Source organism: Drosophila yakuba, chromosome 3R, assembly GCF_016746365.2.
Source record: "Drosophila yakuba strain Tai18E2 chromosome 3R, Prin_Dyak_Tai18E2_2.1, whole genome shotgun sequence".
Taxonomy (NCBI): domain Eukaryota; kingdom Metazoa; phylum Arthropoda; class Insecta; order Diptera; family Drosophilidae; genus Drosophila; species Drosophila yakuba.
This window is the reverse complement of record NC_052530.2, coordinates 7,007,201-8,070,221: the sequence shown is the minus strand read 5'-3', so window position 1 is coordinate 8,070,221 and position 1,063,021 is coordinate 7,007,201. Positions and strand designations below refer to the sequence as shown.

The window sequence follows — 1,063,021 nt, the reverse complement described above, 5'->3', positions numbered from 1 at the left end:
GATGCGAATACGAAATTTCTTAATCCGCTTTGGGTGTTTGGTTGTTTGGATGTTTGGGTGACACAATGCTCCTGGCCGCCGTCGGCCGTCTGTCTCTTTCTGGCCGGATATATCTTCCTGTTCCGGTGAAGTCGGGCGGCGAGAGGTTGTCAAAACAGTGACAAGCAAATGAATAAATTCACGCGCACACACCTCCGGCCCATTGATATTATAATCGCCTCAGGGAGTGTGCGTGTGTTCGGGCCAAGATGCGTATAATTGAAACAGAAATCGAGAAATCCATGCATGACCGGTCATTTGGGCCCGGATTGACTGCGCCTGCCGCTGACATCGGAACCCAAACGCAAACAGAGCGCGTGGATCCGAGAAAAGCCGTTTATATCTATTACCACCGGACTCACTCTGTTTTTTGAGCGGGTGCATTCGGAATTATTTCGGTTTTATGTCGCCGCGTTCTTTCATTTTCGCCTAAATAATTTATTAACAATTTTTGCTTTTACATTTGTTTAAAGCTTTGCTTAAGTACTTTGCAATTAGTCGCCCAAATCCTGTTTGCACCGCACGCCCACACATGAACGTATCCTTCGCAAGGACGCGCGTGTGTTGGTGTGCGGTAATTTCTGTAAATGTAAGTCGCTAAATTATTCAGCTGCAGACATGTGAGCAAATTGAAACAGCAGCAAGGGGGCAGGGTGGAAGTTGTTTAATTTGCATAAAATTAATGCTTATTTTAGTTGCACACACTTCATCCCGAAAACTTTTAGCGGAGGGCAGAGCGAAATGGGGACACGAATGCAGTGCGCACTAGCATTCTCTTGGGTTTTCTAGAGCAACAATCAAATCTGCAGCCCATAATTTACTCTATATCCTCATATCCCAATGGATACTTAATCCATAAAGTTAATTAATGAGTTTTATTAGTCATTAAAATAGTGGAAGATTGCAAATCGGAATTATATCTCATATAAAATGGTTTCTAATTACCGCTTAGCAAAACGAAAAACAGTAGAGAAAGCCAACAAAAAAAGGCAGCGTAATCAGTATTTATACCGAACTAGAATCACAACGAAGGTATTTTAATTTTTTCGACTAGTCCTACGGCAGCTACATAACTGGGTATACTACGTTCGTTAAAAAATATGTTACGATAGAAGGAAGCGTAACATGTTCGGCTGTCCGTTTGACTGTTTGTCCGTATGAACGGAGTGAGTTTGCGAATGGAGGAAAACATACAGTTGTATGTATCCGTTACTCATAATGTTATATGGTATACTAGATTGGTTGAAAACTATGTTACGGCAAGAGAAAGCGTAACAGGTCCGCCTGTCCGTTTGACTGTCTCTCCGTATGAACGGAGCGAGTTCGCGATCCATAAAGGCTAGATATTTAAGATGTTGTGAAAGTTGGTTGCAGAACGTATCCACACCCACTTTTTAAATATGTTTAAATATTTTTCGTTTTATTATTTGGGTTGCCAATTCCTTTTAAAAAGCTAATAACAAATTGGACACGCCTACACAAACGACCTCAGCTTTGAACGCTTTAAGATAAGATAGATATTTGACACTGCTGCTATAAGCAGATAAAATACCGATGTAACACTTGCACAAAAAAATTCCAATCTAGAAACAAATCATTTTGTTTGAGTAAAACATAAACAATCAAAGCTCTTTTAGTTTACAAAAACTCCGCAGCATTTGAAATTGGATAAATTGAGTTGCAGAATATACAACAAAAATGATTTCTCATTTCTGTTTCACACGAGTAATTGGTAAGGGAATGCACATTCAAAAAATATTTTTCTTTGACATTAATTAATTGTTAAAATATTATTATATTAATTAAGAACAAAATTCTTGTTTCTTTAAAGCTTCAGCGAATTTCGGTACGTAAACTGAGTTAAATAAAATACTATTAAAATAATTATATGCTTTCCATTCAAATTCGTTCGCCATCCAGATCTCCACAAATAATTCAACTTAGTTTGTGGGAAATAAGAAATTACTTTAAACAGAGCTTCCTAAGCTCTAATACGATTTGAAATTTATACGCTGGGGGTGTAAATTAGGCCTGACAAAAATGCCTCGCAAATCAGTGAAACGATAAATTAACGCCGGGTCGGCTGGCGTTAAGCTACCCTTAACGAGGCCCAAATGCCTGCAAACGCAAATCCAAGACAATTGCTTTTCAATCCGGAGTCCGGAGTACGGAGTCCGGAGTTTCGCAGCTAGCGGAAGGAAGTTGTGGAACTTTCGGTGTCACTCTCCGAAGATTTTCCGCAGAATCAAAACACGACACTCACACAATTAAGTCGTTTTCCCCGCCCGCCCATTTCCCGTTAATCCGCCGAGCTGAGTTTTCCGTGAATTTGAGCTTGAATTCGATTTTGATTTCGCGCAGTGTTTTGTGGGCCGAGCTGAGAGTTTCGAGTTGAGTTCAGTTCCTTTTTTGTTCACGCGTTTCAGAAGGGCCTTCTTATGCGCCTGAATTGCTGCAGATTACGCATACATCACATCCTCGTCCTCCAAGTGAGTATGTGCCCAAGTTGCGATGGTGTGAGCAGCGTTTAATCTGCCCCATTGACTTCTCTTCTCTGGAGAAAACCCACTGCTCCTCGCTGCCGCGGACAAACCATCCCCTTAGCTGGTTGGTTGGGTGCTAGTAAATTTTATGCGAATATTTAGTTTGCCCTCTTTATCGGCGCGGCTTTATCGAAACTTATTGTGTTTGTTTAATTGAATTTAGATTGCTGCGACAATTTCGCGACTGAGTGCGCTCCAAAAACTCTGCCGAAGCGTAGATAAATAGGGATCCGGGAAACTACTCCTCCGCCGAGTCTCCCTGTCTAATTGGGAGTGGTAGATAAAGTTGCGACTTAGTTTAGTTCATTTAGTCCGCTATTCGCTGGCGCGTCCATCTGTTTCTCTAGCTGCAATTAAAATTTAATAAGTGCGCCACGCCCCAAACACCCCCTACTCACTATGTATGTATACATATGCGGCTCATATAAATTATGGCCTGAAGTTGACATAAACGAGCTCCCAAGAGTCCTTTTGCCGAAGTTATATGACAGATTTGTGCAGAGCGTTTTGATGAAGCTCGAGTCGGAAGGTTGGAAGGTCGGACTGGAGTCCTTACGAAGGGACGGAAACGCTAAAGTGTCACCAGGGAGCGGACGGGTGGGTGGCTGGGCGGTCGGCTGGCACATGTGTCTTCGCTCACAACCGCCAGGGGGTGGGTTCCGCTGAGCCCTTTGTTGTTTTCCGGGCGAATCACATTTTGATGATTGTCAATGTGACTTTAATGCCATCTCTCAGCTTCAGGGCGCCGCAGCCCCGACCTCTTTTCCCAAGGCACGTGCAAAAGGGCTGGCCCAGAGACACTGATCGTAATGCTGACATCTGTGGATTAAATTGCAATTTGTGCTCATGTAATATTGAGGAGCAGTGCTCTGCTGTAAGTGTAACGCGTTTTTTCCCATTGTTTGCGCGAACTTAACTGGTTCGGTTTGTGTTCCCCATTTTGCCGGGCTATTAATATTTGAAATTGCGCATGGGCAATAAAACTGTAAAAAACCGCCTTTGTGCTGAAAGTTATTCTCGATGTTATTATGGTCGATTAGGGGAGGGGGTTGGAAATAGGCAAGTCCTATATGCGAGTATAAACGTTGCAACTATTCAAAGCCGGAGACTTATGGAAATACTTCTTTCGTCCAGTATTTTTATTCGAGTTCAGCTGAAAAATAATTCCACTCTTGAAGATTGCGAAATATACAAATATTTCACACATATTTCATTACATATACGCATTAAGCATTCGAACATTAAAATGCCTAAGGGCTGGTCCACAAAGTAAACTGCTTACTATATTTGTGTCCAGTGGCAAATGCGCCACTTTACAAATGCAGAGTCCCATCTATGTACTATACATATTTATGTTTTAAAATCAGTCCCTGATGTCTAACATCTAATCATTACTCCTTTGAGTGGCGTTCGAATAGATACTTCGTACAAGGCTTATTAAGGATTTGTAAATGTGGATATCCCATAGATAAGATCGAATGCCGATTCCCACATTTCCGCTGGCCAATTGAGTGGCCAACTGATTGGCATTTAGGCGTCGCACGCGCCGCCAGTTCATCATCGTCCCGATCAGGCTCACCTGTCAGCCGGGATGATGGCTGCGTTCCACTCTGAAGGGCGTCGCGAATCCAGCCAAATTGAACGTGTGCCCGCCCAGCCTGGCCCGTCTGCCCGAATAATTCGCAGTTAATTTCCCGGCAAAGCGTGGCGAAATGAGGCACAAAGCCCGGCAATTCCGAGACTCCACTACGGGCCTTTTCGCCGATTTTATTTGGTGAGAAAACATTTACGCACTAATTTCTGGGCATTGACTGGGCCACCGGTCCTCCTCCCTCTTCTACTCCTCCTCCGCATCCTGGTCCCTTGCCCATTAGCCCTGTGACCAGAAACCAGTTGCATGCCAATTGGTTTGCAATTTGCCGCGCTTAGCAGGGGGCGGGGTGGGTGGTGCATGGTGCCTGGTGGCCGGGGTAGTGCGCACTAGTGGGTGGCTTGGGTGGCAGTGGGTGGCAGCGGCCTTGGCGGGGTTGGCCGCAAATAGCGCACGCGTAGCTGCCCGACGCGTGGCTCAATTACGCGGTTAAATGCATTCAAATTGAGTTGTTTATACTGCGGGCGTGTGTTCGGGCGCGGTCATCTGGGGATCGCTCTGCTCCGGAGTCGGAACTGCCCAATTGGCTTTTTTTAGCCAGACCTAACAACAATCTTGAATCAGTATCAGTCACTTCATAAAAGCTTTTTGTTGTGTTGTTTTTTTGCATAGTAACGCAGATGGGACAATTTAGTTACTTGTTACGCATTACATTTTAGTTTGGGATAAACACTCTTGATAAGTACTTACCAATCGATATGATTTAGACTGTTGATAGGATTAGGTATTTTGGCAACTGTGTTTTATAAGAACAAAACCTTTGCAAATTATTACAAATAAATAAGAGTCCCTTTCTGGAAGTGCTTTGATCTAGCTATTTCTGGTACCTCATCTTTGGTACAAAGCTGTTGCTCTGCATACTTATGTGGACGCCGCTGGCGAATCAGTTCCAGTTACAGTTGTTGCCATTGTTTGAGCCCGCAAAGCGCCACGCGGCCGGAGAGCATTGTTCACGGGTTTTGGGCAAGTGTCGGGCAGGGCCACCCTTTATCCCACCAGTGGCGGAGGCAAACATAAAACTATCAGCATTCCGAGTGGCCAGAAGTTGCCACCAGCTGGTTGATTATTTATGTCATTGCTACCCTTTAGCCGGGCTTTCTGGCGAAATCCGCTTAAGTGTGACATTACAGGCGAAAGCAAACAAAGCCGGCACATAATTAAAGGAGCTGCCGCCAACTTTGCGGGCAAAGGACTTGCCCATGTTCATAGGAACTCCAACAGAAGAAACACTGTAGAGAAAGTTTGTTGAAAGGTGTGGATGTTGTATACAATGCGTTTTATGCTTTCAGCTTCCGACTAAAATTGTATGTTCGAAAAGCCGGTACTTCTCTTTCAATAGTATTTTAATTGCTGTTCTAAAAAAAGTTGGAGAATGTATTAAAAAATTAAAAAAATTTTATCAAATATTCAAGAATTTTAAATTCAACTGAATAAGTAATATCATATACATATTCTTACGGATTTGAATTTCGATGGTAAATGCCATTAAGCGCAAGCTTTGTTAAATTGATTTTTATTACCAGCTACCAAGTATTTTTCCAAATTCCAATTTAGACAACTAAAATGGTTTAAACCCCCCATTTCAAGTTTTCTTTCTGTGCACTGGAAGACGGAAGGAAGGAATGAATGGAACCTCCTGGCAGACAACAAACTACAGCAATTATAATACGCGAATTGCGGCGGAACTAAGCAGCCACAAAGGAGCGGAAAGTATCTTTTGATGTTGCGCTTACAAGGATTAATTTATTTGCATTTGCCCTGAACAAGTGTCCCTGTCATCCCGTTTGACTTCCAAGCACTCCTGGGCCCCACCAGGCTGCCCAATATCTCCATCAATTTATTTAATTTATTCGTTATATCCGACTGACTACGGCTAAGGCCATGGAACTCAATTACAGGGCCACCTCTCGGATTGCTGGTAATTCACCTTTTCTGCCAAGTTGGGTTTCATTTGTTGCGCTAGATTTTTCTCAATCACATACGAACGGAGCGAACGAAGTCCCCGGAGACTCGCAAGGGGAAACTAGTCCAGACACATCTGCGGTGGCTCGGGCTCCCAAATAAACTTGGCTAACAAAGAGGACATTTGCAAATGGCTTTGGTTTGCTGCCTTGCCGGCCGTAATGAGCAGATTTGTTTTAATAAGAAGGACTGCAAACTAAGCGCCCGGCCTGGCCTCACTTGGCAGTTTTAAAATGAGCAGCCCGACCGGCAACTAATTGCGAGTGGGATCCGCATCTGCATCCGCATCCGGATCCGTATCCGAATCTGGATAGAGCACTCAACCCCCTTTAAGCTATTCATCCCATTTTTACCAACGGACGAGGCGAGCTTAACAAATCGCTAGTCCGCAAAATGAATGGATCTTCGCAGGGGATGCTGCTAATGTGCTCGTTAAAGTTTTCCGCTGGCAGGAAGTGAGCAAAAAGATGCGACACCTGCAGAATACTCGCATCTGGTCGTTATGACAATGCATCGCATCAACTGGATGTGCCAAAATTGTCAAATAATTATCGCAGCCACTGCTGTTGGATGGTGATGCCAGTTCAGCAGTTTTTAATCTGGCTATTTTGCTCACAATTTTTACTACTTATTGGTTGAAAAACGGAATCTTTTGAAATACAAAATATTCTCACATGTACATGCTATAAAGGATGGTAAGTTATGTATGTTTAAAACGTAAGTCGGATGATTTATCCGTGCTTATAACTTGACTCAGACTTTCAGGTAGTCTAACATAGATTTTAAAGCCTTTGAAATAGATTTTACAATTAAATAATTTATGTAAAAAATATTTTCATTTTATAATTTGCTTTTTAATATATATTTTCGGAACAGCTATAACCAATGGAAAAGGTTACAGGATGAAAAGTAACGCTATTTACCAATTTGTTTTTTATTTCAACATTGCATTTAGCTACAATAATTCGGAAGACCTCACTGCACAACACTGCTAAAACACGCTGATCCTGATCCCGGTTTTCGCTGGTTGCCAATAGCGTTGCTAATTAGCGGATGGCCCGACCTTAGGTCGTTATATCTATTGGTTTTCCCCCATCTATTTGCTGTCCATTGTTCGGGCGTTCGATTTTCGGGCATCAGCGTGAAAATGGGATTGCTGGAAAATGTGGCCCGGAAAAGGGACCGGGCCGAGAAAGAAAACTAACCCTTTGGACAAGTAGAAGTTCTTTCGGATGAGCGCACGCAATTCAATTCTAAACTAACAACTTAATCCTTTATTCAATTTGAAACCCATTAAAAGGACATTGCTTATCCTTTTAAGTGAATGCAAACAGCTTTTAATGTAAATAGGAAAACGAGATTGATGCCAGAGAGTTTGCCAATCTCCCTAGCTGAATCTGCATTCGGTCTGAGGAAGCGGAAGTGGAAAATTAAAATGCAATCGGTAACCGGTTCGATTTTGGCCGAACGGCCAATTGACATTTGCAACCGCACTTAAGAGTCAGGCGCTCCACTCCGGATTGAGCACCGTATCCGCACCCACACCCGCATCCGCATCCGAACCCGAATCCGAATCCTTGTACCGGAATCTGGAATCGCACTCGAGAACAAATCGAGAAGTGTTGGCTGGTCGAGACGAGGCGAGGCGAGGCGACTGAATTCCATTTGAATATTTCATGCTGTTGTGGTGGCAAAAATTTTAAATCGACTCAAGTCAAGTGTGTGGGGCTGCCGAAATCAATCTCGATTTGTGTGGCAAGCGAATTAACATAGGATCTGGAGGCAATGTAAGTGTAAGCCACTTGCCGCAGAGTCGGTTGCATTTGCTGCTTAGTGTCGCCCCAGTCAGCTCCTCCTCCTCCGCCTTCTCCACTTCCAGCCACTTATCCATGTCTCCCTGATTCTGATTCCGATTGCGATTCCGATTTTCATGGTTTTGTTTGAGCTATGCATTTGGCTCTTAATACCTTCAAGTTTACTTTTTTAAATGTATTTTATATTTGATTCCGGCAACGCACCATCAACACCACCAACATCGCCAACATCGCCACCATCCCCACATTTTCCACTTCCCCTGATGAGGAAATCGGCCCAAAACCAGGGCCACTAAGTAGAGTTTGGGAAATTCACCATGTGCACTCACGTAGTATAATTTACCCTCCTCGGCACAATAAAAAGTAAAAACTTAACTGCAAGTGTTTCGTTTTCTCCTGTTTCCTTTTCTTTTTTTTTATTTTAAGCAGTGCGCCTTTTTTGATTGCCTTTTGTTTTGCCTGCCGCCCATTGTTGTTGCTCGTAATGGGTGATGCTGGGTTTTCCTGGAAAAGCCTTCGGGATGGGACCAAAAAGAACTTTCCTGTAGCCAAGTGCTTTGGAACATTGTAGCATTTCGTGTGGGCTACATTTTTCGAAGGAAACTTGACCCAGAGGGGCGTATCACACAAAGCTGGTATCAAGGATATGGAAAAGTAAAGGTGTAAACACTTGGAGAAATATCTAAGGTAAAGTACATATATCTAACCGAACCAGGCGGTCGAGTAACTCTTTTTCAATTAGTACTTATCACTCAACAAGTTAACAGTCGTTAATAAGGATACTTCCCTATGTCTACTCCATCACACGATTGAAAACAATATCCTGTAGTTTCCCAATTGGATTGTCCTTCTCCTTGCACTTCTCCAAAGTGGACCTACCCCTCTTAGGCTGCAAACTGTCCTCGACCAGGCTGAACAAACAACAATATTTGGACACGCGACTCGTTGGCCACTTGAGCTGAGTTCCGAATGGGAAGTTGACAGATTTTGGCAGGAGACAACAAAAGGAGAGGCAAACAAACATCGCAGGGATATAAATGTCAGATATAAATGTCAGCGAGTCAATGCTGAACAAACAAATAAATGTAAATAAAGTGAAATTACAGAAATATTAAATGTTACCCCGAAGGGATGGCCCTCACCCACCTGTCGCAAATCCCAGTAGAAATCTCGGGAAAATGTGGTGCAAGATGAGCCAATCCTCTGCAGGCTTATGGCCACTTATTCCTGTAGCAGCTCAAGTGGGGACACAGTTGGCAGGACACTAATAAGCAGCCAGTCAATCGGGTCAACTGGCGGAGCTTGGGCTAACTTCTTATCTATAAATGGCCATAAGCCACGAAACGAAATGCGTGTCCTTTTTGTGCTTTTTGTGTCCTTTTTCGGACACTTACTTTATTCTGGGATTTTTTTTCCGGTTAGCTGCCACTTGGTCTATCATTAAGACCCGAATTTCAACACATTTGTGCGCATAATCCCTTAAGGCTCTTTAAACTTTACACACTTTTCAGATGTCCACCTTCCCCGAAAAAGGACACAATTTGCGCTATGCTGTAACAGAAAAAAATCCAAGTAAATCCTTTTTCCCGCAGACTGTTGAAATAAAAAATTCCAGCGGAAAAGGTTAAAAACATCAAGACTAAAAGGCATTATGATGGGTCTTGAGTTTTAATTGAGTGTGTGAGCGGGGAAAGGGCGAGGCGAGGGTCATCCTGGCCAAAGGATGGCCCAAACTGTGCTAAAACAATTTGCAACGTGTATGTGTGTGTTTTGTGCCCAATTAGAGTTGCTGCAGCGGTCACTTGAAGGACAGGCGAAAGTTTCACGGGACGGCCCGAAACTTTTCCATTCACGCCTCAAGTATGAGTAATTGAATCCCACTCCATGGCCAGATTTCCTCTCGGACTCTGTTCCAGAATATGCTAATTATCGGCTTAGGCGCATTTTTCAATTAGGACTGCCAAAGTTTTTCCACAGCAACAAATTAATTTAATTACTAAGTAAAACAATTACCCTCCAAGGACGCTGGAGAGGATGTCATTCTGCACAGAAAATATATTGATTTGCGTTCTCGACCAATTGAAATGCACATATAATTATGTTGTTATCACATAAGATATTCATATATATTTGCAACATGAATTCGTTACCTAGACACAAATAATATTATAATTCGTAAAACCCCAGAACTGTTTTGGAAATTCTTCTACAAAGTTTGCGCCCATTTGTTTGTAATAGGATCTGTGTATTTAGAATCGTGACTAATCGCAAGGTAGGTTGTAAAAGGTTGTAAACGGAAGCGCACCAAATTCGATGATGAAAGAGATGCCGAATGTGTGACATAATTGCGCCATAGCGCCATTTGCCACGCCATCCCGACGCATCCTGCCATGTCATCCTGTCATATCCTGGCACATCCCGGAACGCTCTGGCGCTCCGTAATAGGAGCCGTAATTCACGCCGCAGCATGCCTAATTATAAAATTAGTTATGGCCCGGCGGCCAAACGATGCTCGCAAGTCAATTAAACAAATAACTGGCGACGATTCCCCCCGAGGCACTGTAATTCGCCATCCACCCTGCCAGCACCGCCAGCAATTGATTTATCAGTCGACAATTTGGCATGCAAACAACGCGGAGACCCGTAAAATGATCCATCTATCCGCCGGAGGCCTCCGCTTATATTGTTGACAGCTCGTCAGCTAATTACACGCCACAATAACTTTAATAACTTTGCAGCCGACTCGTCTTCGGCTTTGGCTTGCTCCCTCTATATATGTATGTTTATACTTTTGTCATCAACACTTCGACGGGCTAAACATTTTAATTAACTGGAGGCGTCCTCCAGTTGCGTCTCCTTTCTTTTCCCTGCAAGTTTATGACTACTTAACCGCTGCTCATTTCACACTTGCCCCGGCGTATAGCCAGGCTCTCCCATCATCCCCCCTAATCGATTTCGGCTTTCATCGCAAAGTGGCAAACAATGTTTCATAATTTTAACGCTCTGCCGGCGGCAGTGCTTCCTGTTTCGAAACGGAGTCCTCCGTCTGCCCCGTCTCCCCCGTTTGCTCCTTGGCCCAAGTCCATCGTTATTTCCTGCAATTTATGACGCATAAATAAACTGAATTTCAAACTAAAGGCGTCATCTATGCGACTAACAGCAGCAGGGCAAACAGCAAAAAAAGTGCTCAAACTCATTAATTTAAACGAGATTTGACGTGCGCTTTGATAAAGCCGCAATTTATATTCGCCAACGTGGCCCAAAGAGCTGGCCAAAAGGGTAGCGCCGGATTTGGGTAGCAGTCTGCGATTGCTGGGTTTAGTTTACGAGAACAATGGCCGGTTTAGTGACATGGCGGGCCCGAAAAAATATGATTCTATATGCAAAGCTCAATTACTGCACTGCAGGAATTGGATAGAACTCTGCGTACAGTATTTGGGGTGAATGGGAAAAAACTAAGCTCATTAAGCCACTTTAAACATTAAAATTGAAACGTTGATAAATAGAATACATCTTGGTTTAAAATAGCCTTAAATGCCTTAAATACCTAAATCGCCTCCTGTGTGTTTCAGTGCACACACTAAAAAGAAAACGAAACGCTCTCCACTTATAGCCACAACAAAAGGGCAAGCAGCCAACTATGTGTGGACTGTGGACTGTGGACTACTAGCTGGTCAGCGCCATTTTGGCAGCGAACTCCATTTGCAAAAGCAATTAATATGCTTTTTGTTCTTGCTCCTTGGCTTCAGGACTGCCCAATGGCACATAAATTTCAACAAAGTTGTCGTGGCCCTGTTAGCATCTCGTAATCGAGTCAAGGCACACGGATACATCCTCGAACGGGGAGTTGCAGGCTGAGATGGGCCGGGAAACTGGGGGACTGGCAGAAACGGGGGGAGCTAGGTAAGCCAACAATTTGCATGCATTTAAATGATGGGCGACAGTGCGGTGGCCCAAAACGCAACTAAACTGGTTGTGGTGGTTTGGCCAGAACTAAATAAATATTTACGCACATGTGGCCAAAAAATGTGAAATAGACACTGCAGCAACATCAGCAGCAGCAGCTTGCAAAGCAACAGCAACATCGGAAAATGCCAATTTCCAAAGCAAACAAACCAAAGCCAAAAGCAATCAGAGCGACCCGAGTCGAGCGGGTAAAAGTGGAAATCAATTTGTCAAATCGAACAATTGAAATGGGCACGAAAGGATTACACATGCGACCTGGAGGACTGGCATTTCGAGAGCGTGTCTATATAAATCAAAATATTCCAGAACGCAGCGTAAACAAATTTGTTTCAAGAGCCCGCCTCTCGTCAAAGGGTTTTCCGTTTCCGTTTTCGATCCTACGTCCTACTCTTTTGTTGGTGATTTGCTTTACAATTCGCTGCACTCGCCATTAGTTGCGCCAATTAGAATAGTTGAGAAATTTGAATTCTGCCACATCATTTATTTTTAAATATTTTATCGAGATCCGGCGGGGTGTGGAAATTTTTAAATTATTGCGCTGCATCGCCGGCGGCTCGACACGTCATTTATTGCAGTGCCAACCCCACAAAGGAAATCACCCGTTTCAACCAACCCATCCAGAATCTATCCAGAACCCATCCACAACCCATCCATAACCCATCCAAAAACATCCCATTCGATCCCATGTGATGCGATCCGTGTAACACGCGAATTTAAATAATCTTTTGTTGCTGCCTTGCAGCCAAATGATAAATTATTAAATTAGCTGTGCCAGCAGTTTTGCATGTACGAGTATCACCATCGCCCGGTGGTGGTTCCCCCACCAGGAGGAACGAGGACTCGACTCCGGCAGTGATTTGTGAGTGCCTGCACTTAGGGAGCGGAGGCCTTTCGCCTTTGGGTAGTTAAATTGAATCGTCTGGGGACAAGTTTCTAATAGAGAGAAAGGCAGTTGAGAATTGTTCGGATCGTTGTTGCCGCCCCAGAACATTTTATTTTAAATTGCCGGGCTGGTTTTTGCTAATTTGCCTTTTACATTGCAGCATGCGACCCAAACTACACTGAGCCGAATGACAAAAGGAGTACTTTGTTTGCATACCTAAGTGGGTGCTTCAGGGCGATGCACTGAGCAAATTAAGTACTCACCAAATGGATCGCTTAAGAATTGCTACTGCTACCACCTTATAACCTCCTTTGGAATGAGCTTTTGTACAACTTTATATTTGTAGCTAATGAAATTAATTGTACATTTAAAAATAAAAAATGTTTCCACACTGTAATTATTTAACACAAATGTGTGACATTACTTACATACCTGATCGAAAACAGAACTTAATCTTTTATGAATTTCAATAGAATGCCTCAGCTTTCCAGAACTTTCTCTCCCTTCCTCTCTTTTTTTTGAGTGTGTGCTTTTTTTGGGTCCTTGCACACTTGTTCCCATTTACCACGCCGGCAGGACAATTTACAATGTGTTTTGTTCATTATAGAACTATTCCCGTTGACCTCCACGGCCCGTCCTAAAACAGCTCAAGGCGCATATCAACGCACTTGAGTGTGTCCGCCTGTCGCCTCCGGGTTTTGTCCCTTTTGCAGCTCCTGTTTTTGGCCGCACGAAGTTTTAGGGAACAGGGGTTGCAAGGATGCCTTGTACTGTGGCTTCTGCGTTGTCGAACCTTTTTGTGCCGAGTTCCGAGTTCCGAGTGGCGAGCGCCCCTGGGGGTTGGCTAATGAATAGTTCCTGTTACCGGAATCGGAGTCGAGCAATTTTCAAACACATTTGTTGTAAATTACGTTGTTTGCGCGAGTGTCGACTTGGTTCAGTTTAATTGATGTCAATATGCAGGGATTTTTCCTACCCTTCGTGCTGCCGGCGGAGAAGGGGTGAACAATTTGTGGATTGCATTTTGGTTGTTTACAAATATTTACACTTTTTACGGCTGCTCGCAATCATACATTTATCTAAGGGCACATGGCGCATTTTTGAAAGCCCTTGAGCTGCCAGTGCCCCTGTGTCTGCCGCATATGCAAAAGTATTTGCGCATATTAAAAACTAATTTCAAAAGTCAACATGCCGATAAAAACAACAGCCTCCTGCCAGGAGGGTGGCTCCATCCGCACTGGCAGGTACTCAAGACGCACCCCTTTTGGTGGCAGCCAACGGCGCTGACAATCCTGTGGGTGGGTGGGTGTGCCCACAAATTAAGCAAAAGGCACTCGATGCCACCAGCTACCAGCTTACAGCTACTCCCCCAATCTGCCGTTCCTGGCAGCAATAATTTAGAAAATATGCTTAGGCGAGTACTAAGGGTTGCTCCGATCCTGGACCAACCAAAATGCGGGCGTCCCTTGGAGGATGCTGGGATTTCGAGCTGCCGAAATGCCGCAATGCTGGGGTGCGCCTGTGGGCTGGCTGCTCAAACAAAAGCCAAAAGTTATGCCGAAAATGATATTTTTCATTATTAAACACAATAATGTGGTTATTATTTTTATGATTGCGGCTGCCCGCTCCTTTAGCTTCTTTCGCTCCTTTCGCTGCTCGCTCCTCTTACCACACCGGGAATTCCTTGGGGAAGGAGCTGCATTCATTCGGTTAGTTTGTTTATGTTGGGCTTGTGGTCTTTGGGGATTTGGGCACGCTTAATTTTAAGTGCCCCGTCGAAGGGCCGGAGAAGCTGAAAAGCGCAGCGTGTAATGAAATATTATTGCTTGACCAGGGGCTTTTGCTCTCCTGTTTGCCCGCCGCTCGGGCATGGGCGAAACAAAGAAAAACATTTGCGCCAAATGGTTTTCTGGTAATTAAAGAGGGGCCCTGCGATTCAGAACGGAACGAACACTGTTCTATTTAAAACGATGTGCCCCGCCGAAGAATGTCCCAGCACGCTCCCGAGAATTATGATCCGTGGCAGCAGCCGGATTTGGTTTCTCACGCATAAGCCAACGGCTCTAATAAGGCAATTAATCAATATAATTACCAGCGATTAATCATAAGTCACCCAGCCACGGCACGATGACAGTTTTCCGCCAGTTTTCCGTTTGGCCCAAACTTTAAAAAACTAAATTGGGAATCGGAGGCAAATAAATCAAAGCGCCGAACGCTATGCTCACTGAACTGCTCAGGAGACGGGAAAACCCATCAATCCCCCGAAATGTCAAAGCCGCAAACGAACATCCTACAAATTCCCGTAAGTCCTTGCCGAGTGACTCTATTTGAGAGCTGTTTCATCTGGGTGGCTGCTTAAAAATTAAACAATCTTTGAAGGTTGCTGCGTCGACACCCTTTCAGTAGCTGTCATACGCTGATATGCTTAGCATCTCATTGACCCGTGGCAGCCGCAGCAGGAGAAAGCATCTACGAGTGTCGGCTAATCAGTTTAAAACGCTGTCATCCCGAACTCGCCCATCTTGGCTCTGATTCCCGTGGAAATGGGTCCCCGAAAGTGTGTGTGTGTGTGGGTTGCCGCACATTTTAATTTGTAATACGAGTCGAAATTGGGTGTAACTTAGATGCGCCGCCATGAGATTCGGGTGTGGATTACACCCAGCTAGCCCCCGGCTGATTTCGAGCGTAGAAGGTGCCACCTGGAGTCGGAGTCCCAGTCAAAATCCGGGTATGGAGCTGGGGAAGATGTGCGGCGGATAAAACCGCAGACATGTGTGTGAAAGTGTGACTAAGTAGCAGCCTGAGAAAATGTGACAAGAGGTCCAGCTTCAATTTGAGTGCATTTTTCATCCACTTCGAGACTGTGTGCCTAGGTAACAAAAGGTTGGCACATTTACTAAAATTTATGTCGCGATCGTAAAACTGTGTGTTTTGCCTCCTTTCCAAATAAAAAGCATCTTTTGACAGACATGCTATAGTAACCTGTTCCGCATCATGACCACTGCTAACAGAAATATTTCTTCCACTGCTGCAGTTCCAATAAATTTATCCGATTTCCTTTTGGTTTCATTAGGAACTGCAAAAGGAAATCAAATCGAACATCCGCAAATTGCTTCCCATGGCATGAGTTGGTAATCTCTCGATTATGCCATTGCCAAATCCAGCGACTTTAATGACAAACCCAATTTACCAGCGACAGGACAATAAATCACTGGCAAAATGACGCTGTCAAAGACCGAGTGACAAGGATGAAAACAGAGCAGAAAAAACAGTGAACCAGCAAACAGGACGATAAAAACAATGCCACAAAACAATTTCGCAAGGAGTTGGCAGCTGGGAGATGGGATGTGGAGATGTGGGGATGTGTGGAAGTGGCCGGGTGCGAGGTAAAGCTCATCCGCATGCTGACCAACATGTCGGTGGCGTCAACGTAATACGAGCACTCCCCATTGGGGGACCCCCAAGGAAATCGCCCCACACATTGATAAAGGTGTGGAAACGTGCGATTTTGTAATTGATACTAAAAAGCCCTTAATTGGCACCTTAACGCTGCTGATGCTCTGACAAATTTCCCCCAAGGACCAGTGACGAGGGCCGTTCCTGGCGTTGACATGCGTGGGTTGTCCAAGGACACAGCTCCATGGCGAACGGGGGTGGACTTGCGAATGGGGTGGAGGGCGTGGACGTGGGGCGGAGGTAATCGGATACCTTTTAGGAAATGGAGATGCCGCAATCAAAGGCGTCGAAAATCGGTGCCACATTATGCCGCATAATCATGGTCGGCACTCATCGCTGTCATGTGACCATGTGGAATATCCAATCCCGGCGCAGCCAAAACAAATGGCTCTAATCCATAATTGTCTGGTCGCTGGTCAAGTGGGACTTGAGCCAATAAATCTCATCGAACTAATTCGATACGTTGGCCGTTGGGCGTTTGGTGGCCAGGACGTGCAGGATATCCAGGGCGGAAGTCCTCGAGGAACAGCCACCCTTGTGGTTTTCGCTACTTGTTTGCCAGCCTGTTGTCATTTGTTAACATTTCATTACATTTATTTCACCGGACACAATTGCAAAGTGGATGAATGGATTTGCCGTTTGATGTCGCCTCGAGGATGAGTCCTCGCCATCCAGACCACCACCCACTGGCGAATTTATCTGCTTGTGTGAGTACTTATTTGCTCTCAAACCAATTTGTTTTATAATTGAATTTGAAATTGAAGATGACATTCGGTTTCCGATTGTTTGGCGTGTGGTGCTATATATCTATAGCTATAGCTATGGCCACAGGCCACGCCCTGCTCTGCCCCGCCCCCTGCAGCCGGCCCTCGCTGACCTGACCTCAGCTGTCTATGTGTTTAGGTTTTGATAATTGTATGCAGAGATTCTCGGCGCGTGTGTGTGTGTGTTTGTGTGTGTGAGTGCTTGACCAGAAATTCAATTATGTATAAAATTTCACAACCATTTTCGGGATGACTTTCCGAAAAACTCAATTTTCTATTTAATTTGCTTTGAAGTGGCATGGCGGTTTCTGGTCTGGCCATGGTCGTAGGCTAGGTCTACATACATAGGTCATAGGCCAAAGTGCCAACCATCACACACAGCATATGTCGGTGTGTGTATGCGTGCACTTTGACCTCGAGGTGATTCGCATCTGCAAATATTGTTTGGCACGCCGAGCGGTTTTGGATTTTATTCACGCATCATTTGAGTTTGCGGCTATTTCGATTGATTTATTCGAATTACCATCGAAGTGCTCTATAAATTTTGCATTTTCCCGCTGTTGAAGTGGGATGCAATTATTTTAATCGGTTTAACGTTCGGCGCGGGTTAAGGTGCAATCATATCAATTAGGGCGAGAAAATTGTGGTTTTGTTCATTCATCCAATGGGGAAGCTATTTTTGTGTCCTGAATTTATTTCCAACATCTTAGCTGCATAATAATCGGAAATGAAGCCTTATTTGATCGTAATCTTTTTCCCCAAAACAATCTTATCATACGTAATAGAGTATACTCGTACACTCACGCTTTAATAAAATCGATTAAAATGTCTTCCCATTTTTAACCGTACTTCCTATCACTAACTTTGTTGTCCTCCTTATTGTATTTCCTCATAATGCTATTCGCATAGTTACTTATTATTGCACAATATATCTGGAGTATCTTTATGGCCAATTTTATTTGCAGTAACTTCCAAATGAATTCTCACAATACAAGTTCATGTGGACAAGCATGTGGCTCAATCGAAAATTAAAGGACCATCAAGTGCATCGAGGTACAAGACCAAGTGCACTGGACCCCAGATTGAATGACCCAGCCCGAGCCAGACACCAAATTAGCATACATACCATAAAGTAAATTTGATTTCTATCACGGACCACCCAAAATCCGGTCCACAGAGCGGAGGCGAGGCACTCAGCTGTGCGCCAAGCACTTAACCCGCTTTTAGCAATAAAATTAACTTTCCATAGAGGATTGGGATGCAGGGATGTGCTGGCAGCACGTACAAGTCGAACGTATAGGAAATTAATGGTTTAAGGCAAAAGTGTTTAACGAAATTGGCCGGGGCATGGGGATGGGAGTTATAAGGCAGCACACATGCACACCGAATACCATGTAGCCTACTCCAGCAGGCAGTAAATCCTCCGACTATCTCCGCATTTCACTTTATTGGCGCATAAAAACCGAGTCAAACCGAAACGAATACGAAGGAGGAGAATCAGCAAAGGCAAGGCAGCCCAGATCAGTCTCCGTCCGTTGGCAGTGGCTGTCCACCCATCCACCCATTCACCCAGTCGCCCATCCGACTATCCGACCGTGGAAGCCGGATGCCTGATGCCGGACGGGTCTGGTGGCGTTGGTTCAATTTGAAAGGGAAGCTGTGCTTAAGAAGGCGTGTAATTGAAACATTCAAAAGACAATTTCCAAGTCTTAGCACAGACACACTTAATGGACGCAAAAGACATGGACAAAGTTAAGAAGTGAATGCGAAAGAAAAATGCCATGGATTCGGGAGGCAGTGCATCTTTGGCTCGGCGGGGTGGGTGCGGGTCAATCAGGCGTAACTGGGGGTCAAACGGATTGGCATGAAATATAGCAAGTTACTTACCACCCAGCTGACACCCACAACCACTCCTTGTTCTCTTATTCCCATTCCCATTTCATTCCCCTTTCCATTTCCATTTCCATAGGTAGTCAATGCGTACGTTAATTAAACAAACAGCCAACAAGATTGATGGCACTTTGATTGAAAAACAATTGATGCAACTGTGCGTACACATTAGCATGATATTGGACGAAGCTTCCTGGTCATCAGAGGAGCAGCAGCATCCTTGTCCGCATCAGCGTGTGGCTCTTATCAGCTGGCGGGCCAAAAGTTCCCGAGGAGTTGGTCCAAAGTTCGCATAAATAAGTCCAATATCAATAGAGACACACTTGTGTATGTGTATGTGTAAGCTGATTGACAGCATTTCGGGGTCCGTTTCCGTGGTGTTTTAATGGATTTTTGATTTCCACTTGGCAGGGGGGTTGGTGCCCGGCTGCCATTTTTTGCTTCCTTGTTTATCGCTTATGTAAACAAGCCACAAGCCACATCTAGCAACGGGACACCACTTGACACTGACGTGCTGCGTTTTTGATAGGATGGCGAGACCAATGCGATTCCCATTAACCATGGTTTCCATTGGTTTGTTGTTAGCCCACAAAATCGCATTTTAAGCATTGAAACACGTATGTATTTTACATTTTCGGTGGCGCATAGTAACACTTGTATTACGTTTACATAAAGTATTCCTTTATTTACATACATATACACTACAGAGACTAATATCGAACGTATCCCAACCAAAACGTTATGAGTACCTATATATATATATATATATATATATAGTTCTTCCAATATTCGTTGACTTTGCTCACATACAATTGCCTAGTTTAATATGATGTTTTGGTTTTTTAGCCACAAAATGTGTTGTTTTCCTATAAGTGTAGCGTGTAAAAAAGTTGACAGCCGCCAAGTCTTCTGTTTTGTCTTCTCGTGGTTTTGTGTTTTATGTTTACCAGCATACGTATAACTGTTTCATAAGCCAACTGCTGAAGTTGTACTAACCCTAAAACTAAACTGTCGGTTAAAGCTGAATGCTAAAAGCAGTGCAAGCATATTATAGGACAATAGGTTGCAGTTCTATTAATGAAATACCATCACTCACCAAAAATGGCTTTAAAGTCTTACCCATTGGTAAGTAAAATTAAAACCAATCAACCATTCATGATCATAATAAATAACATAATTTGTATAATCAAAAATATTATTTAAATAAAATAGAATCTCATTGTTTAAAATATTGTTAATATTCAATAAATTATATCTCTTCAAACGGTCACTTTGCCCATCTCCTCTTTAAATATGCTGTTTATCCTTGTTGTCCATTACAATACACCCAAACTTTTTTTAGATTGCTCAAAAATGTATAACTCACTACATCGTGGTGCTATAACAATCACAAATACGGTGTATATCATCTATATTATTAGAACCACAAAAACGTTACAATTTAATCTTTGCTTTATGCCTAATATGACATCAATGGAAGTGCCTCGAACAACAAATAGAACAACTTTCGTTTGTGGCATTCTATTTCGAAAATAAATATATCACTTGCACGCATTTATTCAAAAGTGTGCAGCTTCCGTTATTGCTCGCCTATTGGCCTTCTTACAGGGCTATTAACTTGGTTTTGCACTTCTCGACTTCCCATAGCTCCAGCAAGTGATCCCGTGAGCTTGGGCCGCGCTCTGGTGGAGAATTCTCGGCTGAGAGGCTGGTAGGTGAGAGGACTCCGGTCTGCAAAATCCGGGATGCTTTAATAAATATATAAAAATAATCAAAGTATTATACCTTGGTGACTATCTTTCGGGGATCCAAGTTCAAGCCAATGTTCTTGGCTAGCTTTGAGAGCGGACTGGTAAGCTGCTTCAGCTTATTGGCTTCTGGGTGTGTGGGCAAACCAGGAAGGCTTAGATCTCTGGCCGACGTACTGAAAACGCGTTACAGTACAAACACGGCTTAGCTTTAACTAAATATATTTATTTTCAGCGATTTCTGGCCAGAAACAGGCTGAGTGTATGTGGTATGGAGCAGGCACTGATATTTCTTTTTTGTACAATAATACATGCTAGTCTTAGGTATTTATTGTAAAGATTAAAAACATTGAACGTATAGAAGGATAGTAATACTTTGAGCTTGAACGAATAAAACTGACCAAAAGTTTACAAAAACACATTTACAATATCTACTATAAATAGTTCGGCTACTTAACAACATAAGACAAAACACAAAGTTCTAAACGAAATGTTCTCTACAACCAAAGATCAATCGTAGAATACAGACCTTGACACAGGCTTCACCCCCTCTTCCCCGTCCTCGTATGCTTCTTGAGCTTCAACACAGATCAACGGATTCGGTGTAATCGGTCGAATGGGCGGAGCATTTTCCAGAAGGCCTGTGGGCAAACCAACGTGGTCCGTCACGGAGGTAATGGAAATGGTTAGCACATCCTCTGTGGTTTTGGACATGCTATCCTTCTGCTCCAATTGTCGAATTTCATCGGAGGAGCTAGGCGAGCCCTCTTTCTGATTACCCATTACAATACCAACCGAGGGCAGAAAGGCGTTCTCGTTGTAGTTGGACTTGTCCATGGCTATCTCCACATCCGAGTCCACCTCGGGCTCGTACAAACTGTTATCGTGCTCATCGGTATCGGTGCTGCTGGCGCTGTTGGAATTTCGCTGTTTGCGACCCAGGGCGAAAACTGCCTTTTCCGCTTCTTGGCCAGATTCTATTTCGATATCTCTCTGACGTATTCCTTGAGAATTCATAGTAGTTGCCAAGCTACTGGAATGAGCTTGAGGCTTTTTGAAGGTCTGTCCCAATTTCGAGAACTGTCCCGCTACATTTGAAAGTGCCTTGGAGCTGAACTGTACCAGCTGAGACTCGGAAAGGTTGCGCGGCATGCCTCTTGGAACATCCAGAGTGGGTAACTTGCTCTTTCTTCGCTGCAACACACCACCCGTGATGTAGCGGACTTCTGTATTTCCTGCGTTATCCAGGGCAATGCGAAACATCTCGACAATGGAAGTCATAGACTCGGCTAGCTCCTCCTGCGTCTTAATCACGTAGGTCATGTTGTTAAAAAATCTTAGATTGGCCGAGCGAAACATGTGGAAGTAGCCTTCTTGCTCGTCTACGCTGTAGTTGAGACGCAGGCAAAGATGCGTGGGAGCGGATCCCTGAAAAATTTTCGTCTGCTGATGCATTCCCAACTCAATGAGACGCACCTGCGTCAGTTGCACCTTCTCGAAGCGCACAATCTTGTCCAGATGCGAGTCGTATTCGGCTACAATATAGCAATCGTCTGTGAGCAGCAATATGGTATCTACCTCCGTTTCGTTGATATCGCCGGAGCTGCCGAATAAAATTTGCATGTTTATAAATATTAAAGAAATGCGATGTATGTTGTCCTAACTAACCTTGGGTCAGCATCTATTAGACCCCAAGCTCCAACGGGATACTGAGCAGTTCCCAGCAACAGGCGTCGACAATCTTCCACTAGCAACTTGGCTTGCTCGGCGTTTTCTGTTCCATCATTTTCATCTGGGCCGGCTTGTCCGCCCAAAGCACTGAGTGATTCCGAGGAGACCTGGTTGCCTAGCATCAAATCTATGGTGGCCTGTCGATACGAGTCCTTAAAACGCGCCAAGTAATAACTGAAAGTTCCACAAAACTTATTAAATAAAACTAAATTTATCACCGGTTAAAAAATAAGCGGATGTGCAAATGATAGGAAAGGATAAGAATAATGTGAGAATAGTACCTTTTGTGATAAAATAATCATAGGATATAAACAATTGAAGAAACATAAACTGACTGTCAGGACTCGATTTCATGGCCATCTACTTCAGCTTGGCATCGTCTGCGAGCTGCGCACCTGGTCGTAACGATGGATTCGAGGAGTTGTAGCTCGGGACCCAGCACACCGGGCTTATAATAGCCCCGAAGCGGAGGCCGTGTTTCAGGAGTAAGGATCTGAAGAATGGTGTCTAGGACCTCGTCCTCCTGCAAGTCTTCTGCCCGCAACAACTGGCCCTGCATCAGATCGATGATGCATTGGCGAAACGAGTCCGCAAAGTTTTGTATGAAAAAGCTACGAAGAAGTTGGGCACGGCATTAGCTACGGGTCAGTGCATTGGAATAGTATTATGGTGTTAGAAAGATAACCCTTTGCTTAACTTTGGGTTTGAATTCTAGACGAACATGTAAACTTGTTCTCATTAGATTTGTTTGAGTATGCAGAAACAGGCATGCAGCGTTAGTAAAGCATATGAGGACTATTTAAAAACGGCTTTAAAAATATAAACGCATGACATGGCTATTGAACTTGAAGTTTTGATTGATTGGACGCCCAATTACCAGTAATTAGCAGAATGACCGAGAGTCTATTATAATTTTAATAACAAAAAGGAAATTATTATTGACAAGGGGATTAATGAAGATAAAGAAAATGGAACAAATGAAAGGCAGCAACAAATACAATAATGTTGGGTACATAGAATTTGTATACGAACCGATTGGCGGAGTTCATGCCGTCTTTCATCATACCGCTGATTTTGCGTTCACCGGTGCGAGTATAGTCTCCCTGAATTAAATCAAACCAATTTAAATTTAGTGGACAATTCGATTAATTTGTTGTTTATCTACTTACCTTTAAGGCATTGGTGCCAGCATACTGCCTACTGATTATGTCACCGTTGTTTGCCCATAGCACCATAAATGGAGATTTCAGTTGTTCCGGAATGGGAGTGTATGGCGGAGAGAGGCCTAGTTTTACTAGCTGAGATTCGAGCACAGCCTTTCCAATAGCCGTTTGCACCACGTTCGTTCTATCTAGGCAGTCCATGCAATTTACCCTAAACACGGATTTCTGGTTACATATCATTCCACGTTGATCGCGCCAGTGGAAACCCATTGCACCTGCCTCAGGACCCACTGCGTCTATTAGAGCCGACACATTCTCGAAGCGCATGCCGCGGCTGAACAGGTAGATTTACAAGTATTTTTCATTAGATGATCAGATGAAATTTAACTATTTGCAAATTACCAGTAATCGTGAAAGTCAAAGGTCACATATATCAATCGATCGTTGTTGTATTTGATCACGTGATCTGCAAAAGCATCTCCAATGGTCTTCTCCTTTCCGCTCTGCTCGACCAAATTGACGATGCACACCCGTCCATAGTTCTCCATTTCCTTGGTAAAGTGCAGTTCAAAGGCCTGTTGGGTCTCTGCAACCCCACGATCGAGGCGTGGCGGTGGGCGGTACTTGTAACCGGGCTGGCTCCAGTAGATAGGCACGGATCCACGCACTTGGGTGAAGGAAAGCTGGTGATGGCGGAATGAGAGTATTTGTTCCGTCTCTACATAATTGGCGCAGTTTCCCTTTTCGTCTACTCCCCGTCGCTTATAGCTGAATGAATAATATTTATTACAACGACGGAAACGAGTAAGTAAAAGTATAATACCGTGTTCCCGCACGATGACGTGATCTCCGCGAAACTAAGGCCAAGGTGAAGCACTCGTTGCCTATAACACAATTTTCAACTTGCATAAATCCCTGAATGATGGGCAGTATCCATGTTTTGTCCTGCGATAAAAACGACTTAGTATTGTAAAACAGTGACGAAAACTTCCGGAACACACACATTCAAGTTAAGCAAATCCCGTATCATATGCATGTTCCAAAAGAATCTCTCATCCGGCTGCGACTGACTCTCCTCCGATTTGGCCTCATGGCGCTGCAGATTGTTTGTAATATCGCAGTCGAAGCTAAAATAAAAGCTGTCCGTCTCGTCGAATATCTTGTGTAATTCCTCCGTTATGCGCCGTTCAATATGCCTGGGCTCCCGAATGCCCACTGATGACTTAACCTGCTTGGTGGCCAAGTTCGCAGCTTGCTGGGTCGTATTCTTAATTGTGTTTCCCGCGCTTTTTACGGCGCCCCACGTCTTGTTCATCCCCTCGAACAGTTTGGTGCTCTTTGAGGAGCCTCCGGCGCTCGATGGAACGCTGGCATTGTTGTTGTTGGAGGTGGAGACGCTGTGCGTGGGTGTGGACTGGTTGCTCCTAGTTAGAAACATAAATGAATTACTAGGGAACACACGTAAGCTATTGTATAAACTTACTTGGTATGCTTGCTGCAATTGGGCAAATCGGTGTCCGGCTCGTCGGCACTCAGTATGCATATGGACTTGATCTTATACACCAAGTGTGGTGGATAAAGAACACCCACTGCGGTTGCCTCCTTTACCACTATTAAATGGGGTTCATAGACGTTGGGCAGTGAGATCACACCCACAATTCCATGTGTCACTCCAATGCACTCTATGTCGTCCACAGAACTGAGATCCCATCCTGGAAGTAGAACGTAAACAGGTTAATTCATTAGCAATAAAATTAAACCTTTTATTACTGGAACTATAGAATGATGCTATTCGACTAGAATTCAATTTTTAACTTTTTAAATTGGGATTATAGAGTACTTAAGTAAGACATTTTTAAATAGGAACATGTGTTATTGATATTGATGAGAAGGTAGTGATCGAAATCGTACTCAGTCTCTTAAGTTCGAATACAGAAAAGTCGGAATAAATTGTCCGACAAGTTAATGAATGATTTGTAGGTATGTCTTCTCCCTAATGACCATGTTCGTGCTCGTTGGGCTTTATTGGGATTTGATTAGCGTACGCCCCCAGAATGAAACAATCTTTCAGAATAAACAACTGGTAAAGCTAGTCCAAATAACTAGAACATTGCTTGATAGGCGAGGACGAATAATGACCGCCGACTAATGAGGACTGCCCTTAAGTGACAAAGCCTGTAATTTCAGGTCACATATTTGCATCTGGGGCGTTGCGTGTGGAATGATTTCCCCTTTGGGTTTACAACCGCTCATTACTGTGCAGCGAATCTGAAAGCCACCCACATTGCCCACCACTGCAGCTAAAAGCAGCAATGTGCAATATCACTTTGCGTGCCGGCTACGTGCATCCTTGGGATTCTTTTCAATGTGGCACGTTTAAAAGTTGTACAAGCACATTAAAGCGACCTGTTCTAATCTTATCTACCAGCCAAGTTTGTCTGGTTGTTCCCAAACGAGATAACACCGGATACTGTCTGGAATCCTTAGCTTAGGCCTTCTACTGCTGGCCATAAACATCGATATGAAAATGTGGCCCTTATAAATTAGATCAAGTTGATATGGGTGGCAAGCCACTTTTCATCGTGGGGCACCCGGTTTTTAGCAAACAATGAAATTTGACGGGCGAAGCATCTGCGGTGACCTGGGCAAAGATTTATGGGCTGCGTATGGGTCAGGGGTCACAGGGCGGATGAGTCATGTTAAACAAAAAGTGGCCATCCCCAAGGACTTGGAATCGGAGGAGACGGGATACAGTCCAATTCCGTTTACAGGCGGGTTGCGTGTCGCCAAATTGATCCAAATGTAATTGCTGCGCAATGAACACGCCATTAGCGGTTGCAGACGCATTGTCGACTGTTGATTGTAATTTATTTGACTTAATGATACGAACAGCAGGATGACAACTCGGCTGTATACGAAACGAAGTTTACATATACATAGTTCTAGTTGATGGAATGGCATGCAATGAATCTTTTAAGCTCCTAAATTATTAAACTGTCACCCAGGTCCTGGTAAATCATTGCGCACTTGGAGACTGAACTGAACTAGTATTTTGATAAGATGGGGTTCTGGAGAAAACCGCATTCCGGGATTATTCACGACTCAAAAATCTTTTAAGGCTTGCGCCCTTGAAATATCTAAAATCGTCGCAGAGTGTTGTGACACATACACACTGAACCCAAACGACACTTTTTCAGGAAGTCGCAATTGCGCATTTTTAGCATATGATACATCACTTGTCTGAATGAACTTTGTAACAATATTGACCTCCGATTATTAAACAAACAATGAACACTGCGCGACCCACAAAAATACCGCACGACTCATTCGATTCGACAGTTTCGAGACCTGTAATATACCTGCTTTTATCGAGAACTCTGACGTCCTTCGGTGCCACCACAAACTCTTGTCCCGCTTCACGAAGATATAGTGCGAGTCGGTCTGGAATACCTCCATGGCTGGCTTTTCTACTCTATTTGCGACATTACCCAACTAGCAGACTAAGTCAGAGAAAACTATTACGAGCAATTTCGCGACTCTTTTGTTTACGAAATTTGTGACATGACCGGTGTGACCAGACTGTGGATGGAACAAAAGGCCATTTGATACTATCGATAACGGCTGCGACGATAATTTCCGGCAAGCATCGATTACTTTCACTTAAAATTTCTCGAAACGGATAAGAGTTATATGTATTTTAGTAATAAAAAATACTGTTAAAAAAGGAATTCTTTTATTTATTTATCAGTTTTTGATACTACTACCATTAAAACAAACTTTCTGAACGTATATAAACTTATTAGCTCCTGAAGCTCTATAGACTTTTAGAGATCTTGATCTGGAATACATATACTTATAGACCAAACTTTTATTCAATAATAGAATAAAACGCAGTAGATCTCAGGCCAAAATTTTATGAACTGAGATAGTCTTTAACTTGTTTTGCCACCTATTTACATTATAAAGTATTAACTTTTCATAAAAGAAATATTTTCCATTTCACAATTTAAAAATAACGTTTCTGCGCAATCGCCGGTATTTTTCTGTATTTCCGCAGCGCTGCCATTTTGAACTCTACAAATTTGGGAGTTGCCATCCAATTTCTACACAAACCAAAACTGCCTGGGCAATTCATGTATAGTGGCTCCATCTTTACGGTCTATTACCGAACTAATTTTCTTTAAGCGGCCAACTTTATTTTCCGATGGCGCCACTCTGTATATTTTTACCCGTTACTCGTACAGTAAAAGGGTATACATGATTCTTTGAACAGTATGTAACAGGTTCAAGTAAGGTGTTCTCAATTAGGATCACTAGCCGAGTTGTTCTGACCATGTCCTACTATTCGTCCGTGTGCCCGTCAATAGATCTCAGGAACTATAAAAGCTAGAAAGTAAGGATCAGCTCTGCAGAGATGTTGACGCAGTGCAAGCTTGTTTCCTTATGTACATATGTATATATATATGTATATGTATATATTTTCTATCAATATGCCAGACAAATTATAATGTTTCTCGTTTGCTCTTCCACAAGCTGTGTAACGGGTGTCTAATAGTCGGAGAATTCGACTATAGCGTTTTGCTATTGTTTATTAGTTTTTTAAGAGATGAAAATATTTGATACTCTTTATACAAATAAATCCCTTTATAGTTAATAACTTATAGGAAAATAAGATTAAGAAAATAAGACTCAAGATAATATTTAAATAAACTTTTTTAAGCTTTCAGAGGATAGTGGTCAAACTAGAAGGAGAAGCTCTTTCTGTAGTCTACAAACCACTTTAAACTACTTTATTTAAATCCTATATTTTTTGAAAACGGAGGCAATATTATTTTAGACGAATACAATAAATAACCATTATCATACAGGCAAATTTCATTTGTATTCAAAAAGCATTAACAAAAAATTCTCTTTTTTAACAGATCTAACAGATTTACATTTAAAAAAAATATAAAGAATAATTAAAAATTGGAGCCAAGGTGATTCCTTTTGTACTATAGTACTATAGTCTATCTATATAATCTATATAAAATATATATTATTTTATATTGCGAGCATAAAAATAACTAATTATATTTATTCACTATGCGCTGACATGACTTCTGCTATATGGTTTAGGAACTATGGCGGAAATAGCCCAGCTGATTCCGAGAAAGTACACATATAAATTGACCTGTAACATGTGCGAGAATGTTTTTAATGTAAATATCATATAATCGTATTTTTCTAACTTTACATACACATACTAAATACATATGTACATTCCAATCGTTCTAGTATACTTTTAATTATATATGTATTTACTGTCGTAGAGCTGTGGGCGACCCTAAAGATTCGAAAAAATGGCTCCAAGTCACTAGCTATAATAACGATGCTATCGTTTATTTACGAATTTGGGTCATTATCATCAATCAATGCTTTCCCGTCAGTCTGCGGCTGGGTGCGATTATGGCAGCCGTTAAAACGGGTTGAAGTCCCCAGTTTGGGGATTGGGAGTGAAAAATCGATTTGGAAAAGTCTTGTTTCAAGATGTGCTGCAAAAACCATATTTCTTTCCCCTTCCCCGCCGCGAGCTGTTTTCTGGAAAAACAAATGTTTTAATAAAGCGCAGGACATTGAAAGAGCACAAATCAATTTGAGCAACATGCAGATCCGGGTGCTCATCTTGTAAATGGCCCAATCAAATTACTATGGGGACGGGGCCAGCGTTGCGCATTTATGAAACATTTGTCATGCGCGCCTTGATGAGAAAACAATGTAGGCACGTTTTTATGCCACTCCTGGTCCTTTGAGCTGGCTTCGTTCCGACGGGGATGAAGGCACAGGACACGCCGATGAGGTTACGACTGAGGATGCTGAGGAGCTGACGAACGGCGCTCAGCATCTCGCAGTTAATTACCGTAAGTGGCACGGCGATAGTTGCTAGTTGGACGTTGAATGCCGAGTGTTGGTGGCTGGATGCACCTGCCACCCGGAACACGGCAGTCTGACACGGAAACGGACAGTCGCAACTGGCGGATCAGGCAAATCAAACGCCCTGCCATCCGGCTAAGCCGGCTCATCATTCACGGAATCCATTCATAAAAAAGATATATGACACAGTCACGCAGAAACACGGGAAGTGCTGTGCTTCAAATTGAATTGCAAACGAGCTAATCGATCCTCGGGGAGGGGAGGGAGGGAGGTAGGCAGGGACCAGGACACGCGCTCGAGGTCCTTTTGCCTGGTGCTTGGGGAATATGAATTTATATCTTTTAATCTGCGACAGCGGCAATGACTGCCTCTGTCCTCTTCTGCCCTCTGCCACTGCACACAAATAGAAGTGAATTTAAGGACGCAGGACATATTTCAGCAGAACGGCTGCACTCTGGCTCTGTTAATTGTCACTGTCAAGTGGGCCTTCGGGGTGTAAAGTGTGGTGGATTGGGCGGGTTGTGCGGAGTGGGTAGAGTGGGCGGTTCGGGGTGGAAGCGCACTGACTGACGTCCTTGTAATTGCATTAAAATGCAATTCGAATTGCCGGTCGACCGCCGATTCCGACTTTTCCCAGGCCACTGTCAGTTGCGGATCTCCAGTTGCCCGTCCGTCGGGTCGTTGAGTGCCATCGAGTGTAGGTGTCATCGACATCCTACCTGGCTCCCTATCTCCCAGGACTGCGTAAACTGTATTGATAGCTGCCTTCAACGCGTTTCCCACTTTCTTGCGACTGCGATTTGACAGTGGAAAGGACACCAGGACATTTGAAGAGACATTTGTGCGCAGCATGGGGACCTTTGCAATTGCCTCTTGTTCATTATTGCTCATTAAGTCGAGTTATAATTAGCTCTGGTTAAAAATACTTATTTAAAGTAGCCTGGTTGAATACTAATTTAGATACAGCAACTTACTTTGAATCTTAGCCCAAAGTTACAGATAAGTAAGAAGTGCGCTGATGTCCGCATCCCTTTTTTGATTATCTTTGAACAATAAGTACTGTTAACAGCCTTTAGTAGCTTATAAATAGTAAATTTCCGAAAGGAGTAGGCTTTTAAATTTACGTAATTTCTCATGCAAGGGATATGAATGAGCTGGCTAGATGTTGAAGTGAATTTTATAACTAGGAGGGAAGACTCGTTTTCGCAAAACGAACCAACTCTATGAATTTTGTTACAAGCCAGAAACTTAAGTTAAATATTTTAAGCGAAATTTTTCTATATTCCTACCCTAAGGATAAAACACTCCTGTTAATCTTTTTCCCATGAATTTGTATCAAACTTCGCGTTTATGTGAGTAGCATCTGCTACCAGCGATCACTACTGGGGATCAAGTGTTATCTCCTGAGAAAGTCTCGACACTTGACTGAACCAAACTACATTCCCAACCCCCTTTGGCCGGTCAAACTCAACTCAACGCCGATACAAGCGGATAACAATTATATTAAACAGCAGGCAAAACAACATCGACGCAGGATTTGTAACAGGATACGCGTGTAACCACGAAACGGAGAGTCGGCAATCGCAGCATCGCCAACATCGCCAGCAACGACAAAACACCCTTTCAATTAAATATTTGAAAACAACATTTGGCAATTATACAATTGACACCAAGGGCCGAGAGTGGGGTGGTGGATGTGGATGTGAATGGATGTAGATGTTCATGTTCCGAACACGACTTCATCAATTTGAAATGTTGCCAAACGCGTGACTCGAAGGCACGCGCGTCATTTTCTGGCGGGCTCATCCGGGGATCGGATCTCCCCAGGCCGCAGGGATTTGAATAAGGATAGACCGAAAAGCCAGTCAGCCAGCCAGCCCGCTCATAAACAACATCAACAACATCAACAACAAGGACAAGTTGTGCGCGCTTAACATTAGTCAACGACGAGAACCTGCCACCCCTCCGCCCACAAAAACGCCCTTGCCTTTTCATAGCAGCTCTTTTATTGCCTCCCCATTCGTTTGTCGTTTACTTTTACGGCCCAACATTTATTTGGCCTGAGAAATCAGTGGTTATACCCGGCGTACCCGGGTTAGACATTTTAATATGCATTTGGGAGAAATTTGTCCGGTAGCTTCTTTTTCTCTTTGTTTCAATTTGCCAGCGAATTCGGCCCACAAATGCGTGAAAATTTGAGGAGCAGCAGTCAGTCTGCCGAGTTGATTGCCCAAATCCTGTCCAGCTTTCTTTGAATTATTCACGTGGCAGCTACGAGTTTTGACTGGCTCCGGACAGGCGAAAGAAAAATTACGCAGAAATCAAAACTTCCCCCGAAGACCACTTACAGGAGGTCCGAGTGCGAGTCCAAACAGAATGAATCCAAGAAAAAAGGTCGGATCCTGTTGTGCGGCAAATAAAAGATGCAAATGCCTCGTCCGTGAAATGGACAACAGGGAACTTGGAACTGGGCCCAAAACAAGGAGGTATCTAAGGAAAGTCGGACAGTAAATGAAATGAGAGTCAAGTTATGGAAGAGCCGAGCCTCGGCAATTTAAATACCTGAGATGGCGACCTTTTAAACGGACACTGGAGACCAGGATGCGGAATATTTTGAGCCGTCTTGATTGACTTTTTCTGAACATCCGTGTCCTGCCAACAAGCGAACTGACACTTCCTGCGAGCCCGTAATTAATGTTCGCCATTGATTTCCGGCCAGCAACGAACGACAAGCAGGGCAGTTTTCACGCCATAACTCTAATGGAATTCAACATAAATTTTCCAGACTTTTCAATATTTTATTAGCCTTTTTGGACGGAGCGTGGCTATAAAATTGAAATGTTTTCGGGCAGACTCCAGCTCTGGCAGCACGTCAAAGTCAGTGGGGGTTTTTTATGGCGTTTCATTGGTTGGTCGGTTATAAATTTGTGTGTTCGGCAATAAATACCAGAATAATTCTATCACAGCCATTCGCACGTGGAAGGTCGACCATCCTGTTGACACTTGTGGGTTGGGCTGCGGAGTGCTGTAAAAAAGATCGAACCACCCCGAAACCAATTTAGAGTTCAATACTGACCATTGAGTGGAGAGCTCGGTCCTGGCACACAATTTTACACAGTTTTTATCAGCTGGTGATGTGATTTTGCACTCAATTGGAAACAAACTCGATTAAATTTTCATGTCAAATTGCATGGGAAAATCAGTTACATGACTTGCCACTCCTCGCACGTGGGCAGGGCTGTTTATTGAAAACTTGAAGTGCGGATGATCTCTTATTGTCATCGCATTGAGTTTGACTGGTTTCAAGATTCACAGTTAAAGTTGACCTCAAGCCGTTTGCAGCTTATTATCTCACATGGTTAATAATGTAGAGCTATCATACTAAAACGTGTGCCAAGTTTTTAATGAGGCTAAAGTCACAATCAAAAAGTAAGTCTTGTTGCTAATAATACGTAAATTATTTTAGCTTTTTCGTACCAACAACATTTGTGCTCTTTTCAAATCTTTCTTGATTGTGAAACTGTGTAAATCTTTGCTACTTTTCGCCCCTTTTCCAGTGTCACACCGCGCTAATGTGTCCTTTGATAAGGGTAAGGTCCTTTTTTTCACGACTGCTAACAGAAGTTGCTTGTTTATTAGACGTGGACCCATAATAATTGCAGATATCTGCTTTGTTTGACTCAAAAAGCCTTTTAAAGAAATCTATTTCCCAAAATGCGCACTAAAGCGAGATAGCATCTAAATCGGGACTCCCCCGAGAACAAAAACTAAAGCTAACAAATAGCGGACAGTCTAATGACAAGTTTAATCATTAGTTTTCAGCACAAATGAGCGGGGCGGCCATTAGAGTGCTGTTAGTTGTGGGTCCGATATACATATACCTACACACATACACCACACAGGGGTTAGTGTATGAAGTGTATGAAGCGGGGAGGAGGGGGTGATTAGCGCACTCCATTTACTTCATTTTTAAGCCCATTTGGTGCCCCGTTTTTAACGACGTCCATGCGGAGGAAGGGAGACGGCTAATGACAGTTGGCCGCGACCGCTTTTGTTTGCCAGAAGACCAGAACAATGGCGGCCCTGTTTCGTTTTTACAACCGCACTCATATTGCGGCGAAACAAGCGATACAAGCGAAACAAGCTCGCAGCTCGTACGTTAGGTGAAATGGTTTTCTTTATGACGTTTTTACGACTAGCTGGCCCGTTCCGACAGGGGGTCGCCATAATTAGATAGCCCCCGTAGCAGCCATATGTACACACTCACCTCTACTTACCTGCGTGCACCGTGCAGCGCGCAGCGATAGGAACTCATATTTAATTTAAATGTCCCCCGATGCCCGATAATCAGTCGCTGTCACAGACCCCAGTAAGCAGTGCATCCGCGGAGCGGCTGAGTGGAAACCCAGCAGGCTGAGTGACAGACTGCAAACTGTCCAACTCCTCTTGTTGTCAACTCTTTTGTGGCCTTAGCTAAAATGATGAAAAACTAATTTGAAAATGTGCTCAGCTTTGTGGCTCTGGCTGGCTATGCTCCAGATACAGTTACAGATACAGATACAGATCCGGACCTAGATCCAGATCCATAATGTCTGCCACCAAGCGACCGCCATCCGTGAGCTTAAATCCTTTTCAATCTTGCCATAATCCAAATTGACACGTACATGGGCAGCTGGACGTGCGAAGAGTCCTGGCTCCGGCGATCCGGATCCGTAGTACATATCTGTATCTACGTCTGTATCTGTATCTGTTTCCGTATCCTGTCTTGTTGACCAACCGCATTCTGTTCGGGCTGTTCGTTTGTATTTTTCATACTCGCATCCACTTTTTTGACTGACACACGCCCATCGGCCCCCTGGTCACTTCCAATTTGGCTTTTCCTTTTCGGGGGATTTCCGTTCGCAAGGCCAGCAACTTTGGAGCACTCCGACCACTGTCCAGTCGTTATGATGGTTATCCTGTTATCGAGGACTCGACCCACTTCCGCTCGGCGTCCAAGTCGCTTCATGTTGTATTACACTAAGTGGACACAAATAGATTGGAGTTCGGCCTGTCCGCAAGTTTGCTCAATAATCAATCAAACCTGGGACTTGAAAGCCCAAATCGGGATCCCGGGGCAGCAGAAACAGCAGCAGCATCAACGGTAGCCAATTAGGGGCAACCCACATGCAATGCCACACACTCGATTGGACCGAGGATTCAAACGAATCGGGATGCCAATGCCATCCTCATTACATACAAAATTTGATTTCTTCGCTGGCCGCTGGCCGCCGGCCACAAGAAAATAAAGCAAAGATTGTCCAATTAAACGCAATTTATGCGGATTTCCAAGTAGCCCTGTTTGTGCATCATATCGAGAGCTTGCACTCAAAGAAAATAAATATATTGCTAAAACCTATTAATTGGTACTTAGAAAGTTTGGAAAGCGTAATAGGTTTATTTTCTATATTTAAAACAAAAGTTCATAAATACCTAGAGTGCTGATTAAATTTTCGTAATAAATATCCATATATATCCATAAATAAAATATCCATATATTGTTGTATATTACTAAATATATTGCTAAAACGTATTAATTGGTACTTAGAAAGTCTGGAAAGCGTAATAGGTTTATTTTCTATATTTATATTTTTATATATCTGCTTAAAACAAAAGTTCATAAATACCTAGAGTGCTGATTAAATTTCCGTAATAAATATCCATATATATCGATAAATAAAATATCCATATATTGTTGTATGGATATATACGTTAAACGATAAACAAATTTATATTAAATGATGTAGATTAAGGCACCCATTTTTGCTTTTTGCAGTGCATTCCCATCCACAAGCCCGGCAGCGGCAAATGCCAAATTAAAAAGGTGTCTCTGCTGAAGCCCCAATAAACAGCATTTGATCGGCCGTCGTCTGCAACTTTGTGAGTTTGGGGCGCCGTCTTTCAACTCCCGGGACCCTAAAATCGTTTACTTCCGCACAGGCGGCCAACGACCACCGGCCAACTTGTAGGAGTCGAGGTCCGATTTGGACCGAGCTCAGCGCTAATGTGACAGCGGCAACACTTTGGAGGCGGAGGACTCTAGGGCTGGAGAAGATGGCTCTAAGTATAGGGCTACCTGTCCGGCGGCGCCTGTTTGTTTTGCTTTCAGCGCAAAAACACGTAATATTCTTATAATGAATGGGCTTGGCATATTCGCCGCTAATTGTTGTTGGTTTTTCAGGCCGAGCATATGGCTGATTTTTTTTATGGGCATCCCAGTCATTAGCACGTCGAAAGGTATCCGGTTAAGGCAGGTTCCTATCAAAAGTGGTCTATGGATCGAAACACCAAGTCCTGTCAATAAGCGTCTATAAATCATCTTCAATGGATTGTTTGTACTAGTTAAGGGTTGGAACAGTGCCGATTAACTGCCGAACTGAAGAAACCATCCCCTGACTTCTGATTCTGTTTGTTTTGGTGGAGGTTAATATCAATTGCTACTTATTTGGTTTCCAAACAAACAAGCTGAATTTTATGTGGTGAGACAACAAAACAATCAAAAGAAACCTATTGTCCAGAAACGAAGGATCCTGTTTTACGACGTATTCAAAATTGCGAATTTGTATTTATGTTGAATCTTGTACAACTTTTTTTGATATGGTTATACAATAAGAAAAAGCTCCGTTGTTTGATTCAATAATGTGTTTATTTTCATTGCTCATCCTGTCTACTTTTCAATAATCGTACATGTATTTAGGGTTCATAATTTATAATACTAGGTAATGCCATTCGCTTAAGCCTAGAGACAGATGTTACAATTACAATACATTACAATTACAATCTGTATATAATTTTGTATATTAAATATGCTATTACTAGGCGTGGCTTCCAAGCTCACTGCGACGTTTTGAGATGCGGTTTGCTTCTGCTGAACTGTCGAACAATAACTAAGATCCTAAATGCACCACTACGAAACGCAAAACGAAAATTCGAGATTCTACACAAACTTAAAGCGCAGGTCCAGGCCACCATCGCAAATCCTCGTCATTTTAGAATCCATTAGGTAAGCGTCACTACAGAGTAAAGCTAGGTATTTACAGTGGGGCCTCGAGGCGCCGCCCCTCTCCTATGTACAGTGCCAACTGTCCGTTCATCCGAACTATGTATGTATGTACAAAGCGAAGTGTATCACAAATAAACCAGCTCCCGCCAAACTTCGTCCACCGATGGCGATGCGATTAGCAGCCCGCCGCATGCGACGCCTCTGCCCACGGCTGTAGTCCGTGCAGAGCAGCCAGGGGCGCCCCGTTCACGCCCCCCTGGGAGCCCAGAGGCGCCGAAGGAGGCGCGAAGCCCTTGCTGATGGCCTCCGCCTGGAGGGACAGCATTAGCCTGTTCGCCGCCTGCCGCTCCGCCTCCCGCTCCTCGGCCGTCTGTCGTCTGAAATGGGAAAAGGGAAGGTATTGATGTAGAGCTACGGATATTGAGTTTGGTGTAAAATGTGAATACACCAAGAAACAATTCATATTTTATTGAATTATTCCTTGAAGCCTAATGTGGTGGCTGTCTAATGTTCCGTGATGTTCATATTTGCTTGTCAAATTTTATGACTTTTCTGAAACTTAAATTCTTGAAAGAAAATTTAAGTTGTAACGGATGTTGTAAAACATAAAAAATAGACGAAATTGGGAAGCACTCATAATTATTTTCTTTGATTTACATTTAAGTTCCGGCAATTGTTTATGAGAAATATAGGACAGGGGCTTAGGGCTTAATTTATTTAACATAATTTAAAGCTGCGACTTATGTCACGCCCCAATCGATATGCATGATGACCGTGCACATTGAACCTTATCTGGCAAATAGTATCGCCTAATGTACATATTCATTATGGAAAACCAATTTGCCGCAAGCCCATTTCAGTGGCTCACACCTGTCCAATTGGGGCCGAATCAGGGGCTCATCAAGTCATTATGTGGGCGGCCTATAAAGACCATTTAAAACTAATCAAATCAAATATGCTGACTGCTGACTGCTGTACAGGCACACTGCTCCATCGATTGTGCTTGCTTCTGCGGAAAATGGAAAATTAATTTCGTGCCGAGTTGGAGCTGCGTAAATTGCATTTTGAATGCTCCCAGCTTAAAGGGATTAGCCCCACTCCCCAACTTGTGCCCTGCCAGCTGATAAATAATTCAGGACTGAGTTGCACTGCAGATGCAGCGGCTCGGGCCCGCGTTTGCGCAGCATGCTGCTCTAATTGTGGCCATGGACCTGCACCACCACCACCAGCACCACTGCCTCTACAACTCCAGCACTCCACCACCGATGCTCCATCCACAGGAACATCCACCCCCGCAGAACTGGGGGTTGTTTTGCGCCATCTTGAATATTTCATGAGCTAATGAAGTTCTTATGTTTCGTCTAAAGAGGGGAGGGGGGAAGGGGTTGCTCGAATTATAACCACAACTAGGAGAGGCTAGCAGCACATGGCAGACATATATCATAATTATTGTTTAATATGCTTTCATTACGGTTTTCAGGCTTTCATCAGCAATGTCATCGTTCAAACTACGGTTTCGTAACTCGCAAGTGGGATTCATTAAAAATACATTAGCCTGGGCGTTTAGTGCAAACTTTCGGCCCACAAATTGGATAACTAGCTCGTGTCTTCATGGCTGACTAGTGGTTCAGCCAAGGGAGCACTTCCACTCAAATGCGTGGAAATGTGCCTAGTTTTGGGGACCAGGGACCAGAAAAACTTGTTCATCAGTTATTATCTTAGTTTTAGAAATTCCAAAAGAACTTTATGCGGGAGTGGTATCTCTTTTAAACTGGCACCAGAAACGCTCTACTTTTCTTACACCCCAACAATTCAATTGTTGGCACAACAATTCAATTGTCGTTTTCGCGATGGAAGTGAGTTATTAGGCAGCAAGCAGTTCGCTTTTACTTGTTCACCTTTTCGCCTTCAAGCTGCCTTTATCGGGCAGCATTTTCACCAGCTACCGCATGAAAAATTCAACGAAAATTGATTAAAAACTCCAAAAAGGCCAGGCCAACGAAAGCACCTCTGTGAGATTCGTATGAGTGCGGGCTTAATTCGCTCTTGGGGTTGAGACAGAGACACGATTGTAATTTATCTTCGGGCACGGAGCTGGGAAATGTAACAAACGCTTTACAAATGTTAAATGTTGGTCTCTTGGCGCCATCGCGTTGATGTGGAAACTTTCTGTTGCCATCCGCGATAAGTAATGGCCCGACATTAGCCTAAAATGTTTATTAAAGCTCGGCCCATAAATCTCCGGAGCTCCCCCGCTCTGAAGCCCCAATTGTCGCCAACGGAGGCAGCTGCTGTTTAAGACTTTTCCGGCCATGTCTTGGTAATTAAAATCATTTCACACATTGCACGCGAACGACGTCGGCAAGTTGAGAGGGAGATAGCGGTCCCAAAAAGGTCCTGTGGTAATTATCCCCCAAGACATAACAATTTAGCCAGACCATCAATTGGCTGCCCAAGACGTCCAAGAAGCAACCAGGCCGAGATCCCGAGGGAATGGCCCACCGCAAACTTGAAGATTCTACGCAGGACACGTGCCGACGGGCGAAACAGGATTCCGAGTTAATTTACAAATGGATCTCGCCATTGTAATTAATTTTATTTGATTTTTCGGCTCTGTCCGCAAAAACTTTGCTTTCAGTCAAATTGATTTTTGTTCTGCGGTCAAAGTTGCTTTCTGGCATGTGTGTAAATTTTTAATTAGCCAGCTTTCAGCAGCAAAACTTTCGCACATGCCAGGCAATTACTGTGAAGTACCAGCTAAGCTGAGCTTAGATTTTCCAAGAATATTTTTGAGTGGGATGAAAATGCTTTGGGATGATAAACGAGCGTGTAATTAAAAAGGGTTTAGCGGCAGCTTGATTTATGGCTGTGCAACTAATTGAGTTATAGACCCGGTGAAGAGGGATAAGGTCCCAGACCAAAGTGTGTTTGTTTCGGAGCCACATGGATAAAACGCCCGGAAGTGTGCTTTACTTTTTCTTTCCCCTGCTTGGTATCCGTATCCGTATCTGTATCTGTATCTGCGTTGTGTCTGAATCTGCTTTGGCAGACTGCCTCTCGTCTTTTTTCTTGCCTTCTTGCTAAACACATTGTCAGACAGTGACGGGCAACAGGAGTTCATTCATTTGGCCGCGCAATTTCTTATTAATAATTGATGGCAAGTTGTTGCTGTTCTTGTTGAATCGAATCGTATCGAATCACTCAATATACAGACAATACTTGTAATGAGGCACTCACCTTGTCGCAAACGAGTTGCTATTTATTAGGAATTTGGCAAGAGACAACAACTTCGCAATCTTTATTCGTTGTCTAATGGGCACACGGCACATAGCACATGGCACATGGCACATAGCACATACGCCACGTTGGACAGGGCTAATTATTCAAATTACTGGCAAATGCAGCGCAGTGTGCATTAAGGCAATTATGCGAGCACATTACACATACCCTGGATATTTACGAGTAGTGCCTCGTAATCATGGCAACTATAATGTGCCATTGCCATTTCACTTAACCGCAAACGAGCCGTGGCCGTTGCCGCTGTCGCTGCCGTTAACAAAATTGCGTTTTACATCATTAATTTTTACGAGCTGGAATAGGCCCAAAATGGCTGATAAGCCAGGAGGACAGGGCTCTAAAAACGTCTGAAAACGACTGAAACGCCTGAAAAGGCCGCCTGCTAAGCGGCAATTAACGCGACTTAAGCGCCGTCCCGCCCGCTTTCCCGCCTTCCTACTTTCCCGCCTTCTCGCATCCCGCTTTTCCTGCTCCCTTTCCTGGGAAAGTGGGAAACTTCGGCCATTTAGCCGCCATTTGCCATCGTCTTTATGACGGCCCCTAATCGCATATGAGTGCAAGACTATCCGAACTCATCCGCTCAAAAAATTTCATATTCAAATACTTTTAGTTGACGGTAATAAAAAAGAAAACAATTAGTCGCACGCAATATCACGCATCAATACCCCGCCAAATTGGGCACATTTTTGTCTGACTAATTTCGGTTTCAAATAAATAGTCATTTGCATGTTGAATGTGAGTACATGAGTTTTTCTAGCAGGGGCCACATAAATCAGAAATTCCTTCGCCATCTGACACCTAGCTTGTGTGCACCCAATTATTTGAAAGAAACCCACTATAAAGTAAGGTTAATACCATACAAAGAAATTTGCCTACTCGAAATAGATAATTAAATAGTAAATTGTCATATTTTTAAAGAGTGCGCTGGTAAGAGAACGTACAAACGTTTTATTGAAGTATAAAAATGTTAATTGACTAAACTGCCCAAGTAATTATTATATTCACAAAATGTATATGAATTTGAATGGAAATATTAGATGCCGCGGCTAGACATACTCGTAAGTCTACCTCAATGCGACTTTGAGCCATATAGTTAGCCAGGCATTGCGACTGGCATAAAAAACTTGGCAATTAGCTTGTTAAACAAGAGCGCTCTTTGTGGCTACAAAAAGCAGCCATCCCTCCACAAGCCTCGTAAATATGCTCCCCTTTTCCTTGGGGCTGGGTGCTGTTCATTTAATGTGCCCATGCATATTGTATGAGCTATTTGCTCGCCGTTTATGCGCGTCGGGCTTTGATGCCCTATGGTCTAGTTGGGTTATACGGGACTAGGCATTAGCCTGGTGAGAAGGTTAATAATACTCTAGCTTTAGTAAGAGTGAACTGAAGATTATTTTTATAACTGAATAGATTGCTTCGGAAAGATAGAGTTACAAGAAATCCCAGGGTTAGTCCTACAACCTAAGCCACCATTTCCAGGGCATTTCCAAGTCGGCTATCTTCTGGACTTGCTCTTTTTAACAAAAGCCTTTGTGCATATTGTAGTTTAAAACGGCACGAAAAAACAGAAAAGAGGGTAAGTGTCAAGCTGTCAGCACTTCCGAGCCCGGAAAACGGTAGCTGCGCATGGGGATGGGTATTGATTTTTGCCTCTAGCCCAGCGGGAATGCCCTTTGAAGGGGAAAGGGGCGGAGAGGGGAAATGGGATAACTCACCTCCACTTGGTGCGTCGGTTCTGGAACCACGTCTTCACCTGGGCATCGGTCATCTTCAGTCCGCGGGCCAGCGCCGCCCGCTCCGCGGATGCCAGATACTTCTGCTTGTGGAACCGCTTCTCCAACTCGGCCACCTGGATGCGCGTGAAGGATGTGCGTGGCTTTTTCCTCTTCGGCGGCGTGCGATTCTGGTAGGGATGTCCGATCCGTCGGGCGATGGGAAAGGCAGCTGTAACGAGAGGAGTGTGTGAGTACTCAATAAGGCTCAATTGGATTTAGAGTCTCCTTATTCTTTCTTCGTACACCTGTAGCCCAGGAATTAACTGGAGGTATGATCTCCAGAAATAAGTAATATAGTAACATTTTCCCTAATGGTTTATTCCCTAAGCTTTAATGAGCTTTCCAGTTTCAATTTGTAAAGTAGCAATGAGCATTAGGAACCGATAGGCTTCTTATATTGATAAAATAAAACTTTAAGTAAGGACACCCTCTCAAATTTAGATGCGACTCCTGCGATTGCATCTGTATCCGTCTCCCCCTGCGTGTGGTGAGTGTCCTGGCGGGCAATTAGCAAACAATAAATTCCTAGATAACTGGCCATTTCCGAGCGCCGCTTCCGGAGTTGAGCGGCGGCACCTGTGCGCCTCCGAGTACTTAGCGCTGCTAGCTACTCGATACCTGTTACCTGTTAGCTCTTCGCTGTTACCTGGCTGCCTAAATGGCTAAGTGGCTAAATACGACCCCTCCCGCTGGGAAATCAATTTGGAGGCCTGCCCTGCTGCCTCGCTGCCTAATTGCCAAGGATTGAGGTTTCAGGCGGCGGTCTAGCAGGAGCTCTTATCGCCGCCTCTTGTAGACAAAGCACGCGACATCCATTTCCATTCGGATTGAGGTTGAGTCATAAAGTCGCGCTCGTAGGACGCATAAGTGACCCAGTGTCCGAGTCTGGATCTTGGATTTCTGTGTTTTTGGATTTCTCGATTTCTGGATTTGTGGATTCCGGCGCGGAACGGTGGCTGAGCCTGTGCTGGCGCTGAACCTTTTAAAATTCCTGCCAGTCGTCGTTGTGTGTGCTTTGTTGTTTATTGGGTGCGATAAGGCAGGCACAGTGCGCGCCGAAATCGTAAGGCGGTCGGCCAGTCGCTGACAACAACGCAACACAAGCGACAATTAGGAAACCGGATTACCAACTGACTGATCCGCAGATGAGGTAAAGTGAGAAGTTGGAGGGAAATGTGCTGCCCAGCAATTGTGAAATGTGATGGCCAATCACCGCCACCACAGCCAATACAACAATTTAAACAAAGCCAAGGCAGCAGCAACTGTTGCCTTATAGTATTGACAGATTTTTAGCAATGATTAAATCAAAACCTAATTTATAATGCCCCAAAACTATTCAAATTAATCAACTGCCACTCAATACTTTTAGTGTAATTAAAACCCAGACAACTAACATGTTTCAAAGAAATCGTAATAAATTAATGCAAAATACAAAAAGCAGTGAAAGTGAAGACTCACAAGCATTCTTAAATTTTCTAACGAATTTCACAAGGACTCCAGCAATACATATCATTGTAATGATAAATATTCAATATATGTATCTGAAGCATACCCAACTCGTAAATGGTGCGTGGGGGGCATTTCCCAATCCCATTATCTTGGAATAAATTCTAAAGTATGAACCCCTTAAAATGTGAATATAACTTTCCCATTTCAATAATAACAATCCAACCAGTGCCATTGAAACTGAGTTGTGTTTATGGGTGTCCAAGCTGGCGTAGGAAAATGGCTGGACTGTCAAAAGCCATCAAATGCCGACGAACGAATGGCGGGTGTTAAGCTGACAAATCATGCTTCTTATTGCGACTTTTCCCGGTAACCCTTTTTCAGGGCTTTTCCCGCACATGGGATAAACTTTCGAGCTGGTTGCATAAGTAATCCAAAGGTTTTTGGGTCGGAGGTCGTGTGGGCTGCCGATCATTTGAATATTTCAAGCAATATCAATTTCAATAAAAAGCCATTTATCGCACCACATAAGCAGCAGCCTCGGGATTTTCCCTCTACCGCAGCTCAGATGTGTGTATCCTTTAAGGATGTAACATAGCTGCTTAGAGGGAGGATACGGCGCATAAGCATAATTTTATAGCTTTCCAACGCTCCACCGTGCTCCACCGAGCTTATTTATGATGTTTCGCACAAGCCACCACAAGTATCTTAAAGATACAGATGGCGGTGAGTGTGTGGATGCGGCCGAGAAGTCTCACCAGAAATACCTAAAATAATGCAAAAAGCTTTTAGCATGCATTATTGATGGCGGCCTGTGGCTCGTCTTCCTCGGTTTCCTCCCACTCTGCTATTTTGGTCTTTTTCGGAAAGTGCTGCACTCTGACCTTTGCTAGTGATTTGGATTATTTAGACACTATTATCTCAAGACTTGCCCGTAACCAATCAAAACTTATGCACAAAGGAACTCTTAAGCTCACTTAGTTTATTATTACTTTTCAAAACTAAAATGTAAATTACTGTAAGAAATAAATGTATTCGATTTTATAGATCCTACTCCGCCATTCATTGGTAACATTCGTGTGGACAAGTGTCGTGACAAAAGCCCAACTCCCATTCGGGCTATTACGGCTGTTATGAAACTGCATTAGGGCGTTCATGGCCGAAAAGTAATTGGCGCCTGCTGCGACGTAGTTTCCCAAAAAATAACGAGAATTAACATGCGATGGTTATTAATCATATGGCGCTAAGAGCCCTGGCGGAAGGTAGAGGTGCACTTTGGTCGCGGGAAGGGATCGGATCGGATCCGCACCCTGGACGCTCGTTTGTCTTGTTAATGAAAAAAGCCAAGGCGCCAGCTTATCAGCCACAAGGCAAGCGACACAATAAACACAAAAAGACACAGACGTTGGCCAAGACCAAGACCAAGATCAAGACGAAGCCAAAGGCGAAGACGAAGACGAAGATGTTGACAAAACGAAACCAAGCGGGAGAGACTTGGATCACCCGGTGGCCTCATAAGTGTGCCCCTCAGGTGGAATAGTCGACTCGAAGTGACTGATCCGATCCCATTCTATACGATCCATCCGATCGAATGCCCCTTCTCCGCGGATATACGCACAAGTATGGATATGGATATGCAGCCCTCGAATCGCCAGCATTCGACTGGCTAATTAAAAGCTGACCATGTCAGTTGGACTCAAATGTGAAGTGCGGTATGCGGCGATAAATAAGCCGGCGAGGACAGAAAACTCACTCGCTGAGCACTGCGACCGCCCAATGCGTAATTAATTCCTTTTCGGGCGCAGCGCGAAATTAAAAAGTCATGTAAACCAGCTCATTAAAATAACTAAAATAAAGAAAAAGGGCAAACAGCTAACCAGCATCAGAACCACTAGGCGGATGTCGGCCATAAAAGCCCATCAGATTGCCGAACGGCGCAGCTCCTAAGCAGCTTTTCCACATCACATGGCCGAAAAAGGCCCGAATGTTATGAGTTATAGGATTCGAGTCCTATCGGGAACCCATTCCCTTGCAGATCCCTCGACTGCCGAGGCGTAATAAAATCAACGCCGTCTCATTATTTCAAAGGGCTCGCGCTGTGCCCATCGCTTGTAGCTACAAGTGAAGCTCATAATGTAAACAAATTAACAAAAGGCAGCCAGAGGACCCAGCTGCACATGGAGATGCAGCTTCAGATGGAATACAGATACAGATACAGATACAGATACAGATACGGTTACGGATTCAGAGGCCCAGCGACAGATACAGATACAAATACAGCTGCGCATGCGCATGCAAATAAGAGGGCGCATCTCATTCCTGCGTCGCTTCTGGGCGGCGGCTCAGCGTTAAGTTTTTAACTTAAGCTGCGATTGTGCATTTGAAGGCAAACATGTTTTTATACTTTAGCATCCCAAGCTCCCGTGAGTGAGTGTGCACTGAGGGAAACTTCTTATTGTCAGCTCTCTGATAATGTCTAGTCTTCTTCTAGTCTGCTTCTTTCCCACTGAAAGGACAGCCGCAACATCGGAATTTTTTTACTCAGAAGATTCTAAAATATCTTTTTTTTCTGAACTGAAAACCGGAGCTATGCAAGCATTGGTATGTAAGACCATTTATACCATTGAACAACGTTTTTCGCACCTTATTGACATGATTTAAAAGGAGTCGAATAATATATAAAAATATGCATCGACATTAAATAGTTTTTTTTTAAGTTTCAAATTCTGTCCCTATACTCTTGTTAAGTGAACTAAGTGCATCTGATTATACGCTATATAGGCATATACAAGGCTTTCTTATACAAGTGCCACATTTTCTCTCGGTGCACGAATGTGTTGGCCAACAATGACATGCCGATAGGCATGTTGCCTTAAAAGTCTTCTCTGATCGTGCTTATTTGGGGAACAGTAGCAATTGCCACCGCGGGTCACTGGAGGATCGCTCCCCCGAGAGATCTGGGCGAACATGGGCCATCCCGACATGGGGGCCCCGAATGGGTTGGATTTTGCCTCTCTCGCTCTTGGCTCTCAACTTCACTGCTCTTCACTCACCTGCCAGACGATCCTTGACCGCCTGATGGGCCAGCGCCGCGTGATGCAGTGGCGGTAGTGCCCAGGTGAGCGGCGTTCGCTGGGGCGGCACACGCAGCACATGACCGCCGGCCGCCGAGGGATATAGATGCGGATAGGAGTAGAGGGCTGCGGCGCTTCCGTACGTCGAGTTGGCGATGCTGGTGGCCAGTTTATAGGCGGCCAGATCGTGGTCCTCCTGCTGCAGTAGCTCCTTCTCCTCGCCCTTTTCGCCGCTGTTGTTGTTGTTGCTGCTGGAGCCGGGACTGCTGCTGAGCAGGTGGTTGTTGTTGTGGTGGTGGTGACTCGTCTCGAAGGGCTTGGATAGCAGGCGTGATATGCTGAAGGGCAGATTCTCACTGGACGAGGAGCGCGTCTGCTCCGACTGCAGGGACTCGCTGGGGAAGAAAGCGGAGAAAAGACATCAGAATCGAAGGTAAGGAAGCCCTAAAGAGGTGCGGGCTCATTAAAATGTGTCGCCTGATAAGCGGGAAAACCCGAGAACATTGACCATAATTAAGTCTGCTGCAGTACGGTGCCAGTCGCGAAACCACTAACCAAAAGCCCACGCGAGCGAATAAGCCGATCTGACGACATGACATGCAGAACCCGTGTGGCCACCACTGCGTATACGCAATGCGGCTGGAAATGAAGTAATTATGCAAATGCTGACGGCCGTTAGAGGCATTTAATACGCGCCCATAAATCATCGAATGCCATCAACTGACGCACCGAAAACAAGTCACGCACGGCATTTAATTTATAAATCCAAAAAGTAAAAACCCATTTGGAACAGGAATGGAATTGTATCTTGTATGGAGACAATGATCTCACAGACACTTTCCAATATCAAAAGTTATGAGCAAACACATATTATTTTGCTGGCCAAAACTTGCTGCTATCTGGTGCTCTACATTCGCTGGAACGCGGCTTTTATAGCCTTTTTATGACGATCTCTATTAAAATGTTAATCCGACAAACGATTTCGTCTTTGTCCAGCATTCAAGCCGCAGATCCAACTCCAGATTGAACCCCAAATGGACCCAAAACTCATATCACAGCGCGTTTTTGGCGCCTTACTAATGTGCGTTTTATCGTCGCCGTCTATTGGAAACCCAGTCCAGCCGTGCACTATGTAAATTCAGGGAGTTTCTTTGGCACTTTATGGGACATTTCGACTTGATTCTTTTGGTGGCATTGTGGTCAATTCATTAGCGTTTAAGAGGTTTGTTCACACCGTTCTCCTAAGCGCATAAGCGCACAAGCGCACAAGCGCTTCAATGGCAGCTTGTTATCCCCTTTTGTCGGTGGAAAATGGGGCCCTTTGTAGAACCGAACAATGAGCTTACAGATCTGAGCATTTCAATGGCGCTCAACGCCACGATTCGAAAAATTTGACTTGTGAGCATTATGAGTGAAAATACCGAAGATCGTAAAACAGTGGGAGTTATGAGCTCATAATAACAGATGCAAATAGCTTTTCTCTGCCACAATACTTGTTTGACTTTTATCGGGCAATAAAATGAGACTGCAGGCCAACTTCTATAACTATTGTTTTCAAATCTGTTCCTCGCAGTAAGTCAGTAAATCACTCTAGTGACTTATGCGAATCTCTAACAAATCATGTGGAATAATGTAAATGCACATACATAACTTCCTACGTATTCATAAATATACAAGATGATCACACCCATTTTTAAAACGGAACGGAACACTGGGCATTTACTTTAATATTTTTTGGGGATTTTCCGTAATTAATTGTATCAGACCAATGATTTTGTTGGGTACAATGTACAATTATTATTATTATTATCATTATTATTTTAAATAGAGACACAATCACTGTTAAATATGCTACATTATTTACGATACCAGTAAATCAAAAATAGTTTTGATTGTCTGGTTCAATGGACTTTCAGTGTTTTATCCTCTTCAATTTTAGACGAATAGAATATTTTAAAAAGGCCTCTTCAAATCTATGTAAATAGTACGGAATCTAGTTAAAAACATTACACTTAGTATCTTATAGCATCGCTATTAACTTGGTTTCTATTTGGCAAATTTAAACGGGAATAGAAGTGCTATTGAAATTGGAAGATCTGTTTAAATTCGTAGTTATGATATATTGAGAAAATGTATGTCTATATCGGGTACTTGCAAAGACATTCTGCCAACTTTCCGCCTATTCAAAATCCCTCCTCACCTCAATGGCGTTTCGGACTCATCGTAGCAACTGCCGCCGTCCATATCCACATCGGATCCGCTGCCACATGACATCCGCGAGTCCGAGTCCACGTCCACATGGATCTCCTGCTCCTCCACCTCCTCGCCGTGCTCGTTCTCGTGCTCGTGGTCATCCTCCTCGTGGCTGGACATTTTGGCAACTAGTGGCGCCAATTCGGAGCTCGCTCACTGCACTTTCCAAATCTTATTGGGCACTCTTTTCTCTTTATAGTTAGCAGTAGAGTGTTTAAACCCTGAAGCACACACTAAACGTTTGATTGATTTCAGTTCAGATTCCGCGTTTAAGCACTACCCGTTGATGTAAGTTTCAACTGCGAACCGCTGTGGGTTCACGGACTACGGATCACGGTCTACGGATAAACGATTACAGATTACGGATTACGGATGGCGGATGGCGGATGGCGGATGGCGAATTGCGAGCTGGGAGCGGACGCGTGCTGGCGGCCGAAAACGCTTTTCATAAATGCAATCAAATTGTGCCGACGGCCGCTGCTCTGCCTGTCCTCTGCCGCAGAGGCTGCCTCTGCCTCTGCCGATTGCTGGTGGTTTCGGGCGGTTGGAGTGAGCCGGAAAGAAGTCAAACCAGTTGCCCGACGTCGACGCCGCTGCCGATTTCCTTCCTATTTCGGTTAAGAGCCAGTTTGCCACCTTGTTTGAACCTAACCTACCATAATACCATAATACCATACAATACCAGCAACCTGCCTCTTCTGGTTGGTCCACCCTTGCGACTTCCGTCCCGCTCTGGCCGCACATGCGCCTCGCTACCTCTCGCTCGTGGAAACAGGTTTCGCTCTGCCCGCCGATGGGCAGCACTGGTCGGTAATTGAGGCACGGGGCGTGGCCTCGGCGAACCGCCATTGGCCGCCGGCCGCTGGCTGCTGGCCGGAGTTGCCCCGCACACTTGCCACGCGAGTCCCGCTTGCAGCAGCTGGCAGTTGCGACGACATTTTAAATGGAAAACGTTTTGCTTTTGGGGTTTTTTATTAGACGAGCGCATGAAGAGAATGTATTTTTATTTCAATTGTTTCTATTTTCAGGTTAGCCAAGCGTTTCCACTCTGCCACACTCTGTCCCACTCGCTCGCCCGCAAATTACCCCTGCAGAACGAGGCAGCCAGCTGGCGAGCGAGAGCGAAAGAGATAGCATCCACCCGCCGACTCTTTTCCGGGAAAGTGCAAATGTGGCAGATTAATAGCACAATTGGAAATAGCGTTCTGTCAGCTTGAGTTCACAAAGCAGCGGATTTGGCCAGGAGGGCAGCCCTGCACCACCATCTCTGCCACTGCCCCTTCTACCTCCTCTCTCTCTGCTGACTACTGAGATCTTTATTAGCGCCAAGAGTTCTACGCGCTATCGCCTGGCATTTGGCAGGCGGCGATTGCGATAAGCAGACTCGAGCTGAAGCCTCAGGAATCCAATCCATTTGCCCCAGCCATGCGAATGCAAATTGCGCGGCATGCAGCCAATGCAGCAGATGCAGCCAATGCAGCGGATGCAGCAGCTCTGGCATTTTCCACAAGTTCACCCCACGGGTTAATTGACAGTTTTCCTTGGGCACGAGCCGTGTTGCTGCTCACCGCTGGCCGGGATCTCTGGCTCAGTCAGTATCAGGTGTTGTTCCAGCCGGCCTGGCATCCAAATGCGAGTGCCTGGGATGCGTGTGTGTGGCCAGAAGCGATTGCGTACTCCGTTTTCATTATCCGCCATGCCGTCGAGATGTGGAATGCGCGGTGAGCTAAACTTCTCAACCACTCCACAAGGATATGGTATGAAATCCCAAATAATGCCGTAATATGACCTTACACTATCTATCTTACATAAAATAATATCTGCATTGCACCAAAGTAAGCTTACTTTCCCTCTACTTTCACGGCTTGTTTAGCAGTCACACGAATTTGTTTTGTTTCTTACAAATACTATTCTGAGATTAAAGGAAGAGAACTGTACAGCCGATCACTCACTTATCAAACTGCAGAAACCCATCTGTATTTAATATGGCTCGATATACATCTTTTTTTGAAATTTAATTATTATTTCCCACATTCTGATAACCAAACAACTAAAGGATAAAATGCTTGAGGGCGGGCCGTAGTGCCACACCGTTCACTTACCATTTAAACAGAGTCCAATGCTAGAAGTAACGGCTGTAAATATTCATTTCTGCACTTAACTGGCCATGTTTCTGTGTCAGACACGAGCAACAAATCACGGCCAAAAATGAAGAAAGCCAATTACTGCATATTCCATTGCCAAGGCACACACAGCACACACAGCACACACAGCACACGCACACCACCTCCCAGTGGAAAGGACTCTGGAAAAAGTCACGAGGCGAACTCCATTTCTCCTCGTACCGCCTCGCAATGTCATTGTTGCTGTTCCTGCTGCTGTTGGTAGTCGTTGGTAGGCCTTGTAGTTGGCTAATTGGATTTCATTTGGGCAGAAACAACGCAGAAACAATTGCCGTAATAAAAGCAACAAAGACGCCAACAACAGCGCCCCTTCCACAACGTAGGCAATTGTAATGCAATTTTAATGCAAAACGAGAGGCGGCCAACATTTTTATTGCATTTTTACTTTTATTTCACTTAATAGCAGGCAACAACAATAACTGCAGCGGCAGCAACGACGAGGAATTGGTGCTTGGTATGAATACGAAATGATGAGGCCCAGACCACCACATCGCACTCATGCAGGGGCCGGAGAAGGAGACTGAGATTCTGGTGCTGCTGGTGCTGGTGCTGGTGGTGGTGGTTCTGATCCCAAGATGAGAGCGAGATTACGGTGGGCGATGGGCGGTGGGCGGTAACAGGGCGGTAACAGGGCGGTGGAAAATTAGTATGCAGCAGGGCACTGCAGTCGGGTGGCAGACAAAACAGCAACAACCAGAACAGAACTTAGCCTAAGTGTATCTACACAATCACTGGGAGGATAAGTTGTGTCTTTCTGATAATGGGTGAAATTCAATTGATTTCTTGATTTCAACAAGTTGTTCCAGAACTCAATAAAAAGTGTTATTAACTACCTCTTAATATACTTAGTTGAAGTGCCCGCTTTTTAGCATTTGCTTTAGCTAAATCCAAACAACTCCAATCTAGACCTCCTTTATAGGAAAAGGTTACAGGTACCACCAACCCCGGGAAATTGTTGTTCTTGCTGTCGCACCAGGCGATTGATTTCCTTACAGCTCTTTGGGAACGGTACGTTTCTGAGCTGTAAAAACCGAGAAAAAATGTTAATGAATTTTTCACGTGGTAAAAGCATCTTCTCTCAGTGTATGCACTGTAACTGGTGCAGCCTGAGGTTCAGTTGTTGCCACTTGACTTTATTGGCAACTTCATGGAATATTCAGCAGCAAAGTTTGCGCAAGTGCCTCCGAATAATACCGCCCCAGGAGTCGCTCATGCCCCTCGAAGTCCTGGCAGAGCTGCTGCCTCATTTGGTATGCATTTTTATTCGGCTCATATACAAATGGCGGAGCCCGGCGCGACTTTGGTTCGCTGGCGGGGCGGGGCGGGGCGGGTCGGGGGGATGTGATCCAGATTGGTGTGACAGCGTGGGGAAGCGGGGAAAGGGGGGAGGCGGGAAGGCGGGGCTTCCGGGGGACGGCGTACTCCGCAGACCAAGTGTCACTTAAAATGCCAATACTGATTATGGCCATATCTTGCGCTCCCTCTCTCACTTGAGTCCGCTGTCTCGCTTTCTCTCAGGATGGCGCAGCAAGGACTTTATGTGCGGTCAGGGCTGGGCTATTATTGGTGACAGTTTTACCTTTATGCGAATCTAAAATGCACACATGCTCGGGAATACTTTGTATGAATACCGAAGATACCGCCATATGCGGGTAGAGATGGTCCACTATCTATTCAATCAGGAGGGCATAAAAACGAACACCAACACCTTTCTTTCCCTAACTCCTAAAAAACGTGGCTACTTGGGAACTTTCGGGTTTTTCAATCATATTTACAATAGCTTACCCTGCATTCTTAGCAATGCTCACTAATATTACCTTGCCATCAGTGCTGTTAGTATCCCGGTACGTCGGTTGGTTCATTTTGGTGATTTCCCTCAACGCCAGGACCAACCAAGGGTGCTTCCCTTGGTGAAATCAAACCTAAGTTCCATTCTAGAGCAAGGCCGTCGTGATTGCTTTTCGAAACTCGATCCGTCTGTCCACACTTGACTTCGATTAGGCCAGGCTGCCCAAAATGCTCTGAAATGGCTCGGATGAGCTCAATGCGTGTGTTTTTGTTTTAGCCAATTGGCCACACAATTTGCCAACCAATAAATTAACGCATCAATAATTGATCAGACTTGTGGCCTAAAGTGGGTGTGGTATTGTGTGTGTGTGGTGTATATACTTTGTCCAATTTCATGGAGAACGGGGAGAAGAGAACGGCGCCCCATGTCTCTGGTAATTTGGCTCAAACGAGCGCCTAAAATCGGCAACTGTGGTTTCTTTCTTTGTTCTTCACGGCCCGAAGAGACTTTGTTGGAGAAGATTTGAAAGCAAATCTAGTGTTGAATGTAATGGCTGTTTACCAGCACCCCCAATTATTTGTAGAGTGAAGTGGTGTACTGTTTCTAGACCCGCTAAATGCCGTATGTTCATCATCAGGATCACTAGCCTTCTGTCCGCATGAACATCGAGATTTTGGGAGTTTAGAGACCTAGATGGTTGATGTTGTTTTGACCTAGCAACACTAACTATTCGTATAAACTTGCTTTTAAATAGGAAAAGATTAAACAATTCCCAAAATCTGTCCCAACTTTAAACAAACCAGCTTGTTGATGAGGTCACCAGAGCAGCTCAATTAAACGCGGCTCCTGATGTAAAATGTTCGCTTCGTAAGTTTGACATCAAGAAACGGTTTGAGAGTTCCAAAGTCCCTTATTTCGCTATGACCATAAGGGTGCTTCTAATTAATTTCGCACCCACTCCAATCACCTCGATTGCCCAGAAGGAGCTACTGATTTTATGCAGCGCACCCTGCCACTTACACTTATGTACGCTGATGTAAGCATATACAAATACATGAGCTCATGTTTGTTGCATGTATATGGGCATTTTTAATAAGTAACTGATTTCCTTCACGCATTTCTCAGTGGCGCACAAAAGACTTCTCTTCTCCGTTCACCCCGGGGCTTTCCCCTTTCACCCACGCGCCTCTTGGAATTCTGGCCCATTTGGTGGGTGCCGTTTCAGTCGTTTTAGCCGTTTTAGTCGCTTTAGTCGTTTTATAAATTAAATATGCCCGCGCGCAGTTCCAGTCAAGGATTTGGGCCGCAAACGCAAATTTGGCACAGTTTTCGGGGCCGTGTTAAATGGGTTTTCTGCGGGGAAACTGTGGGTAATTGTGGGGGAGTTCTGATTGCGATTGTCTGGATGGGCGACACACCGTTAAGCAGTTCATTTGTAGGCAATTTTCGTGTGATTACGAACAATTCCCACACTCTCCTGCGATTAGCTCCCGAATTTATGGATACTTTGCAATGGGGAGCCATGATTTTTATTATTTCAAGTGGGGTTGGTTTTGCAGGGGGTGAATGATATGTGGGTCATAAATTCGCCGAGTGCGTATCTCGTTTTATGCCAAAAATTAATTAGCTAACAGCACGGTGTTTGGTATACACTTAAATTTGTTTCCATAACAAGTAGAAACTCTCTATATATAAGTCCACTGAACTAATTTTAATAACAGCTCTCCTAGCTTTATATGGAGGAAAATATTCAAGTTTTACTATCGTTTCGCCGCATAAAAATAATTAAATAAGACACGCTCGTAAAAGCCGAGCAAAACAGCACCACGGCAACTCGAAGCCTTCGTTTAGGCCATTTTAGACTCAGGCCTCCATAAAGTCACTAGACAAATGCCTGTGCACCGACGGCACAGAGGACGGACAGCCATTAGACATTTTGAAAGCAAATTATAACATTTAAGTGCCATTCAAATGCGGATCGAAAAGTGTCTCTCCACGTCTTTCCCTACTCTGAGTTTGAATCAAAGTGCCTGCAACCCGTTTCCCTGTGATTTGCATATACAAATTGGCTAAATGCACTTAATCGTCGCGATCGGGTCACAAATACTATTAAGCGGACACCTTCCTACATAGCACGGTTATCTCAACTACCCCAGTTAATTGCTTAATTTGTTGAGACACACTGCTCAGGCCCTCAGGGCATTAGACCGGGCATTGGGAATGTTTACGATTCCTATTCCGATTCCAATTCCGATTCCGATTTTGATTCCGATTCCAATTTCCCAGCGACCTTTCTACCTGCCCTCGTGCCGAAGTGCATATGTATATATGTATATATGGGCATGAGTCATATTGGATCTTTCTGGGATGCAATTTGCTTATCGACACTCCGAAAACGACTCAAAAATGCGTCTCCTGTCTCCTGGCGGTGGCTTCAATAATTTTATTGCTACGAGGGCCTCGTCGACGGCGACGTCGCTGCAATCAATTAGCATTGTGACCTGTTTCTCTACCGCTCTTCCTCCGCTCCCTGCCCCTCGCCCCGCGCATTCTTATCACTTTGACGCGCTTGTTAATGAACGAGCTGGGGCTGAGATCGAAACCGCACTGCGAGAAATGTTCGTTTGCTACAAAGCATACAAAACAGAGCTCGGAAATCCTCGTAGATATTATGATTATCATGAGATAGGAGACGGGAAAATGTTTCGAAGAACCCTCATCGACTCCTTTCGTAGTTCTTCAAGCAATATAACCTTTAAAACCCGTATTAACTTCACTTATTACAGGCGAAATGTGGAGATAAGCTTACTAAAATTCTCTAAGTGCACCAACTTGAGGAGCTCGGGGTCGAGATCCCCCTGGAGTGGCATTTCGTTCTTTGCCCCCCACCGCTCATATTTTGATGCATCGATCTGTGAGCGACTTTGTTTTGTGCTTTTGTTATGATTATTGTTATGGCGCCGATTTCTTAAAAGCTTTTTGCTTAAAACGCATTTTAAATGTTAATTAAAATGTGTTTATTTCTTCAAGCAAATCATTAACAAGTTTCTGGCCGAGGTGTTTAATATTTAATTTGGGAACTCCGGCTCAGTATTCGATTCGATTCGCCTGGGACAGCGCTGAAAAATGAGTGGATGAGAAATTATAAAAAGCTCGCAACTAACAATGAAACAAAAATCAAAAATCATTTTTCAAATGGCTGTGCGGATGCAAATTAGCATTTTCCATTTATTTTTCTACGTTTCTACGCTATTCTTGGCCCGTTCCGGGTATAACAAATGAAAAATTTCATCCTAGCTGGCCGTCTGTTCCCAAAACAATTAAAAATGGCAAAAAGGATGCCTGGATGGGCGGGATAGCCGGGATTCATGGGATTGGGTCGTTCATCATGTGAAATGCACTTCGGTGAAAATGGAAAAGCTCCGCCGGAAGAGAGAAAGTGGAAGGCGGAGAGGGCCGTGAATCAGAGTTCATTAATTTCAAATGGCCTCAGCCTCAGAGAAGCCTCGTCCAGGTGTTGGGAAATGCATCCAGCATCCAGCATCTAGCGGTCTGCTGCCAGAGAACCAGAGATCCGCCCTGGCCAACTGACAAATGAAACTTGTTTGCTCCTCCGCCGAGTCCCAGAGCTCCGCCAAGTGGGAGTTGCACGACTGTGGCGAGTGGGACTGCAGTCCGCGGTTAATGGTGATAGAACCACCTCGGAGTTGCCAGCCTCTGGCTGTTGAATATTTCAAAATGGCCGTCCTGCCATTAGCAGAAGAATGATGAACTTTGAGTCAGAGGGTTTCCAAATGGGTATAGGCTCATTTCTGAACCCACTCAATATTACGTATATACGTAAATTTATTGAAATTGTGTTCTTACTTGACATTAAAACAGTTGAAATCGAGTTTTTGAAACATCTTACGATTTTATACTGCACTCAAAAATGTCTCAATTGTTTTGCCGTCTCCACTCTTTTGATCAATACAAAGTTCAGAAGATTTTGAATAAAGAAGCTAGCTTACAAATTTTTCTGTGCAAATCTAGAAAGCGGCTTTTGAAATGTTTGCACAATTAGTATACATTTTTGTTTATTTCAAATACCAATCGAAATGCCATTGGAAGTCTGTTGTAAAACTATTGTATATAACTTTTCGGGGTTCCCAAAGTCAGTGAATCCATTCATTGTTAATTGTTAATTTAAATATTTATGTTTACAATTCAAAAGGGCTTTCAAATGTTGAACATATTTGCAAGCCATTACGGGCAGACTTAAGCTGCCATTTGGACCAATATCTTTGTGCAACCTCGACGGCCGAGTGACAAAGCCTGATGAATGTCTGTGCAGGCGTAAGATGTCGTCGAACCCCCTCCATCAAAAATAGCCCCTTCAGACACCTCATATACCATTTTCCGTTGCCGAGACACTGCGATTGGCCAGCTTCCATTACACCCACACTCCATCCAAATCCGGCGTCGCCGTCCTCCAATTGCCCACTTAATGGATCGCGAGCGCAGTTAATAACTCTCCAAGAGAAGGCAGTAAAACTGTGCCAGCTTGGTAACTCCAAATCGGATTCTCGAGCCGAGCACGGGGGCAATTAAAGACTCAACCGCAAAACCGTTGTTAATGACAACCGGAGGATGGGGACTGGATCCTGTCCGGTCCGAAGCTGACCACGTGTGACAAATTGACGCTTTTTAATTTCGCCTGCACCCACACCACCATCACCAAACGAAAAGTGCCACACGAATCCTGCTCCGCCCTCCGCCCTTCGCCATCCAGCATCCGCCGCCCGGAGTTCCAAGTTTTTAGCTGATTGATGACATCGTTGTGGTTGTTCTTGTTGCTCCATGTGCCGCTGATGCTGATGCTGATGTCTTTAAAAAGGTGTTTTCATTTTGCATGCGAAAACAGCGTCCTGATTAATTGCCTCGCACAATCGAAAGGGGTAAGAGGAATCCACCTGGACGGTGACTCTGCACTGGAAACTTTACAAGGAGTTTGCACACAAGGAGTTTGATGATACAACACAACATTATAAAACACGATTAAATAATCTTTTAAACGCTGGATTTGACTTAATATTAGCTTGTAGTTCTGAAATGATTACCTTTAAATGAAAAAATGGCTACTTCACTTCATATTACATTGCTCATATTAGATTCATTAACATGCACTTTTATTGCGATCCCTTGGTTAAAATAACAAATACCATATACCATGTAGCCTTTTCCGCTCTGTGCATTTGCTTAACAAACGATGTGCATGTCTGGTGTGGCGATAAGTAGCCAGCGAAATGCAGTCGGGCTCATAATAGAGTTGAAGTGGCGCTGGGACTGCGAGCCGACCCAATCAAAATGTTAATGACACTCTCAATACAGTTATCACGGCAAGGCTCCAGCTCCAGGAGGAGATTGGGTGTCGTCGGAGACACAGGCGGAGGATGAGGCGGAGGCGGAGTTGGATGCCTGGCCACTTGACCGAGCCTTTTAACATTTTTGCCATACCAATCGGCGTCGTGGCTGTTAAGTTGTCATTTCCATTATGACCATGTCGCTTTAGCATTTAACAAATAGTTGAGACATTTACATGCGGCGATAAGCGGGCACACGGAGCGTATACGCATCGTTTCTGGACGGGAACTGGAGCGGGAACGGCAACGGCAACGGGAACGGGAACGGAAACGGGAATGGACATGGGCACTCCAAATGCTCGGCGATTTGTGTTAATGTATTTATGCCCGAGAGCTAATTGATGTCGCCTTTATGCGGCGGGGCAGCGAATTTAGTATTCATTTGGCCAGCGTCTCCACGCCTGTCACGCATTAATCAAAGACAGCGGCCATAAAGCCTCGTAAATATGTAAGCATGTAATTCGTGGCCCACACAAAGTCCAGTCCATACAATTATGGACTGGCGCTTTTGACAAGCAAACACGATAATATGACAAGAGCAGTCAACGGCTCATCAGCAAAGTTATCATTGGGGCAGCGAAGACACAAAGAACGGCGTACCGGATGTGGATGATGCGCTTGGATGATCGGCTGTGGCCACGCTTACTACGGACCCCCGGTCTCCAAGTAATGTGTGCTGACAAGCCACTAGGCCACCAAGCTCACTGAATGAAAGCCCAGAAAAATTGTAAAGCGATAAAGCCAGGCAACACACACAAAGCCAGAAAGCCAGGTCGTGAGTCAAACAAAGAAACCTATCGAGAACATAAATATGCATATCGAAAATGGCTTAGACAATATCAATTTGTCAGGAGATATGATAGGAGTCGGGGATTGGGAGACCCGCAACCTCGTTGGTGGGCGTTTCCATTGTCTCACCAAATGGCCAGCGGGCAATTTGAAATCGATTTGTCATTGAGAAGGAATTGAGCCAAACCTGCCTTATGGCCTGCACTGAAAAACATTATTGTTACTGTTTGTAGCTCTTGAGTTCTGGGACTACTGATGTACGCTTTGGGGTAGTACCTCTTGGAACTGAAAACTCCAAACTACAGAAGTCATTAATGCAAGTAGTTAGCTTGTTAAGCGAGGACTTGAGAATTTCTTAGAATGTGAGTCCCTCTTTTAACCTGTTAATTCTTGAATAAATCAATGTCTAGGCTGTGCGCTTCTCTGAGTGCCAGCGCCTCGTCTGCTCTTCATTATAAATCATTTCCAGCGATCATTTCCGTGAAGCGACTTGGACCTTTTTAGGCAGTGCCAATGCCAATGCCAATCAGCGAAAACACTTCCGATGAGATCGGCTGCGATTGCCGACCACTTACTGCAGTTCTCTGGAGAGAAAGAGATAGTTTAGCAGCACGTCCGACGTACACCTTTGCGTAATTCCCACAAAACGTTTTGTTTGAAATTGAAATTGGTTTTGTTTCGCAAGACAATTTAACCGCAAATCGAGTAAAACGATGGGCCCAGCCCCTTTGGGCCGACCGTTTATGGAGCCCAGGTTCAAAGTGAAACTCCGAGAACGCATTTGAAATTCGAGCGCGATTTAGCATACCCTACAAAAGAACGAACTACAAAATTGGACTCGGCGCGTCAGGCAGGCACGTTTCGTATTAAGAAAATCGCCGGGGCCGTAAAGACTCCAGGACCGGGTTACAACCTGCAATTGGCTTGGACTCGGCCATGATGGACTCGGCTATGAAGTGGCCATGTCTTGGACTGGCCATCGCATTCACAGCGAATCAATTTCAAACAGCCTTCCATCATCCATCGCTTGGATCATCAACAAGTCAACGTCATCATCGCCGGGCCAGGGAATTGCTGATTGCCGCAAAATCATTTTTGCATTTCGAGCGGCAACAAAAACTCTTTGAGCTGATGCTGATGAAAACGATTTTAAATTATTTTATTGCAATTGCAAAATGGTACTGCCATTGCCCGACTGGCTGGCTGAGTTTGGCTCACGGCTCACAGCTCACAGCTCACGGCTCACGGCTTATGGCCATGCCGCATGGCTATATCAATTTTTTGCGCTTTTTCTGTTTTATTGCTACTCCATTAAAATTGAATTGACTTTTTGTTGTTGCTGCTTGCCGTTTCTGCAGCTGTTGTTGCTGTTGTTACTGTGGACCAGGTTGTTGTTGAAAACATAATAATGGTTATTACGTTGAAACGATTGTGCGATTGTTGTTAAATTAAAAATTATTGATTATGTAGCATACAGCAACAGAAAAATTTTCGTAGATAACTATGGACATGAACATACTGCATAAAACAAATCTTAAATGCCGCCAAAAATTAAAATAATTAAAGTAAATAAATGAAAAACTTTTTACTAGGGCCAATGCCGAAATATTTGGCAATGCTTAAAACACCTTGCCTGCAGATTCTTGTCTTATAGTGGAGATGTTGTTGGCCAGCACAAATTTAGTTTATGGTTAACCATATTCAAATTTGAATTATTTTCAATGGTCTTCCAAATTTCTATCATTATGCTAAAAACCTTTTGGACCACGCCCACTCCAACAGAGAAAAGGGTATCTACCCACAATTAAAATTTGATGTTTTAAGGTTTTTTAGTATTTGTCTTGCCAATTCTATCTATCGATATGCAAAACAAATTGTTTAATATCTTCAAAGCACTCAAAATAGAAGGCTAATGGGTAGCTGACACTCGTGGAAATAGATATTTTTTAAATTTTAAATGTCACCAGGGTGCGTGGTATCCGCCGAGTGCAGGTTTCCCCAGATTTAATCTCTACATGCTCCAGCTAGATAGTGCTAGCTGAGCTTCATATGTCATTCAATCTAGCTTATCACTATCTAAGTAAAGGGTATCTAATAGTCGCCCCACTCAGCAGCATTATAGTATAGCTATAATGAAATAATATGCCGGATATTGCCTTTTTCAATTCATATTTTAAAATTTAGTAATGAACAAGCAATTACCTACGTGGGTTTACTGTCTGATTTAATTTAACTTCAAGTACGACTTATAACTTCTAACGACAATCTAATATTGTGCGCCATCTGGCGGGCTGTTCGTTCCCACGTTACAAATAAGAAGGCGGCGTATTTTTTATAATAGGAGGACATCCGGAGTACAGCGCCATCTAGTGAACCATTCGAATAGCAATATATATGTATAGTCTGGCAACACTACACAAGGAATAATTTCGTAGTGGACGACTTCAGTGTTACCAGAATTTGGTGTTCTAAAAAGTGTTGGGAAGCACTTTGTCATATGTATTGACATTTAAATCTTGTGCAGAAATATCGATTCACCTTTTAGGCGCTCATTTTAAAAAGGTTTTGTGACATTTATTTTCGCGTTTTGGAAATATAACATATTTATCAATATACCTTTATTGTTTGAGCAGAAGTTAATTAATATATATATAAAATAATAATATAATGAATGTGTAAAATATAAACATATGTATGTATATGTACATATATATAATTAAGATTAACTTAAGGTAATTCGTACTTCTTTTAAGAGCGGCTTACTGATAAGGTAATCAAAGGTTTAAAGATTTATATAAGTCAACCTGCCTCTAAAAAAAGTGCTTGTTTTAAAATGATTTACAATTCAGTTACCCAAAGAAAAAGTTATAAATTAAAATGTGGTAAAAAAGTATTCTGTATTTGCTAATCAAAATAGGTAGAAGAAAGGGTTTCCGACCCAAAGAGTATTTTAATTCTTGAACTATTGTGCCGTTTCTGGACATGCAAACTATTTAGAGTATGCACCCATTATAGTTTTTATCTGCCAACGGAACCAGACAAGTAAATAAGGATAGCAATCAGAAAAAAAGCACTTTACCATAAATATTTTCAGTAATTTGTTATTATGTTCACCTAAAATAAATTAAGCTAGTTAAATTAGGGTTCTTGCTTGCGGTAAAACTATAAATCTTTTCTTAAGTAACAGCAATCAATTGGACTTCTAAAAATATGTATCACGTATAGACATAAATTTACAAGATTAAAGTAACATTTTTATCAAACGAAATAAAATTGGAACATCTTAACAAATCACAAATAATTTAATGGACACGGCGCTCTTAATCAACTAAAATAACATCATCTTCATCGCTTGAAGTGCTCATGGTTTGCAATCGTCGTCGTTTATTAGCCGGAGCCGGAGGCGCTTTGCCTAGTCGACGCTGCTTTCGTCGCTCCTTCAGAATGCGTTCGGCTTTCTCAAGAGGGCATTCGGAGACATCATGCCCTCGTTCAATCGTGGAGCTTTCATCATCAACGATAAATGAGCATTGCATGTACTGCGAAGAATCGTCTTCCACTGGTTGAGAAAATATATGGGACTCGTCGCGAAAAACTCGTGGAGGGGGCATCTTGAAGGCACCTGGCCGTTGAATGGGACTCCTAAAAATGAGATTTCATTTAAATAGACAGTTTTGGCATTCACTATCGACTTACTTCATTGCACGGAGGTAAATAGCATGAGTGTTTGTGTCGTTATGGTCCTCATCATCGCTTGAAGCGATCATAGAGTCCTTCAGATATGTGCCAATCGTAGTTTCTCCTTCTTCCTCATGATCTGATCCGCTTTTATCGGCCTCATCCAAAATAAAGGAATTAAATTTACTACGTTTGTGTCGAGGTCTCGTTGGAGTCGTAGGCGTATCGGGCTGGAAAATATATATATTAGTCGTATAGATAAAATACTAAACTGCATGTAAGGACATACCATTTGCGTGTTAGGAATTTGCTCGTATTCATCGGAATCGCAATCCCCTTGGGTTTCCGGAACCTGTGGCTTTTGTTCCTCTTCCTCATCGGAACTAATAACAATCTTGCGTTTGCTTGGACGCCGCGCAATAGGTGAATCCTCTTCGTCTTTAGCCGGTGGGATTGTGGTATTGGTTGAAGTTATACGGTGCAGATTCTCCGCAGCTTTAGCCAGACGACCACGTCCCCGCATTCGATTTAAGTATAGATCAAAGATGCTTGGGGACTTATCCTGGATCACGGAATTCGTTCGTTTCCGGTTCTCCGGCGAATTAAGACCTACTGCACTCGGCGGTGGGCCAGGCAAAGCCTTTGCTGCAGTCTTGGCTGCCAATTTGGCGGCCAGACTTCTTCCTTGTGGCTTCAAGGGCGACATGGATTCAGAGCCAAAGATATCTGGCGAAACGGTTCGCGAGTAGTCCTCAGGTGCGATCACGGGACATGAGTATTTATTTGTTTCTGTACTTAAACGCAATGTATTTTTCTTCTGCTGGCTCATTAGCTCTAACTCTTCTGCCATTGGCTCTAGAAAGTCCGTAAAGTCATCTGTCTTTTGTTGACTTATCAATTCTACTTCCTCTGCCATCGGCTCTAAAAATTCTTTCAAGTCTTCGGCCGTTAGATCAAGTGCATCATTGTGCGTTGCTTCTTTCTGCAGGCAGTTTTTCTCCACTTTCTCCGTCTGGTTATCTAGGAAGTTTTCTTGTGCCTTCCCCTTTGTCTGAGAGGTTAATTCGAGTTCCTCGTCCATTGGCTCTAGAAAAGCATCCAAGTCGATATCCAAATCATCAGCATTGGATTCCACCTGCATTTGCATGATTGGAGAGGACTTAACTTCTACTTTCGTGTCGTCTATGCTCATTGGATATATCTCACTTCCTTCATCAACAGGACAGTGATTTGATTCACCTGAAGATTCTGCAATGGGAATGGGAGTTGATCTTTGACTTTCTTCTACGGCAGGATAGCGACTTGTCTCAATTGTAGACTCTTGGATAGGAATGGGTGTCGACCTTTCAGTTGGTTCAATCTTTAAAATCGATTCACTAGCGCTCATCAGGGAATTTAAGCGACCCAAGTTGTCCACTAATTCGCTGGCTTCCATTTCGGATTGATACTCCTCTTCAAATTTGCCCTGCAGGGTCTCAAACTTAAATCTTCTCAAGGGCTTCACCCTCAGCGGCGTTGAGCTATGGGGGACAACATCCGCGGCTGACAATTTCAATTGCTGGCTTAGGTACACGGACTCGCATCTCACGTCTTCCTCCTGTTGCTCCCACTTCTCATCTGACCAGGAAGCTTCATTGCCACCGAGTTGCTCATTTACTGTGGTTTCCAGACTTCGAAGATCGAGTTTTTCCAAAAGATCTTGCTTCAGTTTAAAATTGTCCGAGTTCAGGCCATGCTCTTTCAGACCCTCGAAAATCTTATCACAAATCGTTTCGAACTTCTTCGGACTCTGATTATAAATAGGATTCTTTTCATCCCTGAAGCTAATCTCTGCTCCGTTATCATCGTCTTGGAGAAGCTCCGTCATTTGGTCCATTCCATCGCAAATGTCCAGCAGCAGTTGATAATTATTTCTAGTACGTCGCTGTCTACTATTCAGGCGATCATCAGCTATATTCAACTCGCTCTGGACTTGCATCTTTGAATGTGTTTCCCTCAGAAATTCGGGATTGCTTTTCAGTAAGTAGAGCTTTATTTGCCTGGGTAAGTGATCGTCCTGCAAATGGCTTATAAGATCCTTGGAGTCCGACACCAATGGTTTGTTTGACTGCAGAAGGCGAGTGAGTTTTCGGAGGCGTTGCACATCTTCCTGACTTTTGGTTAATGTCGAGCTGCCTTGAGATTCCCCGAAGAAATTCTTCAGATTTACGCTGCGTTTTAGGACTTGCTGCATTACCATTTGCTGGGACGCTTCGCTCATTTGGTACGGCTTTATTCCCTGCAATATTTCGTGCTGACTCTCCGTTGGTGTGCTTGCTTTAAAGTATTTCTGTAGGCTACCCGTTTTTGCAATTGGTTGCTTCCGCTTTTTGAGTTCTTTCATCTTGGCTAATGACTTTGGCATGGGTTTCTCCTCAACCGCTGGCTCCATGTGTTTCTCTTCGCACTTCGGTTGAAACTGTGATGGCACCATTCGAGGATTTTGCTCATAAAGCGATAATTTAACAACGGATGAATTTAATAGCTTCTTGTTAATCTGATCCTTGTTGGCCAGAACTTCCTTAAGCACCTGCTGTTCGCGTCCCTCGGTCACTAGCATAACAACCTCTCCATTCTTCTTCCTTCCAGTCCGCCCAATCCGCTGAACGAATCTAGTAGGATTAGAGCTGGAAATGTCGAAGCACACAATCATCTCCACTTCGCCCACATCTATACCCTCCTCTCCGATCGACGTGGCCACTAGAACGTTGCTAGTGCCGGATCGAAAGTCGGACATTATCTGCAGCTGCTGTTTCTGGGTGAGAGCATAGCTTGCTCCAACTGTGCTGCCCTGGCCAACAAAGCAGCGAGGTCGGAGCACCGGCCTGTGTTGCAGGAGTAGACGGTGAATCAGCATCACGGACTCACGGTACTCGCAGAAAACAATGGCGCGCGAATCGGCGTTTGCCTATTAATGAAAGTAATTGTATTGTAGCTTCATGGTAATGTTACTCGCAACATGCTGATGTTTTCCCTACCTGAAAGTGTTGGACCAACACCTCTCGCAACTTCTCGTATTTCGCATGTCCAAAGTCTAAATCAGAAGGCAAAGGCGGCACTTCACCATTCGTCATGGCATGGGTGGTGTAATCTAGGGGGTTGGCGCCGAGTTCTTGGCGGACCTGCTCTACCAAATTCCTTAGATCACTATCTTTGGCCAGTACAAATTTCTCTCGTCCGTCCTCGGCTGCATCAAAATTGTTGACGAAAACGCGAAGACCGTGCCGCTCCATTAGTTCCAGCGAGTGGTACATGCTGATGCACATGGCAAAGTTGCCCATTATGATGTTGTGATCCGGATGCCGCTGGCCTTGCGCCGATCGTTCGATGAAGCTTTTCTGCTCAAAGAGCAAACTGTTTTTGCTCACGTTTCCCTTGTTGCCCTTAAAAATGTCCGATTCCAAAAGCTGACGTAGGTATGGTTCGATGATCTGCAGCAATCGTTCCCTCGACTCCTTGATTCGCTCCTTCAAGGAGACCACTATGGTTCGAATAGTCCGCCTGTGTATGTAGGGTTGCACGTCGATCGAGGTGTCCCAGCGCACTTGCAGATTGGAAATGTACAGGTTTTGGCAGACAGCGGCCACATCCTCCATAGTTCTTCCCGGTGTAGCGGACAGAGCCAGCATACGGAAGTTCCTGTTACGCGCCATCAGGCAGTCGACCACTTGGGTGTAGGCATAGCGACCTTTGGCCCGGTGCGCCTCATCCACCACTATCAACTTGATGGACTCAAAGGGGAAGGTGGATCCGCCATCAGTTTCCAGCATGTCTGAGTGCACCACCTGTGGCGTGGCAAAGAAGACCCTCTTGGAGCCCCACAGCTCAGCTCGTTTGGGTCGTGGAAGTTGGCCTGTAAGAAAATGGGATGGGAACTGATTGTTTGTGTTCGAGGTTTGTTCCTTATTTGAACTGACCTGTTAGTTGCACCGTATCCGCAGATGGGAAGGGCATAATCTTCTGGGATGCGTGGATCTGCTGCGAGACCAGCGGCCTTGTGGGTGCCATGAACACGATCTTTCCCTTTGGATACCACCTGTAGAAGTTGAACATCAGCACTGCCGCAATGAATGTTTTTCCCAATCCCGTGGGAAGCACCACCAGGGTGTTTTTAAACAGCGCCGACTGCACGATGGTTTGTTGATAGGATCGCAGGGGCAAGTTGTTTGGATATATCCAGTTGTGACCAGTGGCCACATCGAAGCCATCACAGGATTCGTCGGAGAGTTCCGGCCGTGGGTGCCCGTCTGCTCCATCGGCTTCCTGAAGTTCCAAACAGTGGGAAACTCCTTGCTTGCACGATTATTTGAGTAAATACCTCGGTCTTCTGCTCTTCGTGCATCGCCAAGGCCGCCACTAGGTCTTCGTCGTCGTCGATCCAATTCACATCCATGATAACAGCAATCTTTTTATAACAACTGGTCGAAGACGATCTACATTTTGATTTGAAAGTGTTTACATTGCATTACATAGTGTTTACAACATAACATTCAGTTAGTGATGAGCTAATCGTTTCAGGTGGCGCTGATAGTGAGACATGCGATATCGATCATACAAGTCGTGACACGAAATCTAATTTCTGTCTGTAAATTCCTGTACCAACATTTTTGTTTAGAATATTTGAATAGAATAAATAGATTGTATTATTCCCATAACATTTTTGTTAGCCATCCAAGCAAACCGCGCGGTTTCTGCGAGCCATTAAACAGTGCTCTAAAATGGCGGCAGATACTAAAGTGGCAGCACTCGTCCAGATGGCGCCACTGCTGCTTACCTTGGGCAAACACTTTATTCAAATAAAAGTGCGCCAGTTTCAAACAGTGAAAGGTTGATTTTAGTGAATAAACAAAAAAACTAAGTGGCTGCGTGATCGGATGGCAATGGTGGATTCAAATTAAAAGAGCTCTTTTAGCGTTTAAAGTAAACAGTATCAACACCCATGACGTGAATCATTTATATCCAAAGTAAAAAGTAAAATGACGAAATCCTTACCAAAACGCAGACCTCACAATTTGCCCGGAAATGTCAAGCCCCATTTAATGTCGCCAGTTCGTAATTGGGCGAATACACTGCGTGCTTACAGATTGCCCGAGTACTTTTCGCGATATTTCTGTCGTAGATGTTCTGATTGTCTTAAATTAGGCGCTACCGACGAATCCTCGTACAAGCTTTAATTTCCCCCATAAAAAGACTTGACATTAAAAGAAAAGCATTAATGAAGGACAGAAGTAAATCATCCAATCTTAGAATCCAATCACTATTGAACTTTGGTAAACCTAATATAAAAGCCGAATAAAATTATTGAAATTATATACTTTCTATACTTAACTAACCCTTAAGCTGAAGCCATTCCACAAATGCTTGCCATGCTGCTGATGAGGGAAAATGATAATTAGCGAGCACATACACTTGGCCAAGTTAGACGGAAAAACATACGTAAATAGTCGCAATCTCATTTCAAAATCTCCACGTAATGAGCATTGACCCTGAGTGGGGCAATCTGAGTCCGGGTGGTGGATGTCATGGCCCACTCCCGCGGAAAAGCGCGAGCACCGGAGAACGCTCCGAAATGTAATTACATCGCATTATTTGTCATTCCGAGCAAATGAATTGAAACAAATTTAGTGTGACAAATGAATTGTTCACTTATGTACGTAAGTTCGTGTGTCTGTTTGTAGCGGGGGGCTGGGACTGGGGGCGGGGCACCCCATTCGCCAGCCACCGTGAGCTGGGACAGAAATACACGGGTACACGGGTACACGGGAACACGGGACACACTCAATTTGCTGGCTCTCTAGTCAATTTCATTTCATTTGCATGAAGTTCTCCCTCTCTTCGGGGCTCCCTCCTCATATAGACAATATACGAGTACATACGTATGAATGTAGTTTTGTGTGCGTGCTATCTGTGGGTATCTGTGGGCCATGGGCACTACGCCTTTTGCCTAATTCGGCTTTATGAGCCATGTCTAATTACCAAATGAATTGTGCAATTATTTATTTTTGTTTATTAATTGGCTGCCGCTTTAATGAAACTAATGACCAGATATCTGAACGTAGATTCGAGTGTCCTATGGGCACATGTGATGAGTCACAGGTTATTGCGATGCCCTGCCCGACATAAATGTCATGACTTATGCGAAGTGCTGCGATGCGATGCGGTTGCCATACCCTTCTCCACTCATCGACTCATGTATCTCTGACGACGCCAAGTCGCCAAGTTACGAGTATTTGCGGTTGCCATCATAACGAGCACTCTCCATACAAAGTTGCCCAAGCGGAAGCATCCACCACGGAAAAGCAGGCCAAAAAGGTCCCAGACCCATTTATGCAAAGTGCTTTTAAGCGGGGCTAGGGTAATCCGAAGGGTCTTTACTACAGTTCGAAGAGCCACTCGAAAAAAAGTGTTAAGAAAGCCTCGTACTAATATCGCTTGAGAAGACTATCATATGGGCCAACAAGAAAATAGTGATTTAGTTAGTTGTAGTTTATCATTATATTACGTTTACTTCTTATTAAATTACAATTTATTTATTTATAATTTATATTTTTACTAACTTTCGAAGGCTTGTGGGGTATTCCCCATTCTGAGCCTCTTGCAGAATGCATCTTCAGCTCGCCAGTGCGCAGTACCTCTGCGGCTTGGGCAACTCATTAGCACTTATTAAAACTAAGTGCTGGGACCTCGGGCGGAAATGGACCTGGATTTGCGGTGCCAGTTACAATGGCCTGGCGACAGCTGCGCCAGTTGGTAATCAACGTTTCAGCGATTGTCTACCTCAATTGCAGTGCCATCGAGTTGCAGTTGCGTCGATTATGGAGCTGCAGTGGCATTTCGTCGGTTGCAAGCTCCCAGCACTGAGAATGCAGCGGCGCGTGTCGCCAGCAGACGGACAAACAAACAAATGGAAAGACAAACTAAGCCAAATGCAACTCAAAATGGCTGCCAATTATCTGGGCTGCCATATTTGTTTCCCCGGTTGTTGCCGGGCAATAAAACATTTCGTTTATTAGCCACCACCCGAAGTTATTCGATGTGCAAGTATACCTTGGGCAGCACTGAAAAAATATATCTTGATAAGTATTATGAATCCAGCAAAGCAAGTGCTGCAGCCAGCGGTAATTGAGTACTTCCAATAGGTTTCTAATAGTCAAAACTAAAGAATTTTTTGTAAGTATCACTTGCACACCAATATATTTTTTAGCATTCTTTTCAATGAATAGCATATCTACGAGAAAGGAATCTAAATATGAGAAAGTAATGTCTCAGAAATTCACAAAAATGTATATTCCAGTTTGTTAATATTATTTAAAAAGCAAGCGCATTTCTATGAATATATCGAAAATAAGGATTTCTTATATAATAGTATACAAATTTATATTTATATTTTTAGTATTCCTTTATAATTTAATTTATAAAAACTGTTTATAGCTGAAATTTTTACTATATTTGTTAAATCCTTTTAATTGGTGTTTTAAAATGATTTTCCTCCGAAGACTTTTAAAGGGATGTCACTGTTATTAACAATGAGTTATTATTTTGAGCATTGAAACAATGTGGTAAATATAAAATTCGACAGATCGATTAATAATATGTTTAAGGCAATTAATTAGAGAAACGTTTTGCATTAAAAGTTTTGACAAAAGTTATACTATTTTTAGCAACGGATTGTCATTGCGAGGTTGCAAGTAATACTTTTCCGTGTGCAAAGATTAGGAATTTTCATTAGCTGAAATTGCCAAAAATTGCAGCCCAACTTTTGGTTAGCTCGTGGCTGCCGGCAGTAAGGCGAGCTTATGTGAACAGCACCTGCAGGATCAGATACACCGCAGTGCGGAATCATCAGGACACGCCCATGCCAAGCTACGAACACTTCACACTTTCACAGGACGGAACAAAAAGATGCGCCGTTGTGAGCCAACGGAATAAAATAACAAATTGGTCAACACGATTTCATTATAAAGACAATAGCCGTCTCCATCTCCGCCAGGAACCCATCAACCCTTCATCAGATTATGGCGCAGCTGCAGGCGCCGCTGCCCAGGCGATGCTCGAATCGATTAACCCCAGCCCGGCCAAACCGTTTGCATACATACGTGCCGCACCTGTTGTCATGGGTTAATCGGGCAGCTCTTCTAAGTGCTGACTGCCATGCGATCTGATCAGATCGAATCGGGTTGGGAAGGGGTATGGGGTTGGTGATAGGGATGGGGATGGGTATCGGGATGGGGTTGGGCATGCGGATGGGGATGGGATCGCCATCGCTTGATGGCTATCGACTCTAATGGCGTCCAGGGCATTAAATCGGCCGACAGAGCATTAATGGGCCCAGAAAGGAAAGTCCTTCGGCATTGGACACGGCCTACAGGATATGCTTATGCGAGGAGAGCACGCATCCTCGATCCGGATCGGTGGCTGGTAGGTGTGAACTTCCAAGACTGTGGCGTTGCATAATTATATGCAATTTGTAGCGACCAGGGGTCCTTCGAGGCCTTCCCAGAAGGCCCGGCTACCGAGTTACCTGCTGGGCTTCGCTCTTCTCGCCCGGAGTGATCAATGAATGGAAGCCGACTATTTGCTCGCCTAATGTCCGTGGGTGTGTCCGAGCTGGCAGCTGTCCAAGTACCTTAAGAACTAGCCACGATGCACGTGTTAGAAGTGCATTTACTTTCCAAAGTATGTTACAAGAACGCATTCATAAAATAACAAATGAACCTGACTAAAGTGGTGCAAGAGCAAACAGTATATTCAGTTAATACAACGCCATCCTCATTAGCATTTAAAAAACATCAGCATATGAATGCAGTGATTCTTAAATCAAGCTCGTGCTTAAGCGCCACTAACTTGGCAATAACTTACTTAATTAGAAGTCAATATCACGCACTTCATATCGTCCAATTAATTTAGCATATTACTACGGCTAACTATGAGCTACAATTTGCCGTGTGGCAATTACCTGGCTCGCAACATCGTTGCTTCGCAGCTGACGGCTTCGTTTGTTGCAGCAGCGCCAAGTCAGTTCGGCTGGGGCCGACATGCAAATCAGAAATCACCATATTGCATGTTGTCATACTCCATACTCCATACTCCGTACTCCCCCGAAGTCCCCCTCCTTTCGCTTTCCCCGATCCCCGCTGCCTAATGATAGGGCTGACGGGCGGTGCAGTAGACGTCAAAACGTCAAGCGTCTATTAGCTCGATTTTTGCATGCGTCGGAGCTCCCGTCTCCGTCCCTCCCACCCTAGATCGGTCTTTTGGCCCTTTAGTCAAGTAAATTGGCTGCGGGCCTTACCGTTTCATAATCCTAGACTCGTATGTAAATAATGCAGTGCACTTTAAAAGTACGTTATGTAATTTCGTATTATACTTCAAAAAAAACAAGTATCTAGTAACATTCATTTGGGTGAAGTTAAGTTAATCAAATCTTTCGATTTTGTTGCCCCAAAGATTAACTTTTTTAAATAGGCTAAGACAATATAAGCTTGTTTAGTATTATTAAAAAGTAAGATTTTCTGATAGACAGTTTTCTGCAGTGCACGTTCCTTGCATGTTAGGTGCCTTTTTGAATCGGCTAACGAAACCCCGATCGGCAGCCCCACCCCCGTCTAGCTCCCAGCATCGACTTTGTTTGTTCGTTAACATTCTGACTTAAATGCCACAGTTGGGGGGAGGTGCATGCCGGGCGCTTACAATGTTGTCGTAGTTACAATATTTAGTAAATTTAGGCGTTTTTCTGCTTTGTCAGGGTGTCTCCCGAATTCGTGTCATGCGCCCGTGCAATTTAGCGTTTAATGAGAAGGCGTTCGTTGGCCATTAAACTGCAGCCCCTCGAATCGCCAGCAGTTAGGCACGTAATTGTGACTTGGCTCTTTTTTCCTGAGTTCTCGTATAGCCGCTTATTAATGCCGCCGCTCTAAGCAGCTCGTAAAGCCACTTGCACTTGCGTGACACTCCAATGCTCCGGTTTGTCCACGAAGTGCAGGCAGCCGTAATTGCGGGTTGCTCTTAGTCGCTTCTAAGTAGCCTCAAATTTTGAATACATTCAGCGCAAACAAGCATGTCGATAAGTCTGCTTTGGCCATCAAAGTCATCGCCGTAAGGGCCTGGTTGGGTCACATGCCTTTGCCGCAAAGTAGCACCAGCTTGAAGTTCTCTGAGGCATCTTAGCGTAAATACAAACCATTTACTTTAATTTTCCAAATTTAAAAATGGGATTTTCATTTTCAAACACATAGTCGAACACACAAAGCGGAAAATATCACCCATCAGCACAGGATTAAACATTGTTTTACAGTACATGTTGGTTTTTAAAGCTTTTTTTTACTGACTTTTGTAACTTAGTTCCCATAGCATGTGGTGAGTGATACAGCCAAAAATGGTTACCTTGCTAACACCTTAGAACCGTAAAGTCCTTTACCTTCTTGTTGGAGGTAGCTTTAAATATTTTCGTATTTGATATAAAAGCCTGCGAAACCATTCTATAATATTTTGTTCACCCCTTTTTTTCATACTTACAATTAACGTTTGTTACAGGTCCCAACAATCACATATGAGCACCCAACCAAATAATTGCCATTCCCATAATTTAGTCATTAGAACCAAAAAAATGGGATCTATTTACTTGCCCGAGCATCCACCTTCCCATTTCAAACGATCACCATCATTTGCCCAACGATCTTCTGATAATTTCGATTATTTGGTGCTGAGAATTGCATTGCAAAACGCGAGACTGTTGGCCAATGGCACTTCGAAAATCACATAAATAATAGCAGCAATTAATTTTCATGCAAAATACCAGAGTGCCGAATGCAGAGCCATGTGAAATGCAATTAATTCAAGAGCGCTAAAGCCACAAAGGCCGTGCCAACACCCACAGCCACAATGGAGGGGCAACAAAGTGGTAACAACAATAAAAGATAAATATAATGACGGCGTTGACGTTGCCGCCATATTTGAAACTGTGCCAGCAAATGTTGCCGGTGGTGTATCTCGATGTTGCAGTTGTATTCGCATTAATTATATACTCGGCAAGTCACAAAAGTATCTCATTTTCCAAATTACACACGCTAAACAAAAAGCCAGCTCCATTCCCATTCCCGCACCCGTTCCCTTTCCCGTTGCCCGTGTCATTTCCATCCCCCGGTTTCCATTCCATTCCGATTCCATTTTCATTTCCAATTCAGACCCAACTGCCATTTAAGTTAAATATTTTGTCTGCTTGCTGCATTTAAATTGGCGCATTAGTTGGCTAAATGTATTTCTTGGCTATGGCTTGCAACTTGAACGAGACGAACCACCATGACGGATGGCAGTCACTGCGAGAAAAACCACGTATGTAATACTCTATCTACAGATTTGCAGAGTCACTTGAGCAGAGCACAAGGTTGGATATATGCTTAAACAGGTTTCTTTGGCTAATCCAGACTGATCATGATCTGGCCACCTTATCCAGATCAGGCCATAATGAACTGAATAAATATTTATAAGATCACTTTCGCCTTTTCGAGGGGCTTGTCTGTGATTTTTGCTCACTATGTCGCATGGTAGTTCATTGTCATACAAAATAATACATTTTATTATTATTATGTACATTCTCAATAAGTAGGTATGCAATATATTGTTTTAACACAACCATTTACCTAAAGAACTCGTGTAAGATGAACTTTGTCAATTATTTGGTATTCCTAGTATCCCATTTCGGTAAGGTTTTTTTTTTTCTCAGTGCATTGGTCTCCCACTGCAGGTACTCTTGGCCCAAACTGGGACTGTGGGCATGGGCATGCAGATGTGGTTGCCACGCCCACCTGGGGCCATTTCGCTGCCTGGTCGCCTGGTTATTTGTAATTCATAAGCTCGACGGCGGCTTTTTGATGTTTCGTCCGTTTTGGCGCATGCATTTGTCATTTGGCGGCAAAAGTTTTCCTCCAATTACACGTTACAACGATATAATAATGACATAATGTGCCAGGCCACGAAAGACGACCGCTGTGCTCGTATGCAAATGGCTACCCAGAAACGCCAGAAACGACAGAAACACCAGGCCCATTTCAGCACGAACACAAACATCACTCAGAAATCCTGCCCAGGCCGCAGTTCTCGAATCGCAGTTCCAGTTCGCAATCTCCCACTGCAGCGCGACTGCAGTGCAGATATCCAGCCAGTTGGCCAAGTGCAGAGGTAAACTGGAAACTGGCCGCTTTGATTGGCCGGCCAGCTGGGCAGGCGGCCATTGCCATTGACTTGGCTTGAAAGCGCGGCCTGAAAGGCTCAGCTGGAAATTTGTTTATTGCCCCTTGCACTGGCCGCCATGTTGAAAGGCCACTGTGCTAGTAAATGTGGCAAGACGGAGGTTAATGTTAAATTACACTTTTAAAAACATATACAAACATTAAATTGTTTTCAGATTGATTGTTAAGTTTAAGCCAAAATACCATTACAAAACCCCAATCTTGTCAATTTATAATTAGCTATTACGCAATTTAAATGCAATGAAATAATAAAGTTTGAAACTGGTTTAAGTAAACACAATCTGTAGGTCTTAAGCAAACATAAACCAAGATGTTCAATTAGATAAAAGCTTAAATTAGCATATATCAAGGTCGTTATCTGGCCAAAGTTCCGATTTCCCCTATCAGCGGAATATCTACACCTAGCACATTTTCTCAAAGTGTACCATTAGGCTAACTACGAACGCCGGAGGCTCCGTTCTCGACTTGATTGTCTTAATTGCATTCGCTTCGTTCTGCAGCCATGTTAACGTAAAGCGAACCTAAATCAAAGTGCTAATTCGATCATGTGCGTATGGCTACGTAAATGGGCCTGGCCAAGTCACATTTATCAAGTGGCTTTGTCATGTGCCGGCTGCGTTTGTCCGCTTTCTGTTCTCAAGTTCCCGATCCCGATCCTAGGGCATGCCGTAATGCTCGTGATCATGTCCGGACTCCGGAGGGGAACTGAAAGTTGAGTCAGCTGCCCGATGGGAGGGGAAACGACCATTTTGTTGGGAAAGACAAACACTGAAATAAATCAATTAGATCGACTTTGTTTGGACGTGGCTACTTCGTGAACCAGCTTTGGGTGTTAGCCTAATGGCTGTCTGGCTAATTAGTCGGCGACTATTTCTGTGGCGACTGTGTAAATTAATTTGCTTAAAGTTTCACCAATTAGCACATTTTGTTTATGGTAATTTCGTTATCGTCGCCGATATATCGTGTTTGCATTAGTATTAATAGTCCAAATAGACCAAAGGCATCGGCAAGCCGAGAACCGCCGTATATGACTTCAATTGGCACATTTCAAAAATATCCCGTCGCCGTGGCCACAAAAAGCTGCTAATCAAAATTAGTTAAAACCCACTTGAACCCATTTTAGCGTTGCGCAAATCACGCCCCAATCAGGCGAAGTCTCGAATCTCGGCTTTATACACCCAATATAGATATATACCATTATAGCAATATAGCAGACCGGGGCCTGTGACAGCATTCATCAGAGACTCAGTTAGAGGGCCCCCCAAACTCGGACTCACTTGTTTTTATGCTCTCATATGAGTTTCATTAGCGACACTGCCATAATCAAGCTAAACAATTAAGCCGAGACAATAGTCATACTGGAGCCATGGCAACAGACTGAATAAAGCCAGGAAAACAGTCTGTCAACGGCTGCCAATTAGCGTTAATATTCATCAAACAATATTTGAGGTAACTAGAAATCATAACCCACTGCACTGACTTGCGATTTGCTGTCGGCGCCAACTGTACCCAGTTTCTGGCAGTTATTTATTCGAGTTTTATTCAAATAATTGATGACTGCTTAATAAAACCCAACGTCTCGTATAATTCCCAAGAATTCGGCACTGGTGCGTGCAATGAGCAGACTTTTTCCGCAGACGGGGGCGTGACTTCCACAGGCTTTCTGCTTGGCTGGGGGCCTGGGAATCGCATTCGGATTTGGATTCGTAATCGGATGTGGACTCGGAATCGCCCGGGATGGGCACTCATCTGCGATCGGTGATCCGATCTCGCCGGCACTTAAAACTCATGAATAAGTGTCCGCTCCTCCGCTGCTGTGGGCTGCAATTTGTGACATCCGGCCCAGATATGGAAATGGATATACGAACCCATATGGGCGATGGGGCCCCAAATATGAGACTCTGCTAATTGGACTGTCAGTTTGGAGCTGCTTTTGTTTGCCGCATTTAGCTGGCATAAATTTAACATTGGTTAGCGCTGCCCAAATGCGAGAAAAAGCCGATCGAGAGCTCGTGAGCGGTACGAAGTGCTACCGAATTACACTGCCAGAAACTGGGAGTCAACTAGAAGATTCCAGTTACTTTGGAACTTCCCCAGAACAATAGATCCGAAGCCCGTGGACTTTATGGAGAGGTGTTTGGGTTGTTCATAAATTACGCTAATTAGACGAGTTACAGGTCAATAATCATATCAATTATCATATTATATTAGGGGAGAATGGGCAATAATTATACAATCATTCAATCTATACTTATCTTTTCTCCAGAAAAGCGCATTTTATTAATTTGCAGCACCCTTTAAAAAGACATTTTTGTTTGATCTTTACAGCAATACTCCCTAGTAATTTTCTAGTTTCCTTGAGTAAAGCATCTAGAATGCATGGTGCTTAGATCCGAAAAAAAGCTCGGCCACACGCCTCAGTGCTGCGGCACAGTTGTTAATTAAGTGCCATTAACTGAAGGATATAAACGCAATTAGCGCCGAATGCATCTCAAGCAAATCGGTAAGCAGTATGTGTGCATATGCTCATGTATCTGGCAGATACAGATACTTTTGCGATGCTCGCACACCCCCGAAAACACGGGCGGCGCTGCTGCTGATGTGGCATGGCCGCCGATCTCCGAGTGCCGTCTGCTTAATTAGTCTGCAGCCCCAAGAAATAAATGCAGCCCCAAAGCCCCCGTGTACCCTTATGTCCCAACTCATTTGAGTCGCATTTAATAAAATCAAAATCCATTATGCGTAATTTTGATTAAAACATTGCCCTGCCGGGCTGCAACAGAGTGCTCATTAAATTGTCACGCATGTTCTGCGTTCATCCCGCCGCAAGGGGAGTCCTTTTGGACCAGGGGCGGCCGGCTGGGGCGGGGGGGACGTGGCCGGGGCGGTGGCACTTTGAAGTGACACTTTCCTGACATGCCGCTTGACAGTTTGCATGGCGGCATGACACTCTTCACACGTTCCCTGCTTTTTCCACACACAATATTACGACGCACCCAAAACACCTCCCCCTACCCCTCCCCCTTCCACCCGCCCGCGCGTTCTGATTGGTTTGTATTTCGCTGGCAGCGTCACTTCAATCTATTTCCAACATCTGCAGGCTTGGAAGCGAGGGGGTGTCCGGGGGAGGCAGGGCAGGGCCTTCGGAAAAGCGATTTAATTTAATTTTTATTGTTGACATAAACGTAATTGTCAGACCATTTATCCGCATTAAGTGTTTTGATGCGTAAGGATAACAACAGCGCCCAACGGCCACACCAACAATGACTGTGGCAATAATAAGAGGGCAACAACAAAGCCAACATGGCGCCGAGGCGGTTACAGTGGGCAAATCGGGCACAATTGTGGACAGAAATTTAGGTGGCTCGCTAGGGCCTTTAGATATGTACTCAGCTAGTCTGGCAGCTAACGACATACTCACAGATTTCAGACCCATAATTGAAAGTGGTTTTATATATAAGAAAATCTCAATAAGCAAACAAAGAAGTGCAGGCCATAAACCCCAGGTTAAATAAAATTAATTATAAACAGTTTTAATAAAACTTGTAACTTTGTTTATACATTGTTCAGTAAAAAAGGCTTATTGAGACCACTGTGCTGACTTCGGCTACGGGTAGCATCCCTTGACGGCAGCCCAACCACTGGACACGTTAGCAGCGGGAACGTAAATATTTACAATTTCGCACACCGTAAAATGAGTTTAACTTTATCTGTCTTTGTGGTTGCTCTTCACCAGATGTGGGATCCGAAAATGTTGGATGTTGGTTTGCTTTCGCTGGTTATTTATATGCAAGTCAGGACCTGGTCGAACGTAATGGCGTCAGGAGCGATTTCCGGACCCATCATCCCATCAATCGCCTGGCTGGTCACTAATGGAAAATCCGGCGAGCCACCCTCGTTTTACTACTATTACGACTATTGGATGGACTGGTGGATGATTTAACAGTCGGCTGGAAAAATGGCTTAAAGCGGCTTAAAGCGAGCGTCACATATGCCGGGTCATACACCCTACTTGCGCCATATTGCCATTCTGATCGGATCGAACACAACCCAATCGAATCATTAAATTGGTTCGTTGTTCGTTCGCCGCCAACTTATTTGTTTTAATTTGCAATTTGCGGGCTGCCACATGCGGAGTTTCGAATTTCCGCTGGGAGCGGCACGTGGCTTTGTTTCGATCCGGTGGAATGGGACTGACTCACGTTACACACACATAGCCACGTGGGGAGCCACATATTCCTAAACGATTGCCCCGCGTAATTGCTGGCATGCAAAGTTTTCTTGGCCTCTAATGATGATGTAATCGCATAGGCAACTCATTATGTAAAGATCATTCACCAGTGCCTTGGCTATATTAAAATCCAATTAAACGCAAATCGCTTTCGTTTGTCTAGGCCCAACACACAGGCACATAGTTATGCCTTCGGTAAAACCGCAAATAATGGTTTTAATGAAGCCTTTTGGGGCTCAAATAGGGCTCTTTGGATGGGGCAGTCAGAGCCCGGGGTTGCATGCCGCATTTCTTTATTATTACAATTGGGTTACAAGGAAATGTAATACGTGAATCGGATATATTTCGGTATTCGAAATAAAATTGATGATTTAATATTAGAAATGTTTAACTCGTCTCTGCTAAAATGCAAAGCTTAATACAACGTTATCACCAATGATAATGTGAATGTTTCGAAAAACTTAAGTATCTAAGGCACTTTAAATGCTTATACCAGCTTTCTTAAGTTCTGAAATTAAGTAATATCCCGTTTAAAGAAGGGAAATGAGCTTAATTCGCCAGAGAATATCAATGGTGAGCTATTTGTTCTGCACAAACTTGAATTGCCCAATCGACCCACTTGAGTACCCTCGAGGTGCCATGGAAAACATAAAGAAACAGCAAGTAAGAACTAGCCGAAACAAAATGGAAGCCAAATGAGGCCTGAACGCGTTCTGTGTGGTCGCCCTTTTTGTTTGTAGGGCGTTGCTGTAAGTTCGGCACAACATGGCGTATAATTAATAAATTGTACACGCGCTGCGAGCAAATGCTTTTCTCTATAAGTCCATATTTCACTGCTTTCGGGTGCTGGCGTTAATTGCACAAATTCGTTTTTGAGCAGTCCATTGGCGGACTTTCTCAGGTCATCAGCCCACCAATTTGTTGGTTTTTTTTATCGGGGAGAGCGCGCGCGTCAAAAGCGGAAATTTGTTTATAATCGTTCTTGGCGTGTGGTAGGGCCGAAAACCAGCACCCAAAAACGGCTATGGCTATATTTAACCAAAGCCATATCAATTTCCTAAATGATTCCGTTGCGAGCCCTAAGCGCACCAATCAAGCCCGAATCCAAATTGATACATTTCCCCGCGAGAGTCTATATTTCAATTTCTGGGACTGGGGCTGGGTTGGTTTGGGTTTTCTTCATCGAGAGCTGGTCGGTTTTTGTTTCTTTTTCCCTGGGATGGATGGAACTTACTTCTGGGTGTTCCATCGCCATATGACATGCCACTTTCTTCGCTTCATTGTACGGCAGTGTTTTTAATTTGTGCGTTTCGTAATTTTCCCTGCCTTTCTTTAATAAATTTTTTATTGTTTGTTTGAGTGCCAGTGTCTGATGGCCATTGAGCACGCTCCGCTGGCATTGTAAAATGTATCTATTAGGCATTGTATCTATTAGTGCGCCCTTCCCATCCTCCTTTCTTTCCATCTACTTTTTTGGCTTTGGGGCACCAAGGAAACCCTTTGTTGCTTTGTTGCCTATCCATTGTTTTGATAAAGGATTTCATTGGTCTAATTGCCCGTGGCCGTTGCCGGGTAAATTGCCCCTTAAAACCGCAACCAAAATGAACGCTCGGCATATGAGCGTCATTAGAAAATTGTTTTGCCAAATGGTTTTTAAATTGTTTATGCTCCTAATGCAGCCGCTTTCTATTTGGCCAACTGTTGTCCGTTGCCGTGCTAACCGCTCGGAATGAGTTAATCTCCGAGTTGTGGTTCCATCCCCGACCAATTTCGGGCTAGTGCCAGTGCCAGTCGATCCACCAACTGTCGGATGAATCTTATGGATCGGATGTCGTGGCGTCTTTGATTGGCGTCAATTAGGAGGGCCTGAAGTCCGGCAATTACCTATGTTTAGATCGACTGGTACCAGTTGAAGGATGTGCTAATCCAAAGCGATGCGGGCCAACTTAGCCAACTTAGCCAAGACCAAAAGTCCATAGCGTTCGTCACAGGTGCTAATCAATTTCTGCTTATATTCGGTTGAAATATCTGCCTGCGGGCCATAAATATTTGTGAAATATTGTAAATCGAAAGCTGGCCCCAAGCAGCGTTTCTTACTCATCAATCCGCCATAAACACGGACTTTTTAAAAGTAATTCAATTAACCGAAAAAGCCGTCATTAAGGCCCAAAGTGCCTACTGTAAGTAGCGCTTTGGATACCCCATAAAAACCGCACAACAAAGTTACAGTCACACCTCAAGGCGGTGAGATAAATCGGCAGAGGGATTCGATTCCACTGGTTCGCCTAGAGATGTGTGCGTGACGGGTTAACTTGGGAGGTGGTCTTTATTATATATACACTTATTTGGTTTGGCATTTCGTTTTGCAGAGCTGCAAATGTATAGAAAAACGGCTAGTATTTCAAAACACAAATTCTAATTTCTACACGGTCAATTGTAAAAATTGGTGAATGCTGATGTCATTGAATTGGTTTTATAATGTTAGGATTTTACAAATATTTAAATATAATTTGTTTAGTGACTCACGGCCCCATATATAACTACGGCTATGTATGACGGCCACTTCGGTCGAAGTTCGCGGGCGGCCCATTTTAATTACCAAAATTATGACTAAGTTGTTTACGACATTTTAACGTGAGTTTGGGGAACGCACTCTCCGAAAAAATTTGTCTGTAAATTTATTGGTTTTTAAGAGTCTCTGACAGAGTTTCGGCAATTTATGCGCATGCAGATCCGCTTAGGCATTGTGCCCATCAATAAACGGCATTTTTGAGCCATAAACGCGGAGCGGAAAACAAAAAGCGCTAAACTGTTGAGGCTGCCGTGGTTTTCGATTGGCTTTTCGGCTTTTGGACTCCTTGGTGGCCGCCGGCTACTGTTTGGTGGGCTCTATGCCCCCAGTATTCGTAATTTTCATAATCTGGAGACGAAGCCCCGATTCTGAGCCACGAATCCATGATTCGGGAACAAACGAAAGATCATGATCGAGTTGCGGCTACATAAAATCGATTTAATCCTTGCCAGCCAGCCATCCGCGCACGCTCACCCAGATTAATTGCCCACAAGCAGATGAGGTATGGTATGGGATCGGATGGGATGGGTTCGCTGGGTATGGCTATGGGAATGCGTCTGGGTATGAGCATGGGTATGGGTATGGGTATGGGTATGGATACGGGAATGTGCTTGGGCAGGGAGTTAAGAACCAGGGTGAACAAGAAATGGAGACCTACAGCAGCGCATCGAAGCATGCAGCATGTGAGGCATGCCGAGGTATGCGCGTCTGGAGCCTGGAGAATCCAATAAAGCCGAAATTATCAATTTATTTCACGCCTCGAAATCACAACAACCATCAAGGATGGGGGCGGGGGCCAAAGGGCTGGGGACAGGATTGGGTAGGATTGGTTAGGATTGGACTGGGCTTCGGATTGGCAATCAAAGGCAACGGCTTAATTACGATTGTGGGAGTTTCCGACGTACTGTGTGGCAGGCAGTGAGATCGGTAGGAACTCGATGAGGGTAATGAGTAATGCACAAGGAGAAGGAGTTTTCGAGATGCGGTATTCAGATGGCCAATATAATGTTTACTGAACGCAAAATGGGTTCATTGATGCCTTTAGCTAATTATTTATTAACAGACTTTACTGTTAAAATTAAGCAATAAATGTAGATACTCTACATAATTGTTAATAGCAATCTTTGACAATGACTTTGCTAAATACAAATGTTTTAAGGTTTTTTTAATTGTTCAATTCAATTGATTCATTCATCCATTTGATTAAGCCTTAGAGAAATAGAAGGAAACCCTAATTCCCTTTGATCCGTTTTTGGTCAACTTATCCGGCCCAGTAATTTCTATCAGTGGCATCAGTGGAATGCTTTCTTGACATAGTGGTCTTTAAATTCGCCGCTGCACAAGACAATCAATATACCTGGTAGGTGTTAAGAAGGTGTTATCCTTTAGCGCCTTCGCTTTATCACTGACAAAGGCCACAAAGACCCAGGATCGCCTCTTCCCTGTGCGGAAAACGCTCAGATAATTGCGACTCGGGTCCGGGTCCCGTAAACATAAAGGCGAATTTACAATGCCTGCAAGGATACAAAACGGCAAGAACGAGGGCCTCCAGGGCCATTGTTGGCATGGCCAAAGTGCCTCTTTGTGGCCCCATAATGAATGAATTCCATTAAAGATTTATGCCAGTTTGATGATGCCGCACAAGGATCGGCGAACAACGCCCCGACTTTGGATCGCTCTGGTGTGTGGTGTGGTGCGGGGTGGGAAGTGCGATTGTCTTGATTGAAGGTTGATTTGTTGCATTTAGTGGCTCGGACTGGAGCTGGGCTGCCTTGTGGTACCTGGTGGTCGGTTGTTTTGATGAGATTAGCACACGTGTTGAACACGCACGCCGTTGTGGCACATTGTCCATCCAGCAGATCGCATTCGGATTCGGATATATCCGCTCCGACTCGATCTGGGTGCGGTTTTAGTTGGCCCTCGGGGGCGTTTCGGCGGCGGCTTGAAAGGCCGTTAAATTTATTTTGACAAATGACATTTCAATCGCAGTTGACTGCCTAGCATGTGGCCATCGTATCGTAGTTCAAAAATTGAAACGGCGCAATTCATTTGGCCAAATCAAACAAATCGTAAAAGGCAAGCAGTGCGCGAAAAAGCAGCACCAAATCGTGATTGGAGCCACCTCAAGCTGACGCCAGCAGGGCGGCACTCCCCCTTCCGACTCCCTGACCCATCCCCGTTGGAGCCACCAATCCGCAGCCACCTTGTGGTCTCCTGCTCGACCAGTGGTGCCCGCTGCTCACAGATTTTAAAAGAAGTTTTCCATGGTGAAAAATTATTTAAGTGTCTTACATCTTAGTTGAGTATATTCATTATTCATTTATTTGGGACTTTGATTTATTTATAATTAAATTCAATTAAACAAAATAAAATTAATAAATTATAATATATATTTAAGAAAGTTAAATCCATTTGTAGTCACGCAACAAATTTAGATCAATCTAATAATTTCCAAAATATTCTTATTTGAAAACCTTTTGCCTGCATTTAATCTAAAAATATGCCTTTAACTATTATATCGAGACCTATTGTGACCAACTAAAAAAGACAGATTAACTGAAAATCTCTAAATTGTAGACCCAAAAAAAAGCCAGAAAAAGGCTAACGCATCAGCACTGATGTCCACCGCCGGCCTACCAAGTTGTGTGGCCACAAAGTGATTTGATCTTTGCACCAAAGTGGTAATCCGCATCTAATAATGTGAAACGCTGCATTCGGCGCACGATCTCCACCAGGATGGAAACGGAGTTGCTCCGGGGCAGAGAAGAGACCTCCCAGTCTGGCGGATCCCGGTGCCAGCAACACCGTGTGCAGCCTGAAAGTTGATTGGAGTCAACGATGGAGTTATTTGTACGATTGCCATGGCCCCGGATACCCGACTCCCCGGATCCCCCAGATCGCCCAGATCGCCCTGATGCCCCATCCCCAATCCCGATCCCAGTTCTCTGGACCTGCTCTCTGGACTCTGGGCCATCTGCTCGCCGCTATCTGCTGCTTTGTTGGCTGCGATCGATGCGCACGTTGACTGTGTGGCGCGAATAACAACAAATTATATGCGTTGCGCATAATTGGGAAATATTGAGACATTAGGCCAAAAAGAAGGAACGGTGCGGGGAGGGGGGGTGAGCAGTGGGGAGGTGTGGCAGCAATTACCGACAAATCTTGTCTCTGTTTCTAATTGCAACAAAGTTTGTTGTCTCTTCGCTACACCAACTTAGCTCTTTGCCATAGAAAACACAAGCCACTGACTGCACTGCAAAAAAATAAAGTGCACATTGTTGGTCTTATGTTTTTTGTTAAATATAATAATGATTATTTAACTAACTATATTATTCTCTTTATAAGTGTTTTAAGTATTCTAAACTGTTTATCATACATTTTTGTAAGATCTACAACAAGTTCAATTGCAGAATACTAGCTCTTCATCCCAAAACTTGTTTTTAAAACTCGAGAACAATTCTCAATAATTCCTCCAAGTGTAGGAGCGAAAAATCAACAGAACGGTGATTTTGTTTCACAGATAAATCGCTTACATTATGGCGCAGGGAGATCGACATCGAATCATTGCCCCAGAGCGACCTACAGCAGCGATTGAGCCGCTCTGAATCGATATCGATGCAGCATCAATCAGCGATTGAGTGAAAGAGAGTGTGTCAGGGCAGGGGTAAGGAAACTGAGAAAGTCTGTCAAGCATTTTCACGTGTATAAACACGACAATGCCCTGCCATTTAGTGGAATTAAAAGCTGGGCCACACCCACACGACCATCGGAGCAAAAGGGGATGGGCGCAGAGCGAGATTGACAAATTGAAATGAATGTGTCCATTCACTTGGAAATGTTCATTAAGCGACACTTCCTTCTGGGGGCGGTGGGCGGTGGTCGGTGTGCCTCATAAAACGGAGCGGAACTCAGGACTCAGAACGCAGGAGCCACATTATGACGCCTCACCTCAAATGACAGGCACATGATGGCCTAACTGGCAACGCGCACTTGACGAGAAACTCATCCGCTGGCCGACCAACCCAGTCCCAGCCCCAGAACCATCCTCTTGAAATTGAAAATTCCTCGTAGTCATCAAAGCCATGACGATGTGACATCGTGGGGCAAGTTAATGCGCTCCCCGCTTCCTGTGCTGGCACAAAAAGCGTGACGTACTTCCGCTTCCATTTGCACCTGCATTCATTATCCTGCGGTGGTGGGCATGCGTATCTAAACTTCAGCAGTTGTAAGTTTTTAGGTCCTCCGGAGGGGAGGATTGTCTGCCACATCGAATGTTGCGAGGGCTGAAGTCCGGAATCCGGATTCAGCGTACAAGTGCGCGTGGCCAATGCGATTTAATGCAGTCAAGTGACTTTATTTTTATTAGCACAACTTAATGAACCTGAAATTTTCAACATTTATTACCATGTACGTACATTCTTCTTCGTCTGATTCGGGAAAATTAGAAAGTCAAGTGATTTATGAACGTTCCTCCACTGAAATTCGAGTGGATCAAGCAGACAAAGACGGAATGGTATATGTATGTATGTATTCTATGGCTAAGAAGAAAATTTTAAAGTGCCTCTGTAATTTTGCCAAAACAGAGCAAACATAGTGGAATGTTTTAAGTAAGTGCCTTGGGTTTATTGATAAAAAAACGAGTATTTTAGGAATAAATGTTTCGTTAAATACAAGTTAATCATAGTTTTTTCATTGCTCTTTCTTATTCTCCACTAGATCTTTTTAATTGTCATATTTACTACCAATTAATTAGAGCCAACGCCGCATAATACGGCAAAGCAATCAGTAGACAAAATAGCGAGAAAGTTTAATTGCCGGCTTTTGGCTTGGAAAATAAGAGTCTTAGTACTCCATAATTATAGGCCGAGGAAAAGGGGAACTTCCTTTGGGGGACGAAAGAGTGCGGAGTGCATGACGCATGCGCGTAATTGCACTGCACACGAAGAATCGCCGAATGCAAGAGCTGGAACGCAGGGCCTCCGTGGTCCTATTCTAATGCCCAGCACTGTGACCGGGAAATGGCAAACGTGTTCCCGTTATGGAAAAGTATATCCCATTTATTAAACTAACTGCAGAGTTTATTATGTAAAACATCAAAAATATTAGTCAATTGCAAGCAATGATTAGTAGATTCTTACATAGAGATTAACACAAATTTTACGGAAAAATAAATAAATATAATTGTGGTTTACTTTCCGAATACGTTTAAAGTAGTCTGATTTGCTTGTTGATTGAATTTTCCACTAAGTTGCATAATTATATTATACGTATAGGTAGTAACCAATTAGTTACTTTACATATTTTTTGTAAACTTAAAGTAATGCCTTGGCATGTGGAAACTGAGATTGTGAGATAAAAAAATCGAAATATGTGGGTAACATTATTTGTCTGAGGTCTTGTGTCCATGGATACCTCTTTCGCTGCGTGCCAGCAAGCTTCAGCTCTCAGCTCTGTTCCAATCCGGGTCCCCATTAACGTCAGCCTCGCGTTAAAAATCGATAGATGGATTGGGCACCAGCACTACCGACCGTCGTCATCGTCGTGGTCGTCACTGTGGTCTCAGCGACTTCCCTGGAGATCGACTGGTGGACTTGGACTTGCCTTGGCCGCGGCGGAAGATCAAAGCCCGCGAAAAACCACCATCATCTTCCTAAAGGTGGTAATTATGCCTCACTTCGGACGTATTTGGTCGCCTCGATGCGATGCGATCCGAGATGCGTTCAGAACAGAGCTTTGGCGGTGGAAGGAGACCGCGAGTTTGAGTTCGAGTTCTCCTCTTCGGCCTCTCGTTGGCAAGGAAACTGGCCTTGTTGGGCATCTCGTTGTGCCGGTGAAAGCTTCGCAGCGAATTTATACGCACTTCCCTGGCAAAACATGGCCGCCGGCTGCAGACTCGTCGCCAAGCCCCAAATTTGGCTTTAAGTAGCCCGATGTCGAAGACTAAACTAAACTGAACTGAGCTGAACTGAGTGAAAAAGGGCCCTTGATCATAACTCAGTTGTCAGCTGCATGTCACTTCTGCGGCTACCGATCGATGTTCGATCGGCTCGGCAGCACTTTGAAATTGTAGACGCAATTAGTTTGAAATATTATTATCGACACGTACTCTCCAGATCGCCAGATCGGCGAAGGTATAAGATGTTAATGGGGTCGGGGGGAGGGGGAGCTTGTGGTCGCTCTACAATTACCCTTAATTGAGGAATTTCATTCGTGTTAAACTCTTTGACCGCATCTCTTTCTCTGCGGCAGTCGGATTTCACCCAAAACCGAAACCAGAACAGAAGGCCCCAATCCGAAAGCCGGAGGAGCGACTACTACACGCTCAATTGAAAAGCTGCTGACAAAAGCTGTCATTGATGATGTTGGCCGCAGCCCAGCCGCTATTTAAAAATCAAATTGCGCCATTAACTGGTGGCAATTAGTGGCCGAATGGGCATCTCGTCTATAGACCCGGCTCTGTCAAACGGTAGTGCAACGTTACTTTTTCAATTATGAACGCAGAATGATTGTTTGTGCGGAGCCAAGTGACTAATGTGCTGCACTTAACCAAGGTTGCTGGCGTTGGAGGAATCCACTCAATATTCTTACACCGTTTGCCACATGAAATCATGGTAATTATATCAGCATCAAACTAAACTTACATTTAAATTTCCACTGAGTGGCAAAAAAATGTAAGATTAAATAAATTTCAGGTTGTCCCCCTTATTTAAGTTTACGTTAGGTTTTACCTTTATCGTTGGGCGCCACATGACTTAGCTCACACTTAAACCAAATAATAATCCGTTTATAAATTCAATGGCAATTGTATATTATATTAACTAGATGTAATTTGCATAATATTATTACCTAACTATTATAATGAAAGAAAAAACGAAAGCTATTTTGTCACTGCAGGCCAAATGACTTCAAAAACCCGAAAGGCCCTGCATGAAACTTGTGGATTACAATGGCAATGTACTCGTTCCCTGTCGGTGTTAATTAATTTGCGACTGGCCGAGAGTCGGGCTAATTAATTAGACAATGGGCCTCGAATGGGGCCTCTCCACACAGCGCATGATGGATTTGCTCGATCAGCTAAAAGCTGAAAGCCAAATGCGCCATTATCGTTAATAATATGACATTATAAGCTGGGTGAATTTATGTCTGGGCTACAGGTAATTTTACCCTGCCAAATTATACGTTTGCTTCAGACTCCACTCAGTGGTATTGATATTGAAATGAGGAAACGGCGACGAAATGTCACAATGTTATTCGTCTCCCATGTGAACTCACTTCATTAATTTATTTATGAGTCGACTGGCACATGGCAAACAACACAAATTGCACTGAAATTATAGTCACATTTATTTTAAAATTGAATTGCGCCCAATTACGAACGAAATGAAATGCAGATGGCATCGAGATAGCGTTCTTATTCGGCGCAATGGCCGTCAGAATTTTGGCATTGGGTTTCTGGCTTCGGGATCGGGATTGGAGTGGAATGGAACTGTAAGACGATGTGGAGGCGGTAGTGGCCACAAAAAAGGAGCGAGGCGCGAAGGAAATCCAATTACGCGTATGCGAAGTGGTGGATGGGCGGTGGTCGACGTAAGTTATTATCCTACAATTAATTTGGCTAAATGTTCGCTGCCGCTCTGTGTATCCACTGCTTCGTGTGCGCCGACTCCGTTTCGTCGGCTCTGATTGGCTGGGTGCCTCAATGACGTCACTGTTGCAAGTGGCATGTAAGACACGCCTGCAACGCTTGGAAGCAACACAAAAGAGGGAGAGGAGGTCAGCAAGAGAGAGTGGCCGCTCTCTTGCAACACGTTCGATGCTCGAAGGTTGTGGGAGTCTGCTTATGGGCAGGACTAACTTTACCTCATTTTGTATATATTTATTACGTAGTCTGCATTTAAACATAATAAGTAATTGTTGAATGATTGAATAAAGTGAAAGCTCTTCGATTTAGGAATTATGTTTTTTACTCAAAAGAAAGCACATCTACCTATGTAAATACAATTAATATTGTAATAGCCGATATATATTGTAAGAATTTTAAGCCAGGATTATTGACAAACAATTAAGAAAGTTTTCTTTCTTTTGTTTATAGTTTTTTTCTAAAGATTAAAGTTTTTTTATATGCATTTTTTTATTTATCTGCGGTCTCTGAGGGCAAAACTGGGAAGGCAAACAAACAAGAAGAGCACGGGAATTAAGTATATCCTTGCAGTATAAAAATATAATCAAAATGGGTCAATAAATGTTCAAATGTTTAAGATCTGCTCCAAGTTCATGTTGAAAAAAACGAATCTATGCTCTTCTTTCTTTTATTTTTAGTAAATTGGTAAGTGATATAGTAGTCCAATTTATACCGATGTATACCGAACTATATCATTTTATTAAGCAACGTCCTATATGTATATATGAAATATTATTTCACTGCAGTCCGGTTGTATTTATATGATGCCTGAAATAGAAAAAAGGCCTTTCTAAAAAGAATTTCAGGAAATAATACTGTAATTATATAATTAACAAAATATAACCTAAAGCTAAACTCACAACCTAAAGCCTTTAAAATCAAATTGATTCTATAATGAGCCATAACTTAATTGTTGATAGGCTAAATAAGGACTTGAACTATTTTGTCCAAGTAGCTTGCGCCATTCCAAGCCTCCAATCCTCCAAGCCTTTCACCGTTTCCCAAGGGCCAAGTTCAAATTAATTTGAACAAAGGCCTAATTGGAAATCAAAGCCCGCAGTCATTTAGTTATCTGAACTAGTAGCTGGCCGAAGTAGTGCCCACATGAATCCGATCCTATCCGATCCGATTCGAATCAAGTGGATCGCCACACGCATTTTGGGGAAGCATCGACCAAATTAATTTTCGGATTGGTCGCCCATCACGCTTATCGAAAATGGCCGAAAGTGGAAACCTTTTAGGCGGGTTCTCCACTTGCCGCCGTGTCTTCTTGGGTGGCAAATTAAAATTCGATTTTTCAAAACATCAACCTCGGATGCACAAGCTGAATGCGAGTCCACTTAATTCGATTTAGTTTAATTTACTTTTTCTCCCCAGCCAGTGTTCTTTTTGTTGTTTCATCGATGTGTTGATGTTACAAATGGAATAATCCTGGCATGGGGATTTTAGGTGTGAGGCTGCATTGTCTGGAGGTGCGTAGCCAATGTCCTGGACAAAGGGGTCGAAATTGGCACAGGTTTGCCAGCAGGTCTGGGTTTTCGGACTTCGGTGCAGGGAAACTCATTACGAAGCGTGTGATAATCCGCAGCCGTGCACAAAGGACTCGCATTAGGTACACGTAGTTAGCGCAAGGACTCGAGCAGTCCTTCTTCGTCCTCGGCGTTGGTGGCTAATGGACTGCCGCACCAAGCACTTTAGTTTTGGTCAATGCCTTTCACACCTACGATCCGCCGAGCGTGGAGAATCGCAAACGATGTAGCGAGTGGGAGAGAGAGATTCGTCCTTTTGATCCTTTATCTTTGATCTGTGCCGACTCACACAGGTGCCTCTTAGCCCGCTTAGAGCCCGGCCACAATTAGGCATTAATACGCCGGAGAGAGATTTATAATTGTGTTAAAATCCCGCACTCGAATTTCATGAGAACGGGATCGATATCGATCGAATCCCAAGCCCCTTTCCCTTCCCATTTCAGTTTCCATTCCCATTTCCATTTCCATTCGAGGGCGTTGTTGTATTTGCTGTTAAAATTTAAGGCTAATTTACACATTTCCCAACAGCAATCGCGGAGCGGAGCGTAAAATGTGGCGTCACTGTGTTAATTGCTGCCCTTGTCCAGTCATTGCACTCAGATCTATCGGCATCTGCCTCCCGAAATCACGCCCCAAAAATTAATCTCCATTAGCCGGGATGGGGAGCCCGAAGAAGTGCCAAAGAGTCCTGATCCCGAAAAAACAAAATCATTCAACAGCTTTCGTCGCGGAAGCAATAAAATCTCAAATTACATTTCGTTTACATCCTGTGCGGGATTTTCTCACTCCATCTCACTCCCCCCGATGCCCCCGCCCGAAAATGTTAAATCTTAATGATAGCAATTAATTTTCCAACACCCACGCAATGGCAACAATGGGGGCTGGCTTTGGTCAAAGAGAAACAAATCGGAAAACATATTTTTATTGCCGCCTCGCAAAAATGCCGCTGGGTGCTATTAATTACCGAAATCCCCGAATGGAGTGTGGCGAATCGCCATCCCTTTTCAATTTCAGCCAACTTTTCCCTGTATATCAATATCAGTCTGTTGCGTCTACACAGAAGTGTCGCTGTGATTTATTGCCCGGGCAGTAATAAATTTCTTCACTCCAGGTGATAACACATAAATCAATCCATTAGATTTTGCCCACTCACATGTATCATCGACTTCGATCTGTTGACTCTGGACTTTTGTTTACTCGCGGGGTTACTTTGGGGTGGCTGGGCCAAGTTTGGGGGTTTGCTGGATTCGTTGCGCAGCTTTCTGGCTTCGCCGAGGGAGTGACAATAAATTATTGGCATGATTAGTCTGAATTTGGCCCAAATGCGGAAACAGCGGGTTCCCACAGCCCAGCAGCACTGGATGGATGAAATGAAGCTAAACTTTCCCAAGATTTGCCAAATGCCTTTCCCAGGCCGAAATTGAAAGAAGTCAAGACACAGAGCGGGCACGGGAGCGGGAGTGGGAACTGTAGTGGAGATATTAGCAAACTTTGAGGTGACAAAGTGATGGGGCACAACGGCGTGGAACGCCTCAAGGTATGCAGCAATTGAGCGGCCACTCAACCCCAGAGCTCAGACGACCGACCACAACACAACACAGGTGGCAATGTGGCCATTATGGCTAATGGGCAAAAGGCCCGCCGGCCAAATGAGTTAAGCCAACAAGAACAACCACCGAGGCCCCAGAGCAATGCGTTAAAGTAAGCCATAAAAAAGACAAAGCCGTCATTTTTCTAATGAACCAGCAAGCAGCAGAGGAGAACGCTGGATGCTGCACGTTGGAGTTGGATGGACTGGGTGCTGGAACCTAAACGACTTTGGCCAATCACGCAGCCGCGCCGAACTTCAAAGCCAGACGGAAGATATGAGCCGCTTAACGCATCCAATGGATACCGTGCGAGCGAGAGCTCTTGGCCAGCTTTGATAAATGGCCAGACAGGCGTACAAAGTGGAGAATAACGAGCGAAAACAGGCCGAGACGCAAGGTAACGAGCTTCGCAGTGCCCCTGTGTGTGTGGAAGTATATGTACATGCATTCGAACGGGTGTGTGTCTCGTATCTCGTAGATATCTGTGTATCTGTGGCTTAATCACATTGCCTGGCCATTGGCCAGTCGGCGGCAGAAGATCAAAGATCAAAGCCGGCATTGCCTGTTAGAAGCGGCTAGCTTGGTGGTCGCTCTGGGCTTTGCCGCCCCAGTCCCCCAGTCCTCCAGCCATCCAGCCATTCAACCATCCAGTCCTCCTCGGCTAGAATAATTGGCAGGTAGCCGTGCGGCGGCATCCGACCAAATGACATGCCAATGCCAATGCCAACGCCAATGCCACCAACAAACAAATAAAAACCAACAAAAAGCCCTCTTCCTGCGGCGGAGGCACAAACACCATGCCACCGAATGTGATATTTTCACATTCCCATGACATTCTGCAAGATCGCTCAGCTCAGCAAAACGCCAGCGGAAGTGGCAATATGAGTGGCGTTTCAAGACGCCGGCACGATTTGGGTGAATCGGTTATATTTCGCTGGCGAAATGCTAAATGCCAAATGCGACAAAAGTGACATGCAAGACTCTGTCAAATTAAAGTCAGTCATTCGGGGCATTGGCTCCGAATCCGGGGACCCCCGGGTGTCATTAGCATAACTGTCACAATCCTCCAGCAGAGGGGCCACATCAAAGGCCTCTGTTTCTCGGACACGCACCACTGCCAACCAGACAAATGTCAGCAAAATGAATTCGCGGTAAGCAGAAAAACGAGCGGCGATCAGTATGTGAAAAATTTGGGGAATATTGGAACATGTCCCTTGCTTTATACCATGGAACTCCAGATTTATTATTCCCATAAAACTTAGGATTTGTCAAACAGACTATAACATTTCTCAGATCTCAAAAGAATATTTATTATTATTCCACCATAAGATACACTGAGATACCAAGCACTATTGTTAAAAATCAGTTCTCTAGCACTTCCTTGTGTAATTGTATTTATCTTTAAGAAACCAGTATTAGTCATTAGTTTATGTATATATCATTTTAATACCTAGCTTCACGATCTTCATTTTTGTAAGCCCAAAAGAATGTTATGCCATAAAGATATAAAACAAAAAAGTTTAAAAACACCTTTAGGGTACTGAAGGGTACGCATTGTGACAGTGACTTCCAAAGGAAATCCTTAAATTGATGAGCACTTTTAAGTGATACTAAGTATCGCAGAGTGATGGGGAAACCGGAGTCCCATTTCCCATGTTGCACTTCCTGGCTTAAAACGCCGCCGCCGAGTGGCAAAAATGAGGAACATCCTGGCTGCTGCCGGACAAGCAAGTGCCACCAAGGAAGCGTGGAAAATTCGACGGCAATTAAAGAAACACCATGTTGAACAATCAAAACACACTTGCAACGCCCTCGAGAGGCCTAAAACAACAAATAAAGCAATCAAAGGCGATCCAGCGAACGGACACATGTGCGTTCTCACAGCGGAAACCTTTCTCCATCAGCATTACGTCAGAGGGACGCAAGCGAACAACAAATTGTGGGATATTTATAAACGTCAAAATAGGCAAAAGTCAAGATCCCTTGAGATATTTTATGGCCACAAGAACGAACACTTCCCACCGCCTTGGAGGAGCTCCTTGGCCAGGTCGAGGGAAACATACGAGTTTTCGGGACTGGGCACTTGTCAAAGCCGTGTGAATAGAATAGTCAAACAGAACTAGGAGATGTCGAGATGGGATATAGATGTAGCCGGGAGAGAGATCACAGAATCAAAGGGATTCTCCATTGGATTCGGAATCGTAAAAACGCCGACGATTTCACACTCACCTCTGTGGAGCGTAATAAAAATTAAACGGTAGCTAGTTAGGAGGCATTCTTGGATCCGTATGGGATTGTTTGCATTGATTTCGGCATCGGCGGCATCGACTTTATGCGTTTTATGTGCCACATTTTCATTAACAAACCCGTGTTTTCGTGGAAACGCAACGGACGGCACTTTTGAAGCTCATTCTGACCTGGTAGTGGCCCTTCCCAGAAAGCGGATTGGTAGCACACCCGAGGACCCGGGTACGAGACCTGGTTCTGGAACGGAGTTCCAAGTTCCAAGGCTTCTGCTAATTAAAGCACACGAAAATGTTAATTTCCGAATTTGTTCCGGGGCAGGCGTTGATGGGCATCAATAGCTGTGCCACACACGGGCGAAAAGCTGCCACATCACGATCACGGATTGCCCATCGCAACCATTGCTCAGATAATCGATATGAACTGGCCCCTTGATTGATGGCCCTCTGTGCTGCAGCTGCTCGAAAAGAAACTGGGCCGCACATCACGATCAAGTCGGATGTGAGTCCGGCAAATAAATTACGGGCTAATCACCAAAAATTAATCGCAAGAGGCAAACTTGGCTGTAAATTAAAATGTTTACGCGGATAAGTTATTGCGTTGATGGCAATGAATATTCATGATGCGGTCGGGAACAGCATTTTAAATTAAATAAAAATAAATTAAGGCATCTTGCCTCTCACTAATCAAATTAATTAATTATTTAGCTTTGAAACACACCGAAACGCGGCCATAATAAATTCAAAACAGCGGTAGAAACTAGTGGCATCAAACCAATGGCTGGCCATATGGAACTAATCATAGTTTATTAGCTCTGCCAAATGGACTACAAATTTGCATGAGGTTTTGCGCTGACAACAAATAAATCTGCAGTAAAACTACAAAAATGTGTAATAATCAATAATCTGATTGAAATATATAAAATTTTTTGAATACAGTAATCTTTAAAGGGACTTCTTTGTATGGCAAGACTTATGTAAGCTAAAGATAATTTAAAATGTATTTTTAAACTTGGGGAAATATTTGCATAAATATAGATTCGATACTGATCCCCTTTAAGCATATTATTGAAAATATTTATTCATTGGTACCTTAAAATGGTTAAACATGTTTTTTTATCCCTAATATTAACAAATAGTGCTTGTAAATTTTCCCTTAAATATTATATTTTTTTTTTTTAAGCCCACACACTAACCCAATGCCAAAAATGCAATTTTACTCATATTTAATTGACCGAACTAGGCGAATGGCACCAAATAAAAACGAAGATGAGATTTATGCTGCAATTTGCGAAAAATTATGTTAATTGCTGCACGGTGGATGAATTGGACGATGGTTCGGTGGTGGACGGCGAAGCAGTGGTGCAATGTTGGTGGTTCACCTACGGCAATGCCACTTCAGGATTTTCATGCACTTGAGCGCGAAAACATCGTTGATTTAAGTGAATGGAAATGTCAGGCAATTAATAAATGCAAAGACCATGGAAACTGCATCCGACTAGGCGAAAATTTATTCAGTATGTATTTTTATATGGATGGGGGACTCGGTTTTTGCGTGTTTTACGATGGGGAAATCGCCGAACCGACATTATGAGATGAGAAAACTTAAAATGAAGATGTGGTATAATTTAACGAAAATCAAGAAAGTGGACTGTCTTCGGAACTGTAATAAAGTGTTTCTATTTATAAATTAAATTCGCGCTCTTGTTATTTCTATTTCGAATACAATTTTCTTACTAATTTTTTCCATTAAGCGATAAAAACTTGTATGTGTATATGTCGATGTGATGTGGTGATGCGGAACTGCAGTTTCGGTGCAATGTATTATTTGTTAATTCATTAGAATTCTCCATCCTCATTCTGTGTTTTGGACACGGTGCCAATCAATTAATGGAAGGTCCTTCAATTGGCAATTGGCATAGAAGTTTTTCCTACCCTCTGTAAAGTACTCATGAATTTAATAGAGTCATAAATATGAACTGCGAATTTCCATCGCCCAGCTGCATTTGCTAGCGATTTCACGCTGGCAATCAGTTTGCCTTTTGATTTCCAGGCACATTTTCTCCTTCATATTTTTGGTTCCTGCCCGCAGAGCCCTCGAGGCTCTAATGAGTTTTCAATTAAGTGTGACATGGGCATTGTCAGTGCCGAGCATTACGAAGGGGATGAGATGAACCACCCCGAGTCTGAATATCACGTATACGCCGCATTCGTCACGTCGAAGTGTTGGCAGACCCTTTTTGGCCATTCCACTCGAGTGCAGGGACTTAATTTGTTTGAATTAAAATGCCATAAATCCCAGCACAGCCCCAAAAATTGCCCACTCATTTCGCATGCGCCAAGTGGCAACATCGAGAACCAGACTCAAAAAGAACCCTTTCCTACTAAATACGATTTGTTAGTCAGCAGCCCCTTTTGCAATGGCACTCGCCATTTTCACACTCATGCAGCTAATGAGCAATAGAATTAAATGAAAATGCCACAAGAGGAAAAGCCAACAAGAAAAGGCAGCGACAGCGACGAAGCGGCCAAGAAATCGATTTGGTCAATTTGTTATTGTTGCACTCACCTTCTGCTGGTTGCCTTGCACTCTTCTTAAAGCGGCACTGACAAAAACTGTTGTAAGTAAAACTTAATTTAATTCTACTTAATGAATTTCTCACGAAATAAGAGCATGTTTAATACATTATTTCCCTAAAAAGAGATTAAATTTACTACTTACAAATTGATATAAATAAAGATTGTTATAGCGAACAAGTTGCATTTACTTTGTTTGCTTTCGGTGTACGTTGCCACAACCTTTTTGCAACCGAGAACGAAGCGCGCAAATCTGGAGTCGCCGCAGCTTTAGCGGCTAACTTGAAACGCGTCGGGGTCCTTTGATCAGTTCATATTATAAAATACTATGGTCACGCCTTAAAGGCATTAAACGAGATGGCGCTCTGCTCCACACACACACTCATGCGCCGATGCACCCATACAGAGGCAGAAGAAGCTGCACAGAGTGGGGCAATAGATTCCCGCATCCAGGTTCTTTGTTGCCAGTGCAACTTCTTCTCGGCCAGAACCAGAACCAACTCATCGTGATGAGGCCAAAACCTGAAGCGACTTCGGATCGGCCAAGGGAACTGGAATCGGAATTGCTGCTTCCACATATGGGCTCGCAAAAAGAGAAAAGAAACAGAGGGAGGGGAGCCAAATAAAGAAAAACCCTTCCTCGCTTCCTGCCAACGTCTCCCGACTGAGTTGGTGGCTCGAAGCCGATCTCGGGGCAGCGTCGCAAATGCAACATCATCTTGAGAGGCGCACGGCAATCAAGCAATGTGGTCTGACCCCGCAGCCCCCTAAACCCTCTGAACCCCTTCTTCTTGGCCAGGTCTTAATGCTCTTGGGGCGTTCTGGACCACCAAACGAGCGAGTGCAGCTGAGAGGTGTTTGAAATGCGCTTTTTAGCTGCAATGTAGTTGATTTGATATTCATACGTGCGTCTTTCCGGCCCTTTCCGCGTTCCAGCTTTCGAAGTAATTGTGCCGCTCTGTCGGCCTTTTTAGCAACAAAAGCTGGGACTTTAGGTGGGAAGTCGACGGAATACCCTTTTAGTTACCCGCGTCATTATGAGCAAATGACATAACTAATACTAATTACAATAAATAGCTCAACTGACTTCACGAATATAGTACCTATTTAACCTGCGAATCCGGCTTAAAGGCCTTTAAGGACCAGGCGAGTTGATAGTCCAAGCTGCTTGGAAACTTAAAATACCCTGCGTGAAAGTACAGCAATGGTCAGTCGCAGCCATGTAATTACTTTGTTTTTGTATGCAAATGTTAATTGCAGTTGCCCCCCAAAAGGAGAGAAGAGCGACGAGCAGCGCAAAATAAAACATTGTTTCCTCTTGTAAGCCGGTGAGTCAGTCCCTCGATGTGGAAGTCGATCTTGGGGCTACTGTAATTTCCACTCGCATTAATTATGTTAAACACAAGTCTCAATATTTAAACAAGCGATTCCCCAAAAAAGTGCAGTCCAAATGAACCACTGAACCGTTTGTTTGAGCACGGCCAACGCAAAGTCAAAGACAAAGGCGCCGCCACCGCTGATGCCACTTTTTTTTGTTGTTTTCCCTGGCCTTTGTGGACCAGTCGGTAGCATCTACTTCGACAGCCTCATCAAAGCCGCCGTGGCTGGGGCAGCGCTGTAATTATCACACGTCGGTCAAAATCAACGCCGGCCACGCGCACTCTCGTCCAAGTCTATTAACTCAATTAAGAGGCCAACGAACAAATATTTGTGCGCGCCATTCAGTCGAAAAAGTATCTAAACAGTGTTCTCTGTTGCATGCAAATACGATGGTTCCCCGGGCACTAGAACACACATGTGGGTTCTTGGGGGCTCAATGGGGCGAGTATTGACACACCTTCGCTCGATGCGTATACCCCGTGTGGCACGTATCTCAGGTGAGATCCGAGAAGGGAGTACAGCACAGGAAAAATATTTCTATTCAGAAGTTTAGTCTTTAGCTAAAAATATATTAAATATTTTTATTTAGAAGCCCAAACTATATATGTAATTCATGGTAATGGAATATCTGTACTACTTGTACTATATCTATATTTGATAGGATATAGCGTTGATAATCAGAACAAGTTTTAAATGTATTATTATTACATATTTATATTCCTGACCTGGAAATATTCGAAGCTGATGAGGTGCATTGCTATGAGCTTCGGTAGCTACGGCATGAAGATTCAGATGTAAATCAGTTCAGTTTCTCATTTGCCCATATATGTACATTTATTCTAATTTCGAGTACCCTCCTTAGCATAGAAACCAAAGTTATTCTTTGCAGTGTAGAGCTGCTGGCCCAGATCGAACTGCTCTGCTGCGGATCGCTTCTCTCTCTCGCACGGACGGGATAAAAGAAGCAATATATGGAGTCGAAAGCACAGACCCCGAAAATAGAAACCGAGATGAAAAAGTTAAACATTTCAATTTGAGCATCGCTTTAATTAGCATGCGCTTGTTCATTGTTTTCCGTTTTTGTGCTTTCCATAGAGCGTTTGATTTGTGACTCGCATTTACTTTCTGGTGTTCGGTATGTGGCTTTTAGCTTTTAGCTCTAAGCCATCCCGTCTTGATTAGCGTGCCCAACGGAGGCTGCCCAACTTGGCCCGAAAGCCAGGTCTTTTCGCCTGGTCTTTGACTTCGAGTCCAAAACACACTTTGTGGGTGGCCCCTAAACGGCTTACTTCGCTCTGCTACTCTTTCCTCTGGGCCACATTTTGTTCGGCCAGGGCTTTCTTGGCCATGCCGATGATTACTGTGAAATTGGCAATGTTTAATGGCCGCTCCAGCTCAAGTGTCTTTTGTGTCTAACTACTTTCCTCTTTGATGAGTTTTCTTTTCAGCCGTTTTTCTTAATTCGGCACAAAACGCTTGAACTGAAGGACTTTCTCTTTGATTCTCGACTCAAGCCAAACAATATAGTAATGACTTCAACTTGGGTAATCAAGATTTAAGCCAGAAATATGGCCAAATGATTGCTCAATTTGTCGCAAGCGCTTGGCTGTCATGGGAATATTGGAAAAACTTTGCTTTTTATTTTTTTCCTCAAGCTACATTAAAATTACGATACAATTTAATGTGAGTTTAAATAATTGTAAATAAGACTAGACAACGGTAATCCACTGTAACTTCCAAGCTTTTTGAATCATTTTGGGTCAATCAAACACACCCAAGTGTAGCGGACAAAGTAAAGGCGGCATAAATGCATACTTATTGTCTAGCTATCGGTAGTAACACAATTTTCGACATGCTACCAAACTCGATTCCAATCTCTTGCATTTTTATCTGCCGCACAGCCGCAACATCAGCAACTGCAAGTGGCAGTGACGGGCATGTGTCAATGCTGCGTGGGTCGCTGTGGAGCTGCAAACCGGAACCGAAAGCCACTCCGTGGCATATGCAAATCGCTCAGGGCAACTAAACACACAAAAAAACATCGAATATAAATTTGTTTATGGAAGCTGTGACTTCAGGCTGTGGCTGCCGTTGAAAGCTTGCTAATTGACAATTACGGACAAGTCGTTGTTTTGGTAGTTGGGGCATTATGACAACGGTAATACACTTGCTGAGATAGATAAATATAGCCAGCTTGAGCAAAGTGAAGTGAAGGGACTAAATTATCTCATTAAATCGCAGGAGATACCTAAATATACAATTTTGAACTATTCGATTTGGTAGGTGGCAGATAGTATGGGCCTTTAAAATAACATATAAGTTCTCTACCAAATCGTTGACATAGTTGTTTAGTTTTGGCCATTGAAAGTGTGTCGTTAAATACGCTATAATGTTGAGTAGAAAAAATCGTTCATAAATATTTCTTTATTTATTTCATGCTAACTACCATGATGTAATAGATGATGAATTGAATATATTATTATTTAAAGTAAAGCACTCTTTTAAGTTAATGGCCATTGGTCATACCGCACATTTTGCTAGTTGATACCAAGCTTATGCAGTCGTCCACCTAGTACTTACGGGGCATTTAGATATCTGACGATAGGAGCGACGATCTAAATTATAGAAAATCTATCGTTTCCGGCGGAATCGACTGATTCAGCTGCTCCGGCTGTATGCTCCACCATTAAGCAGCAGCTGGAGCTGAGCCGATAAATCAAAGAAATCGTCGCCCTGCTTTTAAATTTGAATATTAATGAACCCTTTCCCTATCCCCACTTTCACTGCAGGAGTTTATCATCGTGTGAATGGAGCCACACACAGTGGGAAATTTAGAGAGGAAGCACAGGTGTAAATTGACCTTCCCCGCGAAGGAGTCATCGACTCAAGGACCTGGCATAATTAACACGGCGGCTTTTCCCACGCAGCCCCCGTTCGTGTGCCTGTGTGTATGTGTGGGTTAGTATCTAATAGATACACTAATAGCCGCCGAGAACAAAGGTGAAATGGACAGCCGAATTTAGAATTATAAAAATACAGAAGCGCTAAACGCGGGAAATCAAACGCGCCGCTCGCGGCGAGCCTCAATCACAAGCGGAATGCTCAAATATTTGTGTGATTAGTCCTTATCAACAGTCGCTCTCCGGGAGCATCAGGTAGTACACCACGGCTTTGGGAAAGGGTCCGGATAAGGTCAGAGCCCAAAGACCCACTGCGGCTAAAGCCGGGCGCTGAGCCTGCGGTGGTCGCCGGCGATTCCTTTCGTTTAGCATCCTGCTGCGGCGGCAATTGGTTTCGATTTTGGATTTTCGACTTTTCGTTAATAGACCTCTGGCCCTTTGTTTTCAGACGCCCTGACGCCTTTGTGCTGCCGCTGCTGCTACTATTTGCTCCTTTGTTCTCCGCTGTTTGTTGCTGCAACTCGCATTTGTTTCAATTAAAGGGATTTGGCGTTGTTTGTTGGCCCGAAGGTGTCAGCAATTGCTTTCAAGTTCGCTAAGACGTGTGGACAATTGCAAATTGGCAGGCAAATAAGTGCAGCTCGAAATCGGACGACAGGGATTATGGGCACTTGAAATTGTAATAGTTCTTACTTTTGCAATGTCGATATTTGGTATTTTAGAAATCATAGAGAGGCACATTTTAGTCTTACTAGTTTGAGTAATTAAATTCTACTAAAAAAAGCACTCAAAATCTATTTGAACAGATTTATTTTCCGTTCAACAGTATTCCGATTCAAAATGGAAACAAATAAAACTGTTAGATCTAATAAACTGTTAAATCTCGCCATTTGTAATTTAGTATAATTCACAAGTTCAATTTCGACTTAAAAAATGTATGGTATACCGTAAAGATATTTTACGAACTCAATACATTTATCTTATTAAAAATATTATTTGTAAATTAAATAATGGAATCGCGGTTTTGATTAATTCAATACAAGAAGTATTATTTCTGAAATATTAATATAATACTAAAATCATAATTTTAATTTCCGTGAAAAGCCGTCGGTAGTGAAAACAAGTAAGTTATCAAAACCGAATTAATAGATAGGGGTGAAATAGGTAGTCCGAGCAATTAGTATCAATTAAACAAAGTGACTCCTGACCAAAGTTGGCTAAAAATATGGAATATTCCTTTTCATTCATTCGAAACTGGCCTCATTTCCATTTTTAGACTCCAATTAATTTCCAAATGTCTTCAAATTTATGCGCATTTTTATTTCCCCGCTGTTTTCTATTTTTTGTTTTTTGTTTTCCTCCAAATTAATTGTTCCTTTTTTTTACGGCAAATTAATTGCAAACGCTTGACAATTAAACGCGGGCTGCCTTCGGGGGTCATCGTCATTAATGCTAACTGTGAGGGGGTTACGAGCTGCTGTACATAAAGTGGCGAGGGGGTTCCTAGCCCCTCTGCCCTGCCGCTGCCTGCGGCGCAGTCGACGCATTCGGAGTTGTGAAAACTTTGCAGCGACTAAAATACTAAATACAGTCTCGTTACAATCTGAGGAGCGCCCATCTCGCTCGCACCCGCCGTCTGCCATCCCTTTTGCACACCAGTCTCATGATGAACGCCATAATTACCGTTACGTATACGCCACCATTGCTATTTTTTGTTGCTGTAGCCGATTGGTGCTGAGAGCCGAGCAGAGCGAGATGGCAGTAACGTATGGCTGTCTCGCTTCACCGCAGAACGGGTTTTTCTCTCTCGCGAGCGAGAGCAGCAGCAGCGGCAGTGGGCAGCGGCAGCGGCAGCGGCAGCGGCAGCAAAAGAACTGAAGAAATATCGACGTGTCTAGTTAGCAAACCAATCTTCAATCTAGTTTCGAACAGTTGACTGCGAAGCGTCGAGTTGAGAGGTCCTACGCCATTGGATCAGCGTCGTCGTGTCGAAGCATCAGTGTAAACTAATCAAACAAATCAGAGAAAATATAGCAAGATTTGAGTGTACAAGGCTTGCCAGTATTGTCCGTACCCACTTGGTGTATGGTGTAGTGTAGTGACAAAGCCGTCTTGAAAAACAGTTAAGTGCTAACCCAAACGAAACGGAGCGCAACTCTCGGAAAAGAAACCAAGTGCTGAAGCGAACCTAAATGCTCTGCCCTCCAACCATGCGTCCGGCCAGTCCCGCCGAATCCGAAATCTCCGTGGGCGGAGCCCCCAGCCCCCTGCCCACGCAGCACCATACGCATCCGCACTCGCATCCACATCCGCTGCAGCATCCGCGGGCCAGCACCATCGATCTGCTGCAGCAGCAGCAGCTGTTGATGCAGCACCACGCCGCAGCAGCCGCAGCAGCAGCTGCAGCCGCCTCCGGACTCACCCGGAGTGCCGTCGGCAATCTGCCGGAGGACTACTTCCATCCGCTAAAGCGCCTGCGCATGTCCTCGTCCTCCTCGGAGCCTCGGGAGCACACGCCCAGTCCGCCGTCAGCAATTCCGGAGCCCCAGAGCAACCAGACCACCAAGTCTGCCATCGAGGGGGTCAAAAGCTTCTCCATCGCGGATATCCTAGGTCACTCGGAAAAGCAGCGCGAGGAGTCCGTTTCCCCGCCCCCAAATGCGAGTCTCCTGGCTCCACCTGCCTCCAGGCCCATTGCCCCGCCGGGCGGACTACTGCAGCCACGCACAGAACCTCTGGATGTCCACCCGGCTGCCGCTGCTGCCATGCTCCTGCCAAGCGGCCAGATTGTCCGCCCGTGGGATCACCTCCTGGGTCCGACCATGCCCGTCCGCCCCTTCATCCCCTCCGCCCTGCTGCACTACGAGCAGCGTCTGGCCCTGGACTACCATCGCCAGCTGCAGGAGCACTTCAACGCCCAGGCCCAGCTGCTCCGCCACATGGGCATGAATCCCGCCATCATCGCCTCCGAGGACGGCAGCTCGGAGCGTTCCCAGCGATCGAGCAGCAGCAATGGCAGCACCGAGTGTTGCAGCCCACGGCAGGCGGAAAAACTTGAAAAACTAACCACCCAAGATGCTAGTGAGGATGCTCAAAAGAAGAAGTCGGAGGAGCACCCAACGGGGTCTGGAAAATCGAACGGAGACACTCCTCTGGATGCCCTCTTCCAGATGACCACCAAGGACTTTGACGAGTCACAAGGTAAGCATACCCTTTCCAGACTTACCAGCAGGGTATTTGGTCAATAGGATATATCCTTGTTTTCTGTTAATTTTATAGAGTATATTACCCTTTCCTTCTTATTGGGATATATTGGTGATTTGAATGTGATTCTCACTGGGAGTCTTAACTTAGCTAAATCATGCACTTTCCTTTATTACATTTAATCAACATCTAAATTGTGGATTTCTTAGTAGGCCAATTGATTTCATTAGGAAACGTCTCAATTCCCGTAATAAATCAGCGGGATTTCTTAATTAGAATAAAAGCTTATAATTTGTTATCGTTTTGAAATTAGGGAATCGCAAACGCAGAAGCTGAATATTTAGCTTATTATGACGTTTTCCATTTATCAATCAGCAAATTCGAAATGCGTTTAATTGAAACAAATGGTACCACTCTCCCGCGACCCTCCGTTTGATATCTTTTGTTATGTAAATTCCTTAACCGATTCGATTTCGGGCTTTTAATTAATTGGCAGCATGCGCCAGCGGCCGACAGAAACAAAATATATCGCATTCTGCGGCGTTTTTTGTTCTTCAACTTTGGTATACAGGCATAAACTCATCCGAAGGCATTTAGTGGGCGTTCGAGTACTCCCTGCACTCCACCCCCGACCCCAAAGTGATTTCATGGCAATTAATGGTTAATAGTCCGCACTATCCGCATTAGTATATTGGTGTAGTCGTGTCGATTCTGCAGCGATTAGCAACAATTAGCTGGCTGGTGCATTGCCTAATCGAGTTTTGTTGCGGCGAACGAACAATTAACATGCCGTTTCCATTTGTTGCTACTCAAAACTAATAGCTGACAAACTCTAGCCCAACTGTACAGTGAATATAGTGGCTACAGCTCCAGTCGTAAACATGTTTTAAAATACCCCCAACGAGCGATTAGCGTTGTATAATGCCGTATCTCCCCGAGTATTAAGTTGACAAAATACACATACGAGTATTACTGTTTATCATGGGTCGTATGTTGTATAAGCCGCGCTCGAAATATTTACGACGGATCTCCTCGGTTTTGCGACTGGGATGCGTCGTTTGTCTATCATCAATTCGATGGAGGAAGTCTGTGCAGGGCGATAGGCAGATAGGCAGATAGGAAGTTGGGGGGCCATGGAAGTCTCCTAATTTATGACGAGGGCCCATTAATATCACTCACACTAGACGGAGATATTTACACATTGGGAATTGGAAAGCAAGGAGTATTTGTTCTTGAGCTCATTTGCACTCTCTTCCCAGTGGACTGAATGCTAGACGTGGTGTCGCCTTTGCTGGCCAAATAATAATTGCGATTCTCGGTACTGCGACACTCGCGCCAAATTAAAACATAAAAACTCCCTGTGGCCAACTGTTGCTCCGCAGGTTCCTCGAAAATCGATCGGGTTTCCTCCTGGGTTCCCAACTAACATTCGACATGAAGGCCTGACAAATGCGACCAAAACAAAACTCCCCCAGTAAGAGCCATATTTATGCCTGTAAGTGGACACCTGAGTGGGTAAAAGGATACCCAAGTGGCCCGCTTGACTCCCTTTCTCCGTTTCTCCCTTTCTCCAGAGATAAGTCATGGAAATTACTTAATGAGGGCCGATAAAAACAAATACAATAGCTGCGGAGGAGAGGGAGAAAGGCTCGGAGAAAGCAAAGAGAGGCGTGCAGTCAAGTGCCTAATGGGTTTTGGGTTACAAAACGTGCTCGAGATAACAAATGACCAAATTATGCATTCCGAATATGTGTATGTAAAACGGGTATACCCACAGACAAGCTCTAGAGACTTCGTTTGCATTCGGTTGGAGGGCATTTAATTAGTTTTTAATGTCGATCTAGTTTGTTTGACAAGCAATCGAAATGGGTGTGAATCCATCGTCCGGGGAACCGGTTTGCCAATATTCAATAGATAAATATTTATGCTGATGATCGCCGATCGGCTCCAATCGCTTTGACTGGCACCGCGCCTCGGAATTTCGTCAATAATTTGCACCAGGAAACGTTATGCAAGCTCAATCAGCGCCTTAAGTACGGGTCAGTGGCTCATTAATCAAGCCGTGGCTACGTGTACCACTTAATACTGATTTGTAGGTGTCAATAATTATTATAAATCACACTACAAACGAGGCAAATGAGCAGCTGTCTTGCATAAGTCGGGGCTCTGGGAAAGCTGCGATCGTCATTAGACCCACAAAGCCAACGAACGCCCACAATTCGCGCAATCAATCAACTCGAAATTATACTCTTCAAGTGGCGAACTGAGGTCGCGAATCCGAGATCTGAGATCTCAGATCTGAGAACTGCAACTGCAACAGCAACTGAAACTTGAACTGCAGTTGCATTCATGAAATGTATCAATCACGGCATTTAAATCAACCCGCGCCCAGTTCGGCGAGTCAATTAAAATCAAAGCCAAAGTCGCTCGTTAGTAACCGGTTCGCCGAATGCCATGCATCGGGAAATTCAGTGGCCAGTGGCCACACTTGGAGTGACTGACTCCAATTAATATGAGCTATTCGGGAAAATGATCTTCCTATTATTATAACAACATATATTATTATGTCGGGCGGTAAAGGGCTTAGCATGCGTTCAAGTACCTGTGAATGCATTGCTTTTAAATAATGATATGATAGTTTAATTAACTATAGATAATCAAATGCATTACTTAACTAACCCATCATTATATCCACTCTCATTTTAGATAAATCCCACTTGGACATCTTCTCGAACAGGCCGCAGCCAAAGAAGAAACGCAAGTCCCGCACCGCCTTCACCAACCACCAGATCTTCGAGCTGGAGAAGCGGTTCCTCTACCAGAAGTACCTGTCGCCAGCCGACCGCGATGAGATCGCCGCCTCACTGGGACTGTCCAACGCCCAGGTGATCACCTGGTTCCAGAACCGCCGGGCCAAGCAGAAGCGGGACATCGAGGAGCTGAAGAAGGACTTCGATAGCGTCAAGGTCTTCTCCGCCCACAAGTCCTTCCTGGAGAACGTCAACGACCTGAGCATCCTGAAGAAGAAGCCCATGCATGAGTCCGACATGGTGGGCCTGGCCGCTGCGGCAGCCGCTGCCGGAATGGTGGTTCCTGTGCCGGGATCCGTGCCTATGGGCGGCGCTCCGCCCAAATGAGGGCGTGGCCAGGTGCGCACCGAACCGCCAAAGCATTCTGATGATTGGTACAGAAAGTGAGCAACGAGGAGTCGAGTATTTTGTTTAATTTTGAGCTGAGTGCCGGGAAAGTTGGGAGGCTTCTTTTCGCCCAACGCATTTCCCCCAGGCATTCGACGGCCAAGGAAGATGCAGGACATCCTGAACAGCTTCCGAGGCCACAACGCAGAGGGCAAGGGCAACATTTACCGCCAAGCCCAGATGGAGACTAACCAGCCAGGACCAAGGCCCCTTTGTGGGCCGTGTAATCAAGCCAGAACAATCATAGCCGGAAACGGAAGTGGAAATGGAACCAGCCAGAACTTGGATTCGGCTCTACAGCCAGGATCACATCGATTAAAATCGGCTCTTTTGAGAGCCACCAAGGGTGAACGAAGAGGCTTTTAAATTTTCATCAAAAGTTAAAATACATTATAGTATATTAAACTTAAGCGGCTTACGAAATAGTTTTCAAGGTGAAGATGTTTTGTATAATAGCAATTTTGCAATATAGTTGTAGTTGTATAGGGTCAAAGTATTAATTTTTATGGAGATATTAACTTATAATTATCAATTTCAGTTTTTCATAACCCTCAATATTCTGTCTGTATTTCCCCAACCATTTAGCTTTGAAAAAGAGAAATATGTTTCACTCCAATTAATAATTCGATGCGAACAAAGGGAGATATAAAAGACCGCAAATTGTTGTCAATAAATTTAAGCATATTTAAGCAAACAATGCCCAAGTCCCAGCGAGAACTTCCATTCGGCCAGTTTCGGTGAGTTCAATTCGATTTTGTGTATCTATATCTGTCTCTGTATCTGTATCTGGAAGCCAGCAGTTCTAATTTGAATATTCTGCTGCTGCTGCTGCTTCTGCGCGATCGATGTTAATGATGTTGCTACGGATTTTGAGGCTGTGCTGAGTGGCGCAGTCTTAAAGTAAAAGAAATCTTTTTTAATTTTTATTAATGATTATTTACAACCGTTATTCATAAATTCAAACTAATTAATTATTAATTTAATCACTTGGCACGATCGAAAACGAGTTAGGCAAAAACTCGGAGCCGAAACACAACACTTTTAAGTGTGCAAAGCCGGGCGATGATGTGACTGGCTTTTTGTGGATTTGTGCACGGCGCCAATTTGCATACGAAATTTACTCGAAATTATTTCGATATTTATTAATTTTCGAAGCGATTATTTTCATAAATTTCCAAGCCAAAGTCTGCTGCTCTCTGGCTACCGTTTGCGGCTAAGTTCAAAGGTGGCCCATCATCGCCAGCGGCGCACACATTTTTCAATAGCAACCTGAAGAGCTGAGGAGCCGAAAATATGACCTGCGATCTCTCCGCGACTGAAGTGCGCCATCAATCTCGGTCTCGATTTGGTCCCACTCAAGCGAACCCAGCGAACTTGGCCAGCAGCCGATCGTTTGTTAATCATTTGAATAATCAAGCTATCAATTCCGCTGCTAATGATGCCCGATACCAATGCGATCCGATCGGATCGGATCTCATCCGACCAACTGGTTCATTCGAAGCCCACTCCCAGTGTCTCACAGTTCGTAAACTAGACGGGAAAAGCCTCGTGCATATGGATGAGATGCAGATCGACTATCTCAAAACTCGGCCCAAAGCAATTTATTTTCATTTTCGGATGTGTGACAATGCAACGCATGCGCCGCGATAAAAACTTTTAGTGGGCCCAAAGAGCTTCTGATTACCCGGTCTTGGGTGTTATAAATTCGCTTGGCCGGCGAAAGTATCTCCGCAGAGCATTTAATTAAAATAGAGTTGTAGTACAAATTACAGCAACCATTACCGGTGGCATTTGTTTTATTGGCTGAGAAAATTTGCCACGCAAATCGAGGTAAACGTAGCCGGACTCTAATTATGGGAAAATCTCTCCGACCACTTCCGTGAAAACAAACAGAAATGCGTAAACGTGGAAACCCATTAATCGAATCAACTAAAAATGTCTAATGAACCTACCGCACAGTAAGTGCCTCATGAGCCTTTCAGTCCGGTTTAATGGGCCCAGATGCGAGAAAATCGCAGTGGCCATGATTGCGGCACTCAGTAGGTTGGGAAATCGTTACCCTGTTAATAGAATTAATAGTTGAACACGGTTGTTCTCATAATATCCATGGGAAATGGAAGAAACATACCCCTAACTAATTTGTGCAGCTTATGAAAAGCAATTGACACTAGAAATTGAAAATCTGCTGTGGTTGTTCCATGTAAATATATTCATATAAACATTACCCTATTCAAAGTAATATATATTCAATCATTAACCCGTAATGAATTCTTGTGTTTTCGGCTGGGTTGCCAATATTTCCCTCACAATAGGACTAAAAAATAAATCGTCCTTATTCTGCACACTTAACAAAATCGGTCTGTATTTAAAATCTCTGAGAACGGAACTAATAATAACGTCAAGCAGTTACCCAAACCATTAAAACTTTGGTAGTTTTTGGGGAACCCGTCTTAGCTTCGCCTGTCCGATCCTTGACTTATCGCGTCGTCTTCCCTGCTCAGCCATATTGTCAGCAATTACTCAACGTTTCCCCTGTCAGGTGATCAAGTGCCGGCACACAGATACTGACAAACCATGCCGACGAGCGACCTACATCAAGTGCCAGTCTGGGACGCAGATGCATCTGCATCTGCATCTCGAACTCGGACTTCCAGTTTAACTGGCGCCGCGTTGCCAAAAGATGAAAAAGTACCCTCGCGGCGGTTACAACGACTGGAGTGCTGATTATGATAAATGTAAACAATTCAGCTTGGCACACAAATGCAATCAAAGGACTGCAATTACAACTAAGTTGTGAGAGAGCGGGCCCAGAACCAGTTTGGAGAAGCCAAACAGCCGACCGAGCAATGGAACCGAGGAACCCCCAAGAGGCCAAGTTTCCAAGATTCCGAAACACCAAGTGCAACTTGGTCGTGGTCAACATCCGCATCTCTCTTCCTACCGAGTGTGTGAGTATCTATGTGCCGCTCGTTGAGCTTGTGTGCGTGTGCGATAGAGATATAAAAGCTAAATTGGTAACTCATACTTAATTTGTTGGCGGCACCTTTGAACACGCTTCCAATTAGCTTACAGCCGACACCTCGGGCCGGCGACTTGGCCACGTTTTGGGCCACAGGATAATGCCGCATGGGGCATGGAAATGATGCAGCACAAAAGGGGGGACTGAGTACCGACTGATGGCAATTTGTTTCTGCTTTCTGCGTTTCTGATTTCTGTTTCAGTTACTGGATTCATTCATACGCCGGAATCTTGATCATGATGCGGCATGTTTCGATTCAAGAATCTAAAACATAGGGGAAAAACAACAATGTAACAACAATATTACCTGATTCATGAATGAAACTTTATGATTCGTCGTTACAAAGCGCTAATGAAGTTGTAAACTGTGGAAAGCAACATTAACATTTTCCCCAAACAATGTGAAAGATATCATTTGTCTTGCACGCGGCCTAAAGGGTTAAAATAATATTCTTTAAAAAGTAAGATTCGGAAACATGTTCCTAGCAGAAGGATTTAAATTTGTGGTACCATCTTATGTTATAATGTTTTATGAACACTTGATTTAACCTATTATTAATCACCCGGACTGAAAATCATTGAGTTGCATTTAGGCCACACTTGTTGGTTCCCCACGCTGGTAGCGACTAATTTATATCACGATAAGATCATACGCTCGAAGCCGCCATACCCAATCACATCCCATCTTGATCGGACCCCCGATCCCGATCCCCCTCCCACCACAAAAGCCATCAAAGTCAGCCACTTAGCCCATCTCGCAGGGAACACACACGTAGGCGCCTGCAGCAGGTTCTTCGGTGTCCGTCACCGGAGCTCGGAATTCGCCGGACACGTTCGCGGACAAAGATCGATGCTATGGGGCCCACTTAATACGTTTGATGGCAATGAGTTGACGCCAGCCTCCGCAGTTGTACCGCTACATCGCCGATAAGGCGGCGGACGGCGATTAGGGAAATCAAAAGATTCACAGCTCCTACGAACAGAGGGAAGTGTTAATGGATGTCACTTTAGTTGGACCCCCCTCCACACTTTCCTGGCCCCTCTTGTTTGCCTCGATCCACCTCTGGATGACATTAAGCTTCATCAGACATTCAACCCGATGCTGAATTAGCATACAAATTACACACGAGCACTAGCACTCAAATACGCTCTCCGATATACGGTCTTGGAGTTTGGGGTTTTTGGATTTTCGGCTTTCGGATTTCTGACCACAACAAAAAGCCGACAAATTTCGCCCCAAACGCTTCCAAGTGGCAAACGGCTACCGATTTTATTATTGATAATGTTTTGATTTATCACAAAGATATACAAATTGCCACTGCCCCAAACTTCGGTTGAGCTCCATTCTGTACCGTGCCGCAGGGCGCGGCACTTTTGTGTGTATCTTGTGGATAAACGCTGGGGCATATTATTCCAGACCGTAAATTTTATGCGGTAGCCTGAAAGTCGGTTGTTGGTGTCACTTCGTGCTAAGTTTCATCGTATATGCACAGAGAGAAATTGTGCAAATGACAATTTCAGGTTATATGATTCATTGAAAAATAGGTTTGTAATGTTTTTTCTCTGTGTGGTCTTGCGGCTTTGCCGAAATAACTAAAGTTGAGGAATCTCCGGTGCTGGTCTTAATAGACGGATCCGATCCGCATTGACAAATGTTGTTCGTCGCGTTCAGTAAATTGTTTTCGACATTTTCGTGTCGCATTTGTGGTCGAAATCTGCATAATGAGTTGGCAAAACGCTGACAGCTGTCCCAAGTGTCGAAGATTACTCGATGATAAGGCGAGCATCGCTTGGCCATAAGCGCATTCGTCACAGATTCTCCTTCACTCTTCGGGCGCAGCTGAAAGGTTGAGGTTGGGTTGAGGATAGCTGCGAGCTGGCTATAATTGCCATGCAGTTTTGGGAGCGCTGAGTGGTGAGCTCTGATTGTTGACAACTGGCTGGCACAACTTCATCATCGTCAGCCAAAGGAAGGGAACTCGATCTCGAGCTCTGGTGAGGATCGACTTGGATCGGATCGAATCGGATCGGCAAAACAAAGGACGACATTAATGCACTGCCAGCAGCACTCTCGAAGTCGCCGAAGGGGCGTGACGAATTGGACACAACGGCAATGACTTTATTAGCAACTGACTCCTGCTCCGACATCCCCGATCGACCCGGCAGAAGCCCCGGCTCAAACCCCTGTCCATCCCCGCTCCTGGACGCCCCTGGCAAAATGACAATATGACAATGTACACAAATACGTGGACCGGGGTGAAGAGAGCCCTCCGGGGATTTGGGCTTGCCAGATGCGACAATAAACACTTTGGCTATTTATGAGGTTTAAATGAACACGGGTCCGCCATCTTGGGTCGCCTAATGAAAGGATATAGAGCCAATACGTTTGGCTTATGAATTTGCAGAATTAGAGGCGTGTCGGATCGGATCGGTTGAGGGGCCATGGATCTGAGGGCCGGCTCGAGCGGTTCGCTTACTAGGGGCGATGGCTAATTGTGATTGACAGGGCGTGTCGCGTCTATTGAGGCGCCCAATTAAGAGTCGTTCTATAATTGATTTTGAATACGCAGGCGATAGCGATTGCAAATGTTCGTTTACAAGCCCCTTCAATTTCCAATTTCCCACTTCTAAGGCAAGCAGAAGGAGAGGAAGCCGAAGCCTTGGTTCCGCAACTGCAGTCAGTCAAGTGCAGGCATTAATCAAACACCGCGGCCATCTTGCAACCAAAATAGGGGCAGGCAAGGGGATGGGAGAAGGGCCCTTATGCAAATGCAGCGTCATAAATGGCGAGGTGGAAATACATTAAAAATACACCCTTTTTCAGGGGTCTGCATAAGCTGGATTTTATAGTTAATATGCTTTTCTCGTCACTTTGTCAGCTGGTAGCTGGCTGTACTACTTTTGCTGGAACTAATACCTCCATTCGGAACATATTATTATATTGTAATTTGTCCAAACTACCTAGTGTAATTTGATTTAATCCACAGATAAAACCAATAATCATAGAAAAATTTTGCCCCGCACTTTAATAAACAGATACAAACACAACTTTGTTTAAATTGCTAGATTTCGTTTCCCATCTCGAAGTAATCAATTATACCCCGTTTTCAAAGGGCAGTGTGGGCCGAGGTAGAACCCATTATCGATTACGGCTCGCCAGTTACATCATTTCACTTAGCCGACTCTTCAGTCACATTCCCACCGGCAAAGGGCGCATTGCAGTTAAATAGACATTTGCATGCAAAGTGCAAGGAAAAGCGAGAAATAAAAAGAAAACCAGGACAAACAGCGGAGCGAAATTGAATAAAAAACTGACACTGACAAACAAACAAAGCGGGCCGAGGCGCATACAGGGCGCATAAGTGATACAACGAGCGGACCGAAGTTGCAATCAATTTGGAAGTGCATTGAGTTGAGCTGGGGTGTGGGAAGCGAGGGAAGCGGGGGAAGTGGCAAGACCAACGAATGTGTGCCGGCATAGTGCACTAAAACAAATGGAAATATGATTAAATGGAAATATAATTAAATGGAAATGGAATCATACATTTTTTGTAGCGAAACTAACGCCAAGATGCAATAACCTCAAATTTCGTATTAATACCTAATATTGATCTAAAAATGTTCTAAAAAAAATACATCACATATTGGATATAACAACAATCTCAAGCCAACAAATAACAACAATCCCTACTTAAGAAATATTAAATTCCAAGAGCTATGTTACTCTATATGTTTGTCCTATTGCGGTCGACATGTCATGTGCTTATTAAGAAATAAAAAAAAATTATCAAAGAAGTAGCTCTTTTCGATAAATGAACTTATGTTGTAAACTCGTGTTTATTGAACGAAACACGGTCAGATCCGGAAACTTTGTTTTCCCAGTGCACCAGAGGTCTCGAAACACGGATTCAAAAAGGCTTGTTTTTCCAGTGGAAAATAGATGAGGAGCCGAAGCCAACGGTACAACGAGACATCATTATTGATGACAATTGAGTGGGCCAAAAGAGAGCTGCGAAAAGCGGGTGAGCCAACAATTACGATAATTAACGCAGTCAGCCGCCTGGAAAGCGAAGGGAAAGAGAAGGAAACAGTGTCGTCAGGGAGAAAGCGGGAGAATGAGAGAGAGGGAAAGAGAGCGCATGTCAAATTGTACAAATTAATGACGTTCGCACGTTGACAGCGACTTTTGGGATGGCGAGGGGGGCTGTAATGCCCTCGCCCATCTGCTATTGGTCCCCTGGTTTGTTCTCCCTCTGTCCGTCTCTCTCTTTTCGGTTGGCACGCCCCTTTGGCGAGAGCGAGGCGGCGTTTCCAATTAGACAAGCTGCGCAGCTGCGCGAGTCCGTGACGTCATGGGTGCCAACCAGTTTGGAGGCCCCAGAAACCAGTTGAGAGAGCTTGGCCAAGAAAGAGAGGCAGAGAGCCGAGCAGCATTAGCATCGCATTCTGGCCACGAGCCATTTTCGTTGTTGGTGTTTGTGTTGCACGTTGTGCCAACGTTTTTCGTGTGACAGCCGCGCGTTTTGCCGACGCGTTTTTAATCGCCCAGTTGAAAAGAGTTTGGAGCTAAGCCGTAAGGATACAGCCAGGATGTGCTGAGTGGCCAAAAGAAGATACACCTAGAGATGCCGCAAAGAACTCCCAGTCCCGCTAATTCGGATGTTTCCGTGGGCTCCCCCAGTCCGCCGCCCATGAGATCGTTAAATATGAAACGATTGCGGCTTTTGAGGAGTCCTGTTAGCCTGCAAAACGACCGCCAAAAGTCATCACCCGTCAGGGTCAAGAGCTTTTCCATAGCCGATATCCTGGGGCGAGGGCATGAAGGGGATCGTGTGGAGAAGAAGCCGGAGCGAAATGCAGTTCCCAATGCTGCACCAGGAGAACCTGCTCCCCTTGTGCTGATCAACGAAAGATTGCAAGTGCCCGTGGTGCCAAACTGTCCTCCACCGGCTGCCCTACATACATTTTTGTCGCCCGCGCTGCTCCACAGCTATGAGCAGCGACTGGCCTGGGACTACCAGCGCCAGCTGCAGGAGCACTTCCAGGCACAGGCGCAACTCCTCCGCCACATGACCCTGAATCCCGCGATCATCGCCTCCGAGGACGGCAGTTCCGAGCGTTCCCAGCGATCGAGCAGCAGCAATGGCAGCACCGACTGTTGCAGCCCACGGCAGGCGGAAAAACTTGAAAAGCGATCCCAAGGCGACAGTAAAGATGTCCCACAGAAGTCGCCGGAGGAACAGCCAAGGGGGGTGAGCAAATCAAGTGGAGACACTCCCTTGGACGCCCTCTTCCAGCTGTCCACCAAGAACTTTGACGAGGAGCAGGGTGAGTAATTTTTAAATGAGCATACCGTGCACTCAATTGCTGTGGAAAACTATAAATTTTCTAACCCAACCTTATAGTTGGGAAATGAATGTAAATTGGTAACTGTTATTTTCGGTCTTCACTCGTATGAGTGGAATGTCATGCACCTAAAAATACCCATAATCTTTCAGAATTACTTACTCTGCGTTCGGCGGCACGAATTATCTCGCATTTTGCTCTGTGTGCACAACCGCAATCAAACTACATTTTAATATAAACTGATTTCCCAACGAGACCCATCATAACCATTAGCCCGGCCAGCGATTGATCAATTGTTGTCATTACGTCTTGATGAGATTCTGCTTAAGGCGTAAAAACAGTAGTGAGGTCAGCTTGCTCAGCCGAGGTGGCTAAATCAATTTCTGACCGGCTGGCTGGCAGCTCGCTCGGCATTGCCTTTGATGGCAATTGCCTTTCCCAGCTCCAGACCCAGACCCAGTCCCAGTCCCAGTCCCATGCCCAGACTAACTCGAAGGCCCCATCCCAGTGATATGATGCTGCTCCAACTGCGAAATGCTGCTCCAACTCGAACTCAGACTCCAGCTGGTGGCTGATGTCTGATGTCTGATGGCTCTGGCGCATGCGTATCGTTCGGCATAATTAGCTTAGCGGCGTTGATTTCTCGTTAAGTCGCAGACGCGAACCGATTTATCCCACACTCGGAACAAAAAATGCCGAGAGCCAGTGAGAAAATCATCTAGTCGATTGACTTCCACTATTTACTTCTTTAGGCAAAAACATCAAGTAAAATCACTTCAACTTCCTACAAATTACAAATAGACAATTTAAGCCAGATTTTTTAAAACAGAACTTAAATATTTCTAGGATGAAAATCCATATGTATAAGCCATAACAAGAGGTGCTATGAATGGCTTTTAAAATACATTGCTAGCTGTAGTTCCCCTATTTTTTGCGAGTGCACTGACCACCAATCCATCAGCGAACCCATAGTCTGCGCTTTGTTCATCAGCTACTGAAATTGAATTTACGCGGCGCACGTACATCAGCCAATTGGTTCGTGCTCCACTCTAGATTGCCGCATTGCCGGATTGGCGGATTGCTCGGTTGCTGGGTTGCTGTGTTGCCACAGAGCCATCTTATCAGCACCAGTTGATTTGATCGCTTGATCGGTTGATCAACTGCTACTGGCATTGAGTGCCGCCCGGGATGATTATGATTATCGCCGAGCTGCACTTAAGCGGCGCAGTTTGCGAGAATTGTATTGCATTTTCCCAAGACAGCATCCGGTGTGGAAGTGGCCATGGACTGAACCCTTTCTACGGCTGCCTCCTGCAATTTACCCTGCTGATCAAAAGCCGTAACCGTCCAGTTGAGGAAAAGATCTGAGGCACTTCCGCCTGGTAATTAGGAGCAGCGACAACTTCCATTGCAACGCCATCGTAGCCCCACTTGGGCCTGCTCACCGCTCATGACGATTGCCGGCAGATAAAGCATAAAGAGGCCCATACAGCACATACAAAATAATTACAATGAAAATGGCTGAAAAGTTGCAGCTATTTGAACAATGGACCTGTCGTTAGGTCTTGTCAATTAGGCGTACACACTATACCGAATAATGGGTACCCTTTCGCACGTTTAAGCGAAGATGAACAGTGCCAGAGGGGTTAGAAGATGTTTTACTGTAATGTTTACTTTCTTTTAATTTGTATTTTCACTTGCCTTGTGCATAGTTTCATATTTTTCCAAATTAAGCACGTTGTAAATAATATTTTATGGCTTGGTTAACATTCCCCCAATCGAAAATGGAAAGTGGCTAATTATAGAGGGAACTACCCCCTTATAGGCCATGCCCGCAAACGCACTGGTCCAAAGGGGTGGAGACTTGGGCACAAAGAAAGCCCGCTCTTGGGGCAATCAGCACGGGTTGACGGTGGCTGCCGCTGAAATGTGGGCTTCATGAAGAGCCAAGACAATTGGCACAGACAGCCGCGTTATTGAACGCACAAACGGCCAGAGCGGCGGATGCATCCCTAATTACAATTTAATTACTAAAACTTTCCCACTTGACAAAAGGCGGCGGCCATGGCAGAACACCAGAGCACCAGAAGACTACGAACGCTACGAAGACTGCGACGCACCCGAGCATGAACCACAAAACGCACCGCAACCAGATACATTGACAGGCTCTAGACCAGACGCACACAAGCGCACGGGAAGCGAAGTAAAACAAACTCGCCGAGACTCACACAGATACTCCGGCCACAATGATGATGGCTCTTCGGGTTGACAGTTGATTTGACAGATAGCAGTGTAAACATTTTACAACATGCGGGCTGATGGCGCGGGGAGGGACTGTGCGGGGCGGGGCGGGGCCAAGTAACAATAGTAAAACGTGGCCGGGTGTGAGTTGTGGTGCTGCCCAAAGAGTCGAAGCTAATTAGTTCAACTAGACGTATACTTAATTTCGAATGGGAGCAAAGTCGAAAATGTAAATAAGTGGCGGATTGAGCATAAATTATAGTTATAATTGGAAATCCGCACGGAGAGTGGGCCGGGCTGTGCGCTAACTACCATGCAAATGGATCTCAGTCAGAGCTGTTAGAGGGCAATTTTCAGTCACGTCAAATCAAACGATCCATAACCGGTCCACGTCCAAAAAGTACTCCCATGTCCCACGTCCCATCGGTGCTAATGGGTGGGGTAATGGCTTTTCGAGATTCTACTTTCCGAACAACGTGACACTCAAAATGGCATGCCTTGGCTTAGAACGCCCCCTACATTGGTATTATATGTTTATCTGCTGTGCCAGATAGATTTCCATCTTTCGCATTAGTGGCCACTTGCCCCGTAATTGCTGTTCAAATATTTGCCTCCAAATTGACGGGTATTAAAAATCTAGTTCCTGATAAAAAGAATTAGTGCTGCGTGCATCGAAACCCATACAAAATTTAGCAAAACACCTATTTGGTGGACAACAAAAACCTATCTGTTCCGTTATTTTAATGTGCCTAAAATTCCTTGGAAGCTAGGCGCAAATCTACTGCACATTCTTTCGATTAATGCGCGAATGCGCAAATTGATCAATTGCACCTGCAATTTCATTCAATTTAAATGTTTCCCAAGAAAACCCATTCAATAGGCGAAAACCTTTGGCAAAAGTCAACCAGCTTTGAGTTCACACTACACATAAATCAAGCAAACAAAAAGAAATCCCGCTGAAGTGTAAAAATAAAATTCATTTCAAATGATTAATAGCTGCACAGCGTTTCAACGAAATTCGTTCGTTAATGACATTAAAACACCGAGCGAATACTATAAAAAAATGTGATTCGCATATGTGCTTATTGAATGCTAGAAGGCGAGACTCGTTTGCCTCAATAAAATCGAGAAAAATGACTGCGGGCGCAAACTGTTCGTTCTAACGTCGCATAAAATATACATGAGAAATTGCGAAAAGCCTCCGAGCAGCCGAAACAAGTTGACAAGCCGGCGCTCGGCATAAATTCTCTAATTAACGGTTGCGCCTCAAATATTTTATTAAAAATTATAATTCGCCAGTTGTAAAAGTGGCGGAGAAATATGAGTTTGCGTGTCGGCTTACCATAAAGCATTTGCATTAAAACGAGCTAGCGATAACTACAAAAAACTAGCCGGGCTAACTTGGTGGCCCCTCAAAATTGGTTAACTGCCTGATTTGCTTTCACTAGCCCTCGACCCTCAGGGATAGACACCTCAACCCTGAGCCACGGTATTCCGGGCTATACCATTTGAAGCGGTACCACTCGGGTGGTCCGTCATCATGGGGCGCCCCTCAAGCAAATTGCATACCTCGCTCGGTCCGGTTAGAGTCAAAGTCGGAGCAGCAGATACTCGCACACTGGGACACTCAGATACTTAGATAGCCAGGTACACAGATACTCACCAGCTGAGAAGGTGTGCGAAAGCGACGCACTGAAGGTGTTGCCTGCACGCTTTTGATGAGCACTAATTGAGCTCAAGTTGCATTTTTCTTCTCTGCCCATTACCCGCGATCCGATCGGGCGGAAAGGGGTCCAATTCAGTGCTGTTCAGTTCAGTTGAGTCCCGTCCAGTCCATTTCATCCTCCACTGTCCATCGGCGTCAAGATCAAAGCCGGCAGGCCGATCATAAAGACAAGCGAAAATCAAGCATCGACAGTTGCACAAGAGACAGCAAATGAGAGAATTAGCCTGCCGGAGACCAGTTCTCGAACTCGGACTGAGAATGAAACTGAATTGGAGTGCAAGTGGATGTGGAAGTGGCAAAGGCAAAGACAAAGGCAGTGGCAGTGGCAGCAGAGCGATAGAGGTGCGAACGAGAGTTGGCCAAGGAGCTGTACATTTGGTAATAACTCCATCAGAGCAGGGCCATATGGAAGGCCGAAGCCAACTGTTACGAAATGCACAGAGTGTTGGCTACACGAAGAGAAATCTGGGTGTTTCAGATTTATTGGGAACTACATAATTAATCTACCCTTAGTCAGGGCAGTTCTTAACGATTCGCGGTATATAATAAACTACTTTTGCATATTTTGGGAAATTTAAAAAAAAAGTGTATATTTAAACATGTGCAAGTACAAACTACTAATGCATTTTTGCCCTCCATACCAGTATTAAGATTGTACCTGAATTGCCTGTAGAATGTAAAATAGCATAAAGCTACCAAAAAATATGTAAAATTCTACTAAATTTATAAAATGAAATGTAGAAGCTCTACATTGTTTTCCGTGTACCAGATGTGCCCAGAAAGGGGGCTGGAATGCGGCATTCAAGTCAGGACCTTGTCAAAGTTCTTAAAAACGCATTCGCATTCCCGTTCCCACTGCGATTCGCATTCGCATTCGTATTCGCGTTTTTGCCAAACATTAATCACTGGCCGGAGTGAAGAGATGGGACCGCCCGAGCTGTGAATTTTCGGCATGTGTCGAACATCAAAAGCCCGCGCCACGCATAAAAACCATTTAAAAACGCATTTTCTGCCTGGCCCATGGCCCCACAGCAACACTCCTCCTTGCTGACCCCGCGGCCCAAGGCGTATAGCCCACTCCGCATTTAGCCAGCAGTCTTGGCCAACAGGGTCTTGGCCAGGAAACGCAGAGCGCGAGATTGATGCGTTCACGGACAGCCCAGCCAACTACTGCAGCCGGGTGACTAGGTGGCTCAAAGGCTCGGAGGGGAAAACGCATTTCCTCGCGGCTTTTCCAGCTGCACATTATGTGGGTCAATTGGCGCCTGGTCGGGCAAAACCAGTTCTTCATCCTAGCGCTTGCCATTGTGCAGATCTCAGTACTCACTGCAAGAAATATGGTCCGAAACAAAGAAGAATAATTTTTTTATTTGAGAAAAGAATAACTAGTTTTTTGTAAGGATGACAAACTAATTAAATAATTAAGTTAGCTTCTAAGTTATTTAATTTAACTTGGTAAATTAAGTAAATTATTTCCCTCCTATAGGAGGGAATGGTTTCCAATCCCATGGTCGTTCTGATTATGGATATGTGCCAAGCCAACTGTAGCACCGAGGAACAAGGAGACAAATCATATTTACATGCCCAGGCCTTTGATGATAAATGTGGAAAAGCCAGCATAAATTAAACCATTCAAATCATTAGCAGCGATGCCGAACAAACGAGCGGCAATCGATGGTCAGAGGGGAGGAATCAGCCGAGCGGATGGGGAAATTATTCACAGCTACGGATCAGGCGACATTAATGCGAAGAAACATAGTTGCAGATGCCCGGGGTGGACCTCCACTTCCTCCCCAGGAACTCCAGGGTTCCAGTTCCACGGCCTGCAAGGTGTTGCCCATCTTCGGTTTTCGTCCATTCGCTGCGCCGACAGGTGCAGTCATCTACTCCACTTTTGACGAGCCCCGAGTATCGTTTGATACATTGTAATATAACAGGATTCGTCAGGGTTCATAATCAGGCCGCTCCGTCATAGGATCATCCAGGAACGCTAAATTGTATAGCGTGGCGGATTCTTAATGTCTTTCGATAAAAACATGAAGTGCAGGAGATCGTGCGCTTGATAAGATGGTTAAATGGGGTTAAACTATATAGTATATTAAATATCAAAGGGGACTTTTCAAAGCACATTCCAAGCCCCGTTGGACCTTATGTAGAAACAAAGGTTAAAGTGAGAACTTGTTCACAATCATTTATTGTTAAGTCTTACATTAGTTCCTAAACGCATTTATTAGTCCGAGTAAATTCGTTAATCATCACCTGTAATTTCTTCAATTCCCCAACCTCCCACTACAGTCGGATGCACAAAATCATTTCCTTCCCGACGATTGACTTCCCTAATCAGTCCATTAAGTCATTTTCACGCCTTCCCCCGCATTGTCAATACATCAAAGAAGGCATTCTGCCCTTCGCCGGAACATATTCGAGACTTCACTTTAATTCAAATTCAGGGGACGAAGGGCATAACGAATTCGGGAGTGAATAGAGAACTCAGTGATTTGGAAAAACAAGCACAAGTTGGTGTTATTGTCTGGATGTGGATGTTGATGTTGCTATTTACACGCAACACGGCTGAGAACCAACCACCAACCACCAACAATCACCGCAATAAAGCAGACCGAGAACGACAAACTTCACGGTAAAATCGAAGGAATCTGTGGAAAATGTTTTCTTCCCCCGAATCGCTTCCTCAGATCGGTATATATATAGTTCTATATGCTGGGCTGCCACTGTGGGCTATGTCAACAAAGCATTTAACACCTTCAGCGGCACAACAGCAACCCCATGTGCTGGTGGCTATTTGTGTAATCGTTTATTAAAGTGTGAAGTAAATTAATTTGACTATTCGAGATGTTTGCCGCTGTTTCCATGGCAAATGACTTGCAATCGCTGACAAGATTAATTAATCCCCTTGCACAGCTGCGGAGAAATCGAAATGAAAACTAAATGTTTGCCTTAATTGATTTTCACTCCATGGCATTTCTTTTCGATTTCGTTTGCATTCCGTTTTGCAGTGCAGAATGTTATGACACGTCTCGTTATGCCAACGAAAGGCTTTGTATTTCATGTTTTGGCCATATGCAGAACAGCATTGGTTGAGTGCAGTGCAAAAATAGTAGATAAAATATTATCTATTCTAAGAATTGCAAAACATTCATAAATTGCAGCCCTGAAGGTTATGGAATTTACCATTGCATTGTAACCAGGAAATCAATACATAGATTTATAGCCGAAATACGTAAAAACATAAGACAGTAAGTAGTTGATTAAATGTAAGTGACAATCTGAAAACTATTTGATATTGTATCATTCACTTCACTTCACTTTAGGCTTGGCACTTTTAAATTATTTATTCCCTTGCATACATGCCGATTGATTTGATTTTTCTGCGTGTAAATACTCGCCTGGTTGTTTGGGGCTGTTTCATGTCCGCCGACATTGCAACGCCCCCGCCCCTTCTGCTTCCCCTTCCCTCTTTCGGGCTTTAACTTAACTCGGGCTCGTGTGCGCACTTTTGACAAGTAATTTAATAAAGCCAGCGACATGACGCGCTGTTGTTGCCAAAAGGTGTTGCAGTTGCTGCTTAAACATGAATAAGCCACGTTAAGAGCGGGGAGCTGAGAAAGGGGGAACTGCCGCCGTTGGCTCGAGTGCAAGTCAGTTAGTCACTCAGTGGAGGAGCCGAAGCAAAGCAACCTTTAGTTTATTTTCGTAGCCGTTTGATTGCAGCTTGTAATCACAATTAAAGTGTTAAACATAAATGCCAGGGGCCAGTGGGCAACTAACGAATGTAAAAGAGACAGTCAACGAAAAAAACATAAAACATGAAATAAAGGCAAGGAGGCGCACAAGGGTTGCTCACTGGCTTATTGCTCAAGTGGCAAAATGACTGGGGATCGGCCGACGCGACGGATTTCTGGGCTTGGAGTTTATCATTTCACGGACATGTCTACGGGCTGACAGCTTTGGAATTTCGGCAGTTTTTCGATTAATTAATTGACTGTCTGCCAACAGCCAGCCAGTCAAGTTCGAATGCATTTAAGTGCTAAGTTTCATTTGCCATAACAGCGGAACGAGTGAGCAGAGCTAATCAAATGGGGCTGTTTTCTAAAAACATAAGCAGTGCTAACTTAAAATGGTGCTGATTTTCACGTCAATCCTATTGAGCCGTTGGAATTGATACACAGCAGAAAATTTTGTAGATTTAATAAAGAAAAAACAACCTCTTCTGATTGATTTTTCACTTGATTTTATTACTTTATTAATGCACTATATTATTTTTACTTATCGCTTTATTATTTTTGTGCCGAATGATAGTCTTGGGAGGCAATTCCTTTAGATTCTTCTCCACTTTTCGACTGATAAAATATGATCGTTAAGATCGAACTTTGTGTAGCTTCGATAGAAATGGTATTTAATTACACAATAAAACTTGCACATAATCGGTTTAATTATTAACTTGCTTAAGTACTAGTACTCGTATTGGCTTCAACTAACACATTGAGATTATTTTCAAACACACTGTTAAGTAATTCTTAATAATTCATTACACATATAATATATATTAAACAATACCTTATAATCGACTTTAATTATAGCCCCACAATGAATTATTCTATCAGTGTAAAAACATTTACAATGCAAATCTTGAAGCTAAATGCTTAGCCGACAGATCGCGTCGGGCCAACACCTTTACAAGTTACAAATTACAAGTCAGCATTTAAATGGCCGTAAAGTTTATGACTGGCGATCGGACAAATCGGACTCATTAAGATGCCAACCGAAGATCTGTGCCACTTTTCGAGTTGGGCGACCAGAAACCCAGATCTGCGTCCATCAGAGTCGGGCCAGTTAATTGATTTTTATGTGCCAATATCCTGACTGGGTCGTCGGACACGAAACATGTGCTCCCGAAGTGGATCGCCACTTTTCATTAATCGGTTTGGTGTTAATTTATGGCGTATCTTTATGGCCCCGACTCGGAATCAATTGCTTCCGTCTTGTGTCGTCTGTCGGCCATCATGGGGAACAATCGACCACAATCCACCCGGCAGACGTCACTTCAGAATGCACTTGAGTCTCCTTCCAGCTCCCAGTTCTCGCTAATTATGGCAATTAAAAACCACTAAATGTAAGAAAGAAACAAAATTTTCTATGGCCGATCTTCGTCGTCGCCGTCAAGTGTTCCCCCAGCCAGCCAGCCCGCCAGCCAGTTCAAGTGGCTCGGATTCCCGATGGCCGATTCCCAGGTTCCGATTCCAGTAATGAAAATTGCATCTTAATAAAGCATAATCACCGCTCCCCAAATGGAAGGCCCGAGTGTTTTGTCAAGTAGGAGAGAGCTGCCGTCGGCGGTATCCTTTGGTGCGCAGGATATTGCTCAGATACAGCCGCTGATTAGCTGATTAGCCGATCAGCCGATTAGCCAAGTGGATGGTGTAGGACAGACCGCTCCATTAGCAGGCGCAGTTGCATTACACATTACACATTATTGAGCATGAGCTACGGCAGGCAGCAACTGCAAGTCATAAACAATTTCAATTGCCGTTGCACATTCGCAACACTCAATTAACGCTTTTCAACAAAGGCCCAGCCAGCAATACACAATGTACACTATACACTATCCACTATACTACATACACTGTACCATACAACGGCAGCCACAATAACAATAATAATAATGCATTCATCACTTTATGACGGCCCCACATACAAACTTGGCCTAGACAATAGTGTCAACCATAAAGAGATTGCAGAGCCCGAGCCGCGTATCTATTAAATTATGCTTAACTATGTGCCTTTGTTTGGCCACTCAGTGGTTGTGGTTGTGGATGTGAATGTGGCTGTTGTTGGGGCCACTTAAGAATGCGGAGGCCCAAGGCTAAGAGCAGCTGCTGGACAACAAAGGAGCTCGCCATTCTCCCGACTCTTCTTCAGCACTACCACTTTCCAGGGCAAGAACTTGTAAAAATATAGCCCTAAAATATAACTCTTCTTAAATAACCCACTCTTACTATTGATTTCGCTAGCAAAATCAGCAGCCAGATATCAAGTGGATGTTGTTCCTCTCGTATAATTTGGCCAAAAGTAGACAACCCACGTAACGCGTTTTGGCAGGCACAAAAGCAACAGATTTATGTTCGAGTGTATCAAATCGTTTGTGCGAGCTCAGATGTGAAATACTTAGGAAATAAAACGAATTTTTCATAAACTCTGCTTTTGCAAGAGAGCGGGAGACTATTGAATACGGGAATGCAGTAAACATCTCTAAAATACCCTGTGATATCTAAAAATTACACACAACAGTTTAAGTTCAGAATAGATGAATAGGTTATATGTCAATATTTTAATTGAATTGCAGTATTTCACTTTATTTTTAGGAATTTCGAAGAACTCATTTATACTAACTTTTGATTATTATGAATAAATTAAATTGTCCCTTCAAGGAGATCAAATACCAAATTAGTCAAAAATTGAAATCGATTAAAATTTGTTAAATTTAGAAAAATATTCCTTATATAATTTTCCTTACAGAGAGTGAAGTACTTTTTAACTTTTACCTGCTCCTTGTACTTTAATCCGTGTTAAAACTACATCAACTTGGACTCTTTTCAAGTTGTGGGTCTCTACCCACCATCCTACTCAGAAACCAAATTGACTGTCTTTTTATGTCAGTTCAACTGACGCTGACCGCTGTATTTCGCCTTGGGCATCACGCACATTTGTGAACGCCAACGAAATTGTCATTGGGCATGTTTCCAGCCGCGCTTGCCTGCAACACGGTGCGTATACGTAATGGCAGCCTGACTGCAGCGACTGCAACTGCAACTTCACCTGCGGCCGCCGCTGAGCAAATGCATAAAGTGCTGAATTTATGCGCATTTGGCCGATTGGAGGGGCTAAGAGCCAGCCAAGTGGCTGCCAACGGGGCGTAGATTTAATTAAATAAATTCCAAGAGCGACGTCGCCTTTTCTGCATTTTTGTGCGTAAATTTGTATTATAACAGTGCTGATGTGTGCGTGCATGTGCGGCACCTGCAATTAAATAAATCTGCGCATTGTTTGCAGTGCCGTTAAAGCGGCAACCATAAATGGGACAGTAGTACATACATATATGCAACAGCAGGCGGTATACTATGTACTATCCCCAGGGGATTTTATAATGGTTTTTCCCAGATATCTTCTGCATAAAACAAATACAATTTTTGATGACCATATTCCCAGTCACGTTGTTTCAAACACGCAATTTATTTAAAGATAATGCTAAGAAAATTGTTTAAAGTCCTTGAGCTTTTTAGTAATCATAAAGGAATTAGTACCTAGTAACAATATAACAAATTTTTATTAGACCGAAGCTAAATATGTAATTTATTTAAAAATACTTACAGCTTGTATAAGTATTCCTTCGCGTGTCTCTAAAACAAATATACTTATTTTGCAGTGCACACAATGATGTGTGCAAAAAGTGCATTTGCACAATATTTAATATTAATTTATTTGGCATGTCATCCGGCGAGCCTCGCAATTACGAAGGCTGAATGTGTGCCACGCCCCCCGCAGCTCGAGTGCCGTGTCTGCCACACAAAAAAACGCACTTGCAGAATCAGGCCTACATACTTACATCTAAACCAGACATATATCAACGGCTTAACAATTGGCTCAGACGTGTCGTCAGGTGGCCATTGCCGCTTTTCCGCCGCCGATCTCCTCGTCGTCCTGCCAATCTCCACTTCCAAGCCCGTTCTTGACGCCTCGCGTGTGCCACTCCCCCGTCTCTCCTTCCACCCATCCGCCCATACGCCCACCGCCCCGCCCCTCCCTTCCTCACGCATTCTGATACTGTAATTTACGGTCTCGCTCGCAGTTTATTTGTCATGCCAACATGCTGTCGCCGTAATTATACACATAACCGTAACTAGTTTTTTGTGTTTTCGGTGCAACATGCAAAACACTTTTTACGGCCCTCGCAACACGAACGCACATCAAAAGCGCCATGCAAATGGTCGCTTGTTATGGCTAATGGCTTGGATCGGCCGTAAACGGAACCGAACCCGTTCTGAAGACCAGTCAATAGAGGACGCAGAAACAGTTAACGTGGCTATTTCGGACCAAATAGATACGAAATCGGCTGGGTAATAAGTGTATTTTGCACTTGATTGGAATCTCTTTATCTCGACGATTTCACGTTGACAGACATTTAAGAAGAGGTTATCATATATACATTCTTGGTGTTAATTAAATTTATGAATAGAGAGAAATGTAAATTATGTAAAAATGTGAATGTATGGTAAGTATATTGTTGATTTGCAACTTAAAACTTTAGCTTTATGTTGCAACAACCATAACTTAGATTGAAGAAAACACCAAGTATTGTCAGAGAAACTCGGCCTACGATACCACTTGAATTTAATAATTTTAAATAAGTTCATCTTTTTATGCCGACTTTATTTGAGTCAAATGGCTTTTGGTGCCTCTCAGCTGGTAGCCAAGTGGCATTTTTCCACCTTCCCGAGCCACGGCCATCGGCAGTGAACTTTCATTTTATGGCACTCACTAAACACAAAACCTACGAGCGCGGCCCACTGCTCTTGCTTAAAGCCGCTTATCTGGCCGGCTATATCGATAAACATAAATTATGCGATATTGTCGTTGTCGCCCCAAACCGGCGACTACAAGCTGAAAACTGCCAACTGCAAACTGCAAACTGCCAAGTGGCAACTGCCGACTGAAAACGGCAAGCGGGCCGACGCCTTTTCGAAAACGGGCAGTCAACATGCAGGCGCACATAAAAACTCACCATAATGATAACGATAATGATAACGATGCGCAGCGGTTTGTTGTTTTACAGGAAAATTATGTGTTATTAGCGCGCAGACGCACATGCACTGCGATGAGAGATGCACTTGCTCTTCGTCCTGCTGGGCGATCGCAGTGTTATAAAGATGCCTGCTTTATCACTCGGCTATCGGGATCGGCGGGATCAGCGGGATCCACGGGATCGGCTGGATTGGCGGATCGAAGATCAAGCAGATCAGGGGTCTTTTCAGGTGGTAGGCATAGTTGGTATAGATTCCAGCGCCAAATTAACTTGTTCCTGAGTTGCGAGTTCTGCTCGTGCCGCAGCCTGCGCCCCAGTCGCATGGGTACTAACGGAAATTTATCATAAATTCCAATACCTTACGACTAATGGGCGTTGATTAGCTAATTTGCTGCGCTCGTTTCATTTTCCACTCATGCCTGGCAAGTCATTTCAAATACTTAATGCTCGTTGGCTGTTTTTCGTCGTCATAGCCGTTCGATCAAAACGCTCGCCAGCACATTTGCCATCACTGCACTGAGAAAAAACTGAGCCTCAGTCTTAAGCAGCAAATAATCCAATTGATCATAAAGCGCCTTAAGTCAGAGGAAGAACTTTGAATACTTTGAAATATTGTCAAATATACATATATATTTTTGTTTAAGAAATAGAGAGACAATATAACACTCTAGAAATATAAAATGTACTTTATTCTTAAAACAGCTTATTAATGTATTAATAAAAATGTGTAAAAGTTCAGAATAATAACTTTTTTCCCAAGTGCACGGCCAGTTCATCTTCTGTTTGCCGTCGGCCCGTACGCTTTGATCTCCGCTTAGGAGCTACAAATTCATTGCTCGCCCCGAAATAATGAATGAAATCGAATCGGAGCCAAATACCGGGCTAAAACCAAATTAAATGCCGTTTTGCCTTTGTGCGTTAACAGAGTCTGGTTAGGCAACCAACAACGACGGATTAGCATAGCGTGTTGTTACTGTATCATTTTTGGCACGCATGTGCATCGGCCCCCCTTCCCGTCCTGCTATAACTGGACCTGCTATCCCGCTCTCTCTCTCTCTCTCTCTCTATCTTTCTGGGCCCAACAATGAGAAGATTAATTTATGTTATTAAGTCGGCACGGCAGCCTTTGATCTTCGCTTCTGCGAGGTGTAAGGTAGGCCAGTCAATGGCGGTGGCAATGCCGGCACCTGAAGAAACCCAAACCCCCGCCAAGAACACAGAACCCCGAACCACAAAGACTCAGAACCACAGAGCCACGAACAATCGATGCGCATTGGGATCGAGCCCCAGATCGAGATCTACACCATCCGATCCGATCCGATCAGATCCGATCTCATCGCATCGCATCCGATCCAGCCTGCGATCGATCGGTCGCACGACCCTGACCACAGAATCCCCGGCTACCTGCAGAGAGTTAGATTGCCCCTGGTCCTGGTCCTGGTCGATGGGAAATTGGTCCCAAGTTGAGGAAGTCATTCGGAGACTCCGGTTCCGACTCCTAACTTCCACTCTGGCTGCGCATCATTACATTAATTTGTAACTTATGACAGCTTGTCATAATATCAACGATGCAATCAGGTGGTGCACCAAACATAATTTGGACTATAAATCAAAGATGTATTTTATATTATAATTATATTATATATATAGTATCTAATATACCATATAGAAATATGGTAACTGAAACTGTGCTTTTATTATAAATTAAATGAAAATATTAAAAATATGAAATAAATCGGAATGAATAGCTTCTTGTTTATGTTGCATAAATGACCGCCATTATTTACGATTTCTGAGGGCGCTAGCCCTAATTTCAGTAGCCTATTTTTTTGAGTGCAGCCAACTCCCTGCCGAAAGGCATTCACATTTAATCAAATTTAAAATTGATTCCCAACCAACCTATGGTTTTTGTTGGCGAGCGCTCATTAATAAGCACTCGATGTGTTTTCTTCTTGTTCGCCGCCGCTTTGGTTTCGCTGAGTTGTCAAAACTATCGTACAATGTCTCTGGGGCAAGTTTAGCGGCTCGACGATCGCGATGGTTATGGTTATGGCTATGGTGATCATCATCAGCAGGGATCCATTCATCTAGTGGCTGCTTGGGGCATTGTTGGCTTTACATGCCGTTGTCAACGCTCTTTGTTGTGCCACCAATAGAGCGGCGGCGCCTTTGATCCGGCGGCCAGTTCAAAGCCCCCGACGAACTTCTAACTCAATTAGTGTGTAGTTTTTTAAACGGTTTTGATTACAGCGCATATTTCTTGCCCTTCTTGCCCACAGACCCCATAGACATTCTACTTATAAAGACATTAAGCCAGCAAGCCCATTCCGCGCGATGGGCTGGCCCACATTGGAGTCGTGTGTGCGCGGAGGATGATCCAGGAGTCGGAGCTGGGGAAGGTCACTCAATCAGGGCGCAGGATCCCATCCCATCCAGTTCCCATCCTCTCGGATCTCAGAGCCGCTGCCTGCCCTTTGATCGCATTTTAATGATGATGACCATTGTTAGCTGATGTTAGCGATTGCAAGCCCAGATTTTCACTTAACATCAGCCGCCAAATACCGCCGCCCCAGATCGGGAGGGCTTAAAGAGCATGCAAACATAAAAATGATGTAGTGGGGCCCATCCACCACCGAAAGTGGCAGTGATTCGGGTCCAGAGGGGGATTGGGCCAGCATGGGCTGCTCAGCGCCCAAATTGCAATGCTACGTAATTTTTATTGTCTCGCACCGCACAAGCGAAGCTCACACAGTGGTACAAATTGTGCTACAGTTGGCCCTAAGGTTGCCATCATGGGCATGTATTTCCAATACCTTTAACTACAAATGGTGATTTCTTACCACCGCAGTTTAAACAGGTTTATAATTGAACAAAGTAGGCAAACAAAATTTATTTGGGCTTTAAAATTGATGCAACTGCAGCGAATTCTTCAGGTTTAAGACATCGTTAGCTCTTCAACGTAGTAATACATTGATCGGCACTAGGCAACTTTGCTCTTATGTGACGAACAGTCGTCAAAAGAACATTTATATACGAATTTGGTGATACGCTGATTAGTAACATGTTTTGGGGGGTTATAGGTACTAACTGGTAAATTACTTCTAAAATGTTCTATATGTTTCGTCTTTATGTCCGTTAGGACTTACATTCATTGTAATTAAATGTGCCTACGAAAATGTTCCTAATTAACTCTTAAATCTCTACTCCCATGCACATTACCTTTCAACGCTGTCAGTACTGCAGGTACTGGTTTTTATCGACAGCTTTATGATTTTGACCCACTGTCGCTGCAACTTCATACCACTGCGCCTCGGGAGGCGTCGAAACATGGTTCTTGCAGACATCGCCTGGGATCCAGAGACTGGCTCCAAGCCCCTCCATCTGCACCTCCCTCCCCCGCCCCTTGTATCCGACCCAACTTCCAGTCTGCAGCTTCGTGTTCCACCGAGCCTTACACTGACTGACTTCATTGCTCTTTACGTTACGTTAAGTTTAAGTATACGTTTGCCCACTGCCCGAGCGCCATCTCGTTTAATCTGCCTTTTAGAGGGCGGGGCCATAGTATTTTATACGTGTTGATCAAAGGGAGCCGACACTTTGTCTCGGAGCCGACGCGTTGTCCCCTCCCCCCCTCCCGTTGCCCATCCAAAACTTTGCGTAGCGCATGCGCAACGGTCCGATCGTGAATCATGTGGCGGATGTTGGATGCCAAGGATGGGGATCGGGATCGGAACGGTCGGATGGTCGGGTGGCTGGATGGTCGGGTGGTTAGATGATTGAATGGATGGATGGACGGGTGTCCCGCGGAGGAGGTGTGTGGTGTGTGTGTGTGTGGCCGCGTCTCTTCCCGTCTGAGACCTACGTATACATTATTGAATTAAGGATGACCACGTTTTCGGCGCTTTGTTTCGCTGCGTCGGAATTGCAATTGATTTGCCAGCCATTAAAATCAATCAAACATAATGTCGGGGGTGGTCCACAGAGTTCACTGGCAATCACTAGTGAAAGCCGCTAGTCCAGTGTCAATTAATGATTACATCTTCAAGTGCTCTTTAGTAATTAAGAGAATGCATGTTTCTTCTTTGATATGGGTCATGTACTTTATGCTCTGGAGTCCAGACTTGAGGCTTACTTTTCCATAAGCTCGATATTGATCATATATTTTTATATTTGATCATATATTAACATAAAATTACGAGCATTGTTGTTTCTCATTTGATATAGGTCATGTACTTTATCCTCTGGAGTCCAGATTTGAGGCTTACTTTTCCATAAACTCGATTTTGATCATATATTTATACCCGTTACTCGAGGAGTAAAAGGGTATGCTAGATTCGTTGAAAAGTATGTAACAGGCAGAAGGAAGCGTTTCCGACCATATAAAGTATATATATTCTTGATCAGGATCAATAGCCGAGTCGATTTGGCCATGTCCGTCTGTCCGTCCGTCTGTCTGTCCGTATGAACGTCGAGATCTCAGGAACTACAAAAGCTAGAAAGTTGAGATTAAGAATACAGACTCCAGGGACATAGACGCAGCGCAAGTTTGTCATGCTGCCACGCCCACTCTAACGCCCACAAACCGCACAAAACTGCCACGCCCACACTTTTGAAAAATGTTTAAATATTTTTTCATTTCTGTATTGGTCTTGTAAATTTCTATCGATTTATTAAAAACTTTTTATTAAAAACTAACGCCCACAAACCGCCCAAAGCTGCCACGCCCACACTTTTGAAAAATGTTTTGATATTTTTTCGTTTTTGTATTAGTCTTGTAAATTTCTATCGACTTGCAAGAAAACTTTTTGCCACGCCCACTCTAACGCCCACAAACCGCCAAAAACTGTGTTTAAGACTCTCCTTCTCCCTTCCACTATCTGAATGACGAGTATCAGATAGTCGGGGAACTCGACTATAGCGTTCTCTCTTGTTTTATATTTGATCATATATTAACATAAAATTACGAGCATTGTTGTTTCTCATTTGATATAGGTCAGTACTTTATGCTCTGGAGTCCAGATTTGAGGCTTACTTTTCCATAAACTCAATTTTGATCATATATTTTCTGCACCAGCTCCATTTTGGGGCAGTGCAGAGTGAGTGCACATCGCCTGCAAACGATTTGTGGGTTTACCCTTTTGTGTTTATATTGGAGAACAAGTCCCCGGGACGTTGGAAAGAAAGTGTCCCACTATCCGATCGCTCGATGCATGTATGAAGAAATTAGCCATCGAATACATCTGATTACTGCCCCCAGGTACCGTTGACATGTTCTTCCACTCGCCAAATTGCCGGGGCACTCCGCAATTATTGGCCATGTTAATGTTTACAAGATGTAATATCGCAATCAAAATAGCTGCGGGCCAACATGAACATGAATACTTTACGCTCTGCCTTGACGTACGAAAATTTCAATTAAAGTGAAGGGGCAGAAAAGACCCAGAGAAAGTCCCTTATGCCGACAGCTAAACAGTAATTTCGATGGCCTAAAGGTGTCATGCAGAGAGCTCATACACATAAAAGTGTTCTATCCTGGTATAAAAATACTCAGTGATCTTGGGTTAATGTCTGTTTTATTAGCCATCCATTCATTCATAGTTTTAAAGGATTTCGAATTTTATTTCGATTTTTTTTTTCGGATTTGATTACTACAAGGAAGATTTGAGTATTTAATTTGTTTTCTCTACACAGTACAAATTCAAAAACCTTTACTAAAAGTGGAAGGTAATCACTTAACTCAGTTTTAAAAAGGTACTTTCTTGTCAGTGCCATTGCCATTGCCATTGTGAGGTATCAGACATCAGAATATAAGATTTGCCAGTCCAGAGGCTGGTCTATTAACCAGATCAATAGCGTCCATTTTTGGCTTAAATGAGAGCACTGGTGATAAACCAGGGACAGTTCCCAGATCTCCGGGGCGGTACAAATGACAACAAAATACAAAACGTTATGGGGCGCATTACGAGCGTGTAAACAAGCGGCCAACGATGACAGTCTTTCGGTTCGAAGGAAAGACCCCACCAGTCGAAAAGTCGCCAGCTCGAATATCTGGAAAGGAAAATACCAAAATTTATAACTTTCTCGTTATGGAGCCGCACCCCGCGCTCCACTTCGATCCGTAATGATAATGGGAATGGGAATGGGAATCTCCGTGGCCAGCTCACTTTGTCGGCGGCTAAATTTGTCTCATCTTCTTATATTAATTTGTGTTATTGTGTTTCGGCCTTTCGTAGGTCCAGCAACAGCAACAGCAATAATAATAATAAAAGAGCCAGCAACAAAGGTAGCCAAAAGGTATCGGGTTTTATAACCTGCTCGAACTCATCAATTTCATTGCTAACAACACGCAGACACGCCAAAGTGAGAAAAATATGCAGGGCCCGCCAGCGACTTTGATCCGGTCTGAATCATCGCGGGGATCTCGGATTCCAGATACCATACACCATATACCAGATCCCGAGATTTCAGAACCCAAATTGGGCACTCTTATATTCATATTCATTTTCGGGAGCGGGAATGGAAATTCGAGCGAGAAGGAGAGTCGCCGGCAACGTCATAAGTGAACTTATCGTGTTGTTTCGGGGTTTTCAAAAGACCATTTAGAATAATTTAACCGGGACCTACCGCTAAAAAGATCTCTGATCCGATCGGCTCACAAAGCGGCTCTCCGCAACTTCGCTTTCATTCTGTGCCTCTGAGCCCCAAACCCCAAACCCCAAGCACCAAACCCCAAGCCCCAAACAGGATTAAAATTAGTTTTTGATTACACTTTCGAGCTTCTGGACAACGCAATTTGTGGTCTGCCGCTGGTGATGCTGCCGCTGCTGCTTCTCCTTCTCTTTTAGCCATAATTAGCGCTTTTAGCCAAACTCTTTTGCATCCGAAGGTCGCCTTTGTCCTTTGCCGGCTCGAGTTGGAGTTTCGAGTTTGTAGTTTTGAGTTTCGAGTTTGTCATAACTCTGTGGTGGCGGCGATCTTATAAAGCTATTGGCAGGTATTTAGGCATCCCAGAGACCTGGGAATGTGAAATTCCTTGCGGTCGTAAATCCCCCGAAACCCGAAAAGCCCAAGCTCCTAATTGAGTCTTCCGCTGGCAGCCCGATTTCACATTCCACATGTCATGCTTTTGGCCTGCTTTCCTCCAGCCAAATCCGAGCCTCGCCACCAAACCTGCCTGCCTTTTGGCCTACCTACTCGCCTTTCAAAGGGTCCGCTGCGATCCGAAGCATTTGAAGAGCGTGTGAACAGCAGGCACCTTGTGGCAAACAATTCGAGAGTTCCCGTTCCCTGGGCATTAGCATTAGCATTAGCCTTATCCGAGCGATGCGATACGCATCTTGGTAGCACCCGAGTATCTCGACGTTGTGATCTCCACTGCCTTTTATTATGATGTTCGCTTTATGCATCCCCGTGCATCCCCGGAGATTACCATTACCACTACCACGTCTACTGCCACCACTGCCACTTTTTCGGCCGCTGGCTGATCTCGACTGATTGATTTGGAGCTGGCTTTAATTGAATCGTTCGGACTTAATCAACATAATTGCTCCGGCACTTTGAGCCTCACTCTGGTTTCAGCCTGAGCCAGAGCTCATTTTCCCAAACAATCTCGATGGATGCGAAGGAGCGGAAGAGCGAGCCGGTCGTGATCCGGCATTAACCAGCGAGCGTTTAATTAATTGCTGTTAATTTATGTGCCTCCCAGTAGCAGAGTCCAGCTAATTTGCCTAATTACCAGCCACACCATTAGCCATGCGCACCAGGAATGGGCTTCAGATTGGCCGTTGATAAGGCACGCCATCTCAAGTCGCGTTGCGCCCATGCACTCGGAGAAAAATCGGTGCACTAGTAATATCACATCAGTTAGGGATTAGTACGGCCGGCGCTGGTATCCCCTATTTACATAAAAATTAGGTTCTCCTATAGCTGTTATAATACAGTAGCAGTTATAAAATAAATATAGTAATATTAGTAGTTTACTATTATTGCCATTATTAAGTCAAGTCGTCCAAATCAGTTACCACATTTTGTACATTTATAGAATGTATAATCTTTCGGAGGAAGAATATCCAGATTTGCTGATTTGTCTTTAAATGTATTACACTGAGTGTGTTTCCGGCTGAGGAACATATTAATCCCAAATGATTTGCAACCCAACTTGACTTTTGTAGAGTGTACGCTTCCCCGTATTAGAAGCAGACCCAACCCACAAACCAACGCACAAGGACAATGCGTCATTTTGTTTGTGTCTCAATTAGCAACGCTGCCAGAAGGCAGAAGGCATAAGTTATGCATACTTCCATACTTTCAGACAACAGGAGCAGCTCCTTGGACCCATTGTGCTGGATGTCGCCGGGTGGTTAGGTGTCACCGGTAACTCTCCGCCGCCTGCCACAATGATTAGTTATGCTGATGACATTGTTTGTTTGTTGGCCACGACTCGAGGTGTAGGTGTTGACCAGGTGACCGACCAGGTCGTAATTCTTTTGCCAAACACTTTGGCTTTGCACTTCAGCTCCGTCTGGGCTGTTGTAAGTGCCGCAACTGACACACGCACTCCATGTGGTTTAAGCCATTAACCAGCCTCCGTCTTGGTCCAGCCCCCGAAGTGCAGTTTTCTTAATTAATAAAGCTCCACAAATGGCCGAAAAAACTCCCACCATGGCGAGCACCGACCAGTTTTTGGCCAACAGCAGGCTTGGCACGGCTTTTAATTAGAGGCGTGGCTAGGACGTGGTATTGATGGCTAGTGGGCCACATTACACTGGATAATTAACTAAATTGAATCGAATTCGGCTTATGCCTGTAACGGTTAATTTAAGAAAATGGCAATTGAGGCTCGAACTATCCACAGGCTTAATGTTTAAAAAGTACATTTTGTGTATCTAGTACAAGCCAATCTCGCTTCTCCCAAAAATCTAGCGAAATATTTTCCGTATCCGGCATAGATTTCAATAGAAGACCAATGTGTTTAGCCAAAGAAATTATCTGCACAAAAGATGTTTTCCTAGTCATGCAGTAGAGTAGTTAAAAAGTTTAGCTTGGTTTTTTTTGAAAAGATAGTTAATTTTATTTAACATTAGCAAAAACCCACCGAATGGTACTACTCACACACATTTTAAGTGTCCTGAGGGCATTCCTAGCATTTACCTTTAATTAACTCTTCATGTTTCTGCTCATGTTAATGGAAAACACGTTTATGTGTGCTTCCTACCGCCAAGAATGCCTTCAACCCTCTATTATTGGTGGCAAAGGGCGTTCCCCAAACAGTAGATTATCTAGCCTCACAATAAACACATCAGGATAGTGTCAAAATGGCTTTGGACCCGAATTTCGACTTTAACCGCAAGGCCACTGCGAACAGGGGAATAGGGAATAAATCAACCCCATCATCCTTGCACATTTCAAGGACCACATTCGGGTGTCTTAATTGTTATTCGTCGGACATGTTTGGCAACAACAGTGTTGCCCGCCAGGGTTTCCAGTGCGCAGCTGCCATCTTCTACCGTCGTCGGACTTCCTGGGACCTTATATGTAGATCCCCAAAATTCAACCCCAAAAACGAAGGAAACGAACGACGCAACAGCCATTTCCGTTGATACTTTTGCTGAGTACTCACGCTCATTCGAGGCGATCATTCCGTGGGCATATAAACATCGGACATTAATAAACACTCAAGCGAAAGGCGCAGAAATTGAATTGCTCGCGATAAATAAACAATTCCTAATGGGGTTGGGCTGGCTGGATGGATGCCAATCCACTGGGTTCAACCGGGTTGAAAGCCGTTTCCGCCGCGAAATACTTTCGAAAAAAAACGGACGGTAAAAACATCAATCAGCCGCCGTATTACCTTTAAACATGCCAAAAACAAATACCGGCAATCAAAATCCAAATCAAATCAAATCCCAATCCCCATCGAATCGCTTAAGAAAACAACACAGGGGAAATCATTCAACACGGCGAGGCCCATAAATGCGATGGTATGGGGATACACGAAGAAGCTAGAGAATCCCCTGCCCGCTGTCTTTATGGCCACCGATTTGGGGATGTCGATTGTCTATTATGAATTCCATCGAATTGTGTGTTTAAAATTGCCCTAACCACGAACTTTACAGTGATTGAATTGAGAGTGCCGGTGAGTGCGTAGAGATCGGCCGTAAAAGCGACCATTAAGGCATCCTCGCAATGATCTCCGGAGCCAAAAGCCCCATAAACCCCACCGGTTTACGATCATCCGTGTGAAGCATATAAAAGTGACTGATCGCTGAATAATTTACGATGCCATCACACCTTTCCGAATCGATTCCGCCGCCGATATAAATTTTAATGTTCACCTTTTGCATTGCAGATCCCGCAACGTTGAACATATTTGCCACGCGCTCCAATCCCAAGAAGAAACGCAAGTCCCGCACTGCATTTACCAATCAGCAGATCTTCGAGCTGGAAAAGCGCTTCCTCTACCAAAAGTATCTATCGCCAGCGGATCGCGACGAAATCGCCAGCGGCTTGGGCCTCTCCAATGCACAGGTGAGTATGGGAATGTCTGTAGGTGCTGGTCAAGGAGGGAAATGCGATTGAAAGTCAAGAGTGCCCTATTACCTTTGTGGGACGGAAAACTTATACGATTAACTGTTCTTTCCCATTCTAACCGCATTTGTAGTATTGTTATAACTTCATCTCTTTCATAGGGAAAATAGTGCAAAGGTCAAGGCAATTTTATTAGAATTAAATCAAGCGATTGCTTGCAAATATTAAAATGTGAATACTTAAAACACACCATCTTAATTTTGAAACGTATTCCCCACTTTGAGTAACAGTGAAGAACAACTACTTACTGTTTCTTTCATAATAGGTCATCACTTGGTTCCAAAATCGAAGGGCCAAACTTAAGCGTGACATGGAAGAGCTGAAAAAGGACGTGCAGTGCGAGAAAATGTCAGCGAACCAAAGCTTTTTAAAGAACGTTAATGACTTGACTATTTTAAAGACCCGACCAGTCAGCAGATCCCAATCGCTCGCACCACCACCACCCACATCACCATCACCCACACATGCAGATCATAGGATCGGATAGGGACAAGGATACGAGTCGGGAGAAGGACAAGGACAAGGATAAGGATAAAGAGGAGCTGCGCATGCTGAAGCTAATGACCCTGATGCGCTATTCCGATGGCAAGTTGCTATGTCAGCAACCACCGGCATTGTATTTGCCCATTTCCCTAAGGCAAAACACTGAGTAGCCTAATTTGTAAACTATTGAAAATAACGCTTTTATCTGCATCGATTTTGCCAAAAAAAATAAATAAAACCGCTTAGTTTAAAAGGAAATGGCCATGTTCTGTTGGCTTGATTAATTCAAGTATTACACTTTCTATGTATAAAATGCACTGCACAACCACCTATGAAATACAATTTTTAACGTGCTAAGCTTAATTCTAATATTCTCAACGGTTTTTAATGTGAAGCGCAAAGTCCAAGATGATAATTCGATTGTGTCTATTTCATTTGTCTTTGTTTAATTATAAAAATAAAATATTTTGGTCTCTGATTTTAAAAGTACTATCATAACAAGTACTGATCGCAAACAATTTAGTTCCATGTTCAGTACATGTAACAACTAAAAAATCGTTTTTAGCTTTATTATGTTGAATAAAATATTTGAATACATCTCGTTAATATTAATACGGAGTAAGCTTTAATAAAAGTAAAATGAATAATTGCTCTCAGATATTCACTATATCGCCAACAATTTCCAAGCATATGTCCCTTTCAAGCTTAACTCCAGATTTTTCGAATGCAGAAAACAAAATGACAGCCTTGTGACGTCCCGGAGTTAGAGGCACTGCGTAATTAATTAATATTTTCAGGATATAGGGTTCCAGGACTAGGACGGTCTAAATAGCCGAAACAAAACCATTAAAACCTCGAATTTGCATTAGTTTATCCTTACTTCTGGAGTTGTAATGCATTTGTCCTTAATTTGCTGCTTGTTGATTACGTGTTTGGTCGAGTAGGGATAATAAATAGTGTTCTTCTCAAAAAAGGAATTGCAGAAGTCAGTATCACCCCCCTTGAAAACAGTTGGCTTCCAAGTTCCTCCTTCAAACTTGTGTACGCTCACTTCAACCTGCAATGTGATTGATTGTAGTCAGCCCAGTAAGGATGTAAGATTTTATAATGCTCACCGCGACGCGATTTAAATGTTCAACATCCCATTTCATGGTAATGTTTCCCGATATATTCACTGCACCATCTACATCTTTTTTAAGACTCAATAGGGAAAGATCCGCCATCTTATCCACGAAAGAAACTCCTGGCTTGTTGGGGCACTCACTAAACAGCTCATCGCTTTCAGGAATAAAAAAGTGATTCAATGCGAATGAAAGGCTTATAAGGTGCAATGATAAGGATATAAGGATCTGTAGCAGAGTAACTTGTTGCCGTTCCATGTTTCACTTTTTTTGGAATGCGAATTGAATTGAGCCCCTGCTGGTTTAATAGACAAGCTACGGCTATTTCATAATCTGATATATCGGAAATTGAGTGTTTCCTTGCTAATGATATACATCTTTACACGATCCATTCAAATTTAAAGTTGTATGAGATTACAATCTGGTTTATCAGAAATTTCGCGTGTTTCTAGAATATTTATTTATTATTAGGCCACCTATCTGTTTTGTGTTTCAGATTAGAAGAATTACACGAAACAAGGTCTTGTAGCTGTTTTCATCAGATCTATTAATGCATAGGTATTATGACGGTTTCATGAAAAAAATTATTATTTTTCGCAAAGTCAGGTCATGGCCAAAATGTTTTTCCCGCATAAAAATATGTGAAAACATTTTTGTAAAGTGTGGGCAATGCAGTTTTGGGCGGTTTGTGGTCGTCGAGTGGGCGTGGCAACATTTGGAAACAAAGTTGCGCTTCAAGGTGGAAGATGGAGGATGATGATGAATATATATACCTTATACGGTCAGAAACGTTTCCTTCTGCCTGTTACCTACTTTTCAACGTATCTAGTATACCCTTTTACTCTAAAATCAAATTATAAAACAAGAGAGAACGCTATAGTCGAGTTCCCCGACTATCTGATACCCGTTACTTAGCTAGTGTAAGTGCGAAAGACTGTTTTTGGCGGTTTGTGGGCGTTAGAGTGGGCGTGGCAAAAAGTTTTTTGGCAAATATATAGAAATTTACAAGACTAATAAAAAAATGAAAAATATCAAAACATTTTTCAAAAATGTGGGCGTGGCAGTTTTGGGCGGTTTGTGGGCGTTAGAGTGGGCGTGGCAACCTGAATCGACAAACTTGCGCTGCGTCTATGTCCCTGGAGTCTGTATACTTAATCTCTCCTTTCTAGCTTTTGTAGTTCCTGAGATCTAGACGTTCATACGGACAGACGGACAGACAGACGGACGGACAGACGGACATGCCCAGATCGACTCGGCTATTAATCCTGATCAAGAATATATATACTTTATATGGTCGGAAACGCTTCCTTCTGCCTGTTACATACTTTTCAACGAATCTAGTATACCCTTTTACTCTACTAGTAACGGGTATAATTAAAGAAAAATTAAAAAACGGCGTTTATACAGACAGACAGATGGTCATAGCAACATCGAGTCGACAACCCGTCCCTATCACGAATATATTTATATACTTTAAAGGGTCAAATGCTCCCTTCTGTCCGTTAGAAGCTTTTCAACGAATGTAGGTTACCATTTCCCTTTACGCGTAACGGGTATCACGAGAGGGATTATCAGATACCCGGTAAGTGCGAGGGAAATATGCAAGCAGTGAATCGACTGCTTCGGCAAGCAGCAAGAAAACTGCTTTAGAGATCGCACTCGAGCACCACCTAGCGGGGATGCCATTACTTACAGATTTCTTTTTATTTACAAGTTTTAAATGAACAATGAACTAAGATTCAATAACGTTCCGTTCCGATAAAGTATATTTTTTCTGAACCTTAAACAACCTTTTCCTGCAAAAGGCTTTTAGATTCAGCAAAATGGGGCATTTTTAAAGATTTTCTTTTAAGTAATTTAGATATTTATATAATCACATTGCAATACCTAAATAAATTGGTATTTCTTTTAATTGTTGTTTATTAATAATTATTGAAGATATATCATTGCTGTGGCAAGTACAATATTGTCGCAGAAAAATATCCCTTTATCCAAAATCTTCGTTGAGAAACAATTAAATCCTTATCATTACTATGATTAAACAAATTCAAAGCAAACTATCAGCAGAACAAGCCTATGTAAGCAGTGGCATTCCTTGTATCATCCTTGATTTTGAATCTCGCTTATCCGGGTCTTTTTTATAGGACAAAAATTTATAAGACATACATCGTAAAGAAAACCCAAATGCAAATAATATATATTTGACACGCGTATGATTTAAATCTACATGGAGATATGGGTTTTATAATAATCTAGTAATCTACTTGGGCTTACAATTAGCCTTTAAATTTATAGTTCAAAATATAATATTTATCTCAGCTCTTATAATGTCGGCACGTGTCCAATTATTAATATATAATTATAAATGCACTTTCCACTAATTTTATTTACATGTCAATTTCAGGATCCGCTAGTGGGATGAGTTCCGAATTACATCTCTTTATTGCTTTCAAAAAGGAAACATTAAATCCTTTTCAAAATAAGATAATAATTTAAAAATCCTTGTTCCGGCTTAAAATATCCCATTAAACATATGAGCGCTTATTAAAGTTGTTACACGTTGATATTCAAATGTATTTATCTATACCATTATATACAGAATGCCATGAAATGTGGTCACACTTCAACGTAGAATGTTATTCATACTCTACATTTATTTTACTGCCAATATCTTAAGCTAATTTCCACACCGGCTCATTCGATTGTTGTCGATAATAAAATATTTAGTTATATTATCGATACACGCAGATAGAAAAAATACCGGAGATTGGCGCGCAACTTTATTTTCAAAACACGATGAAGAAAATAAAAAAACGCAGTCATGCACAGTTGCGAAGCGTTATTTCTAAATATCTTTATCTCCATAAACACACAGACTCATTTGAATGAGAACTCAACTATTCTAACAATTAATAAATAGCACCACTGATTGTTTTTTGATCAAAGGGGTTTTCCTCAATGTTTTATAAGATCTTTATTGAAAACATATCCTGACTTTCGGATTCCAAGTGATGAAAATCAAGACAGAAACCCTTATGTGCCTTGACTTTATTATTAAAGATCGTTTGGTCTAAAATTAACAAACAACACCAATATCAATTGTAATTACAAATTATAATATAAATTAAATACCAATTGATAATCACAAATGAAATCTTCAACAGAAGTTACATGATGTAAGCCACAAAGGCCTCGATGGTTTTTGAGATTTCAGGCCTGACTTCGGAGGTCTCGCATATCTTAAGCAACTTGCACGAGAAAGTCTTGCAGTCATCCGCATAGATAAAGAGCGTCTCCTGCAGCCTTCCCAGAACCCACTGGAACCAGTAGTGCTCCTCTGTTCCCTCGTCTGCCACCGGAGCACCAGATAGGGTCTTCACAAAACGCTGAACTATGCTCAACAGGATGCCTTTGACTATAGGATCGGACGCACTTGGATCATCGACATCCACGACCTCAATCGCATGCTGGACACGCTTTTGGTGGCGCACAGTGGAGTGAAGAAGCTCCCACACGTACATCTTCGTGAGCTCCTGGCGCATCATAGGGTCGAAGATCCAGTTCACAACGCTATTGGGATCAATGATCTCCATCTTGACCAGCTTTTCAGACACCACAAATTTATACTGATCGCTGGCGACCCACACATCGAAGATTCCGTTCAAGATCGCGAGCTGCTTCTCCGGATCTCCTGCAGCCAAATCCTAAAATCGAAATGGAACCGTAAGGGATAAAAATCCGGATTGAATTAGGATGACACTATAATTACTCGTTTCGGTTGATTAGAATTAGAGATTTCAATAAATTGACCTTTTAAAAATACGATTGCAAATCAACGTATCATTTATAGGCAAATATTAAGAGTCAACGAGATAGAAAACTATCTTCAGCTGGCTACAACAGTTGATGCTACGTACTGGATATGGAATCCAAATCTCACCTTGAAGACAGAGTGGTATTTGCTGAGAATTGCGAAAGTGTGGCTAAATGATTTGGATCCCAAATGAAGGCAGTTCTGGGTGAACACGTTGATCTTGAGCAGCGGACCGATTCCAGTGGTGGCACTAATAATCTCGGAGATCATTTCTGGGCATGATTGCTTGCTGCGCATCGCCTCTAGCAGACTCTTGGACAAAATGGCACCAGGAAGTTTTTCATCGACAAACTTAAAGTGCGGAAGCGTAGGCGGCGGAAGAAAACCGGCCAGGGTATCCGGCACCATCTCTGCAATTCGTTGCTGGTACGACAATCTAGTTTTTGGAGCACAAAGCACGTATTTCAGATAATTTTACAACTAGTTTCGTAAAACAAACAATTGGGAATAAACCTATCATTTAATGTTACGCACCTGAGGCACTTCTTGATCAACTCCCTAAGGAAAACCACCTTTGGCTGCAGATTGCTGGCACTCGGATCGATTGGCGATGGAAGGCTTTGAGCCCATTTACTCCACTGGCAGATAAACCCAAAGTTGCTAATGTGATGCGACACCCAGTTGACCAGCCGGTCGAAGCAGGCCACGCTCATGGAGCCCAGCCGATTGAAGAGGATGTCCATGGCCTGGACCACCACCTGGGGCACCTTGTCTGGTTGGCCCTTGCACAGCTGCACCAGAAGGGCTCCGTAGTTAATGTTGATCCACTGGGCTGTGGGCAGCTGCAGCATCTCGCCCAAGATCACCTCCACGATGCAGTGATAGACCGGCAACTGGGGCTTGGAGGCGGCGTAGCCCAAGAGGCTGTCGGCACAGATTCTTCTTTCTTTGTGAAAGGAGTGCAGCATATCCTGGATTTGGGCCTCCAGCAGATGCCTTTCGATGCGCACCGGCGAGGGCAAATGATGGATCTCGCCGACGGAGTCGTAGGAGAAGATGCGAAAGCACACTCGAGGCGGGGGATAGCGACAACCCTGCTCATGGGGGGCCAACTGAAAATCCCTTATGTAGTGCATCTGGCCGTGGCTCAAGGTCTCATCGAAGGCCATATAGAGTCGGGGGATCAGCTGGTGCTCCGGTTCGGCCCAATGCTCCTGCCTCAATCCGTCCACCTGCTGCCATAGCAGCTCCAGATAGTCCCTCTGCTTGAGATCTCGCCAAACACTCAGCATGGTGGTGTGCATAGCGCACCGCTTCTTGATGTAGATCTGCAGTGAGACCATCAGCTTCTCGAATGCCGCCTCCCCCTCCAGATCTTTACCAATAAGGGGCATGGCGGATAGCACACAGTAAGCAAGCCAATCGCGACGTGTCTGCGGAGCCGCTACCACCACATCGTCCGGATCCCTCAGAGCCTCGCACTCCTTTAGGAAGACTGCGAGGAGGTTCAGCAGGGAGGACGACGGAATCACTTGGCAGTTGTACAGGTCCACCAGGAAGTGGACTACTCCCCGGCACTTGGACCAATCGCGAGTGTGCATCGACTCGTAAGCCTTCTGCAACATGAACGACAGGCACTCGGAGACGAAATCAAAGTCTCCGACATTCAGTAGGCCCACAAACGTGGCATAGACACTGGCCTGTCCGGGATGACTGCCCACACAGGTTATCAGCAGGCTCATAATGTGCTTCTTCAGCTCGCCGCTAATTCCCTTGCTGAGCAGGAACGCCAGGTACGACAGGTTCGCCAGCCTCAGCTCAAGCGAAGTTCCGTCCTGCAAACCTAGGCCCCTCATCAGCCTCTCCACGGTCGCCGCCTTCGTCTCGGCAGTCCTCTTCAGGCGAAGATCGGCCTCCTCCTCCCCGTCAGCAGAGTCCTGGCGCTTACGGCGGCCCGAGGTCTTCGTCTCCATTCTGAGTCCAAGGAAGCGAAATTTCACTGCTTACCAAGTTCTAAAGCGGCTTCGGAATGAGCTAATTTGAGAGAGTTTAAGAAAAAAGCAAGCCGAATAAATGTTAGGGGTATAAAAGGAATTAGTCAGGTGCACTTTTATAGGTAATTCACATCAGCATTTTGCACATATTTGCTAGAATTTTTCATATAATACTAATTCAAAGAATAGGATGATAGCTTTGCAACGCCGAAGCTTACATACATACTCTTACAGTAGCTATAAAGTTAACCACTATTGTCCGACTATAAACTACATAAAGTAAAAAGAATAGAGAGACTAGCTTGCGTAAAAACAAATGGACGGATCGAATCGACTGATCAGGAATATATATGCATTTTATCGTCGAAAATATCTCTCTTACTGCTTGCAAATGGTAGAAAAAGAACGGTTTCGATATTCACCTTAATATTTAATCGCTTTTTAATAAAACTGTAGCACTGCGTCGTTTTCACTGCTGACTTAAATGGACTTGACAAATTATTTGCGATAAAAATATTTGAATTAATACGATAAGTTGAACCTCTTGGCTTGAGTGAAAGGGAATTAATGGACAATTAAGTGCTGTGAAAGTGACGTTTTAGCAATGACATTTCAAAGCCTGCTTAATCCAGATATTTGTACTACAAATCTAATTTCCAACTTCTCTACTTTACTCTACCTAATTTCGTAATCTTAGAATAAAAATTCAGTTTATAAACTAAAAAACTTATTGAACATAATGATATTGAATGACCTTACCGTTTGCCACCCTTTTTATTGTTTCTTGATCTTTTTATCAACAAACACAACATTTAAATTGGATCGCTGTTGAAGATTACACTGTCGTGAAGTGGCAAGTTTGGGGCCACATCTCCGAGGTCAACAAACTACCAAAAAGCAGCCATCACAGCTCCATCTCCAATGTACCAATGCAGTCCAATGAGTTGAGTACTTGAGCACCCGACTGGAGTGGCTCCACCCTTTCCCAGGGGCAGATAACGCTTCATCAAGGCGCAATTATGTCAAATAATTTGGCGGCCACTTCAGTTGTACCATAGCTGTCCCAGGGCCCTCCATTCCGACACTTGCAAGTGGCCGCCCCGCTGGCAATCAATTCAATTATGACTCAATTTATTCCCACAGGGACTAGAGTCACCCACCGCATCCTGCTGCATCCGGAGCGCACAATGCTCCGATTAGTTCCACTCGAGCAACTCCGAAGAGCTGCTGATGATTAGCACACCACCGCCACCACCATCACCATCACCAGCACCATCACCACCCCATCCCTGCACCAGTAACAGTACCAGTAGCACACATCACATCCAGCGACTGCACAAAATCCAAAGACCCAAGCCCCAATCCCCAAGTCCCAAGCCCCAAGGTGGGACCACCCACATGGCCGTCTGTGCTTTTATTGCTCACAAAGTAGCATAAACAAATTGCGCTTCTAACGGCGGAGGCCGTGGAACATCCACATCCATAAAGCCAACGCCACCACACACCTGATGGCCCTGATAGTCGGATAGATGGATAGATGGATGGATGGGTGGGTGGATGGATGGATAGCTCATATGGTGGACTGGCTGGATGGATGGTTGGAGAGGAATGGGAATGGATAAATGCAGCCGAGTCGAGTTGAGCCAAGGAGTTGCTCTAGTTCATTAACTGCATTGCCCCAGCATTAAATGAACTAGTGGAGTGGTGGGATACACGGCCAAAAATTGTCTCTGTTATATAAACAACAAATAGAGATCGAGGCATATTTAGAAAGAGTCCCAAACCTGAAAAAGTACGTTTATTTTATGTATAGAAATCAGTTCAGTTAGTTAATGGGAAATGGTAAATTTTATTACAATATCCCTAGTTGCACCAGCTTCCAAGAAGAAAATATATACAATTTATATAAATTTTATTAAATCCGGTTCCTGTGAGACTAACGTCACAAATAGTTTCTAAAAAATTCTAGTTTCATTGGGAACAGCACACATTTGTTAATTTCCATCGAGATCTCCTTTCCGTGTGGAATTGTTTGTTGTTGCATCGCGCTTTGCTTATTTGGAGTACGGTTTTGGGTTATTTGCGTCTGTTGTGTGGTCCGACCCTCCGGTCTCCCGACTTGGCGCTTCCCTTCCATCCATTTGCTTGCAAACAGTGGTTAACTAATGTGTCCCAAATGTCCCGCGGCGACAACCAAAACAAGCCACTTGTCGCAGGACCTCCGCAGAACAGCTGTCTAGACGGATGTCGAGTGGAGATCCCAATTAGGCACCTTGACCAAGCCATCCCAGCCCAACTAGCCACTTGAGGGACCGGAGGATGCGCAGCACGCAGGATCTGCGCTCGGAGTTCACACATATTTCACCCTCCTGCCGACATCCTCAAGTGTGTCCTGTCTGGTCGGGAGCGTCGCGCGACAAGGCGTGATTTGTAAACAATGCCACACGCATGATTACATGATCATGGAGCCACTGCATCGCCACGTGGGCGGGGAAGCCACATAAACTGACTGGCGGCCCCGGTGGTTTCCAATTGCATATTAGCGTCGCCGCAAAGCGAAAGGGCGACTTCACACTGAGGGAAAGCGTAGTGGGTTTCATAATAAATATTTTAGTGCATAAATTAAATGCATATTTTATATTTATCCTTGGTAAAGGCTCAAATAGTCCAAATAATACTAATATTTTTTAATTTTGAGTTGGCCCGTTAACCATTAGCAGTGCCTCAATTAGAGAACTAGTATTTTGTTGTGCAGATACACAGATATATTCACAATAGCACACAGATTCAAAATCGGTACTCGGATGCAGTGCCTCCATGCGCACTTTTAAGCTCTTAAGTACGGACGATTCACTTCGGCCAAATGTGCGCTTTTCAATTCCATTTCTGTTTCGATTGCCACATTGGAAATAGCCGATTTTTCAATTACCAATGGGTAATGGGTCGGCCGAGGACAAGTACGCGTATTATTAATGTAATAGCGGCTAATTACGCATTCGCTGCAAAGGCAAATTAGAACGCAAGCGAAACACTTCAGGCAGCGGCTTAAAAGCTTTGATTTTGATGGAACACTTGGGCATCCGACGCGGAATTCATTGCCTTCATAGCATTTGGCCGTTGAGATCATTGCAGTGATTGCCAGCGATGGGGCATTATCCCGCGATTAGAGAATTTGCAATAACTTCGTCCACTTGAGCCCCATTCCAAGCACACATGACCGACCAAGGTTTATGGCCAGGTCGCAATCGCATCGCATCAAGCACCCGCCAACGCCAAATTTACCGCAGAAAAGCCGTTGCATTTATTTGGCCTGGCCGAGATAATAAACAAAGTATCACTGCTGGCATGCAGCAACAAATAGAGGCAATCTAAATACGAGTAGAATGCGAATGCGGCCCGCAGAACAATAAAAACACATTGGCAAAATATGACAAAGTAAACAATAATATAAGTCCGCAGCGAATGGCTGCCAAATTGAATGATCGACCGATGCGTCGCTGATCTGAGTCCCAGTACGATTGCAATAGGAATCGGAATCAATATCAATATACGCACAAAAGTTCACACCGAACGTCATCATAGCATCAACCGAAATTCCAGTTCAAACTCAACATTTAATTGCCTGCAATTGGCGCGTTGAGTTTTATGGCAACTTAACCATTTCGATTTGCACATATGGGTATTTGGGAAAGTTTACAAAAAAGTTTAGCACCATAATTTACCACACTATACAACTGGCTGGCAACCGGGAAGCAAATATTTAACTTAGTCTAATGCCCCTGATTTATGCGCTGTTTCCCATCGTTTAACTTGATCGCTTTGGGAAGTACAATATAAATTGGGGTAGGAAAGTCTTGAGTCTATGGTACACTTTTGATCAAATCGAGGAATTATAAAAATATCGCTTTTTGTTGCGGAAAACGTAAATATTTTTTTTCACATTAACATATACAGAATTTGCATTAATTTAAATTAATGTTGATCGCCGTTCAAAACCCGGAGATTATGATGAAAATGTGTAAACAATCTTTGATTTTATCAAGTTCATTCGGCTGCTGCTTATCTCGAAAAATAGTCTTTACCAACTGATAGGTGACTTGAATGAACTCTTATCACCGAAAACAACATCTACCTACAAAGAAATATTGCCTTAACTTGGCAACAATATAGTGACGATCGCACCTTAACTTAATGTTAATATGTGACCAAATCAATTACATTGTTAAAGTATTAAACAATAGCACCCCCCGTGATTGGTCTAAGCCCCATTTAGATCGATCCATCGTATTATCTTCCTCTCTCTATCAGTGCTATACTATGCACTACATAGAATGGCGTCACTGATATCCTTTATTGCTATAGGTATGTGGTCTGCCACTGAAGAAAGATAAGAGAACATATAAAACCACTGGTAAGATTGCTTCCAGTTCAGTGTATTGTTCTTAATTGAATGGTTTGTTTCGCGTTCAAAGATATATAATTAACCTGAATTATATTAAATAATACTTAACTTATTCATTAAGATGGCCTTATCTATTTTGAAGGCGCAGATTCCCTTCATCAAGTTGCTCCTGTTATTCCTTCTGGGGATTGGAGATGGAGCCCGAATTCTGGCACCCTTCTTCCTGCCTGTAAAGAGCCACTTCATGATGACGGATGCCATAATAAGGGAATTAGTGAAACGTGGACACGAGGTCACCTTCATTACCCCGCTGTCGTTGGCTAAGGAGAACTTGGGACCAAAGTACAGGGAAATTCTTTTGCCCAAGTACGACACCTGGGCCGACAGTAAGTGAGTTCATTATTTATTCAGTAAAAATTTAATGGCCCAATTCCACAGTATCTGCGATAATGAAAATCCAATCGGCTTTGGACATGATTGACATGACAAAGCTAACACACATGCGACTGGCCCAACACATTGGCATTAAGTCAACGGACTTTGCTCTAGCCCACCCGGAAGTTCAGGAGTTGATCCACGCCAAGGATAAGGAGGGCAAATTCGATCTCCTCCTGGTGGAACAGTTCTACAATGAGGGAGCTCTAATGCTGGGTTATCTTTACGAAATACCCGTAATTACCATAGCAACTTTCGCCTACGCCAATTATTTTAGTCAAGTCTTCGGCTTTGTAAACCCATTGGCCTACGTTCCCAATGTTTTTATGGCCAGTACGGATAGAATGTCATTGTGGGAGCGATTGGAAAATGTACTGCTTAGCACTGCTGAGGATGTTGTTCGGGAAGTATCCTACTATCCGCAACAAGATGCTGTTATCAGGAAGCATTTTGGCCTCATATTGCCCCAGGTACCGACGGTTAAGCAATTGGAACAGAACATCTCGGTTATTCTTTTAAATAGCTACCTGCCGCTGACTTCACCAAGACCCATGACACAAAACATGATTTCAGTGGGTGGACTGCACATCCTGCCAACCAAATCCCTACCAGAACATATTGGGAGCTATCTGGATAACGCTGAGCACGGAGCGATCTACTTTAGTTTGGGTGAGTTTATGCGAAATATTTGTGGAAATTTAATCTTGACAGAACCTAATCTAAAAAATTTTTAATATTTACACACGTAATTTTTATACCCGTTACTGGTAGAGTAAAAGGGTATACTAGATTCGTTGAAAAGTATGTAACAGGCAGAAGGAAGCGTTTCCGACCATATAAAGTATATATATTCTTGATCAGGATCAATAGCCGAGTCGATCTGGCCATGTCCGTATGTCCGTCCGTCTGTCCGTCCGTCTATCCGTCCGTCTGTCCGTCCGTCTGTCCGTCCGTCTGTCCGTCCGTATGAACGTCGAGATCTCAGGAACTACAAAAGCTAGAAAGGTGAGATTAAGCATACAGACTCCAGAGACATAGAAGCAGCGCAAGTTTGTCGATTCATGTTGCCACGCCCACTCTAACGCCCACAAACCGCCCAAAACTGACACGCCCACACTTTTGAAAAATGTTTTGATATTTTTTCATTTTTGTATTAGTCTTGTAAATTTCTATCAATTTGCCTAAAAAAAATTTTGCCACGCCCACTCCAACGCCCACAAAGCGCCAAAAACTGTCAGAGTTGATGACACTCCTTCGCATTTGAGTAACGGGTATCAGATAGTCGGGGAACTCGACTATAGCGTTCTCTCTTGTTATACATGTACTATTGATTCGAATCTAAGTAAATTAAACCTCTGCACATTTCAGGATCCCAAGTGCGCAGTGCTGACATGCCACCGGAAAAGCTTCGAATTTTCCTTGAAGTCTTCGCCAGCTTGAAGCAAAGGGTCCTCTGGAAATTCGAGGATGATCAGTTGCCCAATCTGCCGGAAAACGTAAGGGTAGAAAAGTGGTTACCCCAGGCGGACATACTGGCTCACCCGAATGTGAAGGTTTTCATCGCCCATGGAGGACTCTTTGGAATGCAGGAGGCAGTCTACCATGCGGTGCCGGTGCTCGGATTGCCATTCTACTTTGATCAGGGCATAAACATTAAGGCGGGCCAAGCAGCTGGCTATGCCATCGAATTGGACTATCGCACCATTTCGAAGGATCTGCTGAGCTCTGCGCTTCATGAGCTGCTGACGAATCCGAAATATCAAGCCAATATGGACAACGCATCGCGAATTTTCCGGGATCGGCCACTCGGCGCCATGGACACCGCTATGTACTGGATTAACTACGTCATGGAACATCGGGGGGCACCACATTTGGTGGCAGCGGGAGTACATCTGCTCTGGTACCAGTTTTATCTCCTGGATGTCACAGCAATTATACTGACTATTATTCTTTTACCACTATTGGCATTTTATGCTGTTAGTCGAAAGATTAAATCCATGCGAGGTATTCGAGCGCTGGAGAAAGAGGCGAAATATGAATGAAAAGTAAAAATGTTCAGAGTGCTATTTACTTATAAAACTATCAAGGGTAACGAAGTCCAAACAGTTTGCATGAAAGGTAAAAATAATATAGTAATCAAGAATTATGCAAAAAAAATGTGTATGTCGAAAATTTCTAACAAAAGTCAACACCAAATGGAGATTTCTATAAAGTTCTTTATAAATACTTGATCTGCACTTTGTTCTTTTTACATATTTTTGCAATTATAGCCCGAACACTTAAGCCGTGGCACTTGAGCTTCTACTTAAGTATTTAATGAATCCAAATTGGTTGGTTCTACTTAAGGCGCCTGAGTGCCGAGCCAAGTGTTCTTCACGAATTAAGCAAAAATGCAAAAGTCTTCGGAAGAATACCATAAAGTCCCTTCACCGTAGATTTAATGGGATTTCAACATCATCATAATGTTTCATTGGGGCTTGGGCAGCCCAATTGATGATGCAGGTCAGCTAAAGTGTGTTCTTACCAAATCATCAAGAGCCAATTAACTCCGAGGGAAAGATAGATGGATATCCGTGTCACTTTTCCAGACTGCAGATCAAGAACCCCTTAAATATAAATGTACACATAAAAATGATTACACTTCCGAGGTATACACTGTATACACCCATATACTTGAATACCAAAGTACACATGTGAAGATCCCAGCAATGTTCATTATTTTCCTTCCTATTTTAAATTTCGCATAAACAAGTTGACCCCAAAGACAGTTGCTTCCTGCAATGGCTGCGCCAACTGGAGCGCCATTTGGACATTTGCACGAAAATGGGATGTTTACGCGACTCCAGGCCCAGACCCAGACCGGGAGACTGGATCTCCGGCAAAGTGCACTTGAGGACGGATTGCGGAGACACGATTGTGGACGTGGAGCTCTGGGGCTCATTATGCATTCACGAACTGACATTGAAGTGGGTGCGACGCCCATGCTGGATGCTTCTATGGCTACAGCTATAGGGTTACCATGGCCCAGAGGCTTTATTATTGGTATTTGTAACACATGATTACGCTTTATTGTAAACAAAAGCGCCGATAAACAGCCAAACACACACGCACGCACTAATGATATGTTAATGCAGATGGCGCACAGGGCGTATGAGTGCTGTTTTTGAGTATGAGCAGCGGAAAGGGGTGAACCGAAGCTGTTTGTCTGTCAACGGCTTGGGCAAATAAACTTAAAATCATCCCTCGGCACTGGAATGTGCTTATGCGATGGCGATGCGATTGCCTCGCGAATGATGAGGACAGGTTAACGAGGAAAGGCCGCAGAAGAAATGGTTAATTGACCGGCAATTTGGATGGCCACCTTTGAATGGAGCCCAATCAAAGTTGGGCAACAGTTGGCTGGGAACTAAACTGGAACCGAAGTCGCAATGCACTTAACTTTGAAGAGGAAACAAGAAACGATATAACTAAGGAGCACAAATAATATAATGCTAGTCAAGATACCCTATTTCAGCCATATCTTTGCTTTAAAAAATACAGTATAAATATAGTATATAAATATAGTATACCTCGTTAGTTACAAACCTCGCATCCACACTAAGCTACCTTCAGCAAGGTCACAGAAGGCTGACCTCCCAGGGAAGCTGAAGCTTTTCGACACGCCGCAGCGTTTAAGTGTAATTTTCTCCTTATTCTATTGAAGCATGTCCTTTGCCGGCAGGATACCTCACTAACTCACTGCAACGCACTGGGAGCTCCTTGGCTCGTCTTCGCCCCGTTCCACCGCCAGCTCGTTAAAAATTCACTTCAGCCCTCGCTTTCACTTCGGATAAACATAATGGCCGTTCATTTGCGCCCGTCTGGGCTCTACTCTCGACTCTACTCCACTCAGCACAGCACAGCCACCCAGGAGAAATTGCAAGAAAATGTTCTTTTCGAATCGAAGTCAAGCGCTCAGGACAATAGCGTACGTGTGCGCCAGGACTTCTGGCTTCAAAAGGGGGGAAATCCACCTAAAATAAAGAAAAAAAGAAAAAAGAAATGCGAGCAAAGAAAGGCGAGCAAAAGAAAAGCGAATGTCTCAAGTTGTGCGCCATGTAATTTGCTCTCTTGCCATGTGCTTCATCAGAAAGGAAATTGAAAATTGCTGCTAATAGCTGGCGACGTTGGAGTGGGTGTGGCCGATAGGCGTTTGGGTGGCAGGACGAGGGAATTTCTCCGTATACTGATTATGAAAAAATAAAATACCCCAAAAGAGGAAAGATAAAGAGATGCCACTAGGAGGAAGAAGGAGGTGGAATTCGTTTGAAACCGAAATTGCTCAGCTTAGTGACGAAAGCTAACGAGGCGTTAAACTGCTCTTCTTCGGCAATTTGATGTTGATTTATGCATTGCAGAAAACTCACAGTAATTTCAATGCAGACAACCCAACATCAGGGTTTTTTAACAATAAACTACATTTTTAAGCTGGATTCTAGGCTGTAAATTATAAAAATCAAATAGAATCTATGTTTTGTTTGTCTGTTGTTTTCTTTTTGTACCAGATCTAGTATGTTTTTGTTCTTGGACTTGATTTAAGTATTTCAAAGAACGCATAGGCAATTGTTAAATCCCAGAAGCAGCTACACCCTTTTGTGACTCAGTCAATAGAAAAACTGTTTACACTAAGCAATGAGCACTTAAACGGGCTTTAAGCGCTTTTATGTTGTTCGAAATAAATAAAAGAAAACAACGATTAACGACCAAGTAAGTTGCAGGTGCTCAGCCAAAAGATTCCGATCCGAAAACTTTTCCACCCAGGAAACTGATTCATTGAAGTGTTTACCATATAGACGACACCATTCAGCTTGTTTTCCCATCTCGTCTCGATCTATCTAAACACTTTTCGATGCCAAATGCTCCGTGGAGAAAAACAGATCCCACCAGCTCACATACCAAGTGACTGTTTATCAATAGATCTTCAAGTGTTTTCCGCCTGGTAGCCTATTAGTAGCGCTCAGCCAGCTGATAAGGTCCATTGGGCAACACTACTATGTACTGTATACATGGAAGATCGCATCTCACCCACTCAGTTTTTGGCCCCGGGGCCCATCTAACACGTGAATCGACTGGCGGCCCAACCAAATGTCTATTGCGACTTTAATTGTCGGGCATTACGAGTCGGCAGGTCCATTAAAAACGCTAATGAAGTTGCCCGAATGGAACTTGGACACATGTGTGCCCATCTCGTATCTCTTTTGCAGTCCGCAACACCACAACATTTTCATCTAAACAGCTCGCGAAAAAATACATCATTCATCTAGTGCTAGTTGGACTCAACTCAATATCTGCCGATTTGAATGGCTGTCTATAAAACGCGATAAGTTAAAAAAAAAGGCGACCGAACACCAAAAGCGTTTTATGCATGCGGTGAAAATTGGAATTTTTTACCCGAAATTGAACAATAAACAAAATCACAAAAGCCAAAACATTTATCATTCAATCTCATGGCACCATGCTCTACGGCTAAGGCCGTCGTTCTCGAAATCATTTAAATGATTTTTTATTTGAAGCCAAATAAGCAGAGGAGTGGCCACCGAAAGCGGCGTGGTTGGATCGAATCGGATTTGGATTTGGATATGGATTTGGCATTACGCAAAGATTACTTCAACAGCTGCCGGACGGAAGATTGAGTTGGAAATTGAATTTCAAATTGAAATTGAAATAGAAATTGAAATTGAGGTGGGTGGCCATTTTGTCGGACGGGCGGGCTGGCCAACAACTTGCGCAAATAGCACCATCATCAACAATTGGTGTGCGAGTATAATATGATCCGAATGCTCGGGCCTGTGGGCTGGATTCCCGGGAATTCTCGGGACCGCACACAGTCACCGCTCGGTTTGGTTGGCTAATGAAAAGCTGGAAAACAATTAACTATAAATTAAACGCACAATTTTCAAAACAAAATAAACATAAATAGGCCGGGGCATCATTTGTACTCTGCTTCCGAGCTTTGTTTACTCAGCAATCGTGTTCCGTGGGTGTGAGTGGGTTAATCGCTCCGGAAAGGCAACGATTCATTTACCTACCCAGAAGCACGACCCAGTCCATCCCAGTGGCCAACTCCATCGCCCGCCCGGCAGCAAAGCAATTAGGCAATGTCGCTGGCTCCGACTCCAGTTCCTTTCGGGAGCTGGGACTCGCCCTCTTAGGACCAGGTCCATCCTCCCATAAAACAAAGAGCACTGCTCCAATAACAAATCAGGTTGGATGCTCACTCATGCGGCACTGAAATGCTCTACGAATCTACGCACATAAAATTGGGCAACTGTATTTCATTTAAAAGATTGCAATTTTGATGCAAATATGGTCGTTCTTTAGTCAGTTTAGATATTAATATGCGCTTAGGTATATACTACTTAATTTCCCTTATTTTCTACTCTTACTTACTACTTTCTTCCCTGGTATTAAACTAAGCAGTTTCGACTATAGACCCTACATTTTCCATGGACCCAACCAGCGCAAGAGTATCGCGCTGCGGAGTTTAGAGTTTAGTTGATGAATTTGTTGTGAAGTTATTCCTACCAAGAACTGTTAGTAGCAGGGATGTTGCATAAACAAACGCGTCGGCCGAGCCACACGTGCAACAACAACAACAATAGCAGTGGCAAATCGAAGTGTCAGTCTCAGTGGCAGTGGCAGTCGAAGTCGCAGTCGAAAATCCCATCTCCTCAGCCTCCTTTTATGGCACACATGTGTGCAGCAGACGATCGGCCATCCAGAGATGGATCCAGAGATCTAGGGACACGGCTGTGGAAGGGGTCGCTTTCGGTTTCGGATTGGGATTGGTATTGGGAATGGGATTGGGATTCGTGGCGGAGGGGCATAGTGAACGGGAGCATGGGAAGACAACGACGAAGCGCTGCGGCAAAGTGCATCGAGATGGGCCAAAACAAGAATGCAGTGCATTTTATAATAAGTGAACGGGTCGGGCGTTTTGTTTACACTTTAAGCTGTCCGGCCAACGATTTTGGCGTTTTCTTTTGAATTTCGCGTTCCGCCATTAAATGCACTCTCTGCTTAAGAATGCAGGCCTCCCCGAAATGTTTAAGCAAATAGCGAATATAGCCAAAATTGTTTACCAGACGTCCTCGACCGGTGACAGGCGACGACTAATTGCAGTTCAAAGATTGCGCATACGCCACTTGGTCCCCAAACCCAAAGCCCAAATCCAACACCGACCACGAACCCGGCAAATGACTAATTTCCATATTAATTACAAGCCAAATAAGCCAAAGATCGGGCGGCCCGGTTTAAAAGGATTCCCGTCAAGTAGCTGACATCTCGTAGCACCCCGGCATGTGTGTCATAAAAAGGTTGCATAAACAAATCCGGAGGCGGCGCAGTATAAACAAATTAGTAGCCGAGCCGCCGGCAGCAGGACGACTTCAATTCGCTCCACGACCACATGCAGCGTGTGTCTTCGTCTTCAACCCTTCGAAATCCGAAGCGTGCTATAAAACTAAAACCGAAACTCAAAGTCAAAGAGTCCACGAATTATCGGGGTTATTGCTAGCCGAGAGTGCGGAATGGGGCGGGTCTCGAAAAACTCACTCATAATTCAAAAACACTCAATCTGGTCTACCTCAATTGAAGGAAATTTCATTATATACCTCAGTAAAAGGTTCGATTTTCTAGGCAAATCATAAGCACAATATCATGTTTTAAACAATTTTGATTGATTTAGGTCTTTAACAGACATTTTTTAAATTTATCCCATCTCAAGAATTAACAGAGATTATTTAGGCACCTACGTCTTAACTACTGTCTAGGTACATTGCGAATCTGAAAGTGGAAATTACCATACTAATTTTAGAGCAACCTCTCATTTATGTTTTGAAACACAAAATAATAACTTAAATAAATTCAAAAATCTATCAGAAATATGAAAAATGACAAGAATTTGGGAGCTCAATGGCAAAAAGATACATCCCCAAACTGCTGGAGCTCCTATTTACCCAAGTAATTACATCTGTCAATCGATTTTAGTGTCCCAAATTTGTCAAATGCCTGCGTGCTTTTAGTCTAAGAATGCGTCCAAGAGCTACATGCATACATAAATGTACTTAGCAACCTCCTCATACCCATTGTTTTTTCAGTTGGCAGTCGCCAGAGCAGCACGTTCAATGCCCCACTTTCCAAAAATTTAACACTTTCGAAAAATCTCTATAAACTGAGAGTTTTAATACGTTTGGCGCCGTTTCGAATGAAAATGTAATGAAAGGGTTTGTTTATCCTTCTAATAGATTTCAGAGATTGAAAGGAAAATATGTAATAATATTTATATATTTTCCCAAAAATTGTTCTTAGTAAAGAAAGAGGTGAATGTCTTTAAGGGAAGTTAACAAATGCTTGGAAATCCGAGCAACACTGTTTCTAAACGCATTCATCTTTCTGAAGAGGATGTTTCGCACTGATCATTTCCCACTGTGCACATGTCCTTTTTCTCATCCTGGTGATCTCGTGATCAGTTGGTGATTCTATTGGTTTGTTTGTTTATAAACATCGCCTGGTCGCCCGGCCGTTAGAATTGTCGCCGCCGGGCACTTGAGTCATGTCCTTGTGTCGTCAGCCACCAACTGTGCTGCTAAGGACATGTCTATGTTCCCGATCCCGTTCCCACTCCTCCTCCTCCTCCTCCTCCTCCTCCTCCGCCTCCTACTCCCTCCCGCGATGATCTTGTGCAAAAGCGCCCGGGTCCGGCGTATGTAAGTCAGTGGTTTGTGGGTCGCAGACGTCCGGCCCGACCCTTCTGACACATTGAAGCACTTCTATGTCGTCAATGAGTGGGCTCGTCATAGTCGGTCGGTCATCATCAGCGGCTTTCGACTTTCGCAAGGCTCCGACTCCGACCACACGCATTCCACTTCAGCGGAGCGCATCTCGAGGCCCTCATCCGCCAGATCGCTGTCATTCTGAAGGGTCTGAGCAGCCTCCCGCTCTACCGCTTTTCCGTTTTCCCGCTTTCCCGCCCGATGATGCAAATTGAGGTCATGTGGTAACAATTTATGTAACAATCATTTGGGACAAAGCGCCTTTTGTTGCATTCTTCTCAGCAAACGGCTTTCGTCTACTAAAATAAGTAGGTTTTAAAAGCCTACTGAGAAACAACTATAATCCGATTATTTGCTCACTTGCCAACTTTTTGGATCGGCCATTTATATTTCATATTAAATTATTTACAGATTAGAGAAGACTTAGTAAATTAGCCAATTTACCAACTTTTTTAATTTAAGGGTTATAAAAGTTCTTTAACAAAAAAAAGATTTTTCAAGTTCAAAATAAAAGAATTGTATGGAATTATGCGTCAGCAACTAAATCGGAATAATTTAATGTTAAAAGATAAAGATTTAAATATAAAGATATTTACTAAGCCTCTAGTTTAGTAAATATAAAGATATTTACTAAACTAGAGGCTTGAATGGTAAAGAAAATAGTAAGAAGTCCCAATGTGTTCTTAATATATTTTCACTCACTTTAAAACTTTAAGCTTCTGCCAGGAGAAATGTTTCACAGCTTGTTTCACAAATTGTTTGAACTTCATGTTTTAAGTTAAAGCGCAACTTAGTAGAAGTGGATCAATAAAGTGGGTCGATTATTCTAGCAATTCATTCGGCGCAATAAAGTAAAGCTCTCGGCTTAAAAATGTGCAAATATTTGTTGTAGAAAATAAAATTCTAACCACACAATTTTCTTTCAATTTATAATTTTATTTAGCTCTCGGGTAGATACGACTAAAACTTAAGGCTACTAAAGCTATGGGACATCTATTGGTTACACATAGAGACTAAAACACAATTTCTACGGCTATCACAAAAACGTAACCCACCTTCCCAACTTCGAGATGTGGTCACTCAAAGGTGGTGAACCTAGTCGATCTCCACATTCTCGTCGACGTCCTCCGCCGCCGAGTGAACACTCTCTGCTCCGCTCTCGACGCTCATCATCTGGCCATTGGGGCTGGGACACGGGGTTCGCTGTGGACGCTCTGCGCCCGGGATGGGGATGGGGATGGGGATGGGGTTGGGAACTGGCGATGAGGACGCCGAAGATGCAGTCACAAAACTGGAGCTCTGGGGGGTGGGTGGTGGTATGGGCTGCGGCACCTTGTGTTGCGGGTAGAAGTACGGGAATGGCATCTGCATCTGCGGCAGCGGAAGACCGCCGTAGGCCAGCTGCAGCTGATGGCGGTAGATGTTGATCAGGGCGGGATCCAGGCCAGCGTGTCCAGCGCCTGGAGCTGCCATGTGGGCGTAGGTGGTGCTGCCATCCTCGCGCACCAAGACCTGGACGGGAACCCTCTTGCTGGCACCCAAAAGGGCGGCCTCGTGCTGCTGGATCTGCTTGCGCTTGGTCTTGTAGCGGCGGTTTTGGAACCAGATCTTCACCTGGGTCTCCGTCAGCCGCAAGCTCTTGGCCATCTCGCTGCGTTCCGGACCGGACAAGTAGCGCTGTTGGGCAAAGCGGCGCTCCAGTTCGAAGACCTGGGCGTGGCTGAAGGCGGCACGCGACCGCTTCTTGCGGCTCAATCCACTGCCGTCGTGGGAAAGCGGCGATTCCGAGGGCGAACTGCTCAGTGGCGGCGGTGAGTCGCAGTCTGCAAAGGGAAAATTACGGAAAGTTAGCGCATGCATCCTATACAAAAGACCATTCAAAAGGTTGCGTTCTTTTTCAAGTCCATTAGAGCCTGAATGGCGCTAATTTGTGGTATTCGTCGGTAACTTACCGGAATCGTTGCTGGTGCAGCGTCTCATGTCCAATGGAGCGGCGAGGGTGGACCCAAAATAGGCCAATTTGCGCTGCATGTAGTCCGCGGCACTGGAGTTCGAAGTGCCTGTTGCCTGGTGATGGTGGTTGTTGTTATCCATAGCCGCCGCATAATACTGCAGATAGTTGCTGGGTTGCCTGGCACTCGGCTGGATCTCCTTGGGCTGGGCCAGCTTGTAGAGGCCGAGATCTCGGCAGCAGAGCGGCGGCGACTTGGAGGCCGATCTCTCGCGATCGGAGGAGGGCTTTAGCTTGTCCGGTTCCGGTTCGGAGTCCACGCTGGACATGCGACGTGTTTCCGGGTTGCTGCGCGTTAGGATGTCGTTGATGGAGAAGGGCGTGGTGAGCGATTTGCTCAGACCCGCCATCGCAGCACTCACACTCGCGCTTTCCATATTCAGCATTTTTCGAAATTCCTAAATACTTCAAATATTTCGAATATTTCGGATATTTCGAGTTTTTTAAAATGTTTTAATATTGGGAATTGAGAATATCTTTGGCCTTTTCGACACTTGTTCACTCCGGATATTCTCTTGGTTTTCCGATATTCACGACTCGAGGGCTGCGCAGCGAATGTGCTTCCACTGAGCGCTCCGGGCTGTCTTTAAATAGTGGCCGAGGTCCAGGGCAGAATCACTCGGTTTGCCGGAGTGGAAATGTGCGCCGTACTCAAGTGGCTCGTCGGCATCTGTGGTGGTGGTGGAAACTGGCATTCGACTCCTGCCATTGGTGGATCCGAAACCTGGCTGGAGAGCCTTTGAGTTTCCTCTCAAGTGCGTAAACAAAATTTGTCGTAAATGGCTACGGCTGCTTCTACGTACTTCTATGGTGCGCCTTACTTTTCGGGGAGTGCATGCATCCTGTTTATTGTTTATAGCCCGCTAACTGCTCCTCCGTTTTGGGTACGCGTACAGTCCTCCGAATGGGATTACATACTATGCCCACTCCAGGAGATCGATTTGTTTGGAATTTAAATCACTTGGATGCAACCATAAACCCAGAGACAACCGTAAACTGCAACTTTTTAAAGTAAGTAGGTTAGTTGGGTCATGTAATTGTTTGGAATTGTAAGCCGAAACCAAACAATATTCAAATGGATGTGACGAAAAATATTTCTCGGTAGCTTCTAATTGTAATTTAATTATATTAATTATAATGAATTATATTATATTATGACCATACGCACCCTGTCCACATCTTCACTAATTGCAGGCGGCCTAGAGAAGAAATGGTCTTTATCCTAGAATTTTATACCATACATTACTATAGTGAAGGATATTTCGCTTAATCGATTCTTAAATGCAGTCAGTTAGTGGAAATGTAAGCAGCTATCGAAACCCATTTACTTAGCATAAGTAAATATTAATGCTTACTATTATATTCAAGCCACAGATAGTTTACTGCGAAACTTGCGTAAAATCCTTCGGTTGTAAAATGGATACAAAATGCACCGACTCATTGTGAAGATTTCCTGTTTACAGAGCGTAGAACGTATTAACTAAACAACTAAAACCAAAAGAATAGTACTTCCTACATCAACAAACCCAAATCGAGCCTGCTGAATAAATTCCAATTTCTTGACCCAGCAAAAAAGTAAGCCTTTAGACTAGGGCATCATACGATAATAACCCAACGAAGAAGAAACTATAGACAGATTATAAGCAACTGGTTATGCAGAAACCTTATTCCCGAGATCACTCAAAGAGTACTCAAAGAAAGCTCCCCTTATTGGCTGTCGTGGAGCCCAGAGAGCGCTGATTGGATGCCCGGAGGCTGTGGCAACATGGCTGCCCACTCAGTGCGAAAGGCACTCATCCGCCTTACTCGAGTCGAGTGGGTGTGGATGTGAGTGTAGATGTGAATGTGGGATGCTGGTGCTTGGAACAGGTCCGTGCGAATCGAGCACGCGTTCCCATCGCCTCTCCGTTGGGGTGGCTTTAGTGGCTTGTGCGCGGTGATTCCGGATCTCGGTGCGATTCCTGCTCTCCACTGCACTTCACACCTTCGGGCTATAATCTTTTTATTGCCAATTCAGTGGCTCTTGATGCCGCGGGCGCCGCAAAGTCAAGCCAACAATGGATGATGGCCAGCGCGGAAGTGAGAGGGGTGATTGGGCGAGGGTTCCGTGTTTTGCGGTCAGATTTGAGTAACCAAGTGCGGGACCAAGTGCGGTGTGCGAGTGGAATGGATCGGGCAGGAACTGCTACTCGTTATACCATTTCGACTGAATGGGTTTCGATAATACTCGAGTAATTAGAATATAATGATGCTTGTGGCAGGCGCACGCGCCCAAAGGACTCGCCCCTCCGATTGAGTTGTGAGTTGTCGCTAATTTTGCGATTTTGTTAGCTTCTTTTGCTGATGCGATTACCCTTGAATGGAGCAGGTATTCAATTACATAAAAGTGGAGGGGGAGGATATCCATCCCTCCCCTATGATGCTATGATGAATTGGCATTTTCAATTAAATTCGACAGTTTCTTGTTTGATTTCCGAATGCCCATCGCCTTCGCCATCGCCCCAAAGTCTTGCAGGCTTTTTGTCCTTGTGGTATTGAGTTTTATTTAATGGTTTATCAAAAGCCACTTCAAATGTTTGCCTTTCCCTGCTTTACATTACCATTCATGGATCTGGCTGGGAAACCCGATCTCCTTGTGCCACTTTAATGTTCAATGGGGACAAGTGTTTTCCCTCCTCAAGTTTGCGTTGATTTGGTCTAACCGAACTGAAATTAATTCAAAATCAAAAGTATTGTTTGCTTGCACTGGGTCATTCCATTTTAAAAACTAACATCAATATTAGTAGCATAGTCGTAGTACTTTAGTAAATATTAAAGTAATCTCGAATCTATTGGTTTTTTAAAAGTATTTGTTAATAATGTCAATTAACAATGGATTATCTACCTGTGTTGTTGGCCCCATAGCTTTGGAATTCTTGGACGTGGAGAGCAGGGGTAATAAAGTTTTTATCAGCGTTTAATATATCTTTAAACAATATTTTATTTGGCCTATCAACCATTATAAAACTATGTTGTGTTTATAACTGAAGCCCACCACACGCTATTGCAATTTGTCAGAAATTGTTGATTTTTTATAAATGAGCTGCGAATTTACCTTGGATGACTTCGACCTATTTATTTGCATTAGAGCAAGTATGGAAGCCCCTTCAAAAGGACTGGACTTTTGTGGATCATTGCCAATATTTATTTAGATCGGAAAATATAAATAATATACAAATAAAAATAATGTAAACAAAATATAAGTCCTAAAATCTGGTATAAAAGTAAAATTTGTTCAAAATACTCCTTAAAAAACGGAAGAGTTTCTACCAGTTTCTCAATCGATGTCATATTCCTTTTTTCTACTTCGATTTGTTCATCGAGCCTGTCTCTCAGAATACTTTGCGTTATCTTGAGTGGGGGAACTGGCCAATTAGAGGTCCGACTGCATAACCCTTTAAGTCTCTAAAATCAAGTTATCCTTGCAAAAGGCAAAAACGGTATCGACACATTTCCAAAAAAACACGAAATTAAAAATATTGCTTAAATTTATTTTCACGAATCGGATTACGTTATTCTTACGTTCTCAGTGTGACCAGATGATATGAAAAACTGTCGGATTCTACACAACATCTTCTTTACATCTGTAGAACTTAGCGATGTATGTACATGTACATGTACTTTTCAGCGGTTTAGGGCTTTGCTAAAACTACTCATTTCTCTTTAATTTTTTGAAATGTGCGCTCTTCTCTTAAAGATTTGTTTTGATGATTTTAACAGCTGATTTACATACGTAATAATTTACATAATCATGTACATTAAGTATTTTAAAGTATAAATATGGGAAAACAAGAATTAAGGAACAAAAAATGTTTAAATATTTTAAAAGCGTGGTCGTGGCAACATTCGTCTATGTCTCTGGAATATACATGCTTAATCTCAATTTTTCAGGTGATGGGTATAAAAATATATCAATAATTCAAATAAAATGTCTATTATACCCTTATCGTTCTACCCTTCCTTTCAGCTGTCAAGTATTTGTGGTTACAAATGTGGTAAAGTTTAGAGAGCTGTCACGGCAATTAGCGGACGGTGAGTTTGTCAAATAGATCACGTGATCAGAAAGCTCCAAAACTCCGACATAGGACTCTAGAAGCGGCGACCACGTAAGCGGCGCACTCTGGACCACAGATCCCGATCATGATGGGGACAACCTACTTCGAATATCCTTCTATGCCCCGTTGTCAGCGGTGACAGGCTATCGCCGTTCAGAAGTCCACTGGTGGTGGACTTACCACACCACCACCACCACCGGGCACCGACACCTTTGAGACGCCAGGACTCCGACTAGAGGAAGACGACGGTCCGATTTGGAGTCACCGTCTGGGAACAGTGTAAACCAGTTTGGGAATATCCGGCCCCAGTGCAAGATGGCGGGAGCGGTCACACCATAAAAGGTGAGATTTTCCAAAGGTAAGAATATTAAAATATTTGTATGTAAAGAGAATTATAGCGCCGTATTTATTTATACGTTTATATTAATGCAGCATTCGAATCCGCGAAAAATCGAGCCATGGTTGCGTTTTCTTTGCCAACAGTGTGCCGCTGTTCCTAGCCTTTACGGCCAGGAAAGGACTTATGCCATATATACTACTCCCCCTGTTTTACAACTGAACGTTTTTTGTTTGAGATATTGCAAAAACAATTCGTTTTAAATTACACGGGCACCAACAACATCGATGTCGCGCAGTTGCGAAAGCCAATAGCAAGTCTTTAGCGAGCAGGCCATGCTGTTTAAGGACCTCTCGTACCGGTCTATCCAGGAGTTGAAGGACATACGAGGCACCAATTCGTCTTTTAGATCGCACCAATGGCTTACTCTATACCTAAATCAAGATCCTAATCGCTGATGAGAAATAAGGTGCGTGGAAGTACTTCCTTCAAGCGGCTGTGGTGCACAGTAAAACTGACCTCACTTCCGAGCACTTAGCATACTTAAGCCTGCGGCAGGAACCACCTAAACGATTGGTTCCTATAGTAGCAAATGACGTACTAGTGCGAAGTGCAGCCTGCAGGAACTGTGTGGACATAATAAATTTTTATATGTTTATTCGGTTCGGTTAAAGTTATAAACAAGTTAATGTAGAATCGAGTAAATGGAATCATTGATATTGTAATGTAATGTAATATGGTTAATGTTATGTGCTTTGACTAATTATACCCGTTACTCGTAGAGTAAAAGGGTATACTAGATTCGTTGAAAAGTATGTAACAGGCAGAAGAAAGCGTTTCCGACCATATAAAGTATATATATTCTTGATCAGGATCAATAGCCGAGTCGATCTGGCCATGCCCGTCTGTCCGTCCGTCTGTCCGTCCGTCTGTCTGTCCGTCCGTATGAACGCTGTGATCTCAGGAACTACAAAAGCTAGAAAGTTGAGATTAAGCATACAGACTCCAGAGACATAGACGCAGCGCAAGTTTGTCGATTCATGTTGCCACGCACACTCTAACGCCCACAAACCGCCCAAAACTGCCACGCCCACACTTATGAAAAATGTTTTGATATTTTTTCATTTTTGTATTGGTCTTGTTTTTAAATTAATTAACATCTTTATTTAATATTATTCAGGAACAGGTCAATTAAAGCCTTTAACCTAAATGTTGTCTTAAGTAAATAATCTCTTAATTATAAATATAATTTGTTTTCATCTTAATATATAGAAATAGGTCAAATTTCGAGTAGTGAGTTTCAGGTAAATAATATATTCATACTATCATCTTAGAAGCAGCCCAAAATGTCTTCTTTTGAGCCTGCGAATTGGGATAGCCCCTGTAATCTCCGGGCGAGACGATTACGGTGGGCAGTTAGTCGATCGTTGTATCTGCTTGAGAAGAACGAGATTTGGTCTTCAACAAGGCTCAGGTTTAAATCATTGTGAAGCGTTTGGCCGCTAACGAACCAGTCACAGCCAGTGATTTGTCTTAATGTTTTGTTCTGGACGGTTTGGAATCGTTTTCGGTGGGACGCAGCCGCCACTCCCCAAATTTGGATGCCGTATCTCCAAGTAGGTGCGATAATTTGCTGATAAATCTGACGCTTGCATCTTAAAGGTAGTTTGCTTTTCTTATTTAGCATCCAGAATAGTTGGTTACGCTTTAGGTTGCACATTTTGACGACTCTGGCAATATGATCTCGGAAGGTTAGGCGTTTGTCCAGTGTGAGGCCTAGGTATTTCGCCTTAGTTGCTTGCTCTATGTCCACATTATTAATGTGTACCGCAGGAGTTGTTTTACGGCGTAACGTAAAGCAAACGTTTACGCATTTGCTTTCGTTAATTTTGATGTTGTTCGCCATGGCCCATTTCTCGAATTCGTTGAGATAAGTTTGCAGCATTTGTGACGACTCGGTCTCACTGTTCGAGGAGCTGAGAAAGCAGACGTCGTCAGCGAAGCTGGCCAGCAGCATTTTGCTGTTGTCATTGGTCATTTCATAATAGCTTGGCGTGGCAAAAAGTTTTTTGGCAAATCGATAGAAATTTACAAGACCAATACAAAAATGAAAAAATTTCAAAACATTTTTCAAAAGTGTGGGCGTAGCAGCTTTTGGCGGTTTGTGGGCGTTAGAGTGGGCGTGGCAACATGAATCGACAAACTTGCGCTGCGTCTATGTCTCTGGAGTCTGTATGCTTAATCTCAACTTTGTAGCTTTTGTAGTTCCTGAGATCACAGCGTTCATACGGACGGACAGACAGACGGACAGACGGACAGACGGACAGACGGACATGGTCATATCGACTCGGCTATTGGTCCTGATCAAGAATATATATACTTTATATGGTCGGAAACCCTTCCTTCTGCCTGTTATATACTTTTCAACGAATCTAGTATACCCTTTTACTCTACGAGTAACGGGTATAATTAAAAACAAGAGAGAACGCTATAGTCGAGTTCCCGACTATATGATACCCGTTACTCAGCTTGTGGAAGTGCGAAGGAGGTCTTCAACACTGACAGTTTTTGGCGGTTTGTGGGCGTGAGTGGGCGTGGCAAAAGTTGTTGGCAAATCGATAGAAATTTACAACACAATACAGAAATGAAAAAATATTAAAACATTTTTCAAAGTGTGGGCGTGGCAGCTTTGGCGGTTTGTGGCGTTAGAGTGGCGTGGCAAAAGTTTTTTGACAAGTCGATACAAATTTACAGCACCAATACAGAAATGAAAAATATTAAAACATTTTTCAAAAGTGTGGGCGTGGCAGCTTTGGCGGTTTGTGGCGTTAGAGTGGCGTGGCAAAAGTTTTTTGACAATCGATACAAATTTACAACCAATACAGAATGAAAAAATATTAAAACATTTTCAAAAGTGTGGGCGTGGCAGTTTTGGGCGGTTTGTGGGCGTTAGAGTGGGCGTGGCAGCATGATTCGACAAACTTGCGCTGCGTCTATGTCCTGGAGTCTGTATGCTTAGTCTCAACTTTCTAGCTTTTGTAGTTCCTGAGATCTCGACGTTCATACGGACAGACAGACGGACGGACAGACGGACAGACGGACAGACGGACGGACAGACGGACATGGCCAAATCGACTCGGCTATTGATCCTGATCAAGAATATATATACTTTATATGGTCGGAAACGCTTCCTTCTGCCTGTTACATACTTTTCAACGAATCTAGTATACCCTTTTACTCTACGAGTAACGGGTATAAATATCAAATTATTTTTCAAAAGTATGGGCGTGGCAGTTTTTGGCGTTTGTGGCGTTAGAGTGGCGTGGCACATGATCGACAACTGCGCTGCGTCTATGTCCTGGAGTCTGTATTCTTAATTCAATTTCTAGCGTTTGTAGTTCTGAGATCTCGACGTTCATACGGACAGACAGACGGACAGACGGACATGGCAAATCGACTCGGCTATTGGTCCTGATCAAGAATATATATACTTTATATGGTCGGAAACGCTTCCTTCTGCCTGTTACATACTTTTCAACAAATCTAGTATACCCTTTAACTCTACGAGTAACGGGTATAAAAATGTCTTAGATTGTTTACAGGAATCGAAAGTAGATTAGGATGCTGAACTGAATTACCGGCGGAAGACCCTCGAATTTCGTTGCCAAGGGGCGTCTTTCATTGGAGCGAATTGAATGCGACATCAACGCCATTGGATTATTGGCTTACTTGGATTTAATTTTTGAGTGCCAGTTTCCACACGCCATAAATCAAACGCTCCAAACTGCTGCCGCTCGGATTCCGAATGCAATTACTCAATTAATTTGAATATAATTGTCACAATTTCCCACTTGAAACCACACAAAGCCATGAACCGATGGATATAAAACAGAGACACCCAAAACTTGGGCGCGTTGGCGGGGAAAATGTAAAACGAGATCGCAATTTTAAGCGCACATCAAATAAAAATGTAGACTGCGCCCCAATGGATTTTCCGATAAAATGTCAAAGGCTTTTATGGAGGAACTGTGCCGCAGTCACTCCGCCATCCACTTGACAGCATGGATCTGGATCCGTGGCAGTGACAGCAAGAGTGAAAGGCGAAAAGGCTGAGTAAAAAGGCACAGAATGTGAAGAGTCGACACGAAGTTACCTCTGAAATCGAGACATCAGCGTGGATCTAACGAATGTGTGCTAAATTTTCTTACTGTGCAATAGATTTGCGGCGGGTAGTTGTTTTTATGTTTCGGACAAACTATTATATTATTAATTATATATGTTCCCTTTTGGGGCTCTCACTTCTAAAGCTATCTGCATGCAATTTTCCAGAAGTCAAATTTCTATTGCAGGTAGTATATAAGTTGAAACAGACTTAGTTATCACATGGCTGCAATAGGAATAAACAAAAAATACATGAAATAAAAATGTATCTTCCTGCTTTTGAGCATAGGGTATTTTTATTCGGTACACGCACGTTTTTTATACTTACTTGTTTTTTAATGTTATAAAAATATGTCTACTAATTTGCATGAATCTGTTTATGTTTTTTAAAAGATAAAATTGATAAAATCTAATTAAACTTTTTGTTTTAATTTTAATGGATTAATAAACATATTTTGAAATTGACACTGCATTATAGAATTATATTATATATTCAATATGAGTGAGAAACGTAAGGGATAGACACTAGCGCCCTATACTCACTACTTCCGTAACTTACAACTTGCATAAATATTTAGTATCAGCTCAGGATAAAATTACGCAATTGATCTGGCGGCATTATTCAAAGACTGCGGGAAATGGGAAACTGTTTTGGGCCCAAGCCACCGATGGAGCTGCTGCTATTGTTGCGTTTTCATACTGTTTATTTATTGTTGTTAATAAATCTTAATTTGCTTACCTTACGCCTGCTTTGGCGGCCTGACATTGAGGAAATGCAAACGAGAGCAGTGAAAGCAATCGGGAGAAAGGCGAAGTACGTAATGGGGCGGGGCTGTGCTGAAGGGTGTGACAAGGGAGGTGAGGGGGAAAGGGGGGATAGGGGTGCAGCTGCGACAGCGGCGCTTGAACCTTTGATCCTCTGACGGAACATGAATTAAACGGCGCTTCAGAGCGAACTCTATCCTGGCTTATCGCCAACTCCCCGATCCTTCGTGTGATATATGGGAATGACAAATTCTCCACTTGAGAGTTGCGCCGGTCTAGACTCCAGACCGGGGACCCAGATCCTCGACGGAGGAGCGCTCGTCGCCGCAACATTGCCGCCGACATTGAAAGACGAGACCGTAATTGTTTATGGCTATGGATCGCATATTCATATTCCGCCTTCCCGACGGGGCGTGGCTGGTCAGTGTGGTCCATTAGGTCGTGTTTAGTGCCACTTGACATGCATTATCCTCCGCCTGCGAGGGCGTTTTGTTGGTAACTCCACGGACTCCTCCTTGGGACGCTGGGAGTTTAGAGAAATAGCGACCTTCAGGAGAAGGAGTATCGCCAGCCAAGGTAATTTCCTTACAAATAATGCATATATAGAAAAAATTTAAATTTAGAATAGGGCTTTTCTAACCAATTAATACATTTTTAATCCACATTAATTGCTTCGACCTATGTTTACATATTGTTAGTGCTTGAGAGCCGTTTCTGTCTCAACTCTAATAAACTAGGAGTAACGCTACAGTCGAGTTCCTTGGCTGTCCGATACACTCTAATTATTGAGATATTTATACGGACAGACTAACGGACAAAAGCCAGTTCGACTACGCAAGTCATAATGATCTGGAATACGTATAGCTAAGAAGGGTCGGAAGCGCTTCCTTCGACATTTTGTATTTATATTAACCATTTTTATGGTTGCTCGTGAATTTTCAGTAAAATTTCTCAGTTGAGAGAGCGAAAGTTATAAGGAGCCTTCGTTTTCAGATTTTAAAATAAAGTTTGCAAACTAAAACTTAAATTCCAGCTACGCTACAGATGATCAGTATCGTTGTAGTTTGGAAGATATTTTCATTGAGTGCAGCTGAGCTAATCCGTGATCCCCGTGATTGACACTTAACCCAAGGCAACAAAATCTGAGTATTTAGCCGACGGCTAACCCCAGAAGCTCCGGCTGTCAGAAATGAGGAAACTCAAACGGAAAGTGTGATCAGCTGCACTTGTTGGTCTGTGGCCGCAACCCCCCGTTCACCCGATGACCCCTGGCATATGTTTGCGGAGTAATTGATATGCCACTGCCACAACACCACCGACACCACCGACACCAGTGATCCACCACCAGACTCAGCCCCCAATGAAATATTAGCCTTTGCCCCGATGGCTGTCATAAAATGCCCTGCTTCTCATATCTGAAGGAGGGTATCTGTATCTGGGGAGGCAGGAAAACATTTTACAGTTGCATTGCTGCCACTTAAACGTTTCATAAATGCAACCTTTGTAATGTCTGCCGCCAACGCACTTCCCCCGTTCCCCTTCCCCAGGAATCCCTGCGAAAAGTAGAAAAGGGAAAACATTTCCATTTTCACTAAAGCGGAAATTGTGGTGTTTTCATTCGCCTTCGAATTGGTTTTTCATAAAACTGATCGCCCGCTCCGATAAAATTGATTTATGCGGCGATCGGCGGCAATTATACGCAGATGCGGTGCCTAATGGATCGGTGGCCGATCGAAAGCTGTTCATGAAGATATAAATACGAGTGCGGCAGAACAAGGAGTCATGGGATACTGTGGTCCAAGTTTGCATGACAGGCCAAGCTGAAATTCTGATTGATCCTCCACTAAAATCAGTTGTATTGAGCTGACTTTCAAAATACAGAAGGATACAAACCGAAAATTGTTCAATATGTAAAAAGTTCCATTAAAGTATTCCCTGATTTAAAGTCGAAATATATTCCTACCAGTTTAAAGAATGAAACATTACCTTTCTAATCCAAGAATCACTGGAATATAATGTAACATTACTTGTTAATCAAGGAAATGTCAACCATCTCCTTATCCTGACATTTTATTGCCAACTTACAAATCTAATCAGAAAGTCCTCCCATCTAAAATGAAATATATTCCCTGAAATGTTGGTCTTAAGCTTTATTTATTGTCCAATATATACATACATAAAACAAAGTACTAGAGCTATGAGGCGTTTTCCTTACACTACAACTTGTATTCTGCTTGAAACTGCAATAAATTAGAGACTCGAATCCATCGTCCTGCGAGGTGCCCACTACATGTGCTGGATCTGCTGCTGCTGTGCATGATGCTGCTGCTGCTGCTGCTGGGATTGCTGCATGGTTGGGGGCCACATCACGTGGTTGGGAATCGTTGGGATCGGCGGGGGCAGAGATGTGGGCGAGTGGAGTGGCTCGGTCTTCAACTTCAGGTGCTTGGCGATGCCCTCGCAGTCGATGTCGCCACGCTTTGATTTGTAGCGGCGATTCTGGAACCAAATCTTCACCTGGGTGGCCGACAGGTTGAGCTTCTGGGCGATTATCTCGCGCTCCGCACCCGTCAGATACTTTTTCAGCCGAAAGCGACATTCCAGCTCCAGTACCTGTGCCTGGGAGAACAGCACCCGAGGCTTTCGCTTCATCCTTGGCTTCGAGGAACCACTGTTGCTCCCTGGGTTGCTGTTCCCACTGATGCTGTTTTTTCGCAGCTCGGAACGCGAGGAGGTCACCTGGCTGTTATCCTCTGGAAGATGAGATATGTCGAATATTTAGTGTGTTAGGATAATGTTCAAGCGATGGTTTACTTTACGATCCATTGGCATAGGGCTTTATAAAAAAAATGTCATTAAAGTGTTCAATCACATAACTTTATAGTGCTGCGTTTTAAAACTTTTCTATTTACTTGACGTTTTTATTTTCGAAATGCAACAATTATTGGGCATTCGCTGTATGTATGGGTTTGCCTTAACTTTTCGTAATTTTTAATTACCATCAACTTTAAAAGACTCTTATGTTTAAAAGAGGTGTGCAACACATTTTATAAACCCACAGCTTCTTCCTTTCTATTCCACAAATCTCGCTAGTTGTTAACTTATTTCCGCCAATGCACTTTTTGTAGACCCACCCCTCTCCTTTGAGTAATTGTGCCCTGCAGATACTCACTCTTTTTGCCGCCTTCATCTGCACTGTAGATGCTCCTCAGGGAGGACGAGTTGCTAGCGGTCTCCATGAGCCGCTGCGTCAGGGGATTGCCGCACAGCTTCTGCGTCGGAGCTTGCAGGCTGTCCACCTCGGCGGAGCTGTTGAGGTCCAGGGTGGGCGAGGGCGTCACGTAGGGCGTGGGTATGTACTCGCTTTTGATGCCCACCGCCGAGGGCGTGGCTCCGCCGTAGACTTCTCCGGATCCGGCGTAGTTGTAGTTGTATGAGGCGGGAGTCTGGTAGGCCGTGGCCGAGGCCGAGGCCGTGCCTCCGGCGTAGAACTGCGAGGCGGACATGTTGTAGGCCGAGGCCGAGTGCTGGAAGCTCTGGTGGGGATGTCCGTGGTGGTGCTGGAACATGTGGGCGGGCATTCCGTAGTCCTGGTATCCGCCGTACAGCTGGTGGGGCGGGGGTGGCAAGAGCGGCGATAGGGACGACGACATGGTGGTGCCATCGTCCAAGTGCTGGTGATGCAGTTGCTGCTGCGGTATCGGCAGCTCGGTTTGCTGATGCTGCTGATGGTTGAGGTACTGGTGGGAATGCTGGTACTCGCCGGCGCCGAAAATCGCCGAGGCAGTCACCGCGCTGCGGGAAAGCAGGATAAAGGAAAAGCGCAAGGTTAGAAACGGGCAGCACACATATATGGCCGCCATGTGTTGCATCTCGCCGGACACAGCAGCTCCAGGGGCCGAGGACTTTTGCCCACTTCCTGCTGGCGCGACAGGATCCATGGTGGCATGGTGACATCATTTCATGGCTCATCAGGCAATTAAGGACGCCCCTGCGCGGCGGCCACACATGCGAATCACACATGTTGGCCAGCCCAGAAGGGATCGGGCGAAGCAGCGATCGTCCTGACTCCCGACTGCCTGCCTCGGACCTTGTTGTTCTTATTGTTAACACTGTGTCTCCCAGTCTTTGTCTTCGGCCTCTTGAACAAACAACGATGATTTGTCAAAGCCTCGAACCTGTAACTTCGAACCTCGAGCTCGACGCTCAGCTCAGTCCCAGATCCTATTTGCAATTCATGCTTTCTATGTGTTTTCATAGGATTTCTTCTGCTGCGTCTCGGCGGAAGGTTATCAAAATATTATCTTTCTTTGGAAAATTGGTAGAAATTAATTTTCCTATGGAGCCCTATTAAATAAAAATAAATAAAGGCGATTGGGAAGGGCAGGGGCGCTGTCTTCGGGAAGAAGTCACTGACAGGTAGAAGTGGTGGAAATAGCCATACATACCAGTTGATATGTAAAAAATGGAATAACTAACAGTTGGTCAGGGGTTAAAGACTGTCAGAACTGCACACTTAACTATAAAAACTGATTTTAGGAAATCATACTTTCAATGTACGACGAGTAGCTAGTGTATAATAGTATTTTTGTTTGGGTACTCTGATACGATTTTGCTCAGTAGAACATGCTGATTGATAACACATAGAGTCTTTGGGACTACAGTACTCTCCCCGTAGTATTCTGATCTATAGGCTTATAATTGCCGTTGGCCCTTTATGTATAATTGCTTCTAAACTGGCAATCTTACCCATCGAGATGTCCGTAGGAGCCTTCGTAGGCCTCCGTTTGATTGACCATGTTCAGGATATCCTTGACCGAAAAGGGAGTGGTATTCAGGGCATCCGCGTTTGTCAGGCTCCCCGGACTGGGCGACTGATTGTAGTGATCGTAGTAGCCACCCGATTGAGCCTGCTGCTGGTGGTGCTGCAACATCCTCGCAATGCAATCACTTGGCCACTTGAAAAACACTTCGGTTTATATAAGTCCAACAATTTGCTTTGGCCAATTCGCACTTGAACTTGCGACACTTGAATGGGTATCTCGCTAGTCAGCTAGTCGGGTAGACGGGTAGACGGGCAATCGAAAAATCGGGCGCACACCCCACGCATCCGTTAGCGCAACTGTAAGTGAGTCGCAACCCCGTAGTCCGCTAGTTCGCAAATCCGCAATTCCTTAAACCGTAAACCGTAACGCGTGAGCCGTAAAGCGCCGTTCCGATGCGCACTCGACCGTGTCTGCAATTTGTCAGCTCGACTTTGGTACTGAACGCGTACTACTTTCACCCCAGACCGCCACATACCGATGTGTTCATGTGTGCGTGTCAGTGTGTGCACAGTGCGCACACGAGCAAAATGGCCGCCATGGAGCCAATCACAGCACAGCATCGGAATGCGGCATCTCGCTCTTCGCTTGTTTACGAGTATGATTGTGTTATTCCTGTTATCCCTGAATTTATTCATTATAATTAATATATCGCTCGCCACAAGGGCCAATGTCGAAATTAACAGATACCTAACAAAATAATTAAATCCATTCGTTAATTCAATAATCAAATGGATGTTAGAGACGTATATATATGCTATCCAGACTATACGTGAACTCTGCTCATCACTAAATCCGAACATGTTTGCTTGTCTGCTTAAATGCAAGTATGAAAGTATCTTTGCACAATCGAACACATTGTACCTGACTATCAGATTCAATATCCGACTCCTACAACTGCGCTGCCTGATCCCCGTTCTTATTGGTTGTTTGTTCGCAGCCACTTTATGCAGATTTGGTTTCGCTACTTGAGCTTAAGTATCTGTATTTATTATCGCAAAGTCCTTAAGTTTTACAGTCCCCATGTATTTACGTTTGTCCGCGCGTTTTGTGTATACAGCGGTTGTCAAGTGGCGCTCAAGTGTAGATTTTCGCACACTTGATTTTAAGAGTGTACTAAGCTAACAAATAATATAATAGTGGGGAATATGTTTGCTTTTAATGTTACGCTCTCATACATCCTTGTAATTTCACTTAAAACTGTTATGATATAATAAGAATGATCAACATGGATAAATGTACTATAGCAGTCCGTCTACCAGCAAAAATACAGCAGTATTTTAATAAAATCTGTCTTTTTATGGTTAGTTAAACTTCGAATTGAAACTATTTTTGATTTTAACTGACTTTTTTCAATTTTTTTCAATTAGCTATTAACTTTTAGTCCGTGTGTACCAATTTTAGTATTGTAGAGTAGTTATTTAAACAGTTCGATATAAGAAACGTTAGTTCTACTGCTTAAGATACAAATTTGATAATACGGGAAATAAATTCCCTATGGCTATAGCCTCTGATCCTGATATATGTATAATATTATGTCAAAAAAAAAACACTAAATCCTGGTAGATTTCTCAAAAACGGCTCTTACGATTTCTATTTTCTTAAAAAACTGCGCAACATTTGTAAAATATTTATTACGTAAGTAGTTTTCTCCAAGTCGTGAACATTTGTAAAACATTTTTTCATATGGAAGTAGTTATCTCTAAGTCGTGAATTTGACTATAGCGATTATATATTATTCTCGAATTAAATTTTTTCAAAAAATATCATAACGCATCAACTATTAATACTCATAAAAATATAACGATATCAATATTTTGAACTATCGATATATTGAAACTTTTATACTGTGCCATCGCCAGTAATCTTGCCGCCTGGTAACACTTTTAATTTTCACGTCGAAGAAATCGGACGCGTTCTGCGCGTTGCCCGCGCGAGAATAAAATAATTTCAATTCTGGCTTTAGATAGTTATTTTATTGGAAAAATATTTAATCAAGAGGTGAGTAACAGCGTTTCAAGTGAATATACACAGCAGTTTGCAGTCAATCAGTAAAATAATGCAATTTTACATACGTACGCACACAAACACACACGCATACAGACGCGTGAAATTTCCCAGTTTTTTTTTTGTCTGCGGTGCATTTTATTTTGTGTGTGATATTGCCATTTTTCGGCACTCTCTCCTGGCTGTTGTAAACAACGTTGTAGTTAGTTGCAACATTGATTATTAATCGCGCATTGCACTTTTTCGCCTGCAGCCAGCAAACGCATAGATACAGAAAAGTATTGATTTTCGTCCAAGATGGCGGACGACGAGCAATTCAGCTTGTGCTGGAACAACTTTAACACGAATTTGTCGGCCGGCTTTCACGAGTCGCTATGCCGCGGCGACCTGGTGGACGTTTCCCTGGCCGCCGAGGGCCAAATAGTGAAGGCCCATCGTTTGGTGTTATCCGTCTGCTCGCCCTTCTTCCGCAAGATGTTCACTCAGATGCCGTCGAACACCCACGCTATCGGTGAGTTTGCCCCTCTGATATCTAACTCTATGTGATGGCGGCCTTTTCTGACCCTTCATTCTCTTCGCATTTCTTGCAGTATTCCTGAACAACGTCAGCCACTCGGCGCTTAAGGACCTCATCCAATTCATGTACTGCGGCGAGGTCAACGTGAAGCAGGACGCCCTGCCCGCGTTTATAAGCACCGCGGAATCGCTGCAAATCAAGGGGCTAACGGATGTAAGTATATGTGTGCTTATATGTGACATACTGGGATACTGGTAAATCGAATCGGGGGAACAGCAAAGCCAAACAACAACAACGCAACCAGCACATCGCCGTTCGCGCCCAATACATACACACGCGCTGGCGTCTGTATAAGAGCATGGTTTGACTGTACCGAGAAATTTCTCGCAAACGAAATGCCAAGAGGCACGCGTGCCAGATAGAGACAACTGTATTGGCTATGCGCCCAGCATTTGTCCCGCTCTGACTCGCACGGCAGCGGCCAATTGAGTGGTTGTTTTTGTTTCGCAGCGAATTCGATACCAAAGCATAAACATTAATTTGTAGCGGATATAAAAAAGCAACTATTGCTATTCAAGTCTTTTGGCGATTTCCTTTTTACTTTACCATTAACACTTTAATTGGTATATACTTTTTATGTTCCCGACTAAAATGAATATATTTGCTATATTTGTTTTATAATTAATTTTAGTGCATCTGTACTAAATGAAAAGGGGAATTAGAACTAGAATATGTATTTATTTGTCCAATAATTAATTATTAAAAATATTTAAACGAAGTCATTCGCTAAGAAGCTTCACCAGATTTCTATTTAGTTAGGAGAAATGTGTGTATATTTTATCAATTTTGAATTCCCTGAATATTTCCATTAAAAAAATATGCAATAATTTTTTATAGAACGATCCTGCGCCTCAGCCGCCGCAGGAATCTAGCCCGCCGCCAGCAGCACCTCATGTACAACAACAGCAAATACCGGCTCAGCGGGTGCAGCGCCAGCAGCCGCGCGCCTCCGCCCGCTATAAGATCGAGACCGTGGACGACGGCCTGGGCGACGACAACAAGGGCACCACCCAGATCGTCATCCAGACCACGGCCGCACCCCAAGCCACCATTGTACAACAGCCGCAGCAACAGCAGGCGGCGCAGCAGATCCAAACGCAGGCGCTGCAGACGGGAACCACGACGACGGCAACGCTGGTGTCGACAAACAAACGCTCCGCCCAGCGCTCCTCACTGACGTCCGCCTCCTCGAGCGGCGGCGTGAAGCGCTCTAAGACAAGCACCTCCGCAAATGTGATGGACCCTCTCGACTCGACCACGGAAACTGGAACCACGACAACTACCCAACTTGTGCCGCAACAGATCACCGTGCAAACCTCTGTGGTCTCTGCGGCAGAAACAAAGCTCCACCAGCAATCGCCGCAGCAGGTTCGTCAACAGCAGGAGGAAGCCGAATACATTGATCTCCCCATGGAATTGCCCACGAAATCTGAACCTGACTACTCTGAGGACCATGGCGATGCCGCCGGTGATGGAGAGGGCACCTATGTGGAGGACGATACCTACGGAGACATGCGCTACGACGACAGTTACTTCACGGAGAACGAGGATGCGGGCAACCAGACTGCGGCAAATACGAGCGGTGGCGGAGTTACGGCGACAACTTCCAAGGCAGTGGTTAAGCAACAATCGCAGAACTACAGTGAATCATCGTTTGTCGACACCAGCGCGGATCAGGGCAACACAGAGGCTCAAGGTTGGTTGAATTTCCCAGCATACATGGCCAAAGGCCAATAGATATAAGAAATATTCAAGGTCATGGAGTCCGCTTGCGAAATGCAAACACGTTAAAAAAGATTCCTAATTCAAGGGTCACATTTTCATTTTAACCTTGATCACATTCCAAATCTATTAGCTTCGCAAACGGATCATGTCCTTTTAAAGTCCGGTAAAGTGCGCTTAATTTTGTTTTAAACAAAGTTCAGCTATACTTCACCGACTCGTAGTAAATAAGCAGTTTACCAGCCTGTGTTCTATTTGAAATCGATAAAGAGCACTAGGCAGATCTTTGCTGTCCGATGCATATTTGCTAAATGCTGGACGCAGATCGCGCGTTCTTACATTCATTCAGTTAAAAGGTAAGTAGAGTGCTGACATTTTATGAACCTGCTAGGACGGATCCGATGTCATACCATGAAGCTGAACCCGTGAAAAACTGCAACTACTTAAGGTAATACCAGCACACTTAAACCACCTTCCCATATATTTTTCTAAATTTTTCAGTATTTGCAATTTGAAATTGAAGTAAGCTATCTTAAATGATCAAAGGGTTATTATTTGAACATGCGCACTTCTGTTTCAATAACGATGCTCTGGTGATGCTAAGGTTACTGGGGTTCGTTGTTATGGTAGTTATCCCAATTGTACCTAAAGATGTTGTCTGGATTTGTTCAAGCAACGTAAAAGCTTGCTGATGCAAATCCAGCAACGGCATTCATTGCCGAGTCTTCAAAGTTTATTCGTACATATAATTTGTTCTCAATCTCCATCGATTAAAAATTAATAGTGGACAAGTTAAATAGAAAAAGGGCTGCTATGCATGCTCGTATGTATATGTAGACATCCATTTTTATTCGCTCGTGCACCATCGACCCTGTTAATATTTATGGGCTGTTTTTACATTTCAAGAAGTAACTGAAATCATAATCGTTCATATTTCATTTGGTGGAAAAATGTATTGGACTGCCTGCTATTTTTGTTTTGTTGAATTTCTGTATACTAGATATTTCTATGAACAAATTTAAGTAATGCCAAGTTCCCATAATCGTCTGGCGATTTCAAACCTTTTTGGTAGATCGGATTTATTTTACTAATTTAATCGTGCATAAGCGAAAAAGAACAAGTTGCGGTAATTTAACTTTTCTGTATAAACTCTGGATAGTAATATGTCCTAAATAATTGCTGAATATTTGTATTATAGTATAGAGAAATAAAGAATAAAATTTGATATGTAGCGTTGCCATTTGCGGGAGATTGAGGGCGGCGTTGCCACTTACGGCAACCCTTATTGCATGTGCATCCCTGGCTCTTCAGTACAGTGGCAACGCCGTGCAAAATCATAAAATAATGCAGGCAAATTTGTTTTGTTATTTGATTGCATGCGTTTTGCAAGGCCTATTCGTCTACAAATTAATTATTTCCTGCTTGTGGCAGCGTGCGTGGTGTGGTGCTTGCTAAAAAAGTGGTGGGGTTGGTAACTGGCAATGCCTCTGTGTTCTTCTGATAATCTGTGATAATGCTCATTAAAAACTCAAACGATGCTAATTTGGAAGGAAATGCTACCGTAAGTTGTAAAGTGCAATGCCGCTGAAATTTGGTAAGTGTTAAACCACAGTAACGCCGCGTTCTTTAGTTCACTGAGTGCAAATAAACTGCTTAAAGCCAAAGTATAAACTAAAGTTGTTTTATTCCGCCGATCCTAACTTAGCACTTAAGCCTTATACATGCATATGTACGATTGTTTACTAGAATAGGTACTAGACATTGGCTCTACTCATATATTATGCCCACTAAACCAACTTCACCGCCTTCTTGTCGCCCCTTTGCTTTCGGTTTCCCTCGGGCTCTTGCAGACACGGAGATCAGTTTCATTCGCAGCCAGAAGAAGAACGCCCAGCTAGTGTTCCGGAACTACATCTACAACAAGAAGCTTACCCAGGCCAATGGACAGACGACCTGGCGCTGTGCGGATGTGCTTAAGCTCCGCTGCAAGGCGGTGGTCATCACCCGCGACGGCCACTTCATCGACGCCCGGCGGCAGCACAATCACGAGTCCCACGCGTCGAGGATTGGCCAGCGACAACTGTATAAGGTGGAGCAGGAACTGGAGGAGTACATCGAGATCTGCACGTCGAACCCCAAGATCTCACAGTACCTGGGCAGCAGTAACATCATTGTGACCGCCAAAGACGGCAAGGACTGCAAATTGTTTCTGCCGGCAGCCGAGGCCACAGAGATCGAGATGCAGGCCCTTGTAGACGCCGCTGAAGAGGAGATGGATGCGGAGGAGCAGCTTGCCGCGGAGCGAGACCGTGGACGGCAACGGGTGGGCAGGTGGCGGACAGAGGAAGCCAAGCATCGATCCCTGCTGAAGGCAGACCACCCCTAAGAATTATCAGCCAGCACCTAAGCTAATTATTCGTCTCGAACTTCGGAAGGCGTCGATTTCTCTTGGGAGTTTTTAAACAACTAAAGTCAATCAGTTGGATGGTCTTTGTAAGGATAAGAAAAGTTATAGCTGGCATCGTGTTGGCTTATTCTTTATAAATAACGCGCAATCGACATTCTAGGTTACCAAGGAAACCAAAGCCTTCCAGTTCCCTAATAAATTAATTATACATTTTTATCACATTTTATACATCTTAATGACAAAATATAACTTAGTCAAGCAACCATTCACAATTCCACATTTTGTCCAAAGAAATCGACCCGACTCCTCGAAAATAGTTTAAGAAACATTACTGACTTCTGTAAACGTATTTCATATATAGCTCCTAATAAACTGAGACCAAAACAAAGTATGGTGCTCATTGTGGACTGGATTGCCCGCCCCATTGTTATTAAATTGATATCTCTAATATTGACTACTTGACTAACCCTACAAACTTCTTCTTTTCAGATGATGAGCTAGTTTTCATAGAGAGCCCCTGGTCGACACCGTGCCTGGTGTTAAATGGATACATGTACAACTGCCACAGCCGCAAGAGCAACAAACAGTATTGGCGCTGCCATAACTACTCAAAAAAAGTGCACGAAATGCGCTGTCGATCTCGCTGCGTCCTGGAAAACGGACGTCTTAAGAGTGTAACCGGTGGACTTCATAACCACCAGCCGCACACGGAGAAGATTGACAAGATCATTCAGAGAAACAAAATGGCAGCGGTCAGCACCGGAAGAAAGCTCTCCAGAACGCACAGCTTCACACAGCTGCAGCTTCAGGAGCAGAAACAGGAGTTTATTGATGAACACCAGTTGACTACCGATGCGGCCACATTGCAACTGACAGATCAAGATCTGATGCACGCCTCCATGATGCTTATGCACGAATAGTTTGACCATCGGTCAACTCTATTCAACTGGTCCTGGCAGTGCAATGTAGTTACTAAGTAACAGCTATAGAAAGTACATATCTAGGGAGTGGACTATGTACACTTATTTCGGTATTTTCATCCTAGTTACCCGGATGTGCATTTTGAATTGTCGCAAACTAGTGAATCGAGTATAATTTGAAGTACAATGAATGAGATTGTGAATATAGCTGTAAGCCCCTAAATTTCGATTAGCCAATGAAGGTGTTTTTAAGTACATATATTCTTTGCAAACCCAATTGCACCATTCCCTTGACGGCTATGTGCTCATGTGAAATAAAGATCTGAACTCCTGAAAGTAACCGTGCCTCGTTCTGATCTGATTAGGAGGCGAAGTATTGAAGAATATGCGTAGTTCCCGTCTTCATTGACTAATTTAATCCTTTTCTTTCAGTTCTTACCTACGACGATAGAGGAAAACTAGTCCATGAGGGATTCACTTTCAGCTGTTACTCTAGGAATGCCGAGAAATATGTCGCCTTCTGGCGATGCTCCATGTACAAAAAGTTAAACTGCACTGCGGCGCTGACCACCCACATAAAGTCAATAAAATCAATCCGAGGATTTCACAATCACAAGCCACCAGAACGGCTAAAGACATTTGTCCCCAGAGTGGTCGATTGCCTATCTCAGCCTTATAAAAAGGATTGTTAGATCTTAAGAACTAAATGAGATCTACAAAATTAGTTCACTATATTATTTTAATCGGAAAGATTTCTATATGTCAATTTAAATGTGACATTAGTTCAGTTAGGAAAACATACGGTTTAAATGTGTAAAATTAAATTGTAACTTTGTATAAATTTCCCAATTTGTATATTTCATTTGCTTAATTTCACTTTAAGTATAATTTATAAATGAACAAAAAACTGTACAAATTAGTGAAGACCAAAAACTAATTATATTATTTAAGCAAAATTTTTATTTAAACTTTTATTCGTATACCCCTTATATTTAAAATAAAATCATTACCATTTTATACATATTTCCTCCTCTTATTTTACAGGTTTGATAACTAAAGCTGTACAAAAAGTGCGGCTGGTGCGGGATGAAAAAATACTAAGCACAGTCATAAAACTGGAGCCCGCTGGAAGGCTAAACCTGAAAAATCCGGACAACATAATCCGCACATCGTCCAACCAGCACCACTTTGTGCATGTGGGATTGCCCCGTATGAAGGGGAAATGCGTGAATTGCCTCAAAAAGAACAGGACGGGTCTGAGGAGGATCAACACACTGTGCAACACATGTCCCGGAAGCAACTGGATGTGTGAGCCCTGTTTCGAGGAACTTCACTCTTCAAAGAATTGAGTAAAGGAGATTTTACCCACAAAATGCGATCGACTAAGACAAGGTGTAAGTTCAAATTTGATGGCCCAGATTAAAAAGGATCTTTATTATTTTGATTTATGCCAATTTGGCTTTGGTTGTCCCAAATGGAAAATTTTACTTTTATTTTGTATTTTACAGTAGGAAACTTAAGCATGAAAAATAAAATGTTTTATTGGAAAACTAAAATCTTGGCGCCCTCGTTATGCTGAATTATTTTATTAAATTTTGATCATGTAAGTTATTATTCCTTGCATATTTTGAGATAGGAAGATCATAAAGGCGTTCTTGTAAATTAAGAATGCCAAATCAAACTTTGAGCATGGTCAATGGAGAGGATTAAGGTTACATTCATCAGATTAGCCCCCAACCCAAGGCAGATTCATGATAGTGAATTGGTTGGCAGCGCCTCAGAATGTTTGTTTATGGCGGTTCAATGATGATTAGAAGACCATATGGTTTCCAGTCAAGCGATTTTAAGGGAAGCTTTAAGTGTTCAGTATCAGTACTATCAATGACTTCCAATTTAATCTATACCTATTTTGAAATTGACTGAAAAAGATTAGCATAGTAAGGGAAAACCTCCCTGTTTGAAGTTGGCCATAGTGAGTCACACTCCCAATCACTTTTTGGATCTCAAGCTTTGACGAATTCGACCGCGATCCTTCTTCTGCGGTGGAAGGTCGTGATTGTGGGACGCATGCAGTACTTCCAGGCGGTTGTTTTTTGTGGTGCGGATGCGAGCACGGCACTTTGTGGTGGAGCGGGTGGCACAGATCCACTTGGTGCCGCGGCCATTCTCCATAAACTTTACGTAACTATGACCATTGTAGTTGAGTTTCACAGACTCGCGCTGACCCTTGGTGAAGTAGAACTGGGGAACGTCACCTTAAAAGATAATAAATATGTGACCCGATGCGTTAGTAAATAGTTATTTCGCTAGAAGTAGTTATCTCAAGAGGGATGTGAAGAAGGTTCGAAGGTTCTACAACGATTCAATTGCATTGTTTGGGGCTTACTTTTATTAAATGTACACATAATAAATTGTTTATAAGCTGAATCATAAGTGCTAGCTTGTCCGTCTCCTAAAACGCAGTTTTGTATTATTAATTATGGAAGTAAGCTAAGTCAATTTTGTTTAAATAAAGGCATAACAGAAGGAACAGAATGTAATCTAGAAGTGTCAAAAATGTCATAAGAAATCATGACGCATTTATAAAATTTGACAAATAAAGGAAGGAAACCTTGGAATATGTTTCTTCACACTTAGTAAAATGGTTTAAATATATGTTCTTAAATTATAATAAAAATGTTAATATTGGCTAGTAGTTGTATTTAGCCTTTTTAAATTCATCAAAACTGTCTGGCTTTTGGGTTTCGACGTGGCAAGTTCAAAAATGAAAACTCAAAGCATGAGTTTTGATAAAGAAGGAAAATGACCCTGCGATATTTCGTCAGAAAAAAAACAATCTTCACTTCCTGCGGCTGACCACTCGCGTGGCTCCCACAATGCCCGTGACATCCGCTACGATTTCTTCGTATTTCAGGTGCATCCCCAGCTCGCTGACATCGATTGTAGCTGGGGATTCGTCGTCCAGTATTGCTCCAGCAATTGCATCGCTGGTCATATGAATCTCTTGTTGTTGCTGGGTTGGCTGTTGCGGCTGCGGTTGCCTCGGGGTTGTAGCAACCACCTTGGCAATCGTCTCCACCGGTGGCACGCGGCGCACTCGCTTCTTTCGGCGCACAATCTCCTCGTGCGTGTGGAATCGGTTAAGCGGACAGACAACATCGTTGATGGTAAAGACACGGGACCGACACTTTTGGTTCCACCATTGGTTGCAGCGCCAGAAGCGCTTCTCCTCTCCCGAAGACAGTTTTAGGGTCTTCTCGAAGATGAATGGCTGTCCTCCGTAAATCAGTTGCATTCTTCCCCGGGAAGTTGCCGAGTAGATCGCCACGCTGCTTTCTGTGGATGGAGAGTGTACAATTGTGATTAGTAACTAGTCAACTGCTGGGCTATTCGCTATAAATACAGATTCATAGTCAGTGCAAGTCATTTTGCCAAATCATGGCTTTTTTATATTTCTCTCATCTTAAAATATAATTATTCTGATTATAGGTGACGCTTTTTCGGAGGATGATTGTGCTCCGGCTGGGTCAGATATACTTTATAGCGCCCGTTCCTGAGCTTCTTGGTTGAAAACCGAGCTTTGCATGCAGGATTTCCATTGCGACGGCTACGACAGTGCCAGTAAGTCGTGGCTTCGTGATTGTTGCTCTTAGAGTAGGCATACTTTTTAAACATCAGCTTTATGGTCTTCCGCTGACTTCGGATGACTCGAATGTTGGGGATAAAGTCCATCTGTTTACCGTCCGCATCAAATATGGCCTCCACTGGGAGATGGCGCAATGTCCAAAGATGTCCTGTAAAAGAAACGGTCTAGAATTAGTTATGAAAACCGAAGTAAAGTGCAACAATAAAACAACTTAAAGAAATATGTCTAATATAAATAAATAAATTTACTTAAATGTTTTTAAAGTATTTTTGAAGTATTTTTTTAATACATTTTAATACTAAAATTCGTTCGAGAAAAATATCCTTTGGTTTGGATATGTAATTGAGGCTGGCACATTAGGTTCAAAACTAGCTTTTGGCAGTGATACTCATGCATAACTCATAAAACTGTTCACCAATGTGTTATTTCATTTGCAGATCATGCTAATCCTAACCAGTCAGGCTCTACATTTTGATCGATCGTGTGTTAACGCAGAGTGGATTCCTCTCGAGGCACAGTTTCTGGTCATCCACGCGTGTGTCAATTTTCTGCGTGGTGTACATTGTGGGGTGTGTATGCAGGTTGCTGGTCACGTGAATAATATCCCCTCCACCGGTGATGCGAGTAACCAGCCGTGCCCGGCACTTGGCCTTGTGGTACATTGAGCACTTCCAGTCCCGACTCTTTTGTCCCTCCCTCAGCTTTTCATTGGGTGTGTATGTGTTTCCTTCGTGGTAAACAAGATCGGTTCCTCGGTTGGAGCGCACATACTGGGCTAGCTTCGAGTTATCTGCAAAAGATTTTCGAATTTAGTTAGATCCCGGTCAGTCTTTCAATTTATATGTGAGGATGTAAGGTTATTATGGTTATTTTGTTGGTAGTGGTAGTGAAAAGCAGTCAAACATTTTTTAACGGAAACATCATGTTTATTCCTGTAGACAGCTTGGTACCTGCTACTTCTTAGAGCTACGTCCGCTCACCGCATCCTTACGGCTGTGATTGTGGCCCTCATGCCTCATCCGCACTTTGTTCGTGTCCCTATTTATTATGGCCCGGGCCCGGCAGTTGCTGCGAAAGTTGGCGCACTTCAAATAGGTGCGACGCAGATTTGTAGTGCCGATCACGAAGCGGTAGCCATCGATTATCGTAAATCCGTTCTGTCGGCAAACAATACGGTGCCGAAAATCTGTTGAGAGATTTGCATCGTAAGTCATAAATTGTATGGATATTAACTACAATATAAAATTAGCATAAGTTTATGGGTAACATGCTGGTAAGTATTATTTAAGCGATTCGGATATGTGAAAGTCCTAGACCAAATGAACAGTGCTTCCATTTCACCAAAATGTAACAATTTGACATCGATGAGAATACATTTATAATTAATACATTTAAATTTAGTGTAACTAACAATTTAGCAAATCCTGGTTCGAAAGCTGCATGCTTTGCTGAAAGTCGCCTGGAACATGGTTACTTGCTGTTGCGATTCCCGTGACGCTTTCGACAGCGCTTGTGTGGCTTAAAGGAATCCGCCGGGTGATTGTGGCGACGGTGGCTCAGCTTGATGCCGTTAACACTTTCCCGATTTGTGACGCACCTCGCCGGGCAGCGGAGCACGCTGTTGCTGTTCTTGGAACACACCCAGTTGATGCTATTTCGGTACTTACGTTCCACGGAGTACATGTGCCCCTGGAAGATGAGGTTCTTCCCACCGCGGCGATTGGGCACCAGTTGGTAGCATGCTGCAAGAATTGAAAAGGATTAGTCAGAAGACCTCCTCAGTTGCGTAAGAACACTACAAACTATCCACAACGACAGGAGAGGCGGAAGATATAAACTTGTTCAATGTAAGCACCTTTATTAGACTAATGAGATGGCACAGGTAGTTCGTAACTTAGGGATGGTTGTGGAGCCCGCGCAGTGCCGAGATCCGATTGGATTTGGTCACCACGCGGGCGGAGCACTTGATGTACTTGCAGCGCAGTTTGACGCACTCCCAGTAGCAGACATCCTTGATCCGGCGATTGAGGGTGAAGGGTTTCCCATCGATGGTCAGCAGGTTGTTACCGCGGTTGCTTCTGGTGAAGCTCACCTCCAGGTGGTCAAAGTTCTGCTTGCGTGAGCCACCGGGAGTCTTCTTTTTCCTTGCCACCAGGAGCGGCAGGTGCACCTTGTAGTCATCTTCCTGTTCTGCAAGACACAAGTTGGAATGGGAGGAACGGGTATTGATTAGAGCGCTCTGACTGATTGATTGCCCAAGATGATCCGCCAAGTAATATATGCCTGCTCCTACACTGTAGTTTCTATACTTTATTAACATTGCGCGCATTGCGTCGCTTTGAAATCTTGTTTTAACATTTGTACACAATTGCTTGAAATTCGAGGCGTCGTCGGCATTTATTCATCTTCATTACTCGGCATGGGCTCCCTTCTTAGGAAAGCGGGCTTTTCATTCACAGCTGGGTCTCCACCAACACAATTCACTTTTTCCGGGCCATTACAAATTTTAATTTCACCTTTTGTTTAGTAAATTAACAACCATTTTCAGAATTCACTTTATTTTTTCACAACTGTAGGCGACATTTTTATAGAGTTGCCAGATCAAGCGTATGCACTCAGGGCTGCAATGTTTGGGAGTACAGTAGCTACAGGAATAAGCAAAAATACTGAACAAATTTATGAACAAATGGAAAAAGGAAACCTCTTTATTTTACTAATAACCTTTATGGGATATTCTATTATTACCAGCTCTGGCCGAATATTCAAATTTTTCTATAATTTAGTAAACATATGAAGGGGTACGTGGGCCTTGTGAGTTTATTTATTTATTAGCCTTTGGCTTACCGAGGACTCACTGTGCGTCGAGTGCAGCCCTGGCCTGGTTGCTGCCATTTCCTTGTCTTTCTGTGACTCGCGTGGACTTAATTTTAATAAATAATTTGTGTTTTATTATGTGAAATTGGGCAATGAATGTAAAATATAATGGGAAAGCTGCTTTGGATCCTTGCACTCCAGAACTGCTCTGAAAGTGTATGCGACTGTTTCTTAATCAAAATGAAATAAAGGCTCCGTATAACGAAAACCGCATTATCCGTGTTTTATTTTGTTTACGTTTTCTTTTGACCTCACAAGACAAAGTGTTATAATCGGCTTTGCACCCATGTGCCGTTCCAGATGGCCTAAAAAAGGACACCGCCATCCCGAAGCCCACGGAGCATCCAAGGAAACCAGCAACAGATAGCGTGCAGAAGTCCCCTAAAGATGCTGATGCTATCCCTTTATTCGATGGCAGTCGGGTCTTTGTGTCCAAGGTGGCGCTTGCTAAGGCATATATCCCCATGCCGATGATATATACGTGCCGGGTAATGGATCTGGTGATTGGTAAAGATAAGCTGGTGCGCATCGCCCATCACGAGGAGGGCGCGGACGAGGACCTGCTCCTAGACATCATAAGTACATAATGAAGGCTACGTCCCTTGCACGAAGAGTATTACTAACCTGTGTTTTATCCCATCTTTCCAGCCCATGTGTGCAAAGTTTTTGCCTTGCGCGGAAACCAGCTGACCCCATCCGCAGTACAGGAGTTCATTGACCACAAGCTGTCTACGCTTAAACTTATGGTGGTCAAGGAGGGGAACTAGTTTAAATTGATTTTTGCATTCGTAAACCGAAATAAATGCCTGTAATAGAACTTCCCACTAAACCTCTTGTGCAGTAGCTAGTGGTCTCACCTAGAGCTCCTAAAATAACCTAAAACTCCTAAAACTAATGTCTGTGAACCGCCTTTATCCCCTTTCCAGGTGTCATCCAGTCGCTAAAGGCGCTCTTCGATGGCAAAACCACCAGCGCCAGCATCCATTACACCACGACTCAGCGAGGCAGGGTAATGCTGGTCTACGAGGGCTACCGGTATGTCGTGAATCGCCAAAGTCTGAAGAACGTCTTCTGGCGGTGCTCACGCTACGTGAAACACAGCTGCCGAGCCACCTTGGTGACCTCCAAAGTGCAAGATGTCACCCTGCGCATCGCTGGCGCTCCGCACACTCATGGTCCGGAAGTCAACTCGATGGATCTCACGACTGACTTGCTGGACGAATTCCCGGAGCTGCAGTAGGCTCTGATCAACCAGCAGTTAATATAATTTACTCATAGATTTCAGCTCTACCTTAACCTAAATAAATTTAATGAAATGTGCACACAATATGTAGTTATGCGTGTTCTCGTTCTGTGCCTACTATAGTTTGCTAGCCTACTGAAATCCCAACTAATCTGTTAATATTTTCATTTTGCAGTTAAGATCAAAATGGAGCCTTCACCGACGCCTGGACAGTCAACGGATGCTGCTGTGGCCGCCTTGGCTGTCACCTATTTAAGCGACGAGGAATCGTTCCGAAAACCCTTTACCCTGCCCAAGATATTGGACGGTAAGTTCTACAAGAACATCCAGCCCAACCAGAAGACGCCAGGAGCTATCCAGGCCACCTGCACAACATGTCACGGACTAATCTCCGGTACCACCAAGTCCACGGGGAACTTTCTCAGCCATATCAAGAGGCGGCACAAGGAGCTGCTGCCCCTGTGTCAACTTTACTGCCAGGCCAAGGCCAACGGCACTGTGCCTGCGGTTAAAAATTCACCGCCCAACCCTAATCCTGTGGTCACCTCGGCGACGTCCATTCCTGCGATGGAGATGATGACCCAAGTCTCGCAGATGCCTCCGACAACATACGCCACAGCTCCCACCCACCTCGGCATGCCGGTGACGGTACCTGTGCCCGTCTCCATGTCATTGGCGATGCCCCTCTCCCTGCCCCACGTGCAGACGCCGCAGATGATGGCACTGATGCAACAGCACCAGGCCCACGGTGCCGTCTTTATCAGCAAAGATTACTAGCCCCGTCGGGTGTGGGCTCACTAAATTCTGTGGTTTAAATAATCTGTTGAACTAATGTCGATGTAGAGTGTACCTAAGGTGAGCGATTTTTAGTGGGCAAGAGTCTGCAGAATTTTAAGGACATAATATACCTTGTTTGTATAACGTAGTAGGAATAATGACGGGTGTCATATGGTTTTAACTTCCGAAATATTGAATAACATCACGGTTGAGTTGGAAGCTACTAGAAAGTCCTTAAAATATTCCAAAAATTGCATACTGCAAATCGACCCACCTAAACCTAAGCTAAGTGCAAAATTTTATAGGTCCTGATTAGCTTAAGCAATTTACAAACCAAAATAAAGATAATAGAAACATTTACTCTACTATACTGTTTTAGCTATTTACACTAGCTACACAATAGATTTCTGCACATTATCAAGACAATTTTCTGACTTAATGTTTTTTGTTTCAGATCGCAGGCGTTATTCAAAAAAGCTGTTGCATTTTGACGGGCCTGCGGAGTTTAATCTTGCTGCTCATAGACGGCCGAGGCTAATCATTGCTAATGAGCACTTTATCGTCCACCGCATTTTGGGCAAGGACAACCTAATCGGATCGTGGCGCTGTATGTATCATCACAAGGGTTGCAAGGCCCGAGCCTCCACATTCATGGTGGACTCCGAGGTGAAATACCGCAGCACGTGCTCATCGCACAACCATAAAAATGTCAGGGCTAAGCTAGAAAATCTAAAAATGCCTTGGGTCACTACAGATTAGGACTAAACGTAGTCCTGTTCTCAATATCAAGAACATTCCAACTCTAGCAATGCACAGGTTATATACAAGGCTTCATAATTTATCGTAAATATTTACCAGCTACACGAGAAAATCGTAAGTTGTCAGAAATACACCAAAATTAGCATATAGTTTATATGGATTTCTCGAAAAAGCCAGACAGTTTCTAAATTAAAACATTAAAAATTAATAACTTAAGGCAAAGTGAAATATCAAAGTAGTCGTGCATAGCTCAACTCTAAATTAGATTTCAGCACGGACCCACGAAAATGGATTGATTTGTAAATCTTGCAAAAAAAATGGGATTAGATCTCTTAAGCGCACAAAATAAACACAAACTATTTAGTATGTAGTGAACCACTTTGAAAGTTTGTCTAATTAGAGATTCAGCCAGGAATCTCACGTATCTTTTGACGAGATCATATAATTGCATTTCGTTTAGATGTTCATCTGATTTTATTAAAAGTTCATATTTTGTACGGAACACAAGCCATTTTTTAAGTCAGTGCCGTGGTCAAAAGCGTCTAGGCAATGAGAACAGAATAAATAATATTACCCGGGACTTTAAGAATTACAAAAATGATATTTTGAGATCCCAGATGAACAGGCTACTTACCCATTCTAACTAGGCTCGGGACACTCAGTCTAAATCAATGATATACTTTCAAGAACAATAGTAGAATACATTAGCTTAGCCCTAACAGAACTTGGACGTTGGGTTGGGAATGTCTAGGAACCGGTTAAATCTTGGGCAGCTGGTCTAGGTTGCCCTCGGTATCCATTTTCCAGGAACCCTGGATTTTATCAGCGGCTGTGAGGGAACTGAGCTTCTTGTGGATTAGCATCCCAGCGGCCTTAGCCGCCTCAATACGCTTGTTGTCGCCCATATGATTGTGCACATCTGAATATGGAAAGAAGTCATTATGTGGTATAAGGCCTTTGCTTGCACTTTACGAACCATTGGTTACATAGAGATCATCTCCGATGGTCTTTAATCGGCTGCGGCATTTAACCGATCGGTTTTGAACGCACTCCCAGTACAGGATATTATTGCTTTTGCCGAAAAACTTGAGATTGGAGCGGTATACAAAGTTGTTAATGGTCAAAAGAGTGCCGCCCTTGCGGCTGATCAGGAACATCTGTGGACCACAGTTGCGGACGTGTTGAGTAACTGAAAGGCAGAAAAAGTGTGTTACTTATCATTTAAAAACGGTTTTGAGTACAGTTACGTATTAAGTTAGAGCTTACTAGCTAGTGAAATGGTTTAAGGTCTGATTTATTGACATCGTTTTATTACGAAAAACTTAATTATTTAGAATATTATGGGTATTTAAAACCCGATTGAATATAGAAAGTATAAAGTCAAGCTCTTAGGCAGATCTGATATTGTACTGTTGGGCTTTTTGAGCCTTCTTGATCATAGTTAAGTTAATATAGTAAAAAGTATAATTTGAAGTTCTAAGGCATATTCTGTGTCACTTCTTCTTGTTCTGCAGTGCCTTTTGAAGTCGTCGCTTGATTTTTTCACGGAAATCATTGGGGTCCACTTCTTCCTCCTTGGCGGGAGTCTTCTCCGGTTCGTCCAATTCAATCTCGTCGATCTCCTGAATCTCAAACTCCTCAAAATCTTCATCCTCCTTGTCGCCGGCATCCTCGAGCTTGGTGGTGTTTTTGATTAGCAGCTCCACCTTGGTGTCCTTGCTGGGCGACAGCGAGGATATGACACCCGATTCGCCCGGCATAAACTGGGAGGGCAGGCAGCTTTTGTCGCTGGCCTGCATAAAGTGCACGTGCTCGCCCTCGTAAGGAAATACCCTTTTTTGGTCGCATACCACCCGCACCTTGCACTCCTCTCCATGCTCACGGTAGCAGCACTGAAACACGGAGTAGTCCGCTTTGCGGAATGAGAACTTGAACAGGTGGCCATTGAAGATTAGCTTGACACCGCCTGCGAATGGAGCGTGGAAATAGCTTGGTTATCTGTGGGCAGGATTCTAGCCAGGTTTCGGACTCACCTTTCGTTGTGGAGGCGTACACTGCAGGTTCGCTTGCCTCCTCATTCAGGGTCGCCGCCTGTAATTTTTCCAGGAGCTTTGGCTTGGGCGTCTGATCCTCAACCTTGGTTTTCGGTCTGCCGCGTTTACGTGGTGGAATCTTAGTTGCAGATGAGGATGTGGCGGCTGTCAATTGGAGAATCAAACGCAACAGGTTAAAGCATCTGTGTAAGATTGGGCTTTTCGGACGAAAAATTAAAATAAAACAACTGAGAAGGGTCTTTAGCTGGTTCTTGTGTATTTTATTGGTTTTCAAGCTGGGAGTAATGTACAAATATATAGAATACAATTTTTAATGCACGAAAAACACGGTTTAAAGAAGAAGAGCACTGTACTTTAGAGCTGGGATAAGTTCTTACTATGTTATCGATGGTTGGCACCTAACACTATCGTTTACTGATTTACTATTTGGCTAGTGCAGTTGAATAAATCACCTGTATTTATTTATTAATCAGTCAAAGAGTTTAGCTGAAAAAAAACCTGAAAGGGATCCCTTTAAATATGAAAGGTTATTCTTACAATAGTAGCGTTAGAGCGTTAGATGGATGCCTGGATATCATCGATTATAAGGCTGTAAGCTAACATTAAAATATTTTCTTAACAGCATTAACTTAGCATTGTTTATATCTGAAAAGTTCTGTTATATAAAATATAAAGAAACCCCTCTGAAAGAATGAAAAAATAGCAAGAATATCAGTGAAATAAAATAAAAACATTGCTAAGCTCCTTGTACATCAAAAATCTAAAAAAAAAAAACCGTTATGATTTAAATACAGTTAACAGCCGATAACCGATTGCTTCTGCTAACAGCACTGATTCTGCTGCTGTTGACACGCCATTTTTGTTGTAGTTGTTATTTTTTCGCCGTGTTGTGTTCGCTCCGTTTTTGTTTTTTGACAAACAAATTGGTATTTTAGAGTTAGTAAATGGTGAACAGGATTAAATGTGGCTAAGTGCAGCATGGTAATAAATGTCCGGAAATGGTGGACTGTGAATTGTCCTGCAAAAATGCAGCGAGTGAGTGATTGTTCTATGCGCGTCTGTGTGTGTGCAGCGATTGTCATCTTTGTTGTTGTTGGTGTCTCAAAAAGGAATACCTCCAAAAAAAAGTGCCAAATGGATGTTATATTTGAATATAAGGTGAACTAGTAACTTGGGGAAGCAAGGTGGTTTTTCTCCGCTGTCCAGGTGAGTCCCCAGGTGAGCCCACCTTGCTGCTATGGAACCCTCCTTGTCCACGAAAAGGATCTGTAGCGAAATACTAGAATAGTAGACTATAAATCGACTTGTAAGTAGCTACAAACTCCCACAAGTGATATAAATAAGCGGCTATAAATAGTAGAGTGTACCGGGAATTGCCTGCAATAAATAGTTTACTCAGCACCCCAAACTTTCATGTGTTTTTCTGTGGGCTATACATTTAATTTTCAAGCCACCCGGGTAATAAAGCCAGTTTCCTATGAACCTCCATTACAGGTCAGTTCATCGGGGATATTCCGCGTGGCCAGTGGATCGATAAACATGAGTATTTCTTCCTGAAAAACCAGAAACAGGGCTTTAACCTGGTATTCAATGGATACATGTACAAGAAGGAGGCCAGTTTCCGGGCTACGGTCAATTGGATCTGTTCTGACGGAAACGGCAAGCGTCTAAATGAGAACAAGTGCTCCGCGAGGGCCATAACCAAGTTCGATGGAGGGATCAAGCTGGGGAAGAATGCCCACAACCATCCGCCTCGGTTTTTGGGTGGCAAGGTGCCCGCTAAACTAATGCCTAAGGATGCCTTTTACCCCCAATATTAAATGAATTTACACAAACCCGAAGCAATGTAATTTTCACATAAAAATATACACACTTGCATGCGATAGCTACATTAAGCACTCATGTGGCAACCGTCATTTCATCATCGTACCTTCATCTTCTCCAGCAAAAGACCAGAACAAGGGCGTCCGCTTGAAACGCACCGCCCAGGGCGAATTCCTGATGGTCGGCAGGAAATCCTACAAGAAAACCCGCGCCATGCAGTACCGAACCTACTTCCATTGCTTGACCAGGAACTGCCCGTCCTACTATGTCCTCGTGGAGCTGAGCCGACGACCTCGACTCACCAGGCATCATGAGCACGCCCAGCACTGTCTGCAGTGCTTGTAGGATGTAGGATGTGTATGTAGTCATAGGCCGAACCCACGATGTACAATATACCGAAATCCATTAAAGCAATCCCAAGTGTTTTATTTCCTCTTCTCAACTAAAATGTCCCTAATCCAATCAGCACGCATTACTAACGCGGAAAACTCTTCTTGTTGTAGCCAAATTCGACTACCAGATCAGCGTGGATGTGGGCGAGGCCACCATGCAGTTGGCCAACGCCTCGTCCGCTGGAGTGGTCAACAGCAACTCCCCCTTCTTCATTGTCAGCAAGTACGGCACCAAGCAGATCATGCTCAAGCAGCACACCTTTAATCGTCACATCTGCCGGGACGACGTCACGTATTGGCGCTGCAGCCAGGTAAGTGTATGATCTGAGATATACATTCGTAAAATACGTTTCAGGCGTCCTAGTATTTAGCTTTAAATTCTTCTATATAATGCCCAAAACAGAAAATTATAGATATAATTACTAGAGAAAAAACTAGGTACTAGTTGGTCGCGATTAACATTAGTGAAGCCTACTTTTCCGAGTAATAATTCTGAGTAATAATTCTACTTATTCTGAGCAACTCTAATAAGTTGTTAGTTATTTTCGCACAGCCTTCTTTTTTAGAAGCTTTATTGTATATAAAGGGTGTTTTTTTAGGAGGTTTATGTTTTTAAAGTGAAAAAGAAAATGTACAGGTGGATGTAGAGAGCAGATTTTTTTTATTTATTTGATAAAGATAATTCGATGGCATTAATGGTGGAATATAACTTCGTAGTTTTAGAAACTGCATTCTGGAAGTCTAATTCTTGACAACTTTTTCAAGCATCTGGTGCCCTATGTCGGCAATAGCTCGTACAATATCTTCTTCAGTGCGTACTCTGCGAAGTCTAGTCGGTGGCCGGAGGTCCAAAAGAGTGAACTGGATGCGAAATTTCTCGATAGTATTGCGCACAGTCTGAATTGATGGCCGATTATGGGGACCATAAAACGGGCGAAGCAAAGGGTGCACTTTCATAAACGACCTATCATTTTCGAAATTAAATTTAACGATTTAGTATCGCTGATCAGCTGTTAAACCATTCATCATGAATTGCCAAACCAAACTGAACATAAAGCACGCGACAGATGTCAGCTGATATCAAAGATGGCCAAACTGAACCCTATTGATTAAATATAATATAATCTTTCACAAATAAACTGCATTCCTACATTTAAGCCAAATCTACATCAGTCAATATATTCATTGTGGTTCTCCCTTTAGTTTGCAGTGTTGCGATGTCGTGCGCGGCTTAAAACCAAATTGGATACACTCACCATCCTGAACAGCGAGCACAACCACGAAGTTATCACCAAGGCGCGAAAGTACGGCTCTCTAAAGCGTCAGCGGGCGGAAGCAGAGGCGGCGGCCCGGGCGGAGCGTCGTCAGGACCCTCTTGAAACACCCGCCACTCCAGCACCGCCAACAACGACATAGCGCTCTAGTCTTAAGTCCAAGTGTAAAATATTGCATCACCTCAACACTCGTCTGACTCAATAAAGTTAAAGTTAGCTAAGTTTCTGGTGTCCCAAGCGTCTCTTTGCCCTTTAGATTTAGATCTGAGTCCTACTTCTCCACTCGTTTGTACTAACCATGTGTGTCTACTTTTTATTCTCAGATTCCGTTGCGTACTACTCGTACATCACCGGGTTTCGCGGGAGCCGAAAACTGAAGATCGGAGAGTTCACCTTCACTCGAAACAAGACCTCGGGATTAAAAACTTATTGGTCTTGCGCTCGAGCGGGTGCTCACAAATGCAAGGCCCGCGTGGTCACCGGGCAAGACCACGATGTGACCATAAAATGCGGCCAACATAACCATCCGCCCTATTAAGGAAACATATAAAAACCGGCCAACTTAGGCTCATTGTATAGAATCAATTTATAGCCTATTTATTATAGAATATAAATCTGGAAAATCAAACCCGTATTTTATAGAATTCACACTTCAACAGTCTCCATAATTGTAGTCTTTGCATTTAAGCTTACTTAAAGGTAATTTGTTATCTTACAGTATTCGACGATCTCGATGACATGAAGGGCGCCATCAAGCATAGCCTACTCACCTTTATTCGGGGACAGCGCGGTTGCAAACTGTTGGCTTTTAATGGTCATAACTACGTGCGAAATCGTCGCAGTAACCTGAAGACCTACTGGATATGCTCAAAAAAGGTAAGACAAAATTGATGTAACCTTTAGGATAACCACACAAAAAACTTATTGCTAAGTTGCTAAGTTGTACTTGCTATTTAGTTATGGCTTTTATGACAGTTTCAGACAGAAATCAGCTTGTTTTATTTCATATCTTTATTCCAGGGCAGCACGAAGTGCAATGCTCGAGTGGTCACCAATGTGGTTGAAGGTGTGCACAAAATAGTCCTGGAATCCTGCCATCACACCTGCCTGAACACGGAGCGAAAAAAACGGCTTTCGGTGGCAAACGTCATGGGAAAACAGCGAAACAAGTCGGGAAAGGCTGTATCCACTGGCTTCATAAAGGAGGAGGGTGACGAGGATCTAACACTAGAGCTAAGGACACTCAACTTAAGCATCGAGGACCTTAACAACCTGTAATGAATCGAGACTCAAAATCTAGCCATACCTTGCGATCTAGGAGTAGACTATTTATATGCGAATCTAAAATAAACTGTTTGTCTTATGTGTTTAAGCGAAGTGTACTATATAATTTGAAAAAAAATATCTGTATGTATATGTTTGATTGCGTAGCTTTTTACTAATTCTGCCTATTTTTCTTTGTTTTAGTGACATTCGATGTAATAACTGTTCCGCTCGTAAAATCCGATCAACACCCGCTGATGAAGCGCGTTCGTTTGTCCAAATCTATGGAGGACGTGCACTATGTTCGTACTCCGGCCGGAAATGGAGTTTTACATTGTGGAGAGCATCGTTACCTACGGAACGCCGCCTACAAGGACAAGGTCTACTGGAAGTGCAGCAAGTGGCGCAAACAATGCCGGTCCCGCGTCATCACTCACATCTTGCCGAATGGCCAATCCCGCTACGCCGTCAGCGGGGTACACAATCATTCTTAGATAAAGAGCATTCAGCGGGCTGAATCGGGCCACATACATAGCTATAGCAATAAAGCACCCATATGTATAGAAAAGAATAGTGAACTAAATTTTAGTTTTTTGCAATAACATCATTCAATTTGTCAGTTTAAGGATTATATTGCAGATGATAGTCTTTAGTAAGCTCAGGTGAGTGTTCCAATGAATTTGCTTAAAACTGAACTTATATATGTGAATGTATGGCAAATTGAGGTGTCTTGTTTTATTTTACTTTATTTAAATATATATCTCTGTATAAATTCGTATTCCGCATTGCGGTGTTGTTTTTCTTTTAAACTTAGAATATATATCTTGTTGCGTTCACACCTTAACATGGTTTTTCTTTTCAGGTTTGGGTGAGCTTGATCCGAGAAACCTGGCTGACTTTGGAAACGAAAGCTTCTTACCCAAAACTCATGGTACACGGCCACAAAATGTTCGCTGTGGACTGGCATCCGAACAGAAGTGCGTCCGCACCCTGGACGACTGGGATCGCATTCGGTACGATAGGACCAAGAGCGGCGATGTTCTGCTCTACGACGGATATCGCTATGATCGACGGGCCAACTACAACGACATCATATATTGGTGGTGCGCCAAAAAGCGATTAAACTGCAACGTTTACATGATTACTCACAAAACCAAGCCCACTTATGTAGCTATTTCAGGCGTGCACAACCATTTGTAGACATGTTCACATTACTATATTTCCAATAAACATACACTTCTTCGTTTGAAAGCTAGATTAGTAGTTACTTACACATGCCTTTTAAAAAACATTTCCAAGTTTTTGGTTTTTCGCAATGTCTAATTATCTTTTTCAATCCTTTTAGAACTGGCTGTCTTTGGCACTGGACAGCGGGGAAGAACCGTGCTGCTCTTTCAGAATGAGAAGTTTGTTAAGAACCGATGTTCCGCCTCTCGTACCTACTGGATATGCTCGAAAAAGGTAAGTTTAGCTATGAGCATTTGCTGAAATCATGGAATATAGGTTTTTTTTTACCAGAAAGCACTTAGAGTTTGCTCAACATTTTTTATGATTTAATGTCTTTGCAAAGAATATTAAAATTTTTTCTATGAAAAATATATTTCAAATGCATAGTTAAAGAAACAAGAGTTTATAACTGATAGATTTTAAAGAAAGGGAATTTGAGAAAGCACAGAAATTTTTATACCCGTTACTCGTAGAGTAAAAGGGTATACTAGATTCGTTGAAATGTATGTAACAGGCAGAAGGAAGCGTTTCCGACCATATAAAGTATGTAGATATGTATATTCTTGATCAGGACTAATGGCCAAGTCGATATGACCATGTCCGTCTGTCCGTCTGTCTGTCCGTCCGTATGAACGCTGTGATCTCAGGAACTACAAAAGCTAGAAAGTTGAGATTAAGCATACAGACTCCAGAGACATAGACGCAGCGCAAGTTTGTCGATTCATGTTGCCACGCCCACTCTAACGCCCACAAACCGCCCAAAACTGCCACGCCCACACTTTTGAAAAATGTTTTGATATTTGTTCATTTTTGTATTAGTCTTGTAAATTTCTATCGATTTACCAAAAAACTTTTTGCCACGCCCACTCTAACGCCCACAAACCGCCCAACGCTGCTACGCCCACACTTTTGAAAAATGTTTTGAAATTTTTTCATTTTTGTATTGGTCTTGTAAATTTCTATCGATTTGCAAAAAACTTTCTGCTACGCCTACTCTAACGCCTACAAACCGCCAAAAACGGTGTTTAAGACTCTCCTTCTCCCTTCCCTAGCTGAGTAACGGGTATCAGATAGTCGGGGAACTCGACTATAGCGTTCTCTCTTGTTTGCTCTATACTTACTGCTTTGTATTAATACTATTATTTTAAAGATTCTTATACCCGTTATTCGTAGAGCAAATAGGTATACTAGAATCGTTGAAAAGAATGTTACATACAGAAGGAAGCGTTTCCGACCATATATATTCCGATCGTATATACATTCTTGATCAGCATTAACTGCCAAGTCAATCTGGCCATGTCCGTCTGTCCGTCCGTCGAGATCTTCAGAACTATAAAAGCTAGAATGTTGAGATTAAGTATGTTGAGACTCCAAAGACATAGATGCAGCGCAAGTTTGTTGACTTATTCAGTTCAGCTTTCACATTTTTTTTAGTCTTGTAAATTGCTCTCGATTTTCAAAAAATCTTTTTAACACACCCACTCTAACGCCCCCAAACCGCCAAAAACTGTCAGTGGTGAAATTTATCCTTCGCACTTCCACTAGCTATGTAACGGGTATCAGATAGTCGGAGAACTCGACTATAGCGTTCTCTCTTGTTTAAATTAGAGTGGAGAAGTAACCACATATTCCCTTGTACCACCAACAGGATGTGACGGTCTGCAGAGCTCGTGTCGTGACTGCGGTTGACAAAAACGCACAAGAGCGAATCATCAAATGCACCTACGAGCATGATCACAGCCGGAAATTTCCTAGCAACAACCTGAATCTGCCTGTTCTCATAAGAAGGGAGAAGAAGGCGTTATCACTGGATTCGTCCAAGGCTTACATTTAAGTGCACACTGTCAAAACCGCTAGACATTTAACAATTCACTCTTAAATAAATGACTGCTTTACACTTTAAACCACATTTAAGACGAACTACATATTTTTCCATAAGGATATACCTACGCCTTTGACGTAGCGCTTGTACACAAATTCTTAAACTAATCCAAAGTTTCTGTTTCATCCACAGCCTTTCACATTGACTTCGCGGACTCCAAGAAGAACGGTGGCAAGTTGCTGGTGATCAATGGCTTCCGCTTCTTTCGAAACAAAAAGCGTGGTCATCTGCAGTACTGGAAATGCCGGAACTATTACAAGGAGCGTTGTCCTGCCATCGCCATCCATGACGAGTCCACCCTCATCCTACGACTGTGTCACCAGCACCAGCACACGGAAAGCAACGACATTGAGATCAAGCCACTGCCTGGCTCAGAATCAAAGTTATTGGGAACCGCTGAAGACGAGGCACAAGCGGAACCAGAGGCTGAGATGGAAGCTGATCCGGATCCGGAGCTTGAAACTCGTGGACCTCCTCCTCTTACTCGCGAGCCGCCGCCACTCCTTGAAATAAAATCGAAACAAAGAAACCGAGACTTCTAGCCGCGATACTGCTTAGCACCTAGTCCATAAGCCTGTGAAATATGTGTATTAAAGCGAAGCCATGTCAAATGTTTTTTAATACCTTTATGTATCAGTCTAAGCCAATTTAACTAAGTTTAAGAATTTAGAACAAGTTACTAAAGTACTTCTTCTGCATTCGGTGTTCTTCCAGAATTTGACTACGGACATGGACAGTACCGCGGCAACAATCCGCTGATCCAGTTTTCCGTGTCCAAGCGTGGCGGGCAGCTTCTCTGGCTCGATGGGATGAAGTTCTTCCGCAACAATATAAACCGCACCAATCTGTACTGGCGCTGTCATTGGTATTATCGCCATACCAAGTGCCCAGTACTTATTTGCATGAGCAAGACAAACAGCAACGATTTCCGGCAGATCCATGACCACTGCCACATGCGACCGAAGCGCAAAGAAAAACCTGGCACGGGAGTAGGGCCCAGAATAAAGACTCCTGTGGTGTCCAACGTGAGGAGTCTTCCGCAGAGCATGGCGCACATGTTCGATGTGTAATTTAAGAGTCTTTCTCAAAAACATGTTAATAAAACGAGACGAAACCTATGAGACACCTACATAATTGTCCAATTTCTTGAATGTATTGTTGTATTAGCCAGCATTTTCGATCTTACCTAATCTTTTCTTCCTTTATTGCAGTGGTTCTGGCCAACGACGAGGTCCCCAATCCAGAAGATGTGCTGGTTTTCTTTACGCAATCGCTGCGCGGTCGCCCTGCCATTATGGCAAATGGCATTCGTTTTCTGATCATGAGCGAGAACAAAAAGAAGATCCTGTGGCGCTGCAGCTCGATGGCCACCAAGAAGCTGAAGTGTCCTGCACGCATCACCATGTTAAAGGAGACGCCGCCCAAGTTCATAATCAACAAGGCGGAGCACCTGCACGCGGAGCTCAAACGGAACAAGTACAGCTCTAGCAAGGCGCAGACGCTTCGGGAACCGCACCAAATTGCCACCAAATTGGACTGCGAGATGGAGGGAGCTGGCGGCGTCAGCTTCGATCTCCACGAGGAGGAGCTCAATGACCTTACTCACGACGTCTAGGGAGACTGTAGTTGGCATTAGGTGTACTTTAGAGACAAGCAAAAGTGGATCATTCATTCATAATAAATGGAAAGAAAATACTTTGCTTGACCAAACTTCTTTATTAGCTCCTCATCTCCAATTGTTCAAGTCTACACTAGGTAACCCATTCTAACCTTTAACGTTTCGTTTCTTTATAGAAAACACATTGGAGTACGTTGTCAGTCAGAAGGGTCACGTCCTGCTGATGCACAAAATGTTCTGCTACGTCCGAGAGAAGTGCATAAAGGGGAAAACCTACTGGCGCTGCACCCAGTACACAACCCAAAGCAAGTGCCATGGTCGGCTCCATGTGCTAAATGAAGAAATAGTGCACTCCAGAAGACACAATCATTCACCAACTGGCCAGGAACGAAGGCAGCACATGAAGCTGTTATTGAATAATGTGTGAATAACTATATATTTTATCATTGTGAATTCCAAACAATATTGATTTTGTCGTGCTGATATACCCTAATTTAAACCTATAGCTTAAAGCTGTGCCGTGCATTCCTTATTCGTAGTTCTGACAAAAACGTATTCGTTTACTCGTTTATGGACCTTTATGGACCTAAGAAAACACCTTGATAGTTACCGCTGTCATTAAAATGAAAGAAACGATATTAAATCATTTTATAGACTTATATACCATAAACGTACACCTAAGAAATTAATTTAAAAACGGACTATATAAATTTAATAGCCACATTCGACATTTATACGAAAGAAACTTTTTATTACGTTTCATATACTCGATTAAAACCCTAAAAATACCCTGAAAATATGTGTAATAATTTCGTCATATATAATTATTAAGATGAAGACATGTAAAAATTAAACATAATCCAAGCCTCCTTTAGATGATTCAATATTTTTATTTCTCGCTTTACATTGTGTCTGTATATAACTAACACTGTATGCTTTCCTTTTCAGGCACGGCACATTTGGCCAGCTTTAGTTGCACGCGGAAGAAAAAGCGTAAGCTGGTAATCGACAGACATGAGTTTGTCATGGATCGGAAACTGAAGAGCAGCATCAACTGGCGTTGTGCCAGATATCGAAGTTCGAACTGCAAGGTCAGGGCCACCACCCACGTGCTGAAGAATGGCCAGGAGGTGTACCGACTGAAATATGCGAAGCACTCACATCTGTGACCTAAAAAAATGCACATACCTGTTGAATAAATTTTAAAGCATTTTATAAAATAAATTATTATTTAATCAAGTTAAACCTTAGGAGATACCGTTCAAAATGGCAATGGAATGTTCCTTTTAGTAGTTTGGGCTCTGGATATATTCTCTTAATTGAATTTAAAATATTAAATTAATTAAGTAAAAGCAAAAAAAAGAAAGAAATAAATGAAAGTGCGCGTACCATTTAATACCATTAAATAAGTGACCTAAACTAACCCTCGTGTGATCTTTTACTTACAGATATAATACGCAAGCGAGGGATAATGATAGTAAAGGGCACAAAAGGAAAGCCCAAACTGCTGATGGGCGGCTACGAGTAAGTCTTTCGTATTGTTAATTTAATAAGAATAATTCCATTAACTGCTTGTAAAATTTTTTTTATATTGAAGGTATTATCGCAACAATTCGCGGGGTTCTAAAACTTATTGGCTTTGTGCTCGAAATCGTTATATGCGCTGCGCTGCTCGAATTATAACTTGCTCTGTGACTGGGGAGCTGATCATCAAGAACCAGCAACACAACCACGACACACTCAACCAACCCAAAGCTGATATAAAGGAGAAACCACTGTCTTCAAGCCCCAAGACTAAGGATCCCGAGCATTAGGCAATAAATCTCGTACCATTTCGATTCAAAAACAGTTTAATGTACCCATCTAGATGTATTCATTATTTATAGCCTATTTATGAAGGTTAACAATTTTGAGTTAACTTTTATATACTATTATGCCAATACAGTAGGTGTATAAGTTTTGCGTTTATAAGAGACGTACCTCCAAAGTTATCAAGAGCACCTCTTACACATTTTAGGTTTAACAGGATATAGGTATTATAAAATAAAAAAATAAGCTATGAATTTATATCATACACTTATTTTTATGTCATGGGTGTACAATTTATCCAGTAGAGAGACCAAGCAACATTATTATTTTAAAAATTATTATTATTATAATTATTATTATTTATTATTATTTTAAAAATGTTCAACACTGAATATGTATCTCGGAGTTGTAAAGTACAGTTATACCAGTTACTCGTAGAGTAAATGCAGAAGGAAGGAAACCTTTCCGACCATAAAAGGTAAATATATTCTTAATCAGGAGTATGTGGCAAGTAGAAGAAACCATGTTCAACCATGAAAAGGATATACATCTACAACGTGGAAGTTTGTTTTAGATCGTTGCCACGTCCACTGAAACGTCCACAACCCGCTAAAACATTTACGCCCACAATTCTTAAAAATGTATTGATTTTTTGTTCGTTTTAATTTTTGTCTGACCAATTTTTACTGATATGCTCATACGCAAATGGCAAATAATATTTTAAATTTAGATTCTATTAGTAAAAATTAATACAATTTTTTTAGAATTCTAATAATTTAGCAAAATTAAGCTGTGCAAGTCAATACTACCAAAAAAAATAATAAAATGTCTTGTTCGAATGGATTTAAGTCTTTGTAAAAAGCTTGTGAAGTGATTGTGTATTGGCATTGTAGTTTTACATGGCCACGAAAAACCGTTTTTGTAAACATATACTTTCGTTATTGGTTCAAAAACCCTTTGTTGCATTGCCAGTTCTCAAATTGATACCGCACACAATGGCGGGCCTGCTAATTTCTTAAGTAAACTTTGTGGGTCTTGTTTATACAAATCGGGTTCCAAGAGGAGAGGAAATGTGCCTCTAAGTGAGGCATATTAATCTGCTATTGATATAACGCATTTGTTTTCTTCAGACTGTGACTACAAAAAGTTGGCTGTTTCTTAAGAAAAATAAATGAAACGACGTGCAACTTTTGCGGCGCCATATTTCGCCTTTGCAATATGACACTAGTGCCATACAGTGAATTTTGTATAATACATATGTATATAAAAAATCGGAAAAGATTAATTCGTTTTACTTGTTTGGTCTGTTTACGTTTGAGCTTATAATATATGTTAAAGCGTTTTGAGTATTTTCATAAGAAAATAAAAAATAATATCACAATATTATAAATATCAAGGATTTATATACCTGGTGAAAATTGCAGAATGTTGTTTGAAATTAATTTAATGCGCCAAACGCCATCGTTATGCTGATGAGGAGAATGGTTTGAGTCCCTGCTACACATCTGTGAAATTGCAGCAGAGCTGCGCTGTGGTGCGGTCACACTGTAGCGGTGAGATACAATCCCTCGAAGGCGAACCGTACCCGTACCGTATCGAAAAAGATATATTCTCTCTCGAAAACCCGAAGCGAGCGGACGTGCAGCGCGTGCCGCGTAGATACACAGCCCATAGATACAATTTCCCTGGCTCGTTTCGTAGGTGGTGTGTATTGCAGCAGAAGCAGCAGCAAACGAGCCAAGCGTCTCTGCTTGTGAGAGCGTCTCGGTGAAAATTCAATATAACAAAGAGCCAAGTGAAAATCGGTTCAAATCGCCAATTGCCCAGCGATTTCAAGAGGAATATTAAAGGGATAGGAATAGGCAGAAGGAAAAAGTGTGTGTTGTTTGGGGTACTGCAGATTGAAAAACCGCTGTGCGCGTGTGCTTTGTGTGAGTGTGATTTGCCCGAAGCGTTTTGCTAAATATCAATAAGTGCAAAAATACAACTTTGTCTGCTAGAAAAGTATCTAAACCCAATTATTCGCCGAAGAGCATTCGTTTTAATTCGATTGACACAGCGAGTGGGCCAGAGGAAGAGGGGGCGACTTGAGCAAAGGCTCAGAGAGTAAGAGAGAGAGAGAGAGACTGGGAGAGAGATCCCCATCGACCAGAGATAATATAACTGTGCAAATGATGGTGGAGCAGTGAGCAGCAGCAGCAACAACAACAAGGGCCATGCAAATGTAGCGCCGCCGCTCAGATCTCTTCGCCGCTTTGCTTTTGCGCAGAGAACCTCGGCGAATTGCTTCGAATTCGCCGCAGCTGTGTGTTTGGAAACACCTTGCTCCAATATTTTAACACCCCCCGCCCGCCGCGCCATCGACGGAAATATCCGATTTTGCACGACCATCGCAGTTTCAGTCTCAGTTTCGGTTCGCTTCGTGCGCTTTCTGCTGCCCTGCAGCGGAAAATTTAACGAAAAATTACTGGACAGCTTGCAGAAACTCCCAAAAAAAGTAAACGGAGGAGAAACAAAAAAAGAAAACCGAAAACGGGCTGCGATTTTTGCAGTTACCAATGCTGGTTGGCTGCGTTCCGCACGCGATTTCCTCTGTTGCTGCATTTTCATCCAAATTAAATCCCAAGACAACGACAACAAGAAGAACGGGTAAAACCAGGAGAACGGCAAGAAGAAGAGCCCCAGCACAAGGTGAAGAAGAAGAGCCAGCTCCAACATTGTCGCTGCGACGTCAGCGTCGCTGCAGCGTCGCAGCTTCATCAGCTAGCCATGAACTACAACTACAACAACAGCTACAACTACATCTGCAGCACCACCAGCGCCAGCAACAACAACAATCACAGAAACAGAAACAACGAAGGCAGAGAACAGGTTTGTACACAGCGAAAATTTGGTTTTTTCTAATTCGTTATTCGCTTTTCCAACTGGACCAAAGTTCTAAGCGGTACTTAACGGTTCTTTTTGAAATGTATCTATTATGTGGGATAAATCAATCGGCCGTATTTTAATTTAATACTTAGGAATTTAGTCCTTTCTCAGCTTAGTCCAAGAAAATATTCGTTTAATTTTACTTGAAGGCTGTAAGTCTAATTTGACATAAAATTACCCTTACAGTTTTCTTTAGAAGGTAAAATAGTATGTTAGTTCTTGATTTCCGGAGCATTTCATAAAAGTTTGTACAACATCCTACTTCTTAAATAGTTCAATTACTGCCTTTTATAGTAATCAATATTAATCAAAACTATTTTCAAAATAACTTTGCACATTGATACACAACTGGAGTTAGGATTTTATTGAATTTAAGATCATATCTGCAAATAAAGTGTATGAACCCTTATGATTGGGTTTTTCTCAGTGCAAGTCGGGGCCGTCGTTGCTCTCCACTCGCTCGCTCGCTTATTCATAACTTTTTTGGTTATAGATTTTTGTCACCCCAACCCCTAACATTGGCGACCCAACCTCATCCGAGACCCTCTCCGCTCTTCCCCTCCGGCACACCCCCCACGTAGCGCCACCATCCTTCAGTTGCTCACATGCTCGACTGTTTCAGTTTTTCAATTATTAATGGTGGCCATTAGTGCGCGCGCCGTTCGACCGCCCCGCCCCCTTCGGCTGGCCGCCCCTTTGCGGGTGTCGTGTAGACGCTTTTTTTCCTTATCGGACAAATTGTGTTTGTCTGAAAAGTTCAATGAGGTGCGCACTGCAATTGCACTAGCCACACACCCAAGCACCTTTTTCCTGACCAGCCGTCATATTTATGCTATCGACACATAGATAAAAATCATGTTGGTACCGATGTACATACGTTGCATGGCTTTTCCAGATATCAGATACCAGAATGCCGATTGAGCACCCGCAGCACGGCGGAAATGTATTGCATTAGGGGAATTACTCCGGGACGGGACGCAACTCCGGAGTTGTTGATTAATTCAGCTCGAGGTGCGTGTGGGTTTGGGATGGGTAGCTGGGTAGTTGGGAAGTTGGCTTGTTTGCCTGTGGTGTTGTTTGTCGTATGTGAAAATTCTCTATTTATATTTATTGCTCAGTTCGTTGCTCTGGGGCGAGATAAGAAATGCCTCTGAGTCATTCGAGTGAATAAGGATTTACGTATTTTACAGGAAGCTTTGTGCGAAAGTTAACAAACGCACGATAAGTTGTGAAAGGTAGCCGTTGAGTTTGCGACAAAGCAGATGTGTCACTTAAACAGGGGTAAGGCAACGATAAAATTGTCATAAATATACTCTGACTTACTACCAACCTATGTGGACACTTTGCTCCAATTAACTTGGGTAGGAAATGGGCATTTTCATACTTTGATCATCGAGATAAAATGGGGCGAGCAAGTAGAATGTCTTTTCTAATCTCCTTTTACTATATTATAACTAAGATAAACGCATGGGGTTCGTAAAATCAGAACACTATTCCATTAGTCAAGAGTGCAATCATTATTAGCTGTGTAAATAGAGTTGAAATTACACAGAAACAAATAGAGCCTGTTGTAATCTGTTTTCCGTCCTCACTGACTGACTCGAATGAAAAGGTCCTTTTAAGTTATAAATAGGGGAATTGACTGATTTGTATGATTAACATTAGGTTATTTCTAATAATTAATGGCAGTATAGGAACGAAACCTAATTAAATAGACTACTGGTGACTGGTTTATTTCCCTAAAGAGTAGTTCAATAAGAACTCTACTATTATCGATCAATTAGAGCAAAGTGTGTTCTGCTTATAGAAACCCATGTGGGGTTAGGAATATGCCTGTGTTATTATCCCATCTAAACCGCACTTAACTCCCCCAAACGCCCACCCTTGGAAGCCCGGGACACATGTGTCTATAATAGACCGTGGCATGAGGCAAGGCCATCATTTACCCAGGGCCAGACGACCAGACCACCTGAAAAACCAATAAAGTCATTTCACACACATTAACCTAACCGAAAAGGAGACAGCATCACGCAACCGCGAAGGGTACAGAGTCCATTTGATAATTGCAAGGAGGTGTTCCTTCTGGTTTGGACTGTGCGCATCTTTCAGACTCTTTGTCAAGCTCCGCAATGAACTCCCTGCCAAAATCCACCCCATCCCAGACCATTCGCACCCGGCAAACACATGCGAAACGCTGCTCGGTCACATATGTTGCACAAAGTGATTATTTTCACTAAAAATAAACGAAATTAATGATTGATGAAGTGAGACAAGGGAGCGAACGCATCCATTCCATTCACATTCGCAATCGCACTCGCCCCTTCAGAAAACTTTGAACGACCGTCAACACCAGCAGGCAGCCCCAGTCGCCTTTTTCCAATTTCAATTCCGATTCGGATGCGGATTCGGGTTCGGGTTCGGCATCGCCCGGCATCCTAGAACCCGTTTCCAATGAGAACAAAAAAAAAAAAAACAAAGAGCATGGCGAACGTAATGAGAAATAAGCCGTCACATAAAAGAAAAGTGTCTTTTAATTGAAACCAGGTGAAGGAGATGGCTTGGACCATCGCAATCGCAATTGCGATCGGAATCGGCTTCAGAATCAGAATTGGGCCGGCTTGTGTGCCTCGAAGTCTCTTTGTGCCCATGCCGCTGTCGCAACCAGACGGAAATCATAAAAATTTTGCATAAAAATATTTTTTATGTGTGTTGCTGCTGCTTCGGCTGCTTCTGCTGCTATAGCGTCTGCGTCTTTTGGCCTGGTGAAAATAATAATAAAATGGGAATAAAATAAAGCAAGTAGAGGCGGAACGGAACGAAACGGACCCGGCCGGGTGCCGTGCCACACATTTCGTTTATATTTACTTGACAAGTTTTTGCACTGCGTCGAGACGTCTCCGTCTTCTGCTGTCTTTGTGTCTGTGCCAGCTGTACACTCGGAAAAATAAGCCATTTTTATCACAGTACGTTCCTTATTTGAACATAATGCTTTTGCCACTTATTTAAATTCAAATACAAGTTATTACACTCGCTGGAAAACTTTGATTCCGTATTTTGGTCCCCGTTTTTGAAGGAGAATTCTATGTGCTGTATGATATATACATTCTATCCCGTATATGAATCAAGCTCCCATTTCGAGTGTCTTGTTTCTTCGAGTGTGAAGCTCCTGCTTTCTGGTCGGGACCAGTGTCTTGGGTTGCCCGATTGCCATTTTCGGCGGAGCTATGCACTCGCTAGGCGCTCCACGTCATCAACAACATCATCAGTGTGTTTCGGGGACTGGAACTGGGACTGGGGCTTGGGCTTGGGCTTCAACTGTGTGGCCGGGGCTGGCCTGTTTTATAGTCCAAACGTGATAGCGAAATGTGCCCGTCTTCTGGCTCCTCCCGATGCCTTCTGCCCGCGGGAGCACCCTCCTGCTGTGCATTTTCGTGCAATTCGAGGCTGGAGCTGTGGAGCTGTCTTGGCAGTTTTCTTGGGAGGGGTGCGCCTCGGAAAAATAAATTAATGGAAAACATGCAAACATAAATTCTCTTTAGCTGTCAGGTGTTTCACATTTTAAACGTAAATTATAAATAAGCAAAGTAAAATTATAATTCCGCCTAAATGTTTTATTTGCCACCGTCTGCTGTCATTCGGCCCCCGTTATTTTCCGTTTTGGACATATTTTTCTTCTTGTGGCACATTTCTTTTGTGGCATTTTCATTTTGTGTGTGTTTGGGAGAATTAGGAATTTTATTCAAATTAATGACGTAGCTTATAATTGGCCCCGTTTTTTGGTCTCAGGTCTCTTCATTTTTAAATAAAGACACTTCACTCTGTGGATGGCAACATAGTCATCCCCGGCAACAGCTCCTCCTCCTCCTCCATCTCCACCTCCGTTTCCCTCATCATCGTCATCTTCATATCCAGCATCTCTGGAGGAAGGGGATGCTTTGGCTTTTTAAGAGCATTTGACATGACTTGGGCTTCATTTTCCATTCGATGCGCCGCCGCCTCCACTTTGATTATGACGTGAAGTTGGCCAAGTGCAAATACTTTGCTGGTACTTTTTAATTAACTTAATTAGCATAGATGATGGGCTAAGAGCAGCGCTTACACAACATCAAAATTGCATTATGCCTCACAAGCTGGTCCGCTGGCTTGTGCTCGTTCCGGGGAATCCCGCCCATTTTGATTTAGATTCTTTCGAGCATGCTGAATTTCTAAAAACATTCATGACATAATAAATGACACATGGCCTGGAGACTTCATGAGGTAGTTGGAAAAAGCTTTTCATTCCTCCAGCCTGCTTCAGAAATGAATGTAACTTTCTTGAGGTAAGAAAGCAAGGTGTACTCTCTTATAATCGATTTTGTAAGGTAAAATCGGTAAAATCCCACACGTCAGGAAGGAATATACTTCATACCATTAAAGAAATCACATTGGTGGTTTTAGGCAGTTTTTAAAATCCATATAAGCATTAACAGTAAAAATATTAAAGCTTTTCAAGTTATATTGGATTTAATAACTCCCAAGTTCCTTTCTTATGAAAACAAACCACGCTAAACGAACTTTGAAATTCCCAATAAAATTGATGGATTGACATTCATCATCTAAAATTTGTCAAAGCTCTGTTTAGAACTAGACATTCTCAATAACAATTTCTGACCATCTTTCTGAACCATGAAAGTGACCAATTAAGTTTCCCTCAAATGGAAAAAAACCGAAGTATGTGTGTAGCTAGCAAAGCATTCATGCGATATGGGGATTACAGTACCGAACTGGTGGTATCCACGCACATGCCAAGAATCCGAAAATCCAAACCTCTTCAAGTGGTTTTTATTTAGTAGAGTTTCCCCTAGCCGGAGGCGCTAAATGCAGGAAAAGATTATAACGGAGGAAATGCTGGCAATGGCGATGCGACGGGGGCGATGCAGACGTTCTTGGGAACACACATAAATCGATGCGTATAAATTGGGGCCTAATTTTTTTATAGCGCGTGATTTTTGATTTACGCATCGTTGGAAGTTTTATTTCGATTGGAGTGGAGTGGAGTGGAGTGTCGGTTTCCCAGCGCCCATATTTATTTTTATTGCTTTTTAATGCGCCGCCGAGGAAGTTTTATTTATATGTATACGAGCAACTGTTTTGGTGCGCGTTGGAAGGCCGAACAATGAATCTTGTGGGATTATTTGTATACGCCAGTGCTGGGCTGTAGCTTTCTTTTAAATTCAAATTCGCCACCACCTTATATCATATTTACTTGGCTCAGCCAGCTTGTTTGTGCTTTATAATAATAAAATATTCCACTCTTGTCTCTGTCCCCACAGGACACGCAGCAACAGCAGCATCCAATGCAGGCGGCACTGAGGACGGCGAGCTTTAGCTCCAGCTCCAGCTCCAGCGCCACCGCCAGCAGCTCCACGTCCACATCCAAGACGAGAGCAGGAATAACGTCGTTAATCTATTTACCGCCTTTCTGCTATCCATGTAAGCATGTGCCTGCGGCCGGTACCACGAATCGGAGTCGAAGCCAGACTTTGGGCCATGGCAGCGAGAGTTGCCAGGGAAGCTGCTGTTGTCCGCCCGGCTGGGAACATAAAAATTATGATAAACATGCTTCAGCGGCGACGTTGACACCAGCAACGGCAGCAGAAGGAGCAGCAGGAACAACAACTGCAACGGCAAGCATCATCACCACTGCAGGACCTGCAGCGGCAACAATGTCCTCCTCTTGGTCTGGTGAATTCCTGCTGCCGGGTATTCGGTTACCCGTGGCCACAGCGGGGCATAGCTGCACCGATCTCCGGCAGACGTCGCAATTAGTTATGCCCACTGTTGCTAGCGGGGATGTGGTGGCAGTGGGAGCAGTTGGAGCAGAAGGCGCCGTCTTGGAATGCGGCAAGCGATGCTGGCGACGTGAGCGAATGCGGCGCGAAGGACCAAGTCATGCGTCTGCGGCGTCGCTGGCCCAGGTAAATCCAATCAGCACAGGCATAAGCACCAGCAACAGCACCAACGCCAGCACTAGACCAGCAACAATAGATGAAGCATCGGGAGCAGGAGCGGTGGCTACGACAGCCGCTCACAATTCGCAAACAACGACAAAAACAACGGCAAGGGGCACAACTGGTGCAGCATTGCCGCATGATGAAGAGAATGAGAATGGGAATGAGAATGATGAATGTAGGTGCTTTAACTATAACGGTGATATTAGTCTGGATCGGCGGGGCGAGACCGCGGAACTTTCCGGCATTACGTGGCTGATGTTCTTGTGGCAGCATCTGCTGCCCGGCAACGGAAACAACGACCCCATACTCATCCGCACCCACACCCACATCCACGAATCCAGCTACCCAGCGGGGACGACAACGAAAGCAAGGAGCAGGAGCAGGAACTGCGCCATGACGTCGACAAAAAGTTGGCTGGGACCGCTGCTAATGCTGCTCCTGGCCACGTCCGTCAGCGGCTGGGGCGGTCGGCAAGATGGTGAGTAGCGAGCCCCCGTCGATAAGTAGCGCTATGATAAGAATTTATAATTTCACTTGGAGCGCCAAGAAAGTGCCGCAGCAACTTTGGGACCCAGAATGTCAGCTCCAGCATCCCCAGTATCCTTCCCCCAACCCCAATTTCATTTAATTTTTGTGGCATAATTTGTACTCGCAACAGAGCGACAGCTGGCGGCTCATCCCCCTCTCCCCTTCTGCCAATCGAGTTGCCCCATCCACACCCAGGGCCACCCCCTCTTTTGGTCATGCTCAATTGAATCCATAAGTAGTTTGTGACCGCAGATCTGCGTTTGCGTTGGTATAATGCGTTTCAACTGTTTCTCCGTGAACGAATTCACCCAGAAAAACAAAAACAACAGCATAAACAACAAAACCAGCACAGAACAGAACAGAGCAGAAAAACGATGAAAACAACAAGCAACAGCCGCTCCGGCAACAGCAACATGCAATGGCAAATTGTACGGAAATTGCCCGAAACAAACAGCCAGCAACCGCCGACCAACGACCACCGACCGACCGCTGACCATAATTCACTCAAGTTAGACAAAAGCATTTTGGTTGCCCCGCCCCTAAGCCTCCACCTCCCCCGCCGCACCCGCCACCTCCTCGAAATCCGCCATCACAGCTGTCCCTCTGCATAGCGAAAGTCCAACATCCAGAACCCGGCCCAAAACGCAAATGAGTCTCGCAGGCGTCATGCTCTTTGAGCTCGACATAGCCGAGCTGGAATAAGTGTTTGTCTGTTCGCTAGGGGTGCGTACTGCCATTCAATAGGGGTGGTCCAGTAATATGCCGGGCTCCCTTGAATGGGCTCCCAGCTGGTCTATCCCACCGACTACTTCTTCCCAAGCGCCTAACGAACGAGCTCTTCAAAGTGCGCACACCCATAAGTGTGGGCCACATAATTGGGTTAAGGAGTTGTTAGCGCATTGAAGTTGTCATTATAGATCATCGTGCATAAGATAAGTGCACGTTGCTGCGATAGGAAATTGCTTGTCATAACAGGAACCACAAATGACGGAGTAGTGCATAATTAATATCGTGTTAAATATTCCCGCTGTCAATCTTAATTGAATACTAGAGAAGAATAATGACCTATAATTTCAATCATTTGGAAGTGTGCTCTTGATTCGGAATTATTACATCAAAAGGTACCAGATGTAAAACAACCGCCGTTTTAGCAATTGTAGACATTCGAAAACATAAGACAGTTGAAATGGAATGAATACATATATGTATATTGTAAAATCAACACCATACACCCTTTTATCCCAAGCAAATCAAATTAAATTTTAAGGATAGTCACTGCCACTGAAAGATTGTGGTTCCGTAACGCTTTTCTAAGTTCCTACATCTTGTTTAGCACATGTACATATACATATGTATATGTGTCTGAAAAGTCGCCTCAGTTACCTTCTTTCTCGCAGATGTCGCAGATCCCCGAGATTTATTTTGATTAATGCACCTGATTACTGTCGGTTTATGGGGATCCATTGTGAGGAGCAACTCTTTGAGCATATGTATTTTACTTTATTTCGTGCTTCCCCCATTTCGCTTTGCCGTTGCCTAAGCTTCGTCATTCCTCCCACCATCATACCATCTGTATGCTTGCTGAGCCACTCTAATCCAAACGAAAAACACACCGAAAATATATCTGAAAAGCCCCGTGCCCGCTTTTCGCGTCCGTCATTTCAACTGTCTATACGCATTTGTACGCTTGTCTGTCAGTCGGTCGTGGTCTATGTCGTATTATTGCTTTCAGCTTGTATTTACTTAAGCTTGTCCTGCAGCATATTTTTCAGGGGTAGCGAATTAAGGACGAAGGGCAACGTGCGACGCTTGTGCTACGCCAGCAACAATGCCCTGCTCGCTGCGGCACTCAGGCAAAAGTATTGAATCATGTTGGAAAATTATTCACGGTACTTGAAATTGGCGAAACAATTATTCGTCGGCGGGGGGTGGTTTTCGGGCTTCGGGTTTCGTATTTTTGGGTTTTCGGGACCACGTTCCGGGTTCGCTCCCGGTTCCGGAGCCCCTGACTCCAGACTTTCGTTCGGGGCGGTGGCTGCCCGGCAAAGTATGCTACACTTTTTGCACAACAGGCCGCCCGCTGTGCGTATGGGCCGCATTATGACAGCCAGGCGAATGCGAGTGCGGCCCGTAAAAAGCACAAGTCATTGGACAGCACACACACACACGCATATATTGTGTAAGTGTATAGCTCTGGCTATAGCCAGATATATATGTTCGTTCGACTTTAGTCAGAGCTCTGAGCAGCGGCTCAGTTGGGGCTCAGAGTTCAGAGGGCTGCGCTGATCCTGCGCATGAGTACCTTTTGTTTGCCGCAAATGTAAAAACAAAAAACAGAAAAGCTGAAAAAGTGGAATCAACAAGGAACAAGTAGAATAAAAGAAAGGAAAGGAATAATAAAATAAAATGTGTATCGCTGTGAGTACGGACTGCGAGTGTGAGTGTGGCACCGTGTTGCCCTGTCGCTGTAGTTCTTGCTGTTACTGCACTGAAAGAAATGGACTTATGGCAAATGTGCATACTTTCACATTCAATGATGATTGATTTATTCTTTTATTAATAAATGCCTTGACAAGGATGGGAAAAATTAATAAAATAAATCAATGCTGGATGAAAAATTGCAAGTTAAATCAATTGGTCATTCAAATTTGAATAAATTTCAAATAGTTGGATCCAGTTGGAACAATCGCAATCCGAGGATCTTTCTTATTAGAATCCTAGGCAAATAGATGGTATAAAATTTCGACTCAAGGATTCTTTAGTGTGAATTGTTTTGTCTGCACATCGACTCTGTGCCTTGGGTTGTGTTTCTGTTTCTGTTTCTGGCTCGGGTGCGCACATTCGTCTCTCCTTGCGGGTTTTCTGTATTTGAATGCGTAGCCCGAACTCGGACCGTCCTCCATCTCCATCTCCATCTGCGACTTGCCAGTTCCGAGTGCTCCTTACCCACCGCCCGCCCATCGGCATCAGGACTGGCCTCTCCATCTTCATCTCCGCTACCGCCATTGCCACCATCTCCGCTCCTGTTCTTGTTCCCGTTCTCTGTCCTGGCCACCACCCTTATCCCAACTTGCAGCTCCCTGCCTCTGCTGCCGCTGCCAATCGTGCCCAAACATTAAGCTATATGTGTGGCTCAGAGGGTGGTTTTACCATTTTCTATATGTATCCGTGTGCGGGTCTATACCCATTGTATGGGATATAGTACTTATTTTCTGAGTGTGCGAGTGCGGCATGCCGTTAGCTAACTTTCCGTTAACGTTTCTTTCTCTATACTTTGGCTTCGCCTTTCCCATTTCTCTCTACCGTTCAGTTCAGTTCCTTTTTTTTTTTTAATATTCACAATTGCCATTTCGGTAGTTTTGCTGCCATTGTGCGAGTGTATGTGTGCGTATCTGTGTGTGACATTATTATTATTACGAGCTGTTTTTGGTTGCCTCGCTTGTTCAACTTATTTATGCGCCTGGCCACCCCTAAAACGCCCAAATACCCTACCCTTACCGAGTTCCCAAGTATCCGAATATCGCACTCCTGGCAGCGGGTCGTAAATTTGAGGCCCTTATGCGCACGCACTTAAATACAATCATAATAATAATTGAAACAATTTACAAATTAAAAAGCCACAAATCTTGGCACCCGAAACTTGACAATACAATTAGAAGAGCAGTAGCAGTCGAAGAAAGTGGCCAAGCGAATATTCTAAATTTATCAATAAGCAAGTGCCTTTTGTATGGTGACTCGTAAATAAATATGCCTGCAAACGCACTTCAGTGGGAAAGATTGCGGTTGCTCTTTTATACGGCTCTTAAATGAACAATGAACGCAATTGAGGCCACATCAACCATCCGACCATATATGTACGTACATTTGTATGTACTATACATAGCTGCAGTCCACGGGGAGGCAATTGGAATATAATATCTTTATGCATTAATGGTTAAGTCGTTTATTAATAAATTATTACTGTTATTTTGGCTTGCAGCGCCCACAAATTGCACATTTCCGGCAAGATGGGAGGGCTCCTGGTTCCTGTCCGGCTATCAGCAATCTATACACATCAAGGGCTCCCAGTTCAGCTATCGCGGCAGGTGTGCGGCCTCCGATGGTAACAAATATCTGATTGTCGACGAGTAAGTACCAATTCTCCGTCCGGGATAATCCAAAATCCCCCCCTCGGGGGCCTTTGGCGTCCCGCTTCGCCCCGCTAACAATACGCTAACATCTCAACCCGATACTCGGTCCATTGGCTGGCGAAATATAGGGAATATTCTGATTTTTGGCACAGGCCGAGGAAAACGAGATGTTCTGGTTTACTTTCCCCCACATATGTACATTTGCCCATATGTGTTTTTTGTGTTGGTCCCTTTGTCGAGGAGCGCCTATAATTGAATAAGTTTTCATTTCTGACGGCGAAGGTGTGTGCGCTCGGTAAAATGTGTTAAGGTAAGGCTGAGGACCCTCCGCACGGGTGGGAAAATACCGAACTAACGTCATTAAAAAGAAGCCAGTCAGCACATCGGAGTGAGTGGAGTGAGTGTAGTGAGTGGAGTGCCGGCCAAAGACAACAGTAAGGGGTGAGCGACATCGGCATTGACAGCGGCAAGGAGGCGTCTTAAACTGAGGTGCACCGAGAGAAAACGTCAGTTCAGTAGGAGCATCTATAATACTGAACTTGAAATTGATTATTTCAGGCGCCTGTATAGTATTGCCACCACTTAATACAGTTATAGTTGTTTGAAATATTATTTTAACTAAAATTCACCTATAAGATAATTATTTGTATCCGCCATTTCGCTATTATGAATAGTGCAAGGATAAATTTTATCGATACACATTTTTACACTGTATTGCGTGTTCTCATTGAATACTAAAAGACACATTCGTATTTATCCCAGGAATAGGAAGAACATAATTCGCAGTACTTTTCCTCAGTGTACCTCCTCACACACACTGTCGCAGGGAAACCTGTCGTCAACGTTATCGCTAACGTTGTCGTTGCCGCTGTTGTTGATGTTGCCGCTGCCGCTGCTTGCCAGCTGCTGCTCTTAACTTTTGCCTTTGAAACGGGTTTGAGTCGAGCCGAGTTTGTCTGCACACCATGGAGCACCATGCCACACGATGCCGCACCATGTCCTCCGCAATCCATCCGCACTCCATCTGCTCCGTGTGCAGGGCACTTTCTTGGAGGCAGCGCGCTGCTCGTAATTCGGATGTTTGACAAGAGGCAGTCATGTACCAAGACAAAAACCACCCGAAACCCCCCAATTCTCAGAGTCTCCCCATACGTGCATACATATGTATATCGCCAGCGCCCGATAGATATAGAGATCCGATCCGTGCCTGTGTTTGTGTACCCACTCGTGTTGTAAATGCTACTGAGCAAGCTAAAAACTAAATCAAAATTTTTTACGTGCCCCCGTATTGTGTTTTTAATTTAGAGAACTGCCTTTTGACTACTCTGTATTTGTATCTGTGTTACTCAAGCATTTCTCCTACTTAGCAGCTCTTTTTGTAGCTGCCCGTTTTTCGATGCCTTTTTATTTAAACGATACGAAACGAAAACCAAAGACATTTAAGGAAAATTGCTTTTTGTCCTGCGAATTTCCATGCCATTCCTTTCGCTTTGGTCTGGAATTCCTCTTTTGTTTTCTTTCGTACGAATGTTTTTTAGCCGTAAAGAGCAATGTGAAAGACAATTAAAACCCTTTTAAGCTACTTCCTTAATGGAGAAAAAATCAGAAGTACCAAAAAAGTAAAAACAAAGAAAATGCAAAACATTAAGTTTCCCAAGTGGAGTTTATTTTGAATTTTCTGTTTTGCCATGTTTATGCTTATGAATACTTAATAAACATATGAATAATCTTACCTTTAAGCTAAGTTTTTCCGTTGTAGCTGAAATGTGAAAATGTTTTTTGATTTTTACGCTGCCTTACTTTTACTCTTTAAATAGTATTGGCCTTTTTGCTGTGCTGCTGGAGGCGAGGGCAGGGGTTATATTCATATTTAATTCATTTTTGCCACGCCCTCTCCTCTGGCTCTCCATTCCGTTCATTTTGCTCTGTACAAGTTTTTGTCGTATACCAATAAATATCGTAAACATAAAACCAAACCGAGCCCCATTTACTGTATTTTACGAACTAGGAATCCAACAAAACCCCTACACTCAGCCCTACCACAATCAAGAATCAAACAAAACCAAGATGAAACTTTTTATTTTGATACGTTATCTGATTATCAGTACGAATAAATATGTATTCAGAATATTTTTACATCACTTTTCAACAACACATATTTTGTGAGTTTCTTGCGTTATTCAGTGTACGTCCTTTGAGTTCCTTTCGATGATCATTTCATTACTTATCGAAATATAACAGCAACTTAGTAATCGCTATTCAGTCGATTGAAACCAACAATGGAGTGAGCGAAGTCGAAACAAATCAAGATAGATGTAACTTCTTTAAAATACAGAAAGGGCTGTTCTAGTTTCGACTTTGGGACTCACTTCCGGGATCATAACATATTTGTGTTGTACCAGTTTGGCGACAGAAAATAAAACAACATTCGAATGTAGGTAGAGGGGATCGCTGTGACACCATCAGTGTGTCTATCCTTGTTTTGCACACAGTGTATGCCCAAACATAAGAACCTTCATATCCGATACCTTCCATTCACACACACTCACGGAGCGACTTTCCGGTCAAAGTCTTAGCCCTAGTTACCTACCACTTTATTTGTCGATTGCGCCAAGAACCCGAAAACAAGCCAACACATCCCGCACCACCGAGTACCGAACCAAAGAAATACTAATACCAATACTAATACTAATACCCAAGATACGAGAAACAATAACTTGAGTATTTTAAACTTCACACCCATAATAGCATATACACAAGCAATACCATTTACTGAATACAAAACAAAATACAATCTACAATATACAATATACCATATAGAATATAGAATATACGTTAAACAATGAACCATATATACCAACTACCGATACCGAATACAAAACTTTTCGTTGCAACCAAAAACTCTTTTAGGAAAGGATGTCATCGTTGCCTGGTTATCTATGAGAAGCATAAAAATGTGCTCCAATATAAAGAAAGTGAGTGCGAAGGTGATAGTATGTATATGCATCAGTCGAACCCATCTGCACTGGCGATGCGTAGCTCTAATAAACAAAGTGATCATAGGGGGGGAGCTCATCCCAATACGAACGGGCATTCAAGACTATCTTCATCGGATCAGTACATAATGAGATCCAATGACGATATGAATGATTGTAAGCATTAACTTTATATTTTTCTATATATCTCTATCTCTCTCTCTAAAATAAGTTATAAGCAAAGCAAGCATACTAAATGAAATACAAAGACTCTATCTCCTAACTCGCTATCTCAAAATACCAGTTATCTGTTATCATTTAACCTATTATTACATATTTCGATATTTCGAAATGCTCCCTTAGTTAACCAACATGACTAACCTAACCTTATCATTTAAGCGCTATTTTCATTTCACTCAAAACGAGAATACAAAAGTTTTTCGTTCTCTCCAAAGACCAACTGAAAAGCAACCAAAAACAAAAATCGAAAATATGAAAACACGTTCTCAATTTTTTTTTTACTGTTTAAAAACACACACAAAACAAACGCAGGATTTTTAATAATCATTTCGGTATTTCCGATGAGTTTCTTTTTCTTTCGTTCGAATTTACTTTAGTTTTGGTTTCAGTTCTCGTATGAGTTTTAATGCAACTTTTTGTTACTTATACAAAACAAAACCAAAAAAAAAAACCAAACCAAACCAAACTTGTAAATAGTCTCAAACAACAATTACTCTGCATACCAAATGAATAAAAATAACTCAACTTTGTTTACTTTTGTCATGGCAAGGGTCCTCTCTCTACCTCTCTCTCTGTAAATCTCGAACTCACCTCACTTTAATCAAGCAATCAATCAACAACGAATAACCACTCAATGTATCAATCAACAAGAAGTACATATCTAACCACAAAAATATATATATAACCACCTAGAAAACCGATAACAAAACCAAAATCAATTGTATATTTTCCTCAGCATACACACGTTGCAATTTATCCCGAAAGCTACCACTATAAATATTAACCAATACCCAATGTTAGTGTCAATCCAATTAAGCTACTTAGTTGCGATTTGCAAGCGTATTAGCGGATTAGCAGATTAACCCCTCCCAACAGAGCAACCAATTAAAGCCAAACTGAAACTGAAACTGAATCCGATCCAGTATCAAAAGCAGAACCAGAACCAGAACCTGAAGCCGAGACCCAAGACAACGACTAGGCTTACTCTACTTCACTCAGTAGATTCAAAATACGAAAACTACCTAGACAAAAGAAAGCAGTGCGGCAGTATTGAATCCAATTGAATCGGAACCAAAAGGCAGAACCCCATTCTAATCAAAAGCAGGGAAAAAGCAAAGCAGGAAACTATAACCAGTTTTAGTTAAGAACCTTTGTTTCTCTCTTTTCCGTTCAGTTTATATTTTCGGTTTGTGCTCTTTTAGTTCCAACTTACTGTAAATAATTCCCAAATACAAGCGAAAAAATGTTGTAAATATATAAAAGTAAAAACAAATACGAAACATGAGACTGAAAAATGAACTTGTTTGTTCCATAACCATTTTTTATTACCAAACATATACCTAAATATATACCCATATATATTTGCAAACTCTATTCAATATTTATATGATATGTATATTTTTCTTACTTCAACATTTCAAACCACTCCAATAACAGATCTCTCGAAAACCTAAACCAAAAATAAAACCAAAACCGAAACTAAAACCCAAGCCAAAACTACAACTACAAATCAATTTGGAGCAATTCAAAGTTAAAACACGTGTGCAAGAGAGTGTGCCGTGCCAGTGTGTATTTGATTCAAATATCGAGAGATGAATAATAACAAACTGAGGTGTGCACACACACGAGAAATTTGATTGGATTTTGGTTTTGAAATTTGCATATTTAAAGTTTTGTACATTTTTACCAGCCGCAGCTAAGTTTTTGTACAGTTCGTTCTGTATAGTTCTGTATAGCAAACAAAGCAATCCGAACCCCAAATGAGCACCCACACATCTGTATTTACAAAACAAAGTTGTATTTAGTTGCGACCCAGAGATGCGACTCATCTACTCATCTGTAAATAAATCTCACCTCCAATCATGACAAAGACCAAAGACCCAAGACCAGCACACCGGACACGAATACGAACACGAATACGACGATCCTACAGAACCAATACGGAGTATTGAAGTCTTGAACCAGTTTCCCAAAAACAAACTCATTCAATTCTCTGACGGTTGAGCGTATTGAATTTCCAATAAGTTCCAGTACTTTGGCGAGCTGTCGAAGAATTATTGCCTAAGTTTGTTTATCCTATTTTTTTCGCTTTATCTGGCATCACATTCACAACCCACTTTCTTAACTTTACTCGCCCGCCCATGATTTATTTATAGGTCTAAAATGGAAATTGGAAACTTGACACCGAGTGTCAAAGTGTTTTCACTTCATTCCGACGGGATTCGGAGTACTCGCAGCAATTACCCATGCCAAAAGTATCCATCTGAATACTTCCATCCATCCATCCGACCAGCTGCAAACATTTTATTCGCATCCATAACTCGTTGTTAGTTGCTGTAATTCCCTTGGTTCTAAACCAGGTAGCGAGTTCTAGTGCACCTAATTACCGGGGAAAATAGAAAATAGAGAGGGCATAAAAGTATCTCATTGGCACATAATGCAGGTTGCACCGCCGCCGCTCGACCTTCTTACATGCTCACTTAACCTCTCCCTTAGCCGGATCCAGATGCAGATTCAAACTCAAAACGAGATTCAGCTTCAGATCCAGATCCGTCATGGCAACGCCGCAATCCACCCGGACACGCATAGAAATGTAAATTCATTATTTATTATTTGTTTGCCTCAATAGAAATCAAATTAGTTTAAGTGGCGAGCTCTTGGCCCAGAGCAGAGCGCAGTCAGACAGTTGGCTTCGCATTTGAAAAACGCCCACCCAGCGCCACGCCCATCGCCACCAAGCCGCCCATCGCCACCCCCCACATTTTGATATTTTCCACTTGATATTTCCGAGCTGGAGCTCCAGTAGTCCGACTGAATGACTGTCTGACTGTTTGACTGTTTGACTGCCTGACTGGCAGTCTTGGCTGCCTGCCTTCCTTTTTTCCTTGATTTGATTTTGTTTAAATATTAAACGAGAGTTTTAGGTCTCATTTATAATTCAGGGGATCCCACCGCCCGCCCGCCACCCGTCCACTCGATTGAGGGGGCGGGGTCAAGTTGGTTTTGATTAGCAGACCGTAAAACAATGGTATCAATAGTACAATGGAATTGCGTGCGTGTGTGCCTGTGTGCTGTGCTTTATTAAATCATTATTTGTTTAGATTGTCACACAAGCGCGCACACAAACACGAGATTAAATTTCAGCTTTGGATAAAAGAGCAAGCCCTTCGGCAAACTGAGTACTGAGAACGGAAAACTGAAAACTTAAAACTGAAAACACAGCAAGGACTCATCCTCATGCATTTTGCTAGTTTAAGGCCTTTAAATTGAGACTTTCAGCAACGGCATAATAAAGTTGCTTTCAATTACGACAGTTTCAGTCATTTTTATGGCACACACATGGAAACAATGTATCTGCATCTGGCTTGGCAGACTGTAATTGGGCTTAGACAGTCGACAGTTTCAATTACTGAAAACTTGTACATACGGGATTAGGAGGGAAAAGCCTTGTTAATTGCTATAAGGCTAATGTAGTGTCGTTTTCACTCGTGTCGGGCATCAAAGTATATGGAAGCTATTCCTCACTCCCACGCACACACCGGCGAATCTACACTCTCGGTCGAAATAATAGCTTCGCATAGGGCTTTGTTTGAGGAGGTATATGCATTAAATGTTGAAGCCTAGTTAAGCTTAAATTATTTAATAACTTGAAGTGTCTTTCATTTAAATATCAATTGAATGTACTCATAGATTGCCGTCCCAGAAGAAAAACAAACATAATTAAAAACAAATCCATGTCAAGGCGGTAGCCCTATTATTTCGACCGTGGGTGTGCCAGAGAGGCAAAGTGCGTTTAAGCGAGCTGCCAATCAAATGAACAAGTCTGCTGCCCGACTCCTGAATCCTTCGATTCATTGGCATCAATGATAATCCAATGCGAGCCATCAAAAGCAATTGCATACTTCGGGGCGTTTGCTAACTGCCATTTAAATTGCATTTTCGAGTACAAACTACACACGATAGTATGAGTATCACTAGCCACTCGACCCGCACGCCCCTGCAACCCCCTGCAACCCGCCACCCAATCTTCCCCAATCTCCACTGCCCCCCTTAATTATGTTTACCGCTTTTTTGCGAGCGCTTTTAGTCAGACATTTTGTGTAGCTGGTGACGAGCTGCCAGGCAGCATTTGCATACCAATTTACCACCCACCCACCTGCCTCTTTTTCCAATTCCACCTGCACTCCCCCTGCCTCCTCCTCCACTCCGCCTGCAAAAAGCGGAAAAACCCTGGGAATAAAAAATGAAGCCTAGGCCGGGGTGATGGGCACTCAATGAAGGCCAGGCCGCAGCGTTTTAATTGCAGCACAGAAGCGTAGGCGGATATGAAAATAATTAAAATAATTAAGCAAAACTACGGCATCCGAGCACTCGGCGCTGTGAGGAGGTGGCCCTCTACTTGAGTTTTCGTTTTCACATTTTTTCCGCCAAAATATTCAACAATCATCTCTTTTCGCCGCATCCGCCGCCAGTTTCTTTTGGGCGTTTTATTATGAGTTTATCTTTTTGGGCGTTCAGCGCAGACTCGCATTCCTTGGGCCCTCATAATTTGTATTATGTTATTTGGTGTTACAACATAACAGGACATGCTTTCGCCAATTTCGGTGCAAGAATATTTAAATTTAATCAAATGTCGGTAAAAATGTTTGCCATGCCTTTTGTGCCCGCTTCGACAAAAGTAAAAAAGCAAACGTGGGGAGGCAAAGCCATCAACAATAACAACACGCATACGTAACAGGGCATTGCCATTCCGTTTGGGGGTGGATGTGTGTGCAAGTGGGTGTGTGGGTGTGCGTGGGGTTGTGGGTGTGGGGATTTTCACCTGGACGTTGACTGGGTAATTTGTTAGTGTGGCCAGGAGGAGCAGGCAACCCAACTCAACCCCGATCTTAGTCCGACACCGAGTTTTATTTTATTTTATTTTATATAGTTTTTGGCATTTTCATGTGCCCACTTTTCCTTCGTGTTCCGCCTTTTTTCTGGGGCCCTGCGTGAGTTGGTACAGTTTTCGCCACATATATACATATGTATGTATATATACATATAAAGCGCGAATACCGAATACCGAGCATAAAAACTTATTTACCTAGGGACACCCGGGAACAGAGCCGGATTCCGGATTCCGATTTCGGGGCGATTCAGTGGCGTCAGGCGCCCGGGGTGTCAACCAATTTCGAGTGTTTTCCCCGGGTCCTGGCCCCCAACATGAAAGGGGGAGTGGGGGAAAAAGAAAATCTCTCAACGCTCCTGGCCAAACACACACCGTGTTGCCAATTGTTGTTTTTGTCGGTTCCCGGCATGGACACACACACACAGCCATGACCCACACATGCGTATATATTCACATTGCCATTTTCATTTCAATTCATTTCATTTATTTATGCAATATTTTATGTGCTCATTCATTTTTGCCCGTTTCGCTGTCGTCGGTGTGCCCGATTGTTCTATTAATTTGTTGTCGCTCCACTCGGGCTCCTCGTGGTCCCCTTACCATCCAGACCATCCTGGTCGGTGCCGCTTTGGCCCGGTTATTTGCCATCCGCCACGGTTCGGTTCCATTGTCAATTTGGTGGATACACGTCTATTTGTACCTAGTATTGTATGCGCATAAAATTCGTGCCATAAACCCCATTCGTCTTAATTTGTATGCCTTGTTTTGTTACTGTTACGGTTACGGCTACGGTTAGGTTCTGTGTTTTGTGTTTTGTTGATACTTATTTATTATTTTTATGCCCGGCTCACTTATCTTTGCGTGTCTAGCCTCCGTGGTCCCTTGCCGAATATTTTGGGAAATTGGGGAGTGTAGAGGAGGGCTGCATACCATAAACTAGCCTCGTGCATTAAAGCCAAATTCGACAGAACTGCAAACAATAAATTCGCGTAGCCACGTAAAATAGTCATCATCAGCAGAGGCAGAATTCGAATCGGAATGATAATCTGATTTAGAAGCAGAAGTAGAAGCCGAACAAGAGGCGATAACCTCACCGCAAACGACAGTCGTAGAAATGTGAATATGAACAATGACAATAACAATAACAATTACACACAACGCTGTAAATAAAGGTCCAAATTCCATATATTCTCTTGTACAGATATTTAATTGTGTTTGTTTGTTGGTACATACATACTTACATACATATTTACTACTGATTGATTTGATTTTCAGTTACTTTTGAGATACTGTTCGTTGTCACCAATTGAGACGCTTTGTTTTTGTTTTTTGAATATTATATATAACTCTTTGTATTTGTAAATGATTATGATTATTAATGTTTATATTAATCCACTGCTAACAAAAATCATCATCAACTTTGTACAGTAAAACCATAAGCGAGTTAAAGTAAAACAAAAGAAGATTAACCCAAATCTGGAGCTTCGGCGTGCGACGAAGTTGAATGTAGGATTTCCAAGATTGGTAGCGGTGCATGAAGAGATGTACATAAACACACTTGTAATATAACTCCATACCTCTAAGTTCACCAATGTTTTCTCTCTAAGCTTCTAATTTGATTGTGATCCGAGCGAACGGTTTGTAAATCTCCTTATTATGCCTAATAATGTTTTTGGAAATAATTCTTGCCTTGTTTTTTTTTTTTTAATCTAATCAGATCGAGTCTGCCAAGCTCTTGGAAATCGTACAACCCAAATGCCCATTCCATTTCAAAAAGAATGCCTTTCGAATTTCGTTTACCGGTTTGTTAAGTTTCCTTCAGTTGTCCGATCCCCAAAATGCACCCGACCGCACCCGAAAAATCCACCACAATCCCTCACAACTCCCGCTTTTGAGTTCTGTTTTCGCTTTAATAAAAAAAAAGGATTAAAACAGGAAAATTCACTGGTTTCCATAGAGCCTACGAAAGCGATTTCGAGACACATCTGTATAGAAAGCTCATTACTTTACCTACTCTCTGTCATACTTTGTTTTCTAATTCAATTTTGTGGATTTCAACAAGAAAGGATTTCAGCTAAATTTTGTGCTCCTTTGCACATGCCTCTGAGAAAAAATGAGAAGAAGAAAGATAACGAAGCACAGCAAAGTGATATGTATCTAGCCACGAATATACATATATCGAGTACATCTTTGTATGATGATATGATGATGAAATGTTGGGATGGGCTGCCCGGTGACCGCTAGTATAATTGTCTCATTTATCAATTACTTATTGTACTTTCTTCTTACTACATTCTACCTAACCTAACAACCTACTACTACTTTACCTTACTACTACCCTACTACTACTACTACTATTCGTACTACTATTTGCTCTATGGGTTCACCATTCTGTGTTGTTCTTTCCTTTCTGTGTGTCCGTGTTTGTGTCCTTTTCAGTTCCCAGCTTTGGTTGTTTCGATTTTTTGGTTTCCTCAGTTGCTTTGTTGTTGTTTAATTAGTTTCCATTCAGCTCGGTTTTGTTCTGTTCAGTTCGGTTCAGTTCAGTTCAGTGCAGTCGGTACTCCCTACGTTCTGTACATACATGTGTGTAATTTAATTAATGTAATTTTAACATGAAACTCAACAATTTCTGCTCTCGGTTACTCATAAGTTACAATTGTGTCGTTTGTTCGTTCGTTAGTTCGTTGGTTGGTTCAATCCTTTGTTGTTCCTACTCCTAGCTGTGTGTGTCTCTTCTCGTTTATCATTGTTGTTCGTGTTGTGCGTGTGTGTGCGTTAGAATGTTTTTGGGCCACTATACTCTGCTGTATACTGCAATTTAGCCCGGCTATCTAATATATGTAACTCTGCGCTTAACGGTCCGTCTGACCGCTATACAAAAACAAAAAATCTAAAAAAAAAGACCAAAAATCGTAAAGAGAATACCGAAAACCAACTGCAAAAGTATTATAATTTATTTTACATTTTTTTCTTACGTTTTTCCATGTCTGTGATGTCGTTTTTTGCCTTGTCATGATATACTCCCATATATATGCTACAAACGCTTTTCCGTAGTATTTGAACATTACACGCACACATACACACACACACACACGTACTATACCTCCAAAAAAATGAATATGAATAACATCCGATGCCCACACCCACTCTCACACACACATAAAACATGACACACGACACCCATACAATGCCACACCCACTCTACACCTTTCTTTTGTGCCTTGTATAACTCATAAAGTGTAGTTGCTACTTAATTACAATCATTACTCAAAAACGCCACAAGGCCGGTCCTGAAAACCAGCAAACCTGAAATCCCATCCATCCATCTCTCCAATTCAGTCGATTACACCCGAGTGTATCCTGCATATTCTGGCTCTATACACCACACATATTACATACATACGTAATTGGTACTTTTTCCATAATTATTTTACTCTATTTGCGACTATGCGTGTGCCTGTTTTTAAGTTCCTTGCCGTAGCCTGTGTAATGCTAAAGAAACCAACTGAAACATTTCAATTTGCTGAAAGAAAAGTTGAATAAAAACCAAATACGAATACAAAACCCGTTTGTTGTGTGTCTTTTTAGATGTAAACATTTTGTACTGTTGAGAACAATGCCTGAATGTGTTTATGTATATATTATGCCCATATCTGTATCTGTATCTGTTGGTGTATACTTACACGAAACGGATTTTAGTTACAATTAACTTTACACCCACAACTCAACAACTCTTACCAGTAAAAAGAAAACGAAAAAAGAGAGGACCCTTTACCACAAGAGCATATATATGCCACATATATCTCTCGCGTTTGCCATCAAAGAAACCATAAACCACCGATTACCCAATTTATTCATCATGAGTAAATGTTTGTTATTATTATTTAGTTGATTCAAATGTTATGCTTGCTCTAGCAACAACTACCTTATATACGGCCTTACCAGGCACTAACATTATTTTACGACCTGAATTTCTGTTTCCCCGCCCAGCTCCACCTTCCCCTACCCAATTCCAATTCCAATCCCCATCCCAATCTCAATCCCAATCCAAAACCCATCCAGATCCCGTGCTTTTGGTTTGAAAGCCGGAAGAACAAGATGAACCAAGTGTGTGTTTTTGCTTTTCGGTTATTTTTTTGAACGTGTCGTGCCCTTCAGTTGAGTTTACAATACAAAAGTTGGGCAGTGCAGTTTCACAGCCCAAGGAAGTTCCACAGCCGCTGAAAATGAAAAACTCTTGTCTTTAAGTTATTTCTGTGAACGTCATAAGTCTTTGGTTTGTTGTTCCTTACCGCCTTTGGTTTGTTTGCCTCTTTCTTTGTTGTCTCCTATATATTTTTGTTGTATTTTTCTGGAACTTACATACTTATCTTACTTATGTATTGTACTTACCGCTGCTTTTTACACATTTCCACAGAAATTGTTGTTGTTTCTCCACTCGGTGCCGCACTGGAAGCTCCAAGCTGGGCGCATGACCGCGGTGGCAAGTTGCCTTTGCCTTTGCCTTTCCAAACAGCCAAAGCAGCTCGCAACTCGCAACGCTCGACTTGCGACATTTTTGCTGATTTAGAGCTCCATTTCGTCATTTATTTGCGCAATTTTCTCCCGGACCATCAGCATCAGCGGCCACTTAATTAAACAAATTTCTGTGCAATTTAAATGGCATGCTTGGCGATGGCCCCGCATGAGAAATCCCAACATCCCAACGTCCCAAGAGTCCAACATCCCAACAGCCCAGCAGCAGGGCAGCTTCCAGTGCGGCACTAAACAAAAAGTTGAAAAAAAAAATCAAAACCAAAAAATAAATATATATATAAAACATAATTTTCACATCCCTAGCCCTTTGTAGACTTGACTTCCTTTCAACAACCCTGCCCTTACCTTAATGTTTTGCTATTACTTAGTACAGTTTACTACTTACCAACTCTGCTCCCACTAAAAACCTTACTGCTTTCTACTACTAATACTGCTACTACTACCACCACCACTCTATAACTACTACTACTACTATTTTTTCCTACTTCTGTGTGTTCTGTGTTCAACGACCATCTAATTTGCGATTTGCATTAATTGAATTTTTATTTGTGCTTTTAAAATAATCATGTCCCCCAGACTTTTGCAAGGGCCGTGAGACTTTACAGAATCTCTGCGACCAGATTCCGGGCGATGCCCTGCTTTACTCGCTGTTCCGGGAGAGCGCCGAGCCGGTCAAGTGTCCGCTCAAGGGTGAGTAGGCCACCCAAGCCCCGCCAGGAACTTGGGGCACTTCAGGGACTTTGCCAAGGGGGATCTACAACCCTCTACAATCTTTCGCAGGGCCCTTCATCTTCACGTACAATCGCGGGCACGGGGAGTGCAAGTCGCCGGTGTCCAATATTGAGAGCTGCACGGAGGAGAGCCGCCTCCTGTTGAGCTTCCAGGCCTGTCCCGATGTCCAGGGAACCGAGAGTACGGGTAAGAACCGCCTCCTCCGCAGGCGCCAATGACTCATCGCCTTTCTGTGCCTGGCCGGAGCTCAAGACGAACATCCTTCCTTCCTTCTTGCTTCCTTTCTTTTCGGTGGTGCTCCTGCAGTCGAGGAGCTGACTTGCCTGGCAACCTGGAAGGACGGCAACTCACGCTACTTGGTCGGTCTCGTCTCGCACCATCACGCCATTTCGAATGAGGAGCGCTATCGCTGCTTTGTCTACGAGAAAATCTCCTCGCTGATGGGTAAGCGGCTTCCCATCCAGCCCCCGGGCAAACAGGATGAACTTTTGTTTGGGCCCTAATACCCGTACACTTGTACCCTTTGCAGGCGGACCCAGTATGCTCAGCTCCAAGGATGCCGAATATAAGCTGGCCCAATCCGGCGACGCCACTTGCAATGGCTTAGACAGTGCCGAGGTAAGCATTTTCCACACCCCGTCCAGATCTCACTCCCACCCCGAAAGTGCCACACCCTGTTCTCCTGCCATTTTACTCCAGCTGCACTCGAAAAAAAACTTACTTGTTCGCATAGTTTTTATAGCCATGGATAGCTTTTAGCATAATTTTTCGCTAAGCGTTTCTTTATAAACCAACACCCTTTGATGTATGTTTTTAATTTTGTTCGCGGCCTATTAGGGAGCTAGAAATCTTTCTTTTAACATTGAAATGAGATCATTATAAGCAACACTATTGTTTTGAGTGTTGAAAGACCACGCCCAGTTGCTAATCCAACCAACTGCCGCCCACAGGTTGGCTCACGTATCATGTCGCTGCGAAAACCTCCCATCGCCGAGCGATGCGACTTCCCGGCCTGGTTCAAGGGACCCCGCCACTGGCATGCCCTCATGGGCAATGCCGTCTACAATTATCATTCCAAGTGAGTAGCAATCAGGCCTGCGGCCAAGTTGTCATCCAAATTCGAAAACGTAACCGATCCCGAACTCGAACATCCACTTTGCAGCGACGGGTCCGTGCACATTATTAAGCCCAACGGCTATATGGAGACACGTGCGCTGTGCGAGCAAATAAATAAACAGACTCCGACCGAAATGATGGCCGTGGTGCACTACACCACCGGGTGGTAAGTGGTCCCAAATTGAAAATACCCAGCCTCCGATTTCAATGTCCACCCTCTCTCTTGTCCGCCGGTAGCCAATCGGGATTCATGTGCATGATGTTCTACCGACGGGACACGTTCGTCATCGAGATACAGACCGGCAAGCCTGCCATTCGCCTGGAGGACGCCTGTGCACCGGATCACTTTGACATCAATAAGATGGCCTACATTACCTTGCTGGGTAAGTTGCACTGACTTGCCTGCCGCCGCCTCTGCGAGCCTTCTCAAACGTTTGCTCATGTCGTTCCTTAGCAAGCAATCCGGACCTGGCCATTTGTCCGATGGAGGGCATCTACTCGCTACGTGGCGCCATCGGACCGCCGTACCTGGCCACGCGCCACAAGCGCAATCACAACGGAAAATCGCATCTGGGCCACGGACATCACCACCACGAGGGCGCTGACTCTGGAAATTTCGGACATAAAGGGTATGTTCTCTGTGTGGCGCCTTGCCACCTCTGCCTTTTATTAATCTATTTCGATGGTCACAGACACAGTTCGTTGAGTTTCCGAAACGCGGAGCGCATTGAGCGCGGCTCCTGGCATGCCAATACCCGAGGCCTGCCCGTTCGCAGTCGCCGCAACGCACCCAAGGATCCGCAGGAGCATCTGCAGCAGCAGCAGCAGCAGGAGGCGTTGGTCCTGGAAAAGGTCAACAGCAGCGATACAAGCGTGGGCTTCGTGGCCACGCGGAATCGACGGGATGTTCCCGGTTGTGTGCCCAACTACAATGCCCAGCGGCAGCTTTGGGTGGGCTGTACGGCGGAGAACTTGATAGACGTTAGTCCGCTGTGCAGTGTGGATGGTGAAGAGGGTGAGTAGATGTCACATTGCTACGGGAGTAATCTGTATTGACACTTTGTCGATGTAGCATTTGATAAATTCCTTACTGTCACGATTTGGCTAAAGCTTAGTATTTTAATTTTTCACTTAGTGCTAAATATCTTTCAATGATTTTAATTAAGGCCGCTCAATCAGTTGTCTACAATGATTTGATTAGTTTGTAAAGTTTTGGCAGACAGTTAACACATATTTAAGAAGTGAACACTGCTCAAAATCTTACTCCGTGATTTAGGGGCACCAAGATATTTGGAATTATTTACCTGTGGTGTTTCTTCAATATAAGTTCTTTGACTGCAGAACTAATTGATTTTACATCATTGCATTAAAGTAATATTAATGATAATAAAATGTAAATCATATCTCCCTGCCTATGTCCAGAGTACTCCTGTCACGGATCCTGGAGCGAGAACAGCACCTTCTACATCATAGCGCGCCACAAGGGCAGCAAGCACGGAGTCTGTCTGACATATCGACCCACGGAGGGCACAGCTGCCAAGTTGGTAGTGGGCGATGCCTGCTATCGCGGCACACAGAAGCCACCCGATCACCATTTGGAGGCCAACCTGTCAGTTTTGGGTGAGAAATTGTTCGAAATACGTGAAATACAGAAACATAAAGCTTCGAGTCTCCAACCCGCAGGTAAATGTGGCGAAACGGGCGCCAGTGCCGCGCAAGCTCACCTGGCCAATTGGCTGCTCCTGGTGGTTATGGCGATGGCGTCATGGCTTCAACTGCACAGCTGAGGGACAACAAGTGGCAGGAACTATAACTAGACGTACATATGTAGGCACCTAAGCGTGACAAGCCAAAGCGCTACGTATACATCACCAATTCCCCGAAACCAAATCCCATTATGATCGACATGTAAACAAGACACATCTAAGACTTATTGTATATTTCGTGTAGCATGTGTAAGGCGAAATCAAACCACTTCGCGCTGGTTTGGCTGTATATAATATATTGTTTTTTCTTTAGTAATGATACACACTTTTGTTTAGTTCTAAGTGCTTTAAATAAACAAGATTTCGATAGTTAAGACACACAGGAGCACACAATATGGAAAATGGTTTGCAATACAGCCTTAGGTCAGCGCTATTTTGATTAGGCCTAGTAAAACGCGTCTATTATTAAAAGTAGCGCCACTATGAACGCAAGTATGCTGCGAATGCTATTTATTTATAGTACGATTACCCGTTAAGCGTTTAGAACATAAAACCAACCAGAGAAAAGACATCAGAACTATACGAACACAAGCTAAAAGCTTCTTCGTTTCGTTTTTTTGAAATCATCTTGTAGTGTGTTGTATGAAATGTATTTTTTTATATCATTTCCGAAATGTTTCCTATAACAAAGTACATAAGAGAAACAGGATGAAGGCAGAACATTTTTAACTATACAATATAAATGTGAAAATCCGATTTCGCGATGCTTTCAAAATGTACAAACAAGCAAATGGCCAATCGTTGGCCATTCCATGATTATAACGCTGCCTGCAGCTCAGCATTAATACATATGGCATAAATAAACAATATATTTTTATGTACAAAACGCAAAATCGTGCATACATACATACATACGAGTATATATAATGAATAACGTTTTGCATAGGATCGCATTGGTTTCATAATACATAATTAATACCTTGCAAAGTACGCATATATTGTATGATTCATTGTAATAGTTATATATACTGGCAAGCATACGTACATACGTAGGTATGTAAGAAAAAGTGAGAGATTCGAGCAACTTTAATAAGTAGAGGCACACCACTTTCATAATCAATCAACGTACTTTGTAAGATACAAAACAAGAAAACAACACAACAACAAAGATGAGCTCACGACTCAACCAAACGAATGAAAGACAAATGGTGTCAGGTCGGTAGCAAAGGATGCTAAAATAATTAGAGTGTTTAAGACAATTAAGCGGTGATATAGGTCTAGAATAAAGAACTGTGTAAACTCTGATAGAAGCACAAAAGCGGACTGCATTTGCAGAAAAACCGGAAGAAACAGAACAAACAGAACAAAAGGACAACATCTGCTAGGGTTTGAGCGAGGAATTAATGATGATCAAGTGTATCCAAAGGATTTCAAAAACTAGCATTTTTCTCTCGATGTAGTAAGCAATCATTTTGCCCAAATTCCAAAACGAAAACCTTAGCGAACTAATACGCGAGTATCGAGTAACCATTAAGGAGTAGCCAGGACATAAGCAGAGAGAAGAGACCCCTTCAAGGCAACTAGTCAAAATTTATGAAGCGTAACTTTGAGTTCCATGTAAATATCGAATGTAATGCGAATTGACCCCGGTACGCGGTACGGTGTGTGTATACATATGTAACTAATTCCTAGTTAGCTAAAGGACGAAAGGATTGTGGCTAGGGAACCGACAACTTGCCGTGCACTGTGGCGTACGGATGAGTAAGATATGGGTTACTTTCTAAATACTATGTATACATTCAGCAACACTTATATAGAAATACGAAGATAATGAATTATAAACTCGAACAGCAGACCGACACCTAATGGGAAATACCGAAACGGAACCTGAACCGGAAGCAGGAAGGCAGAAGATGCAGCACACCATATCGTTGTGGCCAGACAAATCAGTAGTCGAGATGAGATGTACAAAAATGTACAATGATGATCGGACGAAGTGGCAGACGCTGTGCTTGAACGTTTTTTTTAAGTGTACCTCTCTTTAAATAGGTATTTCCATTTGTTGTCAGCTTTTAAAACGTACATACGAATACGAGCATATAAAATAATGATAAAAGCATTTTAAAGAACAAAACCGAAGACACATGAATCAAACGAAATATCGAGTAACACTTGAAGTCAAGGGAGAGCTTTAAAGCCCATCCTCCATCACCAGGACTCCAACCAGGAAATTCCACTTGGTAGCCGCTTTTCTGCTTTATTTTGCAATTGTTAAACACAAAACACTTTACTGCCCCCTCAACATCCCAACCCTTCCCGTCTTCAAATTCTGAATCGGCTTCAGGATGCAGCCTAAGTTCTCAACTTGTATCATTGTCAGAACCTTAGTGTGTTATTGATGTTCCAAACGGTCTCCACAAATGTATTCGAACGTTTCTAAAAACTGCTACTTAATTAAACGGCAAACCAAACATAAATCCAAACCAAGCAAAAACGTGCAAACATATTTTTGTAAATAGACAAAGCAACGCTTGAATTTTTATCCAGTTTTTGTGTATGGCCTATTGCAGTCGACTTATGTGTGATGGGCGGCGGCTTCAGCTTGTGGGCGTGGCTGCTCCATTTGAGTGTGAACGCTAAGCATTAGAGATAAGTGATTTTTATATTCAATGCGATTTTATAAATCATTTTAATTGTCTATTTTAATGGGTGCAGCAAGCAGAAAGGAAATGAATGTAATTATGCCGTCGATTTAGTTCATGTGTGTGAAGAAATATGTATGCAATTTTCGTCAATAATTGAATGTTTTGAATACTGTGTTCTTACCTTGTTTGGATTTGTTTTTTAAGCTAATATAAATACAAATAAAAACTAATTAAAAATAAATATTTATTGTGTTTTAATCTGGGTATGGCCACTTGGATTTCAAACAGAGGATTTAAAATTTACATACATTCACTCGCATAAGTCCATGTACACCCCCTAAAAGTGAAGTGAGAAAGTGTTTTCTAATACGGCCACGGTCAAAGCGGCCATAAAGTGTTGCAGCCCTCTCCACGTCCAGGAACGGGCCTACCTGCCGATGCGCGGCATAGCATATGCCAGGGTGAAGGGTGTGCATATTTATAGCTGCTACGCCCCGCCTAGCGACAGCACTGACCAATTCGAGGAGATGCTGGACACTCTTGTCAATCATGCGAGAGGGCGCTGTCCGACAATTATTGCTGGGGACTTTAATGCCTGGGCAGTCGAATGGGGCAGCAGGGTATCCAATCCCAGAGGCAGAGCGGTGATAGATGCTATGATGATGCTGACCTGACCTTGCTGAACGACGGCCGCGTGCCCACGTTTAATAATGACAGGGGAACCTCATTTATTGACGTCACTTTTGTCAGCAGAGGCCTAGTGGCTAACTCAAGCTGGACGGTACTGGACGTGGTAATGCTGAGCGATCACGCTCTGATCACCTTTAGCGTCTCTTTGACTGGCACAACCAGAAGTCAACCGAGAAGATCACTGGGGCAAGCATGGGATACCAGGAAGTTCGATAAGGATATGCTGCAATATCAGATCGACACCCTACTAATCCCAACGGGTGACGCAGAGACAATGGCGGCGGAGCTTATGAAAATACTCGTAGCAATGTGCGATGCGACAATGCCTCGCAAAAAAAAGGTGCAGCGTAAGCCCCCCGTATACTGGTGGAGCCCCGTCCTTCAACAGATGCGATCGGAATGCCTCAAGGCTAGGAGGAGAGCACAACGAGCTAGAGGTAGCCCTCATCAAACGGAGCTGCTGGAAGCTTTTAAAGCCAAGCGAACCGCGTTCAAGCACGGAATCTCGGCGGCCAAGGCACAGGCCTACAAGAATCTGCTCGAAAGCGTAGACGACGATACCTGGGGTCTGGCCTATAAGCTGGTAAGCAACAAACTGCGGAAGAGAGATGTCCCCCCTTCGGACCCTGATGTTCTGGCCAACATCGTTGCGGAGCTTTTTCCGATGCAGTCGACCACATGGCAGCCATTAGCCGCAGCTCCAGTGTCCGACTTCCCGAGCATCACTGCACAGGAGGTTGTGGAGGCAGCAAGGCGCATCAAGGCTAACAAAGCCCCTGGACTTGATGGCATTCCGGGAGTAGTCGTCAAAGCAGTGGCGTTGTCTAGACCGGACATCTTCAGGGACACTTTTCAGCAGTGCCTTCTGGACGGAGTCTTTCCGGCAAGGTGGAAAAGCCAGAAGCTGGTACTTTTACCTAAAGGGAAAGGTCCAGCACAAGCTGCAGTCAGCTACCGCCCACTATGCCTTCTGGACATAGTAGGAAAGCTATTTGAGCGCATCCTATATGCCCGAATAGAGGCGGTAGCCGAGAGCACACACGGTCTAAGCAGCCACCAATATGGCTTTCGAAAGGGAAAGAGTACCCTCAACGCACTCACGGCAGTGAGAAACATTGCCAAGAACGCGCTCGAGGGCGACAGATGGCTAGGTGGCAATAAAGAATACTGTGCGATTGTCACGCTGGACGTTAAAAACGCATTTAATACGGCAAGATGGCCTCTAATCCTCGATGCTATGTACACGATGGGTATCCCGGAGTACCTCAGGATCGCTGTAGGCAGCTATTTTAGAAATCGTATCCTCTGGTATGATACGGAAAATGGACCAAAAAGCTACCGAGTCTCAGCTGGTGTTCCACAAGGATCTGTACTTGGACCGATCCTGTGGAACATCATGTACGATGGTTTACTGGCAATCAGGAAGCCCTCAGGAGCTGAGCTGCACTGCTTCGCAGATGACGTGGCTATAACTGCAGTCGCAAAAACGATCATGGAAACCCAGGAGAAGTGTAACTCAACAATTCGAGCGGCCATCGACTGGTTTGAGAAAGCTGGACTAGCAATAGCGGCACATAAAACTGAAGCTGTCCTATTAAGCAGCAGAAAAAAAGGTGGAGAGCATGCAAGTCTCAGTCAGCGGAACCCAGGTGTCTTCAGCTGAGTCCTTGAAGTACCTCGGAGTCCTCATAGACCACAGGCTATCCTTTAAGGACCATGCTAAATACGCTAGCAGAAAGGCAGCCATCACATCGGCAGCCTTATCTCGACCAACGTCGGAGGCCAACGTGGGAGGCCCCAGAGACCCAGCCAGGAGGCTATTGGTAACCGTAGCAAAGGCAACGCTTTTATACGCTGCGACAATTTGGAGTGACGCCACAAAGAAAGGCTCATACTTAAATGGAGCGCGGATGGTGATAAGGTCGATGGCCCTTAGGCTAATAAGAGGCTTTAGAACGATATCTCAGGATGCAGCATTAGTTCTAGCAGGCATGCCACCAGCCGATCTGGAGATCAAGGCTCTTGTTCTCATCAGCAATGGTGCTACACGGGACGAGGCCTACGAACAGGTTGTTGGAGAGTGGCAGACGAGATGGCAAATTTCGCAACGGGGAAGGTGGACCTACAAACTCATCCCGGAGATAGACGCATGGACGCAGTGCAGCCATAAAACCTTGGACTACCACATGTCCCAATTCCTCACGGACCATGGCTGCTTCCGGGCCTACCTACATCGTTTCCGCCATGTAGAATCAGCCCAATGCCTATACTGCATTGATGCGGTGGAAACCGCGGAACATGTGCTATTGCACTGATCTAGGTTCTCGGCGGAGAGGGAACAGCTTAAAGCGTTATCTGGAGACCCGCTTAGTCCAAATGGATTGATCACGGCGATGACAGCGAATGTAAATAAATGGGAGCTGGGACACCGCATCATCATAAATATGATGAAAAGAGTCCGTGCCGACGAGACGGCCAACAGAGCTGGCAATTAAAACACAGAAGGAGTGTTCCTGTGAGGTGGCGGGATAAGAATACTACCTCAGCGTTCCCGGCTTGTCGTAAAAGGCGACTAAAGGGTGGAAAGGAGGAGCGCTACATGGCCAATGCTTCAGGAAGGGAGAGCGACCTGGCTTCACATCCTGCTCATCGAAGTCTTACCTTGACTGGCAGTTCCGGTGAGCGTTTATAGGACAGAGGAGCCTACGGAGGTTTTTGTTTTAGTACGTAGGCATAATCCCACCAGGGGTTATGAATCGTGCATGCCACCTATGGACGGTAGGTGGTATCTTTAGAAGATTTTAATTTTCCTACCGTAAGGCGATATTGAAGAGCGAAAAATTATAATAACATTTTTCTGAGATGGAAAATCGTATAGGGAAATTTGTGCCATAGGTCGAAGGGCCCACTCCTCTATCCAAAAAGGTATAAATAATCCGTCCGCCTTTGCTATCATTCGCGAACAGAAAGACTATTATTAATTTTATTCAACTAATTAACCGATAGCTTACCATTATTTTGACGGTTTCTGATTCTTTAAACTAAAAAACTGGAAACTCGATTGTCCCTAGGCGATGAGAATCATGGTCAAAGATGAAATGGAAACTAACCTCCTGAAAAACACTGTAACTATTGGTGTAACCCGAAAGACAGACGAAATAAAGTGTTGGAACGGTGCAGCTGGAGCTTGAGATTTCTTCTACGATCGGACGAATTTCTTAGTAGCGGGGGTATAAATGCTTGATTGTTCTCGAAACGGGTCAGATATTTACACATATTTAAAAATTATTTTAAGTTCATTATTTGTCTTTCCAATATATATCGACATGTCAAAAGTAGTTACGCCCACAGTTTTAAAAACTGTGCATTTTTTATTTGTGTCTTTTCAATTTGTATCGATATGCCGAAAACAAGCACACTTTATCGGTCTAAAATTGCTAAATTCTGTAGAGACATCGTGAAAAACTCGCTTAAATACTTACATAGCTCAATTTTCATCGAACCCCCTTTAGCCAAGTAGAGGGCACATGATATTCAAATAACTTTATTTTTTTCGCATTTGGAGGTTTTGAAACATTTTATTTATATACCGATCAACGGTGATATCTTGGCTACAAAGCTAAATCATTCCAAATTCTTTCCACACATTCCTTCACATCAAGTACCTTGATAAGCCATCTCACTGATATCCTATTTTGTAGTATTCTTTTATGTATTTTTAAGTACAATAAACGTGTATTTTATTTTATTAAAAAATAATAATTTATAATTTTTATTAAAATTTTTTTTTTAAGGGAGTTAGGAATCCAGGGTTTGCAGAAGCTAGCGTTAACATATTAGGGCGTAGTTATAGCATCCTTCATCAATATCCTTTTTGTAGCACTGGGCTCATCCTTCCTTCGCGGTTTTGTGTTGCGGTTTTGTGTTGCCATTGTCATTGAAAAAATAATGACTGACATGTTTTTATATTGAAATTTTTATCTCTCTGTTCATACTTTTGGTGGGTGAGGTTTTTTGATTTGGTATTCATAGTACCAACATAGGGACTAGTTGTTAGGAAAAACTTAAGAGACAAAGCATCAGAAACCTCACCCGAAAACCTGATGCTTTTTTTGTACGCACGTAAAGTAAATGAATTTTTTTAAGACTTTGGGGGTTGCGGTTTCCTTTTGTACACACCATGAATTATAGATTCCGAAAAACTACCACCAGAGTTGGTTTTGGGCAAAACATTTAGAGAAAAACATGTAAACAGGAAAAAGGTAAGGAATACATTCGTGCTATAAAATATCAAAGTAATGCGACTAAAATCCACATCCATTCAATACCAAAAGTAAAACAAAAAGAGAAAATACGAGTACGATAACGGTGGGATATAAAAAACCATAAAATTCAAGGAGTCTTTCAATTTGATATATGAATAATTGTTTGATGTTAAAATAAACAAAATTTTTTTAAATCCATTTATACCATTCTAATTTCATGTTAGGGCTTAGATGTCGTTTAAAAACAATTTTATTTTGACCAATTTTGGTAAGTATATTTAAAAAGCCAATAACTTTTTTTTCTTAGTAAGGGAAACGATTTTTGATTAATGCGCTGCTAATACATAAGAACATCTGTACATTTTTAGATCCATAGTTGTAATGACGTAATATGCAATTCAAATCCACTTATTTATTGGCGAGCTATTTAAAACACTTTGGTTTGAATTTCACTTCATTCGTTTTAGAATGTGCCGTTTGAATTGAATGAACTGAAGTCGGCACGGGTTGCCGACTTCACTTCGTTCATTTGCAAACGCGCCGAATTCACTTCGTTCGTTTCAACACGAATGTCTCATTTGCCGGTTTGAATGGTGTTATGCAGAACTATAGTTTGAAAGCACACTTTTGCAGTAGTAAAGTACACAAAATTGTTAAAGATGAGTATGCATGAGTATATATTCGTGGAAGAGGTTAGAAATAAGGGCATTTCTAGTTCTCCAGAATGTTGGTTCTGTTCGTTGTGTTTATTTGTCTTGGCCAATTTAATGGTGCGGTTAAGGAGTCAAATTTCTTAATTTATTTGTCGAATAATACAGAATATTATCAAATTGGTTTATTTTATTTCGCGTAGTTTTGGTATGTATAGAATCCAACGGAAAACCAAAGTGGCTGTGAGTGTAAAGTGAAGCACAAGATGCAAAGTAAAATTGGTAAGGTGTGAAAATTTCGAACATAAGTATACGAAAGTGTAAGCATTGGAAAAAATGGCCAAAAATAACCAATATTGCTATTAAGGTTTTATATGGCTAATACTGTTTGTTAAATTTGTTTGTTTGTTGTCTACAAGTAGTTTTGGTATGTATAGAATCCAACGGAAAACCAAAGTGGCTGTGAGTGTAAAGTGAAGCACAAGATGCAAAGTAAAATTGGTAAGGTGTGAAAATTTCGAACATAAGTATACGAAAGTGTAAGCATTGGAAAAAATGGCCAAAAATAACCAATATTGCTATTAAGGTTTTATATGGCTAATACTGTTTGTTAAATTTGTTTGTTTGTTGTCTACAAAGGTCCATAATATGTTTATTTGGTTAGAACACCAAACATAAACATTAACATTCATACTTGTTTAACTTTTCAAAGTGCATTCTTAGGAGACAAGATTTTATTGTTTTGAAAATAAATTCGACCTCCGATAATTAAAAAGCAAGTTTCCCATTTGCATTTTAATAAGAAATTAAAAGAAAAAATGTTCTTAGGTAGCTTCCAAAATAAACTTCATAGGCTTCATAGACTTTTCAAATCAGACCAAATCCGGAAATCATTGTATTTGTTCATGAACGAAACGAATTTGAGGAAGTATGTACCATAAACCAAAAATCAAACAACATTTAAACCAAATTTAAGTTCTTTTTTTAACGTTCTTTTTTTAACGTTTTTTTTTTTTAGAAATCGTCTAAATTTGAATAATGTTTGCATTCACAGAGAAAGGTTAGTTAAGAAGTGTTAAAATTGGTTTATATATGTATCTCAGGTTGTATGTGTGTATTTTTCAAAATTTTTTTTAAAGTGAATTTTGTTAATAAAATAAAATAGAAGAATTTAATCCAACATTGTATAATAGCTAAGCACTTCATTTTCAGCTGATTTAATGCTTTAGGATAATGTAGTCAAAGATGTTTTAGAGGTTTTCTTATTAATCATTTTAAAAAGTTTGTTAGGCAGTGTACGAACTTGTAGTATTCATTAAATCTTTTCATTAATTTTTCTTTTTTCTGAAGTTATTTGAAAAGTGATATCTAATCTATTTTTATATTTAATGCAAGTAATCGTTACGTAATTTCCGTGGTATTTTTTCAAAAATTTAAATGATTTTTTGTGTGTTTATTTACACCCGTTACTTGTCCAATAAAAGGGTATACCCGTTTTGGTGGAAAGGTATGTAACAGGCACACACCACCCACACACCACCCAGAAACCGCCCAAAACTGCCACGCCCACAATTTTCAAAAATGTTTTGATATTTTTTCTTTTATTCAAGTTTTTTTATCTTTTTGTTTTATATAAAACGCGATCGTGAATGGGAACCGTTTCATATCACATCCTACCTATATGGATTTTACAATTTTAAGTTGATTTTACCAAAAGGGTAAGCCTTTTCGGATGATTATTAAAGGGTTCATATTATTGTGGTTCATCTTGTATTAGCTAAAGTATATAATATTAAAGATAACGTATCTTTAATGTCCTATTTATGCTTTATAAACCCTATCTTTCTAGTTGTTGTATCTTTTTGTATTATATAAAACGCTATCGTGAAGGAGAACAGTTTAATATCACACCCTTCCTATATGGATTTTACAATTTTGAGTTAATTTTACCAAAAGGCTAAGCCTTTTCGACTGATTTTGTTTTGGGTAATCGAGTTAAATCATACCTACTATCGAAGGTGTAGTAGTTGCTAAGTAAGTTGCTGGTAAAGGCTATGGTAATAGACCAAGATAATGCCATAAAAGAAGGCAAAGAGCTAAAATTACGAAGCAGATTATGCTGTATAAAGCGCGAAAGGATCTCGCGGAGTTGAAAGCGAAGGTTGCCGCCTTGGAAGGCAATTTGCTGGAATGCAAGCCCATAGTTGGGATCAGAGACCTTGAGGCTAGTTTACGGAAATTTTCGGGAGATGAAAACATGTCCATGCACACGAGCTGGCTGCAGCCATGCACGGACTAGACAGCTCTCACCGTCGATCGGCTCGCTCACACATTATGCTCGAAAAACCAGCTTTATGGAAGAAGCTAAGCGAGAGTGTGCGAAACACTTTTGGATTCCAAATGACAAATAACCAGTTGGCAAAGCAGTTGCAGAGCCGTTTTATTTGTGTGAATGAATCGCTGCTGCAATATTTTATTGCGATGCCGAGCGATAGGGCACTTCAACAGTCAATGTAAGAAGCCAAAGCGCCCGGAAGGAGCGTATTTTCATTGCTTCGAGATTGGGCACCAATATCGCCAGTGCCCGATGCGTTTGCGAACGCCTGCCCTCAGCCATGATGATGGGCAAGACAAGAAGGAGGACGACGACAATTGAGTTGGTGGAAATTCATATATTTAATTAATACCAGAAGCCCATTGAGTTTTAACAATAGGGAATTTCTGATCAGTGTCCGATTTCGTCAAGAGCTGTTGTACCTTCTCAACCTAGTGACCCTTGTGGTCCTGTTCAACCCGGTGTTTCTTTTGGACCTTGTGGTCTTACTGCACCTTGTATAACTACTGAATCTTGTGACTTAGTGTACTTTGTAGGCAGTGTGACAATGTGAACCTTGTAGACAGTAGACTTTCTGAACCCCGTGGAATTAAGAGACCTTCTCAACCTAGGAAATGTGAAGTATCTTGTAATCCTAAGAAACGTGTTAAATCCGTTAGGTTTTCCCCGCAGGTTAAGTATATTGTTGGAATTGTAGGTGCGTCCCATTATTATAATGATTTACAGTTGCAAACCGAACAAATAAAGGGATCCACGAGGCTGCTATTCTTTAACCATGTTTAAAAGTGTGTTATAAGACTATAGGACCGTGGGTATGATCGAGGTCGATCAAATGTTGCCCGAATGTTAACATCCCATTTTTGTATGGCGCGCCTTAGTGTAAACCAGTTATATATTGCTATTAATATGCGATTAAATTAAGAAGATTTTAAAAGAAAGAAAAGCACTTGGATATTGGCGAAAAAACGATCGAAACGGAAATAAAAGAGCGGAACAAAAGTCATTAAAAATGAAAGCGACCCTACATTTAAACATTGAAATAAGACCTGGAGTACTAAACTTTCATGTGTACTAATGTACTATTGTAGTAGATTATAAAACGCGAACGTGAAAGGGATCAGACTAATATCACACCCTACTTATATGGATTTTACAATTTTGAGTTCATTTTACCCAGAGGATAACCCTATCCGACTGATAATGTTTGGGGTAATCGCATTAAATTATACCTTTTATTGAAGGGTTCATATTATTATACCCGTTACTCGTAGAGTAAAAGGGTATACTAGATTCGTTGAAAAGTATGTAACAGGCAGAAGGAAGCGTTTCCGACCATATAAAGTATATATATTCTTGATCAGGATCAATAGCCGAGTCGATTTGGCCATGTCCGTCTGTCCGTCCGTCTGTCCGTCTGTCTGTCCGTATGAACGTCGAGATCTCAGGAACTACAAAAGCTAGAAAGTTGAGATTAGGAATACAGACTCCAGGGACATAGACGCAGCGCAAGTTTGTCGAATCATGCTGCCACGCCCACTCTAACGCCCACAAACCGCCCAAAACTGCCACGCCCACACTTTTGAAAAATGTTTTAATATTTTTTCATTTTTGTATTTGTCTTGTAAATTTCTATCGATTTGCAAAAAAACTTTTTGCCACGCCCACTCTAACGCCCACAAACCGCCCAAAGCTGCCAGGCCCACACTTTTGAAAAATTTTTTGATATTTTTTCATTTTTGTATTAGTCTTGTAAATTTCTATCTATTTGCCAAAAAACTTTTGGCCACGCCCACTCTAACGCCCACAAACCAAAAACTGTGCTTCGCACTTACACTAGTAACGGGTATCAGATAGTCGGGGAACTCGACTATAGCGTTCTCTCTTGTTGTGGTTTATGTTGTAGTTGCCGAGGTATACCATATAAAAAACGGCGTAAGTTCAATTCCTACCTATTAAGTCAATTAGTATGCTTTATAAATCCTACCATTCAAGATTTTTTTTATTTTGTAGTTGATTATGAAACGCGATCGTGAATGGAAAAAGTTTAATATCACACCCTACCTATATGGATTTTAAAATTTTGAGTTGATTTTACCAAGAGGCTAAGACTTTTCGACTTATAATGTTTGGGGTAATAGAGATAAATCATACCTAATATTGAAGGGTTCATATTATTGTGGCTCATGTTGTAGTTGCCGAAGTATATCATATAAAAAACGGCGTAAGTTCAATTCCTACCTATTAAGTCAATTAGAATTCTTTATAAATCCTACCTTTAAAGTTTTTCTTATTTTGTAGTTGATTATGAAACGCGATCATGTATGGGAACAGTTTAATATCACACCCTACCTATATGGATTTTACAATTTTGAGTTGATTTTACCAAGAGGCTAAGCCTTTTCGACTGATAATGTTTGGGGTAATAGAGATAAATCATACCTATTATTGAAGGGTTCATATTATTGTGGCTTATGTTGTACTTGCTGAAGTATCGTGAATGGGAACAGTTAAATATCACATCCAACCTATATGGATTTTACAATTTTGAGTTGATTTTACCAAGAGGCTAAGCCTTTTCTACTGATAATGTTTGGGGTAATAGAGATATAACATACCTAATATTGAAGGGTTCATATTATTGTGGCTTATGTTGTAGTTGCCGACGTATACCATTTAAAAAACAGCGTAAGTTCAATTTCTACCTAATAAGTCAATTAGAATTCTTTATAAATCCTACCTTTCAAGTTTTTCTTATTTTGTAGTTGATTATGAAACGCGATCATGTATGGGAACAGTTAAATATCACATCCAACCTATATGGATTTTACAATTTTAAGTTGATTTTACCAAGAGGCTAAGGCTTTTCGACTGATTATGTTTGGGATAATCGAGTTAAATTATACCTATTATTGTGGCTTATGTTGTAGTTGCCGAAGTATATCATATAAAAAACGGCGTAAGTTCAATTCCTACCTATTAAGTCAATTAGAATTCTTTATTGTGGCTTATGTTGTAGTTGCCGACGTATACCATATAAAAAACAGCGTAAGTTCAATTCCTACCTATTAAGTCAATTAGAATTTTTTATAAATCCTACCTTTCAAGTTTTTCTTATTTTGTAGTTTATTATGAAACGCGATCATGTATGGGAACAGTTAAATATCACATCCAACCTATATGGATTTTACAATTTTGAGTTGATTTTACCGAGATGATAAGCCCTTTCGACTGATTATTACTGGGGTAATAGAGATAAATCATACCTATTATTGAAGGGTTCATATTATTGCGGTTTATGTTGTAGTTGCTGAAGTATCGTGAATGGGAACAGTTTAGTATCACCCCTACCTATTTGGATTTTACAATTTTGAGTTGATTTTCCCAAGAGGCTAAGCCTTTTTCGACTGATAGTGTTTGGGGTAATAGAGATAAATCATACCTAATATTGAAGGGATCATAATTTTGTGGCTTATGTTGTAGTTGTCAAAGTATATCAGATAAAAAACGGCGTATTTTAAATTCCTACCTATTCCTGCTATTAAGTCAATTAGAATTCTTTAAAAATCCTACCTTTCAAGTTTTTCTTATTTTGTAATTGATTATGAAATGCGATCGAGTATGGGAACAGACTAATATCACATCCTATCTATATGGATTTTACAATTTTGAGTTGATATCACCAAGAGGCTAAGCCTTTTCGACTGATAGTGTTTGGGGTAATAGAGATAAATCATACCTAATATTGAAGGGATCATAATTTTGTGGCTTATGTTGTAGTTGCCAAAGTATATCAGATAAAAAACGGCGTATGTTCAATTCCTACCTATCAAGTCAATTAGAATTCTTTAAAAATCCTACCTTTCAAGTTTTTCTTATTTTGTAATTGATTATGAACTGCGATCGAGTATGGGAACAGACTAATATCACATCCTATCTATATGGATTTTACAATTTTGAGTTGATATCACCAAGAGGCTAAGGCTTTTCGACTGATTATGTTTGGGATAATCGAGTTAAATTATACCTATTATTGTGGCTTATGTTGTAGTTGCCGACGTATACCATATCAAAAACAGCGTAAGTTCAATTCCTACCTAATAAGTCAATTAGAATTATTTATAAGTCCTACCTTTTAGGTTTTTCTTATTTTGTAGTTGATTATGAAACGCGATCATGTATGGGAACAGTTAAATATCACATCCAACCTATATGGATTTTACAATTTTAAGTTAATTTTACCAAGAGGCTAAGCCTTTTCGACTGATAATGTTTGGGGTAATAGAGATAAATCATACCTAATATTGAAGGGTTCATATTATTGTGGCTTATGTTGTAGTTGCCGACGTATACCATTTAAAAAACAGCGTAAGTTCAATTCCTACCTATTAAGTCAATTAGAATTCTTCATAAATCCTACCTTTCAAGTTTTTCTTATTTTGTAGTTTATTATGAAACGCGATCATGTATGGGAACAGTTAAATATCACATCCAACCTATATGGATTTTACAATTTTGAGTTGATTTTACCAAGAGGCTAAGCATTTTCGACTGATAATGTTTGGGGTAATAGAGATAAATCATACCTATTATTGAAGGGTTCATATTATTGCGGTTTATGTTGCAGTTCCTGAAGTATCGTGAAAGGGAACAGTTCAATATCACCCCTACCTATATGGATTTTACAATTTTGAGTTGATTTTACCGAGATGATAAGCCCTTTCGACTGATTATTACTGGGGTAATAGAGATAAATTATACCTATTATTGAAGGGTTCATATTTTTGTTGCTTATGTTGTAGTTGCTAAAATATCGTGAACGGGAACAGTTTAGTATCACCCCTACCTATTTGGATTTTACAATTTTGAGTTGATTTTCCCAAGAGGCTAAGCCTTTTCGACTGATAGTGTTTGGGGTAATAGAGATAAATCATACCTAATTTTGAAGGGATCATAATTTTGTGGCTTATGTTGTAGTTGTCAAAGTATATCAGATAAAAAACGGCGTATTTTAAATTCCTACCTATTAAGTCAATTAGAATTCTTTAAAAATCCTACCTTTCAAGTTTTTCTTATTTTGTAATTGATTATGAAATGCGATCGAGTATGGGAACAGACTAATATCACATCCTATCTATATGGATTTTACAATTTTGAGTTGATATCACCAAGAGGCTAAGCCTTTTCGACTGATAGTGTTTGGGGTAATAGAGATAAATCATACCTAATATTGAAGGGATCATAATTTTGTGGCTTATGTTGTAGTTGCCAAAGTATATCAGATAAAAAACGGCGTATGTTCAATTCCTACCTATTAAGTCAATTAGAATTCTTTAAAAATCCTACCTTTCAAGTTTTTCTTATTTTGTAATTGATTATGAAATGCGATCGAGTATGGGAACAGACTAATATCACATCCTATCTATATGGATTTTACAATTTTGAGTTGATATCACCAAGAGGCTAAGCCTTTTCGACTGATAATGTTTGGGGTAATAGAGATAAATCATACCTAATATTGAAGGGTTCATATTATTGTGGCTTATGTTGTAGTTGCCGACGTATACCATTTAAAAAACAGCGTAAGTTCAATTCCTACCTATTAAGTCAATTAGAATTCTTCATAAAACCTACCTTTCAAGTTTTTCTTATTTTGTAGTTTATTATGAAACGCGATCATGTATGGGAACAGTTAAATATCACATCCAACCTATATGGATTTTACAATTTTAAGTTGATTTTACCAAGAGGCTAAGGCTTTTCGACTGATTATGTTTGGGATAATCGAGTTAAATTATACCTATTATTGTGGCTTATGTTGTAGTTGCCGAAGTATATCATATAAAAAACGGCGTAAGTTCAATTCCTACCTATTAAGTCAATTAGAATTCTTTATTGTGGCTTATGTTGTAGTTGCCGACGTATACCATATAAAAAACAGCGTAAGTTCAATTCCTACCTATTAAGTCAATTAGAATTTTTTATAAATCCTACCTTTCAAGTTTTTCTTATTTTGTAGTTTATTATGAAACGCGATCATGTATGGGAACAGTTAAATATCACATCCAACCTATATGGATTTTACAATTTTGAGTTGATTTTACCGAGATGATAAGCCCTTTCGACTGATTATTACTGGGGTAATAGAGATAAATCATACCTATTATTGAAGGGTTCATATTATTGCGGTTTATGTTGTAGTTGCTGAAGTATCGTGAATGGGAACAGTTCAATAGCACCCCTACCTATTTGGATTTTACAATTTTGAGTTGATTTTCCCAAGAGGCTAAGCCTTTTCGACTGATAGTGTTTGGGGTAATAGAGATAAATCATTCCTAATATTGAAGGGATCATAATTTTGTGGCTTATGTTGTAGTTGTCAAAGTATATCAGATAAAAAACGGCGTATGTTCAATTCCTACCTATTAAGTCAATTAGAATTCTTTAAAAATCCTACCTTTCAAGTTTTTCTTATTTTGTAATTGATTATGAAATGCGATCGAGTATGGGAACAGACTAATATCACATCCTATCTATATGGATTTTACAATTTTGAGTTGATATCATCAAGAGGCTAAGCCTTTTCGACTGATAATGTTTGGGGTAATAGAGGTAAATCATACCTATTATTGAAGGGTTCATATTATTGCGGTTTATGTTGTAGTTGCTGAAGTATCGTGAATGGGAACAGTTCAATGGCACCCCTACCTATATGGATTTTACAATTTTGAGTTGATATCACCAAGAGGCTAAGCCTTTTCGACTGATAGTGTTCGGGGTAATAGAGATAAATCATACCTAATATTGAAGGGATCATAATTTTGTGGCTTATGTTGTAGTTGCCAAAGTATATCAGATAAAAAACGGCGTATGTTCAATTCCTACCTATTAAGTCAATTAGAATTCTTTAAAAATCCTACCTTTCAAGTTTTTCTTATTTTGTAATTGATTATGAAATGCGATCGAGTATGGGAACAGACTAATATCACATCCCATCTATATGGATTTTACAATTTTGAGTTGATATCACCAAGAGGCTAAGCCTTTTCGACTGATAGTGTTTGGGGTAATAGAGATAAATCATACCTAATATTGAAGGGATCATAGTTTTGTGGCTTGTGTTGTAGTTGCCAAAGTATATCAGATAAAAAACGGCGTATGTTCAATTCCTACCTATTAAGTCAATTAGAATTCTTTAAAAATCCTACCTTTCAAGTTTTTCTTATTTTGTAATTGATTATGAAATGCGATCGAGTATGGGAACAGACTAATATCACATCCTATCTATATGGATTTTACAATTTTGAGTTGATATCACCAAGAGGCTAAGCCTTTTCGACTGATAGTGTTTGGGGTAATAGAGATAAATCATACCTAATATTGAAGGGATCATAATTTTGTGGCTTATGTTGTAGTTGCCAAAGTATATCAGATAAAAAACGGCGTATGTTCAATTCCTACCTATTAAGTCAATTAGAATTCCTTAAAAATCCTACCTTTCAAGTTTTTCTTATTTTGTAATTGATTATGAAATGCGATCGTGTATGGGAACAGACTAATATCACATCCTATCTATATGGATTTTACAATTTTGAGTTGATATCACCAAGAGGCTAAGCCTTTTCGACTGATAATGTTTGGGGTAATAGAGGTAAATCATACCTATTATTGAAGGGTTCATATTATTGCGGCTTATGTTGTAGTTGCTGAAGTATCGTGAATGGGAACAGTTCAATAGCACCCCTACCTATATGGATTTTACAAATTTGAGTTGATTTTACCAAGAGGCTTAGCCTTTTCGACTGATAATGTTTGGGATAACAGAGATAAATCTTACCTATTATTGAAGGGTTCATATTATTGTGGCTTATGTTGTAGTTGCCGACGTATACCATATAAAAAACAGCGTAAGTTCAATTCCTACATAATAAGTCAATTAGAATTCTTTATAAATCCTACCTTTCAAGTTTTTCTTATTTTGTAGTTGATTATGAAACGCGATCGTGAATGGGAACAGTTTAATATCACACCCTATTTATATAGATTTTACAATTTAAAGTTGATTTAACGAAAAGGCTAAGACTTTTCGACTGATAATGTTTGGGGTAATAGAGATAAATTATATCTATTATTGAAGGGTTCATATTTTTGTGGTTTATGTTGTAGTTGATGAAGTATCGTGAATGGGAACGGTTTAACATCACCTTTACCTATATGGATTTTACAATTTTGAGTTGATTTTACGGAGATGATAAGCCCTTTCTACTGATTATTACTGGGGTAATAGAGATAAATCATACCTATTATTAAAGGGATCATAATATTGTGGTTTATGCTGTAGTTGCCGACGTATACCATATAAAAAAACAGCGTAAGTTCAATTCCTACCTATTAAGTCAATTAGAACTCTTCATAAATCCTACCTTTCAAGTTTTTCTTATTTTGTAGTTGATTATGAAACGCGATCATGTATGGGAACAGTTAAATATCACATCCAACCTAAATGGATTTTACAATTTTAAGTTGATTTTACCAAGAGGCTAAGCCTTTTCGACGGATAATGTTTGGTGTAATAAAGATAAATCATACCTAATATTGAAGGGTTCATATTATTGTGGCTTTTGTTGTAGTTGCCGACGTATACCATATAAAAAACAGCGTAAGTTCAATTCCTACCTATTAATTCAATTAGAATTCTTCATAAATCCTACCTTTCAAGTTTTTCTTATTTTGTAGTTGATAATGAAACGCGATCGTTTATGGGAACAGTTTAATATCACATCCTACCTATATGGATTTTACAATTTTGAGTTGATTTTACCAAGAGGCTAAGCTTTTCGACTGATAATGTTTGGGGTAATAGAGATAAATCATTCCTAATATTGAAGGGTTCATATTATTGTGACTTTTGTTGTAGTTGCCGACGTATTCCATATAAAAAACAGCGTAAGTTCAATTCCTACCTATTAATTCAATAAGAATTCTTCATAAATCCTACCTTTCAAGTTTTTCTTATTTTGTAGTTGATAATGAAACGCGATCGTTTATGGGAACAGTTTAATATCACATCCTACCTATATGGATTTTACAATTTTGAGTTGATTTTACCAAGAGGCTAAGCTTTTCGACTGATAATGTTTGGGGTAATAGAGATAAATCATTCCTAATATTGAAGGGTTAATATTATTGTGGCTTTTGTTGTAGTTGCCGACGTATACCATATAAAAAACAGCGTAAGTTCAATTCCTACCTATTAATTCAATTAGAATTCTTCATAAATCCTACCTTTCAAGTTTTTCTTATTTTGTAGTTGATAATGAAACGCGATCGTTTATGGGAACAGTTTAATATCACATCCTACCTATATGGATTTTACAATTTTGAGTTGATTTTACCAAGAGGCTAAGCCTTTTCGACGGATAATGTTTGGGGTAATAAAGATAAATCATACCTAATATTGAAGGGTTCATATTATTGTGGCTTTTGTTGTAGTTGCCGACGTATTCCATATAAAAAATAGCGTAAGTTCAATTCCTACCTATTAATTCAATTAGAATTCTTCATAAATCCTACCTTTCAAGTTTTTCTTATTTTGTAGTTGATAATGAAACGCGATCGTTTATGGGAACAGTTTAATATCACATCCTACCTATATGGATTTTACAATTTTGAGTTGATTTTACCAAGAGGCTAAGCTTTTCGACTGATAATGTTTGGGGTAATAGAGATAAATCATTCCTAATATTGAAGGGTTCATATTATTGTGGCTTTTGTTGTAGTTGCCGACGTATACCATATAAAAAACAGCGTAAGTTCAATTCCTACCTATTAATTCAATTAGAATTCTTCATAAATCCTACCTTTCAAGTTTTTCTTATTTTGTAGTTGATAATGAAACGCGATCGTTTATGGGAACAGTTTAATATCACATCCTACCTATATGGATTTTACAATTTTGAGTTGATTTTACCAAGAGGCTAAGCTTTTCGACTGATAATGTTTGGGGTAATAGAGATAAATCATTCCTAATATTGAAGAGTTCATATTATTGTGGCTTTTGTTGTAGTTGCCGACGTATTCCATATAAAAAACAGCGTAAGTTCAATTCCTACCTATTAATTCAATTAGAATTCTTCATAAATCCTACCTTTCAAGTTTTTCTTATTTTGTAGTTGATAATGAAACGCGATCGTTTATGGGAACAGTTTAATATCACATCCTACCTATATGGATTTTACAATTTTGAGTTGATTTTACCAAGAGGCTAAGCTTTTCGACTGATAATGTTTGGGGTAATAGAGATAAATCATTCCTAATATTGAAGGGTTAATATTATTGTGGCTTTTGTTGTAGTTGCCGACGTATACCATATAAAAAACAGCGTAAGTTCAATTCCTACCTATTAATTCAATTAGAATTCTTCATAAATCCTACCTTTCAAGTTTTTCTTATTTTGTAGTTGATAATGAAACGCGATCGTTTATGGGAACAGTTTAATACCACATCCTACCTATATGGATTTTACAATTTTAAGTTGATTTTACCAAGAGGCTAAGCCTTTTCGACTGATAATGTTTGGGGTAATAGAGATAAATCATACCTAATATTGAAGGGTTCATATTATTGTGGCTTATGTTGTAGTTGCCGACGTATACCATATAAAAAACGCGTAAGTTCAATTTCTACCTATTAAGTCAATTAGAATTCTTCATAAATCCTACCTTTCAAGTTTTTCGTATTTTGTAGTTGTTTATGAAACGCGATCATGTATGGGAACAGTTAAATATCACATCCAACCTATATGGATTTTACAATTTTAAGTTGATTTTACCAAGAGGCTAAGCCTTTTCGACTGATAATGTTTGGGGTAATAGAGATAAATCATACCTAATATTGAAGGGTTCATATTATTGTGGCTTATGTTGTAGTTGCCGACGTATACCATATAAGAAACAGCGTAAGTTCAATTCCTACCTATTAAGTCAATTAGAATTCTTCATAAAACCTACCTTTCAAGTTTTTCGTATTTTGTAGTTGTTTATGAAACGCGATCATGTATGGGAACAGTTAAATATCACATCCAACCTATATGGATTTTACAATTTTAAGTTGATTTTACCAAGAGGCTAAGCCTTTTCGACTGATAATGTTTGGATTTTACAATTTTTGAGTTGATTTTACCAAGAGGCAAAGGCTTTTTGACTGATTATGTTTGGGGTAATCGAGTTAAATTATACCTATTATTGAAGGGTTCATATTTTTGTGGTTTATGTTGTAGTTGCTGAAGTATCGTGAATGGGGACGGTTTAATATCACCTCTACCTATATGGATTTTACAATTTTAAGTTGATTTTACCGAGATGATATGCCCTTTTGACTGATTATTACTGGGGTAATAGAGATAAATCATACCTAATATTGAAGGGTTCATATTATTGTGGCTTATGTTGTAGTTGCCGACGTATACCATATAAAAAACAGCGTAAGTTCAATTCCTACCTATTAAGTCAATTAGAATTCTTCATAAAACCTACCTTTCAAGTTTTTCGTATTTTGTAGTTGTTTATGAAACGCGATCATGTATGGGAACAGTTAAATATCACATCCAACCTATATGGATTTTACAATTTTAAGTTGATTTTACCAAGAGGCTAAGCCTTTTCGACTGATAATGTTTGTATTGTGTATAATGTATTATTGTGGCTTATGTTGTAGTTGCCGACGTATACCATATAAAAAACGCGTAAGTTCAATTTCTACCTATTAAGTCAATTAGAATTCTTTAAAAATCCTACCTTTCAAGTTTTTCTTATTTTGTAATTGATTATGAAATGCGATCGTGTATGGGAACAGACTAACATCACATCCTATCTATATGGATTTTACAACTTTGAGTTGATATCACCAAGAGGCTAAGCCTTTTCGACTGATATTGTTTGGGGTAATAGAGATAAATCATACATATTATTATTAAGCCTTTTCGACTGATAATGTTTGGGGTAATAGAGATAAATCATACCTATTATTGAAGGGTTTATATTATTGCGGCTTATGTTGTAGTTGCTGAAGTATCGTGAATGGAAACAGTTCAATATCACCCCTACCTATATGGATTTTACAAATTTGAGTTGATTTTACCAAGAGGCTAAGCCTTTTCGACTTATAATGTTTGGGGTAATCGAATTAAATTATACCTGTTATTGAAGGGTTCATATTTTTGTCGTTTATGTTGTAGTTGCTGAAGTATCGTGAATGGGGCGGTTTAATATCACCTCTACCTATATGGATTTTACAATTTTAAGTTGATTTTACCGAGATGATATGCCCTTTTGACTGATTATTACTGGGGTAATAGAGATAAATCATACCTAATATTGAAGGGTTCATATTATTGTGGCTTATGTTGTAGTTGCCGACGTATACCATATAAAAAACAGCGTAAGTTCAATTCCTACCTATTAAGTCAATTAGAATTCTTCATAAATCCTACCTTTCAAGTTTTTCGTATTTTGTAGTTGATTATGAAACGCGATCATGTATGGGAACAGTTAAATATCACATCCAACCTATATGGATTTTACAATTTTAAGTTGATTTTACCAAGAGGCTAAGCCTTTTCGACTGATAATGTTTGGGGTAATAGAGATAAATCATACCAAATATTGAAGGGTTCATATTATTGTGGCTTATGTTGTAGTTGCCGACGTATACCATATAAAAAACAGCGTAAGTTCAATTCCTACCTAATAAGTCAATTAGAATTCTTTATAAATCCTACCTTTCAAGTTTTTCTTATTTTGTAGTTGATTATGAATCGCGATCGTGAATGGGAACAGTTTAATATCACACCCTATTTATATGGATTTTACAATTTAAAGTTGATTTAACGAAAAGGCTAAGACTTTTCGACTGATAATGTTTGGGGTAATAGCGATAAATTAGACCTATTATTGAAGGGTTCATATTTTTGTGGTTTATGTTGTAGTTGCTGAAGTATCGTGAATGGGAACGGTTTAACATCGCCTTTACCTATATGGATTTTACAATTTTGAGTTGATTTTACCGAGATGATAAGCCCTTTCGACTGATTATTACTGGGGTAATAGAGATAAATCATACCTATTATTAAAGGGATCATAATATTGTGGTTTATGTTGTAGTTGCCGACGTATACCATATAAAAAAACAGCGTAAGTTCAATTCCTACCTATTAAGTCAATTAGAACTCTTCATAAATCCTACCTTTCAAGTTTTTCTTATTTTGTAGTTGATTATGAAACGCGATCATGTATGGGAACAGTTAAATATCACATCCAACCTATATGGATTTTACAATTTTGAGTTGATTTTACCAAGAGGCTAAGCTTTTCGACTGATTATGTTTGGGGTAATAGAGATAAATCATTCCTAAAATTGAAGGGTTCATATTATTGTGGCTTTTGTTGTAGTTGCCGACGTATACCATATAAAAAACAGCGTAAGTTCAATTCCTACCTATTAATTCAATTAGAACTCTTCATAAATCCTACCTTTCAAGTTTTTCTTATTTTGTAGTTGATAATGAAACGCGATCGTTTATGGGAACAGTTTAATATCACATCCTACCTATATGGATTTTACAATTTTGAGTTGATTTTACCAAGAGGCTAAGGCTTTTTGACTGATTATGTTTGGGGTAATCGAGTTAAATTATACCTATTATTGAAGGGTTCATATTTTTGTGGTTTATGTTGTAGTTGCTGAAGTATCGTGAATGGGGACGGTTTAATATCACCTCTACCTATATGGATTTTACAATTTTAAGTTGATTTTACCGAGATGATATGCCCTTTTGACTGATTATTACTGGGGTAATAGAGATAAATCATACCTAATATTGAAGGGTTCATATTATTGTGGCTTATGTTGTAGTTGCCGACGTATACCATATAAAAAACAGCGTAAGTTCAATTCCTACCTAATAAGTCAATTAGAATTCTTTATAAATCCTACCTTTCAAGTTTTTCTTATTTTGTAGTTGATTATGAAACGCGATCGTGAATGGGAACAGTTTAATATCACACCCTATTTATATGGATTTTACAATTTAAAGTTGACTTAACGAAAAGGCTAAGACTTTTCGACTGATAATGTTTGGGGTAATAGCGATAAATTATACCTATTATTTTACAATTTTGAGTTGATTTTACCGAGATGATAAGCCCTTTCGACTGATTATTACTGGGGTAATAGAGATAAATCATACCTATTATTAAAGGGATCATAATATTGTGGTTTATGTTGTAGTTGCCGACGTATACCATATAAAAAAACAGCGTAAGTTCAATTCCTACCTATTAAGTCAATTAGAACTCTTCATAAATCCTACCTTTCAAGTTTTTCTTATTTTGTAGTTGATTATGAAACGCGATCATGTATGGGAACAGTTAAATATCACATCCAACCTAAATGGATTTTACAATTTTAAGTTGATTTTACCAAGAGGCTAAGCCTTTTCGACGGATAATGTTTGGGGTAATCGAGTTAAATTATACCTATTATTGAAGGGTTCATATTTTTGTCGTTTATGTTGTAGTTGCTGAAGTATCGTGAATGGGAACGGTTTAACATCACCTCTACCTATATGGATTTTACAATTTTGAGTTGATTTTACCGAGATGATAAGCCCTTTCGACTGATTATTACTGGGGTAATAGAGATAAATCATACCTATTATTAAAGGGATCATAATATTGTGGTTTATGTTGTAGTTGCCGACGTATACCATATAAAAAAACAGCGTAAGTTCAATTCCTACCTATTAAGTCAATTAGAACTCTTCATAAATCCTACCTTTCAAGTTTTTCTTATTTTGTAGTTGATTATGAAACGCGATCATGTATGGGAACAGTTAAATATCACATCCAACCTAAATGGATTTTACAATTTTAAGTTGATTTTACCAAGAGGCTAAGCCTTTTCGACGGATAATGTTTGGGGTAATAGAGATAAATCATACCTAATATTGAAGGGTTCATATTATTGTGGCTTATGTTGTAGTTGCCGACGTATACCATATAAAAAACAGCGTAAGTTCAATTCCTACCTATTAAATCAATAAGAATTCTTCAAGATCCTACCTTTCAAGTTTTTCTTATTTTGTAGTTGATAATGAAACGCGATCGTTTATGGGAACAGTGTAATATCACATCCTACCTATATGGATTTTACAATTTTGAGTTGATTTTACCAAGAGGCTAAGCTTTTCGACTGATAATGTTTGGGGTAATAGAGATAAATCATTCCTAAAATTGAAGGGTTCATATTATTGTGGCTTTTGTTGTAGTTGCCGACGTATACCATATAAAAAACAGCGTAAGTTCAATTCCTACCTATTAATTCAATTAGAATTCTTCATAAATCCTACCTTTCAAGTTTTTCTTATTTTGTAGTTGATTATGAAACGCGATCATGTATGGGAACAGTTAAATATCACATCCAACCTATATGGATTTTACAATTTTAAGTTGATTTTACCAAGAGGCAAAGGCTTTTTGACTGATTATGTTTGGGGTAATCGAGTTAAATTATACTTATTATTGAAGGGTTCATATTTTTGTCGTTTATGTTGTAGTTGCTGAAGTATCGTGAATGGGAACGGTTTAACATCACCTCTACCTATATGGATTTTACAATTTTGGGTTGATTTTACCGAGATGATAAGCCCTTTCGACTGATTATTACTGGGGTAATAGAGATAAATCATACCTATTATTAAAGGGATCATAATATTGTGGTTTATGTTGTAGTTGCCGACGTATACCATATAAAAAACAGCGTAAGTTCAATTTCTACCTATTAAGTCAATTAGAATTCTTCATAAATCCTACCTTTGAAGATTTTCTTATTTTGTAGTTGATTATGAAACGCGATCATGTATGGGAACAGTTAAATATCACATCCAACCTATATGGATTTTACAATTTTAAGTTGATTTTACCAAGAGGCTAAGCCTTTTCGACGGATAATGTTTGGGGTAATAGAGATAAATCATACCTAATATTGAAGGGTTCATATTATTGTGGCTTATGTTGTAGTTGCTGAAGTATCGGGAATGGGAACGGTTTAATATCACCTCTACCTATATGGATTTTACAATTTTAAGTTGATTTTACCAAGAGGCTAAGCCTTTTCGACTGATAATGTTTGGGGTAATAGAGATAAATCATACCTAATATTGAAGGGTTCATATTATTGTGGCTTATGTTGTAGTTGCCGACGTATACCATATAAAAAACAGCGTAAGTTCAATTCCTACCTATTAAGTCAATTAGAATTCTTCATAAATCCTACCTTTCAAGTTTTTCTTATTTTGTAGTTGATTATGAAACGAGATCGTGAATGGGAACAGATTAATATCACACCCTACCTATATGGATTTTACAATTTTCAGTTGATTTTACCTTAAGATCTATACCTACCTATTAAGTTGACCTTTAGGTCCGACCTTGCAAGATCTTTTAGAGTTTCAAAATAACTCGATTTTTGGAAGACAGTTATATGTATGTATATCGTACACTACCTATGTAAATAAATTATTGTATATAAATTTTAGTTTACTTGACCATTAGGCTAAGCGGTTCCGAAAGATAATATATGGGCTTTTTGAATTTTTCATGTTACTGTGGTATAAAAAGTATTATACCTTGTAATGAATACAATTTTTCATTGCAGATTTAAATGATCAAAGATCAGAATGGTTTATTGAAAGTACACCGTTTAGATCCTTAAATTTTCTATTTGTTATGCTATATCTATATAGTTATTTCTGCAGTTCTCTTAATGTAACACGAGTCGCCTGTATAATTTGCTTTGGTACATTAATTGAGTACATCGAATCATTTAGAACGTATATGTTTATTTGTCAATCAAAACATAATTTTATCTTGTGCGCAAGAATAAGTGTAACGGTGTACGTCATTGGCGAACTCCAAACAAAAGAACTTCCGTTGACTTGTCCAATAAATATAGTTTTGAAGTCCTATAAATGTGGAGAAAAATAAAGCGGAATATTTATACGTACTTTTCAGCTGATTTTAAACCTTCAATCTCGTTCCAATACAAACTTTTAGCGCCCAAATGAGATCAATAGCCCTTTCCTCAATTGTAGACACTAGAACGTCTGAGTAATTTGTGTATGAGACGAACGCTATTGGCATCTTGATAAGGGCCCTTCCTCCGAGGGACTAGGAGTATTCTTTCAACGCTACATTTAAGCTAGATGGTACAACTGAAATCGGATCTTTTCTTGAAATAAAAATATCACGAGCAAATGTTTCGAGATTTATTTGTTGAATTTTGGAATTTTTTATTTACTTCTTCTGTGGCTTTTCTAGTATAGAGCTCTTTTGTTAATAATTTTTCATTTTTTCTATTTTTGTTGTGCTTCAATAGGTACACTTACATCAGTACAGTTAATTCTTAATTTGTGAAGTGTATAAGAACAAAAATTTAAACAGTTTCAGGTATTTAAGAACATAAGTGACACATGGTTGGTGTGGAAATGTATTCCGTATTGATTTTACAACTGAACAAAAGAACAAAATTAATATTTACAACCAACTGGCAGGGTATATTCGTGCTCGTTGGTTCAATTACTAATCCAGAGACGATGTGTCATTGAACGGAATGTGCTGCCACGTTTACGTATGTCTGCCCGTTACGGAACTTGTTCGGTGATAGTAAGCGACAGAAGGCCTTTTCGGGAGGGTATCCTTCACCCATAGTGGAGCAGAGAAGTCGATACACCAGTGTTCCTATAACACAATCCGCACAATCAATCTGACCGAATTGAGCACCCTGGCTGGCCTACGACCCCGGACATTAGATATATATACGCATATGATCTCAGTCACGGTCGCAGACTCAGCTTTTGAATAACGCTGCAATCTGGATCGGGCCGAGTGCACTTTCAGCACCCATATGCCGCCCCATGCTTGCGCAGGGTATCGACTTTTCACGGATCGATATCGATATCAACTTTCAACGCCCAACTATAAAGTTTAGAGAAAGAAATACATATTGCTTGGTTAAGTGGTATGGCAGGTAGCATATAGAGATGGTTACAAATAAGATTAACAGCTAGATAAATGTTAAGTCGACTAGGATCTATGTAGATTAAATAGCCAAAAGAAGCGACAGAGACGTGATGGGACAAAGTCAGGCTGCCGACATTTCCGCTGAAAAACACCTTATACATACATACATACATATATAAGTATCGGGAAGCAAAACTGAGGAAAGGCAAGTAAAGAGGTCGGTGCGCAGCTACCGTTGTACACTTTAAGTGTATATATATATATATAAATATATATATAAAATGTGTATACCCGAATGGTAGAGAGGCGATTGTAAACGGGGCGTATGAGTACGCTGTTTATAAAGAGAGCGAGGCAGTTGGTGGCCGTTCGATCCGGGGGGGTTGCGGACGAGAATAGTTCGAGCATTTTCGACTTGAATACAGATATACACATACAATGTAAAATAGTAGGGAAACATTTACAATTCGCGATTACGCAACATGATGAAATTGCAAAGGCTTCAGAATAAATGGCTTTGATGCGACGTTTAAAAACGTATTTCGCTACATTCGGTTATAGACTACGTCTTAAACATAGGTTGGGCTTACGAATTAAGAATATCGAACACGCTGCATTCGTTGCTGTGTATGTATACCTGGCTTCCTATCGTAAGCTTTCAAAATCCGCAGGTCAGGGCCATCGCCATTCGACACAGAGTACTGCACGTCCTGACATCCTGGATAACTGCCTCAGACTGCCTAGTGTATCACTTTCTAGCCAAATTCAAGAAAACTGTTTCCCGCATTGCGAAATTCCCCGACGCTGACCAGCAAAATTGATGACTAATCACATTTTTCCAGTGGGTTTGCAGTCTGACTTCTTTGTTTCCAACTCGAGAGCCAATAATGCCCGACGTGGAAAAATACTACGTGGGCCCTTGCCCTTGCATTTTGCAATAATCGCACTGCTGCTCGTCTGCTGGGACACAATTTTTACACATTTCCATTTTCGGATACAGCTACTGCTTGCAGATCGCAAGAGAGAAAATTTCTTTGTACTATTTTTAACTGGTTGTTGGTTTTTCTTTCAGCTTCACTCTGACTGCACTTGAACACTTTTCCATTGAGAGTGACGTGCCCCATGTGAGGCAGCTCTATTTATACCAATCCGCTGGCTTCGTGAAACATCTGCCTGTCTCTCGGGTCTGCGGCATTGGGGTTGGAACGAGTACACTATAGGTATATGTACATATATCGGATTCGTGCCTGCCCGGTTTCTCACGAGTGTCTACATCACTGTGCTACAAATCTACCCTTATTTCATGGGAAAGGTTGGTAAGCCGGTTAGACACACACATTTGGATTGTTCTCTTGTGTTTCAGAAACTACTGCACAGACTAACCGATTTTTGATAGGCATACATACATACAATGGTTAAGAACTTCCTGTTTCAGCAATACTTCAGTGACATTATAAACATAATTGATTACATACATTATTTTTCACAAAAGCACTTTCAAATAATTCCCTTAACAGCTATTCCTAAAATATTACATATAATAATATTAAATATTATAAGGAACAATGTTTGTTGATTAGTGTAAAATGGAAATATCTAGAAGGAGACAAATAATCGTCAGTTTTCGAGAGAGGCCACTAGGTTATACTGATTTATAGGGCTGTCTCTTTTCAGATCGAATTTTATGAAGGAATCCCGATTAGTTTAGTCAATGATAAATAAATAAAAATGAATTTTGTTATATTTTATAAAAAGATCTTTCTCATTTAAATACATACTCGAGTAGTTACAAACATTTCTAACACGTAGGTTTTTTAATGTAATATACATGTATAACACTGTCAAACCAGAAGTACCAAAAACGAACACAGTTGTAGATGTAAGTAAGGGCGCTGTATTCAATGTAAAACAAAATACCGATGCCTATCGATAGTTTGTGAGTCACAGGTATTTAATAATAAATCATATTACATACAATTAAAATAAATATAATTAGCTGAAAGAATTTAAATTTGGAAAAATCTAGCAAATTTATAATACGTTATGAAACAAATTTAAAAAGATTGTCTTGTTTTTATAAAATGGTCATAAACTAACATTATATTGAGATTTTTCATCCTAATTATGTGTTTCTTAATTAGGTACATAGCTTTTCAAAGTAATTCTCGGTATATGTTCGGATGCCTAAGTTAATTTCCAGACCTATCCTAATCCGGTTCTACCTACTCGCGCATATCCCTCATTGTAACATTCTTCTTTGGACAGAATAATACTTTTGGGTAAGACCACCCAGCAATACGTTCAGTGTAGCTTGGTGAGTGGCCAAATGTTTGCGAGTGCTGAACCAAACACAAGGTTTTTGAACCTTTGGCCGCTGGCTGAGCAGGAAAGCCAGCTGTTGCAAACGCACGCGCATCCTGCGCTCAATCGACCTCGGGGTGGGTAGATACTTACTCCCTCCGAAAGAGAGAGGTGGGTGGGTAAATGAGTGAGTGGCACTATGAGTGAGTGCTGCACATCCTTGAGCAACAGAGTGCTTAGTTTCGAGCGCTAACTAAACTCTAACGAGCTGAGCACCGAAACTTGAAAACTGCCATTAAAACTTCAAACAAAAAGTATGCAAAGTTTGGATTATTTTATATCGGTGGACTGAGATTTAATTGCCAACCCAGCTTAAGCAATGTCCGGAATGAGGCGGAAGCATCTTCATGTCCCGCCATTAAGCCAAGTTGCACGGGCAACAATTGCAAGGAAAAGACACATAATCATAAACAAGCGGACGGACAAAAGCAATTGACACGAGCAACAAAAGCGGCAGCATAATGGAGGCAGCACGGAAATTGCGTAAACGCCGCGTGCCCCTCTTGTTGCTCTCGGTTTGGCTTGGCTTGGTTCGGTGCGGTCCGTTTCGGTTTGTTTTGTTTCCTGCCGCAGGCTGACACACGCAACAAACAATGGCCAGAAGTCAAATGGCATAATAAACGTATTTATGATGGAGGACCCGAAATGAGCATATGACGATGACAAATCCCACACCCAACTGGAGGTGTGTGTTCGAGATGGTAAAAGGTGGGGGTCGAGGAAACGCAGCCTCCCACTCGGTCGCCCTGACATTTCAAGAATCCAACCTTGGATATTGCCAAATGTGGTCCTTCAGTTTTAAGCCTACAAAGTTGTGCGCTAAGCCTGCGAAAAGTACGGAACGGGAACGGTAGAGAACTACGGGCATAAACATATAGGAGAGCTCTGTCATTGCATTTGAGGGCCGTTGGTTCAGCGCTCACCGAGTGGAGTACATAGGCGACAAGGACGACCGACCGACCGAGCGAGCGAGCGAACGCCCGAGTGGGTGGCACTGGAACAAGCGCAGACCCACTCCTTCCGGAGGTCCGAGTCGAAGAGCCGAAGTGAAAGGCAGTGGCTGCCACAGGCGGGCGCGGTTTGGCAACAAGGACCTACATTCAGTCGGATCCTGTCCTTCGGCTCTTATCGGCCCGATTTGGCCTAAAAAACGAGCTGCCGCGGCCGCAGTGTCAGCAGTCCTCATTCAGACGCGAATCCGTTGACAACGCGGTCGCCCCAGGGGCGGATGACTATATCCACGGCCCACGACCCACGATATCGCACCACGGAAACGACCACGCGTAGTGTTAACCTTTCGAGCGTCCATGTCCTGAAGCTGATTTATCCGGGGGAGTGTTTGTTTGTGCTTGCCCTGGCCCATCTGCACCTGCAGGTGTGGGACTTCCCTACTTTTCCGCGGTTCGTCCTTAAGGAATTGCATCTGCTCTTGCAGCTTCGCGTTGTTCCAGCCCCCAGTTTAATTAGTTTGCCCGATTTGTCTCGGTGTTGACACTTGGTCTTACGCCCCATTGCGCCTTGGGGCCACGTTAAGGACCATATCGGCATTGGCATCGCCTCCGACTTGGCCAGCAGGCATGTAAGCTCAATTAGGTCCCGAGCACTTTCACGCTCGAAAAAGGTCCCAATCCAATTTCGAAAGGAACGCCAGTTGCGGAGCTACACGGAAAAAGTTCACTTTCAACTTAGTATCCTTAGTAAAACCTTTCAAACTGATTGCACTTTTATCTTTCAACTTGGAAAGTATACTATGGAAATGCACTATTCTGCTTTAATAATTTTCTTGATGTATTGCAAGCAAAGATATTTTAAAACTTTAGTTTTTATCAGAACTGTGTTGATCATACAATTTTGAGATTAGGAATCCCTCTGTTTGAAAATGAAAAGGTGTGTTTGAAAGCCTTTTATTTATTGTACGATACACGTTATTTAGTATTGTAAATGCATTATTTTTGTTTGCTGTGCGTGGTCAGTTTGAATTGTGTGCCAAGGGGTCCTTAGTCGCCAGTTTGTCTGATGTGGACACTCCCATGGAACCGCACAAAAGAATGTCGCACTGGCTTCGTTTGTTACCAATTGTTTCAATGCTTACTGGCAATTTTTTGGCACTCAATCGAAGAGTGCTGCGTGCGCTTGGCAGTTGTGCTTAATGGAATTTTTATGCGCTGCTATTGAGTAGCTCAATTGCTCGTTGGTTCGATGGTTGTGTGTCGATTTTTTGAGGTCAAAGGGCACGCTCCCTGGCTTTTCAATTTCCCCCAATACAGCAGCCATACAATGGCAGAACGGGCATTAAAATTAATTAGCGACGCGCATGTGTTGCAACGGCGGCGGTGACCATGTCCCTGAGCCGATGCTCTTGGCTCCTATGCCCGATGCCCAATCCCCTCCAGCTGCATTTATCCAGGCAGCCAGCATCTGGCCTTATCTGAAATATGCACACGAGGCCTTGGGCCGCCGACTTTTTCGTAATGTCAGCCAAGGCAACGTCAACCAGCTGACGAACGACACAGCCATTGCATTCCGCATTCGGATTCGCATCCGAAACGGCAACAAACTGTTGTAGGTGATATCAACCCAAAAAGCAAAAAATAAAAAACACGAAAGGGTCCTTGGGCGCTTTTCTAGCGAGTTTCTAGAAAACTGCATTTATTGTGCGACTTTATGGCAAACGCAGCACAATCCCCGGATAAACGAGATGTTGTGCGGACATGAGTGCTAATTAAAAACTGTTCTCTAATCCAAAAGCCACTCAACTTCCTGCATATCCTACACAAGCCAACGAAATGCCAAGTGACGATGCCATTTTTATAGACCTTTTCTAAAATAACCGAGATTCGAGATACGACTACAGATAGTGATAGCGAAAGCGAGGCGCCAGTGAAAGTGCCATCCGCCCAATCAAGACGGCCGAATGATTTGATGATGGCAGCCAGCGGGCGGATTCGCAAGCGAAAGCATAAAAGCCATACAAGTGGCGACGTTCCCACTACAACGACTAGTGTACCCATGCCCATTTCGACCACGGCGCCTGGAAAAACGGTCGCGGAGACAATGGAGGAAGCCGCCCTCGCCGGGGATTACAATAATTTCACGCATAATTTCGTCGATTTTCAGAACCTCTTGAGTTTCAACGAATTGAATGGCACTAGTAGCAGCGGTGGTGGAGGTGGTGTAGGTGGTAGCAGTGCTATCAGCTCGTTGAGCGCATCGAGTGCCATTAAGCTGAATAACGGCGCCATTACGGACACTCTGCTTGGCACGGTTCTCACTACGGCAACGGCCACGGTGGCTCCGGCGGCCAGTTCGCTTCTAGCCACCTTGGCGGCCACCACAACAGCATCGGCGAGAGGATCGCTGGCGGGCAAGTCCTTGGCTATTGCTGACGCCACTTCATCCACCTATTACTCCAACTTGCTGAACCTATCGCCGGCCACCACCAGCTTGATCTCGGCGGCTGCGGCCACCAAGTCGTACAACGACAGTGCCCTCCGGTGGGAGCAGCTGGACGGAAACGTGGACTTCGGGTTCGACCCACTCTACCGCCACTCGCTGGCCATGTCCATGGTTTACTGCGTGGCCTACATCGTCGTCTTCCTGGTTGGACTCATCGGGAATAGCTTCGTGATCGCCGTCGTCCTGCGGGCTCCTCGCATGCGGACGGTGACGAACTACTTCATTGTGAATCTGGTGGGTGGAACCCGTAAATCTCGTGGACGAACCCCATTAATTTGAAATAAAATTTACATTCCCCCTCTTCAACGAAAGGCCATTGCGGACATCCTGGTCATTGTCTTCTGCCTGCCAGCCACTCTGATTGGCAACATCTTTGTGCGTAAGTATCTCCTTAATTCCGCAAGATGCCGACGAGATTTATTTGCCACTGGGGGGCACATTAGCTGCTAGGGAGAAGCCGAAGTGTTTTTGTTTGTTCTGCATATTAGCCCGATTTATGTACTGCAATTAATCGCCGCTTAGATAAAGCCCTGCCAAATGGCGATGACGAAATTTGTTGCTCCTGCGTGCTTACGCTGCGTATGCGTAATGTGTCCGATATGTTTGGGCAATGTAATGGACCCTCATTAGACCTAATGTCGGCATAAATGTCCGAACAAAAGTGCTCATACTTCTGCTAAAAACAAAAATGATGGGACTTTATTACTCAGTTATATTTACTTTCAACAGACATAGACTGGGTTTCCGTTTACTTGCAAACTGCATTTTATGTGCCAGACTCCTTGGCTTTTTCCGAATTTTTAGTACATGCACAAAAAAAAAATAGCAATGGCGCATCTGGAAAGTGCCAAGCGTTAGTATCAATATTTAATAGCTTTCAGTAATGGTTGACCAGCATAAACTTTATAACTTTTAAAATAGACTGCCAAGACAAAAACCAGTTATTCATTTAATCAAGGGAGTAAATCGCACTCAGTACGAAAGCCAGCAAGATAAATTTATTCAGTGTACTTCACCAGAAATGTGGCAGATTTTCGTAGCATCGGATGCTCGCACTCAATTAAATAAATTTGTACTTTTTCCTTGGGAGCCAGGGCCAAAGAACAAGTGTCTATTTAATTAGAGGGCAATTCCACCAAATCCCAGAGACGACCCACAAACGACCCGATAAACGAGGCTACGCATAATTGTATGCTTTAATTTAAATAAATTTCCCTGACATGCCTATCCATCCGTCCATCTATCCATCTATCTGTCCCTCTCTGCCGTCTTGCACCCCCAGTCGGTTTCCCTCCCGCGACTTCCCCGCTTGCATTCGTAACGAACTTAGAGGACTGACATCCAAATTGATAGTCGTAGACCTGGGCGACAAGGTGAGCAGGTTGGCAAATGTCTATGCAAATCGCCGTCGACATGGAAAAATTATCGAAATCCTTGGTAAATCAAATTCCGATTGTGGAGCACGCCATGCAAGCTCCATCCTTCACTGCAATTTGCCTTCGATGGCTACCCCAATCCCAGTCCCAAGTCCCTAGACCCAAATCCCAATGCCAGGTCGTAGGCTCGCAGGTTGTGCCAAGTGTTGCCAATTAAGTGGCTCCGCCCTGTGAGAACTCTCCCTTTCTTTTTGCTATACAGCGATACACTGGCAAAATTTCAATTTCATTTTAAATGTTGGAGTACAAGAAACATTAATTGTGCAGCTACAATTCTTCAATACAAGATTATGAAATCAGGCTAGCTATAATAATGATAATTTTATAACACTTCTCCAATGTCAGCATTGCTTATTTACTACTATTCCAAATTTTTTAATTTTATTTTATTTATTTAAAAGTTCTTTCCTAACTCTGCAAGAGCTTTCCAATTTATATATAAATACATTTGTAGTAAACAATTCTCAGTTAAAACTAATCTCAATTTAATTTATGTAAATACTCGTTCCTATCTGCTGATTATTTGTTAACCTGAATATTAATGTTACATACCAGTAACAAATGTATTAAATGTATTTTCAGTGCAGCTCGGCACTGCACTTGATCCCAACCCATACCTCCCCCAGAGACGCCCACTTTGGGGCAAATGTAGTAGACGAAGGCTGCCGAGTGAGAATCGCCAGAAACGAATGAAGCGAGTGGCGAAAAGTGAATGAGTTTACCTCCGCCTGCATTGTGTATCTGTATCTGTATCAGTGTCCGTGTCCGTGTCTCCGTATTTGTGTCCATGTCACTGCGCACTCTCTCCGCTTTCTCTCGCCCGCTCTCACTCCCGTGAGTGTGTGCTCGCTGCTGTGCATGTGTTGGTGCATTGGTGGCTGCTTTTCGGGGTGGCCCAAAGGATCATCGACACAAAACTGACCTAATTTCACAAATTCAAGCTGGGCGCAGGGCCGACAGCTCTTACTGGGTCACTGGGGGTGGTGGGTGGTGGGTGTTGGTTGGTAGTTGGTAGGGCTAGATGGTTGAATGGTTGTTTGGATGGAGCACCCTTTTGGCCGCCCACTCAGAAGTTTTCGTTGGGCATGTCTTAGTTTCAGCTGAGCCGCCGATGCCTAGCAAAAACGGCAGTCACAACAAATTGCAGCCCTCCTGCTGGCATTGGAGCCTTTGGGGTGGCAAATGCTCGCCCCTTCAACTCTGAACCCCACTCACATTCCTATTCACTTTCGACAACCTGCTGAAGCTAAAACGAAGGCAACGAGTTCCCAGCGACAGCGGTGAAATAGCACTAATGCAGCGGAAGAAACATGGGTTGCCAACTATTCTCATGTGTATCACAATATTTACAAACGAAAGTTTCACGCATTATTTTCTTTCATGATTAAAGAAAATACATTTTTTGGATTTAAATTAAATTGTTCTTTTATTTTGTCAGTTAATGATTCGCCAGAAAAGATTATAACTCTTCCAAACACTCTTCATAATCATTACCAGTGTAAATTCTGTGGTTCTTCTTCTTCACGACTGTCCTCTAGGCTGTCCTAGGCTGTCCTCTAATACACATTTTCTCCTTGTGTAGCATAGTGCGTGGGAGCTTGAAAGTTTGGCATACTTGCACATCGAGCATTTCACATTGCTGTCGGATAGTTCCCACTACTCGCGCTAAGCGAGCGGCAAAGTGGGCGGGATGTGGAATGGTCGCCGTGTTTTGCTACCGAAATGAATTATATGAAATCAAATTCGAGCCGTCAAAGACGACGTCGCCGTCGCAGTCGCAGCTGGCAGCGACGCCCACGGTGGCCATCGCCGCTGGCAGCGCCATTATCTAAGCACACCTTCAAGCCTCAGAATTGCAATGGAAGGTTGTTTGCATTCAAGGCTCTTTGCGGCTGGATGAATTGACCTAAATATTTCGCTTGGCAAACCTAATAGTCAGGGTTATACACACACACACTTGCGAGTGTGCCAGTGTGTGTGGGTGTGTGTGCGTGGGGTGGAGTGGGCTGGGGGCACCTGTATTGGGGTGGGCCTGTAGTCTTTGTAGGTGGTGGGAGGTGGTTGGAATGTGGCGCTGGCCCTTATTTATGTGTGTGCTTCGAAATCCAATAAAATGCGAAATGAATTGATTTCCCAGCAACGATGCCGCCTTGAGACGAAGGATATCCTTGCAACAGAAACAAAAACAGCCACAGCCACAGCAACGGGAACACAGGCAACGGCAATTGTCTGAGATGGGGCTTTATGGCCATTGTTGTTCTATTTTATCAATGGGAAATCGTTATCATTACGGCCCTTTTTAGATCCGCATCTCCCGTTGGCTAAATCTTGCAGTCACGTTGCCAGTTTGATCATTAAGGGGCCACGTGATTTGTGCTGGGCGAACGCGGCATATGCGTAACTTGGTGGCAGACTCTCCCGCATTTCTGTTTCCCTAGCCCAGATGAAGTCATTTTTTAGCTCGCCAATTGTATTTTAATTTAGTCTCTACGTGCCGTCGGCAAATGGCATCTAACCTCTGCCCCCTCCACCTAAAATCTGCAGCCTCTTGGCTCCCTCAATCCCATATCTCACCTCGAGGTTCCTCGATTCAGATTCCTATTTCTGTTTCCACCCCGAGACCCACGCGCATTTTTCTGCGAACTGGCTGTGGTATTCAATTGTCCCGAAGAGCTGCCACAGAAGTCGCCGCAGGACGTGACGCCGCGGCGATAATCATAACAATAACGCATTTGCCAGAAGTGTTATGTTATGCTTATTCCATGGCCACTCCACTCCACTTCACTCCCACTCCCGATTCCAAACCTGCGGATTTGTCACGCCTGATTATTTCATTAACTTTACGATCCAACTCCGTGTCTGGCATTCCCGCCACTGGAACGAATCCGCAATGCCCGGAATAATCCAATCCACTTCGCCTACTCAGAGGACACAATCACAGATTGGGAGATAGAAATATAACGAAACTTTGTTGGACATACTTAAGACTCAGATGAAATTATTCCTTGAACATAATGTTTTTTATTTTAAATTTTATTAACATTTTTTAAAAATCATGCAACACCCACACCACCAATATTTTTGTCTGTGTCACAAGCGAAAAACAAAAGTTCTGTCTGAAAGGAGGGTAAGAGGCTAATAAATAAAAGGCTTAAGGCGCACTTGACATTTCTTAAGGGCTGATGGGGCGCCATCACCCCACTACCCACAACCCACAATCGAAGGCTGCCGATAAGTCTGAGTATCGATTGGTATTATCTCCTGCAGTTGATCAATATTGAGCACCAGCCTTCTCGTATAAATGGAGGCGTCTGTTTGCCATATGTTGCCATGTCAAACACACTCCAAGTCGGATCAAACCCCCATCTCATTCGCACCTTGGCGCGATGGCGGGATGACTGGATGTTTGCAGAGCAAACCGTGGAGGGTTTGGCTTCACTTGAGGCCTCAAACGGGTAATGCCACAAGAAGTTTCTGGTTTGCCCCGTCACGCAAGGCAATTAGGGTTATTTTGGTACCTACAATTATGTTTGTGCAACACATTAATGTAGCCTAAAGGTTGGGGTTATTAAAAGATTGGTTTCGTATGATTGGGTATTCTTAGAAAAAAAACATATATTATCTGAGCTTGTGGTATTTAAAAATAGCTGCCGGCATAATTGTAAGCCCTTGAACTATAGATTTAATTGTTTTATATAAAATACGGGATTTGCGGTTCCATAAATATTTATTATTCCTTTTTAGTCGTTTTAAGTAAACAAAAAACCCATTTTAAATGTCAACGTTTCTCGTTAGTTGGAATTCTCCAAGTCAGTGAGCTGGACAATATAATAAGTTGAACAGTGTTGAACGCTTTAGCCTGTCAAAATACCTTCCATATTTAGTAAAAAGCCATTGTTTGTTTGGGATTATCGAGAAGTCACTTCACTGCGCTAAGCTAACCAAAATTTTAACTTGGTTAAGACACTTGACTGCCAGAGTGCACTGATGCTAACTTTTATCCCAGACAAACCGTCCGAGTCACGTTTGCCTGTCCTAATAGAATTGCATACACAATTAGATAGTTTATTTGTCTAAGGGAAGTTGGGTGAACATGTATTTTTGAAAAAGTTCACCCTGTGGCACTGCTAATCCGGTGGCCCGCAAGTGATGGAGCATTTCAGAACCGAATTTGAATTTAAATTGTTTTCAAGCTACTTGAAAGCCAAAGTTTGCCGAGTCAAGAGCTCCCGCAGACAGCCATATATCAAAGTTCACCCTTATCAGCATAATATCAAGTGAGTGGCCAAATACACTCCCATTAATAGCCTTGGATCCAGTCTGTTGCACATGCAGGTCTGCCCAAAAGCCATTTCAAATCGGAGGAATAAAACCGAAAAACCCATTGGGGCTGCTGTCCTGAGTACACACTGTTGATTGTTTGCCATTGGGGAGAATGTGGATGTCTTCCCTGCACACCCTGCATACCCTACAGACACACATGATCCTGTCCAGAACCTGTCCACAGCCACAGAGTTCACTTGCACAAAGCGCCACAGCGTCAATAATATTTATATTTTTATGTGCCAAATCACATTAAAGTTAGCTTTTATTGGACTGCCTCGGCGGCCCACGGTGCGTATGCATAATAAAAAGCGACAACAAATCGAGATAAGACAGGCGAACGAGACAGGAAATTAGGAGCCCCATGACGCAGGAGGCGTCTCCCTGTCGAGCATTGAACTGCGTGAACTCTTTGTGCCAAATTGCCAAACAGCCAACAGCTAACTGCTAACTGCTAATGATGTGTGGGCCGCACTTGCACTTGTTTAATTGCCATTCAATATGTCATGAACCAAGCGCCTTACTCCGCCCGCCTGTCATCAACCTTGGGAAGTTCCCCTCCTTTTCAACGCCCATGTATGCTTTATAACCTTTTGTGTCTGAGTGAGTTATGCCTCTTAGCATAAAAGTCATAACGCTCAACTATGCGCAAGTAGGGCCCGTGTATTCCATTTACCATCTCCTGCCACAAAATGGAGTAAAAGGAATACAAATTAAGTTAGGCAGTCCTGCGGTCGGTCCACTGCGGTCTGGGTCTGGGTCTAGGCAAACAATGCTCTGCCCCCAGGACCCCACATTCTGCCCCACCCACTCCGATGGCTGGCCGCAATCTGAGACTTGTCACCAAATTATGAATGATATGCAGCACATAAATCTCAGTCAGCAAACAACGACGGGAACGTGGGCGGCGGCAATGACAAGAAGAATTGAACGCTAACCAGAACTCGAACCCAACTGTCCGTGACTACCACTACCACCACCACCACCATAAGGATAACCACTAGCAGTGCACTCGGGGAAAATCAGTGGCTATAAAGAAGTCCATAAGCTTGTATAAATTTGATTATCTCCCAGCTGTAAACTATAGGTACTCAATATTAAATGTAAGATATTGAATATATTCAGCCATTAAAATTCAGGTTCGATATATTCCTTATTCGTATCCTTAGCAATATTAGTTTTAGTTTGATAATATTTTCATTATTTTGTAGGCTAAGCAGTTAAGATAAATGGTCTGACTTATGGCTTATGATTATAGAAATACGCCCTTTACTAATTGGAATATGGCCCAAAAGAACTAAAAGAATCTTATGGTAGGTTAGCCACATTAAGTTGCTACTCGTGGTTAGGACGCGAAGTGTCTTTGGGGGATTTTAATAAAGCCAAAACTCATTTTAGTTTTCATAGGCCCTCAGGTTTTCTTCAGTGTATTGCTAGGCCACCGGCAAGGACAATGCGACCGAAAGTTACTCGGCCAAATTTGTGCATTGTTTATAGCCAATATACTAATATACTCACCTCCCACTCTCTTTTCCCCTTTCCCCATCCAATTCGCGAACCGCTGGAACTCGCAGCCTGGATGCTCGGATGGCTGATGTGCAAGTTTGTGCCCTACATACAAGGTGTCTCCGTGGCAGCCTCTGTCTACAGCCTGATTGCCGTTTCCCTGGACAGGTAAGTTAAAAACACTCTCTCCAATACGTGGCTATAAACTTTTATTGTGGGATCGTGGTTGTGGGGTTCAGGGAGGCATTGGGTCTGGTAGGGATCGGGATCGGGAGCGGGAAAGGAAAAGGGATTGAAACTGGACCGTATTCACTGCAGTTAATGATGCACGACGACAGCGGGGGCGGCATGATGCACTGGAACCAGGGGAACCACCGGCCTGACGGCATGCACCGCCACCACGGGCTTGTGAACGACGGGGGTGATGACCTTGACGGCTGCCGGATGATGAACAACATGGCTGGGAGGAAGAGAGGGAGGGGAGAAAAGAAATGACTGAGTGGTCCGGTGGTGCGATAAGCAGATTGGAAATGAATGGCCTTACGAGTGCACCGAGTGGGCTCCATGATGGATGATGGGCGTGTGGACCACCGCCGGGTGCGCCACCACGGGTGCCACGGCCACCACTCCGGGATGCGCGTTAGCCTGGGAGGCGGCGAAGGCGGCGAGAACGAACAGCTGCGGCGGATCAGAGTTCACGGATTAGCCTGATTAGTGGTATTAGACGGAGCAGCAGGTGGCTGCCACTCGGCAATGCATTTGGTTAGATGTGGCAGACTTTAAAGCACATATAATTCGTTCTGGGTAAGATAAAACCGATCCTAACAACTGACTAGCTGACTAATACAGCTTTAATGTGTTTAAATATAGACTTGAAATAAAAACAAGAGAGAACGCTATAGTCGAGTTCCCCGACTATCTAATACCCGTTACTCAGCTAGTGAAAGTGCGAAGGAGAGTCTTCAACACCGACAGTTTTTGGCGATTTGTGGGCGTTAGAGTGGGCGTGGCAACATGAATCGAGAAACTTGCGCTGCTTCTATGTCTCTGAAGTCTGTATTCTCAACTTTCTAGCTTTTGTAGTTCCTGAGATCTCGACGTTCATACGGACGGACAGACGGACGGACGAACGGACAGACGGACATGGCCAGATCGACTCGGCTATTGATCCTGATCAAGAATATATATACTTTATATGGTCGGAAACGCTTCCTCCTGCCTGTTACATACTTTTCAACGAATCTAGTATACCATTTTACTCTACGAGTAACGGGTATAATTAATCAAATTAAAGTTAATATTTTTTCAATGCCTTGGATTTTTGTAGCAACTATTTCTTTTGTAACATGCGATAGAGCAAAACAATTTAGTATTCACATCATAAGTATTCGATGCTTGCATTTAGACTTTTAACAACATCTCCTGCACACTGATACTCACAACTTTGAACATTTTGAGGCGGTGTTTTTGGCGGGATAACTAAAGTTGGGAAGGTAGCTAGGCTAATGACTTCTAATTGTCGACTGGTGACAACTTGAGCTCCGAGTGCGGCTTTTATAGGTGGCTTGCACCAGGCGACCGTTCCGAAAGTGAGCGCCACTCAATGCAATCGGCTGCGGGGAAAACTGGTCAGTATGGCAGTTAGGCAGTTGGGCGGTTAGGCAGCTAGGCAGTTATGTAGGAGAGTCAGTGGAGCAGTCGTCTCAAGATCAAGTTCATCATATGCTTCTATGGCTCACCTTGTCCGTATTAGGCGCTGCTTACAATCAATTTCATGTTTCTCGTTTTTTGTGCATTTTCAATTGCCTTAGAATGTTGTTAGCCGCGTTACCGATATTATTTATACCATTGGTGGTTGGCCGCCAGGAATCAAAGTGCCAGCCCTGCGTTTCCTGGCTCATAAAGAAAATAAAAAAGCGATAAATTCGGCAAATGTCGCGGTCAACTGATTTATCAAGTGATGCTGAAGTCCCTCGACGTGTGCCAGTCATAGCCCCAAGGACAATAAGCAATAAGACTTGCCAGTCGCCCGTCGCTTTATGTGCACTTCCATTTATATCAATTTCTGACCACAATCGGAGGAGGAGTTGTGGCCAGAGGCTTCTGTTTCTGCCACTGTCATTTTTCAGCCAGCGGGACAAAGGCATAGCGCATCACTTCATCGTTTGGTCACCCACAGGCCCGCATATCAGCCACCGCCCACGCTTAATGCCAACCCATCCAAGTCCAAGTCCAAGTCCAAATCCACATCCTCATCCACTTCCAAGTCCCAGTCGAAGCCCGAGTCCAGCGCCATCGATGTCCGTTTATCCAGTTGTTTTGCTGGGGTTTTCTCCTTTTACGAGCCATCGTAAACTGAATCGAAATTTAAGATTTATTATCTGTAACATGAAACTTAAATCTCCCCACAGACTTTGGGATCCTGGGCCCATAATGCCCCTTCGACTTAGCTTATCACTTGCTTATACTTGTATTTATACTTATGCCACTGTCATTTAATTAGGGTATTTTCTTGTCTGAATACGTATGCGTATATAACTGGATGGCGTATAATCATAAAGTCTATAAGACAGCTTACTCGCTTATAAACATAGTTGTGTCTTTACGGCGCTGGCATTGCGGCTTTTGTGTCTTCGTCGCAAATGTCAACAGTGCGTATGGGTAACCGCAGTAGGAAGCGAAATAAGAGCCATAAAGCCACGTGGATCTAGACAGAAACACGGGATAATGTGGAAATTATTAAATTAATACACTTGCTTCTTATTATGCGCTTTAAAATCGCGAATATACAGCAATTGGTTTTAGTTGTACTCGGAAGAAAGCTTTGTAGTCTTGTATTTAAGAAGGAATTTGTCATTTAAACCTTGTGGCTTTATAAGTATGGTAACCATTCTGAACTCAAGTCCTTAGAGATGGTACTCAGGGGAATTGACAACTACCGTGGTTACCAAAATAATAATGGTAATTTCATTTTTAGCCAGCAGTCTTTCCAAAGTACATACAAATGTAGCTTAATCTGTAAGGCTATTTCATTTATGAATAATCATAAAATAAAATTTAAACGCATATGGCGAAATGTTGGTTTTTAAGCTCAGAAAAATGTTGACACCATCAAAAGTGTAATCAATATGATTTAACCAAGTTTCCACATCAAATTAGAGGTTTAGTTTCTATTAGAGTGAACCAACGAAAACTGCTGATTACTTTTTCCGAGTGCGTTGTTTTCCCAAAAGAACTCAATTAAGCTCTCGCCTGATTTATGGCCGTAGAAGTCGCATGGGCAAATTATGCAAATGCAATTGGATTGCTCTCCTATAAATAAACGTTATGACAATTTGATTATTGGCTTTGCGGACAGCTTTGTTTGGTCCCCAGGCCGCCCACCTTTTTCGTTGAGATGAGGGTCTCGGCCACATTGTTTAGTTTGCTATTTTTAGTCCGGAGCCGGAGGACTTGGATTCTGGGGTAGTGGCCTGGCCGCCCTCTAATGGAATTACCGCTGTGTTATCTGCCAAATGTTTTGGCGGACAGAAGCAGGCGACGACCCAAAGTCCAAGTCAAATTTACCAGCACAATGCACGTAATTACATGGTTCGGGCCAGGAGCAGACACCCAGTTGGTCCGAGACAAGTCTTGTCTATGACCACTGAGCCGACTGCACTAAGCTAAATGAAAAATGCTGAACTTGTTGTTGGCCCCATACCGACTCGTCTCGCTACCTCGCAGCTCTTATTCAAATTACAATTCATTATGGCAAGCAGAATAAAAAATGGCACCCCTGCTCCAAGATTCCCATCACGCTATGTGTAGCAAAGGAGCAGAAGCAGCCGGCGGGTTCAATAGTCGAGATTGGAAAGCGAACACTCAGCAGAAAAAGGCTTAAGGATGGCTGCTGGTATCCTGCGTGTGCGAATTAATCAGCGGAGATATTTGCATGCTTCTCCTAGTTGAAACGGTGTCGTCATCGTCATCGTCGCCTCGACTCGACAGCTTGATGATTGCCATTATCCTTGACGGCTCAGAGCCGTCAACGGCATCTGGAGCTTCTGCTCCCGATCCCGCTCCCGCTCCTGCTCCTAAGAAGACTCCTTCTTTGAGTACTATATTTGGTAAAAATCCCCTTTGTTGCGACTCCCCTCTTGCAGGTTCATTGCCATCTGGTGGCCCCTGAAGCAGATGACAAAGCGACGTGCTCGCATCATGATAATCGGCATATGGGTAATCGCGCTGGTGACCACCATCCCTTGGCTGCTCTTCTTCGACCTGGTGCCCGCCGAGGAGGTCTTCTCCGACGCCCTGGTCTCGGCCTACTCGCAGCCGCAGTTTCTCTGCCAGGAAGTTTGGCCTCCGGGCACGGATGGGAACCTGTACTTCCTGCTAGCCAACCTGGTGGCCTGCTACCTGCTGCCCATGTCCCTCATCACACTCTGCTACGTGCTCATCTGGATCAAGGTCTCCACGAGGTCCATCCCTGGCGAGTCCAAGGACGCCCAAATGGACCGCATGCAGCAAAAGAGCAAGGTGAAGGTCATCAAGATGCTGGTGGCCGTGGTGATCCTGTTTGTTTTGTCCTGGCTGCCGCTCTACGTCATCTTCGCGCGTATCAAGTTCGGCTCGGACATCTCGCAGGAGGAGTTCGAGATCCTCAAGAAGGTGATGCCGGTGGCCCAGTGGCTGGGCTCCTCGAACAGCTGCATCAATCCCATCCTCTACTCGGTGAACAAGAAGTACCGACGCGGATTCGCGGCCATCATAAAGTCGCGCAGCTGCTGCGGACGCCTCAGGTTAGTTAATTTCTAAATATATTGACCTAATATATACAGATACAATATTTATAGACCTAAAACATTAATGTCAAATTTAATTTTCGAGCCTTAACCTTTTTTCCAACCTAACCACCTAGGTACTACGACAACGTGGCCATCGCCTCCAGCACCACCAGCACACGAAAGTCATCGCACTACCACCAGAACAGCTCGAGAAAGAGTCCGAGCAGCAAGGGCAACGCGGTGTCATACATCTACGAGCATAACTCGCTGCGGCGCCACAACATGATGCTCAAGCAGGACAGTAACCTGTCGCAGCAAATGCTGCTCAAGCAGGACTCTCACGGATCTCGTCAGTTCCTCATCAAGCAGGAGAGCTCCTGCAGCGATGCCTCCGGGATCAGGCGACCCCTCTGCCAGCAGGACAGCAATGGCTCCAAGGTGTCACTGTCCAAGCAGGACTCAATTGTGTCATACATGGAGGCTCGACGGGCGGCGGGACACGGTCTAAACGACACTCTGGTGGACAGGGATAGTGTCTCGATGGACGTTGGCCGGCGACAGGGCGCCACACCGAGCTCCCTGCTCGATAAGCGGCAGAAATTTGTGAAGCAGGACTCGGTGATCTCGTTTGTTGACCAGCGACCAGAGCAAAGGCGCCATCAGCTGGTCAAGCAGGACTCGGTCATCTCCTTCGCAGACCAGCGACGCGGACTGCTCCACAAACAGGATTCGCTCATGGCCAACCGGACGGGTGATGCACCCACCCACCACGTTTCCATTCTGAAGAAGACCGACTCGCAGATCAGCTACGGCAGTTCTACTTCTCCTCGCAGAAATGCGGATTTCTACGAGCAGGCAACATTGGGTTGAAGGAGCTCCTAACTCTGGTAGATAGATACCAACCACCATATGCGTGGGTCGGTTTCAGTTAAACAAGTGTGATGAACTACATTAGGGGCTTATGTAATGCAGAAATTTCAAAGCATAATTAAGATGGTTTACCTTCGTTAAACAGATGTGCTCTAATAAGTTCTTGAATCACACAAACCCCTAGGATTTATTGCTTAACAAATCGACCCAACCTAACATACAAAATAAAGCAACGATACCAAAAACTTACCGAACCACAAAGGAAATCTTAGCAGATTTCTATAGCAGATAGACTCAGACAGGGTCGAATGGAAGTCGAGTGATAGGCCTACGATTGTGATACAAGTCGGCGCGCTGGTGGGTTCAGAATTAGTAACTAGGCAGTGCCGCACGCATCCGTCCCGTCATCGTCGTTGGGATAGGGTTAGGTTAGTGGACGGGATGGAGTGCCAGTGGGGACGGACATCGGGATGGACCAATAGTGGGTGGGTATATCTAATCAGAGATCGCTTAGCTAAGAACAGATATGCCACACGGGGTTCGAGCAACAGGACTTCTCCACACACAGACACCACAGAATGCAGAAAACAGAATATAGAATACACTAAAGACACTGAAGACACTCCCCACAGATCTAATAGGTAATAGATGTTTTATACGTGTTTCAGAGGTACTACGCAAGATAGGAACTACTCCTTGGCTATGGCTATATAATACCTATATGTACCGTTACGCAGTTTTAAGATGGTTTGTACTCGCAATTTGCAATATCGAAAAGTTTGGTTAAGAGTGGGCGGAACAACGTGGGAATCGAAGGGGTTAAAATAGCTTAGCTAAACTTTTTGTACGACGGCGAACGTGAGTGAAACGGGCAAGTCCAGTATCATAGTTGAGAAACGAAAACAAAACAAAATGAGATAACACCGAGGTCTAAAGTAACGTACCTACTAAATTTTTGTATGGAAATTCTTACAATTTATACATATATATTTATATTGATTTTGGAATAAGCAATATGCAATACAAGCGTATGTCTGCGCGTACGCCGTGTATCTATCAAACAACAATAATCAATTTTATTAGAATTTTACACAACTGAGTCGCGGCAGCGGAAATGGCACAGCAGCGGAAATGGGTTAGAAGACGCAATGCACCGGAAGGCGAGTGAAAACGAAAACGATTGGCGCACCATACAAGCTTTGTTATTGTCCAATCGCCGATTATTTCGATATTTCGATGTTTCGGTGTTTCGGTAACCATGGGCAGAGGCAGCAGAGTTAGTTAAGGCATCAAACGCGCACAAAGTAACACTTGACCATGCTGGGACAGAGTAGATTAGGGGGAATGGAGTAGTCTAGGGATTAGGGCTAGATTAGGATTAGAGCTGGACGAAGGAGTAGGTTGTCCGCTAAGTGAGCACAAAGCAGTCAAAGATTTCGCACTAAACGTATCACTACAAACTAACAAAGAAGCAAACAATAATCGAACTCAAATTCGTTAAACACTAAACACCAATAAACTTTAAACTATACGAAATAAAATTTTAACGGATATCGCAAGGGGGCAAAATCAATGGTAAAACTATGAAACTAAACGTAACGATTAACTATGCAATTTTATTGTTAGCCAAAATTTTATAACTGTCAAGTAACGAACAAGTAAATATTTATATGTATACAGAATATATCAAGCATAAAGCATACGTTATATATCTTTATATACTTCGATTGCATTAGGCGCGGATCGGTAGAGTTTTGGTTGGCTTTGGTGTAACCGAGAATGATTTGATCAGAGATTTAGATTAGTCGAACCTATCGTTCTCTGTTTAGACATGGAAGGCTAAGACCCCGATCCAAAAATGGAAAAAGTAGAACACATGCACAGCCCGTTCAAAACTCCAGCGCTTAGTGTAAGGCAAGAATCTACAATGAGGAATATCAATAATATATTTCAAATATACAAACATATATTTATATAGGCCTAGCGATTCATATGTTAGCAGTATGTGGCAAGCATTCACAAGAGCGAACAACATCGTCTAGTAAACAAGAGATTACATTTATATAAATACATACATATTATATGCTGCAAATACGAAGGGCGCGCAATAGAATGTTCTTTCCCGCTTTTGATTCCACTTAAAAAAGAAAGAATTAACCCGGAAGTTGCGAGCAGGCTGATTTAAGCAAAGTAATATTTATCGAATACCCCAATTTGAACTTTAGGTTTTAAAGTTTTAAAACGTAGAGCATACCCATACTCACATGCATGTGCATTATGTTCGTTATTTACCGATGCGGAATACAAAATAACATAAAATATTTAAAAAGTGATCGCGCGTTAACCAGTTAAACCGAAAGAATGGCATTAAAGGCAACACAATATTATATATGTAAATATATGTGTTAATGAATACATATATATGTATATTTATCGCATAGAACTAACACCAAAGATACATGCATGTTAGCAGAAATAATAAATAAAAATACAAACTAAACTTCAGTGGTAATAACTTAATTGGAGGATCATTTACGTTATGCTTTCGATTTCGACTACAAATTTTAATTAGTATTCTTAGTTTGATGGAATAATAAATAACACCAGAAATGTAGAATACTTTTTGGCAAAATGTATTTAAAAGCTAAACGAAATAACACTGGAGAATGTTCTTGATGGGTATAATCCATAAATCCATAGATAACGATCATACGTGGTGATGGTGCCGCTATCTTGAAATAAAATAAATTCCACTTGAGAATTTGAGCTCAGCTCTTCAGCTCTTGATAACCCCATCCAACTAGATTTATTGAAGCTATCTGTGCTTAAACTTTTCACCAAAAAGCTCTGCCTATTAATAAGCGATTTACATCTATGTATGGTATAAAGTAGTAGAGATCGAACCTAGTCTTTTATTGAAAATCAAATCGAACAGACTTGCCATGAACCGCTGGTTGAATCGCGTTGCCGTTGTAACTGGTGCCAGCGCCGGAATCGGAGAGGCCTGCTGCCGGGATCTGGTGGCCAAGGGAATGGTAGTGGTGGGCCTGGCCAGGAGGGAGAAGGTTCTGCAGGACATTAGGTCCTCCCTGCCCGCCGATCAGGCTGCTCGCTTCCACACCCGTCCCTGTGATGTCAGCAACGAGCAGCAGGTCATCGATACCTTCGCTTGGATCGATCGCACTCTGGGTGGTGCCGATGTGCTTGTCAATAATGCCGGGATCATACGTCAAATGAACATTACGGACCCGGAAAATTCCGCTGATGTGCGGGCCGTTCTGGACGTAAATGTGTTGGGAGTAACCTGGTGCACCCGCCAATGGTTCCTATCGCTGCAGCGCCGCAAGGTGAACGACGGTCATGTGGTGGTCATCAACAGTGTGGTGGGTCACTCAGTTCCGGCTGTGGAGGGCTTTAGCTTGAACATGTACGCGCCCTCCAAGCACGCGATCACAGCCTTGACCGAAATCCTGCGCCAGGAGTTTATCAAGAAGGGCACACAAACTAAGATTACGGCAAGTTAAACCCGCTCGTCAAGCTCGCATAAGTGCTTTTAATGATGTATCTATATACACGTGTCCGATTTTAGAGCATTAGCCCGGGAGTAGTGGCCACCGAAATTTTTGAAGTCGGCTCTTGGGAGCAACCCACTGGCATGCCCATGCTGCGATCGGAGGATATAGCCGATGCTGTGTCCTATTGCATCCAGACGCCCCCAACCGTTCAGATAAAGGAGCTGATTATCAAGCCGGTTGGTGAACCCTTTTGAAGTGTCCACTTTGATACGAACGTTAAGTTTGCTCAAGTGCTCAAAGTGCTGAGCATATAGTACAATTGTGCTGAGCGTTTCAATAGTAGTGCAAACAAATAATAATCGAAAAATTTAATTAAAAGAAAAATACGCCCAAGGTCGCTATTTAATCTAAACTTAGAAACAGTTGTAAACTGGTTTTTGGTTACCCCAAACTTTGAACTGCCTTTCTAGTAAACCTGTTTGTTCATCAGGAATATGAATAATCAGTTATTAATCTTAATCTAGCGATTTTGAATAACAATAATTGATGTTAGCAAAACTTACCTAGACAACCACCCGCACGATTATCTCTCGATCAGAGGATTAGGGGCCAACATGGATAGGAAATTATTATTCAGAAATAAATAATGATTTCTTCAAATCAAAAATAAAATCAAATTAATTACAATAACGACATTTAAAATTAACAGTATTGGAAATTATCTATTAAGTGGTCAATCCACCCCAGACATGATTATGTTTATAATTTCAACAATTTCCCCAAAAGATAAACAACGTGGACATATACTTTTGTTAAAGTCTTGCAAAAAACTTATCGAACTGCCAAGAGACAGGTGTCTAAATAAAGTCACTGAACTTCGGTTAACAGCTGATAGAGACAGTAATTTATCCAGATCTCTCGCCATGATTCATAGTTGCATCGGGTTGCCGTCGTCCAGTGACGGAATTGGAGAAGCTGCTGTCGGGAGCTGATAGCCAAGGAAGTGATGGTGGTAGGACAGGAATTTGGGTGGTGCCTACGGGCTCATCAAAAAGTCGGGGATCTGATGAATGATCGAATGATCTGTGGGTCGCTCTAAATACCCGGTATAAATTGTATATTATATTGATTTCCCAGTTTAAAGCATCTGACGCCCATTGAAGATACGAATACACTCAGTGGGTTGGAACACCGGCAAGTCGAAGCAAAGAGCAGGGTATTGAGCCAGTGCAATTTCAAATGGCATGCAAGCTATAAAACTTGAGTTCACTGTCAAGCTCGTCCGCGAGCTTGTATAAACCTTTGTTTCTTGATAAGAAATGACATGGGCTTTGTGTGGGCCAACTAAAACAACAAATATTTGTACTTGAATACAATGGATCGTTGTAGCAGTTGAATAAACTTGCTGGTGTTTGAAAATAATATAATAAAAAGTAGTTAGCATGGTAATAGTGGAGGGCGGTATGTGTGTGTGGGCATGTTATAAAGCAATGAAAAAAAACAAGAAAACAAGAGAGAACGCTATAGTCGAGTTCCCCGACTATCTGATACCCGTTACTCAGCTAGTGTAAGTGCGAAGGACAGTTTTTGGCGGTTTGTGGGCGTTGTGGGCGTGGCAAAAAGTTTTTTGGCATATCGATAGAAATTTACAAGACCAATATAAAAATGAAAAAATATCAAAACATTTTTCAAAAGTGTGGGCGTGGCAGCTTTGGGCGTTAGAGTGGGCGTGACAAAAAGTTTTTTTGCAAATCGATAGAAATTTACAAGATCAATGCAAAAATGAAAAAATATTAAAACATTTTTCAAAAATGTGGGCGTGGCAGTTTTGGGCGGTTTGTGGGCGTTAGAGTGGGCGTGGCAACCTGAATCGACAAATTTGCGCTGCGTCTATGTCCCTGGAGTCTGTATACTTAATCTCAACTTTCTAGCTTTTGTAGTTCCTGAGATCTCGACGTTCATACGGACGGACAGACGGACAGACGGACGGACAGACGGACGGACAGACGGACAGACGGACAGACGGACGGACAGACGGACATGGCCAGATCGACTCGGCTACTGATCCTGATCAAGAATATATATACTTTATATGGTCGGAAACGCTTCCTTCTGCCTGTTACATACTTTTCAACGAATCTAGTATACCCTTTTACTCTACGAGTAACGGGTATAACTATGACTATTTGCAGCTGGCAACTTACCCGACTTCTGGAGTGGCATTCTGTATTTATCAATTATTTGTCCTTAGCGGCTACCATTTATGTTCTAAGTTCTATTAAATTAATAAAATAAAACAAGAGAGAACGCTATAGTCGAGTTCTTCGACTATCTGATACCCGTTACTCAGCTAGTGTAAGTGCGAAGGACAGTTTTTGGCGGTTTGTGGGCGTTAAAGTGGGCGTGGCCAAAATTTTTTTGGCGAATAGATAGAAATTTACAAGACTAATAGAAAAATGAAAAAATATCAAAACATTTTTCAAAAGTGTGGGCGTGGCAGCTTTGGGCGGTTTGTGGGCGTTAAAGTGGGCGTGGCAAAAAGTTTTTTTGCAAATCGATAGAAATTTACAAGACCAATACAAAAATGAAAAAATATTACAACATTTTTCAAATGTGTGGGCGTGGCAGTTTTGGGCGGTTTGTGGGCGTTAGAGTGGGCGTGGCAAAAAGTTTTTTTGGCAAATCGATAGAAATTTACAAGACCAATACATAAATGAAAAAATATTAAAACAATTTTCAAAAGTGTGGGCGTCGCAGTTTTGGGCGGTTTGTGGGCGTTAGAGTGGGCGTGGCAACATGAATCGACAAACTTGCGCTGCGTCTATGTCCCTGGAGTCTGTATGCCTAATCTCAACTTTCTAGCTTTTGTAGTTCCTGAGATCTCGACGTTCATACGGACGGACAGACAGACGGACAGACGGTCATATCGACTCGGCTATTGGTCCTGATCAAGAATATATATACTTTATATGGTCGGAAACCCTTCCTTCCTCCTGTTACATACTTTTCAACGAATCTAGTATACCCTTTTACTCTACGAGTAACGGGTATAAATATTCATTTTGAATAATTGGGCAGTAGTTCATTAGATCATGTTCGATTTTAATAACCATTTAAATTCAAACACGATATAATTTGGTGTTGGGTATCGATTCCAACTATCGATTGCAAGCAAAGTGAAGTACCTTTACTGACCTGTGCTAAGAACGTTGTTCAACTCTAGCCAGCAGTTGTAGTTCGTGTCGGGATTGTTTTTTAGATTAAAATTCCATTACTTTTAGACCATTAATTGCCGAATTGGTCAACTCTTCCAAATTGTAAAAAATTCAGTAGAGCCCCTTTTCACGGCTTTCACCGCCGTTGCGTTTCCTTGCCCTCCAAAGACAAGCTAATTGAATTACCCACGCACACAGTCGCAGCCCAGCAATCCATCGCCTGCGTCATAAGCTATTTTCGTCGATAATAGGGCCAAGAATCCGATCCAGAACATGGACCCCAATCAACAGACGCCCCAGGAGACGGTGGTGGCCCCCGTTGCCCCGCTGCTGGAGGATCAGCTGGAGCTGGACATGAAGCACTGCTTTGAGAACCTGATCGTCATCGACGTGGGTGCGAATTTGACCAACAAAAAGTATAGCCGTGATCTCGATTCCGTGGTGCAAAGAGCCAGAGACGCAGGTTTGTGTGTGAGATACGGATACTGCATATGCAGGAATATTCAATTAAAAAGGACCGGGCAGTGTCTTTGTTTTGGGGCGAGGCTGCGAAAACACCCAGGCAGCCAGAAGGTCGGGCTATTGGCGAGCAACAAGTGGGCCTATGTTTTAATATACGTATGTGCTCTTGCAGAAGGCATTACGAACTTAATGGGAAGTGGGAAGGTAGCTTGAGACCCAGAAATATACTTCAGATTTTCAACAGAACTTTATAAATATGTATACTTAAAAGATTAATGCTAAATGAATATAAATAACACTTTATTAGGTTTGTTTTTCACCAAAAAATTCATTGAACGCATTAACTCAAAAGGAAACAGTCCAAACCTGATAAGAGTATCTGATCTTTAACTAGCAGAAGTCACATATTTTCTCTTTCTACATAAGTCTGTAGCCCAGTGCAGGTTGCACTAACTTTCTCCCGCCTTTCCTTTTTCAGGTGTTCAGAAACTAATGGTTCACGGCACTTCGGTCAAATCGAGCAAGGAAGCGCTGCGCCTTTCGCGCATCTATCCCGACATAATCTACTCAACTGCTGGCATTCACCCGCACGACTCAAAGTCCATCGTGGAAGAGCCGGCCACGTGGTTCGACCTGGAGCACATCGCCCAGGCGCAGGAGTGCGTGGCGATTGGTCCATGTGGCTTGGACTACCAGCGGGACTTCTCCGAACCGGACGCCCAAAAGCAGATCTTCGCCAAGCAGCTGCAGCTGGCCATCCGGCTAAATAAACCTCTGCTGATTCACGAGCGGTCGGCTCAGCTCGATTTACTCGAAATACTTGACAAGTAAGAGCCATAGATCTGGATTACAAAACATTTAACTTTCAACCCTACGCAGATTCGAGAATCTGCCGCCTGTGATCATCAGAGGTTTTATGGGCACCGCCGAGGAGGCGCTTAAGTACCTAGAGCGCAGGTTCTACATCAGCCTGACGGGCTACCTGTGCAAGGACAAATCCGATACTGGCGTCCGCCGCTTGCTGGAGGACGGCACTTTGCCGCTGGACAGACTATTGGTGGAGACGGATGCTCCGTTCATGTACCCAAACACAAGGGCTTCCAAGCTGCCGCAACACGTAAAGACTGGCATCACCGAACGTTCATTGTTGTACTTACATAGGTCCGGGACGTACCATATTCTATAATAGGTACATTTTCTAATTGTTCAAAGTACTTTCCAGATATTGTACCTTCCAACGCAACGAGCCGTGCAGTTTGCCCGCCATTGTGGAGATGATAGCTGCCTTCATGAAGAAATCCCCGGACGAGGTGGCTTTGGCCACCGCCTTCAATGCCCTGAAACTGTTTGGCTTGTCCTAGAAAACGGAAACGGAGCCGCATGGAACTGAACGACAAAGTGTGCCAACCAGCAGCTTTAAACCCCTAACTCTATAGATTGAACGAGCCTGAGATTCACGATAGACTCATACCAATGTGCCTTAACCACTATTCGAATTCAGGATAAAGCGCTTATCCTGATCCCCACACATACACACATCCACACATACGACCCCCATTGCATGCGAAAAGTACGTAGACGTTTATAACTATATATTCAACCCCCTGCCGTAAAGGTGCAATCTATCACTCGAAGTTTGCAGGGTCTAGCTGTAAGTTGTTGGAATTTCCGAGCAATTGCTTTATTTACTCGAGTACCCATAGAAACGGTGCCAAGGTGGTGCCTCGTGAACGTCGACTCCGGATTCGCACGGGGTCAGCACTTCACGCCTCGAAGCGCGCTTCGAACTCGCTCCCGAAGCGATAGATTTAAATGTTAAGTGCTGCAGCTTGTCTTTTGTTTGTTTTTTCTGTATTTAGGCTAGAATCAATACTTTTAGTTTGTGTCTCTGTTAGCCTGTAGTCGTACTTTTGTACATATTTATTCTTGTTGCGACGATAACGATGATGATTATGAGAAACGTAATGTGATCATTTTAAAAGCTAAATATTTATATGATATTCAACATACAAACACATTAGTTAGGCTATGAAACATATTGAATATCTTGCGCCTATACAAACTATATATTAATATATTTACATATACAAAGCGTTGTACTGAACTGATCGACCCGCGGAGGTTGCATAAAATCCGCTTTGTGCCCATTGTCCGCACACAGACACACACTATTTTCCATTTGAATAAAGCGAATTTAAAAACCCAAACGAACAAAAGGCCGCTTTGAGACGTCATTACGTGTATTTTTGGTTGGTTAGCACACTTAAAAGCGTTGAATATTACTTAAGTCCTCAAATTGCTCCAGCTGGTGCAAATTATCCCACCAGAGTTTCAATCGATGCTGTAGAATCAGAGAGAACCAGGGTGTCAGCGGGGCACTAAACTTGGCCACCGCCTCGTCGATTTTATCGCGCCGCAAGTAGCGCACCTCACTGACCTCGTTGCTATTTGGACGAAGCGTCACGTCTTTCTGCAGGAACAGGATATAGTCTATCTCGTGCTCGCCCCACACGCCGTCGCCTGTGTCTGCGTAGTGGATGCGGGTCAGGTAGCGAAAGTCCTGAGGCTGCAGTTCTTCCGTAGGAATGCCCAGTTCGTAGTTGAGTCGCCGCTGGGCAGCAACACGAATGCCCAGGGCGTTACTCTCCTGGCGCTCCTGCTCAATCTCGTATAGCGGATGGCTGCAGCACGCGTTGGTGTATGTGTTGGGAAAGGTTATCTACGGATACAGTTAATTATGGGTTTTATGAAAAACAGATTCCTTAAGATTTCACCTTATGAGCCGATCGCTTTTGCACTAGCATCTCCCCCTGAGAATTAAAGAGGAAAACACTGAAGGCTCGATGGAGCTTAACATCTTTCGTCTCTGGATGCACCCGGTGGCAGTCTGCCTTTGAGGCGGCCCCAATGGTCTGGTCATTTGCGTCCACCAGGATGCACTGCTCCTTGAGTGCGTGAGCTTGCAGAGGGTCGTGTACGGAAAACTCCGTTGGCATCTGTCGCTGCTTTTGCTGGCCCACCAATCTCGTAGAGCAACCTCGCAGCCAGGATAAGCGTGGCAACAGGAGATTCAAACGAGAGACCAACATTTTTGGTTAATGACTAGTTTCGAGTGGGGCCAAAACAAATATGTGTGAAAGTGAAACTTCGTAATATAGCGCGCGCGGCTGCCAACTCGTTTGCTTTCTTCACGACCAGCTTGCAACACTGTCAAGGAAACAGCTGTTCCGGAACAGTAGTCGTAGCCCTGGTCCCAGTGATACACAATTTGCTCATAATCAGTTTTTCGCCCCCGTTGTCGAAATAAAAAAAAGTTGTAAATAGCCAAGGAACGGGCTAACAAATTTCTTCAAAAATGGTGAGCAATTAGCCAGCTTTTAGCTTAGACCCCCATTTGACTCTCCATTCGCCCAGATTCGATTCATACTTATACAAAACCGAGCTGGAAAAACTCGCCTGGCCAAGTGGTACATGAACTTCGATGACGACGAGAAACAGAAACTTATTGAGGAGGTGCATGCCGTGGTCACAGTGCGCGATGCGAAGCACACCAACTTTGTAGAGGTAGGATCGAGTCTGTATATCCTGTTGATGAACCGCTTCACCACATTTTTCCTTCGTAGTTCCGCAATTTCAAGATCGTCTACCGACGCTATGCGGGTCTGTATTTCTGCATCTGCGTGGATGTGAACGACAACAACCTGTGCTATCTGGAGGCCATCCACAACTTCGTGGAGGTGCTGAACGAATACTTCCATAACGTGTGTGAGCTGGATCTTGTGTTCAACTTCTACAAGGTGTACAGTGTGGTGGATGAGATGTTCCTGGCGGGCGAGATCCGGGAGACTTCACAGACGAAGGTGCTCAAGCAGCTGCTCACGCTTAATTCGCTGGAGTAGCGGCCCAAGTCATATATCGGATCTGCCAGATGCATTCCCCCAGGCGCTATACCCGCTTATCGAATCTTCTTTCATATACTATTACGCGTATTATTATTATTATCTTTAATGTGTTCTCTATGCAAACACTCAAATGTTAAAAGCCGTGTTTAGAAACAAATGATGTACCATAAGAGATTGTATGCAAAAGTTATGAGTTTTGGTTTTTTATGGGGTGTGATAGGGGTCAAATGGCGATAATTATATATTTTCTTTTCTGGTTCCGCCCACTCACCTCCGGTGGCAAGAGAGTGTGCGGCCCTGGTTGAAAGAGGGCCACACGCGCTTTCCAACACTGCCCCTAATGCCACTTCGTCATTTTTTCAGTCGCCATTGTTCTCGTTCTCGGCCGTCGAATTTGTGGAAATAAACGTATTTCCCATTTAAATTCGCTGCAATAATCACAATAGCGAACTGCAAAACACAACACAAGCCGAGTGCGTGTCGATTTCCAGTAATTCGGAGCGCGCAAGTCGAATAAACACGCTCTAAACATCAGCCAATACAGGGCCAGAAATCGAATATTTGTTCGTGGCAAATATATAATCTTGTGAAAAAGCCAGAAAATGTCATCTGTGAATCCGGAATAGTAAGTCGTCACACGCAATTATGCGCAGTTATCTGGAGTTAAAACGGTTTACAGCTCTTCCACTTCCTTTCGAATGTGGTTTCTTTTATTTTTTCTGCGACGTCATTTCTGCTACGTTTCATTCCCATTCATTATCGAGCAGCCCCACTCCACTCCCTTTTGCCCTCGTTGGCAACTCCAAAAAACAGACCATTTGCTGAAAACAAAAAACACACTCAAACCTAACAACCGCCCCAATCAAGAACCCAAACCCCAAAGTGTGTGTTTCAACTGGATTTTAATAAAATGACTACGGGCGAGGCGAAGTAAAGCGCGTTCAAAAGATTGCTCTCTTCGGAATCTGCATATGTATACAGTCCATACATATATGTGGGCAGATCCCAGTTGACGGGCCAACTCGCTGGGCGGATGAGTCACCTGCGTGGAAAGCGTTTCCCACCCCCAGCGCAGTGCTACGTAATCAAATGCCATTCCAGTTTCACTTAATTGCTGCTCTCACTTCGAAGCAATTAAATCTCAACCGATCTTGGCTCGCACTCTCTAGAAAGCCTCCTCCAATCGTCAGCATACATATGTGCGGAGGATTGAAACACCGTCGCACATCACTCAGCAATTGGGGGTTGATGTTGGACATAGCACGATAAGATAAAGTCTAAACCAAACCGGTTCTATGCATACACATATTAGTATCTGAACCGACTAAACTATTCCCTTGAAAAACCTCTCCTAATTTTTTGCATAAAGCAATGCATGTTTATTAAAAAACCACCTTATGCCATCCAATTAATTATCATCTCCGATGTTAAACTTTGTGTCTTGTACATCACTTTCTTAAATATGTCAGTCAGTTTTCTAAGTTTTATTAAGCTTTCTATGAAACTCACTGAAGTATACAGCATAGTATCAGAACTATCTCTTCACAGCAGCTTAATTAATGATATAAAACATTAAATAACTATATCTCAATCCACAGCGACTATCTCTTTAAGTTGCTGCTCATTGGAGACTCGGGCGTTGGAAAGTCCTGTCTTCTGCTGCGATTTGCCGATGACACATATACAGAAAGCTATATCAGCACAATTGGAGTGGATTTCGTAAGCCACCCAGAAAGTTGTGAAAACTCTTTATGTCTGACTCATAAACCTTTATATTGCAGAAAATCAGGACCATCGAACTCGACGGAAAGACCATTAAACTACAAATCGTAAGCATAAAGACGCCTGAGGCAATCCAGTCCATAGCTAATTAGTCTGTTTGTAGTGGGATACTGCTGGCCAGGAGCGCTTCCGCACCATCACGTCTTCATATTATAGAGGAGCCCATGGCATCATTGTCGTATACGATTGCACGGACCAAGAGTCTTTTAACAATGTAAAGCAGTGGCTGGAGGAGATCGAGCGGTATGCCTGTGAGAATGTCAACAAGTTGCTGGTGGGCAACAAGAGCGACTTGACCACCAAGAAGGTAGTCGACCACACCACAGCTGCGGTGCGTATATTGCTGGTTTTATCGGGGGAATCATAGGTGCATATATTTACTAAACTGGCCTTTTGTTTCCGAAACTGCAGGAGTACGCCGCCCAGTTAGGCATTCCATTCCTTGAAACATCGGCCAAGAGCGCCACCAACGTGGAGCAGGCCTTCATGACGATGGCGGCCGAGATCAAGAATCGCGTCGGGCCGCCATCCAGCGCCACCGACAACGCTAGCAAAGTGAAAATCGATCAAGGACGTCCAGTGGAAAACACCAAATCCGGTTGCTGCTGAATAACTCTGATTGTGAATCATTATTTTATTATACAATTAAACAAAATTTAAATATAATAAATTAAAACGGAAACCACACAATAATAATAAAACAAGCGAAACCGATGGCGGATCCACGAAATCGTAATTATAATAACTAATTCTGTAATAACAATAATGGTGAGAAATGACGAGTAGTGCGTTTGTATGATCCTAACCGTAATCCAATTCGATAAACAATTTAAGCAAATATCTTATAGGTACGTAGCCAACCAGATCCAAATTCAGACTTCAGACATCCCCAACCAAAACAGAAACAACAAAGGCATCGATCCTAATACTAACCGTCACTCTGATTTCCGCAGTTCTGTTCATAAGTAGTGCAAAGCAAGCTAATTCGGTGTAGCAATAACCTAATATTACTTTAACCTATAGTAAGAAGTTACCTATCACAGCAGCGCGAAACAATACCGAAACTAATATGTACTATTAACTACAGATTAATTGAGCGCAGGCGACGGCAGGAGCAATTATACTTGCCCTGTGTCAGCTACTACTTACCACTATGTATACATATGTATGTGTTTAAATTACAAATTCAATTTTCTAAACATATTATCTCTAGCGAACGTGATCGCCAATTGTCTCAGTCATCTTGAAATTTTATGTAAATCGAACCCAAAACCGAACGAACATTTTTAGAATTAACGTCGAATGATTTTGTGTTTGAATTTTCGTGTGACACAAGGGATTTGTTAAGGCACATAATTAGTGTAATAATGACGACAGCGATAAAGTTTAATAAAAATGATTGCGTGTGCGTTTATAAATTGAAAGGTTTGGGATCAAGGAGACACTTTAGTTTCGGTTTTAACCGTCGCCCGAATTTGGATCTTAACTTCACTTAAGTCTAATAAAATCGATCTGTACCGATGCCTATAAACGACTTGTTTTATTCCTTGACTTTAGAAAGATTCCAAAAACTTAAGTGAAGCCAGAACAGATGCGCACACACCTTATCACTTGGCAAACACTTCTAGAAGTGTGAGCCGATTTGTGTAGTACTTTTAAAATTTCAAAAATTGGTTTTAATAATTGGCTGAAACTGGAAAACACTTGTTTAGACATCAAGCAAAAGTTCAGACTTTGAATATGTCCTAGAACCTGGGAGTATTTCTGACTTAACTTTGTAAAATTTTACGTTAGTATCAGACATATTTTAAAATTTGCATCATGGCATTGAATTAGTATTTAATCAATGCATCATTAGGGATTTGCATAATATTTAAATGTTTAAAAATCTAATGTCTGCGATACTTTACAAACTATGTTTATTATATTATGCATATATTTGGAAGGAAATTTTTGTTATAATAATGTACTCTACCTTTATGTATTGCCTTGTATACATACAGGATTTTATGAAGTGACTCATTATTTTCTACAAAAAAAAAATTGTAAAGAAAATAGTTCTTATTTGATATACAAAACATTCCTTCTAACATGAGATACAATCATCTGAATGATGTAGACCTTTTATTTAACTTGCTCAGCTTAAATCACCGCCGACAGATTTGGAAATATAGTATATAATTTGTCGCTTTAAAGATTGAAATTAATCGTACACCCAAAGCGGATAAAAGTATTGAGAATCTATCTGGATACAAATATACCTTCAAATTGACAAACACAAATAAAGCTATTGTGAGATAAGAACGATTTTTTAAGAAAGGGCAAAGATTTAGCATAGGGCCCTTTAAACAAAGCGTTTACTTCCAACCTCTTGAATCGTCCAACTATATCATTTGAATCACCTGGACATCCTTGAGAGCTTTCTGAGTTCATGTTTGTTTAGCATATCTTAAGTGAAAGGTTTCATTCATGGTGAATGCTTGCTTAGTGCAAACCCAAATGTTCTCACCCTAATTCCAATTAAATCTCAAGAGATTCTATAAAATGATTGCATAAAAACATAATACTCGTTTCTGTTCTAAAAATTATTTTAAAGCTCATTTATCCACAAAGCTTGCAAACCTAAATTTGTCAAGGCCCGAAGAAAATTAGTTTCAATTTTCAAAAACATTTTCTCTGCGTTTATTGACTTCTTCTGAGGTACTTCAGTCTTTACAACAAAATTTTTCTAAACCTATGACTATTTGATGTTGGAATTCAACTAAATACTTTAACGGTTGCTGGCAGTGGGCATGGATTCGAAGGATGCATTTTCAGGATGGGATTTAGATCTTGCTGGCACGTCGCTCCTGCAGACAGGCAGTGGTAACGGTGGCTGCCGTTGTTCCGATAATAGCAGCTCCCAGAATGCCCCGCTCCCGTTCGCTCAGACCGGAAACGGACAGGCTGTTGCTGCGCCACGCTGAAGATGATGTGGTGCGTTCGGTGCCCGAGGAGGTGGATATGGAGTTTATTAAGAAGGTGGCCTCACGGCGGAGAGTGCGACGTGGATGCCTGGCACTGGTCGTTCCCGCCAGCGCGGCTCCTTCCTCAGCATCCTGTTTCTGTCGCCTGGATGCGTTGCGCCCACTTCCGCCCGCCGCCGGATGCTGCCTCTGATGGTAGTGGTGGCTACGATGGTGATGTGGCCGCTGGCCCAGACAAGTGAGCAGCAGCCGCCAGAAGCCGCTGCGAAACTTGGAGGACATCAGGTTGTACAGGATCGGGTTCATGGCCGAGTTCAGGTAGAGCATGAAGCGCGAGAAGTACAGCAGGTTGTAGTAGCCGGCAATGCCCAGACTCTCCACATCATTGGCGCTGGCCAGGATCACCCAAAGGGTGAAAGCCCGGAAAGGCAGAAGGCAAATAAAAAAGCTGGACACCACGGCCACCAGCATGAAGATCACCTGCTTGCGGTGCTTCCTCATGCCGTTGCTCTGTTGATGACTGTTGCCTTTGGTGCTAGGCACCTGCAATGAACCACTGGTAGCTCCGCCAACCGGCTGCTGCGGCTGCGGGGAGGTTGGTCTGTGGAAGGCGTTGTTGGGACGCAGCAGCTTGTACGCGATGGCCGCGTAAAGAAGGACCAGGATGCCGAAGGGCAGGAAGAAGAACAGCGTGATGCAGCCCACGAAATAGAAGATAGACCAGAACCCATCCGCGGCGGTGGTGCATACGGGAGCATCGGTTCCGTCTCCGTAGGGCTCTACACTGTAGCTGGATATGGCGATGATGGGACTGCAAGAATCATATATTCAGTTTTAGTGGGGACTAGTGACTAGTTCAGTGTTGTCTGCAAAGTTTTAACGCGCTGCGGGCAGGAAACAAACAAATATTTAAAAGCTACTCAACGGCTAACTACTGGAAAAGTTTCGAGGGCGAAGCACTCAACTTAATCACACAGCGGAAACGGAAACGGCAACGTCTGCTCATACTCATCATACTCGCAGAATGGTGGGGATTCCAGTTACTTATTACTTTTTACTCTACAAAACGAGGCAGTCTACGTCATAAGGCTACGAAAACAAATTAAAAAGCTACGCGTATGGTACGAATACGTATATATACAGAGGACGGACATTTGTCCGATTTCCTTAGAATTATATAAATTACAGATTCCGATTGGGAGGGGTAATGTGGGAAAAACCCGCCATGACTTGTCATAAAAAATTTATTTACTTACAAACTCTCGTGTGTGTGTGTGCGTGTGGTTCCTTGTATTTATAAGCAGAGTATGTATGTATGTATGTATGTATATTAATATGTTCGGACAAATATATATATATATTAATATTTGGCTATGTGTACGTGTGAGTGTATGGTGTATATACAGCTGTGTTACATGTGGACATTGTGTGCATATTGAGCTAAGCTTTTTATCTGAGCCGCCGCCAAGTAGGCAACAGTTTTTCGACTTCCGGTGATGGCCGCCCGTGTAATAGCGGCCATTTTGTCCGGTCCGGCTTACGGAAACTATTTCAATGCACCTAAATCATGTTTATACGCCGACCTGATGGTTCGCCCAAACTCATATTAAGCCATTTCCATTTGCCTTCCATTGCTCCTCGAAGGCCGCCTAATGGCTTACCCCTTAGTGCCAGTCCCTATCTGGACTCCTAACCCTGACCAGTAGTGGTAGTTGTAGTGCTGTTCGGCTGTCGTTGCTGTTATTTATCTTTGGCACATTCATTCGAGTTTAATAGCCCGAAAAATTGATTGTTTTTGGTACGGAAATGTCCAAGGCGGCAGCCCAGCTTTGATTCGGGATTCTCGGCAGCTGTCAGCGGGTGACTGAAATCGATTATGCCTGCCAAAAGCGTTCAGGAAGCGATTTGTGTTTACCAGGAACGGGAATAGAAATCGGGATCAGCATCATCGGCACATTCCGGCCAAGTGAAGCGAGTGTGTAAACGGGTTAGTGGCGATTTTTCACGCCCATCTCGCTTAGAGGAGATTTTCGGGAAGATTTACTATTTCTCCTGGTATTTTGGGGAGATTTTTCCGACCCTTTGGTGGGATTTTCCCTTCGCTAAGTTTATCCTCCTGCAGTTCCTCCTCATCGAAACTTTTTTGCGGCTTGTGGCGTCGTAGCTGATGGTTTCTCACAGGCAGGAGCCGGCTGTCACTCACTCTCCTGGCCATTCCCTTGCCCAAGGTTGAATGCTGCAGCATGGCCATGGCCTCCAGATCACAGCCACATGGAATCTGCATCTCGATTTTAAGGCGGGTGCGACTTATATCCTCGCTACACCTGCGATTGGAGCTTCTCGACAGAATGCTGGAACTCGTGGCCGCCATGGCATTTGAGGAGCTGGTATTCGTGTTCGTATTAGTGCCCATGCCCAGCGACAAGGTGCCTCTGCGTCCGCGAGAGGAGTTCTCCTTCCTGCTTCCCAACGTGACCAGCTCCAGCAGTAATCGCCCAGCGTCTTGGCAAAGCCGCTTGAAGCCCCTTCGAAACTTGGTCGACATCAGGTTGTATAGAATCGGGTTCATGGCTGAGTTGAGGTACAGCATAATTCTACAGAAGTAGAGCAGGCTGTAGTAGCGCACCAATCCCAGATCGTGTAGCGTTTGGTCCGTGCTGAGGATGATCCACAGGGTGAGCACGCGGAAGGGCAGCAGGCAGACGAAGAAGGACAGCACCACGGCGCCGAGCATTAGGACCACCTGCTTGCGTGCCTTTAGACTAAGTTCAGGCTTCGTGGGGCGGGCGCGCAACATGGCCGCCCGGTTGGAGACCAGATTTCGGGCGATAATACCGTACAGCACCACCAGGGTCACGAACGGCACCACGAAGAACACTGAGATGGTCATCAGGAAGAAGGCCAGCGTCCAGTCGGTGATGGCCTGGGTCAGGCACACGGCAACCGACGATCCATCAATGTACTCGGCCAGCTTGTACTCGGCCACCCACAGAATGGGGCTGTTCGGGGAAAATCGAAGATTGGGGAGAGAAAGCAAACAAGAAACGTAATCAGGTGGCGGGGTCACCGGGGGCGTGGATAATGGATACGGTTGGATTTTGGAGGAGAAGGCAAAGAGTGGCGGGTGAATGAGGAGGATTCAGAAGACAGGAAGAGAAGCAGTTTATGACGATGAACGAATGGCGATGGACGAAAGGTGGATCCAGTTTGGGATGAAGTTCAAGTCTTGGACAATTTTTCTGGCCCCATTGTTTTGATGGGTTTTTTATTTCTTGGAGTCAGCGTTAAAAAAAAATATGTTGAAGCACAGATAATATAGTACTATGCCATTAAAAATCATTGGTAGTTAATTAGAAAAACTATCATTCGATATCATATAAATCGAAACAAAAAATAACGCTATAGTTAAGTTAATCGACTTTCAAATACCGGTTATTAAGCTAAAAGCAGTGGGAGGAAGAGGTAAATATGCAATTAGGAAAGCTGACTTGAAATATTTTTGTTTATAAAAATCGTCTACCGTGTCTCTTCAGAGTTTTGTAATGTAAGTGGTCGTTAGATATATTTTTATTATTAGGGCATTACAAATTATAATAATATCAAAAATTAAAAAAAATGCAAGCGGTTATTACAATTAAAGTATCTATCTGATATCTATTACTATGCATTGCTGATTTATATCTAAAAATATATTCAAGTAAAGCTCAACATGTTCTTATTCATATTATGGTGATTACATTCTACTTACAATGGGATAAGTGAGTAGTTCTAGAATTTCTGGTGGGATATGCTCTGTTGACTTTGTAAATACATCTAGCAGACAAGTTTAAATATTTGATTATTTTGAGTAATCCGAGCCGCTGATTAAACACTTTCCCAGCCCAAATCCTAACTGGCTAGACCGATAAACGAAATGCCACGACAGTCAACAGGCAGTGGCCGTATTTTTTTCCACCAAGGATAATATGGGCGCTTTGTACGTGCGTCAGCGATTTGACACGCCCACTTTTGCGCCTATGGGCATCGTGTGGCGCCCACACATTCTGTTTGAATGTGTTTTTAAAATGTTTGCGCTTCTTTAGGCCCCCGACTTCTTGTGTGGCGTAATTAATGGGTCTCGGCCTAGAGGCGGGTGTCCTGTGGATGACCCCATGGCTCCCGGAGTGCCGAGAGGTGGGTGGGCAGCTCGACAATGTGCTGTTTATTTCATTGTTATGGACGCGGCAAGATTTGCAAAATTAAAAAGGGTCGCCGCTCGTCCTTGGACAGGGCGCACAATAATAAAGTGTCAATGAAATGAAATCCATGATAGCGGACATCGGTGCTTATTAAAGATGACAGGGCGCTGATAACGGCACGCTCCCGGATCTTGGACAAAGGCCGTCCGGAACTTGAGGCGAAGGATGTCAATGGGAATGATGGTGCAAGTGGAGCAGGAGAGGTGGCAGGACAGGAGTAGAAATGGAATAGATAGGCGAGAGTCGCAGTTTAGCATGTAAATAGACGCGCCACCGTAGATGGCGCACAAAAGGGGCCAATACCACGACCAGAAACTCCACGTCATAATGGAAAATAAACAAAACGGGAAAAAAAGTGCAAAACCCAATAACAAAACACAAATCATTTAAATGATGGCGATTGACACTTATAATTAATGAGCGAGAAACTGAATGCTTGACTGAGCGAAATGAATAAACGGAAAGAGGCCATAAACTAAGTATATCTAAACAGGATAATACCATGTGTATACACATAGTATACATATACACATGTATAGGACCACCAACACCAAAAAGCATGCAGTGAAAAGCGACTAAACTAATTAATATATTAAAAGTATAATGCTAGCATAATGCCAATATAATTTAAGAAGTAATTTAAGAAGTACGAGTGCGTGTCACTGCCTGTAGGCCCTAATCGCTTACCTCGTAAAGAGTGCAGCAATGCCCCAGGCCAGGACGCAGATGAGGATGGCCCGCCCCTTGGTGCAGACGTAGCCGGCCTTTAATGGCTCGCAGATTGCGTAATAGCGTTCAAACGAGATGGCCAGGATGGTCAGCACACTGGCGTGGGCCACTGTGAGCTCCACGAACGGCACAGCCTTGCCTGGATAGAACAGCAGTTAATTAGGCTGGGGAGAATAAATAGACCAGGAGCACTGGAGCTGGAGCCACTCACACATCTCGTGGCCGAGTACCCAGGTCTCTGGGCGAGTGTTGACCTCCACGAGGACGGTGGGTGTGCAGACCAACAGCACCAGAAGGTCCGCGATGCTCAGGTTGGTGAGGAAGATGTTCGTCGAGTTGCGCATGTCCTTCGTCTTCACAATCACGATGGGCACCTGCAACCGAGTGGATTTGGGATTAGACAATCTTAAGCAGCTCGGAAGGCATAAATTTGTATTTGTATTGTGTTGATATATCAATGATTATGTACTCAATATCTAAACGTTCATACGGACAGACGGACACACAAACGGACGGACAGGCACCAGCATAGGCGGATGGACAGAGGAACTTGGTTAGTACACCTGATCAAGAATATTCAGACAATAGGATCGGTAATCCTTGTTTCCTCCTGATACATATGAGTGTCTTTAGTGGTCTTAGGCTGAACATTTGGCCTACGTAAAAAATATTTGTATACATTATTTTCATTTTTAATTTACAATTACCAAGTGAATTGTAAATAAGATTCCTTAAAATTGTGTTTTCACGTAATAAAGTGTTTATCAACCATTAAAAGGGTGAATCACCCTGCGCGCCCACGAGGCAGTTTCCAAATGAATTAATTTCAATTACAAAAGCTTTCGCCCATTTTTCTTTAAAAGGAGGCAGGACTCACCATCACATTGCCCACCACGCCCAGCAGCATGATGACTATGCAGAAGAACATGGCGGTTGTGCGGATATACGACGGAATCTGTGGCAGCATCTGCTCAGCATCGCCATCGTCCTTGGAACTTGGTGTTGAAGTGGCTGCGGTTTCAACATCGGATGTTGCTGCTGCTGCTGCTGCTGCGGTTGTTGCGGTGGAGTTGTCCTGGTGGTCAAGTCCTGTGGCTGGAAAACGATTAGGTGTGTGGTGTGGGCCATGGTCGCCACTAGGAGAGCCACGGGATACCCCAGCCTGCTGCGGCGGTGTGGTTTCTGTTGCGCTGGATGTTGCTGCTGCTGCATCTTGGGCCTGGAGTAGAAGCAGAGCCAGGAGCAGGAGCCACAGGCAGTTCCTCGGGCCTACGCAAGTGCTGGTCAGCCTTGGAAGCTGCCCAGTCCAGGCCACAGCGACGCCGTGGCTGCCCCTCAGCAATGTCCTGCGTGTCCTCGTCGTCCTCGTCCTGCGGCACTCGGAGAGTAAGTCCCGCAATGGGAATCACAGGGACATCATCGGGGCTCGTCGGATTTCGGGATGGGCCGTCGCCGCCACCGCCCGCTGTTCAATTAAGTGAGTTACGAGAGGGTGTCCTGGCCAAATCCGATGTAATTGCCCGCCCGGCAAGTTTATGCTCACACTTAAATACGCGCTAATGAAATTAAGTTGTCCAAGGGATTCACGGATACTCCGCTATCGCCGGATCCGGGCGCATTAAACAAATCAATCAGTGGGGCTTTGCGGTTGTCGTTCGCGCTCTCAAGTGGCTGAAACGGCAATGGGATTAGCATTTAAGTGTCCTGGCCAGGATCAGGAAATAACCAGCCATTGACCAGGCCGGCTAACTAACGATAATGAATGAAAAGTTCATTAGGCGCTGTCATTTACATAACATTAGAGCATCCGGCCCCCAGCAGAGAATCATCTCCGCTTCGCCATGAACAAGCTCATCGTACGCCTTGGAAGGACACTCTTGACCAAACGGCAGTGGACCGAAACCAAAGCCAAGGGGACAGAGGCCTGGGCTAAGTTGCTAACCGGGTGTTCATATTAAAAGATTCCAATATTTATAATCAACATTATTTGTATTTTTCATCGTCGCTTTTCAAAAGTGTTCACTCACTTTTAAAATTTCATATCTTTTATTAAAACAAAGGGTGTGTCTAGAAGTTAAAATATTCCATAATGTTGATAATGAGAAATGCTTAAAAGGGGACCTAATATTTCAGTTTTACAAAAACCTCAAGTCGATCATAATGAAATAGTTAAATATTAAATATATTCTTAGCTAAACCCCGAACGCCGCTCCTGGAGTTAATGCTTGCTTCCAATCTCGGATGACAGGGTCGCCCAGCAGACGACGATTATCGCCGATGGCGTCTGCTGACCATCTCCATCCTCATCAGGCGAATGAGGAGCATGAGGATGGCTGTTGGTTGTCAGCCAAATGGCTTTATTAAATCCCCATCTTTGCGGCGCGCAACCCGCTTAATTATATTATGCTCATACAGGGCCTTGAACAGACATTCGACGATGTGGACGAGAGTGTCTATGGACACCGGGACGCATAAACACAGGCTTCCGGTGTTTGTTTGCTGTTTAGTGGGGGTGGGTTGTAGGATGGGGATAAGGGTGTGGGATCACCCCGAGTAGCGTCATTTTGATTAATTTGATAAATTCATTATGCGCACACCATATTGGCCAGTTCCTAGGGTTTGTTCCTGTCCGGATGCTCCTGACTAGGGGTCTGCATCTCGTTCTTTTTCCAACTGAGCCAAGCTGTGCACACTGTTTGTTGCGGCCAGGATTCCGGGCGGCATGGGGAATGGCCTGTGGGTTCAATGTCCCCCGAATGACATAACAAGGCAGTTTGTGTCACATTTGGCTTGAAAATGCGACTTTAACGATGCCGAGCGAAGGATTATCCCTGGATGGACTCTGTTTCCATTGGCCATTTTGCTGGGCGTAATTGTTTCGCAAGTTTCGAGTTGGTCATGTAGAAAGACAAATGAATCGTTTCAAACTTTTCCCTCCGAGCTGTGACCATGCCCATCAATATCAATATGGCCCACATGGCTGGGTAAACGGACAACACCAAAAACCAACAAAATATATATATGTATATATATATATGTATGTATATGTATATATATATATATATATATGTATATATATATGTATATATATATGTATACTTAGGAAGCCAACAACTGCCGCCACAACCACGCGAGTTCTGCATGTAAATCTGAAAACAGTTTATGGTTTCGCCCCAAATCCCAAGTTCTCGAGTGTTGAGCGGCCATTTGATAGACAACTTGCGGTCTTTGAGTGGAAGTGAGCAAAAACTCAGAACTCGGGATAAAATTGCACACAATAGAAAATTTTGAATATTTGAGTATGCTAATAGCAGGGGTGCCGAAAAGTGTGCAATAAAATATTTTATTTGGGGCATTCCATTTGAAATGTAGTGTATTTTTAGTGATTTGTATCCTTTCGTTTGAAAACATACATAGTATTCACCACAGGTTTTGGAGGACTAAGTGATTTAGGGACATTTTTGCACAAGTGGACATACTATAGTTGATATAATGACGTTTCCCTGTGTGTACACCATCTTGGCATCATTTTTGGCTGTGATTTAAATAATGTTCGAGGAGGCTGGCGATAATGGCAATTGAGCGTATTGGCCTGCATTCCGGAGGGTGTGTGCTTGTGTGCGGGGGGCCGAGTGGATTTTCTTGTACAAGGACTCCCAATTGTGAGTGTGTGTATGAGCATGTGGCAGTGTAGCGCTTTTTATGGTATTTAAGATTGAACGAAATTTATTGCTGACACCCTAATAAAATTAACATTGAAATGGCAATTTGAGGCGGCAATAAGAATCAGCCGCCGAAGTATCAGTTTCAGAATCGACAGAGGGAAAGTCTGAGAAAGTTGTCACACCCACGCACACACGCATATCTAATCAATTTATCGTTCAATAATAGTCAAGCCAGTGGATACATGGGATGATTATGGGAGTAGGTGCCCTAGCAGCCACTTTGACAAATCGCTAAGCGTACAAAAAGAGGCGAAAAAATGAAAGCCCGGCCGTCAAAGTGATTTCGAACTTTCTAGCAAGGAATCAGCTACTTTAGTCTCTGAAATATCCTGCGGAAAGCGGTCTGGAAAACATTTATTTCCCCCAAAGCAACCGCATCCTATCAGCGTGGCTCTTTGTATATTCTCGCCGAGGGTGTCGCACGCTAAATAAATTGAAATGACTTCGTAATTGTATTTGTGACTCTGGCTAAATTAATCTAACTAGTTCGCATGCCGGATCGTCGCTCGTGTGGAACCAATTTCTGAATGCCTGAAACAAGGACCTCGTCGCCCACCGCCAAAAAAAGAGAAGGGCGAACAAAGCGCCGTAAAACCAAAAGCTTGTTTTTCAATTGAACCCACCCAAAGTGGCCAACGTGGATGTTTTGGCTACGGGATCCGGCGGGGTGGCCAATTGGCTTTGTGTGAAACCCCTCGAATCCGAAATTGACATGTCGATGGTCATGTCCCACAGTCATGTCCCTTTAATTGACCATTGAATGGCAATTAAGGCAGGGGCTATTTTTGGGTCAGCGCTAGTGCGGCTGCATTAACGTCGCCTTCTTTTCCCCACCGAATTAGCCACATTAGTATGGGCTAAAGCTTCTTAAATATGTTTGGGCTATTGCAGGGTTGAAGAAAGTACAAAACTTTCTACACAGGGCTAGATTGGGCAGTACATATACAAAGCTAAGCTGGAGAGATCGCTTTAGTGCTCGACTATCAGATACCTACACTGAGATAGTGAGCAACAATTTGAACAGTTTGTTGGAAAAGCAATATAAATAATTAAGGAAAATAGGAATGTTAAAGGAATGAGCATACGGACATGGCCAGACCAAATCGACAAGAGATTCCGATCAAGATTCTTGCCACCTGTTACATACTTTAATAGTTTTATTGGAGTGGAAAGAAATAGGCGAAAAGGATTGTGTATATTTTTACATTATACCTAAAATGCATTTAATGTTATTAGGTTACTCATATAATTTTCTTTTTATACATGTATTTCACATATTTGTTCAATAAAAATGCACAATTTGTATCAAAACTTTTTGGGTACCATACAAAATTAGACTATAGTATGTTCCTTTAAATTCAGCTTTAAAAATTTCCTACATTTCGGTCAGCTGTTCCTAAACAAAGTACACTTTTTCACTCAGTAAATAGTTGCAGAGACAGCTTGGGCAGTCAGGAATTTAAATGGAAATGGCTGACTGATTCGGCACGCTATTAGGAATTACATTTTCATGTCGCGGATTCCAAAGTCGGCCAGTTCCTCGGCGAGTTTGGACCTGATTGCTCCTTGTGAACTTTGCTGCACGGAGTCAAGGATGTTGGCTCTGCCACCCAGCTTTAACTCCTTTGTCCGTACTGTCCGATTTCACTTATTTATGCGACTGCGACGGGAAATCGCTCCTTTTCGCATCCCAACTGTTTGCCTCCAACTGGATACTGGATACTCGTTACTGTAACTGCCACCGTTTGTCTGTCCCTTCTGTTAGTTCGTCTTCTGTTTGTTTGTCTGTTTGTTGGTTTGTTCGTCCGCAGTAAGTAAGCTAAACGTTCAAACAATGGCCAGAAAACGGGGCTTACAGTAATGGCACAAAAAATAGTGTGTGCTTTTGATGAAGATTGAGGACTAAATGGCATGTAATGAAGGATTTGTAAAACAACAAATAATAATTAATCTGGAACCGGAAAAGCATTTAAGATACAATTTGTGTATAATCGAAACCATTTCTTTTACTCAGGCACTTAAATTGCGGGACTAAACTGTAAGTTTATGTGTGTATAAATGTACACAGTGGCGTATGGGTCGGTCGTTCAACTAATGTTTTTCTAAAGCTAGAATTCTTTATCTGGCGGGAGAATGTGCTTGCTGTTTTGAAGCCGTTCAAGTTGCTCATTCGCCCTGTCAGCCGATCCCCCACCCCCTGCTCCTTCTCGTCAGACGAATGTAATTTTATAGTGGAGCTTGTTGCTGCAAGAATTCACCCAAGACCCGGCATTGATAAGCCATTGGCCGGAGCAGGCGTTTTATCGGCGGACTCCGCACTTAGGGGCTAAAGATGCGACTACCCACGGACTTTGCTATCGACGTGGCCAACGCCATCACCATCACCATCGCCATTGCCATCGCCGCGGGCCGGGAAACTCTGCATCTGGTCTGCCAACACCCCCCGTATTGGCCATACCTTCTGGGACTTGTTTGTCTATTTGCCCGCTATGGGAATTCATACAGCACACATTCTGCACAGACCGATGGGCGGACAGGCTCAGTCGGTGGGTCATATAGCGCAGATAGCACTAGCTATTGTTTTACGATTTCGTGTATATTGTAAATAGAGCAGAAGAAAGAACTGGCACTGGCTCAACTAGAAAATACCGCGGGATTTTCAATGCATAATAAATATTGTAACATTCAGCAGAAGGGATTTCCTAAAGTGAAGAATAAGTCGACCTTAACCACTTGTCATGTTAGTTTGCAATAAACTTAATATGATTAGTTAACATGAATAGGGATTTCGTTTTTAAAAATGGGCATACAGCTATTGCTATATTTTCCCATTAAAACTAAAGCTGATCCTATATTCCCGACCATACTCTGGGGAAACTCCAACATGCTCCGAGCTAAAGACACTTTAATTGCTTCCATTCACTGAGTGTTTGTATCTTTGTGTGCTTAGCGTATCATGTGGCATTTGAATATGGACCACTAATGCGTATTTAACATTTGGCCAACCTTGAAAGTTATCGCATTTCGCAGTGCCAAATGGGAATTGCTCCCAGTTCGATCCCATACGTTCACTTGAAGAATGCAATAAGCTGGCATGTGTGCTATTTGAGTCCTTTTGCTGGAATGAGCTGCACTCCGTGTTCTTCTGGCTTCGGTCGACTTCGACCCCGTCATTTCCGTTGCGCATATTGAAAAATGGCGCTTGCCGCACTTCCGCCGCAGAATTATTGAGCGGTGCGTGGCCCCGCATCGTTAACTTGGCCCTAACTCGCATCCTGCCGCCAACTGAAGTGGCTGTTAAGCAAACTTGGGCGTTCCCCAGTCCGCCTTTGACATTCCCATGCCTTTGGCTGCACTCTCCTTTGCTGTTTCACTTAATTTGTCATCGTGACACTGACGCCCACCGCTGGCTTGGGGGCGTGGCTCGGCTGCTGACGTCAGCCGAAGGACAGAAGGGTAATTCACCCGGAGTCCTCGAAGAGTGACGAATGGGGGAGCAACCTACGACCTGTCAACGTCTAATGAGTGGAACTTAAAACTGCATTAAGCTGAGCCACCGATGAGACCGCCGATAATTCCGCAGACAAGTGCCAAGTGTCAAGTGCTTGGACTTGGACTTAGCAATTGTCGCCTTTTATTGGCTGAATTTTTTATGGGCTGCCTGCATAGTTAACCGCTGGCTGACTTTCATATTTGCCCTGCCAAATGTTTTACGAGTTCAGCGACCCTTGGCCGCCAGCACCAACACGCCATCCGGTGGCTTAATATGCAAACACAACATTATAATGACCGCAGGACACAAATGGAAATGGACGCGAACACGGCTGCTGGCTTTCTTTGGCTGGCTATGTTTTTACGACTTTGCCGACCACGGCCACGAGTTTGCCAAGTGCGTAATGAAAAATGTATTTATTGTAGAATAAAAATATTTATCAGTAAATTAAACGCCCTGTCAGTCGTCTGGATCTATCCGGAGTGTCGTCTTCACTGCAGATTGCATGATGAAATTCGGGGGCGGTCGGAATCACCCAAGAAGGCCGATGCCAGCTGGCCAGGCCACTAAATATAGAATTCGCGAGCCATCGACAAAAGTGCGAAAGTGTGAGGACTGAGTTCCAGCTCTCAGCGGGAATGACTCCGTTCCCGCGCCTTTACAGCCTAAACTTAACGATTATGGCTGATGAAATACGCCGATCCTTAATGGGTTGGGACCCCAGTTCTGGCCAAATAAATCGACGGTTGTCCAGGAATGATTGCATCAAAACAATCGACTCCCAGTGAGCGGACCATATGGGGTTATTCACTTCCGCTTTTATTTATCAATGAGAAAACTGGAATAACATGTTAATGCGATAAAGGCGATACATATAATTTACATAATAATAATTATGAACTGCAGATCGAGCAGCAACAATCAAAAAACAAATCACAACGATACAAAATAAAGTTAATAGAGTTTACTTGTTTAATTATGGAATTAGGAACATTGCAATAATCTCGTAAAGTGAAGCACACTGCCTACACTTCCTCTTATAAGAGAGTCCCGAATCTTTTCGACCGGTTTTTATTTGGCTTTCAATTAAGGCGACTCTGCAGGCAATTAGAATTGCAAATGAAACTGCCCGAGAAGAGCCAAAAATACAATCCAGAACAACCAGAGCAGCGACATCAGCTGCTGAGCATCTGAGCAACTGAGCTGCTCAAAAATAAATGTGAAGGGGACCCGATCCAATCCGGACTCGATGAATCCGGAAATGGCACCAAACTGCGGAACAAGTGGTCGGCGTTTCTGGGGAGGGAATCGTTTCATCGGTTCACCCCATCCTCAGCTCACCAGGATTGCGTGGGTGCTCACAGTTTTTCAATTTTGATGCGCCCAGAAACAATTCGAGAGTAATGACGAAGAAAGTTGTTACTCGGCGTGTGGCTCATTTGTCAGGGATTGGGATTAGGACGCACTTGGAATTCCTGGAGCGCGCGGGCGGAGCGGGTTATAATCTAAACGGTTCTTGGAAAATAGGCATGCATAAATTTATATGCGCAGGAATGGCGTGAAAAATGGTCTGGCAGTTTATTCAAAGAGGCTTGCCTTTGGGTTTTCACCAGCTACTGTTGTTTCTTCGCTTTTCTGTTGCTCTTAGTAGTGCTTCGATTGATTTTTGATAGAAGCAAACGCAGATGCCTCATCGCTTTAATTGCCCAAATCCAAATCAATATACACGAAGCAAACGGCTATAAATATGCGTGTGCTTTCGGGTGCAGGTGTATGTGGAAATCAGGTAGTGATCACAGAACAACCAAAACAATTGCGTTTAATTGGCCAATTGACTGGCAACATGTGCCATTAGGCAAAAATAAAGGAGTAACTTCCCGAGTGAAGGCGGTGCTAATTGTTTAGTTAAGCGTGGCTGCATATAAATAGAACTTAATGAGGGAGCATATTTCCGAGTGGCCATATGGCCGCACTTTGCATGACAAATGAGGTGTTCTCAACGATTGGGGCTCGCTCCACGATTGCCGTCATTTCTCAGGGGGCAAAGGTCGTGGAACGGGTTGACAATGGTGCCGGAAAAGCTGGTCGGATGTTAACTTCGCTCCATCATTTCACTGCGTACCATACAAACTTTTCCCATTCAGCGCTTCCCGGTATCATTTATCTGGAGGGCGCACAGACTTAATAACCCATTTGTTGGCTGATCTCGGAGTCATGACCCCGCAGGCATACAAATGGCCAATAAGACCTATCATAAACACCAGTCCACAAGGCGAGACATGTGCCACCGTGCGGTAAAGTAAAAAAAAACAAAAAGAACTGAATGCAAAAAGCCAGGAAACGACCTTGCCGAGTGGCAAACATTTGGCTTCTAATTAAGCCGCGAAGCTCCGAGGGCAGGAGCAATGATTAAGAGGCCACGTACGGAGCACTACGGGGAACTCCGGAGGAGGTGGTGGCCTTCGCCCCGTATTCGCGTGCTAATCAAATTGGGTCTAGTCCCCGTCTGCGAAGTGTATCTCTTGGGCCCAGGAGCGCCTTGTTTATCAGTAGTCTGCGCCTAATGTGTAAGTGTGCCAAAACTGATTGCATAATTATGCAAATGCCCCGGCACAATATACGTCTAATGAATTACTCAGACTTCCCGCCAAAGGCCAAAAGTGATAGCCATGGTTCTTAGTCAGCACTCAAGAGGCTGAAAAGTAAACAGGCAGTTGGGCTAAAATGGCCAAATGTGGAAAGTGTGTGGCAGATTTTCCCCTCGAGAAGTTTTTTCTCGTCGATAATGATGAAACAATTATTTGTTATTGTGGCTATGGCTTTGTTTCCCGGGCATTGGTAATTACGCTTGACATTGGGAGTCGCAAGGGAAGTGTTACGGATTAATCGAATTAGGCCCAAATCTGTGACAACAAGCAGGATAATTAACAGCCGTCGATTCCTCAGCGCCACGTGCAGGATTCGCTTATAATGACTGTGAGAAAGAATTCATTTATAAATCAATAAGCAACTCCCATGAAAACGAGCAGCTTTAATTCCAAACCTCCCTAATTGAACTGAAATATTAATACATTTTCTTGCAATTAATTTACTTTATATTAATAGCAATAATCAATAAATCTCTGAGTATTACAAATTTAAGCAATTCGAAATTCTTATATACATAATTTTCTTCCGTGCAGTAATAGTGACTGCGTTGACAGTAAATTAAACACGCATTACTGAAATACTGAATTACTGAAATCCCCGCTAGAACCCCAACTCTGCACGTGCCCTTTCAACAATTCATAATCGTTAAACTTAATTGCTGAGCTCATTTTGGCAGTGCCGCTTGTTTGTTTTTCCAAACATAAAGAAACCCACTAGCCAAAGTTCAATCAAGAATTCGACCATAAAAAAGAATTAGCGCACACCGAAAGTAAAAGTAAAAAATTTTAACAAAATAAATACGGGGCGGGCACCAAAACTATATAGACTGATAAATCATCAATAGTGTCGATTTGGGTTAAGCAAACGCTGCACTGGAAATGCCGCCCAGCCCATCGAAACACCACCCCCTTTTTGATGGGTGGAGACCCACCTCTTATTTGCATTGCGGGTGACAGTTGAGTAATTTTAAAAAGAAAGAAATTCACGCCGAGAATGGCGTGGCTGCTGTTTATTATGGCTGAGCTAGAGAGTTAGTGAGTCAGTGAGTCCGTGTGCGGCCAAAACGGCGGGCATTTCTTATTCAGACGGCGTCCCTGCGATTGCAAACGCGATCGCGATTGCTCCAAAAAAATACAAGGCAAAATAAAGAAAACAGAAATTCAAACCGAAGTCAAAAAATCGAAAGGCGCCACACACGCGTCTGGCAAATCAAATGGACAAGCGACTGACTTAATTTTCCCCTCATCTTCAGGCTTTTTAGTGGACAGCTCCGACGTGGACGTGTTTGACCGCATACTTTTCCTTTTCGCTTGTTTTCCTACTCTGATTTCTTTGGCTTTTCTCATTTCCAGCAGTACGTAATTAGGCAAAAAAAAGACAGCCGGCCAGATAGAAAATCGCAACACGAAAGACGGGCGCATAAATCACAATTCATACTCGCATAAATAAAGACATTTGATTTGGAACTGGGCCTCGAGATGATGGGTCTGTCCGTCTGCCCATTGACCAAAATAGCAAAGCCCAATCAACTTATGATGCAGCCGAAAAATTCTCAAAAGATATGCCGGCCTCGCTGGCGTATACGCAATAAATTTTCATATTTCTTATGCCGCTTGCTCTCTCTTTTATCCGATTTGCCCCAAGCTCGCTGGGCTGTGAGCGATATAATGGGTCGGATTTGGTTGCTACTTCTGGGGCTGTGCCACGCCCACGCATGACTTTTCGATGGGGCGAAATTTATAAACAAGCTCCACTGAGCCGGGCTAAGTCGACCTGGTGCGTATTAAATATGTTTGGCATTAAGTTGGGCGGCAATGCGAATGGTAAACAAAAGGCCAAAAACGCGCCAACAGATGTTGCATTTATTTAATGAGCCGCCGATGGGTGCGCGTTGGGCGGGTGCTGGTATCAATGGGGTGTTGGAAATGTGTTCTTAAGCAAATAAAACCCCATATTTATACAACTTATTCGCCTATTTCTGGACCAGCAGCACTCGACGAGGATGGGAACGTGAGGCTCCTACGTGTGTTCAAAAATTCTGCGACATCGCTGGGGCTTTCGAGTGGGGCTCAAGGTCGCTGCGCGGGAAGTTCGCGGTGAGAACTTCAAGAAGCTCAGTTCGCCACACTTTTCGAGTGCGGTTTCAAGAGCCCACTCAAAATTATCTCGATCTTGATCGTCGAAACCAAAGCGATGAGCAAGCTGAGGACGAACATGACTTGGCGGTTGCGTACGCTCAATAGTGGCATTAATTTGTCAATGTTTATATTTTGAAATCAATATTATCAGCAAAATAAACACTATTAATAACGATGCTTGAGCCACGGTTCAACGCATAGTCGGGGCTATTGAGAAAATCGTACAGAACCATGGAAACGCGTATGCAAATGCTGGCAAATCGTTGCTTTCCATTTATTCGATCAAAAAGTTAATGTGGCAGTCTATATTAACGCAGAGGTGGGATTCTAAAGATTCTAACTCTCATAATTCGAGAGTAGGTGCAAAAGTAAAACAAATACTCAAAACATCTGTTTTGGGAAGAAGAAATCTTCCTTAGGGGCACGGCCTTTTCAGGCGATATTTGAGGCAGATAACCGGTTATCAGCATTGCATATTGGCCCAATTTACTTTTCAAATTATCCAGAGCATATGACTTTCATTCAATATCATCATCATAAAAACCATCACTTTGTTGACACACCACAGGTGGAAAAACTTACCACTGGCGGGAACTCAAGATCTGCATTGAATGTAGATCGGAGATTGTGGAACTGGTGCGTCGACCCCCGCGAAATGCCGGCGGTGGCAAGTGCATTAATTTCCGATGTCAAACTTCACGGCAACACTTAACGAAATACTTTTTTATGTTTTGCTTGTAATTAAAAGCATTAACACGACGCCGCCGACAACCGCAGCCAGCTGACATCGGTGCTGACATTAATGGCAGCAGAAAAGTGCAGTCCGCTCGCTTGGAGAACCAGAGGCATCACCCACAAAGACGATAATATATTATATGTATATGCCGAGATGCACCTGTCACCCCAGACGCGTGAATTCTATTTTTCCAAAATTTCGAATCCGAAACTTTCTTTCGCCGCGCAAAAGGGCAAATGATCCGGCCAACCGCTCGACGTCAGGTTTTCCAAAAGACTAACAGCGCGGTTTTCTAGCAAACAATTTTCATACGCTGTGTTTGCCGGCATGGCCAAAACAACTGCCAAAAGCTCTTGGCCGGAATCGGAAAAGCTCACATCTCCCATCTCAAGCTAACCGAGAGCTTTTCCGCCCGGCTTTCCCTCCGCCAATTTGTCATTTTGGCGCGAAAAGCACTCTACGGGGCTTTAGTGAATGGAGCACCAAAGCGCCCTGGTGATTGGACATTGTTTGGATCGGGGGAGTGTGTAGATCCACGGGGTAATCACTACCGAGGTCTATGACGCAACCTGAATGAAGTGCCGGCGTGCAATCACAAGCAACACAGGGTGGTGCTGGTTAGACTACTATTTTATATATGTATTTTAAGCCATTTATTCGCAACTTATTCACTTATCATACCTCGTAACTTGGGTAAAACTATCCAGGAAAGGCGCATTTATTATTAATTGTAAGGTACATAAATACATATGGCTTACAATTAATAATAAATGCGCCTTTCCTGGATAGTTTTACCCAAGTTACGAGGTATGATAAGTGAATAAGTTGCGAATCAATGGCTTAAAATATACAGTAGCTTTACAAATAATTTAAATATATATATTAGTATAGATTAAAGCAAAAATTGCATGAAGTAATAAACAAGGGAAATAAAGCTGTACGATTTCCATTGTAGCACACCACTAACTATGTATGTGAAATTATAATGCGCCGTTAGCCAAATTTATCGATAACGCGCACCGTTGGTTGATAACTATCGGTAGGGCAAGCACCAAGGATCCAACAAGTGGAGAAGAAGCGACCGAGTAGAGGATTGTTGGCAATCAGGATTCTAGATCGGTGATCATACGTTGACGGGACAAATTGGATTAATGTTTGCCCTTAGAATGATTCAATGCCTTGTGAGCTGATCGGTAGGTACCCAATGGGTACTACCCATCAATCTCATCGCAACAGGCCAACTCAAATCAAAAGTCAGACAGTGTCCAACTTGAATTGGGCATGCACAGTATACATACATAAATACGAGCCCCAACCACTATTAATTCGAACAGCATGTGATTTTTTCAGTGTGCAATGTTCAACACACGATAGTTTCGATACTATTACAGATAGCGTATGTCAATGTATTTTTTCTTAAAGAGAATTTTGTTCTCTTTACGATGATAAAAAAATATTTCTTGTATTTACAACAACAACAAAAATATGAGTACTTTATTCAAAACGTAGACTTAAGAGATAAGAAAAAATTGACCACTATTAATTCGAACGCTGCGCAAGCTTACCGTTATCTCAAAAGAAGAACAAAACAAAAGCAACCAATCTAACGGAATCACTATCTAGTTAAAATCTGCAAATAATAACACAATGCAGAATGCAAAAAAATTTAAATTACTGCAGATCAGTCAAAGTTTAGCAACGATGGCACGTGGTAAACCTATTTGCACCGAAATCAGAATATTGATTAGGGATTATTATAAATCTGGGAAGACAATCACAGATATAAGCAAACAACTTAACTTGTCTAAGTCGTCGGTCCATGGGGTTATTCAATTGTTCAAGAAAACTGGGAACATTGAAAGTAATATCGCAAAAAGAGGCCGAACATCAGCAATAACACCCCGTGACAAAAGGGAACTGGCCAAAATTGTCAAGTCTGATCGTCGCCAATCTTTAAGAAATTTGGCTTCAGAGTGGTCGCAGAAAATTGGAAAAACTGTGAAACGAGAATGGACGCGACAGCAGTTGGATATGGATTCTATAAAGTATGTTTTATTATACTTTTTATATCATAACCAATAACTTATCTGACTCGTAGGCCAAGGAAAAACCCTTGCTTACGCTTCGTCAAAAAAAAAGCGTTTGCAATGGGCTCGTGAAAGGATGTCTTGGACTCAAAGACAATGGGACACCATCATATTTAGCGATGAAGCTAAATTTGATGTAAGTGTCGGCGATACAAGAAAACGAGTAATCCGTACAAAGGGAGAAGCATATCATAAAGACTGCCTTAAAAGGACAGTAAAGTTTCCTGCAAGCCTTATGGTATGGGGATGTATGTCTGCCAAAGGGTTAGGAAAACTACATTTTATTGAAGGAACGGTTAACGCTGCAAAATATATTAATATTTTGGAAGATAGTTTGCTGCCATCAATACCAAAACTGGCAGACTGTGGTGAATTCACCTTTCAGCAGGACGGAGCATCATCGCACACAGCCAAAACAACAAAAAATTGGCTTCAATATAAACAAATGGAGGTTTTAGATTGGCCAGCAAATAGTCCTGATCTAAGCCCCATTGAAAATATTTGGTGGCTGATGAAAAGAAAGCTTCGCAATGAGCCACAAAGGAACATTTCTGACCTTAAAATAAAATTGCAAGAGATGTGGGACTCGATTTCTCGAGAACATTGCCAAAATTTGTTGAAATCAATGCCAAAACGTATTAAATGTGTAATACAGGCCAAAGGTGACGTTACACAATTTTAATTTATATTAATTTGTTATATTAAGCAGCGTTCGAATTAATAGTGGTCAATTTTTTCTTATCTCTTAAGTCTACGTTTTGAATAAAGTACTCATATTTTTGTTGTTGTTGTAAATACAAGAAATATTTTTTTATCATCGTAAAGAGAACCAAATTCTCTTTAAGAAAAAATACATTGACATACGCTATCTGTAATAGTATCGAAACTATCGTGTGTTGAACATTGCACACTGCAAAAATCACATGCTGTTCGAATTAATAGTGGTTGGGGCTCGTACATATGTACATACATAATTACATTCCGAAATTAGTGAAGCTATAAAACATATTTTCTGAAGGTAAAAGAAGCAAATGGTGTTATATGTTGCAACTACTATCTGTATGTACAACAAACTTGTCTACGCTGCAGAGAGTAACGTTATCCTTACCTTTCCTAATCCCTTTTTACACACTATCCCTAATTAAAAGCGCTTACAAAGCTCTCAATTAAGGTGCTACCATAATTTAGGACTTAAAGAACAATTTTTTTAATAGTAAGTGGTTTTAAGTACCACAAATAATCGCAGCTATTTACCAACAATAAATCACTAGTCTTATCATGTTAAAGCGATACACTTATGTTTTATTTCTTCGACCTAAAGTAGAAGTCTATAAACAAATTGGTAAATAATTTAGTTTCTTATGTGAGTAAAAGAGTCTTCGAATTTGAACTAATCGTCTTAAATGCTGAGTCACTGATCATTTTTAAATCAACACGCACATATAAAATGTACCAATCTAGTTGATTGAGATAAACTAATAATTTTAAGGCTTGAAAGTGTTGATTTGTCTGTTTATGACCTTCCGCACGTGCTTGTTAATGTTAATCTGACTAAAAAAGTGTTACTTTGAACATTTGGTCAAAAAAAAGTTTTCTATCTAATCAAATGGTCTGTCGTTTCACGAAAACAATAAACGGAATTTCCTTCTTTCTGCTGTTGAGCCGACTCAACATTAATTGGCGAAATGATCGACTGGCTTTTATCAGGGCAATAAGCCACCAAATGAGCAATCAAAATATTATTGCTTGCCTGGATTTCCCGAACCCCAGACACTTCATACTTCAGTTTTTAAAATTCAATCAGATATGCAAGAGGCCTTTTAACTCTGGCTGCCGATAACCGAGCACTTCGGCTAACCTCTTCGTCTTTATTAATTCAAGTGAAAATTGGTAATCGCAATTTATTAGTATAAATAGCTATCATTTAAGTTCAGTTAAAACCCACTCAAACGCGCCGAGGCTTCGTGAGTCACGTACTGATCAACTGACAAGGAGTCTTCATGCTCTTAATACGTGTTTGCAGAAAATTAGCAGTTCCTTTGGTTCCTTTTATGGATTGGGTACAACAATAACTAATATCTATTTTCTGGAGTTCAAATTAGGCTATTATCTGCGGGAAACAGGTTAATATATCGAAGGTAGATCATTAGATAGACTAGGTAGATCAATTCACACCGATCCCCAAACTTTAGACAAATGATCTTAGGCATTAATAATATTTTTATAACACCACAGTTGAGGTCAGGCTTCTTTTGATGGCCAGTAAACAAAACAAGCTTTTTAATTGAAAAAATATTTTTCATTGTATTTTTAATACTACGAGTACATGTAAATATAAATAATCTTCTATATTAGTTTCTATCCGTTAGATATTCCTAAGAAGTTTCGTTTCCTTCGATAGCCTGCAGTTGAGTCTTGCTGTCCAGTGGAGGAGCAGATGCCACTGCGCCGTCACTTGCGGCTGCACTCGATTCTGGAGCCTGCTTCTCTGGGTCGACAGGTGATGGGATGATCTCTGGAGATGTCTCAGCAGCCTGCACTTTTGGCTGGGGAGCTGGTCTTCGGTTCGGCAGGATCAGACTCTCCAGTCCGCCGCAGGGGGCTTCGATCAAAATGTACATGACATAAGCGAGGAGGACCGAAAACCCAAAGTCTTGCCAGAAGCGCAGCATCTGTTAAGAAAAAAGAACCACTGCAGCTGATAACTTTAAGGCATAGCCAGATAAAACTTACAATATCGTAGTTTGAGAAGTAGGTGTTAACTCTCGTGCGCCCACCATTAAGGTTTTGGATCAACAAATGTCCCATATAGACGCAGAAAGAAAGCTTCGACAGAGGCTGCCACAATGGCGATGTGAGGAAGGAGTTGGCCAATCCGCCATATCCTTGCACGCAGGCAAAGACCACCCAACTCAGACCCAAGGGCCAGGCGATCCGGGAGAGCGACACGTAGAAGGCTTCACTAACGGAGGAAAGCGTGTTGGTCTTGCCAATGCCATAAGGATACATCGCGAAAATGCAGGTAAATAGTAGGGCCAGACATGTGATCCAGCCTACCCAGACAGCAGGTCGACTTAGCTTGATCGTCTTTCCACGGATCGTGTGCAGGAAGTAACCGAACAAAAAGCCCACCAGCCATCCGGAAGCCCGATTGTGGGTATAGTGTTCGAGGTCCTCGGAATAATCATCTGGTCCGCCACCACCTCCACCGCCAACCCTAATTTTTTGTAGTAAAGGTAGGAGAATTTGGTTATACTGCACATAGCCTAAGCTAATCGCGAATACTTACAAAGAGTAATTGTTGATCACTATAATGCTAAATAAGTAGGCAGCAAGTCCCAACAATAGGAGCAGAACAGCTGCTGCACCTTTTTTACCCCACTTGTACACAACAATCAGCAGGATGGGCGCAATGATATACAGTTGCATATCGATGGCCAGATACCACGTGTGAGCCAGACACTGATAGAAAGAAAAGTTATCATAGTGCGCCCATGAAGCGAATGCAGACATACCTCAGAATCGGTGGCGTAGTTCTGAATGTAGAGCAGGGTCCAATACCAGTTACCTTCACACCTATCGTAGCTATCAAAGTTCCAATTGCCATACAGCGGACCGTCACCCAAATAGGGCAGTATCTTCCAGTAGAGCAGTATTGATATTGCCACGATGGGCGTCAGGCGAAGATAGCGATGGAGGTACATTAGTGGAATATTCAGCTTTCCCTTGGCCCTATAAATATGATAGACTGTGGAAAGGACGGGGATAGGTGAGAAAGGCGACTTACTTTTCCATGGAACGCAAGGCCACCATCGCAACCAGCAGTCCGCTAATGAAGAAAAATGAATCCACAGCAAAGACGCCCTCCTTAATTACGTCCATAAAAGGTGTCTTAGCCCACTGAGGAATGATTAATGTAAGCAATCAAATCGCGTTAAAAAGCCTTTCTCGCTACCCACAGTGTACACTTCGTAGAGATTGATGTTGGGAGATGTGATGCCAATAATGTAGTCGTGACCGAAGCACACCCAGATCAAGGACATTCCACGCAATCCATGCAGACACTCAATCATGTTGGGGTTGGGTTTGGTGGTGATGCGAAAAAGTGATCGTGAGTTTGCACGTGCAGAGAACACCTTCAGAAGAGCAGGCAGTTTTTCTACAAGTATGTTAAAAAGTTACCAACTGATTGTGCCTTAAAATAAGGTCTATTTACTTTGATCCTCACACACAAAGTAGTCGTAAAGTGTGGAAAGAAGCACTGCGCCTCCGAACACGGATAGAATAACGCTGTAAATTGGGATTGCAGCTTAATAATAAGTAAGACAAAGTTTATATTAAACTTACATTGCGGCAATGGTCCCTCCATCGTAGGCCTCGCGCTCGGAAGTCTTGCAGGAGTTTTCGCTGACCAAATTCTGATTTGCATTTAGTTCCAAGCCAACCAGTTGCTTCAGGACTCGTCGCAGAAGCGTGTCCATATTGGTGGCCGAGCAGGAGGAGGGAAAACAAACCGCCGTCTGGACATTCAGCATCCTGCCAGCGTTTCCCAGCAGCTGTTGCAGAGGCAAACTGGCCAGGCAGTACTTTCCCAACAGAGTCGAGCCCGACGCCATGGACTGTTCGATGTCAATGCACTCGTCGTAGTGACCAAGGTCCTTGAGATGACCCTTCAGGATGCCAGAGGGTATGGATCCCCAGGAGTCAATCACTGAACGGGAAGTCCTTAATAAATTTGTTCACAGCAGCACATTGTCTCTCACTTACTTCTGTAGGCCCACAGGCTGCCAGTGGTCAGTCCAGCGGTCAGCTGAGCAAAGTCCGCGTAGCACTGTAGATCCGAGACTGTGGGAAGTCGACCTTGGGGCACCAGGTCGTCCAAAGTTACATTTTTGTAGTGACTGAAAAACTGCTCTGACAAGTGACGAACTTTGTTCAGGCGCTGGTAGTCCTGTGCATCTAGTTCGATGCCTTGATTCAGTTCTGGACCGAAGTCGAGGGCTCTGGTTACGACCAGGCCAAAAATAAGTATTACTACTGAGACTTTCGCCATCTCTGTAGACGTTCAACTACCGAATAATTCGCATCCGGACCAAAGCAACCCTTTTTATAAGCGATGTCTGGTGCTGGTCTGCGTCTGCGATAAGGATTAGTAATATATGAACACTTTTGATTAACCGATTTTTGTACTTGAACATGACTGTGCAACATCGGAAATGGCTTCAATTATAATCAGGTATTTTATAATTTTTTGTTTTTGCATATTATGGGGGTCGAAGTGCGATTATCTTATCGATCTGCATACATTTAAAATAAACAGTAAACTTATCATTCCAAACGCACATTTATAATTAAAGATTATAATACGAATATTATATATACGAGTAATATTAGATACATATTGTGATAACGGGTACTGAGTGGCTTCACGGCCTTGTCCTTGTCCTTGGTAAATCAGATTTGAAGAGATCTGACATAAAAAAACACTGCAACCCACTTTCTTATCAAGCAATGTCCGGTAATTTAAACACGCTAGATTGGTCGCTAGATTTTAAGGTGACATTTATTGCTTTTTGATTAAGTAGGTGAGATCAGTTCGAAAAGTTTTTTGGGATTTTATCCAAAATATCCTTTTAGATAACTGGTTAATTACCATTTCATGGAATTCGATGGACTTCATCAGCTAAGGTGGCTGCAACATGTGCAACATATCCCAAAAGAACATAGCCAAGTACCAAGTACAAAAAGTGGAACCACTGTAGATGCATTTTGGGAAGTGAATATTTTGTATGTATGTCCAATATCAGCTTTTCTTGGAGTTGTAGTTGATGTATAAGTGTCTCCGGCCATAATGCGTAATGAGTTATGAGCAAAGAATGTAGTAAATGAAGCTCATTGCCCTAGCGGGGAGAGCGATAAGGTATCTCATAGTCGAGGCACTCGATTTGTACTTTACATTTAAATTTAGCATGTCTGTAGCATGGATTCCTTAAAATAGCGCCTCATAGCTGGCACACTGGTTCTTGATCCGTACATTTTTAAGCCATCGTCTTACAATCTCTATGTGCATCGCCACATTGTGTTGCATCCTGTCTGGGAATAGTTTAATGCCTTGGTTTAGTTCCGGGCACTGACCAGGCCAAAGATACCGAAGTACTAAGACTTTGTCCATATCTATCCACCAATGAACAAATTTTTTTATTAGCGATTTCCAGGCCGATGTCTAACACTTACATGTATAAAATATGTATACCCGTTACTCGTAATGGGTATACTAGAATCGTTGAAAAGTACGTAACAGGTAGAAGGAAGCGTTTCCGATCATACTAAAGTAAAAATATAAAGTAAATATATTCTTGATTAGGATCAATAGCCGAGTCGAGCTGTACACCCGTATGAAATCTCAGGCATGCAGATTCCAGAGACATAGACGCAGCAAAGGTTTGTTAATTATTATCATCATTATTATTATTAGTTGGGCGGAAACGCTTCTATTGCCTGGTGCATACTTTTTAACGAATCTAATATACCTTTGCCCCTCAAGTAACGGCGATGGAAGTATTGTAAATCACTTTCTTATCTACCGATGTCTGGTAATTCAAACACGCCTTAGACTGTTGAATCGGTTCTCAGGTGCTTTTTATAACTTTTTGATTAAGTAGATGCAATCAGCCAGGAAAGTTGATAGCGAGTATATCTTAATAATCCAATCTTTCCAATTAGTTAATTAACATAAGTCGGGTTTTGAGTAAAACTTGATAGACTTGTATAGTGATCAGCTGGTGTGGCTGCAACTTGTCACCATTAATATATGGTCAGGTCATTCAGGCATTCATCTTTAATGGTAGTGTAATTAATCTCATAATTCATATTTAACACATTTTTATACCCGTTACTCGTAGATTAAAAATTATGTAACAGATGTTTCTATTAAGTATGTATATACTTAACTATGTATATTCTTGACTATCATCTTGTATATCTTTGTTATTTTTTTATAACTAGCCGAGTCGATCTGGCCATGTCCGTCCGTCTTTCTGTCTTTAAGAACATTCAGATCTCGGGGACTGTAATCGTTAGAAAGTTAAGCACTATATAGATGTCTTTTTTACAATTTTATGCCCCAAATTCTATCGATTATGTCGGGAATCCTCCCGTTTAGAGATTCTGGTCAAGAATATAAATATATGTTTTATCACTAGGAAGCGCTTTCTGTCACCAGCCTGTCACCTACCTTTCACCGAATTTAGTATGCCCTATTACTCTACGAATAACTGGTTTAATTGCTAAATACGAAATTTATAACGTAGTTGCTTTTCGCTTATGCACAGCTAGATATATTTTACGATTTAGATATTTTTAGCTTATTTTATTTTATTTTTAAACACTATCAATAGAATAATGGGCCAAAGAGGCTGTAAAAGTCATTGAACTGAACCTCGCAAGCTGCATTGTGAGTATATAACCGATTTCATTTGACTAATCTATTTCTAATTCAATTTAAAAGCCTTTTTTGGGTGCTGTTAGCTTCACTTGCTTAACAAATACCAATTAAAATGGGCTATGACACAGGTAATAATCTTAGAAATATTGCTGGGCTTTAAAGTTTTCAGGTGTTTTTGAGCTCATAAATAAACTTGATTATTTCTTACAATCGCCTTATTTACATTTTGCGACATTTGCAAATTAGCATCTAACATGACCAGTGGCCCGTCTCCGCCACCACGCCTATCCATTAAGATCACTATCCGGTGATACAAATATATGGCTGGATCAAGTGGTTTAGGCCTGCAGCTCTAATGATTGTTAATCGGCCGCATAATTCAATTAGAATTGGACCAGCTGCCGAGCTGATGGAAGTGCTCCACACTTCCGTAAGTGCAGGACCAGATTCTTTGCAATTAATCGCAAGGTACTCCACACGTTTGCGATTAAGATGGTTATGATTTCATACGTTTGATACGCCTGTTGACAAAAAGCGTCGTTGTCATGTCCAACGCGACGTATGCGTAACAAAGCGGACCTAATCTGAAAAGGCCAAGTCACAGTCGCGGATCACAACAACATCAAAAGAATCGATCAGCCAAATGCGAAAGCCGTCGAATTGTTCGATTCGATAGCCGCCGGCTGTTCTTAACAGTAAATTGTCTCGCGTCGAGTTGTTTAGGGAAATACTTGTCGTGGCGAAATCAAGTTCGACTGCCTCCGTAAATGTGCACAGAAAGAAAGTTCAATTTTAAATTTAATATATTGTTATACCTGTTGTACGTATAAGTATGTAAAATTTCTTCTTCAGTAAGTTGAGTTGAGATGAAGCAGGCAAATTCTAGTAACTAGTAGTCACTATATTTAAAAAAAACTGACTATTCATAAATAGCTAAGTTTGATGGAGCTCTAGTGTTAATAATTAGGACATTGGGGCCTTGATCGGTGAGTAAGTAAAGGAGTTATTAATGCTAATGATCCTATAATTATCTACGTTTTTATACATTTTTGTTGCTACTTTTTAATCGGTTAGCCTTTCGTAATTTGCGGACCAAATTAATTCTTCATATGCAAACAATCACTCAAAAGCAATCGGGTTTCTGGGATTTTTTGCTGTGCAACACTGCGTCACAAGTGTGCCTTAAAAAGCAAATCGACAAAAACAAATGAGAACATTGTTGCCGACAAGCAATGCGATTCGTAGAATCGGTCAACTGACATCGCGGATGCGTCACACTTTCTTTTTGGGGAAGTCCGGATGCGGGAGATCGGTCGAATCAACTTAGGTCAGCCGACTACTAGCCGGTTCCAAAGATGCCTCCTCACGGCCGCTGACGTTTCGGTCTGGAAACGTGACTCGGGTGCGAAGTGAGCACGGCTCAGATATGAATCTTTGCATCTACCAGATACAAACGGACGCAGATGCAAATGGGAGAGCAGCGGGTTAATTTAAATGGGCTGGGACACACCTTCTTTTTGGCTTGCTTTTATGGAAATCAATTATCTTTTGATAGTCGGTTAATTACGGGTTCTGGTAGATCCCTTTATCAGCAGCAGACGAATGACATAACACTTCGGCAGTGAATCACTTAAAAACTGATTTCAATCCAGAGTAGGGTTGTGGCCCAGTTCTCGTGTGAATCCTTTTTATTTCCGTCCACCAAAAAGTCCCCCAAATGCATTCATTATGCTTAGCACGCTGTGCAGTCGCTTAAAATGCAGAATGCCAAATTAGCAGAGCAGTTGAACGAAGGAAGTGAGTACTTTTTATTGAACGCTTAGAATAGGAAAATCCGCGTTTTTTATGGGCATTCAACAGTGAATGCAACAAGCGTTGAAGTTGTTCAATCGCCGATAATTATTTTTATGAAAGCGACTTATTTTATAAGCGCTATTAAAGGTGTACTTGCTCGAATAAAAATAAAAATAAATTGATTACAAATCTCTTGATATTATTACATTAATCCATGTAATAGTATTTTTTATTATTTACAATTGAAATGATAAATCCGCTCATTATTCTTGAACTCACAAAGTAATTGCACAAATAACCAGCTGTCATAAATTCTTCTATTAAAATCAAGTTAATACGAATGCAAATGGGACCACATTGAGTGGTAATGATGGTAATCGACAGCTCCAAATTGTTAGCCCGCATCGCAATTTGGATTTACTGACGTTGATTCTTGCACGGATCACTCATGATTCGCTAATTAATAGTCGATTAATTGGATCCACATTATTCGGAGCCAGGGCTTTCTTTAAGTATTCGATCAATCAACTGATTAACCTTGGCACTGCAAACAATGATCAACTTCAGACTTTCCTACAAAGTAGTTATGAAGTCCAATTGATTCCAACTGTGCACCGGGTACAACTGCATTTGTAAGCAGTAGCTATGCATTGAGTAATGATTGCACTAAAAGTCAGGGGACAGGCGCCTCAACTGCAAATTTTCACACTGACTTCGTAATGGGAAGCACAACATGACGGCTGGCATACGTTAGAAAAAGGCAATCCCTCTCACAAACCCACTGACAGCTACAGAATCGATGTACAAATTGCAGCGACCGCGATTATCGGTCTATTTGAAATTCCATTTCTAATGCGATTCTACTTTCGCACGATACATTGTACTAGCAATAGCGAAGTAAAAGCCATAATCGCCGATACTCTTGGTCTTAAACTCGACCAATCTTAAGCAATCAGAGGCTTTAGTAGTTGAAACTCTATAAAGCCAGTTAGTTTTAGTTAGTGCCAGATCTGAATAGTACGGAAAGATTATAGGCAGTGTACTCAACTTCGATATCTGAGTCAGAATGTTTGCTATTTATGTACCTTTCAATACTATTGAACAAAATGTATAATATATATTTCTGTATTTACTTGGATTTAGTGTATTCAAATTAAGGGGTTGGTGCTACACACTCCTACACTTCCAATAAAATAGTTCTTAAGACCATCAACTTTAAGCTAACATCAGTCAATTATCATTGTTAGTTATCATTGTTGTTATATACCTCACAAAATCCATTCTTCTATCCGAATCAAGGACTTATTTAAACTAGCTTTCCACCTGCGCGTAACCAGTGGCCATCTAACTTTCCTCAATCCGCTCTGAGCTGTGTGTCACACGAGGGATTTCCAAAAGGTCTGGTGCGCTGAAGAATAATATTCAAACTGTGCGATTCGCCTGCCAATTAATGAGTGCGGGGACGGCGGGATTTTCATTTCATTTCCTACGTCACCGCTCGGCGGTCCGCTGAAAATGGCGACCAATCTGGCGTCCACACACTGGCGCCCGCATATGGGTATGTGTGGTATGCTGCGAGCAGTAATTGCAGGGGCTGTAAGAGCAGGAACTGGTTTTTTTCTGTCATTCTTTGCCACCCGACTGCGACTGCGACTGCGCAGCCGACGGCGACTGAGACAGCAGCGAATCGGTCGGATATATAAGATAGTCGGGGGCTGGGATTCTGATTAGTCTGCGAGCGCCGTTTACAAGTACATAGCACGTTGAGTTTCCCGAGTGCGTTGCAAGTTTTTTGGGTGTCCCCCGAAATCAAAGTGAAACGCTAGTGAAGTGACCAGAAACGGAAGTTTTTAAACTGGTAGACTCACCACTCTCATACTTTATACTTGAAAATAAAGAAGAACAATCAAATTTAAGAATAACGTGCTCAGTGTGAAACGGCCACAGATAAACATTTGAAAAAGGAAAATTTAAAACCTGTTCAAAATATCAAGTGTCAGAATTTGCCCTTACCCACGGTACGTATACGTGATTATCAAGTATGTATTTAGATTCGGCAAACTCGATTTCCCGAAATTAATGTGCAAATTAACTTCACATGCATGCTGAGAAGCAGTTAACAAAATAATTCTCGCGTAATTTTATGGCCGAAATAAGTTCCTCCGTGCATTACAAACTTACTTCACATCCGACAAACATTGCATAAAATTCATTAAGCTGAGAATATTACAAAAAAAAAAAGAACGACGAAAAAATGCAATTAGTTTCAACCATAAATTAATGGATTGAACAAAGTGTTTTCACCTCGCTTCACTCGACGGAGACATTTTTGTGGGCTAAGGTTTTTGCTGTCAAAATTGCCATTCTATTACGACTTAAAGGAAAAACATAATATATGTACCTTTTTGGATTTGAAAGGCACGAGTAGAAGACCTGTTTTTCTATTGAAATCATTTACAGTTTGAGGAAGTTCTAAACGAGTTCTAAACACAAGAAGGAAACTGGATTCCCATAACGGCTCGTTCCTTGAGAATGCACTGTGAAATGCACTGAAATTCAAAAGGCAAACAGAATTCGAGGCGGGGCGGGGTCAGAAAAGGCATTACAGGGGTTTCAGTGATTAACGAGGCTCTTAAACTCCGATTTAAGCCCTTCTTTTTCAGAATCCCCAGTTGTTTTCTCAGCGTTTAGCACCTGATACTTTTGCCAACTACTCGGCTTTTAAGGCAAGCCATCGACATACTTATTGCCAGCATAAGTATCCCGCAAATGACATTTAATTTGTCTTGGCGCGCTTAGCAAATCGCTTGTTATTAAGAGCAGTAGCCAGCAGTGATGGATTTATAATTGCAATTGAGTCATTGGCCAAAGCGATCGGCTATTAATTATGTTAAGTATGTGCTAAACGAGTGTCGCATATCGTTTACAAGTGTTTTTTATGGTGCACAATTTGCATTCGACGACTTAAACTTGGCTCGTTAATGAGCAACGCGAACTGATTCCCCCATTGACGTAAGACTCTTGGTCGAGATCGTTAGTTTTGCCCGTTTTCTGTTCTTGAACGCGGTTTGGTTCACTTCCACATACAATACGAGCTTGTCATCCAATTGACTCACAATCGGAAATACTGCGGAAAACGACAGCGGCGGTGGGGAAAACTGAAAACAGAAAATAAAAAACCCACTCAGACAAAAACAGATCACACTCACCGGGACGACCCCCAAAGCCGTGCAGATGCAGTGGAGGTCCCCAGCACGGCTTAAATTAGACGCTTTTTACTCAATTAGGCAAATCAGTCACGGCAGAAAAAAGACATAATAATACATTCAATAAATGAACAGAAGTGGACTTCAGCGTAGAGCACTGTTGTGTTTTGATTCGGCCGCCTCCCACGACGGGTCGACAAATTAATTAGCCACACTCTTCGGAATTGCCACCAGCGGAAACGTTTGCGATACCAGATAAGCCCCGCGACCTTAGGCAATGTTGTTGATCCGCCAAGTGCAACAGCCACCGCGCTGCCAACGGTCTTTCAACCCGGCCAATAATTATGTAAATTACAGATTACATGGCAGGCTGATAATTATGGAACGATTTTCCAAAAGCGCCAGAACCTCCAACTGAGCCTCCAACTGAAAACGATCTAACGCAAATGCAACCTTGGTCGGAAAATTATAAGCAGCACTCGTCGAACTGCGGCGGTCTTAAATGCTTTTCGACCGAGCTGCTACTAGTTTTTAATGCTGCTTAGTTTGTTTTTGGTTGATTTAATGGCAACAGGGGCAAAAGTAATAACTTTAAAGCAGCCACATGGATTTCACCTCATCAACAGAAGCAGCGAAGGTGAACAGAAGTCGCTGGATGCATTTAATCGATGATGTGAAATGCCAAGAACCATAGGGGCTCAAGAATGCACTCGAGTGGCGGGACCAAAACAATGGACTTCATCAGCATTGTATGCAGATAGTATACTACGAGCTTACATACATATACATATTCTCGAGTATATGTACATGTAGTATATATAGTGGGCAAACATAGTGCAGGCTGTGTGTGCAAGTGAACAAACTAATTGGACTCACACGGCGCATACGTAATGGGCGCTTGGGAAATGATTTCAGCCTAGCCTTGAATTCGTTACGTATACGCCCCGTAAACCGTTGTAAATTACTTGGCTGCCAAAAAATGTATGCCAGTCGAGAATCAGAAGCAAGCAAGTCCGAAAACCAGACCCAGAAGCCAGGCGGTGAATTTTCAGCTCTAGAGTTGCGCAATTGAAGTATAACTTGTTTCGAGCTCCCCAGCCGCGATGGTTACAACAAGCTACCACCTCCACCCTTCACTTCCACTTCCACTCCATTTCCTCCTCGGCTGGAGAAGAAGCGGAAGCAACTAAATAATTCATTGCCCACTGCCCCAAGAAGCTTCCTAGCCACCTTGCCTTTCCCAGCGGAATCGCCTGCTCCATTGCTCCACTTCCCCGATCGCAGTCATTTGACGAGGCCTCAAATCTAATGAAATCTAATTTTTAAACCAAATCAGAGACTAACATTTGCTAAGGCCACGGGTACGGCACAGGTAATTGCCGTTCTTGGGCCTCCAGACGGCAGCTTGTCCTCATGTTTTGGTTTTGGATTAGAGCGCTTGACATTGGAGCCCGGCAGAATCAGATACAGGTAGTAGATACTACAGTCTCGGACACCAGAAGTGGTCGGCGCAATGACATTTTAGCTGGCTTTTATGACATGCCGATGGAACTTAACGAGCATGGGCATAAGGTTGGCGTAGCTCAATGACCTCCACCAATCTTCGCCTGCGTGCTCTGCCGGCTCGTAAAATGGAACAGCACTGGTGTCTCCGGCAATTGGCTGGCTCCACACAATTAACAAGTTAGCATGCCGCATTCCGAGCGGTTGAATTTGGGCTTTTGGCCAAGTCCAACGACTGAGGTACAACGTTTAAGCCAGGCTAACTTTTTTAACTAGGAAATCATCTACTCAAAACTCCAACATTCAATTATTAAGGCACATTATTTAGCAAAAATAGTTGGCGATATAAACGTGGATTTTCAAAGCCGGAACACATCTCAATTTATAGTATAAGCCCACATAGATTAAGCTGGACTTAATTAGTATCGACAAACAGGTGGCTATGCTAATGCGTTAAGTTGTACTTACCTAGGTGAAGGAGATCTCTAGTCGCCTATTAAACAAACCTGTAATGAAAGTATGAGTGATAGGTTAGGGAAAAATATGGTGCTAAGCGGGTAGATAAAAATGTCGCCATAATTTAAAATTACATGGGCCCCCGTTGCCAAGCATTTAGTCGCAAAGTTGAAGAAATCAAAATCAGAAGAAACTATTACTAGAAGAAAAAAAAACTTATAAATAATAATCTTTATACCTATAACAAAGAAATAAGAAATTCCAATTCTTCGTGTAAGGCTATTCGTAAGTACTGATGTGTATAAATGGATTGCATTTTTATAAATAAAATCATTAATAAAACCTTATTACCCTGAAACCCATAATCAACAAGTCATTAAGATGGAAAATCGAATTCCATTTTAGTTGTACCTACAATATCTGCATCTTAAGCTGCAGACTGTAATTTAATTGAATAAATAAAGCTCACCAGAAGCCATCCGTTTAAGGCTGGTCCAATATTCATACTCATTCATTATAATAGTTTATTGTGCGAGCGCTCCATTAACACGAAGTGTTATAAATATGCATGTATGAATGAATTTATTTGCTACCGCAAGGCAGTAAGGCATTAACCAGCATTGCAATGGAAAATGAAAGCTGGGAAAGATGATGTAACTTAGAGCTTCTCCGGTTGATATGCTAATACTGCCCTGATAATTTGAGCAATTTCAAGTAAAGGATTTTTCTTAATTCTCCCCACAGATAATACAACATTAAGATGGGTTCGCTGCCACAATTATCGATCGTCAAGGGTCTGCAGCAAGACTTTGTGCCGAGAGCTCTGCACCGCATCTTCGAGGAGCAGCAGCTGCGGCACGCCGACAAGGTGGCTCTTATCTATCAGCCCAGCACCTCGGGGCAGGGAATGGCGCCCAGTCAGAGCAGCTATCGCCAGATGAACGAGCGGGCGAACCGGGCAGCCCGTCTCCTGGTGGCCGAGACCCACGGCCGCTTCCTGCAGCCGAACAGCGATGGTGACTTCATCGTGGCTGTGTGCATGCAGCCGTCGGAGGGACTGGTCACCACACTACTGGCCATCTGGAAGGCAGGCGGCGCGTACCTGCCCATCGATCCCAGCTTCCCGGCGAACCGCATCCACCACATCCTGCTGGAGGCCAAGCCCACTTTGGTGATTCGCGACGACGACATAGACGCCGGCCGTTTCCAGGGAACTCCCACGCTATCCACCACCGAACTCTATGCCAAATCCCTCCAGCTGGCTGGCTCCAATCTGCTCTCAGAGGAGATGCTGCGCGGTGGAAACGACCACATCGCCATCGTACTCTACACCTCGGGCAGTACGGGGGTCCCCAAGGGAGTTCGATTGCCCCACGAGAGCATCCTCAATCGCCTCCAGTGGCAGTGGGCCACCTTTCCGTATACCACCAACGAGACGGTGAGCGTTTTCAAGACGGCCCTAACCTTTGTGGACTCGATCGCCGAGCTCTGGAGTCCGTTGATGTGTGGCCTGGCCATTCTAGTGGTGCCCAAGGCAGTGACCAAAGATCCCCAGCGATTGGTGGCCCTGCTAGAGCGATACAAAATCAGGCGTCTTGTGCTGGTGCCCACTCTCCTGCGCTCGCTGCTCATGTATCTGAAGATGGAGGGAGGCGGAGCTGCCCAGAAACTGCTGTATAACCTGCAGATTTGGGTCTGCTCCGGAGAACCCCTATCCGTTTCCCTGGCAAGCAGCTTCTTCGACTATTTCGACGAAGGTGTACACCGGCTATACAACTTTTACGGATCCACAGAGGTATTGGGCGATGTCACCTACTTTGCCTGTGAAAGCAAGAAGCAACTAAGCTTGTACGACAATGTGCCTATAGGTGAGATTTAGCCCGTGTTCCTAATTTGCCATGTTGTGCATAATCCGTGATCTCTCATCCTGAAGGCATTCCACTGTCGAACACCGTTGTCTATTTGCTGGATGCCGACTATCGTCCAGTGAAGAACGGCGAGATCGGGGAGATCTTTGCTTCGGGACTCAACTTGGCGGCTGGCTATGTCAACGGACGCGATCCGGAGAGGTTCTTGGAGAATCCTCTGGCTGTGGAGAAAAGTAAGTAATTCATCTTATATCTTGTATACATTTCAAAATACATTCAAGCTAGTTGATTTATATCCTTAAATATCCTTAAATATTATTATTACTTAATACGACCTTGCCTCTCCAGAATATGCCCGTTTGTATCGCACAGGGGACTACGGATCCCTGAAGAACGGCAGCATTATGTACGAGGGACGCACCGACTCCCAGGTTAAGATCCGTGGACATCGCGTCGATCTCTCCGAGGTGGAGAAGAACGTGGCGGAGCTGCCGCTGGTGGAGAAGGCCATTGTCCTGTGCTACCATGCTGGTCAGGTGGATCAGGCGATCCTGGCCTTCGTCAAGCTGCGCGATGATGCACCCATGGTTACCGAGCTGCAGATGGAGGGGCGTCTCAAGGACAAACTGGCTGACTACATGACACCGCAGGTGGTCATCCTGGAGCATGTACCATTGCTGGTCAACGGCAAGGTGGATCGCCAGGCGCTGCTTAAGACCTATGAGACGGCCAACAACAACGAAGGCGACTCCAGCATTGTCCTGGACTTTGACTACTCGCAGGTTCCTGAGGATCTAAAGCTCACGGCTCGGGATCTCTTCGAGACAGTGGGTGGGGTTATTGGACGCTCCACCAGAGCAACCCTGGCTCCGCACAGTAACTTCTACGAGCTGGGCGGCAACTCGCTGAACTCCATTTTCACGGTCACCTTGCTGCGCGAGAAGGGCTACAACATCGGCATTTCCGAGTTCATAGCGGCCAAGAATCTGGGCGAGATCATCGAGAAGATGGCGGCCAACCAAGATGCAGTGCAGCTGGAGGAGGAATCCCTGAATGCTTGTCCGCATCTTAAGATGGAGGCGGTGCCGCTACGCCTGGAGCACCGTCAGGAAGTCATCGAGTTAGTACTTATTAGCCCGAGCTTGACCGGAAGTGAAGTTACTAATCGTGTAACACCCGTTTCAGCATTATTGTTGCTAGCTTCTATAACAAGGCCGACCTGGAGCAGTGGCTCAAGCCCGGAGTTTTGAGAACCGATTACAGCGACATCCTGAACGTGAGTAACTAAAGCTTACTACATATTTTATGTAGCCACATTTCCTTAATTTTAACTTGGCAGGATATCTGGAATGTGTTGGTGGAGCGGGACCTAAGTTTCGTGGTATACGATACCAACACGGATCGCATCATTGGCACAGCGTTGAACTTTGATGCGCGAAACGAGCCCGAGGTGGACATCAAGTCCAAGCTGCTCATTGTCTTCGAGTTCCTGGAGTTTTGCGAGGGTCCGATCAGGTAAGATGTCAAGCCTTCCTCCTTCCTTGAACCATGTGCTCACTCGGAATATTTAACAGGGACAACTACCTGCCCAAGGGGCTGAACCAAATTCTGCACTCCTTTATGATGGGCACCGCCGAGGAGCTGAATCCCCGCGAGAACATCGCCTGCATGCACTTCATGGAGCACGAGGTGCTGCGGGTGGCTCGCGAGAAGCAGTTCGCCGGCATTTTCACCACCAACACCAGTCCGCTGACGCAGCAGCTGGCGGACGTGTACCACTACAAGACGCTTCTCAACTTCCAGGTGAACGAGTACGTGCACTCCGACGGCAGCCGACCATTCGGCGATGCACCGGACGAGCAACGCGCAATCGTCCACTGGAAGGAGGTGGGCAAGTAGGACAACCCGGTGAACGCGTCACCAAACCAGATCTGCAGCGAATTTATCCCGCACCACGTATTATATTTAACTAGCATAGCCTACCACCTAGTATTAGCCCTAGACTAGTGTAACTTAGCGAGAAGTTTCGTAAGTTTGTGTTGACTAGTTGTAAGCCTTTGATTTCAAGACAATTAAATACACAACAATTAATAATTAGCTACAAAGTGGTTTGATTGCACTGGCACTCTCTTGACTTTCCAAAATTCCAACCCAGCGTGATTTCAAATCGCAGCTTATTTAGTAAGAATGCACAATCTTATACATACATATGTACATTGTATAAGAAAAGTTATTTCCCAAGTGGTTATTGGCAGTACAGGCACTGCTCTTACATGCAATTCAAAACCCAATCACATACCAATCCAATAGGTCTTTGAAATTCCAGTTGGGCACAGACCACTTGATAATCGAATTGATCAATTGATCGAGGGTTTGAATATCTGAATAGACGTTTGCATGACCCACATTTTCCGCACTCAAATATAACACCAGTGGTTTTAACATTTAAGCCATAAATACATATGCTAGTTTTATTGTTTGTCTATTACACAATTCAAGATTTAAGTTAATTTTGCTGTGGTTGCTGCGACTCATACATACATATATATCAATAACTATATATTTTCATTGGATTTCTAATGAATACGAGCGCCGATCAGCGTCTCTAAATTTTATGCTGCTTGGTAAGATAATTACAACTTTTTACTCGACAGCAATTACATAAGCTAGGTATATATATGCAGATTTAAAATGCATGAGTGTGGGCATGTGTTGTGTGTGCCTATGTGATCCGTCCAAACGCTCACTTCTGGCCCATCCGCCTTTCAAACTGCTCTCCAGTGAAGCGTTCAGCCAGAGGTGATTATGCCTGTGTGCTTGGATGAATGGGTGTTTTTATGGATGTATGAAGGGGCTTGTTTACTATATGTTTAAGCGCTAGCCTTTACTACATACTAAACAACTGTACAGCTAATTTACCTTAATTATAAAATAGTTTCATTATATCCAGCATTTCTAAGGGCGTTTTGCTGACTGCGGGAGGGTGGGGGAAGGAGAGAGAGGGAATTTATAATAGCCTAATTGGGGGCGGCAACGAAGCAGCCCGTGCAGAACGGATGACAAATCAAAATCTATACTCCACAATCCATATACGCACAATCCATATCCAGCTTCAGCCTGCCTGTCCGTGCTCACTTGGTGCTGCGAACTATGCGTATGACCCTTGTGGACTATGAGGCGGCACTCTGGTCCTGTAGCCTGTAGTTTTGGAATGTCTTCCACTCACCGGTGTTGTAGTCCAGCCGGATGTGTGACTCAACCAGGCACAGCGCTGTGTTGCCGTTGTCCTGTTGTACTTTTTCCTGTAACAATTAAACATATATGTTTTAGTGCAATCTAAAACAACTTAAATCCCATTAACAAATAAGAAACTTAAAAATAATATGTAGAGCATGTGGTAAATTCAGTTACTTGTACATTTTGTTAACTAAAACTAATAGCAAAACCACAAACAAACTTTTATGCGTTTTTCTGTCTTTTGTTTTAAAGGATCTTTTAGTAAAAGTCAAATATCCTTACCTCTGTTTCGCCCAACTTAATGACCAGCACATTTTCGTTATTTGGGCGCGGGTTTTCCCGCAGACCCGCCATAAATCCAAGGATAAGGGCTTTGTCAGGTCGCGAGACGCGATTTGCCTTGCGGAACATTTCATGCGCCTTGTGTACGTGTTCGTTCTAAAAGAAAAGAAGCCACAGGTTTGAAATCAAATTTGAATGAAATATGTAAATGTATCTTACCGATAAAGAGAGTCCACGTCGCTGTGGAGCCTGCTGCTGCGATTGCTGTTGCGTAGCTTGCTGTGGTTGCTGCTGCTGAGCTTGCACCTGTACCTGGACGGTGCGCGCTATCCCCGCATTCGGATTTCCCTGCTGTCCCTGGCCACCGCTGGTGGTGGAGGTGACCAATCGCTGCTGCAGAGTCGGAGCCGGCTTGTGTTGGACCAGAATTTGTTGCTGCTGCTGGCGCGGCTGCTGTTGCGACGCCGCCGCCGCCGTGTTTGATTGGGTAATAATCGTGCGCTGCGTGCTGCCCGGCGCCGCCTGCACCTGCACCAGCTGCGGCTGCTGGCCCGGCCGTTGTATTAGCGTCAGGCCCTGCGGCAGCGTGGTCAAGCCTCCGCCCACATTGGTCATCACGGGCCGAATTATGGTCTGCTGTTGGGACTGATAGATATACGTGTGGTTAGTTTTTACTTATTACAATATTGTGCCCGTGGGGGAAGAGGATTCACAATGTCTTTTGCAAAGAATGTTTGAGAAAACCTTTGCGAAACCTAATTTTTACACTTACATTGCCAATGACGTTAGTGGGTTGCTGTTGCTGTACTATTACGTGCTGACCACCAAGTGAACTGGTTGGTATAAGGGTGGGCAGGATCTGCTTTCCAGGCTGTTGCTGCTGCAACTGCATACCAGTCGAGGGTGTTGTCTTCACCAGACTCGGCGGCCCAGCTGTGGTGGTCATCAGCGTGGTGCCTCCGAGTCCCTGCATGTTGTTTACATTGCTGATGGGTATTTGCTGGTACATGTCGCCGCCAATGTTGCGCAGTATAACGCCCTTCTGGGTGAGTATGATAGTCTTGTTCTTCCCGGACGTAGGGGATACGTTCAGAGCGGAGACGCCACCAGTGCCAACTGCTGATGTTGGCTGCATAAGAACCTGAGACAACTTGGGCTGCTGCGTAGCCGTCGTATTGGCCACGATCGTGTGCTGTGGATGCGGTTGTTGCTGCTGCAACTGGGCCTGCATATGCTGCTGCTGAGCGGCTTGGGAGGCTGGTTGGATGGTCACTGGTCGATTGGGTAGCTGCACGTTTTGAATGTTCAGGGTTGTCTGCCCGGGGGAAACTACTGCCGCCGAAGTTGCCACCAAAGGCGGAGGATTCGACGACACCACAGCGGTTGCCTGTTGCGGCTGCGCTTGGCGCAGAGGCGTCATCACCACGCTGGAAGTGCCCGAGGTCTTCAGCAAAATCTTGGTGGGCGTCTGACCGCTTGCGCCGGGTGTGGACGCTTGGTAAAGTGTCGTGGTCTGCGGCATAGGACGACTGTGTGAGAACGAGGTAAGCGTTGGCAACATGGGCTGTTGCTGTTGTTGCTGCTGAATCTGTTGCGGTTGCTGCTGGGGTGTGGCTAGAATGTACTGCGTCTGTTGCTGCTGCGGGTGCTGTGGTAACTGTGTCTGCTGTTGGGTCTGCTGCTGGATTTGCTGGTGTAACAATTGCTGCTGCGACTGTTGCTGTTGCTGCTGTTGGGAAGCGGCTGCTGCACTGGAGGTTCCAGCCTGTTGTTGGGCTCGCTTCGCCGGCTGTATAATAGTCTGCGATATGATCACTGGTCCGCTGTTGGTTGCCGTTTTTAGCTGGCTCAGTGGCATCGTCTTTATGGCTTGCGACGGTATCGTCGTGGTAGTGGTGGCGGCGGTACTGCTACTAGGCAAAGCCAAAGCCTTCTGAAACCAGATAAGTAAGTAAATTAGCAAAGAAAGACTAAGCTCCATTATAGAACGCGATAGTACGTTTAATATTTATCAAGGAAATTTCAACAAATCCCTAACTAGAGGTTCGTCAATAAACCTACGCGTAATTTTATTCTTACCGCTCTTTGAGCGCTGGGCGAGGACGCCAAGATCACGGGTGTGGAGCTGTTAATCAAAAGCGGGGGATGCGTCTGCTGTGGCGTCTGCTGAACCTGCACAGTTTGCGGCTGCTGAGGCTGAGACTGGCTGCCACTGGAGGTTGCAGCTGCTGCAGCTGCCGCTTTTGCCTTGGTAGAGGTTATCTTCACAGAGATGTTGTTGGGCAGATTGGCCAACGGATTGGCCGCCTGACGCAGTTGCTGCGGGGTGAGGAGTGTAGTCGTAGTGCCCGCACTCGTCGAAGGGGAGACGCCGGTGGCTCGTAGCATTGGCTTGATGTCCAGCTTCTCCATCTTGATGGTGGTATTGCCAACGGTGGTAGTAGTGGTTCCTGCGCTCGTGGTTGCCCCGTTGTTCTGTCGCTTTGTCGGCGAACTGCGAATAAGCAGGTGCGGGGTGCGCTGTACCAAACTAGGCGGCTGTTGCTGGATAATGACGCGTTGGGAAGACGGTGAAGTCTCGATCTTTTCCAGCTTGATGCTGGCGGGTACTATGATCTCCTCGCTCTTGATCTCTATTTCTTGTTTGATTCGTTTTGGGGTGTGATTGAAGCTATTGTTGTTGTTGTTCAGTTTTGCTGAGGATTTTGGTGTTCGCGGCGTCTTTAGCTTTGTTTCTACTGGTGGTTTTCCGGGTTGACCATCTGCCACGGACGTTGAAGAGGCCTGGGCAAAGTCCAGGGTGGCTGTGGCGTACTCCGGCGTCTCGATATCGCATTCCATATTCGCTTTGCCAGACATCTCGTCGTCTTGCGGCTCTTCCAGGCTTCCAGCGCTCTGGTTGAGAACCTGCGGTTCCATTTTGATTTCAAAACTGTTGTTCGCTGACGTGGGCGTGACGGGTGTTTCGCCTCCACTAGCCGTTGCCGCGTCCGTTGGCGAGCTGTCACCAGCATTGTTAGCTGCTGCTGTGGCCGCCGCAGCTGCCGCTGCAGCCGCCTGTTGCTGTTTCTGCTCCTGCTTCTTTTGCTGCTCCTCCAGCTGCTGCTCGCGCTTACGCTTCTTAGCTGCCGCATAGCCCAAAGGCTGTTCGGTGAATTCGATCAGTTTTATGCCGCCGTCTTTGCGTCCAGCAGGCGTGCGACTGAGATTGGGGCGTTGGGCGGCATTTCCCGGCACGGTGGCCGATCGGAATCCGGTGGTGGGCATGCGCGAGGGAATTCCCTTCAGCGGGGTAGTGTCTGTCATCTTACGGGGCATGCCTCGCGATCGCAGCGGAATTGTGGGCGCCGAAGCCTTCTTCAGCGAGGACTGCGCATCGGCGGACTTGTGTAACAATTCGGTGCGCAGTTGGGCGCTCTTCGGCTTGCGCTTCAGCGTAAAATGCTTGACGGGAGCGGGCTGCTGGCCCACCTGAATTCAGAAAGAGGATTAGTTCAGATCAGGTAGGATTTAGGAAATTTCTATACCCACCACTGAGATCAGTGCGTTCTTGTTTAGGTACTGGCACTCGAGGGGCAGCATGCCCAGGTCCGAATGCTTGGTGACCAACTTGCGCAGGTCGTTGACCATGTCTATAAAGATGGGACGCGTGTCCTCGTAATCGGAGATCTCTGTGTTCAGCGAACTGGTCGCCGGAAAGGTCTTCATCGTTTCCGCCAGCATGGAAACCCATAGCTCTGAGTCCAGGCCGGCCACCTCGATCACCTCCTCGAGTTCCGCTTTCCACTGAAAATTGCATTCAAATTAACAATGAGTTGGATTAGGCAGTTAAATTTGACAAGCCGATGCTATAAGACACTTCCACGTAATTTATACAATAACTATACCAGTTCTGGTAGTCCCAGTATGTTTAGTTTAATCCAGTTAAAGGATTCAGTCAATCGATTTCAATCACAATATCACCGCACGTTTTAAATGAAATTCGAAAAAAATCGTATAAGCATACATAATTAATAAAAAAAATATGGTTGTATTATTTTTAGTTAGTTGCTTACTTGATCTGCAAGCTCAACAAGAAATAAGTCGATGGAGATATGTATTTTTAAACTGCGATCACAAACGCCAGATAAAACTCAAAATGCTCTCTGGGAAAGGGTACCACAAAACAAATGAATCCGCGGCCGCCCACAACAGCCCACTTACACATAAACACACCGAGGCACACGGGAGAGAAATACAGGCACAAGTGTCAAAGAGAGAGAAATGTGTACACAAAAGTAGAAGTGGCGGGAAACGTTGCTAATATTTATTTTCACCAACCAGCTAAGTCACCAGCTGGCGAAACTGTTAAAAGCAAAGAAATGTTCTTTAGGGTCCTTCAGGTAATGAGATTTATGAAATTTTCCGAGTATTTATAAATTGTTCGCACTTTTTGTTTCAACAACGGCAAGTGTACTCCGTGTACATACGTGTGCGCGCGTGTCGCAGTATGCGTGCGTGTGCACTGGTGTACTTTTTCCATACACCAACGCCATTTCAATTCATGGGATTTCATTTACCTCCTCCACCAGACGGCGCGGGATGTGAAGGAAGCTGAGCAGGAGCTTCAGCTTGACCTGCGTTTGCAGATCGGGGAAGCACTCCTTGATGTTGCGCAGCACCTCCTTGTTCAGCTGGGAGCAGATGGAGCCGTTTATCCACGAGTCGTTCGAGGTGCCCAGTTTATTATGCAGCCACAGTGATGTGTCGCTGTCCCTTACGTTCGCCATTTTTACGAATTACGCCTGTCCGCACGCGGGGCACACACTGCAATTTATGCCAAACGATGACCCGCCCTTTTGCACGGCACTGTTTGATGGCGTTTTTCACTTTCTGCCGCGCTGCACGTCAACAAAACACACGGAAAATCCTTCGTAAAAATTGTAATAGGAAGCGCACGCACACATCAAACGCACGAAAAAAGTGTTGCCACATGTCAAACAGTGTGGACGGTGCAGTGTTGCAAAACGCCGTCGGTAACAGCGCCCCGTGCAATGTGAACGTATGACGACTTCTTGACCAGGGCTGCCAACTATCGATAAACAATCGCCTAATTCCTTAGCATAGTAAACATGAACTTCTGATAAATAAAATGGAACTCCTGAACGAAGATGCACTGAACCCGGTTGCCAAGACGGCAAAGAGTGGGATGTCCACTGGCGGAAAGATCCTGATAGCGGCAACCGGCGGAGTAGGCATCGGCCTGTCGATTGTTTGCGCTTCCTTTGTCGCGCCGGCATTCCGAAGGATTTGTTTGCCGTATGTGCCAGCGACGACCGAGCAAATACAGAATGTTCTAAGCTTCCTGCCCAAGAGTTCGACCGGAAAATTGCTGGACATTGGCTCCGGAGACGGACGAATCGTAGTGGGTAAGTACGCTTCATCTAGTCATTTCAGAAATATCACAGAAAACTTATGTAATCTTTTCCAGCTGCGGCACAGCACAACAGGGCACTACGGACAGACGGTGTGGAGCTGAACCCATGGCTGGTCTACTACTCACGCCTGGCTGCATTGCGACACGGGGTTTCCACTCAGACGAGGTTTTTCCGGCGAGATCTCTGGAAGTTCGAAATAAAAGACTACAACTTCGTGGTCATTTTTGGGGTTGAGCAGATGATGCGGGATCTAGAACACAAACTCATCGCCGAGTGTCCACACAACACCAAGATTATAGCCTGTCGCTTTCCACTCCCCAGCCTGGAGCACGTGAAGATTATAGAGGACGGTGTAAACACCGTCTGGTTCTACGACCTCAGCAAAAGCTAGCAAGTGTTTATTAAATTGGTATTTTTATTGTTTTTCTCAGTAAGAAAACAATGCTTAAGATAAATTTTCGAAGGGTTGGTCAGTAATACAAACTTTAAACCTTAAGGGAATAGAAAAACGACGAGGACATGACATGATTGGCTAGCGCTGCTAGCCGGAATACCAAAGATGAAGGAACATTAAAAGTGGAGGCAGTGAAGCTGGCATCCAGAAACGCTAAAAACGGCGACCCATGTAAATACACTTGGTGGCCTCCTCGCGATAGACATCTACGAAACCGATTCTCGAATAATAGTTCACCTGGGCGATATCCTGCTGGGGAACACGTACGTGAGCTCCAAAGCAGCCATTTGCTCGCAGGGCGGCCAAGAGTACGGTGAGCATCCGCTTGGTTATTCCCGAGTCCCGCTCCTCCGCCTCCCGCAGAGTTCCGGAGATCAACACAGCAGGGAAGGACCCGCTCACCTCTACGGGACACTGGTCCACAGCCCCGTTAACGCTGCTGTCATGATAATTGTCCACAAAGGAGGTGACGAGCTGGGTCACCTCGCCGTCCTCCTGTGAACAAACGTCCCTAGAGTACTTCTCGCGTAGTTCCGTATACCAGCAGAGTTCCAGGTTGCGTCGAAATATGTTGACATCCAGAGCGGCGCAAGAATATCCAATGATACTGTTATTCTCGTCGTAGGCCACAATGCACAGTTGCGGACTGAGGGTGATATGTCCACCAATCAGCCCATCCGCCACTATGTTTGCCACATTCGCCGGCAGCGGGAACGGAATGTGGGTGCCTCCGTCCAGCTCTCCCTGCCACTGCAAGTAGAGGCGAGTGCACAAATCGTTGACCTGCTGTTCATCCGAATTACAGTAGGGTCTCAAGAGATAGTAGTTGGCCGTGGGCTGTTCCGGAAGCTTGTACACAAACAGGTCGTTGCCCGAGTCCACAGGCATAAGGCGTTGAAGGTCTGCAATAAGACCGCCTCTGAAGACCCAGGGCTCCTGATCACCAGACATGAACGCCTCCTTCCAGCCCTTGCTAAACCCTGAAATGTTTTAGGGATATTAGAGTACTCCACACTAAAGTATCGATCGGTTTACTTACATGTGTAGCTGCCCTCTGTGTAGGAAGACGTGTTTTGCGGGAAATGCCCGAGAGCTAGCCACTTTACATAGCAATTGAGCAGAGACAAGGCGCCAGAAATGTCCCACACATACGAGTACAGCTCGTGACAGATCTCCTTGTTCTGGCAGTTAGCAATTTTAATCAGCAGCTCTACAACGGCGCTGCACAGGTGGTCGAACTGCTCACGGCGCTGGTGCCACTCGCTGACCTCCGGCTTGGCTGCTTTAATTGCATCGCCACCGCCGGCGGCAGTTCGGTCCTGCAGTATCACATTAGCGTTGATCTTAAGCCAATTGAATTCCACAAGCAGCTTGTGGCCGCGGCTGCCATGTTCGAAGGGCAGGTAGAACAGGTCGCAGAGGAGAACCAAATCGTCAACGGTTATTCCTTCGCCTTCTATGGTACTGAGATGGAAAATCTTTAAAAACTGCTCCTCCACATCGGTGAATTCAAAATATATACTTATTATCGTTAGTCCTATCAGACTGAGCTTCATTTTCCTCGCGCATTTCCGCATTTGAGATCGGCGACGAAGTCCCACTCTCCACATGCATACTCTTGAACATGAAACGTATTAGATGTAATGGATGCACTGTAATCAGATGCACTATCATACTTACATGCACATCGTTAACGGACTCCATTAGAACATCGTCGGCCACCACTTTAATAGCCTCCTCCTCCCTTGGAGAGACCTGGGATGCAATACTGCTGCTGCACTCCATTGGCTCATTGACTACGCCACTTAGAGGACTAAGACTGTCATCGTCCAGCATTGTGTCCACACTGAGATTGGCCACCAGTTCCTGCTTTCCCTCTATGTCCACCTCCAGCTCTAGCCGCTCCTTCACGGAATCGCTATTTGGCTCAATTCCATTGTCATCGAACACCGCATTGTCCAAAGCCAGTTCCACGGAAGCCCCCACACTCTTTGTCTCCATAATGGGCACTGGGACAACGGAGATCGGTATTTTCTTGGGCAGCTCAATGTTGCTGGCCGCTGTGGTAGGAATGGGATTGATGATGTCATCGTTTGTGATCACTTTTGTGGGTGAGACCAGGGAGTTCATTACTGGATTGGAGATAGGAGTCAGCGAGGAGGTCACAACGCTATAACGAAAAATTTATGAAAACTAAAAAGCAGTTTATATTTAATTGTATACTCTTCTTACCAAACATCAGCCAGAGCCTGAAGTTGGGTGGTGTTGACCGTGGGTGGAACCGTCCTCGAGCTCGTTGAGGTGGTTGTTGAGGTGGTGAGACTCATGCAGGTGTTAATGGAGGGTATGATAGGAATAATGGGCATCACCATTTGGACTTGAGGCTGGGGCTTTGTAATGGGTCCCCAGGCCTCCTTTTTCATGAAGAATTCCGGTAGCCACTCCGTAATAGCGTTTCTTTAAATGATTTCGATTGGTCAGCTTTGCTCGAGTAATGCAGTCAGTTTTACTCACTTGAGAGCCACACGTGGGTGGTAAACATTCTTTGAGAGAAACTCCGCCGGGAGGTCATCATCGTTTTCAGTCTCCAGCTTAATGTCTGCACTTAGCGAGCTGTTCACTTTGGAGTCCAGGCTGCACCGCGACCAGAAGGCCAACGAATGGATAGCAACGAAATTGCCGTAGAATTCGCAGTTCGGATTGGTCATAACACCTCGCAGGTGGGGAATAAGCTCCGGCGATCGACCGCTGTACGGCCCCATGAAGACTCTCTTCTGGTCGTAGTCGTTAGCATGAAGATTATCCCAGATGCACGGCGGCCGGCGCAGCACCTCGGTAATCTCCTGAATCGACTCAAGAGATATTGTCTTGGAGATGACCTTATCCCCCGTCCACAAAATATCAATCTCGTTGTTCAGCTTGGAGCCCAGGGTATTTAGGTACTCCGATTCTTGGACCGTGGGCACCGCTCGCGAGGCACAGTATTGGGTAGGGCAGAAGAGGAACCTGGGGCTGTCCAAGTGCGTGTATATCTCGTTGGTGACAGACACGTGGGCGTTTGCAAACGTCTGAAAAACCTCCTTGTCCGCCTTCGATAGCTCTGATTCGATGTCGTCAAAGAGCAAAGCGTATGCTTCGCAACCGAACTGCGCAACCTGGTCCAGCTTGCGCTTCAGCGTTGCGATCTCCTTGGGGCTGCTGTAGGTCATGTCCAGTCCAGGTGATAGAGCGTAGTAAAAGGTGATGCCCGCCTCCTTGGCTGCTGCAATCAGACCTGCAAGAAAGCCACTTAACCAAAGGACTTGCAGAGTTCAAAGGTTAGTTACTGGACAGGTGATCCGCCTCCTCAACGGTGTACAACTCACGCCAGTAAGCGCGGTGCTTGTAGTCGTCCTTTGGCGCATACATGTATGAAGGACTGGATCCCATGCCCATAGATTTCAGTTTGCGGAACAGGTCTTTACGCTGCTCCGTCGTCCACGGTCGGCCGTAGAATCCCTCGATCACGCCGCAGATAAACTGCCGCTTGCCATCGGCTTGGGTGCCCGCTTCATGTGCCATTTCTAATAGGCCGAAGGTTCGGATGTGGCAATGTGCGAGGACCAAATAAGTCTTTTTTTTTCTTCTCTCCTCAGGATTTGTATATCGTAAGCCTCGGACAATTGCACCGTATGCTATCGACAATCGATAGATGCGTGGATAGATAGCCATGTCGAATCTATTATCGATATAAATTTAGTTTTATAAATAAACAAGGTGCACCCTGAAACAAGAAGAGCCTTTGAAATACTTTTAAAAAGTAACCCCTAACCTGCTCAATCAGTGGATTGACTTAAGTTTTTTAGATCTGTGAAGAAACTAATGGAATGAGTTATAACTTTCTACCCAATTAATTGATTTTAGGCCGGACGGAAAATGTATTGAATAGGCCGGTTTTTCAAATGTTTATAGTAAAACTTACTTACCGGTTAAAATACCATAGTATTTTAAATTCTTGCTTGAGAGTAAGGTCACATTGCTCTACACGTGCAATTGGATTGGCCAAAACAAACCCAAACAGCCGAGTAAACAATGAATAACTTCGAAATTCGGGAGTTGCCCGGCAAGGTAAGTCAAGTCCATACTCTACCCACACCTTATTATATATGTATATCTATATATATTTCCTCAGGGTCGCGCCATGATCGCGCTGAAAAACTTCACGACAGATGAGGTGATCTTCGAGGAGGAACCGTTCGTGTCCCGGCAGTTCTCGTGGAACGTGGCCTACGGCTACGCGGCGTGTGACCACTGCATGCGGCCGCTGGAGACGGTGTTGGAGAATGTGCGCCGCCTGGCCAGTGATCCCCAAGTTGAGGTTCCCCTGCTTCAACACGACCCCACCGCCCAGTGGGTGGCCCAGTTCACCCAGTGCCCACGATGCAAGGTGCGCTACTGCTCCGAGGACTGCCTGATGGAGGCACAGAAGCGCTACCACCGCGTGGCTTGCATGGGCGCCTTCCGCTCCGACGACACACATCCCATCAATGTGCTGAACGAGACTTGGAAAAAGATGCACTATCCGCCCGAGACGGGCAGCATCATGCTGATTGTCCGCCTAATGGCACTCTACCAGCAGAGCACCAAGAAGGCCGAGTTCCTCGAGCAATTGCAGTCCTTCCAATCGCTGATTGTGAATCGTGAGCAGAAGATCTATCACAAAATGCTGGGCGAGAACTTCGAGCAGCAGATGGAGCAGTTGTATCTTGCGTTCTGCAATGCTTTTTCGGGGGAGGAGTTCTCCATGGTATGCATATCCTCCCAGGTTGCGTTGAAATGTGAATACATTGTTTATTTTTCAGTTCAAAACGCCGGATGCCTTCAAGACATTGATGGCCATCCTAGGAACCAACAGCCAGGGCATCGCAACCAGCGTGCTCTCCCAGTGGGTTGTCAAGGTGTCCGATCTGCCACTTTCGGATTCGGAAAAGGCACAGCTCGACACGGTCATCGACGGACTCTACGCCAAAGTCGGAGAATGTAGCTATTCATTAAAGCACCTTGTAGGAAAATTATGCATATAAAAATCTCCCCGACAGTTGCTGGCGAATTCCTGAACAACGAGGGCTCTGGGCTATACCTGCTCCAGAGCAAAATCAACCACAGTTGCGTGCCAAATGCCTGCTCCACTTTTCCCTATTCCAATGACATTATTGTGCTGAAGGCCTTGGCTCCCATTCAACAAGGCGACGAGATCTGCATCTCCTATCTGGACGAATGCATGCTGGAGCGTAGTCGCCACTCGAGGCACAAGGTCTTGCGCGAGAACTACGTATTCATCTGCCAGTGCCCCAAGTGCCGCGCCCAGGCGTCCGATCCCGACGAGACCAGTGATGAAAGCGAGGACGACGACGAAATGGACGACTACGACGATAATGACGACATGAACTAGACTAAGCCACTATTATTCTTCATAGATCGAAAAATGTTTATTCGATTATTAGTTCTTATGTACGCAAAGATTGTAGAATATATGTTAAAGATTTTGAAGAAGTGTGGAAATAAGTTTGAACATTATTAAGTTGGTGGACATTTATATAGGTAGATGTGGGTCGCCCTTTTTCAATTTGCTATTGCAAACAATGAATTGTTGCTCTTTCCAAACCGCACATGCAAATGCATAGATTAGATAGTCATACCATGACCACCGTCCTGCCCTCCACAACGTTACCCAACACTTGCTGTCTTTGTGAGCTTTATAGCGATTTATAGTAGATGTACATACATACATATGTGCAGCGGTTGTTGCAATACGCATGCAGAAAGTTAACTCGGATTTCACCAGCCATGGAGCGCACATTAATGTTCCTGGTACTGCTTCTTGGAACCCTGCACCACATTTGCGGGCTGTACTTCACAATGAGAGAAACGGTTCAAAAGTGCTTCATCCAGACTACGCCCGATGAAACGGATGTGCTGGGTACAGTGAGAAACCTATCTTCAAGTCTTGGGCCACCGTGACTGCTCCACTTAACTCTTTTCAGTTCACTACGCCTTTGAGGTGGAAGATTCAAGCTCAGGCGGCTTTATGCCCGCGCCGCCTGGCCTTGGAATACATGTGGAAGTGAGGGATAGTACGAACAAGGTTGTCCTTTCCCGCGTCTACAAGTCGGAGGCTCGTCTCAAGTTCACAACCCACTGGCCTGGTGACCACCGCATCTGCCTGCAATCCAACAGTTCTGCGTGGTTTGAAGGCGCTCTTTTACGTGTCCACCTGGACATTGAGACCGGCGAGCGGACTGTGGACTACGATAACGTTCGGCGGGTGTACAACCTGGACTACATGCAGTTGCGAATTCTACAGCTGATGAATCAGGCAAAGGATATCTCCAGGAATCAGAACTACCAGCGTTTTGAAGAGAAACTCTATCGAAGGACATGCGATAGCATATACTTCAATATAGTAAGTTTCTCCGTCGCTCAGGTCGTAATCCTGCTACTCCTATGGGCCATCCAGTATCATCTGCTTTTTAGGAAACCTTCCTTGTACCTTGCGTACTGCCAAGTCTTTTGCGAGAGCGAATTGTCCAGGGTAAATACATATACGAAAGGTCCTAGTTTACTAACCGAATTATAAGCTCATTTAACCAAATAGTTGAGGACACCAGAGGCGTTTAGAGCACTAATCTCCATCGTGGGTACCAGCGTTCAAGGTCTAACCTCCGAGGCCTTCACACAATGGATCAGGCAGTTTGAGGATCCGTATTCAACGTATGAGCAGCTTCTTATGTCCGATGAGGTCAAAGCCAAAGTAGAAGAATGTAAGTGGATGCCTTACTTAAAAGTTAGTAGATAACAGAACACACTACCCACACAGTTGTTGGAAAATTCCTCTGCAAGCCAGCTCCGCAGGTTCCGGAAAATTTTCAAGGCAGCTTGTACGCCTCCAATGTCCAATTGGCGAAGCTTCTGTCCAGCGCACAACAAAATTGCAGTGTACACTTGAAAGATGACCACACCCTGCTGGTCTGCGAGTGTGTAGATTGCAAGGCGGAGAAATCGAACACAGCTGATACGCAATCTTGAATTGTTTTGTTTATGTTACTTTACCAAAACATCGCATCTAAATATAAATTTAATTTATAAATGGCTAACAAATCTCATTAGGAGCTGGCTTCCTCGCCGCCGGCGGAGATGGGAGTCAGGTTAATCAGGTTGTTGCTGCTCTCGGCCAGCTCAGCGATCGAGACGCGTCCGCGTTGTTTTATAAACTTGGCAACGGCAGAGAGCTCCTCCTCGGAAACGTAGATGAACTTGCCGCGGTCGTCGATCACGCCTGTGAGGGTGCCATCGGCCTGCAGCTCCTGGATGCGGTCAATGACCTGCTGCGTCTTTAGTTTAAAGGCCACGGCCAGATCCTCTAGAACAACTACCTTGTTATCCCTGATGTACTGTATGAAGTCGGCCAGGAGGCTGTCCTGCTCGTCGGCGTCGCCCTCCTCGAAGCCCTCTTCCTCCACACTGAAGGCGGCCTTCATCTTCAGGTACTCCTCGTGCTCCTTGCGCTCCCGCTCCTCCTTGGCCAGGCGCTCGGCCTCCACCCGCTTGCGCTCAACCTCAGCCTCAAGGTCTTCCTGATGCTTGCGTTCCGCCTCCTCTTTTGCCTCCTTCACCTTGCGCTGTTCGCGGTCGTGCAGCTCCTGCTCCCGCTGCAGCCGTTTTTGTTCCTTGGCCTCCATTTTGGCGCGCTTCTTGGCGCCCATTTTCTCATCCAGCACCGCTCCCTGGGGCACACGGGCATCATCGTCATCGACTTGACCCTCATTCTCGTGGTCAGAGTCGCCGGGGGCCGCAGGAGGACCAGCTGCCGGAGCAACCTGACCCGCGGGAGCCGCTGGAGCATTCTGGCGCAGCCTGTTGCGCTGATTTCGAGCTATTTGGGCCCGACGCGGCACACCCTCCTGGACGCGCTGTGGGACGCCACGTTGAAGGGCTGCAGCTGGCTTTGTTTCTGTTTTGGGGTTAACGTTTTAATCGCCAGTTGGCTCATCCAACTCTGCATCCGACTTACCTGGGGCGGCGTTTTTCTTTTGCAGCAGGTACAGCGTAATGATCACTACCAAAAGAGCTGTGGCGATCCCCACGAGAATGATCAGCTCCATTGTGAATATGTTTGGAAGCCTACCAGCCTGGTGCGCAAAAAGTAAACGTCAACAAAATCACCATATGACTGCGGGTCAAGATAGCGACTATGAGTTGAAGCAGTACAAACAATTTAGCCATTTTGTAGCCAGATAAGAATATATAATAAATTTATATATGTATATCTAATATTGTTATCTATATATATATTAAATAAATATATTTTAAAAACTAATCTATTGCTTTACTACGTTGATACTTCGGACGGAAATAAATATATATCCCCTTCATTGACACCTCACCTGTTGAAATCCGATGAAAAAATTGCGACAATTTAGTCGGTAAGCTTGTTTAGCGGGAAAAAAGATTAACTTTGCCCGTTACGAAGTGATAAAAAGTTAATATTTATTTTCTGAAAGTAAATTAGGGAAAGTAAACTCTGTCCTGTCTTTCTCCTTCTCCAATAACTCAACACAATTTAAAAGGACTAATTAAATTTTTCGAATTTAAGAGTAATTGGGGACAACTCAATTTTAACTTTCCTAATACCCTATTCCGGATAAAAGCTCCGCCACAGCCCCATATTAAACACAATTAATGACTTGTACTGTACTATTATTTAATAATCAATTACATCGTTTAAAATTTAAAGACATTCTAATGTAATTTGTTGTTTTGTTTTCGTTTCTTGTGTGTATATATCAACATCTTGTTAACAGCTTATGTTTTTTTGCTTTGCTTTTAGTTGCTTGTTGTAAAATACATAATATTTCATAATTGTAATAATATATCCTTAACAACTATTAATATTCAATATAATGTTCTCTGCTTTATCATTAATGTTGTGTTTTGGGGTTCTTAGTTCTTGTTTAGCAATTGTTTTGTTTTTTTCTTGTATCTGTAGCAGCTGTATCTCTTTAGCATGTGTTTAAATTAAGGTTAGGGTGTAGGTTTAGGTTTATTCACTAACCAACGCCATTTCTCGCGCCGCGGGCGTCAGTGACTGGCCCAAGGCGGAGGCAGCGGAGACGGCGCTGCTCAGCCCATCGTCCTCGTCGTCGTCCATCGATGCCTTCTTACGCTCAATCTCCGCTAGCGCTGGCTGGTCATCATCATCACAATTGCTGCGCTCGACCTGGTCGGCGGTTTCTTCTTCTTCGTGCGCCTCATCGGCAAAGGACACTTCTACGGGGCTGTTGTTGCTATCACCATTAGCTGTCGCAGCCGTCGTCATCTGGTCGTGCTGGTTGTTGTTGGCCTTATCCTCACTGGCGGACTTGTTGTTATCACTGTCGGCATCGTCGCTCCTCGCCGGCGCCGGCTCCTCCTCAGGTATGTCCTCGATCAAGCTGCGATTGCCGGATCCGGCTGATGGGCTACGAGGCGGGGGCGTCGTCGTCGACGCTGCGGCTGTCGCTGGTATTTCCACCTCAGCCACTTTGCGCAGCAGAACAGGATCGGAGGCGCGCAACGAGCTCTCTGATCCACCGACGCCTTCGCCGCTAGGTCGCAAAACAAGGTAGAGCAGGATGTCGGACAGCGAGATGATGCCGATTACTTTGCGGTACTCGTCGACGACCACCAGTCGATGTACTTCGGCGCGGACGATGCGCTCCATGATCGTGTACAGGGACTCGTCCAGATTGCACTTCTGCACGCCCTCGAACCACTCGTTTCGGTGCTCGTTGGCCTTGCGCAGCGAAACATCGAGATCGTTGTAGGTTTTCTCGGCGGCGAGATTCTGAATGAAAAGAATATTTTTATTATTATTAACTATTATTATTACTTAATAACTTATTATTATTAACGTATATTTCATATTTAATCCACCTTACATATTCACGTATGGGTAATCTATATCATTTTTTTTAACAACAATACAACATTTGTTGCTTTACACTCGAATGTCCAGACTTGTACGTTGAGTTTATGGATTTACATTGGTTTGGCATAACGAGGTCAATTTTTTTTTGATTGATTCTTTTTTTTATACTTTTAAGAACAAATCTGAAATTCCTGAACTATTTGAATCTGTCTTACTACACATAGCATCTTGAAAAAGCAAATACATTTGTAAAATAGGCAAAAGAACTTTGTTTTTTATAACACGTGCTAATTTTCCATCTAATCCCATACATATCATCTGATCTATCTGTGAGCGCTCAGAGGTATACTTACAATCACATCAAACTTTGCATAGATGTCAACGAGGCGACCGTCGGAATCCACCAGTGGCAGGGCTGAGACCCGTCGCTCCACAAACTTCTTGAGGGCCGTGATGATGCTTGTCGTCTCGTCGGCGGTCTCGATGTTGTTGTAGGTGCCAATCTTCAGTTCGCGCAAACTCTTTTGCATGTACGCGGGCTTTGGTAATTCATTAATCTGCGCACAGAAAAAATCATATTACTATTATGCTATTGGGCAACAAATGCAAATCCCAGAAACTCACGTATAGGAAGAGGAACCTAAGTATGCGTTTATGTGTCAGGATGTAGAGGACATTGCCGGTAGCCGGGTCGATGACGGGCAGGCGATGTATGCGGCTGTGGATGAGAATTTTGATGGCATCGTAGAGGGACGCATCCGGTCCAATGCTGACCAACGGCATCACCTGATTGTGCAGCACACCTAGCAGAGGATACAATTTAGTTGGAATCACCGTATGCCAATGTGTGTGTTCACTTACTTCGCCACGTGTCCAGTTTGTGCTCTTCCAGCTGCTCCATGGACGCATTTGGCGATTTGTAATACATTTGCAGGATCTTGATAAAGTCCGTGATAGTTAGCATGCCCACGAACTGTTGCTTCTCCGAATCCCAGAGCGGTGCCGCTCTCACACCGTTGTAGACCAGGGCGTAGAAGGCCTTCTTTACAAGGAGCTGGGTGTCGAAGACAACCAACTTGGCGGAGGTGGGTATCAGATCATAGCACTTGTGAAAACGAAAGAACTTCACGAAGATCTGTGAGTCGTCCTCCTCTGCAGAAACAAAAAGAAACGTCGGTTAAATGATGGAAGAAGCACGATATGGGCTGAAATTTTGGGGTCTGGGATGTCCACCTTTCTTTAGCAACTCGGCTAGCAGGCGCTTCCAGGCCTCAGAAATCTGCTCGAACTCTTTGATGCTCTCCAACGGATAGCAAAGGACGTCGGCCGGGCGACCGTTGCCACCTCCGAGTACCAGACGACCCGCATGATTCGAGTAGAAGTGCAACTGTAACATGCGTTCTGGGTTCCCACTCTGCTCCAATTGGACTCTTCACTCTTTTTGGGGTGCTTTTTGTTTATACCGAAGTTCAGTGTCGCATTACGCTAGACTCATCCGATCCGATCTGATCTGGTCTTCTGTTTGAGGTCTGTGGGCGCTAGCAATTAACTGGGCTACTCGATTTGCTCCGCTAATTGATTTGCCTAATTGATCGACCGACTAGCTAACAGACCGCTAACAGTCCGCTAACAGAGCAGCGCCGCTCTACGCACTTCTCACTGTGGTAAGCTAAGGCAGTTAAACCATAGCCGAACCCAGAAATAGAACAACCGTTGCCAATAAATTTTAGGGCGCACGCGTTTCGTTAGATTAAATTAAGACATTTTTAATTAAAATAAATTTAGCGTACGACAAAAGCAACCGAAGCAGCCACAGCTAAGGCAAACACATCCAAATAGAATAGATTCGCCAAATTGTACGACAATAAATATTATTTTAATTTCCATTCAGACAAAGAGAAACCAAGTGAGAGGGACATAATGTAGACGGCTATGGCACAATGTAAACAAATAAATATTGAGGCGGGGCAAAAGGTGTTAATCAAAAACTATATAAAATCACAGGGGCTGCAGATCGTTCTTGTCAGGGGTCTGATAAATGCAAGCCAAACATTCACCGATTCAGCATTTGTCGGAGCCATTATAGCGACACACAACAGATATTGGGACAGGCAGTTGTGCCAAGAAATTAATTAACCGCAGCATAAGACCTCAACACTGAAATTTCGAGTGTTTGCAGGGATTATTGCGCTTCTTTTACACAAAATGTATCGGAAATCTGTTTTAGAAATAATTAACTTGATTTCAAGTGCAAAAATTATTTTCGTTCAATTTACAAATTGGCAGGTTAATTTTTGCCCAGGAGGTTTGGTCTGAGGTTTTATTTGGCACGAACTCACATCAAAGTAAATTTATGATTTATCGATTTAGAAACAAATGCTGAATGGTATACATTAATAAGCGGAAAAAATTTTAAGGAAATGAACTATACACAAAGCCTGCCATCCAAGAGTATGAGATTAGCGTAAATTTTGAATGCCACTGGTAAAAGTATTTCCAACAAATTATCCGGGTGATATCCACCACAATATAAGCAAACAGACAAGCGGAAAGTTTAAAAACGACCAAATATAATATATAAAAAAACGAAGGCCAGATACTGCGGAAAGAAAATATATACATCGAAATAAATTGTAAAATATTTGGAGCTATATGCAAGCGGCAAGAGATTTTCCCGACTGAGCTGTGTAAACATTTAAATGTTGTTTAATAAATGGAATTTACTGCGGTTGCCGGGCGGCGAACCGTTTGCACAGATAAAGAAAGTCAAGGGAAATCGAGCTAAAAAAGCTTGTCGATATCGGTGAAGATCTCTTCAATCTTTTTCGTACTTTGTTGCTGTTTTGATTGGTTTTTTAATGCATATATTCAGTGGCAAAGACAAATGTAAATATGGTTTATCGTTTTCGATTCAGACCCCTTCTACGTTTTGCGTCGCTTTTGACAGGGACCACGGGCCACACGAGTTAATTGAAATGCACCTTGGCGTTGTGGCTTTGTTGAGTATTGTGCTATTTCTTTTTTGCCGTGCGGGATCAAAACAATTGAAAACCCATTTTCGCAATGGGTGGCGATTGTGGGGAGTGGGAGGCGGCGAAGCGGCGAGGGTGGTTGCGATGGTTAAGTTGCTTTTGGCGTCGCGGCGCTATTCGAAAATTCTTAACGAATGACTAAGAGAGAAGCGAAGACCTTCGATGGGTCGTCTTTGCTTGCAGTTGGTCGGTTGGATTCGATTGCTGGGTTGGTAGGTAAATTCTACGGCCTGGGCAGTATCCATAGACGCACTTGGCTGGCACATATAGATACGTATAGATCGCGAATGGTTCCTGCTGCCAATAATTCCGCACGGAAAGCACAAGGAATGGAAAATAGCCGAACTTTTGTCGTCTGCCCGTCTTTCGTTGGCGACGTTCTAAACCATTCGAAATTTTATCATAAACTGATCTGCAGTCTGTTTTGGTTTCCATCTCCTCCTCCGCTCGCTGGCTCTCTGTGGCGGAAAAGTTTTTCGTCAGGGAAAAGCGCACAAACAAACAAATTATAGACTGAAATAATAGTGGAAACGCTCTGAGCTTCTGCTCGCTACTAAATCGAAAAGTTCTCAGAGCGTTTAATAAATTGAATATAATCTTTGCTGAGAGATCGTTTGGATCGGATCGGATCGGATCGGCTGGGGATTGACGTTAATGAGGATCATGAAATGTCTGAAATTGCCAACCAATTACCTGCACTGTTTTCCCTCCTCTCGGCTCTCATTGTGCCCTCGCCACAGTTGCGTATTTTTCACCGAGTGGTCTCCGGCGTACTTGGAACTTATAATTAGCTTTGGTAAAGAAGAAAAGCTAATATACATTTTTGGGGGTGTGTTCGGTTCTGATTAGAAACATAAAGAACAGAAGTCTCCACTTGTTTTCTCGGGAATGAAAAAACTATATGTGAGTTCCTATTCCCTAGCGATTTTATTGGATGTCGCATTTTAGACAGCCCACGCCAATATTCAAATAGGATGCTAACATAATCCCCGTTAATTACGACTGATCTTCTTCAACTTCAACTTATCTTCTTCTTCGCCTTTATACATAGTACATATTATATTTTGGTATATCAGATTATATTATATTCTGGCGATGCCGTCGTGTGCCCAACAAATATCCTCAGAGGCCGACTTTTTGCTAATTTGTTTAAACTTATCATTTTTGTTTGGCGCACAGACTGTTGTTGCGGAAAAGTTGACATGGGAGTGGATTGAGAGGGTGGTTTGAAAACTTACCCAGGTCTGATAGATTTACTTTCTCTAGGAACGGATCAGCGACGGGCAACTGTAATCAAAAGCAAAAATGATTGGTTGGAATTTAGTAAAGTAATGTGTTAAATGTAATGTTAATATATTTTTTAAAGATATAAATATTATAAATATCAGCATGGACAGTATTAGTTTTGTTATATTAAAGATAAATATATTGTTTTGAAAGTCTAACGGCAAGTTTAATTAATTTACTTGCCTCGTTTATCAACTTTCAAAATGGTAAACCAAATTTATAGCTGTTAAGTACATAAGGCAGTGCAAAGTAAACTATCATTAACTTGAAAAGTCGTAAAATGTGCATATGTACATACAAATATTTATACGTTCGTTAATCGTTATGCACGGTATTTCAGGCGTAGTGGAACTTACACCTCGCTTTGCAAGTTCAAGTACGATTCCTTAGCACTTCCTCTTTCCTTACAACCTGATATAGATCGGTGTAGCCCTGTTTTATTCGTCAATCAGATATTATATGTGGGTAACAATGATTGGCGCATTTCAGGTATAAAAGTAAACAATAAGGGATCGCTACGTAAAAAGCAATATAAACTGCGCTGATATACTTCCCCTACACGTTATCTGCTAATCAGAACGCGAAATCGCAGATAGAACCCAGAGAAACAACAATTCAAGCCCCAATGAAATATTTGTAGGTAAGGTGAAGAGGAGTGTGGAGGGGTGAGCTGAATGCTCATTCGGTCGAGTAGCTTTGAATTAACATTGAAATGTGCAATTGAGGAATTATGACACATTAGCAAGGGAAGGGGTGGAGAGGGGAGGGACATGGAAACGAGGCAATGGGACAAGTACCCCATATCAGATACGGCAATTGAAAAATTACGCTCGCACACAGGTGCAGGCCAATTTTGGTTAAGCCTAAACGTTACCAACGCTATCCGCAACCATTCTCTTCCTCTCTCGCAGTGCTCTTTTGTAGCTAGAAATGGGGTCAAGAAAAGTGTGCACTGAAAAATAAATAATTGCCGATGTAATCGATGTAAAAAAAAAACCGTCAATTATTTATTTTATACTTAGTTTGAAAGTCTTGGCAGATTGACCTCGGTTAATAATTTTAATAACTTTAACACTACTTAAAAGTGAGGAGATTAAGAATTGAATTCATTTGTACCAATGACTTAACTATAATGTTCTTTCTCATTTTATTTTATGTTAATTTAATATAGTTTATTATGTTGATTTTTCTATGTGCATTGTAAGGCTGACCCTCATTTTGTCTAAATATATAAGCAACGAACGCAGCCGACCGAAGTCAATCGTATTAAAGAGCTTTCCCTCAAAGCTTTGCTACTGGCACACACTCGATGGCTTTTCCTTTGTTTTCCTCTGAATGCATTTTCAAACAAAAAGAAAAGCGTTCCGATTAAAGTATTTTGAAACACGTACATACTACGCCTTCAACAGCTAGTACATCTGTCAGTAAAAACAACAGAACAAATCCCACTGGTGTTAAATAATTATATAATGTTATATAATAATAAATGTATTTCGTAAAGCGAAAGTTATTTTTCGAAAAAGTTTGAGAATTTAACATATTATTTTAAGTCCCACAGCATCTAACCAAAGCCCGTTTTCTCCCAGTGCACTTACGCTTATCTTGCGTCCGGATCGCGGCAACAATTGTTGTTGGCGCTTCCATTGCTCGATCTGCTCGACACTGTAGTCGCTGCGCCGTCGCATCAGCATGCACTGGTGCACTGGGGAGTGATGCCTGGAGGAGGGCGAGGGGGAGGAGTGGGCGCTGCTGACGCGCCGCCGCTCGTAGACGAGAGTCTGCTGCACTGCAGCAGCGGCGGCGGCAGCGGAGGGTGAATGACCCAGCGAATGGCGGGCAGCATTTGCAATTGTCTTGCTGTTGTTGCTCCTCAGTTGCTGCAACTGCTGCTGCTGCTGCTGGAGCTCTTGTTCTCGCTGTTGCTGTTGCAGTTTCTGCTGCTGACTGTGATTGCTGTGCGCCTTGCGTCGCAGCAGCGACGATGACATGGCCGCCGTTAAAGTTGCCTTCAGCTTCTTGCCTTCTTTCGCCTTGTTTTTGCCGTTTGGCAGGCTTAGGATGCTTTGATTGCTTTTGTTGCTTTGGTTGCTTGGGCTAATGTGGCTAATATGGCCAATGTGACTTGGGCTTTCGCTATGACTGTGGCTTTGGTTGTCATCGCGCCTGCTTACGTGATGCGAGTGACGTTGGCCGTCGACGAGATCTCGAAGATTCGCACTGTTTAGCAGCTGGTAGTTGCTGCTGGCCGTCGGCCCGTTATTCGACATCAGCGCCGGCAGATGGCTATACCGCTTTTTGCGGTGATACAGTGGCGAATTGCTCAGCGAACGCGCCTTACGGCCGACGCATTTAGCATTTGCATTTTCGCTGCCGGCGAGATTGTTGTTGCTATCGTTGTCTTTTGGCAAATTGGGGTCAAAGTGTACGCTCAACTTGGGCGGCGTTTTCGTGGCGGCAGTGTCGGCGGGGGGATTGCCATATTGTGGGGGCGGAGAGGGTAGCACTCCCACGCGGGGCGTGCTCGACTCGAAGGCGGAATAGCGGCGGCGATACATGAAAACCGCGCACTCGAAAAGAAGCAACAGACAGTGGCCGACGGATTTTTTGAGAGTCGCAAAAGTGACGACACTACTTTTCTGTTTGATATCTGATTATACGGCCGTGTTCCGTTCCGTTTCGTTCTGTTTCACTTATCTTCCGTTCGCTTTCCGGACACGTCTGCGCTCACGCAAATGTAAACTTAAACTGGTTAAAAAAGCCACTGGTTAAGAGTTTAGCGAGCGCCAGCCGGACCCCACACATGATCGCCCCACGGCAAAGAGCAGTGAAGAAAGAGAGCGAGAGGATTTGCCTAGAAGAGCGCCAAAAGTGCGCGAGAGTGCTAGAGTATGAGCAAATACAAGAACACACACGGCACACAATGTAAATATAATTGTAATTGTCACGAAGCTACAAGACCCTAGAATGCCCTCCACACTCCACAAAATAATCGTAATAAATCACACATGCTGATGATATTGCAAGTTTATCATCAGTGAATGAAACAAACAATGGCATTAGGTTGACTTTCTATATTTAATTTTCCGCATTTAAAAATTAATTGATTAGATGTCGTCATCCTAATTGTTACTAATTTTATACAAATGTTTTACTTTTCTTCCAATACAAAATTTCTGAAAATAATGAAATTATTGATACGAGGTCAGTAAAAAATCTGGGTTGACTGCTTCAAAAATAAACTCTTGGTTTCTCCAACGGTTCACTTCTTACACATCGTTTGCTTCGCTTATCTTTCAGCAGGCTCCCTACCGTGGGGTGTTTTCTTCTTCTCCGTGAGAGGGGTCGCAAACCGAGTGAATATTTTGAATACCCCATGGAAAAGGGTATCAGAGAATGGGGCTCGTTTCTTTCTTTTTCGACTTTATCGTTATATCGTTAAAGCAAACAAGAGAGGACACAACGAGCGAGACCAACTTGCACCCACATGCGAAAAGCTCAAGAAGGCCCCCGCAGGCGGAACAAGAGGAAGAAGAACTAGCAGGGGTACTCCACTCAACAGATGAAACCACTCAATTCAAGAGTCAAGTGACTCTGTTTAAATACGCATCCAAGAAGCAAAGAGCTTATGTGTACACTTGTTGTTTTCTTTGAGCGATAAGTTAGGCAAACGGTACTGCAAGATTGAGGCCTTGCTAAAGAGAAATTAGAAATAATGAGAGGGAGAGGGAGCAAAGAACAAAGCCTGACATGTGAAAAGTAGTTGGGTAATTAATCATCATCGTTAGCGGGAACATACCAACCACAAGGCATTACCATAAAGAATTTAATGGTGAAAGCCCAATCCGCTGACGTAAGAATACAAACAAGAAATCCCAAGAATGTGCATTGCCAAACAACAAACACTTGACACATGATTCAATTCTATCGATATAAACCAGTTTCCATGGGTGACCGACCACGTTTTTAAGTGCGAAATAAACAATAACAGACTGTAACAATACAATAACTGTTTATAATGGCCATTACGTCGATTATAAGACCTTGGGTTTTACATATGTATATGTAGGTGTGGGCGAAAAGCCTAGTGAAAGGTAATTCTGCAACTAATTTAAAGTTGAAATCAAAGCCACCGGATAAATCAATTAGCTATCAGCATGACTTCTTGTTTTTAATATAAAGTGGCTCACTTGTTTGAATTTATTTCACCAATGTCGCTTGAATTTCATACATAAGTAGTATCCCTTGGATTTAATCGAATATGATTTAATAGGTACGTCATAAGTACTTTTAATTCGCCGCGTAGTACTCTACATGTAGTCTACATTACGTGTAAAGAGCGAAAACCTCTAAGTATGCAATATAAAAGAAACTAGGGTGAGGGATGCAATGGAGTTCTTGAAAATTGGCATATTTCATAAAACTATTAACATTCAACAGGTGCTAATAGAAGAAGAGGGAGAGCAACGTAGACAGAACACGACCTTGAAGGTATTATGCAACCAACTGGAAAAACGCATTTCTCAACGGTGTAGCGAACCGAACGAAGTAAACAAAAATGGGGAGGAGTCAACCCGAGTAAGCGGGAAAAGGGGATTCATAGAAGTGTATTTTTAAGCTATTAATAGTTTTGAAGCGAGCAGATTGCTTTTTAAAGTGATAAGAAAAGGCAAATGAGAAGGTGGAAGGGAGAATACTTGCGAGATGGCATATGCCAGATCATAAATTATTACATCTAGTTGGAAAGATAATTGTATAAAAAGTTAAGGCGTAGATTATTATAATGGATTGTTATGCGTAACAAGGAAGATAATTTTGCCAAAGCCAAGAAAGAGTTGCCTTTGTATTTATATACTCATTCCTTATTAAAGTTTCTAAATATTTGTCAAACAAAAAAAATGATCAAGGAATTATGATCGGCATCACCGAATAATTTATAAGCTAGCAAGTTTTAAACTTACCCCTCGTGAGTCTCTGAAGAGGATGGCTGCATGGTGTGGATCCAAGGTACCATCGCCTCGCAGACCTCGACCGGCGGCGCCAACTGAGGCACGTCGTTTCTCCAAATCCGCGGAGGCGCGACGCATGTGAGCACCTGAAAGAGAATACCAAATTGCCATAAGTACAGGTGTCTAAATGCCGAATTTCCAAAGCAAAACTAGACCTAATCCAACAGCAAGTACCAATTGAAAGTAACCGGAAACCCGAAACCCTTTACCTTCTTTAACTATGCGATCGTAGATCTTGTAGGTGGCCCCGCAGTCATCCAGAATGCGGTTGGGGCGGCTGAGCGTGTTCACATCCAAACTCTTGGATCTGGTGCGGAAGTTCTCCTGCGGATCGTTCTGTGGCGAGGTGCAAACGCTCTGGGCGTCATGGTGCTTCCTCGGCCACAGGTGCATCTTTTTGCCAAAGTGCTTTACTAGTTCGTGGATCGAATGGTGGTGGTGGCTATGATGATGATGGTGCTTTCCGTGTTTGCTGTGTCCTTCCTTATGAGGCGAGTGCTGTGGATCCTGCTCGTCGATGCTGAGACTCTTGGCGAATGACGAGTTGTCAAAACGTTGGCGATTGAAGGGTCCGCTGCTAACCCCGCTGTCTGTACTATTCATGGACTGGCGCGATGCATCCCCGGGCAAGCTGTAGTCATCTAGCGATGTGTGGGCAGCGCTCACTCGATGGAAGATCGAGATAGCTGTGGGTCGCTGCTGCTGAGGACCGCTGGCACCCGTGTGGGTGAAATACTGATGGTCCGCCTGGCTTTCGTAGATGTCGTCGAGATCGTGTGGAAAGTAACCTCCTCCACCTATGGGTGCGGTGGGCGGTGGAGAGCCGAAGTCTGGACCTGCACTGCGACGCATGCTCTAAAAGTTTTTAATAGCATTAACTACATTTTTTAAAGATATACGATTAAGGAGTGCAAACCGATTATAATAGTTCAATCTACTAAACCATAAAATTATACATTATATAAAAATGCGTTTAATTTTGTTTAACAAAGTCAGTCCCCAATTCTATTAATTCTATTAGGCACTTTCTCGGCTTTCCTGATCGGTTTGCATCCTTGTCTCGCCCACTCTACTCACGCCATATATAGCCGGACTGTGAGATCGTTCCAGGAAGCTGCGCTTCGAGGAGGGTGTCCGCTTGAGACTGCTGCTAGTGGGCTGCTGGTAGTGGGCTTGGTGCGTGGGCGAGTTGCGGTAGTGGTGGTTGGCCAGCGACCTAGGGGCATCGGGAACTGCCTGCGGCAGAGAGTGGCGGTCGCTCTGCCACTGGGCGTATGCGCTGCCGGTGACTCCTCCCAGACTCTCACCACCTGCAGTCCCGCTTCCTCCACCTCCAGAGTTGTTGGAATTGGAGCTGGAGCTGCTGGAGGAGTCGACGCTGTAGAGACGACTGCCCTGCGAGGAGGCATCGGCACTGCTGCCGTAGCTCGGGTAAATTTGGCGGGACCAGCTCTCGCCACCGCTCAGCTGTTTTTCCACGGCATGCTGGCGGTACAGGTGTGTGATTCCATGCATTGCTGGGCCGTTCTTCTTTTTCCGTTGTGTTGTCAATTGTTGTTAATTTTGTTTTGGTTTAGTTCTTGTTGTTGTTACACTTTTGTAACGCAGTGTAAAACAGTTGTTATTGTTGCACTTGTCAATTTGGTGGTTAAAGTAAGCACTGCGATCCGTTGTCGCTGTCTCTGTCTCGCCTTGTAAAAGTCACATAATAATCCTTCAACTGTAAATAAAAACACAACACATCACTCTCTCGCTCTCGTTCTCGCCCACTATCGATGCACTTGCTCGAGAGCTTTTGCTCTGCATCTCTCTCTATATCTATCCGTCTCGGTTGCTCCTAGGTTGAACGCACTGAAATTAAGTCAAAGCTGCACACATAGCCGCGTTATATTTGTTCTTTCTGTCGCGTTTCGCTTTCCACGACGCTATTGTATATTTTCAAAATTGTTAACACTTTTTGTATTAGCTATATTGGCCGTAATCGACAGTATAAAAAAAGAGCAACAGCAGCCGATAGCAACAAATATCAAATGATAAATGCACTGGTCAAGTTCACCACACCGTCCACAATGGCAAAACAACGAGGCAGTGTCAATGCGCGCAAAGCTTTATTCTCATTTATTTCAATTCATTTAATTCCCTGCCTTCTTGTCGCTGCGAAGCCATTGCAAAATGTAGCGGGTAAATAAATAAAGGCCTAATCGATCGGGAAGATTACCACAAAGATCGTTTGCGACGCTCGCGTCGCCTGTACGCATGCAACCTGCGCTCAGGGTCACTTTTCTAGGCGGGTTTAGCGACCCAGGCGACAACATTTGCAAAGTTCAATGCCACGAGAGCGCAATAAAAATAAATATACTCGACATTTTTTATTTGCACAAACTTAAACTCTATTTAATGTGTTTAACCCTTGGAAATATATTGGAGTCCGGAAATTTTTGGAAATTTCTGTGATAATAAAGTTGTAGACGAAATCAAAAAAAAATAATTTACAATACAATAGTATACGATTATATGGCAATAAGTATTTTGTTTGTGCTGTCCCTAATCAAGTCCCAAATTATTTCGATTATTATTTCGATTTAATTTTTGGTAGGATTTTATCAGAATATAAGCGACATATTTGTCGCCTGGCCAGCTTTCTAGGCCTGTCGCACTTGCGGTTGTTGTGTGGCTGTCGGATGTCCCAGCCTCTTGGGTAATTAAATTATTATACCCGTTACTCGTAGAGTAAAAGGGTATACTAGATTCGTTGAAAAGTATGTAACAGGCAGAAGGAAGCGTTTCCGACCATATAAAGTATATATATTCTTGATCAGGATCAATAGCCGAGTCGATTTGGCCATGTCCGTCTGTCCGTCCGTCTGTCCGTCTGTCCGTCCGTATGAACGTCGAGATCTCAGGAACTACAAAAGCTAGAAAGTTGAGACTAACCACACAGACTCCAGAGACATAGACGCAGCGCAAGTTTGTCGATTCATGTTGCCACGCCCACTCTAACGCCCACAAACCGCCCAAAACTGCGACGCCCACACTTTTGAAAAATGTTTTAATATTTTTTCATTTTTGTGTTGGTCTTGAAAATTTCTATCGATTTGCAAAAAATCTTTTTGCCACGCCCACTCTAACGCCCACAAACCGCCCAAAGCTGCCACGCCCACACTTTTGAAAAATGTTTTGTTATTTTTTCATTTTTGTATTAGTCTTGTCAATTTCTATCTATTCGCCAAAAAACTTTTTGTCCACGCCCACTCTAACGCCCACAAACCGCCAAAAACTGTCCTTCGCACTTACACTAGCTGAGTAACGGGTATCAGATAGTCGGGGGACTCGACTATAGCGTTCTCTCTTGGTTTATAATGCAATAAATACGAGTTGCATCTGTTCGAGAAAAGCTACATTTACACATTTATATGTATGTATCAGAATCTTTCACTCTTCGGGATCAACTCACATGAGCACTCAAATCGCACGCTTGATTTAAATAAACGGCCTTTATCTTTATCGCTGTGTGTAAAAACAAACAAACGCAGCGGGGGGAGTGGGAGTCGGGCGGAGCGGGGCCGCCGCATTTGAGAGGCGAGCCAAAGCAAAGCACAGAAAAATAAAGTTAAGTTCTATTTTTATTATCAAAGCAACAATAACAACACGGCAAGCGATTTCAAATGAAGAAAGAGCCGAAGGGGCACTGATAAAAACAAATGGGAAAGATGGAAAATATGAACGTAAAGAGGCAGAACACTGAGGAATATTGATTAGCTTTCAAGTGGCTTTCAGGGGGATATTTCACAACTTTGATTAAATTTAATGCAATTTACATTGCGAGTCGTAGAACAAAGTGAGCGAAGAGAGCAGCGGGTTCAATTGAGGTTAAGTTGCTAACTTATTTACCAGTAATCAAATGTGTTTAATAATGCGAAATTCTATATACATATACACACATGCATAATAAAATACGACCGGCCGCCTACGCACGTACACACACGAACACTGATACGCACACAACCGCTCGGCTTAAAATCCCAAAGAAGAATGAGAATGAAAAGAACAAATGGTGCACGTGCTGTCGAACAAGTGCCAAAGAGAGAGAGTGAACGACTGAGAGGGCAAGCTAACAGCGCTGTTACCGCTAACAGTGGGGGCGCGGGGCGTCCTTGAAATCTAAGTACATATGCAAGTGAGTTCAGAAAGCGAGAGTAAAAGCATGAATTGAACCATTTCCCCCCATTCAGTGCAACCAACACTTGACCATGTGTAATCCATTAGCAGCTGCGGTGGATTAGCATTCGAATTAGTTGAGGGGCATCTCAAGGGCACCCACATAGCTCGCCCCTAAATCGCACAAAAGTGAAAAGATTTTCTGGGCGTGTATAGGGAAAATCATCTTGGTTTTTTTAAGTGCGAAAAAACCAATGAACAGCGCAATTTTGCCATAAGGACCAGAATGCCCGTCTAAGTATGCAATATTTTGAAACGTGACACGCCAAAAATATAAAAGAGAAACACGATTGTCTGAGGTCAACTTCCTTTCCGACTTTCCACTTTAGGCCCCCATTTATGGCGCATGCGTGTGAAGAAAGTGAAAGTATATGTAATATGTAATACTATACTATATATGCGTATACGTCACTGGTGTATTTTAGGGGTTCGGTGATTGACCTCCTCTCAAGAAACTCTCAATTTATTCCTTTTCAAACAATAGTTGTTGTCTTTTTAATGAAAAGCTTAATAAGCTATTAAAAATGTTTAATCTTTTGGTCTTTTACCCTATTAAAGAAATATTATTTACTATATAGATTTTCAGTTATGTACTACCCAGTTTGCTCCAAAAGTCTATAGGTCCCAAGAATTGCGCATTTAGGTCAAGTGTGTACGCAAGAGAACTTTGATTAGGGAGTGCAAAGATTTTAAATTGCTGCATTATCAGGCAGACCCCCACTAGACAAGCCCCGGCGATAAGGAAATACTATGCTACGGTAACGTTTTGGGCTGATAAGAGCCGTGTTTGTTTGCGTTGGGCCTATCGCGAATTAGATTTGATTGACAGGGAGCCATAAATAAAGGCCAAAAGGTGCAAACAATTTGTTTAACCGCCCATGGGGCGTATGCTTAATTTATCTTTGGTAGCCCACTACGCCGAGTAACTGTAAACAATATGGGTTTGAAGTTATTTCTGGGCTCTGCATCGCAGTTTAGTTTGTGCGAAATTCGGCCAGCATTTACCTTGAACGTGATTGGATATTGGATATGTGTAAATAAGTGCCAAGCACTCCCCGATCCCCCCCTATATTCACATATCGCCATGCACTGGTCATGTGGGGAGCATTCTGACGGCATTCTGCATTCTGCTAAGGTGTGCGATTTAAGTAGCTTCTTCTTTGCTGCTTCTTGTTTTAAGACTCCTCCAATTTCGCACTTGGCTTTAACTCCGGCTTGTTTTGTGCTGACTTTTGTTTGCCTCTGTGCGCTGAAAGCATATAACCCGATGATTCAGCTCCAAAATTCAGGAGGATGGGGAGGGGCGAAAATCTCGCTAACCGACAATATTTGAACTTGCCCGCGGATTAAAGGGGGGAGAAGAGGTTGGGGGCCTGGCATTCCGAATACGAGCTGTTGGATGATATAACTATTTTAAGGGCAACGTTCTCGATCTTCGTACGGCTGGCTTCAAATTGAATGTGTAGTTTCCATATAGACCAATATTTTGAAGTAATTTCGAGTAGGGATCTTATGGTTTGTTTCAAATATCAAGTGCCTTAAGGTAAACACATACATATTTACTCAAGGTATATACTTGTGTGGCAATATTTTATATATATGTATGTATGTATAACCAACAGGTTAATGTAGATAATATAGGGGGTGTAACGTAGGCCATCGTTAAGTAGTGCCATTATTAAAATGGTTTATAATTACTAGTAAATTATGGTTCTTTCATTCACTTCAGAGCCTCATTTCACTCGACTATCTAAGTGAAATGCCACTCAGCTAACCGACAATTGCCAACCTAATCGATTGGGTTTTTGCTTTTATATCGGACCGTTGTCACCCAACAAAGAATAGAACCGGGACACGCAGCGACCTTCTTAGAAGTCGCTGAACTCACTGACTTTGTGGTTTTTCTTTCACATTCGCCTAGAACACAAATAGAACCTTTGCCATAATGCACAGCGGTCGCGACCTTGTAACTTTGTGTGCCGGGGTCAAAATTTGACTCAGCTGTAAGCTCTTACAATTCAAATGTCCTTGCAATTGCAGACAGCTCACTTATTTCCAAGAACAAACCCATAAAACTGTCACTAATTTCCACTTGCGAATTACTTGTGCGCACGTTGTGATGCGATGCGTACGTCCAAGTTTTAGTGGGAAATGTGCACCCCCTACCCCTTCTTTTCCCGCCATTTTTTGTTGCTGTTTCCGCATCATTAGAGCCGTGCAATTAAACAAATGCAGTGTGAGTATGTTTGCAACTGCAACCGGAAGCGCAGTCATTGGCAACCGCACGTTTAACAAAATACTGCACTGTACGCCGCTGCCATCCGCTAATTGTTTTCTGGCTTTGGTTTTCGGGTTGGGGTTTCCGAAAATAAAACAATAAAAGAAACGGAAAGGAACGGAACCGCAGATCGGAAAATAGCCCTGGGTGAGGCGGATTTTCCGAGTAGAATAGATAGTGTCCTCCAATTACATGTATTTCATTCTTGGCTAATGCGATTTGGCATCGCTCATTTATAGTTTGGATGTCCTACTCAGTTTGCAATTCGTTGACAGAAGGGTCAAAAAATGACCAAGTTTTACTAAAACAACAAATGTGTCTACACTAAGACATTGCCCTACAATACGAGTATATTAAACCTTTCAAAGTTAAATGACTGCTATGCAAAATTTATTTGTACATTAAAGTAACTTTGAACACTCACACAAAACCACAAGAAGAGTTGTATTAAATCTTGGATAATGCTTACTAAATTGTCAAATTAACATGATATTTAAAATGCCGTAAAATGAGTTATCTACTATTCAAAGAATTCAGTGAAACAAGAATACTTGCGGATTCCAAAAACACTTTAACGAGAAGCTAATAGTTTATGAGAATTATTATACATATCATTAAGAACAGCATACAAATCGGTGACTCGTATGCCATTGAATTTATTGTCTACCATTCCGCAATAGTCAAAAAAAGAAGCAAAGTGCATAAATTAAAGTCAGCTCACATTCTGAACCACATTCCGTGAGTCATTCCACTGAGTTCCACCAGCACTTTAGCATAAGAAGTTCTACATATCTGACTACAATATATATAGTATAATGGTATAATATACGAGTGTGTGGTGAAAAGGGCATAGAACAAACATCGCCGAGCAAAGAAGACCTTTAACGCCCTCTGGGGATGACTCGGCTTTCAGTGGCGACTCAGCGTAGACTCGACTCACGCGTTTGGCTTACATAACACCTGGGCACACACAGCACACACTGAATGGACGTGGCGTGGACGCGGACGTGGATGTGGTCATATGGATAGGTGTGCTCATGGAACTTAGCTTCCCTGGTGGCCAGTGTTTGCCGTGTGCAATCGGTCGCAGCCGGTGAAATTTGCAATTGAAATGAGCCGGCAGCCGAGTCAAGATTTCCTCGCAGCAACAAGTGCAGTTCACTCACAAGGGCACACACGCCTACTCAGACACTAAGAGAAATCACTGTAAGCTAATATATGTATTACCGGCTAAGAACAGCAAGAAAGCTAAGAAAATCAAGAACGCAGAACCCAAGGAGTTCTAAAAGTAGAAAAAGTAAAATGTCTGTAAAATGTGTTTTAAATCAGTGCTTAATTTCCGCATGCCACGTTTCAAATTGCGCAGGTAACTTTTTACCAGTGTTGCCTCAGTATGACTTGAATTCAATTAATGAGTGCACCGCTGTTGTTTTTAAGCTAGCTGGCGACTCAACTTTCTGTTTACGGTTCTAATGGAGTCGGACATCTGATTCACATTTCAGCTCTTTGCATAACCAACCGGTGAAGTGGCCCCCTCAGCAGGCGGAAAGTGGAAGGTGGCAAGTGGAAAGGGAAAAGCGGCAGGGGCTCGACTCGGGTTTTCCGCGCATTTGAATCCGTATTATCAGGCGATCTTTAACCCCAACGCTGGCACTGACTGTTGCCCTACGAGTGTGTATGTAGACTTCTTGCTGACCATTTTATATATATTACCTCGTTATCTTTGCTGTACTTTCTTTTGCTTTTTTTTGGCTTTCAAGGACCATAACAAATGAGACTCACGCGCCGCGAAGTTTACTTCTTTGGGCTTACGTCACTAGAAGGCGATTTATCAAAACACGCCATGAAACTGAGGGGAAAAAGATGTGGATAGGAAAAATAACTAATAATATGTTGCCTATGTCTATGTGCAACACTCATTACAACACCAGTAATTTACGATTAAACAAATTGGGTTTTTCCATTTTCTTTATTTTGCACACCAAAAAGTTGGAATATTTACAATTATACGAATCGTTACTGCATTGTGCAAAGAAACATATTCAAAGACCTTTCTGTGGGATATGGTGTCACGGGTTATATCTAAAACTTGTTTGACATCTGATATTGTTTTACCCTTTGGCCACAATGTACAAGTTCGCGTACCACTAGGCAATTATTGCTAAGCAAACTAATGGGAATGTCAAGTTGTAAGGTTGTTATCTTTTAGATACTTTCAGACCAGTCCCGCTTCCGCACTTCTCCGTCCTGGACGATGGTTTTTTATTACCTCCCATTTGCTGACGTCAATGGAAATGGAAATGGGATGTGGGTTTGGCAAATCATGCCAACGAGCAAACTCGGGATCTCGGGATCGAAATTTGGCAGGTTGTGCGGCGGTGCTAATTGGGTTTTATGAGCTTGTGTTGTGGCTATTGAAACTTAGCATTTGGCATCTGGCCAAGATGCGGCACAAAGATTGCAGAGGCCGAGAAAACAAGCAAGATTACAGCACACTCTTTGTTTTCAAGCCAAGGACAATGGCAAGAATAATAAGTGCAGAATACAGACAGTTGTAGGGAGGACAGTGAATGGAAAATGGAATGGAAATGTCAAGCTTAATGAAAAAGCCTGCCTGGCTGGCAGGAAAATGCCAACCGCGCACGCAACTGAAATGAATAGCATAAGTAAATGGCGGCTTTTGTGTATCCTGCCTGATATGTGCTAAAAACAGCATAATAGCCCATGCTCACAGCGCTTAGTATATCCCATATGGATTCAACTATATATGAGATAATATGCAATAGTCCCACTGTTTTGATCACTCCTGGCAAACTCGTTGAACCTTGATTTTGCAAATAAAACAGTATAAAAACTTCCGCATGTGAAAACATAAAAATCACAATTAGCTAAATTAACAATTGTCACCCTCTCTCACCCGCACAGCCTCCTCTCCTCGGAAAACATTATTAATTGCTCACAGGTTCTCAACAGAACTTACAGCGAATTAATTTGTTGACTGTAGGAAAGTACACTTGGATATGGTACGTGTGTACTATTGCCTCCATATATATACGATTGTGTGTATATGCACGAGTATATCCAATCGAGTGTGTGCATATCTAGCGGTGCAAACGATGAACAAACAAGTGAATTGTTATTCTTGTTTTGTTATCAACGGGTGAAGCAAAGTCTTGGCTGCACATCGGACGTACGATATGAGTACAAAAAGTGTACCTAGTGTGTGCACTTGGTAAATATAAACTATATTGCAACTGCAGATATATTCGCTGTGCGCATATGTAGATACATTTGGGGGAGGACTGCAAGTTGTTTACCCACTCAAGGCGACTCAACGCGAATTTGAGCATTTGCTGTTGACCAACTGATGTTTCTGTCGCGATGTCAATCGAAAGCTGTTTGATTAGTCACCTCCCCCAGGAGGGTCGGCCAAGGTCAGCCCTTATCCAGATCTGATCTTGTCGAGGGATTCAGCGAGATATAGCGGGATATAGTGGGATATAGTGGGGTTGTAGTGGGCGAACGAAACGGTCGGTCAATTGTTCATGCCAATTATCAGCTTTTAAAGTGGGTGTGTTTGACTTTTAGCCACACTCATATTTGATTTATATATATGTATGTTTATATTCTCACACATCTGTGTTCGATTCTATATAAACCCCTCATATAAATCACCATAAAGAGCTGCGTGCTAAAAACCGTAAATTGCAGTGGAAATTTGTATTTTAAATTAGCAGCTCGCAAACGGCAAACGAAGAAAAGGAGCAAAAAACCAGAATAAGTCACGTTTTAGGGCCATATATTGAATTTAAGTATGGGAGACCTATTATCATTTGTTATTTAGTTGTTTGTGCCTTTTCATTTTTAAGATTTTATAGTATTGTGTGCTGTGTGTAAATTATTCAAATAAAGTATTTATCGTATAATTTTCCAGAGCGAACTAATCACTACTGATCAGAACCTAGCCTATTTTCGACTGCATTTGGTTTATTTCATCTGAGAAAGTCACGTTTCATCGTTTACGTTTCCTTTTACGATATTTTGATTAATTAATTAGTTTCAGTTACTATTCAAATGTAAGCTGTCCTTCTTGGCCAGTTTTCACTGTACGCCTCACTAGCTGCACATTCAGCTGGTTCACTTGATAATGGGGCGATTCCCTGGTCCAAAGCTACGCAGATGCTTTTATTGTCCATATGATACAGGATTAAGTGACAGAAACCAGTTCAAGGACAATCGCCGTCGAGTGTGTGAGTTGGAATATACTCGAGAATATATGTACTATACTATACGTATATATGTTTTCTCATGGGCGTGGTCTGGAGCTGACGTGCGACATTCACATCCACATCCAACCGAGTGGCAGAGGTCGTTCCGCGGGACTTAACAAGCTGGCCAGGGAAACGGCAATGAGTCCGAGCCAAGACGACGACTAAGAGGAGACCGCCTGGGGATCTCATTAAGTTCGCTGGCGTGAACTCAATTAACGGAGAGAAATGTCCTCGAATTACCGAGAATATTCAGTCGCCGTAATGGTGAAATAGGAGCGACTTTGAACAATTAGAAGGAAAAGTTAAGTGCACAAAATCTGCGTTTTCTTTGTGGTGACATAATGGGCAGGTCTATAATACAGTAGTTCAACTATCTTGAGGATGCCCAACAGAAGTTTCCAGAACTTACACAGAAACGCTTTCGATATCAAGCTGTGAAATATGGTTAATTGTTTCTACTTCAAGTTCGTTATCAGGCATTATCTGGAATTCTGGAACACCCTGTAAGCTAAGTGCACTATAAAATTTATGCGGCAACAACAAGAGCAGACAACTGCAATCGCAACGTGTTGTAATTAAGGCAACACAGCATGAACAACAATAAGACAAAGGCGATCATCAGACGGGGAGGCGATATGAAATATTTATGTTGTTGCGGGCTGAGATTATAGTTAAACAGCTTGGGAGAAACAACAGCAAATCGAAATAAACAGAAATTTAATTGCCGTTTAAAGTAAGTTCCTCGTCTTGACCTAATTCTCAGGCGACCCCTTTGTAATATGGCAAGCAACAAACATCCGAAACAAGCTTTTAAGTTGAGGTCCAATCTACAGAGATCGGTGTTACGAAATGGAAAATGTATTGATTGATGAACTCAAAACATGCCATTGAAAATACCCGAAATATGCATCTTAAATACATTTAGATAAGCGTGAGTGTTTGGAACTTTCCAGCAGTTCACTGAACTAGTCATCGCCAAATAAACAGCCAACTAATTTCATAACAGTTTAGTTTGTTTTTAAAAACAGGTTATGAAATGATATTTAGTTTACTCATGACGATAATTACCATTTTTGTTGCATTCTACGCAGTGGAAAAATATTTAAATCTTGTTTGCTTTTGGAAATTTCGTATTCGTATTTACTTTTATTTGCAAATGTGCATTTTGAATGAAGCCCAACCTGGGCATTGTTTAAGATCGTTCGATAGAAGCATATTTCCTTGTATTACTTATGGATACAATTAGTATTATATTTATTACTTCAGTATGTATATTATAGAAAAAATTAGGTACTTGGTGCGAAGCAGTCAGAAATTGGGAATTGCTTAAATTAAAGCGAGATATTCTTAGTCTGAAAAAGCCTGATTCAAGGTTCTTTATTAAGAAGGATTAAGGATTAACACCCCCATTCTAATTGTGAGTTTATGGGCAGTTTTAACCGTATTACATGATCGTAAAACGCATACAAGCCACTGAGTGCGTATCTATGGATCCGTAGATATTAGGGTATAGAACTGTATAGAAATGTATATTGAAGTTTGCCGAGGGTTGTCTTGATTCGGAGGCTTTTGCGCCGCACGCAAAATCCGAAAAAATTCTCTTCTCTTTTTTCTCTGAGAGCGCGAAGTGTTCTCTTTTCTCAAGTGGTGGTTGTCCAAAAACAAAATACCAGGGCAAAAAAAAAAGCAAAAATAAAGCGCAGCAGAATATTTTTACTGCGCAATTTCTTCTTTGCCGTGTTTTCATTTCTTCGCTTTTCGACGCTCTTGAAATTCTCCCCTTTTTTTACAGAAATCCGAGTGGAAAGAGTAGCTTCCCACATGCTGTTTTGTTGTTGTTTATCTTGTTTTGAGCCGGCTGCCCCGAAATTTAATTTCATTTAATGGCCTACACGTAAACAACGACCACAGCAGTTGCGAAACATTTGAAGGCGGACATGAATTTAATTGAATTAGCTGCAAAACATATTCATATCATCCACATTCATTCAGAGCCTTTCAGGTTGACTCTGTTTACCCCACGCACAAACTACAATGTATCTTGGCGAACGGATTGTTTGTTCTTCATAAATGGATTGCGAAGGAAACCGAATCCGAAACTGACCTATTCCAAGCGGATTTCAATTGCCGATTATGGTGGTGGTGGAAAGCTGTGATTCTCAACGAGGTTATCAGTGCCAACTATAATAATATTATGTGTAAATATATGTACATTTATATTACATTTACATTTTAAATTTATATATTTATATTTATTGATAAATCGCAGATGTGCTGTAGTTATTTTTATGAAATTATTTATTTGTTAGTCTTGCATTCGGTTTTGATTGCTTGTTATTATCTGGGGTTATTTATAAACGCAAGTAACGAGAAGCCAGGCGCAAAAGAAATTCGAGGGAAGGGAGTACAGATTGGGCAAAAAACACCTGCAGAGCCCGTTTCCAGATCAATTTTAATCGTGGTTTATTATGCAAAACAAAACCCACAAAATCACAAAGTGCCGCACAGAAACAGTCACAAAACCGTATATTCTTTCCGGCTTATTAAAATATCATCCTCCGCTTACGTCAAAAAATCAGCGACGGCGAAACAGCAGCCGATTGGCGCCTCTTGGCCATAAATCAAATCCCATCATTCCCTCTTTTTAGTTATTTAAATAAACTTTAGTGAGGAGCAAAGAACCGAAATGTTGTGCGACCAGAAAACAAAATCCTAAATCAAATCATTCCGCGAGAATCTGCAAATATTTCGCCGGTAAGCGAACAGTTCACTAGACAAGTTTTCTAGTAACATGTAGGTTTTGAATTCACTTTCCCAAAGTCAACAAAATGCAAATAAAATGTATTTCTTCTCAGGAATGTCGTCACACTTTTCTCACTCACGGTTCCTGTGTGTTTAAATGTATTTTATTTATAAAACTCAGTCACATGGTCCATTTTCCCTGCCGCTTTGGGCGGCTGAAATTATTTATCTGTTTAATTTTTATGGCAATTACACGTCCTTGGTTACGCGCTCAAATTAAACTTTAACTTATGCAAATGATCCTCTGGCACTCGTGTTTTTTTTTAAGTCGTTTAATTATATTGTTAATTAGCGAGACGGTTTCTCAACTTGTTTATTTGGACTTCAAGTTAGTCTGGATTGCTTACAGCATCTTAAAAACACAAATCACTTGTATTAACGGTTGGTATAAATATTCGATTGATTTTTATCGAACTTTTATCCCATTTTCCAATGTTAACTTATAAGAATCGAAAAGGCTTTCCACGCACATTCAGCTGACTTCGCGGTGATTTTATTGTTTGATTTTGACCATAAATTGCCCGCTCATGCATATTTATAGCCAGATAGCTCGGAAATATTTTCGTGTGCTGTCCGAAAATCCAGTTTTCTTTGTCTTTTGTTTGAAACTAATTATGTTTCGCGTCTTAAAAATTACTAATTATTCCCCCTTGGCTGCCAACCGTTTAAATATTATTTCACTCTTCTCGACGCACGACTCTTCGAGATATTCGCTTTTTTGGATAAACGTATTAATTAGTGAGTGCACACAGTACACAAGTCACAATTCGACTGTTCACTGTTCACTAACTGATCGAAATTCAAAACACACGTGGCTGAGCATCCGACTCTGCCGGCAGTTGGAATCGTACTGAAATCGGTCGGTCGGTCCGCCCATGTGCTCCGAAGTGCGGTCAATATCTGTAGCTGTATCTGCATCTATATACTCCCGTATCTGTGTGTAATGCCGGCGAGGCGGTACGAGGGTGTGTGCGTGAGAGCGCGCCTCTCTGTTTTATATACCCAGCGCGGCGAGAAAAAGGTGAGCACAACAAAAAATCAAGCGAGCAAAGCAAAACGCAGAGGTGGCCTAATCGGCAAAGAAAAAACATAATAATACCAAAAAAACCTGAATAGATAAGCAACTTCGAGTTGGTTAGGGCCTGCCTAGGGCGTTGTGGGGCGTGGCACGCAGTCAGCTGACCGCCTCGGGCAACAAAAAACCACTTTCTGTTTTCTGATCCATTTCTGGAACTCTCTTCGCCGCTCTCGTGAATATGGCATTTTCAAAACAGGCACATTTCTATAACTTAAACCATTACACTTGTGAAATATCTTTAACTTTCAAATATACATTTGCTGGCGATGATAATTTGATGACTGAAGAGATCAATTGGCAGCTCCATCATCTATTGAAATTTAATAACTACTTTTATACTTTTATACTGATTTGGATTTGGCTTTGGATTTCGAGATATTAGGATATTTATGTACATACATACATACATATGTATGTACACTAATTTACAAATTGAAAAGCCATCTAAAAACTCACTGGATTCGAAATAGCAACCACTCCTACAAGGCAATTTTATTTTAATTTTTAACTTCATAAGAGAACATTAAATAAATTGAGATTTCATTTTTCGGGGGAATACTCAACATTTTTGGGCCATAGGTTCTGGTATGTGTTTTTAACCACCTTAAAAAGAGTCGAAGCGTCAATATCATAAGATGAGATGTGAATATTTATGGGCGCAGAACTTGTAACATGGATGGGCTCCACTGTAGCTGCCTTACTTGGCATTAACATTTACATTGCTGTTATTGTGATTACTTTGTTTTTTTTCGCTCGGTTCTTCGTTCATCGATTCTAATGCTCCGTCTGCAGATTCTCGGTGTGCGTGCCGTAACGCACGTAGGCCAAATAGACCAACAATAGTCAAAATATTTCGCCCTTAGCATGGGAGCTGGTGGGGTGCCCCCTTCACACACCCCTCTTTCTCTCTCTCTTTTTGTGTCCATCCCGCTCTGTCTGCATACACCGAGTCTGTTCTAGTTTCTCGCTGCGCAGTCTATGTTTTTATGCTTTTATTGACTCGATGAAAAAACCTAATAAAAAATGAAAAAAATAATATAAAACGAGCCCACACATATCCACACTGTCTCGCCTGCCTTCAACATCAATGCCGCTTGAGATTTGTTTGTGGGCTGAACGAAATCTCCAAGCTGTGTGCTTTCTAAGCCTCTCTCTCTCTCTCACACACGCTTTTGTATTACGTCATGGCAGCAAAAAACATGACAAACAAAAGACCTGAAAAAAGCGACACAAAACTGCATCGAAGAGGGAGAGAGGCAGTGATGTCAACAGCGCTTCCGAAATATCTCTAAACTCTAAACTCGATCTTACGAAAATCTTGCTTAAAGAAACTAGGAATTCACTTTAATAGAGCCAGACGTCTAAGTTTTAAAAATCCTTTTTGAGCTGGATAATTTAAAAAAATTATATGGGAACAGTGGGATGTAGGCCGAGCTGTTGGACCCTATAAATACAAACCCTATAATATAAAAAAAATTAGTACTTCCACACTTCATATTACAGTTTGCAGTCGAAATTTTCTCAAAATTCACAATGATTAACTGGATTTAGCTAAATTTTTTGTACAAGCGTTAAAAGAGATCACCGCATCTACTACAAAACAGCTAAAGTGGCAGCACTGGAGAGCCTGTTTGCTTGTTCGTTCTTTCTTTTGCGTTTCGCCTGACATTGAAACTGCAGCTGAGCATAAGGAACACAACAGCAACAAAAAGTGCAGCCTGTACGCGAAAACTTTCAAGGTCAACCGAAGGGTAAGCACATCCCAGCAACAGTTAGTTCAGCTCTCTCGCTCGCACACTGCACTGGAGCAAAGGTCCGGGTCTCTCCGCTCGCTCCGTCCCGCTCTCTCAGCCGCCACGATTACGATTTTCGGTCTTTTATTCTAGTTTACTAATTGAAAGCACTATTTTTGGGGATCTGTAACGGTGACCGCATTCTCACATTTTGTTTTCGTCTGTCTATTCGTAGACGATAGCTGTTTTTTTGTGGTGCGAAATGAGAAAATTGCTTTTGCTGCGCATTCTTCGGTTCTATTTGTTCAGTTGCTTTTCCCGGTATTTCGCAACTCAGATGTAACAATTACAAACGACACAATTTTCCACTCTTAAGAACAATATCTAAGTATGCAACCTAAGTACTTACATATGTATATTTACAGTTGGAAAGTTAAAGCTTAAATTTAACTTATGGAAACTTTTTTACTTTTCTTTACAGTTAAGCAATATTCAAATGCCTTTCCATTAATGAAAATAAATCCAAATACAAATGATTCAAGATAATTACTCAATTTAAAAGTATCTTTGTACATAGGACGTACTTTATACAGACTGCGATACGCGTTCTGTATGCGAAGTTACTTTTAAAACTGAGATGAGTAGAACTAAAAGGAAACTAAATCCTAAAAATTCTGATAAATTAAATTCATTAAATTAAATATCTCCTATAATTCACAAATTGATCGAATTAGTCAACCGATTAGCGATATGAAACCACTCGATTTAGGTTGTCAATGAAACCAAAAATATTCCACAGCGACAGATGTTCCCACACCCACGCAATTGAATTAAGCGTTTTCCGGCGTCTTGTTTATTTGTTTATATGTTTATTTGCGAACTTATTTGTCCGAACTTCTGCGTTGGATCTCGGTGTCGTCGATCAGGGGATAGATAAATAAATTGGATAAAAGTGTTAAGTAATTCTGGCTTTTGGCATTTACATATGTAAAACACTCAAACTTGGCTTTCGGTGCTGAATTTTATTCGCTCGTTCGTTTGTTTTGTTTTTTGCTTTCGCGGCGGTTTTCGGTTTTCAAAGTCAAGGTTAATTTGACTTTGCTGAGCTGTGGACGCTTAAATGAAGTTGGGTTTATGGGCTCTGTAAATTGTTATTTTCTATGTTTTCTACCTGGTACTTGCTGTTGTGATAATATTCTAGAATAAATTGCAACTCTATTTCGTACTTACTTTGCACAGCCAACTGTTGTTGATGCGCCGCCGCACGCTGTAAATAGAAGAAATAAATAAATAAGTTTAATTTATTCTCATTCGAAATATAGATACGTAGTTTTAGGAGTGCATTACAATGATACCTGTACACCAGTATCGCTGGTAGTAGTTGAATTGTTTATGCTTAATTATCGTATTATCGTATTATAAGGTTTCTAGTCTAGCTTATGTCATTCAATCAGCTGCAATGCTTACATTGTTGACCATCATGGCGCGAATTCCTGGAAGGGATTGCACATCGAGGGAGTGGCTGCGCCCCCGACGCGTTTTATTGGTAGGCGAGACGGGCGGCGTGGCAGAGCTGCTCGAGTGAGTGTGCCGATATATCCAGCGCTTCACCGCCGACATTTTGTCGCAGTTTTATGTATTGATTTATTGTTGCTATTTATATTATCACCTGATGTGAGTCATATTTACCGAAGTTCACTTTTGGTAATATATTTTTAATAAATTGATAAAATGTTTATCTACACATGAAATCCAATTGAAATTCAAATTTAAATTCAGCAGTCGACTGCTTGATTACCCGCGACCACTGCTTGCCGTTCGACTGCTTGCAACATTTGCTTTCGCTACTCAACACAAGGTGCGCTTTATTGTGCCGTGTTACGGCATTTATTTTTTCTGATTTTTTGTTTACCCATAATAAATAAAATACAATTTAATAAGTGCATATAGGGGATTTGCCAGTGCCACCCATAAACTATGTAAATTTCCCTGCCTTCGCAGCGGGAGAATGCCAATTTATGTATATTTTTTAATTACCTGGCAAGAATTTTCGCCGAGTTTTTGTGTTTAAGGAAAATAAGTGAAATACTGACAATGTCGCAGAATATCATTGGAGCAGCCAGCTATAATTATTTCCAGCGGTCCGGTCCGCGTCTTATCACCTTTCCCCGTCACCCCGCAAATTAATCATTGACCCCGAACTCTTTTAATTAACAAATAAGCACAAAGCAAGATCATTCTGAAGAAGTAACTGGTGACGCATTAAGTTGATTGAACGCAGCCGTAAAGTTCAGTGGATTTGAGAGGAGGCGTGTTGTTTTCTTGGTTGATTGCCTGCTGTCGTGTGTCCGTCCAATTGAAATTGACAAAAACTTTGATTGAAAGGTGCACCCAATAAAGAACAGAAGGCACGAGACACGAGACCAGAAGAAAGCGATTCCATACAATGAAACGGGGATTTCGACGCGGAAATATTCTAGTTGTGGCAATGGGTCAAGAGCAGAAAAGTACGCCAGCAGTGAAGGTTTTTGAAAAAGGCGATTTAAGAAACTCAGCTTTGCCGGCTCTACATACCAAAATTTCCACACTCATAATGGTCGAGGGCCAAAACCGCATATTGACACGATGTAAGGGGTTTACAGATAGATACCTATATAAACAATCGACTAAATGTGCTGCCACAGACTGATGCAAATTTATAAAGCCCCACAAAATGTTACCCAATCTTATTTAATTCTCAGACTTTCATACTTAGCACCTGACAAGGTCCCAAGGAATTGATAATTTTCTAGCCGAGTTCCGCGGGGCGTATACTTAATATTGTCAGCCTGCGCTTCTGCGCTCTTATCGTATTTTGATTGTTTTGTTTACTTCGGCACTGTAACTTGTTTTCAGCACGACAATCAGGCAGCAAATATGCATCAAAGACGTAAATAATACAAGTAAAATTAGCCATTGAAAACTGGCGAATTCGCAGATACAATCGTATGTAGTTAGCTTTATTTCTAATATGTATATTCCTCGCTGTGAGCGCCAATATTTGAGAGGGAAATGCGCGGAAAACTAATAAGTAAATAATATTCTAGCAAAACAGACTCCGCGACCAGACAACCAAACGCAAACAGAATGTAAGTCATTAACGTTAATTAGTTGCTCGCGCGAAGGCAAATAATAAATACAAATAATAAACATAAGCAAAAGGAAGCAGTATTGGTCGAAAGGGTTTTAGTTTTAGCCAGCAAACTGAGCCAACTCTTAGTATCTGGCCCAAATCAATTCGCCTCAGTTCCATTTAGCATTCCGCGTCTGGTTGGACTTCTGCCAGTTCCTCCATCGATTGAAAGACTTCCAGTCCAGAATTAACATGGCCGCTAATTAACATTGCGTTAACAGCGGCATGTTAATTTCCAATTGGCATGTGACCAAGCGCGTAAAAGATTTCCGACAAGCGAAAGAGCAGCCCATTGTGCAATAATAATTTATTTACTAGCAGATCTGTCCTGTTTGTAAAAACATGCGACCATTAAACCAATTGTAAAAATCCGTTAAAATAATATGTGTTTGCTTCGGAATTCATTTGTTATATTTTCAGCATATAAAAAGATACATATTTCCTTTTTCCTTTTTGTCTGTATAATATTCCCCAATATTCTCTGCTCAAAACCACTTTGGAAGCAAGCGAAGTTCCTGGCGATTGCGACTCCATATATAAAACCAAGTGAATATATTTTTACACATTCCTAATCAAGCTTTCTAGCCATAAACAAACTTCCACATCAGCAATAAGCTGCGTCGCCTGGCTGTGGTTGACCTCTAAGCAAGTGAGATAAAGATCAAAATAAATATAAGCAGTAGGCTTGCAAAATTAAATAAGTAGTGGGAACAGAGAAGAGTTCTCACTTTGACAAGTGATTGATTAACGAGCAGGGCCCAAAAAAGCGAGGCGAACTCAGGCGAAATGCATAAATAGAAATAATTAAATAAGTGGGCACAGAACCAGAGAATCAGAATGTCTGTTTGAAACAATTCACTTTCTATTCACTTCCTCGTGGAACATAAAAAGCGAGCGAAATCCCAAGTGGGCATGTGCCATAAAGTGCCATATAGGGAAAGCTGATTGCGATCGGACTGATATGTGGAGGTTTGCTTGCTGATTAGCAATCCGTTTCTTTTCCTGATTTGTATCTCCGATCTGGGGAGTTATCAGCTGCAATTATATATTTGGTTTATGCCCAAGTTATCTGCTAAATTTCATTCTATTTCTATTTCTACTTTATTTGGCCGCCCTAGCCTGCATTTATCTTATCTACTCGCCTGCCTTCCGTTGTATATTCTAAATTAATTTCCAGACGCTCGCGCTTCCCTAACTGAATCTTCCTTCTTGTTGACTTTGAGGCCAGCGCCGATAGGTTTCTTCCTCGTTTTCATTTGGCTAATAACACTTGGGCGCTTATCGCCCAGTTAAGTAATCGCGTGAGCGGGAAAAGGGCCAGCGAAAACAGTGATATCATACATTGAGATGCCATAAAATAGTCAAGCGTCAGTCCGTGATAATGACCAACAAATCACCCGAAAACTGAAAATGCTTAGGCGTGGAAAATCCCCTATTATTAACAACAGCTGTGTGTCCTCACGGAAAACGTCAAACTATTGGGACAGATTTCAATGGAATAATTAAGCAGATGATTGAGTTCGGGTAAATGGCATTTCAAGTATAAAGTGAGGAGCCATGTTAACACTCCTCAGCACTTTTCTTGCCACAAAAGTTGGACACCCCACAAATTAGCGACTAAGATATTGGCCTAAAGGCTTTGAAAACAAGCAACAAGAAAAGCTAGCACAACCGCACCATCACCTATTATTTAGCGTATTTTGTGAGCATTAGCACCAAACACCGATCACATGCTGGCCATTTATTATGTCGGCTTTTTCGTGCTCTTGCCCTATAGCATATTCAAATATGCTCATTTCCATGCCTTAGAAATCTCAATAAATTTAATTAAACAAAAAGAGTTCTTGCACAAAGAACAAATGTGTGCAAAAATATGAATGTGCGCGTGAGTTTCGTCAATGAACTTGAAAATTATGAGCTCAAATTGTCCGCCAAAAAGGAGGAAATTTACGGTGTGTTTTAAATTAAATTAATTGTCGCGGCACATTAGAACTTAAATGGCATCAGAAATAAAACGCCATAGATTTGTTTGATTTAAAAATAATTGTTTTGGGCAAACGTGTATGGTTTGTTTTCACGCCACGGAATATAAATATAAATATTTCTTTATTTATTCAGTGGTTGTGCCAGAACTTTTGAGTCGCTATTTTGTTGTTACACTTTGGCGATCCCCAGCACTCAAATTTCAAATAGTTCGTAGTTGTGATTATTTTTTTATATATTTCCACTATAAATTTGTTTGTTTTATTTATTCATGGGCTTTTAGGAACACTTTACTGATAAACTATTTAAAATAGCACTCCAGACACACATTTCAGTTTCTTCCAGGCCGTTCCATCAGTTTTCTTGCCAAGAAAAACAATAAATAAACGGAAACGTTCGATGTCAACACACGGACGCCCGCGATGGCCGTATTTATGTTTAATTCGAGCAACGCACAAATGGAATGAATATATCCCGATTCCAATTCAAAATCGGGCCACAATCCGAAGGATCAGGAGCGAAAACCACGAACTACGCGTACAACTGCCGCTTGGCTAGCTGAATTGGAAATGCAAGTGAAAATAACAACACATCCGCTCGATCGGCGGCCAAACAAAAAATGTTCAAGTGACAATGGCGGCGACGCTGGCGTATACGTAATATACTTGCGAGTGTGCAAAAGTCCAAAAACAGCCAGAGAAGCGAGAGAAAAGCGGAGAAAGACGGACAACTGCGGAGACAGGGAAAGAGGGAGAAAGACGGCAGTGGGAGAGTGAAAACAGCTGAGCCGATCACCTGTTCTTGAAGCTTTCGCTGTAAAGGACTTTTCCGTTCTATACACTTGGAAAAATATTTAAATTGTCCGCTTTGAAAATGTTGAGTGATTATTTGACAAACAAGTTCTATAAACGTTTAATGTATTATATTAGGCAAACAATCAATCACATACTTGCCACAAAATAATGACATATATATTTTTATAGATTTCTGTGCTTGAAAATTTCTAAAGCTTTCAGTTCTTCAGCCTCTCTTACTATAAACGATACATAATAATCAGAAACGAGGCTTATCAATCAAATCGATCGAGGCCTATCGAGTTGAAATCAATAATGGCGCATAATTATTTATAGATGATTGTTAATGACGATTCTTGCCGCCGATAAGCCCTCAAGTGGACTTTTCGAGACAACATGGCATTTGGCAGTGAAATGCTGGTAATCACTTAATCATACTGCTCTGAATTTTATGGGACGAGATAAGCAATATTCATGAACAAAATAACCATTAATCTCGTTGTTTTCTATTAATTCCATTAAATTCGTTGTTCGATTTTTGATACTTTCCATGTAAACTCAGATGCTTATTTGTTCAAGCTTAAATGGTAAGCTATTGTCTGGCCCAAGATGCAATGTTTTACATACTAAGCTATTAACAATTACAACAATTTGCTATTGAATTATACAAAAATACAAAAACAAAGCCGCTGATTTTAAAAGTTAATAGCGGGGACACTTTATTCAGCGGTGAACTGTGAGCGGAGACTCAAACCTCAGCAGCAGTTTTAGCTACAGCTCGACAGGTGGCGCTGTAGTACATCCGCAGATTGCAACCGATAGTTCAGAACATCGACAAAGTTATCGACTATTTTTTTTAGGTAATCGTTTGATTCCAAATTTTGGCGGTTTATCATTTAACCAATAATGAAAAATATGCAAACATAGCAAACGTCATATGAAAAAAATAAAGTAAGAAAATATAACTGGTTCAAGGTCAAAGTAAAAGTAAATTAAAATAGCCTTAAGGGAATTAAATTATTCATTCATTTCTAGAGCTTTATATGAATAGATAAATAGGTAAATTGTTAATGTATAGGGTAATGGTATTTTCTTAACTAATTGCATCTATTTTAAAGGCGGTAGCCCCTAAGTACCACTAATTGAATACTGTGATGCAAGCACTTGGAGTAACTTAGAAATTAAATCAAGCTGAAGTCTTACAAAGGAAGAACTTTCCACTTACCGCTTTGCGTTTGTCGGCTTCGCTGACCACCGAGCTGGATCGATGCCGGAACAGATCCATGACCTTGGTCATCGGGGACCGCTGGGAAGAGTTTGGACGCACCGCCGTCACCGTGTGGTAATACTGTCCGAGGAGATAAGTTGGATCAGTTATCGTGGAATAATGCAAGAATGCGGCAGCCGGGACTCACCTGCGCGTCGCTGCCTTGATGCGGATGGGCACTGCCGTCTTTGTACTTGCTCTTTGCCGTGGATTGAGTCCCGTCGGCGCTCGTTATCGTCACGGCGGGATGCTGGCGATGGCTGAAGTTCTGCATGGCCACCTTCATGGAGTTCATAAGGCCACCGGCTCCTCCCGCTCCGCCCGACGCCGCTGCGCCCGCTCCTCCTGCTGCTCCGGCTGCTGCGGAGCTCGAGGCCGGACCTGTGCCCCCGGAAACGGAGTAGGTGCTGCTGGTGGCGCTGCTGTCGGCGGAGGAGGGATCCAGCAGGTGTTTTTCCTTCTGCCGTTTCGCATCGGATTTCGCACGTGGTCGGAAGACGTCGAAGATCGTGGGCCTTCGGTTGGGTGACGCTATGCCGTGCACCGTCGACTGATTGAGCACGGGCGAGTCCTCGCCACTTCGCCTCCGCTCCAGCGAACCGGACCGCGAGCCCACTCCCGCCATGGCCATCCGCTCCGTGCTGCGTGAGATCTTCTCGCTGTGCCTGTTGATCTTCTCCAGCTTGGCCGCCTCGCGTTCGATCCGCCTCGCCGTCTCGCGCTCCAGCTTGCGGGCCTCCTTCTCCCGTCGCGACTGCTCCTTCTCCTGGCGACTGTGGCGTAGGAAAATGAATTTATTAGTACAAATGACATTTAATTGGGCACCAGCCATGTTGCTATAGCTCTGGAACGAGTATTGTTCCCAGTTCCAGCTCCATAATATGGCTGGGTTTAATAGAAACAACAAAAAACGTCTCAGATTTGGATTATACGTTCCTTGCTACAGTTTAAAGCAAGTAAATAATCCCTTTTCAGCAAATTTACACTGTGCAGTTGTTTTCTATTCCGAATTTGGAATAACTCTCTACTATTTTGGTTAGCGACTCACCGCTGCTCCTTCTCCATCTTCTTGTAGGCCTTCTTGGCCGCCTTGGCATTTGGCTCTGCGGGGGCGCTGGAGGGTCGGGATCCTGGCATCCGGCCGGCTCCTCCGAGGCTGCCATCCTGCTCCTGGAAGCGAACATGCCGTTTTTGGGAATTAGTTTGTGGCTGGCTTGGATGGGGAATGTGGGGGGGATTGGAGTTGGCATCCAGTGGGCTAGCGACTTCGACGGCGAGAGTACTTTGCATGTTTCTGGCGCCGCTGGCCAAGACGAACTAAAACGAACTAAGGACCTGATGGGACAAACCAGCCGAACGGCATTATACATTATCCGCCGTATCCTTTCACCTCTGACCCTTGTTTGTACTATCCCCAGTACTGTCCGTCCCTCTTCAGCAGCTGCAATTATTGCCGAATTGTCTACAAATACAATTTATTCGCCACAATACACAATGGATTCGGTGGCGTAACCCGGGGTGACGCCAATTGGAGGAGCAGGCGACACACGATGCGTCCTTTAATTGGAATAACACCATGACGGAGGCGACAGGAAGACCTATGTATCCGTATCCCGCCTGTTGCTCGCCAATCGAACGTAGTCAATTAATTTATGATTACGCAAAATTGCAATTGAATGTGTGGCCCAGGACAGCCGTTGTCAAGGAAGCTATAGTTCGACGGTTCTAGGAATTCTACCCGAAACTCAGGGAACTCCAACTATTTCCTTGTACATCACACTTTAAGGGGCATCCCCTTAAAGACAAAATGCTAATGAGCAGCTAATTATGACAGATGATCAATGGGAGAGAACGAACTAATTATCCACTTCATCGTTGTTTGTTTTTTCTGAGTTGAATTTTTTACTCGAACTAAGTATCGTTTTCTGTAGTCTAGCGATCTACCTATTTTTTTATTATTATTTGGAGACCAGTTTATAGCAATACTCGTAGTTATCTACGAAGCTGAATCAGAATGTTTTGTTTCGATATAGACAAACTACCAAATTTTCCAGGAATGTTAACAACTTAACTGATTGTTAAATCACATATACAAATTTCCACTTGGACTTGGACCTTTTCCACGCAACACTGGCCAAAAATCTTGATCGGAGACGGCAAACACCGGTCTTTGAATTATTTATAGCGAAACTACAAAGAGATCGAAGCGGCTTTCTTCACGGCTAAGGGGTTTCATGTGCGAAAAGCCGAGTCACGTGCCCCGAGGGTCGCAGACGACCGCGATGAGTTAACGACAAAGGCGGTCTCAAATTATTGGGTCAGCACTCAGAGAAACCAGACGAAAAGCTGGTGCTTAGAAATATATGGGTGCCATTGGGGTAGCTGCAGCTGAGTATCAACTGTTTGACACGGTCTAGTTCAATATTTAAGCAGTTATGAAACACGCTAGACGACTGCAAAAGGGAAGACCTTCCTCCTAAGTTTGTTTTAGGGCGTGGCGGAACTGTAACTGGAGAAAACTGACGTCATTGTTTGCCAACACAAGGTAAATACCTATCTGACTATCTGCCCATCTATATAGGGAGATATATATGGAAATTTTATACTGGCATTCATACGTACATATGCGATATGCCCGCGTTCCGTCAAAACAAATAAGAAGCGGCGATGGGCTCCAGCGGGAAATGTTGACAAACTGTGTCATGATAAGCGGAGAGCCAACAGATATAGAGAAACACCCGACTATACTGACTATATTACTATATATAGCCACCACATGTGTGGCACGATAAAAACAAGCCCAAAAGGCTGATTTTTCGCAGTGTTTGGTTTACCTTTCGGTCGAAAGCTCGAAAACTGGAAAACTCGAAAAGCCGAAGAGGAAGCGAAGACTGAAGAATTGGAATAATTCGTGTACCTCTTGCTCTTTTCGAGCTATAAATAGACAACTTAATGGATATCATAAAAACAACAAACAGCAAGCGAATTATTAATATTGAGCAAACAAAGTGTAAGATTCCACCACAAGTGCAGGTCAAGTGGCGGCCCTTTAGCCGTATTCCTATTCCTCTCAAGAAGTAGTACACAAAATATATATTTCTGGGAATGGCGATCGAAGGAGTATTCAGAAATAACCCTGGAGCACAAGCCCCTGAATGTAACGAACTAAAAATACACTTTACAAATGATGTATGGGAGCTGTTCTTATGACATCATCATCGACTCGGTGCCCATCCCAGTTTCGCTCCCCAGATCTTTCATTGCCCAATTTGTACATGTTAAATTATTTGAAAATGATAAAGGCACATATCTCGAATGACGTCAGTCGGATCTGTGAATATAAAGATTACACAAACCCATTTAGCCTCAATTAACTGTGTGCTTTAGGTTTTATGGCTTTAAGTTTCTTGTGTAGATATAGAACTTTTTAGTGAGCATAATTTCATCGATTTGATTAGTTGTCTGCGTATGTAAATATATTTCCATAGCACAACTGTGATTAACCACCAAAATCAAAGTAGCTAGGTACTACAAATGTACTAATCCCATCCTTCATAAACCAGATACTTCTCCCAGATAGACGTGTTCTATGTTTTTGACTGTTCCCTGCACTTTAGCGTAGTTTTAGAGTGCTTTCTGAACTGAACCCTTCACTTACATCATCGGAAACAGAAACGGAGACGGATCCCGAGTTGGTGAGCTGGCGGGATGGACTGGTGGTGGAGGCACTGCTCTCGCTCCTCAGCAAACGGGGCATGGTGGACGCTCCTCCCAGGGAGACGGGTCTCTGCTGCAGTTGCTGTTGCTGTTGCATTGAAGGAGCACCTGATGCAGCAGTGGCACTCAATCCACCGTCCTGCCGCCGTATCCAGATCTCGTCCAGCTCCCGTTCGCTGGGCGTGCGCGGCTTGTTGGCTAAACTATTTGTATCACAAGTGAGGCTTTGGTGATTGCTGTTGGCCAGCCCAGTCGTATTCAGCGCCACGTTGCTCTGGGCCGGCGTGCGAATCTCCACCAGCGATGGCTCGAAGAACTGCTTGGACAGATGGGGAGCGGCGGTGGGAAACCGATTGGAGCCATATCGCTGCGAGAACAAGCCCTGCACCGACGAGTAGCCCCCGAAGCTGGAGGGGAAGCTGATGGTGTGCGCATTGGAGCTGGCCTTCAGTTTGCTCAGCTTCTGGGCCTCGACTCGCAGTTCGGGTGTCTCCTGGGCAAGTGTGACCTTAAACTTGCCCTTGATGATCAGCGGGGGCTCCGTGGGCAGGGGCAGTGGGGAAACGGGCTCCGGGGTTGCAGGAACCGGCGGTTCCAGTGCCACCATAACGCTGGATGTGGGTGCAGGACTCGGTGGACTGACTGGAGGAGGACGGGAAGGGGGCGCAACTGGTTCCTGGGTGTGCAGTAACGCCTTCAGGGCCTTTGGTAGAATCGTCGCTGGTATGGGGGGCGGCGGAGGAGGTGGGGGCGGCGGTGCTCCACTCTCCTCGATATTTCGCGTATTGATGCGATCGATCTTGTGCATGAACTGCTGCCTCAGCCGCTCCAGATCCTTGAACTTCTCCTTGGAGGCCTCATCCTGCGGCGTGGGTGGCCGTGGGGGCGCCTTCGAGGCTTTTTCGGATTTGGTTGACTCTCCGGTGGAAGATCCTCCGCCCAGCTGGCTCCTATCGCCGCCCTCGTCCTCGTCATCCTCCTCCTTGCACTGCGACAGTCGGCGTCGTTCGATGTAGGGAGGTAGCAGATAGCCGGGTCTCTGGTGACCCGAGTAGAGATCGACCTTGACAAACTTCCCGCTGAGGCTGAGTCCCAGGCTGTGGTGGACTTCATCATCGTCGTCGTCCGGATCGTCCTCGTCATCCGAGCTGCTGCCACTGCTGCTGTGGAAGTCGAAGGAGTTCGATCGCGGCAGGCACTTGAGCATCTCGGAATCGATGTGCTGGCCATGTAGTGGACCCGGCAAGCCCCTCAATCGCTCCTCCCGCTGCTGCACCATTTGGCCCAGGCTGCCGGAGGAGGCGGAGTCGGTGATCTGGTCATTGGCACTTGCCTCCGAGTCCGATTCGTAGCCATCCAGGACACCCTGTTCCAGGTCATCCATGGTGGACTCGAAGGCGCATTCGAAGCTATCCTCGCCAGCGAACTGCTGGTACGGATTGCCGCCAGCTGGCTGCTTCGCCGGCTCATCCTGCAACTCCTTGGGCTCCTGCGTCTTGTCCTCCTGCTGGACGCCCATGACTGCTGCATTGGCCAACGGCTGCTGCTTCACTTGCTGCTCTATGAAGTCGCAGTTCGTGGCCATTTGGTTGGTTTGCGTTCTATCTTTGGACTTTTGCTATGGATCTTCTGCTGTTCTGTCTATCGATGGGGTTTCTCACTCTGCGCTATGCAAAATATTTTCTTTTGTACGACATTGATATGCCGTCTTCTTTGGGAATCTGTGAAAAGATTATTGTATATCAATCGACTGACCACAACTCAGCGCCTCAGCCTTTCATCGTTCCTTTGTGTTGATATGAGCTGTTTGACACCTTTTTCTTACCCATTTAAGTCAGTTCAACAGTTCACTGAACAGAAGTCGGCAAACATTCTTGGGGAGGCGAAGGTCGTACGATTTTCCCCTTTCCTTCCCTTTCCTTCTCTTTCCCACGTCTTCCACAAACAAAAAAATCGAGCAAAACAAAAGCTAATTTCATTATTTACGCTTCGTCATCGGCGTGGTTTTGCTTGGAGCAAGAACAAAAGTCGAATGCGAAATTCAACAAATGGAAAATGGAATAAATGAAAAACATACGGCAGCTTATATAATGATTGAGCAGAAATCCACCAAACATATATATCAATACAAAACACACAGTAGAATTGCGAAGTTGAAATGGAAAATAGGCATTTTGGAAATAATATTAGTTTGCGCAAGTCTAAAACCAAGTTAATTGATAGCGATAGAACAGCGTGGATTTCTGAGAAAGACTGACAACAAATAGTTACATGTGCACTGAACAAATTTAAAAACATTTTGCCAAGAACAAAGCAGGAATCACCAAAGATACGCAAATTGTTTCCAAGCAACAAGTGTGAGATTCGTGGCTAAAGCCGAGTGGCCCAACCCAAACCGCGAGTTGTGTAATGGAGCATATGGCGTACGCATCTAATAGATACCAACCGCAATTAATGGCAATTAGATACAAATGTATCTGGTATCCGTGCATATGCTAATGTCAGCGATGTCTGACGGAGATGGTGACGCACTTTTGCTGGTGAGTCAACCTTTAAAGTTGAACCTTTGATTTTGCCAGTAGTGAGCCGAAGATGCCTCGATACTTTTCACGCTCGTTTCGCTGGAATTTCGCTTGGCTAGAAAATTCGCATTAATTACCGGGCACGTTATTTCCTCTGACTGTGACTCAATCCAGAAACACGACCGACTGCAATGTATCTGTATCCAATGGATACTAGCATGCAATTAAACGACCCCCAAAGCTCCGCCCTGCACTTAATTGCATAACTGATTCAATTGCAGTCAGCTGATCGCTCGGCAATGTATCTATTAATTATCAGCCATAGCCAGCGTTTGACCCGCGGGCAGTTTTATCTTTGTATCTATGTATCTCTGCCCACTGTATCTGAGTATCTTTGCATCTGCGGCCGACTTTGGCAGACAAACTGGCGTTTCTGCCTTGTGACTTTTAGTGGTTAATTTTATTTAGTCGTGCGTTGGAACCGAATCAAACAATATTTCCTTCTAGAACTAAAGCTTTGAAAGATTTGAAGCGATTTGAAAGCGAATACGTGACTCTCCTTCCCTCATTTCTGCTCATTTCCATTTCGAATTTCTAACGCATTTTATGCACTTTGTTCGCAAACAGCGAAGGCATATCGCACTCAAGCATTGAACTCTCGTCACGTAATCGATATTATTGTTTAATGGAAGAAACCGCACTGCCAAACCAACTGGTTGATTTTGCGATACAAAACAGCAGTTAAAAGGCAACCGCGAAAATATCGCAAGCTAACTTTTAGCAACAAAGAAAAGTCGGCGCCGACGACAATAATTAAACGAAAAACAAACGCAAAATTGGCATTCAAACAATTTTCTGTGTCATTTAGGCATCTGAATATCCCCCGAGCAGCAAATAAAGTGTAAATGCATTTTTACTAGGTATAGCTGTATAGCTGGTGGAGGGGTCACCCAGTTCTGAATGACATAAGTTGCGCGATTACAAGCCGGCTTTCTATAGTTTACAGCTGTGTTTTCAATAAAATATTATGAATATACTGAGTACTGTGGTTCAAGAGTTATATTATCCTACTTTTACTTATTGGCATACACTAACATCTCCAACTGCTTCCTAAACTTAGTCGTTTTGCATACCATATCAGGCATTTCTCTGAAATACACGGTAGCAGTGAATAAATGCATTTGAATATGCCAAGTGCCTTGCCGTGCTGACTTTGGCACTTGAAATTAGGTTGGTGCACAAGCAATCGAGCGAATATACAAGTATATAGTGCCGAGTGCCGCACAATGAGTGGGCTGTAATTGCTGGTAAATGATGTAGGATGCCAGGTGCTCGAGGCACCTCCACTTCCACAGGTGATTGAATGATCGTCACTCGGTTCTTTGGAGGCTTATGCAATTAATCCACTAATAAAACAGTCTCACGTGATCCCTGTTCCCCAGAACATGATTCACATCACTCGTCTGATAGTACAAATGTCACTTGCTTTCCATCGACTTCGAGCGATTCATTAAAGGCTGTCAGGCGGCGCATAACTGATATTGCAATCGTCGTGACGAGTGGAGAGTGATAACCAAGTGGGCTGGACGTTTAGAAAGGGAATCCCACCAGGTTAAAGCCACTTCCGCCCCAAGACAAGAACTCCAACTCCAAACAATGAGCTCTGTGGCAAGTGCCAACAAATTAGCATTGCGAAGCCAGTGGGATGGGGGATTCAAGTGGGTGGAGGATCGTGGGATCTTGCAGCTTCCTGCTAATTGCGAGCTTTCCACTTTTAAGATGCCGCCAATTAGAGCTCGTTTGCGGAGCCATAAACTTAGGGAGTTTGCCATGTGTGTGGGAGGGCACTTTCATGGCACATTGGAATGCTTCAAGAATTTTTTCTGTTAGTAAGTTCTCAGATTAAATGGTTATCATAATTAAATAGTCTTCTTTTTTGCCTATCAATCTTGTTCTCAACAATTAAGGCAGTTTTAAATACAAACATGTATGTTTAGCTTGTACTTCATAGATTTGTAATCCTTAAACAACCATCTATTTTGTAGAGAGTTGTTAAACTAAATTAGAATCATAATCAAATTATTACGTTACTGCCCATTAAAGTTGTTTTCAACGATTAAGGCAGTTTTCCATGAGAACAACATTTTTGCACAGCTTGACAGTTTAGTATCATTATTAATCAAGCAACGACATCAGTTAAGTCAACTTATTTTCAGACAACAATTTAAGGTTACGTACTTAAGACAAACTGCATTGCTGTAAACCGTATTGCAACTTTTGAGATAAGATCATCGCGCTGTCGAAATATTTAAAGACTTCATCAAAAAAACCCATAAAAAGTAACTAGACAATTTCAATATTTTTAGCTACACTCAACCAAATCAATAAGAATCAATTACTGAATAAGGTAAAAGCAATGGTAGCGGGATTGAAAATTATGAAAACACGTATGTTTCCTTGATTTGGTTTCTTTGATACGTTCTGTATTTTGAAGACAAGACCCAGTTGACTACACTCTTAACCCCTTGAGCACTTCGGCGATTCGAAAACTATTTGGGGCAACAATCGGCAATTGGCAGCAATCGAAATTGAGAATTTCCTCTTTCGCATCGAGCTCAAACGTAATCAAGTAGTTAGCTGCTCTGGCACTTTATTTTCCATTGCAATTTCTATTTGCTCAGCAGAAAATCGCAGAAACCTGGGGACATATGTACTTTGCGTATCTGAAGTATCTGAATCTGAACGATCGGCTGCCGTTGTCAAGCGCGCTTCAGCTTACGTTTTCCACTCTCGTCTCGACTCGTTTTTCTCTGTCATTTTCGACTGGCGAGCTGGAGAGGCCCTGTCTGTCCTACATATCTACATACATACATATGTATATGTATGTATGTTTCTCGACTCGACTCAATTCCACTCGACGGCAGAGTCACGTGTTTGGGTTTTGCCATTGTTCAAGCTGTTTCTCTGTTTTTGATTTCTTGTTGCTTTCAGTTTTTGTTTTCGTTTTATGCCACTGTTATGCATTATGTTTTGCACTCGGTTTCAGTTTCGATTTCTGTTTGTGTCAACAAACAGCTAACTGAAGGGGCGTGGCCGTGCCCAGTTACCCGGTCAAGGTGGCAGAGCATCTAACTCAAAGAGACTTATTGGCCTATTAAAATCCCGCACAAATATTCAGAAGATTAAGAAGGCGACGAATATTTCAGAATAGCGTGATCCCTCCAAGATATTTAAACTACGCTCAAAAAACTGTATTCATAATCAGTTATTTGAAGGAAGAGGTTTAAGTAGCATAAAGAACATTATCAAGAGTGTCACTGTATTTTTCAAAACTCAACTGATACTTTTTTTTAGAATTGGTCGACCTAACCAACAAATAATTTGTTGTAATTTATATAATATAGAATCATAGTATTTGTCCTTTTCACCCAAGTTCCATTCAATCCTTGAGAGTCTGGCTCACTCCTTTCTTGAATATCCATTAACACTTGCATTCGTTCGTCATGAAATTGGAAAATGTAATTGCCGCAATTACGGAAAGAATTTTCCAAGGAAACGCAACAAGACCTAATAATGGAATATAGGCCAGGTGTCGCATAAGTCATAAGTCATTTGGGAAATTCAATTACAATAGTATAGAAATAAGTTCTCCAAGTCCAAGTGCATAACGTTTAGGTAGGTGATAGTTGCCATTTTAGGGTAGCTAAAGCTTATTTATCAGTTGATTTCGGATTACGATGTGTGCTATTATCAATTCCAAAGACCAAATTACAATTCGCTTACGACTTATAGCAAAACCAAGACCTTTAAGGATCTTCACTTAACTCCCCCTAAAGAAAGCAAATGAAATGATTTCGTTAATATTCTTAGGCCATCAAAAGCTTAAGTGCTTAAAACGATCCTGACCAGAATGGACCGCTTAGATCGTTCAACCGAATCCGATTTTGGGCTATGCGAGCAATTAAGTCAGATTGCCACAGGTGCATGATCAACCGACTTTATGACCAGGGTCCAGAACAAAAGCCAGTTAAACCGCATTCGTGCGTCCGACTATGGCCGAATCTGCGTAGAGCGTAGAGCGTAGAGTAGAAACAATTTATAATACTCAAATACATGCAATTATTGATTTTATAAGTAATGCCGTGTTATCTGATTGTTTTGCCATCCGGCCTGCCGCCTCCTCAACCGCAAAGTTGCCATGGGTGAGTTGTGAGCGAAAAATATTCGCACGTTCCGTCCAATTTGAGGAGGGGATTCCGGACTCCAGAGTCGCGGCGATTCAGTTGCGTCGCGACTGTGAAAGCCTCAGGTCTTCAGCTCGAAGGAGGCAATCGGATTGAAAGGATTTCGTCAAATAGAAAATAAGAGAAAGAAAGGAACCATAGCCCAGAGATGCAAGTACCTCGGGTGAAGCTGCTCATGGGCTCGGGAGCCATGTTCGTCTTTGCCATAATCTACGGCTGGGTTATCTTTCCGAAGATTCTCAAGTTTATGATTTCAAAGGTGGGATCGAAAAAGAAGTAATCCCCGGGTTTAATCTAACAGTGGCTCTCCCCAAATAGCAAGTAACCCTAAAGCCGGGATCGGATGTTCGGGAACTCTGGTCCAACACTCCATTCCCACTGCATTTCTACTTCTATGTCTTCAACGTTACCAATCCGGATGAGGTATCCGAAGGCGCCAAGCCACGTCTACAGGAAGTGGGTCCCTTCGTATTCGAGTGGGTTGCTAACATATATTAGATTGTGCGGGATAGCACGTAACTAACCCTGTTTTTCCCTGCTTTGAGTGAGTGGAAGGACAAGTACGATTTGGAGGATGACGTCGTCGAGGACACGGTCAGCTTCACCATGAGGAACACCTTCATATTTAACGCGAAGGAGACGCTGCCACTCACGGGCGAGGAGGAGATTATCCTTCCGCATCCCATAATGCAGGTAATTGTGAAACAAACTGAAACCTTTTAAACGAGCAGCTGCATGGTAGGAATATAATAAATAATTAAGACTGCTCACATTTATTGGTATTTTATTGCTATATATTTTCAGTAATCATATTTTTCCATAGTTTCATTTAAAATCAAATCCTATTTGCTATCCATTACTACAATCTTATTGTTAATCTAAAATTAGCATTCGCTGCATCAGCGACTTTATAGCATTTTGAGATTCTGGTCAGAGCTATGGAAAACTGCACCAAAGGCGCCAGCTAATGACCACGTGGCCCATTGTTAGCCAAGTGAATTATGCAAATTGCATTCCCAGCCCCAAAATAGCAGCCACGAAATTAACCCATTAAGAGGGATAGAAATGGATTTCAGAATGGCGTATTTTGTGTTTTGTAATTCAAAGCTCAAATTACTCTGAAATTTTTTTTCCCTACAATTTGTTTACAGCCTGGCGGCATTTCGGTTCAAAGGGAGAAGGCTGCCATGATGGAGCTGGTTTCCAAGGGATTAAGCATAGTGTTTCCAGATGCCAAAGCCTTTCTGAAAGCCAAGTTCATGGATTTGTTTTTCCGGGGCATCAACGTAGACTGCTCCTCGGAAGAATTCGCCGCAAAGGCCCTCTGCACGGTGTTTTACACGGGAGAGGTTAAGCAGGCCAAACAAGTAAACCAGACGCACTTTTTGTTCTCGTTTATGGGTCAGGTGAGCAAATGATATTGCTAATAGTCCTTCTTAAGCCCCTGAAGTTCCACTAAATCATATCGAATAACAGGCGAATCACTCGGATGCCGGGAGGTTTACAGTCTGTCGCGGAGTGAAGAATAACAAGAAGCTGGGAAAGGTTGTGAAGTTCGCCGACGAACCGGAGCAAGACATTTGGCCAGATGGCGAGTGCAACACCTTCGTGGGCACTGATTCCACGGTTTTTGCACCCGGCTTGAAGAAGGAGGATGGCCTCTGGGCATTCACACCGGATTTGTGTAGATCCCTGGGAGCCTATTACCAGCACAAGTCGTCCTACCACGGCATGCCGTCGATGAGATACACCCTGGACTTGGGGGATATACGTGCTGATGAGAGGCTTCACTGCTTCTGCGAAGATCCCGAAGATCTGGACACGTGTCCGCCCAAGGGAACTATGAATCTGGCGGCCTGTGTTGGAGGTCCGTTGATGGCATCAATGCCTCATTTCTATCTGGGCGACCCAAAGCTGATTGCAGATGTGGATGGTCTTAATCCGAATGAAAAGGATCATGCTGTCTACATAGACTTTGAACTCGTAAGCCACTCGGAGCCACTTAGATTCGTGCATACTCACGTATATTTTCTACTTGTCCTCTCCTCAGATGTCTGGAACACCTTTTCAGGCTGCGAAGCGATTGCAGTTTAACCTGGACATGGAGCCAGTGGAGGGCATCGAACCCATGAGGAATCTGCCCAAATTGATACTGCCCATGTTTTGGGTGGAGGAGGGCGTACATCTCAACAAGACCTACACGAACTTAGTAAAATACACACTTTTTCTGTGAGTTTGGAATCTACAATACTTAGAGAAATTGTATAACTTGTATTACTTTCATTTCAGGGGCCTCAAAATCAACTCTGTCTTGCGCTGGTCCCTAATAACTTTCTCCCTGGTTGGCCTCATGTTTTCCGCCTACCTTTTCTACCACAAGTCCGACAGTTTGGACATAACCAGTATCCTCAAGGAGAACAACAAGGTAGACGATGTGGCCAGCACAAAGGAGCCCTTGCCTCCAGCGAATCCAAAGCAATCTACTACTGCGCACCCTGTTCAGGTGCCCAATACTCTAATTCCCGGCACGAATCCCGCCACCCATCCAGCTCCCCATCTCAAAATGGAGCACCGGGAGCGCTACTAATCCCTCAAATGACGATCTCCAGCGATCTCTGCACCATAGTCGTAGTCCACTGCACCTGTGTAGTCCAACATGAGCTAATAAATTGAGACAGATATAAGCACCTTCGTCTGGGAAACTGGTCGGTGGCCAATCGAGTGATCGCTAATCGATGATCGCTGACCGCTGATCATAGATCGCAGATCGCAGATGACAAGATCTGTGCGCTCCACTGACACCAATTAAAAAACGCTAAACCAGCTATTGAAGTTCGAGATCAGCGATCACAAGTGTTTGTGAATTGACAAATCGGTTTTAAACAATGGTTGCAATGCCTGTAAACCGAAAACAATTGCAAAGACAGGCGTAAAAGTTAAAGCAAAAATATCTCTTTTTGTAAGGCGCTGATTAATGATTTGTAAACAGTATGCAGAATTTACACTTTTTAATTAATTTTAATGAAGATGAATTATGAGTACTTGTTCTATTGTCCCTTAAGTAGTGGCAAGTGGTTGTAGTTGTATGAAAATATAAGTCAAACAAAGAAATGGCAAATTGAACCATTTTCCTTTTTATAAAAGATTTACGCAGTTATATACTTTTTTCATAATTAACTGCGCATTTAAAACTATTTTCCCTTGAAAACCTTAAACTCTATGACATTCCACATCTCATTGGCCCCCGAGGATCTCCAACTAGTCGATCTTCCAAGATGGCTGTATCCTTGGGCAGTTCGAACTCCAACAGATCCGCCAACTGACCGCAGTTAAGTTCCGATTCCTCAACAAAGAAGTCCTCGTCCAGATCCTTAATAAAGATCTCCCTTCCCTCTTCGTGGCTGATCTCCAAATAGTTGAGATCCTTCAGATGCGGCAGCATCTCCATGTGATCCGAAGTCAAGTTGTCGTAGGTAAAGCTCAATCTTTCCAATCCCTTGGCTGAGGTAATTTTTGGCAAGTCCGCAAGATTTACAATGCCCGTTACATCCAAGTCAACTAGTTTAGTGGCCTTCGACAGGAAGTCAAGTTTGTACAGAGTAGAGATGCTCGAGATCCTGGGGCTGGGAAATCTTCAACTCATTCAGATTCAGGTTAGTCTCCAGTTGGACACCAACCACCCGTCCATCCAACTTCACTGATTCGAGACCACAATTGGTGGCCTCCAGCTCATTGATTTCAGCTGATAGATGAAGACTTCTGAGTTGGCGATTGAATGAGAGCGAGAGATGAGCAATCTTACTAAACATATTAAAAGGAATCCGCTCGAGTTGATTGTTTCTGGCTGAAAAATCTGACAAATGTTTTCGCTGATCTCTGAAAAGTTCGTCAGGCAGTTCACTCAACTGATTACTGTCCAGATTTATGGAATTAAGAGATCCTAGTTGTGAGAAGATGTACTGGGATATAGTCATCAACCGATTGTTAGATAAGTTGATCCTTTGAAGGTTCTTTAGGGGCCGAAATATGGTGGTGGGCAGATCCTCTATTTGATTGTCTGATAAGTTGAGTTCCTCCAGTTGGGTGGCCAATTCAAAAGTGTTGCTATCCAGAACTCGGAGGGCATTTCCCCCCAAAATTCAATCTTCTCAAGTTTTTGGCACCCTCAAAACATTCTCGATCAACTTGTTGAAGCTCGCACTCCAATACATGGAATGCCACAAGTTGAGGAAGTTTTAGAAAGAGTTTTCTCGGCAAATTGGCCAAATGGGAACTATGAAGAATGAGAGATTCGTAGTTCCTCAAATGTTTAGTCACTTTTTCTGAGAAGTAGGCCACTTCTGCAGCCAAAGGGTATTTCAAATTCGTGCACGTATTTTCGCGGCAATCCAAACTCTCAATTGCAATTTCCTCAAGCTTTTGTCGCGAAACCTCACAGGTCGCGAAACCAATCACTGCGATACAAATATAGTTCAGATAGTTTAGCATCCGCATCTTGGCTTAAGAAGACTGAGCCTAAAGCTAGCTTGGGGGGCACTTTAATACAAAACCAGAACGCGGCCTTCAAGAACCACCCCAAAAAAGCCGAAACAGGTCTTTAGGTGTTCGTTTGTTTGCTTGCCTGTTTGTTTTTGTGCCGACCCACTCCACAATCTGGTTCGATTTGTGGTCAATAAAATTTTATTGTTCCCCTCAATGAATATATTTGCATTGTTGTTGCTTCTGCGCTCCGGTGGAGAACATTATCACGGTTTTGGCATAATACCCGCCGATAAGCACGATCTCTCGATCCGCACTTCATAACACGGCTCTCTCGGCGGATTGCGAGGCTATATAGTATATACTTATACTCGTAGTTATAGTTTATGGCCCAGTTGTGCCAGCTGCTATGGTTGATATGGCATGGGTGCTGTCTGTGGACGGAGCACTCCCATTGCAAGAGTATGCCAAGTCTGGCTACGTTTGGTCTGGCCGGTCGCTGATAATCATAGGAGTTGTCTACAAGCATTTAGCAGTTAGCTCGGACTGTCATCTTCTGATGGGAGAAGGTTTAGATGTGGTGCATATGGTGTTGATTTGAAGGGGTCATCTTTCACTATCTTAGGTTGCAATCTATATTTTCTGAATCAGATACCTTATCTTCAAAGCGTATAATGTACTTCCCCGTATGCTGCATTTAATTAAGCAATAAATAGAATCATGAAAGCGGATTACAATTCATCTGCCGACTGACTTGTTTCACAGCCTAAATAGGTAATATAACAAGAGAGAACGCTATAGTCGAGTTCCCCGACTATCTGATACCCGTTACTCAGCTAGTGTAAGTGCGAAGGACAGTTTTTGGCGGTTTGTGGGCGTTAGAGTGGGCGTGGCCAAAAGTTTTTTGGCAAATAGATAGAAATTTTCAAGACCAATACAAAAATGAAAAAAAATTAAAACATTTTTCAAAAGTGTGGGCGTGGCAGCTTTGGGCGGTTTGTGGGCGTTAAAGTGGGCGTGGCAAAAAGTTTTTTTGCAAATCGATAGAAATTTTCAAGACCAATACAAAAATGAAGAAATATTAAAACATTTTTCAAAAGTGTGGGCGTGACAGTTTTGGGCGGTTTGTGGGCGTTAGAGTGGGCGTGGCAAAAAGTTTTTTTGCAAATCGATAGAAATTTACAAGACCAATACAAAAATGAAAAAAAATTAAAACATTTTTCAAAAGTGTGGGCGTCGCAGTTTTGGGCGGTTTGTGGGCGTTAGAGTGGGCGTGGCAACCTGAATCGACAAACTTGCGCTGCGTCTATGTCCCTGGAGTCTGTATACTTGATCTCAACTTTCTAGCTTTTGTAGTTCCTGAGATCTCGACGTTCATACGGACAGACGGACAGACGGACAGACGGACAGACGGACGGACAGACGGACATGGCCAAATCGACTCGGCTATTGATCCTGATCAAGAATATATATACTTTATATGGTCGGAAACGCTTCCTTCTGCCTGTTACATACTTTTCAACGAATCTAGTATACCCTTTTACTCTACGAGTAACGGGTATAAAAATATCCTCATTTTTTTGAACTGCATATTACTAAAGCTCTAGTAATTTAAAGCATTTCCGCCTTAAAACAAATACAAAAAGACCACTTGGAAGTAAGCTCGCCTGTTGTAAAGGCAGTTAGCTCATTTTCCAGTTATATCATTACCGATTTCGTCATCGGTGCAGTCAGATGGGTGGAACAACCTTTGCATATCCTGAACATTTAGTGTTCGAATGACCAATAAACCTAATGAAATAAATCAAGTGCCATAAACCGAAGGCGCCATATAAAATCACCCACAATAGAGGCAAAAAGTGCGGCTGTACGAGTATGCTGATTTATATATTTCTGTATCGCATTTGTTTACACTGCTAAACTATTGGGGGAATTTGATTTGAATGAAGTACAGACGGCGGGGCAAAGTCTCTTGGCGGCAGAAAAGCTGAACAAATTCTGCTGGTAATTCTCACTCTTGCGGCTTGTATGCAAAGTAATTGCGGCAAATTGAATTCAACAAAGGGGGCACAGACGAAAAAGTGTATCGCTAAACGAAGTCATGCCGTTTCAATTGAGCTACAATAGATATATGTAGATATGGCTATAGCAAATGCCCTGGAAAGAACAAAAGCAGTCTCGAGTCGCGTAATTTAGAAACCATTGGCTCATAATAAGCGCAGTGCAAATAGGCGGCTCAATTGTAATACGTAAAGTGGAAAAATTGGACATCGATATTCAAATTGTTTGCCAGGCCAAAGCCCAGCAAATCCCACCAAAATCGAATGGAAAATTCGTTTTTTACATTTCAACAAGCGAATAAATTTGTTTGCATACAAATTAATAAGGCTTTGCCTGTCACAATCTTTTTGTTTTCGCCCGCTAAGCTGCAACTGGCTAATTGAGCGACTGAAAGCAGGTTGAACGTGTTCTCAACCCGCTCGCACGTCGATATATTGGCTAAATATTTTACACATTTTTCCACTGACATGTCACCACTTCGCAGTCGCTGCGGCAGGCAGGCGAAAGTTCTGGGTTGGATAATTTATGGATGTTTTCGTGCAAGGGTGGCATCCATTCTTGCTGCTCATCGCTGAACCCATGCCAAACGATTGCCAAAGCAAATGATTGCTTAAAAACAACAAAAAATTATAAAAAAAAAAAGAATAAAAACGACAAGCAGTTAACGGAAGCTCGGGTGCTCTTATCGAGCCGAAACTCAAATGCCCTCCACTAAATAGTTTGCTTGATAAATATTGAGTCATTCGCGCAATAATCAGCAAAAATATTCAGCGCAAGGCAGTCAAATGTTAGATGGGTGATGTGTAAGTTGCACGTATTTTAAGAATCACTTCGCCCAATTTCGATGGTAAAAGCCATTTAGGCCCGTGAAAATACCCTTACATAAGGGTGTTTTCGATATGGCCAGCACTGGGCGAGTGTCTCATGTCCACTATCAGCAGCCAAGAGATTTCCACCTTTTGTTCAGCAAATCGCCGAGTAAACACTTCATGATAAGGCAACACAGGGAACTGCTGGTTGGAACTGCTCCGCAGATATTGTACAATGTTTTGTTCGAACTTAGTGAGTCTCGCCGGGATTTCGAATGGAAGCAACAGAGCGAGAACTCCATGGGGCAGCAGAAATAATGAATAATAAATGGAGAGCACAAACAAGTGTCAAAATAATGGTGACTACAAAACCAACCCGATTTTCCTATCTCACATACAGCAATAGACGTTATTTTCCTTTCAATAGATATTTCTAATATTTTAGCTCTCTAACGAATAATTCTAATTAAGTCTGTTACGTAGTCAGCAGTATCGCATTTACAGCGATTTTTAAAGCTCTATATTTCTTGAAAATTCTTGAATTACCAACAAATTACATGTTTGCTCTTGGTTTCCACTGATCAGAATTTAAAAAGTAAGCCATATTTCTAACCATTTGAGAAATTCGTTGCCATTTCGATTGCCTAAAATTCTCTGACTTACACTTTCGAAACGAACTGTACTCGCCTCAGATGAACCATATTTTTTTCGCAAAATCAAAACACCATGAATAGAATGGGCTGGAAATTATATAGAACTGATGATCGTTATTTGAGCATTATAGCAGGGCTTATCTGGCCAGGCGTTTGGCGGTCATCGTTTGGAATCAGTTTCAGGTCGAACGTGAATCGTGGAGCACGCCAAATGTACGTCCGGAATTGTCTGCCGTTCCTCTGGAGCTGTTTGCTGATCTCATTGACGGCCACAACTGGTGCTGAGGAGAACGCGGATACAGATGTGGAGAATCTATCTAGAATCGTGCTGGTTTCCAGCTTGGAAGGTCATTGTCAAACGGAGGGCAAGGTAACCAGCTGCAGGGGTTTTGAGTTTGCGGGAGAGGACGAGAAGGCCACCTTTGATCTGCCAACGGAGGTGCGGATTGCTGAGGATGGCACCACCTACGAAGTCGGCGATGAGGAGCAGTCGCGAACCCTGATCTTCGAGAACTGCACCTTCACAAACTTTCCCCTGCGATTATTTTACACTCTGGAGGTCAGTGAGCTGGACATGCGAGGCTGTGGCATCCGCTTCATTTACTGGGAGAACTTTTCCATTGGCGCGGATAAGCTAGTGATCCTTCTGCTGAGCGATAATCTTATCGAAGTGCTGCCCACGAAAACCTTCAGGGGAGCCGGAAACTTGGAGTTTCTCTTCCTGAATCGCAACAAACTGGGCAAACTGCAAGCGGGTGCGTTTGATAATCTCGCAAACTTGCAGTACCTGGATCTCACTGAGAATCGCCTGGAGGATTTACCCGAGGGTGTATTTGCCGACCTGAAGAGTCTGCGGCACGTGGGCCTGGCCGATAACCAACTGACCACCATTGAAAGCGATTTATTTGTTCACAATCCGGGCATCTTGTCGGTCGCCATGCAGAAAAACCGACTGCGGGAGGTGGGCGAGTACGCCTTTCGATCCCGGGGACCACATCACCAGATGCAGTACGTGGATCTATCGCATAACCCCGAGCTGGTTGTGCTTCTACTGAACATTAATGCCACCAATCTGACCGTTCGCAATTGCTCGCTGGACCGTGTCAATTTGTACGGATCGGTGACGAATGTCGATCTGAGCGACAATCGCGTGCGGGAGCTGTACTTCCCCGCCTCGGAGGCCCTGGAGCACTTGGTGCTGCGCAACAACTCGCTGATTCAGCTGGCGTCGTTGAGCCGGGTGCCCAGACTCCGGCACCTGGATGTGGCGGACAATCCGAGGCTGGGTCAGTTGCCCGAGGGCTGGCGGACGCCACACCTGCAGATGCTGGTGCTGCGGAATACGGGCCAGGTGGAGCTGCCGCTGGAAGCTCTGCAGGGTATGCAAAATCTGCAAAAGCTGGACATTTCCGGTAATAATCTGACGGAAATCGATCCCTCCGCGTTCCCTACACTCACGCAACTAACTCACTTCTACATTCATGGCAATAATTGGAACTGCTTCAACCTGAGAAACATTATGGATGTCCTCATCCGTGCCAATGGCATTGCCTACACAGTGGACAACTACGATCCGGATTTCCCGGGGGAATACTTTCACGGAATAGCCTGCATGTATCGCTTACCCGAAAAGGAGGGTGTGGATTTTTCCTCCTCGGAAATCTCTGCCAGTGTGGAGTCCTCCCCAACAACAAGTAATTCTGACTCAAGTGAGGTGGACAAACTGCGTGAGGAACTCAAAGCGGTGGTGCAGCACTTTGAGTCCAAGTTTGATTTGATGTCCAGTAAACTCTCCCAATTGAATGATCAGATTCAGGCCCTTGAAGTGCTCAACAAAACAGTTTGGAGTCAGGTGACCTTGTCCGTCTAAAGCTCCCCACATTTTTGGTTCCAAACGATGTAATACATTGTCTATTTTATGTGATCACATTTTAAAAGCTTTACAATTATATACACATATAAATGAGGAATTTTCTAAACCTTCTCAGCATTAAACATACAATTTTCCAGTCTAATAAAGAAATCATTTTTCACTCGTCCTTCAAAAGTACCTAACAGGTAGGAGGAAGCAGTTCCAACCCTGTATACCATATATATATTTTTGATCATGATCACTAGCCGAGCCGATTTGGCCATGACCATCTGTCCATCAGTCTGTCCGTCCGTATGAACGTCCGTATGAACAACGAAATCTCAGGAACTACAACAACTTGAAAATTGAGCTAGACATGCAGATTCCAGAGACAACCAACTACCGCAAGTTTGTTTCCCAATTTTGCCACGCCCACTACTCCCACAGGCTGAGTAACGGGTATCTGATAGTCGAGGATCTTGACTTTGGTTCCCTAGTCTCCAAACCAAATCTGCTGCCCATACTCTTTTTCTCTGCTGAGGTTGCATTCCCAGCCCCCAAAATCAATGCAATTTTCAAAATGACCACATTTAGTAAATATTTGTTGGTCGCTGTGTCGTATACGTACAATAATATTTAAACAAAAATATTGTTTTTCGAGCACAGCAATGGCGGTGCTTTGTGTTCCCTTGCTAAAAGATATTGAAAGAGGTTCGTTCAACTCGGGCTGGCAAACAAAAAAGATAAACAAGGGGACAGCTGGTGGCCAAAGAGAAGATTGAGGGGCTCGAAGAACTTGAGCAATTGGACAAAGTCAAGTCAATTACAGAACCAATATTTTCGGAAACTAAACAACAATATGGAATTCGATCGAATAGCTTAAGACTTCAGATATAAATTGCCATCTGCTAATGCCAGCAGTTTTGATTATTTACGCTCTGTTCCTACGATTCGCTTGCTCACACATTTATTGGTAACTAATTGCTAAGATAAACAAACAGTTTCGGTTTCAGTGCAGCCACTTCGAAAGGAAGGGCAGAAAAAACCAATCCAATCCCACGGAACTCGACGATCCGATCACTGGCCAATCTGCTGATCCGGAGTATCGTGTGCATGTGATTAGGAATAATCTACAGATATTCCATTATACATATATCCATTCGTACACGAATTTCGAATACGGTTTGTGTATATTGGCAGTGCAATTTATTATTGTTTTGAGGTAATTGGCACGCAAATCGTGCCAGCTGTAAGTGCGAACATTCAGTATTACCATAGAGTGTGAATATCTGTGAGTTCTATTAGTTGTATCGCAGATCAAAGTTCGAAGCTAGCTGATTGGAAACTTCAGTAGCTATCTTCCCCAATTTCTGAGAATTCAGTTGAAGTGTGTTTGCTTAATTAGTCAATGTCTAAGAGGTAGTAGGTATTGTGATAATAAGAAAGGCACTCATGGTTTTATAGCTTATAACTTAAATAAGTTTTAAAACATCCAACAAAACTTGAGTTTCTCGAAGAATGTCCCAAATCGTGTTTTTACGACCAATCAAATTGTATAAAGAATTCAAGTAAGACCTCAAAATATGTTATGTTGATAAATTTCTAAGGTTCTTGATTTTGTTTTAAAGTTCTGTGTAATATTATTATCACAATGTCGCTATCGACTTACGATTTTAATTTCAAAAACTAAATTGGTTGAAGAAAAATTTCCCAAAACAACATACTAAGCTTTGGAAAGATACATATATTATTATTCTTTTTATTCCACCAAACATAAAAATGTAAATTAAATTGTTCTAAAATACCTGAACGCTCGAAATACAAAAACAACATCTAAGTTTCAAAAATCTAACTATGAAATCCAAAGTGTCCGCGATTTTGGGTATTTTCCAGCGTCGCCGCGAACTGGGGAATTTCCCACCCACTCAACTTAGTCACCGACACAAAAGGCAGATGGAAAAGATTTGGGGAAAATCAAACGTCAAACGCGCTCATATCAACACAAAAAGAAATTAAGGCACTGAAATAAATCATGTTTTTGATAATTATAGAAAGAACTGGCACCCACCTTTTGTGTTTATTAATCAGTATCAGTAATTGGATGTGTTTTTGATTCGATTGCAGATTGCAGAATCACAATCGTCGAATTTCGGTTAAAAATTAATTTGACAGGCTCACAGACACAGGAGCACATACACATCCGCACTCACGTACACATTTACACATTTCCACAATTACACATTTACACTTTACACATTCACGTTCACCTGAACGGGTGGAAAACAGAACTTTTGTAAACAATTTTGCGATTAGGCATTTAGCTGCGCTAAAATATTATTGTAAATAAGAAGAGACGTAACGAATTAGCTGGTTGTGTTGGCGCATTATATGTACATATGTATATATGTACACGTATTCAGAGATTAGGGCGAAATTATAATGACTACTTTTCACTGGATGTCCAAACACTTTCGAGGTGTTGAATTTTTAGATTAGATTACACCACTCATTTCACTCGGCTAATTATCAGCCATTTTGTTCAACACCAAATAAATCACAAGCACGAAAACAACAGCAACAACAACCGAATCGATCTTAATAAAAGAAAAGAATGCGAGCCATAAAAAATAAAAAGGAAAATTTATTCGGGCGCGCGCTTCCACTTTGTACTCGACTTTCCAATTGGAACACGCACCGAAGCTGATCGGACAATGGAAGGGGCAAGAAGAGGAGCAAAAGAGCAGGACGTATTTGCAACTTTTTATTAAGAATCAATTTCATTACTGCGCGAGGCACAGACAGAAACTGGCACAAAACAAGGAAATAGCGAATCTGGGCAAATAAAAGTATTTGTCCGTGGAAAATTTCCAAAACGTTTTGGTTGCTCTTTCCAGCAGCAGCAGGCGACGCCATGTGTTTGTTTGTATGCGTAACAGCTGATCGCCGATTATTGATTTTTTATATGGATGTACAGATGAACATGTAGATGTACATATTTATGCATGGGAAGGAACAGCGATTAGAGCTATTGTTTTGTGAAACAAGGAAGAAGTTTCACAATTCATTTGCGCATTCAAAAGAACAAAGATCGATTGTGCGTCGTTGCTGTTGTCAATGCAATTTCTGCATTCCATTCGCGCACAATTAAAAGCTGTTCACGCAGCTTATCACAAAAAAATAATATTGCCGAGCCACTTACTGGTGTGGATACGCTATCCTGACACCACACTCGAAATTACTCTCAATCAATTTATTTATAATAAATTAGTGATTAGTTATTAACATTTAATTTTGATTGTTTTTCACTGCACTGCCGTTTTTTAACGCGAATCAAAAAGTTTTTTCCAACCTCGTAATCCGCTGCGTTTTCACCAAGCAGAGTTCGCAACCAAACTCACGATTATTGTCATCGTCATCGGGGGAGAAATCCCGCAGAAAAGGTCTTACTCTGTGCCTATCGTTATCGCTACAGATCTTTTCCCAATGTTGTTGGAATGGGAGTGCGGTTTATAGAAGTAGATTTAGTATTTTCGATAACTGGATATTTGTAAAATGATTGAAATTATTGCAACTGATTTACGATTTACATTCCAACCCGTATTACGAGCCAAAAATTCACTCTAATATAAACCAATAGTTAAAGAGAAGTTATTTTAAATGAAATACGCTTTGCACTTTCCGGCTACGGTCATACTGATGAACCAACACGTTGCCAGATCGGAGCGTGTGGTTTGTAACAAGCAGCTTGGGTCATGTACCACCAATTTGGGCGCCAAAAAGGCGCAGAGCTTGAATTGCGAAAACTACTACGCTCTTTGGTGTGACCAAAAATTGAAAATGTGAACAGTTTACTATAAAAAATATAGCTTTATCTAGCCTAACCCAACAAAATCATCGAACCCTAATTAGCATATTCCTATTTCCATCATAATGCTAGAATTCGAATTTATGTCCCATAAATAATCCGAAATATCCGAATTAGTTGCCTTGACTTGCCTTTTACACTTGCGGAGCCAACCCAAACTCTTCGAAACTTCGGCCAAGCCAACAAAAATCAATAAAAATGGCGCAATGCACTGAGGCCACCTAGAAGCACAAAATGACGCCACCAGAAACAGCAAAGTACTCGAAATCGGAGTCGCTGAAGTTCCGCACATTCACGAACTTCACTTGGTCCATTTAAAATAGGGCCAGGGACGCAACAAATACACTTTAAATGCTCTCAAAAATAGGTTTTCTCGATGAAAACACCATAGCTGCTGTTTGATCAATCCATATTAGCCACTCACCTGCTCAATGTCGAAGTCCCACTCGGGCGATGGAGAACGCGCTGTTCGGCTGCCCGGCGGAGGAGTTCCCAATGCGGGGGAGCCGGCTTGGGGCTCTTCGGGAATCACGGCGAAGCGACCCCGCTGGAGGATTGGCGAAATGGCGCCATAATTAGCTGCAATGGAGAAAGAAGGGGTCAGTATTCTGCACTAGACATTTTTCAGCACTAGACATGTAGCTGTAATGACTAATAACCCAAATTAGAGCCAAGTAAAGCGAAGAGTTTTAGATAAACCTATTAAGTATGTATAAACTCCTAATTTAAAGGCAAACGAACTAAAGCAACTTACATGTGGGCATGAGACGGAAGCGGCCGAGCGTCGTTTCGGGCGGACCCTGTGGCGTGGAGGAGGTTACTCGGAAGCGGCCTCGCCGAGCGGCGGCTACGTCCTCGTAGTTGCTCCCCCCCGACGCTCCGCCGGCACTGCTCTGCATCCTGTAGCTGATGCTTCCTCGTCGGCCTCGGCAGGAGCTGCAATGAAGTGTGAGAAAATGAAATCAATAATGCGCACAGGTGGTCTAATTGTATTGTACTTTTGACAAAAAAAACTTAAACTCACTGAAATTAAAGTCATTAGAGAATGAGATTATATTAATCCCTGTGGGGGGTATATAAAAAAAAATTTTCCTGAGTTCTTAAAAATACATGGGCAAAAATTAGATAAAAAGAGGATTTCTCGAATACAACCAGAAAAATACCCTAACATATGCCATTAAGGGGGTAAGTTATTAATATAATATATGATGCATCTGATGTATCGTAAAAAATTGTATATGGACTTTACATGAACGAATTTAAATGAATGAAGTTGGTTCGTAACCAACTGAGCTACAGCTCATGTTCATTACTAATTACTAATACGCCACGTTGGTTATTGGGAGGGCTTTGGATTAGGTATTTCAACACCATCTCAATGCACGAGTTAGTTATCTAGCTGTTGGTTTATTTTACTTGGCAATCTGAGTTCAGCCCACTGTGCAGTGGTCAGAGGCAGTCGAAAAGTTGACTTTGCCAGCTCATTGCACGCGAGTTTACTTTAACATAGCTTTCTTGGCGCCTCTAAGCAGACTGCATAATGTGCAAAGTGGCTACGCTCTTTCTCTCTCTCTTTGCGGAAATCATAATTGAAAATCTCGAAAAGTGCATGAACGAATTCCTGAAAAGTGTGCCACACAAGTCATTCAACTGCAGAAATATATAGGAAAAGCGGTGGGGGTGAACAGCTGACTCAGCGCCACGCGGCAACGTGGCGTATGTGTGATATATTTGGTTGATTGCCTGGCTGCGCAGAATTAAAAACGGCAGCCAAGCATTTAATATTTCTTTTATCTTTTGTTTATATTTCCTTAATTGAACCTGTTTGGCATTTCCAAAATGTCGCAAAAAACGAAATTGTTTACTCAGATGAGACATCATCTATGTGACTAATTTCCGAGCATCAAGAGGAATTTTTGATTGCCGCCAATGCTAGGCACAACAATAAAAAGCTCGACAGCTTCATTTGACGGTAAGTTGCATATATCATTTATTGAACTGCGACTAAAGTCAGCGGCCTACACAAAAGTAAACAATATTTAAGTAATTTACGAAAAATCTCCTACTTTGTTATATACTCTGAGCACAATTACGTTTTTCAATTAACTTATTTCAACCCTTGGATTTTGGGATATTTACGTTAACAAAGATAAAGATCAGGATTTTACATTTACCTTAGTAATGTTTATATAAATTGCTTTGCCTCAGCAGTTTAGATAGAAATAGTGAATTATAAACACTTTCACTTTAAGTAGAACCATTACGATGTAAGTATTTATTTAATTTAGTATTTATTGTATTATGTATCGTTTTGTTGTATTATGTTAACTTGATTTTTCAGCTGCTTTGCCGAAAAACGTTTGCATAACACGCACAACCAAACATGCGATATACATATATTGCTCATACGCCACTTGTACAGATGGTCAGTGGGAATTGACAAACTCGTGACTTTGCGTGTTTCGAAATGTTTTATAATATTTTATTGATTTTCTGCACCTCTTTTTATGCCCGACAAATTAACACCGAAACACTAAAACAGCACCAATAAAAAATAGCATTTAGAACGCGCTGCTAACACATCTCGACTGAGCACTTGGAACAAAATAATAAAAACAAAGAGACGCGAAGAGAGCGGCAGACTAAGAGAATCAGAGCGGCCGACCTGCTGCGGAATTTATTTCTCGTTTGTTTCACTTTATGCAACTGCCAAAAGCGAAATTGGCAAAACAACAACAAGAGGACCCGAAAGCTAAAACGAAACGCGGCCAAAACGAATGCAGCACCAAAATAAACCGAATCCGAAGTCAGAATTCAGAAGTCAGCGAGAAGAAGTGGCTGAAACGAGTGGCCACCACCACCACCACTGCAACCAAATGCAGTGAGAGAGTGTGAGAGAGCAAAAGCGGCCGTGCAATAAGTAGCATCGGAGATAAGGAGAGCGAGAGAGCTCTGCAGTATATTTAATTCATAAAATTGCAGATAAAATGAAAGTCCCAACTACACTTTTCCCTCTTTGGGCATCAGTGTTTGCAAATGAAATTTTCTGGACATTTTAAAAGACATTTAATACGTTTATAGAATTAGATTTATATATCTCTGTGGGTATTGTTTGTAAACAAAACCCATGTGGGAGCAAGAAAATACATGTCCCTAAAAGTACCGGATAAATGGAGAGAAGGATAGGCCTGCATAATAAAGAGAACAAGAGCGGTGCTCCTAGAAAGTGCCAGAAATCGCGTACACGACACCAGAGAAAGCTCCGCCATCAGCTGTTGGCGACACGTGAGCGCACCGCCCCCCATTGGAGGGGGGAGGGGCATGTGGTGCATGTCTGCTAATTGAAAGCAGATGGACAATTGTGGGCGGAGGATTTTGACAATTGGGAGGATGAAAAAACAAAAGTCCAATGGAATCATCTAGCGACTCAGTCGCACATTGTGTCAAAGTGATGAAATAGGACTTAATCTGACTTCTGTCGTGGAATTGCACAAGAATGTGATGAATTGATAAAAACAAAACAGATATGCAAATGGATGGGATGACCTAATAAATGGTAATCAAGAGTTCATATTCAATAAAGTGATATTGAAAAGCCCCCAAGTCATAAAGGGAATTTATTCCTTATAAAGTACTTTATATATGTATGTACATACATATGTACCTCCTTATCTCAATAGCTTTTTCTTGTACGCATGAAAACCACAATGGTGAATCTAATGATGGTAAATTGATAGAGTTCCATTTCACATGCATATGGTATTCAACCATCATCATGAAGGAATGAATATAGCTGCAGCAGCCCAATATAGTTAGGATTTACCCCAAAATTGAATTCAGCAGGAAGTAGGAATGATCAAAAGTTTAAGCTTTCATGATGTTCCCTAACTTATTTATAATTTTTATGCATTAATTCGCACTATGCCAAAGGCAATAAAGAGGTTCTTTGTTCTCCGATTAGGTAAAACGCCAATCTCAAATCAATGCCAATTAAAATTGATTTGAAACTCAACCAGCGGAAAAATTAAAAGCAAACAGTAAACAGAACTTTATTGCACTGTCAATGAAATTAAAAACATTATTAACAAAGTGCCAACTTACTGTTGTAGTGCTCCTATAAAGCATACACTGAGAAAAGTATATGGGAAGGAGTTTTAAACTTATTTATGTCAATCTGCGACTACTTGATCAATTTAAACAATTAATTGTTACTCACTATGCAACGTGGATTATTTGTTGTGAAAATATTATAAGACAATTTTTTCTCAGTGCATAAACACCTACTCACAGTCCGTCCGTCTATCGTTATTTTCAACAGCACATATCCTAACAATTTTTACGTTTTGCTTGGCGAAGAACTTTACGCGATTTGCGTCTAAAGAGAAGAAATAGCTAAGCTTTTCCTCACTACAAAGGAAATGTTCTTAATTTTCGTTATTTCGCCTTTCGTTTGGGCGCACATCCAAATCGAAACATGTGACTCGATGGCCCGCAGTGAATGACATCATGGATGGTGGGTGGTTGATGGGTGAATTGGTGAGCGATGTTCCTGGGGCAGACATTTGGGCACACACGAACTCAACAAATGAATTAAGAAAAGCAGACAGGAAAGGGTGTTTATAAATACTGTCCAAAGGATTGATTCTCTAACTATTGCCCGCTAAATTTGCTTTGCTTTTATTCTCGAATATGTCCGGAGCGTTTATTGGCCTCAGGTGAGCCGTTACGATTGAGAGGCCAGAAAAGTAAGAGTGATTATGTCTGTAGGGGTCAAAGGGAAAATATGCTGAATCTTTGTAGGAGGTCATTGGCTTCTCAAGGTTTTATTTAGCTGTGGAATATCAAAGAATAGTGGAATTGTTCCATGGGTAGTCCCCAATACAGATTCAAATGTGCAATTATTAAAATAACCTACATACATATGCATGTAAGATTAACGTTGTACCAAAGTAGTTAATGGTAGTAGTAAAATTTACGTAATAAAAATGTGTCATATAAACTACATATGTTTTCTTAGATGATAAGGTTGTCCCACTTATTTACGCAAAATACATGTACATACGTAGTAATAGTAGCAATACCACTTTGCTTAAGAACATCTGACTGTAAAAGATACATATGTAACTTTTCAAACATGAATACTACTATTACTATCATCAAATAATGAAACACACGTGATGTTCAGTGTTCATTACCACCATGTCAAACAATCATTTTCAGATAGCACGGAATGATTTGTAATTGTTCTCCTCCCCCAGCACTCGTACTGTCCGACGTCACGTTATCAGTGTGAATGTCGCATCTGAATTGCAATGTGTGTGTTTGTTTTTGCCCAGTGGCCTGCCTGTATTATTTATGCATGTGCTCTTTGTTTTGCCCGACAGTCATTATTTTATTGTTGAACTGGTGCGGGCGATAAGAGGGGCTGGAGGCGCTTAATTTCGCTATCTGCAGAAGAGCGAGACAGCGAATCGCAAGCATAAATCACTTTTTCACAATTATTCCGTCTGACGACACGCTGATAAGTGGGAGTATGACATTAAATTGGGGCACAAGTTAAAACTTTACATAATGCATTTTGCCGGCTTCTATTTAACCGTTATTTCAAGAGGGAGAGAGAGGAAACAACAACCGGCGAACGGTACATATGACCAGCCACTTCCACGCCACAGGGGGAAAAGAGATAGTAAGACCGCAATTTGGGGTTGTTTGTTGTGCTTTCACTCCCACTTCAACATGTTAGCATGAGAGCACATTTACATTGAACAATTTTGAAATTACACCTTACATATCTCGATTATAAATACACAATTCACTTACTTTGCCGCCTTTGTCTTCGCTTTTATTCGCGTCGCTGCGACCCACACTCACTTTCAATCGAATTTAGTTGCTAAAATTAAGCCAAAGCTAAAAGACACTCACACACACACGCGCACGGACGTCACCAGGGCAAAAACAAATACACAGTGAAACAGCTGGCAGCGGCAGCAGCAACAACAACTAGAGTGCGACTCATCCAATAAGAAAATATTTTATTTGATTTATGCAAACGAGCAAATTTTGTTATTCTTTTTAATCACACGTCACAGTGCACTCGTTCAATAAAAATTCACAATTTTTGCATTTCTATTGCTTTTCTTTGCAATTTTTATTGCATTTTCCCGCTACTTCAGGGCATATCCTTTTTGCAACTTTCGGTTAATTGCGCGATTGCGTTTCCTTCCGTTCCGAAACTCAAAGCTCGCGTTTTTTTTATTTTTCGCCAATTTTTGATCCGTTTACTTTATTGTATAATAAGCATGGCGCACGCTGGATTTATATATTTAAAAAACATTCTGAAAATTTCGACCGTATCTGCAACGGCTACGGCAATAAACTAGAGTTGCCAGGGCCGACTAAGTGCTTCTATCGATTGTTGCCAATTGGTTCCTTGAGGTATCGATACAACAATATTGTGTACTTTTTTATTTATTGCATTTATGTTCATATAGTAGCTAACTAAATTTGTAGTTTTATTTGACCATAACGGCAAATTAATATTTAATCTATTAATTTGAGTTTTATAGCGTTTCGCTTTTGTCTGGAAACATAATAGTTCAGATTTTGTGTAAGGTGGCAACTTTGATGTAAGCGCTCGAAATTTAAGTAAGAGGCATTAGAAATATTTATAAAAAAAAAACCAGGACATAAACTGCCTTTGTCAGAACAACACATTCTATACTTTATACCCGGTTTCAAATAAATAAAAACAAACCTTTAATAAAAGAGCACGTTTTAATTATAAATTGTAGCATTACATGATTGAATGATCCTGTAAGTTAGAGACCATCAGGTCTGGTGTAAATTTTTGCACAATATTTGTTCCTTTTCTAATAGATATCAATAATTTAATTACCTAAAACGACTGTTAATGGGTTGCAGATCAAGTATCGAATGCTGTGTTCGCTATAGATAGAATTCTTTGTACGATAAGCAGTTCTAGGAAATGGGGAAACTTCGGCGCTGCAGCCGCTCGAGCCTAAAGCTTTGTCTTCTAAATATGTGTATGTGCATATGTATGTACATAAGGCTATGCAATCATCTATTAAATTCTACGAAGTCAGCTTCTTATTCTCCTCGGATAGCTTTCCCTCAACTGGAGGCTTTTTGGCCGAAGCCAGTGGTGCCTTCTTGCCGTACAGCATGTCCACAAAAAGGGCAGCGAATACCAGGACAGCTCCAAGCCACTGGCGGGCAATCAGGACGTTTCCGAACAGCAGAACAGAGCACAGGACGGTAAAGAACTTTCGCGTTGTCGTAACCACGGAGCAGGCCAGCGGTCCAAAGCAGGCCACCATTAGAAAGATGAAGAACTGACCGAGCACGCCGCAAACAGCTATCAGCGACAAATGGGTCCACGCCTCGGGATGGCGGATGGTGAAGTACAAGAACTCCTTGGCCTCACCTGAAAAAGGGGAACCATAATTTGTAATGCTCTCTATGACATTTGTAAAAACTTAATATTCGTATATGTAAGTTTGATAAAGAAGCTTACAGTGAAAGTCTAAGGCAAAATATTTAACTTATGTATATAATACAGTATAAAACAGTATTTTTAACACTCACCTGTAAATACCATGGCAACGCCTAACATCAGGGTGCTCCAGAAATTCATGGCCCTCATCATCTGCTGACCCGAGGGCGCACTGGCCGCTCGGATGCGCTCCTGAACAGCTCCAGTCAATCCGTCCATTGAGAGGCTGAGGAAGAGCAGCACCTCGCCGAGTAGCGTGGTCTCAGCCGGCAAATTGGACACCTTGCCTTCCTTGTACATAAACAGGATAACGCCCAGGACAATGGTAAGTACGCAGGCGTAGCGCGTCAAGCTGTAGGATTTACGACCAATCAGCACGCCCAGGATCAAAACGGGGATGGGTTTGGCGGATTTACCCACTACAGCAGTGGGATAGGGAACCCAGCGCATGGCCATATTGGTGGAAACCATGGCCAGCAGATACGTCAGCGAGCAGGCCACGTAGGATCCCGCATTGGTAGTGTCTTCCTTTTGCGGCCTAATGGTTAGGAGCACTAGAAGACCACAGATCAGAAGTGATTCGTTGGCAGTCCACGTAATCCTTACCCTTGGCAAACACATAGTTGCAGAGGCACTGCACCCAAACAAGGGCCAAGGCGTAGGTAAAGCGTTCGCCCACGGATCCGTCTGTCTGGACCTCCTCACCGTAGCGGCCCCGAGTCAACTTCTCCTGGACAATTCCGTACAAGAAGTAGCATACGAAGATGCCGACGGCGTAGATCACAAAGCGGCTGCGTTCCGGCAGATTCATGGCGGGCAGATGGCGGTTTTGGGAAGCGTGTGACTTGCGGTTCGGTTGGGTCGGACTTTATGCACGATCCTAAACAGTTGGCATTCTCCTTAGTTGCGGCTGCAGTGCCGTGATTTGGCGTTGACTATCAAATAATCCAATCAAATACGTGGTCGGTGCTGCCGATTTAGCTGTCTACTAGCCAGATTTGACTATATGATTGCAGGAACCTACAACTACCTGTTTTTTGGTAATTTGTAAGTGGTTATCTCTTTTAAATAGGTTTTAATTCTAATTATTTACCATTTTGGAAAATAAGTATATGTAATATATAACAATAATATAAAGACATCTTATTAAAATGTTAAATCAACTAGTCATTTATTAAAAGCTAGAGTTAACAACACTACATTTGGTAAATGGCGGGGGCGCTATCCAGTGTGGCCGTCAATCTAAAATAAATATATTTTCTTATCGGATATCGCCGATTTAAATTTTCAGCGCGAAAACTAGTTAAATTTAATATTTCTTTGCAATGGTAAAATAATAGGAATTATATAATTTACGTTAAAGAATTAGCTAAAAATCATATTAACATGTACAATCAACGCTCTTCAAATTTGCTTACTGAAAATTTTTACATTATGAAGTGAGTGCTTAAATATTGTATCAGAAATTTAATTTCGTTTATTTGGTTTAAAAATATAATTGCAAAATACAATAAACTATAGTCCCACATACACAAGCGTATATGCGATCTTCTCTTTGTTACACTGGTAATGCACTTGAAGTTCTCGGTTTTAGTGAATGCAGCCCGTACCCATTGAAAATACGCCCCATGCGTAATACTTTCCAGCGGCCTAAGAGCCTAGACAACAACAAACAAGCGATTATCCTCTTAAATAGCAGCTAACAGTTAAGCGGTAATTTGTAAATGATAAAAGGTGGCGACTAGACCTTAAAAGCTTTAAAATGAGAGAAAACAACAAACAATTGAAACGAAGAAGCAAAACCGAATCAAAACAGTGCGAAGCGTCTACAGTGACACCTGCATAGGAGGCAGCCAGGTGTAGAAGAGAATGTAGGCAGCGCTGGAAACAACGTTCGAGGAGTCCAGCGCTGAGACGACCTGATCGTCGAACTTGAACCACTTTCCGTAGTTGGCGCTCTTGCAAAAGGCCGTATAGTGGCCGCCTTCCATAGTGCCGTAGTGGTTGGACACGGCGTACAACTGGTAGGTCTTGGGCGTAACCGCCCGCGATTCCGCCCGTGCTATGTAGGGATTCATGTCCAGGTTCTCCAGCGGGAAGCGCAGGTAATTTTGCTTTTTCATGTAGGCGCCGGAATTACTGGGGTCCGCATAGAACCTATGTGGGATTAAACAGAATATTAACAAGCGCAGGATAGTTGGGCGGTTAGCATCACTTACCGCTTCAGATGAACCACCATCACAGGTGGCAGTTTAGATATATCCAGCTTCTTAATGGCATCTCTTTTGGTTTTACAATTAGGACAATTCCAGCCATGGATCCGTTCTCCACTAAAGTACATGTCCATGCACTGGTTCAGCTGGCAGACATTCGAGTTGGGCGGCAGCTCCAAACTGAGATTAGAAAAGCTCTCGTACGTGGCCGACTCCTTATGACAGACCACACACTTGACAGTGCTCTTCATTTGGCCGTAGAATAAATGCAGAATCATGCTCTCCTTTGCCTTGGTAAATTCCAGCCAAGCCTTCTCCGACGCACTGATCATCTCACGCTGACGGGGCACATGTAGGGTTTGGAGATCCGAGTGCAGCCAGTCCATCAGGATGGTGAGGAATTCGTGTGAATCCTGCTGGTCAACGCCGCGAAAGATCTTCTGGTACTGGCCCACAACATACTGTAATGAAATATCTCTAGTTTACAAATATACTTAAGTGTTATTTTTGTCAGCTACGTACTCTCAAGTCTCGGCTAGCCACACACTTGTACTGTCCATTCCAAAGCTCTTTGATGAGTGCAGCCACCTCCTCGATCACTTGCCCATTGGTCTTATTGCTTCTGCTGATGTAATTCTTGTATTTGTCCGAGATGCAGTACTCCGTCAACTGAGGCGTGTTGCTCAGGCACTGGAGTATGCTGTTCATATAGCAGGTATTGCCCAGATTCTTCAAACCAGTCAGGCCACGACCCTGCAATGTTATCCGAAAATTAATGTAGGTTACGGTTCTGAGATAGAGTAAAAAATAATATAAATAGCTTTTACTCGTCTCAGCGGGAAGATGGAGCTATAAATGCTGTAGGTGGGAGGAACTGTTGGCAGCTGGAGCTTCACGCCCGCCACACAAATCATTCGCGGAATCCTGTATAGTGCTATTCCTGCTCAACAGTATGGCAATTGTACGTTTCTTTGGTTTAAACATGCTTTGAGTGCGGACGGCGAGCGACTAAAAGTGGGGGCAGCGCAAAAAGCACGGCCCGCGTCTGGGCGGGTGTCTTCAAAACGTGACCCGCTGGCTATTGATTTGACTCGTGGCGCGGCTATATTTGTGTGGCCAGTGAATCAACCACCACCCATGCAATACTTACCACATTCTGACCAATGACGGGCGAGAAATCACGAACGCGTTGCGATGTCCTCTCCACGTTCCTCGGGTGCGGTTTCATCGCCCTATCGAATGTAGGCCTTTCCACCTTGTTTGGCGCAAGTGTCGGATCCTCGCCGGTTAACTGCAGCAGGGATTCTAGGCTGTCTGACACGACCTGTAAATCCTCCAAGTTCCTGCCCGGCGATGGCGGACCCGAAGGTGTTGGTGATTTGTAATGTTTTTTTGTCTCGCGAGCGATCGCCAAAAGTCGCTCCCGCTCCTGACGTTCAAGTTCATGCTGCTCGTCCAAGCGTTGTCGTTCGCGTATCTTGGACTCTATATTCCTCGTTGCCTCGACCTCCTTTTGCGACAACTGCTGTGTAACATTGTGTAGCTCTTGTATGCGAGTTAGTTCTTCTCGCAGTCGATTGTTTTCAACTATCTGCGGGACACACGGACAATTATATGTGAATTATAAAGTAATTTATTGATCTTACATAGTCTTGAGCCTTGCTCTCCAACTGTAGGATCCTGAAGTGCAGCTCCTGGTCCTCGGTAGCAGTCAATCCATCGCCCTCTGCTGCTTGACGCTTCCACATTTTTGAGGCCCTCTCCAACTGCTCATCGTTTTGCTCCGCCCGCTGTAAAAACTCAGCCTGATCACGCATGATCTCAGCGATAGGTTTAGCCGGCGGAGAAGAACGGGAAATTCCCTGGTCATAAGTGCGATTGGCCGCGGGCTTGTTTGCCCGATTTATGTCTGGTCTTGGTCTGAAGTCCTTCGCACTAATATCCTCCTTCATGGTGATGTCGTGAATTGAGGGATACTCAATGTCATCGATGGTTTCAATATCATTGTTGTTCTGCTGCGGCGCCTGTACACTGGGATTAGTGGAATGAGTTGGGTACATCATAATGAAGTACTCGTAACCGCCCTCGACAATCTGAATGGGAGCGCGGTAAGTCACATCCGGATCCCACTACCAGAAAATGGTGATTATTGGTGATCTGTGGGTGGATTACATTCATACTCACGTTCTTTAGAATGTCAAGAAGGGTTGAAATGGCTGTGTTGGCCGCCGGTTGGGCATCCTTGGTATTCCAGTCCATAAGAACCACCGAATCCTTGACGGAACGCGATGCCCACGATGCCTTACCACTGCTGCTGAGACGAGCCTGCAATCTGCCAGCCGACATTCTGTGCAAGTTAAAAAGTTAGTAGCCAGATAGCGAGAGAATTAGAATGGACAACTCACCCTGCCGTTATTAACTCCTCAGGCACATTAAATGCACAGTAGTAAGTGAGGTGGGAGGCCTCGTAGTCGGCGCTTGGGCGACAGTCCATAACTAGAACCGATTTCTCTTGCATTCGCCGATACAGATCCTGACAGGTGATCAGTCCAAGTCGGGCGTACTGTATTGGCGGTGTTATCGGCGAGTCCAGACTTAGACGCCCATTGCTAACCAGGTCGGGAGCAATTGGTTCTGGCTCCTGGCGCTGCTGAGCATATCGATGCCGCAGGGAGTTGATAATCACCTCCAGCGTGTCCATAATGCGGCGATTCGACTCGGTGTCGCCCAGCATCTGGCGCACCGTCGCCTTGTGGCTGGCGTAATCGGATTTTTTGTGAATAGCGGTCAGCATATTAAAGTACTTCATGTAGGTGATGTAGGCCAGCTCCTCGTCGCCATCCAGTCTGTACTCCTCGGCGGTCATGTACAGTTTGCGGGCGGTGTTCAGCAGGCTGGGAAGAATCAACCAGGTAAATCAAAACAGCCGCATCAGCATTAACTCGCGGTGTCCACTTACATTTTCATGCCCTTGCTGCGCAGATCCGGAATGATAGACATCTTCTCCAGGTCCTCCAGGTTGGAGCTCATGTGCAGCTTCTTCAACTTGGCCATTGTTTGTCTTTTCTCGTCGGGGCGGGTGAGGAGCTACGTTAAATTTGGGACTTGGGATGTCGCCGATTCTCCTGTTTTCATAGCAGGAATATCTCAATCTGCGGGCTGGGCTGCGACAACACAATCACTTGTTATTTTGCATGAAATGTATCGATAACAATGAAATCGGATAGAGCTGTCGCAAGAGAACGATGTTTTCAGCTTGGACAAATCTAGCCATTGAGCTATTTATATTAAAAATCAACAAGGAAATATATTTCTGTTATGCTTGGTATATTTCAAACAACCAAATAAGAATATAATCCGTATTACATTTTAAATTTGAGAAACAAATAAAACGATTTTTTTTAATTGGTTCGGTTCAGATAAATTCTATTTCGTCCATCGGAATTTCTATTTTATCTTTTTCTACCACAATATGATAAATATTTTTGATCTGAAAATGTATTTATACTTTGTACTGTTTTGCAATCCAGGAAACTGACAAATTTGGCGGGAAAACCGCTAAGACTAAAGCAACACTGTGGAGCTCGTTTTACAGCTGATCACCTTTTGTTTATTATTTTAAAACCAAATTTTTTAAATGGGCAGGACTTCGAAGGATAAGCGAGACATATTCTACCGACTGGCCAAGGAGCAGGGATGGCGTGCACGCAGTGCTTTTAAACTGCTCCAGGCGGAGGAGACGTTTCAGTTGCTGGACGGTAGTTTTCCAACCTCGTGTTTTTCGGTCCGATTCAAATTGGCTACTTATTTCAGGTCTAACTCGAGCCGTGGACCTATGTGCCGCTCCTGGCAGCTGGTCACAGGTGCTGGCCAAGCGAATGTACGAGCCGCTGCCGCCGGAGGAGCGGGAAAGGGTGAAAATCATTGCCGTAGACCTGCAGGGAATGGCTTCAATTGAAGGAGTCACGCAACTCCGGGCGGACATCAGCAAGGAGTCGACGGCCGAGGCCATAATCGAGTTCTTTGGCGGCGAGAAGGCGCAGATTGTTGTTAGTGATGGCGCTCCCGATTCCACTGGAATGCACGACTTTGACTCCTATGTTCAGGGCGAACTACTTCTCTCTGCCCTCAGCATTTCCACCTTTATACTAGAAGAGGGAGGCTCCTTCGTGTCGAAAATCTACCGTGCAGATAAGACCAGTCGGTTGTACACCCAGCTCAAACGGTTCTTCAAGGACGTATGCGTTTTCAAGCCCTCCGCCTCGCGAAACTCCAGCATTGAAGCTTTTGTGGTGGCTCAAAAGTTTTGTCTACCCGAGGGCTACAAGCCCTGCAACCTGATTACCGAATGGCACGATAATCCCGAATTCTGGGTGGGCAGAAAGAAGGAGAGTCCGCCCGTTGTTCAAGTTCCTTTTGTTGCCTACAAAGGCGATCTGGACTCGGACCGCACATACGATTTGGTAGGTTTTAATATTTTCAATTGGTTAAATCCACTAAAATGTGTTGTTTTAGGGCGAGAACTATGTTTACAAAGAGCCAGTGCAGCAACCCCTGACTGCTGCCTACCAGGATATCTTGCAGAAAACGAGTCAAGTGAATATAAAATATGAAGGCATTCGCGTTATACACGATGAGGAAATTCTGAAGAAATGGCTATTTAATAATAAAAATATCAAGTCTGAGAAGTTAGAGGCCTGAGTAACACTTAATAAAAGCTTTAAAGATGATTAGATATGAATATGAATATCGAAGATCTTTGGAAGTGTAAATTGTGGTGCATCTAAAAGCGAATCAAAACGTTCTTGTACACGCAACAAAGCGTTTAGTATTTATTATTGTTATCGCAATACGCCGGTTAACCCCTCTATGGGGATCACTTTTTGGTGTTGGAACAGCTAGTATCAACAACCATAATAAAAATCCTAAGATTAGGTATTTAAGATACAAGCAAGCAGAGTGCGGTTATTACAACGTCATAATCTTCTCCAGCTGTATCTTTTCTTCGTTGGCAGCTGTTTTCTTGCGAGCCCGGGCTCTTTTCTTTTGACCCGCCTTATGTCGTCGTCGAAGTTCTCTAGATTGAGTTTCGCTCCACTTTTTTAAAGATTGTCGTCTCACTGGAGCTTGTCTAGAGGGCTCTGGTCTAGGCACCACTACCTTTCGACGTTGGACAGAGCGACCGTTTGCTTTTGCTGGAAAAGCGCAGGGCAGCAGCTGGAGTTCCTCGTGCAGGCGGCCACATAGTGTAGGTGAGATCGGAAGGTAACTGCTTTGTGTAAGGAAGGCTTGGTCGCTGGGAGAGGATTCCGTAAGGAGCTTATGCAGTTCAAAACTCTGGGGCGTGGTCTCCTTTGTGACAATGCACAGTAGGAACTTGTCCTTGTATTTGGGTGAGTATCGCAGTAGGTAATCTCCAGCGGGTACAGTGTCCAGTAGCTTTAGAAACTCGCACAAATTGGATAGTAGCTGCGGCATACTAGTGTTGTAATAGTCATGAAGCTGCTGCTCCAGTGACATTAACGTCAGCTTCTCCTCCAGCATGGGCTCAAAATCTCGGAGCGAGATGCGTGTGCAGTGTCCCATCTCGACCCGCAGTAGCTTTAACTGCAGCCAGGCACTTATCAACTCGTATTTGGACATTATTTCGCATCCGCAATCTGGCTTGTTCTCCAGCTTTATGAAGTGGCATCCAAGTGGATCCTTGACGTTGGAGTCCGTAACTGCTGGTATCGATAATGTGCTAAAGATTTGAAAATCGTTGCACTCCTCCCCTTCGCCTTTACTTCTCAGTGTCCAACTAACCAAGGCGTTATTGCAGTTTCCATCTAGCACGTCAGATGATTGCTGATCGATAGCTTGGGGCTTGTAGACCATGTGCAGATCTATAGATGACTTATCACAGGCAGGCTCATTGGGCACTTCCTGGACTGCTCCATTTATGTTGTAATCAAGCCACTCGGCTTGCCCAGGCTGTGAAATGTAGGCCCCATAAGCCAGCTTCAAGATTAAACTGTTTGTATGCCAGCCACAGTTGCGGGCGGGGAATGGCGACTGGAATTCCATGCATTTGTGCCTACTGCTTGGCGATTCTCTTAGGCTGACAAACATTTCGGTCGGCAGGTCTATATAAGATCCGGTTGTGAGGAGCATTAACAGGGAGTCTAGGGGCAGCACGAACACGTTGCCAGCTTCAAGCTCCAGTTCCTTGTCTTCCTTCCGCAAAAGCTGTACTGGCTCCCTTGCTTTCCTCGTCGCGTAGCGATCCAAGCGCAGTCGTAAAGTTCGCATGGCTTCATGGCGGACCTTCACCTCTCGCCAGAGTCTTACCCGACCCACAGTCCTCTCCAGCTCCACCTGCTCTATGCTAGCGGTTTGGGAATTGAGGCTTTTGCACTGGGGCAACTGTGGCAGTCCGGAGAAGGTCATGTATGAGTCGTTGGGGTAGGCTTGTATAAGCTTCCTAACACCCAGTTCGTACCACTTCCTGTAGACCGCCACCAGGCTCTTCATGGGGGCATAAATGACTTCTTTGCTACCGTTTTCGTGGTCGTGTATGTGTTTCTGCACACGCTGTTGCTCGTTGCATCGCTTCTTTTCCGTGGCCTGCCACACCACAAAGTCCTGTTCATCGACGGGTTGCCTGCGTTGCCAGGCGAGGAGCACTCGCATGCAAGCGGCCTGCTGCGTAAGATTCAGCTCCGAGTGACGCTCTAGGGGATTGGGAAAACTGTAGAGGGAAGTGACGGTGGAAAGGTCGCGAATCGGTCTCTCTGGGACCTCGTTGTTGCGAGGATCCCTCAAAGCGGAGTTGCGATTGAACGATTTGAAGACATCGGAGGTTTCCTTGAGTTCCATTCGCAGTACCTCTGGGTCCACCTCGTTCAGCAGTGTGTATAGCGCATCGTCCACGTGCTCGAAGGATTTATTGAAGACCTTGTACGATGGTTGGTTCCGGAATACAGCATTTCCCCCGTATAGCGCCGCATCCTTTTCCATGTCGAAACGGTGCTTTAAAATTATCCGAGATTTAAGTTTTCTAAATATATGTTTTTGGCCAAAAATACTTACTGGGGGAACTTTTGTTGTCAGGGAAGGCTGCTCATTGGTTGGTATACTGCAAATCTGGGTTGTATGTAAATAAAATATATAAGAAAACGTTTATTTAGGAACCTGTTGGGGCTGCTTACACTTCGATACCATTTAAATGATAATATCACGAAAAGTTAGTACTTTTTAGCCTACAACCAGCTGGGCACACTGCGCTTACCGGCGAAACGAAGTTCTTTTTAAATAAAAAAAACGATGCGACATTAGAATTTTTTCATTTATTATGTTGCTCTCTCCATTCTATCGTTATGCCAAAACATGTTGAAATTTTCCATTTGCCCGTCCACTAGCTGAGTAACGGATATCTGACAGTGGGAAAACTCCACTGTTAAGTTTCAACTTTAAGCTTTAAGTAGAGGCCCTCATAAAGGAAGTTTCTGAATAACATAATATTCCACAAAACGATACAAATTGGTTTTAGCAGAACTTTAGTTCTGTCTCTTTTGTGCAGATCATTTCAATTAATTTCACAGCATTAGGCGAGCTAGTTATGCAACATTAACTTTTTAATTAAAGTTAATTAAAATGTGGCCTTAAAACTCACGTTCGTTTCGCATTCAGTACCAGTTTAATTATACATTTTAAGCGCAACATGTATATGTATAATCTACTTTTAGTTCTAATAGTTTTTACCTCCTGTACAACATCCTTCAACTATACAAGCTGCGATCACGCAAAGCAGCCAAAGTTTGTATGGAAATTCGAAATTAAAACGAATTCTAAATAAAAACTACGACTTAATATTTGGCAGCTGAGCTCATGCTGCGATGTTCAGAAAAACGACATGGCCATCAAATCGTGCCGTAAGTCCTTGCTGAGCAATAATTCCACCAATTTGAATGGGGAAGTAAGCAATCTAAAGTCGGATAAAGTGGCTTTGCATGTGGTTAGTATCGCTCCAAAACATGAATTAATTCTAAAATATGTTATACTCTCGGGATACGTATAATCCTTAGTGCATTGCGGAGTGTTCCTTCAGGATCAATGGCTTTCTGCTGAGCAATGGAAGTGTTAATACCCAGGCAATACAGAAGAGTTACCAGCAACGCTACAAAAACGATTCGAACATGTCTCAACTGGTGGTAAGGAGCCTCAATAGTTGCACGGACTACGGTGGGTGAGCGAATGTTTTATCTACTTAATAATGGCTAAACTTAAGTAGCTAGGAACCGGGTTCAGCAGTTCCAATGGATGCCCAAAAAGGGCAACTGCGACTATTATCCTGCTACCTTGCTGGCCTGCATCATGGAACAGGTGTACATCAACTGCCCGATTAGCAAATGGAAAAACACTAGCGATTGCACAGCGATGCGGAAATATTTGGTTGCCTGTGATGATGTGGATAGAAAGAAATAACCATTGAATATATCCGAATGGAGCATCCAAATGAAATAGTGGTTCAGTCCAAATGTTGCTACTTTTTGTATTTATTCAGCCTCTACTTGGAAGGTCAATTTAGCAAGATCGGCCATTCCGCACTCAATCACATCGCCTGCCTTGAACGCATCCGAACCATTGGGCGTTCCGGTCAGGATCAGGTCGTTTGGTTCCAGGGTCATGTACTTGGACACGTAGGAGATGATGTCGGGCACCTTGAATATTAGATCTGCGGTGCACCCCTTTTGCTTGACGGCTCCATTGACGGTGAGCCACAGCTGCAAGTTGTGTGGATCATTCACTTTTTCGAGTGGTATGAAATGAGACACGGGCGTAGAAGTGTCAAATCCCTTGCCCAATGTCCACGGATGTCCGGTCGCCCGAGCTGCTCCCTGATATTATTAAATTTAATTATTAGTCACAATGGCTCATGACTGTAAGCATCAATTGCCTTACCAAATTGCATTGGGCTGTAAGATCCAAAGCCAGGCAGTATCCTGCCACATAACTCATGGCATCTGTCTTGGATACGTTCTTGCAGGGCTTACCAATCACCACGCCTAGTTCCACTTCATATGCTACCTTGGTAAAGACTTTGGGCAACTGCGGGGAATACGAAGATTAAATTGTGAAATGTTCAAAGCCTTAAGCAGAGATTTCTTCTTGAGTGGGTATATCGTAATATCATAACCGATACAAGAAGGGATTTTAACTTCCACTTATGTAATTTTATGTTGACCCACACATAACTAGATATTGTTATTTGAATTCATAAATGGCCCATAAATGTTATCTTTTTATAAGAGTCCAAGGTTTTCCAAGGTCCAAAGAGTCAAATATATGGTCTTTTGCTGTCTTGTTTCCATCTCGATGCTATCTTAAATGAGACTACAGGCCTTGTTCTCTCTAGAACTCACCACAATGGGCTGTCCCTCCTGGAGGTACGAAGATGTGGGTTTGAGGAAGACGAGCGGCTCCTGGGGTACGGGAACATTCCTGGCCTTCACAACGTCCCTGCGGCGTAAAAAGGGATTCGGTGATTATCCATGCAGACCTAAGATTACTATAGCATTAAGTTACATGTAATTGAGAGCCACCCCCACAATCTTTTTGCCATCGTGCAAGAAGTTGGCGGCATTCTGGTTTGGGCACGCCATCCTTAGGATTTGGGTTAGCTGGACCACTGTAAATTTTGAAAAATATGTTAGTTAGATTCTGAAGCTGAATGTTAAACGAAATGATTAGAATTGGAACAGCTCTGCGGTCGAATGAAAGTGAGCGTTTGACGAGCTGGACGGCACTTACTTGCGCAATGTTTATTAATTCGAAAGTGGGGGGTTATCTGGAGAGTGGCCCCCCGCAACAAGTTTATCAATTAAATAACAACAGAAAACGAAGAGAGCGATCAAGAAATCAGCTGATGCCTGGAGTTGCCAGAGCTGGCAAAGTGTGTTGGGTAGTCGTATACTGATTACAGTTCATAATTCTGAAAGTAAAATAACTTAAAAGCAATTCAAAAATAGTCGTAATTGCAACTACCTGTTTGAAAAATTAGTGCAGAACCGACGAAATTGTATGCACTTGGTGTATTTTGCAACACTATCCCTGGGCAGCGTGACCGTTCGTCCCTCGCACAGATATCGATAACGATAGTGCAAACTCATCTTCTTTGGCTTTGTGGTTAGCAGCCCGTAATTAGGCGGAAACTGGTAAAAAAAACAAAATCCTTCGTGTGAAAAGTGAATAACCAGTGGTTAGCGTCAACTGTAAATTAAAAACAAACTGCGTACAAGCCGTCAGGAGCGGTAAAAATAATGACTTGCCAACGAGATTCGCTCAATTGGTGAGGGGACCTCGGCGAGTTGAGTTTGCCATCGCGTTCGCCGCGCCGTTTTCGCGCATTCCGCCTGCGGTCCTACTAAAACCGAGACGAGCAAATTGTAATTTTCTTTCGAGTTAAAAATTATATGAAATTGCTGGCGAAAAGCAATTTGCAAGTCGTGTTACCAAAAAATCTGCAAAAAGCGCTACGTGGTGCGAGTGCGACGGAAAACTCTTGCAGCGAGCGAGTGAGAGAGAAGCAAAATACGAGCCAGCAAACTCTACAAACACACAAACAACATAATGATGAAAATGGAGACTGACAAAATAATGGACGAAACCAACTCCAATGCACAGGCCGTGAGTTTTCGCTAAGTTACTTGCTTTAAGCGGGATTTCTGCCCTTCTATATTCCTAATACACACCGATTTAAGTACAAAATGCCCAAGGTGTCGCCTCAATAGACTCACACACACACACGGGCACGCACACTTGCGCCACCTATGCGTGTCACACTGGTGTGCGTGCGCTAGTGCTTTATTTTCGTATATACTACAGATTTTGCACTCGTGCACTCTATTAAATTCGGACACTGTGGCATATAGGCATCCCATGGGCTATAACCTTAAACTTTTGTGGATATTAGGCATTAGCCTACTTATTCATCAGCCAGAATCATCATTATCGCCATCAACATCATCACCCCCTTTGTCCAATCATCCGTTCATATATATATCCCCAATTTCCGATTTCTGAGTCTTAAGATTTCGTTAATTGGCCTCGAGTTTGTGTACACAATTAATAACAAACGCCGTGCACAAAGTACGGCCGTGTACATTTCAATCAGTACTTATTTTATTGTGCGCCTATGGTTATGGAGTTAAATGTGATAGGCGGCTTACTGAAGGTCAGTTCCCGCAAAACCATTAAGCAATGGGCCCAAAAATCGGTTTTATATTTTGTAATTTTTTTTTGCTCGGTTTCTCTTAAGTCATCTGGGCTTTAATTTTGCTGTATTCAAGGTGAATCAGGGTAATAATGCAGATTTCTTCTTGGTAATTGCTCCGAAACACAGACGAGATATTATTAATGGCATATAACAATAGAAGATTCAGTATATAGCTAAAGTAGCATCCTTCAGTTACCAGGCAAAGGCAAACAACTAAAGCTTACAAAAAACCATAATATGGCAATTAAATTAAGGCAACCGACCCCAATACAACTTATGTACATACATATATACAACATTTACTATACTCGCAAGGTTTTCGCATTGCTGGCATTGCAGTTAACTTAATTACTCAAATCACTCACACTCGAATCGTCCAATTTGTTTACTTCACGCTGCTAAAATTGTTTGCGGAGATCTTTAGCATTTAATTGATGACGCTTGATTTAATTGGGGCCCATCAATGGGAACGTATATATATAGAATGCGCATAATGAGGATGTAAGACCAAATAAACATCGATACAATTATTATTTATAAACTGCCGCGTGAATGATCTGTTTCTACCGCTGCCAGTCGGTTTTTTTTTTTTTGCCAGTTTTTCATTCTTCAGAAATCCGCTTTGCAAACTCTTTCGCCGCCAAATAAAAACAAAACGAGAAAATTACGAGAAGAAAGAAACTCGCAGCGGAGTCGAAGCTAATTGCCTAATTGTAAGCCCCCAGTTTGGGTCGTCAGTAGTAGCCTAAACTAAAGAAAAGTTGCACAACCAGCAGCTACCTACTTTTCGAGTTTTAACGATCGCCCCTTGACATCCAAACACAAGCACCCCAACACAACAGTTCACATCATCGCCCCAAACCATATGAAAACGCAAACGGAACCAATGCAATCTCATAATTAATTTGCTTCTTTATGCCACTTTTCACCCGTACAGTTCACAACCACTATGCTGTACGACCCGGTGCGCAAGAAAGACTCATCGCCCACCTACCAAACGGAGCGGGAACTCTGTTTTCAGTACTTCACTCAGTGGAGCGAGTCGGGACAGGTGGACTTCGTGGAGCACCTGCTGTCGCGCATGTGCCACTATCAGCACGGACAGATCAATGCCTATCTCAAGCCGATGCTCCAGCGGGACTTTATCACATTGCTGCCAAGTGAGTGACTATAAATTGTGTATTGCTACCTGATAACCCGTCGAGGCCTAAAACAAATCGATTTGAACTTCACCATTCTCAGGGAATAAAAAGGAAAATGTGAATAAAGGATAACCTTAGGTTGTCTATCATTATTATCCGCTTAAAATTTCATAAGTTCTTGTTAACTTTGGTTTCTCTGACTCTATATGGTGTATTAATACACCCATAGCTTAAGACACAGTGTATATAATAGCATTCTAGAGCCTTTGCAAAAATTGAGAAGAACATGGACCTAAAGAACATTGAACCAACCGCAGATAAATGTGTGTCGGTTGTTTAATTACGATCTTCCAAGAAATACTCGAACTAACTGACGCAGTTTAGGTTTTTTTTTTATTCAGTCAGCCCCAACAATGTCGGCATTAAAAAACCCTTGATTCCAAACTAGATTAAATGTTAGAATTGACAATAAACTTATTAATACTGATTTATTCACCATTTATTCAAGTTAAACATTTATCCGTGTTGTTACTTTCGTTTACGATTCCGTTTATTGTTGTGATATAACGTTCACAATAAAGTATAAGTCGTAAAACGTTAGGCAGTCAACTTTGAAAATATGAACGCTAAAAATGCAGTTCTGGTTGAGAAATCAATTTATTGCATAGTTGCACCCTAGGTTATTTATTCTATAAGTGGAGAAATGATAGAGTGGTATTACTTGTTCAATTAATTATTACACCCTTTAAAGGCATAATAATATGTCACATATTATTTAAATTCAAAACTTGACAAATTTGTTAAGTTGTGAAATCTACCTTCAAATCAACATATTACCAAATATTATCTGATCTAGTGAACGGATAAGCTGGCAGATTGGTTAATTATTCCAAGCCTATTCGAATAAAGTCAGTCAAGCGTCACCTTAGGATTGTGATTTATCACCCTGTCGTTATCAACGCCACCCTGTGTGGGAGGTCAGTAATCCCAGTTGACCAATCCAATTGCCGCAGCTGATAAGAAGGCAATAACAGCTGCCAGCTTCTACGACCGAAGAGCGCGAGTTTTCCTCCCAAAATAAAACTCAAAATTACTCATCCACCATTAGAATCTTAGGCAAGACTATCAGTACAAAGCTGTGTTTAAGCCCTCGGCACGCAATAGCTAAAACAATAACAAACGGCAGGTACAAAGTTGAACAACATGAAAGGCAAGTCCCGCTCTGAACCCCGGTAGACACCTTTCCTCCTCCGGATTGTTGCCGGGCATGTTTTTAACTGGAGGATTGGAGTGGAGTGAAGAGGAGAGGAGAGGATTGGAGAGGAAAGGAGGAGGAGCCAGTGGGTGGGCTTAAGGTTGCTGGTTGTTGGCTGTTGACTGAAAGGTCGTTGCTTCCATTAAACGCGCTTTACCGGAACAAAAACAGAACGAAAGCGGGAACAAACCTTGTACATTATTCATAAGAAAATGTGAATCGATTTATTTATGCCATTGACTGTCGTCCAACAGATGTTAAGTAATAACAAAACTATTGATATGATTGGTATGGGAAAACAGGTTAGCAATGAGTCGGCTTCAGTGAATAAGCGATCACTTCGCTTATCAATGCATCAATACGTGAGCGTACCGATGACTCAAACAGTCAACAAGAGCTGTGCGTGCAATTCTAGCCTTTGCTAGGGCATCCATACAGAAAATGTATATTTACTTTCGGTTCGTTCGTTCAGATATTCGCTGCAATGCCATTGGGTGCATGCATGTATACCTGTACTATTATGTACTATATGGCGAAGACTGTCTCTTTAATTTGCAAGCCTTTTCTTCCTTAAGCCACCAGTCGGGAATTAGTTTTTTTTGAGGAAGTTGTTTGACGCTTCCGTTGGTTTAATCCGCGGTGATGACGGTTTGGTTTTTCTTCCGGTCAGATCTGAATTATATTGCCTAAAAGGTATTGAGTATAGTCAGTGCTAATTAAAAACATACCGAGCTATTAAGATTTGAATTAATTCCTTATCATAATTATTAATGTAGAGATAGATAAATGTATTACAAAATGTAATGTGAAATCAAACTAATGATATACTTTTCTTATTAAGCATTCGATCAGTTATTCTCCAATTAATTGATTAACTTAAAGAACTACTTTTAAAATAAAGTCGAATGGTAATATACTTTTGCATAACTTCTGCTTAGTTGGCATCACAGTGTGTTCTGGAAATGAAAGAGTTGAAAGTAGGCAACATTGTCCCCTCCATTTACATTGTAATGCACTTCAAAGGCAGCTAACCGGGGGGACAGCCGGGCGGACAGAGCGACTGAACTGGACGGACGGATTCACAGACGGATAGACACTCTTAAGACCGTTAGTCGCCGGCGACGGCAAACAACTTGAGCGAAATCGCTGCTGCCCGCCAAACAGCCTGCCATTCCGAGTTATGCACATTTTTAATTGTGTTGGGCAAATGCTGCGAACAACGAGCAGGGAAGGCACTGAATGTGAATGCGAATGCTCGCATGCACTCCAGACTCGACTTCTCGGCTGGCCCATCAGCCGGTTTGTCAATACAGATGAAGATGTGGATGTGAATGTGCATGTGGATGTGGCTATCCCCTCCTCATCCTCGGAAACTCAACCACTCCTATCCGTGACACATGTAAATATGCCAGCCGAAAGGTTGAGCCTCCTCCACAGCCACTCCCACACACTCCCTTCCACACCCACTTGCACTTACTGGGCTAAGTGCATTTTAATGCCGTTAGGTGCATCATTTTGCCTCTAGTTTGTCGCCCAATTAAAGCTGGCTGATGTGGTTGTATTGCATGGATTTGTTTTGGTTGGGTTGGGTTGCGTAGGTGTCTGCCAAGAGCGGTAGCGGCCACAATTGCTCCACCTCGTATCTGATGGCAAATCGGTTAAGTGTCACATCAAAGATAGCTGGGAGCCAAATATTTAGCTGTTTTAGTCTGAAACTTTGTCAATAGAGATGTGCTTGCCAAGTTAATTAGATTATATGGTATCTGTGTCTTAATTATATTTAAACTTCTCCATTTGCAGTCAAGGGTCTGGATCACATCGCAGAAAACATTTTGTCGTACTTGGATGCCGAGTCGCTCAAATCGGCCGAGCTGGTCTGCAAGGAATGGCTGCGCGTCATTTCCGAGGGCATGCTCTGGAAGAAGCTCATCGAACGCAAGGTGCGCACAGATTCCTTGTGGCGCGGACTGGCCGAGCGGCGTAATTGGATGCAGTACCTCTTCAAGCCCAGACCGGGTCAGACTCAACGGCCACACTCATTCCATCGCGAGTTGTTCCCCAAGATAATGAATGTGAGTTGTCATCGGAGTGTGCCGAATGCAATCAGTTTATTCAACCACTCATTCTATGATTTCAGGACATAGACAGCATAGAGAACAACTGGCGGACTGGCCGCCACATGCTGCGCCGCATCAACTGCCGGTCCGAGAACTCAAAGGGTGTCTATTGCCTGCAGTACGATGACGGTAAAATTGTCTCCGGCCTAAGGGACAACACCATCAAGATCTGGGATCGCACGGATTTGCAGTGCGTTAAGGTAGGTTTCAGCCTGAAATAATAGTAATATAAATACCTCAGGAATTAAAATGTTTTAATACTATCAATATACTCGACTCCAAAATTCCAGACCCTAATTGGCCACACTGGATCGGTGTTGTGCCTGCAGTATGACGACAAGGTTATCATCAGTGGCTCTAGCGACTCCACAGTCCGTGTGTGGGACGTCAACACCGGCGAGATGGTCAACACCCTCATCCACCACTGCGAGGCGGTGCTGCACTTGCGCTTTAACAACGGCATGATGGTGACCTGCTCCAAGGATCGCTCCATCGCCGTCTGGGACATGACCTCACCCAGCGAGATCACGCTGCGGCGCGTCCTTGTCGGTCACCGGGCTGCTGTCAATGTGGTGGACTTTGACGAGAAGTACATCGTGTCCGCCAGCGGGGATCGTACCATCAAGGTCTGGTCCACGTCAAGCTGTGAATTCGTGCGCACCTTGAATGGCCACAAGCGTGGCATAGCCTGCCTACAGTATAGAGATCGCCTAGTTGTCAGCGGCAGCTCAGACAATTCCATAAGGTGAGGCGTGCGAATTTAACCGACTCTTTGGCACTAATGATTTGTGATAGACAATCTTTTCCTGGATGTTCCGATTAGTAGTGGAATAAGTGCTTTAATTCATGTTTATTTCTGTTGTTTTTTATTAGTATCTGAGAGTTAAGATCTATTTTAAATATTATATGAGCTTACAACATATTAAGTTGACCTATAATTATCCGCTGCATAAGGAGATAATTGGCTCTTCCTATACTTTCCTATGTTCCCAGGACCCAACCTGACGTAGCTAATCTAATTTTCCAATCTACTTTAACTTTTTTCAGACTTTGGGACATTGAGTGCGGTGCCTGCTTACGTGTCCTGGAGGGTCACGAGGAATTGGTTCGCTGCATCCGTTTCGATACAAAACGAATCGTCAGCGGCGCCTACGATGGCAAGATCAAGGTTTGGGATTTGGTCGCCGCCCTTGATCCAAGGGCAGCCTCCAATACTCTCTGTCTGAATACCCTTGTGGTGAGTGATTCGGTCCGTTTTATACGCTTTTATTTAATCTCGGTGGTGAACTCTATTAGGAACATACTGGTCGCGTCTTTCGTTTGCAATTTGACGAGTTCCAGATTGTTAGCAGCTCGCATGATGATACAATTTTGATTTGGGACTTTCTAAATTTCACACCCAATGAGAACAAGACCGGACGCACACCGTCACGTAAGAGAAGCCAACTTTCACCTCATTGATCTCTTGAATTATGCATAACGATTTCGTTTTGTTTTCTCAATTTCCATTGTGGTTGTTGCTGCTGGCGTTATAGCGGCCCTGATGGAACATTAACATTTTGTGCAACGGCAGCTGCGCGAGTTACATCTACAATCCTCGAGCGAAGGAGAGGAAGACGACGATGAGGACGAGGACGATGAAGATGATTTTGAGGAGGAGGAATCTAGAAATGATGCTGGCGCGTTTATGGGGGGATATGTTAGGCACCGGGATGGTGGTGGTTCAGACTCCGTCACCGGTTCCGGTTCGGATCCCGAATCGGATGACCTGGATTTTGATGTAGATGTAGAGAATATAAATGATTATGATGAATAATGAGTGAATGGTCGTAAACCAGCATATACACACAGCATGCGACTCGTCTATTCAGAAAACTATATTGAACCCAAGATACAGCGATCTCTAAGCGTCTATTTTACAACCGCACACCACACTACACACTACATCCACACACACACATACATCCACACGGAACACACACATAATATGAATTAAATGAAGTTATAAAAGCAAAAAAAAAACAAATGCAGAAGGAATATACTAAATATGCAGATATTTTCGCAAAACTGGCTGTTAGGTTTGTCATGTACGAATGAAACAAAAATGAAGCAAAAAGAGAAGAAAAGTAAAATTATGTATAAGTTACCTAGGCGCTGTAACACTAATCCGAGGGTCAGTCTTTGAAATGCACTTGGGATCGGTTGACCGAGCGGGCGTTACTTTAAGTGTTTCTTTAGCTCAAATACACAAGTTCGCGTTTAGGCAGCTGCCGCCTTAAGAGAAAATTGTGAAATGGCTTGGAACATTATCGCAGCAGGAATCTGCAACGCGGCCAGAGGAATCAGTCTGTAGCATAAATGTTAGTTAGAGTTGCATCATTGAAATTGGCAGAGCATCAATGCGGTTAGCCGTTTTGCACATTTGTAACCTACTTTACACGCCTTTTGCCTAATGTTTGTGTTAATTGTAAAGTAAAATTAAGCCTAGTATCTTATTGGCAATTGTAATCTAAGTTACCCGAAATACAAATAATTTAAATGAAAAGTTAACTGAGTGAATTGCAGTGTCTGCAATTGGAAGTTACACATCTTTAGAGTAAAGATGAATTGAAAATGAATCCATTGTTTTGCAATATATAACCGATTCTTTGATTGATCTATGCTAACTGTAGATTCTAGATATACCGATGTATGTAGAAAATAGCGAATTCCCAGGCAGTTTCAACAATATAATTATATGTATACCGTTCGTTGATTGTGATCGATGGATATTTTACTATATGTATTGCTATTTGTAAGTTAAGATCCAATGGTATACTTAATCTGGATCACGATCGCCGCTTCCGCGTTAACTAATGTATGTACATAACGTTTTACTTTAACAAAAGTTGATCAAATATGAACACATACTCCGGATTATGTAAAACTGTTAGAGGAAAGAATGCAGCTTGTTAAACGATGGCCGAGCAACTGCTAGTGCGCGAATGGGCTTAGTATATGTAACATAACTAGAAATAATAATAAATTGTGTATAAATCCTAACAATGTGTGTATTTTATTACCCAATCAATTAAGTTAAGTGAAGTGATTCTGGCTTATTAAAAGTTTTACTTAACAACTTGAGTAGTATGAGCCATGTGCCCATTTCTATGTAGGAAGGATTATTAGGCGGTTTTAAGCTTTTTGGATATTGATTTTCGATTCGTATTTCAATGGATAAACAAAATTCCTTCAAAAGTATGTAACAAGAAGAAAGCGTCAAGACCCTAAAAAGTATGCACTCTTGATAAATATAAACGTCGGTTTAGAATAGTGTTCTCAGAAAATATATATAACAGAAGGTTGAGGCAAGGCACGGTATTGAGGGTATCAGATAGTCGACCAGCTCGTGTTTTCAAAGAGATACATAGTGTGCGCACTACATTTTTAAGCTAGTGAGAACAAAGTATTTTTTACTAGAATTATTCGCGATAGACACATCTAAGGTCAGAATTTTTACGGGTTTCTGGTCACACCCCCAAATCATAAAGTTTGTTTACTGATAAATATCGGAGACTTCTTATTTGCGAAATCCCCATAATGGACTGGTACGTGGGCACAGAGTGGGAGGACAAGAACCGTGGTCTGGCGAAGAAGGTAATAAGCCTCCAGTTCACCGACATGGACAAGCCAACGACAATAAGTACGGTGGAATTCAGTGTCAACAAGAAAGCCGCCAACTTGGGAGGACGCCCTAGCAAATATTTGGCCAGCGATGAGTCTGCGACGTATCCTCAGAAGCACATCCTAGAAATGGGCACCAGTCTGACCGCAGTAGACTGCTACTTAGAGCTGCTGCTGCAGCAATTTGTGCCTGGTGAAACGGCAGCGTGTAGCATTAGGGCCAAAACCGGCGAACGGATTGAATTTGAGCTGAAGCTAGAGAAGATTGTAAAGAACACTCAAGTAGAGAAGCTAAGCGCTGCAGAGATCTATGAGGTGGCACTGCGTCTTAAGGAGAGCGGCGTGGGCACCTTTAAGACGTTCCCGAAATTCGCCTTTGATTACTTTGTGCGAGCCGCAAAGTTGCTGATCACCTACAAACCCTTCGATAAACTGACCAAAAAGACCAATGGCATCAACGGTCAGGCGGTGGAGGTGCTCTTCATCCAGATACAGACCAACCTGGCCGCCTGTTTGCTGCAGCAGAAACGCTATGAGCACGTAATCTACCACACGCAGTTTGTGGAGACGGAGGAGAGCCCCAGCGAGAAGAGCATCTACCGGCGAGCACTAGCCTACTATCACCTGAAGGAGTTCGCCAAGGCACAGGCCACCATCGAGCGGTTGCCCAATTACGAGGAGAAGCGAGAGTTCAGCAAGCTGCGCGACAATATCGCTAGCAGCTGGAAGGATAGCAATGCCCATTACAAGGAGGTGGTGCAGCGTATGTTTAGTTAGTTTCAATTGATAACATCTCGATGTCAGGCTAGCCAACGGTCTTTATAAAATAGCTTATTTTAAATGTACTACTTTGATTTTCTACTTTTTTTGTGGTCAAACTTGGCGCGCTTGTTTTTGGGATCGAACTTGGCTCTCCTGTTCTTGGGGTCGAACTTTTCCTTCTTGTCCTTACGATCGAACTTGTCCTTGGGATCGTACTTCTCCTTGCGGTCAGGTTTCTCCTTCGTGTCCTTGGTATCCAGCTTAGCCCGCTTGTTCTTGTATTTCATTCCGCCTCCCAGACTAGGCCGCTTTCGGGAGGACTTTGCTTCCATTTTGAAGAGTTCTGCAAGATTTCATATTCATATTTATAGTTCATATTCTCCACGGAGTGTTGCACCACTCACCTTCGTCTGGTTCCTCGCCGACCTCCTCCTTGTAGTACTCCGCATCATCCTCAGGGTCGCTATCAGTTCGTCCCTCCGCCGCCCTCTTGGCAGCCCACTTTTCATCCTTTTTAAGTTTCAGGTTACGAGCCCGGTTCTCTGCCTGCTGCTTCTTGCGCTGCTCCTTCTGCTTTCGCTTCTTTTCGACCAACTTGCGCAGGGTTTCCTTTTCGTCCTCTGTCTTGACCACATGGTCGTGATAAAGAACTTCGCCTGTCAGAAGTCCCTCTTCTATTTTGATGAGCTGCATGGTTAGACGAGGTCCGATCTCGTGTAGCTTAATAGAGCTCTTGTTGTCCTCCAAATTGCCCTTGCTCTTAAGAGTTTGTGCCAGGACCACGTGTGACTGTTCATCATCTTCGGCCTCTGATTCAGAAGCATAGCCGTCCCTGAAAATTAAAATGATGATTAATTGATGAAATCTGAATAAATAAGCATTTCCTACTTGGTCACAAAATCCACGACTTCGTTGCACTTGCCCAGATTGGGCACCGTTCCCTTTACGATCTTCTGTACCGCTCGCTTTAAGCCCACGGGCACCACCTGCACGGAGTAGTGTCGCATCTCCACCAGCTTCGTTTCCGGATTGTAGGAGAACAGGACGCAGCGACGAATGGTGCCAATATTGACCTGGGCCAAGTTGATGGAGGGAAACATGTTCTGGAACGTGGTGGCCATCAGCTTGAGGTGCTTGCCATCGCCGCTGAAGTTGTTCATGATGACCAGCGGAGCATGTTTAAAGTGATCGTTGTCAATCATCTGCTTTTTGCTTAGCGAGATCACATCTCTGGCAAGAGTGAACTGGTGAACCTGCCAAAGGATAACTCCGGTGTCAAAAATCTAGTGGGATTAATCGAAAAACAAACAAACCTTAAAAGTCAGGGACGGACCGCGCGGCAGGCGGATCACTTTGAAAGATAGCTGCGTGGAGGCCTTGTTGAAGATGCCCATGTGCGAGACGTGGAAGAAGCTGCTCAGGCTGACAAAATCCTTGATACGGTTCATCCGCTTCTCCCGCAGATTGCTGGCCGTGAAGGGCTCCATGATGCGGCGGAAGTCCAGGGTGAGGTCAGTAATGTATGGACAGGCGAGGCCGCGATGGATGACAAAGGAGTGCGGCGCCTCCACGATCTCGCTCGGCTCGCTGGCCTTGAAGGCCGCCGTGCGCGTCTTGGGATGCACTTTCTTTTTACCGCCCATGTTTCAATGTTTTTGTCCACTTTTCTCCCGCACGTGTTGGGATCAGTGTGGCTGCTTGCGCGGAAAATACCGAGCGCCCACGATGAAGCCCTCCCTTGGTCACACTAATTTAATTTAAATTTTCATTTTCCTACAACTGAAAACATCAACTGACTTCTTTTTTATACCCGTTACTCGTAGAGTAAAAGGGTATACTAGATTCGTTGAAAAGTATGTATATATATTCTTGATCAGGATCAATAGCCGAGTCGATTTGGCCATGTCCGTCCGTCTGTCTGTCCGTATGAACGTCGAGATCTCAGGAACTACAAAAGCTAGAAAGTTGAGACTAAGCACACAGACTCCAGAGACATAGACGCAGCGCAAGTTTGTCGATTCATGTTGCCACGCCCACAAACCGCCCAAAACTGCGACGCCCACACTTTTGAAAAATGTTTTGATATTTTTTCATTTTTGTATTGGTATGGTAAATTTCTATCGATTTGCAAAAAAACTTTTTGCCACGCCCACTCTAACGCCCACAAACCGCCCAAAACTGCCACGCCCACACTTTTAAAAAATGTTTTAATATTTTTTCATTTTGGTATTGGTCTTGAAAATTTCTATCGACTTGCAAAAAATCTTTTTGCCACGCCCACTCTTACGCCCACAAACCGCCCAAAGCTGCCACGCCCACATTTTTGAAAAATGTTTTGATATTTTTTCATTTTTGTATTAGTCTTGTAAATTTCTATCTTTTCGCCAAAAAACTTTTTGCCACGCCCACTCTAACGCCCACAAACCGCCAAAAACTGTCCTTCGCACTTACACTAGCTGAGTAACGGGTATCAGATAGTCGGGGAACTCGACTATAGCGTTCTCTCTTGTTTTTTATTTAAATTATATTTATTTAATCACACTTAACATAGCAAACACAAATGATGTTATTTCGTTTCATTTATGCATTTAAAGTTTTACAACTGTTCTTGTTTGATTTTTCTTTATCAGCTAGTTTTTACCAAGTGGCCAATCGTTTAAAATGTTGTGAAAACCGAAGAAGAAAGTCCGAGCTGCAGTGCTGTGGTAATGAATTGGCATTTGCATTTTAGTTGAAGGTTCCCGTTTGTTTGTTGTTGTTCTTCTCGCGAAATTTCAACTATATATTTATGTTGCGAAAAATTAATAATATTAATATTTTTAATATTAGCATATATGTATATTTATATAAATTATAGTTCTACAGCTTAAACTGAATTTGGAGTGTTTAGTTTTGCTTGCTTTCTTTCCGCGGCGGTTGATTTATGCGCTTGATTTATACTCATTAAATCTGTATTTATAAAACTTCAGTTTAAACCGCAGTTAACTACAGCCGGATGTTGTTGCTTTCGATTCTGTTGCTGCTGCTGATGGTGGTGGTGTTGGTGGTGGAGTGGCGGCTTTGTTTTGATTTGACTTATCAATTTATGCACAAATGACAAACTGTGCCTGAAAAACACAAAGACCTCCAGTGCGGTCCAGGGCCATCGGGTATTCGCTGTTCCTGATCTTGATGTTGTAGTTCTGGCTGCTGCTGCTCTTCTTGTAGTCGTAGTTGTAATTGTTGTTGCTTCTGTTTATGTTGCTGTTCTGGCGGTTGCGGGGAATAGCGAAAATTGCTTGGGGCGGTCACTGACAGCACTGTTTGCGCACATCGGCGGTGACAGTCGGCTTCACATCGATGGGCTCCACGTTCGACGGGCGGATGACGTCGCCTTCCGGCGGATCTCTGATCTGTTTCTGCGACACAATGCGATAGATCTCTGAAAGGGGATTTCAAGAGTCCATTAGTCTTGCTTCACTATTATTTATCTTGACTTTCAGTGGAGCATTAATTATTACTGTCGCTGTCCTTCTGGATTTAAGATTTGTCAAGGAGTCTATTCTTCTAATAACTTTTATATAAATTGAGAGCGAATGTATAGCAATACTTAGGTTACTCTGAGTAGAATATATTTAAAGTCACGATTAGTCATTGTTTTTTTTTGGGAAATATGACTGATATTGTAGCTCAAAGATTGAGAAAGTACTGTTTTAGAACATGAATAACGTTAACATAAATACATTAATAGGATACGCCAATCTACGCCTTGAGGAGGAAGATTGAACAACCTGGTGGTGTTGATTGGAATATACAGATGTGTCTTAAATGTATAATTTACCCATTAGTTGTGCAATTCAAGTATTTCATACTCTTAAACGAGAGTGGCGATCAATAGTTTAAGTGAAGGCTAAGTTATCATGACCGACTCACCTGTGAGTATGTTCTGGAATGCCGTTTCAACGTTCGTCGAGTCAAGGGCCGAGGTTTCGATGAAACTCAAGCCGTTCCGCTCGGCAAACAGCTTCGCCTCGTCCGTGGGCACGGAGCGCAAGTGCCGCAAGTCGGACTTGTTGCCCACTAGCATGATGACGATGTTCTGGTCGGCGTGGTCGCGCAGCTCCCGCAGCCACCGCTCCACGTTCTCGTAGGTCAGATGCTTGGCAATGTCATAGACGAGCAGGGCCCCCACGGCACCGCGGTAGTAGGCAGAGGTGATGGCGCGATAACGCTCCTGGCCGGCCGTATCCCAGATTTGCGCTTTAATTGTTTTGCCATCGACCTGTGATGGATGGGCAAGGAGGACGAAACAAAGGACAGCATTAGAATAGTGACAGTAATTGGCAATTTCGCCACGATATGCCTGCGGCGCATTCGTTTTGAAAATTTATATTTAAACTAATATTATAAATGGGCTCATCGGGTCCTCAAACCTTAATATAATTTAGGGATAACTTTTAACTATAGTGAAAGTACCCAGTTCGTAGAATGTTCTTACCGCAGTTAAAAAAACGTAGATAGTGTAGTTAACTCAATAGAAACCATTCGATATAATGAATATTAAGCTGACCTACAAAGAGTTCTTTGAACAAGTACTATTGTACACTAATAAATATATACATATGTACATTATATTTAATAGTTATTAATCAGCTTTTTCTTCAACTTTTTGCCTAATCCCGCAGGATTGCTTTTTGAATTATACAAGAAGTCCATTTTGTAATGCTTTATTTAGTGAAATTCTTGGCACTGAAATTGAAAACTTTACCCCCCAGTATTTTAGACGCCTCAACTACGTGTCCTCCCACCGAAACGCACACGCAAGTTCACTCGTGACTCCGCAGAGTAGGTGCGGTGGATGATGGGGGTGGAGCTTAATTGGCCACTCCACCCTCGAGTTCTTGGCCCCCGTACTCACCTCTATGCTGCGCGTTGCAAACTCAACGCCAATCGTCGACTTGGACTCCAAATTGAATTCATTGCGCGTGAAACGTGAGAGCAAATTACTTTTGCCAACACCGGAGTCACCGATAAGGACAACTGCAAGGGATTAGAGAGAATTAGTGACACCGACATTGGCATTGGATAATCGAAGCCCCTAGTTGCATAAATTATGTGGGTGTGTGTTGTGTTTACGGCCGGACAGAATGCTTGCAGGTGGCCCGGCTAGGTCATGTCCTCCTATAGCCGCTGGCACGGCGCACCAAGGTCAGCGAGTACATAAAACCGCCATGCTCGGGGGATTTCAGGCCATGGAAAGAAAAGTTTTATGATTGGGGCAGTAAGCGTTAGGGAGTTCGTGTTATTGTGCTTCATTGCCGATAGCAAACATTTCTTTGATAATTGAGTGGAGGATATTAGACCGAGCAAACAAGCATCCCAAGTTGATACGCTATCCAATAATAACTATCCACTGACCTTTTTAGAAATAAATATTAAAACTAATATTTCTTAAAAAATAACTTCTAGAAGAATTTCGTCTTTAGTCTTTAACATTTTTATATGCGGCTATAGTTGTTGGCTAAAATATATAAACTGATGTCTTGGTACTATGTTTACAGACTGTCTATTAGTTTTCATTTTTGGCACCCTTTTCGGACATTGTTGATTCAACATGTTTGCTTATCCATTGAGAAAACAACAACTAAAACTCATCAAACACCTTTTTGCTATATCTGCACGGTAAAAAGTAAAATAAATATGGTATTATGGGAAGACTAATTGTGAACCTGAAATGTGAAAGGCACTTAAGAGCTAAAGCTTTAAAAAAAATTGACCACCTTTTCATTCAATATAGCTAGCGAAGAGGAACAGAGTTTTCTTGCAGTGTGGACAGCTGGGACAAGCGTGGTTACAGTTATCAGCGAGAGAGCTGAGTCACTTTGTTTTCTACTCTCTTTCTCAGCGTTTATACCGATCTTCAAAGAGAAATTGCACTTAGTTAAGCGGATGCGACGAGAAACTTAAAGGGGGATGAGTGGTAATCATCGGTCATTACTTAGTAGTGGGAATGGTTCGAATCACCCGAACACGGCCCACTTTTGGTTATGTGATTATGCGCTTATCGTTGAGTGGAATGCTTCAACAGTTTGTTGCAGTGAGTCATGCCCGTTTAATATTGTTTCATGTGTGAAATTTGAGGCCTCATCATGCATACCTCACACTGACGCATTATTATTTTTTTGTATTTTTTGATAGCTTGGCCCAAAAAAGTTAAAGATAAAGTTTTAAATATTTGAGAAAATATGTGCCAAAGTAATTTTCATTAATGACATTCAACAGTTGCTCAGCTGTGATAGCAGAGATTTACAAGCGCAATTGGAATTTATGGCGTAGTAGCAAACGAAGGGAACAAAGAGCTGAGAATTTATGACCTCTGCCATATGTACAGAAACGGGAGAAGATGCGGGATAAAGGTCTTGTTTTCTACCTGCAAACACCTCGTTTTGCTCTACTGTGCTCCAAACTTTCGATTGAGAGCGGGTGGAAAAGAGAGCGCGAGAGGGAGAGAGCGAGCTACTAAACGAAGTTACAAGAAACCATTGCAAAAGCCAGCTGTACAGAAAGCATAATACCCACACTCTCGATCCATTTACTGGAGATATCTAATCAACTTAGCAATTTGAGTAGGTGGGCAAGCCTATAAACTATTTTACAAAGCGATTATAAATACGATCTGCTTGGCTTTTGTATGCAACGTGGCGAGACCAACGGCACTGTAATGACAAAACAGGCAGTTAACGGCAAAGTACGCGTACTCCAATCCGAAAGAGAACCCCAAAGAAATGGAGATAGGCGGAGTGAGAGCGAGGGAGCCACCAAAGGGCATCCAACTGCAGCAACAGCAGCAACAACAACAAACTCGGGAGGGGGCGTACTTCTTATTTTGGGAATTAATGACACTCATGCAAACAAACACACCACATACCATCACATGAACTTTGGGCTCTTTGAGTGCACTTTTTGTTATTCTCCAATTAGTTTCAATTAGTGCCATTGAACCACTGGCTTTCACGGGAGGGGAGAAGAGAGCGCCGGGAAGTGCAGCTCCTCCTTTCCTGCTCCTCATTCCGCGATCTTCGCCCAGCGGCTGAATCATGTTTATAATTACCTTTGAACAGATAATCGTACTCGTCTTCTCTTGCACCCATTTTGCTTAATTTGTTTTGCTATCGCTCGCTCGATTTTATATCCTTTGGAAATCCAGTTCCGTCCTTTTTGTTTTGTGTGTGCGGGTGCTAAACGAAATCCAATAATCCCTGCGCGCCGCTGATTTCTTTAATGTGTTTGTCGTTGGCTCACACACTTTACACTTTTATTTGTAGTTGTAGTTGTAAAGAAAGAGAAAAGTGTATATATCAGTATTTCAGTGGCGAAATCGGTTGCTCTTTCGGCTCAACTGAGTTCGAATATGGTGGCAGGACTTGTCCGGCAATTGGAGCAGTATTAATTGGACATTTGCATCTGCTTGCAGCGCATTTATTTGCAATTTTCTCTTACACGAAAACTTAGTCACTCCCAATAACGTCACGTTATATTTCCAACGAGACTAGAGATGTTAAAAAACATCGGTACATCGAGCATCGAATTATTTTGGCGATGGTTATCGATTTCTTAAAATAGCGATAGGGCCATAGTACGATGTTGTAAAAAAACTCGAGTTGAAAAATTCAATTTATTTTTAATTTATAATTTTTAAATTGTTAATATAAACATGTCATACTTAAAACTTATTTAATAAACTAATTAAAGAGGTTACCTTGACTAAACATATTTCTAGCAAATTTATGAAAACAAATCCAATCATTTTTTCTTCTACCTAAGTGATTTATATTATTATAAAGCAGCAACATAATTATGTATTTCATTATCGATGTTTTCACATAGCTTGCATCACTAAATTAACGAGATGTCTGATTTGGAGTTACCAGATGGCAGGACGAATTTTGGATAAAATGCTCTTAATCCTGATTCTATATTGCATTTAAAAAAAGCTGAACGCCTTTTAAAGGGCTTTTTAACTTGCTACTTGCTATTTATTTACATATTTATATTTATTATCCAATATTTATAAAGTCTCTCAGAAGCAGTAACTGTTTCTGATACAATACTTAATTAAAAAAATAAATGATGATAGAAAACATTACAATCCCGAAGCAAAGAACCCCTGTATACAAATCGGAGTAAAATGTGTTTATTTAAATATAAAATACTTGTATAAAACAATAAATTAAGTATAATGTGCAGCTAATACTTGCGTTGATATCTAGTGTGATTTATAAACTTTGTTCTTATTGCACTTAAATGCGAGCGCGTTGCAAGGCCACGGCTGGATAAATGAGCAGAAGTCCGCCGGCTATATAGGTGATCTTTGAGCCCACACACCAGAACGCTATGAAGGGTTTACCAGATTAGAAAAGGTATTATCATAGGACAACTTAGCAGCTTACCAATGCACCCCACAACGGGACCCAGAGCACGAGCCAAAGCTCCCAGGGAGCGGAATATGCCCAATACTGAACCCTTCTGGTCATCGTTTCCGTACTTGGATACGAGGGTGGTCAGACACGTGACAGCGAAGGCTGTTGAAATTGCAAATAGAGTCATGCCGGCGTAAAGCATGCGACTGCCCTCCGCCAGGCCCACAATTACGAAGGCGGGTACAATGAGGTACAGACTGAAGATGGCATAGCCCTTGATCTTCGCCTCGGGCAATCGTCGGACCACTGATCCCTGCAGCAAAGTCATTATTACACCTATCAAAAAACGCAAATGTAATTTGGAATATAGATTATCAACTGAGTTCCGCACCTGTTGTCAGAAACATCTTCGCCTGATCCATCGAAGTGTAACCGAATTTGTGGTACATCAGAAATGTGACGGTGAACTCCAAGCCGGAATACAGAAAGAGGTAGAGAAAATATATCAGGCCAATGGATCGCAGTGCCGCAATGTCTTTCTTGGGCACATTTTTGATGGCAGCAAATCTGGCAGTAGAAGATTTCGTTTGAAATATAATTATACAACTCAGACATAATCATTGGTACTAATCTTCAAGCTAACTTGACTCCCTTCTCTGTAACTACAAGAAATTTAACAACTGATAAGGCAATCAAACAAACGTGTCCGAGAACCCAGCATGATAATAATGTCTATCAAACCAGTTAGACAAGTCCGGGTGGCTTTCAGTTCTCGCCGACTGACGATTTCGATTGATCACACGACAGGTTTTCATGACATGCTAATTAAAACAATGAATTACCTAAATATGGCCGAAAAGTTGAGCAACTGCAGGCCATACGACAGGGCAGAAGATATCTCCTTCACACGTTTCTCCTGCGAAAATGTCACACAATTAATTGTGTTGGCCCTATTTACTTTAGCCAACCAAACGCACCTTGGGCAAAGTTTCCCGCAGACAACACGCCAGGACCAAAAGATCTCCAACCGCCAGGCCAAACGCCAGGAGAGAGGGCAACACAAACCAAGTGCTTCCACTTTTATCGGAGAAAATGGCGAACAGGGCTCCAATCATGGGCCCCACAATAAAGCCCAGTGAGAAGGCCACGCCCACAAGGGCCATTCCGCGTCCACGCGTCTTTACGCTGGACACATCCGTAATGACGGACATGCACAGTGATATGTTGCCCTTGCTTATGCCGCCCACGAAGCGGGCCAAAACGAACAGGGCAAAGTTGCTAGAGCAGGCCCAGAGGAGATAGGATAACGCGATGCCAGTCTGGAGATGAGAGATGAAATAGATTAAATATTGCGATATGTGCAACATTCCAATAGGAAAGGTTCGAGTTAATAATTATTTTAATTTGAACTTCCCAAGTCTTTTGCTTTGGGACTGGGGGTTGCATGAATTTCGGACCAAGCCAAAATAAAAATAATAAAGCAGCACCTACCGCACAAGCCAGCAGGATTGGTTTTCTTCCGTAGTAATCCGAGAGTCCTCCGACAATCGGACTGGCCACGAACTGCAGGAAGCTAAACATGGAGCCGAGAAAGCCCCCAAATAGCACGGATATGTAGCGCTCCGGGGCACCAAGGAGCTGCTGGAACCAGCGCACTCGATCCGTGAGCACCGCATACAGGCCGGAACTGTCGTTCTGGCGATAGTGCTCCAACAGCGAGGGCAGCAGTGGCAGAATGATGGTGAAGGCCAGCAAGTCGAAGAGCAGCGACACGAAGATTATGTATATCATGGGGTCACTCTTCTCCGGCTTTTCATTCGCGGATGCTTCCTTATCCAGCCCTTCATTGTTGTTGTGGCGGCTTCCGGTTTGGACTTGGTTTTGCTTCTCGACAGCAACGGTTCCATTGTGGCGACTCCGTAGGTCGGCCATCTTTGCTGACTTCGGGTGTTAGCTTGTGCCGTGATTGCGTGCGTGTACGGGTGTTACTGCAACATAACTGTATCAACGGAACCGCAACTCCACCGACAACTCTTGGCCCTCTCAAGAAGCGGCCAGCCAAAGCGAAGTCAAAGTGAAAGTTGAACAGCAACAGCTGTTCCAAGGTGGCCTACAACGAACAGACTGCGCCCCAACCTGTTGCTTGCTGGAGGAATCTGAAAAGTGGGCGCCAAACTGAGTTATTCAAACCACTGTATGTAAGAGCAGTCAACAGTCCGATTCAGTCATCGCCGTTTAATTGTTCTTAAACAAAAGAAATACGAAATAGGCGAACCCAACTAATACTTAGTGTAAAGCTGTAAACTTTAAAATAAACATTAACAAACTTTTACTACTTTAAAAAAGATTAAAAACCAGATGCGATTGGCATTGGACATTTTCATCGTTAGGCGCTGTTTATAATCGATGATTTGATGAGAGTAGCTTTATGCTTATGCTTTTTTGTTTTATTTATTTAGCTTATACCATCCTTGGATTAATTACTTTTTCCTTAAGATATATTACGTTGGATTGGGAACAAATTATTCTGTGCAACCATTTTCCTATATAAATTAAAACATACCGGCTCGCTATCCATAGTATCGAAAGTCAAGCCTCGATAACATTTAGCAAGTTCTCGATATACCATACCGATAACTCGACGAAAAAATTGTTCATTAAGTTTTGCCAAAAGTTTGTTTAAAAGAGGCAAAATACTGTCATAAGATGTCCAAGGTGACCGTGCAAGATATTGAGGCGGTGGACGACTATTGGGGACCGACATTCCGTTCGATCCTCGAAGGTGACTGTAAATAGAAACAATTTGCTGCATTGCTTACGCCCATTTTCCTTTTTCCCTCACAGGCAACAACAACAAGCAGATTGGGGACCAATTGGAACAGCGGATTCGTAGCCATGACAAGGAGATCGAGCGGATATGCAACCTTTACTATCAGGGCTTCATTGACTCAATTCAGGAGCTGCTCCAGGTGCGCACGCAGGCACAACAGCTGCACAACGAGGTGCATTCCCTGGACACGTCTCTTCGCCAGATTAGTGCCTCGCTGATTCAGCAGGGCAATGATCTAGTGCGAGCCCGTCAGATCGAATCCAACCTGGCCAGCGCCATCGAGGCACTTAAATCCTGTCTGCCAGCATTGGAATGCTACATAAAGTTCACCCAGCAGGCCAAGAATAAGCAGTACTACCAGGCGCTGAGAACTCTGGAGACCCTGGAGACAGAGCACTTAACGCGTTTAAAGACACACAACTACCGCTTCGCCACCCAAATGCAGATACAGATTCCCATAATCAAGGAAAATATCCGTCGCTCTTCCGCCTCAGATTTTAGAGAGTTCCTCGAGAACATCCGCAAATTTTCGCCCCGCATCGGAGAGTTGGCTATCACACACACCAAAAAGCTCCAAAAGCGGGATATCAACGCCATCATTGCCGAGCACATGCAGCAGGTGAATGGAGGCGAAGCCTGTGGAGCAGGTGCTGGTGGGGATGATGATGGCGCCAACATTAGTGCCCAAGACCTCATTGACTTCTCCCCCATTTATCGTTGCCTACATATCTACATGGTGCTGGGTCAGCGGGAGTACTTTGAGAAGGACTACCGTCAGCAGCGAAGGGATCAAGCGAAACTGGTGCTTCAACCGCCGCCCAACATGCACGACAATTTGGAGGCCTACAAGACTTACATCTGTGCCATCGTTGGCTTCTTTGTGGTTGAGGATCACGTTAAGAACACGGCGGGCGATGTCGTGACCAGCAGTTATTTGGAGGATCTGTGGTCCAGCTCGCTAACCAAGTTTGTCAACGAAATCAGCATGAGTTCTTCGTCCTGCACCGATCCTAATATTCTGCTGCGCATTAAAAACCTCATAATGCTTTCCATCAACACCTTTAAGTGCTACGGTTACACCGTGAACATCCTCTGGGAACTACTGCACAACATGCGGGATCATTATAATGAAGTGAGCTTTGAGATATACTAAGATATATGTAAAACTTGCAAGAATCTCGGTATGCGTGACATGTGTTAATGCTTCCTCTGTTTTTTTATTTCTAGGTGTTACTGCAACGCTGGGTGCATGTATTCCGCGAAATTCTCGACAAGGAACAGTTCCTACCTATGGTTGTGCAAAGCACGGAAGAGTATGAATGCATAATCGAACGTTTCCCCTTCCACTCGGAACAGCTTGAGAATGCTCCGTTTCCAAAGAAATTCCCCTTTTCGAGAATGGTGCCAGAGGTATATCACCAGGCCAAAGAATTCATGTACGCCTGCATGAAGTTTGCTGAGGAGCTCACCCTATCGCCCAACGAGGTGGCCGCCATGGTGCGAAAGGCGGCCAACCTTCTGCTCACGCGAAGTTTCAGTGGATGTCTATCTGTGGTATTCCGCCAACCAAGCATTACGCTGACGCAGCTCATCCAGATCATAATTGACACGCAGTACTTGGAGAAGGCAGGACCGTTTTTGGACGAGTTCGTGTGTCATATGACCAACACAGAGAGGAGTGTATCTCAGACACCATCAGCCATGTTCCATGTGGCTCGGCAAGATGCCGAGAAGCAGGTTGGCCTACGTATTTGCTCGAAGATCGACGAGTTCTTCGAACTAAGCGCCTATGACTGGTTACTGGTAGAACCGCCAGGAATAGCCTCAGCCTTTATTACGGATATGATTTCTTACCTTAAGAGCACCTTTGACAACTTTGCCTTCAAGCTGCCCCACATTGCCCAGGCGGCCTGCCGACGCACCTTCGAACACATTGCAGAAAAGATTTATTCGATCATGTATGACGAGGATGTGAAACAGATTTCCACCGGAGCACTCACACAAATCAACCTGGATCTAATGCAGTGCGAGTTTTTCGCGGCTTCGGAACCTGTGCCTGGTCTGAAGGAAGGAGAACTGAGCAAGTACTTCCTGCGTAACCGTCAGCTGTTAGATCTGCTCATCCTAGAGGAATGGAGCACGTATTTCCATGACTATGGAAAGCAAGAGAACCGATACCACTTGGTGCAACCTCAGTCCATTATTGTGATACTGGAAAAGATCCGTGAGGCGGACAAGAAGCCCATTTTCTCGCTGGTGCGAAAGAACGACAAGAAGAAACTTTTAGAGACAGTGCTCAAGCAGCTAAAGCACATCGCCGATAGACAGAATTAGAAATTTTAGGCTGTTACTATTGCTTTACTCAAGCTGTTCCATTGTTGTACCCGTGTAATCATTATCTGTAGATTTTAATCTTTATTATTTAGGCTAATTTGAATTCTCACATGAAAAAGAATTTAGTTCTCATTACTTTTGATTCGATTTGTTTTTATAAAAGACAAATTTCAATTGAAAAGTCTCGACCCGTTGAACGTGTAAAATTGTATTTTGAATTTTTTGATTCGTATGTACAAAAAGCCGAGAACTTCAGCGGTTGCCTACGTACGGATTGTTGATAAATACAAAAAGAAAACGACATAAATGAAAAGAAACGGAGAGGAACGTCTAAATAACAAATTGTATATAATTATTAGATGTATGTAGCGTACGTGTATTGTGTAGGTATATTCCGCAAATCGTAATAAACTAACTTCTAAGTTACGTATATGCGTTGTTGGTGTTGCTTTTGTCAACTCTTCGTCTCGAGATGCTTGGGCGCATCCGCATACGTGAACTTCAGGCGGAATGCCTCGGCGAGCAGAACGTTGATTTGGCGATCGGACCAGTTGTGTGTTGGCAGATTTTGTAGCAGCAACATGAGACCCTGCCTCCGCCGAGAAATATCAATGATCAGTAGACGTTTCAGGAAGTAAATCCTATGAGGAACTCACCTGGAAATCGTTTTGTTGCATCAGCTGTTCTTTCCAGTGCAAAAGGAATGCCGCGCACACGTACAAGTGGAACAGGGCGAAGCCGTCGGACTCTGCAAGATATGTGTCCCACAACCGGATGGTGCAGTGCAGCGGCAGCTCGCGTGTCAGCAGATTGTTCATCCAGCGAAATGAGAATTGCAAGTAGTCGACGCCATGCGCCTGTAGATGACGGTGTAAGTTCACTGAAAACAGAAATTACACTTTATTATCATCACTTGGGAATTGTAGGTTGCTTGCCAACTTTGCTTATCTAGTAGTATCGTGTCAATGCATATTGACCAAAAGCTATCCTACTACACCATATAAGCTTAATCTTATTTTTCTTAAAAACCTGTTAAATTTGTAAATTGTAAAGCATCTTCATTATCTTTGACAGGGTGTATCAAAAATGCTTGACGTTGATGGGGCTATTATTTGCTTACACAAGCCAAATTCTCCCCAGTTATCTAATCACAAGAGCATTAACATATCTCCATCTATATTTGATCACCTCCATTGCAAAGTAATCTTCATGTGGCGTTTTTCTACTGCCAAAGGTAAAGAGTTGCCACTCACCGTCAATGCGCTGAATTAGATCCTTGAGTTGGTTAACCTTTTCCTGTATGCCCAGCTGGGCAAAGATGTAGTTATCCTGAATGCAGTCGAGAAACTTAGATAAGCACCAAAACGAGTCCGCCTCGATAATATTTCGAGTCTCCTCGGGCAGCGTGGACATGTCGTACTTCTCGAGATCCGTATTCGGCGTCAACGCCTCCTGAAGAAAGACGATAAAGAAGGGCGTAACCAGGTCATTGATGCCCTGCACGTAGCCAGAGGCAGGATGGCGAATGGCCCAGATAAAGAGAATTCGCTCGAACATTTCCTGGACAAGCTGTTGCTGGAAGAGCGGAATCTGGGGATTCATTCGTGGCACATCGATGTGGATCTGGCGGTATGTGTCCTGCTGCGTTTCATCCTGGCTATCCACCCGGAAGTAGTTGTGCCTGAGGTCTTGGTAGCCCTGCCGCTTGCTCTCCAACACCGCCATCCTGCGCTCACTTGAAGGCGGAAGATACTTTGAAAGGAGTCGCCAGCTGACAGCGCGCATCTAGAGTGCGGTTTATTAAAATTGCACAACAATTAATAACTTGATCCTCACCTTCCGAGGCACGCCAGACCAACTTATCTTCTTGAGAGCCACCAAGTCAAGTTGAGGCGAGTCTAGCACCACTTGAAATTTTTCAATTTTCGTTTCGTACTCGCTGTCCTGGCAATTCGAGCTGATCTTCTGCAATTGTGGTCTTCCCGGGTAGTTCCTTAATCTAGATCTGAAATGGCAATCTCTCTTAGTAACTGTTAAAGTCTTTATTGCTTTTGGTCTTGGTTCCGCGTTTTCCGACATTGCTCGGGGGGGAAGTGCTGGGAGTGGCTATCAGTTAAGAAAGTGAAATGCTTCAGGAGCGGTTGCCAAGCATGTTGGTTTACACTTGTTAAAACATGGGGAATGGCAATGATAAATTGGGAGCGCCTAACAGCTACGAACCTAATTAATTTTAACCTTATTACATTATTATGGTTTTCGTGATTTATCTTAGTTAACTGTAACTTAATATATTAAGCAACATCAAGCACACGATTAAAACTGTTGAAAAATTTACATTTTAAATTAATTTAAGTGGTCGTACTTTAAAAGTATCGTTTAAATATGTGAAATTCTATTATATATATTTAAACTCCTATACGAACTAAATTCTTTGGTTCCATTTCTTAAGTTTGAACTTTGATAATAAAAAAATAATTTAAAACCTTAAACATTTTTAAATATTTACTGTCTTATAACATCTGGAAATGAGTTCAGAAAGCGGGTTTAAACCGCTACACCCCTGACTTGTTTGCACAACTGCAGGCGTTGGGTTAAACTTTCTTTTTGACTTCCCAGTAGAGTTGGCGCCGCTCACCTGTTTTCGTTACTGTCCGTCAGAGATCTGCGGTCTTCCTTGCAATCGTCCGTCGAGCTACTGCTGACTGGCACCGAATCAGCTCCACTTTCGTTTGCTGACCGGGATGTATTATGGTTCTGATTGCTTCGAGAGTGCGTCTCAATCACGTTGAGAGCCACCGTCTGCGACACTTGCCGGGAAAAACGAGCAGCATCTGTTGGGGGATCAAAACGGAATCATACGTTGCGAAAAACCTTCGTGGTCGCGGAACCATTACCACCGCCAGCTCCAACGGCCGCCGCTGCAGCCTCCGTACTACTGATGATGCAGAACTCATCGTCACCCATGTCCCAGGCATCGCTCACCGACTTCTGGTACTCGGTGAAGGTGGACACCATGCCACTTCCGGGGGCAGCGCCGCGACCGATCGCTACCCCAACTGCCGCCGCCTTCTCGAGCTCCCGCTTGGGACTCGGACGTCCGGGCACTCGACGTCCGCTGTTTTTCCAAAAGGTCGAGGAGTTTGCGCCGGGCGTTGGTCCCGCTCCACTTGCTCCGGATACTGGTGCTTCTCTTGCTCCTGGTGTTCCTGTTGCTGCTGCTGTGGAATCGGCTTTTTCTGTTTGGCTCTTCGCTGCTAATTGCTCTACATTATTATCCATTATACGTCCCCTAGGTCCGATTCTATGTCAGCGTCATTATTTTATTTTGCATCAAAACAGTGTGACCATGGCAGCTATTTATGGCTTTCACAGCACGACTTTCTTAGAAGTGATGCGAATATGCGAATATATGTGATCAAGTGACTGGGTCAATAAAAATGTATAAAAAAATCGTAATTTTTCAAGTCATATTTTATGCCTAAGTACAAGAGCTTTATTAAGGATATATAAAGATGCATGTGATATATGATGGATGTGTAAAATTAAAAGCCTAAGCCAAAAAGTTTCCTGTCTATAATTTATGGCTAGCATGACAACATTTTTTTTGCTCAATATTTTTAATTATTTTACGATAATTATATTACTTATTAGTTACGGATAAAAAGTTGACCGTTATATGTTTCGGTCCGTGACCTTGTCGCTTACCTGGCAACTCTGGCGAATGCGCTTCGGATTTCGATTGCGAACGTGCACGGCCACTCAATGCAAAACAAGTGTATTTCGGCGTGATAAGAACCAGAAACCGCAATCGACGATTTCATTATTCGGTGGAACAATTGCAAGCTCCAAAACTATGCCATAAGGACCATCGCTATTCAAGCAGTGTGGAACCAGCAAGATGCAGAAACAAGAGGAGGTGTTGTCGCGCCTGCGAATGATATTCGACATATTTTTGCGCGAGAACTTTTCCACTACCAACAATGTTTACTTTGAGAAGCTCCTCACACATTTGCAGGCCAAGGGTGAGTTTACCATCGGAGTCGCCCTGCTATCTGCCATCCAATCCTCAACTGAATCATATCTGCCCATAGAGAACGCCTTTGTGCTTCAGGCCCCATTTGTGGTGGAGTGGGTGGATAGGTGCATCACATCGGTGACCGAGGACTTTAACAAGATCCACCCGAAAGTGATATCCTTTATGCTGAATCTGACCAGTTTTCTGGCGAGCAACGAGTGGATAATTGTGCGCCTAAGAGAGCTAGATATAGTAAACAGGTAAGTGGCAGGATTGAAAACTTTGCTCTAATCTCTTAAAACTGAACCACTACCATTTTAGAGCAGTAAAACTCCTACAGAGGGAATATAACTTCAGCCCATCGATAAAGCTAGGCGGAATACGTCTGATGAAAGCCATCACCGTGTATAGCATTGTTGTGGCCTTTCTGCGGATGCACCGCATCTGGACGCTGCTTATCCAGTATTCCAATAACGATCACACGCTGTACGTTGTGCGGGAGGCCCGTCAAGTGCTCTACAACATGCTGTACAAGTCCTGCGACAAGCTGCACGACAAGGCTGTTACCCTTGAGATTTTGTCTGAGATTATGCAGCCGATTCACGACAATCTGTATAAGAACACCGAAGGAGTGGAGCGCATTCACATTAAGGTGGACGACAACGAGTTGTTGCACAAGATCTCGGCGACACTGGATCTGTTGTCCCACATACTACAGCAGACGCTAATGCTCGAGGAGCGCACTACTCTGATTACCCTGCTCAAGGAGTATCACGATTTCGAGATTACCATTTGGAAGCTGATCGATATGACTCACAACCCGTACTTCACTGAGAAGATCTTTACAACGCTGAGCAGCTACAACTTTGCCCTGCTGTTGCATGAGAAGTTGCTAAATCCGGACGCCACTGAGCCCCCGGAAGAGTTTACCGAGTTCGGGTTGGCATTTTTTAATCTCATGAAATTTTGTATTACCCGCAAGGATGGCGTGAGCTTTGTGAAGTTGGCGGAGCTTAATCATGTACTTTGGAAAAAACTGGGAACACGTGCGCCCAAGGAAATTGTCATCCAACAAGAACGCGTTACGTTTGAAAACCAGCTTATCTGCTTTCATATGCTGCCGTTGCTCTTCTCCATGAAGTATGCGCAGAAGATCGCCAACGAAGAGAGTAAGGTAGAGCTTTTCGATGCGTATATTGTGAAGTTGCTGGAGATCTCCTGCGAACAGACCTTGCGGCTCTGCTACACAATGCGGGACAATTTCTTTTCTGCAGACGGCATGGCTGTTGGTTTGGTGACGGCCGGTCTGGCAAACAAATGCATACACAGCCTTTTGGCACTGGAAAACGTTCTTGATCGGGAGCAGGCGATTACTGTGTGCCAGGCCTTGCTATATGTGCTCCGCGAGGCAGTGGCCATGAGTGTTATTACGAACAGTGCACAAGATGACTGTCACAGCGTGAGCAGTGCGGGCAGCTCTTATCTGGAACTGTATCCCCGGGGCACCGAGCAGGTCGTCAACGATCCACAGGTTTTGCATTCCGTCATGGTGGGTTTGCGCACCTTGATCGAACGCTTTAAGATCACGTGGAAGGAATCGGTAGAGACCATTGGCCTTGTCAATTGCCTGGCTTTTGTTCTGGAGAACACAAACATGGATGTCAGGGTGAGCAAAACAAACTGTCATTCCTAGCGGGCAACGGTTTCCGTTACATTTTTGTTCTATATTTGCAGTGCACTGTCCAGGCGCTGAAGCTCGTTCAGTTGGCTGTAGAGCACTTCCTTTCACCGAACATGGCTCTTTTGGTGGATAACTTACAGGGCTCCGCACTGGTCTGCCTGGGTCCCATTATCGTGAAGCGAATGCACGACACAATGTGGGAGGTGCGTGACACAACGCTGGAGCTCACCACCTCCATTGCCAGTATCTCTCGCATGAGTAAGCTTGTGATTATCTTAAGGTATTGCCTAACTTTAATGATACATTGCTCCTCTAGAGTTTCCCGCCTTTCAACGATTTCTAATCGACTCAAAGATACCACCGATAGTTTACGAAATGGCCAAGAATGACTCGGAAGTTTATGTGCGAGCTTCTGCTTTCAAGTGTCTTTCCCAAATGGTCTCCATAAACCTTTTGTGGGAGAATGGTCTAAGCCAACTCGATCTTGTGGTGAGTTCATCTAGTTATATGCTCAAAAAATCATGAGGTAAACTCATTAATATCCTAACAGGACCATCTTCTGTTTGTAATGTATCGAGAGAACAACGATATTGTGAAAGCCGAGGCCGTGATTACGCTAATGAAGATCTACGAGCACCGTAAGATTCACGAAAAGTACAAGAACACGCTCTTCTCAACCCTAAACTATTGTATAATCGGGGATCATCACACAGAGGTGAAGCTGAATGCGCTGAATTTTTGGCGTCGGGAGTTCTACCGCCAGTTTAGCAATCAGGGCATGATAGATGGTTCTTTTCCCACAGTGACCTTCTCTAAGGAGCAGAAGAAGATTGTCACGCTGACGGAGAAAGAAATCCAAACCAGCATTGCCAAAGTATTTGGTGGAGTACAGCAGTACGGATATTTTGGCATCCTGCTCAAGTGCCTGCGCGAGGAGACTTCTATGGAGGTTCTAGAACTCGTTATAAAGGGGGCCAAGATCATGATAGAAAAGTTTGAGCGATACGAGGGTATAATGGAGGAGATTGAAATGAGATCTCCGCTCTCGGACAGAGAGCGGCCAACATTCGACTTCCCTTCCCAGGCGCAGCCAACTCCGATTCCGCAGCAGCCACCAGTCAATCCCACCGAGGCGGACGAGGTCATCGAGTCCATACTAAACTCGCAGGATGTCCAACTCCTGGAAAAGGCGTTTGAGACCCAGATGCAGATAAACGCGGAAGGGGAAAAAACAGAGAAGCGGCACATCGAGGAATTCTACTATAAGCAGTTCGTGGTGCCATTGCGGCAGTTCTTTAAGGAGTTAAAGGCCATTGACCTGGACCAGTTGGTCAAGCATCACCAGGAGTGGTTCGAGTGTAAGGAGAACTTTACCTCCTTGCTGGATGACATCCTCGGCGCGCTGAAGCGCGACGATGAAAACATGATTTCGGACTGTTACTAATCCCGTGCTAAGCCGTTTTTCGGTCCAAACCCATCTGTGAAGTATGCTAAAAGTGTTATTCCGTGAAATAGAAAATATTTTTACTAACTAAGTTTTGAACTCAAAGTGAGACTTTATTTCGCCGACGCAGATAAAATAAATAAATAAATACAGTAACGAGATAATGTTCTAAATAAGTTAACTTTAAAAAAAAAAAGAAAAAAAAACACATTTGGAATTAAGACGACCTATTTTTAAACGATTTTAATCCATTTCTAAATCATTAGTAGGCTGGTCACGCTGTCGCGTCGTGTTTGTTTTGGTTCTCCGTTGGTGGTGACACTGTTTTAAAACGATGTGAAACGAGTTATTATCGATACATGCATGGAACAACTATCTCCCAAATTTTACAGCAATGTTGTATTAGGTTGATTGTAAATTTGGAAAACATAAAGCGGAAATAGAGCACAATTTCGATATTGTTCATTTCGCCGATACCATCGGGTAGTGTGCGCAATCGATAGTTCCGGCACCAATCCTTTCCACTATCGACAAGCTTATCGACTGTGGCACATCTTCAGCGCATAGATGCAGCGAAAAGCGGAAGGTCTCGCGTTCGAATTTGTACGCACTGCAGCATAAATATTAAAAAAGCGCTGTGAACATGCAGTTGCACAAACGGAGAGCCAAGCAAAAATATGGCCAGTGAATTGTATCATAAATGTGAAAGTGTTACAAGTTGCACTGCAGCGGCAGCCAGAACAACAACAACAACAACAACAGTAGCAGCAGCAATAGCAACATAAACTGCACGCATGTGAAAAGGAGTGTGAGTGTGTAGAAAAAATCAATTGAGAAAAAAATTGCATATTCGCTGTCGCGGCTGAAACGAAAATAAGTGAAAGAAAATAATATATATATAAAGTGCGTTCGGGGTGTGTGCGTGCTTGCGAGTGTTTGTGTGTGCAAGAAAAGGAGCAAGAAGCAGCACCAGCAGCAGTAGAAATAGCAAAAGGAGGCAGCCACAACAACAAGCTAGAGAAAACCGCCAGCAGCAACAACCAACAGCAGCCCCCTAATAAAGAGCAGAGAAAAAAATGAGTTCAAGTTGTGAAAGGTGTGTGCCGTTACACTAGAAACTACAACACTACCATCAGCGGCAGCAAAGAAATACAACAAAAAATACGGCAATCTCCAGACAACGCGAATGTCGAAATTGTGTATACAATTTATTAAGAAAGCAAGAGCAGCAACGACAATGACCAACTGCAGATGCTTTTGTTGAATAAATCGCAGTCTTGGCTGCAGAAAATTTCCATGCAGTGCGAGTGGGTGGGTTGTAAAAGGAGATGGTAGGCGTGGACGTGCTTGAGTGAAAAGAGGAGAGGAAAAGGAAAAGAGTGCGGAAGGAGCCGTATTTGCCTGCCAGAGTGTGTGCGTGCGTGAGAATGCGTGTGTGGGTGGCAACTCTTCCTCCCTGCGTGTCTCTCTCTCCCCTTCTCCCTCACTCTTTCTTGTCGCGTACATTTTCCTTTACCTTGATTAAATTCCTGGTTTATGCACTTTTTGGGTCTTTTTGTGGCCCGAGGCGCCTGCAAAATCGATTTTCTGGCAAGGCGCGGCAACAAGCGTCGTCCGCCAAATGTGCCAAATGGAGAGAGCCAGAGAGAGTACTACTAGCACTTACACCCTCTTTCGCTCACCTCACCCACTCTCTCCCAACTCCCATTCTCGGCCAAGCGAGTGTTAGTGTGAGTGTGAGTGTGTCAGGACTGCAATTTTCAAATAAGGAAAAACCGGATAATGCTCGACTAAATATGTTTGTCGGCGGCATACAGAAAATACCAATTGAATGGGGGAAAAACCGGCACACACACAAGCACACACGCACCCAGATGCGTATCATCAATGCCGATTTTGGTCAACTTTTTGGTATCTCCTATTAATTTGCCTCAATGAATGCCCTGAAATATTGAATGAAACATTTGTTTGCTGGCAGATTTGGCCGTTGTTGATTTTTGCTGCCGCTTCTGAGGGCGTTTTTCACCAAGCTTCGAATCTCGAACAACTTGACTGCGGCTGGCATTCCTAAGATACATTTTTCGGCCGCTCGAAAATAGAAGCATCGCATTTTATGTCTTATTTATGTGTATTTCTCGCCTTCTCCGGATCTCCGTTCCCCATCTTCTTGTTTGCTTTGGACCAGCAGAATAGAATGGGTAGAAATCATCGAGCCTCGCACCAAGGAGCACATGTACGCCAATCTCACCACTGGCGAGTGTGTTTGGGATCCACCAGAAGTAAGTACAAGTCTCTTAAGTTGTATATCTATATGTATCAGCAAAGAATTGCTCTAAAATCAAGTTTCCAACGGAAGCTATCTGTGACTCCTACAACATTTTAAAATGTAATTAGGGCATTGTTGAGTTAAGGTCTCACTTATTCGGCCTTAGCATCATTCATTACAGTTCTATAACGAATATTCCATTTTTGTTATATGTTTCACTTCAAAAACTTCAAACCAAATGAGTCTACACCACTATATTTGTAAAAACATCCTCATGCTGTTCATAGAAGAATTAAGCAAACATCATGACTGGAATCTAAGTATTATTCGTTGGTTAAAGCTTATAGTTATGTATGAAAAGTCAACAGTTTCCATGTCTTATCTTACGCAGCACAAGATGTTTCTATGTTTACGCGGTTCAGTGACCACGCTCACTTCATTGATTAGATGAGTAACTTGTTGTGGGGCTGGTTGTTTAATTACTACTCGGGGTCAGTTGATTGCGCAATTTTTTTTTGCTTGTGTTTGGCTTGCAAATTTTTTGTAACCCACTTCGCCAAGTGGCGTGACCAAGGTTAATTATATTAAAATAACTGTCGAATGATGCGCGCATCATCATAACCGTTCTGATATAACAGCTGGGTAAAAGGAGGAAATGCTGCAGTCTTTCATGCTTCAGTGCAAATATTTTCCGTCTCTGAAGGCAAAACTTTTCCTTTTCAGACGGGAACGAAAGAAAAACCATTAGCTGTCTGTTTGCTGAAATGCATGGTTTTTTTGCTGCATTTTTTATGCTGTTTGGCTAATGCTGCAACGCCAAAAGGTGTTGCGGACTAATAACTTTGGTCTCGCCTGCAGGACGAAGCCGAAAGGCAAACATCGGCCAGACGAACAAACCAGGCCACCTTTCTTTCAATACCCCTTGCCTTCCTCTTTTTACTTCCTCCCAAAGGAAGTAGGAAAAATTTCATTGATTTTGTTTTTGCCCTGCAATGTCCTCGTTTCGCTCGTGATTGCATCAGTTGGGCAGGAGTTTTCCGAAGGTATTGGTGTGCAGAGGAGTGTTTGGCCTGCATCCATAATGGAAAGGCTTACGTGAGGAGCTACACGAAAAAAATATTGGGACAAAATAAACGAAAACGTAATCTTAAAACGTATGTACATATATGAATACAAATGCATTTTTAAGATACGTTAACTGAAGGATCATTTTGTTTATATCGGGTAATTTTAGTGTTGCAGCATCTAAAAATACTAATCTTAATAAAAAATAAAAAAATATTAACGCCATATACGCAATGTATATCCTGAAAGGTAATTTTCTACAAAAAACACACCCATAATAAACAGCTAGAACAAAAAGGTTTCTTGTGGACAACTTTCAGATAATTTTTTGTGTGTAAGAGAGCGTAAGGTCCGCTTGGAAGCCATGATTTATTGCTCGTCCTACGGTCCTGCTTCCGCTTTCCCTTCCCCCTTCTCTTACCATCAAGGCATTGCAGCAAAGTCACCAGGCTCTCTCTCTCTTTCATTTGGCCTCTTCGAATGCTTATTTATGTGCATTTCATTTCGGTTTTTGTCACTCTCACTCTCTGTTTGACTCATCGACTACATCATCCGCATTCTGAGTACACCCCCTCCAAGCCCCCACAAACATGGCTTTTTATAATACTTATGTTTAAAGTATGAATGGACTTGTTTATAATAGCTTCATTGCTGAAATAATTTATCTTTACTCGAATGAAACAATATACAAAACAATTATTACGGTATATTATGGTAATATAATTGTAATCATTTGTTTTTATTAGTTTTGTATGTTTATGTAAATCACTTTACTTATATTATAGTAAGTAATAATTTATTTTAATGTATAAATAATTAAAGCATTCTAGTTTGATATCTTCTGTTGTGAAACTTAACCTGTTATATTCAGGGGCTCTATTGTGAATTTGGCAGCGTAAAGTCGACACTTCCGACTCCATTCTGCCCCTTCCGAAGTACTAGATAAAGGCTATAAAGACCTGCCCCCGATTCCGTATCTGATTGCAGCTACTGCAATTGTTGCTGCTTCCCCTCGTGGCGATGAGGAAGTGAATCCTTTTCACTGCGCCATATAATCCGCACAATTTATGCAGGGCGGCGTGAAAATGGCATTATTAAAGAATAAAGGGTGACTGCACCACCTTGCCGGGCACCCTTTGCGTACTCATTGTTCCACCCTCGCTCTTTTCTAACTCGCTTTAAATTAGTAACATTCTGTTCTCGAATTTTTTGCAGCTGCTTGTTGGCCAACTTGCAGCGCTTTGTTTTAGCCGGGCTCCCTTTGGTGACACCAAAAACAACAACAACTGCAAGAAAACGACAACTCTCGCTGCTGCGTTCATTGTACGTGATTTGAAATTTATTCACAATTGCTGGGACACCGTCTACTTTTTTCTCCCCTTTCTTTTTTTTTATTATAACTCGAAATTACCGCCCTCCCTGCCTCTCGACGCTTTGTCAACTTTTTCATACTGTTTTGTGTCGCTTTTTTTGCCCATTTGGTTTTGTAAAACTTCCGGTTGGCAGGGAGAAACAGTAAAGAAAAGAAAAGTTGCCCACAAGTTGCACGTCCATTGCTCGTTTCATGTTTCACATTACGAAACCCGCCTCAAAACCTCAAGACAGTCGCACCAGAATCATTGGATGTTCACGTGCATCCGCCGGCGTCATCCAAGTACTCCAACTGCTCCCGCGACCTCAATCCCAATCCCCTTCAGAAAGAGGTGGTGCAACCAAATGCGATCTGGGCCTCCCTCTTCGCTTCAGTGAAGGCTCTTGGGCTACGCAATCGCCAAAATATTTCAATTGTCAGTGAGGTCTCTGTGTACCTATTCTACTTCGGGTATATTAGACCCAAGGCAATTTCACTCAATCGCAGGAGATCTTGAAGAAGTTTGATTTGTAAAATTGCCTTCGTTATTGAGATCAGAATAGGGTGGTGTGTTGTGTTCGGAGTTAGACTTTTTGTGGAAATTATAATAATTTATTTCGTATGAGAATTGGTATCGCTATTCCAGAATTTATAGATAAATTGGATTTCCTAAAACGAAATACTAATGCCAGTACCGACATAATACTAGGTATTGTAAGTCAGAAGAAGCTTGATTCAATGAATTCAATTTTCGTTTACCAACTTACTGAATATGCATGTCATGCATTATCTATGATTCCAGACTTGAGGTATTCCTTGCCACCCGGTCTTCTTCCTAGTCGGTTGGCTATCGCCCATTGCCTTCTTGGGCCAAGTCTAGTTTCCTGTCTTTGCGACCAAAGTGTGGTTTTCGGATCCACACAGGCCCAGCTGAATACAGACTTCTTCCGCTTTGCTTGGCACAATTTGAAAGCAATTACGAAGTCAATTAAATGTGCATAAATATTGCTAATGAATTTCGTCGTTCGGAGCTTCTTGCTGGGGAATTTACATTATAATTTTCGCAATCCCCTAGAGGCGAAATTGTCTGATTTTAAGCAACTTCAATAACTTCGGAGTTTATTTTGTGCTTAATATGGCTTAGTCATGTTTTTTTTTTGAAAAATGCATGAGTTTTTAGAACTTATAACTTATAGATTACATCCATCATAAAAGGGAATCACTCGCATTTATTCGTAAGTATGTGCAGTTGGTTGATGATCACTTTCGATCCCAGATCCCTGCCCAATGAATTAATTTCTTGTGTTGCTGAACTATGGTCGAGCTATTTAGTAGCATCATATCGTAAATAAGCGAAGGACTAGGCTCTTTTGTTGCTCACGGATCTATAAATAAGTATTTGATTTGGACTTCTTTGCGATCTGCATTCCATTTCACTGGCGAGAATGTGAAACATGTGCCCAACTCAATGATAACTGCATTGCCTTAATCTATAAATCGAATATTTAATTGTTATTGCTTTCGTCTGGAAAAAGTTATTGGGGATTGTTGTTTTTATGAGACGAGAAAACTTTAAATTGAAGTCAGATCTGCACATATTGCTTAGGTTCAACCGCAATTCGATTCTATTCATTGATTTCGAATTTTGGCGGCACATTCCATTCGAATTTCATAAGACGACGTTATCGCCTCCATGCGTTCTATTTTGGGATCTACGCTGGACTTCAAAATTTGCTCTGTTGATGACCTAATTTTTCGGAGGGGCAACCGAAAGCTCTGCGTTGACTTTCTGTTTGTTTTTAACGCAGTCTGTTGGTGTGTCTCATTTAATATCATTTGCTTGTTTTTCCGATGCATGATTCACAGATGAGCAAATGAAAGGAAGAGTGGCTGGGTCCGAAACTGACCTCGGCCATAGTCTTCTGTATACGAGGAACTCCAGAACTCCAGCCGATTAGAAATCTTGTGCGTGCCTCGCTTCTTTTTTCGCCTCGATCGACCCACTTGCCGCTGATTAAAAGTTGTAATTGTTTTTCAATAAGCGCCAGACGCACATGCCACATGCCATACTTTACTCCATGGTTGGCAAATTGAATGGCAGATAACGAAGTGGAATGCATTACTCGAGGGATCTATATGTAACGCTTGGCTCAATTAAAGGAATTAATGGGGTCGCAATTAAATCATGTCAATCTAATAACTCTGTTATAATAAGTCGTTTTGTACGACGTTCTTTCTAGACTGTTGTAGTAGGAATCAAATTTATTTATTAGTATATCTCGCAGCGCATATAGGTCTTTCATCTCCTATCTCACAGGGCGTATGAGTAATCATTCTTATAATACGTCATGCAGAGGCGAATCATTCCGACACTTTAATCCATGAGGAATGGGATTTTTTTGTAAAAATAAATTCAATAATTTCTATATGGCGAAGCACAATGCCTCTTGTATTAGTAAAACTCTGGACATCTCAGTTTAAAAGGGAATAAAAAACTATACTAATTCGTATCAATAATGTTCAAGGAAATATTAAAAAGCTAATTTTATTTAGTCAGCAATTCAAAATAGCGCCAGGATTTGTTTTTAAATTAATTAAATGCGGTTCTTGTATATTGCAAATGAAACGATAACTAAAGACACTCAAAAAGTCACTGTTTAAATATTTGAAGTAATTGGTTACACCCCAACTTCCAACAAACACAATGGTCAAATTCAAGCTGACCGTTTTGTGACTAAGATGTAGGGCATTGTTGTTCATATTCCACAATTATGAAAAGTTAGGTAAGAATTTTGTAGCAGGCCAAAAATGAGGTCAAGTCGCTTGATGTTTCTTATTATAGTTCATCTTGAATCGAGGCAGCGGGGAATCGGATCATTGGCGACGTGGAGGGAGGACTATCTGACTGACTAACTGCTGAGTGACGACTGACGACCGAGTAAGCTACCCAACAATGCGAAAAGCGTAGCGAGGCGACGTGGCATCTAAGTGGGTGGCCTTGCTCCCAGCCCATCCCCCTCCCAATAGTTGTCTGGCCGCGCCCACAAATTATGCAACATGCAACGCAATAGGGGCGCCGCTTCGAAATGGAAATGAAAACCAGAAATGAAAAGCAGCCAAGCCGAAAGCTTTCCATTTGCAGCGGGGTGCGATGGGCAATGGGTGGTGGGCATTGAACGGTGGGCGGGGCTGGCATTGATATTGTTGCTATCTGTGGCCAGTTGCAACCACAAAAGCACGAGCAGCAGAACGCCAGCAGGCAGCTGAACTAAAAGAGGGCGTGGGTCAGGGACCAACCACCTCCCACCGCCCAACTGGCCTGGACAAGTGCAGCTGAAGCTGGGTCTCCCAGTAGTCTGAAGTGAACGCATCTGCAGCGCAAAAGTTCAAGGCCAACGCTGCTGCTGCTGTTGCTGCTGGTGCTCTTACTGCGTGCATTTTGCAGAAATAACCCTGACTTCTGGGTTGGACAGGGATGGGGAGTGCGGAAAGAGCGAGATGGAGCGGATTAAGCACACGCGCCTCGCCATCAAGGCCAGATATTAAAGGGAGAATAAAATCAGAGATGTGTACTTCAACGTATTACCAAAGTTTACGTTTAACAAGCTGTATGAAAATGTAATTAATTATTCGTGATTACGGCACTATACATATATGTACCTGCTCTTAAGACAATCGATAAGAATTACTCTATTTTATTAAGAGGATTCAAGCTATTTATTTTTTTTTAATTTATTGCCTGCGTAAAATCACGGCGTGTGTCATCAACCATCATTCGTTAGTATCAATGTTCTTAGATCCTAGGTACGTGCATAATGCAATGTGCCTCAAATCTTGTACACAATCTTGTACCCATCACTGATGCGGCACAAGGCTCATGCGAACGACTGCAGTCGGGACAGTATCGAGAATTCCTGTTTGGCAAGCACTTGTTGTATTTGTATTTACTCGGCTGATAAAACCCCTCAGACTGAGATTATAAACACACACAGAGGCACACCCACTCGCACTCTTTGTGCGCTCGAGTTTGCTGATTAAGCCCCAAGAAAAGCTCTTGAGCTGAGATACCAAAATAGATCTGCTTTTGTGTAATTGCTGGATAATTCAAGAGGAGGGATAAAAGCCAGCGCCATGCAACACCAAGAGCAATAGCAACGGCAACAATGGAGCCTCCCAAGCTTTAGCAGAATGGAACTCATCATTGCCACCACTAGAGCTGAGTGTAATTGGGTCCGGTGTCACTTCTGATGAAACTACGTTTGTGTGTCAGATGTTGAAACGTGCAGAAATTGCAATGCTTTTTAGCGAATCCAATCTATCAGTAGAAATATGATTGCAGTAATAAGAACTTGACATTGGAATAATTTTTAAATTTAATTTTAATTTCAAAGACAAAGAAACTGAATAGAGTTTATTAAAAAAAAGATATTCATAGGTAAAAATATAATTTTATTATATTATATTATATATATATGTTGATATAATATATAATATATATATGTTTGATATAATTTTTACGAGAAAGTAACCATTAGTTAAATTTCTTGTTGATCTGCATTGAGAGTAGAAACATTTTTAAGTAAGGAACTATGAATCGATTAGTGTTGGCTTCACCTCTCAGCATACTTTTGTTTGTGAGTGTTTATCTAATAAACGCCCGTTGACCTCCCGGCCCACGTGTTGCCCCCTTCTCGATACCTATCCCAAATTCCACGACCAACGATCCGATACGAACTGCACCACTCTCGGTCTGATGACAACGATCCAAACTAATTTTGCCACGCGTACCGCGTTCCGTTCTCGTTCCCAGTCTTAGTCCGAAACTCATTCCCGTTCCGTTCTCGCTTTACAGGATGTGCCAATTAAGCGGACCGACTCATCGCAGTGGTGGGAACTGTTTGATACTAATACCCAGCGGTTCTACTACTACAATGCGGCCACGCAGAAGACCGTGTGGCACCGGCCGAGTAAGTGCGACATCATTCCGCTGGCGAAGCTGCAGACGCTCAAGCAGAACACCGATCCCAGCGAGCGTCGCGAGCAGACAACGCCCCAAAAACAGCAGCAGGTGCAGGTTCAGCACTCTTCCCAGCAGCAACAACAACCCTCTCCCATGTCGGGACCGAACAAGAAAGGACGTGGCCAGCAGCGGATCAGCGGTGGTAATGGTACGGTGGCGAGCTCGGAGGAGAAGCTAACCAGCAACGAAGTGATCTCTAGTCCACGTGGTCGTCAAAGCTTTCGGTGAGTGGGCTTGCCTTGAATTGAGCCACCCCATTTGGGGCCTGCTCCTACATTGTTTACACTCACATATGTTTACATTTCATTCTGGGCCACTTTGCAGCGTTGGCACTGGTGACTCATCCCGCTCGATGGACATGCAGCAGCAGCATCCGCAGGGCTACGCCTCCAGGCGTTCGCAAGGTGAGTGCTCTGATCAACCCCAACATCCTGGTGACTCATCATCATTCTTTCAACCGGACAGACTCATGCAATCAGTATAAGGAATCGGGCAAGTCGAGCGACTCTAGTCTGTCCAGTGCGCATGGCTACAGGCGCTTCAATGACAGCGGCGTTCCGGGGTCGGGACATCCGGATAAACTGCGTCTTGGGTCCCTGCAGAAGCAGCAGCGTGGCGGTGGCAAGGACAATGGAGCGTAAGTACTTGAGGTTTGGCATCCATCACTTCATCGGCTTTAAATCGCTTCTGTACCCACATCTCCATCTCTGCTTGCGCTTGGGTTACGGATTGCCTTTCAGTTTCGAGATGCTGCAAGAGAGCACCAGTTCGCATAATTTACCGCATGGCAGCACCTCCACATCTTCATCCTACGCCGGTGGCAGTGGCTATGGGGACAAGTATTTTGATCATCAGCTGCTGCCCAACCACCTGCAGGGCTATTCCTCCAAGTCGTCGGATATTGCTTCACCCACGCACTCCATTCACACGCCCCAGTCACAGAAGAAGAAGATGTCGCCGGATACAGCGCCCGCTGCACAATTCAACTACGCACAACAGCAGCATCAGCAGAGAAACGCACAACGCAGTGGTGGAGGCGCTGGTGGCACCGGAGCCCCAGCGAGCAAGTCCTATGGAGGCGGTACGAATTGCGATCCATGCTGTAAACCTCAGTTGGCTGCTTGAATTATACATGCATAAGCTATTAAGAAGTTCGGAAATTTTGCTAATAAGCTAGATGAGAAAACATTGACGGAAGGATGATGAATTTCCATATAAATTGAGTTTCTCTTAATTTATATAACCGGTTTTGCTCTAAGTCGTTACCTTAGTATGGATATGTAGTAGGAGTGAACTTAAATTTTAATGCAGCCAAACGATGTTTATAGCACTACAAAACGATTTATCTTCATGTTAAATATTCTCAACCTTTTTAGATCGCGAATACAAAGTGTCGTTGGCCCGGTCTGGCAGTTTCATGTCCTCTTCAATCAATCCCGCCGCCGCGGGCCACCACAGCAAATCCTACCGTAAGAGCAGCGCGGAAGCGGCGAATGGAGGAGCTGCCAGCGATGACTCCATGCACGAGAAGTACTTTAAGTCAGTGGAAAACACACCGCTCTCGCGGCGCCGTCACACCACCAATGCAACCAAGAGCGGAGGTGGGGCCAGTGGCAGCAACACGGCCACCAGCACGGCGGGCAGCGGCAGCAGTAGCCACAAAAAGCACTCGAGCGACTCTAGTCCGCAGAGTCCGATCAGTCCCCAGACAAAGAGTTCGCGGCAGGCTAAGACGAGTGCCACCAGTACTGTGCCCCAGATGCAGCATTCACCGCGCCTGCAGGAGCCGAGCCACAGCATAGATTTGTTGAGTCTGGAAAGGATTTCGTTGGGAAAATCGGGGCCTATTTCACCAGGAGGTGGGACAGAGAACCTGGGCCTGCTGACGCACTCGTCGCGCGGCTCCAACGACTCTGCCCGCCAGCGCCAAAAGTCCAATAACTCCTCGGCGAACCGTTCGCAGTCGACACATTATCCCGGACAGAGCTCCTTGCGACATAGCGCCAGTTCTAGTCTGGACAAACGAGGCTACCATGTGGGAGGAGGGAGTGGCGATGGAAGGACAGGAACAGGCGGTGAAAAGCGGCGCTCAAAGCAGCATCACTATCATCAGCAAGCTGACAACAGCGACGTGGAGTACGACAATGGAAACACCTCACCCTTGTACACCAATTGGGACCAGGAAATGCCCCACCTGCTGCCTCTCAAGCACTATATCATTGAGCAGGCAAAGTTGTCGGGTCGCTATGAATACCGTGGTGGCGATGGCGGGGACTCGGACTCGTACCACTCGGATAGCCAGTCGGAGCACTCACTCTCAGGACACGAACCGGACAACGAGGACTCGGATGGAGGATCGGACACGCATGGCGGTTATCTGGAACACAACTACGGCATGATCGACGATTACGCCAATATGGGTGACAGCGTTTCCTACTACGCGTACATGTATCCGCCGCACGATCCCGCCGGAAGGGAGGATATGTTAGTATAGACTCAATTTCTTCCTTCTCCAGCATTTTTAACTTTTGTATTGTATACTTTAGCTCAGAAAACGTGGAGGCTGTGCTGGAGGGAATTGGTGGCAATACGACAGAACCTTCGGCTCTAACCGCCACCGCCCCCAAGCCAAAGCCTCGTTACCAGATCTCATACTACGACACCGTATCACACAGTCCCTCAGCAGGAAGCGGCTATCACGGTCAGCAGCTTTACTCCAATACTCCGCCGTATTCTGGGCATGGTCATGGCCATCACGTTCCACCGCCGTCAGTGCCCCACCAGCAGCAGCTGAACCTAGATCCAAGCGACGCCAAGCAGAAGCAGTCGCAGACCCTCCCCTCCCCTAACAGGCAGATTTCGCGCCTAGCTGGCGCCGGTCACCAAGGATCGGGACCAGCTGCATCATCCAAAGAAGAGACCGGCCACAATACTGTTGCCGGTCAACAGCAGGCAACCGTGGGTACAGTGACGCCAGCTAGTCTTTCCCGACCTGGTCACAAGATGGCTCCTCCCTCGCTAAAGCCCACCATCCAGCAAATCTTTCCACCCAGCGAACGGGCGCCAGGAATGGGAGGCTTAGGATTGGGTGGACCTACGTTAGCCTGCATGAAAGAATGTGATATAGAGAAATTCGCTGCCGACAATCTGAATTTGCACTCGAAGGGAATCTTCCGGAAAAAGGCATCTGTGCGAGACATGCTAAGTTGGACGGCGGAAGCGATTAGCAGACCCATGTTGGCATTGTCCCGAGACAAGGCGGACAAGAAAACGGCCATTGAACTATTTAAACTGGTGCAGATCTACATGGCTGATCGCAAGGCGCGAATAGGAATGACTTTAAATTCAGTGGCCATAGAAATAATTGGTGCATCCCTACCACAGCAACAGTGAGTTAATAACCTTAATAGAATATACATATGTAAAAACAATAAATTAATATGTATTTCTTTTTCACAGATTAAGAGACGAGCTTTACGTCCAGTTGTGTCGGCAAACGACTGAGAATCCCAAGAGAGACTCGCTCATCCGCGGGTGGGAGTTGATGGCCATCTGTCTGTCCTACGTACCCCCTTCGCCCACTTTTCAACCGACGCTGCTCAAGTCAGTAATTTAAATTATAAATTCAAATATAAATTTTTTTATTTTATGTTTCGTATTGCAGTTATGTCAATCGGCATCGCGATCCATCGTTTGCCACGGGTTTCTTGGAGGTTAGCAAATGGCCTATCCATGTGCAAATTTCACACTACGCAACTGTGTGCTGTCGCCGCTTGGATCGCATAGGTAGCAGTGGACGCCGAATGGCCAAAAAACCAACTGTAGACGAGGTGGAGCAAGCGCGGGTAACGAATCATACTCCAAAATGTTAAAAACAATTATAATATCTGCTCGATCCTGAACTTTTAGCAACAAATCTTAAGGAACAGCATGTTTGGGAACACGCTTTCTGAAGTGATGGATCTTCAAAAAGAAAAATTTCCGTTCCGCAAGCTGCCCTGGATACAGACCACACTATCAGAGCACGTATGTTATTGTGTGCCTAGCTGTAATGCGCGTTAAACCTTTATGTAAATAAAATTGTTTCTTTCTTTCAGGTACTCCTGCTCAATGGCAAGCAGACTGAAGGAATCTTTCGAGTCTCCGCGGATGTGGATGAAGTAGGTTGCATGAAGAACCGCCTGGATCGGTGGGATGTTCCTGATTACAAAAACACATTGGGTAAGAGATTAATTTCACAACTGATTTATAAGAACTACTAAATGAAGTTTAATATTCAATTCCATTTCTTAGTTGATGCACACACGCCAGCCAGTCTGCTTAAGCTGTGGTATCGAGAATTGTACGATCCACTTATACCGGATGCCTACTACGAAGATTGCGTAAACACAGAGGATCCCGACAAAGCCAAAGAAATAGTTAATAAGTTGCCCGAAATAAATCAGCTGGTAAGATATAGAATTATTAAAAAAAACTATTGGAGCTATTAATTTATAAATTATCTATGCTTTCAGGTTCTAACGTATCTAATACATTTCCTGCAACAGTTTGCCATACCCGAGGTGGTCAGTTGCACCAAGATGGACTCCTCGAATCTGGCCATGGTTTTTGCGCCCAACTGCCTGCGCTGTACATCGGAGGATCCCAAAGTGATTCTGGAGAACGCTCGGAAAGAGATGTCCTTTATGCGCACTTTAATTCAGCACATGGACACGACGCACGTGGCCAATCTGGTCTAATGGGCTGTTGGCCCAAACGGGCCAAAAACGGCAAACGACCTACCTACCAACCTACCAATATGCAAACTTTATGAACCTATCCTAACTTACTACCTACCAAATCTAACTTTAACTCAATTTGTATTTATACAAAGGACGATGATGAAGCTTAATCTTAACTCCTACTTTAACTTTAACTCGTTTGCTACTCGAATCTTCTCACTTATTGCTACCAAGACCAAAAGTCTATGGATTTAATTTTATTTCGTAATGACTAGGATGCTTGTTTAGAACAATGGCAACAACCCAAATACTCGACGATCTTGTAACCCGTAGTGCTTTTTAAAACCAAAAATAACTGAAAGAAGTATCCAAAACTAAAAACTCAATGCGTGCATGCCTAGTTATGTCTCAAATTGTAGTTGAATTAATTTATTTTGCATTTTAACTGTTGTTTTTCTTTAAATGGAATTTAAATCAAAGCAAGCAAGCAAATACTCAAAGAAACTCTTAACTCTCAACAGTGCGAAGCAAAGCAAACCTTAAAGAACTTCTTGCGAAGCCTATAAATAGTTATAAAATAAAGCTAACGATAACTTAAATTAAATACTATATATATTATGATGTACACTATATGAAAAGGAGGATCAAGAAGGAGAGCTGAGAGAGAGATAAGTGAATCAAACGCAATAAGAGATCAATGATGAAACTGCTTATAAATTACTTGCAGCCAACGTAGTGCTATATACAAAATATTTATTCATTTGCATAAATAAAAAAATGAAAATAAATAAATATGATAAAGTTTGAATCAATCGCAATTTCATGGAGAACAAGTCAAGAGAAAATATATAAATATGTATGGAAACCTACAGTTTTCGAGGTGATCGAATAAAGTTATAAATGTAAAATATAGTTGGGAGAAATGTCGAAAACTTGTCATCGGAGCACATGCCCATTGTGGAATTAAAAAACTCAGCCGGTTCTTCCTTTACTGTTATTAATGCGTGCCACAATTATTTATGCCCAATTTGGAAGTCATTTCAAACCGTTTGTCTTCTGATAATTGCTAATAATTTAGCCTCACTTGACGAGCATAAGCCCCCCAGGCCATGGCACCTTATCGACCAGTAGACCTCGTCAATGTCTCGAATTGGTCGCATTTACTTATCGCATACCTTCGAAAAACGCTTCTGTTAAAAAAAATAACGTGGCCTGTATTTTTATCACCATTCATTATTTATTATGAAGTTTTCATCTTCTTGTAAAGCACAAAAAACTTTTTGAATGGTCATTACTTACCATTGAAAGCTCTCTTCAGACCACTCGCTCCCCAAATACGCTGTTCGAACCATTCATATTGATAAATTTGAATACTCACCTTGTGATATGTCACAAAATGGCCGTCAGTTGACTTTTTCGGGTGCAAAATGTTGTATCGATGGGATTTTGTCGGGGATCACACAACTGACTATCTGATAGCAGACGAACAAGTGTCCGCTGATATTGAAGCGTCGAAGTGAAATATCCGGGGATTACAGGTGCACTCGGGAGCATGGGGTTCCTTTCCCCATATCTTGGAAAGCAGGCTTTGCATAAATTAGTGTTCTAAATGTTTTAATCTCTCCTTCAGTCTATGGGTTTTTAACAAAAATTAATTGGGTATATCGGTTATTATTCGAAAAGGGATTTACTATTTAACGGATAAAATTTAAAATATGTTTTACTGCAAAGTATACATTTTACTTATCTTCCATGTCATTTTTTTTTAAATTTGGGAGTCATAAAATCTAATCACCAATCGATTGCCTGTAGTTTACTGCCCTTTTCAACGAAGAATGCCCGAGAACTCTACTTGCAATTTATTAAATCACTTTTCAGCGAACCGTATCAAAAGAAATGGCTTTATAGCCTAATATCACATGGAATTGAGTCATTGAATAGTGAAGTCATACAGTTTCTACTGAAGTCCACCAAATTGGAAATAGTCACCATTTAACCACTCTCAAAACATAAAAAACTTCAAACAATTTACTCTATACTCTCCGTGCGAAATGAACGCATGACATCCTTTCCTCAAGTGGAAACTAAAGATTTTCACTGTTCCGGAAACTCGTCGGGGCCCAAAACTTATCTCGAAGGTACCGATTTTCGGGGCGACCTGAAAAAGAACATCAAAGGGGTATCTATCGGGCAATGTTGTGGAATCAGCAACTATAACAACAACAATTGGAGGCATTTATGGCTGTGCGTTTTCCATTTTATCACCATTATCACCAGCCCAAGCCGAAATCAGAAGTAATCCATCATCTAGGAGGCTTTACGAGGAGCCCGAGTACAACTGATAAGACACCCCGAAACACCTATCCACACCCCAGATACACAGACGCATATATTGTTTCCAAAGAGCAGAGGCAGACCATGGCACCATGGCCGAAATCATAACCCAAACTCGATTACTCAATCAAAGCGATGTCTTTCATGAGGGGGGACTGGGATCCAAGGGGGTGGGGGGTGAGCGAGAGATTGGTAATTTTAATTTGTTTACAACAACAATCAACTGAGTAAAATAGCTAACAGTAGCAGAGAGCCGAAACCAGGTAACGATACCGACACCGATAAGGGGTGATTAACAATTACTCGATCAAACGCACCGACCCGCCGAGTGGGAGGCGTTTTGAGAGGGTGGTTGGGTGGTTCGGTGGGTTGGTCGGTTGGCAGTTCAATAAGCGGGCGAGCAGGACCGTGATTTATACGACGATCGCCGATTGGATGTCCAACCGGGTACCGATGTCGAGCTGTCGCCGCCTGCAATTGGAAATTGGGTATTGGGTATTGGGAATAGGAATAAGAATCGAGTGTAGTGGAGTGGTGTGGAGTGCCATCGAGCCACTGGAGCGCCTAACCAACCACCACTCGCTTATCAATCGATGGCCGGTAGCTCGGCACTATCTTCCATGCGCGGCATATCTACATACCGCTCTATTATTGTTAATATTGATATCTACCCATTAGCACAACATTATAGGTACAATCTATTATATTCTGTGAAATCAGATTTGGTACAATTTATAGCGCCCATCGGCTCTGCGGCGACTTCTACAGCTGGTGGCCATTAGTTCATCGCCTGCGGCCGACGCAGTCGCTTCGATCGCTCCGGGCCAAATCAATCGCTAGTAGTACGATAGACGTGCTACTCTGAGAACCCCAATATGGATATCGCCACCAAGTCAAGCAAAGCCGCTTTCTCCATCGAGAATATCCTGGAGCAGAAGACCTCATCGCATCGATCTCAGTCGCGCAGGGGGTCCTCTCAAAGTCCCGTGACGGGAACAGCCGGAATACCTTCTCCACCTGCACTGGCCATGCCCAAGGCATCCTTGGCCACTGGTTCGTCCTCTGCTGGGCCCACTCCCTCTCCCTCGTCCACCACCAACATCTTCGATCTATCCCGCGAGGCGGCTGCCGCCGAGTATGCCATGAAGAGTATGGAATCCAGTGCCGTGCTGGCGCCCACCTCGCTGCGCTTCAACCCCATCTACCCGGACCCCGCCTCTCTGTTCTACCAGCAGGTGCTCCAGCTCCAGAAGAATCCCTCGCTCTTCATGCCCCACTTCCAGGCAGCCGCAGTGGCTGCCGCAGCAGTCGCCGTCCAGCCCACAGCCTATTGTGATCAATACAGTCCTTTCACCATGGACTGCGAAGGTGAGTAGTTCTGCCTACGTTGTGGGGCTTACATGGCGTTCGGTTTGGTATTATATATAGTATCATAGGATACAGATACATTTTCAAAAAGCTAATCGAAAAATTGACAATCAGATAGATCTTTTAGTTACTTTTGATATATACATATTTCGATAAAAAAAAAAGAGAAGAGTTTTGGAATTAGTACAGAGTTGGAGAAAAAGTTTTTTAATGAAATATTAAATGACTATATATGCAATCTAATCTCAGTACATTCAAAACTTTGTTTAGCGATTATAAGTACAGGAATAACCATGTATTAAAAAGACTTTGCTATTGACTTGGTCATATAGTAATTAGTGTAATATATTAATTAATACTGTTTTGAAAACCTTCTCGGTTGAGGATGTATATCAGCAGGGTATATTTCGCAACCACACTTTGATCGTTTGACCTCATTAGCATTTCATCATTATACTATGAAGTGACCGGAAATGAGTCACAGTTGTTATGAATGAATAAGCGCTTCAATTATCAATTAAACACCAAAATGCAGATAATGGCCATAGTACTCATAAAGTATGATATGATAAATCCTGGATCTTAAAGATAGATAAAGAACCTATAGTTTCTATTCGACTTTCTCACAGTTTTCGGCAGAGACTAGGACTGCGAAGGCGCCCCTTTCGAGTTCCAAGTTCAAGTCATTGAACCTCCCCATGCTGACATCTTAATCTCGCCCATCAAATTGACACATGGAAATTGATCGCCATGAGAAAGGTGGTAGCTGAAATCCTCATTTTAATGCAATGTAGTCCAACTAGCCTAAGTCCGAAGTGCCTGGACCACCGAGTATTAGGGATCCCACGCAAAATGGGCCATAAACATGATTAATGTGTGTGTGCAGTTGGGTGTTTGTCAAAGTCAAGTGTTGGCGCCAATGCCACTCGAAATATCACTTTCCCCGCCCCAAAACTGCATTTCCCGGTTTGTTTTCTGTGCAGTGTAACGGTAGATTAACCCAGCCATGCCGATAAGGTCAAAGTCCCGAAATCCACCCCCCAGAAACTTACACCCCATTCAGATCGGAGAACCCACGAAATATTTTGGGGGCTTATCGGAGGTGACAAATATTTGAAATTGAGGTGCAGGTATTGAAAGGCTGTGGAAATTCAAGTAACAGTGTCTTCCCATTTCAGGGGAAAGCTGTTCAGTAGGAAAAATCGGTCTGCTAATATTCATCCATGCAAATAATCAGTGGCACTGTGGGAAATCAAACTCGTTTAATCTTTTTCATATCACAACTTATTTGTACACAAATACCCCAGACTATAACTCATTCGGGGGATATGAAATAGGAATTAATATAGTATTGAAATGTAATGGAATATCTTCTGTTTGCAATCTTCAAATCAAGTCAAATTGACTTGGGCTCAACAACTCCGCTTAACAAGAAAATTGGCTAGCTTGTTCTGTGCCATTGATCACACAATGCAGATAGGAGTATGGGCTTGTATAGCCCACTTCAACTGTACTGCTATCCCGATTTCCGATTTGTTTGGCTTATCTAAACAAAAATGCTATTAGAGGCGATTAATAGGCGCTGTCCATCATCTTATAGCCACGATTGCCATTTGATTACGATAAGCTCGTCCGTTCTCGACACTCGTTCTTCCTGGACGAGGGGTGGTAAGTGGGGCTGGGGAAGTGGAAGTGGTTGAAGCGACAAGTACCTGATATGATTTTGTTCCTTCAATCGGACACGCACTATATAAAATAATAACAAATCCAATTTTCAGCGATCAAATGCCGTTGGGAAGAAGATAAGGGGGCTCTGCGGCCTTATCAATGGGTACGCCACTTAATAAAAATAAACGTTAATAAGTCTATTTGTAACGATTTAAATTATGGCATCTGCAATCAGGCGTTGTTCGGCAATTCCCAATGGTCCTCGGCCAGATCGGTTTCCTTATGAGGTAACTGGCTCCCGAAATATCAGCTTAGTAGGTGAGGCGCATTCCAAATATGCGTATTCCAAGTGCGAATTTCCGTTACCTCCACTGAAAGAGCTGCTTTCTTATCACATTCGAGTAGGAGTACAGGTGCAGATAGGTTCGCAATCTGATTGCCAGTCGGGTGCCAATCGAGTTCGCTCAATTGCCCCGGAATCTCGGCGTACAGTCGATCTCGCAATCCGCAATGGCCACCAAGTCGTCACCCAGTTACAAGTGGGCGTTGACATATCTCCGATACGACGGCACTGTGTACTGGTATATTCCCGAACACTCATACACTTGTACCACTCGGAATTGTTGTGTCCGATTAGTTTGATAAGAGCTGGTGGGCGGAGATAGGGAAAGCGGGCCACAGGAGCCACCAATCAAAATCCAATGATTGTGCCACTTTATATCGGGCAAATAGTTCGAAATTGTTATTCAAAGAAATCGATTGTCCTCGACTTTTCCATGGCAGCCTTTGAAAACTTTGCCGGGGGATCAAGTTGTTACAAATGAATTTGATAAATGGAATGGTGGTCAATAGTGCCAATAATTACAAATACTTTACATCTCAATCAAATTTTTAGAACTGATATCTTTGAAGCCATGCCTTTGTAGCCTCTTCATTGATTCATAGATTCATTGATCCTTACCAATGTGTCGTCCTTTTTGCCCCGTAGGATTCCCCAACCCGGCCTCCGCTGCAGCCGCTCTCTACTGCAACGCCTATCCGGCGGCCAGTTTCTACATGTCCAACTTCGGCGTGAAGCGAAAAGGTGGTCAGATCAGATTCACCTCCCAGCAGACCAAAAATCTCGAGGCCCGCTTCGCGAGCTCCAAGTACTTGTCGCCGGAGGAACGGCGCCACCTGGCCCTCCAACTGAAACTGACCGACCGACAGGTGAAGACCTGGTTTCAGAACCGGCGGGCTAAGTGGCGACGGGCCAACCTCAGCAAGCGCAGTGCATCCGCCCAAGGAGTAGCAGCCGCTGCCGTGGGATCCCCCTCCTCCGCTGCGAGCAGCAGTGTTCCCGGGTTGAGTCTCGGCAGCGGGAGCAGGAGTGGCCAGCAGAGCGATGAGGAGGATCGGATGTACCTATCCGAGGACGATGAAGACGACGACGACGAAGATGAAGGGGAGGCGGATGCGGATGCAGAGGCGGAGGAGACTCCCAAGTGAAGCTAGGGGAATGATTGCCCACCGACTCAACTCATAAGATAGTTCAGCTTGTAGTTAGGTTAAATAAATTTATTGCATTAAAGTTATAGTTGACGAGTTATAATAGTATAGTACTTGATGGGTGGGCTCCTAGTGGAACTGGTAGCTGTCCAGACAGGCGCAGTTGGGCAAGGTGCATCGGGGCGCCAGGTTGGAGAGGTGGCCCATGGTCACCGGAAAGGAAAGCGGCACAAACCACTTGGGATACGCACAAATGGCCGCTGCCGCCGCCGATGCACTGCTTCCGAAGACCGGCGGCTTCAGCTCGACCACCGATTTGCTCTGGTACTGAAAGGTAAGATTTTGTATATTTAAAAGATATCCCATTAGGGACTTCTTACTTATATGGACCAGCAACACAGATTGTTCTACTTCAACGGTCTGTATAGTCTCTTCAACTCTTTGCATTCTACCTAGGACCAAATCGCATTGGTGAACAACCAAAATTGAATGTGATGCGGTACCATTATTTAAGTGATTTGCTTAAAGATTTTTAATTTTATTTTATTTTAATTTGGTAGATATTATCTGGTGATAATAATATCCTTGGATATTATCAGCACAAACAAAAAAAAACGGAAATCTTAAAAATAAAAGTGGAAGAGGAAATACAGACCGTTGAACTTTAGTAAATATACTGAACTCGTGTTAACAAGTTCCTCGTCAGTGTATTATATTAAACAAAACAAAAAAAAAACAAAGGGACAAATGTTTTTACGACTAAACATCAAAAGAACCCACATTGCAATCTTATGATAAATCGTTTTGTTCCAAATTTTTTTTTTCACTCAAAAAAACGTTATAATCGCAAAAAACGATTAAAAAACATTATACACAAGTCACTAATAATTTGTTCTATGCCTTGGTATAAAAACAACAAAGGTTAAAAAATTTTAATTTTTACAATCGTTAATGAGCTTTTGAGTTTGTTGCTAATGCTTCACTTTTTTAATATATGAATTATATCAAGGAATACATTTATATTCTGACAATTAAATGTTTTTAATGTACACTCTTTTTTTCAAAATTAGTTTATAGACCATTTACTCATAGACCGTTACTCAACTAGAACAAGAACTAAGAAAATGGGTATATGTTTCCCAGATTGACCATTAATTTATTAAACACTAATCACATAAAAGTGATTCGGTCTGTTTTTGGTGTTTCGCTAAAAGTATACTATATAGGATACAAAAATATTAACTTTCAAGGAGGTTCGATAAGTTAATAAAAACTGGCATGTAAACTATTCAGGAAACTGGCACAGAGTAAGCCCAACTCTCTACCTCTGATGGTTCCCATGATTCCCCAGATGATCAAGAATATTTTCTTTATAGATCTGCTATACGCATCTGGTATACTCTTTCACTCCACAAGTATGGGGTATAATTACTTGCTGCACAAAGCAGAAGTGTCCGCGATATAAAAAGGATATGAAATGTGAATGGGATAACTTGAATTGCGATATCTAAATCCTGAAAGGTACACTGTACATATTGGGAATGAAAGTGAGGTCGCTTGCCTGATCTGTTATCACAGGCCTGAAGGCGCTGCTCCTGGGGGGCGTGGGCTGTGGCACAGCGGGCAGCATGCCCGACTCCTGGCTGGGCACCTGGTGGGTAGTGACGTCCACTGGCGAGGACTTGCCGGTGGGCGAGACATTCTCGATGGCCCGGATCAGGTCGAGATCGCAGCGCTTGAGCACCAGCTCCAGGACAGATCGCTTGCGCTGGGGAAAGAGCTGGACCAGCATGTCAATGGCCGTTTGGGAGACGTTATCCCGTCGGGGAGCACTGAGGTCCTGGGCCACCGCCGGCGATCCGCAGTACTCCTCCTTCTCCTCCTTCTGCTTCAGCTGCTGCTGCTGCTGCTCCTCTGACAGAGGCTTCTCCGCGTGGTCATCCTCCCGCTTGGAGCGCGGTGAGCTGGGTTGCGTCACGGTCAGACCGAATATGTTGCCTGGCGGCAGTGCATCGATGGAACGACCCGTTTTGTTGGCCACCAGCCGCATGGCAATCGCATCCTCCACCGCCTGCTGACGCTTCAGGGCAACCTGAAAGACGAAAGACCACAAATGGAAATTAATATGCGACAAGTGAACATCCCAGTCCGCAGTCCGTCTGCTGCTGTTTAACTTGTCCGCAAACAGAGGCCACAGCAATTCCTTGGGGTATCCCCACATCCTAGCACATCGTAGTACTTCCTAGCTCATTCTAGCCCATTGACGCCGATCTAATGAAATGCGAGACGGAGCCACACTTGTGCAAACAGTTTCGGTAAGCGGATATTTTGGTCGATTTGTTCCTACGCCTTGACAACTTTCCATCACCATCATCTGAGGGGAGGGAATCCAGGACCCAGGACCGGTTGTCCTTGTGCTGGCTGGACTTGCTCCCCGTGTTCCGTTTCATTGGCTGTTTGACTTGGCGGCATTGGAGTGGGGTGTGTCCGTCGGCTATTTGTGTTTCGAATTGAGAACTTGGCAGCGCTTAATCTAAACACAATATAAATGCCATTGCTAACTATTTTCCAAGAAAGCTGGCAATTGAATTCAGTTACACAGATTGATTGAATCCGGATGGGGTGGCTTACACATTTTGTCCTGGATGCCGAGGAAACTATTTACCTCCTATGTTAAATTATGCTTGAATTGAGCTGACTCCAAAATTATCTTCTGAAATCAGTCCACGAATACAATCTACATTCCAATCTACTCATTCTATATAGAGTCATAACATTGAAAACCTTCTACGAATACTCGACACAAAATTAAACAAATTATTTCTTTGTTTGTTTGCCTTTGTTTTATAGTTTTTGTTTCAAAACATTTTTGAAAACTGCTAGCTTAACGGAAAATTGGCTAAACAAGCTAGATTTTGAAAGGTATGTTCGATTTCCAATGACGGTTTTTGACATCATTTGTTTAAACGTTTAACGCTCTTGATTTTCCCCCTGGTTTAGTTACAGCACTATAAGTTTAGCATAAGTCGAAAATTGGTAAATTACTTGTGGTAAATTTGTTATAAATTCATTAATTTTGAAATATTTTATATTCTTGAACCGTATATTTTAGAACATTGAAATCTTCAATTCATAGTCTAAACAACTACACGTGTAAAACGAGTTTAATTGAAGTATGGAATAAAATTAAATGGGTCCATGGAACTAAATTCATTATATTTATTTTAGTTAATTTTTAGTTAGGAATTCACTTCTAGTTAAGAATTAATTCACAAAAGCCATTGAGCCATTCAATTATATTATTACAGTCTTCTTAATTTTATTGTTTGAATTTCTATGTATATACTTCTATTACATATGTATATACAAATAGCCTTCATTTGAAAATACGTTGTTGCATAATACATACTTTCAATATAATTAGGAAATCTGGTCTATTTTGCAACTGATCACAAAACTATCAGAGTTGAAAAATGAAAATGCTGTAGGTAAAGAAAAGGTTTTTCAGTTGACTAACTGACCAGTAAATTTTCAGCAATCTTATGCATCGAATGGTAAATGCTTCTGTTTAGAATAGGGAATGAACAACTTGTACACTCTTTCATAAGAGAGCAAAGAAAGATGCTTAATGTACAATTTGCTATGATACTACAAGGTAAATACCCTTCCCCTCTTTGAGTGCAAATAAAGCATTTTAATCTTCACTCACCTGCGCGGCCATGATGCGTTGCCTCTCAAAGATCAGGACACACTTGGCGCACTTGCAGTTCTTGTAGGTGCAGAGCTTCTTGTGACCCCGTAGCTCTGAAATGATCCCATGGTTTCGGCAGCGGGCGCACTTGGGCACCCGGTTGGCGACCGGGCGACTGGGCGGTGGGGGCTCAACTATTTTGGGGGCCTTGGGGTTGCCCACCAGACGAGGACGCTTATTAGCCACTTCATCAGCAGGTTCTCCACTTGAACTGGCCATCGCAACGCAGTCGAGAAATGGATTCAGTGAAATTATCCGATTAAGAAGTGGCTGCCTTGGAGCACAATTTTGCGACTTATTTGGGGAGCAGCGAAAAGAAACTAAATTTTGGACACACGCTCCAAAGGATCTGGAATTGTTTCAAAGAATGGCGGAAACGTTGTTGACTTACGCAGGCGCTTCTGCTTTGATTTTGCACTTTGAGCTTAGAGCACTGCAATTGGTGGTTGGAAACTGACTAGACTCCTCCCTTGAAGTTTCGGTCAGGGGTTTGTGGGTGGAGCCAAACTTTCAGAGGATTAGTGCTAAGTGCTAAGAATACGCAATGCAAAATGCTGCATATTATCACCATCTCATATTCAAAGGTCGAAATTCCCTTTTCACATTTAAAGCATAACGAAAGCTCACAATTTTGTATATATTACGTACTTACCATAAATCTAGTATTCCATCGCATGTGTGGTAGCTTAATATGCTTTTTAGTTACCTGCTCTCTAACTGATAACTGACGCACAAGAGTTTAAAGCAAATGTTGATCAAAACTACGAAACTGATATATATTTTCAGCATTTACTTTCATTTGAAATTCGATAAGTTTCTGCGGCCTAGCGAAGTTAACCACCCAGGCAGTGAAGCCAGAGTGCGTGCCTTAATTAGGGAGTATCAAGTACGCCCTAACGCCAGCGGACACGGTCACACTGGCAGCATGTTTAAAAAGCGTAAGACTCCCAATTGGACGGTTCTTATTGGAGCCGAGCTAGCACGTGTCCGGAGATTTGAGATCGAGAATTGCCACCATGGTTGCCCAGAACTCCGACAAAATGCGGGCCCTGGCCCTGAAGCTCTTCGAGATCAATGCCTTCAAGTTCGGCGACTTCAAGATGAAGGTGGGCATAAATTCGCCGGTCTACTTCGACCTCCGAGTGATCGTCAGTTATCCGGATGTGATGGTTAGTATTTGCGATTAGGGGTCCATGTCCAAGGCAGTAGCTAACTCGTCTTCCGCAGCAAACCGTGTCCGACCTTCTGGTGGAGCACATCAAGGACAAGCAGCTTACCGCCAAGCACGTGTGCGGAGTTCCCTACACGGCGCTCCCGCTGGCCACCATTGTGTCAGTGCAGCAGGGAACGCCCATGCTGGTGCGGCGCAAGGAGGCCAAGGCCTACGGCACCAAGAAGCTGGTCGAGGGCATCTTTAATGCCGGCGACACCTGTTTGATTGTCGAGGACGTAGTCACCTCCGGCTCCAGCATTCTGGACACGGTGCGGGATCTGCAGAGCGAGGGCATTGTGGTCACCGACGCCGTGGTCGTCGTGGACCGGGAGCAGGGCGGAGTGGCCAACATTGCCAAGCACGGAGTGCGAATGCACTCGCTCTTCACGCTCTCCTTTCTGCTGAACACCCTCCACGAGGCCGGGCGCATCGAGAAGTCCACCGTGGAGGCGGTGGCCAAGTACATTGCCGCGGTCCAAATCAACAGCGATGGAACCTTCGTCGGCGGCGATAAGGCCGACGTTGTCGGAGGTGCGTATGCTCCAGATCCCCCTGATATCTGCCAGATATCATCCATACATGGATGGATAGATAGATAATAAGTGCATGACACCCGGCCAGCACATGGCCTCGACCAAATTCAATTAGGGGAGCGCTTCAGTCGCGCTACTATAAAGTTATACAACCGCCATAAACGGCGGTAGGCCGATCTGGATTCCACTATCGGACCGGATCAGTCCGGGGAATGCGGCACGTGATTCTGATTCAGGGCAGTGTCCGGTCCGCACCCAATTATGCCTCCACGCTTATCAGGCCACTCGAGAGCCGGTCTGTTTCCCATCTTCCATCTTCTATGAATAATCACAGTTCATTTTTGGGCTTTGATGAGGTGTATGCAAACCGGTTTGCTTCGGGTTTCCACCTGTAAAGTGACGGAATTCTAATTTGATAATAAAACTCACGTTTGCCTTCGGTCAGTAAGGAGTTCTAATACCGTGTAGGTCTTTCTCGATATCTAAAGTCCTAAGATAAAGTCTTACTTTAAGTTTTAAGATATCTGTATTCTCCATTCATAAAATCCCTTCATAGTTAAACCACCGGCATAAAGTTTAAAATCTGTAATATGATACTGTACAAACCGCCAAAAGCAGTTTTCAGATGAAAATAGTTCAATGTATTTATGCGTTATGAAGCTATTTACTATAGCGATAAGAAAAGCGATAAGATAGGTCTCCGTGCACGTTTCAACTCAAGTGTTAACCAATCTCCCCCACTTTCCCGCAGCCAACGACTTGCAGCGCACCAAACTGACCTACGAGAGTCGCGCCAATCTGGCCAAGAGCTCGGTGGCCAAGCGCCTCTTCAACCTAATAGCCAGCAAGCAGACGAACCTCTGCCTGGCCGCCGACCTGACCCGTGCCGATGAGGTCCTGGACGTGGCCGACAAGTGCGGTCCGTACATCTGCCTGCTGAAGACGCACGTGGACATTGTGGAGGACTTCAGTGAAAAGTTCATCGCTGCCCTGCAAGCTCTGGCCCAGCGGCACAATTTCTTGCTGATGGAGGATCGGAAGTTCGCAGACATAGGCAACACGGTGTCCCTGCAGTACGGCAAGGGCATCTATAAGATTTCCAGTTGGGCGGACCTGGTCACGGCCCACACATTACCTGGACGCAGTATTCTGCAGGGCCTGAAGGCGGGCCTTGGCGAAGGAGGAGCCGGAAAGGAACGCGGCGTCTTCCTGCTGGCGGAGATGTCGGCCAGCGGCAACCTGATCGACGCCAAGTACAAGGAGAACAGCAACAAGATCGCCACCGAGGGCGCCGATGTGGACTTCGTGGCCGGTGTAGTATGCCAATCCTCCGATGCCTTTGCCTTTCCCGGCCTCCTGCAGCTGACGCCCGGAGTCAAGATAGACGAGGGCGTGGACCAGTTGGGCCAGCAGTACCAGAGCCCGGAGCATGTGGTAAAGGAGCGGGGAGCCGACATCGGAGTGGTGGGCAGGGGCATCCTAAAGGCCACCAGTCCGGAGCAGGCGGCCCAGACGTACCGCGACCGCCTTTGGGCAGCCTACCAGGATCGAGTCGCCAAGTAGAAGGCACAACCAGCATTCCCCTTTAACAAATATTCCCCAATACCCATTCCCCCTTGGTTTCGGTTACCCTAGATAAGTGAAAAACTTTAAAACTCTTTACCACGATTTTACAGTGCATTTATGAAGTGAACATAGGCTATGAATCTTCCACAGAACAGTTGGCAATCGAGGCTTGCCTTAAAATAAGAGTTACAACAATTAGAATGGTTAACAATCGATGTGAAGTGCCTCGTCCACGAGGAAATCCTTAGTAGGAGGCCAGGCACTGCAGAACGTAGCTGTAGTCTCCGGAGAGGTCGTCCTGGAAAGGAGATCAGTGGATGGTGAATGTGACCCAGCTTTGCCGTTGAGTGTAAGCCAACTTTATTAGTTAATACAAGCACAAACTATGCAATTTACAATAAAAAGACATGTATACAAAATAAAAGTACGTAAAAGTGTTAAATAATCGTTGAACGTCAGACGTTATTGCACAGAGGGAAATACTAAGCGTTTCGTAGATTGGATTTCAGAACACCACACAATTCCATTTGTTTCTCGCTTTTGTTATAATTTTTTGGGGAAATGCAACGTGTTTGCTTATTTTTGGCATTTTCTACTTGAACAGCGGAGTATTGCTCATAGACATTCGCACATTCCGGCTGCATTCGTCTACCAAGCCGTAAGAGTGACCAGGACGTATCCAATATCGGTCTCGGCATCCTCCTGTAGTTGGTGGTTGGTTCGAAGGGGTAGAGGAAAGGCGTGAAAAGAGCAGAGGGTCAGAGCATTAAACGCGTTTTACTTTGTATACATGGCTTATGGATTGGTTAATTCCCTGAAGCTACTTCTTTGAGTAGTAAGTATGTGGTTAAGATCTTCTATCATTGACCAACAACTATATGTGTTCCTGATCAGCATAGGGTATGTGAATGTCTATATGTTCGATTTCAACATTCCACTTAAGGTTCTACATCTTGACAATGTTTATACATCTTATTTACATTTAATTTACATTTATTCAAAGCACACTGCTTGCTTCGAGTAGATGGAGGTTTCATTTAAAGTGAACTATATTTATATAGCATTTACACTTGCTGATCAAGTTTATATAGTCAGTTAAAAGGGCTATATGGTCCCATTGAAGCGATTTAAATTGTTAATGCGTATTTAACCCACGCCATTTTTAAGCTTAATGTTTTGATGTTAGCGACCCAATGTAGCGCTGTTATTTACATGACAAGCAGTGCAGAGACCTCTGCTGAGGGTAACAGAAACTCAATTTTAATTTTGTATTTCACATTTTTCGTATTTTTTATTTATGTATTTTTAAGTTAAAATATCTTGCAAATGAGACTCAAAACAAAACTGAAAGTACAACTACATAGCTACATAGCAATGCATATAGCCTGAGGTGTTGAAATTATAGAGATACAAATATGTGCATGTGGCGTGCATAGTCATAATAATAAAAGTCACAATGCTTATAATAATCAACAGGATGCGAGACTGGGGTTCTGATTCTACGACTTTAAATGCACTGCGTCTTCGTTAAAACGTGTTCCAATTCAAAAACTACTCGATATATGAATTTCGTTTGTACATTCGGTTTGCATATAGTTAGAGCGTGGAACAGACGAAAGTGACAAGTTATTGTTGGATGGGGTTCTTTTCTTTTTAGAAGCCAACAATAGCCAATAGGGCACGCTTATAATCGCCGGATGTATCGCCCTAAAAATATAGAATATGCCAAGTTTTAATGTTTTATGCACACAAATGAAGCAATCGGGCTGGGAGGGATAGTGGCTTCGGAAATCGGCAAGAAACAACTACAGGAGAAGCCAGCTTGGATGAACGATTAAGCGTTGGACGATTAGAAATTTGATGGAACTTTGATGGAACCGCGATTAATGGCAATTTTTGCAAGGAGTTTATGCAGTCGAATGCGAGTTAGTGGCACATTGAGATAGATTGGGTGCAAAGTAGAAATTTCTGGCAAGCACACACAAATACGAATGCGAATTGAAATCGGTATTTACCTTGATCCAGGACTCCAAGCTCTTGCCGTACTTGTTCTGGAATGCCTCCTTGATGTCACCCAGATCGATCTCCGACCGGCTGACGATGATGCGGATCAGCGTCTTGTCCTTGGTGCCCATGCCGGCCATGGAGTCGTGCAGGCGCTCCGAAAAGTAGTCGATCTTGGACTTGCAGCATTTGACTGGAGAGCAATGCATCGGTTAAAAGAGATACTATTCAATGGAGTTGGAATATATTGGAACCTACCGATGGCCAGGAAACCCTTTTCCACGGAGCCGCTGAACTCCCGCTTGATGGCCTTCTCGATGTCGTTGCCCGACAGGTTCTCGTATTCCAGGAAGATCTGGCGCAGCTGCTGGTAGGAACGGGTAATCAGGATCGAGTTGAAGGTGGACTCATCTGTGCCCCACTGTCCCTCGCCGGCATCGTGCAGAGCCTGGGCATCGGCGATGGCCGCTGCCTCGTCCACGCCCTGGTTCTCATCCCGGTTGCCCTGGACGAGGGAGACGCACAGCCGCTTGAAGTGGCCACTGGTGTCGCCCTTAAGGTCGGACTCTAGGGACTTGCCGAAGCTCTGCTCGTAGAACTGGGCAATGGTCTTGATGCCGTAGTTGGACAGCGTGCAGAGGATCTCGATGATGGCCTCCTCGTCGGTTCCCAGACCCGAGATGGCGTCGTGCAGCTCCTGGGCATAGAACTGGGGCAGCGGCGTCATCAGAGCCAGGATAACATCCTCGAACTTGCCGCCCAGCTCGGACTTTAGGTCCGAGATCAGGTCCTTGCCGTACGAGGTCTTGAACGCCTCAGCGATCTCCAAACGCTGGACGATGCCACGCCTGGCCAGGATCTCGATTATGGCCTTCTCGTCGGTGCCGAAGCCCTTCATCGCCTTGCGCAGAATAGCCGCATCCTCGACGGGATCGAAGGGATCCGCCGGGTAGACGGTGGGTGTGCACTGCGAATCAGATACAGCCAATCGGCAAGTGAGTAACAACGATGAACAATTGGGTGTATTTTAATGCTGAGCACGTAATCCCAATCCCAAAGAGGTGACTCAACATTACTCAGCGGCGTTTGCTCTCTATACAAATACGTTATCGTTCTCTCCATGCATTATCTCTTCTTCAATAAAGTTCGCTATTCAAATGTGCTTTTATTTTTGCGCTGACTCTTATCTATGAAACTCCTATCACTCTCGTATCAGTCGGTACTTGTTTGTCAACAATTGTTTAGTATACACCACTTACGATCATCTAAAAGCCTAATTAAAGGTAATTTCTTGCCATCTGGTTGCACTATTTTTTATTCGCTTTGAGAAAAATCTTGCTTCCCTGGCAACAACAAGCATTCAAACAGAAACAATATGAGGCTTGTGTGTATATGTATTTATAAGATCCAATCTAAAAGGCTTTAGTAAGAACAGCTCTCATTTATCTGCTGAATCTGGTTTGATTTGATCTGATTTTTTCATTAACTGCCTTAGTCACATGAAGTAATGGAATCTGATGCAGTTACAGTTCTTCTCAGATTCATGGAACACAGTCCATCGTAAACTCACCTTGAATGGGTAGTACTCAGCGGAACTCATTTTGATTTGGGTTGTTGTGTAAAATCTGTAAGTAGGAAGTGAGAAAACATAATGAGTTATGGCTAAGCCAAAATCGTGATGGAAAATGAACCCCCAGCAAGGTCGGCTACATTATGCTTCCCAGGCCCAGTTGACCCGGCCTTTAGTTAATTCATGCCCTGCCTGGTGACATCATCCACTCGTAAAAGCCTCGCATTACGCATACGCCCCGTAGCCAGCATGGCGCTGGGCTAAAGCACTTTTTCCCATTGATTTTTGTTCCTAGTTTTTTTAGTTTTCCCCACCAACTGCTGCCCAAATCGAAGTTCAACGTACCACCGGCGAAAGTGAAAGTTTCCACTTTTCAGTAGACAGGTTGCTTGCTTGGAACTTGGGTGCGTCTGATAGCCAAATGGCATGGCGTTTAAGTTTCGTGATAGGCCAGACCAAGCCCACACGAATTGGCCTTCTATGGATGATATACGGATGAGCTCATTGCGTTCTGGCTTGGAAAACATCGGGCACGGCTCGTTTGTGGCCAAGAGAAAGCTCCAGGGAAATGGCTGCCTCTTCCTCTGCCTCTCCACCCTTTCCTTTTCGTTCTAGGTCTACCACTCCACTTCAGTTGTCAAGTGGAACACTATCTTTGGGGACTCTAGCCACATAATCCCGAAAATCAATAGGGCCAACTACCCAACGATAAGTAATGATAAATTGATTGAGATTTTTGATCGCTGGCGAATTGGTAACCACAAAATAGGCTGCCGCCAAAGTAGAAAGTCAACAAAAGACAGCCGAAAAAAGCATTATAAAAGACTTGACGTGGCGACGCCAAGCCACAAGAAAATAAAACGAATAAAAAGAAACAACTACAAACGCCTCTGCAGTCGAGCTATAAACAAACAAAATGTTTTGGCCAACGTTGGAACCGGTTCTATACTAGTGCGTATGGCGTACAACCAAACTAAAAATTCTGGTGTTTTTCGAGCTCTTGAGTATATACAGGATTTTCCCTTAATAAATTATAAACGCAAGTTGGGAATAATGAAGAAAAATCATTTGTTGGACTTTTTAAATATCGATTGGAGTTCTCCGGGATAGTCCGACCTCAATGTTTCTTCATTTCTAGTGGGACATCTGTGTTTGGAAACAACCTAATTGTACTTCTTTTGTTCCATGGAAGTGGTTGGGGGGACTGGAAATACGATAGATAGAAGATAGATGCGTATCTGGTCATGATGTTCTTGAAATAGCCATCTCACAGTCATGCCTGGTGATACATTGAGGTTACAGCGCTCAGTGATTCATTAGATTTGTGACGTCAATTGGAAGCTCTGAGCACGACTTGAAAGCAGAGATATTAGAAATTAGACTGCAAAAACTGGAATAGCTCGTGACGAAGTGTGAACAACTTCATAAACAAAAGCTTTGGTAGTTGAACCCTCTTGTGGAGACCTCGATGGACTGTACCTCGAAATTCAGCAATGTTTTACAAGTGCAATGAGCACGTTACTCGGTAATAAACCTTGATGACACACCTATTGTAGTATAATTGCCCGGCCCCGAGTACTAGATACAATACTACGAATGTATATCTTATGGACGGTGGAATGTGGCCACATCCGATTTCGGTGAGTAATGCTGGCGCTCATACTTGCGCCTTACTGTAGTTTGAAGCCCCTGTCGGCCAATTGAAGTTGATTGAATTACTAAATTAAGCAGGGAACCGGGGGATACAGAAATTTCGCGGCATTCCGCTATCGCTCATTCCCAAGTAAAATGGGAAAATAGAGAATAGAAAAGAACAACAGTTTACTTAGACTTAGTCGGAGATGAGAAAAGTCAAAGTCACACGCGTCGCGAGAGAAAACGGCGAACGAAAAAAGCTTGGGCTTTTGAGTTTGATGATGTCATCTTTGGATTCTGAATGTTTCTCCCACCCGACGCTTTTATTATTGAAATCGCTGGTAGAACTTCAAAGTAAATAGAGAAGCAAGATTCTGAATTAATGGAGAATTCTCGCGATGCCGCACCCAGAATTCTACAAAATTCTACAAATGGCACTGGTGAAAATTGCCTTGGAGTGCTGTGCACACACTTTCTTTTCTCACTTTTCCGACTGAATTTCCGCTTGACTTTGCGATTTCTGACACAGCAAGAGTAAACAATGGGTTCTATCTACAAATTCCTTTCGATTTACCAATGATATTCGATTTTCAACGTACAAGTCTGACGATGCGAACTGCAAGCGATGCGATGCGAATGCGATGTGAATAAATACTATAGCTATTTGAGCTCCGCGTTTGGCTTTTATACTCGCGCTCTCTCAGCTCTCGCGCTCTCAAATCGGCGATTGGGATCAAAAGAGCTGGTTCCACTCGAAAATACCGTAGCCCTAAGTTGGCCGCAAGTTTTAGACAACATTGGGGGATAGCGGAGTTACGAGATGCATGAATCATAGCCGTTGGAAGCTGCTGAGACATAAACTATGACGAAAGCACGATATTTGCAGATACATATGTATATGCGTTGTGATAATGACGACATTGGGAAAATTAAATAAGTTCTGATTACGCTTTAAATTTTGAAACGTAACCTTTGATTTCAATAATCAGACGTGGAGGTTATGAATGTGCAATACGATACAGTCAACTAAATTTCCAATTACTTCTAAAATCGGCGCATTAATAATTTTTAATGGCCAGTCATTAGGTCATTAAAACTAGTTTTATGGATTTCGGTGTAGGTTCGAGTACATTATTGTAAGTCTTGATGCGATACTTAACCAGTATATAAAACAAAATATTAAAGTATTTGTTTCACTTCGTAAATCTGAATACCCAATAAACTATCGATATATCGATGTTAAGATTGTGCTCATCATTAACGTATTAAACAAAAACAACCTTCATAAATATTATCGGAGTATTCGGACAAAATTACATCCACACAAAAATGCATAATCTATTTATGATAAATGTTATGCTTAAAAAAATTTGATGTGGCGCCACTTAGTATCACATCAAATAGCTTCTGTCGGAGTATTCACGGCTGCCCATTGACCACATATTAGTACTGCAAAATGTATCGGTGGATCGACTTGTCAAATGAAATTAAAAACCGCGTTTATAAATTTAATCATTTAAATGTGGCGCCACTAAAATCGCATCAATTACCTTTTGTCAAGCTCCTTCAGCAGCACAACAATGTATCGGCTTTTCGAAGTTTATCGATGCGTCCATTGTATCGAATGTAATTTAGTTCAGTTAGTTTCCCGTTTGTTGGTCTCTTTATGAATCAATTGTTTAACCCTTCTCCTCCCAGAAATTTGTAGACATCACTTGCGGCGACAGATCAGCAGTTCCTCTTGCAGTTGGAGTTAGTCATCGGGATGTGAGTATATATATGCACCAAGACTGCCAGAGCCATCTTGTTCCCGATCCGGCTTCGTCGGCCCCTCCCTTCTTCGGTGTTTGGTGTCTGGTTATCTGGGCCACGAATCGGAAGCGGAGCCCCTGCAACTGAAAACCTGCCCCGACTACTCACACTCGTCTTGGTGTTTATCTATGTACCCAGCAGATAAGGATAAGCGAGTAGCTAGCGACCAGAAACCGGTAAGCAGAATGTGGAAGGCAAGTGCCGGTCACCAGATTCAGGCCACCAGTGCCGCCTCCGCGGAGGACGACGACTGGGAGACGGATCCGGACTTCGTGAACGATGTCAGCGAGCAGGAGCAGCGCTGGGGATCAAAGACTATCGACGGCAGCGGACGCACAGCAGGCACCATCGAGTGAGTCATCCAAAACTCTCGAGAAACTGGGTATCGGGTTCATTGTTCGCTTTCTTTTAGCATGGACAAGCTGCGCGAGGAGACGGAGCAGGCCGATCTGGACAAGAAGAAGCAGCTGCTGAAGGATCAGAACGCCGGATACGGATACGGCGGAAAGTTTGGCGTTGAGAAGGACCGTATGGACAAGTCGGCTGTGGGTCATGACTACCAGGGCAAGGTGGGCAAGCACGCCTCGCAGAAGGACTACAGCGATGGATTTGGGGGAAAGTTCGGTGTGCAGGAGGATCGCAAGGACAAGTCTGCCGTGGGCTGGGACCACGTCGAGAAGGTCGAGAAGCACGCCTCCCAGAAGGACTACGCCACCGGCTTCGGAGGCAAGTTCGGAGTGCAGTCTGATCGGGTAGACAAATCGGCCGTGGGCTGGGATCACATCGAAAAGGTGGAGAAGCACGAGTCCCAGAAGGGTATGTCAACTAACCAAGCTGCTTAAAATACAATTTTTAAGTTGATTACAGAGTTCTTTCTAGACTCTAGTATGAGTGTCTGATTACTTTATTTATTTATTCTCGTTACATCAGATTACTCCAAGGGCTTTGGCGGAAAGTTTGGAGTTCAGGAAGACCGAAAGGACAAGTCCGCAGTGGGATGGGACCACAAAGAGGCGCCGCAGAAGCACGCTAGCCAGGTGGACCACAAGGTCAAGCCTGTCATCGAAGGGGCCAAGCCTTCCAATTTGCGCGCCAAGTTCGAGAATCTGGCCAAAAACTCCGAGGAGGAGTCTCGGAAGCGGGCCGAGGAGCAGAAGCGTCTGCGTGAAGCCAAGGACAAGCGGGATCGGGAGGAGGCGGCGAAGAAGACTGTGGCCGAAAACACCCCTCGTTCCTCGACGGAAGTAACGCCTCCAAAGGGCAGCAGGGCGGCCATCCAGACAGGTCGTACCGGCGGCATTGGCAATGCCATCAGTGCATTCAACCAGATGCAATCGCCTGTTTCGGAAACTCCTCCTGCACGAAAGGAACCCATTGTCATTCCCAAGGCTCAGCCTGTTAAAGTAGAAGCAAAGGAGGAGCCAACGGCAGCTGCAACACCAGCTGTGGCTGCTCCTGCTCCGGAAGTTGTCCCCGCTCGTGAGCCGGAGACTCCGCCAGTGGCGAAGGCTGCAGCTCCCCCACCAGATGTGGTGCCCCAGATTGAGGTGGAAACCGTGGCCACGCCGCCCGGCAGTGAGCCACAATCACCAGTGAACGTGCCGACTCCTCAACCCGAAGTGCAAGCCCAAGTCCAACCTGAGCCGCAACCTCAAGCCGATCCAGAGCCAGTAGTTGAAGAAGAACCACTTTACCAAAACCAGGCGGAAATTAAGGCTGTCTCACCCTTGCCCCCAACGAATGGTTCCGCTTCAGAGGCAGTCGCTCCGAGTAGCGGAGCAACCGTACCCGAGGAGGCAATCTACGCGAACTCAGACAATTTGGCCGACTACCTGGAGGACACCGGAATCCACGCCATTGCCCTGTACGACTACCAGGCGGCGGATGACGACGAGATATCTTTTGATCCAGATGACGTGATCACCCACATTGAGAAAATCGATGATGGGTGGTGGCGGGGATTGTGCAAGAACCGCTACGGACTCTTTCCAGCCAACTACGTGCAGGTGGTGGGACAGAACTCATAAAGGCTTCCAATTGAAATTCACGATAGAACAAAATCAAATTGTATTTACATACTAACGAAAACGATAATACTGATGTTGGATTATAAACCATGTAAATCAATTCGCAACTAACCCAGCCCATTTCCCATCCATTGTTTCCCCTTTTATCCCTCCAAATTATGTGCAACGAACTGCTAGAGATTGAATTATTATTGTAATTTGTTATGCTAGCACTTAAAGTAATCGAGGAATTCCATTTTTAATATATGTACCATTTATTGCATTTCACATTCTTTGTATTTAACACATATATTTTACCAAGAAAATATGCCAAGCTATTTTAGATATCGCTCATTTCATATTTAAAACATTAGTGATGATATTTGTGTCAAGTAACGATTTTTGTCTTTTTGAATTGTATAAAGTCTACGAGAGTTTCCCGTGTCGGATGGTCTGATCCAATGTTAAGGACGGATCCTATGTTGAAGACAGTCACTACAAAAAGTCTGCTCTTTTGATAAAGAACACATAATTAATAAAGTTAATTAATAACGAGTTTTCTTTATATTTGTGGTACTAGTGGTTTCGTGTGATTTTTTCGTAGTCGGAAATGTCTGTTATCTTAATTTAAAAGTCTTAACGAAACATATGAAATCATTTTAGTTTGTGGATATTAAGGAAATGACAAATTTCTATATGGCAAGAAAGAGCAAATTGCTGGCTTTGGTAGCTTGAGGTAGGACTGTCTAGGCCTTTCTTGAATGCATTGGGTTTCTTATCTTCCCTTTCCGAAAGCATCGTAATCTGGACAAGTAGAAAATGTTACATGAACCGCGTATTGGCATGATTCATGGTATGGCGCATGTGAGTGCCTATGGGGGCTCAACAAAGAAAGAGAACTTTGCATTGTGCTGCTGATTAATTAGTTAAAGAACATAAGCCGTAAGTACGTACGGCCATGTTGTAAATTTAAGCGACTATCCCGAAGAAGCGGCGACTTGACTTGATAAGATTTATCGCAATTATTGGCGACGGATCGTAATCGGAAAAAGTGTCAGACGAAATCAAAGTTTTGACTGATAAAGTTGATGTATAAATTAAACTTAGCGCAGCGGGTATTACGATAAAGTGTGCGTGTTGGCAATAACGTAGAGAATATTAACTTATGATTGTCCGTTAATGGATATGCAACTACATGGTAACATATCGCATAACCTATCTAACGGTAGCCTGTGGTGGTCGATGACGCGCAAACCGGTATTTCAAATGCACGTTTAAATCTTAGGCGGTATTCAAGATTCCGAATCTCAAGCCTTATCACAAATACTGCCTTCAAAAAAACCAATAGTCTTTCTCTCAGTCTTCTCACGCTCTCACGCTCTCTTACTCGCCGCTTATCAGCACGCGAGAGACATATTTTAAATAAATAGGGGCTACCGCAAAATGCTATAGTCACTCGATCGCGTGGGCTCAGAGTTAAAACTTCAGTTTGGCCGATAAGGTTAGTACTCGGGTCGGGTGTTGCCAGATTTTGGCAAACCAAAGAAGAGAGAGTGGCCGCATGTTGCCACATTGGGCAAAGACGAAAAGACAGTGTGCGTGTGATGGGCGAGTGAGTGTGCGTGCAAAAGAAAGCAGCTGGTGGCAGAATCTCAAATATTGTGAGAAAAATTAATAAACAAAGAGCTGCGCTCACGGCTGAGCACAAATTGCCTGCACGCTCGTCAATTGTCGTTAACTAAGTCAGCAATTGGCAGCCAAACAGTCCGCTTCATCGTAATTTCTTCGCTTCTTTTACTGCTCCCATCACTCTTGTTTCACCCGTACAACGTCACGGAATTCGTAAATTGCTTCGCGAGAAAAGCAGGAAAATGCATTTATAAGCTGCCAAAGGTGCCGAGAGTGTGATATAATAAAGGCGAGGGCTCCAATTAGTTAACCCCCATTTGCAAGTAAGCCATTAACTGTTAGGAAGTGCTGTTTAACCTGAGTTGCCCAATAATTTACATCTCCATCAGTATTTTGTGCCTTTATCCGTGTGTGTGTGTTTGTGTGTGTGAGTGCGCACGCAGGTGTGTGCTAATAACAAAAACAACGTGGTGCACTCTCCGTCTCTCCATTCTCCCCTAGCCGGTGACGAGAATGATGTAGTATAGTTCTTAACCGTAAAAACCCGTAAACAGAAAGTAATTGTTGACAAGCCTTTCACACTTTAAAACCCTTAACAATGGGTAGGTTTGCAGACGCAATTTACTTATTTTATTGCCTGCGAAAACTCACATTGAAAAAACTATTTTAGGAAGCGGAAAGCGTATAATTACTGTTTTTGATATTTTAAACAAACGCATTAACAATGTGTGCTGATAAGTATTGCTCTTCTATTTTCAAATTACTGTTATCTGGATTTAGAAATTTTTTGTTGTGTAGTGTTTGGTTTCGCCTGCTTCAATATACAATATAAATTGTTTATTCCCGCTGACTGCGCAAAATGGTACGCAGTTTAAAATATATATGTATTCTTTTAATAAAAACATGCTTTCTTTGTGTCACTTAAATTGGACACAGCGGAAATTAGCCCGAAATTGTCGGTTTTTTGGTTTATCAATTATTATAATTTCCACTGTCCATTTGGTCACTAAAATAGCAGAGTAACACGTACATGTCTGTAGCTGATTATACGGTTATCGGCTAAAATTCCGCTTTTGGGGGCGTGGGTATTGCCGTACAACTGGGTAAACAGAGCAGACTGTAACACAAAAAATGTATTCCAATGAACTAGACACCTTCCGTCGACTCGTTACACATTCGATTCGTTTAAGCCACTGCACCGCGATTAGAGATCCATTAATGCTGATATGAACATACATACATATGTATGTAGCATCAGTGGGGCAGCCGCGTTTGTCAAGGTGAGCCACTTGGCTCACATCCAACGTGTTGTTTTGAAGAGCAGCCAAGACTGCTCAGGCATCTCCCATTTGAAATGCACTTGTAATCACTTTTACCAAATAAACAGTCCGAAATTTCACATCGATACACTGGTCCCTGGTCACTGGTCGGGTCAATGGTCTCGTGATTATGTTCAAGTAGTCTTGTTTTCGACCAGCCACATGTAGATATCTAAACGACTGCATGTGCGATCCTATGAATACGTAAGCATGAATATCTTGGTAAATTGGGAGATTCATTTCAATTACTGGACTTTATGAATCATCAGGCTCATTTTATTTCCTTATGTGCCCCCATACCCAAAAAGAACATAGTGCGGATTTCAGTGATATTATGGATGCGTTATCAGTTCCCCCGGTCTAAAGCCTCTCAAACTATTTATTTATTGTTTTCTTGTTTTGCCACGCACGTTCCGGGAAAAATAAAACGTGTTACTTGACTTTGCTCTTGATTATGGTGAAATTCCCCAAATAAAACTCTATTAGGTACATACATATATGGTGCAAAAACCTTTATAATAGTACACAATTCGTTTGTTTATTGTGTGCATTATGATAATGCTAATTGAGCTAGAATCACACACAGATGCTCAATTAAATGGAAATTGTGAGATTTAAGCCGATGCCAGGTGAAACAATCACACAACAAATACAGATTAGAGTAGTCGTCGATGGGCAGTGGACAGGAATATATGTACATATATATATACTCGAAAGTCCGGTCTAACTCTAACCTCCAAGCCTCTTCTATGCAGCATGTCTTCGAATGAGGCCTACCACGAGCCGGGTGCCGGTGGAGATGGATCGGGGGGATCGTCTGGCGCATCCGCCGGAGGTAGTCAGCGGAGCAACCAGCTGCACCACCAGCAGATACTGAACGAGACGACCTACCTGAAACCCGCCGCCAAGCAGGCCTACTTCAGCGATGAGAAGGTCCTCATACCTGACGATGATAGCACAAACGTAAGTCCCGCTTGAATAGCCAATTTAGTCAAACATTATCTAATATCTGGTGATCTGCAGGTGGGTTTCAGCTTTCGCAAGCTGTGGGCCTTCACCGGACCCGGTTTTCTTATGTCCATTGCATATCTGGATCCCGGTAACATCGAATCCGATATGCAGTCTGGTGCGGCGGCCAAGTACAAGATCTTGTGGGTCTTGCTATGGGCCACAGTCCTAGGTCTGCTCATGCAACGCTTGGCTGCAAGGTAATTGGGTCTCAGCAACTAGCAAAAAAATTATATTATAAGCGTTTAATATCTTCCCGGCAGACTGGGCGTGGTCACAGGCCTGCATCTGGCCGAGATGTGCTACAGACAGTACAAGCGTCTGCCACGTTGGATACTCTGGATCATGATAGAGATAGCCATTATAGGATCCGACATGCAGGAGGTCATTGGCACGGCCATTGCCATATACCTGCTGTCCAACAAAGTGTAAGCAAATCTAATGCGCTGAATGTCGGAATATCCATTACTCATCCGGTGAATTCCCCCTTTGCAGGGTGCCTTTGTGGGGCGGAGTGTTGATCACCATTGTTGACACGTTCACGTTCCTCTTTCTGGACAAGTACGGACTACGCAAGCTGGAGTTCCTATTCGGCACCCTCATCACAATTATGGCAGTCTCATTTGGCTATGAGGTAAGTTTAAATAAAATACAAAAATACAAGCCAAAATTAAAAAAAATAGAAACTATTAAGAGTACTTCCTAAAATCGACGAGAAATTCCCCTTGCTAATAGACAATAAAGTAGTCAAGAGAATAAATTACCAGACGTGAGTGCAAATACAATTTGTTTAAACAATTGCGACGACCGCAATGGCAAAGAATTTGCTTTTTTAAGTTAAATTTTAAGACCTTTATTAGTACTTCTTCATTTGACTTAATAATTAATCGATAAAGTTTGCCTTTAGCTAGCCCCATATTCTTACTCCTAAATTTACGACAACGTCATGTTAACGGGCCAGATAATAAACAATTGTACTTGAGCTTTTCGCCTCAGACGGAGACCCAGATGATTAGATAAGCTGCACTTGCTCAATTCAAGGGGTTCTGGGCGGGGTGGCTGGGGACTTCATCTTTCGTTTGGCAGGCACATGATGCTGCCGGATGTGACAAACAATTCCAGATGGGATATGTGGCCTGGAATGTCAGGCCTTTTCACTTTGATTATACAATCCAGAATTATACATATACCGATTGGGGTTTTTGGAGATAATAACAATCGAAAAAGTGTGGGTGCGTTGTGGGGATTTGTTTTTTGCGAGTAACATGTAGTTTGTTATTCCCAAGAAAATAAACCAGGGGAAATTAGTTTTGTCCCCATAATAAATTTTAATGTGGTTGTTTGTTTTGTCTTGTTTAATTTATTTCCCATATATTTCAGTACATTGTGTCAGCGCCTAATCAAGGTGAAGTTCTCGAGGGAATGTTTGTGCCTTGGTGCTCCAACTGCAATTCAAATGTGTTGCTGCAAGCCGTGGGTGTCGTGGGTGCTGTTATTATGCCACACAATCTCTACCTGCATTCCGCCTTGGTTAAGGTATAAAAAATAAGTTTTTTGTGACTTCGTAATTACAATTCTTTCTTAACAGTCCCGCGATATTGACCGCCGCCAGACGAAGAAAGTTAGCGAGGCGAATTTTTACTTCTTTATCGAGGCTTCGGTAGCTTTGTTTGTGTCCTTCATCATCAATCTGTTTGTGGTGGCTGTATTTGCCCATGGCATGTATGGCAAAACTAATAACGACGTTGTAAGTAGTCTTTCGAAATACAATTTATGTCTAAACTGATAGCTAACTCCTTGTGGCCCAATAGATTAACGAATGTAAGGACAAGTCAATGTACGAGGACGCCAAAATGTCTTTTGTGGACAGTGTGAATGGAACCGCGATCATCGATGCGGATCTATACAAGGGTGGTCTTTTCCTTGGCTGCACCTTTGGAGCTGTGGCCATGTACATTTGGGGTGTGGGCATTCTAGCTGCTGGACAGAGCTCCACAATGACGGGCACCTATGCGGGTCAGTTCTCAATGGAAGGCTTCTTGAATCTGCAGTGGCCGCGCTGGTGCCGCGTGCTGGTCACGCGCTGCATTGCCATTATTCCCACCTTCTGCCTGGCCATGTTCAGCAAGATGGAAGACTTGACTAGCATGAACGACATCCTGAATGCGGTGATGTCGCTCCAGCTGCCATTCGCTGCCATACCCACCATCGCCTTCACCTCGTGCGCCGCCATAATGGGCGAGTTCGTCAATGGACTGTAAGTGATGCAAACACTTTTAATTGCTTATCGGGCATTCCTTAACTTTGTGTGTTCACAGGGGCAACAAAATCGTATCCATACTGCTCACTATTGTTGTGATTGGCGTTAATTTGTACTTTGTGGTGGTGCAAGTAGAGAGCATGGAAATAAAAGGCGGCTTGCTGGCCCTAGTCTGTGAGTAGTCAATTGCTACAATTTAAACCGAATCTAATGTATTTGTTCCTCTTACTAATTGCAGGCATTTTTGCCATTCTGTATATACTTTTCAACCTCTACCTTGTGATACACATGGCTGCCTGCATGGGCAATCAGCGTTTGATGAACAGCCGGGTAAGTACTTGGGCGCAACTAGTGGACTTATCAAGCGGACTTAGAGAATCACAAATTAGGCGAACTTTTTGACACATTTTAAAGCATCACAGATACCGCCATTAACGGACTGACTTTATCAAATTACGTGACTGACCACATATGGTTCTTGGGGGCTTTGAGAGCTTATGCCTACTTCATCAACTGGTACTCAAGGTATTCTCTGCTTACAGTGGGTGCAGCGTTTCGTGTTGCCAAGCCAGAACAGCTTTTCGATAAAGAATGCCAACTCGACGTATGCCAGGTATGTTCCCGACTATTGACTCACCCAACCACATAACCATCCAAAACACACTCGAATGCACAAACTCTCTCGATCTGCATCTTTTTCCTTAATAGCTATTTCTTCTAACCCTTAGCTTGTGATTTGATTTTTACCTTTTCTGTTTTCAACTTAATATTGGCATAACATCCTCTTTATTTATTACTATCTTATCTCATCTGTACTGACCTTCTATCTCTGCCTCTACTAATCTACATTTGGTTACGATCTCTGAAATGAAACTAAACTTAACCCACAACCCGTATCTTGCTGTGCTCTCTTCTTTCGATTCTTCACAGTGATGTAACCTTAGTTGTAGGCGATTCAGCTACTAACACGGTGAAAGGTCTTGATACCGTCTCGGAGAAAGTGCCTAACTGAATCATCCCGGTGACTCAATCAGGCCAAACTCCCCCACACACCCTTGTGATATTAACACTAAATCACACGCTTAACACTACTAACACGTACCTAGCAGGGCTCTACGCAACCCTTAGCATTTGTAAGGCATGTCTTTAGGGGAACTACAATTGTACATAAAAAGCATTTACCCATCAACGTTGGGGTCCTATAGATAGTAAGCTGGACTGTGGTAAGTCTTCGATGATTGCTTTATCGAGCAACGGGTATTATGTACTTATAAGGCTTTGGCACTTAGCATGTTAAATAAAGTTACTTTTATCACTAAGTATTAATCGAGAAGTCTTTCAATTTATTGGTAATTGGTATTTGGCCATAAGTGCGAAAATTAGCCATTTAATGATTGCAATTTGATGGCTCATACATATGTATGTATTCACACGGAATTAGAACGAAATAAGAGAACAATTAGGCATATTTTATTTTCTTAAGTGAAAGATATATCTTAGATTATTTTAAGTATATTTTGGGTAATGGGCATAAAGCACATGGGACGTGGCTCATTCATCATCCTAATACCACTAAAATAACTAGAAATCAAAATAAATGTGGGTAATTTCCAAATAATTTTGACTCACAACATATTTTCTTTATTATATGTACTTGGAAACCCTGCTCTTTCTGTTTGTGTCTGTGTTTCACCACTGTCCCTCTCACTATCCGTACTATTTTATACACCATACACGCTACTCTTATACTCGGTGTGTCGGTGTGTCTGCAACACGACTGGATTGATTGATGTTTTCCGTTTCCCATTCATTTGTGGTTAATTGAAATGTGCGAAACAAATGTACAAAACAACAACTAAAACAAAATCCACGAACTATTTCCAATTGACAACCACAAAAACAAATTTAAACACGAACCCACTCTAAACACGCATACATGCAACGACCACAACAATGTATTTTATTTTTGTGAGCAAATGGATTTTTTGGCATTGATACAAACAAATTGAAATTACTTTTCTAAACTTTTGATTGAATTTCTGAAAATTGATTCTCGAAGAATTGCGCATAATATGCAAAATTTTAATGCAACATAAGCCAAGGCAAACCCAAATCGAAGCTATTGAACTGGCTAAATTATAATTGACCAATTGTAGAACGCGTGCCATGACCGTTGAAACAATCTAGAGGGTACCCGAATAAAAATCCATTTTTGCTCACTTGACTTTAAAAATATCATGGGCAGAATGCGCGGCGCCCCAAAATGTGCTGGTGAAAACTGATTTTATCTCTTTGCCCGGTGACCCATCAACGTGTACTACTACTACTACTACCACTTCGAATCTGGATCGGATCCTGGTTATAATGTATATAGCGAGCTGACGCTTAACGATAATGGAGCCGCAAGAAACTCCATTCAGAATCCAAACCAGAATCTCACCCAACGAAACCAACTAAGATAGTTTTAAGTGTAATTTCCTCAGCTTTCCAAAGCCGATTGTAACATTTAAAACTTGCTCCCAAGTACTTTATGCAAATGTTGTTGAAAATGTATGGTCTAAGATTGTGCGCTTTAAGTATTTTTCCTTTATATGATCTGTCTAGCTTATTTATTGAACGAATTGTATGTACGTACTACCTTTCTTGTACACATTTTGTTAATATTCGAAGCGTTGTATAAACCATTGTTTACTTTTTAGAACTCGTATGTACAGTAGTAGACATAATTTATTAACTCTAGAAATAAATGAATTTCATAAAATTTTCCAGTATCTTCTTCGGACAATAAAAATACCAATTTCAATGTTGTGTTCTCTGGTGGTTTTTACTTTTTACTTCGTGTGTTTGTTTACGTGTGAATTAAAATGTGTTATTGAATTTCACGATGCGTTTATATCTATTTGTTTTGGCTAACTTTGTATGTGACTCAAATTGAGTTTTAGCTTACTTTAAATCATGTATTTTTCATGTTTTGGTATTTACTAAGCTGTAGAAAAGGGTTTTATATGTGGATTTTGAAATCAGTGTCGTTATATCGAACTAACTTAAAATTTATGGTTAATGTAGGTATTGGTTTTTCAAAATCTTCAGTATTACAGTTTTGAGAGTCAACAAATTCTCTACCATCATGATGTCTCGTTCATTTTTATGCACAAGATATAATGTTTTTTTCGGCACAGAGCCGTGCTCTTGTATCAAAATTTACATGCAAATATAAATTGGCTATTAAACCAGTACGCCATTAGGGAACATGTTTTTAAATTCGTAATTTAAGAAAAGGTAATATGTATGTAATACACAAGAAAAGAAAAAAAATAAACATATATGTATGTTAATTAATAAAAATAATAAAATACAAAACAATAATGAAATTTATATCAAGGGTACTACTTTAATAAAATAGAAATGTTTGTTTTCGACTCTTTGAATTTGAAGTAGCTTTTTATGTCGACCCTCTCAATCCAAGAGAGCCTCTGGAAATTTGTACATACATACATACATGTTTTCTTCTGTAACTTAATCACACTTAAAGTTTGCATTGCCGAGAGATTCGCACCCAAACTCATCGGACATACTCCCTACATCAACTATCAACCATCAATCATCATTCATTTATAACAAATTTTTTGCGACTTTCCTTGCAGGATTGCCACGAGTTCGGACCAAGAGCCGGAGGGCTTGGCCGGTGAGGATGCGTAGCCATTACTGTGCTGCACTGATTCTGATGGCAGTGAGGAGGTTTGTTTCACCAACAGCAACAACAACGAGCTCGGCTGCCCCAGCAGCAATCTGAACGGAACTGGGGGTCAGCACGTCGTCCTCAGCTAGCGGTGGCGTTCGAATAGGTTCCCTGAAAGCCGCCGCCTTAACAAACCACTCGACAACGGACACAATGTGGCAGAGTTCTCCGGGGACAGGTTAAAATCCGTTTCGACCTGGCTGGCGGGGATTGGGTTGGCGTCCGCTGTTGCTTCGGGTATACTTATTTAATAGGTTCTCTGAGAGGACCTGGGATCAGTGTAAAACAATAACTAAATTCTAATGGAAAAGCGTACCAAAAATGGTTCACGAACTGAACTTACTGAGAAGCGCAGAGAGACAAAATAGAAAATCAATGGGATCCTCTAAATTATCAATAATCGAAGGCACTTCTAATTAAAGCAAATAGTTGAAAAGTCTAATAATAAGGCTGTGAAATTAACTGAGTGTAAATCGAACCACATCAATTGTCTAATCTTATTTAAATTTGTCTGTACAATGATATAATAGTGTATTTCTGTATTGAACGTATGTGAGTAATTATTTATCAAATGTTTTAAAAATGAAACTTTGTACTTTGTATTTATTTTGTACTGTTTAACCTAAGAACTCCGTCTTTAAATCTGCACTTTTTAACGAAAACTAAAGGTCCAGAGGAGTCCACCATCTCCTAGATAGTTGCATAAAATATTTTAAAAATTGTTGTGTACAAAAATCGGTATAAATAAAGATTTGTATTATATTAAGAAACACCAGCCATATTGCTCTTTGTTTCGAAAAACACTGAAAGATATTATACGGACTAACGTGAGAGTCTGCAGTTATAGAAGCCCATCAGGTATACGCTCTTATGTTTTGTTGTAATTAAAATCAGTGGAACGACCGATTAAGTGACTGAAAGTGCAAATGACTGCCTTAAATGCTTAATGAGGTAATGGGATCGCTCAATCTACAAAGGGTTAGGAATCAGGTGTGGGCGTGGGCGACGGGTATCTAATATATCCATTCATCGAAGTGATTATTGACTGATTTGCATTTGCATGTAACCGGCAATTGTTAGCCGATGTTTAATGGCCTATAAAAGCGAATAGTTAGTCGCAAGCCACTCATTAATTACCATTAAGCCAATTCGAAATGAGGCTAATCGTGATTGTTTGCTGTCTGTGGAGCGCTTCAAGTTTGGGACAGCTGCGTAAGTGGATGGGTATACCTAGGATACGTAAATGGACTGTAGGAAATTGAACAACTTCTAGCTTCTGATATCGAGAAATGCAAGGCTGGCGATTCCATTTGCGTAGCCGAAACAGTGACCAGGATTCTGCGCTTGTATCCCAATGGTCTGCCCTCCATTGGCTTGGATGCTCTGGATTCCATTGGGTTCGAGAATGTAGTCGTCAGTCGGATGGAACCAGATGGACCGTCTACCTTAGATTTGAGATTCCATAACCTCACCGTAAAAGGATTTGCGGACTCAACAGTAACGGAGGCAAAGGGATTCGCAGCGGATCTGCCGCGGGTCCTGGAGTTGAGTGGCTGGATTCCATTGCTGAAACTCGATGGGTATTACGAGATGCGTGGCAGTTTGCTGACGATGCCCATTCATGGAAAAGGTCAAGCCCATGTGGAAATCAAGGAATGCCGCGTTCGCTGCAAGGTGCGGGTTTTAGAGGATCTCCGAGGCGATGGAAAGCAATATGCTGGGATAGCCAAGGTCAAGTGCTTGCTGGATGTGCAGGGGTAATGTCTCAGTTCAAGCAGATTTCCAAATGATTTCTAACATAAAGTCTTCTTGCCAGCATGCATATGAACTTCGACAATCTTTTCAATAACCCAGAAATGAGCGAAGCCATGAACGTTGTGGCTAACACTAAGTGGTTGGAAATTTGGCATACTCTTCGCAGGGGTATCACCTCTGCAGTGGATCAATTGGTAGAGTCTATTCTCAAGCGAGTAGCTAACAAGTTACCATATGAAGATTTCTATAGGGATTAGAAATACAATATTATATTTAGACCTTGAATTATTGTGCAAATTTTATTACATTCATAAATAATTGGTTCAACACTTAAATTGCTTATTACCGTTTTTCAAATGTGTATGGCTGAACTTAGTTTTCTTCAATTAATGAAAAGCCGCCAAGGTAAAAAAAAATGCCTCTATTGGAACTCAATTAAAAGGGGGATCGTGATCTACCCTTTCGGCATAATTGGATTCAAAGTGACCAGTGACCTTGGCACTTGTTAGTGGAGATTCATGGTACTCGGCTTGTGGTCATCGCTGAGGCTTTATTTTATAAACAAATTTCTTACAATAAAAAAAGTAAATACTCTGGTTCTACTGGTTCAACGATAAAACATATGCCAAGACATCCAAAGTAGTCTTAATTTGCATTTGGATCGGTGCTATTTGATTTGCTTATAGGATTGTACATACTTTATTTTCAGTTGGATTTAGGAGCTTAAATACCTCTTTGTGGGAAACACAGACCTTACTGTGATCGCTGACAAATAGATGATCGGAACTGGACGGATTTTTGGGTGGCTATTGAACTGGAACTTGTAAAAAAAGTGCATCGAATCATAATAGAAACATTCACAAAATGTGCGCTTTATATTTTTTTTTCTAGCTTTCGTCTTTTTAGCTTTTATAGTTTTCGAGATCTCGACGTTTATACGGACGGACAGACGGAACGACAGAAGGACAGACGGACGGACGTGCCCACATCAACTAGGCTAGTGATTCTGGTTTAGAATAAATACAAAACTTAGCTTTTTCAACTTAGGCTTTCTTATTTTGCACAGTTTCTCTGTGGAAAACACTGATCTCTTCCTGATTGTGAATGATTGGATGAACATGAATGCAAACCAGTATTGGGTCGGTCTCTGTGTCGGAAATCCTTCGTCTTTATGTAAATAAAAAACTAATCAAATATTCGTAGTACCGTATAAAGATATGTTTCCTTAAGTCTATTATATCAGATCTGTGTTAGTGGATAGAAAATCTCGACCAGTTGTGGTAAAAGCTTAGATATCGGAAGCTTTTTAGCTTAGATCTCATTTTAAGGGGAGAATTAGCACGGCAGTGCTAATTAAAGCAGTCAGTTATTTTATTCCAGCTCTGAGAATTTTTTGCCTTCTACTTTAATATAAAATAAACTGTGCTGTTATCTGAGCACATTACAAATAAGTGCTTTTTTCAGTAAGTGTATAGCACATACATAGGCTGTTGGGTAACACGTTATGATAATGGGCGCTGCTTAGATTTCCTTATAAATGTTCCGCCATTACAACAAATCGGTTTTGATCACCAAGCAGTTGTCATCGGCTGTGCAAGTGCATCGGTCTACTGCGAGCTCAAGCGTTACCTGTGGAGGATTGGCATTGAATCCGCTGTCAGATGCATTTCCTGGCCTACGTGGTTATAACGATTCAGCTGTTCGTTGGACTGCAGTGCCAGAAGTTGCGTGGGTGCTTTAATGAACTATCCCCAATAGAACCGACTAAAAAAGACCTTCTTTCACAGCTGCCAAGGTGAGAAAATGCCACTTCGGTGACGGAAAGTGCCTGGTGGAGTCGGCTAATGCACTGTTGAGAGATTTCCCAAAAGGCATTCCGGAGGTCAATCTGAATCCCTTCAATGTGCTGCCCGTGCGAAACTGGTTGCTGGTCAACGATACCCAGGTGGGCGGTGCTTGGTACTACTTCAACTTGATCAACCAGATTAACTACGGCTTTGAGAACACCACCATCACGGAGATCAGAGGATTCGACAAGGATCCCACCGCGACCAAAATTGAAATTCACGGAAAGATTCCCCGGCTGGTTTACAAGGGCGACTATGTGGCCAAGGGTAGGATGCTCTGGTTCGTCGATATACACTCCCAGGGAACATCGGAGTCGGATTTTCTCAATTTCCGATTTGTTCTTTCGCTAAAAGTGCGTGTCGAGTACAGAAACAACAAGCGATATTTGAAGATCTACGAGCTAGTTCCTAATATAAGGTTGGACCGGTGAGTTCATTTGCCATTTCTATTACATGTACATATATCAATTATCATTCATATTGTGTTTCCCATTTTATTACTTTTCAATAGCTGGATTATGTGGCTAGACAACTTCTTTCCCGACAATGAAGACCTGACCATAGCCGTTAACAATCTGTTCAATCGGAATTGGGTGGAGTTCTGGAACGAACTGGAGCCGGGTATTCTGCGTCTGTTCGAAACCGTCTTTCTAAGTCTATTTGAGAATTTATTCGAAAACGTACCCTACGATGATCTGTTCCTATCCAATGAAGACTCATAGTAATCATAAGTTTAGAACTGTATTCTTAAACGTAGCATAATTTCTAGTTTTAGTAAAGTAGGTTAACGAATTTGCCCGAATATATTTGTAAATGTTTTGCTAAGCTTACCTTATTATACTGGTATTAAACCCTGTATGTAAGAGTTTGAGGGGAAAAATGTATATAATATGAAAACTGGTTCTCGATTTATGCGCATTTTCTTTGTTGACCTTTGAAAATTGCAATGGAAATATAAGCGTCATACTTGTTATGAATTGAAAGTTTATTAGCCAATTGACTACTAATGGCAATACAAGCTAGGAAACAGTGCAATACATGATATTAGATTTTATTGAAGATTGAAACAAAAATGTTTTAAATAAAATACATTTGGCTTTAAAATGACTCTAAAATAAATTCATATTAAAATATTGTATTATTATATCACATTGTAATTTTATACCTTTATTTCGTAATCGCTTTATTGCATAATTAATTGTATTTTTATTGTAGATTTAAAAATGTCTGAACTTTGAATTGCTAAATTAATGAATAAAGCTTTCAACCGGTTGTAGTTTTTAAAAATAAGTTGCAATAATCACTTTGTTGGTTCTGCAGATCGATGGAACGCAATTTTTATACCCGTTACTCGTAGAGTAAAAGGGTATACTAGATTCGCACCTCGCACCCCGCACCACTCACTGTCAGTGTGGAAATTGCACTTCCCCTACCAGCGTAACGGGTATCAGATAGTCGGGGAACTCGACTAAAGCGTACTCTCTTGTTTTTCCTTAAATGTAACAGTTTATTATTAATCTGGAACCGTGCGATCTTTAAATGCTATGGAAAATAATAAAAAAGACCGCATAATTGTCGTTTTTATGTATTTCAGGGTATACTGATTACAGCTAGAATTATGCATCGAAGGGAAGAAGATATTTTTGACCATTATAAAGTTAAATATTTTAGATTAGTTTCAACATCACAATCAATATAACTATTTCCATCTGTCCGTCCCCCCGTCCGTTCATTACTATGCAAAGTAGTCTCCCAGTTTCCAAAAGTGAGAGGAAAGTGAGTTTGAATGGGTTGATAATACCACTATATAATATATAAAATAATCGAATGTTTAAAAAAGATAATATTTAATAGGGTTTTTCAATTCGGCTTAAGAGAGTATTTATAAATTATTTAATATCGCTTATATTTTCTACAAATATTTATATCATGTATGCCATAGGAGCGAATTCGGTTGTGCAGTCCGTCTCAATAATTCAGAATATGAGCCGGTTGATGTGGATAAAATAACGAGCTGATACTTTAATAGAATACTTTTCAAACCTTCTAAAAATTCTTCAGTCAGAAAGAAATAAAGAGCGTTCAGATTGTCTAAAGGTTTAAATTAGATTACTAACAAAGATCGTCCTAGAACATTTTGCTGTTCAGAAGACCCAATTGGTATATTTAAAAATGATATTAAAGTTACTAAGTGCAACTGGATTGCAATTGTACAAATCATCATCGTTACAAATAAAATTGATTTTCATTGAATATTTGAAATATCTCAAGTTGAAAATGCAAATAGGACAAGTTGAGCTTTCGAGCAAACCGGTTGCACTAAGCGCACAACTAAGTTTTAGTTATTGTTCCACCTATGGTTTCAAATCGAAGTCGTCAGCTGAAGGCAATAGAAGTCAACATGGAATACTAGTGGCGCAAATATACAACAATGAGAGATACAGGGATCGTTCTGGTGCTCCTTCAGATCATCGGATCGTTGCAGGGCCAAATGCTGCGTAGGTAACAAACAAGGGCATTGCGTTACTGTGCTTTTAGGAATAATCGATTTTTTATTATTACTCGGTGCCCCAGCAAAGGAAATAAAAAAGTGCCACTTTGGAGATTCTAAGTGCATCGTTAATTCTATGAATTCCGTAATAAAGTATTTCCCGAAAGGCATTCCGGCGATCGGATTAAAACCCATTGATGTGGTGGACATTAGGAACTCGAAGTTTTGGAATGATGAAATGGTAGGCGCCTTCTGGCTAAAGTTCGATCTGTTCAATCAAGTGAACTACGGCTTCGAGAACACGACGATCACAAAGGTGAGTGGGTTCGATGAGAATCCCACATCCAGCTTGATTGAAATACACGGCCGGATACCCAGTCTCATCCACAAGGGCGACTACTTTAGCACAGGAAGAGTGTGGATTGTACAGATGAACTCCACGGGGGAGTCCCTTTCGGACTTTCAGAACTTTCGCTTTGTTCTTAAGCTGAAGGTCATAATGGAGTATCGGAATAACAAGCGCTACTTGAAGATATACGAACTAACCCCTTTCGTGACCATGGACCGGTGAGTTAAAGAGTTGAGCCCCATGTAATCCGATATAAACTGACCAAGAATTGCCTTACAGATGGGTGTTCTGGCTAGACAACTTTTTCGAATCAAACACGGATTTGACGATAGCCATTAATCAGGTCTTCAATCTGCACTGGGTTGAGTTTTGGAACGAGCTGGAGCCCAAAAACCTGAAAATATTTTCAGGTGTGTTTCTCTCAGTTTTCGAGGATATTTTCAAAAAGGTCTCATACGATGACATGTTCTTACCCATTTCCAAAGAGTTCGAAGTAAACGATTGAAGGTTATTAAAGCTGTTTTATTAGAGACTTGAAAGGACAAAGATGAATATTGCTTGAAACCGGTTGCAGCTATGAATTAGAATTACATTCTTTATTGTTGATAGTTGAAAAGCTCCCCTTAGATCAGGTTCTAAGCATTCGAGTTCAGTTTACTATTTCGTGACCGAAGCGTTTATTGTTTCACAGTCAGTTGAATTACGCTATTGCAATGGACAAGTTGATTTTGGTGGCTTTCTTGTGTTGGTGCATTCCAGTTATAATCTCGGGAGCAAGCTTACGTGCGTGGGTGTCCAGTGCCAAGTTTATCTGATTTTAACCGAGGTAAACATTTCCAGCCGAAGATGTTGAGAAGTGCCACTTCGGAGACTCAAGTTGCCTGGTCAGAAGTATCAATGCCTTGATTCGTCACTAGCCCAAGGGCATCCCAGAGATAGGACTCCCGCCGCTGGACGCCTATAACTTTTCCGATTCCATCATTTTGGAATCCCCCGGTCGCGGTCCCATCTGGATAGACTTTCAAATACGGAACAACGTGAACAAGGGATTCAATAATGCCACAATCACCCACGTCGAGGGCTTCCTGTACGAGCCCAATGAAAAGCAAATTGTGCTGAAGGTCCGTTTGCCACGCCTCCTGCATGAGGCCACCTACGACATGAGTGGCAGGATTTTATTATTCACCTACAACACCACTGGGACGTTGCAATCCGACTTTCAGAACTTCCGGATTACCTTGACCATCAAGACGTTGGTGGAGTACAGGAATGACAAGCGCTACCTAAAGGTTTACAGTCTGGTGCCCAGCCTCGACTTGGATCGGTAATTGGATGGCAAATGGCCAGAGATCCCTGATTTACCTTCTACTCCAACTTCTAGATGGATCATTTGGTTGGATGGGCTGTACAAGGAAAACACGGACATAACCATTTTCATGAACAAGGTGTTCAACGATAACTGGGTGGAGTTCTGGAATGAGTTGCAGCCCGGCCTAGTCAAAGCCTTCACCAAAGCCTTCACTGTCCTGCTAAACAGGGTGTTCGAGAACGTAGCCTACGATGATATGTTTCTTCCTTACGTAGACATTCGGTCGCGGTCCTAGTACCACCGCCTAACTAGGTAGGATTGAACTAAAGTTGGGGTTCAGAGAAGACAACCTGTAAATATGCTGCAAATATATCATTTGATCTTTTAGTACATCTCAATATTAGCAACATATCTATTGATGTTTTTCTTTACAGTGCAATATTAATAATATGTTTTTATGTTTAAGGTTTGTAGAACCCAGAATCCCGAATCCCCAATACACGTGAAGCTTTTTATTGCATCCCACAAAGTTTATTTAGTTAAATATTTCAGCCCGCTCTGATATCCAATATCTGATCTCCCAATAATGCAATAAATGCATTTAATTCGATTTTTCTTTGCCGAGCTTGTGGAACTCACCGTCTTCCTGAAGCTCGTCGTAGAATATATGATCGTTGTATGACTCATCGCGGTGGTACATATGTTGAAGAGCTTTGGAACTGGTGCCTCGCTTGGACTTTCGATGGTCAGCATACAGCTTCAGAAGCTTCTGCCGTTTGTGGGTGCGTCCCAGGAATTGAAGGGGACTAGTCACCTCCTCCATCTTCACTTTCGAAGCAGCCCGATCAACTGGAGTTCTATTATCCGGCGCTTTGCGAACTTTTTCCTGGCGTTTACGACGCTTTAGACTGCGTCTCCTGGCCGGCGGTCCTAATGGACGCAGAACTATCCGGAATGGGACCATGTGAAAGTGCTTTTTGGGCTTTGGCTTCTTCGGACTTTTTTTCCACATGTCTTGGTACTGGTCCACCACGCTGCAGGTTTGCATGTCCCGCGCCTTGGGAATGCCTCCATCGAGCTTTGGTGGACACTGCAGTACATAGTACAAATCGCTGAGCTGGCCTCCATCCAGAGTGCTGATTTCCTGGGAGTGGGAGTCGAAGTCCGGGTCAGAGTCATGGGCAAACAGTAACTGAGCAGCTGGCACCTTGTAGTAGGCGAACATGTTGCGCTCCACCACGATGGCTACACTGAGCTGCTGGAGTAGACCCAGTCCCAATGCCAACTGCCACATGGTTGCCAATCAACTGGTTGGAGCCACCGACTCTGGCTTCCGTTTATAAGCTTATTGATTTTCAGGCTTGGCTGGCTGCTTGCATAAACGTGGTGCGGTTTTTGGGGTCTGGATTTCAGTGAACCATCACCCATCACACAACACCCAAAGCACGAGACACATTCCGCGACCTAGGCCTTGTTCAATCTCAGGTGGAAATGGAAAAGTGGAAAAACTTTTACACCCGGAAGTCATGCAATTATCTGTTGCTCTCTAGGCATATTTATGCACCTTGTTGCTATCGTGGCAACAGGTGACTTTTTTTGTTGACAACCACCTGTTAATCGCGCTTGCGCTTCGAGTTTCCATAACAAGGGGTTACAAATTATGGGAACTAAGAATGATTTACCTGGATGGTGTTACCTGAGGCTTTCCCCTGGCCAACTGTTGCGATTCTGAAGCAACAGTTCTTGCCGTGCTTGGAAATCATTTATCCCAACCATTCGCGGACAGGTGCTTGATTGCCTTTTTTAGTCTTTTGCGTGTTCAGTGAGGTGCATGTTGCAGATTCAAATTGTATTCTGACATCTAATTTTTCAATGGAGGTAAAATGAAGGAGTCAAGTGTACATAATTTACCTATCGATTTGGACACCCAATTTTGCATTTATTAAAGGTCAAATGCAAGAGTTGAGTGTACATCGACATAACTTGCGTAAACATTATTGTCGTTTTGTTTGCAAACTTTCAAAAGATTTCAATTACATTACAATTACATTTCCATAGCAAAATCACGTCCTCTTCGATATATTCACACAATACTAAGCCACAATTAATATTCATTGACTAATGTGCATATACACTTAATCAATTAGCACACAATCAATCAAAGCAAAGTGTGCCAATCAAAGGAACTTAATTTGAAAACGGCGAGCTTTCAGCCATTAAACGGAATTAGGCGCAACAAATGGTCATTTACTTAGCAACCAACTTGACAACGCGTTTTATGGCACAGGGGAAATAACAAACAGTAGGCACTGGGCCCTGAAGGATTTCAGGTGAAAAATCAACAAATCCTTAGCAACGGGTCCTGCCACGATCACTTTTGCACCTGAAAGTGCGTGTCAAGTCGTCAGCGGAAATAACAATCAATTCAGTCGCTTACCAGCAGCCGAGGTAAGCAGTCGCAACCGGAAAAGGAAAACCTGCGGAAGCCCCCTTTGGAAACCTCATCCAACACATATAATATATAAAACAAATTGCAAATTAATTAACTAATCATATTACTGATAGCCAATACGTGTAAAGTGCTTATTACTACTAAAATTTTGTGATTTCGCTGGTTCTCCAACGAAGTAGCTGAAGCTTTGCAACCATTAGCGTTATGTAACTAGTGAAAATTGCAGAAACTTTTATGTAACATGCCGAAAAGTTTTTTAAATTGAAAGTACCCAGTTTAACTAAGTTATTTTTTATAGAATCAATGAATATTATAATAATATATTTCGTAATGCCGAAAAATTCCTATTGATTTGCAATTTTAATCGATTTTATATACTAGTTGTTAGTGGTAACAAGGTCAGCCAAACACTCAGATATGCATGTGCACCTCGTCCCCACAGCAAACAACAGACAACAGCAATAACCAGACAACCACTGCAGGAGCAGAAGCACCAAAGCAACCGCCCCACCCACAGCCAACCACCAGCGAGTGGGTAGCGATGGAGCCCTCCACCAGCGCAGAGGCCGCTGCAGCGGCGGCAGCTGGTGGCCCGGATCCGCGCCTGGAGCTGATGGGGTCGTTTGTCATCAAGTCCCTAAAGCTGAAGCCGGAGAAGTGGACGCGTGTCGTTACGGTAGAGGAGCACAAGGGCATTATTAAGGAGTTTCTGGACAGGAACACCCCGGTGGTCCTGATTATCATCCTTACCCCAGCTGCCCAGCTGGTGCCCTCGACCACCTTTCCACTGTCACAGCTGAAGAGCAAGGGCGTGTACTTTATCAAGCGCTATGCATTGCCAATTCCTCGGGAGGATTGCGGCAACTTCATCATCTACGGGGATTTGGCCACCCGCACTATTGACCAGTTGTCCGCATTGGTGGAGGAGGTACTGGTGCCCCTCCTGTCCAACGAGGACAATTATCGCAGCTGGCCCATCATGGTGGCCCAGGATGTCCAGAAGCATGTGCACAGCCTCAAGAGCACCGTGCACCAGGTGAAGGGTCAGGTCAGCGGGGAGACCATCCTGGCCATGCCCGTTGGTGTCGAGAAGATCGTGAAGGCGGCCAAGGAGCTGGTCGAAACGGAGCAGTGCCAATTCGATCTGTACCTGAAGAGCGCCATCGAAGGCGTCGTCATCAAGTGGGCCACCCAGATCCACGAGGTCATCAAGGAGAGTCCCTCGAACGCCTTTGCCAATGGCCAGAATCCCACTCCGCACACGGGTGAGTACGAGTGGTGGTGCTCGTTGTGGCACGTGTGGTGGTTTTATTTTTGGCTTCCTTCATTTATTATTTATTGATAAAATTCACGTCTCCCCATATCTTAGCAACCCCGAAATTTGCATGTTCATACTCATCCAAAAGTTTTGTCTGGCTTTACTATCTTTACTGTTCACGAATGACATTCCGCGTGCAAGCAATATGTGCTTTTGATACTATTGCCGTAGGACTTGATGGGTTTTCGCCCTTATTACGCGTTCACATTTGACATTAACAATTGGGTGGAATGAGTTAATAAAATGGCGGAAACTAAGGGCTGGATTTACCTAAATCCGCTCCAAAGTTCACGGGGTTTTCAGAAATTAGAGCCGAAAAACAGTGAATAAAACAATAATATTAACAAGAAAATAATTTGTGGTGTTTTAATCACACTGTTCATACCTTACTATCATTCAATTATCTGACTTTATAAGTACCGTATCAGCAAAATGATCCAATAAGTAAATCCATTTAAAAAAAAACCAACATCTGATATGCAAAATAGGTTTCTTAATTAATTTAATTGGGCTATCTCCTTCGTGCCATCCGTATTCCCTGACAGAGTTTACATTTTGGAACAATCGCCTCAAGAACCTGTCATTCATCTACGACCAGTTGCGCAACGAGCGCATTCGTGCCATGGCCCTGATACTGGAGTACTCGATGAGTGCCTACCATCCGTGCTTCCAGACCCTCTTCAAGAACGTCGTTACGGGTGAGTGTAGTGCCGCGAAACGTGAGTTTAGCATGCCAATCGGTGATTTCCGCAGCTCTGGCGGAGGCAAAGGACATAACACTCTATCTAAACCCCCTAAAGCGCCCACTTCAGCACCTGGAGGAGATTGATTTCGCCGAGTGCAAGCCGCTGCTCATTCCGTTCATGAACACGGTGGGCATTCTGTGGGGCAATTCACGCTACTATTGCCAGTCGGCGAAAATAACCGTGCTGCTGCAGGAAATATGCAACTTGATTATACACCAGGTGGGTGGGAAGCACCAGTGCTCCAGTGGAGACTGAGGCACCCGACATCTGATATATTTGATCGATTGCAGGCCAAGAGATACTTGGATCCCTCGTCCATATTCCACAGCGATATCGACGAGGCCATGCAGCGACTCACCCTTTCCATTCAGATACTGAAGTTCTTCCGAGAGCTATTCGACTACTACAAGGAACGACTGGCCACGTTCTTCACGGAGCCCGAGGAGCGGCCGCCGATTTTATGGACTTTTCATCCAAATTCAGTTTTCAAGCGCTTTAATGCCTTCCTCGAACGCCTCACAACAATTCAATGGTTTGTAGTTTGTTGGACATATTCACTTTAGGGATGCTTTAAGGTTGCTGCTACTTATCTATAATTTCGCCAAGGTTCTTCTTTACTGTGATTGAATTCCTGAAATTAGAGAAAGTCGAAATCGGTGGGCTGCGGGGTCGCCAGCTCAGCACTCGCATCACAGATGTGTACGTGGAGTTCAACCAATACTTCACGGCCTTTGCCTCGAAAAGCTATGATGTCCTCGATCCAGATGATCACGAGTTCGATGAGGACTTCAAGGGCTTCCAGACCCGCATCCTCGAGCTGGATATGAAGCTGGCGGCCATTTTGTGCCAGGCCTTTGATGATTGCCACAACCTGGAGAGTATTTTCAAGGTATCACGTGGAGTTCACTAGAATATATTTATGTTTTTACTGACCTGCTATGACTATCCTTTAGCTCATTAGCATTGTTGGCAGTGTGCTCGATCGACCAAAGATCAAGGAGGAGTTTACCCAGCGATATGCCGAAATAGTGCGCATGCTCGATGACGAGATGACCATCTGTGAGTCCATCTACGACAAGCAAATGGAACTGAAGAAGCTGGGCGACAACCTGTATCCCAACTACAATTGTCCACCAGTGGCCGCCTTCATCCGCTGGTGCCATCAGCTGGAGACGCGGATCACGGCTCCAGTCAAGAACTTCAAGGCATTACAGCATGAGTCAGTTTTCTAACCACTCAAAAATGAACACCGTTCCATCAATCCCAAATCTGTTGCAGGATCACCAAGACAGAGAAGTCCCAGGAAATCGTTGAGCGCTACGAGGTGCTCATGGTGAAATTCGGTTCCTGCAAGACTCAGTTCTTTGATGACTGGGCCAGCCAATTGGACGGACAAATAGAAGAGAATCTGAAGAAGTCCCTCATTGCGCGCGATCGTCGCCACAATTCGCTGATCCTTAACTTCAGTGCCGCCTTGTTTTCCATTCTGAGGGAGGTGCACTACATGCAGCAAATGAAGATCGACGGAATTCCCCAAATTGCCATCGACTTTGCCGAAAAGAGCGACGTCTTCCGATCTTATACTCTCAACCTGGAGAAGACCATCGATTGGTACAACAGCATACAAGAAGGCAGCTCACCGGTGGAACTTAGACTGATCGAACCCGAGATAAAGATGATTGACGATCTGGTTGAGATCGGCGTGAATCAGCTAGTTTGGAATTCGTCAGGTGCGCCTCTCCAGTCAAGTGATAAATTTCGCTTTTATTAGAGATCCAAACGTATTTTATTACGCCTAATATAAGGGATAATTTCTTAAAAATACATTTGAACTTAAAAACACCTTGTCTCTTGCAGACATTCTAAGTTACCTCGATAAGCTACGCAAGCCGGTGGCTGCTCTGCAGAATCGCATGGACCACACCCAGGGAAATCTCCGCCAGATCCGCAAGATCATGGGCGTTTGGGCCAAGCAGCCTCTTTTCGAGAGGCGGGACTGCAAGAAGGACACTGTCCTCTCCATAGACGAGCGTCCGGATCGAACATCCAAACGATACGCGGAGATCCAGGCAGCTTCGATAGAGATCCACAAGCTGCTGCAGGACAACATGCTGCAGTTTGACATGGAAAGCAAACAGGACGACGCAGTGTGGCTGAGTTACGTGGACTTTGTGGATAACATCGTTTACGAAAACATCCTAAAGACGGTAGGCGTGAGCGTTGGCTATTTAGCAGAGAATATGGATCCGGAGAACAACTATGCTCCGTTGTTCGAGTCCCGTCTAGAGCTTGTGGAGCCCAATCTCGTGTTTGTGCCCTCGCTGGATCCCGAGGATCCCATGGGTTTCAACAACATGTTGATAGAACTGATGCGAGACATCATGAAAATGGGGTCCTTGATCAAACGTCTAAAGCCCAATGAGAAGCGCAACTATGTGGAGATGATAAAGGAAAACCAGGACATCATCGATATGCGTCGCGAAATATTGAACGGTGTGGATCTGGTGATGGAAGAGGCCTCTCGATTTTGTCGCCAGTTCGAGCGGTACTCGTATCTCTGGCTTGACGATCGCGAGGAGTGCATGGAGTACTTCCTCGAGTACGGACGAACGTTGGATCCTGATGAGATTGAGCTGATTTTGATTAACGATCCCAATCAGCCGCCACCGCAACCCTGCCAACCCACGATCGAGGCTTTCAGGGAGCAGATCGACAACTACGAATCCCTGTTCAACGAGATCGAGGACATTGGTCCTTTCCAGGTGTTCAGTTCCTGGTTCCAGGTGGATGTGCGCCCATTCCGTCAGGCCCTGCTCAATACAGTTTGCAAATGGGGCAACATGTTCAAGGAGCACCTGGTCACCACAGTCACCTCCAGCCTGATGAATCTTAGTCACTTCATTCGCAAAGCCGACGAGGGTCTGCTGCAGACGGTGAAGGAAAAAGACTACGAGGGTCTGGTCAGCATTATGGCGTACCTGATGCAGGTTAAGGAACGGGCCGCCAAGACGGACGAGATGTTCGAGCCCATGCAGGAGACCATTCAGCTGCTGAAGTACTATGACATGGATATTCCCGAGGAGGTTAACGTCCTGCTGCAGGAGCTGCCGGAGCAGTGGGCAAACACAAAGAAGATCGCCACCACGGTGAAGCAGCAGGTGTCGCCTCTGCAGGCCACTGAGGTGGTCAGCATCCGGAACAAGATCGCCCTCTTCGAGAGTCACATCCAGCTCTTCCGGGAGGTCTTCAAGACGTACGACTTCTTCCGATTTGATTGCTACAAGCCATATCTCCTGATGGACCGCATCAACGACGATATGTTCCTGTGCGAAAGTGAAATGAGGGACATTCAGGAGTCCGGGAGCTTGTTTGAGGTCAACATTCCAGAATTCAAAGTCCTGAAACAGTGTCGCAAGGAGCTGCGCATGCTGAAGGTATCTCTTTTACTTCTAGAACTTCACAAATCTGAATTTGCTATCTACCACTTTATATATACCTTTTATCTGTGCATGTTTAATCTACTACTGTACTAAATTTATGCATGCCACATGTGGAACTTTGAGCTTTTCTTTTTCCCTCCCCCCAAGTGATTTACTAACCCTAATCGTAATAAATACCCTAATCCGTACTAATCCCGTGATTGTTGCAATAACTCTTTGAACTCGCTCAGCAACTGTGGGACTACGTCAACATCGTGGCCACCAGCATCGATGATTGGAAAACGACGCCGTGGCGCAAGGTGGACGTGGAGAACATGGACATTGAGTGCAAGAAGTTTGCCAAAGACATACGTCTGTTGGACAAGGAGATGCGACCGTGGGACACCTTCATAAACCTGGAGTCGACGGTCAAGAACATGCTGACCTCGCTCCGAGCCGTCGGGGAGCTGCAGAATCCAGCCATTCGGGAGCGTCACTGGAACCAGCTGATGAACTCCACCAAGGTCTATTTTGTGTTTCCTTTTTGAATGATTATTTTGTTTTTCAACTCTTAAGCCAATCCCAGCCATTTGGACCGATGTAAATAATCTGTGTAAATCTTTCCACTTCCCTAAGCACTCGAGCTCCACCAATTGGGTGCTCCATTGTATAGCAATACCGTTTTAATCGTTTTCTTTCCCAAACTCGTTTCGTTTCCGCTTGATTTCCGGGATACTGTGCCCGGCCCAAACTGTACAGTTCTTGTAAATACCATTTCATTGCAGAGTTTGGCCGCCCTGCCCAAGGAAGTGACCGTAAGTGGCTAGGCCAAGTCCAGCGCATGAGCAGTCGTAGTAATGTAGTAATATCCGTATTAGTAATAGCCACTGTAGTTGAATTCTGCACCCCGAAATGACACCGATTTGCATTGCTTAAATGTGATCCTCTTGTAGGTCAAATTCATCATGGACCACGAAACGACGCTGGCCGAATTGTTGGGCCTAAATCTGCATGAATGCGAGGAGGAGGTGAAGAACATCGTCGATAAGGCCGTCAAGGAGATGTCCATGGAGAAGATCCTGCGGGATCTGAACACAACGTGGACGGTCATGGAGTTCGACCACGAGTTGCACCCGCGTACCGGCTGTAACCTCCTGAAGGCTTCGGAAGAACTCATAGAGACGCTTGAAGATAATCAGGTTTGCCTACAGAATCTAATAACATCCAAGTACATCGCCCATTTCCTCGAAGAAGTGTCCACTTGGCAAAATAAGCTTATGATCGCCGATCAAGTGATAACCGTATGGTTTGAGGTGCAACGCACTTGGACCCATCTTGAGAGTATCTTCATGAGTTCGGAAGACATACGCAAACAGCTTCCCGTCGATTCGGATCGATTCGATAACATTGACGCCGAGTTTCGCGTCCTCATGGATGAGATGTCCGTATCGTCGAACGTGGTGGCATCCACCAATCGTTCCGGCCTAATCGAACGCCTGGAGCATTTGCAGAAGGAGCTTACGCTTTGCGAAAAGGCATTGGCAGAGTACTTGGAAACGAAACGCTTGGCTTTTCCTCGCTTCTACTTCGTGTCCTCGGCAGACCTGCTGGACGTGCTGAGCAACGGCATCCAGCCGGAAATGGTCACCAAGCACCTGACCAAGCTCTTTGACTCGATCGCCCGACTGAAGTTCAACCGCGACGAGTCCAACGAGATCAACACGGCGTCGGGAATGTACGCCAAAGATGGTGAGTACGTGGAGTTCAACGAGTTGGCCAGCATCCGAGGACCCGTAGAGGTCTGGCTAAACCGTATCCAGGCGGCGATGCGTGCCAGTCTGAGGCACTACGTCATGGAGGCGGTGATTGCCTACGAGGAAAAGCAGCGGGAACAGGTTAGTCCAATTCGAATTATCGTCTTATTATAAAAATACGAATTTTATTAAGTGCTTAAAAAATGAACAAATTTGTTCTTTCAATTAGTGGTTATTCGACTACCCTGCCCAGGTGTCCCTCTGCGGATCGCAGATCTGGTGGTCCACGGAGGTGAACATCGCCTTTAGCCGGTTGGAGGAGGGCTACGATAACGCCATCAAGGACTACTACAAGAAACAGATATCGCAGCTCAGTCTGCTCATAACGCTTCTGCTGGGTGAGCTTAGTAAAGGCGATCGTCAGAAGATAATGACGATATGCACAATTGATGTGCACTCTAGAGATGTGGTCGCCAAGATGATTCAGGCCAAATTGGATTCGGGCTCCGCGTTTATGTGGCAATCGCAGTTAAGACATCGCTTCGACGATGTGGAGAAGGACTGTTTTGCCAATATTTGCGACGCAGAATTCCAGTATTGTCACGAATACTTGGGCAATACGCCACGCCTGGTCATAACGCCGCTCACAGATCGTTGTTACATTACACTGACCCAGTCCCTCCACCTCGTAATGGGGGGTGCTCCAGCCGGGCCAGCCGGAACCGGAAAGACCGAGACCACCAAGGACTTGGGACGCGCCATCGGCATCTCGGTCTACGTCTTCAACTGCTCCGAGCAGATGGACTACCAATCCTGTGGCAATATCTACAAGGGCCTGGCCCAAACGGGTGCCTGGGGCTGCTTCGACGAATTTAACCGCATCACTGTGGAGGTGCTGTCGGTGGTTGCTGTTCAAGTGAAGTCCGTTCAGGATGCCATTCGCGACAAAAAGGACAAGTTCAACTTCATGGGCGAGATGATCAGTTGCGTGCCCACGGTGGGCATATTCATCACTATGAATCCGGGCTACGCGGGCCGCACGGAGCTACCGGAGAATCTAAAAGCCCTCTTCCGGCCTTGCGCTATGGTCGTACCGGACTTTGAGCTTATCTGCGAGATAATGCTGGTGGCCGAAGGATTCCAGGACGCGCGAGTCCTGGCCCGCAAGTTCATCACCCTTTACACGCTCTGCAAGGAACTGCTCTCTAAGCAAGATCACTACGATTGGGGCCTCAGAGCTATTAAATCTGTGCTCGTGGTGGCGGGATCCCTTAAGGTGAGATTTCTAAAGTATATATAAAGTATATAAAATACACTGCAGCTTTCGTAAATCGAACAATTAACTACCACAGAATAGTTTGATATTTTATTGCCATACCTATTTTAACATTTCCAGAGAGGTGATCCCGGTCGTCCGGAGGAGGAGGTGCTGATGCGCGCCCTCCGAGACTTTAACATACCGAAAATCATCACGGACGATATGCCGGTGTTCATGGGGCTTATCAGCGACCTGTTTCCCGCCCTGGATGTGCCCCGCAAACGTGATCAGGACTTTGAACGCACCGTAAAACAAGCGGCCTCCGATCTCCTACTACAACCAGAAGACAATTTCATACTGAAGGTAGTGCAGCTGGAGGAGCTGTTGGAGGTACGTCACTCCGTGTTCATCGTTGGCAATGCGGGCACAGGGAAGACCCAGGTGTGGAAGACGCTGCTGCGCACCTACCAGAACATCAAGCGGAAGCCGATTTTCAATGACTTGAATCCAAAAGCTGTGACCAATGATGAACTTTTCGGCATTATCAACCCGGCGACACGTGAGTGGAAGGACGGCCTGTTCTCGGTGCTGATGCGGGATCAGGCAAACATAACGGGCGATCAACCAAAGTGGATCGTGCTCGACGGCGACATCGATCCGATGTGGATCGAAAGTCTCAATACCGTGATGGACGACAACAAGGTCCTCACATTGGCCAGCAACGAACGCATTGCGTTGACGCCTTCGATGCGTTTGCTCTTCGAGATCTCCAACCTGAGAACAGCAACGCCGGCAACCGTATCCAGGGCTGGCATCCTGTACATAAACCCCCAGGACTTGGGTTGGAATCCGTGAGTATTGGGAGTAACTGGGATTCACATACTCTAGATTCTCTTTTCTAGAGATCGAATCTCTCACTAGTTTCTTTATTATTCAAAATTGGCCATTGCTGTAACGTAACTCATATTCTCGCTTTGCATTCCTCTCAAATAGCTGGAATCGGAACTTTCCTATCTTTCTTAGAACACTTTTTATATTTCCATATAAGAACTATACGAGTTCGTTCCACTAACCGATCTCTCTTTCCAGCTATGTAACCAGTTGGGTTGAAACGCGTAAAATTCCAGCCGAAAAGTCCAATTTGGTCATGTTATTCGATAAGTACATACCGCCTTCATTGGAAACGATTCGCGTGCGTTTCAAGAAGATCACGCCTGTCGCCGAAATGGCACACATTCAAATGCTGTGCCATCTCCTAAACTGTTTTTTAATACCAGCGAACACGCCGGCCGACTGTCCAAAAGAATGGCACGAACTGTACTTTGTTTTTGCCTGTATTTGGGCCTTCGGGTCGGCTATGTTCCAGGATCAAGCCATTGACTACCGCGTGGAGTTCAGCAAATGGTGGGTAAATGAGTTCAAAACTGTTAAGTTCCCGCCAGGTGAGTGCCGACCCTCGAATACTTGACTCAGCCCACAAACTTTACCGAATACTCCCCTGCTGCATTTCAAACTCCAAGGTGGAACAGTTTTCGACTACTTTCTGGACAGCGAGACGAAGACTTTCCTGCCCTGGACTGAGAAGATCCCCAAATTCGAGCTGGACTCGGACCTGCCGCTGCAGGCTGTCATCGTGCACACCTCCGAGTCGATACGCCTGCGTTTTTTCCTAGATCTCCTGATGGATAAGAAGCACCCGGTGATGCTAGTGGGGAATGCCGGCTGCGGCAAGACCGTACTGGTGAACGAGAAGCTTCAATCGCTTTCTGAGAATTACGCTGTCACGACAATACCATTCAATTACTATACCACGTCCGAAATGTTGCAAAAGATCCTCGAGAAGCCGCTAGAGAAGAAGGCGGGTCGCAATTACGGACCGCCCGGCAACAAGCTGCTCTGCTACTTCGTGGACGACATCAATATGCCGGAGGTGGATGCCTACGGAACGGTCCAGCCGCACACGTTGATGCGCCAGCACCTGGACTACGGCCACTGGTACGACCGGAACAAGCTCACTCTGAAGGACATCCACAACTGCCAGTACGTGGCCTGCATGAACCCCACCTCCGGCAGCTTCACGATCAATCCGCGCCTGCAGCGCCACTTCTGCGTCCTGGCTGTGAGTTTTCCGGGCCCCGAGTCCATTACGGTCATGTACTCGTCCATCCTGGCACAGCACTTCGCCAACGCGGAGCAGAAGTTCACTCCGATCGTGACGCGGATGACGCCCAACATTGTGGCCGCCACGATCGCTCTGCACAACAAGTGCTTGCAGGTCTTCCTGCCCACGGCAATCAAGTCGCACTACATCTTCAATCTGCGCGACATCAGCAATGTCTTTCAGGTGAGTTATACAATTGTGGATGGTTGGTGGGTTTTTGTGTAACCCCCCGTTGTGGCTAACCCCCTTTCAGGGATTGCTGTTCAGTTCGACAGAGTGCTTGACGGGCTCCACAGATCTTATACGCTTGTGGCAGCACGAGACACAGAGGGTGTACTCGGATAAGCTAACAGACGATAAGGACATCGATAGCTTTACCAAGATGCAGCATGACATTGTTAAGAAGTCATTCGAGGAAATAGACGAATCCGTCATATTCGACAAGCCGAATATTTACTGTCATTTCGCTGGAGGAATTGGTGATCCTAAGTACATGCCCATCAAGGGTTGGCCTGAGCTTCACAAACTCCTTCAGGAAGCAATGTCATCGTATAATGATCTAGTCGCTGCCATGAACCTGGTGCTATTCGAGGATGCGATGATGCACGTGTGCAGGTTGGATACACTATTATAGTTACTCCATTTCACATTCTAATCGCGCTACTTCTACTGCAGGATCAATCGCATTTTAGAATCACCGCGTGGCAGCGCCCTATTGGTTGGTGTTGGTGGCAGCGGGAAACAATCTCTAGCGCGCTTGGCAGCATTCATATCCAGCTTGGAGGTCGTGCAGATACAGTTAAAGAAGGGCTACGGAGTCAATGACTTGAAGGTTTCCCCATATACTAGTTCTAAATTAACCTGCCTAGTCCTAACTATCTACCCATTGCAGAATGAATTTTCAGGGCTTTATCTAAAGGCCGGATTGAAGAACGTTGGCATTATGTTCCTAATGACGGATGCACAGATTCCCAGCGAGGATTTCCTCGTCTTGATTAACGATATGCTGGCGGTAGGTTTTTACTAAATAGTAATCAAATGCCCTACATAGTCCTTACTACACATACGTCCTTCAAGCCAAAGTTGTAATCCATTTTCAGACTGGCGAGATTCCGGACTTGTTTCCCGATGACGAGATTGAGAATATTATCGCAGGGGTTCGAAATGAGGTTAAAGGCGCGGGACTTGTTGATACGCGAGAAAATTGCTGGAAATTCTTCATCGATCGTGTGCGCAAGCAGCTAAAGATAGTTTTGTGCTTTTCACCAGTGGGTTCGACACTGCGTGTTCGGTCGAGAAAATTCCCGGCCATCATCAATGCCACATCCATCAATTGGTTCCACGAATGGCCTCAGGAGGCACTCATATCGGTGGCGATGAACTTCCTCGCCCAGAACAAGGTGTTGCCAGAGAACCACCGCGATTCCGTGGCCAAGTTCATGGCCTACGTCCACACATCGGTCAACACCACGTCCAAGGTGTATCTGCAAAATGAGAGGCGCTACAACTATACCACACCGAAAAGTTATCTGGAGCAGATAAACCTCTACATAAAACTACTCAACCACAAGAACGAGGACTTGCAGAGCAAGATCGAGCGTCTGGAGAATGGACTGGAGAAGCTGCGGTCCACTGCCCTCCAGGTGGCCGACCTGAAGGTGAAGCTCGCCGTCCAGGAGATCGAGCTGAAGGAGAAGAACGAGGCGGCCGACGCCCTGATTGAGATTGTGGGCATCGAGACGGAGAAGGTGCAAACGGAGAAAGCCGTGGCCGACGAGGAGGAAATGAAGGTCGCTTTGATAGCCGACGAAGTCAGTAAGAAGCAGCGGGACTGCGAGGAGGATCTCCTCAAGGCAGAGCCAGCTCTAATGGCCGCCCAGGATGCACTGAACACCCTGAATAAGGCGAATCTCACTGAGCTGAAAAGCTTCGGCTCGCCGCCGGGCGCCGTCACCAATGTGACCGCCGCCGTGATGGTTCTGCTCTCCCAGGGTGGCAAAGTGCCTAAAGATCGCTCATGGAAAGCGGCCAAAATCGCCATGGCCAAGGTGGACACGTTCCTCGACTCGCTGATCAACTACGACAAGGAGAACATTCACCCGGAGATCACCAAGGCTATCCAGCCCTATCTCAAGGATCCGGAGTTCGAGCCGGAATTCGTGCGCTCCAAGTCGGGTGCAGCGGCTGGTCTGTGCGCCTGGGTCATAAATATCATCAAGTTCTACGAGGTCTACTGCGACGTGGAACCCAAGCGTAAAGCCCTGGCGGCGGCGAATGCGGAACTGGCCGCTGCCCAGGACAAACTGGCTGGCATCAAGCGGAAAGTGATGGTAGGACTCGGACTTACTGACGGACTTTACTTAGACGATCTCTCTTAATACCAAGCTCTTTCCGTTATATAGAGCCTCGAGGAGCAACTGGCCAAACTGACGGCGGACTTTGAGAAGGCCACTGCGGATAAGTTGCGATGCCAACAAGAAGCGGATGCCACCCAAGCCACCATTGCCCTTGCCAATCGCCTGGTGGGCGGTCTGGCCAGTGAGAACGTACGGTGGGCCGAAGCGGTCAACAAGTAGGTATCCTATGCACATGTAAGGAAACTATCATACCTAATGGCTATGTTTATCCTAAATCAGCTTCGTCAAGCAGGGCATCACTTTGCCCGGCGATATTCTACTCATCACCGCCTTTATTTCCTATGTCGGCTGTTTCACGAAAGGATTCCGCATCGACCTTTTACTCAAGATGTGGACACCCTTTTTAAAGAGCATTGATCCGCCCATACCCACAACTGAAAATCTCGATCCCCTTTCGTTGCTGACCGACGACACCACCATCGCCATTTGGACCAATGAGGGCTTACCCAGCGATCGAATGTCCATAGAAAATGCCACCATCCTGTCCAACTCGGATCGATGGCCACTGATGATCGATCCCCAGCTGCAGGGAGTTAAGTGGATCAAGCAGAAGTATGGCGAGGACCTGAAGGTTATTCGTCTGGGTCAGCGCAGTTATCTGGACATCATTGAGAAGTCCATCAATGGGGGCTGCAATGTGCTAATCGAGAATATCGATGAGAACTTGGACCCAGTGCTGGACTCTCTGCTGGGTCGAAATCTGATCAAGAAGGGAAAGTAAGTGGGAAGGTCTTGGATGTGGCTGTAAAGCGAATTCCTTACTTATCCAACTTATTTAGAGCTATCAAAATTGGAGACAAGGAGATCGAATACAACTCTAACTTCCGTCTGATCCTGCACACCAAGCTAGCTAATCCGCACTACAAGCCAGAGATGCAAGCACAAACCACACTTATTAACTTCACCGTTACACGCGATGGACTAGAGGATCAACTGCTGGCGGAAGTGGTGAAAGCCGAGCGCCCCGATCTGGAGGAGTTGAAGGCGGATCTCACAAAGCAACAGAATGACTTTAAGATCATGCTGAAGAAACTGGAGGACGATCTACTGTCGCGCCTTTCGTCGGCGGGTGAGAATATTTTAGGTGACACGGCGCTGGTGGAGAACCTGGAGACCACGAAGAGCACCGCCTCCGAGATCGAACAGAAGGTGGCCGAGGCGAAGATAACCTCTAAGGAGATCGACAAGGCCCGAGAATACTACAGACCGGCGGCGGCCAGAGCCAGTTTGCTTTACTTCATTCTAAACGAACTAAACACTATCAATCCGATATATCAGTTTTCACTGAAGGTTGGCTATAATGACTTCAAATCTCGATGGCATTATTATTCTGCATTTCCTTTATTTACAGGCGTTTAGTGTAGTGTTCCAAAAGGCCATAGCCAAGGCTGAACCTGGCGATACTTTGGATTTGCGTGTCTCCAATCTGATTGATTGTATAACGTATTCGGTGTTTCAGTACACTTCGCGTGGTCTTTTCGAATGCGACAAGCTCATCTTCGCCTCGCAAATGACATTTCAGGTAAGACCTATCCTACAACCATCGCAGTGTTAAGTACTTCAATGGCTTCTTTCGATTCTCGATCAGATTCTTCTTATGAACGAGGAGGTAACATCGGCGGAACTGGACTTCTTGCTCCGCTTCCCGATCAAGCCACATGTGACAAGTCCTGTGGACTTTCTGACCAATCAGTCGTGGGGCGGAATATGCAGTCTAGCGTCCAAAGATGAATTCAGGAACTTGGACCGCGACATCGAGACCTCCTCGAAGCGTTGGAAGAAGCTGGTTGAATCTGAGCTACCGGAAAAGGAGAAATTCCCTCAGGAGTGGAAAAACAAAACGGCTCTACAAAGACTTTGCATGATCAGGGCCTTAAGACCTGATCGCATGACATATGCTTTAGCGTACGTAAACTCTAGGAATATATATTCCATTCCGGATATATGATAATTAACTTACTTTCCGAACAGGGACTTTATTGAGGAGAAGCTTGGATCGAAATATGTAGAAAGCCGCGCCATGGAGTTCGCTAAATCGTACGAGGAAGCAAGTCCCTCCACCCCCATATTCTTCATCCTCTCGCCAGGTGTAAACCCACTCAAGGATGTGGAGGCACTGGGCAAACAAATGGGCTTCAGCATGGATTTGGGTAATTTCCATAATGTGTCTTTGGGACAGGGCCAGGAAGCCATAGCGGAGGCCGCAATGGACACGGCTGCCAAGCATGGCCACTGGGTGGTCCTGCAGAACATCCATCTGGTTAGGAAGTGGCTGCCGGTGCTGGAGAAGAAGCTCGAGTACTACGCCGAGGACTCGCATCCGGACTATCGCATGTTCCTGAGTGCAGAGCCAGCTTCGACACCTTCTGCCCACATAATACCGCAGGTATGTCCATTTGTTCTAAATTGGTATTCCTCTCTATACTGACAGCCATTCTTTGCCATAAAACTGTTAATTTCATCATTAGATACAAAATAACACATTTTCTTCAGCGGGTAGTTCCCAAACGAATATATACGGATTTTTCTTCAATTTTAAAAACAGTATTTTGTGTTCAGCTATTTATACCCGTTACTCGTAGAGTAAAAGGGTATACTAGATTCGTTGAAAAGTATGTAACAGGCAGAAGGAAGCGTTTCCGACCATATAAAGTATATATATTCTTGATCAGGATCAATAGCCGAGTCGATTTGGCCATGTCCGTCTGTCCGTCCGTCTGTCCGTCTGTCCGTCTGTCTGTCCGTATGAACGTCGAGATCTCAGGAACTACAAAAGCTAGAAAGTTGAGATTAGGCATACAGACTCCAGGAACATAGACGCAGCGCAAGTTTGTCGAATCATGCTGCCACGCCCACTCTAACGCCCACAAACCGCCCAAAACTGCCACGCCCACACTTTTAAAAAATGTTTTGAAATTTTTTCATTTTTGTATTAGTCTTGTAATTTTCTATCTATTTACCAAAAATCTTTTTGCCACGCCCACTCTAACGCCCACAAACCGCCCAAAACTGCCACGCCCACACTTTTGAAAAATGTTTTGAAATTTTTTCACTTTTGTATTAGTCTTGTAATTTTCTATCGATTTACCAAAAAACTTTTTGCCACGCCCACTCTAACGCCCTCAAACCGCCCAAAGCTGATACGCCAACACTTTTGAAAAATGTTTTGATATTTTTTCATTTTTATATTGGTCTTGTGAATTTCTATCGATTTGCCAAGAAACGTTCTGCCACGCCCACTATAACGCCTACAAACCGCCAAAAACTGTGTTTAAGACTTTCCTTTTCCCTTCCACTAGCTGAGTAACGGGTATCAGATAGTCGGGGAACTCGACTATAGCGTTCTCTCTTGTTTTTATTTTTATAGGGGGGACGATGAAAATATATGTATATATACTTGATAGAATACATATACTTTCTAGGGTCGAAAACGCTTTCTTTTATCTGTTACATACTTTTCAACGAATCTATGTACCCTTTTACTCCTGATAGCAGATAAAAATAACATAAGCATTATAGTTTTTCTCATAAAGATTATATCATTATTAACATGCTTAAGATGTTATTTCGAGTATTTCAAAACTAGTTGATTTTCTTATCGCTTTCAGGGGATCTTGGAGTCATCAATTAAGATCACCAACGAGCCTCCGACTGGAATGTTGGCTAATCTCCACAAGGCGCTGGATAACTTTACCCAGGAAACACTCGAGATGTCGGGCAAGGAGGCAGAGTTCAAAGCCATCCTTTTCTCACTCTGCTATTTCCACGCTGTGGTCGCTGAGCGTCGGAAGTTTGGGCCCCAAGGCTGGAACAAGATCTATCCATTCAACGTGGGTGACCTCAACATCAGTGTGTCGGTGCTGTATAACTACCTGGAGGCGAACGCCAAGGTGCCTTGGGAGGATCTGCGCTACCTGTTCGGCGAGATCATGTACGGAGGTCATATCACGGATGACTGGGACCGAAGGCTTTGCATCACCTACTTGGAGGAGTACATGCAGCCGGATTTGGTGGATGGCGAGCTCTTTCTGGCGCCCTCATTTCCCGCTCCGCCCAACACGGACTACCAGGGATACCACACCTACGTGGACGAAATGATGCCGGCGGAATCACCTTACTTGTATGGACTGCATCCCAATGCGGAGATTGGGTTCCTAACCACGCGTGCGGAGAACATCTTTCGCACGGTGTTCGAGATGCAGCCCAGGGATGCTGGAGCCGGAGGAGGGGCAACGGTGACCCGCGAGGACAAAGTCAAACAGATCGTCGATGAGATCATCGAAAAGCTGCCTGAGGAGTTTAACATGGTCGAGATCATGAACAAGGTGGAGGAGCGCACGCCGTATGTGATAGTGGCCTTTCAGGAGTGCGAGCGGATGAACTTCCTCACCAGCGAGATGAAGCGCAGCCTGAAGGAGTTGGACTTGGGCTTAAAGGGTGAATTGACCATTACATCGGACATGGAGGTGCTGGAGAATTCACTTTTTTTGGATCAAGTGCCGCCCATTTGGACGCAACGTGCGTATCCTTCGCTCTTGGGTCTCAACAACTGGTTCATCGATCTGTGCCTGCGTCTGCGCGAACTGGAGACCTGGTCCACTGACTTTGTAGTGAGTAATTCGTATTACTAATTTGGCTTAAGAGAAATCCCTAAAATCTCTATAATCCCCACCCATAGCTACCCTCTTGCGTCTGGCTGGCTGGGTTCTTTAACCCCCAATCCCTGCTCACGGCGATCATGCAGAGCACCGCCCGCAGAAATGATCTGCCGCTGGACAAGATGTGCCTCCAGTGCGACGTGACCAAGAAGCAGAAGGAGGAATTTACGTGAGTGCCGCTCCCATTGCCACGCCAATTCCCAATTGACTCTTGAGGTGACCCCTTCCCGGGAATGTTTACACTATCATTAGCTTGAGGTGCTTTTCATCAATCTGATATTCGATATCGTCACAGATTCCAAGAATATTTTAATAGTTTATTTATTTTCGAAAAGCAAAAAAGTGAAATTTATCCAAAGAATTTGTCTGAGGATAGAGGTTCGTTTCCTTCTAAAATGGAAAGGTCTTAATTAGACTGAGCCGCATAGAACACAAATCTGTCACATTAATTGTTCGTATTTACTGTACCATTCTAGCAAATTACACTCTTATTTGTTTAATCCCTCAACATTTCAGTGAGGAATGAGATCCCCCCATCTTTGAATTGGCCCTACAAATTTTTCCCAAATATAATCTCCTGCTCCCCTCGACCTTATTTGCTCAGAGCTAGCTCAATCCCAATCGCATAATGTAATGTTGTGACATGTAATCATCCCTCCAAGCTGGAAAAAATCGAGCTGCGGCCAATGGCCAGCGAGTTTGTTTAAAAATAGGCACAATGCTATTTCATAAGAGCTAATTTTAAACCAGCACTGGAGTATAAATAAGTGCGACTTATTAATAGACCGCAATTACAATTGTCTATTTACTCAACGGCTGATTGGGCTGATGAGCTGATTGGTTATTAAGTGGCGCCCCGCCAGCCACGTTTCACATGGCGACGCTGGTTGGAAAACAATGGAGATCCGTCGCGCCGTCGTCGGAATTAATATGCATCTCTGCATGGAGATTAGCATCGACACCCGCCCCTCTAGTTGGCTCTGGGCTAGCCCTGTAGCTATCTATAGTCGCGGTATCTAAGATGATCTTTTAATTGCAGGACGGCACCGCGCGACGGCTGCTGCGTGCATGGGATCTTCATGGAGGGCGCCAGGTGGGACATCCAGCAGGGGATCATCATGGAGTCGCGCCTCAAGGAGCTCTACCCTTCCATGCCGGTGATCAACATTCGGGTGAGTTTGAAATGCAAATCGGGCAAATGCTAAAATCCGCAAATCGGCGAATCGAGGGCGGATCTGTGGCGTCTCAGTGCTGGCGCATGTTGGCATAAATTCGAAAACTAGATTCCAATCCATTATTCTACTTCACTGAATGCAATTCCGATTCAATATAACCTCGTCTATGTACCGCAGGCAATCACCCAAGATAAGCAAGATCTGAGGAACATGTACGAGTGCCCGGTCTACAAGACCCGCACTCGAGGCCCCACCACCTATGTTTCCAACTTGAATCTGAAGACCAAAGACAAGCCCGGCAAATGGATTCTGGCCGGCGTAGCGCTGCTATTGCAGACCTAGACTAGATGCTTAACTAAACTTATTTATCTGGCTTAAACAACTTCCTAGTTTTTTCTATTTCACAACGTAGAACAATAATAGTAATAAGCTAGACCAATGAACCTAGTTTTACCGTAGACTCCAAGTTTGACTTTCGATTTCTTCTATAGAATGCACCGTTTTAACAATAAAACACCTCCTAAGTAGACTTGCCTTAGGCGCACTAGCATAAAACCTAAAAAAAATGCAGAACTTATTTTGACTGGAGTGGGGAATTATTGTGCTATATTGATACTGGTAATCCAAATAGGTGAAACCGCCCCTAATTCTTTTTTCAGTGACTTCATTTGTTTACCATGGAATTGTTTACATTCGGTAGGTAGTAGTACCCCGTGGAAACCACCGCCAATTGATAATATTCTTCGTGGCGACTGGGTGAATGCGACTTAATGCTGCCTGCGTAGTCGGCAGCTGATAAGTCTGAAAATTCCAAAAATCTAAATGGAAATGCTAAATCCAAAGCGTCGCGTATTCATAAATAACAAGCCTAATATAAATAAGTATGTATCTGTATCTGGGGGGAAGCATCATCAAAGAAAATTCATAGACTCTGCTGAGTGGAGTGAACTCGTGGCCATCGCAAAGTGAAACAAATAATTTTCATATTTTTTGCCCTGCTTTCTTTTTTATTTCGTATTTCGTCTTATTTGTATTGCGACCTGACTCTCTCGCTCTACAGACTCTATAGCTCTTTAGCTCTCAGATTGCGATAAGCGTGTGCCGAGCCTGTTCGGAAATGCTGACGAAATTTTGAACGCTTTTCGAATTATCCCGAGCATCTCAGTATTGAGCGGTACGTGAACCAATTGACAGCGGTCAGCGATGAGGAGCTAACTTTTTAGTGACTGCATAAATACATGAATAATTCAAACTCAAAAAACTGAGCAGCAACAACAAGTTGGACCACGACAACGTGACCTGCCTGTAGAGTTATCGATCAAACGACCGACCCGACCGATCCACAGATCCATCGATCTACCGATCCACCGATCCACCGATCTACCCATCCGATTTCGGAGCCCTGCCCCGCGTCATCTGGCGTATTCCAGCCCAGCTACCAGCAGCCGCATCCACCGTTCCCAATACCAAACACAAAATACCCAATAACCAATACCCAGTACCCGAGGAAAAAACACAATAAAACAATCTGAAATCAGAAATCAACTACAGGCGAAATGTGCGGAGAAACAAAAAGAAAATTAAAGACGACGACACGAGCGTAAATCTTTTTAGCATGAAAAAATTCTATAAAACTAACAGGCACTGTGTGGTCGGACATCATTCGAGCGCTACGACGGCAGACGACAGCCGCAGATACAGATACAGATACGGATACCGAGATACAGATTCAGATACCAAATACCGAGATACCGAGATACAAATAGCTGGTCGGACGGACAGGCCCTGATTGATTGATTGCCCAGCCCGGCCCCATCTCCTGCCCAAAAATCCAAAATCAAAGCCCAAACCCAAACCAGACTCAAAATCTCTCTGCATCAAAGTATCTGCAACAGCACCGTCATCGGCATCGCCATCCCAGCATCCATATCTAACAGCGGTCAGCATCAGCGTCAGCATCCCAGTACCAATACCAATACCAATCTGAATTCGAATCCCAGTCCCAGCGGACAACGTCCAGCCGTCGAGCCATCAATCAGTCACCGAGTCACCGCGCCAGTTAGTCAATCGAATCGACTAGCCCACTCGACTTTTGCTTCTGGCTGGAGGATATCTTCGGTCGGCGCTTTAGTTTCAGTTCGCATTTGGACGCGTGCTGTGCGGCCTCGCCGATAGAGAGATTCGGATCGGAACGGAACTCTGAATACTCAGCTCTCAGTACTCAGTACTCAGTTCTCAATTCTCAAGTTCTTAATTCTCAATTCTCAGTTATGAGCTCTCGATTCTGAATCAGAATTAGAATCGGAATAGAAAAAGAATCGTGCGCGAATTAATCTACCAGAACCAAAACACTGCCGCACACACGTGTCTGAAGTTCAGTGACAAGCCCCAAATCAGGCGTCTATATTCCATTGAATATATATAAATCGTGAAATCGTAAAACACTTTTAATCAGCTAGAAACCAAGCGCAGGCACGGCATAATTAATTCGTCTGACCCGTAAAGTTCTTGCAAAGCAAATACGATTGTGCAAAGTGTTGGCCATCGCATCGATAAAGTGTAATCTACTCCAGCCAATCCGAAAACTAAACCAACTAGTAACAGCATGAAGCTCTCAGCAGTATTGTTGGCCAGTAAGTATAATGTTCTAAAACAACTAAATCTAATTGCCTAGAAAAATTACACGAAACACCAAAATCCGTGTTGCGCACTGATTCATATTTCATGACGTGAGAAGAAAGAAAAACAGGATATGTATATGTGGAATTTTTTGTCATTAAAATATAATTATTCTTTCGGGGGGTCTCTTTTTTTTAATTTAAAGAAATTCCAAACATTTGTATGCTAAATAAACAACATTTTTACGACCCTTTCTAAGAAATTTTGGTAAGCACTAAAGAAATTGAATTTATATGTTTGCTAAATACGAGGTCAAATTAGTTTATATACCATTTCTTTAGCACAGGGTTTGGAATATAAAATATTCTTATCAATAAAAAATAAATAAATCACTTTCAATTGTACATATAACAGAGCCACTCTCCTTGAAAACATTTTAGTCTCATTAATTAATTCTTCAAAATACTTTATTAGGGTTATTCCCACAAGTATTACGTTAAGTTTTGTACAATTCAACAGTCTCCGATTTATAAACATTTACATTCCTGAATTTGTGTTTGGCAATCTATTTGAAGGCACATTTCTCTGCATAAATTGCATGAGATTTGTGATGATCAGAACATCTGCGTCAGAGCAAAAAGAAAGTGACCCACAAATGTGGCGACCCTAAGCTAATTAATTGCGTGATAGGAGACTTAAACTAACATAGCTCACATAAATGTTGATTTCGGAATGCAATGCAAAGTATTTTGCACAAGCCCAATGAACTTCATTCATATGCAATCGCAAAACCTATGAATGGAAAATTTCATACTTCGATTAGTCATTGGGTTAGACACCCCAGCAACGCAGTTTTGTAATGCGGACTTGGTTCCGTTGCGTGCCGACATGGTTAATTGGGTATGCAGCGCTAATTCCAGGGGACGTCAATCGCCCCTCCCATAGAAAACTCTGATTCGTTGGCATTGCCAGACGCTCTGGCGTCGCGGAGAATCGATGGGCGGACATGGGCGATGTGGTGATGTGGGGATGTGATTGTGGGTGATATCATGATCAGGGCACTTTGTATGCGGGCCCGGTTGACGGCCAGTGGTTCTTTCGTATGGCTCCTGCCTAACTAATTGGGACTGATGCCTTCGTCTATTTATAGTTGCGCTGCTTGCCCTCTCGCTGGTCCAGTGCTTTGGCCTGCCCGATCCCAGCACCAAGTGTGTCATGGAGTGCGACACGCAGGAGTACCGATCCATTTGTGCTGCGGACGACAAGGGTTCCACCAAGACCTATCGCAATCTGTGCGTCATGAAGACGGAAAATTGCCTCCAGAATGCAAGTAAGTGTAGGGAATAGCGATCCAAATTCCTGCGTATACATATGCTCGTAAAACCCACATTATTAGCATAAAATATTTTTAGTTTTATCTACAACTCATTAATAAATATAACCCTTTCCCGTTCTCTTCCTTAGACTTTCAAAAAATCAGCGACAAGGAGTGTCCGTAGAGCTATGGATCCATTGATCTGTAGTCCTGCGGAAATAACTTAATCATGGAGGAGAACGAGTTGACGCGGTTTGGCATTCCGGAGGACTCTTCTTTCTCGCGTGGTATTTGTGTGTGATATTTTTAAGTTGTACTTCAGCGGAATACAGAACACGCCCCGAACGTAATACATAATGATAATGTATTCTAAAATTATTAATAATAAATATTAAATAAAGTAATCATAACACGCAACGCCTAACTCAGTTCCTTGACCATCACAATGTTGACGAGACGTAATAGGCGATGATTTCATTTCCGTTTCACCCCAGCGAACAGCCAATCCGTCGTCTATACTCACAGCGCCCTGATATTCTAATCTGTGCCCTGTATTTCTCAGATTGGAATTAAGTCATCAGACCGATTTAGAAAATCGGATCTTGATTGTCGGCACACACAAACGCTGTTGCTTTACCAGCTTTTACAAATGGCTTTGACGCGACTTATTTCGGTGTAATATTTTGTGATAATTTGGTAATAACAGAAGAGGGAAAATTTGAGTTTTCGTTTTCACTTTTAATTTTTAAAAGCAATAAAGTTGTCTAACATGAATTCTTTGGGGCTTTGCGCCGTTTAACAATAATTTTAGTTTAAAGAAAGCATTTGATCGCAAGTAGACATTGAGATTTAAAATTGGTAAACCTATATACATACATATATTTCGGTGGGTCAAGTTTGAAACAAGCTCGTAATTTCCAAATAAACAATAGACTGACTTTAGGCGTAAGGAATCCATTTTACCTTTGACAGTATTTTAATTTTATTTCTTGAAATGAAAGTTTTCATCTATTGCGATTAATAAAGGAGACTGTTTAGAACAGTGACTATATTTATAGATAAGTTATGAAAAACTTTTAAAGTTTGTTCATTTGAATATTTGATATATTGAATTGTCTTCATTTACAACATACTGATTTGACAGTCTGAAAAATAATCGACGAAACCTGCCGGGCAATCATGGCAGGTTTCGTCGGTTATTTTTCCGACTGTCAAATCGGTATGTTGTAAATGAAGACAATTCAATATATGAAATATTTCTGTTTGTTTGGAAGATAGTTGTATCCCGCAACTTGACCCATCCTAGTAACACATTAATCGTATTAATACATTAAAACTGCTGGAGTCGAAGCTCCACTTGTAGAGCAATACAAGCCCGTCGTTCCTCCTTTAGTTCCATGCCTAGCATATTTTTCTTGTGCTCTAGCAAAGCATTTTCTCGTGTGTAATGCTCGATTATCCGCTCATAGTCGGATTCCGGGGGAGCCTGAGATCCCGCGGCCAAGGAGGCCATTTGGCTGTTTATTGACTGCTGCTCGTACAGCTGCTTGAGCCTGTAGACTTCGTTGCGCTCAGCGACGATACGTGCTTTTAGCTCGTTCTGCCATTCCATCAGCTCGTCATATTCGATTTGAAGCCTAAGCAAATTTTCGCGGTGCGGATTTGACTTGGGGAGCAAAATAAAGCCTGTGCCCGGATCAATAGTAAAATCGTTGGGAGCATCTTTCGAGGATAGCGAATCGGTATTCGGCTCTTCCTGGCAAATACTGTTGTTCGTAGATACGGCCGGAGTTACTGCAGGTTTGGCATCAGTGGTATCTTCACTGGCTACTGTGGGCGGAGCACAGCTGCTGTTGTCTAATTCCTCAGCCGTCTTTTCCTGTCTCTTCTCAAAAGTACGCAATTTCCGCTTCAGCTGGGTAATGATGCGCTGCACTTCCCACAGCTGCTCCTCGCGTTTCTTAGTAATGAACCCTGCGTTCATTTCGCTGTGGATCTGGGACAGGAGACTGTCCTGCTTTCGCAACTCTGTCTGGATGTCCTGCGGCGAATCCGGCAGCTTTGGGCTAGCCGATGTGAGCGGGGGCACATACCTAAGAAATAAAATTTTAGTCAGATAATAACTGATTAGGAAACTGGCGAAACGCGGAAAGCGCTTCTGTTTACGGGATAATGTGCTCATCCTCGGTAGCAAAAAAACGACTAAATCTGACGACTTTTAAGCAACAATCTTATCAACTGACAACAGTGGTGGGAATTATATGGGTTGTTATAACTACAAGGTACATTATACATTTTCAAAACAATTTATATCATTAGATAAATATATATTATCTAGAAGTTATAAATATTCTACGGCACATACTCGTTGGATTTTAATTTGATCTTGTGATTTTATCAACTTATTCAGGTGATGAATGCGAATTTTGTACCAACACAAAGGTACTTGGATATTTCCCACCACTGTTATCGTGCTTGCCGGTGTTTGCTCACCTTATCAGCTTGACGTCCGCAAACAAGCTGTTGCAGTGGCAAAGTAGAGCCACCATTAGTCGGTGGGACATCTGGAGCGTAGGGCTGAGCAGCATTGCTAGCGACTGGGCGTTGAGCTTGTTGTGCCTTTCCTGCTGGATCACCGCGTCGAAGTGGAGTAGTACCCACGCCAACAGAGTGCGGTTGCACTTTGGCAATTGTTCGAGCAGCTGCTGCAGCTCTGCCTGCTGCGTGGTCACCTTCGGATGAGAGGCTACCTCCTCAAAGCGGGCCACCAAATCGGTGGTCAGCAATGGCTCCGGCAGTTCGCGCAGAAAGAGCTTCAGCAGACTGCAGGCGGTAGGCAGGTTGAGCTCATCGACGGCGGAGTCGTGCTCCCGGTTGTTGTACAACCGCTTAAAGTGCATCAGACGCGTCTTGATGGGCTCAATCTTGTAGATCTGCTCACACTTCAGGTGATCCTGCAGGAAATCAATGCAGTCGCGCACAACCAGAGGAATGTCCACGCCGTCGTGGCAGCGGGATCGTTCGGTGGCCAAGCTTACGGACACCCCGAAGACGGGATATCCAAGTGCCAACACTTCCTCCGCGGCGGAGGCGTCGTCCTGCTGCTGCGACAGCTGTTTGCTCTTCTTATCCTTTTTGTCCTTCTTGTCAGCCTTCTTGTCCTTTTCCTTGCGCTTTTCCTCCTTTTCCTTTTTCTTAGGCTCATCACGGTCCTTGTCCTTATCCCGTTCTTTCTCCTTGACCTTGTGGGAGACGGAAGGCTCCTCCTCTGCGTGCTTTGAGTCCTTTTCGGACTTGTCACGTGACTTTTCGCGCTTCTCCTTGCTCTTGGAGCTGGTGAACTTAAAGGTCTTTGACTTTTTCGACTTGGTGGGACTTCTGGGAGTAAAAGAAAAAAATATAACTTGTGTCTGGGTTGGCTGACCTGCACCCACTTGGTGTCCAACTCTTCCTCCGGCGAGCTCTCGCCCTCCAGAGCGGCGTATCCCCGATCCTTGCCCTTTTCCTTCTTGTCCTTGCGCCGGCCGATCAACAAGTCTTTCTTACTATGCTCGTGATCCTCACTAACTGCAAAGGCAAGGTGAACCCATTGATTTTTACCCAGCTTACGCCCACATCTTTGCACTACACTCACAGTCGCTCTCTTCCTTGCTCTTCCTCGACTTAGCATCCGCTGCCTCGGAGGCGTACAGCCCGGGAAACTCCTTCTCCTCGGGACTGTCGAAATCCATGACGAACAAATTACTTCGCCAGCAGTAAATAAATATTTTCGTAAACAATTGGCGTAAACAACATATGCAACAAATAATCGATTAATCAATCGAAATCGCAGCTGCTTTCCAACACTGTTTAGCGTACAGACGGCGCCACTGTGCCATGTAGAAAAAATGTAGTAGCGCAGTATATATTTAAAAAAATCAAATAGTGCGCTACAGTCGAAATCTGAAGTGTGATTCGGTCAATGAACAGAATGCACATTTACTGCTTATTGTAATTTTTGGGCGCCAGAGTGGGCGTGGTCAAAAGTTTACGGCATTTCGATACAAATTGGTAGGGCGAATTATAAAAGGCAAATAAATCAAAACAATTGTTCAACATAAAACATAAAATATAATTGCACAAATTAGGCGTCCCTAGAATCTGCATGCTTATTATCCAACTATACAGCTCAAGTTTCCGAACTCCATGGAATTCGCCGTAATGGAACCTAGAATAAAGCGATGCAAAAGAACATTTGGTTTATCAGGTAAGGTAATATTCATATTTTTGCAGTTACCAAATTTATTACTAACCGACGTATGTATGTGTACTTAGTGTAATTATCGGAAACACTTCCTATTAACTGATGCTTACGGGGGGATGCTTACGAGTACGGGATTGTATAGCAAATAAATTAATCAGTATAATTATTCCGCAACCAATCAATTTTGCGGTGCGTCGCTTATCACTCAGCTAGAAACTGGGCTAGAGGCTATGGGGGATTAGGTCGGATCCAGTACCGGCAGGCCAAACAAATGCCAGTAGTGCGAGCTGATGCGGCTGATGCAATTGCGCCCGGTGGATTGCGGCATCTCCAAAATGCTACGCAGATTACCTTGCGGCCATTAGGAACTGGCCATCAGCAGTTGCGAGCCGTTGAGAGCCAAGGATAGTGGCGTGGCCATCGTTGTCATGGTCGCGTTTTCACTAATTGCTCTATTAGGCTGACAGACTCTGCCGGAAAAGGCCATAACCAGACCAGCAATCAGGGTCAGCAGGAAAGTCAGGCCCAGGACCCCGCAGCTGAGGCGCCGCACGGTTTGCCACCAGGGATCCAGAGCGAAGGGCAGAAGCTCCTCGAGAGTCAGACCGTAGGAATAGCTGTGAAAGAAGCGGGGAGACGGCACTGTGTAACGAAGTTATTTTTTAATGAAATGCGACGGAAAGCGTTTACTCAGCAGTTGTGAAAATGGGCTCATAATCCTTTGAGTCCTTCTCCGTCGCGGGCACGACAATGATGTGCTGTTGCTGCCGCTTCTGATGTCCTTGTTGCGATGCCAGAAGCGCTGTTTTCTCATTGCAGGACATATTTGCCTTGTGGAATCGTGGATGTGTGCAGAAGAAGGGTATATGCAGTTTATGTCAGCTGTAAAGAATGAATATTTTGTATATGCTTTTATCTCTTGATATATTGAAACATACAATAAACATTATTCTACATAACTGATGTTTGATGTCTGACAACTATGGTTTTTTTTTTTTCAATATACTTTTGATAAATAATAATGTTCGCCATAAGCGCTTAGAGTTGCTGCAATCACTAAAGTTAAGAATAGATGGGTATCTGACAGTCGACACCTTTCTTAGCCGTTTTACTTGTATGATTCTCGGGTACCAGTACCCCAGTACCAGGATTGCAAACACTCCCAGCTGGAAATTGCTCCGTTCAGAGCTGGCGGACTACTGGCGACTAGCTGCGTTCTGTCGCAACTTTAATTAGCTTGCAGCTGGGTTGCCTCTCCGACCCATTGCTTTATTGCCATTGCTGTTTGTCTTTGTGCTCGGTCTGGATTCCTGTAAACAACTTTATCTCTACGGGCCGTGTCTACGGGCTCCGCTCATCTTCCGCAACCGGCGGTTGGTCTTATCTGGAGCCGATTTTTGGGGCATTACATAACCGCAGCAGAGCAGTCGCCTCCCCCAGTTTCCCATAGCGATAAGGATAAGCCCAAGATTCAGAAAAGTGAAAAGATCACAGCCATATCGATCGGTTTAATGTGTTAGTTTATTGGGATTCGGTTGGTAAACATGCACATGGAATACATATATTCGAATCCAGTAACTTTTTAGGGGCTAGGCTCTATACGATTCGATTAAGGTAATACGATAAGCCATACACATCCGATTCTCAGAAGATCCTACCTTTCTTTACGACAACGGGTATTTTCTTATTGTGAGTACAAGTATATATTCAAATATGTAGCTTTCGATTGGGTATTTTCTTATAGCGTGTTGAAGTGAGAAGAGATACGGTTAGTGAGATCGGTGGATCGTCACCCCAAGCATATGCTACATAAAACTTCATATGTACGAGTATGTGTTATTAAATCTTTTCGACTATTTGCATACTTTATCGGCTTAGTAAATACGAGTATATGTTTGTTGCTTTGGTTTTTGGGTAAAATCACATTCATAAGTACACATCTAAAAATGCAGGTATAATTTGAATTCGAAAAAACACGATAGCAAACAGCAAATGTTTAATATTGTACAATATTCATACATATTAACTGCTTGGTCTGATTATCAAAACATATATATTCGAATCCTATCAACTATGGTACACATACGTAATTAATTTCGAAATTCGTCAAATGAATAGGAAATTATATAAACAACGCAAGGTTAATCAGACTAACTAAGACATACAGACTCGAACCCAATTAACTATTGGAATTATTGAATATTAAAATTGTTTAAATCAATACAAAATGTTTAAATACGCAATCAGTGTAAAGTGGAACCAATTATTTGCTAAAGAAATATTTTCTTTTCATTCAGATACGCTTTCTACTCCTAGTTTTCTAGAAGTACCTACACCCTATGTCGGAAGCACTTAAATCGTTTTATTTGCCTTTGCCATTAAAGATAATCGTCTATGGTAATTTGTTTGTATGCTTGCTTATATATCTGGTTATCCTCTCTGTCGTATTGTTACATTCATTGCCCCTCAGCACTTGTCCTATACTATTCGCTTTATTCGCACTATATTGATTTCCTTGCCACGGACTTCTTACTCTGACCGATTTTTCGTAAACGTCTGTTAACTGCATTTTGTATATCTCGCGATCTATGAAAATCCTAGTAATATTCAGACATCGTCTGAACATTGTTTTAATAAGGAAAATAAAAAGGCAACGATTGAAATAAATTTAAAAAGAAATTTAATTATAGTAATATAGTACATTATTATTTATTTATGTTTGTATATTTTTTAAATTGTTTAATAATTCGTATATGTATGCAGTAATTAGTCATCAATTATGTCTAAATTTGGCGCAGTTTTCCCAACGAGTTCCCCGTATAGTTGTGTGACCCCAAATGTATAATACAAATTTATGCATGTGTCTATAAATATCATTAGGCTCCTCTTCCCAACATTAATTTGCTAGAATTTTGCTATATGAAAAATAGTACAACATTATACAAAAAATATGTACCTGCGCGTTACACTTGGTTTACAATCAATTCTAGTTATTCTGTTTATTATTTCGGTATTGTTTTGGTGTTTCCTTTAATATCCAGATTTCTCTACTTCGATCCCAGCGACGTAAGCGAATAGAAAGTCTTTTTTAAGTAAATTGATTAGTGCTCACTGGTAGTACTCGTAGTTCTTTATAGTGCAGTGTGGACACACTGGTGGTCTTTCTGGCTAACAGGTAAACGCTAGTAAGTAGTGCCGCCTTTTGCTTTGGTCAGAGTTAATGAAAGTGTTGCTAGTTGGACTTGTGTCGATAGTGTGTGGTGACTAGAACTAGTTGTCAAGGGGGCCCCTATTTAGTAGTAGTAGTTATAATTGTAGTATTTGTAGTAGATGGCTAGAGGGACTGCGTTTCTTCTTGGCTAAAACCTTTAGATTTCTTCTAAAACTTACACATGTATTAAATTAACAATGGTATTCGGCAAATGGAGAGACAATATCGAGTTTGGAGTACGGAATCAGATTTAAACTCTAAATCGATTCCGATTTTCCCGTTTTGATTTCATGGGGTCGGTTAAGTACAGCCTTAACAAACAACAACAATGACTTAAGTTTTACACAGAATGATATAATAAATATAATCGTATTCTTTATAAAGTAAATTAAGTATATATGGCATAACAGTAAATGATCTCGTTACGTTTACAAGATTGCTGAGCCGTGGCAGCTTTTCTGTATTTACAATTTAATATATGAATAGAGACAATAATCGTAAAATGGTTTTTATATAAGCCTGGCTTAAACCTAGTTAAACTTTTAAATTTTACTTTTAGTATTAACATAAATTTTACACAAGAAATATTTATATATCGCGCCGAGCACATTCGTATATATATAAATCAATTTCATAAGTTTACATATAAAAACTGCATCTACAGCATCTTTCGATAGCTCCTAAGTATCGGTTAGCTCTGTCCTTCTTCGCATAGATCGTCTCCAATTTGACGGAAAAATCCAACGCCAATGCGAATAACCAAGCCGAAGTCATTCCAACGCGACTGCGGACTCCTTAAACCCGAATGAAATCGTAGGCTTCCAGTATGCATATGACCACGTAGAACACCCACAGGAACACCAGGATCGCTGCGCTGATGTACTTGGAAGTTTTTGGGCCGCCCAGCTCGGCGCCAATGCCCTTGTGCCAGCGCCGGATCATGATGAGCATGATGGCAATCAGGGCCTCGCCGCAGAAGAGCGCCACGGCAAATCCAATGCTGAAATTGTAAATAGGTTAGAATAAAGGGTTCCTTCACTCAAAGAATAGATCTATAAAAGTTTTATTTAGCTATTAATTTTTAGTAATCAATCGATAAAGCCATAAGAGAGCAGGATAACCTTATTTATTTATCCTAGTCTACTTGCCCAAGTTTACTTTTAAAAGGTGTACTTAAGGACAAGGAATACTCACGTCCCCGGCTCCACGTTGAAGGTCAGGCCATGGGAGCTGTGGTAGACGGCGGCGATGGTCCAGGCCAGGCCGATGCCCAGGAACACGTTGACCGCATTGCTGCCCGTGACATTGCCTATGCAATTATCGGCACCCTCGTCATGCTTGGCGGCAATCATGCTGGCGAATGTATCTGGAGGGCAGATGGGATTCCAGTGTTTGTGAAGGTTACATTTCAGCAGGTGGTTTGGGATCACTCACCTGGTATGCTTGTGCCCAGGGCGACAAACAGGATGGCCGTTACCGAGTCCTTGATGTTGAGGGCGCAGCCGAAATAGGAGGCGGCATCTCCGATGATGGCAGTTATGACGCCAATCACAAATATGGATACCACAAAGGTAACGTAGCCGCCGCAAATGTCTGGAAAGGGGACGGTTATGGATGGTTATGGATTGACCATTTGAACAGAAAAAGGATACTTGCCTGTGGGCGGCACAAATGCAAAGAGAACCTTCCAGAAGAGGCAGACGAAGTGGCTCACGTAGCTGAAGCAACTGGGCACCTCCTCCTCCACATCGTCGTTATCAAACTCACTTTCATCGGCTGCAAAAGGTTGTTTGTATCATGAAAATGGATTGATTGCAAATTGAAAAAATTGAGTTCGTGTACCTGGGATAACGGTGAGGGCATCTTTAAACTGTTCCTTCCAGGACGAAGTGCCAAGGACGGCAGAAACGTTCGCTTTGGCCACCAGCTTGTCGACTGTAGCCTGTGTTATTTTTTTTAAGGAACAAGGATAATAAACTGAAGATAACTACCCAATAATAAACACCCTTCAGAAAAAGCAAGTCAGAACACTGGATTGATGGCCAACTTTTTCCCCAGCTCACATTGCGTATACGCCACCGACAGACAATAAGCACACACAGACCCAGAACAAACAGAGCACTTAACGTGTCATTTGGAGATTTGCACACAATTAGGTGCTTATTTGCCGTGCACCTGAGCGCTTAACGGTAACTCGATATGGCACTCGGATAAGGACGTGGCTTTCCACCTGGGACTCATAATGGGTGTGACTGTCTCGCATTCACTTAACTGCACGGATGTAAATGTGAGTTGGGGCTTACTGGCCATCAAGTGGATGTGATTGTCTTTCATTAGCATTTTGAAACTATGAGGGTGAGCTATCAATCCTATCCAATCCAATCCAATCCAATCAAGGGTTATCCACTCACCTTGAATTCCTGGCTCTCTCGGATGCGCACATATGCAGTGGTCAGTTCTCCGTTTCTCGGCTTGCTCAGCAGCAGGATGCGGTCCAGTTCGGTCAGATCCTGAACGGCTTTTTTCTCGACCTCCTTGATTTTGTCTGCCAATTCATCGTCTGCCAGGGAGGTGTTCAAATAGTTTATCAATTATGGTCTGAATATGATTAAGATTAGTAAACACCGTATTGCATGCAGCCGCACCCCCACAACGGAATATCTTAAGATTAGATGAAGGAAAATAGGGTATAACTAGACAGACATATGTAGTTTGTGGTGGCATACTAACGAAATGGTGACGGGAAATAGATAAAGAACAGAGATTAAAGCGGTGTTTAACAAATATGTGTATACTTCAACTAAAGCACACATACGCCCCAATTAGTTGGAAACTAATTAGAAACATATGGCGGTCATGCATCCCATTGGATGCGGGCTTTAATTGAAGAGGGGAGGAAGTCAACCGAAGGGGAGGTTAGCAATATCAAAAACTCATTGAAGGACCAACATATCGTCTTGAACATAAATGAAACTCTTTAAAAGCACTTCCGTTTCAGACCAGTGACTTCAATGAGCTTGCGAAATGTTTATGGAAGTGCCATCAGGATGCAATTGGGTGGAAGATAGAAATTGAAAAACTGCATATTAGGCAGACAGAGCCTTAAGCAAAGGTCAAATTGACAGATTGACAGGTTAACAAATTGACAAATTGAGAGAAACAGGCATGCAAAAGATCACATCTTGACATTAGGACCCCGATTTGAATGACTCACGAGTGGGTTCTCCGGAATGTTCGTGTTTTTCTACAGACATCGACAAAGGCGAATCGAGAATGGATGGTGTATTTTTAAGGGTTAAGTTTAGAGAATAGTTGTTAAAAGGTCTCGAACATGTTGGATATTGCTTCAACAATCACTTTCTAAATATTCAGTTAACCAATATGCGATGACTGTGGTGATTGGTCTTTAATCGGGTTGTTACATTTAGCGTTGGTTTTAATTCTCCAGCGGATCAAAGCAAGCACACACATAAATATACATATGTAGATACTTGACAAAACAGAACTGAATACATCGATATGGACTTAACTTAGGTCGGAAGCCGTTCACGCTTAAATTATACTGCCTTAGGTCTAGAACACACAGATAATACACGGTAAACGGAAATCAAGAAGGAACACAAATTACGGAAACAAAGCCAAATATCGGTTACTCGTCAGCGGTTACGTGTATTACTTACAAATCGATTTGGCGATGCAGAGGCATGTTTGATTGGTACCGATGATATGGATCGGTTTAGATCGGGATCGTATCGGATCATATCAGACCGGATCGGATCGGATCGGATCGAATTCGAGCAGCAAGTCGGGACACAGGCACACAACAATGTGGGAGGAGCGGGCACAAGCGCGATTACAAATGTCCGCCGAGCATAGAGATAACCAAAACATTACCAAAAACTGTGACCTGGACTAACTTTATTTCAATTGAAGACGAACCCGATTTACTTGCTGGCTTGGTGCTTTGTTTTGCTTTGATTTTAAGTATTACTTTACAGAAGCCTGAAGCTTGCATATATCAAGTGCGTGGCTGCTGCGTCGAAAAAAGCGCAATTGTTTGGGATAAATGCAGATGCAGTTACACAAACACACACAAATACTCAATGACTAAATATTCAGATACATTTACGAATATGACACCGATATAATGTACACGACTGTGGGCTAATGTTGGTTAGTTAAAAAAAGAAAAGAAAACGCATGAAATGATTTTGCCGACCGCTTACTATCATCTTCTAAATTGATCAATTTTTATGGCATATTCACTATTAACTGAACACTTGAAATGGTCGATCGATCACGCAATATGCAAATATGTGAAAAAAAAAAACGGACGTTTACATACCAAAAAATCGATTGAAAAATGATTCCTTATTAGTGTCATCTGCGTGGGGATTGATCATGTGTCATTTGACATTTACGGAGGCGAGTGGTTCGATTGGATTAGAGAGACAAGTATGGAATGTTTAATCTAATGTTATGGTCACAAGCAAATGTCGATGGGTAGTACTGGGGATCTATAGGGACGGGGTGGTGCTGTGGAATAGGGGATATAAATGGACGGGATCTGATCTCTGTGGGCTGAGACTAGCATTGCATTTGGGGTTACGGAGATGCGAGTGAGTTATTCTAATCGCTAACTTCGATGAGGTGGCACAGAAATAACACAGAATATATATTTTATGCCCATTGCCACTAAATATATAGTATATTCAAAGTAGTAATAAACAAATAATTATACACACAAGGGACTGGGAAATAAATATTTAGGATAAAACATAAAACATTAACAGGATGTGGCATCTTCTAAGGTTGAATCATACACAACACCTAAAAAATACGCAATTTAATTATATATATAGTTCTTATTCTCGTGAAATGGCAGAAAATTTGGGCTTAATCGAAACCAAGAGAATTAAATGAATTTGCACTTTTTTGCCCGCAATTTCCGCACTCGGTGAAGGAAACAAATGGAGCAGAAACTAAATGTTACTCTCAAGAATCCAAACCCCGAAAGAGAATTTTTGCTTTTCCCACTTTTCGTTCCACGTTTCAGCGCCCTACGCTTTCGTGTTCAATTAAAATAAAATTAATTAATGCACAATTCAAGGCTTACGGTACTGAGTGGAATCTAGAAGCATAAAGAACACAAATTAAAGACCAAAAAGTATAAAAGAACCCATGAGTCGATTGGATGGGAAAAGACATACGAAACCAGGTAACAATTTTGCTCAATTCGAACTGGAATTTCCAATTTATAAAGTTTTCGTTCTTTTTTGTTCTCGTTCATTTGGGCTATTTCACCTGTTTTTAATATTCGGGGTCAAAGCGCAAGAGTCAAAGGGGGGTAGAGTTCGGGCTGTGGGATTTGGGGCTAAAAGTTGGAGTGCTGAAGTGTTGGAGTCCCGGGTGTCGCATGTTGAACTTCCCAACGGGACAGACAAGAACCGTGCCGCCTTCGGTGCACTGATGCCGGGCTGCTTTCACGTAATTTGGTTAGCATTTTGGGTGGGTGGAATTCGTGGGACTCTTGGATTTCGGATGGGGATGGATTTCTGGGTTTTTTGGGTGCTTTTCTGACGCCTTGTGGCCTAAACTCACCTGGTGCCAATCGAGGTTCTCCGATGTGCACCTTGAAGCTGACGTCCTTCTCGTAACTGCTCTCCTCCAGGATGTACAGATCGATGAATTTCCTGCAAGAGATTAGGGCGCATGTATTAATTAATCTATTAATCTGTGAAGTGGGTAATTGACTGCATATAAGCCGAGAGCCTTGGCCCCTTTGGTTAATGCCATCGTCTTGGCCAAAATGGCCACAATCTTGGCACTCGAAACGGAGTCTAAATTTATTAAGCGACATTCAATGCGAAATTATTGCTCCGCCCACCTATTTCTAATTCTTCTTTAAGTGCGTATTGTAAAAAAAAAAAAAAAACAGGAAGAACTTTATAGTCAAGTTTCCCGACTATCAGATCCCCACTACTTAGATAGTGGAAGTGCGATTGAAAAATTGCACCATTTTTCTGGCATATCGATAGAACAAATCTAGTACACCTATTTACTCTACGAGTAAAGGGTATAAATACATTACGTATACGCCCGATTGGACATTTACGAACATAAATATTTACATTATAAATGTGCTCAAAGGTGACTCGATTTGTAATTGCTTTAAAAAATTTATTATGCTTAGCAATTAAAGTCTCAGTTTGTTTACCTTCAATGCGGTTTTGTGGGCGATAACGATAAGTTCAAGTGGCCAAACACGATGGCAAACTTTAAGATTCAACAGTTGCAGCTTAGCTGCTTGCCACTCATTTTCCTTTTGCTTACTAATTTCCTTGCTGCCAAATGCAAACCAAGTTCAAACCAAGGTCAAGCCACCCCCAATGTGCCCCCCCACTCTCTTGGCCTGGCGAACTTTAACCTTTTCGACGGTTGGCAGGCAGCTGCCTTTCTTCCATTCCAATGCCTTTGCATTTCTCAGCTTGATATTAAAAGGGAAAACCACCAGGCGAAAACAGTCACCTGTTTATGACCCGCTTTTTATGGCTCCAAATAAATGTGAAATGACACCCACCCACCCACTGCGTGCGAAACCACTGCCATTCATTCACGTGCCTCCGCCAGATTTTGCAGCCTGATTACGTGATGGTCAATAGGCCATTGGGAGGTCCGTTTTCTCTGACATTTCAATGGAACCACTGTTGATCCACATGGTTGGCAACAAGTCCTACTACTCACGTGCTATAAATTTATAAAATGTATAGCTGCCCATCGTAAATAAAAGCACGGTTCGGACTAAGGGAATTAGGTGTCGTATTAGATTTCATGCGGTTTCGCGTTTATGAGAGCTACACGTCTCCGCCTTATCGAATCTAATCGCAAACAATTCGAGTCGAATCTCTCGATAGGCCAAAGTCGGAGTAGCCACTAGCCTGGGTCAGTCTTGTGCAAGATGTTCCGCCTGCTGAACGCACTACTGATCGCCATCGTGCTGGTGGCCCATCCCGCTTGGTCGGCTCCGGAATGCGGCCGTACTCCGGAGGAGTGCAAGGAGCGCAGGATGCATCCGGATATGCCGGAACCGGAACTGCATGGCAATGCCTTCCGGGTTATTGATGGCGAGGAGACCAACTCATACTGGCGCCAACAGGGAGTGGAGTTTGTCCAACAGAAGCTGGCTTCTGAGCCGAACAAGCGCCAGGCCAAGAACGTGATCCTCTTCCTCGGCGATGGTATGGGTGTGACCACCACGTCAGCGGCTCGCAATCTCTTGGGCGGCGAGGAGAAGTCCCTCTCCTTCGAGAACTTTCCCTACACGGGCCTCTCAAAGACCTATTCCGTGGATAAGATTGTGCCCGACTCCGCATGCACTGCCACTGCCTATTTGTGTGGCGTGAAAGGTCAGGAGGGAACCATCGGCGTGAACGGCCAGGTGCCCCGCACCGACTGCAAGGTCATGCTGGACGAGAGCACCCACGTCGACTCCATTGCCAAGTGGGCCATGGAGGCGGGCAAGTGGGCGGGTCTGGTGACCACCACTCGCGTCACCCACGCCTCGCCCTCTGGAGTGTACGCCCACATCGCCGAACGCGACTGGGAAAACGATGCGGAGGTATCTAGCGACTGTGGAGCAGGCTCCGGAATTGATGACATTGCCTATCAACTGGCCCGCGGCGAGGTGGGTAGCAAGCTGAAGGTAATCCTGGGCGGCGGAAGCAAGAACTTTGTGGACTCCAGTCTTGAATCGTGGGGCAAGCGTACCGATGGGCTAAACCTCATCGATGAATTTAAATCGGCCAGCGAGAAGAATGTCTATGTGACCACCGCCGGAGAGTTGGCTGCGGTGGATGTCACCAAAACCGATCGCCTCCTGGGTCTCTTTAACGACGATCACCTGCAGTACCTCATGGAGACCACAGTGGAGAGCAGCCAGCCCACTTTGGAGCAGATGACCCGCAAGGCCATCGAGTACATGAGCCAGAACGAGCAGGGTTACTTCCTCTTCATCGAGGGCGGTCGCATCGACCAGGCCCACCACATCAACCAGGCGCGAATGGCTCTGAACGAAACCATCGAGTTCTCCAAGGCTATTGCTGCCGCCCAGGAACTGACTAGCGAGGATGACACCTTGCTAGTGGTCACCGCCGACCACTCACATGTGTTCACCTACGCAGGATACTCGGTGAGTGCAGGAGTTATGAGCTAATGACTATCAGATTGACTTGGGCATGTTAAGAAGACTTGAGAAAGGTTGGTGACCATTTGGCTTCTTACAATCTCTAGCTTGTAATAAAGTCGTGAGATGGTTCTTTAATCACCGATCTTAGGATTGTGCTGCAGTATTCTAACCGAGCTATAACATAAATAATTTTTCCCCTTTTAGTACCGTGGAGCAGATGTATTTGGAAAGACCCCCGTAAATGGACACGATGGCAAGCCATACATGGTGCTGAGCTACGCCAACGGACCGAGTTACGAGAACTTCTACGACGCGGAGACGAAGGAGCGGAAGGATCCCACCACGGTTGTGAAGGGAGCCCACGACGATGAGTTTCCCTCGGGAGTGCCCATCGACATGGACTCCCACGGAGGCGACGATGTGCCCGTCTACGCGTTGGGTCCCTGGGCGCACCTGTTCACCGGAGTCTACGAGCAGAGCACCATTCCGCACCTGATGGCCTACGCATCCTGTGTGGGCGAGGGTCATACCATGTGCAAGTAGGATGAGACGCAGCTGGCGCAAGGATGCCATGCCGGCTGGCTGTAACAATTAAGTTTGAAGCTCATTAAATGCAGCCAGTAAGCGGCATTTGCATTTGCCTGCACTTGAGTTTATTATGCGAACGCAAACTGCAAATTGAATTAGAACGCTTTCCAGGAACATTCTTAACTGGGTTATTCCGCGCCAAGTTTTCGCCTTTCGTGCTGGGCGCCTTGCTTCCATCACCGCCTTCGTAATTCACAGTTTGAAACTCATCAGGACTTTGATGTGCTTGCTCCTTTTCCGACTTCTTGGCCAACTTCTTGGCTCCGGGATTGCGGGCTCGGGGATTGGGGATTGGGTTCCCTTGCGTGCGCACGCCAAGAGTTTGGAGCCCTTGGAAATGTGCAAATTGCCACGTTTTGGGTCGTGCTGCGATGCTATTAGAGAGATTAGCGGGCAGACTCCGTGTAGTAAGAGTTTTTTAATTGCATATTTGCAATACCAATTTTCAGGGTTCTCTAAAAAGGGTGAGGGTAATTAAAATCATTAAGCGACATGCGTCATCGCAAGTCTGACTAATTCGAAAAATTGCACGCAAATTGCCAGCTAACTAGGATTCCAATAACTCTATGCCCGTTTCCACCTCGATTTCCGATTCTATTCCGCGCCAAATTATATCCGCACGAGTGTGAGTGCTCGGCGAAGACCTCATTTCCCCATATGACAGCTATTAAACCAACAACGGCGAACCTCCGAGCTCGGAAAATGGAAAGCCCACAGCCCAGAACCTCCACCAATCGGTTGCCCTGGCATTCAATGCCAATTTTGTTGTATTCCCAATGCCCGGAACCACATCCGCCGTTTGATTTCAATGGCAACCACCTCGTCGTCGCCCGTTGTTACCCACTCCCATTACCAATGCGACAGGTCTATTGATTTTGCAAAACTATCAAGTGGGCTTCTGACCAGAGGCGGAAAGGTGGCCAGCGAGAGGGACATGGTCGAAGACAGCTGCTTAGTCGTATGCCCAACCGGAAGGCCGGACTCTTGGCCTGCGGTCATGTCATTCCGGTCTGGTCTGGTCTCGCTTGCGGTCAGCGTTTGCACTTGGCCAATAAGTGCGGTTTGAGGAGGTCAATATCACGCAATTGAACAGCTAAAGAAATTCAGCTCGTCATTAGTTTTTATATGACGCTAATAAATAAAAAACACTTAATGAAATTCAGATAGTAGGAGTACAGGTAAAAGTCATAGGAAGTCATTTTCTAAGATATCACCAGACATTGGTGGGCTACAAACTATTTTTAGCTCACTTGGTTTTTTATTTATGTTAAGTTCAAGAAAACGGTTAGGCACAGACTCATCTTTGATTGAAGCAGAGAAAGCCGTAGAACTAGCTTTAGTCAGAAAAAAAACTATTAGGATCCTAAACAGCCCAATGCATGGAGGGGAAAGAATGGCGAAAGCTTGCTAAAAGTTAAACAAAAGAGCAGTGAATAACATTCCCACATGGCCAACTCCAAGTCCCGGTTCAAAATCGGACAATTTGGTTGGATGAGCTTGTAAGCCGACGATTACAGACCGCACCTCTGGATTCCGGATATGTTTTAGCATCCGGCAGCTGCCTCACATCCCGCACACACAACGTCTCAACTGATTGATGCCAGAGCTCAGGCTAATAATCCGGCCGAGAGGTCCTGTTGGTGGAGGTGGACCACCCACGCCCCTCGTCCTGACAGTCACGGCTCCTGGAAAGCGCCTCAATTACCTGGCCGAGCTTCGAAACTGGCTCCTGTTGGGCATGCAAACCCAGTGGCTAAACTGTCCCCTATCTCCCCAGAAATCCCCTGCAATACCTGTATGGTCAAGCGCACATAATAGCATTACTTAGTCAACGCAAGGGCGAGGCCAGCCTCGGAAAACTGGGAACGAAAACGGGAAAATGCGGGGAGGTGGGTAAGGTGGGTTTCGTGCTTGAAAATAAAATTAAAGAAAAATACAGCAATTTGCATAGCAATGAGCGGTGCACAAGAAGGGGAGGTTGGGGTCTGCCTTCGGGTGGGACTAACCATTAAACCCCAATTGCCAACTCTGGAAAACTTTTCCCTTTGCTTGCTTGTCGTATCCTACGTATCTGCCCCACTTGGAAATCCCAGCAGAACGACGTGCAGAGTGGGGAAAAACGTCGTTTCCAGTTGGGAGTTTTCTTTTGCAAATGACGTTGCGCCTGCATATCATATTATTTGGGACGCAGTGTGGCTTTTGAGGTTTTGAATTTTAGATTTCAACTCACGGCAAAATGTGCAAATCACCTGGGTGCTAAAAATCCTTGGCAGAAATCCCTGGGAGCCGTTGACTTAGCCAGTCGGTCATCGGTGGTGTTGATTGCAATATGCAGCCCCAGGCAGACGGTCAATTAATAATGCTATCTCGATAATTATTAATGTTCTTGCCAGCCGGCGTTTCGATGGAATTTCTACGAAAAACTGCCGGACATGCAGACTGAATTTTGAGAGGGAATTTCAGCGTCAGATCGAATGTGACTTCGGGAAAATCAATTAACTGTGCCTGACTTCCCTCAAGCTGAGGCCCGAGGGGATTTAAAGAGGAATTAAGTGACCATAAACAGTTTGACACGTAGAAATTATAGCGCAGCCCTTTTAAGTTCAGTAATAATTGGTGGTTAACAATTCCCTGAAGTTTTCTCCTCTACAAGTGTAACCAGCCTTCAATTATAGCCTTCTGAGGCTAAGTATCAAGTTTTTTCATAGCACAAGCATTTGATGTTTGTTCGGTTCTGTTCGGTTATTATGTATACCAGGCTTTTGGCATATTGCGATAAGTATAATACGTCCTCAATCCAGATGATGATGATGAGCTCTTGTTTAGGGAAATGACAAGGCCAGAAGTTTCCTCAAGCTGCTGGTTCATTATTTCAATTAGTGTGCATGTCGAACATGCATATTCCATTTTCGAGTGATATTGAGTGGCTTATCAGTGAAAGTGAGTTATAAAGGTATGAAGAGGTATGAGAAAGACCATTGGTCGGTGGAAAACCACCTCTAGGAAGGTTCAAAGGTCAAGGCTGGTAATTTAATAAATTGAAAACGAAATTGTGTTTATTCCCCCGAAGTAAATCATCGAGTCACCGTTGTTGATACATCGGTCTATCAGGCTGTCCAATATTGACGAAGTAAACGCGAGATTCATTTAAAATTTATCGAAAATATCCGACCTCCCTGCAATGTTGGTCGTCTATTTTGAGAGCTTTCAGTTTTGACTGGTTAGAGCCGGGTACTATTAAATTGTTTGCGTTTTAGACTGGCAGTTAAATTGACCCTAATATGAACAGTCTATCAAAAACCTCTACTTTGGCTAACGTGCACAAACATTTCATCGGGGTGAAGAAGATATACCTTCTTAACTACTTATACCGTACTTCCGTGATATTACCCACATTAGCTGTCATTCATCATCCACCGAATTTACAAGGTTATTATTAGGTCCTAACTCTTAGTAGAAGTTCAATGTAAGGCAGTACGAATTATACATCATTATCTCCTAACCTTCAGGTTATGGATGACATAATATACTAGCATAATTATTGGTGATTGCAATCATAAAACAAGAGAGAACGCTATAGTCGAGTTCCCCGGCCTTCTGATACCCGTTACTCAGCTAGTGTAAGTGCGAAGGACACTTTTTGGCGGTTTGTGGGCGTTAGAGTGGGTGTGGCCAAAAGTTTTTTGGCAAATAGATAGAAATTTACAAGACAATACAAAAATGAAAAAATATTAAAACATTTTTCAAAAGTGTGGGAGTGGCAGTTTTGGGCGGTTTGTGGGCGTTAGAGTGGGCGTCGACAAACTTGCGCTGCGTCTATGTCCCTGGAGTCTGTATTCCTAATATCAACTATCTAGCTTTTGTAGTTCCTGAGATCTCGACGTTCTTACGGACAGACAGACGGACAGACGGACGGACAGACGGACATGGCCAAATCGACTCGGCTATTGATCCTGATCAAGAATATATATACTTTATATGGTCGGAAACGCTTCCTTCTGCCTGTTACATACTTTTCAACGAATCTAGTATACGCTTTTACTCTACGAGTAACGGGTATAATTATAAAATAAATACAGGGATATTTAAAGATATATATAATAAATATGTTTATTAATTGAAATGATCAATTTATGATAGCCTTGTCTACAGTACTATACATTTATTCTAGCTAAGATGGTATTTAGGATAGCACATCTCATTTGGAGTTCCTAATTATTTAATTGTATGATAATTTGACTCTTGTTTTTATTTCATAACTTCCTCCCTTCTTGCACCTTAAATGCCCGTTAAACAATGTTTGTTCTGGTAAACAAATATGTCCTTCTTATCTCCGGCTTGTCACATGAAATGCACTGGAAAGGGGCGACCAAAGCTTTCCGATAGCGGCAAATTGAATTCATGTTCGACAAATGAGCGTGACTAGTGAATGGCGACTGGTGACCGGAGCGCGGAACAAAGAGTTACCCTTGCCTTTGGCGCTGGTGTCGCCGCAAAGACAACAAATTACACTTGTTGAGGCGCGAAATTAACAACAACACTATCTCTGGCCCCACAATCGTATCGGGTAAATAATAACCCGCCAGCTAAATGCGGGCTACCCTAGCCATGTCACATGCAGGTGGAGTGGGTAGTCTTGGTGGTGCACGGTGGTGCACGGTGGGTGGTCCCGCGGGACAGAAAAGAACTTCTCTTCGGAATAGACACTCACACAGCGGACAAGTCACGTGTCGTGTGTCCTGGTTCCGTGTCATGTTGGATAACTAAGTATTTCCATGTTGCGCTTCTTAGTTCCCAACTCAAACTGCACATTATTTAGCCACACTGCAGAAAAATGTTCTCTTTTCACAATACTCAGTTCTCAGCTGATCAACGGATGTGATATAGAAAAACTCGAGCTCTTGATGTGTCCTTTTAAGGACCAAACCAAAAGGATATATATTATTGCAATAATTCCAAGTGCAGAAAGCTTGGGGTGAAATACATTTTGGGGTAACTTATTATAGTATTCTTTTTACGCAAGTTGGGCTTGGTTGGCTTTTTGGACAGATTTATTTTAATAATTAATTTAATTTCGCCCCGTTTTCAGCTTTTAAATCTCCAATCCGTCAATCTTCCTCCTGTTACAGTCGGAAAAATTGAGAAGGACTACTCAGTTGCCACAATCATTCTCATGAGAAGAACCCTTCTTAGTTTTGAAAAAGATCTCAATGTCATTATTTTCTGCCAAATCAGGTTTCTAAGCTATCGGATAGCTGTAGATTGCGAAAAGTGGGAAGAAAGAAATTACCGGCCTTGCCTAATAAATTTCAGCTTATGCAAAACCACCTCCACCTATATGTAAATGTTACTTGTGGTATCGGATCTGCTGGATACCTAGATCCATTTTTCTCGAAAGCGAAAAGACATTTTCTCAATTTGCTGAGCATGAGTCGTTCTTCACTAGGTTTTAAGGTAAAAAGTACTTAAATCGAGAACGTTGACAACTGACTTTTCTCAGGGAGTACATACCATTCAACGAAGTTAGTATGCCCTTTTACTCTACGAGGAACAGTTAAAAGAATAACAATTTGTAAGCCCTAATTGACTTTCCAGCAAAGTAAAGTAAATCAATCTGGGATATGGTTCCCAGTAAAATCACGCAGTTGTTGTTTCTCCGTTTATTGTGTCTCCAAGGATACTACGAAATGCCGCTGACCATGACCAAAGTTCGCACTCAGTAAATAAACGTGAGTTGTTTTTCTGGAATTTAAAATTGCCATTTAATTGGCCGCAGCCACACAAGTTGTTCTCCCTATTTTGACGGCACGTGTGGTTTTTCCTAAGATTTCCCCGTAAACCACTGAAAAACCCACATCACGTATTTATGTTTTTTCGTGTTTTTGTTTAGACAATTCCGCTGTGCAGCCATGTCGTATGAGTAATAATTCATTCATTAAAAGGCCGTAAACACACAGTTGGCTTTGGAGGAAAATAGTCGACGGAAATGTCAAAACTAAAGAAAACCCACCGCTTCGCTCGCTTCCCCACCGTCGCAAAAACCTACTTATTAAGTTGTAATTGCCAAGCTGAACGGACCTCAGCTGAAAGTTTCCGCATCTTACGAGTTCGAGTCTTAAGCGCATTTATTAGTTTCTTGATTTTTTGATAACTTTTTTTAATCGCCATGCTGAGAGCGAAACAAAGACGACCGCTCAACGAGCAATTAATTAAAAAGGAACTGGCACATTCCTGGCTACGAGGGAAACCCGTTCCTTTAGTTTGATAGCTCTCGGAAAATATATTGAATGCAAATCGAGTGGAAGCCTAAGCTGCAGCCACAGTCCACGAATGTCCGAAAATTCCTCAGTCGAATTGTAATTGAATAAATTGTAAATGCGGTGCAGGCATTCTTTCTCATGTTCTTTGTTCATATTCCGATATCGAAACAATTTGCGTTTAAAACTATCAATATAAATAACAAAATGCTTTTGGTGTACCGATAGAAATTATCAATACAAATAATAAAACGAAGAAATATAAAAAAAGAATTTGTGGTCGTTCGATTGGGCGTGGCGACGTTTTGAAGCACTACAGTTTAATCTCAAATTTCTAGATTTAATAGTTTTTGAGATATCTTCGTTTATACGGACAGGCAGATGGACGGACAGATCGACTCGGCTATTGATCCTGATTAAGAATATATATGGTTTATTGGGTTAATAACGCTTCCTTCTGCCTGCTACATACTTTTCAACGAGTCCAGTAAAAGGGTATTACTCTTCAAGTAGCGGGTTTAATAACTCATATCCCAGCATTTGCAAATAAATGTTTCAATTAATATTACCTCAATGTTTCGGAGTCTATCTTCGGGTGCAGAATAATAAATTCACCATTCACCTTTCCCTAATCTTGCAGTACCGAACCTTTTTACCTAGGTATCAAGTAAATTTGTTGGCCATACTCAACATAATTAAAACAAATGTATTTCCCCACCATTACGGGCTACATGTTGCACTTTAGAAAGGAGCAGCGGTAATTGAGTTCTTTGCAGGAAGGATACTACTCCCCTCTCCTTCGTGATGGGTAATTTTTAATGGCCCCACAGTCCTTGGAATCCATAATTAGCTGGGCGACAGGTCGCCTTGGGTCTTCAACGTGCCTTTCGTCCGCCAAATATTCTCGACATTTTCTTCGCTTACAGCCGTGAGTCAAATTTAGGTGACGTTTTTATGAAGAAACCAACGAGTAAGAGATCAAAGTGCCTGTAAACATATCCCACAATCGGTCGTGACATGTGTGGGTGGTTTTTCCCAGTTGGGGGAAAGGTCTGTGTTTGTGACCTTTGACATTGCCTGTGTGCTTTGTGTGCTTTCCATCATTTGTCTGAGCTGCCCTGTCACTTTCAGCTGACTTCGGCTTTATTGAGTTGTTTACTGGCATACATAAATCAGGCGCAGATTTAGATGTTACAGCACACTGCACAGTTGCATGCAGCACCTGGTTTAGCTGACATTTGCACTTGTAAAGCTGCAGGGTCGATAGTAAAGATTTTCCAAGAAATTTTCAGTACTAAGGTCTTCTTCCGATTAAACTCGGAAATAAACATGCTTAACCTTCATTTGGCATTTGGCAAAAATAAACATTTTTTAATTGACGCCGGCGAAAGCACTTAAGTCAGCGAAATTGCTTTCCAAATTTAACGTCGCTTAGGCGTTACTTTCTCTTATTAGAAAAGTTTTCCTAGGTGAGAGGTTGTTCTATTTAATTTGGGCAGCAATTACTGAAGTAAAGCGCAATTTTATTACTCTGTCTTGGCGGTTTAAAGAGTTTTGTATCGGGCTCAAAAGGATGTTACCAAGGCTTATGGTTGGGATGGTGTAGAAGCGTCTTTGGAGTAACCCTATACCCCTTTGAGCAAGAGATGGTCCTGGAGAACGTTCATTCTGCCTATGGTGATGATTAAGTTAGCCAGACCCTGTTGCTCCCATTGATGTCATAATAATAACGATAACCACGAGGCAAATGAAAACAGGAGTAACAGAAGTAATCTAAATAAAGGGACCCGATGAAGCAGGGAATCTGGGACGAGCCCAGAAGGCTCAGCTCATGCTAACGACATCCAGATAAACATGAGATGCCCAGGCTACCCAAGAATCAGCGGCAATGGCAAAAACAACCAATTGACATTGGCCAGGACCTGCGGACGGACGACTTGCTGTCTGCTCCTTCCTTCGCAAATTTGTGCGCCGAGAGAGGAGGAGCAGAGATCCCGTCTAGCACAGAAACCCAGAAACCAAAGTAAATTGAATGGCAAATAAGAAACTTTGGCCCACTCACTTAGCCCGATCGAATAGTAGATACGCTTTTAGATACCCACAGCCATTTGGCTCGACAGGGAAAATTATGTAGGACGTGTTGGACTTATGTAGGACTTTTGCGTGTTGGCGGCGTGTTTAAAAGGGCACACATGCCCACTTGCTGTATTTGTTTCTGTTTGTAGAGCCAATTTCCTATAAGTAACTAGCAAAGTTATGCTTCTAATATAATTCTTATAATTGTAGGTACAAATTTTAACTTACGTTAGCTGCTGGGCTTAACTGATGTATCCAATTTTGCAATTTTCTGTATAAAACCAACATCATTCCTTTTAGGAATCACCCTAATATAGATATATCTTGTCTAGCGATATACCAACAAGGTATGAGCTCCGTGCGGATCGAGTTCCCAGGTTGGCAGTGGATGGACGAAGACAACCACTTGAAGGTAGACCCCGCTTTCTTGTCAGTCAGTTAGGCAGCGGGCTCGTTCCGGGAAATGCCCCGCCGGCCACAGGGAATGCTAGCAAAAGCCGCACAGGACGATGCTAGCTTGTAAGTTGGTTGGATTCCAGCTTCCACAATGGCATAAATTTCAATTTTAGATTATGTGTGCTTAATAAAATATTTTCTCTTAGCTCCGTTGCTTCTCGCATACTTTATGTTTGACTTTTATGTGCTCAAAGCCCACATTTGCGGTGCTTAACCAGGATTGTCTGCAACAACCTGGCCAAGTCGAGGGTGAACTGGATAACTTGAAGTCGCCCAAAAGAGAATCTTTAATGCGCCTCTGTTTTTCTCTGGGGAGCAGCATTTAGGCCATGTGGCAAGCCACCTAATTTGTGGCTAATTAACAAATGCCACGCACAGTAAAAGTTGTCTGCAAAAACCTGTCTGTTTTAACTAATGGAAACGCCGCTTCTTCCCGGGGGCCTTATCTTGAATGCGGCCCAGAAAAGAAGACTATGACTTTCGGCTTTTTTTTTAAATACTTGTTGCGCACTGCAAGAGTCGGTTATTTAAGGTCCTATAACTCAATCCAAGTGTGCCCACTTCGGAGCCCAGCAGATTATACAAATTTATGCAACAGTGTTGGCACTTTGTAGCCCAGCCCACCTACTTTTTCTCCATTTTTTCAGTTTCGTTGGGGAATTTAATGGCATTGCTGACTACGACGGCTGCTTCTGGTGCTCTTTTTGTTTTTTATGACGAGCGGCTCAACATAGCTGCTGCTGTTGCGCATTTCCGCTGCCTGAAAGCTGGCAAAAGTCTGGATACTATGGCTATATCAACATGTATATACGTATGTCTGCCGATGTGAGGTTCGCAGGGACTGAATTTGATTTTCATTAAATTAAGAGCAGGAAAAAACTAAAATTTATTGCAGCCACAGAGGCGCACGCATCGACTTCAAAGTAGATTTTCCAGCGATGTAATTTAGCTGCTCGAATGGTTTTGGGTAACTTAAAGGGAACCGCTCTTTAATAGCCAGTTAAAAATACATAAAAATCGCCTTAATTGTGGCAGCTAGTATATGGCAACTGCTCATTTAAGTGACAGGGGCAAAGAAGATGCCCCTGAGATCGTCATCGATGTGCAGGAGTTCAGCTGGCAGTCGGTCGGGATTGTTGGGGTTACTTGGCTGGCAAGTTGCCAGCGAAACTGGTAACATTAAAGCAAACATTATTACGAACGGCACCGCAAGGCATTCAACTTGAGTGGCTGTAAAAGCCACAAAAGGGCCGCAAGGATCGCCAGGACGTGCACTTGCTCAGAAAATTTATTCGGGCTCTGGCGACAATGAAGCGTTTTAGATGTTGGCAAATAATTGCGAATAAAGTGGAGCCCCAGCAATTGCATCCATCCAATCGGAAAACAAACATTAAAAAGCATTCCAACTGTCGTCGCAAATGGGAAAACGGCTTGAGCACTGACTAGCCAACTCCGGAGCAGTCTAACGAGCACTTTGGGAGCGTTTCACCGGGACACCAGGACACCAGAACACATCCTTGTACATCCTCGCACGTTGCACGTCATCGTTGTTGCCACTTAATTCCTGTAAGTTTTCCCCCGCTGACGTTCAACGTGCCTCGCCCCCTAATTGTCCGCCCGCTTTCGTTGCCACTTAATAATGCAAGACCCTCAAAAATTCATGTTGTGTCTGTGGCGACGTGTTCGAAACAATTTTACGCGAAACAGCCCTGGGGAGTGCAGAAAACCAGGACAGCCAGGGACAGCCATAAATGAGGCTTTGTGCAGCGGAGTCTAAGGAATAACATACAGACGACATTTGCCCCGGGGTAAGCGCTTCATATAATAAGCATTAGGTACAGACATTTGCAAATAATTATAAATTAGTTTTTGTTGGAAAGTGGAAAGTGTGAGTAGCTAAACAGCCGACGTCTTGCAGAGTATAAAACTTGTTTCAGAAGCCACAATAACATACAAGTTTCAAAATGTATTCATAAATATTTTTAAAGACACCTTTTTAGTGCATTAGACAAATATTTATGTTTGAAATACCGCTTCGATATTTATCATATATGCCAGGGTGAAAGGTTTATGCGTTAATTAAGCCAGTAAGTCATGATTGGTTCCCATTAAATTGAAGCCATGTCCCCAGATTTTTGGCCAGACTAATTTCCAGGATATGCTGGCCAATTTCTCGGGCCATAAATCATCTTAAAAAGCCACCCTCGACCTACATACGAGTATATGGGGATTTTGATGTGGATATGGCCATGTTGCGTGTTTCTTGTTGCCCGACATTTCGGACATGGCCATGAAAGCCGCAAAAACATATGCAAACGCAGTTAACTGACTGCGGCTGTCGTCTGCCAAATGTTTGTCAAAATGAATAAATTTTGCAAAATTAATTGCAGTTTTCTGGGCTTCGAGCCGGGTGTTAATGTCTGGAGGGGAAGTTTGGGTGTCTGGCGTTGTCACCCAGCACGCAGCCAGGACAATTGGGCCAGGGGCACACAGCAGGATACTCCCATGCACACACATTCACCGGATTATAATGGATTCACGGTGGGAGTTTGGGGTTGAGAGTTCCCAGGATACCAACTCCAACTCGCTCCTGGCCAATGGCAATGGCAATGCCATCATCTGCCAGCTGGTGCGGCAATGAAAAGCCCCAATTATTCCAACTTTAATCGACTCGCGGCGCACTGCCTCACGCACATCCCGCCGCCTGTCTATTCCCAGAGCGGAAATTGCGAGTTTGCCGAAATACTCCGCTGGGAGCTCGCATTGCGTGACATCGGGGGTCAGGATATACACGGCCGGAATCGAGGGGGGCGCAATCCGGGAATCGATGCATGCAAGTGTAGGCACAACTTAACCCGGAGTTTCCAGCGAAAACTAATGATATCTAGGTGGTTTAGCCTTATGTGGGTCAACCAAATAACAAAGGGGCGAGAAACTTTGGTTGTTTAGCCGCAACAGGATCATTTTTGCTGAGTGTTTAGTTCTGATTTTTAAATTGCTTATAACTGGCTTTAACTTGCCAAGTCCTTACGTAATATGCCTAATTTCATTCATCTGAGTTTAAGCAAATTATGATATTCAAAATCTCTTTAAAGATGCAATTCACTACCAATTTGGTAGTATTTTCGTAACTCACATATATGTTAAAAGGGGATCGTTTAAAAACTGCCTAGTTCAGTGGCAATTCAATAACTTCCATTCTATCGAAACTTCTAAAACTCTTCATTTAGCCAATTAAGTAGGGCAATGGCTTATGTAGAATTCAATTAGTTGATGCAGAAATATGCCAACTGGTTAATAGTTAATGAAACATTTGAACTCACTCGGATTCATTGTTTTCGAAGATGAGCTCGCCGCGGGCCCCCTCGTAGTCCTTGGATTCGGTGGCCGTGTCGTTCTCCGTCCAGTAGGGCACTATAACAGTGCCGCGGGCGCCGGAGTAGCGCATCACCTTCAGCTCGAACCGGCCGACGGACTCGGTGATCTCGAATACGGAGTCCGTGAAGGCAAAGATGCCCGCGTGGTCGTCGTCCAGGATCATGACGGTGGCGATCATCGGCACGGCGAGCTTTACGCCCTCGGAGGGATTAAAGAGACGGATGTAGAAGCACTCGTCCTCCTCAAATACGTCATCGTCGATCACCTCGATGCGGAAGCGCTGCTCATCGACGCCTGGCGGGAAGCTTAGCAATCCCTTCCGTCCGACGAAATCGGTTCCGGCGGAGGCGGTGCCGTCCTGCGTTTCGAACTCCACGCTGGCGTAGGTGGAGATGTCGCCTCGGCGCACCACGCGCACCTCGAACTCGCCGCAGTTCTCCATGACGGTGTAGTGACCCGGCTCGAAGTACATCCGGGTGCGATCGTCCGCCTCCTCGTCGTCGCCCGCATGCAGCTGGGCTTTGACCTCGGTGAGATCGCTGTGAGCGCGTTCCTGGATCTTGCGCATCAGGTTGCCGCTGCCGACCATCTTGCGGGTGGCCTGGATGCGGTAGAAGGCGCGTGACTTGCTGCTCCGCGCGAGCACTTGCTCCTGGGCCATCATCTCCAGCTGCTCGAGATCGGCGTCGGGGTACTTCTGGCGCAGCTCCGTCAGCAAACTGATGTACTCGCGACGGGCCTCGTCGAAGGCCTCGGCGTCGTTTCCGCGCGCGGATGTGACCATTGGGTGTTTGGGGCCCTTCTCCGCATCCATCTCCACCTGGTCGTGCTCGCCGGCTACCACGGTGCCGCGCTTGTTGACCCGGTAGTTCTTGTCCATGTATTTGTAGACCAGAAGACGCCGCTCGGCGATGTAGGCCCACAGCACGGTCAGCGGGAAGAATAGCAAGGTCACGATCGCCTCCCAGACCAGGATCACGCCGGGCGTGAACACGGATAGGATGAGCCACAGCCACACATAGGCGAAGACCGAGAAGAGGGCGGTAACGAAGAAGACCCGCAGATGCCGGATCCTCCGTACTTCACCCGCCGGAATCCAAATCATGCATACGGCGATAATCATAAACAGGTTGTATGCAGCAGATCCTACGATGGTGCCGGGTCCCAGGTCACCGCTCTCAAAGTCCTTCGCATATATCTCAATAACCGAGAGCAGGATCTCGGGGGCACTTGATCCGAGGGCCATTAGCGTTAGATTGGCCACCGTTTCGTTCCAGATGCGCACGTGCATCACCTGCTTGGTGTTGTTGGGTCCCTTGACCACCACAGCCCGTTCAATCGATGTGATGGCCTCTATGGCGGCCATGAAGCGATCCGCAATGATGGACACACCCACAAACAGGTATATCAGTAGAACAAAGTAGACAAAGCCGCGGACGAGGCGGTCACCCACCGAAATGTTGCGCTGCGGCATCCAGAGAGGTAGGACGAGACCTTCGTTGCATTCGCGCAGCTCCTCCACGTCCGGTGCATCCCCATGGATCTTAGTCATTTGTCTAGTCTCGTCCTCCATCTGGGAGGGCGCCCCCTCATCGCCCTCCTCGCCATGGGTGGCCTGTCTCAGCCGCCGGCTGAGGAAGTGCCCATCGTCCTGGCTGAGATTAGTGCTGCTGGAGGAGGTAACATTGAGGTACGCCCTCCGCGCGTCAGTCTCCTGGACTTTGAGCAGTGACTGGGCGGTGGCGTACACAAAGATCACGAATAGTGCGCAGGTGAATATCGACTTGAGGAGCAACTGCATGGCTGGTTACTGACTAGGATGGCTTCTTCTTATCCTGGAAGTGATTCGGGCACTCGCTGTCCCGTTGGCCTGTCTCTGGAAGCTTTGTTGCGTTCGATTTGGCTGTGATTTGTGCTGTTGCAGTCGCTAGTTGCTGCTGCTTGTTACTGTTGCTGTTGCTAGTTGCTGCTTCAGTTGCAATAAGTGTTGCTGATGGGAGTGCTGCTAGTTGCTAGTTGCAAGTTGCCAATGTCTTGGTGGCCCGGTGCTAATGATGGTAACTATGACGTGGGACCGCGAGAAGGCATTCTCGCAATGGCACGTTCAACACTCTGACGCAGTTGGGCCGCTGCACCTGAGGGAAAAGAGCGGAAGGGAAGGCATATATTAGTTAGTTGGTAGTTGACTGGCCGCCACTAACAGTGCGGTTCCTATTCTCGGACATTTATTTCGGGTGCCTTGCATCACGAGTGTGTCGCCGAGCGGAGCGCATTGCCACTGCGAAGGTTGCGAAAGCCCGCAAATAGTCGCTAGAACAGAAGAGCCCGCCCAGATCGCCAAGCGGGGTGTCTCATTGGGGTGGTGCAATAAATTGGGAAATCTTTAAAATACCCCTTAAAAAGCTCTACAAAAGAATAGTGCCTTCAGAAGCACTTCTACTAGTTCGCAAACAAAATCTGAAGGCATATGTATACAGCATCTGGAATGTACCAGGAAATAAAATGCTTTAATATTTTCTAAATATGTATATGTTGCATGGTAAATTAAATTACAGACTCACAATTAATTTACCATCAACAAATAATTGTTCTACAAGTTCAAGTTTTGGGAAATAGTACAACATGACTATAAGGTACTATGAATAAATTACAAGAAAAGTAAAATAAATTTTAGAGCGCTGTTAACAAATTTAATACCACATTCTCCAACAGAAAAGTGCACAAGTTTACAAAATTTCTCGTACTCACGAAACAATCTTCCAAAGTGATGGAAACTAAAATTAATTAGAGTCCGTATTTTTGGTGGAGGCGGGTGCAGCTTTTCTTTGAGCCTTGCCAGACATTCTCTATTCAGCTGTTTTGTGTATTTACACGAAAACGAAATTAAATGCGTAAATAGACAGCATAAAACATAAACAAAAGTGTAGCTATAAAATCGGCCAGAGCAGACGCAAACTAAATGCAAACAAAGTTCATTTTCCGAGGAACTGAAAAACAGACCGAGATGAATTTCAGCTGCAGAAAGCTTGTTGCAGATTGAATTGTAAGCCGAAAGAGAGCGCAAAATGCCGAGAAATGGGGCTGGCCAAGATCGATATTCTATATGCACATATGTTTGCACATATTTCGCCAATGTCAATACCAGGAACCAGAAACAGACACAGAAACCAGCGCATTAACGTTTGGATGGCAATAAAAAGCAAACAAGTGACTAACTGACAAGACAGACCAAAGAAAAAGGCGGAAATGCGAATACGAATGAAATGCACACTGGCAGATAAAAACTGTTGACAGTTCCCCCCAAAAGGGGGAAACAAAGTTTTATAACATCGAATATCACGCAGTCAAACATCTCCATGTTTGCAACGTGCTCTTTAATATTGGTTATGGATTCATTTACCTATAGAAACTGAATGGGTTCTTTCAGTAATATTAAAAAGGAAAGATTAATGCTAACCTTGAATTTATACCTATTTATACTTATGAAACTCTTATGTGTGTACGGCCTGTTTACAAAAAACATGAGTTCCCCTTTAGAGGGGATACTTCTAACTCTACAACCCTTTATCTGGAGTTCGCCCGGCTAGCACTTGCAGTGAAAGTTCTGGTGTATTTATAGCTCAAGTATTTCTTTATTTAATATGCACATTTGGATCACACACCCATTCGGATGGCAGAACACTTTGTCGCTGGCTTCGAAATCCAATAAATCAATATGCCCCACCGTTTCTGGCGCAGGGGCTAAGATAATCATCAGCGCTTGCATTAATTTAGCAATTACAACAAGAGCCGACAGCAGCAGCATTCGATATAGATAGATAGACAAAGAGCGGGACAGACTGATGGCGTGCGAGGGAGACGGAGAGCAGCTGGGAATATGGAGAAAGCGGACATAGTAAATGAGGATGAGACAATGGGGATGAGACGCCCCAGGGAGCACGGAACATATGCTGGGCAGGCGCTCTACATGCCCCGCTCCCCGTCTTATTCCATTTTATTCCGGCGGTAAATTGCATTTGGCCATTATTGGAAAACTGTTGCACGTCGGGTGAAGAGATTGCAAATTAATTAAAAACTTTGCTCCCGGGCCAAAAGCGCTTGCTTACATATCCCCGCTTACCAAACGGATCGAACCGCGATCTTTCACGCAGCCTTTATGCTCGTTAAAGGCCGAAACACTAAAATTAACGTGGATTTTTAAATTTAGCGCAAACAAAAAATAATATAATCGTCTGGCGATCGAACGCGCCGCGTTTTGCCAAGGACTGCGACTGAGAATGCGACTGAGCGAATATGAAAGAGTATGAACGTGGGAATGCGAATAGAAATACACGCAGAAAAACAAAAAGGGGATCGCTGTGCTCACGGGCCGCGACCATAAGATACCCTTTAATTAAAAGAAGTGGGGAAGTGTGAGGTACTTAAGATCTAGTTCCCGAGATCTTGATGTTCATACGGACGGATAGAGGGGCATACATACATACATATATGGCTGATGAACTAGACTAGAGATCCTGAAAGGATAAACGCTTTTATCATAGGGGTAACTATTTGCTCTTCAATTTCAAACACTTGATATCCAATCATTTATATTGTTTTAATTTTCGAAAATAGACGTGGCAACGTCTATTCGTCGGTTTTTTCTCAGTGTGGAAATGAGAATGGGCAAACTGAGCGGGTTAAACGGAGGGGCATTTTGTTTACGTTGCGTTGGCGCTGTACCGTTGTATACATATATATATTTACATGCAAACATACATACGTTTTTCGACGGATTCGAGTGGATCCAATTTTTCGGTGTGCCACCAAGTTCAAGGAACAGTCCCGCTTGAGATCGTCTAGTAAATCAAACACAAAATCTAATTGACTGTTAATTAATTCCCGGTACAGATGTTTTCATGTAGAGACCGCCAAGTTCAGTCGTTCGTCAGCTGGCACAGATTTGGGATTCCATTTTTTCGCGACTCGCAATCGCATTTGGCAGCCCAGGCACGACTAAATCCACCGCCAGAATCCCCATATTACCACCTGTCTGTCTGCCCCCTGCTTTTCCCTCATCTGTCGGTATATCTCTGCCATGCTCATTTTCTCTGTGTCCCCCGGTTCATAATTATTTGGTGGGCACGGGCACGGACTTGCTTTTGTTCTCTGCTCGGCTCTTTTCGCTTTCCCCATCCACCTACATGCGTTGGAAAATCGGGCGAACTCAGACACGAAAATGTGGCAAAAAACAGAAACGGGAGCTATCGCCACAGCTGTAGCGTTGAAATGTGATTGATAATAACTAAATGGGAAAGGAGATTTCTTCAAAGAGCATATAAGTGTATTTTTAATTATTGTGGAAATAAATTTCCGCAGCTTTACTGCTCAATGCCCCAACCCTCTCCTAATGTACTATTTACCCTCTGGAATAGAACCCCATTTTGCAATTACTGACACAGATAAAAAAGTCGATCTTATCTAATGCTCCGAATAGAGAAGTACATAAATTCTACTAATAAATCTCATTTAATGTGGCTCTGTAGTTAATCCAAATTTAAACAGCCTTCAACAAATGAATGACTGTTTAGTATCTAAATGGTCATATAACCTTATGCGTGTGATGATTCCCCCTTTTAATATTAAACCTCGCTTGCGTTGCAAGCTCTCTATCATTTGATTTCCCCCACCTTTCACTCGCTGCCCTATAATTTTGATTTGTTATTTGCTCATGGGTTTGTTGTTATTGTCTGTGATATTCAGCTTAGTCTTACAAAATGCAGGCAATCATTCGGTAGCCATGCAAATATTGTGCTAATTTTGTTGGCCGAGTGGCTCTTCATTTCAAAAGCACTTTCCCCGCGAACAAAAGACGATGCGATGGTAGAGAGCCAATAGCAATATGCCGGGCAGATATGTGAGGATTACAGAAAATCATGAGGATAGACTATACATATATGCTAGGTGGCCACACATCATTCATTCGCATTTTTCCGTCTCCCATCTAATCGTCTTTCCGTGTGATTTTTTTTATATTCCCACATAGCGTCATGAATGTACGTATACGACCAAAATACTAGCACACCAGGTGAAGTTTTTCGGTACGAATTTAAACAAATAGTATTTTGAATTGTATGCCTGTGCGATGAGTTTTGGTTTCTTTTCCCAACACAATCTTATCTAAAAACTACGGAATATGCCTTTCGGTACTAGTTTAAACAAGTTTCTGCTTAAATTCTGAATTCTATGTTTTTGTACTGGTAAAGTGTCATTCAACTTAGATTGTTAAAGTAACGATTAAGTTGGCAGTTTGGAGGTTTCTTCCCCCAATATTGACAAAAAAGAAAACGTCTTCATTCGTCACTTGAACCTCGAAACATATTCACGCACATAATCAGTGCTCCGAAAGCTTGGAGATTTATAATTCTTATTTAATTCGGTTGAAATTTATCGCATTTATTTGCTGTATAACTTCGAGCAAGGCGTTGGTGGTCGGTGATAGTTGTTTAATATTATTGTGCTACAAATTATTTAAGTTTTGGAGTGTCGCGTACAGTTATCTCTTCCACTTATTGTGCACCCAACCAGACTGGTGGTATTAGTCATTGGTTTGCTTGCTTTGTACACTTGCCTACATAGCTTTGGAAATGTTGATTTGCTGTATTGAAGGCTGCGAACTAAACAATTCGATTTCCAATGACGAGCATGTGAGGTGCTGGTTGTGTGACGAATATGCCCATGCTAAGTGCGCGGGCATAACTGACAGTGTAGTGGAAATGATTGAAGAAAGAAGTGGACTCAAGTGGACCTGTGAAAACTGCAGAGTGATCAAATCTCAGATGGGAAGATTTATGAAGCAAACGCGTACGGAAATTACCGAACTCTTTAAGGAAATTAGAGCCGTGCATGACAAGTTGGCGAAGCTGGAATCGCATCTTACATCTCGTAAGCCTCAAAACTTAACCCTCCCATTATTCAATCTTCTTAATTTATCTTTTATTATTACTTAATAGTAGACCCTCAACTGCCAGCTAAGGACGGTGCCTTAAGCTCTAACCCCTGTAAAATCCCACCACCCACTTTCGCGGATACTAATGACGATAAAGAAGTAGAAGATTACAAGTCATCTAATTTTATACACAATGCTACGGGTATGCACCTAGTGAAAATATGGCATCATAATGCGGCTCCAGTGGTACTACCGCTACAACCCAATCCGGATATTCTTAAAGCTGTTCCTCCAATGAAGGCTGTGTTCGTATCTAGGCTTATAACTTCAACTACTGAAGATGCCCTTAAGCACTACATTATTGCCAAACTCTTTTATCCGAATCCCGATGACATCATCGTCAGAAAAATATATAATAAGCAAAGACGAAAAATTGCATCGTTTAAAGTGATGGCGCCCGATTCCATATATTACATGATTTTAAATCCGGGATTTTGGCCTGAACATATCATTGTGCACGAGTTTGTCAAAAAGAGCTTTCTTCAAACCAATGTAGAATTTACCGATTAAAGTTAACTCTTTGATATATTGTTTTAACTAGAGATCTTAATTAATAGAAATAAATTAGCATTATTTACCATAATATCAATTGAATTTAGTGATTTTTAGCTTAGTAACACTATTTCTGAACACGTCTTTAGCTTGGGAGCTGAATTCTACCAAAATTTGGGCATGGGTTTAGCGCAACACAGATATAGAAACACAACTTGATATCGCTGCAGTATAAGAATTCGCTTCAGAGAAGTTTCACTTTTATGGTTTCACAATAGAATTTTTAAACACGAAAAGTTTGAAATTTAGAATGCTACTCTTTTTGACTGCCACTTTAAATAGTCTTAGACATCTCATTTTCGCCTTAAATAATAAAAGCGAAATGCTGTGGGATTTTACGCCAGGGATACTTACTCCGGGATGGGATTGACTCTATACTCTGTGCTGGCGGAGATGCGGATGATGGAAGTGAGACTTGACTTGGAAGTGGGACTTGACAGGAAACCGAACGCTGAAGTCTCAAGAGTGGATGATGTACTAGATAGCCCTGCCGTTTGTCTCAGGCGTGACAATGCATAGTTTCTCCCGCCCGTCGGGTGGGTTCGCTTCCTGGCAAGCAACTGGGCCGCCGTACTGCCGCTCAGCCAGGTGCGCAGTACTAGTGAGATAACGGGATGCGTGGGTTGCTGGCCGTCGAGTGATGGGGGTGGAACGCACTTACCTGTGGATACGGTTTCGGTACTTTCGGTGTTTGACTCTTGGGTAAATCGTTAGCTCTGTTTCGAATTTGATTTTCGTGAAGTATAAATCAGAGCATTCGCGTGTCGTCTAATCAAATCGCCACTTTGGCAGCCGCCGCTATCAACTGGCCCCGTTTCTATCCCCGGAGATCGTGTAGATGTATATGTGCACATATATGACGCACGGAGCGGCCTTAGATACTGAGACTCGATAGGGAGATATATAATGGAGGGTCCCGAACCACTGGCGATAAGTAGGGGCAATTACGTTTGTGCGACCATTCCTGATAGCCACTCAAGATCTTGATATTCTCGCTTTCTGGTTCGCGGTGTTATGCGATCCGGTAATATTGAGCACTGCCTAATAGCAACTATTGCGTCATTGTCTTAATGATGCAAACTCAAAATATGCTTATGCCTTAGATTAGGTTTGCGATTAAACAGAAAGTAACTGAGTTAAATAGTTGGCAAAAGCCAAAAGTTCCCACAATAGGTAAACGCACAAGTCACTGGGGAAAAACACCTGACACTTTCACCGAGAATTAAAGTCTTTTCGTGAAATCTCAAATCAGGCGAAATCTACCTAACTGAGTGAATGTTTTTGCACACTTTACCTAATTCATAAATCGCTTTCCACAAGAAACCCCCCTGAGTGCCGGTGATTTCATTGCCAAGCAGATAAGGTTTGACATAGTTTGTGATGTCCTTTGTGGGGGCTTTGTTTCAGGCTCTAGATTTGTCAGGCTTCCGTGACAAAGGTATTTAGATTCGTTATGCTAACAAGAGAATGTCTGCTAGGTTTCGGTGTTCAGAGCTCACTGTTCACTGTTACATGTTCGAGTCCTGGGACGTAAAATGACATGTTTAATACGGGACCGATTGGGAACAGTTGGCGATGTCAGCATATTTTAGCCCGTAAACCCCCCGGTTATTGGCGACATTTTGATATTGTCCTTGTTGCTGTAGCTGCGACGTTATTACAACAAGTTTGATGACGGTCGTTATGCGAATCGTCGATTTGAAATGCCTTCTTGTCACAGAACTTGTGTGTGGAGTGTGGTATGGTATGTGTGAGAGGGTCCTTATCTGCTGCAGATGTGTGAGTGAGTGGATGTCCGGGTTGCAGATGTGTATCATTGTGTGTTGACAGTCCAACGGCCACGCCCCACCGCCCTCCATTTTCACGCCTGTTGTGTGTTGTCAGAGCGTAAACTGTTTATTATTTAACAATATCCCTTTTTTATTCCTCTTGCTGCAAGGATGTGTGCGGGTGTATGAGTTTCGAGCATTCTTATTTATTTATAACTGTCTATCACACATTTACAAAGTTACGCACACAAATCCGAGCACAAAGCTCTCGGCTAAGATTTAAATAGTCGGGCGCTTAGCGAATGTCTCAGCACTTTGGAAAAATACGGAGATATAATTTCTATAAAAGTAGTCCATGACACCGTTTAATTACACATTAAACTTACAGCTTTTATCCTTTTCAATGGAATTGCTTCGAAACTTTTTGATATTTGATTATTAATTACATATGTATATGGGCAATTTGTATCGAAGAACGAATCCTTTCAAAACGCAAGACGATGTATAATCTAACATTCAAGATATACATCATTTAATTTTACCTCTGTATATCCTTATATCTTTCCCTGAGTGTCTGAACAAAAGTGCTTGGGCGTGTGTTTGCCACTTGACTGCGAAACGGACGCAACAAGGCGCCAATTCTCGAATCAGCGGAAACAGGCTTTTAGGCTGCGTGCCTGAAAGTAGGCTACACATTCCTATCTCGTGGCTCGGCTTTGTGTGTGTGCGTCTAGGGTGAGGCGGATAGATTCCTCCTGGTCTGTCAATTATGCACTTCCATATCTGCCTAGAAGGACTCACATCACTGGTCAATGGCAATCAGGCAGCGCAATCAAGGCCAGCAACGCATATCAAAGCATCGCGCGCTGGCATTGACATTGATTTGATTTCAAATCACATCAACCTTAAATGTCAGGATGCCACCGAGGATGGGGATGCCATTTGCCATTTGTATTGCACTATGGTAGTGGTACAAACGTTTATCTGCACTAGAAATACACGCAGAAAAGGTCATTAGAGGATTTCCTCCTCTCTCCTCTTCTGGAGGAAACAACTCGAGGACGTTGGTACACACATTAGTCACGTCTTGCTCAGAGTAATAGTATTTTCTTATAGGGAGCAACCATGAAGTCATCTGGCTGAATGTTAATGCCAGTTGTCTTCCACAATAGCAAGTCCCTGACAAAAACTTGATCATAAATTATAATTAACAATTCTCTAAAAACAAGCCCCATTAAGTGGGAAGATATATGTACGAGTATGGAATACACAAGTATACTGCTTACACTACTTTCCATGGTTTCTAAAGTTTTCTTTACTGCTTGTCAAGCTTAAAATAGTACTCCGTGCGATAAGCTCACTTTCAATGAATAATCGCGGTGTTCGGTGGCAGTGTCAAATAGTCTAGTTTTCGGGCAGGTTATTATCACTTGCTGGCCATGATTTACGGACTGCAGGGAAAGCAGATGGAGTTGGGAAGTGGAAAATGGGGAAAGCAGCTGCGTGCGGTATAAACATATGCGTGTGTATGTCGCACTGCTCCTATTGATTTTCCAACCCCAAACCAGTTTTCACTCGAATGCGGAGGAATCGAGGCCCTGACATGCCAAAGTTGGTTTAGATAGCGTTGTTAAAGTTGTTCGCCATTGCCATATCAAGTGGGTGGGTGGTTAGCCCAAGCTATTTGCTACCCAACTTTTGCTTCCGCAGGGGTTGTCCCCACCAACACCCCCACCACCACCCAGCTTTTGGAAAAACTTTAACTGAAACAAGAATGCCAGTTGTGTTTGCTAAAGAGTTGCGACTGGACCCGACAATTTACCGTGTGTCAGCAGCAGGTTCGTCAGTTCCACGAAGATGATGATACCTGATGGATGGCTTACTAGTTGACCAGGTGTTTCCTCGGGCGGGAAAAAGTAGCCACCAGTCAGTGCATCAATCAATCTTTGAATGTTTGAAAATGCTGACGCAGATAGCTTGATTAAGTCGTGGCAATCAGCAGAGCAAACATTGGGCCAAGTGATTTTAGTTCTTCGTTTTTTTTGTTTACCCCAATGATTCAATGCTGATTTGCGGGACAGACCGTTGATCCTCATAGCCGATTAGCACTATACAGTCATCCCATTGTCATATAATTTGTGTGCTTGCTTGGGCATGAAAAAGCCAACGATGGTGCTGGCTGCCTTTAAATCCCTGGAAAAAGTCGCATTATCCCATCGCCATCATCGACCGTTATCATCTTAATAATCGTGTGGCAAACTTTCCGGCCGGAGCAACAGTTTCGGCCCACAAACAAATTGTTATGCATCGACCTCGGAAATCCATTAGGATGCCGACAAACAGAGCCAAAATGGCGCACCCTAGCTTACTACGTACATATATGCCATAAGGGGCAAAATCAATTTGATAAACAAGCACACTTCTTCATAAATTCAACATAAATAGTTTATACTTCCTGGAATGCCGGAAAGGCTAGTTCCACTTTTAAAACCCACTTTAAAACAGGCTTAAATATTTAATGCATTGATCTCTGGCTGTAGTTTATATGATCAATAAGCATAATTCATTTTAAAAATATGTTCTTAACACAAAATTCACAAAATATATTTTTCTAGTGTGGCTGTCTAGTTTTGGCCCAATTGTAATAGAGTGAGAGGGCAGAGCGATGCAGAGAGATGGGTGAGACGGCAAGATACGGACCTTAATGAATGGGGAAAATTCAAATGGAAATTAAGTTCGAACGAGGGCAGATGAAGATTCCTCTGGCGTGACTGATATCTGACATGTATCGTTGTGGAGCAAGGCCCCCATCACTTTTAAATTATTTACCTTAACACACCTGATTATGCCCTTTGATGGCTGGGCCCTCGATGAATATTTCAAACAAGCGTCACATCGACCTAATTGAAACCAGAATGCGAGCTCCAGTTAATGTGACAAGAATTTAGTGCTACCCATGTGAAGAGTTAATTGAAAGCGTTTCAATTTCATTTCTTGGCAATTTATTTCGACAACCGAATCCACACACACATGTAGATATTTCTGTGTCTGTTGAGCGGAAAATTATCATATCCTTGGCCTTTGTTCGCGCAGTCAATGGAACTCGACCATTTGAATGGGCGGAGAAAAGCTAAATGAAAGGTTTTCTCTTTGGTTTCCGTGCTGACACAATGCCGACATTTCGATGTCTACTTGTGTAAGTGTGTGTTTTAACATTGCTGTCTGTATGTGTGTGACTGAGTGTGTGCGAACTTAGGTGCGTGACAACGGTAATTTAGATATCCCAATATCCTGTTCTTTTCGCGCGTCTTTTGTTTCGCCACAAAAGCTGACTTAAGACTCGCCTGTCAGCGCCGTGTCCGCCATTTTGTGATTCTGTCTCCATTTTTCCGTCTCTTTTTCAGAGTTTTTCCTTTATTTTTGGCCTCGCCTTTCCCTCATTCCCTTTGATTTTTGTCGTCTTTATGGAATTTTTATCTCTTTTAATTTATACATATTCTCCGGCTCCGCCGTCATTGCCATCACAATTTAATTGCCGGCCCCGGGAAACTGAGCAATCGTGTATTTTGCGTTTTCTTTCCTTCAAAGAACTCTGCTTGCTTTTTTGGTCGACTTGAATGGCTTAGAAGTAAGTCCTGTTTCAGTATTTCTCTACGTTCTTTATGGCTCGCTGGCCTTAATCAAATTGTCTGCAGATCTGCCAATTTCGACGGATTACTGGGCGTATGCGCAATTTGATGCCCACATGCACGGTAAATCTAGCAAGAAAATGTGCAAGGCGAAGCTGGATGCGTTTTTTTATTTATGGCCCGTAGCTAGAGATTTGTTTCTGTCAGACGAATGTATGTTTAACTCTGCTGCAGCGGAATCCTGCATAAACTCTACACTTGAAAGTGTGCTTTTTGAGGCTTTTTTTTCAGGAAGCACGGCAGCTGCTAAAGATGTTGATTCTGCGCCATTGTGCGAAATGTTGGCTTCTAGTTGCCGTGGCCACTGCAACTGTAACTTTATTTCACCATTGTTGTTCAATTGGGTGAGGGGCTGGAACTTTCTGCTGGTTCCATGAATCAAACATGACCGAATCTTGTTATTTGCAGTTTTCTTCCTCGAGTTTCTTTTGTGTAACACATGTGCGCGGTTTTTTTTTTTTTGTTAGTTAGAAAAGTTGCTCGCTTCTCACACGAAAAACCGAAAAAATAGGATTTCTGCCACTGTTTGCGGCTGCTACGTATGCATGGCGTAAGCCTTTGAGTGCTTGCCACTTTTCTCTAAGCCTTTAAAGCGCTGAATTTTCATCTGAGAGTTTTGCTGCGGGCTGGCTGTGTGGTTTGTTGCTTTTAATTGATGGAGCCATAAATTAAATGAATTTCCCAAAAGCTTGTTTCATTTGGATTTTCTGCATTTCGCTAAATATGCTGCATACTAAATTTTAAATTGCTCGATGTATTCCTCTTATCAGAGTCAGAAAATCGAGCATTTCGAGTGCTTCGAGTCATGCTGATGCTTTGGCACTGGATTGATTAGCTAGTTAATTGCTGCCATTCAGATTGATTAGATATAAAGACCAAACTGAGTTTTATTGACACTTCTGGCCAATTGACAAATACTTATGGGGCCAACTTCCTCTATTCATTGGTCAGTGAAAAGCAGCCCCATAACCGAGTGAATGAATAAATGGCTATTTATTTGTTCAAAGGAAAAAGTGAACCCTAACTGAAATGGTAAGCAAATGTAAGGCAAGTGAAGCGAATAGCTTGCATGATATTGACAAAGGAAAATGCTTTTACCCACCGCTAAAGAACTCAAGGGGTTTGACGACTTGGGCAGGAGGTACGAGTGCTCCGTTTTCTAATTGTTGTCTCCGTGTTGATTGTTTTCCTTGCCTATTTTATATGGATACCCTATAAGATGGCATGATACTCTAAGCTGTGCCTACAGTTTAAACAAACTGTGTTTATAAAATTAAACAAATTGTATTTATACGAGACAGTGAAATATAATTCATATAACTTTTAACCCACAAATGCTTTGTCCGAAATCTTAAGCTTATATTTTTTTGCAAATGTCCTTACTGTCTGCCTGTCGTCCATCCGTATTAACGTCAAGATCAGTTCCCGAGATAAGAGCTAAAAAGTTATGTTTAAGAATGCCAATTCTAAAATACTTCGTGCAAGTTTGTTTCAGGCGTTTGTCACCCCTACTCTAACGCCCCCAAGCCTCCCGAATCTGTATCGCCCCACTTTGGAAAAATGCTTTAATATTTTCCATATTGAATATATGGACTATACCTTTCTTTCTCGTTAAAACGTTCTTTCTTGGGCACAAAGGGAATTTAAAATTCGGACTTATGCCGATGTCAACTGGACTCCCCATTTGCTTTTCTTTTCTTCTGCGGTGCTGCTCGTCTCTTGAGTCTTGCAAAAGACTCAATTAGGCGTTAGACAAAGACGGTGGACAAAGCCATATGCTGCTCGGCCCAGAAGTTGTCGCTAATTCGCAGACAAAGGGCGAACGAGGGGCCAGAGGGCTTAATCGATAGCGAAACGAAAATGGGAAAACAAACTGACAATTGTCACGGACTGTCCCCGTCCGTTGTCAAGGTAAGACCGCGGTCGACCGCCCGCACTGTTCATACTCACACACACGGGGCGTATGCGTAATGTCTAATCCATACCGCACGGTACTTCACATGGGGCGTATGAGTGATTAAGTCGTGCTTGGGTATAACGGCTAAAACGTCTAAAACGAATACATTACCGGCAATCGGAGATGGAGGCGCCAGTGTGGCGAACTGCAGGATCCGCTGCCGATGCTGCTGACACAATTTTCGCCGCTGCAGAGCTGCAGCTGCAGAATGGCCGCACACAGATGCACCAGATACAGATACACAGATGCACGAAGCTGACGCCGAATTTGCGAATTTCGAGCTTGACACGAACACCCGGGGGCTGTTGAACCGCACCGCTCTGAACTCTTTTGGCCAGTTTTGCTGGTCTATGCCGTTTTGGTGCACATCCTCTTCTTTTCTTACAGTTTCCTTTCCAGTTGCATTTTTTGCAGATGCTGCTGCAGTTCGCGTTGCCAAAAGTGAAAAGAGGCGCCCGGCACCGCTTTCGGTGGTCAACGGTCAATGGTCAGAAACCAGGTTCAAAAGTCGGCGACCGCAGGCGCAGGTCCTGTGTGTGTGTTTGTGTGTACGAACGGGTGTGTGTGTGTGCCGCACAACTTTCCCAAAAGTATGCAAAGATATTTAGCCTAGTTTCGATTCTCCAACAGCATCACTGTGGGTTTTTAGCTGCACTTTCTAGGCATTTTCCTTCATGTAATTTTACGCTTAAATTAATTTTGAAATTTATGGAAGCTTTTAACACTGTTTTTGTTTTTATTGTTGACTGAAGCACAACTCACACATCAACAAATACATATATTTGTGTATATGTGTATCTGTGTATGTTTTGCTGTGTAGTAAAAATAGTAAAACGCTCGGCACTTAAAATAGGAGAAGCGCAGCGAAAAAACCGTTTGCCGCTGTTCTCTTTTATTGTTGTTGTTATTGTTTTGGTTAACTCGTTCGTTGTTGTTGTATTTACCGCTGCTGCGTGTGGATATCACGGAGAAAACGTTACACGCTCATACGCCGGATAATGAAAGACTAACCTGCGAGCCAGTAACCGACTGCCACATTGGCCGACTGCCTCTTTAGAAGTGCCGAATGTCGCGACACGAAGGGCACCCGACGTTCACACGAAAAGTAGTGTGGGCGAGGGAGGGCGGGGGAAAGTGGGAGAGATAAGGAAGAAAGTGCACAGGATAAGGATAAGGAACGGCGATAACAACTGCGCCGCTCTCTCTCGCTGACGCTCTCCGATGTTTCCCATTTTCCTCTCGTTGCAGTGGCGCATTTCGCAGGGGGGTAAAGGTTGGGGAGGGTGGTGTGGCAGTACTGCGAGTTAGTATAGCCCACTCCCCCACCCCTACCTCCCGCTGTCTTAGACAAGCAAGCGCGTAAGTTTTTGACGCCCCTGTTAAGTCGGTTGGTAAAAGTTGCTGCCGAGTGTACCTGTACTCTATGCTTGGAAAACAGTCTATTAACCACAAGCACCGTTTCGGAAAGTGCTTACTCTCAGATAGATATTAGGGTGCAAAGTCATAAGGTCATATTTATATACATTTTCAACAACCAGTTAAAAGTTTATGTGGCACAATATTTAATTTTTTGTAGTAATATCGTTTTTAAATTCGTAAGCTTAATCAATTATTTACGTTTAGAAGTACAGTATTGAATTTCTTAAATTATTAATATTTATTATTTTTTTATCCGATGTCTAAATTCCACAAACTTATCTTTTAACTTAATTTCTAACTTAAATCGGTTAAAAATGTAATGACCGTATTGAAGTCAACTTTTAAAAATAACATAATTGTTAGGTGATTTACCGAATAAACGGCTTTCCCTGTATAATTATACCCGTTACTCATGGAGTGAAAGGGTATGCTAGTCTCGTTGAAAAGTATTTACATATATATTTTTGATCAGGAGCAATATCCGAGACCGTCTATCGTCCGTATAAACGCCAGGATCTCAAGAATGCTTAAAGCTGGAAAAACGTTTTTCCGCGCCCACTCTAACACCCACAAACCCCCAAAAACTATCTCGCCCACAATATTGAAATGGTTATCATTTTTTGTTTTTTCCAATTTCTATCAATATGCCAGAAAATTGTTAAAATGTTTCATTTTCAACTAATGGAAGTAAGGGATATCTTATAGTCGGGGAACTCGATAATAGCGTTCTCTCTTGATGTGAGTTAGTTGATTACGCCATTTTTGCTAGACTCTCTATTCAGCATCCCGCCTTTAAAATGTATCAAGCAGGGTTCGTAATTATGCATTCCTAATTTTTTAATAACATGCAACTGAAACTAATAATCCTCAGTTCAATCAAAACTTAATTATAGTTATGACACCAAAATAGTTTTATAATAAATCGATTTACCTATTTAACACAATTATTTTAAATACTTCACTTGTAATAGAAACTCATAATGGCAACATTAATTCTCTTACTGTCACAAAAACATTTAAAGCTATTAGTTAAGAGTAATTGCTTTAAGCTTACCGCAATAAAATAAAGCTAAATTAAGAACTTAAGCCAAACAAATTTAGGAACAAGCTATATTTTACAGTATTGCTCGGAAAGTATTCCATAGCTTCCAAACAATCGTAGCGCATCGCCATGCCTTCTAAGGCGGAATTTCTTACGAATGTTCTTTCGGCTATGGCGACTGCGTTTGAATTTGGGGACCTGGATGGCTCGGCGGTTCGGCGGCTGACGGGCCCAGAACTGCGAACTGAATGGCGAGCTAGGCGAGGCGTCGTAAAAATAAATAAGCAAAACGGAAATTAATAAAACCCAAATGTTGCCGCTGTCGCAGCGACCTCCCCATGTTGCCCCTGAGAGACCAGCCGCGACAACAGCTTTAGCCTGATGGCCATAAAGACGCAGCAAGGGAAACAACAGCAGTGAAAGCTGCAGAAGTAGCGAAAGAGAAGCAAACGCTGCACGCCATTGCTGTAAGTACAGCACATCTGTGCCATTGTGTGTGCTCACAACCTTTTCCTGCCTTTGTATTTGGAGTCCATTTTTTCGTCCGCTTTCCTGTTAGCTTTCTTTACAGATTCTAACGCATTCTGCAGGGGTGAACACGGGGCGTATGAGCAATATATTTATGTTTATAGCCTCGTTGCCAGTTCGCGTGTAGGCATAAAACTGTCGCGATTTTTCTTTCGAATGTGTATGATTATTTGGAACGATAACTCAATTCAATGAATGAATAATGGCAATCATAAGATCATGACATGGTTACGAATTTAAATAGCAGTTTACAAATTTAAACACCTTTTGTTAACTTTTTTTCTGTGAATTTGCAATCAACTTAAAAATCTTGTTTTAACTTTTTTCAAAACCCCAATTCCACATGTTGTTGCAAGTAAAACATATAGATTTGTTTTTTAAGTTTTATTTATGTAGTTTTTTATTTTAATCATTGTTTAAATCTACAAATACATTTACAGCGGAGGGCGAAAGAACAAAAAATTAAAAATGTTTTCTCATTGTTTTGTTGTTACATGCAAGTTTTTACTTCTGCGTGTTGTTGACAAATTTGTTGTGGTTTTTGTTTTGCTTCAAGTTCTTGCTTTTACCATCGAACGTTTATATAATTCTGCATTTGTTTATAAATATTTGTAGTCCATATTATGAGTTATTTATATTTTGTTTTTGTCCTCGTTTGGTTTTTGCTTTGCTTCGTTTAAGTTTAGTATCATATCTCTTTCACATCAGCATCCATCGATCAATATTATTAATTACTCAATATAATTTGTTAACAACTAATAATAATAATTTTGTTTAGTTTTCATTTTCTTTCATAACTAACATGCCATAATTATCGTTATCCCCAATGCTAATGATCATCTTCACTAAGTTAGAAAACAAGACAGTTGGTTAAACGAAAACAGCAGCGAAGTTAACTCGAATGTCTGGGCGTATCTCTCAGCGTGGGTGTGATCTTATCGGTCTAGCCGAGCTTATTGAACATCCTATAATCGCTGTCTGATCCACTTTTCACAATTCACAACTTGAAATTCTCAATTAGGCAGCCCGAGCCGATTTTTCAGACCCACTCATTTGATTACGACAATGCCAAGCTGTTTAATTCGTCGAACTTCAATGTAATGACCAACAATTTGACCGCTCAACCGTTCACGTTGTTTGTTTTTTCTTTTTTTTGGGGGGGGGGGGGGGGGCGTGTGTGGGCAGGGAAAGCGATAAAAAAAAACAATCAAAGAAAAGGTAAACAGAATACTGCCTTGGGCTTGCCCCATTTTGGGGCGCTGTGCCGTGTAAAACTTACAAACATTTATTTTGTGGGCGCTTTTTCTTTTGTTTTGTTTTCTTTTGAATTTAGTTTTTAGTTTTATTAGGTTTTATCTTTTCCTTCTGGGCCTAGGTATCGGTAATGGTATCTGTATCTGAATCTCGATATCGACATCGGGGGACTTAACCCCACCGAATCTCGGCATCGGTTCTTTTGGGCTTAAATGCACACAAAGCATAATATTGCATGTCAATTGGTTTAAGGGGTTTATTATTAAACATTTAGTTGGTTTTTCTTTAGATTTTAACAAATTCTAGACCGGCAGTGCCCCAAACATCGCTCGGAGACCCCTTTCCGGACCTCGGCATAGTGCCAAGTACAGATCGGTCGCTTTCGTTATGGTTTCAATTTTGGTTTTTGGTGTATTGTATAGCTCCATTTATATAATCAAATTTTTCCATATAATATATGTGTGTATATATATAAACAATTATATTCGTCGTGTTCACATTTCTTGTGGTTTTTCTTCTGTTTATATATATATTTCGTTCTTCTGCGCTAAGCTGCGTTTACACACAAGTTTCCAGTTTTGCAAATTAATTTCTGTTCTTTTGTTTTGGTTGTTGTTGTTGTTGTGGTTTTTATTGGGCTTTACTTTTCACGGCTTACTTGGTAACTACGCTAGGGGTTTTCATTGTTTTCTTTCCTCATTTACTTTTTTATTTACTTCGTTTTATAATTTCTCTAAACTTCTTATATACTTTGTCTCGTCATGCGTTGTGTATCGGTGTGTGTGTGTGTTTGTGAGTGCGTGTGTATGGGTGTGTTAGCTTTTTGGGATCTTTTTATTGTTACGATAAAAATCGCTTCATCCAGTTCTCGTTACGTTAATAATTTTACTAAAAAGATGTTTTTACTGTTTTGCTTAGTTACTGGTTGATTTTCTTGTTGTTGTTCTTGTCTGGTTGTGATTGGTGTTTCATCGAAATTGTTGTTCATTTTTGTTGTTTGTTTTATTTTCATTTATACTTTATTTAAATCTTATTTTTAGCTTTAATTTATAATTTAAATTTACTTAATGTTTAAAATAATTATCGCTTGCATTTTTGTTTATCCTCGTTTACTTTAAATAATTAAATTAAAAAAATAAAATATATTGTAATATGTTCTTGCTGTAGCTTGTTGTAGCCGTAGCTTTTGCTGTTGTTTTTGCCGTTGCTGCTGCTGTTGCTATTACTGTGGTTGTGTTGCTTTTGTGGGTTTCGTGGGTTTTGTGGTTCATAAACATTTCTATTTGTTGCTCTCCATGGTTTGTAGGTGTTGTTTGTGGGTGTTCCTGGTTGCTTTTGTTGTGGTGTGTGTTCGTGTGTGGGCATGTGGCTCTGTGTGTGGGAGTGTAGCAGTGTGGGTGTTTAATAGTAGGTCTCCTGCTCCAACCAGCCTCCGGGGTTGCGGCGCAAGTAAAAGCGACGGGTCTCGTCATAGATGAAGATGGCCAGCGCAAATGGAATAGCCGGGAACCACCAGACGAGTCTATAGTTTGGGTATGGAAAGTCAATTATATAAAACGATCCCTGAGGATTTTACAGGACCACTCACTTCAGGGGGTACATGCGCAGACCCTTCTCCATGCCCGGGCAGTACGAGAGGAACGCGGCCAGCACGGTTTCAAAGACGAGGCCAAAGTTCAAAGCCCAGTTACGCATGCCCTGCTGGAAGATCGAGTTACGTCGCGTCTTGCAGATGATCAGATCGGCCCATTGCACAACCACGATCGAGATGAAGAAGGCCGTGTGGCAGGTGTACTCCAAGGTCTTGCGGTCACGGTAGGTCTATAAGAGTAAAAGATAAATGAATTTATTATATATCCCATTTATTGTTAGATTTTGCTACTACTTTCCAACTCATCATTGGCTGTTATAACAGTATTTTAAATAAATTGAAGTGCCAAAACGAGTGTCGACTTACCCATTCTTGACCATAGGAGTCAGTAAGATCGTTGACAGCCTTCGAGTCCCACATCTTACGAATGCCGAACAGTTTCTTGGGCAAGAAGCCGTTCTCAGCCATGATGACGAAGTATACAAAGAAGCCGGCGGCGGCCTGGATCATGCCGATTTGTCCATAGGCCATCGAAATCAACCTGGATTAGTTAAATGGGCGGGACCAAGTTGGAAGTTGGGAGAAATAAGCAGATCTCGTTAGACAACTCTCAGAGGCAGGCTACACTTTTTCTTTTGTGTGGGGTTTGGTTTTGTTTTTTTTCAGGACGCAAGACACTTCTCGTTACAGTTTGGCTAGCGGTAAAGTTTCGGGCATCGGACTGAAGAAAACAGGAACATGCGCGGCTTGGTCAGGATTTTTGTTTGTCGTAGAACTTTAAAGACGGACGTTCGGGGTACTTATAAGAAACAAATGCTTTAAATTAAGCGGTTAACGGTAGCACACAGAAAGATAGAACCAAAGGATAAATCGCACAACAAACACAAAACACTTAGGGAGGATATCAAACAAAAACCCTGCCCAAGGACTGCAAATGTCCGATCAGTCCGCGATACGAGTACCAATTCGTACTCGGGGCTAGTCGGTTAGATTGGTGTTAGTGCCACTTTACCTTGAAGCTCTTTTATGGATTGTTTAAGCAAATGGATGTTTATCGTTTAGATTTAGTGGTTTTAAAATGTTACTCTATGTAGCGTGGAAAGTGTCAAGGCAAATCTCGATTTAGTTTCAAGAGCGCGTAAAAGCAAATCGTACAGTCTACTCTCGATAGAAAGCGTGATGGCGTAGAATTGTTTGAATTTATTACATTGTTTGGCTTTTTTACACTTTGCCTTGGATGTGGATGTGAAAAGCAAAGGTATTGTTAGTGCTAATCGATCATGCGGTCTAAATAGAGGACATACATTTAAAACTTGCAGGACATTAAAGCGTGCCACTATGACTACGACAGGCGAGTGCAACTCTACAACCTTTGGTTTACTTACGTTCAAGGAAGATTTGATCGAAATCACATAAAACATAAAACAAAAGCTTAATCATAAACTTACACGTAAACACAAACTTAAGAGTAATAAACACGTAAGATAATTGCACACAAGAAAATCATAACAAATTATTATCCGTTGCCATTCTTGTTAGATTCTCAAGTATTACCTATTTTTTTCAGGACACCCTCCCTCACATTTAGACTTACCACGACTTGAAAACTTGGAACCAGATTTCGAAACGAGTCTAGAGATATAGCTTTGGTATATAACGATCATATGGTGTATCTAAAACGCAACTGAAGCGATTTTCGTTTTGTAGTTGGCTCGAACAAACTCAGCTACAAGTAACGCACTAACTGGTCTAAGAGTAACGGCAGAAGCTTCATTTTGGTGGTTTTTTTGTTTCTGTTTGTTTGGTTCAGTCTTTTGCTTGTCTAAGAGCTTGTGGAAATATATCCACCTTATATTTCATTGTTTGTTGTATGGGTCGTGTACATTGTTTTTGTTTATTGTTTATGCAGGTGAGCGTTTGAGCGAGCGAGCGTTTTCCTTTGAACTAACATTGCCAAATTCTCTAGAAGCAGCTGTTGGGCTTTTTTCTTAGTGGCACTACAGTTTGCAAAACACACACTTTCAGATTCAATACGAATTTAGTTCCTCAATAGTTTGAACATACACAAGTGTATGTAAGGATCAAAGATTGTTGTGCGAGTAATACACCACAACTGTAACACTTAGAGTTAGGAATTTAAGTGGGGGATACATTAAGGGATTATTCTATATGAAATTAAGTAAAATAGGTTGGAAATAAAAACGGATTCTTTTATGGTGGGTAAATTTTAGAAACTTGTTGGTTTTTTGAATATTCGAAAGATATTTTCATTCCACATTAAGAGTTTCAGAAAGCAAATTATAAGTAGGTCACATAGAAATTGGAACGAAAGAAAACTATGTAAAACAGAAAACTGTGGAATAAATATTGTTTTTTTTACGTTCAAGAGTGTGGAGTTGAAATTTAAACATGTAGAAACGCATGAACGCATCAGCAAACGAACAAACAGTCGCAAAAGTTTCTGGGTGAAATTTGGAATTTAGCATTCGTTCGATTGCATTTTTTGACGGATTAATGATCGGTTGATCTACTTGTTTGGTCAAATTACGATGCAAGAAACGCGACCACAGCACATCAATCAAAGTTCAAAGTTGGTAACGTAAAATATGGTTGCATGTTTGTTCATTTTCTATTTCATAACTAATCAACTAAAAGACGGTTAACACTTGGATATTGGAGTTTTGTTTTTTTGTAAGACCTTAGCGTTAAGTTTTCCTGACCTGCGGTTCACCAAGTTGTCGCGATACGGATCTCTCGGCTGACGCTTCATAATATCGCTCTCGGCTTGCTCGTAAGCGAGTGAAATGGCCGGAATCTTGCGGTATATGGCAATTAATGGTTATTGATTGTTCGGTTATCGGTATTTGTGCAAGTTGCAATTGTTAGTTGGTTGTTTGATAATCAAAAGAAAGACATAACAAGAGTCGAAAGAATGTAGGGAAATACAAAGGAAAATCTGGTTAAAGTTTACAAATATATATAAAATATTTGTATAAAAGTTTTATATAAGTATGCTTGCGGGCGAGTAATAAATACTTGTTCTTTATACGCTAATTAATAATCGCTAATAGATCGTAGTAGGTAGATAGAGATCTGAGGGGAGGGCGGGAGTCTGTGTCAAGTAATACCAACATGTGGCATTTGTTATTGCATTTTATAGTGTTTTTTTCTTAGCTCCCGCGTACTTACGAAGCTAAAACTAGTCTAGGGCAAAAAAGAGCATAGAGCACCCAGTAGTAATAGTAAAATCGATATATAGTAAATAGTAGGTAATAGTAAATGCACAGATATGGGGTGTACAAAAATGGATTAGAGCTTAAATTGCGCTAAATCATTATACATGTATCATTATTACTATAGGACAGTTTTAGCCTGGTTTTCAGATTGAGTTGGGGGGAGATTTGTGTGAGCGTCGTTCAACTACAACTCAAAAGAAGACGTGTCAATGAATGACTGAGCGTTGGTAGAGAAAAATACAGGGTAAACTCTTGTCTGATTGATTGATATAATGTGCTGAATGATACGAATTGACCCTTGTAATAGGAGATTCATGAATGAATTGATGTCGAGACCGAAGATTCGTCTACCGTAACATGAGTGTAGCATACGTAGAAACGTATATATGTCATAGAATATACAGACTCACTAAATTAACAATAGGCCTGCTCTAGCATAGTGCTAGGAACTAAGATGGAAAAGATCTGTATTGATATAGTATCCAATTATCGTTAGTTCTACAAAAACATAGCTCAGATTTGAGCTAGAGCCACAGTCTTCAGGTATCAAAATGATCTCCACTTACCTTCGCACCACAAATAAAAGGATCTTCATTCAAAAAACAAACAAATATCTGTAGAGCTTCTACAGTAGAACATAAATCTAAAATAATTAAACCAAGTTATCAATGTTATGAATGTTTTCGAATCCGGAAAATATAATTTAATATATCTTTGGAAAAATGCTTAAGCCCCAAAACGGAAATTCATAACACCTTAAGAATCGTTCTAGATATAGAGAGAAAGTGATAAAGAGATCGAAAGGTTACCAAAGTTAAGCAGAGAAGTGAAAGGAAAACTAACTGATTTCATTGCTATAACAAAAAGATTTACATGTACTCCTAATCCAATATACAGTTTCTAAATATTTCGAGTGCAAAAATATTTGAGAGTATTATATCCGATAAAGTTGTTCTTCCTTGTGTCTTCTTTAGTTAAAACTCAAAAAGATTAAAAAATTCTTCTGGGTTATATAAAAAATAGTAGCTATGTATAAATATATGTATGTAGTTACATTTATCAGCGTACAATAATGCGATATATTGCAATATTGCAAAACAAATCAAAAATCTTACAAAATGTCATACATATGAAGAAAATAAAATAAGAACATATACTTTAAGTATTTTATAAAGATCTTTCTAAAAATTATTTAGGTCAGGTCCGGATTTAAGTGTGTTTTCAGGAACAGCTTATAGAAACAAACTTAACGAATTTACTAAGAACACGCCTTGATTTACTAACAGTTTTATAGTTATGTATGTTCAATTAAAATTACTAATCGCTTTAAACTTTACTTCATACTATCTGAATGGAAATATCAGAGACTAGAAGAATCTTGAGAATATTCAACTAAATAAGAGAACAGTGAACAGAATTCAAAGAAAAGCTACCAAATGAAACATTTAACATAAAACATGGAAAACATTGGTGGAGTTTATCCAAATAATCAACATTCAACCAAGGAGTACTTAAGCTATTTTAAAATATTTTAGTTAGTATATAGAAAGACAGAGATATAGCGGATAATAGATAATATAGGTTAAAAATAGAGTAAAATGATTTTATTATCTTCGACTTTTAGGATAGAAAGAAAGCGTACTGATTTTAGCTTGCTTTAAGGACTTTGGCCGACCAAAGTAGAAATTCAGTTAAATGCTATTCAATTTGCTTTTCATTGCGTGACAAAAAGGAATTATTTGGTGGTTCATAGAGTAGCAAAATATGCAAAATCTTGATTTGCGTTCGGATATGTGTCATTTACGTTAAATAGAAATTCGGTTCTTGCTGTTGTTCGGTTGGTTGATTGAAAGTTGTTTGTTGGTTGTTCTGGTAAATGTTGTAATTGATTCGATAGCAGCACGGAGCGAAACTTTACCTTTCGTTGACCAGTTTATCTTGGAAGGGGTTCCTCGGCTGGCGTTTCATAATATCGGATTCAGCCGTCTCATAAGCTAAGGATATGGCTGGCACCTAAACGTGCGAACGATCGTTTGTGGTTGTGGATAATCGGTTGGTAGTTGGTTAAAGTGGAAAAAATAAATTAAATTAAATACGATAAATTATGGAAACATAAACTCCTCTCCTTGAACTCTGCGAAACCCTGAAAAATCCGCTGTGCTGTGGGGCGACGCTGGTTTATAAGGGTATATTTCTTATAAACTAGATTGCATAACTTAATCCCCCCCTCTTAAATCAAACTTAGGCTGCAGAGACTTATTGGGCACAATGCTTGATGTGTGGAGTGACGAACAGAGTTAAACATAAGCTAATGTAAGTTCTCGAGTCAAATCATGAAATAAAAACCATTCTTTTCGGTTGGGTTAGTTGATAAAAATCGTGTGCAAATGCTAATTTTGATATTGAAATTTTGCCAAATTGTACAAACTTAAAATCCATTACAAATGCCAATCAATTTGTCCAATTCAAATAACGTCGAGGGGTGAATCTTACGGTTAACTCAGTGTTAGTTACACCACAAAACGAAAGTCGTGAGCGATATGTATCTGAATTATATATTTGTGAGAGATTAACAATATACGACGCACACATATTAACATTTAGAGCATTAGAGTATGGCAGATGAATTCAAAATTCGTTTGGGCGAGGTATTCAAAGTCGGGATGATTGAATTGTACATGTACATGTATATATAACTCTCTGCGAGGAACTCAATAAAGGTGGAAATGGACTTATACTTGAAATGTACATAGCTGATGCTGTTATGTATAGATGGTATATGCATGACGAGGGATCTGCCACCGAATGGACATATGCTACAGAGATGAGATCTGAGAGGAAAGCTGTTGTGGTGGGCATGTATGTACGAGTGATAACATTCTTAATAGTTAGTTGGGTAGTTAGTAAGCCATAAACGAGTCAACGGCATTGTTAAATGGTTACGCTGCCTTCGTTCTGGCCAACTTATTTTATTACAATCCAGCCACATACACATAAGACATATGCTATAGTTATATGGTTTTTCTCTTGATTTGCGCTTTTCTTTACTTCAGTCTTGACTTATCCTTTTAAAGGTTAAGGTTAGTGAGTTGGTGAGTGTGTGTGTGTGTATTAGTGTGGGGTATAAATTGACTTGATTGGCACCTTGAGTTCACTAATTTATCGTTGAAGGGGTCACGTGGCGGACGCTTCATAATATCGGCTTCGGCATGTTCGTAGGCCAATGAAATGGCTGGCACCTAGGTATTGGATTATGGCAGGTAGTTACATTAGCAACAATTTACATTCCATAAATTCAATTCAGTTCGATTTTGGCCTAGACCTGTGGGGGTAGCTAGAGTTCGGGACGTGATTAAGAGCACTTAAGCTACGCGAGGGCCTAGCACAGCGTTGATTTCTAGCCGGAGCTGCTGGATCTACATCGGAGCGGAGGCTAGCGCGTTTACCTCTCGTTGACCAGGTTATCGATCTCCGGATTGCGCGGCCGGCGCTTCATGATGTCAGCCTCGGGTCCCTCGTAGGCCAGCGATATGGCAGGAATCTGATCGTCAGTGCAGTCAGCCGCACAATTTACGTTCAGAGTGGGTGTTAAAAATGCTAATTCTTAACTATTAACTGGGATGGGCTCAACTTTTATATTTAACTTGCTCGAATGATACTGACTTAATAGCAACTTTAACTTTAAACTTCGATGGGGCTTGGGTTCGGGGCGGAGGTCTAAACTTACCATGTCAGTGCCCAGATCGATGCACAGAATTGTCACGGTTCCCAGTGGCAGTGGTATGTCGCAGAGGATGAAGGCCAGGAAGGGCGAGATTTCGGGAATATTGGAGGTCAGGGTGTAGGCGATGGACTTTTTCAGGTTATCAAAGATAAGGCGACCCTCCTCCACACCAGTCACAATTGAGGCAAAGTTGTCGTCCAGCAGAATCATGTCAGCAGCCTACACAGGAGCATTTAGATAATTTATTTAGGCATTTTGATAAGCAAAATACATCAAATCCATATTGCACCATCTTTCACTTACTACAGAAGTGTCATAAACCAAAAACATTAGTTCATGCAGAAAGGAAAATTGTATTGTACTTTCCCCAATGAAAAACATTAAACGCGTTTTCAAACCAAATCCTTTGAATGGTAATATGTAATCGTTCATGTGTGAATAAGAAAAATATCACGCTCATATGCAAATTAATTTATGTTGCTTTGAAATTATAAAACTTCCTAATTAATGCCCAATTTTGGTGATATTTTTACTCCGCCCAATTTTTATCACTATAATCTGATTTCCTACCTGCTTGGACACATCGGAACCGGCGATACCCATGGCAACACCGATATCAGCCTTCTTTAGAGCGGGAGAATCGTTGACACCATCACCAGTCACGGCCACAATAGCTCCCATGCGCTGGCAACCCTCGACGATAATGAGTTTCTGCTGCGGCGAGGTACGGGCGAAGACGATCTCGGTGTGGTAGCGGAGGATCTCATCCAGCTGGTCGCTGGACACATCACGGAGCTCAGCGCCATGGACGACGGCGGCCTTGGCCTCGCGGGGATTCACTTCAGAGATGGGGATGTTCAGGCGCTGAGCAATGTCCTCGACGGTCTCGTTGCCCTCGGATATAATACCGACAGACTTGGCGATGGCCTTGGCAGTGATCGGGTGATCGCCGGTAACCATGATGACTTTGATACCGGCCGAGCGGCACTTGGCAACGGCATCGGGCACGGCAGCACGGGGGGGATCAATCATGGACATAAGGCCGACGAAACGCAGATTATCGATGGGGAAGTTGATGTCGTCGGTGTTGAACTTAAAGCCGTTGGGATACTTGTCGGATGGCAGCATAAAGTCACAGAAGCCGAGCACACGCTCACCCAGTCCACCGAGTTCCATGTAGGCATTGTTGAACGCCTCCTTCATCTCCTCGTCCAGAACCTTCTCCTTTCCGTTGATAAAAATGGTAGAGCAGCGCTCCAGGATACGCTCGGGAGCACCCTTCATTACGAGCAAGTAGCGCGGATCGTTGGAATCCTCGGTTTCGTGGATGGACACTTGGTATTTGTTGGTGGAGTTGAAGGGTACCTCGGCAATCTTCTTATTACGCTTGCGAATGTTCATCACATCGCCCAGAGCCAGTTCCATGCACTTGAGCAGAGCAGCCTCGGAGGCATCTCCACTGACTTCCTTCTTGAGGATGGGGACACCATCTTGGCCTCCCTTGAACTCGGCACGGTTACAGAGAGTGGCAATGCGAGAGAGCGCCTTGAATCCAGGGCTGGTTCTATCGTATTGAACACCCGACTGATCCTCAGTTGTGTCGGCCTCGATGATCTGATTATCGAACCACATGTGAGCGACCGTCATTCGGTTCTGGGTGAGGGTGCCGGTCTTATCGGAGCAGATGGTCGATGTGGAGCCCAGGGTCTCCACGGCCTCCAGATTCTTCACCAGACAGTTCTTGGAGGCCATACGCTTGGCGGTAAGGGTCAGGCACACAGTGACGGTGGCCAGCAAACCTTCGGGCACGTTGGCGACGATGATTCCGATCAAAAAGATGACAGCGTCCAGCCAGTGGTAGCCCAGAATAAAGGCAATCACGAAGAAGGTGACGCCCAGGAACACGGCCACGCCGGTAATAAGGTGGATGAAATGGTGGATCTCCTTGGCAATGGGCGTCTCTCCAGTGTCTAGACCGGAGGCGAGACCAGCAATGCGGCCCATGACGGTGTGATCGCCACAGCTGATGACCACACCCTTGGCAGTGCCCTCGACGGCGTTGGTGGAGAAGAAGGCCAGATTTTTGGTCTCCAGTGGATTCTCATGGGTGAACTCGGCACCGCGGGACTGCGGCTCCGACTCGCCGGTCAGCGAGGAGTTGTCCACCTTAAAGTTGCGCGCCTCGATGATGCGGATGTCAGCGGGGATACGGTCGCCGAACTTCACCTCAACGACATCGCCCAGAACGAGATCCTCAGCGCGCAGCGTGAGTTTCTCGCCCTCGCGGATGACGGTGGCGAACTGGGGTACCATGTTCTTGAACGATTCCATGATCTTAGAACTTTTCGATTCCTGCGGAACGCACACCACAGTTAGTAAACTGATCTTGAGCTGCTCAGATTGGGGAACACCTACCTGATAGTATGAGAAAATGCCCGTCACGATGACGACAGCGGAAAGTACAATACCCAGATACAAATTATCGTCGGCCGGCTCCTCGCTGGTGCTGGCCTGGATAGAATAGGCCACAAAGCAGAGAATAGCACCGATCCACAGCAACATGGCGAAGCCACCGAACAGGTTCTTACAGAACTTAACCCATTCGGGCGTCTGCTTGGGTGGCGTCAGCGCATTAGGACCATCGCGCTCCAAGTTTTCCTTGGCCTTGGCGTGACTTAGACCCTGCGGAAGATCAGAGACGTATCAGTTCACATGTCGGATGGGATACCATTCCCTCAAATGGTGCACTTACATTTTCGGGATGTGTCTGAAAGCGCTGATACAATTCCTCAGGAGAGATTTTATGAAAATCGATATCCAACTCCTGTTTGAGATCATCTAAATTCTCCTTTTTATTAACTTTGGCCGGCATCTTGCGTCTTGACTGTTGAATGGAGACAGATAATTATGTTAGAGGCTGAAGGTAATGATGCACTGCAGCAATAGACCCATAAGCCGACACAGAATTCGATTTACTTCATGCCTTGGTTAAGCCTTTGATAAGGCGTAGAGGATTCAGTACCGCAAGGGAGTTTTGGGTTGGTTAAGATAGAAGTGAAGAGAAGAGTTTACCAAAGGGGTGGAAACGGAATAAACCTTTAAAATAGTTCAACAGTACCGTTTACCATCAGATTTTAGGGATCAGTTAGGTATCAGTTTTACCGGCACCCGTTGTTAGCTACTTACCCGACTAATTTACAACTGGTCAAGTGATTTTCCCAACCTGTGCACGAGGATGTGGTTATAGATTTCGGCGAACCCATTCCGAAATGAGTTCGAGCGTGAGAATATTCAAAACGAGCGCTGATTCGTAGAGCTCTAGTAATCTAAGGCATGCAAAATGCGCGCTAAATGACGCTCCCGACCGAAATGAGAAGAGCACGTAAATGAATTGAGGTGCACAAAACAAAAGATCAAGCAATTATACAAACATTTGTTCCTACACATATGTTACGTATGCAAAACAAAGAAATTAAACATGAACACAAAAAAATGAATGAAAATTAACTTTTCCTATAGTGCAGCTAAAAATATAAAGATTTACTATGCATTAGTTGACCTCGAAAGCCTTTGAATTGGCCATAAAAAAGAAAAGAAAAAGAATTCGAAATAAAATATAAATGGATTCAAAAGATATATTATATATAATCTTAGCAGCTGTCTAGTGTCTGGCATTCTATCTTTAACAGTGTCTATAAGTGTTCTCTTTTCAAGACGCACGGGCAATGATTTTTTGCTCCCTGACGTCATTGTTGGGGTTGCCATGCAATCAAGGCAAAACAAAGCAAAGACACGCAAAAAGTTGAACTCCTGTTCATTTGAAAAACTTTTAAAGTTAGTCAAAAAACTGAGTCGCATAAGTACTACAAATTCCAGACAATATTTCATTGAAAAATAAACAAAGTCTCGAAAATAACCTCAGAGAAAATCAAAAATGGCCATATTTCTGACATTATTATTGGCCATCGTTATACATAGCGAATTATAGCTATTTATAGCCTCTGTAAGCATTTCGCCAGAGATTTCTAAATGTCAACTGCACTCGGTAAATGCCATTGGATGCATGCCCAAGTCTAACAAATATAATATATAATATGTGCAATTATAAGCCGGAAAAAGGGAAATCGGTGGTAACGAAGTGGGTTAGTAAAGCGCTTAAAATCGAATAGGGCTGTGTTAGAAATGAAAAACGTAAATAGAGTGGATGAAAAGATACGAATGTGTGGCAGTGTGTGGCTGAGGAAAATTCGATTTACCTTGTACTGGCCATCGGCTGTGCGATTGTCGTCATCGGTGGCTATAACCGTGGCGACTCGATAAGAGTCCGCCCTCCCATGCTACGCACATGAAGGTATGGGTTTCGAGTTCGGGTTCAGATTCGGATTCGGTTTCAGTATGGGTGTTTCAGTGTTGGTGGGTCGGTCGTTGGGTGGTGTTTGATTGATGATGTCGATGATGGGCGAACAAGTAACGTATTCAAACGGGGAAGAGATAAAAATCAAAAATCGAACAAAACTAAAAACGAGCATAAACAATTGCAAGACGTACACTATGCATGTATGTATGTATATGGCTATTATATTAAGTAAGCTATGATTTGGTTCTGGTAATGTGATAGATGATGTTCATGAACTTAAAACTTTTTTTGTTACAGTGATAAATCAGACTTGTTTACTTCAATACTTGAAAAAGCAGTATTTATTTCACTTCTAATCATGTTTATTTGAATGCAAGTTAAGGCTAAATTAGATATATATTTTTTTCAAGTCGCAAATTGAGTTTCTAGAATTTACAATTTTTATTAATCTTCTCAATTTCTTCACTTTACCAGATCCAGATCTAACGAGTAGCAAGTAAGATAACTAAAGAATAACCAAATATATGATAAATATGTTATGGATAAACAGAGACACTACAAATCAATTTATGTAACACTAATATAAACATTAATATGATAGGTCATGATGCATATTAACTCTGAGCTAAAACTAAAGGCGTTTCGGGGATTGCGGATTTTGTTGGCCTGGCAACACACAGTTGGTTTGATGATTCAGCGCCATTAGGAAATGGAAAACTGGCCAAGCTGCCAAAGGACAATGAATCATGTGTTATACATAGACTTCCAATAAAAAGGCTTTCCAGCAAGCGGTACCCGAAATTCGACTCGGTTTTGTATCGGGCAGCATTATCTGCTGTGCGTCGTGACTCACTATTATTATTATGATTATTATTTAAAAACAAAGAAAACAAAACAAAAAGGCTAGGGAAGAGCGCACCCGTCAGCGAAACTCAAAAGAACTCAAGAGATATGCAATGCAATATAAACACACATAGGCTACTGTTTGTTTAGCCATGCAAAAACGAAGGGGTCGAAGGAAATCAAATCAAATTAATTAAAAATACGTATGTCTCGAGAGGAAAGTATGTATACACTAATGAATGCGAGGGCGAGGGGAAAGCGAGAACGCAAACCTGTCGCGTTCACATGGCAGCCAACTTGCGGGTATACTGACTATACATATTCGAGAACCTTACGCTTTGTTTGGCTTTGCTTTTTCGGGCCTGGCGTGTCTTGATTTATTTAATTTCATTATATGTATGTGCTTTTGGTTTCATGTTTTTTCTTTTTTCGATGGTTTTGGGCTTTCTGGTTCAATTGAGGCCGCTTTGGCAGCATGAAATAAATCGAATCGAGATAATCGGGTCTAGGGGCCTGCTACTGAAGGGTTTCCCTACTTTTCGGCTTACGCACTATGACAAGTGTTCAAACGACTATCGATCTGCTTTCGTATCTTTAATCTTGCGTCGCTGGTTTCCCTCGTTCTAAGATTCCCTCTCAAGTGCTAAACAATCTGATGGGAGGATTAAAGTTAAGATACGGGTTAGAATGTATCATAGTGATAATACTATCTTAAGCTTACATGCTACCTTGCCTAGAAAGTACTAAGTACCAAACAATTGTTAACCATGACTTTGTGGGCGGAAAGCGCCGGGTTTTCCCACAATGCAGCGAATTCTGATTTTTCTATTCACATTAATTCAACTTAATCGGGCTTTTCATGCTTCAATTGATCCGAAACAATGCCAAGAGGCACAGCATGTGGAACCAGGGGTATGGGTTTGGAATTGGGATAGGGTCCAGGATGAAGCTCGAGGCGAGAATAACGTGTATATAGGTATATGAATCAGAATACGACAATGGGCGGTCAGCCGCAGAGAAGCTTACATAAGCCAGTGAAATGGAAAATAGCAAACTGAGAACTGAACACTGAAAACTGCGAATTGTGAGCTGCCAGCGAGCCAATTAGACGAACAGATACAATTGTATCTGTATCTGTTGCCGCGCTCCAGCTAAAATGTGTTCCCCTAAGCCGAATAGAACAAAACGGTATGCACACATTTCGCCGCAAACCATTTGGCATTTGAACTTGAATATCAATTTACAACATGTCGACTATTTGGAGGGAAAGAGCTGTGCATCGAATTGACGCGCTAATTGTTCAATCAATGCAAAAAAGTGCAAATACAAAAGTATCAGGGAAATGTGTATGCCAGAAATCGGGCGAATTTGTCGACATATCGCTTTTATTCGAAGGTGCATTAGCCGGCAGGTGAGTGCAAGTTTGGATTTAACCAGTTTCAAACCAGATTGAGGCAGCTCAATCGTTGAGGTGTCTGATTCGGATTGATAGAACACAATGCATTCGACTGGGAAATCGAAACTGTTTTGCTAGGTTCGTTTTTCCCTCTTCATAGTACCAGAAAAAAAGAAAATAGAAACCAGTTTGGCTGGGCAAGATAACACATCGTGTCTGGCATCTCTAGTATCTGAGAAATGCATTTTCACCCGACTTGTTTATTATTTTTTTTTTATCCGCAGACTGAAACGCCAGATGAGCAGAACTCGCTAATGATCTCAGTTGCCCAAGTGTTTAATTTAAATATTATTAACAATTTCCAGCTAATTGTCTGCTTAATTTTCGCACGTTTTGCTTGCTTTCTATAAAAACCCCAACCACCATATTTTTTACCAGACCTATAGCGTGCCTTATACGTTTCCCTACTTATTAAGAGGACAAGGATAGGTTATGTAACGCTGTTCCATAAAAGTTAACTTAAATAAATCATGCTAGAAGCGGTCAAGGTAAATTACAATTGATGGGAAAATATACCTAAGTGTATAAAATGTTTCTGAACTCGTCAGTTTTGATTACCCACCTGACCACTCATTATGCGGATTCTTGTTTAAACTTATTAGAGGCGAGACAGGTAAAACGATCAACAAATAATAATGTAAGGCACGACAACGGTTGGGGCAAATAAAACACGTTTAACAGAGTACAAAATAAAAACTTGATAAACTGAAATGAGAAAATTAAAAGTTTGAAAAAGGGGAAATTAATAGAGGCGAAAATGGTTAAAGCGACTCGAGCTTATGCAACAATCCACAGGATACGCGGCCGCTGGAAGGACGAGGCGGTGGAGCAGCAAGTGGACCGCTGGAAGGCCACGGAGTCACGGGAAATTTTGTGGAAGTGGACGATGGAAGCGAGTGTGTGTATGGAAATGCAGGCGAGCTGCAGTTTCCAGGATGCCGAATAACGGCACATGGCAGATGGAGAGACCAAGAGAGAAAGCGAGAGACAGAATTTCGAAAGTGAGCGAGCTTAACGGTAAACAGCGGACTGGGAGCGAGCCGTTGGGGCGCAAGCTCGAAAAGAGCGGCAGGAAAATTTTCCAAGATTTTTCCTGTGCCCCCCTTTTTTTATGCTGTGTGCGGAATTATGAAATCGCCAGGCGGGGGGCCCAAAACGCTCTATATATGTATGTAGCTGGCTCGCTACATCCACTCATTCGTGTGGGGTGGCCAGGAAATTACTGCTGTTCCAAAATGTAAATCGCGGCAATTGAATCTAAACGATTTCATTGCCACAAAAGTACGTCAGGCGAAAGCGATGCGGAGGAAACGGACAATCGGACGGACATGCGTTTGGCTTGCCATGAACGCCAAATTGAATGCCAAATCAAAAAGGAGGAAAAACATTATTCAGCATATTCGTCTCGCTATGGCACATACACTAAATCACTCTAGATCACTCGAACACTGTCAAATGCGTATAAAAATGCATTTTCTACATGTCCATCTTCCATTTTCCCCCCAGGGAAAAGGAAAAAGGTTAAATGCCTGGTCACACAGTTCTTTTCGATCTCCGATTCTCTCTTCAGATGGTTACAAATGTATATATCCATTACGCCAGGCATGAAGTTTTGGAAAAATCGATTTCGTACAAGGACGTTGTCGTTTTCTCGACGCCCCAAAGGGGGGTGGTGGCTGTCGGTGGGCGCTGCAGTTGAGCAGACATGGAAAGTTCTTGGTTTCAGTTTGTTCGTTTTTTCTTTTATGCTTTCTTATTTTGTTCTACCTTTTACACGTTTGGGTGCTATTACACAATTTTTGCGCTTGGCGTTGCGTATTGTGTTTTGGGGGCTTTCGCAGAAAACTACCCCGTTAGCAGTATTGAACTTGTTTTCAGCACTAGAACCGATTCGCGTTGGAACGAGAGAAATACAACAAATACTGATCACACACGACTGCTGTTCGCAAACGTAATATCCTTTTATTCTTATGTCGAACGAGAGTTAGTCCTGGGCTGCTTTTCTTCTCGCTGAAGCTGGACTCAATCGATGCACAGTTATTGTGTAAGCAGAGCAGCGGGCACACACCAGCGCCGAGGGGGCGGGCGGGCGGCGGGGGAGCAGAGCTGTACTGTACCACCCGACAAAGAGACGAGATAGCTGCTGCTGTCACAGTTGGACCTTCCCAGTTCGGATTCGACGTTCGACTGAAACTTTTCGGCGCGTCGCGAGTGGTTAAGCTTTCTCGATTCTCGGATAGAACATTCTGTTCTGCCGACGTCGGCAGAGAGCTTTCGCTAGCAGATGTTACACCGCGGCCCAACGCTCTCCTACACTCGGCGAAAAAGTAACCATGAATGTGCGGGTATACATTGGGGATTGCCACAAACGCCTACAACTATATGCCTATTATTATATGTGACCTAAATTTTTTGAAATGTCATAGCTTTAGTTTAGTTGTCTTTATCATTAGTCTGAGCTTAAGAGCTTGTAAATTTAAATATGATTCATCATCTCAGTATACGTTTCATGTCGCATCAAAAATGAGTAATAAACTCTTATCTGCGTATTTCAAACAGTAATTGCAACGAGGTTCTCTTTAAAAAAATAATGGCGAATAGTTTGAAAAAAGAGAAATATTTCACTCTCCAAACTGTTGACTAAACGGTGGAATAAATAAATTTTCATCACGAATTTTTAAAGTCTAGTGCTCACTTTTTTTTTGCGAGTGGAGCCTCTCGTGCGAAAAGTGCACAGCGGCGGAGAGCTTTCCAGCCGAAAAATCTATGGCAGTGTCACAAGTGAGGCAGGCAAGGGGTTGGCTGCGCAGCCCGGAGCGGCGGAATGTGTGTCAGTTGGAGAGCGACGGCGGCGGAGAATGGGGCAGCGGGCAGAAAAATGGGGGGTGGCAAGGGCGAAGGAGGGTTCCCAGAGAGAGTGAGAGAGGGAGAGAGAGAGCGAATATCTACATAAATTGTATAACGAAAACAAAGCGTTTGATAAAAAGGGCAGGCCAACAACTTTGGCATTTCGAAACAGCCGCCTATTCGAGCCCTTGCATGACGTCACTCCAGTTGTACCCATCCCCCCAAAAGTGTTGACAATTACCCAGACCCGTTTTTAACATTCAGTCAGATGGACAACCCCCGGAGCCAACCAGAAAACCTCCCCCGAAACTGGTGGATCAATGTGGCACGTTACGAAAATCATATCCCCATATGAATCTACGAATCGGAGGTTTCACATGCGAATCCACTTAGCGTGCCCCTACCACTAATATTAAGCTTTTGCTATTCTTACTTAACGCATTCAAAGGCAAAGTGGCGGGGTTGCAGGTAAAATGACACCACGACTGGCTTAGGGCTTAAGGACTCAAGTAATTTCCTTTTCGGACCTTGAGTCTATTTCCAGTCCCTTGTAACTCGAGTTTAATTACACGTAATGCTGCCAACACAGAGACACAAGCAAATCACATGGATACGCACTTGTTCAGTAAGTAATACACTAGAATAATTCTAAACTGATGATTGAAACATTCCAATAGACTTTGAAAGTGTTTCAAATTCATTCTTATCATAAAAAAATTGTAACCATATGCTAGGCTTGGCACTTAGCTGATAGGAAAGTTTTTTTAATTTAAATGAGACCATTTATTAGATATATTTCTTTGAGCACCGTATGGTATTCGATGAACTTCCCAGCTTATTTTTTTTGCGTGCATTAAATCCCACGAAAAATCAATATAAGACATCGTGCCAGCTAAAGCAGCGGGAAAAGTTTCAGTCTCTGGTTTTCTGGAGCGCAGGGTGGCCGAATGACTCCCCTATCGATCTACTGGGGGCATCCAGATTTCTGGCCGGAACCGTGCACGTTTTATCAACTTATCGAATCGCGTGTGATATACGCTGAAGGAGTGTCCCGGCCAGATGAACTCAAACTCAATTTGTGGGTCATCAACTTGGCTTCATGTTACAGGGAGGTGCAGAGATGGACCCAGAGTAAATAAACAAATGCCGACTTGAGTGACCGTGTAGGCCAGTTGTGTACGCCAAAAGTTCTCCATCTATCGCTGGCGTACAATATCCACTTATGTAATGGCACGACAAAAAAAAAGAAAAACACTTGGCAACCGGAATGGAAGTTGAGATACATAGATAACATTTTCGCCCAGATATTGCCGGGTTATACATGGACACACATGTCGCCCGTGAACATTTACTTATGTAAAAAGGAGAGCAGCGCCACAAGCGCACGGCAATGAGTTCAGCTGACAAATGGTCAACTGACGAGGGTTCCACGTAGCCAAGCCTACTGACCGTAGGTTGACCGGTCTGCGTGACGTCTCCCAACTTCGTCCATCGATCATTCAATCCCCGATATTCTATTCCCCGGAAAAACTTAATTTGGTCTGTCACCTGCCACGTGTCGGTGCCTATTTTTTTGGGAAATTCAATGCCAACCACCTGAAAAATCAATATGCAATGACTGCGGTTATTGGTTGTGCTAAAAAAGCTGGGTTAAAAGAGTCTATTCCCTTGCCAATTATGACTTTTAGGCAAAACCAATAGGCCGAGCAGCGCTCATGACTTTACAAATTTGCGTTGTGTCAAAATCAACTAGCTACTGGATTTGCTAAGATGCCAATATTGAAAGAAAACTAAGCTTTTGATCCCAAATATCCCAAATGAAATACTGGTAAATTCAGGGGAAGCAACAAAATATCAAATCTATAAAATCTGTTATGTGACATTTGGGGACTTGGACCCATGGTTTGTCGGACGACTTTTGAGAGTTCAAGCTCGGAAAGTTCCACTTTAGTTCGTAGAAGTTGCATTCACACTTTGCATTTGAAAAGGGGAAAAGCGTGCAAGTTGGTTTGGCAGCCTGCAGCGAAAACTTTGGCCAGTTCGCTAATTGCCATTGGCAAGTGCGACCCCCCGCCGATGCGAGTGGGTGGCGGTCCTCGATTCGGTTGCATAATGGCGTTCATGACCTGGACCCTGTCAGAACCAGAAAAAAACAGAGACGGCGACGGCGACAGAAAGTCCGAGTCCGAGTGCAGCATAATCACTGCCATCACGAGTGCCCCGATATGAGAGCGAATGAGCCATAAAGCCGTTGTACTTGAGCACTGATTAAAATGTGTGCCCCCACCACCCCCATGACCACCGGGAGGTCTTTTCTCGCCATGAATGGCAGACAGACCACAATGGTCATGCATGGTGACGGATTCGTGATGAGTTTCAAGGCAGGGAAATGTTGGGTAATTCATTACAAGTTACGTAAAAACAAAAGTTTTAAAAGCTTGCAATCAAAATCAAAAACTTCAAATGAAAGATATATCAAAACGGATGTAGTATTGAATATCTGGAACACTTATAAAAAATAACCCCTAGTTTATGAACTTGATTCCCAGATCATGTCACGTTCCAGCAGCGTATAAACTCGATCCTAACCCAAGTCGAAGTCCGGCTCTAGTTAGTCTATGATGCCATTCGAAGCAATTTGCTCGTCGCTTTTCGTAGGCGTTTATGACAATAGATTTACGAGCATAGCTCGTCTAATTTACGCCATTCCCATTGTAAAGAAGCGACCATCCATCCATCCAGCTCATACAGTAGTTAAAAAGATGAGAAAAACCTTAGACGGCGACAACGATGAAGGAAAGTCACTGGCATCTCGCGGCGGGCAGCATTGAATGAAATGCCCCGGAAAAAACCAATTGTTATTCCACGTTTAATTTAGTAGAGCAATGGAAGCCTCCTCCCACCACCTACCGCCCACCTTGTAAATCCGATTTCACGGTTTGCGGGAACGGACAGTCAGCAGCTGACTGGGCTGCATCGTTGTGGGCGGGCAGATCTTGGATACATCCTAATCCATCTCATCGCATTTTATTCCATCTCATAGACACAGATACTGGTACAGATACATATACAGCCACAGGCATACATAGCTTCAGATACAGAGACACCGCTTGGCTTTGAGTTTCAGTTGGGTAATGCGAAACGCCGGAGACCGCCCGTCCGAAAATGGAGCAATAAATTCTAATCAAAATTAAAATATACATAATAATAAAGTAAGCAAAGCAGCCAGGCCCGGCCAGTCAGTACAGCACAAGCATTTTCTATGGCCCATTCAGCGCGTGTGTGCACTTGTCATTGCCTGGAAACTAAGCCAGGGAAAAGGGGCTGTCGTGGGTTAAGGGGGGCGTCCAATATGTTGGCCAAATGAGTTCGCGCAGCGGGGATTGCTGAGTGATTTTTCCCATTCTCAGGGCGAGTACATATACATTTTAGATATAGGTGTATCTACTTTATTTGGGGGTGCTCTCCAAGGCCCTAAAACAGCCTAACAAGTTGCCACTTCATCTCCATAAAAGCGAGCTGATAATGGAGATCTTGTGAAAGACATATATTTTAGTCAGCTTGGAGGCTGGGAAACGGGGTTAAATGATAGTTAGACATTCTCAAATATAAAACTCCCTAAAGTTCTGCGCTTCTACGCATTGATCCATTAATAATTTACTTATGACTCAATTGAAGGAGTAAAAAACTACTGGATTTTATGGCAAAAATCCAATGATTGCAATACCTCTTTGAGGATGTTCATCACTCGCCTGCTAAAGCATACGCTTCCTATATAGTTGACACCAACAAATCAATAGAAATCCCACCTGCTCCAGAGTTCCGGAGTGGGCTAGGTGGGTGCATCGGGCTGACACGCGCTACCGCTCAATGAACCGCTTGGCACTAAATCAGCCTCAATTGAGAGTGTGCTGGCTAACCTACTTGAGCGGCAACAGTCAAAGCCAGCGATTTGTGGCACGTTGGCACGTCTAATTGGAAGACAGTGAACAAATAGGTAAAAGGTATCTGAACAGCGAATTGCTGGAGGTAATGCCACCCAGATCCCCACACCAAGGTTGCCCGGTGACCATACCCAATTATGTCGATTGCGAATCAGTTGCGCCTTATCAGGTATCCACTATCAGTCGGAACCATCGGCCATCCTCTGACGCACTTCACCTGGTCACGACGCAAACCAGTTCAGCTCAAGTGTGGCGGAACCCAAAACCAATTACAGCTGTCGACGGTTATTTGTTTGCCCGACATATATATACCACAATTATAACTCATTATCGGGCGGTGCGATAATTTGATTCGACTCCGAAGAGCTGGATATTTTCGGCTACTACCAAATTGGCGTTTGTCCGCTACTTATTTCAATTTGTTTGCATTTGCATTTGGCCAAAAGGGCGCGATCGTGACTGCGAAAGTAGCTTTAGAGCAACGCCAGCAGCGCGTATTAAATTGTATTTAAATTAAAACAAATTACGGACTGGCCGAGTGTGTGTGCAAGTGGCGGCAATTGCTGATATTGTCGTCACATATGAGGCATTAAATTAAATAAAAATTTATTATGACGATTTAAGGAGCGTCGGGCAACAAGCAAAGTGCGAATCAAAAGATACAGGCACAGATTCACACACAATTGAGCTACTATACAACTGTGTGTATCTTGTGCGAGAATTCGAACAATCTTTCAATTGTCTGCATCGCATCGTTTGGAAAGCATTTTCCATTCCATTTCTGTTTCGAAATGCCAAGATTTTGGCTTTTATGGCAGGCAGGTATAGATTTTTTTATAGATCTCCATCTCCAGTGCCTAAAGTAATCTCACGGAAAAGTGGCGGCAGAATCCGATTTTAGCGAGTTTGAGCGGGATATATATTTATTTATCCGATCCGGAATAGTTGGCCCGCCCGCTGTTTTTTGTGTTTACTCATTTGTTGTGCCTTCCCATTTTGCCGGGCAATTGAATCAAAGTAATATTCGAAAGTTATGTCATTTCCTTAGCTATGCATTACAGATTGCCCACAGAAGCCGGCTTAATCTCGGCCAGCTCGTTTACTTCCTCCCACAATGCGTTTGCGGTAATTGCGGTAATTGTTGTCGCTCCGACAATATTGAGTGCGTGACACAAGACGATTCAGAGTTCTGGAGATCTACAAATCTCGTCTCGCCGCCCGAAACTCGTTTAAACCGGTGGCGAACAGGAACAATTGAGCCATTGTTGAGCTCCGGCTCAGTTACTTCAGGTAGCTGAACAATAAACCACCCCTTCGAACTAAAGCCACCCCTGAAGGGTATGATCGATGGACCTTGAGAAACCTACCAGCTAGAGAACAACTTAAAAACAAACGAAAACGAAAATAAATCACAGTACAGCTCTAAGACTTAATCTACAAGTGTGGGTCGAGCAGGCGTTATCTGATAAGCAGACGAAAGGTAAATATAGCGAACAGATACAGCTACAGATACCTCGGAAACTAGAGGCCCAGACCCCTAACAGTGGGTTATGCAATCGTCAGTAATTAAAACCCTACCCATTGACGCAAACTGGGCAGCCATGTGCCAAATATCACACCGCAGCGAAACAAATCGAAGTCCTTGTCGAGTGCAATCTGTGTGCTGGATGTGACAGCAAACAGTCAACGGACGAGGTGATAATTTCCACATCTTACGATTATCACTGCCAATTGATGATGGCCACATAGTATAGATGTCTTTTCCATACAGATCTGTTCTGTTCAAACGGTTTGCCATTGTCAGTTGATTAGATTTTTATTGGCGTGTAATTGAATTAAAACGGCCCATATTGTTTTGCTGCCACGCTTCGATTGCCGAAAGCAAGTCACCGCCTCTGGCAGACGGTTTTCTGGTATTTTCCAGTTGTAATTATTATCGCTGTCGCTTTTTACCGCCATCGCCAATCTGTTAAGTAGTTAACGCGAACTTAAAATCTCCGATCCGGGTAAAACTGGTCAAATAGAGAAGGAGGCCCGTCTGTTCGAGTGTAAAAAATATCTGGCTACATACATATGTACTACATGTCAACGCTGATAACTGCTGATAGTATTCAAGTCCTGGGGGCTAGCATTTAGAACCTGCCATTACCCACGTTGGAAGCACAACATTCAGCCTATTTGCTGTTTCCCCATAAACTCTTAATTGCTTTATCTGCATTTTTTGACTGATAAACGGGTAGATTCAGACATATACCAACTAGTTCTGGTTTCGGCTGGCCCTTAATTCCAAATCATTTACTTGTGGAGCGCACATCGAGAGCAAGAAAACTTTATTATCACATTCTTAGAGCACCGTCAGATTGTAGTTTCTTGATTTTTCATGTGCTTTCTTAAATTGACTTCAATTGAAAGCGCATGAGTCAGCATACAAAATGAAGCCACGACGCTGGTGGGGGTGTGAGATACACCCGTACATAACTCAGCTCTACGCGGATTTGTGCGTGAAATCATAATAGAATTTCCACTGAGCACACTGAGTTTAAGTTATAAGAGATATCGCAGTCCGACAGAATAATTTATAATAATTACACACCAATATTATTATTATTATATTGTCAAACGAAATTACACTCGAAAAGACGTTGGCAAATGCGTTATATTTTAGAATTAAACTTGCGAAATTGTATACCTACAGAGTTTTAAATAATTTGCATAACTTATTTTAACAAAATATAAAATATGTATACAACTATAATATTAAATACGTAATGGTTTAATTACAGTTTTCATACTTAATTTTATAACTACAAATATAATATTAGAAAACAAAAGTAGCACAAACAAGTCTGATTTTGATATGGAATATCTTGTACAAGAGAAAATTCCTGCATGTCAACCCACTGTGGATTGCGAGTGGAATCAGACCGCTGGCTCCATAGCTTTGCATACTTTCGGGCCGTCGAACCAGTGTGTATGCGTGGTGCGTGTGTGTGACCTGCCCTTAGACAAGCCCCAAAATCAATAGAGCTGGCAGTTGGGACTTAGGATTTGGGGTCTAGCCCTAGGAACAGAAGCGAAAGCCCGGGTAGAAACAACAACCCTGGCGAAAAACTCATTACCGTCTGCGGGGTAATTAAGTGGCGTCATCGGTGGGACATTTAGTTACTAATCGGCGGGAAGGGGAAAGGAAAGAAAGGGCTACGTACAAACGTAGAAAAAATACGGGAACAAGTACGTCGATTTACGCTAATGTGGCAGTGTGTGTAATTAGCAGCGCACTACCGGGCCCAATGACACCAATTCCGGAAGGGGGGTAAGCACGGAAAATGGAAAAATAAACGTGTTATTCAGGGTAGGTTCTAGGGCTCGAAATTCCAATAATGAAATCTGCGAGATGCGACGGAATGGGGCGTGGTTCGGGAGGGGCGGCAGCAGTACCGGTTATGTAAGCCGAAAACTGGAAGATTTCCAGGCACGGAAAAGCGGAAAGCTTTCGCGCCGGGAAAGTGGAAAATTTGGGAAACTGGTCGGCCTGGAAATGGGAATTGCGCATGTCAGCTAAGGGTTTACTCGCGTTTCGTGGAAGTCCGAGCGAAACGAAAACGAAGCACACCAGGAAAGCGAGAGAGAGACAAAGAGAGAGAGAGAGAGAGAATACGAATTCGAGAAAAAAAGTAAAAAACCAGGTCTAAGCGCTATTTTTACAGATCAGCAGGTAAGCGGATATAGGCCGAGCCAGATCCAATAGGATTAGTAGCTGCACCCAGTTTCACGTTCGATTCCACTTCCAGTTGCCGAAAACCAGCAAACAAATTAATAAACTTCGTTGGGCGTCGCCTCGGCTTTGTTGTTGTCGTTGCTTCTCGCTTTTTCAACAGCAACAAAACAAATAGAAGCAGCAGCAGCAAGAACAACACCAAAAGCAACGTACACAACACAGATACACGCACACACCCACACCAGCGCACACGGGCTTCGATTTTTCCCACTAAAAACAACGCCCGCTCAGCGTTTCACTTGGCCAATTTGTTTTGGCAAGGGTTTTTTCGGTTCCTATGTCATGGTCTAACAACAGTTTACACTTAACCATTTGCTCACTTAACTAACTTAGTTTTCATTGTAATCCAGGCTTTATTTTTGCTCACCTCGTAATCCGACCTTAACGCCATGTTATTTTAATTTAACTCGATTAATTCCAGGGATGTGCAAGATTTACAAAAATTGTAATGTATCGATATTCAGATGTCGTGATTACCAAATCGATTTCCCAGAATATCGGTGTATCGAACGAACCAGTGCAGAAATTTAGGCAGCTCGCGAGTAGTGTTATAATCGGAATGGCATAGGTAAGGAATGTGTATATATGTACATATGTATATTATTATTTTACTTTGGAAAAAGAGGCAACTATTCGATCTTTCTCCAGCGTATCGAAATACAAAATTAAGAAAATAAATTATTACTGATATATGATTTTCCCAAACCGGTTGCAGTACTACATGGCACAATAGAAGAATTATTTTTAATTAATACATTGAAACATTCGTTTACTTTTGGACTTAAATACTCACATTATATATGTTTTCTGTTTGTTAGAAGATTTTGTAGGCTGTTTAATCCAAAGTCAATATGTTTTATTTTCTATATCCCAATTTGAAAACAACGCTCTTTTACAGTATTTTAAATTTACAATATTTTTGGTGCTGCCAGCTTGATTTCTACACATTTCACGAGTTGCCATTTTGACTTCTGCGGCTGTTGGGAGTGTCGTTTGATTTCGATAATGTCGATTCTCTTCGATAATAAAATACCAAAGACATGGAGCCCGTCGTTTGACGTCGTTCCAAACATAGGTGGCGGTGTAGTGATGAAAACAATTTTTAAATCGACAGAATAAGATGTAGACGGCGGTTGTTTACCGGGTAAATAGCTACACTCCACGCAGTGCTAAACTGAAACTAAACTCTTCTCATATGTCTTTCTGTAAGCCGGGAACCTAGGAAGTCGCAGCCAGTCGACGTGCAAGTCTGGCCAGAAAGGGAAGAGAACACATCCTGGAGGTAATAACTTCCGCACCTGAACAAAGCGTTCCCGCTGTCGACCAAGCGATACAAACCGAAACTCAACTGATTTGTTTGGTGTTGCCGCGAAAGGCACCTCCATCCCAAGTCCAAGTGTTACTCTATCTCTCTTACCTATCTCTCTCTTACCTCTGTTACTCTATCTCGACTTTTATTGAAAACGCTACTCTTAGGTACTGGTCATCATTCCTTTGGAAGACCATGCGAATCTTAGGACGAAGATGCACCAGTTTATGAGCCTGATGGAGCCACAAGCATTACAACCCTCCAAATGCAATATGAATCGAGGGGATATTGCGGACAATATATGCCTTTCGGCCAGGAGGGCTCAACCACTCGCACGTCCGCACAGCCACTCACTCCATCAACCAAGCTCCAGAATCCGCTGAACTTATCGAATCTCCAAAAACCAGCCATGATCGCGGATAAGTAGATGCAACAAGTCATTGTGTGCTTAAAGGCTTGCACGTCCGTCTTCCTTAAGGAGTCCTTTGATCTAAACGATCTTCCCAACCAAATACATTTGGCTGCCAGTTACCACTCCACTGGCAATCTAAGTCTTCGGGCATCACAGATTCAGCTTCCAGGTGCTTGATGTAATACCGGATATGTATGATATATATCTTTAGTACAACAATCCCCCTTGACCCGCTTATCCTGCGGCCTGGCCGATTTGCAAACTCGAAACCTCGGTAGCCACTGGACTGTTAACTGCCAGTTGGAACTTTTCGTTCCCATTACAGTGCCAGATTTGCGCCTCTTACAACAACCCCTTCTACCGTTTTATTGGCCCTTTCCTGTCATTTACCCTCTCAGGAAGCTTCAATTGGTTTATCTGGTTAATTAATATTTTGAAATCAATTGTTGCCGACACGAGCCCAAACAAGGAAGTAGCTCCAAACGGGCAGTGGTTGCTTATTCCAAACGACCTTTCCCTCAGCTGCCGAGCAGCCCACTTCCCTGTTTTCCCACCTTTTCCCTCCTTTTCCCGGCCTCCTTTTCCTGCGGCCCCGTCAATCGATTCAATATCCCATGGCCATTAGACGGAGCCGGCTCGACTACAAAATTGAGCCCACATAAGCTGAAGGGAAATCGCCTTGTTGCCACTGCCACTGCCACTACCACTGCCAGTGTCTTCGACTTTGGCTTTCGCTATTGCTCTTGCTCTTGCTTTTGCTTTGGCTCAAATAACCTGAAAGGCCCAATCAACAGGTGTCTTTCCCTCTGCTGCGTGCTGGTGCTTAGTGTTTGTGTGCTTGGGTGTTTGTGTGTCTGGGTGTTTGAGGTTCAACCGGGCGGCATCACCGACGGCAAGAAGTCAGCTCCACTGCAGAGGCAGATGGCTCGGTGTGTGTGCCACGCCAAATGGCGAGAAATAAAACGGGAATAATTCAATAGGAGGCGTGGCCAGCCGCCCACTAAGCCCCTGAGTAAAAGGGGAGGGTGGGGGGATGTTGGATTCAGTTCGAAAAAGGCAGCTTCATAGCTTGCGTAATGAATGTCCTTAGCAGGCAGGGCACGTTTCATGTTTTTTCGTTCATGTTTGCTCTGCCAAGCTCCTGGAATTCCCCATCCAGGGCTCCAATTTGGAGCCAAGCGGAAGGACCAGAATGCTGGCCATTAAAGCTCCTCCTCCTGCTCCTCCTGCTCCTTCAGCTTCTCTTGCTCATTTCACTTAAGTTCATTTCGCGATTTAACACTACCAGGACACGCATCAACGAGCTGGCGTCTTAATTTGCGCCGCTTTTTCTGCCTACGCTCATAATAAATGCGAGAAATATTAAGGCGAAAAAACAAATAAATTTCCTGCAGAGGAAATGCCGAAAATATTTGCATGCAAATTTCTGACCTCGTCCACGCAGAAAAAAGCTGCACAGCAGCAGCCGTTTGGCCCGTCAACCGCAATTTGAGTAAATTTAATTGAAGCCCCTTGGCCTCCCGCTCATGCATATTTATTGAGTCGTGGAGGGGGTGGGGGAGGGGATGGTGCTTGTGCTGGTGCTGAAGCTCCCTTTTGGGAACTGTTTTGGGGGCAAAGTGGGTCCAAGCAACAGTTGCCGCACATTGCGCATACGCCGCGTGTGCCATGGAGTAAGTTTCTGGCGCAGTTTCTGCGTGCAGACCCAGCAGCAACTTCATTTCCACGCCACTACTACCACTACTACTACCACCGCCGATTATGCTAATGTCGAAAGAAAGAAAATTCAGGTGTGCTGCGGCAAAGAAGTAACGGGACAACAAGGAAAAAGTGGGTTCGTCCTGGCGCTCGCCCTTCGTATTGCCAAAGAAAGACAGCAGGAATTTGCAGCTGCAGGAGAGGAGGATATCCTTTCCTCCCCTTTCCCCCCCTTTGCTTATCGCGCTGACTTTCTGCTTCCGGTCTTATTTCTTGCCTTTGGACAGGACGACGATGACGACGACGACGACGACGCTGCCTGTCTGCCGTATAACAAATAGCAAAATGTCCTCCAGTCCGTACAGTCCGGATGGCATTCGTGGCTGCGTCCCGGCTCGTCAACAAATTGTTGCTCCGCCGCTGCGTGAGTAAATTCCGTCGGCTACTCGGGCTCTCGCTCGGCTCTCCTGCCATTCCGACATTGCGCATACGCCGAGTGTGCGTGAATTACCCCACGATGGCCCACTGTGCCTGGGGACGTGCCGCCTGTGCCAACTTTGCGAACTGTGCTATGGCCTGTATAACACCGGGCAGCAACAGCTGCTGGACGCACAGTTCATCGACAGTCCTCGTCTGGTTGGGTCCTTGGGTGGCAAGCGCGGCAAAAACGCAAAAACGCAGCACGAGTAGCAGCAACAGCAGCAACAGCAGCAGCAACAGCAACACCAAAAGCAGCAACAGCATCAGCAGCTCGTCCTGAAAAGCAACAGAGCAGTACGATTCCGACGCGGGCAGATCCTTAAAGTTTCGTGGCTTATTTCCCGGAAATTCCCGGTGACCGATTCGCGAGTTCTCTAATCGATTCCATTCGACTCAATTCAATTCGAGTGCGGACTGAAGCGGTCAAAAGCGGAGCTTCGAGTTCCTCAGCGAAAAGCAGCCAGCCGGATTAATCCTAGCATTTGGGTTCGCGCACCGCCCAGCGGCATAAAATGATAAGTAAGTCAAGTTGTGCACAACAAGACAAAAAAAAAGTGCCCATCCTGTTAAACTATGAAAAATAATGCAAGGTTTTGCAGAATAAATCCAGATAAAATACATTTAAAATAGGGAAACGTATTGAAACTCTTTCTCTAAATTAATTGATTCAATGTTAACTTGTTAGTTGTTAACTTTTTAATTGCTTGCAAACTATCTACTATATATGTCTGTGTATTAAGATATTTTTCGTCACCTTTTTGCTGCCTATAAAGATTATGCAGCAGAGTGTGACTTTTATTTTATAACTTTATAATTATTTCGAAATGGTAAAACGCCATTTTAATGCAGCCACTTTATCTCAAATACACCTTTCGCTTTGTGGCATAAAATACAAAAAGGCTGAGGCAGAGAGCAAACCGATTTGAATCGTGTGGCGGGCTAAAACTCGTAAATGTTCTTCGCAATGGCGCTGCCTCATGCATTTTCCCTCATGCAACCAAGCCGATGTCCTGGCGTGCCACTTCCCCGCTGGTCCACTTCACATGTTGCGGCTGTTGCACGAGTGTCTGTTTAACGCCACTTAATGTCCTTTCTATTTACTATGCGCTGTGTGCGTGTGCGAGTGTTGATGACTGCACAAAGCAGACAAACTCGAAAAAAGAACACACACAGACGGAACATACACAGGCAACACTTCTGTGTGCTTGCCACTCAACACTCTGTGCGAGAAATAGGGAAAGACGCCTTTGGTGCGGCGTGGAAAACGAAAAAGTTTCCTTTCCTCTGCCCACCTAGAAAAACACTAAACAAAAGTTGAGTCGAGCAAAACAACAGAGGCAACAAACATCGCGAAACAACATTAATTTACGTGCCAACAGCGGCCTTGAAAACTTGCAGCCTCCGTGCGGTAATTGTGCTTGAAATGAGGACCGCCCCGGGGAGTGGGGTTGGGAGTGGGAGTGGGAGTGGGAGTGGGAGTGGGAGTGGGAGTGGGAGTGGGAAGTGGGTGGAAACAGCACGGGAATCGTCCTTGTCCCGGTGATTCGCCGATTCTCCATTGAAGTCGAAAATCTACCTAACAAGAGGGCGAAAAGTAAATTGGAAAACTTTATTAAGATGAGTCGAAGCGAACAACTCGGTTTTCACTTTTTCAGCTCACTAATTAGCAGCAGCTTTTTGCAAACAATCTTTGGGGAGCGCTAAAGATTTCAGATTGAGAATTACAACTTATTTGCTCATTTTACGGGGATTCACGAGACTTTCGTCAAAGCGAATAATGATTAAATCAACTCAGATTAGTCCGCAATGCACTCAAAGAAAAGAGTGGCAAGTCTGCGAAATTCTGCAGCTCGAGGGATGGATTCCCGTGAAAATCTGGATTCCATATTATATATTTATTCACTTGCTCCAGAAAAATACTAAACAGGATTTTGCTGGGTGTAAATCAACAGCGAATGCTGCACTGGGAAAAACTTTAATCAACCGAAATTAAAGAAAATGATGATATAATCTATCCAGATACGATTTAAGAAGTATCCAGAGAAAATGTATGTATAGTAAAGAACAGAACTCCCCTTTTGTCAGTTACTTGTTTATTTTTATTAGTATACTAGCATTTATTGGAAACTGTTGGAATAACTTGTAAATTATGGAGAAAATATGACAAAGTATAGTTAAACGTATATATTCGGCGAAAGTGAAGATGATAATTGAGTCGATCGAAATTGGTTTAGTGGCCTAAGTAAATCCAAATCAGTGTGTAATTTTCCAATTATTGTGGCTATCGGCATCCATAGAATTGAACAAATTAAAGCGGTTGATGGTTGCGGTTACGGTTTGAGGACTTGCTTTTATAGAAATCAATTAAAATGATTAGTTTTGGTTTTGTGGCTTGTGTTAAGCGCTTGTGGAACAGCAGGAAGGGTTTTTATCAGTGTAGGTAAGCGTTCAATGATCTCGGTTTAAAAAAAGGGGCCATCAAATGTCGTCGGGAAGCGCAAAATAAGAGGGAAAGGGGCTGCTGGTGCGCACACAATTTCAGGCGGAGTTAATGAAACAATGCAGCGGTTGCTTTAAGACTTTCACCGCCCCCTCTCCGCCCGCTCCCACCTTAAAGTGTGCAGCGAAACTCGTGAGTGTGTGTGTGTGTGTGAGTGTGCAAATTTTACGAGAGGCGCTTTTCTTTCCGCTTTTCGCCAGATCCTTTGTCGCTTTTGCTCTTGCTTTCGCTTCACTTCTGCCTTTATTTTGCTGCGAAGCGATGCTCATTTGGATTCACATTTCGTTGTTGCTTCTCTTGATTTTGTTGTTGACTGACAACCCACCGAGTTCCCAACACCGACCACCGCCCACCCGCTACAAGCCACGCCCATTGAAATCGTCGAGATTTACGCATATATTTGTGTGAGTTACCCTCTCGTCAGCTTCCCTTTGCCGCCTTTGCCGCCTTTCCTTCGAATTTCTCAGATTTCCCCACAATTTTCCCGGGTTGACGGGCACAAGTCCAAAAACTCAATTGCGGCTTTTTATGTGTAATTCGCATTTTTGTTCGCCTTCTCCGCCGTCGATTTCATTGTCGTTCTGCTCGTCGGATATTATTTTTTAATTTAACTTTTATATTCGGGGCTTTCCTGCTGATCCACCCGCCCCAGCGATTCTCGTTTGGGGCTCGGGACTTGGGGCCTGTTTACTTTTATGGGCCAATGTCTTTTGATTCTATAATTTGCTTGATTCGTACTTTTCGTCGTTGTATGAAAATTAATTTAAATGCGACAATCAGCGCGAGTCGGGAGTGGAGAGTCCCAAGTCCGGACTCCTGGCCACTCGGCCACTCTCAGCGCCCAAAAAGGCAGACAAAAGTCCGTGGAGCCACCGGAATGGCAACAATGCGCACAACGACATCAGCGGCTTATGTTAATGAGCACTTACAAGCTGTAATGTCGGTGGGTATAATGGGGGTGTGGGGGCAAAGGTGGAGGGGCTGTGAGTGGAAATGGACAGGAGAGGCGGAAAGCGAAGCACAAAAAATGGCAGCGAGTTTTCCAAATTATGCAGCAGCAACAGAATGGAAACGAGCTTTGTATGTTTAATTAACACTTTAAACCTTCATTTTCGTCCATAATTCATTTGATCGGCATGCCGAGGGAAAACCAAACGAGAACAATTGGAGAAAGGTAGCGAAAATTCTGATAAATCAAGAGAAAATTAAAAAACATGTAATATAAAAACTACAAAAATGTAAATGAACCATGAAAATACATATAAATTGTTTTCTTGATATTTAAAATAATTAGCTAGCTAAGTAATATACTGAGAAACGAATATCCACAAATAATTTGTTTATAAATGATGTATGTACTTATATTGTAGAAAAAAACCAAGAACATACAAAAAAAAAGAGAGAACGCTATAGTCAAGTTCCCCGACTATCTGATACCCGTTACTCAGCTAGTAGAACAAAAATGAAAAAATATCTAAACATTTCTCAAAAGTGTGGGCGTGGCAGCTTCGGGCGGTTTGTGGGCGTTAGAGTGGGCGTGGCAAAAAGTTTTTTGGCAAATCGATAGAAATTTACAAGACCAAAAAAGAAAAAATATCAAAACATTTTTCAAAAGTGTGGGAGTAGCAGCTTTGGGCGGTTTGTGGGCGTTAGAGTGGGCGTGGCAACATGAATCGACAAACTTGCGCTGCGTCTATGTCCCTGGAGTCTGTATGCTTAATCTCAACTTTCTAGCTTTTGTAGTTCCTGAGATCTCAGCGTTCATACGAACGGACAGACGGACAGAAAGACGGACGGACAGACGGACATGGCCAGATCGATATATATATACTTTATATGGTCGAAAACGCTTCCTTCTGCCTGTTACATACTTTTCAACGAATATAGTATACCCTTTTACTCTACGAGTAACGGGTATAATAATCATACGATTTACAGAATCTGAAGGGATTATCTCACATCATCAAGAATGAAAATTAAGTAATTATGTGTCGCTTTTAATGCAAACCCCTATTCAAGTTGAAAAGGGACTTCGATTGGTCACACATGAACATCATCCAAGTTCTTTCTTTGAGGAGCTATACCCAAGTTTGCTAGGATAAATGAGGTGATATGTTGCGAAACAGGAAGTTGAGGTTGAGTTGAAGTTGAGCTGACGGATGGCAATCAAACCACTTCCTTCGGCGGCTCTCATCGAGCTTCGAGTCTCAGCTGCGATGGCAATTCGCAATCCACAAGTAAAAGACGATGGCAGCCGCATTTGTCATCTGATCAATACAAGTATCGGGCCCGCTTGTAAGGACACATATGTGGAGGTGCGGATGTGTGGATGTGCGATGTGTCCACAATACGTATCACTCTTGTTGTCCTTATTAGACTGGTAGCCGCTTGATGCGGCAGACACATCGCTCAATTTTTGTTATCCTTTCCTCGCTTATTGGCAGCGGCTGCAATATTTCAACAGGCAAATGCCACGCCCTTGTGGCAAGCGCCTGCCGCCCTTCTCCCAGCCACACCCCCTCCCTCACACACACACACACACACACACACATATACCCACATACCCAATTGTTGCTCCCTTAACGCGTCGCATCGCTTCGCTCGCTTGTTGATGGCACTTTGTCATGTGTTCGACAAAGAAAATTGAAAATAAAAATCGCTTCCCCCCTCGCCCCTTACCCACCTACTTCGCCATATCGAAATTGTAAAGTTTTGCAAGCAAACACACCCGATGGGCGGTGTTTTTGATGGGAAAAGTCTGAGGAAAACCTAAGGACACTTACACACTGAAGCGGCCATACGCCCATGTGTAAATAGTCTGCAAAAGCGTTTCTTTTTGAGGTGGTTCCTCAGCGGATGAAGCACTCTGCTCGATTTTTCCGCACAATGCGAGGAATGAGAATAGCAGAGCCTGGGAAAACATCTGTGAATAATGTTGATCGGGTAGTTTCACAAATGGAAACCGAAAATGTTGCGAATCAATCAAAAACCATTTGATTTCAAGTGCTTTCAATAAATTATGTTAAAAGCGTGAATCCCTGAATGTAATTGAATAGCGAAATTAAAATATGTGTACATTAGTAAACTTTTAAAAGCAGCAACCAGATATTTATTTTATTTAACTTGTGTTTTTTCAGCAGAGCACTCTTTCAATTTACAACGCTTGCTGAAAGCACTACAGCTACTTCTGAGCACAGTAAAATATCTCCATTTCAATATTTATTTGCACGGCATGGAAAATATTATGCCTTTTGTTAAAAGCTCTTGCTGTGCATATTTTCCTAGAGAATATTCGGTTTATCCATTGGCACCGATATGGGGATATTTTTGTATCCCCATTTTTTACGTCCTATTTGGATTTGGCTTGCTTTCGCAGTGCTCTTTTGTTTATTCACAGCCCTAATCAAATTGAAAGCGCTGTAAGCTGGCGGCTTATGGGAAAATTCTTCGCATCGCAGCGGTTTACTTACATCAATTCCATATCTCCCTCATGGCGGCATTTTCAATCGAAAGTTGCCTTTTAAGCTCACACACTCAGACTCACACATACACTTGCACTTACACTCACACTTGTGTGCGTGTGTGAAAATGACACGGATGCTGGCAGTTGATACTTTTTGCCACTTTTCCTATCCATTTCGCCACCGCTACCCCTCCGAAACAAGGAGAGGGGTATTTCAAAGCAACTGCGGAGAGAGGTTCCATTTCTCGCGGCTTGTCTTTAATGGCGAGTTTTCCGAATAATTCAGCTTTCAAATTGCCGCACACTCGCTGGCCACACTCAAATGGTTAACAGCCACACACACCCACACACAAAGACTCAGTGGGACACAGTGAAAGTGCACGTTGCAATTTCTTTTTTCCCGCCAGTTGCATTGTTCTTTGGGTTTTCCCTCTGTTTCCGTCTCTTTCGAAATGAATATTTTTCATTGCATACATCGGTGGGCAATTCCCGGGCTTGCAACGCTTGCCATTTGTTTGTAGTTGCCATAGTCTCTTTTCCTGTGATTTTTCGGTGACATTTTGTTATCCTTGGAGTGCTCTATTGCCCACTTGATTTGCCTCTTTTCTGATCCGGGTTTTGTATTTTTGTGGTTCGGATTCTGGTACTGGTTTTGGTTCTGGTCGCAGCCCTAATTTATAACCGGCAAATAGAAATTGTAATTGCTTCTCGTTTGCCACTCGGGCGGAGGCTAATTACACGCTTTGCCACCGAAAGTGGATTTACGTTGTGGTGCACTCAACTCCTTTCCGGCAGTAACCCACACCCACAACCACACCCACCCCCAACTCCACCCTCCCCCGAAGTGGGTCAAATTTTGCCTGTCGACCGTAATGCAATGAGAACGATAACGAGGCGATGTGTGTGGCAATGGGGCGGCAAGAAAAATGCATGCACTGAAAGAAATATGTATTTTTTTAAATTTAGGAAATATTTTGATTAATATACGTAGCAAAGTTATTTATTTGTGGCATTTAAGCTGCATTTAAGTTGCTATTTAATTTATGTGTCTCCAATTCGAAGATGACTATTTTAAGGCATTTGTATAATATTTACCAACAGATGCAAAGGAATCTTTGGAAATGTAGGAAATGAACAAAGCTTGATAGCTTGACAGCTTGGAATAAAATTCCCCAAAAATTTATAAGTGCCCAAGCTTTTCACGATGATAGGAGTTACAGCCGATTAAATTCTTTTTTTCCAGTATGTGAGTGGCATGGTTTTTGGAACTGTGGTGTATACGGCATACAGTTTAGACATTTAACGCAAAAGCAATTACGAATGCAGCCACAAAAGCTGCTCTTCTACCTTTTACCCCCTTCCACCCCCTTCCATCACCACCCCTGGCAATGCCAATGCCAACTGCCATGTTCATGTCAAAGCTGACTTCGGCCACCCATGCAATTAATAGGAGTGCGTTTTAGCCAAATGTACTCTGCGTGCGGGTGTGCGTGAGTGTGTTTGTGTGTGTGTGCGTGCTGGCCAACTGTTGACTGACTCTATCTGCAGAACGCTTGACTCTGCGATCACTGCCAAAAACTCAAAAAAAAAAAAGAAAAAAAACTAAACCGAAAAAGGGGAAGGAGAAATCTGAGGCGACTGCGCTGCTCAGTGAAAAGTCACGTACCAACTGTTGAAAACACATCGTAAAACGAAAAACTTCGCTTTGCTCGGTTCGCTTACAATGCACATAAAATGCTGCCGGGGAAAAAGGGTTGTCAGTTGGTGGCCGCACACCCTTCGCCCCTCTACCCCTCCGCCCCAGCGCCCATGGAAAAACCCGGAATAAAACCCTCGGAAGCGTTGTGTGCGTATGACGTGCAAATTTTCCAAAGCTGTTTTCCCAGGGACAACTCGGAAGTGGAGTATGGAGCACCAGCAAGTCAAGTGAAGTCGTTGGGGAAGTTGGGGAAAAAGGGGGCCAACGCATTATATTTTATGTTTGAGGAGGGCGACTAAAGAACTGGGACAGGTATGCTAAAATTGCTGTGCAGTGATAATGAAGTTAATGCACGGAGGGTTCGAGAACGGCAATGGCCGCCAAATAGCAATGAAAGTGTCGGCCTTGCCAACTGAACCAGAAACCAGAACCGAGAACCGAGAACCTCACAGCCCTCATATATGTATATTCCCCGATTCTCCGAGTAATTAACCCGCACGCGCAGGATAAAGAATATAAGTACACATATACATATGTGTATGGTCCCAGGGTCCTTAACCATCTGAATAATTCACGCACCTGCAGAATGTGTAAATCGAGCGTGAAATTTGATTTGACTTCTGCTCAAATAAAGACGTAAACGCGGCGAGGAAAATCAGAATTATACACTTACATATTTTCTGGGGAATGTGATTTTGGCAGCTCTCTCAAGATGCCTATCTCAATGTTGCAGCGTTTTTTCATTACATTTTGAGCATTTCTTGAAGAGCGGCTTTCGTTTTTTGGAAGTTTCCCAGGTAACCTTTGTCTTTTATAAAATGCGAATTAAAATGAAGATAGAATGAAGATAGAACGAAGATAGGAAGAGAGGGAAGCCTACGGTTACAGCCACTTTAAATAAAAACAAGGGAACAAGAACGCTGAAGTCGAGTTCCCGACTACCAGATACCCCTTACTCAACTAGTGGGGGTGCAAGGGCGGAATTTCAAAATTCACATCGATTTAAATTGGCAAGACGAATAATAGATAAGCAAAAAAGAATACATTTTTCAAAAGTAAGGGTGTGACAACTTCCGGCGTAGGCCTATTTTACTTCCGGAGATCTCAACAGTCATACAAACGAACAGTCGGACAGACGGACAGAAGGGCATGTTATCGGCTAGTTATCCAGATTAAAACTATATACATATTTATATTATAGGGTGAATTCTGTTACATACTTTTCAACCAATCTAGTTACCCTTTTACTCTACGATTAACTGGTATAAAAACTTTTTTTCTAGTTTGCTAGATTAGTTTTTAATCGGAGGGTTGCTTTATACCACCTCCTAATCTACACGAATTATTTATACTCGTACCACGTATTTGGTCCTGTGAAATAATTTGATGTTTAGTTTAAAAAGTAGTTACCCTTTTACTCTACGATTAACTGGTATTAAAACTTTCTTTCTAGTTTGCTAGATTAGTTTTTAATCGGAGGGTTACTTTATACCACCTCCACCTGTGAAATAATTTGATGCTTAGTTTGAAAAGTAGTTACACATTCAGTTGAAACGGCCAGCTTGGTTTCTGCTTCAACAAATAGTTTAATGTAAATCTAGTTTATGGTTATCCATGTTACTTTTACTTGGTGCAAATCAGTGACAACTCAATCAGGTTGTAGCCGCAGGAGGAAACGCAATTTCGGGAACAATAAAAGTTTCAACTTTTAGATTACGTTAGCAGTTTGCCAGCTTCTTCCGAATATTCTGCATCGAAAACACAGTTTGTAAATACAATTAACTTGTTTGCCTAGCAGGTGAGATGGCTGGGATGCAAAACAGGTGATTTATTTAGTTGGCGGGAAGTTAATCTACTGCGCAATCAACTTCTGCAAATGAAACCTGATATTTTATCGCTGCGTTTATTCAGAGCTTTAAATGTGTTGCCTTGGGTGCCCGGCCACGCCCCTTTGCTCCTCATTCCCGCCCCCTACTTGTTTGCATTGCCACGCCAGCGGCATTATTTAATTTGATTAAGCCCGACACTAAACCAACAGAGTAGAGCTACCAGTTCGGCATGTTTGCCCAACTCTGCCAGGTTAAATTCCTACATAAATAAAAAAAGGATAAGTGTAAAAAACATACCACAGCACACCATATACCCCCATACCACCATAAGCAAATGGCCAATAAAAGTATTGCGCTTCATTGCATTAAGTTTTAATTAGAGTCGCAGCATTTGCCAGTCCATATCCTCCGGAAGCTTTTCACTGGCGCCACTTCTTATGCAGCAGGATACAAACCCCACACATACCATGGCATACTGCCAGGGGGTCACTGGCGGAGTGTTGTGTGTGTTTGGCTTACACAAGCGGTCGCTCACCTGGCACCTGGATGCACACCTGGTCAGGATCCACACATGCAGTTGTCGGTGGGCGCAGGTTGCACAAAAAATCCGCGTTTTCCCCGGTTTTCGTGGGGGAAAAACCAGGCTAAAAAGGTGCGACAAACGCGTGTCGAAACTGGCGCTTATCAGGAGGTTGCCAGGTGCCCACGCACGGACACTCATTCAATCAAGCAGCCCTTTGTGGGGCTTCAGAATGATAGCGTCAATCGGTGGAAAAAATACCGCCACCTCGGGCTAAATGCCTCTCCACACTCTCCACTTGGCCCCCTTGCATCTAACCACGTGTTAGCACTTTCGCTCCTCTTCGCCCCCCTCAAGCTTTAATGTCTCCGCGGTGCTGGCGTCTCCTCTCCTCCACGCGAAGTTATCCTTGTCGGGTCGCAATCGATTTTGGTCTAAACGAGGGCACCACTGACAGCGACAACGGCAAAATCGTCTGCACTGGGCCAAATGGGTTAACACAATAACTAATGTAAAGGACTCAGAACGATTGCTCCTTTCCACCAGTGGAATAGTTTTGTACAAATTTTTATTGATTTTATATTTGATATATATAGTGATTTTATATTTATATATGCATATACATTCAACCTAAATACACAACGATTCCATATCTGAAAACACTATTTCCCGATAAAATATTACAAATTGTAAATTATCCTGACGGATTCTCCTTCAGTGAAGTGTTTCACAACTAAGTCCTTTTACTGTGGCAGTGACGTTGCCTAAATGGTTAAGAAATCTGTACTCAGCCAAGATGCGAACGTCTGGTACATAACTCGAAGATTTGGGGCTGCCGTCCAGTTCAGAGCTTCATTGCATTGAAGCCCCTTTTGGCAGACGCCCATGGCAGGACAATGCCGAAGTCGAGGTCGGGCATGTCGGCACTGTCGGTTTAAGGTTAAGAGCGAAAGCCAGGCCCAAGTCCCTTAAATTGCCCCGGCCGAGGGCCGCGACTAATGGAACAGTCGAAAATGCTTGTCAGATTACTGAGCGATCCCGGGTCAAGCTCCTGGATTAGGCAATGCAACTATTTGTTTAGCCCGCCGTTAAGTTTTGGCATTGCCATTTCCTTTCCCATTTCCATTTTGATGGCGATTCCACAGACGGCTGGCCGACTTGCAGTTGATTGAGTTCGTGTTATTATTGATTTGATTCCGCTATCGCCAATTGGCAGTTCCGCTGCCAAGTGAACACGTCATCATCGTCGTCATCATCATCATCATCGTCAACGTCATCTTCATTGTCGGTTTGTAGCCTTGCAGCTCGCTGAACCGGGCTGATAGTTCGCTTAGAGTATAATAAATTTTGCACAGGTGTTTGAGTATATCGCCCCATCAGCCCGTCGCATAAATCAAAATGGGTTTTTAAACAACGCGGCTGGCCGGGGATTAGACGGTCCTTCCCATCCGCAGGATGTGCCTCATGTGTTTGCGAGCTGTCGTTGAACGCGAAAATGGCCGCCGCAAATATTTCTGAACCGGCAGGGACGAAGGACATCCAGGCTGATGGGGGAGTGGCGCAAAAACTTGTTGAATTATTCGGTGCCGGGACCTGGACGTGGCTTTCGGAATTCTTTGGCTGCCTGGGCCTCAGCCGAAAACGGAATTTTTTATTATTATTGCAAATTAAAAAAGTTTACATTGGCTTAACTATGCGAGCGCCGAGACCAGCTCAACTATGTGAAAGCCAAGTTTTCAGCCGAGAATTACCAAAGTCTGGGATGGAGCCATGGGATGGAGCAACGATTTGCAAAGTATTTTCAACAATTTCTCCCGCAGGCGCAACAAAAAAGCGGCAGTCCCAAAAACCTATCATAGTCAACCTGTCTCACCTGGCTACCTCCATTTCAGTTGCCCCCAAAACCCCCGAAAACCCTACTAAAACGCCTCCCGTTGCTACTCAACGAAGCGTATTAGCAAATTAAATTCCATTTTCGCAGGTGGGAGGCTGCCTGTGATTATGAGCCGAGGACTTGCAGCCATCAAATTTAATGCACAGGCAACAAACATGGTTTACCTGGCTTTCAGGGTGTCAGTGTGAGGGTGTGGTCTGTGGTCAGCCAGGCGTACAGTGCGCTCCATAACCGAGAGCCCAGAACTGAGAGCCCAGAACTGAGAGCTCGGCCCTAAACGGGCTTTAAAGTTAAATGCAGGCACAGGTCCGAGTTTTGTTTGTTTATCTGTGCCAACTCATTAGGAAAATTGCATAACCCATTTGCAGGACTCTGTAGATGAGAGCCATATTAAAACGGCTTTAAAGTGATTATGTGAGAAAGGTGTCAATTACATGTTTCCAACTTAGCAATGCTTATTTAAAACTTACTCACTTTAATGTAAGTTTTAAATTTCCAAATTGTACCCGTTTAGAAAGGGGATTTTTCGTTATAAACAATTTAGGAACGCACAGACAACAACAAATCAATACCGAAAATTAAATAATTTTGTTCATAAATAAAAGCCAACTGTATTCCAAAATATATTTGTTTTACTGAAAACTAATTGAAAATGGATTTTAATGAACTAATTATCCACAGATTTAGACAATTTGAAACTTAATGGTATAGATACCCCCCAGTATTATTAAAATTTTATTAAAATTTTAAAGCTCTCTTTAAGACTAAATAGGTAAAAGATTAAATGCGGAAAATGTTCCGATATTATAAATAAATCCTTATGCAAGTGATATTATAAGCCAACTGGCTGCCAAATATTATTCAATTCCTTTTAATGTGATTTAAAGAAAAGATTTATTTCAGATAATAATTTGTTTGAAATACGATTAAGTTCCCAGCGAAAAAAGAAAAATGAAATGGCAATTCTTCAAAGTGCTTTAAACCGAAATGCAGAAAAGGCCCTAACTTAAATTATTTTTGCTAGCTCATTAGAAAAATTGACATACTCGTACATATGCCGGGCAAACAACAAGACAACATACAACAGACAAAAAAAAAAGCTGAATGGCAGAAATGAAAGGAAAGCACGCGCAGACAGCCGGAAAGAAAACTCGCATTTTCCGGGCCTTCGCCGTCGCTTATTGATGGACCGACTCGGGGAATTGATTAAAAGGCATTGTCAGGGCTGTGGGCTTAAGCCACGTCGCAGTTCACAACACACACGTACCCAGAAGGACCTTCTACACATCCGCGTGTGTGTGCTTATGGTTCCGATATCTACGACTATATGCAGCACGGACTTTGATCTATCCACGGGCAAGCAAGAAGCAGGGTCGGGCCAGGAACTCGAACTCGTCTAACAATTTGAAGCCTTAATCCGTTGCTCTAACAAACGGGTGGCGGGCAAAGTCTAGCTCAAACTTAAAGAGCTCCTTGTCTACGCTTCAGTTGGCCAAGTGCAAACTGAGATTCATTCGAACTGGCACGCATATTCCTGAGCACGTGGATGTGTGAGTGAGGCGTATCTGTATGTGTGTGCATGCTGCTTTTTGTGTCCTTTTCTGGTATCGTGTTATGGTAATTCGCATGGAGGCCGATTACACGCAACATGTGCAGGAGGAAAAGCAGCTTTTCCCTGAAAACCGATCCACCGCAGTTCCTTTTCCGATTGTTATGATGAATATATGTCAACCATAGTGACAGATCAAAGCTAGAAGAATACTTTTGTACTAAGGAAATTGAAAAGTACTTTGAAAAATCTAATCATTTAATTTCTTAGAAGTCCTCACTCATTAAGTACTCAAATCTTTTAACAGGTTCTGGTATTTAACATTAATGCAGTTTTGCTGTAAAATCATGGTCAGAAAGGAACCCACAAATTTTAGGAATGTGCAGGCGAAGGGTAGCAATTGTGGGCCAGGAATCAGCTTTGTGTGTGCCGGCATAAGTACAGAGTGGGAAACGCCAGCTGGTTCTGACCAGGAGGAGGACTCCTTTCCCAAGAATCCCATTAACTTAAATTGCATTTGGCTAGGGTCGGATCGAGTTGTCTTTGAGCGAGCATCTTCCTTATTTGCGAGTGCTGATTTGCCACCTGGGACTTGCAGGCTGCCTGGCTGGCTGGCTGGATGGCTGGATGTCTGGATGGCTGGTTTGCCATAATTCAATAGTGCATAGCACCGATGTAGCTGCAATTTTATTTGCCTGGTCCACATATATTGTCGCTGACTCGATTTGATGCGCTCCCAGTTAATCAATTGATTTGTCCATCGGCAACCTGGAGCAGCCTGGAGCAACCTGTTGAACTGTCGCCAGGCACCGATGTGGATGCCCCTCAATTGCTGCATCTAATTCAATATGCACTGATTCTATTGCCGATGTCTGCGTCTTATTGCATCGCCTGTTCGATGATTTGTCGAGTTTGACTTGCGAGGAATAGTAAAGTGAGCCCTTCAGGGAGCAAAAGTCTCTTTCCAGCTGGGTAAACAAATGTATTCCATACTCCCATACTCCATACTCCACGGACCTCATTCGTTTTTCTTGGAATTAGAAAGACTCTTTCATGACTTCGCGTCATTAAATTTTCAATTGTTGCCGCGACTTAATCAATTTTGATTGGCAAACATCGACTAATCCTTGGCACTTGCCACCCAAACATAGATATTAATGGCCTTTCTCTGTGAATCTTAATGCCCGGCCATTAGAGGCGATTACCGTGCGGTTGTTTTTGTGGTGGCTGGGTATGTGGCGCCCAACGGCGAGTGTGTGGTCACTTTTTGTGGGCTGGCCTGTAAAACGTTACGGGAAATCAATGGACCGACCGCCCAAGGGGCGTAAAATTTTATTAGCGCAAAATGATTTCATGTGCCAAATATTTGGCAAAATTGACGCCGACGATGGCCGAGCTGTCCCAAATGGCGTTGCTAATGGCGGACATTAACGGGGCGTATGCGCAATCTGCGTTGTCATGCAGGACACGCGTCGACACTGGAGTTGGCTTTAAGTGCACTTTGCCCCATATCCCGCCACAGTGTGTGTGCTTTTGTGTGTGCATGCAGTTAATGTCCGCTTATCGATGGGCCACAATAGCGATTACGTAGCACAGTTCACCGCATATTTTTGCTGGTGTCTATATTGTTCTGGATAAAATTGCTTGGGGATTATAATTATTACTATTAGCGGAAATAATTAATGTAATCTTAAGTTTCTTTGTTTCTCGAACGAAGAAATGTTAAACTACATTTATATAATTTAATTGGAAAGCTTTATAGGAATTATTGTTACAGTGATCAAATCCTTTGCCGCGACTTAATGGGCATGTTCCGATATAAAAGTTAGATATTGCTCCTTGATAAAAGTTTAATCCTAGGCAGTGAAATTTCCATTTCAATACTAAGGAAGTTCAACGCCTTAATTTGTTATATTTTTTCCCTTTCACAGCACCCAAAGGTATCAAAAGGCTTTAAAGTTTTGTGCCAAGATCTCATTTTGCGATATCATTAGCTTAAGATCGAAGAAATCCGCTTTCTTGGGGCTAATCAGCCAATTCGCAGTTTCGTATTGGTCGAAACTAGTCGGAACGACACTGTTCTCATACAAGATAGAAGTAGACGGAGAAGTAGACTGTAAGATTCTTAGTCTCAGCAGGCAGCAGCAGGGATTTTTTCCTTTCGTGCTACTGCTTTTTTAATGGAAATACAACCACATTATCCATTAGAGCGGAATAGGAAAATCGGCGATAAAACGCAATTCCATTATGATTTCTTTTGCAATAGCTTGTCATCGTCCTCAGGAGTTCTGATTTAACAAATAGTTTAGCGCAAGGAGTTTCAGTTTCAATTCCGGTTCCAACTTAATCTTTAAGCTCAAAGTAGACGCAAAACCTTTCTTTAAATGTAAAAATATATACTAGTCTTTGAAATAAATGCTAACTATATAAAACGCTGTAACAATGAAAAAAGTTAGAAAAAATCATTCCTGTTTGGGGTTTTTACCCGTTACTCGTAGAGTAAAAGGGTATACTAGAATCGTTGAAAAGTATGTAACAGGCAAAAGGAAGCGTTTGTTACCATATTAAATATATATATTCTTGATCAGGATCAATAGCCCAGTTGATCTGGCCATGTCCGTCTGTCCGTCCGTCCGTCTGTCCGTCTGTCCGTCTGTCCGTCCGTATGAACGACGAGATCTCAGGAACTACAAAAGCTAGAAAGTTGAGATTAAGCATACAGACTCCAGTGACATAGGCGCAGCGCAAGTTTGTCGATTCACGCCCACTCTAACGCCCACAAACCGCCTAAAACTGCCACGCCTACTCTAATTTAATATTTTTTCATTTCTGAATTGGTCTTGTCAAATCTATCGATTTGCCAAAAAACTTTTTGCCACGCCCACTCTAACGTCCACAAACCGTCAAAACTGTCAGTATGGAAATTTCTCCTTTGCACTTCCACCAGCTGAGTAACGGGGAACTCGACTATAGCGTTCTCTCTTGTTTTTACTTTTATCGATTTGCATTAAGATAAATTGTACTGCTAATTACAATGTATTCCAGACACCAAAAGTCACTATACGGAACCATTAAACCAAATATATTATATTTTGCAGGTATTTGGTACAACAGTGACCACCGCGATTGGGTACGCGTTGCCGGACGATAGTACCCATTGTACCCTGTCAAAGGGTTGAGACCATCATCACTGCGCAAATCATCCTCCGCCAGCAGCAGCAGCATCAACAACGCCTGTCCCCCGCCGCCGCCCACGCCGCACCAAGTCAATCCCGCCAGCAGCAGCAGCACTCCGCCTCATTCCAATTCTCAGCATCCGCATCCGCACCACCACCCACTGCCGCACCACCCACAGTACCAGAACCACCAGCACAGGCGCAGCAGCAGCTCAAGTCACACCAGCCACGCGGAAAACTCAAGCGGCTTGGCCACGAAACCGGCCATCAATTTGCTGGCCAATCATCTGCAGGCCAACTACTTTGAGTTCCCGCCCACCGCTCCTGCCCAGGCGTCGTTGCACCACAGCGGGCGCACCGCAGTCTCCACGCCGTCCCTGAACTTGCAGCACCACCACCACCAGCAGCAGCACCCTTGCACCACAGCCGGTGGTCAGTACAGCTCGGCAGTTGCCAGAGCGGCTGCCTCCACGGCCTGCGCGCTCCTTGCCACGTGCCACGTGTCCAGGGATCCCGATCAGGACTGCGCCCGACATCTGCAATCCCCCAATCACCAGATACACCAGCCTCAGAGGCCGGAGCACCTGCAGCCGACCGCAAGCAAAATGGGGCGACGCGAGATAAAGCGCTCTAATACCAGTGGCTCCACCACCAGATCCTACGACAGCGGAAGCGGTGAGTAGTCCATGCACTGAGAAAAACTGCCAAGCACTTTTGAGTTTTCTGTATTCGGACTTCGAGATCATTATAGCTTTAAACGGTTTTTTAATTCATTAATTTTTTGGAATAAATTATTCTATTGCAACTCCAACTTCTAAATAATAAGCAAAACTCTACTGCAATTGTGGCAGTCTGCCAGCAAATTGATAAAATATTCTTAAAAGAAGAAACTATAATATTAAAGAAGGAATGAAATTAAAAGAGAGTTAGATATTTCCGAAAGATATAAGTTTTATTCAGTTTTCAGGCTCTTTCGCCTAATCACATAAATAAGTAGGGATTTTTGTTGAAAAAGGCTTTAGACTGGAAACCAAGTGCTGTGCAGTTAATTCCTGCCAAACGTAAGCCCATCAGGGATGCCCTCAACAATGTACTTCAGAAACGGATCCATTCAGCTGAACACAATTCGAAAAAGGGGAGGTGGGCGTGGCACTGCGTAATCGCCTTACGTCCTGCGATTGGGCCTGAATACCACGGGAAATGACATTAGGCTGGCAAATTAACTCAGCGGAGATTTGTTGTCAAGCTGTCGCTGTTCTGCTTTGTTCCCTTATCTGGGATCTTTTTTCGAGAGGTGTTGGGGTAAAGGAGTATAGCGATGGAAAATAATTAAATTAGGAGGGGGAAAACCTTCAGTTGCGACCATCAATTGCACGGAAAATAGTTTCTAGAGGTGCAACTGGTTACTCAGTAGTTTACAATTATTCAGGAATTTGTGCAATGTATCTTCAATGATGTGTAAAGTAATACAGAAACTCAAAACAATTTGAAAAAATATACAAAGAACAGTCTCTCCTTCGCCCTTTAAAAGACAAAAAGGAATGCGAACAATAGGTAATGGTAATTATGAATAAAAATCACCGAGTTTGGTTAGTTCAATACATTTTCTTTAATAATTTGGGCCAGCCCCACTGGCAAAGCCGACTAGAAGTTATTCATTATTTCATATGTGAGTTCCAGGACTAATCCGGGAATGCTAAGGGTGCAAATGGGGCTTACGAAACGCGAGGCTCGTGAAGCAGGCAAATTTGCAAAGCATATGTGGACACCATTGACATCTTCGTCCGTTTCCTAGGAGCAGGTGGAGATAATAGTAGAGATGCTCTCGCTGCAGCCGTGGTGGTGGAAACAGTCGTATTGGGATCCAATATTTCTTTGAGAGCAGCAGAGCTTCGAGGCCCGCTGGCACTTGCTGTTTTCCTGGTAGCCGATATCCTGGGGAAACTGGAAGGCGTCTGCAAGGAAAGGGATTCGAATGGCGGTCTGTGAATGGCGTACGTGGTAGTGCGGTTTGCTCTGCCAGCCTTACCTTTCCTGGAGGACGGACGACGGCCTGGTACGGGTGGAGTAAACACGGGGGGTGAGAATCCGGCTAGGGGCACGAGTTCAGCTGCAATTAAGAGGCATCGGCATGTAAACCATGGGCTAAGGTGCAAGTTGGTGGGTGCTCGATGGTGTATGGTTATGATGGTGTATGATTTGTGTGCACTTTCGCCAATTGGGAGCCTCTGTTTGTAAGCTCCATTAATGAACAACGCTCTTGAGTTTGGGCTTTAATGAACAACTGCAGCTGGAGCACATACACCGCAATACATAATTAGTTTTTTTGTGAATTATTTAAGTTTTAATTTCATTAATCTAACATTTCAGGACATTTTGATTTATTTACCACTTGTAGAAAAAAGTATTTTGTTTTTCTGCAAGTTAAAGTTACTGAAGCCCAAGGAACAACACAGTTTAGGAAACAAGTTACTAAGTTAAGTTAAATTCGCTTAGTCCACATATCATTCGGTTCAGTGTACGGCTACATGCATGTGCCAATTAAGGAGGAACAAGATACATAATTATATCCTTCAGTGTGTGGCCAAAACAATACAGCTGCAATTGGATTTGCAGGTGTAAATTGTGTTCTGCGGCACGTTATAGACGTTATAGACGGCCAATTAAAAGATATGGCATCAATGGCCAGTGGACTGCTGGCAGCTGGTTAATTGATATGGCTAAAGGGATTGTGTAATTGCAATTGAATTGGGAGCGGATTACATGTCTGGACACTCGATTGGCAACCAATTAAACAAACATATTCAAGTCGTAAGGGTAAATGGATAAATTGTAATTTGCTTTTTGGATGTAACGAAATGAACGTGAGAAGTGAGAGCACAACTGAAAAAATATATATATTTAGCAGTTGGAAACCAAACCCTCTGTTAGTTGTGTCCTTCACCGATTGGGTAATGGAAGCTTTAATAAAAAGAAGGAAAACATAAAAGGATGCTACAGTCGAGTATCCCGACTGTGAGATACCCGTTACCGTACCTACGCACCTCTAGAAATCGCCACATTACTCATAATGATTAAAGGTAATTTGCAAGGTAACAACATTTAAATTGGGCTTAGCACATTGACCTTTATACATATGAGTAACGACTATAATAAGCATAGACATTCAGCATTTGGGTGCTCTTCAAAATTAAATTTTTAAAGTTTAATTATTCATGACAGCCTTTTAGTGATACTGTTAAGCATTAAGATTCGAGATATTGTTATGAAAACGGAAATGCATCTGAAATGCTAAGCCGAAAGTTGTATATTTACAAAAGCCATAACTTAATCTATGTTTAAAATAAATTAAGCTTGCGTTTGAGACAATTTGAGCAAGTCTGCGGATCAATTCAGTGCTCATTGGTAGGCGTCCAGGACCTTGGCAAGCGCACCTTGCTTCACGCCTTCATCGGCACACGGATTGATGTCCCAGAAGGCTCCATGGCATCCGAACTCCTCGAAGCAGTTGTACCGCACCTTCTTGCTCTCGCCCGTGCAGCAGTTGACGATCGCCCACACACACTTGCTGACCTTGGGCTCACCTTCAGCCCCCACTGAGGGTGGGACCGGCCTTGAATTGGGCCGGAGGGTGGGAAGTCCCACAACGGGGGTCCTGGTGGGTGGAGGCCGGGGGAGGCTGTTCGCCGGTCGCCACGATGGGAACGATGGTACTTCTGGTGCCTCTTGTACCGATGGTGCCAATGGTGACGACGTCACTATTCAAAAAAGTTGGTAAGAGGTCAGGTCGATTGGAAAGATAAAGCGATAGTAAGAGACAGCTAAATGATTGAATGCGGTGGCTAGCAGGCGAAGCCCTATGTTAATCACGTTTCGAATGAGTCCGATCATTTTGAGTACTTTAATATACGTGAGAGTCATGTCTTCAACTGATCCTTACTTAAAAGAACTAAAGGTGTATAACTCAACTTACCGAAATCGCTATCGTTCACTTGAAATGGACTGCGAGTGGTGGTGGAAGAACCGTTGAAGACTGAGTTATCCGCATCCGCTGGATTCGAATTGTGAAACAAGTCTAATCTAGAATTAACTGAGTCTGGTGTTGGGATATTCTGTTGGCCCTGATTCTTACGATTCGGAGGCCCCACAAGATGGGGCTCCTTACCCTTCACTGAAACCCGAAAACTGAAATGGTTTTAGGGAATAATCATGTAAGAGTTTAACCATGCCACAGCATCTGCATTCTTCTTACTGCGAATAGGTTAATGGCGGCTCCCATCTTACAGTGCCGTAATGGTAATCGAAGACTTTCTCATAATTTCTAGGGACCTCTCGTCGCTGACGACTGTGGTACTTCTTGGGATACTTGGCCAGCCACTCTTCCTTGATGGGTTCCGCCAGTTGTGCAGCCTCGACTTTGCTGGGCGGGAGAGCCTTGAGGTCCTCCTCCAGGACGATCGGCTTGTCGGGCAGAATATCGAAAAGGATCTGGTCCTCCTTCCTTTCTGTCACTTGCTTCGCATGATGGTGACGCGTTCGCTTGTGCTTCTTGTGGTGACTAGGACTTGGATCGGGTTTTGTTGGATCTATACAAAAGATAATTTATATTAGACATACGAGTATACACACACTCGCAGCAGTGGCAGAGTTCTTAAATATGAAACAAGCAGATGGGTTTGCAATATAAGTACCTCCACTCTTCTTACCATAATCCTCGCTGACGAAGTCCTCCTTGTACATGATAACCGGATGATCCTCCTGCATCACACCGTTCACTATTTTAACCTTATGGATCTGCCAAGAGGGAGATTGTTAGGAACGCCGGATTGGATTTCACGCTCGACCCGAACACAAACCTCCACATTGTCGGCATCGGGCGGAATGATGGCCAAGTCGCCCTCGTCCTCTGTCGAAGGACGACCGGTGGTTCGGGCCACCAGGCAGAGCAGCAGGACAAACAAGAGAGCCGGAAGTCTGCGGCTAGTCCTGCCACCGGACAGCGAAGTTCGATTCATCTCCTTCGGTTGGCTGGCGGGTCTGCAATTGGCAGCCAGCAAAGATTGTGCATTAGTTCAACTTTGTTTCTGCAGTTCAATCTCAATTTTGTACTTGGCCACTCCTCCACGCCACACCCCCCCAAAAAAACACAAAAACATTCCCCTGAAACTCAAAACTCAAACACACATCAGGCAGGACAACCGCCGTTGGCAAAGTTTTCAAGTTGTAAATTTTGTTGCGGTATCGTTTTGGCTTCTGGCTTCTGGCATCGGGATCAGGATCTGGTTTGGCTTGGTTTGCCCCGGCTTGGTTTTGGGGTTTGTTTTAAATTAGACATCAAGTTGAGTTCAATTTTTCTTGGCTTTTGCTCCGTTCTGCTCTGTGGCAAACTTTTGAATTACTTTCGTTGGCTTTCTGTTTTGCTGTTCTGTTTATCCCCCACTCGCCATCCCGATTCTATATTTTATTTCATTTTATTTTGTTTCTTTTTATATTTATTTTATTTTTTCTCGGGCACTTCGGAGCTGCCAGTCGTAACCCAATGAGGTCCTGTTCCCTGAGCGTTTTCAAGCGGAAAAACTTGTTCGACACACCGCACACAATGGCTAAGCACTCTAGCCTTTTAATATTCCAAAGCCCACTATTCCTGTGCTATTCTTGTTGCTCAAACTAACCGACTGCTTAATCGATACAAATTCTTTTCCACTACTTCCGATTGTGTTCTTACACTTTGAATGTTGGAATCTGACTGCAGCGAATGCTTAAATGTGCTTTTCTATAAGTGAAATAATACAGCACAGATGGCGTTTTTATTATCGATGTCTCATTTCTCAGCTGCGATAAGTGAATGCCTTCAATTTGGCAAACAAGATATCACCGAGCTTCTACGTCATAACTAAAATGACATTCAGAATTCTTGAGAATTCTTATAAAAAATAACTTTATTTCACCATAATTTCCCTGACAGCTGTGCTATTTTCAGAGTGCAGTTTTCCAAAGGCATTTGAATCATTGGTACACATTGTAGTTGTTGACTTATTAGTATTTAATGTTCGTTTTGCTATTCTTGGGTTTTGAAACTTTCTTATCAAAGTACACATTCTGTTGATTCCTATTTCCCTTTTGGTGGTTGGCTCGTCGGATCATTTTCTTTATTAAGTAGAACATTTGAAAGAGTCTTTCCCGCTAACAAGACAACCAATTAGAGAAGGAAAAGCATTGCCTTACCAACTGGGGAGAAAACCTGAAACCGTGGGAATCCATCTAGTGGATATTGGAGGGAAACGAAGTGGCTTGGAAAGACGGATGATTTATAGACTATGGTGGATCATAAATCATCCGACCCCGCCATCAAACTCAACATTCCGTATGAAAATCAGATTTTTAAGTTGTTTATGTGTAATTGAAAAATTCCTTACGTTCAAATTTAATTTGCACGTAATAATTTTCAAACTGTTTGCATATTTTGCCCCAACAATTTTGCGGTGACTGCTAAACTCTAAATTGTTTTGAATCAGAGGGCGAAAACCAGGGGCAGCATGTGCGAATAAACCAAAATAAATATGGCAAAATGCATGTCCCTCTTCCGGCAGCAGCTGTTGCCCATAAAAGTATGCTAACTGATTCGCCGATGCAACTCCACACAGATTGTGCATATCCCCAACTCAAACACTCACACACAGGAAATTTTATCGAAATCCTGGGCAATGGGGTGCTGAGCCACACAAGTAACCCCGTTTATTGAAGTTGAAAATATTGGGTCAGGCAGGGCACAACCGGCAAGAACATAAGAGCCTGTACAGCACTAAAACTCGATTCCCAAATTTGTGAATAGCCAACGGAAATTGTAAGTTTGTTGGGGAATAGCCACCCCCAATTGTTGCTACAACAACGGCAATTCGAGCGTGCCACAAGTGGCCGATGTATAAATGAGCATGGAAAACAAGCTGGCAAAAAAGAGAATCGAAAGTGGGAGGCGCTGCATCATCAATATGAATAAGCTGAAAAATAAAAGCAACAAGCTCACATGCTGCTTTCCACTCTTCTGTCCATAGAATTCCTTTTAAATATTCAATTTAAATATTATCACTGACAGTGGTAACGATACCAAAAAGTTCGCACATAATTGGTTTTCTGTAAAATATTCTATATTCAGTTTGAATGTTGGATGTTTTTTTACAATGACCGCAATTTTCGGATTATTTTTAGTTTTTTTTTAGCTCTCAGTAATCCAATTTGCTGGGCTATATGTTGGCTACTTTTTAGCAGTCCTGCCTAATTGGATTAAGTTGATGGGATGAAAAGGGAAATAGCTAATCAAAATTTAAAGTAAAACCGCTGACAAGCCTGAAAAACAGCTCGACCATTATGAATGAAATGCCATATGAAATAGGACGCTTTTAATTAAGCCAAAACCCAACGGTGCATTATTCATAGCACGATTGCTGTCCACCGACAATTTCAATAATTATATGCAAAGTCCTTGCAGCTCTCACCTCAGCGCACAGTCTGTGGCACTGCAGCGAGCATTTGCGGCGCCTCACAAAGGCAAATTTAATTTGAAAAGCATGTGCCACAATAAAGTCCTTTCCCGAATCCTGCCACCTTCTTCCATATACGGTCCCTTTTTCAGCAGGCCACACATAAAGCCGAACGCCGATTACCACTCATTAGAAAGTTATCGGCAACGGAGCAATGGGGCGAATGCAATTTAACCTACGACCAGGTTATGTTGGCTGGAGCCAGCTGAACCCGGACGAACTGTGACCTGGGGCGGAACTCGGACCCGCTGCCCCATTGTCGCGTCGGCCATTGTGGCCCCGAAAAGATGATGTGGGCAGCCAAGTGTGGCACACCTCCTGCTCCAGTCGCCAACAAACTGCCAACGAGGTCGATTACACTGGCCAACAGCAAGAAAAAATTTAAGGCAAACCTCGAAAATATTTTAATGCCTGCAATCTAATCGAGTACCTCAATATTTAAAATACTCGTATGTTCAATTACTAAGTAAACAGAAAATAAATGAAAACAATTTCCAGAAAATCTCTATCACCGTCAACTCTTAGTAAAACTTTATGGTTTTTAATTACTTTGCAGCCCATTTAAATGCGATTTCAAAAATCTAAAGTGCACAACGAAAATATATATTCATAGATGCAAACATACTTGTTTCCCGAATACCTCAAAACATCTTTTTATTTTGCCTTAAACACAAAAATAAATTTTTATGGACTCGTAAAAGTAATTTAATGATACCCAATCTCTATGAAAAAATCAATTGGCTCGGACAAGGAAAGGCCCAAAGTTTTCGTGCCCAGTGTCGTCGAAGCAACATGTTCCGTGGCCTCCTCCTTTGGATAGTTTGTTTTCCTGGCCAGTAACTGCATAGCGGGCAAAGCCATAAAGTGGCGCGGAGAATCAGATTTCGTTAGTTTGTTATTTATTCGAATAAAAAAATAGATAAAGATAGGGTATACTTGAGCGGTGGGGCTGCGCAAACATCCGTAAATGTTCGATCGGAGCCAGGGCTGCTAATTGATATGGAAATTTGGTTGCTGGCCCCGGGCGAGCAAGCACAAACTCATCAAAGTCGGAAAACTCATTGCAGATGCGATTAAAGGCAAGCACGGTGGGGAAAACATGCAGCGAGGTAAGAAGATGCTTCAATCGATGCCATATTGAATCGACTGTTGGCTCTGACCTAAAAATACGCAATAAACTGCTTGGTCTTTTTTCTTGGTACGCTCATCATGACGCCGATGCTGATGATCAGCAAAAAATTGTGAGTAAATCCCCCTCTCCAAATATGATTATTAAGTTTTTTAATACTTTTTGTGCGTACCGAGTGTTTGCGGTTCGCCCTAATGGTTTTTTTCTTCGGAAGAATTCGCTCATAAATTGTTTATGGCAGAGCAACACGTGGCGATGGCGTTAGATGTGGTTAGATGTGGTTGCCTTTGTTCCTCCTAATTGGCTTAGAGCATGACATCGCCACAGAGGCGAAGACAGAGTTATCCTGGCCATTTCCCCAGCTCCATTCAAGTGTCAAAGTGTCACACATCACGGCGAGTCACGTAGATGCAACGGCAACAGAATGCAAATGCCGTCAGGTGGTGGCATCCACATGAAACCAATCCAATTCGGAGCATACTGCATAATCGTGATGTTCCGGTCGATGTGCGATCAATGTGGGTCACTCCTGCTGTGCGACTGCAAGGGTGATTGTAATTAAGGTTGCACCGACCACATGGCGAATGCGTAATGCGATTTAGCTGCTCAATGGTGCGTATACGTAACATGGCCCTGGCCTGCTGTCGCTTGCCTGTTTCGTCCTCAGTTTTTTGTCTTCCCCACCAAACTTTTGTTTCGGTGTTTTTGTTATTAAATGCACACAAAAAACACCACCATTGTTGCCGTTTGTGATTGTGATCCGACTGGAAGCCCTGCAGGCCAACGACATCCAACTTTTCTTATTATTGTTTAAAATGAAATTTATGCGGCACGCACATTCGCAAACACACAGAGCAAAGTGGGGCATCATCAACCAGTGGAAAACAATGCAAGTGGAAAATGTTTTTCCACATTGCTGTCATGTTTTTTTGCTCATTCCGGGTCGAAATGTAGGCAGTACATTGCATTGCAATGAGTTTCCATAAAACATCTGGCCGAGATGAAGGAAAATAGGCACTATTTGCCCAATAAGGCACATTTCAGTGATCAGTTGCACAAAGAAATGTGTTTTGGCTCCACCTTTGGCCCGAGTCAAGTGACTTGAGTGGGCTGACCGATGTCGGTGGACATCGAAACTTGCTTATCAAGGTAGCTGGCTCTTTCAACATCCATCAGGGACGTCGGCGCACAAAGGATGGCCAGTGCAGCATGTAACCCAGCTGTCATTGGGCTTTGTCCTGTATGTTCTGGTTGGTCCTAGCTGATGGCAACAAACGGGCACAATAACGAGGGAAACAAAAACAGACTGGCTGACACATGCATGGGAACTTAACTTCATTCCAGATGCCCGACATTCGAGATTTGCCATGTGACAGCGGCACGAGCCGCAAACGAAAATAGCGAAAATTACGGGCAAAAGGATGGTAGGGGAGGTAGGATGAAGAGGGGTGGGTGGAGTTTGGGTGGCCAGGAAAACAATATCAACATGTTAAAAGCACACCAAGTGCCAGTCTGCCAAGCACTAGGTAGTTGTGGTCTGGAAGAGCTGGTGCTCCACAACCACTTGAAGTGCCGCCAAAGTTGATGGCACTTTGTGAGCAACCACTTGCCTACTTGGCTACTTGGCTACTTGGCTGCTTGGCTACTCAGCTACTTGGGTGCAGTTCTAATTGCAAAAGTTGGGCAAAGCCGAAGCCCAAGCCAGAGAAATTATATGCACTCAGCCAGTGGGAACCGAATGTCTTGGCCAAGGGGAAGTGGCAAGAACATAAATATCCTTGCCGCGGCAAAGTGTGGGGAAGAATGGTAAATGTCAGTGGCAGGCTGTCGTTATGAAGTATGACTGAAGACGGCGATTATCAGCCCAGGTATTTCCCTTGCCACCCCATCCTCTGCTAAGCAAGGCCAATTCGCTTAATTGTTATGTCAACGCCTGGCCCACGCGGAGTATGATAAATGCCCCTCAGTAAGCACCTGTGCTTACAGCTACTTACTAGGGAGTATTCATTGTCCCGGCTACATCGCCCTCAGCACTCTGTGGGTCCTGCAGCTGGATCGGCTCAACTGTCATCCGGCAAATCGCCGTTTTTATTCTGCGTGCTTTGCATTTGTTGCTCGGATCAAAGACAACAAGCAGATTCGCGAATGCTGTGTGCTCTTACTGAGTTTATCGTAATACTTTTTGTGAGCGAATACTTTGCAGAATTTACTTTTATAGCTTCCAGTAGATTGTTTAACTCACATACTATGATACACCTTTGCAGTGAAATATTTCTCTCCTTTTAATTATAGATTTCGAGTTGATTTCTTATTATATTAAGTAGAGAGAATGAAAACGTTTGTTTAAATTGGCTGTGCATATACCAAATCATGCATATACAAAAATCATTTTGATATTGATATATGACTTCCATGCAAATGAAAATGCGTTTATTTAAATTTATACCTTTCAGGCCAATGAATACATATGAACATAGCTCATTGATAAATTTCAAGCTGGAGTTATGTGTTTTGGACGGGCCTGACCTCTCTCTAGCAGTCTCTCTAGCAACCTAATAATGTCCTTTTCTGAACGCTGAATGGCAGGATGTTGGTCTAGCTGTCGACCGAGCGGGCAACGCACAATTGACAGCTAAATTGTCTGTCAATTTGTCTCGCTGGCTGGATGCGTTATCCTGTCTATTCCGCGTGAGTGTGAGTGGGTGTGTGTGTGTTGGGCCATTGTTTAGTTTGGCCAGAGCTGACAGATTGCCATTATGTTGGCTATTACTCACTGTTGGTTATGGTAACTACTTATTGCTGATGCTGCACGCTTCCGCATTTGTGCGGCTGCTAAACTGCGGCTTCAATTGGACTCCCTGGCAGTCTGTCCTTTGTCACTCCTCGTATGGATATGACCCTCAATATATTTGTTTAGCCCGCTCCTCGTTATCCGAGCACATTTTTCGTCGCTGCTCCGAATGCCAAAGTTCAAACGGTGGCTCAACGGCCCACGAAAAAGGGATCCTATCCCGTCCCATCCCGATTTCATCTTCCTGTCTCCGATTTTGAGGTCCCATGTGTGCCTTGCGAGAACTTCGCTTCGTTTGCTCCGCATTTGTTTGTGTATTTGGGCACACGTCTATTTGTGTTGGCTGTCGGGCCTACTATACATACTGCCAAGGACAAGGACGAATCCGAAGGATTTGCAGCCTCCTCACATGTGAGTTGTGTGTGTGGCTCTTTGAGAAGCTTGTGTTTGCCCAACTGCGGCGTGGGAGGCTGTTTCTTGAATAATGCAAAATAGTAGCATCAAATAACGGCACCAAAAGTGACTTAAAGTTTTAATGAAAATGCCAGGCTCAGGCAAACACCCCTTTCTCCTCTTTCCTGCCATTGCGGCCCATAACTCTTCTTCATTAAATTTTAAGTGGCTTTATAGCAATGCGCCGTAGTGCATATTTAATATTTCCATAAAATAGCCGGCTCGGATTTCTCCACCGTTAAACCTGGAAATTTTCAAATAATAATTGAATTCGACGCTTCAATTCAATTTAACAGCAAGCAAATTGGCAATTTGAGCAGAAACTTTAGCTGTAATTTGGGCCCCTAAATCTAAGTCCCCAACTCGACCGGAAATATCCTGGAGTTGTGGCTGCTCATTGATTGAGCTATTTAGGTGGCCCACAAAACTCAGTTAGTATCTGTTCAATGACCACAAACTTTTACCAAGATGTGGTCCAACCTGGTCACTTGGCCGAAACAAAAATGGTGGCTTAAGATCAACTTAACTTGAGGTTTCCATGGTTATTATTCATAGGTGGAACCAGCCTATTTACCTTTCGAACAAGAGCATTGCTCATCTCGTATTGCCTCATGCGGTTTACTTTGTTGGAAAATATTTGCACAGCTTTAGCATTTCTAATTTCCCATTCATCAGTTCATCAGATCTCTGCCGACCAAAAACAATGATACTGTGCTCCATTTGAGGTGGCATTTGTCAACCACGATAATGGTGACTAATCCCAGGGATTAGCCATTCATATGACGCCTCCATGAAAATGCAGTTTGCAGCTTACAGTTTGCCTATACCAAAAATTCAGGGGCATGCTGCACGATTTCAATAAATCAGGGGCGTGTCGAAATGTTCAAAATGTTCGACTTTTCGATGATTGATGGGGGTGTTAGCAGGGGTGTGCCCCCGACAACCGCCCCCAAGTTCGGTCAATTAGTCAAACCCGAAGCGTTTGCGATGCGAAGCTAGTCCTTGCCATCCCGAACTAATTAAAACACGCTGAGCAAACTCGATGGTTTCTGGGATGAGGTGTGCGTTTCGTACATTGGGTTACGGGTTTTGGGGAGTGCTGGTAATCAGCACGTGCCACCGGGATTAGCGAGGTCGAGACGTTTAGTTTGTGTTACTGATGGTTGGGGTCGAGCCACGCCCTTTGCATACGAATTCACGTCCGCCGTCGGAAGGTCAGCGGTAATCGAGTGTGACAAACAATTCGAATATTTGCAGGTAAATACATACATATAAAGCGTGGCCAAAAATCGGCAAATACCTGCAAGCTCACAAATGATTCATTCACATTTCAAGTTAATTTAGTGTGATTAGCCATCAGGATTCCCAGTGCAGACAATGGCTATGGTAATTGCGATGAGCTCGGGTGGCAAGCATGATTGGGAGAGAGTCAGCCAGAGCCATTGTTCGTGGGCTTTATATACGAACTAATGATCTCATCCCCGTGACATATAACCATCTAAGCCACTGAGCATGACCAAATACTCAGTGATCTTTTCTCGAGCTCCGAAACTCTGAACCCATTCATAATTGCAACGTCTGTGTATCTAATGATTGCTCATTAGTTAGCGGATATATAAATCGCTACCTAGATCTAAATGGCACACGCTTCGTGCAATTATGCCGGTTTTTATTAACTCATCAGTGGTTCTACGCCTTCAAAATGACTTAATAATTATACAATTAAAAGCCAGCTTCTTGAAAAGATAAAGCTTAATTAAACAACCAGTGACAAATGTTTATGTGGTTTGATAAAATAAAACTAGTTCACCACATTATATAACATTGTAATTTGTTAGCGTATTTGGACTTCGGAGTGGGTTAGCTCAACCACTCATTTTTGTCGGTAGAGCTTTAACTCAACACCTATTCAACGTAAAACCATTAATTTGTCGTTTTAATTATACGAATTTGCTGAAATGCTTCGATCAAATTGCACTTAGACACGATGGAAGCTAGAATTTTAATTGAAGACTTTCTTAGGTGCTCGAAATTTCCTGGTTCTTGAATGAAAACTAAAGGCCGTTGACAGGTTGTGTAATGATTAGCGTAAAAAAATGAGAAGAACACATATGGGAGAATAAATGGGCAATGCTAATAATAGGACTGGTTTTCCTAGTTTCAGTATACGCTGCATGGCATAAACTGTAGTTTATTACTACGTACTGTATGCAAATATAACTTCTAACGAGTCGCAGTGCATAAAACGAGGCATTTCCAGGCTCCCTTATCTCTGAAAAACGTGATTTCACTTACTTACAGCTGCGTAAGTGAGTAAGAGGAGTGACAAAACACAAGGGTCGTGGGAAATATAGTATGTGATCACCCAAACCCAACCTCAATTCTCGACGCGTGCCTGTGGCTTTGGGCTTAGAGAAATTTAATATAAGACAAGTCACACTGGCCGGCAATTTGTTGGCTCGTGCAACATGCAATTAAACGGTGGCCGGCGCCTTAACATTTATCATAGGATGCCTTAATGTGAAATTATTCTTATATTTCTTTATAAATAGCACTTGCGTTCTGGAAAAAGGCCACGATGAGCCATAGGCAAGTTATAAAGACTCAAGATTCATGACCCGTGTTTGAGCAATGAGTAATATCATTGGAAGCCCAGGTATCTTGGAAATCCCAAAGTCTTCAAGTGATAAGGGTGAGACGACGTCAGCAAGTCGCTAAGAGAGAACATTTTAACAAAAAATGAATAAAGCGAAGTGGATTCATCAATTAAATACGGATCAAATAAAAATGTAGCGCAAACCAAAGCCGGGGATCCCCTATGAAAAACGGTTGAACTTGGGGCACATACACAAGTGCAGCCACCCACACAAATGTAGACACGTGAACGGGTTTAATTATGTGCGAACCGAAATGTATCTTACAGATACTTTTAGCTCCAATAAAGACAATGAGCGGCACGACGACACGTTTCGTTTACTGTTGGTGAAATTATGTGCTCTTAGTCTCAGTCTCGTTCTCAAAAAAGCAGCAAAAGCCCAAAGACAAACAGCATATTTGTGCCCAGACCTCCGCACCAAAAAGCTTACATATGTTGGCGTTTTTTATATTTCATTTTGTTTGCTTTGTGTTTTGTCAAATTAGCAAAAACTGGTTTACGCAGGTACTCTGTTTAGCTGGAAGCCCGAGGAAGAGCAACGTTGGGGAACTTTGGGGCCGAGAAGACAAACAAAAGCCGTTTTGCTCATTAGCCGTCTCTCCTCCGCCCGGCAGTCAAACAAACTGTGGGTTGTCGTTTTCACTGATATCAGTGGGTTGGGTGGGAAGGTCGAATGAGTTTCTAGCCCAACTACCCTACCACCAACCCACCGCCCCACTTTATCTACCGAATAAGTAAAACTGGTGTAGTACATCACCAGGTATGAACTGTCGTCAGTTCACTCGACCAGCCAGTCAAACAGAGCAAGCGGCTTACTTATGAAGGGTCCTCAGCCTTGAGATATGGGAAGATCTGGGACAGATCCAGTTTGCATCCGCACAGTCTGAGAAACGAGTTAAACTGGATAAAAGATGGGTTTTTCCCACCTAAACGGCTGTTCTGATCAATGGCAATAGCCAGAGATACAATCGTGATCGAATCGAATAAAAACGTTTCACTATAATTGTTGAAGGCTTTCCATATTACCGTGCCAGCTCGGAATTTCGTACTTCAGTAATTCGTTAATTGATTAATTATTATAAACGATCATAAGCTATTTGCCATTTTCATTAAAATATAGATACATATATAAATAAATGAAAACATCAATGAAATTTATAGAAAACAAGAGAGAATGCCATAGTCGAGTTCCCCGACTATCTGATACCCGTTACTCAGCTAGTGGAAGTGCGAAGGAGAAATTTCATCACTTACAGGCTTTGGCGGTTTGTGGGCGTGGCAAAACAATGTTTGTGCAAAAAAATTTACAAAACTAATACAAAATTTAAAAATACCAAAAAAAAATTTAAAAAGTGTGGGCGTGGCAGTTTTGGATGGTTGGTGGGCGTTAGAGTGGGCGCGGCAAAAAGTTTATTGAAAATCGATAGAAATTTACAAGACTAATACAATAATGCAGAAATATCAAAACACTTTGCTAAAGTGTGGGCGTGGCAGTTTTCGGCCTTAGAGTGGACGTGGCATCATTTGGAAACAAACTAGCTCTGTGTCTATCTCTCTGGCATCTGCTTGATTAATCTCAACTTTTATGCCTTTATATTCGATCGAGGAGTTCATACGGACGGACATACAGACGAACTGACATGGCCAGATCGACTCGGCTATTGATCCTGATCAAGAACATATGTACTTTATATGGTCGGAAACGCTTCCTTCCGACTGTTACTTACTTTTCAATTACATACATAAAAATTAAAAAATGTTATCCATTTTGAATTTAATATAACAAAACTACCAAGTATTTCATATGACTTTCGTCAAGGAAATATATTACATTCCTTCACAAATGTCAGCAACGAATATAAACATTTTATTATGAAATTGCCACACACAAAACAACACAAGTTTTTTTTTTAATAATCTCTGTTTCCACATATGGGTGGTGTTATCAAGAAAGAAACATTTATATTCATGCTTCATTAAGCAAGTATGCATCAGAAGTGACGGGCAATAAGAAACACCATAAATGTTATCTTTGAAATATTTTTTTTTAAAATTAGATATTTTGCAAGCCGGCAAAAACAGAAGGTAAAGAAACAGATAGCAAAGTACTGAAAAAAATCGGTCCAAAGACGAGCGGAGAAGAGGGATAAATAACACAAGCACGAATTATTTACGATTTTTCAGAAATTGCTGCACTGGCAAAAATCACAAGCCGAGCAAAAGGCCACCTGGTCGGTCGAGAGCGAGTCGATAAACATTGGCTCTGTATGGCATACTGATAAACCAATCATGGGGCAAACACTCATAAAGCTCATGCCCCGTCGATAGTTTCGATCGAGCAAATAGACAAACACATATGCTGCGATCTCGAGATTCAGCTGAATAGCTTCCAAATATTTCCAAATTTCCCACTGGGCTGCACAGTTCTAGAGAGCTTTTCTCTATTTCTCTTTGTTTCAGCATTTAGCACATGTATTTTCAGTTCAATTTGCATTCTGTTTATTCTTGTTATTTCGGCGCTATGTGTGTACTTGTATGTCTACATATGTATACCAATGTATGCGTTATATATATTTCGTTTGTTATTTTTCTTTCTTTGATGTTATAGTATCTTTTGCTCACTTTTATTTTGTTTTTGGAATTTTTTGTTTTGCTTTTGTTTTTGATGTATTTTTTCGCGGATCGCGACACAGCAGTGTTTACCGCCAGATTCTTGACTTTGCACTGATGATATTCCGCTTGGTATACGACTATATGTATAAACCTCGAGCCGAGCAGAAATTTAATAAGCAAATAAGAGCGAACATGCTGTGCTCTTTGCCACTCTCTTAAGTCAACAATACATCCAGTGTAATACCAGACCCAGACCAGTTATTAATATAACTATGGGATTGCTCAGAGTCTCTGCAAGTGGATACGTCACGATCTACGTTAGCGGCCAAAGTCCTTGACCGCAGTAATTCCAGCTGCAATTAGAGTTTTCCAGACACCCACAATGCGGTCTCTTTATGCCGGAATTATGATTCACGGTGGAACAGTACAAACTGACAGCGCACTTTCCGCATAAGGGAACGCCTCTGTATAAGTCCACAGATGGCCGGGTTTCCAATGAGAATGTGCATCCAAATAGATAGATGCATCGCCGACTAATTCGCTGGGTTTCAAGTCACCGCCAGAATCTGCCATCAACGAGCCCCTTCTAAAGGCACGACCCAAACACAAATATGAATTGGGGGACTGGGATATGTCACGTTTTGCATGACTTTACGGACGCAGAAACGGACTGACAATGACGAATGCTAATTGCCATTTTCGCCATCTCAACGAAATGCCCATTAAACGGCTCTCAATTGAGGCTGGAGTTTTCCCATTTGTTGCATTATGGGCGTCGTGAAAATGTAGACACATCGACCAATAAAAAGCGAAATGCAAATGAATACTTTAATGTTTTGTTCAAATGAAAATTCTGAAAGAGTTTTTATGACGCCATTAGAACTAAATTTTGGAATTTTGTCGTCACCAAAAATGGTTCATTAAAAGGCAGGGATTCTTTCTTGTTGATGGTAATTTGTATCACAATTTTTATACACAAACTATGAATTAATCCTTTTCAATAAAATACTATTTACAAGACCTATACTAGACCTTATATTTTATTTATAAGGAAAAAAAAAAATTATACACAAATTAAACATTGATGAATTTTATGGATCAAATTATATTTCATTAAATACCAAGATTACATTTTGTATAATCTACATTGTAGAAAAAAGAATTGTACAGCCCTATAAAGTGGTTTCTTTTAAAGTTAAGGAGATAACAAACATTTTTATTTAATAATAACAAAAATAATAAAAAGAAATGAAATTAAAACATTTCTAAAATACTCCTCCTTGTCTTTAATTAAGTTATCAACACATTTTCATTTTATCAGGTGAAATTATAAGCATACTGTAGATGTAGATATTCCTTCAGTATAAGAGCTCTAAAAAGCGACGCAAACAAATCGAACATGAGACAGTAGACTTTTGACAGTGGCCGTGGTGCTCCGGTTAGCGCGATTCGCTTGCGGCACCACAATGTTTTTTCGCCTTGGGTTCGATTCCCGGCGCAGTGTGGAAGAGAGGAAAAAAAAAGTTTGGATAAATCTATTTTTAATAAAACTAAATAGTCTGGTTCGATGCGATTTCATCATGGCATAATAGTTTGACTTTCCCATAGCCGAACAATTTCCGCATGAATCGCAGATTAATTAAGGGTTAATGCGCGTGTCTACTGAAATTCCGATTAATGAATGACAGTGTTTCGCGCAATTTCCGTACAATTAAACTATTTTACTACGTATTTTGTTTTATCGTTTAATTTATATTTTTTGCCATCTAGCAACCACAAACTTCGTGGGCAAATTCACGCAGAGTGTGCGGCGAATCGTGCAGGATGTGAAGGACGAGGGGGCGCCCAGTGGAATGACGCGGGACGAGGTGATCGAGACAAACGAGCGCCTGCGATCCTTGCGCCTTCGCCTGGAGGAGTCCTACGAGACCGCCAAGAAAGCCCTGATCAACCTCATGAACAAGTACGGCGACTCGAAGAGCCAACGCAACATATTCCAACGCTATCCCATGCTCAAGCTGATGATTAAGGTCAGTAAAATGTGTGTCTTTAAATCATGTTGACTACCCTTTACTGCAAGATGCAAGTATAATCTTAAGTAGCCTAATCACCGAATACTGAGTATAGAAGAGCTTCGACAAAGCGACATTCGTTCGCATTTACTGATTAATAGCTCAATCATCTTTCTTTTGTGCTGATAGGAACTAGAGGTATAATATATAAAATCAACGTCTGTGGAAATTCCGCATGTTGGGTTTTTTTGGCATAGCTTGGCATCATCAGATTGAAAAGCATTTATTTAAGACATGACTACCTCGGTTCAAGCAGCTACAGATACAGATTAAATCATTCCGCCCACAGGAAGTTATCCGCCTGGAGACCCAGTACTGGACTCTGGTGGACATCCCGCGGCAGGAGAAGCAGGAGACGGTGCCCTCCTATGTGATGCGGGCCTGCTCGATCATGGAGAAGACACAGAAGTCCGGCGAGGGAGTGAAGACCTCCGCCCGCCTGGCAGAGGAGGCGGCTGAGCGGCGGGAGCGGATGGAGCGATTGGAACGTAAGTGAAGTCAGACCCCTGTCCAATGATTAAAGTAAAATATTGAAGACACATGCACTCGCAGATATGACAACGGCCCAAATCGAACATGAGAATACGCAGCTAATAAACGACTTGTACCGCTTGCTGAAAAAGTACTTGGGACTGCGACACCTCATACGTGTGTTGAAGGTGAGTGGGCATCCGGTGCAAAGTTCACGTTGTATTTTAATACGTATCTGAGCCCGCAGGAAGAGTACGGCAGCTCAAAGATGTATCCGATATTTCCACGCTACACAATGCTGAAGGATATGATAAAGGGCATCATGCACGATCCGGACTACATGGAGGTGTGCCACGAGACACTGGCCAACGCCAACTGAGCCGAGGGCACCGGAAATGGCAGGCGTCGCATGAGTGTCATTTGAGAGGGCCCAAAAACTAATAGCAATACCAATACAAGCAGCAGCATACACGGACGCAGGACCCAGGATTAGAGTCCTGCGAAATGTGTATGCATATGTGCTGAATTCGCATGCGAATTTTCAAGTGATTTAGAGTTTTCCGAACTTCTTCGAAACTCCTCCGCCAGAGGAGCGGGTTCCTAAAACCTCTTTCGGCCCTTCTTTTAGCCAACACTCAAAGGCAAGCCAAGACAAACTAATCAACTAACTAACCAACTACTTACTAAACCCAGACTCCACCACCCACCACCCACCACCAACTAAACAAGGAACTATTTACACGACATTATCAGATACAAACACTTCGGCACTGAAGTGCCAGCAAACAAACTAAAAGGCATTTATTTTAATGAACTTTTGAGATGAATACAGTGTTATACCTACAAAAATACAAAATAGATACACAAGATATTTACTGATAAAATAGTAAACAAAGCGCTCAAAGACGATGAACAAAAATCAAATCGAGAATCAAACCAAACTTTGTGTAATTTGTATGTACCACTTACAACAAACTGAGTCTAGTATTATACACATAAATATAGAGCAAGGAATATGGAATATATACATACATATGTGAACTAACCAAAGATACTCCAAACCAGATGACTAATGACAAATTGATAACCGTTTGATTTGGCATGACTTTGCCACCACTTTGAGTTTGTTTTGGGTAAAGTACTGGTCGATAGCCGTTAGCTGAATATATTATACTTATTACCAAAGTATATCAAATTGTATTGAGTAAACACCACGCCTAGATGTTAGTTAGACAATATTAGGGAAATATTCCCAATCGGTGTGAGCAACTCTACTCTTAACACCTTTTAAGAAACACCAAGCCCCATATCCTAGAACCTATCTTATTGTTGACTTCCTTTTTGCCTGTAACTATTAGTAACTAACAAATGCTTTATGTGTGTATCGAAACGTTCAGCTTTAAGTTCCCTGCAGCGCGCAGACAAACCCAAATGCAAATGTGCATTTCAAAAGTTCGGTTGAGATGTGTGCATTCATGGATTCGTTGTTGTACAATGGGCATACATACCTTGTAGCTTTGTAATCCCTCAACCCAAACACACATTGCAAACACTCAAACACAAGAGACCAAAGGAAAACCTAGACGAGCTTACAACTTTTTACGAGAGCTAGACTCCCGCAAACTCCCTTTCCCCTTCTTCTTTTTATGTTATTTTTGAATAGAAATCCTACTCAATTTACTGCTTTAAATTTGCGCCACTAATAGCCGGCAAATTAAACTGGCAGAAATGAGAACCCCTCTTTACCACGGAAACTCCACTGACACACCCACCGATACACAGTGCATACATATCTGACATATCTGAGTATAAGCAAATCAGGAACAGATTCGAAAAGCCGCAGCTATCATGAAAGTGCAATTGAGTGCATAAATTACTCGAACAATTGTTTGCTGCCCATTATATGCTTCACAGCATCTGATTGCTGGTTAATTTACCACCACCCTTACTATTGGATCCCCTAATGCAGCCTGTCGCTTTAAAATATACATATAATTTAACTGCCTGCCTCTCCAAGCGTTTAGTGTGAAAAAACATTTGACGCTAGCCTTTCAATAACCACAAAAAAAGACAGCTGAATCAGCGGCAAAACATTTATAGTAAATAAATAAAATAGATAATTAAATGTTGAACAAATAGCAAATCAACTATGCAAATCCATACTATTTAATGAATTAACAAATTTCCTTTAGACGGTTAAGCCTAAGCGATGAGTTGTGTTGTTTACGTAGGTAATTGTTGAGCATTAAATTGGAATTTGAAAAATATTTTCCGCCATTTGCATAAAATGGGGGCTGAAATTAAATTGAAACACGCGATTTACACATAATATGAGAACAAATAATATACAAATATATAACTATGCAATTATAGCTAAACTAATTAAAACTAAACTGTAATGATCAGGTATTAAAGTTATAAAGTTTAATCAAAATATATTAACAAATGTGTGCTTGCGAGTGTGTGCGTGAATGTGGCCAATACGAACTCATTGCAATATAGAATACGGATTCAAACAGTTGGGCAAATATTGCGGCATACCTTAAGATGCAAACTTAAATACTATAGTTATATACGACAATGTTACTCGTGTTATTATACAACTTATACACGATAAACAACATATACCCGTGTACCCACTTATACATACAGACCCTCATGAGGAACATGGCCGGTCGGTACTCCTACAACCACAAAACTTCGTACAATTTTACCTTTTCAACATCTCAGTGTCTAACAAAAAGCATTAAATGTATTTCAGGAAGGGAGTTTCCAATATATTGCATGTATCAGTAAAAATATGTGTCAAGACACTCGATAATATGAGAAAATCGATAAATATATTGATATGCAAAAGGAAACAAATGATTGTTTCATTTCTGGAATAAATACTAGTCGAGTTCCCCGACTATCTGTGATTGGCGGTTGGTGGGCGTTAGAGTGGCAATATGAGTCTACAAGCTTGCGGTGGGTCTATTTCTTTGGGGTCTGCCAGCTGAATGCACTTTCTAGCTTTTATAGTTCCAGAGATCTCGCCGTTCATACAGACGGACAGACCAACGGACAAAAGAACGGACAGACTGATGAAGATGGCCAGATTGACTATTGATCCTGATCATGAAAATATATATTTAATATGGTAACAAACGCTTCCTTCTGCCTGTTACATATTTTTCAACGAATTTAGTATACCCTATTACTTTACGGGGAACGGGTATAATAAATAGTGTAATAGTTACAGTTGCTACAAAATACGGTGAGCTACATAAGTTTAATAGTTTTATGTAAGTCTAAGAACAAATGGTTCTCACTTTTGGAATTGGTCGTGTCGCAATATTTGAGAAAGATACGACCAATGACTCAATCTGTAATAGTCTTTGGTACGACCGAAAATGTTTGAGTAGCGTTGAGTATTTTACGCGTATTTTACATATTTTCAAGCGACCTCTACATCTGACTAATAGAACCTGCGCAAGACCTAAGTTTACGTTGTAAGCCTTAGGAAATCAAAATCGTAAAAGCTTGGAAGCTGTGCTCAACAGTGCTGACATTTTATCTTTATACTGGTTGTTTTCCTTAGTGGGAAACTTTTTACAATATCCCATGTCGGGAAAAGTTAAATTCGACATGTTTATACTTAAAGAACTCTCCCACTTCATACCAACTTACAATATTTGATATTGATTAAAAGACGGTTTAAAATTGTAATCGATTCCAAGGAATCATTATTAGAACTTTTGTGTGGTACAGATTTTATTCAGATTCTCGGTCAAATATAGACATCAAGTTTTATATAATACGCAGCGTAATTACTTAATCTTATTATCCCATCAAAACCTAATATTTCTCACAATTGTTTTTTAATTATTATAAATTTCCATGCATGCTATTTCACTGTGTGATACAAACGATACAATCGCCTGGTTAATTCACTATTTGGCATGGTTATGCTTGCCAGGTGTATCAGCTTCTGAGTTATCCTCGGGCAATGAATCCACTGACATGGAAGAGCCTTTTGACTTCGAGCTCGCATTGGATCGCGAGGAGTTCTTCGGATACTTCACCGCTTTGGTATTGCCGGAGCATTGTAATATGAAGCGGATCTCGTCCAGAAGTTCCGTCCTGAAGCTCACCTGCCGATACGAAAGTGCACTTGTTGAGTAAACACTTCACTAATAGAAGGGCGAAACTGGCATGCAGATGAAATCTATCGTAAAGCATTCATGAACTAGGCATTGTAGTATAGAACAAAATGACATATTAGGAAAATTGAAATATTAAAGACGACACAAATGAAAAGGTTGTGAATGTATTTATGGCTTCGAGCTGTCGTTCAGCAGAGCCGATGAATCGAGTCCGTTATTCAGATGAGGCCGACCCTTTCTCCGGCAGTTTTAGTCACGAACAGCAGGAAACATTTATAGGTCTCCATCCGCGTTACCTTGTTCTCCCGCGCACTCAAGTAGACGCTCACCACGCAGTTGACCAGGCCGTAAATACAGCCAAAACAGCTGCCCACAAACATGACCAGGTAGACGCCGCCCAAATTAGCGAATCCCAGCGAGGAGGCATCTGAGTCGGGGGCTTCCTGTGGGTTTTTCGGAGGATGTCGGAGATGTCAAAGTTTTAAAGTGTGTGTGCAACAAAGGCAGGCCAGCTAGTCGGATCGTGAGGCGGGGTATTCTCGAAGCTGGAATATTCCCTGGCGGATACCTGGTTCTCATCGCTGCGCTCCTTAACGCCCAGCACCATCTCGAGCAGGGAGACAAAGATGCCAAAGAAGGAGCCCACTCCCATCACCAAGAAAACACCGCCCAGGTTACTAATCTCCAGGGCCACGGCGCCAGAGTCCTCGTCCGAATCCTGCACACACCCACTCATGGACGAGCTGCCAGAGATTGAGATTAGGCTGGTCACTTACCGAACATGCTCCCCCGCCGCGCTTCTCCTGCCACCACTTGGTCTTCATCTTGGTCAGCAGTCCCTGCTCCTGCATCTCCAGAACGGCCTGGCTCAACGTGTCCCTGTACGGCCAGTCTGAAAACACAGATCTTGGTCAGCATGTGTCCCAATACCACGTGCACTCTCAGCTGTCTACTCTTTCGCATGGCTATGCCGTATCCCTTCTCGTCCAGCAATGCTCCCACCTGGGTGAGCGTGCATCGACGCTCTGTGATATACTCTATGGTGGTCGACTCCATGAGAAACGCGTAGTTGGAGTTCTCCACTCGATCAACTCCCTCCTGGTTGGTGTTGGTCATGTACTGCGGATTATCCCTCATGAACTCGTACATCCGCTGGTATGTAGGATAATTTGATTCCTGGACAAAAGCACTCATACATGATATTGGATAAACAGTTTGGATAGACAGATAGTCATGACCTTACCTTAAAAAAGTTAAAAGTAGCTCCCCCAATTTTGGCCCCGTAGTTTACTCCGCCCTTGTTCTTTGATAAGTCATCCGCATCGTTAATTGGCGTTACTAAAGACTCCACAGTGAGAAAAGCCGCCAGATTAGCAGTGTAAGAGGAGACCAGAATCAATGTGAAGAACCACCAAGAAGCGGCCACGGCCCGAGTTGAGTAAGCCCTTAAAAACGATATTACCTTTAGCGCACTAACTTTAATATATATATAATGGGCCTTACTTGGGAGCCAGTTCAGATCCCTGCTGAAGCAAAGCACCTATGGAGAACCACAGACAGTTGGCGAAACTAAACTGATTCTCCAATTCCGTAGGCTCCTCGATGCAGGGATACGGGTTGTCCCACTCCGCCGGAGAAAGACGTCCCAGCACGAACATGCTGATGGAAACGCCCATGTAGGCCAGACCCAACCAGAGCCAGACCTCTCCTGAAAACGGGGACATGAAGGAGAACAGCTTCGGTGGCTCCTTCATCGGCTTGCGAAAAAGTATGCCGATTCCTGGAATTGATTCGTGGATCAAAATAATCAGCTTATCAGTAGTATTTAAATTTTTAATGATTTGCTCCTTATCAAGGGCCTAGTTTCAATTTTCAATAAAGAAATAAATAAATAAAGAAAATAATTATAGAAATTTATGTAAAATTAAATTAATAAAGTTATAATGTATGAGGCATTTTGACATTCATACTCTGTTTATTTACTTGCTGAATAAATTGTAATGCTCTTACCCAGACTCATAAAGGGTATGGTAAAGTCCACGCCACTCTCTCGTTCTGATGTCATGGTCAGATCCGTAATGCCCATGTCAGCGCGCTAATTAAATATGAAAGATTATTGTTTGGCCTCTCTGTAACCATGAACTCATGAATTTATTAATAGAAATGTGTATGCATATGTAAATATGGCGCATACGCCCGATTGAGCTTTGTAATTGGACAATGTTTAAAATTTGGGTTTGAATTTGCCAAGCGCGCAAATTTATTAAAGAATCATCTAATTACTATGCAATTTTAAATATAATTGCACGCCTTTAATGGGATCTATATTTTAGCTACTCTAGTATTAAAAAAATTAAATAAAGGGCATTTAATGTTCTAAGAAATTATACTTAAATGAGTTGTAATTATCAGGAATTGTTTGCGATTAACATGACGTTGAGTATAGGTGCAGGTTAGATTCTAGAAGTGATTTGATTGATTTCTATTAATGCCTCTTACCAAAATCAACTGTTAGTTTCTAAAAACCAATCAAACTATGCAGTTTTATATTACCAGCCTGCTAATATGCGTATTATTAGGCATAGTTCGTTTCGCAAGTGCTGGCACATACAGTTCAAGCTATGAGGCCCATAGGAATTATTTGCTTAACATCTTTCACAATCCATTAGTGAATGACTCTATTAAGGAAAGAAATATTCCGGAGCTAATCGCTTTTTATCATCGCTATCCCACAGACGTTCCTCTATCCGACGCAGACAGGCAACAATTTGAAAGGTTTATTCATGACTACAGGGAGTACCGGAGAGTTTTGATTGATGGTGTTCCGCCCCAAGGAGGAACAATTGGAAACGTATTCGGGCACTTCCTGGGCAGAGTCGGAACGCGGTATATTTCGTCTCTGTTTAATAAGAAAAGGGAGGAAGGTCTATCCACACATGCCAAAAATTCCACTACACCGCCTTCAAGAATTCAAAACATAACTAATTAATCGTGATTTACAACAAATCGTGCCTCATTTACTTTCATGCTATTGATACGTTCTGGATCTTAGAGGTGTTGGAACTCTCATGGGAAAAGTCAGATGTAATTTGTTTATGGTTTGAAAAACTATAAAAATCGATCTATAAATAAACTAGTCAATAACACTCATGTTGTAATAGAATTTTAAACGTTTAGACGGTAAAAAGTCTATTTTGTTGCTTAAGGTATTTGTATAGCTAAATTACATATAAGTATATCATTGAATGAAAGCTCAAAAAGTTTGCTAATAAGCGGAATTAATATACTTATGATGGTGTCCAAATGCGAACAACGGTATGTGGGAATATCAGATTAATCGCTTAACTATAAACCAAATTAATTTGAGGCAATTGAGGCCACAGGCACTCTGAAATAGGCTGCCATTTATGACGGCATTAACGCTTACGTTAACGATGATGGCAGCATTTATGGCTATTCAATGCAAATCAATAACCACGCAGGACTAACTGAGATAAGCTAACTGATTTAAATGGCCGCAGAGAAACGGATGTGGACTAGATTTATGTGCCTCCAGGACTTTACGACCTTGGCCAAAACTCACACTGTCAATAATCTCACGCAACATGCCATTCCATTCGCCGGTTTTGGGATCGATTCCACCATACTTGTTGTCCTCCTGGAGGCGCCACGTGTAGGAGAAGCCCAGCTTCTTGGACAGCTCGTCAATTAGCTCGATGCCGAAGCCCTCGAACTGATCGTTGCCCTCCAGCTTCTCGGAGGTCTCCTTCAGCATGCCATAGGGTTCACTCTGAAGGAAAGTCAAGGTCAGCTTGGCCCCAGACCTTTATGCCCACGCCCACTACTCACAATGGCCGTGATGACGACAAAGCTTTTGTTCACCAGCGAACGCATATCCGGCTCCAAGGAGTGCGCCGGGGCAGGGCGGTTCTCCTGGAAGCCATCCTCGCTGCTCCATTGTCCGATTTTCTGCATCCCCGAAACGCCCAGCTCGATGACTTCCAGCTCGAAATCCGTGCGAAGTCCCTCGTAGTCAAACCGAATGGGTCCCGTGAGGCCATTCAGCGTTAGCTGCGGACCGAGACTCGTTGCATGAGTTATTCAGAATCAGAAAGTTTTCCGTACAGAGAAAAAAGTTCTCAGAAGAAGTGAAAATGTTGAAAATTTATAGGATTTATTTTTGGACAGAACATAATCGAGTTCTTGTAAACAAGACAATACGTATTGAATAACAGTAGAAAACCGACGCGTTATAAGATTTTACTATCAAAAATAGCCCAAACAACAAGCTAGACATCTTATTCAAATGAAGTGAGTCAAGGAAAAAAGTTGATGCATTGCCACTTCTGTGATCAGTTATGTATATTTAAAATGTCGTGCTTAGCTTTGTTTGATTGTTATGCACCTTCAACTACCCTGCCGTGCCCCAGACTCACCGACTTCATGTAGTTGACGAGAGTGTAGCCCTTGTCCCAGGCACTGTCATCGTTACAGCTGAGGGCCACGGGCCGGAAGTTCACATGCTTGTAGGTCTCGGCCAGAAGCTGGACGCCGTCGTAGACCAGGGCCATGCTGTTGGTCAGGGGGCAGGACACTGTGGAGGAGGAGTCATAAAGGCTAACGTCATTTATCATTTCCACCAGCGCTGGGGGCCATGAAAGTGCAATTCAATTATTTAAATTCAGCCAAGCGAATGGATTTCGGATTTGCATAAATTGTCTAGATCCCAGTGGCACGATACTTTCAGGTGGGGCTGACATTCTTTTTTGATTTACCGTTTTGGAAGGGTTCCTCACTCTCGTAAAGTGCCTTGGCCACCTCCTGCACCTGTTCGCTATCCGGCGACACGACGCGCAGACCCGTGATGTTGGTGCCGGCGTGTTGGTATGGCTCCAGGTCCATGGTGTGCCAGTCCAGGTTGCCGATGATGTAGCGGTAGTCGCTGGTCACCAGACCCACCTGCTGGGCCTGCTTGAAGAACTCTGGCAGGGTGGCCATGGATCCGACCACCACGAACGAGAAGTCATCTGCATTGCGTATACGCCGCAGTACATTCCGGTAGTTCCCGTTCAGATCAAGCTCGTAGCGGCGGACCGTGACCGTGGGTCCGGCGGTGCCGTACATCTGCAGCAGTTCCCTCACGGTAGCCAAGTACTCGCCCGACTCGTAGATGATGGTGAAGCTCTCCCACCCCAGGGCCACCACCATGTCCCGCAAGGCCACGCCCAGCGTTGCTGGATGTGGGTGCAGATTGATGGTCGGCAGCTGGGCCCCAAAGTCCCAGCGCGTGTCCAAAAAGGGCAACTCCTTGGCGTCGCAAATGCTCATCGCGTGACGGGCGGCCAGATTTGAGGTGGGTCCGAACACGGCTACCAGATTTTGCTGTGCATGAGTGGAAGAGTATGATTTCAATAACCGCATATCCCTAGCTATTGCTTGGGCAAGTGTTTTTAGTGTTTTAGTTGAAGTATACCCTTAGCATTTTGCAGAGCTTCTTGGAGGTCTCGAAGGAGTTTCCTGGCTCAATGGAGACGGACACTCCGTGCAGCTCCAGATCCTCATTCTCCTCATTCGCCTTGCTGATGGCCAGATGGAAGATCTTCTCTAGATCCGGTTCGGTGTTCTCGAAGACGAGGCCTGCAGGCAAATAGTATTTCAGAGAGAGTGACACTCTTTTTTGCTCTTTGTTTTGCTTAGTGGGTTCTGTTTATATTTTTATTTCGCGAATTCGCCGCCGCCATCGGCATAAAAATACATGACACATTTGCATGCTGCGCTGCAAATTCCTGCTTACGTAACTTAAGCGAAAAATGCACTTTACTTACCCACATTCGTCCTTTCTCCGTGGCATCCGAGAAAAACCAATAGCAGGCTCGTTAGAATGAAACCAAGTGGAAAACTTGCTTCTGCTGAAATCATGTTCCCTAACCGCGTCTCTTAAAGGGCTTTTACCGCGAATCGTAATCAAAAATTCATAAATATTTGCTGCGGTTGACGCGCAATGAATTCCGCACTTATTTCCAATTAATTGCGCGATTGTTCGTCGATCTAAGTTTGCACATTTCTGCCGGCTGTCCGCCGCCACCGGGAATGCAAATAGAAATGGCTAAGATCACAAAAATACGGCCAACAGCAATCTGCTGTTGATGCTGCGGCAGCTGATAAATTCGCCTCGAGTATTTTTAACCACTCTTGGGTTTTTCTGAATGAAAGTGTTCGGGTGCCGGAAAGTGTTTTTCCCCAACATTCTCTAATTAAATCCTACTTGGGTAAAGGATTAATTCGATAAACTTCACCTTTTGGGGCCAATTCAACCCTGAAATGGATCAGTACAAAGTGCCAGACTGTGCTGAAAGTTGAAAATAAATCCGCCGCAGTAACAAAGCGTGCAAAGCATACAATTCCACGGCAAATGGAAGCGAGGAACTGGACCCTGAATGGCAGGTATCCAACTGATTTGGGAAAAACAGAAATAATCAAGGCGAAAACGAAAAAACCCGAGTGCAGGGGTTGCCCAAAGGGGCCAAGAGATTGAAAACAGCTTTCCACCGAAAATGTTGTGGCTCCACGGACGTGCAACAAGCATCGATAAGTGCAGAAAAGAAATAAATCGAAAAGAAGGGTCTGTGCCAATGGCTGTAAGCAAATTCATTGCATTTCAGTTGGAAAGTTGGATGGTACTAGGGTGCCACGCCATTCCATCTGGCCAGGGACGTGCGACACACTTGTGGATTTTTTAAGGCCCAGCACGATTGAGGGACCAGGCTTTGAATAATCCATTTAGAGCATGCAAAGCAGGGAAACGTGGCTGGTCCCAGACATCTCATATTTTTAATAATGATGGGGCTGAAATGTAAAAATTACTACAAAAAGCTGCAGTTGCATACACTGGTAGCTATGCCGGAAGGTTTTTGTGTTCCCCACTTTCGGGCATGTCCTTCACACACACAATGCCGTCAAAAGGACGAAGGCCAGGCGCTGTTGAAGGGGCGTGGTCGGGCATGTTCGCCAGCAGCAAACTGTTGCTGTCAGCTGTGAATTAAATCAACGTCTCCGTCAACAGAAGGCTCCTGCCGTGACTGCCGCCCAGGATGCATTTATCCTCGAGGTGCAGATTTAAAATTAACAACCTTTCGTTTTGTCTTCAAGTTGCTAGAAATTCCCGATCGCGGAACAACTTAAACTTATTTTCGTTCCTTATTGTGAGACCAGGATTTATAAAGATTATATATCTTATTGAAATGCCCTTAATAAGATTATTTCATCGCTGGTAATCAAAGTTTTAAATGTTGATGGAAATAAAGTGATTATAGCTTATATGTTATTTTTAAGATGTTCGGGAAAGTGTCATTTTAGAATTTTGACAATATTTTATACGTGCTCATTTTGTGCATCAACTATCAAGAAATGTATGAAAATAATGAAATAGTTGATGCAACAAATACCATTCGAAGTTATTTTAAGGGTATTCTAAGACCCCTATTCTCCTACATTTCTCTGCTGCTGGTATTTTGCCACTGGCGTGGTGTTAAATTGCCCAGCAGCGAAGCGCGTGCATGTGCATTTACATAACCGTGTGCCGGCGTCAATGTATCTTGAGGATACGCATTCTGGCACTCACCGCGTGCCTGGGCCTGCATTTTAAGCTAGGAATGGAGAACTGCTGGCATTATGCACACGAACGCCAGGACCAAATGCACGGGCTTACTTAACCACACGGTCACTGCGTGCATTTGCATAAGTGTCCGCGTTGAGTTCTCTAGTGGCAATTAGTGAGAGTCTCTAGTTTACAATCTGAACGACGAAAGTGGATCGATCATGTTTAAAAGAATTAAGAACGTCCTTTGTGTCACGAAGTTTTATGTGAGATATTTTTGGAATTGAAGGTGGGTGGGAACTTGCAAACGCAACCTGTGTATTTAGAATCTGCATTGTTACTCTCCACTTACTTGAATTAATTTTTTATTTATTGCCTATTTCCATTTAACTGCTGTAATATAATCTATTTGATTATGTTCATTATCTGCTTTGGTGAAGTGCATTCCTTTTCCATAACTTGCTTGAATACTTTATTTTCCATCCATATTAGCTGATAAAAGCAATTGATTTGGATCTCCTCGACATATGTATCAGATTATTGCCTTTTTCCCAATACGATTATTGGCTCTAACTCATATTTTTCGAATGGATTGGGGTGTGAAATATTTTGACTGCTGTTGATTGCAGCTTATTGCTGATTCCACATCATTTGTTTTGCATTCTGGGGCACGCCAACTTTGTTTGGTCTGTCAATGCCAGAGAGGCAAAAATATCTAGAGAAATCAAATGCACAATTGCACTGGAATCTTGATTGACACAAGGCAGCCTTGGAGTCCCAGAGTTTATTTTGGGAGCCTAAAATGGTTGCGGCAAGGTTACAACAGCAGATCGTCGAGTGTGCACCCCAAAAAGGACAATGGCTGAGGGCTTCTTTTCAGGCGTTATCGCCAAGGTGGCTAACCCAACACCTAACCCATTAGAGCCCATTTTGTCGCCCTGCGGAACTGACAGCCCGAAAGGTAAACAGGCAAACAAACCAGAAATAGCATGCAAACTGGGCGACAATTTGCCGCGTTGTCAAAACAAAGTGCTCCAGCACAAACACACAGATACTCTCAGTACACTCAGTCGCACACAGATACAAAGCGGCACAGATGCAAAGCGGTTGTGAGTATATATGAACGAGCGCGCTCGAGTGAAGGCAGCCAGACAAAATCAATTTGAATCGCGCCAGTCAGCCAGACAAACAAGGAGCATTCAAGGCTTGGACAGAAACGAAACGGAAGCGCGCAATCCTCAAGAGAGTAAAGCCATCGCCCACTCACACCCGCACACTCACGTTCAAAGTGGCACAAACACAAGCACACACACACATGCAGGCAGCGCGTAATGGCGCGCAAAATGTTGCGCCATCTTAATGCGTGCCCAAAACCGCAATTCATGGCCGCAGATTCTTTGAAGGGAAGGGGAAAAAGGCGGACGGCTGTTAAGAAGCAGCGGTATAAGCCGCATTCTAAGAGGGAACGGTGGAGGGAGTGAGAGCGAGAGCGAGAAACAACGTCAGCCGCAACCGGAAGCGGAAATGAGCGGAGTAAGCAAGCGAACGGCGGCAAACTAAAGGGGTTCTCGACTGGTTGAACGTTTTAAAAGCCATCCCCAAACTCACGACATTAGTGTTTTCATTGCAATTAGCAGCAGACTTGGCGAGAGCTCCGGGACAAACTTTTTTCAATTACTTATTTGTTGTTTTTCCTAACAAATATTATGAGATACCCCGATACTGAGCTCTAAATTGATAAGGCTCTCAGATTATCAGCTGGGATAATAAAATATGTGTACTAAACAATCCTATTGGTACCCATAGTTTTAAAAACAAACAATACCAGAATGCTGAAATAAGTTAAAGCTAGTTCTTTCATAGCCCATGTCTGTGTGTATCTCAAGCTCCTCTCGGCCGGATCAAAGGGCTAACGCAGTAGGGGGTGCACATTTACTCTTATAGGGGGGTAGGCCAGAGACTGCGTATTGGTTACGGCTCGCTGTTGTTGATTCACTTGCAGCGAGTTGCACGCATGTCCTGGCAAACAAAGGACGTTTCGTGGAATGTTAACAGCAAACAGGTGAGATGCTAACAGGCCACCAAGCAGTCTGCGCTGATGTGGCCCAAACCGAGGGCAGAGTGGCCCATTTGGCACGAGGCCAGAACAGGCTGGCTGGCCAAGGCAGCCCAACCAGTTGCATGGCCTGCTGTGGCATGTTAATGTCAGTGTCACGGTGTCAAATTGTCAGCGGCCTGTTGCCACTCGGGGCAGCCCTTCCCTTCCCTTTCTCGCTTTCTCCCACCCACCCTCACACTCATACATTGTGAAAAAATCAACCAGGATAGTTGGCATGCCGTGGCACAAAGTATGTGCGACGCCCTGAAGTATGCCATGTGCCATAATTTGCTATGACATGGCGACGAACTTTGTCCCGAAAAGGGGAACCCACCTTACGCCAGCTGAATGCTAATGCTAAATCGCCTTTTCGAACGCACAATTTAGGCAGCAGCATCTCTGGCATTAAACAACAGAGTAATCCAGCATATTGGCCATTAAGCATACGCACTGCGGACCCTCGTCAAATTAATAACATGCGGGCGCCAAAAGTCGGCAAAAGTCGGCGGGCAACCTTTCGAGCAGCTATATACATATGCCAGAAGTATCCGTGCACATTTTAGAAATTTAACCACTTGTTAAACAATAATATCCGATATCAAAACATGGCCAGCGAGTGCGCAGGCCAGAGGAACTGAGAGTGGCACACTTCCCCAGAGAAATCCAGAGAGAAATGTCTCCTCTTCCCCAATGCATACACACAAATGTACACCAACGAGCGAGTGAAAAGCGTTCTGGGTTCAGCCAGGCCAGAAGCCCCGTCAGTTCGACACGAGACCTGAACGAGTGCGGACGCGTTTGGCGGACAGAAAGCGAAAGGAAACAGAAAGCAACAGCAGCCAGTTCCACTAAAGCTGTAAACAAACCCATATAGTGGCCCACGTTCGCGAGTGTCCATATGTGTGATTAGATTTGTTGGATATAATCCAATCCAATCCGATCCTTGAACGGCATCCTAAACGCCATCATGCCCGAAATCATCGAGCTGAACGTCGGCGGCGTGAGTTACACGACCACATTGGCCACACTGCAGCAGGATAAAAGCACGCTGCTGGCGGAGCTCTTCGGCGAGGGTCGCGATGCGCTGGCCAAGGACAGCAAGGGTCGCTACTTCCTGGACCGCGACGGCGTCCTCTTCCGCTACATCCTGGACTTCCTGCGCGACAAGGCGCTTCACCTTCCCGAGGGATTCCGCGAGCGTCAGCGGCTGCTCCGGGAGGCGGAGCACTTTAAGCTGACCGCTATGCTCGAGTGCATCCGCAGCGAGCGGGACGCCCGACCGCCGGGGTGCATCACCATCGGCTACCGCGGCAGCTTCCAGTTCGGCAAGGACGGACTGGCCGACGTCAAGTTCCGGAAGCTGTCGCGCATCCTGGTCTGCGGCCGAGTGGCCCAGTGCCGAGAGGTGTTTGGCGATACGCTGAACGAGTCGCGGGATCCGGATCATGGCGGCACGGATCGGTACACCTCGCGGTTCTTCCTGAAGCACTGCTACATCGAGCAGGCCTTCGATAATCTACACGACCACGGATACCGTATGGCCGGAAGCTGCGGATCCGGAACCGCCGGCTCGGCAGCGGAACCCAAGCCGGGCGTGGACACTGAGGAAAATCGCTGGAACCACTACAATGAGTTCGTCTTCATCCGGGACTAGGAAGCTAATGGAGGCACCCCAGAACACCCCACCCAATCCAGCTCTGTATCGTTATTTTTTCTTTGTGCGTGATTTGTTTGGAAATAGAATTTCGATAACCAGACCCATCATAATGGAAAGGATCAGGAGGAGGACGCACATATTTCAATGGCTTCAGTTTCAACCCACCTATTGATATACAAATGGGAACATTTCGAATGTACAATTGAACTAACAATCCACACTTAAGTCTAGAAGATTATTAACTGAATACTAAACGTGTTTCCTTGTATTGCCTTGATTATTTACAACTTTGCTTACGCGTTCATCTTAAATCAGGGTGGGCCCCATTAAATTCGATAAACGAGCTGGTCTGCTCCAGACTCTTTGACGAATGAAAAGCGATTCGGATTTACTGGCTGACAAGAAGTGAAAACAATTCGGCAAGTGCAGATAACAAAGCAAAGCGAACGTTTTATTAGCCCCAACTTTTGTTGATCCAATGCAGTATAAACAAGACGAGAAGAAAACATTAAACAGATTAGCATCAATGAAACAAACTCAAACGGGGGAGGAACTCACCACATGGATAACGGATAACGTATTTGTGGTAATTCAATCACACTGAACAATTTGAAATACGGGTTACTTTTTGAAACAAACTAACGAATTATTGTAGCAACAGATACCACAAGCAACCAAAACCTAACCCAAGCAAATGGTAAATATAAAGTTTTATTAGTCTAATAAAAGTCGAAACTTGAACTAAAGAATATACAAATAGCGAAATAGGACGAAATAGAGCGACACGACATGTGGCCCCAAAAATACTCTGATCCAAGCCCTAGAGCAGCCTGCAATCCATAAAACTCAAACACGAATCGATATTTGAAGTACATTTACTATACAAACCAAACAACGGCTGTCATAAGATACGCCCTTTTTGCCATAACTCTTAAATCGTTTCCGATTCAAAGCAATGGCACCGGATTTGCTGGCAGCCTTGGCTTGGCTACTTTGGGTGCTGCGGCAACAATTGAAAACGATTTAATAGTGCGTTTAAGAAAACAGCTGACCCCCTCGTACAATAGCACTTTCACACCCTTGATCTTTGATTATGGGTGCTACCCATCATTTGTCGAAGCCAAATGAGAATAGTTTTTCGATTATGAATTATTAGTCAGCTGCAATGAAAAATGCCAAATACCAAATGGTCACAAGGACTTCCAGAATTACTATGGGAATACGACACGTACGAAACTAAATTTGCTGAACTTTAGAAAGGCTCGGTTACTATCGGGTTTATCAGCATTGGGAGCGAATCTATGAAAATGTTTTTTCGCTGACATATCTCGAATCGCAGTTTCGACATTTCCGCAGGTTTATTGTTGAACTCGCCTCATGAAATTTCACTTGAAATTTATGGATCGAAGCGCTTGGGCGGAAATATGAATTGGAAATGCCGATGCGCAACATTGAAACAAAACACTCATGAAATTTACGAAAAATTTGTAAAAAACAATACAAAATAAATTCTATAAATCGTGTGTAAAGAGGCAAGCAGCATATGTTATCATCAGCAATAGTGTGCATTAAAAACTATTAAGCCCCATTATATACTGACCCCGACTCGGTGTGAGTTGACGGCTCTTACACAGATAATATGAATCGATATATACAAATATCTATATATACCTAATTATATATTAAAAAAATTGTCGATATTGAAAGTATCTTATAAATGTTTAGTATTATATGTAATTGAATCCAGATTGAACGGACAGGGCGCCGGATATGAATTGTATCATTAATAAAATAAAACTGAAACTAATTCAAATTAACTAAAACAAAATGTAAAATGTACTTAGAAAAGCGAGAAGTAAAATTGCTAAAATAGCCAATCAGTGTGCGTCTAAGCAAGCATATGTATGTAAAGAGGTATAACTTGCAAAAAGCGAAAAGCAAACAATAAATTAAAGAAACCATAAATAAAGGGATACTTTTTTTTGGGCGCAGGTGGTTCTTAGCGCATATGTATATGTACGAGTATATGTATATTCGGGACTTAAATCCGTTGTGTGGCTTATTCCCAGCTAATTAATTGGCTGTGGCCTACAAAATTTGTGCTGCATTATTAAATTCAATAAATAAATTACGAGGCAGCCAAGTTCGCTGACATTGATAGCGACATATAAAATTTATGGACTGCCAGCTTCCAACTGGCGGTAGCTCATTAAAATTGACAGCTAAACAAATAAAAACAAAATGCAAACACAATCATAAAGAAATCAAATATTCATTGAAAATAAAACAAACAACCCAGTCGAGCCAACAAAAATAAGAGGACAAACAATGGCAAACAAAACTTTTGCGGGGAAAAACGGCGCAAACATCAGCCTCAAAAAGTGGGCTCAAACAAAAGTCTATATAAATAGCTGAAAGTCAGGAGATGAATGAAGGCGACCATTAAAGCGGCAGCAACAATTCCTCATTTGTTTAAATTCAAAGCAGGCAACAGTAATTTTACTGGGCTGAAAGGTCCTCGCGGAAGAAACAAAAACCAAAACGGGGCTCTGAGAAATGGGGAAATTAGAAGGGAAAATACTTTCCTCCTTTTCGCAATATTCCTCTTTGTCTCTGGGTGTGTGTGTTGAAGTGTGTGTTTCGGGAGCAGAAAGGTTTACCAATAAAAGCGGCACGAAATCGGAAATGCACTGCATAAAAGGATACCCAGAATACGGACTAAGATCCAAGATGAGCTGATGTGCCACCTGCATACTAAGCATCACGCAGGATTTCTTTATGCCCCGCTCTATGAGAGTGTTTGTGTGTGTGTGGAAAGGACGTGGGGCTGACTCTTATTCACTGTGCGAACTCAAGATGTACACAATATGCAAATTGCGAGTCCAGAATGAGGTAAAATATCAGGCAGCTCCAAGCTGAATTTTGGTATCTGCTGTGCACATATAAATTACAGAGCAAATACTTGGCCTTGCTTACTCCTGAATACACTATGAGAAATCTCTACTAAAAATTACGAAAGCTTATTTGTGAAGATTATTAATAGTTTTTCACATTCATTTATATATTCATAGATATATAAATTTATATATATAGATATGAAATCTACAAATAATTTAACCCATAGTGCTCGTAACACTGACTACCTGTAACACTACTTTCAACGAATCATTCAAACTACATTTTCAGCATTACTATACTGTACAATTACTTTAGCAGAGCCTATTCGCTGTTGTTATTAAAGAAACAAGTAATCAAAATATATAATAGGGAACGTTTGAAATTTTATCCGAATAAGGCGATAAAAAAAAAATTAACTGTCACAGAAAGCAGAGTGGAAAAGGCGGCGGATGTGTTGTCAATTTCAGAGCCTGGGAAATGAAATGATGCCTTTTTGTCTCTTACGGTAAATTACCTTGATTTGATTTGGCCGTAGCCAAGTTGCGTCCTTGATTAACATTTTCGCTCTTCTCAGCCGGTGGCAGCAACAAAGTTGGGCACCCTGTCATCTTCAATTAGTCCCGAAACGAAGAAGGAAAGCGGTCCCTCGACCATCCTTTCGCAGCTGGAGGCGGTACAACAAAAGTGTCATCTGCGTGCTTTATTTATTCATAAATATAAATTTAGCATAGGTCGCGGCGAGATTACTTAAAGCTGTCCTCAATAAAGCAGAATCCCTTAAGGTGTGCCAAAGTTTGGAGCCTTTTAGGCTCAGCGTTCTTCGTGACTGCCTTTATTGCCAAGCCAAATGGAAAGTGCGGCGTACTTTGGTGCCAAATTTACACATTAATTACCAATGCGCAGGTTGTGAAACGTGAGTCTTATACCCTTCAATAAAATGTTAAGCAGGTTAAGAGGACGCGACGACATTTTGCTTCCCAGAGGAATATTACGGAAAGTTTTCCATTAAATAAGTATAAGTGAACGAATATTATTCCAATATCTGGTAGTTTACCCTTAAAATGATAGATACTCCTATAATAATAAAATCCGACCAACTCAGTTCAGATAAATTCATTAAGCAAAGCATGTTTCTTATTTCACTAAATCTTGAATTATCTGGTATATTAATGAGTAAAGATATCTTTGTTCATAGGCTCAAAGTAAGCAGATCATAATTAGTGGAGATTATTAAATCATTCTATCTATGGTTGGAACCTTCATCGTGATAAGCGCAGCTTAGATAGCCGTGATTATGGTCAAGAGATGTGTATGTTGGCAGCAAAGTTTGCGATTTGGGTATACTAGATTCGTTGAAAAGTATAACAATATGTAACAGGCGGAAGGAAACGTTTCCGACCATATAAAGTATATATATTTTTGATCAGGATCAATAGCCGAGTCGATCTGGCCATGTCCGTCTGTCCGTCCGTCTGTCCGTCCGTATGAACGTCGAGATCTCAGGAACTACAAAAGCTAGAAAGTTGAGATTATGCATACAGAGTCCAGAGACATAGAAGCAGCGCAAGTTTGTCGATTCATGTTGCCACGCCCACTCTAACGCCCACAAACCGCCAAGAACTGCCACGCGCACTCTTTTGAAAAATGTTTTGATCTTTTTTCATTTTTGTATTAGTCTTGTAAATTTCTATCAATATACCAAAAAACTTTTTGTCACGTCCACTCTAACGCCCACAAACCGCCAAAAACTGTCAGTATTGAAGACTCTCCTTCGCACTTCCACTAGCTGAGTAACGGGTATCAGATAGTCGGGGAACTCGACTATAGCGTTCTCTCTTGTTTTATGTTTATTTCCACATTCAATGTCGTTGCAAACATTTTCGCGAATATCGTTCAAACACAAACAAAGAAGTACATAAGCTCAGCACACATTGTACATATGTATGTAATCATTGCACGTCCACACATGCTCCTCAGCAAAGCCTCCCACGCAGATATGTACTTGGCCATAATGACTACTCATTCACCGTACAGACCCCGAAACCCTATTTCCAACTCGTATTACCGTTAGTTTTAAAGGCCCAATCGTGCAAGTGAAATGTGTGTATAAGTACGACAGTCATAAAATAACACGTGGGCCGAGAGAAGCCGGATAACTCTGATGAAGTTTTCTCCTGTAAGAGTCAAGTGAAATGTTGAAAACTTTGATGGAAACACAGTTATGTAATTAGAATAAGTGCATAATACTGGATCTAGCAAAAAAAAATATGAACTAAAAAATGAATTGTCTGAAGTTGCCTCCTGTGAGGGTTGAACTCACGGCCTTTGGTTTACGAGACCAACGCTCTACCACTGAGCTAAAGAGGCGCTGGGCAAAGCGCCGCCAAATGACTTATACAAGCTAACGCTGTGCTGAGAGTGGTGAAAAATTTGATAACGAAATCGCGAGAGATAGAGAAAGCATGAGGGTTGTTCGAACTAAAGGCGAACAGATCGAGACGCTATTCAATATTTTGGGCTTAAAAGAGCATGTTGTACAAATAATTTAATGGTCATAAAAATAACAACAAAACATTTTATTATTTTACACGTTGTATTTATTTTACACTAATGTTTTATATCCAATTTTACGCGTTCTAGGGAATGTTTGCCTAGATATGTGTCCTAGGTATATAGGAAAACTTACGCTTAAAGTAATGTCAACAAATCAGTACTTAAAAAAACAAGTTTGTTTAGAGCATTAGAACATTTTGTTCAATATTATTTAATTTGTTAAAAAAAAAAATTTAATTAGGGGCAAGGCCAAAAAATATATTTCCTAAACTGCCTCCTGTGAGGGTTGAACTCACGGCCTTTGGTTTACGAGACCAACGCTCTACCACTGAGCTAAAGAGGCGACGTGGTGATCGCTGCCAAATACGCTATGGGAAATAACCCTGTGAGTGGTGCAAAGAGAGTAAGAATAAAGGCGGTTAGAATTATGAGCAGCGGATCAAGATCAAGTGTAATTTGCTTCTCTCCTAAGGTTTTTCATATTGCTTAATAAAACGTATTGTGTTGTGTGTATTACTACATATATCGTTTACTGTATATATGTTATGCGATCACAAAGATAGAATATCGAAACAAAATATATGTAACTTTATCAAAATCATGGTATTCAATTTCACTTGAATTTGTCTTAAGTATTACTATGTTTCAACTATAGGTCTAAGTTAAACAATGCTAAAAAGACCATTTTGTTTTTTGTTACTTAAAAACGTGAACATTTTTTTAACATTTGTTATAAGCTGTAATTAAAAAAGGATTTTACCAACTGCCTCCTGTGAGGGTTGAACTCACGGCCTTTGGTTTACGAGACCAACGCTCTACCACTGAGCTAAAGAGGCTACGTTCTTGCGGCTGCCAAAAGCTATATTCAAAACCAACGCTGTCAAAGAGCTTGAGGGAGCGGTAGAACACGCAGGATGCGCACGCGCAATGAGAACATACTGAACTGTAAAATACTATGAATCGAAATTAAACAATATTATTGCAAATATTCATATAAATATAAAGTTATATTACACCAGTAGTTAAAAAACATGGAATTTTTTCTAGAAATAAATAATCAAATATGTGAATGTTATCTATGTTAAGATAAGATAAGCATCTATTTAGCTAACTATTATTGCTTTCCTCAAACACGTAGATAAGGGCTATTAACTAATAGGCCACCTATTTTGTAATTGCAATATGCATTAGACAGTTAATATGTGACCATCCATCATGATGCCCGACCACATGCTGTCTCTGCTTGCAGTGTCTCTTGCCGTTGACCAAGGCTCACAGAAACATCACTCATTGTCAGAAGGACATACACACATTCTGCATTATGTGTGTGCCACAAAGCGGAAATGCTTTGTGGCAGCTCCAAATGAAAGTATTTCCCTTTTTGCGGCCCCCAACATAAATTCAAATTTCACCCGACCTCATCGGACAAAATACAAGCCATTTTCTGTCGTCCGGCCTTGGCTTTGTTTCAACTTGAGCAGCCAATGACAAATTCACTTGTCACACAACACAATTGCGGTGAGTGATGGCGCCTTTTCCCAGCCCTAGGTGGATGGGATGGCAGTGAAAAACGCCAACAGATGTCTGCGATATGCGAGTGACAATTCTATTAGTAACGAATCGAATATTCCAAGCCACAGCCACAAATAGGGCGGAAAAAATAATTCAAATAGGAAATTATTATTTTATTCTGTACTTACCCATTTGTGAAAATTATAACAAGAACTACTTTCAATTGCATTATTAATCTACTATTTACATTAAAAGTTATTTAAGTATCTAACGCACAAATTCTGAGTATGAACAAGAATTTGTCCCAAAGAAAAATTTATAAACACTATATACAACATATTTTTTTTGTGGTGTAAAGTCAGAACTTGGGCAAGGTCAAAATAAGTGGCGGTGGGGCACGCAAACGAGCCATAAACACCCACCCTAACTAGAGGACATAAAGAAGGGGTCCTGAAACACCATGTCATGGTATAACAATCCTGGGCGTATACAATAATAAAGCCGCAATATGGTACAGGTAATTCTCGTTCGGGGAACAATCCATCACAGTGTCGATAAGCCTTGCTTGATAAAAACTATTCATGTATTTTCGACTAGCTTAGAGTCACGGTCTTTAACCCGCATAAACTCCCCTTGGAGCTCTGCTCTCGCTGGCTAAGTGATTTACACAACGGCGTTGGGCAAATTAATTGCCACTAATCAAGTGATTTGAATTTTTCATGCATGTTCCTCGTAAGAGGGGTTAATTCGTTTTCTTCCTGAAGTTCCCATTAGGAGGCAGCATAAAACAATTTATAGTATTTTATAGCAACACTAATTGCACGCAAGTGCGAGCCTTGATTAATTGCTGTCAAAACGGGAATTAGGAAGAGGACTGCCACATGTTTATTGATTTTCAGTCCGTGCAAGCAGACTTAGGTGTATACATCTGTGATAAATGTAGCTAAACAGAAACCGGCAGAATTTATTACAAAACTCACATTGAAAAACAGGAGGCGAAAATTAAGGAAAATGGTCAGAGCAGCACGCCCAAAATCGTTGGGCCAAGAAGCTAATTTATAGCAAGCTGCCCGACGAGTTGTGACCTTTGGCATATGCTTTAAGAAATAACCGACCGCCCCCAACTACTGGGTAAAATGTTCAGAAGGCTGTGGGCTTGCATCTTCATTTCGGGTTTGATTTTTTGAGATCTGGCCAAACTGTCGAAATTCCTCAAGCGGCAATACCCATTCCTGATTAAAATATTTGCGGTTTGTGAGCAGTTACGATTGGTTAGGCAGAGTGTAAAACAAGCTCCTTGAATCAGTCAAGAGTTCGTCTTACTATTTTAAAAGCTCTATTAACTGCTATAACTTCCAGATGGTTAAATTTAAATTAAACGAATTTCAACAGCTAATACAATTTTCTGGTCGCACGTAATATATATTTATTTATGGCTAGCTGTAAATCCGATTGCAAAAATAATCAAAAGTCATCTGAAACAAATTAAACGCCCTCTCCACAGGCTACCCCAGAAAAGAGATAGCATTATGGACTAGACTCCTCGATGGCCAGCTTACTTAATGAGGCACGAAAAACAATTTTAGAAAAGCTGCGGAAACTGGACGAGCCAAATTACCATAAAGAATGCATGAAATTTGCAATTAATAGACCAAACAGTAGGGGCAAAGAAGGCGTAATTAATTGAAGCAAAAATAAACAAGAAGCGGAAATGAAAGACAGAGGCACTGGTCAGTGCTTTAGGACCTTGTGGTTTCTCTTTTGCTTTTGGCATTGGATCTGGCTCTGTATCCATTTATTTCCCAAAGTGCCAATTGTAGAACAAAGTCGCCTGCCACTCTGTCAGTCAGTCAGCTAGTCAATCAGTCAGCACGCTCTCCACATTCACACATATTTGAATAATGAAATTACCTGCGATGCTTTCCGTAGTTTTTGTCTTTTGTGTGGCGGAATAAAAAAGTACAAAAAGCGCAAAACAAGCGACCAAAACACCAACGTGCTGTGTTGAGCGGCAGGACATGGTCGGTGTGTTATGAGCGCGCACTATCATCCACATCTACATCCACAACCACATCACCACACACCCCTCAGCCATTGTGGTTTTGCTTTGTCCATCGAATGGCAATGGCTTTGTGCTGTGTCACTGAGTGTGCGATGGTGTAGGTGTGTGTGCGGCACTTGTAACATTTTAGTTTTTCAATGGACGGAACAAAGGGCTGCTAAGCTAGCTCGCCAGCTCAATCTACAAACTAATTTCCTTTGATACACAGCATTCAATTTTATCCTTACAAATTGGCGAAGTTCGGCAGAGCATATAACTATACAAAAAAACTACAAAAACATTCAAACTTACGTCGCATATTTCATTTCTTTTTATTTTTTATATATTTTGATAAAGCGAGCAGAATTAGTACATTTTTAAAGTCAAGTGCAATGCTAGCAATATATTGCCACTGAAGTTGACCTCACTTGTTTTAATGCTAATCAAGAGGATTAATAAGAAGGTTCTATTAGTAAAGGACCATAATTATCTTTCCACCCAACGCACAACTCTGTTCTTAGAATGTAAGCCCACTACATTTCCTTCAAAACTTAAATGGGTTTTATGGAAAATGCTTACATGTGTAGAAATCCAAGAGGAAAGGCAACATCCACCCATGATAATGATGACGAGGTAAGGACGTCATTCGCCATCCTGCAGCAGCAGTTGGAAAATTGCTTCGCATACTGGCAGCGAGCATAAATATTGGCAATAATGCTGAGGACCGTGCCAGGTCATATCGCCCGAGCACATAGAACATGGACACAGAGCAGACCCACGGCCGCTGGCAATTCCCTGAGACGTGTCTGCTGCCGTTCTAATAAATTCGATTAGTTTCTCGTTCACGAACACACACTCGCGTATCGGACGTGAATTATTGATTCGTCCCTCGGCTCTCATAGCTTCATTAATAATTTCTCGATGGCATTTAAAAGAGGAGAAACTTTGTGACTGAAACAAGAGCCGCGGGCGGAAATTTTAATGAAAAAACCAAAGCGTAATCAACTTTAAGCCCCGCAAAATGCCATCGACAGCACCATTTTTGTACTTTGGTTTGCAAAAGAATGAAATTCAATTGGAATAAATGGCAAGAAAACCTCAAAAAGGCTGCAGCTTTCCATTACAAATAAGAGTAAGTAACAACAAAAATCGCAGTCTTAAACGAAAAACCGCCGGTCTACATAAAATGGCTGTCAGGGGAAACGGAAGCGGAAATCAGTCGCATTTAAATTTGTCGAAAAGGAAAGAAGAGAAAATAAGAAAGGAAGCTAGTTTTGGCAAGCCGAAGCGTATAAGCCCTTGAAGTAATTATACATTAAAAAACTGGTGTGTACCATATAAAACACAATATGATCTAAAACACCGAAATTATAATTTCTTTTCTATTACTTTTAAAGGACAAAGTAACACCGAACACATATGTATGTTGTCTGAAATCTGGTGTATAACAAAGTTAATCACTTAACAGTTAGAGACAACATTTCTTTTCTTATATTGTCAGTTAATATTTCGACGTTTATTTTGGCATCTTTATGTCATAGACGTCCGATTTTGATCAAATTAAAACTAAAATTTAATGTTTCAATGACTTAAAAAACCACATTTTCCCTTATTATTCTTATCTATATATTTATTTATATAAATAAAATTAGTTGTCTGATATGAGCCGTTCCGACTTACAAACTCAGAGAAAGGAGAAGGAGTCTTTTTGAAGGAGTTTTATAATTTGGTTTAAAAAAAAAAGAGAACCTAATATGTTTATGGACAGAAAGACATGGCTATATGGACATGTCTGTGGAGGCTAATCATGAATTATATACTTTATATGGAGCAAACGTCTCCTTTTATACGATATACCCTCGGCAAGGGTATCGAAATAACGCTGTTGTGTTAGCAAGCAAATTAGCTTTGAGATCCCAAAAAGGCGCATGACCGCTGTGGGTGGAGTAGCCTAACTGCCAATTGGCATGAAAACTCATTCAAAATCAGAGCAAATTAAAGTGAGAAATCCAAACGAAGTCACGAAACCATGCGAAGGCATTTTCACAAAATGAAAATCCAGGAAGCCAGAAACACAGGCATACCAATCACATAAAGAAGACAGGGAGATAAAAAAGAGACCGCAATCTCCTTGTGCTCTACAATTTAAAACGTAGAACACATAAATTACGAATTTGTCACAAGAAATGTTTCTCTGTTAGCCGTTTTAAAAGGTGTTTTGCAGCAGGCAAATGAAAGTAAATCACAGAGCCAAAAAAGTGAAGGCAAGCTTAAGAACACAGAACCAGTGGGGGAGTGTGATAAAGGGAATTATTAAGACCGTCAACGGGGCGTATAAGTAATGTCGAGCCTTGGCTCTGCATGCAATCGGAGGAATCGTAATCCCCGTGCTTATCAAGAGTAAACAACGAATGAAAGTTATCAAACGAAAGCGAAATTTTCGCTTAAAATGTTGAATAATCGTTGAGCTTAGCTGTAAACAAATAAATCATATTTTTTACTGCTATCAAGAGTAAACAACGTTCTAATGTTAAATAGTGAAAGATGTTCGAACGAAAGCGAAATTTTCGCTTAAGGTGTTGAATAATCGTTGAGCTTAGATGTAAACAAAATAAAACATATTATTTTTCTGAACGACAATTATATGAGCTTGCAATTTCTTATTAATTCTTTGGAAAATAACTGCTACCATGCATATTCAACAAAAGACTAGTTAGAAACTATCTGAAGCACCTGCCACCGAACCAGTTTGTGTACTCTATTTTCAATTGCACTTGCCAAACTTTTTGTATTTCGTTAAATTTACCATGCTGCTTAGGTCAGTTGCGAAGCGAGCTTTCCGCCTAAAGGAAGAAGGAGAAAAGTCGGGAAAGCGGACTGATTGCGCCAAAAAAATATAAAAGAAGGTGGGCAAAACAAAATGGGGCGTGCCATCATCTACAGATAAGTTCACTTGCTCACAATCAAATACCTGACCTGGGCAAAATGAAGTATATACTTTCTTGCTCTTGGAATCGAATCAAATTTGCAATTTTCCACACGTTGCACTCTCTGTGCAATCATTCGTTTGTACATACCACCGCTTACAAATAATGTCGCACTTGGTTTCAGTAGATGATAATGTAATTAAAATGTCATTTGCCGTGGCAAACAAGTGATACTCGTATACATTCAATTATCGGCGAGTAAATTCGGTAATGGAATTTAAGCTACGTTCAAATTGAAATTCGAAGATTTCTCGAAAATATTTAATTAAATTCATTCGTTTTTCGCCGGATGAGTGTATAATGAAATTTTCCATCCGCAGTTATCAATGCCGCCGGGAAATGACTGCCAACGGTCAGGCAAATAAAAATGTATGTACATATGTACATATATATACAAATAAATTCAATCAGTTGACCGACCTTACACAGTGGCCAACGGTTAAATGAAGTATACGACACGGTGGCCCAGCACAACAATGTAGACTAAGGCGAAAAATAAACAGAGAAAAGGCAACAATAAGCACTTTTAACTTTAATGTTTGATTTCGGAGCAATTTGCAAAGTCAAACAGACCCAAACGCCGCATTTCACCACCAATGGACGACGAACAACGGCCAAAATGTGTAGTACACAATATATTGTACATATAATACAGCAGCTTTCATTTATTGACTTTTTCCAGTCTTCCAGCGTCCGGGAAAGTTTCTTGCAGTAGTCGCCATAAAGCGCACGCAGCCAGGAGGTTGAAATTTATGAAATTTTAGGGACTCACGCAGAGTATGCCAGACCAGACCAAGGTCCAATAAATCATTAAATATGATCCCGCAGGCCGGCAGGCGATTCAGGTAGGGACTGGAACTGCGCAGGGCCCACCTGATGTTCACATCAACGTGTCCCGGCTGCCCTGCGAGGTTGGGAAGAAGTATTTATCAGAGAAATAACGACCTGAAATTTCCGTCCACCGGTGCACTGTATTGATAATGATGTTTTTGGGCTTATCAAAGTGAAATATATTTTCGGACTCCAACTAAATTATTCAATTAGCAGTTGCCGGACGAGGCCAACGCTCGATTTCCATAGTCGATCAATAAGTGGGAGCATCTGCTTATCGGGGCGGAGCAGCCGGGGTCACCAAGGAGTGACCTTCAAACATCCTTTCACACATTTTCCCTCGACTGGTACGGTGCGCACAGCTCTGTGTAATTTTTTAAATGCCTCGCATTAAGTATAAAAAATGTAATAGGTTTCCTTTATGGGTCGCACGCCTGGACGATGTTCAGGGTCTTCCCGCCAACGACAAAAAGTATATATAAAAGGGGTTGCCCGAGGGACTGGGTGGGTTGAAACAAATTTCAGCATTTTATGACAGCATTCGAATCGATAAGCAGTTTGAAGCCTTTCAGATTTCAATTGTTTCGCTTCTCTTTATTGTCGCCGGCGAAATTTTTTATGATAACCAAATTCATTTCGGTGCCATCAAAAATGAATGAAATGGTTTTGAAGGATGTAGAGTTCTTTCCAGAAAAGGAGTCTCATTATGGCCCGCAAAAGATTGATACACACTGTTCAGAATGGGGGAAAGACGCAATTATTAGACATGCAAATGCATCCTGTCCCAAAGAAACCATAAAAAGGCCAACAGAAAGCTAAATACACAACTTGCCCAATGGTCGCCTGCCTGCCCTCGCCTCCATTTATAATAAACTTCATCTGCATATTTTCATCTGGTTATTTTCATGACTTTTAAGTAGCCGTAGACCGCTTCCAAGTGGTCCAGCTCAAATAATTTATTAATGCACAAATGCCGCTGCCAACTTTTTAATTTGTATTATTATTGCAGGCGGTTGAAACCTCGCAAAGCCAAAAGAGACATGCGGAAGGTCAAAGCCGAAGGGCCGGAAGAAAACCAAAGCGGCTGAGCAAAATGGCTAAGTAATATTAAAAATGAAGATGGCCCCCAAACGAAGCTCGGATGCTCTGGGCCCTTTTGTAAAATCTGAAAAATACACCAATTTTAAAAAAATAATTAGGGATATAGCCAATAAATTCGCCTCCATCGGGAAACTTTGTTAAAGAGGTCGAACCACTCTTAGTGCTGCATAAACTTTTAAAAACTACCTATTTTCTCCTGAAAGAGAAGAGAGAAAAGTGCACTTCTCGAACTTTTTAACAAGGTATTCTATTTTATCGATCAATAAAAATTGAAAGAATGCAAAGACTTCGCACAAAGGTATTTATTTCAACTTCCCGCGGAAAATGGGTTCCGCATCCATCTCCTCGGTTTCGCAGTCAACATTATTCGCCATAAAATCGAGACATTAATCAGTGATGCCATTTGGGACTCCATCACTGCTCAGCATTGGGACCGAATACTTTCACAATCGAGCACGAGGCTGTTAAATATCCAGTGAAATCTTCTAATTAAAAGATATACTACCGTCTTGAGTCGCCGATTCGATGCCGAAAAGTAAGAGAAAGTGAAGAGCGAGGTGGCCGAGACGGGCTTGAGGTCCTTGCCTAATCCTCGGCTACTTATGGCCGGCTTGAACGTCTTTCGGTTCGCTTTTGCTGGTTTTTAGGGCTTTGTACTCCCTCAACACGGTTTTATGGCCCTGGGCTCTTGAAATTAGCGCGTCCGCCATTCAAGGACGAGTCCAGCCACCCTCCCAACGGCTAGGCTGTCATATTGATTTTTCGTTTTTCGGCCAAACTCTGTGGGAACGGACCTGGCATCATAATTGAGGTCGCAATCTGCGTCGTGCAGCGCTAATTAATTTTTATTGGCTTTAAAGAAAATATATTTATTTTTTTTTCCTCGGACAACTTAATATGTTCGCCGACCTCTTACGAATTTAAATTTATTAGAGGTGAACTGAAAGTTTTGTTCCAAGCCAGAGACTTGTTCCCTGCTCTATCTGCTCTTTTCCTTTTGGAAAACAGCTAAATGTAAAATTGTATTTCGTTCATATCTCTTTCATTTTGGCAACGTGTCAAGGACAAGTTAAATTTGTAGAATTTCACTCGACGGCCGAAAAGAAACCTTAAAACTTAGGGACAACTTTTCCAGCAACTTTTTAGTTAGATTAAAAGCATTTTCCAACAAAATGGAAAAGTTGCTCCTCCGGTTGGCTGTATCTATATAGAATTGTAGGTGGATGAGTATTTGTGTGCTTTATTCCTATGTGTGGTAAACAGCCAGAAAGTCGATTTGGTTGGCAGTCAAAATGGAAGTGGTGACTAGATGAAGCAAACCACTGCCGCCGGCAATAAAAATCTATTACATTTTGTGAGACACAACTTTGATTTTACGAACTGTCAAGCTGCACAAACACAGATACACAGAGAGAGACCTAGATGCGCACACAGCTCATACATATTTATGCATGTTTCTGAATTCCGCTGCTGGTAAAGTGAAATAGGAATCGATGCTTAAACCTTTGCTGACGAGCTCAAAGCATATGCATTGCTTTTATGACGCTTCGCCAAAGGACATGATGGGGCCTCATCTTCTTGAAGTATTCCATATATGTATAATGTAATAAACATTAGGCACTCCATGCCACGTTAAATTCCAAACATCAAAGTCGAACAGTTGATGAGAAATTTGGCATTTCAAAAACACTTGCGCTACAACATCTTACTGCATTAGTTTTAGCTAAAGCGGCTTTTGACAGACATATATGTATATAATTCCATGTTCTAAACCCTGCATACATTTACACAAGTCCTCATACAAAGGTCAAGAGTCAACTTTTCGAATTCATTTGTCTGGGAAGCTCTTGAACATCTGTTTTTTGTTTTTTAAATAGCTTAGAAGGCATTGCGTAGACTGGTATTTGAAAAATGAGCAACAAAGTTTGTGGAAAACCATCTTTTTCATGGATAACGTTCTTAATTTGTTCATCATGTCGGAAAACTGAATTATCTTTCAACGCGGTGGTGCTAATATCGGTTTATCCTCATGATGGAGTCAATCGGACCTCAAAAAAATCTCCTCAATAGCGAAACTGAGAAACTGAGAGATTATTTAAATATCTTCAATAATAGAGTAATAGCTTATTAAAGATTGATATATCTGAAATACCGTCATTACTTTAGACTTCTGGATTTATTTATTATTACCGGACCATTTGAGATATGACTCATTTCTGAGTGGATTTATGAAATTTTCTATAATTTTTCTGTTTTTGCCAATTTTAAATAAATAATAAAATATTTTTTTAGCTATTTTGTTTGAAGCGTCCCCAACGATTGGTCACGTTCCAAGGTGCTTTTATTACTTTAATTCTTCCTCCTTGGGCGGACACTCCATCGACGACTACATTCTTTCTTTTAAAATCATTGACTTCTTTTCAGCTGGGTGTTGGCATCATTAGATTGGTGACTTCGACGCTGAAGTTGCATTCTAGCATTTCCGTTTCCCGTAAGGCAGAAGAGCATAGCCAGGACAAAGCTGAACTTCAAACCGAATTATTATTTCGTGGGTTCGTGACTAACCTTAGGCGGATAGCAAAATACATCTTCACTTTCTTTATTTGAGATGGGATGGTGAACTAGAATTAGTCTTGTAAAATTCTATCGATTTGCCAAAAAACTTTCTGCCACGCCCACTATAACGCCTACAAACCGCCAAAAACTGTGTTTAAGACTCTCCTTCTCCCTTCCACTAGCTGAGTAACGGGTATCAGATAGTCGGGGAACTCGACTATAGCGTTATCTCTTGTTTTTTCCTAACTGACATATGGCTCTTGATGTTGTAATGCAAAGTACAGCGTTAATATATTAATAACAGCATCACAACTTATCATATAGAAATTCATTTATTTGGGAAGCTCTTGAACATCTGTTCTTTAAATAGCAAAGAAGGCATTGCGTTGACTAATATTTGAAAAATGATCAACAAAGTTGGTGGAAAACCATCTTTTTCATGGATAACATTCTTAATTTGTTATCATGTCGGAAAACTCAATTATCTTTCAACGCGGTGGTGCTAATATCGGTTTATCCTCATGATGGAGTCAATCGGACCTCAAAAAATCTCCTCAATAGCGAAACTGAGAGATGATTTAAATATCTTCAATAATAGAGTATTAGCTTATTAAAGATTGATATATCTGAAAGATTATTTACACCGTCATTTCTTTAGACTTCTGCATTTATTTATTATTACCGGACCATTTGAGATATGACTCATTTCTGTGTGGATTTATGAAATTTTCTATAATTTTTCTTCTTTTATAGGCAGCACTGAATAGGGAAGCTATCTACAATTATTGTGCAGGGATTCTGAGAACTCTCGGGGTCAGTAAATGGAACTTACAACATTAATTTTTTCCTTACTGACATATGGCTCTTGATGTTGTAATGCAAAGCACAGCGTTAATATATTAATAACAGCATCACAACTTATCATATAGAAATTCATTTATCTGGGAAGCTCTTGAACATCTGTTCTTTAAATAGCTAAGAAGGCATTGCGTTGACTAATATTTGAAAAATGATCAACAAAGTTGGTGGAAAACCATCTTTTTCACGGATGAAGAAGAAAAGTTTTTAATTTGTTCATCATGCCGGCAAACTGAATTATCTTTCAACGCGGTGGTGCTAATATCGGATTATCCTCCTGATGGCCAGAAATTCAATTCGACTTGTGTTGTTTCCTAATGCCATCATGTGCAGAGAGCGCAACTTTTCCCGGCGTTTACGTAAAATTTTGAGTTAATTAGTTTGATTTCATGCTTCAAGTGTCGAGCACCCACTACGGATTGCCAATTCCATTTGCCAACTCATTAAAACTTCTCCAAGTTCGCTTGCTTCCCAGTTGCGCAATGCGTCGGCAAATTGCAAACGCTTTCTGTGGACTTTCGCAAATGAATGTCAAAACAGAAAGTATTCAAATGGCATATCTGAATAGGGACCTGTGTGCCCCTGGGGCCATCTTATCAACGCAGATTGATTGGTAGAGTCCTTTGCTGGCGAGCAGAACTTATCAATTAGTTCCGCCAAGACTTAATAAACCGTGCAATTCTAATTAAAAAGTGGAATAGTATTGTGAAATCCACAATGTATTTCGGATAAAAGGTGTACACTTCATCTAATCTATTAGTAAATATAGTAAAAATACATACTTTCCTTGCCTTAAACTGAAGAGATTTGATGAAATCCCTATTCATGGCACCTGCATTTTGGGTTCCTCAACATGACGGAATTAAAACCTATCGGACAAGCTGAATATGAGGTTTGTCTCATTTAGCAAGGTTGCGAAACGAACATGCATGAAAAACTTAACAACTGAATCAGGAGGAGAACTACATGACAGCAATGTAAATGCGATATGTAATATGTAATTTCATTGCGCCGACCATGACAATGGATGATGGTGACGGCGATGATGCGGACAAGGATGCGGATAATTGTAAAATACCATCCAAACGAGGATGCCCGTGTCAATGTCAATGTACAGAGCACAGAATTCACAATACTCGGCCACCGACATGTGGCTCTGATTAGTGCGGTTCAGCGACATCAGCAATCAATTTTAATGCATGTCAGCACCCAGGATGTGAGTGTGCGAGTGGTTGAGCAAGGACACGGCCGTAATTATGAGCCCATCAACGCACTAGTTGTTAATAATTCTCGATTTCCCGATGCTGACAGAGTCGAGGAGCTTGGGAAGATGCCTAAGGAGTCTCCATACTGCTCCGTTCCATTCCATTATATCAACGGCCTCATTGCCGCCAGGGAACAATTTGAGCGAAACTTGGCTGGCATCCGAGGACTCAGCTCAGCTCCCCTGAGCTGACAATAAATATTTTCGTTGTGCTGACAGGCTGAAAATCAATACATACTTTTAGGACAACACTCTCACAGATACACACAAAACTTCGGTATACATTTTCATTCGGCACTGCCTGCACTGTGAAAACCGAATAAGCCACCGAATTGCATGCACTCAACATCAAACTGTGCACAAGTGAAATAAATTTAATTACGGCACAAGGATACAGGCAACGTTAGTCGCCAATTCTAAATGAAGAAGTGCAGAATGGCCGTACATTTTGGGTTGTCACCAAATGGAGAATGCAGATAATATACTGGCATTTGAATAATTTCCCAAATTAAGGATGGAAGAATTTACGGATCCAAAGGTTGCACTTCTTGTTTAACTGAAATTTACTTGTATTTAGTAAAAGGATTTGTTTTAATTAGTTTTGCAGTAAAGATAGAAGATACGTATTTTTATTAAATAAATACTTTGAAGATACCTTTCCCCTTTTGTTACTTTGCAAAAAAAGTCAATTTATAAATGAACTAAACTACATGCAAGTTCTCAAGAAAAATCAATTTACCTTAAGAACTCCTCCATTTCGGTTACCGAAAGAGAACCATTTGGCCTGAAGAAAATCTCACCTGAGTGAGATTCAAACTGTCAGTCTGCGGACGCCCGCCACTTCCTTCGTTTGGACATTTAGCCCCCAAAATACCCAACTCAATTTTCAATCTAATACGACAAAATTGTAAAAAAAAAAAAAACAGGGAATGAAGAGACAAGCAAAGGGTCCTGAAATGGAGGCAACTAAACCTAAAGTAATTTCGCCATCACCAAATCTGTGGCATATTACACGGGACACAGGCGAAAGTTGCCAAGAGAAATCTGATCCACTTAGTTGCCAATAAAAAGCAATAAATTCTTATGAAAACAGTTGAGGAGCAGTGACACGTCCCTGTACGAAATGAATTGAACTTTTGGTCAACGTGGAAATTGCACTAATATCTGGCAAAGATGTCGGCCCTTTTATGTATGAAGTCCCGCGAGGGCACATTGCCAACACAAAGCTCAAAAATTTCGGTCCAAATTCTGGCCGGTAACAGGAAATCTTTAAGACAGCAACTACAACGCAAAACAAGAGAGAACGCTATAGTTGAGTTCCCCGACTATCTGATACCCGTTACTCAGCTACTGGAAGTGCGAAGAAGAGTCTTCCACACTGACAGTTTTCGGTGGTTTGTGGGCGTTCATGTGGGCGTAACACAAAGTTTTTTGGCAAATCGATAGAAATTTACAAGACTAATACAAAAATGAAAATGTGGGCGTGGCAGTTTTGAGAGGTTTGTGGACGTTAGAGTGGGCGTGGCAACATGAATCAACAAACTTGCGCTGCGTCTATGTCTCTGGACATAACTTTTTAGCTTTTGTAGTTCCCGAGATCTCGACGTTCATACGGACGGACAGACGACGGAAATGGCCATATCGACTCGGCTATTGATCTTGATCAAAAATATATATTATATGGTCGGAAACGATTCCTTCTGCCTGTTACATACTTTTCAACGAATCTAGTATACCCTTTTACTCTACGAGTAATGGGTATAAATATTAAACACAGGTTGAGGCCAGTCAGACTTACACATGGGAAAAGAACGAAGTTAAACTACATTTTATATCATATAAGTAATACGAATCTTTTTCGGCATGTGTTGAGAGTTTTTAACAACTAATTAAGGTAAAAACTCGAAATATCGAACCTCAAAAAATCTTTTAAGTATCGAAACTGTGAGATGATTTAAATATCTTCAATAATAGAGTATTTGCTTATTAAAGATTCATATATCTGAAAGATTATTTACACCGTCATTTATTTATTATTACCGGACCATTTGAGATACGACTCATTTCTGTGTGGATTTATGAAATTTTCTAGCAATTTACTCTTTTTTGGCTAATTTAAAAAATATTTAAATATACTTTTAGTTACGGATTTTGCAATTTTCACAGCGATATCCTTAGCATTCTTCTTCACATCATCAGGAACCTCATCAGCAATTTTCTTAACTGCATCTTTAATTCCTCCTCCTTGGGCGGGCACTCCATCGACGACCACATTCTTTCTTTTAAAATCATTGACTTCTGAATTCAGTTGAGCTTCTCTTAACAAATCTGATCCCTTCTGGCCCTTGTACTTATCATAAATTCCGATGACTTCATATGCGATTTTCAGCTGGGTGTTGGCATCATTAGATTGGTGACTTCGACGCTGAAGTTGCTGGAGCCTGTTGAAATCTGCACCCAGCATTCTAGCATTTCCGTTTCCCGTAAGGCAGAAGAGCACAGCCAGGACAAAGCTGAAATTCACACCGAATTATTATTTCGTGGATTCAATATAGTGCTTGACTTACCTTAGGCGGATGGCAAAATACATCTTCACTTTCTTTACTTGAGATGGGATGGTGAACTAATGTATGTTCATGGACAACTCTTCTTTTATAGGCAGCACTGAATAGGGAAGCTATCTACAATTATTGTGCAGGGATTCTGAGAACTCTCTGGGTCAGTAAAAGCAACTGATTACGGACTTTTCATGGAATTGATAACATTAAAGTTTTAACATTTCTTCATTAAATTCTGGAAATGAAACAATATTTTCGCTTTCTTATCAGTTCTGGATTAAGCACTTGTACTTAAACGCACAGAGTCTACATGTTAGTATGCTAACTTATTAAATTCGAAAACAGCTTTAATATATTAATAACAGCATCAAAACGTAACATATGCATTAATATGATTTTATTTAAGCTAAATAATCTTTGGAAAAATATTTATTTTTTCTGTGCACTCCTGGACGCTTGCAGCCGGTAATTGAAATTCAGTGTTTGCGTCACGACGCAAAACTAAAACAAAACAGGACAAAAAGTCAGCGGCAAGTCGAGTCGGCAGCCCACGAGAAGAACATTAAATTAAGTCTCCTGCCAGGGTGATCAAAGTTTTCCAACCTCACTGTTGTGCTATCTTCAGGTTGCATACATATGTATGTGTACTTTTGCCCTTTACATGTGCTTAAGGAGCCCGTTGTTGGTGTAATAAAATGGTGAAGGGCAAAGCCAAAACAGTAAGTCGACATGCAAAAAGGATACACGTTATAAAAAGCGCATAAACTTTGCCGAAAGTGACAAACAAAGAGGCCCACCTACATACACTGAAAAGTTGGGGAAATTCACAGTGTGAGGGGCCAAACAAAAGGTGGGCAAAATTGAAGCCGACTTGATGGGCTGTAAATGGCAAACTTTTCTTTTCGCATTGCCGGCCTCCGTATTTTTATCCGCACAGGTGCTAAAACTTTTTCACAATATGCGTGTGGCAAGGGAAACCACTCGAAAAGAGTCGAAGATAGGATAATTTAGGGAAGGAGGCGTGCTGAAGTATCTATCCATATCCACTGTAGTCCCACCGTTGTGCCTTATCTTTGCATTTGAAAGAGACTCTTGCTCATAAACAAACGAAATTGAATTTTCCCCGAAAACAGTGTGGCTCGGGAAGGGAAAAACAGTTTTTGGTGCTTTTCTTTAGGTGTACATAGTATATTTAAGTTATGGGAATAGTTCTTCCAGGAATACAAAAACAGTTCCGACCTCTTATTTAAAAAAAATTGTAAAACATTTATACTAAACAAACATTGTTTTTATTAATTTTGAATAGAAATTACGTAGCGGAATGCACATAAAATCCAGAAATGCTCAAGTAGTTATTCCTTTGTTGTACATTCGGTTTATTTTACAATAAACGTGGGCTAAATGCTTATTCCTCTATTCCATCGAATACCACCTACTGGCCTTTAGCCAGAAACTGAAAAAGTGTCGTTATATCTTTAAATTTCTTTCTCGCCAAGAATGTTGAAAGCACTTACTAGCCAAGCCGTTAAGGCCACGCCAAAAGTTCCAAAATGTTCCTAGCTTGCTGGCAGTGTCTAACATGTTTTTGGCCGTGTAAATAGTTGACGGTCATGCCATTGAGCAAAAAGATGCTGGGAGGAAGACCTATCCGCGCCCAGCAGCAGGATGCGTATCCTGTTTTGGCAGTCGACATCGCAGTAGCTTGCGTGCCTGCAGGATATTTCATTTTGAAGAGCAGAGTTCAGCTCGGCTCAGTTCGATTCGGGTTTTAGCTGGCTGTCTGCGGGGAAAAACACTTGACAAGGCAAAAATGCAGATTTTATTGTGTGCGCCACGTTGTCACATGATAATCAGGACGATATAGGCGATGGTGTAAAAGCCTTCACATGACAACAGGATACAGCCAGGAACCCTTGTAAGCACGTCTTAGCAAAGGGCAGGCAGAAATAAGAACACCCTATGCAGCTGTACGGCTTTTTGAGCCCCAAGGCTGAATTCCACACAAAACATTATTAGGAAGTCTTTCTGCTGGTGTTTAGGTCTTGACTACTAAGCCATTCCTGGAAAACTATGATGCAGGGGTGCAAAGCTGCTGGGCAACATATACTTTTTTATTTCCACTGGACGAAATCCATTTGCATGTTGTGCCATCAAATCCTTGTGACCCAGTTACTTAGCTAGCCAAAAATGGTTCGTCAGTAGTTAAATCCACCTTATTCCAACTGGTCAAGGGAAAAGCTGTACAATGATCCATCTTTTAGCAACCAAAATTACTTATTTTAACAATTATAGGCAACCAAAAAATACGGACATTAAAATATGTACATTCTGTAACATTATAGTTTCAAAAGTTTCAGCTATATAGTTACACGAAACGATCTGTGTATGCCGACCCCACTGTAATTGAAAGCAGGTACTCACTGCTGTTGACACTTCGATAAGCAGGTGTTAGCCTCAATGTGTTTAGCAGTTGTTATTCAATTTAATTTTGTGCTCCAAACCCCGGATCCTGATAATGTGTTTGTGTTCGTCTGTGTATGTTGGTTCTCGGGCTAGCATTTAATTAAACAAATTGCCAGCAGCAGCAGCGTTGACGAGTTCAGTAAACAGGAAGGGAAACCAGGAAAGCCAAGGGATGGGGGAAGGATCAACTTTACGACACATTCAGAAGTCAAATGCCACAGCTGATGGCGTTGATGAAGGGGGCACACTAGTCCTCACCCACAAGGATGTCCTGTGGCAGCCGGAGACGCCCACACTCCGTTGAAAGTCTCTGTCAGACGCTTTCGACACTTGCATGTTAATTACTTTCCACATGCCTTGTTTCGACCAGACAATCAAAAACTTTCGTCAGCCGAAAACGAGTTTGTGTAGAACACCGAAAAAAGTGTTTTTACCCAGAAATAATAATTGCGAAAGCATTTTCGAAAAACATTCTTGCACAGTCCAGTTTTGTTTGGGTGTTGATTGAATTCAACACAAACTTTGGCCAGATTGAATGAACAAAGTTCGGCCTGCTTTCTTTCTAAAACTATAAATCAACTTTATACGATCTAATTTGAGTGGATATTTTTTGAATGCGTAATGCAAGGCAATGTGCAAGGTGAAATGCTCACGATGTCCACTTCATAAGAAAATAATATTAATATTAAAATAATGATAGAACTGAGTTTTATTTAATTAACCTTTTATTCCTAAAACCGACATTTATATTGCCTGCTTTCAAAGCTTTAACTGAATGCTTATTTGCAATAAACTCAATTCACTTTCAAAACGGAATTTATTTTATTAAAAGAAAGAACTCAATAATTTTATTGGCTTGGTTCGGTGCTAGATTTAAACCAGTTAGTGAATATGCTTGCAATACTTGCACCGAGTTCGGTAAAGAATCCAGTTGCCACGTCCTTTGCAGCCGGAGTCAGGGCCTTCCTTATGATTTTCATCCTAGAACCACCTTGGGTGGGAACTCCATCGATTAGGACTTCTTGCGTATGTTCACTGATGAATTTGTCAAGTCTCGCCCTTTCAGCTGGTCTTAAGCTGGGAGCCATACGATTGTATATGGTAAGTAGTTCCTGGATTCTGTTGATTTTGGTATTTTCGTCCTGGGAGGTTCGTATAATTTCAGCAACCCTAAGACTGTCAGCTTGACGTTGTTGGACAGAATACGCCGAGCACAAAGTAACAATCAGGAGCAGTGCGAAACAACTGAATAATACACAAACAATTTACTAAAATTATATAAAATGCGCAACGCCACTTACATCATCGACATATTAAAATTCATTTTGTAAGTACTTTATAGAATGCAAGTGCAGCCGAACTGACAATCTTGAAGACAAGACTGAATTTATATTCATGGATTGCTCCCTGATAACGAATAAAGAAGCTTTTTCTCAACGATCCATGCAAAGAAAACAATCTACTAAAAGTGGACAATACAATTATTTTCATAAATATAAGGAAGCATTGGCCGATTGCATTAATATTTTAAGAACTTTTTATGTAAAAGAAAATGTAAAATTGAAAATACTGAAAAGGATATACAAACTTTATTCTAAGAATCAAATGATAGTCTTTCCACTCTGCTATGCAGCTGGAATATTGTAATTGAGTTTAAGCTTACAACTTTTTAATGTTTTTCAAAATCCAACAATAGGATCCCCTTAATGGTCATTAACCAGTGAATGTATGTTCTTATATAAAATGTATGAGGAAATGTAGCACTTAGAAAAATGAACTTCTCACCAAATGATCGAGAATTTTCCCTATCAATGATCAGTGATCAGAAAATATAACTAGAAATTACCTCTATCAATGCTAATAAGAACATCATCTGTATTTTGTGATACGGATACCTACAGTAATAAATCTTATATAGCCTTTATAACAATAAAAAACGTTTTGTAGATATGCTTACATGTTTACTTCAAGTTATAATACTTCTCATGACTTCTCAGTACTGATAACCGAACACAAAATAAAGATTAACGCTTTTCGAGGAATGTTATCACAAAGCGCCAGAGCGTTAATAACAAAAATACACTTTAATGTTAATTAAAAATATTTATTTAAATAAAAACAGAACCAGAACAAAAGAGTGCACTACAGTCGAATTTCTTGACTGTCAGATATTTAGCTAGTGGAAGTGCCAGGAAGATATTTCAAAATTTTGTTGGCATAGAGATATACCTTCCCACGAATCTAGTATTAACTTTAACAGAAATTGTAAAAGGCAAATTTAATTGAAAAAATTTCGAAACCTTTTGCAAAAGTGTGGGCGTGGCATTTTTGGTCGGTTTGTGGGCGTGGCAAAATAGGTCAACAAACTTGCGCTGCATGTATGTATGTCCCAGAAATCTGCATGCTTAATCTCAACTTTATAGTTTCTGAAATATTGACGTTCATACAAATGGACAGATACTTCTCATCGAATCTATTTATAGCCTTTTACTCGTAGAGTAAAAAAAATATAAAAGAAAAATTAAAACTGTGTTTTGGTTCTATTGTTTTGAAACAAACTTCAAGTAACGGGTATAATGAAATATGAGCATAAAATTGCACTACAATTAAGTAGTAGTTTTTTTAAAGTATAGTTACAGTTTAAATCAAATATTTAGTTATTTATTCTTTTTGCGGAAACAACATTGGGAGCATTGCTAAGATCATAACACCATTATCATAATCCATTATCCTGTGTATGAATGGCAATGAGCACGTCGTATATCAGTTTACTGCTTTTGAAGTGGATTTCAGAGTGCGATCGAAAGTTAATAATGTGCCACTACATAATGTTCATTAAAATTTTATTTGAAATGATTGGTTAATAGTTGTATACAAATTAAAAAACCTATTGCTCATATTTTGTTATTTTTTTCACATAATTATTTAAATTCAGTTATTTCAATTATTATCCAGTGAACAATTGCGCAATTTTGGAACCAAGTTCTTCAAAGAATCCAATGGCAAATCCCTTCGCAGCTGGGGATAAAACCTTTCCAACGTACTTGGTCTTACGGCCTCCCTGACTCGGAACTCCATCGATTAGAATCGCATCCGTGTGTTCATTGACGAACTTATCGATACTCTCCCGATCCTCAAGGGTCAAACTGGGATATAAACGCCTATAGATATCCAGTAATTCCTGTGTGCTATTGATTTTAGAGTCGTCGTCCTGGGAGTTTCTGATAATTTCAGCAACTTTACGGCTGTCGGCTTCACGATCTTCGTCGGTATATCCCATGCATAAAGGACTAATCAGCAGCAGTGCACAGCACCTAGTTAAGTATTTAGAATATTTGTAGTTTATGATCACAGTAAAATATTTTGGATTAAAGTAAAACCAGGCAACTCGGTGCTACGTACATAAAACCAGTTAGTGAATTCATTTTGGTTATGACTTTTTGGATGGCTGAGGCAAACCGTACTGATTTCCCAGCAGCTTAGGAGCTGAATTTATAGCTCAGCGAAAGGTGAAATGAATTGTGATATTCTTAGAATGCTGAATATTAGCAAGCTAGCCTAGACATTAGACAACGCACCGAAAATTCCATAGAATTACATGTTTTTCAATTACAAAGTTCGTTGGAATTTTCATTATTTTACCTGATTAGCAAATCAAGTAAGACTTTTTTGTGCAAAAACAACTGAAACACTCTATTAATTATTAACTGATAAGGCTTAATCTGCTTAATAGTCATGTCTAAACTCGTGTGTAACTATGCTAGTTTATTTCTTCTCAAGCTTTTCCTTAGAATTATGATAGTTATCAAAATAACCGAAATGACATTGAAAAGTTATACTAGTGCGATGAGCAAATAGTTATCCACAATGACAATTTCAAGATGGTTTTAAAATAAGCCACATTAAATGCAAGGTTCAATCTGAAAAATGTATTAATTCGCAAATCTACTTCCTTTTAAATTAAATTAAATGTGCTCCCCCAAATGGATAGACAGTGAACCAAGTGAGGAGTCAGACTGTTTGTTTTAAGTACCGCCCAGGCTAATTGAAACATTTAAAGCCAAACAACTGCGCGAAGATTCTATGGGTATATGCTGCGATTAAGTAGACACTCTTGCAGGATCTGGGGGCCATCGCAGTGATAATACATTTTTAACAGACTCCCGACCGTTGTCACCACTTGTGAGCTGGAATTACGCAATCAGCTCGCAGGATGAAAAGGACACAGAGCAAGATGTTTTGAGCAGGTATGCGACGACAATCTACATTTAGCTAGGTGTTAACATTTCCACCGACTGCTGAAATCGTAGGTATTTTTGGGGGCGGAAGGGTCGAGAGTCCGGGTTAAGTCCCCACCACCCCCCTCGGATGGGTGTACTGCGGGTGCTAATTGCCTAAATCTTTCCCACATGACCCACACAAGCTGCCAATTTGTAGGCGGGCTCTTTAATGAGCTGACTAACTGCCTGGCGACTGTTTAATGAAAGCGGCGGTTGCAGGCTCAAGTTTACCCCTTTGAAATTGAGTCAGCGGCATTCGCATTCGAAGAAAAAGGGAGAGGCATTGCATGTACTTGGGAATATGATTCAAGGATCAAGGACCAGTCAGTTTAATCAATCAGCTTAAACAATTCCCCTATAAATTCCCCCCCTATAAAACGGCAAAAGCGCGTGGCATGGATAAATTGGAGCGATTTCGGGCTACATTTCCTCCACAAGATTTAATACAGAACAAAACTCCCCATGCTGATGATGATTATGCCCCTTCCTAGTCTCTTCGATTTACCGATTTTCAGAGTTCCCGATTTTCATTTGGCGCCAAAGATTGTTGCATATCAAATGGCGCCTAAGTGCTGGGCGGGCGCCTCCAAACAAATCAAATCAGAATTCGGTTTTTTACGGCCCCGACTCCATTTATTTAAATTCAATTTTATATTAGCAGCACTCACTTTCGCCTTTATTACCACTGGAATGGCTTACAAAGTGGATTTGGAGGCGCCTATAAAAGCGGGCCAAAGAAAAAGCATAAAGCCCTAAGCGAGGCGCCTTCGAACTGAGGACTGAGGACTTTAGAGCATGTCCCGAGGGCTTCAGCCATTCATTCAGCTCAGGCATCCAAGCAGCTGACATGGAATTAAAGGCGTCCTTACAAATTTGTTGCATATGCCACTCCTGTCGAATTGCGTCACTCGTCCTCGCTATCATCCATCTGACATCATTGCCTGCCGAATGCTCTAAAAACACTAATAAACCGTCCTTGCTGTGCTCAAAAAAACTAACACAAAGTGCTGGAGAGCTCTAACTAAAAGCTCTTTGAGTTCCTTCTTGTGCACTTTTTAATTGGCGAAAGCCCACTTTAAGCATCCTGTCAATTAAAACGCCCATATATTTTATAATTTTGAGTTTTAAGTAATTTTCTCAGTGCGCAAAATTTTTAGGCAGCCATTAAATTATTCAAATCAATTGATATTCCACGCGCTTAAGTGAAATGATTGAATGTTATTAAAGTCTATGCTTGCCTTTTTATTAACGTCCAACGTTTATCGATTAATTAAACGCCATTTAAAGGATACAGTGTATCAAATCATTTTGAATTTGGGAACGGTCAGTTGGAAAAGTTTTTCCCCTGAGTGGTAAATCAAAGCGAAGATCAAGTGAATGCGAAGCCACATTCTTTTGTGAAAAATATGGCCACTACCATATGAAACTACACATCGGTAAGTAATGCGAGCCATTTAAATTCTTTCAAGTAAGCTGTTTCACATGGAAAACACATTGCATATGCTTGACCAACGGCAACAGTTTTCAGCTCTGATATTTCCCTTTTGGTATATCGCTTTCATCTCTCGTTGCCTGGGATTCCCTTAAAATTTATGGAAGGAAGGAGAATGACTAGCTGCTCGAAAATGTATTTACATTAATGCACAAAGTGAAATGGTTTGAGGTCTACTTGACCCTGGAATGCCATGGCTCCGGGCATAACCTTCACATGTGTATGTCTTACTCTGCATTATTAAAATTATTTAGCCTTAGAGTCAGCCATGACAAGCAAGTCTTGTCAGCATTTCCATACGCATTGGGATAATAAAACCAGCCCAAAGGCCAAATTGATGGAGGCCAGACGACCAACAGACAAAGTCACGAAGCATGGAGAATGTCCAAAAGTCAGATGTCTTGTTTTGAGTTCATATTATCCATCTCGGAAAAGGGCTGTCAGAAAAGAACGAAATCAAAAAGCCACTCATTCTAGAAAATCGTGTTAGGCTAATCCAAAAAACTATGCGCACCAAAGCGCATAAAATAAGTATTTAAAAGCGATTCATTTATTTGTAATCAATGCAATAAAAGATACATTTTGGAGCCAGTTTAATTTTACTTTGGGACAAAACAAAAGTCACCATTGTTCCACACTTGTGATTTTAAAGACAATTGCATAGTATTTGTACAGAGTCATGCCGTTCTTCTTATCGAAGTTTGCCTATACCACCACCTTTTACCAACCCACACACCCGCCACGCACCCACCTGATGCTAATAATGTGCTGCATACTTTCGGGAGCACATGCTGGAAAAGTGCTTTGCCATTTAATTTGAAATAATTACCGCTGAAAGCTAGGAGCCAACTATGTATGTATGTATGTCCGCGACGTGTGTGAGCGTGTGCAATTTATAGGTGTGCGTACGTGAGAAAAATTGTTGTTGTTGCCATGTGCGCGTTATGTTGAAATTAATAAGCCTGTTCTACTTCATTGCCATAGCAAAGAGGCGCAACAGAGTGAGAGTGAGAGGATGGGAAGCTAGCACAGAGCGAGAGGGAGTATTGATGCTGATGAAGTCGCTCAGACAAAAGCGGAAACAAGCACAACCAGCAGCTTCCGGCCAACGTAAATAAGGCACTAACCGAAAACCCACTGGCAAAGATATGCATGATTACACACACAGACATGGAGACTCGGACACAGATGCAGATACCCGGAGAAAGGCTCCACACACACATTAGCACAGTAAGAACAAATTTGGGACTGTTTTCCTGTATATTTTGTCACTTAAAGCCACTTGCCACCCGCGTGAATGTATGCTGTGAGAAAGGAAGAAGTCACTGGGTTTTGAAAAATTTAAATTTTCTATTGATGGATTTTAGCTATTAAGTAGGATTATGGAGACTTAAAACTAAATACAATAGCAAGAAACTAAATTACGTGACCATATATAATTCAATCGATTTGTACCATTTTTCTAAGTGCAATTGGAGCTGACGGAAGCACCTGACTTTGCACGGCAACAGAGCCTACGATTTTCCCGCTCTGACATTCCGTATTTATGGTTACATACGCATGCATAATGTATGTGTGTGTGATTGTGGGTATATTAAGCGACAGCGCTGTTGTTCTGTGTTATTAATGGCCCTTTGCCTTTGTTTGTTAAATTGTTAATACTCTCACATTTACGCGCCTGCAATTCAAGGGACCATTCGCGTGCATTTCCCCATCACTGCCGCTTTGCATTATGCTTGCACTTTAAGCTCAACGCGGTCAACGGCATAATGAGTTCTCTGTTTTATTAATGCCTTTTATTCGCCTCAGTTCCGCTGGCTGCTTCCCTTGTGATGCTTAATCCTTTTCCTTTTTGGCATTTTAAAAGTACTTTCGAGGAAAACGCGGTTCTCTGATTAAGAGTGGGGCTGCAGCTTTTCAGATTAACCAATATTACGTTTAATCTCAGTATACTGGTTACAAAATTAAGTTCTTAATATATTATTTTATTCTTCGGCAAGGACCGCTTCAAGGCTAAGCAATTGTTTAGTAAAATATTTGCTTATTTTTAAAAGCGGTTGATTACATTTTACACATAAGCAATGTTAAGCTGTTGCTTCCAGAGCTAAGCAACTTACTATACAAGATTCGTTGATATGAAAAGAAAAGGAAAATAAAAGAATGTCACCAGAAGATCGATGATCAGGCACAATAACCAAGTCCGCCTGTCCGCTCGTCCGTTCATCTGTACTAATGACTATCTCTTGATTTATTTGAAGACCATTTAAAACACCCAAGTTTAATGCCATAGTGGTTTCACCTCTACTTATTATACCCGTTACTTGTGGAGTAAAATGGTATACTGGATTCGTTGTAAAGTATGCAACAGGCAGGAGGAAGCGTTTCCGACCATATATATTCTTGACCAGGAGTCGACCACCGAGTCGATCTGGCCATGTCTGTCCGCCTGTGTGTCTATATAAACGTCGAGATCTCAGGAACTATTAAAACTTCATAGATAGATTCAGCATGCAGACTCCAAAGACATAGACGCATCGCAGGTTTGTCGATTCATGTTGTCACGCCCACTCTAACGCTTTCAAAAAAATGTTGAATAATATCTTGATATTTTTATACCCGTTACTCGTAGAGTAAAAGGGTATACTAGATTCGTTGAAAAGTATGTAACAGGCAGAAGGAAGCGTTTCCGACCATATAAAGTGTATATATTCTTGATCAGGATCAGTAGCCGAGTCGATCTGGCCATGTCCGTCTGTCCGTCCGTCTGTCTGTCCGTCTGTCCGTATGAACGTCGAGATCTCAGGAACTACAAAAGCTAGAAAGTTGAGATTAAGTATACAGACTCCAGGGACATAGACGCAGCGCAAGTTTGTCGATTCACGTTGCCACGCCCACTCTAACGCCCACAAACCGCCTAAAACGGCCACGCCCACACTTTTAAAAAATGTTTTGATATTTTTTCATTTTTGTATTGCTCTTGTAAATTTCTATCGATTTGCCAAAAAACTTTCTGCCACGCCCATTATAACGCCTTCAAACCGCCAAAAACTGTATTTAAGACCCTCCTTCTCCCTTCCGCTAGCTGAGTAACGGGTATCAGCTAGTCGGGGAACTCGACTATAGCGTTCTTTCTTGTTTCATTTCTTTTTTATAAGATTTGTAAATTTGTAATGATATTGCAAAACAACTTATTTCCAAGCCCACCCTAACGTCCAGAAATCGCCCACAACTGCCAAGCACGCACATTTGAAAAATGTTTTGATTTTTTTTCATATTATTTTTAGTCCTGTAATCAGATAGGGAAGGGGAACTCGCATAGCATTCTGTCTTGTTTTTATCCTGTAAAATCTGAGCAATATATTGAACCATTATGTTTAGAATAGTAATAAATGAAATGTAAATGTACTTTTACTAGTCACAATCGAAGTATTTTTAAGTTTTTAGCTTGAGAAAACCTTTATTGAGGCCCAAAAGCTTCGAAGACAGTATGTCGGGAAAGCAGTTGAAATCGGATACCCTTGTTTTCCCACCATCGGCCTTCAGAATAAAAAGCTCATCTGCCGGATGTGGTGACAACCCTTGGCATCTGCTCTCCCAGCATCCACTGCGCAGGTGCTGGAACTGTCAGCCGGCTTTTGGATGCTGGCCCACCCCACAAATCAGCCAGCCTCGTCGTCCAAGTCCGCAACAGGATAAAAGAAGGCAAATTAAACACTCGCAACTCAGTGGATGGCACATCTTCGCAGAAAGCGTTTGAGCGGAATTTCGTGAAAGTAAAAGAGCAAGCCCTTCTCGAGATAGGAAAAACGCACAGCGGACTTGCCGCCAAGTAACAATGTTAAATATTTGCTAGATACAAATATCTGCCAAGTGACAAGTGATTGACATCCCGTGAGGCAATTATCTGAAACCGAAAACTGTCTTCGCGAACGAATTCAGAATGCGGTCGAGTGCAGTTTTGATCCTGCCGCTGCTGCTCCTGCAATTAATTTTAAACTGCCGAAAAGCCCACTCACTGCCCGATATCATCAAGATTGGTGAGTAGAAGATGGAAAGCTACTCATATTTCTTAGAGTCAACATCCAAGGGGATTCATGCAGAGCCCGGATGAAAACAAAAATTCAGCCCGCATCTTCGTTCTGTATCGATTTTTTACACGTCATAATCAAGAGCGCCTGTCTCTGTGTGAGTGTGTGTATTTTATTTGAACGGATGTGTGTGTTTGTTTGTTTGTTTTTATTTGAACACTGCAGAAGTGGCACCAACATATTTGATACGTCCAAAAACACGGCCTGTAATTTCTCACCGCAGGTGGCCTCTTCCATCCCGCCGATGACCACCAGGAGCTGGCCTTCCGCCAGGCGGTGGACCGCATCAACGCCGACCGCTCCATCCTGCCGCGCTCTAAACTGGTGGCCCAAATCGAGCGCATCTCGCCCTTCGACAGCTTCCACGCCGGGAAAAGGGGTGAGTTTGCATGTCCACAGTACTCGGAGTGTTGACTTGGCCTGGTTTCCCATTGTCCTATCACGTTACCCCGTCCCCTCGACACCTGCCCCCTCGTAAACTTCACCTTCACCTGATGCTTTTGCCTGCATATTTGATTTGGACACATCCCTCTGCTGGGTCCTCCTAAGTTCCCTTGCCGTTTTCGAACTGATACCACTTTGATTCCTTTTTTGATACGTACTTAATTTAGCCCTCTTGTTTTGATTTTCATGATTTCCGATCTAAGGTATGGTAATTGCCTCAAGGAGACCTCAATTCTTTTGTATTTAAAGGACTCGCAATTATTTGGTTGCCGCAACATTTAGTATTCTTTTTAGAGGCTCTTGCTTTTTTATATACTTTTAGTTAGTCATACGTTTGCATTGAGACGAAGAATAAAGTGAGAAGAATAAAGTACAGCCGGAAATTTATCCACTTCAAATAAAGTTTATAATTATTAGAAAACGGTGTCCAACCATCAAGTTTTTAATAATTGACTGGTGATGAAAAGCGTCTTCCGATTATACTTAAGAATTTGTCATTCTTTAGAAACATAAATCAAAGCGAAGATTTTATCTAGCCGAAATACTTACAAGGTGAATAAACGATATCAATAGTACAAAATAGTGAAAATTTCCTGAAAAGTAGGATTACTTTTTGTTGGTATTAACTAAAGAGAAAGCACTTTTATTAAATTTAAAAAGCGAAGTCCCTTAAATTCGTCCAGATAAAAACATATCGTGATGTGCAAGCCAGGACGGTCCTCAATTTGCAGTTTATTGTGGGTTCTGGGTGCAGGTAAGTTCCCCGGCACTTGATAATCGTTAAAAGCTGAAGATGAATCGTAAAGCGGGCGAGGAACGTGAGCCAACTGTCGAATATCCTGTGATAAATGAGACACAAATGACGCCGAAGTTGGCCCGAGCACATGGCCAAAAAAGCAAAAAGAGGATGAACTCCTTGGCCAGAGTAAACCCCACTTCAGCACGACAGTAACGACGAGCAGCGAGCCAGGCAGGTCCCTCAATCGCACAGAGACACAGAGGCACAGAGTCCTGAGAGCAGGTTAACCGCATCACAGAGCCAGGACATCGAAGTGCCGGTGCACATGCACTTACACGTGCTTAGCGCATTTGATGAGCCGAATGAATGCTGACTGACATGAGGGGACTGACTGTGGAGAGGGCTAAAAGGAAAGGCCAAACGGGCTAAACGAAATTATGTCATACTGAAGTGCATTTTAAATATGCGAACGAGGCTAACTGAACATTTCCTAGCCGAAAGCCAAGCACATTACTGCGCTACTTGCGCTCGTTTTTACTTTTTGAGCCTTTCAAGTCGGAGCCCCAGATTATCTCCCCCACAAGCAGATTGGATTGGGATCGGGAGTGGGAATGGGAATGGGAATGGGCACCGAGCACGGTACCTGGAAATCAATTTAAACATTTAAGCTCTTTGGGATTTGTGTTGACTCCATGAACATCCTATACAGCAGACATTTTACAGCAGTTGCGATTGATTTTCAGCACATCAGGGGGGTGTGGAAAGATAGTTTCTGAAACTTAGTTCATTAAAGAGCAACAAATAACTTGAACATAAACCTCAATGGCACTGTTTGTCTTGCAGTTTGTGGCTTACTGAACATCGGCGTGGCAGCCATTTTCGGGCCACAATCCTCCCACACGGCCAGCCATGTGCAGAGCATTTGTGACAACATGGAGGTGAGTCGGCAAACGCGAGATGTCTCGCCCATAGGACCCATGGAACTCTCTGACAAACGAACTTCTAATACTTATTTCAGATTCCCCATTTGGAGAATCGCTGGGACTACCGGCTGAGACGCGAAAGCTGCCTGGTGAACCTTTATCCGCACCCTAATACGCTTTCCAAGGTAGGCAGGTGCAATTGGATGCCCCTTCCACACCCGAAACTGCATTGTCGATGTTTTCTCTTGTACTTAGGCTTACGTGGATATAGTGCGGCATTGGGGCTGGAAGACTTTCACCATTATCTACGAGAACAATGACGGCATCGTGCGGCTACAGGAGCTGCTCAAGGCGCACGGGATGACGCCCTTTCCCATTACTGTGCGACAGCTAAGCGACAGCGGGGATTACCGGTAAGCCGCGCCAATCGTATCCACCGATTCCGACTTAAATGGGTATTGCGTTACTGTGGCCCACATGTGCCACTTGCTCTTAAGCTGATGTGCCCTTAATCATAACCATCCGAAATGCATTCAAAAGCAGGCACTCTAGATTGGGCTCGAACCCTATTCGGCCAGTCAATAAAATATATTTAGAAGAATGCATATACGGGCTTAATGAGAATATTGTTACCAATTGTTATCACCACTACAGGCCCCTTCTGAAGCAGATCAAGAACTCGGCGGAGGCGCACATCGTGCTGGACTGTTCGACGGAGCGGATTCACGAGGTGCTGAAGCAGGCGCAGCAGATTGGCATGATGAGTGATTACCATAGCTACCTGGTGACCTCGCTGGACCTGCACACAGTGAACCTCGATGAGTTTCGGTACGGCGGCACTAATATCACTGGGTTCCGCCTGATTAATGAGAAGATTGTGTCGGACGTGGTGCGCCAGTGGAGCATCGACGAGAAGGGTCTGCTCCGTTCCGCCAACCTGACCACCGTGCGCTCGGAAACTGCTCTCATGTACGATGCAGTGCATCTGTTCGCCAAGGCGCTGCACGACCTGGACACTTCACAACAGATCGACATCCATCCAATCAGTTGCGATGGACAGAGCACCTGGCAGCACGGCTTCAGCCTGATCAACTATATGAAGATCGTCGAGATGAAGGGGCTGACGAATGTGATTAAGTTCGATCACCAGGGTTTCCGCACGGACTTCATGCTGGACATTGTGGAGCTAACTCCAGCGGGTATCCGGAAGATCGGCACCTGGAACTCCACGCTGCCCGACGGTATCAACTTTACACGCACCTTCAGTCAGAAGCAGCAGGAGATCGAGGCTAATCTGAAAAACAAGACGCTGGTGGTTACAACCATATTGGTATGAAAATTTGAGGAGTAAATAAATATGCCATATTAACAGTCTTTATAATTTCTTTAGAGCAATCCTTACTGCATGCGCAAGGAATCGGCTATTCCCCTAAGTGGCAATGATCAGTTTGAGGGCTATGCGGTGGATCTGATTCACGAAATCTCCAAGTCACTCGGCTTCAACTATAAAATACAACTTGTGCCCGATGGTAGCTATGGCAGTCTCAATAAATTGACGGGGTAGGAACATATTTGATATAATTAGGGATCTACTAAATATTTTTATTTAACCAATCTAGAGAATGGAATGGCATGATCCGGGAGTTGCTGGAGCAGCGTGCTGATCTGGCCATTGCGGACCTCACCATCACCTTTGAGCGGGAGCAGGCAGTAGACTTCACCACACCCTTCATGAATCTTGGAGTGTCCATATTATACCGGAAGCCTATTAAGCAGCCGCCCAACTTGTTCTCCTTTCTGTCTCCCCTGTCCTTGGACGTATGGATCTACATGGCCACTGCGTACTTGGGTGTCTCCGTGCTGCTCTTCATCCTGGCTAAGTGGGTTCAACACTCTCACAATGAATTACTTAATCTGACCACATCCCTTATCTAGATTCACACCCTATGAATGGCCTGCGTATACGGATGCCCATGGCGAGAAGGTCGAGAGTCAGTTCACCTTGCTCAATTGCATGTGGTTCGCCATCGGATCGCTGATGCAGCAAGGATGTGACTTTTTGCCCAAGTAAAGGTTGAAATTATAGTTGGTTTTCGTCTTTAAAAGATATAACTTGCAGGGCTCTATCCACTCGCATGGTGGCCGGCATTTGGTGGTTCTTCACCCTGATCATGATCTCCTCATACACTGCAAATCTGGCTGCCTTTTTGACTGTGGAGCGTATGGATTCACCCATCGAAAGTGCCGAGGATCTGGCCAAGCAAACGAGGATCAAATACGGCGCGTTGAAGGGCGGCAGCACGGCAGCTTTTTTTAGGGTAAATGCAGAACATTTTAGGAGGTTACATTGCTAACAGTATTTACCTCACAGGACTCAAAGATCTCCACATATCAGCGCATGTGGTCTTTCATGGAATCAGCTCGTCCTTCAGTCTTCACGGCCAGCAATGGCGAGGGTGTGGAAAGGGTGGCCAAGGGAAAAGGTGAGTTAAAGGATATTTTGTAAGAAACGAATGGAAACCAAATCAACATATTTCAGGATCATATGCCTTTTTAATGGAATCCACCTCCATTGAGTATGTAACCGAGCGCAATTGCGAGCTGACGCAGGTCGGCGGAATGCTGGACACCAAGAGCTATGGCATTGCCACTCCACCGAGTAAGTTCATGTTGATTGGGTTATAAACGGTGCAGCGGTTGCTCTACCAAATCCCTAGCTGCATCGTTTAAAGCCAATTTCAGCGAGGCCCCTAACAAACCGGTGTTTAATTCCATCTACAGACTCCCCCTATCGCACTGCCATCAACAGCGTGATACTGAAGCTGCAGGAGGAGGGCAAGCTGCACATCCTGAAAACCAAGTGGTGGAAGGAGAAGCGAGGCGGCGGCAAGTGTCGCGTGGAGACCTCCAAGTCCTCGTCGGCGGCTAATGAACTGGGACTGGCCAATGTGGGCGGCGTCTTCGTGGTCCTGATGGGCGGTATGGGCGTGGCCTGCGTTATTGCCGTCTGCGAATTCGTGTGGAAGTCACGCAAGGTGGCCGTGGAGGAGCGCCTAAGCGCGATACTGAACGAATGAGAAAAGTCGTAAACCCGGGACGAATGGGTCTAGGCCACGAATGGGTCTCGGGAGATCAATCAGAAATGCGAGCAGAGATGGGAATGTGCGATTCGGTGGAGCAAATATCAAGATCAATAGACGAAATAGCCAATATTCGAAATCCCTATCAACTTTACAGCTGGCCGGATCCTCCAAGTTTTTGGAATCAGTGACCAAAGTTTAGTGGAGCTTAGGATACCGGAGCCACCAATAAAAGTTTGCACCAGTTTAAAGGCGGCGTCGAACCAGATATTAATATAGATTCAAGCTACATATGAGAGATATATGTACACTGAGGAATATATAATGCATATATATATTTATACAGGTTATACTCCCTTTCGTAACATACTCGTAATAACCATATACATAAACTATACACTGGAGGAACCACGAACAAACACTTGCAACAAATCGAAATCGTATTGCATTTATATTTGAAAGCATTTTTGGGAATTGACCTATAGGCGTAATTGTAGCTAAATTATATATAGACATGCATATAACCCAGACGACAGGATCAGCGAACTGGTAACCCTAAGAAGCCGGACACAATTTACACAGTGGATGAGGATATATTCAACGCATTTAGCCAGTAGATCTAAGTGAATTGTAATTCTGGCTTAGATCCATGAACCCAACATTCTCTTGTTTTTCCCAATCGTCTGTCAGTCCCCTAAAATATAAGATTGTAAAATGTAATTACCACTCATACAGGCAATTCTGACAACAAGAATTTCATATAATACTTACAAACTTACAATTAAATAAAACAAGTTAACAAAAATGATATCCCTTGATGAACACCTGCACTCGATTTGGCATTAGATGTGGCTGTCGACGCCTAACCGCAAACCGTCAATCACCAGACTTTTCCACTTTCTCCCCAATCAATTTTTCATGGGACCTGCACACGCTCAGCGGAAATCCAGTGGGTTGGTTTTAATTGGGTTAGCTGTTATCAGAGAGGTATCCTCGTAGCCTCGAGGGGTTTCGCTTCCTCAGTCGTGTTTGATGAATCCTGGCGAAATGCGGCCTTCTGCTTGCCTTCTGCTCCTGGTTGGACTGCAGCTCTCTATTCCGGTTCCCAGTGAGGCCAATGACTTTTCGTCCTTTCTGAGCGCCAATGCATCGCTGGGTGAGTTCGCATTTGACGGAACTACGAATTTTCTATAAAATTGTACCATTTATTGGCTATGCAGCCGTTGTGGTGGATCACGAGTACATGACCATTCATGGCGAGAACATATTGGCACATTTTGAGAAAATCCTGAGCGACATAGTACGGGAAAACCTAAGGAATGGTGGCATAAACGTGAAATATTTCAGTTGGAATGCCGTTCGGTTGAAAAAGGGTGAGATTAAACTAAACTACTGCAAAGACTGGGATTTGTTTTAAATATGAAAAAACATAGATTTTTTGGCCGCCATAACCGTTACGGATTGCGAGAATACGTGGAACTTTTACAAGAATACTCAGGAAACTTCGATTCTACTGATCGCCATTACAGATTCCGACTGTCCCCGACTGCCTCTAAATAGAGCTCTGATGGTATGGAAGGTCTTTTGATTTTAGGCAACGTTTACCCTAGAACTACATTGATTTTTAGGTACCCATCGTTGAGAACGGCGATGAATTCCCGCAACTTATTCTGGATGCCAAGGTCCAGCAGATTCTTAATTGGAAGACCGCTGTGATTTTTGTGGACCAAACCATATGTGGGTAGAGCTTCGAATGCATTATTCCTTAAAATAGTAATTTGTAATATTTAATTGCTACAGTGGACGAGAACGCTGTTCTGGTAAAATCGATTGTGCACGAAAGTATAACCAACCACATCACTCCAATCTCCCTGATCCTCTACAAGATCAACGACTCCCTGAGGGGCCAGCAGAAGCGGGTTGCTCTGCGCCAAGCTCTGTCCCAATTCGCTCCCAGCAAGCACGAAGAGATGCGCCAGCAGTTTCTAGTGATATCCGCCTTTCACGAGGACATCATTGAAATAGCCGAGACCCTAAACATGTTTCACGTGGGCAACCAGTGGATGATATTCGTGCTGGGCATGGTGGGTCGGGACTTCGATGTCGGCGCTGCAACCATAAATCTCGATGAGGGCGCCAACATAGCCTTCGCCCTCAACGAAACGGATCCTAACTGTCAGGACTCGCTGAACTGCACAATCTCTGAACTAAGTCTCGCTCTGGTCACCTCAATTTCCAAAATTACCGTCGAGGAGGAGTCCATATACGGTGAGATCTCCGATGAGGAATGGGAGGCCATTCGCTTCACCAAGCAGGAAAAGCAGGCGGAAATTCTGGAGTATATGAAGGTATATCAATGTATATCAACATTATATTTCTTCTTTGATAAAGGCATAATAGCCGTTACTCTTAGAGTAAAAGGGTAAACTAGATTCCCAATGGTACCCCGGAATCCCCATTCCTCGAAGAAGTTAATATCAAAAGGTGTGTGGTGCTGGGTTGTGTGGTTCGTTCGCGGAGAGTGCAGATCCCCCAGCCCAAAACTGGCACGTCCACAATTTTCAAAACTGTTTTCATAATTTTTGATTTTATTGTTTGTCTTGGCAATTTATACCGATGCTTAAAAAGAATATTTAACAAGCAGAGTAGCGGGTATCTGATAGTCGAAGCACTGACTGTAGTGTCTCTCTAGACTTGGTTTAGTTCCATTGAAACATAACTTGTCTTTATCCTTATTATTAAATTCAAATGTGGATCAGGACTACCTCAAGAACAATGCCAAGTGCTCCAGCTGCGCGAGATGGCGTGTGGAGACGGCAATTACCTGGGGCAAGAGCCAGGAGAATCGCAAGTTTCGTACAAGTAAGTAAGATTTTCTTCGTCGATACTAGTGTGACTCAATATCGAGCAGCTCCCTTACGCGACGCCAAAAACCGAAACTTCGAGTTCATCAACATTGGCTATTGGAGTCCCGTGCTGGGATTCGTCTGCCAGGAGTTGGCCTTTCCGCACATCGAGCACCACTTTCGCAACATAACCATGGACATTCTGACCGTGCATGTGAGTTTTTGAGCCAGGAATATAATTCTTATTATTGGTTCAAATCGCTCGCAGAATCCACCCTGGCAAATCCTCACCAAAAACAGCCATGGAGTCATCGTTGAGCACAAGGGGATCGTTATGGAGATCGTCAAGGAGCTAAGTCGCGCCCTGAATTTCAGCTACTACCTTCACGAAGCCTCCTCATGGAAGGAAGAATATTCACTTAGCACATCAGCGGGCAGCAATGAGAGCGTGAGTACATGCTGACATGGGCCATGGAGCTCCTTGAGAACCCTAATTTGCGCAGGATGAGCTAGTTGGGTCCATGACCTTTCGGATACCCTACCGCGTGGTGGAGATGGTGCAGGGCAATCAGTTTTTCATAGCCGCCGTGGCAGCCACCGTGGAGGATTCCGAGCAGAAGCCCTTCAACTACACCCTACCCATCAGTGTGCAGAAGTACTCCTTCATCACCCGCAAGCCGGATGAGGTGTCCCGCATCTACTTGTTCACAGCCCCCTTCACCGTGGAGACTTGGTTCTGCCTAATGGGCATCATACTGCTGACTGCTCCCACGCTATATGCCATTAATCGCCTCGCTCCCCTAAAGGAGATGAGAATCGTGGGCCTGTCCACAGTTAAAAGCTGTTTTTGGTACATATTCGGGGCTTTGTTACAACAGGGTGAGTGTATTATTTAAACCAAACAGCTTAATCCAAATTTTCATTCCATCTGTTACCATGGGCAGGAGGCATGTACTTGCCCACAGCCGACAGTGCACGCCTGGTGGTCGGCTTTTGGTGGATCGTGGTAATTGTTTTGGTGACCACCTATTGCGGAAACCTTGTGGCCTTTCTCACATTCCCCAAGTTTCAACCGGGCGTGGATTATTTAAACCAGCTGGCGCACCACAAGGACATTGTACAATATGGATTGCGAAACGGCACCTTCTTCGAGCGTTACGTTCAATCTTCGACCCGGGAGGACTTCAAACACTACCTGGAACGGGCAAGGATCTACGGCAGCGCCCAAGAGGAGGACATCGAGGCGGTAAAGCGCGGCGAGCGCATCAACATCGACTGGCGGATCAATTTGCAGTTGATTGTGCAGCGCCACTTTGAGCGGGACAAGGAGTGTCGCTTTGCTTTGGGCAAGGAGAGCTTCGTTGACGAGCAGATTGCCATGATTGTGCCGGCCAAGAGTGCGTATCTGCACCTGGTAAACCGCCATATCAACAGCATGTTCCGGATGGGCTTCATCGAGCGATGGCACCAGATGAACTTGCCAAGCGCGGGCAAGTGCAATGGGAAGAGCGCCCAGCGGCAGGTTACTAACCACAAGGTGAACATGGACGACATGCAAGGATGTTTTCTAGTCCTACTCTTGGGCTTCACTGTGGCTCTTTTAATAGTTTGCGGCGAGTTTTGGTGCCGTCGCTTTCGGGCCAGTCGTAAACGGCGACAGTTTATCAACTGACCTCTGGCGTATGCTGAAAACTCGATGCTTGGAATAGTGTGATGTCAGAATGACAACTGGCCTATACATCGCTGATGAAATTCAAATATAAACCTTTAAATAAGCTTAACAGAAATATACCCCTTAAGAGCTTCAGTTTACATTCAAATATTTGCCTTGAACAGGATTGACTTAAATAGCTATGCGCAGGGGAAAACCCTGTAAAGGAGGCCGAGGGTCAAGCGGTTTTTGTGATTTTTTAGGATAGTTAATGACGATTTACTATTACTTTATAACATTTCAACTAAAGTATTGCCAGTTGGAAAATGTGCTTTAAGATTTCACTTTAAATAGTTTACGTTACACTTGATTAATATTCCGTTGCAAATTTATAACAGTCTAATAAAATAAATAACCAAGGAACAAGATTCCTCCAACAAACAATTGAAACAAGCCAGACGCCATTTGCTCGCGACGATTTCACCACTGTAACCACTTGAAATGCTTAACACCGGTTGTTTAAAGATTTGAAATTACTTTATGAACATCATATCAATCTGGAGTAAAAGGTAGACACTTGTTCATCCAAAATCCCTCTATGTGGAGTTGGCGTTGGGGCCGCGACGACGGCCGAAGCCCTGCACAAAGTTGACGAACCGGCGGTTGTACTGGATCCTGCGCTTGGCGCGTCCGGTCTTCTTCTTCTTCTTCTCCTGCTTCTCTACCTTGGGCGTCTGTCCCTTGACCTTGCCGGCACGGGCCAGAGAACCGTGCACCTTACCTCCCAGCATGGGAATGTTGAGGTCCAGCTCAAAGGAGCTCAGGGCGGTCACGGGGGTGTCGTTGGCCAGAGTGGTGCCCTCGCAGTCGAGGCTGAATTCCTCGGCGTTGAATCCATGGATCTGGGCCAGTTGGTTCTATTATTGAGACGACCGCGATGGACGGATGAGGAACACACAATTAGGTTATGTTATTTGTATCTCATTTGCGGAACTCACCTTGACTCCGGCAATGGTGGCATCCTGGGAAACCTCCAGGGCCTCGATGGTTTCTAGTCCACGGACGAACAGCTGCATGTTGATTCGCTCTGCAAAGTAACCATGCCGCATGCATTTATTAGTTGTCATATTCATATCGACTTGTGGGGGGAAACACGTGTGCCGCGTTTTGGTCAATTTTTTCGCTTTTTCGGTCGATTTGCAGGTGGCATTTGGTGTCCAGCACACTTGACAATCGCTCGCACACACATTTTACTGGTATTTTCGCTTTAACTGGGCTATTTTCTTATATATTTCGACAAAAATCACTCGATTACCTTTTGACTTGGTGTGCGGATCCCGAAAAAGAAAGATGGCGCAGAAGTATCGATGGGCCTATCGATTTTTGTTGTCGTACTATCGAGTCAGGCGTTAGTGCGTTTAATTTGACTGTCTGGCCGTATTCTTAAGGTAAAGGTGGCAAGGATGGCCAATCGATTACTTGTATCGATAACTTAAGGGGTGACCAGTCTGCATTCAGTTTTTAGGGCTTGGTATATTTCCGAACTGTGGTATTTTGTAACAGCTTAGATTAATTTTAAAAATCGTCCCAATAACGAACTATTTTTATAATACAATATAATTACCAATATATCGCTGTTAGTCCTCCCGCGATAAGTGAGAGGTTCGTTATATTTTTTATATGTTTAATTGCAATGTTATGGTACTAGTACGGATGTATGTACGGATTCGTCGCTTCAATAAAACTAAATAAAATAAAAAAAAAACAATATATCGCGTAAAGTTTTTTGATTCAAATAATATTCCGAAAATATTTTTTTTTTTGTATTTCTTAAGCAGTGATCTCAACTTCACTTACCAAAATAACACTTTCAATTACCTTATTTAGTTTTGTTATTATATTAAGTCATGGGATTCTAAATGTTCGTATAGACAATTGGGAAAAACTCTAGTAAATAAAAAACACGTATTAATACAATTTACAATTATGTAAGAAAATAATAATATATCAACCTTTCGTGGAAACTGTCAAAGGTGTTTACTGTTGGGCTTCATAAAATTAAAGCCAGCTTATTTAAATCCGTAAGTTAATAATTTCATTTAAGAGTTGTACTTTTTAATAATTGCATTTGTATTATATCATTACTCTTAAACAAAAATGGTTACCATATCCCTGCAATATTACACGAATTGCATTGGATATGCCCTCGTCTCCTTCCCTTTAAAGGATCGCAAAAGGACAGTCTGGCTGACGCCCGCTAAGCCAGCGCACCCCGATTACCGCAATCTACGCAAAATAGGAATTACGTTGAACCCAAGAAATAGTCCGCCCGCGCCTGTCAATCCCGTCTTCACCAAGTTCTTGAGGACCGCTCTTACAAATGAACCATTTGCGGAATCTGGGCGCGCATGCGCCTGCGCTTGTCTTTTGTTTGAATCGTGAAGAAGACACAAGAGGAAATCCTGGAGGACCAGGGCTGTGTGTTATTCTACGCCATTAGAATAAATATTGCCGCATTGTTTGTCAAACAGGACTAGATTAGTAACATAAACATTTGCTCATAGAATGCAAATCATAAGCCGATTTGACAAATTTGCACGAATTATCTTCGTCTAATGAGTACGGCTTAGTTCTGTCAGGATCCTCCGTGGCTCTGGACACTAAGATGGAACTTCTGAACCTGGAAAGACAGCCTTAGCTATAAAAAGTATATCGTTTCTATAAATAATTTAGGACTCGCTGAATGAAAGTTCCTTCAATACCAGATGCGACATTTGATATTACTCTTTAACCCTTTGACAACGACCACCTCTCGATGCTCATTTAAGATAGCAAGCTGTCACGTGCATTCCCCTTTTCCTGTTGTCCACTTTGATTTAAACGGAAATCCAGCCATTCCCTACTCCCATGATCGGATTTGCTCGGGATTAGGGGCAGACATCTCCTGGATTTGCGTAAACTCATTTGCCAGACCTTGTGGCAGAATCTGGACTTGGGAAGCGCATCCGAAATCATTTACCCCAAACTGCGTGGAGGAACTGCCGCTTTGTAATCTGATATTTTAGTATGTTTGCACACAAAGGCAGCGGAAAAAGAAATTACTCTTGACCATAAAAACAACGGCAACAATTGCCAAATCGGCTTAGCCTTCCCCTCGTCTTTATTTCGCCATTTGCTGCTTTCCCGGCACGCGAATTTCCTCATTTCCATTCACCTTTTAGTGCGTATTTTCCCATATGAGTTACATTTTAGGCAACAATTTTTATCATATCTGTGTTGTCGGTTGTTTTTGATCCCATTATATGAGTCCGGTGTTAGCATGAGAAAAAAAACAGTGAAGTCAACCAGTTTCCGCATTGAAATATTAAATTACTCAATCTATATTTGATTTGTTTCAGGTGAAATGGATTTGAAATGGTGGTTAATAAAAATTACTTCAGTTGCAAAAAACTGAGAACTATTGTACTGACCATTATTATACCCGTTACTCGTAGAGTAAAAGGGTATACTAGATTCGTTGAAAAGTATGTAACAGGCAGAAGGAAGCGTTTCCGACCATATAAAGTATATATATTCTTGATCAGGATCAGTAGCCGAGTCGATCTGGCCATGTCCGTCTGTCCGTCCGTCTGTCTGTCCGTCTGTCCGTCTGTCCGTATGAACGTCGAGATCTCAGGAAGTACAAAAGCTAGAAAGTTGAGATTACGTATACAGACTCCAGGGACATAGACGCAGCGCAAGTTTGTCGATTCAGGTTGCCACGCCCACTCTTACGCCCACAAACCGCCCAAAACTGCCACGCCCACATTTTTGAAAAATGTTTTAATATTTTTTCATTTTTGTATTGGTCTTGTAAATTTCTATCGATTTGCAAAAAAACTTTTTGCCACGCCCACTCTAACGTCCACAAACCGCCCAAAGCTGCCACGCCCACACTTTTAAAAAATGTTTTGATAATTTTTCATATTTGTATTAGTCTTGTAAATTTCTATCTATTTGCCAAAAAACTTTTGGCCAGGCCCACTCTAACGCCCACAAACCGCCCAAAGCTGTCCTTCGCACTTACACTAGCTGAGTAACGGGTATCAGATAGTCGGGGAACTCGACTATAGCGTTCTCTCTTGTTTTTCTATTTTGCTCGTCAAAATTTTAACATTACTTTATTAATGTAAAGTAAAGTCTTACGATACTTAAAAATCCTTTTTCTCGAAATGGGACTCGCAAAATAAATGCAACAGATAGATTATCTGACTATTAATGTTGTAGGTTTAAGTAACGCTTTATTAGCCGACGGTATTTCATAATCTGAAAAGAAAACTGGACTTTTTTAAAAGGTACTTTATAATATACATAGGCTTGCATATTGAAGAGCACGCTCCTTTAGCTTAGTTAAGTGGAACTTTAATAACAACAATGGCCCCTTGATAAAAAAAAGTAATTGATTTCTTGAGTCATACGCTTCTCAAGAATTCTAAGCAAGAATTAATGAAAAGATCTATAAATAAGATGAGGTACTTCCCAGATAGCAAAAAGGTGTTCGGAAGCCTTAATAAATTTCTACCAAACACATCTTTCAATTCATCATATCAATGAAGTAAACCTCACATTTCCAAGAAAGATTTGTCAAGCCAAAATAAATTGCAACAAAACACTTCTGAATTGAAATAAATCTAAGTAACATGTACAAATTTAGTTGAGTGCTGCATGATTTTTATACCCATTACTCGTTGCGTAAGAGGGTATACTAGATTCGTTGAAAACTATGTAACAGACAGCATGAAGGGTTTTCGACCACGTATATACATATATATATACCTGATAAAAATATTATCTGGATCAATAGCCGAGTCGATCCGGCCCTGTCCGTCCGTATGAACGTCGAGATCTCAGGAACCATAAAAACTAGAAGGTTGAGATTTAGCTCACAGATTGTGTTTTTTTTTTTTTAGTCTTGTAATCTTCTATCGATATGCCAACACTCTTTTCTAACGCCCACAAACCGCTCAAATCTGCCACGCAAATCTGTTACACTTTTAAAAAACTTTTTGAAATTTTTTATATTTTTATTAGTTGTTTGTAAATTTCTATCGATTTGCCAAAAAACATTTTGCCACGCCCACCCTAACGCCTACAACCGCAACGCACACGCTTTTGAAAAGTGTTTTAAAATTTTGCTGTTGCTAGTTTTGTTTTCTTATCTCGATTTGCCAAAAATATTTTTGCCACGCCTACTCTAACGCGTACAAAGCAGTTAATGTTGAAATTTTTCCTTTGCACTTCCACTTACTGAGTAACGGGTATCTGATAGTCGGGGAACTCGACAATAGCGTCCTCCCCTGTTCGATAAGCAATCCCGCAAGAAAATGGTTTTTAAAACTACCTATACTTGTTTAAATTATTAAGTTTAGTAAGTTGCTTTCAGAGGTTAAAACGAAACTCAGTAATTATTTTATTCGTGGCTTAAAATATTTTGTGATATCTTTAATTGTTTTAATGAGAACCCATAGAAACAGCAAATAAATTCGGAATAATATATTTTATATTGTCGATTTGTTCTTTATTCTTATTTTTATTGTTAGGTATATGAATTATATTTACAGAAAGCCACTAAATTCCTAACAGTTACAGTCCATTTGGATATCCTTCCCCAGCTCAAGATACAACGATCATTTCCGGTTCCGGACTGGAAGCGTTCGATGAGAAGGTGGAGTCGCAGCTCTCGTCCTTTTCGCGTTTCTCCCGTCGCTCGCGAGCCCTTCGGTTCTGGAACCAGATCTTGACCCGCGTGTTGGTCAGCTCCAAGGAGTCCGCTAGTTTGTTAGCGTCCTCCGCGCTTAGGTAGTTGGACTCCTTGTAGGCACTTTCCAAGGCCTGCAGCTGCTGCGGAGTAAATGGGATGCGGGGCAGGCGACCAGGAGTTCTTTTTGCGGGAGCATTGTGGCGGAGGGCCCTGGGCAACTTGGGCGGATGGTAGCGGGTGTACTGCAGCCAGTCGTAGACGGGAATCTGAGCCTCTGCAGCAGAGACTGGAGGAGAACCTGCAGACTCCTTCGAGGAATAAGATGCTGGGTGGGCGTACGGATGGAAGGGCAAGCTGGCACGAAGTCGCTGCAGGACTCCCAAGGAGGCATTGGTGCCCACATATCTGTCGCCGGCTCGGTTCAAAATGTACTCGATACTGAAGTCACTCATCCTGCGACGATCCTTTCGCTTTGGTGGTCGAAGTGATACTGCTGAGTTAGCTGCGCATCCACGAGCTATTTATCCAAGGACCTCCCATCGCCGCCATTTGCATCCCAGCAGATAGTATGGCCATCCTTGTCACGCAGGACGAAGAGATTGGCCTGGCCCAATTCAAATCTCATTCGGAAGCAACGAGCCGCTTAATAGGTGTTTCCCATCCCTCCGGCCAGGTAGAAATCCGTTGGCCCACCAATACTACCCCCTCAGCGGCCCAGATTAGGCCCACGAAGGCAATAAATACAAGTACACGGGCTAAAATCATCTCTGACTCCCAGTAAAATCTAAACACCCTGCAAAGGTAATGTTACTTTAAAAAGGGAGAATTAAGTATTTGGTGTATCAAAGCAAATATGTGATTTATATCATACATATAATTAACATATCAATAGTTTGTCATTAAATTTTAAGGTCATTTTGTCTGATCCTAAAATGTAGTAAGGAGCCACATTATTTTACTTTAATTATATTAATTGTTGTATGCAATTATAGCCTCGCAAAAGAGTTGACGAATTTGTAGTAGAGCATAATAGGAAAATATCAAACTGATTAGCCTAAACCTTATAGCAAAGAGCATCTGATCTTCGGTATATCCTGTGCCCGTTCCAAATATTCCTCGTGAATGTGATAGTTTTTGATTTGTTGTGGTTTTTGCTTGGCGTTGGACAGGGTAGTTGTTCCTGAGTTGAAATCATATGCTGCCATGTTTTTCTCAAGCCCTCCCATCCTATCAGATCCCATTCCAATTCATCCCTTTGATGGGAAAACAAGTTGAGCCTGATATATTTCGATGCTCGTATGTTTTGATTGATTCGTAAATTTGTTTTCATAACAGTTGCCTTTGCGAAACGAGTTTTGTGGCAACCCTCGCAAAGTTCTTAAAGTATCAATTACCCTGTTAATTGAAAATAACCACTGAATAGGCAGCATACAAAAACTATAATAGAATACTATCTAGTTTGCAAAAAGGGAGGAAAGCTTCTAAACGGCAGTTTATCAACGAGTTTCTGTTATCACATATTTTAATAAAACCAATTATCTTATTTAAAATGTTAGTACTTGATACAAGCTATTTGACATTTGGAATGATGAATGGAATCAAAGATTAAGAACCTTAAAATACCACTTGACCTCGGCATACAAGTTTATGAAAAGTAATTTATTTCCATTATTCTTTATCGGCTTTTTTAATTTGAGGCCCACAATTCCAATGATTTAATGGAAAACGTATCTATCATTATTAACTGATAAAACCAACTGGTATTTACTGTAAGTAATTATCTTAGCACTGGAAATCTAGGTGTTCTATTACCACATCTAACACATTGACAATAAAGAAGTAATTTAGCTTAGCCAAGCCGAAGCCTTTATACCCTTACAGTAATTGTACTCATAAACAGTAACTAAACATCGAGTAAGAACACTTTATAAAACATCACAAGACCATAAATTCCTTTCCATTATTTTCCATTTAATGTTGGATGTATTTCTTTAACAATTTCTAAGTTCTTTGATATGTGAAAAAAATAGATTGTACCTAAAAGTAAACAATTGGATGGAACCAATTAAAGAGGTATCTCTACATTGTCGGCAATTTCTAAGTTTTTTTGAAGACCAATTATATCTGCGTGTCAACTTGGTTTTGTAAAACCTCTAACCCTTAAAAGCTTACTTCATAAAAGATATTATTGATACAGGGTTTTAAAAAAACTTTCAGGCATATAACAACCACTGACTTTAGCAAAGCACGCGGCTCTGTTAGTCATTCATTATATCATTAGTGGGGATCGATTGATTCGGTTTCGCAGGTGATCTATTAAAATGTATTTCAAATATTTGAATGGCGTACACAAATCATCTTTGAAAACTCTCTTTCTAGTGTTATGGAAGAAAGACACCTTGGTTCGCTACTATTTACCTTATTTATAAATCTTCTCCCTTAGGAATAACTTATTTTTGAGTACTTATGTATGTACAGAGATTATGCTGAATTATACTTGCAGTATAAGAACAATTCGTACCATTCGTACTTGCACTCTGTTTTAGACAGTGATAACTTACTAAACATAAATGTAAATGTAAATGAGTATGTATTACCTATTTGTTAATGGATCTAGTATGGTCATCCTTACGGCGCCCAAATTGGGATGCAAACCTTATATTACCACCTTATAATAGTAATAATTAACTTACCTTCCCTACGTTGCTTGGCGCAGCCCTTATTTATAATCTTATTCGTAGCGATGTTGAAAGGCCGCCTTTGGTTAGTCGGCTGAACTTCTCTGTGCCAAGTGGGTTAACTGGAAATTACACTCGCCTAGTTTTAGGCTGTATCCTATTATCTCAATTTCTGACTCTCTGTCGCTCTTAACGGGATCAATACTTTCTTTTTTTGCGAGCCTAGCCGTACGATACATGTATTGTTTAACATTTGGTAACGTTTAGGTGTATCGTGGTTTTTGTCTACAATTCAGATTTTTATGTACATGTATATGGGAGTAAGGTTGAGTTGGTTGCCATCCTTAATTTGGTCTTAATTACGAAAAGCAAACTAAGAAGTAATAATTAGGGTAGTAGATATAACTTATATTGTTTAGGCGGCTGTTAAAACTTGCTTAAAAAATACTTGAAAAGATTTTGGTTAATTGGAGCCAGTATCTTTTTCTAATCACTGGACAATTACCCGAGTATCTGCCAATTGTCATGTAATTGTCAACTAATTTTCCATTCGCACAATTTGCCAAGCTGCAATTACGTTTGCCAAAGTAGATGCCAGCACCTAACCATTCGGCCACAGATCCACCCCAGAGATAGGATGCCATACCTCAGGAGAACAAAGGCTCTGAGATCCGGCAGATTACAGTAGCGAGTCCTTTTTTGTGCGGTCTTGCGGTTGTCCAGAGTTTAGAGTTGGAACTCAGCAGATGCAGTACTTTCTGGTCTCCTTAACCGACGAGCATCCCGACTTTCCGGCGTAAATGTTCAACCGACTGATGCTGGGCATCTGAACGGGAATCCTTCGGGCACTGGTATCCCACTCCACGGTGGCCTCGAAAAGGGCGTCACCCGGCTGCACACTCAACTGGATAAGATACCTATTAGAGTTCCCTCTTTTCTGGACTGAGAATATTCGGCTCAGTTTCAACCGACGGCACCGTTCCGCTCCTTTTTTGCTGGCTACATATTTGTTGATGGACTCCACCAGCTGGGTGGACATGCTCCTGGCCCTGGAATCTGTTGTGGACACTTCGGAGAGGCTATCACACGTGCACCAGTGCTCCTCGATCCCGGCCTGGGAGCAATTCCTGGACCAGTCCACCTCCTCGAAAACGCTGTGGCAGGTGGAGCAGCCCTCAGGGCGAGGAAGCTTATCCTTCGGGGTATCCAACTCCAGGATGTGTCTCAGGGTGGCATGGATATCGTACGGTGATGCGAGGCGATTCCTATTTACCTGCAGGTTGCGCAGGAGCTTCGGGTACTTCTCACGAATCCAACGCGGAACACGGATATATATGAAGGGCAACCGTTCTTCCACGAAACCGCTATCCAATTTCCTCAATGGTCCAAACCTGGCTCCATGATCGCTGAAGAAGATGATGATGGTGTTATCCATTATTCCGTTTTTGTCCAACGTCCGCATGTACTTCACCATCCTCTCATCCATGGCGGAGGGCATAGAAAAGTCATTGTGGCTGAATGTGTTGGTCCAGAACATGCCAAAGAAGCTGCTGTTCCGGTTGACCTTGGTGAACTGGACGCCCAGGTCATAGATGTACTCGGAAGCCGGCCTGCGCCCTAAGCAGTAGGGCATTTGACCCTGCTGCGTCATCCTCAGCTCCTTCTCCACGGCCAGGACCAGTGGTCGGCCGTACACGTCTGTCGGTGGATTGAAAAAGCCCCTGCTTGAGTAGTCAAATGTGGAGAACTTGCTCCAGTCCTCGGCGAAGGCCGTTGTGTATCCTTTGTCCTTAAAGTCCTTCCAAATAAATGGACAGGCGTCCAGACCACGTACTTTATCAGGATGGCACCGTGCGTTCGCGTAGGTTTTATTAAATCCCGTGAGAATCGCCATCAGATTTGGAAACGTGTTGTCACCCATCTAATGTAGAAAGGTGAGAAGTGTGAATAAATTCATGTGATTTGCATAACTTTTATGGAAATTTGTAAAAAGCTAAATTCAAATTTAAACTAACTTATTTTCAGACATCTAATCACCTTATTGTATCCCTGAAGCTCGAACCAATGCTGACTGTTCAAATACTCGAACATCCGGGGCATCGTTAGCTCAAGAGTCATTCGTGAAATAGAATCAATGCCCCACAGCAAAACACTGGGCCTTCGTTTATGCAGCGATGTAGGATTATTGATCCGATCCTTCCGAGGATGCACAAAACTGAAGGCGTCCTTTTGCGACACCTTATCGAATGGAGGCCGACAATAGGTGATCATGGCAGTCACTTCAGTTGGCACCAAGAGGTCCTGCTGAAATTCAACGCAAGGCCGCAACCTGCCGGGATACTCATCTTCAGTGTCCATCTCTGAATGTCGTTTGGAACTTACTTGTACTGATGGTCCGCGTTGGTTGAAGAGCCTGCTCGAAGGATCTGTTTGAAGCAGCAGGTGGAGTTTTCGTTCTTGTGCAACCTGTAGGTGCTGTCCGTTTGATTAAAGATCACTGTGATCATGTCGGGACTTTTGTCACACACAATATAGGAATGTTTCTTGTAGATATGCTGGATGTTGCTGGCAAAGGGATTGGGGTGGCCCATTTGGCATTGCGGGCTGTTGACGAAGTACTTTTTTCCATTAGATTCTAATGCATATAAAGTCTCTGTTCTCCATTCTCCAGTAAATGGTAATGAGGTGCTGCTTTTAAGGACTCTATCCATGTTCGCGGTGGTGCTTATTTCGGTTTGATCCTCGGTGGAGCTATCAGGAGCTACACCGCTCTTCAGAGGATTATCTGCGCTGCTCAAGGTATAAATTGCCAAGGTTAAAAGCACCAAGCTTAAAAAGAATATTTTCACTATCCAATTTGAGGGTTTCGTTTCGCTAGGTTCTCGCTCCTCATTTGGAACAAGTTCATATTTAATGTTCGCCATGTAAGAATTGACACTAACCGAAAACTAACATATACAACAAAGCGATTGTTTTATTCCAATAAATTATATTTTTCTAGTATTTTCCGTTTTTGTTATTCTTGACCCAGCGTTATCCACACCATTTCCGCGATATAACTGAAATCGGACCCATATGTCCGCCACGCTCAGAATTTTACACACAACTGACGATAGCTTTCAGTAGCCAGCAATGAAGGGGGTTCTCTATTACTAATCAAACACTGAGTGCTCAAAAGTTTCTGGGAACTGTGCGGTCCACTGAGATAACTTCGAGTACATAGTCATACCATAATTATTTCAAAGGCGATTTGTTGCCCCTTGAAGCTGATTACGTTATCCTAGAATATATTTTCTCGCTTCCATTAATAGTTAATAAAACTGCAAAGCGGGCGTATGGAACAAAATTATTACTAACTATTATAATAAAATACATTCGTACACAGAAATCGTCAGCTTTGTATTACAAAGATTGTAATATAACAAAGTGTTATTACTTCGGCTACATAAATTTCCAATACTTATAAAAACATACATTTTTAAAGTTGTCACACCACTAAAGGTGGCAAGAATTTTCCACGATTGGGCGCGATCTTCACTTATCGTGACTTGACGGAAAGTCTTTTACATATCTATCGTGAAATGCTATGAAATGGTCATCACCAAGACAGACGCCTAGGTAAAAGGTATGCAGGTAATTAAATTGTTGTTGTTAATTGATGAGCTGTTGCAAAAAACAAATGAAGGTCCATTCACACTGCATACGGCATTGTAATAATTCTATTATTATCTGCTTCGAGAATATGGATAAGCGTCGATCAAAGCAAGTACACTTTGAAAAACACTTTTACGATAAGTTGGTTAAACAGATATATGGAAAACAGAATAATTGAATGGTGGAAGTTAGTTATTTTATAATTATTTCATTTAATTTATTAAAAAAAAATTGTTATTCACTTGTTACTAAATATTCTATGAATAAAATTAAGTGTATTTACAAGGACAGAGGCGTTATCGTCTCCAAGTCAAAACAAGAGAGAACGCTATAGTCGAGTTCCCCGACTATCTGATACCCGTTACTCAGCTAGTGTAAGTGCGAAGGCCAGTTTTTAGCGGTTTGTGGGCGTTAGAGTGGGCGTGGCAAAAAGTTTTTTGGCAAATCGATAGAAATTTACAATTTACCAATACAAAAATGAAAAAATATTAAAACATTTTTCAAAAGTGTGGGCGTGGCAGTTTGGGCGGTTTGTGGCCGTTAGAGTGGGCGCGGCAGCATGATTCGACAAACTTGCGCTGCGTCTATGTCCCTGGAGTCTGTATGCCTAATCTCAACTTTCTAGCTTTTGTAGTTCCTGAGATCTCGACGTTCATACGGACAGACAGACGGACGGACAGACGGACATGGCCAAATCGACTCGGCAATTGATCCTGATCAAGAATATATATACTTTATATGGTCGGAAATCCTTCTTTCTGCCTGTTACATACTTTTCAACGAATCTAGTATACCCTTTTACTCTACGAGTATCGGGTATAACAAATAAGCTGGCAAATGAAATAAAAGCTATAGTCGAGTTTCCCTACTATCAATAGAAATTCGGAAATACAATAATAAAATCAGGAAACAAACTATGTCTCTGGCATCTTGACATCCGGCCAGATCAATAGGGCTAATGATTCTGATCAAGAATATACATACTTTTCAACAAATAAAGTATACCTCCTACTCGACGAGAAACGGGTATAATTAGTACCATGCGAATTGTTTCAACACAGTAAACCAATTCCACTCAACATGATTATATATAATTTAGTTTTTTTTTTGCCATATTTATTTGCTTATCTTTTAAAAGGGTCTAACCATTTATTGCTTTAATGGTTTTAGTAGCGCTGCTTCAAATTAGAATTTAATAACCACATGAACTTCTTAGCGAAGTCGCTTTAGTCGAGTTTCCCGACTATCTGATACCCGTTACTTAGCTGGTGGAAGTGTAAAGGAAAAATTTTAACACAGACAGTCTTTAGCGGCTTGTGGGCGTAAAAATTACAAGTGTGGGCGTTAGAGTGGGCGTGGCAACATGGGTCAGCAAACTTGCGCTGCGTCTATGTCTCTGGAGTCTACATGCTAAGTCTCACCTTTCTAGCTTTTATAGTTCCTAAGATGTCGATTTTTATGCGGACAGACGAACATGGCCATATTGACTCGGCTATTGATCCTGATCAAGAATATATATAGCTACTGCAGATTCAGAAATTCATTTTTCTGGATAAATTCAATGAGGAAATCAACAAATTTACTTATCTTTTAAAATTGAAGTTATCGGTTTCCACACAATATTACCGGTTTTTGTTCTTTTGTCCTTATGTTAAATAATCCGTATAAAATAGAGCCTCATGAAAAGAAGTTTGTGAAAAATTGCGCGATTTGATAGACAATTTTTTTGTTGATCAACTGACCAAAGTAGTGAAGAAATCAAATATATATTTATATATATGTATGTACATATATATTTATATTTCACAGGGTTACAAAAGCTTATAGGAACACGTAGGACTAATTCTTTCTACCTGTTACATAGCTTTCAATGAATTCAGTGTACCCTGTTACTCTCCGAGTAACGGGTATCAAAATCAAAGCTATATTATACAGCTACATATAAAAAGTCGATAACCAATAGAAAATAATAGCAAAAAGTCATAGTTTTTTTTCGATCATCTTATCTTGGGTAAATATAATTTTTTTAGATTTTCGTTTTAATTTGCTCAGAATCCATATTTGTACACGAAGTTTTTGAAAGTAATATTACAAATAGCCACTTGGATTTTTTTAACTGTAATATAAATTCGAATGATCATCCCCAAAAGCATGCTAAGAAATTTTAAATTAATTGTAACGTTTGAAATTATTGCAAAATCGCAATTTAAACCAGTTCGATTTGGAGGTATAGCCTTCAAGTTTATGGAATTGTTGCTAAATCGCACAAAAACAAAAACCGTACAGCTTTTGTTTATTTTATGGTTGCCATGTTCGTAATATGTTTTAAAATAAAACAAATTAATTTTTTAATCAAACAAAAAATTTAATAAATTAATATTAATATTAATATAATAAATATTTTGCTGTATTTATACCCGTTACTCGTAGAGTAATAGGGTATACTAGATTCGTTGAAAAGTATGTAACAGGCAGAAGGAAGCGTTTCCGACCATATAAAGTATATATATTCTTGATCAGGACCAATAACCGAGTCGATATGACCATGTCCGTCTGTCCGTCTGTCTGTCCGTCCGTATGAACGCTGTGATCTCAGGAACTACAAAAGCTAAATTGTTGAGATTAAGCATACAGACTCCATAGACATAGACGCAGCGCAAGTTTTTCGATTAATGTTGCCACGCCCACTCTAACGCCCACAAACCGCCCAAAATTGCCACGCCCACACTTTTGAAAAATGTTTTGAAATTTTTTTTCATTTTTGTATTAGTCTTGTAATTTTCTATCGATTTACCAAAAAACTTTTTGCCACGCCCACAAACCGCCCAAAGCTGCTACGCCCACACTTTTGAAAAATGTTTTGATATTTTTTCATTTTTGTATTGGTCTTGTAAATTTCTATCGATATGCCAAAAAACTTTCTGCCACGCCTACTACAACGCCTACAAACCGCCAAAAACTGTGTTTAAGACTCTCCTTCTCCCTTCCACTAGCTGAGTAACGGGTATCAGATAGTCGGGGAACTAGTCGATAGATAGTCGACTATAGCGTTCTCTCTTGGCTGTTGTTTTTGTTAGGCACGTCGCAATATCCGGTTGAATTATGAAAAATCTCGTCGGTATAAGCGGTTTGTCGCTAAAAGCGGAGACGTACTAACCGGAGGTCCTTTCATATAACTTTGTATGAGGACCAACCAAGCCATCCAGTTTCTGTCGCAATAACCGGACTGACGCTATGAGCGGAGTCGTTATAACCGGATTCTACTGTATATAAAATATGTAAGTATCCTTGTAAATATTACAATTGTTAACTTTATGTCCAATACAAAAGTATTACTAATTCCTCTTCCTTAAAAATATTATTGTTTAGGCTGCCTGAAAGTAGAAGTAGAATAATTTAATTATACATTTATCCAATCGTATGGTAAGATAGAATCTAAATCAGACCCAAATAAACTGAAGAAATCACAATCGGGTTTTGATTTTTTTTATTTCAATAATTTAAGTCATTTAAAAATGTACATTTACAGTATACATAATCCAACACGTATGCATACACAAAACTTCATAAATAATAAAATGTTCCAGAAACGCATTACAAATGCTATGCATGTACAATATCTAAATATGCCAAAGACTACGCTGCGCCTCCCGGCTGACCACAAAAAAGGTTTACGGCACAGAGAGGGAGTAAAATTGCGGCCGCATCGTGACAAAAAATACATAATTTCAGTTTCAGTTTGTTATACATAGCATAAATTACATAATACATTTAATTTGTAATGTCATTTCATACATTGACGTTTACACTTATTGTTCTGTTGACGACTTTTGCTAAGTTTTCTGTTACATATCTGCATGTTCGTATCGACCTGCTAACGGCCGCATTGCTACTGTTGGTGAGTTGATTGGTAGGTTGGTTGAATGATCGGCATCGGGATCGCTGCATTTATTCGATGCCCAATGCTTCAGATGCCGCACTATCGTTCGGATAAGTACGAATAGTGCAAGCGATTGCTCATAACAATTTCTAATACATATGTATGGTAATTTTTTCATCAACGACTCTTTTACTGTATACGCAATCCGTAATGCGTCTCTAACCTTTCTGTTATGCTGCATATACATATCTGCGTGTATATAACTGCTTAACGACTTCCACTATTCCCCTACGCCGGCTTACGCGGTCTCCACATAGTTCGCCGGATACAGTCCGACGCGTCCATTCATGCGTCCCTTGCACCAGCCTTGTTCGTCTTCATCTTCGAGCTTCTCGAAAACATCACCTAAAAGAGCAAAGTAAAAGGGTGAACGAGCGGTGAGCGGTGACCGTTGGAGATTATCATATGGAGGGCTTCCACACACCTTGCTTGAATGTGAGCTCATCACTTTCAGCGCCCTCGTAATCATACAGCGCTTTGACCGGCACGCCCGGCTCACCGTTGTCCACCAGCACGTTGTCGCCCTCGTCCCACTCCTCCTCCTCGTCGAATGGATTTGCATCGACTTTGCCGTTGCCGTTGCTGTGTATACAAATTGAAATCAATTAGTTCAATGAAAATGAGCGCATTCAACGCGACGTGTCTCTGGGTTGGCGAGCAAGCCAGCTATCCAGCCATCAGGCCGAGTGTAATTCAAAACAATACAAACTGTTTCAACTTACGTTACGGTCGAGTTGCGATTGGAGGCCGCTGTAGCCGCTGCTGCCGTTGCTGTCGCAGCGCCGGCAACTGCTGCCGATGTTTTGGCTTCCGATGTGGTGGCTGAGGATTGCGTGGTCGCTACTTCGCTTTTCACACTCGCTCTGCTGCTGACACTGCTCAAGGTGCTAGTGTTCTTCCTCAGGCTGTTTGTCTGGGGGTATTCCTGCTGAAGAGTTGGCTTAGTCAGAAATTAACTACTGTTTGGTCAACTAGCTTACGTGCACATCCTCGGCCACAGGTCGCTGGTTGATGAGCGTGATGGGTGCAGCCGGCAATGCCTCTTTTGATTTGTTGCCCTTGGCAATGTCACGGAACTCCTCCGTGTATTCCTGTCAAGAAAGCGGAAGTTCCATTAACGGCTGAACTGGGCTTCAGTAAAACAGAACACTCACCACAAATGATGGCCAATTCATGGCCATGTTAATGCCGTGATTGTTCGACCACCATTTTAGATCTTTCTGCTGGTCTGCATTGTTGATCGTGTGGGAGAACTCCTCGTAGATTTGGGGCAGGCTGTAAACCATGAAAAGTGTTTTAAAATAGCTCAGTCATGGTTAAGTTATATTCTTTTCGCACCTTTGCACTTTCGTGAGATCAAGGCACGAGTGCACGTTGAACAGGATTTCTTTGAAGAACTGCAACCGCGTCTTCTCAAAGGTTTGGCACTTATCAAACACGGATGTCATGTCCTCGATGTACACCGAATTGTATTTGGTGATTTCAGCAATCGCCTGCTCGTACTTTTCCCGGCACTTTTGCACTTGATCTTTGGTCTTTTGCACTCGATCGTGCATTTTCTTTACCTAATTAGGAGTTGAGAAATGGTGTGAACATAAAATTGAGAAAATCCAGCAACTAACAGCTAATAATAATTGTATATATAATTACACTATTGCTGTGGCTGTGCTGTAATATTTAAAATAGGATTGTGTCAACATAAGAGTATAAAATCATATGACGACAAATTATTTTTGATTTTTGGAAGATCCTTACCTGATCCGGAGACAACGAGCTGTCGGCATTGGCATTGCGTTCCTGATTGGTAGCACTGCGCTCCGTCTTGCAGGCCGAATGGTAGTCCGCTTTGGCCTTCTCGACCTTGGCCAGCAGCTTGGCCCAAGGTTTCTGGGCCTTCTTGAACAGATCCTCCAGGTCCTTGCGCTCCTTAATCTGCATGAGCGTGTGGTGGTAGTTCTCCTTCTGCCACGTCTTTATTTGGCTGTTCACATCGTTACAGAGATTGTCCTTGATCTTCATGTGAACGTCGGAGATGCGTTCCGATTCCGTCAGCACGCCCTTCCAGGCTGCCTCCGTAGTTCCGTATTCCGGACCTGGAACAAATCAGGCATGGGTTACATATCTCTTCTAGCAATTTTCAATTAACAACAGATTACAAGCATGTCACCAAGTCGAGCTGTTTGCCGCTGACGTCACCGTGAGCCCCTCGGGCGATTGGTTTATCTAATCAGCCGCAGCCGCAAGATATATATGTATGTACATATGTAACCATAGCTATAGCTATGGCAAATATAATATGCCCGAAGAACGAGCGCTTGTATGGGTGCTGCTATGGAAGGAACATCGTACATTTTTGGCATTTTTTATTGGACCCCTAACACACGGCAATCCAATTGATATGATGCTCGTCTTATAATTGGCAGTGCACGGAACTCGTTTGCCTAACGACTCACTATCCCCAATGCCCCATGTGAAAAAACGCACAGACAGAGATAAAGAAATTGAGACGCTTAGCACACAAATAACTCGTTCTATTTTCACGTCGCATTGATTTTTGAAACCATTTCAAGCGTCGCTTGGTGCCGGTTTGCTTTGGTGCCGAGTAATGGGCCACTGTCCAGCGCTTCTGCCTCCCAGTCTCCGTATCTGTATCTGTATCTGAGAATGTATCTGTATTTACATCTGTATTCGTATCTGTATCTTTGGCTAGACACAGCTAGGCAAATTCCTCGCAAATAAGAAAACTCAAAGAGCACTCGGAGGCGGAGGAAGTGGTGGTCGCTTTTGCAATTGCCATCGCTGGTTACTGTGAAAGTGGACACTGAGAATTCCGTGCAGAGGTGGTCACAGAAAATAACAGCAATAGAAACAACGGGCAAAGCCGTTTCTAACTTCGCCAGCGCTGTACTAAATTTCATTTCACGAAGAAGCGCGCACACTGTGCCGGACATCCGCCAAAAATGGTTAGAGACCCAATTCCCAAAACAAGGAGTATGAGTCGATTATTACCGCCGTTGCCTGTAACTACTACTGCGGGCCCGACCCACTGCTTAAAAATCATAGAATCGGAGAAGGTATAGAAATTTCTGAAGGAATAGCAATGTCAATAAATTCAAAAATTTTATTTTATTATAAAGCAGAAGAACACGGACATTTGATTCTTTGTTTATTTTTTCTTTTCCTATACAAATTTGAGACTTCCGCTGCCGATTTAAAATGTTCAGAACAAAGTGGGAGTGTATGCATATGTTTATGTAAGTTAATCGAAACACTTTGCTTGCTCCGCTCATTAACATACTTAAATAAATTGGTATAGCAATTTTGAACCACAGTACGCAGCTTTTGCAGAATACAACCGACAAAAACGAGGTAAGGAAAAACGTAAAAAAAAACCATTAATAGCTTAAGCCACTTATCGCACAACGGCAACAACAATGCTCAGAATGATGTACAGAATGTAGAAAATAAGAACAGCCAGTGGGCCAAATAAGTGGTGGGAATTAAACGCGAGCGGGTCACTTGATGCTCCACTGGGCTTTTAGCTCGTGAATAAGTGTTAGCAAACAGAAGGCTTCCACAACTGATGATGTCTTATCCCGCCACCCACATCCCCTTCTGTCCACTTACCTTTCTCAATGAGTTCACCCCATTTCTTTGACCAGGTGCGCAAGCTTTTCGCATATCCCTTCTCGATGTCGGCACGCTCCTGTATCAGTTGCTGTAGGTCATTGCAGAGTCTGCGGAATGAGACAAGAATCATAATAATGCAAACCGGTTTGGCTTTTGGGCTTGGGTTTTGGTTCGGGTGCCGATATACTCGGCTGGCAATGACCCAGCGTCGCCCAGTGCAATACACATGGAGAAACGAACTTAAGCTATCAATAATTAGCCAGTCTACTTATAAAAAATGCATATTAATGTATAATAATAAAAATGTATATAATAACAATATCTGTATCACTAGAATACAGAGCTAATTGGAAAATGTGAAAAATGTAATCATAAGTGGACCAAATTGAGTTAATACTAAAACACGCGTTAATAGGTCTGTATCTCTTATTAAATTACTTTACACATAGAGACGACATGCTGTAAATTTGTATTCAAAACAATGTGATGACACAGCATGCCCTACTATCATATACCAATACCAATTGGTATTACAGAAACGTTAAAAAACGAATGTATTGCAGCTACGCATATGTTTTTGAATATAAAGCCAATTGTGTCTTATGAAGGAATTTGACGACATTTTGGTAATAAAGTCTCTCCACTCACTTGTAACCATCCTCGATCCGCTTGGTGGTGCGTTTATAGTTGCCGGGCTCCCAGAAGGAATCGCTTCCAGCCTGCAGGAGCTGATCATCGCTATGGTGGGACATTTCCTGTGGGTTCCAATTAATATTAATCAATCACACACGAGGGGCTTAAGCGCAATAATCGTAAAATATGAGTTCTGGTTACGTATATAGACACTGCCATGGCGGCCATAAAAAACTTCCACACAGCAGCAACAACAAAAAGCTCTTTGTTTATATGCAAACTTGTATTTTTATAGTGTTTGGCTAAGACCAACAAATCGTTTGTTAAACGATATACTATAGTGAACCCAAACGAGTCTCTGAGTAAATTTCTTGTTTGCCCAATTTGTTTCGATTAAGAAATTCCTTCTCATTGATGCAACAGGCAGAAGTTTAATTATTGGAGCTTTATCAACGACCGTATTTCTTGACGGTTTCGCCGAGTGTCCCCATTGATAAGGACTGGACTTATCACCCCTGACTCATTGTGAAACTTTGCAGGCTACTCTGCGAATAGTTCATATTTATCTGTTTATTATTTTAAAATTGGAATACTAAGAAATTTAGGAAATTTCAATAAGTTAAAAATTGACCAAATTATTACTAACAAGAGAGAACTATAGTCGAGTGGAAGTGCAAACAAGGAAGTTCAACATCTCGACGTTATTTACACTAATTTTTCATTTTATAAATTTAATAAGCGTTAAGTTTCAATTTTAATTAATTTTTTTACGAAACACAGATAATGTTTTCTCTCTGTACATCTTATCAAGGTAATTGTCCTGCATCCCCTGTTGGCATCCAAACAATTTGAATAACTTTCTAGCCTACTAAAATGAGGTACTAATATTTGAGTTTGAGATGTAACATGAATCGTATTGTGACAACATTTCAGAATTCAATTCTTTCTGTGTAGCATGCTACATGTTTTAATACTTTGCGATGGGAAAAGTGGGTATCTTATCGGTGGAGTCTCCCTGCATCAGCTGTTTGTAAACAATGCAGTGGTTTGAGTTCCACTCGCACACACCCCTATGGTGAATAACGGTTAAATTCTCAGCAGCATTGACCGGTCATATACATGCTTTCTTGTTTATATATGTATAATAACCTCTGCTGGAATGTAATAATCTACACACATATGTAGATGGCTGACGACTGATGTTAAGGCTGAAGATTCTGGAATCTTGAATCTCGGGTTGACTTGATTTGGGCGTCATCGGCGCACGATGCGCTTACGGGTTTCCCCCATCATCGGCTATAAATATAAATATAGGATCGCGGGTTTGTGCGATTTTCGTGTTTTGTGAGTGAAAATGGCCAGCAGAAAGTTTACAAACAGGTTGACGCATACTTCGCATATTTGTGGAGATAGATAAGCAACTTTACGGCGCTCTCACAAACGCACACATATACATATACACATGCACATCTAAACTAACACGTCGCACACTTAGGCGATAAGAAGTCCCCCTCCACCACCCTATCGAGAAACTCGTTTATCTTTGAGATTGAACTTGTCTCGACCGTTTTTACTGTAAATATTTGCATCGTTTTCCAGCACACCTTACATAAGGTCTTCTTGGGCGCTGCGATTAAAATGCTTTCGCTGTGCACTAATTTTTAGCAGGCGGAGCGTACGAAGAACACTTGCTGGCCGATTGGATTTTGTTGTTGCCAGACGCACACCGACACGCACACACGCTCGGCTAGGTCACACACACACACACAGAAACACACGGGAAGCGAAATTCCGCTACACCCAAACGCGTTTACACGAAATGTTCTAAACTGCGATCGGTTTTGTTGTTGCTGATGTTGCAGCTGCATTGCATTTAAATCGGTTATTAAATAATCCTTGGCTTTAGGTCTCTGGCACTTGCTAATTCCGAAACAGAGCGACAACCTACCAATAACAAAATAGCGTAAAAAAGCACTGCAACTTGAGTGTGTGTCTGGAATCGCCAACTAAAAAACTATGTACGGTATGACCGTTTTGTGACAATTAAAATTTACCTCGCGGCTAGCTGCAAATACTGTTTAATAACTACCAAAAAAATACCGAATGTTATTTAAAATACAAATTAATTTTTAAGACGTCTGTGGTTTTTTGATTGGTTGAAGAAAGCACTTAACAATTGTAGGGTGACCATTTAAAAAATTTTTTTTATTCCCATAGATCGATCTTAAATAACATGGACATTTAAATTTAGTTTTATTTTTTAGGTAGTGATATTTGATACAACAAAAAGAAAAATGTAATACTGTATTAACATGGCCAAGTTTAATGATTCCCATGTGCAGGGTGATTTAGCATGAAATTAACCAAAGAAATTGGTGAAGTTTATAACGAAATTTTCGTTTTGGTTGGTGCTTGCGCCTATTTTCTCTAGTACTTTTGTAATCGAACAAGAAATCAAACAAAAATTAAAGCCGCTTAATGCATTTTTCAATATAAACGAACGCGTTCAATTGTAATTTCGAAATTACTTATAGAATAGCACCCAAAAAATATAATTGAATTTAAATTACAAAGGAATTACACTCTTCCCTCTACCTCCATTTAAAATCAAGAAGATGTTATCATTGACCAATTTAACTAATTTTCGTTAGTTGTATTTGAATTCCTAAATACAATAAAATATTCAAATACCAATCGGTGCAATACTTACGTTTCTTCTTATTATGAACTGCAGAAAAAACCCAAAAGAGCTAAAATGACAAAGACCGCTTTTATCTTTGAGGATAATTTAAAACCAGAAGCAATTTCGAAATGTATATTCTGAAGGATTATTTAAAGGACCTCTTCCCGCGCCACATACGCCAGCATGAACTCCATTTTCCGAACCAGTTGAGCCAGTTTGGTGCGATCCAATTGCACACTTCCGCTGGCCAAAGCAAATAGCTTCTGGAACTCCGCTTCCTGGACATTCTGTCGGCGACTCATTGCCTTCGTCTGCTGTAGTAAATGGAGCACATCGCTAAGGGCGGCCAACTTGTGATCCTTCGTAGCCATCAACTGACGGGCATCCTGCTGCAGTTGCTCTCTGTTCTCGACGAGGAAATTAGCTCCTGCTGCAGCACTTCCAACTGCAGCAGCACCCGCCGGACCATTTCCCGTGGTAATGGCCTCCATCTCGACAGAGACAATGGCGTCCTCAGCATCCTCAAAGTTGGTGCCGTACTTCAGGGAGGCGCTGAGATTCACAAGATGGGCCACCGCTTCACTGGCATTTGTTCTCTGTTCGCCGCCAAAAAAACGAGCCACACAAGCATAGGCGCTAAGGATGTTCCACAAATTGTAGTGCAGGCACGGCGAAGGAGTTTTCTTGCATATATCGGAGAATTTGGCAATGCTCTTGCAAATTTCGGGAACAGAGCTTTCTTTCTTGGCAGCCTCTTCGGGTGTAGGTATAATCACAATCTTAGAGTTCTTCGGCTTGAGCCACCAGGGTTTGTAGTCTGGCATAAGCTTCATTATATCCCCATTGGTGATTAGTTTCTGGAACTCCTCTTGCTCCTCCGTAGTTAGCCTGCTCCAAACTTCATCCGCATCGTTGATATCAACGCCTTTCAGTCGAGTTGCAATGTCTTCCTCCGCATCTTCATCAAGTATATGCCCTTCGGCGACGTTTTCTTCTGCATCATCTTCTTCTGGCTCTCCTTCATCTGAATCCAAAGAATTCTCCAGGCCATCTGTATCAAAGTCCTGGGGATTGAAGCCACTGTCCGTCTCTCTCATCCTCTTTAGTATATCGTATATTTTCCGCATGTCCTCCTGGCTTTCCTGCGTTACCGTGTTTTGGGTCAGTTCATCCTGAATGCAGGACTTGTAGAAAGCCTCGGAGCATTTTAGGTGCTCCTTGGACTTGTAGCATCCCACACTGCAGTACAAAGCATTGCACTTGGGACAAGTGTACTTGAAGGACACCTCCCGGCAGCTGCAGGAGATTTATTATATATAGAACAAGTATTATTATTATTACTAGTTGTCTACTTACAAATGACACTTTTCATCTGCTTCCGACATGGTCAAACAAAATAGAATAAACAAACTAATGCGGCCGCTAACAGCTGATCCCTGTAGTGTGACCGTAACCATGCTTCGTTTGGTAATGATAAATAACCACTTTTCAAATGTGAGTCATTAGTTTTCATACTGTTTTAATGAATCTTTTGTGTTTGTAGACAGCTAGTACGGTTTAATTATTTGAAAAGCTGGGTTTAATTTGTTAAATCATTCTCAAACTCTCAAAATTCTTTTTGCATAAAATCCTTATCAAAATTAATTATAAACAAATTGATATAAATGATTATTGATTTAAATGATTTTAAACAGTTTTAATAATCTTTTTACATAAATTCATAAATTTACGAACTTAACATGCACTCAAATATGACATTGAATGATAAGGATATGAATAATAAGATATAATATATTAAAAAACAGTTAAAACATAAAGACGTGAGAGATCTGAAATCCTCTTTTTAAATGCAAAACATCTCTTCAAATATATATATAAAAATGTGCGTAAACAATAAGGACTGCAATATGACCGTAACACTCCACCCACGCAACGCGTTTAGTGTTACCATGCCGTGCGGCGGGCGCAAATGGCGCGCGCAGTAGGACCGTCCGCCCGCACCAGGCCACTCTCTGTTTGCTTTATAGCCAAATGCTGGTGGAGCGCAGCCAGCAGAGAATAATCACAACGTGTTCGCGAACGACTTCCAAGTGCCCGAGATCCGTGTCCGTGCTCCGATCCGATCTGATCCGTTCTGTTCCACTCCGGGGAAATGTCAACCAGCGCCACCAACGGCACGCACTACGAGCAGCTGCACCAGGGCCGCACCAAGATGTACAAGTCGAAGGTGGATGTCGTCCTGGGCGCCCAGTGGGGCGACGAGGGCAAGGGCAAAGTGGTGGACATGCTGGCCTCCGATGTGGACATCGTCTGCAGGTGTCAGGTGAGAACATGGCGTATCCGGAATAATGGTCAAATCGGGAAAACCGCCATTGATAACGTGCGATATCCTTGCCCAAGGACATCTAAATCTAGGCGCCCAGTAACCCAGTCACCTAGCCAGCATCTGCGTATTTCACCAGATGAGCCACCTTTTTCCAACCCGACAGTCTCACTATCGCTCTTTTCGGCCGCCGCCGCCGCATGCTTTTTCATTTGTATTTATCAATTCTGCCATCCCGCCATGTGGCTGCGTCTGTGTGCGTCCGCCCGTGAGCCTGTTTGTCCAAGTGTTCGTGCAGAGCGCGCATGTGTGCTCCTCTCCCCGTGCACTCTCCTCTGCTCCACCTTTTACTTCCATTGGCGTTCCCATGTGTTGGTCTGTATGCCGCATTGCTGCCGGCGCAGCGGATTTCTCGCAAAATCTGGCTTGTTTCAGAGGTCAGGAACTAGCATAGTTGACAGGTGTACGAGTAGTTAGCATTATTAAGTCAAAAAGATCTCTGGACCAAACTATTTTAAAATGAAAATAGCTACTTTACAGATTAATTTTGTTTTGTTCTGATGGGTTTTCCTAAAATAATGAATATTATGTCCATGAAGTGAAAAAGAGAGTAGCATGCCGCTTAAATCTGGATTTCTTACTATAGCTTTCGATTCTTTGTCTTACTAACTAATGTAACTCATTAAGTGAACTTTAAATTAAGTTTTACTCGCATTCGGGTTTAAAAGGCAGGTAGATTATTTTTGCGATATCTTTAAGCCAGAAAAATTACTTCTTATGCAACGTAATAAATATCAATATCTACTTTAGTGCTGAGTTCTTTAAACAGAAGTCAGCAAATTCTCACTGATTTACAAATTATGCATTTCCCGCCAACAAATTTTCTGCTAACCAATAGCCTACAGCACTTGTATTCCGTCAGCAAGTCTGCCAACAATGCTGGCGCAGCAGAATTCGTCACTGGTGCTGGCCGTCTCTTTCGTGCCTGACGTTAATTCCTATCCCCGTCCCTCTTTCACACATCTGTGCTGGTTTACATAACCGCCAACATCATTCAGAAGAATGAGCTCGTAGAGCCCCTCTGGAAATGCAATCGTGCAGAATAATCTCTAGTTTTCAGAACTTTGGGAGGGCTATACAAGCATCCGTGGGATTAGGGAATTGCCTGCTTATAGCGGGTTGTTTATGTCCGGCCACTTGTTGATTTCTCGGAAGCATCTACGCAGTTCAATGGACGATATGCGGCCAAGAGCGGATTCCAACCTAGTGTTTTAGGGGAATCGAAGTCTTATCAGTTTCCTTATATAATACCATCGCCAGTTGATAATCGCATTGAGTCACACGACTGACACGCCCCTTGCGGCGATTATTGACTGGAGCATTATTATACATACTACATATGTATATGTATGTTCCCTCTGTTCTGAATTTCGCATTTTGCGTCGCGAAAGGTCAGGGTCCACGGACGGGAACTCGATCCGGGGCATGTAAGGGAAGCTCCGTGCGCGATCTCGCAATTTTCCCGTATCTTATCGTAGACCCGGACTATAAGCTACATATAAGCCCTCTCCTTGGCACTGCGTAAACATTTTGATTATCTTGTTTTTGGTTTTTAGCAATGATTTGTGAAGGTTCCAGAATTCGTACTCTTCTGCTGCCGCTAATCTCCCATTTCGTATTCTCCTGACGCTGACAGTCTATTCACATAGAAAACAGTTTTCGTTAGATTAGCAAAATGTAGGCACTTCTGTACAGTTGCCAAAATGAAACGGAAAAACACATTAAATTTCTCGAGTGCTTACGTGAAATGGTCGTAGTTATTTGTATGTGTGGAAACGTTTTCCGTTTATTGTCATTTGATATTTGTGGGCACGTGGGACAAATACGTATGTACATAGGGACATACATATGTATGTATGTAGATACCCCTTTCGATGGGCTCTGTGTGGTTCAATTTGCAAAATACACCTACATATAATATTTTTTTATTTTTCTCACAATCTTTGTTTTTCTTCTCGCTCGTCGTTTGTTCGACGAAAGCAAAACAAATAATGCTAATTTTGCATATCAACACCTATGTATATCTACCTCTGGATCTACTTTGTATATCTGGGAAACTCAATTTTTTAATCTTTCCCATCCACAGGGCGGCAATAACGCTGGACACACTGTGGTGGCTAATGGCACGGAGTTCGACTTCCATCTCCTGCCCAGTGGTGTGGTGAACGAGAAGTGCGTTTCCGTCATTGGTAAGTTGGGATGCTAGGTTGGGAAATATAGGCCAGGATCTGCAAGGATTTGTGCAAGATCTTAGTTATGAATGCGGGTTTTAGCTTATTGCGTTCCGAATCCTATATAAATCTGTGCATACCTCAAACCAGTAAAGCTTTAGCTTCCAAACTTTGGAAATATATTCTTGGTTAATTTTTATTGATTCTTTTTATTGGAATATTTTTGCAGAGTTTTAAGAAAAGAATTGTCAATGAAACTCTATTCCCCTATTCTTTTCGTTCGCCGCATTCTCCCTAGTTTTATTTATCTATTATTTATACATATATAGACACATATACAGAATTTTCGCATACAGTATAGGTCGTAAATATACGGTCTGTTGTCGGTTTGTTTTGCTTTTAGTTTTCACTCGCTCTGCGGCAAAGTGAAATTGAATGTATCGAACCAACATATATACATACATATATGCAGCTATATGTGTACAAACATATGTATAGTCCGATATATACAAAGTCAGATGTAGGCAAGGAATTTCTGGCACAGATTTAGTGCATCATTGACTTTGGCTTGCGGGTCAGTCGGGCTGTTTTTCGACTTTGGTACGCCGTATGACCCTGAAAACAAAAGGTTTTCTCTGTTCTATTTCTGTAGATAAGCAATTGAGATAATTAAATCCGAGTAGGATATGCAAAAGGAATATTACCTTTGTGCCTGCCAGTACCAGTGACGTCACCGACTGTCAACGCCAAGGTCGCCAGTTTGTGAATATAATCGCAACTTTGTCAAAGTTTTATCGATCTTGCGGGAAGGGTGTGTGGTTGTGGGTGGGATTGTTTGCACAGAGCAACAAGCCAATCCGCATTGTCATCGTTTGTCACAAGACTAATTTACGAGATAGTCAGAACCAACCGCACAAAGCCAGTGAAACCCCTCAACCATTCCCCAAGAGCTTTTGCCTTTTAGATATCGTTTATGACACTCAGCCACAAAAGCACCGAGCCTTACATACATGAAGCGGAAAATTATTCTAATCAGGCAATTAACTTATTATTTTTAATTTCCTAACCGCTCGGAACTCGTCGACCCCGTTCGTTGAGCCGGCTCGCGTGCCTTGGCGTTATGAGTTCCGAATTGGTTCCATGGACTCCCCATTTCGTGTATTATGCAACAATGTCTCTTCGCGCTATAGATATCAGCCTCTGAAGGCAGCCCAGTCTCTCTACTGTTAGAACAGTTCTTATGTGACATTAAAGTTGAACAAAGAACGTCTTATCTTGATTATTTTTATAGGACTCTCAAAGAAAGTACATTTATTGAACGCTAACTTATGTGATTAACGAAGAACGGTTATAAAAGCATTAAAACACTAAGAAGGTCTGGGAAATTTTTGACCGTAATAGTTGCTTTACTAAAACATACATACAGTTGCCCATTTACCCAAGTGCGTTTCACGGCAATCGCAATAAAACTTAGATTTGGAAACCCCTAAAAGAAAGTAAATCACAATTCCCCTGCAATCACATGACTGCTAACTGCAGTTTGTTCGTGGTTTATCCATTGAATCCAGTGCCTTTGCGAATACTAAATACATGAACATTTGCAGGCAATGGCGTCGTCATTCACCTGCCCTCGCTGTTCGACGAGGTGCTGAAGAACGAAGCCAAGGGGCTGCAGCACCTAGAGAACCGGCTGATCATCTCGGACCGTGCCCACCTGGTGTTCGACTTCCATCAGCATGTCGATGGCATGCAGGAGGCTGAGAAGGGCGGCAAGTCGCTCGGTACCACCAAGAAGGGCATTGGTCCGGCCTACTCTAGCAAGGCTACCCGCAACGGCATCCGAGTGGGCGAGTTGCTCGGAGACTTCAACCTGTTCAGTGAAAAGTGAGAGGAGTTTTGGCCGGGAACTCGGGGAACCTAGATTCTAACCGCTCTATTTGACATCCACTTAGGTTCAAGTCGATTGTGGCCACGCACGTGCGCCTGTTCCCATCGATTAACGTGGACGTAGAGGCGGAGCTGGCCCGCTACAAGGACTACGCAGATAAGGTGCGTCCCTATGTGAAGGACACCATTTGCTTCCTGCACACCGCCCTGCGCAACGGAAAGACTATCTTGGTCGAAGGCGCCAACGCGGCCATGTTGGACATTGACTTCGGCACGTATCCGTATGTGACGAGCAGCAACTGCAGCATTGGAGGAGTTCTCACGGGCCTGGGTCTGCCCCCGCAGACGATTGGAGAGGTAATTGGCGTGGTCAAGGCCTATACGACGCGTGTGGGCGACGGTCCGTTCCCCACCGAGCAACTAAATGTGAGTAGTAGCTTAGTAAATGCCGTTCGAAAAATTTTGCTTAATATCCTTATTCGTTGTCCAGGATATTGGTGACTTGCTGCAGACACGCGGCTTCGAAATCGGCGTCACAACCAAACGGAAGCGCCGCTGTGGCTGGCTGGACATACCGCTGCTGAAGTACACCTCGCTGGTCAACGGCTACACTTGCATCTGTGTCACCAAGCTGGATATTCTTGACACGCTGCCGGAGATCAAGGTGGCTGTGGCTTACAAGAAGCCTAATGGCGAAAAGCTTGACCACTTCCCCGGCACCATAGCTGAGCTGGGAAGCATTGAGGTGGAGTACGCCGTGCTGCCGGGCTGGCAGACATCCACTGAGGATGTGCGTAACTTCAAGGAGCTGCCGGAGAATGCCCAGAGCTATGTCCGGTTCCTGGAGAGCGAGCTGAGTGTGCCCGTGCGTTGGGTGGGCGTTGGAAAGGGTCGCGAGTCCATCATCAATGTGCATTAACTAGCCAGCAAGTGTGCCGACGTACTTATGCCTACCAGTTTGTTTATATGAGACGGAAACGCTTTAGGGCGCATTAGCCAAAAACAGCGCTTAAACTATCCAACCACAACTACAGACCTAACCACCCACAAATACAACTAATATTTCGACTATCTACAACATTTGGACACAAATTATTAGCATATTGCTTCTTTAAGTTATACTTTCTAGTTTTGATGTTCACAAAATCATTAGAAGCGGTGCCGTCCGGGGATCGCACGCATATATTATACTATAACTTCTTGTTTGATGAGGACGTACTTAGTTTATAAGATCATCAGGTGCAGTTTCAGATTTTTTGTATGCAAAGGGAAGCAGATATTTTTTATTGTACAATAACTAAATGATGTTGTTTTAATATTTAAATACAACAATGTGCTCTGACTTGTGTAATTGTGTCGCAAGGTAAATACATTTTAAAATTAAACAGAAAATGTTTTATTTGGGATGGGTAAAAGGGTATCCCACATGGGTAAAGAAATCATTTTAAATAAATCTAGGAGAGGTTGCTTCCAATAGGAACTAACTCGCTAATAATGATATATGTATTTTGACTTAAATGGGCAGTATGTTTAGCTAATCATATGTAAAATGTTCAATAATATGGGTTCATATTGGACAAAGTTTTGTTGTTTTTTAAACCATTTAAAAGAGGTTAAAAGTTTTGGTGAAATTGCAAAAATTGAATCAGTGGGAATCACACAAATACTTGGTCTTACTGCAAATAAATGTGGTCTTTTGAATTACCCGTCAACGGGCACACAACTTGTTGGTCACACTGGCTACTACCTGTTTGAGTTCTACCTTTCGATTATTTATTAAATCATTCTGTGTTGTTTACTTAATTTATTTATGGTTTTGTTAACTTTTTTTTAACTAATTGCAAATACAATAAAGAAACTCTAAAATGGTGAGCTACAAATACTTTTTCCTTAAACAGAAAATTCTTTTTTCTGTTCATAACTGCACTTTCCACTCGAATGCCCCCATTACCCATTTGTATTTATGCAACTTTCTACTTCCCAACTTTATTACAGGCTCGTTACTTCAAAGAACAGGATATTGATGGTAAATATTCGTTCGCTACATTGATGATTTCATTCCGAAAGTATATCTTATCTTTAACCCCCAGAGTTCCGTGAATGTTTTTATCTGTTCGCCCGTTCGGGCCAAATCAACAATTTGGACGAACTAACCGTAAGTGGGGCGCCCACCCCAGAAAAATACACACTAATGGACAAAAACTTTATACCATCAGGTTATTATGCGTTCGTTGGGTCTTTCACCGACGATTCAAGAACTGGTTTCTTATCTGAAGCAAAAGAATGGGAAAATGAGCTTCGCCGACTTCCTGGACATTATGCACCAGCACTCCAAGGTGGAGAGTTTGCCGGACGAGGTCATTGCGGCTTTTAAAGCAGCTGATCCGCAAAATAAGGGAACCATCTCGGCCAGGCAGCTGCGCAATCTTCTCCAAAACTGGGGAGAGGGTCTGTCCATGCGCGAGGTTGACAACATCTTCCGGGAGGCCAATGTGAACAACAATAGCACTGTGCGGTATGCGGACTTTGTCAAGATTGCATGTGCCCCAGTTCCCGACTACTATTAGCCTGCCTTTGCAAGTCGAATCACTCCATTACCATTTACGAAACATTCCAGTAAAGTAATTCCATCTTCGCACAATAAAATTGGCCAAATGTGTTTGTAAAAAGTTCTTTGTTTTTATTTGTACGCCAAACTTTTTGAGGTGTAAAAATGTGGCATCTGCCGATCTTAGTTGGCGATTGTGACCTCAACCTCTACGCCGGGCTCGATGTTGATGGAGGTGATCTTCTTGACGATCTCAGAGGGCGAGTGCAAGTCGATGATGCGCTTGTGGATTCTCATCTGGAAATAAGGATTAGCATTAAATAATGATTAATTAAGCAGTTTTTATGCAAGCTAATTAGGTTTTAATAATGACGCATTATTTTTGTCGAATTCAGAGAGGCAAATTGTGAGGAAATACCAACAAATTGTACTATGAGAATACGTTTTATCTGGGCAAATCATCAATACTGTGGAGCGACTGGTTGATGCCCAACCACGATATTAAATTTGCCCAATTGTTGCTATATTAGGTTGAGTATAAGGGATAACCCACCTGGAAGCGATCCCAGGTCTTCGAACCCTCACCACAAGGAGTCTTACGGGTGGTGATGCGCAGGGTCTTGGTCGGCATGCGCACGGGGCCCTGAAATGATGAAATATATAAGAATAAGCAAGGCATTTCATATAAAAAGGGATTTGTAGCCTGAACCATTTGATATTCCTGCTCTGAAGTAATCAGCGCAGGAATAATGTCCGATTCAGGCACTTTATCTGGCATTTATAAATGACTAGGCTAAGCGTCTGGGGTCACGCAAAGCCTCCAGGTAAATGCAACATTAGAATCCCTGAGGTGGACCGAATGCTCTTACCTTGACGCGCAGGTTCTGGTTCTTGGCACCGTTGATCAGGTCGCGGCACACGTTCTCCAGGGAACGCACGTTCCTGGAGGTCAGGGTGATGCGGATGCGGTGCACAGAGGCAGAATCGCCGCCATGGGGCTTCTCAATATCCTTGGGTGCAGCAGCCTGTGCGGAAACATGGAATAAGTAGGGTTAGGTTGAGTTGCCATCACACGTGCACGATGTTTTATGGAGCTGAGGCGCATACAAGCACTGCTATTAACTCGCAGTAGTTACGGGTGCTTCGGCATCATCATTCTTACCATTATTTAGCAATTTCCCTGGTCGAGATATTCAAATCTTTGTATTTTGAGCAGCGCTGAACCAGTCAATATGCTGGTTGAAAACGAAGAGAAGGTTAACATGGTGTCCATGGCAGACCGTAATTTGAATCCCCCAAATACCCTAATTATGCCCAACTGCATTTGCGGTGTTCCCTGAGCTGATCAACTGCTAACCAAATATTATGGGGATATTAAAGTTAAGAACAGTGAAATTATATACCTATTAAATTGATTCATTTTCCATTTGCTAAATGGAACCATCAACATAATTATAGATTTTCCTTTTTTCCCTTAAATCTAGTTAAAATTATGTGATACTTGAATACCCTTGATGACGGCTCGCTGTGTAGCCGTAATTCTGCATGCGTTTCGTGGCGAATGTCTGCAAATACCTGTGAAACAGCTGTCGCCCGCTGCGAATGGCCAGCGGCGAAGAAGCAGCGATTTGTGTACGTGTGTGTTTTGTCTTTGCGACGTGGTGATTACAGAGCCACCAGATCCGACACAGATCCCAAACCGATCCGATCCCCGCCAGAATCCAGCACTTCCATGCAGATGCGCGTCGCGGAATTGCCGGCAGTCCAGCTGCTACTGCCCCTAATCATAATTGGATTGGCTAGCGGACAACGCGTAGCTCCCGGCGTGAATCCGCAACACTATGTGAGTTGTTTAAAGCACCTCCATTCGTTAATTAACCAACACATATTGCAGCAACAAGTGCCGCAGCAGGTGCCACAGCACCACCCACCGCCACCACCGCAGCACCACCAGCCGCAGTACCAGCAACAGGTCCACTCAGCACCCGGTGTGCCGCCCCAGCAATACGTAAGTGAGAAAGTAGCCCAAAGGCAGAAATGTAACCAGTAGGCTCCGATTTCTAGCAATATGAGCAGGTTCAATATGAGCAGGTTCAAGTCCCCGTGCAGCAGCCCGCACCGGCCCAATATCAGCAAGTTCCTGTGCAGCAGCAACAGCAGCAGCATCAACCAATCCACCAGCAACCGCCGCCGCAGCAAGTGCAACAGCAACCACAGCAGCAGCAGGGGCACCACCAGCAGGCAGGTGGCCACCACCATGGGCAACCTCAGCAGGTCCTAAACACCGGCAACATCCAGCAGGAGCGCGCGTAAGTACCTGTCTATCTTATCACTGCTACTGGCAATCACTATCTATCAGTGGAGCTTCGGGGTATATAAGTAGAAGTGTCATAAATAAATCATTAATGTGATGGGAGGTATTTTGTTGTACCTCGAATCTAAAGCTTGAATAAGGGAAGAAGTATATAAATTAACAATGGTAACATTTTCATACAGCCAAAGTGATGTGAAGTATTTTTCCATCTACATTTTAATATATTATATATTAAGAGTTCCAAGTTTAAAGTAAATAAGATATTCGGGTGTAAATACAAGTTATGCTAAAGTGTTTTGAAAAGATGTTTCTTATGTGTCCATTAATATATTCTATTCTTAACAAATAGTAGGTTTTTGGGATTAGTTCGTAGCGTTCTACGAAAGATGACGCTAGCCAACTATTCATAGTCACACATAGTCATTTACAAAAGTAAAAAATCTCCTGGAAGCTACTGACATAGCGCATGTCTACCAGTATATTATATATATTACATTTTGTTATTGTGTTCATAAAAATTGTTGTGCAGCATCATGCCGAAGTTTGTGCCAGAAACATCCTCTTTGCGGGGAGTGTTACTTCATTATTTAAACGTTGCTCGATAAAGATCCGTGCAGATTCCAGAGACCTAGACCCACTCTAATTTTATTTATTTTATGCACACTTCGATTGGATTTTAACCCATCCTTACTCTTTAACTTCCAGTCACATCCAGGAGCACATGCAAGTGCCGATCGATACGAGCAAGATGTCCGAAGCCGAGCTACAGTTCCACTACTTCAAGATGCACGACTCGGACAACAACAACAAGTTGGACGGCTGCGAGCTGATCAAGTCACTGATCCATTGGCACGGTAAGATAGACACTGCTTTTTAAACTGGCTCGATGGTTAGAGTTCCGTTTGTGGTATCTGTATTTCGTTTTGTTTGACCCACTATTCTGTTCTACTTCTTTGCATATGCGTAATAAAACTGGGCTGTCCCCGGTTATGGTTGTGGTCATGCTCGAATCTCATGCTAATCCATCTCGCATCCGCCATAACAATTCATTGCCACGCAGAGCAAGGCAGCAAGGAGCAGCCGAACGGAGAGAAGCCGCACGTGGAGGAGAAGGTCTTTTCCGACGAGGAGCTGGTGGCCCTCATTGATCCCATCCTGCAGATGGACGACACCTCGCGCGACGGCTACATTGACTATCCCGAGTTTATCAAGGCGCAGCAAAAGGCAGCCGAGAAGCAGCAGCAGCAACAGCAGCAGCCGCAAGAACAGCAGCAACAGCAGCAACCGGTTCATTAGTAGTCACCCAGATCCGTTCAGTTTACATACATAACTATGTCCTCGTCCCGCGCTCTGTGACATGCAACACATACTCCTGTTTCTGCCCAAAACTTCCTGAAATTACGTGGACCACGTCGACGGTTTAAGCGCACTTCTTAGATAATTTTGAATTAAATTTACTTAACATGCTGCAAGCATTCCAATCGGAGAACATCATTGAACAAATTTTAACTAAACGTCCTTCAGAGAACTTTTTCAAAAGATTTCCATTTTCGAATATTTCTTGCGAATCTCTCAATTGGTTTGTGCAATTCCAGCCGCCTTGTTTCGTTTGTTTTCAATTGTCATAATTTTAGTTACTTTTCGATATGAACTAATTTTTAAGCGCAACTTTAGAGCAGCAAAAAACAGACTGATTGTGTAAACGTTTGTTTTGTACAAAAAGAAAAAGAAACTATGCAAAAAAACGAAGGAAATCCCGTCTGTGTGGCATTTCCGTTTAAACTGAAATCTATTATATAGACGCATGCAAATCTCTGTAAGTAAAGCCGAATTAGCGAATAAAATCAATTTCAAATCACTGGCGACCACATCTAGTACCTCTATCAAGTATAACTGTAGACTTTAGAACACATTTTCCGGTTTCGGGTGCGCTTAGCTAACAAATTAACCATGCCAAGTGAAGTTTTAAACAATGTGACGCTTCATTACCCTTCTAGTCAAAGACAGTAGCGAGAAAGCAGCCGAGGGCCACCAAGAAGGACACACCGAGGGCCAAACGGACCAGCCCGAGGATCACAAGTCCGGATCAGTGTACACGGACAAAGCTCTGGAGGACACCATTGACTATGTGCTGAAGTCCATGGATCTGAACAATGATGGCTTTGTCGACTGGGCCGAGTACCGCAAGACTGAGGCAAACATTGGCAAGGACTAGACCAAGTTTCATCCCGAGAGAGCCATAGAACTTGACAAATTGTTGATCTTTTAAACAAGTTGCTTATACTTATATATAACGTTCTGATTTAAACACCACATGGATAAAAATCTATGTATGACTTTGGAGCCGTTCACAACTTTTGTACTTTGCTTAATAAAGTGATACTAAACACGCACTTCAAATTTGTTCTTGAATAAGTAACGCACACTTATAATGGTCAGAGGTATAGTGATCAGAGATCAACCGCGCACTTATTATTTTTTATATAATAATTCTTATCACATAGTAGACGACCACTTTTTAGACCACTTCCTCCAGGTATCCCCGGTGCGATACGAACCTTCTAAGAACCAAAGCTCTGAAAGCATAAAAGCTGCCTGCCCTCGCTCGAAACTTTCCCATTCTAGACTTTTAGTGGCTGGCAAGGCGTTGCAGGCGGCGGTACGAAAATTAGTCGCGTTTACAGCTGAACAGCGAAAAAGTAAAATAAACAATCGCTGCAGCATAAAATAGGTTTCGAGCGACTAAAGAGTGTCCGTGGCAGTGCTGCAATCGAATATTACGCATACGCCAGGTGGGACGATCTCGGGACCGCTGGTTAACTCGGGAATCTCTGCAAAATGTGAGTCAATGGAGGAGAGCTCCCGAAAGCAAATACACACATACCAAGTGCATTTATTATGGACGGACCGCATGATAGCCGGTCCCGGGGCCATAAATCGCGTTGCTCGGACGACCTAGCCGGCGATGTTGCTTGAAAATAAACAACCCGGGAGAGTGGAGAGCTCGGTGCTGCTAATAGTGAATCCACCAAAAGACGGTCCACGTGGTCGCGTGCAGCCGGGAATCACGCTCTGCATATTTGCATTGCGCAAATAGCACAGCATAGTGTGTCATAATATCGATTTTGCCCAGACCTGCGGAATGGAATGGAGTGGTGTGCGGTGGGGTGTGGGGTGGTGGGTTGTGCTGGGACTTCCCAGTGCGATGCGATTCTCAGGGGGAGATAAGCCGGTTGCCGATGCCATTGGACCCGGTTGCTCGGTTGGAGTTCCTGGTTGCTGCTGCGGCTGAAACCCCTAAAATAAAGAGCCTCATTATGCACACGCAATAATATCGGGTTTATTCTAATGGCTTGGTTCTCTTATTATATCATCATAATTGGGGATTGGGTTGGCTTGTCCTTACCGTAATGATGCTATAAACCTAGAAACACAACAATTAGTGTACTTTCCGTCTAAGATTCTTGAGGTGTTTTGCATATACCTAAGAACTTTCGTTTATTGGATACGAGTAAATAAAATTTTATCATACTATTATCATACTAGTTTTATAGGTTTTTTTTTAATTTTCAAATGAATTTCTAAATATAGAACTCTAATATGCGTAAAGAAAAGATTTAAGTTGGGTGGGACTTTAGACAAATTAGTAATAAAAAGTTAGTATTTTAGCGTTTTAATATTTGTTTTGTTTTTACAATAAACGCATCCCTTAAATCGAATTATTTTCCTGAAGGGATATGATGAGAACTTGACAATCATACTAATACTAATGCTATATCAAATATATGCAGTATAAGAAATATAATAGTAATTATACTAATTAGTTTGAACATTATCATATTTCCTCGATCCGTAGGGCTGCAATGCAGTCTGGTGGACGACCCCGCGAGCGATTGCTGTACGCCTTTCGAGGATGGATAGCATTCGTTGCCTTCATGGACTTGGGCACGGCTTTCAGGAGCTATATAGAAAGACGCAGCTTCATGGGCGACCACAGCGACATTCAGTTCATAGAGGGTAAGTTCGGGATGGAATGAGCTGCTGAAGTCCCATTTCAAGTCCCATTTCACAGGGGACTACACCATATCGCGAATCATCGGGATGTACTGCCTGCTAAAGGCCATCGCTCTTGTACACTGCACGCTCTACATCCACTACAAGCCGTAAGTGAATTTAAATTATCATCTGCTTAGACGCTACTAATGGGCTTATTTCCCTACGTTTCAGGGTGGTCAGCATGGGTGGCTGCTCCTTGGCCCTCACCATGGTCTTCTATGCCACCGAGGCACTCTACTTTCGCTCTAGCACCATTAACTTCTACGTGATCTTCCCGTGTGTGCTAAATTGTGAGTACAAATGAAATAAATTCAGTAATAAAGATTCTATAAGAACACTCTTTAATGATGAGCATCTAATTCACACCAACAATATTAATTTTATTATCTCTTCAACTTACTATACACAAGTATAAAAATATGTTTATATAATATTTACATAATATATTATATATGGAATATATACATATCAAATTAAATATTTTATAAGATGGAAAGTTTTCATATTCATGTCTTTTTAATAGTTTCAAAGAGTGAAGCATGAAGAAGACTTCAAGTTTTATTATAGATATAGATCCTGTTTAATAATCGCAAATATTTTTTAATCTTTTACCTTTTCAGCTATAACTCTACTGGGACTAATTTACATACCCAAACGACTGCGGCTCTGGGAGCCAAATATGGATCTCGATGACGAGAACTCACAGCTTCTAAAGCAAATGACGGGCTTTAAGAGACGACGAGCGAAAAAACAATAATTTACTATCTAGTAATCTGAAGAGCAATAACTGGAAGGCCATTGAGTTTCCTGAAGCACAGTATTGTGAAAGAATCGCAAATTTTTCGCTTTGGACTGCATTAGAGTGATAGAATCAGCATCATGTTCATCATTATATACTTAATAGCAATACTGAAAACAACGCCAAATTAGTGATTTTCTATGAACTAGGTAAAAAAGGGGCTTTATAGTCCTGGAATAAGTCAATTTCTGGCATAATCACTTCAAGACATACATATGTTGTACTTCCCATTTTATAAAGCATATTTATATACATTTAAGAGTGTGTAGCACAATGGAGTTTTTGCACTTTTAAGAGTTGAAAATCGATATTAAGATCTATTTATCTAATTATCAGAGCTAGCACCCAAGTTAAACAATTCAAATCGAAAGGCTTTAAATTTATAAATAGGTTCACAATCATCTTATTTAGTGTTGCCTTGGGCTTTTCCATTACATATACGAATATCAACTTTTGGATCGTGCTTCCGTATCGATCATAAATATAAGGCGCTAAGTTGAACATTTTATAGTCATCACATATGATAGAATATATATAAATTGAAAAATAAAAAAACAATAAAAGTTTTGTATGAATTATGTAGAGTATGTTTCAATAAAAACTTAAATTTGAATTTAAAAACATGCAACATCTTTTAGACTTCTTATATGAGTAAGATTAAAACAGTGCTTTAAAAGTGGTTTCTCCGTTTATTTTGTTAGTTTTCAATTAATAATCTTAAAACAAGAAAAATTCCTTTGCAATAATGATCAAATTGTTAGTCTTTTAATTTTTTTTTATATATAAAAACTAAGACTCCATCGTTACAATATTCACCGGCAGTACTCCACGGTACTTAGCGAATACGCAAACCTCTACCACAGCGACTATCGATAATATCTAATGGCAGTGCTCGGTCACACTGCATTGCTAACGCGCCATCAAAGTGTTTTGTTTTTACTCTTTTGTTATTTAGGATCAAGAGTTACGCTTGTAAAGCTTACTTGCACTATGTATAAACAATTTAAAAAACGTTCGAAGAAACCTCTGAACACGATCGATGAAAACGCGACCATGAAAGTGCCCGTAAGTGGAAACACTGACTTGGAACCACATTTCCAGAATCTGTATTTCAGCGCCTGGCAGAGACGACCACAAATGTTTCAGTTGAGTCCTCATCCGGTGGGAGCGAGGATAACATACCCGCCTCCCAGGAGCATACGCAGCGCTTTCTGTCGCAGCACAGTGCGATCCTGGCCGCCACTCTTGGTCGCACGCAATCCTCGAACCGGAACATTGCCACGCTCTCCCGGCAACCGAACAACTTCTTCGAACTGGTTCTGGTTCGAGCCGGTGTCCAGTTGGACCAGGGTGATAGTCTGATAATGGCCTGCGATCATGTATCCATTGTCTCCAAGCTGCGTGACATCTTTACGAGTGCCTCCTCCTATACCGACAAAATGGAGACATTCAAGACGGGTCTGAATGCTTCCATGGCGCCCGGATCAAAGCTGGTGCAGAAGCTTCTAACCGGCTGCACCGTGGACGCAGCTGGCGAGGAGCAGATCTACCAGTCCCAGAACAGCATGTTTATGAACTTCCTTATGATCGACTTCATGCGAGATGCCTGCGTGGAGGTGCTGTTGAACAGGATCGAGGAGGTGGCTAAAGCCGACCGAGTCATCATGGGTAAAGCAGCTATTCCCTTGCCACTGCTACCCCTGATGCTGACTCAACTGCGCTACCTGACTGCCTTGCACAAGGTGGAGATCTACAGTCGCATCGAGGTAATCTTCAACAGGGCCACGGAATCGGCAAAGCTTGACATCATAGCCAATGCTGAGTTGATACTCGATGCCAGCATGCACGATGAGTTCGTCGAGCTTCTCAAGTAAGTAAAGATATTTCAAACAGAATTACTCGTAAAGTAATTTCCGTAGATATACCAAAAATATTTTATGCTTCGATTTTGTTTTTTATTTCACGATTTTGTTAATTTCTATCGATATCTCTAGTATCTGATGGTATAGAAAACCCACTACAGCCTTCTTTCTCATTATAATTATAATCTTATAATTTTATTTCGTGGCAGCATTAACTATTCCAGCACTGAAGACCTTTTCCATATGACCACGGTGCAAACTCTTAGTAACTTATTTCTTTCGGACAGAACGCAGGCCAAGTTACGACTGCGCATTTTGGACTTCGCCACAAGTGGTCACTGCCCCGATGTGGTAATTTGAAATAATTGACTGATACTGGATTTTTATTTTAAAGTTTTGATATCTTAGAACTTGCCGCATCTTATAAGGCTGCTGCTAAACGTTCTGAAAATAGACACAGATGACAGCGTGCGCGACGTAAGGCTCTTCCTTTTTTCCCTATGCATCAAGTTTCAGTTCGTTCAGTTTCAGTTGATAGGCAGCTTGCGAGAAATCTTCAACTGGCGTCACACAACTGTGAGGGAAGAAAACTCAACAACAGGCGACAGTAAGAAGTCTCAGCTGGAACTTTTTGGCTTTCTAGAACTAGCATTATTACGCTCGAAAAAGTTTTATCAAGCATGCCAGAGGTCATGTGCTAGTGTGCCTGCTGAAGAATTTACGTAAGTAGCTGGATTTGCTTTTACAAATACAGTGCTTAAGTCAATACACATGTGCAGCTCCTTCGACCTGATACTTCTGCTTTTGTTGATACATGTTAATGAAGATAACTCATTATACATCGAAAACATTGTAAGTATTCCTTAATAAATAAATAACTGCAGATACTTAATTAAATTATATTACAATTATTTTTTTAGCTTCGACGTCGCATTAAATTGGAGCATATAACAGTGGGCATTTTGGAAGAGATACGACTGCACTATAGACACATCCTGGAGCAGCACATTACCACACTGATGAACATCCTTCACGACTTTATGCGAGAGAAAAATCGCACTGTGTCCGATTTCGCGAAGTCTTCGTACAGGTAACAATCGAACCTTAAAGAAATTTCATAAGTTATTTTCCCATCTATGACTTTTTTTTTGCAGTATACTTTTTAAGACTTTCAACTCGATCCAAAAAAATATCTTAAAAAAGCTTTTGGAGCTTACCTGTGACAAATCATCACCGCACCTGACAACAATGGCACTGGAATTGCTTCGTGAGCTTCAACGAAAGAGCGCCAAGGATGTTCAGAATTGTGCCACTCTTCTTATTCCCATGCTTGATAGGATAAGTGATCTTACTCTTACACAAACCCGCGTTGCTATGGACCTTTTGTGCCATGTTGCGTTTCCAGGTCCGAACCTATCGCCGTGCCTGCAACTCCAAGAGCAAGTCGATATGGTGGTTAAAAAGCAGCTGATCAATTCCATTGATAATATTAAAAAGCAGGGCATAATTGGCTGTGTGCAGCTCATCGATGCAATGGCACGCATTGAGAACGACGGAGTTGAGCGTAACGAGCTTATAGCCAGCGTGGAAAACGTCGATTCCTTGCCCGATGGCCGAGGCAAAATGGCTGCCAACTTAATCAGTAATTAAGATTTGACATACTTAAACTTGTATATTAATATATTCTCTATACAGTACGCACCGAGTCATCAATAGGAAATAGTACCGAGTCTTTAGCCCTGTTTTTTGAAGAACTGGCCACGGTTTTCAATCAGCGCAATGAGGGAAGCACCGGCTGTGACTTGGACTACCAATTCATTGCTTGGGTCTGTGACTTAGTGACATTCCGATTTCAGGCAAGTTTTGTCACAGAGGATGTTCCCGAGACTTTAAAGTATTTGGTGACTTGTTAATATTTGTTTCAATGTTTGCTAACTTTATCTGTTTTTAAGGGGAATTAAACTGGAATATCAGTTAAATATCAATGAATTGGACGATACAAATGTAAATACTGAATCGGATGTCCTTAATATTGGCATAAATATGTCAAAACTGGTTTTATCACCGAAAGCGAAGTAAGTTCATTAATTCCTTGCCTCGTTTATAAAACTTATTTTTTTACGGTTTTTATTTACAGACCTTGTGATTCAATATACATTCTGGCTCCTCTGTTCAACTGTGTCAGGGTGTTGTACAAACATCGCCACCATGACAGCTTAGAGAATATCAATGCCTTGCTGGGCTGTGCCATTGTGCTGCCTTCTTTCTTTGAGGATGACAACTATGTCCCCGTTTTTGACAACTTTGAGGCGGAACAGCAAAAGGACATTCTGAGCATTTATTTTCAGACCATCAATTGGATGAGGGTGTCGATCAGTGCGTTTGCATCCCAACGTGATCATCCTACTCGGCGTCGAGTTCTTTCCAGACTCGGAGAGCTAATACGTATCGAACAGAGAATTAAGCCCCTCCTGGCTAGAGCGCCTGTCGACTTCGTGGCACCGCCATATCAATTCCTCACCAACGTCAAGCTCTCGAACCAGAATCTGAAACGTCCAGGACCTAAACCAGCTGCCAAAATAAACACAACGCTACCAGAACCAGATTTAAGTGGTAATCAAACAACGATCGCTGACTTTACTATTAAGGTTGGACCGTGCAAGACCATTAAGATGAAGACCGACTTTGAGCAGATGTATGGGCCGCGAGAGAGGTACAGGCCAATGGAAGTTGAAATCATCATGCTGTTGGTCGAGCAGAAGTTTGTCTTGAGTCACCAGCTGGAAAATGAGCAAGTGGGGGAGTTTCTTGGTCTCCTGGAGTTACGTTTCCTGCTGGAAGACGTGGTTCAAAAACTTGAAGCAGCAGTTTTTCGACAGACCGATTTCTTTGATGCGGACAGTTTTAAGCCGCATTTGGCCAAACAGGAAGATTTTATTTGCGATCTACTTCCATGTCTAAATGAGGTGAATAATCATCTAATAACCCTAGCTGAAGCCATCGACAATGAGCTTACGAAAGTCAATCATGTGTACAGCAATCTGGATCTGTTTAAAGAGCAATTTTGCTATATCAAATCGTGTTTTGGGCTGTGCGTCCGGCTGTTTGCCTTGTACTTCGCCTGGAGCGAGTGGAGTGATAAGTCGCAGGAACAACTGCTCCATAGTAAGCTGCTTAAATTTGCCGCATACCTTAAAATATAAAAAATTAATTTTCTCTGCAGAGTCTTTGCTTAAACTACAGCCTAAAGCACAATGGAAAAGACTAGAGAAGCAAAGTGTCCCTCAGCTGGCAACCCTGACTTTTCAATACTTTCTGAAGTATGAGAAATCCGTATTGAGTCTCAGTACTGCGGTTCAGATTTATCGATTGCTGTGTAACTTGTTGAAACTGGGGAGTTTACAAAGTGATGCTAGCCAACCGAGATTTCAGCAAGCCGAGGAGTTACGTAAGCACTAAATATTAAATATAAAGTGCAATTTTTAGAGTTTATTACTCATGCAGGGATACTGTGTGGCACATTGTTGCGACGTAAATGGTTCCACTACGCTGGTACTTTGGACAAAGGCGGTCAATGCAATATCTATTTGGACGAGCTGATCAAGGGATTCCTAAAAAAATCAACTTCCACGAGTCAAACCGATCTCCTTAGTGAGTTGGTTAAGCAATGCAGCATACTCAATACGAAGGACAAAGCCCTGAGTTCCTTCCCCAACTTCAAAAAGTAAGAAAACTGTTTGACCCCTTTTCTTATGTTTTATTAATGCTTCGTTCTAGGGCCAACTTCCCATTACTCTTTCGCGGACTGTGCGAGGTTCTTATTCACTCCCTAAGTGGTCAAGTTAGCGCCGATAGACATGGTGATAGATTGACACTGTGGGAGTCTGCAGTGGATTTGTTGAATGGCTTGCTCAGCATTGTGCAGCAGGTGGAACAGCCCAGAAATTTTGGGCTCTTTCTGAAACACTCCCTGTTATTCCTTAAGTTGCTTCTTCAGCACGGAATGTCTGCGCTGGAATCTATTGTTCGTGACGATCCCGAAAGGCTAACAAGGTTTTTGCACGAGCTCCAGAAAGTGACACGCTTCCTGCATCAACTGTGCTGCCATTCGAAGTCAATTAAAAATACTGCTATTATCAGCTATATTCCCAGCCTTCGGGAGACGATTGAGACGTTGGTCTTTCGAGTAAAAGCCCTTTTGGCCGCCAACAACTGCCATTCTGCATTTCACATGGGAAATATGATCAACAGGGATCTCCACGGAGATTCTATTATTACACCCACGAGTTCATTCGCCGGCGAGGAAAACAGCGACGAGGAATTACCTGCGGACGACACCAGCGTAGATGAAACTGCCTTGGGAGATGACATGGGCATCACAACTGTTAGCGTTAGCACGAGGCCGAGCGACGGCAGTCGTCGGAGCAAGTCCTCTTCCCGCAGCAAATGCTTTTGAACAATAATTTAGCTTAATAAGCTAAGGATTTGAAATAAATCAGTGGCGTTGAAACCGAGTGATGGCGTTTCATTTGTTTAGTCTAAAATTGAGCAGACGACGATCTCAGCATTCTTTATTTATTTCATTTCATTATCTGGATGCAATTTTATTTAATTTTCGTATTACAAATAATAACAAATGTATGTATATCAAATATTTTAGTACAATATGCTTCTTTTCATTTATTTTCTTCGTTAACAATAATTGTTTATTAAGACGTAAAAGTTGTTCTCCCATTTTTCTCACATTCGGCCTTCCTCTACGATAAACTCTGATTGTTTATTTGTATTATTTAATTTCCATTTGTTTTTATCTCGTAATAATTGGCGACGTTACGTTCACGGCATGAATCCCTTTCATACGTGTGGTATGTATGCAAATGTTTTGTGATGTATATCATTTGGGTTGTTTATAAAAGGGGTATAAAATCAATCATGTATAATTGGTTATATATGTAATTAAAAGAGCAAGAAAACACACACAAACTATAAATTTAAAGTAAAACAAAAATGAACTACGCAATGTTAATCCTAACGTGTGTGTATGTATGCCTGCAACAGATATTGTCTTCATACATATCAAGTATTTAGCTTTTTCTATTTTGTGTATCAAGAAGAAACAATCTTGAAAACTTTCCAAAGGAATCAGATCCTTGCATTCACTGCCACTGTCCTTCATTTTTCTTTATAAACAGGTGCGCTTGATTAAGCCGATTCTTGAAATATACATGAAACGATTTTGTTTGCTGAAAAGGTTTGGAAAATAATTTGGAATAGGTCGAAATAGTGTGTATATTTCAACTTACAATACAATCGTGTTTTTGATTTATTAATTTTTATTGTTTTCTTTATTTGCCAATTTTTCAAAACTTAAAACATTTTACACAAATTAATTTTAAAAATTTTTAATACGTACGCAGTCTGTTTAAAAGTAAAGTTAGATTATACACTCCTACGCCTACATATACATTATATAATCAAATATATATATTTATAGAGAAAGATATATATTTATTGTATATATAGATTTAGTAATTATGATTAAATCTTGCCTTTGCATCATCACAATTCATGTAAAGTTTTTCATTTTTTTCGCTCAGTTTCCATGCGCAGTTTGCAATTTGTTGTCCACTTTGCTTTCTTTCATGATTCCTCTCGACTTTATTTCTGTTTATTTATATTCAATATTGTGTTGCTTTTGTAAAAGGTTGAAATTTACACACGTATACAATTATTGTTATTGTTCTTGTTATTAGAAGAAAGATAATTTTGCTTGCGCTCCTCTTCACAATACACAAAGATTTTAAACCAATTAAACAGCTAAACAAATTAGTTCTTTAAGTATTTAACATTAGTGATTTATGTTAGGTCGTAAAAATATTTTGCTAAAAATTAATATTCATAGTTTAATATATATAACATACTATTGAAAACTTAAGCGCACAAACAAAACTAAATATTGAAATTAAAAACTAATTTTGCCAAACGTTTTTGCTTTCCCGAAAAATTAAAACAAAAATTACAAATTACAATATTTAACACAATTAGGAGTTTTGGGAGGTATGGGTTAAGGGCGGGGTGGGCTTTCAGGAAAATTTGGTTTTCCAAAGAAATGTTTTCTAAATTTTGGTAAAAAATTTCACACTCAATTTTTGAATCGAAATCGGTAAACATGAACGGATTGTGTAACAATTTGCCAATTGGATTATAGATTTAGTTTAGTTTTAGTTTACAATAGAAAAAACACATTAACAATAAAAACTTACAAATTAAATTACAAATTTAAAACAATATAAAATCAGTACAGTTATCGAATTAAACAAATCGTTAAAATTAATTATATTTATATATTTGCAATTTGAATTGGGTTCAAAGGTTTTAAGTCACCAAATGTGGAAATTTCCAGGGCGAAAAGTCAAAAATTTTGCATGCAAAAAGACGCGGCGTTATAGAATTTTCATAATTCACTTTCTTATCAAATTAATTTATTTGTTGTGTTTGTGTGTGTTTAAGAAAAAAATTATTAAAGTTTTAAAATTATTTCTCCGTTTTCAAAGGCAATAATCAATTGCAGTTGCGTGAAATGCTCTCTCAATAAAAAAGTAAAATATTCAAGGAAACTCATAAGGAAACTTATCAAAAATAAAATTGGGTAAGAAGTAAATTTGAGTAATTTATCTCTTGTTATTGTAGTTAGAAAATGGCGCACACTTCTCATCATCCTCTACAACGACAGTTTACTTTACTTTAATAATTATGTGTATATGTGTGTGTGAGTGTTACTAAATTTAAGCTTAACTATGGTCATTTAGAATTTGTTGTATATATTCTCTTATTGTTTGCGGCTAATATTATGAATTTAAAGTTCTTTGCTGGTTGGCAAATTTTGCGCAAGTTTTAATTCATCATTATTTCGATTTGTTTTATTTTTTACTTTAGGCAACTGTTTGGTGTGTGTGTGTGTGTCTGTGTATGTGTAATTTAAATTTAAAAAAGTTATTGTTTTAGGCTTATGCTGAACAATGTTCATAGATACGTTTTAAAACACACGCGTCTTCATCAACTGCCAACAGTTTGTATTTTGCTTTATACTTGAGTTCAAAATTGGAAGTATTCTTTCGTTAGGTTTAAAACTAATTTATATATTTTTGTTTTTTACATTTATTTATATTAATTAACTTTTTGCTTTACTTGAGATCTAGCAATAGCGGAAACGTAAACGACAGGGTTCTTCGTTCAACCAAACAATTTTGTTATCGAAATTTTGCAAAATAGAACAGAAAACGGGCAAGTTTGTTTCAATAATTTTCCCTATACGAGTATATAAACGCATTTTGACACGTGTGTGGCATTAATTTTTGTAGGCATGGAGCTAGTTTAAGTTTGCTTAAACAATTCAGCTTGATAAATTTTAGTTTATCTTAGGGCTGGGTTCTCTTTAGTGTTATTTGTGTGCGTAGCAGTTATAGATGAGTAAAGGAAAGTGGGAAAACAGTTTAATCTGAATTTGATATTAGATAAGAGGACTTTAATAGAATTCCTAGCTGTGTTTTAGTGTTTCTAGGGTTTTAGGTCTTCTGCTAATTCGCACTTGAGCGTTGGCTAATTGATTTTATAGTTATAGTTCTCATATTAAGTTTAGTTCTCATATTAAGTATGCGTTAGTGTTATAAAAATTTATAATCAATTTACTTTAGGTTTGTTATTTTACTGGTTCGTGATGTGTTGACTCCGCGTCTGTGTTCGGTTTTCTTTCTAATTCGTTGCTTCGATTCGCAGACATTAGTCACATTAGACATAGTGTTGATTTGCGATTTTGATCTGCCTATCTGTATTATCAGTGAGTTTAGGTGTAGTTTTGTATGTGCGCAATTACTTAGCTCTACATATTTTTTGTTTACTTGCGACAGATAATTGATTTTAAGTTGCCTAAAATTTACGTTGTTAAAAAATAGTCGGTTTTCAAATTTATGCAGAAAGTCTTGCCAGTTGCCGTCGCCAGTCGCATTATATAACAATGCTGGCTGCGTTTTAATTTTTGTATTTGCTTATCGTTCTCATCTCAACTCTTCGTATTCCATCTAATTAATAATTTTTTTTTTTTTGTTTACTTTTGTCAGTCAATGTTCCTCACTAAGCTTTGCTTTTCAACTTGCATCTGAGCCTGATCTCGTGTATATATGTTTGTCAATATATGTTTTTCATATGTATCTAGCTTCAGCGCTCGCAATTTTCCAGTACGCATTTAAATGTAGTAAAATGTCTTCGAGTCGAATTGATTTTGAATTTGCCTGCTTTTGTGTTTTTTCAATGTATAAAAGGGTGCTACATGCTGCTTAAGATTTAAAATCAATCTGTACTGGCTTAGACTGCTCTCTCTATATAGTTATAGATAAATATATTTTATACTTTGAAATTTTTGTATAGGTTTTGCTATATATGCTCAATTATTGTTTCAATTTCGAGTTAAAAACGCTATGAGACAAATTTCATTATACACTTGTGAACTTTTAAAACGACTCGACTTTGGTTTATCCAAGTTGTGAGGCTGACGCTTTTTAAAAATGTCTTGGGAGAATCTGCTAAACTGTGGTTTCGCTAAATGAAAGGATTTCGTTTAAAATGCTCTGCTGCAATGGCTATTTAGTGATTACATACAATACATATACTCTACTCGACATATTTGTTCTGCTATTGCTGATTTCTTGTTTCATCATTTATTTATGGTTATTTTGAGGGACGAAATCTACGGCGTTCATAGCAAAAGAACTAAGTTCGAAAGGAGTCTCTTTAACAATGTTTTTGAATTGTGGCTAATTGCGGTTCCTATACCTTATTTTGTTTTTGAAAATTAAACTTATTGTTCTTAAGAACGGTTGCTATGTGCTTTACTATGACGCGAAGGATTCGATTCTTCTCCAGGATGTCGCTCGGAGAAAGTTGTTATATATTTTTGTGGCTGTAACTTCCTTGTGTGGTTGCTTTTGTTGTTGTTGTTGTTGTCGTTAATGATGCTTTTATTGATTGAATTGGGTTGCTGTGTGGTTTTAACTCCATGCCGAAAACGTATCCATGTACCACTGTTCACCATTGGTGCCTAAAGGTTGCTGTGGTAGCGGTAAACTGCCCCAACTGCCGCCATTTCCTATTAAACCGCTCGGGTAACGTCGCTTAACATCTGCCGGATTTTGGTGACCTCCATCGAACTTACGTTTACCGACTACTGCCGATTGGTGACGGCGATCGGTGGTTTTCGATTTGGTATTGGTATTTTCATTGGTGTGGGGCGGCATTCGGTAGGTTTTTGGTGTGCGTTGTGTGTTCGTTTTTTGGTGGGATGGGTGGTTGTGTTGGGTGGTGGAGTTTTTCGAAAGAAAAAAAAGAGAAAGAGAGTTAAAAATGTTGTTAATACAAAAATGGTTCAAAGTTGTTGCTATTTTTTCTTTGTTTTGGTCTTGGTTGTTTTCGGTTGGATTTAGTTCAACTGGTCTACGGTTCGAATGGGGTTTCTTGACGTTGTTTAGTTATTTTAGTAGCACAATTTGATTTTGTCCAGGTTCATTTTGTGTCTTTATTTGGCTAGTAAGTAGTAAAGGGAAGATGGTCGTTTGAGTGTTCCAAAAATAACAAAGACAACACATTTGATCATGGTTCGTTTAATTTTTCTCATCATTGGTTATACACATCACAAATCGGGGAATAGTGTTATCTCGACATAACGCCAGGGACTTGGGACTTGATTACATGTACAAATATATGGTGTTTGGGGTGTGTGACTATTATGTATTAGTGCATTAGTGTATTTGTGTGTGTGTGTGAGGTTAACAGTTACCAAACGTGTTACTTTTGTAAGTAAAATATTGTACATGATATTATCGCCTGACACATGGAACATGGAACATTTAGCACAGCTAGCATGATGGGTAGCGGCGATAACTGGGCTTGGGTTACAAAAGGGATCGTCCGCCAGATCGATGGATCCCTGGACCGAAGCAGAACAGAGCGCTGTACTTAAAGGACTCGGGGTTATTCGTGTATCTGTAAGTGTTGCGGGTCTTGACGAGTGTGCTGGGCGGGCGTTGATCCACTCCTAGTTTGGAAATTTTGAATTTGGCAAGGACTTTCGGGGTCTGTTCGCAGGGCTGAACTGATCTGATCTGGCGCTAAGGATTTTGATATTGATGCTGCATGTTCTTGACGAGAGACGAGATGCGTGATGTGTGATGAGTGTTCTTGAATTCGCCTCCATTGCCAATGACGAGATTCTTTGATTTGATTTGAGTTGATTTAGATTTAGAAAACAAGATGATATGATCACATTGAATGTATGGCGTGTGTTCTCTGGGGACTAAGACTGATGTGGACCTGGCCCACTTATCGAATTTGGTTTATTCGGACTTCCGCTTGGATTTCTTTTCTTTTTCGGGCCGAGACGACTTGGACTTGTGAGTATGCTTCTTGGACTTGTGTGACTTGGTTTTGCTATGTGAGGACCTATGGACTTTACGCTTCTTCACCGGAGAGCGACTCTTGTCGCTGACCGAGGAGGTGGTCGATGAGCTACGCTTAATTACCCTCCATGAATGTCTTGAGTGCAGCTCCAGCTAGAAACAGATTTAGGTTTTGGATTTTGGTTTGGTTCGGTTTGTTTTGCATTCATTTGTAGGTTTTTGGATTTTGGATTGGCTTATATATTTTTATTTTGCTGATACAAAACAAAGCGTTCGTTTGTATATGGCAATGAGCATGTCTGTGTGAAGCATTCTTACAAAGGAACATAATAAAAAGGTGTCTTCCTTGAGGGCAAAAGTGTCTACGAATACAGCCACAAAAATGTAAAGCGTGTTCAAAACGGAAGCAGGTGTTGGGTGTTCGGTGTTGGGTGATTGGTGAAAGGGTGGAAAGTTGGGGGGTTCCCTTCTCGAGGTCAGCACGCTTTTGCCAGACGGTGTTAGTCAACCCACATTTTAGTGTGGCAAAAGCGAGATCTGGTTGGCGGTTTCCGCTATATGTATATTGGCAAAAAATTATAACAAAAATTGGTTGGTGTGTATGTGTGTGTGTGTGTTGTAAACATAATACACGAATCGATTAGTATTTGTTCATACGTAAAGTAAATAAAAACGATTTCAGTTGGCATAGGTGTCACCCTGTGTGTGGATGATATGTATGACAGGTTAAAGGGGATTATATTATACATATGTAGGTCATTGGGTATACATGTGTGTGTAGGTTACTAAACTATTTTTATTTTTCATTACTTTTTTTTGGCTTTGCAAAGCATGATGGATAATTAATTAACAAGACTCACAATTCGATATACATAAAATCACAAAATATTATATGTATATGGTTAAAGTAATGGGCTAGAATATAAGAAATGTATAAATAAAGTTTTTATATTTAGACTTGTGCAATCGCAATCGATCAGGTCAATCTTGAGACGCGTTTCATTTGTATAAGTATATTATTTGTATCTGGAGGCCAACTAATCAGCGCGGGGCGAAAGAAGACAAAAAATTATATACACGTACGTCAAAATTTTGGAATGGTCTTTTTGGATCTTTTCGATGGGCGGTTATGGATGGGTAGGGACATTGAAGTCGCAACGGACACGTGTGCTAATCCAACTCGACTCCTCTTCGACTCTCTATGGCGCTTAATTAGTAGGTGACAATAGATTCAATGGATTCTTTGTGCGAGGGTGGTGGTGGTGGGACATAAATACTAATCGATTCATAAACGTTTACAGACATGGCTCAAATATAGTTAGGTGGTTACATATCCAAGACAATATGCGTATGTTAACAATTACTCAATTTGTTATAATGGCTTTCCATATACATAGGCGATGTTTGTTTCAGTGTGTGTGTGCGCATGTGTGTGTGTGTGCATGTGTGTGTGTGTGGATGTGTGTGTGTGTGTGTGTGTGTGTGTGTGTGGGGGGCGTATCTAATGGGCATGGCTGTAGATTGCTGCTTACAGTTGGATGGGAGTTGAAAAAACAAAGGCAAGGCATGCATCAAAAATTGTAGCATACATCTCAGCGCCGAACAAGTAATAAAAATCAAAGTGAACCGCAATTGTAAGCAGCAAAGGGACAACTGTTAGGATGGCAAGGTGACATTTAGGTAAAGAATTGAAAAGTATGATTATTGGATAAGAAAATAAAAAAAATTACCAAATGGTTTAAACTTTACAACATTTAACAGTTACAAATGCGATACACACGACATTAAAGTGAATGTTTTTTTTTAGGATTTGGAAGGGGATTCACACTATTTTGAAATCTCTCGTTGAGGTCGTTTTTGTATTGGTGCGCGTGATGAGTGTGTGCATGTTGTTTTGGGGGTGTGGGTGGTGTTTCGTATGCATGTTTACATTTTACTTGGCTTTACTTATATGTAATTGAATTGAATTTGACAATGTATAGATTCTCTCAAGTTTGACGCAGTTGTTTGGTTTGATTATGCAGATTTCACTTGGCGCAGGTTGTTGGGATTCGATTTGGTTTTGGTTTTGGTTTGATTTGGTTTGGTTTGAATTTGATTGGTGGTTTTTTTGTTGATTGGTTTGGCTTAATTTTGGTTGTTTTTGTTCAGGTGTAGTATTTTTCTGAGATTGGGATACGAGTAGTACGTTCTTTGTGTTTTGTTGAGCTCACCTGGTAAATTTTGTAGCGGCTTGACGTGCTGGGTGCCACGAGCGCTGGGACGCGTTGGCACCACCCCACGGACCCCCCCGGTTGCTGCCGGCGCCCCCTGACCGGTGGCCCCCCGCTGAGCTACCGCCGCCGCCGCCTGTCCCGCCGCCGCTGCCGCTGCCGCCGCCTGTGGCGCTGTTTGGGCCCCCAGACGACTGATGCTGCCACGTTGGCCAACGACTCTGCCACGCGGCACTGTGATTCCATGCCCACGACCAACTCCCTACACATCATTCGCATCGTCATCATAGTGATAGTGATCAGAATTTTCGGTCGTCATCATCATCATCATGGTCATTATTGCATGCATTGGTTGCGATGTGGGATGGGGTGTGTGTGTGTCGGAGTTGGTGTTGGTGTACGAGTGTGTTTTGAGTGTGTGTGTGGGTGTGGTGTGTGTGAGTGTGTGAGTGTGTTGTTGCATTTCCAGATTCGTTCCATTTTCCATCATTTTCGGTTATCCATCGGCCGTTGGTTTGGTTTTGCGTTTTGATTTGGGTTTCGAGATTTTGGTTCGAATATTTTCGTTTACAGTTTTCCAATAGCATAAGCATGTTTTTTAAACATATTTAAATGTGTTTGTATATATATGGATCGCCAAGATAATTGTCAAATTTTTGTCATTTCAAATTTCGAATCAAACGAAAGAGTAAGCAAAATAAAGAACGTTTTTGAATTGATTTTGAATTTGGAATGTCGAATCGATGAGAATTTCGAATTTGGAGCGGTTGCGTTGTCGGAAAGGGTCAGAAAAACGGTATTCGTTTTGGTTTTGGAATCGAAAGGTTAACGATAGATTTTGGTTTTAGATTTGGTTGTTTAGTTGGTGGTTGATTTTCGTTTTGATTTGGATTTAGGTTGGTGGTGGCAGAGATAGAGTTGGCAATTTTAATGTGGGTTGGTTTTTTTGGTTTTGACGAACATATATATAATTTTTCAAGATTTGTTGTATTTTGTCATATTGTACCGAAAAACAAATGAATTGTTTGTATATAGATAAGTATACAACAAGAACACATAAAAAGAAAGAAAAGAAAAGAAAAATCGAAATAAACGCGTTAGATTCTTGGTGTAAAACTGTTTGTTTGATTGTACACATACACGATGTAATGTATGCATATAAGTATGTATTATTTATATAGAAATTACTAGATGTATAGATACTGTTCTCTGTATTCTGTGTAGACTGAGTGAGCATTTAACTAGTCAATTGGGTATTATAATATACTTATAACAACGGATCTGGGCACTTGAATCGTTCAAGTTCAAGCAACAAAAGCTTTGCCTCTTGCGATTGACACAATATTCAAAAAATAACTTTACCATGTTTGTAAATTTGTTTTATATAACGTAACTATAAGTACAATAAGCGTATGCGGTTAATTGGATTAAACATTAAAGCGTTGCGTTGGGTACAATAAATAAATAATATAATGCGCTTCACTTAATCGCTAGAAATTAATTTAAATTAAAACATCAGCACGCCGTGTTCAGCTCATTATTATAAAATTTAAAATGTTTACTTCGCCCTTGCGATGGGTGGTGCAATTAAAATTAAAAAATAACTAAGCAGGTAGGGTGTAGGGTATACGTACAAGCAAAGCATAAGCGTAAGTTAAGCGTAATAGCGTTGTAAAGCACCGTTTGTTATTGATTTCTCAATTGCGTTGTGGTGCGTCGAGTCCTTAAATTATTGGATGACGGGTGTGTTTCCATGGGTGTGTTAAGCGAGAAAGGGCGAAACAAGCAACAAATAATCCTTGTTCCGGCAATGGGCGTGCACGTGTCTCTGTGGCTGTTGTGTGGGCGTGGAATGGCTTTTGGGTGTTTTTTGGTAGGTGAGTAGTGGGTGTTTTCATTTTTTGGTGCAATTTGGCAGCAAGAGACGTGCAAATTTTGACTTCATAAACGAAACAAAGAGAACACATTTTGGGGGAAATAAAGTTAAAGCCAAATGATGAAGCGTTTGTTTAACAAATCAAAGTACGGAATATAAAGTACAAAGTAAACTAAGGGGTATTTATGTATATGTATATATCTAATTCAAAACGAATTCTACAAATCTAGGTTTCTGTGTGCGTTGTGTTCCTGATCTGTTTTCAAATTATACACCGATTCAAAAGGATCTAGTAATCGGGATTCGATTCGTTAAAACGCACCATAATGCTCGAGGAACCACTGGGACCACTGGCCGATCCTCTGGCCGATCGCTGTCCACTAGCCAGCGGTGAATTCTGGGAGCCGCCGGCCGAGAGCGGAACCACCGTACCGCCGGACACACTCCCTCCTCCCCCGCTGCCCCCTCCTCCACCGTTCGGGTAATCATAGTAGTTGTAATCCCCATCATACGAGCGGTACAGGTCCTCGTAGTAGGACTCATTGGCAAAGAGCCCTTGGCGGTAGTCCGAGAACCCGAAATAGTCGTAATCGTAGTCTACGGGGTTAAGGCGGGGTTAGGGATTAGGATTCTGAGATAAGGAGACATTTACCCCCCCCCCCCTGTGCACCTGTACACCTATACCTAGCTATCATATGCTGCCAATTGTCGATTTGCCAATTAGCCATCGAATCGGGCGCGTACTGAGCGCAAAAAGATACTCCAATAGATAGGGGATAAGATGGATTAGTGCTTTTGTCTGTGGTTGTTGTTGGGTGGGTGGGTGGATTTGGTTGGTTGGTTGGTTTCTTGATAGTTTAGATGTCAAACTAACACACGCGATCGAATCGGTACGGTATGTGGCTTAAGTAGACGAGACTTATGGTTACTTACCGGTGATATAACATCAAACAGTATACAGGGTGCTTAACATTCGCTACACAGAGAACACAATTGCAACATTTAATTATCGTAAACAACTATGGACAACGGTAAGGTTAAATGTCTATATGCTTTGCTTATGGATTGAGTGTGTGTTCGTAATGCCCTGCACTTGCGACACAGAGAGTTCGGATCGGAGGTACGGGGTAGTTTGATTTGAGTTATAAAGAACAACGGAAAGTAAGACTGGACGACAACATCGATAAGAAAATAAACAAGGGCATGCAAATAAAACGAGAATAGAATTATTGTAGAAATAAACGTAGCATCGACATATAGCTTGCAAATGCGAGAGTATACAAATAAGAAAGAAACAACATTTACGATTAGTCAGATGGGAAAAGTAATAGAATTCGGTGAGAAATGGTTACACTCGGTTACTTCAATTGATTGCCAATGATTGTCGGAGATCTTAAGGTTAGTGGGTTGTGGGTTAATCTCGATCTAGCTGGATACGTTTTCTCACTCGACAGGGACTCGAGGGCAGTGCTAAGCGTGACTTTGGGCCTTTGGGGTACAAGTGAGAGTGAGAGTAAAGTGAGAGTGAAAGTGGGAGTGTGCTGGCTGGTGAGTATGGTTTGGTTTCTGTTTTCGGAAGGGGGCGATCATACAAATGTTAGTGGATAGCGCACGCTTTCTAAATCTTAAACAACTTAAACGATGAGGCGAGGAGAAATAAAACCAAGATATAAACATAGGGTAACAAAACGTTGCGTTCGATGGCAGACATGATATAGGTATATCGTTGAACTTAAGGCTTAAACTGCAGACCGGATTAGTGTTAGGATCAGTAGCTGCTGCTGCGGCTTTTCTGTTAGAAAAATCAAAACCTAGAAGTTACTGGAGTACTCGATCAATACGCTATGTGGTGGTGTATGTAAGGTGTTAGTGGCGTGTGTAAGTGTAAGAGTGTGTGAGTGTGTGAGTGTGCCTAACAACTTGGCTAACTGACTACTACGAGAACTAAATCAAATTAACAAAAGTTATTAAGTATTTTTTCTTAGTTTTTTTTAGAGTCCCAAAAGGGAAGGCGCCTGGAGCACTAGCTCCTTCTCATCATCAATATTAACATCAAATATCAAACAGCATAGCCCTCGGGGGGCTATGCATATACATACAGAGAGACATCTAGAACACGCACCCGACGGATGCGGCCATATTCACTTGGCGAATTTGCCAAACTTACCGTATTCGCGGGGTATCGGCGTACGCAGCGGCATGCGCGCCCCTTGGAGGCGCATGGGCGTCAAGGACATCATGCTAGGATGTGTCGGCGACAGGTTTCTGTATGGAGACAAGGTTTCAAATCTTTACAAGGTAATCCCACACGCATTTCAATATATGTATTGAGTACGGATTGATCGGATTGTTTATGGTTTTTGGTTCGGTTTAAATTGGTGTCGTGTGCGGGGGGACAACAAAGTATTTCATTCGCGTGACGGGCAATTGGCAAAGAAAGAAAGAAAACAATAACAGAAAATATAAGTATAATTAATCGACTGCTTTAAGTGGTGGCGACTTGAAAAGCAAACAGACATGTTTAATTTGGATTTAGCCGAAATAGAATGTCCCCCAAGGGATTGCATTAAGTGAATGCGTTTGAGTTTTAGTTATTTTTGGATTTTGCGCCAATCTGTGGTAATGTAGGTATTGCTGTGCTAGACAAGTTTCTAGGTAGAGTGTTCCGGTAGGGAATTAAGAACAATGTTTATGGAAATACATACCCCACGATCCCGGGACGCGTTTGCATCATTTGCATCATTCGGCGCTCGCGAGCACGCAGAATTTCCTCCTTTTTCTTTTTGTCTGAAGGAGGTTTGGCTAGAGAGACCTGCAACGATTGAAAGCAAAGCGGTTAGAAATAGATTCCAGGATTCTTTTAGATGCTTTAAGTCGAACCCACCTCAATATTCGAGGCGCCGATCTCCTTGCCATTAAGGCCACGCATAGCTTCGACGGCGCTATCACGATCCTCAAAGTGTATAAAGGCATAGTCTTTGATTTTCTTAACGCGTTCCACCTTTCCGTATTGCTCAAATTGTTCCTGGTAATCGTGTATTATTAGATTGGAGTTGATTGGATTATTAGGTGGTTTACAAATGGTTTTACCTTTAGTTTATCCTCTGAGACGTCCTGGGTAAGATTTCGCACATAAAGAACTTTAACTTTGGACATAGTTTGCTCATCCGGCTCCTCCTGTGGATCGGCCCAGTCGACTATTATATCACATCCCCAAACCTGGTAATGGTAAAGGATCTCTTGTTAGGAACTTTATCCGAAACGAATCCCAAATTTGGTCTTACCTTAATTCTTCCTGTGCCAAGTCTTCGTTTGGCCAAAGATGCCGCCTTGTGTGACTCGTATTCAAGAAAGCAAAAACCGCGATTCTTTTTCTTATCATCTGGCGAACTGTATATGATTACCTCGTATAGGCCAGCTATAGGTTCATATTCGGGATCAGGTTTATTTTTAAATAAAGAAAATATTCATTTGAGTACAAATATAGACCGTGTTATCAATTCAAATGCAATATGGTTAGTTGGTTGCATATATGTAAAAATTGAAACGAAAGTAATACAACAAAAAAGTATTTGTATCTGTACCGGTATGGGCATGTGTTTGTTTGTGTGCGACAATGTTTAAGAGCACAGGTTATAGGACACAGACGCACTCGAATCGAGTATATTATAAGTAAATGAGAGTAAATGCACAAAATTTACACGACAATCGAAGGGTGTTTCGCTATTGATTTTGCCGTGTAAGGTAATGTGCATGTCCGTAATCTGAATCTCTAAATAATATGTAGAGCGAATTAGATGATTTCGAAAACCAATGCCAACAATTGCTGCTTGCTTAACTTTTTGAAATATTTTTGAATAATTGAATTATTGAATGAGCTAAGCTAATACATTTTTCGGTTTCGTGTACGAGTATGCGAGGTTTGAGGTTTTGAGAAAGTATCACAGAGAGCGGGGATATAACATTAAGTTGGATATGTAGTACGTATAGAGAGTAGTAGTATTGCAAAATGAAACACACATTTAGAAAAACACTTAAAAACCTCTGTTGCTGTTGTTTGCTTTTATATAGTACATATTGCAATCAAAATAGGAAAGTAAAAAGGATATATGTATATAACCAAAAACACAACACGAAGTAGAGCACACATTGAGCTTGGATTTATTTTCGTTTGGAGTTTGGAGTAATGGAAACGAAAACGAAAACGGGAAAACTATACAAACATATAGCCGAGTTAGACAGATTAAGAGATAGAGAACGTGTGTACACTCAGATACAAAGAGAGATCGGTAGAGATATAGAGAACAATAACGTAACAACGAAATATGGATATCGGATTTTGAATTTGGCTTAGTTTCTCGTCGATTCGTTTGCATCAATTGCTCGGGGAAGTAGCGCTTATGTGAGAGATAGATACAGAGATAGTTAGAGTAAAATGAGTTCATTTTTAAGGTCTCCAGTCATTAAGTAAATGAATTTCATATATTCAACATGAATGGGCCAAAACATATCGATTTGAGTAGGCGAATTACTGTTTCATATTTTGGTTTTCGGTTTCTGGATTTTGGGGCGGGATCGTATGTGTGCGCCGTTTATTAATCTATGTGTATGTGATATAGGTCTGCACTAAAACGAAAACTAGGTTTATTCCATTGGTATTTCCGTTTTTTCTTTCAAAAATATTCAAAATGTTTTGGTTAGCGAATTGTTTAGCTACAGGTTTTCAATGTCAACAAATTGGGCACATTTAACAATCGGAACTTTAAACGAAAAAACTAAAGAACAATTAATTTTTTGTTGTATTTACTAACAGCGCGGAAAATGAGCGAATAATGACGAAGAGGTTATAATGCAATAGACCCAAGAACATGGCTTTAACTTGGCTAAAAGCCATGTCCTCTTATCTGGTCGCTTGTGCGGAAGTATTTGATAATTTCATTCCTTTTGATTTCGGGGTATTAGCATTTTAAAAGCGAAAATTGCAAAACAAAAATCCAATTGATACTTCTTTTTGTAGGCTTCCATGCGTTTTTCAATTCTGCAAGTATCGCCCCTAAAAACATTTATGGGATTAAGTACAATTAATTGGGGTTGGCCAATTCTGGTAGCCAATTGGGGTTGGTGGTTTTTTTTTTTGGTGCTGGGCTGGTTGGTTTTTGGGGGTCTTTTGCTTTGTTTATGGTTGCTGTTGCTGTTGGTTTTTGGATCACTTACGTGCATGTTTTGAAAATTCCTCAATTAATTCGTCGCGATCTCTATTCTTAGGTATATTGCCGACAAAAAGCCGGTGATTGTTAAATGATATCGTAACACCAATCTTTTTGCCTTTCCGAATTTCAAAATCATTTAGCTGCAATTGTTTGAAAGTTCACACAAAACAAAAGAAAATTTTGATTTGCTATGAAAAATTTGTAATTCATTGGTACTGCGATTTGATTTTGGATCGATTTGGTATAGGGGTTGTGGTTTCAATGGTGGAAGAATGAGTGTTCGTGTTTGATAGTAATTCTCATGGGTGAGGTAAGGTGTGGAGTTCTATTATCTAAACTTTAGTAACTTATTTTTCGGTATACATATTTTGTATTGCGTGCCAAATAAAAATGAATTTACTCAAAAATAACGTTGTTCTTTAGCTAAATTCCAGTTGATTTGATGTGGATTATCGTTGTTGCTACCAGTACTAGTACTTACTATGCGAAATAATTACTTCGAAATTAACAGAAAGGGCTCAGTGCAGCTAGAAAGTGAAATGCGACTCGATCTTACCTTAGAAATGTCATGGGAATCGACTTTCTAGCTGGCACATGGCGTATACTTAATATTTATATTTTCAAGAGCCTGCTTTCCTACGGTGTGATTATTATTAAAGAACATAATGGAAATAAAGTTTTGGAATGCATAACAATTTGGTACAAAATTTAAAAATTTGAATATTTTTTGGTTGGTTCTTTTTCGTAGGCAAAGTTAATGACTGGAGATATTATGTAAATAAGTTAAAAAGAAATATTCTTATACGACAATTCAAGCTTGTAACGAATGGCAATGAGGCAAATGGGTGTGTCGCTGTATCTATGTGAGCATGTGACAGTATCGGTGTCGTTGTTTGTTTGAGTGTACTTTTTGTGGGGCAACATATATGAGAAATGCATCCGACGATGTATATGGTTCGGTTTTTATCATGGGGCGGGAGCGCATTTGAAAAGAGTGTCTCGATTTTTGATTCGGGGGAGATCACTTTTCAAGTTTCAATTTTCAATTTTCAGTTTTACTTTCTGAAGTGTCGAGATGGCAATGGCAATGACGGATGTTTGGATGGTTGAGGTGGGGGTGAATAGTAAGGATGAGTTCAAAACAATAGCATATAAATTGAACGGAATATAAAAAAAGAAAGCCCTACGACCCTTTCTAGTCTGATCAATTAGTCTTGTTCCCTGCAATTAGCCAATGTTTTTGGTTTAGCCAATTGGATTTTTGTTTACAATTTAGTGCCGATTGCGGAGTGCCGGATCGCAGCTCCAGTTGTGGTAATTTAAAATACATTTTTGGTTAATTTACCTGTAAGTTTACCAAATTCCTCTAAAATTTCATCTTTGCCCTTTGACTTGGGAATATTGCCTACGAAAAGGCGCAGATTCGGTACGCTTATATTTATTTTTAGACACTTGCCGGGTTTTATTTCGTGATTATCGAGCTAAATTGTGGGAGGGAAGGTAAAACGATTCTTTTTAATACCAATTCAATGTTATTAATAAATAATAAGTAAAATCATAACTAGTAAATAATTTTGAACTAAGGCAAATAAGGTAGATAAGAATAGGGAGAAGGGGTAAAATAATAAGATAAGGATTGATACGAAAATCTTGTCGTTTTTGTTACCAATTTTGAAGCGGGCTGCGTGGTTTGTATTTCGGTTGAGTGTCAGTTTGGAAATGTTAAAGGAAAAACATTGTTAGTTGTTAACTGGTTATGGCAGGTGATATATGGCGGCAACATAACTTGCCTCCCAATATCACGATCTAAATTTTTGGTCATGCTCGTCTAAATAAAACCAGACAGTGAGATTGAACGTACGCTGCTAAGTTGTCTACAAAAGTTGATAGCTACATAGCTGGGCTTAGGACTATAGAAAATTTAACTAAAAAGAAAGTAAAACAGATATAGAAAAGGGGCGGTAGGGGGTGGTTGTGTGATTTGTCAGGGAGGAGGCCAAATCTTTTATTCGAAGAGGAGAGAACTCTTTTCAAACTTGCAATTTGAACGATTTTTGGGCGCTGAAGAGATCTGTTTGCGTAAATCAGGATTACAAATCAAAGTAGACGGGACATGCATTACATAAGTTACAGAAATATCAAGTAGAGAGAGAGACAGCGAGAGAGTGAGACAGATTGCGTTGCCTATAGTTCGAATTCTTTATAGCAAAGGCAGAGGAAAAGTAAGCATACGTTAAGAACTAAATGAAATTGTAGAATTTTCCATGGTCGGATCTAAAAGCGCCAAATCGGGTATGGATCAAATCGGCAATTTTCGCTCTTGCTGTGGAGAATTTCAAATATTTGAATTTTGCTTTGGCCGCATAGCTGTTCCTACTTCTTTCGATGTGTATAACACGATAGTAAATATGTGGATACAATACGTTAAATTTATGTATATAAAGGATATTTGTATAAGTCGTAAGAGTTAGCAATACGTAAAAACATTGAAGCGGGGTCAACTGATTTGGGGACGGGTAGGGTTCATCGGTGACGGGACTTTCAGGTGGGCCTAGGCTGGTGGTACATGGTATGGATGATCTGTGGGTGGCTTAAATACCTGTCGCACTGCATTGACGGCCGCTTCGCGATTTGTGAATGTGACAAATGCATAACCACGATTTGTGCCCGTCATCGGGTCCATCATGAGGCGTAGGTCCCAGATAATGCCGCAGTTCTCGAAGAGCGGAATCAGTTCGTCCTCGTACATGTCCTTGGGTATCTTGCCGCAGAAAACCTCGCAACCGTTGCCTGGCACATTACCCTCCCAATGCGGAGGCGGTCCTCCGTATTTACGCTGACCTGAGCTCGGTATAAGTAATAGATATTAGCTTTCCAGTAATTAAAATCTGACAAATTCAGTTTCTCTCACCTGTCGTCACATCTAATGTGTAGCCGGTGCGCTCGAGGATTTTCTTGATCTTGTCCTCGTCAGGACCTTTGACAGCTGCGGGCGCGGCCACGCCCTGCTGGCTGGCTCGACTCTTCTGGCGGTACGTCTTCATCACGCCACATAGGTAGGCGGACTTGTTTGACACGTGCTCCAGGTTCGATTCCAGGAACTGTCCCAACACATTCAAGGCACCATCGACGGGAAACTCCTTGAGCGCGTCCAGGGCGCGCTCGTCCAGCTCGGCGTGAGCCAACTTGCCGGTTTTGTAGATCTCATCCAGTTTGCCGGCGACCTAAGAGCATGTCCCATAGTATATGCTTGTCTTTGTCCTCTGTCGGGATATTTAAGTAAGTACTCACCTTCTTGTCAAGACCGTATTCCAGTAGCTTGGGATAGTCCTCTGTACGCTCGCCATCGCCACGGTCATCGGCTTTCTGGTTAATGTCATCTAACAGTTCGCCATTACCTTCCGCCATTTCTGCAAGAGCAAGAATTGTTATTTATAAATTTATTTATTGTTAATTGTACAAGTGAGGACCGACAGTTTTAGCGACCTATAAAATCACCTTGTAGAGGTGAACGAACGCCACAAAATAACCACAAATTGTGACCGCTTGGAAAAAATGGGTCGCGAGAGTGTGCGAAATACGAGAAATTCGCAACTTACACTTACGCACCGTCGCACGCACTCGCGGAATGAGATAAATGGGGAATGCGATAAAGCAGGGAGCATGGGAGAGAGCAGACAACAAAGCGGCAAGTTCATTGACTCCAAACAAATGCGAAACGCACAAACTCGCGATCCAGAAGAGCGCACAGCCGTACACAGAAAAGTGCGTGAGAAAGGCGAGAGAAAGAGAAAGAGAAGAAGAAGCCGCATAAAAACGTGTTGGCCAAAATGTAAACAATCGGAAGGAGGCGCGATTGGCGAATTGTGCGTGACGTGATGCGTATACGCGATGTGGCCGGCCTCATGAACAAGAGCGATAAGCGTGACGTATTAGTTGGCATGGTAACAGCTGATTAATCTATTACTGATACAATGTGGTTTAGTACTTGGGTATTTGAATCAGCCTAATACATTTACATATTTATGATTTGTTCCGCGTCCAAAATTAAGTTGAGCCGCGGTAACAAGAGCCGTTCGCTTTCGTTGCAGTTGCAGTTGCAGCTGCACTCAGTCATTTATCATAAATGAATATTTATGGCACACTCATAATGAAAATGTAAATGTTCCGCAGTTGTCAAGTGGCAAACGCTTACCTATGTATACACGCCGTAGCATAGAAAGCTACCTTAGCTATACACTATCAGCAAATGCTATTTTGATTCACACGTACACCTATATATACATATGTACATATGAACATATGTACATACATATATAGCAAGTTGTGTGTGTTTGACGTTCAAACAAAAACGAAGCAAGCTGCAAAAATAAAAATGAGGGACCCCAACCCAACTAGCCGAGAGTCATAATTGCGTAACATGTGCAAAAAAACAGCAAAAACAGCAAATACAGCAAAAGCAGCAAAATATATCAGCAAGCTCTATCGTTCAAGAATGGGAGAGGCAAACCAGCGATAGAGCGCGACCCACAAGAATTATGGGCAAACCCGAACATTTCTAAAATCTTTTCTGTTTGTTGCTCTCTCACTGGCATTCTGCGAATTTCGCATTATTGCTCCACCATGCGATTCGTTTTCGCTGACATTGAAATACTTTGCGATTGATATCGGGGGCAAATGGGGCTTCGGAGCGGCAAAATCGGCGTAGAATACTCACTGCTGGAACTGGGCATTTGGCTGGGGATCCCGATGGAAGATTGGCTCTTGAGGATCGTGGAGGTCAGCGCCTCGCCGCCCCCTTCATCCTTCTGCACATTGGAGGCTTCCATCTAGGAAAGCACCGCGAAATGCAAAAATGTAACAATTTTCAATTTCCTTAGACGACTTGGAATTTCGCTTGCAATTGTGTATCAGGCAATTTCAGAATTTGATTTCCTTTGGTTTTTTCTTTTCGTTTTTTTTGAGTAAAAATCAATAGTCAGAGAAGTAGTTGTTCCGAAACGATTCGAAAGACGGCTAAAAATTTTCACAACTGAATAGGAACAAAAATCGTTGCCGAATGACTTTTGACAATTGCCCAGTGGGGCCAACTACGATTCCATATTGAGGAAGGGTTACCGAACTCACAATGTTGAGGTGGCAATCCTGGAAATGGTGTCGTATGGTGCAAGTATTAAGACCACAAATTTATGACAACTGCAGTGGGGCCATCAGAATGCCATGTGCGCTATAACAACTATTACAATAAACTACAACAAACGGAACCAGTCAACAAAGGCACATCCCATTCTCTAGGCCGCTCCAACATAGACATATGTATTTATGATATATATGTATATGTATGTAAAATATCTGGGCTGTTGCCTGCGAAAAGTGTTGGCGACAACAACCGCAGGGAAGCCCGCAGAGGGGCAAACACCGGGGGAGCGCCATGAAAATGTGCTGGCCAAGCGGGAAAGGCGGAGAAATCGGAAAGAGCGCTTTTTTGGGGCACTGCGAGGAAATTAGTAATAAACACATGGGCAATGGATATAGAGCCAGTTGAAAGGAGAAGACATCCAGGCAAGAAATTCCATTAGGATTGCAGCGAAATATCGATAAATTGGAATTCCCTATTCGCAGTGTTGCCATGCTCCTGTGTTGGAATGGGCCACATTCCGCAGCCAATTGAAGTCTTTATTCTTGGGCCCCGTACTCAGGGGTATTCAGGTGACTGCCCCTGGCCTAAAACCGCTTTTAATTTGCACCACTTGCCGTACTATGTGTTTGCTTTTTTTCCAGCCCGTGCCATCATTTTTTATGCATGTTTGTTATGGCAACAGGGTAGTCGCCGCTTGTTTGCCCCGACGCTGGCAACTCTGTCACATGCATATACAAAAAATAGAAGCACGGCTAAAATGGGGAAAAAACAAAGAAGCCTTTGCATGTTAAAGAACATTCCATTTTGCATGCTCGTTTTGTTTGCCAGAGCCGCTTGGCAACTACCTCAATAAATTTGATGTTGATGCCGGCGATACACATACACATACATACACAGCCATATATGCATATCCTGGCATATCCTGCCGTATCCTGCCCCTTGCACTTTTGTCGGTTAGTTACACCCTCGGCAGCAAAAAAACAACAGAAAAAGTCACCCTCTAGCCGCTCGCAGGGGTGGTTTGCCCCCGATTCCGACACTCCTTCGCCATTCCGGACTCGGATTCGGTCTCCTTTGCCAAGAGATAATGCCTGGTGTAAGGTTAGTAAATCAGCGATATGACAAATCACCGCAAACGCAGGCGGAGCACTTAATGCGACGCTTTTTCAATGGGAGACAAAGGAGAATCAAAATTGCTGATAAAGCCAAATAAATCGTTTTGCCACATTTGTTCGTCACTCGCGTCCGTCTGCCAGACAATACGTCGCCACCGGCAGCAGCAGTCTGGTCTAGAATTACAAGATCCCCTTGGCCACTCCGCCAATCTGCCAATCCGCCACTCCGCCCCTGTGTCTGTCAACCGAAGCCAGACTGTAGACTGTAGTTTGTAGACTGCAGAAACTACGAACACCATGTTTCGTATGGTGACAGGCTATAGGGCTGTAGTCTGGGGTTGCTCGCCGTCGTATAGAGGAAGTGTTAAAGTTTGGACTTTCGCATTTGAATTTCAAGAAGCCCTTGCCATTTAAATGTTATTGCCATGGACAACGGTGACAACAATGGGGCTCTATAGCACAACCTTGCACGGGGTTATTGATTTTCAGCCCCCTTTGGGCCCAGCTGAGCCACAACTACTACTTCGCCGGCCAGTTAAGCCGATTTAAGGCACAAAAATAACTTCAGACGGGCCGGAGTGAAAAGTGCAGACAGTGCAGCAGACCTGAATGAAGGCCCCCAAACGGAAGTGTGGCAATGCCTTCTTGTAATTTATAGCCCCAGAAGGGGGTTGTGATGGGGTGGGGCGCACTAGAAGGCGGCCAGTTGGCCGCATAAGTTGCACAATTTATGGCATTGCGACAACGAACAAATTCCCTGCAAAGTGCAGGCAAACCAAGCAAATTAGATGGAAGCGCCTCGCAGGCGGCCGACAACGGTGAAGATTGCAGGGAAGAAAGCATGGCTTTCCGGCCTTTAGAGAATATTAAATGAATGAAAATTGTTGTAATTTATGGTGGACTACAGAAGAAGTTTAATGAAATATTAGGACGGCCTTCATTTAAAGTGTAATCCGAAGGGACACTTAATGGCTGCCTACATTTCGGAGCTGGTGTAACAGGAATGTCGGCCTGCTTTTAGGCGCTTAAATAAGAGATATTTACCTTTAATTACAGATTTGAATCTATTTTTATCCCCAATCTATTTAAAGGCCAAAACCATACTAATTAATACAAAAAAATTATATAAAATATCTGGGCCTTTATTAAAGGTTATTCTCCTGAACTTATGTACCTCCATCAGATAACTTTTCTGTTTTTCAACCAACTGCATCCCAAGTTAACTTTTAAATAGAGTCACGTGGCCAGACGGCAGCGTACACCATATATTCCAGGAGCCGATGCCAAAATCAAAGATAACATGGCAATAAGTTGCAAGTCGGGTTTATTTGAGTAAACAGAAACAAGTTCGTGACAGTTCAGTGGGGTTTTGTTGCCAAGAAACCAATCAGGCGGGTTCTCCATTGCAATATCTGCCAAAAAAGCTCTTTTTGGCCACGTCACTAGGGTCCACAACCACCGTCACAGCCACGGCCGTACAAATTGTGCAGCCTCGGGGCCAGGAAAATGTTTTCAATATTTGATGCTCACATTTTGTGGCCGCAAAAGTGCAGGGATGCTGCCCGACCGCATCAACAAATGAAAATGGCGCCCAGCATCCAACCAGCCCCCGTGCCCCCAGAAGCCATTCCATTCCAAAAGGTCAGTCACGTGTTGGCCGGGCCAAAAGTAAGGGGTCCTGCCGAATTCACTGCATTGCGGCAGCGACAACAACGGACAGACGGACAAGCGAACGGACGGACAGTACGGACAGTATGTACAAACAGTTGCTCAAGCTGAGGCATTGTGTCTATCCGTGTCCGTGGGTATTTGCGCTGTGCAACTGCCAAACATAAGGAGTGAAAAAACAAGGTACGACGGGCATGCAACAGTACATAAAGCCGCCGGCTCATGGGAGGAAGTGGGCTGGGGCTGGGCGGGTTGGAGAAATGGAAGGCACGCGACAAGCACAAAATGAAAATTACACAAAAGTTTGCCAAGGAAGAAAATGGCATGCTTTTTTATGGCTGCCAAAGATGCCCCCAGGAGTCGATGTCGGAGCTAGAGTTGTAGAAGTGGAAAGCCAACTTTAGTAGTTGCTGAAAAAACACAAAGTTCTGGGGATTGAAATTCGGGATACCCTGGTTTGAAAAAGTCCGTGTAATAGATGTTGTGTAGCTATTGCGTGGTATAACTCCGTGTAAGCCCTTGTTTTAAAGCAAATGCAAATACAACTTGCCACCCCCTAGAAGTTTTTGCAAATGTTGTAAACTCTTGCGCTGCCTGTCCAGTTGTTGCCACTTTCGTTAATTACATAAAAGTTATGAGCAATCTATTCAATCCTTTTTTAAGCAAATTGGTAAATATATATTTGCCTGTTTTTTTGACCAAATTTATAGCATCTTCCAGCAGAGCAAAAACGTGCCCAAAAAGTCAGAGGCAAGAACACATGCCATACGGGCAGCCGTAAACGGAAAAGCGCTTTTGTGTGCGCTACGCGACGACCCCCATATGAACCCATACCAACCCAAACAGATCCCACAAAACCACCCAACCGAAGCCATCCGACACAAAACCCCAGCCCAGTTCCAGTAGGACAAGAGCTGAGCTGAGCTAAGATAGCCGGGCACGGGATCCACTCGGTTCCCCATAGTTTGGCGAATTAGAAAAGTGCCGGCTGCAGGCGCCGCTCAATTGCATTGGATTCTAGGGGGAATCGTGGGGCTTATGTGGCGTATGGATGTGCATATATCCACGATGGAATGGGGAGCGGCGTATCTTGCATTTTTATTTTAGCATATTTTATTATTTGCGAAATTAGGCTGCTCCAAGTACCGCCCGCCGTGCTGCCTTTCCATTGTATGGCATGGTGTAGTCATGGTGTGGCGTGGCATGGTAAAACGGAGTGGGTGGCATATCCTGGATAGCTCTGGATGGCACGGCGCCCGCTGATTGCAGTGTGGATACGGAGACATCGGCATTCAAAGTGGCCTGAATAAATTGGGTGCAGAGCAAAGCAACGGTTTAGAGAAAACTATAGAAAAGGGAACATGCATTACCTTTATAGTACCTCTTTTAGGTACCGTGTTTCACTAAGATAATCCAAAATCACATGTTTTGAGTTTCATTTGAGATCAGTGTGTAATCACCGCAGAGAGGCTAATTAATACATATTTTCAATTTGAATAATTAATGAGCAGAACGAAGAGAAGGAGTATTTTCGCAAAACAACTACATTCCCCAGCTAAGGGGTAAGAAAAGGGACATAGAAGAGAAAATTACTTAACGCGACTCCCAAGTTGAATGCAAAAGTCAAAACGTGTTTGCCGGCAACCCCTGTGGAGAGACTCCCCAATGCCCCCCACCCAGAATGGAAACCCCCTGGCCGCCTGCCATGTTCTTGCCGAGAGCCCAAGAGTCATGCATCATGCAACACCCAAACGAAGTAAGTGAGAGCCGCTTTTGGGGGCAGCGCGGAAGTACAAAGGCGAGGAGGGGACATGGCGAAGCGCCAAATTATGCGCACATGGGTGGGGTGAAAGGGGAGTAGGTTGCATGGGGATAATGCAAGGCGGTTTGTTGAGGACGCGTCAGACAAACAGAAGAAGAAACTGCAAATAATTGGTCGCTCTCCAATGCTCTTTGCCTCTTTGGAGAGAGCAATCGTTGCACTCAAAGCTTTTGGGCCAATGCAGGCGAGCTTTCGGCCTCTTTAAACCAGCCACCTAGCAACCCAGCCACCCCCCACATCTTTCCCCCTTTAATGCACGCCGGCCGGTTTTCGAAATTGCATGTGTGTGGATTTAGTTTGTGTTGCAAGTGTGTGTGTGAGTGTGGACGCCATTGGCCTGACACGTGGCCGGAAAATGTGGAGCCCAGGAGCAAGAGCATGCTGCGCCAAATCATGATGCAAAGGATGCAAAGGAAGGCAACACTCGAAAACGTACCACAAAACAGAGTAAAAATCTCAGTTTAAGAGGCGCTACAAACCGGTTTGCCACAAACACACACACACACAGATACAATACTAACACAGGAACGATTCAACTTGGCTGGACTTTTCTTTATTTTAAGTTCACTTATTAATGATTTAAGCGACGTCGGCGGCGACCGCGGCTACGACCAGATATTGGAGCCGAAGGAAGGGCAATAAGGGAAAGGGAGGGAGGGAAGACAAGCAGGAGACGAAGAAGAAGGAAAGCAGCAAACGATGCAAAAGGCAAAAATCAAAATGGTGGCCAAAGAAGAATTGGGGACTGCGAGGGAGTGAAGAGGAGGGGTACCAAAGAGGTAGACGACGGCGTTTTAATGCGATTGTGACGATGCTAAATGCACTCACACGCATACATGCTTGTGTGCAAGCCACGCAAAAAAGGAAAAAAAACCATGCTGCATGCCTCTCTTCGCTGAGAATGTGTATGTGTGTCTATGTTGGGGCGCTTCCATTGTGGGGCCACTGAGTTTCTTTGTGTGCGTGCAAGCCGCAGTGTTGAGTAACGCAGAGAAACGTGGGCGTTGTTGTTGTCGTCGCCCGTTTCAATTTTTATATTATTAAATATCAGGGAAAAACACCTGAACGCACATACATTTCATTTAAATTCATTTCGTTTCACTTCACGCCATGCGTCAGCTGTTTGGCGTTTTAATTTTATACCCCATACGCAGTGTACACATATAGACTATCCAATTTTTGCACATTATTGCAAACACGCACACACCGAAACCTATGTGTTGGGCACTTGGGGCTGCAGTGCAAAAAAAAGAGTGGAGGGAGGGAGAGCAAGACGAGGCGAAGTGAAAAAATAATATAAAATTAAATGCCGTCGCTTTTTGTTCCTACATCGGAACGTACTGGCACACACACACACACGGGCACTCGAAAACCCACATACACAGTCACTTGATACGATATTGTTGTCTGCTGCTCCCTCACTTTTTACATTTTATATTTAGTACATATAGGACGGTGCCAATGTGTGTGCGTAGCCACAAATTACAAATTGCAGTTTGCAAATGTATCGCCAAGAAACTGAAATTACCTTTTTTTTGTGTTTTGTTGTATTTGGCTTGCACTAAGAAATTCACAATATTACTTCGTTGCGTTCAATTTGAACTATCGGTATTTATTTTGTTTAGTTGTTATACTCTGCTCGGCGTTGCACAATTTGTTGCTAGATTCCTGGCATTTTCTAAATAGAATATTTGTATTTTATTTAAGATCGTATCGTATATGAGATCACAATTGGCCGCCCGCCGTTCCGTCGTTACGTTTCCGTTTCGATTCGCATGCTGCGCGCGCTCTCAGTCAGCATATTTCAATTTTTATATTTTTTGTATTATTTGTTAATATAACTATGGGAATTTATGGTCCTGCGTTATTTTCGTTTGATTTTTGGCAAGCACACTTCGCATCCGAGCTGCAGTTGGCGTTGGTTATTTTTGGGTAGCTGGTATGTCCAATTTTGCGTGTGGCAGCCGCGTTGTAATAATGGCGGACGGCAACGTCTACGTCACCGGTTCTCGGTTCGCCAACGTCTGAGAATCGAACTGAGAATCAGAATCGGCAGCAGCAGCAGAATCAGAAGCAGAGGCTGTAGCCGCTCCGCTCGCAATTCTGGTCTTCACTTCGTCACTTGCGTCGCACAACAAAAGCCACAAACCAAACACATACAACTCGGGGAGTAGCAGTCGCAGTCGCAGCCACGAAAAAGCTGCAGCGACAAAAGTGCACGCACACCACCGCGAGCGGAGAGCCCACGAAGCGTCACTCTCACACAGATACGTTGTATCTCGGTCTCAGGGCAGGCAAAAAGTTTCGCAAAAAACGCAAGCAAGAGAAAGAGCGGAGGGAGAGCCACAGCTTGATAAGCAGCAGAATTTGCACAACAAAGTGAATAGCGAAAAAACATGCTCTCTCAGTGACATACACAAACAAACAAATTCGTATTTCTCTCTGGTTCTCTTTTGCTGCCTGTGGAAGATCGCGAAAAAAAATAATGCGAGAATCGAATCTTGACGCGTGTGGAAACCAAGTCTTCATCTTCTTCAACATCGAACTGCAGAGACTATAAACAGTAAAGCAAGAACCAGACAAACAAAAGTGAAATGGCCTTATAAATAGGCTAAAAGAATTTCAGCCTATAGAAGCAATTTCTTATACACCAAAAGAAAAATGTACATATATGATCTTAACACATAAGATAACAAATCAGATAAAATATTTATAAAAAATTTGGAAACTATTACACCAGAACCTGTAATAATCACAACATACAAGTTATCCAAGCATAACTGATATTTTTTCCTGTGCAACGTATATTTCGCATGCACTGTCGACGTTCCACAATGCGTTCCACACAGACACAGTCACACAAATGCGAGCATGAGAAGCTTCTGTGTATAAAAAAGTACTCTGATGAACATTCCTTCAAAGGGGTTAAATGAGCGAAAACAACAAAAAGACCGAATGCCTATGCCCAAGGGCTGAGTGAAAAACTTAGATGCTGTCTGTAAAATTTTATACAACTTTGGCATGAGGGCAAATCGTCAGTCGTATCGTTAACTAAAATAAACGCACACAGTTGCACTGGCCAGTCAGTTTGCAAACACACAGATACGATTTATGGATGCCGATGCACACGCACGGATACAGAAACACATACGGATACGAACACACCCACACAGATGCAGCTAAGAGTTGGCTGGACAGTAGTGTGCTTGGGCTAGTGTTTTCCAGGGGGGTTCACTTCGGGTGGAACAGGAACCCAACGCCCACGCTTTCCGGCTTTTTGGTCATGAACTTGTGGGTTTCGCTGTCTGCCGGTCCCCAAAACAACAGCTGCACCACCCGCTGCACCACCCCCTTTCCGACCCGCCGACCCCCAACAAGGTAAGTTGGCTCGTCGGCACGTGAACATCCAGATTCAACAGTAAAACGATTCTATCGGTCGGTGAAAAAATAAGCAACAATCAGAGGAATTCTTTAATATGCCGAAATTATTTACTTTGCGGTACAACTTCAGAGGGTCTCTCAAGTTACCCAAAGTTTGGGATGAAAACGGAGACCCTGGGAAGTTGGCTCTGAAAAACATAAGTGGGTGCCGCTGACTATCACTAAAAACGCTGGGTAACTTTAGAAGCTGGTAAAACTATTTGAGTGTGCTGGCAAAATTCCAGGAGAGTGTGAGAATGTTTGCGACTGTTTCGAATGTTTCTGAGATAAATAAAACCGCGATCCCATGATTTTTACTCGCAATAGATAACCTGAACACAAAGCCCTTCAATATAAAGTCTTGGTGTGCGACCTTGAGTCACCATCTAAACGCTATGTCTTTACGGCGGCTAATGAAATTCTTTGTGAAATCGAAAAATAAAAAATCACAGATCCATATCTGTTCTATTTAGCGAAAAGGTGTGCCCGGCAGCTGTATTGGCTATTTAAAATCTGAGTTGGCGACTTACTCGAGCGAATTGTTGCTGCAACTTCCGAGTGGAGAATATCTCAGGCGCTGCGTATCCAAGTAAGGGGTGCTGTTGCAGCTGATGGCGATGATGATGACGATGGTGATGATGATGTATCCAATGGGTGCTGTAGATATTTAATCCGAAAATGTGCTAAGCTATATTTATGCGAATTAATGCGAATGTGTGTTTTCAGTTACGTTTTTGCACTATTCAAGAACTTCACTGGAGATTAGTTATAGATTCGCTTGACCGCACTTATCGACTACAATGGGTGTTTGTTGCAAATTAATTGCCACTTTCGCGCTTTTTCGACACGTTGCGTTGCGATCCGAAGAATCGAGAGTGGCGGAGATATAGAGATACCGAGATGTGCAGTGTGCAGTATGCAGTATGCAGAGTGTAGTGTGCAATGTGCGTAGTGCGATGCTCGACGGAGAGTACAGTAGATCACACCGATCCAGTCCGATCGTGGCTCTCTTTCTGAGCAGGAATGCAGCTCTGCAGTAATTGCAATCAGCGGTGCATTCGCCAGCCAACTGATCGCCTGTTGCTGGGGGCTGTGGCTGCAGATCGTCGATCAGAGCAGCGCGGCACAGGAAGTGCACGAAGGCTCGGAGAACAAGTTACGAGCGCTCGGCTTTCCCGATCGTCGGTCGATCGGCCGATGCAGTTGCACTCTCAGTTCTCTTGCCTCTGCTGCGTTTCGTGTTTTTTTTTCTTGCTGTTTTCTTTCGGATGGGGCGTATACCCCGCGTGGAGCTTTGAAGCCTCGATCGGCGATCCAGAGCCGCTGCAAAAGCTTCGGATGCACTTTCCCTGGCTCTGTGGGTTACGTAAAGCTTGCAGGCAGGCTGGCAATCTTGGCTAATTTTGATTAAATTTCCTTCAGCAATTACGAATTTTGGAAAGTCTCGGCCGACTACGTTTCGTGGTTTTTATTGGGGCGATCCAAAATTGCGAATGTGGGCGAACACAGTCGCTGGTGGCAAAACGTAGATTGCTCTAACTGGTTAATTATATAATTCAAATTGTTTTTAGTTCGCCTCACTTGATGATCATAGTTTGTCACTGAACACTAAGTATGCACTTTTAGTTGTTTACTCTCTTGAAAATATATACTAAATCTGTGTTTTTCTTCTTTTGGTTGATTTGGTTTTGACTTTTTTAGGTTGTGTTTGTTTCACTTGTTAAATATTTATAGATTTTGTATTTGATTTTAATGCATTTCCAGACATGTCGCTGCATTTTGCGTACGCTTTTAGAGTTTGCAACGCGTGGCCATAGATACTTTGTTCCCGATTTAGCACAAGTTTTATGCCGTTTTGACTGCGTTCGTTCGATTCGATTTTATATTTTAAAATTAGTGGTTAAAATTAAAAGCGTAATTGGCTTGAACACTTAACCATAGTAGAGAATATTATAAAAAAATTACCGTCGTTATTAAATGTAGCAAATAAAGAAAAACTTAAACAAAAACTGGCAAATGTTTTGCTTAAACGTTTTAACACTAACAAGTTTTAATCTGCTGACAACTGTGTGTGATTCGATTCTATTGTTTGATTTTTTTAAATGGGCTTCTTGCTGGTTCTATTGCAGTTGCTATATAGAAAATGGTATAATCCAAAGTGTTTTGAAGATATCGTATGCGCGGACTCCGATCCTGAATAGAATTTTGACTGTTAAGTGGCGATTTCCAACAAAGGCTGCGTTTTTGACTGGGTATTTTATTATTAATTCCGAAAGATGTGATGTTTATGGTTAGATTCCTTAACCGTTTGTGTAAAAAGTTCCAGATTTGTGGTTGCAATATTTTCGCATGGTCGTTTGCGCGTCCGCGATACTTGCGAGTGGAGTGGCGATGCGATACAGATACAGATACCCGGCTGGCTGGGCAGTCAGTCAGTCTCAGAGTCCCAGTTTTTAGAGACTCAGTCGTCGTTGGCGACAAAAAAGCTTGCAGTCGCAGTCGCAACCGCTCACAGAAACAACGCACACATCGAAACACTCCGACGGAGAGAGAGCGAGAGAGCTCAAGTACGATTGCCGGCTACGCACACAGGCGCATTCTGCGCTTCCTTTTTGTTTTGTTTTTGGCATTCGCAACGACAGCGTCTGCATTGGTATTGCAATTTCTCTCTGCGGCACACACACAGATACACTTTGGCGTAGCCTGCTTTTTGTAGTTTTTCGCCCCAGCCACAGTTAGCAACCACCCAGCTTTTTGCCGGCTTGTAGTCAGACCTTTGTCGCCCGGAGAGCACCGCTCTCTCTCTCGATGGTTTTTTGTGGGTTTTCTGCCACATGGAATTGACCCCTCAGTGATTCTGATGCTGATTCAGATTCAGTTCGAGATTCCGATGCCCAAAGATGCCAACAAAGTAGCGATGCGTTTTGTCGCCAGGCGCTCTCCTATCTGTATCGCATGTCTCTGTCTCCCTTACTCCCTCATCGTCCGTCCTGCTTGCGCTCGCTCCTGTTTGAGGAACATTTCAATTAACTGCAATTCTTCAGCTCCCATCGCTGCCCGCCGGGCAATCCGTTTTTATGATCCATCCACATCACTGCGCTGCCCGCCACCCGTCCAAGTTTAATTAACTCGAAGTCACGGACAATGGCCGAGCGACAAGTAAAGCGTATCTAGATGCCCCCGATAAGATCTGTCACGGCTCTATGTGCCTGCCCATCTCTCTCGGATTCAGTTACTGATTCGGCCGGATTTTCGCCACTCGCTAACTCAATTTGCCAGCCAGTCAGCAGGTGCGATGACCGAGCCGGAAGAATACGAAAAGTCTGATGGGAAAACCATGATATAAGCTGGGTTGTAGGATGGATGGAGAGTCTTGTGAAAGATTCTAGGGGGCTAGTAAGTCCTTTATTTAGGACCAAATAATCCAAATAATTACATAAAGTTCTCAATTATGTTATATTTCCCATTGATGAGCCTTTGATCTTGAGCGATTCTACAGTACAAAATCATCCAAGCAATAATCTCAAATAATATCAGTACCATCATATCTGAACAGTCAGTAGATAACAGTTCAATTTACAGAAGCACGACTGTGGCATAGACGAAAGCCTCCGGTGGGTAAAAATCGAAAGCGTCTTTGTTCGCAACCAGGGCAGAAAACAAATGCCAAACGGAGCGAGTGTAGGCAACGAGGCTGAAAGGATAACGTTTATGCTGATGCTGATGCCGATCACGCTGACCACCAGAAGCGGAAGAAGCAGCAGCAGCAGCATCATCATCATCAAAAGTCGGAGGCATCATCAGAAACAACAACGTTAAGAAATGTCCGTATCCGCGGCGATAACGCAGTTTTTCGTGCCGATCCTGTTTTCATTCCCACAGTTTTGCGAGGCTTACATCTGACGGGGGACGCTGTGGCCCCGTAGTGGCGGTGGCTCTTTGGCAGCTAGCTGTAGGGGAATATCACGGACGCATGGTCATCATCAAGGCGATCGGATCGGATCGGAACGGAACGGCTTGAATCGCCTCGGATCGGAGCGCTCTTCTGCCGGCGTCGCGGCGATGGTCTCGAAATAATAAGATGACATCCAACACTTCTTGCGATCTGAGAGGCACAAACACACAGGCGAAGGCACAAAGCTCGAGACCCTACCCCCGTACATGTCTGCCCCTGTTCCCCTACAGCGAACCCCTCATCATCATCCTGATGCTCGTCCTCGTACCGCTCCCTCTTCAACCCCCTGCCACAAATATTTTTCATATAAAAAATCGTATTTTTTCCCTCTCGCGCATAATAAAACTTTTTCTGCATGCTTTTCATTTCATTTCCTTCGAGATGCCCGGCTTGCCGAGGGTCGAGCGGTTTTTGAGGGGAGGGCGGCAGACAGCAGCGCGCACTTGGCCGCCGCACAAAGGAAGATCACGACGCAAGGACTTGTCTGCATTCAAATGGATGTAGGTAGAGGTAGCGGCAGAGGTAGAGGTACTCACACTCGCCTAAGGACGCTGCTTCCTCCAATGTACCTGAACCTCTCTCGCAAAAGGATGGACAATGTCCAGGGTCCGAAACTTATTGATAGTTCAGTTTCTCTTTTTTTTAATTTTCTTATTCGCTCTTCCTTCTGGCTCGGCTTTTTATCGGCGGTGGTTGCTCACGTTTTTGCTGCTTTACTCTCGGAATTAGCGAGCCTAATCAATAGGGATTTATAAAATCTCTTGCAGTGCGGGTGCAGAATTATTAAAAAATAATTAATTAAAGATATCCTAAAATTATTAATTAAATTGATTTTTTTAATTTTTATTATTATTACATGAAATACTATATTATTTTTCTGTTACATTTTAAAGGAATTAAAAAAGAGTTTTAAGCAATGACAGTCGGATAAGAGTGGCATTTTGTTTTACCTTTTTTGAGCCTGGGCTACGTTGTAATTTTAGAAATACTTTGAAATCGATTTTCATGGACAAGTCACGTTTTGTTCCAAGTACATTAGATATTAAAGTTAAGAAAGTAGGTTCTAGTCACCGTTGCGAAACGTTGTTTACCCAAAATCTTAAATGCCAACCCAGAAACAGGGACAGGAAGTGGATGACCAGTCACTGCGAGGACATCGCAAGAGAAGGACGATGAGCCCAAAAAAAACCAAAAAAACAGCCATGAAGTAAGGAAACTCAATGCGACATTTGCATTTTTAATGCAGACCCACATATAAAACGACGTTTTTTATAAGATGATTTTGATTTGCGTACTTCTTTTTATAAGTATTTTTTGCATTTGACCAGCGACTGGTTCGTTTCGTCTAATTTTTTTCTCGTCGCTTCCTTTTTTTCCTAGCGCTGCGAGAGGCGGTCGCTTGACCATCGTGTCTCCTCCTTTGACCATTGTCTGTGCCACGGTGTCACCTTCGAGCGGCCAGCAGGACGAGCGGATCAAGGGGATCGCGGGGATCGAGGGGATAAAAAGTAATAGCCAGAGAGCTAGCCACGCAGACAAGACAAAAAGCTAAGCAGAAAAGCACACACAACGGGAGGAGCGCAGTATCCTTTTGTGATATATGAGTAAGTTGTACCTGAAGGATATGCGCTGAGCCGTTGAGCACACAAAAACTGGAGGAGGCAAGCTGCACCACCACCACCATCACTATCACCATTACCAGCACCGCACACTATCATCTTCATACGACTCTGGCTCGGAGTTTATCATTCGATATCGAGCACAGCGTGATTATATTGTGGATGAATGGACTGGGTGATGTGGGGACGAATATAGGAATGAGGTTGAGGATGAGGATGAGTATGATGACCGCACCCGTGGCCTGGACACCCCAAAATCCTGCAGAGAAACAGAGAGAGCGAGAGCTAGAGCACCCCTCGATGATCTTCTCGGGTCGTGGTCTTTGTTTTTATGGCCATGGCTGGTGGGAAAATTTATCTAAATTGTCGATGGCGTTCTTTTTTTGCATTTGATTCTTTTGCAAAAGGGATTTCTCTTTCTTTCGCTTTTGTCATATTGTGGAATGTTTTGTCGTCACTTTTGGCATGGAGCAGCTACAGCAAGCAAAAAATATAGTATAATGATGCGCCAGCAAATGGCCAAAGTCCATAAATTAAGCCCGCGGCAGAGACAGAAGGGCAACGCATCTGACAGCGGACAGGATAGATCCGAGGAAGTAGAACAAAAAGCTGGCAATTGGATGAAGGTGTTAAAATATAATGCGCCCTTGTTCCGCATCCTGCCAAGGACCCTTCGATTCGATCCGTGACGATTGCCGAGGCAACAATCTGATGTGCGCGAGTAAACAGTCGCCGAATTTTCTAACATTTTTCCAATTAGCTGTCAAAAGGAAAGCTCCTTGACGTTGCCGCCGAAAAAATCAACAAACTGCGAAAGTAGCTGATGGGTGGGGTGGTTGCGACATGCAACTGCACAGGGGTTGGCAATTATTGTTAACGAACGCGCGAAGTGGGTGGCCAAAGGTCCTGGGTCAATGCTCGCAATCCCATGTTACTTATAAGCCCTGTGTTACCATACTTCGCCCTTTCTGGGTCAGTACGATCCCAGGCCAACGGATCGCGGGCTAGATTAAGATCCATCGAAAGTTAAACCAGACGCAGCTGACGCGGCATAAATCTCGGGCTCTGCAACTGTAGCTGCAGCTGCAATTGCAATTGCAACGAGACTCGGCTTCCACGCAATCAACGCATTAAATCAATTTTAACTTGGCCTACTTTCTTGCCTTTTGCCATCGCAAGGGGCAAGTTGTTCTCACTTCTCTTTTCCTAAAACAAAAGCCGCAACAGCCGACCCTTGCAACGAGCAATGCATTGCAGCACAGCAGCCACATTGCAGCAGCAACAGCCGTGCAGCTTGCACATGGCGCAGCCTGGGAAACCGGCAGAGATGCAGGCAAGGATTTCTGGAGGGGAATCACTAGGCAGAGGGACAACGTGGACGGGTCGGACCCATTGAAATGCAATCTGCGCACACATGGCGACGACATCAGCGCTTTTAGTCCGCCCGCCTGTGTACATTGAGTATTTCGAGTGCGGTTAAAGTGCAAGACCGCCAAATGAATGCGAAATGTTTCACCTACATTTCGCTCAGCAAGGTGCATCCACCTACGTGAATCGCGATTCAGGTGGTGTTCTTTTGCTTTTAGGCAGTTTCTACATGCAAATACAAAATATGTATATACCGAGTCCACCGAACTTTGTGCAGTAACAAAATAAAAGAAATTGAACTAATTCTTTATTAAAGCTTATTAAATGATATAGTTATAAACCGATTGATTGGTCGACAATGCTCTCCATTCAAGCAGCAGAGTTCTTTAAATATTTATTTAAAAACTTTCTTATAATTTGCGAACCATTCGGTGAGCTGGAAATGGAAATAGCGAAATGGAGGCCTCTGAATGGGGAAAAGTGCGGAAGTCCCTCTTGGGATACCCAAAAGTCCCTCGAAAAAACATAGGCTCTGAAAAATATTACACGGCTGTTTACTTAACCTAATAATGCCGCAGTTCAAAGTGACGTTGGTAGGTGCTGACTTGGCAAACGGCTAACCAGAAACGGTGGCACAGCCGGAAAACCCAAACCAGGACACAAGCAGCCGGCAAATATGCGAAACGTGGTGCGAAGAGCATGCTCAAGTGCTATATAATTGCATTTGCATTATGTAAACGCATTCCACCATCCAGCCAAACCTGCTACACGGCAAAATATATTCAGTATGGAACAAAATGTTTATCTGACTGCACTTGTAATATACAAAATACTATCATGAAAATTATATCCCAATACTTCATATATTCTGCAGCTCAGATTTTTTGTCTGCACCATTCAGCAAGTCAGTGAGTCAGGCAGCCTGCCAAGTGAAGTGGGCATGTGGTTTACATAAGTCGAGAGTGGAACCCGGACTTATAGCGGTGTACTGGTGCTGGACCTACAACAACAAATGTGTGGGTATAGGATTGCTGAAAACGAAAGGAGTGCAAAGAACTCTGTGTTGGGGGCACAAACTAAGGGGGAGCCACTGCTGTCAGAGGCTTTATATAACCGTAGACACTCGTGTAATGCGAGATACACATGGGCAGGCTGCCAATATAAAGAGCACGAGACTGCTCTAAGCTCACCCATAAAAAGGACATTTTAGTGTCTATCAAATCACTGACGGCACCATCTACTTGCAAAACAGCAAACGTATTGCAGACAAATGTAAAATCGGAACAAGTTCACACCACGCACCCATAAATAAATAGTATTGTAGCTATTACTAACTACTTCAAAATACTTTTAAAATAAACTATCACTCACCAGTTCCGTGCGGTCCCAATGGGCTCGATAATGACGAGTACATTTCCGGGCTGAAGGTCCGATACGAATCGCGACCCAGGTTGTGGGAAACTGCAATAAAAGAAAGTCGAAGAAACAATTAGTTTTATTTGCAAAAAAATCATAAAAATAAAACTGAGCATTGTTGAATACGGGGAAAGACAGAATTGTTTGTTTCTTATCGCATAACGATAAGCTGTCTTTATCTCACTTAGCTAGGAATGAAACGCAACTATCTTCGCAGTTCAGTTCATAGATTGAATCAAGTCGATCGCACATGGCAAAGCTTGTGGATTTTGCGGAGGTCAAGCTTAGTGAGGTAGGTTTTCCTTGGAACCTTGTTCAGGACTCACAGAACACTTAACCCCAGGAATTGCTTGGTGCAGTGCGCAAAGTAACCTTTCAGGATCAGGAAATCGCAGTCAAGATATTTGATATTCTAAAAGAACCCATTAAAAAAAGTGCATAGGGAAATCACATTTGTCGGGGATCGACCACGAAAACGTTATTAGGGTGTTCCGCAGGGCCAGTGATGGAAAAAATAAATAATTGTTGATGGAGTATCTAAAGGATCCACGAGTTCCTGTACGGTAAAAACAAGTGGGAGTACACCGTGGAGCAAGGTCGGCTGTTACATTCACGGTCTGTTACATTTTCGTTGATTTAGGCCTTAGCATACTTGCATTCGATGAAGCGGCCGATTGTTCACCGCGATAATAAGCCGCAAAATATGCTCTTGCATAATCAGCGCGAAGACCTAAAGCTTTGTGACTTTGGCCTGTCAACGGAAATGTCCAATAATAAGTCCGATTTGCGTGGAGCATTGAGGTATATGGCTCCAGAGCTTAGGAATAGTGCTGTGGGAACTAATGACCCGTAAATTGCCCTATAGTCACTTGGAAAACCCCAATAACCAGTTCGAAACTATGAAAGCTGTCAAAATCAATCTAGGCATATCTGGCTGTTTGTCCGCCCGTCCATTTGCTTATAGATGATTAATGAGTATTCGATAGTCGAAACATTAACTTTTTTTTTTTTTAAGTTTTGCTGTATAATTTCTTTCTAATTTACAACTATATTTGTGGTGTAAAACAGCCAATGGATGCAGTGAGATCCGATTGCCCAGAGGGCTTCAAGCAATTAATACAATGTTGCCTAGAAATTAATCCCGAAAAACGCCCCTTTACCAGGGAGATCGAAAAGTTCCTTGGTAAACTGTATGAATCCGGCAATGACGAGGACTTTACCCAGCCATTGGATGAGGACACCATAGCTGTTGCGACCCACCACGTGGATGCGTCCGGCAGCAGGATAATGCGTGTGGATTTCTGGCGACGTCAGTTGCGCCCGATCTGCATGCCTTTCCCGATAGTGAAGCGGGAAGCCGTGAGATTGCGAAAGGCCGTTGGACGAGCAGCCGAGAATACGGGCAGAGAGACAGCCAGGGCGGCCCAGGATGGAGAGTGGGAAGTTAGGCGGGCTGAGAAGGACACGGAGCGGGAAACCTCGAGGGCTGCCCACGATGGAGAGCGGGAGACGCGGAGAGCGGCTCAGGATGTGGGTCGCGCAACTGTACGGGCGGCCAAGAAAATAGGAAAGAAACTGCGCTTCAAACCAGAAATATGATTATTAATTCGTTATGCTAATGTGCGGGGAATGATTAATAAAGTCGACTGCATGCAGAGAGTCCTCTCGGCCGGCAGCAGCAACCCTTTCACAAAGGACGATTCCGTTGCAAATGCAAAACTGCAAGGGGTAGGCCTATGAAAAGCTTAGACTGCATTAAGCACGAAGGATAAGGAATCCTGAATGCAGAGGAGAGTACTGGAAAGGTAGATGTGAGGGATGCGAACAACAACGGCAAGGATGACGGCTAAAGGACGATGACGGCGGACATGACAGCGACGTCGAGGGGTGTAGTACAGTATGTACCAAGCGGTGCATTGCTGCTCCTGGCACAGCGCGACTCCTTGGCGTTTTGCATTGTTTCTCTCTATAGGAGCACACTCGTATGTGTCTGTGTGTGTGTGACCGGAAACTGCCATTTAAAGTGCATTTTGAAGAGTCGCTCAGTCAGAAGGGATCCAGTGGAGCGGGAGCGGAGCGGGAGCCAGAGCTTGAGCTTTACTTGTGTGCTAAGTGAAAAGAAAAAGCCTCTCCCCTCTAGGCATTCCCCATTTTTTTCTGGTTTGTCGTTTGGTTTCTGCATGCATGCAAGCAGCTCCGTTTGTGAGGGGTCCTCCAGCCCCTCCAACCCTTTCTACCCCTTTAAGCCCCGCCCTCAACCACCAACACGTGTAATCCAACTCCTTTTAATTACATTCAATACCCCGTCCACAAATGTCGTCCGTCTGCTCCAAGGTGTTGGCAGCCAGGTTTTGTTTTATTTATTTCTTTTTTTTGTGCCCCTACTACTACTACCTCGCTCCATCTTTAACCTTCTGTCCAAATATCGATTTTCAGGATCCAGGATCCCCAAGCATTCCCAATCGCAAGCCCCTGTAAGCTCAACGAGGTGTTAAACGATTTTTTAAGAGATTGCAGAGCTTGTGGCCATAACGCAATCCAATCAAGTGTCACTAATCTCAAGGGAGAGATCATATTTGCATAAACTGCAATGCGTTTACTTTTGAATATGACTGCATTGCAGATTAATGGGCCAATTATCTGCTTGTATATTACAAGTATCATTCTATAAATAAATACTTCATTTAATTATTAATGGGCCAATTATCTGCTTGTATATTACAAGTATCATTCTATAAATAAATACTTCATTTAATTATTAAAAAAAGAATCTTATAAAGTGGAAAAGGGTAGACAGCAAAAATTGTTAGAAAATGGTGACGAAACGCTCCAAAGTGAGTGACACACAACACTTCCGAAAGTATTGGTCCTCACGCCAAATATAAACGCTATAGTCGAGTTACCCGACTATCTGATACCCGTTACTCAGCTAGACAAAGTGCGAAGGCGTTAGAGTGGGCGTGGCAAATCGCGAGATATTTACTTACAATATTAATAAAAACAAGATAGAACGCTATAGTCGAGTTCCCCGACTATCTGATACCCGTTACTCAGCTATTGTAAGTGCGAAGGACAGTTTTTGGCGGTTTGTGGGCGTAGAAGTGGGCGTGGCAAAAAGTTTTTTGGCAAATCGATAGAAATTTACAAGACTAATACAAAAATGAAAAAATTTCAAAACATTTTGCAAAAGTGTGAGCGTGGCAGTTTTGGGCGGTTTGTGGGCCTTAGAGTGGGCGTGGCAACATGAATCGACAAACTTGCGCTGCTTCTATGTATTGGGAGTCTGTATACTTAACATTAACTTTCTAGCATTTGTAGTTCCTGAGATCTCGACGTTCATACGGACAGATGGACGGACAGACGGATATAACCAGATCAACTGTTGCATACTTTTCAACGAGTCTGATATACACTTTTACTATACAAGTAACGGGTATTATAGTTAGGCGTAACAGCAATCAATGAAGAAGAATTTATTATTTATTTATTTATTTATTGTGCTTTATATTCCCTTAAAATTTATTTTAGTCACTAAAGCTTATGATATAATATTATAATTTTTCAGAGTCTAGCATTTAAGCGCTTTTCAACTGAATTTTTTTTTTTTTTGTAACAATTTATTGTCCTGGAATTTTTACATTTTAAATTTTCAAGAAAGTGGGAATGAAGAAGAATATTTGAACAGTTTATTTTGTACGAACACCAAGTCAGAAAATATCCTAATTTCTTTTTTTCCGCTTGGTATCTTTTGGCCGCATTTAGTGAAACACATCATCGGAGAGCAATTCCTAGGCAACCTATTCATTATCCTTCCCATTAAATTTCCGTATCCGCCACATCGTGCCCCCTTCATGCCGCCCACATTTAATTCCTGGACAAAAACAATGGGAACTTTAAACGTTCACGGTTCGCTTGGTCTCGAGAATCGCTGTTATGTTATGTTCTGCACTGGGCCCCTACTTCAGGCATTTGGAAGCAGACGGGTTAACCAGCGTTTTCAGAGGAATAGGTCAGTACGGCCGAGTGAGTATTTTCGAGTGTATGCGAGTGTGCCGTGTGTAGTGAGTAGTGTGTAGTGTGCAGAAAGCAGTGTGTGGGGTCGAGAGTGCATTCTATGTTTCAAGTGCACGTGTTGTAAAAATTTGCAAGCTAAAACAAAGGCGGGATGGAAACGCGACTGGCGGGCCAAGCTCCTGCTCCTATAAGTGCAGCAGGACTTGCCTGTTCATTATGTACGAGACCGCTGCCCGTTCCACTCCCCGCATCCCTTCCCGCATGGGCGCGATGCAGTTGGGCTCACACCGCTGCGGGGTCAACGACAGCCCAGAAGGTCAAGCACACGCACACGGAACAACAACAAAATATGAGTTCAATGAGTAGTGGTATTTGTTCAATCTTAGTGTCATGCAAACAAATATCAGCACACTACTGCATGGTTAACACCTGATTGCTGGGAAGCGCTAAAATCGGTTTGGTCCATTTCCCAAATTAATTTATTATTTATAAGAAAACATTTCAAGAAAGGATGCAGGCAAGTTTTTAGTCCCTTTTGAGCTAGTGGCTAGCATAAAAAAATAATAAAATATCATGCAAAGTATCATTGTAAAGTATATTTATCTAAAATAACATTGTTTCCGACCACCTTCTATAAATTGCACCTTAGGTCGACTGTAATTTGTTCTCCTTGTACACGGCAACCAGAAAAGCGCAAAAGGAGTAGTCAGAAAAATGCGTCAGGAAGTGGCGAATTACGCCGAACACAGAGGTCAAACTTTAAGTGAGCCCAGTGATTAATGTCCCCCTATCTCCGCAGCAGCTGCTGCATAAAGTATCTCCTAGATAAATCTCAATCCTACCGCCCTGCCATCCCAATCCGGGAGCAGCTGATGGAGAGGCAGATGATGCTGATGCTGAAATGAGCGCTTGACTTCCGCTATAAGTTTCGCCTTTTCGCATTGCTGTACTCAAACCCGAGCCTCAATCTGCATCCAAATCCGATTCAGGATCTGAAGCTGACCATAGAGAAGGAAATCTTTTGTAATCGTGCGATAACCCCGACGAGTGCAGAACTTGAAACTCAACCCTTAAGCAGGCCTGGAACAATGCCAGGAGCTGGAGCAGGAGCAGGAGCAGAAGCAGAAACAGGAGCAGCGACTGCAATGCAATTGCATGTCCAGCCTAGCAGGATGCCAGGCAGTCGGATCCAGGCAGGTCCTTGCCGGCAATTAGAACACAAGCGATTGCCATGACCGAGGCTTCCACTTTCTTTTTTTTTTGTTTTTTTTTTCATATTTTTCGTTGTTTATTTACATACATATCGAAATGGCATTATAATGCGAATAATAGCGCAGGGATTGTGCGGTTCCTGCGATGCATTCTGCAATCCTATTGTCCTCGCGGAATAACGAGAGCGAGCGAATCCCTTATTTCTTTGTTTTTCTGTATCCATGCCGTATCTTTTGTGGCGGTCAATACGATGCCTGGCGGAATGCAATGACCGGTCCGCAGGACAACGGACAGAGGACAGAGGACATCGAACGATGGCCGGCTCAAAACGCATTACGAGGCGCAGAAAGGAGCGAAGCAATTTGCATTGTGCCATCACAGGGACAGGAAGCCGGATAGGCCTGGGATGAAATTAATACGCATAAATTACAGAGCGGATAAGCGATGAGTAGTCATGGGAAAAGCTCTCTTTCGGCCATCTCGACATCGAAGGCCGATGGGAAAATGCTTTAAGCTGGGCAAGCAGTGCTTCTGCAACCGACACCTTGAGTTGGATAAAGATCATCTGTGCTTTTCAAGTAGTTTGTACGAAGCTCTAATTAAAAGTCTCGTCTTTCAGATCCACACACTTCGAAATAGCACAAGCGACACAAGTTTGTGCACAATGCAAAAGTTTTGGTCGAAATAACGGCAGGTCCACCGGAAAAAGTCAGCGAATTTACTATATATTGAAATAATAATAATAATAATGTTTGAAAGCAACAAAGAACACTACAGTAGAGTGCCACGACTATTAGATACTCGGGTACTCGGCTAATAGACCTCTGAGAGAGGTGGAAATATCAGCAAAACAAGGAGCAAGGACATTACTTTAATAGTTCCGAAAATCTCGGAGGTTATACGGACAGGTGGACGGACACGAAGAGGTCGACATGGATAATGTTACTGTTTAGAATGTATATCTTTACGGCTTACTGTGCTAATACAAAATTGTATGCAAGAATCACAGAATAAAATGAAAGTATATGAGATACGAATTTTTGTCCTAGATCCTTATATAAAAGGAAGTGTTATTTTGTAGCCATGAAGGCTAGGAAAATATTGCCACTTAGTCCTCTGCGGCAGGTAACGTGAAAACTGTTTGCCAACTGTGGCACAGGAAGCAGACTGGATAGAACAGGATAGAGCCAGGACACCAGGACACCAGAACCTGCAATTTGCCGAGTCTTCAACAGCAACTGAAGGAACGGACCGAGGTCGACGGTGCTTGTCCGCCATTCCTTTTCCGGTTATGCTATTGTCGTAGGTCTTCGAAACGGGAGCAGGACAAGTCAAAGAACCAACAGCCGTCAGCTCTGTTATTTTCTGTTCAGGTCTGTCCTGTTCTGGTCTGGCTAGGCCACTTGCCTCGCAGCTAGACGGCTGAACCTGCCGCAGGACTCGGTCGGCACACACGCCATATGCGCAGAAGGACAACAATTGAATTACAAAATTATTTGCTGCTGCTGTTACTGCTTCTGCTGTCGTCGTCCTCTGAGGACGAGGACGGCTGGCAAAACTAGTTGTAGTGCTCGCAGGACAGCAAGACTTGATTGGCATGGGGAGGGGATAGGCAGGGGTCAGGGAAGGACTCCCTCAAGTGCCTCTTGGCCGGGGTTGAGGACATGTTTTCTAAAACGGAAATTAGGTGACAGGACGAGGCGAACAAGCGGGCTTTTGGTTCTTGTCGACAACGTCTTGGGTCAACTTTAATTGCCGCTTTGTTCGGGGTAGTACACTTGAAAAAAGAGAATCTTCAAATGTTGTATTTGTATTTTCCTGTATTTTTTCACTTTTCTACTATCGTAATTACTATCCAACGAAGAAAAGAAAATCAACTCTACTAAAAACTGAGTAGAAATCTACGCAAACGCGACGGCAATTAGCGCTTCTTGGTTTGCCCGATAGCACTTGGGGCCAGAGTACGCAGTTCTTTACACTTTGTATCTGCACATGTATCTGTATTTGTATCTGTATCCGTATCTGCGAGTGGGCCGCATTTGTATCTCTCAGACTGTCTGGCTGAGGGAACGCGCGAGAGTCGCGTGTGCAATGCTGCAAAAATGTTCAAATTCATTGCTTTTAGCTATATATTTTTTTTACTTTTCACTTTTTTGTTGTGTTTTTCATTTTTGGTTTGGCTTGGGTTATCGTCTGGCAACGGCAATCATAACAGCCAGGGGCGTAGAGGTGGATGCAGGGGGTGCCCATATAGCGACCAGTGCGAATACAAAACAAAATAATGCAGAAAGCGAGAGGTGCGGCGTGTTTCGAGGATGACGAAAACTGAAACGAGCCAAACGCACGAAGACTCCACCGATTTGGCCGCATGAGGACTCGGATTCAGATTCAGATTCACGCGGCGGCATAGAGGGGCAGGAGCAGCCAGCCAGGCAGCACCGACGACGACGTCGACGACTTTGTGGATTTTGATTCTGGGTCATTCACCCTTGACAAAAAACACATTTTCGCTCTGTGTTAGGCCGCTTTTGTATTTTTGTATTTTGTATGCGGTGTTGCTGCCGTTTGCTTGCTTTGCTGCTGCTTTTTGGCTTTTTTGCTGTCTTTTTCTGCTTTTTGCTGCTGATTGCTAACGTACAGGCAGGCATCCACATTCGGACCCCACTCTCCACTTGATTTGGCTTATTTTGCTGCCCGGGATCGGGGATCGGGGATCAGATCTCATTGGAGTAGAGTTGTGGAGTGGAGTGGTGCAGAGTGGGGTGGGGTGGTAGAGGACTGGATCGACTGGAAAATCGCTTTGCATATTTCCAAGTCCATGTCCCAATCCAAATCCTAAGTATGTATGTTCATTTGTCGGGCATTGTTCATGTTCGCTTTTGTTTTATTATATTTACGCCCCAAAAAATAATTTCTTTTTGATTTTGTTTAAATTGTTGTCCGTTGTCTGGCATTCTAAGATGGTTTCTATATTTATTTTTCCATCTTGTTTATCTGCGCTGCGCTTTTTGTACTCGGCTGGTTTTTTGAACCCTCGCCTCGATTTAGAAGGCAATTTTGTGCAAAGAATGCAAACCATTTTGGGCCCTGGTCCTGATAAATATTATCGCAAATTAGTCAGTGCGGCTATTATTAAATGTCTTCTGGGAGTTCAAAAAACTCTGGGAGTAAGCGGGAGGAGCGCTCAAAGAGAAAATTATTATATTTTTGTATTTAAGTGTCCAAGATTAACTTATTTATGGTGGATGTAATTTGTTATAATTCTACATTAAAGAAATTTTAAATTGTATGGAACGCTCTTTGTAGCAATATATTTACGGTTTCAGACCAAAGGCTTTTGTTGGTTCTCAGTTTGTGCCAAACTTTCAAATTTTCCGACTTGTTCAATCCCCAGTTGGCAAACTTTTAATGCCCTGGCACATGGCCGAATTAAAATGTTATCTGCCATGCATCGTTGCCAAATCTCCTGGCTCCTCTCCATGCAACATCATTTTATAGAGCTGCTCCTCCCCCCCCTGCCCCCCGCGGAAAACACTCTCCTCGCCAGTTGGCTCAAAGCAATTGCCATTTAGGACAACTGCGGCAACAACAACGGAATTTACACAACAATCAATTACAGTAGCCGGGCGGTGCTAACGAAAACAAAAAGCGAATGGGCCAACTAAAACAAAACACACAAGACCGGCGAAAACGAGGCCAGAACAAAATAACAGCACACTGAGAGAAAGCACACAGTTAATTTGCAAGGCTTGTTTTAAATCTAAGGTCAGACAAGGAAGTTTTTTCACTTTCTAAAAATAGTACAAATATTCGTTGCAGTGCATTGTTGCGATTCCCACGTGGAAAATAAAGTGGTGGTAGAGGCGCGTAGATTTATCTGCATTATGCCACACCGCTGCAGGTACACATACAGATGCACTGTCTCACAGATACACCCACACACACGTACGGAAATGTCAGTCGACAAACTGGAAATTATGTATGTTTGTGCCGAATTTTAGTTCTGTCGGCCAGGAGGTCCCCCTGCAGTCCAACTGGCAAAAAAGCTACTGGCCAGGGCTAAAACGCACAACAAAAGCAAAACAACAAACGACAGGTGTAATAAATAACCTAGGAGAAATGGCCAGGACGAGGATGCAGCAATGTAATGAAAGTGGTGCAATGCGAGAGCAGAGGAGGGTCAAGGAAGGGGTCACCCGACTCGTCCACTAATTTGTGTCATTTAGCGCAGGTGGTGACAGAAGAGGCGGAGGGCAGGGATGAGGAAGGAACTGCACGGAGGAGGAGCTGTCTGCATAGCAGGATGAGGATGAGCAGGACGACCACAACAGATTGACGCTGGACGATAGCGCCAGGAAATGGCCATTGGGGCCTCAGGGGTCCAGGGACGAAAGCTTCAAGCTGTGACCACGGCCGCAAAGTTGCCAAAATAGCTACTATGGGTGCTGACCCGAATCTGGATTAATTCAATCCCTATCACACAGGAGAGTTTAATAATTCAGGAGGGGCATCGTGTCGCCTAAGAGGGTCATTGGGCAGGGATGTAAAAAGAATGTAAAGGGGTGCAAATTTTACCTGATTTGTATACCCTTGCAAAAGGCATAATGATTACCATTTTTATTTGGTAAGGGTATATAAGCTTCGGCATGGTAAGATAGCTTATGTTTTTACTTTCAAATATTTTAATATTTTAAGCATTGAAAACAAAACATAGGCGGCTTATGTTTTTTAATTTTAGTGTACAAATTATTGCACCTATTTGTTAATTTTAAATGCATTATTCACTGAATAAAAGAGGCCATGAAAAAAAAACGAATCATTTTACGATTTCATTGATTCCTATACCCCTGAATGCCTTTAATATCTATATAGTGGGAACACTTGTGGAAATCCTGTCAGTTTTTGGTCAAGTTTAATTAATTAACCAAGTGCAAGCCGCTACCGCACTACATTCCTAGCACACTAACACAAATTAACGGCACACAAATTTCTGCACCTCTAGCCCTTTTGACCAATTTATTTTTGGCCAAGTTCCAACGGGTAGCTACAGTGCATCCTCTGTATTTGGGATTGATTATACTAATTTGAATTTTAGAAATTTTCCCTCTTATTTTGACCACCAGTTCGATAAGACAAACAGTGCAATAATCGATGAGAAAACTTATTCGTATCAAACATATTATTTGCTTTGCAGCACTGGTAACTATTTCTTAATGACATTAACAAAAATTTGTTTTATTACTAAAATGAATGATGCCTAAAAACAATGGATCTATTATGCAATACCGGTTACAGGGGACTTAAGGAAGGAAAATATGTTATTCTTATATGCTATATATATATATCGAACAAGGGCCATTTATTAAAATGTTCGATATCAGTCGGCAGCGAATATAAACAATATATCGATACTATCGATATGGTTGGCCCATCTCTATTTGAGGGCGTAGTTCCAACAAGTGCTGAGCATCACAATTTTCTATTACTAATCCCAGCTTGGCGTTGGCCCGCCCCAGAATCTCATTTTATGTTTAGTTTCTAAGTTGATAGTGTTGCTCGTTTTATTTGCAATAATTGTGTGTGATAGGAATCGGGCAAAATGTTCCCTTCAACGATTTTGGGGCGCAGCTATTTGCTTTTTATGCTGGTGCTAGCCGTGGGCGTGTTCGCCCAACACGAGTGGCAAGCCCGGGATGCCTTCGACGAGATCAAGAGGCAGTTTGACAAGGTGAACGCAGATAACTGTCCCATCCAGCACCATTCGGACCTGTTCATGCCCATGGATGCGGTATCCCACAAGCCGGACATCAAGGAGATCAACGTGAATCCGGTGTTCCCCAACCGCACCGCCCTGCTGCATCTGCAGAATATGGCCCTTAGCAGAAGCTTCTTCTGGAGCTACATCCTCCAATCGAGGTTCATTCGTCCCGCCATCAATGACACCTACGATCCCGGCATGATGTACTACTTTCTGTCCACCGTGGCCGACGTCTCCGCCAATCCGCACATCAACGCCTCAGCCGTGTACTTCTCGCCCAACAGCTCGTATTCCTCCTCGTATCGCGGCTTCTTCAATAAGACGTTCCCCAGATTTGGGCCAAGAACCTTCAGGCTGGACGACTTCAACGACCCCATTCATCTGCAGAAGATATCGACGTGGAATACCTTCGATGTTCAGGATCTGGGCGCCCATCACCCGGACTCCATATCCAAGGACTACACCCACGACCTGTATAAAATAAACGAGTGGTACCGCGCCTGGCTTCCAGACAACGTTGAGGGACGGCACGACACGAAGATCACCTACCAAGTAGAAATCCGATATGCAAACAACACGAACGAGACGTATACCTTCCACGGACCGCCAGGCTCCGAGGAAAACCCTGGTCCCATCAAATTTACAAGGCCGTACTTCGATTGTGGCAGATCCAACAAGTGGCTGGTAGCTGCTGTAGTGCCCATTGCGGATATCTACCCTCGACACACCCAGTTCCGGCACATTGAATATCCCAAGTAAGATACCTAATTATGCGCTGGATTTTTTAGCTCTAATCTTCTTTATCTCTCTTAGATACACTGCAGTTTCGGTTCTTGAGATGGACTTTGAGCGTATCGACATAAACCAGTGTCCCTTGGGTGAAGGCAACAAAGGACCGAATCACTTTGCGGACACTGCGCGGTGTAAAAAAGAAACCACAGAGTGCGAACCACTACAAGGCTGGGGCTTTAGGCGCGGGGGCTATCAGTGCCGTTGTAAGCCAGGTTTCCGACTACCCAACGTGGTGCGGCGACCTTATCTTGGCGAGGTTGTGGAGCGCGCATCGGCAGAACAGTACTACAACGAGTACGATTGTCTTAAGATTGGGTGTATGCATAAGGTAACAATATGTAGAAGTTCGATTTGACTGTTTATGTTTTTCATAGGGATTCAAAAGCTACCCATTCAGTGGGACAAGGCCTCCTACCATGTACGCCAAAAGTATCTAGACCGGCACCCGGAGTATCGCAACTACACTACCGGCTCTCGATCACTTCATGCTGAGCACTTAAATATTGATCAGGCGTTGAAGTATATTCATGGAGTCAACTATCGCACTTGCAAAAAGTAAGACGTACTGAACTCTTCTAGCCGAGGTTTCTTCATAAAACTAATCAATTATACTATCGCCCTGACAGCTTCCATCCGCAGGATCTGATTTTACGCGGTGATGTGAGCTTCGGCGCCAAGGATCAGTTCGAGAACGAAGCCAAGATGGCCGTGAGACTGGCCAACTTTATTAGCGCCTTTCTGCAGGTAAGGAAACGATTCAGAGCAAGGGATTCCCATCGCCTTCACGCTAAATGAAGAGCAATAATTGATAACCCGACACCTATTAAGAGCCTTCGACGACGGCTCTTGAAATCTTCTCAAGTGTAAATTATAATTTTCCACGCGTAATTCAACTTCCTCGAATTTCCTGCATTGCCAGTTTCTCTGTGCTTGCCGCTGCTGCTCGTACTATTTGGTATTCTGAGTTGCCAGCCGCGCGGCGTGAATTAAATATTCAGTGTCAAACCATTACCAAATGCTAAATTCATTAGTTTGAGCCGAGGACACGAAAAACGGGTTCACCACAAGGCGTCGTCTTCATTAAAGACCATTTGCAGCAACAACGAACACAGGGAAATTCTGGGGATGAGAGTCTCCTCCCTGCTCATATTTGCACAAGTTGTTAGCATTGAACACTGAGTTGAGGGAAACTCTTCCGTTTCCCAAAACCGAAAATGTCCCCCGAACTATTTTTTATCGTATGCTTGTATATATATAACTAGATTTTCCGCCTTACAGGTATCGGATCCCAACGAAGTGTACTCGGGCAAGCGTGTGGCCGACAAGCCGCTAACCGAGGATCAAATGATCGGTGAGACCCTAGCCATTGTCCTGGGCGACAGCAAGGTTTGGTCGGCCACAATGCTCTGGGAGCGCAACAAGTTCACCAATCGCACATATTTCGCACCCTATGCATATAAAACTGAGCTCAACACGCGAAAGTTCAAGGTGGAGGACCTGGCGCGGCTCAACAAGACGCACGAACTGTACACGGAGAAGAAGTACTTCAAGTTCCTGAAGCAACGCTGGAACACCAATTTCGACGACCTGGAGACCTTCTACATGAAGATCAAGATACGCCATAACGAAACAGGTGAATACCAGCAGAAGTACGAGCACTACCCCAATTCGTACAGAGCTGCCAACATCAAGCATGGCTACTGGACTCAACCGCAATTCGACTGCGACGGATATGTGAAGAAGTGGCTAGTGACCTATGCGGTGCCCTTCTTCGGCTGGGACAGCCTGAAAGTCAAGCTGGAATTCAAGTAAGTTGAGGGGATAATGTGGTATAGGGGTTGCGTTGAGATCGAGCGACTTGTTGGGCCGGTCCGTTGCGTGCCGCCGTCGCGGGCCGCTCAAACCCCTTTTTAGGGAACAGTCCCACTTTCAATTCCTATCCCAGTTTCATTCACATGCAAATGCCCTGGGCTTGATTGTCTAATTTTGGAGTGTTGACAAGACCTAACTTTTGACTTGTGACTTCTGGCATTGTGATGCAAATAGGAGCAATTAAAAAGACTAATTTTTTTGCTCTGCGCAGGGGTGTGGTGGCCGTCTCCATGGACATGATGCAGCTGGACATCAATCAGTGCCCGGACTGGTACTACGAACCGAATGCCTTTAAGAATACACACAAGTGTGACGAACAATCCTCCTACGTAAGGACAATCTATTAAAACTTGGTATAAATTATGGTCCAATCTAATTTGCTTCTTTTTTGTTTAAGTGTGTTCCCATTATGGGTCGAGGATATGAAACCGGAGGCTACAAGTGCGAGTGCCTGCAGGGATACGAGTATCCTTTTGAGGACCTAATCACATACTACGATGGGCAGCTCGTCGAGGCCGAGTACCAAAATATCGTTGCTGATGTCGAGACCCGCTACGATATGTTCAAGTGCCGATTAGCCGGAGCTTCTGGTCTGCAATCCGCTTTGGGACTTGTGGTCGCGCTGATCGGGCTCACGCTTACCCTGCTGTATAGATTTAGTTAAGCACCGCACGCCAAATAACTAACGCAAACTTCCGTCCAAACAAAACTCACATCAAATCTCTCCACAAAAGATATAACTACAAAGCAACACAGACACAAAATTGACACCCAAAAACAAAACGAGCTGCCAGCCCAGCTCTCCATCGTTGCTCCCTTTGAACATTGTCATCATTTATCTGCAAGGCGATTAAGTTGTAGACATAATCTATTACAATGAATCTGGTTATTTGTCATTTCTATCAAAGGCGGCAGAAGCAGCACAAGCAGCAGAAGCAAAAGCAGCAGCAGCATCGTCAGAAAAGCGCAAACAGCCGCGCCTACTTCGCTCAGATTACGGAAATGCCGTGTAGCTCGTCTTTTTCTCCTGCGGAGATCCTCTCTAATGTCCGTGCAGTCGCACAGCTGTGTGCGTATGTGCGGCGATCGCAAACCTGTTAACATCGGAACCCAGTTAGGCCCAGGCGTACCTACACCCATCAGGGAGGTCGTCCAGGTCCTAGCTGAGGGTTGTTTGTGCCGCACACACACCTTTTTTTCCTACCAACGGATGCCACAAAAAATCCAACGCCCGGCGTCGTGTTTTTCTTATATTAAATCGACGATGGTCTGTTGGATGCGATTTTTTCTGAATTAAATATGTATGCCGATGCTGCTGCCGCTGTGCCGTTTTTTCCGCTTTTTGTGCCTTGATTATCATATGCGCTTGAATTTTTATTATCTGTACCCTGAGAACTTTTTCTATGCGCTGCAAGAACCAGTTTATCAGCCACTTGGTCTCCTACCAGGGCAAAAAGAAATCTCCAGCTTTTTTCATTAAAACTTTATAGGCATAGGTAGCTGGACAGGGGCAGAAAAAATCTTTTTCACACATTTTTCATAGTCATTATAGGGCAGCAGCGGTGGGCAGTAACTGTCTCAGCATTCGGGCAACTCCTCCATTTCCATGTGGAAAGATGACCGAGTCTGCTGAAACACGTTCGAGTGGCTGGCTGTGTCCGCTTTTGGTTTTGTTTATGGGAGTCTTGTCCCCCCTGAACATTCCGCAACTTATTTGTAGATCAGTACAAAGCAAAAAGAATCAATCAAATGTGTAAATTGTGCCTTAAACTGAATATTTCTAACACAACAGACTATATCAAACATCCGTCCAATGAGTAGTCTATTTTGTATTATGTATTTACATATCTTAGTGATAAGTGCCTTGAGACAAAATCGCAAACTTTTACAACCTTCTTGAGTAGTCTAATGTATAGAGTTTAAGTGTCTTTTAATTTAAAAGAAATCCATCCATATACACAATGTTCAAATATATGATTTTGTAGTAAAACCCCATTGACTTACCAAACTTATTCATGTTGTATGCGGATGTCCCCAACGTCAGTTGTCGGTGCTTCTTAATTCAGTTCTTGTCAATATGTGATTTTTCTTCACGCTTTACAATTTGTAGTACGATCGACGAGCACAAATCAAAGACCAAAATCTAGCGATTCAGTGAATTTTCCAGCTTTTATAAAAGTGCTAAATGATATCACAATATGTGATTCTTTAGAGAACAAAACAAATTACAAAAGATCTTGAAAACTCCAAAACGTATTCACGTCGCTCGTCTTATCGCCGAGCGGCGTAAATTCTCCTCCAATAATATTATCTTAAATATATTCGCGATCACTCGATCGATTGGCTCGATTTGAATTGGTTCGCGCTATCCAACGGCTTACAATCGGCTTTCTATTCACGAAATATTAAGAAGAATTTCCAATTTGGACTTTGATTTATTTTTTTTAATCCTTTTAGAATTTTAACAAATTTTTGGAGGGGATTTATTCAGAATGATTGATGTTTTAATACTGAGAAAATGTTCCTTCCTAACAGTTCCCTAGACAACTGAAAAGTGGCCCCTGGCCTGCTGTTTTTGACCCATTAAAATATATAGCAAATTCCTTATTAGGTTGGGTTTTATGTAACTATTTATTTCGTGTTCGGTTTTCGTGTGTTCTAAAATACATCCCAGCTATACCATCGCCTCTCTTTTTGGGTCGGGTTGGTAAAGGTATGTGGTGAACCGCATACACCGGTTACCAAACATTTTTAAAAACTATCACAAATCAATTATTGGATGTGGCTACACAACTTAATTCATATAATATGCAACAGCTCTAATCTGAACGTTCCAATATGGGTACTCCCAGATGGGTTCAAAGACGGGGCGTATGCGTTAGTACAACAGTATCCTCGTTCGACTTTATAATAATTCAAATTACGATTTACGAACAACACATAAACATTTAAAAATACTAATACTTCAATTTGTTTTGACTCGGTTTACATTCAGTTCGCATTCAAATAAAAGCCCTTAAAAAAAGGTAATCCCTATATAATTGTTAAGTATACATAAATGAAAAACCATTCAGATCTAGTCGATAGATGAGCTTACAGTTTAATGGGTTTCTTAGCCGGGTGAAATTTGAATATTCTCGGTGACGTCTATCAACTATTTGCATTCAATATCTTGGGTTTTTTGTTCATTTTTTTGTTATATTTTCCTTCTGAAGGTGTGCCTTTCGGTGAATCCACTTTAAAATATTTGACTACTAATTGCCATTATAATAAATGTATATAATTGCTAAAACAATTGGCTTCGATTCCTTATACAATTTCGTAATAGTTAAGAGTATTAAATTATAACGGTATATAGTTAACTATCGGGGCACTTTTGAGCTCGATTCGCGGGCTCCTTCTCGGGTTTCTGTATCTTGAGATTCTTGACTGAGATTCAAGGCGAGGCAGGGTGCATGGTCATGGGTTTCATTCATTGCAGGTGGGGAGACTAACTCCGTGCTTGTGTGTATCTGTATCTGCCTTTGTGTCTGGGAATGTATCTCTGTTTCTGTAACTGTATCCTTTAAATGTGTTATATTTGAGCAAAACTGTAACTGCATGCGATCCGATTGAACTTTTACATCAACAACAACGACAATTATTATGATATAATGGCAAACAAACTATAACCCACCCATCTGTCCCGCTAATTAATCTGATTGTATCCTCTTGCTTATATGCTTCTGATACGCCTGAGCAAGTCCTGCTCCCTCAATCTGCGGGAGCGTAGTAGACCACGGTGGACTTCCTCCGAAATCCGAGATTAAAGAACGACGTCTCCGACTTCTTGCGCTCGTGCTCCTGCTCGTTTCCGAAGTAGGAGAAGAGCCGCCCGGTGGCTCCGGTAGTGGTTCGGTGGTGCTCCGCCCGCCCGCCACCACCGTGGACACTGTGGCTGCTGCTCTGGCGGTGGATCTTGGTCAGCGAGGTGTGCGAGTGCTGGCGCTGCAGGTGCTGCTGGTGGAGCGAGTGCTGCCGGTGGTGGTACTGCTGCTGGAGGTGCTGCTGGTGGGTCTGCTGATGCTGCTGCTGTTGGTGGTGCAAAAGTTGCTGGTGATGCTGTGCGTTGGCGCCGCCATGGCCATGTAGAAACCCAGAGGTGGTCGGCGACAGATCAGTCATCTCACACGGCCAGAGGGTGAACGAAGATGGGACCTTATGTATCCCGTCCGATAGTCGATAATGGTGGGATGCTGACCTGTTGAAGTACCGCTCCGAGGGCCGCGACCCCATCTATAGTTTGGGTTTTGGGAGACATGTTTTTTTTTTTGTGGAAGACAAAGTGTCAACTGTTAGTATCGGCTGGGCTAGCTATCTGGGTAGGGATCTCTTCTGCTTGGCATTAGTTTTAGTTACTTTCTAGGCATTTCTTAGGTGTTTAGCTCTAAGGCGCTACGTACACTCACATTTACATAGAGTAAGCGCTTGCATGACTATATCTTTTTGGACTGGGCACTGCAGGTTGAGCGGACTTCTCGGAAGTTGGGTTCCGGGTGGAATCACGTGTCTCCAGTGCCCGCATTCAATAGCCTAAGCGCTAAGACTTTTACGGATTTTTTACTGATGTTCTGTGTTTTTCTTTTATTTATTACAAATACATCGTGTGTTTTGTGTGGGGTTGTTGTTGTGTGTGGAGTGTGTGTGGATTTTGGTGTTTAGGGCTAAAGCGGGGTATTAAGTTACGGGTGCCGAAATAGTTACATTAAGCGGTGCTCTCCAAAGTTCATGAGTAGCTTGAATAGTAAAGATACTTCTCAACAACATAGGCAAGCTGTAACGTTACAAAGCAAACGGAACTTAAAAAAGATTCAACAACTTTTCAACCTTTATTTGATTTTGGGATAGTGATTGATCTAGTGAGCTGTACATGGAGGATTGGGGGTGCAGCTAGTGATTCAGGAGTTGATCGAAAATAATCGTATGATGCTCTCACCGTTCGTTCGTTTGAGTTTCTCAGTCGGAAACTTGAATGTTACTTATAGTAGTTTGGTACAAAAGTGTTCCTAACAGTCGCATAACAGTTGTAAAAACTTTTTGGGTTTTCTGGGGAGTTGCGTGGGCGTGGCAGTTGCACAAGGGCCTAAGCGAAAACAGTCGGAAGCCACACGCTGGTTTGTTTTTTTTTTGGTTTCATTCATGCGATTGGCTCAAACAACATATGAGTCGGTTTTGACCGCGTAATACTTTCGTTTATGTTTGTAATGGGTAGCATATATATGCTGCGATCTGTGAGTCGAAAATCCAAAAAGAGTCCAGACAGAGTGGTAGAAAGATAGGGGAGAGAAGAATAGAACGCATAACTTAAGGGGATGTCAAATAAGATCGTCAGAAAAAATATAAAAAAAAAAGAAATCAAGACGATGCCTGTCATGTTACTATTTCTACGAGTGGCAACTGTACCTTGTTAGTAGTACTTATCTCTAGCAAATTAATCAGGTTTTGTACTTACCCCGATCTGGCAAGTGGTGCATTCGATTGATAGAGTTTTTCTTTGGTTTTAAGTTTCTTTTTTTGAAAATCTTTTTACAAAATATATCTTGTCTTGTTCTGTTTTCTTATTTGGTTTTCTGTACAATTCAGTGACTTGTCCAAAACTCTTAGCTTATATGGTGCGTGCGCGTGATGTGCCGCTGCGCATATCTGGTGGACGGTCCTGTGACTATAGCATCTCGTTTACAAAGCGCTGGCCTACCGCTACATGGATTTAATGTGTGGTCAGGTACAACAGTTTTTTGCGGTGTAGTTTTTTTTTATTTTTGCAACGTAGGTCATTCAATTTGGCCAGGTCCCGTCCAGTTGTGTGTACGTGTTTGGTGTAGGTGTGTGAAGAAAGAGAGAGAACAGTTCGAGAAGAGGAGATAGTCCAGAGAAACACATAGAGAAAGAGAGAGAAAGAGAGATAGGCAGGTTGTGGCAGAGGTGAAGAAGAAAAACAAGAAGAAAAGAAGCAATAGTACAGATTAGCGGTGTTACTATATACAAATCAGGAGACTCTACTGCTAGAGAGCTGCTAGATCTCTGAACAACGTGTGTAAACGATACAGCGGCTAAGCTGTTTTGTGAGAACGTTCTCGAAAGGGGCGTGAGTGCTTGGCCGCTGCATCGTTGACAACCAGCAATCGATTTCAGATGGCCTCGAAAAAGAATATCATACAAGAAACTGTTCAACGGAAGATCATGATCATTGCATTTACTCCGGTGTCTCCGAAAGTGAGTGGGTGGGTTGGTGGTTCTTGGGTGATTGGGTGAGTCTGTCATTCGGCATCCCATCGATGCACTTTATGTGAGGTGACTTTGGCTGGCGGTGGGCAATGCAGACTCTTGGATCGACTTACCTTAGCACTGGGGCAAAAATAGAGTTAACCGAAATCTGGCAGACCGGGACTACTCGGTCAAACTTTACTTATTGATCAATTGCTATCATACTGTTACTCAGATTAGCTTACGAAAAGAATGTGGAAATCAAAACTTGGATGCGAGATGTAAGGTGAGGAGATTCACTTGCAATCCTTATCAAACCAAACGAAACCAAATCAAACCCGAATTATCAAAAGTCTAGACAAGAGTTGACTAAGGATTATAACGAAATCGAATAAAAAACATACTTCGCTTACAGTTGGATTTTGATAAATATTTTAGTAAGTTTGTTGATTGCTTGTCTCGGTATGGGCTGGGTATTTAGAGTAAGGTATTCCTATATGGTACAATAACGAAAAACCCTTTCAGATTTCGGGCACCGTGTTTAGGTGGTTTAGCTTAGGTTGTTAAAAACATACTCAATTCTCATCTCAGCCTAATCTCGAAACTCACCTCGCATTGTGACCCAACATTATGATGCTTCTGTAAAAAACAATTGAGAAATGTCGACACGTTTTTTATATATATAAGAAGTAGGTAGAGTATTAGCATAGAGTAGAGCTTGAAGAATTTAAAGTTAGACAGACAGATCGCACAGAAATAAAGGAGCAACTCAAGATCAGATCAGGTTGGGAAACGAAAAACCGTCAATTGGAAACGAAAACGAAGAGAAAACGAAGTTCGGTTCAAACATGCCAATCAGTAACAATTCGAATGCACTTTAATGTATATCATTATTTAGGTTTTAATCGTTAGGATCAGGGCTTGGTTTTTATTTGGTCTCATTGTGGTCGGTAGCATCCTGACTGGTTGAAGTGAAAATGATAATGGAAAACCGACATTACTTGGGATGCTGGAGCATAGATATCCCCAGCTTTGTTAAATTCGGTCATGCTGTAATTTAACATCTATGCTAACTTGCGCTCTCCTTTCTAAGTGCAGACAGTTTAATTGACAAACAAAATGGAACCAAAAATCAAATTTATGTACACCAAACGGGTGATTGCCAAGTACAGATGAAACCCAATTACAAGAAGCTGCAATTCAGTAGAGATCATACAACAAACAGCCAAACATATCATCATCAGCAATATCATAGTCACCAGCATCCATATTGTTGGAGTTCTGCGTGGATCTTGAAATGGAAACTTTCGCAACACCAGCGAAACTCAAACTACATACATGTACGTTGAGGTGTGGGTGTGTGTGTGTTTCAAGAGGTGTAGACGGGATTGTGTCGTTTAGGTGTGGGAACTACTACAGTAATAGAACCTTGGCACCAGCAACCAACATCCAGATACAAGGATATATCATACACAAGTGGGCAAAACAAAAGATTGGCTCTGAGATCGGTCGGGATATACCATGGCAATAGGGGTGGTACATCTGTATATTATAGGGGTTTGGGGTTGCTGATATGCCGAAACGAAATCATCAAAAATATCAACAACAATATGAATAAATACATTTATGGTAACGGCAGCGCCAAAAAACGTTAGGAACAACAACGAGATGGGATTGTCAACCAATTGCACAACAGCCGAGGTAAGTAGTGTTTGTAGAACGGCTTTATTAATTTGTAACGATATATAGATATATGTATGTCGTACATGTGTGTGGGGGTATATATCGGTATATATGGATATTTCGGTGTACATAAAGGCAAGTAAATATAGTTACAGTTCGATACACAAGTCTATATGTATTTCTTTCAACAAGGGTGAGCGCAAAGTTGGAAGCCAAAGTGTTGTAGTTTTTGCTTGTTGAATATATGGGTGTTAAGTATAAATACCTATAGATAGCTTAGAAGTTTTTGTTGTATTCAGTAAAAAATCTGCCAAGTTTCTGTTACTTATGATTAGCACTATGAGGTCAAAGTTCAGTACGAAGGTTAGATATCAGTAAGCACAAATCCGTGGTTACCTACAGTTCTAATTAATATCTAATGTCTTGAATCAGGGATTGGTTTGGTTTTCAATTTTAGTTTTGGGGTTTGGGCTTTGGGTGTTTGGCTTAGCTTGTGTTTTTGGCCTACCGAATGAGCATAGCGAATTTCGGCTAATTCACAACAACATTGGTAGCGGAGTATGGCACGAACGCTCTTTCTGCAAGATGTTTGTTTATATAAAATTAAATATATTTAGTTTATGTGAGTATACAGGAAATTAACAGCGTTTTATCGAGATCAAACATGAGTAGAAAGTTAAAATATTTCGATGATTTATTTTAATGTTTGGTTTAGTTATAAATTCCACTAAGTAGCAACAACAAAACAATATAAAAAATAATATAGAACCGGAATAAACTGAAGCCGTAAAGTATTCAAAACAAACACGCACGAGTTTTTTAACTTTGACAAAGAAAATTAGCATATTAATTGGATCAAAATTATTCCTAGCAATATGAATATATACGAAATATACTCCCACTTACCGCAACAATCGCGTTATATAGTCTGGCCAGTTGGCGGGAAACATGACGAGAAAAAAACCGATGCCAATCAGGATAACTCCGGCCAGTTTCATGCCAGCAAAGTTCGCACTGTACAGTATGACATCGAGGGCTAAGGGATCGAATGAGATCAGTTAAATTGGATCTTCAAAAATGTATATTTCAATTAGGTCCCAAAAACGTAAGGTCTCCAATTTGAGATTTATTCTAATACGTTACATCATTGAAAGCCATTGTTATACTTTTTTTTTAATAGTTTACCAGTAACCACTTTCCCAAGAAAGTGCTTTCCTATTGCTTTCTAAAAGTTTATGTCGCAATGTGCCCACTGCAAAGATCAAATGTTGTTTCGTGCCCCACGTGAGTGCCCCTCATTAATACTAAAATTTAAAACAACTTATAGTCACGGAATCCTTCAAGCGAATAGAGGCTAACCCTAGACCCCGACCAACCCGCACCAACTCCAGGGAATCATGCTGAGGAGCTCGCCCGTGTACATACCGCCAGAAACGGGCACAGCCGTAATCAGACCCAATGTCACAAACATGTTGTACGTAACGGCGGCACTGAACTGCATCAGAACGTGGAAAACTGCAATCAAAATTAATTACGGCGATAAAAGTTTACGGCACAACAAATGCAGAAGGAGCAGGGCTGGGAAAGGAGTCCTACCGAGGAGCAGGAGGCTCGCCGCGAACAGCAGGTTCCAGGGTATGCTCTCCGAGGTGAGGCTTTCCGTGCCAGTCAGGTAGAGTCCCAGCACCACGGGCCACAGCAGCAGGGCGTTGAGGAAGCCGAGGGCGGTGAATATGAAGGCGATTTGGCTCACCGGCGGATCGCCCATCACCTTGCGGAACATAACCTGCAAAGCGACACGGCAATATGAGCACGACATGGCCGCACACAAAGCGGGAAAGCAGGACATCCCATGTGGGCGAGGGACGGAGTACTCACCCTAAACACGGCATAGCCAGCTCCGGCCAATGTGGCCAGGACCACGCCGCTCAGGGTTCGGCTTTCCGTGATTCCATCCATGTAGGCTAGCAACGCTATTCCTGTGTCGCAAAGTATAATGGCCACTATCTGCAACATAAGGGAGTTAGTCACTTGCTCACAAATTATTCTAAAATTAAATTAAATAACTTGTTTTATTTGCAAGGAATTGCACAAATTTCTGATTGCGTTAAGTAACAAAAACATTAACATGGAATGGTTACTAAGCAAATATTTTGTTAGGCTTAAGAGACATTCAAAGACTTTCACGTCAAACATCAGATGTATGAAAAACTAATTACTTTTCAACTTTACTTTTCAAATAACTAACTGGTCGCAAGCAAGTATAGATTGCTCTGCCCACAAGCAAGTCCCAAGGATGTCCTCACGCTACGACCGAGCTGTTACCATATTCTCGCCGGATGGCCACCTGTTGCAGGTGGAGTACGCCCAGGAAGCTGTTCGAAAGGGCTCCACGGCGGTTGGGGTGCGTGGAGCCAATTGCGTGGTGCTGGGCGTGGAGAAGAGCTCGGTGTCCAAGATGCAGGAGTACCGAACGGTGCGCAAGATCACCATGCTCGACAACCACGTGGCGTTGGCATTTGCCGGTCTTACAGCCGATGCACGGATCCTAATAAATCGAGGGCAGGTCGAGTGCCAGAGCCATCGTCTCAACTTCGAAAACGCGGTGACTCTCGAGTACATCACCAGATACATTGCCCAGCTCAAGCAGAAGTACACGCAGAGCAATGGACGTCGTCCTTTCGGGATATCCTGTCTAATCGGAGGCATTGACCCCAATGGCTCTCCACGTCTATTCCACACCGAACCATCCGGTATATTCTACGAGTACAAGGCGAGCGCCACTGGACGTTCGGCAAATACTGTGAAGGAATTCTTTGAAAAGGCCTATCGTGATGATGAAGTGACCACCAAGTGTGGAGCCATCAAGCTGGCCATGCGTGCCCTTCTCGAAGTCACCCAGTTAGGCCAGAGCCGCCTGGAGGTAGCCGTTTTGGAAAAGGGCAAGCCAATGAATATGCTGGACGGCAGTGTAATTGCCGAAATAGTTAAGATCCTTCAAAAGGAAAAGGAGCAGGAGCTCCAAAGGAAGACACATAAAATGAACAAATAAAACCTACAGATTATTTTTATATTATTTGCTTTTTGTTTCAAACTATTATAATATTTTATATATATATCTTTTTATATTTCTTTGGAACTGTGTGTAAAGGGGGGATCTTGGCGTTGCAGATTGAAATTACTTACCCTGACGCCCACGAACTGCTCGTGCAGGATCACCCAGGATAGCAGGTACACGCATGCCACGTTGGTGGCGAACAGGGCCAGGGCATCCGTGGCGTAGAGGACGTGCAGGGAGAGGGTGTACAGGTAGGTGGTGACCAGCCACAAAATGCAGAAGCAGAGGCAGCGATTGAGGAAGCGACCTGTGGATCAAGAGCCAGTCAAAAGGATGTTCCAAGTGCGTCGGACGAGCTCAATTGAACTCAATCGAACTGACCCACGGTGAAGCCGCGCTCCCGGAATCCTCGCAGCACATCGCCAAGGATGTCGCTCAGCTTCTCGCACTTGCGGGTGGAGACCAGACCCAGCAGGTAGATGGGAAAGAAGAGCAGCGAGAAGTTGGTGAAGAACCAGGCGGCGAAGAAGGGGGCGCTGAAGTAGACCGGCTGGCGCGGTGGTATGTTGAACATCTCGGTGGCGTCCTCGACGTGGTGCAGCGACGAGTCGCTGATGGCCAGTATGTCCTCCAGCTCCGTGCTCAGATCGGCGCGGCTCGAGGAAGTGTCCTGGTCGTCGTTCAGCAAGTCGTCGTACGGAGCACGGTACTTGTACATGTACTTAATGCAGTGGGTGGCCCCCACCCACGAGGCGGTCATCAGGATGGTCACGCACACTCCGAAGTACATCTGTGAAGACATGTGAACTTGGTATGAGAGGTGTTTTGATCGAATCAAGTGCACTGCTGTTATTGAACACGAACAATAAGAGTATCAAATTATTGTTATAACTTCAGCGATCCTTCTTATAAATGACGGAACGATTCACTAATGTTCCCACCTTCCGGGCCAGCTCAGAGCAGCATGACTCCTTGCAGGCCTGCAGCTTCCGAAAGCGAAGCTCTGACTCCTCGCCGTGCCCGTTGGCTTGCTGCTGCTCCGTCTGAGTGTCGCTGGAGTCGCCGCCTCCAAAGTGGTGTGCTGCATTGTGGCTGCCAGGTGCGCTCGTGGGCGTGTCCGCCGGGATGATGATCACCTCATTGGGGTCCTGTTGGCTCGACGAAATCGAGTCTTGGTGGGTTATTTGCGGGTTGCTCGAGGTGAGCACGTTGCTGAACCCGCAGCTGCCCGCTGCTCCGCTGCCACTGCCGCTGCCGTTCTGGGCAGACGATCCAGGGGCCACTGCCGTGCTGCTGCTGGCTCCCGCTCCGCCGGTGCTGTTATTGCTGTACGGTCCATTCGTCGAGGAGTCGCCGGTGACCACCACGGAAGGAGTGCGCACTCTTTTCGGATTGAAAATGGCTGGAATTTCTCCGTCGCGCGTCATGCTATCACCATTACCGAGCTCCTTTGTCGCTCATAGTGATCCGGTCCTGCAAAATTAATAAATAATGAATACCACTGCCTAGCATAGTTTATGGGATTCTCTATTTAAATATTAGGGTCTCAATTTCACCTTCCATACCTAAATAAATATCTTCACTTTAAAAGTCTGACTAATTTTAAGGCTGAAACCTGGACTTTGGTGTAATTTTTTAAGAAAGCCCTAGTCCTTGGTCCGGGGCCTAATCAATGATTCAGTTCGATTCGACCAGCCAAGTTCCGACCCTGCGGCAGCGCCTAAGCAGTCTCGAACCAGGCTGTTCACGTGCTCCCGGCGATTAAAGATTGAGGAACACGCAAATGGGAGGCCATTTCTCGACTCTTTACAAGCGAAAGGCGCACCCAAAAGCCCACGCAGCTTGTTCATGGTCCGAGCAATTTGCATGGCCCCACTTTCTACCGCTGCCCTCTTCTCTGGAAGTAGCGTAGGCCAAACTCAAGGCTAGGCCAGCCAAGTTTTACGAGCACCGCCGACCAGTCGAGCAACGAACTAACCAAGCTACCAACCAAACATCCTGCCAGCCGGCCGTTCATTAAAGTCCAGACACGACCAGGAGCACATTGATTGGATGGCCACAAAGGCGAGGGACGGCTCATAACAATGCGAATTATGAACGCCGCAGCTCAAGCAGGTCAAGTTGAGTGGACAATAAACTGCCAACCGGATCTGGCCGGCAATTTGTAAGCGTTCTTAGTAGAGTGTTAAGTCCACCCACCCACCACCACCAGGCCGGATGAGTTACAATGTCCTTCGGTGTCCTTCACCTTCGCATCCCGTCGAACAGCTTGTGCTTGCCTTCGATAATCGTATTCTAATTGAAACATTAATTATTCAACATAGTTGTGGACAGGTTCCGAGGTTCCGAGGGTTCGAGGGGGCATTCTAAGAGTCTAATGGCTATATAATGAAGGTCCTGATAATTGCCTGTGATTTTAAGCGGTTGAGAATAATATTCCATCGATTTCAGTCAAGATGTGGGACATTTTACACAGTCGTTGAATATCCTTTATTTCGAACTTTATACAGCCAATACTTCCACATCAAGATAAGCAAACATAAATAAAATACCTAAATAAATACGCTCATAATTGAAGTACTCCTTGAATGGATTAATGAATGAAATCAAATGAAAATAGATACGTAAGAAAAGTCTTTAATTTAATTTCAAAATGGCAAGTTACAATAAGAAGAGTCTTTTGAATGGGTTATTTTATTGGAATGTTTGAACTGGGAATTCCAATAGGCCATTACCAGTAGTAAGTACGTCTATAAGCAAATTCCGTTTCCTATTAAGGATTGCCAGTGGGTTATGTACCCTCATTATCACTTTAATGGAAGTAGTCAGTCACAGTAGATTCAATAAGCTTTATGTCCATATAAAACAAGAGAGAACGCTATAGTCGAGTCCCCCGACTATCTGATACCCGTTACTCAGCTAGTGTAAGTGCGAAGGACAGTTTTTGGCGGTTTGTGGGCGTTAGAGTGGGCGTGGCCAAAAGTTTTTTGGCGAATAGATAGAAATTTACAAGACTAATACAAAAATGAAAAAATATCAAAACATTTTTCAAAAGTGTGGGCGTGGCAGCTTTGGGCGGTTTGTGGGCGTTAGAGTGGGCGTGGCAAAAAGATTTTTTGCAAATCGATAGAAATTTTCAAGACCAATACAAAAATGAAAAAATATTAAAACATTTTTCAAAAGTGTGGGCGTGGCAGGTTTGGGCGGTTTGTGGGCGTTAGAGTGGGCGTGGCAAAAAGTTTTTTTGCAAATCGATAGAAATTTACAAGACCAATACAAAAATGAAAAAATATTAAAACATTTTTCAAAAGTGTGGGTGTCGCAGTTTTGGGCGGTTTGTGGGCGTTAGAGTGGGCGTGGCAACATGAATCGACAAAGTTGCGCTGCGTCTATGTCTCTGGAGTCTGTGTGCTTAGTCTCAACTTTCTAGATTTTGTAGTTCCTGAGATCTCGACGTTCATACGGACGGACAGACGGACATGGCCAAATCGACTCGGCTATTGATCCTGATCAAGAATATATATACTTTATATGGTAGGAAACGCTTCCTTCTGCCTGTTACATACTTTTCAACGAATCTAGTATACCCTTTTACTCTACGAGTAACGGGTATAATGATTGAGAGTCACACCGAGAATCTTTAATATACACAACGAGAGAGCGGGAGATTTTTCATTAATTATTCACTGCAAAAGTCGACTGCGCTCGGTACGATTTCACACTATTCACTTCTATTAGTTTAGTTAACTCTGAGCTCTTGAGCACATCGTCATAACAATGCTGCTTAGCGGAAAACTCTTTCAGTTTGTAACTCTGGCTTGGCTAAACGGTTAGTAAAACTGAATACAACTGTTTCAGTTTACCATTTACCATTTATTTAACATGCTATAAATACTTTCAGCATTATCGATGGGAGAGTTCCGATGCGGTCGTCTAGATGAAAAGTTATTGTACACCACCAACGAGAAGGCGGAGCCCTCCGAGCATCCCTGGGTGGGCATTCTGTTGGAGGATCACGGTTAGAAGTGTTTAGGAGACATGTTACGAAAAACTCTAAAGAACAATCTGCTAGAGCCACGAATTAAAAACATGACTTATGCTTGTGCTAAAGCTTTTTTTTATCCACCTTCATTGATTTTCCAGGAAATCGGTACGAGAATACGAGGTGCTCCATGGTTATTATTAACGATCTGCACGTCCTCACCACTGCGACGTGCGTAAAGCGCTTTAGCAACCGATCGGGAGACACCAAAGCCGTAGCAATGCTGGGTGTTTGGGACGAGACCGACTCCCCGGAGGAAGAGCTGTCGTGCAACGACAAGGACTTCTGTGTACCGGGGCCTGAGCTGTACAAGGTGGTCGAGATCAAGGTGCATCCGCAAACGGACAGGGACACGGGCGACAACGACTTGGCTATCTTGCGGCTGGAAAAACCAGTCGAGTGGACCGACTGGATTCAGCCGATCTGCTTGGAGGGCACTTCGGAACCGGATACGCTGACCAATCGAAACCTGCACTACACCGGTTTCAACCATGACAACCCGGAGAAGGGCAAGGGCTTGGCCATGACGGTATCTACGCAAAAGTGCAAGAGACTGACCTCCTCCAGCGTCTTAGTCCCGGTGAATCAGCTGTGCGGATATCCCGTGAAACGGACCAAGTTCTATCCGGGAGCACCACTGATGGACATCGAAGTGCGGGATGACAAGCCGCACAATTTCTACCTGGTGGCCATTCTTGTCCGGAACGTGGATGCGGGTCAGGCTACCACCCAGGTCTACCAGAATGTCCGACGAGCTCGCTCGTGGATAATGGATAATTTGAAGTAGAACGATTCCCTTTACGCATTAATACTTGTTTAGTGAATGCTTAAACTATTAATAAACTATAATAAACTATTCAGCATGAGGAAGTAACATGTTTGTGGGTTCAGGGAAATTACTGATGCATCGTGACGGGAGCTGCCCAGGGATCCGCTTTGGAAACGGGTTTTCGATCGGTTGCAGTAATGTAATCATAGAACATTAATTAGATACGTAGAAAAACAGGTAGTTGGAATTGGAAGAGTTAGTTGGAAACTTTAGCAAACATCTTGCTGCACGGAAAGAAATCAACTCAAATCAAATCTTGAAGTAACCAAATGTTCTGAGCAAATAATATAATAATATTTAAAGTCTTAAAACATAAATAAACTAGGTTACAAAATGCAGTAAGGCGGTGTATGTATGGCAAATGAATTACAAATAATGTTAAATTCAGAATTGTAAATTGTTTAAACAATTGAGTAGTATTTTCATTCTAGTGTTCCAGCAAAGTTCTCATATCGATCATAAGCCTCTGGATAAATCCCCTGTGCAATGTGCTTTGTGTGTTTTTCAGCTCCCAGTCAGTTGACTTTGAGCGCTGCTTCAGAATGCTTGGTAGAATCGCGTTTTTATTATTGCTCGTCGGTCTTTTTGGCCCGGAAGTTCAGTCGGCGAAAGTGGATGGCAACCAGTGCGGAGCCTTTAACGAAGATCAGATGCTCAAGCAAGGACCCTTCGCCGTTCCCACGGAACAGCAGTGGGTGGCCCGGATCGTGTATGGCAAGGGTAAGAATCTCTGAGTAGCTCGAGGAGAACGCAATACATCTCCGTTTATTACTTCAGGGTTTGAGGGCAAGATTCGGGACAATGGGTGTCTGGGCGTGCTTGTATCGAAGCGCACTGTTTTGGCGCCCGCCCACTGTTTTGTCCAGTACAACGGGGTGGCGGAGGCCTTCTCCGTCCATCTGGGTGTCCACAACAAGAGTGCTCCCGTCGGAGTCCGAGTGTGCGAAACGGATGGCTATTGCGTGCGTCCGTCGCAGGAGATCAAACTGGCCGAGATAGCAATCCATCCGGACTACGACTCGCGAACCCTGAAAAACTGCTTGGCAGTGCTGACTCTTCAGAGAGACGCAAAGCTCTACCCGAATGTAATGCCCATTTGCATGCCACCTCCAAGCCTGGTCAACGAGACCCTGGTGGCTCAGACATTTATAGTGGCTGGTCTTCGCGTCTTTGAGGACTTGAGGTTGAAGACGTGGGTGAACACGCTCAGTCGCGGCTTCTGCCAATCAAAGGTCAACACGCTGGTGACCAGCAGCAACACGGTGTGTGGCTATCACAAAAACCCGGTGGCGTATTACCTGGGCGCACCTCTGGTGGGAATGCAGAAGATGGGGCACACCACGCAGAACTACTACCTGGTGGGCATCATGATCGACTGGCGCTGGGAGAAGAGCCGCATCATGTCCAGCTTCCTGGCCATTCGTAACTACATGGACTTCATCCAGCAGAACTCCATTGATTTGATTGTACGGTCCTGAGCCCAGAAATAAAGAGAAACGCCAGCTGCCAACAGGTCTTGCTGGGGTGTTAATTATTCAGCTCTGAGACTCGTAGCTCGTGGTTCGCAGCTCGAAGCTCGTGCAACATGCAAATTGTTCCTACACTTATAGCATTTTAATGAGCGCTAACTCAGCGCAGCGCAGCCGCCGCCAGTTGGCTAATGCGAGGAATATGGAAATTTCATCGCTTTCACCGAAGACCCCCTCTCCATAATAGTGTAAAAGTCTGGCAGTCGACAGGAGACAGCCGAAAATGTTGCAAATACCCAGCAGAACGGAAACGGAAGCCTAGGGTTCTGAATAGGGGGCGGCATTGGTGGAAGGTGGTGGGGATCAAGGAATTGGGCTGCCTTGCTTTGGACGAATGCCAAGACATTGCCTTGACTGGCAGAGTTCGAAGATTTCTAGGAGGAGAACGAATCGCTTACAGAGGGATGAATTAAAAACAAATAGTCGCAAACATGTGTAAAGTTAGCCAAGTCAAGAAATTCCCTCATCTTTAGGAAATTAACTAAAGGAAGTTCAACTGAGGTAGATGGGCGCTGAAATCAGTATTATAGAAATACGTTGTATCCGGCGCTCTAAAGCGTTCTAAAGATTTTGGCTAAATTTGAATGAAAATTTTTGTTAAAAAAAAGGTTTTAATTGAAATATCTTTTCCAAATAACTATTCTAAAAAGTGGTTAAATGAGATGGTTTTTCGATGTTTTGTTTACGCTCTGTACGGACTTTTGTTTATTTCTAAAATTTTGCTACAAAGGCAAAAACGAAACAACCAGGAGGACTAAATATTAAGTTTCTTCATTTATCATCACCCTTTTTCTCCGAGGTCTCGTCAAGCTAATGTAGACACATGGCTTTTATTGGCGTCTCGAAGCATTCTTTTGTGCGCCAAATTGCTCTATAAAGAGAAGCTGAGGAAAAAGGCGCTCGCTGTTTACTTTTGCCAAGAATAAAAATCACAATAAAATTTAAATTGCCAGACATGAGCGCCTCAAGATGAAGATGGGCAGGAAAACGTGACCAAATGACCGACAACAGACGGAGATAAACAGCGCGTTCCTGCCGCAGTTCGAGGAGAAATGCGATTCAAAACAAAACAAACAGTTGAACTGGAGAGAAAGTGCGCCGGAGAGAGGAGAAATCAACTCAGTCGCGAGAGAGTCCCACTGAGAGGGCACACACAGCTTTGCGTGGGTGGTGTGTTGGCCAAAAGTAAACGAGCTTACAACAAAAACGGCGAAAAACAGGCAACAGTAAGCGTACAAACACACACCTCGGTCGAGGACACCACGCGGCGTATACGCAATGTGACACTTTTAGTGGTTATGGTCAAGCACAGCACTTGAGCGAGGGCAATGCGAGAAAGAAAACGAAAGTGACGCCAAAAACACTGCCAGTCAGACACCTGCTCGGCACCTCGGCAAAGGCAACCACAACGCCCGTAACCTGGGACACACGGAGACACGGAAACAAATTGGTAAATCCAAGCTCTATAGTTACTACGTAAAATATGCATTTCAAAGGCCTTTACCACATCAAATAATACATTTTATAGAACTGCGGGTAGCCTACTTATGGGCAAAACTTCTATATAATGTACCACAGTATGGCATCTTTGCTGGATTTATTTGCTCTCCAATATTTATATTAGTTTTGGTGCAAAAAGGTGGAAAAACAAACAAACGACAAGATGACTTTATTTCGTCCGCTTGATCTGTTGCGATGTTCGTATGTGCCTGTGGCTTGGGCTTTCGGTTAGTGGTTAGTGACTAGACCTTGAGGTTGGCGCACACCTTGACAATAGTCGAAAATCTAGCCCAACCACCCACTACGCCCACTGCTCAGAAGGGGCTGTGACAACCTGGGGCGGTTGAATTTTTCATATTGCCACGAAAACAGGGCAGGATAAATTGCCTGGCGAATCCGTTTATCTTGGCCATCAGAAGGCGGAAGTCCTGAAAAGTGTTTTTCCAGGGTGAAGAGCAGTCGCTTTGAATGTCTCCGAGCTATGGATGCCCAGCGAGGCGTTTAATGTTTTTATATAATTTACTTAAGCACTTAATGTCATTTTCCCACGGAACAACCACATGGTACATAAACACAAACTTTACGCAATTCGCTGGCCTTCTGGAGCTCTTTTCTCTTATATAAAGATAGCGAACGGACCGAAAAGAACCGTTTCATAGAACTGGAACTGGCGACACTGTTCTCCGCGGTTGAGCTCAGCCCTTTACTTAATTCAATTAAATGTGCAAAAATATGCTGGGTATAAATTTGGAGCAGCTCGCAAGCGAAACGCTGTACGGATACACAAAACGAAGGAAGTACACACAGATACACACGCACACGCAGGCACACTGATTCACATTTTTACAGGCATTGTGGCTCACTCACGAGCGAAACGAACCGCTGGCTTGGCCCAAAAAAAGCAACTGCCACTTGAACGAGCCTTTTCACTTGTTTTCCTTCGACTTAGGTGGAAACTGTGACAGCAGCGTTTCTGGCGCTAGCTGCCGCTGGCGTTTTTCCAACTCTCCTTTTCTAGAGCACCCGACGCGGCCGTCCTGGAAACCGTCGTTCTCCGTCGTTTCTGGCCAGGAATCTCAAAGTCGACTGAAGCGATTACTGAGATGCCTCGCATTCGGCCAAGTCGAAAGCTTTTCCTGGCTCTCCCAGCCGACAGCCCTCTCTCTGGGCTACGCTTTTCCTCTCTCTTTGGCTTGGCAAAGAAAAACACTTGTTACGATTTTTCTTTGCGCTTTTCACGGGCCTGCTGCTTTTTGTTTTAGTTTTGCTTTTGTCGCTGCATTTGGCGGCTTCAAGGGACTCAATAAATTGGTTTGCGATTTTGGCTGATAAGGATTTTCTGCATTTCGTGACTGCCAGAGCAGAAATAAGTTATAGCAGCATAGTTTCTTAGAATAAATCGAACAGAAAACTTTCACATGGCCACTTTATATTACTTTTCCAATTAAAAACTTTTTGTATGAGTGTTTTTTTATTTCTAGTCATAATATTTTGTTGCATAAATATTGTTCTTTTAACGATGTCTCAAAAATATTACATTGCATTTTAATTGGTACTTGTAAATATTGTTTGTTTCCTGCAGCCAAATCAAAATCGATTTAAGTGGTTAACAAGAAAACTTCAGATCTGGTTCCATTGATCTTAAGCATTCTGTGAAAAATGTAATCATTAATAGTAATTTTTTTTATAATATTAATGTATATTTTATTTCTAGCAACACCTTTAGAAAGTGTGACATTTCTTTCACATGATTTCCATGCTCCAATTTTATTCGTAGTAAAGATCGACAAATTTGTCAAATCCATCTAATGTGTCCATTTGGGGCTGCCATCACAATCCGCATTGTTATGCCATAAAAAGTAGGAGCTGCTAGAAAATGCACCCATTAATACACCCATATGCTTATAAAGATCGTAAAATCTTGATAAGGAGAAGACCCCATAAGCACAAATTCGTCAAGAGAAAGCATTTTGCAAGCCGACAACTCATTCCAGACAGTTTAGCATAAATTTCGAATTCAGAACCCACCAGCAAACGAGTTTTTTAGTCCCAGCCAACAACTGAATGGGGTATTAATTGTGTAATCTATAAAAATCCATTTACATATGTATGGGCGAGATTGGCAGCTGCCAACGAGCCCCGCGGGAGATATGAAGACGGTCTCCGAATTGGGTTAGTTGGTTTAGTGTCGGCATGAGTTAGTATCAACATAGCCACCTTTGGAAGTGATCTGGGGCTTGGGACAATGCCATTACAAATCAATTTGGCTTAGACTCTGGCCAACCGTTCTGTGAACCAATAAAAACTAATCTAACGAGCTGGTCAAAAAGACAAAAGCAGGGCCATCGAGCTGTTGACCACTGATTTCGCGAATCGGATGAGTTTCAGTTTCCCTTCGATTGGGAACGGTAACGGACGCATTCCAAATATATTGTTAGTCCGAGGAACATATAGTGTTCAGCCATGCAGTGGCAATTTTTTACTGCCCTAGTGCTTTTTGTAGCATGGAGTTATCCTTCGCACGGAATAAGGATATCCGCGCTCGAAGTTGAGCGACGCTTGCCGCAAAAGCAGGCAAAGATTGGGTGAGCTAACGTTGAAGATTTTCGAGAGATATGGCATTTTTTAAAACCGAACCTTTTTAAATAAAATATTATTGCTTATTTTAAATAGTATCAAATAACTATCAATCAATAACCTTTATATTAATGTTAACATTTCTATTCAAGCTCTAGAAACTATCCCATCGAATATGTCCTGTTGCCGAGTGCTCGAGGTGGATACAGAAGGCGCTATATTCATAGTCTGGCTAAAGCAGCTCCTACAACAACTGAACGTCCTTTGGTTCGTGTTTGGAATAGTTTTGTCCGCAGTGTTCAGCCCGCGTTCAGTTTCCGTAACCTGACGAATCCGCTGGCCAACTTCTTTAACGATGGCAGTGCGAACATCATCGAGACGTCGCCGGTTTATCTACAGTCCTACAATGATAACCAGGAGATGCAGCTTGAGGAACCAGTTCAAGTGGCCCCCCAGTCTTCCAAGAAACCCAAGCCGAAGCGCCGCAAGCAACAAAAACGCCGACCAGTCTACGACTCGGGGGAGAACGACGATGCCTACAGCCCTTACGATTCCTACTTCGCGCCACCTTCTCCGCCACAGTCCGCCGAGCCAATGTTCTTTTACGATACCAATTCCGGTAGCTACTACGGAGTACAGCGCTTTAGTCCGCAGGATTTCCAAAATAATTTCTACGGAAACTTTAATATCCCGCCAAGGGAGGCAGAGGAGGTGGATAGCGAACCTGAGCAAGAGGCGCCAGTAGTGAGAAGACTCGGAACCAGAAAAGTGACTCTACTGCGACCACTGCCTGTATTGTCGGCCAAGGGCCAATCATCAACGAAGCTAGTAGAAATCCGCAAACCGGAGCCTTCCGATGATAATGAAGAAACCGCAGAGGAAACAGACAGCAGCGCACTGAGCGATGCACAGATTAGCGATGACGACGATGGTGATATCGAAGCCCAATCAGCGCTCTCCGATAGCATGCGCAATACTCTCGGCACGTACATGCGCGACGATAGCCACACCCGACAGCGCCAGAGGCTTGCTAGCGATGCAGCGCCAGTCGCAGTTTCCGCCGTCAAAGTTTCGCCACGCCATCATCAACGACACCTGGCACGGCTGGTCGACTGGTAATACATGTTAAGCTATAAACTATAAACTCTTTACTTATGGATGATCGTGTATTTATCGTATGTGTTAGGTGCGAGTGAGGATGGGGAATGCATGAAATTGAGCTGGCAGCTGCAAGAGAGATTAGATATTCAAATCATATAATTGCACTAGTTTCGCCTTAAAGATAGTGAGGTAGACATCGAACTTACTATACTAAAGATCACAAGTAATTTGCTAGATCTGGGGCTATTGGATATGCTCATGCTTAGACGAGCCGCGTTAGGCGCGAAGCACTGCCGGCATTGGGATCCACAGGAAGGGCCACATGGTCAACATGCTGTACATTGCCGAAGTAAGCGTGCTTCAGTGCGTCCTTGGCTGAGATGCGCAGGTTGGGATCATAGCACAGCATTGACTGTAAGGTACAAAATGGTGGATTTCGGTTGTGACTCTAAATTTACTGCACTCACCATTATGAGTTCGTGAGCCTCGTGTTCGGTTATGGGCTGTGGCATATTGGTTCCCTCCCATCTTGGAAACTTGGTCTTGAAGTCTGGTAGTTGTGTCACACCTGGCCATTTTGTTTCATCGGGTGTGCTTAAGGTACGAAATATTCTATAAAGCTGATCAATCTCGCTGTCCCCGGGGAACAAGGAGCGGCGCATTATCTGTAAATTTTGGTTTAGTAAACAGATGCGCTTAAAATTAACAGGCTATAATAAGGCTACCATCTCAGAGAAAATGCAGCCTAGACTCCAGATGTCAACGCCCGTGGAGTAGAACTTCGTGCCCAACAGAATCTCCGGTGCTCGGTACCAAAGGGTGACGACTTCGTGGGTGTACGCTCGCATAGGAACGTTGAAGGCCCTTGCAAGGCCAAAATCAGCCAACTAGACGGGAATTTAGTTAATATCACTCAATAAACGGGGTAAACTCTAGTCTTACCTTTATTTTGCCCGCAGTGTCCACGAGAAGGTTCTGGGGCTTGAGATCGCGATGCAGTATACGGTTGGTGTGGCAAAAGCCGACGGCATCTAATATCTGATGCATATAGCTCTGCAAGGTGGCAATGTAATATCTCATTGGTTTGCCGAACTAATGAACTTACCTTTATTAACTGAGGGGTGAAAACATCTTTTTTCTTGTCCATCAGCTTCTTCAGATCCATGTTCAGGTACTCGAATATCATGTACAGATTGTTGCCGGAGATCACCACGTCGAAGAGCTGAACCACATTCGGGTGCTTAAGGTTCTTCAGCAGGGAGATCTCTCGAATGGCCGTCGAAGGAACGCCCTCCGTTTCGCTGGGATGGAAATTATGATATTAAATAGGGAATTATGATATTGACTAGTAATTGTAGATAACGATTGGCTACCAAAAATTGCTGATGTCCTGCACCACGAAGCCGAATCATGTGGTGCTACGGATTTTAGAAACGGCGCAGCTCCCACATAATTCGGGCTGCGGGGTGCAGGTGAATGAGTTTAATCCAGGATGGCAACGTCCAGGATAATAGCAAATGTCACATAGTGTTTCTTGTGGTTGCTGTGAAATGCGTGTTGTGGGTTCCTGCTTTAGATTACACACCCTTCCAGCCGAATCTTTTTGAGCGCCACATCCTGGCCGGTAGAGTTGCTACGCGCCTTGTAAACTATCCCGTAGGTGCCCTCGCCGATCTTTTCGGCGCGTTGAAAGTTGTCTAGAATGGTGGTCATCGAGTTGGTTTACTCATTCAGTTGGTAAACAAATTCTGAACTCGCTGGCAAAATAAAACCAATTTTTTTGGAGGGAAATTCTTCTTCTTTGGTGATGCTACCTGAAGCCATTCACATGCAGCCGCCGATAATTCACCTACCGCACCGCATATCGATAAGAATTCCTTAATCGATTATTCTTGCGATGTGACAGCTCTGTCGAAAAGGGTTTGACTATCCGGTATTTTTAAATGAAAGCCAGTTAATCGACGGCTATGATATTATTTATAACAAATGTGTATTAAACGACTTCTATGAAATAAAACTCGCACAATGTTTTCTTGAGAGTAAAAGGTAACGGTTTGCAAAGCTAGTCAAATTTTTAAATTACCACTAATTGAAAGTAAAATTTATTATTAAAGTCTCATTAATATATTATAGTTTAATGAAGGTTGGGCAAAAATCTAAATTGTACAGTTTCTCTATGGCCTATGTCAACTCCAATAAAGTGCTATCTTTTGACCATTCATATATATATATAGTCCATATTCACATATTTATTCGAAGAAATAAGAATATTTAGAGTTGGGGAATGAAAACGTGAAAACTATTTCTCTAAATTTGTCCTTAGTCAACTTAAGTGATATTAGTTTGACTCAAAAATACAACAGTATTTCACTATATGTATTAAATAGGGACTTTTAATGACATATGACTGTCGTCCAATCCGTTGATTCTCGCTTCTATCCAATTTTTGTATGGTGCGATGTACATGAAAAGATCTGCTCCTGAAACCACCGAATCAAATTTGGCCAGGAGGTGCCCGATGAGGTAGTACTGCCTTGGTTCCCCTTCCACTAGGCGAACTCCTACCAGGATAGCTCCCTGCTGCAAAGGGGTTCCGCGGACGTAGCCACAAATTAGATGAGGCGATATGTGCTTGTACTGCTCCTGACACACCGAATGGACGACCAAGTGGGCGAATGTCTTCCGGCGCAAGCTGCTGACCTCGTAGCTCCATACTTCAAAGCCAATTACTTCCACGTTCTGTCCCGCCAAGGTCGGGACAATCTCGTCAGATTGAGGCAGACATATGGGTTGGATGTGCTGGGAAAAGGGAACCTCATCCTTAAGGCGGATCACAGCGAAGTCGATCTCGTATCTGGCGTTGGTATAGTTAGGCGGAACGAAGAAGTCCTCTATTTCGAAGGTTCCGCCGGATGAGCACTCTGGGCTGCCGAACATGACCGCAAAGGGGGTCTGCTCCCTGATGGACCTTCCAGTCACGCAGAGAGCTGGCGCCACGCCATGACGCGAATGGAGCAGTACGACGGTGCAGCGGTAGGTGGTGAATTGGTTTGCATCCCTATAGAGAATGCGTCCCAGCCAAGGATGCTCATCCTGTTCCGTGTGTGTTTTGTGTTTGTAAAGCTGAGTTTCCAACAGTCTTCCACAGTGCTGACCTTCAGCGGTTATATCAGTGGCCGCTATGTTTAAATAAAGAAAACGGGTAGATAAGCATATTTTTGTTTTAATATACATATGGTATTTTATCACTTACTCATTACCAGTATAACCAGTAGAAGCTCGTTTACTGTCATCTCTCTCACAATTGAATGTCAACTGAACCAAGTCGTTTTCGAACGAGGAAATCACCATGTTTTCGCACACTGAGAATAATAACCTTTTGCAGATAAAGTGTGAAGTTTATTCTTGTTGTCGCAATGCGATATATTTTTCTATAATTATTGATTTACGTGTGCATATTGGTGAGAAGGATTTTATAAACAATTGTGAAAAATATCATAAAACTTTGTTTGCATTGCAAAACTTTTTTCTTAGGATAAATCAACCGCAAATACTTTACGAATTTTTAGCAAAAATTGATACGAATGGGAAATTTTTCCAGTTCATTTGCCTGAATGAACTTTAGGTTTTTTTAAAGCACAGTTTGCATTACCTAAAGTATAATTCATGAAATCAACTTATATTTTTTTAATCCGTTTTTACCGTTTTTAATGAATTTGACAATGCCAATTAAGCTAATTTTATATTTGCTCCAGCCGCTTAATTATAAACTGAGAATATTCGCAATCCACTTATTATGTGAAGAAAGAAGCGTAAAGAGTTCGGGTATCTTAGGGTTTCTTTCGTAAGGGCCATGCGTTGATATTCCCAAAAGTCGCCAAGCCTCAGATCCATTTACAACTTTGACCCCTAATAGAGCCGCGCCATTTAGAAAATCTTTATCCTGGTGTATGTACGCACAAACCTCGTTGTGACTAAGTTTGAAATCTCCATATTTTTCCTGACAGTACTTGTGACCCGTAACTTTGGCTAGGGTATGAAGGTTTTTCGGATGCTTATTCACTACCGAGCTGACCACATCCAATAGCCGGGCGATCAAGGCATCAGAATCTGTATCCTCCGATACAGACAAGCATGATCTTAGTTGGGAGTTCAGTTTAAGGATGGCCACATCATAGGACGTAAGCTCCAAACGATACTCTGGGTGAATGAAAATACGACTGACGGCATGTCTTCTGTTTCCAACCATAAAGCTGTAGGCATCGCCCATATCCAGAAATAGAACACAGTGAGCCGGCACGAGAACATGGCGCCTGGTAATGGCCACTCCGGAGCAGGGATACAACACCCCACCCACTGACCTGGTGTATCTGATTCTGCCCAGCCAGTTGAATTGCTCCCGACTATCTTCCCAAAATACTGGCTTTACACTCGTGCATTCTCTTGAACTGCTGGACAAAGATGGGTCTGCGAATTGAGTATCAGAATAAAGCCCGAGATCAGGGAGACAATAATGGAATACCTACTTCCCAGAGTCATTATCATTAAAGTGACAAAAATTGACGCCGATTGAAATGAAAGCATATTGCCTTGCATTCCGCTTGGCATTGTGATGTGCTGAAAAGTCGGGCTACAACTGAGTTAATTCCGAAGAGCGAGATTTACCCCTTATCGTTTAAAAAGACATTCCGTGCTTTTTATGTGCGTTGCATTTAAAATTGTAATTGTAATTGCTTGTGGCAGCAACACGCAATTCGCTTACACTCCATCTTGTCTCAATTTGTGTTTTACGTGTTGCAATAAAAAGAGTGCCATAAAAATCCGTATTTTAATTTGCTTGTGCCTCCGCGTTTACTTTTCGCGTGCTTAGGCTCTAGCTGTGAATGTTTTTGGCGCGCGCATTTATGGCACATTAATCATTCCGGGCCACGGGGCGTATGCTTGATGACGACCTCACCGAATCCTTCAGCCACTTCGATCGGTACTCATGTCGCTGGGACATCGAATCGAAAATTAGACATGATTCATTGGCACTGAAAACTTCGAACCCGAGTGCCTCGATTACGAGTATTTCGCATTTCATTTCAATGAATTTATGAATGCATCTGCTTCAGAATTTCCATATTCCATGGCTGCCACTCGATAAGGTGGCTCTACTGCACCGGTTGAGATGAGAGCGAGTGGCTTGAGATCATAAATTATTCTCACTTGATGTGTACTTAAGCCTTTTGGCGCCAGCCAAGTGTCGAGAAACTGCATTGCGCCAAAAACAGAAGGAGTGGGCGCTTGCCTAATGGCAAAAGTTTGGAGCAAATGTGAATTGAATTCCGTGCGGAGGACAACCCAATAGCGAGGACTCCCTACTGTGTTTTGGGGCTTCGCGTGATTTATGCATTTGGGTTCGGGTCAGGAGCCGACCACTTTGCGCAAATAACCCGAAAGCGCTCTCAATTTATTAGCAACAGCAACTAAACACGGGTAAATGGATAACCAAGAATTTGGCAAAAGACTTTGCTTCCTTACTTATAAACCCACCTGTCAGTAGTCACAGCTTGGTTGCCAAAAATTAAAAATCTTTTTACTAATGAGAAAAGTTTGAAAATCCTCTTTACTGAAGGACTTTCTGTTTAAGTATGAGATTCAAGATAAGATTTCCTAGTTGCAGCTTGAATGAATTTCCAATCCTATGGCGGATGCCTTTCAATAAGCCCATTTCGTGTTCTTAGTTTTTAATAATATTTCATAATAGTACAAGCTTTACGGTGGTTAGCCAATTTATTATTCGTTGATGTGCTTTAGAAATAATACATTCGAAAAGCTTCAGGAGCTTTTGCAGTTGGATGTAAAACAGTATGGTATTTTAGATATAGCATTAGAGAATTTACTATACATTACATATTTACTTTAAGGAATTTCTTGAGATCCAATCTAAATAAGGTCGAATGTTTAAGTATCCATGGTAAACTGAATCACCAGCCACCGCAATTGCAATTAGATGAAACTTGCGTGGAGTACCAGAAGCCTCTGTCAAAGCAGATCCTGAAAGAGCAATCCTATCGGAGTGGCCACAGATGAGCTCCTCCGGAAAAGCGGCATGCTTCCTATGGCACTCCTTGCTGTCAATTTTGGTGTATACCATTTTAATGCGATTATCCAGCATCTTTCTTCCATTTAGTGTCTGTCCCTCAATTCCCGCGACGATTAGTTTTGAATTGGAGGCTTCACTTCTAGGATCCTCTGCTGAAGGTAAGCAAATGGGTTGGACCAAATCTGAAAACATCACATCCTGGGTCAGCTCTATTATGGCCAAGTCGTTTTCAAATTTCCGGGGTGAGTAATCTGGATGAACGGTGACCGCGCTGACGTGATTGAGTGAGTTGCTTGAGTCCGAGTTCCCGAAAACAACACCATAAATGTTATCATCTGAAGCACAATGAGCTGCAGTCACAACGCGTCTGTAATCTATAAGGATGCCAACGCAGAGCAATTCATTGGTGCCATCCTCGTTTAATTTTACGACCCGTCCAACCCACGGATGTTCGGTAGGCTCCGCAATAATATTGTCACTCTTGTACTGCTTTTCATTGAATATCCCACATTCCTGGCCTAAGGAGGCGGCTTGGATTGCTCCAATTTAAACATTTATAAGTTGGAATTTTAAGAGAGCTTAAAGTAAAACTTACTTGCATGTAATGTGGATATTGTCACCAGAAAAGTTAAGAGTTTCCGAGTCCACATCGTTGTGATTAAAAGATTTGAGTAGCACTGAGTCGTGATCAGCCGCGTCGGGCTCTCTTATATGGCAAGTGATCATAAATTGATCTGTCTATCAAATCCAGTTTTAAAGCGGTGATTTCTCGGAACGACGTTGATATTTAAACAAAGCAGTACATGCACTATGATTGCGCGGAAGCTTTATACATTTACAATTAAAAACAAGAGAGAACGCTATAGTCGAGTTCCCCGACTATCTGATACCCGTTACTCAGCTAGTGGAAGTGCGAAGGAGAGTCTTAAACACTGACAGTTTTTGGCAATTTGTGGGCGTTAGGGTGGGCGTGGCAAAAAGTTTTTTTGCAAATCGATAGAAATTTACAAGACTAATACAAAAATGAAAAAATATCAAAACAATTTTCAAAAGTGTGGGCGTGGCAGCTTTGGGCGGTTTGTGGGCGTTAGAGTGGGCGTGGCAACCTGAATCGACAAACTTGCGCTGCGTCTATGTCCCTGGAGTCTGTATACTTAATCTCAACTTTCTAGCTTTAGTAGTTCCTGAGATCTCGACGTTCATACGGACGGACAGACGGACAGACGGACGGACAGACGGACGGACAGACGGACGGACAGACGGACATGGCCAGATCGACTCGGCTACTGATCCTGATCAAGAATATATATACTTTATATGGTCGGAAACGCTTCCTTCTGCCTGTTACATACTTTTCAACGAATCTAGTATACCCTTTTACTCTACGAGTAACGGGTATAATAAATAAGTGAGTAATTAATATGCTGTGATTTTTCAACATTGAATTAATGATTCAATTAAAACGTGCGGCTTCCTAGTTTAATTTCACCCTCCAGCAGAATGATAATGGCAAACCAATTAAGATTGCTCTGAATAAATAAATAATAAGGATTTGGGAGTTTGAATCATTTGTCAGAGCTTATGAACTCGCGAAATTATGAATAAAAGATTTATTGCCCGTGCATATGAATTTATTTATTTACAATCGACCGAGTGCGAAATCTGCATGCCTAATTGAGCGTTATGTAATTAAATCAATTCAAATTTATCGTTAACAATTGTTTGTGTTGTATTTATGGACATAAATAGTTGATGTCAGAAATAGACTTTTATCGGCAGATCTTTTGAGAAAATAACAGCGGAAGCAACCTGTTAATATTTTGAACATTTTGCACTGTGATTACAGCAAGCTGAAGAACATAATAAAATCAAACGATGCCAATTGCCGGTGTTCAGCTTTAGCCCGAGCCCCACCATCGATCCAACCCTCCAAAGGTGTTGACCAAATGTCAAAGTTTCTGGTGAAAACAAGGACATCGGGCGAAGAAACAGGGCTCGCAGAAGCTACATAGTTCCCAGCGAACGAGCTGGCACATGTTCGGGCTGCAGCAAATGCAATGATGCCAGGATATTCGCACAGCAACATCAACAGCAGCGGGAAAGGCAACGCCAGAAGGTCCTGGCATTGTCATCAGGAAAAGCAAATGGCTGGCAAAAATGCAACTTGTAATTTGAACAAAAGCCAATCAGTTACAACCGCCGCCAACAGATGTTTGTCTCTACATACGTGTATTTGTGGCTAATGCCCTTATGTAACACTGAGAAAAATACCTCTTCCAATCAATCTTCCGTATGAACGCCTAGATCTCAGGAACTATGAAAGCTAGAAAGTTGATTCAGCATGCAGACTCCAGCGACATAGAAAAATTTCACAAACCTCGATTTAGAAAGATTATGGGAAATCTTTTGTCGCTTTAAGACCAATCAAAATCAAGCTAAGCTCGTTGGTGGAAATCCAATTGATAATTCACGTGGGTTGTACAAATATCAGCGTGATTACTTTTGACTTTGCTTATTTACCCATACCAAGCTGTATTTATTCGCCTGTAAATTGAAGTTGCCACGCATCAACGTTACTATAGGAGCATGTACTACCCAGATGTGTGTGCTTGTGGGGGTTAAGTTTAAAAGTTGTTCATGCCTAGCATTTGAAATTTGTTGCGAAATTATATTGCGGCTTGTTTATTTCGTTCCTGTTTCGTATGCGCCGCGTTGCGTATACGCGTCGTGGGCGCCCAAGGCGCCACTTCAGTACCCACACAGCCAACACAAGATAGTAAATACGAGATACTAGATACACCCGTACACCAGGCCCTGTAAATCCGGTAGCTTCTTCCGCACACTTTCGCAAATAAGTTTGGAAAAGAAAAGCGAAATAAACGCCGTCGTCGTTTATATATTATTATGCTGTTGTACAAAAAGGATTGTTGTCGCTGTTGGCACGATAAATGGCCCAAGAGTTCACGTTATGTGTGGGAAATCTATAAAAAGTTATAAAAGTGTCATTAGCGCCAACAATGGAAGTCCCGACAGCATGAGGACCGTCCCACTAGTGTGAGATATTTCATCGTCCCACTGAATCCCTGTTATAATCTGTGTCCCGGCAACTTGTTGTTGCCAACTTTTGCACCGCTTTGCATTGGCAGTGACCCGATTTTCCCCTTCCAATTCGTCCTCCAGTCCTCCGTAAATAATTCACAGCCCTGCTAACAAACAATATGGAGAAAGTAAAAGGTTTTCCATGTACCAAGTATTTGAAAACGTCATATTGGCCAAAGCCTCTCGGTCCGATAGTTTAGCCCCAACCTTGAATGCCTGTCATCTGTTGTTTATCACGCACTGATTTGCTTGCCGTTCAGCTTTATTCTTGGCCTGCATTATTTAAAACTAAAATGGACATTAGCGGCTACTTGGGCTTCCTTTAGATTAAATATAATGAATAATAACCGAACTGACTGAGCTGTGCTATATCGACTCGGCTGATACTGATCAAGAATATATATAACTTCAGAAATCTTCTTCATCTTCTACAAAGGTGTAATGATAGAAAATATTAATAAATGAACTTACCATTAAACCAAATCTGTAAATGGTTTATTTACTGGTTCGCCTCCATGTCCAAAGTTTGTCCGTCATCATCTTACCAGGCCTGTCACATTGAATCAGATAAGTTTAGGTGCCTCACCTCTGGGCCCACCATCATGGCATGGCTTTGACAAATTTCAGCAAAGTGGATTAATTTGTTTTATTTCCCATCCAGTGCTGTCCACTTATTAGAGAGTAACTTTTGCTCCGAAGATAAGAAAACTTGGATTGGGCCCTGGACTGGTCCCGACCTTGCCTTAGTTAATTTGGGACAGCTAGAGGACTTTAATTAGGGACAAGCCAGACGGCAGGTGAAAGCAACAGGTGATTTCCGTCAATCGCCGGATGGTTGAATAACGGCCCATGGCAGCCAGTTTGCCAATTAGAGCTCCCAAGTCGCCCAGGGGAAAGCCTGAAAGAGGGATCTTCAGGGGAAGGAAAGTCGTAGAAGGAGGCAAAGGACTCCCCAACTTTGGCCGTTAATCTCCATTTCAAAAGTTCACGGGCACTTTGAGATATAAACAACGAGATTTGGCGCATTATGCAAGTGGGAGCATTTAGGCTATAGTCCGTAGTCGTTGGGTTTCAGATCCCACCGTTTCCCTGCCACCACGTTCCTTCGGTCCTTAGACTTGGTAAACATAGCTTTCGGCCGGGCTTGCCTCTTGGCAGTTGCCAAATGGCAGCCACTGCGCATGAATCACGCCCACTCCTCGCCGATTTGCGGCGTGTTGCCCACATGCGACATTTAACGTTTTAGCGTATTTTTGTGGCACGAACCTTGCTACCCACATACACTCGTACACCTAAATAATAGCATGGAATTTCGTTTGGCATTTGCTGTAATCTTTGCTCGCGAGTGATTTGGAGTTTCAGCTGAAACAGGAGCTGCAACAAAATATCACATTAATGGGCTCCACAAAAATGCAATCTGCTGCCCACTCTACGTATACGCACCATTCTGCCTTTGTTGCAAATACGACTAGGTGGGCGTTCTGGCTCCTTTGACACGGTAGCCGTGATGTGTGGATTTGTGGATGTGTGTGTGGAATATTGCCCAAGGGCAGGCAGGGAAATATTTAACTTTCACTTTACTCCCAAACACGGCAGCTGTGCGTGCATTTGATTATTCGTGTTTGTACAGCAACAAAATGATGGAGTACGAGTAGCGGAAAAAAATAAAATAACAAAATGGTGATGGGAAAAATCAAAAGTCGCTACTGACAACGGAAATCTGCCGCTAGCAAGGGAATTTGTTCATTCGTTTCGCCAGCTACAATTCGCATTTTAATTCATTTTATTTCGTGTTTATGCACTCGCTCGATCCCGCTCATTTTCGCCTTCCCTACAGGATGACATTTTAAGGAATTTAATTTAATTTGCCGAGTCTTCATTTAAAGCTGTTTACTTGGTATTCTGCCATTCTTTATTCTCTCGGGCAATTCGCTTTGGTTTTGCTCGGCATTAAAAGATACTGCGGTGACATATCTTGCTGTATTTATTTACTTTTTCGAGGAGACAAGGAGATAGACGAATATAAAGAATAAATTCGCAGGCAGATTTATTTTAAGTTCAACACGTCAAATGTCAAGTTGATGAGGGCTAATTAAATTAACCGAAAGTGGCTTAAATATTGTAGTATGCCGAATGCTAAGGAGTCGTCCTGGGAATAAATTGTGTCTTAAAATTAAATAATTCTTAAAATTCATTACAACATTTATGTTTACTCAATCGAATTTCTTTTTAATGTAGTTTTTTCTAATGGCAACCCATTTTGAGCGTCCATAAGGTAATGTTAAAATGGAAGAAATTAAATATGAATTTAATTTAATCATATTGCACTTTTTAGATTTTTTTTCAAGTGTCTTAAAAGCGGATTCTGTTTAACCTTCAGACCTTTTCGGCTTCTGTCCGCTTTAGACATGTCTGTACAATTTTAGCTGACAATCTGCCTGTAAATAAATCTTTTTAAAACTATAATTTAAATATTTGCGTGTAGAAAAAATAATGAAAATTTAGCTAATGTATGAAGAACGAATTTAAAGAGCCTTAAAAACATGCTTTGGCTAAAAGCTAACCAAATCCATTGTATAAAAGCTCTTTTGTTGGCTTCACAGTGGCATCCTCAACAGCAGTCAATCCGGTAGAGTCATTAGCTTGAAACTAGTCTCGCCAGCGGGCCGAATGCTCTGATTTAATTGCGAAACACTGAAGCTTGTGGCCGAGTGTACGCCATGTGGAAACCACAATGGCCGTTACTCATCTCATCTGGCTCATTACTCATCCATGGCAACCGTGGAAATGGTGGAAATCGTGGAAATCGCAGTGGGACTGCAGATTGGCGGCGGAGGATTCGCTGGCGATGCGGTTGCCATAATGCCCGTAATTACTTTGTTAATGCTCAGCGTATTATGTCAGCAAATTAAATTATGTACGGTGCGAGCACGGTGGAAGGACGACAATGCCCCATTTCTCATTGCCCCACTGCGGGCGCCAGCTGCCAGCAGCCAACCTATTGAAAATTTAAGGACCATGCGCACTCTTAAATTTTTAAAGCGCCCAGAGACCACTTGACTGCCACGACACTGCGACGAAAAGGACTTTTGCGGTAGACTTCAATTAAACGCGACGGAAACTTGAATGCAGTGCTCCGTAATCCACTGACTGAGTTTCCCGCACATTTCAGGGATTAGCCTCAAGGACAGGTACTCCGCTGCTCCTGGTAAATCAGCTTGGGGGGATTGCTATCTGGAGATTTATTAGGGCACCAAGATCTGGCAGTTAATGTGAAAAGAAATCAGACCTTTAAGTGTCTGACCAAAAAAAAGGACGCAAATCCAACTTCTTTTTAACCAAGCATTGTATTTTAAATAATAAAGTGTTCCTTTGTGTCCGAAACATGGTCCGTTTGCGGATTCTTTCCAATGAAATTTAAAACGTTTTTCCCTAAATGAAGTTTGAAGTTTGTAATTTTTGCTTGATAAAAATCCCTGCTACACAAAACTCCATCCAGTTCCATCCAGGTAAGACGGATTTGAACGATTTTCTAGTGCTTACTCCTGCCACTTGCCACTCAGTTCCCACTGTTAGCCACAACACACTTCAATTACCGTACGACTCTCCAAGTGCCTCAATGGAAGCCCAGGAGGAGCGGATTTCCTTGCACTGGCATGACACGCTCCGAGAATTTTATTGTAAAGTTTAAGCAAATATTTACCCTGCAGATGGTCGACGAGGTGGCATGGGAGCTGGTTGCTTTTGCCGATAATTGAATTAGGGATGCCTGCAAGGTGACTCGGTTCCTGCGCGAGGAAGGGCGGAAAATTAAAGCCAGCAGTAAAGGAGGGCGTTGATTCCTGGGTAACTCCGGCGCTGAGGGCTTTAAAAACTTAATGACTTTGTGTTCCGACTGCGACCTTGCAAATCCGTCTCCCTAATTGAGTCAGCCGACAGCCGGCTTGGAATTGGCCTGATTGCGTCTCAGGCACAAACCCATCAGTGTCTCGCTCATTTCTTGCATTCAACGTCACCCTGCCGAGAGGCAAAGTGTCTTTGGGGACGCCTGGGAATAAAATTAGAGGGCAACTTCAGTTTATTTAGTCGCTTGTAATTGCATTTGCTTGTTAACTTGATTCCCAGCTGCCTTTGACTCAGCTAAATGCAGCAACAAATGGCAGCTAAATGCCACCCGCCACAGAGCCCTCTCGGGCTAACTCACTTGGCCAAGAGGTTGCCAAAAAGCTTGGACATCCACTTCCATGTGACCGCAGGCAGTGCAAAGTTTGACTCCCTCCCATGTCGTCCATGTTGTCCTCGGGTCTGGCGACATTGTCGATTGATTGTCCAGTGCAGTAGCTGCAGTCGAGAGTAACAGTTATACTGATTTTGTATAGTGTAGCTTGGCAAGAATCACGTGAGTGTTATATATTTCCGAAAGTGAATATATTCCACATAAGCCCTAATACTCAAGTCGAACTTGCATTCCTTGCCCCCCTTCTAACTGCACAACGAGTATTTAAGCTACATGGCATATTTCCAAATTCATTTATTGTGGTATGTATTAGAAGTACAGAAGGACAGACAAGTACGGACGAAGCAGCCAAATGCAAACGAAACACACACAGCTAAATATACCAAATCCATAGCAAACCCAAACCGTACCGTGCGTACGTAGATGGGTCGTGGAGTTCTGGGGATTTGCTTGCCAAGATTAAGTTGTGTTCCGACCTGGTTAGCTTATAAAACCGCAGTCACGGGGAGCGCTTGCCACCAGCTGGAGATTGCCCACAGAAGTGAAAAGCCACTTGGTCGAGCCAACTAATTTCTCAAAGGATTTCGGCTTCACTTAGTTTTCCATTGTTCGGGAGTGTTGTGGACTTCGGATTTTCTTTCGATTACGGTTGTCTAGTTGGGGAGTCGGGTCATTGCATTGGAACTGTCAGCAGGGGTTTCTTGACACCCTCCTACTTGGATGGCCAATGTATTGATTTTCCGCCGGCCATAGGAAAATTCGGTGAAATAACCTACAATGAATAATGTCAAATAAGTTGGCAACCATTATTAAACATATAAGCACACAGACAGAACTTTGACTTGGAGTCGTCCTGCTGTCAAGTGCAATCAAAGGTCAGCTTTTAAGCCCCTTGGCCGCCAGAAATCTTTGTCTGCGGTTGTTCTCCGGCACCAACAGCCTTATTAAGTTTCCCAGTACTACTGGCCTGCAGAACCATAAATCACAAATCTGATTTCTGGCCATACAGAGATACAGAACCTTTAGACAGACTCCTTTTGGCCCAAGGCCACACATTTCGCTTGAAATTTAAGCGACGCAAACAAACAGAAGATGCCAGCGATGCCGCCCACACAGATGACACAATTTAGGATTCCATTATGTGTTCTGTTGACGAATGCATAATTGAATCTAAAGTACTTCATTTGTCCCATAAACACGTTCGACTCTTATTTCGCTCACTTATAAATAAACCGCAAAAAATGGGAAATGCGAAAAAAGGAATTGTTGACGTTGTCGGCGGCGAAAAGCCACGTGCAGGCACAAATAGCAAACAGGCAGAAACAAATATTCGATTCTGTTTAGTTAAAATACACACCTATAAATAATATATACCTTTGTGCTCGGTTGGTTTGGGGTGTTGCTTTGGTTTGGGGTATTGGTTTCGTTTGGTTTGGTTGTGGGGGCTGTGGAGCATCAGGTATTGATATATGGAGCCACATTCATGCCTTCTGCGTGTACAACAATCGACAAAAATTGATTGAAATGAAAGGCCCTTGACTTTATGGTTAGGCTTATTCCGTTCGTTTCGTTTCGGTTTATGGCGTTTTTGCCCACCAACGTTTGTGTGCTCAGCAAAGAGAAATCGGGAGATGGAAGCTGGAAGTTGGAAGGTGGACCTCCCACCCAAAACACATATTAGTTTAAAAGGCTTCGTGGGCCCCTGCACATATTCAATTTATTTAATAGAATTGCGTTATTTGTGTGCTAAATGAATTTCCCGTTGAATAGCGGCGCACGTATGGCTCAAATTATGACCGGTCCTAATCATGTGAAGGCAATCTTGGGTGGCAACAAATTTCAACCGCCCAGGGGCTGGCTGTCAAGCCAAAAACTAAAGCTTTAAGCTGTTAAAATCGCTTCCAGCTAAATACAACCACCCTGCATGTGTAATTAACTCAATAACAAGATAATTATAACGACATGAGATTTGGGCGCAGGAAACACAGTTTACCCATTACAGGAGCTGAGACGTGACAGCCTCTGAAAAGTTTTATTTTAAGTTTTATTAAATAATTTGATTATTAGTCAACAGGCGACAACGGGGCGAGTGTGTGATGCTGGGTTGATGCGGGGTTAAGCATATGTTGCTCCTCAGGATTGCTAAGGACAAGGGGAAACGAGTGCGAAGGGTCGGCCGCTGCTGCGGAAAGGAAACTTAATTTTCGAGCTGAGTTTTTGCATATTTTATTAACCAAAGCTGCCGGCTCGGGACGCGGAGCCCCAACAACCCAATCATAAAAGTTGCCCCATCGTCGACGTCTTCCTTTAATTTTATGCACAAACACAAACTCCGCACAAAGTTGGGCAAGGGTTTGCTTCTCTGTTTATTTCCGAGCCGAAGAGCGTGTTTAGGATTTGCCTGGGAATGCCAGTTTACACGCCTACATAGAATAGATTTAAATTAAATCTTAGACATTGTGTGGATTGTGTAGAATCAAAGCGGAGGCGGGTGCCTTGTACTCCACATCCAATTTCAGTCGGACTTTAATCGCTAAGCTATGGAAACAGGCAGCAGCCAATTTCTTGGGGCACGTTAGCTAATAGCTATTTTAGCCCATCGCGCCAATAGCCATAGTATACTTTTGGGCGAACGTCAAAAGAGTATTAGATGGTCGCAGACCTCGCGGGGGCATCAGATTTTAATTTGTATATATCTGGGTTTTGGTTAACGACTTTACTTATTTACGATTGGCATTAAATGGTTAACACGTGTCCGCTCCACTGCCTTTGAGTGTCTCGAAGATCTCGATGCTGCAAGTGCCCGTAAGCTTTCGACCCAGAGAAGTCCACTGCGTGCCTTCGATTGCCCGCATCTCTCATATTACGCATACGCAGTGGAGTCCAGCCAAAACAACAGATGCACACGGACAGTTGAGATAAAGGAGGAGGACTGCTTATGGGCATCCGATACGGAGGCAAATGCAAATACCAGAACACGTATCGCGTTCGACTTGTGCAATTCCTGCACTCTCAATTCCAACAACTGCCAAGGCCAAAAAAGTGCGGGCATTGTTGGATTTTGGCTTTCGATGCTGGCCAGAACGACGAGGTGGGCGCCAAGAAATTTTATCCCCTCTTATCATTGCGCCTGACTGCCCTTGGATGTGAGTTGGAGGAGTGCAAGTACTACACAAGGAGAAAGGGTTGGTAGGCCTTGTACTGTTTGTTGCAGTGCCAGATTTGTGCACATTAGAGGGCTGATTTAATTATTAAGCTCGAATCTTTTTCAGTGTCTAAGGCACACTAATTTGGAATGTATGCTCGAGCGAATGCTCTAAACCAAAAAAAGCATTGTTTCACTGACCTTCGAGGGTCGATTCGAGTGTTCATGTGCTCATGAACTCATGAACATCGAATTATTTGACCGCCGGGTTGTTGGACTGCCTGCACATTAGACGTTTCAATCAAAGTGTCATTCCATGTTAATTGCTTTTCTGTTGCGGTTTGGCGACGCTTGTCCCCGGAAAGTTCAAAGTTCGTCGCTGGTCGAAACCAATGGCCCAGAACCCTTTTTCATTTTTTTTTTTTGTCGAATTAGAATGGTAAGCAGTTGGGCTGGCATGCACTCTGTATCCATGTTAGACCTCACTTTCACACATATCCGCCAGCTGTCCTCCAGCCCCTCTGTTGGAATAGAACTTTGCAATCCCGCATTCTCCCTGGCCTCCTCGCCCCGTTTCCATTTTGTCCAACGGATGGCACTTTTTTCAATTTGCGTCTGCCACAATGGGTTATCAAATGACAACGTGCAAAGTGCTCGGCATCACCACATCCTGCGGATCGAAGGATGGAGCTGCCTGCCTGGGTCTATTCAAATCCAATTGGAGCCTGTTTCAAATCGATTTTTATTATTTTGCATTTATATTTTACTTCACCCTTTCTGGCCGCCGCTGCCCTGGCCCTGGATTTGTTGCCGAGCTCTTTGTGAATCTGGGTCTAGAATTGTGGGCCAATCAAGGTGACCGTCGACCGACATCGGGCTCGTTAAAACCACCACAAAATTCCCAGCTATCCGCCGGCATGATGCTAGGACAAATTCTGATTAATCAGAGTCTTTAAGCTCCGCTCTGGAGTGGTCCAGTTGCCGAGGACAATTGTTCGGGAAATGCCCGGCATTTGTCTTGTCTCAGCCCGCCCAGAGATCCGGCTAATGACTCGCCGGTAGCCATGGAGTCGGTGTACGGTGGACCTGTCGCTCCATAGACCCGCCGAAGCTTGGAACACCGGCTCCTAGATGCTGTTTCAGATGTTCATTTGCCTAACTGACATGTCAACACGTGTCGACTGAGACACCATGCGTCCCATCATCACTCAGCTCTAGGATGTGGGGCCACCAGCTCCATAGGAGCTGTCACCATGACGGATCCGTCCGCTTACCCACACGGAGGTTGGCAGGTTAGCGCACTTATTGTTTGACTTTATTTATGGAGCGACATTAGGGGTACCGAGCTGTCTATAGAAGCCATGCGTGGGATTTGCAATTGCCTCGGCCTGCTCAAAAGTAAGTGAGTAAAAAGGGTAAAAAGCTGGGCGTAATATATGCGACGGGGGCGTGTTCAATTTGCTTGATGGATGCCTACCATTGTGGAGGGAATTTCGGCCGTGATTCCGCCGTAGAGCTGGCAACTGATGTCCCCATTATGCCGGGGATTTCACAGAATCTCATTTTCGAAAACTGCTCTTTGGTGTACATAGTAGAGTGGCATTTCGCTAACAGATGATGACAAACGCAGAGAACTGATTACGTTGGCATTTCTCAGCATTGAAAAATATATCCCTTTTCCCGGAACTGTATCTATCTATAGTTTTTCGGTACAAAATACAAAAATGATAAGAGATGCTAACTTTTCCGGCTTGAACTTGTCGCGTCCTTTGGGTTGGGCGTTTATTGAATTATGATCGATTTTTGCGCCAGGATGCCGACGAAAGGCGGCTCGAGAAATAGCATTAAATTATTAACGTTTCAATTACGATTTTAATGGACATTTTTCACAGCAATTGAATTTGCATCGAATATCTTTCAATTCCGAGGACGACGACGAATGGAGAAAACGACCCCTGGACCACTGCAACAGGCCTAATTGAGTAAGAAAAGTCGAATGGAATATTTTTGCCACGGAGCAGAGTCCGAAAATTCCGTATAGAATGTTGACATTACATCCCCCTAGGATTCCAAGGACTCTCGATGTAACCGCACGCCCTGTACCGAGCGTACTCCTGAATACGTAATGTGATGAGACAGTACCAGTACCAGGACCAGGACCAGACAAAGCACACTCAATGCCTCGTCCCGGAAATGTGAAGCCAGCCATGTAAATATGTTTCGAAAATATGTATGAGTGCTGCCTCAGCTTCCGGCGTCTCGTTGATAAGCTAAGGAATTTGAGGAGCCTCGACATACTGGCCACCCCGACTCCGATGGCGCCTCACCCGCTGTGTCCTTGTTAGTTTGCTTTAAGTGTCCGTGTACTGCCTGGGGCACGACCCACACTTCGCTTGGTGTTTGTGTTGTGGTTGGATTAAAACACACTTCCCCACACTGAGATTTAACAAATGTGCCCGGGCGACGGCCTACACAGAGAGAGAGACTTCCGATGAATTCGCAAAATATTTTTAAAATGGGAATGAAATTGAATAATTGGTTGATTGAAATTGATTGAGTAATTATAAATGCGAGTAGTATCAAATAACAACATGAATGCTCCTTTAAGGTATCAATATGTTCTACCAAGCTTTTGCTACGAAAGTTCCATGAACTATATTTAAATATTTACTAAAGGTTTGTTGGAAGGAATGTAACACTTAAAGGCACGCCCAATGCAGTTTATATTTTCTTGATCAGGATCACTATCCCAGTTGATCTAGCCGTCTGTCTTTTCGTCCGTATGAACGTCGAGATCTAAAAAATATAAAAACCTTTTAAAATTTGCAAATTCTAGATTCAAAAAGGTGTGTCGCCCACTATATGGGCCACTTGTCGTCGTATATGGGCCACAGTAACGCTCACAATGTTAAATAATAATTCGATTTTTATCATTTATTTATTTTTCTTGCCAATTTCCGTTCAGCTTTATTTGTTTTTTTTTTTGTTTTGGTCAAAATTCTATGAAACTCTCATTTATATATCTTGTTATTTCTTTTGATTTGTTTTTGGCAGTGTAGTCATATGTGTGCTGTTCTGGCAGCTTATGAAAATATGCGTGAAGTGTTGAATTTATTTGTCTAACAAACATTTTGACTTTTCGCTTTTGTTGCTAAGATTTTAATTTGCTTGGCTTGTTCCGTTTTGCTCGGCGATGGATGAATGCAGCCCGAGCAGAAGCAGCTTGTGCGCAATTATTCATGCAATATGTCTGCCAACTTCCAGCCGTCGAGGAATGGGACACCATGGCGGATGTGGAGCGACGACGAGTTGCCCTAAGTGCAATGGGAGATTTGATGGAGGCACCAATATTAGATATAGCCTTTTGGCTTAGCTGATTACCCTTTCTACAAGGTGAGATGGCTAATGCGACCTTAACGCAATTATTGTAGCCTTCCTTCCCGTTCAGAGCCACCGGAAGTTAGCCAAAAGTGTTCGGTTGTCCGTCGCTCGTCCTTGCCTACGCATCATGCGTACGCCGGTGTCCTTGGTCCCTTTTGTGCGCTTAAATAAATTGTGTTCGTCGCAGGGCTTGATTAGCAAAGGGGACCCCAGCTCGAGCTCGGCGGAAGAAGCAACAGGTGCCGAGAAGGACGAAAATATCCTGAAAATAAAAACATCGCCATTTAGCTCCGTGTACGGCAGGCGATGAAATTATGCCCGTTGAGGTTTTGAACGGGCAATCAAAACCAGTCCAGCTCACTCAGGTGGTCTCGAGTTGACCGACATTGTGGCTCCGTTTGGCGATGACAGGTTAACCAGGACGTTTCGCTGACACTGCCACTTAATGCGGCATTGTTCGCATTCACATCTGCAGATTATGAGCCGCACTCCGGCGGAGGTAAATGGTAATGAAAATGGAAATTACGCAGCACAAATTAGCCAGGAACTGTTTGGTTGGGCTTGTCTGAATCCGACGTACCTGGCCACAGAACCCACAGAATACGTGCAAGCAGGTTGTGCAAACGTAATTTGATTACATGGATTATATGCTAACAAATATGTTTAATTTATGGCCTCTCAGGCCAGTCCATCAGAATCACTCGGCCAGGCTGAGTGGTGGAAAAGCAGGCTCCATTTGTTGCCTGCTCAACGAAGCTACCTCGCCCCGATTGATTGCATAACAATAAATTATGCAACGCACCATGATGCTGCTGCTTCACGTTGATGTTATTGGCGAGTGCAGGTCCTGGTCCTGGACAAGGACCTGTCCGCTTGCCATTCACTTTTAAGTTTCAAGTGCTGCTGCGGCAAGTGCTTTTAATATTCATCTAATGCACTCAACGAGTTATATGCCGATGAGGGGTATTTTCAGGGACATTGAGATAGGCCATGCCCTTTTATTTTGAGCTAAGATATTGAAATATTTAATGTATTTGTAGTATAGTACATCTTAAATAAATATATGTATATATGTACATAATATGAGTGATTCAAGGAATTTAGCTTTGCAGTTGCCATAGCTTGTGCTCATTGTTATTAAGTTATTCACTACAAACTTAGCATTACATAAGCAAATAAGGTTTTTAAAGCAATGCTAGTAAAATTAAGCATTATAATAATGAGTACTCCTCTTGCAACTGTGTTGCTTCATATGTAGTTTTCAGATTAGGTATAAAATAGTCCAAACAACAAACACTCTGCTTTCCGAGCATATTTCTTTGAAAACTCTTGTTGGTGTTGCTGCGAGTTGTTTCCAGACTGCTGTTGCGTCTGCATCAGGCAGCTGCTGCAATTGAATCCTGTGCCGCGATGATGGTGCCCAGACGTGTAGGAGTGTTAAGTGAGTGTTGCCAACAGCAGGATGCAGGGTGCGGGATGGAAAGCGCAGGATGCAGGTGTGTACAGCGACCAACACAGTATGGTAATCATTGATGTGCCATGGAGTCGATCCAGCAGCCAGGCAATATTACGCATGCAACTCGGGGGCGCACGTGACGTATGCGCAATATGGGCAGCTCCCACTGCCACGACGTCGGAGATATGCCCGAGTTGTTTATGCATTCATTTAAGCATTGACTTTGATTAAGTAGTGCGGTATGCAGAATGTTACGGCGGCAATAGTTCCATTTGCTCGGCTATAGAAATGGTAATAGCATCGCGCCGCAAACGAGTTGAAATAGGCTTGAGTCTTGAAATAGGTCTTGGATTAATTGGTTTTATATCCTGACATCTCGTCTGGTTTACATGTGACGGTCTTCTGTCTGTCATCGAGCAGTCAGCCCAACCGCCTGGGTTTTTCAAGCCAGACAGCCTGGAAAACGTGTCCTTCGCTGCGGTTTTGGCCCCGCCTCTAATTGTGCTAATAAGGCGCTGGTAATTATAATTTAATAACGTCTCCGCCTTTGCCGACTAAAAACTCTGGCTCGTGTTTGCCATTAGAACTCTCTGTGTGTGCAATTAACAGCCAGGAAACTGGGTCCAGAAATCAAGACGCAGGACGAAGGATGCAGGACGAGGCGCTGGAATATAAAAATTGATTTATGCCGCCTTTAAGGGCGGAGTACAATTTAATTGTAAGTCACACAGTTCCCCGCAATGTTTATGCAGTTAAGATTTAATTTGATTACACGGTGGGCTGGAGAGCATGGCAAACATCTCCCGATTGCCTGAATAAGCAATGAGCAAAGGCAATTTGCTCCGAATGGGTTGAAGCCCGCGTCTTTGGACAGCGGACGGGTGGATCCTTAAGCCCCACCAGGTGCTGCTGCTGCTGCTGCCGCATGTGCACTTGTGTATTAATAAACAAATTACGCAATTAATTACACACGCTGAGCGCCCAGCTGGGCGCAAAATGTAACACTTGGTGCATCCTTGGGCTCCTGGCTAAAATTAAGTGCATCAGAAGCAACAGAAGCCGGGCTCCGCGGATTTATGGCTGCGTGTTGGGGCAACTTGTGCGACCATAAATGGCTGAGTGAATTGCTTCTGGAGTGCGGGAGCCCAAAAGTGGCCATTGAACCAGCCACCGCCAGCAGCCTCGTCAAGTGCTTTGCCCAGGCTGTTGGCATCGTTCCTAGTGCTTTTTCTTTATGGCCCGCATAAAAATTCAAGGGGCGGCTGGGCAGAGCCGGCTGAACTGAACTCAAACTGTATAAAAAACCTACCAGCTAGGCATTCTTTTCCGGTTCTTTCCGCCGTTGCCTTGTGCGCTCACACGGAAAAGCAGACAAAATGTATCTGTGACAGCGCAGCGCCAGGAGAAATCCAGGATCCAGGATAACCGAGCGAGCGAAAGACGGCAAACGAATATTTATTACAGGTGTTTGCCTTTGACTGACAGAAGGCGCAATCTGACGCCGGAGCTTAGTTTCGGGCACTTCCCAGCTTCCCAGGGAAGAACTCTCTAAGCTGCGGGATACCCGGGCTTCAGCTTTAAGATAGGGATACGTCATCCCACCTCTTTGTTCGATTCTGCCTGCAAATTGATTTCGCATCTTTTATCTGGCCAGACGATGGAAATTTTGCAAATCCGATTTGGTTGAAGAATAAAATGCGGAATTCCTGAAAAATCCCGAGCCAAATGCAGGATACAGATGGGCTAAAAATAACAACAGATTGTTCCGCAGAAATCATTGTGTTTTTCTTTCGATTTAAGGTTTAAATTGTAGCCATTGAGGTAAGACAGTTGAATGGTTGTATTTGTTTTTAATGCAACTGAAAAGGGAGAAAATCGGGATGTCCTGCGAGTTCCTCGGTTCATTTAGTTATGTTAATCCAAGTTAAAAGTGCTGTACTTATCGTTAACTGTGATTTGCAGACCTTCAGAGAACGGAAGCAGGATATATATAGTTAGATAGTTGTAGCAGAAAGTCAGCGAAAGGCTATAATTGCCATGATGGCCAAAATTAATTCAATATGACCGATCACGAGCCCCAGGGACTAATGAGCAGTTGGGAAAGGGAAACTGGGCGGCTGTTCAGTGCTCATGATGTGTAATTAATTTTCGGGCAACATCTGTTTATCCTAATTAGAGACGATACAAACACACACATGCCAGTTGAAGGGGGGGTAGGAGTTAAGGGGTGGGCCCGAGGCGTTCTCTTTTCATTTATCATTATTACTGGGCTAGACCAAACGCGGCCAAAAGGTCAGTGAGATAAAAGTTGGAATGTGAGTCGATTAAGCGGGCAGAAATCAAGTGAGTAATGGTCGCAACTTCTCCTGCATGACAAGTGCCCCCACTTACTGAGCTTTCCGGATTTCAATGGAGCCTCGTAATGAGTTTTTAATAGAGTATTGGTCAGGGCGGAATTGTAAGCCAAATACTCACGAAAATTGTTAAAAATACAAGACCGCAATCAACGCCTCGCAGCTGTAATGGAAAATTGGGCAAATTGAAGTCGGACAACTTTGTCATAAAATGAAATTGCTAGAAAAATCAGCGGATGGTACAATCAGGATGCGGATGCCCATCAAAAAAGGGGCAAGTGTGTGTCCCTTTTTTTTTTGGCAGGATAGCCATCCTTTTGACTGCTCCGAATTTACCAATTTATTATGCGTGGCTTCTTTTATTTGGCCATGGCCAAGTGCCTGTTTGTCTGGTCAAAAGGTTAACAAGCCAGAAAGCGTGGCAAATCAAAGGGAATTTCAAACTGGCTGCAGGCGAATGCAGATTAGGCGAATCAAGGGTTTATAACTAATTAGACTCCTTGGTTCTTACAGTAAATACAATGCGAATCGCATTCGATTTTATTTCTAAGCGACTGTTGCGCGCTGTTTAAAAATTCTGCTCTTCTACTGAGCGCTGTTTCGTTTCTCGTTCCTCTATTTCGTATTCTACTATGTCTGATTCCACCGGTTCCATTCCGCCTTCCATTCCGTGTTCCATTCCGTGTTCCATTCCGTGTTCCACTCCGTTCGTTCCGGCCCGAGGCCTGTGGGCCAACAGTTCGCGCTGCAAATTCAGTTCGTGTTGAAAATTCTGCCGCGTCGGTTGTGCCAATTCGCACGAGCGAAGAAAACTGGCAAGAACTAACGGTTCTTGCCGACGGCACATAACGGTAGATAACAGTGTTGTGTGGGTGTAAGTGCCAGGCAGCGCTGTGTGGGTGTGTGCGCTCGTGCGTTTGTGTGAGTTGCCGAAGAGCCGAGTGCTCGTGATCGCGAACAGCAGCTGTTTCCCCCATTTGCGAATTCAGTTCCTGTTGAGTCCTCGATCGAAGCAAAAGGACGTTAGCCATATAATTCAAGTTAAAATTACCCATGATTTATAACCAAAACTAAAGCTCTAGGCAGCTACGTGCCTTCTGGCCAAAAAACCAAAATACTACAATTCGCAAAAAGCGCGACGAGCCAGTGAGTGCATTCATAATGAATTTGCGAGTGCGAGACGAGTGTGAATGTGTCTTATGTGATTTAATGGGGTTTTCTTCAGCGCCGTGCTAGTTTCGCCTAATCAAATCGCTCGCTTTCGTTCCGTTTCGTAATTTCGCTCATTAGCAAACAATTTTCCTTTCTGTCGCCGAAACAAACATAGCATTGACAAAGTGCAATTTTCATAATTGTCCCGCTGTGACATTTGCACATAAGCAAAAATAAATACTCGCATTTCTGTTTATAGATGATGTCAGTCACAGATCACAACTGCATTTCCTTCGCCCTTGTGTCTGCTCTGCCTGAGCAATGACAGCAAATAATTGGTTTGCCATAAATTTCCAGTGCAATGTTGCCAATCCATGCAATTAACAAATAAAACATATTTCAATCAAATTCTAGCGCAAACAAACTATTAATTTAACAAAACCCGGCCTAGTCACGCCCAATCGAAAAGATCAACAAACAAACCACTGAAAACTAAGCACTGAAAACTGAGTAGTGAATATCGAAAACCAAATGCTGAGTATGGAGATTTTAGGCAAAATGCGTGCAATTATTCAACGCATGACAACCAATTAATTGGCCAAAGAGAGCGAGAGCACATATGACTGGCGGCAACAAGTCGATATAGCTATAGCTTTGGAGAATATATAGCTATCTGGTGAGCCGGTTAACGCCAGCAAGTGCATCGGAAAACCAATAACAACAAACACTTGACCGATTTTCCTTGCGATTCGGCGACGGCCTCTCGCTAATCTCGCCCAGAAAACTCAGATCACAACCGCCATCGATATCGCGATGATTTATGCAGGTGAGTGTGCTCGAGTTTAAGGCACTTTTCGAAATGAAACTAATTTTATATACATATGTATATAAATGTTGCATATTTAATTTAAATATATCAGAAAAGTGTTAATGAAATATAAACTTATTTCAACTTCTTGAGGCAATACAAACAATTATATTTCAAAAGCATTTGGGCATAAAACTATCAAAAGCCTACGCAAATATATATTCAGTCATAAACATTTTGTAATAGCAGTTGCTGTTGCACTATTAGAACTTCGTAGCTACGTAGCTACGTAGACCAATACAAAAATGAAAAAATATCAAAACATTTTTCAAAAGTGTGGGCGTGGCAGTTTTGGGCGGTTTGTGGGCGTTAGAGTGGGCGTGGCAACATGAATCGACAAACTTGCGCTGCGTCTATGTCCCTGGAGTCTGTATACTTAATCTCAACTTTCTAGCTTTTGTAGTTCCTGAGATCTCGACGTTCATACGGACAGACGGACAGACAGACAGACAGACGGACGGACAGACGGACATGGCCAGATCGACTCGGCTTCTGATCCTGATCAAGAATATATATACTTTATATGGTCGGAAACGCTTCCTTCTGCCTGTTACATACTTTTCAACGAATCTAGTATACCCTTTTACTCTACGAGTAACGGGTATAAATATATAATAAAAGCGTTAAGACATTAACATCTTATTATTAAAAAAATATTAAATTTGCATCTTATATTGAATACGAAGTTGGTATGTACACAGCGCAAGCCATTAAATTAATGCATTTCTTATGCTCACATATACTCCTATACCTTCTGTTTGCTGATCAGGGGATCTACAAACTGCTTTCAAGTTACATGCACCCAAATAGTGAATCGGTACCGGCAGAAACCCCACAGCAATGTTTGGGCAATGAGAATGGGAATTAGTGCCAAACAGTACTGGCCATAAATCCATAGTCTCAGTTAATTACAAACCCATATCAACATCTACGAAGGCGACAACGCAATTAGTTTGGGGGGGAAAAGGCGCGCGGCATATAAATTACGAAGCAAAACGGAAAAATTCGTCAAGTGTTTTGTGCATTTTTGCGGTTTTATTTTATTTCGTTTTTTTTTTTTTTTTTTTCCACAAAGCTTAGCACGTGGCCGTCGTCCGCCTTTGGTTACAGATTTTGTTTATTCACTCTCGGTAGCCTAATTAACTAAATTGGCTAGCTTGTTGACAATGGAAACCAAAGTGCGACCCATCCAGCACTCGGCAAGAGTTCCTTCGCCCATCTTCCGAGTTTCCCGCCACCAAGTGTGAAGCTTAGCAGACACAAAGGCCAGTTGACAGGTGAAATGGGGGCAAACAATGGAAGTTGTTTTGACAGGGCCACAATGGACCGCCCGGCCCAATAACACGGACAAACAGTCCGTCGGAAGGACGGGTTGCCAGCCGAACGGCTGGGAAATGTAGTAATAAATTAGGTTTTTAAATGGATCCCCATTTATTTCAACTTTAAGTGTGAAATTCCAGTCAGCCCGACTTTTATATAATGACACATAGACATCCCAATATGTGGCTAAAGTCACGAATCGGAGGCATTAATTAGCCAGCATTTCCAAGCCCGCAGCTTTTACTCATAGTATGCGCTAAAAGCGTTTTAAAATTAAGATACTTGAAAATACAACATTTTTAAGTGATAGAAAAATGATTTTTGTAAATATTTCTCTGTGAGGGTCTCAGAACTTTACGCAGCTACGTCCTTTTAAAGCAGATAAAACGCATAAGCTCACCATCTAATTCCATTAACTTAAAGCTTTACATTTTACTATAAGAGTACACTTTGAATAAATTCGGATGCCATGTGGCAATTAAATGGTAATGTGCCTTGCATAGAAGCAGAATATGTCTGAAATAAATGATTAGTAATTATTATTATTATTATATTATTATTATTAAATTGCTCATAAAAATATAATTCGTTTTAAAATAAGACAAGCTGGTCTATTGCACTACTTGAATAGTTAAACTTTGTTTTTTAGTTGTGAAAAATAGTATTCCGAAAACTGTAGAGACTGGGGAATCCCAGTACAGAAAGCACTTCTTAAACCTTGTCCCTGTGTCCAGCTTTGGAAATCTTCACGCCTGGCCAGGCACAGGGAGCTGGAAGCAGGAAACAGTGCGAGCTGGGAACTGGGAACAGGGAAAAGAGAATTGAGAAGTGAGAGCTCCGTAAACATAATTCTGTGCTTTGTGCAGCGCTCTGTAAAGGCATTCAAATTGCTTCCTTGTCCAGCGGGCACAACAATGGCAACCTACGTGCATAAGCCACCGAAACCTGAGATTCTTTGGCCCAGTCGAACACAAAAGAGCGTCAACATAGAATTGTGCAACCAGCGGAGCAAATGACTTGCCACTCGGCCAAAATGCAGGGGAAGCCCACACGTACAAAAGTAAAGTAAAGCAAAACAAAACAATATAAAACAGACCAAACCAGTTGAAATATATTAATGGGGCGGGCATGAGATTGTTTTAGGTGTTTGCTTCCACTTTTTGTGTGTGCGTTGGCATTAAACTTGGCATTAAATAACAATAACCCGGCAATAAAACGAGGCAAAATGTGCAGGAGGTACCCTTTCACTTTCAATATCCGACTCGCTCTTTTTAAGTGTGTGCTTCTTCGTGCCAATTTGCAGCTTTATTGCGAATTTCTCACCTCGCAACCCGCCGCCTGGCTCACGCGTCGTATGCGTAATGGGGCTCATGTAGGAGCAGACGGGCGACAAGAAAACAGCGGCAATCGCGTATGCTGCGTGTGGGCCCTGAATCTGCCGAAAAATGTTGTCAGCATGGACAGTACGTATCTGTTTAATGTACTTAATACTCAAGGAGCATTTATTACGAACCCTCTCAAACAATATTTTTTTTACATTTTTTTTTTGGTTTTCCCTGGGACGATTACTGTGTTTTTGCCGTTGCTTAGGTGGGTAGCAATCGGATTTCCCAGGGTCAAAGCTAGGAGAAGTTTTGATTGACACGCAGTGGCCTGCAAATTAACAGCTCATTGCAATGCAGCCACAAAGTGGGGGCCAAATGAAGCATGAAGGGCCAATGGCCAATGGACACTGCCGACTGGCCGGAAATGAGTTCACTGCTCGTGGCGAGCTAAGCTCTTGAAAAATCGCCTAATTCATTTAAATAAGCAAGAAGAAGTCGTTGCCGAAAGCGGACCAAGTCCATTTACGAAAAGAGGACCTTTCATCCAAGTTAGGAAGCCTCAAGTCACCGAATTGGATTTTATCTGCAGAAGAAGGATGCCTCGTCGTCGTCGAGTCGGCAAACTAATTTAAAAATCCACTTGCTAAGCGTTTCCCACCTCCGAGTTCCATGGTCCATCGACCGACCCTCTCTGGGACTGGGCTATTTATTTTTTCATTCCCTACCTTTTATGATGATTTTGCACTGCGTAGAAATAGTAGAGCAAACATTTTAGCCCCCGAGTGTTTAAATATAAAGCGGAAATGAGCTTTACTCCCGGTCCTTGGGCTCTTCTACTTGCCATTTTTGTTCTCCTTTTGGACCACAACGTGCCAAATGAACTGAGAAGCGAGAGAGACTGTAGGTTTATTTTAAAAAGCTAATTAATGAGTGCAACTTTCTTCGCCAGACACTTTTGAATTAATTGCACACCTCCACGAGTCGGAATGGGCCCAATTCGCATCCGAGACTCATGCAAAGTGCCAGACTCGAGCCATGTTTGGGATTTCAACGCCCAGCCCCTCTCGAGGAATATTGTAGATAAAGTCGGAATCGAATGCAAAATAAAATGTATTTTTGTATTTTGTGTTCTGTGCTCGCAAAGCAATTTATGGATTTGATTTCAATTGTTTTGTGATGTTGATTGGCAGCCCGAATTGGCAACAACTCATAGTTTGGCAGCCAGCAATATATACATATTTGTTCGATGTCAAATGGCAGATGAGATTGTCTTGCATCCGATTGTTCAACGCTCGATTCCTCAGCTCTGAGCTATGACCCCGCCAAGAGGAATCGAACTGAATGCTATTGAAAACCGAATTGATTTCCTGGGTGTGTGTTGTTGTGTAATTAATCTAATTTGCAGTTTGCCTTTGAGGCAACATTTTGTGTGCTTTTGTGTGTCATTACGTGCGTGTTGACGAAAGTCGAGCGTTCATGCCACCACTCAATGAACTCCTGCAGCTGTTCATGCATTCACCTCACTGGCATTCATTAGTTAATTGATCAAGCGTGGCGATATGTGGATAGATTCGGGTTTTGGACCCATTCACACACTTTTCCCAGCCCTTTTTACTGGAACAGGGCCGTTCTAGCAGTGAATTCTTTTATGACAGCATAAAACCGAAACACAAATTATTTCGCACATAAAAAAGCAAAGCTGCGCGAAACTAAAATACAAATGTGCAGAACCGACCGGCGAACATAATGCGACATAGACAGCTAGAAGCCGACATAGACCGACATAGCATACCAGGCTTGAAAGGAAAAGTTGGATGCACACACATTCAAGTTGGATGTACACATGTGTATAAGGTACTGGAGACGGACTAGGACGATTCCAGCGAGGGTGTGTGCAACCAGAGAACCAAAGTGCCCAAAGCGTTTTCACAGTCAATTTTGTATGTAAAGGCAAGACAAGACAACGGCTGACATGTTTGTTGGGGAATGGGAATGGAAATGGGATTGTGAATGGGTATGTGGATGAGGATGGGTCTGCACATGGAAACTGGGAACAACAGGGCTTGGCTTAGTGTAAATTTTTATATTTCGTTGTGTATGGCACATAAAACCCTTTGTTAGTCGAGCTGCATGTGAGTTGGTGTGCTTGTGTACATTTAGAACGGCAATGAGCATAAACGTCATTAACTACTCCAACACGAATGTGCTACTAAAATCTTTAAAATGTGTTCGCTAAACAATAAAACAGAATAGGAAAATTTTGAAAAAACGTTTAAAAATTGGGTTGTAAGTGCTTTATATTTTTCTTCTATACTTTATAAAAATGTATGTAACGATATTAACAAAGCGAACAGGTAGCTTTGTTAATATCGTTACATACATTTTTGAAAGCCCTTCCTGCTTTCCCTTTAATTGCTCCTTATTAAACATGGGTACCAAATAATTGTATACAATTTTGCTTGCCTTTTGTCACAAGTAAAAATAAATAAGAAAGTGTTGAATGATAAGTTGGTAAAAGTAATACCTTATTATACCTGAAAATGTCTTTATTCCCCAAATGTTTTTCATTGACTTAGGTGAAATAAATTTGTTTATAAGTACTCCTGCTATGTTTGGAATAATCCTATTTAACAAGAACAAACGCAGCATAAAGTAAACATGTCGTTGGCATAAAGTTAATCACATTCCAACAATTGGCTGATATATTGTCCACTTTCCCTTAGCAGTAGTACAATAAACAGCTAAGGTGAAAAAAGCAAACAAATAAATAACTTTTGACAAAGAGAAAATGCGAGGCAAAGGCAAATGTAATGACACTTAAGAGGCCCTGAATCTCAATCTCTGCAGTCGAGTGATTTCGCCCTGTCGCAATTGGCTACTCAGCAAACTTGGTCACCTCAACTAGATGACGTATGAAATGGTGGCTTGTTTTTAATGTTTTATTTGCCTTTTCCTCGCGACCATCTAGGGCATCGTTATCGCGCTGAACAATCATAACCACTTGAAGCCATTATTATATTGCTAGCCTATTCAAAGGTATGGCCATATTAAATTCGTATCTAATGAGTCCTTTAGTGATTTATTCAGTGTGCTCTGTCTGGCAGTTCGTATTATTTATTCCCTTGGATTGGTTGGTGTTTGCCCAGGCTAATGGGATTTATTTTCCACCTTTACTTCCGGGAATTCCCTTTACTTATTCTCTGCACACAAATCCACTTCGCTCCATAAGCAGCAAATTAACCCTTTTATGTCTATTTGCTCATAAGCCACTTTTCGCAACGTTTTCGTCAGTCGTCTAATTAGTTCACCAGACCACTGAATCGTGTATGCAACGCACAGCTTCGTTGGAAGTCGTTCGTTTTCCGGCTATGGACACAAAGAAACCTGCACATGACATGGCAACTAACCATTTCGAGTGTGATGCACGTTTCCAGTCAAAACCCGGTGGGTTAATTCGATTCAGGGAACACTAGCATAAACGACCATAAATGAGATCAGCCTGTTAAATTTGCATACGTTTTCGCCGTTTAATGTGAAGGCGATGCGAGGTTTTAAAATGAATCGATTATGTCGTGCCGGACGGTCGTAAGGCCAATATGAATATTTATTTATTTATATGTGTCCACTGCGGATGGTCCGGGGTGTGGCAAGCGCCAGGGGTGGTGGCCAGGCCTTAAAGAAGCACCGAATGCCGAATGTCATTAGGACCAAATTATGGTTATTAGCGGACTTCTGGCGAAGTCCTAGCCCTGACAATGATTTGACCTTCGCGGCCCGAAAACGCGCCGAAAATTTAAGTGACGCATTCGGCACTATATCCTGATATAACTGCTTGACCATCATGACTGGGGGTATTTCGGGAACGTGGTCTCGGTAAAATGTGTCCATTAAATATGCGCAAAGGCGCTAGGAGCGTCCCATGACTTATTCAATGTTTACATTGCTGACAGCCGCTTCTTTCAGTTCGACTCGGATTCGGTTTGGTTTGGTTTGGTTCAGTCGCCATGGTCAAGGAACACGCTAAAGATATTAAACATTGATTACCTATCGACTTTATTCTTGTTTTTGTCATTTTTTCGCCCGGGCTCGTGTCTTTTGTTTGTGCGTGGAACGGGAAGTTTGGCAAGGAAAAGCGAAAGATGGCCAGCAAATGCAAATTACCTGCGAAAATGCAATTTCTCATCTTTTCACAGTTGCCGCAACGAAGTTTGACATTTAATTTTCGGAACCGAGGAAAAGAGCATCTGGAAATTCCTCTGCCAAGTTGACAGCGTGTGAAATGGGAGAAACTGAATATATTCCGGGGAAAAGTGCAAAAATGGAAGGAATTCCAGCGAACTGGAGAAATTAATCGGGGCGAGGAAGCGGAAAAGGCTTTAAGGATTAACAAAGGAGAAAATGCATTCAACAGAAATTGTACAGGCTCAGTCAATCAAAATTAAGTTACTTGCCAGTTTCTGTTGAACAACTTACTTGTTTATTTATTTTCCGCATAACTTTTCGACGGAATGCAGGTCATGTAAAGTTTTACGACTGCTGCAAAGTCACTTGCAAAAGTTTCTTGTTAGGCAATCAGTAAATTCAGATAGCTTTTGTTACCCCCAGCTATATGACGAGAAAAGCGATTGGATTTATTGATTGCCACCTAAGTGGCATGTAGACTTATCATAATCTAAAGTCCTTTTACAGATTTAAACCATCTGCCGATTTTAATCTCTGAGCACATAAAGCAATTGTCAGTTCCAAATTGCTTTTGATAACTTTCTAAGCTCACACAGTCAACAACTGGCATCTAGTGTTGACTTGTTGAACCAGACATTGCGCATACGCCGTGTGACTGATAACAACTGTTTTGCATACTTTTGTTGCAGCTATTTCCTGCAGCTTATGTGCATTATCCTGCGGAACTCTCAAATAACTGCCATCAAAATGTTGCTATCGCACTTGTTTGGAATGTAAACCACGGGTCTTGTAAGCAATAGTGTAAGCACCTACAAAGCACTCCACGATTCGACTATTAGGAGCACCTACTGACACTGTCACCCCGGAACGCAGTTGTTCTGCATGGTGACAACCTGCGGGTGCCGGGACCCACGAGACACATAGGAATCCACTAAAGCCACCGCATCGGCATCGGCATTGGCAAAGGGACCGCTTTTGGTCCAAAACACGGCCATCATCAGCGGCAGTGGCCACCGGTTGCCAGGAACAACCGCAGCTTAGACATCGCCAGCTACATCAACAACATGGCCATAAAGCAACAGCTCTGTAATTCATGGTCACAACTACCCAACGAACTGCTGATATTGGTGAGTAAATAAACCTTCGGTGAGGGATTTTACATAGGGTGTCAAGTCTTAGTGTGATTACATTTAAGATTTGTAAAAGCTGACCATAATTGTGAGTTTTTTAGGTACTCGGAAAGTTGTATTCGTAATCAAAATAAAAGGCTTTTTTCAGTCAAAAAATGGAAGCTGGTTACTAAGGTTATTTGGACGGTTAGAAAATTGTTGCCAACATTTTATATTTAGTTTAGATACAAAATTTTAGTGTAAGGTCTTTCCCAAAAGTCGCCTTTTATTTATAGAAACGTGAAGCATTTCAAGAGCTTTTTTCTTTGATGCGAATTCGAAGACTCGTTTTTAAGGTCCGGACTCGTTTTCCTTTTCGTATCTTGATTTCTCTGACATCTTGCACAAACAGCAATCAATCAAACAATTTGCCAGCGACTCTATTTACCCAAAGGGACTTGTGAGAAATGGAATGCATGTCGCGCACAATTAGTCAAGCTGCTCGTAGAACTTTTGCTGTGTTAAAAATTTAGTTGGCAACATTTCCTGTTATTATTTCCGTTGCTTCTTGCTGTTGTGGCAAAGTGGCACGCACGTCCTGCCACGCCCCTCTGCGCCTCATCAAGAAGTAGAAGTTGTAGTAGGAGTATGCGGCACGTATACATACATATGCTCCTTGCAAAGGAACATTTGACAGTAGTCGTAGGCACGTCCTAGTTGTGTGGCCATAGCTGTAGCTGAGTTGTTGCAGCAGCTGCTCAGCAGCTGTCAGTTGCACATTTCGCCGACAGCAAGCGGAATGGCGAATTTGAGCCCATCCTGCCACACCCACAGCCCGAGGAACTCCCTCAGCCTCACCCACACCCATGTCCACATGAATGTTGCAATCAACTCTGACACGATGATGTGTGTGCGTCCGACATTGATTATCTTGTCTGTCTGTTTGCGTAGCTGCTACTGCAGTTACATACCGTTGTCCAAATGAGCGGCAATAAATCGGATGAATATATATATGCCGCGATGTATCCTCAAGTTGGGGGACACTTTTATGTGTCTCCGGCAGATGCTCGTAAAGCTACGTGAACATTCGTTCGTAAACGGTGGACGAAGTGAAAAAGCAGGGTCTCAGCTAATGGCCCAACTACTTAACATTATCAGCCAGGCGGGCCATTAATTAAATTTTAATTACTTCAAGTAATTCGCACAATAAATCAGGTTTTCAAAACACCCCAGCTAGAGCTCCTAGGACATCTTCCTGACAGCACCTCTCCAGATATCACTTGAGCTCATGCTCAGATCTCGGCGTTCGAACAAAGCCAGCGAACACATCGAGACGCTTAGGCCTGTCATTTGCATTTGATTTTCAACTACGTAATTGTATTCGCACAAGGGATTTTCAGCGCCTAGGGCTAAAGCCAGCTTGCCGTGATAGTTTCGAATGTTAAAGTTCAGGCTCGACTGCCAGACTGCCTCCATTTGGCCCAATGATGGGCTTGGGGTGCCCCTCTAATTTCTGAGAGCCATTCGCGCGCAATTATCAGAATTAAATTAAAAGTTTCTGCGGGAGCTGTCGTCGGGCAATTGCAGTTGGCAGAAATCAGCTAGCCGCAAAATTGTTTTATCTGCGTGGGGGCTGCTTTTGCGGCTGTGTGTAATGGTCCAGTTTCCGGTTTTTGCAATCCGGTTTCCGGTTATGTGGTAACTGCAAATTGTTGCGAATTTCGCGTTTTAATTCTCATTTAGCTCATTCAGCGGCCGAAACTACGCGACTAGCTAATTGGCGCCAACTTGATTTTACGCCACAAATGTCGCGGTTTGTTAGTCCAATTGGTTTATCCGGCTAATGGACTTATTTCAAAATCAATTTAATACGAAAAAGTAAAATTGAAATATTCCATATAATTTGGTTCATTTGGACTTATCAAATAAACTTACCTAAATATAAAGGGACAATATTCGAATAAAATAGTGTAATGACCTAATCAACTTGTTGCAATGCACCTTGCATTCCCCTGTATTTTCCTATTTCCCTGCAACTTTTCAGAAATCTGATTTGATGCAATTTCTCCAGTGTTTATACCCGTTACTCGTAGAGTAAAAGGGTATACTAGATTCGTTGAAAAGTATGTAACAGGCAGAAGGAAGCGTTTCCGACCATATAAAGTATATATATTCTTGATCAGGATCAATAGCCGAGTCGATATGACCATGTCCGTCTGTCCTTCTGTCTGTCCGTCCGTATGAACGCTGAGATCTCAGAAACTACAAAAGCTAGAAAGTTGAGACCAGAGACATAGACGCAGTGCAGTTTATCGATTCAAGTTGCCACGCCCATTCTAACGCCCACAAACCGCCAAAAACTGCCACGCCCACACATTTGAAAATGTTTTCATATTTTTTCATTTTTGTATTAGCCATGTAAATTTCTATCGGTTTGCAAAAAACTCTTTTTGCCACGCCCACTCTCACGCCAACAAACCGTCCAAAGCTCCTACGCCCACACTTTTAAAAAATGCTTTAATATTTTTTCATTTTTGTATTAGTCTTGTAAATTTCTATCGATTTGCCAAAATCTTTCTGCCACGTCCACTCTATCGCCTACAAACCACCAAAAACTGTCACTGTTTAAGATACTCCTTCTCCCTTCCACTAGCTGAGTAACGGGTATCAGATAGTCGGGGAACTCGACAATAGCGTTCTCTCTTGTTTTTTTTTTTTTTGCTCCGGCTTTTAATTTTCTCTCCAGCTTTGGCACGCAAATTGAATTCAGGGTTTTCCCTCCTCTTCCTAGAAAGAAAAGTACTTTTATACAAATTCACCTCTTTCCGGGTCATTGTGACAGTAATTTAATATTTACATTGCGATAATGGAATTTTATGCTTCATTTGCATACATAAAACTAGTCAGAAACACTGTCTGCATTGTGTTTCCGTGAATAAACATTACCATTTGATTGTTGAGGAATAGATGGCTATTATTAAAGTTATGAAAGTAGGAGAAAAAATATTCAACTACTCCAACGCGACAATTAAATTTTTAAGGGGAAAGTTCATGTCACGAAGAAGTTCAGATCAAAAGATTTCAAGTTATTTTACTTTTATCAACCGAAATGTTTGTACAAGAAAGCAATTAAATTGGAATATGTTAAAACAACATACACTGAGAAATCCTTACGGAGATGTGCAACTTTAAAAAAAAAGACTTATAAAGAATAAATAAACATTAATTGTTGTTGTGTGCTTAAAAGTGAGTCATTTGCAGGAAATGAATGGGTAAAAGTACGTATATATGAATAAGTATGAATGATGATTCATGGAAAATGTGATTTGTTTACGCCTTTTGCCAGTTAAATTTCGTATAAAGAACTCTGCTAACTTTTAATGCTGCGGTAATTAAATTTAATTTGCTTCAAAACGCCACCCCTGAACTCATTAATATTTTCCTCTTTATGTCATCGTCAACTAGGCGTATACGTAATGGAACAAAAAATGCAGAGTGCATCAGCAGGTTGAATCTGTTGATACTCTTTCAAACGTGGCTTATTCTTTGTTTAATAATTGTTTAAACATTTTTTAATATATTATTTCTTTAGTTTATTACATCAATAATCCGGTAAAGCTTTCAAATTAATAGCCTCTTGTAGCTTGTTATTACATTTTCAAAGCAACTCACTTTTTAAGGGTATATGAAAAAAAGGGAATGCGTACACGCCGCGTGGGTGAAAAGCTTTTACAACTCGGTTTAATGCCAATTATTTATTACGCGCGGCAATTTAATGTTGGCAAATTTCGGCGTGCAACTCAATTTGGGCATTTCTCCTTATTAGCTGCCACAAAGCGAATTTCCACATGCAAATTTTGTGCGCCAAGAAAATGCCATCAACTGCCGAGTTTCAGGGAGGCCTTCCTGCCACGTCCCCTTGCCAAAATGCTTTTAAACTTTTCAACTGGCAACAATGTTCGCCGGGCGTGTTCCTCTTTGGCTTGTGCATTTTGTTTGTCATGTGAGTAATTTATGCGGGCCTCGTACACGCATTTCTTGCCCCGGAATGGCAATACTGCGGAATATCCCATGGTTTCTGCACAATGTGTGCTAACTTACATTAACCCATCGTCGCCAACAAAGGTTGGCACTACCTTGAACCTAGCCCGTAAACAATGATTTGCCGAGTATTACTTTCAAATCGATATTGTTTGATTTAGTTGGCTTGATTGGAACATTTGGACGGTGAACAGGTTCCCATGGCACTCGGCCTTAGCTATGTGCAGGCTTGCCTTCTTTCTACTTTCTACTTGGGCTCGAATCTGCATTATTAAAACCATTTACAAAATATTAAGCCGACCAAAACAGGTGTTCCTTAGCACATGTCCGAGTGGCCCGAGTGGGGAACTTGCAAAACTCACACAATTGGTAGCAATGTGCCTCGCTCCATAAAGTGGATTAGTCTCAGGCAAATGTGTACTTTAATCGATTTGTTGCGTGCTGTGAAACCCAGGAATTACCTGCCGGCCCCAAAATCGACCTAGGGAGCCTTCCTCACATTTTGGGTGCGTGCCTGGTAGTCGTCCGAACCATTAAAGTCAAAAATAATTTCAATTATTGATTGGCACCCAAATCATGCGCCAATATGGAATGCGGCAATGAGCTCGCTTTATGGCAATCGATTGCTTGTTTAGCTGATTTTATAATTTATCGGGCATTATCAGCTATTTGAGTGTGCATCTCTTCATTCAGTCCCTCCATAATGGAAATGTGCTGACAATGCCAATTCGGCTGCAAATTCATTCATAGATTTCACCCAACGCACACTCACGCACACATTATTAACGACCGTAATTAATTACGGCAATTAAATTGCAATGTGCAACTGCAGCTGAATACCAAGTGAGCAAGGTGTATACGGCTTCACCCCGCCAATTCAAAATGCCATTCAGTATTATATATGTATCTGCCAGTATTCAATATTACATCATTGGCGCAGGTCAGCATCGGAAAAGACCTAAAGGTTGGGCTTATGTTGTCTTACAAAAGAATTAAGCAAATACGCCACCGGCATTGCGGCACATCCTCTTTTATTTTTCAGTCCCTCCTTCTCGTTCTTTCCATCTTTTTGTTCACTTCTGCCTCTAATTGCCCTATTTTTACATTTAAGGCTGGGGGCGATTTCTCTTATCCTTGTAGTGATACGTATTCAACAAAGTGTATTTAAAGGGATTTCACTCCACCTCTTTCATTTACAAAAATATGTTGTATTTATATAGAAAATACAAAATTAACGCTTACATTTAGTTTCAAGGCTATAGCTAAAGTTTTGTGTTATTTTCCAATTACCAATTTTTAATTTCCAATTATTGTCAAGCTATTTGCAAGTGTGGCTCAGTTCACATTGATCCCAAAATAGAGTAATGCCTTCTGGTCATGTCTAACCCACGCACATTTATATTTCATTTGGGTTTCCTCGTTTTTTGCTCCATTCATTTTTGGACTATTTATAGACCAGCCTTTTCATAAATTAATTAGGCACGCGAGGTCAGGTTGTGTCAGCAATTAGGCAGCCAGTCAAATGATTTGTGTATCTTTTTTTTCTAAAATTTCGCTGTGTTGCCTGTGGTTGTCTGTTGCAGGTGGTGAACTCAGATACACTCCCATCTCAAAAGTACCGCCATGAATGAAACAGAGTGCGAGGATCTCATCAAATCTGTGAAATGGACGGAACCAGCCAATCTGATCTCCCTGGCCGTACTCGAGTTCATCAACGTTCTGGTCATCGGTGGCAACTGCCTCGTGATTGCCGCCGTCTTCTGTTCGAATAAGTTGAGGAGTGTAACGAACTTCTTCATTGTCAACCTGGCTGTGGCCGACCTTCTGGTGGGTTTGGCCGTGCTACCCTTCTCAGCCACCTGGGAGGTTTTCAAGGTAAGTCCCAATAGTTTAATTTCAGCGAACTATCCAAATTTTGAAAGGGCACCAAGCTTTGGGGTTTCAAACCAACTTTTGCTTTAACTACAATAAAAATTTATAAAAATTCAGAAATGCATTTATATTGGATAATTGACAGTTAATTCATAGTCAATCTAGAAAATTTTATTAAATGCATTATATATACAAAAAAAATAAAGATAAGATTCGATAATGATGATATTACATATATTGAAATTTTTTGAGAATGTTGAAATAATAATAATTGAAAAGGAAATTAGTAAAATCATAATAGTTCAATAAACTTTTCATAATTGTGGGCGTTACAGTGGAGAGTTCCAATACATGAAAGAATATGCACTTTATTATAAAACAAAATTACATTTGAAATTTCATTTCATTTAAGCATCGAACTATTTTTAATCCTTAGGTTTGGATATTCGGCGATCTCTGGTGCCGCATTTGGCTGGCTGTCGATGTGTGGATGTGCACGGCATCGATCCTTAATCTGTGTGCCATATCTCTGGATCGCTATGTGGCGGTCACGCGACCCGTCACCTACCCAAGCATTATGTCCACGAAGAAGGCCAAGTCCTTAATCGCCGGCATTTGGGTACTCTCATTTTTTATTTGCTTTCCGCCGCTAGTCGGCTGGAAGGATCAGAAGGTAAGTTGGTGGCGGCAACTGACCCACAAGTGACCCAATGCGATAAATTAACGGGGTAAATGGGAAACGCGGTTTGTCTCTGCCAACGTTAAAGCCGAACAGGCCGACAAAATTGAAAGTCGGTAAACTGTTTTTAGCACGCTCAAGTCAGCCTCATAAAGAACAAAAGACAAGCAGGCAGGCAGGCAGGCGACCGACTGCCAAAAGTTGTTTCCAGAGCCCCGAATCTGAGGGCCATTCTGTCATTGACACCATTTTGGGGTTGGCAGCAGTGGTTTCTCAACCACATCGACAATGGAAGCGACACAGGCTGGTGCTGAAGACTGCAATCCGGCTCATTTGTGTCAAAATTACCGTAAAACAAGACACAAGTTTCGTCCTTTCAGAGAAAGGGACCTACTTCTAATTTCGTTCCATTTGCTGGGGACATTATTTGACATTATTCTTACGCAACGACACTGATAATGATGTGTTACACATGCCGCAACGAAATTGCCAACAAGCCGGGAGCACAATTTATGGACACCCCAGTCACTAGGTAATCAGATCAGGCAGGATACATGACTACTCGCCTTTTGGCACTGCTCCAGTTTATGGTGGTCCTGTCTTGTACTATCGGTTATATTTGCCCAGCCAAACATATAAATCCAGTTTGCAGCAAGGTGCCGATGAAGTGATGGCTTCTCCATAGCTGCACATGCGAAAATGTATCCTTTCGAAGGACATTCCATTCAACTCAACTGAATTCAATTCAATTCAATGTGATTCACAACTGCAGTGGCTGAGTGCAGTTGAATGGGCCACGTTTGAATGGCTGGCATTCAGCCCGCTGCCATGGGAAAGCGAGTCGAGGCTGTAAGCATCGATTATTATTACGGCGCTATAGTCAGGATGCGAGGGGTTGGGCAACATGCCCTGATTCTCTGATGGCCCAACATGTTCTCACATACAGCTCGCGGCATTTATTTCGCCGGTCTGTTGGCTTTTTGTTAACACCACCTTTAGCCACGAGTAATATTTATGCGCAACACGTCGGCGAATATCTCTGGCAATATAACCCGCTTTAAGTTGCATTTTTATTGGCTTCTTGGCGCCGTGAAGAGGGTGCCAGGACGAGGGTGGAATATTAATGTGCCCCTCCAAATATCAAGTGTCATCTCATGAACCCATATCTTTATACGCGTACTCTGCTCTACTTCATTCCAGGCGGTGATACAGCCGACCTATCCAAAGGGAAACCATACGCTTTACTATACCACCACGATGTCAAGCTCGGAGGATGGTCAACTAGGGTTAGATAGCATTAAGGACCAGGGCGAGACCTCTTTGCCTCCCTTCCCGCCGCATGTCGGCAATGGCAACGCCTACAATCCCTACGATCCCGATTTCGCCCCCATCGATGGATCCGGGGAGATTCGGATTGCGGCCATGGGCTCGACTAGTACTCCAGCAACCACAACCAGCACGACGACGAGTTCCAGTGCAAGCACCACGGAAACGGAAATGGACCTCGATCTGCTCAACGCACCACCGCAGAACAGACCCCAGACAATTTCAGGCAGCTGTCCGTGGAAGTGCGAGCTGACCAACGATCGGGGTTATGTCCTGTACTCCGCCCTGGGATCCTTCTACATACCCATGTTCGTGATGCTCTTCTTCTACTGGCGCATCTACCGAGCTGCCGTGAGAACCACGAGGGCCATCAACCAGGGCTTTAAGACCACCAAAGGTAAGTCACTTCCGTAGATAACTGACCCAGCAACCACAACCACCAGCTCATTTGGACACGAATTGTTTGAGCCTTGTCACCCTCAGTTTGGTTTAACGTGTGCGTAGCTAACAGTTTGGTTTTAATACTCATCTCTCTCTCTCTATATATATATATAAATATATTTGTTTACTTACCAAATAAGTAACGTAATCACGTAGCTAGTTCCTTTTATTCAAGCTTTAATATCGATTGCTAAACAGTTTAAAATCTCTCGACGTGTAGTCATTAGTGTGACGTCCCGTTTGTCCCGTTTTATTTTGGTTATCCTACCGAAAAGTGTACAGACTCACCCACTGAGCGTTCCATACACCCCCACAGAACCACTCACTCGACCTTGTCCCCGTCCCCCTGAATAACCGCCCCTGAAGAGCATAAATTGTCAGGGAGTATATAACAACTTACACGGAGGAACTGTATAAATCGATGGCGCAAAAAGAGTACCACTAAATTTACATTCATAAATAACTTCACGCACACACTAAAACATTTATATATACATACATATGTCGGCATTTTGTTTTTGTGTTTTGCACATAAATAAACATGATAAATAACCTGGAAATGAGAAAATTTATAAGAATACATATGCATACACACTTAGTGAAAGCCCAGGAATTACAAGGTCAAACCCTTAAAACCAATTGAAAATACAGTTCTTATTTTTATGTAAGCAATGAAAGAAAAATTAATTTTGAATAAACAAATGTCTCTGTAAAGCACGGAGTAAATTAAATTCCTTGTAATTTAAGTCCCCCTAACTATATTCAAATGAATGATAATAACTTAGTACCGTAAAGTCCCAACTCATAAATATTAATTAGCCTAGTTACCCAACTAAGTGAACATATAGATGCGTATGATTAACAAGCGCTCCAACTTTAAATTGTGAATATTCCGCTATGAACCCCAAGTACCCAATTGACCTTGCCAATCATAAAATTATAAAATTACATATCTCCATTAAAGTTTCAACAATCCCTTAGACCCGGAATCAACGTCCTGCACATGTCCCATACCTTTAAAATTATCACAGCATTATATAAATCACATGCTCAGGGAAGAAGTCACGCATCATAATTAGCATTATATTCCGAGTTGGGCAAAAACAAGAAATTGATGAATGCTGAGGAAGCACATCAAAGAAATCGGCTTAGATAAAACGGATGCTAGGATTAAATAAGAGCGGGATTCAGCCAGAAAATGGGAGACATGAAAGCGACCCATCGGCTAAGATAAAATAAAATTTAATAAGACTTCCATGTTAGCATGTTCGGTTTGCCATCAATGCAATTTTCTATTTTCTTAGGTTTTTGTCGTTTCGGGCCTCACTGGTCCCCAAAGACTGTGGTGGCTATAATCCCCGGGAACAGATTTTGTTTGAAGTCGGCAGCCCAGCCCACATTAGACTAGCACTGGGTGTTTATTTTAATATGTGGCCCATTACTTGGCCAGGGCCACAGCGCACTTTCTTCCGCGTGATCAGCTCATTGGGCACACTTCTCGGAAATATTATGTCCCATTCTATCCATAGCACGCATTCGCTGATAATCTGCCGTAACTAAGTTAACCGACCGACTGACTTCAGCGGCAAAATCAATAACCAACCTTCGTAGCTGGAAATCAATGCGCCCCGCTAATTTATGGGCCTCACAAATCCTGCAGCTCTGGGATGTATGCTATGAAATTGCATTTTAAAAGTGATTGCATACTTTGGGGCGCTGACTGCCGCCATATTGGAGTTTAGTCGATTTGAAAAACGAAAGCGGATAGTGCATTTTGGGGCCATCAGCTTAAGACCAATGCTGTTGTCGACATTTTTGCTCCCGTTGCCTTGGCAGTTGTTATTGTTTTGGCAGCGTTGTGTCGTTAGATGGCGCCATTTTGAGCACAAAGCCCAGATTTGCCAGCAGCCCACACAGACACTTCCACCCACCCTTTGCCTCACCAATACTGGCGCGAGTCGTCGTGTGGCAGCCTTGATATATGTTTTGTCTCCTCGCAAACAAACATACACACACACTCGCAGGCAGCTTAAGAGAGCTGTTTACCAACACACCCACGCGCGGGTCAGCTCGTTATAGTTTATGTGGACACACCGCAAGAAAATAAATGACTGTCCTTATTTTGAACATTTGCTTAATTTAAAAGCTGTACTTGATAACGTAAGATATATAATTTTATTCAAGTTCTGAGTCAGTTAAACTTAAACACCCTACCTACTGCTCTTTGTGGAAGTCTTACTATAAGTTAAATGTTTTAGGCCATTTGGTGATTACTTCGCTAAGATCTATAAGGGGTGCAAGTTTTCCTTTCATTCATTTTTCAATCTAAAATTTCAATTTAAAATATTCCTTTAAGACACTTTCCATCAGTTCGTCCACTCCCATTATTTTGAGCATTGGTCGTATTCATGTGAACATGGGCCGGTGCGTGCGCAACGTCGGAAATTGCTCCGTGACACAATGCGGGTGGTGCTGATGGTTTTTGTTCTGGTTTTCTCTATTATTTTGGAGGTAGGTGTGCTATCCGGCCCACGCGTTCTCGTTTTTCGTGGCTTTTGAAGGTAATCAAGTTTCAAGTTCAAAACTTGCCGAGGTTCACGGCGTCGACCACGAGGAGGAGGTCACTGTTATTGTTAGGCCTTAGAAATTCCAGAAGTGTGACCCTGGCCCCGTGTCAAGAGCAGAACGAAACGGAAAGGATCCGGCAACTTTCGTGCGAGCTGCTCCTGGCAGTTAGGCTCAGCTTGAACCGAGTCCTGGGCCTTGACTTAAAGCCACTTGTCTTCTGTCCCTGCCAGGACATCGTCCAAAGGTCAAAGGCTGGCGACAATGTTCACATCATGCAATTCCGCAAAAATTAACAGCTGATCGCAGACAAATCAATTCTGGGTAATTATCCCGCGGCACTCAGACGTTTAATTGTTATTAAATGCCATTCAATTAAAGGACACGCAAAGACCCTTACAAATATTGCAAGTAAATTGTAAATACAGATTTAATGGACGTAAACTACTGCGCTCAGTGAAATGAATATTGTAGAATGCGGCCAAGCATTTCAATGTACATTTATGTGCAAGAATTATCCTTAGCGGCGGGTAAAAGTTATACATTTATTTAAATCAGCAGCGCCGCAGGATGCGAAACATCCTGAGGCTTTCGCCGGGATTGCGCCTGCACATCCTAGCATATTTACATACATTAGGATATTTCGGTGGTATATTTGTATACAAATTGTTTGTTTAACTTTTATTTTTTGTAGATGTATGGGCAAAGAAGGAAAAAATCAATAGTGTATCTCTTTTTATTTACTGAATCCTGCATATGCTGGGTTTCTTGTTTGTACACATTTTCCTTTCACCCACTTCGTTTATTCATAGGCCAGCCATACTTGCTCTCAATAGGTTTAATATGGTTTATGCAAATATAAATGGGGCATGCTTCGCATTAAATTAAGATAACTCTGGGTACACGTGTATCTGTTTCTGAATTAATATTTATTCAGTTCACAACTTTAATATGATTGCCAATACCAAATGGGCTATTTTGCTATATTATGTCGGGCAAATTTTAAAACCATCGACAACTGAAAAATTCGTTTGTTTTCCCTCTTTTTACTATACCCCTTACTCGTAGATTAAAAGGGTATACTAGATTCGTTTTCCATCCTATATATATTCATATATTCTTGATAAGGATCACTAGATGTGTCGATCCGGCCATGTCCGTCGGTCCGGCTGTCAAGACAAGACCGCCAAAAACTGCCACGCCCACACTTTTAAAAAATAATTTAAATTTATTTCATTTTATCATTTGTCTGGCCAATTTTATTGATATACATAAAACTTTTGAACAGTTTCTTTTCCTCTCATTAGATTTCCTTTATCAGATGATAGAAATGATGAAATCGACTTTAGCGTATCCTTTTGACTTTCTTATATACCCATGGCGTAAATAGGGCATTTTAGTTCCATTTTCAGTCCTCCTTATGTACCAGCCAACCATCCTCTCCGACCTATCCCACATAAAATAATAAATAAAATTAAGCTAATAAAGCCTTTCCCATAGGGTGAAAAACTCAAAAATATAAACAAAAAACAGAACCTTCAATTAAACCTAATAAATTAAACATCTTTTTTATATCAATTAATTACCGACAATATTTTGCATTTGAAACTGATGTAATCAATATCCACAAAACCCAAGTCCTCTGTTCAATGCCTGGTCATAGATGAGTTTAAACGAAAAAACCAAAACATTTAAAAACTCCAATATTTCTGCGTTTTCTTGAACTAGATTTTTATAATGGAATGAGTCCCTTTTCTCTCTATAAATAATATGTTTTGTAATTACAAAAGTAGAGCAGCATTTTATTATACTCAACTAGTCGTAAGTTTTTACCACCATTAAACCTATCTCAATGTAACAGTTTGTAGTTAGTAAACCGCTCTTCGTAAAGTGTCAGTCAATAAATTTTTACCTTACTTAAGGAGAAATGTATCTTGCATCTATTTAACCGATTGTATCTAACTCAATCACCTCGAACAGCAGCCACAAACCGTCCATTTAACCACATGTACATGTACAATACAAGCTGAATGTCCAACATCCATGTCCACATTCACACTCCCACTCTGTCCAAAGAAACCACCAAACCCACCGAAATTAATCAATGAGAGGTCACCGCGATGCAAACTCCGCAAATTGCACCACTCACTAATTGCAGGCAGTCCCCGCGAGTCGGGCAACAATCGAGTGGACGAGTCCCAGCTTATATTGCGCATCCACCGAGGACGACCTTGCTCCACCCCCCAGCGCACGCCTCTCTCGGTGCACTCAATGTCCTCGACTCTCAGCGTGAACAGCAACGGGGGCGGCGGTGGAGCGGTGGCCTCGGGACTGGGTGCATCCACCGAGGATCACCTTCAGGGAGGCGCCCCCAAGCGGGCCACTTCAATGCGCGTCTGCCGCCAGCGACACGAGAAGGTGGCCATCAAGGTGTCCTTTCCCTCCTCCGAGAACGTCCTCGACGCAGGACAACAGCCACAGGCGTCGCCACACTACGCCGTAATCAACAGCGCCAACGGACGACGGGCCTCCTTCAAGACGAGCCTCTTCGACATTGGCGAAACCACCTTTAATTTGGACGCAGCTGCGTCTGGTCCCGGAGACTTAGAGACCGGACTCTCGACCACATCGCTGTCGGCCAAGAAGCGGGCAGGCAAGCGTAGCGCCAAGTTCCAGGTGAAGCGCTTTAGAATGGAGACCAAGGCGGCCAAGACGCTGGCCATCATTGTGGGCGGCTTCATCGTGTGCTGGCTGCCCTTCTTCACAATGTATCTGATCAGGGCCTTCTGCGACCACTGCATCCAGCCGACAGTCTTCTCGGTGCTCTTCTGGCTCGGCTACTGCAACTCGGCTATCAATCCGATGATCTATGCCCTCTTCTCGCATGAGTTTCGCATCGCCTTCAAGCGGATCGTGTGCCGATGCGTTTGCACCCGCAGCGGCTTCCGGGCGTCGGAGAATTTCCAGATGATAGCGGCGCGTGCCCTGATGGCACCGGCCACATTCCACAAGACCATATCCGGATGCTCGGATGACGGCGAGGGTGTGGACTTCAGCTGACTAATCGGCAGCTATGAGCCGAGTCCGCTGCAAAGGAGCTCCTCCCTGCCGCAGGAGGCGGAGTGCTCCGCATCCGTGTCGGGATCGGGACGGCGGATCCGCCGGGGAGGATTCTGCAAGGGACGCGTCCTCTAATGCATTTTGCTCTTTTGATACTTTTGTAAGCTCCGCCAGACGCAGAGGCAGACGCAGTGCATCCCACTTCTCAAAACTGTCAGTATTCGCATTGAACGACGTTGTAACTATATGGCAATAATTTTCATGTATTTACCTAGACCTAAGGCTACGTTTAACTATATAGTACTATACCTATCAGATACAGCAGTATGAGATACATACATTAGACGTAATCAGACCATTGTTTTCAGTTCCGATGTGTAAGTACATGTGTTAGTCGCTGAGGACAACTCATATGCATAAGTTAATCCAGATATTATATATTAAATGTATATGTATGTGTGTAACGCAGCAGGGTAAGTCGGCTGCGTTTTCAATAAAAGTAAAATCGAACAAAACAAAACGAAACGAAAACCAATCAGAGTAAGCACAAAAGATAAAAACAAGTGTCGACCACGAAGACAGAAATTGGTAAATACCCACGGTCAACTCACAGGTATTGGTTGACATAAGGTCAACATTCCGTGGCATGAAACAACTACAACGAAACAAGCCTAGCTAAACCGACAATCATATACCCTTCCAGTTGCTTAGTTTATTCTTTTGGGGATATGTATAGGCCTCGATGAAGGTTATATAAAACCCATTTCGAACTAGCTATAAATAAAATGAATATATTTTCATTTCATTTTCCCCGTGACTGAATTATGTAATTAATTGAGTGATTAAAGAGATAAGAAGAATTTGGCAACATCTTAATCCTTAATCTTAATGTTCAAACTTAAAATTTAATTTTCGGACGCCTTGATTTTTCTACCTTACCAACTTTCTTGCTCACCTTTACATTAAAGTAAACTACATAGACCTATCCTCATCAGCCAGCAAATTTAAATTTCTAAGAAGTAACATAAGCTTGCGAGAATTCAGACTCATTCTTAAAGTTGTTTAATTCATTGCTGGATTTTCGAATCCGCTATAATAGCAATCTAATTGAATGGGACTTTGCCGGGCAGTCCCACTCAAGTGGGCTGCCTCCAATCCGAATGGTCTACTGCCCATCCAAGTGTCCATAAACTCGGAGCAGACTTAAAGCCCTCGAGTGTTTCTTTGACAATAAGCCAGCTTTTAATGCCGCAAACGGAGACGCAACAGTGCCAGTAATGGCCCGGCTGAAATATTGCATTATTGCGCCGATTATTCATTACTCATCGCGGGTTGAGTGGAGCCGAGTAATGAAAATGTATTCAGCAGTTAAACGTGCGTATGAGTAATAAATGCAAAGCAAGGCGGAGGCAGTCAACATATGTACCGGATGAGTGAGCGGGAAAGCAAGAAAGCGAGGATTATGCAAATGGTTGTGTTAATGAAATAAAGTTCGCTTTGAAGGCGGCTTAAAGGCGACTACACTCCTTGCCAAGCATATAAACAGATTGGTGGAGGGGGAGAGGTAGGAACACCGAAACGAGGACTACGACAACGTCGAGTGCTTGTCGCGTTTATGGCGCAACATTTGCATAATTACGCGTTTAATTTGCCAAAGTGCAGGCAGGCTGGCAAGCTCTTTTCCAGTGGCCCAAAAGCCGTGAAGTAGGCATCGACTTCCAAGTGCTTGCACCGGGGCGTATGCGCGATATTCACTAGAAGTTTGCCAGAAGGGGAGCGAAATTGGGGGGCAATATACAACACCACCGAAATGTAATTCTGCTTGTACTGATGTGTTCTTTGCCTTCTTCCTTGACCAGGTTCCAAGGGCATCGGGTCGCGCTTCGAGGAGCAACGCCTCACTTTGCGCATCCACCGAGGACGGGGATCCAACCAGCAGGACTCCATGCACAGCAACGGGAGCACCCAGAGCACCACCACCACCCTAGGCACCCCTTCCCCGGAGAGGCTGTCGAAGTACGCCACCAGGCGGCTGCACCACCACGACAAGATCAAGATCTCGGTGTCCTACCCCTCCAGCGAAAACATCAACGAGCTTGCCGGGCACGGGCACGGGGATGTGGGCCGCGAGCGGCGGCCATCGGGAAACGCACTGTATGCCGTCCACTACAACGGTACCAATGGGCGGGAGTCCACAGAATCGCAACTCTACCGGCAGCAGCAGCACGGCGTGGCCAGCTCATGCTACCTGCAGGTAGGGAAGGGTCTGCCAGAGCTGGCCAGACGGCAGAGCAACACCAGCGAAGCCGGAGGATCGGGACACTCGCGTCCGGCCAACAAAAAGATGGGCAGGCGCAACATCAAGGCGCAGGTGAAGCGCTTCCGCATGGAGACCAAAGCCGCCAAGACACTGGCCATCATCGTGGGCATGTTCATCTTTTGCTGGTGCCCCTTCTTCACCATGTACATCATCCGGCCGTTCTGCCAGGACTGCGTCGATCCGCTGCTCTTTTCGGTGCTCTTTTGGCTTGGCTACTGCAACTCTGCCGTCAACCCCATGATCTACGCCCTGTTCTCCAAGGACTTCCGCTTCGCCTTCAAGCGCATTATCTGCAGGTGCTTCTGCTCCCGGCAGTCCGTCTCCCTAAAGAGCTCCCGCCGCGGATCCGACATGTCGGCCATTCGCATTCGGGCCCGAACGCCCAGTATAACGCCTAGTGCTGCGGCCCACAGTTTCGGAGACGAGAGTGAGCTGCACCATTCCGAGATGAGCAACGACCCCAGGTGACGATCGTTTGGGCCCAGCTCAAGCTCGCAAAGCAGCTTGGGCGGGTTGCGCAAGACAAGCCTCAAGGTGCCCGTCTACGAGATTTGCCATCCACTGGTCATGGAGACGGCCTGCTACTCTTATGTGGAGGCCACCAGCGACGCATCCACCTCCTGCTCCGTGGGCGGTGGAAATGGAGTTGCAGGTGGAGGCGGCGCGCCGAAGCGGACTCAGTTGTAGCCGCGGGAGCTAATGGCGCTGCGCGGAACGGGAACGGGATCGGTGACGATACCCTTGCCCGGAATGCAGCGACCAAGGCGCGTGGTTCGCATCGAGTACAGCGATGCCAGGGTCTAGGATTTGCCTGCTGAGATGGCTACACTGAGGAAAGTCGACAAGCCCAAAGCAGTTGGTTAAGACGGCTTTTTTCCAAAACTAGTTTTCTATTCAAAATATTTCTTAGTTTAGATAAAAGCTGTAACAATATAAAGTATACCTTTAATAATTATTTTGCCTCCCGGGATGTGTAACCCCAATGCTCTGAATACACATCAAAATTTTACTTTAAAGACAGATTTAATGTACCTTTATTTATCATGCCAATAAGACCAAGAAATTTAAAAATGTCTAATGACTTGATTCCTCGTCAAGCATTTATTCTAAACTCCCAAAGTCGATTTTCCTCAGTGTAGAACTCAGGCAGCTTAACCGACAGCTGAGACAATCCTTTGACATGAAAGGAGGCAGTAAGGACAGAAAGCAACCACTCCTCCAGCCTCCGTAAACCCACCATTGTATATTGTACATAGAGAGCAGGTGAAGTCTGCATCGATTTATATTCCTAGCCTAGGATGGCCAAGTGGCGGTGCTAAATGTGTATATATACGAGTACTCTAGCTAGGATTTCACTGGCACTTGAGAGTTGTACCCTTAACTTCCACATGAATAATGATATCTGGTTGTTACCACTAAGCAGAAACCAAATGTTGCTAAACGCAAATAAAACATAACCCAGTGCTAAAGTAGTAAAGTGTTAATGTTGTACTCTTGGGCCGAGGAGATTATATCTGTGTCCTGAATACATGTTAAATGCAATAAACGAACCCTTGCCTACCAACCCAACGTATGCATATGCTCGTATACTATAACAATATACGTTCCTCCAGTTAAACGTTATGTGTGCTACAAATAAAGGAAGTTTTATTTATTCGGCAACCTTAAGTCCGATTGTCTTTAAGTTTCTTTCTCGGGGTGTTACAAAGAAGACGGACAACTATGATTTTAATTAACCGGATGTACTCAAAAGTCGCGCTAAAGGCAGAAGGGCAAGAGGTGATTGCAACAAAAGAGTTGCAGCATAAAGAAATTGCCAAGCTGCCAGCTACAAAGGCCAAATTAAAAGCAGAATTGCCCAAGGCACTTCCGCTAACTAAATTAAAAGCTAAAGTGAGTGAAAGTACAGTGCGGAACATGGCCAAAAGGGTGGCTAAAATTCAGGTATGTACTCCAACACATTCCATTTGATTGCTCCCTCATGCGTCCACATAAAATAGACAACGGCAAATGAATAAACCCTCTAATTTATGCCCCGAACGGATATTCTTCCTAACTAAGCAACTCTGCGAAAGAATACCCCACCCACGCCCAGAGAAATCCAATTTATTTGCTTCACTTTCCGCAGCAAGAAAGTGTTTTATTTGATGGAAATCAATTGATAAAAGGCATTAACTTTCAGCTAAAGTTTCAGAACCCACTCCACCATCCTCCGACCTCCATAAAATTGGACGAGAGCAGATAAAGGCGACTATTACACCCAAAGTTAGGCTATTAACGATAAGCAAGATCTTGAACGGTGCCGCCCCTATAGCGATTCATTTTGTAGGCATAATTGATCAAGTAAATTTAATTTTCCCTGTGATTTCAAGGGGTTTCGAGGACTCGCAGGAAAAACAATTTAGGCATGCACCCCGGAACTCGGTCAAACTGAAGTATACATATACATACAGCACATTTGCATAAAAATGGCAAAACATTAGGGGCCCTAAAGGCAGGTAGTTGCTAATTGGCCCCGCAAATGGTAGAACAAACTGGGAGAAGGCATAAATTACAAAAGTTTCTGATTTTATTATGTTAACCACACATAAATAGTAGGAAGACAGTCTTTGTGGACTCCTTTAAAAGCTGCAAAGCTCACTGCCGCTGTAATTCCTGCTTGTGCCAAGGCCTTAAGCTTCAATGACCGGGCTCGGAGATATAACCAAACGGCATCGGAGCGTGCATCAAACGGACGACTGACCGTCTGACCAGCTCGCACTGTCTGAGTGCTTTGGCTTTGGATCCCTTTGTTTGCACTCCAAGGTGCAGATAGAAGGACACGCCGGCAAGCGGATACAGAAGCTAACGGTGCTGAAGGCGGCCGATTCCCAACGCTCCTTCCCAATCGATAGAGCAAACATTCCAATCCGAGCCCAGAACAACAGGGAAACGGGGAAACGCAGTGAAAAGTGGGGGCACTTAAATGGAATGCCCAGAGCACACGAGTCAAGAGATTTCAAGATTTAATCGATTTAATTGTGCTAAATGACTTTAAACAAGATTAGAAACTGGAAGCTGGAAGCTTCGGTAGCCGAAAACAACGAAACCATGACTAACTAAGCTACATAATAGAGTCGTGCGATTTCCGATTTTGACCACTTAAAAACCCAAAGTTATAAATGGCCAAATTCAAAATTTTTTTATTTTTATATATTTATTTTAAAATATATATATTTTTATATATATTTTAAGGTATATATATGTATAATAAAACATCTAACACTACATTCTAAAAGGCATTTCTTAGCATATCCCATTTTTTGTCTGCGTGTAATGAAAATACTCATTGATGGCGGCTCTGTAGTATTTTGCAAAATTTAATATCCAAAGCGAAAAAAATTAAGTGTCCATGTATGCTAAATGTAAAGACCTCTATATTCACAAAAACTTCAATAGCTCTTTAACAGCATGAGGGCATCATATAATTTTAGTTTCTCCACAACTTGCCAACTTTCCTGTCCCTTTCCTGTGACAGTCAACACCCGCAAAACAAATAAGTCAGCTTGAAAACTATAAAGTGGATTTTCAAATGGAGCGAAAATAAAAACGTTTGTTCGAGTGTTTCACAAATTCCCAGATTCAGAGCAGAAACTGCAGAGAGACATGGCCAAAAGGAGAGCTTACAAGAAATGGGAATCGAAAATGTGAAGACAGCTTAGCGGGCAGCCAACTCAGCAAACTGTTTACACACTCTTACGGGCCCAATGTTTCCCATTTGGCCAGTCGAGAAAAATGTATCGAACATTGTTATCTGGGCTTTAGGCTGCTGCTGCTAGCCTCGTTAAGTGCAAAAGTTTGACAAATTGTTAGTTAACATTTTACGATAACTCGAAAAAGTTTTTAAATCGCTGGACTAACAGGGATAACGCAATCGATTTGTTTTGAAAGTAAGCACCCATTAAATTCCCCACAGCGTTGTTAATGCATAGGGTCCTTTTGTAAACGATGCTCAAGGTCTTCCATCAGCCGAACCCATGTCAAGTTATTGGCTTGGCTCCTTTTTAACCAAGTACAAAACTACAAGGACACACACTTAACTGTGCCTCCCAAGCCAAACCAATTGATGACAACTTGCGCAACGCGTTAATTTCATTAATTTAAGCCTAATTGTTATGACCGCCTGAAGTGCAATCAACGGACCAGCCCGAAGGAACAGTGTTTTGTTACCCATCCAAAAGAAAGAAAAAGAAAACAAAATATAACATAATACCCAGCACGCACACAAGCCGAAAACAATTTTTGCAACCCACAGACGGGGATTCACAGGCACAGAACCCTTGGGAGAAAAGTCCGGAGTTGACGCGTTGAACGAACAAGCCAGCGAGTCCTGCCATCCGCAGGACCATAGTGCGGTTGGTCGCCTGCCTGTCAGCCAAGTGCCACCTGCCAACTGCCACCTGCCCGGCCATTTTGCAGTTCAATAACCCATTTCCTTTCCAACGATTGCCACAAAAATACTCGAAACAAAACGACACAAAAACACAAAAAAAAACGAAAAAAAAAAGCCAAGAATTTCAAGCTGGAGTCTCCCTTCGAGCAGCCCATCCAAAGAAAGTGGGAAACAATTTGCTTTTATGGCAAAACGAAAAGCGCAGAGAAACACTGCGAGCATGTCCCTCCCGAAAACATTGTTCGACTTCTCCAGCTCAGCCTACCAACCTACCAAAAACGTAGAAGTCGATTTTCACCGGCTTTCATTTGGATTTGTGTCACTTGATAAGTTGCTTGGTTATTGTTGCTGATAATTTGTTGACGGAAGCAGACGTTCGACTCAACTCAATAACTTATTTGGCCCGATTCAATTATGATCCATCGGAGGTCAGCTGACCTAAACGCTGACTGGCACTCGATTTCGCTGAGTCTGGTACACATTCTGATTCTGAGGGAATTTGCGCATAAAGTAGGTTCAGCTTAAATGCGCGGAATGAAATACTGCCTGCGGTCATTTGTATTTGGAGAAACTTATAACGGACCAAAATTAGCAGGAAAACGGGAGAGAAGTGGAATACAAAAGTTGTTCTCATCCAATTAGCTAGTTGACCTTAAGCACTTCGTGTAACTTGAACTTGAGAGAAAGACTGAAGTCTTAAGCTTTTCTTTATTCGATTGAAGCTCAAGGAAACGTACAATTTATTACCATGGCTATGACAGCTTTAATTAGGGAAATCCCTAGATTTTTTTTATTTTTCATTTTAAATGAAAAGTGGTCCGGTCCAAATGAATGTCACTTATCTGTTGCATCGAGGAACAATAAAAGACATGACCGCCATTTAAATTCATTGGGTGCGCATTATACGGAAGTTTACTGCCAGAAAAGGCACAAAGAACGCAATTTTCGACAGGTCTTTTGTTGGCCATTGTTTGCTATGCACAGATTTATGACTTCCCCATAAATCGCTTCTGGGAAAACGGAGGAGGACGGAGGATATGGCCCGTGGAAATGTCAAAAGCAGATGGAACTTGTCCACCTGTACGCGTTTTTCACGTATCAAGTTTTTATGTTAGTATTCTCCGGTGGGGATTTAAATTTTGGCCGTGTGCCCAATGGCTTTTCATGAATACCATTTATATTTCACAAAACTTTAATCCTATATATGAACTTATTTAACGCTAGCAATGGAGCGTGCCAGATTGTGGGGTGTACAAGAAAACATTTCAATGAAAGCACTTTTGGGAATGCCATTTATTTATTTCAATTCACTCCGCCATCCATCAATCCCTGGCTCCCACTCAAATATTGCATTGAACTGAGTCCACATGACCTTACGTCAATTCATTCTCAATCATTCATTAATGCTGCCATATTTTATCCAATAAAATTCAATAAATGCGTAGTTTTAAACTGCTTGAATTTAAGGCAAGCTTCTGGGAAATGTCTTATGCTATTAAATGTGGCCTTAATTTCAGTACGCAATGCTGTGGCCAACCAAATATCTCATTTATTTATTGGGTGGTGGGCGGTATTCCAGAATAATCAAATCCTCTCCAGAACTCGGTCAATCGCCTGCTTTTGGCGTGTGCCGGAATTATTCTTCCCACGCCCACTCACTTGCCATCCCGCCAACCCGCCAGTCCGCCCACCCGTGGCCACTCGAGTGGTTTTTGAATGCGAAATGACTAAGCAACAATCTCCCGGGCTTTCCTAAATGTCAGCCACGATTGAGCGGCAAGAGTTTTTGCCACTGACAGCGCAAGATAAACAGAAGTCCTGCCGCTCGGTTAAGCTGCTACACTGTGGAAGATTTCATAGCAGTTGCTCGGTAATTTCACGTATATAAAATAACCCCTTCGTGAAACCTGACTAGCATTACGATTCCTCTTACAATATCTCAAACAAATAATCTCCAAAATTATCAACATTTTATACACTTTCTAACAGATAGGAATTACTTTTTTTAGATTATAACTTAGAAGTGCATCTATTTTTTATTTATTCCACTTCATTTAATTATGTGAAAACTTAAATTGCAAATTGTAAATCACAAAAGTCTCATCATCCAGCGTGTGTTATAATTTCTATTGGCATTCGACAAATAAAATATTAGCATAATTGAAAAAAGGGCAAGGTCTAAACTTTTAATACAAAATTATTTTAACTGTTAACTATTTTTCGGTTCAGTTTTAGTGGCAACCGAATATCAGCATGCCATTAAACAACTGCATGCCGCTCAACGTGGATGTATCGTTTCGCGAGTTTTTGTCGCAATTTTGCCAAAAAGAAAATTACACAGCCGGCAGACAACAACCACCAGCCACCACCCATTGCCAGGCGATTTCGGTTCAATGTGCAGTTAGGCAGGGCTCTGGCCATCTTTGTTGCTGGGGCAATGGCACAAAAACAGGGGCAATATCAAAGTTGGCAGTTTTGTGTTTCGCTGGCGGAAGCATGACAAGCCTGCAAGTATGCTTCAGTTTTTGCGCCGCTATGGGAGGGGAAATAGGGCTTGCGGCCGCAGAGCTCAAGTGGTTCGTAGCTTTGGACGCAAATGAAGTTGTTGCCAGCCAGGCAAGTACATGCCGAGCACCGGGAAAAGACTGCTAATAAGTTTGGGCCGTAAATCAATTTGTAGGTCGGAAAAAGCTCGCAATTATGCGCAGTTAATCAAAGTTATATTTTGAACGGTAATAAGTAGTTTTCGTCATTTCTGCACTACTTGAAAGAAATATAAAAAATTTAATATGCTAACAAACTTGAGTTCGAAAAGTATAAACCTTCACTGTTATTCTCCATTGCGTTGCATAAAATTTGAAGCTCATTCAAAAAATCCTCGCCTTCGAGGCGCCCACGCTGTTCCAGCCAATGACGCAAATCACCGAATGATGTCTGGCCGTGCGGTTGGGAAAAATCCGGCAGGAGCCACCCATTCTCATCAGTGGATTGGTAAACTTATCACGCAATTAGAGGCCCCACACCTGCCAGTAATTTATGACCGAGCACAGAAAGGTAGGCAAAGCAAAGTAACGCAAAAATTAAAAGCAGCCGAACAAAAAAGGATCTAAGAACAACGGCATTATGCACGGTTTTGCGGTGGAAACTTGAAAAATTATGTGTACGTTTGAATACTCCAGCCGAAGTGCCTGTGTTTTCCTTTTTTCGGCTCCAAACTTAGCACTTTCGTGGCCCATATAACAACCACGGAGGTCGAGATAAGATTAATGCGTTGCAATAAAATATGATTTGTTTTTTGGGACTCCCTGTTAACAACAATATGCCAGGCAGTGTGAAAAGTCAACAGCTGGCATAGAAAAGCCAAACATCACATTTCCCAGATGCCTGTGCCACGTGTAAGCACACCCGCACACTCACACAACCGTCCACCGGTGCGTATACGTGTTTTGGAGGCTTAGTGTGCTGCATGCAAATTGGCTTTCTTGTGGTTTCGATGATTGGTGTTTGTATGAACCCCCTTGTGGGCTGCTGCCGAAAAACAGTTCCTGGCATAAAGCTGGAACGAAATTGAGCCATTTTGTGTGATCGAGCTGGGCAAACAAGGCAATAAATAACCCGAAACCGAAAGTGGGTATAAAGCTGCGGCCGCGTTGCTCGCTTAAGTGTCACTTATATTCCCTGCTCAACCCTGTGGACGAGAATGAAGTGCCACCAAAGTAACGAGTGCCAGATCTAATGATATGAGTGTTAAAGGGGGAATTGCTTAAATTTAAGAGCCATCGCTGTTTTGTCATCTTTGACCGAAGAAGGTCAACTGCTGACGCGTATATGATTCTTAAAACAGAAAAAAGAGCTCGCTTGTATGGCTGCTCCGCCATATTTTCCAATGAGTCATCGGAATCATAGCTCGAATTGTCGCCATATCAACAGGTTGCCAGATGGAGGGCGAATCGCAAGACAAAAGCAAGGCATGGAAGGGCACTTGCGTCATCAGTTCCCTTTACTCGGACTGGGACTGGGTATCCGGCTCCAATATTAATCTGCAGTGCTCATAGCGGGTGAATCCCCATGAATCGGGAAAATAAGAAAAACGCTAGTCTGCTCTGGTCTCCTTCGATGTCTGCCTGGTGTCGCGTCAGACATTTATGCAAATGGACGTCTTCTACGCTACGAATAGCACGAGTACAGACAATACATTCAATTATCAAGGACTGCGCCAAGAAGAGCCTTGTATTTTGGTATTTGCTTTTCCGCTGGCTGTCCCAGACATCTCCGGTTTACTCAACTGACTTTGGTCCCAGTGCAACTGCGGGAATGGTGGCAACTGAACTATACAAGGGCTTCCTTGCCTCATTGCTAACACCAATTACACAACTTGACAGGGTGAAGCTGGAACGTGAAGTTTCCCCAACTTGTGCTACAGATTTCGGACTCCATTTATGAAAACATCCACCCGCCTAAAAAAGGAAGCACCATTTCTGCCCCCTTGGCGTCAATGGTCTATGTGTAAATTGCACGCTGGAGATGGCAATTTCTGGCTGATAAGGGATCAGGCGAATAAAATGGAGCAAATTGATGTTAGACCAACTGGCGGCAGGCAGCCGATAAGTCGCTTAATGTTGGCCTGCAGTATTTATGGGATATTCGACGGCTTTCAATCCCAATCCCCAGGCTTAACACTTCACGACTTTTGGCTGACACGACCTAGGATATTACGCCATCTTAAAGTACAGACAACATTCTCCAACATTAATTTAAGCCAAACGCTTTAATGTGCTTTGTTGAACGCAATGTTTAACATTCCTTTATTGGCCCTAATAATAGCACGGTTCTTTTCTCCAGTTTATGTTTCGTTTCATAAGTAAACTTCTTCGCTAACTTAGCGTTGAATTAAAAGAAAACAATTTAGTCTGTAATGGGTACTCAATTTCTGTATTTATAAAGGTCAGATATGTAGGTTTAAGGCAATACGTTTATCTAGGCAGCTCTTTGACAGATTTGCCAGAGGAAACACTACTTTAAGCATGGTATTTCATAACCGGACGCATCCCACCGGGAAGAGTCCAACTCCAGTCGTGTTACCAGTTTTTTTCCGCTTCTGAATAGCTGGATAGCTGGTATAGCTGTTTGGTTGGCTGGACACCCGAGGCGCCGCCTGTGCTCGTAAATGTTTTGGTCATTAGCCATGGCGTGAAACCCAATAAACGTGTCGGGGCATATAGAAATATAAATGGCGAAAACGAACCAAAAGTCAGGCTCACAAAAATAGCAATGAAATCAAAAACTGCAAAACAAAAGCAAAATGCCTTTATGATATGGCCATAAAAGCGGACCACGCTGTCGCAACAATGGGCCAATTTGTGGCGGTCAATAAAAATAATACAAATATTGCAATTTTTGTTAAAGCCAACCATTCTGGCCACACTCTGCTTAAGCTCTTTAGTCACTTGTCTGTTTGTCCGTATTTCTGTGTTTGTTTAATTTTTTTCCATGGCGGCACGTTTATGAGTTTTTATCGGAGGAACAGAGTGCCGTTCTATGTGGTTGTGGTTTGATGGTTAGCTGCCACGCCCACTTTCACAGCAGGTGGGCGGTGTAATTAACAAACCTTTGATTTATAGTGAATTTAATGTGGTTTTGCCTCGCTATCTGTCTGCACGGTTTATTCCTCGGTGTTTGAAATATAATTGATGATTTCCCCAAGTATTTTTGTAGTATGAGTAAGATGTGACAGGTGTAAAGACATGGCTAAAAGTTAATGGGTGCATTCCCCTTGCGATCCATAAATCATTAATCATTTTAGCTGACCCCAACGAAAACACCGGTCAGAGAACGAGGCGTAATCAATGTTGTGCAATATTCTTTCATCGTATTTCAAATTTTCTCAAAACGCTTGTATATATTCAATGAAACTCGACCATCGCTTTAGTTTGATGGCCGCCAAAAGTGGTTTTCCAAGAAATTTCCATCGTAAAAGTTTGCTGCCATTTAATTCACACTTCAGAGCGCTTGCATTCGTATAACTTTTCACATCGCACATACGCCCCATTGCCCATTACGCATTCGCCCAGTGGTAATCATTTCTGTAAACTGTTTTCGATCCCCGCCCCCCGCGGTCACCAGCATCCTGTCATTCAGAGCACGTAGGAAGGGAAACCTTTTCGTCCTTTCGGGGCCCGCAACCACACACGCAAACTGAGTCCAGGGATCGGGATACAAATGGCTGTCCTGGGCAACTTGACTTGACTTGTCTGTCAGGCGGCAAAACAAATGGAGGTGCCCCAAGCCACAGAGAAACTATTTATATGCTGCCCCAGTCGTGCTCAGGAATTGGGAGAAATTGGCGCGAGAGCGAGTGTGTCCCCAGTTCAAACAGATGGATTGATAGATGAATCCTTAAAGGTGGTCCATCGTGTTTATTGGCAGCATATTTTAGCGCATTGTCTGCATTTGCGGTGCGTCTGCGTCTTGATTAATCGACTTGCGGACATTGAATTTCTGCAGCGCCAGCAAAAGGAATCTCAGTCTACACTGTCTATTTCCACGTGCCTGTCCTGTCGCGTTCCAAAGTTTCTTTCGCCTAATTGGCACAAACTTTCACCATGGAAATACACTTAGAAAATGTACGTCTTGAGTGCCTAATAATAAATAATAAAACGTTTAACGAGCCAAAATGAAGAATATCGATTAAACATAAACGCACATCAGTATTAAAATGTATATTGTAAATATAAATATAAATATAATTTAGCTTGATTTATTGAATATATTTCTTACATATTTATATGCATGGGTAAACCTCTAGCCCTACAATCTGTTTAATAAATAAAGTTACATACATATATTGTTGTGCAGCTTTAAATGTGTATTTTTGAATTCCTTTAAGGTTTATGTTAACTGGGTATCAGTAATGCGCTCTAAATTTAATTAGTATATCTAACATAAACAAGTGATTTGTCATTTTCCTAATTATTATTAAAATACAAATATTTTAACTTCTATTAAACAATATATTCCTCTAATATCATACAATTAATTTAAGGCAATGCCCATTAAAAAAAATTTTTTAATGCACACACCCCAATTATAAGAAAAAGACCAAAGGTAACATAACAAAATTAAAGTATTATTACTAACGAATGCTGAGTATCCTTAATCTATTCTTTTTTGGTAATAAGTCATAAAACCAAGTCGAAGGATTGTTTCATGCATCGTTAATTTGCCTGACTAGTGAGAGACTAGTGCCTTAAGACTTCCCTCCAGGAAGTTGCTACAAAAAGTAAACCAATGCAAACATGCTTTTATCAAATCAAAGGTGTGGTACTGAAGCACAAGTTCCAACCGGCACATCCACCATTTCGATGAGTGTAGCCCATACCCACACACGCCCTACGCACTACGCACCAGCGCCATCTCATCTGGGAAACGCACGGATGGGCAAACAGAATGCCCCGACCCCAAGCTAGACGACTCCATTACCTCCTGGTCCTGCGGAACTAGTCCTCCCCTGGCTGCCGTGAGTTATGTTGTTGCTTGTGCTGCTAAATGCTAACGATGACGAGGCCAGGGAAATAGGGAAGAGGTGGGAGCTGAGAGACTGGAGAGTGGGGATTTGGGGAGCAGGGAACGGGAATGCGTCACAGGACGATGATGATAATAGCCTCGTTGCCATTACTTTGTTTAGCTGCCTGCTGGCGCAGCTCCTCCTGGCCGTGTGGCTGCTGTTGTTTCTAGCTTGTTGGCTTAATTGATTTAGTTGAAGCTGCACAGAGTTTAATAGTTGCTCATCATTTATGTGGCGCCCAACAGCCACGAGAAGCTCTTCGCTCCGTTCGCTTTATTTGGCGAGTCGTTTAATTTTCTCTCCCACTGTGCTACACTTTTTTACGCTCTAAAAGGTTGAGAGTGAAAACCGGTTTGAAAGCATATTCCTACACTGCCGTCCCATGCAATCGAGCCGGGCTATTGAGTCAACGCCAACTTGGAGCCAACTCAGAACAACCACTGGTCAACAGTAGTCAACCTCCGTGCGAAGTTCGGATTGCCAACTGACGCCACAGAGCCGTTTTATCTTATCGCGGAGCAAAGCAGCTCGTCGCCGGCAGTTGGTGCATTTAAAAACCCATTTTAATTATTTATTAGCAGATTAAGCAGTAAGAAATTTCAAGAATCTGAACTGGATGCTGGTGACAGTGGGAGAGTCGGTTGCTCTATCACCCCTTTTTATTTATCGTACTATACTTTCCCTCATAGTACGATCGCAAATGCCCTTAAAACAAATGTTTTGTAATTGCTTAGTAATGATAGTAAAATGTTATCGATGCAAGCTGTAAATTATTGAAGTTTTCATATCTTAATAAATATATCGAAACAAATATCAACAAGAGAGAACGCTATAGTCGAGTTCCCCGACTATCTGATACCCGTTACTCAGCTAGTGTAAGGGAGAAGGAGAGTGTTAAACACCGTTTTTAGCGGTTTGTAGGCGTTAGAGTGGGCGTGGCAGAAAGTTTTTTGGCAAAACGATAGAAATTTACAATGCTAATACAAAAATGAAAAAATATCAAAACATTTTTCACAAGTGTGGGCGTGGCAGTTTTGGGCTGTTTGTGGGCGTTAGAGTGGGCGTGGCCAAAATTGTTTTGGCAAATCGATAGAAATTTACAAGACGCGGCAACATGAATCGACAAACTTGCGCAGCGTCTATGTCTCTGGAGTCTGTATGCTTAATCTCAACTTTCTAGCTTTTGTAGTTCCTGAGATCTCGACGTTCATACGGACGGAGAGACGGAATTGGCCAGATCGACTTGGCTATTGATCCTGATCAAGAATATATATACTTTATATGGTCGGAAACGCTTCCTTCTACCTGTTACATACTTTTCAACGAATCTAGTATACCCTTTTATTCTACGAGTAACGGGTATAAAAACTTATCCGTCTAGAAAGTATGTTAGGTTTACTACTTTTTTTGACATATAAGCGACCTGCCAGGTCGTTAGGAACTTATTAGTTCATATCGCACTATTCTTAAAATATATCCGAGGTTATAATTAGAGATTATAATAATATTTATATGAGTATTCAAGGGTTCGAGACCTTTGATAAACACATTTTCTAGATAGGATTATTAAAATGAAGAGCAATCCAGGCAGTTGTTTAAATTTTATGGTAATCGTTAGGAACGTATTAGTTCATATCGCACTATTCATAAAATATAACCGAGATTATAATTAGAGATTATAATAATATTTATATGAGTATTCAAGGGCTCGAGACCTTTCATAAACAAATTTTCTAGATAGGATTATTAAAATGAAGAGCAATCCAGGTATTACGATCTATGTAACTAACCATGTAGATCTGCAAAAGTTAAAACCTCTATAAACAAGAATGTATTGCCAACTCCATATATGGCTCCATGTAGGGCAACCAACGTTCCGAAGACTGGCCCGTGTCAATTAAAAGGCCAAGTTCAGGTGTAATGGCAACTGCGTCTTTTGATCGGGTGGTCAAGCGTTATGTATGGTTATGGTGCTCATTACACACTATAACAAGATCATTGTCTCTCGTAACTGTTGTTGCAGCAATTAGCGTTGGTAGCACTTGATTTATGCAGGTGCCATGCAAAGTGGCAGCAGCTTCCAAGTATAGACAGTGCCTCTGCTCGCAATTAATCAGCAACCGCAGTCGGCGATCTCAGTATCACCGTATAAAAGCTGGCCTAGGGCATTGCCAACCGAGTCATTCCCGCCTTGGAAGCAGTCGAGCACGGACTCGAAGGGATCGGAAACTAGCTCTCCAAGATGCGTGCCACAGTGGTGAGTGCAGTGATGAGCACATCATGTGAAAGAAATTTTGTATTCTTTAACTTATTCTCTTGTCTCTTTACCAGTTTTTCCTCGGCCTCTTGGCCATCAGCTTTTGCGAGGAGTCCCATGGTCATGTTGTGCCCGTGGGTCTTCCAGCAGTCGGAACCTATCTGCTGTCTCCACCCGTTGTTTTGCTAGTCCAACCACCTCCTCCTCCGCCGGAAGACGACGGCTCCTACAAGCCGCCTTCGCCCCCCGAAGATGGCTCGTGGCAGCCACAGCCTGGTCGAGAGGGAGAGTACTTGGACACGGAATTGATCCAGAGTGGTAGTGGAAGCGTTTCATCTAGTGCCGAAGAAGCTGCTGCCTTGAGTTTGATTGCGTCACAATCTGTTGACGCTCAAGATGCCCCCTCTCCTCCTGCCGAGGCCGGAGGAGCAGGAAGTGCCGGTCAAGAAGGACTGGCGGGAGCACTTCTAGGCGGAGCGGGAGGAGCAGGAGGTGCTGGTGGCGGAGGCAGCGCTGGAGGCGGTGGTGGTGGAGGAGGCGGTGGCGGTGGAGGAACGGCCACATCCGGCCAGAGCGGCGACAGTGGACAGCCCGGAACGCCAGGTCCGGCGGGTCCGCAGCCCGATGGCGAAGATGGCGCCGATGGAGCCGATGGCCCAGACGGTCCGGATGGCTCGAAGGGCGGAAAGGGCGGCAAGGGAGGAAAGGGAGCACGTAATGGAGCTGGAGGCGGCGGTGGAGCTGGTGGAGCTGCTCCTCAGCCACCACCGGCTGCTGTTCCTGTCCAGGCGGCCGTGCTGGTGCCCGCTCCCGTTTGGGCCGATCCGGAGCCAAATGCGATGTAAGTAAATATTGAGCCGTGAAATATTGACATTAAAAAGACTATCATTTTCTCACTTTACTTGCAGTCACGTTGTGTAAACGCCCGGTAACCTTCGTGCCATTTGCCTTAATCCCTTTTGATGGTCACTTAAGTTAGTCCTTAAGCTAGTCAATGTTTTTTGAGGTCACACTTACCCTAAGCTAAGGCAAGCGAATATTAAAATTCGATCACAAAGTAATGGGGCTTGTAGTTTTTATTTCATCACACATGGTGAACAAAGGTCAAATGGTAGTCACATAGGCGACCTTTCAACATATGTACAAGTTGCCCTAATGGAAATGGGTTAGTCACTTTATTTTCGAACTGCTTTATATTTAATGTGAATTAATACTAAAACCATATGTCAATTAGAATCGGATATGTACAAAAGCACACACAGCAGCTTTCGAATGTCGGTTTAAGTAATGCATAAATTATGCCTAAAAGTAGGCAATGTAATTTACATATGCTTTTCCCTAACCGATTTTCCGGGGGAAAATGCTAATTACATGCCAATCAGTTGATGTTAATTTTGAAAGGGGAGCTCCAAGAGAGTTTTAGCCAACACTAAAACAGTGCATTTAATACATTGTATCACAAGCGGCTTTCAACTGAGTATTCATGTGGGAAAAGGTTAAACCCTTAGGGAAACTATGCCATTCTTTTCTCTTCCAAACTTTTTAACAGTTTCTGCTCAGATGCACTCGCTGTTTTTCTATTCAATATCAGGCTCCAAGATTTCCCCGTATGCCTTAATAAATAAAATTATTATTAAAAAAAAAAAAAAAGTTTCCTGCACACTTGTCTCCGCTTTGTCGGTGCAAAAGTGCTTCTTATTACTTCCATTTTCATGCTTTCGTGTGGCTTACTTTGTTGCACAAATTGCGCGAATAGCTAGAAATCGAATTTTCAGCGTTGCACTATCTACGTTGCAACAATGATTCTGCCTCATTCGTGTGTGCTGGCGCTATTTGCGCTGATATCTTCAAATCGTCTCGCAAAGTGGATGAATCCTTATCGAAACAGCAGCTGCGACAAAGTATCTGCTTAGTGCTTAGACACAAATCCACTTTCGCGGATTAAAGTGGATTGCGTAACAAAAAGAATATCCACCGGACACCGATTACTTTTTCTCAAGACTGAACATTTCTTAGTAATAAGATAAATGGAATAGTTATGGAAACATTTGTTGCCAGCCCACAGTTTTAGTTTATTAATTAACAAAGCATGAATAGTACTTAAAAACTGATTTTTTAAAGTAAATTTTATTATTTAACCTAAATATTTTGAAAGACAAAATGTGAATATAATACCACCTGTAAATTTATAAAATTGTAAATAAAACTATATTTATATGTTCAGTGTGGGGAAAATTTTAGAGTAATAGAAACAGTTTAATTTATTAACATCTATAAAGAAATTATATTTGAAGGTACTTTAAAATTCGATGCTAACCTGATTTGCTAATATATTGTTCACATATAAAATTAAAAAACAAGTTTAGTAAATGTTTTCTGTTTATATATTTTTATATTTTTAAATATTTCTTAATAATATATAAAAATTTACCTGGCTCAGACTAAGCATATGCAATTGATATTTTAATTTGTTATTTAAAGGAGGAAATCATGAATTATTCTTCCAGTGTTAAACACGCTTATGGCTCCTTTCTCATCCGAGTAGCAATTTATTTACACAACAATTACCGATATTTTCGACACTCCAGCTTTTGCAACATGTATTCAAATCAGATCAATTAGGCCATAAATTAACGCCTAAACCATAAATTAAATGTATGTAAAATATAAGACCCATTTGACCGAAGATATGCAAAATGCCCCTCGACGCCAGTGCAACGCCCACCAAACTAAAGACTAGAGAGCGTCAGAGTAGCAGGGCCCGAAATTGTTTCGGATTGTGCTGGCTTAAAGTTTTGTGTTTACCCAACAGCTGTGTCAGTTAAAGCCAGAAATCCATGCCCTAAGCGCTGGGCCAAATGCCACACACAACAACTGGCCAATTCTGGCGAGAAACCACAAGAGGCATCGATTGGTTTGCTTAACTGGCGGGCAAATGCAAATGCAATTCTTCAAACGGAATGAAATTTTTGAAAGCTCGGAATAAGAAGCGAGTCCAAATCAACGCTAACACTTGCAATAATATTGGTTGTTCGAAATTAGTTGGAAGCAATGTTGCCGTTGCACATTCACTTTTGGCTGGAACCTGCGACCACGCCCCAGCACTTGCGGCCAAACGGGCCGTGGTTCCATCGAGGTGAATATTCGGATTCGGATTCGGTTGCGGGTTCTGCTGGCCAATTGGTCAGACTACCTATTTAGCTGAGTGCCAAATACTCGGAGCTGCAGATAAACACAATTCGGCGGGTAATTCGAACCATTTTGGGGCTTTTATGTTCTGCTTGGTGTGTAATTAAATTAACTGCCGGGTCAGTAACCGGATCGAAACAAACTGAGACTGTGAGCCCCACCTGCCCCACAAGGTCGCATATTTTTAAAAACGATTTCACTTATTGCCACCGTTAGCCGACAATTGGTCGTAAATCGAAATGCCAATGCATGCTTAATTAAATGGCAAACGACCCATCCCCAACGACGTCCCAAAATTTACGATAACTCGAGCTGGGCCCCTTTGTTTATGCGTGGAAAATGGAAATTTGAGAATCCTTGCCCACACTTTCACCTGCCGACTGACCTTTGCGTGCCGGCCAGGAGTTGTTAATTTTTAATTAGCTACCAGCCTGCCTGTGAAATAAACTAGCCCCTCCCTGGCTCAAGGTCGTCGATTGGGCCGAAAGGTTGCACTTGGATTTATGGCGCCCACCGTGGGGCCAAGAGACCAGAGCTCGTCACACATTTATTGGGGCACATTCATTCGAACTTGACAAATGCCTGGAAATGTATTTACTCAAATTGTTTGCCAAGCTTCAGTATTCGAATAGTTCGAGTCACCCGAAGTCGAGTGACACATTCCCCGCATAAGACACACAATTTTGCAGGCGGCTGGGCAAAAAATACAGGACTCATACCGCATTGATTGATTGTTTGTTCGCTCTCAGTGTCGTGCCACATGCAGCTATTCCCTGGTGGGGATTCAAAGGCCACGCCCACATAGCAAACCGCCCACCGGCCCACACAGGGGCATTTCAACAAAGAACCCACAAACACATATGTATATGCATGGGGCTATGCAAATTTCAATCGTTGCATTGCAAATATTTATGTTCCTTTCAATGCAGTTACTGTGGGTGGATTGGTGGGTGGTGCTAGTTGTGCGGCACCAGTAGTGGTTTAGGTGGTTGTTCTGGGTGGTGCGCCAGTTGACCTGAGACTGGGAAATATGCGACAGAGTTTAAAGTAAACGGAATATCCCTTCCCTTTTAAGGCCAAGCCGTAAAACTGGATGCCCTTTTAATTAATATTAAAAGTATATTAAACAAGAGAGAACGCTATAGTCGAGTTCCGACTATCTGATACCCGTTACTCAGCTAGAGGAAGTGCGAAGGAGAGTCTTCCACACACACGCCGTTTGTGGGCGTTAGAGTGGGCGTGGCAAAAAGTTTTTTGGCAGATCGATAGAAATTTATAAGACTAATACAAAAATGAAAAAATATTAAAACATTTTTCAAAAATGTGGGCATGGCAGTTTTAGGCGTTAGAGTGGGCCTGGCAACATGAATCGTCAAACTTGCGCTGCGTCTATGTCTCTGGAGTCTGTATGCTTAATCTACACTTTCTAGCTTTTGTAGTTCCAGAGATCTCGACGTTCATACGGACAGACGGACGGACAGACGGACATGGCCATATCGACTTGGCTATTTATCCTGACAAGAATAAATATACTTTATATGGTCGGAAACGCTTCCTTCTGCCTGTTACATACTTTTCAACGAATCTAGTATACCCTTTTACTCTACGAGTAACGGGTATAAAAAGTATCAACTACTTTAAATAAACAAGTTTGTTTAATATGCTCAAACTTACAGTCTAATAAGAATAATACGTTTTTATTATTTTTGTGTAGAAGCTTTATATTCTGTTTTTCTTTATTTAATATATGCTAACAGAAATCATGCAGTAAATAATTGTGTGAGAAACGTCAATAATTTCCACAAATATGTTAAAAATTAAAAAAGAAATATATCATTAATACTGATGTAGGGAAACTTCATGCTTAAAAGCATGATTAAAAAGCAAGTTAACATTGCATCCTGGTGGTCGCTGAAAACAATATTTAATTTCCAACTCTCAATGCCACAATACCAACAAATAATCCAAACACTTCAAAATGTGATCAAATACATTTTTGCAGTTTATTTGTCTGTTTGCAGGTTCATATATAATATAGATCTATATCTGGTCGGATACATAAAAATTACAACTGTTATTTACAACATACTCATACAGCTATTCTCAATCGAAGTATCAGGGGAATAAAGATTATAGATATAGATTTTCGGAGGAAGAGGAATAAAGAGAAGGCGTAGTACAGATAGAAGTATGTAGGTAATGTGTGTGCTGTGACTGGATCAAGAAACCATTCGGTCAAACCCCAGCGGGCAAGGAAGGCTTCCTGCGAAGCACTTCAATCTCCCGTGTGTAGTTGCTTGTAGTTTTCCGTGTTTTTGTGGCAGAGGTTAAGATATAGCAACAGCATAGAACAGATAGATGTATAGAAAGACAGAGAGTTGCGAATGCTGCATAAAAGTGGCACTGGCGTGCGAGTACGCAATGCAAAGTATTCGGTTAGTCAGAATGTATAGAGATGCTCGTCGTCGATCGGAAGTTAGACACTCTAAGTGCCGACCGCTGGCCACTTAGTAGTGATCGTAGTGCGCGTGGTACTGACCATCATCCTCGTGTCCATTGCCGCCGTAGTAGCCACCATGGCTGGCGGGAGCTCCATGTCCGGCGGCGGCCAACGCATTCAGATGCGCGGCGCGGGCGTGCTGCACCTCAGCAGGCTCCACGGGCACGCCGTTGTGGATGACCGGGATGTGGATGGGGCCCTTGTGCGCGTAGCCGGAGGCGTAGCTGTTGTGGCTGTTGTGGCTCTGCTCCCAGCGTCCGTCGTAGCTGCCATCGTCCCAGGATCCGTGCGAGGCTCCTCCGTGGGCGGAGGCCTGCGACAGGGCGGCGTAGTGGGCGGCCTTGGCGTGCTGCACCTCGGGCGTATCGACGGGCACTCCATTGTGGATTACGGGCACGTGATAAGCACCGTGGTTGATGGGGGCAACGGCATGTCCGGAACGGGCGGCAGCATGGGCAGCGAAGTGGGCAGCCTTTGCGTGCTGCACCTCGGGCGTCTCAACAGGAGCTCCATGGGCATGAGCCACCTGACCCAGGGCCTTGGCGTGGGCGGCATAGTGTTCGGCTTTAGCGGCCTGCACATCGGGAGTATCAACGGGCACACCTCCATGAGTCAGCGGGACATGGGCGGCCTGTCCGTATCCCCATCCTCCGCCGTAGATAGAGCGCTTGTACAGGTGGTGTCCTCCGGCATTGTGGGCGGCAGCAGCGTGGGCAGCGGCATGGGCGGCCTTGGCGTGTTGCACTTCGGGAGTATCGACGGGGACGCCTCCGTGGGTCAGCACCGGGATGTGGATGGGTCCGTGGGCGTAAGGAGCATATGCGCCATGGGCGTGGGCGGCGGCATAGACTGGAGCGGCATGAGCTTGAGGAGCCTGAGGCAGATTGGTGCCCACGGCGTTGAAGCCATGATGCGGATCAGCGGTGTAAGACACCGACTGCAAATGACCATGACCATCCAAATAGGAGTAGGACCCGCGCGTGGTGCCGTCATGGCTGCGCGTCTCGTGCTTTTGTGAGTTGGGATCGGCGTATCCGTAGGAGTAGGTATGGCTGTGCGGGTCTAGGTGCTGGTACTGTGTGGAGACGGCTCCGTGCCACGAGGCGGACACCGTCGAGACCAGCAACGCTGCGGTAATAAACTGAATAAAAATTGACAATTTGATATAATTATAGTTGGTGCTGAATATATTTTCTTAAATGTTAAATTACAAACAGCGGTGTGGTAACTTAACTCATTTTTAAGACATTTAAATGTGATGCATTTACGAAAGACATATTAGTTGTGTATCTCACATTTTATGAAAATAAACTGAGGCATATGAAAATGGCATAATTTAGGTAAGAATACAATAATATTTGACTGTACCTCTGTGGGATTATAATTAAAAAACTCGTATACGTTCATTTGCTTGAATACTTCTAATAATCAAAACAATGTGTATACATGTTTCTCGCAGTGCAAAAGGTGTTATACGTGGGACTATGTGACTGCTCAATAATTACTCGTGCGGTAGCCACCGCCCAAAATCGTTAATCGCAGGTGTCATTCAGTGGAAACTTATAAGCCGCCTCTGCTAACCTAATTACAGGCTTTTCGCTTTTCTTGCTTTTGCGCCAGCGTTTTCCTCTCGCTTTTCTTGCCCCACACGCCCATCTTTTCGCTTTTTTTCTGGATTCGGTTTTTCAGTCTTTTCGCTTTTCAGAGCCGCGAAGCGCAACCGTTAAATTCGATTCCCAGATATGCAGTCAGTTAGATATTACCGCATGCGGCGCGATTATGTACCATATTATGTGTCAGCAGGTGAGTGGGGCAGAAAGTGGTGGAAAAACGGTTGAATAAACTGTCTGACATGCAACATGTCAACGGCTTATCAACGGGATTTCGCACTGAGTTCGATGGCAGCTGATGGTTTTCTGGGTGGTTCGCTTAGCATGACGTACAGGTGGCACTTTGTTCGGAGCGGAACTTAGGCGAATTAAATTGAATTTACAGAAGCAATGCCAGTTCAATTTTAAGCCAATTGCGCTATGACAGATTAAAAGAATGCCAGGAATGCATTCAAATTTAATGGCAAGTCACTGTCATGCTGGTGTTTACTTTTCGAATGGCTGTCAAAATCCAATTTAATCATTTGGTGTGGTATGCACACTTCTCTTTGGGAAAGGATTATCGCAAAGATCGAAACTAAACAAGCAGCTGTACTAAACAAGCAGCTGTACTATTTATGTTTCATCTATCTAAACCTTGGCGGCTAAGGACTTTGGAAGTTCCTTTAATGAACTAAATTGTTAAATAATGAAACATTTCAAGATATTAAGAACCAATCAATTTTATATACTTTTGTATTCTTTTATGGTTAAGTCGTTGTACTCTAAGAAAACTACATTACTGTCACATGTAAGAACGTGAAACACTTTTTTGTAAAACTTGGAAATAAATATCCTTTACTCCTCACAATTCCCTACACATAGCCATTGGTATTATTTATAACTTTAATCCTCTTGCTCGGCGTTATCCTTTCGGTCCCAGGGCGCATACTTACGAATGGCTTCATTTTAGCTAAGATCACAAGATTGAGCTTCGAAAAGGAGTTTCGGGGACACACTGACGATGAGCGGAAAACTAACTACACACGACACACGGCACAGGCACTGGTCGCTGGACGCTGGTTGAACCTCCTAGAACCACGACTAGGACTGTTAACGAACTGTGCTGGCTGCTGGCTGGCGGCCCTAATATATACCGCCCGAGACCGGCGAGACCGGAGATCGGGGATTGGGAGCAGAGACACCGCAGCCGAGACTCCGGCTGAGACGCCGGCTCATGCGCAACATTGGTAACAGCAGCGAAAACACCGCAACACCAGCAATATCGGACAAAAAACAAAAGCCAACGAGAGCAAGCGCAGAACAATGTGTGGTACCAGTTCCAGAGTAATCGAATTACAACTTTAATCGGGGCTCGAAGCGGGTTTTGGCCAGAGCCGAAGTGGATATCGCAGCCGAAGAATGTGTATCAATCAACCATTGCAATGGAGCGACACTGCATCATGTTGCTGACGTGCAGTTGCACCGGCAACATGTTGCTGGTGCGTTTTCTTCGATGCGTTTGTCACTATAGAAAAATTCACAGCTGCCATGACCTTGCTTTCAACGCGATTTAATTGCCGGTTTTGGTTTCAACCGGGCTTCAACATTAGTCGATTAATGTATTTTATTTGATGGTGTTTTGGGGGGCTACCTCTTTGACTTCCGCGGTGCGGTGCGGACAATTAGCACTCATTATTTGGCCACGGGATTGGGCCGATCTTATCGCTCGTGCCTTTCCAAAAATCGCCCAAAAGCCCCGCCCCAAGCGCGCCGCTCGATCAAATTAAAAAATTCTTACCCACCGCTTGCAACATGCCCCAACGGGGGCCGTAACGAAATGTGAGCTGGCCAATTTCTGGGCGTTTGCCTCCTTAATCATTGAACTGCATCGGAAAACGAAACGAAAACTTTGCAAATTAAAAATAAGAAAAACGAGAGCACTGCCCAAAGAAGCAAGTGGAAAACAAAAGACAGCAAAATGTATTTTCTATACGCTTTTGGCCACCGTTGTTGCCACATATTGCAGCATTTCTTTGCTGTCCGCTAATCTAGATGTTGCACTCACAAGTGCACTTGGAAAATAATGATTCTACAATACGCAAAAAAAATAAACCGAATTATTGTTTTTGTTTGTTAATGAGCTACCCTTAACTTAGAAGAATCCTTTAAGAAAAAAATATTTGTCGAAACCTAGATGTTTAAGAAAACAATAATTTCGAAAAAAAAAGATTTTGAAATAGAATTCGAGGGAAGCATATTTTTACTCTTTCAATAGAACTTACGGATTAATAAAAAAAATGTATCACACAATTAAGCCTATTAAAATTAAATAATAAATTTTGTTCCATATCTGTTCATAGGTCCAGAATATTCAATTATTTCTCCAAGTGTAGCAGTGAACCTCTCTTGTCCGTTGCAATGTAATGAGTGCTTGCACCCCGGCTAACTTTGATTATTTGCATTCGATAAGCGGAATCCGGAGAGCGGGTGGCTATATGCCTATGTATATATGGGCTGTATGGCACATGCCATATTCTCAAGCTCGTATCGGCAACTTAATTTGTTTGCCTTTGCCTGCCACCAATTTAATTTGAATAAACCAACTTCAAACTGCTCTTTTGAACCCGCATGTGCTGTTGTTGTTTTAATGCGCGGGCGGGTGATCAGTTTGGGGCGTGTTTGACATTTTTGCGGTATGCGCAACATTATAAATTATATTTTTTGCCGGAGCCACTTTTGTTTTCATTTTATTAGCTCGGCCCACTGTCGACAGCTGTGGGCCGACTGCCTGAATGCCTGACTGGCTCAAGTGCAATCCACACATTTGTGGATTGTCGAGGTGCCCACCTTCAGCCAGTTCCAACCCAACCCGACCCGATCCAATCCAGCTCCATTTGCGAGCGGCGTCTGTAATTATGGTCTTGGCTTTCCGTGCGAACGCAACTGGTCGGGTGTCGGTCATATGAATTGTGATCGGTATCTGGGTGAAAATGAACTAATTACCAGTTAATAACGCCTATTATGCAATCAGAATCAATTTATCTAAATGCATTCCTAATCTATGCGCAGCCACGCTGAAGTGTATTTTTAAATTTATTTCTTTAAATGCTATCAAAATATAAATCGTTCAATGTAATTTAATTGACTTGAGTAAAAATTGGTTGAAAAGGAAACTAGTATAGTTAGACTATATAACAATATGAAGTATATTCCGGAATTTTTGTTTTGAGAATATTTCCCCAATTTTTTTCAGTGCTTTCCTTTTGGGCTTACTCATTGTTTGTTTAGCACGTTCCAATGCCAAACTGTCTTTCCCTCAAAAAAAATATTAAAAACAATTTTGTACCACTTACGAGTTCCCAGAGTTCTCTATATTTGCAGTCATTGTGGATTTTAAGATTCGGGGAATGCCAAACAATTGCAAAGAGCTAAAAAACTTTCAAGTAGACGTAGGTTGGGCAGCCCCCTTCTAGTTTTACAGGTACTTGTTGCCTTTTGATCCATTTGAATATATGCAAATCAGGGCTGGATGCAAGCCGCATAGATGTTTTCCCATAAATTGTCTGCTCGATTTCAGCCTTAATTCAATTGCTGTTATTTACAGTTATGGGCCGAAAAATAACATTTGCATCTGCATCGGAATTACCTCCGTGTGGGCAGGTGTTGAGGGTGCAATCGGTTGTCTTTCGATTCCGATTGCATACGTGCATGGCTAAATCATGTTCAATTAATTGAACTAACTGTTAAACAACATAATTAAGATGGATAGCGGGTGGTGGTGTTTTATAACACTCGTTCAGTGGCAGTGGCTGGCCACTTGCGACCAGCGAAGCCATTAGGCAAATGAAGCGTGGTCCGTTTCCAGTCGGGGCAATTAGTTGTAATTAATATATAAAATCGTGCCCGCAAGACAATAAAATTCTTCATGACGTTTCGCAACTGAAACTGGCTTGGCCAATACCAGTTGCAATCGGAATTAGCTTGGCAACACCATCGCGCATGCCTTCTAGCCTGGTCACGCATCAACTGGCCAAAAGATGATAAGGCTGTAGTCTAAAAACTCCTTAAAAAATATATGTTCAGCAACTAACATGTTCCTTAAAAAAAATTTAACAGTTTCGCTAGTGTTTATATATCTTTTACCAAAAATGGAAATCAGGTTTCTTAAATTATTTATTAAAGTCGGCGAAAGTTGGTAAGTGTTTAAAATGTGGATTAAATCTCTAAGCACGTTATATACAATAAGATGGCCATGAAATCCGCGATTTCATCCCATCGTACCATTTTGGCATTGAAATTCTTCTATTAGCTGGTTTTAGCTGTTCCGGACGGTATGCCCTGGTTTGCCCAGCGATGTGGATGCAGTGAAGCGTTGAGTGCCTTTCGGCCATGCGGATGCAATCGGGGTGTAAATGCCCTCTTGGAAATGGCTAATTGAAGGCAACGGCAATAGCAATCGCATTGGTCGATTTCGTTCTTTGCCTCACTTTTGCGCTTTTTCGTTCTTACACAAAACTACAAACTGTTGCTTCGAATATTTGCGGTGAATTACAAATGTTAATTGGTCCGCCAGTTGTGGCCATAAGACAAATAAGTTTATGATGCGAGAATTGAGCAGTTATTGGCTACAGGGTGGTAGAGTAGGTTCACTTGGTACTTAGTACTCTATTGCAAGATTCCGTAAGTTTCCGCTTCCCAGCTTTAATTGCCCCTACAAGAATGTATACAAACACCCTGTCTGCTGCCATTCAATAATTAATTTAATGTGCTAAGCGTGCAGAGGCAAATAAATCATTAAAATTTATGAATTTAATTGGCTTCAATTATTGCCGCAGATAAAACCTATAGCAAGATGCAACAACAACTCTAATCGAATTGGATTGAAACTTTAATACTGTTCGGTATTTGACTTCGAATCGTGTTGAGTGTTTGGCGATTCAATTCAATTTTGTTTCGCGAACAGGGGCCACCCTAACGTGGAATTATGAAAATTATAACCAGGGACTTTGGCTAACATATTATTAGGGTGTAGCTGACGAATGAACCGAGTCCAGGTGGGGCGCAACCATATCTCTAAGTATATGTATCTACATCTGTGTATAAATCTGTATCTGGCATTTGTCACATGGGGGGACCCAAGCTAATTGGCAGAATGCTGGTGGGGTTAACCAACCCAAAGCTGCGGGCGTAGCCAACAGAAAATTAAATTGCAAATTTCCAAAATGATGGATTGGCAACGGGCAGAGCCAGAGTTTTGCTTTGGGATGCCGCTGCAAAGTGGTAGCTGCAGTTGCGCAGATTCATTCCTAGGTGGCCAACGTGGGAGGGTTTAGATGCGGTAATGGGCTTGGGTTCTCAGCGGTATCTGCTGCGATCTAATGGCCCAGTTTGAAACTGGTCAGAGGCACATCGTGGCAGGCTTCCAGCCATAAGCAATTTGACACGTCACAAACGGGTTTCTGTTCACTTGCAACATCTCGGCCTGCTGCGAGTGGTCGGTTCACCAGCTGGGCGCCAGGTTGATACCTTCGCCACACCCACGCTTCGCACCGGATTCCTGCAGTTGACACACTCGTGTCCTGGCCCACAACGTCGCACAGTCACGAATGGCCAAATTTGATATTTCCATTTTCTAGCAACGCAAACGCGTCGTCATCCCGCAACCCCGTGACATAAAGTGCGCCAAACGAATATTTAAAATTTTTGGAGGCGCACCCGGCCAACGGGCACAATAAAGATATGGGGAGACTTGAAAATCCATAGCTAATCCACATGCATAAAACGAGACCTTAAAACTCCAAGCTGACCACCCAGAGATTTTTGGTAACATGTGCAGTCAGCCGGGTGAACATAAAGTTGGCCAACAAAGTAAACAACCAGGATGGAGCGTAACAAGGGGTCATAAAACGTACCAGAATGCTGCACGCTGATGTCTATTTTATTTTGTTCAAATGCACAAACTCATAAAAGGAGTGCCTCGAAAACTTAAAATGGCCCTCGGACAGTTACAATTGGTATAGGTGAGAGGATAAGACAGGCTGTAATTTATTGCTGGCATAACAATTTCATGCTTACATCAAACCGGAATTAGAAGCCCTCGCATTTCTCGAACCTGTCAAATCCCTATTTTTCAAATTGAGCCACGTGCCACGGCACACGTACAGTAGATAGGTATAGTGTGCACGGTGTATGGTGGCTCCGCTCCTCCATTATTCATAGCCCACTTATGAAGGTCACGCCTGCTACGCCCACGACATCCGCTCGAAATTTTAGTCAAATGTCGACCTTTGGCATTAAGTCCGATTCGATATTTGGGAAAATGTGAATCCGAATCAAGTACGGCTCGCTTTTGGGGCTCTTATCCATTTGTCAAATCGCCTATCTGACAGCCCAGCAGCGGTCTCACTTTCAAATCCACGCTATGAGTGCAACTTTCGGGGAGATGTCAACTGAGAAACAAAGTAACAAAGGTCACGTTCGGTGTCAGCACAGCAAGACTTTCAATTGATGGATCGGGTCTGCAGGTCAGTGGTTCGGTGCTTTGGTGGTTTCAGGGCTAATTATACTGTGGACAAGTGGAGAAACTGATATCCCACCTGCTTCAACATTCTCGTGAACTGCAGCCAACTTGACTCAAAGTTCATGACACTGAAAGGGATTAAAAACTAATTAGGCGAGCTCGTAAATAAAAAGGCCAGAGTGCAAAGTGGAAAGCTAACGAGGAAAACCGCAGACTGGCAGGCGGTTATTTATCCCTGCTTTTGATTTTATATAGACAAAAAGAGAGGGCGATAAAAAAGCCAAGCGTCCTGCAATTTGTCTACTTCTGTAGATCCTTCGGAAGTGCCGATGCAGGCCATTTAAAACTTTACCCACTGGCTAAATACTGCAGTGCCATTTGTATAATCCGCCGCAATCGATTAGCACAATCGCAACCACAATATAAAAGTTGGCACACCAAGTGTGAAAGTCCGTCAGGAAAATTGTACGATTGTACTGCCACTGCAATCAAAGCAAATCAATTGGAAATAAATTGAATCGAGCGGAGGCAGCCCGCATTGCAATACGCTCACCACATTAGTGACAAGTGTGGCAAATTGCCGCCAACCACACCAATTACTCGGCTCGGTGGCGCATGCGTGCTCGCACACCACTGCGTATACGCAATCTCAGGGACAGCCCCGAATAAAACCAGTCGCAGTTGTGCAGTTTCCCGCCAGACGGGAATTCGTGTTGAAAGTCAATGCCATGGATCCAATAGAGTTGCGTGAAAATTACGTGTTGGTTAGAAACAACCTTGGAGCAATGATTTCCAAACTGAGTTTGGTGTCTATGGCGAATTGTAACCGCATTTAATAAATTGGGACCAAAAGAAAGAAATTAATATTATTATTTGCATATATTAGGATCAAGGTATAATATCTATCTTAATCATAAATTTTCTGGGGTTGTCTCAGATTTCAATAAAAAAAAACATAAGAAGCGGGAGTGCTCGACTACCAGATAGCTGTAGCAATGCGAGGGGGAAATTTTAAAGATTTTTTTTATATCGTGGAAAATTGGCAAGATAAATAGTCAAATAAAATAAGAGTAAATACATTTAAAGATTAGTTTTTCGTAAAGTATTATATTGAAATTATATTGAACTCAAACCTAGATAGGAACATATTGTAAAAATATATTTATAATTATCATGTATATGATGCAAGATTTTACTGGTTTCGTGGAATTTACATTTCTGTAAATATCGACAAGCCGAAATATACCCAGATATTTACTAGCGATCAATTACTAAGTTTCTTATAGGTTGCCCACTAAACTACAAACACAGATTTCCCAACCTGAACTATCTCGCTCCATGCAATAACTAACTTTAATTGGCCACAAGTCCTTAGCAGCGCATTTCTCTCAAGCACGGAATTAGTTAAGCGATACATTTCCATATCAATTTCCCAAGCCCGTCTTGCTGCAATTTGGACAACGACAGCAATAGCCACTTGCAGTCGGCATGCAAAATAATATAAAGCATATCGAATGCCAGACGGCAGCAGCAAAACCACCAGCAGCCTCTTTCAACTAAAACAAGAGAAAACGCTATAGTCGAGTTCCCCGACTATCTGATACCCGTTACTCAGCTAGTGAAAGTGCGAAGGAGGTATTCAACACTGACAGTTTTTGGCGGTTTGTGGGCGTTAGAGTGGGCGTGGCAAAAATATAGAAATTTAAAAGACTAATACAAAAATGAAAAAATATCAAAACATTTTTCAAAAGTGTGGGCGTGGCAGCTTTGGGCGGTTTGTGGGCGTTTAAGTGGGCGTGGCAAAAAGTTTTTTGGCAAATCGATAAAAATTTACAAGACTAATACAAGACAGATGGACATGGCCAACTCGACTCGGCTATTGATCCTGATCAAGAATATATATACTTTATATTGTCGGAAACGCTTCCTTCTGCCTGTTACTACTTTTCAACGAATCTAGTATACCCTTTTACTCTACGAGTAACGGGTATAAAAACAACACAGCAACACCTCTGCGCATGCGCAGCGCGAATCGGTTGGGAATTGAAACGCTGGCGGGTGGTCCGCTTGTCAGTGGAAACAGCGGCAGGGCAGCAAATGGAAAACATACACTCTGCACAGAAAGCAATTGTGGCCAAATGAAATGTTAACTGCTCATAAAATAATATGGCTCTTTTGTAAGATCGTTATGATAGCTTATATTATGCCAGACAAACGGATGAAACTATGTTATGGCAGTGCACACCAGTCCACAGGTATATTGTTTTTAAGAACGCTATTAATTTTTTTTTTAATTATTTTTGAAACGCATTGGTTTTACACCTGCACCTAAAGCAGATTTATTTTTGCTGTTATTTATTTGTCTTTTTAAGTGCTAAGCAAATCTAATAAGTATTATCATGTAGGTATTGTGGTATCCCACACAATAGTGTTTACACTATTTTCCAACCAATTGATGATATTAGAACCAGATTTTGTTCATTGTGTACCGACCAGGGAACCGCCGCAATAGTAGACGCCGACAAAGTGCAAAGTCACGGATGAATGAGCCAGTCGGAGTTGGTTGGAACTTTGCTCCAGCGATTCGTTTTAATTGATTTTGTTTTGCTGCAGGAACGGGGCTCATGAAACGCACCGCTTCACACCCCACCTCAACCATTTGGCTGGCTAGGTAGCCAAAAATCCAAAAAAATCAGCGCTTGGCCAACTAATTTCGGCCAAACATGACCGACCAAGGAGTTGGCAAATACTTACGGCCATTTCCAGAGTCTCCTAATTGTGAGCACCCTCTCGCTTTTGTTGTTATTGTTGTAATTGGCACGGTTGGCAATTCTTTTTGGCTAATTTTTGGATATTGGATTTTATACTCGTATTTGTGTGTGTTTATTTTGGGTTTCAGTATTTCCATTCGAACGAATGCCCGTTGCTGACAATTTGCAATTCACAAAGTTGCAGTTTGTTATGTTTGTGTGTTTATGCAATCAAAATTCTTTCTGATCCCGGGGCGAAAAATACAAAAAAAAATGCTAAAAAAACGTCCGAGGCAACAAAAATGGCTCGAATGGCACTTGTGGGTGCAATTGTAATTATCCTAATTTATGTTTTCTGGCGGTCGCTTTTCGGTTTTCAGCCAACTATTCTGAAACGGAGGCAGATTTATTGTAAATTATCTGGCAGCCCGACAATGATCGATAGTGCAAAATTTATAGTCGCCACAGTCGCATTTTCCCCCATTAATTTTTCGTGTTTTACTAGTCTCAGCGTTTAATAAAATGCCGGCTTTATTTGCCGGCTTTCAGTTTTGGCCAACACTGTCGACGCTGATGTTGTATTTCACAAATAATTAGACTAATAAATGAGGCCGCAGTGCTGGTGGAAGTGCATTAGTGAAATCGAAATTCGTAAGTGATGGTTATACAATGGCCTAAAATTAATTGGCCCATGCGAATGGTAATGTAATTAAAAAATGTATTGGTTTTCTCACCTCGCCACGAATATTTAATGTGTTCAACTAGGGCCGTAAACAAAAATCTAAATACACAAACTGCCCATAAAATGTTCACACACGAACAAGGCCATCAGCTTTTCACTCTCGTTAATTATCTAGTCCTTAATTATTAAATGACCCTCATAAAAGGCACTCTGATAACAACTAAACTATTTATTGCACAAAAAGGGCATCGCTAAGCAAACATGACTAACAATGGCCTATTCAGGTGTGGTCTTAGCCAATCAAATTGTAATTGAAATATTCTTGTCAGCCGACAGCAAACAACGTGAGTCGATAAATCAATGCTCGTGGGCTTTAAATTAATAAAACTACTCGACTGCCAGTTGGAGTTGTCAATCGCGCATTGTGTTTGATGAATTCAATTAGCATTTTTATAATGACACAGATATGAACATGCATTTGTGAGCTACCTACATGTCACTTGCAATTATATTCCGAGTAATTAACTTTAACTTTAAGAGAAAATACAAATTATTTAAAATGTAAATAAAATAGATAATTATATTTTAAGTTTTATGTTTGCTTTTTGGCTCAATTGGCAATCAATTACATACATCTCAAGTATACAATTAGTATTATTTTTGCATGTTAAAGGGTACACTATTTATTTTACCACTTACTTGAAGAGTTAGGGGGTATACTAGACTCGTTGATAGGTATGTAACTGGTAGAATTAGACCCTTGAAGTATATATATTCTTGATTTGGACCACTAGCCGAATCGATACCTAAGATGAGAAGTGATCGTGTTTCATTTATCCATGTATCATACAATACGGTTTCCTTTTAAATAAAACGAACCCAAATGGGTTCATATGCTAACGACTCTTCAGGATAATTAAGGGGACCCCCTTTGTTATATACTTTATAGTGTCTGAGTAGGCGTTTTTGCGAAAAATGTCATTGAAATTGTAAAATTAAGCCTCTGCCGATCTCCTGCGCACTAGTGAATGGCCGTGAATCACTTTCATTGATGACGATCGAGCAAGAATTAGACCCTTACAGTCGCCACTCACCAGTCAATATCATAATATTCCCTTTGGAAAACAGCAGACAGCTCAGTGGTAAAAGCCCCAGGCGATAACGAGCAGATGGATCACCACCAAGCACGCCGGTAGCAGCGTCGCAGTTCCACGATTTCAATTCAAATCAGTCTTAGAACGACTTCGCAAGCAGCGGCAGTGCTCCATATTCCTCCATTGAAACGATTCCGCGATCCAGGCATTTGAAGTATTGAAGTGTGGTGCAACCTGAGTGGCCATAAAGTGAGTTGGTTTTACGACACTTCTAGCTTAAGTCCTTTCGACTGCCTTATCCAAACGAAAAGGAAATCCAGGTGGATCCTTGTTCGTGAAGTGTGGGGAAGGAGGAAAAGTGGTTCAATGGAATAAGTAGCCTTAAAGATTTTCTATTCTTGAAATGTAGTCAACGTTTTGGTTGGAATTCCGTGGCTTAGTCAATTTTTATAATTTTTGTGCAGAGTAGTGCTCCTAAGTGTATTTTATTTTATAGCTCTTGTATTTATTTCTCTATTTCGCATTTATTACAATTTAATTCGTTTTACAATTTGATGCCTATGTTTTACACCATGGCAGTAAAAATGTATTGCAAAACTAGGTAAATGGCTGCTTTAATTAGATTAAATACTAAATACAGTGTCAATTAAAGGCAAAAACATCAATAGCTTTTCTAGCAAACTATCTATTTAGAAAATTCAAGAAATACACTGGAATAAAATTATGCGTACGAGAATAAGTAAATTTATTCTAAACAAATCTAGAAAATGCATGACGTCCAGCCTTCTCCCCGTTGCTTGTCGTCTAATGATTAAGTTAGTTAAGTTAATTAATCTGCCAGTGTCGATAACCCGAGTTCAACAGTCATTACCCCCGAGTCCCGACCGCGTCCAAATGCAATCCGTCGACTATATGCGTAGTACACTCGATCCCCGGGCATATTTATTTTCATCAATTGATTGATTCACGACTCGTTCGTTTACCTCTCGCAAACCTGATGCCGCAATCGAATTTGTGTTTGTGTATCGCAGCATCGCATGTTGGCTCAGTGGGTCATGCGTCGACGGGTTGGTCTTGAACCGCAGATCAAGTGAACACAAAAGCCAATTGAAATTAGAATCCATCCGAGCGTTGGCAAATTGCATAACATTTGCAGTAGGGGCTGCAGGCCATTTCCATTTCCCCCCTTTCGAAAGCCCACACATGTTGCACATTGCACTGCGGCATTCTGCTGCATATGAGATTGACAAATGGACGACGAGTCGACTAATCTCGGTCATAGTCGCTAATTAAAAGGTTTAAGGCTAAAATTAGCATATGAAGCAATCGCCATTTCCCCGGCAGCAGAAGCACAGATACAGATACAGATTCAGATACACCCTCACCCACTCCCGCACTCACACAGATACACCTGCGTGTTTAGTGTTCATGAGACTGAAATACATGACGTGAACAAAAGCCATACCTCCTGGACCCCCCTGACCCCCCTGGCAATCCCCGGCCACACACATACACACATATGCAAAGTAAGGTGGCCAGGGGCAGAAGGGGGGTGTTTTAGGCACATTAGATGGCATCGCATGCCAGCAATTACCCGCATAATCTTGTAATAGTACCCCGAACCCTCCGCACTCTGAAGGGCCAATTTGGCTTTCGGTTACGCCTCGCAGAGCTTTAATTCCCTTTAAATAGTGGCACACCAGATGACGCGCAGATGGGGATTACACCCCCAAAAACACGTGTGACTGGAGTAGTTATTGGCGCCCAATGACGCCATCTCTATTACACTTGAATGGTCAGGCCAAAGCGAAATGGGATAGTTATGGGAGCTGTTGACAGCCTCTAAAGGGCGATTTCAACGGGAACGCATCCGTATCTGTACTATCTGTTATATCTGTAATAGCTGTAGTAGTTGTGGTTCTTTGACAGTCGATCCAGCGAGTCCACTCGAGTACGTAACCCGTGGCCAGCTGTGCGTCGTCGGAGTGTACAATTATTTTGTGAAATTAAATTAAATTGATTGAATTTAGACGCTCTTCTGGCAGAGGTCAATGCGGAGGTGCTTGGGTGGCAGCTGTGCACGCGAAGAAAATATAAGGTGGATGAAACATTTCCTTATGGAATAATATTAAATGTTGACTAGCTTTATTTAATTTATTGTGGTTTATGAGAAAATGAGTTTAGTTTACCTACACCTACTATCCCCCAAATCGTGAGGGCAACCATTATTATTAAATTCATAACTATTTGATTTAATAAATAAATATTTACATGCAGAAATACATGCAAATATCAATCAAATATAATATATTTTATAAATATCTAATTTCGTTTGTGCCAAAGCGTATCTTGATTTATTTTCTGTGTAGGAATTGCTATAGAGGCGCGTTTGTTATTGCTAGTCCAGTGATAATGACACAAATATTTGAACGATCTGCTTTGTAGTCGTTACTGTTGATTAACTGAGATATAAAGGCGAGTTAATGAAGCGATTGAGGTTAAGGGGTCAAAGCAGTGCAGGTATCTGTATCTGTAGGGTAATACCAGATATTTCCTGTCCCAAGATCGGAATAAGTTTTGTTTGAAACTAAGATCACCCCAAGCAGAATCCCCCAACCCCCCTTTGGCTGGAGATCCATTGATTGCATGTTCCCAGTTGGTAGTCGCTGATGGCGCTGCGACTGATGTTGCTGCTGCTGATGCGGCTGATGTCGCTGGTTGCTATTTGCTGCTGTCGCCGCTCAATTGCTTGTCGCGCGCCGTGATTGCGCATCCCCGGGCGGCGCTTTCAGTTGGCGATGCGAGCGCGACTCGGCCGCAGTATAGTCTTCGGTCTCCAGCTTCCAGCCTCCGGCATCCGATCTGCAGCTTGGCATTCTCGGTTTGGGTTACGTCCAGTGCGGCTCGGCAAACTGCGTTTCGCGAAAAATTGCGTTTAATTAAAGTATAAAGGCCAGCGAGCTCCTCAATTACGGTGGCTCGTGGGATGAGTCGCCATAGCCAACTGAAGCTAGCGATGCCCTCGGTCCACGGCGCTGCAGCCGCGGCTCCTGGCTCGCCTGTGAACGCTAAAGCCCGGAGCGTGAAGCTCGGACTGGGTGTTAATCAGCGGACAGGTCGGGTGCAGTGGTGTCCCGGTCTGACCTGCTGTAAATTGCTTCTACTTCTTCCAGTGGTAATGCTGCCGCTGACCCTGGTGCTCATCCTGATCATGCGGCTGGACGGGATGCTGGCGGCGCTGCAATTAAACGAGCAGAGGATGCGGAATCTGCAGAAGTCTCCAACCGAGGTGCCGTCCTATATGGAGGATTACGAATCCCTTTTACCGGAGGGAAGTACCTACAACGACCTGATCAACGAGGAGTTCATCCTGCCGGCGGGCAAGCGGACCCAACTGCAGATTTTGGCCGCGGAGAGAGCACGTCGCTGCCAACCATATCGCTACGGGAATGGGGAGTCAATGGAGTTGGAGGAGCGCAACACGCTGATGAAGGACTCCCGCACATCCTTCCTGCCACTGGGAATTCCACGCGAGTGCCTCGGCAGCGGCATCGACCTAGACATTAAGCCCTTAGATGAGGAGCTCTACCAGCGGCAGAAGAAGCGCTACCAGGACATAGCTCCCTACTGGCTGGAGATGATCAAAACAAGGGAGCGTCGCGAGGCCGAACGCCAGGCAGAGGAGACCAGTGCCGAGATTAGCGAAGCCACCGCCGCTCTACAGAGTTTCTGGAACGAGGAAGGCACCCGGGAGGGCATTCGCATGACCCAGGCCAAAACCATGAAGCGCTACATGGACAATAAAGTGGATCCCTGCGTGGATTTCTACAAGTACGCCTGCGGCAACTGGGAGCGCCTGCATCCAATACCCAAGGATAAGGCCGGTTTCGATACCTTCGAAATGCTGCGTGAGAGTCTGGACCTGGTGCTACGTAATCTCCTGGAGAAAAATACCCCTGTGCACCCCGCAGCGGAGCCTCGAAAAAGTACCGTGCGAAATACTCTATTTAAGCTTAATGAGCAGGGCGAGGGTGAGGGCGAAGCTGACCAGGCTGCGGCACTTACTGCGGAACGTCTGCGTCGGCACATTGTCAGCAAGAGGCAGTTGCTCAACCGCGTTCTGGTGCGCTACAAGCGGTATACCAACGGGACGAAGAGGAAACGCCTTATCGAAACCCCACGGGAGAAGACCAAAGAGGAGGAAGCTGCTCCACCTGGTGTTCTGCCGAAGGATAGAGCCAAGGACAAGCCAGATACCGAAGAGCAACTACATGTGCCCACCGATTTCCTAAAGCCCCAGCACGATGCCCAGCTAAAAGCGAAGAATTTGTACCGGTCATGCGTGAACAGTGCGGTGCTGGCCAAGCGAGGATTGGAACCGCTGCACACGCTCATCCGGGAACTGGGCGGCTGGCCAGTCCTGGAGTCCCAATGGAGCGACTCCCACTTTAACTGGCAGGTGCTGGCCGCCACCCTAAGACGTTACAACAATGACATCCTAATCGTCCAGTGGGTGGGGGCGGACATCAAGAACTCCGAGGAGAACATCGTTCAATTTGACCAGACGGGTCTGGGCCTGCCCACCAGGGAGTACTTTCTCCAGCCGAGCAACGCCAAGTACCTGCAGGCCTACCAACGCTACATGGCCGAGGTGATGCACAAAATGGGTGCCTCCAAGGCGGACGCCCAGCGGGTGGCCAGCGAGCTGGTGGCGTTCGAGACGCAGCTGGCCGGGATTACGGCTCCAGCGGAGCAACGACTCAATGTCACCAAGGTGAGTGGCTCCTAAGACCTTTATTTTATAAATGCAAGAACTTATCTAAGTGCTGTTGAAGGGATCCATATATGAATTCGCCCTATAGAACTTTTGAAATTTAAAACACCGTAGATATAGGGCCTCAGAACATATCTTTGGTGTTGGAGATAGAACCCTTTAAATTATGTGGATTTAAATACATTTATATTCTGAGCAATGCATAATTAAAGCCACATCTTTGTCAAGTTTGTATCATGTTCCAAAAAGTACCATCCTAACTAACTAGCAAATGTACTCATTTATTGTTTTTGGCAAATGCAGTATTCTACACTTATCATTTTTAATTTAAGCAAGAATTCAAAGGGGTTTATGTGAATCCTTTTTGTTTAGAATACCTACAAGACATAATTCATATCTTCATATTCCGCCCAGCTCTACAAACGCATGACACTGGACCAACTAGAGGCAGTGGTTCCAGAAATCAAGTGGCGAGCTTACCTGCAAAGTCTTCAAGATCGCAAGGTTCTGGGCTCCGAGGAAGTGGTCATCTACGCGGTGGAGTACATGAGCAAGCTGGTAACTCTTATGGAAGAAACGGACACCCGAACGGTAGCCAATTACATGATGTGGCGCTTTGTGCGGCACAGGATCAACAACGTAGACGATCGCTTTGATGACATCAAACAGAGTTTCTACCACGCACTCTTTGGCCGCGAGGAGAGTCCGCAGCGATGGAAGGTGTGCATCGCTCAGGTGAACACCAACATGGGCATGGCAGTGGGTTCCATGTTCGTGAGTCGCTACTTCGACAACAACAGCAAGCGGGACACCTTGCGGATGACCCACGATCTGCAGCAGGCCTTCCGGGATATCCTTAAAACCACAGATTGGCTGGACTCCACCACAAAGCAGTTGGCGGAGGAAAAGGTCAACGCCATGTCTCTGAAGATCGGCTATCCGGACTTCATTCTTAATCCGGGTGAGCTGAATAGCAAGTACGCGGGCATAGAAATCCATCCGGAAAAGTATTTTGAAAACACGTTGAATGTTCTGCTTCATACGGCCAAAACGGAGCAGGCCAAGCTCCACGAAAGGGTCAACAAGACCAACTGGCAGACAGCTCCAGCCATCGTCAATGCGTATTACAGCCGCAACAAGAACCAGATTATGTTCCCCGCCGGCATCTTGCAGCCTCCCTTCTACCACCGTCACTTCCCCAAGTCGCTGAACTTTGGCGGCATTGGTGTAGTCATTGGCCACGAGCTGACCCACGGATTCGACGACAAGGGCAGGCTCTTCGACCGGAACGGCAATATCCACAAGTGGTGGACGGACTCTTCGATTCGAGGCTTCGACGAGCGAGCCCGCTGCATTATCGCCCAATACAGCAACTATACTGTCGAGGAGGTGGGCATCGTCCTGAATGGAGAGAGTACGCAGGGTAAGTCGATCTGATTAAAAATTCGAAATAAGGTGCTGTTTAAAGAGTACTTTACGGACACTAAAATCTTTCAAAAAATGATTACTCGTAGTATTCAAGTTAAAAAGTTTGTAACAGGGAGAATAAAGTTTTTCCGACCCTATAAAGTATATATATTCTAAACCAGAATCATTATTCGACTCGATCTGGCCATGTCCGTCTGTTCGTCCATATGAACGTCAAGATCTCAATAATTATAAAAATTTAAAAAACTTTGATTTTGTTTCGTTTTTCTATTTGTTTGGCCAATTTCTATCTATATACCAAACAAAATATTCAAATTTCTTGTTCGCACTCAAGCTGAGTAACGGGTATATGATAGTCGGGAATAGTCGACTATAGCGTTCTTCCTTGTTTTATTTTTATGAATTGATTGAAAACATGCTTATATTAGTATTGGGTTATGATACAATTTCCCACAACATTTTCAAAACATTTTACCATTTTATGAGTATTTAATTATAATTTATAATAATTTACTTCAGGTGAGAATATCGCGGACAACGGAGGCCTGAGGCAGGCCTTCCACGCGTACCAGCGCTGGCTGAAAGAGCATCCCAGGGAGGTGCCGGACGAGATCCTGCCAGGGTTGAACATGACAGGACCGCAGCTGTTCTTCCTTAACTTTGGTCAGGTTTGGTGCGGAGCGATGCGGCCAGAGGCTATCCGGAACAAGCTGAACACGGCCATCCACAGTCCGGGTCGTTTCCGGGTTATTGGGACGCTCTCGAACTCCGTTGACTTTGCGCGGGAGTTCAATTGTCCTCTGGGATCACCGATGAATCCTCACAAGAAATGCAGCGTTTGGTAGTCGGAGGAAATCAAAGCAATAGCCCAAGAGTATTAAACGTGACGTATGCCACGCATTCCTAGGCCAAAGACCGAAGGCAAGCCATTTGGTGAGTACCCGGAAGACAGTGGGACCTCCATGTCAGGGCTTTAATTGCGCTCCACTTTGGGCGCCACTTAACGGAGAAAGTGGTGGTGTCTGGCACATCTTCCTTGTGGCTCGTTACCCATTTACCCCTAGCTGTTGTGCCAACAACGGCATCACACTTCAATTGGGGCGCATACACTTAATTAATGGTGATTTATGCACAGCAGTTGGCTCAGTTTCTTTTCCGGGGAGCAACTTCTCCAATTGTCTTTCCAATCAAACTGCAATTGATGCGAACCACTTGGAATGCTTATGGGGTCTGAGAGTCACTACTCTATATAGAGCTATTAATACGATCCGTTAAGATTTTCCTCTCCATTTCAGGGATGAAGGGACGGAACACCCATCTGGTCATTCCTGGAGACTCGCCTTGGGTTTATGGCTTCCCCATCACAACAAAGATAATGTGCCAAAAATTAACTTGCAATCTATATATTTTTCTTAGCCCTTAACTATTTATACTTGTAACTTGCAATAGTTTAGTTTATGATGCAATTTATGTTTGTGATAATTCTAATTAAATGTATATTATCAATAAATTGTGACTTTTAATTTAATGCAAATTATTCAACACTGGAAGCTTTCAAGTTCAAAAAGAATATTTTGAAAAACTTTCGAGTGGAATTCTTAAAGCAATTATGAGTGGCTATTCAGTTGAGAACGTGCGCTCAGCGACTAAGGAACTTCAAAGATATCGCGCTAGTTGGTGATCCAAAAATATACGTATATATTTAGATATACCCATTGTTAATAACCAGAAATCCAGCGGAGGGAGATGAAAAACTCTAAATCCAAACTTCAATAATTAAGGCGATGCATTTCTGTTGGATTTCTCTTATTATTCTCAGCCTTAATAAAGTGCAGGCTCAGTTTTATGGGGGTAATGCATACGAAGCATTCAGTGGTCAATCCATTCGCCTAGGTGAGTGAAATAGATTGAAGTGCTCGAGTGGTTTGCTTTCCACTTTTAGACTCAAAATAATTCATATATATAGGCCTTATCACCGACGACGCGACCGATAGAATCCGGCAGACTTTCGAGCACGCCATATCGGTGGTAAACAATGAACTGGGTGTTCCTTTGGTTGGGGAATCCGAGCAGGTGGACTACGGCAACTCCATCCAGGCATTTTCCCAACTTTGTAGGCTAATGCAGGTGAGCTACTTGCAGTGCGAAACAAGAGGAATTCCCTTGATTAACCTTTCTCGAGTTCCAGAGTGGAGTGGGAGCCGTCTTTGGACCAGCTGCCAGGCACACAGCCTCCCATCTTTTGAATGCCTGTGACTCGAAGGACATACCCTTCATATACCCGCATCTCTCCTGGGGATCCAATCCGGATGGTTTCAATCTGCATCCCAGTCCGGAGGATATCGCCAATGCGCTCTACGACATTGTAAATCAGTTCGAATGGTCCCGCTTTATATTCTGCTATGAATCCGGTTGGTGCTCCTAAGAATCCGCCTTGACTCCTAACTAATTATTGGTTCTGAACTAAAGCCGAGTACCTGAACATTTTGGATCACCTTATGACCCGATACGGCACCAAAGGACCTGTCATCAAAGTAATGCGCTACGATCTTAACTTGAATGGCAATTACAAATCGGTGCTCAGACGCATCAGGAAGTCGGAGGACAGTCGCATCGTGGTCGTGGGCTCAACAGGCGGCGTGGCGGAGCTACTGCGTCAAGCCCAACAGGTGGGCATCATGAACGAGGACTACACATACATCATTGGAAACCTTAACCTGCACACCTTTGACCTGGAGGAGTACAAGTACAGTGAGGCCAACATCACAGGTATACGAATGTTCTCACCTGATCAGGAGGAAGTGCGAGATCTGATGGAAAAGCTGCACCAAGAACTGGGGGAGAGTGAACCCGTAAATAGTGGTATTACATTGTAATTTTATGGAGATCATATGAAGCTATTTTCTGCAAAATTCTGTTTGAGGTTCTACATTCATCACCATGGACATGGCTCTTACCTATGATGCGGTACGTGTGATTGCGGAGACAACAAAACATCTGCCCTACCAACCTCAGATGCTAAACTGCTCCGAGCGCCACGACAATGTTCAACCCGATGGTTCCACTTTCAGGAACTACATGAGATCGGTTAGTAAGCCTTAGCAATCATTAATCCAATTGCTAAATTTTTAAAACTCATACAGTTGGAGATCAAAGAGAAAACCATCACAGGCCGCATATATTTCGAGGGAAATAAGCGCAAGGGTTTCACCTTCGACGTCATCGAACTGCAAACCAGTGGGTTGGTCAAGGTTGGCACTTGGGAGGAGGGCATGGACTTTGAGTTCCAACGGCCTCCCCAAGCTGTCAACTTCAATGACATTGACGATGGTTCTCTGGTCAACAAAACCTTCGTCGTTCTTATATCTGTGGCGGTACACTATAATTATTTTCATAGCTTTCTAGTTGTTTAAGATTTAACCGTCGGGAATTTAAATTACAGACCATGCCGTACGCCAGTCTGGTGGAAAGCATTGACACTCTAATAGGCAACAATCAGTACCAGGGCTATGGAGTGGATCTAATCAAAGAGTTGGCCGACAAGCTGGGCTTCAACTTTACCTTCCGCGATGGTGGTAATGACTATGGCTCCTTCAATAAGTCCACGAACTCCACATCAGGAATGCTTAAGGAAATTGTGGAAGGGGTAAATATCAAATTGAATCAAATAATTACGGATCGAAAATGAAATTTAATAACAGAGAGCTGATTTGGCCATTACCGATCTTACCATAACATCGGAGCGAGAGGAAGTTATCGATTTTTCCATTCCATTCATGAATTTGGGTGAGGCTTTTAAGTGGGAGTGCTAATTCCTTGTTCTGACTATACGATTTTGATTGCCAGGTATAGCCATTTTGTATGTAAAACCTCAGAAGGCCCCACCCGCTCTTTTTTCGTTCATGGACCCATTTTCTTCGGAGGTGTGGCTCTACTTGGGCATTGCCTATCTGGGCGTATCACTCTGCTTCTTTATTATAGGCCGACTTTCGCCCATCGAGTGGGATAATCCCTATCCATGTATTGAAGAGCCTGAAGAGCTGGAAAACCAATTTACTATCAATAACTCCCTTTGGTTCACCACCGGAGCTTTACTGCAGCAAGGTTCTGAAATTGCACCCAAGTAAGAGTAACCATTGATGATTGCTGAAAGTAGCTTTATAATCATATATATTTTTATAGAGCTCTCAGCACACGTACAATATCTGCGATTTGGTGGTTTTTCACCTTGATTATGGTGTCTTCCTACACCGCAAATTTGGCTGCCTTCTTGACCATCGAGAATCCCACTAGTCCTATCAACAGTGTTAAAGATTTGGCCGATAACAAGGACGACGTTCAGTATGGAGCTAAACGTACAGGATCTACGCGAAATTTCTTTTCGGTAAGCTAGGTAATAAAGTTAGGGTCGACGTTAAATAATATTTATTTAATACAAAGACGTCAGAGGAACCCATCTATATCAAAATGAACGAGTACTTGAACGCTCATCCGGAGATGCTGATGGAAAACAATCAGCAAGGCGTGGACAAGGTGAAGGCGGGCACCAAGTACGCTTTCCTCATGGAATCCACCTCCATTGAGTTTAACACGGTTAGGGAGTGCAATCTGACAAAGGTGGGAGATCCGCTGGATGAGAAGGGCTACGGCATAGCGATGGTGAAAAGTGGGTATTATAAACAATGATCCTTCTGATCTGGCGTACTAACTACCTCCGACAGATTGGCCCTATCGCGATAAGTTCAATAAGGCTCTGCTGGAGCTGCAGGAACAAGGTGTCTTGGCCAGGTTGAAGAATAAATGGTGGAATGAAGTTGGAGCCGGTGTATGCAGTGTATGTGAATTGTGGGCAGTGGGCTGTGGACTGTTAATAATCCCATAATAAAACTTTTGTTGCAGGCAAAAAGCGATAATAATGGGCCTTCCGAATTGGGGGTTGACAATCTGAGTGGCATCTACGTTGTCTTGATCATCGGATCCATAATTTCCATGATTATCTCCATTCTATGCTGGTGCTTCTTTGTCTACAAGAAAGCTAAGAACTATGCGGTGCAGTACATTTTACCTTCCAAAAAGAGCGTTAAATAATAAAATTTATTTTCAGGTACCGTTTTGCGATGCCTTGGCTGAGGAATTTAAAATTGTCATTCGCTTTTCGGAGAATGAAAGACCCCTAAAAAGTGCCCAATCCATATACTCTCGTAGCCGGAATTCATCTCAGTCCATAGAGTCCCTTAAAACTGATTCTGAGGAAAATATGCCGGTTGAGGATTAAATTTGAGATATTTCATGATTAATATTCTCTCCAAAGTTTCGGAAAAGCTCTCGATAATTTCACTCAAAACGTTTTCCAAATTGACATGTTGGAAGCAAAAATCAGTTTTCGTTTTTCACTCGTAGTGTTCAGTTCGGGAAACAAGAATTTTTTTCACTGAATGACAAATATATGTATATATAAATTCATATGTTTAAAATAAAAACCGTATAAAATGTTTTGCAACCATTTTATAATTTTGTGGAGCATTATTAGCATTAAAATTTCAGTTAACAGGGCTCAGTATGAGAACTTTGGCGGATTCAATAACATCCAAAGTTTGGGAAGTGTCCCCATCGGTAAGTAATTTCGAGAAGACGCCCCAAAATAACTCATTTGAAAAATGTGTGTCGCATGAGTTTTTTGGTCGTGCAGTTCCAAACAAACTGTTTTCAACGCGCGATTTATTTTTAATTTCTCATAAAGAGAACACGCTGTTCGTTCCATCAACGCTGAAAGCTCGTAAAAACGGTTTTAGTATTTGTTTGTTTATTTGGGTTTTCCGACTGAAGGGGACGGTCCAGTTGTTGTTTATAAACAAACCGGCATAAGGGAAATGGCCAAAAGTGGATGAGAGAGACTTTCTCGGTTTCAGGTCTGCTCACCGACCAGAACACGGAGCAGATGAACATAGTCTTCGACCATGCCATCGATGTCGCCAACCAGGAGGTGGGCACCACTTTGACTGCCCTCAAGGAGGAGGTTAACTACGGGGATGCGTACCAGAGCTACGGCAGGCTGTGCAGGATGTTGGAGGTAAGTATTGACTAAATCTTGGTGTTAATATGCGTATGTCGATTAGGGTTGGCACAATTTTGATTTTATCAGCAAACAGTAATGTTCCTCGACTATTCCATCAATTATAATGGGAATGCGATGGAGACAAGTTTGAATTTTACAACGAATTCTCCGGTCTTTTATAACTTGCTGTTTGTAACTATATACTCGTATATATGTATATAATATGTTTTTTATTACTTTTTAGACAGGCATCGCTGGAGTGTTTGGACCCTCGTCGCGGCACACTGCCGTCCACCTGATGTCCATATGCGACGCCATGGACATACCCCACATCTACTCCTACATGAGTGAGAACGCGGAGGGATTTAATCTGCACCCGCATCCGTCTGACCTGGCCAAAGCTCTGTACAGCCTAATCACGGAGTTCAATTGGACCCGCTTCATTTTCCTCTACGAGTCGGGTAAGCTGTCTATGCATTTCATCATAAAAGATTTTCATAAAAGAATCCCAAATGACTTGCAGCCGAGTATCTAAACATTTTGAACGAGTTAACCACGATGTTAGGAAAGAGTGGAACTGTGATCACGGTGCTGCGATACGACATGCAGTTGAATGGCAATTACAAACAGGTCCTTCGACGGGTTCGAAAGTCCGTGGATAATCGAATTGTGGTCGTGGGCTCCAGTGAAACGATGCCAGAGTTCCTAAACCAGGCGCAACAAGTGGGCATCATCAACGAGGATTACAAGTACATAATCGGTAATCTGGACTTTCACTCTTTCGATTTGGAGGAGTACAAGTACAGTGAGGCCAATATAACAGGTCTGCGCTTATTTTCTCCTGAAAAAATGGCCGTCAAGGAACTGCTCATTAAGTTGGGTTACCCCACCGATCAGGATGAGTTCAGGAATGGTAATCAATATTTGGTATGCTTTAAATTTCAAGTAACAAAGTAATTTGATTGTTTCTGTAAGGTTCTTGTCCCATAACCGTGGAAATGGCCCTAACCTACGATGCCGTCCAGTTGTTTGCACAGACCCTAAAGAACCTTCCCTTCAAGCCGGTGCCCCAAAATTGCTCGCAAAGAACAGAAAGCGTCCGAGATGATGGTTCCTCCTTCAAGAATTATATGCGAACTGTAAATAGGAAAAATAAATAGAAAAAAATCCCTTAAAACTCACTCCATTTACTTTTGATCTTTACAGCTGCGCCTCACGGATCGTCTGCTTACGGGACCCATCTACTTCGAAGGAAACGTCCGCAAGGGGTACCACCTGGATATCATCGAACTGCAACCGTCGGGAATCGTCAAGGTGGGCACATGGGACGAGGAACGGCAGTATAGACCACAGCGACTGGCACCCACCACTGCCCAATTCGATAGCGTTGACAATTCGCTGGCCAATAAGACCTTTATTATCTTGCTCTCGGTACCGGTAGGTGGCAGTACGATTCAAGCCACTTTAATCACCTAAAAACATACTGAAATACAACATTACAGAACAAACCATATGCCCAACTGGTGGAGACCTACAAGCAGCTAGAGGGTAACAGCCAGTATGAGGGATACGGTGTCGATCTAATCAAGGAACTGGCCGATAAGCTGGGCTTCAATTTTACATTCGTAAACGGCGGCAATGATTATGGATCGTACAACAAATCCACAAATGAATCCACGGGCATGCTGAGGGAGATAATGACTGGGGTGCGAGATTCTTTCAATCTTTTAACCCGTTAATAAGCAAATATTTTTACAGCGAGCTGACCTGGCTATCACGGATTTGACCATTACTTCTGAGCGTGAACAGGCTTTAGACTTTACCATACCCTTCATGAATCTGGGCATGTCACATATTAGCTCACTTAAAATAAGTCATATAATACATACATACATTTCAGGCATTGCAATTCTCTATTTGAAGCCCCAGAAAGCCAAACCTGAGCTCTTTACCTTCATGGACCCTTTTTCGGAGGAAGTCTGGTGGTTCCTAGGTTTTTCCTTTTTGGGCGTTTCCTTGAGTTTCTTCATATTGGGCCGTCTGTCGCCAAGCGAATGGGATAACCCGTATCCTTGTATTGAGGAGCCAGAAGAACTAGAAAACCAGTTTACAATAGGCAACTCGATTTGGTTTACAACTGGAGCTCTGCTTCAGCAGGGTTCTGAAATTGGTCCTAAGTATGAAAATTATCCCGAACATAGAAAGTATTTATATTTATGTATATCTTCTTTAGAGCTTTATCCACTCGAACTGTAGCCAGTTTCTGGTGGTTCTTTACGCTGATTGTCGTCTCTTCTTACACCGCCAATTTGGCTGCCTTTTTGACCATTGAAAAACCGCAAAGTTTAATCAACAGCGTAGACGATCTGGCAGATAACAAGGATGGTGTGGTTTACGGTGCAAAGAAAACTGGATCCACCAGAAACTTCTTTATGGTAATCTCGAAATTATTTTTATTTTAACGGGCTACAATGAAAATATAAACTCCATAGACCTCCGCGGAAGAACGATATAAGAAGATGAATAAATTCATGTCCGACAATCCTCAATATCTCACTGAAGACAACATGGAGGGAGTAAATCGAGTTAAGACCAATACCCACTATGCGTTTTTGATGGAATCCACTTCCATTGAGTATAATACCAAGCGTGAATGCAATCTTAAAAAGATTGGAGATGCATTGGATGAGAAAGGCTATGGAATAGCCATGAGGAAGGGTAAGTAATGTATCTTCAGAATATTACATTGAACTCTATATCTTGAAAATATTAGATTGGCCGCATCGCGGCAAGTTCAATAATGCCCTCCTGGAACTCCAGGAACAGGGAGTGCTGGAGAAAATGAAGAACAAGTGGTGGAACGAGGTGGGCACCGGAATTTGCGCCACCAAAGAGGATGCTCCTGATGCGACACCTTTGGATATGAATAACCTGGAGGGAGTTTTCTTCGTACTCCTCGTCGGAAGTTGCTGCGCCTTGCTTTACGGGATTATCAGCTGGGTTTTGTTTGTGATGAAGAAAGCTCATCACTATCGAGTGGGTTGACATCTTCCGCACGGTAGGCAACCGTAATTATTTGCTTTAATTTGTTACAGGTTCCGTTGCGCGACGCTCTCAAGGAGGAATTCCAGTTCGTTATCGATTTCAATAATTATGTACGGGTATTGAAAAACTCCGCTTCCATCTACTCGCGCAGTCGTCACTCCTCGATGTCAGTAGCTTCAGTGGCCCAATCGCAGTAGAAAGAAATCCCTTTCACTCGTCGAATGCCGGTTGGAAAATATTTGTTTTTTCGCATGCATAATATATAATGTATGTATATAATGTTTTACATATAACCTGAATTTAAAAGTTTTTAAATAGATTTCTTAATTTTTAAATATATTAAAAAGACTTTTTATTTTTGATGCAAGTTTTTATTCAAAGATTTAAAAACTTCTTAAGTTGATCTGCGGAATGTAATAGATTTGGTTCTGTTACAAAACAATAAAAAAGGAAAATAAAGAAAATAAAATATTCGATGAATTTTTATGATTGCATTAACGACAATTTTGAGCAAAAACTTCTAAAAACGGGGAATTTTTGTTTTCGTGTTAAAATTATAAGTAAACGCACCCTAAGTCCTACAATGAATTGTAGAACTGACAAAAATTATAAGCTGTGTAACATTTTTTAATAAATAAATACAAAAGGTACAAAATGATATGAAAAATTGCAAAGGAAATAGATTGCACCTCCTATATGTCAAATATATTAAAAAATCGGCAATAATATTACATAACATTTCACAGGAAATATATACTCCTCAGCGAATAATCCTCTTATGTATCTAGCACCTTCTCACCATTTTTGTGTATGGATTAAATACTTAAACAAATATCGAATGAGATCGAATTTAGGTCCAGTGCTTCGCGCGCCACAACAGGCAATGTATGTGATTATCCACATCCGCCGGTGGAACGGATTTGGCTACACCATGTGTAGGTGTGTTGACGGCAGAGCTCTTGGTGGATGACTCTGCGGAGTCCATGTAGCGTGAGATCAGAGAACGATATCGCCTTCCGATCGTGGCGATCAGTGGAACATTGTCTTTACAAAGGGTTATTATAGATTTTATCTGTAAGAAAATGGAATTTTTAGTATCCACATATTCAACGAACAATTTTCCAATCTTACCTCATTTTCATAAGGTCGGAAAACACTAATGGGGCGCAGGGTGTGCACCTCGGCCACGATTAAGCAGCCCCAGGTCGTCCCAATATACAGTTCTAAATTGTGAGCCGCCAGTGCTGAGATCTGACATTTTATGAGGTTGACATGTTCATCAATCGCAATACTTTGCAGAGACTCAGAGCAGGGGAGCAGCTTTGAGCAGTCCAGCTTGTTTTCTATCCGTTTAGAGATAGCACCCCACTGGTACACCATACAACCGGGATATAGACAACTAAAGACATGGCTAGCATTGCTGCACATTCGAGCCACCTTGACGTCCTCAATGAGATTGGGTTCCTCGCTGTGGCATAAAGCCTGATGTCCGGACACGCCGCTCTCGTTCAACGGAAATACATTTATCTTTCCAGCAATCTCGCCACACCACAATTCATAGGTTCTATAAAAAAGCACACTTCAGACTTAAAAGAAATTTAGTTTTAAATTTGTCAGCTTACCCATCCACAAGAACGGAACAAGCGGCGTGCAACACGAAACCAGAACAGATCTCCGTAAGCACAAAGGAGCCCTCGGCAAATGCGCAATTGGTGGGCATCTGCGTGGCGTCAACCAGGAACACCCGACCGTTATGCGTGCCGACGGCCACGCGAGCTATTTTCTCCATGTAGACTAGACTGATCACAGCTGACTTAATGTTTGGATCGAGCATGTACGAAAATAAGTGGACATAGCTGGATGTGCTATAGGCGTGCAGGTTACCGGAAACGTCGCCCATCCAGATGGCATCACCCACCAGGCAGCAGCACAGCATGTTCATCTTGGGCAAACGTTGAGCCGATCGGGCACGTGAATTGGCACCGTTTTCGGGTGTCTTGGGCGGTGCCACCTGTGGCTGCGGAGAACAACTGATGCTGTTGCACTGCAGTAGGCTGCCCGAAGGGGAGCAGTCCAGAATATCGATGCGAGAGCCGAAGGACGGAAGCCACAGCTCTAGGCCAGTTCGCTCATCATCGCCCATACCAACAAGCGACTGAAAAACCCCGCAAACAATCTTCTCGCTATGCGGCATGGCCACGACATCCAGCAGGTGGATGCACTCCGGTGCACTAAGTATGGAAACAATCTGACTTGCGGTCGGTCTGCGACGAGGCTGTTCGTGCCAACACAAGACCATAAGATCCAAACAGCAAGTTGGAAACTGGGTTTCCCTTTGAGTCAGAGCCGGACGACTACCCTCCAAGATGCACTCTTTAATGGATTCGTGACCCTCGAAAGGTTGTCGCAAACTGATATTCTCGTAAATAAACATTCCAAATGAGAAGCAGTCCACCTGACATTATAGCTTCGATAAAACAACTGATTTAAGAGTAATAAAAAATATAAACATACCTTTTCAGTATACTCCTCCTCACCATTGTAGCGTATGATCTCGGGAGCCATGAAACCCTCAGTGCCGCCAAATCCTTTAGCTCCACTTGGAGCTGTTTGCCTGCTGATTCCGTAGTCGGCAATTTTTATATGCACATGGTTGCGGGGACTGTCTTCAGTGTGAGGTTGTGGGAGCTCCCAAACCAGGACATTTTCAGACTTTAGATCGCGGTAAATGATTCTTCTGCGATGCAAGTATTCGATTGCTCGTGCCGCCTGGAGAACAAGGGTCTGGAAAGTATGCGGACCCATGTGGGCTCCACTGCGTCGGTAATGCCGGAGCAAAGCGTCCAGACCGCCCAGAGGAGCTAGTTCCAGAACCAGAGCTAATGGTTTAATGCAGATCCCGACCAAGGGTACAATATTTGGATGCTTCAGGGTTAAAAGTACTGCTAGTTCCTGACGGGCAGTGCAGTAGGCTTTGCAAGAGTGCTGAAGTGGATCCCGATCCCATTTGCCGACAGCTACCTTAAAGGCCATCAAAGCGCTCTAAAAGGAAAAATTACAATGAATTGCAGTGCATTCATTAAGTTGTCGCACTCACCTCCTTCGCCCGAGCTCCCGGAGGCACTGGCTGAAGCATTTTCATTGCCACCGGCTTAAAGGATCTGGCGCCCCTTACCTTGCAGTTTGCTTTAAAAACGAATCCAAAAGCGCCTCGACCAAGGAGCGATCCTTTGGTGATGCACTCACTTGGAATAGTGTGCTTATCTGGAATATCGGCAAAGATGACGTCCGGCGCAAGCTGAGCCATAGACTGTTCAAGATGAACAGGGCAACTGATCTTGCTTTGATTATAAACGGACAAAATGCACTCTTCAATCATCCAGGCATAACAAACATTTGAGTTATCAGGCAAGTGAAAGCCAGGATGACCATCCACTGAAGTATTGCGCGAAGAGCCGGCTGAGTCGGGACCGACGCCCGAGTCTGCGTCCGATCCCGCTCCCAAAGAATCCTCCGATCGGCGCTCCTTTCTTGCTGTGGCGTTTAAATATGCCGAGAAAACGTTTAAAGCACCATCCTCTCCGGGATCACCTACACCGTGCAGAAAGTATGCTCCCGCTCCACGCCTACTACTTCGACTTGGTCGATTGCAACCCACTGGAGGCACTTCCCGATCAGAGGGTTCGTTGTTCTGCTGCAGCTTCCAAAGACAGCGCGGACATAACACCAATCGAGTGATTAGGAATCGACCCTCCGAAGTGTGCACAAACCGCGTTCCCAAGGAAGGATACCAGTCCTCCAAAAGCAAGTCAATATGGTCCACTGTTAGGGCCAAAAGCTTGGCCACCTGAGACATGTGCGGCCGAGTCTCGGCCAGCAACTGTCGCTCATTGTCATCTACTTCTTGCGATATGTTTACTTCATGAAGAGGAAAGTAAACTTCCAGAATGCTGGAGGAGCTGAGATTTACATCGCCCCAGATTCCATCTTGTTTCAGCTTAAACCGGCAGCCATCAGTGCGAAAAGGTTGCGTTCGCTCTGTCTTCTGAAATGGTACTTCCCAGATCTTGAATATTAAAATAGGTCCATAGTACAGTGCTAAGCCTGTCTGCCAAAGATTCCACTGGGTATCCTGCTCCAACGATGTGCGTATATCGAAGTCCGAGTACTTCTGGAAAATAAAGATTGGACCCACAACTTGCATGTGATGTAAAATGTTCGACTTACATCTTCCGAAGCCATATAAACGCCCCGAATCGCTTCTATTATCTGTTCATCAGCTAAAATCCGTGTGATTAACCTAGACCAAAACCCGGACGGGAAATAAGTCATCAACAGAATGCGACGCAACCCTTGGCTAGCCGATCCAGAAGAAGATGATGAGGGAGAAGTTGACCTCTGCTCGTATATCAAATTATTAAGATTTACTTCTTGCGATACAGAGCAACCCAAACTACGGCCGCGAGAACGTTGCGATAGCTTAACTGTGCTTCCTGAATTGGGTGTTAATGACTCCTGCGAAGGCAGTAGGGAGGGTATGAGTAGCGTTCTCGAGTCCCACGTTAAAGCCACCTCGAACTTGTTAAGTAGGCTGACTATGTAGCTTAAAGAAGGAATTTTTAATTAATACAAAGATATTTCACCTCATTATTAATTAACAAAACAACTAAAAAAATTGTTCTGCAAATCCAGTTAAAGAAATATTTACCTTCGGTTTCCATTTCCTTGAACCTGCACACTGCGAAACAACATCTGCAGATCATCTAATTTCATCACGCCTGTCGGGGCAAAGGGATTGATCTCCCGCACGGTGACCACATGGGCCAGCATGTCACAAAGCCACTGCGGATCGAGAAAGTAGTAGTCCCTCAGCGTAGCATCGTCATAGTGCAATAAAATTCCATTTTCGTGGCACCAAGTTGTGGCCTGCTGCAACTCAGCGATATCCCGAAAGCTCTTGTAGTTGTGCAATCGCATCTGTTCGGTGACCAAGCACCTGTATTGTTCGCCATCCAGGACGGGATCTCGTCCAGCAGCGCGCAGATTGCATGCAATCACATTCACAATGTCCTCCAAGGCAATGTAGCTGGCGGGGATCTTTTGCAGTAACATGGGCTCCTTGGACCCGGGGGATCGCAGTTGCATGGCGGTGTCGTAAATAATGTTGGCCAATAAATGGATATTGTGCAGGGTCCTACAATTCAAAGCCTACAATTCAGAGTCCTACAAATTCAATTCACTTCACACTTACCGGCAACTTATTTCGATGGAATCAATCACACGTGGCAGCCCTATTTTTTCCGCATCAGGAATTGCGATAAACTTCTCCCGAATCAATTGCTGCAGTTGCTCGGCCTTTTGGGGAGAGATGGATTCACCAACGGCATCAAAGTGTGTGCCCACTATGATTACGGGGGAGTTGGGAGCCCTCGCTTGAATGTTGCCAAGCCACTGCAGCAACTCCGCCAGGCCCTTGTGACCGTCGCTGATGCGCCACAGCACCAAATACAAACTTCGTTTGGATAAAAAGTACTGATGTGTAGCGTAGTACTCCTTCTGGCCACCAAAATCCCAAGTACGAAACACCACTGGGCCGTGGGATCCGGGCGCTCGCTTCCGTTTCTCACATATCCATGTTCCAATGTCCACTCCTACTGTGGAAATGTTTGCGCTAGAAGAGGACGAATGACGATGAGATCGAGATGTGCTGCGTGCGTGTCCCATTCGCTTGGTCCAATGATTTTCACTCGCTCGTGATCGATGAGAGCCGGAGCTGGACCCTGAGCCCGCTCCCTGGCGCAGTAAGTCCAGCAGAGTGCTCTTCCCGATTCCAGCCACACCCACCACCATTAGCTTCATTCGTGCATAGGGCTGAGCATCCTCGTAAATAGATTTAAGGTATCCCACAATGTCCATCGTCTTGTGCTTCTTGCTCTCGATCATAGAGCGTAGTGGCTCCTGCAGTAGACAGCCGCGCGTGTTGAGATTCCAAAGCCTCGAAAGGAGCCCCAAGTGCGGTGGCAGCTCCGTGATGTTGACGTTGCCACTAATATTCAGCACTGATAGACTGCTCAGTTCATGCAGCGAAGCGGGAATCTCCTTCAGGCAATTGTTTGTCATATCCAGCATAGATAGGTTGGGAAATATCACCTTAGACCGGTTGACCCCTACCACACTCCAGTCGGCGTCCTCGCTCTCATTGAAAAGGGTTGTAGCATCATCAGTTGACAGCTGGATGCGGGTAAGCAGATTGTCAGCCAGAATCAGTGTGCGTAGGGCCTCTAGGCGCAGATGACGCCTGTGCCGACAAACACTTTTTAATACCGAAGCTCGAAACGATGTGGCAGAGGAGTTACTGCTCTTTGAGGAGGCAGTCTTATAATCGTCATCTCGACCCTCTGGTGGCTGGACACAACTGTAGCACAGTAAATGCGGATCTGATTCAGTAATCCGTGGTAGACTTGGCCAGCAGGATATCTCGTTGTGACTTAGGTCCAACTGCTTAAGTGTTGCCGGATAACTGGTTACATGTCCCATAGAACGCAGACTGTTGTATGACATATTCAGCCGGGTTAAGTTTACAGCCAGACAGGGCAGAGCAGCGGGGATACTGGTGAAAAGGTTATTTGCTATATTTAAACTACTTAGCTGGGAGGAGCCCGCACCAGGTGTCTTTCCATCACCTAAATCTTGTTCATGCTGCCACTTCATGTCATTATCGGTTATGTCCAGACTAGCCGACCAGAGATTGCGATGGGTTAGCCGTTGCTGAGTCACATTTCGCGGTTTGTTTGATATCGGCTCCTCAAAAGATTGCAAATGCAATTTTTCAAGGCTCAGCAGTGAACTGCTAGTCTGCATTGGCGGCACAGGAAGATCCCGCAATAGGTTGAAGGCCACATTAAGTTCGCGCAGCTTGGGCGCACGCCACAGGTCAAAGGGAAGCTGTTGTAGTTTGTTATTTGAAACATCTAATATAGATAGGGCGGGAAGGTGAAAAATGGCGGCCGGTAGCGTTGTTAATTGGTTGTCCTGTAGAAAAAACTCATCCAGTACCGGACAACCATATGTCTGGCCCATTGGTGCAGGCAGATAGGTTATCTTGTTTTGCGCCACATTTAAATATCTGTAATGGAATACTATTATAATTCTTAATAACTTAATATTTTATGTTCACTAACCTTAGGCTAACCAAATGGAACAGCTCCTGTGGAATTGACGTTAGAACGTTGTGCGAGAAATCAATTCGCGTAATAGCTGTCAGAGCTACCTCATTGAGTCGAGGATGCGATTGTAGCTTGGGATTCAGCAGCAACACACCACTGACCATCCAGGGTACCCTTACTACAGACAATTGGACACTGGAGCCCATGCTGTGCCAGTCAATAATGGTTGGATTGTTGGGGAACATAGCGCTGTAGGATATGTTGCTGGTAGATGGCAAAAATACGTTCACCTCCACTGGTGTGGGAAGACCCTTCTTGTTGATCTTGTAGTCAGAGTCCGGATGGACTCGTCGGGCCAAAAGGCGGCTCAGGATGGCTTCGTCGCACCCAGTAATAGCCATTCCAATGGCCGTGCCATTATCATCGCGGGCTCCATGCTTTAGCAAGAGATCCAACATAGCCAGCGACCTTTGTTTGCAGGCCTCTGCAATGGGGACATTACTGAGCCCATATATTTCTTCGCTACATTTCGGGTCGTTGTGATCCTCAACTGGCTTGGCTACAATATTCGGATTTGCTCCATGCTGTAACAGCGACTGCACCACGTCTAGGTGGCCGCCCCGAACGGCCGCTAGAAGAGCTGTCTCTCTCGCCGCTCCACAGAGCAGATTGACGTTAATGGGACACCGTTGGCATTCAGTTGACTCTTGGGAAGCTAGGTCGTCGGGTCCTTCCGACTCCCCAGATATGTGCAGTTTGGACATGATAGCCTGAATGCCAAATGAAATGCGTTTCCTGGTGGGCGTAATAGGAGTGCTCACTGAGCTGGCGGAATCGCCCAACGTACGGCGACATTGGAGCTGCCACTTTAGAAGCACGCCAACCAGCTGCTTGTTTCCTAGGATGCTGGCTATGTACAGACTGGTCTGACCCGTCACATCATGAGCGTTAGCGTCGAAGGGGAGTCGCCATTCCCACTTGCCGTCCTCGTCGCGATATGTCTGGTAGAGGTAGTCGGGATAACTGTAGCTGATAAGGAGTTCCAGCAGCTTGGTATGTCCATTGATGCAGGCGGCATGCAACGGCAGCCAGCGTTCTACCGTCGGTTGCTGAATCAGTTCTGGAAAACGGTCTAGCATCAGTCGTGCGATGCCCAAGTGACCGCTGTGGACAGCGGCGTACAAGGGTGAGTACTTGGTTACAGCATGGGAGCGACCATCCGCTCCAGCATCCAGTAATCGCTGAGTAATGCTCTCGTAACCAGATTGGCAGGCTCTGAAATAAGACCAATATTAGTACGGCTCGAAATTTACTAATTATAAAAGACTTTTTCTCACAGAAATAGTAGGGTATTCGCTCCTGATGGAGCCATATTGACTATAATCTGCCGCTCAGTTCCCAGAGCCGCCAGCAGCACCCGCACAGTCCGCTCATCGCCTGAGCTAACTGCCGTTCGCAGTTCCCCGTGTTTGATCTGACGCACTTCCTCGCGGGCATCTGTAAGAGATAAGTTTTCATTGTTTAAAAATACCCGACATCTTCGGACTTAACAAATTCACACCCCGTATTGAGGATGCCTCAATGACCTCATCCACGAAGTAGTCGCAGGCTTCCAGAGCTGTTTCAGTTCCAGGTTTGGGCTGTTCCATGCTGAATTTCCAAGACATTATGTAACCCAAATCGGTGAGAAAAAGCCCCAAAAATAAATAGGCATCGGAGACGATGACCGAACGCGCCGCTGGCAAAAACTGAACTGCGGAAAATCGATGGCCACGTTTTTGTGGTCATTGATCCAGGCCGTATTTTGTCGCACTGCGCAAGTCGCGGCCCAAGAAGCGCGGCAACTGTTGCACTTGGTCATGGACTGGCATTGGGTGCGTGGCATTTGTTTTGATTGTCTCTACGTGGGTGTCAGATGCTCCAGTGCTTGCAGTGCACTAGTTGCTTCTGTGGGGTGGTGACTATTTAAAAAAACGTTTTTGCGCGCCCACTTCATTGCACCAAAGTCACCCTGTGGGCTTGCTGGTGTTGTTGAAAAACCAATAACAACTGGTTGGAGTTTTAATTTGCATAGTCAAACATATAATGCTTAGTTTGCCCTCTGACCGGGTTAAATAGTGCACAAAGCTATCATATATTTCATATTATGCATTTCATAATTTCATAAAATGTTAAGTTATCTCACCTTCATCGGAGTCGCTCATTATTTTGATTGCGTTTTTCACGAGATATTCAAGTCATTCATAGTAACTTATAAATGGGAAGTAGATATAGTCCAGATTGGCCAGTAGCACGTTTACAAAGCACTACTTCAATATTTTGCACATTTTTCGAAATTTTCACTTTGTTTACCTTTTTGCCAACAAGCAATGTGACCGGTGCCTGTTTGCTAAAATATATCTCCTCATTTTGGCACGATATGTGATGTTAACCGCTCGGTGTGAACAAACTATCGGAAGTTATTGCCATCAAACAGTGGCGTAAGCAGAAGTTTTAAATTTCCCCATAAGACAATACCATAATTAAGTCATAAATATTGATTTTTGTATGTAATTAACTTAAAATGTACAAAAAGTTTTCACCTTAGAATGATTAAAATAGTGCCTTAAAACTTTTAGAGGACTTTACTATTATTTTGCCTTCGCCACATCTTAGAACAAATAAGACTTTATTTCATCTTTTTTACGGGATGCTTAAATAATTTGGTGCTTTTGATTTCCGAAAGCATATATGAATGCCAAGGATGAAAAGCGAGGTAGTGTCCTATGTTTCTGGTACTTCGCATTGCTAGCAGATTTGCCAACAGTAATATCGATAATGCTTACATTTTGATCGACTGTTACTTATATTTGCACTTAATTTATTTGTATTTAATTGAACCTAGCTGTTGTTTTATCTGTAATGACTGAATTGACCGAATTTGACGAGGATTTAATAGTTCTTAGCTACCGTTTACAAGACTATATAATTTTCGCTAAATTGTATAGCCGCTTTCAAAATCCTGTTACTAACTGGTTACAAACAAGGCTTTCTTTAGCGGAGTGTTTTTTTTATTTTTATATATGTACATAATTCCAACGGTGACCTTTATAGATACATCTATCGAAAGAAACGCTATCGATATAACCCACCAAATGCCCAGAACGCCTTGTGCTCAATAGTCACCCTGTGGAGGTTAACAGACGCTTAACAGCACAATCTCAACAATACAAATAAAAACAATTTAATATTCCTTGATCGAACTCACATTTGAGCCGATTTTACGGTGCGTTCGCAAAACAACAATAACGAGGAATGGCCGACAGTGGCCAACAAGAGGTACCGGTGCAGAGAATCAAGTAAGGACCAGCGGAAACTGCGCAGCTCACACCCAAAAAAAAAAAAGCGAAAAGGCGAGGCTGGCCAAAATGGAAGCAAAAAACAAAAACAAACGGGCTGTGCCAAATATTTTGTACAACTTCGATGACTTCCCAATCCGTGTGCTTTTCAAGCCGTTTCTAACTGTCTGTAATTTCCATTTTTGTTTCATCGCGACTTAGAGATGAGACATCGGTGCCGCGTAACTTTTTACATACCCTTTCCGCGGGTTCAACTCCACCTGTTTGGTCTTGAAACTAGAACCGTCGGCACAGAAAGATGCCTTAAAAGCACATATTTTAATCGTTAAAAACATTCCATTTAACTGCCATATCGAAAAATACTGAATCCTGTCTACCTCAGTCATACCGTTGTCTAAATCTTTCCAAATAACAAAGTAAGGGCATTCATAGGTCGCCTTGGCTGACCCTGCATTCTTGTTTTTGTTTTCAAGTTGACCCCTCCCACCCCCAGCCCACAACTTGCGACTGTGTGATTCATACTAAATATAAAGTCAACGTTTTTGTTTTAATTAACAAGAACCGACGATTTAGATGTAGTTTTTTTCTATTTTATCCCATGTGGTTAAGGGCGGTTTAAACCAACTCATCTTTACGGTGCATCGAGATGTTATCCAGATCTTCGTAGATCTTAGGGACAAAATCTGGGGGCGCCTTCTTATCAATGAGTGAGCGGTTAATTTTTAGTAATTTCCGTAATTCGACACCAAAACAATTATCTGTATAATGCCATATGTTTTCTTTCAAGTAACCACATTCTGAATTATTCGCAGAGAGATTGGCGTGCTGATTTAAATGGAAAACTTTGAAAACAACAATCTGTTGATAAGGAAACAAGTAAAATGCGAACCAACTAGACTCCGCAGCTGTAAAGACGCCACTAAAAAGTCATACTAGGAGGAACTGGTGATCCTCCCAATCCGAGGCACCAGATCCGAAATCGGAACTTCAAGATCAAAAAGTCATGAACATGATGGACAACCGGTCGTTGGCCTACGTGGCCCACCAGCCCAAGTATGAGCCACCGCCGGAAGAGGCGGAGCCGCCCTGCATGCGCTTTTCGGTTAACCTGTGGAAGAACGAGATGCTGGACTGGGTGGACCTGATCTGCCTGTTGCCTAATGGATTCTTGCTGGAGCTCAGGGTCAATCCGGCCATCACCATCCAGGTAATCAAGGTGGAGATGGTCAACCAGGCCAAACAGATGCCACTGAGCTATGTGATCAAAGAGGCCTGTGAGTACCAGGTGTACGGCATCTCGACCTTTAACATCGAGCCGTACACCGACGAAACGAAGCGACTCAGCGAGGTGCAGCCGTACTTCGGACTGCTCAGCCTGGGCGAGCGCACCGACACAACGAGCTTTAGCAGCGACTACGAGCTGACCAAGATGGTCAGCGGAATGATCGGTACCACTTTCGACCACAATCGGACGCACGGTTCGCCCGAGATTGACGACTTTCGACTGTACATGACCCAAACTTGCGACAACATCGAGCTGGAGCGCTCCGTCTACACCTGGCAGCAGAGACTGCTTTACGAACATCCGCTACGGTTGGCCAACTCGACAAAGATGCCCGAGCTGATACGAGAGCGGCATCCCACCAGGACCTTTCTCATTGTCGTTAAAAACGAGAACGACCAGAGCACGTTCACGTTGTCGGTGAACGAGCAGGACACCCCCTTCTCGCTGACGGAGAGCACGCTGCAGAAGATGAACCGATCGCAGATGAAAATGAACGACCGGACCTCCGACTACATACTCAAGGTGAGCGGTCGCGACGAGTACCTTCTCGGCGACTATCCGCTGATCCAGTTCCTGTACATCCAAGAGACGCTCTCGGACTCGGCAGTTCCAAATGTGGTGCTGCAATCAGTGTATCGCCTTGAGTCCTACATCAACCACCACAACGAGCAGGCCATGGCGCCCAAGCGACCGCCGCCGAAGAAACAGCCAACTCTCCTCCCCAAGGCGCTCTCTTCGCTGTGGGACATGGGCAACTATTTTCAGCTGACGCTGCATAGCATCTCCAATGTGAACTATGATAAGACGCGCGCCCTAAAGGTGGGCGTGCATGTGTGCCTATATCACGGCGATCAAAAGTTGTGCGCCCAGCGATCAACGGACTCCCCTAACGGCAACTATGACACGTTTCTGTTTAATGACCTAGTGATGGACTTTGACATACAGATGCGCAATTTACCGCGAATGACACGCCTCTGCATTGTGATCTTCGAGGTGACCAAGATGTCGCGCTCGAAGAAGTCCTCCAACCATAAGGACAGCACTCTGAAAGACGTCTCCTACAACAAAAACCCGCTAGCCTGGGTCAACACAACAATTTTTGACCACAAGGACTTCCTGCGCACTGGTCGCCATACGCTGTACACGTGGACGTATGCTGACGACATTCAGTCTGACGAGGTGTTCCATCCGCTGGGCACCATCGAACCCAATCCGCGCAAAGAGGAATGTGCGCTAGTGGACCTCACATTCCACAGTAGCGGAACCGGAACCGTGCGATATCCCAGCGAGGAAGTTGTGCTGCAGTACGCTGCGGATCGGGCGCAGGCTAGTCGACTGCAAACGCAACTGGCAGGACCAGAAAAGCCGATCAAAGAACTGAAGGATCTGGTGGCGAACTATACGGGGTTGGATAAGATCTACGAGATGGTTGACCAGGACCGCAATGCCATTTGGGAACGCAGGTAAATATGCAAAATATAAATATTCAACATTGAGATATTAAGGTTAAGTTTCTTTGTTACCATCTCTACTACTCGCAGAAACGACATTATGCGCGAGCTTCCAGAAGAACTGTCCATCTTACTTCACTGCGTCTACTGGAAGGAGCGTGACGACGTAGCGGACATATGGTATCTCTTGAAACAGTGGCCGCTTATTTCTATAGAACGCTCCTTGGAGCTGCTAGACTACGCCTATCCAGATCCGTCAGTGAGACGCTTTGCCATTCGATGCTTACACTTTCTGAAGTAAGATACACACATCACCCATTTAGCTCTAATGTTTGTTAGTTATTTAATAGTATATTGTAGTAGAATTGGTATTTAGGTGTCATTTTCGGGACTGTTTAATAACATTCATTAAAATTCCCTTAAACAACAAGGATTCAGTGCGCAAGAGCAGTTGTTTTCTGAATATCTTTTACCATGGTTGATCTATTTTTACATAAACGAGATATTCAAAAACGAATTTATTGTAAAAACTGTACAGCGTAGTGCGATCCGAATTCTGAGGGACCGTTTTAATTAATTATTTAAAAATCAAAAGAGATAATTTTAGTTTGATTGTACAATAACGCACATTAAATGTGAAGATTCCGATAAAAATTGGACAACTTAACCATTTTAACTTTTACTTCATTTATTAACCACATTTTTTACCGACAGAGACGAAGACTTGCTCCTGTATCTGCTTCAATTGGTACAGGCCATCAAGCACGAATCGTACCTGGAAAGCGATCTGGTAGTGTTTCTGCTGGAGCGGGCACTGCGCAACCAGCGCATCGGCCACTACTTCTTCTGGCACTTGCGCTCTGAGATGCAGACGCCGTCTATGCAAACGCGCTTTGGCCTGCTGCTGGAGGTCTACCTCAAGGGTTGCAAACATCACGTGGCGCCGCTGCGGAAGCAGCTACATGTGCTAGAGAAACTAAAACAGGGATCTCTGATTGCCAAGAAAGGCAGCAAGGAAAAAGTGAAGACCATGCTGCAGGACTTCCTGCGTGACCAGCGCAACTCGGGGGTCTTTCAGAACATCCAAAATCCACTTAATCCCAGCTTTCGTTGCAGCGGTGTAACTCCAGATAGGTGCAAGGTAATGGATAGCAAGATGCGCCCGCTATGGGTGGTATTCGAGAATGCCGACTTGAACTCCAGCGATGTGCACATCATTTTCAAGAATGGCGACGATCTCCGCCAAGACATGCTCACGTTGCAGATGCTGCGTGTGATGGACCAGCTGTGGAAACGCGATGGGTAAGCTAAACTGCAGAGAGCGTACAATGAATATGTTTAATCCTTATACCCTGTCAGTATGGACTTCCGCATGAACATATACAACTGCATCAGCATGGAAAAAAGCCTCGGCATGATAGAGGTGGTACGCCACGCAGAAACCATTGCCAACATACAGAAGGAGAAGGGTATGTTCTCGGCCACGTCGCCATTCAAGAAGGGCTCGCTCCTCAGTTGGCTTAAGGAGCATAACAAGCCCGCCGACAAACTGAACAAAGCCATCAATGAGTTCACGCTCAGTTGTGCGGGCTACTGCGTGGCCACCTATGTGCTTGGCGTAGCTGATCGGCACTCAGACAATATAATGGTCAAAAGAAATGGACAGGTTGATGTCAATATTTTGCTGAGCATGGAACACATTTAACGTGTCTTTTCGTTTTCAGCTATTTCACATCGATTTCGGCCACATCCTGGGCCACTTCAAGGAAAAACTTGGAGTACGTCGTGAACGAGTTCCCTTTGTGTTGACCCACGATTTCGTCTACGTGATCAACAAGGGTTTTAATGACAGGGAGTCTAAAGAGTTTTGTCACTTTCAGGAATTGTGCGAGCGCGTACGTCTATTAAACTCTACTCAAAGGATATATATATATATTAACATTTAAATTACTTACATTTGCAGGCCTTTTTAGTTTTACGTAAACACGGCTGCCTTATTTTATCACTGTTCTCAATGATGATTTCAACGGGACTGCCAGAACTGTCCTCCGAAAAGGATTTGAACTACCTACGGGAAACTTTAGTAGGTCCTAGAATAACATTTTAAAATAGGCTTAACTAACGTATCGAAAATATCTGTTTTTAGGTGCTGGACTACACGGAAGAAAAAGCACGCGATCATTTCAGAGCGAAATTCAGCGAGGCTTTGGCTAACTCCTGGAAGACTTCCCTTAACTGGGCCTCGCACAATTTCTCCAAAAACAATAAACAGTAAACAGACAACTACATCGACATCAACAAGTTGACAACGCGATTGTTTCAAAGTCAGTCACACCTCCCAATGAAGCAAACCCACTCACCAGTCTAATCGGATCCACTTTTCTTTCTGCCTGGCCTTCCGAGCCTCTGCAACAGGCATAGTACAATTATTGTATCCAATTTATAAAGTTCAAAACTATGTGTTCACTATGTTAGGCCGAGATATACCCAATCGACAACCCCTTGATCCATAGCTGATAATGTCGCTCCCACAAGTGCTCCAATATACTTTACTGTTAACTTGTACATTTCACGTTCACCCGTTCTTGTAATATCGCCCTTCTCATGCAGTGCCCTTAGACCCTGGAATTGTTTTGTTGTCTATTATTCATTTGTTGTTTGAACACCCCGCACATGCACACTGGCGCATGAACGTGCAAAAATTGTATCCTATTATGCTATATTAATTTAAGAGACATTAACTCTATAAGTTACAATTAACGATTTTCTATCCCTACATTACGATTAATTGTGTACTATAATTTGTGTCTGCTTTTGTACCAGCAACCAATCAACATTTTCGTGTTTCCCGGTTTCATTTTATAATGTTCTCTAATATTTGTAACGTATTTTGTAAATCGCTGGATAAATACAATAAAACGAATGAAATGAAATATAAAATCGAACGATTTTATACAATCAAAGGAAAACAAGAAAAATATATATATATATTATGTGCTTCTAGGTTTACGATAAACCGCATTAATGTCCTTTTCGTGTGGAAATCGTAAATACGTTATCTTACATTTAGTAAAGGTTTTTATTGACATCAAGTATTCAGTTTCAGTATATATACCTATATAAAATATATTTCTTTAAAATTAATTTTGTTTCCGCTACCTTACACACATTTTAACATCCCGAGATGCAGTATTCTGAAATCCTTTGCTTACTTCGTATATTTCACTTTTTGCCAACATTATTTTCGGGTTTGCGCACATTCTTGACAATGCACATAGTACATGTGTTCAACAATAGCAACTCTCTAAAAACATCGATTTTTAAATTATAAACACTACAGTTCAGTAAAACAAATACGTCGTACACAGTACCATAGTAAAAGTAAATGAATAGTCCCTAGACGCCTATCTAACTAACTAATCAGTAGGTAGTAGAAACCATATGGAATTTGTATGGAAATTGTATTTATATTTCTTTATATTTTCGTAACGCCTACTAAAAGGTTAGCCGACTGGCACTTGCTTAAACATTCTCTGGCTGAATTCTCTGTCGTGATTTTTTAAATAATATGAAGCTTCTCCATTTTTCCATTGGAAAATATTTTGGATCTGTTCTTAACAGATGTGTTTAGTTCCAAGTTTGTTCAGTTAATCAAGTTTTAAGCAAGTTTCAGGCGGCCTTGTGCAAACTGTTCTTGACCTCATATGGAATCCTTTTGTTTTTATTCTGCGTAATCAGATACAAAATATACAGTTACTTGTTAAAATCCGTTATAAAAATATTTATATGAAATATATTGGTTATTTCTCGCGTATCGATTAACTTTTTTTTTGTGTAAAAATACTGTATTTACAATTACAACTATTTATTTATCGGTAAATATAAATAGACATTTGATTTATATAAATAATTTAGAAAATATGAGAAACCGCGTTTTGTTTTTGTCTTTTTGCGTTAGGAATATGTTTTTTATTTGTATCAGTTTCAGTTGTACGAGTTCCGGTTTGAAATTGTCTGCTTAGGATCTTTTTGCTTTCCTTTTTTTGTAAATTTGTTGTATATGTGGATTTTTTGTACATTTTATTTGTTTTTGATTGGACAGCCACTGACAGAGAATTTGCACTAGGCAGAGTTATACAACATTTTAGATAATGACAACAATCGTGAGTTAAACTTAAATCCGCCGAGGATTCTAATTCAAACTTCAACGTCTATCAATAAATTGTAGACTATCAGGAAACTCTTTTAATTTGAAGAGTAGAGATTTTTTTTATCTTTGAACTAATTTAAAATGATAATTTTAAAATAATTAAAAAATTCATTTATAAATGTACTGAAAATGTTGGGGTCGTATACAATCTGCATAAAGCAAATTTCTGTCAATTAAATTTTGGACCCCGATATAAAGGATTTCTAAAGTTTTCACTATAGAACACCTAAGTATGCTTGCATATTAATCTGGTTATAGTAAACTTGTTTTTCTTTTTTTTAATATTAATTTTTGTATCCCTAGTTTTGTTTCCATTTTTAAAGGCACAAGCATTTTATAAAAATCTGTTCTTGTAGTTTTGTTAAATATACTTTAAAATGTTATATGCTGCGATTCGTAACTAAGTTTTTCATTTTTTTTTTCTAAAAAAAATCAGGTTCAGTCTGTTTCAAGGAAATGTTTTGATGAAAAAAAACGTAACTCTTTTTTGAGATTCTTAAAGACTTGCATTTTATACATCCTATAGAAAAGGTTTTTATTAGTATATCTTTCCATTAGTTGGTATAGAATAAAATTCCTTTGCATATTTTGTCCAGTTTGTAGAAAATAACATTTCTTTACTGACTGTATAAAAGGTTCTGGAACAGGTTTAAAAATAAACTTGAGTTTATCATCTCTTTTTGTATGCGATTTTTAAATGTTCGTCCCTAACTGAGAACCTAGGATTAGACTTAGGTTTAAACAATTAGGTTACAACTAAACTATCGGCGAACTTATCAAATTAAATTACGTGTATTAAATGTCGTCTTAAGCGCTACTAGTGCGATAATGTTCTTAACTCGAATGGTTGGCCCAGAAACTGGGGCAGCTGGGGCGTGTGTATGTCTCAGTGCTTTGACAGATTCAGTGGTAAGTCTAAAGGAGAGAAAGATGAGAAAGCGGATTAGATGGAGTTTATGGTGCATTAAATTGCATTAAAGTGCACATATGACAGCAAATTGATTTTGATAAAGCATTACATTTACATTTAAACAACAACTAATGTGACTTAAAATTGGAGACTTTATCAAATCTTTATCAAATTTTGATAACTGAACTACACAGCTATTAAAACTGCTTGTCTTGGAATACATTTTATGCTATCTTACTCGAACCTAAGGTTATTTTGGATCGAGTTCACTCTTCTACAACTTTCCAACTGCTTAACATTATGGTGCACCGATTGAATGCTTACCTGAACTTTGTTCATTCCTTAGGCTACTAGTATGAAACATTGCGGAGGAGCTGGCGCCAGAAGTGGCCGCCGAGGAGGAGGCTGATGCGCTCGAGTTGCTCGGCGAAGTGGAGGCGGTGCGATGACTGGATGTTGCAGACATTTGGTCGGTACTACTATCAGTCAGTTTTGGCGTGGCCAGGTGAGCGGGAGAGTGGTGTGTCAGTGCAGCCGGGTGCGGATGCTGATGCGAATGAGCCAAGTGCGGATGCGTGTGGGGACTGGGAGCCGGTTGTCCGAAGGCGGCGGCTGCTGCTGCTGCGGCAACAGCCGCCCCCACTCCGTTATACGCGAATGCGTGATAGGCCGATTGGGGCGATAATCTCGCAGCAGCAGCTGCAGCAGCGGCGGCCGCTGAACTACCGGGTTGTGGATGTGGTGACAGCAGGGGCGGCGCTCCTGTCTGATAGTGGTGCATCCACAGGGGGTTGTGCCTCAACGCCGCCAGTGTGGATATGTACGGGTTGTATATCGAAGGCGAGGGAATGTAGGCGGCTGCGGCCGCTGCTGCCGCCGCTACAGCAGCTGCACTGCTGTTTGACGCGGGCGGCGCCGAGTTTGGACTTCCGGCTGATCCGTTCCCGTTCACCTGGGGCGGTGGCGGGTACATATAGTAATGCAGCGGCGAGCTCCGCTGGAGGTGCGGTTGTTGCTGCATGTGCCGTCGTTCAGGAGGCGATGCACTCCGGTCGCCGGGCGAGGGACAGCTACTGCTGCTGGCTGACGGCGAAGCGAACTCGCGTCGGATTGATGCAGTCTTTTTGGGAACAGTGCGCGGTGTTGTGGCAGGCGATGCTGGGGAAGAGCGCGGCGGCGACAGGTCCTGCGATGCTGAGCCCGATGTGGAAGGACGTCCTGCTCCCGCATAGGGATCCCTGTAGTAGGAGTGACCGTAGTCTACGGGTGATCCCGCCGAGTATGGTGGCGAACGTTTCTTAGTTCCCGCATGCGAGGGCGATTTTCCGCCTCCCCCATTGCTTCCACTCACATCAGGAGACTTAGGCGAGGTGAGCAGAGCGCGAGGATAGCTTGAGGAACTAGGCTGGTACATTGAGTGCTGTGGGTGGTGCACATTGCTGACAATAGCTGCCGGATGATCACTGCACTTCTTGCCGGAGGAGGATGAGCTGCTTCCACCTAGCAGAGAGTGGATACTGTAAGAGCTGTTGAGCCGCGTTGGCTGTGTCGACAAGGTAGCTGGCGAAGTGCTGGATGAACTGGAGCCGGGACTGGGGCTCGGCTTTCCTTGGGGTGGGGCCAAGTTCATTGGTGACGCCTTGCCAGCCGGAGACGAAGTCGAAGTTGCCTTTGCCCGACTGCGTTTTCCTCCAGCTCCACCGCTACTAGCTCCAACGCTGCCGTTGTTTACACTACCATTGTCCTCCAGCGATACCTTTTCGAACTCGCGCAGGATTCTCTTCCTGGGCGACACGTGCTGGGTGTGGTACTCGACTAGTCGGCCGGCTGCAGTCGCCGATGAGGGTGGAGAAACCTAAAAGAAGATATTCAATTGCTTCAATTCTCTCAATTTTCTTTACGTTAGTCTCTAGACTAGATTTAGAACTTTAATGACTCAAATTATTTAACATAATTAGTATTAAAAAAAATCTTAGTATATGATTAACATTTTAAAACGCTGGTTGTGCCAAGTAAAACTTACTTTGTGCGTCAAGGCGTGACTTAGACCACCACCAATGCGCTCTACAGACGTTGTTGTCGATGCGATCACAGCTGATGTTTTCGACATTTGTTCGAGGCGTGCTGGAACGGCATCAATAAGTTTCTGAATGATGCTGCTGAGCTTGGCTTTTGGCTTCGGTTTGAGTTTCTTAATATTCGCCTTTAGATCACCGTTTAGGTCACCATTAACGGCATTCGTGATCCTGGACAGCTCTGCCATGGCTTCCTCATCCTCGCTCGTATTCATCTTCTCAACAGTCTCATCATTTGGTTTTGTATCAACCTGCTGAGCGGGCGATGCTGTTTTTGACTCGCTGTCATCGCTAACCGCCGTCTTTGGCTCATTTTCAAGCCGTTCAGCATCATCCTGGCCTTTGATCGTTTCCGGGTTTTCTATTTTAATCTCATTTGTAGATGTGTCCGCCGCCACAGCGATATTTTCAGTTTCAACGACAGCCTCCGCTTTAAGAGTATCGTCGCCATTTTCCGCCTTGACTACCGTCGCGAAAATGGGCAGCTGATTCTCACTGGAGCTCAGCGGCTCATGAGGGCGCCGTCGTTTCCGAGCGGCTGTTCGGAGAGCAGCCTGGCCAAGCGTACTGTTTCTGGGGCGGTGGAAGAAGAGCGACAGCTCCTTAGATATGCCGCGCCTGGGTCGGGACTGTTTCCAGGGCTGGTCTCGCTGCCAGGGAGAGGATTGTATCGAGCTGTTGTCGTCCGAAACTGCAATGGAAATGAATATTAATGCAAGATATACATATATTAGAAACATTTTAGCAATAAATTATAATTAAAACTATTTAATTGTAAAACATTTATAAATTATTTAGCTTTGGTTAAAAGTGAACAAATTATTGATTGTGATTGTTAAGTAACTATTTCTGAAATGGGATTTACATGTATACAAGTATGAACGGACTTAGTGATCGAATTCGAAGATTGTCCTAAAAGAGCTTGACCGATTACGGAAAATTTCATTGCCTCTACTTATTAAAAAAAAAAAGGTTAACATAATTAACTAGATTTTAAATATATTATTACCACCTACAGTTTTAAAAGATCACAGATTTTAAACATATTTTTTTCTTTGTTTTCGAAATTGGACTTTATCCTCTACGTGCCATTAGAACCCTTTATAACTGCGTTATTCTAAGCATAGACCGCTCGAATTGCGCTAGCAAATTACACTTGGTTCAAATTCATATTCCTTTGATTCGAATTAGATTCTCAGGTCAAGTAATAAAATGGAACAGGTAATTCGTCGGGAACTATTATGACATGTGTTACGTACAGCTCAGCGATGTGGAATTCTCGTTCTTTGGATACGCTGTGGTCACCGCCGACGTTGGGGTCACAGTTGCGGAGGTGGCCGCCGATGGAGGGCGGAAGGTCTTGCGCGTGACCGAGACCCAGCCGCTTTTTTCGCCATCCTTGGACCGTGCCAGTTCCAATATGAATTTGCCATCTACGCAGAATAGTTTAATGAGTTTATTTTTACTGCTGTGATTTCGGAGAAACTTACCTTTGAAGAACTGCAAACGGCCACCGTAGCCGCCCCAGCTGTTGTTGCCGTGCGTCGATATTGGTGTCCTGCCCATATCAAAGCTTCCGCCGGAGTTGCTTCCCTTGCCAATCTTCGTCGTTCCTGTTGCCGCCGCTACTGCTGCTGATGCTGCAGTGGTGGGCAGTGAGCCTGTTGCATCTCCGCCCAAGGAACTGTAGTCCAGGACGCCGCCCAGGATATCGATGGTGGGCTTGGACGCAGTAGCTCCAACGACACTGGCTGCCACTGCGGCGGACGCAGCCATAATGCTACAACTTTTGGGCGTCTTGACATGCGGCAAAAAGCCATTTGAGGCGGTGGAGCTGGAGGATGAGGGCGTGGTCGTTGGCGTGGGCGTGGTCGTCCTGCTTAAGTTGGCGGGCAAAGGCGGTGGCAGAGGGGGAAAGCTGCTGCTGCTGCTACTGCCGTTTAGGCCATTTTTCAGTAGAAACTTGGCGGCCGCCTCTGCAATTATGCTACTAGTATTGTTGTTGCTTCGGCTGCTCTCGTTGCTGGTGTTGTTGTTTTTGCTATTGCTGCTACTTGCTGCGTCGTCGTTGGTGTTGTTGTCGTTATTGCTGTTATTGTTGTTGCTGAAGTTACTGCTGTTACTGTTAATGTTACTTTTATGCTCATCGGTCATTGTTGTCTGTCTGTTGCACTCTGCTACGCTTGTGACGTCATTAAGACAGGGCCTTCAAAAAAAACATTCGTTTGCAACGGACAAATTAGGCACAATTTCGCATTTCCAAACCGCATTGTATGCACAATTTAAATACCATTTAATTCATTGTTTTTGTTGTAAATTCCTCGAGCAGAGTTCGTGGCCGGGAAAAACGGCGCCGACGGCGTCGCTAAGCAAAATATGCCAGCTCGGCACGGCGTTAGGAGCGTCTAGCACCATTTTCATGTTTTGGGGCACCGTACCGTACCGTTCCCTATTATTATTGCACACACATATTCTTATTGCATTTTGGCCAATGGCCCATCTCACTGGTCGTTATTTAAACAATTTCACAGGCAAACACGGCGGGGCTTTCTGCTTGTGTGTGTTTTTAAAGGCCCAAATGTTAAGCGGAGGCAGCGCACAAAGAGAGCACAAAACGAAGTGCGGACAAGGTGGAGATAAAATGGAAAAAACGTTCTCCAATTACCGTCAGCGTATATATCGATTTCCGAATGGTGTGTTAAAGCGGAGGGCGGTGGACCGGACCGATATTTCCGAAATCAGCGTGCAGTTGGGGGCAGCTCTATTTCCAACTAATAAACTAATAAATAAATTTAAAAATTATCAACGAAAAACGCAGCTCTGTGCGCTGTGTGACCGTCAACTAAGAACGTAGAAATCCACGGCGCCAGTCAGCATGCTAACAAATATCCACTTTCCACTGGCCAATGTTAACTGGTTGCATTAACCACACGTTTACATTTATGTTATGTTAATGTAAGCTAACACACAGGTCGCTGTTGATGCAAAAAGCTAAAAAAGGAATCACTAAATTTAAAGACTTACAAATAAAGATGTTTTCTTTCAACTACTTTTTTTGGGTAAAATCCTCACCGACTCCGATATATTTCATCGATAAAAGTCTAATAAAATTGACAATTCTGTTAATTAGCCTCATCTGTCAATTCTTAGCGATCTAGTTTTTTTAGTAACAGTATATAATATAGCCAAAAATAAAATAATAAATAAGAATACTATAATTCTAATTAATACCGTCTTTTTATACAGTTTAGAAATAGGAACTATAACATTATAATTTTTCCTAATTTATGTTTGAATTCCGAAGACATAAGAGATTCGGATTCCATTGAAGAACTTGCAGAATTTTAAGTTTTTTTTAATTCGAAAGTTTAAAGGATTTAGCTTAAAGTAGCTTATAATTTAACATTAAAAAAATCGGGTTTGTTGTAGAATAAAATATTTATTTATTATTAAGTCCAGAAGGTAAACATTAAGCAATAATATGGTATGTTATAATAAATTCCCGCACATCAGCTAGGTAAATACTTATGGTTGCAGGTGCCTTTTTATTGCATATAATACTGTTTTCTCGTTTATCGAGTTACTGGTAATTTTGAGCTCGGGCGGGTTTAAATATATATTTAAATAGCCCTTGCATGCGGAATACAACCCTTATTCAGCTTCTTAAATTTAAACACAACTCGTAATCTCTCGATGGCCACCGCGCCCTTCCTCCAAATGTAATTCAGATACTCTGAAGTTCTAATGCAAAATATAATGTAAATCTTACGCGTCTATCATGTCGATTATCAGTAGGTTAGTTTAAGTATGGGCTTCATTCGAGTTGCTTTTGATATGGGCGAAAAATCGTCGATTGCACGAGAATGGATAAGAATATATGCTTAGTAGATATGCACAAAGTAAAAAGTAAGACGTCACAACAGAGGGCACACAACATAATAAATTAAATTTAGTTTTGTCTTCCGTTTGCCAACATAATTCAAATATCACAGACGTTTTGCCAATTGTTTAACTAATTTGTCGATTTGCTTCATAATTTTGCGTGCCGAACAGGGAAACAAAGAGTGATGAGAACTAAATCCAAACAGCGGGATTCAATACATATGTATACATATGTAAATGTCAGTCAAATGTGAAAATTAAATCAAGTCTTGTGTTGAACATGGCACATAATTGCTAAAAGGAAAACTGGAGTCAAGCCTACGAGGATAAATTGCTATGCCTATTATCTACTTTTTTTTTATGTGTGTAAGTACTAAGTGTTCTCTAACTGCTGGAAGAATGTTAGTGGGTGAATTCGGAGATATTGCATGCTACCTGATGAGCTCCATCCCGCATCTAGTGCATGTTGCCAGATGGCAGACCCAAGGCGGCGCCCAGGCTAAGTCCTGAAGGGACACCCACTCCAACTCCCGCGCTCACGCCTGATCCCACGTTGCCCTCACTCTCGCTTTTCCAGGAGGACACGGGTATGTGGGGAGCTGGGAGGCAGTTACGAAGCGTCTGCACAATCTGAATGGTGTCCATGAGGGCTGTCGAGGAGGAGAACGAGGAAGCAGAAGGAGGCGGTCAGTATCTTAGATAGCAAAACCGGTTTCCAGCGAGGTACTCACTTTTCTGCAGACTCTCACTCTGCTTGCCGTAGGGCTTACACATAGAGGGACGTATGTAGGTTTTCATTCGCGACATGTTTCGCATCAGCTCCGCGAAGATCCGCACTATCTTGTCCTGGCCCACGGCCAAATGATCCATTCGGTTGACGTCACCGGTGGCCCAAGCTCCATTATGCAGCGCCAGTAGATCCTTATTTGATTCTATTGAGTCCAGATTGGAACTGAGATCGGAAAAATGAAATCAATACAATTACTTGTCTACAACAAAAACTCAAAAGTTATCATTATACCCGTTACTCGTAGAGTAAAAGGGTATACTAGATTCATTGAAAAGTATGTAACAGACAGAAGGAAGCGTTTCCAACCTATAAAGTATTCTTGATCAGGATCAATAGCCGAGTCGATCTGGCCATGTCCGTCTGTCCGTTCGTCTGTCTGTCCGTCCGTATGAACGTTGAGATCTTAGGAACAACTAAAGCTAGAAAGTTTGTCGATTCATGTTGTCAAGCCCACTCTAACGCCCACAAACCGCCCAAAACTGCCACGCCCACACTTTTGAAAAATGTTTTGATATTTTTTCTTTTTTGTATTGGTCTTGTAAATTTCTATCGATTTGTCAAAAAACTTTTTGCCACGCCCACTCTAACGCCCACAAACCGCCCAAAGCTGCTACGCCCACACTTTTGAAAAATGTTTTGAAATTTTTTCATTTTTGTATTGGTCTTGTAAATTTCTATCGATTTGCCAAACAACTTTTTGCCACGCCCACTCTAACGCCCACAAACCGCCCAAAGCTGCTACGCCCACACTTTTGAAAAATGTTTAGATATTTTTTCATTTTTGTATTGGTCTTGTAAAATTCTATCGATTTGCCAATAAACTTTCTGCCACGCCCACTATAACGCCTACAAACCGCCAAAAACTGTGTTTAAGACTCTCCTTCTCCCTTCCACTAGCTGAGTAACGGGTATCAGATAGTCGGGGAACTCGACTATAGCGTTCTCTCTTGTTTTAAATTGTAGAAATGAAATAAGCAAAATAACAAAACCAAAAAAATAAATATAAAACAAATAAATAATATTGATATGAACCTATTTCGTTACTATATACTTATTATATTTTTGTAATATAAGTTAAGATTTTAAATTAAGTTATATTAAAAACAATTATATCCAGAAAAAGAATTTGAATAATTTGAATAAGTTATATTTCTATTTTGTTTTAAGCAGCTCCACTTTTTATAACGTTCACTCACCGCAAGGAGTCGGTAACATTCTTGTGGATAATCTGGTCCAGCGAGGAATGAGAGGAAGACGAGGAGGATGAGTGTGGCGACTGCGATGGCGGTGGCAAGGGATGGTGTCCATGATGGGCCTGCGGGACGGTTGCAGCGCCTCCTCCAGCAGATGTGGTCGTTGCCGACGGAGGCTGCTGATTTGCGGCCACAGCGGCAGCCACTGCCTGCGATTGCATCAGGCCCTGGATTTGAAGATTGGCGGCTGCAGCCGCAACGGCCATGGGATCAAAATGCTTGGGATCCAGCTGGGCGAAGACTCGCTGCTTTTCCAGCGGACTGAGGTGGTTACTAAGTTTCTCTAAATTCTGCTGGGCGAGGACCCGGTTTTGCTGTTGGATTAGGGCCGCAGTCAATTGCTGCTGGTGTTTTGCTGCTGCTTGCTGTTGTTGTTGCTGCTGTTGTTGTTGTTGTTGTTGTTGTTGGTGATGGGCGGCGGCAGCACTGATCTGCGAGAGCTGCGTCTGGAGGCTACTCTGCTGCTGCTTGGTAAGGTGCTGCAACTGCGGCGGCACCGAGACCTGGGGCACCTTAGAGCCCGTCGACTTGGACAGATCGATTTCCACATTCGCCGAGCTTGAGCTGCTTGCCACACTTGAGTTGGATCCAGCTGCGGAGCCTCCCGGCCCAGATCCTGCTGCTCCGCCAGGCGGCAGATGGGCCAAACGCTGCAGGAACTCTGGAGTGTTTACGCCCGGATACTGTTGCTCCATGAACGGCATGGGCGAGATCCCCATGTGGTTTTTGTAGTAGCGACATGCGGGACTGGGACAGGACTGGACCACCTCGATAATGAACTCCTTCTCCATACCGAACTGATCCCGACCAATGGTATACGACTCAATAACTGCCCGAACTGTGGCGTCTACACTAAGGTGCAAGCCATGCGGCCCCGACATGTGTTTTAGCATAACCGCATTGGCAAAATGTTCGAAGGGCAACACAATCTTTCCATTGTCGCGTAGTATGAGACGTCCCTGAGAGTCCAGGGTTAACCGGTTGGCCAGGACCCTGCAAAGGAGTAAGTGTAAGGAACTAATCCGAGTAGACCCATTGCCTACTTACTGCAGATAGGCGGCGCTAGGAAGCATGGCATTGTCCTTGAGATCGCTGAAGCACTGCAGCAGCTCAGCACTGGGATTCCAGCCCTTGTTCTGCAAATACAGCTGCAGCAGCATATACAGCTTTTCCGTAACATAGCCCACTCCTGGCATTCCAGCATTAGGCTGGGGCAGCATATCCCCGCCTGCCACGCCCCCACCACCGGCACCTCCTCCGGGTCCTTTGGATAGAGCCGCCTTCATGGTCTCAGACAGATCCAATTTGTAGTTATCGGGATAGAAATGCTTGGAGTGCTCCTGCAAGGATCTCACTGGTTATAATTGATTGATTGGTATTCACAATCGAAGGTGGAGACACCCGAGACCTGAGCTTGAAACCGAACTCCGTCACCGCCCACTCACCAAATTGTTCATTTTCGTCTGGGACTGCAATAGCTTAACCTGTGTGGCGCCAGTGAAGCATCCTGTATTCGAATGGCCAACGGCTGCTGTCGGGAATCACTTGTCGGTCGGGGGACGAGACTGGGCTAACTGGCGGCCACGGATCGAGGGAAAAAACTGTATGTGTCCGCCGCCTAATTGTGTTGTCCTTGCAAGGAAGAAGTGGGGGAGGCCATTAGTGTGACCGTCGCACGACGCAGCCGAAAGCTCTAAAAACAAAAGACAGCTTAATGCCTGACTAGGAATGTTTTAACCATTATTAAATAGGTAAATAATTTAATAAATGTTGGTGTGAAAACAATGTCATTTAAGGCATATAAATCTTCCTCTATAGAACTGTTTAAGTTTTGATTAGTACAACCAATATTATGAGCTTTTGCAAAACTCAAACTCATATTCATGTAACGGCCTAATTAACGATTTTCCGCTAAAATAAAATATAATAATAGGTAAGGGTATATAATAAATTATAATAATATAAAAATTACATTTTAGAAATGTATTAAAAGCTTAATATGAAATATGTGTATTGGTTTATTTAATATTCAACATAAATTTAGTTTAAGTCGGAGCTATCTGTTAAGAAATTCTAAAATTCCAAACTTGTCAAAATAAAACAAAATATATATTTGTGTTAATTAATTTACGTAAATTTAAAAATTATTTATGTAAAATAATAACAATAAAGAAAACTAAAAAAAATAAGATATTTTTCATTTGGACATTACAATAATTTTTATTTAAAGTCCGGGTGAATTAATTTTTACCTTACCAATTTGTTTAATATGTATATAAGCTCGGTCTCCCTCTCCCTCATTGTTTTTACAATTCACTTAAGAACAATAACCATCAAAACTTAAAAATGCAAAAGAAAGGAGAACAATTAATGTAATAACCCGATAATAATGCGTTGGATTCAATTTCTAAATTAGTCCTAGCTATATTTGGGTACAAAATGAATGCAAAATCCTAAGAAAGTATGCTCATAATAAAGGCAATCACAATTTTAAGCACGCAAAGTGCTGAAATCAAAAAGGAAATCCAGGACTCATTACACTTAAGGTGGCCTCCTGGTCACAGGACATTGGTCGACGGACCGAGCACCTGGGCCAACCCCCCGGATAATGGCCATTTTGCATGCGTGCCGGTAGAAATCGGGGGGTTGGGTAGCTATAGCAACACCGCTCCCTCCACTACTCCACTTGTTTACTTGCCTTCCTGGACGCCTTCTAAATTGCAGCTGAAATAGCTCAGGGAATTCAGTACCCTCTCGAATTTTGAGGAGCAAGCAGTAACTCCAGAAAACAAAACAGGATGAGGATGATGTGCCTCTTCCGGGCTATCAACTGGTGTTGTGTCCTTTTCTGGAGCGGCTTGCACAGTCCAGTGGCTAACTGCGCGCTGACCACCACGACCACAAATCCCTCGCAGGTGCCAACGCCTCACACTTTTCGATTCCAGAATCCGACGCAGTGCCTCAAGAACGAGTTCTACAACCTCAACCTATTCGATTGTGTGCCCTGCAATGAGGTCGGCAACGGAGATGGGGCTCTCGGAAACTTGCAACCCGACAGTGAGTGGTAGTATTGATCAAACATAAGTCAAAGGGGTGTCATGTGAAGGGGCAAGGACCTTATTATTGTTTTGCGATATAGATTTTAAGCGAGTTTTTATACCCGTTACTCGTAGAGTAAAAGGGTATACTAGATTCGTTGAAAAGTATGTAACAGGCAGAAGGAAGCGTTTCCGACCATATAAAGTATATATATTCTTGATCAGGATCAGTAGCCGAGTCGATCTGGCCATGTCCGTCTGTCCGTCCGTCTGTCTGTCCGTCTGTCCGTATGAACGTCGAGATCTCAGGAAGTACAAAAGCTAGAAAGTTGAGATTAAGTATACAGACTCCAGGGACATAGACGCAGCGCAAGTTTGTCGATTCAGGTTGCCACGCCCACTCTAACGCCCACAAACCGCCCAAAGCTGCCACGCCCACACTTTTGAAAAATGTTTTGATATTTTTTCATATTTGTATTAGTCTTGTAAATTTCTATCTATTTGCCAAAAAACTTTTGGCCACGCCCACTCTAACGCCCACAAACCGACCAAAGCTGCCACGTCCACACTTTTGAAAAATGTTTTGATATTTTTTCATTTTTGTATTAGTCTTGTAAATTTCTATCTGTTTGCCAAAAAACTTTTGGCCACGCCCACTCTAACGCCCACAAACCGCCAAAAACTGTCCTTCGCACTTACACTAGCTGAGTAACGGGTATCAGATAGTCGGGGAACTCGACTATAGCGTTCTCTCTTGTTTTAATCTATTTTCAATGCGACACGTCTTTTTTTACGATATACATACATACATATATGTTTTTTAAGTCGCTGAAATCAAGATTTATTTACATCAACTTCGGACACCTAACACCTTATACCCGTTACCCGTAGAGTAAAAGGAAAAACTATATTCGTTGAAAAGTATGTGACAGGCAAAAAGACCATATAAAGTATATATACTCTTAAGCAGGATCTGGCCATGTCCGTATATCCGTTTGTCCGTATGAGCGTCGAGATCTCAGGAACTATAGAATCTAGAGAGTTGGAACTAAGCATACCGTTTCCAAAACATAGACGCAGCGCAAGTTTGTTGACCCACGTCCGTTATTTCGGACCCAATAATTCATGAATTATCTGATGTTTTGGGCGTTCACTGCGTTAACCGTCCTCGGTGCTCATTTTACCACGTCTAGATTTAGCATACCAGTCCTTCATGGTTGATTTACCTAGGGCAGTGTCCGAAAACTTAATATCAAGCCAAGTACAGCATCAATTGTTTTATTCCCCTTCAAAAAGCAGTACTTTATCAACACGCAAAATTCTATTTTATCCATTTTCATCACAATAGCAAAAGTAGCTTCACTTGAAATGATATAACTCACAAACTTATGAACCCACAGCTGACAAATTTATACATTTGCTTTTTAAGTGTTAGGGCTTACTATAAATCATATAGATCTAATTATACCCGTTACTCGTAGAGTAAAAGGGTATATTAGATTCGTTGAAAAGTATGTAACAGGCAGAAGGAAGCGTTTCCGACCATATAAAGAATATATATTCTGGATCAGGATCAATAGCCGAGTCGATATGGCCATGTCCGTCTGTCCGTATGAACGTCGAGATCTCAGGAACTACAAAATCTAGAAAGTTGAGATTATGTATACAGACTCCAGAGACATAGACGCAGTGCAAGTTTGTTGATTTATGTTGCCACGCCCACTCTAACGCCCACAAACCGCCCAAAGTTGCCACGACCACAGTTTTGAAAAATGTTTTGATATTTTTTCATTTTTGTATTACTCTTGTAAATTTCTATCGATTTGCCAAAAAACTTTTTGCCACGCCCACTCTAACGCCCACAAACCGCCCAAAGCTGCCACGCCCACACTTTTGAAAAATGTTTTGATATTTTTTCATTTTTGTATTAGTTTTGTAAATTTCTATCGATTTGCCAAAAACTTTTTGCCATGCCCACTCCAACACCCACAAACCCCCAAAAACTGTCAGTGTTGAAGACTCTCCTTCGCACTTCCAATAGAGTAACGGGTATCAGATAGTCGGGGAACTCGACTATAGCATTCTCTCTAGTTTTAAAATAATTTTTAACCGTGGTAGGCCGGGGACTTATCAATTGACCTAGTATAAATAATGCATTGTTTTATGATTTTGACTGTTCTAATTGATATTTAAAGATTTTCCTATTGTTCGTTTTCATAAAAATAAGGGTAATTGTAATCAGTTATTTATTAAATGACCGAAATATGAAAGTGTGCGTAACTAATAATTTTGTCACAATTTTAAACCGTTTTAAGGCATTTATATAAAATCAGTATACCATTTTTAATTCCACCTACATAGTAAATTTATAAAGGCAGGAAAGGCGTTTTCAGGCCTTGAGATATGGCTAGAAGAAAGATTTTATGTTAATGAAATTATAAAGTCTTGTCTATTGTCAATCCAGAATTCTCTTGCAAGTGCCCGGATGGTCATCTATCCATCTATGAGCGAGGCAAGACGTGGCCCACCTGCGATGAGATTTGCACTCCGGACAGGACCGACAATTGCACTTCGGTATGGCTCCCCCAGCCCCGACCTTCCAACCAGTGCAAATATCGGTACTTGAACTCCACGTCTGCCTTCGCCAACCAGTTGCCAGTGCATCCACTCATTTCCGGGATCATACTGACCCAGACGAATCCGATGAGCAGAGAGGGAGACTGCATTTCCTGCGATATGACGCACAATTTCCGGTATCAGGATTTCTGCTTGGCTAGCACCCTGCTCCGCCCGTATGTGCACTACAATGCCTTCTGGCAGGGCACTACCGCACCGGATTCCAGTGTACCCAGCCACTTCGGTGACCTCAAGTTCGTTGCCTTTTTCTGCCTGACACTGCGAAACGATACCGCCTGCCAGCAGCTGGCCAATCTGTGCGTGCTCTCCCACTTCTCCCTGGAAAAGCACTCGCCATGCAGCGCCTTTCTGCTTACCCAGGTCTCTGATGTGGTGATGAAGTATGCCCACTCCGGGGAGCAGGTGCGATCCCTGCAGCCGTTCCTGTTTTACAAGAAGGGTCGGGTTACCAAGGAGCTGCTCTCGAAGACGCTTCAACTGCCAGACCGCAAAGAGTTGCGGCTTTTCAGTACCACATTTGGGCTGGATGGTGGACTCAAACGGTGGGGTGCCTTTCATCCGGAGATACTGAATATGTGCCAACAGAAGGCGCCAAGCCTCCGAATGGCTCTACCCGAAAGGGAGTCGGAGGTATCTTGCCAGCTGACCCTAGAGCGACTCATTGATCTGGCCAACCAGCGGCACAACGACGAGTTTCTCACCGTTTTCCTAAACTTTAGCAGTAACTGGCAGTTTTTTTTTCACCAGTTACCTGTACTCATTGAGACCCTAACGCCGGAAAACCAGGTGAGGAGAGTGGTATATTAAAAAAATAGAACTTTTTATCCTAATTCCTGAATTTCCCTGATTAGCGACCCCAGCAGGAGGAGTGGCAGTTGGTGAAGCGATTCCAGTTAATCTCCGCCTCTCCGCGCAATAATCATCTTCACCAGACCATGCCCCACTATGAGGATGCCCACAAACTCCAGCAATATTACTCACTGCGATATGTGGAGGACATCGATATTCGTTATACGCTGGACAGGGATCAGCCAGATAGAGTGGGTCTGCCTCTTATTCGCCTGCGATACCGGCACATTGAGATGGGATCGAGAAATACATCCCTCTCTCAACTGTACCCATTCAGCCTGAAGATTAGCTACGACCAAGTAAAACGTGGGTGGGATTGGCTGATCCTAGAGGTGGCGCTGCCTCTGCTCCTTTTGCTGGCCTTTGCAGCTGCAGTCTTCCGCCTCCAGAATCTGAGAAGAAGGAGAAAGGCGGACCTCTATCAAATGAGCAGTCTTCTAGAGTTTCTCCTGCAGCTGGCCGGAAATGTGGCATATGCTCTGCTGGCGAGTGTTCTGCTGCTCCTGTTGCTACAGGCCTCCAATTCCCGCATGCTGAAAATTCTCCTCTATCCCGCCCTTTTGCTGCAGTTCCTCTTTCTGGCCGTTCAGCTGTGGCGCTCCAGCCAGCTGGAACTTTTCCTCATCGACTGGGAAAGGCCGCGGAGCAGCTGCGAGGGACAACGCCTAAATCTGGACAGCTCCTCTCTCTGCTCTAGCGTGCGCACCTTTGTGGCCGAAAGCAGCGTCTCCACCTGGCGAGTCCTCTTCACAGCCAATGCCTGGATTCGCCTGAGTGTGGCCCAGAAGTACTCCACCTTGGGTCAGGTATTTGTGGTCATCGCTGGATATCAGTTCCTCGAGAGTTTTACCAGGGGTGATATTTTTCTACGTTGCTGCCTAATAGCAGCGGCTTATCTGCTGACATATCTACTTCAGATAATAGGCCACCAACTATTTGTATCGAATCCCCTCCAGAAGTTCATCGACCTTTGCAGTCTGGCCAACATATCTCTGTTTTCACTGACGGAGCCAGGATTTGGGTACTACATCCACGGACGATCTCCTCACGGCTTTGCCGATACGGATATGTCCTCGATGATTTTGCAGCTGCAGAGGACCCAGACCATGAGTGGGCGAAGGGGATTGCTAATGGACTCGGACAAGCAGGCGTACGTTATCCTGCCTCCCAGAAACCTTCAGTAAGATTTCTATATAAATCCAAAGAGGATAAAATTAACAGAGTGTTTTTACTTCAGCATCTACCTGGAGCGACTCCTGCTTCCGTTCCAGCGTAGTCTTACCGGCACCCTTTCGCAGACCATGCTCTATCAAAAGGACATTGTACCAAGCATCGATGGACAGATGGAACGCACCTCCATTGCTTATGCCAGCGTCAATCGCTTCTTCTGCGCCTTTATCGACCATGTGAGCTTAAAGTCTAACATTTCGTTTTTTCAGTAGATGGAATGTGTATTCTTGTTTCGTAGAAAAGTATGTAACAGTTAGAAAGAAGGGTTTATATTCTGGATCAGGATAACTAGTCGAGATCTAAGGATCTTTGAAAACTAGATATTTAGACCACGTCACACTTACGCGCATCTAGAATCTAGAATACCAAGCAACTCACAAAGCCAAACTATTTATGCTGTTTGTGGGTCCAGTTGTATCTTAAGTAGTAAGTTTTATGCTTATATTTGTGACAGGCCATCAAGGACATGGATTACATTATTAAGGAGAAGTCGTTTGTGGAGCAATTGCTGAACTGCGAAACTGACAACTACATTACGGAAAGTGAGTACCTTATTCGATTTTGCCCTTTTAGATATTACATCCTTTAAAATCTCAGACAGGGGTACCTTTTACATAGACGATTCGTTCAGCTTCTCCCGTGTTCTCCTGTTGGGTAACCATTTACACATCTTTGTCCTGGAACTCCTCTTGGTGCTGTCAATCTTCCTCTTGTCCTCTAATCTGTTGATTGCAGCTGCAGGGGCTTGTGCTTTGAACATAGTAGGATATCATTTTAAAAATGATTTACAAAATAATTGATTCATAATCTTATTCAGTTACTGCGCCATGTGTTCCGCCATTGGGTGCGCCGCAACATCTCCCGCAAGACTCTCATCGACGAGAGATTTCTCTTGTAGCCCCAAAGAGAGGAGCAATATCTGCGGGAGGACGGATTCTTTGCTATATAAATGATATACGAGAAGTTACAGGAAGTTTTTTATTATTTCAGTAATCCACTCGATAGTAAGTAGTACATTAATATACAATGGTTAATCATTAGTTATCGTAAAACTTACGGCTAAAACAGATAAAATAATTTCCATAGTTTCACATTTATCATACAAACATTAGCAGATGCCCTGCATGATCTATTTTGCTTTTCTTTCGTTTTGCAATAGGATAGCACACATGAACGTCCGCTAATCGGGAACGTCGTACAAACATTTATGCATGGCTATTTAATTTCATTAATATGTTTGCGCCCCTATATATTCCCTATTGTGGCGTTATTAGGAGGAGCTGACGTTTTAGCGTCTAGTTGTAATATATTTTTTGTAGTTGTCCAGTGTTAATTCTGTTCGTGTCTGATCTTTGTGTCTCGCATTGAAAACATTTATGAAAATATCGACCTTAGCTGATTTGGTTTTATTTTAGTTTCGATCCGGCATTATAAAAAACTACATACACGCTCGGTTAAATTTATACATATATATATATATATGAAATATTGATTCTTTTTCGGAAATATGTATAGATCATTATGTACATCTCCTGCGGCGGTCCCGCCGATCGATTGGTAATAAATAGAGCTAGTTACTCCTTACACCTACTGTATGCTATTACGTCAAACGTACAACATTCAAACATCAAATTTGCTTACTCGTATTTTAAGGGTTTGATTCATCAGCGAAACTTAGAGGGCTAGAATGCAGCTAACTTATTTCAAGCGTCTTCTTAAGTGGTATACGAATGTATGCTGTTTTTTGGGTGAGCAGGAGCTGAGGGCTGCACATGGGTGTCCTAATTAGATTCTACCGATAGATGGTTAGCGGTCAATAAATATCGTATATGTCAAATTCGAAATATTTGTAGAACTTCGCCACAGTGTTTAATTTAATGGTAATAATAATATATATGAATAATCGGTAATTTGTTCATCTTATTGTTTTTCGCTATCACAAAAGTAAATACAATTCCAACAAAGATAAGTTAGAATGGGTTTCATCCAAAACAAAAATCGGTGAAAAAAGGATGACAAATTCACTCGAACTTGAACACTTACACCTAATCACTTTAATCTCTAGTGAATCCCTAAAGAAAGGTATACATATTTATAGTTATATTTATATCAATGTTTATGGATATTCAACACTTAAAATGTAGCTAAACATATCTCTTTTCCATTTTCGAGCGCCCAAGGATTTAATTAATTCCATTGTACGTAAAAATAAAATCATATCGAATGACTGGCTTGGTTTTACTATTTACAACTGAGTTTTTATAAATATTTTGAAACACAAAAGTTCAACGAGCACCTCTGCTTTTTTAGGTCTAGTTGCTTAAAAACAACAAACTCTACGTTAGCGGACAAATTGGATATGTAGCATGTGCATCTACAGTCCAAACGCTGCGGCGTACGCGTGCAATAGCTGAAGAACATAATCGGCGCTCTCTTGGATTACATTACTGCCCAAGCTGTGCGGCCGCTGCGGCATCTCCAGGTCCATCTCCTCTAGGAAACCTGGAAGCGGCTGCTGTTCCTCCTGGCTACGTTCTTGTCCCGTCTCCGCTGGCTGCTCTCCGTCTGTGCCCTTCCCTCCGGGCATTAGCTCGTTCTATTCGTGCGCCGATCGTCTCGCCCTCTTGGCCGGCAAGCAGCCACCATCGCTGTCACCTAATGATGCCGAGCCGCAGCTTTTTCTTCCGTTTTCGATGGGCGACGGCGAACCAGTTGCATTCACACCTAACAGCGCCGGGGAGTTTGAGGTATTGCGCTTACTTAGTGGCTTGCTGCCCTCAAATTGCGGCAACCACTTAGCTAGCTGCTCCTCGAAGAAGTTTTCCAAATACTTGGCATTGGAGTAAGTTTTCGTGTCCTCCTAGCCGAAAATTGGGTCATAAGTAGGGATTGCTATTATGCTGTATTACTATTAATCTCACCTGATAAAAGAGGTACGTGTTGGAGAATATTAAACGCACGTCGGACACGAAGCCTGCGATATCCTTGTAGTGGTTGGGACTGGATGGATCCAGGCGGGTGCGAATAACATCTAACGACATGGGACTGTAATGGGCATTTAAATATTAAAATATAAAATTTTCAATCATATATGTATACCCTTGATCAGGAGATACAATCTTACTGATCTAAAAGTTTTGCAAAAAGTTACCTGGAAACAATCTCGTAATAGGATGTATTGGCTGGCGACTCCGGCTCCCGGAAATTGAGACTCTGTTCGTACTGGCAGTACAATTCTAGACAGATGCGCTGCAGGATGCGGAGCTCCAGGGCGCTCAGCTCGCCCGAGGAGTTCTTTTCACTTCCCTCCGCCTTGGTCAGCTCCTTGAGGTTAACGCACAGCAGGCACTGCCAGCTCTCGCTTTCGTCCGGCAGCGAGCTGATCGCGGGGATGTGACAGTTCTGGTGAAAAACCTTGGGACACTTGTCGCAGCACATCAGCTCTCCTCCATCCAGACAGACGGCGCACCAGTCCTCGTTGGGATCATCTTTTTGTTCGTTTTTATTATTAACTGATATGATTAGTTTTTTTGTTCGCATTCATGGTTCGGGTGTGTGTTCATGTGAGTGTGTCGTGTACGCATTGTTGTTGATTAATACGAGTTGGTTTGAGTGTGTTGGAGTGTTGGTTTAGAATTGATTCAGTAATTGTTAGTAATTTATTCGTGTCGTTCGTTTATGGCGCGTTTGGATTTTATTTGGAAATCGATTTTATTTTGAAAATAGAAATAAAGAGAGCAAAGTTATGAGAATTTTAGAATTTTATTTGGTAAGCCCGCAAGCAAAACTAATGGTAATGATGCAGCGTAGCGTTCCCTACCACAAAGAAGACTCCACACAAAACAGTATTCAACCTACACCAAAATTTAAAACTAAAACGGATTAAGGGCTGATGGTTGAACATAAGTAGGTAACAAGCATTCAAAGACGTAAACAAAGTGATTCCTCCACCGTTTGGATAAGACTCTAACATGAAATTCGGCAACTACAACGCCACACGCACATGAAGCATCTACAGACGGACCGCGGTGGGTGAACTTACCTTCCTGTGTGTTGGACAGATCCGTAGAGCTGTGCACCTGTGGCGAGGTGGTCTTTGTGCGACCCTCCGGCAACACCTGCACCCCATTTGAGTCTAGCTTGGCTATGGTTGCAATCAGATCGTTGATTGAGTCATCCCGCACCTTGTCAATGGGTTCGGTGAAGTCCTTGGTGTTCTATTATGATGAAGAGATTAGCGAAAGATTTTTAAAACACCAATATAAAGACCCACCTCATGAGTGCTGGGACTGGGCGTCTTTGGATTCGTCGAGGTGACGTTAGAGAGTATCGAAACGGCTGGCCCCAATCCCAGGGCAGCTGCGTTCAGTTGGGCGCTGGAGGAGCCGTTTCCGTGGCCCGGGTGACCCGCACCACCGCCCCCCAGGCTGGGCGGGGTGCTATTTTTGAGCGTGTTTGGGGATTTGAGTGAGATTTTAAAATTTTCCGATGTCTGGCGACCATTCGCAAAAGGCAAAAGGGGACCTTGTTGCGAACACACTAAAATAAGAGGCAAAATATTTGATGAGTAATTAGAGAACCTTGTCAAAAGCATTTGAAAATTTCACTAAACTGAAATATGGATGAATAATAATTTAGATAACCAAAGTAAATCAACTGGGTTCGAGGGGTTTAATTCAATTACTCACTGTTCGACTGTTGAGCGGATTGCGGGATGTGCCACTTGGCCAGGCTGTGCATGCCTCCGCCGCTTAACTGCGGGGAGGTCTGCGGTGGGCCGGTATTAAAGCCAGCCTGGCTCCCATGAAACCCCAACGACTGTGGATGTGGAACGAAAAATAGGGAAAAGATTAATTCTCCGCATTGGCTATTATGAAAGTTCTGCTCTGTAGACTTACATTCTGCATGGCACTCACATTCTGCATGGGATTGGACATCATCTGGGGTCGCTGCAGTGCACCCGGCGAAGGGATTTGGCCGCCTCCGCCCCCCGCCGCTCCGGCCATGGCCGCTGCAGCCGCCGCCTGCTGAGCGTGGTTGGCCATACGCTGATACTGCGACTGGAAGCGCGCGTTGCTGTTCATAAAGTTGGCGTCTCGCGGACCGCCTCCTGGACCACCGCCCTGCGAGAAACCCTGCTGGCCGGGCATAAAATGCGGACGCATCTGCGGACCCATCGGTTGGTGCGCCGGAGCCGGGGCTCCTTGCGGCCCACCCGGATAGCTGGGCGGTCCATTGAATGCCATGTGGGCATTCGGGCTCTGTGCCGCCTGGTTGTTCAGCAGGCCCCGCAGGCTGATGTCTGAAATTGCGCGAAGAGAAAATTAATTTTTCACCTTGCCCGGTACTTCAAAGTTCGCCTTTGGCACTTACCCATATTCTGCGGATGCGTGGAGGAGCTCACGTGCGGTTGTCCGTGTCGCTGCATGCCTACTGGAGGCATTCCCCCGAAGCGAACTGCAACGCAGACAAAATTACAAATTCCATTACAAAGCTGTTCGCCAAATGATAACTGCCACTGTCTGGAAGGAGGTAGAGTCTTTCTGGGAAAGCTTGTTGGCTCCTCCGTGCAGTTGGTATGTTACTAAATCATTGAAATAATAAAAAACTTTGGCGAACGAAACTTAATACACTTTGTATTTTAGAGCAATAGTTTGGGTTATTTATTGTACCCGTTACTTGTAGATCAAAAGGGTATACTAGATTCGTTGAAAAGAAAGCGTTGTCAACCCTATAAAGTATATGTATTTTTGATCAGAATCACAAGCCGAGTCGATCTGGCCATGTCCATCTGTCCGTATGAACGCCTCGATCGATAAAAGCTATAAATTGAGATAAGGCAAGCAGATTTCAGAGAAATAGACGCAGCGTAAGTTTTTGTTTCCAAATGTTAAATGCCCAACACTAATTTTTATACCCGTTACTCGTAGAGTAAAAGGGTATACTAGATTCGTTGAAAAGTATGTAACAGGCAGAAGAAAGTGTTTCCGACCATATAAAGTATATATATTCTTAATCAGGATCAATAGCCGAGTCGATCTGGCCATGTCCGTCTGTCCGTCCGTCTGTCCGTCCGTATGGACGTCGAGATCTCAGAAACTATAAAAGCTAGAAAGTTGAGATTCAGCATGCAGATTCCAGAGACATTGACGCAAGTTTATCGATTCATGTTGCCACGCCCACTCTAACGCCCACAAACCGCCCAAAACTGCCACGCCCACACTTTTGAAAAATGTTTTGATATTTTTTCATTTTTGTATTGGTCTTGTAAATTTCTATCGATTTGTCAAAAAACTTTTTGCCACGCCCACTCTAACGCCCACAAACCGCCCAAAGCTGCTACGCCCACACTTTTGAAAAATGTTTTGAAATTTTTTCATTTTTGTATTGGTCCTGTAAATTTCTATCGATTTGCCAAAAAACTTTTTGCCACGCCCACTCTAACGCCCACAAACCGCCCAAAGCTGCTACTCCCACACTTTTGAAAAATGTTTTCATTTTTGTATTAGTTTTGTAAAATTCTATGGATTTGCCAAAAAACTTTCTGCCACGCCACTATAACGCCTACAAACCGCCAAAAACTGTGTTTAAGACTCTCCTTCTCCCTTCCACTAGCTGAGTAACGGGTATCAGATAGTCGGGGAACTCGACTATAGCGTTCTCTCTTGTTTTTTTTTAACATTTGTCTCCGACTATAGCGTTCTCTCTATTTATATCCGTTACTCGTAAAGTAAAAGAGTATACTAGATTCGTTGAAAAGTATGTAACAGGCAGAAGGAAGCGTTTCCGACCATATAAAGTATATATATTCTTGATCAGGATCGATAGCCGAGTCGATCTGGCCATGTCCGTCTGTCTGTCCGTATGAACGTCGAGATCTCAGAAACTACAAAAGCTAGAAAGTTGAGATTAAGCATACAGACTCCCAATACATAGAAGCAGCGCAAGTTTGTCGATTCATGTTGCCACGCCCACTCTAACGCCCACAAACCGCCCAAAACTGTCACGCCCACACTTTTGAAAAATGTTTTAATATTTTTTCATTTTTGTTTTGGTCTTCTTAATTTCTATCGATTTGCCAAAAAACTTTTTGCCACTCCCACTCTAACGCCCACAAGCCGCCCAAAGCTGCCACGCCCAAACTTTTGAAAAATGTTTTGATATTTTTTCATTTTTGTATTAGTCTTGTAAATTTCTATCGATTTGCAAAAAAACTTTTTTTCCACGCCCACCTTAACGCCCACAAATTTCCAAAAACTGCCAGTGTTTAAGACTCTCCTTCACACTTCCACCAGCTGAGTAACGGGTATCAGATAGTCGAGGAACTCGACTATAGCGTTCTCTCTTGTTTTATACTCTAGTTGGCGTTGTAAAAATAAATAAAAATATAAATCATTCATACCCTTACCTGACCCGTCACCCGGAAAGGAGCGACTCATGGACAGATTGTTGAACTGCTGCTGGGCAGCATTGCTGTAGAGCGGCGGTCCGTTCTGCGGTCCAAAGTTGACGGGCGGTCCGTTCGGCGAGAGGCCAGCGGGCATTCCGGGTGGAAGACCAGGACGCAGGGGTGGCGCCATGTTCGGGCTGGGAGGCTGGCGAGGTGGGTGCTGCGGCTGAGGGGTACCGTTGGGCGAGGGCGTGGGCGGATATGGTTTGCCATCAACGATTATGATGCCCAGCTGCGAGATTACCTTCTGAAGATCGGAAACCTGGTTAAGCTGAACTTGAATGCGCACTGGGATTTCCGGGTTGGGGATATCCGCCCTTTGGCACTTGAGCTTCTGCAGGTGACGCACCAGAGACTTTTTGCTCGAGAGGATAGCGAAATCACTGCCCTTCTCCAAAGCGTTTTGCATGAAATCGATGCAGTGGTCCGTGTTGTCAGACAGCAATTGTAGCGTCTCCTTCTTTTCCACCAGCACCTTGAGTTTACTGTCGCACACCTCGTTTAATCTCATGATTAGCTGCTTGCCTCGGGTATTAACCGTATTGGTGATCTTGACCGCCATGGCTGTGATCTCCTTGATGAGGTCCTTCTTCTTGTCATGGATCAGCTGTTGGCGGTCATCAATCACCTTGGTAGCCGAGGAGAGAAGGAAGCGTTTGTAGTTGATTTCGGAAACAAGGGTGGACAGCGCCTGTCTTGACTCCGTGGCAATCTCGTGGGCAAATTTGTATTTGTGATCCCGATGGTCGCTCAACTGACAATCACGACAAGTAAGCTTGTCGCAGGTCTCGCAAAACAACGAAAGCTTCTCCTGTGGGTGCAACTGGCACATGTGCAGTTTGTCCACCCCGGCAGCTCCGGCCAGCTGCTCGTTGTTGGCCTCGTCTTTGGGCTTGATCGTGTGGTCCTTGGTGATTTTCAGGCGCTGGTGAGCCTGCACACAACTGTCGCAAATGTACTCCGAGCAGTCAACGCACCACGACGTGGCCACTGCACCATCGGAACAGCTGCTGCATTGGATGCTCGCCGCAGCGGAGCTCTTCTGACCTTCGCCTGGCAAGCCCAGAAGACCGACCCCATCACCACTGTCTCCGGCGGTGCACTGCTCGATGAGGAACTGGTTGTCCACGATAAACTCCTGCTGCGACGCATTGTCGCATACGGGACAATGGATCAATGGTGGCAGCGAGCGGTCCAGCTCCGAGAACTTGGTGCTCACGCACTGGGCACAAGCCACGTGGAGGCATTCTAGCAATTTGGGTCGATCATTGGATCCGAGGAGTTGAGCGCAGTAAACGCACTTGAATAGGGTGAACTTTGCTGATGCGGAAGAGTTTGACTCTGACTGCAATAAAAATAAGAAAGAACCATTCGTTACTAATCTGTTTTTCGAGTTAATTTTTATTTGAGTTAATTTAATATAATAGTGGTCATATATCTAGTTTTTATTTGTACAACCTTGTCTCGCTACAGCATTTAAAAACCTCTATTAAAAGTATCCTTCAATCGACAGTAAATCTTTAGATAGGGCTCTTCGGATAATTTATATTACAGGCTTATTAAGCTATAAAAGAAGGCCCAGGTTATAGAAGGACAGTACTTTCACTGCGCTATACAATCTCTCTATCTTATCTTTTTTTTTCCACCAAGATAACGCTGACGAACGATTTATGAGCGTAATTCCCAAAATATAATCTTCCGACGTATTAGACGATGAAAATATTTTTGCATTCAATTTAATTTGGGCTAAATTTCGAAACCGTCAAAAACTATGGCTTAAGTCCATTTGCAATAACTATAATCAAATAATATCGAATGAAATGACATGAAATTAGCGTAAAAAGATATAATAATAGATTAGATTTAAGGAGTTATGTAAGCCATCCATCCACCTTATCGGTCGAGAGGCTTATCTGCCTTGAACTTTGAGACCGGAAATTACATTTACTCAACACAAGTGGCCAAGATCAACGTCTCAACGTCGCAGCCTCGAATCTTCTTTACAATTAATAGCAACCACTTTTGAGAGGGGCTGAATAATAAACTGTGGACGATGCTGAAGCTAAAAGCTGCGATTCCGAAGCGTAGCCAACGTCTCCCCATGGCCTCCATTGCCGGGCGTCCCCAACTCTGTCTCCGAATGTCGCTGGGCGAAGATTGATTAGATTTATCTTCAGTTGGAGCACATAAATCCAATTGATTGATTATGTTTGTGCTCGATAAAGATTGTTGCATTGGTGTGCGAGCGCTTTGCATGCAGCCCCACAGAGTACAAAGTACAGTGAATACATATATAGCAACGGAAGCGCCACGGACATTGATGAATGCGCCACGGCAGGCCGAAGGAGAACCGAAATCCGGACTCGAGTCCGGACATTGCAACGCCGGCAGAGGGGGAGGTGAGCAATAGGGATTCTGACTGGGTGTAACTGCAGCGCACATTATTTTAGCACATGGATCCCAGTCGATCCGGCGATCCATCTTCTGTCCGAAAGAAAGTTTCGCCTGCCTCAGTTTTCTCCAGAGCCAGTTCAGTTCGCTACTTTCGAAACGGCTCGGCGGGCGCTCATAAATCATACAAGAAACATCCATTTTGTGGCAAGTACAGTTGCGGTTAGTGTAATATGTTTAACATAATTTGTGGAGTCTATACACATCACGAAATCAATTTCTAGGAGGGAAGCAGTGCTTAAAACGAGGTTCAAAAGGTTATAAGTACTGAATATACAATCGTATTTCCTTTCTGGGTATAAAGTACTTAGAATTAGTGAAAACACATAGCCAGGTTGGCCGAGCGGTCTAAGGCGCCAGATTTAAGCTCTGGTTCTCGTGAGAGAGCGTGGGTTCGAACCCCACACCTGGCAAAGTTTTTTTAACAGTGTTTTTAGTGATTCTAAATAAGTACAGCCTGAATTTATGGAACAAACGTAATGCGTAATGTGCCCGATGACTAACAAGTTTTAGGCCGCTGTTTCGAAAATACGAGCTTAACAATTTAAGGAGGTGCACACAAACAACCGAGTTTCCGAATATACAAGGTTGTCTGACATAAAAGCTAATAACAAGCAAATGCATTTATATCATACATCGAAACTCATACTTTTATTGCCTTTCGTACTCCCACAACTATAATTTTGGCGTACACTGTAAGTGGGCGGCCGACCAGTGGAGCTGTGTGCAGGGCGTGTCGGCGTGGAGGCGTCTCGGTACCCAGAAGGCTGCGTCCCACTTGAAAGCCATTCATCATGAGGCTGTCTCCATCCCCGCGAGCTTCTCGCCACGTCTCGGACGCGCATCGGACTTGGATCGGTTGGGTTCGGCTGGTGTTCGGCGGTTCGGATCGGTGCCGCGCAACCCACTTAGAGTTGCCCAAGACCCGCGGCACTGGCCCAGAGAGCAGGCCATTATAAATGTGGCGAAAAACCAGCTGCTACCCCCATGTTTCCATCGCATCGCAATGACTTGACGCAACTGGAAGCGGGTAGCAAACTTGTTTTCTCGGTCCGCACCTACAGAGCTATGCATATATATTTGTATGCCATTAAAACGTGTGTGTATGTCTATGTCCGTAGCATCCCATCCGATAAATGGTGGGCAACATGTGGCAGGAATTTAAAGAATGTTTTTTTGCAAGTAATGCGAATTAATAGATTTTTCAATCATGCAAGTCGCTCAAATGGAAAACTATGTCGACTTGGGTCTAATACGCCAACATTCTGTTACTCCAAATTCGTGCTTAAGATTAAGATATTTATTCCTCAAATGAGAAATACGAGAAAACGAAGTTTCATTTTAAAGCCATTACATTTTTGGCCGTTTTCCTCCATTATACAAAAAGCGGCCAATCACGTAGACCATTAGGTTACCACGCACATCAAAAAACAGCACGCTCGCACGAAGCTAAACCGAAATAAGGGAAAAAAGTCGAAGGCAAAAATAACTCTAAATCAATTTCAATTAAAAATTGTTGAAAGGATACCCCGCAAGAGCAACTACAGCAGAATGGCAACTAGACTGAGGCTACAACACACAAAAACATCCGCACGAAGCTCTAGAAATGGGAATTGATGGAATGGCGACATGACAACGACTGAATGAGTGCATTTATGATTGATGTAATTTTGATGAAAGTAAATTGTGAAAAGTTTTCCCCGCTTTTCAGCCAACTTGCTCTCATCTCTCGATTGGCTTGGCAACGGACTTTAAAAGGCTTTGGCGAAATTTAATTTCAAATTTATTTTCGAAAAAGTTTCAGTCTCGTTAGTCACACAGAAAACTTTGTTGCTGAAATTAAATGAAAGAAGTTCCACAACTGCAGTTCGCCACTGTTCGCGCCACACACCCTCTCACTCGCACACACTCTCCCCTTTCTCTTTTTTTCCACAGGTTTCACGCTGTCACAAGACCAGCATCGGTTGAAAGTCCAAGCTGACAACTTTTCGACACATTTCACATTCGAAATCCATTTTCTGAGGCCGCCATAATTCCATTAAGTTGCTCACGACCCTCCATCAGAACGAATTCCCCTGTGTCAAAGGCCAGAGATCTTTACATATGGCGAGGCGAAGGCACTCGCGATAAAAACCCCTTCTTAGAGAAACTGCTCGACATCAGCTCCAATGAATCGATCCTACGACGCTTTAGACTTCACAATAGTTGGGTGATTAAAAACAGCTTGTGATTAAAAGGCAGCAGGTGATTAAAAGTCTATTATAAAATTTTATAATTGGCATAATCTTTTAGTTTAGATAGATCTTTAGTTTAGATTTCAGATAAGCAGCACGGCCAAAGCTTGTTAATTGTTAGCCAAAAAGATTTCATTATGGGTAATCAGTAATGCTCTCGTATAGACACGTTAGCTGGCCATCTTCTTATGGGAAAGTAATTTTAAGTGGTTACCAACGGAGTAACAAAATAATCATGCTGAATCTAGTGCCGCCAGTGTAACGCAAGTTCGTTAAAAAAAATTTACACGCCCACCGTAACTCCTACAAACCGGGCAAGTTCCTATTTTTAAATCGAAATGTATTTTTCTTGCCATTGCCACGCCTATTCATCGCACACAAACCCCCATAACGCATACAAGAATAACATTTTAAAAATTGTGGGCGTGACAGTGCTTTTGCGGTTTGTAGGCGTGGCCCAAATGTTTTTGGCATACCTATAGGAATAGACAAGACAAATTATAAAATTTAAAACAAGAGAGAACGCTATAGTCGAGTTCCCCGACTATCTGATACCCGTTACTTAGCTAGTGGAAGTGCGAAGGAGAGTCTTCAACACTGACAGTTTTTGGCGGTTTGTGGGCGTTAGAGTGGGCGTGGCAAAAAGTTTTTTAGCAAATCGATAAAAATTTACAAAACTAATAAAAAAAATGAAAAAATATCTAAACAAAATAATCTAAACTTTCTAGCTTTTGTAGTTCCTGAGATCTCAGCGTTCATACGGACGGACAGACAGACAGACGGACAGACGGACAGACAGACGGACGGACAGACGGACATGCACAAATCGACTCGACTATTGATCCTGATCAAGAATATATATACTTTATATGGTCGGAAACGCTTCCTTCTGCCTGTTACATACTTTTCAACGAATCTAGTATACCCTTTTACTCTACGAGTAACGGGTATAAAAATCGAAAGAAACTATCTATATCGCTAGCTTTTTATCTATCTAGTTATTGTTCATACGGATAAAAGGTCGTGGCCAGATCGACGTATGTACTTACATATAACCAACTTTGTACACAGTTAACTTAATTTCCAGACATATGAATCTTGGTTTAGTTAATGTAGTAAACCCTATGTGAATTTATACCACCCAATTGGACTCCACTATATCCTCAGATGGCAATCACCGCCCCATTTTGTGGTCCTGGCCTCATAAAGGTATTCCTTGTTACTCAGAGTTCAGGTAGCCTTAAAATTTAATTAAGCTTTATTTCAATTCAATCTGTGGAAAGTTAAAAATAAGCTTCCAGTCTCTTTGGAACCCCTGTGGCTGGTCGATGTCGTTCGACGTGCAGTTGCAGAATACGAGTTGCACTTTTGGGTGGTTTTCCACCCGCTGGTAACCAACCTCTGCCACATACGCACCCCACCGCCCACTGACCCGGCCATAAATCAGTGCAATATGAGACGTGCATCATGGGAGGTCGGTCGCCCTGCTGGTTAAATGGCGATTTCAGATAGAGATGAAGCCCAATGATGCTGGTCCTTTTGGAGTTTCTTCGGATTTCAGACGGCTGGATGCCGGTTGATGATGGGCGGCCATCACTTGTTTATTGTTGCTCCTACGTCAATTTCGTTTATTTTGCAAATTTACAACACAAAACGGCAGACATCAAATGGCACGGGCATATGTATATGTGTGCGTACATGTACTTTGAACTTTCGGACGACAGGGAAAATCCTTTGATACAACAAAAGCAGAAAATTAATTACGTTTAGGATTTCTGCTGGGTCCACATTTTGGACAATGGCTAATCGTCAATTCATCATTAAGACTGTCCGTAAATCGTGACTAAGAATCTCGGATCAGATTGGTAGAAGAAGTACCTTTAAAGGAAATGCCAACACCTAATTTAAAAGTATAATTTACGCAAATGGAAAGTAATTGTATGTAGTTCGCTACGCTTTTCATTCAAGGTTCATTCGCCGCAGTTACCCGTTTTGGGCAAGGCGGATCCATTCGATATGCTTCATTCACCTGATCAAAGTAATCAAATTGGAAATGCTTCCCAGATATGTAGAGGCGAGTGAATAAATTCCGAGATTCTTTGGAGTTGAACAATGCAATATGGAACCGAATTATGATAATATGATGTAATTGACTAGGTTTATAAATGCCTCACCGACAAGTAACTGAGCAGTCGTGTTTATGGAACATACATAAAGCACTCAAAAGAACTTCTTCACCGAACAGTGGGACTCAGGTGACAGACTGGCACATCATAGTTCGTGAACCTTATGATGCTTTTCTCTTTCATCCCCCCATAAAATCCCCGGCTCCCTCGCACACTAATATAAATTTCCCAGGTTTATATCGAGCGGGAGCGATGAAGACGAAACTTGCTCTTGCAATATTTATGAGACTGTGCACTAAACTGAAATTTCAAAGACACCACCACAACAAAATGGCCGCCATAAATTGGTAGAAAAGATGGAAAGGGAGCGCAGAAGACGGCGGCAGATAGAGCCGTATAAAATATATTATACTCCCCACAATAAAAGCGAAAAACTTGATTGTACCTGGAACTTGTGAGCCCAGCAAGCGAGTTCAGAGAAAATAGGGGCGTTCGAGGGGCGTGTCGGGCCAAAGTTGCTGCGATTTATGCGACGCCATCGGGGAGTGAACCGAGTTGCAGGGCCGGGAAAGGTGCAGCAGCTGATAAATATTAATGGCGAGGCCACCGCCAGATGTCCATATAAACAAACCCAATCCACGATTTCAACATAAATAAATAAAATTGTAAATATCCAGATGCAGCGAGAAGCGTCGTACACGAATTAAAAGCATTCCAATCCAAATACGAATTTCAAATCGTTAGGAGCACTTCAAATCGGATTCGTATCTCCACCCAATGAAAAAGGGCGGAGAAAGCGAGAGAAGCTTCGCCATTTTGGACCATTGGCCATTCGGTTTAATCGCGGACATATCCGGCCAACGTCGCTGCAATTTCCGCTCTGGAGCTGAAGCATCACCAACAGGGTGGTGAACCACCCGAAAACCACCTAATGGACAAGCCCTAATGACCCGACATAACATTTCATAACGCAATTTAAGCCACCAAAAAAGTATGTGTACTGTACATACATATACATTTCTACAGAAATGGTTTCATAAAAACCATTATTACGAATTTACACAGATACACAAACAGCAATTGAGAAAAAGATTGATGGCACTCTTGATTTCCTATTTTATACCTATATACTAACATATATATGTATATGTATATGTATATGATAGAACTCAAGTGCTTGAGGTATTCCCAGAATATATATTTCTGAAATATTTTTTGGAAGATTTGAAGAGCTATCTGTACTTTAAGGTCTTCCCATAAAACGGGATGTTGATGACGGAACCCATTAAATATTACACTTTTGTATCCTTCGTTTTCTTTGCTCAAATGTCTCAAGCCACATCGCTTCAGTCGTAAAGATTTAATTGTATGGAAATCGTAAATGGCACGAACAAAAAAATTTTGGTTTATTTTATGAGAAAATCGATGGAACCCATTAAAAGCTGTCACAACTGGCGAACTACAGGTCATAACCGAAGGAAGTTGACTGGGTTGATGTAAATAAAAATGCTTTTTCACAGAACTGTCATCATGTGGCAGACCCTTTTTCTGGGACTTAGGGGATTCGTAATGGCGCTGATAACTGGAACTTCCAACCAAGAATGACATATTCAGCGGCTTCATTGAGATTGTAATGACAGCGAAGGGTCGTTTGTTAAATGAGTTGATCGATTAGATTCATTCAAAGATAGTTACCGAACTTCCCTGATCAAAGGAAACTTAATAGCAGTTCAGTTCTGTACAATACTATTTCAAGGCTATCACTTAATCATAATCTGTTTACCATTTAATGTGACCTGTACTCCATTTGTATGAAAAATTGGCAATTTGTAGTATAGTTGCACAGCTGTTTCTGGTCCCAATAATAAAATGTTTACTTTAAACGCAAGAAGCAGATTAAATATAAACAAAATTGAAGGATAGACGAGCGAATCGGGATGATACCATTCTGAGTTGTTATTTGGATCCGACTACGGTTGGCATTGGCTAACCCTAACCATAGCTTTCCCGCGTTTCGGCGTTAAATGAAATAAGGCTATTTCTACTTAGAAAACGCCATTTTACTTTCTGGTCCCAAACGCCAACCTGTTTTGATATTCTCTTTTGCGAGTTTTACGATTTCGTGCTTACAGTCAATGTTTTGGGTTGGGAAACTTGACTAGGTACAGAACGGAAAATATAAGAATTATTACTCCCAATCATGTTGCGAGCATAAATTTAGTATTGAAAATCTTGGGGACTAAGAGACCAAAAGACGGGGAGCCAACCAAAACGAAACCAGGAAACCGCAAACTAATGAACGGACTGAGCTGTCGACTGGTCCCCGGATTTTGGACCCCAGCGCTTCTGGTGCAGACGTCGGTCGAGGGTTGCGTCGGGTGGGAGGGTTGCATTGGCGGTGGCCCGGGCAGGGCGTTGTGGTTACGTTGGTCCGACGAGCCGGTGGCCCTCGGTCTCTGGAGCCAAAGCCGTCACAGCCGCTGTTTCTGTTGCTGCTGCTGATGCGGTTTGCGGTTCTTTTTGTGCCCGATGCAATTGTTCCTGTTCCCGGAGGCCATGGCATAAGCAGACACATATACACTATAATATGTACATATATTTGTATATGTGGATTGGATGGAGTGTGCACGAACTACGAGTACGAGTGTTTTCCAAAATGGCGACTCCCCGCTGATGTAGATACACAAACCGGTAAGACGTTCCAGCCAGCAGGGGGCCCGAAAATCGTGACGCCAGTTGCAGGAATAGCAATATTATAACCGATATGGTACCGGGACGTGGGCGTAGGCGTATCAGGGGGCGTGCCAAGGCGGCAGCTGACAAGCTGACGCAACTCAGAAATCTGCTTACATCTGCTGTCTGTTGCCGTAGGATGGTAGGAAATCAGACAGTCTCGTTTCTCAGGACTTATGCAGCTTATAAAACTTTGCCCTCTGCATTCCCCCTCCACTGATAAAAACGTTCTACTTTAAAGTAGCGTCAGTTGGTTTCCTTTTACCACTGCCGCCTGGCTGCAGCATTTTTGTAGCTGTGCGTTATAATCCGCTTTTTGTGATCGGATTATGTCCTGTGTAGCACCTAATCCCGGCACAGGAGTGCGACCAGCGTACACATGTTCCCAACGAGCACCACACCTACAACTTCACCACTCCCATTTCCACTTTCAGTTCCAATCCGATTCCGTCCATTCGCACTGATCCCGCAGTCGCAGTCAACTTTAATTACGCACTGGATGTCGATGGATGGATTAGGGCGGCCTTACGCCCACACTGCCCGGAAAAGCAATTAAAATGTGTATATCTTGGATAAACAGGAGGACGTCCCTAAATGGAACCACCTTTAAAGTTATAAAGTGATTAATATTTTAGAATATATATTTTTGCATTCCTCAACTAAGGGGAGGCTCTGTAAATCAAGCAGATGGTTCTTTTATTAATGCGTTACAACATTTCAGATTCAATGAAGAGAAAATAACAGGTAAAAAGAAACGTTTCAGGCTCACAGTAAAGTTAATATATAATCTTCTTCAAGACCATTAAATGCAGAGATCTCGGGAACTATTAAAGATAGATTGGAAGTAATCCCCACGCAATGCAATGTTGTTTTAATACATTTCCCCGGCTAAAGAGACTTCTCTTTTTGACTTAAAAAACTGACTTATAGTAAAAAAAAATTGTAATAAACAGATCGATGTTGACATCATTACCTTGATTCAGAAATCGAATTATAAAGAGTATTTTTAATCTTAATTGCGATTTCAATAGAATCACAAGGGGATGGTTGACTAACTAGGCGCTTTAAAATCCAGACATTTTGAAAAAAAACCGATGACTGCATTGGTTTCAGGAAAATCGAGAAAAGTGAAAAGAGAATCATTTTCCAAGATTTACCGCCTTTATTGCAGGGTAATTAAGTTAATTAGAAACTTTACTTTTCTTGTGCATTTAACGACTTTTATTTGGGGGGTTAGGGTTTCCTAGCACCGACGTCTGAGTCTGCCCATCGGCACTTTGCCTTCTCCTCGTTTTGCTTTGCTTGCATATTCTCATCAAATTAAATTTAATTGTACATCATTAAAGGCCGATTCTAAGAATTCGTTTCGGGTCTCGTCGGTATCTAACACAAAATGGCGTCGTACGATTTTGGGTTTTCATTTATTTTGGTGTCAAGCAATCTAATTACAACCTGTCGCATGCATGGGGTAACACACAAAGACCCGGCTTCATGCATATGTATGTACTTATTTATGGGAGTTTAAAATATGGTCTCATGGAAGGTAGGAAAATGCATTTAGGTGCAGTGTTTTGGAGATGACATATTGATGCCCGCAAGCGGGAACTTCCTCATCAGCTGTCACTTTTATTGCCATAAGTCCGCCATTCGACAGGAGCTACAAATTAATAGGTTTCTCTTTTCAGTTGAGCTTCAGTGATTTTGAATGTTTTACCGATTCGAAAGTATAAAGGGTAAAAAGAATATCTCAAAAATAAAAGCTTGTTATTATAATACCTTGATTAATTACTAATTCATATATGTATATATATAGGAAACAAATAATAGTAAATTTTAAGTCTTCATGGAGAAATTCGCTTTGTGTTTTTCGCTTTTTTAATGTATTCACGAGTTTTCTATTTAGTTGGTAAAGTTAGTTTTATGAAGTCACGCATATATTAGAATAATCTACTCGATAAAGTGGAAAAATGGATGTTAGAAGAAACATTAGCATATAAATCTAATTAAAGGATCGCATAATTCATAGTGTATCATAAATAATTTATAAATTTATAATAAATTTATATACATAAATTTCATATTTAGTATTTAACCATTCCCTGAGAAATAAGGTTAACACTGTTTTCTAATTAAGAATGTTTTGTATTTATGTTATTTATCTTTAAAAGAACCACGAATCTGAAAACGTATTCCTTTAAAATCCCCATCATTATTTAACTTGAACTCCACACCTAGCCTTGGCGAAGTACTTTCCACTTCATAGTTTGCCCGCATCAGAAATGGGCATTAACTGATCTGGAGGAAATTCAGCAGGGGGCTAGGGACTGAGTCTGGTCTCTGGAGTCTGGGGGTCTTAAGTGCCCCCAACGACCGCAGCAAACACAATCGTTTGCTTGATTGACGGACGCATTGAATGAGTGCATGTCATTCCCAATCCCTGGTTGAGTTCAAGAGAGAGTGGCCACTCCAAAAGGCCCACTCTAAGCGAACATTTATTTGCACGGTTGCCGGAGAAGTTTCAGTCTTTCCATACAGTAAGACTTCCGTAAATAGAAGTAACACATGCCGCTTAGAAAGTTAGAGCTCGCATTTTTAATTACTTGAAAACGTGTTTAAATTTTATTTAGCACACATAAATAATAACGTAACCAATTAGAGTCATCTAAATTGGTTATCATTTGTGAAAAACATAAATTTCGTTTTATTTAATCACAATTCCTTGATTTGAATTTATAGTGTTCAATTTAATATTAAAATGTATTTGTGATCAAGTCTATAGAAAGCTTTTAAATTTACCAATTTACGTTAAAATTAAGGTATGTAGTTATATTCGGTATGTCCCCAAATTATATTGCAAGGTCAGTTAAAGCAATTTGTGTGACTATAGAGTAAGTAAAAAAACAAAGAAACAAAAATAATTATAATAAAGTGCACATATTGCCATAAAGATTTTAAAAGCTGCATATTTATCAGTGCAAAATGATAGCAATAAATATAATATTTTTTATGGGTTATTGTTATAACCACGGAAAGGGGATGTACCTTTTCATCGGGAAAACCTACATAGGTTCCACTGTGGCTTTAGGAGCAGCTCAAGCACGACGGAGAGCAAACACACAACCACATACACTCTCTTGCCGCTCATCTGGAGAGTGGCAGCTGCAAGTTGCAGCTGATCTCCAATTCCAGGAGAGAAGAGACCATCTTGACTTAGCTCTTTCACTTAGGTAAAAGCGAGGTAGCGACAGCCCAGAACCAGCTTGCTCTGCTCAAACATGCAAATATGTTACGCGACTATATCAAATAATTATGAAAATTCCATTAATCTTAAAATTTGTAGATTTTTAATTTAACGTCTTGCGTTAAGTGATTTTTATACATACAGCTTTCCAATTTTTGATGTCACACATTTTAGAATTGATTTAATGTTATTTAACGTTAATTATATAGCTCTGAAATTTATTACTTATACCTTTCATAATATCTCTTCGAATAATGTGAAAAATATGATAACATAAAGAAAATCGCACGGCGTTTTTTCAGTGTAAGATCTTGGACTGGGCCGTGAAAGTAAGACAGCAACACTTGCAATTGCTCGTTGTTTGTTTGGCTGTGTGAGTGTGCTGGCATTTGTTTGCCTTGGACTGGGAAAAAGATAACAAACGCTTTTGCACGAGACTCGACTCAACTCGAAACGCTTGATAAGGACGCAGCACGAGCGCATCAAAATCAAACCAAAACAAAATTTTACACTGAGGAGGCAAAGGGGATTATTTGAGTTGAGCCGGTCGTTTGTTATCAGCCGCAAGAGCACGTGTGATTAGGCGGCTTTTGCTAACCTCAACTTGGTGGTAGCTAATAGGTAACGCGTGATACGGACTAGGTACATACCCTTTTCTCAGCACTGTCGCAGGGATTACTCAGGCTCAGCGAAGAGGAGCTCAAGGACGAGGTGGTGGGCGCACCGCTGGCCGTGCTGGGTGTGCTCATCTGGGGCAGGACATCCGTGGGTACGGCGTCCAGCTGCTCCTGCTTGATTCCGGCGATCAGCGGCAGGAAGTCGTTCTTTAGCTGCTCCAAATCCATGTCCATGTTGGCGAAGTCCTACGATTTTACCGCGTAGGCGGTTGATGGCGATCGTTGAATTTAAAACGTGGGAGTGCTAATTATAGGAACAGATTTTTGGTTGACTAACCGACCGACCGAATGTTTCTCTAAAAGCTGTCGCCTTGGTACGGCATAACTATTGCGATTATGTTGCGGTATTATTGTTTTGGAATTAGTTGGGTTGTTAATCCATTCCAATGCTCACACGCACTCTCACATCCACAGGGCGCGCGCACCAATACACACGAACTGCACGCGAGCCAACAAAAACAACGATATGAGGTTGTATTGTATGATGTTCACAAACGATTTTTCGCTAATTCTTTAAGATCCGAGTTTTGTTCGTAGTTGACTCCTCTTTATTTAGGTTGCTAATACATTTTAATTTAACCTTCGACTTCTGGCTTGCAAAAATATTTGGTTCTCCCTCTCTTTCGCACAAAGAGACACAACTTTCGTTTTACTTATACACGACGTTCGCTCGAATTTCGCTGCTATTTTTGCGTCTGGACGTCGATTTTTCCAGCGATTCGTGCCGCATTTCGTCCACACGCGGCTTGAATTCTTTTTTTGCGCTGTGAGCGCGACTTTTGTGCAGTTTTATTGGTGTATTTCGCTGTGGAAACACACGGTCTCACGGCGTTTGCTCTCGTTGGACGCTTCCTCTGTACAAAAAATGTTCAGCCATTTTGGATTCAATTAATTCATGTCGGCGTTGCCAATTCGACGGCATTTAAGGGCTGTTACGCACGGCCGTGAAGACGTAAGCAGCTGAGGTCACACTAAACACGCGGTCTGGCCAGACTACACATGAGTCTGCGATACGATTCGCTTTAAAATCTTAAAAATGTTTGTTTCTTCGGTCTGGGTGCTAATTGTTTGCAATTATAAATTCCTTACTAAGCCTGGTATTATTATTTTCTCGTAAAATATATCATAATTTTTAATTTTTTAAATCTGTTTCTGTTGGCATTACGTCACGTAACGCTTTTAACATTTTGCGCCACACTGCTAAATTAAAGATGAAAAATATTTTAAAAACAAAATGACTAAACATAATAATTAAGATAATTCAAAGTAACCGATTTTCGAATGAACATAATATAAAGAGCCAAACCAAACTATTAAATAAAACAGCTGTTCCGTCACAGAGCAAGAAGAAGAGCATAATCACACGTGTGTAAATTCCTCCACTTTAAATCCAAAATTGTTTACTTAATGTTTTTAAGGCGGCTATTAAACGACTACACCAAGGCAGGTTAATTATTAAAGATGGTACCTTTAATATGAGAGTTTATAATTCATTTTCTTTTTATAGTTCGCCTGAAAAACCTTTGCAAACCCTGGAATCGCCAGAAATCCTTCGCTGCAGCGATGTCAGAGGCGCTAGATAAACTGGAGGTGGAGAAGGAAGCCAGGAAAGAGGCCAAGGAACTAGAGAGCGAAGCCGTGAAAGAGGCCAACCGCATCAAAAGAACACTTAAGCGCAAGAAATGGGTCGATTGGAAGGAGCAAGACGAGAAGGATGCCGCCAACGGGGTGAAGCGGGCGCCCTTCGATCCAGCCGAGCGGATCAAGCGCAAGAAGAGCGCCATCCTGCTTAGCTATTGCGGAGCAAACTTCTATGGAATGCAACGCAATCCCGGCATGCAGACCATAGAGGAGGAGCTCTTCAAAGTCATGCTAAAGCACAAGTGGATCACAGAGGACAGCTTTGAGCAGATTCAGATTTCCTGTTTCCAAAGGGCCGCTCGGACCGACAAGGGCGTCTCCGCAGCACGACAGGTGTGCTCCGTCAAGCTGCGTTAGTCTAATTATTCTTCCTTACCATACAATATTAAACCTACTTCTTCCTACAGCTGAGGAGCTGGACCTGGAGGCCTTCAATGCAGATCTGCCGCAACAGATCCGTCTCTTTGGCGTAGAGCGCGTGACTAAAGGCTTCAATGCCAAGGACCAGTGCAATGCTAGGACCTACACCTACACTCTGCCCACCGTGGCTTTTGCCTCATTTGAGGAAAAGGTCGAAGACTTGCACGACACCTTTCAGATTTCCCCTGAGCTGCTGCAGAAAGTGAAAGAAACCCTAAAGCTCTATGAGGGCACAAAGAATTTCCACAACTTCACCAGCAAGAAGTAAATAATTCAGGTTTATACTTCCTTGTTGGTCGAACTAATATTTTGTTTACTATTCTTGTAGAAGCTTCCTGGATCCTTCGTCCAAGCGCTTCATCATGTCCTTTACAAGCAGCGAGCCATTCCGGAGTCCCCAGGGCATAGAGTTTGTCACACTTAACGTCAAGGGTCAGAGCTTTATGCTGCACCAGATCCGCAAGATGGTGGGTTTAGCCATTGCCATTGTTAGGGGAAACACGACGGCGGCGACTTTAGAGCGTGCACTGACGGAGGAGCGCCTGGACCTGCCGATGGCCCCTGGGCTGGGCCTTGTGCTGGACACAGTGCACTACGAGCGATACAACGATCGCTACGGCAAGGATGGCATCCACAATCCGCTGACGTGGCAGGCGCAGGAGGCGCAAGTGCAGAAGTTTATCGAGAGGGAGATCTTTAGCCAAATCTATAAGACGGAAGCCGAGCAGCGTAACATGCTCGATTGGTTAGGAACGTTGCATTATCACTCGTACGACACGCGGGCGGAGGACGCACCTCCAGCTTCCTCGGATAGCAAGAAGATTAAAGGTGGTGATGACGACAATGATGAATAAAATAGATTTTGGTGTATGCACATTAATAAAGAAAGCCTAATCAATTGACCAGTTGTACAATAAGTTAAAATGCAAAACCGGTTTTATAATCAAAGTATAAAGGCAATGGATAAGATCTGTGTCAATTTAAAAGCGGCCTCCCTTCTTCTTTTTGTGGCCACCTTTGCGGTGCTGTTGCCTTGGTCCTGGTGCTGTTTCTTGGAAAACAGGTGTGGCGGGGGAATTCTTGGTCAGATTGACGCGGTTGGACATGTCGCTGTAAAGGAATATTATAATCAGAAACATTTTAACGTTTTTTATCTAACGAGCTTACTACTGATCGGCTGCTCCAGACGCCATGCCCTGGGAGCCCTTAATGACATCCTTGCCTCGTGCACCACCTCGCTTCTTTCGGAATCCTGTGCGCTCGTACTTGGGCAACCACCGCTCTGGATCAGGAGCCACTTCGGAGTTGTAGTTCTTGGGAAGCTTGCCCTTCCGTTTCCGGTTCTGGTTCTTCTTTTTCTCTAGCGGTGTGCTCGGCGAGGGTTCGATCTTGGCATTGGCAGACTTCTTTGCCGCCTTTACTGACATCACCCAGTTGGCCGCCTCTAGGGCGTCGATTTCGGAGGCAGTGGTCAACGTTTCCAGTTTGGGTAACTTTCTACTCAGCTCAAGAGCCCTCTTGGGCTGGAACTGGGCGTATGCGATGACCAGTTGAGCCAAAACCTTGGTATCGTTGGAGTTCAGCTTGAGTAGTTCCTCCAGGGAACTAGCGGCCGTCTCGGAAGCGCCACCACGCAAATGGAACTCGGCCGCCTGACGCCACATATCCGACAGATCACCACTGCTCACCTTGTTCTTCTTGTACCAGTCTACAGCGGACTTCAGCAGCGCCGAGGCTGCTGTCTTGTTGTCCGTGCCCAGATAAAGGGAGACTAGAGCGGAGACAACGCCAGGCTTGTACTTGGCCTCGCCCAATGACAGTAGTGTTTCTATGGCATCCTTGCGGTTGCCCTAAAAAAAGAAAGAAATTTGTTGGACACGTTTTCATATTGTTTAAATTGTTTGTAACTTACCTGAAGCAATTGAAGTTGGATGACAGCAAACTTGCTGACGAATTCGTGCGACTTGTGGGCTGCAGCGAACTTTTGTAGCTGATCGATTGCCTCCTTGTGCTTGCGGTCCTTGGCCAGCTGGCTGCAGCGAATGAGGAGGGCCTCAAATTCTACCTGCGGATAGGTCTGTGCTAGCTTTTGGCTAAGTTGTTGCACTTGGTCGCCGGCATTAGTATAAAGTGCCAGTAGACAGTTGTTAACGGCTATGACCTGCTTCTGGCGAGAGGTGAGCTTGGGCTCACAGGCGTCGGCAAGGGCAGCGCGTATTTTCTTCTTGGAGTCAAAGACGTTCTGGTCCTTATTGATCACCACAGAGTTGTTGCTGGCCACGGCAACCAAGGCCGCGTCCTTGGGCTTATGGCGCAGGCAGTCCGCGTAGATGCTGGCCGCCTCCTTGGTCTTGCCCTGCAGTTGGAGGACGTAGGCCAGTTGGACGCGAATGACGTCCACCTCCTCGATTATCTCCTCCTCGGAGGCACCCTCGTCCTCGAGGAACTCCCGGCAGAGCTTCTCGCTGGTGCGCAATTTGCGCTCGGCCTCGGCGTACTTCTGCCGATTAGCCTGAATGCAAGCGCTATTGAAGTACTGCTCGTAGGTGTCCTCCGGCACATCGGGCACTTCCTTGGTCTGGTCCACAGCCAAATTGGCGGCCACTGCGCTAAGATTGGTCCTTCGCTCGTCCTCGTACTCGTCACTGGTGTTCTTGATGATGTCACGGTAGGAGTCTAGGCACTCATCGTAGCGCTCCAATCGATACAGGACCTGGGTTCTGAGCTCCTTAAGATTCGGCGGCAAGGGCTGCAGGCCCGCATCATCTATAGTCTTGAGCGCTTGCTGTTGCTTGTTTAGGCGGTACTCGCAGTAGGCCTTCTCAAAGGAAAGGGAGGACAGACGATTCTTCTCGATGAACTTGTAGGCCTCCTCGAACTTTGAAAGCTGCATCAGGCAGACCACCTTGCAGTGCAGGGCGGTGGGATCGTCGGGGGCAACGCCTAGGACTACAGAAGACATAGGGAAGTCATCTTGTGGATTATATTCTCTTTAATCTGAGAAACTTACTGCGATTCACTGCCTTGACAGCCTTGTCAAACTCTCGGTTATTGCCGAATTTATGCACATCGGCGTAGGCAGCCTTGATCAGCGCCTCCTTGGGATTAGCGTCCTTTGACATCCTGGTTGCTCAGCAAGTGTGTGGGTGGTAAATAATATTTAATTCGCAGACTTCAACTTTCGACTTTCCTTTTAACATGCAACTTTTGACAGCTGTAGACACATCAGCAATGCGGGCTGCCGGATCGACGACTGTGTGGATCCAGAGATGCCAGATGGCTCGCAATTTGTTTAGATATTTCATTATTTAAAAAAGTCACTTAGGCTTTAAACTTAAATAAAGATACCACTATAACATTTGTACTCTTGAATTACTTTCTTTAAGCTATAATTTTGTTTTTATTTTTATCCACAAATTTTTCTGAGCTGCTGGTATTTTGCCCTTCGGCGAAACTGGCCACACTTGCAGATTCGTTGGCGACGCCTTTGATCCGATCTCTGTTCCCGGATTATTGGATTATTTGACTTTACTATTGGAAAATGTCCGTAGAAGTGGATTTCGTCGACAAAAAGGAGATTCATCTCCGAACCCTGAAGCAGTCCGGTCACGTGGGATTCGACAGCTTGCCGGACCAACTGGTCAACAAGAGTGTCCAGAATGGATTTGTCTTCAACGTCATGTGTATAGGTGTGTATATGCGGGTGAACTCTCCGTGTGTGAGTGTGTATGCGGCACAGTGAATCAACCGAAGTTTTACTGGCATATAAAACAGTGGTGGCCAAAGCAATAGCACTGGTTTTTCATTTCCCATGAAGGATAACATATTGTGCCTGGTTTTCTATTATTTGATATGTATTATTCTTGACAATAACGACATAATAGCTTAAAGCATGTTTCAAACTTGTGTTTTGTTTGTCCACATACAGTGGTCCCTCGATACAGTGAGTAATTAAAAAAAATAAAGGTGTGTTCTTTTATTATGTTCAACTTTAAGAATTAAAGCAAAGTCAGTAAAATAGTACTAGAGATATAAATAAAGAGTTAAACTAACGGCTGCACAGCACTTAACAGCACTTCGTAAAATATATGCTTTTGGTTTGGACATCGCTGTACTATGTACTCAAGTGTCTCATGTTGGATTGCATTGCTCAGATAAAGTGAATCACATGCGTACATGTCTGCGGGTAAACAATTGAAATAACCAGACGCCCAGATACGATTAGTATGCAAAGTGCCCGGCAATCGATTTCCTCCACCACTTTCTACAATTTCACCGTGACACCAATGCCGTACTGCTTCTGTGGCCAATTGAGCTCACTTGGGTGCTTCTGTGGCCAATTGAGCTCACTTGGGCGAAGGTTCCCCGAATCTGGCACCAATCTGACCCCCATTTTAATATTTTTACGCTCCGCAGGCGAAACCGGACTGGGCAAATCCACGCTGATGGACACGTTGTTCAACACCAGCTTCGAGTCCACACCGAGTCCCCACACCTTGCCCAGCGTCAAGTTAAAGGCACACACCTACGAGCTGCAGGAGAGCAATGTGCGACTCAAGCTGACCATATGTGACACGGTGGGCTACGGCGATCAGATTAACAAGGACGACTCGTTTAAGGCGGTGGTGGACTACATCGATGCACAGTTCGAGAACTATCTCCAGGAGGAGCTGAAGATCAAGCGATCGCTGGTGTCATGTCACGACAGCCGCATCCACATCTGCCTCTACTTCATCTGCCCCACTGGGCACGGCCTCAAATCGTTGGATCTGGTGTGCATGAAGAAGCTGGACAGCAAGGTGAACATCATTCCGGTGATTGCTAAGGCGGATACCATTTCCAAGGTTGAGCTGCAGCGCTTTAAGGCAAAGATCATTCAGGAGCTAAACACCAATGGAGTACACATCTATCAGTTCCCAACCGATGATGAGACGGTGGCCGAGACCAACACCAGCATGAACTCGCACATTCCCTTCGCCGTGGTGGGCAGCACGGAGTTTATTAAGGTGGGGAACAAGCTCATCCGCGCTCGCCAGTATCCCTGGGGCACGGTGCAGGTGGAGAATGAGACGCACTGCGACTTTGTGAAGCTTCGCGAGATGCTTATTCGCACCAACATGGAGGATATGCGCGAAAAGACACACACGCGGCACTACGAGCTGTATCGCCAGAAGAGACTTGAGCAAATGGGCTTCAGCGATGTGGATAGCGACAACAAGCCAATTTCGTTCCAGCAGACGTTTGAGGCCAAGCGCTCCAACCATCTGGCCGAGCTGCAGTCGAAGGAGGAAGAGGTTCGCCAAATGTTCGTGCAGCGCGTGAAGGAGAAGGAGGCCGAGCTGAAGGAGAGCGAGAAGGACCTGCACGCCAAGTTCGAGAAACTAAAGCGGGATCACGCCGAGGAGAAGCGCAAGCTGGAGGAGTCGCGAAAGGCGCTCGAGGAGGATTACCTCGACTTCCAGCGGCGCAAGCAGCAGTTGGTCACCGCCCACCACACGCTCACCCTCGGCAAGAGCAAGAAGAAGTAGAATCCGGCGGCACCGCCGAACAATGTATTGAGAATTCTGTGCGGTTCGCTTATCCCAAAGTAATTATTGCTTTCTCATCTCGTTGTCTTTCATTTGTACTATTAAGTTTACTTCAAATATTAACATATACACAACTACACGCATATGTACGCAGTAATATATGATTATGTATTTACAACTAACGAATAAATCGAACTTAGTATTTTAACAAGGTAAAAAGAGCTGTTTGCCGGAAACTTGTGTTTTTAAAATGGTAAGCTTTGGTGGGTTTTCTTTTGTTTTTATTTGTGGAAGTACTACAAACTAAAATTGTATGTCCTGGACTCTATAGAAAGTAACAGCTTGAAAAAAATATACCTCTTTTAAAATTGATATGTTTCGTCAACTTATTTACATAATTTACACATATTTACGTATTGAATACATCTTTTTCGTTACCTTTGATTTGTTTTAAGCTAAAGTTTATGCACCGTAAACATAAAAAATATCAGTTTGAATTTTAAGAATGGCGCGCTTTTCGTCGGATTAAACTGCAGTAGGCCCTTATTTAGCTCGTGTTGTGCTTGCCACCTGGCCACACTATTGTCCACTCATTCACTGCAGGCTGCAGAAATTATAGAACAAATTAAAAACGCAATAACAGAATTACCGCAGCAAATTCGACACAATCACGGAGTCCAGTGCTCCGGAACCCAAACGAAAGCAATTAACCGTGTTCAAAGTAGAGAATAGGTCGTAAAAGTGGGTGTATCCGTCGCCGAAAAGTGAGATACCCCTTTGTGTTTGTTTTTTGTTCGTTATAATTTTATTTGTCGCTCGAATTGGATTGCGATTTAATGGTAAGGGAGGGGACTCGCTGCAGGGGTGCTCCCAAGTGATTTTCCATAACCAGCGCTAAGTGGACGGAAATGGCGATCGGCTTGTCGAACATGACGCTAGCAGCATCGTCGCTGGTTTTCTTCGTTCTGCTGCAGACAGGTATGGATAATGGTGGAAGTGGGTGATGGTTAATGTAAGGTGCAGAGTGGATATGGTGGTGAAACCAACGAGCCCAAGAACTGTGTCACTAATGATGCCCACTCCACATTGCAGTTACCTGTTACACCGTCATCATCACCGCTCCCGAGCAGGCCCTCATCGGATCCACTATCAATGTGTCCGCCCAGCTCTTCGATGGCGACAAACCGGCTGCCGGGGGCAGGCCCTACAGGTTCACCTGGTCCGACAGTGCTGGCCATCGGAAGGTAATAATTCCACCTCCATCGCCCCACCCCATCCCCCTGCGGAACGTGCTTAAACAAAGCCTAAAAGTTTTGAATGATGGTGATTAGACTTATTGCCTGCGAATGCAAATGCCAATATTGCAAGCCAGTCGACAAGCCCAGAGTTTTCATCTACGGCCATCATTAAACTGGTCAGGGGAACTAGTGCCAAGTGGTTGGCCCAAACTCAGCTAAGCAGTATATCATTAATGCAAATAATTGCTATAGCCAAAAGTTGTCGTTTTTGGTCAAAGGAGAACTTTCTCTACCATTTTTTTTTTTAGTTTAGCATTGGTCCATGCCAATTGTTCATTACCAAATTTTGTTCTAAACAAAAGTTCCACAGTGAAATTTATTGACACCTATTTGGCAATTCCTAATTTCAGAGATCCTAGAACTTTTTATTCAAAATGTTGGTTAAAAAAAGGTTTCATTTTGTAGACATTTGTTAGACAGTTGTCTAAATAATTATACATACATTGCTTTCCTGGTTATTATTCAGAAATCCTATCCTAATTATTCCCCCTTCAGAAAGAACGAATAACGAAACGAACGATAACATCGAAAACGATTGTTTATTTCTATCAAGCAAACTTGAGATTGAAATCTATAACCGCAATGGCTAAACTGAGCATAATATTGAAAATGATTTTACAGATCTGTATCTGTTTTTTTTAAATTTATCAAATGAAAACCGGTTCTTGTTCGATTAAAATCATACAAATTTTATTATTTCCGTCGCAATTTTTCCCAACACGTTTAGATAGAATTAAATTCACGGAATTCAATAAGATATTTATTTAAAAAATATATTTTGAATACAAAAGCAAGCAAACGTTTACATGTGCAAACAGCCGTAAAATATTCCTTTTCTAATCTCAGCCATGTGGCTTCAATTGATATGGCGTCATTTGAATGGTAATTTTACACAATTACTATTCAGCCACAGCTTTTCCGATTGTGCCTGGTACGTGGCCATATCAGCGCCAATTGGTGGCTGCTATTGTGGACGAATTTGCATGCAGAGTGGCTTAAAACTGCTACCAAATATACTAAACACTTCCCCTTGTCCCCACAGGCGATTGAAACGAACAGCGCTACCAGCAATTGGTCTGTGGTGTACACGCAGGAGCAACCGGCCACGCATGTCATCAAAGTGGAAGTGGAGAAGTTCGTCTCCTTTTTCTGGGTGACAGAGGCCAAGGCCTCGATTGGAATCAAGCTGGACAGCTTGCTAGGCGGTCAGTTGGAGCTGATTCAGAACAATGTGATAAGACCACATGAGTTTGTGTCCACCCAGGAGGCGGTGAATCACAGCGTATCGCTTTCCGATGCGGACCTACTTTTTCTGCGGTCGAAGGGCTATCGCATTCTGACCTATTGGTTTCAGAACTGCACATATCTCGGGATGTCTAGTTCGTTGTACTATCTGGCCACATATCCGAAAGCTGAGCAATACTATGATATGGAGGTATTAGTGGTGGCTTCACTAGAAATTCCGCCGGAACCGACGCCCTCAACTACGACCACCACAACAACTACTACTACAACCACTACTACGACGACGACGACAACAACAACCACATCTACAACTCCAGCAACTACGACAACACCTGCCACAACAACCACTCCGAAAACAACATCGTCGTCAACAACTACAAAAGCTACAACTCCAAAGCCGCCGGGACGATCCAAACGCGATGTAGCCCAGATCATGCATGCCAACGCTGCCCTTCTCGGCTTAAACATAACCAGTGCGCTAAAGCAGCAGAAGGCTTCCGCTGAGAATGGTGGGAATGTGTCCGTGGCTCTGGTCAATCCGCTTGGAGTGCGAAGGCTGTCCAAGCTCACTTTAGTACCCGGCCTTCAACCGCCATTCAATTGCGTGACCAAAAAATTCGTGGCCCAGGATCCCAAGCAGATATACGGCTATTTCCAGCAACGCGTTGTGTCTAAGGGTAGGTTTGTTTAATGTTTTGCATGAGCCGTTTTCTAATTCTCAAAGCTGAAAACACTTTAGATCCCATAAGCGGTTTCGGCACTACGGGCAAAAATTGGCTTCAGCACTGGGAGGTGCTTCAGCTCAATGTCAACTGCAAGGGATCACCGCCGTTTGAGCTGTGCACTCAAGTCTTCACTGGTGAGTGGCATTGTAATTGCTTATTGCTTCTTATCATAATGACTGTCTTTTTCTTGTAGCTCCTTACAACTCCACGGGCAATGAGACCTGCGACCAGTATGAACCAATAGAAAACTGCTCATATGAATACATGCGTTACTTCAGTGAAAGCAAGACTATTCTGTTCTTCATACGCAATGAGGTCTCCCAAACACTCAATCAGGTCACCATAAACATGTATGAAGGTGGGTAAAACGAAGTTAATTTAAATATAATTCTTTACAATTTATTGTTTATTTGACTACGCAGCTCAGCATCAATCTCAGCTTTCAGTCGTGGTTGTGCCCGTAAGCTGCACTTTGGTGGCGGTAATTCTTGTTGTTTTCGGCGTGGCCTATTATATTCAACGGGGAAATCGGTAAGCACTGTCAAAATACCAATGGACACGCTTTCAACCACTTCTTTCGCTTCACAGCTTCAATGTTGAAGTGGCCGATTTCAACTTCGGCGACACGCAGTCGGTGGACATGGAGTACAAGACATTCCCGCAGCGCCTAATCGACAGCATCCGCGATGCCTGCACGTGGCCGGGTCAACGGCGTCACTCGCAGTCCAGCGTAGACCTCATGGCGGACCAGGAGCAGCCGCCGAGTCCGAGCTTTGCAGGCAATGTGGGCGATGTAGATAGCAACTTGCGCTACAACACTTTCAACTAGGTTCTTGAGGGAATCGGTTAGAAAGCAGTTACCTATGCAAAATATTCATATAGTTTAATTTCTGCGCCTAAGTTCTGAAGACCTACTCGTTAAATTTGGTCAAATCAATTGCAACTGTATAGCCTTGAACCTAAATATCGGTTTGAGGTCCATGGCAGTTTTCACTAAATTGGATTGATTGGATTGGAAGGCGGGATCAGGTGTGATAAATATTATTTGTTATTATTTCTATGTGCACTCTATGTGCTTAGTCATTTTCTTGTTGTACACCAGCACCTTGTGGACGCCCTGCTCCCAAAATGTACATGTACAGGGATGATAGAATCTTTTTTTCGTTTCCAAATACTTTATATCCCCTTACGTTACCATTGCAATCATCATCTTTAAACATTACGCACACACTTGCTCATCAATGGCCAAAATGTGGAGTAACAAGCATCTATTGCACCGCAATATCGGGTGTGCAGCAAAGTTGGGGAATTCAACTGCAGATTCCTTCGGATATTAATCAAGACTGTCTTTGTTCTAAAAGCAAAAATAAATTTGGTAAAATTTAAAACTAACTTATGCGTGGCGATTTGTTCGTGAAGCGTTAGATGCTAGCATAAGTAAATTTCATTGTATCCCTTGTATCGTGATCGAATTCTTTATCAAAGACAAGCCCATCTCACACCTAACACGCGCGACACAAATATTCATTGTGATAGAAATATAACAAACAGTATGTACGTTTACTAAAACGAAAAGTTTAAAGAAAACCATTATACTTATTAAGCTAAAATCCGTGTTTTTCTTTGACTGCTTTACAAAAGGAAAGGTGCCTGGATGTTTTTGTAGTTCAGATATATGTAAGAAAAGATTTAGCCGAATATTTCAGAATGATTTGATGCGACCAAACAAATGTGTTTTATCAGATTTAATTAATATTGAGTGAGTTTTTTTCTATGAAGGGATTTTCTTATATTTCCAAAATGTACCACAACTTAACTTAAAATTAGAAAATGATGAAAAAAATAGTTTTTGAAGAATTCGGATTTTCTTGTTGGTGCGATCTGGTAACACAAAAATAAAAAAACAAATGCATAAGAAGTTGGTGGATAACTAATAATGTTTTTAAATGACATAGGCCAGCCCCTAAAGGTGGAATCAGGAAAGGCTTACAGTTCTTATGAGGAGGTACGTATACAGTCTATATGAGCTCGCTTTTAATACCATTTTGCCTTCCAGCACAGTGGAGCTTTGCTCTGTTCATCAGCCGCCTCAGAAGATCTAATTATTCCACAAAATTGGTGCAATCTGGCTGTAGGGTCTCAGCTGGACATCTCACGGCTGAAATCCCAAAAATCTGTTTCAGAGAGCTGCACATTTAAAACCCTGCTTCCAAATAATCCTACCCGAATAGTTTACGATGGAAACGAGATCACCATTACATTGATACCAGCAGGAAAAAAAGAAAACGGCTTGGAGTGCCATTTGTTCTATATAGAAAGTTGGTATTCCCTCTGGGTCTTTTGTCTGTTGGTAGTCTAACAACACTTATATATTTGTAGACGGCCATACACGATATCTGATTGTGGAGTGCCTTTCAGGCTACCTGGACTTTTTGCCGAAGGCCCCTGACTGCTTTCGCACAGGGCTCTTTCAAGGAATCGACGTAATTTACGTAGACGAGGAGCTCATAAGTCAGAACCACATGAACGAGGATCTCTACAGTTTAGTTGACCTGATAAGGCCAAAGTTCATTTACGGGTTGAGGCAGCAGGAACTGCCAAAGTGGCTGCTCGATCTGCGTCAGATTTATGATAGAAATAAGACGTATAGCGTATCTTCCGTACAAAATGATGCATTTAAGATTTAAAACAAACGACCAGTTAACAGTCAAATAAAATCTAACTAAGACTACTCCCTGGTTAACCCTTTGTCGCCTTGGCTTTGCTTTTGACCTTCTTCACTCGCTTCAGTCCGTCCATCTTGCTCTTCATGAACTGCGAGTACATGCCCATCATGGCGGGCACATCCTCCTGCCGAACAACGGTGGAAATCTGTCGGGAAGGTTGGTTTATTGTTATTAATATTAATTAGTCAGTTCGATCGAAATTACCTTCTGGGATTTGGACTGGGCTCGCATTAGGCACATATAGGTCTCCGGCTTGGGCAGCGGTGGCCGTCCTGCTCTCGGCACGGGCTTATCGTTGCCATCATCTACGGGACATTAATTAAATTGCAAATTTGTTCCAAATCACCATGTTTTTCGGGATCCACTTACATCGCTTGAACGTCAACGTAAAGGAGGAGTCCTTCTTGGCCGCATTAGCGATCTTTTCCAGGCGCAGGATGAACTGAAAGGGAATACGAATATTTCTCCTTTTATTTTGAAAGTATTTCATTTATTTACGTTCGAATTGTCTAGCAAAACCATTTCGTGGCAAATAAAACAGGCGAAACGAGAAAAGTGACACTGACAGCTAAGGTACTGCGGTATTTTCTAGTACATTTTCTTGGCAATAACAAGGGCTGCACAGTCTCTTTACTTTAGTGATTATAACTTGAAAATTAATTGATTTAAAATCAATATACACTAATGAAGGTAAATAGAACATTAAGGTTATACAAATTTACAAATTAATAATTGCCAATGCTTTAAACACTTCTGTGTTAAAAGCTGTGCAGTAGTATCGGAATAGCGATGGGTCTAGACAATGAAGGACGCTGACCCTGAACTATCGATACAATACTATCGGTGCGACCATCGATGGTTTGACAGCTCTAATTAGTTGAGAAAGCAGCAGCAAAAGGCCAGAAAAAATCGTAAAACTACGAAAACCTACAAGTGCGGGGCAACTTAGGAAGCTGTTGCTCGAACATAGACACTCACGCTTGCTCGCCTTACCGCAAACCGCGCGCCACACCCTCTTGCGCCCGCCCCCCAACTCCGGTCGAGTGGTACATAGCGAAAAAAAGAAGCGCCCAGCAGCGGTGGTGCAAGCGAAGTAGGAAAATTCCAGCCGATCGAAACGAACGTCCGCGACCGCCAAAGGAAGCGCTGCCCTCGCCGTCAGTTCCGGAATATAGAGCACTCGCCACCTGGTTAACCCAAATCCGCATTTCAGCCGAAGTCCCAGCCAGCGCCACAAACTCCGCAACATGGTGAGTGCTGGTGCCGGTGTCGGACAGCCTAGAAAGGATGCAGTGCATCGCAGATGCTACTGCCATAGATACCGATGCGCTTTCAATCCATGTGTACACATCGCCTTTGTGATTGCAATCGCAGAGAACATGACACACTAAAAAAACGCCACTGAACTTTGACCGAAACAAATCGTATCGAATCAAATGCCTTTCCCCTTCTTTGCAGGACGTGTTTCTCATGATCAGGCGACAAAAGACCACCATCTTCACGGACGCCAAGGAGAACACAACGGTGGCCGAGCTGAAGCGAATGATTGAGGGTAAGTGTTGGCTTCTATTTATAGAGCAGCGCCATTATTGGGTAACTCCATGACTGACCATAAATACCATCGATTGCAGGCATACTGAAGGTGCAGCCCGTGGATCAGCGGTTATACAATCAGGATAACGATGTCATGGAGGACGAAAGCACGTTGCAGGACTACGGCGTGACGGTGTCCACGGCCAAGGCGCAGGCTCCGGCGCAGCTGGGTTTGACATTCAGGTGAGAGTGGCTGATAAGCCGGGTGCGGGTTATCTAGCGCACTAGGCGGTCGAGCGGCACGTGTACCGCTTACAGGCTTACAGCTAATCGTAGTACAACATCGGATTTTGTTTCTATTTTAAGGAACGAGGTGGGCGACTTTGAGACACTGGACATGACACCCTACTCGGCACCACCAGACTTACCCGAAGTCATGAAAAACCAAGAGGCCTCGAACGGACAGGAGCAGGTTGCATAAGGAAGCAACAACAGCAGTCAGTCAGTCAATCACCCCTACGAGAACAACAAACAGCAGCAAACACATCATTAAAAGCAACAGCAGCAGCAACGAGACAAACTAAATCCTCTTAATCCAGAGACTCCCTACTACTGTCGCTCGCTTGTCCCCCGCAAACGAAATGTATGAAATTGAAAGTCCGGACAAATAAGGAAGATCTGTCTGCGATTTTCAACTTCCCAGCCTGGTGAAAAAGCAAAAGCTGCAGTCGCAGCCGCAATAGCTAAATATGCATTTTTCGTTGTTAATACCAAGGAACACTTCACTATGGTTCCAACACAAAATTGTACTTTGGAATGGGATTTATAATATTCGGCTTTAATTTTACCCTACCCCCACTTGATTGTTTCTTTTAAATGGAATTTATACGAATTTGTTGAGAAAATACACAAAGTCATAAAAACAAATGTGCGAACTGAGCGAATGTGCAGAAATTTCAATACCCGATTCGCTTGATCCTTCGTAAGCAGAGTGAATATTTAACTAATATTGGGATCTAATTATATTATAATTTATAATCAAATCATTATTTTGTAATAATAAGATTTAATTATTATTAAAAACGAACGAAAAAACCCGTCCCTCGGCTAATCACTCTCGTCCAGCTCGGCCGTCATGGCGGCCACTTCGGCATCGTTGTCATCCTCCGCTCCACTGTCCACAAAGGAGGCATTGCCGCTTTGCTGCAATTCCTGGTGCTCCAGGTACTCTTGCAGCCGATCCTGGAAGAAGTTAATAAATGTTTGCTTTTGCTGCGCCGTCGCCGGGAAGTAGTGTCCACCGGTGTGTTCCAGGACTTCCGCGTTCTTGAAGTGCGCAGTCAGGGACTCGCTCATTTCCTTCGGAATGATCTCATCCGTCTGCCCGTAGATGTGCAGCGTAGGTATGTTGATGGCCTCTTCGTAGGCGCTCATGTGCACCAGACTGCCAGACAAGAATCCCGAGGCTAGCACAGCAAACTCCGGCCGGATAGAGGTCACTGCGGGACAAAGTTCACTCATAACAAAGGTTTTATTTTCAGATATCTGACCAGACATACACTTCTTTTTGGCCAGGCCGCATATAAGGCCCACGAAGCAGGCGCCCTGTGAGAAGCCCAGAAGTCCCTGAAAGGGACCCTGCGTTCGCCACGCCTCCTCCACGCTGCGCAGGCTTTCCTGAAAGCCGAAGGCAGGACCACCCTTGTTAGTTCCCTTGAAGGATCCATCGTCCTTGTTCGCCCACCAACTCCTCTGCTCCGGCACAGGCTCCGCCGCCGACTCCTGTGCTTTGGCCACGTGCGGCGCTGTGATGAACACGAACTCGGCATACTTGTTGGCGAACTTGCGGAAGGATCCCAGCTTGCTTTTGAAGGTTTCTCCATTCTGGCGGTAACCGTGCAAGCACAGGACTCGCACTTTCTCGGTGATTTCCAGCTTCGGCTGCTGTTTGCTGCCGCTGGCCCGACTGGAGCCGGCTGTCTCAGCCGCCGCATCGTTGTTGGTCATCCTTTCGTAGGATTATTTTATGTTAGGCTTTTATCAGAGATCAAGGTTATGGCAATTGTTAATAGAGATGGTCGTCTGTCGATAACGAAAGATTAAGATTTTGTGGCAGCACCAAGCTGAAGTACCTAACCAGGTGGCAACGCTCGGCCTAAAATGCCGCATTTTTTTACGTAAATCATATTTTCCGTAAATGCAACAAGTTCTCCGTGATTTTCTAATAGATTACAACGTGAAGAAGCAGGATCGCCATTGAGATCATGATCTACACCACAACTCTGATGTCTTCGCGTGGAGGCCTCATCGGCTCGCTGATCAACAAAGTCAGGCAAGTTGTAGCCAAAGATTGGCCACCCAGTGCTCCAACTCGTGCCAATGACACCGACCACCGACCCCTCAAACCCCCTAGGCCCCTTGCAGCAGCCAGCATCAGCAACACTCCGGTAGTGCCGTCGAAAACACTGGAGGAGCAGGTGGGCCTGCCGCCGCGACCAAAGAAACCACTGACTCCCTACTTTCGCTTCATGCGTGAGCAGCGGCCCAAGCTGAAGGCTGCCAACCCCCAGATTACCACCGTCGAGGTGGTGCGCCAGCTGTCTAAGAGCTGGTCGGATGTCGATGCACAGTTGAAGGAGCGCCTGCAGGCCGAGTTCAAGCGGGACCAACAAATCTACCTAGAGCAGCGCACAAAGTACGATGCCACTCTTACTGAAGAACAGCGGGCCGAGATCAAGCAGCTCAAGCAGGATATCGTTGAGGCCAAGGAGCGCCGCCAGCTGCGCAAGCGGGTCAAGGAGCTGGGGCGCCCCAAAAAGCCCGCCTCGGCCTTCCTGCGGTTCATTGCCAGCGAACGCACCAACACTCCACAGGGAGCCAAGCAAACCTACCGCGAGTGGCATCAGAAGACCACCGCCAAGTGGTCCCGCCTCTCAGACTCCGAGAAGGAGGTCTACATGCAGGAGTCGCGCCAGGAGATGGAGCTCTACAGGTGAGTGGTCGTTTTGGAATTAAACTTGTAGAATTTAAGAAATTGTAAATTAAATTTTTGCAAAAAATTACTGAGAATGCTATATACGGATCTCAGCATTCCGCGGTTCCAGTAAAACAATATGGATTATTATATGAATTTCGATTTAAAAGTTTTGAAATAAGTAACATTTAGTTTCAATTTTGAGTAAAAACTTTAGATCCAAATAATTATTTTCGGCTGACGTCGTGATAAACCCGCTAATAAAGGTTTATTTTGTTTATTCGAACCAATACCTTCTTCCAAATCTTTTATTACACTTTTTTTAAAACTTTAAAACCCAAATGGCCCAAAATAAGATTCTGCCATGATATGCTTGCGTAACTTTTTATTTTTAAGGTTCTACACCGGATTTGTTTTCAAAGTGCGTATTACGATCACGTGGTCGTTAGATTTTTCTTTCGCGATGGCAGTCTCATTCTCCCCAATACAAAAATTAAAGTATCTTATTCTTCAAACATTATTTCCATTACTCATTTTAAAATAAATATTAAACGCTGTTTCTAAGAACCAACACCTTTTTTGTGCGTTTTAGGAAATCGATTTCCGTTTGGGAGGAGAAGATGATCCGCCTGGGCCACATCGACGTGGTGCGTCACGGCAATCTTATCGATCCACCTGAGCCAAAGCCGCGAAAGACGTTGCCCCCCAAAGAGAAATAGTTGTAGCTGCTTGACCTGCCCTCTGCCATCACATAATTCATAATTCACGCATCATTCTGTTTTTCGTTTTCTTTTTTCCATTGCAAATTGTTAAGGTTAGGGCATCAAAGATTAAATCCTAGCCCTCATAAGTTTCACCTAAAATCCTGTGTTCCTGCTGTTATTTTTACGAAGGGTACTTCTACTAGTTTTTCTGGACTATTTAAATAGTTTCAGCATGAAATAAAAATTCAGCATCTGTCAAAATATATACAAGTACGTGTATTATTGAAGACCAAATCTCGTTCTTCTCAAGCAGATACAACGACCGACTAACTGCCCACCGTAATCGTCTCGCCCGGAGATTACAGGGGGCTATCCCAATTCGCAGGCTCAAAAGAAGACATTTTGGGCTGCTTCTAAGATGATAGTATGAATATATTATTTACCTGAAACCTCACTACTCGAAATTTGACCTATTCCTATATATTAAGATGAAAACAAATTATATTTTATAATTAAGAGATTATTTACTTAAGACAACATTTAGGTTAAAGGCTTTAATTGACCTGTTCCTGAATAATATTAAATAAAGATGTTAATTAATTTAAAAAAAAAAAAAAAAAAAACATATTTAAAAAATAAATTTTTAAACAGATTACAGAGCGAGTGCATGTGCTCGTCATGGCCAAATTTGAGTTAAATAGATAGCCTTTGTAATATCGCTTCTGCCGACACGTTGCATGTGAAACAAACACGTGGCATCGGCTACTTTCGGCTTTAAAACGAGCTGCCCAAAGAGTGGAGTCTTTGGCAGCACATGTCTGAGTCTTACGGGGTTAATATCACACTGGTTTTTAGTTGATTTAACACGGTAATCGACACAGTTTTAATCTCTCTGCGTAGATCACGGTAAACAAATATGCGATAGATTTGTCACCTCAAATGCGCAGATTACTAAGGTTCTAAGTACAGTCAAGCTTGGACTGGGACTACAGTGAAGCACAGGCCGTGGAACGAACACAACCGCTCGCTTCTACGTTCAGTTTTCAAATGAACGCTCCGTTCCGACTCAAAGCCGGAATACGGTTGGTCAGCATGGCCTGGAATGCTGGCGACTGGAATGATATTTCCGCTCTCCCTCTCTGCAAACGTACATTTGCAGTTATATCTCTCCAATCCGAATTTGTGCTGAGGTCGTAGATTTCGGCGCACAAGGCAGGCCACTAAAATTGATAACCGTTCGAGTGTTTAATCAGGGACGGATTTTGTAGTTTTTTGGATTAATGGCCCCCTTAAACGGCTCAACATTGTTGTTACGAACTTGGAAGCTTAGACTTGGCCAAAGTACTTTATTCGAACTACAGAGAATTGCTTAAGAACTCGCGTAACTCCGCATCATATCGGGGTATTTTTGAAAAAGTTTTTAATTTGACTGAAAAATAGCATAAGAACAGTGTAGTAATACCAGTTCACTTACATATGTATATATTTATAGTTAATTAGTATAGTCCGAAATTTCGGAATTATTTCTTCTACCAGCATGGCCTTCTCACATCTTCTTGGAATGCCTCTCACTCCAGTTTCGCTGGATTTCGAAAAAGTTTCGGCTCTCTGGAGTGCACAGGTATCTCAGGTAGAGTGCCTTTCCCTTCCAGGGGAGAAAAGAAAGAGAGGCTTTGCCTTCCAGTAATTCCCTGACAGGTAGTCGGACCACGACTTCCACAGAAGACAAGATTTCCACAGTTTTCGTCACGCCGCTTGCACTTTTCCGCTGTAAGCAATTCAAAATGTTTTCACCCAATTTCGAGGCAATACTGGTAGCTTCAATTTTCCCGCCTGGCATTGGCCAGAAAACAATTTGAAACACAGCGACCGCCACATTCTTGGGCAAGAATCTGAGTTACCTCCGAGTTTTTTGGCCAAATACCACGTTCGGCAGCGGAATTGCGCAAGCCGTATTGGCGCAACCTTGGGCTACTCCAAAAGCCAAAAACTAACCACTTACACACGCAAGCGAAAACACATTTTTGCAATAGAAAAATAACAAACCCCCAGTCCAACTCCAAATTTGCCCAGTCGGGCCAATAAAATGTGCCCAAAATTCGGCAACTCGAATGACAAAAGTGCATTGGACACTCACTAAACTCACTAAAAGGCAGCTGGCTGGGAAAACTGCGCGCATGCGCACGATTAAGGCTATTAGATTAGATTTCCCAGTCTCTGGGTAAGTAGGTAGCACTACAGTCGCTCCTCGATGGGAGGAACTTACATTTGATGCCTTTTTGCATTTCATTTTTAAGGAGAGGTAAGTTGCTGTTTTTAATAATAATAAAGGTAACCTACTATCAATGTCAAGTTTCATTTGAAAAATTGAAAACAAATATATTAAATTATATTGCAACATAATACAACATTACCCCTCGTCGAGTTTTACCTATATGAAATCTGTTATTCCAATCAGCAGTACTAAAATTCACCAAAAACAGGTACGACTGTAGTAAGATTCTCTAAGCCGGGCAGCGAAGTGGAACCATTTATTAAGTGGTACACGTATCCAAGCGTGTATTGTCTCTAGCAGCCGTCTAATACTTGTTTTACTTTGTCTTCGGGTCCACCACTCAGGTGGGCCCAATTTTAAGTACTCGCGGACTTGGAGTCGGAGTCGGACTCGAACTCGGACCTCCCTCGATGGCTTCTAAGTGGAGGCCAACTGCTTTTCGGCGGCCACAGAAGTTGCGCCACAGAAGTTGAAATTTCGGTTAATATTTTTTCTGTTACGTATTTATTCAACGAATTTGGTTCTTTGCAAAAGTTGTAAAGTTTTCAAGTTGCTCAAACGAGATGCTACAAAACGTACATATGTGCATACACATACTGGTTATATTTATCGATCTTTGCCGGACGCGACATAAACCTAACACTTAGATGCTAGACGAATATTTACATATAGGTAAAGATAATACGATTACGATGTACAGCTCAGGGGAGTTTTTCACAATAATTTAATACAATGGGTAATGACTCGCGATTGAGGGATTACTAATTTCGAAGGTCCCGAACATTTAGTGGTGTGATGTGTGGTCGAATAAAATGCTAATAAAGTGTAGAGGCTGCTCTAGGGATTCCTTTCTACCAGTCAGCCAACTCCGGCTGATAACAGTGATTTGTCTAAATCAATTTAAAGTCTCTCTGAAATTCTCTAACTGCTCGACAGTGTACAATTAGCTAATAACAGAACAAAGTACAAATGAATCACACACAGGATAAAGCCAATCCTCCGGTCAGTGCTCCCTAGCCACGCTGCTTGCTACTCCCACTGCTGCTGTGGCTGTCCTCGGACGGAGGACGCACCCAACCGCCGTAGCGGCGCTCCATTTCGCGGGCCACCGCCAGGCTGAGATGATCTTGGCCCGGGTTGGCCACCACCTGGATGCCCATGGGCAAGTTGCGCCTATCCAGACCGATCATGCAGTTGGTCACCGGCAGGCCAAGCGTGTTGAAAATGGCCATGTACATGGGCTCCAGGAGCTTGTGGTAGATCTGGTAGTGCTGGTGCGCCGTGTTGGGAAAGGTCGGGTAGAGGAAGACGCCGTCGTTGCCCAGCATCTCCTTGAATTCAGTCTTGAGCGCCTCGATGATGCTGGCTAGGTGCTTGTGGCGCGAGTTTGGGATGATCTTCATGAAGTTCTGCAGGTGGCCAAAGATCACCGACGGAAGGATGCTGTCCGAGCATCCGAAGAAGTACTTCACCGTCTCCTTGCACACGGTCTTGGGCTGCTCGCCCTCCTCCGTCTTGTGGTAAATGGTCTCGATGTTCTTCATGGTAAGCATGGCGGACAGCGAGATGTCCAGCGACCACTTCATCTTGCGGATGTTCACTCGCTTGGCATTGAAATCGGTGGCCACGCGGTTGATGGCCGCATGCAGATCCCTGCTCAGCGGTCGCATCATTCCCGATGGTCCATCGTTGTCCATGAAGAAGAACCGGATCCCATTCACACTGATCGGCCTGTCCAGTGTTAGCTTGGGACCCGTGGGATCACTCATGCACTTGAGCAGCAGCGGCAGATCCTTGGCGTAGCGGGTCATCGGCGCGATGGTGAAGAAGTCCCCCCACTTGGGGAAGTCACTCGTCGGGTGATGACCTCTGAAGGAAACCGCATACGGCGTGGGCTTGTGGCCCCAAATGCCACTGAACATGGCCGGCAGGCGCGAGGAGCCGCCTATGTCCGAGGTGAGGCCTAGCAGGGAGGCACCGCTGGCCAGGAGGGCCGCCTCGCCGCCCGAGGATCCGCCCGGCGTACGCTTCAGGTCGTACGGATTCTTCGTCTGACCTGTCACGTTGTTGTACGTCTCCCACAGCAGGCAGAGCTCCGGTGTGTTGGACACCAGCAGGATGATGCCGCCGGAGCGCTTAATCTGCTCCACCACGGGCGCATCCGACTTGGCTATCTGCGGCGTCTTGAAGACCCGACCTGCCTGGTTGGTCATGCCCTTGACGGCAATACTCTCCTTGACGGTCACCGGAATGCCCAGCAACGGGGTCAGCTCCTCCATCGACTCCACGCTGTTGATCCCCATCGCTATTACGTTGTCTATCTCACGAGCCTCCTCCAATGCCTCCTCAAAGCGATCCTGCACAATGGCATTTATTAGGGGATTCACCTGCAAGAAATCAAACGGAAAATGTTGAATATTACTATTATTTTCATATTTATTACACTTATAACACCTCAAAAAGTCAAAGTATAAAGCTCACATATACTTTGTAATTGTTCAATAAAGAATACTATTTTAGGTATTTTAGGGTACCGAAAAAATCGTTTTATTTACCGGCGATAATATAATACTTCACATATAATTAATTGGATTGTTTATTATCATTTTGTAAATGACAATCGTAAAATTTAATGTTCAACCATTCAAAATTTTACGATATATAATAATTGAACTCTTCCATGGGAAGTAAAGCATGCTGAAACTCACATAAATATAGGAAATCGCACCACTTAATAGAATAGATTTCTGTGTTTGATACCATGATATGATACCCATATTAACTCACCTGTCGACATCGTTCGATGTAGGCTTCCACGACTTCTTCGCTTTTAATCTGCAAGTGGAAAACAAAGAATGTTTGAGTATTTCCGCAGGTTAACTCGCATACCTCCCAGCTCACATTCCTCCCCATTCCCATTGAAATTCCCAGCAATCAATTCAGAAGTCTATTGGGAAGCGGCCAGTGCCAGTGCCAGTGCCGCAGCGAAAAGGCAATTTGAGTTAAATTAAAATCAATAAAAAGATAAACCCAAACACAACTTGCAGTCGTGACGTTCGTCGTGCGATGCATGCACTTTCGATCGCCCAGTATCAGCGGCACCATGACGTATGAGTAATGTATGAATGGCATAGGGGTACAAAACTCTTGGGGTCTCAAAATTGATTCATTGGTCAATACAGAGGTCAAAGAATGCTAAAATACATAATCCCGTGCCATGTGTCGATTGAGATATCAGTCAGGCTGATTTCCGTGTTATTCTTCAGTGTAGAATCTATTGACGTGAAGAGTTCTTTATGGACTGAGCGATCAACAATGTTTCAATCAATCATGCATTAAGGAAATTGAAAATGCTTAACGATAAGTAAAGCCACAGAGATAATAATAGGAGTATTATGGTCAATGATTACACAATAACTTGAGTGGTTGGACAGAGTAAATTAGAATTCTAAAACAGAAAACAAGTTATCTGCGTGTTAATCTAAACAAAATGTTGACAAAGCGTTGATGGATTATGTAAATTAAAAGGGAGAAACAATAAATAGCTAATCCATGGGCTGCAGCACGTATTGATCAATTATTTGCCATCCATATTTATGTGTCACAATTAATTCACAAAGAAACCATTTCCAGCGATAAACCCAAATAGGCTGACAAACAAAACAATAAAATAAAGGAGCCTATATATAAATGGGATTGGGAACACAAAGAATTTTGATAATCACGGATAATAAAGCGATCAATAGATCAAAACACGTAGATGTGAAATCTCCCGTGTTCTCTCATGACTCACACATCGCCCATGGAATTGGCAGTGAATAAACTTATAATTATACCGAGAGAACCGATACAATTAAAATCACCCATCAACAGTACTTAGAGTCGTAAGCAGTGGCTGATGTAGCCGATAATGTAATTAATCACATTCTCACTCGCTTTTCAAAGATCTGATTAGGTAATTGACGGGGGAAGCACGTATCAATCAAACCGACTTGTAAGAGCTCGAGCTTCGGTGCACTTAAATGGGTATCACTCGACTGAAACCAGATAGTTAGCGAACACCTTACTCCGAACCACAGGCTGCCACCGAGGGTAACCTCTGAACTTGATTTCAGTTAATCTGGGTAATCGAAGGCAGAAGGCCTTCCATGTGCCCCTATACCTCCCAACTGCCGCCGGATTGAGACATAAGTTGCCTTACTTCGCCTTAATTCGGGCTCATGCAACGCACAAATGATGCACCGGCGTACATAAAAGCCGCTCGTATGTGCCTATGTATAATTAAAATTAAGGCTACTTGACTTTTTCAATGACTTCCAGTGTAATAATAAGTTAGTGGCGGCAGGGGGGTTCCGACCAGGTAAACACGCTGCAACCGGCCAATAGCATGCAACGGATGATGAGGAGTCGAGGGCTTCGAGAGGTGCTTGCTACGAAATCAGCGACCGAAAAGCTTTCGACTCCGATTCCGATGCCATCCAACGCTCGGTGTTTACAATGTGGAAAAGATCTTGTGGCACGGCGAGCATAGCGTATAAAGAAATCGCGACACACAGACACAGATTCAAGTTGGTTTTATAGATACGTTCGGATCTGTATGGTGTATGAAGTACGTGCTGAAAGAGCCAAATGGCGGAGCAAAAGAAGAAAACACGAAACTAAAAACGAATTATGCGATTCAAGTACGAATCCACATAAGCAGATTCCAGATAGATCATCTGGTACCGGTACCTATGAACGGCAGACTTATTTAAAAGCCCTCCTACTCAGGAACATAAACCTAGAGTTAGAGAATCCACTTAATTCCACAGCGGACAAGGGCAATTAGCAGTATCACTTTCTTAAATGCAACTTCAGGTTGCTGAGACGACGATTATTATTTAATATACTTAGGTGATCGGCCAACTAGACGCGCGTTCTGATATAATGCCAATTACAAAATCATTACGCTTGGCTCGTTGTGAGGCAAGGCTTAACCTATGGCAATGAAACGGCCGGCAATTAAGAGGGGAAAAAACATATAAAGATGCATAATTAAAATAATAATATTTAGCACTCGTACGCACATATGACCGCCTTGCCGAAAGAAGACAGAAGCAGTAAAAAGAGCCACTAAAAAATAAATAAACTACAATTTTCGTACTTCAGACGGACGTGCACTAAAACCCAACTAACCAACTGCCCAACTGCAAGTTTTTTCCATGTAGCACATGCGATTAAACAAAGGCAGCCCACTGAGCGAGATATGGTAACTGGAGGGCGGGTGGTGGTCGGTTGGTGTTACGATAAGGTCTCTCGAGTGGTGACCTCACACGATGTGGACCAACGAACGGGGCCCAGATCTTGCACATCCCGGAGACATTTACACAGAAACAAAGACACATGGGGCATGTAATTGGCAGCCCGAATAGAGAAACAACTGCGCTCAGGTCGTATCTCATGGGCAGATATTTCAACTTTGATTTAGATATGATATGGATGTGGATATGGATATAGATACATTTACAGATACAGATCAGCTTCGTTTGCAGAGAGTGCGACCTCTAGGCCTTGCCCACATGTATGATGATTTGCGAAACTGCTGCTGGCGTCATAAAAACACTTGGCTAGTGCTTTAGATGACTAAGCCGTCGGTTTCCTCAATGCCTTGCGTCTATATCCCAGCCCTCTGTTTTGGTTTTGGGCCAATTGGCTTAAGTGCTTGCGAGACGGCGGTAGAAATGGAGGGAAAAAAACCCAAATTGATTTCGATTTCATCTGGCGGTAATACTCTGGCTCTGGCCTAGGGTCACTTAATGCTTGTTATACTTCTCGAAGAGTCGAACGACGTATTAAAAACAGGATTTTTGATAAAAACGTTTTTCATTAAATGTTGGCAAATTTCGCCATCGGAATTTTTTCTGAAATCTTCCAATACCAACGGCAACGGCAAAAACTAAGAATCATCGTTATTTTAATTTTTTAAGAAACCTGTACGGTTTTTTGGTATTTTCCTTATCCGACAGCTGAGAACTTTTTAATGTTATGAACTTTAACCATTTGAGCTTATTGACCCCTAAAGTTTTGTTATTTATGGCTAAGCACACTGAATTGACTTAATGTGAAGCAATTGTTACCTAATTATGACCTCAAAACAATAAATTGACCCTTTACTACAATCTTCATTTCGTTTCCTACTATTAAATGGTTGTAAAATAAAAAACTTGCATTTAACAAGCAATTATCGCCAAATCTTCCACTTGGTATTAGGGTGACCTTTTGATGAACTTTCAAATGAATATAGCCTGAAGAAAACTAAAATAATAATTCTTCTGAAAATTATATTTGCAGTGAACTTTACTCTGAAATGGTTCTTTAGCACTGCTTAGGCAATTTATTAGTCTGGTTAGGGTATTTACCCCTTTGCTTGCTGTCCATTCATTCTACCCTCGACCTTTTTAATGGCTTACTTTTAATTGAAGTGTGAGGGGCCAGTGCTCCGCGTCTTAAAAAGTGAAAAATTTGAAACTGGAGTCATTGGCTCGTATGAGTTTTTACTTTCTGCAAAAAGAAGCGAAAATATCTACTTTTTCGACATTCCACTCCCCAAGAGTTGGCCGCAAGCAGTAGTTATGGCCGGTACCCAATCAGTAATCCAATGTGGCAACAGAACCCGCTACTGTGGCAACAGTCTTTCCAATTGATTTGGCAAGATTTCGGCTGACCCATTTACCAGGTGGCTTGCTTTGCGTAAGTGACCCAATTTGGGAGAGTGGAGGCAGTGAGCGCGAGGATTGCAATTACTCACCTTTCTGGTGCGAATCAGTTTGGCCAGGTCGACGGCGGGAATCTCGAGCAGGTGGCTCCGGATGGGCGGCAGCTTGCGCCGGATCACCTTGATGTTGGTGTACCGGCTGTAGGGGACGACGAACCAGCTGAAGACGATCATGGCCGAGCGCAGGAACCGGCGCATGATGTACCCCAGGATCCTGGAACAGAGTAGCACAGCAATTTTGACGGTTTTCTCTCAACACACCACTCGATGGGGGAAAATACGATGTGAGCTGCGTATCTCCGACTGGATACGCTGGATACAAGATTCTACAACACGGCTAACACACACACGCACACACACACTTGCGTGCAGCAGCCAACCAACAGCAACAGGTTGCCAGGATTGTGCAATCCGCAATCGGCAATCCGCAGCTGACGACTGCAATCGACTTTTTGGCTTGCACAATTTTTTGGGTACCGAGAGCTGAGAGCTGGACGAGATGCTTTTGGCTTTTTGGCTTGGTCAGTTGGCTAATAGTCGAGTCGAGGCTTTCTGGACTGCATTGGCTAGTAATTCGCTAGTAATGGTAGTTGGCAGTGGTATCTGCGGGATGCACTCGCGAGTAAGCCGATTGGGAACAGCCGAGCTGCCGACGCATGCGCAGCCTTTGGCCGGCTTTCATTTTGTTTCACTCAAAACACACTGGCTATCTCAATCTGCATCTGCATCTGCATCTGAATCGGTATCGGTATCGCTTTCGGTTTCTTTCTGTATATATGTATATAAGTGTGTATCTGGTGGAACCACGAGCCGAACCGACGCGAGCGAGACGAGCTGAGTAAATAAACGCTGGCCAAGCTTGCCACCGAGTATTTAAAGCCCGACTCTCCCATCTTCCATCTCCCAATCGCTCAGAAGCTCTGTCTGTTTGGAAACTGGCTCTCTTAGGCTGTCTCTTAAGATCCGCTTGGCATAATAACCAGCGTGATTGTGAACGTGATTCCCGACTGGAATGGCCCAAAGGAAATGGCCATAACGCGGCCAAGTGCGTCATTTCATAGATCGACAATTACATGGCCTGAACTCTTGATCCCAGTCCCAAGTGATTAAAGTCGCATTCGAATCTTGGATTGCTATCGCCTCGTTTATAACGACATGAACAAAGGGAGGACTCCTATCGTAATTACACAGCTCGGCGAGAGCAAATGGGCTATGGCTATAGCTTTCGGACCGTATCGGGCTGTTTGGGCCATGTATGCTGACCCCAGTACCAGCTGAGTAACAACCTGAGATCACCAGCACACATATAGTGCAACGTCATTCTGAAAATAAATATTGATTTCACGAGGCGAGGTTTCCGGGGGAAAAGCCACTTCCAAGGAACTAGAACCTTGAACCTACTCTTACACCTCGACAACGAGTTGGTAACTAGCCAGGAACAGGTATTTTCTAAAATTAGCTAGAATTTCTACACAAGAGAAAATTATTTCAAGGCCGTGGTCAACATGTTCTTCTGATGGCCCCATCGACTTTGCCGATAAGAAGCAATAATTATGGGAAAGGCCGAGTTATTTTAAGCAGACTCCCAAAGATGTGGGTATTGATCTTGATGAGATAATGATATGCCTACGCTTACATGGTAATACCCTCAATAGGTTACTTTTATTTTCAAGAAGATCCTACTGGTTATTCTAATTAACTCACCACTCTCATCCAAGCTAACAATATGAAAGAGAGAATTTATAATTCATTAATTAGTATTTGACAAAATAAAAAACGAATCTTAGAGATCATGATTTCCTCTATGATAATCCAGTTATTACATGTGATTTTGAAAAATATGTCTTATTATTAGAAATCGCCTTTAAAAGAATTAATTTAAATCAAATTCTTTCCCTGTGCATGAATCTTAATTAATCGCCTGCGCGTGGATGAACCAGTTAGGCCCACCAATTAAGATCACACAAACTTAGTAGTTGCGGATTACTGATCCGCCTGACACTTATGGTGAGCATTCAGGCGTAAGTTATCCAGCCACGACATTTAAATTACATTTTAATTGTGCTGGTCATTAGGGAATAATTGCCGCACATTAGGCTCTTGGCCTGTCAGTTTTTCAAGAAAAACAAAATGCTTGTTTTGATTTCAGTCGCATCACTTACTATAAGATCACGCTATCCAAGATGTCAGCAAGGTGATATAATCGGAGTACAGAACTAAACAGGGCGGCGCGACGCGAAGCATTCGATATGTACTTAATGATATGGCATCGCGGATGACTAACCTCTTATTATCTTGTGGTCAGCAGAGGCGATTCCCCCCATAAAACCGAAAGGATTCGCCACATTCTCGGCGGAAACTCCCCAAGGTGAACCCCAAAAGAGACTCTTTTTCTTTTTTGGGCTCCAAAGTGTTGTTTATCGCAGACTTAAGATAGTTAACAAAAAAGCTCCCACTCTTAGGAGAATTTTAAGAGCACCTCAAAAGAGATAAGAATACGAGCTTCCGACGAATTTTGGATGGAGGGCCACTTTCAGTGACGATAAAAGTGGCCGCGGATCAAGTCGGACCGCAAAACTTTCCACACACATCATATGTGTACTGCACATACTGGACAGATTAGTTGACCCACAAGTAGCAACAAAAAAGAACCATGTTGTCACAGAATTTGCGCCTCGTCCGGGGATTGGTTAATTACGGAGTTTGCCGCCAGAGCTTGAGAAACTTTGCAGCCGTTGGCGATAAAAACAACGCACCCGATAATGCCAGTGATGTTGATGAACGCCACCCGCTGCATGGTATCCGGATTTTGGACCTATCACGAATCATCGCCGGCCCCTATTGCACAATGGTTCTGGCGGATCTCGGGGCGGAAGTCATCAAGGTGGAGCGTCCAAACTTCGGCGATGAAGCCCGCAAGTGGGGACCACCCTTCCTTGAGAACAGCAACGATGCCGCCTACTTCCTGGCTCCCAATCGCAATAAGCGGAGCATCTGCATCGATATCAAGCGCGGCACACAGCTCCTCCATCGACTGGTCGAGATCAGCGACGTGCTGGTCGAGAACTATGTGCCCGGCACCTTGGAGCGTTACGGCTTGGGCTACGAGCAGTTGCGTAAGGTGAATCCCAAGCTGATATATTGCTCTATGACAGGGTATGGCTCTGTGGGACCTTATGCCAAGCGACCTGGTTACGATGTGATTGCCTCCTCGGTTGGAGGACTGATGCATATTACCGGGGAGCGGGATGGGCCGCCCAGCAAGGTGGGCGTGGCTGTGACGGACATGTCCACGGGATTGTACGCCCATGGAGCGATTTTGGCAGCACTCTATCAAAGGACACGCACACAGCGTGGCCAGAAGATCGAAGTCGACCTGTTGTCCACCTGCTGCTCCCTGCTGCTCAATGTGGGTAGTAACTACTTGAATTCAGGAGTCAAAGCAGGAAGGATGGGCACCGCACACTCCAGCATTGTCCCGTATCAGAGCTTCAAGACGAAGGATGGCTATCTCACCCTGGGCACTGGCAGTGATGTTCAGTTTGAGGACCTGTGTCGTCGTCTTAAAGTGGAGCATTTGGCGCAGAATCCCAAGTTCAAGACCAACAAAGATCGCGTGTCTAATCGAGTGGAGCTGCTGAGAATACTGGAGCAAATGCTATCCGAGGGCACTTCGCGCAACTGGATGAAACTCTTCGAGGGCGCCTCCTTTCCCGTGGGACCTGTTAACTCCATTCCCGAGGTTTTCGAGGACGAGCATATCAAGGCCATTGGCCTGGTAAAAAGCCTGCGGCATCCAAAGGACGGAACCGTCAAGGTGGTGGGTCCCCCTGTGACCTTCAGCGAAGCGCGAAACGATGCCCGGACAGCTCCTCCGATTCTTGGCCAGCACACGGATGAAGTGCTGGGTGAACTACTCGGTTGTGGGCCGGATGAGCTGGCCAAGCTGAAGAAGGATAACATTATTCAGTAAGCCTTCCAACTCGACAGGCTATAGGGATTGGAGTTCCTAAATTCTCTGATAAAATCCTTTATATGTAAGTTATTTCCGACCAACTATTTCAGTAATAATCATGCATTTACCTTTAACCCGGCTAAAGGCCTAAAAATTAAATTAACTGTTAACTGTTAACATAAAAACCAACCAATTAATTAAAGAGACTGGGAAAACGGGCTGATATGTAATAAAAATAACTAGACAATAACAATTTCACTTAAATTCGATTTGATGTTCGCTGGAACTTCTACGACGAGGTCAAAAGACCATAAAAGGGGCAAAGATTATTTTCCGCATAATCAAGTTTAAATATTATGAAATAAATGACTGAAAACATTTCGATTTTACCCAGCTAAGGTACGAAGTATACGCAACCAAACAAATACGCCTAGAAAGCTATTTCCTGGTTAGGGTGAAATATACTTGATTTAACGTCAGCACCTTAAGCTATAATCAAAAACACGTTCGTTAAATATCGCCAATTAGTATCTCACAAACTCAAACACAAAATACGATATCAGAATTGAGATCGAAATTATGCTAAACTGGATTCCCGGAACAAATGTTAAATGCTCAATTAGTGAGACGCAAGCTGGGTTTGGGAATAATGTGCATACTTTTGGTTTTATTCTAATAGTTTAAATAACAATCAGTAGCTGACGATTCACTCGTAGGATAGTAATGTCTGCTTTACTGTGTTGTAAACTATCTTTATAAGTATATACGAGGGTCGTTTGATAAGTCCGTGACTTTTTGAATAAAATATATTTTTTTCGTCAAAGAAGCGTTTTATTTCTCAACATAATCTCCTTTTAGCTCTATACATTTAGTCCAGCGTTTTTCCAATTTTTTTATTCCTTCCAAATAATAGGTTTTCTCAAGGCCCTCAAAATAGTCGTTTGTTTCTGTGATGACCTCTTCATTTGACCCGAATCTCTTACCGCCGAGCCATTTCTTCATGTTTGGAAACAAAAAATAGTCACAGGGGGCTAAATCTGGAGAATATGCTGAATGGGGTAGCAGTTCGTAGCCCAATTTATGAAATTTTGCCATGCTGACTACACACGTGTGCACCCGTGCATTGTCCTGATGGAACAGCACTTTTTTTTTCGCCAAATGCGGTCGTTTCTGCTTCAAATCAATATCGAATCTGTCCAAAAGCTCTGAATAATATTCGCCGGTGATCGTTTTACCCTTTTCAAGGTAATCGATGTGAATGATACCTTGTGCATCCCAAAAAACTGTGGCCATGACCTTGTTGGCCGACAGACCCACCTTGGCCTTCTTTGGTGCACGTTCACCCGGAGAAACCCACTGTCTTGATTGTTCTTTGGTCTCTGGTGTGGTGTGGTGGATCCATGTTTCGTCTACGGTAACGAAACGGCGCAAAAATTCGTTTGGATTGCGGTTGAACATCGCCAAACACTCCTTTGAAATGGTCACACGGTTGCGCTTATGGTCGTGTGTGAGCAATCGCGGCACCCATCGCGCGGAAAGCTTTTTCATGTCCAAATATTCATGTAAAATGTGATGTACCCGTTCAGTTGAGATGCCTACAGCCTCAGCTACCTCACGCACTTTCATTCTCCGATCATCCAATATCATTCCATGGATTTTGTCGACGATTTCTGGCATGACGACCTCTTTTGGGCGACCTGAACGTTCGGCATCACTTGTACTGGTACGACCACAACGGAACTCAGTAAACCATTTCTTAACCATTGAAATTGATGGTGCAGAGTCCCCATAATATTTATCAAGTCTTTCCTTGGTTTCGGTGATGGATTTTTTACGCAAAAAATAATGCTTAATTAGCACACGAAATTCACTTTTTTCCATTTTCGTTAAAATTCACGAGATCGTCTGCTTTCAATGCCTATAAAACGCAAACCAAAAAACGCAGCTTTCTCAAAATTTTACAGTCAGCTGTTAATCGATAACTGCTGACAGGAGCAGTGTTGTATTTAGAGCAGGTGCGCGGCAAATACAAAAAGTCACGGACTTATCAAACGACCCTCGTATTTAGTCTTCAGGGATAGAGCAAGACTACATAACCCAGATTTATAGTATATTGATTTAAGCAGAAGTAAGATGAGAAACACGTTCTTTCGATATAATTTTGAAAAGTGAATTCGTATTCACATAACTAACTTCACATAACTAACTAAAGTTGTCTAATGACAATTGTGAACAAATTCTTTTCATAGCTTCTACCAAGGAGATTATGGCACCTAACTGATTAGTATTCATTAACTGTAATGTCGATCGAGCTATTTATGTACACAAGAAGGGCCTGAACTTATTGACCGTTTAACCATCTAAGCCCTAGATGCAACGATCCCCAATAATTCCGCTGTTTTCATTGATTCCTATCCCACGAAACAAGAAGATGATAATCGTGTTCTTCTACGGCCTAACCTGTATCCTGGTCTTTCTGTGTGTGTTGCACCAGGGGGAGACAAATGATTGGGACGAGGTTCTCGCACCGGCGATTCGCTTACCTGAGCCATAGCTCCTCCAGGTGCAAGCGGATGACGGCCACTATCGATCTCAGCACTGCCAAAAAGGGCGGATTTAGGGGAAGGTGGCAAAACAATGGGTGGGAAAACTCACTCTCTCGCAAATCAACCAAAAATTTATGTGTATGTGTATGTGTAGGAACTATCCAATGGAGCGTCCGCTCGCCAGGAACCCAAAACTAAAACTGAAACTACAACTGAAATTGCAGGTGCTGTCCAAAATGGAATGGCAACAACAACGCGACGTCGACGTCTATAACAGAATTTGTTTGCTTTGACAGTGGTGTTGTTTTGTTGTTGCTTCTGCCGCCGCTGTTGTTGTTTGTGTGCGCAAAGTGCATAGACCGCATCCGAGTCTTAGCCTCCAGCGTGGCCCCAAAGCAAGCGCCCCATCCGAGCCCGCCCACGCCCCTCCGGCGACGCGGGTGTGGATTTCGCACTTAATGGGTTGAGTGCGGAATATGGGAAAAGGTTAGTTGGCGACGCAGTGGGCTATCAATTAACAGTTAGTTAGTTGCCTCTCCACCCTGCCTGAGAAGTGTGACCAGAACTGCGATTGAGACGGGAGCTTACGGTCACACTCAATCCTTTATTTTAATAATACGTTAAAATGCTATTGGTTTTATTCATACAATAAATTTAATTTAATTCATTTATAATTTTCAGATGTGCTTCATACAGCTTATAAACATTTATTATTTTCCCAGGTAATTTTTCCCGCAAAGAAAACCGGCTTTTAAGAATTAACGCACACAGATAAACAAATTAGTCCTTTAAATACCGTAAAACATTTATAGTTTTCCTCACCATTCTGTTATTTAGAAAGTTAAGTAGAAAATGTTATCATTTGCTTTTGTATAGCTATTTGAAACTTATTGTTAGTTCTGATAGGCTAAAGGACTTTTTACCTATTATGTAATCACAAAGAATATTTCTAGAATCACTACCCAACAACTAATATACTCAACGAGAAGTGCAATTCTCCATATTACAATGCTTTGATCTACTCCAACCACCTCCACCGCATTTGTCATTAAAACCAGCAACCGCAACAAACTAATGACAGATGGCTATCTGCACAAATACCGAAGTCCCAGACAAAGAATTACGAGACGTTTAGTTTCCCATTATTATCCCCGAAAACTTTGGACTTTGAACCAAGTTGGCGGAGATAGAAACTTGATTCAAGCCAACCGCCCGTTTTGGAGCAGCGTTTGAGTTTGGTATTTTTCGTTGAGAAGATTAAACAAACATCGCAATGCGGTCACATAATCATTGTTGATTTTTGATAGCTGTTAAATAATAATAATTTCGTTTTACGCACTTTGTAGAGATGAGCAAACAGCCTTCGTTTGTGTCGCGCAACCTGGTGGCCATCGTGATGATCCCCAGTCTGGTGGGGATCCATCTGGGCTGGAGCTACATGCAGAGCAACCGGAAACTGGTCACGGAGGCGGAACAGATCGAGATGCCGCCGGTCACGGTATGTTGGTCCTCATCCTTAAGGCTACCACCTCAAGACTGCATCTCCTCTTTCTCCAGTTTGCCAGGTTTGCGTGGAACAAGCTTACGGGCGGAGGAAGTTCGGCGGAGTGACAAACCTTTTTGTGATGAGCTTAAGACATACAATCTATTTATTGTATAGAATAATTAAAACTACTTGCGAACGGTATGGTACAATCAACTGCTGCCCGGGCGACACATGTTGGCCAGGCTGCAGGTTGGGACACAGACAAAATGGAGCGATAAAGCCAGGGACTACATAAACTTAGCCTAGAGACGATGGAGATTACTGCGTAAGGGCCGAGTTGACGGTGAGGTTGTCCAGCTGGGCATTGAATAGAACATCGCTGATAAGTTTCTCGGCCACGATCCGCTGCGTGGGGTTGATTGAGCGCAGTTTGCTGGCCACGTTTACGCCAATGGCATCGTACTCGTCGTCGTGCCGATGCGAAGTGCTCGGAGCTGCTGCGGTGGTGTAGGCAGTGGTGCCGGCATTGCCAAACAATGGCTGGTAATGATCGCGACCTATCTGGATAGTAGGCACGCCCTGATGTTGACCATTCGTCTGCTGTAGGTGCAGCTGCTGCTGGTGGTGCTCTAGATGATTGACAGCCTAATTGAGGAAAGGAGGTGGTTCAAGAACTTAAGAAACCATTCACTGCTTTGGGGCTACCAACCTGTTGTATCTCTCGCTGGGAGTTGGAGTCCAGAGAGGTGATCTCCAGGACCTTCACGGCATGTCCCTGAGCTGCCGCCGCCGCAATGGAGGTTTGAGCTGCTGCATGGGCTACCAGTTGCTGGTGTGCTTGGGCTGCTGCTGCCGCCGCTTCGGCCGCCTGGTGCTCCTCGCTCTTAACCAGGGTCACGCATTCCGCGGGCGTCACCGAAATGGTGCTCAGAGTGGCGCCCTGACTGCTAACGACCACATTGCTGGCCGTCGCCGCAACATCTTCCACTTCGTCTGGGGACGTGGGTATTATGGACTCCATGTGCTGAGACTGAGTGCCCGTGTGATGTGAGTCGTCCTCGAACTCCATTGACTCCTCGTCGTCGAAGCTGATCTGGAGTTCTCTCTTGGGCTTGGAGCCGAGTTCGTGACGCTTGGGCTTGTGGTCAGCGATAAAAAGTAGCTTGTCGTAGTACCACAAACGCGTTTCGTAGTCGTTTTTGCTGGACGTCTTGCGGAATTCCCGCCGGAAAGCAGAACGCAGCGAGTTGATTTTTCTGCAAAGGGTCAATTTTGTTTACTGAACCGTTAAATATCTCTGTGAAATATATCCCACCTTACTACCATCGCCCTGTCCGGATTTGGCTCCACTTCTTTTAGCTTCTCCACCAGGCGGTCGTAGGACTTGTTTCGGGCTGCGTGATTGCTGTAGTCGTTGTGCTTGGGCTGCCATAGGCACTCTTCCTCCTGGTATTGTTCGATGAACTCCGTGAGCCAGTGGCGCGAGTACGATCGCAGGTCTACGTTCATGGTCCTTTTCACTCGCTTTTTATTTGGGTTTTCTCAATTGCTTTCTGTGCAGTATTTTTTGTTTTCGATGCGTCTCGCGTGAAGTTGGCTGCGCAACAACGGTATGGTGCTGCCATACCGCGGACTATCGCCGGTGAGATGGATATCGATTTCTTGCATTTTTAAATTTCTTAGGCGAAATTATAATTAGGCAAAACCAAGTAAAATAAAACAAAGTTTTCTACTAAAAGTAAAGCCTCAAATAAAAAGTCATTATACGCAGTAGAAACATAGTTATTTATAATCGAATTTGACACATAATTATGACAATGTGCATTGCAACTTTCTGACACTAATATCATTTATTACCTGTCAAAACTTTAAGCGGGAAAATAACTTAATATTCAAAGATATCTGTAGCGGCTTCTTGTTCTTGTTGTGTTCCGTAAATTTTAAGATATTTAAATATTATTGGTCTAAATTATTGTTTTTTATGCATTCTTCACAAATGTGTTTACTCTCTTATTTAAGTTGACTATGTATAATTAATCAATGCTTAATATATTTATATGCTTTTATATTTAAAATGTTTTATGTGTCAAAATGTTTTTATACTAATAAAGTTATATTTTACGTAAGCTAAACTTTCTAGAAAATACAAAATTTTAATTAAAAGTAGGGTAAATTCCCAAAGGGTTTTACAAAGGGTTATTTGCACGTTTTAATTGAGAAATTGTACTTTTTGATCAGCTCAACATTTAATGATTTGGTGGCTTTGGGAAAAATGTTATCAAATTTTAAAGTATTTTCCTAATAGAAGTCCTCTCCGAATTTGCACCACTGTGCGACGGTTTAAATGGTTGCGCACTTGGCTTTCCTTTAGCGCGGAATCCACCCATGCAGTCTGGCAGCGCTCTTAGTGTGGCAGCGCCGAGGCACAGTTCTCGATGTTTTTGTCAATTGCTCTTTGGAGCTTCGCTGGCGGAGTCGAGAATCGCGCGGAAAATGTCCATTAACAAATAGTAAATTCCGAAATAGAGACAAAGAGTTAGCTCGCGGTAAAGGGAACACAACACCTGTGCTTTTGGAATCGAAAACCAGTGCGGACGCCACCCACGGCTAAGTGTTGTTGTTGTTATTGTTGCCAAGGCCGAAGGAGCGAAAAGAGAGGCCGAAAAAAAGAATCTGTGCTAACAAAAACAAAGGTGCGTGTAGAGTCGGAACACACATGAAATCATGCACATGTATGTGTTGGTACAAAATAATTTGTTGTTCTCGTTTTGCCCAATTATATAAGGTGTCCGTGTGTGAGTTGTTTTTTTTTTGATGTTGCAAGCGCTTGATCGGTGTAAACAAGAGCATATAAATGGATTGCCAAACAGTTGGTGCACACAAAGTACTTAAATTTAAGAGAAACAAACGCGTAACAACACAAGAACACAGCAAGCAACAGCTGTTTTACATTTACCTAGTCCTCTCAGTCCAATCAGAATCGGAATTAAGTCACGTATGATTCTTATAGGAGGATTCCAGCTTTGTAAACAACAAACAAAAGTATTGCGAATTGGATTATCGTCCGAGAAATTAAATTGGCCAGAAAATGGCACATGTGAAAGTGAATTTTCCGAGTAATTTGCATAAATTTGCATTGCCCAGTTGTTTTTGTTATTTCCTTCCTAGGGGGTACAAAGTCCAGTTGAAATGATGTTGTAGCTGCTTTACTATCTACATCTCACGTCACCTCCCCTCCCCACATCCCCTGGCTATTTATAGCAAACAAATTTCATAGCCAGAAGCAAAGTGGAAAACACTCGCTGGATAAACTGGATCCGTAGTAAACCTCAACCTTGACTGAGTGCAAGAGCAGAGCAGAGAAAAAAGTGCACAAACACCGCCTAACGAGCTTGTTTACGTTTATCAAGCGCCGGCAACAACAGCATCCAAGTGCACAGTGGTTGCAAAGTGCCTTTCATCGCTCCAATTCCTTATCAAAAAGTAATTTATGAAGGGCAGATATCAAGTGGCTTTGCGAACATCACACTTAAGCTGCAAGCAAAGGCGTGGAGTATTTGTAAAACTACTTTTAGCCCAACTTTTCAAGATAAAAAGAGCTGAAATCTTAGGTACAGTGAAAACTTCTAGCAGCAAGTCAACTAAAAATATTCAATAGATATGTATATACATAATATACATATGTAGCTTATGATCTGCTTTCAAGTTTTAAAATTTTAAAAAAGTAGACATTTGTATATTATTACATATTAATACATATATGTAACTATGTATGTATGTATATGTGTGTACGTATAATCATTTTAAAGTACAAAGGAAGTATGCACTAATTGCCTTATGTGCTTGTACACTAGTTTGTTGTGTGCTCTCACATCAAAATAATTAAAAACTTTTAATGTACATATATCTAATGCCATGCCTAGCCAGTACCCACTGTACACCTCAGAAGCTCTATTTAGCCGCAATCACTTTCAAGGTTGCACTTTTCCACTCATTTTCTATTGCCCTGATGAACGCTCTCGGTTTTCCTCTCAAAGGTTTCCCGCACCGGCTGCTGCATGAAAAGCGTTTTATTTTAGCCGCGCTCAGCTGTTGAACTTGGAAAAGTGCCCAACCCCCAAAAGTCGGTAATCAGAAGGAACACACGTGTTGTGATATTCCCACATTTGGCGAGCTCAACTCGCATTTCAATATTCGGCATGATAATTGTTTTGGAGGTGTGTGCCACACATCAGCAATATACTACATACCAATATGCTTATGTACATATATACACATACATATGTACCTATGTATGTATATGAACTGATAATTCGGTGCCTTTTGCCTTCCACAATGAGCATACCAAAGCAACCGGTTTGCGGGCTCGTTTGGCCTTTGGAGTGGGAGAGAGGCGAGAGCGGGTACATCGATGTCTTCTGGAACACTCGGCTTCTATCTATCGTAAGGCGCAATTAGCAGCTGGTCAGAGCCTTATCAATGCCGGCTGAAAGCGCGGGGAGCTTGATAGCTCGCACTCCAGAGGCAGAATGACTCGACTTGGGGCCCAAGCAAAGTTCAATTGCCAGCAGCCAGTGGCACTGGAACACTGAAACTTGGCCAGATAGCAGAATATTGGTCAGTATTATGGGTTTGGTGGCTGCTAAAAGCGTTCCAATTGACTATTTTTGAACCTATGCCAAGGGGAAATGCTTGCATCAATTACGAAACAATTGTGAGAGCCGCATATTATTTGCATGAACTTGCGAAATGTGTTTTCGCTATCAACTGGCACACACATTGCTTTCCTGAGCTCCATAAATACACCTGCCTTTGAAAGAGTAGCACCCAAAACATTTACTCTTCGCAATTAATAAAGAACAGTACTCGTGTGTTCCTCTGTTTTTCATTATTGGTCACACAAATCAATTATCATCGAATTCAATGCTGTGTTTGTCTAGTAGGCTGATAACAAATCCAAACACTCGTCACAAAGTTGCACCTAAACTTTTAGCTTAGAAGAAGCCTTTTAAAGAAGCCTTCCAGTTAAAAAAAAAATAATTTAATTAGGGGCTAAATACAAATGTTTCCTTTTGCCTGTTGCATACTTTTAATGGAGCCCTTTCCCTATATAATACTAGTTGTGCTGTGCTATTGTATTGACCTCAGCTGTACAGCAGCGCCACTCAGTATGTTATGTCTCTGCTGGGAAGTCTTATAATAGCGAAGCAATTTTCGGGTGGTTTAGATTAGTTCTGGCCATATTGAACCCTTATCATTGGTGGCGATAAGCCGGCACTATTTGTGGTGCAATATACCCGGCTCGGATTGATATGCAAAGTGATTTCAGGTCCCCAGCCCGAGTCTGCCATGAGCCGTCTCCTGGAAAAGCCCAACATAACCATGTCCATCAAGTCCACGGGTAGTCAGCTCTCGAGCACGATGACCACGTCCTCGGCGACGTTGTCCTCGGACCTGGACGATGCGGAGACATTGCGCACCCAGCTGAGCCCATCCGAGACATCAGGAGCAATCTCCGTACCCGCAACTACAGTCACTATCAACGTCACGGTCACACCCAGTAAGTAAAAGCTAAAACTTGAATACAGATACAAAAATGTATAGTAGGCACTTCGTATCACTTGAATGACAAACATATCTATATTAATGTATGATTTGGCTCTCTTTACACCTCAGTGCGCCAGAAAATCGACCAGGTGGTGATCAGTCTGATATCCGGAGCAGCGGCGGGGGCGCTGGCCAAGACGGTCATCGCCCCGTTGGACCGCACCAAGATAAACTTCCAGATCCGCAACGATGTTCCCTTCTCGTTCCGAGCCTCGCTGCGCTACCTGCAAAACACCTATGCCAACGAGGGCGTTTTGGCCCTGTGGCGGGGGAACTCGGCCACGATGGCCAGGATTGTGCCCTACGCAGCCATACAGTTCACGGCCCACGAGCAGTGGCGTCGCATTCTGCATGTGGACAAAGACGGCTCCAAGTGAGTTCTGCTCTGTTGTACACTCTTAACACATTTAATTACCAACCATTCTATTCTGCAGCACAAAAGGTCGTCGGTTTTTGGCTGGCTCCCTGGCAGGAATCACCTCGCAATCGTTGACGTATCCCCTGGACCTGGCCCGCGCCCGCATGGCCGTCACGGATCGGTATACTGGCTATCGCACCCTGCGACAGGTCTTCACCAAGATCTGGTTGGAGGAGGGTCCGCGGACGCTGTTCCGTGGCTACTGGGCGACTGTTCTTGGAGTGATTCCCTATGCGGGCACCTCATTCTTCACCTACGAGACTCTCAAGCGGGAATACTATGGTAGGGATGCACAATACATCCTAGTATACAAGACTATAAGTTCTTTAATCGTCTGAATTCGTAACCCATTATTAAGATAATTACGAGAAGCCATGTTGTGTCGATTAAAACGGGCATTCTGGATCATTATTTTGATATTGTCATAGTACAAACTTTATGGCTGTCTGAAAGTTTCTATATGCTGGTAAATTTTTAAAACTATTTGTTTCTTTGCAGAAATGGTCGGCAATAATAAACCCAATACTCTAGTCTCCCTGGCCTTCGGTGCTGCGGCTGGTGCCGCTGGACAAACGGCCAGCTATCCATTGGACATTGTGCGGCGAAGAATGCAGACAATGCGGGTAAACACGGCTGCTGGAGATCGGTACCCATCCATCCTGGAGACTCTCGTCAAGATCTATCGGTGCGTACAGATCCTTGTTTACGATATTATCAATATTATAAATGCGTTTTCCGTTACCACGCAGCGAGGAGGGCATTAAGAATGGTTTCTACAAGGGACTCAGCATGAACTGGATCAAGGGACCCATTGCCGTGGGCATCAGCTTCTCCACCTACGATCTGATCAAGGCGTGGCTCACGGAGCTGGCCAACTTGAGACGGGTTGAGAAATAGCCCTGCCCCTGCCCCCTGCCCCAGTCACCCATAAACACCACACCAAAAACGCACTGCTTTGATCTTAAGTCTCGTGATCGATGGATGAGTTGAGGAGATAGAAGTGAAGCACCGACATGCTCTAATTGTTAGATATTTTTAGCTGTTAGTTGTGAGGGAAGGAAGCGATGAAGTGAAGACACTCGACAGCGCTTAACTTTGTTATTAACCGTAATTGATTTATTATCGCCGTAAGCCGAAAGTATATCAGCCAATAAACTGTCTGAATAGTGACTCGCCTGGCAATTACTGCTCCCCAGGACCTCGTATTCAATGGTGTTACTTTGACAATAACCTAATCGTACACACCACTCGTTTACTTCTAGACTTATCATAGCGATTTACCCGAACATTTTGTATATTGTGTATTTCCAAATCGATGTCAAGCCGCTGCGACTGTAAAAATAGCCATGAATTTAAGGGTGTTCACCAGCGAAAACATCTTAAGCATATTCTATATAATTCTTGTACGTTAGTGTGTTTTTTATTATTAAAATTTACAAAATTGTTTATATCACCGATTATATAAATCATTTTAAAAACGCGCGCCAATACTTGCGACAGGTGGCAGCTCCAGCGATTGGACGATAACATCTTTTGCGGGGGTGCTGTCTATCGAAATCTCTTGGAAGTCGCGTTCGTAAACTTCGAGTTCTCGTAAAACGAAAACAACTTAATTTTAGTGCGTTTAAAAAGTGATATTTAAATCTAGTTGCCCTGTAATTAGGTGGCCTAACAGCCGTGAGCTGCAGGCGGTGTTACTTTTAGGATAAAAAGGGTTTTTCCCACAACACCTGCCATAACCAAAAAGGCAATCTAAAAGGTGAGTGATTTGATGTGCTGCGCGATTGTGGAATGGATTAATTATTTAAGGCCTATTGATTAGACGGGGCCCATCCTTAAAAAAGCCCTCTCTGAATTTCACCCCCTCTTGATATAAAGGGGGTGGCTTACCCATGCTCGCTTGTTGCTGCGCACAACAGGTGAAAATAAGAAGTCGCTATGTTTATGTGTAGAATACACAAGAGTAGACAAAAAACCATTAATTGTGCCTCTCTGCGACTGGGGTAACCTTGACTTTCGGTGGACAAATCAATCAAATGCAATTAATTACATTGCCAGTGGTGTATTTGTGTGGGTGGGAGCTTATGTGTGTACGGACAACATGCGCAGTCATATCTGCGGCGCCACAGTAATGCGAAAAAGGGTTTAAATCCCCGTTGATAAATGTTTGTTTATCGCAATTAGCTTGGTAAATTGTTTATTCTTTGCTGCCCGCCATTGCTGTTAGGTTAACAGTGCGGCGATGGTTGCAGTCTTGGCTATCCGGGTTTCGAACCATCAAATTTTTTACTACTTCTACTTACTGTTTATCAAATAACTCACAAAATGAAGTGGAAGATAAATCTATTCTAGATATTGAACGTAGTTTGTTTTTAACTCATGTGTTGCTTTTATAACACTTTAAAAGGAAATCCTGCCCTTAAATTTTTGTTCATTAAATCATGCACATATATGTATGTACTTAAAAGAAATTAAGTTTAAAGCACGGAAAATTATATATTATAATTATATTATTATAGTTAGCAAGCCCTTGCTACTTGTCCATTGCTTGCTAACAATTTTTTAGCCCGCTGTTCTATAAAATTAAAGCAAAGGTATTCTAATCAGAATATCCCGGTATGTCAGAAATGTAACGAAAGAATCGATATCTGCAGATGGTATCGATTGTTCACATGTGTCCACAGGCCGATAGTATCGCATGTGGATCGTTTTCGCTCCAACTCTAGAGACGCGGCAGTCGTTTTTTAGCCACTAAAGGGAATTGTTCGAAAGCGGAGCAAATTTTAAGTGCGCAACCAGTTGAATTCTTTTGCAAGTGCACTTTGTCTTTATAAATTCGATTTACAGATAGAATTACCTTTTGTTGAGACTCTAATACCTCTTTAAATTCTCAGTGCGTGTGCGGGTGTGCCTGTGTGCTCCGTCTCCCTCGCACTGCGTCGAGTGTGTTAGTGTGTGCGTGAAGCGAGCGCGATTTAAAAATAAAACGGCAAATACATAATAAAAAATATCGAAGAGCAACAGCGGCAGGCGTACCAACACAAACAAACCGATACCAGCCAGCCGTGTGTTTACATAGTGTTGTGCGCTGGTGTTTGTGTACCAAAGGTAAATAGAAAATAGAAGAAAAAGAGCAACAAATTAAGGGGTGGGGGGTACGTACATAAATGCGTGTGTGGGTGGGAGGACTCCACTGCAATTGTGCACTGCGCAAAAAGTGTGGGTGCTTTCTGGGTGGGTGGGCGTGTGGTGGTTCCGCAAGGCCTTCACGAAGGTTCTCTGCCGTTTAGCCACGAATTCAATGCACCATCATCATGTGTTTCCACTTGACGCTTTATTTATACATCAACAAAATACCCACACACATGCACATGTGTGCTTCATGCTCCTGTTTCCCGGTCTTCTTCTTCCTCGTTCATTGTTGTTTCCTGGAAAGCCCATAAAAACAAAGGCAACAAGAATTTCGAGTGCAATAGCACAAATGGCAGCAACAACAACACTGATATTGAGTATATTAGCTGTTTCCCATCACCGCGTCCCACTCGCTCCCTTGCACAGGAAGAAAAGCGAGTCCATCAACTTTAAATTATATATTTTTAATTTTAAATATAAAATATCTGCTGATTAAAAAATTATGCTCCACCCCTTTTGCATAAATATATATTCAAACCATTTCTATAAGTTATTAATAAATTAAAACCATTTGATGTGGCCCAAAATCAATTATTTATTTACACAAATTTAACTAGTACTCTTAGGATATTTTTCTACGTGTCTGTCTTACGAGGCCCTATCATTCTCATATTCACATGCTACTCTTGCTTTCATACGTCGCCGACTTCTGCGCGCTCAACACTTTTATCTTGCTCGCTGTCGGTCGCTCACTGCCCCTCCTCCGACCCGGGCTTCCCCTCTCTGCACCCTGACTTCTTGGCCTGGCTATAACCCGGCTGGCTCCTACCACTTCTGACAAATTACGATTGTCAGCGACGCCGATGTTAGTTAACCCCTTGGCGTTTCACATTTGATAAACCCGATCGGATTGTTGTGGACACTGTAGATTATCATTGGCCATTGTGAGTCCTCCAATCGATGGTCAGGTGGACGGTCAACAATATTATATAAATACCATATTTATTAACAGTAATTAAAATGCGCTTTTTGTCCCTCTGTATATAATGTTATACGCATGTGATGGGCAAACAAATTATCATTGAAAAACTATATTTTACTTAAGAAAGAAATATATCTAAATTTCAATGGACCCACTATTAATTTTATAATGCTGCGAGTTTTTTTAAACTCTAGGGTACTCAAGGTTTGTTCCCCAATCTTTCCTTCAATATCGTTTTGGAATTCACTCGCCTCAGATGTGAACATATGCAGGAAAGTTTATCGCCACAAATCCAGTCCACATGTGTTTAAAGTTATTTCTGGACCTTCGATATGGCCAGTGCTAATTATTACTCGATTATGCGAATCACTATCCTCAAGCGCAAATCGAGGTCTGCTTCTTATCGGCGACTTTTCTTATTTACTTTGTTACATTGACACCTCGTTATCAAAGTCGTTTATTGCGTTGCATTTAATCGTTGGGGCCGCTGTCGTAACTGGAGCACACTGCTGCCCCATCATTAGATTGGGGGCCTACTGTACTTACACATTGTGCTTGCTTATCGTTGGCAAAATGCTTTTCTAGGTGGTACCCAGAACTAGCGAATCGAAACTCAAATCTGGAATTGCTTCAGCCTCATAAGTAAACTGCGAAGTAAACGGATCTGTGCTTATTATTAAAATGAATCTGACAATATATTTGGACTTAATTGAGGATTAGCAAATTTTTGAGATTTTTTCTTTGCACTTTGCAGATAAGATTAGCCTAAATGACATTCCGTTAAGACTTAACAGTTAAGCAATAAAAGACAATGTTGGGTAGCTGTATTGTTTGATAATCTAAATATCTACAGTCAAATAATCACTTTTCGCACCATTGAGAGCAAACACAAAAGTGATAACTAAGCGATAACCTGACAATTTGGACAAATACATATACCCTACCATTATGTAGATGGTTTTAAAAAACCATGTGCCGACATTCTACAAAGTCGAATATACCCCAATCGATCCGCTGTTTCTCGGTATAGGAAACGAAAACCAACAAACATCGTGCGAAATGTCAGGCGAGCAGCAACGATAAATGATTAGTTTAAAAACACTTGGCGGGGCAAGAGGGTCACTTTGGGTTCGGTTGGGGGTGGTGCAACGGTGGGGTTTCCAATGTCGGAGTACGGCAGACACCCACACAACCACAGGGTAAAGAACACTGAGACATGCTTATTAAACTTTTATGAGTACAAAAACAAATACCACAAACGACACTCGTTTCTCACACAGAAAGCGTGAGTGTGTGTGCGTTGTTTATAAAAAATTGAACAAGAAAAATATAAAATGTACGGCTGGCCGACAAATGTCGAAGCAGCAGAAAGCAAAAAGCGCAAAGAACAGCAAGGAACAACAAAGGCAGAACCCCCACACTTGGGGGATTCGAATCGTCGGTTTTCGGATTGGTCAGAACTTCCAAGGGCCGAGGAAACTGTAGTGACCCTAACCAAAGCTTTACTTGCTCCAATGGCATAACAATCCAACTTTGATACCATGCCCATACAAACTTTCCCTGCCGAGTGCATGACAAATATTCAAATTGGATTGCCCAACTCAAAGAACGCGAGTTTTAAATGTTATATACCAGAACATAAACCAAAACCATAAATTTAAATAAATTGTATTAGTTCTAACATATGTACTTCGAGATCTCTAGATCTATAAAAGGTTGTTGTTAAAAATGCGGATTCTAGTTACAAATGCTGTTATCTTAAATTGGAATCAATAAAAATACGTACATATTTTGTGTGAAATCCTTTTGGAAGTGGAAAACAAGAAAATATACGTAAATAGTACAATGGTTTCTTAAAAATTACTTCTCATTATTAATTGTTAGCTTATCGATATAAAAAGAAATTTGGCTATTTAAGTTCGGCACATAAATGTAATGGTCAAGTTTGGAATACAAATTTCGAATAGAGTCTATACAATTGCGGGATTTATAATGAATCATTTAAATATTATGTTTCCGCGCGGAGAGGTATCACTGTCCCAACTAATTGTCTTACCTTTTATGATACGTAGTTTCAACCAGTCTTATCAGTGCCGGGCTGCTGCCATAAAACTTTCCACTTGCCGCACTTAGATTCCTCGGAGCTTTTCAGTTCGCATGAAAATGGGGATCTTTCTTTCTGGCTATATCTTGTTTATACGCCCACTTTGCAGATAACACGTTTTCCAGAATTTTCGCTGCGGCAATAGGCCAGATATTGTGTGTGCATACTGCTTTCGGGGATTATACTCAATCTGAATCTGCAGATTGTTTATCCAAAAGATTTCGCATCGCAGATATAGAAAGATAAACAAAGTGGCTCGGTGTGGCTTGCCTGGTGCTCGGCGATGTGAGTCATCATCCGCCAACCAAATGCTTATCTAAAACGCGCCTATTCGGCATTAATCACACGACTAAAAGTGCAACGGGGCTGATTCCTCTATCTCCCCCTTTATCTCCTCATTTCTCGTCGTATTTCTTTGCTGTTTGCGATTCGCTTTTTGTTTGCTGAACTAAACGACAGCAAAAAATCAACTTTTGTGTGGGCAGCTGGCTGGCGAGAGCTTGTTGAGAATCTGTATCTCGTGAACACAGATACAACAAGAGAGAACGCTATAGTCAAGTTCCCCGACTATCTGATACCCGTTACTCAGCTAGTGTAAGTGCGAAGGCTAGTTTTTGGCGGTTTGTGGGCGTGGCAAAAAGTTTTTTTGCAAATCGATAGAAATTTACAAGACCAATACAAAAATGAAAAAATATTAAAACATTTTTCAAAAGTGTGGGCGTGGCAGTTTTGGGCGGTTTGTGGGCGTTAGAGTGGGCGTGGCAGCATGATTCGACAACTTGCGCTGCGTCTATGTCCCTGGAGTCTGCATTCCTAATCTCAACTTTCTAGCTTTTGTAGTTCCTGAGATCTCGACGTTCATACGGACGGACAGACGGACGGACAGACGGACATGGCCAAATCGACTCGGCTATTGATCCTGATCAAGAATATATATACTTTATATGGTCGGAAACGCTTCCTTCTGCCTGTTACATACTTTTCAACGAATCTAGTATACCCTTTTACTCTACGAGTAACGGGTATAAAAATATCCACACACGTTCGTACAAATAGGCAAACAATCCGTTGGTCAAGAATGTATGTATGCCATAACAATTGGCACTCAAATGTAAGTGCAGATTACTATGAACTGCGGGTTTTTCCCCGGCGAACGCTGAATTGACTTATATTTTACTTGAATCCGCTGCTTTACATACCTTACAACAAACAACGGATGCAAAAAGCAGCCCAACCAGTTCGCTTTTCACTGCAACTGGCAAACCACTTTCATTATATGCACAGGTTTTTCGTTGTGGAAAATTCAAAGTTCAAGGTCGCAGAAGACACTGGAGTTGCTTTAAGGAGCTGCGTTCGGAAAAATCGAATTTTTAAAATTTGAGAGCTGATTCCTATCTTCTTTAAGCTACTGGAATTGATTGCGCGTACTACTTGACCGGACGCTGTATTGATTATGAAAAATGAGTTCCTTTGCATTATCAGCTCTGAGTACTAGGAAATTGCCATAGGTGCTTTGTGGGATGCCTAGAAACTGTCATATTTCCGGAGCTACGAAAGCGTTTGTTAATCTATACTGCGTGCAATACAATACACATGTTTGCATTGGATATACGGCGATTCTTCGAACGCTCGCCCAAAAGATAGACGTCAATGCAAATTCAAGTTTTGCAACTGAAAACATTTTCGCCGTCGAGAGATCGAAATGAATTTATACATACATTTAAAAAATTTAAAAGCTTCGTTCGTTACATATTTGTTGTGCGGTGGTCGAAATACACTCGTGTTTGCGTGCTTGAGGCGCTTTTGAGGTATGAGTTTTATACACATTTTAAACCCCTGAAGCTCGCCAGCCGCGGGCGTTTCTCATTCACCTCTCCATTTGGCCCAGAACCCCCTGTGGACATGTGTGAACATTTACAACCGCGTATGAATAACGCCGACTAACGTGTTCGCCTGCAACCAACTAAATATACTTCGTATTTCACCCCTGCCCCCCACCGAACAAACACACCTAAATGTGGTCTATATGGCGCTATAAATCGCTAGTGTCCGACGTGCGGGGGATGGGTTCAGTGGGGCTTCAGTAGGTAACTACCGGTTATCGCGGCTTTTGCGGTAAAGTTAATGCCGGCCGATGTTTTATCTCCAAAGCAAAGCAAGGCGAATAACACGCATCATAATAACAGATGATTTTTTCTTTTAAAATTAATTATATTTTGCTATTCGAAATTGCTCGTTTTCTTTTGTGCACATCTACTTTCCAAGTTGTTCCGAGAACTATAGTCAAAAGCATGCTACTAAGGGTTATACAAATTAGAAAAAAATCAAACAACTAAAAAGGTTACATTTTTAAGTAGCGCATGGGCGCATAATTGTTATTTAATTATAAAACCGAAGTTTGAAGTTTGAGGCGCTTATCGCAGGAAGTCCGATAAGTAAAACTTTTAAAAATTTCGCATGAAATGTGCAAACATAAGTAATGAGCAATATTATAATGGCTGAAATATATAATTAAATTAAAATATTATTCTATGCATTAGGCACAAGGTCATGTTTTATCAATTTTCTAAGACTTTGACTCTGCTTAAATGAGCGATTTAATTGAATTTTTTTTCGTAGTGTGCTTTTTTGCTGACGTCACGTGCCGGAGATATTTTTCGCTTTCAGCGCATTCAATACCGAAACTTAAAAAGGCCGCAAAACAATTTTATCGCGTCTGGGTCTGTGCTCGGTTTGTTTGGTCTTTGTTTTTGTTTTCATTGAGCGTTTGCTGCTCGTGCGGTTGGCGAAAGAAACTGGATTTCTTGGGGGCACCATCTCAGAACGAAAATAAAATCGGGCCCAAAAAGGATTTGACTCGATATCAACAAGTTGTTACTAACGCGGTTGTATAAAAAGACACTTCTCATTTGAAATGCGCCTATATCAGTTAGATTGCCGGGAAAATTAAGCTCAGGTCGCTTCGGTCCCAAAAGACAGCACATGACCAAAAACTATTGCAATATGGTAGATGGGAATTCCTCGGCCCCCGAGAGGGGTGGTAGCCACCCGGTCATCCATCCATGCATTTTTGACTCTAATTATGGGGTGCGGTTGGTTATTTCGTTGATAATATACACCGGCGTTTCCCCAATTAAGACCTACGAAGAGGCTATGTGCGTAAATTAACATAATAATTCCATTAACCGAATATCATAATAATATCATTGTGGACAAAGGCATTTTTCGCATTCGGCGGTCAGTAGTTTAGTTTCCCAGTTCCTAATAAACGAAAACTCCAGTCGCTTTTCCGCGAAGCCGTTGAGGGCTATTTAAAGTTAGTAAATTGGCCGATAAGTGGCTTGTACGGTTTTCCACCTAATCCATACGCAATCTTTCATGGCAATTGATTCATCGATGCCTTTTGGTCAACGCGCTATCAGAGCTTGGTAATAATATATGAATACGGCAAATTTCCAGCAAACACTGATTATTCTAACTACTTCAGCGTAATTTTCATATCATTCTTAATGGTTGGCCTTACTTACTTTGACATTCCCCTTCGCGCCTTATCAAGTAAGAGGTTTCGGCTATAAAAGTAGGCAGTCAAATTAGCCAAGCCTTTAGTTGAACTTCTACGATTGATCGGTAAATACCTGTATAAATCAACAATCATCCATTTCACATATAACCATTAATAGCTTGTTTCGCCGTGATTTGTTAATGTTCAGATAGGAAAATGATCTTCCCATAGTGACAATACTGCGATTGGCTTACCCTGGAAAATTGTTTGTAAACAGTCGGCTCGCAGCCGCCTGACAGCCTATGCTCTACTCAGATAACCCAAGTGAGATCAAGAACAATTCCACATAAAGCCGGTCAATCGATCCGAGAAATCAAAACATCCACCAGACCGAGGCTTTCTTTCTGTTTCGTTCGAAGCTTTTCCATTGATAACCCCCGTGCAAGTGACTCACCTCGGATGCAATTGTGTTTCTCTAGTATTTTTGCACCTTTTCAAGCTGATAAATGGAAAAGTACTTCTAAAGGCAGCTATTCTTCGGTACTACTAATAAGAATAAACAAAAACTCTTTTTTTTGCCAACTTGACTGAGTTTCTTCCAGCTGACTTGACACATTAGAGGGGCAACCAAAAGCAAATCAAACCTTGAACCACTTTACTGTGGACTTAAAAGTGCCGAAGGGCAGAACAAGAAAGAAAAGAACAGCAGCCAGCAGCACTGACTTATGAATAGAAAGAAACCTGCCTGCGGACGAATTAAAACTACCTCTCCACACAGTCGCATTGGTTCCATCTACCTAAGCTCTTGACTCCCTGACTCTCGTACCTAGTGAGCCGCACATCCGAACTCGAATGCGGTTCCTGAGGGTCAGGTATCGGCGCGACCTGTTTTGATCATCCACCTCCTCCATCTCTGTAGTCCCTTGTTTGAGCTGCATTTTCGGGCTTGTTTCTGCCATTAGATCCTTATCTAATTTTGTTGCCTGGACTGGAGTCGCCTGGAAGTGGACTGGTTTGCCTTGCTTACACCACTCTTTCAACTTTTTCGTTTTCTTGGGCCATTCATATTTGCTACGTGAGCGTCCCGCTGGCCTTTTTTCCGGGTAACTACAGAAATTAGCGTATCGACCACAAAAACAAACACGTTTCGGTTCGGGTTTGGCTTTCGGGTCTATGAGTCTGGACCCTGCGTCTGGATTACCACTTATTTACGGTCACGTTTCGACGCCGAGGAATTGTCGCCGGACTTGTGCACTTGGCCAAGAACTGCGGCTCGTTGGAGAAGGGCTCCACCGGTTGCCAACGCCGTCGCCACCGCCACCGCTACCGCCACCAGGCTGCCTTATCAGCACTATTTAGCATGGCCATAAAGAGTCATATTCCCCACGGATCGCACTCGGACTCGCCCGGAGGTGCAATTAATTTTCACACCTGTTGTTCGGGACGTCTCGAATTCACCTCACGCGTTGCTTTGCCTCGTTTTTGTTTACTTTATCACTTGCGTGCGAGCTGGTTTTTCTCGGTGTGTTTGTCATTTGCAATAATTTTTCGTTATGGTAATAAAAGACTAAAGCCAGCATGGTCGCATTAATTCAGCTCTTTACTGCTCTCATAAAGTATTGTTCTATGAGCTGGGAGATCTGCTTCCTTCTCTAAAATTATACAGCTCATTACATTTCCATTACCTAAATTGAAAACATTTCATTTAGCATTGGTCTTATTTAAGAAACCTAACGTACACAAACTTATCATTTATATCAACCTACGAAGTAACATATAGGTCTTCCTTTAAAAATTTCAGTTTTGAACAATGTAAATAAGTTTCGAATGTAAACAAGCGAATTATCAGTTCTTTATGATGTGTAATACCATGGAAGGCGTAACAAAGATGTGTTACTGATTAACATTTACTTTACCTTTCGATATGACACAAACACGACTATGCTTATTGTTAATATTTGACCGAGGGGAGACCCAAACCTTGATAGATAAGTCAACAATTGGCCGTCTATATGGGTATACGGCTTTGAGTACGAGCTGCAGTGCAAATATTATTGAAAGTCGCACTGGGGTCGCATCTACGAATCGCACAAAACCATAGCGTCATCACATCACATATTAATCCAATATTAGGAGACATTATCTTGCCTAAACATCGCACTTACCCTCATGTACATATGCTTGTGTATTTATAGTTTCCTCCTCCTAACCATACTAAATTCAAACCAAGTCAGAAAAACACGATCTAGTTCGCATGTATGCAAGTGCATTTTATGGAGACTCATTTGCCTGTGGAAGCCAGCAGGACATTGATCGGCCCAAGAGCCAGCTCATAAAGTCCCATAACAGAAACTGAAAAACTGAATCCGAACCAGAATAAGAACCCCAACCGTTGCACTGATCACCATACACATTCAGCTGTCACAGCTTAGCATCCAAAATCACTATACCACCATCATCATATCCATCGGGTAGAGCAAGAGCATGAGCTTGTGGAAGCGCATCTCCAGCCATGTCGACTGCGAGCAGCGTATGGCGGCTTACTACGAGGAGAAGGGTCTGCTCGAGCTGCGCCTCTGCTTGGCACCCTGGATCGAAGACAGGATAATGTGAGTAGAGTGGGGTGTTGGGGGTATGGGGTGATTGAAGTCAGCAGCAGCATACGAGCAAAAGGTCCTCTTTGGTCTTTTTAGAAAGCATAGTCTAATGAATCTTTTTTATCCCTGTAGGTCCGAGCAAATAACGCCCAACACTACCGACCAGTTGGAGCGAGTGGCCCTCAAGTTCAACGAAGATCTGCAGCAAAAGCTTCTGTCCACGCGCACCGCCAGCGACCAGGCCCTCAAGTTCCGGGTGGTGGAGCTTTGCGCCCTCATCCAACGGATCTCCGCTGTCGAGTTGTACACGCATCTGCGGAGCGGCTTACAAAAAGAGTTGCAGTTGGTCACCGAAAAGAGCGTGGCTGCCACCGCAGGCCAATCAATGCCGCTAAATCCCTACAACATGAACAACACGCCCATGGTTACTGGCTACATGGACCCCAGTGAACTGCTGGCGGTGTCCAACAGCTGCAATCCGCCTGTTGTTCAGGGCATAGGCCCCATCCACAATGTGCAAAATCCAGGCATAGCCTCTCCAGCCCTCGGAATGGTCCCGCCCAAGGTGGAGCTGTACGATGTTCAACATCAGATCATGCAGGCCCTCAATGATTTTGGCAACTGTGCCAATGCATTAAAACTGCTTGTCCAGAACTATGGCTACATGCTGAACTCCACATCCTCGCCGAACGCAGAAGCTGCCTACAGAAGTCTAATCGATGAAAAGGCGGCCATCGTGCTCACAATGCGTCGCAGCTTTATGTATTACGAGACGCTCCACGAGTTGGTCATAAACGAGCTCAAGAACTGGCGTCACCAACAAGCGCAAGCTGGAAACGGAGCTCCCTTTAATGAGGGCTCCCTGGATGACATCCAGCGCTGCTTTGAGATGCTCGAGACCTTTATCGCACACATGTTGGCTGCCGTTAAGGAGTTGATGCGCGTACGTCTGGTAACCGAAGAGCCCGAGCTCACACATCTGCTCGAGCAGGTGCAAAACGCGCAGAAGAACCTGGTATGCTCCGCCTTTATTGTCGACAAACAGCCCCCGCAAGTGATGAAGACTAACACACGCTTCGCAGCGTCTGTGCGTTGGCTAATCGGCTCCCAGCTCGGCATCCACAACAATCCACCCACAGTCGAGTGCATCATAATGTCAGGTAACTATCTGTGCGCTTTTTACTGCCCAGTATATAAACCTAACGCTTCCCCTTTTCACATTCACAGAGATACAGTCGCAACGGTTCGTCACGCGCAATACACAGATGGATAATAGTAGCCTCTCCGGTCAATCATCGGGCGAGATTCAAAACGCCTCTAGCACCATGGAGTATCAGCAAAACAACCATGTTTTCTCCGCCAGCTTCCGAAACATGCAGCTAAAGAAGATCAAGCGGGCAGAAAAGAAAGGCACTGAGAGCGTTATGGACGAGAAATTCGCCCTGTTCTTCTACACCACCACCACAGTAAACGATTTCCAGATCCGGGTGTGGACCCTGTCCTTACCGGTGGTGGTGATTGTGCACGGCAACCAAGAGCCCCAGTCTTGGGCTACCATTACCTGGGACAATGCGTTTGCGGAGATTGTGCGCGATCCCTTCATGATTACCGACCGCGTTACCTGGGCCCAGCTGTCAGTCGCGTTGAACATCAAATTCGGATCTTGTACAGGGCGTTCTTTGACTATAGATAACCTGGATTTCCTATGTGAGTTCGATCTCCGTTATTTGTTGACGGTCTTGATCTATATTTTCGTTTTCTTTACAGACGAGAAACTCCAGCGTGAGGAGCGATCTGAGTACATTACGTGGAACCAGTTCTGTAAGGAGCCCATGCCTGACCGGTCATTTACATTCTGGGAGTGGTTCTTTGCCATCATGAAACTCACCAAAGATCACATGTTGGGCATGTGGAAAGCAGGTTGCATTATGGGCTTCATCAACAAGGCCAAGGCTCAGGATGATCTGTTGCGTTCAGTCTATGGTATTGGGACTTTCCTGCTCCGCTTCTCCGACAGCGAGCTCGGTTTGTTAAAATTACTTACCAAAAAAGATCTCCAAAAACAATAACAATATAACTACAGGTGGAGTCACTATCGCCTACGTAAACGAAAATGGACTGGTCACCATGCTGGCGCCATGGACTGCACGTGATTTTCAGGTGCTGAACCTGGCCGATCGCATTCGCGATCTAGATGTGCTTTGCTGGCTGCATCCTAGCGATCGCAACGCGAGTCCCGTGAAGAGGGACGTCGCCTTTGGTGAGTTCTACTCAAAGCGTCAAGGTAAGAATGCAATCAAAGATAACACGGTCCAACACTCCTAATCAGAACCTGAACCCCTCGTTCTAGATCCCGTGACCGGTTATGTGAAGAGCACATTGCACGTTCACGTTTGTAGCAATGGAGACAATGGATCTACAAGTGGAACTCCGCATCATGCTCAGGAAAGCATGCAACTGGGAAAGTAAGTTTTGGAAGCCGACGCTACAGCTATGACGCCAAATCGACCGTCAACAACCAAAAAAAAAAACAATAAACCATTTATTAACTATTGCGTTTATACTTGGCTTAAAAGCTTGAGTGGAGAGCTAATGTTTGGGCCGAGATGATCGATAAAGCCTCTATGTCATGGCTGATTCGCCCTATTTGTTTCTGCTTGTATGCTTTAATTTACGTTGATTATGATTATGTTTTTGACCAAAAAGTTTAATCAGATTGCAATACTTGGAATTCGAAAAAAACGTTGTAAAGAGGCAAAAAGTTTTAACCGAATGCGTTGGTTCCCAACTAACCCGAACTTGAGGCTCTTTTCTTAACAAACTAATAAAATTATTTGGGAACTTTATTTGAGCTCTTTGAGATGCCTCCATGTCACTTGTCTCTACTTACTTGTACTTACACAGAAACTTACCTACCCTACTCTTTGTTTATTTTCATTTTCCACCTTTGCGGCTAATGATTTTTTGGTGATGGTTTAGTATCTCGCCACAAAGCGGCATCACTTTCTATAGCCCAACCCGACTTGAGGAATCAGATTCCGATGCTAGCGAAACGGCCGAGGCCCTAGCGAGCATTGTGAAAAGCGCTCAACCCAACGATCCTGTGATAAGTGAAATCACTGAAGCCTTATTGACATACAACTATAGACAGTACGTTTACTGATGACGTTTATTGATCATATGCTGTGCCACCGCCTACACCCGATGGCTGGGTACTGGGCGCTAGTTGAATGTGCCATTTACCGAAAGGTATAACATTTTAGTTAAGTTTCGCATTCAAATCACTGAATTCAGATCACTGCAACCCGTTCACTCGTTGATAATTCCTGCGCTCTAGTCCGCATTCACTCACGCCCAAATAGCGCTCTCATCCGATCGATCCGACCTGACCGCCATCTCCCAGTTTCCCTAATCGAATTGCAGTTGGCTACTTCATTCTCATTTCATTGCATCGCCTCAGTCTTCCCCTGATTCAAAAATTTCAGATGGGCTCTCGAATGAGATAACTCTTATCTCTTAATTACTTACGTTTCGTTTTGTGTTACGAGATTCTTTTATATTTTTCACTTTAAAGTATTGCCATCTCTTTAAACTTTTCAGCAACAACTCGATCAATTTTGTAAGATATATGAAAAAAATTTTAAAATCATGCCCTCTAACCTTTATATTTACCCTTCTCCTTTTCCGCTTTGAACGCAGCTTGCAGAATAGCACCATCATGCACCTATAAATCCAATCTAAACCAATCTGACTTAAAAAAATCCAGCGACATAGGGGGTTTCAGATTGAAAGAAAATAATAAAATTGACAAGTGTTTAAAATTGATTGCTACATTAGATTCCTACGTGCCCATTTTTAAGGGTCGTTCGATTACTTGCATGTTCGTTGCTGTTGTCTCTTTTATTACGAACTTAGCTCAATTTGATGTTATTGTTATTATATTAAATGTTAAGTGAAACTGCATTCTAAATTGTTGGGGATTAGCTTTCATTAAAACTTGCGCAACATTTCTCAAGTACAAATATGTAATAAGTTGAGCACTTCTGTCATTTCATTATATTATGCCTTCATATAATGCATCTATCCCACCTTTTCTTTGGATCGCCTGCATGATTTTGATTTAATACATTCCGGTTCTTTATTATTTATTAACGTTTTCTTTTCTAATTTTACAAAACTTTATTCGAAACCTCTTATAGTGGTGACTTTGGAATGGCGGACTTCGATACGATTACAAACTTTGAGAACTTTTGAAACTATTACCACTATAGAAGCCTACATATAATCGAAATCAAATAAACTCCTGAACGTGTGCCGCTATCTTGGAAGTTCGACGATGCCGATTCCGCCACCTCAACGATATAAACGATCTGGCGCATGACTCATTGTGCTAATCTAAAGTTTTATTTAATGTTATTTAGATGTTATTATTAAATTTGGGAGTGCATCGTAGTGGAAGGTTTTGATTGGTACGTATTTTATATCTTGATATTATTCCACCTCAAAACTCACTAAAACGCACTAAGATTTTCCTAGCACTTCGGGTTAGATCAAAAAGAACGAAAGAATGTTGAAGTAAAATGTTTATACCTAGCAAATTCATAGAGAAAATATAAATTGTAACGAAGAGGTTTATTATACTACGTACTAAATAGTCGCGATTGTCCAGTTAATTGTTTATCGTGTTTTGAGCGTTATTCGTCGTTTTATGCTGTATACAAACGTTATACACAAATAAACTAGAGAAAGGATATGGATTCCGGCAGGGAAGTGAGTTGGTTTCAATGGTCATGGATCCGTTTGCTTTTAAAGCTAGCTAGAAGAGTTGAAACTCCGTACAGGGAACGAAACAAATTACGAATTTACATGCAAAATATCTATATATATTTATATACGTATATATGTACACAAGCTCTTTCTTGACGCAGATGGTGAAACTATTTTTAAAAACAAGTTAGCCGTGTATTTTAAATGTTACTCGTGTACCTACTACTTGCGTCTAAGAACTAACTATTTTCGTAGGTTTTCGTTTATATATTTTATATTGAACTCTTACCTTTTTCCTTGCAGCTTTTTGTGAAACGCCAAAACACAGAACAACATCAACAACAATTAGATCTAGCAGATCAATGCATGCGCACCTCAACACAAATACTTTCAGCTCACAGCCAGAACATTGTCTATATAATATATCGTGATTATGATTGTGTCTGACTTAAGCAGAATTTAGAATTTCTGTGTTGTATAAACCTTTAGAATGTGTCCGCATGTTGTTTTATATTTTTATATATACCTTTTATATATGTATACATATGATTTCAATTTTGCATATGACGTGTTCGTCTGTGACAAAGCATTACGTTTAAATTAAACTGACGAGAGAATCGGTTTAGTTAGTGAGTAACTATTTGTTGAATCGAAATTTTTGATTTTGATTTTAATTTTAATCGCCTAATTTTAAAACTTGGATATACAAATTACTTCGCGTGCTAAGCCTATGTTAAACGAAAGATGAAAAACAATCAACGAAAGCAGCAACGCCGATATTGATTGCTTTAATTTTAGTTATAATCTAAGTAACATTGAATTGCTTTATGTAACCCCTCCTTTATTGGCTTCCAATGCTGAAAATGCGCAAAAATTTAAACTAATCAATGTATATTTTTTTTTAACTTGTTTGTTTGAGTCATCTGGGCAGAGTTTGCAATGCATTTCAAATGCGCCACATGCAATTGCCTTTTTAGTCAGCTATTAGAGACACGAGGACCATATTACGTTTGTATGAGAGATCATAAACATAATCATTTATCTATGTAACCAACAACAATAACACAATACTACACTTAGCTTTGTACGCGAACCTTAAGAATTTTATAAGACTTAAGTACACCCCAAAAAAATATACAATTCAATAAACATAAACCACTTAAATGTGAACGAGAGCGGATTTCCTTCTGTGTACTCACAATTTGCGAAACAATATGTAATAATGTGTACGTAAAATTTTAATGTTTCATTATGAAAGCTATTGCACACACACATTCCCAAAAAACTCTAAACAAACACCACATAACACACAGATACACACAAATACACACGAGAGACGCTCGCCAAAAACAATGTTGATATTTGGATACTTTGATTGTCCTGTACTCACGGTGTACTTGAATTAAATGTGTACATGGTGTAAGTGTTTTAAATGTAATTTCAAACGCTAATTGGGTGTGCAGTTTCTAAAGCTAAAGTGGGAAACTATTCTTGTCAAAATGGCCAATAAAGATTTGATTTTAAACATTAGTTTGAAGTGATTGTGTATTTATTTTGATTCCATGCCGACGGGTTATATGTATATCACACAGATGAGCTTGAGAAGGGTTCTTTTATCTAATTGGATATCTTGGTGGAGCAGCACTTGGCTTTGGGTCCGTTCTTGCAGGAGCACTGGCAATGCTGGCTGCAGGCGCAGTTGTCGCCGCACTTGGTAGCGGAGCACTGGCAGTCTGAGAATTTAATCCGGAAATAAGCAGCCGCACTGGATTAACCAGGATTAATTGTATACTCACTTGTTCCACAAGCCTTGCAACCCATTATGTGATTTTTATTTGGTTTTTGTTTATATTAAAATAAACCCGATTCACTTAGCCGTAAGGTATCACTGTTTGATGATTGTCGCCTGGAGGTGCAGCATTCTTATAGTGCTTCCACTGCTTTGCGCACCACCAATTCGATTCTCGTTATCAGGGCGTGTGCAAATCGCTTTATCATCGCCGGGCATAAAAGGAATTATGTTTTTGCGCACGCCGATCGAACTGCACACGGCTTTCTTATCTTATCGGGCAGCACGGCCCACAGTTTCGACTGGACTGGATTGGGTATAAAGAGGAGAGTTTCCCACCCAGAAGGCATCAAAAAGTTTAAAAGCTTCGAAGACTTGAAAACACCGCAACAAGCAAACCAAACAACCAACAAGATGCCTTGCAAGGGATGTGGAAACAGTAAGTACCAGTCACCCTAAATGGGGAAACTTATATATTATAAAGTTATACTAATATAATGAAATCTCCACCTTCAGACTGTCAGTGCTCAGCCGGAAAGTGCGGCGGTAACTGCGCCGGAAACAGCCAATGCCAATGCGCCGCCAAGACGGCAGCCAAGTGCTGTCAGGCCAAGTGATTCCCGACTACTTTTGGATTAGGTTAATTAGTTTCTTATAGTTGTTACAAATCATCGACTGACACTGAATAAACCCTATTATAATGTGGTTATCTTAATTTATTATGACTTAATTCCTAGGGAAGTGGATATTTAGCAATTCCAGTGATATCTTGCAATTTGAATCCCTTCAAAAATTAAAAAATGATGCTACATTGGCAAAAGGATACACTATGGTTGAATGATGCGACCAGCAGAGAGCATTATTGCAGAGTCAACTCTCTAGCTCCTAAAGTTTCCGAGATCTCTTATGTTTATACGGATGGACGCACAGTCAATCATAGTCTGGCACAGCTAAAGATTCGGAATATAATAATATAAAATATAAGAACTGTCGGAAGCAAACGTGTTTTATATTAAGTGGACTAAAATGATAAAGCTTTATTAAAATGAAATCGTAAAATTTATTTTCAAATTATAAAATTGTTATCTTACTAATTCCGTCCTCCCTTAATAGAGTAATCAGTGATCGAAATATTGTGGAAACATTCATTAATCCTACACATTCTAAGCCTTATTATAAGTTCATTTCGCTTGCCTCTAAAGTAGCTCTAAAATCCTCATAAGTAAATGGAGAAAACAACTCAAACATTTTCAGGCATTTGTAACGGAAGTCTTTATTCCAGGCCCCACTTTGGGCATAAGTTTATAATCTACGGGGTTTATTTAATTTGCAGCGAAGCAAAACAGCTCGCTACCACTTTCTATGGCCCATTTAGCCAAGTGTGGGGCAGGTGCGTTAGTTGAAGGGCCATCAGCCGACAGAGAAGGGGACTCGAGTCGCCGCAGTCTTTAAATGTGCAACTTGGAGGGGCCACTGCTGGCAGTGGCGAGCGGCGAATGCATGTCTGAGTGCCACAGTCGTGTCCTTGCCACACTGCTCGGAAGAGTCCTTTAGGATGCGTGCCGTAAACAGGTTGATATGGCAGGATGGCAGGCAAGTGGTTAAACATCTGGCAGATTGAAAGCCGTGAAGGACACGCTGTCTGTCTGTCAATTTTCATTCGAAAGATGCATTAAGCGCGCTAATTGCAGTTGACAATCTTATTTAACAGCCAGCCAAATTGGGGAATTGCCGAGTCCGGGTGCCAGGGTAATCTAGTTGGATATCCTTGGAGCTTAGCTCTAGGCCGAAATTTCCATTTCAGCGATTTAATAACGTTAAGCGGCGGAAATGGAATCGCGCCAGGTAACTGCTCACTGCTAACTGATTTTTGCTTTGCTTTTTCCGCCAAGTCATCAAAGTTAATTCGTATGGGTGGAAGTTGGAGCTATGATGTTTTGACATCCATTTCCCGCTTCGAAATGCCAGTCAGCCGTTTCGCCTTGCTTTGCTCTATTTGCTTTGTTCTGCTTCCTGGCCGGAAATTCGTGTCACACCATTTGCCAGTTTCTCCTGATAAAGTGACACGTCGGCATTGAAAGTTGCAGGCTGCAAGTGGGTCACGCGATGCGTTTAAATCTCGGCTTAGGGGCGCATACGCGGCTTAAGCAGTGACGCACAGGGGACGTATACGCGACGCCTTTTTGTGGGCACTCTTAAAGCGCAAACGCAAACAGTTAATTACGGCATTAAGTTTTCATGTCGCAACGAAGTGAAACGAAGCGAAACGGAAACAACTGCATTGCGGACACTTCGTGAGGACTTTGTCGCCAGCCGAAAGGCGAAAAAGGCCGAGGCGCCCGGCGCATCACTTATGCATAAGAACATTTTAACTTTTTGTTGGCCACTTTCGACCCTCGACGGGATCAGGAATCAGGGATAAGGGATTGGGGAATGGGGATGCAAAATACGGCACACAGTATTCCGGAAACAGGGGACAAGGGACACGGGCTCGTGTTTATCTTTGCGTGTGAATCTCGCCTCCTGGCAGTGTAAAGTTGCTCTACGGTGAATTCAAATTATCCACACAAGTGACGAGACGTTTTTGGCCGGCAACGAAACATAAATTAATGAAATGCACAAAAACTGCGAAGCCACCGTCACCCGACCGTTTTGTGTGCAAATATTCTTAATAATTTATTACAATTTGTTTGCTAAGCGCTTCGAAACTTTCCTGAACTTTTCAACATAAATTAACAGATTAGTCAGCAGCCGTCGGGTCGAGTGGCAGACTCTATGCCCCAACGCCACCCAATTCAAGCCAGAAGCCGGTTGACCCAAAAGCCCCAGGAAAACCCAAGCAGACTAGGCCCAGACAGGTTCGGCCTCAGTTTTGGCTCACCTGTTCCGGTGCCCCTGCGTTTATTTCCATCTCCCAACGAGCTGGGAAAACTTTGCACCAGCACGCACAGAGGTGCGCTTGTGATCCAACAGCTGTGGCTAACACTATAAATCTTGGCCAATTTGCAAATCTCTCCAGCCGCTTCTCGTGGCTTGGTGGTCAGGATCCCGTGGTTGTCCATAAAATATTCATTTTTAATTTGTTTCATTTGCTGACCCCTCAAAGAAATGTTTGCACATATATTTACATGTATGTATAGAAATATCTCTTCAACATTTAGAATTAAGTTATTTAAAATCGATTGCTGGCTATACTGTGTTTTAAAGTGTCAGAGCAATTTAACGCTATAATAATCAATACTATACTATAATAATCAATAAAATAATAAATAATTTATTACTCTATTAGTAATTAAGAGTCAAATTATTACTTGTTTTTTATTTAGTTATAGCAAACATAAGCATCCAATGGTATTAAGCAACAATGGACATTCTTTCACTGAAGTTCAACAAAGTTATTTATTTTCGTTTATTACTTTTCTGAAACCTATCATCACTTTAAGCATTTAGGTTGGGAAATGAGAACTGTCGACATAGACATTCAATTGATATGGTTGTTCACGTTCGCGTACAAGTTGAAGTCCCAGGTGCGTAATCAAACAGGACCTCCCACCACCCACCACCCATCAGGTGGGTGGCCTTGGGGGCCGCCTGTCTGCCAGGTCGCTTATCAATCGCTTTGGCGGCACTTTTCCATTTTTTGTTCGATTCGTGTTCAGTTTTCGGTTGCCACTGATTTCCCAAAGCACTTTAAGACCCTGAAACTGGGTACACGGGTCAGGGGTCAGGTGTCGTGAGTTGTGGGTCAGGAAGAGAGTAAATGTGTCACCTCATGATTGCCATAACTAAGGCCAAGCAAACCCATTAGGGCGGCACATCCTGCGGTTGCAGGAAGTCCTTTGCCCTCTGTTAACAGCAATTTCATATGCACGACTGCACCATTACACAATGTGTCAGCCATTGCAAAGACAAAGGCGGGCCCAGGACACGCCTCCAATGCCCAATCTACAGTCCCCGCCTGTCCATTCGCCTGACAGTCGAGCCAACAAACAAAATTACAGTTTTGTCCTTGTTGACCATTAGATTTATTATAAAACTTTAATGCAACTTTCGCAGCACATGCATGCCGGTGTATGGGTGTGTGTGTGTTAATGCCGTAATGTTGTTAATTAAGTGAACATGGCAACCGCCCTGACCTGGCAGCTGTCCAGTATGTACATATCCTGTTCTGGCCACCGCCCCCTTTAAAATCCATCCCTGCCACCTGTCAGTTGCAACCGGAGAATTTCAGAGGAAGAGCCCAGGGCTCCAGGACTTCAGGACTCCAGAGCTCCACGTCTGCATGGGTCAGGGAAAAATGCAGAGTGTCAGCGACGATTCCAAAGCATTTCCGAATGCCATCCGACGGAGCGTTGGGTCAGTCCGTGCCTCATTACCTAACTGTGCACGTGCACAAATCAATCTGGCTCTGCAAAGCTCGTTCTTTAGCAGCCAAGCTAAAAACAATCATACGACACGTTGTCCAAACGGCAATCAAAGTCAACTGCTTTCAGTGCAGAAGAAAATCTCACACTGGACGGAATTTACGATGTGGAGAATTTTTTAATTTGCTGTTGGTAAGAATTGAAATTTTCAAATCTATTTCTATGCATAAATATAAATTTAACTGTAAAGTTGTACACATGCCGGGACATATAAACCCGCTGTAGCACATTGTTATTGTGGAAGAGGCTCAATTGTTTTACCGTAAGTTTAATGTCACGATACGAATAAAAATGAAATGTTTTTCTGTGTAAAAAAAACAGTTAGGGTACGAGGATGTCGTGGTATGTTTTAATAAGCAATGGCTTAGGAGGATCCTGAAGGATGTCACCTTGGGTGCTTCAGTTTCTGAGGCATGCAGCCACTCATCCAGCCACCCAGTCAGCCAGAAGAACCCCAAGATTGCTTCAGTTTCGGTAAGTACAATGCAGTTTTTGCCCACACACTCACTCAGCTGATGCTTATCTATCGCAGTGCTTGCCAACCGTACTGATAAGTGCACTTCATGATGCTCAAATTATATGGCTGCCTGGGAACGAGCGCCATCAGCATTACGCCCATGAAGCACAAACATATTCACATTGTTGCACAGACTATTAATCACGGGGGGAGCGGGGGAAGAGGAGAAATGCATTTTTAATGCAGCGCAAATGTGGCATGTACTTGGCCGGTGTTAGGGGATGCTTGCTTTTAGTTAACCAGAATTCGTGGAACGGCTCTGGGAACTGTGCATTCCCCAACCATTGGCAAACTTTGGACGCAATTAAACACCAATTAGTGGGGGGCTCAAGTTTTGGCTTAGCAAAACTTTTGATTTTTTCGGCAGAGATTTTCCGACCCTTGCTCTCCGCCTATTTAACGACCTTCGATTGAGCAGTTCAAGTACATGGCTCGTTTTCACGTAGTCCTCGCTTTAATTGTAAGTGGCTCTTGAGGACAGTCGGGTAGTCGGACGGTCGGGTGGAAATTAAATCAGTGCGTACTACCCTAATGTAGTTGGAAACAATCACGTGACCTGGTTGCCCAATGCCGGAGGATAATGTCATAAATTAATCAGCTCTTGTCCACGCTCCGGAATCCGCAAGATGAAGCTGTTTATTGGATGGGTAAACATAGACATTAAGGATATGGGAATAAAAATATGACTTGGGTTATAAATATATTAAATATTTTGAGGTTTAGGAACTATAACCTCTCATATAACTATATACTCTCAGTATTTTTTAGGTAGTGTTTAGAATTCAAACACTTTTAACTTACAAATATTCGAATATTAGTTAAAGATACCAATTACTTTTTTAGATTAATCATCATAATCATATGAATCTATCAGTTGGGTAAACCCTTTCCCTAATAGTGCAGTAAAGCGACAGAATCAGCCACTTGCGACCATATTTATACCCGTTACTCGTAGAGTAAAAGGGTATACTAGATTCGTTGAAAAGTATGTCACAGGCAGAAGGAAGCGTTTCCGACCATATAAAGTATATATATTCATGATCAGGATCAATAACCGAGTCGATCTGGCCATGTCCGTCTGTCCGTCCGTCTGTACGTCCGTATGAACGTCGAGATCTCAGGAACTACAAAAGCTAGAAAGTTGAGATTAAGCATACAGACTCCAGAGACATAGAAGCAGCGCAAGTTGGTCGATTCATGTTGCCACGCCCACTGTAACGCCCACAAACCGCCCAAAGCTGCCACGCCCACACTTTTGAAAACTGTTTTGAAATTTTTTCATTTTTGTATTAGTCTTTTAATTTTCTATCGATTTACCAAAAAACTTTTTGCCACGCCCACTCTAACGCTCACAAACCGCCCAAAACTGCCACGCCCACACTTTTGAAAAATGTTTTGAAATTTTTTCATTTTTGTATTGGTCTTGTAAATTTCTATCGATTTGCCAAAAAACTTTCTGCCACGCCCACTATAACGCCTACAAACCGCCAAAAACTGTGTTTAAGACTCTCCATCTCCCTTCCACTAGCTAAGTAACGGGTATCAGATAGTCGGGGAACTCGACTATAGCGTTCTCTCTTGTTTTGGGCTAGCTTATGTGGCTGTGTATTTATTTAATTGGCAGCCAAACAGCAAGCACGTTGAGTCAACACGGGAGGCGAGCTGTTGCTCGTAATCTAAATCCTCCACCCTCTAACCTCCAATCTGCATTCAAATCCCGGCCACGAAGTCGATTTGCATACACCCAGATGAGGCCGCAATTGGGTGACTCTATGGTATACATAGTTCCTCGCAAATTGAACTCTTCGGTGCCGAAAGTCGCCGATTGCGACTCCACACTCTAATCAGTGGCTGGAAAACAGCCTGCATCACGTACTCGAGCCATTTCCACAGGACCCGCCAGGAGTCCACAGGATGCAGTTGGATGGCCCGGGTCAACAACAATGGCAGCGGCCAAAAACAAACCGAACCGAGTGCTCGGCAGTAAAAAGCGAATCAGCCAGGGCAAAAGTAGATCAACCAAATAGAAAGGCACTTCTGGGCCGAATCAAACAGAGCGACAAAGGCACAATGTCCATGCCAAATGAGCAGGAAGCAGGAACGAGCTGCTTTTTAGACCTATTTGGTATGGAGCATTAATGCTTACCCAGCAATTCCGGGATGTTCAGCTAATTTTGTCTACGGGAAATCTAGCGACTCAAATCAATTGAAAATTTCAATATACTTTACAAACAAACACTGTCATCGCTAAGTTACCGCAATTTCTTTTCAGTGCTCCGCCTTTACAGGGATATATGTTTCGGCACAGGGCACATTTTTCGTCTACTTTCACGTGCCCGTCGGTCTTTTTCCCAAGATGATTTATAAAGTGCAATATCTGCGTGACAAGCAGAGCGTAAATACAAACTTATGCTATACCCTCGCCGGCGGCTTTATGTGCCAACTCTTCCGCATGGCTCCAAAGTATATTAAAATCCATATGGAAAATGCAAATCGCACAGCGACTTTGTTTGATAGGCCGCCGTTTGAGGCATTTTATAGCGTGCTCGTCGAGCACAAATGATGTTCATTTATTGCCAGACACTAAATAATGCAGAAAGTGCAAACTTTGTTCTTGGTCTTTAAGTGCCGATGAAAAAGCCCCTCTGCGGTTCCGCCTCCTAATGAAAAATGCATGTACCGCCGCGTGCAATTGAAGATGTCGCCGTCTCATGTGCGAACATGGAAAGGCTTTTCGCAAGTTGATTGGTAAAAGGACCGAACCATTTTCTATTGATAAGTACATATTGCATTAGCAGATCGACAGAAAAACACAGCCTGATGTTGAACAGTGCACTGCTTATAAGTAATATTAATTTTATTTTTATATATTTATCAGGGAGAAATTTAATGAGAAAGGTATTGGTTTATTGAAATAGATGTTCAGTGAAATAGTGTAATTTCTAACGTGTTAAGTCGATCTACAATTTGCCGCATGTTTTTGTAAATGATTTTTAAAGGTTTAATACCCATGGTGTTCGGTACTCGAGCCAAATCAACACAAAAGAAGAAAAATAAAATGTCAAGCAAAGCGCTTGGGACTTTATATGCAAACTTAATTAAAAGAAGTGTCAATTATTTGCCAGCGGGTTCAATTGAAATGCATGAAATTCTAGACAGCTGGACCAACGTGCTGGTTTCAATGAAATGAAAATATAAAATATGCATTTACAACTTCTCATGACTACCGGCGATGCCCGGATAAGTATGCTACAGGCAACGTGATGGGGAATTGCGCCAAAATCGCTCTCGTCCTGCATTCAAATGGGGCGCTGGTGCCAAAAAGGGGCAGTCGCCATCCAGCGAAACCCAGAGAAACTCAGTGTAGCAGTGAGTATAGCCCAGTGAAACATAATCCCGGCAGTGGGTGCAGTGCATCGTTCGCCTGTCTGCCAGGCGACAAAGCCACTCAATAATAAATGCAACGAGCGCATTTCAAACACTTATGGCAAGTTTAAAGTGCCACCGCCTTCGTTGCATGAGAAGTATGGAATGTGGCCATATGCTTCTGCCAACTGAACTGAACTATGTGGCATAAGCGCACTGACTGCCGCATAAATAATTGCACAGTTGCTGCAAATAAAATGGACATCAAGACACCAACTTAGTCAACTAGTCTGTGTCGCCGAGGGTTTCTCTTGCCGTGTGGCAAGTGAAAACTTGTACAACTTTTGTATTGTCCCGGAAAAGTGGTGGGTGGTTGGGCGGATGGGTGGCTTTACGGGTAACGGGTCGCTTGCACTTGAAGTGGAAAAACTTTGCTGCATTGCGTTAGGTAAAACTTTCGACGCTAGTTGTAGTATAAAAGCAAAAGTTTGCCGACAAAGCGAAAGTTAAAGTCGGAGCCAGGAATAATTTGAATAAGGCGAAAAAAATGTTTTACTTGCTCAAACATTGCTGAAATCCAAACGAAATTCTCAATTAACAAAATTAAAACAATTATGTTGTGTGATGCGAAGCATTAAACGAGTGTAAAGTCAGCTGAAAATAAATTCAAGACATTTACCTAACCACAATTGCCAGCCCCGCCGTATGTCTTAATTATCAAAATTTAAAGTAATATTAAGAAATTATTTTGCATGTTCCCTTGCCATAAATGGAACGCGAAAAGGAGGGAGTTTGCGAGATCGAGAGCGAAATGGACACAAGCACACGAATCCAAATGGCACAGAAACTTTCCCGTTTTCCCCCAGCTAGTTGCAAGGGGGAAAAAAAATCCCCCGCAATTGGCAATCGAAAATTGGAAAACTTTTTCCTATATTTGTTTTGGCTTCATTGACTTGATTCGCCCACACCAATCCACATGGCTTAGGAGCACCCACATATAGACAATCAACTCCCGCTCAGCTGCTGTGCTATTATCAAAAGTTTTTTCCCCAGCACCGAGTTCTCAGCTAACCGAAGGCTAAGCGACGTCGAAAACTTTAATGGAGCCCCAGGATTGAACACACACATGTATCCCTGCAATTGCGACTTTAATTGCAATCGGCCAGTTTTCAATTCTGATATCCAAGCAAAAAATATTTAATTGTGCAGTTAAATGTGGTGCAATTAGAAGCGATTAGCAAATAAGAGTTTTCTTTATGTTTTCTGTAATTAACAGGCATTCCTCGCTAAATATGACAAATCCCCTGAAAACTTATTTCCAAAGGCCTCAATAAATTGATATAAGACCGATTCGAAGCTGGTGAAAATATTTAATTATATGTTTGGATTCTCGGGTATTCTTGTTTGTGTGGTACTATTACCATTGAATTGCTAGTAAGCACAAAAATATCAAATGCTTGCAACACTATAGTCAAAATTTTAGTTAATATCAGTTTTTTTTTGTGTTTTGTTAATATTTCTTAATAGCACGTCCTACTTTAATATGCAAAATGCTCTGAGCTCTGAAAGCGAGTTCCAAATTGAATGTGTGCTACATTTGTGTTAGCTTTTAATAAAAGGGATATCAGAGTGTGAGTTTGAGGTATTTTTTTTTGAGTGCAGCTATATAGAAAGAACCACCTAGGAACCAATCGACACGTTCTAGTTCACAGCGTGTATATACATGGAATATGTGTTGATAATGATATCTGTGTGCTGCGTGAGCCCGATTCACTTTGTCGCCGCCGTTGATTTCCCCAAGCAACCTGCCGCCCTTGCACCACCCACCCGGTTCCACCCTCCATGTGGAACCACCCCCTCATCATGCCCTCTGCTGGGCGGCTATACATGCTATCAAAGCGAGTGCGAGTCTGTCAATATGTTCGGGGTTTAGGGCAAAAGCTTTTCCTCGACTATGATTTAGGTAAGCGTCTCCCAGGACACCATCCATGTGGATGAGGATGTGGCTGTGTATCTGTATCTGTATCTGTATCTGCAGCTATATCTGTATCCGTAGCTGTATATCCCGATGGTAAGTCTGGCGACTTGGACATGGCGAAACCAGTTAGTGATTTTATTATTTATTGTTCTGCGTCACACCGCAAAAGGATTTAACACATAAATATTTCATTCCCTGGTCGCTCTTTTGCATTTGCTAGGGGGAAAACATTTTTGAGAGCTGTCAAAAATGTTTGGGCATTTGCATTATAATCGCCGCATACAATATAAATCTATGACCCATGCATATTTTATAAATGGTCGTCGGACATAACCCGTTGTTCCCCCTTTCCAATCCAATCCCATACAAGCCAATCCAATCCAGTCCGATTCCCATTTCCCATTCCGCTGCGAAATGGGAAAGCGTTTTACTAGAACGAATTATATTTCATGTGATAAATTCTAATGTCCTGGCAGGACGACCTAGGTGGAGGAATGGTGTGTGATTAGGATGGTTGTGTGGCTTTGACAAATTGAAATTAAATTTCGTTTGTTTGCAGATCACATTCCGAATTTCATGACAGTCCGTCGAGGCTTTTATTTAATTACAAAAATGTTGAAATACGTTTTGCATGGGAATTGGTTCTGTAAACTGTGCATGCCCTTCGACACGATTAGGTGGATTAATTGGCTTTGACAGCATACACAATGCCTCTACTCGACTCATGACCTTTTGCCCTGCCTAATAGAGATATAACCCGAATAGCTCAGCTGTGTATTCGGCTTATTTATAGGTTGGGAACTCACATTTGCATTCGAACTTGTGACATAATTAAAACACAAATAATTGTTAATTAGTTAACCGTTGCGGTAACCGCAGCTGAATAATCTAAATAGTGAATCAAACTAATTATAATTAAAGGTAACTAATTGCAATTAGAGGCGACCGCAAATGGCAATTAATTAGGCGCAAACATCGACCCATGCTGAGGTCACTCGACTGGTTTAGACTTCTAGCCTTCCTTCCTTCTGGCGTTTCCACTTTTCACCGGCACCGGGAACTCAATTTTATTATATTTCTATTTGTGGACCTTTTTAATTTCATTAAGTCCCGCTCGACCTGTAATTGGAATGCCACAAAACGTGGCGATGGGGCTCGAGCCAGGAGAGCTCATCTTTTCGCACAGTTGAGTGCGGATTGTGGACTCGCCCACGCATTTTCCTGTTAAAAACTTCAATTGGCGCGTAAAAACGCGCGTGTCGAAAATAAACTCGTCCCGAAATGGAATAATTAAGCAGGCTCAGGTTCATTCATTAAATCTGTGAAGTCAAAAGTTAAATGCAGATCAACCTCCTCCCCTCATCCCCTCGCTTTCAATATTGGTTTAGAATATTTTTTTGGCATATATAATGCGCCGGCTTCTATGCGGAGCAAAATTAATTTGCGGCAAAATCGACTGGCCGCTTTCCTGTAATTACAGGCCAGGAAGTCCTGACAATCCTGCCAGTCCTGGCACAAAATTGTGTTAACAAAAAACAAAAATATACAAAAAAGAAAAAGAGTGCCCAGCAAGCAGGACAAAAAGCCAGAAAAAACAAGCGACCAAATTGCATAGGATGAAAATGAATTTTCCACATGAGAAAGCCGCTCCGAAGGATCCCATTTCTTTGGCACCAGGTGCGGATTATGCATAAACATAACCCAACTGGACGACCAAAAAACTAAAAAGTCTCGAAAGTGGAGAGCAGACTGCAGACAACAACTGCAACTTTAGGAGGCATAATGCATGCAAACTTGCAATAATTTTCCTTGGCTGAAACCGTTTTCGTTTCCATTTTATTTTTCCTCTTTGTAAATTTCACAACCAATAAATTTTATGCTTTCTGTGCAAGCGCCAAAGGCGTCTCTCACGAGGACCTCTGCAATCGGTGGGCGGGGCAGTAAAACATTTATGGTCGTTGCTAGATAATTAAGTTTTCAGTGAGTTTTCCTTCTCTAACCCATCGCAGGCTGAGCAGCTGTATTTATGTCCGCCCCGATGGGCGAATAATTTTTTAGATGTCCTTTGTTGTATGGGAAGTAACAAAGAGACTAGTAAATCCTGTTTTAAAGCCAACTTTTGGCGTTTCGTTTAAACATAACATAACGAAAAATGAAGGAATCAATTGCAAATTCTAGTGATTAAAAAAAACCAAAAATTAATAAATACGACTTCTCTAGGCTTTTGTGCAATAGAACACATTTTAAACTTCAAAAGCAGTTTTCAAAGTGGTTGAATAAATCAAATGTATAGGAGTAAATAAATATCTAACCAAGATCCTTCTATCGAAAAATAACACAGGGAGCCTTTGTACAACTTAATTGGGCTTTGCGTTACCATGGGACACATAGTATCCTGAAGATCTGCTCCCGTAATCCAAAACAAACTGCATTTGTCAGCAGTTGCCAGAAGTTGGGTCAGCGAACAAATCTGAAGTGAATTATGCAAATCCATTTCTCCACGTCGTGCGATGCGCATGCATTATTTACCCAAATTCCGCCCACTTGGATGCTGCCCCCCGAAACTGAGGGAGGCGAGTGCAGGTGTCGGTGTATGGAGATGGGTTTTGTGGATGTGCCACTGACAGACGCATTGGACTTCCCGGCCAAGAGCTGAAAGCTGCTCAAGGGTCCTCAGAGCTCAGCACAAATGTGCAAAGCGAACTTCACATTGGTGACTTGGATGGAAATTCAAGGAAGGGGACGAGCACCCTCAACGACCGCCGCAAGCAGCCAAAATAACAGCAGGATGACGAGGAGCAGGATGAGCCACTTGAGCGCCAGATTCTGCGGGGCTCCAGATTCCACGCACCAAACTGGGTTACTCTAAATGGAGGAAAAAATGGAGAACTCTAGTGGTCTAGTGAGGAAGGCAAGTCAATGACGTTCATGCGGAAGCGCTGGGCACAACAATGCATAAGGTAAACAAAAACACGTGCTGCAAAATTATCCGCAGTGGCAAAGTTGATGGAAGAGCGCATGTGCGGATACTGCGGAACGCTAGGAAGAGCGAAGAAGTCCACAAAACCTGGAGAGTAGGTGGATAAAAGAGATCCCGGAAGGACACTGCGGCGTATACGCATTATACCTTACATTACTGAGATACTTTACCAGGACATGCATTTGAAATCGTGCTGCCGGCTAAGAGTTATCAAGTTACTAAATATATATTTTGAATAAAACATGATTTAAAGGTATTGCAGGTTTTAAAAAAGGGACTGATAATTCAAATCTAAAGAGTTCTAAAAATGATTAGCATATTTATTAAACTATCCAACACGTTGAATGTATTAAAATTATTTTCATCCCTAATGAACGATTTCGTTTAAATGCAAAGCTAGCCATTCATTCATAGCTGTGTTTTGTATATTTAAAGCCTTTTCGAACTTACATTCTTTAGCCATTCCTGAATTCTTCTTACTTCCAAATCAATTCAATGAACATTAGGCCCATGGTTGTTACCACTTGATATTTTCATATTTTTCGAGTCGAAATTGCTAGTCTCAGGCAGCATCTTTACGTTCCAAAAGCCCAAAGCCTTCAACTGGCAGAGATCATGAAAACATGTCTTACATAAGCAAGCACATAAAATCGAGCTTGTAAATCACCCACATTGATTTGCATAGGTGTAAACGTAATGCGCTATAAAAATAGTTTCAAAGTGTTCATTGAAAACTTATTGAGGCGTACCGCCAGATGCGATATATTCGCTTTAAATAGCGCACGAGCACCTGGCAAGTACGTATGTGTGCATATACTCGTGTAAGTGTGCGCAGGTGTATTTGTATTTTTGCACCTGTTCGAGGGTGAGTGTGTATGCAAACAGGATGACTGCTGTGCGATGTCTGGGCTGCTTCCATTTATAGCACACCTTTCGCGGGGCAGGAGGCTGTCCATAAATTAGATATTGGTGGGCGGTGGGTTGGGTCAGCTGTAAATAAGGCCTACCGTTGGGTAGCGTGTGCATAAATTGGAGGCATTGAATTCGGATTCATTTACTCTGAAAATTCAATTTCGATTTAGTGACAAATGCAATTTAATTAAGCGTTTAGTGCCGCACTTCAAATTGAGTCGTTTGGTGTTTGTTCTCCTCTATGCTTGACATATAAGCCCGACCATCTGGTGTGCTCGCTTGCAGTGCACCATAAAGGCTCGTAATGCGATCGTAAAGGCATGTCATAGCCTGTGGCGGCAGGCAGTCCATTAAAATTTCGTTGATAGCTCCATTCGCACACCCGATAAATTGACGCGGTCCTCATCTTTTTCATTTTTTTCGGCCCCATTTAATTAGCCTGCCAGCATGTGTGCCGTATTTATTTTTGATTAAACGAGGAAGGCATGCTTAAGACTGCACTTATTGGCGCGCAGCCGTGGTCTTAACGATACTTAGGAGGCCACAGTGCGTATGAGTGATGTGCCTGATGGCGTTTAGTGTGAGGGAAATGCATTGATGGCATCCCTATGCGAACTACTAATACCACTTTCTGCATTTGGTGTGCATGGGATATTCATGAGCTTCAGCTGGAAACATTCTGTCTAACTGTCAGGTTTGTTGACCCCTTTCAGGACCCGACAATTGTCCAGTGTTTTCCCTCTTTCGTCCCAGAAGCCATGTCCTGAATGTTTAATGAATTTGTTGCCAGCAACTTTTGTGTCAAGCTTTGCTTTTTTTCCCCTCCACTATATGTGCTGTGTTGCTTTTTAGTTTGATTTCTTACCCATCTGAGTGCCGGTTATAAGCCTTTCTCATCGCATCTTAGTCTGGCTTATCCGCTTCTCATTGGATGAGCTCTCGCCTCAGTTAGTCTGGTGGTAAAACGCATTAATTCACTTTCGCAGAACATTATTAAAACTTTGCCACACAACGCCGCAGCAAAAGTTCAGCCAGCAGCTCACC

General features: G+C 43.0%; 134 protein-coding genes, 7 long non-coding RNA genes and 4 other non-coding genes across 317 annotated transcripts; 71 read left to right on the top strand and 74 right to left on the bottom strand.

Annotated features, from left to right (window-relative positions):
- Positions 1-19,627: 19,627 nt before the first annotated feature.
- On the bottom strand, positions 19,628-27,198 carry LOC6535956 (phosphatidylinositide phosphatase SAC2). Of its 3 annotated transcripts, XM_002096536.4 has the most exons (12): positions 26,970-27,197; positions 25,094-25,322; positions 24,614-25,034; positions 24,434-24,555; positions 24,013-24,378; positions 23,617-23,944; positions 23,480-23,550; positions 22,843-23,058; positions 22,385-22,621; positions 21,246-22,319; positions 20,754-20,892; positions 19,628-20,699 (listed from the first exon to the last, which is right to left on the bottom strand). In XM_002096536.4, the coding sequence occupies exons 1-12, from the start codon at positions 27,064-27,066 to the stop codon at positions 20,571-20,573; spliced, it is 3,429 nt and encodes a 1,142-aa protein (XP_002096572.2). In that variant the 5' UTR covers positions 27,067-27,197; the 3' UTR covers positions 19,628-20,570. The 3 variants fall into 3 exon arrangements, 2 of the variants coding, with proteins under 2 accessions (XP_002096572.2, XP_015047477.1); XM_015191991.3 differs by lacking the exon at positions 22,843-23,058 and having other exon boundaries at positions 26,970-27,196; XR_005561466.1 differs by lacking the exons at positions 19,628-20,699; positions 20,754-20,892; positions 21,246-22,319 and having other exon boundaries at positions 22,480-22,621; positions 22,729-23,058; positions 26,970-27,198.
- A 9,032-nt stretch (positions 27,199-36,230) lies between these two features.
- Positions 36,231-48,752, bottom strand: LOC6539833 (T-cell leukemia homeobox protein 3). The gene is made up of 4 exons (XM_002086681.4): positions 48,358-48,752; positions 46,137-46,552; positions 41,578-41,806; positions 36,231-36,942 (listed from the first exon to the last, which is right to left on the bottom strand). Exons 1-4 carry the CDS (start codon positions 48,528-48,530, stop codon positions 36,741-36,743), a joined length of 1,020 nt encoding a protein of 339 aa, XP_002086717.1. The 5' UTR covers positions 48,531-48,752; the 3' UTR covers positions 36,231-36,740.
- A 15-nt stretch (positions 48,753-48,767) lies between these two features.
- Positions 48,768-49,348, bottom strand: LOC26536123. Its single transcript, XM_015189449.3, is given in 3 exon segments — positions 48,768-49,286; positions 49,288-49,309; positions 49,311-49,348. Coding segments are annotated over 3 exon segments (570 nt in total). The 3' UTR covers positions 48,768-48,776.
- A 12,097-nt stretch (positions 49,349-61,445) lies between these two features.
- On the bottom strand, positions 61,446-67,447 carry LOC6539835 (ATP-dependent DNA helicase MPH1). 2 transcript variants are annotated; one of them, XM_039375619.2, is made up of 7 exons: positions 67,283-67,447; positions 66,609-66,723; positions 66,208-66,553; positions 65,269-66,143; positions 62,541-65,198; positions 62,270-62,481; positions 61,446-62,215 (listed from the first exon to the last, which is right to left on the bottom strand). In XM_039375619.2, the coding sequence occupies exons 2-7, from the start codon at positions 66,681-66,683 to the stop codon at positions 61,894-61,896; spliced, it is 4,488 nt and encodes a 1,495-aa protein (XP_039231553.1). In that variant the 5' UTR covers positions 66,684-66,723; positions 67,283-67,447; the 3' UTR covers positions 61,446-61,893. The 2 variants fall into 2 exon arrangements, with proteins under 2 accessions (XP_039231553.1, XP_039231552.1); XM_039375618.2 differs by lacking the exon at positions 67,283-67,447 and having other exon boundaries at positions 66,609-66,764.
- A 35,730-nt stretch (positions 67,448-103,177) lies between these two features.
- LOC6535952 (homeobox protein B-H1) lies at positions 103,178-107,592 on the top strand. Its single transcript, XM_002096532.4, has 2 exons — positions 103,178-104,441; positions 107,151-107,592. The coding sequence occupies exons 1-2, from the start codon at positions 103,433-103,435 to the stop codon at positions 107,579-107,581; spliced, it is 1,440 nt and encodes a 479-aa protein (XP_002096568.2). The 5' UTR covers positions 103,178-103,432; the 3' UTR covers positions 107,582-107,592.
- A 7,524-nt stretch (positions 107,593-115,116) lies between these two features.
- On the top strand, positions 115,117-140,072 carry LOC6535951 (homeobox protein Hox-C9). Of its 2 annotated transcripts, none has more exons than XM_015191990.3 (4): positions 115,117-115,987; positions 139,139-139,317; positions 139,643-139,725; positions 139,788-140,072. In XM_015191990.3, the coding sequence occupies exons 1-4, from the start codon at positions 115,285-115,287 to the stop codon at positions 139,852-139,854; spliced, it is 1,032 nt and encodes a 343-aa protein (XP_015047476.2). In that variant the 5' UTR covers positions 115,117-115,284; the 3' UTR covers positions 139,855-140,072. The 2 variants fall into 2 exon arrangements, with proteins under 2 accessions (XP_015047476.2, XP_002096567.2); XM_002096531.3 differs by having other exon boundaries at positions 139,778-140,072.
- Positions 140,073-140,182: 110 nt separating this feature from the next.
- Positions 140,183-141,256, bottom strand: LOC6535950. Its single transcript, XM_002096530.3, has 3 exons — positions 140,976-141,256; positions 140,741-140,917; positions 140,183-140,684 (listed from the first exon to the last, which is right to left on the bottom strand). Exons 1-3 carry the CDS (start codon positions 141,237-141,239, stop codon positions 140,514-140,516), a joined length of 612 nt encoding a protein of 203 aa, XP_002096566.1. The 5' UTR covers positions 141,240-141,256; the 3' UTR covers positions 140,183-140,513.
- Positions 141,257-144,014: 2,758 nt separating this feature from the next.
- On the bottom strand, positions 144,015-147,365 carry LOC6535946 (nuclear cap-binding protein subunit 1). The gene is made up of 4 exons (XM_002096526.3): positions 147,212-147,365; positions 145,330-146,829; positions 144,922-145,231; positions 144,015-144,685 (listed from the first exon to the last, which is right to left on the bottom strand). The coding sequence occupies exons 2-4, from the start codon at positions 146,766-146,768 to the stop codon at positions 144,149-144,151; spliced, it is 2,286 nt and encodes a 761-aa protein (XP_002096562.2). The 5' UTR covers positions 146,769-146,829; positions 147,212-147,365; the 3' UTR covers positions 144,015-144,148.
- A 3,904-nt stretch (positions 147,366-151,269) lies between these two features.
- On the top strand, positions 151,270-153,857 carry LOC6535945 (UDP-glycosyltransferase UGT5). Its single transcript, XM_002096525.3, has 3 exons — positions 151,270-151,577; positions 151,630-152,295; positions 152,995-153,857. The coding sequence occupies exons 1-3, from the start codon at positions 151,313-151,315 to the stop codon at positions 153,666-153,668; spliced, it is 1,605 nt and encodes a 534-aa protein (XP_002096561.2). The 5' UTR covers positions 151,270-151,312; the 3' UTR covers positions 153,669-153,857.
- Positions 153,858-161,354: 7,497 nt separating this feature from the next.
- On the bottom strand, positions 161,355-163,435 carry LOC6535944 (homeobox protein bagpipe). Its single transcript, XM_002096524.4, has 2 exons — positions 162,392-163,435; positions 161,355-162,262 (listed from the first exon to the last, which is right to left on the bottom strand). The coding sequence occupies exons 1-2, from the start codon at positions 162,834-162,836 to the stop codon at positions 161,535-161,537; spliced, it is 1,173 nt and encodes a 390-aa protein (XP_002096560.2). The 5' UTR covers positions 162,837-163,435; the 3' UTR covers positions 161,355-161,534.
- Positions 163,436-166,429: 2,994 nt separating this feature from the next.
- Positions 166,430-167,606, top strand: LOC120321810. The gene is made up of 2 exons (XR_005561532.1): positions 166,430-166,902; positions 166,977-167,606. It is a non-coding gene; the product is annotated as an uncharacterized LOC120321810 (long non-coding RNA).
- A 6,326-nt stretch (positions 167,607-173,932) lies between these two features.
- LOC6535943 (muscle-specific homeobox protein tinman) lies at positions 173,933-177,163 on the bottom strand. The gene is made up of 3 exons (XM_002096523.3): positions 176,557-177,163; positions 174,980-175,602; positions 173,933-174,560 (listed from the first exon to the last, which is right to left on the bottom strand). The coding sequence occupies exons 1-3, from the start codon at positions 176,739-176,741 to the stop codon at positions 174,094-174,096; spliced, it is 1,275 nt and encodes a 424-aa protein (XP_002096559.1). The 5' UTR covers positions 176,742-177,163; the 3' UTR covers positions 173,933-174,093.
- A 1,317-nt stretch (positions 177,164-178,480) lies between these two features.
- Positions 178,481-207,170, top strand: LOC6535942 (modifier of mdg4). 28 transcript variants are annotated; one of them, XM_039375590.1, is made up of 7 exons: positions 178,481-178,631; positions 178,891-179,148; positions 179,228-179,367; positions 180,052-180,910; positions 199,825-199,982; positions 200,127-200,380; positions 200,574-200,940. In XM_039375590.1, exons 2-7 carry the CDS (start codon positions 178,935-178,937, stop codon positions 200,884-200,886), a joined length of 1,938 nt encoding a protein of 645 aa, XP_039231524.1. In that variant the 5' UTR covers positions 178,481-178,631; positions 178,891-178,934; the 3' UTR covers positions 200,887-200,940. The 28 variants fall into 28 exon arrangements, with proteins under 28 accessions (XP_039231524.1, XP_015047468.1, XP_002096558.1 ...); XM_015191976.3 differs by lacking the exons at positions 199,825-199,982; positions 200,127-200,380; positions 200,574-200,940 and adding exons at positions 206,545-206,620; positions 206,694-207,170 and having other exon boundaries at positions 178,482-178,631; XM_015191964.3 differs by lacking the exons at positions 199,825-199,982; positions 200,127-200,380; positions 200,574-200,940 and adding exons at positions 205,273-205,519; positions 206,045-206,258 and having other exon boundaries at positions 178,482-178,631.
- LOC6535939 lies at positions 186,126-187,558 on the bottom strand. The gene is made up of 2 exons (XM_015191988.3): positions 186,650-187,558; positions 186,126-186,518 (listed from the first exon to the last, which is right to left on the bottom strand). The coding sequence occupies exon 1, from the start codon at positions 187,556-187,558 to the stop codon at positions 187,103-187,105; it is 456 nt and encodes a 151-aa protein (XP_015047474.2). The 3' UTR covers positions 186,126-186,518; positions 186,650-187,102.
- Positions 187,687-188,044, bottom strand: LOC6535938. Its single transcript, XM_002096518.4, has one exon. The coding sequence runs from the start codon at positions 187,993-187,995 to the stop codon at positions 187,747-187,749; it is 249 nt and encodes an 82-aa protein (XP_002096554.2). The 5' UTR covers positions 187,996-188,044; the 3' UTR covers positions 187,687-187,746.
- LOC120321769 lies at positions 188,185-188,571 on the bottom strand. The gene has a single exon (XM_039375595.2). The coding sequence runs from the start codon at positions 188,569-188,571 to the stop codon at positions 188,374-188,376; it is 198 nt and encodes a 65-aa protein (XP_039231529.1). The 3' UTR covers positions 188,185-188,373.
- On the bottom strand, positions 188,559-189,831 carry LOC6535937. Of its 2 annotated transcripts, none has more exons than XM_015191985.3 (3): positions 189,321-189,456; positions 188,860-189,095; positions 188,559-188,699 (listed from the first exon to the last, which is right to left on the bottom strand). In XM_015191985.3, the coding sequence occupies exons 1-2, from the start codon at positions 189,349-189,351 to the stop codon at positions 188,863-188,865; spliced, it is 264 nt and encodes an 87-aa protein (XP_015047471.3). In that variant the 5' UTR covers positions 189,352-189,456; the 3' UTR covers positions 188,559-188,699; positions 188,860-188,862. The 2 variants fall into 2 exon arrangements, with proteins under 2 accessions (XP_015047471.3, XP_043063051.1); XM_043207116.1 differs by lacking the exons at positions 188,559-188,699; positions 189,321-189,456 and adding exons at positions 189,577-189,651; positions 189,765-189,831 and having other exon boundaries at positions 188,814-189,095.
- Positions 189,165-189,592, bottom strand: LOC122319444. Its single transcript, XM_043207117.1, has one exon. It carries the CDS (start codon positions 189,590-189,592, stop codon positions 189,380-189,382), a length of 213 nt encoding a protein of 70 aa, XP_043063052.1. The 3' UTR covers positions 189,165-189,379.
- On the bottom strand, positions 189,743-190,526 carry LOC26535246. The gene is made up of 2 exons (XM_015191983.3): positions 190,154-190,526; positions 189,743-190,099 (listed from the first exon to the last, which is right to left on the bottom strand). The coding sequence occupies exons 1-2, from the start codon at positions 190,236-190,238 to the stop codon at positions 189,804-189,806; spliced, it is 381 nt and encodes a 126-aa protein (XP_015047469.1). The 5' UTR covers positions 190,239-190,526; the 3' UTR covers positions 189,743-189,803.
- LOC6535933 (modifier of mdg4) lies at positions 194,856-195,926 on the bottom strand (the record flags this gene model as incomplete). The annotated part of the gene is made up of 2 exons (XM_002096513.4): positions 194,856-195,528; positions 195,596-195,926. Coding segments are annotated over 2 exons (804 nt in total), but the record flags the coding sequence as incomplete, so codon positions are not given.
- A 1,343-nt stretch (positions 207,171-208,513) lies between the features above and the next one.
- Positions 208,514-239,569, top strand: LOC6535922. Of its 4 annotated transcripts, none has more exons than XM_002096502.4 (15): positions 208,514-209,776; positions 215,146-216,304; positions 220,334-220,481; positions 223,395-223,636; positions 233,706-233,819; positions 233,910-234,047; positions 234,168-234,305; positions 234,391-234,479; positions 234,812-234,939; positions 235,024-235,143; positions 235,215-235,360; positions 235,432-235,606; positions 235,670-235,992; positions 236,400-236,597; positions 236,661-239,569. In XM_002096502.4, the coding sequence occupies exons 1-15, from the start codon at positions 209,675-209,677 to the stop codon at positions 236,762-236,764; spliced, it is 3,324 nt and encodes a 1,107-aa protein (XP_002096538.2). In that variant the 5' UTR covers positions 208,514-209,674; the 3' UTR covers positions 236,765-239,569. The 4 variants fall into 4 exon arrangements, with proteins under 4 accessions (XP_002096538.2, XP_039231521.1, XP_039231523.1 ...); XM_039375587.1 differs by having other exon boundaries at positions 233,697-233,819; XM_039375589.2 differs by having other exon boundaries at positions 208,515-209,776; positions 223,395-223,459.
- LOC26534983 lies at positions 212,347-214,507 on the bottom strand. 2 transcript variants are annotated; one of them, XR_005561494.2, is made up of 2 exons: positions 212,660-214,507; positions 212,347-212,592 (listed from the first exon to the last, which is right to left on the bottom strand). It is a non-coding gene; the product is annotated as an uncharacterized LOC26534983 (long non-coding RNA). The 2 variants fall into 2 exon arrangements; XR_001453697.3 differs by having other exon boundaries at positions 212,699-214,507.
- A 9,701-nt stretch (positions 239,570-249,270) lies between the features above and the next one.
- LOC26535820 lies at positions 249,271-266,993 on the bottom strand. Of its 8 annotated transcripts, none has more exons than XR_006245261.1 (4): positions 260,210-266,469; positions 255,103-258,502; positions 250,532-253,065; positions 249,271-250,171 (listed from the first exon to the last, which is right to left on the bottom strand). It is a non-coding gene; the product is annotated as an uncharacterized LOC26535820 (long non-coding RNA). The 8 variants fall into 8 exon arrangements; XR_006245259.1 differs by having other exon boundaries at positions 249,271-251,292; positions 252,027-253,065; XR_006245258.1 differs by having other exon boundaries at positions 249,271-253,065; positions 260,210-265,297; positions 265,980-266,469.
- A 1,874-nt stretch (positions 266,994-268,867) lies between these two features.
- Positions 268,868-286,563, top strand: LOC26536068 (neuropeptide SIFamide receptor). Of its 2 annotated transcripts, XM_039375561.1 has the most exons (6): positions 268,868-268,986; positions 270,452-271,393; positions 271,472-271,538; positions 278,493-278,592; positions 282,570-283,208; positions 283,328-286,563. In XM_039375561.1, exons 2-6 carry the CDS (start codon positions 270,626-270,628, stop codon positions 284,061-284,063), a joined length of 2,310 nt encoding a protein of 769 aa, XP_039231495.1. In that variant the 5' UTR covers positions 268,868-268,986; positions 270,452-270,625; the 3' UTR covers positions 284,064-286,563. The 2 variants fall into 2 exon arrangements, with proteins under 2 accessions (XP_039231495.1, XP_039231496.1); XM_039375562.1 differs by having other exon boundaries at positions 268,885-271,393.
- On the bottom strand, positions 278,617-280,754 carry LOC6535921. Its single transcript, XM_002096501.3, has 3 exons — positions 279,865-280,754; positions 278,969-279,102; positions 278,617-278,884 (listed from the first exon to the last, which is right to left on the bottom strand). The coding sequence occupies exons 1-3, from the start codon at positions 279,874-279,876 to the stop codon at positions 278,743-278,745; spliced, it is 288 nt and encodes a 95-aa protein (XP_002096537.1). The 5' UTR covers positions 279,877-280,754; the 3' UTR covers positions 278,617-278,742.
- Positions 286,564-286,964: 401 nt separating the features above from the next.
- Positions 286,965-287,994, top strand: LOC6535919 (farnesol dehydrogenase). Its single transcript, XM_002096499.4, has 2 exons — positions 286,965-287,578; positions 287,653-287,994. Exons 1-2 carry the CDS (start codon positions 287,006-287,008, stop codon positions 287,830-287,832), a joined length of 753 nt encoding a protein of 250 aa, XP_002096535.1. The 5' UTR covers positions 286,965-287,005; the 3' UTR covers positions 287,833-287,994.
- A 2,780-nt stretch (positions 287,995-290,774) lies between these two features.
- LOC6535918 (3'-5' ssDNA/RNA exonuclease TatD) lies at positions 290,775-293,466 on the top strand. Its single transcript, XM_002096498.4, has 4 exons — positions 290,775-291,256; positions 291,734-292,082; positions 292,135-292,416; positions 292,478-293,466. The coding sequence occupies exons 1-4, from the start codon at positions 291,067-291,069 to the stop codon at positions 292,614-292,616; spliced, it is 960 nt and encodes a 319-aa protein (XP_002096534.1). The 5' UTR covers positions 290,775-291,066; the 3' UTR covers positions 292,617-293,466.
- Positions 293,467-293,477: 11 nt separating this feature from the next.
- On the bottom strand, positions 293,478-294,441 carry LOC6535917 (isopentenyl-diphosphate Delta-isomerase 1). The gene is made up of 2 exons (XM_002096497.3): positions 294,030-294,441; positions 293,478-293,974 (listed from the first exon to the last, which is right to left on the bottom strand). The coding sequence occupies exons 1-2, from the start codon at positions 294,342-294,344 to the stop codon at positions 293,519-293,521; spliced, it is 771 nt and encodes a 256-aa protein (XP_002096533.1). The 5' UTR covers positions 294,345-294,441; the 3' UTR covers positions 293,478-293,518.
- A 20-nt stretch (positions 294,442-294,461) lies between these two features.
- Positions 294,462-295,347, top strand: LOC6535916 (AP-2 complex subunit sigma). Its single transcript, XM_002096496.3, has 3 exons — positions 294,462-294,613; positions 294,670-294,819; positions 294,879-295,347. The coding sequence occupies exons 1-3, from the start codon at positions 294,611-294,613 to the stop codon at positions 295,152-295,154; spliced, it is 429 nt and encodes a 142-aa protein (XP_002096532.1). The 5' UTR covers positions 294,462-294,610; the 3' UTR covers positions 295,155-295,347.
- Positions 295,348-295,497: 150 nt separating this feature from the next.
- LOC6535915 (ras-related protein Rab-1A) lies at positions 295,498-298,338 on the top strand. The gene is made up of 5 exons (XM_002096495.4): positions 295,498-295,782; positions 296,756-296,876; positions 296,939-296,986; positions 297,043-297,270; positions 297,351-298,338. The coding sequence occupies exons 1-5, from the start codon at positions 295,760-295,762 to the stop codon at positions 297,546-297,548; spliced, it is 618 nt and encodes a 205-aa protein (XP_002096531.1). The 5' UTR covers positions 295,498-295,759; the 3' UTR covers positions 297,549-298,338.
- Positions 298,339-299,597: 1,259 nt separating this feature from the next.
- LOC26536246 (growth hormone secretagogue receptor type 1) lies at positions 299,598-306,057 on the bottom strand. 2 transcript variants are annotated; one of them, XM_039375085.1, is made up of 4 exons: positions 305,750-305,983; positions 305,084-305,246; positions 304,831-305,011; positions 299,598-300,716 (listed from the first exon to the last, which is right to left on the bottom strand). In XM_039375085.1, exons 1-4 carry the CDS (start codon positions 305,837-305,839, stop codon positions 299,765-299,767), a joined length of 1,386 nt encoding a protein of 461 aa, XP_039231019.1. In that variant the 5' UTR covers positions 305,840-305,983; the 3' UTR covers positions 299,598-299,764. The 2 variants fall into 2 exon arrangements, with proteins under 2 accessions (XP_039231019.1, XP_039231020.1); XM_039375086.2 differs by lacking the exon at positions 299,598-300,716 and adding an exon at positions 301,095-302,904 and having other exon boundaries at positions 305,750-306,057.
- Positions 306,058-321,983: 15,926 nt separating this feature from the next.
- LOC6535912 (nose resistant to fluoxetine protein 6) lies at positions 321,984-324,792 on the bottom strand. Its single transcript, XM_002096492.4, has 9 exons — positions 324,468-324,792; positions 324,048-324,411; positions 323,917-323,990; positions 323,660-323,859; positions 323,488-323,600; positions 323,216-323,432; positions 322,990-323,162; positions 322,434-322,917; positions 321,984-322,372 (listed from the first exon to the last, which is right to left on the bottom strand). Exons 1-9 carry the CDS (start codon positions 324,751-324,753, stop codon positions 322,076-322,078), a joined length of 2,208 nt encoding a protein of 735 aa, XP_002096528.1. The 5' UTR covers positions 324,754-324,792; the 3' UTR covers positions 321,984-322,075.
- A 5,875-nt stretch (positions 324,793-330,667) lies between these two features.
- Positions 330,668-338,068, top strand: LOC6535911 (mycosubtilin synthase subunit C). Its single transcript, XM_002096491.4, has 7 exons — positions 330,668-330,956; positions 334,848-335,971; positions 336,037-336,204; positions 336,320-337,091; positions 337,157-337,247; positions 337,311-337,486; positions 337,546-338,068. Exons 2-7 carry the CDS (start codon positions 334,864-334,866, stop codon positions 337,868-337,870), a joined length of 2,640 nt encoding a protein of 879 aa, XP_002096527.1. The 5' UTR covers positions 330,668-330,956; positions 334,848-334,863; the 3' UTR covers positions 337,871-338,068.
- Positions 338,069-338,407: 339 nt separating this feature from the next.
- On the bottom strand, positions 338,408-344,446 carry LOC6535910 (negative elongation factor A). Of its 3 annotated transcripts, XM_039376298.2 has the most exons (8): positions 344,050-344,445; positions 343,022-343,276; positions 341,570-342,961; positions 340,263-341,423; positions 340,042-340,135; positions 339,710-339,936; positions 339,491-339,646; positions 338,408-339,273 (listed from the first exon to the last, which is right to left on the bottom strand). In XM_039376298.2, the coding sequence occupies exons 1-8, from the start codon at positions 344,257-344,259 to the stop codon at positions 339,142-339,144; spliced, it is 3,627 nt and encodes a 1,208-aa protein (XP_039232232.1). In that variant the 5' UTR covers positions 344,260-344,445; the 3' UTR covers positions 338,408-339,141. The 3 variants fall into 3 exon arrangements, with proteins under 3 accessions (XP_039232232.1, XP_039232231.1, XP_002096526.3); XM_039376297.2 differs by having other exon boundaries at positions 339,710-340,135; positions 340,263-341,420; positions 344,050-344,446; XM_002096490.4 differs by having other exon boundaries at positions 339,710-340,135.
- A 53-nt stretch (positions 344,447-344,499) lies between these two features.
- LOC6535909 (ATP synthase subunit C lysine N-methyltransferase) lies at positions 344,500-345,362 on the top strand. The gene is made up of 2 exons (XM_002096489.3): positions 344,500-344,898; positions 344,961-345,362. Exons 1-2 carry the CDS (start codon positions 344,622-344,624, stop codon positions 345,296-345,298), a joined length of 615 nt encoding a protein of 204 aa, XP_002096525.1. The 5' UTR covers positions 344,500-344,621; the 3' UTR covers positions 345,299-345,362.
- Positions 345,329-349,044, bottom strand: LOC6535908 (protein O-GlcNAcase). Its single transcript, XM_002096488.4, has 7 exons — positions 348,688-349,044; positions 347,876-348,635; positions 347,594-347,818; positions 347,042-347,531; positions 346,884-346,978; positions 346,401-346,825; positions 345,329-346,341 (listed from the first exon to the last, which is right to left on the bottom strand). Exons 1-7 carry the CDS (start codon positions 348,920-348,922, stop codon positions 345,515-345,517), a joined length of 3,057 nt encoding a protein of 1,018 aa, XP_002096524.2. The 5' UTR covers positions 348,923-349,044; the 3' UTR covers positions 345,329-345,514.
- Positions 349,045-349,335: 291 nt separating this feature from the next.
- On the top strand, positions 349,336-350,902 carry LOC6535907 (SET and MYND domain-containing protein 5). The gene is made up of 4 exons (XM_002096487.3): positions 349,336-349,468; positions 349,533-350,147; positions 350,203-350,380; positions 350,440-350,902. The coding sequence occupies exons 1-4, from the start codon at positions 349,433-349,435 to the stop codon at positions 350,790-350,792; spliced, it is 1,182 nt and encodes a 393-aa protein (XP_002096523.1). The 5' UTR covers positions 349,336-349,432; the 3' UTR covers positions 350,793-350,902.
- A 201-nt stretch (positions 350,903-351,103) lies between these two features.
- LOC6535906 (transmembrane emp24 domain-containing protein eca) lies at positions 351,104-352,487 on the top strand. 2 transcript variants are annotated; one of them, XM_039376302.2, is made up of 4 exons: positions 351,104-351,320; positions 351,385-351,803; positions 351,875-351,932; positions 351,996-352,155. In XM_039376302.2, exons 1-4 carry the CDS (start codon positions 351,116-351,118, stop codon positions 352,016-352,018), a joined length of 705 nt encoding a protein of 234 aa, XP_039232236.1. In that variant the 5' UTR covers positions 351,104-351,115; the 3' UTR covers positions 352,019-352,155. The 2 variants fall into 2 exon arrangements, with proteins under 2 accessions (XP_039232236.1, XP_002096522.3); XM_002096486.3 differs by adding an exon at positions 352,218-352,487 and having other exon boundaries at positions 351,109-351,320; positions 351,385-351,932; positions 351,996-352,161.
- LOC6535905 (DDRGK domain-containing protein 1) lies at positions 352,414-353,546 on the bottom strand. The gene is made up of 2 exons (XM_002096485.4): positions 353,412-353,546; positions 352,414-353,351 (listed from the first exon to the last, which is right to left on the bottom strand). The coding sequence occupies exons 1-2, from the start codon at positions 353,500-353,502 to the stop codon at positions 352,504-352,506; spliced, it is 939 nt and encodes a 312-aa protein (XP_002096521.1). The 5' UTR covers positions 353,503-353,546; the 3' UTR covers positions 352,414-352,503.
- On the bottom strand, positions 353,412-418,788 carry LOC6535904 (5'-AMP-activated protein kinase subunit gamma-1). 11 transcript variants are annotated; one of them, XM_015191951.3, is made up of 13 exons: positions 418,251-418,788; positions 413,185-413,366; positions 412,855-413,009; positions 389,277-389,398; positions 388,377-389,001; positions 388,187-388,309; positions 382,243-382,279; positions 364,585-364,718; positions 359,578-359,626; positions 356,169-356,459; positions 355,932-356,110; positions 355,661-355,864; positions 353,412-355,223 (listed from the first exon to the last, which is right to left on the bottom strand). In XM_015191951.3, the coding sequence occupies exons 2-13, from the start codon at positions 413,327-413,329 to the stop codon at positions 354,441-354,443; spliced, it is 2,847 nt and encodes a 948-aa protein (XP_015047437.1). In that variant the 5' UTR covers positions 413,330-413,366; positions 418,251-418,788; the 3' UTR covers positions 353,412-354,440. The 11 variants fall into 11 exon arrangements, with proteins under 11 accessions (XP_015047437.1, XP_039232228.1, XP_015047441.2 ...); XM_039376294.2 differs by lacking the exon at positions 418,251-418,788 and adding an exon at positions 414,605-414,911; XM_015191955.3 differs by lacking the exons at positions 412,855-413,009; positions 413,185-413,366; positions 418,251-418,788 and adding exons at positions 391,887-393,666; positions 410,634-410,891; positions 411,915-411,972.
- On the top strand, positions 398,661-401,834 carry LOC6535903 (sensory neuron membrane protein 1). The gene is made up of 7 exons (XM_002096483.4): positions 398,661-398,970; positions 399,030-399,187; positions 399,257-399,404; positions 399,863-400,117; positions 400,188-400,694; positions 400,762-400,940; positions 401,001-401,834. Exons 1-7 carry the CDS (start codon positions 398,860-398,862, stop codon positions 401,296-401,298), a joined length of 1,656 nt encoding a protein of 551 aa, XP_002096519.2. The 5' UTR covers positions 398,661-398,859; the 3' UTR covers positions 401,299-401,834.
- LOC26535201 (protein toll) lies at positions 401,001-404,020 on the bottom strand. Its single transcript, XM_039376301.1, is given in 3 exon segments — positions 401,001-402,310; positions 402,312-402,844; positions 402,846-404,020. Coding segments are annotated over 3 exon segments (1,275 nt in total). The 5' UTR covers positions 403,206-404,020; the 3' UTR covers positions 401,001-401,928.
- Positions 406,653-408,746, top strand: LOC6535902 (insulin-like growth factor-binding protein complex acid labile subunit). The gene has a single exon (XM_002096482.4). It carries the CDS (start codon positions 406,787-406,789, stop codon positions 408,581-408,583), a length of 1,797 nt encoding a protein of 598 aa, XP_002096518.2. The 5' UTR covers positions 406,653-406,786; the 3' UTR covers positions 408,584-408,746.
- Positions 418,789-419,185: 397 nt separating the features above from the next.
- On the bottom strand, positions 419,186-420,911 carry LOC6535900 (solute carrier family 35 member B1 homolog). Its single transcript, XM_002096480.4, has 3 exons — positions 420,550-420,911; positions 420,036-420,497; positions 419,186-419,874 (listed from the first exon to the last, which is right to left on the bottom strand). Exons 1-3 carry the CDS (start codon positions 420,752-420,754, stop codon positions 419,522-419,524), a joined length of 1,020 nt encoding a protein of 339 aa, XP_002096516.1. The 5' UTR covers positions 420,755-420,911; the 3' UTR covers positions 419,186-419,521.
- Positions 420,912-421,089: 178 nt separating this feature from the next.
- On the bottom strand, positions 421,090-425,354 carry LOC6535899 (ubiquitin carboxyl-terminal hydrolase 8). 2 transcript variants are annotated; one of them, XM_002096479.4, is made up of 8 exons: positions 425,116-425,354; positions 424,562-425,050; positions 424,341-424,503; positions 423,803-424,285; positions 423,307-423,747; positions 422,679-422,909; positions 422,163-422,617; positions 421,090-422,100 (listed from the first exon to the last, which is right to left on the bottom strand). In XM_002096479.4, exons 1-8 carry the CDS (start codon positions 425,208-425,210, stop codon positions 421,770-421,772), a joined length of 2,688 nt encoding a protein of 895 aa, XP_002096515.1. In that variant the 5' UTR covers positions 425,211-425,354; the 3' UTR covers positions 421,090-421,769. The 2 variants fall into 2 exon arrangements, with proteins under 2 accessions (XP_002096515.1, XP_015047436.1); XM_015191950.3 differs by lacking the exons at positions 423,307-423,747; positions 423,803-424,285; positions 424,341-424,503; positions 424,562-425,050; positions 425,116-425,354 and adding an exon at positions 422,984-423,165.
- A 371-nt stretch (positions 425,355-425,725) lies between these two features.
- Positions 425,726-426,897, top strand: LOC6535898 (putative tRNA (cytidine(32)/guanosine(34)-2'-O)-methyltransferase 2). Its single transcript, XM_002096478.4, has 3 exons — positions 425,726-425,914; positions 425,970-426,619; positions 426,672-426,897. Exons 1-3 carry the CDS (start codon positions 425,794-425,796, stop codon positions 426,855-426,857), a joined length of 957 nt encoding a protein of 318 aa, XP_002096514.2. The 5' UTR covers positions 425,726-425,793; the 3' UTR covers positions 426,858-426,897.
- A 61-nt stretch (positions 426,898-426,958) lies between these two features.
- On the bottom strand, positions 426,959-429,351 carry LOC6535897 (little elongation complex subunit 2). Its single transcript, XM_039376299.2, has 3 exons — positions 429,330-429,351; positions 429,228-429,281; positions 426,959-429,167 (listed from the first exon to the last, which is right to left on the bottom strand). The coding sequence occupies exon 3, from the start codon at positions 429,153-429,155 to the stop codon at positions 427,125-427,127; it is 2,031 nt and encodes a 676-aa protein (XP_039232233.1). The 5' UTR covers positions 429,156-429,167; positions 429,228-429,281; positions 429,330-429,351; the 3' UTR covers positions 426,959-427,124.
- LOC6535896 lies at positions 429,275-430,641 on the top strand. Its single transcript, XM_039376303.2, has 3 exons — positions 429,275-430,152; positions 430,223-430,379; positions 430,429-430,641. Exons 1-3 carry the CDS (start codon positions 430,051-430,053, stop codon positions 430,620-430,622), a joined length of 453 nt encoding a protein of 150 aa, XP_039232237.1. The 5' UTR covers positions 429,275-430,050; the 3' UTR covers positions 430,623-430,641.
- Positions 430,642-430,675: 34 nt separating this feature from the next.
- LOC6535895 (acylpyruvase FAHD1, mitochondrial) lies at positions 430,676-432,102 on the bottom strand. The gene is made up of 5 exons (XM_002096475.4): positions 431,949-432,102; positions 431,724-431,826; positions 431,561-431,657; positions 431,100-431,246; positions 430,676-431,035 (listed from the first exon to the last, which is right to left on the bottom strand). Coding segments are annotated over exons 1-5 (690 nt in total). The 5' UTR covers positions 431,950-432,102; the 3' UTR covers positions 430,676-430,693.
- A 197-nt stretch (positions 432,103-432,299) lies between these two features.
- LOC6535894 (beta-TrCP) lies at positions 432,300-440,688 on the top strand. The gene is made up of 8 exons (XM_039376300.2): positions 432,300-432,824; positions 434,351-434,573; positions 437,611-437,882; positions 437,948-438,127; positions 438,218-438,672; positions 438,975-439,164; positions 439,224-439,359; positions 439,463-440,688. Exons 1-8 carry the CDS (start codon positions 432,768-432,770, stop codon positions 439,480-439,482), a joined length of 1,533 nt encoding a protein of 510 aa, XP_039232234.1. The 5' UTR covers positions 432,300-432,767; the 3' UTR covers positions 439,483-440,688.
- LOC120321945 lies at positions 436,005-437,611 on the bottom strand. The gene is made up of 2 exons (XR_005561677.1): positions 436,728-437,611; positions 436,005-436,496 (listed from the first exon to the last, which is right to left on the bottom strand). It is a non-coding gene; the product is annotated as an uncharacterized LOC120321945 (long non-coding RNA).
- A 730-nt stretch (positions 440,689-441,418) lies between the features above and the next one.
- Positions 441,419-442,435, top strand: LOC6535892. The gene has a single exon (XM_002096472.4). The coding sequence runs from the start codon at positions 441,507-441,509 to the stop codon at positions 442,365-442,367; it is 861 nt and encodes a 286-aa protein (XP_002096508.1). The 5' UTR covers positions 441,419-441,506; the 3' UTR covers positions 442,368-442,435.
- Positions 442,391-444,049, bottom strand: LOC6535891 (protein Peter pan). The gene is made up of 4 exons (XM_002096471.4): positions 443,666-444,049; positions 443,241-443,605; positions 442,757-443,184; positions 442,391-442,695 (listed from the first exon to the last, which is right to left on the bottom strand). The coding sequence occupies exons 1-4, from the start codon at positions 443,993-443,995 to the stop codon at positions 442,436-442,438; spliced, it is 1,383 nt and encodes a 460-aa protein (XP_002096507.1). The 5' UTR covers positions 443,996-444,049; the 3' UTR covers positions 442,391-442,435.
- An 867-nt stretch (positions 444,050-444,916) lies between these two features.
- LOC6535890 (ras-related protein Rab-11A) lies at positions 444,917-449,925 on the bottom strand. 2 transcript variants are annotated; one of them, XM_002096470.4, is made up of 5 exons: positions 449,832-449,925; positions 449,443-449,643; positions 447,250-447,371; positions 446,265-446,613; positions 444,917-445,773 (listed from the first exon to the last, which is right to left on the bottom strand). In XM_002096470.4, exons 2-5 carry the CDS (start codon positions 449,480-449,482, stop codon positions 445,640-445,642), a joined length of 645 nt encoding a protein of 214 aa, XP_002096506.2. In that variant the 5' UTR covers positions 449,483-449,643; positions 449,832-449,925; the 3' UTR covers positions 444,917-445,639. The 2 variants fall into 2 exon arrangements, with proteins under 2 accessions (XP_002096506.2, XP_039232335.1); XM_039376401.2 differs by having other exon boundaries at positions 449,732-449,853.
- A 584-nt stretch (positions 449,926-450,509) lies between these two features.
- Positions 450,510-452,852, bottom strand: LOC6535889 (major facilitator superfamily domain-containing protein 10). Its single transcript, XM_002096469.4, has 6 exons — positions 452,243-452,852; positions 451,729-452,070; positions 451,594-451,667; positions 451,143-451,318; positions 450,782-451,087; positions 450,510-450,723 (listed from the first exon to the last, which is right to left on the bottom strand). Exons 1-6 carry the CDS (start codon positions 452,681-452,683, stop codon positions 450,632-450,634), a joined length of 1,431 nt encoding a protein of 476 aa, XP_002096505.1. The 5' UTR covers positions 452,684-452,852; the 3' UTR covers positions 450,510-450,631.
- A 514-nt stretch (positions 452,853-453,366) lies between these two features.
- LOC6535888 (exocyst complex component 6) lies at positions 453,367-456,341 on the top strand. The gene is made up of 3 exons (XM_002096468.3): positions 453,367-453,533; positions 453,596-454,713; positions 454,809-456,341. The coding sequence occupies exons 1-3, from the start codon at positions 453,458-453,460 to the stop codon at positions 455,913-455,915; spliced, it is 2,301 nt and encodes a 766-aa protein (XP_002096504.1). The 5' UTR covers positions 453,367-453,457; the 3' UTR covers positions 455,916-456,341.
- Positions 456,247-459,291, bottom strand: LOC6535887 (TBC1 domain family member 22B). The gene is made up of 6 exons (XM_002096467.4): positions 458,810-459,291; positions 458,551-458,746; positions 457,752-457,920; positions 457,169-457,700; positions 456,572-456,795; positions 456,247-456,504 (listed from the first exon to the last, which is right to left on the bottom strand). The coding sequence occupies exons 1-6, from the start codon at positions 459,192-459,194 to the stop codon at positions 456,370-456,372; spliced, it is 1,641 nt and encodes a 546-aa protein (XP_002096503.1). The 5' UTR covers positions 459,195-459,291; the 3' UTR covers positions 456,247-456,369.
- Positions 459,292-459,665: 374 nt separating this feature from the next.
- LOC6535886 lies at positions 459,666-463,231 on the top strand. Its single transcript, XM_002096466.4, has 6 exons — positions 459,666-459,937; positions 460,007-460,190; positions 460,252-461,596; positions 461,665-461,869; positions 461,928-462,100; positions 462,162-463,231. The coding sequence occupies exons 1-6, from the start codon at positions 459,814-459,816 to the stop codon at positions 463,053-463,055; spliced, it is 2,925 nt and encodes a 974-aa protein (XP_002096502.2). The 5' UTR covers positions 459,666-459,813; the 3' UTR covers positions 463,056-463,231.
- Positions 463,232-463,610: 379 nt separating this feature from the next.
- On the top strand, positions 463,611-478,390 carry LOC26535620. 2 transcript variants are annotated; one of them, XM_039376400.2, is made up of 14 exons: positions 463,611-464,151; positions 465,244-465,334; positions 472,590-472,981; positions 473,082-473,161; positions 473,223-473,394; positions 473,498-473,838; positions 474,134-475,241; positions 475,304-476,146; positions 476,217-476,360; positions 476,422-476,602; positions 476,667-476,783; positions 476,855-476,978; positions 477,051-477,205; positions 477,272-478,390. In XM_039376400.2, the coding sequence occupies exons 1-14, from the start codon at positions 464,132-464,134 to the stop codon at positions 477,494-477,496; spliced, it is 3,993 nt and encodes a 1,330-aa protein (XP_039232334.1). In that variant the 5' UTR covers positions 463,611-464,131; the 3' UTR covers positions 477,497-478,390. The 2 variants fall into 2 exon arrangements, with proteins under 2 accessions (XP_039232334.1, XP_039232333.1); XM_039376399.2 differs by having other exon boundaries at positions 465,241-465,334.
- Positions 478,391-480,177: 1,787 nt separating this feature from the next.
- Positions 480,178-484,439, top strand: LOC120321926 (hematopoietically-expressed homeobox protein Hhex). The gene is made up of 2 exons (XM_039376194.1): positions 480,178-481,180; positions 483,837-484,439. The coding sequence occupies exons 1-2, from the start codon at positions 480,688-480,690 to the stop codon at positions 484,334-484,336; spliced, it is 993 nt and encodes a 330-aa protein (XP_039232128.1). The 5' UTR covers positions 480,178-480,687; the 3' UTR covers positions 484,337-484,439.
- LOC120321927 (doublesex- and mab-3-related transcription factor A2) lies at positions 484,391-488,643 on the bottom strand. Its single transcript, XM_039376195.2, has 3 exons — positions 488,046-488,643; positions 485,898-486,428; positions 484,391-484,663 (listed from the first exon to the last, which is right to left on the bottom strand). Exons 1-3 carry the CDS (start codon positions 488,304-488,306, stop codon positions 484,466-484,468), a joined length of 990 nt encoding a protein of 329 aa, XP_039232129.1. The 5' UTR covers positions 488,307-488,643; the 3' UTR covers positions 484,391-484,465.
- A 366-nt stretch (positions 488,644-489,009) lies between these two features.
- LOC120321748 (uridine 5'-monophosphate synthase) lies at positions 489,010-491,803 on the top strand. Its single transcript, XM_039375447.2, has 3 exons — positions 489,010-489,256; positions 489,315-489,831; positions 490,585-491,803. The coding sequence occupies exons 1-3, from the start codon at positions 489,104-489,106 to the stop codon at positions 491,394-491,396; spliced, it is 1,482 nt and encodes a 493-aa protein (XP_039231381.1). The 5' UTR covers positions 489,010-489,103; the 3' UTR covers positions 491,397-491,803.
- Positions 491,489-497,343, bottom strand: LOC120321749 (annexin B9). 3 transcript variants are annotated; one of them, XM_039375450.2, is made up of 5 exons: positions 497,208-497,343; positions 494,974-495,028; positions 493,662-494,370; positions 493,415-493,596; positions 491,489-491,697 (listed from the first exon to the last, which is right to left on the bottom strand). In XM_039375450.2, exons 2-5 carry the CDS (start codon positions 495,001-495,003, stop codon positions 491,644-491,646), a joined length of 975 nt encoding a protein of 324 aa, XP_039231384.1. In that variant the 5' UTR covers positions 495,004-495,028; positions 497,208-497,343; the 3' UTR covers positions 491,489-491,643. The 3 variants fall into 3 exon arrangements, with proteins under 3 accessions (XP_039231384.1, XP_039231383.1, XP_039231382.1); XM_039375449.1 differs by lacking the exon at positions 491,489-491,697 and adding an exon at positions 491,743-492,101; XM_039375448.2 differs by lacking the exon at positions 491,489-491,697 and adding an exon at positions 492,658-493,106.
- Positions 497,344-498,233: 890 nt separating this feature from the next.
- On the top strand, positions 498,234-500,978 carry LOC120321707 (hematopoietic lineage cell-specific protein). Of its 2 annotated transcripts, none has more exons than XM_039375123.2 (4): positions 498,234-498,375; positions 498,562-498,772; positions 498,833-499,236; positions 499,351-500,978. In XM_039375123.2, exons 2-4 carry the CDS (start codon positions 498,606-498,608, stop codon positions 500,445-500,447), a joined length of 1,668 nt encoding a protein of 555 aa, XP_039231057.1. In that variant the 5' UTR covers positions 498,234-498,375; positions 498,562-498,605; the 3' UTR covers positions 500,448-500,978. The 2 variants fall into 2 exon arrangements, with proteins under 2 accessions (XP_039231057.1, XP_039231058.1); XM_039375124.2 differs by having other exon boundaries at positions 498,254-498,375; positions 498,559-498,772.
- Positions 500,979-502,019: 1,041 nt separating this feature from the next.
- Positions 502,020-511,151, top strand: LOC6535885 (protein Malvolio). Of its 3 annotated transcripts, none has more exons than XM_039375120.2 (12): positions 502,020-502,378; positions 504,130-504,337; positions 504,398-504,582; positions 504,646-504,810; positions 504,878-505,016; positions 505,763-505,918; positions 505,971-506,129; positions 506,194-506,639; positions 506,701-506,816; positions 506,881-506,972; positions 507,185-507,255; positions 509,017-509,403. In XM_039375120.2, the coding sequence occupies exons 2-12, from the start codon at positions 504,131-504,133 to the stop codon at positions 509,102-509,104; spliced, it is 1,824 nt and encodes a 607-aa protein (XP_039231054.1). In that variant the 5' UTR covers positions 502,020-502,378; position 504,130; the 3' UTR covers positions 509,105-509,403. The 3 variants fall into 3 exon arrangements, with proteins under 3 accessions (XP_039231054.1, XP_039231055.1, XP_039231056.1); XM_039375121.2 differs by lacking the exon at positions 509,017-509,403 and adding an exon at positions 507,573-507,968; XM_039375122.2 differs by lacking the exon at positions 509,017-509,403 and adding an exon at positions 510,287-511,151 and having other exon boundaries at positions 502,021-502,378.
- Positions 511,152-511,496: 345 nt separating this feature from the next.
- Positions 511,497-512,471, top strand: LOC6535884 (protein takeout). The gene is made up of 3 exons (XM_002096464.3): positions 511,497-511,593; positions 511,655-512,138; positions 512,198-512,471. The coding sequence occupies exons 1-3, from the start codon at positions 511,536-511,538 to the stop codon at positions 512,391-512,393; spliced, it is 738 nt and encodes a 245-aa protein (XP_002096500.1). The 5' UTR covers positions 511,497-511,535; the 3' UTR covers positions 512,394-512,471.
- Positions 512,472-513,698: 1,227 nt separating this feature from the next.
- On the top strand, positions 513,699-515,270 carry LOC6535883 (protein takeout). The gene is made up of 3 exons (XM_002096463.4): positions 513,699-513,864; positions 513,924-514,410; positions 514,495-515,270. The coding sequence occupies exons 1-3, from the start codon at positions 513,798-513,800 to the stop codon at positions 514,703-514,705; spliced, it is 765 nt and encodes a 254-aa protein (XP_002096499.1). The 5' UTR covers positions 513,699-513,797; the 3' UTR covers positions 514,706-515,270.
- Positions 515,271-516,336: 1,066 nt separating this feature from the next.
- Positions 516,337-517,334, top strand: LOC6535882. Its single transcript, XM_002096462.4, has 3 exons — positions 516,337-516,481; positions 516,558-517,041; positions 517,103-517,334. Exons 1-3 carry the CDS (start codon positions 516,415-516,417, stop codon positions 517,326-517,328), a joined length of 777 nt encoding a protein of 258 aa, XP_002096498.1. The 5' UTR covers positions 516,337-516,414; the 3' UTR covers positions 517,329-517,334.
- On the bottom strand, positions 517,330-520,772 carry LOC6540285. The gene has a single exon (XM_002087084.4). It carries the CDS (start codon positions 519,424-519,426, stop codon positions 518,734-518,736), a length of 693 nt encoding a protein of 230 aa, XP_002087120.3. The 5' UTR covers positions 519,427-520,772; the 3' UTR covers positions 517,330-518,733.
- LOC26535565 (protein takeout) lies at positions 517,537-518,540 on the top strand. Its single transcript, XM_015191947.3, is given in 3 exon segments — positions 517,537-517,606; positions 517,664-518,147; positions 518,205-518,540. Coding segments are annotated over 3 exon segments (777 nt in total). The 3' UTR covers positions 518,428-518,540.
- A 270-nt stretch (positions 520,773-521,042) lies between the features above and the next one.
- LOC6535880 (dynein beta chain, ciliary) lies at positions 521,043-540,078 on the top strand. 2 transcript variants are annotated; one of them, XM_015191943.3, is made up of 29 exons: positions 521,043-521,849; positions 522,448-522,600; positions 522,656-522,867; positions 522,939-523,180; positions 523,255-523,537; positions 523,602-523,867; positions 523,927-524,378; positions 524,506-526,082; positions 526,319-526,591; positions 526,853-526,882; positions 527,021-527,962; positions 528,051-529,097; positions 529,218-529,930; positions 530,169-530,521; positions 530,600-531,423; positions 531,494-531,855; positions 531,916-532,072; positions 532,133-532,252; positions 532,341-533,570; positions 533,643-533,812; positions 533,877-534,374; positions 534,437-534,947; positions 535,009-535,179; positions 535,246-535,562; positions 535,629-536,043; positions 537,266-538,267; positions 538,336-538,484; positions 539,355-539,487; positions 539,668-540,078. In XM_015191943.3, the coding sequence occupies exons 1-29, from the start codon at positions 521,126-521,128 to the stop codon at positions 539,830-539,832; spliced, it is 13,491 nt and encodes a 4,496-aa protein (XP_015047429.2). In that variant the 5' UTR covers positions 521,043-521,125; the 3' UTR covers positions 539,833-540,078. The 2 variants fall into 2 exon arrangements, with proteins under 2 accessions (XP_015047429.2, XP_039232660.1); XM_039376726.2 differs by lacking the exon at positions 526,853-526,882 and having other exon boundaries at positions 521,044-521,849.
- A 605-nt stretch (positions 540,079-540,683) lies between these two features.
- Positions 540,684-543,841, top strand: LOC6535879. The gene is made up of 3 exons (XM_002096459.4): positions 540,684-542,123; positions 543,260-543,439; positions 543,574-543,841. Exons 1-3 carry the CDS (start codon positions 542,096-542,098, stop codon positions 543,606-543,608), a joined length of 243 nt encoding a protein of 80 aa, XP_002096495.1. The 5' UTR covers positions 540,684-542,095; the 3' UTR covers positions 543,609-543,841.
- Positions 543,842-544,141: 300 nt separating this feature from the next.
- LOC6535878 (ralA-binding protein 1) lies at positions 544,142-547,240 on the bottom strand. Of its 2 annotated transcripts, none has more exons than XM_039376744.1 (4): positions 547,059-547,240; positions 546,859-546,991; positions 545,918-546,799; positions 544,142-545,517 (listed from the first exon to the last, which is right to left on the bottom strand). In XM_039376744.1, exons 1-4 carry the CDS (start codon positions 547,153-547,155, stop codon positions 544,755-544,757), a joined length of 1,875 nt encoding a protein of 624 aa, XP_039232678.1. In that variant the 5' UTR covers positions 547,156-547,240; the 3' UTR covers positions 544,142-544,754. The 2 variants fall into 2 exon arrangements, with proteins under 2 accessions (XP_039232678.1, XP_002096494.2); XM_002096458.4 differs by having other exon boundaries at positions 545,918-546,802; positions 547,059-547,239.
- A 274-nt stretch (positions 547,241-547,514) lies between these two features.
- LOC6535877 lies at positions 547,515-548,911 on the bottom strand. Of its 4 annotated transcripts, none has more exons than XR_001453934.3 (4): positions 548,762-548,911; positions 548,358-548,549; positions 547,717-548,284; positions 547,515-547,631 (listed from the first exon to the last, which is right to left on the bottom strand). XR_001453934.3 is itself a non-coding variant. In XM_015191942.3 (3 exons), the coding sequence occupies exons 2-3, from the start codon at positions 548,489-548,491 to the stop codon at positions 548,029-548,031; spliced, it is 390 nt and encodes a 129-aa protein (XP_015047428.1). In that variant the 5' UTR covers positions 548,492-548,549; positions 548,606-548,888; the 3' UTR covers positions 547,688-548,028. The 4 variants fall into 4 exon arrangements, 1 of the variants encoding a protein (XP_015047428.1); XR_005561781.2 differs by having other exon boundaries at positions 548,780-548,889; XR_005561780.2 differs by having other exon boundaries at positions 548,606-548,888.
- Positions 548,912-549,166: 255 nt separating this feature from the next.
- LOC6535875 (sodium/calcium exchanger 3) lies at positions 549,167-587,840 on the bottom strand. 13 transcript variants are annotated; one of them, XM_039376731.1, is made up of 12 exons: positions 587,718-587,840; positions 586,885-587,460; positions 571,764-573,953; positions 556,480-556,571; positions 555,224-555,262; positions 554,093-554,122; positions 553,290-553,438; positions 552,721-552,820; positions 552,535-552,654; positions 552,313-552,471; positions 552,073-552,244; positions 549,167-551,878 (listed from the first exon to the last, which is right to left on the bottom strand). In XM_039376731.1, the coding sequence occupies exons 3-12, from the start codon at positions 573,617-573,619 to the stop codon at positions 551,674-551,676; spliced, it is 2,922 nt and encodes a 973-aa protein (XP_039232665.1). In that variant the 5' UTR covers positions 573,620-573,953; positions 586,885-587,460; positions 587,718-587,840; the 3' UTR covers positions 549,167-551,673. The 13 variants fall into 13 exon arrangements, with proteins under 13 accessions (XP_039232665.1, XP_039232666.1, XP_039232664.1 ...); XM_039376732.1 differs by lacking the exons at positions 586,885-587,460; positions 587,718-587,840 and adding exons at positions 579,713-579,956; positions 580,020-580,115; XM_039376730.1 differs by lacking the exon at positions 587,718-587,840 and having other exon boundaries at positions 586,885-587,699.
- LOC6535876 (membrane-bound alkaline phosphatase) lies at positions 557,818-559,709 on the top strand. Its single transcript, XM_002096456.4, has 2 exons — positions 557,818-559,066; positions 559,268-559,709. Exons 1-2 carry the CDS (start codon positions 557,837-557,839, stop codon positions 559,604-559,606), a joined length of 1,569 nt encoding a protein of 522 aa, XP_002096492.1. The 5' UTR covers positions 557,818-557,836; the 3' UTR covers positions 559,607-559,709.
- Positions 576,849-579,391, top strand: LOC26535278. Its single transcript, XM_015189207.3, has 2 exons — positions 576,849-578,742; positions 578,811-579,391. The coding sequence occupies exons 1-2, from the start codon at positions 578,445-578,447 to the stop codon at positions 579,314-579,316; spliced, it is 804 nt and encodes a 267-aa protein (XP_015044693.2). The 5' UTR covers positions 576,849-578,444; the 3' UTR covers positions 579,317-579,391.
- A 2,291-nt stretch (positions 587,841-590,131) lies between the features above and the next one.
- Positions 590,132-617,174, bottom strand: LOC6535874 (sodium/potassium-transporting ATPase subunit alpha). Of its 7 annotated transcripts, none has more exons than XM_039376729.2 (10): positions 617,160-617,174; positions 605,320-605,419; positions 602,320-602,451; positions 601,983-602,249; positions 600,138-601,919; positions 599,571-599,786; positions 598,988-599,082; positions 592,974-593,148; positions 592,605-592,837; positions 590,132-592,538 (listed from the first exon to the last, which is right to left on the bottom strand). In XM_039376729.2, the coding sequence occupies exons 3-10, from the start codon at positions 602,437-602,439 to the stop codon at positions 592,418-592,420; spliced, it is 3,009 nt and encodes a 1,002-aa protein (XP_039232663.1). In that variant the 5' UTR covers positions 602,440-602,451; positions 605,320-605,419; positions 617,160-617,174; the 3' UTR covers positions 590,132-592,417. The 7 variants fall into 7 exon arrangements, with proteins under 7 accessions (XP_039232663.1, XP_015047409.1, XP_015047408.1 ...); XM_015191923.3 differs by lacking the exon at positions 617,160-617,174 and adding an exon at positions 607,991-608,398; XM_015191922.3 differs by lacking the exons at positions 605,320-605,419; positions 617,160-617,174 and adding an exon at positions 607,991-608,398.
- Positions 617,175-620,728: 3,554 nt separating this feature from the next.
- On the top strand, positions 620,729-659,909 carry LOC6539837. The gene is made up of 6 exons (XM_039376251.2): positions 620,729-620,860; positions 637,297-637,996; positions 656,272-656,531; positions 656,863-657,061; positions 657,126-657,232; positions 657,292-659,909. Exons 1-6 carry the CDS (start codon positions 620,729-620,731, stop codon positions 657,421-657,423), a joined length of 1,530 nt encoding a protein of 509 aa, XP_039232185.1. The 3' UTR covers positions 657,424-659,909.
- On the bottom strand, positions 638,907-654,628 carry LOC6535873. Of its 2 annotated transcripts, XM_015191919.2 has the most exons (8): positions 654,511-654,628; positions 642,178-642,358; positions 642,028-642,115; positions 641,574-641,907; positions 641,295-641,506; positions 640,756-641,079; positions 639,351-639,431; positions 638,907-639,276 (listed from the first exon to the last, which is right to left on the bottom strand). In XM_015191919.2, the coding sequence occupies exons 2-8, from the start codon at positions 642,334-642,336 to the stop codon at positions 639,113-639,115; spliced, it is 1,362 nt and encodes a 453-aa protein (XP_015047405.1). In that variant the 5' UTR covers positions 642,337-642,358; positions 654,511-654,628; the 3' UTR covers positions 638,907-639,112. The 2 variants fall into 2 exon arrangements, with proteins under 2 accessions (XP_015047405.1, XP_039232680.1); XM_039376746.1 differs by lacking the exon at positions 640,756-641,079.
- Positions 659,910-660,745: 836 nt separating the features above from the next.
- Positions 660,746-671,035, bottom strand: LOC6535871 (glutamate receptor ionotropic, kainate 3). 9 transcript variants are annotated; one of them, XM_039375436.2, is made up of 14 exons: positions 667,015-671,035; positions 666,663-666,826; positions 665,965-666,571; positions 665,626-665,783; positions 665,039-665,260; positions 664,773-664,979; positions 663,200-663,284; positions 662,693-662,969; positions 662,433-662,634; positions 662,143-662,365; positions 661,966-662,081; positions 661,758-661,907; positions 661,486-661,632; positions 660,746-661,177 (listed from the first exon to the last, which is right to left on the bottom strand). In XM_039375436.2, exons 1-14 carry the CDS (start codon positions 667,106-667,108, stop codon positions 660,977-660,979), a joined length of 2,853 nt encoding a protein of 950 aa, XP_039231370.1. In that variant the 5' UTR covers positions 667,109-671,035; the 3' UTR covers positions 660,746-660,976. The 9 variants fall into 9 exon arrangements, 5 of the variants coding, with proteins under 5 accessions (XP_039231370.1, XP_002096487.2, XP_039231371.1 ...); XM_002096451.4 differs by lacking the exon at positions 661,486-661,632; XM_039375437.2 differs by lacking the exon at positions 661,758-661,907 and having other exon boundaries at positions 667,015-671,033.
- On the top strand, positions 663,645-664,335 carry LOC26535836 (protein Turandot X). Its single transcript, XM_015189446.3, has one exon. The coding sequence runs from the start codon at positions 663,726-663,728 to the stop codon at positions 664,176-664,178; it is 453 nt and encodes a 150-aa protein (XP_015044932.1). The 5' UTR covers positions 663,645-663,725; the 3' UTR covers positions 664,179-664,335.
- A 603-nt stretch (positions 671,036-671,638) lies between the features above and the next one.
- On the top strand, positions 671,639-674,506 carry LOC6535870 (BTB/POZ domain-containing protein KCTD12). The gene has a single exon (XM_002096450.4). It carries the CDS (start codon positions 671,852-671,854, stop codon positions 672,536-672,538), a length of 687 nt encoding a protein of 228 aa, XP_002096486.1. The 5' UTR covers positions 671,639-671,851; the 3' UTR covers positions 672,539-674,506.
- Positions 674,507-677,734: 3,228 nt separating this feature from the next.
- Positions 677,735-677,806, bottom strand: Trnat-cgu. Its single transcript has one exon. It is a non-coding gene; the product is annotated as a tRNA-Thr (tRNA).
- Positions 677,807-678,263: 457 nt separating this feature from the next.
- On the bottom strand, positions 678,264-678,335 carry Trnat-cgu. Its single transcript has one exon. It is a non-coding gene; the product is annotated as a tRNA-Thr (tRNA).
- A 421-nt stretch (positions 678,336-678,756) lies between these two features.
- On the bottom strand, positions 678,757-678,828 carry Trnat-cgu. Its single transcript has one exon. It is a non-coding gene; the product is annotated as a tRNA-Thr (tRNA).
- Positions 678,829-693,125: 14,297 nt separating this feature from the next.
- Positions 693,126-694,334, bottom strand: LOC6535865 (protein Turandot Z). The gene is made up of 2 exons (XM_002096448.3): positions 693,710-694,334; positions 693,126-693,655 (listed from the first exon to the last, which is right to left on the bottom strand). The coding sequence occupies exons 1-2, from the start codon at positions 693,730-693,732 to the stop codon at positions 693,253-693,255; spliced, it is 426 nt and encodes a 141-aa protein (XP_002096484.1). The 5' UTR covers positions 693,733-694,334; the 3' UTR covers positions 693,126-693,252.
- A 2,536-nt stretch (positions 694,335-696,870) lies between these two features.
- On the bottom strand, positions 696,871-697,540 carry LOC6535864 (protein Turandot B). The gene is made up of 2 exons (XM_002096447.4): positions 697,465-697,540; positions 696,871-697,408 (listed from the first exon to the last, which is right to left on the bottom strand). The coding sequence occupies exons 1-2, from the start codon at positions 697,485-697,487 to the stop codon at positions 697,012-697,014; spliced, it is 420 nt and encodes a 139-aa protein (XP_002096483.2). The 5' UTR covers positions 697,488-697,540; the 3' UTR covers positions 696,871-697,011.
- A 1,144-nt stretch (positions 697,541-698,684) lies between these two features.
- On the bottom strand, positions 698,685-699,676 carry LOC6535863 (protein Turandot A). Its single transcript, XM_002096446.4, has 2 exons — positions 699,566-699,676; positions 698,685-699,477 (listed from the first exon to the last, which is right to left on the bottom strand). The coding sequence occupies exons 1-2, from the start codon at positions 699,586-699,588 to the stop codon at positions 699,111-699,113; spliced, it is 390 nt and encodes a 129-aa protein (XP_002096482.1). The 5' UTR covers positions 699,589-699,676; the 3' UTR covers positions 698,685-699,110.
- A 5,952-nt stretch (positions 699,677-705,628) lies between these two features.
- On the top strand, positions 705,629-712,017 carry LOC6535861 (glutamate receptor ionotropic, kainate 2). Its single transcript, XM_002096444.4, has 13 exons — positions 705,629-705,972; positions 706,247-706,402; positions 708,050-708,144; positions 708,225-708,314; positions 708,385-708,542; positions 708,784-709,459; positions 709,520-709,689; positions 709,749-710,009; positions 710,065-710,196; positions 710,249-710,447; positions 710,501-710,612; positions 710,669-710,788; positions 710,911-712,017. Exons 1-13 carry the CDS (start codon positions 705,876-705,878, stop codon positions 711,204-711,206), a joined length of 2,562 nt encoding a protein of 853 aa, XP_002096480.1. The 5' UTR covers positions 705,629-705,875; the 3' UTR covers positions 711,207-712,017.
- A 137-nt stretch (positions 712,018-712,154) lies between these two features.
- LOC6535859 (ionotropic receptor 93a) lies at positions 712,155-716,150 on the top strand. Its single transcript, XM_002096442.4, has 10 exons — positions 712,155-712,365; positions 712,430-712,582; positions 712,643-712,779; positions 712,838-712,946; positions 713,010-713,557; positions 713,969-714,071; positions 714,121-714,269; positions 714,324-714,503; positions 714,559-714,934; positions 715,000-716,150. The coding sequence occupies exons 1-10, from the start codon at positions 712,242-712,244 to the stop codon at positions 715,725-715,727; spliced, it is 2,607 nt and encodes an 868-aa protein (XP_002096478.3). The 5' UTR covers positions 712,155-712,241; the 3' UTR covers positions 715,728-716,150.
- A 74-nt stretch (positions 716,151-716,224) lies between these two features.
- On the bottom strand, positions 716,225-717,152 carry LOC6535858. The gene is made up of 3 exons (XM_002096441.3): positions 717,022-717,152; positions 716,705-716,793; positions 716,225-716,623 (listed from the first exon to the last, which is right to left on the bottom strand). Exons 2-3 carry the CDS (start codon positions 716,780-716,782, stop codon positions 716,303-716,305), a joined length of 399 nt encoding a protein of 132 aa, XP_002096477.1. The 5' UTR covers positions 716,783-716,793; positions 717,022-717,152; the 3' UTR covers positions 716,225-716,302.
- Positions 717,153-721,245: 4,093 nt separating this feature from the next.
- LOC6535857 (homeobox protein vab-15) lies at positions 721,246-724,400 on the bottom strand. Its single transcript, XM_002096440.3, has 2 exons — positions 724,140-724,400; positions 721,246-722,239 (listed from the first exon to the last, which is right to left on the bottom strand). Exon 2 carries the CDS (start codon positions 721,896-721,898, stop codon positions 721,359-721,361), a length of 540 nt encoding a protein of 179 aa, XP_002096476.1. The 5' UTR covers positions 721,899-722,239; positions 724,140-724,400; the 3' UTR covers positions 721,246-721,358.
- Positions 724,401-724,511: 111 nt separating this feature from the next.
- Positions 724,512-727,226, bottom strand: LOC6535856. The gene is made up of 3 exons (XM_002096439.4): positions 726,507-727,226; positions 726,162-726,453; positions 724,512-726,045 (listed from the first exon to the last, which is right to left on the bottom strand). The coding sequence occupies exons 1-3, from the start codon at positions 727,046-727,048 to the stop codon at positions 724,864-724,866; spliced, it is 2,016 nt and encodes a 671-aa protein (XP_002096475.2). The 5' UTR covers positions 727,049-727,226; the 3' UTR covers positions 724,512-724,863.
- A 4,022-nt stretch (positions 727,227-731,248) lies between these two features.
- On the bottom strand, positions 731,249-738,049 carry LOC6535855 (protein kinase C and casein kinase substrate in neurons protein 1). Of its 3 annotated transcripts, none has more exons than XM_015191914.2 (10): positions 737,930-738,049; positions 735,997-736,103; positions 735,346-735,455; positions 733,474-733,811; positions 733,057-733,283; positions 732,873-732,993; positions 732,699-732,809; positions 732,441-732,646; positions 732,143-732,300; positions 731,249-732,063 (listed from the first exon to the last, which is right to left on the bottom strand). In XM_015191914.2, the coding sequence occupies exons 2-10, from the start codon at positions 736,098-736,100 to the stop codon at positions 731,957-731,959; spliced, it is 1,482 nt and encodes a 493-aa protein (XP_015047400.1). In that variant the 5' UTR covers positions 736,101-736,103; positions 737,930-738,049; the 3' UTR covers positions 731,249-731,956. The 3 variants fall into 3 exon arrangements, with proteins under 3 accessions (XP_015047400.1, XP_002096474.1, XP_015047401.1); XM_002096438.3 differs by having other exon boundaries at positions 732,441-732,643; XM_015191915.3 differs by lacking the exon at positions 737,930-738,049 and adding an exon at positions 737,586-737,604.
- LOC120322023 lies at positions 733,818-735,313 on the top strand. The gene is made up of 2 exons (XR_005561776.1): positions 733,818-734,972; positions 735,035-735,313. It is a non-coding gene; the product is annotated as an uncharacterized LOC120322023 (long non-coding RNA).
- A 701-nt stretch (positions 738,050-738,750) lies between the features above and the next one.
- On the bottom strand, positions 738,751-740,182 carry LOC6535854 (zinc finger HIT domain-containing protein 2). The gene is made up of 2 exons (XM_002096437.4): positions 740,021-740,182; positions 738,751-739,960 (listed from the first exon to the last, which is right to left on the bottom strand). Exons 1-2 carry the CDS (start codon positions 740,119-740,121, stop codon positions 738,814-738,816), a joined length of 1,248 nt encoding a protein of 415 aa, XP_002096473.3. The 5' UTR covers positions 740,122-740,182; the 3' UTR covers positions 738,751-738,813.
- A 504-nt stretch (positions 740,183-740,686) lies between these two features.
- Positions 740,687-746,490, top strand: LOC6535853 (adenylosuccinate synthetase). Its single transcript, XM_002096436.4, has 5 exons — positions 740,687-740,987; positions 743,134-743,236; positions 744,823-745,102; positions 745,171-745,531; positions 745,596-746,490. Exons 1-5 carry the CDS (start codon positions 740,817-740,819, stop codon positions 746,022-746,024), a joined length of 1,344 nt encoding a protein of 447 aa, XP_002096472.2. The 5' UTR covers positions 740,687-740,816; the 3' UTR covers positions 746,025-746,490.
- LOC120322022 lies at positions 743,162-744,817 on the bottom strand. Its single transcript, XR_005561775.2, has 2 exons — positions 743,923-744,817; positions 743,162-743,864 (listed from the first exon to the last, which is right to left on the bottom strand). It is a non-coding gene; the product is annotated as an uncharacterized LOC120322022 (long non-coding RNA).
- A 330-nt stretch (positions 746,491-746,820) lies between the features above and the next one.
- On the top strand, positions 746,821-747,774 carry LOC6535852 (calmodulin-like protein 4). The gene is made up of 4 exons (XM_002096435.3): positions 746,821-746,973; positions 747,101-747,131; positions 747,196-747,260; positions 747,322-747,774. The coding sequence occupies exons 1-4, from the start codon at positions 746,971-746,973 to the stop codon at positions 747,670-747,672; spliced, it is 450 nt and encodes a 149-aa protein (XP_002096471.2). The 5' UTR covers positions 746,821-746,970; the 3' UTR covers positions 747,673-747,774.
- On the bottom strand, positions 747,763-748,966 carry LOC6535849 (40S ribosomal protein S20). The gene is made up of 4 exons (XM_002096434.3): positions 748,816-748,966; positions 748,523-748,678; positions 748,207-748,296; positions 747,763-747,950 (listed from the first exon to the last, which is right to left on the bottom strand). Exons 1-4 carry the CDS (start codon positions 748,816-748,818, stop codon positions 747,837-747,839), a joined length of 363 nt encoding a protein of 120 aa, XP_002096470.1. The 5' UTR covers positions 748,819-748,966; the 3' UTR covers positions 747,763-747,836.
- Positions 748,967-749,257: 291 nt separating this feature from the next.
- LOC6535848 (putative uncharacterized protein DDB_G0268364) lies at positions 749,258-752,360 on the top strand. Of its 2 annotated transcripts, none has more exons than XM_015191913.2 (5): positions 749,258-749,496; positions 749,548-749,661; positions 749,718-749,962; positions 750,673-750,821; positions 751,965-752,360. In XM_015191913.2, the coding sequence occupies exons 1-5, from the start codon at positions 749,386-749,388 to the stop codon at positions 752,180-752,182; spliced, it is 837 nt and encodes a 278-aa protein (XP_015047399.1). In that variant the 5' UTR covers positions 749,258-749,385; the 3' UTR covers positions 752,183-752,360. The 2 variants fall into 2 exon arrangements, with proteins under 2 accessions (XP_015047399.1, XP_002096469.1); XM_002096433.3 differs by lacking the exon at positions 751,965-752,360 and adding an exon at positions 751,028-751,825 and having other exon boundaries at positions 749,261-749,496.
- Positions 752,361-752,594: 234 nt separating this feature from the next.
- LOC6535846 lies at positions 752,595-755,443 on the top strand. Its single transcript, XM_002096431.4, has 5 exons — positions 752,595-752,807; positions 753,824-753,984; positions 754,040-754,130; positions 754,195-754,313; positions 754,644-755,443. Coding segments are annotated over exons 1-5 (510 nt in total). The 5' UTR covers positions 752,595-752,805; the 3' UTR covers positions 754,781-755,443.
- A 261-nt stretch (positions 755,444-755,704) lies between these two features.
- Positions 755,705-761,198, top strand: LOC6535845 (Fanconi anemia group D2 protein). Of its 3 annotated transcripts, none has more exons than XM_002096430.4 (14): positions 755,705-755,887; positions 755,938-756,692; positions 756,894-757,035; positions 757,093-757,161; positions 757,216-757,406; positions 757,464-757,536; positions 757,605-757,774; positions 757,839-758,326; positions 758,380-758,578; positions 758,637-758,759; positions 758,822-759,849; positions 759,908-760,132; positions 760,189-760,408; positions 760,462-761,198. In XM_002096430.4, the coding sequence occupies exons 1-14, from the start codon at positions 755,705-755,707 to the stop codon at positions 761,138-761,140; spliced, it is 4,545 nt and encodes a 1,514-aa protein (XP_002096466.2). In that variant the 3' UTR covers positions 761,141-761,198. The 3 variants fall into 3 exon arrangements, with proteins under 3 accessions (XP_002096466.2, XP_015047398.1, XP_039232603.1); XM_015191912.3 differs by having other exon boundaries at positions 757,210-757,406; XM_039376669.2 differs by having other exon boundaries at positions 757,093-757,406.
- Positions 761,199-761,212: 14 nt separating this feature from the next.
- On the bottom strand, positions 761,213-814,085 carry LOC6535844 (heterogeneous nuclear ribonucleoprotein R). Of its 28 annotated transcripts, none has more exons than XM_039376673.2 (14): positions 813,607-814,085; positions 797,910-797,999; positions 779,723-779,841; positions 779,343-779,655; positions 779,031-779,272; positions 777,777-777,912; positions 774,506-774,639; positions 774,312-774,440; positions 774,106-774,246; positions 773,927-774,033; positions 773,389-773,510; positions 771,544-771,818; positions 769,346-769,607; positions 761,213-765,904 (listed from the first exon to the last, which is right to left on the bottom strand). In XM_039376673.2, exons 1-14 carry the CDS (start codon positions 813,617-813,619, stop codon positions 765,729-765,731), a joined length of 2,259 nt encoding a protein of 752 aa, XP_039232607.1. In that variant the 5' UTR covers positions 813,620-814,085; the 3' UTR covers positions 761,213-765,728. The 28 variants fall into 28 exon arrangements, with proteins under 28 accessions (XP_039232607.1, XP_039232610.1, XP_039232609.1 ...); XM_039376679.2 differs by lacking the exon at positions 761,213-765,904 and adding an exon at positions 767,051-767,285 and having other exon boundaries at positions 773,389-773,486; XM_039376680.2 differs by lacking the exons at positions 761,213-765,904; positions 777,777-777,912 and adding exons at positions 767,051-767,285; positions 776,436-776,571 and having other exon boundaries at positions 773,389-773,486.
- LOC6535842 (putative mitogen-activated protein kinase kinase kinase 7-like) lies at positions 798,068-799,651 on the top strand. The gene is made up of 2 exons (XM_039376704.2): positions 798,068-798,246; positions 799,023-799,651. Exons 1-2 carry the CDS (start codon positions 798,205-798,207, stop codon positions 799,551-799,553), a joined length of 573 nt encoding a protein of 190 aa, XP_039232638.1. The 5' UTR covers positions 798,068-798,204; the 3' UTR covers positions 799,554-799,651.
- Positions 808,619-813,592, top strand: LOC6535841. Its single transcript, XM_002096426.4, has 7 exons — positions 808,619-809,693; positions 809,752-810,047; positions 810,105-810,285; positions 810,357-810,474; positions 811,009-811,538; positions 811,814-811,931; positions 812,000-813,592. The coding sequence occupies exons 1-7, from the start codon at positions 808,780-808,782 to the stop codon at positions 812,264-812,266; spliced, it is 2,424 nt and encodes an 807-aa protein (XP_002096462.1). The 5' UTR covers positions 808,619-808,779; the 3' UTR covers positions 812,267-813,592.
- A 129-nt stretch (positions 814,086-814,214) lies between the features above and the next one.
- LOC6535838 (putative thiamine transporter SLC35F3) lies at positions 814,215-831,573 on the bottom strand. Of its 12 annotated transcripts, XR_005561772.2 has the most exons (12): positions 831,354-831,570; positions 823,528-824,059; positions 822,968-823,376; positions 822,715-822,893; positions 821,407-821,535; positions 821,125-821,314; positions 820,954-821,043; positions 820,435-820,564; positions 820,037-820,106; positions 818,455-818,484; positions 816,578-816,870; positions 816,099-816,415 (listed from the first exon to the last, which is right to left on the bottom strand). XR_005561772.2 is itself a non-coding variant. In XM_039376700.2 (11 exons), exons 2-11 carry the CDS (start codon positions 824,011-824,013, stop codon positions 815,356-815,358), a joined length of 2,235 nt encoding a protein of 744 aa, XP_039232634.1. In that variant the 5' UTR covers positions 824,014-824,059; positions 831,496-831,573; the 3' UTR covers positions 814,215-815,355. The 12 variants fall into 12 exon arrangements, 10 of the variants coding, with proteins under 10 accessions (XP_039232634.1, XP_039232632.1, XP_039232633.1 ...); XM_039376700.2 differs by lacking the exons at positions 816,099-816,415; positions 816,578-816,870 and adding an exon at positions 814,215-815,877 and having other exon boundaries at positions 831,496-831,573; XM_039376698.2 differs by lacking the exons at positions 816,099-816,415; positions 816,578-816,870 and adding an exon at positions 814,215-815,877 and having other exon boundaries at positions 831,354-831,569.
- Positions 821,596-822,586, top strand: LOC6535839 (proteasome subunit alpha type-7-1A). The gene has a single exon (XM_002096424.3). The coding sequence runs from the start codon at positions 821,825-821,827 to the stop codon at positions 822,578-822,580; it is 756 nt and encodes a 251-aa protein (XP_002096460.1). The 5' UTR covers positions 821,596-821,824; the 3' UTR covers positions 822,581-822,586.
- LOC6535837 (phenoloxidase-activating factor 3) lies at positions 826,311-827,498 on the top strand. Its single transcript, XM_002096422.3, has 3 exons — positions 826,311-826,415; positions 826,488-826,604; positions 826,730-827,498. The coding sequence occupies exons 1-3, from the start codon at positions 826,364-826,366 to the stop codon at positions 827,413-827,415; spliced, it is 855 nt and encodes a 284-aa protein (XP_002096458.2). The 5' UTR covers positions 826,311-826,363; the 3' UTR covers positions 827,416-827,498.
- LOC6535836 (CLIP domain-containing serine protease B9) lies at positions 827,970-828,995 on the top strand. Its single transcript, XM_002096421.4, has 2 exons — positions 827,970-828,177; positions 828,235-828,995. The coding sequence occupies exons 1-2, from the start codon at positions 828,000-828,002 to the stop codon at positions 828,933-828,935; spliced, it is 879 nt and encodes a 292-aa protein (XP_002096457.1). The 5' UTR covers positions 827,970-827,999; the 3' UTR covers positions 828,936-828,995.
- Positions 831,574-832,237: 664 nt separating the features above from the next.
- LOC6535834 (cyclin-dependent kinase 2) lies at positions 832,238-835,978 on the bottom strand. Of its 3 annotated transcripts, none has more exons than XR_005561773.2 (7): positions 835,750-835,978; positions 835,270-835,465; positions 835,107-835,217; positions 834,890-835,051; positions 834,632-834,829; positions 834,371-834,576; positions 832,238-832,352 (listed from the first exon to the last, which is right to left on the bottom strand). XR_005561773.2 is itself a non-coding variant. In XM_002096419.4 (6 exons), exons 1-6 carry the CDS (start codon positions 835,875-835,877, stop codon positions 834,427-834,429), a joined length of 945 nt encoding a protein of 314 aa, XP_002096455.1. In that variant the 5' UTR covers positions 835,878-835,978; the 3' UTR covers positions 834,211-834,426. The 3 variants fall into 3 exon arrangements, 1 of the variants encoding a protein (XP_002096455.1); XR_001453932.3 differs by lacking the exon at positions 832,238-832,352 and adding an exon at positions 834,211-834,290; XM_002096419.4 differs by lacking the exon at positions 832,238-832,352 and having other exon boundaries at positions 834,211-834,576.
- LOC6535835 lies at positions 832,346-834,220 on the top strand. Its single transcript, XM_039376703.1, has 2 exons — positions 832,346-833,071; positions 833,216-834,220. Exons 1-2 carry the CDS (start codon positions 832,950-832,952, stop codon positions 834,180-834,182), a joined length of 1,089 nt encoding a protein of 362 aa, XP_039232637.1. The 5' UTR covers positions 832,346-832,949; the 3' UTR covers positions 834,183-834,220.
- Positions 835,979-836,268: 290 nt separating the features above from the next.
- Positions 836,269-837,638, bottom strand: LOC6535833 (phenoloxidase-activating factor 1). The gene is made up of 2 exons (XM_002096418.4): positions 837,418-837,638; positions 836,269-837,343 (listed from the first exon to the last, which is right to left on the bottom strand). Exons 1-2 carry the CDS (start codon positions 837,455-837,457, stop codon positions 836,544-836,546), a joined length of 840 nt encoding a protein of 279 aa, XP_002096454.2. The 5' UTR covers positions 837,458-837,638; the 3' UTR covers positions 836,269-836,543.
- Positions 837,639-839,920: 2,282 nt separating this feature from the next.
- On the bottom strand, positions 839,921-840,957 carry LOC6535832 (mannan-binding lectin serine protease 1). The gene is made up of 2 exons (XM_002096417.3): positions 840,848-840,957; positions 839,921-840,791 (listed from the first exon to the last, which is right to left on the bottom strand). Exons 1-2 carry the CDS (start codon positions 840,900-840,902, stop codon positions 840,064-840,066), a joined length of 783 nt encoding a protein of 260 aa, XP_002096453.2. The 5' UTR covers positions 840,903-840,957; the 3' UTR covers positions 839,921-840,063.
- Positions 840,958-847,858: 6,901 nt separating this feature from the next.
- LOC120321723 lies at positions 847,859-851,001 on the bottom strand. Its single transcript, XR_005561436.1, has 2 exons — positions 850,935-851,001; positions 847,859-848,360 (listed from the first exon to the last, which is right to left on the bottom strand). It is a non-coding gene; the product is annotated as an uncharacterized LOC120321723 (long non-coding RNA).
- Positions 851,002-858,698: 7,697 nt separating this feature from the next.
- Positions 858,699-885,852, top strand: LOC6535831 (octopamine receptor Oamb). 2 transcript variants are annotated; one of them, XM_039375305.1, is made up of 6 exons: positions 858,699-859,902; positions 867,461-867,898; positions 873,505-873,796; positions 874,230-874,466; positions 875,673-876,195; positions 880,963-882,384. In XM_039375305.1, exons 3-6 carry the CDS (start codon positions 873,545-873,547, stop codon positions 881,862-881,864), a joined length of 1,914 nt encoding a protein of 637 aa, XP_039231239.1. In that variant the 5' UTR covers positions 858,699-859,902; positions 867,461-867,898; positions 873,505-873,544; the 3' UTR covers positions 881,865-882,384. The 2 variants fall into 2 exon arrangements, with proteins under 2 accessions (XP_039231239.1, XP_039231238.1); XM_039375304.1 differs by lacking the exon at positions 880,963-882,384 and adding an exon at positions 883,724-885,852 and having other exon boundaries at positions 858,702-859,902.
- Positions 885,853-898,282: 12,430 nt separating this feature from the next.
- Positions 898,283-899,498, top strand: LOC6539841 (collagen alpha-1(III) chain). Its single transcript, XM_002086687.3, has 3 exons — positions 898,283-898,437; positions 898,512-899,278; positions 899,346-899,498. The coding sequence occupies exons 1-3, from the start codon at positions 898,423-898,425 to the stop codon at positions 899,356-899,358; spliced, it is 795 nt and encodes a 264-aa protein (XP_002086723.2). The 5' UTR covers positions 898,283-898,422; the 3' UTR covers positions 899,359-899,498.
- Positions 899,499-903,605: 4,107 nt separating this feature from the next.
- Positions 903,606-906,854, bottom strand: LOC26534778 (pupal cuticle protein). 2 transcript variants are annotated; one of them, XM_015191889.2, is made up of 2 exons: positions 906,672-906,854; positions 903,606-905,267 (listed from the first exon to the last, which is right to left on the bottom strand). In XM_015191889.2, exons 1-2 carry the CDS (start codon positions 906,681-906,683, stop codon positions 904,134-904,136), a joined length of 1,146 nt encoding a protein of 381 aa, XP_015047375.2. In that variant the 5' UTR covers positions 906,684-906,854; the 3' UTR covers positions 903,606-904,133. The 2 variants fall into 2 exon arrangements, with proteins under 2 accessions (XP_015047375.2, XP_039232780.1); XM_039376846.1 differs by lacking the exon at positions 906,672-906,854 and adding an exon at positions 905,495-905,548.
- Positions 906,855-916,889: 10,035 nt separating this feature from the next.
- On the top strand, positions 916,890-924,476 carry LOC6535829 (neprilysin-4). 2 transcript variants are annotated; one of them, XM_015191888.3, is made up of 5 exons: positions 916,890-917,013; positions 919,938-921,538; positions 921,953-922,961; positions 923,486-923,899; positions 924,262-924,476. In XM_015191888.3, coding segments are annotated over exons 1-4 (2,937 nt in total). In that variant the 5' UTR covers positions 916,890-917,012; the 3' UTR covers positions 923,812-923,899; positions 924,262-924,476. The 2 variants fall into 2 exon arrangements, with proteins under 2 accessions (XP_015047374.1, XP_002096450.1); XM_002096414.3 differs by lacking the exon at positions 916,890-917,013 and having other exon boundaries at positions 919,561-921,538.
- Positions 924,477-924,604: 128 nt separating this feature from the next.
- LOC6535828 lies at positions 924,605-932,719 on the top strand. Its single transcript, XM_039376242.1, has 27 exons — positions 924,605-924,859; positions 924,933-925,093; positions 925,155-925,377; positions 925,436-925,828; positions 925,890-926,053; positions 926,110-926,340; positions 926,409-926,612; positions 926,668-926,752; positions 926,813-927,089; positions 927,149-927,350; positions 927,407-927,632; positions 927,688-927,800; positions 927,866-928,015; positions 928,071-928,238; positions 928,447-928,579; positions 928,876-929,036; positions 929,266-929,482; positions 929,545-929,934; positions 929,997-930,160; positions 930,228-930,458; positions 930,524-930,727; positions 930,780-930,864; positions 930,922-931,198; positions 931,255-931,456; positions 931,514-931,739; positions 931,795-932,057; positions 932,117-932,719. Exons 1-27 carry the CDS (start codon positions 924,751-924,753, stop codon positions 932,261-932,263), a joined length of 5,406 nt encoding a protein of 1,801 aa, XP_039232176.1. The 5' UTR covers positions 924,605-924,750; the 3' UTR covers positions 932,264-932,719.
- Positions 932,422-941,608, bottom strand: LOC6535826 (leucine-rich repeat serine/threonine-protein kinase 1). 6 transcript variants are annotated; one of them, XM_015191884.3, is made up of 11 exons: positions 941,418-941,608; positions 940,570-940,729; positions 939,248-940,507; positions 937,318-939,192; positions 936,775-937,260; positions 936,294-936,669; positions 935,164-936,234; positions 934,581-935,108; positions 933,689-934,521; positions 933,198-933,630; positions 932,422-933,138 (listed from the first exon to the last, which is right to left on the bottom strand). In XM_015191884.3, exons 1-11 carry the CDS (start codon positions 941,434-941,436, stop codon positions 932,917-932,919), a joined length of 7,263 nt encoding a protein of 2,420 aa, XP_015047370.1. In that variant the 5' UTR covers positions 941,437-941,608; the 3' UTR covers positions 932,422-932,916. The 6 variants fall into 6 exon arrangements, with proteins under 6 accessions (XP_015047370.1, XP_015047372.1, XP_015047371.1 ...); XM_015191886.2 differs by having other exon boundaries at positions 935,164-936,237; positions 941,418-941,607; XM_015191885.3 differs by lacking the exon at positions 941,418-941,608 and adding an exon at positions 940,794-941,128.
- Positions 941,609-942,387: 779 nt separating this feature from the next.
- Positions 942,388-948,275, top strand: LOC6535825 (phosphatidylinositol 4,5-bisphosphate 3-kinase catalytic subunit delta isoform). Of its 2 annotated transcripts, none has more exons than XM_002096410.3 (8): positions 942,388-942,570; positions 943,383-945,318; positions 945,397-945,603; positions 946,021-946,608; positions 946,666-946,972; positions 947,031-947,201; positions 947,270-947,389; positions 947,453-948,275. In XM_002096410.3, exons 2-8 carry the CDS (start codon positions 943,574-943,576, stop codon positions 947,579-947,581), a joined length of 3,267 nt encoding a protein of 1,088 aa, XP_002096446.1. In that variant the 5' UTR covers positions 942,388-942,570; positions 943,383-943,573; the 3' UTR covers positions 947,582-948,275. The 2 variants fall into 2 exon arrangements, with proteins under 2 accessions (XP_002096446.1, XP_015047369.1); XM_015191883.3 differs by having other exon boundaries at positions 942,390-942,550.
- Positions 948,276-950,100: 1,825 nt separating this feature from the next.
- Positions 950,101-955,360, bottom strand: LOC6535824 (protein hairless). Of its 2 annotated transcripts, none has more exons than XM_015191882.3 (6): positions 954,792-955,360; positions 953,992-954,707; positions 953,761-953,934; positions 952,450-953,192; positions 950,751-952,281; positions 950,101-950,431 (listed from the first exon to the last, which is right to left on the bottom strand). In XM_015191882.3, the coding sequence occupies exons 2-6, from the start codon at positions 954,653-954,655 to the stop codon at positions 950,403-950,405; spliced, it is 3,141 nt and encodes a 1,046-aa protein (XP_015047368.1). In that variant the 5' UTR covers positions 954,656-954,707; positions 954,792-955,360; the 3' UTR covers positions 950,101-950,402. The 2 variants fall into 2 exon arrangements, with proteins under 2 accessions (XP_015047368.1, XP_002096445.1); XM_002096409.4 differs by having other exon boundaries at positions 955,167-955,360.
- Positions 955,361-955,920: 560 nt separating this feature from the next.
- LOC6535823 (neurogenic protein mastermind) lies at positions 955,921-960,087 on the bottom strand. The gene is made up of 5 exons (XM_039376887.2): positions 959,872-960,087; positions 959,474-959,766; positions 958,370-959,419; positions 957,115-957,335; positions 955,921-957,033 (listed from the first exon to the last, which is right to left on the bottom strand). Exons 1-5 carry the CDS (start codon positions 959,881-959,883, stop codon positions 956,840-956,842), a joined length of 1,770 nt encoding a protein of 589 aa, XP_039232821.1. The 5' UTR covers positions 959,884-960,087; the 3' UTR covers positions 955,921-956,839.
- Positions 960,088-961,108: 1,021 nt separating this feature from the next.
- LOC6535822 (meckelin) lies at positions 961,109-967,623 on the top strand. Its single transcript, XM_002096407.4, has 7 exons — positions 961,109-961,483; positions 963,929-964,887; positions 964,953-966,130; positions 966,188-966,356; positions 966,635-966,722; positions 966,778-966,941; positions 966,998-967,623. The coding sequence occupies exons 1-7, from the start codon at positions 961,225-961,227 to the stop codon at positions 967,076-967,078; spliced, it is 2,898 nt and encodes a 965-aa protein (XP_002096443.2). The 5' UTR covers positions 961,109-961,224; the 3' UTR covers positions 967,079-967,623.
- On the bottom strand, positions 967,145-987,971 carry LOC6535819 (transcription intermediary factor 1-alpha). Of its 8 annotated transcripts, none has more exons than XM_039375043.2 (10): positions 987,066-987,971; positions 973,583-974,975; positions 971,554-971,637; positions 971,079-971,482; positions 970,869-970,998; positions 970,454-970,719; positions 970,223-970,397; positions 969,332-969,692; positions 969,102-969,225; positions 967,145-969,037 (listed from the first exon to the last, which is right to left on the bottom strand). In XM_039375043.2, exons 1-10 carry the CDS (start codon positions 987,264-987,266, stop codon positions 968,777-968,779), a joined length of 3,399 nt encoding a protein of 1,132 aa, XP_039230977.1. In that variant the 5' UTR covers positions 987,267-987,971; the 3' UTR covers positions 967,145-968,776. The 8 variants fall into 8 exon arrangements, with proteins under 8 accessions (XP_039230977.1, XP_039230980.1, XP_039230979.1 ...); XM_039375046.2 differs by having other exon boundaries at positions 967,145-969,040; positions 969,332-969,668; XM_039375045.2 differs by having other exon boundaries at positions 967,145-969,040; positions 971,097-971,482.
- Positions 976,411-976,494, top strand: Trnal-uaa. The gene has a single exon. It is a non-coding gene; the product is annotated as a tRNA-Leu (tRNA).
- A 282-nt stretch (positions 987,972-988,253) lies between the features above and the next one.
- Positions 988,254-990,051, top strand: LOC6535818 (tRNA pseudouridine synthase A). Of its 2 annotated transcripts, none has more exons than XM_015191881.3 (4): positions 988,254-988,539; positions 988,600-989,085; positions 989,141-989,417; positions 989,482-990,051. In XM_015191881.3, exons 1-4 carry the CDS (start codon positions 988,500-988,502, stop codon positions 990,005-990,007), a joined length of 1,329 nt encoding a protein of 442 aa, XP_015047367.2. In that variant the 5' UTR covers positions 988,254-988,499; the 3' UTR covers positions 990,008-990,051. The 2 variants fall into 2 exon arrangements, with proteins under 2 accessions (XP_015047367.2, XP_002096440.2); XM_002096404.4 differs by having other exon boundaries at positions 988,258-988,535.
- A 20-nt stretch (positions 990,052-990,071) lies between these two features.
- On the bottom strand, positions 990,072-992,398 carry LOC6535817 (signal recognition particle subunit SRP72). The gene is made up of 4 exons (XM_002096403.4): positions 992,164-992,398; positions 991,066-992,102; positions 990,321-991,003; positions 990,072-990,263 (listed from the first exon to the last, which is right to left on the bottom strand). Exons 1-4 carry the CDS (start codon positions 992,273-992,275, stop codon positions 990,134-990,136), a joined length of 1,962 nt encoding a protein of 653 aa, XP_002096439.1. The 5' UTR covers positions 992,276-992,398; the 3' UTR covers positions 990,072-990,133.
- Positions 992,399-992,607: 209 nt separating this feature from the next.
- LOC6535816 (septin-2) lies at positions 992,608-994,900 on the top strand. The gene is made up of 2 exons (XM_002096402.2): positions 992,608-992,842; positions 993,570-994,900. Exons 1-2 carry the CDS (start codon positions 992,695-992,697, stop codon positions 994,679-994,681), a joined length of 1,260 nt encoding a protein of 419 aa, XP_002096438.1. The 5' UTR covers positions 992,608-992,694; the 3' UTR covers positions 994,682-994,900.
- Positions 994,901-995,262: 362 nt separating this feature from the next.
- Positions 995,263-999,559, top strand: LOC6535814. The gene is made up of 7 exons (XM_002096400.4): positions 995,263-995,659; positions 995,774-995,925; positions 997,022-997,901; positions 997,964-998,083; positions 998,143-998,307; positions 998,372-998,480; positions 998,538-999,559. The coding sequence occupies exons 1-7, from the start codon at positions 995,590-995,592 to the stop codon at positions 998,776-998,778; spliced, it is 1,737 nt and encodes a 578-aa protein (XP_002096436.2). The 5' UTR covers positions 995,263-995,589; the 3' UTR covers positions 998,779-999,559.
- Positions 999,560-999,715: 156 nt separating this feature from the next.
- LOC6535813 lies at positions 999,716-1,000,680 on the top strand. Its single transcript, XM_002096399.3, has 3 exons — positions 999,716-999,954; positions 1,000,006-1,000,267; positions 1,000,329-1,000,680. Exons 1-3 carry the CDS (start codon positions 999,886-999,888, stop codon positions 1,000,634-1,000,636), a joined length of 639 nt encoding a protein of 212 aa, XP_002096435.1. The 5' UTR covers positions 999,716-999,885; the 3' UTR covers positions 1,000,637-1,000,680.
- On the bottom strand, positions 1,000,602-1,001,325 carry LOC6535812 (signal recognition particle 14 kDa protein). Its single transcript, XM_002096398.4, has 4 exons — positions 1,001,174-1,001,325; positions 1,001,045-1,001,117; positions 1,000,880-1,000,980; positions 1,000,602-1,000,820 (listed from the first exon to the last, which is right to left on the bottom strand). The coding sequence occupies exons 1-4, from the start codon at positions 1,001,195-1,001,197 to the stop codon at positions 1,000,689-1,000,691; spliced, it is 330 nt and encodes a 109-aa protein (XP_002096434.2). The 5' UTR covers positions 1,001,198-1,001,325; the 3' UTR covers positions 1,000,602-1,000,688.
- Positions 1,001,326-1,001,535: 210 nt separating this feature from the next.
- Positions 1,001,536-1,003,135, top strand: LOC6535811 (elongin-B). The gene is made up of 4 exons (XM_002096397.3): positions 1,001,536-1,001,925; positions 1,002,134-1,002,227; positions 1,002,307-1,002,451; positions 1,002,575-1,003,135. The coding sequence occupies exons 1-4, from the start codon at positions 1,001,923-1,001,925 to the stop codon at positions 1,002,687-1,002,689; spliced, it is 357 nt and encodes a 118-aa protein (XP_002096433.1). The 5' UTR covers positions 1,001,536-1,001,922; the 3' UTR covers positions 1,002,690-1,003,135.
- On the bottom strand, positions 1,003,026-1,004,298 carry LOC6535810 (esterase CG5412). Its single transcript, XM_002096396.4, has 2 exons — positions 1,003,768-1,004,298; positions 1,003,026-1,003,707 (listed from the first exon to the last, which is right to left on the bottom strand). The coding sequence occupies exons 1-2, from the start codon at positions 1,004,213-1,004,215 to the stop codon at positions 1,003,316-1,003,318; spliced, it is 840 nt and encodes a 279-aa protein (XP_002096432.1). The 5' UTR covers positions 1,004,216-1,004,298; the 3' UTR covers positions 1,003,026-1,003,315.
- Positions 1,004,299-1,004,344: 46 nt separating this feature from the next.
- On the top strand, positions 1,004,345-1,006,151 carry LOC6535809 (transcription factor A, mitochondrial). Of its 2 annotated transcripts, XM_002096395.4 has the most exons (3): positions 1,004,345-1,004,540; positions 1,004,622-1,005,200; positions 1,005,775-1,006,151. In XM_002096395.4, exons 1-3 carry the CDS (start codon positions 1,004,473-1,004,475, stop codon positions 1,005,899-1,005,901), a joined length of 774 nt encoding a protein of 257 aa, XP_002096431.1. In that variant the 5' UTR covers positions 1,004,345-1,004,472; the 3' UTR covers positions 1,005,902-1,006,151. The 2 variants fall into 2 exon arrangements, with proteins under 2 accessions (XP_002096431.1, XP_015047365.1); XM_015191879.3 differs by having other exon boundaries at positions 1,004,345-1,005,200.
- A 692-nt stretch (positions 1,006,152-1,006,843) lies between these two features.
- LOC6535807 (fatty-acid amide hydrolase 2) lies at positions 1,006,844-1,021,965 on the bottom strand. 2 transcript variants are annotated; one of them, XM_015191878.3, is made up of 5 exons: positions 1,021,526-1,021,965; positions 1,021,414-1,021,468; positions 1,014,949-1,015,129; positions 1,010,949-1,010,996; positions 1,006,844-1,010,548 (listed from the first exon to the last, which is right to left on the bottom strand). In XM_015191878.3, coding segments are annotated over exons 1-5 (1,659 nt in total). In that variant the 5' UTR covers positions 1,021,527-1,021,965; the 3' UTR covers positions 1,006,844-1,009,174. The 2 variants fall into 2 exon arrangements, with proteins under 2 accessions (XP_015047364.1, XP_039230991.1); XM_039375057.2 differs by lacking the exon at positions 1,014,949-1,015,129.
- Positions 1,016,813-1,019,130, top strand: LOC26535327 (succinate--hydroxymethylglutarate CoA-transferase). The gene has a single exon (XM_015189362.2). The coding sequence runs from the start codon at positions 1,017,569-1,017,571 to the stop codon at positions 1,018,886-1,018,888; it is 1,320 nt and encodes a 439-aa protein (XP_015044848.2). The 5' UTR covers positions 1,016,813-1,017,568; the 3' UTR covers positions 1,018,889-1,019,130.
- A 702-nt stretch (positions 1,021,966-1,022,667) lies between the features above and the next one.
- LOC6535805 lies at positions 1,022,668-1,023,103 on the top strand. The gene is made up of 2 exons (XM_002096392.4): positions 1,022,668-1,022,914; positions 1,022,974-1,023,103. The coding sequence occupies exons 1-2, from the start codon at positions 1,022,765-1,022,767 to the stop codon at positions 1,023,025-1,023,027; spliced, it is 204 nt and encodes a 67-aa protein (XP_002096428.1). The 5' UTR covers positions 1,022,668-1,022,764; the 3' UTR covers positions 1,023,028-1,023,103.
- LOC6535804 lies at positions 1,023,043-1,024,514 on the bottom strand. The gene is made up of 3 exons (XM_002096391.3): positions 1,024,218-1,024,514; positions 1,023,612-1,024,158; positions 1,023,043-1,023,547 (listed from the first exon to the last, which is right to left on the bottom strand). Exons 1-3 carry the CDS (start codon positions 1,024,409-1,024,411, stop codon positions 1,023,221-1,023,223), a joined length of 1,068 nt encoding a protein of 355 aa, XP_002096427.1. The 5' UTR covers positions 1,024,412-1,024,514; the 3' UTR covers positions 1,023,043-1,023,220.
- Positions 1,024,515-1,025,307: 793 nt separating this feature from the next.
- LOC6535803 (mitochondrial coenzyme A transporter SLC25A42) lies at positions 1,025,308-1,030,097 on the top strand. 2 transcript variants are annotated; one of them, XM_015191876.3, is made up of 6 exons: positions 1,025,308-1,025,634; positions 1,028,232-1,028,462; positions 1,028,579-1,028,882; positions 1,028,944-1,029,209; positions 1,029,426-1,029,612; positions 1,029,677-1,030,097. In XM_015191876.3, exons 1-6 carry the CDS (start codon positions 1,025,619-1,025,621, stop codon positions 1,029,822-1,029,824), a joined length of 1,152 nt encoding a protein of 383 aa, XP_015047362.1. In that variant the 5' UTR covers positions 1,025,308-1,025,618; the 3' UTR covers positions 1,029,825-1,030,097. The 2 variants fall into 2 exon arrangements, with proteins under 2 accessions (XP_015047362.1, XP_002096426.1); XM_002096390.4 differs by having other exon boundaries at positions 1,025,312-1,025,595.
- A 392-nt stretch (positions 1,030,098-1,030,489) lies between these two features.
- Positions 1,030,490-1,047,181, top strand: LOC6535802 (signal transducer and transcription activator). Of its 9 annotated transcripts, none has more exons than XM_039375052.2 (10): positions 1,030,490-1,030,686; positions 1,040,843-1,041,256; positions 1,041,377-1,042,404; positions 1,042,472-1,042,951; positions 1,043,012-1,043,269; positions 1,043,328-1,043,528; positions 1,043,595-1,043,709; positions 1,044,224-1,044,493; positions 1,045,444-1,045,713; positions 1,046,315-1,047,181. In XM_039375052.2, the coding sequence occupies exons 2-8, from the start codon at positions 1,041,132-1,041,134 to the stop codon at positions 1,044,405-1,044,407; spliced, it is 2,391 nt and encodes a 796-aa protein (XP_039230986.1). In that variant the 5' UTR covers positions 1,030,490-1,030,686; positions 1,040,843-1,041,131; the 3' UTR covers positions 1,044,408-1,044,493; positions 1,045,444-1,045,713; positions 1,046,315-1,047,181. The 9 variants fall into 9 exon arrangements, with proteins under 9 accessions (XP_039230986.1, XP_015047358.1, XP_015047360.1 ...); XM_015191872.3 differs by having other exon boundaries at positions 1,043,574-1,043,709; XM_043207099.1 differs by lacking the exon at positions 1,030,490-1,030,686 and adding an exon at positions 1,031,666-1,032,035 and having other exon boundaries at positions 1,043,574-1,043,709.
- A 357-nt stretch (positions 1,047,182-1,047,538) lies between these two features.
- On the bottom strand, positions 1,047,539-1,047,899 carry LOC6535801 (metallothionein-4). Its single transcript, XM_002096388.3, has 2 exons — positions 1,047,808-1,047,899; positions 1,047,539-1,047,744 (listed from the first exon to the last, which is right to left on the bottom strand). The coding sequence occupies exons 1-2, from the start codon at positions 1,047,830-1,047,832 to the stop codon at positions 1,047,629-1,047,631; spliced, it is 141 nt and encodes a 46-aa protein (XP_002096424.1). The 5' UTR covers positions 1,047,833-1,047,899; the 3' UTR covers positions 1,047,539-1,047,628.
- Positions 1,047,900-1,048,104: 205 nt separating this feature from the next.
- Positions 1,048,105-1,048,515, top strand: LOC26536318 (metallothionein-2). Its single transcript, XM_015191870.2, has 2 exons — positions 1,048,105-1,048,239; positions 1,048,317-1,048,515. Exons 1-2 carry the CDS (start codon positions 1,048,215-1,048,217, stop codon positions 1,048,415-1,048,417), a joined length of 126 nt encoding a protein of 41 aa, XP_015047356.2. The 5' UTR covers positions 1,048,105-1,048,214; the 3' UTR covers positions 1,048,418-1,048,515.
- The last annotated feature ends 14,506 nt before the right edge of the window (positions 1,048,516-1,063,021 follow it).

Excerpts from the sequence above, each read along its gene's own strand:
- LOC6535956 (XM_002096536.4), bottom strand. The coding sequence starts at position 27,066 with ATGGAGGTATTCCAGACCGACTCGCACTATATCTTCGTGAAGCGGGAC. Across the intron at positions 22,320-22,384 it reads CTAATAGATGCTGACCCAAG|CTCCGGCGATATCAACGAAA; the intron begins GTTAGTTAGGAC and ends TTTATTCGGCAG. Across the intron at positions 20,893-21,245 it reads GGGGTGAAGCCTGTGTCAAG|TACGTCGGCCAGAGATCTAA; the intron begins GTCTGTATTCTA and ends ACGCGTTTTCAG.
- LOC6539833 (XM_002086681.4), bottom strand. The coding sequence starts at position 48,530 with ATGTCCAGCCACGAGGAGGATGACCACGAGCACGAGAACGAGCACGGC. Across the intron at positions 46,553-48,357 it reads GAGTCCGAAACGCCATTGAG|CGAGTCCCTGCAGTCGGAGC; the intron begins GTGAGGAGGGAT and ends TTTCTTCCCCAG. Across the intron at positions 41,807-46,136 it reads GGTCAAGGATCGTCTGGCAG|CTGCCTTTCCCATCGCCCGA; the intron begins GTGAGTGAAGAG and ends CTCTCGTTACAG.
- LOC6539835 (XM_039375619.2), bottom strand. The coding sequence starts at position 66,683 with ATGGATGTGAATTGGATCGACGACGACGAAGACCTAGTGGCGGCCTTG. Across the intron at positions 66,144-66,207 it reads GGATACGGTGCAACTAACAG|GCCAACTTCCACGACCCAAA; the intron begins GTCAGTTCAAAT and ends ATTTTCTTACAG. Across the intron at positions 62,482-62,540 it reads AAATTCCTAACACGCAAATG|CCCGATACGCCTACGACTCC; the intron begins GTATGTCCTTAC and ends TATATTTTCCAG.
- LOC6535952 (XM_002096532.4), top strand. The coding sequence starts at position 103,433 with ATGCTCTGCCCTCCAACCATGCGTCCGGCCAGTCCCGCCGAATCCGAA. Across the intron at positions 104,442-107,150 it reads GGACTTTGACGAGTCACAAG|ATAAATCCCACTTGGACATC; the intron begins GTAAGCATACCC and ends CTCTCATTTTAG.
- LOC6535951 (XM_002096531.3), top strand. The coding sequence starts at position 115,285 with ATGCCGCAAAGAACTCCCAGTCCCGCTAATTCGGATGTTTCCGTGGGC. Across the intron at positions 115,988-139,138 it reads GAACTTTGACGAGGAGCAGG|ATCCCGCAACGTTGAACATA; the intron begins GTGAGTAATTTT and ends TTTGCATTGCAG. Across the intron at positions 139,726-139,777 it reads GACGTGCAGTGCGAGAAAAT|ACCCGACCAGTCAGCAGATC; the intron begins GTCAGCGAACCA and ends ACTATTTTAAAG.
- LOC6535950 (XM_002096530.3), bottom strand. The coding sequence starts at position 141,239 with ATGGAACGGCAACAAGTTACTCTGCTACAGATCCTTATATCCTTATCA. Across the intron at positions 140,918-140,975 it reads AACATTTAAATCGCGTCGCG|GTTGAAGTGAGCGTACACAA; the intron begins GTGAGCATTATA and ends ATCACATTGCAG. Across the intron at positions 140,685-140,740 it reads AATGCATTACAACTCCAGAA|ACCGTCCTAGTCCTGGAACC; the intron begins GTAAGGATAAAC and ends TCGGCTATTTAG.
- LOC6535946 (XM_002096526.3), bottom strand. The coding sequence starts at position 146,768 with ATGGAGACGAAGACCTCGGGCCGCCGTAAGCGCCAGGACTCTGCTGAC. Across the intron at positions 145,232-145,329 it reads TTGATCAAGAAGTGCCTCAG|ATTGTCGTACCAGCAACGAA; the intron begins GTGCGTAACATT and ends TCCAAAAACTAG. Across the intron at positions 144,686-144,921 it reads AATACCACTCTGTCTTCAAG|GATTTGGCTGCAGGAGATCC; the intron begins GTGAGATTTGGA and ends TTTCGATTTTAG.
- LOC6535945 (XM_002096525.3), top strand. The coding sequence starts at position 151,313 with ATGGCCTTATCTATTTTGAAGGCGCAGATTCCCTTCATCAAGTTGCTC. Across the intron at positions 151,578-151,629 it reads GTACGACACCTGGGCCGACA|TATCTGCGATAATGAAAATC; the intron begins GTAAGTGAGTTC and ends CCAATTCCACAG. Across the intron at positions 152,296-152,994 it reads AGCGATCTACTTTAGTTTGG|GATCCCAAGTGCGCAGTGCT; the intron begins GTGAGTTTATGC and ends TGCACATTTCAG.
- LOC6535944 (XM_002096524.4), bottom strand. The coding sequence starts at position 162,836 with ATGCTGAATATGGAAAGCGCGAGTGTGAGTGCTGCGATGGCGGGTCTG. Across the intron at positions 162,263-162,391 it reads CTGCACCAGCAACGATTCCG|ACTGCGACTCACCGCCGCCA; the intron begins GTAAGTTACCGA and ends TTCCCTTTGCAG.
- LOC6535943 (XM_002096523.3), bottom strand. The coding sequence starts at position 176,741 with ATGTTGCAGCACCACCAGCAGCAGGCTCAATCGGGTGGCTACTACGAT. Across the intron at positions 175,603-176,556 it reads TCCTACGGACATCTCGATGG|CGCGGTGACTGCCTCGGCGA; the intron begins GTAAGATTGCCA and ends GCTTTCCCGCAG. Across the intron at positions 174,561-174,979 it reads AGATGAAGGCGGCAAAAAGA|AGGATAACAGCCAGGTGACC; the intron begins GTGAGTATCTGC and ends CTCATCTTCCAG.
- LOC6535942 (XM_039375590.1), top strand. The coding sequence starts at position 178,935 with ATGGCGGACGACGAGCAATTCAGCTTGTGCTGGAACAACTTTAACACG. Across the intron at positions 179,368-180,051 it reads AAATCAAGGGGCTAACGGAT|AACGATCCTGCGCCTCAGCC; the intron begins GTAAGTATATGT and ends AATTTTTTATAG. Across the intron at positions 180,911-199,824 it reads GGGCAACACAGAGGCTCAAG|TATTCGACGATCTCGATGAC; the intron begins GTTGGTTGAATT and ends GTTATCTTACAG.
- LOC6535939 (XM_015191988.3), bottom strand. The coding sequence starts at position 187,558 with ATGCAACTGATTTACGGAGGACAGCCATTCATCTTCGAGAAGACCCTA.
- LOC6535938 (XM_002096518.4), bottom strand. The coding sequence starts at position 187,995 with ATGGACTTTATCCCCAACATTCGAGTCATCCGAAGTCAGCGGAAGACC.
- LOC120321769 (XM_039375595.2), bottom strand. The coding sequence starts at position 188,571 with ATGTACCACAAGGCCAAGTGCCGGGCACGGCTGGTTACTCGCATCACC.
- LOC6535937 (XM_015191985.3), bottom strand. The coding sequence starts at position 189,351 with ATGCAGCTTTCGAACCAGGATTTGCTAAATT. Across the intron at positions 189,096-189,320 it reads GAACCAGGATTTGCTAAATT|ATTTTCGGCACCGTATTGTT; the intron begins GTTAGTTACACT and ends ATCTCTCAACAG.
- LOC122319444 (XM_043207117.1), bottom strand. The coding sequence starts at position 189,592 with ATGTACTCCGTGGAACGTAAGTACCGAAATAGCATCAACTGGGTGTGT.
- LOC26535246 (XM_015191983.3), bottom strand. The coding sequence starts at position 190,238 with ATGCGCGCAATGTTAATAAAGTATAGAAACTACAGTGTAGGAGCAGGC. Across the intron at positions 190,100-190,153 it reads TCATCTTGGGCAATCAATCA|AACAGGAAGATGACTACAAG; the intron begins GTCAGAGCGCTC and ends TGTGTCTTGCAG.
- LOC6535922 (XM_039375587.1), top strand. The coding sequence starts at position 209,675 with ATGAACTACAACTACAACAACAGCTACAACTACATCTGCAGCACCACC. Across the intron at positions 234,048-234,167 it reads CCAGGGAACCGAGAGTACGG|TCGAGGAGCTGACTTGCCTG; the intron begins GTAAGAACCGCC and ends GTGCTCCTGCAG. Across the intron at positions 235,361-235,431 it reads GGCCTACATTACCTTGCTGG|CAAGCAATCCGGACCTGGCC; the intron begins GTAAGTTGCACT and ends GTCGTTCCTTAG.
- LOC26536068 (XM_039375561.1), top strand. The coding sequence starts at position 270,626 with ATGATGGCAGCCAGCGGGCGGATTCGCAAGCGAAAGCATAAAAGCCAT. Across the intron at positions 271,539-278,492 it reads GATTGGCAACATCTTTGTGC|CCTGGATGCTCGGATGGCTG; the intron begins GTAAGTATCTCC and ends TGGAACTCGCAG. Across the intron at positions 283,209-283,327 it reads AGCTGCTGCGGACGCCTCAG|GTACTACGACAACGTGGCCA; the intron begins GTTAGTTAATTT and ends CTAACCACCTAG.
- LOC6535921 (XM_002096501.3), bottom strand. Across the intron at positions 278,885-278,968 it reads GGAGCCCACTCGGTGCACTC|CCATGTTGTTCATCATCCGG; the intron begins GTAAGGCCATTC and ends TCTTCCTCCCAG.
- LOC6535919 (XM_002096499.4), top strand. The coding sequence starts at position 287,006 with ATGAACCGCTGGTTGAATCGCGTTGCCGTTGTAACTGGTGCCAGCGCC. Across the intron at positions 287,579-287,652 it reads GCACACAAACTAAGATTACG|AGCATTAGCCCGGGAGTAGT; the intron begins GCAAGTTAAACC and ends GTCCGATTTTAG.
- LOC6535918 (XM_002096498.4), top strand. The coding sequence starts at position 291,067 with ATGGACCCCAATCAACAGACGCCCCAGGAGACGGTGGTGGCCCCCGTT. Across the intron at positions 292,083-292,134 it reads TTACTCGAAATACTTGACAA|ATTCGAGAATCTGCCGCCTG; the intron begins GTAAGAGCCATA and ends AACCCTACGCAG. Across the intron at positions 292,417-292,477 it reads TCATTGTTGTACTTACATAG|ATATTGTACCTTCCAACGCA; the intron begins GTCCGGGACGTA and ends AGTACTTTCCAG.
- LOC6535917 (XM_002096497.3), bottom strand. The coding sequence starts at position 294,344 with ATGTTGGTCTCTCGTTTGAATCTCCTGTTGCCACGCTTATCCTGGCTG. Across the intron at positions 293,975-294,029 it reads AAAAGCGATCGGCTCATAAG|ATAACCTTTCCCAACACATA; the intron begins GTGAAATCTTAA and ends CTGTATCCGTAG.
- LOC6535916 (XM_002096496.3), top strand. Across the intron at positions 294,820-294,878 it reads AGCACACCAACTTTGTAGAG|TTCCGCAATTTCAAGATCGT; the intron begins GTAGGATCGAGT and ends TTTCCTTCGTAG.
- LOC6535915 (XM_002096495.4), top strand. The coding sequence starts at position 295,760 with ATGTCATCTGTGAATCCGGAATA. Across the intron at positions 295,783-296,755 it reads TCATCTGTGAATCCGGAATA|CGACTATCTCTTTAAGTTGC; the intron begins GTAAGTCGTCAC and ends CTCAATCCACAG. Across the intron at positions 297,271-297,350 it reads TCGACCACACCACAGCTGCG|GAGTACGCCGCCCAGTTAGG; the intron begins GTGCGTATATTG and ends CCGAAACTGCAG.
- LOC26536246 (XM_039375086.2), bottom strand. The coding sequence starts at position 305,839 with ATGCTGCCACAGATTCCGTCGTATATCCGCACAACCGCCATGTTCTTC. Across the intron at positions 305,247-305,749 it reads GCGTGGTGGGCAATGTGATG|GTGCCCATCGTGATTGTGAA; the intron begins GTGAGTCCTGCC and ends ACTCGGTTGCAG. Across the intron at positions 302,905-304,830 it reads ATTGCTGCACTCTTTACGAG|CCCCATTCTGTGGGTGGCCG; the intron begins GTAAGCGATTAG and ends TTCCCCGAACAG.
- LOC6535912 (XM_002096492.4), bottom strand. The coding sequence starts at position 324,753 with ATGGCGAAAGTCTCAGTAGTAATACTTATTTTTGGCCTGGTCGTAACC. Across the intron at positions 323,433-323,487 it reads GCCTTGCGTTCCATGGAAAA|GGCCAAGGGAAAGCTGAATA; the intron begins GTAAGTCGCCTT and ends TCATATTTATAG. Across the intron at positions 323,163-323,215 it reads ACTACGCCACCGATTCTGAG|TGTCTGGCTCACACGTGGTA; the intron begins GTATGTCTGCAT and ends TCTTTCTATCAG.
- LOC6535911 (XM_002096491.4), top strand. The coding sequence starts at position 334,864 with ATGGGTTCGCTGCCACAATTATCGATCGTCAAGGGTCTGCAGCAAGAC. Across the intron at positions 337,092-337,156 it reads CACCGTCAGGAAGTCATCGA|CATTATTGTTGCTAGCTTCT; the intron begins GTTAGTACTTAT and ends CACCCGTTTCAG. Across the intron at positions 337,487-337,545 it reads TTTTGCGAGGGTCCGATCAG|GGACAACTACCTGCCCAAGG; the intron begins GTAAGATGTCAA and ends AATATTTAACAG.
- LOC6535910 (XM_002096490.4), bottom strand. The coding sequence starts at position 344,259 with ATGGCGAACGTAAGGGACAGCGACACATCACTGTGGCTGCATAATAAA. Across the intron at positions 342,962-343,021 it reads AGAACGCACTGATCTCAGTG|GTGGGCCAGCAGCCCGCTCC; the intron begins GTGGGTATAGAA and ends TTCTGAATTCAG. Across the intron at positions 339,274-339,490 it reads TTAAGTTGGGCGAAACAGAG|GAAAAAGTACAACAGGACAA; the intron begins GTAAGGATATTT and ends TAATTGTTACAG.
- LOC6535909 (XM_002096489.3), top strand. The coding sequence starts at position 344,622 with ATGGAACTCCTGAACGAAGATGCACTGAACCCGGTTGCCAAGACGGCA. Across the intron at positions 344,899-344,960 it reads AGACGGACGAATCGTAGTGG|CTGCGGCACAGCACAACAGG; the intron begins GTAAGTACGCTT and ends AATCTTTTCCAG.
- LOC6535908 (XM_002096488.4), bottom strand. The coding sequence starts at position 348,922 with ATGGCACATGAAGCGGGCACCCAAGCCGATGGCAAGCGGCAGTTTATC. Across the intron at positions 347,819-347,875 it reads CACCCACGTGTGGCTCTCAA|AAACGCTATTACGGAGTGGC; the intron begins GTGAGTAAAACT and ends AATCATTTAAAG. Across the intron at positions 346,342-346,400 it reads CACAGAGGGCAGCTACACAT|GGTTTAGCAAGGGCTGGAAG; the intron begins GTAAGTAAACCG and ends AAAACATTTCAG.
- LOC6535907 (XM_002096487.3), top strand. The coding sequence starts at position 349,433 with ATGAATAACTTCGAAATTCGGGAGTTGCCCGGCAAG. Across the intron at positions 349,469-349,532 it reads TTCGGGAGTTGCCCGGCAAG|GGTCGCGCCATGATCGCGCT; the intron begins GTAAGTCAAGTC and ends ATATTTCCTCAG. Across the intron at positions 350,381-350,439 it reads CTACGCCAAAGTCGGAGAAT|TTGCTGGCGAATTCCTGAAC; the intron begins GTAGCTATTCAT and ends TCTCCCCGACAG.
- LOC6535906 (XM_002096486.3), top strand. The coding sequence starts at position 351,116 with ATGTACATACATACATATGTGCAGCGGTTGTTGCAATACGCATGCAGA. Across the intron at positions 351,321-351,384 it reads CGATGAAACGGATGTGCTGG|TTCACTACGCCTTTGAGGTG; the intron begins GTACAGTGAGAA and ends AACTCTTTTCAG. Across the intron at positions 351,933-351,995 it reads GCGAGAGCGAATTGTCCAGG|TTGAGGACACCAGAGGCGTT; the intron begins GTAAATACATAT and ends TTAACCAAATAG.
- LOC6535905 (XM_002096485.4), bottom strand. The coding sequence starts at position 353,502 with ATGGAGCTGATCATTCTCGTGGGGATCGCCACAGCTCTTTTGGTAGTG. Across the intron at positions 353,352-353,411 it reads AAAGAAAAACGCCGCCCCAG|AAACAAAGCCAGCTGCAGCC; the intron begins GTAAGTCGGATG and ends ACCCCAAAACAG.
- LOC6535904 (XM_015191955.3), bottom strand. The coding sequence starts at position 393,530 with ATGGCCACGAACTGCGACTTCATAGAGCAGCAAGTGAAGCAGCAGCCG. Across the intron at positions 382,280-388,186 it reads AAGCCGACAAACGCAAAGCG|CGTGCGGCGGCGCATCAACA; the intron begins GTAAGTGGAAAG and ends TTCTATTTACAG. Across the intron at positions 364,719-382,242 it reads ACAACAGTTGGCTGTGCAAA|GTGCTCACATGCGTCGCGCC; the intron begins GTAAGTACGAAA and ends ATTCTCTTTCAG.
- LOC6535903 (XM_002096483.4), top strand. The coding sequence starts at position 398,860 with ATGCAAGTACCTCGGGTGAAGCTGCTCATGGGCTCGGGAGCCATGTTC. Across the intron at positions 399,188-399,256 it reads GTGGGTCCCTTCGTATTCGA|TGAGTGGAAGGACAAGTACG; the intron begins GTGGGTTGCTAA and ends CCCTGCTTTGAG. Across the intron at positions 399,405-399,862 it reads TTCCGCATCCCATAATGCAG|CCTGGCGGCATTTCGGTTCA; the intron begins GTAATTGTGAAA and ends ATTTGTTTACAG.
- LOC6535902 (XM_002096482.4), top strand. The coding sequence starts at position 406,787 with ATGAATAGAATGGGCTGGAAATTATATAGAACTGATGATCGTTATTTG.
- LOC6535900 (XM_002096480.4), bottom strand. The coding sequence starts at position 420,754 with ATGAATCTGCCGGAACGCAGCCGCTTTGTGATCTACGCCGTCGGCATC. Across the intron at positions 420,498-420,549 it reads CAACTATGTGTTTGCCAAGG|TGCTCCTAACCATTAGGCCG; the intron begins GTAAGGATTACG and ends GTGGTCTTCTAG. Across the intron at positions 419,875-420,035 it reads CGTTGCCATGGTATTTACAG|GTGAGGCCAAGGAGTTCTTG; the intron begins GTGAGTGTTAAA and ends CCCCTTTTTCAG.
- LOC6535899 (XM_002096479.4), bottom strand. The coding sequence starts at position 425,210 with ATGGCCAAGTTGAAGAAGCTGCACATGAGCTCCAACCTGGAGGACCTG. Across the intron at positions 422,910-423,306 it reads CCGTCATTGGTCAGAATGTG|GGTCGTGGCCTGACTGGTTT; the intron begins GTAAGTATTGCA and ends ATAACATTGCAG. Across the intron at positions 422,101-422,162 it reads ATGGTGGTTCATCTGAAGCG|GTTCTATGCGGACCCCAGTA; the intron begins GTAAGTGATGCT and ends AATCCCACATAG.
- LOC6535898 (XM_002096478.4), top strand. The coding sequence starts at position 425,794 with ATGGGCAGGACTTCGAAGGATAAGCGAGACATATTCTACCGACTGGCC. Across the intron at positions 425,915-425,969 it reads GACGTTTCAGTTGCTGGACG|GTCTAACTCGAGCCGTGGAC; the intron begins GTAGTTTTCCAA and ends TACTTATTTCAG. Across the intron at positions 426,620-426,671 it reads CGGACCGCACATACGATTTG|GGCGAGAACTATGTTTACAA; the intron begins GTAGGTTTTAAT and ends GTGTTGTTTTAG.
- LOC6535897 (XM_039376299.2), bottom strand. The coding sequence starts at position 429,155 with ATGGAAAAGGATGCGGCGCTATACGGGGGAAATGCTGTATTCCGGAAC.
- LOC6535896 (XM_039376303.2), top strand. The coding sequence starts at position 430,051 with ATGGCCATCAAATCGTGCCGTAAGTCCTTGCTGAGCAATAATTCCACC. Across the intron at positions 430,153-430,222 it reads ATAAAGTGGCTTTGCATGTG|TGCATTGCGGAGTGTTCCTT; the intron begins GTTAGTATCGCT and ends TATAATCCTTAG. Across the intron at positions 430,380-430,428 it reads CAATAGTTGCACGGACTACG|CTAGGAACCGGGTTCAGCAG; the intron begins GTGGGTGAGCGA and ends AAACTTAAGTAG.
- LOC6535895 (XM_002096475.4), bottom strand. Across the intron at positions 431,658-431,723 it reads GGGGTGGCTCTCAATTACAT|GGACGTTGTGAAGGCCAGGA; the intron begins GTAACTTAATGC and ends TTTACGCCGCAG. Across the intron at positions 431,247-431,560 it reads AGGAGGGACAGCCCATTGTG|TTGCCCAAAGTCTTTACCAA; the intron begins GTGAGTTCTAGA and ends TATTCCCCGCAG.
- LOC6535894 (XM_039376300.2), top strand. The coding sequence starts at position 432,768 with ATGATGAAAATGGAGACTGACAAAATAATGGACGAAACCAACTCCAAT. Across the intron at positions 432,825-434,350 it reads CCAACTCCAATGCACAGGCC|TTCACAACCACTATGCTGTA; the intron begins GTGAGTTTTCGC and ends TCACCCGTACAG. Across the intron at positions 438,128-438,217 it reads CGGATTTGCAGTGCGTTAAG|ACCCTAATTGGCCACACTGG; the intron begins GTAGGTTTCAGC and ends CCAAAATTCCAG.
- LOC6535892 (XM_002096472.4), top strand. The coding sequence starts at position 441,507 with ATGGACTGGTACGTGGGCACAGAGTGGGAGGACAAGAACCGTGGTCTG.
- LOC6535891 (XM_002096471.4), bottom strand. The coding sequence starts at position 443,995 with ATGGGCGGTAAAAAGAAAGTGCATCCCAAGACGCGCACGGCGGCCTTC. Across the intron at positions 443,185-443,240 it reads GTCGTGGATTTTGTGACCAA|GGACGGCTATGCTTCTGAAT; the intron begins GTAGGAAATGCT and ends TTTAATTTTCAG. Across the intron at positions 442,696-442,756 it reads CGGCGAGGAACCAGACGAAG|AACTCTTCAAAATGGAAGCA; the intron begins GTGAGTGGTGCA and ends GAAATCTTGCAG.
- LOC6535890 (XM_002096470.4), bottom strand. The coding sequence starts at position 449,482 with ATGGGTGCAAGAGAAGACGAGTACGATTATCTGTTCAAAG. Across the intron at positions 446,614-447,249 it reads TTGCAACGCGCAGCATAGAG|GTCGATGGCAAAACAATTAA; the intron begins GTGAGTACGGGG and ends CATCCATCACAG. Across the intron at positions 445,774-446,264 it reads ATTCCAGAACATACTCACAG|AGATCTATCGCATTGTGTCG; the intron begins GTGAGTCGGTCA and ends ATCCCCTTTCAG.
- LOC6535889 (XM_002096469.4), bottom strand. The coding sequence starts at position 452,683 with ATGGCCGACCTACGGAGTCGCCACAATGGAACCGTTGCTGTCGAGAAG. Across the intron at positions 451,668-451,728 it reads TGCGGGAAACTTTGCCCAAG|GAGAAACGTGTGAAGGAGAT; the intron begins GTGCGTTTGGTT and ends ACATTTTCGCAG. Across the intron at positions 451,088-451,142 it reads GAAGATGTTTCTGACAACAG|GTGTAATAATGACTTTGCTG; the intron begins GTGCGGAACTCA and ends GTTTTTTGATAG.
- LOC6535888 (XM_002096468.3), top strand. The coding sequence starts at position 453,458 with ATGTCCAAGGTGACCGTGCAAGATATTGAGGCGGTGGACGACTATTGG. Across the intron at positions 453,534-453,595 it reads ATTCCGTTCGATCCTCGAAG|GCAACAACAACAAGCAGATT; the intron begins GTGACTGTAAAT and ends TTTCCCTCACAG. Across the intron at positions 454,714-454,808 it reads TGCGGGATCATTATAATGAA|GTGTTACTGCAACGCTGGGT; the intron begins GTGAGCTTTGAG and ends TTTTATTTCTAG.
- LOC6535887 (XM_002096467.4), bottom strand. The coding sequence starts at position 459,194 with ATGGATAATAATGTAGAGCAATTAGCAGCGAAGAGCCAAACAGAAAAA. Across the intron at positions 458,747-458,809 it reads GGCCGTTGGAGCTGGCGGTG|ATGCTGCTCGTTTTTCCCGG; the intron begins GTAATGGTTCCG and ends ATCCCCCAACAG. Across the intron at positions 457,921-458,550 it reads ACGGACAGTAACGAAAACAG|ATCTAGATTAAGGAACTACC; the intron begins GTGAGCGGCGCC and ends TTGCCATTTCAG.
- LOC6535886 (XM_002096466.4), top strand. The coding sequence starts at position 459,814 with ATGCAGAAACAAGAGGAGGTGTTGTCGCGCCTGCGAATGATATTCGAC. Across the intron at positions 460,191-460,251 it reads GAGCTAGATATAGTAAACAG|AGCAGTAAAACTCCTACAGA; the intron begins GTAAGTGGCAGG and ends CTACCATTTTAG. Across the intron at positions 461,597-461,664 it reads ACACAAACATGGATGTCAGG|TGCACTGTCCAGGCGCTGAA; the intron begins GTGAGCAAAACA and ends CTATATTTGCAG.
- LOC26535620 (XM_039376399.2), top strand. The coding sequence starts at position 464,132 with ATGAGTTCAAGTTGTGAAAG. Across the intron at positions 473,395-473,497 it reads GGTGGCAAGGACAATGGAGC|TTTCGAGATGCTGCAAGAGA; the intron begins GTAAGTACTTGA and ends ATTGCCTTTCAG. Across the intron at positions 473,839-474,133 it reads GAGCAAGTCCTATGGAGGCG|ATCGCGAATACAAAGTGTCG; the intron begins GTACGAATTGCG and ends CAACCTTTTTAG.
- LOC120321926 (XM_039376194.1), top strand. The coding sequence starts at position 480,688 with ATGGATATCGCCACCAAGTCAAGCAAAGCCGCTTTCTCCATCGAGAAT. Across the intron at positions 481,181-483,836 it reads TTTCACCATGGACTGCGAAG|GATTCCCCAACCCGGCCTCC; the intron begins GTGAGTAGTTCT and ends TTTGCCCCGTAG.
- LOC120321927 (XM_039376195.2), bottom strand. The coding sequence starts at position 488,306 with ATGGCCAGTTCAAGTGGAGAACCTGCTGATGAAGTGGCTAATAAGCGT. Across the intron at positions 486,429-488,045 it reads AACGCATCATGGCCGCGCAG|GTTGCCCTGAAGCGTCAGCA; the intron begins GTGAGTGAAGAT and ends TTCGTCTTTCAG. Across the intron at positions 484,664-485,897 it reads GGCCTGTGATAACAGATCAG|TACCAGAGCAAATCGGTGGT; the intron begins GCAAGCGACCTC and ends CTTACCTTTCAG.
- LOC120321748 (XM_039375447.2), top strand. The coding sequence starts at position 489,104 with ATGGTTGCCCAGAACTCCGACAAAATGCGGGCCCTGGCCCTGAAGCTC. Across the intron at positions 489,257-489,314 it reads TCAGTTATCCGGATGTGATG|CAAACCGTGTCCGACCTTCT; the intron begins GTTAGTATTTGC and ends CGTCTTCCGCAG. Across the intron at positions 489,832-490,584 it reads TAAGGCCGACGTTGTCGGAG|CCAACGACTTGCAGCGCACC; the intron begins GTGCGTATGCTC and ends ACTTTCCCGCAG.
- LOC120321749 (XM_039375450.2), bottom strand. The coding sequence starts at position 495,003 with ATGAGTTCCGCTGAGTACTACCCATTCAAG. Across the intron at positions 494,371-494,973 it reads CTGAGTACTACCCATTCAAG|TGCACACCCACCGTCTACCC; the intron begins GTGAGTTTACGA and ends TCTGATTCGCAG. Across the intron at positions 491,698-493,414 it reads GCTTGGAGTCCTGGATCAAG|GACGACCTCTCCGGAGACTA; the intron begins GTAAATACCGAT and ends TCTCCTTTCCAG.
- LOC120321707 (XM_039375123.2), top strand. The coding sequence starts at position 498,606 with ATGTGGAAGGCAAGTGCCGGTCACCAGATTCAGGCCACCAGTGCCGCC. Across the intron at positions 498,773-498,832 it reads CGCACAGCAGGCACCATCGA|CATGGACAAGCTGCGCGAGG; the intron begins GTGAGTCATCCA and ends GCTTTCTTTTAG. Across the intron at positions 499,237-499,350 it reads GAAGCACGAGTCCCAGAAGG|ATTACTCCAAGGGCTTTGGC; the intron begins GTATGTCAACTA and ends TCGTTACATCAG.
- LOC6535885 (XM_039375120.2), top strand. The coding sequence starts at position 504,131 with ATGTCTTCGAATGAGGCCTACCACGAGCCGGGTGCCGGTGGAGATGGA. Across the intron at positions 504,338-504,397 it reads CTGACGATGATAGCACAAAC|GTGGGTTTCAGCTTTCGCAA; the intron begins GTAAGTCCCGCT and ends GGTGATCTGCAG. Across the intron at positions 507,256-509,016 it reads GCCAACTCGACGTATGCCAG|CGAGCTGACGCTTAACGATA; the intron begins GTATGTTCCCGA and ends TAATGTATATAG.
- LOC6535884 (XM_002096464.3), top strand. The coding sequence starts at position 511,536 with ATGAGGCTAATCGTGATTGTTTGCTGTCTGTGGAGCGCTTCAAGTTTG. Across the intron at positions 511,594-511,654 it reads TTCAAGTTTGGGACAGCTGC|CTTCTGATATCGAGAAATGC; the intron begins GTAAGTGGATGG and ends AACAACTTCTAG. Across the intron at positions 512,139-512,197 it reads TGCTTGCTGGATGTGCAGGG|CATGCATATGAACTTCGACA; the intron begins GTAATGTCTCAG and ends TCTTCTTGCCAG.
- LOC6535883 (XM_002096463.4), top strand. The coding sequence starts at position 513,798 with ATGCATTTCCTGGCCTACGTGGTTATAACGATTCAGCTGTTCGTTGGA. Across the intron at positions 513,865-513,923 it reads ACTGCAGTGCCAGAAGTTGC|CTGCCAAGGTGAGAAAATGC; the intron begins GTGGGTGCTTTA and ends CTTCTTTCACAG. Across the intron at positions 514,411-514,494 it reads CCTAATATAAGGTTGGACCG|CTGGATTATGTGGCTAGACA; the intron begins GTGAGTTCATTT and ends ACTTTTCAATAG.
- LOC6535882 (XM_002096462.4), top strand. The coding sequence starts at position 516,415 with ATGAGAGATACAGGGATCGTTCTGGTGCTCCTTCAGATCATCGGATCG. Across the intron at positions 516,482-516,557 it reads GTTGCAGGGCCAAATGCTGC|CAAAGGAAATAAAAAAGTGC; the intron begins GTAGGTAACAAA and ends TCGGTGCCCCAG. Across the intron at positions 517,042-517,102 it reads CCTTTCGTGACCATGGACCG|ATGGGTGTTCTGGCTAGACA; the intron begins GTGAGTTAAAGA and ends ATTGCCTTACAG.
- LOC6540285 (XM_002087084.4), bottom strand. The coding sequence starts at position 519,426 with ATGTGGCAGTTGGCATTGGGACTGGGTCTACTCCAGCAGCTCAGTGTA.
- LOC6535880 (XM_015191943.3), top strand. The coding sequence starts at position 521,126 with ATGGAGCCCTCCACCAGCGCAGAGGCCGCTGCAGCGGCGGCAGCTGGT. Across the intron at positions 521,850-522,447 it reads GAATCCCACTCCGCACACGG|AGTTTACATTTTGGAACAAT; the intron begins GTGAGTACGAGT and ends ATTCCCTGACAG. Across the intron at positions 532,073-532,132 it reads ACGGAGTCAATGACTTGAAG|AATGAATTTTCAGGGCTTTA; the intron begins GTTTCCCCATAT and ends TACCCATTGCAG.
- LOC6535879 (XM_002096459.4), top strand. The coding sequence starts at position 542,096 with ATGAAGCTCTCAGCAGTATTGTTGGCCA. Across the intron at positions 542,124-543,259 it reads CTCAGCAGTATTGTTGGCCA|TTGCGCTGCTTGCCCTCTCG; the intron begins GTAAGTATAATG and ends GTCTATTTATAG. Across the intron at positions 543,440-543,573 it reads AAATTGCCTCCAGAATGCAA|ACTTTCAAAAAATCAGCGAC; the intron begins GTAAGTGTAGGG and ends TCTCTTCCTTAG.
- LOC6535878 (XM_002096458.4), bottom strand. The coding sequence starts at position 547,155 with ATGGATTTCGACAGTCCCGAGGAGAAGGAGTTTCCCGGGCTGTACGCC. Across the intron at positions 546,992-547,058 it reads GAGCAAGGAAGAGAGCGACT|TTAGTGAGGATCACGAGCAT; the intron begins GTGAGTGTAGTG and ends TTGCCTTTGCAG. Across the intron at positions 545,518-545,917 it reads GCGGACGTCAAGCTGATAAG|GTATGTGCCCCCGCTCACAT; the intron begins GTGAGCAAACAC and ends TTTATTTCTTAG.
- LOC6535877 (XM_015191942.3), bottom strand. The coding sequence starts at position 548,491 with ATGTCCTGCAATGAGAAAACAGCGCTTCTGGCATCGCAACAAGGACAT. Across the intron at positions 548,285-548,357 it reads CCCATTTTCACAACTGCTGA|CTATTCCTACGGTCTGACTC; the intron begins GTAAACGCTTTC and ends CTTCTTTCACAG.
- LOC6535876 (XM_002096456.4), top strand. The coding sequence starts at position 557,837 with ATGTTCCGCCTGCTGAACGCACTACTGATCGCCATCGTGCTGGTGGCC. Across the intron at positions 559,067-559,267 it reads TCACCTACGCAGGATACTCG|TACCGTGGAGCAGATGTATT; the intron begins GTGAGTGCAGGA and ends TTCCCCTTTTAG.
- LOC6535875 (XM_039376731.1), bottom strand. The coding sequence starts at position 573,619 with ATGCAGTTGCTCCTCAAGTCGATATTCACCTGCGCACTATTCGTGATC. Across the intron at positions 554,123-555,223 it reads ATTTTTCAATCGATTTTTTG|AAAAACACGAACATTCCGGA; the intron begins GTATGTAAACGT and ends CGATGTCTGTAG. Across the intron at positions 551,879-552,072 it reads TTCAACGTGGAGCCGGGGAC|CATTGGATTTGCCGTGGCGC; the intron begins GTGAGTATTCCT and ends TTACAATTTCAG.
- LOC26535278 (XM_015189207.3), top strand. The coding sequence starts at position 578,445 with ATGTTGATTTGCTGTATTGAAGGCTGCGAACTAAACAATTCGATTTCC. Across the intron at positions 578,743-578,810 it reads GGAATCGCATCTTACATCTC|TAGACCCTCAACTGCCAGCT; the intron begins GTAAGCCTCAAA and ends ATTACTTAATAG.
- LOC6535874 (XM_039376729.2), bottom strand. The coding sequence starts at position 602,439 with ATGCCGGCCAAAGTTAATAAAAAGGAGAATTTAGATGATCTCAAACAG. Across the intron at positions 599,787-600,137 it reads GTTCCGATGTGTCCAAGCAG|GCTGCTGACATGATTCTGCT; the intron begins GTAGGAAATCAG and ends GCTCCTGTGTAG. Across the intron at positions 599,083-599,570 it reads TCGATCTGGGCACTGACATG|GTGCCAGCCATTTCATTGGC; the intron begins GTAAGTTTAGAC and ends TCCAATACCTAG.
- LOC6539837 (XM_039376251.2), top strand. The coding sequence starts at position 620,729 with ATGGCCCACTGTGCCTGGGGACGTGCCGCCTGTGCCAACTTTGCGAAC. Across the intron at positions 637,997-656,271 it reads ATCCTACGACAGCGGAAGCG|CAACCACAAACTTCGTGGGC; the intron begins GTGAGTAGTCCA and ends TTTGCCATCTAG. Across the intron at positions 657,233-657,291 it reads ACCTCATACGTGTGTTGAAG|GAAGAGTACGGCAGCTCAAA; the intron begins GTGAGTGGGCAT and ends CTGAGCCCGCAG.
- LOC6535873 (XM_015191919.2), bottom strand. The coding sequence starts at position 642,336 with ATGAATCGAACTTCGCTGTCCGGTGGCAGGACTAGCCGCAGACTTCCG. Across the intron at positions 641,908-642,027 it reads CTTCGTCAGCGAGGATTATG|ATCCAACAAAACCCGATCCA; the intron begins GTAAGAAGAGTG and ends TCTTTTGTATAG. Across the intron at positions 639,277-639,350 it reads TCGTCCGTCCTCCAGGAAAG|ACGCCTTCCAGTTTCCCCAG; the intron begins GTAAGGCTGGCA and ends CTTTCCTTGCAG.
- LOC26535836 (XM_015189446.3), top strand. The coding sequence starts at position 663,726 with ATGCAGTTTTATATTACCAGCCTGCTAATATGCGTATTATTAGGCATA.
- LOC6535871 (XM_039375436.2), bottom strand. The coding sequence starts at position 667,108 with ATGATTTCAGCAGAAGCAAGTTTTCCACTTGGTTTCATTCTAACGAGC. Across the intron at positions 666,572-666,662 it reads AGCTCTGCAAAATGCTAAGG|CAAAATCTGGTAGCCGTGTT; the intron begins GTATACTTCAAC and ends ACTCATGCACAG. Across the intron at positions 661,908-661,965 it reads GCGGCGGGGGAGCATGTTCG|GATTCGGACGAGGACTCTGG; the intron begins GTAAGTGACCAG and ends GGGTGTGTGCAG.
- LOC6535870 (XM_002096450.4), top strand. The coding sequence starts at position 671,852 with ATGCCCGAAATCATCGAGCTGAACGTCGGCGGCGTGAGTTACACGACC.
- LOC6535865 (XM_002096448.3), bottom strand. The coding sequence starts at position 693,732 with ATGTATTTTGCCATCCGCCTAAG. Across the intron at positions 693,656-693,709 it reads TATTTTGCCATCCGCCTAAG|CTTTGTCCTGGCTGTGCTCT; the intron begins GTAAGTCAAGCA and ends TGTGAATTTCAG.
- LOC6535864 (XM_002096447.4), bottom strand. The coding sequence starts at position 697,487 with ATGAATTTTAATATGTCGATGAT. Across the intron at positions 697,409-697,464 it reads AATTTTAATATGTCGATGAT|TTGTTTCGCACTGCTCCTGA; the intron begins GTAAGTGGCGTT and ends TGTATTATTCAG.
- LOC6535863 (XM_002096446.4), bottom strand. The coding sequence starts at position 699,588 with ATGAATTCACTAACTGGTTTTAT. Across the intron at positions 699,478-699,565 it reads AATTCACTAACTGGTTTTAT|GTGCTGTGCACTGCTGCTGA; the intron begins GTACGTAGCACC and ends ATACTTAACTAG.
- LOC6535861 (XM_002096444.4), top strand. The coding sequence starts at position 705,876 with ATGCGGTCGAGTGCAGTTTTGATCCTGCCGCTGCTGCTCCTGCAATTA. Across the intron at positions 708,543-708,783 it reads AGCGACAGCGGGGATTACCG|GCCCCTTCTGAAGCAGATCA; the intron begins GTAAGCCGCGCC and ends TCACCACTACAG. Across the intron at positions 710,448-710,500 it reads GCACGGCAGCTTTTTTTAGG|GACTCAAAGATCTCCACATA; the intron begins GTAAATGCAGAA and ends TTTACCTCACAG.
- LOC6535859 (XM_002096442.4), top strand. The coding sequence starts at position 712,242 with ATGAATCCTGGCGAAATGCGGCCTTCTGCTTGCCTTCTGCTCCTGGTT. Across the intron at positions 712,366-712,429 it reads GAGCGCCAATGCATCGCTGG|CCGTTGTGGTGGATCACGAG; the intron begins GTGAGTTCGCAT and ends TTGGCTATGCAG. Across the intron at positions 714,072-714,120 it reads GAATCGCAAGTTTCGTACAA|CTCCCTTACGCGACGCCAAA; the intron begins GTAAGTAAGATT and ends AATATCGAGCAG.
- LOC6535858 (XM_002096441.3), bottom strand. The coding sequence starts at position 716,782 with ATGCAGCTGTTCGTCCGTGGACTAGAAACCATCGAGGCCCTGGAGGTT. Across the intron at positions 716,624-716,704 it reads CCACCATTGCCGGAGTCAAG|AACCAACTGGCCCAGATCCA; the intron begins GTGAGTTCCGCA and ends TCTCAATAATAG.
- LOC6535857 (XM_002096440.3), bottom strand. The coding sequence starts at position 721,898 with ATGAGTGACTTCAGTATCGAGTACATTTTGAACCGAGCCGGCGACAGA.
- LOC6535856 (XM_002096439.4), bottom strand. The coding sequence starts at position 727,048 with ATGGCGAACATTAAATATGAACTTGTTCCAAATGAGGAGCGAGAACCT. Across the intron at positions 726,454-726,506 it reads AACGCGGACCATCAGTACAA|GTTGCGGCCTTGCGTTGAAT; the intron begins GTAAGTTCCAAA and ends GTATCCCGGCAG. Across the intron at positions 726,046-726,161 it reads AGCTTCAGGGATACAATAAG|ATGGGTGACAACACGTTTCC; the intron begins GTGATTAGATGT and ends TTTCTACATTAG.
- LOC6535855 (XM_015191914.2), bottom strand. The coding sequence starts at position 736,100 with ATGTCCCACCATAGCGATGATCAGCTCCTGCAGGCTGGAAGCGATTCC. Across the intron at positions 732,994-733,056 it reads GATCTCACGAAAGTGCAAAG|CCTGCCCCAAATCTACGAGG; the intron begins GTGCGAAAAGAA and ends CATGGTTTACAG. Across the intron at positions 732,810-732,872 it reads TGAATTGGCCATCATTTGTG|GAATACACGGAGGAGTTCCG; the intron begins GTGAGTGTTCTG and ends CTTTCTTGACAG.
- LOC6535854 (XM_002096437.4), bottom strand. The coding sequence starts at position 740,121 with ATGGTTACGGTCACACTACAGGGATCAGCTGTTAGCGGCCGCATTAGT. Across the intron at positions 739,961-740,020 it reads GCAGATGAAAAGTGTCATTT|CTGCCGGGAGGTGTCCTTCA; the intron begins GTAAGTAGACAA and ends AATCTCCTGCAG.
- LOC6535853 (XM_002096436.4), top strand. The coding sequence starts at position 740,817 with ATGTCAACCAGCGCCACCAACGGCACGCACTACGAGCAGCTGCACCAG. Across the intron at positions 745,103-745,170 it reads TTCAACCTGTTCAGTGAAAA|GTTCAAGTCGATTGTGGCCA; the intron begins GTGAGAGGAGTT and ends ACATCCACTTAG. Across the intron at positions 745,532-745,595 it reads TCCCCACCGAGCAACTAAAT|GATATTGGTGACTTGCTGCA; the intron begins GTGAGTAGTAGC and ends TTCGTTGTCCAG.
- LOC6535852 (XM_002096435.3), top strand. Across the intron at positions 747,132-747,195 it reads CAAAGAACAGGATATTGATG|AGTTCCGTGAATGTTTTTAT; the intron begins GTAAATATTCGT and ends TTTAACCCCCAG. Across the intron at positions 747,261-747,321 it reads ACAATTTGGACGAACTAACC|GTTATTATGCGTTCGTTGGG; the intron begins GTAAGTGGGGCG and ends TTATACCATCAG.
- LOC6535849 (XM_002096434.3), bottom strand. Across the intron at positions 748,297-748,522 it reads ACCAGAACCTGCGCGTCAAG|GGCCCCGTGCGCATGCCGAC; the intron begins GTAAGAGCATTC and ends TCATCATTTCAG. Across the intron at positions 747,951-748,206 it reads AGACCTGGGATCGCTTCCAG|ATGAGAATCCACAAGCGCAT; the intron begins GTGGGTTATCCC and ends CCTTATTTCCAG.
- LOC6535848 (XM_002096433.3), top strand. The coding sequence starts at position 749,386 with ATGCAGATGCGCGTCGCGGAATTGCCGGCAGTCCAGCTGCTACTGCCC. Across the intron at positions 749,497-749,547 it reads GCGTGAATCCGCAACACTAT|CAACAAGTGCCGCAGCAGGT; the intron begins GTGAGTTGTTTA and ends CACATATTGCAG. Across the intron at positions 750,822-751,027 it reads GTCACTGATCCATTGGCACG|AGCAAGGCAGCAAGGAGCAG; the intron begins GTAAGATAGACA and ends ATTGCCACGCAG.
- LOC6535846 (XM_002096431.4), top strand. Across the intron at positions 753,985-754,039 it reads CGACATTCAGTTCATAGAGG|GGGACTACACCATATCGCGA; the intron begins GTAAGTTCGGGA and ends CCCATTTCACAG. Across the intron at positions 754,314-754,643 it reads CTTCCCGTGTGTGCTAAATT|CTATAACTCTACTGGGACTA; the intron begins GTGAGTACAAAT and ends TTACCTTTTCAG.
- LOC6535845 (XM_039376669.2), top strand. The coding sequence starts at position 755,705 with ATGGCAGTGCTCGGTCACACTGCATTGCTAACGCGCCATCAAAGTGTT. Across the intron at positions 756,693-756,893 it reads GAGTTCGTCGAGCTTCTCAA|CATTAACTATTCCAGCACTG; the intron begins GTAAGTAAAGAT and ends ATTTCGTGGCAG. Across the intron at positions 758,327-758,379 it reads AATGGCTGCCAACTTAATCA|TACGCACCGAGTCATCAATA; the intron begins GTAATTAAGATT and ends TTCTCTATACAG.
- LOC6535844 (XM_039376670.2), bottom strand. The coding sequence starts at position 781,260 with ATGGAAGCCTCCAATGTGCAGAAGGATGAAGGGGGCGGCGAGGCGCTG. Across the intron at positions 774,247-774,311 it reads TCTCAGAGGATAAACTAAAG|GAACAATTTGAGCAATACGG; the intron begins GTAAAACCATTT and ends CACGATTACCAG. Across the intron at positions 774,034-774,105 it reads TCGGCGCCTCGAATATTGAG|GTCTCTCTAGCCAAACCTCC; the intron begins GTGGGTTCGACT and ends CAATCGTTGCAG.
- LOC6535842 (XM_039376704.2), top strand. The coding sequence starts at position 798,205 with ATGGCAAAGCTTGTGGATTTTGCGGAGGTCAAGCTTAGTGAG. Across the intron at positions 798,247-799,022 it reads CGGAGGTCAAGCTTAGTGAG|CCAATGGATGCAGTGAGATC; the intron begins GTAGGTTTTCCT and ends GGTGTAAAACAG.
- LOC6535841 (XM_002096426.4), top strand. The coding sequence starts at position 808,780 with ATGTTCCCTTCAACGATTTTGGGGCGCAGCTATTTGCTTTTTATGCTG. Across the intron at positions 810,286-810,356 it reads AACTATCGCACTTGCAAAAA|CTTCCATCCGCAGGATCTGA; the intron begins GTAAGACGTACT and ends TCGCCCTGACAG. Across the intron at positions 811,539-811,813 it reads AAAGTCAAGCTGGAATTCAA|GGGTGTGGTGGCCGTCTCCA; the intron begins GTAAGTTGAGGG and ends TGCTCTGCGCAG.
- LOC6535839 (XM_002096424.3), top strand. The coding sequence starts at position 821,825 with ATGTCCTCACGCTACGACCGAGCTGTTACCATATTCTCGCCGGATGGC.
- LOC6535838 (XM_039376700.2), bottom strand. The coding sequence starts at position 824,013 with ATGACGCGCGACGGAGAAATTCCAGCCATTTTCAATCCGAAAAGAGTG. Across the intron at positions 822,894-822,967 it reads GGAGCGCGGCTTCACCGTGG|GTCGCTTCCTCAATCGCTGC; the intron begins GTCAGTTCGATT and ends CTTGATCCACAG. Across the intron at positions 821,315-821,406 it reads CTGGCTATGCCGTGTTTAGG|GTTATGTTCCGCAAGGTGAT; the intron begins GTGAGTACTCCG and ends GTCGCTTTGCAG.
- LOC6535837 (XM_002096422.3), top strand. The coding sequence starts at position 826,364 with ATGCTGCTTAGCGGAAAACTCTTTCAGTTTGTAACTCTGGCTTGGCTA. Across the intron at positions 826,416-826,487 it reads AACTCTGGCTTGGCTAAACG|CATTATCGATGGGAGAGTTC; the intron begins GTTAGTAAAACT and ends AAATACTTTCAG. Across the intron at positions 826,605-826,729 it reads CATTCTGTTGGAGGATCACG|GAAATCGGTACGAGAATACG; the intron begins GTTAGAAGTGTT and ends TTGATTTTCCAG.
- LOC6535836 (XM_002096421.4), top strand. The coding sequence starts at position 828,000 with ATGCTTGGTAGAATCGCGTTTTTATTATTGCTCGTCGGTCTTTTTGGC. Across the intron at positions 828,178-828,234 it reads CCGGATCGTGTATGGCAAGG|GGTTTGAGGGCAAGATTCGG; the intron begins GTAAGAATCTCT and ends TTATTACTTCAG.
- LOC6535835 (XM_039376703.1), top strand. The coding sequence starts at position 832,950 with ATGCAGTGGCAATTTTTTACTGCCCTAGTGCTTTTTGTAGCATGGAGT. Across the intron at positions 833,072-833,215 it reads CAAAAGCAGGCAAAGATTGG|CTCTAGAAACTATCCCATCG; the intron begins GTGAGCTAACGT and ends TTTCTATTCAAG.
- LOC6535834 (XM_002096419.4), bottom strand. The coding sequence starts at position 835,877 with ATGACCACCATTCTAGACAACTTTCAACGCGCCGAAAAGATCGGCGAG. Across the intron at positions 835,466-835,749 it reads AAAAAGATTCGGCTGGAAGG|CGAAACGGAGGGCGTTCCTT; the intron begins GTGTGTAATCTA and ends TTTCCATCCCAG. Across the intron at positions 834,830-834,889 it reads GCTGCATTTTCTCTGAGATG|ATAATGCGCCGCTCCTTGTT; the intron begins GTAGCCTTATTA and ends CAAAATTTACAG.
- LOC6535833 (XM_002096418.4), bottom strand. The coding sequence starts at position 837,457 with ATGACAGTAAACGAGCTTCTACTGGTTATACTGGTAATGA. Across the intron at positions 837,344-837,417 it reads ACTGGTTATACTGGTAATGA|CGGCCACTGATATAACCGCT; the intron begins GTAAGTGATAAA and ends ATTTAAACATAG.
- LOC6535832 (XM_002096417.3), bottom strand. The coding sequence starts at position 840,902 with ATGTGGACTCGGAAACTCTTAACTTTTCTGGTGACAATATCCACATTA. Across the intron at positions 840,792-840,847 it reads AATATCCACATTACATGCAA|CAATCCAAGCCGCCTCCTTA; the intron begins GTAAGTTTTACT and ends TTTAAATTGGAG.
- LOC6535831 (XM_039375304.1), top strand. The coding sequence starts at position 873,545 with ATGAATGAAACAGAGTGCGAGGATCTCATCAAATCTGTGAAATGGACG. Across the intron at positions 874,467-875,672 it reads TCGGCTGGAAGGATCAGAAG|GCGGTGATACAGCCGACCTA; the intron begins GTAAGTTGGTGG and ends ACTTCATTCCAG. Across the intron at positions 876,196-883,723 it reads GGGCTTTAAGACCACCAAAG|GTTCCAAGGGCATCGGGTCG; the intron begins GTAAGTCACTTC and ends TTCCTTGACCAG.
- LOC26534778 (XM_039376846.1), bottom strand. The coding sequence starts at position 905,533 with ATGAACGTATACGAGTTTTTTAATTATAATCCCACAGAG. Across the intron at positions 905,268-905,494 it reads TTAATTATAATCCCACAGAG|TTTATTACCGCAGCGTTGCT; the intron begins GTACAGTCAAAT and ends ATTTTTATTCAG.
- LOC6535829 (XM_002096414.3), top strand. The coding sequence starts at position 919,751 with ATGAGTCGCCATAGCCAACTGAAGCTAGCGATGCCCTCGGTCCACGGC. Across the intron at positions 921,539-921,952 it reads AACGACTCAATGTCACCAAG|CTCTACAAACGCATGACACT; the intron begins GTGAGTGGCTCC and ends TATTCCGCCCAG. Across the intron at positions 922,962-923,485 it reads GAATGGAGAGAGTACGCAGG|GTGAGAATATCGCGGACAAC; the intron begins GTAAGTCGATCT and ends AATTTACTTCAG.
- LOC6535828 (XM_039376242.1), top strand. The coding sequence starts at position 924,751 with ATGCATTTCTGTTGGATTTCTCTTATTATTCTCAGCCTTAATAAAGTG. Across the intron at positions 927,090-927,148 it reads GGTTCTGAAATTGCACCCAA|AGCTCTCAGCACACGTACAA; the intron begins GTAAGAGTAACC and ends ATATTTTTATAG. Across the intron at positions 931,199-931,254 it reads GGTTCTGAAATTGGTCCTAA|AGCTTTATCCACTCGAACTG; the intron begins GTATGAAAATTA and ends TATCTTCTTTAG.
- LOC6535826 (XM_039376845.1), bottom strand. The coding sequence starts at position 941,093 with ATGACCAAGTGCAACAGTTGCCGCGCTTCTTGGGCCGCGACTTGCGCA. Across the intron at positions 936,235-936,293 it reads TTTATATGGCTTCGGAAGAT|TACTCGGACTTCGATATACG; the intron begins GTAAGTCGAACA and ends ATTTTCCAGAAG. Across the intron at positions 933,139-933,197 it reads TCCGACCTTATGAAAATGAG|ATAAAATCTATAATAACCCT; the intron begins GTAAGATTGGAA and ends ATTTTCTTACAG.
- LOC6535825 (XM_002096410.3), top strand. The coding sequence starts at position 943,574 with ATGAACATGATGGACAACCGGTCGTTGGCCTACGTGGCCCACCAGCCC. Across the intron at positions 945,319-945,396 it reads AATGCCATTTGGGAACGCAG|AAACGACATTATGCGCGAGC; the intron begins GTAAATATGCAA and ends TACTACTCGCAG. Across the intron at positions 947,390-947,452 it reads ACTACCTACGGGAAACTTTA|GTGCTGGACTACACGGAAGA; the intron begins GTAGGTCCTAGA and ends ATCTGTTTTTAG.
- LOC6535824 (XM_015191882.3), bottom strand. The coding sequence starts at position 954,655 with ATGACCGATGAGCATAAAAGTAACATTAACAGTAACAGCAGTAACTTC. Across the intron at positions 952,282-952,449 it reads GTCACGCCTTGACGCACAAA|GTTTCTCCACCCTCATCGGC; the intron begins GTAAGTTTTACT and ends ATCTTCTTTTAG. Across the intron at positions 950,432-950,750 it reads AAGGAATGAACAAAGTTCAG|ACTTACCACTGAATCTGTCA; the intron begins GTAAGCATTCAA and ends TCTCTCCTTTAG.
- LOC6535823 (XM_039376887.2), bottom strand. Across the intron at positions 957,336-958,369 it reads AATGTTACCGACTCCTTGCG|TTCCAATCTGGACTCAATAG; the intron begins GTGAGTGAACGT and ends TTCCGATCTCAG. Across the intron at positions 957,034-957,114 it reads GAGTGAGAGTCTGCAGAAAA|CCCTCATGGACACCATTCAG; the intron begins GTGAGTACCTCG and ends CCTCCTCGACAG.
- LOC6535822 (XM_002096407.4), top strand. The coding sequence starts at position 961,225 with ATGAGGATGATGTGCCTCTTCCGGGCTATCAACTGGTGTTGTGTCCTT. Across the intron at positions 961,484-963,928 it reads CGGAAACTTGCAACCCGACA|AATTCTCTTGCAAGTGCCCG; the intron begins GTGAGTGGTAGT and ends TTGTCAATCCAG. Across the intron at positions 966,942-966,997 it reads GGGCTTGTGCTTTGAACATA|TTACTGCGCCATGTGTTCCG; the intron begins GTAGGATATCAT and ends AATCTTATTCAG.
- LOC6535819 (XM_002096405.4), bottom strand. The coding sequence starts at position 987,266 with ATGGACATGGATTTGGAGCAGCTAAAGAACGACTTCCTGCCGCTGATC. Across the intron at positions 971,638-973,582 it reads GGGTGACGGGTCAGGTAAGG|TTCGCTTCGGGGGAATGCCT; the intron begins GTATGAATGATT and ends TCTGCGTTGCAG. Across the intron at positions 969,693-970,222 it reads TCTGTCCAACACACAGGAAG|TTAATAATAAAAACGAACAA; the intron begins GTAAGTTCACCC and ends TAATCATATCAG.
- LOC6535818 (XM_015191881.3), top strand. The coding sequence starts at position 988,500 with ATGTTTTTAAGGCGGCTATTAAACGACTACACCAAGGCAG. Across the intron at positions 989,086-989,140 it reads GGTGTGCTCCGTCAAGCTGC|CTGAGGAGCTGGACCTGGAG; the intron begins GTTAGTCTAATT and ends TTCTTCCTACAG. Across the intron at positions 989,418-989,481 it reads CACAACTTCACCAGCAAGAA|AAGCTTCCTGGATCCTTCGT; the intron begins GTAAATAATTCA and ends CTATTCTTGTAG.
- LOC6535817 (XM_002096403.4), bottom strand. The coding sequence starts at position 992,275 with ATGTCAAAGGACGCTAATCCCAAGGAGGCGCTGATCAAGGCTGCCTAC. Across the intron at positions 991,004-991,065 it reads TCCAACTTCAATTGCTTCAG|GGCAACCGCAAGGATGCCAT; the intron begins GTAAGTTACAAA and ends TTCTTTTTTTAG. Across the intron at positions 990,264-990,320 it reads TCTGGAGCAGCCGATCAGTA|CGACATGTCCAACCGCGTCA; the intron begins GTAAGCTCGTTA and ends ATTCCTTTACAG.
- LOC6535816 (XM_002096402.2), top strand. The coding sequence starts at position 992,695 with ATGTCCGTAGAAGTGGATTTCGTCGACAAAAAGGAGATTCATCTCCGA. Across the intron at positions 992,843-993,569 it reads CTTCAACGTCATGTGTATAG|GCGAAACCGGACTGGGCAAA; the intron begins GTGTGTATATGC and ends TACGCTCCGCAG.
- LOC6535814 (XM_002096400.4), top strand. The coding sequence starts at position 995,590 with ATGGCGATCGGCTTGTCGAACATGACGCTAGCAGCATCGTCGCTGGTT. Across the intron at positions 995,926-997,021 it reads ACAGTGCTGGCCATCGGAAG|GCGATTGAAACGAACAGCGC; the intron begins GTAATAATTCCA and ends TTGTCCCCACAG. Across the intron at positions 997,902-997,963 it reads GCAACGCGTTGTGTCTAAGG|ATCCCATAAGCGGTTTCGGC; the intron begins GTAGGTTTGTTT and ends AAAACACTTTAG.
- LOC6535813 (XM_002096399.3), top strand. The coding sequence starts at position 999,886 with ATGTTTTTAAATGACATAGGCCAGCCCCTAAAGGTGGAATCAGGAAAG. Across the intron at positions 999,955-1,000,005 it reads CTTACAGTTCTTATGAGGAG|CACAGTGGAGCTTTGCTCTG; the intron begins GTACGTATACAG and ends TTTGCCTTCCAG. Across the intron at positions 1,000,268-1,000,328 it reads CCATTTGTTCTATATAGAAA|ACGGCCATACACGATATCTG; the intron begins GTTGGTATTCCC and ends ATATATTTGTAG.
- LOC6535812 (XM_002096398.4), bottom strand. The coding sequence starts at position 1,001,197 with ATGGTTTTGCTAGACAATTCGAAC. Across the intron at positions 1,000,981-1,001,044 it reads TACGTTGACGTTCAAGCGAT|ATGATGGCAACGATAAGCCC; the intron begins GTAAGTGGATCC and ends AATGTCCCGTAG. Across the intron at positions 1,000,821-1,000,879 it reads CCCAGTCCAAATCCCAGAAG|ATTTCCACCGTTGTTCGGCA; the intron begins GTAATTTCGATC and ends CCTTCCCGACAG.
- LOC6535811 (XM_002096397.3), top strand. Across the intron at positions 1,002,228-1,002,306 it reads GCTGAAGCGAATGATTGAGG|GCATACTGAAGGTGCAGCCC; the intron begins GTAAGTGTTGGC and ends CATCGATTGCAG. Across the intron at positions 1,002,452-1,002,574 it reads CAGCTGGGTTTGACATTCAG|GAACGAGGTGGGCGACTTTG; the intron begins GTGAGAGTGGCT and ends TTCTATTTTAAG.
- LOC6535810 (XM_002096396.4), bottom strand. The coding sequence starts at position 1,004,215 with ATGACCAACAACGATGCGGCGGCTGAGACAGCCGGCTCCAGTCGGGCC. Across the intron at positions 1,003,708-1,003,767 it reads CGGCCTGGCCAAAAAGAAGT|TGACCTCTATCCGGCCGGAG; the intron begins GTATGTCTGGTC and ends TTTGTCCCGCAG.
- LOC6535809 (XM_015191879.3), top strand. The coding sequence starts at position 1,004,473 with ATGATCTACACCACAACTCTGATGTCTTCGCGTGGAGGCCTCATCGGC. Across the intron at positions 1,005,201-1,005,774 it reads CAGGAGATGGAGCTCTACAG|GAAATCGATTTCCGTTTGGG; the intron begins GTGAGTGGTCGT and ends TGTGCGTTTTAG.
- LOC26535327 (XM_015189362.2), top strand. The coding sequence starts at position 1,017,569 with ATGTTGTCACAGAATTTGCGCCTCGTCCGGGGATTGGTTAATTACGGA.
- LOC6535807 (XM_015191878.3), bottom strand. Across the intron at positions 1,015,130-1,021,413 it reads CTGGAGGAGCTATGGCTCAG|GATCCTGGGGTACATCATGC; the intron begins GTAAGCGAATCG and ends ACTCTGTTCCAG. Across the intron at positions 1,010,549-1,010,948 it reads ACATCGAACGATGTCGACAG|GTGAATCCCCTAATAAATGC; the intron begins GTGAGTTAATAT and ends GATTTCTTGCAG.
- LOC6535805 (XM_002096392.4), top strand. The coding sequence starts at position 1,022,765 with ATGAGCAAACAGCCTTCGTTTGTGTCGCGCAACCTGGTGGCCATCGTG. Across the intron at positions 1,022,915-1,022,973 it reads TCGAGATGCCGCCGGTCACG|TTTGCCAGGTTTGCGTGGAA; the intron begins GTATGTTGGTCC and ends CTCTTTCTCCAG.
- LOC6535804 (XM_002096391.3), bottom strand. The coding sequence starts at position 1,024,411 with ATGAACGTAGACCTGCGATCGTACTCGCGCCACTGGCTCACGGAGTTC. Across the intron at positions 1,024,159-1,024,217 it reads GACAGGGCGATGGTAGTAAG|AAAAATCAACTCGCTGCGTT; the intron begins GTGGGATATATT and ends GACCCTTTGCAG. Across the intron at positions 1,023,548-1,023,611 it reads CCCAGCGAGAGATACAACAG|GCTGTCAATCATCTAGAGCA; the intron begins GTTGGTAGCCCC and ends TTCCTCAATTAG.
- LOC6535803 (XM_015191876.3), top strand. Across the intron at positions 1,028,463-1,028,578 it reads CAACGTCACGGTCACACCCA|TGCGCCAGAAAATCGACCAG; the intron begins GTAAGTAAAAGC and ends TTTACACCTCAG. Across the intron at positions 1,029,613-1,029,676 it reads ACTCTCGTCAAGATCTATCG|CGAGGAGGGCATTAAGAATG; the intron begins GTGCGTACAGAT and ends GTTACCACGCAG.
- LOC6535802 (XM_015191872.3), top strand. The coding sequence starts at position 1,041,132 with ATGAGCTTGTGGAAGCGCATCTCCAGCCATGTCGACTGCGAGCAGCGT. Across the intron at positions 1,042,405-1,042,471 it reads CGAGTGCATCATAATGTCAG|AGATACAGTCGCAACGGTTC; the intron begins GTAACTATCTGT and ends TCACATTCACAG. Across the intron at positions 1,043,529-1,043,573 it reads GTTCTACTCAAAGCGTCAAG|AACCTGAACCCCTCGTTCTA; the intron begins GTAAGAATGCAA and ends ACTCCTAATCAG.
- LOC6535801 (XM_002096388.3), bottom strand. The coding sequence starts at position 1,047,832 with ATGGGTTGCAAGGCTTGTGGAACAA. Across the intron at positions 1,047,745-1,047,807 it reads TTGCAAGGCTTGTGGAACAA|ACTGCCAGTGCTCCGCTACC; the intron begins GTGAGTATACAA and ends TTAAATTCTCAG.
- LOC26536318 (XM_015191870.2), top strand. The coding sequence starts at position 1,048,215 with ATGCCTTGCAAGGGATGTGGAAACA. Across the intron at positions 1,048,240-1,048,316 it reads TTGCAAGGGATGTGGAAACA|ACTGTCAGTGCTCAGCCGGA; the intron begins GTAAGTACCAGT and ends CTCCACCTTCAG.